The 1009272-nt window shown below is 38.7% G+C and overlaps 6 protein-coding genes, 3 long non-coding RNA genes, 1 other non-coding gene and 2 pseudogenes across 95 annotated transcripts in view; 5 read left to right on the top strand and 7 right to left on the bottom strand.

Moving 5' to 3' along the window:
• Positions 1–33102: 33102 nt before the first annotated feature.
• LOC123573753 (U1 spliceosomal RNA) lies at positions 33103–33266 on the bottom strand. Its single transcript, XR_006698489.2, has one exon. It is a non-coding gene; the product is annotated as a U1 spliceosomal RNA (small nuclear RNA).
• A 37370-nt stretch (positions 33267–70636) lies between these two features.
• ANK2 (ankyrin 2) lies at positions 70637–642459 on the bottom strand. Of its 50 annotated transcripts, none has more exons than XM_074040340.1 (51): positions 642299–642459; positions 553931–553990; positions 280936–281037; positions 259423–259521; positions 256756–256854; positions 224747–224845; positions 220475–220660; positions 217096–217194; positions 215472–215570; positions 207814–207912; positions 202090–202287; positions 199877–199975; positions 199614–199712; positions 193418–193516; positions 180690–180887; positions 177383–177481; positions 176768–176866; positions 172449–172646; positions 167559–167657; positions 166779–166877; positions 162789–162887; positions 161765–161863; positions 152785–152857; positions 151348–151401; positions 144203–144347; positions 137788–137890; positions 136976–137079; positions 131822–131857; positions 125139–125363; positions 123537–123635; positions 122399–122553; positions 119765–119976; positions 119003–119207; positions 116237–116333; positions 112269–112497; positions 111031–111156; positions 108176–108298; positions 105859–105891; positions 103871–103892; positions 94944–101141; positions 93338–93412; positions 90710–90841; positions 88994–89137; positions 86358–86643; positions 84387–84678; positions 81554–81646; positions 80994–81077; positions 80718–80882; positions 79215–79397; positions 76330–76421; positions 70637–72916 (listed from the first exon to the last, which is right to left on the bottom strand). In XM_074040340.1, the coding sequence occupies exons 2-51, from the start codon at positions 553949–553951 to the stop codon at positions 72733–72735; spliced, it is 12357 nt and encodes a 4118-aa protein (XP_073896441.1). In that variant the 5' UTR covers positions 553952–553990; positions 642299–642459; the 3' UTR covers positions 70637–72732. The 50 variants fall into 50 exon arrangements, with proteins under 50 accessions (XP_073896441.1, XP_073896438.1, XP_005555783.3 ...); XM_074040337.1 differs by lacking the exons at positions 553931–553990; positions 642299–642459 and adding exons at positions 214144–214191; positions 407756–407911; XM_005555726.4 differs by lacking the exons at positions 553931–553990; positions 642299–642459 and adding exons at positions 220028–220051; positions 309038–309422.
• Positions 385762–398362, top strand: LOC135970980 (uncharacterized). The gene is made up of 3 exons (XR_010586957.2): positions 385762–385896; positions 386430–386543; positions 398226–398362. It is a non-coding gene; the product is annotated as an uncharacterized lncRNA (long non-coding RNA).
• LOC102116266 (uncharacterized) lies at positions 416467–436777 on the top strand. Its single transcript, XR_010586958.2, has 4 exons — positions 416467–416592; positions 423442–423553; positions 428741–428835; positions 436645–436777. It is a non-coding gene; the product is annotated as an uncharacterized lncRNA (long non-coding RNA).
• On the bottom strand, positions 633409–642438 carry LOC102128188 (transcription initiation factor TFIID subunit 4B pseudogene; annotated as a pseudogene).
• A 61723-nt stretch (positions 642460–704182) lies between the features above and the next one.
• LOC123573696 (small ribosomal subunit protein uS14-like) lies at positions 704183–704508 on the top strand. The gene has a single exon (XM_045393414.3). It carries the CDS (start codon positions 704216–704218, stop codon positions 704384–704386), a length of 171 nt encoding a protein of 56 aa, XP_045249349.1. The 5' UTR covers positions 704183–704215; the 3' UTR covers positions 704387–704508.
• An 81807-nt stretch (positions 704509–786315) lies between these two features.
• LOC102117161 (oligosaccharyltransferase complex subunit OSTC pseudogene) lies at positions 786316–786784 on the bottom strand (annotated as a pseudogene).
• A 37305-nt stretch (positions 786785–824089) lies between these two features.
• On the bottom strand, positions 824090–848040 carry LARP7 (La ribonucleoprotein 7, transcriptional regulator). Of its 25 annotated transcripts, none has more exons than XM_065545350.1 (15): positions 847897–848040; positions 846113–846201; positions 845316–845410; positions 837594–837797; positions 835716–835816; positions 835515–835598; positions 835218–835382; positions 835043–835136; positions 834624–834974; positions 834387–834531; positions 832502–832653; positions 831603–831721; positions 828924–829083; positions 827964–828055; positions 824090–824428 (listed from the first exon to the last, which is right to left on the bottom strand). In XM_065545350.1, exons 4-15 carry the CDS (start codon positions 837793–837795, stop codon positions 824348–824350), a joined length of 1746 nt encoding a protein of 581 aa, XP_065401422.1. In that variant the 5' UTR covers positions 837796–837797; positions 845316–845410; positions 846113–846201; positions 847897–848040; the 3' UTR covers positions 824090–824347. The 25 variants fall into 25 exon arrangements, with proteins under 25 accessions (XP_065401422.1, XP_065401421.1, XP_065401416.1 ...); XM_065545349.1 differs by having other exon boundaries at positions 845316–845407; XM_065545344.2 differs by having other exon boundaries at positions 847135–847993.
• On the top strand, positions 832745–932514 carry ZGRF1 (zinc finger GRF-type containing 1). 13 transcript variants are annotated; one of them, XM_005555716.4, is made up of 28 exons: positions 848095–848481; positions 852281–852371; positions 853535–853615; positions 861653–861712; positions 865327–865515; positions 865830–868077; positions 873094–873158; positions 876243–876293; positions 882220–882393; positions 888269–888419; positions 890227–890279; positions 890739–890879; positions 891570–891708; positions 892743–892927; positions 894600–894796; positions 897634–897773; positions 908861–909004; positions 909651–909765; positions 911147–911409; positions 914163–914322; positions 917701–917778; positions 917980–918127; positions 922940–923067; positions 923914–924037; positions 930565–930741; positions 930878–931012; positions 931718–931979; positions 932159–932514. In XM_005555716.4, exons 2-28 carry the CDS (start codon positions 852351–852353, stop codon positions 932314–932316), a joined length of 5787 nt encoding a protein of 1928 aa, XP_005555773.3. In that variant the 5' UTR covers positions 848095–848481; positions 852281–852350; the 3' UTR covers positions 932317–932514. The 13 variants fall into 13 exon arrangements, with proteins under 13 accessions (XP_065401413.1, XP_005555773.3, XP_005555769.3 ...); XM_005555712.4 differs by adding an exon at positions 879519–879602 and having other exon boundaries at positions 890227–890879; XM_065545341.1 differs by lacking the exon at positions 848095–848481 and adding an exon at positions 832745–833568 and having other exon boundaries at positions 890227–890879.
• A 20150-nt stretch (positions 932515–952664) lies between these two features.
• On the bottom strand, positions 952665–956458 carry LOC135970979 (uncharacterized). The gene is made up of 2 exons (XR_010586956.2): positions 955772–956458; positions 952665–954033 (listed from the first exon to the last, which is right to left on the bottom strand). It is a non-coding gene; the product is annotated as an uncharacterized lncRNA (long non-coding RNA).
• NEUROG2 (neurogenin 2) lies at positions 955267–958320 on the top strand. The gene is made up of 2 exons (XM_045392777.3): positions 955267–956007; positions 956357–958320. The coding sequence occupies exon 2, from the start codon at positions 956358–956360 to the stop codon at positions 957174–957176; it is 819 nt and encodes a 272-aa protein (XP_045248712.2). The 5' UTR covers positions 955267–956007; position 956357; the 3' UTR covers positions 957177–958320.
• A 48616-nt stretch (positions 958321–1006936) lies between these two features.
• The window catches only part of LOC102135961 (TOX high mobility group box family member 4-like), a 6515-nt gene continuing 4179 nt past the window's right edge, over positions 1006937–1009272 (bottom strand). The window contains 2 exon segments of the mRNA XM_074039144.1: positions 1006937–1008604; positions 1008607–1008899. Coding sequence (XP_073895245.1) covers positions 1007043–1008604; positions 1008607–1008899 — 1855 coding nt within the window. The 3' untranslated portion in view covers positions 1006937–1007042.

Below are 1009272 nucleotides of genomic sequence, written 5' to 3'. Positions count from 1 at the left end.
GTTTTGAAAATATATTTCTATTTGTGTTTCCTCTACTGCAGTATAATGTCGCTGTAGGCAAGAACTGTGTATTCATCATTGCATTCCTAAACCCAAACCAGGGCCAGGAATGGAGATATCGTTGACAAATAGTTGTTGAATTGAGGCCAACCCCTTTTGATAACAGAAGCCTCAAAGTGTACTCAGATGGTCCTGGATTTAATGATGGGTTCTCTCACCATTGTCTTGATGCTCTGAGCAAGTTACCTCTTCCCTCTGAACCTCAGTTTCCATAGTTGTAAAATGAGAATAAACATACCAATTTAATAAAGATATTGTGAGAATTAATGGGTACAGAGTGACTAGAATGATATTTGATAGAAATTAAATGGTAGCAGTATAACTATTCTGATCACTGATATTAATATTCCTATTGTTATTAGTCTTTACTCACGAGGGTATACAACTCTTGTTTTGCTGTTGGGCTGCCCTCTTTATGTAGGTTTACTGTTACTGCTGAGGATATATTCGGACTCAAATGTCTCAGCAGGATACTGAGAGACACCAAATGAAGTGGTCATCTAGCTGAATGTAAGAAAAATGAAATGTAGTAGTAAATCAGTATGTTCTAAGGAAATTTTCAAGGAATATTAATCTTAACCCAAATTTCAAATTTTTGTGTAAGAAGAATTATAATTTAAGGGTAAACATAGATGACACAGCTTTCGAGTGATTTCATTGAATAAAATCCTACTGACTTCTATGAACCTTTCATGGCTCTGTGGTCTCTTTATCAGATTTTTTAAAGGTGAGAATGTACAAAATGATTGCAGTGAAGATAGCATACTAGACCGTGTGTCCATGAGCTGAACAATAGCTGTCATAAACCACCCTGACCTGAGAAAGCAGCACGAAGCAATTACAGCGTTCCTGCTTTTCTCTCAGACAAAACCAATTCTCAGAAGAGAGCCGGAATGTTCTCCTGCAGACTGGAATAGGAAAAGTTGATAACAGATTAAGCAGTAATTGTACTCCAGAAGGATTTGCATTTAGGCTTTTGCTGTTTTACAACAGAAAAAAAGAATTCTTGTTTGTCCGTAACAAGTTTTTTTTTGTTTTTTTAAAATGTCACCAACATTTAAAAATTGGATATGTCATGTAAAAGTCATGATTTCTGGCTTAAATAATTTGAAAAAGTATAAGGTCTGCCCCACTGGTTCTGTGTTCACTACAGCAACAGTCAGTGAAGCTGCTGCCTCTTTTAGAGGGGAGCAAGCACTCCCCCATCCCCACCAGGCACACACATGCTTCATGCCTGCCCCATGAGTTTGCTGCTGGCTGCTTGGACACTGAAGACTTCGACCTGTTTCTTTTTTTTTTTTTTTTCTTTTTTCTTTTTTGTTTGTTTGTTTTTTGAGACAGTCTCATTCTGTCACCAAGCTGGAGTGCAGTGGCACGAACTTAGCTCAGTGCAACCTCCTCCTCTTGGGTTCAAGGCTCACGCCTCAGCCTTCTGAGTAGCTGAGATTACAGGTGCATGCCACCACACCCAGCTAATTTTTGTATTTTTATTAGAGATAGGGCTTTGCCATGTTGGCCAGGCTGGTCTCGAACTCCTGAGCTCAAGTGATCCGCCTGCTCGGCCTACCAAGTGCTGGGATTACAGGCGTGAGCCACCGCGCCCAGCCAGCTTTGACCCCTTTCTTAAAGCCAAAGGGCACCTCTGTTGGCACCTCAGGCCCCAGTGAACAGGTAGGGCATTGGTTTGTAGAGGGATTGTTCTCAGCATCCCTAAAACCATACTACTTAGGCAGCTGTCTTATTGCCAGACCTCTGCTACTAAAATGCTTGTCATTATTTTCTATTTCATTTTAAGAAGAAAATCGAGGTCCACACACACACACACACACACACACACACAAAACCACAAAGCACAAAGTTTTTCTGTGGTACTATTTAATTTATTATAGGAAGATCTGCAGCTATTTTACAGTAAAATGAGTTTATTTTGTCCTAGTTTCAAAGTCTTCAATGGCCAAGAACTGTTGGGTAATTTTTATTGCTGAGTCTCTAGGCAGGACCAAGACAAATTGTGAAATACTTATACAAATTCTAGTAATTTTCTATCTGCAACCAGATGTTTAGAAACTGCTTTGGGATATTATGATTTGTGCTATGGCCTGACTCAATTGCTAGCCCATAATGTAATCTGGGCTTAATCTAAGTTAGCTCTTTACAAGGCTAGTAGAACCTAACTCACTTGCTCCTTGGACTTTCTCACACCCTTGGAAACCCACAACCATGGATACATCCTCTTATCTACTTGGGCCATCCTCATAATTCTACGGCTGAATGTAGCTTGAAAAACGTGCCCCTGTGCTGACAGGTCTTGTTATGTATTCTTGGCTATTCACCTCCCTCAAGTAAACCCCAGAGACTGCCCAAAAATCATATGTCCCTAATCCATTCTCTCTTCCAGTCTTCTGTCTACTATTTCAGACTTCATTTTCTTTTCCCACCTCCAACATTTCTTCCCCATCCTCACTCAGGTGAGGACCTTGCTCCTTATTTCACTGCAAGAAATGAAGTAATCTCTGCATCTCTGTGCATGCACCCTGCTATCTCTTTTATTGCTGTTCGTAAATAGGTCATGCGCCTGACAAAGCCACCAGCTCTGCTCACAGGTAGCAACTCTCCTTACCTCATCTTGTCAATATAAATAATTTCCTCCATACTAGATGTATCCACCAGTGCCCCATTTCTTTATAGCTAGATTCATTGAAAGTCTTGCCTAAATTGCTGTCTGAAATTTCTCTCCTCCCATTCCCTCTTAAACCCACTCCAGTTACCCTTACCTCTCCACAAAACAGTTCTCTAAGTCATCAATGACTACCATGTTGTTAAATCCAAGGATCCATTTTCTGTCCTCATTTTTACTTCATCTCTCAGCAGCATTTGACACAGTTGTTCATTCTGTCAGTCTTTAAACATTCTTCTCTTGTTGTTCAAACAATACATTTGCCTGATTTTCCTCCCAGCTTTATAGATGCTCCTTCCCAGTCTCCGACTGGTCCTTTTTCATCAACCTGACTTTTACATTTGGAAGACTTTTTGTTTTCGTTATTTTTTTTTTCTGTCTGTTTTTGAGACAAAGTCTTGCTGTGTTGCTTCGGCTAGCCTTGAACTGGGCTCCAGTGACCCTTCTACCTCAGCTTCCTGAGTAGCTGGGACTATAGGCACATGCCACCATGTCCAGCTTGACTTTTAAATTTTGGAACTCATCTTCATTCTCTCCCAGGGTAATTGCATCTAATCTCAATGGCTTCAGATTATATTAGTGATTCTCAAACATACATCTCCAGTTTAGATCACTCCCCTAAACTCCAAACATATATATTCAGCTGCCTATTGGAAATCTACATTATTCATCTAATAGGCATGCCAAATTAACATATCATAAACTGAGTGCCTGATAGTCTGTACCAAAACCCTCTCTTATAACTCTTTCCATATCTCAAGGATGGGTAACTCAGTTCTTCCATTGATCAGACCAGAAATCTTGGTACCATTCTTAATTCCTCTCTTTCTATTTGAAATCCCTTCAAAACATAACCAGAATGTGACCACTTCTCACAATACTGTCTGCTACCTCCCTTGAATCAAATCATCATCCTGTTTTCTATATTACTGAAATGTCCTCCTAACAGTTTCTTGGCTTCTGTTCTTTGTCTATTCTCTATGCAGCAGCCAGAATGAACTTGTTAAAATATGTCAAAACATATTACTTCTCTGCTAAAAATCATCTGGTAGTTTCTGCTTTCACTCAAAGTAAGAGACAAAGTGAGTCTTGCTTGATGCCCCTCTCTCTATGACTTTCTCCCCTTCCTCTTCTGTGAACGTACCAGCGATGCTCCCATCTTGTGACCTTTACACTTGCTGTTTACTGTGCTAGACACACTCCTCCTCGTAAAGGCAAGAGGCAAGAGGCTGGCTCCTTCACTTTCTTATTTCGTTACAAAATAAAGTCACCTTCTTGGTCAAGCCTTCACTGATAATCCTATCTAAGATTCAAACTCCCTCCCCCACTGGCACTTTATATCTTCCTTCTCTGATTTTCTTCTGCTTGGTAGTTACTATTTAACATACTGCTTTCCTCATTTTATTCATGTTATTTATCAGTTGTCTCCTCTACTAAATTACACAGCGAGAGCAGGGATTTTTATCCCTTTTGTTCACTCATGTATTCCCAACTCCTAGAAGTATCTGGAACATAGTAGGTGCTTAATTAATATTTGTAGCTGAATAAATGAATTGCTCTCTTGCTTTACAGTTGAAAAACCTGAGGCTCCCAGCACATACATGATTTGCTTCAGAGTAATTCCAAGAGCTGTAAATTGCTTACATCGTAATCAACTGAAAAAGAAAAGAACAACTCTACTGTAGCTAAAGAACTTTTAGCCATCATTGCACACATTTAGAATTTATTAAGCTGCAAGGAACAGAAACTAGATTTCAAACACCTTAAATAATAAGGAAAATACATTACTTCCACAAGAGACAGATGAGTCAGCTCTGGCTGTTTATTTCAGTAACTTCAAAAACATAAAAAAAAACGACCCAGGTTCTTTCCATTTCTTAGCTCTGCCCTTGCAAGAGAGTAAACTGTATCCTCCAGGTGAAGCGACCTCAAGGTCCCAAAATGCATGAGTTGGTTCCTCATGTCACATCCAGACAGGACAACACCCACTGTAAGAGGAGCACTTGCTCTTCTCCACACCTCCCCTTACCCATCCTCAGCAAGGAAACATTTCCTAGCAGCCCAGTTGGCCCAGAACTGGACCACAGGTCACACACTATTGGGCTCAGACTAATAAGAACCTGACCATCAGCTAGATATGAGCTACTGTTTTTTAGACCATGAGTGTTCAGGGGAGGGTGAACACCTAGAGAGACTGGATTGTGTTGATTTTTTCAAGAAAGAGTTTGGGAACTCATTGGAATCAGGAAAAGTCAGAACAAATTATGTTTGAATTGTCCCCTTTAAGGTTGTTATTCTATGGATATAATGAGAGTTGTGAAAAAATAAAATATGACGAAAAAAATTGTTATTTTCTTCAAACTCTAAACCTCATCAACTGTTGCATTCGCTCTTGCTGTGGCTTCCTGATGTACCCAGCCAGTGCTGGATAATTTTTCATCACATAATACTTTGGGACTAGGAAACTAAACGTCTCATTCAGTTTAAAGTTCTTGTAGGAATTACAGTTGGAAGAAGGGTGCGTTAAGCCAGAAGTGCTCTATACCACCTTTAGATGATACTACCTTCGCCCTGCCCTAACTTCAATGAAAGTTGTTTTAAAAACAATGAAAAGACTGCTTAGCACCTGAAACCGCATTTAGTGATCAATTTTCTTCAGTTCTGCTTTTCTGTTTTATTACTTTAAATAAGTGAAATAGGAAAGTGAGCGCGTGGGGCGACTAGCAACCAAGCAAACATCAATGATCTTATTCACAATCCACCCACTTGGTTCTGCCTGGCAAAGTGAACAAAAGAACAAGCAGCGAGTTCACCCACAGAACCTGTTCCTCCAGGGTCTGAAGAAACAATTGCTGTTGTGTGGGAAGAAGTGTTTAGCTAAGCAATTGTGATTAGGTGGTGTTATGTGTACAATGCTTCTTTTTGTCAATATCATTGCTCATTATAGGTGACTCAGAGACATTCTACTGAAGATGGAGTTGGTTAGTCATCATAGCCTTATAAAAGCATTAATTTTCAGAATTTCCCTTCTTCTCCTATTTGCTCTTTCAATCTTGTCATGAGCACCCTTTCACCCCCAAACAAAAGAAGTAGATGCTTTATTGTTCACACAGTGAGGAAAGAACTCCCTCAGGGCATAGGGCTAAGAGGACTAATTTAAAAAATGACAAGTTTGCATTCTTGCATTTCTCTCTTTCAGTTTATAAGAAAATTATTTGGCCCATTTTACTAAAAGATGGAAAACTCAATGTATACACACGTGTATATGTAGGTACATATGAAGAGATATGGATAAAGAGGCACTTCAGAATGGTGAATAGTCATTTGGCTGGCAAGTAGAGATGAAAAGCAAAATTAAACAAAACTTCCTTGCAGGCAGGAGATAAGAACTAAAGGAAACATTGATTAAGGAGCCACTATGTTACAGTCACTGCGATTTAAAAAAAAAAAAAAAAAAAAAAAAAGTTCCCAGAAAGAGAGAGCCCCTTTCCCGGAAGATTTCACTTTGGGATCATATCTAGTTTCTAACTTGGCTCTACTGCCTTCTGAGAGATTCATGCTTTAGCCAACAAAACTCCTTCTTAAAGCTTATCCAAGTAAACATGCTCTACTTTTGGAACAAGTCACACTTAGCCATGGGAGATTTCACCATCCCATTTATTACTCATTCCCCAAGAGCCATTCTCAGGGTTGGGACATTGAGGCTGGAGAAGCATCTTGGCCTGGCTCAGTGTGATCTGTACGCTGATGTTATAATGCCACTTGGCAGGAAAGTGTGAAAAGGAAATGAGGGAGAGGGGATGAGAGTTTCGAAGCTCCAGGTCTCAGCAATATGAAACTTCAAGTATATTTCTCTTGTGGGTTAATCCTATCATTGTGTTTCTCATCCACAAAAAAACATTGCTGTCTGCCTCATGATCATCTATGTCCTCTCATTTTTAGTGTATTTGGTTTCTTTTCTACTTTCCTTTCAAGCTTACCAGAAAAACTATGGAGCACTATGTACTTTTTTTTTTTTTTTTTTGAGACAGAGTCTTGCTCTGTCGCCACCCAGGCTGGAGTGCAGTGGCACGGTCTCTGCTCACTGCATGCTCCGCCTCAGGGTTCACACCATTCTCCTGCCTCAGCCTCCCCAGCAGCTGGGACTACAGGCGCCCGCCACCTCGCCCAGCTAATTTTTTTTGTATTTTTAGTAGAGACGGGGTTTCACCGTGTTAGCCAGGATGGTCTCGATCTCCTGACCTTGTGATCGGCGCGCCTCGGACTCCCAAAGTGCTGGGATTACAGGTGTGAGCCATCGTGCCCAGCCTAGCACTATATACTTTTAGTGATGATTTTATAAGACAAATTTTGAAATACTGAGTATCTTTTCTTCATATCATCTGAATAAACGAAAAGGGGATATTCTGTTCTCCCAATTACATTAATACAGCAAATACAAGATCATACTATACATTCTTTTATGTAACTTGCTTTTTCACTTACCAGCATATAATAAACAATAAACAAATTTTATTCAGAAAATATGCTTCTATAATGGCTGGTAGCTTCACTGGAATCTATCTAAATGATACACAATTTATTTAATCACCTATTGTTAAACATGTACATTTTTCTTATTTTTATGCTACCAACAATAAGCCAATTAAGTAATTCTTGTAGCCAATTTTTTTGCACACTTATTTCCTTAGGGAAATTGCCAGAGGCAAAAATACTGAGTCATCCATTCCATTTTTAACTTCCAAAAACAGTTATGATTTATAGTGCAGAAATTACCAGAAAGATAAAATTATATACCCAAGCTAACTTAGTGGTGACTTATCTCAAATCCAGGTTTCCTCATTTCATGTCCAGTGTCCTTTGCGCTGTTCAGTTATCTGCAGCTTTTTTAAGCCAGCATGCTTAGTTCTAGCAACAAGTGCAAGGCACCACACAGGAGGGAGATTCCAGAACATTATTGCTATTCATAGCTTTGGTTCTGAGATGCTGTCCTCAACTTCTTCTTTATACCTGATTACATTCTTCTCCAGATATTCCTGTACATGGGCCTTGCTATTGAGGTTGTTGTTTTAGTTCTGTCGTTGTTGTTTCTTCACTTCACTTTGACCTTTAAAAGCGACACACTCATTTCTTACATGTCATTTAGGTTGTTCTTAATTATTATTTGGGGTATGTAGTGCCCTAGACAAGCATCAAAAGTCCTGATAGAACTACTCAGCCTAAATTACCAGTTTCAGAACTACTGTATAGATCAGAGAGAATGACATGAGAATGCAAAAAGATCCATTTTTCCTTATAACCCCACCTTGGGTGTTATTTTTGTTATACTGGTGAAGAGAAAAAAGAAAGAAAGAAAGAAAGAAGGAAGGAAGGAAGGAAGGAAGGAAGGAAGGAAGGAAGGAAGGAAGGAAGGAAGGAAGGAAGGAAGGAAGGAAGGAAGGAAGAAGAAAGAAAGAAAGAAAGAAAGAAAGAAAGAAAGAAAGAAAGAAAGAAAGAAAGAAAGAAAGAGAGAGAGAGAAAGAGAAAGAAAGAAAGAAAGAAAGAAAGAAAGAAAGAAAGAAAGAAAGAAAGAAAAAGAAAGAAAGAAAGAAAGAAAGAAAGAAAGAAAGAAAGAAAGGAAGAAAGAAAGAAGAAAGAAAGAAAGAAGGAAGAAAGAAAGAAAGAAAGAAAGAAAGAAAGAGAAAGAAAGAAAAAGGAGAGAGACAGGAAGGAAGGAGAAAGAGAGAGAGAAAGAAAGAGAGGGAGAGAGGAAGGAAGGAAGAAAGAGGAAGGAAGGAAGGAGAAAGAAAGAAAGAAAGAAAGAAAGAAAGAAAGAAAGAAAGAAAGAAAGAAAGAAAGAAAGAAAGAGAAAGAGAGAAAGAAAGAAAAGAAAAGGAAATGCCTCATTTTCAGAAGCCCAGATAAATGGATAGCTTATAGATGCTATCCAATCTAACAGCTAATTTTGTAAGTAAGAAATCCCAAGAAATGGAATAGCCATAGTCCATTTAAAAACTGGAATGGAAACAGGATGAATTTTTGAAACCTAGAGCAATGTTTCTCAATTTCATCTCAGGACCACTTTACACCCTAAATGTAATTCATAACCTCATAAAGCTTTTCTCTGTGTGGGTTATATTTATTGATATTTACCATTTAAAAAAATGAAAACTAAAAAAGTTTTAAAACACAAAAATATTCAAGCACATTGTCCATTAGCTCTCAGAGGAATGATATCACCATACTTTTCTTTCTTTCTTTCCTTCTTTCTTTCTTTCTTTCTTTCTTTCTTTCTTTCTTTCTTTCTTTCTTTAAAGACAGGGTCTCACTCTGAGGCCCAAGCTGGAATGCGGTGGCTCAATCATGGCTCACTGCAACCTTGACCTCCTTGAGCTCAGGTGATCCTCTCACCTCGACTTCCTAAGTAGCTGGGACTACAGGCATGCACCACCACCACACCCAGCTAATTTTTGTATCTTTTGTAGAGATGGGGTTTTGCCATGTTGCCCAGGCTGGTCTTGAACTCCTGGACTCAAGCAATCCACCCACATCGCCCTCTCAAAGTGCTGAGATTACAGGTGTGAGCCACCGCGTCCAGCCTCACCACACATTATAGAGCCTCTGGAAAACACTGTACGCTCATGAAGAAATAAGAATGAAACAGGAAGTTAAGGTTTTGGTATGATAATGAAAATAGTTTTAACCTCTTGCAATCCTTGAAAATGTCTCAGGGACCCCAGGATGTTCTTGAATCACACTTTAAGAATGTCTGTGGGACAGGCACGGTGGCTTGCCCATGTAATCCCAGCACTTTGGGAAGCCGAGATGGGCGGATCACTTGAGGTCAGAAGTTCAAGACCAGTCTGGCCAACATGGTGAAACCCCATCGCTACAAAAAAAAAAAAAATTGCTGGTTGTGGTGGTGGGCACCTGTAATCCCAGCTGCTCGGGAAGCTGAGGCAGGAGAATCGCTTGAACCCGGGAGGTGGAGGTTGCAGTGAGCCAAGACCACACCACTGCACTCCAGCCTGGTGACAGAGCAACTCCATCTCAAAAAAAAGAACTTCTGTACAAGATAAAATAAGAAAGAGGTATGGAGTAACTAATCAGAAATGTAACAATGTACCTGAAGTCTTAACAATCAGGGGGCAGACAATTTGGAATCCACACTCCTCCAATACATTTCTGATGATGGACTACACACAGTGATTTGGGTGTTAAATAGATAACTAAATTTAGAATAAGAACAAAGTACAAGTAAATATTGATGAATAGAAAAAGATGAAAAATAGATTTGGACAGAAACAGAGAGGGAAAAACAGTCACCAAACATAGTAATTGACAATATGACTACAGTATTTGGAGGATGGGGGAGAGATGGAGAAGAAATCAGGCACCCCAAATTAAGCTAGCCAAGATGGAGTACCAGGGGCTGGATTTATTCTCCTCCCTGTATTCTCCTCCCTGAAATAACTTCAAAAAACACAAAATCTGTGAAACAATGGTTTTCAGACATAGGCTCTCAGGCACCACAGGACAGTGATTTCCCAGAGATAGGAAGAACCAAGGTGAGTCCGGCGATTGCCCCAGCATACCGGTCAGAGGATTTCCAACCTACAGCGCAAGGCGGGTAAAATCCAGGCATTACTCAGCCAAGTCCCCAAGTTGAAGACATGGACGTGGGAGAACAGGGAGGTCAAAGCAGCTACAATTCATAGGACAATGTGCCAGAGAGAAGAGAACGGCACGGAGAATGCTGTGGAGATTTGCAGAGGGTTCTCCTTTAGCCTTCAGCTGAGTACTGATTAGCAAAGGCTAGGGAAAAATACACCTGAAAGAATTCACTGGAGAGATCCCTGGGGCTCACACAAGCCCAGGAATAGTTTGTGCTCTCACCAGCCAGGGAAAAAACTCCTTGTCATTCACTGGGCATGGGATGCAGTGCTCAAAAATGTATTGTCCCTGTAGTGGGAGAATATTAGCCCTAGACTAAAGGCTTCTCCGATCCCACTTAATGATATTAAAAACAAGTCTCGAAAAAAGATCAGACAGTTTGCAAGTGGCTTAACTGAGCCCCAGAAAAAAGATTTAAGAATAATTTACAGGAGTATAAAGTGCCCAGCAACAAATAAGGTAAAATGTACTATGGTGAGTATCCAGTAAAGAAATCATCAGGTGTGAATCGTGACAGGAGAAAAACCAATAAAAGAAACAGATTCAGAGAGGACATGAATGATACAATTAGTAGATAAAGACATCAAAACAGTTGTTACAATTATATTTCATATATTGAAGAAGGTAGAGAAAAAAATGAGCATATTAAATATAAATATTCAAGAATATATGTGTGTGTGTGTGTCTAAGTAAATACTTTTTATAATTTGTGGATTCAATTTTCTAAGATTTTTTTGAGAATTTTTGCATCTATGGTCATGAGAAATATTGGTGTATAGTTTTCCTTTCTTATAGTGTCTTTATCTGGTTTTGGTGTTAAGGTAATGCTGGCCTCATAGAATGTATTAGAATATGTGCACCCTGTTTCTATTTTCTGGGAGAAATTGTAGAGAATTTGTATTATTTCTTCTTTAAATGTTTGGTAGAATTCATCAGGGAAACCATGGTCCTGGTGCTTTCTTTTTTTTTTAGGTAATTAATTATTGATTCAATTTATTTAATACATATAGGCCTATTCAGATTCTCTACTTCGCCTTGTGTGAGTTTTGGTGGTTTGTGTCTTTCAAGTAATTGGTCCATTTTCTCTAAGTTATCAAAGTTGCCTGCATAGAGCTGTTCATAGTTTTCCTTTATTATTCTTTCAATGTCCATGTGATCAGTAGTGAAGATCTCTCTCACATTTATGATATGTGTAATTTGTCTTTTTTTTCTTGGTGACAGTAACTTCAAATCTCTGAATTTATCTGTATTTGCTTCTATATAAGAAATTATTAGAAAGTTATTTCTATCATCAAAAAGTTACTTTATTTTAAAAATAATCCTCCTTGGAGTATACAGTGGAATGACTTTCTCCAGATGAAATTCACAGTTCCTCAGACACTAGTTTGCTCCAGGGTAAAGCACATCCACCAACAATGGATTCTGAACTCATTTTTTTCTAAACTCCAACAGGTTAAAATTGCACTTGAGTGCGTACTGTTAGTAAAATGGCCAGGGCACATTTTTTGAGGCGGTGTCCCAGGAGGTCATTTGTTGGCAGTCTTACTTTCTGTCAGATAAAACTGTGCTATAATGAATGCTCCCATGCCATGCCTCAAGAAGTTTGCAACTGGTCCATAAAAACAAACCAAAAGTTACTGGTCTACAAGTTTAGACAATTCAGTATTCCACACACATTGCTGTCACTCCTTGGTCTTCTACAATTTGTCATAACAACATGCAAAGAAAATGTAACGTCAACCGGGCACGGGGGCGCATGCCTGTAATCCCAGCACTTTGGGAGGCGGAGGCGGGTGGATCACCTGAGACCAGGAGTTCGAGACAAACCTAGCCAATATGGTAAAACCTAGTCTCTACTAAAAACACAAAAGTTAGCCAGGCGTGGTGATACACACCTGTAATTCCAGCTGCTTGAGAGGATGAGGTAGGAGAATTACTTGAACCCAGGTGGCAGACGTTGCAGTGAACCAAGATCACACCACTGCACTCCAGTCTGGGCAACAGAGTGAGACTGTTTCAAAAAAACAAAAAAAAAGAGAAAGAAAATGTAATGTCTTCCAACAGAAAACATTCTGTGCCACTGCCTGATTCTCTTCAGATTTCTCTAGACGCCAGTAAATAATGATTTTATTATGAGTGGGGGGTGTTAATTGCTTCCAGAAGTAGAGAAATCTATTTAAACTTAATTGTCCAAATAAAAATGAAGTGAATAATTAGGAGATGTGACTTATACTCTCTTAAACTTCACAGAGGACAGGGCATGTAAAATATAAAATCATATCATTTTGAGGTTAATTTTAGGACAGTGCCACTAAATTAACACGAGTATTTTGATCTATTCCTAAAACACAGATATTAAAGTTTTGAGCAAATCTGAAATCAGAGAGATTAAATCATACTTTTGACATCACTCACTCTGTAGTCCTAGGCAAATTTCCCAGTTCTCTCTAACCTCAGTTGTATGTGGAATGAGAGTAATAAAAGTCGGTTGTTGTTGAATGAGATAATAGATGCAAAGCATTTTAATAGAGTGCCTGGTACAAGTGCCTAATAAATATTAATGATGGTGATAATGCTGCTGACAATGATAATGATCATGATAATGATGATTAGCAGAACATGTTCAGAGGAAAGCAGGAAGCAAATTTGCCTACCTTACTTTAGTAGTGACTTTAAAAAAGCTTTATTGAAATCTGCTTCCCATACTATAAAATTGACCCGTTTAAAGTGTGCATTTCCATGGTTTGAGTATATTTACAGGGTTGTGCCTCACTACCAACTTTAGAGTATTTTCATCATCCACAAAAGAAACCCCTTATTTAATAGCAATCACTTCCCACTCCAACCCCACCCCAGTCCTAGGCAACCACCACTAATCTATTTTCTTCCCCTATAGGCTTGCTATTTATGTAAATAGAATCATACCATATGTGGTCTTCTCTTTCATTTAGCATTATGCTTTCAAGGTTCACCCATGTTGTAGCATCGATCAATATTTCATTTATTTTTATTGCCAAATATTTTTCCATTGTATGGATACACATTTTATGTATTCACTCATCAGTTAATGGACATTTGGGTTGTTCCCACTTTCCGGATATTATATGTAATGCTACTTTAAACATTCATTTGCAAGTTTTTATGTGGACATATGAGTGGACAATTTTTAAAAGGAAACTTTAAAAGCTCCTTTGATAAAGAAGAGGCACTGCCCAAATCTCCTTCAAACAAAGTCTTGCTCTCAGCTTGTGGTGACTGTGATATTGAAACGACCTCCAGCTGTCAGCTTCTTCAAAGTCAGCCTCAGCTGCAGAAAATCAAGGCCATGCCCTTTCTGGGGCAGCCCACATAGCATGATGAATACGAGAAGTCTGAAGACCAGCTATTTCAAGTTGTTGTGGACACTCTGATGGCCCATACTCTGTTTAGAGATTCCCATTGCATTAGCCAAGGTTTGTTGCCACTCCACTGCAATTCAGCTTCTTCCTATACCAAGTTCTGTTTCGTCCCCTTTTCTTCACGTGTGTTGATCCTAATGAAGATCTTGTGCCCCTAATTTATTCTTGCCTCCCTGGTAATCCAATCTGGAAGACTCCTGCATGAGGATGATATTGGGGAAGGATTAGCCACTTGATGACGATGATCATGAGTCCTCATCTCTAATCCATTGATTCCAGGATTGCTTTAAAACCATAAAACTGAGACATCCAGAATGGTGGCATTTTATGGCCCTTGGTGGAAAGTAGATATGAGAGACTTCAGAGAAGCACGTTTTCACACATCTTAATCACAGTATGACAAATATGGTCCTGGGTTGGCAAAAAGAACCTGGAAAATTCAAAGAATAATTATGATAATTGTTTGTTACTCATTTACTACCCTATGGAACAATCTTTGAGAACATAGGAATTCAATACTACTTGACTCTCCAAATCTTTGAATCCAGGTTTTAACCGATCCATACTATCTCAATGAGATATTTACCAAGAGAGAAAAATAAAAGATGATCTGAACTTGTCTCACATTCTTTGTCCTATGTTCCTTGGGGCTTATACAGTTCAATTTTTGAATAAGTAAAACAAAGATTTTAAATAATTATTAATCTAGTATCTCATTAACGAGAAGGAATTTCTTGCCTTCATCTTTAAACAGATGGAATACTAAATAAACTCAACATCCACAATTTAATCTGAACAATTGTTCTCCTCTAAAGCCCTTATTTAAGGTAAAATTAGAGAAAGAGTGTGTAAGAGAGAGAGAGAGAAAGAGAAAGAGAAAGAGAGAGCGACACTGCTGAGGTGAGCTAGAGAGAGACAGACCTGTCTGCATTTCCTAGGTAGGGTAGATGTCCCAGAAAAATCAGAAAAAGACGAGTACGTAGCCCTTAGCATGGACCATGGGCAACAGCTGTGAGAAGATCTTATGCACCACGGATTTTTTTAAAACAGTCTTATAACTTCCACAAATATTTTGCCATCAATCTTGCCGTGTTAGTGTGCCCTTTATTACTGACTACTGCCATGCTCTATTCTGTGGAAAATCAAGCATCCATCCAACCCAAGCAAAATCAGAGTGTTTTAGGAAATGTGAATTCAATTGACCAGCACATTTCAGACTAAACATGGCCACTGCCTCTTTATTTCCTGCACTTGTTTAGTTTACAATTCACATTTGGGTATTTTCTCTTCAGTAACCCCATTTCATTAGAGGTCTCTGGAGTCCCTGAATCTGTTTTGTTTACTTTATTGGATTTCTTCCAGGCTGTGTCTGAGAAATCATGACCGCTTTTGCTCAGTGCAACTGAGGACTCACTTGCTGTAATCCATCTACAGTATGCCTTTGACCTCAGGACACCCCCTGAGCTGCTGTCCAGCTGCACTTCTAGCTGTGTATTTCAGCTTCAGTGTTTTCCTCTGTTTTGCTGTCTTATTACCAAATTGGTCTACATTGTAATGCCTTAAATAACAAGATATGTTCACTCTGCTTTCTAAAGATACTCTTAGCTTTTTGTACTCTCATTGACAAGTTATGAGCCTTTTCACTGAAGAACCATGCAGCCGTCCTCTTGCTCCATTCCAAAGATGCTCTCTTTGGAACCAGAATCTTGAGCAAGAGTCTTCATATAAGAATACTGGCAGTCGCTATATTAAAAATTGTGAAATTTTAGAGTGTCATCTTTCCAAAAAAAAAAAAAAAAAATGATGCTTCATTAGCTATTTGTGCTGAAGTCTGCCTGTATGGTTAGGGGGGAAAAGAGAGAAAAAAAATTCTAATTTGAATGCTGTATTTTCTGTGCAGTGATGGGCGTGTGGGTGTGGGTGTGTGTCTGTTAACCCTGGGAAAATTTGATCATGAATCCTTTACTTTCACAGTTAAATTTGACTTGAACAGTTGCATATTCTTTTTCTGGTCCATCTCAATCTCTTTTATGTTCTTTCTCTTAATAAAACATGTCTATGGTTTCAAAACCACACGGTTGTTTCCAGAATGTTTTCAACTGCCTAATTGGCTCGTCTCCATGCAAAACTGTTCACTAGGGTTTCTATTTCTTGTCTACTCAACTTCTGTTTCAGCAGCAGGAAGACATCCTCCCCTCTGTCTCCAATTATCTTCTGAAAAGGCCACATTCTACCAGGAACTCTTCATCATAACAATGTTGTTTGTTCTACAAGACTAAATGGAATACTGCTTTGGTTTTCTGTGCACTGTATATACTTAAATTAATCTTTTCTTCTAATGACCAGATAGTTTTGGCTCTTTGAAGAACATGCACATTTAAGGGTTAATGTATTTTTTCTATAACTGTTTTCTCTTTTGTTTTGTTGTTTTGCTAAAAAGTTCACCTCCACTTCAAAATCAAAGTTAGGCTTCAGAATTGCTTGCTGGAATTCTCACTGCTTGGCTGCATCAATTTTATTCATTTGGTTAAATGTTTTTTGTTAGCAGACAGAAGAGCTACACCACATTAACGAGGCCAAAAGCAATGACTCATCTGCGTCTGGAAGTGCTGATTTTACCCTCATGGGATTGAGAGTAGAAACCTTTTTAATCAAGATGATCAGCCCTGCTGCCATGGTGATAGGAAGCAAGTTTTCACAGGTAGTTAGAATTGCATGACACTTCAGCATTTCTCTGGGGAGAAAGATACCACTACCAGCAACTCGCCTCTGATCTCAGATGCTCTCAGGAACCAATTTCTTGCCCTAATGATGGTTCTTAATTAGGAGTCACAGTATTAGGTCACTCATGTCTGAAAAACTGTTGTCTCGCCCTTACACTTCTTAAACTTTGCTTTAATGAAGTTTATAATGATGTTACCTACTGGACACTATCATTTAGAAAAAATGACTTACAAAGTTGCTTTTTGAACAAAGAGCATTTTCAAGCCCAAATCTGGAAAAGGTTATTAATAGTGACAACTTTTAAAAAATTCTTATTCTTCTTATATCAGAAGTAGTTCATATTAAGTATAGAGCATTTGGAAAATTCAAAAAAGCATAAATAATAAGATAGAAATTCTCAGTAACCACAATATTCACATATTTTTATTAATGAAGATTTAAAGGATATTTTTCCTTGTTTCTTCTATATATATAAATGCTTTTCTGTTATTACAAAAAATAATTTAGTTACACAAATATGTCTTTGTATTGCTTTTTCAATTAATATATCAAATGTCACGCTATGAATTCATATTATACATTTTATATTTTACGATATCCCCATGTATTAGCTAGGATACTGCTACCTACTATTCTAAATATGCTTCCAACTCTCAGTGACTTAACCCAACAGAAGTTTATTTCTCTCACGTGTAGCAAACCAGTGTTGGCCCCTCTGGTCTGCAGGCAACGTTCCATCTACAGATTCAAGGATCTAGCTTTTTCCATTTGTGTTTTGCCTTCTCCCAGAGTTCCAAAATGCTCTGCTTTCTGTGCCAGATGGAGAAAGAGAAAATGGAGAATGCACACCCATTTTATAGATTCTAGGTCTGAAAGTGACCCACATTATCTCCACTCACATCTTATTCACATTGTTGGGAACTGTCAAAAGGCTCCACCTGGTCACACAGGAAGCTGAGAAATGTGGTGTCTAGGTGGGCAGCTGATTCTCAGTGATAATTCTTTTCAATGGAAGGGAAGTACATAGTGTTAGTGATCTTACATGGTCCACCATGTAAGTGGACCATGAAGTGTTTGTTACATGTCCACCCAACTGGGCAGCCAATATCCATGTGCAAACTTCTTTCTAAACACACACAACTGCTTTCTTTCCAAGGAGCCATGAAAGAGTACACTATGTAAGATGGTTCCTCCAATCACTACATCGTAAAAATCCTAGATATCTAGGTCATGAGTTATTCTCTCCACCAGGCTTGAATGTGGCTCCTCACAAGTTGGCAACATTTGAGTTAAAAGGCACCTGTGACGCCCTGTCAAGGATGGGCATGAATGGGATAGCTAGAAGTGTGAGAATTAATGCCTTATATGTCAATATGATTTAGATAAATATTGTGGACCACAATTTGTTGCTTGTTCCAGCAAAATTTTGACTAGGAAAGACAAGTCTGTAAATCAAGAAACAACTTCATAGTTTGCCTCAGGAAATTTCCACAGATGATTTTTCCCCCAAACACAATAGTCTGCTCACTTGGGTGAATGGCTTACTTATAAAAACAGCTTACTTATAAAGTCTTTGGTTCAAGACCTTTCTTTCAATTGCATCAGCCATTCCTAAACTATTATGTCACATAGTACTTTGCCCTGTCTCAGATGGTTCTCCACCTTGACCTTGCCTTTAACCAATTGAACCCAGACTCTGAAACCCTATAAATATCCCACTTCTGACTTCTCCATTCTGAGACACTGCTAAGCCTCCATCAAGATGGCATTTTCTCTTACTGCGGTAAGTTCTAAAAATTTTAGTTTTGCTTTATTAACGAGTTATCTGGTGACATTTGGGAAATGCAACAATAGGGGGGTGAATGAGAGTCACACAGTAGTCATTGGTCCTTGGCAAAGTTGAAATTATTCTTGATTAGATGTTTAACCGGCTCTGTGGTAGGAATTCATGCAACAAGGGGCATGATCCCTACTCACAAGGGAATGGAGAAATGTAGTCACTCTGTTTAATTGAGAAGAGTAAAGGATTTTTGTTGTTGTTGTTCAATTTTATTCAATTTTGTTCAGTTTTATCTATTCATGTTTGAGTTCTAGAATCATGCAGATTTTCCAATTGTGAGAAATCCCAAATAGCTGGATTCTCTCTATTCCCTTTCACTTTTGCTTGCACATGTGTCAATTCGTGTCTAAGCTCATTTTTCTTCGAATAACTTGCTAAATATGGCCAGTAACAAGCTAACACAAACATTCTAACTTAGAGCTACAAGTTTGGCAAGTACTCCTTTATTATTGTCAGCCAAGTTTTTTCAAGTTTATTGCCACTGCATAGCACGCTCTCCATCTTTCTAACATCTTACATCAATTTTATCTACTCAACAATGACACGTATTTTAGGATTCTGTTAAAATAGTATCCCAGTTGCAATACCATTTTTTTTGGATGAAAATAAATCTCCAAAATCAATGACTTACAAAACCAGAAATGTATATATCTTCCTTATCATACACACCTATGTAGGCATTCCTGGTCAGCAGATGATCTTCCAGGCAGAGATTTGGGGACCTTCTTTTAAATTGTGGCTCTGCGCCTTTCTGCTGCTCTGCCACTCAGGACCTTGGAATCTTCTGCACTTACCTAGTATATGGTGCATGGGAGACTATAGAATGCACAGCTGGGTTTTTTTGCTTTTTTTGCGTTTGTTGTTGTTGTTGTTGTTGTTGTTGTTATTTCACTTTAAAAAGTGACACCCAGCATTTCTGTTCATATTCCACTAGCACCAACAAGGCGCATGATCCCTACTCGCAAGGGAACGGAGAAATGTAGTCTCTTTCCAGGCAGCAACTTTCTAGTAACATTGTACTGTAGACGGAAAAAAAAAAGATTTATGGCAGTAAATTACTCATCTGTCACATTCCCTCTTTCACAGCAATTTCTTTTTGATCTGGACATCAGAACACTAATTTTCTCTGGTCATATCTCTAATAATTGCCCAGTGAGTTTGCTGTTTTCCCTATTGTTCAGAAATCTCCATCATTACCTGGATTACTGCAATAAATTCCTAGTTGAAATTCTATTGCTGCTGTAACAAATTACCAGAAACCCAGTAGCTTAAAACAACTTTTATTGATTTTCTTACAGTTCTGAGGGTCAGAAGTCTCACAGGACTAGAATGAAGGTGTTGGAAGGGCTGCGTATCTTCTGGAGGCTCTCAGGAGAATCTGTTTTCCTGCCTTTTCCAACTTCTAGAAGCCACCTGCACTCCTTGGTTGCTTCTGTTTTCAGAGACAGCTGTATACCATCTCAAATATGCCTCGTTCTCTCTCTGTTTCTGTAGTCGCATCTCCTTCTCCAATTTTTCTGCCTCTTTTTTCCCCTTATAAAGACCCTCGTAATTACACTAGGCCCACCCAGGTAATCCACCCATCCCAAGATCCTTAATTTAATCACGTATGCAAAATCCTTTTTGCTATGTAACTCATGCCCAGGTTCTGGGTATTAGGAGGTAGATATCCTTGAAGGTCCATTACTTTGCCTACCACAGAATCCACATGTGCAATCTTTAACAACTCCAGTATAGATTCCACACTGCTGCACTGCTGCCAGGGTAATCTCTCTACAATACAAAATTAATCATATCATCCTTCTAATTAAAACCCTTCAATAGTTCTCTGTTGTAAATTCCAATATTCTTACCATATATGCCATTGGATTCCTTTTGCTATCTGATATTTTAGTAGATTTACCTGCTGGCAGAAAACACCAGGCCACCAGTGTCTGTAGTATTGTCTCCTGACACCCTTCCTGCATGCCCACCTTTTGCACCAACAACATGGAACTACATGTAGTTTTCTGAACACACTATAACATTTCACTCTTTCATAGCTTTGCATATTTGGTTCCATCTACCTGACTCTCCTCTTCAGTCCAGCTGGCAAAATTTGATTAATATTTCAAAATTTAACACATATGTCTACTCGTTTGTACTCTTGGATAATTGCTTTGCCTAACCCGACTAAATTCAACTGTTGACATGTTCAGTACCAGCATCCAAGCAGCTGATAATGGCAGGAGAAAAACATTCCACTATGCCGACTTCTCTTATTTTAAAATTTGTAACTAAAAATTCTAGCGGGCCTTCAAAAGTTCCTATTAATCTGCCTACATTTCCTTAGCCTGCTAAATCTTCTCTGTCTCCATCCCTAACTACATTTCTTATCTCTCCTATCTCTTCAAAAGCCCAATTTAATGTCTCTTTTATCCTCATACTAAACTGAAGACTTTACTTGCTATTCTATGCTGTCCATCCAAAAACTTACTTTCCTGTCTGTGGGAAATTATAATTGCCCACCTTCTACCTGTTAAATGGAAGGCCTTCCAGTGTTTCCTTCTAAGGTAGCTCTTCCTCTGGGGCACTGAATCCCATCTCCCCTCCCACTCTGGTGCCATCACCCTTTTTTTAAAATTTAATTTAATTAATTAATTTATTTTTTATTTTATTTTATTTTTTTTGAGACGGATTCTGCCCCTGTCACCCAGACTGGAGAGCAGTGGCATGATCGCAGCTCACTGCAACCTCCGCCTCCCAGGTTGAAGCGATTCTCCTGCCTCAGCCTCCCAAGTTGATGGGATTACAGGTGCATGCCACCACACCCAGTTAATTTTTGTATTTTTAGTAGAGACAGGGTTTCACCATGTTGGCTGGTCTCCGACTCCTGACCTTAAGTGATCTGCCCGCCTCGGCCTCCCAAAATGCTGGGATTACAGGCGTGAGCCACTGCACCCAGTCACTTTCTGCTGTTCTTAAGGATCATTTCCATCAGTTTTAAAACACACTGCTTGCTCTCCTATTTCAAAACAAGCAACAAACAAAAAACATACCATTTTTGGCACCAAATCCCTTTAGTTACTGTGTCATTTCTCTGATTTCTTTTACATAAAATCTCTTCAAAGTAAAATAAATAATTCAACAATTCAAAATAGCCTCCATGCTTGTCATCACTAGCTGTGTAACCCTGGGTGTGTTCCTATGCTTTTCATTCACTCCATAGATTTCTGTCTCATCTCTCATATGCGGATAATAATAGTGCCACCTCATAGGATTGCTGTGAGGATTATGTGAGTATATACCCAGAGAGATGTATTTTGCCTTGTCCATTGTAAAACGAAATAAATAAAATAAATAGAAAAGTTAAAGTTCTATCTGGCCACCTCTTCTAGTCCTGTTCTCCACTTCCATGAGTCTGATGTGTATCCAACTAATTCAATGTTTATACTTCCACATGCATTCAGATGTGTTCATTAACAATGGATAATATAGTCTGGTCATTTTTTACACTTTCAGAATTGCCGCACTGTACACATTTTTCTGTAATTTGCTTTTTTGTATTTTATTTTATTTTACCATTTCCATACCCTCATTCTAGGGCTCAAATTCTTATTCTCACTTATAAGAAGCTTTGGGTAATCTTCCATTTGAACATGTCAGTTAAAACTATTTTTGCTTAAGATCTGTGCCTTAAAATTAGTAATTAGAACAAGTTTCTTAAGAAATAAAGGTATAGATCTGAAGCTAGAAAGGACTGTCCTAGGATATTTAAAACCCCATATCTCCCATTTCCCCTCTCTCACCATACTCTGGCAATGGGTAATCTAATTTTTGTCTCTATGGATTAGCCTTTTCTGGACATTTCATATAAATTAATTCACCCAACGTATGTCTTTTTCTGTCTGGTTTATTCCACTTAGCATAATGTTTTCAAGATTCACCCATATTGCAGTGTGTGTCAGTACTTCATTATTTTTTGTGGCTAATATTCCATTGTTTAGATATATCATCACCTATTGTTTATCCACTAATCAACTGATGAATATCTTAATTCTTTCAATTCTTTGGCTATTATAAATATTGCTGCTGTGAAAAATCATGTAAAAGTTTTGATATGTATGTATATTTTAATGCATTGGGGCATATATATCGGTATGGAATTGCTAGTCATATACATAGAAAACTCCATTTAACTTTTGAAGAGCTGCTAAATTGTTTTCCTTAGTGACTGGGCCATTCTACATTCTTGCCAGCAATTAGGGTTTTAATTTCTCTATATCCTTGAAAATACTTGATATTTTCAGGTTTTCTCATGACCATTATAGTAGGAGTACACTGGTGTCTCATGATTTTGATGTGCATTTCCCTAACGCTTAATGATATTGAACATGTTTTCATGTGCTTTTAGCCGTTTGTACATCTTCTTTAGAAGAAGATATTTCAAATATTTTGCCTATGTTTTATTGAAGGGCTTGTCTTTTTATAATTAAGTTCTACGAATTTTTTAAAAATATACTCTGTATCCTAGACCCTCATCAGATATGTGGTTTGTGAATATTTTCTTCTATTTTGTCACCTTTTCATTTCCTTGATAGTGTTCTTTGACAAACAAAAATTTTTATTAATTTTGATAAGTTCCATCTTACCTATTTTTTCTTTTTTGCATAAGCTTTTTGTGTCATATTTAAGCAGCATACTTTTTTATTATTATACCTTAAGTTCTAGGGTACATGTGCACAACGTGCAAGTTTGTTACATATGTATACATGTGCCATGTTGGTGTGCTGCACCCATTAACTCATGATTTACATTAGATATATCTCTTAATGCTATCCCTCCCCTCTCCCCCCACCACACAACAGGCCCCAGTGTGTGATGTTCCCCTTCCTGTGTCCAAGTGTTCTCATTGTTCAATTCCCACCTATGAGTGAGAACATGTGGTGTTTGGTTTTTTGTCCTTGCAATAGTTTGCTGAGAATGATGGTTTCCAGCTTCATCTATGTCCCTACAAAGGACATGAACTCATCATTTTTTATGGCTGCATAGTACTCCATGGTGTATATGTGCCACATTTTCTTAATCCAGTCTATTATTGTTGGACATTTGGGTTGGTTCTAAGTCTTTGCTATTGTGAATGGTGCCACAATAAACATACATGTGCATGTGTCTTTATAGTACCATGATTTATACTCCTTTGGGTATATACCCAGTAATGGGATGGCTGGGTCAAATGGTATTTCTAGTTCTAGATCCCTGAGGAATCGCCACACTGTCTTCCACAATGATTGAACTAGTTTATAGTCCCACCAACAGTGTAAAATGTTCCTATTTCTCCACATCCTCTCCAGCACCTGTTGTTTCCTGACTTTTTAATGATCGCCATTCTAACTGGTGTGAGATGGTATCTCGTTGTGGTTTTGATTTGCATTTCTCTGATGGCCAGTGATGATGAGCATTTTTTCACGTGTCTGTTGGCTGCATAAATGTCTTCTTTTGAGAAGTGTCTGTTCATATCCTTCTCCCACTTGTTGATGGGGTTGTTTTTTTCTTGTAAATTTGTTTGAGCTCTTTGTAGATTCTGGATATTAGCCCTTTGTCAGATAGGTAGATTGCACAAATTTTCTCCCATTCTGTAGGTTGTCTGTTCACTCTGATGATAATTTATTTTGCTGTGCAGAGACTCTTTAGTTTAATTAGATCCCATTTGTCAATTTTGGCTTTTGCTGCCATTGCTTTTGGTGTTTTAGACATGAAGTCCTTGCCCATGCCTATGTCTTGAATGGTATTGCCTAGGTATTCTTCTAGGGTTTTTATGGTTTTAGGTCTAACATTTAAGTCTTTAATCCACCTTGAATTAATTTTTGTGTAAGGTGTAAGGAAGGGATCCACTTTCAGCTTTCTACATATGGCTAGCCAGTTTTCCCAGTACCATTTGTTAAATAGGGAATCCTCTCCCCATTTCTTGTATTTGTCAGGTTTGTCAAAGATCAGATAGTTGTAGATGTGTGGTATTATTTCTGAGGGCTCTGTTCTGTTCCATTGGTCTATATCTCTGTTTTGGTACCAGTACCATGCTGTTTTGGTTATGGTAGCCTTGTAGTATAGCTTGAAGTCAGGTAGCGTGATGCCTCCAGCTTTGTTCTTTTGGCTTAGGATTGACTTGGCAATGCAGGCTCTTTTTTGGTTCCATGTGAACTTTAAAGTAGTTTTTTCCAATTCTGTGAAGAAAGTCATTGGTAGCTTGATGGGGATGGCATTGAATCTATACATTACCTTGGGCAGTATGGCCGTTTTCATGATATTGATTCTTCCTATCCATGAGCATGGAATGTTCTTCCATTTGTTTGTGTCTTCTTCTATTTCGTTGAGCAGTGGTTTATAGTTCTTCTTGAAAAGGTCCTTCACATCCCTTGTAAGTTTGATTCCTAGGTATTTTATTCTCTTTGAAGCAATTGTGAATGGGAGTTCACTCATGATTTGGCTCTCCGTTTGTCTGTTATTGGTGTATAAGAATGCTTGTGATTTTCGCACATTGATTTTTGTATCCTGAGATTTTGCTGAAGTTGCTTATCAGCTTAAGGAGATTTTGGGCTGAGACAATGGGGTTTTGCAGATATACAATCATATCATTTGCAAACAGGGACAACTTGACTTCCTCTTTTCCTAATTGAATATCATTTATTTCTTTCCTCTGCCTGATTGCCCTGGCTAGAACTTCCAACACTATGTTGAATAGGAGTGGTGAGAGAGGGCATCCCTGTCTTGTGTCAGTTTTCAAAGGGAATGCTTCCAGTTTTTGCCTATTCAGTATGATATTGGCGGTGGGTTTTTCATAAATAGCTTTTATTATTTTGAGATATGTCCCATCAATATCTAATTTATTGAGAGTTTTTAGCATGAAGGGCTGTTGAATTTCGTCAAAGTCCTTTTCTGCATCTACTGAGATAATCATGTGGTTTTTGTCTTTGGTTCTGTTTATATGTTGGATTATGTTTGTTGATTTGCATATGTTGAACCAGCCTTGCATCCCAGGTATGAAGCCTACTTGATCATGTTGGATAAGCTTTTTGATGTGTTGCTGGATTCAGTTTGCCAGTATTTTACTGAGGATTTTTGCATCGATGTTCATCAGGGATATTGGTCTAAAATTCTCTTTTTTATGTGTGTCTCTGCTGGACTTTGGTATCAGGATGATGCTGGCCTCATAAAATGAGTTAGGGAGGATTCCCTCTTTTTCTATTGATTGGAATAGTTTCAGAAGGAATGGTACCAGCTCCTCCTTGTACCTCTGGTAGAATTCGGCTGTGAATCTGTCTGGTCTTGGACTTTTTTGGCTGGTAGGCCATTAATTATTGCCTCAATTTCAGAGCCTGTTATTGGTCTACTTAGGGATTCAACTTCTTCCTGGAATAGTCTTGGGAGGGTGTATGTGTCTAGGAATTTATCCATTTCTTCTAGATTTTCTATTTTATTTGCGTAGAGGTGTTTAGAGTATTCTCTGATGGTAGTTTGTATTTCTGTGGGATCGGTGGTGATATCCCCTTTATCACTTTTTATTGCATCCATTTGATTCTTCTCTCCTTTCTTCTTAGTTAGTCTTTGCTAGCGGTCTATCAATTTTGTTGATCTTTTCAAAACATTGGCTTTTGGATTCATTGATTTTTTTGAAGGGTTTTTTTGTGTCTCTATCTCCTTCAGTTCTACTCTGATCTTAGTTATTTCTTGCTTTCTGTTAGCTTTTGAACGTGTTTGTTCTTGCTTCTCTAGTTCTTTTAATTGTGATGTTAGGGTGTCAATTTTAGATCTTTCCTGCTTTCTCATGTGGGCATTTAGTGCTATAAATTTCCCTCTAAACACTGCTTTAAATGTGTCCCAGAGATTCTGGTATGTTGTGTCTTTGTTCTTGTTGGTTTCAAAGAACATCTTTATTTCTGCCTTCATTTCGTTATTTACCCAGTAGTCATTCAGCAGCAGGTTGTTCAGTTTCTGTGTGGTTGAGTGGTTTTGAGTGAGTTTCTTAATTCTGAGTTCTAGTTTGATTGCACTGTGGTCTGAGAGACAGTTGGTTAAAATTTCTGTTCTTTTACATTTGCTGAGGAGTGCTTTACTTCCAACTATGTCGTCAATTTTGGAAAAAGTGTAGTGTGGTGCTGAGAAGAATGTATATTCTGTTGATTTGGGGTGGAGAGTTCTGTAGATGTCAGTTAGGTCCACTTGGTGCAGACCTGAGTTCAATTCCTGGATATCCTTGTTAACTTTCTGTCTCGTTGATCTGTCTAATGTTGACAGTGGGGTGTTAAAGTCCCCATTATTATTGTGTGGGAGTCTAAGTCTCTTTGTAGGTATCTAAGGACTTGCTTTAAGAATCTGGGTGCTCCTGTATTGGGTGCATATATATTTAGGATAGTTAGCTCTTCTTGTTGAATTGATCCCTTTACCATTATGTAATGGCCTTCTTTCTCTCTTTTGATCTTTGTTGGTTTAAAGTCTGTTTTATCAGAGACTAGATTGCAACCCCTGTCTTTTTGTTTTCCATTTGCTTGGTAGATCTTCCTCTATCCCTTTATTTTGAGCCTATGTGTGTCTCTGCAAGCGAGATGAGTTTCCTGAATACAGTACACTAATGGGTCTTGACTCTTTATCCAATTTGCCAGTCTCTGTCTTTTAATTGGACCATTTAGCCCATTTAAATTTAAGGTTAATATTGTTATGTGTGAATTTGATCCCGACATTATGATGTTAGCTGGTTATTTTGCTCATTAGTTGATGCAGTGTCTTCCTAGCATTGATGGTCTTTACAATTTGGCATGTTTTTGCAGTGACTGGTACCAGTTGTTCCTTTCCATGTTTAGTGCTTCCTTCAGGAGCTCTTGTAGGGCAGGCCTGGTGGTGACAAAATCTCTCAGCATTTGCTTGTCTGTAAAGGATTTTATTTCTCCTTCACTTATGAAACTTAGTTTGGCTGGATATGAAATTCTGGGTTGAAAATTCTTTTCTTTAAGAATGTTGAATATTGGCCCCCACTCTCTTCTGGCTTGGAGAGTTTCTGCCAAGAGGTCCGCTCTTAGTCTGATGGGCTTCCCTTTGTGGGTAACCCAACCTTTCTCTCTGGCTGCCCTTAACATATTTTCCTTCATTTCAACTTTGGTGAATCTGACAATTATGTGTCTTGGAGTTGCTCTTCTCAAGGAGTATCTTTGTGGCATTCTCTGTATTTCCTAAATTTGAATGTTGGCCTGCCTTGCTAGGTTGGGGAAGTTCTCCTGGATAATATCTTGCAGAGTGTTTTCCAACTTGGTTCCATTCTCCGCATCACTTTCAGGTACACCAATCAGATGTAGATTTGGTCTTTTCGCAGAGTCCCATATTTCTTGGAGGCTTTGTTCATTTCTTTTTCGTCTTTTTTCTCTAAACTTCTCTTCTCTCTTCATTTCATTCATTTGATCTTCCATCTCTGATACCCTTTCTTCCAGTTGATTGAATTGGCTACTGAAGCTTATGCATTCGTCACATAGTTCTCGTGCCATGGTTTTCATCGCCATCAGGTCCTTTAAAGACTTCTCTGCATTGGTTATTCTAGTTAGTCATTCGTCTAATCTTTCTTCAAGGCTTTTAACTTCTTTGCCATGGAGTTCAGGCTTCCTCCTTTAGCTTGGAGAAGTTTGATTGTCTGAAGCCTTCTTCTCTCAACTCATCAAAGTCATTCTCTGTCCAGCTTGGTTCTGGTGCTGGTGACGAGCTGCATTCCTTTGGAGGAGGAGAGGTGCTCTGATTTTTAGAATTTTCAGCTTTTCTGCTCTGTTTTCTCCCCATCTTTGTGGTTTTATCTACCTTCGGTCTTTGATGATGGTGACGTACAGATGGGGTTTTGGTGTGGATATCCTTTCTGTTTGTTAGTTTTCCTTCTAACGGTCAGGACCTTCAGCTGCAGGTCTGTTGGACTTTGCTGGAGGTCCACTCCAGACCCTGTTTGGCTGGGTATCAGCAGCGGAGGCAGCAGAATAGCGAATATTGCTGAACAGAAAATGTTGCTGCCTGATAGTTACTCTGGAAGTTTCGTCTCAGAGGGGTACCCAGCCACGTGAAGTGTTAATCTGCCCCTACTGAGGGGTGCCTCTCAGTTAGGCTACTTGGGGGTCAGGAACCCACTTGAGGAGGCAGCCTGTCCGTTCTCAGATCTCAAGCTCTGTGCTGGGAGAACTACTACTCTCTTCAAAGCTGTCAGATAGGGACATTTAAATCTGCAGAGGTTTCTGCTGTCTTTTGTTCATCTATGCTCTGCCCCCAGAGGTGGAGTCTACAGAGGCAGGCAGGCCTCCTTGAGCTGCGGTGGGTTTCACCCAGTTCGAGCTTCCTGGCCACTTTATTTACCTACTCAAGCCTCAGCAATGGTGGGTGCCCCACCCCCAGCCTCGCTGCCACCTTGCAGTTCGATCTCAGACTGCTGTGCAAGCAATGAGCGAGGCTCCGTGGGCATGGAACTCTCTGAGCCAGGCGCGGGATATAATCTCCTGGTGTACCTTTTGCTAAGACCATTGGAAAAGAGCAGTATTAGGGTGGGAGTGACCTGATTTTTCAGGTGCTGTCTGTCACTGCTTTGCTTGGCTAGGAAAGGGAATTCCCTGACCCCTTGTGCTTCCCAGGTGAGGCAATGCCTCACCCTGCTTCGGCTCATGCTTGGTGTGCTGCACCCACTGTCCTGCACCCACTGTCGGACAAGCCCCAGTGAGATGAACTGGTACCTCATTTGGAAATGCAGAAATCACCCGTCTTCTGCATTGCTCATGCTGAGAGCTGTGGACTGGAGCTATTCCTATTCAGCCATCTTGGAACCGCTTGTGGACCTTTTTTTTTTTTTTTTTTTTTTTTTTTTGAGACAGGATCACTCCTTGTCCTGTCACCCAGGCTGGAATGCAGTGACCTGATCATGGCACACTGCAGCCTTAACCTTCCAGTCTCAGCCAATCCTCCCTCCTCAGTCTCCTGAGTAGCTGGGACCACAGGCACACACCACCATGCCCAGCTAATTTTTTAAAACATTTTTTTGTAAAGACCAGATTTCCCTATATTTCCCAGGCAGGTCGCGAACTCCTGAGCTCAATCCATTCTCCCACCTCAGTCTCCCAGAGTGCAGGGATTACTGGTGTGAGCCACCATGCTTGGCCAAGCAGCATAGTTTTTTAATCTCTCCCCAATACATCCACCAAAAATAAAAACACATGTATATACATAATAACAATATATATATGTATTGTTATTGTGCATATATATGTGTTTTATATACATACACACACACCCCAGACATTATGACTAGGCTTGCATAACTTAAAACACAGAAAACATCCATGACTGACAAAATCAGGCAAACTTAATTGCCTACAAATCAAAATTAAGATCTGCTGGGGCTGAACATTTTCCAGTTCTAAATTCTTGTAGTATAAACATCTGTGTTGAAGAAAGCAGAGGAAAACAATTGGGCCTATGATGGACCTGAGACAAGAAGAATCCTAAATCTCCAAGAGGCAGCCACTAGAATTCTCACAGTGGGACAATTTTGAGAAAAGTAGCAGAAATTGAAAGGGTCTTAGGCACAGTCTAGTTCTTAGGGAAATCTTGCCCGAGTCTATGGACTCTTGAAACAAACTAGCCAAGGGCCCCTTCTGGAACAAAAGCCCGCAGAAACAGGACAGGGATAATAGGGACACAGAAAAAAAAAAAAAAAAAAAAAAGCCTCAAATAATAGCTGACGGGAGAAAAAGAGCCAGAAGGTTTCTGAGAGTACAGCACCTTATAGTTGAACGAACAATAAACTCTGAAGTTGTGAATCAATAAAAGCTATCCTGGCCAACCCTATCCTTATAGTTACAGAAAATTAACTTTACATAAAAATAAACAACAGAAATTCATTGTAATTGAATTGTGTACAAAGTTATTCTAGGAAAGGAAGGGAAAATAAGGAGTAGAATAATATTCCTAATAAAACTACAGCATGTCAAAAAGAAACATGCCAACAAAAAAGATAAAAATGACATCTAATATTTTAAGATGAGCTAAAATGATAGAAAAAATAGAATTATGGAAAATAACAGAAACCATCATTCTTAGCAAACTATCACAAGAACACAAAACCAAACACCGCATGTTCTCACTCATAGGTGGGAACTGAACAATGAGATCACTTGGACTCGGGAAGGGGAACATCACACACTGGGGCCTATCATGGGGAGGGGGGAGGGGGGAGGGATTGCATTGAGAGTTATACCTGATGTAAATGACGAGTTGATGGGTGCTGACGAGTTGATGGTTGCAGCACACCAACATGGCACAAGTATACATATGTAACAAACCTGCACGTTATGCACATGTACCCTAGAACTCAAAGTATAATAATAAAAAAAATAAAATAAAATAAAATAAAATAAAAAAATAAAAATAAATAAATAAATAAAACAAAATAACCAGTGTTGGCGAGGATGTGGAGAAATTAGAACCCCTGTGTACTGTCGGTATGAATGTAAAATGGTACAGATGTTGTGGAAAAGCAGTACGGCTATTCCTCAAAAAGCTAGAAATAGAATTACTATGTGATCCAGCAATTCTACTTCTGGGTATATACCCCAAAGAATTGAAAGCAGGGTCTTGAAGACGTATTTGTACACCCATGTTCATAGCAGCATTATTCACAATAACTAAAATATATACGCAACTTAAGTGTCCATCAGCAGATGAATGGATAAGCAAAATGTGGTATATCCATGCAATGGAATATTATTCAGCCTTAAAAGGAAATGAATTTCTGCAATATGGCACAACAGGGATGAACTTTGAAGGCATTATTCTTAATGAAACAAGTCAGTCACAATAAGACAAAAACGATATGATTCCACTTCTATGCAATAACTTAGAGCAATCAAAATTATAGAGGCAGACAGTAGAGTAGTGATTGTCAGGAGCTTGGGGAGGTAGCCAGGGGGAGTTATTGTTCATTGGGTGCAGTGTTTCAGTTGTACGAGACAAAAAGAGTTACAGAGAAAGACAATTGTAATGGTTGCACTTTATGAATGTATTTAATACCACTGAACTCTACATTAAAAAATGGTTAAGATGATATATGTTATGTTATTTGTATATTACCACAATAAAAGAAAAAACCAAACAAAAAAAAAAGAAAGAAAAATAACATAAATAAGAATTAGAAACACTTAGAGATGTGATGATAGAACTAAGGAAGGAATTAGAAATAAAATAACAAATAGATTTGGAAACAAGGACTAAAACTTCTAGTGTAGTCTTTTTTACACCACAGAGAGAATACATGCAATAGATAATGCCTTAAGAATTACAAATGAAAAGAGAAAAATTTTTAAATAAAGAGGAAATTATAAAAAGAAATAGAGAATTTTAAAATACTTGAAAGTGACACATAAATAGAAGATATTTATGGAAGAAAAACAAAACAGAAGAAAATAATTAAAATTCATATTTCAAAAATTTTTTTTGAAATATTTTTAAAAAGAGAGAGTATAAAATAGTATAAAAGCATATTATAAACTCAGAAAAATCAACCTACAATCGCTATTGCTGAGAATAGTATGATCAAATTATCATACTTTATGGAAAGACAAAAAGTCTGCAGTAATGTAGCCAAAAGACAAAATCACTTATAAAGGAAGTAAAATCAGATTGTCATTAGATTTTTGACAGCAAACTTTATCCCAGAAGAAAATAGAGTATGGTAAATATTTTTTTAATTAATATATAGATGAATAAATGAATGAGCAACATAAATAATTCTAGTTTTTCACTTTTTATTCACACTGGATCTCTTTCTTTATCTCTAATGATGTATATTTCACAGTCTTTGGGGTACCTGGATGAATTATAAAATATTCATAAGCATGTATTTTATAATATCTTCTTTATTGTGTTAATGGCATTAGACTATTTGCCAAACCTAAAATTTAGATTAATTTTATCTGTTTCTTTTTTGAGTTCTACCAATTTTTGCTTCAAAAAATTTGGATCTCTGATATTAGGTTCATAGGTTTTTCATTATTTTACTCTATTTGTATCTTTATAAAGGAAATTTTTTATAGATAGCTTATTGTTGGGTTGCTTTTTTATACAATCTCTGCCTTTTGGTGGGAGGTGGTTAGGCCATTTACATTTAATGTAATCATCAACATAACTGAATTTAAATGAACAATTTTGCTATTAGTTTTCTACTTGTTTCTTTGTTTTTGTTCACTTCTTTTTCCTGATTTCTTCTGGATTATTATTTTTTAAGGGTCCATCATATCTTCTTAGTGGGTTTATTTCCTATAACTTTTTATTTTGTTTTTTAAGTAGTTACTTTAGGACTTATAATATATATATCATTAGCAGTTACTCTAGAATTTATAGTATATATCTTTATAGTATATAGTATATATCTATAGTATGTATCTTTAGATACATATCTATATCTTAGATTTATAGTATTTATCTTTAGCTTATCATAGTCTACCTCCTAGAAATATTACACCACTTCAGGTACAGTAAACTTTCTTTCACCACTGCCTCCAACGCTACCACCCATCAACCTTTGTGCTATTGCCATTATGCATTTTATTTCACCAACACCTATGAATTTCATTATATACTATTATGAAACAATCTATTTTAAACAGCCAATTATTTTTTAAAGAGTCTCAAAATAAGAAAAAGTGTATTTCATTTTTACTTTCTTATTTACCATTTCTAGTATTCATTTTTTTTTTGCCCCCCAGGGGAAAGTGCAAACAAAATCCCCTATTACCGCAAATTATGCAGTTGAGTTTCCCACATTTGGCAAAATCACAGGGGTCAGCACATCCAGAGTGCAATGGATAAGACTTGCCCTGGGAAAACTATCTTCGTGATCATGGTATCTCCCCTGCCAGGTAAATATAGTATTCTTCAATTCTTTGTTGATTGAATGTCATCTGGTATGGATTATTTCCGAATCTGCTGTCATTTTTTCTTTATTCTTGTATATATAATGTATTTTTCCCACCACTTTGGATGCTTTTAATGTTTTTTTCTTTATCCTTTTTGTTTTTGTTTTTGTTTTTGTTTTGGTTTTGGTTTTTTCTTCTTTTTGAGACAGGGTCCTGCTATGTTGCCCAGGCTAGAGTGAGTGGCTATGCACAGGGGCGATTCCATTACTGACAAGAACAGGAGGTTTGATCTTCTCCATTTTTGACCTGGGCTGATCCACTCCTCCTTAGGCAACCTGGTGGTCCCCTGCTCCTGGGAGGTCACCACACTGATAATGAAGTTAGTGTGAACACTTGATTGGCATAGTACACTACAGTCCAGAACTCCTGGGAACAAGCAATCTTCCCACCTCAAACTCCTGAGTACCTGGGACTATAGGTACAAGCCCTCATGCCTGGCTTGGTTCTTAATAACTTGATTATGATGCATCTTCATATATTTCTGTTTCTTGTGCTTGGAGTTCATGAGTCTCTGAATTTGTGGGTTATATTTCTCAACAAATTTGAAAAAATTTTGGCAATAATTTCTTCAAATATTTTTAAACTTTCTCCTTTTTATGCCTTGTATAGGGATTCTCATTACATGTTTATTAGGCCATTTAAATTGCTCACAGCACACTGATGTACTGCTCAATACTTATTCAGTTTTTTTCTCTGGGCTTTATTTTGTATAGTTTCAATAAGTTCATGTATCATTTTTTCTGTAGTGTCTAATGTGCTATTAATCCCATCCAGTGTATTTTCACTCCAGACATTGTAGTTTTCATATCTAAAACTGTTTCCAAAGTAAAAAGTTTTTTTAAAAAGTTATTGTCAGAGAGGAGCTATGATAGTTTTTGATGTCAATTGATAAGCTTTTTTTCTTTTTTTTTGTTGAGACAGGGTCTCACTCCTTCATTCAGGCTGGAGTGCAGTGGTACAAACATACCTCACTGCAGTCTCGACCTCCTGAGCTCAAGCGATCCTCCCACCTCAGCCTCCCAAGTAGCTGAAACTGTAGGCACATGCCACCATATTGATTAATTTTTTTTTGTAGCGATACAGTCTTACTTTGTTGCCCAGGCTGCAATAGATAATCTTTATCATTCATAAAGATACAGATCCCTGTTCTAGTTATATGTTTATGTATGTAGTTATCAGTGAATGCCATGATTAGTGAGACGGTATACCTGAAATCCACATTTCATAGCATAGCTACTAAAAATTGAAGTCAAGTGACAGATCAAGGTAATATTTGACAGTTAAAAGCCTTTATCAGAAAAAGTGCTCAATGATGTGGCAGTACAGTTTATAAATCTTGACACAGTTCAGATATGAAGACACTGTCCATCAAATTATAAGATCCTTATATCCTGCAACTACATTCAAAAAGTATTTCTAAACACAGAGGCCTCAGTAAATGCAGTTCACTTCTACTTACAGCATTGAAGCCTTCCTATTTTTCCTTGCTGCATCAACTGTCCAGCCTGAGATCTTAAAAATCTTTTTCATGATTTTTAATCGAGTCTGAAACAGACCCTACTTTATCACCTAATGATAAGAGAGAGAGAGGAAGGAAGGAGAGGGGGAGAAAAATAAGACAGAGGAGGGAAGAAATAGAGAGAGGGCAGACAGGCATTTGTTTTTTTATTTTTTTCAGGTTCAGTAGACATTACTTGATTATCTTAAATGCCACCTTCAGACCCTATAATAAAGCAAATGTGAGAGAGATCATGGTGGATGGGAGGCAGGAGTAGATTGCAGCTCCTGCTTGGATGGCCAGAACACTATGTGGAGGTTCACATTGTGAACTTTTGCTCCAGTACAACTGCAGAAATAAATCAGGAAAGCCAAGAGAACCCACAGACTCTCTGAAGGAAGCAGATTGCTCCTGCAGGACCCAGAAGACACCCTAAATACTGTGCTGGTATCCATAGTTGGGAGATGCATAGACAGTTCACATCAGAGAACTCTGTACAGACAAACCCCAGTGCCAGCCTGGAGTCTGCTGCACTGCTGGGTAGCTGGATCCAGAAGAGAGATAACAATCACTATAGCTCGGCTCTCAGGAAGCCACATCCCTAGGAAAAGGGGGAGAGTACTACATCAAGGGAACATCCCGTGGGACAAAAGAATCTGAACAACAGCCTTGAGCCCTAGTCCTTCCCTCTGACACAGCCTACCCAAATGAGAATAAACCAGAAAACCAACTCTGGTAATATGACAAAAGGTTCTTTAACACTCCCAAAAAATCACAATAATTCATCAGTAATGGATCCAAACCGAGAAGAAACCCCTGCTATAATCTGAAAAAGAATTCAGGAGGTTAGTTATTAAGCTAATCAGGGAGGCACCAAAGGAAGGTGAAGCCCAATTTAAGGAAGTGAAAAAATGATACAAGAAACGAGGGGAGGCCGGGCGCGGTGGCTCAAGCCTGTAATCCCAGCACTTTGGGAGGCCGAGGCGGGCGGATCACAAGGTCAGGAGATCGAGACCACAGTGAAACCCCGTCTCTACTAAAAATACAAAAAATTAGCCGGGCGCGGTGGCGGGCACCTGTAGTCCTAGCTACTCAGGAGGCTGAGGCAGGAGAATGGCGTGAACCCAGGAGGCGGAGCTTGCAGTGAGCCAAGATCACGCCACTGCACTCCAGCCTGGGCAACAGCGTGAGACTCCGTCTCAAAAAAAAAAAAAAAAGAAACGAGGGGAGAAATTTTCAATTAAATAAATAGCATAAATAAAAAACAATCAAAACTTCAGAAAACATGGACACGCTTATAGAAATGCAAAATGCCCTGTAAAGTCTCAGCAATAGAATCAAACAAACAGTAGAAAGAACTTTGGAGCTCTAAGACAAAGTTTTCAAATTAACCCAATCCAACAATTACAAAGAAAAAAGAATAAGAAAATATGAGCAAACCCTACAAGAAGTCTGGGATTGTTACATGACCAAACCTAAGAATAATCAGTATCCCTGAGAAAGAAGAGCAATCTGTAAGTTTGGAAAACGTATTTGGGGTAATAATCAAGGAAAGCTTCCTCCGCCTTGCTAGAGATGTAGACATTCAAATACAAGAAGCTCAAAGAACATCTGGGAAATTCAATGCAAAAAGAGCATCACTTAGGTACAACAACAACAAAAAAAACTATAGACCAATATCCTTTATGAACATAGATGCAAACATCCTTAACAAAATACTAGCTAACTGAATCCAACAACATATCATAAAGATAATCCACCAGGATCAAGTGGGTTTCATACCAGGGATGCAGGGATGGCTTAACATATGCAAGTCAATAAATGTGATACACCATGTAAACAGCATTAAAAACAAAAATCACATGATCATCTCAATAAATGCAGAAAAAGCATTTGACAAAATCCAGCATCGCTTTGTGATTAAAATTCTCATCAAAATCGGCATACAGGGGACATACCTCAATGTAATAAAAGCCATCTATGAAACACCCACATCCAACATAATACTGAATGAGGAAAAGTTGAAAGCATTCCCTCTGAGAACTGGGACAAGACAAGGATGTCCACTCTTACCAGTTCTCTTCAACATAGTACTGGAAGTTCTAGCCAGAGCAATTGGACAAAAGAAAGAAATAAAGGGCATCCGAATTGGTAAAAAGGAAGTCAAACTGTGACTGTTTGCTGATGATGTGACTGTTTACCTAGAAAACCCTAAATACTCCTTCAGAAAGCTCCTAGAACTGATAAAGAATTCAGCAAAGTTTTGGGATAGAAAATTAATGTACACAAATCAGTAACTCTTCTATATACCAACAGCAACCAAGCTGAGAATCAAATCAAAAACTCAACCCCTTTTACAATAGCTGCAAAAATAAAATAAAATATTTAGGAATATACCTAACCAAGGAGGTGAAAGACCTGTACAACAAAAACTACAAAACTGTGCTGAAAGAAAGCATAGACAATACCAACAAATGAAAACACATCCCATGCTTATGGATTGGTAGAATCAATATTGTGAAAATGTCCACACAGCCAAAAGCAATCTACAAATTCAATGCAATTCCCACCAAAATACCACCATCATTCTTCACAGAATTAGAAGAAACAATCCTAAAATTTATATGGAACCAAAAAAGAGCACACATAGCAAAAACAAAACTAAGCAAAAAGAACAAATCTGGAAGTGTCACATTACCTGATTTCAAACTATACTATAAGGCCATAGTCACCAAAACAGCATGGTACTGGTATAAAAATAGGCACACAGATCAATGGAACAGATTAGAAAACCCAGAAATAAAGCCAAATACTTAAAGCCAACTGATCTCCACAAAGCAAATACAAGCATAAAGTGGGGAAAGAACACCATATTCAATATATGGTGCTGGGATAATTGGCAAGTCACATGTAGGAGAATGAAACTGGATCCTCATCTCTCACCTTATACAAAAATCAACTAAAGATGGATCAAAGACTTAAATCTAAGACCTGAAACTATAAAATTTTTAGAAAATAACATTGGCAAAACCCTTCTAGACATTGGCTTAGGCAAAGATTTCATGACCAAGAACCCAAAAGCAAATGCAATAAAAACAAGATAAGTAGTTGGAATTTCATTAAACTAAAGAGCTTTTGCACAGCAAAAAGAACAGTCAGCAGAGTAAACAGACAACCCATAGAGTGGGAGAAAGTCTTCACAATCTATACATCTGACAGAGGACTAATATCCAGAATCTACAATGAACTCAAACAAATTAGCAAGAAAAGACAAACAATCCTATTAAAAAGTAGGCTAAGGACATGAATAGACAATTCTCAAAAGAAGATATACAAATGGCCAACAATCATGAAAAAATACTTGACAACACTAGTGATCAGGGAAATGCAAATCAAAACCACAATGTGATATCACCTTACTCCTGCAAGAATGGCCATAATCAAAAAATCAAAAAATAATAGATGTTGGCATGGATGCGATGAACAGGGAACACTTCTACACTGCTGGTGGGAATGTAAACTAGTACAGCCACTATGGAAAACAGTGTGGAGATTCCTTAAAGAAATAAGAGTAAAACTAGCATTTGATCCAGCAATCCCACTACTAGGTATCTACTCAGAGGAAAAGAAGTCATTATATGAAAGAGATGCTTCACACACATGTTTATAGCAGCACAATTTGCAAGTGCAAAAACGTGGAACCAACCCAAATGCCCATCAAATAAATGAGCGGATAAAGAAACTGTGGTACATATATAATGGAATACTACTCAGCCATAAAAGTGAATTAATGGCATTTGCAGCAACCTGGATGAGATTGGAGACTATTATTTTAAGTGAAGTAACTCAGGAATGGAAAACCAAACATCGTATATTCTCACTTAGATGTGGGAGCTAAGCTATGAGGATGCGAAAGCCTAAGAATGACACAATCGACTTTGAGGACTCATGGGGAAAGGGTGGAAAGGAATTGAGGGGTAAGAGACTACAAACTGTGTGCAGTGTATACTACTCAGGTGATAGGTGCACCAATATCTCACAAATCACCACTACAGAATTTACTCATGTAACCAAACACCACCTGTTCCTCAACAACCTATGGAAATAAAAAATTAAAAACAAACAAAACAACCCAAATGTAATGAGGGTGGAATAATCATCACCCTACCCCTTTCAGGTGAGTAAACATGGCATGCAGCTGTTCACTGTATCTGAAAGTCTCACAGAAGAAATATAATGCCCTTGCCTCCTAGGCTGATTTGGAAACCATATTGGCAGACAAAGTTGCCTGTCTCTGAGTCAATTACGTTGTGTAATAAAGTATATTGAATAAGTTCTGGTCAGTCAAGCTTCTGTTCATATAGCTGATGTAATTGCTTCCTAAGCTAAAAGCTATTTTTTGGCCAAGTAATTTAATTGTTCTGGGTCTCAGTTTCCTCAAATGAAAAAGAGGAAGTTGTGCCAGTTTGTAAGAGTCCTCAGCTCCATCGGTCCACACTAAGCTGCCTGAGAATGACAAGACCCAGGGTTTTTGTATTTTGTCCCTATTATTTAACATATGTTAATAATATTTTTATTTTCATTGTTTATCAGAAAATTTGACTTCAACTTTTTGAGTTGTAACCCGGTCTATTACATTTATATGCCCACTCTTACTTTCTATCAATTCATTTACAAAAACAAACTTGCTTAGAAAATTCAGTCATACAGAGCAAAGTTTTCTATCTTGATAGCATTCTGATTTGTTCTTTTTAATTCTTAAATATAATTTTCAAGAAATGTATTTTTTCCTTGGGCTGCCATAACAAAGTACCAGAAATTGGATGCCTTAAACAAGAAAAGTGCATCATCTCACAGTTCTAGAGTGGCTAGAAGTGCAAAAATCAAGGTGCTGGAAGGATTGGCTTCTGAGCTCTGTGAGATCTCTCCTAGTTCCCAGCAGCCTCGGGCACTCGTTGGCTGTAGATGGCCTTCTCCCTGTGTCTTTACATGTCTTTCCTTTATCCATGTCTATTTCTGTGCCCAAATTTCCCTCTTTTAATAAGGACACCAGTCAGATTAAGGCCTACCCTAATGACCTCATCTTAATTTGATCACTGGCAAAGACCTTATTGCCAAATAAGATCACATCGTTTCAACCCATAAACAAGAAGGAAAAGAGGCAATGTGATTCTAAATCACTGGTTACAATGTCTCCCTTTCCAAGTTTGACCTTTTAAAAATGATACTGCCACCTGAGGCTTCCAGTCCCACCATCTGCTTTCTTTTCATAGTTGCATAATTCTCTCTCCTCTCCTCTTTTTTACCCTTTCCCCATCACTCTCTCTGTTTTCTCTGTACAATGTGAACATCTAAGAACTTGATGCAGACTTTTGAGCCCTCTGCTTTTTGTTTTTCAATTATCTCATTCATCAAATTAGCTTTAGCCACTGTGGATTATAACCTGCAGTTACTTGTTTAAAAGCAGGGACTTCTAGGAACATATGGTCCTTAAACTCAGGGAAGAGGGAAGGGGCTGTGAAGAAGAGAAACATCCACATCAGTGATGAGATGAATAGTGGCCAAGGAGAGGTGGGATTCCAAATCTGCAAGTCCATTAACCCAGGTTTGGACAATTGAGAAAATTCCCCATAAAACTGCTGATAAAATTTGTGCAATTCTTCCTGGTTGAGACAGGATACCCCCTCATCCCAGATCCTGGCTATTATCGTAGAGTAAAATTTGCCCTGGTCTGAAATGTATATTTATGCCAAGGTGCCACTGGTGCTTCTGAAATAGTCCCTCAACTTACCCCTAGCAATATATACATAGTACAAGAGCCAGGAAAGCCCACTAGAAAATTAATCTAAAGCTCCTGGATCTAGGACTAGTCAGCAATTAGCATCTCTGCGGTTGGTGCTTTTTAGCAAGAAAAATCTAATTGTGTTTTAATGGTTTCTGGGACTGCAATGTCATGAGTATTATTCCTTCTCTTTCAATCTACATTTATTACCATTGATTAAATGTGTTCTCCATATTTCCCTCTGTACATTCTTGCTTTATATGTATGTCTGTTCCAGATTGCATTCCAAGATTGTAAACTGCCATCATAGTGTTCCTCAAACTGTGGCATGCATAAAAATCATTGAGAAATTTATTTTTAAAAATGCATATATAGGTCCAGGCGCAGTGGCTCATGCCTGTAATCCTAGGACATTGAGAGATTGAGGCGGGTGGATCACCTGAGGTCAGGGGTTTGAGACCAGCCTCGCCGACACGGCAAAACCCCGTCTCTACTAAAAATACAAAAATTAGCTGGGCATGGTGGTGCATGGCTGTAATCCCAGCTACTCAGGAGGCTGATACAGGAGGATCACTTGAACCTAGGAGGCAAAGATTGCAGTGAGCTGAGATCAGGCCACTGCACTCCAGCCTGGACAACAGAGTGAGATGGAAAAACAAAAATCTTGTATAGGTTCACTATTTAAAGGGATTCTGAATCAAGATCTGGAAGAGGGATCTTAGAACCTGTATTTGTAACAAGTACCCTCTATGGTTCTGATACAGCTGATCCTTGGATCCCATTTTAAGAAACATAAACCAATAGGGTGGGAACTGATTCCTTTTAAGATGACATATCACTCATTCATGAGGATTGCTGCAGGCCGGTAGATATTTAACCAACTCTAGTTGTTGGCTGCTGATGTTAATTGTCTGCTAAGTACTTCTTATGGCCAAATTGCTGTACAGAAATTGAGTTTCACGTAGTCTATTAGGCACTGAGAAACAGAATAAAAGCCTGATGGATTTTCTTCGTGAATGGTAGAGATGAGCATCAATTCTTAAACAAGCCCAGAAAACACCCTCTTTTCTTTGATGCCCCATAATTCCTTTATTACAACAGGTCTTGTGGATTGCTGTTTTGTATGGATAACAACATACAGATGAAAAAGCATTTGTACATACAGAGATGTACTCATTTCTCCCTCTCTGTGGCCCATCACACTGTCACCTCTCTTCACATTTACCTGATGTCAATTGAGGAAGATGCATTTATTTTATCAATCAGAAAAATATTGCCCACAAAGAGAAGTACCTCATTAGGGCCAGAAGCACTGTGCCCTAGCTAAATAAATGTTCACCTAGTAGGCAAGGAAAACTGAGAAATAGCAGCCCCTACTAGGGCTAAGGTTCCAGCATAAACAGAGCCCTAATTTTCATGCCTCCAGCAGACACTTCCTCTGACTCCCCTTGGGGGAGCATAGCACCCCACGCTCCCCTCATCCCATGACAGCCCTTATCTAGAACTGCATCATTGACAGCTCACTTGTCTGAATCTCATTCTCATTTCTCCTTGAGGGGTAGGAATTATGTCACAATCATCTGTGTATCCACAGCTCTTGGCAAACTGCCTGACCTAAAGTAGGCAATGAATCAATAAACTAACCTCCTGGAAAAGCAGAGCTAGTTCCCTTAAATGCTTCTAGGGAAATTCCTAGTTTCTGTGGTGGTGTTGGGTCCATACCAGAATTCACCTGGCAGCCCAGCCAGTTCCCAGTGTCTCCACCTTGCGTTGCATCTGCTTCACTAGATTTGTTCTAGAAGAAATGGCTGGAAAGAGATTTTTGTTTTTCATCGTCTTAAACTCCCAAATATAAAATGTCCAAGGTAAAGAGCAGGTTTAGAAACATGAAGGAGTGCTGCGTGTTGTGGGGTTGAAAACATTTTCATATCTGTCAAGATTCTGAATCTCACCCTTCACAACTGAAGTTACATTTGGAAACCACATATAGATTTTTTCAAAAACCTACAAATATTTTTAAAAACATTTTCTCTTTTGTTTACCCACTGTTTCTCTTCTTATAATATATCTGTATTTTTATTTATTTGATAAAATATGAATCAGGTAAAAGTTGGAAGAGGAAATCTGATGATATGGCAGAGTTTATCATTCGCCATCTCCTAAAATGTGCCTAATGCATCTGGACACTGGAAGGAGGCAATAAGACATTTTCTCAACCCCACGAAGAAAATGGGGGGGAAAATTCTGTCCCCTTAGAATCTTCATGCTCCATCTTCCCCATCCATGGCACTTGCAGCTGAGCCATTTTCTACCTTTGATGCATCCTTGGTAGAAAAAGAAAGTACGGCCTTTATAACTAAGAGTCTGTAAATAAAACAGAATCTAAGCTTTGAGGTATAACAGGAAATTGAATGATTTCATTTAAAATCTGATGACTCTAACACCTGGTGGTTTAAAGCACTGATGTATAAAGAAGGAGGCAAAACCTTTAAGAAACCAAAAAAAGAGAAACACTGTTGAATTTGCTCTTTGGTACAGATTCTCTCTTGATATTAATACTAAGAGTAGAGCACCAAGGCTTTCTCCTGCTTCCTGTTTACAAGATGAAGTGGCATCATGATTGAGGGCAGAAATTTTAGAATCAGACAAAACTAGATTTGAATGTTGCCTGGACTTGGAAAAGTGATTTCAGCTCTGGAAATCTCAATTCACTTATCCAGGAAAATGATTAAAATACCTCATGGAAATTGATTGTATGAATAACGTCTCTTTAGACAGCATATATAGGCTATATAGAAAGAGCACTTAGCATAGTGCCTAGCTCATTATAAATGCTCGGCCAGAGTGGTGGCTCACGCCTATAATCTTAGCACTTTGGGAGGCTGAGGCAGGTGGATTGCTTGAGTCCAAGAGTTTGAGACCAGCATGGGCAATATAACCTTACCCTGTCTCTGCTAAAAATAAAAAAAAATAGCTGGGCATGGTGACATATTTGTAGTCCCAGTTACTCGGGAGCCTGAGGTGGGAGGATCACTTGAGCCCAGAAAGTTGAGGCTGCAGTGAGCCAAAATTGCACCACTGCACTCCAGCCTTGACAACAGAGTCAGACCGTGTCTCAAATAAATAAAATAAAATAAAAATGTTCCACAAAAGCAAGATATTATTAAATTTTGAACATAGGCAAAAGAGCACTCAGAATGGAGACTGGCCCCTGGTTGCTGAACTGTCCTATTTTATTCTTACACATCCCTTCTCTTCCACTTCTCCAGGTCTTTGCATGAGTCTAGGTTATTGTATTTTTTCTTCTTAATTTCTCCTGTCATTTTTAGTATACTGTTTTAACCCTATGAAGTTGCTGATATATTTTGTCATTTCAGACCTGCAAAAACAGCTGTTTCATAGGATCCAACCAAATATCTTTCCACAGGTTAAGAGTCATTGTCCATTGTTAGAACCTTTTCTAAATGAATAAACAGGCTGGGAAAATTATTTTCAGCAGACTCAAATCATAACATTATAATTGGTTCACCCACTGAACTTAAATGGACCCTAGGACACAGTACTTAGCTCATAAAAAATCTCTTTAATATAAGCTTTACATTAAAGCACCTGTGATTAGTTCCATTAAAAGACTCTTCTGTGATTCACAACAAGAATTTTACAACAAATTATATGCTATGTAACTGGGGATTTTAAAGATAACTTTTCTACATATAACCCAAAACTGCGTTCTTTTTTACCATCTATGAAATCAAGAAAGCATAGAAAGTGTGGTTACAGAAAATAAAAACTTCCTAGGCAACCACCTCACACAATACAAAAATAATCAAATGCTGGCAGAAATGGTCCCTGGGAAATAGTGGCTCATTTGTTTAGAGTTCTACTGTTATTAGCTTCTGGTGATCAGGGAGTGAGAAATGGAAAGTATGCCACAGAGAGTCATTAAGAACAACACACTAGATAGAGATAACCCATTTAGCTGACAAGCCACACAATGCAGTTTGAATTAAAAGCAAACACACGAAAACCAAGAAAAAATGTAAAACCAGTAGAGAGCATGAAGACCCTGAAAATCCTGACAGATTCCTAAAGTCTCCACAAAGATTTCAGTGTTATTGTCCTAAACCAAGAAAAAATGCCAAATGTGCTTCTAAAAGCTATGAAAATGAAAAGAAGACAAATTCCGGGTGGAACCCGGCAATGTTAAAATCAGAGGTTTAAAATGCTTGAAGGGTCCCCTCTGTGGCTTTAAACAACCAGATGCTTCTGCAGAGGCAGCACCTCCACAATCAGTCCTGATCCGAGTGCAGAGCCCAATCTGGAACCTTCCGAGCACTGCCAGAATTCCTGGAGCTCATTCATTTGGCTTTCCTTGTGCTGTCACTTACTCAAAATAATAGAACCAGACTTTGACCTCTGAAGACTGAATTAATCATTATGTCCACTTTGAAAAGTTTTCTAAACGCTTGCTGAATGCAGAAACTGTACTGATGTTGAAAGAATCTGAGAGTGTGATGTGCCCATTACAGGCCCAGAGCAGAGTGGGGTCCCCTCTCTGAATGCACAGGATAGACTTGGGGGATGCTCAGCTACTCTCTCTGGGCTTTTGGCACTGTCATCATTGAGCAAAACCTGCTAAAGGGTTACAGCATCCTTGCTTTCTTACCCTTTCCCACACCTACAGCTTCTCATATTTGAGAGAAGGAAACTGATTGCATAAGCACGGAAGAATTTCCCAGTGGGGTTATTGAGATATGAAAGGGATGACCAGAATTTTTGCTTTCACGTATACACAAAAGTGTTGAGGTATATTCTTGATTAATAACAGCAAAGTCAGAGATGTGGATCATTTCAGGCTTAAAAAATGAAATGCTTTCAAATTATTAGATGTATTTAACTGATAAAAGCTAGAAAATCAAGTCAGAATTGTTTGCCGTCGAAGGAAGACTTTTACCTGAATTTATCTGATCAGTGCCTCATACCTTCTTGAATTTTTCTCTGTATGAGTAACCTTTTATGTTACTTATCATGAAAATAATTGCTCCAAAAAGAAACATGGTTAAATCAACTATTTGATAAAATATATTTTATCTTCCCTGAATTCAACTTTTTACAATAAAACAGTCAGATCTGTTTATACAAACATGGCCATTTAAGACTAAATGAGTTCTTCACAATATTTTATTCACCCAAACCAGTTAGTTAATTGTATAGGTTTTAGTCAGAAGAAAGGCCAGTCACTATACAGCTGTGTCCCTTTGCAACACCAGGATCAAAAGGAATCCTCCTAGATGCAAATCCCCACACTCAGGCTTCTCTTCGCTCGCACTCTCCTCGCCATTGGCCAGGTGACTGCAAGGCTGTCTCCCTCGACCCCTTCAGGTCTTTGCTAAGAGTCACTTTGGTGAGGCCTTCCCTGCCCACTTCTGTTCAAAACTGCAAGTCTATCCCTCTGCTCTGGTTCCTATTGTACTTCCCTGATTTGTTCATCTCAATGGGATCTTTGTCCTCTTCATTGTTATGTATTTCATTCATTTTTTTTAATGAAGATTTCTCCTTTCTGTAACGGGAGGCAGCTCTTGCCTCTTCTTTGTTGCTCTATTTTCAGGACCTAAAAGAGTGCCAGGCACATTGTGGGTGATAAATAGAGACTTATTAAATAACGGAAAGAGACACTTGTGTGATTGAAAGTTTGCTTTGCAGCCATCTCTGTAGTCACTCACTATGAATGGAATTAATTTATATATCTAGGAAAATATATCATAAAACGTCTCTGCAGGGCAAATCAAATGTGCCAAAACAAATAGTGGCAGTAAGTGTGATACATTATTTTGGGGTATTACGAAACCAAACACACAAAAGGGCAATCTCTGAAGAGGAAAAACACCACCAAAAAAGTCTGTTTGAGTAGAGACACACATTCTCAAAAGTGCTTTGCAATGCTTATAACAGGACAACAATAAATAGTGCGCATGCCTGGAACGATTATGAACGGGTGAGTTGGCTGCCTCTTAGCGTGGATTTTTAGCTTTATAATGTTCTGCAGAGGTTGCCAAACATTATGAACTGAAACCAAAGGAAAGGTTCCCCTGAGCTGCTGACAGAGCTACCTGCCAAGAGTTTCATGTTTCTGAGCTGGAGGTGCAGTTGAACAGTGAAAGAGGCTTCCTGGAGCTAATGAGCCCTTTTGCAGGTGCTCTGCATTGCTGAGGCCATACAGAAGTCAATGCCCTGTCAGTGATTGCTCAAGGGAACTCTCTGGAATTTAATTGGGCTTTCTGATATTATCATTAGGCGCAGCTATTGGTGTGTCCCCAGGTGACCTGAGATGCCTGCTCGGTAGTTGTTGCTCCCTACTTTGGCACTTGCTAGAGGAGTGTTTACCATTTGTTAAGTTATAGAACAGAAAGGGCAGAAGAGGATTTAGTACAACACGTGATGGCAGCCCACAGTTGCTAACCTTCACCTCACAGGAGGTGTCCTTCATAAACTAATTCAACAGCGATGGCACAAGCAGCACCTATTCTGCCTCTGGATGGAGGACAAGGGTGATGCTATGGTTTCTTCCCTCTGCTTCCATTTTCATTTGCTGCTAGCTTTCTTCTCCCCTTATTGTGGGCTGGGGGTATATGGGTGGTCTAAATTCCATGACATTTTATTGCCCAGTCATTTGGTGAAGACTGTCCAGGGAGAATTGCTTTAGTGGCTGAGTCAGCAACATATAATGGAATTCTTCACTCCTGGCTAGATACTTCATTCTATTCTAATGATATGGAGGCAAGAAGGACTTCACAGATTAATTCACTTTCTCAAAAAAAAAAAAAAAAGTGCACCCTATTTTCTTTAGAAATGAGCATTTAGAATTTGCTCCTGCTGTAGGGAGGATGAAGAGTGCAAAGGTTCAACCCCTGAGCTCTGCCTCTGAGCACTGCCTCGCCACCGAGTAGGTATGCACACTTGGTGAGTAAGGAAGCCCCTTCATGTCTCAATTTTCTTGTCTATGAAAAAGAGATAATAAAAGTATCTACCACCCAGGATTGTAGAGAGAATTTAATGAAACCATGTACCTAAAGCATTTAAGATCATACCTGACACATAATCTTTCAATAAATCTTCACTGTTATAATTATTTCTGGTTACACATTATACAGAGAAAAATGCATTAAACTCTTCCTAACATGAATATGTGATAAATTTAGAGCATTGTATAATCTTCCAGACACCTCTCAAGTATCAGTGCTTATGAGACCAGGAGGAGATAAAGGATGATTATCCACAGTCTTAACTACATTTCAGCTGCAACCGGTCAACTCTATTTTCATCAGGCTTAAGAAGTAATTACCAAGCTGATGTTTGTTTCATCATCTCTATCTCCTTCTTGTCACCACCTGGTTCAGGTGCTGATCAGCAGTGCAACTTGTCTGGGAAAAGAGAAGAAACTAGGGAAAAGGAGAAGCCAGTAGCCTGGATGATCCCCAGCAAAGCAAAGGCTTCGAGTTAGTGAGTGGGATCAAGCCACACCTTCCCATCTCAGGACGTTGGTGATTTACCCGTGAGTTCAGGGTCTGCTTGGAGCCTGAGGAGCTGGCTCTTGAAGACCTACTGGCCAGTGATAAGAAGGTCCACGTTGTACTTTTCTACTGTTACAAACCTAGGCTGAGCCACAGAGAGTTAAAATGATGTTAGTAAATTTGAAAACTTCTGGGAATTCATTGCATCAGCAGCACTGGGCTTCAGCTTAGGTAGAGGTGGTGAGGAGCTACAGGACACAGTTGAAGGCACATTAGGAAGAAGATCATCTTCCTCTTTGTCTGCACCCCTCCCAAGCAACAAATCTCCACACTCTGGGCTGGTGATTTGGGCTGAGACAGTTGGTTGGCTGCCAAAATCCATATTCCTTTATTTCCAGAATAAAACAACAGCAACTAGCAAAGGGGGAGACCATGTGACTAAGTTCTCTCGGTGAACGATCAGCCCAGGTGGTTATGCTTCTCCCGGATCTGAGCTCTCAAGATAGCAGCTGGGCTTCTACACTCTCCTTCCCCTCCACTGCTGGCTGCATAGACCCAGAGGCCTCACCAGAGGGGCTTTGAATGACCACATAGAGGAAATCCGTCCAATAACCCAAATATCCACACTGGACTGTCAGGTGCACGAAAAATAAAATTCCATTGTGTTTGAATCTAGGATGACAGCTTAGCTTATCTTAACACCCTGCCTGAAATTTCACTTTTGAAAATATACTCCTTTGAATTAAGGCTTTTTTTTCTTTGTTCAGCCCCAATAAAAGAAATATCTATCTGGGATGTATAAAATATTATACTTTCTTAGTAATTTGTTCTTAGATGATTCAATCAGATTTACTGAGAACTGATTACAGCATAGGTCAGGAAGGAGAGGACATTTGAAAAGGGAGGAATATATAAACAGAGAAGGGACCAGGACCCTGAAAGACTGGGCGAGAGTGACCTTTTTGTGTTTCACAACTTTGCATGAATGATGACAGACTTAATAAGGCCAAATTCAATCTTCCTCATGTTTACACAGATGGATGGGTTGGCTTCTCTCTCCTCCTAACTGAGGAAACAGCTCCCATGGGTGTTTGCTGTTCTCTGGGGCATGTTTCAGGGAGCTCCACTGTATGGTCTGGGCACCCACCATGTTCTGGCACATGTACACGATGTAATTTCTCCTCCAGGGGTTAACAGACCTCCGATGCTTACAGCTGGGCTTCCCACAGAGTGAGGTGGAGCTCACATCTGGTAATCAAGCTCTGGGTCACTATGGCCATTGGATCCTACTGGACAAAGTGATGGTGGTGGATACTTTTCATATTTGTAACCTGCTTCTAAATGAGTTTTGATCTTTGGACTAATTTGGGATTTGCTGCTCACTCTAATTTAAACTATTTCATTTTAGTTTAGTGGAACTATTTCAGTTTAGTAGAGTAGCATTTATTGGGCACTCACTATACGCTGGGCATTAGGAATTTTCTGGGGCAGAGATGGAATTGTTTTTCCTTTAAAATGAACTCTGCCTCCACATACACATCTGGAGTTGCCCATATTCTGGGAGATTTGAGTTCAGAAGGCTGAGCCGACCTCCTTTACTGCAGGAGCTGGGGCTGAAAGAGAACATGAGCTATGGCAGAGAGGTAGAATAGAGATGCCTTCTTCCCCAGTGAGAGACCACTGAACTCTCCGCAGCGTGTAGATTTTCATTCGCATTGGCTCCTAATACAAAATCCTGGATCTAACAACAAATCTTTGTTCTCTGCATAAAGTCTTGGACCATTATTGAGGAATCTGGGCCAGAAACAAATAAGACCTCTATTCATCAGTTTCCATTTGTTGCGGGACTCAGGTTGTTTCTGGGATAGCTCAGTTACCAGATCTTCCTTCGATAGGAAAGGGGATGATGGCATATGATCTGTTTACTCTATTCATTCCTAAGCCAAATAGGAAGACTAAAAAACATTGCTGTGCTGTCCTCCTGAAACTGAATTCTTATTTTAAAAATCTTCATGATCCACTCTCTTCATTTTGATGGTCATTAATTCCACTCATTTAATCTAAAAGAAGGAAATAAATCCTTAGTAAAGCACTATTGAAATAACCACCAGAGGCACTGAGAGAGGCAATCCACCAATTGCCTCATTTTGTCTAGAGACCTTCATTTTTAGCAACAGGAAGAAAGATTTCAAATGTGTTTGGTAGTAAGAATGGTATTTATATGTTCATTCCTCAAACTGCCAAAGAGAGGAGCTCTTGGCATGGGTGGGAAAGTCAGTACAAAGAAGTGGGGAAGGAGAAGGGATCCCGATTTTGGTTTCAAATCAATGCCTAATCCAATTTTTATTTACTAAAATGAAGCTGATACTTCCTCCTAAATCTTTTTTCCCATTTGGTTCAGAACTCAGCACAGGCGATGTGATCCATTATCACTGTCAAACCCCATAGTAACCAGAATAGATAATTAAGAAAGACTATTCACATTGAAATCTGTCACAGGAATAGAAAAAAATATAAAAAAGAAAGAATGTTAACATCCTTATACTCAGGTTCAGATGTGGTTTATAAAAATTGGTTTCAAAATGTTTTTTGAAAGTGAAAGTTCCAAATATGCACTTTAATTATTTGTTCAGTTTTTTTGTTGTTGTTGATTAAATTCAGGGTCACCAGTGGGTGAATTTCATAAGCAGTGACAAGGTGGAAGATTGATACATCAAATCAAAATTGTGATAATATTCAGAATCCCCAGTCTTGTAATAGGAAAGAGATTTTGTTAATGTGTGATTCACATATTTTGTTGATATGTCTGTGATTCAGGGGTTATTTTGTAGTTATCTGGAGGAAAAGAAAAACATTCATGCATTAATCAGGTTGGTTTTTTTTTCCAGATGGAATCTTACTCTGTTGCCCAGGCTGGAGTGCAGTGGCATGATCTCAGCTCCTTGAAACCTCCACTGCTCGGGTACAAGCAATTCTCCTGCCTCATCCTCCCAAGTAGTTGGGACTACAGGCACCCACCACCATGCCCAGCTAAGTTACAAAACTTAGTAGAGACAGGGTTTCACCATGTTGGCCAGGCTGGTCTCGAACTCCTGACCTCAAATGATCAGCCCCCTTCTGCCTCCCAAAGTGTGGGGATTACAGGCGTGAGCCACCATACCTGGTCAATCCGATTTTCTAAGTAAGTATTTAAGAACCAAAACAATTTCTAATGCAATATAATGCCCCAAATTGAACTTCAACCAAATGTAAATCAGCTCATTTGTAAAGTCTCCTTTTTAATACATACTAATTTAAAATATATACATATTTCACTGATTTTAATGTACAAATTAGTAAGTATTTTTTGCAAGATAAAGAACAAAACTATAAAGTTTCACAAACAGAAATGGATCTAATGGGTCATTTAGGGAGAAAGTAGTCTCTCGCTAAGAAGTTTTATTAGAGTAAAGCATTAGACATGTATTAGTCTGTTTTCATGCTGCTGATAAAGACATACCCGAGACTGGGAAGAAAAATAGGTTTAACTGGACTTATAGTTCCACATGACTGAGGAGGCCTAGGAATCATGGCGGGAGGCAAAAGGCACTTCTAACATAGCAGTGCCAAGAGAAGATGAGAGGGATGCATACGCAGAAACCCGTGATAAACCCATCAGATCTCGTGAGACTTAGTCACTACCATGAGAACAGTGGTAGATAAACCGCCCCCTTGATTCAAATTATCTCCCACTAGGTCCTTCCCATAACACATGGGAATTACGGGAGTACAAGTCAAGATGAGATTTGAGTGGGGACGCAGAGCCAAACCATATCATTCTGCCCCTGGCCCCTCCAAATCTCATGTCCTTACATTTCAAAGCCAATCCCCCAAAGTTCCCCACAGTCTTATTTCAGCATTAACCCAAGAGTTCACAGTTCAAAGTCTCATCTGAGACAAGGCAAGTCCCTTCTACCTATGAACCTGTAAAATCAAAAGCAACCTAGTTACTTCCTAGATACAATGCGGGTACAGGTATGGGGTAAATACAGCCATCCCAAATGGGAGAAAATGGCCAAAACAAAGGGGTTCCAGGACCCACACAATCCAAAATCCAGTGGGGCAGTCAAATTCTAAAGCTCTAAAATGATCTCCTTTGACTCCATGTCTCACATCCAGGTCATGCTGATGCAAGAGGTACGTTTTCATAGTCTTGGGCAGCTCCACCCCTGTAGCTTTGCAGTGTATAGCCCCCTCCCGGCTGCTTTCATGGGCTGGCCCTGAGCGTCTGTGGCTTTTCCAGGCGCAGGGTGCAAGCTGTCAGTGGATCTACCATTCTGGGGTCTGGAGGACGGTGGTCCTCTTCTCACAGCTCCACTAGGCAGTGCACCAGTAGGGGGTCCATGTGGGGGCTCTGACTCCACATTTCCCTTCCACACTGCCCTAGCAGAGGTTCTCCATAAGGGCACATCTCCTGAACTTTTGCCTGGATGTCAAGGCGTTTCCATACATCTTCTGAAATCTAGGTGGAGGTTCCCAAACCTCAATTCTTGACTTCTGTGTGCCCGCAGGCTCAACGCCACGTGGAAGCTACCAAGGTTTGGGGCTTGCACCCTCTAAAACCATTGACTGAGCTGTACCTTGGCCCCTGTTAACAATGGCTAGAGCAACTGGGACACAAGGCACCAAGTCCCTAGGCTGCATACAGCATGGCAACCCTGAACCTGGCCCACAAAAGCATTTTTTCCTCCTAGGCTTCCCGGTCTGTGATAGGAGGAGCTGCTCTGAAGACCTATGACATGCCCTGGAGACATTTTCTCCATCATCTTGGGGATTCACATTCAGCTTCTTGTTACTTATGCACATTTCTGCAGCCAGCTTCAATTTCTTCTCAAAAAATTGGTTTTTCTTTTCTAAGGCATCATCAGGCTGCAAATTTTCTGAACTTTTATGTTCTATTTCTCCTTTAAAATGGAATGCTTTGCTGCTTAGAAATTTCTTCTGCCACATACCCTAAATCATCTCTCTCAAGTTCAAAATTCCACAAATCTCTAGGGCAGGGGCAAAATGCCACCAATCTCTTGCGAAAACATAACAAGAGTCACCTTTGCTCCAGTTCCCATCAAGTTCCTCATCTCCATCTGAGACCACCTCAGCCTGGACCTTATTGTTGATATCACTATCAGCATTTTTGTCAAAGCCATTCAACAAGTCTCTAGGAGGTCCCAAATTTTTCCACATTTTCCTGTCTTCTTTTTAGCCCTCCAACCTCCAACTGTTCCAACCTCTGCCTGATACCCAGTTCCAAAGTCACTTCCACATTTTTGGGTGTCTTTTCAGCAATGCCCCGCTTTACTGGTACCAATTTACTGTATTAGTCTGTTTTCACGCCGCCGATAAAGACATACCTGAGACTGGGAAGAAAAAGAGGTTTAATTGGACTTACAGCTCCACATGGCTGGGGAGCCCTCAGAATCATGGTGGGAGGTGAAAGGCACTTCTTACATGGTGGCAGCAAGAGAAAATTAGAGAGATGTAAACCCAGAAACCCCTGATAAAACCATCAGATCTCTTGAGACTTATTCACTACCATGATAACAGTATGGGGAAAACTGCCCCCATGATTCAATTATCTCCCACTGGGTCCCTCCCACAACACGTGGGAATTGTGGGAGTACAATCCAAGATTAGATTTGGGTGGGGACACAGAGCCAAACCTGATCAGATGTATTATATAAATTTATTTTACTTATATTTTCTTATATTTTGAAATATTTACTATTTTGTTACTTGTACAAGTAATATATTTTCAAGGGAGAAAACTTGGAAAATACAGAAATACACAAAGAAAAAGCCTAAGAACTAATTGTTGTGCTCAAAGATGACTACGGTTCATCTAGCCTTTCTATTGTGTTTGTGTGTGTGTAGGTGTATGTGTGTATTTATACGTGCATTGTATGTGTTTACATCGGTGTGTGTATGTATATGTGTGTGTCTGTGTATATGCAAGTGTGTATGTATATGCATATTTATGTGTATGTGTACATGTATGTGTGGGGTATGTCTGTGTGTATACATGTGTATGGGTAGGGGTGTATGTGTGTATGTATATATATGTGTAGGTGTGTGTATGCATAGGTGTATGTGCATGTATATGTGTATTTGTGTGTGTGTATGTATGGGGGTGTGTGCATGTGTAGGTGTGTGTATATGTGTAGGTATAGATGTGTGCATGTATGTGTGTATATGTGTATGTATAGATGTGTGTATGTGTAGATGTGTGTATGTGTAGATGTAAGTGTGTGTGTATGTGTATATATGTGTAGGTGTGTGTATATGTGTACATATGTGTAGGTGTATGTGTATATATGTGTAGGTATGTGTATGTACATATGTGTAGGGTGTGTGTATATATGTGTAGGTGTGTGTATGTGTGTTTGTGTGTGTGTTATGTGTATGTGGTGGTGGAGGTGTGTATCAGATGCTAAATGATACTTTTCCTGTTGACTCAGAGTCTGAAGCTTTTGTGGAGCCCTGAAGGTTAAGAATTCTAGGTGCTCAACCATTCGCCCTTGCAGGACAGGCTAAGAGTTTGTGAAACCAGTTTGACAACCCTAACTCATCAATCACATTGGAAGAACCTAGTAAAAAGAGGAAGGTAGGGGTAGAGCCGGACCAGGTGGTATGGAGTACTTTGCAGAGATTGCTGATGTCCTGTGAATTTCTCCTTCATGCCCCCAGCTAAGCCTGTAGAGCTTTGAGGAGGCCACATGCAAAGATAGGCATGTGTCCCCTGGGATTTGGGAAATTGAGATAGCCTGACTCAGGCCAGAGGAGTTCCAAGTGGCCTGTGGTGGCAGAGCAAAGAAAAGAGGCAGGTCTACTTTGGTATGGCCTGAGCTTCCAGATACTTACAGGTTAAGAACGCACAAGAGTCAAGTGGACAAAGCAGCTCAGGGTGACTGGTCCTGAGCTGGCCTGCGAAGGATTCGATATGAAGACACGGCGAGGAGAGGCTGCCCCAAACACGGAGTGTTGGTGAGCCAGCAGCCAGCCAAAGGGCTCCAGAGAGCCAGAGGGAGGAGGAGAAGAGGACGGGTGAGGGGTCCTGGTCAAATCTCTCTCTCTATCTCTCCTACACACACACACACACACACAAACACACGCACTCTCACATGGCAGTGAAGGTGACACTGTATCTCCGAATCCCCCTCACTTCATTTTTTTTTTTTAAGACAGAATCTCACTCTGTTGCCAGGGTGGAGTACAGTGGCGCAATCTCGGCTCACTGCAACTTCTGCCTCCTGGGTTCAAGCAATTCTCCTGTCTCAGCCTCCCCAGTAGTTCGGACTACAGGCCATGCCACCCCACCCAGCTAATTTTTGTATTTTTAGTAGAGACGAGGTTTCACCATGTTGACCAGGATGGTCTCGATCTCCTGATCTCGTGATCTGGCCACCTCGGCCTCCCACAGTGCTGGGATTAGAGGCATGAACCACTGTGCCCGACCCACTTCATTTTTTGAAAACATTGATTATGCATATATGTTCTTACATGTGTTTCTCCTTTGCAAAGTAACATTCACTTCACCTATAGTAACACTCATTTAAAAATTTCAACTGTGTGTAAAGCCCATGTATAAACACATTTCTGAATACCAGTTACCGCTTATAGTAATAACCCCTGTCCTTGGTAAATAGCATTCTGTTTTCCAATAATCTTATTTTCAAGAAGTTTCGTCTTAATAACATCATCAGGCTTTTAACTTTCTTTTCAGGGTTGGTCAGGGCCTTCTTCTTAGACCACACTGCAGTTTCTGTGTCTCCCATCTGAACCCCTTAAATCCACTCCACCCAGGGCTTTGCTGAGCACATTTCTGCGTGGTTGTACATGGTCAAACACATAACATCCAAACTCCACAGTCTGGCATTCAAGAATCTCCATAGTTTAAGTTTTAAAAAAATCTTTTCAGATTTACCCAAAACTAGATCATTCGCCAAAACTAACTTCCTCCAGCAGCAAAGCTTCCCCGAACGTGCCTTACGTGCTCCCTCCTCCCTGGTTTAGCTCACGCAGTTTCTCATTTCTCCAGGCTCTCCCCACTATCCAGGAATGTTAGTTGAAAATTCTGGCATGAATGGAGACAGAAATGGAATGTACTTCAGGGAAATACCGAATTCTACTGAAGGTTATTTCAGTTTAGGCTAGAAAAAGTTTAAGCATATTTTTTAGGCAAAGAGGAAGAAATTGATGTTTTAAAGAGATAAAAGGATTAAGAGGAGGTGGGATAAGATGCTATTAAAAACATAGGTCAAGGAGACATTTCTAAATGTAGAAAATTTGGGGGTTAAAGTATTTTGAGTATTGATGCCATGTATCTTGGTGAATAGAAGGGCACCCATTTTAGTAAGACATTTTACGAAAAAAGCACCAAAGGTTGGAGGCAGATCCAAAGACTGGTTTGAAACCAGACAAAAACCAGCAGAGCTGACTTTAGAGGGGTCAGTGATTAACCTTCAGGCATAATATTAGCCTGAATCCCAAGCACCTGTGAAAAGAAGCAAAGTTTTGGCATCAGCAAGAGTGTTTTCAATTCAGTGACTCCCTGGTATATACAAGGTGTTTCTACGTAAAAGTTACATGACTCTCACTTTAATTATTTATTCAAAAATTGATAAGTAGGCCGGGGATGGTGGTTCACAGTTTGCTTGAGCCCAGGAGTTAGAGGCCAACCAAAACCCCATCTCTACAAAAAAAAAAAAGTTAGCCAAGAATGGTGGTGGATGCCTGTAGTTTCAGCTACTCAGGAGGCTGAGTGAGGTAGGAGGATCACTTAAGCCCAGGATGTTGAGGCTGCAGTGACTATGCCACTGCACTTCAGCCTGGGCAACAGAGTGAGACCCCATCTCAAAATAAATAAATACATAAATAGCTACTCCTCTACTTTCCCATCAGCTGTTAATGCCTCCAGTACATAAAAGGACTCAACCACACAGTATTGGTTTTGGCAATCCCACCCCTCTTCTATTAAGATCTAATTCTCGCTCTCAGAATTACCTGGCTGTACATAAAGATGTACATCCAACAGTATCTGGGAAAAAATGACTTAAGAGATAAAAGAATTGTCAATGCAAAGAGTTAAATGAACCAAGTCAGAGAATTATTTGAAGTTATCCAAAACCATTAAGGTCATTGGCGAGAAAAAGAAATAATTTATGTAAAAGGCAGATTGGTTAAAAGTCTTCAAAGCAAAGGTTTGGAAAGTCTGCATTCACGCTTTCATGTAACGTTTCAGTAAATAATTATTATTTACTATATTCCAAGTACTACACTATGCCTTACGGTACAAAGATGAAAACAGAGAAAGGATCTGATCTAAAAGAGCTGAATTCTGATTGGGAAAACAACAAAGTGAATATACTACAGTGAGATTGTTGCTGAGGTAGAGAGAAGCAAGAAAGAGCACCTTGCGGCCGGGCGCGGTGGCTCAAGCCTGTAATCCCAGCACTTTGGGAGGCCGAGACGGGCGGATCACGAGGTCAGGAGATCGAGACCATCCTGGCTAACACGGTGAAACCCCGTCTCTACTAAAAATACAAAAAAAAAAAAAAAAAAAAAAACTAGCCGGGCGAGGTGGCGGGCGCCTGTAGTCCCAGCTACTCCGGAGGCTGAGGCAGGAGAATGGCGTAAACCCGGGAGGCGGAGCTTGCAGTGAGCTAAGATCCGGCCACTGCACTCCAGCCCGGGCTACAGAGCAAGACTCCGTCTCAAAAAAAAAAAAAAAAGAAAAGAAAGAGCACCTTAGACGACCTTGCAGAGACAAAAAAACCTGTGGGGAGACCACACTCCAGGTGTTTCTTGGAAGGGCTTCCCACGGGCCGGGGAAGAAACATTTCAGGGAGCAGGTGTGAGAACTGCAGTGGAGCCGCGGCAGCTGTGGAGGGGAGGCTGCTTGAGGCCACACCCCCCGCGGGTGGGGTTTGGGAGGTGGGGGATGGGGAAGGGGGGTGATGGAGATTAGCCCAGAGATCAACAGTGGTTGTAAATTATTATTTGCTTTTACAGTAAGAAAATAATACTTAAGTCACAAGGTATAAGTAAGATGCAATTATGTGATTATGTACCCCCAAAAGCTCCCAAGAAAGTCATTTTCTATAAGGGCAAAACTACGAATTGCCAGCCAGATGCAGTTATTACCATTTTCTTAGACATTTTACTGCCTTTCATTGCACTAATAGTTCCTAGTGTAATGGAGCAGTTACAAATGTGATCCTACCATTCTGGACCTATCTTTCTTACCGTGAGCCCTTGGACAAGTTACTCTACCTCTGTGTACATCACCAACCTCATCTGCAAAGTGGACACCAGAACCGCACTTACCTCTACAGGAGTGTTGTGTAAATGAAAATGCCAGCAAAGCGCTTAGAGCAATATATGGCTCGTAAGAGTCTCTCAAGAACTGTTAGCGATGTTTGAAAGAAGGAAGAACATCTAAACACATTTGAACTTAGTTTTTGTTTGTTTAACGGTTGAACTTTAATACAGTTTAACTTAAAGGTCACTATGAGAATACAACTATGTGTTAAAATCGCCGCCTGTTAAAGCTGGCAAAGGTTTTAGATTCAGCCAGTCCACAACTCCCTCCACAATTTACAGGTGAAACTGTGATCTAGAAAAGTTCAGCAGTGTTTCCAGTTGTAAAGCTCCGAGGCTCGGAAAGTTCCAGTATAGCGTGGCCCCCACTCCTAAGGCAAATGACTGATTGTCTGCTGCCCTCTAGTGGCAGATTTGGGAAACTATCTTCTGTACAGTAAGAAATGACACAATACCACAAGAGCCATTTATTTGCAGAAGGCTCACCAGGCGTGTTACAAAGTCTGTATATATTGTCTCTATAATGCAGTGAAAGTCAAAACTACTAGATGTTTTTATTTATATGTACAAGTAGCTGCATTTTTTCATACAAATCATGTAAGGTATTGCTCTTTGTGAGTATTCACAACTTTCCTATGTTTAACTCACCTCTCCAATTGTTTAAAACCAAAGTGTTGGTTATATATTAACAACATTTCACTGCCAGTATCGATTTCTGCTTTTATTTGATTATTTATAATAACTAGATCATCTACCCCTTCTTTAAATAGCATGTGATTAAAGAGAAGATGGAGAAGAAAGAAAAAGAAAGAAGAAATGAAGGAAGGAGGGAAAGAGGAAGAAAGGAAAGGGGAGAAAGGGAGGAAGGGAGAGAGGGAGGGAGGAAGGGGCAAGAAAGAAACTACATGGTACTTGATGAGTCTCCCTTTTTATAGAGACCTGGAGAACAACTATGAATAAATCCACGTGTTTACACAAACTTATATAAATTACATTTTACACAAATGTGAGAACGTGCTCTGCCACCTCCTCTGGACTGACCTTACTCATATAAGACATATCATTTTTTTTTTTAGATGCTCTGTTGCCCAGGCTGTAGTGCAGTGGTACGATCTCAGTTCACTGCAACCTCTGCCTCCCAGGTTCAAGCAATTCTCAGGCCTCAGCCTCCCAAGTAGCTAGGATTACAGGCGTGCACCATCACGCCCAGCTAATTTTTATATTTTTAGTAGAGACGGGGTTCCACCACATTGGCAAGGCTGGTCTCGAACTCCTGAGCTCAAGTGATCTGCCCTTCTCGGCCTCCCAAAGTGCTGCAATTACAGGCATGAGTCACGGCACTTGGGCCAAGACATATCTTGAAGATAACAGCTATACATGTTCCATTATGCATCCTGTTATAGATATGAAATTTGAATGTTTTTACTATGATTTTTTAAAAGGTACGATATCTTCCTTTTACATGGAGATGATCAATAAATTCCTTATAGTAGCATTGTTGAATCAAAGGAGTTTCTAAATATTTAATTCTAAAAGATGTTGTCTTTGTGCATTATTTTTCATTCCCTCGGGCCTACAAGTGCCCTGTTTTCCCACTCTTGGGCGAGAACTTGGTCTTATAAAAGTTGTAATTATTTCCAAATTGATAGGTTAAAAAGTTGCATCTTATTGTTTTGATTTATGATTTCTTTAATTATCGATGAGACTGGAATATTTTCCCAGGTAAACAAGTCATTTGAATGTTTTTGTTTGCCTATGTGAACAGCTCGTTCATATTTTCTGCTTTTTTTTCTGTTAAGTTGTTGGCATATGAGACTTTTTTGGACAGTAAATTTATGCTTTTCTATTTATCTTTTAATTTAGCTTATAATATTCTTTCTGCATGAAAGTTAAAACACTTATATAGTCGAATGTATTATTTTTTTCCACCCATGATTTTTTTCTTGCCTACAAAGATCTTCCTAACCAAAGGTAATAAACCGTTTGCCTAAACTTTCTTTTACTACTTTTAGGGTTCTTTTTTTAAAAAAAATTTACATGTAAATAATTGAGCTATCTATAAGGGATTTTGGTGAAGGTAATGCATAGGCATTCAGCTTTGTTTCCTGCCCCGAATTATTAGCCATTTGACCTAACACTATAGTGTCTAGGCTTCATTTGAAAAGCTGTATTTATTACGTGCCAAATTTCCATTGACTTTGGATCATTTATTTTTCTCTCTGGATTCCCCATCCTATTTCATTGCTCTCACTGTCTCTTGCTACTCTAGTACTAAACTGTTTTACAAATAGTGGCTTAAAGTATATTTTAATATCCGGTAGGGCTACTGAGTCAGGTGACAACATTCCTTTTTTTCTTACCCATAGAATCTTCTTGATTAATTCACACGCTTGTTTTTTTCTTCCTATCAACTCAAATTAAAAACCTATAAGCAATTTTATGGTGATCTTATTAAATTAAGAAATTAAGAAGGAATTGATGTATTTAAATTGTTATATGCCTATATATATGTTAGTGCAAGTCCATCCATTTATGGAAGTAAAAACTTTAAACATTTTTAAATAGGCTCTTTCTAAATGTACAACCAGGCATTTATTCTCTATTGTAAATGATATATAAAAGTCTCTTCATTTTTATTTTTAATTTGGAGGAGCATGTGTGTGTGTGTTAAGGAAGGTTAGACATGTTCTATGATGTGTTGAAAATAGTGACCAAATGTTTGACAGTAATTTGTCTTTCAGTTGATTCCTTTTGGCTTTCCTGATTCACAAACATCGTTTGCATATTGACAAGGTTTACCTCTTCTTTTTTTTTCATTTTTATACTTTATTTCTTGTTTTTTGTCAATTGTATTGAATTGATTAATACTTCCTTATTAAAGTTATGCCTTTAATACTTTGCCTTTAATGTTATGCCACTAAGGACATAGTGAACTTTATTGTCTTATTCTCAGTTTTAAAACAGAAATGCTCCCCATGTTCGTCATTAAGCAAGATGAATTTTGGTGTGAGGAGCATATGTCCCCTCCTTAGTTCCCGTAATTCAATTAAAAAAAAAGTTACAAGGCAAAAAGGCATGAAGTAGAAGGTATTCCTGATGAAGCACAAATTCTAGTTAAAATCAAAATCAATTGTGAACTACATCCTAAAAGTAAATTCTTTCTAATTGTATTATGTGACAAACAATAGAATCTTCAATTTGCTTTTCGTTTTTCTTAATATATTGATTTTGACCTTTTTACAAGAGAGAATTCATAAATACTCCCTAATTGATATCACCTTGTAAACAGATGAGCCAACAATTTACATCCCAACTTTAAAAGGAATGGTAGGCCAGGAATGGCTCACACCTGTCATCTTACCACTTTCAGAGGCTGAGGCAGGTGGATCACTTGAGTCCAGGAATCTGAGACCAGACTGGGTGACATGGTAAAACCCCATCTCTATTACAAAAAAAAAAAAAAAAAAAACACACACACACACACACACACAATAAAAATGAACAGTTTAATTGGTGATGCTGAGGGCCAGCACAAGGCAGGCAAGGGGAGAGATGTGGTTGTGTTTGGTGAGAAATCAGAGAAAAGGTTTTTTCTGTTGTTGCAAATTATTGCAAAAGCTACGCTAAAATGGTTGTAACTTAAGTTCTCTTAACATAACGTTATTTGATCATTGTAAAGGAAAATGCAATTCATACATACACATACACATACATAATTTGATTGCCTTCAGGAAGAATACATCCCTTCCTACTTTCTTAAAAGGACATGAAATGGATGCTAAATTTCACCAAATGCTTCTTGGCCATCTGTGGAAACATTGGTATGTGGTTTTCTCTCCTTTAATCTTCCAATGTGAGGAATTTCATTAATAGCTATTGCTAATGAACTATTTTTGCTTGGAATGAAACCATTTGTTTATAGTTTGCTTTTAAAATGCATTCTCAATTATATTATATTTTATTTGTAATTTTTGTAAAGAGATTCCTTAGTGAAATTGGTCTAAGAATTTTTGTTGTTGTGTTATTTCGAAGTTCTTTTGATGTAATTTGCCCAGTTTGGGTACCAATGATATACTTGCTGTGTTAAAACAATATAAACTAGGAATTTTTCTCCTGGGGCTCTCTGGTAGTTTCAGTATTAAAATTATCCGTGTGTTGAAAGTTTAAGAGAATCCATCTGTGACAGTACCTAGATCTCATTCTTTCTTGTGGGGTTAAATATTTGCTCACTCAAATTATTTTATGGTTATTGGGCTTTACCTTTATTATCTCTTCTGTGGTAGGTTTTAGTAATTATCATTTAAAAATCACCTCTCATTGAAGTTTTTATATTTACTTAGAAAAAATATAAGGTAACATTTTCTTACTATTATCTATTCTTTCCTCTCTAATTATCTCTCCTTTTTGTTTGTTTGTTTGTTTTTGTTTGTTTATTCATTTGTTTTGAGACAGAGTCTCGCTCTGTCACCCAGGCTGGATGGAGTGCAGTGGTATGATCATAGCTAACTGCAGCCTCAATTTCCTGGACTCAAGCAATCCTCCTGCCTCAGCCTTCCAAGTAGCTGGGACCACAGGTACGCATCCCCACACTTCATTAATTTTTAAATTATTTTGTAGAGATGGAATTTCACCACATTGCCCAGGCTGTTCTAGAACTTCTGGGCTCAAGCAGTCCTCCCACTTTGGCCTCCCAAAGTGCTGGGATTACAGGCATGAGCCACAGCACTCAGCCTCCATTCTCTTTTTTATCATTGCATATTTCTACTTTCTCTTTTACCTCTTGATGATGTTACTAGCCATTATCAATATTATTATTTCAAAAGTTAACTCTTAGATGTATTTTGCATTTTCAAATTTTTATTTTCTACATTAAAACCTTCATAAATTGAAGATTTCTATTTACGTCATTATATATAATACGTGGCATGTTCTCTTAAGCTTGCCATAGGCCAGCCCCTCTCTTCATTTTCTATGTTCAGACAATTCACCTATTATTTTCCTGTCTGGCCACTCTCAGCACAAGAATTAGAACCTAGTTTGAGGCTTTTAGTTTTCTTCTGACCTCTGTTTAGCCATATCTCATAGTTTCTAATATGTTTACTGTTCAGTTTTTTTTTGAAGCCACAGTGCAGGAGGATTGAGTAACGAAAAACTAGGAAAGCATATGTAGAAAAAAAGAAAAAGGAAAAGGAAAAGGAAAAGAGAGAAAGAGAGCATTAGTTAGGTGTAAAGACAGGATTCAGGGATAAATCTGTTTTTCTCGTAAGCTGTGCTCGTATGCTGGCAGAGAAAGCCAGTGGAGAACATCATCAGTGAGCACACAACGACAGAGCAAGGCCACAGGAGACGGGGAGGGGACAGCAGGAATGTCTTTGTCCATTTGGGATGCTGTAAAAAATACCATAAACTGGACAGCTTATAAACGTAGACATTTATTTCTCACAGTTATGGAGACTGTGAAATCCAAGGTCAAGATGCCAGCAGATTTGGTGTCTGGTGAGGGCCCACTTTCTGGTTCATGGATGGCACCTTCTCACGGTGCCCTCGCATGGCAGAAGTAACTAGCTAGCTCTCTGGGGTCTCTCTTATAAGGATGCTAATCCAAATCATGAAGATGAAACACTTCCAAAGGCCCCACCTCTTAATACCACCACGTTGGGGGTTGAGGATTTCAACATATGAATCACCTCCCAAAGGCCTCACTTCTTAATACTATCACATTGCAAGGGTGATTTTTTTTTTTTGAGACAGAGTCTCACTCTGTCGCCCAGGCTGGAGTGCAGTGGCGCGATCTTAGCTCACTGCAAGCTCCGCCTCTTGGGTTCATGACATTCTGCCTCAGCCTCCCGAGTAGCTGGGACTACAGGGGCATGCCACCATGCCTGGCTAATTTTTTTGTAGTTATAGTAGAGACGGGGTTTCACCGTGTTAGCTACGATGGTCTCCATCTCCTGACCTCGTGATCCGCCCGCCTTGGCCTCCCAAAGTGCTGGGATTACAGGCATGAGCCACTGTGCCCGGCCTGCAAGGGTGATTTTAACATACAAATTTTGAACATAATATTTAGACCATAGCAAGTACACAGGCCATAAATCCAGGAGACAAGAGAGCATTCTTTGTGAGAACAATGAGTCGTGGGGTTCATGTAAATACAGATGATTTTGGAGGTAGTAAGAGGAAAGGTGTTTGTGATGGCTAATTTACGTGTTAACTTGACTGGGTCATGGGGTGCCCAGATATTTGGTTAAACCCTATTCTGAGTATGTCTGTGAGTGTGTTTGTAGAATGAGATTAACATTTGAATGAGTGAACTGAGTAAAGCAGACTGCCCTCCCTAATACAGGTGGGCCTCATCCAATCAATTGAAGACCTATAGAGAACAATAAACAAAAAGAAAATAAAAGAAACTAAGAGGAAACTTCTGCTTGACTGCCCTGTGGCTGGGATATTAGTTTTTCTTGCCTTTGGACTCAAACAGAAGCACTGGCTCTTCTTGGGTCTCAAGCCTGCCTTCAGACTGAATCTCTATCAGCTCTCCTGGCTCTCCAGCTTGCTGACTGCAGATCTCGGGACTTCTCAACCTCCATCATCACGTGGAACAATTCCTTACAATAAATTTCTTTATATATATGTGCACATAAACACACACACATGCATGCATGCATGCACACAAGCACACACACACTATTGGTCCTGTTTTTCCAGAGAATCCTAGTATTGTAGTAATTCGTGCCCATTGACATCTACTTTCTTATAAGACAGAGTCAAGTTCATCTGCCAAATGTGAAGCAGATAAGGAAGAGAAAATGGAGTTGAGAAGCGAGAAAGAGATTTTTCAGAATAGTCAAGACAAAGTTACTGAATAAGGTCTGTTTCCTTGTATAAAAGGTATTTTTCCAGAAGAAGAAGAAATTTTTCCAGAAGAAAATTAATGTTTAATTAATTGTTAAATGATCAGTTCAATATGTCTCTGCTGCAATATTATGAATTCAAAGGGAAGGGTCTGTGTTTTTCAGAGATAGAGTGTTGTTTATTGTTGGTGCCATTTGCTTGAGTTCTTATCCCAGCTTTGTCATTTTCTATCTGCATGATTTGTTGCATGTTGTTCAATTTCTTTTCCCCTCAGTTTCCTTACCTAGATCTGTTTGATAGGATTGTGATGGGGATGAAAGAAGTGCATTGAATAGTAACTGGCAATAGTGAAAACTCAGCCAAAGTGATCCACTGGGAAGATTTTGGCCCAGTCTACCCTGAGCACTTAGCACAATGTTTAAAATCTAATAGGTCTTGAATTGCATGCATTAGTGGATGGATGAAGTCTGTTATTCTGTGCTCAGCCACTGTGGTTGATTGTTAGCAGCTGAGCATAGTTTTGGACTTATTCTACATTCTTCCCTGCATGTTGGGGGAAGAATCTCAGGTATACATTTTTTGGAATCCCTTTCCAGTGGGGTTATGTATTTGACTTTGCCAATGAAAGTTGTTTGCCCAAGATTTGAGAAGGAAAGAGAAGACAAATAATTATACCTTTGGGAGCAGCTGGGGAGAGGTGCATGGACTCTGGCAGAAGACACATGGAGTGTTTTTGCAGCCACATCTGGGCAATCTCCTAAGAAACATATGGTTTGCTGCTACGTGAGCCCTTCAGTGGCAGCTTGGATTCCTGATTTCTGCACTGGTGGATTTCTTCAAAGCAGTAGTAGCTCCTCTGTGTGAAAGGGAAATAAAGCTTCGACCCCCCAATTCACTATGCCACAAGGAAAAAAATTAAGCTGAAAGTGGAGTCAAGCAAGACACTGACTTTCCTTTTGTTTCTAAGCGGATAGCTACAATAAAAGGTTAAAAATCCCCACGGGTAGCTACTCTGTGTAAAGCACCAATTTACTGAGTGCCAAACGAATACATAATTGAGTATTCCCCTACCTTCGCCTTTTCCCTTGCAGCATGTGAATTTAGTAGTGTGATCATACCCTTCCTTTTCCCCCTCCAGCCTGCTTTTCCCCTTTCAATACTGAAGCCCTCAAAATTATTTTCAAAGAAGGCACAGACCTATCTCCCAGGCATGTCCTCAATTTTGGCAAAATAAACTTCCAAATTGATTGCGACCTGACTCAGATCCTTTTGGGTTTACACCTGCCTTCATTGTTGTGGCACTCCCAACACGGGTGTGAGTTTCTAATCCCCTGCATTAGATCCCTTCCTTCTTAAAATACCTAGAGGGCTTGCCTTTTTTTTTTTTTTTTTTTTTTTTTGGATTAAACCCAATTGTTATGGGATGAATTGTGTCCTCTCCTCCAAATTCATGTCAAAGCCCATAACACCCACTACTTCAGAATGTGACGGCATCTGGAGATAGGAGTCTTCAAACAGGTGATTAAGTTAAATGAGGCCATTAAGGTTGGCTGTAATTCAGTGTGATTGGCATCCTTATAAAATGCAGAAAAGTGGACATACACAGAGACATACGAGATGTGGGCACACACAGACAGGAAAGTCCACATAAGGACAGCGAGAAGGTGGTGGTCTACAAGCCAAAGAGAGCGACCTCAGGAAAAAAAAAAAATCTTGCCTGTACTTCAGTCTTAGACTTTTAGCTTCCAGGACTGTGAGAAAATGACTTTCTGTTGATTAAATCATCCAGTTTGTGCTATTTTATTATGGTAGCCCTAGGAAACTACTACATTAATCTGAACACAAATTGGATTGTTAGAACAATAGACTCGAAATTGTCCCCCTGACTCTTTGAGGAGAAAGGGTATACCATGGTGGTTCTCTAAGGCTCCAAGGTATCACCTATCTGTGAGTCACTTGAAAAATTCACACAAGGCACCTTTCATCCAGAAGTTGCTGCTGTACCAGTGCCATGTAAGTTCTGTAGCATAGCCTAGACGAGGTCTGAGTTCTGATCAACAGCCAGGAAAAATGGGCACAATGTGTATTTTTTGTGGATATCATGATTCAGTTGTTTCTGCACATCATAAAGACAGCCAAGGTGTCCACAGCCACCTCCAGTGAAGCCTAGGCCCTGCCCGCAATGCTCTGCAGCAGCTGTGGAGGGCTTGCTGGTAGTGGGGGCACAGCCATTCAGTAGGGAAGTTTGAGTGACTCTCTCCAATTCTGTAGTCAGTTTTGACAGACAAGGGGGAAAAAAAAACACCTCAAAATTGAGAGTGTGGGGGAAGAAAAAGGAATGGAAACCAGAACTCAGTTATAAGGGCCTGTGATGGTTAATACTGAGCGTCAACTTGATTGGCTTGAAGGATGCAAAGTATTATTCCTGGGTGTGTCTGCGAAGGTGTTGCCAAAGGAGATTAACATTAGAGTCAGTGGGCTGGGAAAGTCAGACACACCCTCAATCTGGATGTGTACCATCTAATCGAGCCGTCAGCATGGCCAGTATATAAAGCAGACAGAAAAATGTGAAAAGACTAGACTGGCTTAGCCTCCCAGCCTACATCTTTCTCTCACACTGGATGCTTCCTGCCCTCTAACATTGGACTCTAAGTTCTTCAGCTTTGGGACTTGGACAGGCTTCCTTGCTCCTCAGCTTGCAGATGGCCTATAGTGGGACCTTGATATCGTGTGATTTAATACTCTTTAATAAACTCCCCATATATATATATATATATCTCCTATTAGTTCTGTCATTTTAGAGAACCCTGACTAATACAGGGCCCATTGAGGAAACAAAAAGAGATCCTGAAGAATCTTTCCTCTGAATGGGAAGTGAATCGAAGGGCTTAACTGACAACATCCCTGTGATTCCCTAATAGGAAAAGATTAACTGTATTTTCTAACCTAGAGGGGTAAGCTAATGCCTTTAACACCTACCCCGAGGCTGACTCCTACATAAAGAGGCAGAGGGTCACAAATGGGTCCACAATGAATGGACATCAAGGAGACTTGGGTGACAGGGGCTCTTCTACACTAAAGAGTGACAGAGAGGCCAGGGCTGCCTGCCCTTCCCTGCCTGGAGCAGTGAGATACATCCAAGGCTAGTAGCAGTGTCTCCTATTTTACTGATGAGGAAATTGTTATCCAGTGGGTAAACCTTTACAAAGTCATGGAAGGGGGCTAGATAGAGCTGGACTGATTCCACTCCAGGTCTTACTATAAGATAACACACTTACCAATTTGTCACATTGCCTCACAGAAACATTTCATGAACTAAACAACTGAAGGTCTCCAGTGACTGAAGACATCTCTTGAATTATTACATGTACCACTGTCAAATGTCTCTGTTTACCATAGATGAAAGCTCCATCCAAAGTCTATTCATATGCACTGCTTACTTCATACTGTGGAGCTAATTTAAAGCCAGGGAGAACTTTTGTTTTTTCCAGAAAGCCTGAGTGTAACCCAATAGGAGTATTTTAATTTGTGTGCAGGACATCACCACCCCCATCCCCGCCACACAGATACCTAAAAGATTTTCTTACTTTGGTGATTCATTCTATGATTGTAATTCTAGCTTCAATTCGATTAGAAGGAGAAATGATACCTTAACTGAAGGAAGGAGCATATAGTTTTTAAGCAGAGGTGGCAACCAAAGACATAGACTTTGAAACATTTTCTTTTAGAGCATGATGAAAGCAAGCAGTTCATTTTTATTCTGTTATTCAGGAAAACCTCATAGTGATTTTGGTTCTCACTAGACCTACGTTTAACTTGTCTTTATCTGATTTATTAATTTGCCTGACTACTTGCCCACGCCCAGACTCTTCATGCTGATATAAATCAAGTGACTCCACGAGCAAACTAATTTCAAATTCAATTCAAGCCTGTTTCAGAGTGCTTATATGTCTCACTTTCACCTCTTTATGACTAATACAAGTGATTTATGAGTTGTGCATAATCTTCTCTCAGTCTGGAAGTTTCCCCCACCCTACCTTTAAATATATTTCTGTAAAACGGCATATGAGTCACTAAAGTTCTTTTACAAAAATGGGTTTTGCATAGCAAATAATTAAACATGAGAAGACACTGAAACTTCTCTGATGCTTTGATTTCCTTAATGAAACCCAAAGTTACACAAGCCCAGAGTTGCTCTAAGTAGAAAGTACAGTACATTAAACAAATGAGAGGGAGAGAGATGATCACACAGACACTCCTACTTTGGAATTATTTTTAACTTTAACTGTTTTCTTTGAAAAATGTCAAGTATAATTGGTATTTTAATTTCAGAAGACCTGTAAATCCACCAGGGATAGAAATCAGATCCAGTGAGCTTCCTGTCTCATACCAGGTAAGATTTGACTAAAACCTACTTAATTTTTTTTTTTTTTTTTTTTTTTTTTTTGAGATGGAGTCTCGCTGTGTCTCCCAGGCTGGAGTGCAGTGGCCTGATCTTGGCTCACTGCAAGCTCCGCCTCCCGGGTTCACGCCATTCTCCCGCCTCAGCCTCCCAAGTAGCTGGGACTACAGGGGCCCGCCACCACGCCTGGCTAGTTTTTTGTATTTTTAGTAGAGACGGGGTTTCACCATGTTAGCCAGGATAGTCTCGATCTCCTGACCTCGTGATCCACCCGCCTCGGCCTCCCAAAGTGCTGGGATTACAGGCTTGAGCCACCGCGCCCGGATCATGTCTTGTTTTGTTTTTACTGTAAAAAATATTATAGCAACAGTAAAGGGATTTTTCAAAAAATGAAACAAAACTCTTCAAACACAACTGATTTTGATTTTGCATAATCCTGCCCTGTCTTTATTTATATTAATATATCCATTTAATTTTAAATTCTCAGGTTCTAAGACAGAAAGAAAACTCCAGAGCCAACTGCTATTCCCAAAGGCAGAAAGTGTTTAGTGACAGCCATGGCCTCATGAGAGAGGACCAAACCAGTCTCGCTGTGCTGCCAATCGCACTTGCCCTTTCTCATCTCCTGCAAGTCTCCAAATTCCTATTTTCTTTCATTCAGTAGTGATCCAAAACAAAAATCCTTATTTTCTCCTTTTGCATAACAAGAACAATAAAAATTTCTTGAGGGCAGAGGCAAAATCTATTTATCCCAGTGCTTAATCCAGTGCCAGGCATATAGCATATTCAGCAACTAAATAAAAACCTTAAGAAAAAAAGCAATTTGTGTCTTTCTGTTGGTTTCAAATCTAGCTCATCTTTTTAAAACCTCTTATTCTCCTGAAATCACAGATTCGTGATAAAGAAGAACAAATCACTGTTGCCACATTTAACACTTGTACATTTTATTTAATTAAATCAGCCATTGTACACATTGCAGCTATGTATTGTTAGTGTTGTATTTTTTTTCCATTAACTAATACATGCCCTCATAGATATATTCAATTAGTGTTATCACCATGGGAACAAGATGCTGATTCGTCAACTGAAAATTCACTTCTTCTCACAGTATTCAAGTTTTTGATAACACAGCAAAAATCAAAATCAAAAAAGGGTGAATAACCATTATGTTGTTACACAGACATCATCTGCACTGCAAATAACACAACAGAAATGCTTTTCTTGAGCTCCAGTGAAGGTTTTGACAAGAAGGCCATAGGGTGTCTCAAAAAGTTTCACCATCGGCCTCTCTTATTTTGGCTGCCAAAGAATGTTTCATTTCCTATCCAACTGCCAAAAAGTGCTAGCATTTGAGGCTTGGGAGATTTGGCTTGTGGGAAACCTCCCTCCCAGGAAATTTTTTCTCTTGGCAACATTACTTTAAATGATGAAGTGCCATTGTTTGTCGCATTTGTTTTTGACATTCGGAGCAATGAGTCATTTTTGCACAACAGGAAAAGACCAGATAATTGGAAAATGTTCAATCCCTGGAGGATAGACTCTGTCCTTTTTTATTTAAATTTCATCTTCATTGAATATACTTTTCTTTAACAAATGACTGATTCAAAATGTATACTGTTTATATGAATATATTTGTGAATATATATATGTTAAAATGCTACACAGCTTCAACCACTAGAGGAATAGGAAGAGGACATGGAAATTACTCAGATTGTTACAGTCCCTTCTTTGAGACAAACAAACAGAAGTGCACAAATGCACTTAAGAGTTTCCAAGGGAGTGTGGATTTCAAATAAATAAACCAAAAATTTTAACCAAAACCAAATTTTCAAGGATTTCTCAATCTCGTCTGCAAGCTGAAAAACAGACCTAGCTGGAAAGTGAAAAGTGCTCACTCAGGGTAAAAAGAATGGAAACAATTAATGTGATTAGAAGAGGGGTTTGACCGTGGTCTTGATTTTTAAATGCCACATGCAGGTATTAGAGAAGATATAAACCTGAAAAAAAAAAAAAAAAAAAAAAAAAGAAAAGAAACCACTCCAACATACTGAAGGAGTTTAACCTTTTATGTAGTGAGTAAATCTTGTTTCCAATGAATTATCTACAGTGCAGTGGCCAGAAGAAAGTACCACCAGTAAGACAGCGTGGTTTGCTAAAGCAGCAATGAAAACTGGAAAACTACAGTAGTTATAGCTTTTAAAATACCCTGCCAAAACTTGTCCAAAATCTAAAGACCTGAAGATGCTAGAATGCCACACAATGTAGCTGCTAGCAACTGAATACCCCATCGTTTCATTGTGTGGCCTCTGCTCCCTTCTCCCCTCCCTCAGAGTGGCTGTTGGAGAGTCCTAAGCCATGGCTGGCCAGCACCAGCAATACTGTCTCAGGACAGTTCTGCAAGGCTGTTAACCCACCTTTAACTGGGAGCAGTGGCTACTCTGGAAGTTCTAAGGACATAATAGGTCTGAAGTGCTTCTTTTGCAGTAAAACTATATTATCACTCGATTGTGTTAGCAATATCTTAATTAACCATTGTTCAGCAATTTCTAGAGGCCTTTTATTCTGATGCCCAGTGTAGTTACAATAGGCAGTGGTTTTAATTTTAATATGTTGTTCATCTGAGCATTTCAACTATATACATTGTACATAGATATCCCTTGGAAGGATTCCTATATAGTGTCACTTGAAGAGGTCTGCAGGTGAAGTTCTTCTGATCAATGGATTTTCATGGATCTTGTGCAGAAGCAAAGAACAATGGAGGTGGCCAGTTCCCAGGTTAGCACAGACACAACAAAGTATTGGATACAGCATCCAGTATGAAGGATGCCATCTTTGGTCACAAATTAGCTTTATAGTTAAAGAGGATGGGGGAAAACTAAAACAAAATGTCGTATATTTGCTAACAGTGGAAATGTCGGGGTATCCCATTAATTAGGCCAGTTAGGTCACTCCTCTACTGAAACAGGAAGCTGCATATTGAGTGAATGTGTGGTTTCTGGTGTGAGAACTGGGCAGCCCCTCACTTGGCCTCTTGCTTCAAGTCCTCCTTGCAGAAATGCCGAAGGAGCTGCTGGAGATCGCGCTGGAGGTCGTCCTGGTCTAGTGCTTCTGGTACATCCTCCAGGTGCTCCAAGTCAATGCGTTTTCCATGCTGGTCCTTCACCACAGCCCTCTTCTGTGTAATGGCTTTACTCATTGTTGTCCTGGAGAAAAGCAGACAAGAGAGAATTACACTCTTTTCACTGCTAGAGGGCAGCTGTTAGGTATGAAGGTAACCATTACACCGAGTACTTAACGTATTACCTTTAGATATTTCCACACCAAACTATCAGCATAACAAACTATAGATATCTTTTTTATGTCTTTCTTTTAAACACAGCTCCCCTCTCTAAAATGATTCGTGAGATTTTTTTAAAGAGTGTTTTGGAACAACGAGTATTTTTTAATTCTTTAAGAAAAATTTTAAATAAATGAAACCATGCTTTAATTTGATCTTCTTGAAAACTAACCATAAAATCATTCATGGTTTGATTAAGTAGCCCTGACTTAATAGAGTTTGGTTCATTCTGAAATAGTACCACAAGTACCTTTTGACAGGCTAAAAAAAAAAAAAAAGTGTTTAATTTATTTGAAACACCTTAGCTGCCAGCTTAAACCTCACAGTCACACCCTCACCCAAACTTCCCAAAATCCTGTTTTCAGAGAACTTTTCTATGAGGCATCGGTCTTTAAAAACTAAAATATTAGTCTACCAATATATAAGAAGGTGGCTACCAACTAAAGATGATCTGCCCAGCTCTCTAAGGCTTCATCTGGAGATGGTGGGGGAGGAAAGGGAAAAGAGAAAAGCCACTGAGAGACAACTGCTTCCTCCGGATTCTCAGAGTCTCACGCTTGTTGCTCATTCTGTGTATTTCTTGCCATTTAACAGTCTGTTGTTTACTTGCCTCCCTTATAGACTGGTGGTTACTATAACTCCTTTTCTTGAGACAGAGTCTAGCTCTGTCGCCCAGGCTGGAATTCATTGGTGCGATCTCGGTTCACTGCAACCTCTGCCTCTCGTGTTCAAGGGATTCTCCGGCCTCAGCCTCCTGAGTAGCTGGGACTACAGGTGCCCACCACCACATCCGGCTAATTTTTTGTATTTTTAGTAGAGACAGGGTTTTGTCATGTTGGCCAGGCAGGTCTCAAACTCCTGAGCTCAGGTGATCTGTCCACCTTGGCCTCCCAAAGTGTTGGGATTACAGGTGTGAGCCACTGCATTGGGCCAAGAGCTATAACTTTTGTATAGTCATACTAATTTTAAGTCATATTAATATTTTCCTGTAACTGTACTTAAAAGTAATTATATTGTAATTTGCTCATTCTCAGCTCTTTTCACTTTCTTCTTCTTCTTCTTCTTCTTCTTCTTCTTCTTCTTCTTCTTCTTCTTCTCCTCCTCCTCCTCCTTCTTCTTCTCCTCCTCTTCCTCTTCTTTCTTCTTTCTTCTTCTTCTTCTTCTTCTTCTTCTTCTTCTTCTTCTTCTTCTTCTTTTTTTTTTTTTTGGAGTAAAGTAAAAGCAAGTCTATTAGGCAAGGAAGGGAATAAAAAATGGCTCTCCATAGGCAGAGCAGCCTTCTTCACTATATACTTCTAAATGCAGGTTCTCATTCCACAAGTATTTGATGAATGTGTTTTATGGGCCAGACACTATTATTATAACAAATAAGGAAATTGAATCTTAGAGAATTTTAGCAATAGTCCAAATAAAAAATAACAGAGCTAGCATGAGTGGGGCTGAGAGTCAAAGATTCCAGAGCCTGAGTCCCCATAACCATACACCATGCATCTTCACTTAAAACCTCCGTAGGAAATGATCAGTTTTTGTAGCTTTACCCAGCATTTTCCTTATAGGTTCCCAGTGTTAAGAAGCTGGAAGTTCTGCCATTATCCAATACCTCTATGTATTTGTTACGATCATCCTGATTTTTAAAAAATAACTTACTTCAGCCAAAATACTTTCAGCTTTTTTTGGACATCCTTGTTTCCGTCTTCCTTCTTCCCTTACATTCTTCTACTCTCCCTTTTTCTTTAATACTATATGAATTGTTCTGCATCTGGAAGCAAACTTAAATTTGTTCTTGCTAATGAAAAGGTCAAATTTGATTCCAATGATTGAAATCTGATGTTTTCCTAAATATTCAGCAACCATTTTTTTTTTCTTCAAAAAGGCACATTTCTAACTATTTCTGCTAAGAGTTAGTAGAAGCCCTTATAGCATTGATGCCAGGGGTTAAGCCTCCATTATAGGCCATTTCGTGATATTCTGTGCAGGCAAATGTAGGCCAATGTGTTTCTGAATATACACATGTACATGATGTCTTTAACAATGTATATAAAAAAGCATTGTACATCACAAATAGAGTTCCGTAACTAACTAGCTTCCACAACTAACTAGCTGTGGGAACTCTATGGAGTTGTCTATATTCCTGGCTTCAAAATCACCAGCCATAATTGAGAACTTTGGATTAATTGATCTCTAAATCTATTCCAGTTTGAAGAGCTCATGATGTTAGGGTATGTGTGGATTATGTGGTTTCATCTGAATAATTGAATAAAAGACTTAAAAGTTGACAGTATAAAAGGCATTTTATCCTTAATTCACGTAGCATTTTTTAAGTTCTGCGAGAGCAATTACACTCTTTTAAATTCCTAGCTGCTGCTCTTTTCCCATTTGATTGGAGAGTGGAATTGTGACAGAACCTTTAATTTTGCTGTTCTAATTATTATGTTCTAAAGGCTTAAAATAGTTTTGTAGCATACTCTGAATGACAATCTTTCTCCTCTTTTCAATGAAGTGAAAAGCACGATGGTAACTTGGATTTCCATTGTGTCTTTTCACTGAGAAGCTGAGCACATTTTATTAATCTCAATACTTACAGTGCTGTTAGAGGACCAGTGAGAAGTCAGAGTAGATCTATGGAACAGTGCCCAACTTTATACATCAAATCCGTAACAGAGACCAGGGCAGACCAGTGTGCCTCAGAGTCAGCCCCCTTGTATAAGCATAAAAATGTACTGCTTACTGCTTTCATGACACTTGCTTAACTCACTAAAGCCCTAGGTTTCAGCATTGCTAGGTACATTCGTTTCATGGGTATCAAACTCATGCTTATGTTATTTGCCACTCACATGCAGAATCATACAGCAGCCGTTAAAAGAAACCACATACCATTCAAAGTAATGATTTACTAAGATTGAGCTGAATATAGCTGGTCACAAAATTAATTTGTGATCTATCAATTAGATTCTTCTTCCTATGCTCTCTGAATCTATCAACACAATGGAATACCAGCAGGCTGGCTTCAACTAAGTTGATGACTTGCTAAAACCCAAGGAGTCAGACTGTATAAGCTTGAGTCTCATTCTTGCTATGACTTAGTATTATGTTTAAAGTATCAAGAGGATACTACAGGGATGACACTTTGATAGATCCAGTACTTGACCAAAGCCTTATGATACAGGCAGTTCTCTATCCGCTTTAGGGTAGATGTAGGGATTCTCTCCTTCTTTTCTTAAAATTGGAAAAAATTTTATGGTGTTAGTTGGCAAAGCATCACCCCATGCTAACCCAAACCTTTTAATTATTGATCCATCCTTTTTCAGGATTTCATTCTCTACTAAACTGGGTAAGTGGACTTTCATGTGGCTACCTGTGTAACTCAAAGCCTGAAGAAGAAAAGAAAAGACAAAGCTCATCATAAACTACAGACTTTCAAACGATCTATTGCTTTGCTTTACTCATAGTCAGTATGAAAATATATACATGAAAGGATAAATAAATACAATTCCTAGAAGCAGATTTAAGTTTGGAGTTTTATTTAACAAGTCCTTCTAGTTTCTCTCATTTGTGTGGGAGATTTGTTATTTTACTTTACAAAAGCTGCTAGCTAACATCCATATGGATTGACTTTCAATTTCCTCCTTGCTTCACCCAACTCCTTTCTACAGTGGAGATTTTAATGATAAATATAATAACCAGAGGCAAAAATAAGCAAACAAGGCCCAAACGGTATAACACAGATAATTCATTTTTGACCATTCAAGACTGCTAGTTGTCAAAATGTGAAAACTGAAAGTTTTTTTAAAAGTTTGCTTTTAATACTCCAATGAATTCATATATGATTTCAATATATATTATGGGTATAGTAGAGGACACACATACAGCATTTAGTGTCAAAATGTTCCAATAGCGAAAGTACTTTGTAGATGTTTGCACATGCCCAGGATCCCTTAGTCAAAACTTTGGGACCAGATGTGTTTCAAAATTTAGATTTTTTTTCCCTTTTGGATTTTAGCAAGGTAATATAATGCATATACAGTCACATGCTACATAATGACATTTTGGTTAAAAATGGACTGCATATATGACATGGTCCCATAACATTATAATGGAGCTAAAAAAATTCCTGTCACCTAGCAATGCTATAGCTGTTCTAACTTCATGGTGCAATGTATTACTCAGATGTTTGTGGTGATGCTGGTGTAAATAAACCTACTAAGCTGCCAATCATATAAAAGCATAGCACATACAATTATGTAGGGTACATAATACTTGATAATAAATGACTATGTTACTGGTTTATGTATGGTAAATACATTTACTATGTATAGCAAATACATAAATCAGTAACAGTCACTTTTCATTATCAAGTATTATAAAAGTGATACTTTTTATCACTATTTTGGAGTGTACTCCTTTTACTTATTAAAAAACAGTTAATTATCAAGGAGCCTCAGGCAGGTCCTTCAGGAGGTATTGCAGAATAAGACACTGTTTTCTTAGGATATGACAACTCCATGTGTTATTGCTCCTGAAGACCTTCCAGTGGGACAATATGTGGAGGAGGAAGACAGTGATATTGATAATTCTGACCTTGTGTAGGCCTAGGCTAATGTACATATTTAGGTCTTTGTTTTTAGCAAAAAAAAAAAAAAAAAAATTCTTAAAAAGTAGAAACAAATAATACATTTAAAAAATTAAAAGCAGAAAAAAGTGTATAGAACAAGGATATGAAGAAAAACAATTTTTAATGCACCTGTGCAACGTGTTCGCACCTTAACTTGTGTTATTACAAAAGAGTCAAAAGTTAAAATAAATGTAAAAGCTTATAAAGTCAAAGTTACAGTAAGTTAATTTATTATTGCAGAAAGAAGATTTTAAAAACTTAAAGGAAAATTTAAACATAGCCTAAGTGTACAGTGTTTATAAAGTCTACTGTAGTGTATAGTAATGTCCTAGGCCTTTACATTCACTCGCCACTCAGTCACTGACTCACCCAAAGCAACTTCCAGTCCTGCAAGCTCCATGGGAAGTATGCTATACAAGTAGAACACTTTTAATCTTTTATTTTGTATATCTACTAAACCTTTTCTATTTTTAGATAGGAAAATACTTACCATTGTGTTATAATTGCTTACATTATTCAGCACAGTAACATGCTGTGCAGGTTTGTAGCTTAGGAGCAATAGGTTATACCTTACAGCCTAGGTGTGTAGTAGGCTATGCCATCTAGGTTTGTGTAAGGACACTCTACAATGTTCACACAATGACAAAGTTGTCTAACGATGTACTTCCCAGCACCTATCCCTGTCATTAAAACCCACTTATGCCTAGTGAACGCTAGGCATGTGGAAGTTATTTATATCCTACTGCTCAAGGTCATCACCAAGGTCTGATTTTTCACTCATGCAAAAATTTTAAAAATTGCAACCTCTGGCATAAGTGGGTTAAGCGATGCATGACTGTACTGTATAATACTAACACCCCAGAGGAGGTGAAGATGACATCCTGCAATCAAACGCATTTTTATATCACTAAACATTCACTCTAGGTAGAATAAAAAAGCTTCATGTCAGAATAGCTCTATGCCAATTTATTTCAAGTTTTACTTCCAAATTAACTTACAAAATTTGTTTTGGTTTTCAGAATTTGGGGATTTTAGTAAGAGTTTGTGGATCTGTTACTGTGGACCCATTTTCTAATTGTTGGAAACCAGAACTTAAATAATTGTAAATGCTTTTAAATTTTATGGACATGGAATATATCTGAATTTTCTTTAAGGTCTATCACAGATAATATCTGAAAAGATTGGCTAGCAAATATAATTTGCAATGTCTTTATTTCTTTCCCTTATTAATTGACAAAGCAAGACACTTCTGTGACTTTTAAACAAGATGTATAATCAGATCCCAGCTCCAGAGATTCTGAGTCTGATTCGTCAGAAGCAAATCCTAATTATCTGGACTTCTAAAAGCTGTTAAGGTGACACCAGTGAACACCACAGTTTGAGGAAACATTGCTCTGCAAGTTATTCAAACAGGAGTTCTACCCTCTTGAATTATTCTGTACCTTTCCATGAATTCATGTATGGAATTACACAATGACAAACGATTTTCTTTTCAAATGCAAAGCAACATAAAACACACACACACAAAGACAAAATGATGATGCTTCTATACCTCTTCAAAGTCATCTTTGGCTGAAGGAAGATCAGTGGCTAAACTAGAATCCCCCAGATGTTTCTCCATCCTCTCTCCACGTACCACAGTTGTTTTAACAACTTTGCTGACTCTACGGCCTTCCACTGGCTCAGCCTGAAATTGTGAGGTACTGGACAAAATGCTGGGCTCACACAAAGTGACCTAATGATCGAAGGACACACAATAGACAATGTCTGATTGCCAAATGTAACTATGATGAATTTTTTCTATGTTAAAAAACAAAGGACAAAACTATAATGTTACATACTGGCTTTCCAAAAAACAGCAATGGGAAGCAGAGTTAGAAAAAAACAAACTATAACCTATTGGTAATATGTACATCATGACTGTATCTCCACAACACCAAAGCAAACTTAATTAGTTATTTGAACAAAAAGCTATCAGTTTTGTGAATAAGAAACTGCTCAGTGTAATACAGACGACATAATATGAAAAAACTCTTCTCACGTTTAAATAATTTCTTTTGGTATTATGAAGATAAAATTAGCCCCCAAAGGAGGAGCTCTAAAAGCTATGAGAAACTGAAAAGTAGATTTCTAGAGAATCTCATGTGTATAATATAAAATTTTGAGGATGTGAATGAATGGAAAATAGTGAGAATTTCACAAATTGTTGTCGAAGCAAGTAAATATGTCCCTGAAAGAGGGAAGTAAAACAGAAATAAATAGAAGTATAGATTGCCAGGTGCAATGGCTCATGCCTGTAATCCCAGCACTTTGGGAGGCTGAGGCGGGTGGATCATTTGAGGTCAGGAGTTCAAGACCAGCCTGTCCAACATGGTGAAATGCTGTCTCTACTAAAAATACAAAAATTATCCAGGTGTGATGGTGGGTGCCTGTAATCCCAGCTACTCAGGAGGCTGAAGCAAGAGAATCGCTTGAACCCGGGGGTGGAGGTTGCAGTGAGCTGAGATCATGCCACTGCACTCCAGCCTGAGTGACAGAGTGTAACTCTGTCTCAAAACAAAAAACAAAAAGCTAAAAGGATAAATCAAAGAGTTTCTAGATCCTGATTTTAGTAACTCTGCAATGCAGAAATCTGAATATCAAATATTTATCTAGAGTGACTTTCAGAAGGCTGGTGTGCCAAGCAGGCACAAGCCCCACAGTGCATTTCTACACAGTCTCTCCACAGCGTACTGCTTGCCCAGCAAATAGCATTGTATTCTTTCAAAATTTGACTTTTGGATTTCTGCAGTGGTCAACCATGAATTAAATAAAGAATAGATATTTTTAAAAAGACCAAACAAAAACAATGAGTATAATGCCTAGAAGTCTCCCTGATGGCTGTCTTAAAATCACACAGAATCATGAAAACAAAAACGGAACGTGCAACTAAAAGCAAACTGCCATATAAAAGGGAGATGTGAGGAAAATGTGAATAAACAATCTCATTCATCTTTTTTGAGTTCTATTTTGTTCCTCTCCATAAAATGGGTTTTAGAGAATCAGGTTGTCTCACCTCTGACTGCTCGGTGTCACTCTTCAATACAACACGCTTTATAACTTTGGAATAGCCATCCCCTTCCTCGATGTTGACAGGTTCCTGTGGCATTCCCTGCACCGTAATCTCTTCTTTCTCTGTGCCTTCAGAGGATACGTACCGCCTAATGATTTTCCTAGTAACCTGAAATGTATTTCATTTGTGTATCTTATTTTTGTGTGACAGTACCATGGAATTGATATATTTTAAACAGGAAGTTTGTAATCAAGCCTGTTGGATTATACTAGACAATACCTTCTTTACCACGGTGTGTCCATGCTCATCAATGTATTCTTCTTCTGTGACTGTTTCTGGGGGTATTTCGGGCATATCGTCTCCCTAAACAGTTGAGAGAAAAGGGTCACTGCACTGTTTGGCACCAATTCTGAGGAACTACTCCCAAGTGCTTCTAATGTGAGGAATGTTAGAAAACCAAAGGCGATGTTGAGAAGCATTGCTGAGATACAAAATCCTGTCAACTAGTTTGTTTAAAAGAAAAATGCAGGTGGGTAATAACATGCTTAGGAGAGTATGACCAAAGTTAGATCAAACTTCAACAAAAATAGTTAAGCGAGAGGTGAGGTGGGTGGAAGTGAAGAAGCCAAGTCTTGCTCTTGCTTGGTGGCTCTCTTGGAGGAAAGCTGGAACCACTGAGTTTCTTTGCAAACAGAACTTATGAGCATTAAGGAGTCTGCTTTTGAATGGCCATGCACTACCTAAGGAACATGCCAAGCCTTCATTGATCCAGGCTGATCACTCTCTAAGGGTATGGGGACAGGACTGTCCCTGACGTGCAGTAATTTAACAGCGGGTACCTGAATAATCACTCGCCGGCGGACAACCCTGGTAGTTACCATCGCCTCCTCATCTGAGCTGGCCTCCAGCTCCCCTAATTCCTCTGTTAGCTCCTGGTGGAAGCATGGAAGCATTGCTTTGTTTAACATGCTAAGGAATGACTTCACTACTGGTTTCTTCTTTAGCTTACATTGTATTGTGAAACTTTTATTCACAGAGTCTTCGGTGGACACGTTGGTAGAGGTGAAAACAAGTATGTGCTGGTCTCAGACATCAACAAAAATAGAGTGTTTTGGTTTCTTTTGTTTTTTTGTTGTTCAATGAATGAAAAAAAATTCTGGAATTCTGAGAGTTGTTGGAGAACCCATCTGTCAAAATCTCTCCAAAATAATAAGCAGCTTACTCACGTGACTTTTTTTACTTAAACTCCTAAAAAAAGCCTGACTGTAAATATAGAACCTAAGCAGTTCAGTAAACACTTATGAGCCACTGACGCTTGTGCTTAGGCTTGGAATTATTCACCCAAAGGTATAGGAATATCCCCTGTTTCTAGCAGAACTTTTTGCAGGAAGTCAAAGTTTCCTGTAGCTATTATCAAACCAATAGTGCATCTCCCTGGCATCAAAAAAGGCAGACTCTGAATAATATTAGAATAATTTTGCGGGGAAGTTGAGATAAAGTGATCAATAGTATTTTAGGGCTCTGGCCAAAAGCCAGAGATAAAGCAAAAAACATAATTTTAGCTTAGCACATATTACCTTAGGAGTCATATATTGAATTACTGTTCCCTAAATAAATTTTGTTTTTAAAAAAGACAAAGCTCAAGTAGATCTACTTAACATACTGTAAAACTCAAGTTATATGTTTACATTTGTCTCTGCTAAAGGAAGACATGTAAATTCTAAACCAAATTATGTTTTAAATATAATCAGGAATCTACTGCCCAGAAATATGGTTGGCAAGAAAAGTGATTAAAATTGGATGCCCAAGTTAGGGTTATGAGAAATAAGGGTCCACACGGGAAACTTACAAGAAATGCCTGATACTCATCAAGAATAAGTCGAACAGGCCTGTATAAATTATGTGAAATTCAGAATGATTTACACAAATGTATTCCTTTAGTATAGATTAAACATATGTATTATCCAGATAATTGTTTCAAGTCTAACTTCACTAAGCCTATGGATTCTTAGGCTAAATTTGGTAACTTTTAGCCCAGATAACATGTATGAAACATTTTTAGTAGTACTCATTCAAGCCAAGAATTTGAGAGATGAATAATTCTATGCAAAAGCAAACTTGGAATAAAAATTCATTCATGGCATGGATTTATTATTTAAGAAAACTGCCAAAAATCAGGACACAGTTCTCATCCGCCTGGATCTTTCCTAATTTTAGTTATGATTTCAGACAATTCCTAGCAGCAGATCTCATTCTTACAGTGAACAAAAACACATGTGTGTCTTCAACCCAAAGATATGCTATTTCATTTTATTTTCCCCCAAATTTCAATTATTTCACTTAACTCTTCTTTTACTGCTAAGCTGCTCGAAAAACACTTTGAAATATAAAGTGTTTTTGAATTCTATTACTTTTTAAAAGAAAAAACAATATCTAATTTAATTTATATTAAATTAAGTTTAATTCAAACAGATTCTCATACTTTTTTTGTGGCTGAGAATCCTCTGGGGAGTTATCTAAAAGGCAAATTCTTGTTCTCTCTCCCTACGCTGGGATTCATTCTAATTCAGGATTTCTGAGAAGGGATCAAGCTCTCCAATCAATTCTGAGGTATGTGAACTATATAGACCATATTTTGAGAATAAATGGTTGATTAATTTCTTTTTTTTATTTTTTAAATTTATTAATTAATTAATTTATTTTTTTGAGACGGAGTCTTGCTGTGTCGCCCAGGCTGGAGTGCAGTGGCCGGATCTCAGCTCACTGCAAGCTCCACCTCCCAGGTTCACGCCATTCTCCTGCCTTAGCCTCCACAGTAGCTGGGACTACAGGTGCCTGCCACCACACCTGGCTAATTTTTTTGTATTTTTAGTAGAGACGGGGTTTCACCATGTTACCCAGGATGGTCTCGATCTCCTTATCTCATGATCCGCCCGCCTCGGCCTCCCAAAGTGCTGGGATTATAGGCATGAGCCACCGTGCCCGGCCAATGGTTGATTACTTTCTTAACATGGTCCCCACCCCTTTTCACAATTTTAAAACTCACTTAATGACAAAGGAAGCGCTATGAAATATGCCACTGTCAGGCATTTGTACATTTAGAAACTGCTGTAAGTTTAGGTACAATGTTTTTTTTCTCAGTCATTCCCAAAATAAATCTTAAAAAAAAAAAATCTAACTTGGAAATCATCTTGCATCTAATGAGAAAAATTTATATTGGCAGCTAAACCCCACCCAATATCCACAGTCTGCGTGCTCATCACCTGACAGGCCAGAGATCTAACAAGCCTGCTGGTCCCAGCACATCCCATGGCAGACTTACCTGTTGCTGTTAATCTCTGCCACCAACTTTCATGCCCAACTTTACTAATTTTGAAAAGCTCCTCCAGATATATTGTTTCACCACCGTGTTCATTTTTCTTAGCAAAAGACTTTCCAGTGATAAGATCAGGGCTTATGATCAAATCACTAGCACTGGAACTGTGCACCATTTCTTCTAGATTAATCGACTCTCAGATTTTAAAAGGGATTGAGGATTTCCATGTGCCAGGTTAATTAATTTGGTTAACTTTTTTGTTTTGAAGTGAAAAAAATAAACCATCAGAGAAATGGAAACTGGAAGATTTGTAGCTTTGTTACAGGTGGGTGAGAAAGTGGAGAGGAATGTCTTACCTTTTCAAAAGCTGCATCTTCATCGAGTCTTTCACGGGTCTCTGGCTGGTTATCGGCAGACTCCACTATTACGAGGCTGGTTTTCCGCGGAGAGCTCTCCTCTCTGTGCTCTGAGGGCTCTTCGGGTTCTTGTATGATGGGAGAGCCTCCCCGCTCACTGGATGTTGGGGTCTGGAGGTACAGCCTGTCCTCCTCTGGAGGGGTGCTAACTTCCTCAGGTGTCTTGCTGGGAGAGCCAGGTACTGTCGTAGCCTTCTGAGTCTCTGATGCTTCTGTTCCTGGAGTTGTCACACTGGAATGAAAAAGTCAAATGAGACTTCAGGGACATTTGCATTTCACCTCCCGCTCAAGCAAGCAAATTGAAAGGTAAGATGGAGCTGGTTTTTCCATAGTCTATGAGAGTCAAAATAGTTTTTGTACATTTGGCCAAGAAAGGCATTTGAAGAAAAATAATCTGATGAGATATAGAGTTGTAGCTCATTGAGATCTAGCACTGGCAGAGAGTGATGTATTATTCTGAAGATGAAAATTATCCTAAAATGTATTACAGTTACCCAACCTCTACAATGTATGTAAGTTATAGTTTCATCTTTTCTTTTATAACTCAAGGTGATATTGAGGATGCAATGAATTTTACATAAGTATTTGTAGATAATAAGGCTTTTGAAGCAAGGATCAAAATTTGGCAGAATTAAGTAAATCCCCATGTTAATATAGTTATCATAACTATAAATACAAGGAAATTCTTATTGTACCTCTGAAAAACTGTTTCATTTAATAATAGAGGCATCTGTTGACATGGAAACGTTTTTCATTGATAGTCTGGAGTTACTCCAGTATAACTTTGATATCCTCAATTGCTAATTAAGATTATTTGCCTTTTCTGTGCCTTCTTTTGGTATTTAGTGCAATCTATCACTCCATAGATATTAAATGCCTAAAATGTCTCTCTCTTATCCTCTCCTCTTCTTCCCATCTTTTCCTTAGTCCTTCTCCTTCTTACTTATATTTTCTTTATGCTCACCCTTAAAACCTACAGGTTGATGGGGCAAGGGTGGCTCAGTACAAGAAAAGATAATTTCATTACCCATTTCATCCTCTTCTCATGTCAGTGACCATAAAACTTACCAAATGACAAGTGAAATGCTTTGATACAATCTCATGACACCCTATTCTCAGACTTCAGGTTTAGGGATATGTTGGCCTTTCTCACAATTTGTTTTCTGTTTCTGGATAATCAATGTCAATTATACAACTCTTTCTTCCTTGGCTTCCATAAAGGCTGGAATTTAAATTCTGAGCTGAATTAGGCTCTGCAGCTTCCTTCAGCCAGAAGCTCTTCATAAGACTTATCTTTATTCCCACCCCAACTCTATTCCAACACATTTTAATAGTCTTTTATTCTATGTGGCTAGTTTGCATTGCATTTATATTTTTATGGCTAGTCCCCTCATATGCACCTCATGGTGCATTGGTTGAAATGCACCATTGGCTGTGGTAGCTACATCATCACTGATCACACTCCTAACCAGCAATGGCATGATGAGCTCCATATTTGAAGTGTTACAGAGAAAATGAGGTGCAGCAATATTATAAGTCATAGCTGTGTCATCTACAGGGAATTTTACAGTTTAGATGAAGCATTCATAAACACACTTTTGACCCTGTGAGATGAGTCAAGTGTGTATTATTACTATAATTTACAGATGTGGAAATGGAGATTCAAAGCACTTAAGGACTTGTTCAAAGTCACAGCTCTGGAAGTTGGTTCTTGTAGGTCTGTGCCCCAAACACTGTCACAATTATGTCTCTTACATGTTAATGCTTTTGTTTTTCCTTTAGCTCTGGCACTTGTGATTGGTAAGGTCATTTTAAAATTATTTAAAAACTAGTTATGCTTATATATGCCTGGCATCCACATTAGCCTGTTTCTTTGGTATTACATTTGACAGGCCTTCTTTGGAAACTCACAAATATTCCTGCCGATATTCCAGAGATGACTCTTCAGGCAGGTCTTGCATTTTCCCTGAGAAATCTTGTTGAACTTGCTCCTTGTGAGTTTGGGGAAACAGTGCTGTTGCTGAGCTGTCCCCTTCAGTTTTGGGGATGCCATCCTGAAAAGTGGAATAACCAACAGAAATGTCTTCCTCTGAGACGATAGGAGGGTGATCGCAGGTCTCGCTTTCTTTAGAAAGAGCTTGTTCCTCTTTCTGCTTGTGCTGTGCAGTGCATAACTCCTCTTGAAGTACCGAGAACCCTAAAGGGAGAATTATTTAAGTATTTAGTTGAAGCTTACCTATATTGAATGGATATTTATTAAGTAACTACTATGTGTTACATCCTGAGATGGGCTGATGGATTACAAAGACGAAGAAGACACTGCGTCCGCCTTCAAGATACTGATCATGTAGAAGAGTCTGTGCAAGTAAGAGTCAATTCCAATGCAGAGCAACTGGGTCATAGGTGCCAGTCAATGAGTGTGGGAGCACCTAACATGAGGTTAGAATTTGGAAAGAAAATACAGAGTGTGTTACATGCCAAGGAGACGTAATGGTAAGTGGGAATGGACTGAGATAGTCAAAGCACAGAATCTGAAGAGTAAGAAGAGTACAGTTAATAATCATCATAACAAATAATAGCTAATACATACTGAAAATTTATTCTGTGTTAGGCACCGTTCCAAGTGCGCTGCAAGTATTAACTTGATTAATCCTCACTCTAGCCTATGAGGATAGTACTCTTTTTACGTAGAGTCTTTTATGACAGGCTAAGGAATTTCATTATATCCAGGGAAATGAGGAGTCATTGAAAGATGTTTAGCAGAGGAGTGACTGGCATTCATCTATTGACTCACTTATTCAACAAATATATATTGAGCATCAACTACGTAGTATGTGCTCCTTAGATGCTGGATATATAGCAGTGAACAAGATAGAAAAAGCTTCTGTCCTCACTGAACTTGCATTTCTGCAGGTATATATTTATGATAAATATTGGGAGAAAAGCAAACCAGGATAAAGGCAGACGATAAATGGGGCTAGTATTTTAAATAGACTTGTCAGGAAAGGCTCTGCTTAGGAGGTGACATTTGAGCAGTGACCTAAATAAAGTGAGAAAAAGGTATATGTTGATCTGAGGAAAGAACATGCTAGGGTGGAGGAAGCAGAAAATACCAGGGCCCTGAAACAGGAGAATGCAGAGGAATGGCAAGGAGGCCAGGCATGCAGGACCAGTGCGATAAGGAGAGAGGTGGGAGATGAGGACAAGCTGTGAGGCTCTTGCCCAACACTAAGATACATCATCATTCATATCCATGAGAAGTAAACTGCCACAGAAAAAAAAAAGTGAGGAGAAACAGCCAGTAAAGTAGAAAAAAAAAAAAAAAAAGAAGAAGAAGAAGCGAGAATGTCATGAAATTTAAGTAAAGAAAATGTTTTAAGAAGAAAGGCTTCACTATTCATGCCAAATGTTACTCAGCGGCAAAGTAAGTTGAAGAATGAGAACTGCCTGCTAGACTTGACAATGAGGAAACAATAGGTGAATTTTATAAGATTGATTAGAGTGAATTACAGAGAGTTTTAGAGGGAATGGGAAGAGAGGAAGCAGAGACAAGAAATTCAGACTATTCCTTTAAGAGGTTTCCTATGAAATGGATGGAGTAACAGCAGTAAAACAGGGGGGACATATAGGGTAAAAGGAGTTATTTGCTTTGTTTTGTTTTTAAAGATGGGATCTATTAAAGCATGGTTTAATGCTGTTGGGTATGGTCTAGTGGTAGGAAGCCAAAATGGATACTTGCAGGAATGGAGTCCCTGATTGGGTAAAAGGAGATGAAATCTAGTATAAAACAAGAGACGATAGCTTTAGCAAAGTGAGGAAATTTTATCTATTTTAATAGGATGGAAGGTAGAGTAAGTACATGCATTGAGATGCACTCACATTGGTAGATTTGTGGTGGAAAAATATAGACATTTGCTTCTGATTATTCCTACATTTTCTAAGAAATAGGAAGCCTGGTCATCAGCTGGGTATAAATAAAGAAAAGAGACAGTGTTGGAGGTTTGAAGGAAGAAGATAACAAGTAAAATAGAGATAAGAGAGAGAGAAAAAAACAAAACAAAACAGTGTTAGAGACCACAAACGAATGAGAACAGGTTAGGGAAACTTTAATACTGAAAATGTGGTAGGGCCAATGGCTGGAGGTCCCCGAGGGTCTGAAGCACTGTCGGTGCAGAAGTAAAAGAGGAAATGTACAGTCACTGGTAGTGATATAGTCCTAGTTGTGAGCCTAGAAACACGTGGCTAAGGTAGCGTAAAAACATACAAGTGTAAGAAGTGCCACCATGGAATTGAGGAAAGGGAATTCAATGGATCATTTTGTTATCTGTGAAATAACAAAGAATGAGCATGAAGTGGAGGTGGGAGGGTGTGTAAAACAGGGAGGAAAGCTTCAGGGTAGCAAGGAAAAGAACATATGATCACCATAGGCCACGGTCTCCCTTCTGAAAAACAAACAAAAAAAGACAGTAGGTCCAGTGCCTCAATTAACCACACACAGACACAACATATACACACACACACACATAGACACACACACACAGTTTGACCTTCACTATGATCCAGTGTAATGGTCTGTTCAATTTCTGCATAACTATGACTGATGCGCTCCTGGAGAGGTTCCATGTTGGTCTCCATGAGATGAACAATATCCATTCGGTTGATCTTGGTGAGACATTCAATGAGGTTCGTATCTGACACATTAGAGAAAGAGCATTTATTACTTCTGAGAGGTACTCTTAGAAATCTCTTTCACTTAACTGCCTCACTCAATTTTTGATATCTGTACAGAAAAAAACAATCAAAGCTTAATTAAAAGTCTTTGTAAAAATAAGCCAACAGACAAAAGAGATATGCATATTTAAAAAAGTGGCACAGCATGGGCACAAGTCCTAAAAGTAGAATCGTCAGATAACATACAGGACACCCGCCATACCTGAATTTCAGATAAAAAACAAATACTTCTTTAGTATAAATATGCCCCAAATATCACATGGGACATGCTTATGCTAAAAATGTATTTGCTGACCACTTGAAACTTAAATTTCACTGGGCGTCCTTCTGTTTTTATTTGCTAAATCTGACAATCCTACTTAGAAGAATGTAAAGAAAAGGAATGATAAATATAGACTGGATGTTATTTATGAGTAAAGGAAGCAGAAACAGAAGGTAATGCACTACCAGTGAAACAATGCTAAATAAAGCAATTGTGTCCACTTATCAATATTTTAAAAATATTGCGGTTTGAATAACATTACTGTTAGAAGTGACAGCTGTTATTTAATGCTGTTCATACACATATTGTGCAAGAGTTTTTATGCAACATGCATGCTTTAGAAGTGACAGTAGCTTGTTCTCATTTGCTTACAGTAGTTCACTAAGTTCTCACTCAACATCATTGATAGATTCTTAGAAAACAATGTTCTGGTCACAAAAACATGGCCAAACTTCAAAATAAAACCCCAAATACTTCTAATATTAAACACTGAAGTGAAAGTGAGCTACACATACATTTAAGAAAGACTAGTAAACACAAATAAGATAATTATTCAATTTTTGAGGAACCAGTGAGTGATGGCGGTCATAGTGGTGGTGGGGTTCAGTCAAGGAATAAATCTTCGCAAAGTGAAAATTGTAAGGAGCACCTCCTCCCACCATGCCGTTCGTAAACAAACAATAACAAATATGGTGGGCTCATTGAGTACTTTCCTAAGGCATCATTTATTTCATGCACTTGTATAATTATCATATACTGTACACATTTTTATTTGACAATAATTTGTATTAATTCATTCATTCTTTTCCCAATCCCCTTATTCAGTTCAGGGTCTCAAGTGGCTGGAACTTAACCCAGCAGCTCAGAGCACTTTGCATGGGAACCAACCTGGGAGATGATGCCATCCCATTGCAGGGGGCACTCACACACACCCACACTCACTCAGACTGGGATAATGTAGAAACACCAGTGAAACTGATATACACATCTTTGAGATGTGGGAGGAAACTGGAGTACTGGGGAAAAAGCCACATGGACATGGGGAGAATACATAAACTATACACAGACAGTGGCCTTGCTGGGAATTAATTCTTTTTTCTCATCAACGTTATAAGGAGATGACATTGAACAAAATGATATTACTCAAGGACCTGCTGTACTGTGGATTAATGGCATTTGCTTCTTTACTGTTTTACTGAATTTGCAAGATGCGGTTGTTGAGCAAGACATGTCCAACTTTAGCCCAATACACATATAGTTCCCCACTTACCTGTAGCGTGTTTCCCATCCCTCTCTAGCCAGTACTTCAACAGTGCATGACTCTGGTCTTGAAGAGAGTTGGGATTTTCAATTCGAATTTGATGAATTTGCTCCTCAGTGAAATCCAGTTCTCTTGCTAATTCTAGAAGATAAAATACTACTTTCTAAACACAGTAACTTCAAGGTTTCAGTCTCTACACCTTGTTTTGTGATTTTGTAAAATCACAAAATCATGATGTGTTCATGATTGTGTTCTTTATATTGTGGTGTGAGTATTTGGGTTCTTTAATTTCTACATATTAGAAGTGACTCTTAAGTGCCTTTGTTCTTCTAGTACTAATTGTGGATTTTTTTCCCTAAAACTGGGTATAGAATTGATCACTGCATAGTGAAAATAAGTATGAGGCAGTGATGATAAGATATGCATAATTCAGGCCCATTTGATTTCAAAATGCAAACGAGATCATTAATACTTGCTTATGCTTTAAGCAAGATAATGGAAAATAAATGAAGGATAACAAGAAAAAGAAAACATTTCCCCCTTTAATTAACATAAATGATGTTTTTGAGTATTATAAATCCTGTTTCTGGATACTTTGATAAATACTAGCTGTAGCTATATTATGGTGGTTGGATAAATGCCTGTCTTTGACTTCATGTCAGGTGAATAAGAGGTCGAGGAAGCATTAACTGATCCAGGGAAGAAGACACAAAGTTTTCCTTTGAATTCTACTATTAACATTCCTTATAGGTTGGGTGGGCCCAGTAGCTCATGCCTGTAATCCTAGAACTTTAGGAGGCTGAGGTGGTAGGGATTGCTTGAGGCCAGAAGCTCAAGACTAGCCTGGGCAATATAGTGAGACCCCATTTCTACAAAAAATAATTTTAAAAAATTAGCTGGGTATGGTAGTGTTTGCCTAAGGTTCTAGCTACTCAGGAGGCTGGGCCAGGAGGATCACTTGAGCCTGCGAGTTTGAAGTTACAGTGAGCTATGATTGTGCCACTACACTCTGGCTTAGGCAACAGAGCATGATCCTGTCTCAATAAAATAAAACAAAACAAAACAAACAAAATAACAAACAAAAAAACCATTCCATATGGATGCTTATACATTATGGGGTGTGTGTATGTGTGTGTGGGTGTGTAAATGGGGTGACTTCTTTTGAAAGCAATTTGACAATATCTTTCAAAATTAAAAATATATGTATCTTCTTCCCAGCAATTCTACTTCTAATATGCCCTATAGTTATACTCACAAAAATATACCAAAGCACAAGAATATTTACTGCCATCACCAGGAAACCACCTAAAGCCCATCAACAAAGGCCATTGATAAAATTATGGAACCTCCATATAGTGGAATTAAATACCCTCTTAAAAGAATGAAATACATATGCATATGTTAACACTATTTATGAGGAATATTATTCAGTAAAACTTTTCTTACTTTTAAATAATAGGCATAAATATAGGCACTGTATACTTTTTCTAAAAGCATGAGAAGGTATTAGCAGTTATTTCTGAGGCACACGGCTAGAAGACAGACGTAGGTGTGAGAGTCATATTTACTTTTCATTTTATGTCATTCTATATGGCGGTAGGATGTGAATTTTTACCAAATATATACATATTGCATTTACTATGTAGGTATGGATACAAAGATATTTAAAGAGCAAAATAAATAATTCTGAATGTTATCTAGTAAGTCAGTCAGGGATAGTTTGGTATCATTTTCTTCCCTAAATCCCCAAATTAGTTAAGTCTGATCAGTATGTAAGAATTACTTTAAGATTATTAAAAGTGAGAAAGTGGCCACTTCTCCTGTTTTCAGTCATGTACTCTAAATTATCAGTTATCTTTATGAGTATTATGGGCTCCTATTCATCACCAAATCTGAGAAATGGAAAGGAGAAGAATATTATTTTACAATGTTTGTCTCTTTGAAGTAGTCACAAGTGATATTAAAAAAAAAAAAAAAAAGACTAAAACAAAAAAGCCAGACTGACAATGTTGTTTTAATAGGTTAAGTCACAGGTAGATGAAAATGTATAGTTTTTAAAACCTACAAATCATAATGTGTAAATAAAATATATTGATTTTAGAATTAACTTTTCCTTAATAAATTATTAACATAAAAATTCTACACATAAACACTCTCATCTCTCAAAAATATTAGTGAAATATCTCATTCATGTGTGTTTTAACACTTACTTAAAGCAAATTTTAGTGTTGTTTACTATGAAGATTTTTGACATAAGGTATATAAAAGAAGGAGCCCTGGTTAAATCTCACATTAAATATGGTAAAAATTACATCTAAAAATTATTTTGAAACATAATAATCTCCCCCAAATTTAGATATTCACAACTGCCAAAGGAGGTTCCTGAAGGTGGGTATATTCTCTAAATCTTCTAATGGAAAGTTATATTATTCTAAATCTCAGAAATGATAAAAGGCCTGCCCTGGGCTGTATATACCATTAGCTGATGCAGAGCCCAGGTTTTCTAGTACTTAGTTCATTCTTCTTTTCATATATTCTTTCTCAAGAAAGCGAGGGGTACCTTTTATGCTGTGAATGACACTTGACTGATGCATCTATGTCAGGTTTTGTTGAAAACCTGGGTCACATTCTTTTTACCTGTCCAGCTGAAGCCAAGGTGATCAGCAATATAAGCCAGCCTTTCCTCGATCCGTTCCTGCTCATCCTGTGGATCTGGAGAAGGTCAAAAACAGAATGGCCAAAGGTTGTCTATGACAGGAGAGGAACCACAGTACTGATTCATTCAAAGAAAGGAAGTCACTTCTCCAAATATTTGAAAGCACAAACTAGATACTACATTTCAGATCATATTGCATGTCTGATTTCCGGGGTGGAATGGGGAATAGATCTAATATGAATCATGAAAACCATCTGCTTCCATATCTCTTTAATCAAGACTAGTTACTAGACATAATTATATAAGTTGCTGATTTCTACTAATCTTATGACTTTTCTTTTAAATTATTGGAGAGAATACTGCCCACCAAGAAGACCACCATCTTGTTCATGAAACACCAGAGAAATCATAAATGGGATGCAGAAGGGGAGCAATTGGCTAGGACCTCCTATTATTGCTTGTGGAGGGATAGATCATTTCCAGGTCATTTCTGAAAGGAAACACAGCAGGGATTCACAAGAGATGTTGATCATGAGTCGATCAGGCCATCCTGATTAGTGTGGCCAGAAACAGCATTTGGTCCTGGTGACCTTGGAGAAACAGGGATAAAAGCATATGCATTTATATGTGTATATTGTATCTGTATGCATATATGTCTTTGGGGCAATGTTTCTGCCTTCTTGCTATTAAGCTTATATACTACTCACTCCTATAAACTATAATTTTCCCATTCATGTTTAACTCCCACTGATTGATGGGCAGCATTTTAGACCATGGTATAGGAAATTTTGTATAACCTCAATTTAAGAATGGCAGTCTTCATTGTAGAGATATTGGAAGAACACAGGCTACTTTTCAAAGCCATCTATGGTTTCCTTTTTCATAAGTCAAAGAGCCATCATCCCCTCACAGTCAACTTAAACTGTGCAAAGTTTGAGTTTTTGTTGTCTGCTGCATCTAATTAGAGTACATTCTCCATTCATCTACCACATAAATGAAAAGCATATTTTTACCTTAGGTTTGTTTGCTTAAAGTATTTACCAATGGTATCTGAAATCCAACCTTTCTGAATCAAAAACAGATCCACAACAATTAGAATTTCATGTTATGTGAAATCTTCTCAAGCAAATGGCTTCCTAATGATTACAAAATTGTAAGTACAAATTATTTTAAAGTATGCAAAGGTAAGAAGAAAAGCAATGAGTCTTCATACTATGAAACAAAATACAATATATTCATGTGCAAAAGTGCTTAATTTGAGTCTAAGCTCGGGACTTCAGAACAACAAAACTCAAAGCTCGCATGGCCTTATTACGTGCAGAGGCTAAAGAAAGGCAAGATCACTGTTGCCTGGTTATTATGTTTATGTTTTCCATAAGCATTCTCATTACTCAATCTTGAGATTGTTTTCTTAGACAAGAGTATACAAAGAAAGCACAAAACACAAAGGGCTTACACAAACACATTAGCCACTACAGAAAGCTTAAAGAAAATGAGACACAAATCATCAAATAAAACAACATACAAAAAAACTATATCAATTTTATGACATGCGTAGCACAGGGAATCCCAGTGGCTGGCAAATACCTTCAGCATGGTCATGGCCATTTTCATCAGGGATGCGTTCAATCAGAGTCTCAATAGACTCATCCCAAATGGGCCTTGTGTCAAAGATGTCCTCAGGAACTGAGTGCTCGGTCTCAACAGGTGGCAGATTTTCAATTACTGATACTTCCAGGGCACTACTACTTTCATCGTCTGAAACTAGTTCCTGCTCCCTCTCTGACTGTGTCAGCCTATCCACTAACTTGGAAGCCTCATCACTAATCTCCTCAAAGAATTCTATGGAATTTCTGTAAAGGTCAAAGAAATGCTCTTTACTTTCTTTTGTTGGGCTCGTGCCACCCCTGCAGGAAGATGTGGTGCTTCTGCTCTTAACTGGCAATCGGGATGTAAGTATCTTTGGTCTTGTGGCCCCTTCTTCTGATTCTAACTCAAGTTCCTCTGCCCTCTCTCTGCTCTCTGTTTCTGTCTCAGTGTAACTTCTGGTTTTTACTGGGCATTTGGTCTTTGAGTCCAAAGAACTAGCATCAGATTCAGATTTGCTTCTGTTATCTGGTGCGATGCTTGTCATGTCCTGTCCCTGAGGAGCCACTGTCTCCTGGACAGGGGTGTCTAGATCTGAGAGCTGCTGTTCAACTCTTTGGAGGGGTACTTTGACAGGGAGTTTGGACTTTGGTTTTGCTTCATCCTCATTATTTTCCTCATCTACACTGGATAGCAAATCTTCAGAAAGGGAACTCTCATACTCTGCAGATGGAGGTGCTGGGGTGTAAGTGGGCATAGTCCTTACAGGAATTTTGGATTTGCTTTCAGTAGAAGGCACATTCTCCATGGGTGCAGTAGGAATTTCAATTACTGATTTCTGTTCTTCTGGGGAAGAATCGGGAGAATCACCACCCCTATCTGAATAAACAGACCTGGTGACTGTGGAAAAATCTAACTGGACTTGTGCAACTGGTTCAGAAGAGTCGGGGCAGGATATCTGCTTTACACCAGACAGAGGAGGCATATCACCCGTTTGCATGGTGGGGAGGTCCTTGGTCCCTACACTAACAGCCTCTTTTGTCGGTGTTTCAGGGGAGGCTGAAATCCCCATTTGGGGGTTAAGTTGAGCATCCGAAGCAGGTATTTCCTCTACTTCCTCACTCAGGTCATCTGGAAGTAAGTCTGCCTCATCATCCACTGTTTCTTTTGATTCTGGAAGTGCTAGTGATTCAGTTGATGTCTCCAGCGGTAGGGGCTCAGCCCCAGTAGCCCCTTCTTTCACATCTTCAGAGAGAGTCTCTTCCCTGGATTCTTGACCAATTTGGAAAAAGTGAAAACTTTCATCTGCATACGACCTTTTGGTCATATCAATGGCACCACTTCGGGTCATTTCAAACAATTTTCCTTCCTGAAACAGAAATGGGTTTTGCTCACTTGTTGGGGTCCCCTCTTCAGTTGGGGTCCTAGCAGGAGTGGTGTCAGGGGTGGTACCCTGTGATTGTCTGTCTACCATCAAACCAAATATCTTTTGTTCTTCCTCTTTCACACGAGCCTCAAAAGCTTCATCATCTTCCCGAATTTCACTCCAAGAATCAGAATCCACATCAGTTTTTGTGATGATGACTTTGCTTATTTGTTCACCAACAACTGCTGTTGTAGCTGACATAGTAGGCTCGAAAGATGAAGAGGCATTGTCTGATTGCATTTCCCACAAGGTACTTTCTTGTTGGGATTCCACTTTTATGTCCTGGACCTCAAAATTAGATTCTTTGCTTAAAACAGTTCCACTAGAGGAGCTTGCCACCACAACGTCTTCAACAGGGGATGTGATGGTAACAGAATACACTTCAGAAGAGTGAAAACTTGTGGTGTGATTTGCATCTGTTTGGGTTTTGCTTTCTTCACTAGAGAAAAAAGATTGGGAAGGGACATTTTCATAAGGGCTAGTTATTTGGCGATCATAGATTTCATCCGTCTCAGCTAGGTCGGACACAGGAACATCCATGGAAAATCTATCTGTTTGAGTAGTAATGGATGAGTCTTGAGTGGGGCAGTCCTTTGGTAAGTTCTCAAATGTTTCATCAGTTTTTGTGATTTCTGTTTTTTGAATAGAAGATGTGGTGGATATGTCTTCATCTAATTCTTTTCCTTCAGATACCAAACAATGAGGCAAAGAGGACGAAGGTGAAAAGCCTTCACTGGGGCAATCTACTCGTGGAGATTCTGCTCTAGAAACATCAAGCTCTTCTCCTTCTGTGTCTTTTTCATGACTGCCTTGGAGAGCTAATGATTCTTTATAGATGACTGGCTGTTCATCAATATCATCATCAGTTGGACTCTGCAGACCTGAAGAGACAGGAGCAGCTGAGCTGCTAGGACTCATGGCCTCACACCCATGGCCACCACAGATTTCTGGCTGATCAGTGTCTCTGTTTAGCTTATCAAAAGAATTATCTGCAGCTTCAGTGGAAACAGCGTGACTGTCTTCAGCTAAATGGGATTCAGAATCTTTTTCTCCTTCTGATTTACCTGGCTCTTCCTGAATCTCTTCATTCATCTTGAAAGTATATTGTTTGGAAACAATAGGCTGGAATTGTACTTCTTCTGGACTAGAATTGGAGTCTATGCTTGATGGAAGTGGTGAAGGAGGTTGCACTCGAATCACTGGTTCTGGTAAGAGGCCTGAGTCAGCACCTTTTTTTAGCTGTGTCAACTCAGGTTCACTTTCTGAGGAGGAAGACACCTTCCTGCTCTCTGAAGTTACTAACCCAGGGACACCACTTTCATCCTCCCCACTGCCTGTACATTTCGGTTCATCCACGTCTACTGAACAGTCTGCATCTGGGTCAGAGGATGAAGAGGATTCTTCTTGTTTGGGTTCTTTTTTGTAGTCCCTTTTCTGCTTTGCTTCTTGTTCAAGTTCATCGAACATTTTGATTTTGGTTACCATTTTAAACATCTCCTCTTCAGGTGTGAACCTCTTTTTCTCCCCGTTTTCTGAATCATCCTCCTCTGCACATTCATGAATCACAGCTGGTTTTGGTGTACTTACATCTGAGGTTTTGGGTGTAACCTCATAGCTGACTTCTTCGGAGCTGGGAGTGTCGGGAGAAAGGGGACTCTTCCCTGAGCTCTCCATGAGCGATGTCTGCTCAAGACTGTCATCCTCAGCACTGCCGTCAGGGTCTCGGAGTAGCCGGGACCGCACAGAGGCTACTTCCATCAAGAGTTCTGTTTTGGCAACAGCTGCAGGAAGAGGAAAGTGACTTGGAAAAATTCCAGCCTTCATCTTTGGTTCAACAGGGCTGCTTTCCAGAGAGTCACGGCAAGGGGATTCTTTCAGAGGACTTGGCTCCAGAGAATCAGGGGTTTTGTGTGAAGAGTTATCTTCTAGCACAGGGCTGGCTTCCAGAGAGTCTTTGTGGCTCACTGCTAATGAGTCATCAGCCACAGCACTGAGGACTTCGCTATCTCGGCTAGGGAGTGCAAGTTCTAACCCTTGGGGACTTCTAATGACTCCCTGAGGCTTTGATTCAGTTCCTGTATCTGTCTTTACAGAAGCCTCAGGTAGCGGCGAGGCCTTTGTCTCATCTGAGGTGGCTGTGGATTCCTGAGCCTCACTATCAGCTTGTGTCTTGTGGTCTGAACTACCAAAGGTAGGTTGATCTTCATCACAGGCTGCCTCCTCAGTCAGTCCTGTGGGTGTCTCTTTAGCTAATGCTACACTACAGCTACCTGTGCAATCATCTTTTCTTTTAGCGCTTGTGTCTTTGGGAGAGCCTAGAGTGGCCTCTTTCTGAAAACCCTCAGTAGAGGTCTCCGAGCCCTCAGTGACTGTGGCACCTCGCTCTTCAGAGCCACCAGTAATGTCTTTGGTTGTGGGATGCTCTTTTTCTGAATGAATTTCTGTGGTGGTTTCTATCTTGGTGCTTTCCTTTGTTTCCCCAATTTGCTCCTCACTTTTCTTTGGTGAGAAAGAAAGGCTTTCTGGGCTTGTCTCAGGGGTCTCTGCTAGGCCCTCATGCTTATAGCTTTCTTCCGAACTAATCTGAGGGGTCCCCTCCATCAGACTGCCGCACGGAGAGCCGGCTACCCCCTCATTCTTTAGGCTTTCAGAACTGCCATCTAAAGCACCGCTTTGTAAAGACAGAGCTGGAAGGAACTCATCTTTCATGTAGTCGAGTGGAAATGTCGTATTGAAAGGACTAGTGAGTACTTGGTCTAAATGAAGCTGTGCCTTTTCTGTCTCCTCACTCAGGCAAAATTGTTGGTATTTGTCATTGTCTTCCAACTCTTGTTTAATGACCTCAGAGAAGTCAGTGGAGGTTTTCCTATCTGGGCTGATCTGGAGATCCATGTCTCCCTGCTCATCAGCCATCTTTTCTTTGGGGACTTCGCTCTCTCTGTGGCTTTCTCCTTCAGGTGCTGACTGAACAGGTTCAGGTATTTTGCGACTCAGAATTTTCTCCTTTTCTCCAGCTGCATCTTCTTTCTTAACTCCTATAGAGGAAGCACGAACTCCTCTTTTGGATTCCGTCGTGCCCGTTACCGGGAGTCTCTGGCCTCGTTTGATTGTCTGATTCTCTGTTTTCTGAGTTTCTCTCTGGGTTAGTATCGGCCCCTTTTCTTTTTCTATCCGAACTTTACCTTTCTCTTGTGGCTGCTTTTGTTTTGCTGATTTGTGCTCAAAGAGTCCAGTTTTATGTTTAGAAGGGTCCTGACCTGACTGGAAAGCCTTCATCAGCTCCCGAACAGACATGGTTTCTTCGATCCTCTCTGTTTTTGAAGTGGGGGATACAGGTGGTTGCTTTTCTGTTTTGCCAGAAGGTGACATAGGCAGGTGCTTTTCGGTTTTCCCAGCTGTTGATACAGGTTGGTGCTTGTCCGTTCTTCCAGACGGTGAAACAGGCAAGCGTTTTTCTGTTCTCCCAGGCGATACTGGCGGGTGTTTTTCTGTTCTCCCGGAGGGCGATATGGGTGGACGTTTGTCTGTTTTGCCTGAAGGTGAAACGGGTGGGTGTCTTTCTGTTTTTGTAGATGACACAGGGGAGTGCCTTTCAGTTTTAGTCGAGGGTGACACAGGTGAGTGTTTCTCAGTTTTACTCGAAGATGACATAGGTGAATGTCTTTCCGTTTTTGCAGAGGGAGACACAGGTGAGTGTTTCTCAGTTTTACTTGATGGTGATACTGGAGGGTACCTTTCAGTTTTGGCAGAAGAGGAAAGAGCAGAGTGTCTTTCTGTTTTAGAGGAGGGAGATCCTGGCGCATGTCTCTCTGTCTTCAGAGAGGGTGATGCCGCTGGATGTGTCCTGTGAGTGGTCTTTTTTGGCACGTCCTCCTTGCCTTTGACTCTGATGGGCAACTTGCTTCGACCTTTCTGTTCATCTTCCACTCGCTTCTGAAGGGCCTTTACTTTGTCCTTTATGGAACCAATGGGAGTTTCTTCTATCAAAGGAGATGTGGCCTTGACAGTGGGAAGAGGTTCAGGGGCTAAACCTGGGTCTTCATCTAATGACTCTTCTGAACTACCTTTTTTAAGTTCAGCTTTCTCTGCACTAGCTTGTAAACCTTCCTCTTTTTGTTTCTGCTTTTCTTTTAATTTCCTTCTTACTGGCTTCTTTATTCCCAAGCTTGGTTTTTGCTGTTTCTGTGTACTCTGTGTCTCATCTGGGGGTATGTCTTTCCCTTCCTTTTCAGAGCTCTTGCCAACAGCCAGAGCCTCACGTTTCTTCCCTGCCTTATCTTGAACTGTCTGTAGCTGCTCTGAGTCTTTCTCTACTTTTCCTTTTATCTCTTTATCTATTCTAACTTCTACACATGGATATTCAGTGATTTCTAAAGGTGCTTTTTGCCTAGCCTCTTCTATTTCCTCATCACTGACAATAACCCATTCCTCTTCCACTAATCCTCTCTCAGACCGAGAGCTCTGCACACTGCCTTCATCTCTTGTGCAGGTTCCACTTCTCAGGATTTCATTCACTTTCTCTAAGTCCTCTTTAACTCTTTCAACGATTTCAAAAGGCTCTCCTGGCTCTTCCTCAGCAGCCTTCACCAGCTCCTTCACTTTAATAGAACCTGCCTTATCAGACACATCTGTGGTCAAGATGGCGGTCATTTTGATCAAATCTTGTTTCATCTCAGAAACTTCAGAGAGCAAGTCCGGACTTGCTAGGACAGGAACTTCATTAACGAGGTGACTTTTCAGGACAGATGTTTCTGTAGATTCTGTCTCATCATCTTTGATGTGAATGAAAAACATTGAAAGTAAAATGGAAATCAAAAAATATATTGGCAAATGTAATCAGGACTGAAACGACACAGCGTCTTTTCCTGTGGTGGTGGTGGGAGGGGCAACAAAATGGGCTGGGAATGGTAGATCCACAAGGCCTCAGGGTACAAGAGCAAAGCAAGGCTAACGGAAAAAAAACAACTGAAAAGGAAAAATGAGCAGGAAATAACTTGCTTAATTTTTCTCACTTGTAGCACATCCACACATACAACAAAGCTAAAACAAGACATACGCACACAAAAAAAACACTACGTATCAAAACAAAGAACGCAGTGAAATTACACAGAGGTATCTCAAGATTGTTCAGACGTTACAGATCAATGTTGAAAAAAAAAAAAAACCATGGAGAAAAAATAAGAAAAAAAGCATTAGAAATTGCAGAAAGTTGATTTCCTCTAGGAGAAAGCCAGTAGTAGCAAGCTCAGAAAAACATCTAATGATGTATATACATTTTTAATCATATAAAAATCTGAAATTCAGTATGTTTAGTTCTACCAATATACAAAGACTATATAAAATATATCTGAATCAGCTGCAAACCGGCATTTCATCTAAGGGAAATTCACACCTAACAATGAAACAAACAGTCTGGTGCTAAGAGGCATGGTCCTTTCCTTGGAGCAACCTCCTTGTTGAGACACAGAATGGAAAGACCAAGGAGGGAAATAAAGGAAAGGAAAGAAAAACAACAGAAACAACAATTGTGATTAAACTTATAAGTGAGTCCAAAGTTAAAATGTGATGCATGGCAACCCAAGTCAGAGACAGTCACACAGGACACACACACAGTTTATGTAAGCCAAGTTATTTCCATGCAAAGCAAAGGTGGAGTAAAACTGCTGGGAGAGGCGGCCTTGCTGAAACGCATGGGCAGGAGGATGGCAGGAATTTAGAACAGATATGTAAAATGTTACTGTGGCAAAGTGTACTTATTTCTCTACGAGTCCATGCATAAGCTGCTGAAGGTGGTATATTGGAGGCTTAGGTTGTGGGGGCTTATACCCATTAAAGGTAAGGAAGAAAACTCAGTAAACTCTTCTAAAATGTGCTCATAAAAAGACTTCAGGTAAGAGTCCCTTCCACAGAGCCCTTCTTTAGAGATCAGTTTATACATAGATGAAAATAATCTAATGATTATCTTTAAAAGAAAAGCAAACATGAGTCTGTATTTAAAACTTTTGAAACACTCAAAACACCTAGAAATCCTTCAGGAAAATCCATGGCACTATAGCAACATGGTAACATTTTTTATCTTTCTTTTCTTTCTTTCTTTTCTTTTTTTTTAACAATTGAGCCATATGGATGAATTAATTTTTAATTCTTACTAGTTTGTATCGGGGAGCAAAGTAAGAGGCCATTTAAATAAATGGAGTAGTTCTGAAGAAGAAAGTGAGAGAATAAAGTAAAATCACTTAAAAAAAGGAATCAATGAAGGCAATGTGACATGTCATATAAACAAAAGTGCCTTCTCTTGGGAGAATCTGTGTTTGTTGAGGAGATACAGTATGTGAATATGTGAATATTCCAGATCTGAATAATGCTTTAACATGAAGGTAAGCCTCATTCAAAGCAACTTCAAAAACCTGGTAGTAAATTACATTGTCCTAGGACTTTTTAAAAAAAGCCCTCAGATCATTGTATAGGACCAAATGAGCATATTGAACATGGTTCTAAGTTTTCTCATTTTAGGACTATACTCTGAAATACAGCAAATCAAAATAAACTCTGAAATAAAATTTACTGATATTCAATAAACTTTAAAAATCATATTTTTAAAAAGCATTTGGGGCACGAAAGCAGAAATCTGTAAAATTCAACTGGAGCTTCCACATAAGAAGCCAGAGAGTCACTAGAAACAGTCCAACAAACTAAAATGTTAATTGGCTATTACAAACCTGAAATGAGTTCTACGACAGCTCTTTTAAGGTCTGTAAAAAACAGTTCTCCCTACTAGATCAGGTTTGGGATTTGCATCATTATTTAAAATTAGCCCTATAATAATATGCTGTTGTGATTAGTAACTTTATCCAGGGGGTTTTAATTTTTGCATTCTTGGCCCTTCATTTTTGTTTATTTTTGTTTTGTTTTGTTTTGTTTTCAGAAAGTTTTCACAGAAGTCTGTTAGACCTCAGCTCTATAGACGTTGGTTACACTTCACCACAGTAAAAAGTGCAAGAGTGGGATGGGGGAAGGGGCAGGCATTGGATGGGGTTAGCTTCAGCTAAGAACTATTAGACAGTATCACTTTTGCAGGTGTATCCTACAAAAATAATGAGCTCTCTACAGAAGTCACTATTGCATTACATACAAAGTGATACTGTCATGTCAGTGCTTAAAAAATAATGAGATGACAATGTTATGCTAACAAATGGACAAAACGGTAGGGTGGGTTTCTAAACAAGCATAACAGCAATACCAGGGTTAACAAGGATGTCAAAAGAAAGTGAATGCTTAGATGAATAATCATTGCATTTTACTGCTAATTAGCTCGCAAATCAGGTATATTTGTAATTTAACTGGCCAAGCTGCTTTTATAAATATATTAATGATTAATAAGGATAATATAAAAATTTAATTACTATAGTGGTTAGTAATAGCAACTAGCTTGCATTTTAATTCATGCTTCTTTTTATGGTAGCCAGCTTTCAGACAAACTCAATTTTCTTTAAATTCTTACTTTTTTCTGATGTCATATCGATCTGAAAGAAAACATACATAAATTGAATGGTTACAAATACTGCCTTGGCTGATAGCCCCTGGTGTGCACAAAAAGCTCCTATCCGTAATTATACATGTTGGTGACACCATAGCTATAGGAAGGTCAGAGTAATTTGCTACAGTTTTTCCTGACAGTCTCCATGATTCTTATCCTGACTTTGGAAAAAAACTTCTGTTTTCTAGACACTACAGGTAGAAAGTCCTTTCTAGCATGTTAATCCTGGGAAGATATGACCCAGGCTGGTTTTGATGTTGGGATACATATTTATTAGGGAATAAGTCAGAAAAAGGGTGAAGTCAGTATTAAATAATAAGTTTCCATTTAGTGGAGAAAAAGGAAAGGATGAGAAACAGCAATGCTAGGGTGATATGTTCTACAGAAGTAGTTTCATTATCATTAATAATAAGTCAGCATTCCAGATACTGAAAAGAATATGAACTGGATCTATTGCCCTGAATAGTTCCAGAAAGTATTCAGTAGGAAAATCATCTAACAGAAAAAAGTGATTTGTGAACAGGGCAAAATTGGCTTCCCTATCATTTTTAACAGCTGTGGTGGTAGGGTCACTGAGTACAGGAAGGAAACGGAGTATGTGAAGCAAAGAGTGACTGTGCAGTTGAGGGAAAGAATGACTTCAGTCTTAAGTCGGTTGTGTATATGGCTATGTACGGCAGGACAGTGAGTCTATAATCACCCTTCTCACCCTGCTCCATTGCCAAGGTATCAGAAAAAAAGTGAATCCAGGGGCATCTTCTGAACTGATAAGGTCTTACATTTTAAGCTGGTGGGTATAAGTGTATTTATTATATATTTTTATATTTTTTATTTTGAATGCATTGGAATAACATTTAAAAAAAGAAAACTAGTATATTTGAAAACATTTACATAAAACTAATAACATATGCATCTGTCTATCTTAGAAACAAATACATTATTTTAAGTTTTCCAATTATGTTTTTCATTTCTATTATAATATTTGGGCATTTGCAGATCTTTATAATGGAGACAAACACACATTTGCTTTAAATATTGAAGCAGGTTTAATTCATATAGCTATTTATTCAAGGTAACCTCTCTAAGACTTGCTTTCTTCATCTATAATGTAATATTTAATAACAAACACCTCATAGGTGGTTGTGAGAGATCAATATTGATGAGGCATGTGCAACACTTAGTAAAGATCCCACTTTATAAGAAATTCTTATTATTAGCATAGTTCTGCATTATGATATTATAGCCTAAGGAATCAACTATATGACTCTTAAAGTTTTTTGGTCTCAGTGTTTATCAAACTCTTTGGTCTTAGGGCCCCTTTACACTCCCCAAAAGTACTGAGGAGCCTGAAAAACTTCTGATGGTGAGTGATATGTATAAACAGATACCTGTATTACAAATGAAGGCTAAGAAAATGCTAGAACCTAAGAGTATGCAAGCATACATTCCACTAATTGCCAGAGTGGCAATGTCATCACATGTAGTATAGACTCTGGAAGATTCCTCTATAGTTTGTGAGGATATAGAAGTTTAAAAGGCAAATAATGTCTTAGTACATTAAAAATGTAGTAAATTTTACTAAATGTAGTAAATTAAAAATTAATTAATTAAAAATTAAGACATTAATAACATCTTAGTATAAAAAGAGTTTCAACCACTAGATGTCTTCCGACTAAGAACCCCTGAGATAATGGTTTAGCTCTCAGTAGTTGGTGGAGAAAGATAGTGTTGCATAGAGACATGGCAACAGTTTATAGGGAAACTTTGCTGTTCCCTTAAGTTGCTCCACAAGATGAGAAAACAGAGGCTTAGAGAGGTTAAGTGAAATTGTGCCCCTTTAAATACTAAGAAGAACCGCCTACCCCTTCTAAGAACACAGGTTAACTATGTGCTCTTATTAGTGGTTACAGCAATGACACAGCCGTTAACAAATGACACTGTCATAAAATTACCTCTTCCTCCTGTTCTTGATCTGACTCTGATTCCTTTCCGCCCCAAGATGCCATGCAAGATGGAAAAAAGAGAGAAGGAAGAGTAGAGAGTATTTAGAAGAAAAGGAAAGAGTAAATAAATACCCTTTCAACAAGCATCAACAGGCAAGCATACAGTCAGCATACTCTTTTTTTCTTACTAACAGTTTATAGAAGACAGGCAGAAAAGAGGATTGGCTTAAATACAAAGTTTATAGATTCAAGAGACAAAAGAACCAATATTATAAATTTACTAATTTCAGATACTAGGTCACCACAGCAGTCTCAAAGTTTGATCTTAAATGAAGTGGATGGCATTTGTCTTTAGAAATAGTGATGATAATATCCCAATCATTACAGATATTGGTTGAAAATATTAAAAGCTACAAATAAGCGTGTATATTTATATATATGGTGAAAAATTTTCAATACACAGGTAATATTTAGAAGCGTTATTCTAACAAAGAGCTACTAAATTCTTTCTTTTCTTTCTTTCTTTCTTTCTTTTTTTTTAATAGAGACAGGGTCTTGCTATGTTGCTCAGGTTGGTCTTGAACTCCTAGACTTAAGCGATCCTCCTGCCTTGGTGTCCCAAAGTGCTGGGATTACAGGTGTGGGCCATGGTGCCCAGCCAAGAGCTATTAAATACTAAGGTATATTTTCAATATACAATCTCTGGCATTTTTTTTTCTTTTTGAGTTACAAATTAGAAAATTGTACTGGACTATCACAGCATTAATAGCTGTGTCCGCTATGTCTTGACTTAGAAATAAAATGTAATAATAAAGTTAATGCTTTCTCTTAGAGCACACTGAAAGCTCACTGAAATCAGCCAAAGCTCAGTCATCTTTCTGTAACACTCAGGTGGCTTGCCCGCAGCAGTACATATTTCTTTGTGGCTCTTATTGGCATACTGCCTTCGCTGACTCACTACTAATCAGCAATACAAACCCCAAAACACATTCTGCACCATCAAAATGCAATGAAATTATGCTCATTTGGGTTGACATACCCATTTCTATATTTTAATTCTTGGAATAAAATGTATATTTACATATATAAATAATATTTTATTTTATTCATTTAATAAAAAGTTACAATGTCAAACCTAATGCTACGAGCTTTTCTCTATATGGTTGATCTCTATTTACAAAGAATAATTCATTAAGCAAATATAAAATTTGACAATTGTGGTGGGGAAAAAGAAATATGGGACATTTTTTGTTTTCTGATGTCAAGATTTAGGATTTTAAATATATCCCTACTTCCCCTCCAGGTCTCAGCAGCCGCCACTCATCACCCTGCCCAACCTGTTATATAGACACTGACAACTTCTGCATCCACCTATAGACTGCCATGTGGGAGCTTCCTATTCAAAAGAAATATTGGTTAAAAAAAGTTTAAAAGAATGAAACATAAATTATCCACAACATTTAATTGATTTAGTTGTCTTCTTTGATTTCATCAGAGTATTCAAGGAATTACGTGACGGGGAGAGGTTTGAAAAGAAAATAATTCCTGTAGGTAGACTTGGGGTCAGAATTAATGTATTTTTTCTTTTCAACAATGTTTTAAATCTACTCCTCATAACATGGCGATATGTTTTTTACTAATCAACTATTTCTACTATTTTTTATTCTAACTAACAATTTACACAAGTTATGTTGCCTAATCTGCCCTTGAACTCCTAGGCTCAAGTGATCTTCTCACCTCAGCCTCCAGAGTAGCTGGGACTACAGATGTGCACCAACACACCAGTTTATATACTCCTAAAATATGATAAGTTAGAAAATTAATAATTACTTAGAAAAAATAAAATATCACGGGGCAGCTCTGAATTTAATAATATGTAAGCCACCTGTGAATTGGTAGTAAACAGAGGCTGATGAACTCTAATATTTTCATAGGGCCAAATGTGCTAGTATGGTTTCAGGAAAGCACATGAAAACAATAATGAAGAAAAGCCAATTAGTTTTAAAAATTTCTTCAAAAAGTTAAATCTGAAGTCACATTTTCTTACTTCCATGCCCATTGTGTATTAATAGAATTTTTGCATCAAAGTGCATTTAATGTGAAATCAGGTGGCACTATGATTTTTCTTAAGTGGAAATTGTAAATTTGACAGAGAATCAAACGTGATTATTACATGTGCTTTCATTCAGTCTTTGTTTGTATTCATTTTCTTGGTCAGTGCAAAAGTAATTGCTGTTTTTGCCATTACTTTTGCACTGACCTAATACAAGATTTAAAAATCAATTCCTACACTACCTGAATTGCACTATAGCAGATTTTACAATACCTTTGTATAAATCGGCAAAGTGATGTTTAAGTTGCAAATAGCTTGATGCACCAGGCCTCTTGTGGATTTTGGCTCCTTCATAAATGATAGTCGTCCGCAGGGTTCCTGAGTCGTATCGCGTACCTTGAACAAGACAGACATACATGCTTCACCCATATTTGACGTGCAGTATTTACTTTAACTAGATGATGCTTGAAAAGGGAAAGTAAAATTCATTTGTTAACGCTAGGTAAGAACTCAAAGGATTTCCTTTCTCTTTTCCTATTACCATTTGGAAAGCCTTTTTAAGAATCATTCAGCTTTCTTTTTCAGTCTTATTTAAGTACAGTAGACAAAAATTGCATATATTTAAGGTGTACAATGTGATGATTTGATATATGTGTACATTGTGAAATGATTAGCGTATCAAACTAATTAACATATCAACCACCTCAACCCCCTTTGTGTGGTGACACTTGAGATCTCTCTTAGCAAATTTCAAGTATGTAATACATTACATACAATTAGTTATAGTTCAATGCTGTACATTAGGTCTTCAGAACTTAGCTCTTAAAATAATTGTGGTAAAATATACATAACATACAATTTGCCATTTTTACTATTTTGAGGCAGAAAATTCAGTGGCATTAAGCACATTCACAAAGTTGTATAAGCACTACCTCTATCCAGAACGTTTTTCATCCTATGCAGAAACTGTCCCCATTGAACAACAGCTCCCCATTGCCCTCTTGCCCAGCCCCTAATAACCTCTATTCTACTTTCTGTCTCTATACGTTTGCCTATTCTAGGAACGTGTAGAAATGGAGCCATATAGTATTTGTGTCTGCCTTACTTTACTCAGCATAATGTTTTCCAAGTTCATTCATATTGTATCATGTGTCAGAATTTCATTCCTTTTTTAAAAAATTGTAATAAATATATGTAACATAAAACTTATCATTTTAATCATTTTTAGGTGTCTAGTTTGGTGGCATTAAGTACATTAACATTATTGTATAATCATCACTACCTTCCATCTTTGGAACTTGTTAATCTTCCTAACTGAAATTCTAGTATCTATTAAACAATAATTCCCCATTCTCCCCTTCTCCTGTCTCTAGCAACTACTCTTCTACTTTCTATCTTTATTTCATTTCAAGGAGAGGTCAAAAAAATAAATTAAAAAAATACTTTCTCTCTTTATGAATTTGACTACCCTAGGTATCTCATATAAGTGAAACCATACAATATGTGTCCTTTTGTGTCTAGCTTATTTCATTTACCATATTGTAGCACAAATTAGAATTTCCTTCCTTTTAAAGGCTGAATAGTATTCCACTACATGTGTATACCACATTTTGTTTGTGGACGTTTGGACTTCTGGGTTGTTTCCATTCTGGCTACCATGGCTAACGCTGCTAAGAACATTGGTGTGCAAGTAATTGAGTCTCTACTTTAAATTCTTGTCAGTGTACACTGAGAAGTGAATTGCTGAATCATATGCTAATTTTATATTTAACTTTTTGAGGAAAAACTGTAGTGTTTTCCAAAGTGGCTGCACTATTTTGCATTTCCACCAGCAATGTATTAGGGCCCCAAGTTGTCTACATCCTTCCTAACATTTGTTTATTTTCTGTTTGTTTGTTTTAATAATAGCCATCCTAATGGGTATGGAGTGGTATCTCTTCATAGTTTTGATTTGCATTTCCCTACACTGTTGAACATCTCTTCATGTGCTTATTGACCATCTGTGTATCTTCTTTGGATAAATGTCTACTGAAGCACTTTGCTCATTTTTTATTGGGTTGTTTGGAGAATGATTCTGCACACCAATGATATCAAACATTAGCTTAATTATATAGCTGTCTATGTTAAATGGATCTATTACCCCGAGCAGTTACTGCTTAATGTGGTGATCTGTAAGAATCTATCATCAGTCAGGCAAAACAATTGAACAAGAAATGGCACAATGAGAGAGACTCAGTAGAGATCTTTGGAAAACTCAATAAGAGGTTTGCAAACACATGTTTGGAAAGAAAATAAGGGGTTAAAATAAAAAGAGTCATTGCTGATGAACAATTGGAAATGAGTAGGTGAAGTAGGACTGGAAAAAAAAAAAGACAGAAGCCAGCCTATACCTGATAGGATTGAGCGTTAGGACCGCTAGATTAGCAAAATAAATTGTGAGAAACAAGAAAAATGAGCTTGGAAAATAAAGCAGAGTAGAATTATTACCTCCTTTTTATTTCCTGAATCTCTTATTCATTCATTTGTGATCCCTTATAGATTGGAATCTAAAATGAAACTTGCATATATCACCTCAAATCCCTAACTTGGATTAGGGATTTGTTGTCTCTGTTTAGAGATGCACACACATGTCTCCATGCTGTTTATTGAATGAATTTATGAAAATATATCAAGTCTATAGCTCTATCGGAGATAATTTCTTATTAGCTTAAGTGAGACCTGGGTCTTTTGAGAGATTTTATTATAAAAAGTTGCCACTTAGAACTCTTTTGATCTCCACACTTGTGAAGTTCACATATATTTTTAAATCTAAGCATAAATATTTAAAAGTTTTAATAGATAAATAGACTTTCCTTCAAATTTGGAAAATACTGATCACTGTGCCTAATTAATGAGTTGGCTATTATTTGTCCTGTTCTCATCCTTAAATATAGTCTATAAAAATTCAGGTTGACTTTGAACCTCAAAAATAAAAATGATTGGTTTCCCAGGGCAGTAAAACATTGCAAATATGGTTAAAAAGAAAACTCTGAAGATGACTGAAAAGCAAAAGTTTTCTGTTACTAAAGAAGTCAAATTCTTCCTTGATCTTGAAAAAAAGACATCACGAAATTCCATATATGTATTACCTTGACAAATAGAGGAAGTCTATTTTCTTTGAAGGCAAAAAAACTGAATATATGATGCTGGCCACTTTTAGTTAATGGCACCAAGTTGCCGAAACAATCAACATAGATGGGTTTTCCTTCTAACACCTGAGTGAAAACAGAGAAATAACAATAAAGTAGCTGCAATTACAACTTGTTGTTTACACAAAGAAGTGGTAGTACTACTTGGAACTTCAAATTCTTATAATACACATACAACAATCTTTAAATTGACAACTGACATTCTATCTGTGGCACAGCATGTCCAGTGCTTTTTCTTCTTATTAGTAATGGGAATCATTAATGCATGGTAGCATATAATGTTCTCATTGTAAAAACTGTATCCCATTATTCCACAAACCCAAAATACATTTAAATCCTAAATTTAACTTAGGCTTGGGTAATTTTTTTTTTTTTTTTTTTTTTTTTTTTTTTGAGATGGAGTCTCACTCTGTTGCCCAGGCTGGAGTGCAGTGGTGTGATCCTGGCTCACTGCAACCTCTGCCTCCCGGGTTCAAGCAATTCTCCTGCCTCAGCCTCCTGAGTAGCTGGGATTACAGGCGTCTACCACCATGCTTGGCTAATTTTGTATTTTTGGTAGAGATGGGGTCTTGCCATGTTGGCTAGGTTGGTCTCAGACTGGTGACCTCAGGTGATCCACCCACCTCGGCCTCCCGAAGTGCTGGGATTACAGGCGTGAACCACCACGCCTGGCCTGTTTGGGTAACTTTTGGCATTGTAATGAGTCAGGTTACTGGACTTCAACACCCAAAGACCTACACTGATGGAAAATTCTGAAATAAGAAAAAGTAATGTAGAAAAGCACTAGACATCCTGCTTCAACATTTATGCAAAAGGATATACTTCCCAGACTGTTTTAGTTACTATTAAAAAATAAGGACAACAAGGAAAGCTAAAAACATCTAAAGTACTACAGTCACTTACATACTTTGAGTTTATCAATAACTCATAATTTTTCCTCAAATAATCTTTAAAGGAATCATCTTTTACCTTCTCACATACACCAATGAGTCCCACTGAATAGGTCCAAAATGACTAAAAATGGGAGATTTTGGATATTGACCTTCTAACTGATCAAGATGTGCACTGGTCTTTCACTTTTTAATTATTCTATTTATTAAATTATATTTGAAATGTAATCTATTAATACAGGTATAACAGCATGGCATAAATTATTATTATTATTTTTGGTACAGTACCTCCACATCCCTGCTTCTGGCCACCTCAGCAAAATTTTCTTGTTGTTCAAGGGTCTTATCTACTTTATCATCAGTCATGCAGAAACATCTCAACCTGGCTTCAATTGGGTCATGTGACTTGGCAAACACTACAAATTTGGCCATATAAGGTACGCAGATAATTTCTCTATATACTTGTGATGCAAAAGTGACGGATTCCTGGATCTGTCGACAATCTATCAGCCAGAACCTAATAAAATAAATAAAGTCGGTTATCTAAAGTTCAAAGTATACCATGTGAAAAATCAGTTCCTTCAATATGATCAAAGTAGTCAACAAATGCTTCTTGGAAATAAGGAAGTGAGAGAGGGAGATAATGAAAGAAAATCAAAGGAAAGCAAAAGCAAGATAGGAAAAAAAGGAAAGGTAGGAGGATAGATGGGAAGGCAGAAGGGAGTGAAGAGAAGACAGAAAGACATCAGGTTTTTAAGATCAACTATTAAATATTGTATTTCTAATTTTCTTTTTTGGAAACTCTTCTGAATATTCAATTTTCTGAACTATATATTTAGTGTTTTAGAATCCTTTAGTGGAGTGAGCTCATTAGCAGACAGAAGACAAGGATCTCACTGCACGGTTTTCTATTTTCCTTGATTCCCCCTCCCTAGCTGTCATTTCATTTCCTGAAACTCTTTTCAACAAAATCTATCCAACTTTTCCTCCCCTATTTATTCTTTTCCAAGGAACTCTCTAATCACCAAAGTGGAATCAACCCAACCATTTTTAAAAAACTGCTCCAGAACTCCTAAGTATTGCTGAATATAATTCATAGAAGAAATTATTGGCTCTAATTAATGACTTGATGATTTCCAGCCTCAACTAAGTCTGTGACATTGACTGGCAATTTTTTGCTCACTATAGTAACATTACTAAATCTTATGACACTCTTTAAGCTTCACCCCTCACCACAGGCCGTAAGAGAGCTAACTTCAAAAAGAAAGTCAAGGTCATTAGATGGAAATATTTTCATTTTGTTATTTTATACTTCCAAAGGGTTTTTTTTTTAGACGTTGTCGCACTCTGTCACCAGGCTGGAGTGCAGTGGCGCTATCTCCGCTCACTGCAACCTCCGCCTCCCGAGTTCAAGCAATTCTCCTGCCTCAGCCTCCTGAGTAGCTGGGACTACAGGTGTGCACCACCACGCCCAGCTAATTTTTGTATTTTTAGTAGAGATGGGGTTTCGCCATGTTGGCCAGGATGGTCTCAATCTCTTGACTTCGTGATCTGCCCACCTCAGCCTCCCAAAGTGCTGGGATTACAGGTGTGAGCCATCACACCCAGCCCTTCCAAAGTCTTATTCTATATTCTTGTGCTTTAGAACATTTTGCCCATGATTACTGTCCTTCCCCGGCCCATTTCCCATAATTTGAAATTATCATTACTAACATTTTTTAATTTTGTTTTTTGATTTCTGCATCTTAAAGTCATGAAGTTTTCTTATGCTCTTACCCTCTCTTTCTTTCAAGTTCCTGACCCACCTGTCTTTTATTCTTACTATGCTAAAATATACATAACATAAAATTTACCATTTTAACAAATTTTAAGTGTACAATTCAGTAGCATTAAATACATTCACAATGTTGTGCAACCATCATCAATATCCATTTCCAGAACTTCTTCATCACCCCAAACAGAAACTGTACCCATTAAATAACTTCCTATTTCCCCCTTACTTCAGTCCCTTTAAATCTCTATTAAACTTTCTTGTCTCTATAAAGTTGCCTATCCTATGTACCTCAAATAGGTGGACTCTTGCAATGTTAGCTCTTTTATGTCTGGCTTATTTCAATTAGCAGAATGTTTCTAATGTTCAGCATATTTCCTAGCTCATGGCGAGCACTTGGGTACCTTCCTCTTTCTACTGACCTAATTCTGTTCACTGTTTCTTCAATTGTTTGGTAGTTAAATTATTAGTAAAATAACATAATTCCTCCTCATTTTTTGGATACTTTAATTGGCTTTATTTTATTTACTTATTTTTTACATGTTCTCACAAAATAGCTGACTTTTTAAATGCAACTGCTTTTTTTAAAATTTTAATATTTATTTATTTATTTATTTTTGAGAGAGAGCCTCACTCTGTCCCCCAGGCTGGAGTGCAGTGGCGTGATCTCGGCTCACTGCAAGCTCCGCCTCCTGGGTTCAAGCTATTCTCCTGCCTTAGCCTCCCAAGTGGCTGAGACTACAGGTACGTGCCACCATGCCTGGCTAACTTTTTTGTATTTTTAGTAGAGATGGGGTTTCACCGTGTTAGCCAGGATGGTCTTGATCTCCTGACCTTGTGATCCACCTGCCTCGGCCTCCCAAAGTGCTGGGATTACAGGCATGAGCCACTATGCCTGGCCTTATTTTTTTATAGTATTTTTATTTTCATGTAGTTCTGGGGCTTTTGGTAATCTTTAAATTGCCAAATAAAAATTGTATATATTTATGGTGATTTATCACTTCTTATTCTACCCTGTAAGACCTTTCATAAAGTGTTGCCAACCAATAGTCCTACATTTTGTTTGTTGTTTTGTTTTGTTTTGCTTTGCTTTGTTTTGGTTTTTGTTTTGAGATTAAGTCTCTGTCACGCAGGCTGGAGTGCAGTGATACAATCATGGCTCACTGCAGCCTTGACCTCCCTGGGCTCAAGAGATCCTCCCACCTCAGCCTCCCTGGTTCCTGGGACTACAGGTGTGCGCCACCATGTCCAGCTAATTTTTGTTATCTCTTTTGTGAGAGACAGGGTTTCACCGTGTTGCCGAAGCTAGTCTTGAACTCCTGGGCTCAAGCGATCCACCTGCCTTGGCCTCCCAAGGTGCTGGGATTACAGGCATGAGCCACCAGGCCCAGCCTCAAGCATTATTTTTGAATTATAGACTACATGGATAATTGTTGCTATCCCTCACTACACCTTCTCATTCTATCTTTGCATCTTTGCTCATGTTATTCTTTTTTTCACTTTTATCTGCCTATTAGGTTCCAACACATGTCTCGAGTCACCTCTTCTCAGATACCCTCTCTAGCTATCCCAATTCGAACACCCTTCTCTCATTCTTTTACTCCCTCTGGTCTATACCTCTTATTCAGAACACGTCATCTTCTGGATTACAGTATAGATGCTAAATTGGCAAAACACATTGAAACACAGAACTGTAGACTCAATAGTTGAGTCTCTGGGTGGCTGGAACTATAAACATGTGCCACCACACCCAACTATTGCTATGCCATTACTTAACTATTCGTGCACTTTTATCTTTTCTCCCTCACCCCAAATAGGAATGTACATTTTAATTACTCTCAACTTCAGTTTTCTCATCTGTAAAATGGGCATAACGTCTCTTGCCCTTCTTAAGTCACAAAGTTGTTGTAATGTCAAGTTAAAGAGCAGTAACAATGCTTATCAATAAATTAAAGACCAAACGAATGGGAATTAACTTTAATCAATTGAGTTAATGTGTGCATAAGCAATAAAACTAGATTGCTTCACCGTTTTAAAGATGCATAATACATAAATAAGAAATGTATATAAGAGCCACTGAAGCCTCTAAGCCTTTTAGAGAAACCATGGTGAGATTTGTGCTGCTATGATTCTGTTGGAAAAGTAGTTCAGGCTATTTTGCTGACAACAGGAAATTATCATTCCTAGGGACTTTGGAAGTAGAAAAAGCAGCAACTGCTACTGACCAAGAATCATACAGGCAAAGCAGACAATCACTTCTTTTCCTTAGATTTTAATAGGATTGGTAGTACTTTGTTACTGTATTATCACTATTCTATTTGCTGACAGATCTAGTTTAAAATATTAAAGCAAAGGCAGGCCATATTTAAAATCAAATGAAAAAATAACTTTCAAACAATAAAGAAACAAAATAAAACAAAACAAAGGGCAGTTTTTTTGGAAGGGAACATATCATAGGGGGCTTTTCTGTGCTATATAACGATACCTGGCAGACACGTTTGTTGTAAAGGAAACACATTCATTGACAAATGTTAATGGCGTAGTTCCTGTAATATCTTCCCACTGAGCAGGGGTGGTTCCACCTGAAATAATACGATTGTTGAAAAAAATCAGGCAAAACTCCAGACTCTAGATTCTAAAATAAAGTCTTTGTGGTTCTGTCTGTGTTCACCAGCCCAATCCAACCCCTCAAAATGACACATTGAAAACAAAATGACTAAAACCTACATGTGAAAAAATGACACATTGAAAACAAACAGCAGACTAACACTCAAGACACTAAGCTTTAGGGTAGTTATTTAAATAAGTGTTTATTAAGCCTTCTTTTTACTTCTATAATAAAAGTAAAAAGCTTTTATTATAATTGCTAGGCTCTGAAGATAATTTTGAATTGTATACAGTTGATTATTTTAAAATATCCTTTGACCAGCTAAGGAGCTGAACACTTTGTTAAAATAGTGAATATTTTAACTATTCTTTTTTTTTTTTAATTTATTTATTATTATTATACTTTAAGTTGTAGGGTACATGTGCATAACGTGCAGGTTTGTTACATATGTATACTTGTGCCATGTTGGTGTGCTGCACCCATCAACTTGTCATTTACATCAGGTATAACTCCCAATGCAATCCCTCCCCCCTCCCCCCTCCCGATGACAGGCCCCTGTGTGAGATGTTCCCCTTCCTGAGTCCAAGTGATCTCATTGTTCAGCTCCCACCTATGAGTGAGAACATGCGGTGTTTGGTTTTCTGTTCTTGTGATAGATTGCTAAGAATGATGGTTTCCAGCTGCATCCATGTCCCTACAAAGGACATAAACTCATCCTTTTTGATGGCTGCATAGTATTCCATGGTGTATATGTGCCACATTTTCTTAATCCAATCTGTCACTGATGGACATTTGGGTTGATTCCAAGTCTTTGCTATTGTGAATAGTGCTGCAATAAACATATTTTAACTATTCTAACTAAATATTCTTTTGTTCCCATACTTCATATTTTAAGCAATTGTTTTCAAAAAATTTCCTCTCAGTGTGCAATAAAAGTTTGGCCCAAAAAAGTTTGTAAAATAGTAAGAGCTCAATAAATATTGCAAGGTAAATGAAAAAAATAAATGAATGACCCCTTTACATTGAAAAATTACCATGAAGGCTGATGGTGACTGCCTGTCTTTCATTTCTACTGAGAAATTAAGATCACATAGATAAGGACAAAATTTTAGTTCAATGGGCTGTAAGAGGAATATATGTTTGAAATGAAGGAAAGTCTTGACTCTAAAGTTTCTTAAAGAAGAGAACAAGTTATCAAAGAAAGGTTATGGAATTTAATTCCAGTAGGCCTTTAAAATACATACTCAGCATAACTATATGACACAGAAGAATACAAAAACTCAAATGTCTAGGTATTTAAACAATTAATACATTAAATTATTTGTTAATTTTCAAAATAATTTTAATTAAATTTCAGAAATGTTTATGAGAAACCTGTCTAAAGACATTGGGCTGGAATAAATAGAGTAGATGGTGTCTAGGCCCCTATAGTGTCTTTATTTAATCACTATAAGGGCAGGGCATATCACAGATATTCTTCTGCCTCACCTGTTTCACATCCATGACATTATATTGCACATTATAGAAGGTTAACCATATACCTATGGGGCAGGAATTATGGGAAAGATACCCAGAAATGATAGTAATAACCAAAACTGAGCAATTGGGAAAGAGATCATAAGTGAAGCATATGATTTCCTCCCACTCATTAGAGTATATATATTTTAAAATTTTGTCTTATTATTAAACTTTTGGAATAATCTCGTGGTTCTCTATCATAACTACAAGAAACATATTAGTAAGAAGGGTGAATTAAAGAAAACAAAATAAAGGTGAACATTCCACCAATACAAAAGAGACATGAAAAATATAATTCTAACAATACCAAAACATCCAGGGACGATTACTGTTCTTACTAATAATAGTACTAACATTTACTGAATATCAACACCATATAATTGTTGATAAATAGAGAAATTATCAGTTAAATTATTTAGCCCTAGAACACATTATTCATGTGATTTTTTTTTGCCTCTCACTATTTGTAGTGGCATTGTTATGAAGAGACTACCAACGTTCTGGGAGTGTCTTTGGAGAGTTTGGTAGCTATCTGAAAGCGACTACACAACCACCAATTGAAAAGACCAAAAATCGGTTAATCATTGAAAATCTTTAAGTTGTTTGTCTAAAGTTAGTTCAATAGATCAATGATAAAGACATAACCAATTCCATAACATAATACTTTGGTTTGAACTATTGGGTATAATTACTCAAGACACTTTTTTTTTTTTTTTTCCAGCATATTTAGTGATCTCTTCAGTGAAGACTTGAAGCCTGAACTTTGGAGACATATGGGTATGGTTTCGAATCCCAACACCACGAAATATTTATAGTGCAAGTTATAGAACTTCTTTCAACCATGGTTTCCTTTTCAGCAAAATGGGGTTAAAGTTTCCTCACAGGGTTATTGTGGAAATTAGAATGACAACACATATAAATATCTAACAGTTTGGCATACAGACTTTATTTAGTAAATAATAGTTGTTTCCTTTCACCCTTCATTTCCCTAGTTAATTAAAATGTATTCCCTGAATTAATGCATGTGACCCTGCAGATATCTTATGACAAAGGTAATTTAATATTTACAATGATCTAAGTTTCTTTTTTCAGAACTCTCTACTAACACAGTCATATGTGACTCACCTGTTATGCTGCATAGTAATCTTAAGGTTGGTGCATCTCCCCCAAAACCATTCAACATGACATCACTTGAAGCTTTGGGGACAGGAATGGTCATGGTAATTGGTTTGTGGAATTTTCTTCTTCTAGGTTCCAAAGTGACTATAGGGCTGAAGGTAGCTTTATTGCCTAGGATCTTCTTAACCAGCTCAGTGTGCATAGGTTGAGCCTTTTCAAAGTAAAAACATAAAAAACATATATATATATATATATATATATATATATATATATACACACATATAATGAATCATTATATTTAATTTCAAATTTCTTACCCAATGTATTTTTTTAATCTTATAAATAAGCTTGGTGGATGTCAAATATGGCAATCATAAGTTCAGTATTATTACTAAGCACTCATATAAAATTTTCTAAGATCCACGATCTCTGATGGCAGCTCTTGCTTACCAAGAATAATCTGATTCTTTAACAATTTATTTCTCATTTAAAAGCTAATTTCTTTTCTCTCTTTTTTTTTTTTTTTTTTTTTTACAAGAAGAAAACATTTATAGCTAGAGATTAATTTTGGTTAATTGTCCAAATATAAGGTGAATTTTTAAATAGATTAGTAACCAATAAACATGGATTTTGACTTTAGCTCTACTATTAACACTACCTTCCTTTTTGGTATGATTATAAATCAAGGGTAACAGTCCTCGACAAAGCTAATTTTTAATCATTAGAATACAATCCTGTTAGGATCACTTGCCTCTAACACGGGCATACCTGCAGGCCTACGCGGATCCGCTTGGTGAGTGCCCCCTCTGGGAAGACGGCTTGCACCTGGGGCACCACTGTGCTGCTCAGCACACCTCCTTCTGGGCCAATCAGATTGCTGTCCTGTTTGATACGAGACACCACTGCAAAGTACTGTGGGAAGTCTCGGGTGATGATGCGGCAGATTCGTTTCTTTTCTAGGTCTTCCGGGCTATCCAGTACTGAGACAAGAAATGACCCACCTTCATTCATAAAGCAAAGATTTCCTTCTGACAGCATTCTAGCCAACTCATTGACTTGGTTCATAATGAACAGAAATGCCAGCACAACACATTTTTTGAAACAACAGGAAAATTTAAAAAGCAAGGCTATCCTAACACCACCAGAAAACAAAAAATTGCAATATTTCAAGATCTGCCAATATTTAGCTTGCATGTTTCCTTTCTTTATGAAAATCAGGACTTTCCAGGTCACTGAGAAAGAGAAACATTTAGTTCTAGGTGCAGCATTGCAGGGCCACCTTTGAAATGAGGGATGTGAGGGCAAATATGGAATGAAATGAACCTGTTCTATTCCTGGTTCATGTGATGGAGAGGAAGTTGCTTCTGGACTCCCTTTCTTTGCAAATTTCAAAGTTAGCTCAAAGCCAAGTTATCGTGGTTTTAAGAAGAAACATAGCCCTTTGGGTTTTCAGGGGAATAGTGCAGGAATAAAATCTATCTTGGAAGAGTAAGATTTATGTTTATGTGTTTACTCCAGTGGAAGGGTTGTGTCTGAGATACTCACTGTGGATATTTAAAAAAATCAGTGATTATGAATTCAGGGTTTCAATATTCCCCTGATGCCATTAACTTTTCAAATACATAATTTAACATCAAGAGGATGGGATCATGGGCTCTTTATAAATTGCATTAGTGGACATCAAGAGGATGGGATTTATAATCCCAATTTATAAAGAGCCCATGATCCCATCCTCTTGATGTTAATGCAATTAACATCAAGAGGATGGGATCATGGGCTCTTTATAAATTGCATTCAGGGCAATACAAAAAAAATCAAACTAGTGTAAATGTAGAAAATTTGTACTATGTGGATCACTGAATTTTAACAGGCGATAGAAAGTTGTTTATTTTTAGAAATCATTTACAATTCATTATGAGGCAGGAATAGCAACTATGTTTTTCTTGACTATTGGGCATAGCTAGACAGTAAAAGTAAAAAGTCTCAGTATCTGATTACACATGATTGAAGACTGATGCACTGGCAAATACTAGCCTATATTTATTTTTAAAATTTCCAGACATACACAAATCTTTAACTTTCTATTAATAGATTAATTAATCTATTAACTTTCTATTAATACCCATGTAGAAAGCTCATTTTAAAATAAATAAAGTTAAAGAGTGGACCCCCATCCAAGGGCACGATGCCAATGCTCACTGGCAGTGTTATTGATAAGTAAATATCCCAGAGGAAAATATCCGAAACCTAAATGTCAGCAAAAGGAATGGTTCCAAGAAGTAGAAGCAGCTAAATATTGTAGGGAACAATTTTTATTAATAAAAACCCTGATCTTTTTACTTTGCTTAGAAGATACTGACTTAACACATCTAGAGGGAATAATTTCTTCCTCCTTCCACCCCTTGGATAAGATAAGCCTGGCCTCTATTCTTATTCAAACCTTGGTAGGATGTAGAAAGAAATAGTAAAGAAGCTACGGTCAGGCTACTCTTTCCTATCCACGAGCCATATCTGAAACTAGTGCCAGAAGACTCAAGAACTTGATAAACAGCTATACTTGCTCTTGAGTATCTAGCTCTATACAAAACTTGGTATGTTCCTGACATGCAAGCAAAGAACTTGCCCTATTTCTGTAGTTACTTAAAGTTGAATGTGAATTCTACTATTAGGACTAGGACCTTTTCTCTGTGCAAACTATAAGAGCTGCTTTCCTCTTTTCATACTGAATTATTACAACCTTGTACAGCCCAAGACAAATTTGAGATTTACAGCGATTGAAGTTCTAATGGAAAACTAAGTTCCTAAACTAGATGTGTATGTATGTGTATGCATTTCAACCCTGGCTAACTTCCTGTTTGAATTATAGGTAGAAGATTGAATGAACTTAATTTTCCTACCCCCTTAATAATAGAAAGTTTAAAAATTATAGTATTCTATAACATACTAGTTATGGGTAGATGTAAGTTTTCCAACAGAATAGCTTAACACTTTTTATCAGTATCTTAAATATCTAATGTTTCAAGTTAGGCATTTTTTTAAATAATGGATTTATTATCCAGTATCAGTTCATTTAGTTATGAAACAACAATATCTATTCTATCTCATTTTTGGCTCAAGTTTACACTAAAAATGGAAGCATGCTGCATCTCTTTAATGAGATGTTTAATATCTTAAAGGCTTTTATTTTCCTGAATGTAACCGGAATAAGATTAAGCAAAAATATTGTGCATTCCAACTCATCATTACAGGAGCAAAGCAGATTACCTGCTGTAGTAAAATACCACAAGGGACACACACACACACACACACACACACACACACACCCCTAGGTCATAAGAAAGAAATGAATCATTTTCATGCTTCCAGTTTAGATTTCTTTTAAAACGCTTCATCTGAAAGTACCTTCATCCATGCCATTAAGAATTTCATTCAACTCATCTTCAGTGTAGTCACAGAAATGCTCTTTCCAGCTGTCCCCATTCTCACTGCGCAGGACCACCAGTTCCCTTTCCTTTCCTCGAAGAGCCGCAAAGTGAGGGATCTCCACGATCACAGGCCTGACATAGCAATGCAGAACATTCAGTGTGGACAGGAGCTAACCAAGAGCAAGACAAGCACCTCGACTCTGTTGCAAAGTGACCTGGAATTCTTCTTTTGCTGGGGACAGGGACATAGTGGGCCATCCCCTGAAGCCCACAGGCTAGCAGATGGTCACACAGTAGCACTCCACCTCAGGGGCACCAATCCTCAGGTACATGCTGCTATCCTAAGCCAAATAATGTTTCCCTGTGAGTGCATGTGGCATTCTGGAACTTCTCCTTTGATAAATGTAAGTAGAACACATTTAACCAAAAGAAACGTACATGCATATCTATGATGTCTGCCAATCTCCTAAAACATTTTCGACAAGGTGCAAAATGACGAAATGGTTTAAGAGGAAAATGGCTTACACATTGCATAATTTGATGTGTCGTAAATGAGGAGATGTCAGAAAGTTGACTACTTGTGAACTAAAGAGCCATGCACTCATGGTTTTTGCTTATATTTCCTTCATTCAAGGAAACAATAGGCATGTGTACACAGTGTGGCCCTAATTGAGCCCCTCAGCAGACAGCCCAGTTGTGTCCAATGCCTATTATATTCAGGATCCAGAGCATGCACTGCCCTATTATTTTTAGGTCACATTTGTTTTCAAAATATATAGAGGGTTTTGATTTTTGGGTCCAGGTTGCTTTGATACAGACTCCAAATTCATCATAACAACATCATAACTAGCACATAGTACAACTAGGCAGATCTCATGCTTAAACGAAAATGAAGGTCACAGCACTTTAAGGGGAAAGATATAAAAACATCACTCAAAAATAAAAGTCACATACCACAAGGGTCAGAAATGGTCCACTAAAGATAGGTTATACAGAATTTAAATCATAGAGAGGGACATGTCATGGGCACAATGACAAAAAAGAGAAATCATATTGCAGAAGAAGGAGAAGAATGGGGGGCCAGCAGCCATCAATTTGTTTTAAGTCACTCCTACCCAAGGAATTTGGTTCCAGGAGGCCCCAGCTGAAGAATGCGGCTGACCAAACTTTCTCCCTCATTAAGTGGGGGAGGAGCCGTTGGCAGGTGAAGTTTACTGAGTACATCCAAAGCAGCAGTGAAAGAAAGAACATAGGTAAGCTTCAGGTATTGTTTTCTACAGAACCCCAGCGTCGCCAGCTGATCCACAGGGTGAACTTTGGTTTCACACTGCATTTGGTTCTGCCCCCTCCATTGGTCACAAAGAGCAAGGAACCGAGACCCAGAGTGTGCAATGGAGGCGCGTCTGTGCAAGGAGAGCACTTAGCTGTCCGGTCTGTCCCTAATTAGGTTCACCGCCAGGGCACTAGCCAAAAAGGGGGTAAAAATGCTCCACAAGAAAGACAAGCTGTTGGGAATATGATGAAAACTCTGCCCTGTACAGAGGCCAGATGTTTTCATGAATATTCCCCAACAGATCTGAAGATTATTAAAAAGCCTAAACTACCTGAGCATGAGGGGAACAGGGTCTGACACAGAATATGAAAAGAATCATTGGGGAATTACTCCAAACATAATGGCATTTTCTGATGCAACCCAGAACTTCACAGGCTCCTTGTAAAGCTCTGGTCTGTCTGATTGGAGGACATGAGAGGTGGTTGCTATAATTGGGAAATACAAACACACCCCTTTTCAGGTGTGTGAACATAATTTGGAGCAATCTGCTAATAGTTTGGTCCAAATTACAAAGCTTTAGAACATTTCCTGAGTTCTAAAGCAAGAAATCCTCTTCCCAGCATGACATCGGCAAAGTAAAAGAGTTCACGATTATTAGGATTTTCTCCCAGTATTTCAAGCACCAAGACTTAAATACAATTGATTTGTTTCAAAATATTTTGAAACTTGTCCCCCACCAAAACTTCATCCTTGTGTTAATTTCAGCTGTAACTATTCATTTCTGGGCACATTGAAATGCCACTTAATATAACAGCAGCCGTACAAACAAACAGAAGAAAGAAGAAATGCTAAATTCTGCTCAAAATTGCCAAAATGAGCATGGTTGAAGTTAGTCTTGATGTATTTGTCTTAATATAAACTGTGACTAAATAGCCAATGTAATGATAAGGCTCAAGGTAGCAATTTTGATAGCTGGAAAAAAAAATAACATTGATTAAATTTGTAGGTATTCTGTAAAGGCAACATTGCTTTCCAAAGTAAAGATAATGATTCTGTTTCATAACTACATGAGAATTTACATTTATGTTTGGAACAGAGCAGAATTTTTTCTTTGTGACTTTACCACTTAATTCTCAGATGAGAAAAAAATACCTACCATCAGCTAAAATATTGGTTATTCACATTGGGGGTCTGGCAGCTATTATTGCATCCAAAAAGAAGAAGTGGTATTCAACCTGAATGTTTAACTCATTAATGCCTTAAAATAAGAGGCGTGTAAGTGGAGTCAAGCATTGAGGTGCTACTTCCAATTTTAAAAATTTCACTGGTGCTGATCCTCTTTCAAAATGGTTTGACGTACCTTTTTCCATGCCATCCTAGTGATTTCATGTAGAGGACACAAGCTCATCGGTGACTAAGTGGGAGGTTTATCAGAAACCCTTACCCGAGGAACTGAGCACCAGAAGGTCCAACTTCGATCAGGCGACTGGCCAGGCCTTCTCCTTCCACCATTGGAGGCATTGTTGCCAGTCTGTGGCGCTTGACCAGTCGACAGGTGACTCGTGTTGGAGCAGTACATTTCCGAGGTGGAATAATGATCCGGAGCCCATTGTGTCTGCATCCTCGCATAGCACCACCTCGGGCATCCACCATAAAACTAACCAGGAAACTAAAAATTAAAATAGAAGATTAGATATGTTTGGAAATATTGGGCGCAGATGAACAAGCTTTGTCAAATTGTTTTCCATAATGCTTTGTCTCAAAATCTCTCTTTTTTATTTAAATGCATGGTGGTAAAATGTTTGCTTTTAAAAGTTATTTTATTTTATACCAATGCCTTTAATTCTGTTTTGTTGTTATTCTAATTTTTATATTATTTTAATCTGTAGAGAAGAATTCTAATTTTTGCTGACAATGGTGATATTCAATATAAACTGTAAATTAAAAATAAGCCTAATTGATTTTGAAGGAAAATGGAATGAAATTACATAAAGAACAATTGACAAATTTCCTTTTGTTATAAATGGAAAGACTTCCGCTTCCTTACGTGTATATCCTGAAAAGTCTACATGTTGAAATAATACAAGGACAAAGCAGAGAGGAAAAACCAAATTGCAGTTTTTCTGCATCCTGTTCCAACATCATCTTACCCAGGATGTAGATTTTTAACTGATTATATTCTAAAGGAGGAGAAAAGCAAAATAATTAAATGTTTTTAATTGAACCAATTTGCTGGTTAAAATGTACTTTTTTACTTATTGAGTAGGAATCTCTCTGCCATACCATTCTAATTTAAACGAGGAGCGGGTGGATAAGGAACAAGTAGACTCCTCTATACACCATTTTTGAAGTGAAATTTCAGGCGTGGGAAACCCTGGGCTCATGCAGATGGAGGATATCCGTATCATCTGTATCATGATTTTTCTCAAACTGTAATAAATTGAATGTAAAAATTATAGCTAATAATTTAGAAATGTTAACAGCATCCCTATTAATTTTTCTCCTTTTCTTCTAGGCTAATGGTTCATGAAAAAGGAGAACTATAATCCAGGATGACTTGGTTTGTTTAAGTGTACCAAGAGAATGGGTTTGTCTTAACTTTGAAGTTGTTTCCTTTGGGATGGTCTTAGCAGATCCTGATTCAGGTTAATTTGAATGCTTGTCATTTGGTTAGTATTAACACTCATTAAAGTCTCCCAGGCACTTACCGTGTCAAGGAGCAAAAATTAAACAGCACGGCAACCTAAGGGTTGTGTACACGTATACAAAGACATACAAACTGTGTGTATGCTCTTTCACAAATTACATTAGTGTCTTTTCACATTTTCATTGCATTTGCAAGATCTTTACACCAAAATTGGAAGAGGAAAGCAACATATAGGTGTATCATGGCTCCGCTTATAATCTGCTCAGCACAGAACCAACTGGATTTGTCCCACCTAGATATTGCCTCCACGACAACATTTAAAACATTTGAAAGGTATTTTATCAAAGTAAGTTATGGGATATAAACACAAAACATTTATGTTATTTTTTAGATAAATGAAGAAAAATATCTTAGCATCTTCTTCAAAGCAGAACACACAACTTATTAAACATGCCATTAAACACAAATCCTGTTGCTAGTAATAAAAATGGGTGCGAAGGAGCCCAGAGTGCCTGTCTGAAGCACGTCATGCAGGATGAGACCACAAGAGGCAGCACAGTCCTTCCCACATGCAGGGGCCAGGATAGACCTTCCATTCATACCTAGCCCGCTTAAGTTTTCAGGAAGGAGTAAAAACTAGGAAGTACAATCAACAGTTCAGTACTGAAGTGTTGATGTTTCTGGTATTTACCAAAACATAATGAGAAAATATTTGCCACTTTTCTTATTACTAGTCTTCAAGTATGAATTCTTTAAAATTTTCTTTTTCATTTGACTTTTAAATGAACTATTTGTTGCTCAAAAGAATGAAAATACTGGTAACACTTCTAGACAGATATAAAGTTTTCCTTTCCATTTTATCGTTCTTATTTGAGTAGGATACTTAGATTGGTTTTTGTAAAAAAGTAGCAAAAAGTGACAAGTTTAAACTAGTGCTGCTTCCAAATTCATTGCAATATTTTTTACTCACTGATAATTAAGATTAATATTTCCTTTGTTTGTTTGTTTGTTTTTTTCATCTTTTGGTTACTGCCTCCATTGGTGCACAGACAGGAACTCAAACCTAGTAAGTAATTATTATAATACATCTGCTTGATGTTATCAATCCTCAGTACTATTTATACCTCTGAAGGCATTTAAGACATTTCCACACTCATGTTGTGTGCTATAACCTCTCCACTACATTTATTCCATTGATGGCTTATGGCCTATATAACATGGAGCCTGGATCAAAGAACATGTAGAGTATCTTCTGGTGGCCCATTCTCTAAAGAGTGAATTGAAGTAGCTAAGTTCCTGACTGTAACAATGTTTAAGTAACTACAGGTTAGATTACTTGCCCTGATTGTGTCATTGACTGTGTCTCTTGAAACCCTCTTTTTGTTCTCACTTGCTCTATAGTTCCATTTCTATGCTCCTTTTCATGCAATATTTGTTAATCTCCTATTAAGTGTCAAGTGCCCTGCTAAGAACTGAGGATACAGAAAGAAAAGACATAGCAGCTGCTGCCAAAAAGTTTATGGTCTAAGCCCCAGATGTCACATGATGGTTTTGTCATTACTTGGAACTGCTTACTCTCCTGGTCACTGAGAAATGACTAAGTCCACACATAGGAGCCATAAAAGTGCCATAATAACAGTGAGCATGTTCTCCATATTTCTTCCTGTGTCCTCTAGAGCCTGGCACAGTGTGGATGGAACACTTAGCAGGCAGTCAATAAATAACTGTTGAATAAGTGAATGTACAACACAGTGAAAAGGGCAAGATGTGAGGAGCTGTATATATTTATATCTAAGGCTAACACAGGAGAAAATTTAATTCTTTAGTCTCTGGACAATCAGAGCAGTCAGAATTCATTCGAATCACTATATTCAGAGGTAGGAAAGCGGTTGGGAATGACTATCCTTAATGTTAAATATTCTTCTACAGGCGTATTCCTGCTCTAATATATATAGAGAGACCTAATAAATTGATTTCCTTTGATAGAGGACTGGTGGAAAATGAGAGTAAGCAAAAACCAGAAGTTTGAATTTAACAAAATAAACTGTTTTAATAGAAGTGAAAATTATATGAAGAAAGACCAAAAATGGGAAAATCAAAATAAAAGCACTTAAAGCCTGAAGCTGCAAGCAGATAAATTTACCTATAAGAATCTCTATGTCATTGTAAATCTGGAAAGTAATATTTAAATATTGCACAAAAATCCAAAGCAAATTGGAAAAATTAAGGTGCCAATATGCATAATTCAGAGAAAAAATAATTTTTGTTTTCCTTGAGATAGGGTCTCACTCTATTACCCAGGCTAGAGTATAGTGGTGTTATCATAGCACACTGTAAACTCGATCTTTGGGGCTCAAGCGATTCTCCCATGTCAGCCTCCCGAGTAGCTGGGAATACAGGCAGCATCACTGCACCTGGCTAATGTTTGTTTTTTTGTTTTCAGAGATGGGGTCTCCCTATGTTGCTCAGGCTGGTTTTGAACTCCTAGGCTCAAGCAATCCTCCTGCCTTGGACTTTCAAAGTGCTGGGATTACAGGTATGAGCCACCATGCCCAGCCTAAATTAAATTTTTAAAGAAAACAAGGCTTCATGTTTTTATCAAGTAACTAAAGGAAGAGACACAAACCAAAAAAACCCCGCCAAGCTGTAGCGAGGAAATTTTCTTTAGAAGAGAAAGGGAAGAGAGAGAATAAAGTAAAACAGAAAGATGTCAAGAAAGAAATTAAAATATTGGAAGATATGAAAAAGCTAAATATTAATAGCCAAAATGAGTAAAACTGTTGATAAAATCTAGCATGAAAATACTCTAGACAAATTAGACTCAAATAATGCAATTGCCAAACAACTGATAAAAATGCTAAATTTACAAAATTGCATAATAAAAGAAGTCTTTTCTTTAAATAAGAAGGAATAGGAAAAATAACTCAAGTTTATAGCTAGGTGCTGATGAAAAGTCTATTGACAATAGTCAGTATGCTTATCAGTTAATCCCAATAGTTGATAATATAAAATTAGGTAAGCATCTGAGTATTTTCATTAAAAATATCAGAATACTCAAAAGCGCCACTATTTGGACAGGTAGTAGAGTTAGGAGACAGGTATTCTACCACGTAAAACACAACTGCAAATAAGCAAAAAACAAATTGTAAGCAAACGTACTTTTATGTACCACAGGAAAATGAGAAAGGTTAGAAGGTGTGAGTCGCGAGATGCGTCGTTCACATACTAGAGTTGACTGAATCAATATGATTTTTCTCATGTTTGCAGGAGATTAAAAATAGGACAACATAATCCCTATAAACATTTGGAGATGAAAATAATTGAAGTAAAAACATATAATTAAATATGTTTAGAGGAGGTGGTAATAGAGATTGATGGCTCTGCCTGTCATCTATGAGCTTTAAGATTGAAGCCTCACCTGGCAATGAAAAATAATCCTGTTACCACTTAAGGTTGTGGTGAGAAATCTTGTGTGGGTAAAGCATACGGAATTCAATAAATGCCTGTTCCTATCATTTTCCTTTCTCTACACTTATAGGATTTTATGTATTTTAAATATCTTTAAAATAATACAATATACCACTTGAAAAATAAATGGGGAAACTAACCTTTACCTACAATGAACCTGGAACTATGCTAAGTAGTTTAATATGATGATGAAGTTTGTATTCGTTTATGAAGTTTACTTAAATAAGATATAAAAATACCATTATCACGAAGCACAGGAGAATGCAACAAGTACCATGCTCTTCTCTGGGTCTAGATATATCTCTATCTTGAATTAATGTTGTAACCTCAGGTAAGTCACTAACGTCTTTAGGTTTCAGTTTTCTTATCCATAAAATGGGAGACTTCTACTAAATAGACTCCAAGTTGCCTTCCAGTATTGAAATTATATGCACAGTTTACTGTTAACTAGGTTGGGAAACCTACTTAAATCTTTCATTTCAGATGCACTGAAAGAATTCCTAATTGGAAAATAAACTGCTATTACTTCAGGAAATATATATTATTTTTGCTTTATGGTTAAAACAGCTGTTTTGCAGAAAATGTGTATACACACTGCACTAAACATTGACTTAAGACTGTACATATAAAAAATATCATGTAACACTTAGCTTTGATTGCATCTCTTACTCTCCAAATGAAATTCAGCAATCATGCAAAGTAGAAACTCTTAAAAATTTTCTAAATTGTGAGATACAATGTTATCACAATTTAAAAAGAATAAAAGCGAAAGCAACCATTATTATGCAGATGACTTGCCTACAAATACACAATTTGATTAGCTAAACAGTACATGCTTCAGAGGAGGGAGCAGAAAACCATGATCCAGTCTTTTGAGGACTACATCCTCCACCCCCAAAGTTACTACTCCTTTAGTTTTATTTTTAATTCATTGAGGACCATGGGATGGGAATGGGGAGGAAATTGCAGCATTCAGAGTTAGTTGAAAGAACAGGAAGAAAAAATCATCAGAGTGCTTCAGTGATCCTCATATACATAGCAAGAGGGCCTCAGATTAAATCCGATTTCTGAGGTACTGTGAGAAAAACCATAGCATGAGCTCTTTCTCCTCTGTAATTCCCTTAATTCCTTCCTAATCCTCCAAATTCTATAAACTTAAACATTGCTTGGATATGGCTTTGAAAAAAGTAGTTCAAATTTGTTAAAATCACTAAATAATTATTTATCAACCACTGTGTTCATGTATGGAAAGACAATAGCGTGCATTTGAGAAAAAGTATAAGGATGTATATAAAAGTTTTCAAAAATAAAAATATAAAACTGTATTTTTTATAGACTGATAATTTGTGGTACCATAATGGATGACTGTATAAAAAAAATACTATAATTATCAGTCTAATAAGAACCTTTAAAAATAACGTTAAATAAATAACAGAATAATGAGTATCTTCAGAACACTGACTAGAGTCATTCTGCAGTACAATTTCTAAAATATCAAAAGGTTGCATTTATAGCAGTATTAGCAAGGAAATGCACTATTAATACACTTTCAGCCTTTGCCTCACCTAGAATATGGTACTTAAAATAAAACCCAGAACAACAAAAAAACCCTCTGCTAAGTGCCACTTAAAATCATAACCTTTAATAAAACCTTAAAATAGTTCAACCAATTTGCATAATTGTGGGGAACAACATTTTTCATCTCTATGTAGCACTTTTTCTCACAAAACAAGCTGGAGATGTGGAGACCCGTGACCAAGACAGGCAGTCCACAGTAAGTCTGGGACAGCCTCACTTTATCTCCACTGAAATTAAAAATACCACTTTCTCTTCATCACAGAGAAAGGGGAATTCAGCAATAGCCACAATTTGGAGAACATCAATCTTTGTATCTCTTTGGCTAGGTATCTTCACACTAAAGCATCCTGAGGCAAGGAATACGCAGAAGGAGATGGCAAAAGGGGGAGAGGAATAGGCAACATGTTCAGAGAAAGAATTATGCAGTAGTTCACCTGCTGTTGTCACGATCAAGACATGGAGAGGCGCGGCTGCAACAGAATAGATACTTTAGCATAGAGAAGGAACGGATAAAGTGAAATATAAGGAAGGAAATCAGAAGTAATTTATCATTTATACACCAATACAGTATTCATTGAAAACAAATGGAAATCCAAATGAGATATAGCTCGAGAAGAGCAAGGTATGGGGGCTTTGTGGCAACTCCCAGTTTAGGGAACTGGGGATGTTATAAAATCACTGGATAGGGGTTTGTAACCTTGGTCAACATCGGCTTGTGAGGGCGTTTAACAAAGTCTGGGTGTCCAAGAAGCTACAGAAACATCAAGGGTTATTATGATGAAAAACATAAAGTCTTTGATTTGATGAATACAGTTTTGATGCAAAAGTTTTTGTTTTATACATTTAATACTTTAAAAATAATGATAATAACTTTTTGGGCTATCACAGAAGAAATGCAAAAAGAAAAGGTACAATTTAAAGCATAGATCAACAACAAACACTAGCATAAACCATAAGGCAGGGTAGGTAATATCAATTACCTACTAGAGTATAGCAAAAAAAAAACTACGCAAACAAAGTCTTGGTGCTTCTGTCAATACTTTATGTCCTGCTTTAGAGATTGCTGTCCTCCTCATTGGTCAAAATGTCTAATCCCACATTATAGTTCTACCTTTCACTCCTTTTCTACCTATGAGTCTGTTCTTCCGTAAAACCCTGCATAAGCTTTCACAAGATTCTCTTGTGTTTTCAACTCTAATGACATACAAAAGTATACATGCTTAATGGACCAGAAATCCAACCTTACTAAACACTTGTTTTGCTACTTATTATGCGGAAAACTTTCTTCATCTAAAAGAATTTACCTTCATGTATCTAAAGAAAACCCCTAGGGTGTTGTAAAATACATGAATAACTAACTTAACTGCCGTACATATTAGATAAACATTAATATTGTCAAGTGAGAGCCTTGACTTCCTTGCATTTCAAATATCCCATTATTTGAGAGAATATCTTCAAGATGATTTTTAAAATATACTGTATTTTTGGAGCAATTTTAGGTAAACAATAAAATTGCCTTCAACATGTTTTTATGAAAAGAAATTCTTTAAAAGACCACCTTATAGACCTCAAGTTAATGTAAGACTATGTAGGACATTTTAATGAATTGACATTTAATTGTTGGCATTTGACTGTAATTAAAAGACTACAAAAACTAAAGTCCTTTGGAATAACAATATTTAAGAAGACTTACAAAGCTAGCTACTGCTAAGAATTGTGCCTTACATCTTCTAATTCCTTATGCACTTATGAAATAAAGAACAATTGTAAAATTAAAATTCTTGCCCAAGATTATGTTGTTATGATCATGACTAGGATACTAGAAATAACTGTTGATCAGAGTCATTGCAAATGTGAAGACAACACTTTAAAATAAACAGCAAATATTAGTCTTTCTTTTGTCAGGTATGTGCTGTGTGTATTGAGCAGAACAGATTTTTTTAACACTGATACTGATTTTTTAATCACTGATACCTATTGTTCTCTAATCATGAACATTCATCATTGGAAACATAAAGTAGAGGTAAAATAAAATCACCAATACTGCTTGTTGGTAGAAACGGTGTCTTCTATTAATGTAAAATCCCTTTATTAAGTTTAAGAGAACATTATATGTACAAATCAGTGGCATGTGCATAAAAAGTTAACTTTATTATCACCTCTATCAAAATATCTGTTTTTTGGCTGGGCACGGGGGTTCATGCCTGTAATCCCAACACTTTGTGATGCCGAGGCAGGTGAATCACCTGAGGTCAAGTGTTCCAGACCAGCCTGGCTAACATGGCGAACGCTGTCTCTACCAAAAATACAAAAAATTAGCCGGGCATGGTAGTGCACGCCTATAGTACCAGCTATTCGGGAGGCTGTGGCAGGAGAACCACTTGAACTGGGAGGTGGAGGTTGCAGTGAGCCAAGATTGTGCCACCGCACTCCAGCCTGGGTGACGGCGTAAGACTTCGTCTCCTTTTTTTTTTTTTTTTTCTCTTACATTTTGGGTAGATCTTGCAGTGGCTTAAGAATCCACCCAATTAATTAAAGAGAAACTAAGTTTTTCAAAAAATAAATGAAAGCTACTATTTAGGAACCTGATGTATAATGAATAAAATTACAAAAAATCTTGCCACATGACATGGTATGATGAGTGTTACTCATATACATTAATATCGTGGTAGCTTTCAAATACCAGGACACTCAGAATCATTGAGCTTTCAATAGTAATAACCCATTCTGTTAGAGTCATCAAATGCATTGTGTTTGTTCAAACACTGGAGACACTAATAGAGAATAATTTGCCTGATTAAAAATAACAGTAAGTCAAACATTACTATTGTGAATTGAACCACATTGACGCTGCCATTTAGAGGAGTCATAATACATTTTCCTTAACTGATTTGCAATTTGTGAAAGATCTGGAACATGTGTATGAGGATTGTACACAACACTAACAGCTATAATCTACTGAGCACTTATTATTTCCAGGCAAAGTGCTAATTATTTAAAAAGCATTTAGTTATTAAAGCTCCCCTATGGGATCAATAATATAACACTCGTCTTATAGATATGGAAACTGAAACTCAGAGATTTTTATATATCTTGTGCCTGATGTCACATATGAGTGTGAGTGACAGGATTTAATTCTGATAGGTCTGACTCCAAAGCACACTATTAACCACCATGTTTCTCTCTCTTTACAGATTAAGTGTCTTCTAACTTTCAATAACAACATATAGTGTGTTTCCTAAAGGCAGGGGCTAGATGTTACTTAGCTTTTTTCTTAGTACCTGGCACAATGTCAGGTACTTTGCAGAATTACACAAATGTGTGAAGAATGAATACATAAGTAAATAGAAGAAACAAAGAACATTTGAGAGAACCAGGTATACCTTAATTAACTAGCTCTCTCTAATAACCAAAGCCTTATTAAGCAAAGTTTTTCCTAACAGTTTATATAAAACATCTGTACTATTGGTGCTTGTAGAAAGTATCAATGCCAGGCCTCCAAAGTATTGGTCTGGGTTGAGGCCTGGGCACTAGTTTTTTTTTTGTTTGTTTGTTTTTTTGGAGATGGAGTCTCACTCTGTCACCCTGGCTGGAATGCAGTGGTGCAGTCTAGGCTCACTGTAACCATCACCTCCTGGGTTCGAGTGATTCTCCTGCCACACCCTCCTGAGTAGCTGGGATTACAGGCATGCATCACCACACGCAGCTACTTTTTGTAATTTTAGTAGAGATGGGGTTTCACCATGTTGTTCAGGTTGGTCTCAAACCCCTGACCTCATGATCCGTCCACCTTGGCCTCCCAGAGTGCTGGGATTATAGGTGTGAGCCACTGCGCCTGGCCGGCACTAGTATTTTTTAAAGCTCCTAGATGATTCTAATGCGCAGCAAAAATTGAGAATTATCCAGAGTCAATATTAAATGCTTGAGATTCATAGGAAAACTGGTTTATTAAAGACTATGAATTTAAAGATCTTTATCTTAACACATAATTCATCTTTAACTACTGGATGCTGTTGGTTAATCGTAAGTAATGCACCATAATTACTTATAGGTTTATCTAGTTGTACACAATTGGGCTGTAATTGAGGTACTTAGACTATTTTACTGCCCTTCAGTAATGAAAGAACTTCTTTTAAAAGTTCCTTTTTCAAAATATAAATGATTTATTTTGAAAACTGAAGTATTGCCATGCACTGATTCTTTTGTAAATTCAGTTATTATTAGTCAATTAAATTTTACCTAAAACCATCTCATCACTTTGTAGGCTGCATATGAGCTTTAAAAACCTCATTATGATTTCTAGATTCTTATCTATGATCCTACAACACTCTACATCCAGGTCTCTTCCTTCTTACTTACCACTGTGAAGAAGTTCATCAGCAGAATGTAATGTTGTATGTTTTGAGTAACTTATAACTTTTAAAAAAAAAAAAAAAGTAAGTAAATTTGAATGAAGTGTAATTTGTTTTTTATTCTCATGAATAAATCTTGTATCAGGAACTAGTCTCTACTTATTTAACAAGGAAAAGAGTATTAGGATTGTTTTCAATAACTATATAACTAATGTTATTGTATGAACCTTTACTTAGTATACGATTAGTTGAAGAAGTCTAAAATTTTTAACTAAAATATCTTGGAACTCTTTCCTGAATAAAGAATATTTTAGAATAATAAAAATAAGAAAGAATCTACTTTTCAAAATAGTTCTGGGATTTATGGATAAGGATTTGAGGATAATAATTAAAACCAAAATATTGCATTTTGATATATAGAATATAAATATGGCTTAAAAATAATTAAATAAAAATAGAAATTTTACATATAATTATGATATTACTATATTATTGCCAACTACTAATATGTAAGGAAGAAATTGGAAGAGTGTTACAATTTAAAACTCCTTAAGGAATTTATATTCCACATAATTGAACACCTTAAGAACAACTTTAAGTATGTTTGAAAGTATGACTCAAACTCCTATTTTTTAATGAGTTAATAAAAACAGGCAGCATTGCTTCAACAGTGATGTGTATACTCTCTGAATGACATTAAAAAGATAACTGAGAACCTGACTGGTTGCATTCAAATTCCCTTTTTGTTTATATCCCTACTTCAAAAAATATATAAACTCCTCCTTATATTTGTGTGATTCAAGCTTCTGTAACATTATTTTAAAAGCATTAGAAAGGCATTTATTTCATTGAACCAATCAGTTAATCTTAATAAATAGAAACTTTCTAGAAATCAAATGATTCGGCCCCTCTTTTTAAGATGTCTTAAAGACGGTATGTGAATAGTAGGAAGGCCACCAGTATATTCCAGTTAGGCAGCAAGCTCTTTGACGCAATTCTACTAGTTGTTCTAAAACAATAGTCAGTTTTTTTTAATGCTGAATTCAATCTTTTTTGCTGGTTTGTTGGTGTAGATATAGAGTCCATGGTGAATAAAGCAATGTTATTTACAAGTTTAAACAAAGGGCACCTCCACTGTAAAGCTAGCCACCAGCTAAAGCTACTGGACAAAGCTGTTATTTTCACTCCCATCTCTTTTTACCTCTTGATCAGGATACATAATATTGATTTACTCACCCTGAATGAATAGGACTGGAAGAAAGAGCCACGTTGTCTAAGTTCTCAGTGCCCCAGCTTAGGCGATAAGAATTCCTTTCTGCCTCCTTGGCTAGAGTTGACACCTAAACACAAAGAACACTGGATTGAATAAAAACACTTTGCTTCACTTAAAGTAAAATATAACGAAGTACAAAAAGTGGCATCACTGGAAAGTGGTATAACCTAGAAAAACTTCCACTTAAAAATAAAAAACCAATGTATTTACAATGAATCTTTTAAAATGCATTCTCTTTTAAACTGCATTATTTAAATAGATTATATAAGATTACATTCACGTAATTGTCTTTGAAGAGAGTAGGTATCCATCTATTTCCCTATACCCAATCCACCAAAAGTGATAAAATCATAACTAAAATTAAAATATTCCAGAATAAACTTTAAGCCTTTCTGACAGCTAACAATTTTAAATATTGAAAGATATAACTTAACATTTACCATTCATCTTATACCTTAAATGCACCCTACCTCACTTTTTCCCTTAATGGAGATTTTATTTTAAAAATATAATGTTCATATATAATCTCCACAGAAAAATTCAATATAGCTGAAGAAATAAGCAGTATGCTTTTTCAGAAAAACACTGCTCATTGAAAAAATCTAGTGAACATTTTTCATGTTTTAGGAAAACCTTCAAATCTCTTATGCTAGCTTGTCAATTGAATTAAGAATGATTTTGGGGGGATTAAAAACTTTCTCAGGCCATTTCTAGCATCCAATAATGTTAAAAAGCTCTCCAGAAAGCAAAGACATGAAGGCAAAATGTCACATACCTGGTGACTGGGAATCACAACTGAGTCATCCATCACGGCACTGTCCCTCAGGTAGGAGGCATGGCTCAGAGTGTGAGACCTGTCGGAACTGAAGGATCGAAGGCTGGTAGGTTGGCAGGAGGCCATGGCATATACCAACAGCGGTAGTAGGGTTGGGATGACAAAATGATGAGCCGAGCAGGAGAGTGAAAAAAGCGTGCTATTAGCTAACAGCGCAACTTCCAGGGGGACACAAGTCTCTGTGTTGTCCTACCTTTTTGTCCAACAGCTGAACTAACACATCCTTTGACAGGCTCCTACCGCTCAATGGCAAGAGCACAAGGGAATCCAGAAGTTAAAATTTGATACTCCTAATCTGATTCATTTTCTTCCCAGAAATGTTTGAAACCAGCAATTGTAGTTTATTACTGCCAGTACAAGAAATTCACACAGGAAATAATTCCAGGATAGATTGCTTAAATCTGTGTTAAATGTTAATCTCCCTGCAACTAAGAAAAATATTAGAGGAAAGTAGACAGCCCTCAGAGAGAAGAACAAAATGAAAGCCCAGTTTCATTTTCGCTCATTATTTTCCATTCTCTCTCCATGCCTCTTTCTTCTCCTCTCTAAACTGTGAATGACTGAATGTTGGTGCATTCCCCTGGAAGGTACAGAGTGAAATGAACTGTGGCCAGATGCATGCTTCCTGCGGAAGTGGAGTTCCTCTTGTTTGTCTCTGGTGACTCCAACAATGCTATTATTTCAAACGAGAGCACTGTCCCCTTTGCATGTCCTGTGTGTGGTGAGTGAGGCACCAGAGTGTTGGTTGCCGTGGTGATGAGATGCATGAGCACAAGAAACCGTTTCTAAGCTCCAGCTCAGAACACAGACACACCTGCCAGCACAAAGACAAATTGCCAATGGCCACTGACCAAAAATGAGGTTTGGCTTCAAAATGGGATTTAGGCCTTGATAAACCATGCATTACATTTTCGAAAAATCTGAATTTCAAAGTTCTAAATTACATACTCAAATATAACAGGTAAAACTTGACATTTGCATAGATGCAATCTCATTCCTTTTAAATCACTTTGTAAAATCAGATGACAGATTGATATCTTAAATAAGTTATATTTTATACACTGTAGTTCAAGTATTAAAGATCTGTGTTCAAAGTATTAGCCCAAAGCCCATAAGGGAAAAAAAGAGATATGCAAGCTTTCACAATATTTATAAAAGCAAACTTTCATTTACTTTTAGCTAGTAGGTGTTTGGCCAGTGAAGCACTATAGAATTATGGACTAACTGTTAAATTAGCATATTTATTAGTATAAACAATCTTCATTTTGCAAGTATATTTAATTTTGTAAACCATGTACTATCCTATCTACGAGGTGTCAATATAGACCGCATCAATTGTCTTTGAGGAAATCATCACTTTGCAGGTAATTCATAGTAATCCAGGACCTCCTCCTTCTTATTTTACATGTAGGTATATTCCAAAAAAAAGTCTTAAAGGGTAAATGACAATACCCTTTAAGTATTGGGTATATAAAAAGAGTTGGTTGTCTGATCCTTGTGTTTATACATATATAAATCTGTGTTTACAATAAAACAAAATCTAAATATAACTTGAGAATTAACTATTTTATGTTATGTAGACTCTTGGAGAAGATTGAGGCTCTTGACAGAGCCTTAGAAATTTCATCAAGAGTTTTAGCTCCAGCATTTGGAGGCTACTTACATTACAGATGGCTTTACATTTAGCTTTTGATGGGAGTTTAGATTATTGGGAAAAGTTATCTCAGCAAAAGCTTGTCTGGGTGGAATCGATGATTTTTTTTCCTGCTGTAAATCACAAAGATAGCTAAGATCCACTTGGATGTGTTTTGTACCAGGTGGCACTAGATCAGCAACTCTTAAATTCTATTCACCTTTATTTTGTTTTGAATTTGGCCAACGAAGGGAAAATAGTAGAGGAGCCAACCTGTTCTATTTCTAATATGGCTTGTCTACGGGCTCAACTGTTTTCTGGAATAGCAGAAACACCGGTCTCAAAGGGAAAATGAAAATCTAGCTTGAATGAGAACAAACTGAATGGTAAATAATGGTACCTCAAATAAAACCTTGTGACGTGGCTGCCAGATTGCAAAGGTCTAAGCTTTGAAAGAATGAATCAGGTCTCAACTGCCATTCTCAAGGAGTGACTATGGCTAAGTAGACAACTCTATTTCAGGAATGTGGTATTAAAGAACCCACTGGGCTATGAAAGTAGAGTCACACTTTGCAATCAGTATATCAGTCATACAAGTGAAAATCTGATATCAATTTAGTTGATACCTGAGTCTATCTCTCAATTGGTTTTGTACTGAGAGGAATAGAGAGGTGTTGGTGTTTTTTTTATCTTTCCTAAAACCCCGACAGGAAAGAAATACAGAGGGAGAAGAAGAGAAAGAAGGAGACAAAGTGATATATAACCACAAAAAATTGATTAGAGAGAGAAAGATATTAGGATACGTACACAGAGAGTGAGAAAAGTTGGACAGAGAGAGGAAGCAACAATGAATAAATCAAAACCATATATCGGAGTGTCTCTACCTTTCTATGGGTTGTATTCTAGCTTCCTCTACTTATTTATGCCTTCTGAAATACTAATTGGTTGTTTAATCAATGTGTATCATTTCTAACTGCTTTCTAAAAAATGATGTCGTATAATCTACTTAAATGAAATAAAGATGGACTATTCCAACACCGGAGAAGTTATTCTCTCTAAAAAAAATTCTCTCTAAAGTAATAATAACTGAAGAATTATTCTCACTAAAATATAACTGGCATGACAAAGGTCTGGAATAATTTAAGCCCTTGGATCAGAAATTGTTCACTCTGATTTAAGACATTAAAAACAAGTTTAAATACTTTCCAATACAGTTGCCAATTTTTCATTAAGTCAAGGGTTCTGCTATTCAGTTAATAAATGTATAATAACATAGCCATAGAAGTGTAAAGTTTTACTTGCTGTTCAACTAGGGGATGTGCTAGGGGTTTTGTTATGGTCTTAACTTATACTTTTTATTTTACTATGGTACAACTGCTTTATGGACACATAACAGGTGGTATGAAAGTGTAATTGTATTGAAAAGTATAATAATTACTATCTTGGTAAACTGTATTTATTAAACATTCAATTAATGGAGTGGCAAACTTTACTGAACAAGTAGAAATCTACAATTTTCAATAAATTTACTTTAAAATATGAAGAAGCCTCTGTGGTTTGTTGTTATTTAGTATTTTACATCGAATTTGGAAAGCATTTTTAATTTGTAAGCTACAATAAAACAGACACAAAATCCAACTAATCATAACTTGGTTGTATTTGTATTTAATGTACATTAAATTGTATGTATTTGAATTCTTCCATATCTCTACATATTTTAGGCATCAGAATATTTTTTCTATCTTCTCCAACTACACATAGGCTAATTGGGGTTGTCTGGGGGAAGCCGCGCTAATGCGTTATCAACCACAGGTGTAGCTGTGATTGTTGAAACAAAGCCATTCTTGGGTCATGTCACAGATTTTCATTTTAGTAATATATTCAACTCTTCTAGCTCAGCTAGTTATTCAGTTTAATATATAAAAATATTTATTTTAGAATAAATCCATAATTCTAGAACATAAGCACCCCCTGGCAACACACACACGCAGGTTGAGCAGTGAGCAGGGAAATGTGGATAAATCTAGGAAGGGCTTGTTTCCATGCTCTGTTAATACCTACCTGGGCATGGTGCTAGTGAAAGCAATTCAAATAAAGAAATAGTGCAAAGGAAAAAATGGTCACTGAGAAAAGGTAACTTATATTGAACTGCCTAAGCAAAATTAAAAATAAAAGAAGAAGACCATGAAAATGAGATGCTGCCTGTAATTCTATTTTGGAAATGGTGACTACATCTAGTGATCTAGAAATGCAAGTGGAGACCTGGAGAACACAGTATATCTTGTTTGCTTCATGTCCCCTGATCTTATGTGCTGAAAAGTATTGAGTTTAAGTAGGAGTATTCAAGCCATCCATCCTGTTTTATAGAAAGTATTATTCTAAATTCTTCCTCAATCTAAGTACTTTGAAAGAAGAAAAACAGATCAAATCAAGTACTTATTCTTAATAAGGGAGACCATGCTAAAAACAGAAGCTTTATTGTTGACAGTAATATGACTATTCATAGATTATCATTAATTTGTACAATGCCATAAACATTATACTTTATTCAAATTTGAAATCTTTTAAGAATCTCAGAGTATAAAGTCTAAATCTACCAGTGTATCAAGACAGCTTATGGAACTCCAGAGGGGTTCCTCCTTCTGGGAGCACCCTTTATCTGAGTTATTGAAGCCAAGGAGTCAATTTAATCTCCTTCCCCTTCTTCACCTAACTCGTGAAATTCATCATGAAATCTGACTAGTTTTGCCTCCTACACATGTCTCAAAAAGCTCTCAAATTTTTTATTTCTGAAATTCTCTCCAGGACTATCACCAAGGTTAGAGTGCTAGTCCTCTCATGACACCTGCAGTTAATACAAGCACAATTGCTTCTCAGAATGGTTGCAATCTCCAGGTTTAGCCCTTTGAAACTCTCCTTTAAGATTCATCCTCTTTCTCACTGGCAGAAGGATCCACCTGCTATGCAAATATAATTCTCGTCCTCCACACTTACACTCCAGCAACACTGCACTCCCTTTTTTCTCATACACCCTGCGAGCCTTTGCTCAAGACCTTGTTAAGGCTTCAAACGCCCTCCCCACGTTTCCTCATCATTGTTACTCATCATTTGGTCTCAGTTTGGTTTCATCTGCTCCAGGAAGCTAGAGCCTCAGGGCTTCAGTGGCACTCTATGTGTACCACTAGCTTATGTCCTCTCCCATCTCATCAGGCTATGAAGTTAGCAAGCCTATCTTGCTAAAGAAAAAAAAAAGATAGTGGAAGAGGGCATTGGTGCTCAAGGAAAAAGCCCAAGAAAAGTTTGTTTTTGCTAATTATGCACTTAGACTTCATTACTCTTTAAGGTATTTATTTCTTAGACTCTATGCTGGATATTCATAAAATAGCTTACAATAGTACCAACTTTAAAACTATAAACCTGAGATTATTGGTTAGCAGAACACATTATACTACATGGACAAACTTACTCTTTTTTTTTTTTTTTTTTGTCTTAAGAGAGTGTCTTGCTATGTTGCCCAGGCTGGACTTGAATTCTGGGGCTCAAGTGATCTTCCAACCTCAGCCTCCCAAGTAGCTGAGACTACAGGTATGTGCCACTGCACCCAGCTGTGACATCCACATTCAAGCCTAACTTATCAGTCATACTTTCGATGAGGAACCACAGAATGTCATTACCTAACTTGCACACAAAAAAAAGTGCCAGTTGTACTAGTTAATAATAACAAAAAGTAACACTGATTATATATCTCAGAATATTATATAAACCTCCCGGATTTGTCTATTAACGCTAGCCTCCCTCAGATTTTGCTCCGATTGTTTCTTGTATCCAGGCTCTCGTGGGATTCTGTTCGGATTCTTTTTCATGAAAAGTCAGTTCCAGGCAGTTTTGTTCTGAATGTATTTTTTTTTTTTTTTGTATTTCAATAAAACTTTATTTATTTATTTATTTTTATTATTATACTTTAAGTTCTAGGGTACATGTGCACAACGTGCAGGTTTGTTACATATGTATACATGTGTCATGTTGGTGTGCTGCACCCATCAACTTGTCAGCACCCATCAACTCATCATTTACATCAGGTATAACTCCCAATGCCATCCCTCCCCGCCTCCCCATAATTGGCCCCGGTGTGTGATGTTTCCCTTTCCATGTCCAAGTGATCTCATTGTTCAATTCCCACCTATGAGTGAGAACATGCAGTGTTTGGTTTTCTGTTCTTGCGATAGTTTGCTGAGAATGATGGTTTCCAGCTGATGGTTTCCATGTCTGAATGTATTTCTTTTTAATTCAGCCGCACAACATATTTTATTCACAGAAACTATGTTCCTAACAAAAAAGTGGGGGCAGGAGAGTATTCAAAGTGTCTGTGATGCCGCTCAGTATGTCTATAAGGCAAAATTGTTCTTTTAATTTGAGAAAAAAGTGGCCAGTGATGAAAAACGCCACATTTAAATGATGAGAGTTCTTATTTATGATGGTTTTGCTTCTTACTAGTTGTTTGATTTTACCAAGTTATTTGATATCTCTAGGCCTCAGTTTTCTGTTCTTTAAATGGCCATATCTTAAAGTTGTTAGACAATGAAATAACATAACATTCTAAATGCTGAGATTAATAAGGTACCTATTAAATGCTCAATAATTGCATCTACATTTTTATCATCATCATAAAAAATATGTTGCAGATATTTCTGGCTGACATCAAGTATAAGCTTTACAAGATACCTGTCAGATCGTCCTCCCTCCAAGCTGTATCGCAGGTAATTCATACCATCCAGGAACTGACTGCTGGGTAGTGAGTCATCACCCAGTTCTTTTAGGTCCTCAGGCCTAAGGTATTCTCCCCCATCACCAGTCATTGTGTCATCACCTTGAAACAATCAGAGGAAGAAGCAGGATTATTTGCTGAATGTATGTCAACTACAAAATATGATCATGACTGTGAAATGCATCAACATCATTGCCTTGATATTGATGAAACTGCACTGCACACTAGAACACAGAACACCAGCAAACAACTATACAGTGCTAAAACTTAGAGAAATAACATTTGATTCATTTTCTTAGCACTTACCAAGAAGAAGTAATCACTTGAATTTTAATTCTTTTAATATTAAGTTTGGATATCCCTTGTTGTTTACTTCTAGGAGAAAAAACTTCTAAGATGAATTCTAATTATAGATTTATCAAAACATAGGCATAGTCTGCTTTAGGATTAAGCCTACAGTACTTTCAGAAAAAAATATTAGTTTTATTAACATTTCAGGAGACTACATCTATTCTTTTTCATGAAAAGGTGAAGGGGATGGTTGAATACAGAATCTGTCACATAATACAAGCACAGTGCAAGCTGCATATTATGGATCCCTTGCAAAAACCCAAAAAGATTATTTAAAAACCAAAAGTTGGCTGGCTGCAGTGGCTCAGGCCTGTAATCCCAACCCTTTGGGAGGCCGAGGCAGGTGGATCACCTGAGGTCAGCAGTTGGAGACCAGCCTGACCAATATAGTGAAACCCCATCTCTACTAAAAATACAAAAATTAGCCGGGCGTGGTGGCGCATGCCTAAAGTCCCAGTTATTTGGGAGGCTGACGCAGGAGAATTGCTTGAACCCAGGAGGTGGAGGTTGCAGTGAGCCGAGATTGCACAACTGCACTCCTGCCTGGGTGACAGAGTGAGATTCGCCTCAAAAAAAAAAAAAAGTCTGCTTATATACTCTTTCTTTCCCCCAGATTCCTACCCTACCCCTACTCCCAAAAACTCCAGCACCAAATTCTGAATACTACTCAGGTTCGAGCATCCTGTCCCTCCTCAGAGTCTGTTTGCTTTTGCATTTCATCTTGCTTCTCCTAATTTGCCAGTTCTCACTGCGGTCTCTCAGCAGCCAAGATGGTCACAGGGAATAAACACAACTCAAAATAAGCTTTAACTTCTTGGTTCTTAAAAATGCACAAAACTCCTTAACAAAATAGGGCCTACATTTCAAATTTTCTTATTTCTCCCGTCTATCTTTCCCTCTTGTTACACCTTGGTAGGGTAAGGAAGGTTTATAAGGGTGAAGAAAGAAGAGGTGAGAAAGGTAAAGATAAAAGAAGAGAGTCTGGCTGGAATGACTCCGTGTCTGAAGGAGCAAGACACAGTGTTTGATCAGGTAGAACATGCCAATCAACTACAGGAACCCAGCCTTCCTCTCTCGTGTGAATAGAATCTTATTAGAAGATAGAAGGACATTTGAAGAGTATATTTTTAATCAAATATATCAAAATTTTATGACTCTGGTGACAAGACAAAAATTTAAAGCCTCTGATTGGTCAGGTACAGTAGTCCACATCTGTAATCCTGGCACTTTGGGAGGCTGAGGCAGGAGGATTGCTTGAGCTCAGAAGATTGAAACCAGCCTGGGCAACACCTAGACCTCATCTCTACTAAAAATTTTTAAAAATTAGCAGGACATGGTGTCATGTGCCTGTATTCCCAGCTACTTGGGAGGCTGAAGTGGGAGAATTGCTTGAGCCCAGAAAGTCGAGGCTACAGTGAGCCATGATCGCACCACTGCATTCCAGCCTGGGCAACAGAGTGAGACCCTGTCTCAAAAAACAAACAAACAAACAAACAACCACCCACCTCTGATTACACTGAGTTCATGAGTGAATGTCCTTTACGTTCTCCCTTATTTTGTGCATGTTGATGGTTTTGTTATGATGCCATCTGCCTAAGACAGCTGCTAGGTTCAGTGCTACTTAAAGAGAATTTTTAGCATTTTTATGTACACCTATGGTGGCCCTAGGTATATAGCCAATGTCTTGATTATGTCTCAGTGAGAAATGACCCAAAGAAGCAAAGTGCCTAAATGCTGAAAGCAGTGTCTAAATCCTATCCCAGTGTTGGCATTAGCTGGAAAGTCACCTCTCTGGGGACTCATCTTGTCAGTGCTATATAAAATTTCTCTCAAAGACAGTTAGTTGTATATAAATCATGCTATTCAGTAATACATACCAGCAGTAAAAGATGGAAAGTGAATGCAAGCAGAAATTAACAGAATGTGAAAAATCACTTGGAAAAAAATTACCCAGGTTGGTCTATAACTGGAAAATTCTGCATACAAATCAAAGCTTTAAATGTATTTAATGAGCCCCTGAAATACTTTTCTTGCTTCCCAGTGGGTGAGAAGATTTCTGCTAGTGCAAAGCTGGCCCACCCCTGCCTCCAAAGCCTCATCCCCTCCCATCTTCCTAGATACCTTGTCTGCTAGGCGCTTCATCTTCAACCTTCTCTCCTCTGTTACAGATTCTATGGAGGTCTTTCCCCTTCCATGGATAAAATATCCATATTTCTGCGATCTCTGAAATATGGTAGCTTCTTTCCCAAACTCTTAGACCTTCTTTATTTCACATTCTGACTCCTCTTTGTTAACAATTAAACTTATCAAGCAGATGTTTGCTAATTTCAGCAATTAATCAGTGGCTGAGAAGTGACTTATTTGGTAAACTATTCTCCTTGATTTCTCTGACACAAACCTCTCCTGGTCTTCCCCCTACATTTCTGAGTCTTTCTTCCCTGTCTCTACTTCTCTTAAATGTTGATATTTTCCATCTGCCCCTTCTTCTTATTTAACATATTATCACATGGACTTAGAGGTCCACTAACTATACACAGGCCTGTATTGGTCCCAGACCTCTCTCATGAACTTTGTGTCTATATTGCAATTGCCTTCTGGACTTCTCCATCTAAATTTTCTGTAAGCATCTCAGATTTAGCACGTCCGCAGCAGAACCCATCTTCTTTACCCATCCCCTTGTCAATATGCTTCTCTTTGAAAATTCCCTACATAAGCAAATAGCACAACTACTTCCTTGCCCAAGCCAAGCGGAGAGAAAAGATGATTTAAAATAATATTCAGATTAAAAGCTTTAGCTCTTATTTGTTTGAATAGAGTGCCATTAGATTTGGAAAGAATTTTGTACAACTCAGACAGCTTTAAGACAATCATTATATACTTTCTTTGTTTCAACTTACTTATTCAATGTGAAAACAAAACAAAACCAAAGCAACCTTTAGTTTTTACATTATAGAACAAACCTAAAATGAATTTCTTTATTATTTCCTACACTTGGAATAACTTCCTTCCGATTGTTACCTATTTACTCACTGAATAGAATGATGATTCCCAGGTTAATGACTTAGATTTTTCTTGTTGTTTTATTGTCCAATGTTTCCAAACAATTTTGTGAAAACTGTTTTGTACTAACTGTGAAGCATCAGTGTACTGCAGGCTTTTTATGTACAATTGATGTTTTGATACCCGGAAAACACAGATTCCTCAGTGACAGTGAGTGGTGTATTTAACCCCTGTAGGACACAGGTGACAACAGCACGGGACTAACTTAAATAAAGTGGAATGGCAGCCAGGCACAGTGGCTCACGCCTGTAATCCCAGCACTTTGGGAGGCCAAGCCAGGTGGATCACCTGAGATCAGGAGTTCGAGAGCAGCCTGACCAAAATGGTGAAAACCAGTCTCTACTAAAAATAACAAAATTAGCGTGGTGGCACACACCTGTAGTCACAGCTGCTCTGGGGCTAAAGGCAGGAGAACCTGGGAGATGGAGGTTGCAGTGAGCTAAGATCACACCACTGCACTCCAGCCTGGGTGACAGAGCAAGACTCCATCTCAAAAAAAAAAAACAAAAACAACAACAACAACAACAAAAAAAACGTGGAATGGCTCCCCTTCCTGACAACCTCACACAATGCTGGCATGGAGATTCTCTGAAACGTTACAGAACCCACTCCCTCTCAAGCAAGTGTTATTCCTGCTGAGACATGGAAAAAGGGCTGAAACCTGAGATGAAGAGCCCCACTAAGTGTTAAGTGTTCACAACAGAAGTGAGCGTATCAAAGGAGAAGGCGCCCCTATATCTCATCCCAACATTCAGCCAGTCTGGAGTTCTCTTGATTGCCAGTACACGTCATTCCAGAGTACTAGCAGAGATATATGTACAAGCCACCCACTCATGAATTCATGAGAATAAGGCATACATAAGTCACAATTCTATAGGCATTTTGGTTATACAGATGCCAAAATCTCCAAGCCCCACCTCATCATTTATGGCTGGGAAGCCGAGTCAGTGAAGACAGGGATCAACTCATGATCCTACGAAGACTTAGTGGATTACCTTCACATCTTTGGTTAAATCTGGATGCTATAATTCTCTTAGACTGAATTCCCATTTCTGTCTTTTCCTTGCATTTCACTGCCATATTCTTCCATAAGGATGATATTTATATCATGGCTGTGCTATTACAATACTTTTCATACTAGGTTTTGATTCCACACCCACCACTTAATAGCTGCGTGCCATTGAACAAACTACTTAATGTCTCTAGGCCTCACTCCCCCAAAATAAGCCTTTCCTTAACCGAAAAAAAATATATATATATGGAACGATATCCACAGCCTGTGTCACAGGGATGGTATAAGGATTAAATGAGACATGTACCTAGCATTATGGAGGTTTCGTAAATGCTTTCTCTTTTCTTAGATTTCTGCTTCCTTCCAGGTTCTTCCCAAAAAACTCCTTCTATGTACCACTGCTGGTTAAATCTTTGTAAAAACAGGTTTAAATGTTTTCATCGTTAATTGAAATCTTTAAGGTATTGTGTTTCCCAGACTTTTCAGCAAAGAATTCAAACAGTCCACAGCTGAGCCCGGTATGTTTTCATGCATCAGCAAATCAAATGACTGGAGAATTCTGCCACTCTGTGTCTCTCTCTTGTACTTTCCTATCTCAAGATTTTCCCATACTGTTCCTTATCTAATCCCTAAAATCTATGCACCTGGTTATTACTCTCTTATTTCTCAGCACGTTCATGAGACGGTGTTAAGTATATGTAGCTCCTGATCTCCCCAAGTGGATATGAAAACCTGACAACACAGTGCCTTCCATTATGCTGCTTTTAATATACACATTATTTCTCTATATAGGCTCCTAAGGCCTGCCTCATGCTCACCTTTGATTCCACTGTGGCACCAGTTACAGAGCTTTCCACACAATAACATCACATTCATTATTTGTTAATTGGATTCATGAGTGGATATTGTGGATTACTTTAATATGTATACAGCAAGTTAGCCTGATAGGATACCTCAGTGTAAGAATATCTCAATGTAAAGTCTTACCTTATGATTTTTTTAAAATTTATTTATTATTATTATACTTTAAGTTGTAGGGTACATGTGCATAACGTGCAGGTTTGTTACATATGTATACTTGTGCCATGTTGGTGTGCTGCACCCATCAACTCGTCATTTACATCAGGTATAACTCCCAATGCAATCCCTCCCCCCTCCCCCCTCTCCATGATAGGCCCCGGTGTGTGATGTTCCCCTTCCTGAGTCCAAGTGATCTCATTGTTCAGTTCCCACCTATGAGTGAGAACATGCGGTGTTTGGTTTTCTGTTCTTGTGATAGTTTGCTAAGAATGATGGTTTCCAGCTGCATCCGTGTCCCTACATATGATTTTATCTTGAAGAACCTAAAGAAATCTCTTTAATATCCTTAAAAGCTATTAGTATTAAACATAGTGGCATTCTTAATGGTAAGAGTTTGAATACTCTTTTTGGGTATTGACATACTATTGCTACTAATAAAACAATAGACTGTAGAGAAAACAGGGATTAGCTAATAATTTTCAAACACATGTGGCTGCATTCTGTCCACGTGGATGATAGCAGGTTTCATAAAAACATATTAACTTCACAAAACATTAAAGGGTTGGCATTGGCAATGTCAACCAGCCAATTTCCTTCACACTAATTCTTTCTATGAGTAAGTTACTTATCAATACTCAAACAGATCCTTTACATGAAAATTATTCAACTTGAATTTTCTTCTAGGAAAGAAATATTATTAAGTTTTGGCTATTTCTAAACATGGACTTCTCTTACCACAAAAGATAATCTTGGTCATTCACCAATATTCTTCACAAACCAAGAATTCTTATCACCAGTAATATTTAATATATAACATTTTAAATAATGAAAGTACAGAATGTTATAACTCATCTCATTTAATGCAATAGGCAGATCTGAGAGGCTATTTTGTATAAATTTCTTTTATAAACTCAATATTAAATACTTTAAATGAATTAACTAATAGAATTCCCCAGCAATTATTTTGTAAATAAAGGGCTATTTTTAAATTAAATAATCACTATTCAATTTATCTGATTTATAAATTTAAATTTTCACGTAATACAGTTGCTTAAAGTGGTACCACATGTACTTTGGAAACTTCTTACTAGATAAAATATCTTACATTATTCATTTTTCCTTATATGCCAAATTCACCCTAAACAATTTTTAAATGTTACTTTACTTCTATTCTTAGCTATATTTAAAAATCATATAACTATTAATATATTTTTAATCACACCTAAAATATATCATCAACCCAGAAGGTGATATAAACTGCATTTATTTCAAGTGGTCTAACTTAGTTATTATCATGTTCATGCTAGCTCAGTGTCGACTAACAAAAGAATTACTTTTCTCTAAATTTATATTCTAAGAAAAGATACTAGTTGTGGAAAATATTTCTATAATGTTCACTAGATTATAATTATGTTAGCAGGTCTCAATAATAGTTGCAAAATCATTAACAGTACAAACAATTCATGACTTTAAGCTTCTAAGTTAATAAAATCTGCACACTCAAATGCACACATATACAATTCCACTCATATTACACATGCTATTTCAAAAGAAATAGATTAGTGTTAGGCACACAGATTTAAGCAAGTTGTTCTATCCAGTTAAGAAAAATTAAAAGCAAAGAAAAGTTTTCACTCCAAAAATTTCCTCCAAGGGTACCTGAATCACTAAGTGCCTCCCCATCAATAAAGTGGTCACCAAACTGTTTAAGAGCTGTTCAACATACAAGTAGAGATAAGAAAGATGATCCCACAAAACAAAATACGATATGCATATAGGAATGCTGAGAACTAGTTGGCAAGATAGAACACAAAATTATACTAAATATTTGGAACTGCTGGCTTTGGGAATACCTTTGAATTTACTCAAAATAATACATTGATCCAACATTTGTTCATTCTTGTCATAAATTCTTATAAAAGCTGAGAAAACTCAATACCTATTACCAATAGGTGATTCGACAGGTTGGTTCTAAATAAGGACATCTCAATGTGAAGTTTTATCTTATGATTTTATCTTGAAGAACCTAAAGAAACATCTTTAATATTTCTCTGTAAAAGCAATTAGTATTAAACCTAGTGCCATTCTTAATAGCAATAATTTTTCAAACATACATTTTCATGTATATATGAGACAGTAATTTTTCAATCATGTACAGTGGATGACTCGCTGCACTATTGAAACTTGGTTGCGTGGTTTTTTTCTTTCTTTTTTCTATCTCCTCATAAAAAATGCTTTAAAAAATTGTATGTGCTGCTTTCATGATTTTTTAGTAGCAAACTTTTTTTTTTTTGGTCCAAGTGGAATATTACATGGAAATTCAAAATACAAAATGAAGAAAGGTCAGCTACTCTAGTTGAAGTAGAGATAGGGAGCCGGACACCCTATTGGCCAATCTCCAGCTCTGGCCCAATGTCACACACCCACTCCAGACAGTCCCCACTGCTCCTTTTAGGAAAGCAGACTTCCCGGGACTTAGGAAGCCATTGCCTGAGATCATTTTTTATCAACTCTAAAATTATAGGGGGGATATTTTCTGACTTAAATAATACATTCTTCTGTTGAATTTGTACTACTTCCTGCTGTACTATTTTTAAACCTTCTCTAAGGCTCTTTTCCTCTGGGCTTAAAATATATTCCGTACCTATGAACCAACCAGAACACAGAGCTCTCTTGGCTGAAGAAGAACACTCCTTGATGGAATATACTTTAAAGTCTTTACTTAAAGGCATTTGAATAAAAAAAGATTTTTAACATAATTCAAACATATTTAATAATAATTGTGTTAATATATAGCTATTTTAATACATGGCCAGTTTCCAGGTTTTCCCCTTTTCCAGTCATATTATTTAATAGCCATTAATTATAATGCTAGGAAAAAGAGATAATACCAGAAAAAAATATACTAATCAGAACTGCTCCTTGGCCCCCGCTGCCACGGCAAAAGTAAATGTATTGAAACAAAGGTGAAAAAGTGACTTTAAATGTTAAGATTCTGCCATCCACATAACCAGCTTGGTCTCTGAAAAAAAAAGGGTGACTTGCCCTTGTGTAAGAACATGACAGGTGTCATAGAAGATTGAATAGAAGTCTTACCCTCTTCATCAGAAACATCAAGAACCTCAGTCATCGTCTCAGGAACATTTAGTTTGTGTTTTTCTGTAATAGTCTGGAAAAACAAAAATCATTAATGTTCAAGTTGAAACCAAAAGTAAACAAAAGATGAAAAGCATCACATAGGAGGCCACGCTCAACAGCAGCAGCAAGCCATTGAGCCTTGACTACGGCATCTTTCCCACGTGTATATTTTGGAAATTTGCTTTCATGAAAACTCATTTGTTCTTTTTGAAGATAAATGATCATTTATGCCAGAGAAGTTGTACAAGAGACAGTTCATTATTTTGAGTTCTCATTTGAAAAATAAATTCTTTAGCAATTGTATTATTAATAATAATTAGTTGTATTGAGAAGGCAGATTGATGTTTTCAAAGCTTCCCTAAAATGAACTAAGCGATGTTTCCAGAAAAGCTTTAAAAAGAAGCAATGAACATACGCAATGTATTAGAAGGAAAGCCATTAGAAAAGAAGCTGTAAATAATGTGAAAGATATAAACTATTTGGGCAGAAAATATGACACATCTTTTCTGGGATCAGAGGATCAAATCATCTCTTTAATATTTCACTGGGTTACAGTTCTGGTTTGTTGCTTATTTGCCTTACGCAATAGCACTCCAAGGTTGTCAATCCAATGCCTTTCGTTCCTAATGTAAAGTGTAAGGTTAGGAGACAAGAAACTGAGTCTAGCTGCCTGGGTTCAAATTCTAACTTCATCACTTATTACTTATAAGGCCTTAGCAAGTCCCCTAACCTATCTGTGCCTTAATTTCCTCAACTATAAATAAAGGATAGAAAAGTACTTCATAAAATGGTTATGAAGATTAAATGATGTAATATATGCAAGAGCTCTAAAAATAGTGCTTGGCATATGGTGGCACTCCATAAATATTAGCTAGCATAATTTATTATGATTATTGTAACTCAGTATTAAATGCATCTTAAAAGTGAAGAGCGTCTGGACTTTTACAATCATTCATGCACTCAAGGAAAATTTTGAATGTCTACTGCATGCTTGGCACTATTTTAGACATTAAATGTATCAGTGATTTTTCAAAATAACAGAAGTAAGTTAGACATAGAGACAAATACTGTATAATCTCACTTATATGTGGAATCTAAAAAACTCATAGAAGCAGAGAATAGACACCTGGTGGTGACCAGGTGTTGGAGAAGGAAGGGGGAGGAGCATTTGGGAGATGTCGGTTAAAAGATACAAAATTTTAGTTAGGAGAAATAAATTCAAGAGATTTATTGTAAAACATGGAGACTACAGTTAATAACAATGTACTGTATACTTGAAAATTGCTGAGAGTAGATTTTAAGTGCTCTCATCACAAAAAAAAAGGATATGTATGTGGAGGTAATCGGTATGTTAATAAGCTTGATTTAGCCATTCCACAATGTGTGTGTGTGTGTGTATGTATGTATCAAAACATCACGTTGTATACCATAAATATGTACAATTTTTATTTGCCAACTAAAATAGATAAATAAAAGACGTATGTACCCCCAAAAAACATAAAAATCCAAATCTCATGATTTTGAGCATCACCTAAAGACTATTGAGTCTCAAATTCAAACCTTCAGTTTCTGTAGTGAAAATACATTAAGGGCATCAATTGACACTGTCATGGAAACTTTAAAAGAAAATGAATCCCTTGACATAAGAGTAACATCTTCAACTAAAGCCATCAAAGTACAAAAAATAGGTTGTCTAGTTGTTTAAGCTTTGACATAGACATTAGAGAATTGTTTGAATGGCTATAATGAACCTATCATCAATTATTTTCTTTCCAAAAGCAGTAGATAACTTCAAATATATTTACAAAGAAATTCACTGGTTAATCAAATTTCACTGAGCAACTCTGACTATATACATATATAATATCTGTGTGTTAAGGGGAAGTGATCATAATGTGATACTGCATGAGCTTTTTGGTGGCTCTTCATTTTCTTCAGAAAACTGACTAAACTGGCTCAGAAGAGCCCTGTGATTCAGTAAAGAGGGAGAGGTAGCAAGGCCTCATCTCTCATTCCATGCTACGATCGTGTTGAGCTGCCTTTATTTTGACAGGTCATGTTCTCTCATGCCTCTGACTTTTTCCACATATTCTCTCATTTACCAGAAATCTCCTTTCCCCTCTTCTCTTGGCTCATGTTAGATGTGACTTTCTTGGAGAAACATTCCCTGATCCTCCCCAGTGAATGTCTTTGTTTAACTGTGTTTATCTGCTGCTATGTACTCCTAGAGCATCGTGTGTGCTGTGTCATACACTACGCACTGTGTGTGCCCTCTCTGCTTATCTGCCTCCACACGAGAGTGTGAGTCACTTAAGAGGAAGATTGTTTCCACAGCACCTGAAACATAGCAGGAGCCTCTCAAAGTATATCAAAAACTTGGTAATATCAAATTATGCAAAAAATAAATTTAAAATCCACATCATGATGAAATGGATTGTCTTTGGGTGGAATTTTAGTTAAAAGACAGGAAGAAACAGAGAAAGTAAAGAAAGTCTCCTGCTACTCACATGAAGGCACCATTGGAGACAAGGGTTGTAAATTCAGCTTGCCTGCATATTTCTAGAGATGTTTAAATAGTTTTATTCAGTGTCTTATTCACTGAAAGCAAACTAAATGCTGCAGGAAAAACAAAAGTATCCATCCAAAAATCTGGAGAATAGTGGTGGTTGATAAATATTTGTTGAATGAACAAACTCAAAAAGACTATTATAATATACAGTTTGATTATTACTTTATTATAAATTTTAATTTAGAAATTTAACACCAATAAATTATAGTCTATGTTCTGGATCAGTGGTATTCAACTATAGCTACATATTACAATTATTAGAAAAAAATTTAAAAATATTGTTGCTTGGGTCCCATCATGGACCAATTAAATCAAAATCCATAGGGATCGGGTCCACTATCATAGGGACCAGGGTATTTTTTAAAGGTTCCTTAGGTGGGTTTATTGTGTAGCTCAATTTGAGATTCATTTTCCTGTATTAGGGAAAGTGTATAAATTGCAGGAAAATGATTTGCATTTAAAATATAACATAGAGACTACCCTACTATGATACCTTATTCAACATTTTTTTTTTCTTTTTTTTGAGATGTCGTTTCACTCTTGTTGCCCAGGCTGGAGTGCAATGGCGCGATCTCAACTCACTGCAACCTCCGTCTCCCAGGTTCAAGCGATTCTCCTGCCTCAGCCTCCCGAGTAGCTGGGATTACAGGTGTGCACCACCACGCCTGGCTCATTTTTATATTTGTAGTAGAGATGGGGCTTCACGATGTTGGCCAGGCTGGTCTCGAACTCTTGACCTCAGGTGATCTGCCTACCTCAGCCTCCCAAAGCGCTCGTATTACAGATGTGAGCTACTAAGGCTGGCTTTTATTCAACTTTTTGGGAATACTTAAAAATGTGAAAGGATGTCTACTACATTAGACTGTATTAGAAAGTAAATTTTTGCAGAAATGTTTTAGAGTATTTGTCCTTCATAGTAAACATTTCATAAGGAGATAATTATCTGTTCGAAAACAATTGCTGGAGATACTTTTTAAATCATTAAGTTTCATTGCCTGGTCATCTCAGTTTCTATTTTCAGGTGCTGATAATGGGACTATATTTTCTTTGTACTTATTTGTAAGAGTGGAAATAATAATCTACTTCAGTTTGGTAACTGAATGCTATCAGAATTATCAGCAAATATATGTGGCAACAGAAAAAGTAATACACTTTGATCACATTGGTGACTGATATTTTTCTGTATAGATATTAAAAATGGCCTCTAATTACAGTGTCATAAATATAATACCATTTATACATGAGAAGGTATTTGACCTTTAGAAGGCCATCAGTAAATATTTGTTGAATGGATGGCAAATAAGTAGTCCTACATATGTATAATGTAACAAGAAATGAATACATATTTTCCTTTTAAACAAAATGTCCTTTGAAAACTTGATTATTTAAACATAAACATGGTTTTATGCAACTACCTCTGAATAGTACATAGAGAACAGAGCTATAATGAAATTATCATGGACATCTCTTTCAGCCACAGAATCCAATATACTATGGTCAAGATTAGAAACTACTTTAGAAGTTAAAATGAGTAGGATACTACGTACAAGATTAATGGGATATAATTAAATCAGATAATATGGCAAAAGAAATAGTATATAATAGACGGAAGAGAGATTTAATAATGAATTTATATTGTTAATCACGATATGAAAAATGTAGAAAATAAAGTAGGAGTTTTTAACATTCTGCTTTACAAATAGTAGTCAATATCTGATTTGTTCTATGCAAAAGAAACTGTGTGTTTAACTGATCTTCACTTAGCCAACCCTCACTCAGGCAATCCTCCTGGTCAACAATTGCATTTATATCACATAATCACTGAGCCACTACAGCATACTGAGTAATCTTGGTTATGATGCCACCTTTTAATGCTCACATCCATGGCTTCCATCAGTAAAGTTCAAGCTAAACTTGTTTTTGTTTCTAAACATATTTATACCAATCATACATATTAATATAACTTTAATAACTAAATTGAATATTATGTAAATACTGTTTTTTTTCTAGAAAAACTAGGGTAGATGCTTTTTAAAGTGCCACCACTCCTGGCTAATTTTTGTGTTGTTTTATAGAGACAGGGTTTTGCCATGTTGTCCAGGCTAGTCTCAAATGATCCACCATTTTGGGAGGCCAAGGCATCAGCCCACCTACTACTCCCGAGTAGTCCCTGTTACTCTGGAAGCGGAGGTGGGAGGATCACCTGAGGTGCAGTGAACTGTGATAGCACCACTACACTCCAGCCTGGGCAACAGTGTGAGATCCTGTCTCCAAAAAAAGAAAGAACAGGAAACTACACAGGACATATAAATATCATATAAACATACACATTATAGCATGTAGATATACATAATATAATATGTATTGATATTGTTTGTGCAAGAATGGCAATTTAACTTCTAACCGATGACCTATATTTGCAGAACAATTTTGGTTCTGCCTCAAAAGGTGCCAAACGACTTTACAAGTATTTATTGTATTGCCATTTTTATGGGTCCTATTTTTAAAATTTTTAAATTTTTATGGATACATAGTTGTACATACTTACGGGGTACAAGTGATATTTTGATATAAATATAAGTATAATGATCAAATCAGGGTAATTGGGATATCCATCACCTCAAACATTTGCCATTTCTTTGAGCTGGGGAAATTCCAAATCCACTTCTCTAGTTATGTTGAAATACACATTTTAGTTAACTCTAGGTAGCCTGTTGTGCTGCCTAACACTAGATCTTACTCCTTCTATCTAACTGTATTTTTGTACCCATTAGACAACTCCTCTGTATCCCCTCCTCCCCTGATTTTCATGTGAACTGACCTGTGGCAACAGGTAAGATTTAGGACTTAGAATATTCACATTTTCTGCAGTTTACTTAAATATTCCCTAATGATCAAGTAATAACATAATATAATATTTTTATTTTACTAACTTATTCAGTAATTTATGGTCTGCATACCAATTATATGCAACATAAAACACAATCACTTTAAGATTATACAAATAATAGAGATAATTGATGATGGTTGATCAATTAGTTGAAGGGTGAGTCATATGTCACAGTTCTTCCAAGCTGCATTAGTGAACTGGCCTTGCTGGCTTCTGTCGCCAGAAGTGTGTCTCTACCATTCTGATATCCATTCTGGCAAACATATAGTGATTGTAATCCCAGGAGAATGCTAAACTGTCTCATATTCCCTGCTGCATCTCACAAAGTAAAGTTAGAAAAGCAAAGGTTAAGGAAACAAACCACAATTCCAAAATGCCTCAGAAGTTTCTACAGAAGTGGTTTTTCCTTTACAAACTACTGTGTTACTCTGGTCTCTACACGATGACTTTATTCATACTTTGGGGTAAAGAACTCAAAAGGAAGAATAGGAAAGGAAACTTTCTTTGATCAAAAGGACTACATGGTTGCTCATATGGCACATCACACAAATCCAATACATGTTAAATTAATATGTCAGTTGTGCAGGTGTAATGCAACTGTTGCATTTAAGCAATAACAACATTAACATTTTTTAATTTAACTTAACTATTAAGTTGTCTATTGCACTATCATTAGTTTCAAATTATTTTTAGTGACTGTAGATTTTAGAAAATGATACTGAATGTGAAACTCCACAAAAATCAATAAAGAGCACTATTTAAGTGGTTTTCTTTCTGTTGAAAATTAGGTGAAAACAGTTTCTTCACAAAATTCCTATTAAGCTATTTTCAGCAAAACCACAGTCAGTTATATCAGAGAGGTTAAGAACATGGGATTTAAAACCCGACAACCTAAATTTGAAGCTTAGATCTGCTCTCAATGCCTTACATATTTTAAAACTTAAATATTACTGTTTTTTAATGTCATTAATAACACATTGTGTGGAAAAAAATATTATGTGGGAAAAGAATGATTGAAAATCTCTTTCCAAAGAGAGGAAGTTTATTGTAAGAAGACTCTCAGAATAGATGAGAATAAGTCTATTCTTCCAATCCTTACCCCAAAATTCCATTTCACAAAACAATTAAGATCACAATTATAAGAGAAACCAATTCAAAGAGCAGCAGACAGTGAAGAGAGACCAGCATCAAAACATGTAACCACTAAAACTATCCATTTAGATAACAGAGTTCCTTGTTGAATTCAAGTGGACAATGATTTCTTAGTGTCCTAACTGAAAGCAGAAATGCTGTTATGTTTTCTATTTTTATTGGCTTTTCATCTAGAAACTTGAATTCTAAGTATAGCGACTTCTGATGGAGCAATGCTCAGCTACAGAATGTAGAGAATAATAGTTACCAGAAAAGAAAGCTCACAGAGGGTTCTAAAAGGAATTTCCATCCCCCTGTCTTCTCCAGAGCTAGATGTGGTAGAGAGATGATCTTGTGTCTGATTTCTGACAAGGACACTGAGAACTTACTCAGAGACAGCAATTACAGTATTTAGAGACAAACCAGAGAAAGTTTATTTGCTCTTCTTTTTAAATAGAGATCTGTGAAGTCATTCACCTGAGTAATATCTATAAACCCAAGATCTCTTTGAAACCAGACATATAAGTTCCATAGTTCTGTTGTGTAAAATATGAATTTATTTTCTTACCAAGCCTGATTCTCATTCTCTACTCTCATGACACTGAAGTTGCTGGTGGGAAGGAGTAATGTTTTCACCACTGATAACTCTTTAGCACTTAGCACAGAATTTAGCACATATTTTATGCCCAGTAAATAATGAAGGAATAAATCAGTTAATGAAATGAATGGAAGTAAAGTAGGTACAAGATAACAAGAGATACAAGCTTGCCATCTAGTGATAACTTGGTAAAATATTTATACATTATGTATAGTGTTTATACATTATTCCCAGAGCAGGGAAAAAGTAATAAAGTTGAGATAAAACATGACTTCTAATGGCCGAACAGGTGTGCTTGGCCAATTTTGCCACTAGAGGCTTCATGTATTGTGATGTACACATTGTTTTAAAGATATCAGATGAAGTGGTATATATGTGTAGGCCCTTAATATGAAGATATTCCTGGTATAAGAAATCATAAAGTAAGAAAAAACTATTAAATATAGTGACCTACAAGTATGGTGCCAGGCAGTGACAAGACCTGTTTTTCTCTTATATAATTTATTAAAGCTATACTTTAAATCTTTAAAAATATTGTGGTGCACTGGCCAAAGGTTTTAAGATTCTGCCTCAGAAAACAAGCAGTGCCATTCTCTCCCATCTAAATTCAGTTTGTGTCTTGAAGCTCATTAATAAATCATAGGCCACTCTGCTTAAAACTGCACATTAAACCAACTGTATTCCATCACTTCGATGTATGTCAACAGGAACGTACTGTCAGCCTGAAGAACAAAATTCCTTTCTTTTTCCTCACATCTGTCAAAAAAACCAAGCATTTCAAACTCTATATGCATTTTTAGTTTGGAGCATTTACTAGAACCTCCTTTAGAATTATTTATTCATTTGTGGTCTTACTGTCTTTGAAGAGCTTCTCATGTCTTACTGTTCCTCTACTTTTTTACTTTACGAAGATAAATTAAAGGGCCATTCTTTAATTCATGCTTAAAGTAGAAAGTGAGTGAATGAATAAATGCAAATGTAACAGCACTTCCACTTTCAGGTAGGAGCCCCCTCTCAAGAGGCCTCCTTTAAACTTTGCTCCCACTGAATGGTACAGGAGCATTAGGACTCAGTATTATCATGGTCTTTACTCTTCTAGAGTTTCTCTAGCAGAGGCCAGTAATAATCACTGATTTGTCATGAAAAGTCAGCAGTGTATTCAAAACAGAGAAAATAAAAAATTTTAAAATATACGTTTTTACTATACAGGCACAATTTAGCTAGTAAGCACAAGGAATTCTCTTTTTGAATTAAAAAATAATAATCAGAAATAAGATGCAAAGTAAGGATGAACTGCTCTCACTGGGAGTTCATGTGATCCAGTCATGGGCACAGTGTTGGGAGGAGCAGGGTCTTTCCAGAGGCTGGCCTGACCTCCTGGCTAAGATAAGAAGTTTGCAGTGGAGTGTGGTACCGCTTTGCCAGCGGTAGGTGTCATACACAACTAAAGGAAAAGGGCAGAGGAGCCAGAAAGTAAGAAACCAGTCACAGAAAAAGGAATTAAATATTATAAAACTATATTCACACATTTTATAGGGATAGATGCTGAGTAAAGGAAGCTGAAGCCCTGTGTTCCTTGTGTGAATTCATTTACTTCTGCATACTCCTATGTATGTGCTACAATACATTCAACAAAAAGAAGTTCAAAACTAAAAGCCCCAAACATCTTGTGAGTGAAAAAGTACTGTACGTGTATTTAGTTTGAAAACGAAGATAACAGGGCTGAAGCTAATCAGTCACTTATACTCACTGTGGTGGTGGTGGTGACCTCCTCGGTCACAACCTTCAGGGTGTCGACCACGGAGATGTAGCCCAGACGCTTAGCAATCGCCAAGGCAGTGTTGCCATTCTGAGGAGAGAGTGAAAGAAAGAGAGTGAGAAATAAGAGAGAGGACTGCGATGTGAGCCAATGAGCTCACCCGCTGCTCTGCATGAGCCAGCATTTCCTTCCAAAACAAGGCACAGCTTAGGAAAATCACTAGTTTTTAGCATTACGTCTAAATCTGTCTTTGTAACTTCTTCAGACTATAGCCCAGGTCACCATGGTAACACAACAAGCTTGCATCTGCTTGCTCTTTTTAATAAGAAGCACTTGACACTTTAACCCTAAGGTTGTCAAGTATCTTCTACAAATATTGTATTGTGCTTAAGATAAGTGCCTCATGACGCCTCCAAAACCTGTTAGCAAGTACCAGGTACACTCATCCCTCATCAGAGGCCAGGCCATCTGCTGCAGGTAAGATGTTACCGTAGGGAACACGGTAACATATTTAGCTACAGCTGTGCAGAAACTCACTGTGCAGCAAAATAACACAAGCAAGCAATTCAGGCTGCATCCAACCCAGGCCACTCGGGATCCCAGTTCGTTTAATTGCACCGCTTAGTTTACATTTCAATGGCTCCACAACCCAATGAGCTTTGTTTAAGCCAGCAGCTCCCTTACTGTGCTCCCTTAAGAAAGCGAGGGGGGTCAATTCGTGCTCACATCTGAGAACCAGCTGTAAGCAGAGCACGTTCCAGCAGCCCAAGCGGAGGGCCCCCCTCTCCAGAGAGAGCCAAAGAGTCAGGCTGACTGCTTTTCCTCCCAGGGCAAGCACTTCTGGGGAAGTCACACTGACTTCTGGAAAGTCTGCCCAAAAATCTGGGGCTTTCCAGAGTCCAGGGGGCTTATTTAAAGAGGAGGAATCTGACCTCACTCAGCTCAGACACGAAGCCACCAGGTCAAGAGAGGAAAAAGAAGAAAGCGTGGTGAGGGGCAGTGGCGTCTGCCTTACCGCGGTGGTGGCGTTGGGCTTGGCCCCATGCTGGAGCAGGACGTTGATGATGTGCGTGTGACCCTGCTGCGCGGCCTGGTGCAAAGGCGTGTAGCCATTCTGTGGAGGACAGTGGCGGCGGGCCCAGCACCCGATTTGCAGAGGGAGAGGAAAATTAGGTTAGCCTTCATTGTGAATAGTCTTATTTACAACAAAACCATCACGGATGCTTTATTTGGAGCCCAAGATTATCAGCAGCCCATTTCTCAGCAGCAAACACTCCCTCACACCTTATGGTCTGCTAAGCAAAGAGAAGAGACCAGCTGATGAAACAAGCTTAACAGACTCCAAATGATAAGTATTAATACGTTTTAACCAGTTAGCATTAAAAAGGAGGGCTCCCTTAAGAAGGTGAAGGGGATGGGTGCAGTCGACTTCTGCTCACATCTAAGCTGGGAGGAGAGATTTAAAATAAGAAAGAGCATTATCCCTGTGATTTCTTCCCTGGGAAACAAGAGTAAAATTGTTTTTAACTGAAGGCTGCAGAGGGTCATATAAACCACTGCTTGTTCATCATGACTCTCCCAATTATTAACCTTTGGCTTAGCTTTAAGGATTCTAAATCATTGAAAGTAAATCTAAATCTTACATTCCTTTCCAAGAACAGCTTTTCTCCCCATTTCAGACATGATGAAACTGAAAATAAGAAAGTTAAGTAATTTCCCCACAATCGGGCGAGGTTCAGATCCTGTGCAGAAGACCATGACAGCCAATGGCTACCAGACAATGGCTATTATTTATTAAAATCCACCTGCTTCACTTCTCATAAAATGTTATCTATATGTTTCAGACCCAATTGTGCTGGGCTCTAAGTTCTGAGTGGCGCTTTCATACTCTAAGCTTTTAAGTGTACATATCCCTTTCATCCAATGTCACTGCTGCCCTGTAAGCAACATACATACTTGCTTGTCCTGTCTACTATATATGTGGGTGCTACATGATTTCTTCTATAAATTCACTGCACTCTGTCTGCCCATAGGAACATGCCCATATGTATCAGGGTCTACCTCAGTGTCTCTAAGTGTGGCACATCCTCAGCTTTGTCATGTTGGAAGTCTTACATATCCTTATAAATTCCTACAATGGGATGACCCCAGGAAACCTGAAAATATAAATCAATTACAGGGACTCCAAGAAGCCTTTGGCTATTACAGGGACTCTGCTGTCAAATCAAATAATCCATGGACGTTTAAGGAGAATACACTAGGTGACACTTCTTTTCGTAAAAATTCTTCCTTTTCATTGTGTTTACGTCCATTAAATCCACTGAATTTAGTTCATCTCTTTAGTATCAGCCAAGTTAATTCATTCAACACCTTTTACTAATCACACACTATGTGCTAAATAACTTAGCATGTAAATTAATAAAATAATATATTACTATAATATATAAATAAATGTAAATTCTCTATAAATATATGTAAATTAATAATGCCAAAGCAACATTCTTGCCCTCAATAGATCAGTGGACATTGTGGCCACAAAAATGTTCCCCAGCCCTGATTTAATCTAACCTTTACCTGAAATCTCCAGTGAGGATATTTGCCAGGGACGTCTGGAGCAATTCAAGTGTTTACATAAACATTTGGTTGATTCTTAATCCACTGTCATAGGCCCATCTGGCCAGGAGCTGTAGACCCAGTGCTACCAATTATTTGCAGACCCTTAATCTTCTCTAAGCCCCAGTTTTCTCATTTGAAAAATGAAAATGGCCAAGATTTCAAGTTTGATGAAGGATCAGACAAGTTGCTCTTGAATATGTTTTCTTTTCTAGCTTTGAAAATTTTAGCAAACACTTTCGTGTGTGTGTATGTTTTTTCTTTTTTTTCCTCATCGAAGAGCTCTATAATCTTCAGTGTCTTTATTTTCATGTGCTGTTCTAAACCCTCTTCACAAATTAAATATATGATTAACCAGGTCTGGTTTGTCCCAAGCTGCTGTAACAGGGTTTCATTCTAATTTTAAGCAGTGAATAGTCTTATAAAACAAGTTCATTCTGCCAAATCTTTCATACCACATCATGAGAGTTTACAGAGTAAAGTTAATATATATGTTTACATTTTTAAAGCAATGAATCCATTTTTAGTAACTACAGCTACACATAAGATATGAGGAAGAAAACCTAATTCCTTTCCCAAAGATGCCATTTTCATGTGAAAAAAAATCTGAAGAGTTTGTTAAAAGACTGTCTTTTGAGGTTTGTATCTATTTCCCTGAAGATATGTGGTTCCAAATGTAACAGTGCAAGCAACTCAGTTCACTTAAAAAACAAAACAAAAAAAAATGCAATGATAAAATGAGATTTTTCTTTCAATCAAATCTTCATTCAATGCAGGTCAAACTCCAGGGAGACCATTGATATTCTCTAGACAATATAGTGTTTGCCTTCTAAATATTATAACCATTTAAACAATGAAACATTTAAAAATATGATAAGCATTTTCAAGCCCTGCCAACATCTCGCTATACTGTTGCATTTGTTCATTTCAAGAGAATAGTTGGATTCCAACAAAAATGTCTTTCCTGGAGTGCTTATATGCGAGCTGGCTCAGCAGAAAAGGCTTTAGGAGCTAATGCCTGAGAATTCATATTAGAGGTTTTAAATAAGTCTCAAAGTACAATTTCATGAGAACTTAAGAACTGGCCAGAAACTAGGCAGCAGCTATTCTTGCTAGAGTTAGGTTGTAGGTTTAAATCTTAAATGTTAATAGTATTATTTATAGTTTAAAAATCAGTTAATTTTAAATTAGCTATAAACATGCTTATGTATAGAAATGATTTTGTTTCTGCTTCTAATATAAAGACTGACTTATAAAACTTCTGTATATTTTTAATTTGTAGAATCTTGAATTGATGGCTTTGAAAAGTCCTGAATGTTCTCACACTAATTTACTTGAGCTCATTCAAATTGCTACAATTAGAAATTTCTGGGTCAGGCTTGGTGGCTCACACTTGTAATCCCAGCACTTTGGTTGGCCAAGGTAGGAGAATTTCGCTTGAGCCCAGGAGTTCGAGACCAGCCTAGGCAACATAGTGAAACTTCATCTCTATAAAAACTTTTAAAAATTAGCTGGGTATAGTGTCACGCACCTGTAGTCCTAGTCAGTACTGAGGCAAGAGAATCACTTGAGCCCAGGTTCTAGGCTGCAGTGAGCTCTGAGCGTGCCATTGCATTCCAGCCTGGGCAACAGAGTAAGACCCTGTCTCAAAACAAAAAGAAAAATAAATTTCTGATATATGAACTTAAATAAATGTGCAAATAAATATTTCTTTGGATCAAAGAACTTGGAGCTGCAAGTTATATTATGCATAATGGCCACAGTTATAGTATGAACTTCTCTTCACCTTGAACCAAATTGAGGGCACTGAAGTGAGGTGTTATGTTCCAAGCTTGCTTTGCTGAACAGGACCTTTTGAATGCCACTGGGGAAACTATTGGGATCAAGTCAGCTCTGCATTATCCTTGAGAACTTCCAGCCCAGGCCTTATACATTATTGCCTCACTGAGCATGTCCACGTGATGTTCTGAATGTGACAGAGTTCATTAAAAATGAAAGGCATGCAGTCTAGGCTGCCTGTCTGTATTTCTTCATGAGAGGATAAGAGGTCAGGGGAGGGGGGCCGAGGTCCTCAAATAATGTAAAGGAAATCTGGCAGAACATCAAGATGTTCTAGCAGGCATCTATTGTATCCCTCAGTAAGTTGTTAAATTGATGTCAGCTACTTTAACTTTATAATAGAAATAGTTCTGAAGCTAACCTGCATGGCTGTCAAAGGTTATCAGAATGAAAATTCTCAAATAATTACAAAACTACATCACCTCTTCAAAATCACTTTAGAAGAACTAAAAAGGAAGAAAAAATACACTTGTAGCTTTGGTAAACTAGTGAAGCATCCAGATGGCTGAACCTTTTTGCTTATAGTAATTGAAAATGACCACAAGTACTTTACCTTGGTTTTTGCATTAACATTTGCTCCCTGCTTCAGAAGAAAGTTCACCATTTTCACATTTCCATAGTGACAGGCCACAATTAAAGGTGTGTAGCCAAGCTGTAAATAATAATAAAAAGTTAAAAAAAGAAAAAGTAGAAACTTTACTACTCTAGTGGTTAACATCCCAGAGGAGAAGGACTGGGTAGAGTATCAGTTATTGTAGGATTCAATTTGACTAAAGATATTATTTAGCAGATTATACATGTACCCCTGACCACAAGGAACTTCATATCAGCGAGAGAGATCAGATGTGGGTGACTTAATCTGCAAAGAACTAAGAGAGGGGCACAAATAATATCTGAAAACAGCAAAGACAGAATGACTCTGATAGGAGATGCAGGAAATATGTAGCTACAGCAGGCTTAAAGAATGGGTAAGAATTTTATGGCTTAGAGACGGAAAATCCATTTCCAGACCAAGGGCATGGAGACAAGACAAGGAGGAACACGGCAACTCATGTGAACTAGCTAAAGCAGTAAGAGAGAGGGTAGACTTAAGGTTGCAAAAATTGGAGTCTTTCTTCAAAGGGTCCTGACCCCATGCTATCCACTGGACTTGATTCCAGCAAAAAATGGGGAGCCATCATAGATTTGTGCATAGGAGAGGGTTATGATTAGTTTACATTTCAGAACAGACTCTTGAGGAGGGAAGACCCTGGACATGCAGTGACCCGAATGGGGGCTACTGGGAGTCATCCCATCCCGAACCCGTCACAATATTGAGAACGATTTGCTTTACCTTTGTATGTGCATCCTGATCAGCTCCATGCTTGGTGAGAATATCAGCAACATTCACTTTATCTTCCTGGGCTGCAAGGTGTAAGGATGTGAGTCCGCTCTATAGAAAGAATGGAATCAAAGGGATACATTTGAAGAAGAAAATGCATTGCATCATCTGTAATATTATGAAAATACATTAAAAATATTGAAAAAATCCTGGAAAACTCATAGCCTCTTCCCAGAAACTGTATCTTCTGATATTTAAGGCAAATTCTCTAAATTAATGATATTTCATCTAAGACATGTCCTCCAAGTCAATCAACACATAAGGCAAATTATTTTCTATATTAGGTTCTTATATTATGATGTGAGACTTCAAACTAGCACAGCTAATAAGCTTTCAAATGATATTTATTTCAAATCCATCTGGATCTCCTGCTGTACCAACTTCTTTATTTAAATAACTGATCAACCAACTATTACACCTATAAGCATAATAATCATCTACAGTTTATCAACAAAATATTGCATCATTGTAAAAAATGGACAGTTACAGGAAGTGAGTTCAGAAAAACCTTCTCTAGCACCCAAAGAGAGTATACTTTTCAGGAGGTTCTGTTAAACGTTACCTTAAAGTAACCTCATTATTTACAGAGCACCACAAACTGCCCAGTTTTATGCCACATGTTTGGTATACATACATCAAGTAATTATTTTGTTTATTTGAATATCCAATTAAAGTACAGTTATGAATTAATAATAAAAAAAGGAAGGCATGGAGAAAAGAGGGAGGAAAGTGGCTTATTCAGTCAATGCCACACTCGGGTAGCCTTACTACATCATTTACATGTTTAACAGGTGTTTTCTTGAGTATGTTTCATATGTCATGAAGTGTTCATATTCTAGGCACTTGAATACAGCAGTGAACAAAAGTTTCTGTCTCTATAGAGCTTACATTCTAGCCTACAGTATATTTATACTGTATATTTCTCTCCCCTCACTATTGTTCAAATGCCTACTATACTTATGCTCTTCCTGGACATCCTGCAGCTATAGACTGAGGTGGCTACCTGGACTCTGAGTCAGCACCTCTTCCCCACTTTACATCTGATTAAAATGGACCAGCCCTGTTGGCCACAACTTTTCAGGCCCACTCTCCTGCATTAGCACTTAGGCTGAGAAAGCTAAGCCATGTTCTTCAAAATTCATGATCTCCAGCCATGGTGCTACTTCTGGAAATCAAAAAGTACATTGACCTTATTTCAAAAATGTAAGTGAAACCTACAGAGAGAAAACCATTCTACAACTTGAGAGGAGGCTTTTTCCTTGTGGGCCTGGGGCTTTTTAATCCTGAGAGCTCTGGGTGAGCTCAACTTTGAGTTTCATAAAACACAGGGTGAGATAGAAGGTGTATCATTTTCTATTAAAATTTTCATCTCTTCTAAACAAATATTATTTAATCCTAATGTATAAAAAATCTGAATATTAGGATAAAACAAGAATCTTATCTTAATTTTCTCCTTACTAAAATAACAAACATAAGAATATTTCTCTTTACAGAGATAGTCTGTTTAAAAATGTTATTGAAGTGATCATTACATGCAGTGATCATCAAATCTCAAAGATATTTTTGATGACTTTTTAAATATGTGTGCTTCTTTCTACTCTATTTGCAGAATGGATTTTCTGCCATGCAAGATTACAAATTAACAACCAGCATGAAAATCTCTGCAGTTTATTGTGGTAAACTTGCATATCCAAATCAAAGGATGTAAACTGCAGTGAATATAGGTTTTTGTCCACAGTTGCTGCCTCATAACTCCCATAGCCCTTACTATAGTCTTTTGTTATAACGTTGTGCATTTTAGGCCTCAGGGGCAGGCCTCAGGAAACAAAATATCTCCCACCTTCCCTAGTCTCCTTTCGCTTTCCCCAAGGCTAGGCTCTAATCTTCTCCGCAGCATTCATGGGTCATAAGACCCTCCTGAGAGAGAGAGAGAGAGTCCCACCCTATACCCTGGGGGAATGAATGCTGACATCATGAAGCTTCCATAAAATCCCAGAGGACAGGGTTCAGGGAGCTTCTGGATAGCTGAACACAGGGAGCTTCCTTGTGCAGGGTGGTGCTCCCAGGGAGGGCATGGGAGCTGGGTACCTCCCCTCATACCTTTCCCTATGTGTCTCTTCATCTTCATCCTTTGTAATAGCCTTTATAAGAAACTGTAAGCACTGTAAATGTAAGTGTTTCTGTGAGCTCTGTGAGCCACTCCAGTGAGTTAATGGAACTCAAAGGGAGTGTCCTGGGAACCCCAACTTGAAGCCAGTCGATCAGAAGTTCAGAGGCCCAGACTTGTGATTAGTGTCAGTGCAGAGGGCAGTCTTGGGGACTGAGCCCTCAACTGAAGGGATCTAACACTCTCTCCAGATAAGACAGTGCTGGAACTGAATTGGAGGACACCCAGCTGGTGTGTGCTGCTCAGTATGTGGGGAAAACCTCTACACATTCAGTCCCAGAAGCCTTCTGTGTTGATGATTGTTGTGCGGTAGTGTGAGAATAGAGGAAAAACACTGTTTGAAAGGTTTCTGGGGGGGGAAAAAAACTTTTCTAATAAATCAAGAAAATAGGAAGTGTTGAAGCAGTTCTTTTCAAAAAAAAGTAATTTATTTCCTAAGACACACTGGCGGACTCAACAACTGATCTTTTTTGGTTTTGTTTTATGATAGATGGTGATTGGATAATGATATCATTTCTATATTATAGTTCTTCACATGAAAATATGAAATTATAGTTCTTCATGTGAAATAATCATTTGGAGAATATGAAATTATTGATATCAGTTGGCCTTAAAAAGAAAAGAATATATGTTTTCTTCAGAAGCAATGGGAAAGTTTTTTATCAGTTTTGCTTCTCCTCTGAGATATTTTTATAGTTGCTTTATCTTATAATTCTAACCAAAAGGCAAGGTTATATGTTTTATATGTAAATTTTATATATTGTATTATTATTCAGATATATCTGCACAAACTTACTAAAGTTTTACTTTAGTGATAAATATACTATGTGTTTAGGACACCACTCAAATGTACTACTGAAATCATTGTTATAAAGATAACAAAATTACTTTGTGATTCAAAATTGAATGTTTTTCTTCATTGCTGAGTGTGCAACTCAAAAATACTCATTAAATATTTGTTAACTGCTAAAACTCTCTCAAAGAAAGTAATGTATTTAGAAGAATACCATAAAGGAAGACGTAGTGAACTGATTTCAGATATGTACCTGTCATTTTTATACATTAAAAATAACACCATCAGAAACAATGTAAGATCCATTTCATGAACTATCTGAATTTTAATCCTACTCAAAATACTGCTGAATTGTTTACGGATTTCTTTGGCTTATTTTCAAATGAAGATTTATTTGTTATTAATAGAGTAAACATATGCCCCCTTCATACACTAATATTAAATAAAATATTCTATGCTTCAAGATCAGATTTTTCTCCAACAGGGTAAATGACCACCTGAATGACATGACGTCAATAGTCACAAGGACGTCCATGCCCTAGATTGTAATGATTGTCCATCTAATACACTGAATTTCACTATAAGGCTTTATCGTGTTCATTCTTGTAAAAATGCAACTATCCTTTGGAAGACTAACCCTATAATTTGCTCTCATCATACTTTAAAAAAGGATTTATGGGGACTTTTTATAAAGGCCAGAGAAGTAAGTAAGGGCAGGGGATGTACAGGAACACTTCCGAGTGACAAAGAAATAGACTAGGACTGCAGAAATATTCAAGGCAACCTGCCTGTTTCATAGCTCTTCCTAAAGGATGCATGCTACATAACCTATTTACGAATGTCGTTAAAACCAACTTATCACTGATACTTTAAAAGTAGCAATTAACAGTGACATGTAGAAAACACAGAGTATTTGTATATTTGTGGAAAGAGCTAAGAAACTTAATTTTCACTAAGCCCATATAACGTATTACAAAAAGCATCAAGACACCAAATGACAAACTAACTTAATAAACACAGTTTCCAATACTGTGTTTCTCAGCAGCTGGCTATAGCAGAGTATATGTATATAAGTGTAAGATAGAAAGTTAGATAGATCTATAGATCTTTATGTAGATGGATGGATAGATGTATCAAAAGACATATACTTGTAAAAAAAGTATATTTTTATATGTGAATTTTTTCCCTTGTATCTTTGACTGCCATTCTATTATAATTAATGTGGAGGTCTACAGAGGCCAGTCCATGGAGAAAGGCTAAAATGACTGATGTGCTGTATTAAAAAAACAAAAAAGATTTTCTCACCACCACTACCAAACCTCTCAAGCTAGGCTTACATTGACTCAAAAAATCTGTATTTTATTATGTTTCCTCTCTACTATCCAGAGGTGCCTCAGATGCCCAGCAAGACTAAAGAATGCCCTGGGTGGTGGACATGGGCCTTCCAGCTTAGAGGCAGTTGTTTAAGCTACAACCCCAGATGGAACCATTCTTCCTCTATATATGTATATATCTGAAATTTAGAATGAGGAGCAACAGACACTGGGGCAATTATAGTGATGTTAACATTGGGAGCTACAGGGTAGCCTCTTTAGACACACACAGAGATGCAAGGAAAGTGGGGCTATAGAGATGAATAGAACTGACTTGCATAGAAAAGTCAAGAAGCCAAAATGTTGCCATACAGAGAGTCTCTCTCCCTTGCTTCCTTACGGTTTTCTAATCTCTCATAAGGCTTGACTCCCTTCGTGTCCTTGGGATCTGTAAGATATCCCTGTTTCTTTTTAATATATTGCTCCTTTTTGTTCCAAACTCTCTGTGATTGATTACTGTTTACATGCGTCCAAAACACTCTTGATTGAAGCAAGAAATGACAGAATACCTTGGTTGACATGTGGATATTGGCGCCCTTATCCAGAAGCAAGGTAACCATATCTGTGTGCCCCTCCTGCGAGGCCAGATGGAGTGGAGTTACTCCTTGCTTTGTCACAATGTTTGTCTCTGCTCCATAGTTCAGGAGTGTGGAAGCTATCTGCATTTGATTCTTCTTGGCAGCAATATGTAAAGGAGTATAGCCATTCTAAAAAAGACAAAAATAAAACACATGCATATAGGGTAAGATTAACAATTGCTCTTATATGTATCTCTAAAGGAAATAAAAATCTCTAATCAACAGAAGAGTTAAAAGTGAGTTTACAGTTAATCCAAACTCTTAGTCATCCCATTTCCATTCAACAATAACCAAATCTCTACAATAAAAGTCACAAGGTACTCCATTCTACTGTAAGACAGATACAGACATCAAAGCTCCAAAGCTGAAAACTCTCTCCTTATAATATTGCTTCTCTCCTGAAGAGCAACATAGAGTAAGCCAGGTTTCTCTTCTACATGACCATCCTTTAAATATCTGGGGATGATTTTCATATCTACCTTTAGTGTTCTGTTTTCCAGGCTAATTTTCTCCATTTCTTCAACCATTCCTGATGGAAGTGCCATTTCTAGATCCCTCCTTATAAGGATGTTCTGTTCTGAGCTGATTCTAGTTTGTCAATATTGCTCTTGAATTGTATGTGCTATCTGGAACCAAGGCTACACTTCACATATGTTTATAACATAAAGAATCAAATGGAATTATTTCTATTATCTTATTATAATACTCCAACTAATACGCTTCTGTTTGGATTGTACTTTAAACTGGTTCAACAAATATTACTGAGTGCCTAGCATATGCCAAGCAGTGTGCTAGGTGTGGGAATACAATGGTGAACATGACATGATCCCTGTCTTTAATGGATTCAATTCTAATTTAAAATATATTCAACAACAAAATTAGCTTATATTAGTTTTGTGGTCCATTCAAATCCTAGATCTCCCCTTCTTCATAACTTGCTGCTTCAAAAGGAGAAATATGAGGCTACTCATTTCGGGTGGGAGTTTGTGGAGAGGGTCAGGATAACTATACTCTGCTTACAAGAACAAAACTCTAAACCCCATACTTAATTAAAAGAAAAAAAAATGTGGAACAACTGTAAGTCTGCAATATATATTGTTTCATTTCCTTTTCTTTATCAAATCTGGTAGAATTTTCCATTTGAAATGTGTGATAGAAATTAACAACAGCGTCTTTGCCATTAACTGTGGCTTTTCCCCTCAGCGACATGCTGAAGGGAAAGACAGCATAATGATCAAGCGCTTCTTGTGAGATTACCATGAGATGATTTATTTATTTATTTGTTGAGACAAGGTATGGCTCCATCACCTAGACTGGAGTGCAGTGGTGCCATCTCAGTCACTGCAACCTCCACCTCCTGGGCTCGTGATCCTCCCACCTCAGCCTCCTAAGTACCGAGGACTCCAGGCACACACCACTGTGACTAGCTAATTTTGTTTGTATTTTTGGTAGAGATGGGGTTTCACCATGTTGCCCAGGCTTATCTCAAATTCATGAGCTCAAGCAATCTGCCCACCTTGGCCCCCTAAAGTGCTAGGAGTACAGGCTTGAGCCTGTAATCAAACATGAGAGGTATTTTTATGTCATACTATTTCCTTAAAGCTAACTGCAAAGTGTACCAAAAAATAAAAAAGTGTTTTGAGAATTTAAATGTCTTTATGAGCCATCATCAAATCTTGATTCTCACACAACCCTACATTATCTACTCTGTCCCCATTTCTCTAAGCAAGAATAAGTCTCTTTCATTTTTGACAAATAATGTTTCTCCTGAAGCAACTGAAGGAAATTCAGCTTGGAAGCCTTTTCAGGGTTTGATCAGAGGTCCCGGATGCTTCAAAATATTGTATTTGTGTCCATAGACTCTATTGAAAAAAGGACACATAGATTGTTGTGGACCAAGTAAGTTTAGTCAACTTCTTTTTGCTACAATGTGTTTCTTTAGTCTCAATTACCCCCCCCTGCCTACAGCATGGGCTCTACTAAGGTCAGGAAAAGGGACATTTTAGCAAAACAACATAAGCGACCATCAAAGAAGGTGTCAATTCTGGCAATGGAGGAGGTTTGTCTGGTAGATACTCAACATACAAGATCTGAAAAGCCCTCTTACTCCACAAAGAGGAAACATTTTGGGACTCAAATAATTGCAGCACTCCCAATAAAGACTAAGAGAAGGTTCTGGACTCTGGTGGAAAGAAGCAAAGTTCTCGTGGCCAAAGGACCATGCGTGTTGAGGAGAGGGGACATTATAATGAGCAGAAAGAGAGTCTAAAGTGGAGACTACCATGGGGATCTTACCATCTGGAGACCTCTAGGAGTTGCCCCAAAGATGAAGGGCTCATGTTCATTGACAGGCTGGGGCAGATAAGTGAAAGACACTAGAGAGGCATTCCCAGAATACCCATCCTACTGTGGACTCTGGAGTAGAGAAATGCTTTATGTCATCGTCTGAACTCAGTATATGCATGCCTAAGATTAAGGACCATACAAGGTAGAGGATAGAAATCAAGGCTATGCTTGTCTCTTTAGGAAAACCATACACATTAATTTATAATCTAGGTCTTCTCTTGCAAGTAGATTGAGAGTCCCTTGAGGAAAGAGAACACACGTTTTACAATTTTACCTCCCATTGAGTACCTACAATCCTTTCTTTGCACATCATAAGAGTTCAATGAAAGTACTCATGAGTACTGAAGAAGTCTTTTGTATCTACGTTGAGAATGGTCAGCCTGGAAAGCTAACGAAAAAAAAATGCTGCCATGTTAAGTGAGCAGGTATATTTTTATTCCATAGTTGCTCAATCTTCATTCTTTCATGCAAATTTATTGGGAACTCACATATGTTATTAAACACCTCATAGATATGCAAATGAATATGATATGAACACTACTCTAGTAGTGTGAAGAAAGACATAAAATATGTGTAGAATTGATGAGGTTGTAGAAAAAAGAGGAATAAGAACACTGTGGATAATTATGAACATTTGGCATCCTCTTTTGACAGTTCAAGTACTTTATTGTAAACTGTTTATTGGCATCAAAAAGATATAAATATATATAGATGTATAGGTATGTATGTGTACAAAGTTATATATGTATATTATATATAACATATTTATATATAAATATATATTATACAGAACATATTTTTGTATATATCCTATTCTATATTTATAATATGCATAATTTAAATAGGCATATGAGTATATATGTATATACTTGTATAATAGAATGGAATAAATCTCTTTCTATTGCTTTGGGACACAAAGGACCTAGTGGTTAAGAGCATCAGCTCTAAAGTCAGTCTGCCTGAGGTCAAACCCAGGTACAAGCTCTAACACATATTATTCAGATAACTTTGGAAAATTAACCTACTTAAATCTCACTTTCTCATCTGCAAAATGGAGATCATTAGAATACCAGTCTCATGGGGTTATTATGAGATATTGCTGTAAAGTGCTTGGCATAGTGTTTGGCAAATAAATGGTGGCAGTTGTTTTATTATGTTGTCTAATATAGCATACATATTTTCCCATTACGATCAATATTTTTTAAATAAACCCTGACGTGTTCTCAAAATAGGTGTGCTGAGTTAATGAACGAAAGGTGCAATGAGTACTTTATGCATTATACGACATTCATATATATTTTCAGTTTAATAAGGGGCCAACTAGAATGGTGGAAAATGCCCTGTCCGTAAGTACAAGTCTTAGTTGGAGCTGTTTCGGAATTTGGTGCTAGATGTACACCAAAAAGGAATCCCCCCCCCCGCCACCCCCGAGTCTAGGGACTTAGAGGGATCCATGCTACAGTTAACACAGGTAAAACATTTTTTTAAAAAAACAAAGAAACAAATAGAAGTTTGAAGTCTGAAAGAATGAGATTATAAAAGGACATTTTAATCACAGCATTTGGTTTATAGGAGAGAAGGGAAAACATGTTAATGACTTTATTTCTCATTTCTCAAAATTCAGACTTCATTCTCTAACACACAGAATGTTAGCAATAAGATTCATGTCTACTGGTTTACAGGCACATCCCCTGAATATTTGCTGACTCTTTAAAAATCTTAAAAAAGGTTTTCTAGACGCAACTGGTGGAAATACAAGGGGAAAAAAAGGGTCTCAATACCAAAACTACTAGCGCCAGAACTAGTCGCAGTTATACTATACCATGTGTTTAAAAGACAATTCTCATGTGTTTTCAGGTGATAGTTACACCCTATGTCTATAAATCCTTTTCTGTGGTCCTCACCTTGGCAGTGGCATGAGGGGAAGCACCCTTCTCCAGTAACAGCAGCGCCACCTTCTGGTTGTCATAATGAGCAGCAACATGGAGCGGGGTAAGGCCATTCTGTAAAGGGTGTGTTTAAGTTTCAGCATTAATAAATTAGGGTTAGCTGCCCTGAAGCTACCAGGATGCCTGGAAACTGATGCTGATTACATTCATGTTAATGAATTAATATAGTCAATAGAAAAAAGAATGAAAATAAAATCCCCAATAATTTTCATATTAAAAACATAACTAAAATTGAAAATGAGCATACCACCAGCAAAGGGCATCTTGATGGTCACAATGTATAAAGGTCTAAACTGCTATGTAAGAAAGACTACATTAACATTGCAGGGATCCTTCTTAATATAGAGACTTCTGGGGCTGTTGTGACAAGACTTTGAGGCACAGCTCAAAATGCTTTCTGAATCAGTGTGTACATGGACGGTCATGGAAGGCATCGCCACCATGTCTATTTGGTATAGTTTCATCAGGTGCTCTCACATTCCTTTCAGAGAAGTGAGAAAAATGTCTTTACAGATCTCCTAATCTATCACCTTGACTGTTACATAATTATAACGTATAGAAAATCTTTACCTTCCCTGCAGAATCTGCGGCAGCACGGCGTTGCAAGAGAAGTTTTGCCACGTCCAGGCTTCCATATTTGGCGGCTACATGCAAGGGAGTAAAACCCTTCTGAAAATGTGAGAAAAAGTAAAATCGTATTTATTATTGTAACGCCTCACAAAATATTTTTATCTGTTAACATATTAAGCAAACTATACTGATTCTTCATTTGGAAAAAATACTGGTAGCATTATATCTGTTAGCCATGAACAAGGACAAAGAAAAAGAATAAAATTTAACATACAAAAGTTTGGCTTGATAGATTGAACAAAAGAAATTTTATTTTAAGGGCTTGGAGACCGAAATCTGACTTTATAGGTTTGGGATTTTTAAAAGCCACTAGTGTCAGTAAACTGGCTCCAATTTGTGAATGGGGGAAAAAAATCTTTTTCCTGCCTCTAAAATTAATAGACTTGAAACAACAGCTGCCTTCTCTCCAACCCTCCTTCTCTTTCTTGCAATCCTTTTTGTAACACCTGAATTCCAAATTCATTTAAATTTTAGGATATTTTGGCAGCCATAGTAAAAACAAATATTTGTGAATTAATTGACATATTTTCTGCAGAAATGGCAAGATAAATGGTCTATAGAACAAAAAACATGCACTATTATAAAGCAACTCCCATCCTGACTTGTCTCCTTTCCCAGAAGACTCACACTGCCTAGAAGACCAATTGCTTTTGTAAAACACATTCTACTTCTGGCATGATGTTGGGCTGATTAACACCAGAGTTTAAACACACCAAAGCTTTAAAGCTTTTTTTCAGAGGGCTGCTCTCCTACACATGTTGATATGTGTACATTCAGTGTCTTCCGTGCCTAACCAATGGCCTTACTCTGTAATTAGCAGTGTCTTATAAATACAGATAAGTCTCTGGACTAAGATCTCGAGGATGGCACAGTTCCTACACCATGATGTCAAATCCATCCTCTTGGCCAGACAGTTTAACCACATGCTCTTCTGGCACTACAGTGGGAGTAGGGGAATTCTAACACCGACCAGGGCCTGTAAAACACATAGCAAATATGGCTGGATTAGGTGCTGTAAGCTATGGCTTATCCTGGGACCATTTAAGCCCCCATCATAAATACAGAATATCCCCCAAGAAGCAATATTGCCCTTTCGGTGTCTCCAGACAAATTATTTTTAAATGAGATGACGTTTTTCTTTTTGCTTCTTTTTTGAACATTTGGTATTAATAAATTCTTGGAAGAGAGTGAATCTTCTGGTTTTTTCCAAGTGTGAGACAAAGGTAGGAAGTATTTCTTCTTTCTTGAATTGTCCATATAAACCAGCACTTGTGGTTAGAGCTCTCCTCCCCCGACTCAAGGCACACAATGATTAGGGTGATACTCAGGATGAAACAGAGTTCTTTGAGACTAACTACGTGATGAGGAAGAAAAAGTAAATTCCTTATCTTTAAAGTCTTGCTAGAATAGTGATCCAACTCTTATAAGTTTGGAAATGATTATTAGACAAAACTACATAAAATCTACTGTAGAATAACAAAACCAAAGTCAGAAGGCATCTCTTGAGTCATACATCTACCTTCTTCTTTTATGTTAATCTCACCAAGATTTCATTTACCCTCTGATATTTAGAAACACTTAAATGGCTTTAACAATGATGAATCAACCACTGTTCAGCCCTAGTCAGCTGAACTCTTAAAATGATGTTTGGCCAGGTGCAGTGGCTCACTCCTGTAATCCCAGCACTTTAGGAGGCCGAGGTGGGTGGGTCACGAGGTCAGGAGATCGAGACCATCCTGGCTAACACAGTGAAACCCCGTCTCTACTAAAAATACAAAAAAATTAGTCAGGCGTGGTGGAAGGCACCTGTAGTCCCAGCTACTCAGGAAGCTGAGGCAGAAGAATCGCTTGAACCCGGGAGGCAGAGGTTGTATTGAGCCAAGATCATGCCATTGCCCTCCAGCCTGGGCGACAGAGCGAGACTCTGACTCAAAAAAAAAAAAAAAAATGCTGTTTAACATTTTATTCTATTTTATTGCCCTAATTTACCATGGATATAGTTATATTTTTTAAATCCTAAATATCTTTGAAAGATAAGACACTACGTTTTATTTTCTATTTCTGTATTTTATGTATCTTAATTTTGATGATTTACACCCTCCTCTGGTAAGACAATTACCAAATCTCTCGAGTTATTACTACATTTGTTGCTTAGTTTCTTTTTTTTTAAAAGAACTTTTAAAATCCTTTCAACTTTTCAGAGTTCAGAACTTCAATAATTGTCAATTTCTTATATCAAAGTACTTTTCACAGCCATAGGCAACCAGGTAAGTCATAACAGGCAACCAGATAAGCCATAAGAGCTAGTGGGCTGCTCCTACTTATAAGAGGACAGATGCCACGTCACTAGCTCAGTTTATATTTGCAACTTTCCCTCTCCCTGGATGCAGTACTTATGCCTACTGATTATGAGAGAATTGAAATTATCCTTTTGTTAATCTGAATCGCTGTTATATTTGTGGGAAATATTTTGCTCCATGACAAATTCACGTGTGCTGGCTCAGTTTTGCTCTCATTAGCTGAGTATATTCATGTTTTATTCTAAGTCATCTCCACATTGTGAATGTCAAATAGCATGTATAAAGCATACGAAAAATTACTCTGCCCTGTCATGAAACTTGGAACATAAGTCAAATTCTTTGTTCGATGTCAATAACAACTAAGGAAGTGTGATTTTCCAGCTCAGCTCTGTTTAAACACTGTAAATACCCAGGCAAGAGTGTAGCTGGTAACGTTGGAAACTAATATGGGAATGAGAATGTCAAATAAGTGGTGGCTAATAGTAGGGTTGCAAAAATGCATAAGTAAAGTGAGCTTCGATCTGGTACTACAACTCACAACAAATATAGTACTGCCAATCTAATGCAGTACCCTCTTCCTCATTAGTATTACCAGTTCAATGTATATAGGAATTTCATTTATCTTTTTCTTAAGAATATATTATAGATTTTATAATAAAAAGAGAAGAAAAAGTAGTCCTTGCTTTATGAAAATCGTCTTAGAGTACTAGATACCTGTCCTAGAAACATTGGCATTAATTAGAATGAAATTTAGCACTCTTTATTGAAGACATATGGAATCTCACAATTCCCTTAAATCGTTTAGATAATGAATCTTAAATATGTAGAGAAAGAAGTAAGTCAAGGCCTAAGGAGATCTACGTTCTTGATTCTGTATGTGGTAGAGTAGAAAGACCATGACTTAGGAATCCTCTTGGTCCATGTTGTCATCATGTCATTCTCCTTACCTTGGTAGCTAAGGAGTGGGCTGCTCCTGCTTCCAATAGGACTGACGCCACATCCACCTGGCCCTCCCGGGCAGAGATGTGCAGTGGTGTGTACCCATTTGTAGTGGCCGCATCTGGATGAGCCATATGTTGTAGAAGCAGCTGGACAATTTCTGTTTTACCCAGGCGGGAGGCAATATGTAAAGGTGTCTGTTCCTCCTACAACTCAAGTCAAGTAAAAAGTTAGTGCCAGGCAGACAGAACTTCACTGGTGATATGTTTCACTCACATATATCATGATATCTTCTTGGAATCTCTAGGAACCCCACCCAAAAGAAATCATCACTGCTTTGACCATGGCATATTTTATATTTTGCTACAGCAGTGACCTGGTTGGTCACAAAGTACTCCCTTCAATTTTTAAAAAGTATATACTTCCATGAACTTCATCATTGCCTTCTGGGCATCCCAAAATATTTCTCAACTCATTAAGTCTTCAGGCCTCACTTATGTTTAAATATAAACTAACTGATGGTTTGGAATAAGAAGAAAATCTAGTCCAAAACTCCTAAAAACCCTTATTCTCATCCAAGAGTTTTCACTTAGAAGCAGGATTTATTCTGGGAACTCTATCAAGAGTAGAAGAACCAGGGATGCTGGAAAATCTTTGATTTTACTCCATTCAGCAAGCCAAGGATAGAAATGCTGGTCATTTTCTTCAAGGAGAAACGGTGCACAAAGGAGATATTGTAATCTGGTTTTAAAAGATGTTTCAGAAAATGCTGCAGATAGTTCTGGAACTTGCATCCAGAACTTAACAAATGAAATGGGACTCTGGCAAAAAGCAAATAGGGTTAACTATTTGCCAAGTGCTTTCCATTTAAAAACAGAGGATGTAGCTGGGTCTAAGGGACAGGAAGGACATGTTCCAGAAGGCTCAAGAAAATCACCTGACTCTGATGTGTAGTTGGAAATAATGTTTTCAGTGTTTAGAGAACCAGGCCAAACCACTCTCTTGTAAAAAGAAACTTAAGTGTAACTTTAGCGATAAAAAGAGGTTTATCTTTACTATCTGCCAAAGGGTATGTCATAATAAAAGTGAGGAAGGGAAACCTTGGCTGACTTCCAGGGCTAACAATGAATGAAGAAAAGTATATAGAGGAAGGAAGATCTATCCAAAAACAGTCAGGATCTTAAAGTTATAAGAAAAAAGAAAGGGAGCTATAGTAAGAAATAAAATAGTACTGCATGAATTCCAAGGTAGTAAGAAGTAAATAAATAACAGTAATATGATTATTTTAAACTAGAATTGAACTTTTGTGAACATTTGCAATTGAAAAGCTATCTTCATGTATGATGCGTATGTGACCCGTCCCCCTAATAGAGTTAAAAGGAAAGCATGAAATGTATTATTAGATCATTTCCTAGATCAAGATTAAGAAAAAACAAACGAGTTCTCAAAGATTATCCAAGGTTACTCAACTATTAAAACAGAACTTGAATTCAGGGCATTGGATTCTAAAGACGTTTCTCTGCCTATACATTCTTTGGAAATAGATACTACAATAAGATGGCCACTAAGAGACCTGTCAGAACAAAGTGACTCTCAGTAAGAAAGCAGACTGATATCCCATTAGAAGATAAAATTTCTCTGCAATACAGAGGAAAAAAAAATAGAGGAATGGGGAGAATAAACATTTTTTGTTTATAGATAAAATGAACATATTTTCATGCGCCTGTAGTCCCAGCTACTCGGGAGGCTGAGGCAGGAGAATGGCGTGAACCCGGGAGGCGGAGCTTGCAGTGAGCCGAGATCGCGCCACTGCACTCCAGCCTGGGCTGGGCGACAGAGCGAGACTCCGTCTCAAAAATAAATAAATAAATAAAAAATAAAAAATAAATAAATAAATAAATGGTTAGCAAAACAAACAACAACTTAAAAACCAAGGAACTTGAGAATAGCTATGATGAACATTTGTTGTTTCCGGGGTTCCCTTCTCAGATCTCTGTCCTGCAAAATTTGATAGAGGTGGGTGAGTATTGCAAGCGACACACTCTAAGAGTAAGAGGGATAGTTGGAGCGATGATGACTCTTTAATCCATAGCTGAGAAGTGGCAATCATTGGCTAAAGGTAGCTACACAATTGGTTCATTATTAACCATTGATCCTTGGTTCTTAGGCTATATAGCAATTAAGTTCTTCCTTTAAAAAAAAAGTTAAAAAATAGGATGTCTTGCCTACTTTTTTCCATTTTTGGTAAAGTTCTCCCTGAAAGTGTAAAAGGAAAGAACATACAAATTTTGCAAATAAAATCTTTCAACCTGTAACCAGGGATATAAGACTTTTTGAGGTTTGGCCAATTATTTCCCTGCTGAATTGCAAAACTTGAATTTACTGCCTCAGGGTAATGTTAATTCAAACCAGGGAAAAGAATTGGGAAAGTGCAGAAGAAAAGATTCATGGGGAAAGCCTGATCACACAGACCCCTTCCAAAAATGAGAGGCAACAATTCCCTCATCATAAAGTATCACTGGCTGATGCAGCCTCGACTGGAAGTAGATGAGCTCTGCTTTGCCACTGCAATCTACCATTTTACTTTGTAGACTTGCTGAGTTCCAGCTCCCTTTACAAAGAGAAAACTAACACTGGCTGAGATAAAGTTCAAAAATTTGATTAAATTTCTGGGAACTAACAGGGTTCCCAGGAGCCACATCACCTAGTATCTAACTAAAGTTCTAAATGAGCTAAGTTTCAAGGGAGTTTAATTCTAGGACCCCTGGGATTGCTCGATCCCTAAAGCAAATGCCAAGCCGTGTAATTCTGCCAATTGAACTAGCTCCCAGATGGTCAGGCTCTGGTGGCCCTCTCAGTAATGTCCATTGAGGACACTGGACAAGGAAGAACCTTCCTGAGAGCATAACCTGGGGTCAAACAAATTAGCTGACATAGGAACTGAGGCCACTGTGGCCCCTGCTCTCCAGTCTGTCCAGCAAAATGTGTCTTATGCTCTGAACTGGTGAATAGAGTGTGCTGCGTGCACTTTAAAAATCACAGATGTTATTATGAGTATATGGTTTTTCTTTTGTTAAATATTGTGAATAGGCAAAACATATGACTTAGCCCCATGATTATATATCCATGAAATATTATTTCTAAACTTGATTGAGAATATTGTGAACTATCTAGCGATCTTGACCTTGTAGCTCGATACAGTGGCTGGGCACAAATTTTTTTACTATCTCTTCTCTGGGAGAGGGTGAATTTTCGAGCAATGTTATTAGGTTTAGAGAGGAAGTTTTCAAAAGTGCGTGTGTGTGCGTGTGCACGCGTGTATGCACTGGGAAATCAAGAGGTAAAATAGCAGATACGTGTTCATTTTTCTGCCCAATAACCCCTGCACCCTTCTTCTGGGACAGCCCTCCCTCATTTGGGGAAAATGGACATTCCATAATCCATGTGGTTCTAGAAGGGCTGCTGGTCTTCTTAACCCACCTCATAAATGGGCCGCTTGAATGGGCATGAGCCCAAGCTTGATCTGATCTCCTGATCATAGTCATAAGCTCAGGGAGAGAATGTGACTAGTTAGAAACCAGTGGTTTGTTCAGGATGGGAGAGAAAAGGGCTCTCTTTACATTTGAAGTGGGAGGTAATGATGTTAGCAGAAAGAGTTTGGAGAAAGATGCAGAATCAGAGGAGAAATCTTTTCTTGTCTTAACTCTGTCACCACAGGTTTATCAGCACAATCTTGAATTTCAGGACCCTAAGCCACCCTACAACACAGGATTGCTCTGGGTATCAAATGAGATACTGTGTGTTTAAATGCTTGGGGAATTCTAAAGCACTGTTCAAATGTTAACTAAATCAAAGAGTCCCAGGAACACATTAAAAGGATTAAGCGACAATAAAAAAAACTCACGGTGAAAGTACACCTTAAAATAGGACTTATGAACAGGAAAACCCTAACTCCTTCCTGCTTGAAACATAATCCCAAAATCGGGAGCCCTGACATTCCATGAGAGTTTGTTAAAGATGCAGAACTGAGTTACAATATGCATTCTAGCAGGGTCCCCAGGTAATTTGTATGCATATTGACCTTTAGGGAGCACTGCTTCACAAGGCTAAGATATTTTGTTTTGTTCACGATAGAAAATGCTATAGGGAAGGGATTTCGGTTGTAGCTTAGAATGGGAGGTAGAGCTGAAAAGAAAAAAAAATAACATCTGAAATTTGATATTTGAATTAGAAGGAATAAGGAATTAAGAGATATTTTTATATGTATACGATGATACTAAATGTAGTTGCAAAAGAGAAGTAAAAAAGTAGAACTGATGAAATCTGTGTGTAAAATTAACGAATTAATATTTCAAAGGAGAGTCTATTGCCAGTGGTGCTTTTAAGGAAGAGGCTTCAGAGGGTATCCAAAAAAGATAAAAGTCTGTAATAATGGGTTATATCAATAGAGAAAAGTTTGGCAGAGATACACAAAAATGAATAAATTTCCATTAAAAGTAGAAGTTTTAATTTTAATAATAGATAAACATTAACGGGTTTTACTTTAAGAGAGAGAAATGGGAGACCCTTTCATTATTAAATATGAATTACAAAAAAATTTACAGGAACATCAACACAATTTCCAGTAAAGTACACAATACTCAGAGTGCACTGGTTGATCATAGAAATATTTTTTAAATAGCTGAATACAAGGTAACCTTAAAAGGAAACCAGAAAAATGTTATGGCAGGGGAAGCTCATGGTTGAATAAAGCTTTAAATAGATAAGAATATAACAGATCAATGATGATTACCAAAGAAAATAAATTTCACTATGTGGACAATGGATAGAAAGGCAGATGAAAACCAAGACAAGAGTAATGTTAAGGCTGCCCGTGTATCACTGGATTCTGCATGAAGATCTGTGGAACCCGTTACAAGAAAATGTCTATTAAATTCATTGAATCAAAGAATGTTAAGAAAGTCTGGAAAGGAGTTTTGAGTTTCTGAGTCCAACCCTCATATTTTACTGATAAAGACTTAGAAGTGGCCGGAGGCTGGAAAGACAGCTGAATAGGAACAGCTCCGGTCTGCAGATCCCAGGGAGATCAGTGCAGAAGGTGGATGATTTCTGCATTTCCAACTGAGGTACCCGCTCATCTCATTGGAACTGGTTAGACAGTGGATGCAGCCCATGGAGGACGAGCCAAAGCAGGGTGGGGTGTCGCCTCACCCAGGAAGCACAAGGGGTCAGAGAACTCCCTCCACTAGCCAAGGGAGGCCATGAGGGACTGTGCCTTGAGAAATGGTACACTCTGGCCCAGACACTATGTTTTTCCCATGGTCTTCGCAACCTGCAGACCAGGAGATTCCCTTGGGTGCCTACATCACCAAGGCCCTGGGTTTCAAGCACAAAACAGGGAGGCCATTTGGGCAGACACCAAGCTAGCTGCAAGAGTTTTCTTTCATACCCCAGTGGTGCCTGGAATGCCAGTGAGACACAACCGTTCACTCCCCTGGAAAGAGAGCTGAAGCCAGGGAGCCAAGTGGTCTAGCTCAGCGGATCCCACCCCAAGAGAGCCCAGCAAGCTAAGATCCAGTGGCTTGAGATTCTCATTGCCAGCATAGAAGTCTGAAGTCAACCTGGGACGCTCCAGCTTGGTAGTGGGAAGGGCATTCGCCATTACAGAGGCTTGAGTAGGTGGATTTCCCCTCACAGTGTAAACAAAGCCACCGGAAGTTCAAAATGGGCAGTGCCCACCACTACTCTACAAAGCTGCTGTAGCCAGAATGCCTCTTTAGATTCCTCCTCTCTGCGCAGGGCATCTCTGAAAGAAAGGTAGCAGCTCCAGTTAGGGGCTTATCGATAAAACTCCCATCTCCCTGGGACAGAGCACCTGGGGGAAGGAGCAGCTGTGGGCACAGCTTCAGCAGACTCAAGTGTTCCTGCCTGCCGGCTTTGAAGAGAGCAGAGGATCTCCCAGCACAGCACTCAAGCTCAGTTAAGAGACAGACTGCCTCCTCAAGTGGGTTCCTGACCCCTGTACCCCCTGACTGGGAGACACCTCCCAGCAGAGGTCAACAGACACCTCATACAGGAGAGCTGCGGCTGGCATCTGGCAGGTGCCCCTCTGGGACAAAGCTTCCAGAGGAAGGAACAGGCATCTATCTTTGCTGTTCTTCAGCCTCTGCTGGTGATACCCGGGCAAACAGGGTCTGGAGTGGACATCCAGCAAACTCCAGCTGACCTGCAGCAGAGGGACCTGACTGTTAGAATGAAAACCAACAAACAGAAAGGAATCGCATCAACATCAACAAAAAGGACGTCCACACAAGAACCCCATCCAAAGGTCACCAACATGAAAGACCAAAGGTAGATGAATCCATGAAGATGAGGAAAAACGAGTGCAAAAGGGCTGAAAATTCCAAAAACCAGAATGCCTCCTGCAAAGGATCACGCCCCTCACCAGTAAGGGAACAAAACTGGAGAATGAATTTGACGAACTGACAGAAGTAGGCTTCAGAAGATGGGTAATAACAAACTCCTCTGAGCTAAAGGAGCATGTTCTAACCCAATGCAAAGAAGCTAAGAACCTTGAAAAAAGCTTAGATGAATTGCTAACTAGAATAACCATTTTAGAGAAGAACATAAATGACCTGATGGAGCTGAAAAAGCAGAAGAACTTCATGAAGCATACACAAGTATCAACAGCTGAACCGATCAAGAGGAAGAAAGGATATCAGAGATCAAAGATCAACTTAATGAAATAAAGCATGAAGACAAGATTAGAGAAAAAAGAATGAAAAGGAACAAATAAAGCCTCCAAGAAATATGGGACTATGTGAAAAGACCAAACCTACATTTGATTGGTGTACCTGAAAGTGATGGGGAGAACGGAACCAAGTTAGAAAACACTCTTCAGGATATTATCCAGAACTTCTCCAACCTAGCAAGACAGGGCAACATTCAAATTCAGGACATACAGAGAACACCACAAAGATACTCCTCGAGAAGAGCAACCCCAAGACACATAATTCTCAGATTTACCAAGGTTGAAATGAAGGAAAAAATGTTAAGGGCAGCCGGAGAGAAAGGTCGGGTTACCCACAAAGGGAAGCCCATCAGACTAATAGCAGATCTCTCTGCAGAAACCCTACCAGCCAGAGGAGAGTGGGAACCAATATTCAAAATCCTTAAAGAAAAGAATTTTCAACCCAGAATTTCATATCCAGCCAAACTGAGCTTCGTAAACAAAGGAGAAATAAATCCTTTACAGACAAGCAAAGGCTGAGAGATTTTGTCACCACCAAGGTTGCCTTACAAGAGCTCCTGAAGGAAGCACTAAACATGGAAAGGAAAAACTGGTACCAGACACTGCAAAAACATACCAAACTGTAAAGACCATCAACACTATGAAGAAACTGCATCAACTAACAGGCAAAATAACCAACTGGCATCATAATGACAGGATCAAATTCACACATAACAATATTAACTTTAAATGTAAATGGGCTAAATGCCCCAATTAAAAGACACAGACTGGCAAATTTGATAGTCAAGACCCCTCACTGTGCTGTATTCAGGAGACCCATCTCATGTGGGAAGACACACATAGGCTCAAAATAAAGGGATGGAGGAAGATTTACAAGCCAATGGAAAGAAAAAAAAAGCAGGAGTTGCAATCCTAGTCTCTGAAAAAACACACTTTAAACCAACAAATATCAAAAAAGACAAAGAAGGGCATTATGTAATGGTAAATGGATCAATGCAACAAGAAGAGCTAACTATCCTAAATATATATGCACCCAATACAGGAGCACCCAGATTCATAAAGCAAGTTCTTAGAGACCTACAAAGAGACTTAGACGTCCACACAATACTAGTGGGAGATTTTAACGCTCCGCTGTCAATATTAGACAAATCAATGGGACAGAAAATTAACAAGGATATTCAGAACTTGAACTCAGCTCTGGATCAAGCCAACCTAACTCTCCATTCTACATCAACAGAACTCTCCATCCCACATCAACAGAATATACATGCTTCTCAGTACTATACCGCACTTATTCTAAAATTGACCACATAAATGGAAGTACAGCACTCCTCAGCAAATGCAAAAGAACAGAAATCATAACAAACAGTCTCCCTGACCACAGTACAATCAAATTAGAACTCAGGAGTAAGAAACTCACTCAAAACCACACAACTACATGGAAACTGAACAACCTGCTCCTGAATGACTATTGAGTAAATAATGAAATGAAGGCGGAAATAAATAAGTTCTTTGAAACCAGTGAGAACAAAGACACAATGTACCAGAATCTCTGGGACACAGCCAAAGCAGTGTTTAGAGAAAAATCTATAGCACTAAATGCCCACAGGAGAAAGCGGGAAAGATCTAAAATTGACAACCTAACATCACAATTAAAAGAATTAGAGAAGCAAGAGCAAACAAATTCAAAAGCTAGCAGAAGACAAGAAATAAGACAAGACAAGAATAAGATCAGAACATAACTGAAGGAGATAGAGACAGGAAAAACCCTTCAAAAAAATCAATGAATCCAGGAGCTGGTTTTTCTGAAAAGATTAACAAAATAGATAGACCACTAGCCAGACTAATAAGGAAAAAAAGAAAGAAGAAAATAGACACAATCAAATATGATAGAGGGGATATCACCACTGATTCCACAGAAATACAAACTACCATCAGAGAATACTATAAACACCTCTACACAAATAGAAGCAATGGATAAATTTCTGGACACATACACCCTCCCAAGACTACACCAGGAGAAAGTCGAGTCCCTGAATAGACCAATAACAAGTTCTGAAATTGAGACAGTAATTAACAGCCTACCAACCAAAAAAAGCCCAGGACCAGATGGATTCACAGCTGAATTCTACCAGAGGTACAAAGAGGAGCTGGTACCATTCCTTCTGAAACTATTCCAATCAATAGGAAAAGAGGGAATCCTCCCTAACTCATTTTATGAGGCCAACATCATCCTGATACCAAAACCTGGCAGAGACACAACAAAAAAAGAAAATTTCAGGCCAATATCCCTGATGAACATCAATGCGAAAATCCTCAATAAAAGACTGACAAACCAAACCCAGTAGCACATCAAAAAGTTTATCCACCATGATCAAGTCAGCTTCATCCCTGGGATGCAAGGCTGGTTCAATGTACACAAATCAATAAACGTAAGCCATCACATAAACAGAATCAATGACAAAAATGACATGATAATCTCAATAGACGCAGAAAAAGGCTTTGATAAAATTCAACACCCCTTTATGCTAAAAACTCTCGATAAACTAGGTATTGATGGAACATATCTCAAAATAGTAGGAGCCATTTATGACAAACCCACAGCCAATATCATACTGAATGGGCAAAAGCTGGAAGCACTCCCTTTGAAAAGCAGCACAAGACAAGAATGCCTTCTCTCACCACTCCTATTCAACATAGTATTGGAAGTTCTGGCCACGGCAATCAGGCAAGAGAAAGAAATAAAGGGTATTCAAATAAGAAGAGAGGAGGTCAAATTGTCTCTGCTTGCAGATGACATGATTATATATTTAGAAAACCCCATCATCTCAGCCCAAAGTCTCCTTAAGCTGATAAGCAACTTCAGCAAAGTCTCAGGATACAAAATGAATATGCAAAAATCACAAGCATTCCTGTACGCCAATAATAGACAAACAGAGAGCCAAATCATGAGTGAACTCTCATTCACAATTGCTACAAAGAGAATAAAATACCTAGGAATACAACTTACAAAGGATGTGAAGGACCTCTTCAAGGAGAACTACAAACCACTGCTCAACGAAATAAGAGAACACACAAACCAATAGAAAAACATTCCATGCTCATGGATAAGAAGAACTAATACCATGAAAATGGCCATACTGCCCAAAGAAATTTATAGATTTAATGCTATCCCCATCAAGCTACCATTGACTTTCTTCACAGAATTAGAAAAAAACTACTTTAAACTTCACATGGAACCAAAAAGAGCCCAAATGGCCAAGGCAATCCTAAGCAAAAAGAACAAAGCTGGAGGCATCACGCTACCTGACTTCAAATTCTACTACAAGGCTACAGTAACCAAAACAGCATGGTACTGGTACCAAAACAGATATATAGACCAATGGAACAGAACAGAGGCCTCAAAATAATACCACACATCTACAACCATCTGATCTTTGACAAACCTCGCAAAAACAAGCAATGGGGAAAGGATTCCCTATTTAATAAATGGTGTTGGAAAAACTGGCTAGCCATATGCAGAAAACTAAAAGTGGACCCCTCTCTTACACCTTACACAAAAATTAACTCAAGATGGATTAAAGACTTAAATGTAAGACCTAAAACCATAAAAACCCTAGAAGCAAACCTAAGCAATTACCATTCAGGACATAGGCATGGGCAAAGACTTCATGACTAAAACACCAAAAGCCAGGGCAACAAAAACCAAAATTGACAAATGGGATCTAATTAAACTAAAGAGCTTCTGTACAGCAAAATAAACTATCATCAGAGTGAACAGGCAACCTACAGAAAGGGAGAAAATTTTTGCAATCACTCCATCTGACAAAGGGCTAATATCCAGAATCTACAAGGAACTTAAACAAATTTACAAGAAAAAACAAACAATCCCATTGAAAAGTGGGCAAAGGATATGAACAGACACTTCTCAAAAGAAGACATTTATGTGGCCAACAAACATGAAAAAAGCTCATCATCACTGGCCACTAGAGAAATGCAAATAAAACTACAATGAAATACCATCTCACACCAGTTAGAATGGTGATCATTTAAAACATGAAACAACAGATGCTGGAGAGGATGTGGAGAAATAGGAATGCTTTTTTTTTCTTTCTTTTTTTTTCTTTTTTGAGATGGAGCTTCACTCTTGTTGCCCAGGCTGGAGTTCAATGGCACGATCTTAGCTCACTGCAACCTCCACCTCCTGGGTTTAAGCGATTCTCCTGCCTCAGCCTCCCGAGTAGCTGGGATTACAGGCATATGCCACCATGCCCAGCTAATTTTGTATTTTTAGTAGAGACAGGGTTTCTCCATGTTGGTCAGGCTGGTCTCAAACTCCCAACCTCAGGTGATCTGCCCACCTCAGCCTCCCACGTGCTGGGATTACAGGCATAAGCCACCACGCCCGGCAGAAATAGAAAAGATTTTACACTGTTTGTGGGAGTGTAAATTAGTTCAACCATTGTGGAAGACAATGTGGCAATTACTCAAGGATCTAAAAACAGAAATACCATTTGACCCAGCAATCCCATTACTGGTATATATGTAAAGGATTATAAGTCATTCTACTATAAAGACACATGTACACATATGTTTACTGCAGCACCATTCACAATAGCAAAGACTTGGAACCAACTCAAATGCCCATCAATGATGGGCAAAGAAAATGTGGCACATATACATCATGGAATACTATGCAGCCATAAAAAAAGAATGAGTTCATGTCCTTTGCAGGGACATGGATGAAGCTGGAAACCATCATTCTCAGCAAACTAATACAAGAATAGAAAACCAAACACTGCATGTTCTCACTCATAAGTGGCAGCTGAACAATGAGAACACATGGCCGCAAGGAGGGAAACATCACACACCAGAGCCTATCAGCGGGTGGGGGGCTAGGGGAGGAATAGCATTAGAAGAAATACCTAATGTAGATGACGGGTTGATGGGTGCAGCAAACCACCATGGCACATGTATACCCATGGAACAAACCTGATTCTGCACATGTATCCCAGAACTTAAAGTATAATAATTTTTTTAAAAGACCTGGAAGTGAAGTGACTTGCCTGAAATCACTTACAATTTACATGACCATAGCCAGATGCTTTCATTCTAACATAACACTGTATTATAGTGGTACGACTCAAACTGAAATGAGTTCTAACTTGGGTGTATCAAATATTGAAGAAGGAGGGAAATTGTTTAACGTAAGAATCTCAGTGATGCCAATGCAAAAGTTAAATAACAACATGGAAAAGGAAATACAAGATACAGTATATTGACAGTGTATTCAATGTAAAGGAAGATGAGAAAATAAATTGGGGAGTAAGATTTTAAAAAAGAAAAAGAAGGAAAAAGCAACTTGTGAGGGAATTAGAAGCTATTAGAAACAGGGCAAGTCTGATCAAGCAATCTTCAATGCCCAAATTCTATTTTGGAGTAGTGGAAATACAGAATGTATAAATTTGTAAAATCAGAGTTGGAAGAAAAGTAAACATCATAAAAAGGAGGGAAGTCAAACAGATGAAGGGAAAACATTAAAACTTTGAGAATAACTTGCTTTTATGTAACTAGTGAGGGGTAACTGTGGAAATGTGATTGGTTTAGGTGGTAATAAATAAATTTTAATATGTATAATGTCTAAATACTATAGGTTACATTTTAAAATTCATGAAAATAAAGAGATATGAGAAAGTGCTTTCCGAGGTTAAAAAAAGTATTAAAATATTAGTCAATGCCGTATTTCTTAGATGAAAGCTGTACATTTTTTCAAATGTTAGTGTTTCTGAAATCCGGGTGCATTTTTCATTGCGTGTAATTGCTTATATAATGTTTCTCTTTTTTCCTGGAAAACTGCTATTGAATTGATCCTTTCACTTACAGTCCCTGGTATTTCCAAATCAAGGAACTGAAGGGCAACACCCTCTCTTAAGGTTGAAACTCATGCGCTGAGATAGAAGAGAACCTCAGGGCACCAGCACCTACCCTGGCTCTGGCATCAACAAGGGCACCATTTCTCAGGAGGCATCGGACCACTTCCACCTGCCCGGCTCGGGCTGCCATGTGTAGTGCCGTCTCCCCACGCTGCCAGGGAACAAAGATCGTTAAATCATAAATTAACCCACTGCTCTGGATGGTAAATAATAAAGTTGTCCCTTTTGTGAAATTCAGCAATATATCCAAGGATTTAAGAAACCTATGAAAAGGCATAGTCTGGAAAACATAGATTTGTATCTTCTCCTTTTTTTTTTTTTGAGACAAAGTTTCACTCTTGTTGCTCAGGTTGGAGCACAATGGCACCATCTCAGCTCACCACAACCTCCATCTCCCGGGTTCAAGCGATTCTCTTGCCTCAACCTCCTGAGTATCTGAGACTACAGGCGTGCACCACCACGCCCAGATAATTTTTGTATTTTTCTTCCCCATCTTTATAAGGAAAAACAAATGTTTATTTTATTTTTTTAAGTCCGTGACAAACTAGTAAATGTACCCGAACATCCAGGATACTCTGAGTTGTTTAACTTCACAATCAGCCAAGCATCCCTTTAAATTGATTTTGGCGATGAAATTATCTTTTACCCTAAAAACCTAAAATCTGTCACTGTCTCACTTAACTATGTGATCACAGCTTGAATCTATTTCAGTGAGAAACTCTACATGCTGAAGATCAACACGTTGCAAAACATTAACACCACCTGTACCATAAATAAATCACTTCTTTTCAAGATTCAAAATTTACTTCTGAAATAAACTATTATTTTGTATCTGATTTTTCTTTGTGTTATGAGACTAGACAAAAACGGATCAGATAAGAAATCTGATTTGCCCAGGAGGTCCCCTATTTAAGATTAATGAGCATATTTAATTATAGACAGTTATTTGAGAGAGCCACTGAAAGATGAATAAAGTGACTGTCAGCAGTGTCATCTGTTGAGGTAGGCCGTGCATCACGCCTCCAGTATCTTTGTTCTATACCAAAATATGACACACTTGTCAGGAAAGGGTGCTTTAGGTGTGGCATGAAGAACGAGGGTGTAAGAGAATTTTCTCTTCAAGAAGCCGGTTACTACTCTACTGTCTCTAAGAGAGAGGGCTTTAAAAATCAGCATATTTTAAAACTATGTAGTTCTAAAGAAGGCATGGTTTCATTCACTCAAGTAATTTTAAGATATTGAAATAAAAATTATTACAGATTGATTTACCACAACTGTTCTAGAAAATAAGGCTAATTTCAACCAAGTAAAGTAAACTATTCCAAATAAACTAAATTGATTTTAAATTTGGTTGTGCTAATGACAAACTCCAGTGAATTATTCTGATTCCTTGTACAAAAAACCCTTAAATCTAGAAACTTTAAGGTGAACTTTAATTTGGCACATAGTTCACAGTTAATTTTTTCTCAGTATTTTAGAGACCATTTCTTTTGAAGTTATGAGAAATTCATGTCAAATGATTTGATTGTGAAAGCACTAAATTTGATATCTACTCTAATTTTCTCTTCTTTGTTGATGACTCATTTATCCTCTAATGGGCTTATTTTCTGATGACAGATTTAGACTTTTGTAAAGTAAATGTATCTGGAGCATTTTGTTTTATAAAATGAATGCTAATATTTATCTTCGGATTTTAGATGTATGGCAAGATTTTTCCTCCCTGGACAACCATGATTTCTAACTTGTTTTCTCTATCATTTAAAACCTGTCTCTAAATAGATGAGGCTAAGATCTTCTAACTACAGTTGTCCCTCTGTATTGTTGAGGGATTGGTTCCAGGCCCCCTGCTTCCCCCACCAATACCAAAATACGTGGATGCTCAAGTCCTTTATATAAAATGGTGTAGTATTTGCATGTAACCTATGCACATAATCCTGTATAATTCAGCTCTGCATTAGTTATAATACCTAACAAAATGTAAATGCTATATAGTTGTTATACGGTACTTTTTAAAACTTTGTTATTTTGTATTGTATTTTTTATTTTTATTTTTTCAAATATTTTCAATCCAAGATTGATTAAATCCATGGATTTAGAACCCACAGATACAGAAGCTGCTGATACAGAGGGCTGATGGTATTCAAACAAAACAAAACGAGACTAGGTACAGGGGCTCAAGCCTGTAATCCCAGCACTTTGGGAGGTCAAGGCAGGAGTACTGCTTGAAGCCAAGCATTCAAGACCAGTGTGGGAGACATAGCAAGATCTCTTCTCTAAATAAATAAATAAATAAATTAGTCAGGCATGGTTGTGCATGGCTGTAGACCTAGCTACTCGGAAGGCTGAGGCAGGAGGATAGCCTGTGCCTCGGAGGTTGAGGCTGCAGTGAGCCATGATCTTGCCCACTGTACTCCAGCTTGGGTGACAGAGCAAGGTTGTGTCTCAGAAAAACAAAAACAATACTCCTCAAATCTTTATGTTATTTCTAGGTCTGATAAAAGGCTAGCAATTTTACTAATTTTGGTAGAAATGAAGATAATAATAAATTTCCTTATAAGAAGTTAAAAGTCAAAGAGGTCCCAGGAATTCCTACTTAATGACAAACTTTCATATTTATTATTTATTTATTTATTTAGAGACAAAGTCTCACTCTGTCCCCCAGGCTGGAGTGCAGTGGTGCAATGTCAGCTCACTGCAACCTCTGCCTCCTTGGTTCAAGTGATTCTCCTGCCTCAGCCTCCCAAGTAGCTGGGATTACAGGCATCCACCACCACGCTTGGCCTTCGTGTTAACTTTTTAAGCCAAGCTTTATCAATAAGAGGCTTTCAAAATCTGAAATGTTTCCAATACTGGCCAATATTTCTGAAACTTTATTTTATACTTAAGTTATTTTTTATGGGTTTTACACACTTGAAGTTGATCAGTTAAACATAGAATCTAATTTAAAGCACTAAAGCTTAAATTCAAACAAAGGTTATGTATAAACACACACATGGTCTCTCCACTTTATAATAACGGTCTTGTTTAATTCTTATCTAATGCCTCTGGCATAATAGACTTCTACTGTAAGTTGCCCTTAGTAGTCTTTTGATTTAATATTACCATTGTTTATATATAAGAGTAAATAAGAAAATGAACGTCAGGATACATTGTTTTAATAAATAACTTCCATTTCTTGATTGTCAGACGCCCTATTTTATTTAATAGCCCAGTCTTTCTTATCTCAAGCTAATGAAATTTAAGGATTGGGGAAAATTTTTAAGCACAATATAATGTGTGAACTTTACCATTACTCCACTGATTTCTTATGGGAAGGAAGATAAAACTTTGTAAGATCTTGCATTCTTTCTTTATAGTTGTTAAAATGCTTAAGTTTTCTATTCCTATAGTTATTGATGAATACTTTGGATTATGGATATGTCGTAATTGGCAGTTCGCATTCTAGATTTCAAAGTGTATTAATAAACCTTCTGGAAAAGGAGATTTTCAGTTAAAAAAAAATGTCTATACGTGATTGAGTTACTGGTACACCTCACACTTGGAGTGAATTCTCAGACAAAAACAAGAATAGCAAGAGAATGAGTATGCTCATGTCCAAAGCAGGTACTAAATTTCATGCCACTCTTCTCAGTTGTTAAAACTGACTCTGCTGACAGGGCTACATTGACTTCCACTTCGGGCGCATCAAGTTGAAAAGCATCGAAGCACAACAAACAGCATTGCATTCAAAAATGCAACATGATTTCAGGCAACACACAAAGGCTCCAAGGGTGGGGTATTTTAGGGTCAGGAAGTGACCAACTCTGACACAGCAAGCAGGCAGTCAGTGTTCACACGGTTTCTTCATCAACTTGCAAAGAATTTTGGATCCAGTAGCTATATCCTCATATTCTGAGAAAACACAACTTCACAGGCATCTCACTGTTAGAGAAAGTTAAATTCCTCTAAATGTAGGATTGCCAGATTTAGCAATTAAAAATATAGGACAGCCAGTTAAATTTTAATTCCAGACAAACAACAAATAATTATTTTACTATGTCTCAACTATTGCATGGGTCATATACAAAATTTATTTTTCATCTGAAATTTAAATTTAACTGAGAGTCCTATAATTTACCGGGCAGCCCTATCAATAGGTATCTGCTTCCTGAAGGATGTATCTTACAAAACATAACTAGAAAACACGGAAATTATATTGGCATATGCCCCTCAAGAATTTGTTTTGAGGGAGCTGAATGGAAAGATAATATAATGGACAAATGAACAGATAAAATGAAGAACTTTAAATAACCAACAGTTGGAAGCTAAAGTTTAATGTAACAATTGTCAAATTTGAGAGTCTTCAACAACCTGAAAAACATGTCAAAATTGCTTATTTCAATTAATATTTTATTTTTATTTGAAAATATACATGTACCCTATATAACTTTTTTTAATAGAAGGGAGTATATTATAACTCCATAACCATCTGAAGATTTGGAATTGCTCAGTGAAGAAGCAAAGTAAGAGTGGCCACAAATTCCACAACCATTTTATAGGGATTATTCTTTGAAGATTTTGTAAAAATCTCCCCTAAAAGAGGTTAATTTAGGCAATTGCAATCAAGCAATCCACAGAATATTCTTGTACATGTTATCATAATAATGTGACAACATATTGTAACATAATGTCACTATTGCTCCTCTAATCCCATAGGCATTGGAATGCAAATAAGAAAAGGTGGAGAAAACAAGGAAAAGGCGGGCAAGAACACAGAGAGTGTTTTGTTTGTTTGTTTGTTTTCTTTTGTTGTTTGTTTTTTGTTTTCATGTTACTGGCCTGTATGTAAGTCTGTTCAGGTCTCAATTTAAAAAAGAAAAAAAAAGGTAGTCATCTCAAAAAAAAAAAGGGGGGGATGATGATTACTTTTAAAGTTCCAAGAAGTGACTAGAAATTAAACTTACGTTGGCACATTGTGAAATTACTCTTATGTCTAATGGAGTAAATAAAGATTAGCATATAATATTATGACCTTAGGACCAATAAGCTATAATTAAGAAAACTTATAAATATAGGCTTTAAATTCTTCAATGATTTTATGCTCCAATTACTGAATAATATGAAGAGAGAGTATTAAATAATTTTTTAAATCAATTAAATTAACTCTCACAGTGGATTTCCTAGCCATCAGAAACTTCACTGTGGAAACGGTGTGTGAAACACAGAAAAAAAGAAATATGAGAGGGAATACAAATAAAAAACGAAATTGGACATTCTCTTTCACAACTTAAATGGAAAGAGATGCAAAAAATTAGCAACAAGTGCCAATCAATTGCTTTTGAAAACATAGCTCATTTTAATAATAAGCACTAATATTTATTTTGAGAGAGTTATTTCTGGTGCACACGTGAATCTCAATACTCTACTAGCCCTTCTTGAACTTCAAATACCTGCCTGCACCTTGTGCAAAGAAGTTCTCTCGCTCAGGAGAAAATTTGCGTTCAATGATTTGTCATGATACAATGACCAAAGTTTAAAGGGGAAAAATCCAAGAAAATGAGAGATACACAAAGAAATTAGAAGGGGAAATTCTAATTTAGATTACACAGAAAAATTCTGAGACATCCAGTACTTGTTGACTGAATGAAAGTGGTCTGGAGACCAACATTCATTCCAGGACACATGGTATAACTTTCAGCTAAGAGAAGCCTCCACTCTAGCAAATCAGATCAAATCAAAAGTAAAAATCAATGTAATGTTACAAAATGGGAAATCCATGTAACTGAAGAAGGAAGAGTTTGATACCAAGTAAAAGTCTCTGATATTGATCTATCTCTGGTTAATCTTTTGTTAAGATTAATTATGGTACTGATTTGATGTTTTTGTGAAAATTGCCTGGAATACAATTCCCTCAAGCAACTAGGTTGAGCCCTGAAAATTCTATTCCAACCAATTATCCATTCACTTTCAGAGGAGCTTTTAAAATGTATTTTGTTTTAATAAATGCATTTAAGAGGCATGTTCAATCCACCTACACCCAGAATCTTAAGCTGTCTCACTTCATAGCTTCCATTTTACCTCCTACCCTATCCAGGTTCTTTTCAGTGAAGTTCTGGCGATTATTTCAATAATATGTTATTACAAGGGCCCTTCTCAAAGCCTGGTGGCTTACTTTGATGACATACACACAAACACACGTACACACACCCACAGTCTCTGTTCCTCTCACTCTTCCTCCCTGGGGTTATTCTGACCCAAGCCATACTCACAATGTTAGTGACATCTGGAGAGGCTCCGTTCTGCAGCAGAAGGAGGACAATGTTCAAGTGGCCCATGAAGGCAGCCACATGTATTGGTGTGAGGCCAGACTGCGAAACAAAGCAACAGCAGTTTTACTCCTCTGCACCGGTGGGGCTTTGGGGCTTCTTCAGATAAATAAAACTTGAGTGAAGAGGACAGAAGATGAGAAAAAGGAAAGGGAGGAAGGAGTAAGAGAAGGAATGCTTTGTGACTAGCTAAAACATTTTTCTACCTCTGTTATAGCTTGGATTGAAGCCCCATATTTCACCAGCAGTTCCATGACTTTGATGCGGTTTTTCTTGCAGGCAATGTGCAGTGGAGTAAAACCATTCTGTGCAAAAGACAATCAAGTTAGTTGAAAACATGCAGAAACAATTCTCACACAACTCCATGCTGGCACATTGCAGGCAATAATATTACGTCATCACATAATGTTACCATTTCTTCATTCCCTGTAGGTGTTGGAATTTGGAAAGAAAAATGGTGATGTGTTCCTGTAGACACTGAACTTCACTTATGTGTGGTGGGCCTGTACATAATTCTGTTTGTGTGTTTATAGAGAAAACAAAAGTGAAGATAAATACATGGTCCTTCCCTTTAAAGAAAGACAAATAGACAAGCAATTATATTTTAGAAGTTCTAAGATGTTTTAAGGTATATTGATTGTCCTGGTTTGTAAATGACTTGAAGATGAATTGAAGATAAGCATATATTCTTCTGAAGGGTCATTTCTCAGAGCATAAGAATTATTCATCTACTTAAAAAATCTAAGAAGATGCTGCCTTTCTAAGAAATATTTCAACTTTGCTACCACTTTCTTTATAAAGGGTGTATTTCAAGTCAGCAGAAATCATTATGTTGATCAGTTTTACATATAGAAGCTATATTTTTACATCATTTTTACAACATATATGCCTATCAGATAACTTTTATTGCATAAAGAAATGACTGTTAAGTTCCTGGATATTTTCAAGAAATGTATGGAGAATTTCTGGGATAAATGCAATGAGGTAGCTCTAGGAGTAAAGAAACGTGGGGAAGAAGCCTGTTAGGTACTTGCTAACTTGGCGAACTAGGCTAATGCCCAGGAATTGGGGCACATCAAGTAAAATGTGTTAAATGGCCCCTTGCTTACTCATCGTGTATTATATTTTTTTTATTTCAACAGTGTTCCTTTGTTACTTCTATTCTGACAGCTAACATTTTTGCATGTCCCAACATGGACCAATCATCAGTCAACGTTTTTACACACTAGCAGTTTTCAGGAAAGCATATGGTCTTACTTAAGCTGATGACTTCTTATTTTTCACAATAGAGTGACAAACATAATTAATCGGTTAAGTCATTTCCCCTGTTTATGAGCTATACAACATGCCAGATGTAAATAGCCACATGCACATGCAGCACTTAAAATATTTGCAATTAACAGGCTGTGATATTTTATAAGCTTATTGACCACTATCCAATTAAAAAATTAATGTTTTTGACTCCCTAGAGAAAATGAATGTTTTCACATAATTACATATAATCTGGAAAATATATTCAATTCCCATGGAATTATCCATAAATTGATTCCAATGGAGAAATTCTCATAAAAATCATATTTAATATTTGATGATTCTAATGAAGGTCTCTCAGCTTAAATACCGATTGTCTGAAGACCAATTTTCACAGACACAAACCATGTAAACACATAGAAAAAAGGATTTACTTTTAGTTTGAGAATTAGGAAAAAAGAGGCATAAATTAGTACATGTCTAATACTTCCAATGATTCTTGTTAGAAAATAAGTGAAGCAAGAAAGATTTATTCAATATTAAAACTGGGGAGACATAAAATTGCTCTAGGGACAGCCTCTTGCAGTTTTCTCTCCAGCAATTCCTGAAATGGTGTATATAAAATGCTCCCTGAAGCAATAACACACCAGGCATAATGTTTCTATTAGCCTATGGTTGAGTAATCAAGTCAACAGGAAAATTTTCAAGTGAACTCTTCATAGGCTTACATTTTATACTCTCTTACATAGTCAAATATATTCACCATTAATTTTTTTCCAAAAAGAGATTAATAAATTCAACTTTTCACCCTCGTGTCCTAACTTTATCTAGAGGTATCTAGAATTTATTTTGTAATTTTCTATTTTTCAACTTCTATTTTCCATTTAAAACTGCTTATCACTCCAAAGGTTTCATATCTATCTGTTTGCAACTCACTAGTTTCAGAAATGTTACACTGGTGTTCTCTTAAATACATCTTTGCTCACCAGCATTTGCTAGGAAACTATAAAGGTATGAAGTAGACAGGCCGATTGTGAAGGGTGACAGATTTACCAGCATTAACTACATATCTGTAACCATGCATTGCTGGTGTATGCACGTTGGTCAATGAATGTGGGTTTGTTTGTCTCAATCTGTATTCAGTTAATGTGGACTGGGCCAAGTTTACCAGGGCTCTGGCATTCGGATTGGCTCTCTTGTCCAAAAGGAGTTTGGTTACGCGGTAGTGGCCACAGTGCGCAGCAACGTGGAGGGCTGTCAGGTAGTCTAGGGTGACATCATCAACAGGAGCCTTGTGCTGTAACAGGTGCTTCACACATTCCACGTGGTCTCCCTGGGCAGCCATGTGTAGTGGAGACAGCCCATTCTGCACATTAAGAGAAAACAAAATAATGTCAATTTTTTTTTTCATTATTTTCAGGTTCCAAAATATAGCAAAGTTGATTCTTGATTTCTAACACAGTTAGTGGCAGGGGAAAAAATAATTTCCATTGGACATCAGAATATACAGCAGACTATATTTGGTAGAGATGGGCACTAAGAGAACATTTAATTTCATACTTATACTACCATAGACAAAAATGCAAATTAGTATGTCTGTCATGAATGGTATGTGTGGCAATTTAGTGGCAATTTAGCCTGATTTTACAGTTATTAGGACAATATTAAATACAGAAAAATAAATAAGAGCTAATGCTTAACTTGATATCCAACTCCATGCATAGCAGTCTGCATTCATTTAATCTCTCTGCCTGCATTTCTTATAAATACAGAGGGAAGTGGGTGAATGAGAAGCAAGTTCATTTACAAGACGTCAGGGAGGTATGGAAACTTTGATCATCTTTTAGATCCATGTTGCTCTGAAATTTTACGATCCCTTTTTCCTATAGTATCAGGAGACTTGAATTGGACTTGGAGAAAACAGGCCGGTAAGAGCTAGAAGAGTGTGAGACAAATGTGGGCCATGTGCCAATGACCTCACAACTTTTACATTTGAGGGTAATCTAAATTTGTCTTCATTAATATGGACCAAAACAGCTTTAGTCTTAATTCTAGAATAACGTCAACAGCAGGAACACAAGAAAGCAGCGTAAAGCACTGTTTATCAGACTCAGTAAGACTCTCATTTCTTTAAAGCTAAATAAATAAACTTTCAGGAAACAGTATGTAAACTTAGGAAAAAACTAAATTTTAAAAAACAATTTGCCTATTAAAGAGATGGGACTATTGTCTTTTCTTAATAACCAATGCAAATATGACCACTAGAAAAAGGATTGTTGGCCAGGTATCCAGTTTGGCAGTAATTACATTCAACAAAGCAGAAACTGTATCTGGATAAGTTACCAGAAAAGGCCCCCTGCCCAATATTCTCAACAAGGAAGGTGATTTCAACAGTGAGGGACCAAAAAAAAAAAAAAAAACATTAATTCTTAATTGTGGTAAAGTATATGTGACTAACAAATTATTCATATATTTTGAAATAATCTTCTTTCATAATTATGCTTTCATATTTAGAAATTCATTAAATAAGTTTAGAAAAAGAGGAACAGGTTGATGAGAAGCCATTTATGCATTGAGGGGAAGATAACTGTCAAGGGCAAAGTGTAGAAGAAATTCAAGCCTTGATGAAGTTTGGACTAGATTGTTGCATGTTTTTTTTGAAAAATTGCCATTCATTGATGCTGTTTTACCTATTTGAAAGTTATTTATATGGAAAACAAAATATTTATAATCTAATCTTTTGTTCATTTTACACGTATTTACTTAGCACCTACTCAAGCCCTGATCAAGTACTGTGGATACAGCAGGGAACACAACAGACAGGAAACCCCTGTCTTCAACAAGGTTACATTCTAGTGTGGAAGCCAGACATACAATTTCAAAATAATAAGAATTAAAGTATATAGTATGTTGGATGGCCATCAATGGAAAGGAGAAAACAAAAACACAGAATGGCCTAGGGAGTTTGTGTACATGAGTGCAATTTTGTTAGGATGTCCAGAAATGGCCTCACTGAGAAGGTGAGTTTTGATATGAAGGAAGTAAGAGAGCTAGTTTTGTTGACTTGGGGGAAAAACACTTGAGACTGAGAAAAGGCAACTGCAAACATATTGCATTGGGATTATAACTGGCATGATTGATATCAATAATCACTAAGGAGAAGAATGTGGTTTAAGGCGAGTGAATGAGGAGGATGGATAAGGGGAGGAATTCAAAGAGGTAAGTGACTTTTACTCAGAGAGACATGGGGTGCTGTTGGAAGGTTTAGGGCAACATTACTCTTGCTGCTGTGCTGAGAATAGACTACATGGACAAAACACAAAAGAAGGGAAGTCAATTAGGGACCTCTTACAGTCCTCCAGGTAGGGTTGATGGTGACTTGGAACAGAGTGTTGGTAATGAGATTGCTGGCAAGCTGCTGACTTAGTGACACATTTTGAAGGAAGAGATGACAGTGTTTGGTGACAGAATGTGGAAAATGAGAAAAAGAAGAGTCCAACATGGCATGAGGTATTTGGCCTGAGACCTGAGAAACTGAAAAAATGAGACGGCCATTTGTTGAGATAAGAAAGCTAACAGGAAGATTAGGTTGAGGGGTGGGTAATTTTGAGCTTACTAAATTTGAGATGCCCAGGAGACATCCAAGTGGCAATGGTGAGCTGACATCTACATATGGAATTCTGAAGATACACACTCGTGGCACCAGCATACAGGTACTATTTAAAGATAGAACTGCATGAGATTTCATAGTAAGTGAGTGCCAATAGAGAAAAGATACAAAGACTGAGCTCTGGAGGTTCTAACGTTCAGAGACCTGAGAGATGAGGAGGAACTAGTAAAGGAGACTGAGAAGTGGCAGCTAGGAAAACAGAAGGAAAGTCAGAAGAATGTAATGTCCCAGAAGGCAAATAAAGAAAGTGTTTTGAGAAGACAGAACCAAGCAATCACACCATATGATAGTAACAGGAGAGAACGTAGACTACATGGGTTCCAAGTCATGTCACTGGATAGATATGGAGGTGAGAGTGTTTGGAAATTATCTTCCAATTGCTTCAATTCTCTCAGTGTTGTGGGAAATGAAGACAAGGAAAGAAGTCTAAGAATTCTGAAGAAAATATAGAATGGTCAGATAGCAGGGATTGACAGTGAATAGACTTAAAAAACAGAGCGTGATTGTCAGGCAGCATTACCAGCGCACTTGAGGTTAGTAATCATGAATGTAAAGTGAGCACAGTTAGTGTGGCTGGGCGTTTCCTGTAGCCACATTTGGTTGCATGAATATGAGTTGAATTTAATTGAGTGAAATGTAGGTAGTATGAATATGTAAGAGCGTAGCATAAATGACTATGAAATTTGTGCCTGCAGAGGTAAGGGCATGATGTGAATGAGGAAGAGTGAAACTATGACTGAAAGTCCCAGCAGAATAAAAGAATTTCGGAATTGGGGTTCTGAAGAGAGTGAGCTGAAACACAGGAGGGGCTGGCAAGAGGGAAGTTAGACACAGAAATTGTAGAAGGTTTACAGTTACCAAACTGAGAGGCCAACTTAAAGAATTATCCACTGCTCTAATCAAAATCAGTCAAGTCACCAAGAATAAGAAGGGGTTGTGGTAAGGAGTCACAGTTTGCTGAGAGCTAGAATTGACAAGGAATGAGTGGGGTGACACTTAGATAGTTGCTTCAGAAGAAAGAATGGGTGATTTAAACCTAGGAGTTTTTATGGAAGGTAATATGGTTTGGCTGTGTCCCCACCCAAATGTCATCTTGAATTGTAGCTCCCATAATTCCCTTGTGTTGTGAGAGGGACCCAGTGGGAGACAATTGAATCATGGGGGAGGTTTCCCCCATACTATTCTCGTGGTAGTGAAGAAGTCTCACAAGATCTGATGGTTTTATAAGGGGAAAGCCCTTTCACTTGGTTCTCATTTTCTTCTCTTGTCTGCCACCATGTGAGATGTGCCTTTCACCTTCCGCCATGGTTGTGAAGCCTCCCAGCCTCATGATTGTGAGTTCCTCCCCAAGTGGAATTGTGAGTCCATTAAACTTCTTTGTAAATTGCCTAGTCTCAAGTATGTCTTTAGCAGTAGCGTGAAATGGACTAATACAGAAGGGGAGGAAGAATAGTCTAGCATTAAGCACCTATGCTATTCCCAGGAGAGCAGTATCCCCTCACTCTAACCTGATTAATTCATCTTCTCTGTGTTTTTTACCCTATACATATCTCTATTTTTTTATAATTATCTTTTTTTTTTCTCTCATGCCTGCTAAATTCTGAGCTTCTTGCAGCTATAGATTGTGTATTATTCATCTTGATGGTGCCTTAGTGACCAGAACACTTGCCTGGCAAATTGTATCTACTCAGTATTATATAATACTTGGATGCATAAATACATGAATATAATTGTACACTCAGAGACACTTTATGCAGGATCCTTACATCTGAATGATACTTGATTTTACAGGAAAGACATTAAAAAATTCCATCTAGGTAACTCACCATCTTCATCAGTGATATGACAATTACAAGCAAAGTTTGCAGATAAGATTATTTTATGGTTTGTAAAGCCTATCTGCCTATTTTCAACTTGATATTGGTTTTTGTATTGGTTGTAACATGATTGGTCTGAAATTTTGTTATTTCCATTTAAATTTCAATGTTTCTTTATCAAAACTTTCCATAATTGTCTCTGCATTACCCAGCCCAAATTGCTGCATTTTAAAGACAGATCTATACAACATTCACAGTATAGGTGTGAGAATAAAAATAATGCGATAATTATTTCTCTTCTTCATATATTACTGATTTGAAGCCACTCTTCTATGGCATGTGGGCACATCTTTACAAACTGAGTTCATTCTACACATGTCTTAAACATATGAGCTAGTTTTGTTTCAAATGATTTCAATTATATATAAATTGAAAAATATTTGTTTGTGTCAATTGCCTTAGTTTCTTCAGCTTACCCTAGTAATAGCATTAGTTGATACCAACTCTGTGGTGGGGGGTATGAGGTGGAATGGAATAGGGAGAAAATATAAGAAGTGCTCTTTGTCTAAATTTGTGTTGTATTTAAGGATCCAAGGTTGCTGCATATCACATTAATCAGTTCTGCATGAATATCTTCAATTCGTGTCTCAAAATATTTTCTGATAACCCAATGTAGGGTTGGATAACAGAGAACTATACAATAATAAAAGCACTTAAAATACATTTGAAATTGAAAAATCTTCAGCAAACCAACTCACAGTGTGGCGTTCATGTATATGGAAAAGTGCTTCTCCCACATTTGAGCATATTGATAAAATGAGAATAAAAAGTGCTAGATGTAGTATGTCATAAAGAAAATATGCTTGTTTAATAGTTCTTTGTAGGTGGCCTATTGCAACTTGTGCTTTCCAAATCACCTCTACTAATCTTCAACATAATCAATCAATACCACTGTTGAGTAATTATTTTTTATTAGTATTACCTAAGAGATAAAGAATGGATGAGCAAAAAGATTCATCTTGTGTTGCTAATTGTGCTGCTTTAAAAGATAATTTTATATATATTTCATAGTCATCTGAGAGGATTATAAAAATCTAGACTCAGAATCTAAGAGATATTCTCATTTATATTTAAAATACAGATGTATTCAGAATTCCATCTGCAGTAAGAATAACAGATAAAAATATAGAAAAAAACTTGAAGGTACACATTCAATACATCTTAATGCATATATCTGTTTATTTTAATATTTTTAAGTGGTTTGATACATGTTCCTATTCCTAGCACACAATTATTAAAGAACTAGAAAATGCTTGGCTGATGCTTCGATTTAAAAAAGAATAGAGATAATATATCAAGTGACTTACAGATTCCTTAGGATCCCATCTTACTCATAATGACTCACCTTAGTCCTTGCCAGCAAGGGAGCACCCCGTTCCAACAGAAGTTCCACCACTTGGTCATGCCCACTTCGTGCAGCACAGTGAAGTGGTGTCAACCCATCCTGCCAAAAGAATTGAAGAATTAGGCCCAAGTTCACTTTAAAAAAAAATCCAAATTTCATCTATTGCAACCATAAAGAGGGAGTTCCTAAACTCAATCCTGATCACTCAATAAATCTGTAATAGAACTGCAATTTGTTAAATGACCAGAAAGAAGATGAGTGACAGAGAAAACAAGTCAGAAAGATATCTTGACAGTGAACAAGAGAGAGAAAGGAAACGACAAAACAGAGACAGGGAGAAAGCAAGAGAGATCCCCTGTGTGGACGGAGGGTCAATGCAATGAAACTGGCTTCTGGTCATGTGTTTGCGTAATCAAGAAGATGGAAAAGCACAGTATGTGGCATTCGTTGAACTTTAAAACCCTACTCACGGGAACCGAAAATAGGGATTATATTAGGTTATACTGTTTTCATTTTGTTTGTTCTAATATACTTTTACCTAAAAATTTTTCTTAGTGTAATTTTTTCATATATGTTCTCTTTTGAATTGTCACCACTTACATAAGTTCTCCTAAAATGCTCCCTAATGCTTGTAAAAGTGAAAGGTCATTTTTTAGACTATTTTAAAGATTTTCACACATATATTTCAACATTTTGGAAATCACATAATTGCTTCCCAAAGATGAGCTTTATTATTAATAAATAGAACTCTAACTTAAACAAATAAAATATGGCAGAACTGTATGCTATCTTATTTATAAAACTTTCTGATCTTAACACTTCTGGGATAGCCTCTGATTCCAGAGCAATCCCCAATGCCTTCTGTCTTTTATATTTTATTTCTCTTTAGGGTGGCATGGCCAAAAAGCAGAGCGGGTGGGAAATGTGAGGCAAAATGTAATTAACGGTGGGCAAGAAGCGAGAGAGAAAATGAAATACTGAGTATGTAAATTTACTGGTGATTTGAGGCTGAAGGAAAAAAAAAAGATTGTCCCAAGGACAGAGGTGGAAAAGGTGGGTAAATCATAGAGAATGGATGATGAGCAGTTAAGAGGATTTCAGCAGTTTCTAATTTATCCAGAACTCGAATGGCCTCTTGTTTGTGTCTCTACTTTCAGGACCATCTCTCCAGGTTATGCTTTACTCCAAATAAAAATAATTCCTCTGAATTGCAACATTCTTTCTGACTCGACGCTGGGATTTCTGTGCAAGATGTCTTCTGTTTGTCCCTCCAGACCCAGCTCTACCCTTCTCTGCTCTGCTCTGTGTCCCAACACACTGGCCGTTCCAGGGGGCATCAGCGAGCTGTCTTGTCCTCTGGCTTCCAACTGGGTTTGGCCAATGCAGCAAGACATGAAAGGGACTTCGAGAGACCTCCCAAATTTGGCTGTGTGTCTTTACCAAAGTTGACCTTCCTGCCAAAGCAGCCTTTCCACACAATTCTCTCCTTTGAAGTTCTGGGGGCCTCCTGTACTTCTCACTTTTTAGGTCTAGCATTGGTATTGAGTACCGCTATTACTAGTCCCTGGGATTCTACACCATCCCTTGTCCCTTTCCTACAGACTACACAATATTATAAATAGACCCTTCAATAATCTCTAATCAAATGATCAAATTTGGGCCTCTGTTTATGGCTAGAATCTTGACTGATAATGATTCTTTGCTTTGTGAAATCCATTTAGCTAGTATGAAGATATTGAATGACCAAAACAGATTTTGCAGTTTTGGGTACCTAAGAATTAGCATGAAAAGACTGCCTTCTCAGAAAAAATTTAAAAAAGTATTTAACTACTGTAGGTGAAATGCTACATTATTGTAAAATTTGCCAGATAGGAGCCTAAAAGAGTTGTTCCGGCAAAGTGATGACAATGATTACACTTTTGTATCCTGAAAAAAGCACCCTGTGGTGGAACTACAGAGCATTAGTTGCTACATAACTTACCTAACAATTAGATATAGCATAGTTTCTCAAATGTATTCTTGGTGAAGCTTTGTGGAGACCTAGGGTTTGAGAAATCCCACATGGTGAATAGAGGCATCATATGTAACAGTTCACTGTGTGGACTTCGGAACTGTGGAACCCTGCAGCAAATCTCAAATCGGCCACCATGGGTGAATCTCTCTAAGCTCAGCTTCCTGATACATAGAGTGGAGATGATGTTTCTCACCCTATTTAACTTGCAAGCCTTGTTTGAAAGATGAAGGAGGGAATGCCACCTTACATCTTTTTTAGAAAAGGCAGCATATTGCTTTCTGCAAATTACATGAAATAGTCTTTGTATAATCATGTTGAAACCTCTCAAATACTCTCAGAGTAACAACAGGAGCTTTATGGAGCACATTTAATATACCCACAACAACATCAAGGAAAAATGAGGATTAAATTAGTTCTAAATCCTACATTTAATGATGCAAGGTGTCTGTCCTTATAAGATGTGTGAATGATGACATCAAATTCAAGTTACCCAACAGGCTCAATTTGATTAGATATTGAATATTTTCTACAAAGCACATTATCAAGTTAATGCCCCCAAAAAATTACTTTCAAGCTTTTGTATTCTAAAACCCTTTTACTTAAATTCTTAACTTTGTAGTTGCAGGTTATGGGTTTTTCCCCTTCCAGAGACCCCTTGTGTTTTCTCTGTTGTTTTTTTTTTTCTCTAGAATCAATTCATCACACTGATGTACTATCCACCATGATGTGAATAATTTTGATAAAGGTAGATCAATCAACACTGGAGGGATGCCACTTATGTAGTTTCTTTATCTTTTCATATTTCCCCCCCTTTCTGCTTAGGTCATTGTTTCAACAATGTGTCTTAAAGTTTGTGTATTCACATGGGTAGGCTCTGCTGATTACCAAGCTGTGTGTCCTAGGTCAAGTTACATAATTCTGCTGAAACGCATTTTTCCCTTTGGTAGTCTCATTTCTCAAATGAAGACCTCCATATATTCTCAACAATAAAATAATACATACTTTATAAGTTGTTAGGAAGATAAAATAAGATGATATTTGTAGAGTACTTAGCAGGGTGCCTAGAACAACACATTTATATGACAATTGACAGCCATTATTGTTATTGCTTTAATTATTACACCTAATAACAAGTAAGAAGGGTGTTTCCTTTTCCCTATATATTTTTTGTTCATCATCCTTTAATGTTTTTGTACACTTTTTATTGTTTGTATTGAAATATGTTTTTTAATATTTTAAACATAATCCTTATATGGGGTATCACCACATTTAAATAATAAAGAAGCTTAAAAACAACAAAAAAAGAATAATGCCTTAATAAAGCCTAAATTTATAATTTCATTTTAACTAGCTATAAAATTTATATTTTCACATTGAAATGAGGTCTTTCAGATACCAGCAAAAGGCTCTGGTGCAAATGTCTTAGAGTTTCACATTAGATAGTAGTCAATGATGAGAATGCCAACAATATGGAAAATGTCTCAATGATTGCCAAAATGGTGGTGAGAGCCAAGAAGTAACTGTGGGTAATATTTGTTTTTTAATTATCTGAAAGCCGCTATAGATCTTGCTATTCTCTAGATAATAAAAACCTTATGAATGAGAAAAATAATGAGAAGACCAAGGTAAGATCCTTGACAGAATATACTAAATTCAGAACATTTGTGGTTAATTTAAATGCTGGGGGAAATTGAGATGTCAATGACAAAAAGAAACAAAAACAAAAATAAAAGAAAACATAATACTTTAAAAACATTCCAGCCAGGCGCGGTGGCTCACACCTGTAATTCCAGCACTTTGGGAGGCCGAGGCGGGCAGATCACCTAAGGTCAGAGTTCGAGACCAGCCTGACCAACATGGAGAAATCCTGTCTCTATTAAAAATACAAAATTAACCAGGCAAATGCCTGTAATCCCAGCTACTCGGGAGGCTGAGGTAGGATAATTGCTTGAACCAGGGAGGTGGGGGTTGCGGTGGGCCGAGATTGCACCACTGCATTCCAGCCCGGGCAACAAGAGAGAAAACTCCGTCTCAAAAAAAAAAAGAAAACCATATATAGAAGTTTTCTTATATTATCTAAAAATATAGTCAAAACCAAATTAAACATTGATATAGTTTATCAATGCTTTGATTTAGGCGTCACCACCTCTCATCTTGAATTCTATTTCCCATAATCCCTATGTGTCATAGGAGGGACCCAATGGGAGGTAATTGAATAATGGGATGGTTGCCCTCATGGTATTCTTGTGACAGTGAGTTAGTTCTCATGAGAACTGATGGTTTTATAAGGGGCTGCCCCCTTCACTGGGCACTTATTTCTCTCTCCTGCCACCATGTGAAGAAGGATGTGTTTGTTTCAGCTTCCACCATGATTGTAAGTTTCCTGAGGCCTCCCCGGTCCTGCAGAACTGTGAGTCAATTAAATTTCTTTCCTTTATGAATTACCCAGTCTCGGGCAGTTCTTCATAGCAGCATGAGAACTAACTAATACAAATATTTTTTCCATTTTTAAATACTTTTCAAAAGGCAAAAGAAAAAGCAAAACATATTCATTTATTTTGGTAATCAAATATTATAGTTCCAGAATTGGCCTCCCAGTTCCAGCACACAGTCCTTGATTTCAGTATTTACCTCCTACTTGATTTTGCCTCTGATAAGAGGGATATAGGTCTGTTAGCTGTAGCCAGAATGAAAAGAACCCAGCAATGCTTTTAAAATCCTCCTACTTACAGATGAAGACGTATTTCAACTTATGGGGGGAAAGTTTAGTGCTAAAAAATTTCAGTGCAACCCTATTCACAATAGCAAAAACTTGGAACCAAGTCAAATGCCCAGCAATGATAGACTGGATAAAGAAAATGTGGCACATATACACCATGGAATACTATGCAGCCATAAAAAAAGGATGAGTTCATGTCCTTTGCAGGGACATGGATGAAGCTGGAAACCATCATTCCCAGCAAACTAACACAAGAACAGAAAACCAAACACCACATGTTCTCGATCATAAGTGGGAGTTGAACAATGAGAACACATGGACACAGGGAGGGGAACATCACACACCGGGGGCTGTTGGGGGATGGGGGTAGGAGAGGGATAGCATTAGGAAAAATACCTATTGTAGATGACGGGTTGATGGGTGCAGCAAACCACCATGGCACATGAATACCTATGTAACAAACCTGTATGTTCTACATATGCACCCTAGAACCTAAAGTATAATAATAATAATAATAATAATAAAGTTCAGTGCAACCATTCAATATTGTAGCTAATCCTGGGGTGTGCTGGAACCAGTTCATATGAAATAAGGAGAGCTACTTTTTGCACACCTCTTCCCAATTCTACATTTAGTGATACCATGTTGCTAGCTCTAAACTGACCACTGTAGAAGTATTTATACCATGGAAACTAGCAAAGGCAATGCTACAAATCAAAGTTTTTGTTTTGTTTTGTTTTGTATTTAAAGAACCTATTATTAAACTTTTACAAGAAGACTGCTAACTTAATTCCTTGAACTGTTGACTTGCATCTCTGTGAGTCTAGAAACCTACTCTGTCTTGTTAACTGTTGTATCTTCAGGGTTCACAACACCAAGTAGGAACTCAATAGTTATTTGTTTAAGGAATAAATGAATGGAATGTTTATACAATGTATACAATTAGAAAACCTATTTTATTCTTTTTAAATCCTTGAATGAAATTTAATTTATTTGCTGTATCTAAAGGCTGCACTATGACAGAACTAGTATAAGAATTCATTTCATTTCTTAGTACTATTTTTATGAAGATACACTGCCTATTTGGAGTTAGAATTTTTAATTGTATACCCAAATATATGTAAGCCACACATATTAGAGTACTTTTATTAAGTAAATATTGTTGATTAATAAGAACAAAATCAACTATCTCAATAATGAGTGAATACTCCAAAAAGCATTAATAAAAGCAATGTGCATCCCTAAGACATTGGCCAAGATAAAAATTTTTTGCATTCCCAAAATGCTTTCTTTCCAGTGGTAATCTCATAAAGGCAGTATATAGGAAGAAATTATGTTAGTAAAGTATGCTTGTAATGTAATGCATTGGTAATGTTAGGAATTATGTTAGTAATGTAGTAATGTGCAAAAGCTCATTCCTTTAAATATAAAGAACAAGTAAGCAAACCATGCAACGTAACTCATACTGTTCCAAATTCTGTATACTCACAGTATGCTAAGGGAAAAAGGCATACCTACTAAGCAAAAAGGGGAAACCACATAAAACTCTGATGCAAAGACACTGGACACCACAGCAAAGATTTGACAGAACGCAAACCTCGTCAGAACTCCCATGTGTTGTGACGTAGCCACTCTGGACCAAAAGCTTTAGAGAAGTGAGATTTAAAAAGCAAGGTTTCCTGAGGTCATTAAAAATCATAATTTATAGTCTGGGACTGGTATAGATTCTGGAAGCTTACAGATGATGAAGTTTATTAAACAAAAGTGTTTGCTGGCCCCCAGATTTGCAAGGAAACTAGATTTGATCCTTACTGCTGGCACTATGAAAACATGAAGTCTCAGCATTAAACAAAGTGAAGTTCAATACTATGGGACATATTCTATTTATCATCTTTCATAGGCTTTTTACACCACATATTAACATAGATTTTTTTATACTACATATTAACATTTTTGTATTATAGGCACATTTGAAGTTTTGCCGAAGTCTATGATTAACAAATCTACTCCAGATAATTAATACTGAAATACTCCTTACATGTTAAAGCAAGTAACTACATATTGTATAACGTCAGTAATATTATCAAATATTATGAAGAGCTAGGTAACTTACTCTGCCTTTTCAAAAACGGTAAATATAGCTAAGAGTTCATTCTCACACAACTTTATGAAGTAGGTGTGTTGTTATTAGCCTAAGTTCAGAGAAGGTAAGTAAACTGCCAATATAATACAACTTATTAATAGTAAAACTAGGATTTGAAATCAGGTAGTTTGCCTTCATTCTGTACTTTTAACAACTGCACTCTACTGTCTATCGTGTTATCTATTTAGAGTGTATTGCAAACTTGAAATGATATTTTACCTAAGTTCAAAACAAATTAAGGATAGCACTTCTACCAAAATGACATAAATAAAGGTACAGTATACTAACTGTATGCTTTTCTCCATAATAGCAAATCCCCTGCTCAGGTCAGGATAGCATAGCCGCTTAAGAAAAAAGAATTAGGAATTGAATACTTAGAAGCCAAAGATTGTAAACATGTACTAAAATATTTTGTGTAAAAGCCACATTCTCAATCTCAGTGTATGGTAATTAGTTCGGGTTCTTGATACTTATAACTACCCAAAAGAGAGTTGTGTAAACCTAATCTTTGATCTTTGGTCCCAGAAAATCACTAAGCAAAAACTTCAAAACTATCTCATTGAGGGACCAACATTTCGCTTCTCTGGGCACTTATGAGCAAATATTAATTTCACTTTATGGTATGAACCCTTTAAATGTTGTATGAGATTTAAATCAATTCCAGTAAAGCAATTTCCTTGAAAACACATTGCCTATGTTAATGACCTGGTGTCTCGAGGTGCCTTCTATGAGGATTGAAAGAAATAATAATAGTAGAAAATTGAAAGAACAGAGACACTCACCCTAGTTTTGGCATCGATCTGACCGCCTCGATCCAGTAAGAGTTTCACCATGTTTGTATTTCCCCTTTTGGAAGCCACATGCAGAGGAGTGATTCCATTCTATACCACAGAAAGACCAAACAAGAGCTGTTGGGTATGACAGGGCATGATGGCGATGCCTTTGTGTTAAAGGCCACAAAGGAGGTTGTGACCTATGTAGTAATTTGATCCACAATTTCTACTCTTTCTATGTCTTTGATTTTTAAGGAACAAAAATCACACAAACCACAAAACAATATAGTTAGAGAATGAAAAACGGAATGAAACTGCATAACTAAGTTAGTCAATAACTACAAAATATGTATAGAATGTACAAGTTACAGTCAAGAGACAAAGGGACCACTTTAGTGTAATATGAACAAAAATTTAAAATCTACCTAAGATAGGGCCCTAGTGTAAAGTCTTTCTTTCTATAACATCCATGCACTTAAAGAGTCTGGAATCTTAAGTTTTATGATGCTTAAAAATAGAATACAAATATTTTTATTAATATTCAATATAAAAATGATTCTTAAAAACATTTCCTTCAAGTTGGGCATGGTGGCTCATGCCTGTAATTCCAGCACTTTGGGAAGTTGAGGTGGGAGGATTCCTTGAAGCCAGGAGTTCAAGACCAGCCTGGGCTACATAGTAAGACCTCATCACCACAAAAAATTTTTAAAAATTGGCCAGGCATGGTAGTGTGTGCCTATAGTCCTAGCTACTCAGGAGGCTGAGTCAGGAGGATTGCTTGAGCCCACGAATTCAGGGCTTCAGTGAGCCATGATCGTGCCCCTGCACTACACCCTGGGCAACAGATCCAGACCCTGTCTCTAAACAGCAACAACAACAAACAAACATCTCCTTCAGAATAATTCAGTAAGAAAAACAGCTTGAAAATCACAGAACATAGTTTCACTGCACATGACTTCTTAGTACAAAAACATTACACATACAAATTATATTTATTTATTTTATTGGCTATCACTTGTCATCATTATGGCAAGGATATGTACCTGATTTTTTTTGTGTTGTAATTTTTGAATATTCATATTCTGCATTAACTGTATATTAAGTATACTGATATATACCACTATTATGTAAGTGAATTCTTTCTAATAAAAGCATACCATGAAACATGTAACAATGTGACACCTTTTATGTATTTTAGTAAGACTTCATGGGAACAAATTCTCAATTCATTAAAAACAATTCCCTATCAAATTGTGTGCCCCACAGTCATCATAAGACATTCTACTTATATATTTTATAGTTAACATTTTAACAGTTTAATTATTTATTGACATGACTTATCAGGATTCACGGCATGATCGTTAAATATAACTGTTCATACTGGTCAGAATTAATGTCCTCTTTAACTATTGGAAATGATTTGTGCATGAATTTACAACATTCTTATTTTCTGCTTAAGCCAAGATGACTTCTTGTGATTTAAAGAAAGAAAATGAAAAATCTAATATCTCCAGCACAGACCCAGGTAAGGAAAAAGAAATAAAATCTTTAAGACAGCCATTGGTGTTCCTTTTTACTTTCTAAAGGTACTTATTTACTGCTATCTAGAATGAGAAACTATTTTAATCCATACCCTGGCTGTGAAGTCCACAGCAGCTCCCCGGTTTAGAAGAAGAGTTGCCACGTTGACATTTCCATAATGTGCAGCTATGTGCAAAGGGGTAAAACCACTCTATGAAAGCAAAGATATGATAGTCAGTATAGCGCTTCACTTTACTATGTTGCAGCCATTGTATTAGTGAAAAAAGTCACATGGTAATGGTCTACCTAACATATAAGCAATAATAAATGCTTTAGTAAGATCTTAAATCTTAACGTTATAAGGTGGTACATAACTAAACATATAAAAAGTAAATAAATATTCTACATTTATTGGCATAATATTCATGGCATATTTTTAATTATCTTAAATATTTATTTATGAGATTTGTTGTTTATACAAAACAATGTTTCTTAAATTGGTCTTGCATATTAAAGAAAACCAGAATATGATTAAACAACATAAAGTTTCAGCCATAGGATTAACATATCAATGAATTTGGTTAATATCGTTTCAGAGAAGATTCAAAACCAGTGTTTTTGTTTTACTTTTGTTTTAAAAAAGCAGTATTGGTTGGCATTATAATTTTGGAAGCATGAAAGTATGTTGAAAAATTCTTACAAAGGATATAGAATTTGTTCCACATCATTTACACTGTCATGATATTCCTATGCACTTTTACAACTGTGTAGCAAGATTATGTTATCATGATGAAAAAATTAAAAAACAAAAATTAAACAATATACTTGGCATAAATAGGAATAAAAAAGGAAGAGAAAAGTTCAGCTCACTCCAATTTTGAATGTTAAACAGATTTTATCAATACAATAAAATGTAGTTTAACCAACCAGGTTAAATCAACTCAATGGGCATTACAGAACTGTTTACTCTCTGAGTCTGAAAATATCAAATGAAAAAAATATATTTCCTTTTCTTTCTTTTTCTGATGAAAATCTAGTTGAAAATTGTTGCCATTTTCACAATAGAAGCATATTAACTCTTTTCTTATTAAAGTACACAAAGATCTGATAATTTTTCTTACTCTCCATAAGTTTCACTACTTAACAAAAGATTATGGGAAAAATAGAAACTGTTATTTGCTATCACATTCTGCAGATTTTGGGTTACTTGGTATCACTCTCTTTTAGTTGAAATGAATTGTTTACTGTATTGTTTTTAAGAAATATTTTCAAAATTACAACCATTTTTTTCTATTGAGTTGATACATAGGCTTTGGTGACTTTGTTTTAAAAACACCCTAATTAAGCATTCAGATACCTTAGGTAATGAAAATTTGTGCTATTACTGTAGCAACATTAACTACAAATAATTTCTCACTTAGAGAGAAGTAAGACACAAAATAAGAACAGTAACTATTAATCAAAATCCCACATCTATGATCAAGATATTTTTATTTTGCATTTACATCATGCCAATATTCATGTCAAAATGGAGGGGGAAATCAGCCCTCAACCTGGCTATTTGATAAAATGTCAAATTTTTATATTTTAGGAAATAATTGACTAAATTTGTTTCATTTTTATCATGATATTTCCTGTCACTCAGACATATCCTGAGTGTGTGTCTATTATTGATGTCACAATTTAGTTTCAGAAAAACATACTGAGGCTGGCTGAATCATTTTCAAAGTCTTTAAATATAGTAATATCATTTGCAAAAATAAACTAACTTATTGTCTGATATAGCCTCACTGATCATTCATAATGATACCCAGGCTGTGAATCTTGGATCAGCACAAAACTCGTATCAGCCCTTCAGAGGAACTCTTCCCTGATTAACATGGAAGCAGGAGGCAGAGTTCACATTTCTACAGGATTAAACAAAGGGGTTTCTATTCTTTTTACTCTATTGTCTTCAAGGAAATATTTATAACTCAGTAAAAATTCACCCAAACTTTTGCTTTCACAATGTTTAGAGCCAATACCACTTTCAAAAATGTATATTAAATAATCATCAAAAAGCATCTAAGAAAGTAAAGGTATTGAAACTAGTTATTAAGATATCAATTTATATGGTTCTAGTTGTGAACAAGTTCACCAAGCAGTTGGGCTTTCTGTTGTCTCTGACCTAGGTGCCATACAAAGACAGGGAACAAAGGAAATAACACAAATAATTCAAGTATACTCTGTGAGAATGCTCATAAGTCCACAACCTAGTCATCAAATGAGATGATAGTCTAAAGAATCCCCTCAGCAAAACAATAACGGACCTACATAAATAGTCACTTGTTTTTGAGTATAGGTTAATTTGTGTAATATACATCAACAATGTTTGTGTTAGTGTCTCTCTGTAGCAATGGCCAAGGAGAGACTACCAAATACATACATATACAAACACACCATACTGAGAGGCTTCTGAACTTAATGTTCTTATTGATTGAAGTGACTTATTTTGGAATGTGGAAAATATACGATTCTATGACAAGTATTTTAAGACTTAGAAGAAAAAGCAATTGGTCTGCTCTTGATACGTTCAATAATATCATTTATTATATAAAATGTGGTAAAGAAAAAGAGCATACAGGAAAAAAAGGGCAACTGCAATTAGATAAAAAGACAAAACACAGTGGCAGAGAAACCTCCCAAATTTTCACTTCGTAAAAACTCTAACCTGAGAATTCTCATTAAGGAAATAAAATCATCTCTCTTCTTGACAATAAGTTAATAGTAAAGTTCACTCATTAAAATATACGTTAAGAAAGAGTTTCATTTCATTCTCTAATAACCTATTTAAATAGTTTTACTGATAAAATAATGCTTCTATTATACGTTACATTGAATGTCTTTGAATTATCAGTTTGCCTTCATTATGGGAAAGGTTTCCAAATTAATTTCCCATTAATGGAACTTGTAATCATTAGTATGAATTAGTGAGCATTTATTCTAATTGGGCAAAAACTAAAAATAAAGACAAGGTAAATTTTGGTATAACCACAATACTGTACCTCAGTTGTCCTATTCACCATCATCTGAAGCAGTGTTGTTTGGGAGAAAGAGGGAAGATATTACACAATGCAAAATTATGGTAACAGTCAATATGCTCACTGCAATTGGGTATACTGTTCCAACATGCCAAAATGCATTCTACTGAAAGAAGACATCCCCAAGCACTACACAATACAATTTTATCTTTTAAATTCTATTATTTGTGACTAAAAACAGAATAAGAAAGCAGATTTCTAAAAAGCTCAACCTTGTCTTTTAAAGAAAATTATCTTGCATTTAATTTTTTTAGATGGTCCCCTTCTTTCTGAAATACCTCTGAAAGTCATTTATATCTTTTTATGACCAGAAATAATTTTGCATTATCACCATGGTCTACTTCTTTATCATCCCCCAGGAGGAGTCTGGCAGCCAAAGAGTTCCTTTCCACAAATGTGTTCAGCTTTTACCTTGGATTGTACGTCAGCATTGTGGTCATTCTGAAGAAGGAGTGCGGCAGATTTGGTGTCGTCTTTCCTAGCGGCAATATGCAGAGCTGGCAGTCTCACTTTCCCTTTGGTGTCATTTTCCAAGAGGATGGCCACTGCCTGGTTGTGTCCTTGCTGGAGTGCCACAGCTAGAGGAGTAAAGCCATCCTGGTAAAACAGAAGGTAAAAATTGTCGTTAACATCTTTAGATGCTAGAGATTTAGTTCTAAGCAATGATGGCTCTAATCTTTAATGATCAAGATTGACAACCAAATATTACTGGGAAGATTAGAAGCAGATTATAACCAGTTATCCATCATATTATGGAATACTTTAATCAAACAGCTTTCCTAATTTCTATTCTATACATTTTGAAAAACATCCGCATTCTTTAACAAACATACTACATACAGGATGTGCTCAAATGTATGGTTGCAATCGAAAAATAAAAGTGAGAACCAATCCTAAATAATGCCTCTGTAGGTAAAGCAGAAAAGTGGGAAGGGTAGAAAGCATGGAGACCAAGTCTGACTGGGAATCGAAGATATGGTAACTGAGACAGGGAAATAAAATATATGATTGACTATGCAGGTTACTAAATATCACTGAATGGTTAAGGAAAACAGCCCCTAGGGATGGAGTTGTCTATTACCAATTCAATTTTGGAAGTTTAGGGAACAATACGATCTAAAACTCTGGCAAATTAGGCTAATTTATTAATTATGCCCTTAATAGTTGAATTTTATATTATTTTGACCATTTAGATATAAAATTACATGTGCTAGGTAATGTAGAAAAACCTGTTTTCAATTCTAAACTTAAGAAGACAGTAAAAAACCAGTAGCATGGGGAGTGAAAAGGTAGAGAAAACTTAGTAGTAGATAATCATGCTAGAAAACTTGGAAAGCTATATTTTTCTCTCTAGAAACAAGTATTCAGTTCTTGGAAGGGTGACAAGTACATCAAAAAATAATATATTTTAGGCTCTACTTATGTGAAAGAAAAAAAAAACACCCTTAATCCACAAAAGTTGGAAAACAAGTCTCAAAGTTAGAAGTTTCCATTCACATAGAGAAAAAAATATGGACAATAGAATGGTAAATTGAAAGACTGCATTCTAGGCCGGGCAGGGTGGCTCACATCTGTAATCCCAGCACTTTGGGAGGCCGAGGCGGGTAGATCACCTGAGGACAGGAGTTTGAGACGAGTCTGGCCAACATGGTGAAAAACTATCTCCTCTAAAAATACCAAAGAAAAAATTAGCTGGATGTGGTGGTGTGCACCTGTAATCCAAGCTACTTGGGAAGTTGAGGCAGGAGAATCGCTTGAACCCGAGACTGCACTCTAGAGACAATGGTAATTTATCACAATTTAACTACTCAATTTTTTTCCAATAATAATTGTTTTAAAGTCACTGCAGACTTTTGAGGAAAAAATAGTTTTCCTCAAGTGTATTGTATCATGTATGCAGTACCAGCAATAATAATTTTTTAATAATAGCTGATTTTTAAACATAACACATTAACAGAATGGAAGAGTAAAGCATGTAGTATCTCAAGATGAAAAATAGTAGCCTGAATTTAGAACTTTGTTTGGCACATATTAAATGCTCTGTGAATGAGAAAAGCACAGACTCATTATCACATACATATTTAAATGTATTATCTCCTGCAGCACTGTGATAGTTTATATTAAAAGAGTGTGAAATTAATTTTTTTCTTGGAGATGAGGCATTTGCTCACAGAACAGAATGTCGTTAAAAAGTTTTTGGCCTTTAATTTTGGTAACATTTAGGAAGAAGGAAGACAGTAGAGAAATACTGTATAAAAATGGTACTGGAGAGACTGAGAACTCCCTTCTGAGAATTTAACCTTGGATCTTCACCATGTAGATTTCACTCTAATCTATACTGCATGGGATAAGGCTAAACATTTGGAATGATTTGTTCAAGTACCTCAACTAAAAGGAAATCCATATGAAAGTTCAGTAGCTTCATTTTTCATCATTCATTTATCAATGCTAAGTGCCATAATTATGGGAAATTTAAATATTTCTTCTCAGTCATGAATTTCATTGCCACATTGAATAATCTCACAATTATTTGATTTTAAAGTGGTCATAATATCTTGATTAGTTATTAATTTTTGCAAATTAGCTACCAACCAGGTCAGGGCAAGTCCCTTCTTTAGGTATATTCACACATGTTCACATAAGACTGTAGATGGTATTTAGCAATATAACACAGGATATCAAATGGCAATCAACCATACAGCCCTGTAAAAACATTATTTTTTTTTTTTTACAGAATGATACACTAAAAAGGAATACGTAAAGATTTGTCCATGTGTGTTTTTTGATAACCATTAGTGCAGACAATGAGAGTTTAATCAATTAAGCTTATATATTCAATAGGAAAAAGTAATTTTAGCTATTTAAATGAGTTTCTAAAATGAAACAAATAATAGGTATATAATGTGTCTAAGCTAGAATTTAAAACCTCACATGATTTATTTGCAAAAGACACATTTCCTTGTGGAATCAGAGAGGATTTTAACTTTCTGGGGATCAAAGTATAACATAGCCCCTACTGATGCAATGTACATAAAAGGGTATTTTTGGAATCAAACGGGAAATGCTACAGAGGTCTAGACCAAAGGAGCCAGAAGCCATGAGACAGCTGGGAATGCCAGCAAGCTCAGTTTTCCTAAATCCTACACTAGAAACCTTAAGTCTATTTGGTAAATAGAAGCACTCTAGAGTAAAGGTTTCATCTGGTAAATGATTCTGCTTTCAAGAAAATCAAAATCAAATAAAACAAACATAGATGTCCTTATTTTGATATATTTCTCAGAGGCCCAGATGCAAAGATGCAGACTCATATTGTTACCTGAGCTCTGCCCGAAGATATTCACATGGTACTCATGGACAGAACTAGTGTCTGAGGAAAGAAAAGGTCCCAAATCATAAAAATCACACTATATCCAAGTGGCAAGAGTATAAAATCTGTGTGTATTGAATACAGAACTCAAAAACATTTCATACTGGGCAGTTGTGTTTTCCAGTCATAGGTAGGCAACATGGTCTCATTCATAGTGTTTTCTTGGATTTTTTTTTAAACTAATGAGAATAAGCTGTCAGAAAGTCGTTGCAATTGGCTCCATAAAAAGTTTTCTCCCAAAGGGACTGGAAAAGGATTTATTATATTTTAATAACCTCTCCTTCTAATGCAGCATAGAAGGGAGTTCATGTCCTAAAGACTTAATTGTCCAGAAAGGAAGCCACATTAAAAATTATCTTAAGATAGTTTCTGGGTAACAAGAATCCATCAGTCTTCTTTCAGTTCAGGCCAGGAGTTTTGAAATTTTATCAGTGGGGCCACAAAATATGAAATAGGAAAAGCCAAGCCCATATACTCTGGTTGAAAGAGGTAAGGAGAGACATGTCTCAGGCGAGCTCTCTTCCTCTCCTCTTGCATGTGGCCCACTCCCAACCTTTCAGTGGCCCGAAGCACAAGAGCTTCTGGAGCATCACTTGAAATCACTGCCCCAGACAGCCCTTGAACTTGCTGCTTAATCTGCCTACCTAAGCAAAAATGAGAAGGAAAATACAAAGCAGTTTCTACTTACTAGGTGAAATAATAAGTGCTTAGGAAAGAAAACTGATGTTCTCAAGGCCCCTGTCCACTCTCACTTATTAGGTCCAGATGTCCTGGAACTCTTTAAAACTAGACTGATTTTGAACATTCTATTCAATTGTTGCCATAATCAGTCACACAACCATGTTTCATAATTTGTGCTTCAATAAGGTACAGGGTGTTTTTTAGTGACATTCCTCATGAAACTGTGCTAACACAGATACTTATGAATTATTTCTGATGGTAAAAAAGTTGTTCCATTAAGGAATTATATTAGATCCTAACAAAGATAAAATATTGGTGCAAAGAGATGAGTAGAATTTACTGTAATTGAATTTTAGAATGGTACAAAGCTCCCAAAAGGCCAGAGGTTGGAAAACTGATGGAGGCATGATTTTATGTAAGAATAAGTAGACACGAATCCAAAATGAAGGCATAAACTGATGGAACTCCGTGCACAAGCCTGAGTCATTTGTTCATAACCACTGTTGCGATTATAATAGTAACATGAACGTTCCTAGCATATTTCAGACAAAGTAATGGAGATTATTTGCAGACTGATATAAAGAATATGGACATTAGGATCAAAGAATTCAAGACTTTAGGGCTGACAGTCTTACCTCTGTAGCAGTGCTCTGATTAGCTCCATTTTCCAACAAATATTTCACAACATCAATGTGATTCTCTTGGGCAGCCATGTATAAAGGAGTAAAGCCATTCTGAGGACAAGAAATAAAAAAAAGACATCTTCAATCATTTGTATAAGAGAGAACACGAGGAAGTAAACCTTCGACTTAGTGAAGCTATATAAAATACTTTCATACTGAAGAAATTATACACATTTTTACCATTATAAAGCTAGACAAAATTGCAGTGAACCAAGCACCATACACAATTCCTAAAGCAATGAGGAAAAAGAGTTAAGGAAGATAGTTTCCCTCATTTCCTGTCTTCATTTCAGTACCAGAGAGTCACATTTCTCATCTGCTAACACTATGTTAAAGATACTTAGTGGCCAGGCGCAGTGGTTCATGCCTATACTAGAACTTTGGGAGGCCGAGGCGGGTGGATCGTGAGGTCAGGAGCTTGAGACCAGTCTGGACAGTGATGAAACCCCATCTCTACTAAAACTACAAAAATTTGCCGGGCATGGTGGCACATGCCTGTAATCCCAGCTACTAGGGAGGCTGAGGCAGGAGAATCACTTGAATTCGGGAAGCGGAGGTTGCAGTGAGCCGAGATCCGGCCATTGCACTCCAGCCTGGGTGACAGAGTGAGACTCTGTCTCAAAAAAAAAAAAAAAAAAAAAAAAAAAGTAGATATCTTAGTGTCTTTAGCATATTTGGTATCTCAGTGTCTATATAATTCTATAACATACAGAATTATCACTATAGCATCTTTATAAAATAACATCTATATAATATCTTCTGTATTTATCATTCATAAACTATTTAAACAGACCATGGTTATCTTGAATATACACAGTTTAGTTAGCACCCTTAGTGAAGTAATTTACTACTCACAGCAGAATAGTCTAGGAGAGACTACAAATTTGATTGAGAATTTAAGTCTATATTTCAGTGTTCTGATTGAGGCAGCATGGTTTATATGGAACATCTTTATATTGCTTTTAAAAGCCATTTTGAAATTCTATCACTCATTCTCACATTCACTTTCTCAGTTATTTGCTAAAATACAGCCACTGGTGGCTAGACTATCGCTGAGCTACAGTGATAAATAAGACAGACACATGCACCCTAGTGGAGCACACACTATAGTAATATTATAACATTATTATAATCAGAGATTTTTAAAATTACTGAAATTGTATAATATGAATTTTAAATCAAATTTAAATGGGCAAATTTTCTTTTCATCAGAGCCTTAGGAATATGTAATGTCTCATTAAGGAAAAAATCTACAAAACCTTCTTGTGAAATAATTCATAAGCTCTCCAAACTATGTAGACCTTAAACATAGATGATTCCTTAAACTTTCCATGCATTAACAAGAATAAGTAAAAACACAGATCAGAGTTCAGAGATTTTTTAAAACTTAAGAGAAAACTTTTTTTTTCTTTTGAGATGGAGTCTCGCTCTGTTGCCCAGTTTGGAGTGCAGTGGCACAATCTTGGCTCACTGCAACCGCTGCCTCCCAGGTTCAAGCAATTCTCCTGCCTCAGGCTCCCGAGTAGCTGGGACTACAGGGAGAAAACATTTTTTAAAGATACTTTTTTGGAAATATAAGTTCTTCTGTATATATAGTATAAGTGTGGAAACATTATTTAAAATGGCCAACATCCAGCAAAATATAAAGAGAGAGTATACAAGTAGACCAAGTAGAGTGATTTTAAATTAGATTATAGAAGAAACTCTTCAGGCTCCAAATGTTGGAGGAAAATTTAGAACTAAAAAAGAAATATAAGAGGAATGAATTAACAATGTTGTAGGATTCAGGAATAACTTGCTAGCTGGATAGCATATTTAAAAAAAAAACACACAGCAAGCAGGTGAAATCTTGTGTATTTTAAGAACACTGAAGAGGTGGCGGAAGGATAGAATTAGAGATTCAAAGGAAGGGAAAGCCAGTGAGGATGGTAAAAACAATGAGTGGGTGTGGAATGGGGCTCTTTCATGACAAGCAAAAGGCAGGGATGAAAATAAAAGAAAAAGAACTTTTGATACAGTAAAACAATTTGCTAACATGCTTTTCTCTAACAGTCTTATAGAGAGATCAAGAGAAAGGGAATCAGGCAGAGGTTGCCAGATCAGCAGGAGAAAGGAGATGTACTATGCTGAGGTCCCTGCCTGAGAAAGGACCCTGCCCTGGGTTCTGAGCTTTAGAGGGACCCCCTCTGGCTGGGCAGGGCAAAGAATCCTGAGGGCCAAGAGGACATGCTCACCATGACCCTACAGCTCCTCCATGATCAGAATCCCTGCCTAGGTGTTCCCAAGTGTGGCTCCAATGCTCACTCACACTTCTTCCTTGGGTTCATCCTCTCAAGTGTCCATTGGTATGCACACCCTTTGGGAGACAGAATGATGGCCCCCACATATGTCTACATCCTAATCTCTGGAACCTGTAAATGCTACCTAATTTGGCAAAAGGGACTCTGTAGATGTGATTAAGTTAAAAACAATTGAGACGAGGAGATTATCCTGGATTATCTAAACAGGCTCTGTGTTATCACTGGGGTCTTTACAAGAGCAAGACAGAAGGCAAAGAGGAGAGAAGATGCTACGCTGCTGGCTTTGGAGATGGAGGATGGGACCATGATCATAGAAAGAAGTGTTAGAAGTTGAGAAAGGCAAGGAAAGGGATTTTCACCTAGAGCCTCCGGAAGGAAACAGCAATGCCAACATCTTGGTTTTAGTCCTGTAAGACTAATTTCCAAAGCTAAAAAATAATAAATTTGTGCTGTTTCAAGCCATTGGTGTTGTAGTAATTTGTTACAGTGGCAACAGGTATATAATACACACCCTTCAAGCTGTTTGCTAGGGAAGGTAGAAGTGGGAGATGTACAAAGCTTGAGTATGTGCAGGTTTGTGTGTCCACACCCTTACATGTGATGCTCCTGTCAGACAGATGGAGTCAGGGACAGGAGTAGAAAGGGGACTGGGTGGTAGGCCCCCAGGATTGGCACTGCCCTCATCACAGTCCTGTGTGCAACTCCAGGCATTCCAGGATATCTAACTTTGGACCTGTCATGATTAACCTGTCAAAATAGGAGACACTTAACCATTTTTTAGCTTGATATGTAGCTTTTAATTTCAAAAAATAAATTACAAGCGGGCCTCTTTGCATTCCTTGTCCTGGGACCTACAAAGAGATGAGCTAAAGTGGTAGAGGAGAAAAGGAGGGGAATATCAAGGCTTATAAAAAATATCAAGGGAGACTACTGGGTATCTACCCAGAAGAAAAGAAGTCATTATATGAAAAAGATACTTGCACACGTGTTTATAGCAGCACAATTCACAATTGCAAAAATATGGAACCACCCCAAATGCCCATCAATCAATAAGTGGATAAAGAAATTGTGGTATGTATATATACCATGTACTAACACCCAGTCATAGAAAGGAATGAAATAAGGGCATTCGCAGCAACCTGGATGGAACTGGAGACCATTATTCTAAGTGAAGAAACTCAGGAATGGAAAACTAAACATCGTATGTTCTCACTCTTAGGGGGAGCTAAGCTATGAGGATACAAAGGCATAAGAATGATACAATGGACTTTGGGGACTTGGAGGAGAAGGGTGGGAAGGAGCTGAGTGATAAAGACTACAGATTGAGCACAGTGCATACTGCCCGGGTGATGGGTGTACCAAAATCTCAGAAATCACCACCAAAGAACTTATTCATGCAACCAAACACCACCTGTTCCCTTAAAACCTATAGAAATAAAAAATTAAAACAAAACAAAAACATCAAGGAAGAAAGTATCAAGTATATGGGGAGAAGGGTAGTGACAGACGAACATTCAAAATCTTGGTTAGAGCATTTCGCAAACATCACTTGAGTGCCTTGTGCCATGACCTTGGTGTGCTACAGCTTCCAGCAAAGTAGGGGAGCAAATGTGAAGAATGATAAAAATGAAAGTGACTTATTGAGCTTCTGTTATATCCACGGTAAAAAATGCTTTGAATAGATCTCCTTAAATTATAGTGTCCTGGTTTGTCTGGGACCGCTCAAGTTTATCATAGTATCCTGGAGTAATTATTAATAGTGCCTCAGTTTGGATGATAAATGACCTAATACTACATCTAATACTTAGAAGAGTGCTGCAACATTTGTACTAGCATTCTCATTCAAACTGAGGCAGCTGAGGCTCAAATACCTACATAATTAAGCCAAAGTCTTGCAGCTAATAAGTGATCTGGGAGTGACAGGCAGGTGGCAGTTTCTGAATAGTCTCTTCCCTGTAATGGTATTAGAACTCCATCCTGTGGATGAATTTTCCTCAGTCTGGCTGTGTGATAGAATCTCCTGTAAAAGTTTTTAAGAGTGCCTAGGTACCACTCTACCACCTCGTCCCTGCTCGTCTCCATGTGCAAAGCCCAAAAATGAGCATTTTTTTAAAAGCACATTTTTTAAATTGCCTTGAAAAGTTTGTTACAGGTGATGCAGAAAAGCTGAATGTATTTTGGTAGGGAGCACCATAATCACATTTGCATTTTAGAAAGTTCATTCTGGTGAAAACAGATGCCTTGGCTTGGGGTGCTAGGACACAAGAAAGGAAGTAGGTTGTCAATCAGCTCCTGCAGTACCCTTTGCAGTAGTGTACATAAAAGATGAAGGAAGCTTTGGTTCAGAGATCGGAGAGTTGTTTATTGTTACAAAACATGTGAAGTAAGGCAATAAAGATTTACTACAGGTCCTTAAAATGTGGAAATTATTCTCTCTTAACTTACTGGTATTTAACAACAAAAAATAGCCCACTGGAGAATGTAAAACATGCCTTTGGGTAATTAGGACAAGGCATGGCAGCACTTTAACACCACTCTACTGTAAACTTTATAGGAAAGCATTTATCATCACATATTAATAGCTTAAGAACATAACTGTATTGGCTTCTGCGTACATGCATCCAGGTGCTTTCCAACACCTTTTGTCTCTGTGTGTTTCTAAAAAGTCTCTGGTTGCATGTAGGTACGAAAATAGATGCATTTTCTCCTTTTTGGTATAAAAAAGTCAAAGATATCCACAGCCCAGGCTGATACTGGGTGGGTGAAATAAGAACAGCATTACCAGTTGTTATAGTAGTTCTGGTGTGACCAACAGGTGCCCCTAGCAACTGGTTATTAAATATTTTGAACATTACCCCTGTGTATAGAAATCTATGAATTATTTGTTATTCATTATATTTACTCAACAAAAATATGTTTGGTGACTTTTCACTGCTATGCATTGTGTTCAGTTTTAACGATTCAGAGACAAAATGCAAGGTTCCTGTTTTAAGAATTCACAGCCCAGAGACTGAGATGGACAAGTTAGCAAAATTCTGTATTACAGTTTAGTGAACACCTATATAATTAGTTTTTTAAAAAATCATGTGTTGGATATAAAGAGAACACAGATGAAAGACCCATAATTCAACTAGATAAGGAAAGGATATCTGAAAGAAGTTACTGGGAGTAACAGCTAGAAGACACTGAAGACACAGAAGCAGGAAAGGTATTTGAAAGAGAAGGAACACCGTGCAATGAGACAACACAGGACATATGGAAACTTACAAATAATGCATTGTTACTGGGGAGAAGCAGCTGAGATAGGCAGGGATCAGTCCCTGTTTGCCTTGCTGAGGAGTCTGAATTTTATTCTGAAAGCCTTGCTAGGAATTGTTTTTTGTACAGGGGTTTGACACAGATACATTTGCTTTTTAAAGATATTACTTGGTGAGGAATGGGGAGGATATATTGGAAAACGGAGGCCAGACTATAGTCCAGAAGAGTGGAAAGCAGGTTTTTGTTAAATCCCAAGAAGTGAGAATTACAAGTATTAATATGATTTTAGTATTTTAAAAGGTAATTTACTCTTCATTTGTTTATACTCTGCTTCATGATTAGGAAGATTAGCAGTGCATTCCGTCTGTATTATTTATCAGTCATTGATAATAGTTCTCAGGTTTATTAAACAGCTATAATGCTTTTCTTCAAATATAGAAATCATGCTGTATTTTAGGGAATTCAAATACTTATTACAAAAATATCTTCCTATTTACATTAGTTATGTAACTATAAACCAGTAATCAGGTTTTAGCCAATGGTGAAAATTCCTTTTGGTAATTGGATTATCTTGGGAAATTGAATGTGCAAGAGCTAATATTTATATTTTTACATATCGGATGTAGATTTAATGAAGCTTTTGGAAAATCTTTAAAGCAAGTAAATTTATTGATATTCGTAAGTCATTTCAAAGAAATTATACAGAGAAAAATACTGTTAATATACAAGGTAATTAATGGTTTAGCACCAATGTTTTAGACAAGAACTTCAACTCTAAGAATTGTCATTACTATCAATTTTAAAGAATCTTAACTTTTCAGCCTTAATTTTCCTGGCACGCATAACTTTATTCTGCTCTTACACAAGTGAAGATTCATCACTTGGTTGACTTTAAAAAAAGTGATCATATAAAATTACTTTTATCTTAATATAAGGGTCAATGTTACTATTCCTTTTCAACAGTCTTTATAGCACCAGATTTGTTTTAAAAATTATTCCTAGGCATGGGGCTAGGTGTTCTGAAAGTAACAAACGTGAATACAATATTGTTCCTGCTCTCAAGAGTAAAAAAAAATGACAATTCACAGAATACATCTATATAGAATCATTTAAGGCTACAGACATACTATAATTTCGAAAAGAGAAACATGAATAAAATGCTGTTGGAATACTAAAGACTGAGCAATTAATTCTGTGAAGAAGGTATATTCTGGCCTATGCACACAGATCAGAGAGAACATTGGGAGGTCTAAATGAAATCAGGATGGCAGATACAGAGAAAGTGGAATGTTCGTTATTGTTCTTTTCTCTTCTTGCTCCATTGTCTCTCAAAAGATGTAGTGTCTGTATGGGAAGTATGAGTGTCTTTGCTGCAGATACATATTTCACTTGGGGGATTTTTCCCTCTATACCTGAGTCTAATGAATAGTGAAAGAACAGTAAGAGAAATTACTAGTATGGGTAAAAGCCAAAGCAAGAATGCATCTTGAAAAGAATTCTTACAGGTCTTAAAATTTAAAAAAAAAAAAAAAAAAACCTTCAAAGATCTCTTAGCCAGAACTTAATATAGAAAACTACAATTCATTATATTACCACTCAGCTAAAGATAGACCTTAGGTAATTTCATAGATGATGCATAAGCTAAATCACATTCTCTAAAATATATCACAAGAGTGGAAACTGATCATGGAAATTTCAAATGATTACACAAAATGTCTGTGTAAACTACTCATTTTATTTGTTCTTACTTTCAATCTTACATTGCTAAGCTTAGTAAATATATTTCAATGATTAAAAGAGACTGCCCTATTTTCCTAGATGAAAATGTTGCAGCATTTTCATCTAGGAAACAGATGTCACCATTTTACAGTTGAGGAATTTTTAACCCAGAGATTGAGTGACCACCAAGTAGACTGGCCAGTTACAGAGGTTAAGGAGAGAATAGGAGGTGAACAGATACAGCAAGTGCAGAGATATTGCAAACTCTTACCATATCTTCTTCATCTTTCAGGCCTCGACATAAGTGTTACTCTCTCTGAGAGGCTTTACTTAGTGCCCACAGAAATGCTTAGCACATAGTAGGTGTTCAATAAATATTTGTTACATAAATGAATAAAGTAAAACAGAATTCAAATACCTCTAGCCCTAGAAAAGCCTTCAGGTGAATTCAGCTCTGGTTAACATCTTCACTACAACCTTATGAGAAACTCTGCACAACGAAGCCACCACTCCACAGTGACTGTGATGATAATATTTATTGCTGTTTTAAGCTAACAATATCCCCACTAAGTTTGGGGATGATCTGTTATGCAGCAATAGTCAACTAACATAAAGTCTAATACAGTCCTACATAATCTGGCCCTCACCTACCCTACCAACCACATCTCTTACAACTTATATGCTTCCTTTCTGTTTGGAAAAGAAACTCATATCTTAGACATTTATTTTCAAATTTTGTAGTAATAAGAATGGTTACAGAAAGATCTGGCTTCAAATATCGTAAGTAGAATTCCTCTTTTGAAGAAGCACCCCATTTTTGCAGGCAGGTCAATGTCAAGATTTATGTTTCTTCATAGAGCAGAACTCTTCAGCAGCCTTAACCATGACATGCTAGGAGGGTCTTCACAGACTCAGTTAGTACTGGTTGGGAAATACTACTCTAGTTCCCATCCCAGACACTATGCATCTTCTTCTTCCTCAGAATCAGCATTATGAGAGATTAGCGGGAAAACATCCCCAAATTGTCATCAAGCTTTAAGGTCAGGATGATTCAAATTATTTCCCTAAATATACTGTGAATGCACAGCTGCAAAGGATGTAAAAAACCAATGGGTACTAATCGTTGTCACAAAAACAAAGACTACTTTGTGTACTCTAAGGGAAAAGGACAAAATATATGATTATATACATGTTTAGTATTAATAGTTAAGAAGGCATCCTATTAATTAAAGTACATATACATTTTCGCAGATAATCTGAAGTTGACAATTCTTACCCAGGGTTAGGATATTATAAATTATTTTAACTACTTTCCTCTCTCCAAAGATGATTAAAAGATTAGTTCATAGTTAAACTATCCAATGACATTAAAATGACTAATGTCCTAAATCTTTCTAGGGAGGTTAAGTTTTATCAAGTGTTTTCTGTGTCATCCTGTTTTCTGTCCACAACTATGCTATTAGGCCACTTTTATGATGGGACTGTGGCTCACAGTTATTCACCCAAGGACACACCAAGTGGCAAGACTAAGATCTGAACCCTAAAGGGATCCAAACTCAGTATTCTCTTCACTCCCTCAGCTACCCTTTTCAGTAAGGATCAAAGTGCCTCAGACTCAAAAAGGTTGAGGCAGGAAAATCACTGAAACCAGGGAAGCAGAGGTTGCAGTGAGCCAAGATTGCACCACTGCACTCCAGCCTGAATGAGAAAGCAAGACCCTGTTGCAAAACAAAAAAAAACATTGTTTCAGAGAACACCTGTACTTTTATCTAGTAATTGGACAATTAACTTTCTTCTACTTTCACCTAAGCCATGTACTAGGGATGAGCTGGAAAGCTCTGCCTTGTGACATTATGGAATTTCTATGACCTGCTTGATGAAGAATGTTCAAATGTTTTCTTAGGCATAGGAATTCTTCTGGTTTTTTATTTCCAGTGGGTAAGAAATTTGGGTAGTGTTAGTAAGAAGAGAGAAGTCTAAGCACTTTACATTTGTTATTTAATGCCAGCAGTCCATTGAAACAAATACTGTATCTTTATATGACTCAAGGAAATTAGCATTCACAGGGATTAAGAAGCATGCCTGAAGTTTCACATTACTTAAAACATGGAGCTGGGATTCGAACCCATGTTTAATTCCAAAACTCATGTTCTTTCAACTACACTGTTCTGCCATGTGTTTTAACAGCAAATTCCGCAGATGATACACCATGTCTGGTTATTGCCAGCAAACAGAAAGAAAATACTGTATTCCCTCTGGGTCTACCATGATCCCTGCTTTCAGTTTCTCATGGATAAATTATCAAGAAAGCATTTCAACTATTTTGCTTGTTTCCATTTAGTCACTCCAGCGCATCCTATACATGAACTTGAACTAATCTTCCTAAAATCTATTTTCAACAACCTACTTATCTATATTGTCATCTTACTGACTGTGACTGGAGATCAGTTTTCTTTTTTTTTTTTTTTTGACTCGGAGTCTCACTCTGTCCCCCAGGCTGGAGTGCAGTGGCATGATCTCGGCTGACTGGAACCTCCGCCTCCCGGGTTCAAGCAATTCTCCTGCCTCAGCCTCTTGAGTAGCTGGGATTACAGGCCTGTGCCACCATGCCTGCTAATTTTTGTATTTTTAGTAGAGACAGGGTTTCACCACGTTGGCCAGAATGGTTTCAAACTCCTGACCTCAAGTGATCTGCCCACCTCTGCCTCCCAAAGTGCCGGTATTACAGATGTGAGCCACCGCACCCAGCCCTGGAGATCAGTTTTCATAGACAATAACTGAAGATCAAGACCTTTTATATCCTTTCCCCATTTTACTCAGTAAGTTATAATGAAAACAAACCTTTAATACATATTGTGATGTTGCTGCAGACCAACTTGTCTCACCACTATTTCTACACTCACCATGCTCAATTCTACCTCCTCACACTGTTGTTACTAATCTTCCCATCTACAAAGTCTTCCATTTCATTTTCCTGTCTGCAGACCTTATGTACGAGTCAATGCCTGGCTCCTGTCCTCTATGAGTTTTTCGTTAACAAAATCTAGGCTATTCCAAATCTTCCTCTCCAGTACATAGTCTGTTCCATATAATTTAGTACCAAATCATATAGTGTCTTCTATTGTTTGCCTTTGTTTCTTATGTGTTCATCTTGACTTTGCATGTAGCCTATACACTTCTTGAAAGCAGCTTCTTCTCTTACACTTGATTGGAATCCTCCATAGGAATCAGCATCGTGCTGAGAACATAGTAAGTGTCCAATAAATAGCTGTTGATTGACTAAAAGTTTACTTTTAGCTTTATTTTCCTTTGTTCCTGACAATTATAGATGACTTAGATTTGTGCCTTTCTCCTTTATTCAACATTTAAATTTAATAGCTGAATTACCATTACCCCATTCTACAGAAAAGTTGAGATGGCTAGTCTCAACTTTATTGTAAGAGTAAATAATGTTTTTTTTACTCTCACATAACTCCAAAATATTTTTCTCTCTCTATTTCACTTTGCAAAAATGAGTAACTAACTTGCTAAACTGTTAAGCTATGATGGAATAATTCTGTTATGTCTTTGGATTTTTAAATAAAAAAATAAGAAAGCAAATGAATATTTTAAAAATCATAGAAAAAGTAAACAAATTTAAAAAGAAAACAAATTTTTTTTAAAAAAAAAAGAAAACATACGACTTTTTAAAAATGGAATATCCAAGCTATAGACATGGGTAGTTGTAGGTGCCTACCCAGGATCCTCCTTCTTTCTTGGAAGTATCCTGTTTTTTCATTAGAGTACCTATGTTTCCCCACATAATTCCAGTAAAGTTCACGTAATTACAATAAAGCTGAACTTCTCTCCTTATCTTCTAGGCCCAGACAGGTTATCAAATGACTTAAGCCAATCAGCAGATTACGTTCTCTTGGTAATGCTGGTATAAGTTTGGTCAAGATAATTAAGTTGGTTCAATCAACCAAACTCGAATTCTCTTTTGGAAAACTAGGACAGACATGTTCCCTTCTTTTGACTCTGAACAAGAAAATGTGTGGTTCTGATCCTAGGACCACAAGGAAAGCCAGATGAGGATAAACTGGCACTGCAGAAATTATAGCAAAGAGGAAAAAAGATTCTGAGTCCTTGGTTATGAATAAGCCACCGGATGGACAGGAGGCAATCTTAGAGTTCATTATACCCATTTAAATTTTTTATTTATGAAAGCCAGGAAAACCCCCTTTTTGTTGTTTATCTAATGAGGAACTGTGTTTCTTATTTGCGATTGAAGGTATCCTGGTTGGTATATCCTAGTTTGGTATATACCAAAATATAGTTTGTACCACTGCCATTAGTTCATAAGGAAGCATTTTCCAGTAAATCTGAAGAGTATCATAAAACACATCACAGAAATAACAGTAAGAAAAACATAATTTAATATTATTATGGTTAAAATACATTATTTAGTGACCCTGAGACACATATGCAGAGAAAATCTAAAATAGATTTTCAAGCACGAGGTTAACCTACACAAAAGCAAGTGGATCATTTTCAGTAAGAAAGTAAATTTGCTCTTGCAAGTGATGAGATTTTAAAATACTTTTTTCTGTGTGGGGGGAAAACACCAAGTAAGATACACAGCAGTAGACTTTTCTTCATTGTTATTTTTGTATATATAATGCTTTTATTTAAGTTGTCAGTAGAAATGTTAAGTTTATGTTAGATTAAGTGCTGCTCACTATATCACATAAAATTTTATAATAATATATGTCTTTATTTTTATATGCATAATTAATTTAAATAATAAAAATTAAATTTTACAGTTGTACCCCATTTGTTATAAAAGTAATGAAAATGTCTAAATGTCAGAGAAGAAACTTTAGTGTAAAGTTAATAAATATTTGAATATTGAAATTGGGTAGAAATTAATTCCCTGGTACATTTCCTTAAAGAAACATTTCTAGACTTTCAAATTATCTAACAACATAGATTACTAGATTCAGATCTTCAGTATGTAGTATAATTTGCTCAGCATGTAGCCAGTGCATTAAAATAGGTATACTGAGCAATTTAATACATGACCTAGTAACTTAGAAGCAAGAGAAAATGTGTTACCTCCAAAAGCAAAAATGCTGACTACTTTGTATAGGCCTATGGCATCAAGAAAATTAAGTCAATAACAAATCGCTATAGGGTGCTTTTATTTTCCCTCAACAGAAGAAAATCCATAAACCTGAAATAATTATTTTGCGTTAAGCTACAGTATTAACTTAATTGGTTATTGTTCTACCATTTTGAGGTTGATTCAATATAATAAGGATAAAAAAATGGCTTTCTAGATTAAACCACTCAGAATAAGCTATAACTCTTTTACTTATCTCAGGCATTATACCCCCCAAAATTATTTAAATGAATGACTACCAAATAGTTTTCTTATTTCTACTTAACTGTCTTTGAGAAAATAAAATGCTGCTCCAAGTTTTTAAAAACACATCTAACATCAAAACACTGTGTGATCTGGTTAGACCAGCTCATCTAAAGCCACACTTCCTATACTCCTGTCAATTGCAGCTAGTAGCCTTGGCTTTGTTAATAAATACAGAAGGTAGCAGTATAGCACTTTATATCACCTGAGGATACACACCCAGAAAATCTAAATCTCCAATCAAATGAAGTTATTGCATTCTTCATCAATGTCAGTCATTTTTTGGGGGGGGAGGTCATTTAATGATTACTGTTAAACTGACAGATAACTTTGCAGGGCAATTCAAAAATTAAAACATGCCATCTGACACAAATATAACAACACCTTCCAAGGGAATTCCAACTTTTTAAAAATTTTCCAAGTAAAAGGTTCATTTTTTTAATTCTAAAATAGTTGCTATGTTTTCTCAACAGTCGTCAGAATTATAATGCTATTCTCACTCTATGTCTGGTATTAACAGTTTTGGAAATAATCAAAGTCTTGTTTCATATCATATTACATGTATAATACCAATAAAGGTTAGAGCATTAGAACAAGACCTGGGGTTATAAATAGGTTTTATAATGTTTGAACAACAGAGCAATTTAAGCATAATGAAAGTCTTACTATAGAACTTGTCCATTACTAAGTGTGGGTTTTTGTCTGTGCTGACTTACCCTTATCCAAGATCTTTTAAAAGCTGCTAGGGAGTTAAAGCAGGCAGTGCGCCCAGACAGTGCGGAGATGGAGAAGAAAAATATACTACACAAAAGTGATATACTCAATGTTTAGCAGCTGCTTAACAAATTCTAATTCACAATTTGCCAAAGATAAAACCTCAAAGAATGAACATCTTCAACGCATTGACTCAAAACCTCACGTAGACAACACACAGAACCATTCAGTTCCATACTGACACTTAGTGTTCTTTAGAGCAGGTGTCCCCATGCCCCAGGCCATGAACCAGTACTGAAACTAGGCCGCACAGCAGAAGGTCAGTTGGGGGTGAGTGAGCATTACCGCCTGAGCTCCACCTCCTGTCAGATCAGAGATGGCATTGGATTCTCGCAGGTGCACGAACCCACTCATGAACTGCCTGTGAAAGAGATCTAGGTTGTGCGCCCCTTATGAGAATCTGATGCCTGATGATTTGAGGCAGAACAGTTTTATCCTGAAACCATCCACTGCTCATGGATAAAATGTCTTCAACAAAATCGGTCCTTGATGGGCCGCTGCTTTGGAGTATTTAGTTATAATTTATATCTTGAAATGTATTCACATTCAAAAATTTAAGGCTACTTGAAACACTTTATATATATATGTATGGTTAAAATATATATCTACAGTCAAGATAAGGCTACAAGTGCAACCCTGAACAAACTTTAGTTGTAGTCCTCTAGTGGTGGTAACCAGAACTCAGAATGAACGAGGTACAGTAATTTAACACTTTGGCAGCCATAGAAAAAAGGGAAATGTGATAGAAATGGGAGTTCTCATATTTTGAGAAAGGAGAACTTGCTTTTTTTTTCTGGTCATCTAGAATGATGATTTCATACAAAGGACAGAGAACACACAGTTGGGTGTCTACTGTACCTGTGGCTGCTCCTTGGAAGAATTCTCATATGTGTCAAGGGAAGAATCACTATTAAATGAAGGTAAGTTTTCATCAGAGGAATAATCTCTGATTAGCATATGATGTGGCAAGGTTGATTCATGCAAATCATGAAAATTGTAGAGTGTGATGCACCCTTACTGACACAGAGGCTGCCTCATTCCAACAAAGTCGTTCTATAGCTAGCCTTTCCTCTAAAAAAAAAAAAAAAAAAAGTGTTTGAACGGCCTTAAAAATCTGGATGGATGGAATTCTTGATCCCAAAGTACAAAAGCTACAAATTGGGCCCCGATAACTTTAAGGGAAGGTGTTATTCCTCAAAGCTCTTACTTAAAAGGACCTAAGCATGCTCTGCCCACTCCTCATACTTCTGTTCAGAACCAGATTTTAAATAAAAATATCTTCTGATTGTTGTTCTTCCTGCTTCAAATTGGCTTCAAAATGTACCCCCAAAAACTGATGAGGATGATCTGTTGGATGTGTTTTCTGGAGCAAGACTGCACAAAACAATAATTATTGTGGCCTCTGAAATGATATTTATTATTGTGCTTTCAAATGATGATGCCCTAACAGGCCTAATTGCACTCATAAGGCCTTTCATTGGCAATCAACAGGATTCTTACATCTTTATCTTTCTTTTAGCTATGGCAAGTGAGTATTCACCAATTCTTCTAAGTACAGAATCAGGGTGTTTACATGTAAGCACCTTTAAAAGTCTAAAATTAGAATCAGATATGTCAATATATAGTGCTTCCCCTTCCTGGCGTTATAAGCTGTGCTACGCATAGGCTGTGAGAAAGTGCTTCTTGTCTGAGGCTGCTGAGAGTATTCTGTGGCTTGGCCTCAAACAGTTCTTGACTATAAAATCAGGAGGTAACAATAAACTGCCAAATAATGTATGAAGTTTTATACTGTTGTAGTCATTTTCTCAGTCAATTGAAAGATGATGATAAATATTAGTGATGAAATAGTTATGCCAGAAATGCTTGCTCCTAGTGTAAGGTGGAAGATTAAGAATCTGCAACTTGAAATACCACAAGAAAATGATGACAGAGTAGCTCGATTTAACAGCTGGGAAAAAAAGGCTTTTCCTAAGTAGATAATCCTTTATTTCCAGCCTTTGAAATGTGCTAAATACTGAAATTAAAAATATTAGTTATGATAAAATAATAGAAGATAGAAAAATTGTAGATGAAGATAACACAAGAAAAAAAGTGGGTTTTTTTGTTTTTGTTTTGTTTTTTTTAGTTTGACTGTTTAACTACCAAAAGTTAAGAAAGCAAAGCAAAGACTATATTGTTGCATCCTCAGAGCTAGAACAGTGCTTGGCATATGGTATATACTTAATGAATATATTCATTTTTTTCTGGCTGTTTGTAGCAAATCCTTTTTGTAATTATTCACATTCATGCCATGTGTTCCAAAACTATGTTATACCAAGGTAAAGGTAATATGCTGCTAATCACACAAGATGAAACTTTGGTACAATCTTTTCTCCACTCCCCACTCCAGAAAATAATAATCTCTCAGTCTCTCAATGGAGAATTAGCCATTTTGGGCAATATTGTCCTCAACTCCAATCAATTTATTTCATCAATAACTTAAGTAGATAATGCAAATATATCTAACAATTAGAAGAGTGGCTAACATTTATATTGCACTTATTACATGGACTATAAGTGTACTAACCCATTTAATCTCTGTATAAACCCTATGTAGTAAACACTATTATCCCTTCTTTACAGATGGGGAATGGAGTCACTGAGAGATTAAGTAATAAGCCCAAGGTCACAAATAGTGGATTAATGAAACATATTTCATTGCCTTTCCTCTCCTATTCAGAAGTAGAGTGGGATGTGCCCTGCTCCTGCATTTACCTCACTTAGTAATGTCTTTATTTTACTTTCCCATGTTGTTTTTTATTTTAATGTGAAGGTTTTATTATATTATGTATGTTTCCTGCTATTCATGTCTGTCAGTTAATATGTTATTTAAACATAACATGCTTAAGGGGTATGATTTAAAAGACTGTACCCATTTATGTTCAGACAACATACAGGACAGTGTCCTGTACAATAAAATAGTTAATGAATATCTTTTGATGGCATTGTTGGTTCACATATGTTTCGATTCCTGCAAATCCACAATTCTAAAGGGCCACTTTTTGTAAGTGAAATAATATGTACTTTCACAGCAATATGATTTCATGGCATTCTAAAATTATTATACAAAAATTTCCCAGTGATTTGAAAAGAATAAAAAATATAGTTGAAGTTAGTCATGCAAGCACACTCTGATGCTTTAACCTGTGCCTCACGAGTCTAATTTCAGATAGGATATTTAAAGTCCTAACTTACCATGCTCATATATAAAAACTTACTGCTTAATACTCTTAGTAATAAATTTTTTACAGAATGATTCATGTCGACCTTTAGGCTGAAGAAAATCTTAGTCAAATACCATGACAAAACAACTCCATGATGCATGGTATTGAATTTTATATGCAGCAGGCTCTTAATAAATTAGTGAATGTAATAAATATTTTATTAATTGATTTGTAGATTTTTCCAGATTGTCTATTTAAATAATCATAAATTCTGTATACAACAGCATTTTGTCTTTTCTTTTTCCATTTATATTCATAGTTCTCTTTCTTTTCTCATTGCATTGGCTAGGGATTGATTGCAGTGTCAAATAGTATCACAAACAGGAATCCTTTTCTTGTTACTGCCTTTAATGAGAATACTGATGTTTGCAGTGGTTTTTGGAATGTTTCCTCTGCAAGGAACCTGATATTCCTAGTTGGATAATTTTCAATAATTATTAAAATTTAATCTATTGATCTATTTAATCTGGAATTAACTTAAAAATTTTTAAACTAGCCAACTAGGAATATCAGGCTGATTCCAGAGGGCATATTTGAAGATTAAAATTTAAATTAAATCAATGTAAATTATATACATATATAAATGAATCACTTAAATATTAAAATATCAAATTAAAGATTTATATTACAGTGGAACACTACACTAACCCATGACCAATTAGCCCTTCTCAAGACTTATATTTGAGACAGCTGCCCACACAGTATTTGCCCAAATAGCAGGTGTTGCATGGAACTTTACATTTATAAAAACCTAGCCCATATAATCAAGAACATTAGATATCTTTTAAATAGCAATTTAAAGTTGGTTCTTCACATTTTTATACTAGTGACTTTAGCCTCACTGATACTTCATTCTAACTAAGGTATATTGTATTATAGATGCTTCAAAAATCATTTTACTATTGTGACACAAGCAAATGTAAACACAATACATTTTAGGTTTGTGATATTCCATTTAGAATTTTCCAGACTTAGAATTACCTTCTGAAAGTGATTTGCAAAAATAATATTTGGTTAAAACACATTTTATTAGTTGGACTTCTATTTTCACCATCCAGGCTATCTAAAATGAGAATCCTCATTCTTTTTCCCATTAGCCTGAAGCTTCAAGTGTCAGTAGGAGATCAATGTCTATACTATAGTGTTTTAACAACTAAATTACTTAAAGGTCTTTAGGCATCGTGTTTAGGGGAATGCAATTTCATATACTCAAATTGACAGCATTCTAAGGAGGTTGCAAAACAAGCCAGTCACACAAACCGACTTATGTTCTTCACTGTGCCAGAAAAAGGCAGCAGTGGGCATACAGAGTGGCTGGTTTTGCATGGCTGCACTAGTGCTGAATTTGGTCACAATGACAGCTAACAGTCATTGAGCTCTTAAAATTGCCAGGCATTAAAGGATGAGTTCGTGTCCTTTGTAGGGACATGGATGCAGCTGGAAACCATCACTCTCAGCAAACTTTTGCAAGAACAGAAAACCAAACACCGCATGTTCTCACTCATAGGTGGCAATTGAACAATGAGATCACTTGGACTCGGGAAGGGGAACATCACACACCGGGGCCTATTATGGGGAGAGGGGTGGGGGGAAGGATGGCATTGGGAGTTATACCTGATGTAAATGATGAGTTGATGGGTGCTGACGAGTTGATGGGTGCAGCACACCAACATGGCGCATGTATACATATGTAACAAACCTGCACGTTGTACACATCTACCCTAGAACTTAAAGTATAATTTAAAAAAAAAAAATTGCCAGGCATTGTTCTAAATGCCGAACATGAATTAATCTCACAACTGTTTGCTGAAGGTACTGTTATTATGATCCCCCTATCAGAGATGAGAACTCTAAGACACATTTACATGAGTTGAAAGCAGAAGAGCTGAAATTTGACCTCTGGAATTTGACCACCTAGCATCAGAATTTGCGTTCTTAACCATTTTACTATGCTGCCTAGCAATGTCAAAAGAGATCGCTGGCCATTTCAAAGTCTTAAGAACTTCTTCTTCATAGCTTTAAGAGTAGAAATAAAGAGTAGAAATAACCAGAGGATTCCAATTATTACACATAAATAGGTATTAATAGCTATAGTGAACTGTATTGTACATGCATACAAATTTATATTTACCATGTTTAGTCAATTATTGGGCTTTGCATATCTTCTCAATTAAGAAAGGAAATAAATACTAAAGAATAATATCTGAAAAAAAGTTATTAGTAATTGCACCAAGTACGAAAACTTTGAAAAAAATAAGATATAATACAGATTCCAATTTTCATCTTTCAAGAAGGATTATGTAATTAATCAAATTTTGGGGGTTTAAATCAAATCACTTTTGGTACATAGGTAGTTACCTAAACCCTCAGTTTCCTCTGCATAAAATGAAGAAAGCAATGCTGACATTTATGCAAATTATGTATTAAGCTATAATAAAATATTGTCAATAAATTCACTCATGCTTTTCAGGATTTTAGACGTATATAACTGGATAACTCCATTAAGGAACAATAAAGATGTAATTGTTTATAAAGCATGATAATATAGTATAAAGAGAATTTAACTGGGTAGAAATGAACAAAAAAATACTTCTGAGAAAGGCCATCGTACTTGAAAGTTGGGAATGGAGAATTAGGTTTGTTCTCTGTATACTTTTGCATTGTTTTGATTGCTTAAAATAGAATATATTCATGTTACTTGTGAAGTTAAGACAGACAGATAGATAGATAGATAGATAGATAGATAGATAGATAGATAGATAGACAGATAGATAGATAGACAGACAGACATATATTTAAAACATATGGAGTATTTAGCCAGATATCAGAAGACATGAATTTGGATGAGACACGTGACCCTGTGAATTTCAAATTCCTGTAATAAGTGTTATGGACACAATGTCTGCAATAGCCCCTTCCAGTTATACACTGAAGTGATTTAGTTAAGAGTATAATATGTGAAGAATGCAAGAGGCCCACACTCTCCAAGTAAAGCAAAATATTTGCATTTATTTATGGAAAAGTTATCTTCAAAATAGTTAAAACACTGTCTACATTTTATTGCTTCTACACAACACACAATGCTAACCTAGAAGGTTGAGATCTTTCTTAAAAAACTTCGGAAAATAGGAAGAACACCAAAACATCCATCTTAGATGATGTTGTCTGTGGAGCCTTACTCCAAAATGCAATCAATGGCACATTACGAGAAAGAAGGAAAAGAGCTGTCACCTCTCAAGCCTTTGTACCTGGTCCAATTGTCAAATGTTAGTGAGTTATGAACAAGAATGATGCACAAATTATCATTAGCTTGATACATTGTGCTCACATTGATGCAAGAATCCCTTCCTAGTCTGGCAGATTATAATTGGCTGTGAATAGAAGTTTCAAATCTCTGATCTGACTATCTTGATACAGTTCAATGTATAGAATTTGGTTTATTCTTCATCTCTCTTCTCCATCAGTTAAGTTACCAGGCTTCTATCAACAGTCCTTATAGATTTTGTTGAGCAATACTTATTTCTACTGCTTTCCTCTGCTTCTTTCTGATATTCTTTATTTGAATGCAATATTCTTTATTTAAATGTAAATTTAGATTTGAATTATTTGAATGAAATTTAGATTTCCTTGTCCTCTTATTCCTTAGAATCAACACATCTAATAAATAGGGAGGGAAAGTAATTCAGGACCTAAAGAATCAACAAAAACTGATCCCGTGCTTCCCACAAAGGTAGTATAATAGCCTTCCCATGCTCATGAAGCTAACAATGAAAATAATAAATGTAACAACAGCAACTAACGTAGAGTGCCCCTATGTGCTAAGGACTGTGTTAAGCGCTTTACATAATAATTTCTTTCAACCCTCACAAAAACTCAGTTTTATGTACTATAATTATTCCTTACCTGTTTTACAGATAAGCAGATTGAAGCACAGAAATGGGAAGTAACTTGTCCAAGGTCACAAGGCTAGTGAGTGATGGAAGCAGGATTTAAATCTAGTTTTTCTGACTCTGGATTCTTGCTGCTAACCATTGCTAAACTGAAGACAGTCCAGGTTTAAATCAAATGCTGATATCACTGGACTTGATTAGCTCTCATTTTAATTCTTCCAAGCCTGCTATTTTTTACTCATTTTATGCTAAGGACCCTAAGTCCTCTGGTCAATTATTACAACTTTTTCAGTTTTTTGAACATATGCCTCAAATTTTCTTCATCTTATTTTCTTCAATGTGAAAATTGTCCCTAAAACATAAACCCTCTTCTATCTCTTGCTGGTAAAGGAAACCAAAATATTTTATCCCCAAAATATGAGACAGAGCAGGGACCCCTTCTTAGGGACCTGCAGGCCCCCTAAGCATAGAAATAAAGGACAATCTTGAGTTCCTTCAAGGGAAATTCCAGGCACTAGCTAGCCCTGAGAAGTAAATAAGAAACCTGATGAGCAAGAACGTAATAGCAGCCAAGGAAGCTAGAATCATGAGATGTTTGGTGCTCCTATAGGCACAAAAGCTAACATCTTAACATATGTCTCTGAGTTCCTTTCTCAGAAACCCAGACCCACACCAAATAGACCTGCTGGCACAGAAGCCCCCAGTAAAGGAGAATGGGGGACTGAACTCTGGCCAACATCCTTTGTTTTACATTTCCTCCTGAGGGGCCTGAAAAAAGTCACACCCATGAACCCAGGTTAACATTCTTTTCTACTGACCCGACATTTTTAAACAAAAATTCTCTTCCTTACCCAACTGCAAATTAGAAAATCTATTACCTATAAGTCCCCCGCTTCAAGATACCCTGACCTTTTAGGCCAAAACCAATGTGGAACCCCCATGTTTTGATTTACAGTTTTGCCTGTAACTTCTGCTTTCTGAAATTTACCACTGCCTTTAAAAATCCTTACCTGCAAGCCATCAGGGAGGTCAGGATTTAAGCATGAGCTGCCTGATCCTCCTTGCTAGGCACCCTGCCAATAAACACTTTCCTTTCTCCCACTGCAAACCTCGGTGTGGATGTCTGGCATTACTGTACAGGGTGAGTGGGCCCCAGTTTGGTTCGATAACAAATATTCTTCTTTGACATATTTTGAGATGGCCATTCAGAGGGCCTGCAAAAAGAAGTAGCCCTGCAAAGGGGCTAGATTTGCAACTGTAGAGAATCTGCATTGATGCAGCCAGGCTTTCTCTGCAGGCCCTCCCTTGTCCGGATCTAGAAAAAGTGAACTGAGTGTCTGCCACCTTCAAAGGTGTGAGAGAAACATTCACCATCTATTTTCTCCAAGGGCTACTACTACTGGTGAAGTTTCATCTGTATAACAAGACCTCCTTTGCTAGCCAGACCTCGTCTTCTCTCCCTCCCATAACTTGTTTTGCCATGCTCCAGGCCGCTATTCTTTCTGTATTCTCAAAATGGTACAAAAGTATCAATCATCTGGCCATTTATTTGAGTTGTTATAGTTTTGTATGGCTCCCGTGTACATTAATACACTTGTATTCCTTTTCTCCTATTAACCTGCCTTTCTGTTAGTTGATTTTTAGCCAGTCTTCAGAGGATGAAGGGGAAGTATACCCTTTGCCCCTTCACTGGCTTCACTGCTCTGGCAGTCTCATTCGAGTCCACTGCTTTAATAACCACTTACATCAAATGATGTAATAACCACTTAGATTTCCTTTAGGAATGTATAACAAGCAGTTCAAATGGCATTCATGATCTCTTACTCTCCTCACCAAACCAAAAACAAAACCAGAAACAAAGTGGCTCATGCCTATAATCCCAGCACTTTGGGAGGTGGAGATGGAAGGATTGCTTGAACCCAGGAGTTCAAGACCAGTCTGGGCAAGATAGCAAGACCCTGTCTCCATAAAACATTTAAAAATTAGTTCAGCATGTTGGCGCATGTTTGCAGTCCTAGCTACTCAGAAAGCTGAGGTGGGAGGGCTGGGAGTTTGAAGCTGCAGTGAGCTATTATCATGCCACTGCACTCCAACTGGGTGACAAAGTGAGATTCCATCTCAAAAAAATAAAATAAACAGAGAAATCTTTGTCTTTATCCACTGTTTTATATTATAGTGTTGCATTACCATCTATACTGTTAGGCAAGGGAGAGATCCCTTGACATTATCCTCTTCCTTGACATTATCCTCTTCCTTACCTCCAAAGGCCATCATCATCAAGTGCTCTGAAACTGATCCTTAATCAGTCTTGCAACAGTCCCCTTTTCTCCATCATCCATTCCAAGCTAACATCGCCTCTTATACGGAGTAGATCATGACAACGGTCTCCAAATGATTTGCTTTGCATTGCCCCTGACTCCCTTCAATTTGTTCTTCAAGCTGCACCAGGGTGATGTTTTCAGAATCCAAAACAGAATCCTGAGCTTGTTCCACCCCCAAGCCAGCCTCACATTGGGATTAGGATACATGTCTTAGAAGGAAAACCTTAATATGGCTCATAAAGTCTTGCAGGATCTGACTTTCTACCTCAGGCTTCATTTCATACACTGCATTTCCCCTGGATGTTTCAGCTTCCAGATAGCCCATTTCTTTTAGGTTCTTGCATGTATGATTGCATTTGACCATAGCACATTTCATCCCCTGACCCCTGATGTGTGCATTAACACTTTCTTTTATAAAAGTAGTTCAGTTACCACTTCCTAGGTCTTCTTCCCCATGCCCCCTGCCCACCTCATCATTGTAGGCTTAGCAAATGTTCGAGGGCACACACTGGATGCTCAAATACTTGCTGAGTGTGTGAGTGTGTGAATTACTTCCAATCAGTTTCTACTGGAAAGTTTTAATTAGTGTCAAGTTTTTACTTTTTTTTTTTTTTTTTTGGCTTTGTGATCCTTGCCTCAAAGGATTATCATTTTGGTTCCTGATGGTTTCACCTAACATCTTAGTTGTTGTGGAACATACACATTAATGCTGTAAGGTTCGAGGTAACAGGCAGAATGCTACAGTACTATTTTAACCATTTACTACTTGAGTAGCTTATCCTTCATTTTAACTCAGAAGGGGAGAAAAAGAAGTAACTCTTATCTAAAATTTGAAGTCTATTTCTATTAACAGAACTTGGAGACTATTTACTTTTCTCCCTACAAGTCTTAACTGACTACAAATTTAGTTCTTTTAAAATGCAATAACATTGAACTTGGATAGGCCTGTGTAGTGATAAGTAAATGAAACATCTACCAAAGATTTTAGATGTGATGATGTCTTCTATTATTCATTCAAATTTCAGAACAAAATGACAATCAGGATTCAGCCTTTCCATACAATCTGACCCAAGAAAATGAGCATAAAGGCAAAATATAATTGTATTAATTTTATTTCAAAAGTTAAAAAATCACTTTATTATAAATGAAAATATTGTCTTTTAGGATGTGTGAGAATGTGTGTGTGTGTGTGTGTGTGTGTGTGTGTGTGTGTGTGTGCATGCGCTTTGTAGAGTAGTAATTTTAATGTTGGAGTTCTACTGGAATAGGGAATAGTAATGTCTTTCTTGGCAATTTTTTTTTGAGATGGAGTCTCATTCTGTATCCCAGGCTGGGGTGCAGTGGAGCGATCTCGGCTCATTGCAACCTCCGCCTCCCAGCTTCAAGTGATTCCCCTGCCTCAGCCTCCTGAGTAACTGGGGTTACAGGCACCCACCACCAAGCCCAGCTAATTTTTGTATTTTTAGTAGAGATTCAGTTTCACCATGTTGGTCAAGCTGGTTTCGAACTCCCGACCTCAAGTGATCCGCCCACCTCGATCTCCCAAAGCGCTGGGATTACAGGCGTGAGCCACCGCACCCAGCCTGGGCAAAATTTTAAAGACATCAATTCTCATCTTTTTCCCAAGCATATTGAGGAATAGAGAACTGGAAAAAACATATTTCCTTTAACTTGGAGTGCTGAGGAGCACAGATGCCTCTGCAAATTTGTAATTACCCAGTGGCCTGATTTTCAGAGTCAAAAACACAAGTGTCCTGACTTCTTTTTTATCCCTTGTCAAATGCAAGTACCTGCTTTCATCTGAACTTCAAAGGATTTGTATTACAGATAGTAATACTCCCAATGGAAAAAGACAAGACGCTTATTAAGAAAGATACGCCATGGAATACTATGCAGCCATAAAAAGGAATAAGATCATGTTCCATGCAGGAACGTGGACGGAGCTGGAAGCTATTATCCTCAGCAAATTAACACATGAATAGAAAACTAAACACCACATATTCCCACTTATAAGTGAGAGCTGAACAATGAGAACGCATGGACACAGGGAGGGGAACAACACACACTGGGGCCTGTCAGGGAGCAGGGGGAGAGAGAGCATCAGGAAAACTAGCTAATGCATTTTGGGTTTAATACCTAGGTGATGGGTTAATAGGTGCAGCGAACCACCATGGCACATGTTCACCTATGTAACAAACCTGCACGTTCTGCACATGTATGCTGGAACTTTAAATTAAATTAAATTTTTAAAAAAGAGAAAGAAAGAACCATATGCATATATTTTGGGGGGAAAACCCTGAAACTAAAACCTGTTTAAAAAAATCTGTGACTATGGATCCTATTTTATACACTGTGTGTGTATGTGTGTGTGTGCATATGTGTGCATCTGTGTATGTGTGTGTCTCTGTGCATATGTCACAGAACAGAATGTTCCATTACAAGCTTTTGCTTTCAGAGCCAAGGATGGCTCTACGACCATATGGAAGCAATTCAAGGTAATGGGCATGCTGGCCAACTGTGTGGGCTTCCTTCCTCTTCACAGTTCAATTCCATTATCTGTGACAATGGGTTAGGGCCAATGAAGAAAAAACTCTTGGTAGCCACACCTGAAAAGACATTTATCATTGCATATAGTGGGTGTATGCACCCCCATAAATCTGGGGGTATAACCAATGGTGATATAATCTTACAACTGGCATTAATAGTCGTGGTCTGTAGAAATACAAAAGCTAATAAAATAATCATATAATCATGCTCGAGTTATAAATAGGAAAGCCTTCTTTTGAAACAATATTTTCAGGATTGAAAAAACAAAGAGTATTAATCACAAAACAGGCAAAAATAACCAATAAAAATAGAAATAAATTTTCATAAGATATGATATCAAAAATGTCAAGAGAGAACATCTTATTTGAACTCGCTTGACATTAAAATAAGATGAAAATGAAAAATAACTGTTTCTAGAGTCCTTATGAGAAGACGGAAACAAGAAATTCCAAGAACAAGTAGAAGAATGTAGAGACAGATAAAAATGAATTGAAAAGGAAATCACCAAACAGTTTCAGAAATTATATTTAAGTCTTACACATGTTAAAAATTTTGTTTGATTGAAGAACAATCTAAGAGGTGCATGGTTGAATGAAGCCCAGATTATGGATACACCCTCCCAGTACACCTGACTCTCTTTACTCACTAGTTGCCCAGCTTTGCGGAAGGCTCTTAGTTATAACAGCATCTAAGTGCCTAGAGAAGCAGGGTTTTGGACTTCCCTAGTTAAAGTAATTTAGTAGGAAAGACTGAGGTATACCTAGGATTATTTGAAGGAAGGTGTCCGTACCAATGACCATAGTTTTGTGGCTCCATCACTAACTGTTATGAGACGTTGTTTTTCCTACCTGTGCCTCAAATTTTTCTATGTCCAAAATGAGACTATTCATTGCTGATTCACATAATTATAAATGAGATTAAATAAAAATACAATTTAACATTAAGGGTCTGAATGCAAGATATTATTACTGGGCTGTAGTTTGGTGACAATGAAATTTCTCCAATGCAGACTGACTGCCCCAGACACAAACTTCTTGAGGAGCCTCGTGAGAACTTCTAGTCCTTCCCTTCTTCTAAAAAAAAGCCACATTTTCCTAAACGAATAGGAAATTTACCATACCCATTCTCCAAAATTTTGCTTAGCTTCTCATGTTTGATGATGGTGTCTAGTCCAGGATCCAGTTTGCCTTTTCTTCTCTTTATCATGTAACAATACACATTATATAAACCAATTTCCTTTGTAATAATAAAAAACAGATATTTTAAGACAATTTTGCCTTATTAGCGTGCTCCTTCTGATTAATGATTTTACATTTAGAGAACATATTCATAATTAGTAACTAAAGAAAAAATTATCTTACATGAGAACTAAAAATTACATTTTTTTGTAGAGAAAATAATAATGGGGAAATCCTAAAGGCAGATTTCCTTGGTGGTAACAGCAGAATATTTTTCATTTTTTGAACATTTTGCAAGGTATTTATAGTTCATAAAAAATATTAAGTGAGAAATTCCATCTTAAACCTTTTACATAGATTCTACTTTAAGAAAATCAGCTTATTTGGACCTGAGTAGGCTCTGGGCTAGAAGAAAAATGAATTTTAAAAATTATTCTTTGAGATCTGTAGAGAAGGTAGAACTGTTATGGGAACTATGAGAACCAGTGTTGCCTGGGGATGAAGATTATGGGCAAGTAAATGAGCCACCTGAGTCTCCATTTGTCATCAATAATGATAAAGTAAAGGAAGATCAAAAGAGATAATGTACACAACACACTAGAGACAATGCCTGGCAGTCAATGTTATTACCTGTATTATTATTAATATTATTGTCTACTGTTCAGTGTGATTGGAATACACAACAAAGCTAAGATTTATACATAAAGAGTATACATGCATATTTTCATCCTCCAATCATATATGTGCAAGGTATTATGCAAAATCCTGAAACTATAAAGAAGTGTGAGAAAAAATTATCTGCTCCCAAGAAGTTTACCAGCTTGGAGAAATTATAGATGTATTTTTTTTTTTTTTTTGCAATCAGAGATAGGTAAATATCAATAGGCAAAATGTCAACAAAGAGTGCTACAAGTATTTAAAGAAACTCATGATTCTAAGAATACTTTTAAAAAATTTTCTAAGTAGAGTTTCTTTGATAACAATATAGAATTTGAACAATTTTTTTAAAGTCATGTCTCTGAGTCTAACAGACTTGCAGGTTATAAAAGTGATCAAATAAGTGTCCCATACAGCTTAAATGGAAATCACCCCTACATCACTTATGTGGGATTATTTAGAGGGTGAGATGCCTACTAAAGATTTTCTGCAAGTGACTGTGTTTTCAGAAAGCAAACAATCATCTTCAAAGCAAATAACATTCCTCAACTCTATAATCTGACTTCTAACTCCATAATTCTGGCACCATGAATGAGACCTCCATGTCACTGAATCCAGGACACCACAGAACCAAGCCAGAGAGCTACATGGTCAGGGGCAATACTTAAAATCACACCAAGAACTGGCTCAGCAGGGGCCACACTGATACCACTGCTGAACAAAGAAACCAAAATAATTTTTTCAACTATTTCAACTAATTATTTCAACTAATAATTTTTTCAACTATTAATGATGGGCACATAAATTCAATACAGGAAATAATGTCATAGGCCTTATCAAAGGCTTAGAAAAACATTTAGAAAAATGTTCATTGTTACTAAATCAATTGTACTATATCATTTAAAGTACTGAAGTTGATCCAGCTGGTGTTCTGGAACTCTTAATGAACTAAGGACACCCTCTATCAAAATTGGCACCGTGTCATGTGGAGGTAAGCCTCACATGAATCTCATAGTTTATATGCAAAATGCAGAAAAATCTCTAAGTGTGTATTTCCCCATAACCTATAATTCGAAAAATTTTACTGAATATATTCCTTGAAGGTTTTTTCAGAAAATTTTTTATCTTCCTAATTCAAAAATAACTTTAGCAGTCTGTTTCCAAATAACTCGGAAGTTTGCCAAAGGCATAGTACTATGCAGCTGCCAATGTTCCTATAATTTCAGACTATTCTGCATTTCAATGGTTTAAATTATGTTCTTAGAAAGATGTGGAAGAAGGTATCACTTGAATACAAAATTCAGACATTATGTTGTACATTCAGGATCCCTATGTCCTTTTTCTGGTTCTCAAAAGGAAAAGACTGTTTAACTGCCATGAGCATGTCTCCCATCCATCCACTTGACACCCGATATTGTCACATAAAGAACCCTGTATCTTACGTAAGACAGTACTGAGAGAAATAACATCTGTGGAGGAACTCAAATCAGCCCTCAATGGCCCTGAAACCATCAGTTTTGGGATTGGCTCACACACAGGGGCAAAATAATCAACCCTCTTATATAATTTCATGTATTTTAATTTTAATCATTATATTATAAAATATTCTAAGTAATAATAATTTTTTTCAACTATTAATGATGGGTACATAAATTCAATACAGGAAATAATGTCATAGGCCGCATCAAAAGACTTAGAAAAACAATTAGAAAAATATTCTAAAATTTAATTTTTAATTTTTCTTACTCTAAAACGTCGCACAATATGAACGTCAGTTTGAAGCTATTTGTCAGAATCCTCTGTAATATAAATTTTAAATTGACCTAATAGTATAAATAACAAATGGGATTATTTTAACATCTTAATAATGATACCACCCTTCTTGTAAGATCTGTTATAATATGGCATGATTACGTCTTATAAAGAAAAGCCTCAATGACTCTGAAAGCAAGTTATGATTAAATGGTTTTAGCTTGTTCTCCTTGAAAAGCCTCCGAAGTATATATGTTTCCAACAACTACTGTGTAATAACTGGTATCATAGCTTTAACAAGCATTTACCTTGCAGCATTTACTACTAATCAACTTTTATAACAACACTATGTTCGTCATTTTGAGAAAAGTAAAATACGCTCTTCACAGATTTTAACAGCACCGATGTGTAGGCGAATTTCCTGTCAAAGTTAGGAGAACCTCCAGTGAACAACTGAATTTAACCAGGCCTTCATTTTCATGCTTTATGAGTACATTATTGATTCAGTCATGTAGTTGAATCTATACCTTGTGAATCTTACTGCAATATCTTACACCCAGTTTTCCCTCATGTTTGCTAAAGCAGTTCACAAATGTGGTCCCTGGACTAGTAACATTAGAATCATCTGAGAACTTGTAAAAAATGAAAATTATCAGGTTCCACTCCAGAACCGAATCAGAAACTCTAGGAACCTAGAAACATGGGTTTCAACACACCATGCGGGTGGTTATGATGCAGAGTAAAGTTTGAGAACCTCTGTCTAAAGCAAAAAGATGTTCTCTTGATATAAAGAAAGGTTTGCCAGCATTGGGATAGCTCAAAAAACTAAAAACAGAACTACCATTAGACCCAGCAATCCCACTACTGCTTTGGGTAACTACCCAAAGCAATACCACTTTTGGTATTTACCCAAAGGGAAAGAAATCGTTACATCAAAAAGACACCTTCACTCTTTTTTTATTATTATTATTATACTTTAAGTTCTAGGGTGCATGTGCACAACGTGCAGGTTCGTTACATAGGTATACGTGTGCCATGGTGGTTTGCTGCACCCATCAACCTGTCATCTACATTAGGTATTTCTCCTAATGCTATCCCTCCCCCAGCCCCCACCCTCCGACAGGTCCTGGCATGTGAAGTTCCCCGCCTTGTGTACATGTGTTCTCATTGTTCAACTCCCACCTATGAGTGAGAACATGTGACACCTGCACTCTTATGTTTATTGCAGCATTATTCACAGTAGCAAAGTCATGCAATCAACCTAAGCATTCATCAATGGTTGACTGGATAAAGAAAATGTGTTACATATACACCATGGAATACTAGCCAGCTATAAAAGAGAATGAAATTACATCCTTTGCAGCAACATGGATGGAGCTGGGGACCATTATCCTACGTGAAATAACTCAGAAACAGGAAGTCAAATACAGCATGTTCTCATTTAGAAGTGAGAGCTAATGAGTTCACATGGACATAAAGATGGAAATAATAGACACGAGGGACTCTAAAAGTGGGGAGGGGGATAGGGGACTGAAGGTTGAAAAATTACCTATTGGGTACAATGTTCACTATTTGATTACATAATATATCCATGTAACAAACGTGCACATGTACCCCTTGAATCTAAACAAAATAAAGTTTAAAAAAGAAAAGTTTTGAATCACTTATGGTGGAGCAGTAGCTTCTGCAGGGACCTTTCTCTCCAAGCCTAAAATGCCATTATACTTTATAAAAATACAGATGTTCTTTACAGAAGGTACCAAATTATAAAAATTTCATCTAGTAAGGGTTTTAGACTAAGGCATATTCTCAATACATGTTAAAACATGGATATGCATCCAACTGAATGTTTTAGTTGTAAGGAAAAAAATGTGACTAATTAAAATAGCATGATATTACAAAGATAAAAATAATGTCTTATCTATCATAATTTCAACAGATTTTTCCCAAAATTAAAATCAAAGAAAATAGGGCTGATTTAACCATTGCCTTTTGTATTTTCTAGGTCCAGAACTTGTGCCATCTATAGAACTAGAGCCATGCCTAGGTAATGAATGAATGAACTATATAGTTAATACATATTCCTACACAATGGCCTTCAAAGGCAAGCTGGTGAGGTTATCCCAAAGGACAGATGGAACAGAGCTGGCGTATTTTGCTAATACCCTCCATGATATAGTCTGTGTTATCAGAAAGGCAAAAGAGAAAACCCTAAAAATAGAGAGAATGAATTTTATCATAAAGATATATGTCTCAATCCCCACATGCATACATGGTATAATAGATATCAAGAGTAAAGTTTTGGGCGAAACAACGTTTTCTCCCCTTTTCCACCAGAAAAAAAAAAGGGGAGGTGGATCAAGCTTATAGTATAATTTTGATTAAGTAATTATTGTGTAATTTTTTTCTTAATTTCATTTTAAAACCATACATTTCCTATTTATTATTAGTAAAGCTCACATTGGGGGTGTAAAGTGACCAAAGTAGTGTTATTCCCACCTTATAGCAGATTTTCCACTGGAATGTAAATCTTTCAAGAATATTTTCAATTTACGGAAAGAGAATACTTTTATAGAGTAACACCAAACTTGCATGAATAATTCATATTTCTCAGATGTCACTGTCATTCTGAAAAAAAGCACTTTATATTCTTTTGAAAAATACTTAGAGACGATGATAGACTTACATTTGTCAAGTGCTAAGTTACATTAAAAGGGAGATTATATGTTGAAAAAATAAACTTCATCATAAAAGTTAATAAAATAATTTGGCTAAAATAAATAACAAAGCACTTATAATAAATTTATCAGTAAAACAGCTAGTTAAACCCATTAAATCAATTTCACAAAACTGTTCTAATTTAAATGTATGTACATCAGGGAAAATCTGATGGAATACCTGAGACTGTGCATTAATATTGGCTCCTTCCTTAACAAGAACTTTGACAACTTCTGCTTGTCCAGCCAAAGATGCAATGTGAAGAGCGGTATTTCCTTTCTGTTTTGGAGAAACAAAATAGAAAATGTTCAAGGTTTCTGAACTTTGCAGAAATCAAAATGTGCAGGCATTTTCAACTTCGCTAATCACTTTAACCAATTAAAATCTGTTATTTTATCAAGATAGTAGGCCACTTATGAAGAGATTATTTTTTACCATCAAAAAAAAAAAAAATTTTTGGCCACCTCGTATAGTGTCTTCCTTTTCTATTTTCACAATATTGGTTAGTGTTAACACAGAATGACTGTTTTCAATGAATCAAAAATTTGCAGGGGGTGTGTGTGTATGTGTCAGTATCTCATGAGATTCATGCAATTTAATCAACAACTAAAGAATCCTACTGCAAAGAAATATTAACTAAAAAGAAAGTTTACTGAAACATTGAGTTTCTTTCACCTTGCAAAGAAACCCAGGAATTTTTAGTGGTAGAGAAACGAACGGCTTATAGTTGTGTTTGCAGCTACTAGGGCACTTGGGAATATGTTGGGAATAAGAAAAATAAATTTTACATAAATCATAACAGTACCAATGATTTTCTACCATTTGCTACATCGAAATTTACCACCCACAACACCAACACCAATGAAAAATAATTTAAACTTTTTGTGAAAATAAAAGCCAAGATATTAAAAATACCTGTGATGTGATTAAAATAAATAACAAAAAGGAAAAAAAAAAAGAAACCAGTATATTCCAGGCCATAAAGTTTGGACTCTAGTTCTCTTTCTGTCTCCAGCTCACTGTGGGAGCATTAGGCACTCACTTAATATTTGGGGGCCTCAGTTTTTTTCTGTTTAAAAACATGAGATTCTTTTCTGGGAAATTCTACAATTCTAATCTATGATTAAAAGTAAGCCTAATTTTAAAAATATCAATAGAGTTTAGAAGAAAGGAAAAACAAAAATAGTAATAAACACTTAAGCAAGCAAAATAATTGGCTTAATGAATACACTATATTAACGTGGGCAACTACACACCATCTCATACCAGTCAGAATGGCTATTACTAAAAAGACAAAAAATAATAGATGTTGGTGGGGTTGTACAGTGGCAGCCTCAAACTCCCAGGCTCACGTGAGTGCTCCTCACGCTACAGCCTCCAGTGTAGCTGGGATTACAGATGTGAGCCAGTGAACTGGGCTTCAAATAGATATCCTTTAAATATTTGTTTAAAATGTATTTGATGTGCCAGAGAGAAATGTTAATAAAAATGTTTACTCTCTCTTTATGTTCAAAGTAAGAAATGTATTGCATATAATGAATTCACATGTTTACTTCTGTGGAATTGCCAAAAATTGTTAGCTTGTTTTTGTTTTTTAATTTCTGCTAGAATTGCCGTTTACTATACTACAAGCAGAACCAATGCACATTTTGGCAATTATGCATGAGGCATTGGAATTCCAGGTTAACTGGCCGTATTTCTAATTTATTCTTGTACTTTTTTTTTGTTTCATTACTCCAGATAAGACTAGTGTCCCATCTAGAGACCAGAGTGTCTGACTTCTCTCTCTGCATCTTCCACAGCCATATTATCACACTCAAGGCTTGGTCAGCAGGCTGGGCTCTGATTAGCACTGTATTTTTCCAAATAAAATTTTACCTTCAAGAGACAAAGATTGTTGCCATTGATGATAGTTTTTTAAATGTATGTTGTTTATGAAATGAATCGTTGACAAGTTCAAATATTTTTTAGCAAAAGCAGCATCAAGGAACGGTTTCTGGTTTACCAAGCATTCCGTGCATTTCTTTAAAAATGAGTCCAATTTCCTTACCAAACACATTATGATGATAAAATCTAATATTACCCTGATAATTCAATCCATGACCCAAAATCTCTTTTCTTATTAGAGTATAAAGGATTCTGCATAGTCTCATACCAAACTGAATGTATACATTTAAAATTACTTGTTCAATTTCCATAGAGAAATTTCCCACATCAGTTTCTTTTTAAAAAATGAATTAACCATAGGAAAACAGGTGCTGCTGTCTACAAAGGATTATGTGAATCGCATCCTCTTTGTAAATCAAAGGGGGAAACATAAAATTTTAGAAACCAGGTTTACAGATTTTTCAGACTCATGTCCCATAAGTCTTTAAATGAAACAATTCACTCTGCAGAGTTTAATGGAGAGGGTTTTAATTTTAATTCTGCAGGTTAAGAATCTTGGTATTCTAGCCAACCTCTGAAATGTACAAGAGGGAAAAGAAGCTTTAAGTGGGTGAGGTGTGGCGGTTCACGCCTATAATCCCAGCACTTTAGGAGGCTGAGGCAGGAGGATCACTAGAGCCCAGGAAGGCAACATAGCAAGACCTCACCTATACTAAAAAAATTTTTTTTAATTAACTGGGCATGGTGGTGCACGCCTATAGTCTCAGCTACTCAGGCAGCTGAGGTGGGAGGGTAACTTGAGCCCAGGAGGTGGAGGTTGCAGTGAACCGTGATTGTACCACTGCACTACTGCCTGGGCAACAGAAAGAGACCTTGTCTAAAAAAATACATGAAAATGAAAAGCTTTAAATAATTCTCACTTTTCTAAGGAAAAAAATATTCTACCAGCATGAATATTACCTTAGTGGCAGAATCCACAGAGGATCCTCTTCCCAGCAGCTCCTGCACCAGCCCCACGTGGCCTTCCTTGGCAGCCAGATGGAGAGCGTTGAGTCCATTCTGAGAGAAGAAACAAACAAGGTTTTAAGAAGTGAAGTAATGAGGCAAACAGTGTCCTGCCAAGCATATAACCCAGAGAACAGACAGACTCTGATCACTTCTTTTTTTTTTTTCCTTTTTGCATTAGAATCTTGAATCTATTAATTTAGGAGAGACTAATTTCAGTGTTTTTGATTCAGAGAGGCAATAAGGTAAGTATTCATTAGAAACATGGATTTTGGCAACTACATTTCAACAAATTTTTTTTAAACTAAGAAATCTCTAAATTTTTTAAATGATTTAAAGGAACAATTTTATATCATTTATTGTATTGGTGCAAAATTAAATTCTGCCCACTTTCTGGAACATGTACAGCTTTAGATTTTTTCAGTCCTTTTGTATCTCAAAGCAGCACTCTGCTAAGTGCTATTCACACTTACGAAGATGTACTCCACACCTCCTAGGATTTATAGACAACAGTTATACCTTGATTAATATTATAACTAACTCACTCTAACTAGCTACTCAGTGACTCAAAATACTGACCAACAATTTGGAAGAAACTTAGAAGAAAATTAATATGATTTTAAAAATCAAGAACAAATTTTTAAGAGGAAAGTATTAAGTTAATTCAACCTGGAAAACAGAATAAATATTAGTTTCTTCATCTTCAAAACAAGGATTAAAGTCTTCAACTGACACAGTAGTAAAGCTTAAACAGAGCAATAGAAATAAAGTGACAATTTAGCAGCTGGTTCATGGTGCCAGTTATTAGCTTCCATAGCCCACTTGTCTTATACAGATGGTATTCTAATATTGATACTGAATAAATTAACATTTTTCCCATGCAAATTGAAATACACTGTTTTACACATATCATATAGACTCAAGTAATGCTACAAAATGTTATTTCATAATAATCTCAGAAGCTAATCATAAATGTTTTTGGATGTTGAAATGGAATATAGAAATTATTTACATTATGTAGATTGTTATAGAAGAGTACTTATCTAAGAATGACCATGAGTCATACTTGTAATGTAAAAAAGAAAAAGTTGTACTAAATATGAAGGTTATAGAAACTGTCCTTCTTCTTATATTGTAACATTAAATAGTAATAATAATAATATTTCATTTTTAATTCCTGACTACTGAGTTGAAGTCAGTCAATAAAATGATCTTATTATGATGCTACAGTCAGAGAACCAAGACAGTCTTGATATTCTTGATAGGGCCTCCAAATTTAGAGACAAAAGGCATGATAATGATATGTAATATGATCAGATTTATAGTTCAGAGATGTGCTATCTAACAGTCTTCTACTGAAATGTAAATTTATGAGAGAATAATTTTAACATTGTAATTTGGGGAAGCTGCATCACGGTATAGATTCACTTCCAGCGATGTTCTATATATCTATCAGTTTCACTATGTCAGACTCATTTCTAGCAATGGTTTAAGTATCTCTCAATTTTATATATACTGCATACCAAATGGGAAACAACAAAGCAGGCTACTGTTGATAAGTCATTGATATTGACTTTATGTAAGTTAATGTTGATAAAATAATACGAACTTAGTCTTTTGACACAATCGGCAAATATTTATTGAGTTCTTATTGTGAGCTTGATGCTGGGCTTTGCAGATCTGTGAGTTCCAGGCGTGATATCATCTTTGATATCACAACTTCAGAATAATGCTATTTCCATATAATACCATTAAAATGGCTAAAAATATCAGGTAGATTTTTTAAAAAGATGATAATGCTACATTGAAACAACCATGCGCACATTAATCCTAAAGAACAAAGTTATCTTTTTTGTTTAGCACTTCTATCAAATTTTATAAAGAGTATTTTAACATTTTGTTCATAATCAGATTTATAATAAGCTCTATTCACTATTTCTCTTGCTGATTTTATGAAATATTTTCTCCATTGACTGCCTTTGTATGATCATATAAAGCTAGTGGATGACCCCAGGTAGAACAGATAGCCAATAAAAATGTCCGTGGAACCATTTGAGTGTTTCTGATATATACAGAAAAACCACAGAGGAGTCCATTTGGAGAAGTTAAGGAACAGATTCAAGAAGATACAGCTAAACTTACATGAAGGTTAAATGTTTGCATCATCATCCATCAAACTGTTTTTCACCTTATTATAAATTCATAATTAATACAAACTTATTTGTTAATCCATAAGCATTTGCTAGGTGCCCACTAAGTGCTCAGCTCTCAGTGCTGGGTTCCAAGGGAGAAGTAAAGACACATTATGTAATTTTTGTCCCCATAAATATTTGGCCTCCAAATACTTATTATTAAACAACTGAAAATCAACTACACAGTAGCATATATTGTCAATGATTTAATTTTCAGATCTCTGGCTGCCCTGCTTTGCAAATGTTACATGTTGAATTAAGAGTTTCACAGTCTAAGTCTTTTGCATATCAGAAAAGTACAACTAACTTATATAACATTTTTAATTCTATGAAAATGTAAATATTTGGGAGAAGCCAACTGAAATATATGAGCTCTTGAAAGTTTTTGAAAGAGGTTAGAAGAAAGAGATAGAGAGAAAATGGGCACATCCAAAGGCAGTAATTGTGAAGGAAAGTGAAACTTGGCCTCTCAGTCCTCACCACCACTCTGAACGGACTTCAGTGTCAAGATTCCCCTAAGTCAAGAACTCTTCTCAAGATGAAATACGTGCCATAAATGTAGATACAAATAGTTGTGAAATATTACTACAATTTCACTGTGCCATTAGTATAAATGACAATGGCAAAAAAATAATTTAAAAAAATGACAATGGCAAAAGAAATAATCTATACAATGAAGAAAAAAATAAAATTAAAAATGAAAATGACACATTTACATATTCTCTATCCATTCTCACTCCTTAACACCCATATATCTTTTATCTGCACTTTTCCCATCTCTTCCACGGTAGCTTCTCTAAACCAAGGGTACTTACTCACTGTGGTGGGGTTAAGGATGTATTTAGTTTTTTATGAAGATCAGGAAAAGCAAAGTACATGATGCACCAACTTTGTCAGACACAGTTTAACTGAACTGACTGTGTCCTTGGCTGGTCTCCACAGGTTCCTGATTTAACAAAGTAAATCAAACTATAGGTGATACAAGAAGATATTTGTTTTATTAGTTACTCTCAGGTCTTCAAGGGTTTCTTTTAAATTCCCAAATGATAATTTAATGTGGTATTTACTAAGCCTTCATTAATTTAAAAATATTTACAATGAGATTTGGAATTTGGCTGTTCAGGTTATTGGTTATTTCACAGTGAAAGAATAAGAACGCTTTGAAGATGTCACTCTATATAGTCTGCTTCGTGATCTCTACTTCATCCATAGTGGGGTCCCGTCTAGCGCCTCTGGATAGTAAGTCCCTTTTTGGCCACTGATCTTTGCTCTCTGTCTAGCCCTATCAAGGGCTTTTTTTTTTTTTTAAATAATACAATCCCTAAAATATAGGGGATGACACTGAATATGGTAGTGAATTAGCCTGAGAGAAGAAAAAACTGTAAAACTTGGTCTTCGGAATCTTACTAAAATCAAGAAAAATGAAGAGGTTATGAGTGCTGAGAAATATTTGATGAATGAAAGAATAAGAAATGTTAATGATGTAAGAATCACTATTACATTTTACATATATTATATTACAGCATATTTTATTATATTTTACAGATGATGACACTAAAATTCTCAGAAGTCAAGTGATTTGCCTCAAAGATCATTATAACTTATAAGAGGAAGAGCAAAAAATTCAAACTCAGATCTATCTGATTTCCAAACCCATGCTTTTTTATTTAAAATAATTAAATGCTAAACCAGTATTTCAGACTGTAGGTCATGATGCATAAACTGGTCATAAATTCAATCTAATGGACTGCTAATCAGCATGGTTCAAATCATGAAGTAGCATAAAGAAAAACAGAGTGCACTATGGGTGGCAAGTATAGATTTTGAGGGGTTTCTGGTGAAACTTTTTATACACACACATCTGTGTGTGTGTGCACATGCAGGCATGCTCTGGGTTACAAAAAAGCTAAAGAAGTTTAGTCAAGACCTGAGACAGGAGGTCATCTTGGGGAAACTAGATAACCTTTTAGATCAAATAAATAAAACATTGGCGCTCACAAAGATCACTTAAGGGAGGATAATGGACATTTAGAAATGGTTTTGTTGGACCTAGATGACAGGTTGATAGGTGCAGCAAACCACCATAGCACATGTATACCTATGTAACAAACCTGCACGTTCAGCACATGTATCCCAGAACTTAAAGTAAAATTTTTTTAAAAAGAAAAGAAATGGTTTTGGTGGTAGGCTTATTTGAGTTTTCTGAACTTAATTTTCATTTTAGATGGGTGTTGTGATGCAAATAAGAGGATTGACAATGGGATGGAGCAGAATTCTTCATTTTGAGAATATTGGCTAAATCATGTCCATATTTGGGGTTCTGAGAGGGACAGTGGCAGAGTGGAGAACACAGGCATTGGGCAACAGGAAATCTGAGCTCCCATGCTGGCTCTCCAGTCCTAACAATAGGATTTAAGGTTTCTTCAATAGTAAAAAGGGAAAATGTCCTACTCTGCCTACCTCAGATATTTATTTAAGAGTATAAAATAGTGTAGGTTAATTCTGTTTGTAATGTATGAAGTAATAAACAAATGTAAGGTATTATTATTTCCTAGTTAGATGCAAACAGTAATACATGTATATATTCCTGCTCTCCCCATCCACAGCCCTGCCAATGTTCGTTCCATCACTAAGATTTGGCTAAATGTGATGAGATGAAATGAGCATTTTTGAGTTCAACATACGTTTACCTAGGCTAGCAAACGTATTAATGTATGCAAAAGTGATTTATCTTTTAAAAGTATTTTGAATTACAATAAAACCTAGGAAGCAGATGGGTAAAAGGAACTTGGTTTATTAGTAGTCACCCTTGTCAATAATTCAGACAGTTGCAATTTTACTACTGAACTCTATTTCAACTCTATTTATGTATTTATTTATTTAATTTTTTGAGATGGAGTTTTGCTCTTATTGTCCAGGTTGGAACGCAGTGGTGCAGTCTCGACTCGCTGCAACCTCCGCCTCCCGGATTCAAGTGATTCTCCTGCCTCCGTCTCCCGAGTAGTTGGGATTACAGGCGCGTGCCACCACATCTGGCTAATTTTTTTCGTACTTTTAGTAGAGATGGGGTTTCACCCTGTTGGCCAGGATGGTCTCAAACTCCTGACCTCAGGTGATTCTCCTGCCTCGGCCTCCTAAAGTCCTGGGATTACAGGCGTGAGCCACCATACGCAGCTTCAACTCTCCTATGTAAATGCCATTTTCATGCAGTCTCTCATTTCTTTGGTTAAATTAATTTTATAAGATTATATAGGTAAATTATTTCTTTAATAGTTGGCTTAACATGTATAAAAACAAAACATTTATATAAGGCTCAAAGAAGAAAAATTATTTGAACTACTTGTTATAATAGTTATGGTTTAAAGGAACGTAAAAACTAAATTTAAAAGTGAGCAGCAAATCATTTAAATAATAGCTAAAACGTATCACAGTTTATTCTTCTGTGTAAGGTTCTGTTCTAAGCGCTTAATTGCATTAATTCATATAATCCTGAACTGAACATTTTGAATTATCAACTAGCTGGTGATTCTGGCTCAGAAACTGCACTTTGAGACCTCCTCCCCTTTATGTCTCCCTGGCCTCCGTAACACAAAAACCAATGGCCTCTGCATTATAATCCTATTTTATTTTCTTTAGACCTCAACTTCTCATTAGCACTATTTTCTAATAGAAAATATCTCAGTCTCTAAAAATTATTTCTTTTAGGTTTGCAGATGTTTAATGTACAAATACATCAAAATTAGAAAAGAAAAACCATTAAAATGAATTCTAGAATGTTATGATGTCAAAATCATGCCAAGTTTAGCATTTAGAAGTGAACTCTAGGCAGGTGCAGTGACTCACGCTTATAATCCCAGCACTTTGGGAGGCCGAGGCGGGAGGATTGCTTGAGCCCAGGAGTTCAAGACCAGCCTAGGCAACATAGAGAGCCCTATCTCTATGAAAAATAAAAAATTAGCCGGACTCAGTGGTGTGCATCTGTAATCTCAGCTACTTGGGAAGCTGAGGCTGCACTCCAGCCTGGGTGACAGAGCAAACCCCTTGCCTCAAAATAACTAAATAGATAGATAAGTAAATAAATAAAAGTAAATGCTAAGTAAAAATGGAGGAAAGGGTTTAGAATGGTTTCTCCCTTAAGCTTTTTTTTTAAAGTAACAAAATTCTGTGTTTCTAAGATCAGATGACAAGTAATGAGAGTATAATTTCCAGAAGTTTTTAAAGATACAACCCAAAAGACTAGGTCTTAGTTCTGCATGTTTATCACTAACTCATTTACCATTTCAATGAACCCATCTTAAAAGAGGGCATTAAAAACCTGAACTTTCTCCTACTGACATAGAATTTATCAAGGTTGGCAAGCAGGGGAAGGAGTATGTACCACGAAACAAAAGAATTCTCTAGTGAGACACCCAGCAGTGGACATGCCTCCAGGCACCAAGGATGAGATCAGAATTGAGAAGAAAGAGGTGGCAGGACCTCGAAGGAAAGGAAGCAAAATGGGAGAGTAGAACTAAAGAAATTCCACAGCGGATTCCAGTGTGTGCCCTATTCTCCTGCTTCTAACGAGGCACAAGTGAAGAAACATTTTTTAACAAAATATTAAACTCAGATAAAACATGATACAGAGTTTTCAAATTAATAGACTAGGGGTAGCTTATATTCAATAAATAGTAACTAAATTCAAGTATTCACATACTAAAACATTTGTTGACTATTGTATGCTAACATTGTGCTAGAAACCAAGTCTATATTTCAATGTATCCATATAAAAGTTTGGTAATATTATTAGAGAATTACAATGACTTCTGATCTTCTCCACATTTTTTACAATTTTAATTAAAAACAAGCCAAATTTGGCATGGTGGATTCTGTGGGAAAGGAGAGGAGGGAGCATCAGACAATAAAAGCTTTGCCGAGTCTTCTAAATAACACCCTGGTACTCTGTTTTTCTTCATTATAAAATAATTCCTATAAATGGCATTTGGTATCAATTTCAGGTATGTCTGAGACACACAAGCTGGCTTAGTCACTTTCTCCTCTGAGCAATCATAAAATTTGGTTCTTTTCACCAATTTATTGTATTTGCATGTTTCCTGTTTATCTTCCCAACAAGACTTTTCATGGGAAATGGTCAAATTCTATTCATATTGGTAACCTCTACACCTAATATAGTACCTGGCACAAAAAAGGTGCACTTCAATAATATTTGTACAATAAATGGGCTAATTAATAATGTGTACAGTATGAAGGTAAACAGGAGTTTGCTTAATTCATCCAGGTACTCTACATTTTGTCAGCAAATGCAAGTCAGTGCATGAACAAGTCAGCTATAAATATATCCATCTTTGGAAACACAATCACAAGACATTCACTCTCTGAGGCCTGTATTGGTTACTATTAACACATACAACAGGAAACTAGATTCTGAAGAAACGACTTAATTTAAATAGCCTTTGTTATTAAGGATCTCAGAGTTCTGTGATAATTTTTAAATTTTACATGTTTATTTTAGCGCCAATCTAAAAAACATTAATAGAAGCATATTCTGGATCATCTGGATAATCACATTTAATTAACATTTAGTAATTTTTTGTTCTTGGTCATGTTTCTAATTGTGTTGATTTCAATGAATCACTTAAAGGGAACATTCAAATTTTGATGCAGTTTTTCTCAAACTGAGGCACACAGATGTATTTTCTTATGGGACCAAAAAAAGTCCCCCCCCCCCCCCCCGCCGATAAGTAGAAGAAATGCTGCCTTAAGAGATGGTTTGTAAACAGAACTTGATAATATGTGGGTCTTTCCATCTAGAAAGCAGAGTGGATGCGTAAGGAGGCATGACTAGAACCTTCCTAAGTATTAGAAGCTTTCCTGTGTCCCACGGGACTATAAATTATCAAAAAGAAATTATAACAATTTATTAAGAAACTTTATAGCCAAAATCAGTAGGAATATTCTTGTTAGTACTTGTCCAGAATTTGTCCATCCAGCTACTCTCATGTGGCTGAAATAATCATTTGTGGCTAGCCTAACTTTGTTAACCAAATTCTATCTAAATATAACCATCAGAGCCATAATTTGGTCTCCCAAATGAGTGTGCACAACACAATTGATTTTCTTTTTTTTTTTTTTTTTTTTTTTTGAGGCGGAGTCTCGCTCTGTCGCCCAGGCTGGAGTGCAGTGGCGCGATCTCGGCTCACTGCAAGCTCCGCCTCCCGGGTTCCCGCCATTCTCCTGCCTCAGCCTCCCGAGTAGCTGGGACTACAGGCGCCGCCACCACGCCCGGCTAATTTTTTGTATTTTTAGTGGAGACGGGGTTTCATTGTGTTAGCCAGGATGGTCTCGATCTCCTGACCTCGTGATCTGCCCGTCTCGGCCTCCCAAAGTGCTGGGATTACAGGCTTGAGCCACCGCGCCCGGCCCACAATTGATTTTCATATGTATCACTTGAGGCCCCAATCATCTCCTTTTAAAGTAGAGAAGTATGTTGTGAAGATTATACATACGTACATATGTATATACACACACACTACATCACACACACACACTACATCACACACACACACTGTAGCACAGTGATGAGGATGTAACAGGCATGCAATAAAGGTAACTATTATTTGATATAACACGTATTATTATTTCCCACTTCATGAGTGGATAATTTGAGATTCAGAATGATTTAAGTGGCTGGCCCAATGTCCAGTGCTCACTCATTCATTTATCAAATATTAATTGGACATCTATTATGTGTCAATCCTGGGTCTTGTTCTTTCCAGCACTGCTCCTGTCATTATACGACACTGAAGCTTAAATTCTAGTTTATAAATCATTCTTTGAAATTGGTTCATATATGTCAGCGATAGCCTCCCTCCCTGGTAAGTTTAATTTTAACCCTGTTTATATTTGTATACTCTGTGAGCTTTTCTTTTTAAACCCCTCAATTTTCCTGTGCTGCTAAAATTCCAAGTTCCCAGTTTGTGGGACTTGCTTTCCTGTCTGCATACTGCAAAATTGTTAGCTGGGGACACAATCAGTTAATAAGAAACGAGTGCCTTCTTTAAGACACAAAAATTTCACTAAAAGTAGAGTTGTTAAAAAGGGCCAAAGTGACCATCATTAGCTTGGCGTCCAAACTTATAATTCCAAGGGAACTTGAATAACAGATCTCTTGAAAAACTTCTGATGGTTACTTTGGAAGAGAAACTATATTCTCAACTTTCTGATAAATGGCTTTCTCTGCCTGCTTCCCTCCTCTAACTCCCATGGGCACTATTGCTGTCTTCCTTTATTCCTCAAAGGAAACATCACACTGCAAATTCTCTTTTTCCCAAGGGCAGTAACAGCCTTCACTGACTCCAGCAATGACTGCATACCCACTAAGGTGCAGGGATTTATTTCAAACTGTCCCCTCTGCCCGCTTGACTGTGCATAAAGAGTTTTTTTTTTTTTTTTTTTTTTTTTTTTTTAAGTAATGACAGTTTAGGGGGTGGGGTGGGGTGTGGAATGGGGAATTGTCCTTATGCCCCATGGTGTGCTTTATGGGCTCTTGCTCATCTGCATCTTGGTCTCTTTTATTCTACCCTGAAGACCTTTCATTTCTGAGGAAAAAGGTAAAAAACGAACTGAGTGTGGGGACTAAAAACAACTGCCACATGAGGCTCTACACTTACACATATGCAGGTTCATTCACAGACAGTTGCCCTGATCATGCCCACATCAATCTGACAACCACTGCTTAATTCTACACAATTTCCTTTTTTTCTAAGAAGAGAATCCCCAATTTGAAGAAGTTGCCATTTTAAAATAAGGTTTCCTTTTTCTTTTCTTCTATGTATTCCATAAGATAAGAGACCTTGAAAAGACTAGAGATCATAGGATTTGTTTACTTCTTTACAATCAGAGAGGGGGGGGGGAGAGAGAGAGAGGAGTTATCCAGGAGGGCAGAGAGGGATGGGTGGAAAGTACTGAGAAACCTCTACAGAGCGAGGAAAAGACTGTTTAGAATCTTTTTTCAGCCTTTTCGCCCTGGTTTTTCTTCATCTTCGTGGATTTATCTACCTTCAGTCTTTGATGTTGCTGACCTTCAAATGGGGTTTTGTGTGGACATCCTTTTTGATGAGGTTGATGCTATTTCTTTATGTTTGTTAGTTTTCCTTCTAACAGTCAGGCCCCTCTGCTGCAGGTCTGCTGGAATTTGCTGGAGGTCCACTCCAGATCCTTTGCCTGGGTATCACCAGCAGAGGCTGTAGAACAGCAAAGATTGCTGCCTGTTCCTTCCTCTGGAAGCTTCGTCCCAGAGGGGCACCTGCCAGATGCCAGCCAGAGCTCTCCTGTATGAGGTGTCTGTTGGCTCCTGCTGTAAGGTATCTCCCAGTCAAGAGGCAGGGGGGTCAGGGACCTCGCTGAGGAGGCAGTCTGTCCCTTAGCAGAGCTCGAGCACTGTGCTGAGAGATCCACTGCTCTCTTCAGAGCTGGCAGGCAGGAACATTTAAGTCTGCTGAAGCTGTGCCTTCCCTATTTAATAAATGGTGTTGAGAAAACTGGCTAGCCATATGCAGAAAACTGAAACTGAACCCCTTCCTTACACCTGATATAAAAATTAACTCAAAGTGGATTTAAAACTTAAGTGTAAGACCTAAAACCATAAGAACCCTAGAAGAAAACCTAGGCAATACCATTCAGGACATAGGCATGGACAAAGACTTCACGACTAAAATACTAAAAGCAATAGCAACAAAAGTCAAAATTGACAAATGGGATCTAATTAAACTAAAGAGCTTCTGCACAGTAAAAGAAACTTTCATCAGAGTGAACAGGCAACCTACAGAATGGGGAAAATATTTGCAATCTACTCATCTGACAAAGGGCTAATATCCAGAATCTACAAGAAACTAAAACAAATTTACAAGAAAAAAAACAATGCCATCAAAAAGTGGGCAAAGGTTATGAACAGACACTTCTCAAAAGAAAACATTTATGTGGCCAACAAACATATAAAAAAAGCTTATTATCACTGGTCATTAAAGCAATGCAAATCAAAGCCACAATGAGATACAATCTCATGCCAGTTAGGATGGCTATCACTAAAAAATCAGGAAACAACAGATGCTGGAGAGGATTTGGAGAAATAGGAGCACTTTTACACTATTGGTGGGAGTGTAAATTAGTTCAACCATTGTGGAAGACAGTGTGGCAATTCCTCAAGGATCTAGAACCAGATATAGAACCAAACCATTTGACCCAGCAATCCCATTACTGGGTATACACTCAAAGGATTATAAATCATTCTACCATAAAGACACATGCACATGTATGTTTATTGCAGCACTATTCACAATAGCAAAGAGTTGGAACCAACCCAAACGCCCATCAATGATAGACTGGGCAAAGAAAATGTGGCACGTATACACCATGGAATACTATGCAGCCATAAAAAGGATGAGTTCATATCCTTTGCAGGGACGTGGATGAAGCTGGAAACCATCATTCCCAGCAAATTAACACAGGAACAGACAACCAAATGCTGCATCTCACTCATAAGTGGGAGTTGAACAATAAGAACACATGGACACATGGAGGGAAACATCACACACCAGGGCCTGTTGGGGAGTGGGGGGCTAGGGGAGGGATAGCATTAGGAGAAATACCTAATGTAGATGATGGGTTGATGAGTGCAGTAAACCACCATGGCAAGTGTATACCTATATAACAAACCTGCACGTTCTGCACAGGAACCAGAACTTAAGGTATAATAATAATAATAATAAAAGAATCAATGGTCAGCAACAAAAACGGAATATGTGAACATGAGTTGGCAAAATCTCAACTACTGCAAAAGGGCTGGATGATTCTTAAAGGCACAAAGAAAATAACCAAGGAGAAAAATGATTAGGCAGGAATGGCAGCTTCACCTCATCTCACACACCACCTTGTGTTTGTAGTGCATACTGGAAGAATTGCAGCGAGTATAAATTCCCATTAAGATCTTTCCTCTGTTGGTCTCCAACAGCAAAAATCAAGATGGGACTCCTGAACTCTACAGACTCCTGGATAGATTCCCCCCACTTCTTTCTCCAGACAATCTCTACAACGTCACCATTGCTATCTGCTTGGGACTGTCTGAGCTAAACTTATCACGTCCTCTATCCTTGTTTGTGGTAGTCACCAACTCCACCATCATCCCTCAAAATCTTATCCCTCTCCGCCTCTGTATACCTCCTTTTCTGATTCTATCTCCTATCACTTCCCGTTTCCCAAAACTCCCACACTGATCCTTTAGAATGCATGGGTGTAGTCATTAGCAAAAAGTCTGGGCTAAATCTCTTCTCTAAATATCCCTTTTAAGCTTCTTGCTCTAACTAGAATCCAAAGACACTGCTTCCCTGAAGTCTACTCAAATGATGGATACTTGAGTAGAAGCAAGAAGCAAAATATAGCTCCCCCAAGTTCGGTGATTAATAGGAATATGGATTGATACTAATAGGAATTGATATTAATAGGAATATGGATTGATAGAAATATAGATCACTGACATTGGGGAAGCTATATTTTGCTTCTTGCTTCTCATCACTCTTTTAAACTATTTTTCTTCCTCCTTTTTTTAAACCTCCTGATGTCATCAGCCTGTATCCTCTTGATGCCATCCCATGTCCCTTGAGAATTTTAGCTTCTAGCTCACTGCCACTTTCTCCTACATATACATAGGTGACTTTTCCAAAACTCCAGGTTTTCAGGTTCTTGAATTCCTCTCTGCCAATGATTTCTTCTTTTCTCTACCTTATCCACTCCCTTCCATGGTCACATTCTAGACATTTTCCTTTCCAATAATTGTAAACTTCCTCTAGTATTTCAATTTTAAACATCCAACCCTCTGAACACTACTTACTCTCTTGCTAATCCACTCATCCAACTCCAGCAATCCTTCAATCCTTAACAGTTAGAGTCTATTCATCTTTTCACGGTGCCCACTTACCTCCTCACTTGGCATGAATTTTATGCATAGTCTTTATCGTTATTTTATTCATTCCCTTATATGCATCCTCAGTTCCCTTGTGTTTCTCTAGTTCTGCCATATATGTTTAGCTAAACCACATTCCTGGCTATATATAACTCTCCATGTGATCCCACGTCTGAACGTAGCAGCAGAAGAACACACACACGCCACCTAGATTCGCTTTAAATTCCTGATCATTATGCTCAAGCAGACCCTTCATGCTGCCTGGCAATCATACTGTCTTACCCTCAATTGCTATCTCTCTTACTCTCCTGGATTATTTCACACCTTCTCCCTCTTCCACCTCCACCCTCTCCTCTCCTATCTTTACTCTCAGCTGATAACCTAGAATCATATTTCACTGAAAAAAAAAACAGAAGCAATTAGAACTTCCACCCCACATCCAGCTCCCAGCATGGCACCCACACTACTTCCTGCTCCTCTGCCCATACACCTTTCCTTTACCTTAACTATCCATGATTCTGGCAAAAGCCAGTCCCTCCACTTGTGCATCAGGCTCCATCCCCACTTCTCATCAACTCAAGGACACCATCCAGTAATTCTCCCATCTCTCTCTCTCTCTCTCAAATTATTGATTTTTCCTTCCCTGTTGATTATTTCTCCATCAACAAAACAAAGCTATTATTTCTTTCCTATTACAAAGAAATCTTTCTTAATTCCACTTCTTCTTCCAGCTACTTTTCTTATTCTTTTCTTTCTTATATAGAAAGAGCCCTTGAAGCAGTCCTTGGTCTGCCCGTCATCCATTGAATGAGCTCCAGTCCAGCTTTCACCCCTCCACTCCACCAAAATTGCTTTGATCAAGTCACCAGTTTCCATCACATTACTAAGGCTGTTGTTCAGTTCCTCAGCTTATTGGATCAACAGCATTTTACAGAGTTTATCATTTCATCCACCTGAAAATAGGTCTTCTAAGAAATCACATTCTTCGGGTTTTCTTCCTACATCCCTGGACACCCTTTCCCATTCTCCTTGGTGGCTTCTCATCTTCCTGACCTTTAAATATTGTAGTACTCCAGGGCCCGGTCCTTGAACCTATTCTATTTTTCATAAACTCTCTCTCTTTTGGTGATCTCATGCAGTACCACGGTTTTGAATACTATCTATATACTGGGTATGCCAAAATGTATACTTCAGGCCAAAATCTTTTCTCCGGACTCTAGAAAACTCACATATGCAACTGCCTACTCAATATCTTGGATATCACACAGACAAACCAAACTTAACATGTTCAAAACTGACCTGCTGAGTATTCCCTCAAACCTGCTCCTCACACAGTCTTTCCCACCTCAGTTAATAAAACTTCAGCTCTCATTCTTTCCATTGTGACCTCAACCCTCATGTCTAATTCCTCTTTTGCCTTCATCCTACATTAACTCCATCAACAAAATCAGCTTTTGAAATGTATCTAGAATCCAGCCACTTCTCACCAATTCTCCTGCCTGTTGTCCTACTGTAAAACACCTCACTTCTCACCTAAAGTATCACAAAAGTGTTCCCTGCTTCTGTCCTTGTTCCCTTTCAGCTTGAGCGTTACTATTAAGACTCATCAGTGTATGTCACTCCTCTACTAAGAACCCTCTAATCACTTCTCTGCTCATTCGGAATTAAAGCCAAAGTTCTTAAAATAGCCCACAAGGCCTTACATGACCCGATGCTGCTTTCTGCTCTCCCCAACCTCCTCCTACGCTTCCTCTCCCTCATTCTACTCCAGGCAGGCTTGCTTCCTTGCTGGCCCTTGAACATGCCAACATGCTCCCTCTGTGGGGTTCTCTCACCTGTCAAGCCGTCTTCTAAAATGTGCTCCCTCCACAGCGTGCATGGCCTCCTTGCTCAATTTCTTCAGGTTTTCTTCTGCCCATCCCCTCTAAAGTGATGCACCACTCCCATTCCACTCCTCTCTCCTTCTCCCCTGCTGTATCTTCCTCCATATCACTCACTGCCTTTTCTCCTCTCAGGTTGTAGATTGCGAGCTTTATGAGAGCAGAGTTTTTGTCTCTCTGCACTACTCCATCCCCAGCACCTAGGACAGAGCCTGCCACTGAGTAAACACACAATACATGTTTGAGTAAGTAGATGAACAAATAGTGTGCCTGAGTCCAGCCTGGCAGAAAAAAAAATACTGTGATTCTACTGTCCGAGATGAGCTAGGAAGAGTCGAGTGGCTGCTTGGAGTCAGGTATTAAAATCCATGTCGTTTAGCCATAGAAAGAGAGTGTTCAAGAGAATTTCCAGAATATAAAGTGTCCTGTTCCAATCTAAACCACTACAGTGGAGTACTTAAGAATACAGCCATAGAAATAATTTGCATGAAGCTACTCCCAGCATTTTTAAAATGAAAGAAGAGGCACATTTTTAAATCTTCATAAACCTGTCTAATTGTATATAGAATGAAATTTTGAGAGCTGGGGGCAAGTAGTTGATGAAAACTCTCTATTGGATTTACTTTACATTGAGCAAATATCAACAAGTAAACTAAAAATTCTAAGTACTCAAAATATTAGACAGGTGTTACTCAATTCTAACCTGAATCACCACTACCCAGTATAGAGCAAGGACCAGCACTGACGCATCAAAAGAGATTACAGGATGGTACAGAATCCAAAACCACATAACCAGAACCAGATGAAAACATCACCTTTTGCTTCTTCTAAATGAGGGGTCAATAATAAGCATTTAGCTATATAGTTATATTTTTGCATATATATTTGTGCCAAATTTAACTGGTTAGGAAACTGTACATAGTTCATTCCATGTTCCATTAATTCCATGAACTTAATTCTCCCCTATTCATTTTTGTTGTTTTTATAAGGTCCCAGGCTAATAGAATTGTTTTAGTATTTTTAAAGAGAAGTCTAAACCAGATGAACCCAAATGGCATTTGTGAAAAAGATTTTAGTTCCAGATAAATATTTTAGTTTAATGCAACCCAGATAAATAGTAACTTTACCAAATTGCTACTAATCATAATTTTTTTCCTATTTGGTGATATAGGCTATGGCAATACCTTTTATGTTCTGTCCTGCTTGTGCGAATCAGTGCTACTTTTGCTAAAGCTTAGGTTGAGAATCAATATTTTAAAAATCACATTATTATAATAGGCATCATTTTCACTAGTATTTATTGAGTACTTGCTCTGCCAAGCTTTTTGCAAACATCTCACTTAATCATCAAAACTACCCTAAAACTTCAGTGTTGTTATGCTTACTCCAGTTGAGAAAACTCAGGCCTGCAGAAGTTGACAGCCAAGGGTCATTCACCTGGTAAGTGGGGAAAACTAGAATTTGGTTTCCAGCATCCACACTGTTAATGTGACTTTCAAATATGCTTCAGAGTCTGAGTCATACTGTGTGAGCATATGCTAAAGTCATTGTTGGGTGTATCTTCTTGTTGCTAAAGGTCTGCTATTTGAGGAACACTAATATTGTTTTGAAAATGATGCTTCGACCTTGCCTTCTGTTTATAAAAAAGGAAACACAGGATTTAACTGATAATTTTGCACCTTTAAACTCCGATGGTAAAAGGCCAAGACCAAAAATCAGGGCATTTTAAGACCTGTTAATCACTGGTATCATATCTAGGATTGTATTAAATAAATGCTAAGTGATAGTCTTTCATTTTGAAGTCACTATAGTGAAACGAATAAATTGCATACATGGTGAAAGTATCTGAAACTACTGGGGTTTTTATTGGCTTGTAACTGGCTATAAACTTTTATTAAAATATTATACAGTTTATTTTTAAGGTCCGCATGTTAATCTTGTTTGTAACAGTATTAAATTATGCAGAATTACTAAATAGGTAATAGGTAAGAATGTAAGCCTTTATGAGTTTCAGAAATAAATTGAATGCTAAGATTTATTTTCTCTTCTAAATATACAAGAGATAACGTGGTAAATAGATGACTGGTGTAATCTTTTAAAGAAAATAAAAGTTAACCATATTTGTAATCATTTAAAAAAGAAAAATGAAAACGACATCCTTTTAGAGTATTTTCATGTGCCAAATTTATGAATTTTCTGCATATCATTTAAATGATTAAAAGCAAAATAGTATTTGGGAATTATACTTTAAACTTCTCATGGTAGTTGTGAAACCAATTTTATAAAGAAAAAACACTGATTCAAATTTCAGTTTAAGGAATCTTAGCACGCCAACACATGTGATATTTTTGGAAAGCTGGTGCAGCCCAGATTGCCTTTCATTGAGAAATACAACAGAGTACAGAAAGTCCTGGTTTCTATATTACATGTTGTAATGCTCCCTAGAAACTAAGGCTTAGTAGCAAACTGGAGGATACATTTTCTTTTCTTCTTTCATATGCCATATTAGCTTTGAATATTGTATATTTGGAAATAGCAATAGTTTGGCTGAATAGTTGTCTCTTTTACTTTGCTGGGTATTTGGAAATCATTTCCTGCTCTATATTGTATTTGAGTTTTAGCAGTAATCCTGGTGGTGGTGCTCTTTGACTTAAAAGATCTTTTAACTACGTATGAATAAAGTTCTTTTTATATTAGCAGTAGTAGATTAAAAATAAGTTTTCAACTTTAAGATAAAGGACATCACCACTGTATTACTTTGAAGGGCAGCTCCAAATAGCTACTCCAAAAGATATCCTGCAGCAGAAAAAAGCTTGGACATGGGAGACGGACAGATCCATGTGGCCCTGGGAATGTCACTTAACCACTGTGGGCCCAGTTTCTACATTTGTAAACTTCAGCTAATCCCTATCTCACAATATTTCATCTCAGTTGACTGATAAGACATCACATGTAAAGCCCCAGCACAAAGTCTAATACACAGTAGCTAAGTAGGTAACATTAGTCACTGTATTTCCCTAATCTTTATTTAATTAATATACTGTCTCGAATACTATTAATAAAAATACAGAACCAGCAAGCCCATCAGACCACATTTACTTTGGGGAATTTTTTTTTTTTTTTTTTTTTTTTAATACGGAGTCTCACTCTGTCACCCAGGGTAGAGTCCAGTGGCGCAATCTTGGCTCACTGCAACCTCCACTTCCCTAGTTCAAGCAATTCCCCCACCTCAGCCTCCTGAGTAGCTGGAATTACAGGCGCATGCCACCACGCCCAGCTAATTTTTTTGTGTCTTTAGTAGAGACGGGCTTTCACCATGTTGACCAGACAGGTCTCAAACTCCTGATCTCAGGCAATCCACCTGCCTCCTGGCCTCCCCAAGTGCTGGAATTACAGGTGTGAGCCACTGCACCCGGCCTGTTTTATTTATTTATTTATTTATTTATTTATTTATTTATTTGTTTATTTTAAGAGACAGGGTCTTACTCTCTCACCCACTCAGGCTGAAGTGCAGTGGCACGATCATAGCTAACTGCAGCCTGGAACTCCTGGGCTCAAGCAATCCTGCCTCAGCCTCCCACTTTAATCCCAAAGTGCTAGGATTAGAGGTGTGAGCCACCACACCTGGCCTTGCATTTACTTTATAACTGGTGAGTTTGGGGAATTGAGGAGAATCAACCTCATATTTTGAGTGTAAGTCAATTTTAATTTGTATAATTCTTGGTTAATTATATACTGTAATTGTAATTAGAACACATGTACCTTAGAAACTCCTTTTACATTTCATAATTTAACTTACATTGCAACCCAGGGATATAAGCATTGAATGTATTGTTTTTATCCTGTTTTACAAGTTAGAAAAATGTCACTTTCTGAAGTGAACTGACTTCTTAAAAGTAGAGATGAAACTTGAATTTGAACCTGTGGGCTCTAAATTTTGTGTGGGCTTCATGACATCATGTTGCCTTCTCACAGAAATAAATGTTCTTTCCTTTTATAGTGACATGTTAGTGGATGGCTGGCCACTACAAGAGAAAGCTAACTCAAGAAGCTAAGATTGTCTATAAATATAAGAATTGAGTATTTACTGTTGAGAGATTATTGTTTCTCAAAATAATCCTAAGACCTTTCATACAATTAATGTATTTGTTATACTTTAGTGTGAAGTAGATTTGGTTTGAAATGAGCTTTACTTTCCTTGGGTTCTCTTTTTTGGCATTATTTATGATAAGTTTACCTAAATGAACTAACAGTTTCATTGCTTATTCTCTAGAATATTGCAAATTTAGAAAGTTAACAAATAGATATTTAGGGAGTGCATTTAATCTACTTAAAGAAACCTAAGTTTACATCAAAAGTATTAAATATTTCATATTCAACTTCATAAGTATTATATAGAATAAGTCTATATATCCATAGGGAGTTTGAATGTTCTTTCATTTCTTAAGGTAACTAATGTATCTAAAGTTCAAATTATTTGTCCAAAGAACACAAAAAACATATCAGATAAAATGATTCATAATGAAAAATAAGATGAAGGAATGTAGGCGCAACACACGAAGATTTTACATATTGGGATACAGTAATGTGGGTTTATTCCGTAAGTCAGTGTTAAGAACTATGTAACGTTCTTGAGATTTATCTTACCAAAGAATTAAAAGCTAAACCGTTACTGTTTCATAATGCTAGTAGAAGATACAAGTCTTCTGGGTCAGAAACAAAGGATGTTGTAATTCAGAGCAAAAGCAGTAGCCAAGTGTCAGCCTGTTGCTTATACCAGTTTCCTATCCCTTTCTTCCCGCATATCTAACAGAGTTGACAGAAAGGACCAATGATGGATGCCCGTACCTGTGGGTTGTGTTAAAAGAGAACACTGACCTTGGGGGATTCATACAGGCCTGCTTTGTAGCTAGAGGGAGATATCACCTAATCCCTCAAGGTTGCTTATTGCAAACACCACCCTGAGAAATGGCCCAGATAAAAAGCAATCCCAAAGTCTTTTATTCTTGTTATTCCCAAGAGTATCTGCAGGACTGCTCAGGGCCACAGCAGAATACCTTTCCCAACATCAAGTAGCTTTCAACATGTTTTCATGATAAGAGACACACTTCCCTAAAATATGAGAAATATTGACATCAGTGACAATGCTCTTTATGCCAGTGACTCTGAAGAGGAAGGAGGGAAATCCTGTACCCTTTGCAAACGCCTGCAGATGATTTTGATACAACCACCTCACTGATCTGGGCATTGGTGGCCATATAGGGTAGCCATAGAAGTTTGGGGAGGAAGGAAGTGTTGTAATCTTTTTATTTTATTTATCACTCAAGGCATTGTGTGGAGAATTGATCAGAGTAGACAAGACTGAAGACAGAACCCAATAAAAAGGCTTTTATGACAACTCTGTTAAGTACCTCAAGGTGATCCAAGCTTATGCAATCTGGATACAGAAGGTGAAAAAGAGAGGAGTGCTGGGCTGGAGAGGGGGAAAATGAGGAACGGGAAACAGTTGGGTTGGAATGGCACATTGTTGAGGAAATCAGCAGGTAGGAATTAGGGAGTACAGTAAGTTTGAGGATAAGATACCAGGTTCAGTTTTTGAAAAGTTGTTATTGAAATATTTATTAATTTCAATTGTCTATAAATTAAACATAACTGGGTTCAATATATACCAGGATGTAGAAAAAGGAATTTATATATAATTTAGAATCCAGTAGTGACATTTACCTCCTTTTCACTTAAAATTAGCCAGAATTTTTCACTTCGTAGTTAGGTCTCTGTCAAACACACACACACAAACACAACACAACATTTAGCATTAAAGTGAATACTGCAGTCCACTAGACACTTTAGTTCATGATGTAAAAATCTTAGCCAAAAATAGCACAAAAATGTCAACATTGGGACCAAATAATATCCAAAGTGTATAATACTCTCTAAAGTCCTTATCAAATGGGCACAATGAATGGACACATCATTTACAATAATAATTTCAAATTATTCTCATTATAAACCATATTTTAAAATTAATTAGGAGAAAATTTTATCCTCTTATTTCTCTATACTAAATTGTAATAATCAGTTTCCTCTGAGTAAAGTACATATAGTCAAGAAGGAAAGAAGCCAAGGTCTGGATTACTAGATGATAAATGAGAAGTAAAACATCATTCTTGGTCAAAATTTCAGCTAAAGGTGGCCCAAATCATTGCATAAACAAAATTGGCATTCAGTTGTTGTTTTTAATCTGTCTACTTTTTCAGCTACATATAGCTCTAGATACATCTGATGCTTGAAAAGTTGGTAAGGGGGCAAAAATGGGGTTTCAGAAGTCTGAGTCACTGATATTTTAGTATTTTTAATAAGACAAAAATAATCTTGGACTCTGAGAATGTACTGAGTGTTTCTTCGTTGCACAACACAGAGCCAGCTGTCATGTTCTTACCTGATTGCAGGTATTGATGTCTATGCCCCCCTTCAGATATTCCACGACTTTGTCCAGGTTGCCTGCTCTGGCAGCACGGAGGAAGCTCGCGTTGCTGTCAGACTGCAAGAAAAATAAAAGACCTTTAGTGAACTATTGATGACATAGAAATGTATCGAATACAGAAAGACAAGAATGTTTACACTGAAGTCAGAAAAGCTGTAGTTGGAAAAATTTCAATAATACTGAGTTTAAAACATTGAATAATCATTCACTATATAAGGTAGCAACCTCACAATGTTTCTAGAGAGTTGTTTAGGTACATTAAAAGTCAATATTTTAGGGTATAAAAGAACCATTAAAATGGAAATAATTATTACTGCTTTATTCTAAATCTTCAGCCACATTTGAAGACGTGTTGACGCTAGCCTCAAATACTGCTATTACTCATTCATTTTAGCTTCAAGATTCTAGTGACTTTATACTGAGCTAATGTCAAGTCAAAAAAGAATCAGAAAGCTAAAGAAATTAAAGCTACTGGGTTTTTCCTTTCTCTTTCTTTCCTGTTGGTTTTCAGATGCTTCTGAGAGAGAACACTGAGTATGGGTCACTTGGCAGTCATCTGGTCTCATTAGAAGGGAATAACAGAAAGCTCCAAGGGTGCTTTGAGGAAAGAGGATAGCACTACTTGGCAGGTGTGGACTGGGCTGATGCAAATTTTGTGATCCCAGTGATTTTGGAAAAACATGATTCAATTTAAACCACCTGACATAATACCAGACTAAAATCTTTTGGTAAAGATGATCACTCTGGATGGAAACTGCTTTTTAAGTTTCTCATCTTCCCACACTCCCCTCAAAATTGGATGCTGGGAGACTCAGCTGAATTCTGCCTGTGGCAAATCCTAAGGAGAGTTGCTCCAGATGCACAGTTACAATCACGTGGCCCCTCTGGCTTGGTTATAAAGTCTGACTTTTAAACCATAACATAATAATGATGATAAACTTTTGCTGGGTTCCAAGACACCTGCATAACTGTTATAATTTTTTTGTGATAGAATACCTGACTAAAAAGAAAGTGGTGGCATGAAAAGGGACATACTAGGAAGTGAGATGAAGGTTTGATGACTCTTAAACATTCTTCTCACTAGGCTACATTGCCTCCCTCCCTCAAAGAAAGTATTTGGCAAGAACCTCTTGGCACACTCAGTCAGAGCTATTTATTATGATCCGTGATGATGTACAGAGATAGAAATGGAAGTATTTTCTCTGGGAGTTTCAAATATGGAATTACTTGCATGCTGTTAAAATGATTTACACATGGGAAGACTGAAAACCATAGAACTAAATTACCTCACTTTTAACCCAAACACCAAATGGCTTATATGTTTATAAATGAGATAGATTATTTATTGAGTTGAAAGGTATGACTGAAATCTATACATCCAGAATTTATGCCCTGATTCTTTAGAACTGCATCATCGTATGATTAATATCACACTGCTCTTCACTCTTCATCCTTCCTGCAGGCTGCACCGATGGCAGAGTGCTCCAAGAATATCTGCAATGCTGCAGCAACTGAACTGTGACTCATTTTAAATGCCTATTCTATGAAATTTATTTTGCTGTTTGCGGCAAATGCTGAATTCCAGGAGGATTTCCTACCTTCAGGTTTGTTGCCACAGCACTTAAAAGTGAGCTATAATACTGTGTATTATGTTATGTTAATATCTCACAAGAAACATTCATTTTACTGTAAAACAACGAAAGTTAAATAGTATTGGGTTGCAGATATAAAACACGAACATATTATTCCTCTATATAAAGTTTTTCCAAAACAAATCTGTGTGCTATGTATTATATCAGAGGTTGTTCCTAGAAAGTACTTTCCAATTTGTACATAAAGCAGATGCTTATAGGTAACATTTACTGAGTGTTTAGTGGGTCAGGAACAGAGCTAAAGGAGTCACATGTATTATATCACAAATACAACAATACTATGAGAAAAAAACTATTCTTACGCCCATTTAATAGATGAGGAAAGAGATTCAGGAAGTTTCCAAAGTCACATATTTACACAAATTTATTTAATGGAAGACCTGAGATTTAATTTATGTTTATCAGTTCAGAGCTGTAAGTTTTATCTGCTATCCTATCCCACACCTTCAAAGTATCACGGTGGATATTACTACAGATTCCTAGCCTGTGAGCTCTAGGTTTATTTCATCTGCGTTAACCACAATTATGCCTTTGGTCTACATATTTACTCTGTAAATCATGGCACTTGCTAAATAAAGTGCCTCAGCTGGAGAGAAAATTCTTGACTTCCATCCCTACCCTCACAGCTATCACCCCTCTATATGCACCTAGAAAACTAACTCTGTTAAGTACCAACCTGAGACGAACTACTTAGAAACACATTCATCTGAGAATGAGGAAACAGGTGATAAAGAATGCTTTGCATTAAGAAGCCAATTGTCTGTATCCCTGTAACATGCCTAACATGATTAAACTCAGCAAAAGATCAGGTTGCTCTATTGTTCCTATAAAAAAGAATGCTGTGAACAGGTGGAGCCAGAAGAAGAGCCTAACCCCGAAGGGATGAAGAGACACCTAGAAACACAACTGCAGAAGCCTAGAGCGGTGATGATGGTCTGATGGGGCCTCAGGTATTGCTGAGAAATACGTAATAGACCATCTTTGAATCTTCTCTGGGGATTGGACACGACATTGAGGATTGCTTTTGCCGTTATAGAGTAACAAAAAGTTTCTATAACTGGTTTTCTCTTTTCTGAACCAAACTTTTAAAAAGTGGATGCATGTCAAAGTTATAGCAAATCCTTAGAATTTTAGCAAACAATGCTCCCAGTGTCCTGAAGGGTCTGGGTCCTATGGAAATATAATATCCGAGCCATTCTGCCAAGGACCACTTCAGCAGTTGAGTCATAGGAGACTTTTGTATAAGTTGAATTCTCCAAGAACCGCTTTAAGGGATTTAGTTTCCCCCAAAATGAGAAAATGCATTAAATGGAAATATTATTATAAAATAGTCCAAGAATGTAAATTTCAAGGATGGAAATAAAATGAGGTTTTAAAAGTTATATATGAATATTGACATTATTGAAGCTCAAATTTATATACCTGCATAGAAATATATATTCTTCCCCCCTTCCACACAGACACAAGCACATCATACCCTACAATGAGGTCAATCTGTGATTAAGGCCCTTGACACAAGTGCTTTGGATAAACAGTGGTTAGCCTGGTTATCTTCAATCAATATAGAGATGAAAGAGGATTCAAACATTCATGGAGAGAGATACAGCAATTTTTACCATGCTGTGTTTCCCAACTGATTATGATAAAAGCATGGGTTTTGAAATCAAGTGTAAGTAGGAGGAAAAGCATGCTTTTAAAATAGACTGTTTCCTTTGCTCAACCAGGAGATTTCACACGTAAAAGCATAATAAAGAGAAAAATGAGGCAAAAGCAACTTCTTTGGGAGAAAGTCTCAGACAAATGTAAGACTATCCTCTCTCTGCTTTGCTGCTTATGTCCCTAGGACTCTCAAATCCTAAAACCAATTGTACTTACGCCCATAGTCAAACTCTGGACAAGGAATTCCACTGCTGAGCCCCACCTATTTTAATCTGCAACAGATGGATGTCATTAAAACTTGCCCCCTTTATAACCCTGGAGTGACATCTCAAGCCAAGAAAGAAAAATTTCGCATTAAATTCTTCTTGACACAGTTCTGTATGTTGTCTTGTATCTGAATGTTAGAAAAACAGAACAACTTTCTTAGCACCCAGCAGTGTGGACATGAAAGGCAGGGAGGAATGTGCATTCACAGAGCCACATTATATCCCCAAGGAGTGCTGATCCAAAGGCTCTAGGGGCATATCCACAGGGCTCCATGAGCTTGCTACAAGTTTTTTAATTCTTTAATTCTGTGCTTATGTTTCAATAATAACCTAATAAAGAAGATATTAGCATATTCCAGGTCCTCTACAGGGGTACCCTATACGTGAGTATAACCATATAACTTCGGTATATGTCTTTGTGTTTGTAACTCAGTGCATAACAAGTGAAGTCCAAATGATATACAGACGCATAATAGACAGAGCATTTTGCTGTAGTACAGAGACAAGAATGGTCAGAGAATCTGCACATCATACATGGCAGGACATGACGAGCCAAAAGCACCTGAGCAGCAGCAGTCAGTAGCATATTAACATACGCTCAGATGCTGTCTTCATATGGTCCAACTTGCACTGACCATTAGCAGTGAGTGTAACAGAAAATCCACAGTGAAACATTTTTTCAGTTTTTAATTTTAGCTTTTATTGGTTTGCGTACACAACTCTATCCCAATAGTAATTTCCTCTCCAAGCAAATAAAGAGAGCTTTCAAAGATTGTATTCTCTTAAAGCTATTCTCTGATAGCTTCAAGTTTTATTAGCTTGAAGTAGGTAACACCACCTTAAAGTTATTAAGAATAGTTTGTACAACATACTTACAAAAAAGGTATTTTTTGTATTATTTTTACTGGAGTCAAATTCAGAAACTAATTAAATACAGAACTCTGAGGTTACATCTTTTTTATTACTAAACATAATATGTTAAATTTAGTTTTAGACATTTCCATTCATTGTATTAAATTGATGTCCTTTATTTGAATAATACTATAAAACTTACATAACTAGTTTTACTTAATTTGTCAAAGTTTCTTTTTTATAGTAGCACAAGAATTTAAGGAGTTTTATGTGGTTTTATGTTTTAATACTTAACACTATAATAAAAATAACACTGGAGGTCATAATTTTTATATACTTTAAAAGAAATCAATAGACTATTCAAGTTTGAGAACCACTTGTCTAAAAGGGTGGCCCAACCAGCAGTCCCTCCTAGCCTTAAAAGAGTGACACCAAACACCTCCCCTGTCACAGTCTCTGGCTTATGGTGTGCCCAGCACACATATTTGCTGACTGGTTAACCTTAAGTAAAGCACATGCTCCTTGTGGAATTTGAGGAATCTGCCTATTTTCTTAGGAAGCAGTCATTCCTTTGTAAAAACTGGGTCATTTACCTGGCTACTCTGAGATCTGCGTTTTTATAGCAATACAAAATAAATAAAACTTAGTAAAGTAACTCGAAGGGAACAACTTTAATAAGAATACCAGGAAAATAAGGGACATTTTTAGTATTTTAGGTCTCTTCCTAGGAATGTAGGATCAGTTAAAATCCATGTCTAGCAAATTGTGACTTGTCAGATCTTGGGTCATTGTATGTCTCAACTTCCTTATCAAAAAAAATGTACTTTATAGAATTGCTAAGGAAAAATATGATGATTTGAGCATGCTTAGCCCAATGACAGCACAGAGGATACTTATTGAGTTTGTTTTATATTAGTGGCTTTTCTTGTGAGGGATAAATGCAAAATAACAATAATAAATCAAATTATCGATGCACACATGTGACTTTCTTTAAATGTGAAGGTTCCTGGTGTTACTGTGTTGCCAGCAGGCCTAAGCCATACCAGAGTACTTAAAAATACACTGAGATGTACAGGTGTAAAGGGACAAAATGAACCAGAACTGGGTGTGGTCTGTCACCAGTGATGAAGATGCTGCAGAGAACTCTCTTTGTAATATCTGAATGCTTGTACTTGCAGATTTATAATTCTATCCAGGGAATGCTCTATTGTTTAATTAATTCAGCTCTTTCATTAGCTCACATTATTATTGCTATCTTGTCAAAACCAACAATTTGGGTTCAACCAAGAACCGCACGCTGGATATACTAGGATTTTTTTTAGAAAGAATTGCAGAAGTTATTTTCTTGCAGTCAGAACACATTAAGTGATATAAAACACTTTACACTGCAAAATCCCACTTGACAATTTCTGTTCGGCTGCTACCGATTTATAAACCATACAGTTGTACACTCTGGCTCAAGCATGCAGGTTAACCTACATTTATAGTGTCCTTCAACAGTTCTTTAGATTGCTACTAAATAAAAATTTCTGAAAGGTCCTCTAATCTTCAGAGGGAGTAAATGCAACTTCCCAAAAGAGTGTTCTTAATCCAGTGGCCTTTGTGTTAAGAAAATTGGTTCAGACATAAAAGTGAACTCTACAAATGCTTCAGTTAGGGGAAGAAGGTAGAGTAAACTTAAGTGTTTATATTTTTACTTTTGAATGTTATTTAAGATAACTATTAACACAAAATTGAGAATTAGAATCACAACAATATCTAAGTTTAACTAAATAGATAAACTCTACCTAAATATTTTAAGCAATAGATTATTTGAAATTTCATTTTTAAATAAAGACAGCAATTTTTCCCTTAACTTAGTATTACATTTTAACATTAATTTTTGCTAGCACACTAGATAAATTATATCACTTATCAATGCTTTCCCTAAGATACCAACTATGAAAAATAAGAACCACCTACAGCATACCAATTCTATCTCTTTCAAAGCACTAATTAAGATTATTTTGCAATGTTGTGTTGAGATTCATGAATTCCTTTCTAAAATTCTTATACTTTAAAGAGAGTAAAATTTGAATATTTTACAGCAGTGGGAATAGGAATGAATGAACCATATCTATATGCACCATTGATAGATCTCACAAAGATAATGCTAAGCAAAAGAAGTCAGACACAGAAAAGGACATATCTTTTATTCCATTTATTAAAGTTCAAAAATTGGCAAAACAAAATAGTGTTAGAAATCAGCAGTAGTTTCGGAAAGAGTCAGAAAGGGGCCTTTGGTTGCTGATAATGCTCTAATTCTACATTCTAGTTCTGGGTGCAGTTTAACAGGTATGTACACTTCCTACATAACAAGATGAGCATTTATAATTTACACATTTTTCTGTATGCTATAATTTTAAAAAATATTTACTTTAAAAGATGGTGACCCGGCCGGATGCGGTGGCTCACACCTGTAATTCCAGCACTTTGGGAGGCTGAGGAGGGTGGATTGCTTGAGGTCAGGAGTTTGAGACCAGCCTGAACAACATGGTGAAACCCCATCTCTACTAAAAATACAAAATTAGCCGGTCATGGTGGCAGACGCCTGTAATCCCAACTACTTGGGAGGCTGAGGCAGGGGAATCCACCCAGATCCTGGAGGCAGAGGTTGCAGTCAGCCGAGATCACCCCACTGCACTCCAGCCTGGGCAACAAGAGTGAAACTCTGTTTCAAAAAAAAAAAATGGTGACCCTAGTTTAGGCAACAGAATGAAAACCCATCTTTATAAAAAATTTAAAATTTAGCTAAATGTGGGTAGTCCTGAAAAATAAGTTATTCCTAATTTATAAACTGATGACAAAAATCACAGAGAAGTAAATAGATTTAATATTAGTATTTAAAAGCATTATCTTTTCTTCATACTGGAGGCAATTTTTAAATGCAGACTATATTATGTGAGATTTTTTAATGAAAATTGTATTGTATATTCATGTTACAGTCTAAGAGCCAATGCAGATTACTAAATACATAGAATTTGTTCTTTAGCTCAAAAGAATGCTTACTAAGAATCAAACTCTGGAGCATTTTTTATTAGTTGTTCTGATATTCATGAGGCTTTGTAATTACAAACATTACATAATTCTCTTTGATTATACATGAATTATACTCTTCACTTAGCATTAGTGAAGGTTATTCCACTTTTATTATCCTTGGTGTATATTATATAAATAGCATTACTCCCCTGTTCTTCAACATGTTTACTACAAATTCAAGAAGACCAGATCTGGTTCAGAGATCTCAGTTGTTAAATTTTCTGGTATAAGTGAAGTAAGTTATCAGAGACAATTTTATACACTAAAAATTCTGAACACTCATTTTTTTATGGCATTTACTTTTCTGAAAATTGAATCAAAATATTAATAATGTGATGCTATCCTCCAGTAGATGAGAATTACTGCCAAAACAAAACAAACAAACAAAAAACTAGTAGGAACAAAAACCACAAACCAGAAAAGATATTTCTGATGAAATATCTTTGATAACTATTTGATAACTATTTTATACTTCACATTTTCTATGTGCTTTTAAAACTTTAGAAAGTGCTTATATATATATATGTATATATATACATACACACACATATATGAGCGTAAATACATGCTCATTTTTTAAGAATTATTAAAGTGAAGATTTATGAAATCTGTAGCTGGTATTTCATGACATAATAGAAGTGTGACTTAAAAGGTAACTTTGTTGTGTTGATATTAGTTTGGTTTCATAAAATGTCTCCATAACTATGCCAGTTACTAAAATGTTTATGACAATGAAGCAACCAAAACTTTCACTAAAATGGGAACTTTAACAAAGATAGGTGAAAACTTTCTTAGGTGTTTATTATTTTGTTGGTTTCTCATTGAAATTTATGGTGAATTTAAAATTTAAAGTTATTGTAAGGAACAAAATCAATAGTTTTTGATTACTTGTACTCCGGGCATGATAACTCTGAAATGCCTACAGAACTCAGAAGTTCCAACACTGAACACATGTATTTTCTGAATTTGAATAGGAACATGGTAATTTTGTAGATGAAAATATTTGTGAGTTGTATCACAACATTTCCAAATTTCTGCTAAGAAAATCAGAGTGATAGGGAAACATTTTGCTACAGTTTTAGGTCAGATGTCAGATTAAATAACAGTTTGAGGTCCATGTTAAAACTTAACACACCTATCTAATGCTTCAGATTTTTTCAAGAAATAAGATACTCTTTGAGAGGCCTCAGCTACGCAGATTTAAGACATTACTGCTTCAGTTAGGTAAGCACCTTAGTTTCTTTAGCCATTAAACTCTGTAGCAAAAGTTAATATTCCTTCCTAAAGAGTCATATCATTCTAGAGAATAACATATGAACTAGAAGAATATGATTCCCTCATTTTTGTTACTGGTTCCTCTTGGTGTGGAGGTATCTTAAAACATCATAGTTGAATTCCACATACAACCTCTAACCATACTGGTTGAACAGATATATTTGAAAAGTTCTGCTTACTGTTTTATGTTCAAAATGCTGACAATGTAAAGGAAAGTAAAATATTATACAAGTCCTATGTTGACTATTATGGTTTCCAGATAATTTGCCCTAATATTTTTAATAACCAAAGTAACATGGAAATATGTACTTCTTCAGGCCAACAATGGAAATAATCAAATCTTAGAGCTCCACATTGGATGTTTAATAATGCCCACAGCATCTATATATGATTGAATTCTAAATAGTTCTCAGTTATTGCTTTAGGATCTCCAACTGGTATTAATTGTGCATAAAATAATGAAAAACTTATTTTTAAAACAATTTGTATCACAGACCTAATCTCTTTCCCAATTTTCGGCTAGCTAGATGGCTCTGTAAAAAATGTTCTGCCAGCTTCTAAAAGTCAACATGCCCCAAAATGAATACAGGCCCAAGCACGGAAGAGCTGAGAGAGTTTTTACATATCGTACACAAATTTCCAAAGGAATTTCCTTTTGGATCATCACTGGTCATCAAAAAAAGAGTTAGTTTTATAAATGAATTACAACCACCTATAACAACATTTGGGTCAAGGGAAAGGAGAGATAACTTTTGAGATCATTTGGTAACAGTAGTTTATTTAATTCTTTCTTTAAGAAATACTCTCTATACAAAACTCTTTTCATTTCCTAATCAGTATGTTAAAATATTACAGGATGTTTAGAGAAAAAGATGTATTAGAGTTCATCCCACTGCAATACTTAAGGATTAGGATACATGAACCTGAATTAGGTCTTAGCCTCCTTCAAGGCTTTTAGAACTGTCAGGATATGAAAAACAAACTCAACCAAGTGAAAAAAATCTTTCATCAATTTTTCATTATGCTACGCATCCTCATCCTACAGTGTTAATTTACTATTGCCCCCTTGAGGTAGGCACCACATTTTTAGCCCCATTGGTCTCCTTATTCTTCAGCTTCAGAGATCATCTGCTCTGAAGCAGACATCACTCAATCAGAAGCAGCTCCGTGACACAACACAGACGAGGTGCTGACCGCACCCCATGGGCTGCACACACTAAAAAGTAGATTGCTTGTTTAGCATTAAATTGTTCAGGACTGAACAAAAAATAGATTCTTAAAAGCTTCGCAATTACTTAGACTACGGAGATTATTTTAAAAGAACTTGCAAATATTTTTCTATCATGGTACATTTTGTCACACTGTTGATCTTACCATGGCCCCATGAAGATGCACATGGACACACAGGTTTTTCATTTGTAACAGTCTAATATATATACATATGTGATTGATTTTCCTAGGAGATATCACTTAATTATAGCTTAACCACTCTGTGGCCATCTGACTCTACTTGCCTAAATATCTCCCGCCTCAGCCTCCCAAAGTGCTGGGATTATAGGCGTGAGCCACCGTGCCTGGCCTAGTCCCTTTTATTAAACTGTTATTTAAGCTTGTTGTTGATAATTTAAAATGTCCAGAATAGACAAACATACAGAGATGAAAAGCAGGTAAGTGACTGCCTGGGGCCAAATGATGTCATGCGGAGGACAAGGGGGAGGGGGTAGAGAAATGGAGAATGACTACTAATGGTTACAAAGTTTCTTTTTTGAGTGATAAAGATGTTCTGAAATTTATTGTGGTGTTGGTTGCACAACTCTGTGAACATACTAAAAACCATTGGATAATATACTTTAAATGGGTGAATTGTATGATATATTGAATATATCTCCATAAAGCTGGGTGTTTTTTTGAGATGAAGTTTCACTCTCGTTGCCCAGGCTGGAGTGCAATGGCACAATCTCAGCTCACCGCAACCTCCACCTCCCGGGTTCAAGCGATTCTCCTGCCTCAACCTGCAGAGTAGCTGGGATTACAAGCGTGCACCACCATGCCTGGCTAATTTTGTATTTTTAGTAGAGACAGGGTTTCTCCATGTTGGTCAGGCTGGTCTCGAACTCCCAACCTCAGATGATTCACCCGCCTCGGCCTCCCAAAGTGCTGGGATTACAGGCATGAGCCACCGTGCCTGGCCAAAGCTGGGTTTTTTATTTTTAAAAAGAGTTCACTGTCATCTGTAAGATGACAAAAGTCCATTTTTCTAATGTGTATATAATTTTTGAGAACTTACTCATTCACTCCATTCTCCAAAGTATGTGGGTCACAAATGGGAATGCACAGCTTTCAGCATCTTTTGCATATTTGTGACAATTTACATGGATACTAAGTGCAAATGGTGAGCTTCAGAAGGAAAAATTCCAATTCTAATAAGTCAGCATTATGCTAAAAGATACATATAAAGGCATTTTGCATCACTCCCATCATGCCAGCCCAGTGGTGCACAACAGTGTCAACAAATCTTTTTAACATAAAATTTTTTAAGAGACTAAAGAGTATGTAGTATGTGTACTGTATAAGAAGAAAATTGCTTCCCAGTTTATCTCACTGAGTTGACTTGATTAAATTACTGGAAAGATCTAGCTGTATCTATCTAAATATGTAAACATACTGGAAAAAAATTATAGCTTTCAATTTGTCACGCGAAAATAAATCAGTCAAAAGCAGGTTATTTTATGATAAATAGTTGAAATAATTTAATCTGTCCTTAACAATGAGTTATTTAGCTGAGATGAGAATCAAAGAAATATTTTTGAAGTACCTACTATGTACCAGGCACTGTGTTAGATGCTAGAGATTGAATGTGGAAGAAATAAACATGATTCATTCCCTCAAAGATTTTATGATATTTGAAGTTTAAAAAAAAAAAAAAAACTTTAGCTACAAGATAGACCAGGAACGGAAGTAGGAAAAGTAGATTCAGGGAGATCCATGTAGAGGCAGTAGTCTAAGCAATAGGTGTTTGTTTGTTTGTTTGTTTGTTTGTTTTACAAACTTATTTTACTATTTACATTTAGAATAGAGATTGCAATATAGTGTTTGATAAAGATTCCTGCTGATAAGTCAGATGGAAAACATAGCCAGCCCAGGGAATAGCAAGTGCAATGTCATAGGGGCACGAAAGAACACAGTATGGAGAAAATTATAAATTCAGTATAAGTGAATTAAAGATCATATTGGAAACAGGAAAGAAGTAAAATTCTAAAAGTAAAGTAGGGCCCAGACCATTAATGTTTTGTATGTCCTAAAAGGGAGAATGAGTATTACAAAGACAGGACAAGGCAATATGAAAATGTCCATTTTAAAATTACCACTCTAGCATGTGATGAGGATAATGATGGAGGATGAGTTGGAGGGAAAAAGGCATGGTGTTCAAGGCAATCCTAAGCAAAAAGAACAAAGCTAGAGGCATCATGCCACCCAACTTCAAACTATACAACAGGAATACAGTAACCAACACAGCATGGTACTGGTACAAAAACAGACACATAGACCAATGGCACAGAATAGAGAGCCCAGAAATAAGACGGCCTACCTACAACCATTTGATCTTTGACAAACCTGACAAAAACAAGCAATGGGGAAAAAAAAGTGCCTATTTGATAAATGGTGTTGGAATAACTGGCTAGCTATTTGCAGAACACTGAAACTGGACCCCTTCCCTACACCATATACAAAAATTAACTCAAGATGGATGAAATACTTAAATGTAAAACATGAAACAATTAAAACCCTGGGAGACAACCTGGGCAATACCATTCAGGACACAGGAACAGATGATGATGTCATGATGAAGATGCCAAAACCAGTTGCAACAAAAGCAAAAACTGACAAATGGAATCTAATTAAACTAAAGAACTTCTGCACACCAAAATAAACTATCAACAGAGTAAACAGACAACGTACAGAATGGGAGAAAAATTTTGCAAACTATGCATCTCAGAAAGGTCTAATATCCAGCATCTATAAGAAACTTAAACAAATTTACAAGAAAAAACAACCCCATAAAAATGTGGGCAAAAGATATGAACAGACACTTTTCGAAGGAAGACATGCATGCAGCCAAGAATCGTATGAAAAAAAGCTTAAGGTCAGGGATCATTAGAGAAACGCAAACCAAATCCACAGTGATCTAAGATACCATCTAATGCCGGTCAGAATGGCTACAAAAAAAATAAAAAAATAACAGATGCTGGCAAGGTTGTGGCGAAAGAGAAATGTTTATACAGTGTTGGTGGGAGTATAGATTAGTTCAGACATTGTGGAAAGATGGTATGTGGATTCCGCAAAGACTGAAAGACAGAAATACCATTCAACCCAGCAATCCCATTACGGGGTATATACCCAAAGGAATATACATCATTCTGTTATAAAGACACGTGCAAGTGTATATTCATTGCAGCACTATTCACAATAGCAAAGACATGGAATCAATCCAAATGCCCATCAATGACAGATTGCATAGAGAAAATGTGGTACATATACACCATGGAATACTATGCAGGCATAAAAAAAGAATGATATCATGTCCTTTGCAGAAACATAGACGGAGCTGTAGGCCATTATCCTCAGCTAACTAATGCAGGAACAGAAAACCAAATACGACATGTTCTTACTTATATATGGGAGTTAAATGATGAGGACACATGGACACAGAGAGGGGAACAACACACACTGGGGCCTTTCACAGGGTGGAGTGTAGGAGGAGGGAGAGAATCAAGAAAAACAAGTAATGGTACTAGGCTTAATACCTGGGTGATGAAATAATCTGTACAACAAACCCCCATGTCACAAATTCCTATGTAACAAACCTGCACTAGCACCCCTTAGCTTAAAATAAAGGTTAAAAAAAGAGCACGGCAATCATGAGAAAATTTGGGATACTATTTTGATAGTCCTGGTGAGCAGTGTCATCAGGGATGTGTGAAAACAAAGTATTAGTCATATACAGAAAAAAAAAAAAAGCTGAAAACTTGGAGAAATTGACTTTGAAAACTTATCAAAAGAAGAAACTAGGGAAAAGTTGGAGACTTGTAGCTTTTGCATGTAGTAAGTGACACTTTCAATGAAGATCAATAATTTAGGGGAACAGAATACCCTAAAATTGGAAAGAAGAACACAGTTTGGTTTTGACCTGATTGAACTTGAAGTGCTGTCACTGTAAAGTAGGGAATTAAAAATGCAAGGCTAAAAAGTCCAAGAGAGGGGCATGGACTAAAGATAGAGGCCACAGAGTGACCTCTGGGAGATGGCCCAGTTTTTCTGTAGACACTGGATTCTGCTTCACTCCTTCCCATTTCTCTGCTCATGAATGTCCTAGGAATAAGGAAGGGCCTCTTGTAATGCCCCTGGAAGGGAATAATGCTGACCCATCAACATATTTAATGAAATGCCAGGCAGTGAGAATAAAATAAGAAATTGCAGTGCATACACGCACATGCACACACACACACACACACACGAGCACACAAACACACACGAGACTGAAACAAAGTTTTGTACAGGAGTTTTCTCATGAGCTCAGAATACAAATATCATGCAGCTGACATGTTCCCATTTTTCCCATAAGACCAGGGCACAACTGAAATGCCGCTTTATCCTCATTGGATGTGACCTGCTGTAACTTTCTAAATTTACCATTGTGCTATGAACTGTAATTGTCAGGAATGTTGGGCTATTCAATTTGAATTCTATGCAAGGTACAACATTTACATAATTTTACACTAAAATGTAAAAGATAGGATTGGCTGAAAATGTAAATATTTGATTAATTATAGTACATAGCACATGGAGTAGAAAAAAGATGAGTAAATCAAGTATTTGTAGCTTGCACTGCCTTTAAAAAAACTTAGCTTATATTACAAAATTCTTCTGTTGGAACTCTGTCAATAAAATCCTTGTAGTTATTACTGCATTTCAAAGAATATCTGAACTTCTTCTGAGGCAGCTTTCAAAACAAATTCTTGATTTGTTGGGGTAAGAGTACTGGCATCAACTCTAAAGAGAATTTTGAAAAGTAAGGAAATTCCTCATTTAAACATAACTAAAAACAAAAGCAAGGTCAGTTAATTCATCTCATGGAACTAAACTTTAGCCCAGATGCCCAAGATCTTCTTTTAAAAGAAAAGTCAGGCTTAAGCCAGGCTTAAGGAACAATGAAGAATTCTTTACTAGTTATCTTTTATTATTTGACTTCTACAGGAATTTGTATTAAGTGGGCCCTGTGAGTCTATTTCCTAGAGGCAAGGATAGCTTCTTCAGGACCCTGCCTTAAATCTACCCTCAAGTTTGACCAAGTCCATTTACTCCGGGGTCCCCAACACCCTGAGCATTCAATCATTTATAAACATGTGTTGACAATGAGTTATAAGCATAGCACTGTGCTAGATGTTGTGCATGGCTCAAGTGGGGTCCCAGATTTCTCTGTTTACATGTCTATATCCCCAATTGGCCTGGCCCTCCAAGGTAGAAATAGTCCATTACTTATTCACCTTTATTTCCACTGTCCAGCACAGTACCTGACACAGAATAGATGGAGAAGTATTTGTGGAAATGAAACAATATAAGGGAAGATGTTCAACAGGGTGAAACTGGCCAATAGGAATGTCAAGCAGCATTGATCGATATGAATTAAACTAGTGAAAATTTGTGGGATCAAGTAAATTTTTTGCAGACTTACTAAACTTTAACACTTGGTTTCAAACCTTGATTAGCAAAATTTATATCTGCTCTTATTAATTCACCTGAAACTCATTGCCTAAGATTAAAATTTTTTATCAAAGTTTCCTTTACCCTCTGGATGTGGTGACTCATGCCTGTAATCCTAGCACTTTGAGAGGCTGAAGCAAGAGGATCCCTTGGGCTCCAGGAGTTCGAGACCAGCCTGGACAACATAGTGAGACCCTGTCTCTATTTATTCATTTTTTTAAGTTTCTTTTATAGTTCTATCAAATATCCCCAATAAAATCAAAATGCTTAACTCTTTCTAAGGGTTAATGAGTAAAGTGTGTCTGTATCATTACTATTATATAGCTGAAGTCATGGATAACTAATGAATTTAGTAATATACTTGACTAGACAGGCTCTGCAGCTCGACATTCTCTAACTTTAATTAGGCTAACAGATAAATGACAATTATGACATTACTAAATAAATTAAATACAAAAAGAAACTAGATTCTTGCTGATACTAACTATATAGGAACACTAGTTTTTTTTTTTTAGAAATAAACTATAGGCCAAGTGCAGTGGCTCATGTCTGTAATTCCAGCACTTTGGCAGGCCAAAGTAGGCAGATGACCTGAGGTCAGGAGTTCGAGACCAGCCTGGCCAACATGGTGAAACCCCATCTCTACTACAAAAAATACATACATATATAAATTAGCTGGGTGTGGTGGTGGGTGCCTATAATCCCAGCTACTCAGTAGGCTGAAGCAGAATCACTGAAGAGAATTCTGAAGAGAATCACTTGAACCCAGGAGGCAAAGGTTACAGTGAGCCAAGATCGCGCCACTGCACTCCAGCTTGGGTGACAGAGCGAGACTCCATCTCAACAAAAGGAAAAAAAATAAAGAAATAAGAAACTATAATTTTACTCTTCTCTGTGAGGAAAAAGATTTTATATGAAGCAGTATATAAGCTTTAATTATGTATAAATTATCCATGAAAGGGGAATTACTGACTACTCAGTATTTTTTAATGTAAAACATGCGGTCATATATTTCAATATCCCCTGCAATTACAGTAAGATTAATTAACCTTCTAAATGAAAGAGATCATTGGTATGTCAAAATTATTCTGGCCAAGATACAAAGGAGAGAGGCTGTTTTCTTTCTAATTACTGTGTATACAAAATGTATCTCTCTTCAGTCATAGGGAATCTATATATTTCATTTTACATATACATTTCTATACAAATATCTACCTGTAATATAATATAAACTAGTGTGTGTGTGTGTGTGTGTGTGTGTGTGTGTGTGTGTGTGTGTGTGTGTAAGGAAAAAGAAAGAGAAAGGAAGTCATATATCCCATTTCCAGAACAAAATTTCACTTCACTTGAAGGTAGAAACCATGCCTTATAATTTTTAGAATACCCAAAACCTAATTCAGTGCCTAAAATAGATCAGTCAATAATGATGATTATTATAACAGAACCTTGGGGAGTACATTACCTTATCTTTTTTTTTATGTAAAGCTAACAACAGTTAATATAAATACAGATTATGCTAGCTTTAATTACTCAAAAAGTAAACTTCAAAAATCACTTAAAGAAGAGTTAGATTATTTTGGGATATATGAAAAGATAACAGAACTTTTTTCTGGCAAAGCCAGAAAGACCTTGTTCATTAAGCAAATTTAACTTAGTTGAAATTCCAGTTTAACACCATAGATATTTCATCTCTAACCTTGACTAAGAACAAGGTAGCAGGCTACCATTGTCTCAGTAATTAAAGGGCAACATTGTGAAACTATGAGATGTTAAGAATTTCAAATAAAAGGTGTTTAGATTGTGCCATTTCTCACTGGCAACCTTCAGAATGGGAGCCCAGCATGTAATGTGCAGCGCGGTGAGAATTTGGGTCTCCCTTAAAATCCTGTGGCATTCCTACAAGATAGACTTCTCTTCAGCTGGAGATGCTCCACTTTTATTTGGTTTATTTTTTTCACATGTGATAATCGTAAGATATATTAGTAATTGAGTTTCCTCCACTGATAGTATCTTTTTCATAGATATAACTACTAATTTTGTACTAATAATGTAGTCATTACCAAGATTTGGTCTGACCAAAAGCCATTTCTTCTGATTATGGTTTGAAGTAAGAGAATTAATTACATGAGCTTTGATTGGGTTTATACTGGTTTTCACTATACCTTGTCTTAAGATAAACACTTGGTAAAAGGTGCATTGAGCAAGCAACGCAATTCTTCATTTTTACATGATTCATGTGTATTTATGCAGTTTCAGTGATTCCTCATTGAAATGTTTAGATTTTTTCTTACACAACATGGACTGACATTAACATCAAATTAGGATTCTACGTGCCATCTAAACTTGCTTTTTCTTTTAAGTCATCCATCTACTCAAGAGACTCTACAATATGCAATTTGCTTTTGTGTGTATACCCTCTGGCTATTCAACTAGACTGTCAGCTCGTTGAGGGAATGAATGAGACCTTGCTCCTTTTTTTTTTTGTTCTCATGCCTTTTACCACAATATTAATAGCTAACTTTACTAATATTCCAAGCACATTTATAATCTTATTTAATCTTCTTAAGCCTCCCAAACGAGAAAACTGAGGCCTTATAAGGTTAAATCATTCATCTGAGTATTTTGGGGTAAGAAGTGGGAAACCTGAAATTGGTAACTGGTAAATCTTACCACAGAGACACCATTCATTACCACCATTCATTCCTACTTCCCCAAGTTCCCCCCAACAGTGCTAAACACCTTTCCACTGTTGGCTGACTTATAGGAGTGGCTGCTGCTTCCTGCCCTGGGATGAAGCTACTGCAGCCACATTCCTGGCTCAACGCTAATGTTCTGATCTCCCTTGATGCTCAATTCCCTTTTTTAGTTAGGGGCAGGGGCCAAAGTTTGAACCATGTGGCATTGCCACCTGTGGAATACCAAGATTTCTTTTCTTTAATGTTGCTAACCCAACAGCTGTGACTTTTAAGGGTATGGTTATATTATTTCAAAATTGTATCAATATTATACTCAGTAAGTGAATCTACAGCACTATCTCTATCAAAATTATCATGATGAACATGAAAAGAAAAAAAATTTTTTAAGCTTCACAGCAATGGTAGACTTCAAAGACAACATTTGTCCCTCTGTTTCTATAACAGCATGTAGACTGTTACTACCTCATATTGACATATCTCCCTGAGTGGGATTTACATCTGGACCCCTTCCAAGAGAGATGAAACCTCTCTCAGCTGTTCTTAATTAATCACCACACCTGATGTTTAAATGTTGCTTGCACCTTTAAGAAATTATAACATTTAATCTTTTCACAGTAAAAACTTAGTAGAAATGTACCCATAATAAGTTTTCTCCCCCAAATTGATTGAAGAGCTATTAAAGTATGGATTATTTAAAAAAAAAAACTTGTCATAAAACCTAAAGAAACATAGAAATACTTATTTCATAAAAGTAGTTGTATAAAACTACAAAATGTCTATGTCCTTTCATGCCTTTTTTGCTCTTACAATCTCCCTTCTCTTAAAAAGGATATATATGTAAAATACAGCCTTCCCTAGCCTTTATATAATGGAAGTAGACAAATCTGTTTGTGTGTCACACACACATATATTTTTATATATGATGATTTCATTATGTATGATCATCATATATAATGTTCTACTATGAAAATGTGTACACAACACGCATACATTTTAAATATATATATTATATATATATATATGACATTTGAAAATGACTATAAAAGAAAACGAAATTATGGTCAGCAACCATAATCCCCTTGATCAAACTTAACACTGCATATTTTGATGTGTTTTCTTCAAGAATTTTTTACATTAAAGTTGGGCGTTGTGGCTCAAGCCTGTAATCCCAGAACTTTGGGAGGCCAAGGAAGGCAGATCATTTGAGCTCAGGAGTTCTAGGGCAACATGGTGAAACCCTGTCTCTACTAAATATACAAAAAATTAGCCAGGTGTGGTGGTGCACACCTGTAGTCCCAGCTGCTTGGGAGGCTGAGGCATAAGAATCGCTTGAGCCCGAGCGGCAGAGGGAGGATCGGATCATTCAGAACAATCTTGCTGTTCAAGCTGACTGCTCAACAGTGGAATGAAATTCTGACTTTTAAAAAATTTGGGGACACATTTTCATAACATTGTCATATAGTACCTTAGTCCTTGGATTTCCAGTGAAAATTGACAAGGTTAAACAATGAATAAAAGGACTCTATATAGGTACACAGTAATTATTAGTTTTTGGAAGTGAAACTTAAATTTGTTCTAAGTGCTATGGTTTAAAACTCCATTGTGATACAGCACAGACATTTTCTTACTTTTAAGGTGATGCATAAGAAATGCAGAAGGGCCCATTTGCTGGCAGAGCATCCTCCATTCCCACATGTCCCATGTGGTCTCAGCTACTGTAATTGCCACTAATTAGAATTTTGGTAATACATTGAATTAACCTGGATAAGAAGAAGCTTAATAAAATGTGAAGTTTCTTTTACTTTTATGCTCTTATGTGCTGATGTTACATATGCAGCCCCGACTCTTCAGTAAACTTAGCCTCTTACAACACAAAGCAGTGGTTATCACACTTAAGTGCACTTAAGGGTTACTTAGAGATTATGCTTAATCTTGTTAAATAAATATTCTTGGCTCTCACCGCTGAGATTTTAACTCAGGAGGTCTGGAGTAAAGCTCAGCGATCTACATCATTTAAAAACACACCAGGTGATTCTTCTGATGTGGTAGTTCACAGAATACACTTTGGGAGGTGCTGACATAAAGGATTAGCTAGACCTTTCATACTGTGTATTTATTACACAATCCCAAATACACGTTAGCCTATGTCATCATTAATCATCTAGTCTGTCAAAATGTATGCTGTAAGAATGCATAAGAAGCTCAATATCATAAGCCATTTTTTAAAAGAAATGATTGTCTATTATAGATGGTATAGACAAATCTGTGAAACGTATACCTTACCAATATAAAATTGTTCATTGTCTTTTATTCCTGAAAAATACTCTTTTTCTTTTGTAACTCTGGGGAAAAGTTCTTATTTAACAACCAGCGGTTTTCAAAAAGGAAAGATTTTCACAAATTTTTCTATGCACTTCTGTTTTACTAGGTATCTTAGAAGATGCTTTCTAATATCCTTCAGAAAGCCAATAATCTAGAAAGGTATGACACAAAAGTAGCAAATATAAAGATACTTCAGCTCTAGCTCAAAATTTGTGACTTGTGAGAGATCCAATTTAAGTACACAATGTGTTTATTTAATGGAGTTGCTGTACTAGAATATGGAAATTGCTACAGTGTCAAATAGAACCTATGATTTACTTCAAAGCCCCCTTCTGGAACTCATTGATGAATGAGGATGGTAAAGAATACAGAAAAAAAAAAAAGAATGAAATTAAAATAAACTGTATGTCAGCAATACTTAAACTCATCAAAAACACAGTTTCAATTTATAATCTCTACTATTACACAGCTGGCTTTCACATAGCTTTAAGAAACAATTTATTAGCTCAAAGCCACCATTGAAATGATTATACTTCTGACAATCACTGTAATATTTTTACTACTTTTTTTTTGAGACAGCATCTTGCCCTGTCACCTAGGCTGGAGTGCAGTGGTGCAAACAGGGCTCACTGTACCCTCAGTCTCCTGGCCTGAAGAGTTCCTCCCAGCTCAGCCTCCCAAATAGCTGGGTCCACAGGTGCAAACCACCAAACTTAAAAAAAAAATTATAGAGACAGAGTCTCCCTGTGTTGCCCAGGTTGGTCTCAAACTCCTGGGCACAAATGATCCTCCTGCCTCAGCCTCCCAAAGTGCTGGAATTACACATATGAGCCACTGTGCCCAGCATATTTTTACTTCTTATAAGCAAGTATTAAAGAAAGGCACAAAAAAGTTTTACCATAGTGACATAAGCCCACACAAATATGATATCAAGGTCAGCTTTGAAAAATCAAACACCTAAAATTTTGACAATCAAATGTGATATAAAATGCTCAAGATTTCAGAACGAAGCTCTTAAATAAAAATAAAGAATGCAGGAAACAAGTCAATCTTTCTTGTGGCATAATAAGTTTTGACTAAAGGGGCATAAAATCCAAAACAGCAACTAAAAGTGAGTAAGAGGCACAGCAGATGTCTGTGTGGGAAGGAAGCAAAATACAGCTGAAAAGAGGACTCTCTCCCCAGAGTATTCCCAGCTCCATCATCACACAGGTGACCTTGAAAAAGCTACTATAGGGACAGTGGAACTAATCTTATTAAATACAGCAGAAGAGATATTATTTAAAAGTTATTCTACATAGTTCATATTACTTCTACATAGTTCATATAGTTATTACATAGTTCAAGTAAATAAAAATACTTGGTTTGGATATACCTCATTGTAAAAAAACATAATAAATAGATAATGCTTAACATTATAATGTAATCTTTCTTTCCTTCTTATTTTTTTTTTTTTTTAAGACAGAGTCTCGCTCTGTCACCCAGGCTGGAGTGCAGTGGTGTAATCTTGGCTCACTGCAACCCCACCTCCTAGGCTCAAGTGATCCTCCCACCTCAGCCCCCTAGTAGCTGGAATTACAGACATGTGCCAGCACACCCAGTAACTTTTTTTTTTTTTTTTTTTTTTGGTAGAGGTGGGGTTTTGCCATGTTTCCCAGGGCGTCTTAAACTCCTGGGCTTAAGTGATCTTCCCGCCTCAGCCTCCCAAAGTGCTGGTATTACAAGTGTGAGCCATGGAGCCCAGCCTACATTCACCAAATTTCTTTAAAATGTAACCATTGCATTTTATGTACAACTTGATATAGAGAATAACAATTCAAGAAAATATCTACTACTTTCTACAGTAAATGTGTTTTATACATATATTTTATACCAATGCTATGGTTTGAATATTTGACTCTGCAAACCTCAAGTTGAAATTTGATCCCCAGTATTGGAGGCAGAGCCTAATAAAAGGTGTTTAGATGATGGGGGTGGACCCTCATTAACAGCTTAGTGCCATCCTGGTGATAAGGAGTGAGTTTTTGCCGTATTAGTTCTTGTAAGAGTTCCCCTGATGGCTGGTCATTAACAAGAGCCTGGCACCTCCCCTTGGTTTCTGTACACACCAGCTCTCCTACCCTTTCCTCCATGAGCGGAAGCTTCCTGAAGCCCTCACCAGAAGCAGGTGCTGGTGCCATGCTTCTTGAACAGCTTGCAGAACTGTGATCCAAATAAACCTCTTTTCTTTATAAATTACCCAGCTTCAGGTATTCTTCTGTAGCTACACAAAATAACTATGACAACCAGTAATGTGTGTAATTGCAGTAAGGGTACATTCCTTTTTTGAGCAGAAGGTTATAATTAAAACTTCTTAGTTACCAACGTCTTTACAGTTTTTAGAAGTGTTTTTGTGCTTCCATCACCTTTTCAATGTTGGCAGCCTCTGGTTTCATCTGGGGGCATGTCACCTGCAGTGGGAAAATGCCCATAAATAGATTTGCTACTTTGGGTGATTTCCTAGTCATTAATTCATTCATCTTTTTCCACAAATATTTACTGAGTACCTATTAGCTGGTAGGCACTTCAAAGAAAACAGAGCTTATGATATGCAGACTACAACCTAATTGATTCTCCTAAAACAGCCTTTGGTCAATGGCCTTTCACTAGTATATAGTTCAAATTCTAAATCTTGACTTATGAATCTCTTGACAATCTTAGCCTATGTGCCTCATCCAAGTGTTGGGGGTTCCACAAATGTCCAATAGAAATGATATTATAGCCACTTCTTCCCAGTCTTTCTAATGAGTCCAATACTGAGTATGCAAACTTACCGTAATGCTTCAGGACTTAACTTTTCTGGGACCCTCTGAGGCTGAGTTGTCATCCTGAAGTACTCTATAATCCCCTGTGCTTTCTCAGGACATGGGAACACAATATTCAAAGTCCTGCTTTGGCCATCCCTGGATTACACTCCTTCAAGCCAAGGTTGCATGTCCTACTCATCTTGGTAGGCTTGTGCCTGGCTCAATACATGCTTACTGAAGGCACAAGTGTACTTTCTTCCCAACAGGAACCCAGATTGTATTTTGCTTCCAAGATCTGCTTCAGGCTCCACCTTCTCCACTGGCAGGATGGATATTAAAAATATTTAACAACCAGTTCAGCTCAGGCACCAACCACTCCCAATGGACACTGGCCACAGCACTAGATGGGGGTGGTTCTGGAAACCCCTTGCGAGTTCAGGCATTATTCTTTTGTTTGCTTCTTTAGAGGATGGGAGTAGGCTGGGAAATCCTGACGATGGGGTCCTGCTAGCCTCAGAAGGGGCAGCTTGGTGGGTTCATAGTAACAGCTGCTTAATTAGCCTGTGTGAAAGCAATTCAAGCTGTAAACAACTGGAACAGCTGATCTGCACCATATCAGCTAAATATTAGCTCTGTCCACGAGGTGTTCCCAGAGCACTGAGGCCTGCACTGATCCCCTCCCTCTTGGCCATCCTATAATGGCTCATTTCATCACTCATGTAGCCACTGAATTCTTTACTACCTTTTATAGTTGATTGATTACATGTGGGTAAGCCCTGTTTCTAAAACTAGATTGTAAGTTCCTAGAGAATGAAAGCTATGTCTTCTCTTCTTTCAATCTTTCTTTTTTTTTTTTTTTTTTTTTTTTTTTGAGACAGGGTCTCCCTGTCACCCAAGCTGGAGTGCAGTGGCATGATCAAAATTCATTGCAGCCTCTACCTCCCCAGGCTTGGGTGATCCTCCCACCTTAGCCTCCTGAATAGCTGGGACTGCAGGTGTGCACCACCACACCCAGCTTATTTTTGTATTTTTTGTAGAAACAGGGTCTTGCCACAATGCCCAGGCTTATTTTGAACTCCTGGGCTCCAGTGATCTGCCTGCCTCGGCCTCCCAAAGTGATGGCATTACAGATGCGACCCACCATGCCAGGCCTTTATCTTTAAATAAATCATCTAAAAATTGCATAACCATCTCTACATCATTTTGCATTTTTTGAAATGCTTTACCAGAGTAATTTCCATTATACTTTTGGCTCTTATTAGGGTTAATATCAAAAGTAACCACATTAACAAAATTTCCTTATCTTTTATAAAACTGTTACAGAAGATAATACTATACCATTTAAACGAATTTATATTCTTTTAGAGTTCAAAACTGAAGGAAAGTTTAACTCTTTTGACATACTGATATGCTTCATAGATAAGGAATCATCTCACTCATTCTCTTTCACACACACCCCTCTATTTTTTTATAATCTCCCCAAAATCCTTCAATAAAAACAAAAATACATCCTGAATCTGATTACAATCTCACCTCCATTGTTAACATCCTAATCCAATCCTCCACCCTTATTCACCTCAGGGCTGCAAACCTTGAAACCAGTTAAACTGGTCTCCCTTCTTTTTCTCTTGCTGCCTTCACAACTCATCCTTCACCAAGGAAAGGGAGGGGGAAATGGAGGGAGGAAGAGATGGGGAGAAAGGGAGAGAGATTTTTCTCAAAGCATAAATGAAGTCCTACCATTTCCTGGTCTAGAGCTCTCCAGAGGCTTCCCACTGTGCTTCTAATGAAATTCCAAATCCTTTTCCAAGGCTCAATTATGTTTAGAAAGAAATCAAACTTTTGCCAAGGTAGGCCCATGCTTGCCTGTCATACCTCGTTGCCATCCATCCTCTTCTTTGATCACTACATTTCTGTCATGCTAACCATCCTTCTGTGCCTTAAACATGTGCCGAGTACACTCCCCTCTCAGTTAAGCACCATGCTTCCTCATCCCCCCATATATATGCTGAAAGTCTGTCTCCCAATATCACAGCAACTCTGTCTTGTCATCGTTAAATGGCCAGCATTCAAAACTGTACCTAGCTCAGTGAACATTTGCTGATTGACTTACTATCTTTTGAGTCAGCTAGCAGAAAAGTATTGAATTGTTTTCAAAATAAGACCAGAATTCATGTTCATGGTCTAAGGCAATAAGAACATTTATAGAATAATGAAAAAGCTCATATGAAAAACCTGAAATTCTCTACCACAATTGGGAAAAATTGTTAAAAACAAATGAACCAATAAAATAAGAATTTCTGAGAGTAAACTGGTAAAAAGAGAAGGATGTGATAATTTGAAAATCAGCTAGGATAGGTAACCTAAAAAATGTCTATATTAAAGCATCACATTTATGGTTTTGCTCTTGGGACAAAGCAAATTAATTTGTTATGCTAAAGAAACCACAATAGAAATACATGATCTCAATGTAAGAAAAATACAGAGTATACTTAGACCAATATGCAAATTTATAAATGATGTCATCACAAAAATACAAGCCAAAAGAAGACCATAAAACAAAGATATATTTTTTATGCTGTTCTCAATTGCACTTTATCAAAACATGGTCAAGAATCCTTCTCTCTGGAGCCTACTTGGACCCTACAAGGCCTTGCTGACTCGTGGTCAGAGCCACCCTAGGATCCAGGGCAGAGTCTGTAAGGCATCTCCAAGAGCTGCTTCTTTCACAAGTGAACTTGGAATACACCCACCAGTCATCTGCATACATGAACATGGAAAAATAATGAGATGATGCAGTTTTCCCCTCTGTGATTAAAAATTTAGAAGCATTACCAGGACTAAATAAAAATTTAAAAACAGCTGAATTTTGTTCTTAACTCTCTCCTGTCCTGCATGCTTCCTCTTTTTTGGAGCTGCCAAGACAATTGTGATAAGAGCAGATCTGTGGTCCTTTGAGGATTTACGTAAAAGGCAACCACATTTCAGAGGAAAACCCTGACATACGTTTGTGAGTCTTACGTTCTCATTTGGAAGACATAAAGTCCAACTTAAACTATCTAGAACCACATGTTTTGCTTAAGTCATGCTTGGTATTAAGTTAAACATTAACTTTTTTTTTTCTCCATGGCCAAAGTGGAAAAATTCTGGCCAGAATATCACTTCTGAAAGTAGAAAACAGGTCCACTTCCACCTCTACCACACCTTTCCAATGTCACGCCAATCATGATAAGCTCCAGTCTATAAAACCTTTAGCAGAAGATTTTATTCAATGACTAACAGGTTATGTTAATTAATTCAGAGAAATGAGATTGTATATTTTTAAAAATACACTCATTTTTGTGGCCCTGAACTAATAGTAATGTTACTTTTTGTCCTCTCAGGTCAGAAAGCTGCATTAGAAGTGACTGCTCTGAGAAATCCGGAGAGGCTCTGCTGGGTGGATGTGGGTAGTGGAAACCATAATCCAGGAGAAACGTTACTGTTCTTGGTTACAAACCTCGCCTATGCGGTTGTTAACGGCTGGTGATCTCCCTTCCCCGGGACTGCCTCCCTCCCCACCTTTCTATTACTTCGTTTTTGACTACGGTGACTTCCATGCCAGAACTACTGTTCTTTTTTTCACGACAGGGCTTTCTGTTCACTGCCAACTGCAAATATTTGCTCTTCATGTTGTTTTTGTTGATAAATTCTTAGTTTTGGTTTTAGTTTCACTATGGTCTGACAGAGTTTCAGTGCTAAGAAATAATGACATTGTTCCAGGTCAGAGTAAAAGCCAAAGAGAGCAGAGCACCATCTCCTATGCCTCAGACTCTGTTCTCACTCCTGGAAATAACAGGCAAGTACATAACAAGTACAAACGCCTCTGCTTCTCTTACTCAGAAATCCTACATATCTTAGTTTCATAGTTTCAGCCAAACCATGCAACCAGCTATTTATTTTCATGCAAGTAAATAACTTGCAATAAGGTCAAATTCCTGGAACTGAAAGATCAAAGATAAACTTTATTCTCCAGCAAATATGAAAATCCAAATATTTCAGAGATTCCTGGCCAAAAAATAAATAAATAAATAATCACAATAAGCCTTTGTACCCATTTTAAGGAACACTTCATGCCTATGAATTATTAAAATCTGAAAGTCAACTTATTTAATTGCTTAACGTTTAAGCCTTTTTACAAACTATTATTATCATAACAAGAAAAGCATTTAAGGACCTCTTCACTGAAGTTAGCCAAATATTAGAGGTAAATACCTTTTTAGGTTGGAGCTGTGATACTAAGTGAGCGTATGCTTAAAAAAAATGCTCCGTGACTTAGTGAGAAACGAACTACACATGAATAAATAGGCGAAAGAATTTGACAGACTGAACGTGAGTGAATCTCTGCAATATTGCTGAAAGTCACTCTATAATAATACATATGTCCACCTTTGGACAAAATTCCAAATTAAAGAGACAGCGACATTGCTCATTCCCAAATGTCAGCTCAGAGTTAAAGACAACTGAGAAAAAACAAACATGTGGCATTGCATAACATGAAGAGGAAGCAACAGCATGCCACTTGATCAGAGGTAGTCAGGTGGTTTGATCACATTGGCTTTATTCTGTCAACTTCCTTCCAGGAAGTTTAGAGGTTTGACCAATGAGGTCTACTGTTGATTCTTATGCCACCATCCTCCCTTCCTCCTCCTTTGTGGCCTAAAACTTACCCACACCCCAGGTTCTTTGACGTCCTCACTGTTACAGCCATAGTAGTCTGGGGTTTTATCCAATTCCTGCATGTTTCCTTGTGCTCTTATGCTCTTATCCGCATGGCAAGAAGAGCAGAGGGCTGCATTCCCCATCTCAGCTCTACAGTTACTGCTGTCAGTGGGCCCGTCCTTGCCCTCTGCACTCTGTCCAGGGCTCCCAGGGGTACACTAATGTGGGCAATTCATCAAGATGATCCTTGGCTCCTCTGCTCAGTTCCCTTACACGCCCCTCACCAGTTCTCCCCATCTGCTGGCTGGCTTGCTGGTGTCAGAGAGAACTCAAAACCCCCGGCAACTGCAGGCTGCATTCAGTGACCATTTCCAGTGCAGGCGCTGCCAGTCTATTTTTACACCTACCAGGCCAGCTATGCATGTCAATGGAGTGAGGGGGGTGAGCCAGACAGAGAGCAGGGGAGGGGGCGGTGTTGTTTTGTTTTTCACCATGCAAGCAGCCTGCCTCACACATGGACTTAAGTTCCTGCTGGGTAAAATGTCTCTATATATGAGAATTTTTGCATTGCTCAATGAATGCTTTTGAATCTTTTTATTTCCCTCTTCTCTGTCTCTTATTCACGCAATACTAAATATTTCAACGAATCTGCTTTATCAGCAGAACAGATAAAAATTATTTTTGTAATTGCTTCAACCAAGTGGAAACTACTTGGCTTATGTACACTATCTTTCTCATTATTGTCACAGAAAACAATTAGCCATCCTTTTAGCATTCTTTTAACATGTAATATTCATTGGAAACATATCCATCAAATGGCTCACCTGACACCGGTATAGAAACTTTGGTTTTTATAATTGTGTAGTTTGTCATTATTCATGATTGTGCCACACCAGAGCAAACATGTTGATTCATTTATAATTCGTTTTAATTTTTAGTATTTTGAAAATGTTTTCCCCAGCTTTACAAACAATAATCAAGATGGCTTTCAACACCATCCAATCTTTGAAATCATATTACAGATTTTTGAAAGAAATTGTTTCCCACCGAGATGAGCATAGCAAATATACACTAGATATGCTGTATGAAGCTAATTATGATCAAAATCAAAGCTTTGTGATGGACTAATATGGATTAAGCTTTATTCCTCCATTAGGGTTTCCTCTAAAACTACATATGTATATTTAAAACTATATATTTATATATAAAATTTTATATATTATATACTTTAGCTAGTATACAGTTTATAAAACCATACAACATATATTAATATAAATATTATTATACATAATTATTTGAATATTAGTCCTATCCTTCCTCATGTGTTATCTGCATGTATATACAGCTTGTTTTGCAAATCATTTTAAACTACTCAATGCAGGGTCCAGACTTAGATTTTGTATTATGCATCCACATGCTATAAATTAAATATTAAATGTCTAAAAAAAGTATTGAATTGGAAGCAATTATTTGGGGAAAACAGGATGTGGAAGATATTTAGAAACTAACCATATTACATTTGATAGACTAGAATTTTCCTTTCCAATGTGTCATTTTCTTTTAAAAGCTAAAAACCATTTGCCATTAAAAAAAAAAAAATTTAAAATAACATTCCTGAAATACCTTTCTCAGATTTGAGTTCACAAATCCCTAAACACTCAAATCTGAGAAGGACATTTTTGTATTGTTGCTTTCCACAGGGCCCCACGCTGCTTTTTTTGTCAATCTGGTTTTGAATAACTCTTCATTCCAGAGTTTATGAGCCTTAAGTATCTTGCTTATTATAAAGTTCCTATCCTTACAATCCAGTTTCTGAGGCATCGCCAGTATTCAGTGAAATTACTTTAACTTCCCAGCTATAGGTGAAGGCATCTCTTAAAATCATGTTTTAAAAATTACTGACTGAACCAACAATATTATGACAACAATAGAAGGGGGCACATTTCGCCATTCATGTTAAAGGAGCATAATCTAAACCTTTTAAATGTTAAAGTTTTAAGTGAAAGTATTCACAAAGATGATGCTTCAAAATCAGTAACAAGGTTAGACTGTTGGCCGGGATACAGCAAGCAAAGCCTTTCATGTTGCCTGAATAATTTTATATAGACTAATGATTCATCATAATATGGTAGTTTCTCATCAAATTTTCCACATATTTGAACCATGTACTGTAGAAATTAAGTAGGCTATAATGTTTAATGCTGTATTTATAAATTATTTTACAAAGATGTGGTTTTTAACTTTTTTGTCTCCTTCCATAAGGTTCTTAGAACCTGGAGAAGGTCTGCGGTAGACAAAGTCTTATAATAGGTGCTTCTTCTTGAATATATATGAACTATTTTATTCAGAATATAAACCCACAACAAAGAATGCCAACCAAGATTTTTCCAGCTATTGAAAGAGATGCACTCCCCCACACCCACTTTTGGAATTAGTGTACTATTTTAAAACATTCAATAGAATCTTCAAAATAGAATTATGTCCACTTAAAACACTGGTTGTAAATCCTAAAAATTACCTCTGGTCTCCTCACTTCATTCTGGAGCTGAGGTCTGAAACTCGTGCTTACACATGGTAAAGGAATATTTAACCACAGCAGATTTGGGAGATGCCCCTAGTGCTAGATGAATAATTTTGCTGTGCTTTAACAGCTCGAATTGTTTCCTGGCATCTTTCTGTCTCATTAATACATTACCCATTCCACCACCACGCCTTTAATTTTACTTCTTCCTCCAAGCATGCCTTCCCCCTCTCCACCAGTCCATGTTCACTGTCTCCTTCAAAGCTCATCTTAAAGCTTTCCTTTCTTCTGCAAGGTTTCATTACACCTTTGTTGTTAGTCCCTTAATTTGTGTTAATATCTTTTTGAATAAGGTTGCGACTACTATCAGCTCTCGCTCTTTACAAGATATGCCTGTTTTCTCTGACCGATGTCCTCACATACCTAAATATGCACCCTAGTATTAAATGTTTGTGAGGTAAATGAATAAAAGGCAGCCACAGATAGGGGCGCAATTCATAATGTCAATATTTAACTGGACTACACTGACCTAAACTTCTTCTTTTTTTTTTTTTTTTTTCAGATTAACAGGAACAGATTTAATAATTTTAAACATATTTAAGTATGACAAATATTTAATTTCTTTTCCAGAATTTCAATAAACCTCACTTTTGGCCTTTAAAAAAAAGGTTAACACCATTTGGGGTAAATCTTCCTAGAAAACAAGTTACAGTGCTTTGTTAAGAAGGAAAAAACCACAGAGACTATGAACGAACCAAGTAACATGCTGACAACTATTGGAAGACACTTTCCCTAAATGACTAGTTATTTGTTTTCTTCTACCCCTCTTTCTTTTTCTACATCTCGGGGGAAATCATCTCATGCTTTCTCCAATAAAGAAACTTTCTGCTTGATGAATATAATATCCATACTCCTATGATTAACACTGCCCCAAATATGCCATGGAGTAATCCCTGAACCCCACTGCTAAAACTTAGTGACCAAACAGGGACGGGCCAAGGAAAGACAAATACAAACACCTGGGCTACTGTGATGGCTGAAATTTCCTATTTTCTGGCTGAACAGATTTAAATTATCAACCTGGAACCTGGAAAACATCGTAGTTGTGAAAACAGAATTTCCAATGAGCAGCTTCCTATGTGCGATCACTTCAAACTTTGCCGATGATTGGATACTTTCTAACAAAAAATAAAAGCGTAAGGAGTCTGCAGAAGAGGACCTTACTTCAGAAGTTAAAACATCTCTAGTTCTATCTTCCAGTGGTTAACTCAGAGTGACTGCCAGACAGGTTTGGCACAGAAGCTTGGGTGATGTGACAACCTATATACATAACATTTTGTCAAACTGAAGGAAAGCTTAGCAAATACAATGCAGCAGCATCCTTTAATAATCTGCCAGTAGACAGTCGGGATCTCTGTGGACATCTGACAAGGAATATGCTTTCTGCCAGGGCAGAACAATGTCACCACTGTTTTTCAAAAATGCTTCAAAGTCATTAGGGCAAATTACTCAGAAAGCAAATATTTGCATGTTTGACCACACTTAGAGCAGGATACTCGAATTTAATACATGACTTAGAAAGTGAAATTCAAAGCCTCCATGACGTGACATATTTGCAATATCTTCTTAAATTCTCAGGCACTTTTACTGTTATTATTTCATCTGTATTGCTGTGTTTCAAATCCATCATAAGAGAAAAGCGATTAAGGACTGAGAACAAAGGCTAGCTTCTCAGCTTTAATCTTCTGAAAGTTACTGCTGAAGTCCCTATGACAGCAAATCTAAAAATCATTCGCTGCAGTTTTAAGTTTCACCTTTTAAATAAGAAGTCATGATTACAGAACCATCAGGAAACTAACACCTTGGAGAAGAAATAACTGTCTCAGTTCCGTAATTTAACCTAAAGGGTTAGATCACAATTCCTGAAGTGAAGTTTTGAAAAGATCTCTTAGCTAGGACTTACTAATCCCAGGTTTTGATTCCACTATGAATTTGTCTGTGTGGACTTTTATAACCTTTATCAAATCTGAGCTTCTGTTTTCTTGTTTTCGAAAAAAGAAAATCAGATTCGACGGTTGTTGGATCCCTTTCAGCTCTGAAGTTTTTCACTTCTGTGACACAGAATGTGTAACATTTGAACACACACCTAACGCAAGGCCACAGTTGAAGGTGGTCACCTATTGAGTCCATTTGCATGGGGAAGAAAAGGATAGCAATCACATGGTTTATCATTCTCTGGGCTGGCTTTGCTCAGTAGCGTTTCCCTGGCAGACTCACAAGGAGGATGAAAATACCTCTGTGGCATATGACAGACTCTTTGTTGATATCCAGGAGCTCTTTTTCAAGGTGAGGACCATTTCACTCTGATTCCACCTTTACTGAGCGTTAGCCTCACTTAAACCCTGCCACATCTTTTACGTGTCACAACTGTAAACTAACTGTCACCTGGAAACATTCTTACTCTCTCAAACTGGCTTTGCAAGACAGCTTTATAGGATTTTGTAAGACAAGTCTTTGCAAATCAACTGTGCAAGCTAGTTTTATTTTCCTTCAAATGTTTTGATTGATTTATGCTGTTTTTGTTTTTGTTTTTGAGATGGAGTTTCGCTCTTGTTGCCCAGGCTGGAGTGCAATGGCATGATCTCGGCTCATTGCAACCTCTGCCTTCTGGGTTCAAGTGATTCTCCTGCCTCAGCTTCCCAAGTAGCAGGGACTACAGGCGTGCACCAGCACGCCTGGCTAATTTTGTGTTTTTAGTAGAGACGGGGTTTCACCATGTTGGTCAGGCTGGTCTCAAACTCCTGACCTCAAGTGATCCACCTGCCTCAGCCTCCAAAAGTGCTGGGGTTGCAGATGTGAGCCACTGGGCCCAGCTGATCAATTTGTCCTTAAAGGGCTAGTGCTATCATATTAAAAAGACTGAAAAAAAAATTGCCATGAGTCTTTAAAGTGGCAAATCAGAATGTTTCACTCAGAGTCATGGAATTAAATTTTTTTCTCTCCTCCAAGATCCAAGGGTTATTCAAGAATATCACACAAATTTAAAAAGGTCATGTAGAGTTTCTCTTAATCTAAACTATCATGTGCAAAAAAACTATCCTAACATGCTATTTAGTCAACACTTTATATTTTTCAGATGATCATTAATATGTAAGATTTATGATACCTTCACTGAATTTAGAAATCTGCTTCAATTACTGTCTGTCCTTCTCCCCGTTTTTGACCATGGCAGCTACAATTCAAGACTGAGAGTTTCACTCAAATGCATTTATCTAATTAAATTAATGTTAGGTTATCCCTATTGCATGCAGAATTCTCGATGCCCACATAGTCACGTGAATCCAAGGACAAGTTCTCCTGTCTTTGGGAATTACTGACCTGTGGAAAGAAAATTGGAACATTCCGTGCAATAAGCAAGGCAGCATGCTATTTTCTTCCATGTTTGGGTACATTCAATACAATTTATTTGACTAAAAGTTAAACACATAATGATTTTTACAAATTGGCCCTGTTTATAGCTGATCAATCAGGAAAACTGTTGCGTAACTTATGGATCTACACTAAATTCCCTATATGGACATGCGGCATAACTTTTCTAATTGGGGTCAATATAAATGACTTTACTGTTTATGCTTTACACAGATTTATCAAAATGAATATCACCAAGTTATTCATGTGCCCACAAACAAGTTATTCATGTGCCCACAAACATCAATTAACCAATTTAATTTTACATTCCTTCCAGCTATTATTTTCATTCCAGACTGCTGCCTCTTGACTTCTGGTACATGAAGGACAACATTCTTTAATAAACAGTGCTAACAGCTCGTGTAGCTTTCTGAAGGCTACTCCACACAATGCCCAGCACAAAGTGGGCACTCAATAAATGTTGCTGACTGACATTAAAGAGATTATGAGGACGGAAGTGTAGGGTGGCCAAAGCAAGCCTAAGGGGCCACTTGACTAATTCTATGTTCTGTCATATCGGACTGTATTTTGAAATGCAACGTGAATAAAACAATTTAGCCATTGTGAACCCCGACTTATTTTGAAGACAAATATGTGTGTACAGAATCCCTCCAAACTGGTTAACTACTAAAGCAGGGGCTTCCCCACAGCTTTTTTGAAGAGACGGTCAAGTGATTAAAATGAAAAAGCAAGACGGGGGCTTCATTACAATCTGGCTATAATAGCTATTTTTTGAAGCCTAAGCCAGTGTATAAACACTTCTAGTAAGTTTCCATCTGGCAACCAGCTGATCGAGATAATCTGAAAAGTACTCAGTTAAGGTGATTTTAAAATGAATGGTGCATAGCATGAGAATTGATCAGTTAATGGGCAAAGTCTGGTGCCCAGAAGAACAACAGTCTTAGAAGAGGTGTGACTGTTCATGGTAGGTTGGGGAGAAGGCTGTCCAGCTATGTTCTATGTGTTGCATGGCATGGTTGTCCAGACCTATCTATCAAAGAGGACTCACATGCCACGGTAGTTAGACACACTGCTTGAGCATCTAGACAAGAAAAACGGGAGTATTGTATTAATGAGAATTTATAATCAACCCCCCCCCAAATAATGTCTTACTATTAAGCAAATGCTGCCATGAAGCCCCAATGAACTATTCATGACTAAGGCTAGCAAATAAATATTCATTCATCCTTTCCTACTACTTATTTCTATTAGTATTTGGCCAGTGTTTTCCTTTGAAAGTTCACAGGCATTAAGCTACATATATTTATATGTTCAGTTTGTATACTCACCCTAGAGGTTCTAGAGAAATAACAACCTTTCATAAACTTTTTGGGCATCAACCCATGGATTTAAATGTTTTGATACATTTGTCATTACCAAAAGATTTCTTCAACTGTAACACAGAGTCCAGTTCTGTGTAATCCTATACTCAAATATTTAAATCTATTGGTTTCAAAATAGTTTAAAATCCTACTTTCCCTACAAAATACACACATATGACATTTGAAATTAAGCAGGAGACACAGACATTGAAAATACGCTTCCAGGCAGCACCCAGGCATTCATCAGTCAATAACAAACCTAAGTTCAAACTAAATATCTGATGCTGGTTCAACTAGCGCATATATGAGTATTTATTTTAGAATTACCAATTAAACCGGATTTATTATGAGGATAACTGATTTTCTTGTACTATGTTAAAACATGGAGTCAACTAGGCTCTTGCAGTTGTGTTGCACCAACATCAGAGAGTGACTGTAAAATATATTATTATTATTTTAAACAGCATGATGAGTGTGCATTTAGTCAAGAACAGTGGCACTACAATTATGGAATGATAAATAGACTAAATTCATTTTATGTCAAAGACGGAAAACTTAGATCTCCAAAAAGAACTTGAATTTCATTGTCCAACTTCATTCACTTGGGTTTTATTTCAGGATGTCTTTAGAGTAAATGTATCTATACACTTCAAGGTATAAAGAATTATTTATGACTCTTCACATATTATTCATACTGAAATAAATATCCTGAATATATATCATTTGTTTTCTCTGGAAAATGGGAGAACTATTTTCAAGTTTTCAATCTTGCCCTACTTTTCTTCTGAAAACAAAATCACTTTATAAGCAATCAAAAATTCTGGAAATAGGGTCATAAATATATTAGAAAGTCAATGCTGTTATTACATTCTTCTAAAATTATGTTAATGTGGTCTTATGTCCTCTAAGCTCCATTGCTATTAGCTACATGCAGCTAGAAATAAATTCTAGATGGACACTATCAGCTGTCATTTTGAACTTTGGTGCTCTCATCTGTACAATGATAAGCTATAGTAAATACACTCAGCTGATGTTTATATGTGTTTAATCTTTACAGTCAGAGGTTTATAAATCACACTTAGGTCCACATAAAATTAATCTTCTCTACCAGAAGATAAGAAAGGAAGGAAGAAGGAAAGAGGAAGAAGAAATAAATATGAATATGATTAAAAATGCAGATATATCTCTAAAAAACTAAGGGTTTTTTTCTTTAAGAGCAATTATTAAATAATATTTTTAAGAAAAAATGTTTTTCTTTTCTACTAGTTCTTTAGTATTTAAACATGCTCAGTGCTTTCCTAAGCCAATGCCCTTCTCAAACCTGCTCCTGGCCCAGTCTTCTCTGCCTCAGTGACCAGCAGCCCTATACACCTTGCTGCCCAAGCTGACAATCTTGAAGTGGTTGACATTACCCATACATCCAATCCTGCAAGGTCTACTTTTTTCCATCCCTTTGCCACTGTTTTAGCTCAGTGATTTATTTCCTGACTGAATTACTGTAACTGTCTCCTAAAGAGTTTACTGGTTTTAGCTTTGCTCTGTTTCAATCCATTTGCCATGTGCCTTAGCCAGGGAGATCTTTCCAAAGCTCAGACCTATTGAAGTAACTCCCTGTAATCTTCAAGACAAAAGCGAAAATCTAGGCCAGGTGCGGTGGCTCACGTATGCAATCCCAGCACTTTGGGCGGCCAAGGTGAGTGGATCACTTGAGGTCAGGAGTTTGAGACCAGCCTGGCCAGCCTGTAATCCCAGCACTTTGAGAGGCCAAGGTGGGTGGATCACATGAGGTCAGGAGTTTGAGACCAGCTTGGCCAGCATGGTGAAACCTCATCTCTACTAAAAATACAAAAATTAGCCAGGCCTGGTGGCACACACCTGTAATTCCAGCTACTCAAGAGGCTGAGGCAGGAGAATCACTTGAACCCGGGAGGCAGAGGTTGCAGTGAGCCAAGACTGCACCACTGCACTCCAAACTGGGTGACAGAATGAAACTCCGTCTCAAAAAAAAAAAAAAAAAAAAAAAAAAAAGCCAAACTCCAATCCTTAATAATGTGGTATGGACTCCTATCTGAGCTGATCTTTCTTTACCCAGTTTTTGTTTTTTGTTTATTTGTTTATTTTGAGACAGGGTCTGGCTCTGCCACCCAGGCAGGAGTGCAGTGGCATTCATTGAAACCTCCACCTCCCCGGGTTCAAGCGGTTCTACCACCTGAGCCTCACAAGTAGCTGGGATTACACGCATGCACCACCACACCTGGCTAATTTTTGTATTTTTGGTAGAGACAGAGTTTCACCATGTTGCCCAGTATGGTCTCAAACTCCTGGACTCAAGCATTCCTCCCAAGTACTGGGATTACAGGTGCGAACCACCATTCCCAGCGTATTCCAGTTTTCATAATCTCATCTTTGCGTTCTCTCCCTTGAAATTTCTTCTGGACTTTTATTAATAACTATTCCCCACCTGGATCACCTCCCTCCCTCTCAGCATCTGCAAGACTCCTCTTGGAAGCCCTGCCTCATCAACAGGATTAGGAGCCTGCTGTGGACATACAGCCATCATGATGATTGTTACCCTGTATTTTAATTGTCTTTTTATGACAGACACAATATTTTATTTGTCTGTTTGTCCCCAGTACTCCTGATAGTGCCCCTATACAGCAGGCACTCATAATTGATTATTGACAAAATGAGCAATAAAAAAAACTTCCTTCACATATTTAAAATATGAATGGTTTCTGCAAACATTTATTTCATTCTTCTCACAAATATTTATTCAGCACTATACGCAGGCCCAAACACAACATTTAAATAAAAAGAGACAAATGCGTATTATTACTGATGTACTCCCAGAAATACTTCAATGAATCTCTGAGAATAGCAATCTGCAGTCATTTACCAAATTACCATTAAAAGTGATTTTGTTTTGGTCACATTACTATTCTGTCAGTTCTTGTATGATTATATTTTCAGATGTTTGATTTTTGTCCAGGCGCTGAATCTGTTGGTAGCCATCTGAGCATGAGGAGGAATGAAAAGAACAAAAATGCCAGTGGCCACAAGAGCATCAGTAGCCACGAACCAGAAGATGGTTCATGAGGTAAGAGTAAGACTGTTGTTGATCACATCATGGATATTTCAGAATATCCATCAATGTGACTATAAACATATGGAGAGTAATCATTGCTAATGTCAGGGAAATATAATTATTGTTCTCTAGAGGTCCAGAAGGATTACTGTTATCATAAATGTCTACACACACACACACACACACACACACACACCGAGCTCTATGGTTTGGCCATCATTCGCCTCTAAGCTATTACATGTAGTGAAAAGCTCTTTTCGTTCCACTCTTTCCACCTGTAGGGCTTCTCTGCATTCTTTCATTATAGGTTGCCCTTATCCAGTGATGGATCCATCACTAGGTCCCTGCCTGACCGTGATATCTAATACTCCTCACAGCTGTCACCTCTGTGTGGCCATCACTTTACTGACATTGCCTTTAATCTATGACACTCACTTGCTGCTCCTGTCTCCACAGTTTTTCTTTATTTTTCATAGGTATCTTTACTTCTAACATGTCTTACCTTCAGAGCAAATGCTAACCTTTTAGAGACAATAGCCACCAATAATATGGCATCTCATAGATGCAAAAATGCCCCACAGTTATCAGCCTATAATAAATACTCATAGAAAGATGTGCATTTTCTACTTACGTTCATGACCAACAACCCATTCAAATACCTAGGTGGAGTTCTCCATTCTTTGCCACTATGAAACATCAGTAATTCAGATAAATGCTGTAGTAACTGTGCATCCTGAAGAAATGGGCACCATAAAACTTCAGTCATGCCACTTCTAATGTCTAAAATTAGAATTTCCAATTTTTAAGTTTCTATGGTTATAAAATTAATCTGACTTCATATTTTGATAACTCAAACTATAAGGCAAAGTTCTAATCTGATTTTGTCAAGTTTTACTAAATACAAAGTTCATGTTATATTTAGTAGACCAAGAAGTATGTCATGACAGTTTAATTTTGTCCTAAATTCTTCCTAAAAAAAGAATTATCAATAAAAGAGACTGTGGCTTTCATTAACCACTGACATTTTAAAATGTCAGTTTTACTGAAATATGCCCTTTCTATTTTAATAACATTCGATTTTAGCTGATCTGGAGATCAAGTGTTAAAAACCATCTCTGATAAGGTAGAAGGTAGTTTTTTTTTTTTTCCTTGCTCTGGAACAAGGAGAACATAGTTCAGTTTATTATTATTCTACACTAAGATAAGGGGGGATTAATTTTCCTGTGGTATAAAGATGTCTTCCAGATCCTCGACCTCAAAACTGTTCAGCAGAGCAGAAGAGGCATTCAAAGAGCTCTATGCACTCCCAAACTTTTCATATTTGTTGTCAGTAATACCTCAGTAGCCCTCCTCTTTTATTTTACTTTAAATTTTATCCTTGGGTTGTCTCTGTGGTTGCAGTGAGAGAGAGAGAGAGAGAGAGAGAGAGAGAGAGAGAGAGAAAGAAAGAAAGAAAGAAAGAAAGAAAGAAAGAAAGAAAGAAAGAAAGAAAGAAAGAAAGAAAGAAAGAAAGAAAGAAAGAAAGAAAGAAAGAAAGAAGAAAAAGAAAGAAAGAGAAAGAAGGAAGGAAGGAAGGAAGGAAGGAAGGAAGGAAGGAAGGAAGGAAGGAAGGAAGGAAGGAAGGAAGGAAGGAAGGAAGGGGAAGGAAGGAAGGAAGGAAGGAAGGAGAAGGAAGGAAGGAAGGAAGGAAGGAAGGAAGGAAGGAAGGAAGGAAGGAAGGAAGGAAGGGAAGGAAGGAAGGAAGGAAGGGGAAGGAAGGAAGGAAGGAAGGAAGGAAGGAAGGAAGGAAGGAAGGAAGGAAGGAAGGAAGGAAGGAAATAAAGAGACAACTTTCAGGAAATTTTAGAGTTACTTCCATTGCAGTTTAATAAACTAACTCCAAACTAGCCAATCATATGATACTTTGGGTCAGAAACTACCTCACCTCTCTTCTATTCTAACGAGAGTTCCTGTTGATGACATCTAAGACTTAGAAACTGGCCTTGATGCTATTTTGATCATTGGAGGTGCTAGTAGTATAGATGGTTTCAGCACTTGATAACTCTAGCTCTTCTGTCCTTCTTCCTGCGATCTTATTATTAGGGACCTTGCCGTAGTGTAAATCTTATCATAATTCTTCAGAGACTTCCCCCGCTATTTTGTTTGTCTGTTCCTTGAGAGGTTAGAAATATTTTTGTGTAACTTGGTGATACATATTTTTCATCCCAGCTACTCTTCTTTATAGCATTATAAGGTCAGTTGGAGAAGCACAGATTCCAGTCATGTGGGGTCTTACCTCTTCCTTCCTTCTTAAACCTCACTTTTTCCATCTGACAAAAGGGAGTTATAATCATTTCTACCTCATGATGTTGCTGAAAAGATTAAATAAGTCAATGCATCTTAAGTACTTAGGACAGTGTCTGGTATATAGCGTTGCACAGGAAGCTAACTATGATTATTTTTCCTCCACTCTATTCTTTTTTCTCTTTTTGAATCAGATGGGTCTAAGGTTTGTTTATTATCTGCCCTACAATTTAAGTTAAAAATACTACAAATCAGACATTACGTGGTAGTATAGCATAGTTTAGAGAAAAGGAATGGGCTTTGGAATCTGGCATCTGGGGTCTGTCACTTAATGTATTTATTTGCCATGAAATTTGGGGGGGAAATCTTTTTCAAGCATAATATTCAAGCATAATTTTCCTCCCCTAAAAAATGAGATTAAGAATATCTACCCCATTGTGAGAATTAAATAATACAATAAATAATTGTAAAAAGTCAAGTATAGCGTCTACATGCTCTTATTCTTCTCTGGATCAGTTTCTCATGCCTGGGTCCCCTGATAACATCTCACCTGCTGTCTTCATTCACCTCTAATTTCAGAATAAAAGGTCAAACTTTTTTCGGCTTCCATCTAATGTTGACTCATAGTGAAGTCATCTTCAGAAAACTAATTCCTGCTCTCCTATCTTACTAACCATTTAGAAATAAGTCCTTATACCTTCGCCTATATCTAGAAACAACCAATAATTAAGTTACCCTCAAAATATAACTCCATTTTTCTCTTGCTGGTGTCAGTGAAGAGAATTAACTCTTACTTCTGAATTTGGCTTGGACCACCAAAACTCTAGTGCATCTCTCCAGCTGGAGGGCTGCCATGAAGAGGTTTGTAAGTATAATAGTACAACTCCCAAGGTAGAATCACCACAACATTTTTCTTTCCCAATACTGAACCTTTGTCCCATAATCAATATCAGCAGGTAGTAACATGATGGCCAAGAACCAAAGGTCAGCCACTCTTTGCTTGATTCCCAAGTATTGATGGCTGCTGGAATTCCCCATTGCTGTATCCCCCTGCTGGAGTGAGAACCCCAATGTTGACTGTTTCCTACCTTGTGGATGAAGCAACTATGTGATATCACACCTGGATACCCTACAGGACCCAGCATGATCTACTCTAGATCAGATCTCTTCACTCCACCCACGGATCTAATGTCAGATCCCAAATGTTCCTGCCAGAGCCATCTATCTCATGGGCTCTGTCTGGCTGAGAAGCTACCATCATGCCACAGGGTCCAGTTCCAGGGTACAAAGTAGTTCTATGGAATGATTCTATACCTTAAATTTCAGTACTTTTTAATCTAAAACATTTTCTATCAATTTCACATACTTATTTAAAGGATCTATCCCTTAGTCAAATTTTATTCAAATGATCATTCCCTTAAGTACATTTGAAGGACATACTGTAGTAAAACTGCAATACTGTAACTTCAATATGTTGAAAACTCCAAGAGAAAAAAGTGAAGGGAGAGACATTATTAAAACATATAAAAATGGAAATGCATTTTGATAAATACATATATGTAGAATACAGATAAATATGTCCACATACACACATATGTGCATATACATCATAATAATTCCAAGGATGAGTATTTTCAAATCATCTACTCCAAAATGAACTAATTAGAAAAATAAACCTCTAAAAAATCAAGTGGCATTATACCATATGGTCTGATAGTTGTGATACCTCTGAATAGTATTCTATTTTTTCTTTTATATGGTAAAAAATATTTTCCTAGTTGACTTTATGACTCTGTTCAGTCAAACTCTTGACCTAGCCAGTCTATGGCATTAAATAATAATTGAGCTCAAAGAGGAAAGGGGAAAAAGCAGAAAAAAGCCTTTGAACCCTTAATCCTTTTGTCTATACATTTCACTCTCATATCTTGCCCGGATGTGTTTTGATCCATGAATCTTCAATGAAAATGCATGTGGTTTCACACAGAGAAAAACTGCTTCTTTAGGATATGTGGAATCACAAAGATCCTATTTAAATCTACTCTGCTTGAGTGTGCAGGAATGTTAGGGGGCTTTAAACTCAGTTACAACATACTGCTTGTTGCAACAGAATTGTGCCTTTGGTGTTCTGTTTTACAGGTTTGTCCCCACTTAGGAGCGTAGAAAGTACTTTGACATGCCACAATCACTTAGACCAGTTTTTAAAAGTCTAAACGAGCCTCACACTTCTACTTCTTGTTTTACTTTTGCATTCCAACGATGTGCATGCTTTTTAGCAGCTTTCAAACAAGAGAAACCTACAAATATCAGGGATCAAATGTTTTATAAGTCATTGGAACACTGATATGTCTAACAAGGAGTAGAACCTAGATTTCAGTAATGCAGCCTGTTCCCAGACAATTCAGATGCCTGGGTCACTGGTGTGTAGTTTTCTCACTGCAGGAGCTTAAGTGACATTCATCAAAGTCAAGCCGAAAGAGAACAAGGAAAGTTACAGAGGCTATGCTTCAGGGCAGCTAAATGTGCCACCAATAGGCACTGAGTGTGAACAAGGCTCGAGATGAAGGGGAAAGGAAAACAGTGCAAATAGGAGTTATGAGAGAGGATTGCCAGCCTAAACTAGTAGACTTCATGTATCCCGGAGGAAAGTTTCAAGCTCTACAAAGACTAGGAATTTTGAATTGAAAACAGGAGGATTAGTAGTTAATAAAACTATTCATTAAAAACTGTTATAGTTTTTAAACATTTGTGTGACTTTAAGATGGAAACACAGTGCATTAACGTTTAAATATAAATGGTACAAAGGAAGACAAAAATATTTTTCCAGAAATTTTTTTTGTCTCATCCTTCATAACATCTTTAGTTTCCTTGTTAATTTATAAAATTCAAAATAGCCATAAACAAAGTGTTCAAAGCTCTGGTTCTGTTTCATTCTCAAATAACTGTTCACATATTGGTACAATCTATGTGTTGCCTAAGGAAACTTCTCTTCCTAGGTTTGACTCAGGAGACTAACTTGTGACAAATTCGAAGTTTAAGTTTAGGACACAAAAATAGTAATTGGATGTTTAAAATCAGTAGAGTATCTATTATGTCTTAGGCAAAGGTGATATGATATAGAATCCTATGGCTATTAGGTGTATAGTAAGCTTGTCAAATCCCATGACATCGGGGCATTAGGCTGTTCCGGGCTGGATACTGTTCTCATCTTGCACATTAAAACCTCAAAGTACATGGAGTACCTAAAGTTCTCCCAGGTATACACACTCAGTTGTCACTACACTCTTAGTTATGTAAAGAACACACATGTAACATTAATACAGGCACTATCATGGTCTTTAATCACAGTTTGCTCAACTTGCACTATCATTATACATTTGACTAAAACCGAGAATTTAGTTTCGAAAGTGAACAGATATTACATATCTAAATATTTTACCAAGATAAATTGAAACAGACAAGTAAAATATTAAAGACAAAGAAAAGAGAAGAAAAAAGTTTCCTGAGTTTGGTCATTCTGTAGCAAAGTTAATGACAATGAGAAATGGAGTGCCTTTTTAGGAGGGACCACAGGAGTGGTTCGTTAGTCATACGGGTTCTGTCTGTATGTGGAAAGCAGCTGCTGCTTATGAAAATTATTAGAGAATCAAGTGTGATAAATAAAAAACAAAGTTAGTTTTCTTCCTACTGAACCCTAGTTCAAAGTGGAAAATAGATCTCAGTTATAAATTATTAACACTGAAAGAGAAACAGCATATTATACAGACACCTGAACAGATTTATGGCATGTCTTAGTTGCAAAAAGAAGTGGAAGAATAGACAGTTAACTAAGTAATTCAAACTAAATAAAGTTATAATTTTGCAAAAGAGAAGGGAGATAGAAAGTGATCAATGAATGTCATTTGCAATTGTTATTTTCAATATCATGTAGTTAATATCACCAACAAATTTTTAAAAATCTACTTCCACCCATTACCTCAAAAAAGGGTCTTTTAAATTTATTTTACTCAAAAAGGAATCAAGAATAAAACAGTAAAATAAGAAATGCATTGCATCAACGCCAATATCATATGTCTCAAAAGTACAACATTCAGTATCATGCAGACATATGGTTAATAAAGACCAACTTCAGATATTTGAAAAATAGTACTATGAACAAAATAGTGTTCTGGTATTTTGGTTGTATCATTTAATATACTATATAGAAGCTCCTTGCATGTGCCATTTCCTCAAATAATAATTTATGTAAAACTTGCAGTCATAACGTTTAAAACAAAAAAAATTCTGTTTTGCACTTGTAATTCCATTTTATCTTTAGAATAAACACCTAAAAATGGCAATTTCATAACATAATCTTTTTTTCTAAATACATCTGGGAGTTGAATAGCCAGCAAAAGTCATTCCAAGTTATACAAAGCAATCGTGTCTCAACTTTTTCCCTTTATGATGACTTAAAACACAATGAGTTATTTTTTACAGAATTCTATAGTTGAAAACAATTTGCTAATACAATTTTTGAGAGCTTGAACACAAGTTAGATTGCTGATTGCCCTCATACTAGTTATAATTTCCATATTTCTTCTAGATTTGTTCATTGGAAGTCTACTATAAAAAAATCTGTCCCTTCTCCTCCACTTATTTACTTATTTATTCAATTATTTATTTCTATTAGTAAAGAACCAGGGCTATTTCTTTTATTCTATGAGTTATTATTTATTTTCATTAGTTATTTTGTTGCTCAAATTTCTCTGTATTCAGTCATTGGGAGCTGCTTCAGGTTGATATGCCCCACCATTTTCTGAGGCTGTTCTTACTCAAATCAGCCATTTTCTCAAGAAGTTATATTTTCTTCTGTTGCAAAATTATGTTTGGAAACCAAGATGTAGGCTAGGTTTGCTCAGTGTTACCGCAGTATCCTTGCTTCTAGGCCCTCTAAGTGAAGAGAAGTAGGAAATATGTCTGTATACACACAACACACAACTCTATGTATTTGTTTTTATATCTATCTGTCTATATATTAAGAACAACAAGTTCTGGCGGCTCACGCCTGTAATCCCAGCACTTTGGGAGGCCGAGGCAGATGAATCACAAGGTCAGGAGTTCGAGACCAGCCTGGGCAACATGGTGAAACCCCGTCTCTACTAAATATACAAAAAATTAGCTGGGCATAGTGGCAGGTGCCTGTAATCCCAGCTACTCGGGAGGCTAAGGCAGGAGAATCACTTTAACCAAGGAGCCAGAGGTTGCTGTGAGCCGAGATCGCGCCACTGCACTCCAGCCTTGGTGACAGAGTGAGATTCTGTCTCATAAAAAAATAAATAAATAAATAACAACGAGTTCATATGATATTTTCATGGCCTTTGTTAATCCTTTTAGTAAGTATATTTCCTTTTGCCCTCTCACATAAAAAGGGGGACTATCTGGTGATATAATAAGTAATATCACTATGCACATAAAGTGCTTTCAAAAACATCATTTCATTTTAATCCTTTGAATTACTCTGTTTCATACATGCGTGAGTTTAAATATAATTATCATTATTAACTCAGTTTACCGATGAGAAAACTGAGGCCAGGGATCAGACATCCAGAATTTGGTAGAGCTAAGATTTGAGTTAAGGACTCCAAACCCTAAATTTCATACTCTTTCCACTATACCCAAAGAGAAAGATCACATTTTTATTTATTGACTTTTTACATATAAAGTCTCTGCAATTAATGAAAATAAGCATCATCCTGCCACCACTTCAAACTTACCACATATAAAGCAATGTGTTTTTACTTCCCATCTGACTTTCACATGAAATTCGTATTTCTGTCAATGAGCATCATTTTTTAATATCATTGAAATATATAACTTTAAAGTTATTTTTATTCACTCTTCTCTTTTTTCTTTATTCCTAGTTGAGTACTGATAACCATCCTGTTTTCCTCCTTGCTGCTTTTCCGGTATGACAATTCCAATCCAAGCCCTGTTCATCTCTCTTGGATTACCATCACAGTCTTCTGGGTGACCCTGACACTTCACTTCCTTCTCATAATCTTTCTTCGTCACAGAGAACCTTCTATATCTGCTTATTTTTTGCTTTACTGAGTTTAGCTACTTCTTTGCTCTGTAGGTGCTCCAACTTTATTTCCAACCCCTTCCTTCCACTTTGATCATGCCAAGCTGTTCACCAGCTTCTATGTTCAACCTCAAGATACCCTCTCCATCTAAGCCAACCCTACCACCTACCTATCCTCAAGTCCACAATCTCTCTTAAAAAGCAACAAGCTATTTCATATTACATGCTTATATAAAAACATCTCATGTACCCTATAAATATACACATCTACTATGTACTAAAAAACAAAAAAAGAAAAAATTTAAGTTATGATACCTAATCTAGCTCTGTACTCTAATTTTTCCATTGCCATTAACCTCAAATATCTATCTAAAAGGGAAGTTACTTGACAGAAAATATTTTTTTACTCAGTAAATAATCTTTATCTCTCAATTTAAAATTTGGCTCATAGCAGTTATTCAACAAATAATTCTTCCATCCAAGGGACTGCAATACCCTGAATTATATATATTATATACATCTGAACCCACTTTGGAAATAGGGAGGCTGCTTGATGGAAAAATGAAGCATGGCAAATGTTTATCTAAGACATGAAAGAAGATAAATAAAACAAGCATAATTAAAAAGAGCTTCTGTTTGATTGTAAGTGAAAATGTGATTAAAACTAAGAAGCATCATTCTCTGAATTTCCTGAGTCTTGCTCTGTCGCCCAGGCTGGAGTGCAATGGCCGGATCTCAGCTCACTGCAAGCTCCGCCTCCCGGGTTTACGCCACTCTCCTGCCTCAGCCTCCCGAGTAGCTGGGACTACAGGCGCCAGCCACCTCGCCCGGCTACTTTTTTTGTATTTTTTTTAGTAGAGACGGGTTTTCACCGTGTTAGCCAGGATGGTCTTGATCTCCTGACCTCGTGATCCGCCCGTCTCCGCCTCCCAAAGTGCTGGGATTACAGGCTTGAGCCACCGCGCCCGGCCTTTACAAACGTTTAAAGATCATTGGAGTGACTAAATTGTTTCAGATGCTCTTATACAACTTACTAAAGAATACATAACCCAGAAGGCCCTCATGTGAAGGCCAGTTACAGTGATTAATGGGCATTAGTCTTAATTATCAAGTTTCCTTCAATGGCAAAACATTTGTCATATCAGCATATTACAAAGTGTTCTTTTATCTTTTGGTTCTGTTTTCTAGTATGAAAGCTGAAAGTTCTAAAATATTGCCCCTTGTGTTGAAAGACTGAGTATGAGTGCTTTATGTTATATACAAGGGCCCTTATATTCGATAAAGTGTTTGTAGTCAGAGAATTGGCATCTGCTACTGGGTCCTTTGTTGTCTCCCTTCTCCCCAGTAACGGTAACATGTGATTTCACAGATGGCTTTTCTCGCTCCCACCCACACCCAGCCTTTGATTCCTGTCCCTTGGAGCCCACAGTGAAGACCCACGTTATGTAGGTGACCACCCTGAATGAAAGCTCCTCATTTCCTAAGTAACCTCTGTCCTCAAAGAAGTTACTGTTTCCAGGTAACCTGTTCCACTTACATTTTATTGGTTTCAGTCATTTTAGGTTGTGACACGGTTTAATTAAGCATTCTGGCCCAGTTTGAGGCAGGAGCCATAAATAAGGAAGTTTGTACTACTACCTCTAGAAGAACTCGGGAGATTTATTTTCACTAAGCTGTACAGTTGGAAGGTTTGTGAATTGCTGAGGTTTAAGCGTTTACTCTGGACACTTGTTTATTACAGCACCCTGCAATTTAAAGGCAGCTACTGTTACTGCCATCAGATCTTTGTAAAATGATTAATTAAACAATGATGATATTTCTCTGTGAATTTCTAACTCCTGATATTATCAGTGTACAGAGTACCTAAAAGAAAAGTGAGAATAAACTTCAGGATAAATCAACTGTGGTTCTCAGGGAACCACAATAAATTTCTTCCTTCAAAATGGCTCAGATCAGTACCTGAAATACAAAACAACCATACAGCTTTATATGATTACTTCATTTTGTATACAGTCTGTCTTAATAACTTCCATAAAATTTCATGCACCACAACCGGAACTATTTCCTTCCATTATTTCATAAGAAAACTTGTGTCATATAAACAAAAATAGACAATCTCAACTCTAATATAATGGCACAACTAACATTTCATTCTTTTTTTGTTTGTTTGTTTGTTTGTTTGTTTTTTGAGACGGAGTCTCGCTCTGTCGCCCAGGCTGGAGTGCAATGGCACGATCTCGGTTCACTGCAAGCTCCGCCTCCCGGGTTTACGCCATTCTCCTGCCTCAGCCTCCCGAGTAGCTGGGACTACAGGCGCCAGCCACCTCGCCCGGCTACTTTTTTGTATTTTTTAGTAGAGACGGGGTTTCACCGTGTTAGCCAGGATGGTGTCGATCTCCTGACCTCGTAATCCGCCCGTCTCGGCCTCCCAAAGTGCTGGGATTACAGGCTTGAGCCACCGCGCCCGGCCTCATTCTTGTTATTTGTGAAAGTTCCTATCACCCTAGGAGGTCTATGAGCTCCTTGGGTAAAGGTACTCTGTCTAGGGCATAGTGTCAGCTCAAAAAAAATTTTATCTTAAATAAAGAAAAACTTGGAAATTTTACCAACTCTCTTAATCATTTATAATAATAAAGGGAAGCAAAGAAACAATTAAAATGACCCAGAAGCATAAAAACAGGAAGAATTCTAACAGATCTTATATCCTTGTTATTTTATAGATGTAAAAACTGAGGTCAGTTGTTTACCCAAGGTTATAGTGAGTAGACAGAATTAAGCACAGGTCTCCTGAATTTGTTTTTATGGAGCTTTAGACGTATCTGGTAAATATAATTTATTAACTTAGTAAACAGCTTTCTGGTATGTTGCCTGTTTTTTATAATCTTAGATCTCACATCCACCTCTTATCCTGCTGAATGTCTTGAAAGGGTTATTGGCTAAACTCGGTTTCAAATGCAAAAAAAAATTTGATCTTTATAATAAAAGTAGATTATTAGAATTCATGTTTGTGTGGTTAACATTATGTATGAAATAATAACATAGAGATTAAGTTTTTTCCCTAAAAAATAGCCTTTTGGAAAAACCATCATTAATTACATTCAAATACACAAAGAGAGGTCCTTTTCGGTCTTAATTGAAGGCTTTTTTTATAGACAAACTATAAACAAGTGAGTTAAAATTGGTAATTAATAAGTCTCTATGCAAAAATATATAAAAAGCCAAGAAATATAGGTTAATGTGAAATAACACCATTACTCTTAACCAAATAAATTGATTAGATTAAGATACACATTTATAATGATTGTCATATCCCTGATTTTTTTTTTAAAAGAGATGGGGGTCTGTCTATGCTGCCCGGCCTGGTCTTCAACTCCTGGCTTTAAGCCCTCCTTGCGTCTCAGCCTCCCAAAGTGCTGGGATTACAGACATGAGCCACCACACCCAGCCCACATATTCTCTTCCTTAATACTACTTACATTGTTTTCTATTGAGGTGTTCCCCCATGATAAGCAACATAATAAAGACATACAATGAAAGAACGTCTCTAGAAAAAGGCTAAGTTGGATATAAATGAATCTCTAATGGGAGATGAAAGAGTTTTCCCTGGCAAAGTTGCTAATGAAAAAAGGAACATGGAAGAAGTAATTCCAACTGTACATGCTAAAAAGTACATTTCAGAATTCTGTACAACTGAGTAAGGAATCCCTTTCTGACTGCTCTGGAAGTTGTGGTGAACCAGAAAGAGAGTAAGAGAGCAGTTGATAAAGGATTCATGCAAAAAACAAAAACAGAAACAGAACAACTAACCAACCAAATAAACAAAAGATCCTGGCACTGTAAGAAGCTGATGAGTGAGTACTGAAAGAGAATATCTGAAGAATTAGGGGACATAACTCATCTATGAATTACTTATTCCTTCTTTCTTACTAAATTAATGTCATATTACATAATTTTGAAAAGATCTATCGAAGTCAAGTACAAAACACAAAAGGTAATTGTTGACTTGTGTTAGAAGTCCTAGAAGTGCTGACATCTCCAAAGGTTTGAGGCCTCCTAGGCTGCTAAGTTACCAATTAAATCCCTAGGACACTAACTTGAGTTCTTTCAAAACAGCACAACCTGTTTAAGACACAGTTTTAAATTCACAATGTAGTAGTCTTCCTTTAAAAACTTATCTTGGATAACTTCTCCACCTGCCCAAGCCTACATAAATGTCAGATACACACCATCTTATTTGCTGAAGATTATTCCATTAGGGCAAAGTTAGTCAAACTGCATATCATGAAGTCTTGCAACTTATCTCTTAAACAATTGTTTCCTCCTTTCTGTGCTCAGAATTAATTGGTTATTACATAAACCAATTAGTCTTATTAAACTTTCAGAAAGTTGCCAGGGTGTCTCCTATCTACACATGAAAAAATTAGAGTCATACTGATTATTAGAAGTAAATCTACGATTGCTTGAAATTTCAAGATGGAGTAGAGTAGGGGTTGGTGGCGGAATGGAAATGTTTATTCTAGTCATTTCCAACCCTGGTTGGAATCACCAAGGGAGCTTGAAAAGCATATGGATTATGGTCTCTTTTCCCTTCCAGTCTACCCCGGGATTCTGACTTATTATGAATGGGATAGAACCAGATGATTCTGTTGAGACTTTCCACAATAAACATTTAAAATCACAGCTCACCTTTGGAGCAAAAGGGGCACACTTAAATAGCTGATGACCTCACTAACAATTTATGCAGAAATCCAGAATTTGAGAAATGTCTTCTGTATACTTTATTTTAGGATATAATGTCTCCATGACTGAGACTAAAAGTAAAAATTCTTTGTAAAGAAGAAATTATTTTGAGAAATACAAATAAAAAAGAGTGGCATAATGGAAAAATATAAATACAAGTAGATCATTAAATATGGCATGAGTAGAAGTCTTAACTTCCTTGTATTTTCACTGACTCTTACAATCTTTCTACAAAATATTTTCTGTATTCATTATGATGTCAAAATGTAGTGTAAATATCATTATTTTTAATCGATTGGTGACTAAGAGGACTAATAAAATTAAAAGTTTGATAATAAAGGTAATGAAGGAATTAATTCTGATTTTTTAAAAATTAAAACATTTATGTGAACACAGATTAATGTAATAAAATAGAAAAAAATATTACTTTGAGTGTGTATAAGATTTTAGATTCCAAAACTAAGTCAACTCACTCATAGTAGCTTTTTTCAATTAAAATTTTCTTTTTCTTTCAACTGTCTTCTTAAAACTTACCTCAAGCCATACAATTGGGACTATTTTTGCCACAATTGCACAAATTTGACAGCTGTAACACTAAACTATTAGTCACGCATGCAATGGTCAAAAGAGGTTCTTTATAATTAAAAACTAATAAAAACTCAGCTTTATGATGCTGGTGAAGAGTGTCATTAATAACGCAAGCCACTTATTTAAAGATAATGATTCCAGTCAAGAAAGGATTCGTGAACTGATCTAAGAAAAGAAATCAAAGGAGTGATAAAGAAAAAGATAATGGGTTTTAAATAATAATAATAATTCCATGAAAGCTACCACATTTAAATAGATATGACTGAACATTTTTGTTTAGACTCAAAATGGGAAAAGCAAATCAACAAAACTTTTGAATTTTCACATATAAGTGGACACTAGGACATAAGAAGCGTATCTGTCCAGATAAAACTCAAGACAGCACCAATCTACTTTATGTTAATGTGGTTTCTGGAAATACTGACATACTGATGAAGGCGCTCTGGGAAGTTAACATAAAGACAATTCCATGTAGGTTTTAAAAACTGTTGACTGGGATTTCCCACGTTTGTAGAGTTCTAGAATGTAACACATTACACAGTGCCATGTTATTCTGGTTGTGATTTGTATTTTTAATCACAGTGTATTTGGTTTGGTGTCCAGACATCTTTGTGCATACATGGTTCTTGACTAAGTGTTGCAATTTCCAGAATTGGACTTCCCTTCAGAAACAGGCTGCTGAGTGCCCAAGCAGAAGGCTCAAAAATGAGAGGGATGACTAGGCTGTCCAATCTCCTCCTACACTGCAGGCTTCACCCACAGACCACCAGGGAAAGCATGCTCAGTTTTACACTATGCTTCATGTTCATTTTCAACTCATTCTTATAACATAATTACAAAGTATAGAATACATTCCACTCTCAACTTGCAAATAAAACACTTTAAGAAAAAATACTAATATAACTTTTAAAAATCTTCATTTCTCCATGTCACATTACAACTCGATGAGAACTTTATTACATATACTCAATAAGTATTATCATTGCTATCAATTAAATAACCCAATGAACAAGAAGAATGTGGTGGGCGGGGAGATTCCCCCAAAGCCTATCCTAGAAAAAAGTCTTGTTCTCACCAAGATAATAACTGTGTACATTTTTAAAAGCAAATAACTAATCAGAACCTTTTTCTGTGAAATTAAATGAAAACAACTTGAAAGGAAGTTATTTTTTATTTTCTACTTAATCCCATGCAAAATCACCTATCAGTTTAACAAAAGTGGAGATGCAAATACATCTTGAAGTCCTAATAAAATTGTGACAAAAAATGATTATATATCATAGTCTGTAATTGCCAGTAATTGACATCAATTTGAAGAGCAAATATTGACTTCTAATAGTTGATTTTCCAAGAAATCTCATGAAATATTTTGGTGCAATTTTGATAGAATCCCAACATGAATTTACATAATTTCCCCCTCAAATTCATCATTTAATTTATTATCACAGTATTTAAATTTCTTTCAGCTGTAGGAAGTTAATTTAGAGATGAAGAAATTGAAGCATTTGGTGGAATAAACAATTTCCTTATAATCTACATCCAGTTTAGGTACAGACCAAGAAAGAATGTAACTTTTTCTTCTCCAATGAACTTTAGAGCCAGACAGACCTGGATTCAAATCCCAACTCTGCCACATGCTACTTGTGTATGACTAAGCAATTTCCTTGTTTGTGAAATCCAGAGAATAATACCTAATATACAGGACTGTTATCATGGTTAACAGCACAATGTGTGTAAAGTGTCACATACAGGACCACATGGGTACTCAATAAATGATCATAAATATTTTTTCAGAAAATATGAACTCTGGCATTTTAATAGTATAAATTAAAATAATAAAAAGAATTTCTTAAACATTAGGATGTTAAGAACTAGTCATACATTTGCCTTTTAAGTCATATAATTCCAGTGAGTGTTGTAGACATTATGATGGATTGGACAATGGTTTCTCCGTGCTGAGAAATGGTGAACATACTGATTTATTTGAAAATTTATGGTGATCATAAATTTAAATGAGAAATATTATTTAAATATATACTTTATGTTCTTATAAGTGTGAACTAAATGATGAGAACACATGGACACATAGAGGGGAACGACACACACACTGGGACTTATTGGAGGAGGGAGAGGATCAGGAAAAATCACTAATGGGTACTAAGCTTAATACCTGGGTGATGAAATAATCTGTACAACAAACCCCCATGATACACGTTTACCTAGGAAACAAACCTGCACATCCTGAACATGTACCCCTGAACTTATAATAAGTTTTAAAATAAATAAAATAAATATATGCTTTACTTTCAAGAATAAATGTTTACTCATTCTCTAAAAATTATGTATTTTTCAAATTTTAAAAAACATAGAGTTGGGAAATAGTATCTGGTTGTGGAAAGAATATTACACTTGAAATCACTTTTTAGAACTAAGTCTCGCAAATGTGTGAAAACGCTGATAAATCACTTAACCATTTTTTTGCTGGCATCCTCCTCAATTCTAAAATTCTCAGATTCCAACATAAAAACTAGCAATCTGGACATACAAATAACTTACTTGTTAATATAAGCTAATAATTAGAATAGGGATATTCTGATTTTTGTAAAATGCCAGATTAATGTACTCTTCAGCAAACATACTATATTAGTTTAACTCATCTTAATATTTGTCTATTTGTTTAAAGCTTAGCTTTATTCTAGCTCTACACAGTATGACACAGATACAATAGATATTTGGTACTATACCATATTTAAATATTAGCTAATCAGAGTATAGCCCAAAGAAGTCCGAACATATTATTCTAAGATAAGTTCTGCTTATAATGAGGTTGAAAGTAGATCTCTTAGTATACATTGTTTTAATACCACACCATTGGCAACTTGGTAGAGGGGTTATAGTCAAGTATGCAACATGTTTCAAGTTTACAAATAATTAAAATTAATTTTAAATGTTTTATGGAGGACAAAATAATAATACGAAGATTATTTTAATTAATGATACGTTTACAAAAGAATATTAAAATGAAGATTAAATGTGACTGCTTAATTGATTTTAATGTGCAATATCTTTACCTTAGTAAAAGTCCTTCAAAATCAGCTTATTTATTTTCTTTCAAGTCCCATAATTGGCTTTTATCTGCATTGGGGTGGATCTCATCTGAATTTTTCAAATAAACAGTTTCATTAGCAAGAGGCACTACAAATGGATATGAAAATGATATACTCAATCATCTGTACAACTAATGTTTTCCCTTATGATGATAAAGTGGCATCAGCAAATAAACGATGATAATTTTAAAATTACTTTCTGCAGATGGTATTCCAGAATGCCACTAATAGGCATCTTTTTTCATTTCTTCATGAACTATCATGAACGTATGTACACTTTAAGGTATGATGTACACCTTAAGGTACGATGATGAGGTAAATTTTTCTTCTTTCAAAAAAAAAATTGAAAACTGATTCAGTGGGTATGTGTGTGTGGCGGGGTTGGGAGAGGGATTGTTGGTCTAGAAAATAAATATAATGTAGCTAAAAAGCACACCCACTCTTTTAGCAAGTTTGTTCTGCTGTGTAAATATCTGCAGTAGAAAAGGGAGGAAGAGCAATAGGTGCATATGAAAAAAGAGGAACAAGGACAAATACTAGCTATGCCTTTATTTTCCTAATTTACTCTGGTTCTAGCTTAGATATGATATCTACATGTGAAGACCAGATGATCCTGTCATATGACCACATTACTAACCAATGATCTTCCCTATGGTTCTGGATTCAAGCTAAAGCAATGCAGCATCCAAGCAACTGAGATTCTCAACAACAACTGGCACCTTTTATTATAACAGTACAGTTTATTTTTATTTTTAACACGGTTTGGAAAAGGAAAAACATTCAACTAGATACAGAAACAAACCAGAGTGAGATCAAGTGATTTTCCAGGTGTATGCATGGTACTCTAGCTAAGCAAAGTTGCTAGGTCACAGCTGAATGCTGACAAGGGCCCCTAGCCAAGAAATCATATACTGTGCTTTGGAGAACAAAAGATAAAAAAGATATAATCACAGAAAATTACTTTATACAATAATGTTCCATTTAGAGGATTAGAAACAGAACTGCAGTCGCTGTCAAGAAGGAAGTCAACCTCCACAACATTGCTAATAATACTTTTGATTCTACAAAAAAGAATTAATGCAATCTTGAAACAACACGGCCTTTTAAAGGTCAGACAAGCAGTATTAAAGTTTTCCCCAGAAGGAAAATCATTATATACTGCTAATTTTATTTCTGTAGCCTAATAAGAGTCATTTGATCTAGCTGGTGGTGAGATAAGTAGTAAACTGAAATGTAATGAATCCCCATGCAGTAAGATCTCAACTCAACGTGGGTTCTCAAGTGTCTTTCCAAAAATGAGGCAAAGACTACATCCCCCAAATTGAAAGGTAAACATATTTATTATGGAAGAAAAAAAGAGTCCATTGAGCATATGGATTATTAAGTATATGCATCCCCATTGCATCTCTAATCCCAGAGCTATGTTTAACAACAGTTTGTGTACAAACCACTATTTTAACGCTCTGCTAATGTGATATGCCATTTGTCATCTTCTGAAATTATTCAGTGACCTACTTTGTTAATTAAAACATTTACAGAGATCTTCCTTTATAGATCTAGATCACTGACTAAATGAGTATTTCAGTTCCATCAAGTTGTAAGATTATTTCTATTATAAAGGAAAACAGTATTTTAAGAGAAAGAAGCAATAGTTCAATGTAAAAGGAATCAACATTTCATCCTTTGTTTAACCTTGGTTGTTTTGATTTCATTGCCATATTCAGAAAAGAAAATTAAAAGATTAATGATAGAAAACAAAAAATTAATTAAAATTTTTAAAATGCAGAGACACAGCTCACTGCACCAACATTCTTAGTGCAGCTTCACTAAGAAGTGAAAACCTGGTGTAAACCTCCAGGAGGGAAAAGGAGAGCACATAAAATCTGTAGTTTATTCTTAACTAGAGGTCTACATCAAATATACAGTGAGAAGACACACTGCTAAAGATACAGTAGTAGAGATGAGGAACAAGAAGAGGAAAATACTTTAACCCTCCAACCATAAATCAACCCCTTCCTTCTTCTGTGCCCAGTACTCAGAGTTGCTTGAAGAGATAAAGCACCTAGTTTTCAGATTAAATAAAGATAATTGAGACAAAAAAAGAAAAATGAAGTGGAGGCATTTTTGCCTTGCTTGGTCAAAGCAAAGGGAATTCACCCTGCTCAAGCATCTCCTCCCAATGCAGCAAATTTAGGCATGAGCTCTAGGCTGCAAACTAAGCTTAGAAATGGTGCAGGGGAATGATGGAAGGAAGGGAGGATGAAATTGCCAGTTCGGAGGCTGATGGTGCTACACAGACCTGCAGAGAAACAGGGTTAAAAGGATGCTCCTCATACCTTTCTTTTTCGTTCCATACGTTCTCTGGGGATTTTCCGTTGTTTTTTTCTGTCTCTCTCAAGATTTTTTTCCTTTTCATCCAGATCAGCCTCTCGAACTTTTTTAATAGAAGCAGCAGCGTGAGCCATTTTGCAGAGGAAATCAGCAGAAGCAGTAGCAGAGGATCAGTTTCCACTCCCTAGCAATCCAGGTGATTTTAGAGCTCTATGGAGATGTGATTTTCCCCACCAGGGCAATGGCTGGCAGCCAGAACACTCACAAGATAATCCACTCCGCCCCCGAGCTAGGTCATAATCTTGCTCCAGCCTCTGCAGCACCCATAACTCACTACAATGAACTAAGGTCCCAAACCGAGACCTCCAGCAGCATATACCTGCACGCACACAGGCATAGGTGTGCACCCACAGTCAGAAATGGTCCCGGGGGAAGGCGGAGCACTAGACTTCCAGCTCTTCAGCAGTTGGGTGGCTGCAAGTGCAGAGAAGCATCCTACTAGTTGAAAAAGCCATCCTTAGACACACATCACCAATTGGAACAGTCTTTGGGGACTCCTCCAGACAGTCTGTGTCTTCTGACTGGAGCCAGGAAGAGGCCACCTCTGTGAAACTGCTAGGGGGTGGGTAGTTTATTGCTGCTTCCAACCACACCTCTATGCAGGGTGAGAAGAAAATGGTGCAGTCTCGCTAAAGGACTCTCTCTGCTGCTGCTGCTGCTGCCGTGCTACTGCTGTTACTGCCGTTGCTACGGCTGCTCTGCTGTAGCACATGACATGAATTCCTGCCTTTTTCATCTCACAGCCTTTTCCTTCTCCCAGGTTCATTTAAAGTAAAGAATCGACGTTGCTGTTTTGGGAGAAGAGGAGCACAGTTGGAGTTACTTGCCACTGCCGTGGCAATACAGGGGTGAGCAGGTCTGGGAAGGGCTGGGAGTAGCCAGGTCCTCACTGTGCCATTTACAGATCCACGTGAGGCTGAATTAGGGAGCTGCATTAAGCAGAGAAAGGAGCTGTCAGTGAACACACAGTATAATCTGGGTTCAGCGAGGTTTTCCTGGGAGAAAGAGGGGGCAGTTCAAAAGAGGGAGAGGAAGGCAGGAATAGAGAAAGGGAAAGAGGAAAGCAGGCACCACCCAAGCCACTCTTTATCACTTAGAGAGGGCACACAGGTACTCATTATTAATTATCAAAGGCTTTTGTTAAATGCAAATTTACTTGAAAAGCAATGTGATGAAGTAAAGCAGGATTATTTCTGAATGTTCCTGTATATACACTGAACAGGGAAGCTCAATGAAAGAGGAAAAGAGGATACAAGCTGTTAACTCAAGAAGATGAAGTTCTCTATAGTATTCCAGTTATGTATACCGCCCCAGTTTTATCAAGGTCCAATAGGATGGCAAGGATGGCACTCACTTCTCAGTTATTCACTCTTAGCTGGAGACAGAATCACACCACTATATTGTATATATAGCACGATGGACGTTCCTTCCCAATACACACAACTGTTGCATTTTAGGAGAAGGGTTTTCACTACTATAATCATTGATAATAAAACAATATAATGAGTCTACATATATGCTATTGTTAGAAAAAGAGTAAAATAACATTAAAAGTGCTCTCCTAGAAAATGATATGTTTTTGTATCCTAACCCTGATGACATATCTGCTTCCACAAATGGAAAGCGTAAAGTCTCATTTCTTGCACTACATAAAGATAGTAAGAGAGCAACTCTTCTTGGGGGAAAATACTAACATGGATGGTACATGTTATAGTTTATATAACATAATTTGCAATTTTTCCTTTTACCTAAACTGAGTTGAAAGCAGCAAGATTAATAAAATATCCCATAAGCAAGCAAAATGCAGTCCACAGTAGTATAGAGAACCTAGCACTTAATCTGATTCAAAAGTCAGTCAAAGGAAACGGTAATCACCACGGCGTGGATCAGCGTTGTATTGTTGATACGATGGTCAGTCAACTTACAGACAGTAAAGGAGGGGAGAGAAGGAAGCAGTTTTTATCATATATGGGGAGTATTAGCTTTCTCTGATCTGAACAGCTGAAAATTCATGTTCCAAAAAAAACAAAAATAAAAACAAATCAGCTTCATATGTATCTAAGCCTTTCAAACTTCCTTGTCTGAAAAACCTTTTACATTTTTACAGAGAAATACACATAGCCATTCAGGCTTTCTGGGAAGACAATGTGTGGATGTGGGGAGGATTCTTCTATCTCCTTGGCCGGGGGAGTCACTGTCTGCCACTTGACATAGCATACTTCAGACATTTTCTCCTCTGAAGTACTCTGGAGAATCAGCTGTTGTGGTGTCAAAGCAGTCATTAGGAAAGAAGATGGTTCAGGGAAAGCAGCAAGACTGGAGCACAGGGTGTTCTGAATGCCATCTGGCATTCTCTTCTCTTCTACTTTAAAAGAAATGTTTGCAACAAGCAAGTCTTACTTGATTCGTGGATGTCCATTTAGCTTAATAGCATGAGTCCCAAGGAAATGTGGCTGAGCCTCCTGCAGTGCTTTTCCTGTTGTGAGGGTGACTCCAGCTTCTTCTGGCGCAAGACCTTTCCACTGCCCCTTTAGAACCTGCTGATACACCACCAAAATATCCTCTCCTCTTCTAGAAATCTCATTAAGAAAGTGAAAAATCATAAGCACAGATAGAGAAGAAAGTGAGGAGTTCTGTTGTCCAAAAAAAAAAAAACGTTTTATTTCATTGGCTTTTAATGAGCTCAATATAGACTGTCTTGTAAAATCAAACAGTTATTAATTACATTATGTTGTTTTCTGATGCCAGGAAAAGTATACAATTTTACATGTTTTTTAAACTTCAACTTAATAAGTAAAAAAAAAAAAAGAAAAAATTAGGCATGGTTAACAGAGTCTTAGTCTCTAAGGCTCTTTTACTTTCTATAAACAAGTATGACAGCTCTTTTTATCTTCGTCTCATAAAGAAAAGGTAATGAACTAGGTGTTAGTTTGTTAGATGTTAGATTGACTGACATACACATTGCACAAAGCACTGTGATTGTCACATCTTTAAGAATCATAATTACACTACTTTGCTTATATTTTCTCATAATACCTTTAAGTGTGACACAGAAGCAAAGTCACCATGTTTTTATAGAAGAGGACACTAGAAGCCAAATGATTTTTTCCAGGTATCTTTCCTTGGGATGGCTCACAAGGACAGGAGGGCCAAGGCTCAGTGCTCTTAAATCAACCTACCTCGGAAAACGAACCCACTCAAAAAGCCCTCATTGAGGGCTTTTTCTGTTCAAATAACAAAACAGGAAATCTGAGACAATTAATATAAATATTTGTAAATAAAATAAACTGATCACAAGTCTATTCTTACATGTGATTTTTATTTCTCTTTTCCTTAATTAAGGAACAGATTGCTCCCATAGGAGATAGTAGCGCATAATCCTTTTAAGAAAGCTAGGCAAATTAGACATTCCTACACAGTGATAACTATGCCTCTTTATAACTAACTTATTCAGTAGTGAGCTGTTGAGAAATTGATGTTTTTAAAATCTTTCCTTCTTGTATACTTGTGTTGCTCAAACTTACCTATGATTTCTATTTGAATGGAAAATAATGGGTATTAATTCTCTGAGGAAAGAGAGTAGCGCACACTCACCAGCTGACCTCTGCACAGACAAGGCACCAGGTTCCAATCCCAGGAGCTCACAGCCATTGAAATGATGCATGCACCACATTAAAAGGCTCTTCCTATCAAATCTCCAGCAGAGATATAATTCTGGCTGAGTTTTGAGCTTGTAACAAAAGCTGATTCCTTCCACAAAGCATCACGACCATCAATGGGATAAGCTTGTGTTGCCTTCAAAGGTAAGGAGCACACTGTCCGTTCACATTTAAACTTGAGAGCCAGCATAGACTGCCCTTCAGAGAGGGCATATTTTATTTTAAAGACAGGAGATAAAATGGCCATTTGCTGTCCTCACTGTCCAGCACTCCATTGATCAAATTCCAAAGAAAATCCTCTGCAGACATCAGGCATCAGTCAGGCAGCGTTCAATAATAACTGAGCTAGCCACATGCAACTTAATCTCCCCCTTCACTTTCCCTAGCCCTGCCCAGGAGAAGTAGCTATGCAATTGAACAGCATATATTGTCACTCTACCACAAATGTGGTGTGGGTGCTGAGTGGAAAGAGAAGCAGATGCACTACAAAGACAGCTAAAACATCACCTAATCAGGGAAAAAAAAATGTGCTTGCTTGAACTATGTTTGAACTATGTGCCAAGAGTTCATTATTCTAATCAAGTTCGTGGTGTTAATCCATAGTTGAGGCTTCCTCTGTTTTTTTGGAACTAATGAGTGATCACGGTAAGGAAAAGCAAACTGAATAAGTGAGTCCAATGGCATAGCACTCTGAATTTGTTTTACCTGAAGCCAAACGCAAAAGCCAATTTGATAATGCACAATTACCAAAGCAGAGCTTGCTTATAATATAATAGATCCTACTTTCTTGTGATAAGAATGTTTCTACAAGGAGATGATTTGGCTAAAAGGAGAATGCAAAAAAGGTGTCTTCCTTCTACTCCTGCCTGAGGAAAGGAAGCAAGGACACCAGCTCTAAATCAAAACAGGCGGTTTTCATAGGCTGAGAAGGAGATGTAGAAGTACTCTCAAGACCCCCAAGTGTATGCCTCTCAAGCTCATAATGCTTCTGAGGTTTCACAGAAAATTTCTGGCTAGTTAACAGTGGCCAACAGACAAGGAATGAAAAGCTACCCTCTGGACACCCCTTGACATAAAGAAGATAGAGCCACACAAAGTGTAGGTCATAAATAGTGACCATTCTGTTACCACAGACCTCCCTTTATTATGTCAGAGGAAGTCTGGGGATTACAGACAGCAGCCACACTGCAGTGGGCAGAGGGAAGGGAAAGGTACAGAGAAGGGAACATTGAAAAAGCCACAGTTCAGAAGCAAAAGACATTTCCATACACATCCTGTCTCCCCTGCGTCCTCCCAACCCCACTGCCCCCTCATTCACTCATTCCCAAATGGACAAAGATGAGTGTGCAACAGTGTAGCTTGTGGAGTCTTCCTGTGTAAATAGGCTGGATTTGCTAATTGTGAAAACTCTCCTGATGAAAATATCCCCTCCCTAGAACTTCCTAATCAAATTTATTTTCTGTGCTCTCTTTAACAGAAAATAAAGAAATTTATTCCAGAGTCAGAAAAGCCCCAAAATGTTAAAATCATTCTTTTAATTTACTATAATAGTATCTTAAACTGAAAGCCTAGGGATTAAACTTAAAATTTGCCTTTTAAAGTATCCTTTGTTTAAAATAAAAACTTTCTCATTGTCCTCATCTTATTAGCATAAACAGCTTCTATTTGTATCTTCTTATCATATATAGTTACTAAAGGCCTACTATGAGCCAGTTATGAAGCACTGGGGATCTGGTAACAAAAATGACCAAACCCTTGTCCTCAAGGAGATGAAAATCCAGCCACGGAAGTGATTATTTTCAGCCTTCCTGGAACATCTCAGTCACTTTGTATAATCTACAGTGACTGCAATTACTAATATTCAGATCTGGCTAGAAAGCTACTTCAAAATCTTCAAACGCTTAGCCCAAGTTTCAAACTAATATCTTCAAATGTCTTCTCAGGGCTGCTTTCTTCTCATAAATGATGTTTTATTCTATTGCTCACAAGGTTTTTTCCCAAAAAATATACTGATTTTGGATAAGAAATCCTCATAGTCTATTAAAGGATTGAAACATTACAGTTAATATCTAACTCTACTTATTGTTGTGTTTTAAAACACATATAACTTCCCCTTTTGGTTTGTAACAGCTTTTTATAAAAGCTCTGGGTATATTTCTTAGCCCTTTTATTTTGTTCAAATGAAAAGCACTGAATTGTAGTTAAAATGTGAAAATTCAATCTCAAGCCTGTTAACCCTCAATGTCACTGAGGATGTTTTTGTGTGCTTATTTGTGTCGTGCCTTTATCCATGAAGAAATTTGTTGTTTTCTTTAGGAATTATATTTTTACTTAGAAATTGTATGTTAACAGCTTTAGCATCTCAAGGGAAACAAATTTATTGGTAACTTTGATCAATACCTGAAAGTTTTACATTTACACAATGTCACTTAGATGCACCATTTGGATAAACTGTTTGATAGAACATTTTAATTTGATTATTTGCAAAAGAAAAAGATTGATTTTTCTTGATTGGGACAAAGCTATTTTTAATTGCTATTCTTTATGTGACTCTAAGTCATGTGTATCTTAAATTTTCACAAAATAATTTTGTATTTACATATAAATTAGTAATGCTTAAAAGCCTGTAAATGTAATTTTAAATGACTTGGCTATTATTCTATACTTTTTATAGATCATGAATTATAGCCTTCTAATTCAGTATGGTTGGCCAGTAAATAATTAGCAAAAATATTTTCTTATTTTTCAAAATTAATAATAGAAAAATGGCAAAACGTAATCTTAGAGCATATCCAAATCAAATGTAGATGAAACATTCAATCAATGATGTGTCAGGTCTCCAGTTTCCCAACCCAAAGCCCTTATTGTTAAAACACAAACCTAAACACTTTCAGCAATTCCAACAACCAGTTCTATGGCCAGTAAAGTCCTGTGCAGCAGACACTACAATAAATATAAAATACTTGTAAAAACATGTTTCAATAACACAACCACTCAAAAAACAATCCACCTGCAGCTGCATTGTTGGCACCAGAAAATTGAAGTGCTACCATCTGGTCATTTTTCACCTGGAGAAAATGACTATTGTATCCATGGGTACTTGGCAATTTTTATGAAGTTGTAAACATCTGGATTATTACTGCTTCTGGATGCTGTAATATTTAACTCTTTTTTTCCCCTCTGAAAGAGCTTCTATGATCCATTTTCATTTCTTTACCAACAGACATAAGATATGCTTGCACCTGTTGTTTAATTAACCTGCAAATAAAATCTGTTGCTAGGCATTCCTTGTTTCTTGCTTTAGGCATGTGATATGGTTTGACTGTGTCCCCACCCAAATCTCATCTTGAATTGTAGCTCCCATATCCCCATGTGTCATGGAAGGGACCCAGTGGGAGGTAATCGAATCATGGGGGCAGGTTTCTCCCACGCTGTTCTCATGACAGTGAATAAGTCTCACAAGATCTCATGGTTTTATAAAGGGCAGTTCCCCTGCACACACTCTCTTGCCTGCCGCCAGGTAAGACGTGCCTTTGCTCCTCCTTCACCTTCCACCATGATTGTGAAGCCTCCCTAGCTATGTGGAACTGTGAGTCCATTAAATCTCCCTTTCCTTTATAAATTACCCAGTCTCTGGTATATATTTATTAGCAGCATGAGAATAGACTAATACAGCATAACCAGCACTTTTCATTTTATACCCACTCATGCAAACTCATATTCCATAAATATGGAAACCAAAGTATAAAATTAAATAAAATCTTCTTTAGAAACCACATTTTCAGTGGTAAAGCATGTTTGAGCTTTTTTGTGTGACATCGTCTTTGTATCACTTCTAAATCAGATCAACAATCAAAACACTAAGCACCTGTATGAACAGCATGTGTTTCCAGCTCATAGGAGCCAGGCATTCAGACAAACACTACTGCTGAAACAAACTAGAAATACTGGATAAAATATAAATAACTTCTTAAAAGCAACAAATAGCTGGGATGATAATAAGGAACTGCCAGGCAAAACTGAAGGAAAATGGAACCACAGAAAGATAAGCAAGCAGGGAAATTGCTTTTGTTTCCTGAGTGCATTTCCCTGCAAACTTGAGCTTTTATTTTGAAAACTTCCTAGGCAAGAGGACAGATATCAAAGGTCAATGTCTACACAAGGTGCACAGTCTAATAGGGAGCCCTCTTCACAGTCATCTGAGATCTCAAAAAGCAATACTCTAAGGGTAAGAGCAGAATAATAAATAACCAGCCCTTCAGCAGATTTATAACCTGGGTTTTATCGCTGAGACTTACAACAAAACTCAAGCTTCGAACTTGGTTTAAAATGCTCCACAAGTCACTTGTGACCACAAAGCCTGGCAGAAGTAAATGTCAAAGACAACCAGGTGTACAGCAGAAACAACAAAAAAGAGAAACAGGTCTAGAAAGACTTCAAATAACTGAGCTGTGAACAAGGCACTGTGAAACGAAAGAGATGGAGTAAGGGAAGCAGTTATGGTTCCCTAAAGTAGTATCACTTAGTTGGGAAGTTAAGCAAACTGAATTCTTTGAGTACAGATTTATTTCATGGGTGTTTTTTGTTTTTTTCCACTACCTCTCCACCAAAACATACTACTTTGCATAAGAACAGATGATTATAAATGTTAGCAAATGAGAAATATAAGCATCAAATGAATGGCAGAAACAATATGTACTACAGGACTTCAGAAAGTTATACTCTTTGCTTAATACAAAGTTTTGATAATGATGTAATAAATCTTAACAGAGAATTGCAATTTGAAACATTTGAGAATTCAAAAGCATCACCAAAATCTGATAAATAAGATGTAATTGAAAGAACTCAAATAACATTTTTCTCACAAATTAAAAGCTTTTTATGAAAACCAAACTTGATGGTTCAGGTAGAAACTTTGGGCAATGTTTAACCCAACTAACTTTGTAAAATAAAAACATCTGTAGAGTGTTTTTTCTTTTTCTGTTTCAAGTCCTGTGATACACATAGCTTCAGTTCCATGTCTTCACAGAAAGGAGTAAATTCTCTCTCTCCCCTAATGCCTTGAAAAACAGAGTAGAAGCTGTCTCAGCAAACCTTTACTTAAGAAAATGTTTCCATTTTTCTCTATAAATGCTGACTGATGCCCACCATACACTAAAAGCTTGTAGCTTACTAGCCATTCTATAATATGTGTACATTCTTCTTCCACTAGTAAAGTTATATGCTCAGCAAGAGTCAAGTATGTTTATCCCAAACCTTTTGATCCTATTGTACTTGCTATTGCAATTACATAATTTAAATAAATCATATATTATCTAATAAAAATGAGTTCCAAAAATTGTTGCTTTACAAAAATTAAGATGAATGCTTTGTAAGAACTTGATAAAGAGGAATTTCTACAATATTGCTATTGAATTATGGGTGTGACTGAAATAAATCAAAAAGATTGGGGAGGAAGCTTCAAAAATATTTAGAAGTTCTACAATCAAATTGTTTTGCAAGTGTCTTTAATTACTGACTGCATTTAACAGATAATAAGCCAGAGAATATAGGTGAGACAACGCCTACAAATAGGTATTGTTTATTTTTTAAAAGACAAAGCTAAACCCCAAATTCTGGAAACTTGTTAAATAAAATATAATTAAATAAAAGTTCTTGACATCAGATCATTGGTAAAAGAATGTCCAACTTACATGTTTCAAGTTGAAATAAAATGTTTAAACTATGTATATGTCAGTTTTTTCTCCACTTTAACCATCTTTTTTATTAACTAATCAAATAATGGTTTTGCTACTGCCATGAAATAAAGCTTCTTTGCGTGGTAAAGGGCCTCAAATTTGGGTTTTTGAATCCTAATTTGGGTTCTATGTTGGGTGCATTACTTCACCATTAGGGGCTTCAATCTCATTTCACATGAATGAAGACAATATCTACCTAACAGAACCAAGGGAAATAGCACATGTAAAACATCTGGTAAGAGATCAATAAATGGTAACTGCTATGATTATTGTTCTGAAACAAAACAAAACATGAATATAAAAGTGTAAGAGAATAAAGTAGACTTACAAGACCGAAACACGATGGATGGACTGGAAATAAGATAGAATCACCCCCAAAGATAGTGTGTGTGCAAAGAGATTGCTGATCACTTTGAATGGTCAGCATCGTTAATAAGCTCACACTTTTTATGACTATTTGGTAATGATAAAACCAACACTGGCTGGGTGCAGTGGCTCATGCCAGTAATCCCAGCACTTTGGGAGGCCAAAGTGGGTGGATCACCTGAGGTCAGGAGTTCAAGACCAGCGTGGCCAACATGGTAAAACTCGGTCTCTACTAAAAATACAAAAATTAGCTGGGCGTGGTGGCGTGTGCCTGTAATCCCAGCTACTTGAGGGGCTGAGGCAGGAGAATCGTTTAAACCTGGGAGATTGAGGTTGCAGTGAGCCGATATCACACTACTGCACTCCAACCTGGGCGACAGAGCAAAACTTCTTCTCAAGAAAAAAAACAAAAAAATCTAACACACAACTTGGAACACTTTGGAATGAGTCTTAAAATCAGTGAGCGTGTGTGCTTGAGAAAGTATTTAATATCCCTGATAGAAGTATAGCTATTCATAGTCATTTTAGTTAATGGACTTCATTGTTAAAGATTTAGACCAGGCTTTAATCAGAATAAAGGGACGCCTCACAAAAGCTTTGTTTCGAATGGAAAAACACAACAAAGAACAATCACCATTTGACATCAAATTCCAAATGGAAGTCTCTGTAATAGGTTCTTTTAAAAATAGATTTATTACCAAAGCAGAGTAATAAATAGGCAGGAGATGGACTTTTATTTCACTCCTATAATTGATCCAGTTTTAGTTAAGGGCAGAAACTGGCCCAGTTACAGGAATAAAATATAAGAGTACACAGTCAACCAATCTGTCAGCTTGGCACACCTATGAAATATTGTGAAGAAAATTTGTTAGAATAAGCATCTTTCTCACTCATTAGATTGGAGATGAAATGTCACCTTTCCCAAACAAAACAAAACAAAAACAAACTAACAACACATACAACCACACGGTAGGAACTACAGTTATAATTGAAGACAAAATCCAGGAAGAGGAACTTCTGTAACTTGGGCATCATTCTGCTTATATATTTTCCATGCAGTGTCAGCATTAAGGATTATGACTGAACCCAAAAAGAGATGACTTTAAATGTAGAAGCGTATTTTTGGGTAAATCAGAGTGGAGAGTTTCAATTATCCTCCACACCTCTCTGGGCCTTCTGGAGAGGCAGCTTGGAGACCCTTCTCCAATTAAAGCGAGAGTGTATCTCACTTCCATACTGTAAAACTCTATCTTAAGAAAAGGATCTGCTGCTTAAAACAACCTGAAAACCACTGAAATAACCCATGTGAATTTTTTGCCATGTGTGTTCACAGAAACTAATGGAGGTTGGTAGCCCTCTGCTGGATGAAAGATATTAAATCCAGTTGCTCTGAAGTACTATCTGAGGAATTAAAAGTCTTCATAAGGTTTAGACGGCTACTTTAACACTTGTATATTTTTGTGTTTAGTGGATATTTTTCTGTTTTGCAGAAGAGTAAAAGAGAATGTTCTTTCTGTCAAGCCATACCACATAACAGTAAGCTAGAATAACTGAATACAAATTATAAATTTAAATACTATATAATTTTTTGAGTAAAAATAGGAATTGAAAGAAAGCTAGTAAAATTTAAGCTTCAGCAAAATATTTATAAGTTAGCAGTTGCCACGTCTCTCTCCCAAATCTCTAATGGGGTTAAGGATTTCTCTTAAGTTCATTGTAGGTTAAACCAAAATATGTATAACCAATTTTTTTTAAAGTTTGTTTATGCGGTCTCACACTGTACACTAGTATACATTAAGTTAAATCTAGTCTTACCCATATTTGAGTAATATAATATGATCAGGTTTTTTGTTTAAGGTAAGAAAATTTCAAACATGATGGTAGAATTACAATAGACTATTCAATTTTTAAGTTGGATATACAAACACAGTTTGTGAAGCATGTCAGATCATGGAACAATACTCCACAGAAATCGTTTCACAAATGAACCTTCATGCTTATAGCTGACCCAAATGGAAAACGATTTAATGTGTGTTTGACAGCAATAGTAAAATTAATGAGTCTCGAAATAGTTTCTTATAATCCTGGATCAATTTTTGGTTAATTTTATTCCGTATAGCTAATCTTTTCAAAATCCCATCTTTCTATTGTAGCGATTAAAACTGTCTCTTACTTTCCACCTTCTCTTTTCTCTTGTTATATGTCTGGCCTCTGTCACTGCTGCTTCCTAAATCAACTGATAAGGTCTTGCCTGGTCCACAGTCTCTTCAACTTTCCTATCCTCACCACCTGATACTGACTTCCAAATTTTGCTAAGAGATTAAGGAATTCTTTTACAATTCTCCAAAAGCAGGACCAATTTACTTTTGCATCTCAGTTCAGATAAAAAAGTTTAAGCTTTGATGTCAAATTTTAATTCCAACCTAGGTTAATTATATGCCTAAGACTTCAGAAGGGCTACCTACTCATAAAATTTGCCTGTGACCAACTGCTCATAATTTTACTAAATAGCCAAAATTCCTCTCCTCCTGAATTTCTATTCAGCTTCGCCTTTCTGCTAGGGCACCCCTGTCATGCACATTAGCTTCTCAATCTGATTGGATTATCACCTATTTCCTGGAGTCATTTTCTAGGGTTACCACAACCATCAGGCATGCTGAATTGAGTTACATCCTGTTTCTGCTGCTCACTGTCCATAACTAGATACTTCCAGGAGGAGTCCCAAGATACTATATTACCTAAATTATGTTCTTCATTGTTACCCGTCATTTCTTATTCCACTAATTTTAAATCCCACTCACTTTGTTTGCTATATTTTTATGATCCTGTGTTCTCTTTCAGTTTTTTCCCAATTATGCTTGTTTTTGTTGTCGTTGTTGCTTTTCTTTGAGATGGAATCTTGCTCTGTCACCAGGGCTGGAGTGCAGTGGCACAATCTCAGCTAACTGCAACCTCCACCTCCTGGGTTCAAGCGATTCTCGTGCCTCAGACTCCAAAGTACCTGGGACCACAGACGTGTGTTACCACACCCAGCTAATATTTTGTATTTTAAGTAGAGACAGACTTCCATTATGTTGGCCAGGCTGGTCTCAAACTCCTGACCTCAGGTGATCTGCCTGCCTCAGCCTCCGAAAGTGCTGGGATTACAGGCATAAGCTACTGTGCCCACCCCTCCCAATTATACATGTGTTCCACAATTTTCTTCTCTTCTTCAAAACAACCATCTATATTTGTAGAGCTCTTTTTATGATAACAAGGTTTTTTAAAAGGTTTTATTTTGTATAAACAAAAACTAATTACTTTGCTTTTTCACCTCATTTCCAGAGCAGACTTCCTACCATGTCTCCATCAAAAACACGGTGAAACCCAGTCTCTACTAAAAAATACCAAAAACTAGCCGGGCGAGGTGGCGGGCGCCTGTAGTCCCAGCTACTCGGGAGGCTGAAGCAGGAGAATGGCGTGAACCCGGAAGGCGGAGCTTGTAGTGAGCCGAGATCGTGCCACTGCACTCCAGCCTGGACGACAGAGTAAGGCTCCGTCTCAAAAAAAAAAAAAAAAAAAAAAAAAGTAGAGAAAGAAAAGAAGAAAACAACAACAGCAGCAACCCCAGCATCTAACTTTTGAACAAAAGATGTTAGCATTTCACCTAAGGAACAGGAACATTAAGTAGGAGTTATATTCTTACCTCACCACTGAAAAGAACAACAAGCTGGAGAATGATAATGTGGTCAATGGAGACTCAGCATTCGACCGGTTCCTATTACTTATCAAACCCTAGGTTTCCGAGGCCCTTGGTATTTTAAAAAATACTGCCTAAGTCAGGATTTTGTCTGTCTTCAGAAGGAAGGAATCAAAGGCATGGGGGAAAAAAGGGAACAAAAATCACAACTAATATTTTTTAACCTAAAACCCAAATATCAGTATTTTATTCTACATCGAAGCTTAAACATCTTACTCTTGTTTTATATTTAAGCAAATATTCAGATGTATGTACATATTCCACTTCCTGAAAATGACTAATGGATATATTTAATACGTATACTCTATCAACTTTATATAGCTGACTTTTAAAACACTGACAATAAAAGCTTGTACTCCTAAATGTTGATGAAGCATTAAAGGTACAAATAATATTCAGTAATGCATTTCCAGAGATCTTATGTGCTTCAAAAGTACCAAAGCAGTCTTTTAACTGGATTTTGATTAGTGTTAAGCAGAATTCTAAATTATTTTAGTCATTAGTCATAAATCCATGACGATATATACTGGAGTGTCTTGACTACTTTCAAAAATTGCCATTAAAATATCACTGACATTCTTTTCCTTTATTTCAAAATATGTTTTTCACTTTAAAGAAATCTTCAGTCTTAGACAATACTATTTTTAAAACAGTTGATGTTTTTATATCATGAAGGCCATCAAACCCAGTCAATTTCTGGCCACCTAAGCAACTATTTCTCAGCATTTAATGCCAAGGCTTTTCTTATATGAATGTTTTTAAAAAAAATAGTGAAAGAGGATGAAAAGTTTCAAGTCATCATGACATAAGCCATATCATAGTATTTGCATTCCACATTAAGGACATCTTCATTTTATGCTAAGGATTATAGCAAATTAAGTTGCAAATAAATCTCTATTTATAATTTAATCACATCAGGAGTAGACAACACAGAATTACATTTATGTGAGCTTGATGAAACAGATAATATTTTAAATTAAAATATACCTGTTTTTCTAAGTAAATGAAATACTTAGGCAAATACAAGGAGGAAAAGCAATTCTGTGAAGAATGCACAAAATTAAATACCATGTTGTGTTAATTTTTGTCCTGTTTTCTTTTCCCCACCTCCCCTCCTCACTGTGTCATACTTTTCTATTGGCCCAAAGTGGGGAGAATAGATGGATAGGAAAGTAACTCGGTAAAGTGAAGAGGAACCGAAAATGAAGTTAGTCCTGGAACAAAAGGTGAGAACAATAAAGAGGAGGATATCTAGAAATTCAGTTCCATCTAGGTATGTGGTTAAGATACTAGGAAATATATTACTAAATTACTAGTGATCTCCATGCTGCCAAATCTCATAGAGATTTGACGGTCCCTATATTATCTGACTTTTTAACAGCACTTCACAGTTGGACATTCTTTCCTCTTTTGGAATTTTCTTTTCTTAGTTCTGGTACTCAATCTTCTCCTGTTCTTTTCATGGACTTTCTGCTTTGCTTCAGTTTTCTTTGAGGTGTCCCCCTTTACTATCGGAACTCAAATTCAGAACTGTCCTGGGGCTTCCTCTCTTCTTAGCCTATTCACGCGCCCTACCAGCAGCATCTGCTCCCATGTTGTAAATCTCATATTTGTGCTCAATCCAAAGTTCCTATCTCTGGCTCTAGCCTCTCTTCTGAGCTGCCCGTTTGACATATCCACTTTGATGTCTCACATCCTATTTTTTTTTATTTTTTTCCCCCGAAACGTTTTTTTCTCCAGGCTTCCCCATCTCAGTGAATAGTACCCAGCCAAACACCTGGGAGTTGTCCACATTCAATCTATCCCCGAGTCTTATAAATTTTTCCACCAAAATATGTCTTCCATGTATACTTTTTTTCATCCCCACAGCCACCAGCCACCACTGCTGCTCATCGGACTATAACCATAACATCCTATCAGCTCCCCTACTTCTACTCCATTCCTCTGCCAGTCCTCTCAGTGCAGCAGTGTCAAATTACAGAATTGTTTTCACTTAGCCAATGCCCAAATAATTCCAATAAATTTCCACTAAACTTAGTAACAACTCCAAAGCCTTCATGAGCTGGACCCTCTTTGTTTCTCTCTCCTCACCACACGCCAGCGACACTGGCCTTCTTTCAGTCCCTATGTGCATCAGGGTCTTTCCCACTTCAGGGCTTGCATGTGTACTTCCCTCTGCCTGGAATGTTGTCCTCATTCTTGCATCTGACTCATCCTTCAAATCTCACCTTCAGTATAACTTGGTCATAGATGCCTCCTTTAATGCATTCCCAACTCAAGCCTAACTAGGTCTCCTTGTAAAACTCTCTTACACAAACCTGTGTTCTCTTTCATAGCATCTACCACAACTTCTAGTGATATAGGTAACTGGGTTCTTATTTGTTGAATTTTTTTTCTCTTCATAGGAACAAGTTCCTGGTGCCAAAAAACATTAACTGACATGTTATATGAGCTCTGTAACTTTTTCTTGCATAGATGAATGAATGCATGAATGTATGAAAGAATGAAAAATTTGTTGTTGCCAAGAACATTGGAAGGATATTAATAATTAAAAATGCTAAAGTTATATATTTCTAGAGTCCAGTTAACACCACTAATGCCTAGAATTTGACACATCCCTTGGGATCCACATTGAATTTCCTAGAGAAATTAAGGATATTTCCTTCTCACAGCTAGAAGAAATACTATCTCTGCAAAAAGTTACTCTGTATTTAGTTAATGCCTGATTTTTGGCACTATATCAAATTCATTCATTTGTGTAAAAAACTAATTATGATACATTTACATATATACATTTGGAAAGATATACATCAACATGTTATCAATAGTAATCTCTGTAATTAGGAAAAAATTTTTTTGTTGTTGATTTTATTCTATTTTTTAATTAATTAAGGTCTATAGTTCGCATCAGAGTCTACTCTTTATGTTGTACAGTTCTACGAGTTTGGACAAATATATAGTGTCACGTATTCCAGGATCTTACATCATTACAGGATCATACAGAATAGTTTTACCACCCTAAAAATTCTCTGTGCTTCATTTTCATCACTTCCCCTTCTCCCCACAAAAGTTCTGACAAACACTGATGTTTTTACTCTCTCTAAAGTTTTGCCTTTTCTAAAATGTTATATAGTTGGAATCAAATGGTATGTAGCCTTTTCAGGTTTGTTTCTTCACCTAGCAATATGCCCTCACAGCTGCTCCATATTTTTTTGTGACTTGATAGTTCATTTGTCACTGAATAATATTTCATTGTAAACTGTAATACCACAGTTTATCCATTCATCTATTTAGGGATATCTTTGTTGCATCTGATTTTTCACACTTATGAATAAAGCTGCTGTAAACATTCAAGCGCAGATTTCTGTGTGCACCTAAGTTTTCATCTCATTTGAGTAAACACCTAGAAGTATGATCACTAGATTGTATGGTAAGACTGTGTTTAGCCTTGCTAAGACACTACCAAATTGATTTCCCAAGTGACTGCACCATTTTGCATTCTTAACAGCAGTGAATGAGAGTCTCTGTTATTCCACCTCTTCACCAGCATTCAGTATTGTCAGTGTTTTGGATTTAGTAATTCTAATAGGTTTGTAGTGTAAAACAACATCTTGTTTTAATTTGTGATTTCCTAATGAGATATAATGTCCAGCATCTCTTCCTATGCATCTTTTGCCATCTGTATATCTTCTTTGATAAGGTGTCTGTTCAGATCACTTACATATGTTTAAATTGAATTGCTTGTTTTCTTATTGTTGAGTTTGAAGAGTTCTTTGTATATTTTGGCTACAGTTTCTTTATCAGATATGTGTTTTGCAAAGATTTTTTTTCTCCTAGCCTGTGGTTTGTCTTTCTATTCTTTTAACTGTGTCTTTTGTAAAACAGAAGTTTTAAATTTTAAAGAAGCCCAACTTATCAATTTTTGTTTTTCTGAATTATCCTTTTGGTGCTGTATCTAAAAACTCATCATCAAACTCAAGGTCACCTAGATTTTCTGCTATGTTATCTTCTAGAGGTTTTATAGTTTTACATTTTACATTTAACTCTTGATCCATTTTGCATCACTTTTTGCAAAAAGTAGAATATCTGCCACTAGATTAACTTTTTGTTGCATGTGGGTATGCAATTATTCCAGCACCATTTGTTGAAAACACTCTCATTTCTCCATTGAATTGCCTTGTATCATTGTCAAAAATCAGTTCACTGTATTTGTGTGTATCTATTCTGGGCTCTCTATTACTTTCCATTGATCTATGTGTTTATTCTTTCACCAGTACCACACTGTGTTGATTATTATAGCTTTATATTGTCTTAAGTTGGGTAGTGTCAGCCCTCTGTTATTTTTCTTCCATATTGTGTTTATTATTCTGAGTCTTTTGCCTTTCCATATAAACTTTAGAATCAGTTTGTCAGTATCCACAAGACAACTTACTGGGGTTTTGATTGGGATTGTATTGAGTCTATAGATCAAGTTGAGAAGAAGTGAAATCTTAATAATATTGAGTCTTCTTATCTATGATCATGGAATATTTATTTAGATCTCCTTTGGTTTCCTTCATTATAGTTTTGTAGTTCTCCTCATATAGATCTTGTACATGTTTTATTAGAATTACATGTAAATGTTTCATTTTTTTGGTGCTAATGAAAATGGCATTGTGTTTTTAAATTCCAATTCCAATTGCCATTGATGGTATAAAGGAAATCAGTTGACTTTTGTTTATTAACCTTGTATCCTGTGATCCTACTATCATCAATATTAGTCCAAGAGGTCTTTGTTATTGTTATTGTTGACCATTTGGGATTTTCTACATAGACAATTATGCCATCTGTGAACAAAGAGAGTTTTGTTTCTTTTTTCCCAATATATCTGTTATTTCCTATCTTGTGTTATTGTATTAGCTAAGCTTCCAGTATGATGTAGAATATGAGTAGTAAGAGAAAACATTTTTACTAGTTCCCAGTCTTAAGGGAAAAGCAGCTAGTTTGTCACCATTAAGTGTAATATTTGCTATAGGCCTTTTGTAGGTGTTATTTATCAGGTTAAGGAAGTTCTCCTCAATTCCTAGTTTTCTGTGATTCTTTTTATTTTTTGAGGAATGGGTGTTGGATTCTGTCTAATGCTTTTTCTACCTTCATTTATATGATCATATGATTTTTTTTTTCTTTAGCCTATTGATGTGAATTACCTTAATTGACTTGGAATGGTAAACCAGCCTTGTATACACAGAAGAAATCTCACTTGATAATGGTATGTAAATCTTTCTGTTCAGTATTTTTATATCTATTTTCATGACAGATATTGGTCTGTAGTTTTGCTTTCTTGACATGTCTTTATCAGGTTTTAGAATTAGGGATATACCAGCCTCATAGAATTAATTAGGAAGTCTTCTCTCTCCATTTTTTGGAAGACATTGTAGGGAATTGTTATCATATCTTCCTTAAATGTTTGGTAGAATTAATCAGTGAAACCATTTGAGCCTAGTGCTTTTTTTATTAGAAGGTTATTAATTATTGATTTGATTTCTGTCATAGATACAGGCTTACAGATTACCTATTTCTTTTTGTATAGGTTTTGGTAGATTGTACGTTTCAAGGTATTAGTCCATTTCATCTAGTTGTTGTGCATAATATTTATTTATTGCTCTTTTAATATCCATGGAATGAACAGTGATGATCTATCCCTTTTTGATTTCTGATATTAGTAATTTGTGTTTTCTTTCTTCTTTTCTTTGTTAGTTTGGCTAAAATTTTATCAACTTTATATATCTTTTCAAAGAATCAGCTTTTGGTTTCATTTATTTTACTCTATTGTTTTGTTTTCAATTTCATTGATATCTGCTGTAATTCTTACTTCTTTTCTTCTGTTTGCTTTAGGTTTACATAGTTCTTTTTCTTCTCTAGTTTTCTAAGATAAAAGCTTAGAATGATGGATTTTTAATCTTTCTTCTTTTCCAAAAAATTCATTCAATGCTATAAATTTCACTCAGTAGGCAAATATAAAAAGAAAGTGGAAACTCTGAAACTTGCCTTGTCCAACATTATGTAAATAGCACTTATAAACCACTAAGATATGTTAGATTTTATTCATCATATATACACACATGCACATGTATGATTTGTGTGTGTATATATAGACATATATATGTGTGTATGTGTGCGTGTGTGTGTGTATATATATACACACACACATATACACAAGAGGAAAATATCTATAGCTATTTTAGGTTTTTACTTTGAGCTAATGGCTAACTCAAATTTCAAAGTTAGCTTTGTAAGAGCTAAAATAATTAACAGAGCTTAAATATTTGCAGTATTCTGATTTCCCTAAGTCTGGGCCTATAATTTCTCTTGATTGTATCTAAAATTAATAGTCCTTCAAACAGAGTCAGTCCTGGGCAAAAATTGGAAAGTTTTCATTTATACAGTGCTTCCTGAAATGAACATGTACCAAAAGCAGTAGCTTTTTATCTAACACTAGTCCATCCTAATTTATTTTCCCTTTGGTTTAGGAAATAGAGTAATCTTTGATAAGAAAACACACTTGCAAGCTGTATAAATTGGGTGCAATTTGCATACCAGAGTCTACCACTCTTACACAATAGCTCAAAGCAGTCAAATCTGCCATACAGAGTATAAACTAGGACTCACTCAGAAAAAAGGAATTATGTTGCTAAGTGACCTGAAGACAATCATAACCAATTTGCATGCATTCTATTAACTTAACCCCAGCACAGAGATCTATCAGGAAAAAAAAAAATCAGCTACATCTTTTTGTGGGAATAATTTAGGGGAGTGAATACCTGTCATCAAAGCACACTATCTGGCACAACTGGTGCAAAGGTCACATCGCATAGACTATTCCAGCATACGAAAGAGAGAGTATGAGTGACTCACTTTAAGAAAATTCAATGATATAAAAAAGGAAAAGTGACACTGGACAACTCTGTAAATGACAGACATCCTAGCCCAAATCTGGAGCTGAAGGAGTGATAATATTTGCCATAGAAAGGTCCAAATAAAATAGCCCTTGATGGCTTTGGAAGCAACTAATATTGCTTTTGCCCAAGGCATATGGTACTTTACAATGAAGCAACATGTAATGGGGTAGGTTTAGTCAGGTCTTAGCTTGAATTTAAGCCCAGACATAGAAAAATTGGGTGGACTGGTAGCATGAGTCTTCCAGAGACCTATTTGCATGAGTATTGTGGCAAAATTGACTTACTGTTTTTTTTTCTATGTTTCTACATACAGCATTGAAGGCTTATTCTTCAATAGATGGTCTCCCTTCTTGCTTTGATAAAATAATAATGATAACAACAATAATAATAATAGTAATAGTTGGACACATGGCTGCATATGTGCTCCTGAAGCCTACATTTCCTAGTCTCATCCAAAGCAAAATATGGTCATGTAACTATGTGATGATCAATAGAATTTTTTTTAAAAGGGTTATTTGCTGCTTTGGAAGTGCCCTTAAAGATAAAGCATAAATACTCCTACCCATTTTTTGTGATTATGCTGGACATAATGGTTAGAGCTTGAGCCATCAGCTCAGGCTGTGAGGTGGAAGCCTCAGGATAAGGATGGCAGAGAAGCAAGATAGAAGGCCACTGGATTCCTGAGCCCATGGAATACCTTACCAGCCCCAGGTTAGCGATGTCTGGATTTATTTTATGTGGGAGAGAAATGAACTACTATCTTATTTAAGTCACTGTGATTTTGGGGCTTCATTGGTTCCAGTGATTATTCAGTTATTTAACAAATCAATTAATCCTGATTGATGAGGAGACTGGGAGACTTTTTTAAACAGCTCATTCAAACGGAAGAAGGAGCAATTCATAAGGAGACCCATGCAGTGACAAGGTGTCCTTCATAAAATACCAAAGACTGGCTGTTGTCACAGGCACTGAACTCCTGGTCAGCTTCTGAGTGCTCCTCATATTTGAACCCTATAGGAATAATCAGGATGAACTTCGTAAGACGCTGGAGCACAGCTACACTACTTTGGCAGCCCCTCATCAGAGCACCATAGGGAAGAAAAGTTCTAATCAGACCATATGCACCTTTGTACCCCAGTGGAGCCTGGTGATACAGCAGAGAGACATGGAGTAAAAGGAAAGAGGTGCTCAAATTCCACATGGCAGCCAATGAAGTGGTTCACCAGACTCATTAGCACAGATGAGAGCCTGCAGTTAACTACTACAAACACACATTGACAAAAACTGTAAGAAGACATAACATGAGCATGCATGGACATCCAGATGTAGAGTAGTAATGTATTTACACGAGAAACTAGTTCTCCTTTTCATATGATAAAGAATTCCATTTTTATAAAAGAATTATTATTATACTTATAAACAGAAAGGTATAAATCTGTTTCACTTATTCTAACCTAGATTCTCCCGAGTCCTCATAATCCAATTTGTGATTCTACATTTCCTCTACTGGGGATAACAATAGAATAATAGAAAGAAAGAATAAAGAGATAGGACATGCCAGAACATAGCAGTTCAAGATCTAAACACTTCCTATCTTTGTGCTGATACAAATCACAGGCAAACTCTCAGGCACCTAAATTCATCATTAAAATGGTTCCAAATCAAAAATGCATTTTATGTGCATTAAGTTTTACTCATATAGGTACAGTTTTCGAGTTCTTGGAGTATAAAACCAAAATTAAAAGCTGTAAGAAGAAAAAGGCACGAAAGGAAAAAAGGTAATATAATAAAGATATATTTTGAAGCATCAACACAGTAGAAAAAAAATACAGCCTAAAAAAAGTCTCTTCTCCTAGAGAAAGAAAATCAATATAAACCTTAATGCTTCCTCCGTGAAAAATTCCTGAGTAATAACTGCATTCAAGTATCACTCAGCATCAGAGCCCTTCTTGCCACTGAGGAATCCCAATATTGGAAGAGGGTGATTCTTACCTTCCATTTTTGAAGACCTAATGTTCTATTTCACAAGCCCCTGCCAATTAGAGTGTGCCACAGGATCTTAGCTGATGTGTAAATTACGCTTATCTTTTAAATTTCACCTGTTGCTTTGACTTTCCCAGTGATGCTATTCTTCAAAGACACCACTGGAGGCCAGTCATGCTACAGCATGCATTCTAGCCACACCCTAAATTTTTTAAAAAACAAGACAAAAACCATGAACTAGTTACCAAAACAATGCTTTGTGACTAAACACAAATGAATATACACAAATCTAACTTAATTTTTAAAATGCAACATAAAGTAAAATTTTTGCTGGTGATGAAATATGGTTCTGACATTCCGAAAACTAAATATGTTTAGTAACTAAATGTGTTTTTATCTTGATTGCAGTGATGGCTTTATACATAAGTCAGAATTTATCAAATTGTACACTACACTAAATATGTACACTAAATATCTATGTCAATTACATCTTTTAAAAGCTGCTAACAAGAAGATAACTGTAATCCACTGCAGTTTCAGTGTTTATACATGCACGAGCACACGCACACGCACACACACACACGTGCTGCACCCTCTTTTCCATCACATAAATTCCTTCTGGTTCTCTTAGTGCTGGATATAATTGTTTTGAATCCATAATCAAATATCCCCTTCAGATAAGTATCAAAATTTGTATATAAGAACATGGCTCCTTTGAGAATGTCTCTTTTCTAATGGCTAACGTCTTTGTCTCAGAGATAGGTTGATAAGAAATGTCTTTATTTATGAATCTGATGCTTAAGCATAACAGCACTCCCCAGTTTTTAAGAAATCACTTTATCTTTTTTTAAAAAAAATCACAAAGCACTTCAATGGGATATGATTTACAGACATATTAAAATAAGCAGAAAAATTGCCTAATTTAATCTGCATTCACATCAACTCAGTTGAAATATTTACTCAATGTGTTGGCTGCATGTTCACTGAGAAGATTTATCATTAATAATTGAAAAAGAGAAACAAAAGCAACAGATTAAGGAAGGTCCAAGAAGGTCTATTCATTTATACAAGGTTCACAGTCTAGTCCAATATAAACACTGGCCAAGTTAATTACGAATTTGGGACAGATTTTCAAGCAAAGAAGAGTTACGATGAGCTCCAAACTCAAAGTTCTTGGTTATCATAGAGTTGATATTGTGGTACAAACTCTACTAACATAAAAGGGAAGCAACAAATTCTGGTGAATTATTTAATGGAGAGCAGAAAACAAGGGCAAAGTTACGGTCTTATTTGGTGAAGGTTTGCTGTGTGCCTGCAATGATCCGGGCAGTGAGCTAATATATCACCTAGACAAACATGTGATATAAAGAGGAGAGGACAGCCGACTTTTATTTGAAGCTTTAATAAATGTGTTGGCATTATTACATAATAAACAGAGTTTCAAAAAGCAAATTAGCCGGGCGTGGTGGCTCACACCTGTAATTCCAACACTTTGGAAGGCCATGGTGGGCCGATCACTTGAGGTCAGGAGTTCGAGATCAGCCTGAGCAACATGGTAAAACTCTATCTCTACTAAAAATACCAAAAAATTAGCTGGTTGGTGGATGCCTGGAGGCTGAGGCAGGAGAATCACCTGGGAGGCAGGGTTTGCAGTGAGCCGAGATTGCACCACTGCACTCCAGCCTGGGTGATACAGCAAGGCTCCATCTCAAAAAAATAAATAAATAAAATAAAAATAAATACACAAAAAACAAATTACTTCTTATACAAATAATAGATTTGGGATTAGATATATGAAATCAGGACATCTGTTTGTGGCTTAAACAGTAATTTAATAATCCGAAGGATTTACTGAAACTTCTACAAGTACTCAATATAATGTCACAGAACAGCAGTCACCTGAACACCCTGTCACGAATTCTCATAGATTAAGATAACGTATGTATAATAATTGGTTACTGCCAGTTCTATAAATCTATAAAACTGCACTATAAGCATGTTAAGGCATTTTATATTCTTATATAATATCCATGAAATCAAAAAGTTAAATGTCAGACTCAAGGTCAAAATAATTGGGACTAGAGTTTAGTCTATCTAATTCCCATTCCAGTGTTTTTTCCACTAGGCTCTTTAACCCTTGGAAAATTTATCTCCTTCTAATTTTTCAATTTTTAAAAGCATATTTATATATCTGTGTAGGAGATTTTGAAAGAAATTTCTAATTCCACTTGTCATGCAATCAATAAGATTATATAGCACACCAGAGAAATAACTAAAAGAACCATCACAAGCACATATTAATCACATATTATACATGGACAATATTCTATATACTTTATACTCATTACCTCATTTAATCTTTATAATAATCTGAGGTAGGTATTTTTAATATCCCTATTTTATAGGCAACTAAATGAAGATTACAGAATTAAGTTGCTCGAAATCAACATGTAGTAAGTAGCAAGAAATGGAGGAAACTAAAATACAGAGAGCATAGTGAATGACTTATTCAAAAAGGAATAGCTAATTGCCAGAGACTGGCAGAATCCAATCTCTCTAACCCAATGCTTCTCACACATTAGTGTGCATAGGAGTAATCTGTTGATGTAAATACAAATTCTGCTTCCATAGGTCGAAGCTGAGGTCTGAGAGTCTGCTTTTTACAAGCTCCTGGGTGATGCCCATGCTGCTGGTCCATGGACACTTTAATTAACAAGGACTTCTATCATTATTTCTGCCTATACACCAATTGACTTCTCACTAGTTCATCGGCCTTGTGTTTATATGGTTCAGTCCTTGAAGTCAGAAGCAAAGGCAAGCCTGAACTATATTAAGTGCTGTAATGTATGTTTGTTACATTGTGTAGTGTACAGATTGCAATTCTGTAGCCAGATGCCGTTCTAAAAAAAATCCAAATAGTCTCACCTTAATTTTCATCTTTGTGCATTACCACATTTAAAAAATAAATTTAAGAACACACACTGGCTGTATTCAAACAATCTCAGAAGAGAAAAAAATGACATTGAAAGTGGAAATATATGATTTTGTTTTATAAGGAAAATTCACAGTTTCTGCCAATCTTCATATTAATGATTTTGGTTTTGTCTGTTATTACAACACATATGACTATAAATCCTTAAGTTTCATGCAGAATGTCCCAACGCCCAAAAAACGTTGGACTCCTGCACATTCTTACAATGTCCGAAAAGAAGATCTTTGTGAAATTCAGTGGTGGCTGTGACGTGTGTCTGACAGCGCGCAAACTCAGAGAGGTGGAGCCAAGAGATTAAAAGCACTTAATCTATAAAACAAGACTATAACCATCACAAAGCATTGTATAATCTTTAAACAAATTCCTAGAAACAAATCCTCATGATCTGCAAATTCAGACAAATGTAATCCCCTTTCCATGCCTCAATTTTCTCATCTAAAAGTGGAGCTATCTATCTCAAAGGAATGGCACATAATAAGCACTGCATAATGTTAGCTACTGTTATTAAAGGCTAATTTTGATAATTTTCTGTAGTGTTGATCCATTTCTTTTCTCTGTTTTAGAAAGTAGAACTGCAGACATTTGGACAGTTTTGCCTTTTAATCAACATTAAAATTTCTAATTGGTAGGACAATGAAAACTACTCTGGAAAAAATTTAATAATGATAAACACCGCAGAATTCACAAGATTTTTAACAAAAATACAGATCAAATATCACATCTCTTAAAGAGTGTGCCAATCCAAAATTTGATCAAAAGAAAGGTCTACTATTTAGTTAGTTTGTCTAAATTCCTGAGTTCAGAATTCAGGGTAATTTGGGATTATAATTATTGTCCTTCTTTCTTTGTAGCTTTCAGGAGCATTGAGGAAAGTCAAAATTTTAGGCTGTGTTGGCCTTGATATCAATATGATGCTAAAAATGACTGATAAGCAGTATTTTTAAAGCAGCAGGTGCAATCTGTGCTGAAGTATTACTGCCAAAATCAGGTTTTATGATATGGTTCAAAGATGGGCAGAATCTGTACCACAGATATTCAGAGCTTGATCAGGTGGCAGATGGAATTCTTAAGTTCATCATTTCTCTTTGCACCCATCCATCTGAGGGTCTCAATTCTTTGTCACTGATGTACCAGTGATATGCCCAGAAGTAGCCCTCAAATTGTCTTTGTTTATCAAACGTCAGAGGCATGTTTGAATCTTTCAGCCACAATTCTGTCATTGTCTCAAACCCAAATACCTAGGACAACCAGGCAGATTATAAAAGTATGGAAAGTGGAAATAATGGTAACCAGGTTGTATGTGCCCCGTCTAATGAGAGTAACTTCTATTTAGCTTCAAAACATTATATTAGAGTGGGAATGCTGGCCCAATATTATTAGTTCTGACTTTTATCATGAAGCTAGAATTTAAGACTTTTATATAAAATCTTCTGATTAAAATATTGGCAACTAAGTCAATTTTTAAAACATAATGTGAGATAAACGAGTATGCCTGTGGCTTGGTCTAAGTATTTTCTAATCCCCAGATTTCATGGTAGAGAATGCAATTTAAATAAATATGTATATATAAAAACAACTCCAAAAAATGACCAAACTCAAAGCTTTTAAGCTTTATAATGTCAGTTACTTGGGCCATTTAAGAACAGATAGTTCAGGGTTAATTTTCAAGAACCTCTTCCTAAGTAAAGTTCTAACATCGCACCCACCCATCCCTTAAAAAAAGAAGTCATCAGGAGGATATCTGTTTCATACCACTCTGTAGGTTTTCCATTTTAAAACTCATTTTAGCAAACTGTAATAATATTTTGAGATGCAAAAAAAAATTAGATTTTAGAAAAGTAAGGAGTTGAGAGTAATACTTTATTTCATGAAATTACAGCTTATCAATAATTTGAGATTTTTATGAAATCTATATTCAAAGTTAGAAAGATTCTTAGAAAGAGATTTAACTGAGGAATCTCACTCTTTGGGAAAGTCTTTTGAGTTAGGAATTTCTGCATTAGTGAAAACCATTCTATTCCCAAGATATGATCCCACAGACTTCCTTGTATGAGGACATCTGGCTCTAATACTATTAACTGTGCAAAGAACGGAAAACTGATTCCGTTCAACTTTTTTTTTTTTTTTTTTTTTTTTGAGACTGAGTCTGGCTCTGTCGCCCAGGCTGGAGTGCAGTGGCCGGATCTCAGCTCACTGCAAGCTCCGCCTCCCGGGTTTACGCCATTCTCCTGCCTCAGCCTCCCGAGTAGCTGGGACCACAGGCGCCCGCCACTTCGCCCGGCTAGTTTTTTGTATTTTTTAGTAGAGACGGGGTTTCACCGGGTTAGCCAGGATGGTCTCGATCTCCTGACCTCGTGATCCGCCCGTCTCGGCCTCCCAAAGTGCTGGGATTACAGGCTTCAGCCACCGCGCCCAGCCACTCCGTTCAACTTTTACTCACTGTTTGATTTTACACACACAAACAACAACAAAACACTTAATAAAAAAAAAACTACATATTATTACATTTCAGAAAACCATTAGTGCTTCTGTAAGTCTAGAAGAAAAAATCATATGCCCTATGAACAAGAGGTTGTTTCATATATGTTTTTCATATTTTATTATTATTTTTTTTTTTCTGAGACAGATTTTCACTCTTTTTTTTTTTTTTTTTTGAGACGGAGTCTCGCTCTGTCGCCCAGGCTGGAGTGCAGTGGCCTGATCTCAGCTCACTGCAAGCTCCGCCTCCCGGGTTCACGCCATTCTCCTGCCTCAGCCTCCCGAGTAGCTGGGACTACAGGCGCCCGCCACCTCGCCCGGCTAGTTTTTTTTGTAGTTTTAGTAGAGACGGGGTTTCACTGTGTTCACCAGGATGGTCTCGATCTCCTGACCTCGTGATCCACCGGTCTCGGCCTCCCAAAGTGCTGGGATTACAGGCTTGAGCCACCGCGCCCGGCCCAGATTTTCACTCTTATTGCCTAGGCTGGAGTGCAGTGGTGCGATCTTGGCTCACCGCAACTTCCACCTCCCGGGTTCAAGCGATTCTCCTGCCTCAGCCTCCCGAGTAGCTGGGATGGTGGCATGTGCCACCACACACAGCCAATTTTGCATTTTTAGTAGAAACGGGGTTTCTCCATGTTGGTCAGGCTAGTCTCAAACTTCTAACCTCAGGTGATCCACCCGCCTCAGCCTCCCAAAGTGCTGGGATTACAGGCATGAGCCACCGCACCCGACCTTCATCTGCTTTTTTAATTGATGAAAAGCTCATTTCTACAATAAATACTAGCATCTTCCATAAATCATAGTAACATCTTAGATTATAAAGGGCTCTATTTAGAGGTTTTCAAAGCGTCTTCATGCTTGTTATCTCCTTTCAAATATCTTCTTCACAATGGTAAAGCAGAACAAAATTAGGAGGCACATTTTAGAGACAAAGAATCTAAAGTTTCACTTGCTAACATTCTTCAGTGCTTTGGTAATAATACAACATAACACAATGTGTTAAAAATTAAAGATAGAAAAGAATAGTGACTGATGACATATGGTCATGAAATGTTTACAGTTCCTCCCATCAAGAGGTAGAATCTATTTTCCACCATTGAATCTGGGCTGGCCTTGTGACTTTCTGAGACTAATAGAATGTGGTGAAGTGGCACTATGACTTCTAGAGGCTAGAAGTCCTAAGAGATCTCGCAGCTTCCATTTCACTTTTTTGGAATACTTCCCTGAGACCACCAGGTAAGAAAGCCAGTTGAGCGCACTGGAGTATGAGAGAATTTAAATTGTTGGTTTTAAACCATTAAGTGTTGGGGTGGTTTGTTTTGTTGTGATAATTAACTAGAGCAGAACTACGGCTCAAAAATATCAAATGACATGGTTAAATAGAGCTGGGACTCATGATAGGGAGAAGCAGTGTGAAAAGGGACACTGGAGCCAGAAAGATCTGGATTCCAATTCACAGACCTGTCATTCAACTTCTCTGAGCCTCAGTTTACTCATCTGTAAAAATGTGGTTCTACTCATGTCTGTGCAACAATTGTGACAGTTAGATGAATTCATATATAAAGGCCCATCTATGAATAAATGTTAATTTCCTTTCCAGTTCCTTTCCAGTCATTTGATTTCTGTTTCACTGTCTTGTAGAGACATAAAATGTCATTTTTCTAAACAACATTTTGTAAAAAAAAAAATAAATAATAAAATTAATATTCTCAGGTTTTCAAGCTTTGTTACAAAAACCCCATTAAAATAAGACTACAGTCAAGTTTTTAGACATGTGAGGCCAATTGTTGGTAATGGAGCGCTCTGGAAATATTCACTTTATATAGGTAAACACTTCCACTTTAAAGTTATGTTTCAAAATCAAAGATGATGCTCATGTTTTGTTTGCATAGACACGTATATTCTAAAACACTAAAACCTCCCCAGCTTGTCGCCTTGCCCATTCCTAAATGAACCGTGACTATTGCCAGTCACTAACAAAAGGACCTCAGCATAGCCAGGAAGGCACCTGTGAAAACTCCCAGTGACCCAAAGCTGTCCCTCAGGGCACTGCCTGCTCCTCTGTAAAACCCCAGAGCCTGAGGTTCCCATAACATTATTTCACCATGGTACTTCTGATTCTAATGAGGAGCATCAAGGGACACAGCAATTTATCAGCCTTAAATCTATCCAGTGAATAACACTTATGGATTGTTTATGATTTCTTACAAAAACAAATACCAGGCTGTTCTAGGAATTCTGGAAACACTTCAATTTTCAAAAACAGAAACAATAAAATCAGTCTGAAATGAAATCTTTTGAGGTTCAGAGGTTAAAATAATACATTGGGAAAACTTAGGCTCAGAATCTAGAATTTATTTATAATTCAGTTCTAAAACTTTTCAGCCTAGTTGCAAGACAATGAAGTGAATAAATTTTAAACAGTAATAACAGCCTTTCAAAATACATTAAATCTCCTGAAAAATAATATTACATGAGCAAGAAATAGTGCCTTAAAAAGTTACTATATATATAACTGTAGAACTTGTAGTAAGTCAGGATCTGTGAGGAAACTAGGAAACCTATCATTTTTAAAAGTAAATAATTATTAAATAATATAAATATAACTTCGAGGTCTTGATTCTTTCCTCAAAGACCAAAAATTAAAGTGCCATTGAAAATTCTCTCTGTTTACCTCCACTTAAGAAATGAATACGTCATCTTTGTTTAATATTTTAATTGCTTGTTAATAATATTTGCTGCTTAAAGGAGAGAAACAATGAGTTTAGTATAATGGATAAGAACTTTAAATTTCTATAGAATAACATAACACAAATGAAAAAGGAAAAACAGTCTGGAATACTTTATTGGTAAGTTTGGAAAATTTTTAAACTTGGAACCTTTATAATTTGGTTCTAACCTATTTTCCACCCTCATCTCCCATGACTTTCCAATATACATCTTTTTTTAACAGCACTAAACATTTTGCTAAACTAAAAACATGCCAGGATGTTCCACAACTCCTCAACTTTACCATGTGCTGCTCTCTCTGTTTGAAATACTCTTTCCTCTCTTCTTTTCCTGGAAACCTTGTACTCATCCTTCAAATCCCATTTCGGCATCATTGTCTCACTGATGCAGTTAGTTACACTGCTCTCGGCACTGCACTCCTTTCTTTATAATGGCACTTAACACAATTTGTTTGTTGCTTATTTGCTTATAAATCTATGTGCATATTTGAATGTAAGCTTCCTGAAGTTAAAAAGTGTCTTGGTCATGTCTATATTCCTATCACCCAACATAATACCTGCCATACACGGTGGTCCTTATCACGTGGTCTCTGCTGACCTCTGACCTCATTTCTGACCACTTTCTTGCTCCCTGTGCTCCAGACTTACTGGTCTCCCTACTCCTCCTCCAGCATGCCAAGCGAGTTCCCTTCTCAGGCGTTATATACTTGCTGTTTCTCTGTCAAGAATGGGCTTACACTGAGAGTAACAGAAGTAACTCCTTCTCTTCACTCCGGTCAAATCCCCTGCTCGAAGGAGCCTTCCCTAACTCCCCTAGTTTGAACAGCTCCCCATCATTCTCTGTTCCTTTCTGTGTTTCAGTTTTCTTCGTGTTTTTGTTTGTTTGTTTGTTTGTTTTGCCACTTGGCATTATCTACCTGTTGACTTATGTGTTAATTGTCTAGCCCCACGCACTTCTGCTAGAATATAGTTGCCACAAGGGCAGGGACTTTGTTTAATTCACAGCAGTGTCTCCAGCCCTAGAACAGGGCCTGCCAGAGAGTAGGCACTAAGTTAAGCTGTGGTCAGTAAATGAATGACGTATGTTTTTGTTGTGTTGCAACTGTATAAAAATATCTCTGAATATAAATAAAGACTGAACATAAATGGGATTTTGTTAAAGTAATATGGGAGTCAAATCTCTTTTCAAATGTTTAATTTTGTTGATTTTATGATAAAGAGTTTCATTGTACAAAAAAAAACAAAAAAAGGGGAAGCTTGCAGATGTGAGTGCCTTTCATCAATGTCTGAGACAGTTACATTTAAAAGGCAGGCAAAGTGTAGTCAGGGTCTACATTAACAGGATGCAGTGGTTCCTAAATGTGTTCTGAGGCAATTTTAATATTTGTATTAAATATATGATTTCTGTTATACTCTTCTGATTAATGACCAGTTAATATATAACATTGGACCAGCTTTTGTGTCATATAAAAGGAAAAATCTTTTATAGTTTCTATAGTTTGTCAGTAAAGTAACTTACAGCTATGGGCACTCGAAGTTAAAAAGTGGTCACGCTAGGTCCTCTATTTTTTTCATCTTTTCCCTTTCCCTTCTAGATACATGCAGAGCTGCTAATGAAGTGTTCCAGAAGAGAAGAATCTATTCCTGTTAAAAGAAAACTACGTAAAGGTTTTCTTAAAACCCCTAGTGACTGGTTTTAGTTTTGTATTTAAAATACAAATTCCAAATGGGCAACCATAGGTAACTTCTAGGTAGGCAATAAATACTGACACTGGGAATTTTTTAAATAAGTAAAAAAGACCTACAGAAATGTAAGTGCCACAGAAATCTATGAAGCATGAAGACTGGACATAAGGAATGAGATTGAGCCTGAGTAACTGTGGAAATAAAAACACATAATAAGTGCATCACAACAGATATGGGGACTGATCTAAAGTTGTATAGCCAGAGGTAGAAAAGGGACAAAGAGAAAGGTAAGAATCAAGAAACATATGTTGGCCGGGCGCGGTGGCTCACACCTGTAATCCCAGCACTTTGGGAGGCCGAGGCGGGCGGATCACAAGGTCAGGAGATCGAGACCATGGTGAAACCCCGTCTCTACTAAAAATAGAAAAAATTAGCCGGGCGCAGTGGCGGGCGCCTGTAGTCCCAGCTACTCGGGAGGCTGAGGCAGGAGAATGGCGTGAACCTGGGAGGCGGAGCTTGCAGTGAGCCGAGATTGCGCCACTGCACTCCAGCCTGGGCGACAGAGCGAGACTCCGTCTCAAAAAAAAAAAAAAAAAAAAAAAAGAAACATATGTAAGTCACAATAAGTGAAGCAGCACAGAATAAATTCAAGTTATTAAATTATTAATCCAGGCATATTACATGCTACAAGAGCAACTATTTTCTATTCAGATTTTTTCTCAAGAAGGTTTATGACACTCTACTGAGCTGTCCTTTAAATTCCTTTTCTAAAGCCCAGATGTCGATATTATACTTTAGTATTATTTTAAAATTTCAAATCACATATTAATAATGTAACTGCACTTTGTATTTTACTTTTTTGAAAAAAATATGTACTGCAGGCTCACTTGAACTGTCATTCATGCTTCCAGAGTTGATTCAAGCACTGCCCACTCTAGAAGACCTTTTACAGCACCCCATTCTCTCTCCACCCAATGCTGCATTAGCCTCTAGTTGTTGGGTTTGTAGGGTTTCCTCTATATCCTTCTTTCATTCCCTTTATCAGACTATCCAAAGCCTCTGCTTACTCTGTCTCCCCTCATGGGACTGCAGTCCTCTTGAGAAAAGGGACTTTGTCTTTGATCTCTGTACCGCACAGTTCTCGGCAATAAAAACTCAATAAAGAGGCAATGAACAAAAAGGCAAAAAGTTAACTACATTAAATTATTTTTGAAGAATAGTAGAAAAAGCTCTGAGTTCATTTAGAAATATGTTAGAAAAGCTCTGGGTTCATTTAAAAGTACATTGGAGCTACAATTTTGATGGCTTATGCCTTGTAGGTTAAGAGAAAAAGTCTTGCTGGGCGCGGTGGCTCACGCCTGTAATCCCAGCACTTTGGGAGGCCGAGGCAGGCGGATCACGAGGTCAGGATATCGAGACCATCGTGAAACCCCGTCTCTGCTAAAAATACAAAAAAAAACTAGCTAGGCGTGGTGGCACACGCCTGTAGTCCCAGGAGAATAGGGCAGGAGAATCGCTTGAACCGGGAGGTGGAGGTTGCAGTGAGCCAAGATTGCGCCACTGCACTCCAGCCTGGGCAACAAAGTTAGACTCCATCTCAAAAAAAAAAAAAAAAGAAAGAAAGAAAAAGTCTTAATATCTGTCCACTCTTGGAATTCTACTCTATAAATACTTAAAAGACAATACACAAAATATGTCTGTACCAGCAAAATGAATAAACCAGTAATGCTGATCCGTTACTTCAGTCACCTTGGTGATTCTCAAATCAACTGAATTTGTGGGCATTTTTATAAACTGTACAACCTGAAAAATGTAAACAAATGGCCCTTTCTAGTGTCCAAATAGATCCAGTCATTGCAGATAATGAAAAAAACATTACAGGATTACAATGAGAACTATAATCTTAACAATAATCCTGGATTATTTGGATTATAACCCTTGCAACCCAAAGAATTTTAAACTAGTCATTTAAACACTGATAGTCTCATATTCCTTGTCCAAAAAGGGGCGAAGAACACCTGTTCTGTCTCTCGCAAAGGCTCATTGAGAGGCTAAAATGGCATAAGGACTTGGAAGTACTTTGTAAAATACTATGTGGATATTGTTATTCTTAATTACAGAAATTTAATTTAGCATCATAGAATGTTTATATCATAATCACTAAATACAAGGTAATGTGTTTCAAAGAAAATCATCTTGCTTAGCAGTTTTATTTGAGCAACTACAGAAAAAGGGAATTTTAGACCTTTACTTAAAAAGTAAAAAAAATCATTTTACTTAAAAAGTAAAAAATAGTTTCTCCCCCTTTACCCTTGGGAAAAACTATTTTTTACTTTCCAGAGGGAAAAAGGAGAAAAACTATTTTTAATTTCAGAAATCCAAAATATATCCTTAATCATCTAAATGGGACTCTACTTGATGCTATAATATCTCCTCTAGTTCTAAAGCGAAGTCCTAAATGTGTTCAATTATGGATTTAATAGTGTTTCGTTTCCGTTTTTAAAAATAGCGTTATTTTCAATACCATTACACTGACAATTTTCAGTTGTTGCTTGAATACAGCAATCATAGTCACTCTCTTCCCATGGCAGAGGAAGCTAGCTGTCCACCAAAAATTCATGCTGCCTTTTCACAGAGAAGCATTGTTTTTGGAAAATGACTACTCCATGGAAGACTTCATTTTCCTGCCCCTTTTGCATTTGCTTTGAACATGTAACAGAATGTAAGCAAAAGAGATACACACCACTTTCAGGCCTGGCCTGTGACAATCTCCTGTACCATCCTGCACATTCTCAGTCCCTCAGTGGGCCAGCTGGATGTCAACTACTAACGAGATCTCAAAAGCCAATGGTTAGAAGCAGTCTCTATCAAGATGAATCTCTAAACACATCTTTATAAACTTAAGTCTCCGAGCAATCACATATAAAACATACAAGAGCTTCACCCCCTCACCTCACAATCATTCCACTAGACTTTATGTGAACAAAATTTAAGCATGTTTTGTGCTAAACCATGAAATTTTACACTTCTTATGTTATGGCAGCTATCAGCCATAACTCTTATGTCACTTAAACTTTGTATAAAAACTAAATATCTATTAGAAAGACATTCTCAGAAAAAAAAAAATCTATATTAGTTGATTCAAAATAACCAGATATATAAAATAAAATATTTTAAATTCTTGCTGTTGGCTAGTTTAATAGGAGATTCAGATTTCTTGTTGCCTAAGCACAATGTCCCTATAAATGAACGCATCTATGTTGTGGTTTTGAATTTAAATGCCCACATGATTTTGATTGGCTCGGAGGGCTTAATAGATTACACACTGAGTGGAATAAATAGTAACCCCTCTCTCTCACTCCTTATTCCCATCAGTGATGGGCCTGGATTTTACATCTGGAGGAAGATAAAGACCAGATGCAAGCCAATTCTGCTATCTAACTCAAGAGGAATTAAGAGATTACAGAGCCAGGTGCAGTGGCTGAAGCCTGTAATCCTAGCACTTTGGAAGGGTGAAGTGGGAGGAGTATTTGAGCCCAAGAGTTTGAGACCAACATAGCAAGACCCTCCATCTCTTAAAAAAAAAAAAAAAAAAAAAAAAAACCTTAAAAATTAGCCAGGCATGGTGGCGAGCACCTATAGTCCTAGCTACTCAGGCAGGCTAAGGCAGAAGACTCACTTGAGCCCAGATCAAGGTGACAGTGAGCTATGATTGCATCACTGCACTCCAGCATAGGCAACGAAGTGAGACACTGTCTCTCAAAATAAAACAACAAAAGAAATTATACAGACATGTACAGTCCTCTCCAGATAGGGCCAAATGTATATATCAGGAAGTAACTCAGACTGCTTGCCCAAGCTGCCAGATACATTCACACCTTTATAAATGACTCTCAGACAGATTTTGTAATTTTAAGCAGGATCACTTTTACAAAGATGGCTTGATTTTATAGCAAAATTTACATATTTCCTTTCAGGAAATATAAAAATGAACACTAAATATATAAAATGTAAAGAAGAAAATACAAACACATTTTAGAAGGCATTTTCCTTTGTAAAATTCACAAGATGCTAAGTAATTAGTCAGACTATTTGAGCCACATTTTCTCTGTTCACTTTTAAAATATTCTAGTGTGAAGCTATTATCCACAATAGAGGGATACTCTCACATGTGTTTCAAATATTGAAGCTGAATTGGTTTTGCAAAAGTCCAGTTGACGAAATGGAAGGTAAAATTGTGCATTGAAACTAAACACATGTTTCATTAAGTTTTAGTAATTATGCATCTCATCATTAGCCATATAAAATTAATTATTAAATAAATTAGTAAAATGTATAGTCACTAAAAAATTTGAAAATATGATTCTATACAAGTAAGAAGGCATGCTTGGCTGGGTCAGGTGGCTCACACCTATGATCCCAAAATTCAGGGAAGAAGAAGCAAGAAGATAGCTTGAGCCCAGGAGTTTGAGACTATCTTGGGCAACATAGTGAGACCCCACTCTCCACAAAAAGGGGGAAAAAACAAGTTTGAAATAGTAAGGCATTTTTATACCAAATGAAGCTTGAGTTATTGTACACACTTACTGGATATTTAGATGCAAAATATAGACCATGCAAATTCAGTTCCAAGATAAAAATGTAATTTGGTAAGTAGTATTACCTATATGCAGTAAAATCTTATTAACAGAACTAATTAAAAGAATGCATGTTTTCATGATCTGGTGCAGTGGCACATGCCTGTAATCCCAGCACTTTGGGAGGCCGAGATGGGTGGAATACCTGAGGTCAGGAGTTCGAGACCAGCCTATCAAACATCTTTACTAAAAACACAAAATTAGCTGGGTGTGGTGGTACACGCCTGCAATCCCAGCTACTCTGGAGGCTGAGGCAGGAAAATCACTTGACCCCAGGCAGCAGAGGTTGCAATGAGCTGAGATTGCACCATTGCATTCCAGCTCAGGTGACAAGCGTAAAACTCTATCTCAAAAAAAAAAAGAATACGCGTTTTCATGTATTATTTATCCAACAAATATTTATTGAGTACTTAAAATATGTCGTCACCATACTAATGACTGTGTATATAAGCATTTCAGTAAAGCTTAAAAAAAATAGCTTTGTATATTCAATCTTTACATTTCAAATCCCTGTCTATGGTATATCATCTAAACACCCTGATCCCAAAGCAGGAGAACAAGGCAAGAGTCTGCTAAGAATACTTGCCATGGCAGCAAAATTTTCCCCAGAAACTGGAATGATAATAAAATTTTTGCATTAAAAAAACGGATCTTTCTTTCCATTAAGTATTAAGCTTCTTACTTTATTACTAAATGATTCCTAATGTCATACTACTAGAATCAAGACAGTTGAATTAGTGATTAACTCATTTAAACAGAAGCCAGCTGTATTAATCGGAAGAAAATGTCCAGCCATTCTTGCTGGGCATCGAAGACGGTTAACCTGGAATGAAGTCAAGCTCTTTGAATAAACTAATGATTTAGAAGTACTCCTTTCAAAATTAAAGACCATCAATGTGCAAGAAGCTTCCTTGTGCACAGCTAATACTGAGTTTAAAAATGTAAGGTGGTAAGTGGTACTACCTATATGCAGTAAAATCTTATTAACAGAACTAATCAAAAGAAAAGATAGACTGAGTTAGTGAAAACACTCTATTACATTTTTTTAAAAAAACGAATTCTTTAAAATATACAAAATGATAGATTTCTGGAGTCTGATAAGAAAAACAGATATTTTGTAAGTAATACCTTTGAAGAGCTTGAAAATAGTTTTTCATATATATTATAGATTAAAATATTCTCTTACAATTTTGTTTGTAGTCTCAATACACTTGTAACTAATAGATTAATGTGTAGGTTACTATACTGTCCCTAATGGGCTTTCCTGTGTCTTTTTCCTATGCCCATCCTCTTCCTCTCCATTCTGCTATGTCCGCTCCAGTGCATCCAGGGTTTCACCTTCTTTCACAACTCCCATTGATCTTCTGTCCTAAGAAGCCTGATTCCAAACACAGTTCTACAGGGACAAAGGTATAGAGAACAAACTCAATAGGTTGCTCATCCACGAAACAACAGGTAACATGGCAGAGTTAGAAAAACTAGTAAGGAGGCCATGCCAGGAATGAACGCAACAAACTTCTTTGAATATATATTCAAACATTATATTTAGTATATATTCTTGAATGGAATGTATATATTCCATTCCATTTCCTAGTATGAAAAGAAGGTCTACCAGACAATGCACTTAACAAACTAAACTGTTTTCCCATCAATCAATTTAAGAGGCTTCCAGAGTTTTTATATTCTCTTTCATTATCTCTAAGTTTTTAAATCTTCTAGTGATAAAGAATAACAATGGAAAACACAGGTTGTGAAATGATAAACCGCTCTAAGAAACAAAACCAATTCCACTTCAGTAAGTCACACACAAATCTCTTCCTTGGGAGAACAATGTAGACTGCTTTGTTACAGAGATCATCTCAGAGCCCAGCTAACCACGTGATATGTTAATGATCCTCTAAAGTTACATCAGAGGGCCACAGCCTGGTTACTAAGAACTGCATCCTCCAGAATCAAGGCATTAAGAATGTCAGGGTGGGCAGAGTATGGTGACTCACGTCTGTAATCCCAGCACTGTGACAGGCCGAGGCAGGCGGATCACATTAGGTCAGGAATTCGAGACCAGCCTGGTCAACATGGCGAAATCCCGTCTCTACCAAAAATACAAAAATTAGCCATGTGTGGTGGCAGGTGCCTCTAGTCCTAGCTATTCGGGTAGCTGAGGCAAGAGAATCGCTTGAACCCGGGAGGCAGAGACTGCAGTGAGCTGAGATCGTGCCACCGCACTCCAGCCCAGGCAACACAGCAAGACTCCATCTCAAAAAAAAAAAAAAATCTCAGGGCGATAACAGGTTCACTTTATTTAAATTAATAGATAAACTACTTTATGTTTTCATCTTTAATTAAGTTTCATTATTTTGCTTTATTGAATTTGGATAATTGTGGCACGCTGAGGAAAAAGTATAACAAGAAGAGAGCCCAGGTGCAATTTAAATGTTTATTTCCTCCAACAAGATCACTTTCCATAATGACACATTGATTCAAATAAATGAGAAGAAGAGCAGGTATCAACGAAGAAGTTTAAAAAAGAAGAAATCAATTATATTTCCAAGCTTATTTACTTAAAAACATTTATTGCAATGTGCCACATAGTGTGCCGAGCAGTAAGAAAACCAAGGCACGTAAGTCATGTTCCCTGACTGCAGATAATTTAAAATCTAGAAGAGAAAACCAAACATGAAAACAAGTAAGTGCAATTTAAAGATGCTGAAATTAAAAATTTAAAGAACAATTCACAGGCAATTCTATCTGAATGAGTACCTATGGGGACGACCTCGAAGACAGCCTCACAGTACACGGCCAGAAGCAAGAAAGCACAAAACAACACTGAAAATTGCTCCCAGTTCATGTAGGTTAGAATCTCGAATTCAAGGGAGTAGTGACAAAATCAAGCCATGATTGTATCCGGGAAATAATCGAGGCTAACGAAGAGCATAATAAAACACTAATTTAATAGATTCCAAGAAGAGTCGGTCAACTATACTGAAAAGGTACAAACTTTAATCTCGTAACTCTACTTAAATATATGGACAAGGTCATGTGAAAGGCACTGAACCATGAGGTAGGAGGTAGGACCCTGAAGGTCTTGTGCAGTTTCCACGTGTTTATTCTAAGAATTTTGGGAGCAAGTCAGCTTCTCTAGGTTTGAATTTTCCTTTTTCTAAAAAACATAAATGGGTTTAATGAAATCGTCTTCAACTTTTCATATTTGCAACTATCCTCTAAGATTCTCTCTTTGGGATTTAGAAATCTTATTTGTATATTAAAATATGAGTTTAAGAAGAAAGTAACTCTACTAGTTTGCATTATTTTTATGTGAATGGCTAAACCTAAAATACTCTCTGGCAGTTGGTTTTCCTAAGTGATTAAGTGCTCCTTTTTGAAACTTTGTTCAGAACATTTTTGGGTAAACGTTGCAAAGTGGTGAGCAGCAGAGGCTCTGCAGTCAGCCTACTTGGGAGGTTTCAAATTTGGGTTCACCACCCAAATGAGTGAACTTGAGCACCTTCCTTAATCTTTCCTAACCTCAGTCTCCTCATCTTTAAAATGGCAATAATAACAGTATCTCATAGGACTGATGAGAAGAATCAAAACATATAAGTGGTGCTAATCCTATGAGATTTCAGGTTAATTTTGGAAAAAAATCATAATCTGTATGTATGATTTTTGACAGGTGGTTACCCCTAAGTCACCAGTAACTCACTGCTTCACTTGACCTTATTTCCCCTGACACCATGGCTACTATTGACGAGCAGCATCCAATATGCTGATAGAGTAATGTCATAGACAATCCTCAGCAACTCTGCCTTCTGGAAGGGCTGCTTTTGCCAATGACATCACAGCTTGTTAGCTCAATATGCCACTGGCATATGGGTTCACTTTAAGTGGTGATAATAAGTACCACTGGGCCATCAATTTACAGTCCATTTTGAGATCACATTACAAAGTGGCATAAGTCCTGGGCATGGCAGGAGTACTGCTGCTATTTTACTGTTCTTTAGCATGATTATGTATGTACTTGAAAAAGGAATCCCATAAAAAATGTGAACACGATCACCTAACAACTAACATGTTAAAACTGTAGCTTATAAACCACTTATATACTTTACTGGACATAATCAGAGGAAGTCATTATGATTCCTATTTTAAAGATAAACTGATATCCAATTGAGTTTCCCAAGGGCACCCAATGAGATGTAACCCTGGCTGTGTTTTGGCTTCCTATTTTACATATTTACTGCCTGAGCAGAAGTGGCATATACAGCCATCCTGGGTGGTGTCTGCTTTTTATGCAGGCATACATTCAAGATACCGGGGCAGGCCTGCTCTTCAGAAGCTTGGACTCAGGCTATTGTTCTGTGTAGTAGCCTGGATGGCCAGCTGCTGGCTTTGATTCTGTAGCCGGTTGTAAAAAATGAACAAGATTTGCACAGAGGCAAAGTAAAAAGCAGCTTTCGTTGAGGACAGCTTGAACTCAATAAATAGCTCCATTAGTTTAAGGTGGCAGATATGCACAGGGAAACAGAATTCACAAAGGCAGTGTTTCTTTCTGCCTTTACTAATTGGATCTAACTTCTTTCTGTAGTTACTGGTTAATAGGACTGGGCAGATGGTCTTTAGAACTGAAGCAATGTTAAAAAGGTTCATTTAGTCTATCCACCTGTTCTTAAGCTGAACCACTCTTAAAACAACGCAGATTTTAAAAATTATACTCCTTAAATTTTTTTTTTACCTGATTATAAAAGTCACATAAATTCATTGAAACTATTTTGGACTATACAGAAAGTTACAAAGAAAAAAACTAAAACCACCTATAATTTAATATTCAAGATACGACCAATTTACATTTTATTGTTTTTCCACTCAATTTTTTATGTGTATGTTTTTATCATTATTAAAATTAACTTTCTTTCATCTTATTTCTTCTCTTAACATGATATGGTGAGAATCTTCCTATATTAAATTTATATTTAAATATTAACTTAAATGACTGCCTTTTTCTCTCCTATGGTATGCCAAAATATGTTTATCCATGTTCCTATGGTTTGAGAGTTAGGTTTATTTTGCTATTGATAAATAATGTTGCAATGATCATCTATTTACATAAGTTGTTGCTCATCTTCCTTCCTTCCTTCTTTCTTCCCTTCATTCTTTCCTTCTTTCATCCCTTCCTTCTTTCCTTCTTTCTTCCCTTCCTTCTCTCCTTCCTTCCTTCTTTTTCCTTTCTTTAATGGTAAGTAGCTAAGAAAACCTCCAGCACGAGTAAAGTCAGATTCTATTATAGGTTTCCTGTAAAAACTGTACAGTTAGTGAATTTTTTCCTACAAAAACATGCAACATGGTCACTTATCAAATCTAATGGATTGTATGATATACCTCTTAATTTTCAGGGTGTTTTTTTTTTTTCTTTTTTTGAGACAGGGTCTCACTCTGTTGCCCAGGCTGGAGTGCAATGGTAGTATCACAGTTTACTGCAGCCTCAACCTCCCAGACTCAAGTGATCCTCCTGCCTCAGCTGCCTGAGTAGCTAAGACCATAGGTGTGCACCACCAGGCCTGGCTAAGTTTTGTATTTTTTATAAAGATAGGGTTTCGATATGTTTCCCAGGCTGGTCTCGAACTCCTGGGCTCAAGTAATCCTCTCACCTCAGCCCCACAGAGTGCTGGCATTACACTGTGCCTGGCCAAATAGATTACATATGTCAATGCTTAGAATAGGAAATCCTACAATGGACACAAAATCATTTTCTAATATTATCTTCTTTAAAAAGCTTGGTGGATCAATCTATGGTTTACTAAGCTTAGGTATTAGCCTGGTGCATGGCTTCAGTTTCGATAATATTGATACCAAAAGAAAACAGTAAATTGCTAAGAATATAATGCCTTAGCATGTTCGTCCAACCCTTGGCCCGCAGGCCGCACGCAGCCAAGGATGGATTTGAATGCAGCCCAACACAAAAAACTTTCTTAAAACATTATGAGATTTTTTTGTGTTATTTTCAAGCTCATCAGCTATCATTAGTGTTACTATATTTTATGTGTGGCCCAAGACATTTATTTTTCTAATGCGGCTCCGGGAAGCCAAAAGATTGGACACCCCTATCTTAAAGCAATGTCTTTTTTGTTCATTTTTCTTTTCTCAAAATGTAGTATTCTTAGTACCAACAACAAAATCTCCTGGAATGCTTGTTTCAAAAGATTCCTGGACCTCACCCCAAATTACCAAATCACAATCTCCGTGGGGTCTGGGGTATCTATTTTGAGCAACATCCACTGATATTCTATCGCACACTAAAGTTTGAGAACAGCAGATGATTTTGTAACTAAAGTACACTAAGCTCTTGTTGCTAATTATCAACCTAAGGGTATTTAAACAGATAACTAGATCCAATACTATTTGGGAAAAGGAATGTTTTAATAATTATTTGTTGATAGGCTGCCGTTTCTTAGGTCAGAAGCATTGTAAGAAAATACCCATCCATAAAATATTCTGCCACTTAACAAAACTCTGAATCATTACTTACTGCTACTTGTTTAATTCAGATTAAAGAGGTAAATAATGCTTGTATGCCCAAGCTAAACCAGCTTCCTGTGTGCCTCAGGTTTCCTCTGGAATCTATGAGTTTCCCAACCCCACGTCTTTCTATTCCATCTGCTACATGCCACCGAAACCAGTGTGCAACGAGATGGCAGAGGCACAGGAGGTCGTAATGCATTTTCAGAGGTGATGTTGAGGACATCCTTTTGAAAAGCACAGAAAACATTACCAAGGTCTAAAATGAAAAGATGTTATCTTTTTAGACATAAAGACTGGAACTGGAGAGAACACCTATTCAAAGCCACATATATTTAAATGTATTAATCACACATAGGTACATTATTATATGGGGATATATAGGGTGACAGCATAAAAAGATACGAGTAAAAGAGAAGATTATTGCATATCAACACTATTCATCGTTCACAGTCATAGGTAGAAATTTAATTTGTTGAAATGTACTTCTCTACTCTTCTCAATTAATTACAGCTAATAATGAAATAATAATTAAGACGCTAAAGTAGTGCTTCTCAGACTTTAGTGTGTATACAAAGATCTTATTAAAATGCAGACTTTGATTCGTGAGGTTTGGGGTGGGGGCCAAGATCCTGCATTAGCTTCATTTCTAACAACTTACAGGCGATGCCAATGCTGCTCATCTGAGGACCACACAATCAAATAGCAAGATACTAAAATGCATTTTTAAATCTATGTCTATTTTGCCATATATTAAACATATTTTTCAACCCTGTTGTTTTAGGAGTAACATTTAGCACATGAGAAAAATATGCTAAAATATCTCATTACTTCATAAACGTATCTGAGTTCATGGCTAGAAATTATGAATTCATGGTAATGCTTTATAACAGCAATCGATACTCTTTTTCTCCTAGCCATGTGTTAGTCACTGGGTGTTCACAGAACTGTCCTCATTCATTCTCATCCTGGCCTTTGATCATCTACCTGGATACCTTTCTCTGCCAATCAAAATTTTACACATTTAAAGACAACTTAAATATTACTTCCTTCATGGAGTTTTTTTCTGGCAGCCTCAATAAAATGTAATTTCTTCTCCTTTTAAATCATCATACTTTTCAAATAGATAATGATTTTAAAACAGTGTCCTGTCCTTTGTACATCTACAGGGACTTGGCCATGTACTGCCTTTTCACTTCCTTTTGTATCAGCTGTTGATTCTCAAATCTAACTATACATTATGCATATGAGGAGACATATGAAAAAATACTGAGGCCACAGACCTCACTCCAGAACAATTAAGTCAGAACTTCTGAGGACCCAGAATTTTGTCAAGTTCCCCTGGGAATTCAAATGTGGAGCTACAGTTGAGAATTGCTGTCTTAGATGGTAGGTTCCCCAGGACTCATTTCAATTCAGTCAATATTTAATGAGGGTCTTGAACACAGTAGGCAATTAATAAATACACATCAAGTTGAACATTAAAAGTTGCCATACTTGTACACTGGGAAGAAAATGAAAGCACATCAATCAAAATATGTTATTATTCACAACACATTCTCTAATGATATATTACCAATAACAGAGCATATCTTTCACATAAAAAATTTTGAAATTGCTGACATTTTCCTCAACTCATCTGCCATCAAACATTCACTCTGTAGATTTTCCATAAGACTGAGTCCAATTTACTTTTCCTTTTTCAGAAAAGCACTTTTCTCCTCTCTTCAAGTTGAATGGATATTACAAATCATTAATGGAATTTTCAGCAGCAAACATACTGGAAATAATCAGCTGGCATCCAACGTGGGGCATACTTTTTGCTGCTGTCAAACAAAATTAATCACAAGCTTCCAGCATGCTGCATAGAGGCGGCCTGGGCACCATTGGATGAGGTGTTTCCATGGCATGGCAGTCGTCGATGATCAGCAGGAGAGTCAAGCTGTTTTCAGAAAACACAGCTATGGGTGGCTTCTTTCCCTTCTTTTCTTTCTTCTTTTTAATTTCTAAGGGAGAATCTCCTGGCAATGCACCTAGGAGATATTCTTGCCATGGAAACAAGAGAGTGTGCTGTTTTAAAAGCTGACTGTAGAAAGAAAAAAAAAAAGCCATTCTTCTTGCTTTGTTCTACCTCTGGCCTGTAGTCTTCTGTAGAATACTTGGGAATTCTTTCTATGCTTCAGGCTGGCATCCTAGTTCCACCTGAATCACATAGGCAATCTAGGTAGATTGATTTCTCCTGACTGCACAATCCCAGTGCATCTATTCTCTATTCCAGTGTTCTTTTTTTATTTAGTAGCAGTCTAAATTGCATGTGTCCAGTCAAGAATCAGAGCTCCTTTAGTCATTATTTTTTTAAATAAATTAACTGAGCAACATTTATGTGCCAGGCGTTGTGCAAAACTCCAAGAATCAAAAGACACTGTCCCTCAGCCAGGCACGGTGGCTCACTACGGTAATCCTAGTACTTTGGGAGACCAAGACAGGTGGATCACCTGAGGTCAGGAGTTCGAGATCAGCCTGGCCAATATAGTGAAACCCCATCTCTACCAAAAATACAAAAACTAGCCAGGCATGGTGGTGGGCGCCTATAATCCCAGCTACTTGGGAGGCTGAGGCAGGAGAATCACTCAAATGCAGGAGGCGGAGGTTGCATTGAGCTGAGATTGTACCACTGTACTCCAGCCTGGAGAGATGGAGCAAGACTTCACCTCAAAAAAAAAAAAAAAAAAAAAAATGACACTGTCCTTGTGACACAGTCGAGAAGATAACCTGGTCTACTAATGGCAAAATATAATTGTCGTACATTTTGTAATGAAAACAATTTGAGTAGAGACACTCTAATATTCAAATATCTACAATTATAGCACCCAATACACAATTTAAACACATAAAGTCTAAACACTTGCTGGGGAGACAAGACAGAAAAAAAAAATTATGCAACTGTCTATTTTAAGGGAAAAAGTCATCAAAACTGTTGTAATAATTTATTACACTCACATTTTGGCTGAGTATTGCATAAGGCATTGCTATTGCCTAAACAACTCGGAACCCTCTACACAAATTAACCGAGGTGCTCTCACAACCTGTCCTCCACCCAAACCTCTGCCTCTAAGAAAATAGTCACAGACTCCTTCCAACTTTGAGAATATCTCATGCTCACTTTATTTGAACATCACAAAGACCAATCCAGCAGGAAAAAAAATAGACTGGCATTTGAACTTTGTAGCATTCAAAAACCAGTGCCCCTCTCCACCCACCACCCCAAATTCCAACTGTATATGCTTCTCTGGTTTGCTTAAGTGACTGTTTATGTCTGGGTCTCTGATTCATCCCTACATGCTGGAGATGTCCTGGAAAGGGGATCTGGCTTGAGGACATAAAAATTGTTACAAAAGAAAAGTTTTATTGTCTCTCTTTTCCATACCAAGTAACACTGAAGTTATCATGAAGCCAGAGCTCCATCATTATATCTATAGGGTAATGGCAAAAGTGCTAGGGAGAGAAACACAGACAGAGGAGGGCTGAGTTTTTAGATGCTTCCTTGATATGGTTTGGCTGTGTTCCCACCCAAATCTTATCTTGAATTGTAGTTCCCATAATCCCCATGTGTCGTGGGAGGGACCAGGTGGAGATAATTGAATCAAGCGAGCAGTTTCCCCCATCCTGTTCTCTTGATAGTGAGTGAGTTCTCATGAGAGCTGACGGTTTTATAAGGGGCTTCCCCCTTTCACAGGGCACTCATTCTTCTGTCTCCTGCTGCCATGTGAAGAAGGATGTGTTTGCTTCCCTTTTCGCCATGATTATAAGTTTCCTGAGACCTTCCTACTACTCGAAACTGTGAGTTAATTAAACCTCTTTCTTTTATAAATTAGCCAGTCTAGAGTATGTCCTTATTAGCAGCATGTGAGAACGAACTAATACACCTACTCAAGGTACTTGCCCTCCTGTCTCATTTCTCTGGCCCTATGGTACAGATTTTAATCAAAATGGGAAAGGAGCAGGGTGTACCACTAAGCCTGGACCAGATTGTAAAGCCCTTATAGCAACTAAAAGGAAGCAATGAATCCTCCTGGGGTTGAGGGTAGTGTGTAGGGAACAGAATACTGCCTGTTAGCTGATCAAGGAAAGAATAAATCTGGCTTAAGGAGAAGGTGGATTTGAGTTGAGTCTCAGAAGAGAAGCAAGTATTATCTAGGCATCAAGGGTAGGTGACAGCCCAGGTAAGACACACTACATGGAGATGTTTATGAAGCCCTTCCTGATCTCTTGGTCTGAGTAGAGAACTACTACCATGCATTTCTGTAGCACTCTCTAACAATATGTATCATGGCCTTTAGCACAGTGAGTTCTAATTGCTGTTTATTATCTAGCCTACTGTCCCGTCCGCTGAATGAGGTTTGAAGCCCACTGTCACACGCGCCAGTGCTTGTCCCTATCCTGGCTGAAAAGGCATCAGGTCTAAACTTCTGTCAGCAACTATCACAGTAAGTTTTGTTTTAAAATCAATGTGAAGTAATTAAATCATGTGCAGTCTATATTAGAGGCAGTAATTATTTTAGGACAATAGGATGGTTGTCATCTCAATATAAAATGAACCCAGACTTATTCTTAGGGCTTTATCTTGTCTGTTACTTTGTTCTAAGTAAATCTCACTAGACATTCTCGACTCATAACTTCTCTGGGGTGTAATTTTCTCCTTTATCCATCACCATTACTGTCATCAAGATTTGATGTTATGATGGATACTAAGGATTTACCAAGCAACTAAACACAAGCATTTTGAATGTCTCAGGGGCTTATTGTTTGGGGCAGACAAGACGAAGGCAAAATCGGATATTAACGACATATACCATAAACTAATTTAATTAGTATTTAAGCATTTTCAAAAGACACAGTTCATTTAACGGCAGCCACAGGTGACATCAGGGAAGTCACACAAAGGAGTAAGGTTACTGGATCTCCGCTAGAAGAAAATGAAATATGGGCTGAACAAGCAGGAATAGTTGCTACCCAACAAAATAAAGGGTGTCTGATTAGTTGGTTCCAAAGTTATACTGATAGGACTTGTAGAGTAAACTGATAGGCTGTCTTCCTGTCAAACTTTTGGCTTTTATGATGGACCAAAACCAGGAAATTCAAGTAAGTACATTTTTGTTTGGATTCAAACTCGGAGTTGCCATGTCTAGTCAGAAGTAGAAGAAAAATTTCAAAGATGGGACAATGCATTTATACTTATTAATCCCAGAATAAATTATGCCAAGTAATTTTTGGTTAGAAAATCACTACTACCCTTCTAATTAGGACTCATAGTTTCACGATGCAGACATTTTTTTTAAATGAGAAAGGTGGACAATGTTGGCATTCTAGGAATAGATCTCAGTAGAGTACAAAAAATAAAAAAATTAAAAGCTGATCAACTTCGTCTATAAGAAAGGAAAATATACCAAGAAACAAGAGAAGCAAATGGAGGAAGTTACATTTTAATTTAAGTCTGGAGAATATAAGATGTAACCTCTCTGAGCGGAAAGGCATGGATATAGACTTCAGTCTTTTCACCACTTTTCAATGTGGACCAACTCTACTATGGGTGAAATGGCAGGTTGAACAGGACGTCCCCCAGGACTTGGGATGAGGTTAACACAAGTGTTAACACAGAGGAGGATAATTCACAGCATGTTGTAAAGCTGGAAATCCCTATGCCTAGAAAACAAGAAGAAAGAAAGGAAGAGGTTCTCAGAGTCAAGCATGAGGAATAGGTAACTTCGGCAGCACACTACTGGTTGAATAGACTAATGCAGTCTTTGTGGGAGGCCAGAAGGAGGACCGAATAGAAACTGTGGTAAAGGTGCAAGTGGTGACTTAAGAGATATCACTGGATAGTTAAGAACTGAAAGAGCAATGACTCACATGTGCCCCTGAGGTTAAAGAGAAACATTACCCTTTCGTGGAAAAGTTTAGTATAAATTATGGTGCAATAAATGAGCAGCTCTTTCTTGTCCTATTTAGATTCATTTGGTAGCAAAATACTCCATTTAAGGTATCAGTTAGCAGTGCCAAAGGCAAAAGGTATTCTTTGGCTTTTAAAAGACTGATTGCAACATGGAACTCTCATGACCTTCTGCTGATCTTCTTTGATTGGATTAGCCCATGCTTTCTTGAAGTATACTTCCTTTTCTCTCCGCCTTCATGACAAGGGTTGCTATTGCACACTGTCCACTGTAGCCTGTGCTGGAGACCTGCAAGATGGCCTGCTCTAATTTGGCTGATTTGGTAGTTCATGCCAACAAATTTTTAAATTCTGCTCTCCAGGTGGCAAGGCTGTTTTGTAACAAATTGCTCACTAATTAGGGCATAAATGTTCTTTTCTTCATTTCTCTCTGACCTTGTGCGTTCTCCTTTCCTCACTGCTTACCTGCCCCAGCAGCTCTCTCCTTTTTGTTCTACAGAATCTCTTCTATGCTTACCTCACATTTTACTTCCAGGACTTTGATCCTCATTTCTAACTCTTGCTTTCTTGCTTGCTTTCTCTTTCTTTGTCTTACTTTCTCTTTCTTCCTTCCTTCCTTTCTCTCTCTTTATCCTTCTCTTTCTCTTTCTTTCTCTCTCTCTCCTCTCCTGTCCTCCTCTCCTCTCCTCTCTTTTCTTTTCTTTACATTTTTCTTTTCTTTTCATCAGACAGGGTCTCGCTCTGTTGCCCAGTGCAGTGGCCCTATCATGGCTTACTGCAGCCTCAACATCCCAGGCTCAAGCAATCCTCCCACTTCAGCTTCTAGAGTAGCTGGGACTATAGGCATGCACCACCACGCCCAGCTAATTTTGAAAACTTTTTGTAGAGATGAGGGTCTCACTGTGTTGCCCAGGCTTGTTTCAAACTCCTGGGCTCAAGCAATCCTCTTCCCTCAGCCTCCCAAAGTACTGAGATTATAGGCATGAGCTACCATGCCCAGCTCTAACTTCCTTAATCTGTTCAGTCTAACATCTCTTATTTGACTTCATACCTTTTCTGTTTCCCTAAACCAAAATGGCAGTTTATTATCTTTATTGTCTACAGTTTTTGACTCTTAGCCATGTCATTTTTCTCTCTGCAATGCAAATATACAATCATATGAGTCATTTCTAATCATTCTCTTTATCCTTATGTGATATCAACTCTACATCTGTAATCTAAAATATACATTTAAGTGCTTCACTGTACAATTTTCTAATCAAGTATTAAAATGGTGTTAGATTTTTTATTTGCTTTTCATTATATGTTTTAAAGTTGAAATTTTCTGAAGTTTGTATGGGATGCAAGTTTGTATGACATTCACAACATATTCAATGGTACAAATAAACAAGGGTAACATACACTTAAAGATCCTCCAAGGACTTCCGGTATCCAAATTATTTAAAATCAACAAAGTCACTATCTTCATAATTTATATCATCACTTACATGCAGCACATCTAGTTTAGACAAAACTAATTGTCTCAGTTTTCGTGTATCTTCGCAATTCTTTCATTGCGTAGGAGAAATTCACTCATAAGGGCAGGAAAAACTTAAAGACTTATGTGCTTATCAAGGCAATAATGATTGTTGCAAAGATGTGGCTGTCAACCTACATCTTTCCAACACTCAGGGTGAAACTAATGAGAAAGAAATAAAAATGCCATACAGAGAGATGATATGTTTTGGCTTTCTTTGGGAATCGCTACCCAAATGATCCCAGGAACTAGATAAATAAACTTTTAACAGCATGCTTAGGAAAAATGCCAGCATTACTGAGTGGCTCCAGAAACATAGTGACTGTGTGACCAGTATTAGCAAGAGTAAGCTTGCTCCACCTAACCAGAGAGAAACATATGACTAGTTATTTTCACCTTGGCCATGTAGCCTGGGTGAAGTTTTGGAATACTAGCAACCCTAGACTCATGCTTGGGGCCACATATGTAAAGTGCAACCTAAGAAGAATACTTCTTAAAATCTAATCCTGGCACTCATGTGTGGGGGGCATCATACCTAGGGGCAAAAACATGAGCATGTTCTTTTTCCAGTCCTCCCAAGAGCTCTTCTACTTTCTTTGTCTCCATCCTGAAGACCTCTTCTTAGCTTTCCCTGTAACTGTAGATGTCATTCCAAGACTCTGTCCTCCACCTGTGAGGGACTTCATTAGTTGTGATTTCAACCTCACCATGCTGATGGTTCCTAAAACTCTCTGTCCTGACCTTCCTCCCAAGTGTTACACTTCAAATGCTTGCTGGACTTTTCCATCAGAAACTTTAGGACCTACATGTGAAAATCCAGACCCAGTATCTTCCCCGCTGTACCTGCTCCTCCTTTACCATTAGCTAGATCAGTTGCTAGTACCACCAGCCACCAAATCACCAGCACTACACACCAACGGGATATCTTGGACTCTTGCTTCCCCTCCGCCCCCTCCATTTCACTCCCATGTCCACTCAGTGGCCTAAGCAGACTAATTTCCCTTTTCTCCCTACACATACGGCTATATCTTAGTTCATTTCCATATCATGTCTCCCCAGCACTACAGCTTCCTGGGTAAAATCTGTCTCCAGACTTTCCCATTCTCTGCAGTCTCCAGAGTGATGAAAAAACATCTCGCCGTGTTTTCCCACTTTTTTAAGACTTTCAAAGTCCCCTCTGGCTACATAGCATAAATTCCAAACTCATTAACATGAGATACAGTCATCTGACTCCTGCCGATGCCTTCAGCCTCATTTCTCACCTGTCCTGCTTATTTTTCACTTCATAAACTAGCAACAAAGAAACTCACATAATGCTTACTATTGCCAAGCCCGATTCTAAGCACTTTATGTATGCTAGCTCACAATTGTCACAGAAACCCTATTAGGAGGTCCTATAATTATCTCAGTGTTTACAGATGAGGCAACTGAGACACAGAGAAGCTCAGTTACTTGCCCGAAGTTACACACCTTACATACAGCAGAGCAGGTGGTCCCGTTCCAGAGTCCACGCTCTACTCAGTTTGCCCTTCTTCACTGGGTGTGCAGGGCTGCTTTCACCACCTCATGAGATGGCTCAGGCTCCACCTTCTCCCAGAAGTACTGTCAGTCACACCTATGCCTAGCTCACTCCTATTTATTCTTTAAAGCTCAACTCAGTCATCATAGCTTGCAGGAGTTCTTGCCTAGCCTTTTCTGTTCTCCTATGATAGGCTATGTATGTTTCCATATTGCAGTTATCACCTCATATAATAATCATCTATTTATGTATTTGTCTGCCCTTATGAACCGTGAACTTCTTGAGACCAAGGAATAGGTCTCTGTCATTTTTGTATCTTGTATTTGGCACGGTGTCCAGTCATTAAAAGGCATTCAATAAATGTGCTAAGTGAAGAATAAACAAATACATAGATGAATAAAAGGCACCCACCAGTAACCCTTCGTAATAAGAGTACCATAGTAATTGAACTTCAAAGACTTACAGAATGACTCCAGCCCCTGCAGTCAGCTTGCAAAAACTGTAAGAGGCCTAAGAGTATGCTCACACGCATGCCTGGGGGTTTTGGGGAGCTGGAGGGAGGTGGGGAGGGTACTTGAATCAAGGTAGAGAGAGACTAAAAATAAAACTACACACACACTGTTAAACCAAACATCTTTAGAGGACATCTGTGTTAATGGTTCAACAAACCCAAATATTGTTTCCTCATAATATTTTGATTTCAACTACCTTTTTTGTTTTAGTTCTAATTAAAGATGGTCTTAAGATCCGGCCACCGCACTCCAGCCTGGGTGACAGAGCGAGACTCCGTCTCAAAAAAAAAAAAAAAAAAAAAAAGATGGTCTTAAAGTATTATAAAATATATAAATATATACCTGAACCAGGTGAAGCCATCTAATTTCTGGGGACACCAGAGTAGTGACTATAGTAAAACAGTGCCCTTTCCACAAATCACAGCTGAACGACAGACCTAGATTGGGAGCACTGGTATGACAAGTTCTCATGAAGCAATTGATTAGTAAATATTGGGAAATTAGCTTTTGTGTAATAACATTGTAGATAGAAGCTCAGTGCCCCACTTGGTGTTAGAAACATCACTTTTGCTCACTGCCAGGTTAACCACAAGTCTCCTTCATGCAGCTGATCGGGACATTGCTAAACCTGTACTCTCCCAAAATCAACACTGAAATTCTCTCTCCTGTGACTAGGTTTTGATTGCTCTTTCAGATGACCTGTAAGAAACATGAAAAACACTTTTCTAGGAATCAAATGACATGAGTTCTAGGCCCGTGCCTGCCACTAACTATGTACGTGATTCTGACCAAGGGTGCTTGACTTCTTTGGGTCTCCATTTCCTTATACAGAATAAGACAGTTAGATATGGAAATTTCAAGCTACTTTCAGCTCTAAAAGTTTATGCTCTAAAAAATAAAATTAGTATGAATCATACATTAAAGTCACTTGCATGCATACACACACAAAAGAGCAGTCACGTATATATTGATTTTGCAATAACAAAAATATTATATTTATTATACGCATACAGGTGATACCTATATGTTCCTGTAAAATTTGAGAGGTGCTGTATTTGTTTAAATTTCAACTCTAACATTTTTGTTAGAAGTTCTACAGAAATTTCTAACAAGAAAATTAACTGTCATTTCATGACAAAGATCTTAAAAGTTAAAATCGACTTCCCAAAGAACGACACAGGTCATACTTTGCACAATCGTTTGGAGTTTCTTGGAGTAAGGGTGGTTGATACTTTTTCACAAAGCACACCACCACAAATCGAGTTCCCAGAGCGAGGTGGATAAGCAGGGCTGGCAGGTGGGGAGGGAAGGGGATTTCTGTCATGGGGAAACAAAAGGTGGCTATGTGCACTGTGGAATGCAGAGCCCCTCCTCCTTAATCCTGGCTGAATCCTGACTGGCACCACCTGCTGTTATGTGTATGCTCACAGAACAATTGGCACCTGCGTATGGTAAATACGATTAAAACAGACACAAAAACCTAGCATCATGGTAAGTCACACAGAGTGCTCTTGGGAGAGCTTAGTGTACACAGAGATGATGAGGTAGGTGGAAGGGATTTTTTCTGCTATTAAACTTGAAGCAAAATGTATTTATGTTATATTCTAAAGGGCTTCAAATTCCTAAGAAGAAAAATTAATGAGGCAAAATTTCTCTATTATCAATGCTCGAGATCTTTAACACCTGTAAACAATTCAGCAATTAAACTGGACTGTATCACTAAAATTTCCAAAAATGACTTCCACTGGGAGGAAAGTCATTTATACATATCTATTAAAAAAAAAAAAGTTCTTTTATGTTTATGGAAAAATCAAATTTTAGTTTGATGTTTTAGGTCAACTCAAAAATAAAACATTATTTTGAAATCAGCTTTCCATAAATAATGTGGGATTTGAGACATCAAATAAAATAAAGAAGCAGGAAAGTGTTTTTTTTTTTTCATTGCAATCTAAATAAATTCAAATGTATTTAGTTGGAAATTAGCAAGAATTTAAACAAAGTCTACTAAAAATAGTCCTGAGATCCATTTTCAGCCTCACTCCTAAATTCACACTAAGAGTTCAGTTTCATTATTTTAGAAATTCAAAATGTATTTGTATGAGATAAAATATCATTTTTCATAATTCAGCTCTTTGAAGTTTACATTTGCTGTTAATTCTCAAGTATTTTTCAAATTAAGTATAAAAATACCTACCTATAACTGCCAGCACACTAAAATAATCTGTTACTATTATCATGCATGTGTATTACTATTTATCAGCTTATTTGGTCTTCTGTCTTCTCCCAACTGAGAAAATGGCCACATAAAATATACTAAATGTTTTCTGATTGTGGCAAAAAGCAATTCTTTTTATAATGGAAAAGGGCAAATGCACATCATTAAAGAAATGCAAACCTTGACTAGACACAGAGAAGAAAGCAAACTCAAGTACCATATGTTTTCTGAGAAAGCAAAGCTGAAATCCAACTTTCCAAGAATTTCTTATTTTAATAATGATTGTTATCAAGTATTCTCTTATCCACAGTGTTGGCTGCAGGTATGATTTGAGAGCCCTAAATAAACGATAACCAAATGCTATCATTTAAAACACATAACAAATTTGGTGGTAACTTTTTCCATTGTTTAGCAACATCCAAAGAGAATATTTGACTCAAATACATACACACTCATACACAAAGATATGAATATATATTCTACTGGATATCTTTTTACTAAATGTCACATCCAATTTTAGAGTTTTAGATTCCAAATAGATATTACACTGTGGAGCATGAATTTTCAGTCAGCTATAACACAGACACTTGTCATCTGTCACCTAAATTGATATTAGCGCCTCATTTCCTCAAGGTCACTTTAGGGTCAACAGACATAATTCCTTGTCATCATGATAGGCCTAGGGAAAATAAGCAAATTAGTACAGTAATGTAGACAAAAAAGGCAAAATATTAATCCTATTATCAAATATCAGATAATTTACATAGCCTTAAATTATTGGACAAATAGTCAATAAATGTTTGCTAGACAGTTGTGCTTGAAAAGCTGCAAGGGATCATTCTCACATACGATAAACATTCGGTATACTAAAAGACATAGCCAGCCATATCTGCCTAAGTATTAATCACTTTGTGATGTAATTAGTTGTGTCAAAAATGTTCTAGGAGGTCCATGTGGAACCATATATTCTTAGTGTATTGAATTATTCAAAACTGTTTACTTCTGCAATTCATAAAGTATATAATAACCTCTACCTAAAATATGGCTCTTCTGGATGGTACAAAAAAGTGCAGAAAATATCTTATATGAATATACTATAAAAGAGTGATATGTAGTCATATAGAAATATACAAAGAGCTATAGAGCCAGAAAATTTAAGAATTTAATGAGATCCATACTCACTGTCCATTGGTCACCTTGAAATAAACTTGAGACACCAATTCAAACAGTAAAAATTCTAAAATGCACATTATTATTACTTTCATTTTAAAATATTAAACTGAAATACATGTGATACTTAAATTATAGATTAGGCCATATCATGCTGGTCTACATGACCCTTGACACCTGAGTTGGAACAAAAAACTGCCAATAGATCCTGACATAGAGAGTTAAAAATCTATGTTGGGGAAAAAGAAGCCTGTTTGAATATTTGGAAACTTAATTTATGGCTTCTAAATTAATAATCCTGCTTTAGACAAGAATCCAAACCCTGTACAGGGCATGGCCTTAGGAATTCAGAATGAAGACAATTTATTATAAAAACTTTCTATGGCAACAGCAATATTCTTTTTTTGAGTTGCTTTTTAAAATTTTTTTAATTTTTATTTTGTGTGAGTACATAGTAGTTGTATATGTTTATGGGTTACATGAGATATTTTGATACAGGCATACAATGTGTAATAATCACATCAGGGTAAACAGGGTATCTATCACCTCAAGCATTTATCCTTTGTGCTACAAACAATCCAATTATACTCTCAGTTATTTTTAAATGTACAATTATATTATTTTTTACTATATTCATTCTGTTTTACTAGCTAATACTACATCCTATTCATTCTTTTTAACTATTTTTTGTGCGCATTAAACAACAGCAGTATTATTGAAGATACTTCAAATATCCAGGCAAATATAAATTGGAGTATGGTTATGACAGTTTATCTTTTTTAAAAAATACCCAAAGTTTATAAGCCATTTCCGAGAGCCTCATATCTAAAACTCACAATAATGTGTGTGTGTATGCGCGTATGTAATTTTTTAAAATTATTGATATTGTTATGTAAGCAACCTACAAAAATTATCTCCTGATAACCTTTTTGAAAAGAAAAGTTAATTGCTCTGCAAAGGAAAACATACTTCCTTTAGCTAATATTCTGCTCATTTGGACGAATTATAAATAAAGTTTAGCAAAAATAGTCATCCCTTAAAATTATTACTGGGAAAAAGCAATCAGGGGAGGAACTTTAGTCTCCCACCGGATGAGGGTCAGTGATTCAGAAAATTATTCCAACAGTAATTTTTTATCTGATCAAGGCATTTTGTTACAGTGAGTGTAAGTTCCCAACCACACCTAACCTGTTGCTAGCGCTCAAGAACTACCTTCACAAATCAAACATGGAAGCCACTTGGCGCAGGGTCATCTGGAAGAGGTACCAAGGTTCCAGATGGAACAGACCTCCTACCCATTCAAAAAAAGAGTTTAATGCACTAGTTTCTAGACAGGCCAGTAAACAAATGCCTGATTGCCCCATGTAATAGGTCAATCAGTCCTACTGGTTCTTTAACAACTGGAAAGAGGTCCCTGCTGTGTAATGAGATTATGGAGCACATGATAGATTAGTGACCTTTTGAATTAGCACAAGCAACATGAACTTACTAACAAATTCCCCCTTATATTAGAGAGGCTATGCTAAGGGTGTCAGCCGTTTGACAAATACAGTTGAAGTGCAGATGGAAATACCAACTATAAAGCTTCATTCTTCAGTGTTCCACAGCTGAGTCTGAGAATTCACATCTGGCTTGAATATTCAGAAAGCATCTAACAATCTTATTCAACAACTACATAAAAAAACTTTTCCAATTTGGATTTATACCTCTGTTTTAAACCATATTTGAAAAAAAAAAATAGCTTTTTAGATTCCTTGACCAATTGACCAATCAGCGAAGGCATATGAGTGAAACAGGTTTGGGACATAAACAAAACTCCTATTTCTTTCATTCTAAATCCTATTTTAATTCTGTAAAAGATTGCGGCATTCACATAGCACAGGGGTTTGGAGATAAGCAGAGTGGTCAGTTTGACCTGGGATAGCTCGTTTAGGAGCTATGTAGATTCAAGCAAGAAGGGCTTTTTTAAACCCCTCTGGACATCAGTGTCATCCTTAATATGGAATCATGAACTATCTACTCATCAGGTTATTGTGAAGATAAAATTAGATAATTTATGTAGAACTCTATGTAGACTAGCATGTATATATACTAATCTCTCAATGAATATTAACTACTATTTATTATTATTATTGAAAAATGTTGTTCCAATGGGATGAACTGTTTTTTCTAATAAATAATTTTTTCTATAAATAAATTGTTCCATTTATTTAACAAAACATCATGTGTTCAAACAGGTTTGATTAAGGTAGACTTCATCACAATGCCACAGAAAACCCCTGTTTGACTGTCATTCTATTAATATCATTTCCCCTCATATGACCTTCTAAAAAGGATCAGAATTCCTTCACACATTAGGAGATAAGTGACTCTGGGATAATCGCAGTGTGTTAGTTTTGGTAATGTAGTTGGGTATGCACACATCCGGCAGTACTCTGCTGTGCTGTGTCAGTTTGATCAGCCACTCTCTTCAGTTAAGAATGAAATATATGCCTTTGACACTAAATGAAGATAACTGGCCTTTATAGGATAGTGGTGGCTAGATTAGCACTATGCCCTAAATAGCTAAGCATTCAAACCAAAACCCAGTCACCACTCATCCCCAAACCTCAGTATATGAACTTATTCTGAGTCTTGGAGTATAGTAATGTGTTACTCATGAACTTTATCAATGCTATTTAAATGCTCTTTTCAGAATAATCTAAAATTATGGAAACAAATGGCTAATTCACATTAAGGCTTTTCGTAGTCCCTACTATGAATCATAGGCTGTGTGGAAAGCGTTGCCAATTTCTGAATTCTCAAAGTACAGTCTCTGTACTTTGAGTACAAAGTGTTGGAACAGAGGAATGACCTATAAGAATGCCGTATGTACCATTATGATAACTCTTTCCTCTTCATACTGAACAGAACTGATGTTTATAAGCTACTTATACAGTCTCTTTTGAACACCTTTTCTACACAAATGATAATATGTGGTAGATCAAGCCAAGAATAAATCACGTAGACAATTATTAAACATACGTACTATAGTTCATGGCAACAACGTATACATAGATCAAACTCATATGTAGGGCTAGTCTTCTGAATTTGACTGACTTCACAGAACACTGAAATTATTTACTGTGTCAACTTTACAGAAAATACTATTTAAGCATGCCAAGCTGTAAACACTCTAATACAGGTTTAACTGAATGGGAGAACATTAAAACAGACTGCTATAATCTGAATGTTCATGTCCTCAAAATTCCTAAGTCGAAATCTAATCACCAATGCAATGGCTTTAGGAGCTGGGACCTTTGGAAGGTGATTTGGCAATGAGGGCAGAGTTTTCATGAATGGAATGAGTGCCCATATAAAAGATGCCCCAGAAGGCTGCCTTGCCTTTTCTACCATGTGAGGACACAGAGAGAAGGCATCATCTGTGAACCAGGAAGTGGGCCTTCACCAGACACCAAATCAGCTGATGGCTTGATCTTCAATTTCCTAGCCTCCAGAACTGTGAGAAATAAATTTCTGTTGTTTTTAAACTACTCACTCTAAGACACTTTGTTTTATCAACCCAAAAGGACTAAGACAGACATTCACATTAATTTAATAGTAATACGAATATATCTAGCAGTTCTAATGGCATCTCTAAACTACTAAAATAATGGCAAGTATCTATACTTAATTTATTTCCTTCCTGATTCTCATTTTAAATTATTGGTCATTGGGTGTATTGCCACCCCTATGCACTTATTACAAGACAGTACTACAGAGTAAGAGAGAAAGGCATCCCACCACCATACCCTCTGAATTCTGGGCAAGCGTCTAGAACATCTCAAAAAGGGATTCTTTAGGGATAAGCATTATATAAAAAGAGGACCAAAATCTTGACAAAGAAAATACTAAATTTCTCATAAATAATTCTCCTAATGTTTTGAATTTCTTTACGTTTTCATTTTGTTTAAAACCTCCCACCTAAACTGGGCTCAATTGGCCACATAGAAATACTTATTGTTAAGAATGTTGTCAAATATTAGAATTACAGTAACCGTTATATTATTACATTAAAATACTTATAAAAAGGTACCACTCCCCATCTCTACTAAAAATACAAAAAACTAGCCGGGCGTGGTGGTGGGCGCCTGTAGTCCCAGCTACTTGGGAGGTTGAGGCAGGAGAATGGCGTGAACCCGGGAGGTGGAGCTTGCAGTGAGCTGAGATCTGGCCACTGCACTCCAACCTGGGTGACAGAGCGAGACTCCATCTCAAAAAAAAAAAAAAGGTACCACTTACTAGCACTGGGTGAAACATTCTAGAATGGTTCACAATTTCTTTTTGATTTCTTCCCATTTTTAGTATCGACAGAGACCCTAACGCTTAGCTCTGTTTCTATAGTTTTACTTCTAAAACACCCCTTTACGTATTTCTCTTTAACCATGTGTGTTCTTTGAAGTGGCAGTGGCTATAATTGTCCTTATTATGTAAGCAGGAAGTGAAAGGTGGCCAGAAGTGAAATGATTGGTCATGAGTCACTCTGTTTGCCAGTTAAAATGGACAAAGAAGACTGCACAGAAACTTGTGGCCAGGCCAGGAAATGGAAAGGAGGGGAAAGTCTCGAATTTCTTGTTCAAGGATCTGAAAATCCAATACAAGATCCAGAGCAAACTCAAAGTTAGCCTGCAAAGTGGACTACCTTAGTAATGTTACACTAACATAACATCATGAACACCAATAAAATAATAACCCAAAGAGACAAACCAGTTTTTAGCTGCTATGCAAAGCATTATGAGTGCCTGTATAAGTGTTCTAGGTAATTGCAATCCGGGTTATCCATACCAGTATCTCTTTCAGGTGAAGGCAGAAGGTTGAATATTTAGATACTTTCAAAAATTGTCCCTACTAGATTCGAATGTCTTGTTAATTTGGAGGCTTACTTATTGGAATTTACTACTGATTGCAGAAATAATCGATAAACAGAGATATGGGGTAAATCTTCATAGGTAAAATGAGTGATTAAACATATATATCTAATAGGAGAAGGACACAGGCTCAGTCATCAAAACAAGATGGATTCCAAGATGCAACCTGGAGCTGGCCAAGGCTGAAAGCATAAGGACAACCATGTTAGAGTTCACTCATGATGGTTATGACTCTGCATTGCAACAAATCACCAACAGTTTCCTAATTTTTACTGTAACTTGGAATTATATGCCTGAGGCTGTTGAATCCAGATTGCCTGTGTATCCCCTTCCTTTATACTCACACATTAGCCATAACTTACGGCTCTGCACTACTGTTCACCCACTCATAGGGTTTACTCGTCTAACAAAATTACACTGATCTCTTGCCCTTCTCCAGACTCCTGTAGAGTTTCTTTTTGGCAACTGCACAACATATTTATATTTTACTTATAATATGTGTGAGTGTACCTATAATATTTCTCTAGATGGCTCATTACTTTTTTCTTAGATAGAAATGTCTGCTCAGATGATGAATTCCATGTAAGTATCAATCATTGGCTTTTAGCCTAGCCATGCCATAGCACCTAACACAGTGCTATACACTCAGCAAACCAATACCAATTGTTGAATTGGGGGAACTTTCGTATGTGTTCGGAAGAAACACCTAAATTAAACTGAGCAAAACAAGCTGATTCTTAGAAACTGAAGCTCATTAAGCAAATGCTAGAAATCAAGGTCTTTGTCTTAATGACTACAAACACAAATTCGTGTGTGGAAGAAGATGATAGCTGTCTGTGAGTTAACAGAAAAACATGAATAAAAACCAGGTCTCATGACTAAGAAGATGCTCACCCTGTAGATTTTGGTATATTATTATCTAGAACATATTTTCCCATCTCCCTGCAGCTTTTTAAAAATAACCCTCCCTACGGGTTGGGATGTAGGCATGAATTTCAAAGAAAAAGAAATACCCTATCATATTTATTTGGTCTCAAGTATATAAAAACTTTAAACTTTTTCTATCAAAAGATTGTCTCTTTTGGTAGCAATCCCATCTCTGTTCTATCTAGTAAAAGGAAATTGAAATGGTAACTTTATTTGTTGTGATATATCCGACCAGTGTCCAATGAGATAAAAATAGGCAGTGATTTTGTTTCTGCCTCCAACAGGAATTAGAACAGAATACAAGCAAGAAAGAAGTAAAGCTGTAAGCATATTTATAATTTAGCATGCTCTGAATTAGGACAAGAGAGAAACAAATACAGATTAAAATTTCAAGTTTATTTTAATGTGCAATCAAATGTCTCTTTAGAAACTTTATCAAGAAGGAAAAAGAAACCTCCAACACTTCAGAAAAGAGTATATGGAAAAGAACCGTTAATAGAACAACTACTGAGAATATCACACTAACACAATTTTCTCAAGAGAATAGTTAGAGCTAAAATGGTGAAAGTAGGGTGAACTTTTTAGGGTGGTTTAATTTAACACGCCTAAGCCACATGAAGGCAGCTGTTTACTGAAGTTTTGTTTCTTACATTTTTGTGAATTTTCAAAGTCCAATATGTTGTCTGCACAGGCTGATGGATACATCTACAACAACAAAGCACAAAATATAATGGAAGCAAAAGAAGTTTTCCTTCTTTTGGGAATGCTGCTTGGGAGAGTATCATAGACAGTCATGAAAGAAGTTACTTTTCCATGTTATTCCCATAGACAAGATTGAGCATTTTTGGAAATGTTATCAACTGATGCAAAATGACAGCAACATTGGAAGGAAGAATCAGGAGGATATCTTAGAAGAAAACCACAGAATCTTTGCAAGAGATACAGACAACTACTTTACACCTGGTTTCCACAGGAGAAATGACTCAAAATATGTCATTAGTTGAACAGTAGGAAAAATGTCTATGGTCTCTTCAGCACCATCTGTATGTGGTCTCTGAGTCTCCAGTTTCTCATCTATGACACTGGGATAATAATATTCAATGAGTTATTCTGAAGATTAAATAAGATAGCATATGAAAGCAGTTCCAGATTCCAGACATAAGAGTAAGATTTTAAAAATGTTGTTCTCAATTTTCTTGTGTCATTGCTGCTGCCATCTAGACTTAAACAAATGTTGCTGTAAGAGCCAAGTAATAAACTAACGCATCTAATCAAGATTAAAGATTTTTCTTTCTAAGATAACTCAACTGCATGACTGTTGACCACATTCTAACGCAATGGTTCTATTCATGTATTTATTTATCTATTTATTCATCTATTTATTTATTGAGACAGTCTCACTCTGTCACGCAGGCTGGAGTTCAGTGGCAAGATCATGGCTTACTATGACCTCACCCTCCGAGATTGGGTGTCCTTAGCAGTCCCCAGTAGCTGGGACTACTGGCATGTGCCACCATGCCTGGCTAATTTTTTATTTTTGTTTTTATTTTAGATACAGGGTCTTGCTATCTTGCCTAGTCTGGTCTCAAACTTCTGGGCTCAAGCAGTGCTCCCATCTCAGCCTCCAAAAGTGCTGGGGTTACAGGTGTGAGCCACTGCACCCAGCTAAGACAATGGCTCTAAACTTGAGTGTGCATAAGAAAGAGTTGGGAGCCTGTTAAAAATCCTCAAAGGTTCTAACACACAGCAGGTCTGAAGTGGGTCCTAAGAAGTGAATTATTTTAGCAGAAAACCCAGGTAATTCTGGTAGTTGTGGTCAGTAGACAGCACTTTGAAATATGCTGCTGTAAAAGGATAAATTAGTTATTACTAAGACATGAAATTATCAGTGAAAAAATTAATAAGATAAAGGGGAATAAATAGAAACAGAGAGGAAGACATTGAAAGAAAAATCACAGAATACCAGGTTATAAGGTATTTTTCTATCCAATAAAAATTTCCATCATCCCTGACAGATGGTCATTTTAAATACCTTCAGTGATGGGGAATTACTGTCTTCAGGCAACACATGCTATTTTGGGTTATAAGTTGGTATTTTATAAAGGGCAAATGGTTAAGTTATTTGAAAGACTGAAGAAATAGGGATATTGTTCAGAATAAATTATACATGGAAGCCTTTCTAAACATCAGTGAACTAGATAAGGCATCAACTTTAAATTCAAAATTAATTGACCACAATACTATTTGGACATCCAAATGTTGGATCTACTACCTGATTCCACTAAAAAGGGCATAGTTTCTTTGGCTGCTATAAAAATAAACCTTTTAATATGTACCTCATTCATATTTCTATGGTACAACATTCAACCACACATCTGGCAACACTTTCATCTTTCATCTCTCTATTTAGGCAGTGGCACGTAAACAGCCATTCTGTGTGTGTGTGTGTGTGTGTGTGTGTGTGTGTGTGTGTGTGTACCTTCAAAATATTTTACAATGCTTATGAATATCTTAGTGATCCAGATCAAAGCATCTTTAATAAATATAAGGCATCCTATAAAGCCATTTTATCCTACTACTCTGTTGAAAATAATAGTGCCGATATTTTATTTTTATCTTCATATCATTATTCCACTAAATGGGGAACACAGTTACTCAACCATTTACTCATGTACTTGTTTTAGAAGAACTCACAGGCCTAGTGGTTTCAGATGGCTGTCACCTGTGATTGATGCTTGGGCATTACCATTTCCAAGTATGTAAATTACCAAAATCTTCTACAGCCTCTTTTAGTATAAATCCACTGCTATGTTATTGCTACAAACTGGAAAGTGTGTAGAGTTGCACACATAAATATGGTCTTGGATTATTGTAATATAATCTGTCAAAATGGTGGAATAGTGGAATAAGTTTTATAGTCTCATACCTGTAATGCCAGCAATTTGAGAGGATGAAAGAGAAGAATCGCTTGAACCAGGAGTTCAAGAACAGCCTGGGTACCTTAGGGAGACTCTGTCTCTACAAAAAGTGAAAAAAAAAATAGCCAGTTGTGGTGGCACATGCCTGCAGTCCCAGCTACTTGGGAGGCTGAGGCAGGAAGATCGCTTGAGCCAGGTGGGTTGATGCTGCAGTGAGCCATGATCACACCACTGTACTCCAGCCTGAGTGACAGAATGAGACCCTTCCTCAAAAAATATAAAAATTTTTATAGAGTTTTCTGGGATTTAGAGTAGGCTGAAAGCCGTCTTACATGGCTACATTTCACATAGTTCCCAATGCTTCTTTTTAGTCCTGGATTCCAGTTGAAAATTAGAATAGCCCCCATTTCCTCTTCGCCACTGAACCACCACTAAAACATCAATCCCAAATCTGCACCTTAGGCAATATCTGCTAGTATGAAATATCTTGGCCCTAAGAAAACTTTGTTGAAGTATCAGATGAAGGTTTTCATGACTACTTTAAAAACACTACTAGCTATAATTTATTTTCTTTGGGTACTAAAGAGTATCCAATAATAAACAAGTCTTTCTCTCTCTCTCCAAAGGTATCTTTGTGTTCAAGCTTGAGAATGAGAAAGGCAGCCACTGACCCACAGGAGTGGGCCTGGTACTATCAGCTAGGCCTCAGTGTTCTCCTATTTGATCACAAAAAATTTCTCAAAGCATCAACATCAGACAAGGCCACTCTGACCATGGCAGACTAAAACCAAAACATCACCACTCCCATATCATGTCTGAACGCAGACAAAACAAAGACGTTGTCCAAGACACAAAATACCAAACATCTCCCTCTCTTGCCAAATGAGATTGCTGCTTCCTTACAACTATAGCTTTAGTAACACTCTAGCCTGTTCTCCTGTAGATAAGACTGGGATACACAATTATAGAATTGTTCCTGCTTTCTGGGAGTACCACATCCCCAAAGTGAGCCACCACTCTCTTGAACCCTCTTTCAAATTATTCAACCAAAGCCCGTATCCTATGCATTCTTCCTGGCACCCGCTTACTGAGATGCCCCCACGGTTCCCCATGATGTGTATCCTCCTCACGACAATGAGTCATAAACCCATCATGTTCAACCACCAGTGTACTCCTCGTGGTTTCTGAGGGGAGAGCACTGACAAGCTCACTTACCGAAGCCAAAACAGATATTCTTCAGTAAAGCTCAAAGAATTGTTATCCTCAACACACTCAGTAAAATTCTGACATAAATGAATTCCTCCTTGAGCTTATTTTCTCACATTGTAGGTCTGGTGGCAAAAGATCCTTTAGCTCTGTCCCTCAGAAGAGGTACTTTTGGAAGGTACAGAACAAACAAGTAAATTACAGCCCATTTGTTACGTATTTACTAGAGACAGAGGCATGATTTCAAGGAATATGAGTCAGTAGGATAGATCCACACCCAGGCCATAGTGAGCTTGGTAGTCCGTAATCCTGAATACTTAAGTAGAATCCTACAGCAGATTCAATGTAAACCTCTAGTAGAAAAACAAACAACTAAATTGAAGTGATGTGACATTGACTTTACCCCAATTTTTGCTTTCTCAGGTTTTATGCTTATTAGGGATACTTATCTCTTTATCGTTAATGTCCTCATCAAGGCACGTTTAATGGTCTAGTGTTTAAATATGAAAATGTAAGTTTTCTGCTGTGCAAAATAATGTGAAACAATAATATAAAGACCTAAGGTACATTTATGTAAATGTCAATGATTTGTATGAGATAAAAAAGTTTCCAATTATAGCATATAACTTTTGACATTTTGAAAAATGACTACTAGTCTTTGCAAAGCACCAATATTGGATTCTGTCATTTCTGCCTCTCTCAAAAGTATAAACAGATTTTTCTCTTAAAAGGCTTATGCAATAAACAAATTCCATTTAAGACAATAACACCTGAAAGTTATTGCCACTGACTATATGTTTTAAATACTGTTCAAATAATTATATATACATTATTTCTAATCCTCACAAAATATTCTATATATAATTATTCTCATTTTACAGATGAATCCCTGGATTCATTAAATGAGAAATTAAATGATGTGCTTCAAACACACAAAATTAAAGGGTAGAACTGAGATTCAGACCCACTTACGTCTGACTGACTAGGCAAGCTGAGGGGGGTGTGTGTGTTTATGTGTGTGCATACCCTAATCTATTATGTAATTACTATTTTTTTCAAGAGCAATTTCTTTTAGGTGAAACTCCTTTTAACACTCAATATTCATGATGCTTTAACACACACATTCAAAACTTGCTCTTTCATTTTGGTTGCAAGTTTGGAAAAAGACTTACTCCTAAAATAAATTTATTTGAGAAAATTCAGCTTAAAGATATGATAGTTACTACATGGGATGATTTTGTTGTCTCTTCCTCCTCAAAGACTTTAAAATGGCTTTGGTCATGTGAAGTTAGTATCATCATTCAGAGCTTAAAAATCTCAAGATTCATTCTCCACCCCTTCAATAGTCCTGAGTATATTGTTTCTAAAGCACTACAGGGACTTTAGAGAGAAAATATGGGATTTTGAAATGATAATGTGAATTTAAAATTCCTTTTTCTTTCTTTCTTTTTCCTTCTCTCGCTCTCTCTTGCTTGCTCGCTCTCTTTTCTATTTTCTTTTTCTTTTTCTATGTTGTTCAATTAGCTAACACTCTATAAAAATGCCCTCGAGGTCTAGAGGATCTGGAATGCTTAGGTACAAAAGGAAAAGGACATTCTACCAAGGTTCCTGCTTGCCCTGAATTATCCTTTTGCCTGTTATCAGATTGCATCACTATCTCTAGGCTATGATTAAAAAATCATCACATGCTTATTTTTATCAAATTGCAAGATACCATTCAAATATACTACTCCCTTGTTTGCTGATACAATGATCTTTTAAATATCAGAGGTTGCAAATTATTTAGAATTTTTAGATTACAAGACATTTAGTACACTAGACATCTAGAATTTTGAAACACAATGCAACTTCATTAGCAAAATGAAAAATATTCATTTGTTTGTGTTTATTATTTTTGTAATCTGCTTATTCAAAATCCAAAACCATCTAACGTTGAAAGCCATTTACATTACAATCATATCTAATATCCTGCCCATATTATTGCTCCAGGAAATAAATGCATTTTAGGAGAATTTATTTATAGAGCATCTCTTTCAGAGGTGAGGCTCAGGGAAGCTCTGTGAGGCTGCAACAGTTTACCAGAAGGAGTCAGGCCATAAAGAAAGAAGTGCTGGCATTGGGTGGGGCTGAATAGTTTGCATCTTTTCCCACTGTTTCTCCCTGCTGTCATTTCCATGAAAATCGAGGGTGTGGGAATGTATGCCACAGTAAGAAATCCTACAGACTGCTTTGTGTGCCCAAGAGCCCCCACCCCATAATATCTTTAGCTGTTTTTCTTAATCATTGAAAGACCTATCACACTAATGTCTGGGAAAACTGCAGAGGAGCTAAGCAAGCCAAAGAAATATCATGCTGGGGATGATATTTCTCCTGTCACAGCAGTCTTTTCTCCTTAGGAGGACTACACTTAGCATAAAACCAAAAGGCGTTTGCTGTCTAGCCATCTCAGGATCATCACAGAGCAAACGCATCTGGCCAAAAATCTGCCTTTTGCTTCACAATCCACCTTGCTTAACACTCTTCCTTTTAAACACTAAAAATAAAACGACTCTCTCTACCCAGTTAACACCAGAAGTATCCATCAGTGGCCACAGTCCTCAGTAATCCACATGTGGAACACACCTTATCTCTATTCACTTCACCACGCTCCAGTGTATCCATTATGAGCCATGGCTTCTTTACTATTCTCAAAAAGCAGCAGTTTGCACCTGCCTCGTTAAAAAAGCAAGGCTTGGCACTGTTATCGTCTACAGTTACTCATAATGCTCCACGGTTTCCATAGCCTCGCTGATATTACACACTCACACATGTACACACATACATATTTATACACAGACGTTCCTAATTCTGGCGATTTACCTTCTTGGGTCTTTTTCTTCTCTGACTACTGCCGTTGAACTTCTCTCCACTGTCGCTTTTCTGAGCTGCATCTTCGTTCATCATTTTGAACAGTTTGGAAAGAGAATATCTCTGCCATCAAACCGTGCCGCCTGTACAGACCACTAGCGAGTATGCACTTACTGGAGGAAAGCAGGAGGAGGAGGAGGGGTGGGGAAGGGGCGCGCACTGGGAGGGTAAGGACGGTGACGTTGCCATGGCAGCAGCTGCCACAACTGTTTATCTGACTGCATTGTTAAATCTGATTCAACCAATTACCATCAGGAACCGGTTACAATGAAGAAAGCCTTGAAAAAAGAATGCCAGGGACTCGAATGATTTGGGGACTCTGCTGGTTGGTTTCTGACACACCCTTGATAGGATCAGCTCTCAACCCACACACAAAACCTGTACTTAATTTTCTTCCTACAGGTACTTCAACACGGAACAGATACAACGCATAATGAGAAAACCATAGCATTCTAGAATGTGTCTCTGAACCTGAAGAGGTACATTTAGCCAGTCAAGAGGCTACTTAAGGAAAAGGATTGGCTATTAATATCCTAAAGTGAATATAAGAAAGCTATGTTTTTCAGATGTTATTCACTTGGTTTAAAATACAATCTTTTAAAACTACGCTCAAGGATGACTTCTGTCATAAAGCCTTGAGAACAGCTTCTCCAGCCTCCAGATAATCCCAACCACTCTCTTCTCCTGTGCCTTCTGTTTCCAATGTAAGAGTACCTGTTACAATGTATTACACAACTGCACAGACACATAACTGTCTTTCCTGGATAGGCCAAGAGTTTTAGGTCAGGAGTGTGTGTGTGTGTGTGTGTGTGTGTGTGTGTGTGTGTGTGTGTCTGGGTAGGGGGAGAACTGAACTTCCCAGAACTGAGCATAATCCATGGCACATTAAAGGCAGTTAATCAAGGCTTGTTAAATATCTAAGACACTATCGGTAATACAAACATTAAAAACTAATGGAGTTACAATATTTTATAACTGATCTCAAAAGTTTTCTTAATCTAATTATGTCTATTGACTGATGAATAAAACACAATTGTCCTCTCAAGGACAATAAAGTTCTGGAATTCTTGATTTAAAAAATGGGGCTTCTTTTTATAGCAAGAAACCCAAATTCACTTATTGATTAAGGTGGCCATACTTGTATATTTAATAATATTAACTTGTAGGCTGGGCGTAGTGGCTCATGCCTGTAATCCCAGCACTTTGGGAGGCCAAGGCAGGTGGATCACGAGGTGAGGAGCTCAAAACCAGCCTGGCCAATGTGGTGAAACCCTGTCTCTACTAAAAATAGAAAAAAAAAAAAATTAGCCGGGTGTAGGGAGGCTGGGGCAGGAGAATTGCTTGAACTCAGGAGGCGAAGGTTGCAGTGAGCCAAGATTGCCCCACTGCACTCCAGCCTGGGTTACAGATCAAGACTCTGTCTTGGGGAAAAAAAAAAAAAAAAATATATATATATATATATATATATATATATATATATATATATATACTTGTAGATGCAACCAGAACCTGATATATTTTGTACAAATGTACATATGTATATTCTAAACACTTGCCCTTATTCCCAGACAATGTATGTAAACTATAATACACAGCATACTTACAAGTAAAAATAGAGAAAGGATTAAACCAATGAGATAATGTATATAAATGCACTTTGAAATTGGAAGGTGCCTATGTAAATGTGTTGCTATTGCTAATATTATTATTATTACAAATAGACACAGTTTTCAACTCTGAAAGTGTACCTTAAGAAACGTTTATGTGAAAATGACTGTAGCAGTTGAGAACTCACCTTTCCATCATCAGGCACCGCAACAGAATTTCACCTTTTTTCCCCATTGCTGTTATGATCATTCTTTCTCTCTGCCTTACCACTCTAAGGCCCCTCCATGTCCTCATCTAGAGTCAACCTGTTTTGCTGCCCCTCACTCCCTCCACCCTCCTCCTGTTTCAGCAGACCCATTCCACCAGTGCCATTCTCTCACCATTGCTTCAGTGATACCTTGGATCACACAGCCAGGCCAAAGAGGCAAAGGTTCTCTTTTTAAAAAAAATAACAAAACCCCAAAGGGCTTCTACAGAAGCTTCCAGAAGCCCAACTCCCACTGTGGTCAGAGCCCCCACTGAAATCCCCATGCCATTTCCTACTCCCCTACCACCTGCTCTCCCAACACCTCACTCATTCCCTTACCTCATCCCTCTAGATGACCCTTTCTTGACCTTCCTTGGGAGCAGCCTCAGCTTGGACACATTCAGTTACTCAATAAATATTTATTGAATGACTATCATGTGCCAGGAACTGAGTACTAGAGGCACATTGCCCTAATTACTGCGCATATCATGATAAACAAAACAGGCAACATTTCTGCAGTCATAGTGCTTACATTCTAACAGTGGAACTAGGTAGTAAACAAAAATAATAGTGACAAATGCTCTGGGGAAAAAAAGTAGAATAAGGAGTGATGAGAGACACATGTTAACTGTGCTTAGCACACAAGGTGCTAAGGAATGCTCTTTAGAAATCTGAATGAAGGGACCAAGCAAAACAATTATCTGAAGGAAGAATATTCTAGGCAAAGAGAATAGCAGTTCAAAGGTCCTGAGATGGGAACTTCTTGGCAAAAATGTTGAGGAAACTATTATACCACGAAAAGAAGAAGCAAAATGGAAGACCTTTATTGTAACTGGGTCTATAGGAGAGAGATGCTATTAATGTTCTTCTTTGTCAATTGAAGTCAGAACATGTTTTTCAATCAATGGGTTTGGTAGCCCAATTAGTAATAGAATCATTGCTTTTACATCACCTCTGCAATGCAAACTGAAAACAAATGTACTTCGTATTTCAACAGTTTATGAATTAGTAACTGCTGATTATGTTCTGACAGCCTTTGTAACAATGCCTCCTCTGTCAACATTCAAACATACGGTGCATGGTTGTAAATTCTCAGATTTTGGCTTCTCAGTTTGACGGTCTGCTTTACCCTGCTGCCTGCTTAGTGTGTATCTTAGTGTGTTGGTGCTGCTATAACAAAATCCCTGAGATGAGGTAATTTATAAATAATAGAAATTTATTTGTCACAGTTCTGAGGCTGGGAAGTTCCAAGGTGAAGGCACCGGCAGGCTCACTGTCTAGTGAGAGCCAGGTCTCTGCTTCCCGATGGCATATTGAACACTGTCCTCACATGGCAGAAGGAAAGAAAAGCAAAAAGGGCCTACCTATTTCCCTTCAGCCCTTTTATAGGGCCACATATCCCATTCACGAGGGCTCTACCGTCATGACTTAATCACCTCCTAACGGCCCAATCCCCCAACACCATCACAATGGGGGTTAAGTTTCAACATGATTTAGGAGGGGACACAAATATTCAAACCATAGCACTGTCGTTCTGAAATATTACTTAAACTTGTATACAATGCACTTCCTGTACAAAGTATTGTCCAAATACTATACCGTATAACATAGATGTAAACATCTAACATTCTGTATAAAATAAAAATCCCAGCCAGTAGCTAAACAGGTGCTGATAGTACTGTGTCAATTACAGCATCGGGGGTAAATATCTCTCTGACATTTTCTATAAAATGTCAACAGAGCCGGGTGCGGTGGCTCATGCCTGTAATCCCAGCACTTTGGGAGGCCGAGGTGGGTGGATCACGAGGTTAGGAGATTGAGGCCAGCTTGACCAACATGGTGAAACCCCATTTCTACTAAAAACACAAAAATTAGCTGGACGTGGTGGTGAGTGCCTGTAATCCCAGCTAGTCGGGAGGCTGAGGCAGGAGAATCGCTTGAACCTGGGAGGCAGAGGTTGCAGCGAGCCAAGATTATGCCACTGCACTCCAGCTTGGGCGACAGAGCAAGACTCCATCTCAAAAAAAAAAAAAAAGAAAAAAGAAAAGAAAGCGTCAGCAAGATGTTGTAAGTGTCTGGGCAGTCACCTTTCCTCGTCTGAAAGCTGTCCATCAATTTCCTTGTGCCTGTCTGCCGAGTATTCTTCACTTCCTATCCTAATAGTACATTTTCCAGTGGGCGTGTCCCTAACTGGACTCTAAGCTCCTTGAGGGTAGGATTAATATCTATCTTGGCATGCCACATAAAGCCTACTGCAGTGCATGGCATATAATAGGGGACTAGGAACTATTTTTAAATGCAGTAAAGAAACATTTTCAGTATTTACTATGAGTTTTTATTTACAATTAGACATCTAAAAGATTATTTTTTATTTCTTAGATTTTTCTTTCCCTTTATGTACTTTCTGATATCTGAGAGCTATAAATAATTTTAAATAAGATTTTTACAGATATTTGAGAAAATGGAGTTGCTGCAGACATGATAGCAATGATGATAATACCTTACATTTGCATTTTATAATTCGTAAAACCATTTTGGCCCCTAGAATGGAAGCTCCATGAGAACAGAGATCTTTGTTGTTCTCACTGATATGTTACAAGCACCTATAAGAGTTCCAGCATATGACAGATGCTCAATAAATACTAAGTGACTTTAAGGGATTCTCATAACCACACAAGAAGGTTAGTGTCAATCACAGTACAGGTGAGAAAACTGAAATAGAAAGTGGGTTTGGTGACTTGTCCAAAGTAAGAAAGTTAATAAGATATAGAGCTTAAGTTCAATAGACTTGAAGGCTGTTGTTCTTTTATTAAATCATGGCCAGCTTCAATGAAAAGCAGCCACTTAATAAAGTATAAGATGAACAAAGACTAAGATGGAAAATGCTAGGAACAGAAACCACTGTCAGATGACAATGACCCAAGTAGAAATATGAAGATGTCTTTATTGGTTTTATGTTAAGCATATTTTAAAGGCATGGAGTTTTAGAGGTGATTATTCTAATTTTCATATGCCTATTCTATTTTATTAAACAACGAGAGTTAATAGTATTAAGAGCTCTAACATACTATTTAAATTCATAACATTATTTGAGTGTGGTAAAGTTCCCTGTAGTATAAACCTTTATGTCTTACAGGTAGATTATCTCCATTTGTGAGTCAGAGTTGTCTGTTGTTACAAACACATTTTTTCACAGAAACTATGTGAAAAAATCTCAGTTCTCTAAAGCCCTCAAAAGGCTTTCCCACTCACTATCACTTATTATAGAAAATCTTAACAACTTGGCAAAGATCCAATAGGGGACACCAAAACATTTTTCTTTTCCTTTTGGGCACATAGCTAGACTACTGTTGTGGGTTGAACTGTATTCCTCTAAAAGATATGTTCAAGCCCTAATATCTAGCACCTGTAAATTGACCTTATTTGGAAATTGGTCTTTAAAGATGTAATCCTATTAAGATGAGGTCATAATGGACTAGGGTGGGCTAGCCCAATGACCATGTGTCCTTATAGGATGAGAAAAAAAATAGATGTAGAGACACACAGAGAAAAGATGGCCATGCAAAGACAGAGGCAGAAATTGGAGTGATGTAACTATAAGGCAAGGGATGTCAAGGATTGCCAGCAACCACTAGAAGCTAGGAAGAGGCAGGGGAGGATCCTTCGCCAGCGCCTTCAGAAGGAACATAGCCCTGAAGACTCCATTGTTTTGCACTTCTAGTCTGCATAACTGTGAGAGAATACAGTTCTGTTATTTTAAGCCACCCAGTTTGTAGTGCTTTGCTATAGCAACCCTAAGAAACTAGTACAGTCATATTTTCCATCCTCCCTTATAGTTGGTTGCAGTCTTGAGATTTAGTTCTAACCTGTAGAGTGTAGGTGGAAGTGTATGCCACATTCAAGCCTAGTTAATAAACCCTCCCATGAATAATCTCTATTCATCTGCTAGCTGAATACACAGGCAGAAAAAAACCTAGAAGGTGGAAGAGCAAAGATTTGGGAAAGGCTGAATCCCTGAATTACTGTGTGGAGCAGAGTACCTCTTATTCCCTTTTTTATTAAACCTCATAGGACACAAGTAACTTTTTCTCATGCGAGTCTAATCACTGAGATTATGGTGTTCTTTACGAAAACTGCTAGCCTATGGTAACTAACCATATCTACCTATGTTTTTAAGGGAATACATAGTTATATTTCCACTTTAGGATGTCTGTTATATGAATGACACTCCCATTGCACCAACATTCTTAGCTATTGAAGATTGATCCTGTGTCCTGTATTGAAGGCACTAGTCTGGTAAGAAAGGGAACCAGAAGGAATTACAGGGAGATCAGAAGAGATGAGGAGAAAAATATTGTTTATTGGGGGTGGGTAGCAAAAAGGAATGCCTGCCAGATCTATAGAATCACAATCCCAGAGCAGCTTCTGTCTACTCTCCTTTTCCTCCTTCCACTTTTCCTCAATAAATCCTTTGTTTCCTTTTCTGTTGCCAAAAGTCATTGCTCTGACCCTGGTGGTCTCCCTTCTTGACTCACTGAGAATGTAAACACAGAATGCTTGCCTATCTTACAAACAAACACATGACTTTTTTGAGGTTCCCTAAGAATTCTTCTTGTTTCATTCTTTTTTATACTTTTGTTATCAGTGGGGGAAATATACGAATATAAAGATAACAAAGAGAAACTCCAGCTTGCCAAAATTCACAATAAAAAGACCCCTGGTCAACCAGGCACAGTGGCTCATGCCTTTAATCCTGGTGCTTTGGGGAGGGCAAAGCAGGAAGACCACTTAAGCCCAGGAATTCAAGACTAGCCTGGGCAACATAGTGAGACCCTGCCTCTATTTTTTTTTAAAGCCCCATGTATTTGTTGGAATGTACACAGAGTTGGGGTTAGATCTACTTCTGGGCCTGGGGACTGCTCTCTTCCAGTGCCTTCCCTGAATTGCCAAGGGTCTGTCCTAGTGTTAGTCAATACTTCTTCTTTTCCATAGAAGACCTGGAAGAACTCTATTTAGTAGTTCCACCTCCTTGGAAGCTAAAGTGAGGATCATGGGCCAGGCAAGAGGCCTTTTTTATTTATTTCTCCCAGTTCTTAGTAGTTACACCATCAGCATCAGCAAGAAGTACTTCCTCTCCCTCCTTGAGATCCTTTCGTTCCTCTCACCTATGTCTTTCTCCTCTCTATTTATTTATTCCTTTATTCATCCAACAGATTTTTGGAGGATCACTGACTATTACATGCTGGACCCCATGCTAGTTGCTGGGGCTTTGGCATGAACTAGATAATCTTTTTCCTTACAGAGTTTACAATCTAAAGCTAGAGATGGTCATAGAACTAGAAATACAGTAACAGCCTCTGTAGGAGATAAGGGTATTACAGAAGCATAAAACAGGGGCACCCAACCTAGTCTGAAAGAACAAGAAAAGTCTCTGAGAGAAAGTGACTTGTAAACTGAGAAGATCTGAGCTGTAAATAGAAATTATCTAAATGAAAAGGAAGGTGTAAGTGGGAGTTAAAGAATCATTTGAGCAAAAACAACAGCACTGGAGAATGCCCTCTGGTGGAAAAGACCATGACATTGGCAGAACTGAGATGAGGCCCACATAGTTGAATGGTAGCTTCCAGCCAGGCCTGCAGTAGTGACTCCATCCTAGGCCTAAAAGTTTCAGGAAGCATGCTTATCCATAGACTATCAGTGTCCCATGTAGGTATCTGTTACTGACCAAATGTTTGCATCCCTGCAAAATGTACATGTTGAAATTCAAACCCCCAATGTGATGGTGTTGGGAGACAAGACCTTTGGGAAGTATATTAGTCAGAGTTCTCTAGAGAAATAGAACAAATAGGATATATAAATAGATGAGGGGATTTATTATAGAAATTGGCTCATACTACTGCAGAGGCTGAGAAGTCCCACAATAAAACATCTGCAAACTGGAGAACCAAGAAAGCTGGTGGTGTAATTCAGGCTGAGGCCAAAGGCCTGAGACTCCAAGAACCAGAGAGAGGGTGGAGGGGCTGGTGTAAACCCTGGATTCTGAAGGCCTAGAACTGGAAAGTCTGATGTCTGAGGGCAGGAAGAGATGGATGTCCCAACTGAAAAAGACAGAGAATTCATCCTTCATCTCTCTTTTTGTTCTATCTGCACCTTCAGTGGAGTAGATGGTGCTAGCCCACATCAGTGAGAGTGAATCTTCTTTACTCAGTGGACTGATTCAAATGCTTATCTCTTCCAAGAAACATTCTCACAGACACACTCAGAAATAATGTTTTACCAGCTATCTCGGTATTCCTTAACCCAGTCAAGCTGACACATAAAATTAACTATCAGAGGAGGTAATTAGGTCATAAGGGTGGACTGCTCATGAATGAGATTAGTGCCCTCAAGCAGAAACAGAAGAAAGATTATTTGTTTCTCAGCCATGTGAAGATGCAATGAGAAGACAGTCATCTACAAACCAGAAAGTGGGCCTGGGCCCTCACCAGACACTGACTCTGCCTGCACTTTGATCTTGGACTTTCCAGTCCTCAAACCTATGAGAAATAAATGTTTGTTGTTTAAGCTACCCAGTCTATAGTATTCTGTTACAGCAGCCTAAACTAATACAGTACCGACGTGTCATACCTAATCATAATTATATAGCTTGTGAACCGTGTAGTAAGATGGCCCTGTTAGCTTATGGAAAATATTTCCTAAAACTAGGATGTTATATACTGGTCATATGGCTAAAAAGGGGCGGATTTTGCAACCATGTAACATACTTCCTCTGAAGTTTCAGGGAATATGTTTGGAGATAGAAGAACCAGTCTTATGCCTAGGCAAGAAGAATTCCATGACCACAAGACTGAGCCCATCTCCCACGAAGAGCTGGAGAGATTTGAGCAGCCACACCCAGCAACATCCTCAGCCTGATATCACCAGTTGTCCCTTGGTAAAAGTATATCATGTGTGCTTATTGCAGCACATTTAAATGAAAACAGAGGGGGACATGGGAAGATGCCAGAGTTGAAGGGAGTAAAGAGCTCAATAGGCCACGTTAAGGATTCAGGATTTAGACCTAAAAGCCATCAAAGCCATTTAATGGTTTAAAGAGAGAAGTGAAATGATAAAATCTGAAGTTTTTGTAAAGAGCATTCCTTATAAAGCGTTACTGGATGGGAACTAAGCAGAGAATGGATGTGATGAGAGGTATCTAAAAGTCTATAACAGCAGTCCTGGAGAGAGAAGATGATGAGGGGTGGACAAATGCATTAGTCTGTCACCACTAAAAATGTTATATTCACAAGTCCTAGGAGGAAGTGAGAAACAAGAAGAGGACAGTGGGAAGGCATCTTGCCCAAACAGAGACTTCATCATCACAAAAGTCTCACATGGGGAAGGGCTCTCAAAGAAAAATTTGTGAAATTCATTTCATTTGACAAAGGAGGGAACAAGACCCAAAACGATTAGGGACTGCTCTCAAGCTAGCACAACTAGTTAGCATAGGGAAGACAGGACGCAGCACTCACGCCACCTCACTAAGTAGCCTTTACACCATGGTCATCTTCACACGGATGAGCTTTAAAAGCTGGCATTACATCTTACCTGCTATGATTTGAAATTAAGGAGCCATAAATTCTTGCTTAAGATGTAAGAAACCAGAGAGAAACGAGTCCACTAAACAACTACTCCCCTCAGTGAATGATTAAGGGAGGAAAGACCTTTGTGTCTGATGTATATATGGAGCGTGGCCTTCCTGAATTGCAACCAACTCAATCAAGGCTTCACTGAGATGGATTTTAAAGAAGCAGCAGCAGCAATTGGTTAGGGACTGCTTGTTTTCGCTTTACGCCAGTCCAACATAAGGTTTACCAAAGGTAACTTGGTTGCAAAATTTACCCTGTCCAATCTAAAAAGAGAACTTTTGGAAATCATGACATACAATTTTAGCACCTCACTTCACCTGAGACAAATACTAAATTTAGCCTAGTGATTAATTATGTCTTCTTTTACATAAATATCAGCAACAATATTTTAGATGAAATGTAGAATTTCACAGAAGAATAACAAAATGTGGGTGAGCTCACCATGTACATGTTCCCGGCTAGGTCAGTTTTTTAGGACGCATTATCATCTGCTTGCTCTACTATACATTCAGTCTCTAGTGATATTAGTTCTTGAAAATAGCTGTTATAATTGGGTTTTCCTGTAAATGCAAATAAATAGCACATTGGGGCAGGTCATGTCCTTGAAACACATATTTTTTTCAGGGGCAACTTAATTTTATTACTGTAAACATTTTCTATCTTAAACCAGCTTAAAAATAAGTTACGGCAAATTTTTTTCTTTTAACAATGAAGAAAAAGTCTGGGCCCATTGATAAAAAGTCAACAAATAACCTAGGGCCTCCATATTTAAGTCCATTATAAATGTAAATCATATTTTAAAAGATATGTACCCATGGTGGTGGTGAAATTTACAAGAACACAAAGAATCCCAATGTTAGAAGGTAACTTAGAAACCATTGCATCCAGCTCCTACCTCTTAGTAAGTAAGAAAATTGGAACCCCTAGGCTATGTTACCTACTCAAGGTTGCATATACCTTTGAACTAAATTCTCAGTTTTCTTATTCCTAATCCAGTGTTAATATATTCTAGTGGGGTGTCTTTTGGCTAAAATGAATTCAGGAGCCCCCACTCCTCAGCAAACACATAGGCCCAGCAATTGCTCGGTGCTCTGAGGAAAAAAATACATAAATCATTATCTACGAGGCAGAAATGTTTCAGATGCTTCAGGCATTACAAGTAGAAAGCTGAATAAGAGAAAACGATTTTTTGTTGTTATTGTGGTTTTGCAAAATGCTGCAAAATACCACAAGTTAAGATCAAGGGTTTGTATAATAAAATCTAAGTAGAAGAAGGCAAAAGAGGATTAACTTGGAGATGAGCCTGTTTTTCACATTACCCTTTGCCAGAGAAACTCAAGAATGGTGGAAACCAATGATAATATGAACATTAAAGCTTCAAGGAGCCTTTAAATAAATAGCTATAGTAAAAAAAAAAAAAAATAGATGGCAAAGGAAGTCAGTTTGCTATCTTTATCACTCTTGTGAATTAATTATTAATGACTGACCACTACAATTCCTTCCATTTAGGAAAAAAAAAATAACAGAAAGAGTGTATTACCTATTAGTGTTCTCTAACTTCTAATCTCCAACTTCTACCTACCATCCAGTCAGGAATGGTGGCATTCTAATTACCTATTACCTCACAAAATACCTCACAAACTTACTGTCTTAAACTAATATTATTTTTCTCACAAATTTGTGAGTCGGGGATTAAGGAAGGGCTCACCTGGCTGATTCATTCTGTTACATGCAGTGTCAGCTGGGGCAGCTCAGGCTGGAGGATCTACTCCTACCATGGCATCCTTACTCACATACTTGATTTCTTGGTGCTTGGTGCTCTCTCTCTTTCCATGTGGCACTTCATTCTTCAAGGCCTCTCCCCATGGCTTGGGTTTTCACTGTATGGTGATTTGAATGTAGTTGTATTCTTTTATTACAGTTGGCTTCCTAGAGGCCAGGAAATGGCAAGTGCCTATCCAATTAAGGGCTCTGCCATATTTTATTGGTCAAAGCAGTCACAGGGCCCTTCCGGGTTTAAGGGGTGAAGAAATCGACTCCGCCTCTTGTTGAGAGGTAGGTGGAAAGGTCACACTGCTGTAGAGCATATGGAAGGGGAGCCATCTTGGAAAATGTACTAGGCCACAGATGGCCAGTAAGTAAAGTAGGCCAGAGAGAGAGAAAGCAGACAGGCTGACTTTGCATACTATACTAGGGGGTCTTTTCCCAAAGGAACAGACTCTGCTAGCCAGAACTGCAGTGTTCTGCATTCCCTTTATTCATTTAAAAAAAAAAAATTATCAATGAATTTCTGAAATGATTACATATTACTGGGTCAAACTCTATTATTTCCTCTCAAAGAAAAGTCTTTGTTGATCTTCGCAGATGAGTTTCATGTATCCTGCTTTCTGAATGTGAGCCACTGTCTAATCAATTCACCGGAATTCTTTCATATTAAACTACAGTGCAGCTTTTTTTGAACTTTCTCTCTTTAGCCTCTCTCTTTGCACTCTCCTTGGCCCCTCCTCTTCTACATAACATCTATATGACCTCCTAACAGCCTTAAATTCTATACAAAAAAAGATAATTAAAAAACAAGCTTAAAAATGAAACAAAAATATATCATAACTTAGAACTGATTTGAACTAATGTCTATAAAGGGACACATGTAGTGCAAGCATATTTATTCTTTGTTAGCTTCAAACTCTATACTAGGAAAATGATTAAACACATAATAGAGTTGGAAGAAAGTTTATTAACTTGTTAACAACCTGCTACTGCAGTCTAGAATTTAGTCTTTATTTCTGATTTACATAAATATTGGATATTTTTTGGGCTGGGCCTTAACAAAACCTACATATCTGATAAATTCCCTTGTTCTTTTCTATTTAGGCCTTATTCATGTTTCTGGCTTACAGTAACACCAGAATAGAAAATATCTACTTTAATTATTTAATCTGCTTAACTACCAAGAACAAATTGTGACTTGGGCCTTGATAATGTGGTGATAATCAGACCTGGAGAGTATCCAAATTCAAGTAGGAAAAACAATCCTCCTCAAGAAATTTCATCAAGTCCTACACAAAAAAACTTAGGAACCAAAGTATGGTCAATCCTTCTATTTTGGTCACATTGACTATACAAATTACTACATAGTATCTGCTTGCCAGTTTATCTTGCATAAGTGTCAAAAAATAACTTTTGCAAGCCTGTTAATTTGCAAAAACGTTTAGAGTACAACAATAATAATACATTTAATGCTATACAGATTGAAATTGATGAAAGCAACTAAGTATATTAGTATTTCACAAATCTAATCAGTTGAGACCCAGAATATTAATGCCACACTTAGACCTTAAGCTGTTCTAATTAAAACTGTAGAAATCTAAGTAAAAATTTAGTTAAGTCCATTGATTTACAACATTTTCAATTTTACTTATGCCTAACCAAGTATAAGAGTATCTCCTGGGCCCATAAATCTGTCAGCCTAGAAAGTGTTGAACTGTGAAGGAACTGAGATCTTATCCTATTTGCAAGCTAACAAGTTAGTTTGCTACAATCTCATAGATTGTGGTAGAAGATATGAGACTCCCAGGTCAGAAACAAAGAGCTGTTATTATTATATACCACTGCAAGCAACAGTAGCATCAGCATATTTGTGTCAGTTTCCCTTCTCCCAATTAAAGTAATGTGTACAGGCTAGATAGATGCCAGTACACTCAGCAGGCTGTGTACCAGAGAGAAACCCTGAGTTTAAGAAGCCTGAATCTTTTATCATGGGCAATAAGTATGTATGTACTTTGCTCCAGAGGGAACCTTTATCTTTATTATACTGGCTAGTAAGCATGCCAGCCTTTTGCTTCTCTGTGCTGCTTGCTATACCAACATCTTTGAAAAAAATAATCTAGAACAAAGACAGTCAGTGCCTCTGCTTACAAGATGTACAGAAATGCAAGAAATCTACAGAACATTATCTCAACAGAAAGTTTCAAAAAATACAGGTTTTTTTGCAGTTGAGGCACAAAGTGTGAATTTGTCCTTTGTCACAGTCTAAATTTAAGTGAAAACTAGATGAATTTTCCCTCGAATTTCCTGCAGGCATACATATCTGTGTAGTAAGATGTAAGTTAGCTTAATTATAAACATTTGGAAGATTATCTGTAGTCTTACCCAAATCACTATGGTATACAATCAGAAGCAATGGCTGAAGGTCAACACACACAGATTTTAAGCCCCATGCTGTCCTTAACTGACAACAGGACTCACAACAAATCATATAACTTACTTGGTCCTCAGTTTCTGTATCTCTTCAAATGTGTGATTACTCTCTAATTTTTTTCCTAGATAATTTTCTTTTTTGTTTGTTTCAAGTCCTGGATGTGGCATCCAAACTCTCAGATAATTTTCTACATTTTTTTTTTACTACTAAAAGTCCTTGAATGTATGAAGCTACATTTCAAAGTGGAAAAAATGACTCAAAGAGAGTTTTAAGGAGCAGATTAAATGGCCAATGATTCAATATCAGGCAAAATGTAATGTAGCTGTCTTTGTTTTCAATTCCCTTTTCTTTTTCCACTAGAAAACACAGACATTGGAAGACATATGAGACTACGGTACCTAATTTTCTCAAGGTCAACAAATAGAGTTGAAAAATAATGAAGGAACAAAGAAATACTGACAGTAATTATGCAAATTATTTAGACCTGCAAAACAGTTTTGGCAGTTGTACAAATGCTATGGCATTTTACCCATTAATTTGGACAGAAATTTTAAAAATCTATGTTTGAACCTCTAGTAACTTTTCCCTTTCCTCTTTTCAATTTCTTACATCCAGTAAATAAAACATTTTGTTTTTTCTTTGGAAATACATCTTAGGTATTCCTTCCATTCTCTATTGCTCCATCCCTTTTTATCTTCTATCTGAATTATTTTAATCAACAGGATTTACTATCTCCCTGTCTTCATGTTTTCTCCTCCAATCTTATTTCCAGACAGTTGTATTTTTATTCTTCATAAAAAAAGTTTTTAGTCTTCAGTATCTTCAGAATAAAGGTGAAACATTTCCAACTATTGCCCAAATGCATCTACACATTCCTGCCTTCAAGCATTTTACTCAATTATCTATAAAAGGAGATGGATAAATCAAAATACAATATGATCAAATTTTTATTAAGGATGAGTTACGAGAACTTCTAAGAGGAGCATCAAATCCTATTTTCCTGGGCTGGTGAAAAATTTCCAGATTAAAAAATACCTATTTTGGCCGGGCATGGTGGTTCATGCCTGTAATCCCAGAACTTTGGGAGGCCGAGGCAGGTGGATCACGAGGTCAGGAGATCAAGACCATCCTGGCTAACATGGTGAAACCCTGTCTCTACTTAATATACAAAAAATTAGCTGGGCGTGGTGGCGGGCGCCTGTAGTCCCAGCTACTCGGGAGGCTGAGGCAGAAGAATGGCGGGAACCCGGGAGGCTGAGATCATGCCGCTGCACTCCAGCCTGGGAGACACAGCAAGATTCCATCTCAAAAAAAACAAAACAAAAAAAATTACCTATTTTATTTTCTTTCATCTCCCTAAAACCTACCCACCTCAAATCCCAAACTGACCATGAAGCTTTTTCTAAAAATGACAAACTACATAAAACTTTCCTTCTCTTTTGATCACTATGCCACTTCCTGTCTATATTAATCACACAAGCTAGTTCTCACTAACTGCTTAATATGCATCTGTATTTTCTTTCCAACTGGATAAATCCAGAACACTCCCTTCCCAACCCACCTGCAGCACACACCAAAAAAAAAAAAAAAAATACCTTTTGATACAGATCATTTTATTCTGAGTGAAAGCCACGCTTGGTATCTGTTATTTCTTCCACAGACTCATAACATCTAGAATAGTAGAAAAGCCTATTTTTAAGAAAAAAAGTTAAAAAAAGGAAGGTAGATGTCAACCCAACTTAGAAAAACGATGAGGTTCTCAAGGTTTGAACACAAAGTTTGTTCCTAGAAATTTTATTATATATGGCTTGAGTTCCTAGATAGCCAACAAAAACATTTGTTCTCTGTAAAACAGTTTTCAATTATATCTAATCATTATTAACTACACTTAATGAATAATAATTATTATATCTATTTAATAATGTCTAAACTGTTGTTTTAAACATTTCTTCCATAGGAAAATGAATTTCATACTCCAGTAGCATTACCAAACTGCATTTCCCCATCATGGTAGCCTAAGCCAGGAAGTGGAGAAAAGAGAAGGATGTCATTAATTGGAAAAGAATCAGGTAATTTACTCATTCTCTACATTTTCCCAGAAAGATTGTCAATATTTCTTCAGCAAACATTATTATGCACCTGCTAAGCGCCAGCTTCTCTTCTCCTTTCTACAGATAAAAACATAATTTAGACATGATTCTTGCCCTCAAGGACATGCATAAAAAGGTACTCTCTTCTCCCTGGAAAATGTGTTCCCACTTTCACTTAAACCTAGGACAGTTAAAACCACCCCCAGGAGGTTTCTTTATATTGGCTGCAGTCTTTTCTCATGAATATTTTCTTTCCAGTAATGCTAGTCACAAAGCAGACAGTGTGTATTTCTTGATCAATTGAATAGATTGCGGATAAATCAAGATTACTAGATTATTAGTTTAATTGAAAAACTACATCAGGTTATAAGCTAAATAAAAATACAAACAAACAGCAGATTTCTCTTTTTTGACAATCTAAGGAACACTCATGACCCAGTAAAAAGTTATCTTGATTTCCCCTCTTGACATAATTACCATCCTTAAGGTGCTCCTATCAAGGTTCCTATCTCAAACTATCTTCAAGGTATTCCTTTTCCAATATTTAACCCAGGTCTTCCTGGGAGTCAAAGCTTCTTCCTCTTGAACTTTTTAGGTAATTCCCAGCAAATTACTCATTCTATTCCATTAGCTAACTGGGCATGGCAACATACAGAAAAATGAAGCAAGCAGGAAAAGAGCAGATCTACACACTGGGTCTGGAAACCTGGCTGGCAGTGGAGGCTCAGCCAGCAAGCCAAGACACATTGTTCAAGATAGTTAAGACAGCTCTACCTATAATTCAGAGAGCCAGGCATCTGTGTAGGAGTGAGACAATGTAGAAGGAGAGAAGCAAGGCAGGTGATTGCTGGAGGTTGTCAATATGGGGGTCAACTGCTAGTAACAAAGGGGCAGTTAGATCACTTAAATAGAAACTATCCATTTGTTATTTATCATAAAGAGTCACATACATGGATGGGATTCTTTATAATATTGGATAAGGGCAGTAATAAAAGTGACAAATTCCATCTGAGCAACTTGCAGTTTAGATACTTTATACACACACACACACACACACACACACACACACTTCTTTCTCAAATTGTAACTATTATAAGAGAAATAAATCTCTTTTCTCCAAAACTATAACTAGGCATGTGATAATAACACGAACTTAGCATTTGATGTGTGAGGAGTTTGGTTTGGTTTTGAGTATTTCTGGGTTTCCTAGATTAAATTCCCTAGAGAGCGCTTTTCCCCTATCATGCCATTACAGACTTCCAGCTTTTTTCTCTGCTTTATTGGAGAAATAGAACATGAGAATCCCATTCCTGGATCAACCACTAATTGGATTATAACCATTTTCCTGCATTTCAGTGTCTTAATTTCTAAAATAAGAAGGTTACCCTACAGTTAAAACTTCTGAGGTTGTTGTCCTGGTACACACTCAGCCATTCTGTCCTCATGTAATATGAAATAGAGATGCTATCCTATGCTACACTGGTGGCAACATGGTATTCCTTGGATCCCTATTTATCAAGTTCCTAAGGCCAAATAATATGTAGTTTTGCAAATACAGGAGAGAGACCATTTAATTTTTCTCAAGTGTAATCCAACTTAAACGGCCGAATGTGGACAAATGGTGTAGTGCTTGTGATTCCACATGGACGCACATGCTTTTCCTGATACTGGAAGCTATTTTATGATATAGCGAATGTCAGCTGGAGCTTCTAAAGCTCACTCTAAAATTGGATTTCTCTAGAAAAACTCTGTTTTCCTGGGTAGAAGAATGTTTCATCTAAAAGCTTGATAGCAGATATTTTCAGAAAAGATTTATCTACAAGCACTTGAGTGAGTATTCTAACTCAGCCTAGGAGCCCTATCCTATCGGGGGAAAACACTACAGGGTGACTGTCTCTTTGAATAATAAATTTTAAAAATACAAGTCATTTAATTGTAAAAGAGTACTTTCCTTCTCTCTAAAGTGATTTTTTTTTTTTTTTTTTTTTTTGAGACGGAGTCTCGCTCTGTTGCCCAGGCTGGAGTGCAGTGGCCGGATCTTGGCTCACTGCAAGCTCCGCCTCCCGGGTTCACGCCATTCTCCTGCCTCAGCCTCCCGAGTAGCTGGGACTACAGGGCCCGCCACCTTGCCCGGCTAGTTTTTTGTATTTTTTTTTTTAGTAGAGATGGGGTTTCACTGTGTTAGCCAGGATGGTCTCGATCTGCTGACCTTGTGATCCGCCTGTCTCTGCCTCCCGAAGTGCTGGGATTACAGGCTTGAGCCACCGCGCCCAGCCTCCCTAAACTGATTTTTAAATCTTTCACTGGTATCACTGACTTTGAATAACAGAAGTAGCTGCTTTTGGGCAATACCTCAAAGTCATGTTACAGCCTTACTCATTGCTAAGTGAAAGATTTGAGGACCATATAATCATTCCTGAGACTCTGTTTCCAGAGTCCCTACACCAACAGTATCAGACTCAGAAGTTTAAGGGTTTACACTCTCAGCATGGAATCCCCCTGTAATAACAGTTAAAAGGGTGAAGGTGGGAATGAAGAACACCGGGCACTGGAAAAGGACTCAGAGGCAAGACAGTATCCACTGCCTCACATTCTGTATTTTTAACCCATGCCCTTCCTTGACTCTCTACACAGTTCGTGCCCCAGGTCTGGGACAAGGCCATCTAACAACAGCTTTTCTATATTAGAAACCAATTCAAAAATTAGATCAACAAAAGAAGACATGAATCCAAAACATTCTATATCTCTTTCTTCCTCAAAAAACAAACAGGCTTATGATTTAAGTTGCATATATTTTTCAAACAGTGTGTACAGCCTTAGAGTGGTACAGTAAATAGAACTGTTCATTAGAGTCAAAATAATGCTTTGGTTCATTTGTGCTAGCATTAGCATTCCTGTCAAGGATTTTGGGGATGTTTGGGTTTGAGAAGTTCTTTATGTCTAAAGTACTCAATTGGGCTCATCGATTAAGGTATAACTTGACCGCACAGTAATTACATCTAATTATGATTACCTCAAAACACACTATGATTAACTTGAGTGAATACAAATGTCTTGTTTTAGAAAGGAAAAAGACGGAAAGAAAGAAGAAAAGCACACATAGAGTTTCCTGCAGGTTTTGCATACCCTTGCATTTGATATTAAGAATTTCTCTGTTTTATTCATTGTGTGTTCTCCATTTACTAAATAATAGGAGAAGGGGTGTTCAGATGGGATTTCTCAATTCTTGTTTAATGAGAAGCTTCTCCTAGCTACCTCCTGCTGAACCCTGCAGTTACATCTGTCCCATCCTGATAACAAAAGAACAAAAGAACAAACCACTGGTCTACTTAAGGTTTCATCAGTGATAACACTAAGTCATCAAGTCAAACAAGAATACCAAAAAAAATAGAAATGGGGTGGGAGGGAGGGAGATGAAATAATATCTTTACTTCAATTATACTTCCATGATTGAGTAAACCTCATTTTAAGTGCCTCTATCCCTTAGGAAGAAGTTTAGAGTCAAATCATCTCAGCTTACTAATAAGCAAGAAGTCAGCCCATCTGCCCATTATCCTGCAACAGTCCCCAAGGCATCCTCTCTGTCCTTAAATAAATAGATCTAAGGCAAGATGAATGAATGGTTCAGGGAAAGATAAATATCTCCAGAAAAATGCAATAAAGAGAAATTTTGAGCCAATTAATAAATTATTATAAAAGTAATTTTTTTCTAATGCATCTTAATAGGAGTCTCACAGATACTAATGTTGTATAGCTCTTCCCTCTGTTTGTTTTAAATTAAAATTTGTAATATATTTTAAAGAGTTTTTGGCAAACTTCAAATTAGAGTCACAAAGCTGGCAGACAATTCCAGTCAGCTGTTAAGTATTTTTCAAGCAAGCAAATATCTTAAATCTTAAAGAAAAATGACCATTCATTATCTTAGTGAAGCTTTCCAGGATGGTAATTTTACTATTCTCTTTGTCTCTCATAATGTCTATCACACTGATGGTCCACCAAAAAGTCTTTTTGCTTTCACCAAGCCCATTTTTCTTCCATCTCAATATAAAGCGGAAATGATCAACATCCCCCTCACTTAAAAATCTTTTCCCATTCTTAAAAGTGTCTATACAAGTCAGTTTTCAGCTCATCTTTTGAAATGTTTTAAACCTGTACTCATCTATGGCTTCCTTTTCCTTTCTTTCCTATTATTTGTATTATTTTTTAACATTCTTTAGTTTTACCTTTTAGTTCTTAAAGTACCTTGGCCATTCCCAACATAGAAATAATATAAGCCACACTCATCATGATGCAGATTTTTTTTTAAACAATGGCAGTGAATTACTGACCCATATTCAGCTTGTAACAGACTTTTCCTGCTCTTTTCCTCCATTTCTCGCACTGAGTCCAATCCCTTATTTACATTACAAAAGGCATCGTACTTTTCTGTATGGGATTTTTATTCTCTGCGTTTAAAACTACTTTACTTTTATTTCTATCTTTTGATATCTTGCCTAATTTGAGCATCAAGGACAAATCTGACAGACATATTCTAGACTCCTAATCAATCATGTAGTCCCAAACCAGTCCTGTTGTTTGAAATCTCATCAGTATGGAATTGAGCTGCGGAAAATTAGGTAGGTTCTTGTGTCAAACATTCTCCTTGTTAAACAGTTCATCCAGGTTAGAGATGATCACCTTGTTTAAGAAGATATCAAGTGAGTCACACATAAGATGTTTCATTCTCTAAATGGTTGAGCCTTCCCTAATATATTAGTTGATTTTTTTTACTGTTATATAAACAATTGACTCTTTTCTGATTTTGTGTTAGTTCTACAGATGAAACACATGCTTCATTTTCAATATTACCTTTCTATACACTATTATTTTATTGCCCTTTCATGGTATTTATAATTCACATAGTACACAAGATTTTTAATTTACATTTTTGTTTTAGATAATAAATATAATTATTAACTTTTCATGTGGAAAACTGTATCTTATTAGCAAGTAAATTAAAAAGTAAAGCAGATGATACATTTCAATGTCAAATAGAACAACAAGAACCACGTAAAATTGCATGGATGTTAATCAAATGACCAGGTATTGATGTTTTATTGTTTCTCTCACAGAATTTAAGAAAAGGTCAACAGACATCCCCATAACTGTACCTCTTTAATCTGCCAGGGCATTTTGAGAGTGGTGTTTTTGGCCGTCAAGATAAGTCAGTCATTCTGAGGCGTGGATGGACAGAGAGCAAGCACTGGCAAGAACAAGAACAGGTGAACAGGTCGGGCTCTCTCTGTGGGTATAAACTCTGAGCAGTTCACTTCAACTCATTGGACCTTGGTGGGCCTCATACCCACTAATTACTGTCGTTTCTTAAGCCCTCAAGGTTCATTATTTTAAAGAACTCCTGCCACATTCATTTATAGCTATCTTTTAAAAATACCCAAATCTGGCTAGGCAGTGGCTCATGCCTGTAATCCCAGCACTTTGGGAGGATGAGGTGGGAGGATTGCTTTAGACCAGCATGGGCAACACAGCAAGACCCCATCTCTACAAAAAAATTAATAAATAAATAAAAATTAGCTAGGTGAAGTGGGGTGTGCCTATAGTTCCAGCTACTCAGGAGGCTGAGGCAGGAGAATTGCTGGAGCCCAGGAGTTAGAGGAGGTAGTGAGTTGTAATCATGCCACTGACTCCAGCCTGGATGACAGAATGCCCCGTTTCTAAAAAAAAAAAAAAAAATTCTCCTATCATGAGTCCTTCCTTTAGAATAATTTTGCTTTTTTAAATATTATTTTTCTAAGAATTAATAACAAGTCATATATAATCCACACTTACGTCATATGTTTAAACTGCCTGGAGTTTTTTCAGTTACTCTAAATCCAGCTTTTTATTTTAATCTTCTAAATCCACTCCATTGCATTGACACCAGATATGATCAGGTCTTTAGAAGCTGAGTTACACAAACAGAACACGTAGCAACATGTTATTCCAAGATATTAGCTTATATTAATATACAATGATTGAGTTGACTGAGTACTTCAATCCCCTACTTGAGGAGACTGTGTATATTGGGTTCACATACAGCAATATATAATGGAAGTAGGTGGTCTTCGGGGTATCTTTCCTGCAACCTGGGAGTTAGTGAATCATTTTTCCTCATTGTAGAAACTACACATTTTTCGTTGTCTCAAATAAAATCATTCTTCTCATTTATTTTAGATTTCTTATCCCAAAACCTGCTTCAAAGCAAACATGTTAGCTTGGTAGGACAAGGTCAATTTATAAATTAAGCCCCTAAACAAAATAAAGGACCTCTTTTACTTGAGTTGTTGCAAAATAAATCTCCAGCCTTCCTTCATACCTCCAAACATAATTGGCTTTTCCTCCTTTGTTCCACTGTGTCCTTAGAACATGTCTCTATTGTAGTGCTTATATACCATCCTGCAATTATTTAGTGTGTCAGCTTCCTGACTACATAGTAAACATCATGAAACAGTCACCTTTGCGTTTTATAATTTCCAGTGCCTAGCACAGTGCCTGCCACAAAATAGGTGCTTAATATGTTGCATGAACGGGAGATAACAAATGTTCTCTGCATTTTTCTAACTTGCTGTGTTCTGACTGACCTCTGCACAGTCTCACCTGTTTTCCCCTCTGTTTAGAACCACATTTGTTTAGCTACCTTCTACACCTCCACCAGGTCTCATTCCAAAGGTCATTACCTCTGAGAAGCCTCTGTCCCACTGGGTCAGGTGCTTGCCTACTCTGTGCTTTCATAGTATTTTATATTCCCCCATCATGGCACTTGCTGCACTCTATTACAGTTGCTTAATTGCTCACATCCCCTACTAGATACAAGTAAATGTGCAAATTGTTTACCTTTGCCACTAAGGCAAAATCCACAGTGTGTGTTAAATAAATGTTTGTTTGATGGATTATCATAGTCACCTATTTTAATAGCTTTACCAGAGTAGAAGAACATTTGAAATAAATAAATGGTGAAGTCAGGGGATCCACATTTTACACCATCTTATTTTGCTATCTTTAACGTAAACAAAATTATGTCACTATGTTACATAACCTGATAGTGTACTGTAAACAAAAAAATCAATCATTTCATCCAAAATCACCATTTTTAAATAAAGCCACTAGTCTCCTTCCTCTATATGACCTTTGTTTTTGAGAAAATTTCAACAAATAGATCGATTTCTATTTATTTTCTATTTATTTCTATTTATTTATATACCTCCCAATGAGGAGTTATGTTTAATTTTCTGCAAACAATAGGCCAGCAGGGCCTATTGTTATTTTATTTAAATATTTAAATTTGTGAACATGGAAGTGTGCCATAACATTCAATAGGGATAAAAGGAAATGGCTGTAAGACACCTGGAGACATGAGCTCTTCCTTAGCTCTTGGCAACCTAATATAATGCTGCAGTCTCCAGGGCAGAAGCATATGGTTCCACTCCAGTAATGGTGGCCCCAGGAAGAAGATAGACACTGAGCTCAGTAGAAGAGTTGCAGGTAAACAGGCAGAGATCAGTTCTGAACAATCAGCAAAAATACTCACAGAACACTCTTGGCTCAGACTGACGCCACAGTAACTTTATTGAAGCATAACCTGCCTTTACGGATTCATTCCAGGGATCTGGAGATACTTACAGACTAGAGTGATTTTCAAACACAGGAGAGAGAGTGTATATTCTGTAACTTGTGAGTTAGCGATGGTACTGAACTTCTGAATATACACAAATAATGAGTCATAACTTTATTAATCATCCCACCCAAAAAATATCAAAATTGTTTGTTTATTCACACACCATAGAGGGATTTGCATATGCAAGATAGGCCAAGTCAAAAGGAGATAATCACTTACTTTCCAAGATACCAAGGACAATGAAGAGGATGTATCACCATCCAGCTTCAAGCATGCACAGGTGTTCCCCATATCCAGCACACCATCTTCACTAAAACAGATGGATTCCTCCACTCTCATCCCAGCCCTTCTTTCTTTGTGTCCAATCTCCTGGAAAAGCAGCATAACTCTGGATCTCCCAGTTTCTCACCTCTCATCCCTTTAACCTTCTCCAGTCTGGCTTCCATCCCAACTACTGAAAAAAGCCACCATTTCCAAGGTTTCCAATAACCTCCTCTCAGCCAAATCAAATTGCTTCTTCCCTATACTAATCATTTTTTTATTTTTTTCCTTCAAAAGGCCAGTCAGCAGAGTTGACTATTATGAATAACTCCCTTCTTGATTACTCATCGTCCTGTACTCCCAGACATGATCCCATTCTCTCCAGCTACTTCAATCTATTCTCTTTGCATGCTATTAAATCTTTTCTATGTTGCACAGTTCAGCATTTGAGCCTTTTCTTACAAATAGTTGTCCTCAGAATTATCAATGCTCTCTGTCCACTGAAAATACCTCTGTAGGTCAAATTTTCCTACAAAACTTCAATCCAATGAAAGTTTTGATGTGATAAAAATCTCTGATGATCAGTTGTTGATCTCCAGTTAAAATGCTTTGTTGATATAGTTGAAGAGAAAAGAGTAGACACAGTTTCTGTTATCAAGGAATTTAAAATCATAGTTCTCTGGCACAGAAAGGATCTTCAGGATATATATCACAGCAATCTGTGGGCCGGATATGGCTTCGTTGTGTTTAGTTCAGTCCACATGGTTGGGGTTTGGGTTTTGCTAGAATTCACATTTAGAAGTCAGGAGATCTCATACAGAAATCTTCTTACTTCGTCTGAAAACTCAAATCTGTCAGTATTGTGCTCCCATTCTGACATGACAACAACAGATAGAGATAAGTTGCAGTGGTCTCCTTTAAACAGCGCATTTGCTTTCCACATATTGAGTCCCAAGTGTCCGTGGCCACATATTACGGCACTTGTGTTGTTTCCTTATAGTAAAGAGGGAAAATAAATGTACCATATACCCTTTGTCTATCGAGTGCCAAAGTGCAAAATGACCAAGAAACCAAGCAATTCTTGGGCCCACCCAGTTTCATTTATTTACTTAACCTGCTGTTTCTGTTTTACATTTTATAAACTAGAAAATTAAAATGCCCATGAAAGTGAAGTAATCTATGTAAGTTCACCTTTATATCATTGCCTACTTCTTAAAGTGACATAGCTATCAGGTATACCAACCATTCCTCTACCTTAGTTATACTACCCATACCTCTACATCTCTCAAGAGCTGCTTTTTCACAAAACAATTTCTGATCTCAGAGTGAGACCCCCTTCCCCTCCACCCTCAGATCTCCTTAGCAATTTAAATTTATAAATTTCACAGAGAAAAAGAGAGAGGTACTCATTAGCCATTCACAAGAAGCCAAGAAACATAATGTACAAAGCTAATTACAACTGCATATGGAGAGAGTTGCATTCATTTTGAAGGAATGAAGGCATGATCGAAGAGAAGCCTTAGAAAGTGTCACAGAGATTAATTTTTAGCAAGGTTTTGAATAGAAGAAACATTATGTGCCAGGAATTTGGAGTTTATCCATAAGGCACAAAGAGAAATGTACATTTGTTTGGACAAAGTAAAGAATACTAGTGGAGATGGGCCTACCAGGAAATAAATGTGTGTATTTATTAAAGGGAGTAACAGAAAAGAAATGGAATATGGGGACACTCAGGCAGATTCCCCAAATCCACATATACAACCTTTCTTCCTCTGTCACAATTTTTACATCACAATGTATGCATTGTGTGGGGTAAGGGGCATCATTTGTGAAGGTAGCCACCTTGTACATGTTACCTTGTTAAAAACAAAAGAGCAGCAACATGTTTAGAGTGATGTCTATAGATAGATCATTGCTGTTTAAGGAAAATTCAGGCAAGGGGGCAAAAAAGATCAATATGACCAACTAGAAGACTATTAAGGAGAACTTTGTATATGAATTATGGATGTAAGAATTAGAAAAAAAGATGATCATGTTCAGAACTTTAGCTTTTTTACAATTATAATAGAAAAGAAAACTCTAGGCCGGGCGCGGTGGCTCAAGCCTGTAGTCCCAGCACTTTGGGAGGCCGAGACGGGCGGATCACGAGGTCAGGAGATCAAGACCATCCTGGCTAACATGGTGAAACCCCGTCTCTACTAAAAAATACAAAAAACTAGCTGGGCGCGGTGGTGGGCGCCTGTAGTCCCAGCTACTCGGGAGGCTGAGGCAGGAGAATGGCGGGAACCCGGGAGGCGGAGCTTGCAGTGAGCCGAGATCCGGCCACTGCACTCCAGCCTGGGTGACAGGGCAAGACTCCGTCTCAAAAAAAAAAAAAAAAAAAAAGAAAGAAAAGAGAACTCTAAGAGTAATGAATCAATGGTATCCTACAAAAAGAGAGGCACCAAAAATACCATGAAATATTATATTTAAAAATTCACACATATAGGTAGTTACAATATGTAAAGATAGACCTCTTTTTATTTATCTAAAAGAAAACATATGATGGAAAAGATAAATATTTAAATAACACATTTTTTCTACTTTTCACCACTATCACAGGGCCTGAAATTTTGTGACTAACAAATGCGTAGAAACAATAACCTAAATTGTGCTATCTTCTAGCCTCAAACAATAATTCATATATGGCATTCCTTGTATGCTCTTTGTAAGTGGGAAGTAGAAGTGTATTTAAATTTGCATAATGCCTTTGGAGTCTTTAAGGAACGAGTTATACAGTCCTTACAAAGACACAAGGGAACGATTTGTCCTTAAGTACTTTGCAATTATCCTGCTGGCCACAGGCCATGTGACTCTTGCTTAGTTACAAAACTTCTGGCAGGTATAGTTTGTTATGAGGAGTATTCCCTTGAGAGTCTTGGATTTAAAAAAAAAAATAGTGTTTCATGTGTTTATTTTTGTAGATCAAGGAAAATTTTTTTTAATTGTTATTATACTTTAACTTCTAGGGAACGTGTGCACAGTGTGCAGGTTTGTTACATATGTATACATGTGCCATGTTGGTGTGCTGCCCCCATTACTCGTCATTTACAGTAGGTATAGCTCCTAATGCTATCCCTACCGCGTATCCCCACCCCATGACAGGCCCCACTGTGTGATGTTTCCCTTCCTGTGTCCAGTTGCTGTCATTGTTCAGTTCCCACCTATGAGTGAGAACATGTGGCATTTGGATTTTTGTCCTTGCAATAGTTTGCTCAGAATGATGGTTTCCAGCTTCATCCACATCCCTACAAAGGACATGAACTCATTCTTTTTTATGGCTGCATAGTATTCCATGGTGTATATGTGCCACATTTTCTCAACCAAGTCTATCATTGATGGACATTTGGGTTGGTTCCAAGTCTTTGCTATTGTGAATAGTGCCACAATAAATGTACGTGTGCATGTGTCTTTATAGCAGCATGACTTATAATCCTTTGGGCATATACCCAGTAATGGGATGGCTGGATCAAATGGTATTTCTAGTTCTAGATCAGATCAAGGAAAATTTTTGTATCCTTTAAAAATTTTTGTCTCTCTCAGTCCAATTGACAAACTAAGTAACTAGAGAGAGAAAAATTTTAATGAGGAAAAAGAAATCTAATATCCTAAAGTTCAGTAACAGGCTATTACCTGTGTCTATCTGAGAGAGTGACTAGTATACTAGTAATCTTTAGGAGCAAAATATTAACATATTCTATTCCTTATTAAACACTGCCTCTGTGATGGAGGAGCATACTCTTTTGATAAATATATAATTTCATGCTGTTAACAAATTAAGGAATTTATATATATATATTCTTTTTTGTTTTTTATTCTCTTTCTTGGTCTCTTTAAGCCTAATATGAGCATATGTGCTGTACTAATGAACTAGAATATGTGTAACATTACCATAATGGAAAGTTTAAATTGAAGTCTACCTTTCACACAAAACAAATTTTGTAAGCCCTAGGAAGAAAGGGACTTTATCTATTTCACTGTTGCCTTTCAAAATTATCTTCTCGTAGTGTAGAGGGGTCCCCAATAAGAATGTGTTCTTCAATGTGTTCCCCCCATCTGTGCATGTCTTCTACAGAAGGAGTTTTAAATAGATATGATTAAATCAAAAGAAATTATCTTCTCGTGAAGAAAATTCATTGATTATCTCTCAATTATTTATGAAGCATCCACTAAGTGTCAGGAACTGATTTAGGTGCTGTTGATGTTGCAATGAACAAAACAAAGACCCCGCTGTCATAGAGCATATGGTGTAGTGCATTAACATGAAGACAGAAAACAATTAAATAAATGAAGATGAAATGTTGCCGGTGGAGATACAGGCAACATATGATAAGCAGATAGTGATAGCAGAGGTGGTGCTATCTCAGATGTCGTGGTCAGACACAATGCCTCTGAGAAATGGTATTTGTTCAGGGACCTGAAAGGAATCAGAGAGTCAGCCACAAGCATATCTATATAGAGCATTTCAGGCAGAGTAGACCTCTCTGCACCAAAGACCTAAGGATAGAGCATGCATGATGGGCATGAGAAAGATGGAGGAGGCCAAGGGAATGGACTAGGGTGGGAGGTGGAGACAGATGGGGCTGAGGTAGCTGGGGCTGCTCATGCAGGGACAGAATCTGGCTGGGTTAGATCATTGGTGGGGAGTTTGTGAAATGAAATGAGGGCTTAATATCTAAGTACAGAAAAAATAATGTGAAATGTAAGATGTGATCTGATTTCACTATAATCTTTAGCCTATAATGATGAACTGGCTCACTTCTCTTTTCTCTCTCATTCATACTCAACCTATTTTTAAAATATTTTATTTCATTTTAAGTTCCAGGATACATGTGCAGGACATGTAGATTTGGTACATACATAAACATGTGCCCTGGTAGTTGGCTGCACCTATCAACCCATCACCTAGGTATTAGGTCGCACATGTATTAGCTATTTATCCTCATCATACTCAACCTATTTTTGACTATTAGACACTCCAGAGGTATGTATGTGCAATTTAAAAAAAAAAAATCAAACCAAACATTTAATACTTTGATAAAACCTCAATAATAGAGACATCTCCCCTTTTGCTGTAACTTCATTGTATTGATTGTGCTAACCTCTTGAAATTCAACAGCATTGCTCCCATCAGGATGATAAAACACAATGATGGGAATTTGGCTAATTTTTCAAGTCTCATCAGCGCATCACCCAGTCAATGAAAAGTGATATGAAGTCTCTGCTAAAAATAGTCCATGATTCTTATGACTCCAAATCTGCTGGCTTAAATTTTTCAAGGTAAGTGAATTAGAATGTCAGCAAGATTAATAGAATAGGTAGCAATTACATTTTTACTTTCTAAATTTCCCTATTATGGTAAGCTCTAAATGAATGAACTATACCATAAAATTCCATGTACACTCAGTGCCTAGTGGCAGGCAATGATCAAGTGCTTACAGGATGTGACTAAGATGCTAGACTTACCAAGAATGAGGCATTGGATAAATCTCTAAACTATTCTAAGTCACTGTGAAGGGTGAAGGGTTTGAACTAGAGCCCTGTCCAGTTGGAAAATGAGATTATCCTGGAATTGAGTACCAAATATGATATAGATAAGTAATGTCCAATTTCAGGAAGGGAAACTAGAATTGATTTTAATAGAAACAGTTTGCAATCTGGTAAAGGATGCATTTCATAAAAGATGGGAATTGTGTTGCTGAATTTGCTAAGAAATACTAGTCTCTACACTTATTTGTATTATCAAATACATATGTCCAGCAATACTCATTGGACAAATTGATAATTTGCCCAAATTTTCCTTCACAGGTAGGGTCTCTCTCTCTCTCTCTCTCTCTCTGTGTGTGTGTGTGTGTGTGTGTGTGTGTGTGTGTGTGTGTGTAGAAGCAAACTTGCTAGACCCCTAATCACCAAAGAATCCCCACATTTTTATGTCAAGGTTTACATATTAATATAAAATTACCCAAATGGAGGAAACATTTAAACCTCTGAAGGTTTAAAAAAGAGGGAAATGGATGATGAAGAAAGCCATCCTAGGACTGCCAGCTTCAAAGTGGGAAGCTCAAGGTAATGCTGTTTAAGCATTACTTTTGTTATTGTTAATATTTTAAAACATAGTTAATTCTTAAAACAATTTCATCTCTGTCTTCTTTCCATTTAGATTCCAAGCTCCTCAAAAGCTGTGCCTCAGATTACTTAATGCATATTTATATGTAACATGAATTAACTAACAAACACATAGAGAAGTACAGAGGTTTTCATAAATACACAATAAAGTATCTCATTCAATGAATCATAAATACTTGCATATATTTCAGAAGGTTATCTCCTTATAAAGACAGTGTCGGGGCTCAGAACACTACACCCCAAAATAAGGCTCTTTGGCATATATATACACACACGCACACACATATACTCATACATACATATATATATATGTGGAAAATTCTTACTTAAAGCCATATTGTCTTGAAACAAGAGTGGAAAGTGAGAAACTACAATAGATCCATCACTGGAATAAGTGGTCAGTCATTTTGGCAAACTTGGTCTCAGCTTGATCCTTAGAGACCCATGAAGCTGTTAAAAACAACTCACACTAACGACCTAGCTGAGTAATGGGAGTATGCAAGGGAGAACAAACGTTATGCTCCAAGAGTATAGGGCACTCTGAATTCTCTGTGTATAAAAGCTTCTTTTCAGGCCGGGCGCGGTGGCTCACGCCTGTAATCCCAGCACTTTGGGAGGCCGAGGCGGGCGGATCACAAGGTCAGGAGATCGAGACCACGGTGAAACCCCGTCTCTACTAAAAATACAAAAAATTAGCCGGGCGCGGTTGTGGGCGCCTGTAGTCCCAGCTACTCGGGAGGCTGAGGCAGGAGAATGGCGTGAACCCGGGAGGCGGAGCTTGCAGTGAGCCGAGATCGCACCACTGCACTCCAGCCTGGGCGACAGAGCGAGACTCCGTCTCAAAAAAAAAAAAAATAAAAAAATAAAAAAAAATAAAAAATAAAAAAAAAAATAAAAGCTTCTTTTCATTGGAATTCAAGAGAAAGAAAAAAAACCCTTCCCTCTCTGTGCTTTTGAAGGGTTTACATCACTGCTTCTCACATTCCAGTAATTTAGCAGAAACAGCTGTTCTGCTGTCCCAGGCAAGAAGCCATGAACTGCATTCCAAAGAATATGCTCCATGCTGTTATTATTTATTAATTAATGCTATAGCTCCTGCCTCATAACAAATGAATATTTGTGAAAAATTCTAAAAAGAAAGAAAAATCATTTATTTTCCCTGTTTCCTGAATGCAAAGCAATACCCTGATTTTATATCCTTATCCTCTAAATGGATTGTGACATTATTCTATTTTTCAAATACATTCATTAAGCTCTTTTCTTGTTTTGGTAGATTTTAATCAGGAAAAAATTATCATTAAGACTGCCTCAGGCTAGGCACCATAGTTCACGCCTATAAACCCAACATCTGAGGAGGCAAAGTGGGGAGATAGCTTGAGCACAGGAGTTAGAGATCAGCCTGCACAACACAGTGAGACCCTGTCTCTACAAGAAATAAAAATAAAAAATAAATTAGCTGGGCGCAGTAGCATTTGCCTGTAGTCCCAGCTACTAGAAAGGCTGAGGTGGAAAAATGGTTTGAGACCAGGAGTTCAAGCCTGCAGTGAGCTGTGACTGCACCACTATATATTCCAGCCTTGGGCAACAGAGACAGACCCCATACCAAAAAAAAAAAAAAAAAAAAAAATGAACACACAAAAACAAACTGCTTCATAAGTAAAAGAAGAGAATCTTCTTTGACTGTCAAAAATATTCACATTTAAAAATAGTGAAAATTAGAAATATTTTGCATATAACTTTTTAAAACGATAAGCATTTAACAAAATTTCTGCACAGCTGCTGTCAATCATGAAAAGTCTAACCAGTTACCCAGGACTTCCAAATCATAACAAGACCTATGTATCTTTCACATAATAAAAAATATCTAATCTTTGATGTTTGCCCTTTGTCTATATAGTTGTACTATGTTTATTAGATAATAGGTAATTCCTTCCTAGCTTAAGTTTAAAAAAAAAAAAAAAAAAAAAACCAATGTAAACATATTCAGATTATTTAGAAATACATACACTATTTTTCTGGATCTTTATAAAAAATAATTTGACTACTTCAGATTTTAAATGAGTGATCTAACTCATGAAGCAAACAGAAAAATGAGAGCTTTTCCCCTAAAACATAATGAAGTTTCAAAACCAGATTCTGGGAAGTACTGAAATTTTGTTGATTACCATTATAATTTTCTCATGTACAGATGGTATTTTTAATTGCTCAAAGTGATTGTTAATCTGTGTTCATAAACCATTTACCTCAATGGATTGAATCCATTCTTTCAAAAATATCTATAAACTAATACAAACCAAAAAAAACAAAAAAAAAAGTTGTATTTACTTATTAGTCAAAAACAAATACAATTTTTTCTGGAATATTTTGTGTGTGTTTTATTATACCTGATTTATTTCTGTCCATATGATCAAAGGCTATCCAACAGCAAATAACAACATTTAACTGAAAGTATTTTGCTTAGAAGAATTGACTTGTATGTGCCTAGGGCAAACTTTAAATACAAAAAAAGTTATGCTCACAATTCTATTTACAAGTGTGGTCAGAAAACACGCTCTGTGTTTCTATTTCATCCTATGTGTAGTGACAGAGAATTGGGAAGAACTTTTAATTAAATATTATTGAGAAGTATAAAAATGTTAATGGGATATTTTAAAATGTTAAAAACCACTGGCAGATTATTAACTAGCCTTTTTATACATATAACCTGAACATACCTATATCTTTACATGTAAGTATGTACATACCCCTTTTATTGTGACCTTAAATAAAAGCATTAAACTCTTATCATAAATGCTCAAAAAAGGAAGTTGCATAGTTGTTCTCCTCAAATGGTTAATTTGGGGAGGGATCCAATATTTGAGGAGATTCAGCTTTACCTTAGAATTAGGTGTCAAATGAGATAAAAAGTATATTGGATGATCACAGAGGATTATAGAATTAACACAAGAAATTGATATTGTTGCAAGAATCAGCAACCTTTCAGAAGCAGTAAGTCAAGTCTGTTTACTCATATCTCAAGGAATTAAAAGTGAAAGAATGACATCACCTGCAAATCAACCCTTCAAGAAGATCTGAAGGATGTTGTTACATCCCTTGGCTGAAGCATGATCAAAAACAACCAAGAGAAACGCCACCCATGCTCAGGTTTCTGTGCCTCTGCAGGATGACAGGAGGAGAAACCATGCAGGTGCTAGAATTGGTATATTCTTTAGAGTTTTGCTTTTGGTTGATCCTGGCTATACCCTGAAAAGTCATGTCACATACCGTATTTGGCAAAAGTGCAAACAGATGCTAACCTTCAGTCTAAACTCTAGATTTCTGAACTAGCAAGCTGTCAAATAGTAAAGAAGATTTAATTTATCTTCCATTTACATAGCTTTTCTCCTAAGAGAGTATGACCAACTCCTATGACATTGATTCTTTACACAATGGTTCCTTTGAGATTTTGCTACCAAAGTAAAATCATTCATTTTAATTGTAAGCTGGTGTTTTGATTGATGGTCAAAGACTAATATCTCTCAAAATATGGCCCTTACTCCATGATAGACTTAATTTCAAATTTTCTCCAAGTCACAACCACTAGCTTTGTAAAATGACTTCCTGTCAAGTTGCCTGTGTTTTATATCATTAATTTCAGCCAGTTGCCTCAGGCTACAGAACAGTGGTTTGTCAGTTTAAACACACAGACATCAAGACTGACTGACAACTAAAGCTCTTTAAAAATCTAATGCACTAAACATTTCATCTTGTTATTTTTCAAGGGAAATATAATCGAAAATTGTGATGAATTCCCATTGCTTTCACACATGTTACTTTGAACTTTCTTTTTTGTATCTCATTAAGTTCACAAAAGGAGTTCTTCAGCAGTCTTTTGCTCTTACACCCACCACATCCAATTATTCAGAAAATGAATGTTTTCAATATCAGAGGATCAAGTATGATGGGTTATTTGACACTAAAATAAAGGTAAGGAGAAAAAGCTTTTCAGAGCAATTGGTATGAATCCCATTGCATCACATACCATTGGGCTCAGAGTGCCTACTTAATAGAAACCTCCATAAGAATTACATGCTGCAGCTGAAGTTCTACCTTCACTCGCCAAGTTTTTCTAATCCATTTTCAAGTGCACTTAAAACAATTGGCACATTAAAAATCTATACAAAATTCTGCGTGTGAACGATAGATGCAAATCCAAGGTTTGGATGGAACCCAAATAATATGGGTTTCCAAAAGATTTATAGTTGCAGCATACTTCACAAAGGGAGAGTCAGTTGACTAAATTATAGAGTCTGCAGAAAATGTATGATAGTTCTCATTTCTGCAATGTTGGTTTAGCTTTTCCTGTTTATGACAGGCCAAAGTAGAGGCTTCAGTCTTGCAGAACTTCTTCTTCAAAGAATAAATATCAAAGACATGCATGGAGCACTCTGGGCTTCATCTTTTTTTTTTTTTAAATTAAAAAAAATTCTGTAGAGCTTATATCATCAACCACAAGGTTCACAAAATAGATAAGTGGCCAAGTCAGAGTTTCTACACACACACGACATTTTTTGAAAGTGAAACATGTTTTTGGGAAAATTAAGCTATATAATGTACTCAAGGGATATAAAATAATTTTCATATGTAACTCAACAAAACACAAAGATAAACTCTTGCACAGAAAATACAGCAACATACATAAGAGATCAAAGATTAGCTACCAAGCTTCTTGAAATAACTTTAAATTAAGAACTGTTTATTCACTGTAGGTGTTTATAACATTTTTACATGGGTATACCACATTTCTAAGTGTATATCACATAAAAATGAAGTGAAGGGGATAGCAGATGATAGTGGTAATTCACCTTCGCCTGCTGAAGAAGGGATTCAGGCCAGGGTATGGAGAAGTGACCCCTCAAGCACTCCAAGCTGATGGGAGGTAGGGCAGTCAAGGATAACCCATGGTCCTCAGCCTCAGCCTCAGAGGGCAGGGGATAACAGCAGCAGCAAAGTGGCTTCTTCACATCTTCTTGTCCTCAGTAGCTCTCTACAGCCTTTCCAGTAGAATGTGTCTCTACAAACCAGAATCAAGCTTCCTTTCTGCACCCCTGCCTTGGATTCATTTCCCTATTGTCTATTTTCATTCCTTTGTGTCTTGAAGGTAGCTCTTTAAAAAACGACAAAACTTACGTTGGGGGAGATGGGTTAACATTCTTGTCACAAGAGGTGAAGGGAGATATTACACAATCAACTTATGCCTTCATCAGCTTTTTAGCCCTATGCAAGGCTAAGGTTGCAGTTCAGTGAAGAATGTGAGACCTAGAGAAGAGCATCCCTGGAGCAGAGAAGAGATGGCAGGAGGGCTCAGAGTGGAGAGGATAGTTGCCAAAAATATGTGATGATTTTGCATTATAGCAAAACTGTCTTGCATCAATATTTGGCACACATGCACAAACTGCCAAGCAGAAACTTGGCGGGTGAAGAACCTATAAAAGTTTGTGCCTCCAGAGTACTGAAAGTGTCCATAAATGATTCTACGGGCCACATATTAGATGAAGTGTATACTTTTCTAAGGCCTTTTCAGTCTCTGCCTACTTTCTCCCAATGACAGGAAACTTGCCCTCTACTAGGAAATTTGAAAAAAACAGGTCAGGTGCAGTGGCTCATGTTTGTAATCCCAACAGTTTGGGAGGCCAAATTGGGAGCATGGTTTGAACCCAGGAATCTGATGTTGCAGTAAGCTATGAACAAGCCACTGCACTCCAGCCTGAGCAACAGAGTGAGAACTTATCTCAAGAAAAAAAAGAATTTTTTGAAAAAAAAAAAAAAGCCACATGAGAATTTTCTCTGATGAGTCTCTCAAATGGTCTTACATCTTTCTTTCTGAAAAACTTGGTGTATGTTCTGCCAATATTGCCTTTTAATGACCACATCATTATCTCCTTCATTAATCATTTTCTGGTCTCCCCAAATGTGCTATTTACTATTCATCAAACCTTGAGCAAAGCCTCTTAAATTTATGCTGAATTTTTTTCAACCCTTCAGGAAATAAATGAGCAAAAATTCATGTAAGTAGAAAACATGATGAGACAAAATATACCACAATTGAGAATTCAAAACCTATAAGGTTTTTATACTACTTTTAAATTACCTTGAGAAATGGCACCATATGTAACAATAATCATTAGACCATGAAGTTTGCATGGAAAATGGAACATGCTTCAATGTCATCCTATGACCCATATATTTTTTATTATTCATTAAGTTGAATTAAGGGCAGTAAGCAAAAAGGAAAACTAATACTAATATTTTGAATGGCCTCATGAACATATTAAGTCATAACACTTAGTTCAACAATTGAAGATTCGGTAGGCAGGGCATAGAGAGTTGCAAGGTAGATGTTCTTTAAGTTTGGACATATGGTCAGGAAAGCAAGACCCTTTGAAATGTCCTAATCACACTATTTAAAAATTGTCATACTATTTATTCAGGGTGCTAAATCTATTCTCATTCTTAATCATAACCTTGAAGATTAGGTATTATTATATCTTCTCACAGATAGGAGAAAATGAAGACTTACGAAAGGTTAGGGATTTGCCCAAAGTTAGCCACTATTATGTGCCAGGGTTATTTCTAACAATATCTTTAAACCTGCTCTGTAAACAATAGATAAAAAGCTATATGATCCACATCTATATAGACAATGTCTCCCAAATCCAATAGATGAGACTGTTGGCTCCTATATATTAAGAACACTACATGACTGATACAGAACTAAATGCTTTATATATACTTTCTCACTATCTTTACAATAACTTGGAAAAAGATGGAGTTTGAGAAAGATAGTACACCCCTAGATACGCTGACAAAAAAAAAAAAAGATTCTGGGCCAGCAAAGCTGTGGATGAAATCATAGACCATGAATACATCCAACAGAAAAGCTTACCCTAAACAAACCAACCAGTATCCTTCAGAACAAAGCACAATGGTTTTAAGAGCTGGCTCTGTAGGTAGACCCGCATTTGAATTTTTACTCTGAGACTTAATAGACATGGTAGTCACGCAACCTTGGGTGAGTTTTTCAACCTCACTCTGCCTCAGTGTCCTAACCTGTAGAATGGGAATAATAATAGAATCCTCCTAGGGTTATCACAAGTCATAGCACCTTCATACGGTTATCATAAAGCTTGAGTGAGTTAATAGTGAAACTCTTACAACAGTGCCTAGTCCATACTTAATTATCAAAACATGTTGGCTTTTTTATCTTTTAGACTATGAGCTGCTTGATCTTTATTGATTGCCCAGCCATCCTAGGGAATCTTCAAAGATTTTCTGTTTTATTTTTCATTTCCATTTTATTTTTCATTTCATTTTGGGGTCTCCATAAAATAACATGCAACAGACAGGGAATGCTACTTATAGTCCATGCCCGATGCAGACCCATATTCAGCCAACCTAAAGCCAACTCTCTGGGCTCTAGTGCTCAACCTGTTAAAAATATGTAGTTATTTTAATTCCTTAAATTGAATCAAATTCCACATACAAGATTGGAATGAAACAGTTGCACAACCTTTTTCCCTCACTCAAAAGTTTAGGGCCTAAAACCAGAAAAAAAATGCTGATTTTAAGTTCCACTAAGATGGTGACTTATGAAATCCTTAAACTAAATATTTTAAATACTTTTTGGAATAGGACAAAGCAGATATTTAGTAAACACAGAGGCTTTTGACTTTAAGACTAACTCCTGACCATTTCAACGTTTTGAGTGTATGTTTGAGGGGAAAAAAAATGTTTGAAACCACAATAGACCAAACATAAAGACAGTTTTAAAACAGTTTAAAAATATAATGTAAAGTTACCTTTAAGAAAAGCCACTGGCAAGGAAACACATATATGTTTTATGTCTCTTTATTTAGCAACTATAGATATATATAATGTTTGCAACAAGATGTTAAAAGTAGTTAACTCTGGGAGATTTTTAACTATTTGTTTTGTGCTTTCTAAACTGCCTACATTTTAGATAAGTATGAAGTACTATTATAATTAGAAAAATAGAGCTATTTTCATTTTGGAAAAGACATAAATACCAATAATATGTATACCAAAAATAATATTATAATTTTTGGAGTCCTCAAGTTTCTGCTCTGTGACAGAAATATGAAATGATACTTTTCCTTTTAAAATTATCAATGTATGATAACCTTGAGAACCCTTGAGCCAGATGGAAATGATCTTTGACTAGGTAGGAACTATGAAATCAAAACACCTGGAAAAACAGGCTGCTAAATTACCACCCTGGTTCTGTAGATTACATACTCTGAACTAATCATAAACTAGAGTGCAGTTCATTGGGGCTATCAATTCCTTTCCAAAGTATGGGATTCCTGCCTTATGCTAGCTAGGATCACTTTAAAATACCACTGAGATAAACAATGTCTTTCACTTGTGAATTCCAACTGATTGCAGGGAAACTTTAAAGTCCTAGCAACACTGTTGCTATAGCAATGCAACCTGATTAGATATTCTTAGCAACCAGCCACAACTCACGCCCACAGAGCCCCTTCACTTATTCTAAGAAGAATAATGTTGACATTCCAATTTCTAAAATATACAGATCTCAGTGATAGGCATATGGATGAGAGGCCTGTGAGATCCAATGGAATAGCATGCTCATGAACGATGCACCCAGGTCTTGAATATGTCATATATGTATTTAATAAACACATATAAAAGTAGGTTCTGTATGGCTAGAAATTAAAGAAGGATTTCATTTGACTCTTGGAGTACATGTAAATAATGGCAGAATCCTTTAATTGTATATTGTTATAGCTAAAATTTTACACACTTCTCAAATTGCGTATTTTTTCTGCTGAATTAACAGATATAGTGATAAAATTATACATTTGCAACGAACAGCAATGATTTGACATCTTGACTCTAAAGCTTTCATAAAAACTGGTGTCTCACTTGAAACACTGCAGGCACTAGCCATAGAAAGGGTATGGTTAATTAAGAGGGCATACAGCAGACATGTGGCCTTGATATCACAAATGCTTAAACCAGAGTTGATATAAGAAACTGATTGAGTTTATTCTCTGAAAGGAAAAATCTATCACATTCTCAACAGGATAAGCTATGAAGACTAGATTCTGGAGTTATTCCTAGGCAAATTTTAATCAGGAAGGTCAGATGCATGACCAAATCAATGAGGGCACAGAAAAGACAATTACAGCTCAGAAATCTGTCAACATGGCCCATGGTTCTGTAATTAAATAAAGGATGCTTTTCTATAACCCCAGGTCCTGAATCATTCTGTTTTGATAGGGAATAAAAACCAATTACCTTCTCCTCCTTCCTCTGAACGGCTGCATTTTAGTGGTAAATAATCCAATCTCTATATACATGCAGTTTCTGTTATAAATGGAGGATCAAGTGGAAAGGCATGAAAGTGAAAACCAACCAGGGCCAAAGATCATGATGTTGTTGTTGTTGCTTTTAAACATGATACAATTTGAGCCTTGGACATGGTATTATGAGAATAATTACCCTCAACTCAGCTACAGAATTAGGAAACCCTTCAGAGAGGATTCTTATTTTTTAAATATAAAATAAAGCTTCTATGTAAGAAATATGCATAAAATTGTTTGCACAATGCTTACCTAACAATTGAATGTGAAGGGTGGCAGACTATGCCACCCCAAAATTTGCCACCTTGGCATAAAGAATTATTTTGAGCTAAAGGCATTTAAAAAAACAGAAAGTGCAAGAAGGATCCCCATTTTTGTTCCTAAAAGCAGGAGATAAAATACCAATATGTAAGATGTCGTCTCTATACCGGAAGGAAATTGACATCCTTGTCACCAGAGACAGGGAGTCAAGACCCAGAAAAATCTGGACAAACCAACCTTGTTAAACTATCCCTTATTTTTTAGTTACCTTTTCACAATTAACTACTCTAGGCCAAGTTCTTTTGTCTTGTCACATTTTCACAATCCACTACTCTCTGTCCAATTCTGTATATAAGCATTCAACTCTAACTGCTTCTTTGGGTCTTCCTTTCCTTAGGAGAGCTCCCATGTCACATAAAAGTCATATTAAATAAATTTGTATGCTTTTCCCCTGTTAATCTGCCTTAAGTCAGTTTAATTCTCAGGCCCAAAGAACTCTTAAGAGGGCAGAGATAAAATTTCACCTCCCCTACAAATATATCCTAAAAAAATGATCACTAATGTCCACAAATATATGGCTAGAAGAACATTTGCCCCAGCTTAAACATTTTATCTCACCTGAATAACCTAAATGAAAACAATATAGATATATAAAAATGTGACATTAGCTAAATTGATTATGCTGTTTTGTATTATGAAATACAGCTCCACCATCCCCTTACTACGATCTTGAATTCCAAAACATGCAGAAAATCAAAAGTTTACATGTAACTTATTTACCAGCAAAACTTTTTCTGACCAGGACTCATTTGACACCAAAACCTAAGCTGAAGTGAGGCTAGTCATAGTTATTTTCTCACACAGTGTGATTATTCTTGTTCCACTAGAGGTATATTAATGTGTTTGATTACAGATTGCTGCCCTGCTGCCTCAGACACTGCTGAAAATGTTACCTAATGTATGTATTTAACCATGTTTCAAAGGTTCAAAAAATTCTAAGCTATCTATTAACACAGAGTTTTATATGAAGAATTGTGACATTTATATCTAGTGGGAAAGAAGACAGGTTAAAAACTGTGTACACCTGGCATTCTCTACCTAAAATACTCTGTTTGGGTATGGATTTATAAATCTCCTGAATTGGTTCCATCTACCATGTCTAAAGAGGACTCCTCCTTAGGCTCTCCATCACACCAGGCTGTTCATTTCCTTGCTAGCACTTGTCACAACCTTGATGGTCTCATTTGTTTCTTCCTTTGCATATCTAATGACTGTTTTCCCCAACTAGGATGTAAGAGGGCAAGGTCCTTAACTGTCTTGTTCACTTCAGTGCTCCCAGCATCTAGTGCAATGTCAGGTACATAGTCTACACTCAGTATGTATTTGTTGAATAAATAAATGGATGAATAAGTAAACAAATGAGGTTTTTAAAACATATACACATTAAAATATTTTTAATCCAATATTACATTTTGATAGGACTAGAGGTAACTCTTTTTTCATTTGGGCTTGTCTCTATGTTTGAAATGTTCTATGAGGGAAATATATTGGTTTTGTAGTAGAGAGAACAATTTTTAAGTGGATAGTGATTAAATTGATTGACATCACACCAAACACTTCTCTCAGGATACTTATATTTACAAAATTATACAATCTTACTGATATCAAGAATTTCTTCAAATAAGAATCACACAATACAGTTCCCTCAAAAAGAGAAACCAGGCAAAATAAAAGCAAAAGGTAAAAGCCCCAGAAGTGGTTTCACATTTTCTTCAATTTTTTCACCCTTTGCCATGTGAGGATTATTCTCTTACTTGTTAACTTCTACCTAATTCCCAAACTAAAGTACTGGCATATTATACCACAAGCACGTGTGTGTGTGCGTGTGTTTGTGTGTGTACTCTCTCCATAATGGGGCCTTAGGAAACACAGAATCTAAAACCTTTGGGTTCATTAATGAAGATACAGTGAGAATTAAAAGCACATCCCTACTCCATAAAGATAAAACATTTTTCAAATATACAGTTAAGTATTTCCAAACTTGATTTACCACAGCACCGAGTTACTCTGCATTACTTTACAGAAGACACATACAGTCAAATGTTAAGAAATGCAAATCCTTTCCCAAGCCACTTATCATCAGGAGTGGTCTAACGCTGAGCCAGAGAATATGCCCTGTGGGTCCTCTGACCCAGCTGAAGTCTCCAGAATCATGGGATGTTCACGATCGGGAAATAGAGGATAAACATGTTTTTAAAAGGCAGGTTAGTTACTTTATGAAAAACCTTCTCACTATATTTTTCTTCGATCTCCAGACATATTTCAGGGCTCTAAATTTCCTGGTGTTTGCAGGTTTTTTGCATACTCTATTTTGTACTTAATGTATTTGTTTCAGATTAACAATTGGACCCATTGCCATAAATTTAAAAGTATTTCAACTAAAAAGGTATGGAGAATGAGAAAATACACAGTGAACACATAAAATTTTAAAATAGTGAATATATATTTAAAACAGTTTTTGAAACTTTTAGGCACTCTGTGGTTTTCAGAATATATTTAAACTAAAGAATAGCATGGATTTGCCATCATTTTGAGGAATCTACTTAATACCACATCCATCTCACTTAGTTCTTGCTCTGATTTCAATAGCAGTCTGAAACAAACAGCTCAAAAAACAAAAACCTAAACTGAACAGTGTTCTCGTTTATCTGCATGTGTATAATTTAAAACTTTTGATTCAAGAATGGTGGAAGAACCAGTTCCCGACAGCCTTCCATGGATACTTCTGTGGATAGGTGTGCTGTACTGTAACATGCTGTTTAGGACAAATTGAATTCTTTCTCTGAGGCACCGTGAGTGAAGCAGCTGATCAGCAGCTGCAATATTTTTTGCTTTATCTCCCTGCTCTTCTTTGTTAGCCCTGGTCACTGAGCCCTTTTCCCCAATGAACAGGCTGAGTCTGTGGGACAGCTGGACTGGACTGCTCCTATCCACCACCTAGACATGGAATACAGAATCACAGCCTCTTCTGCCTACCATCAGCAAGGATTGTATTTACTTTCAGTAATGGAGTGTCTGGGATATTAAATAATAAAATATCCCACAAATTATACAAAATGGAAAATGACCATTTTCCCCCTGTGTCCTCCAAATAGTATTTGGATACATTTATGTTTTACCTTTCTGCAGAAGAATCATCTCACTTTTTAATTCACATATGACACCACATACCAAAGGCTTATTTTAGGAACTCCAGCTTTGCACCAAACATAAGTTAAACTGAAATTCTTATATCATGTATCATATGTTAATTTCATGTAAGTAAATTTCAAAATTTGAGCCTATTGGCTTATAATCAGGGGTCACAAATACTCTTCCAAGTAGGAGAATTAAATTGCCTGTGGAAAACCTCCAGTGTGCACTAAAACTAAAATAACATTTCTATTGGCATATCAGAATTCTAGGGCTACACTTGCAAAAGCAAACAGATGGTAATCATGTGAGGCTTTTCTCTAACTACAAATGCAAGACTTATGTACAATAAACTCCACTCAATTGCCTTTAAAAGCTAATAAAGTGTAGCACACAAAACTTTATATAATGTTTACAGTCCTATGCAGTCAGGAGATCCTGAAATTATAACCCTAGCTTATTTCCATTAAAAATGTAATTCAAAAGAAAAAACTCATTCAATAAAAAAAATGGAAAAGTTTAATAAGTTAATGGTGTGGGTACCACTTTTTCCAGGTAAAACTACTGTAAAAGGTAAGAGTCAACACACTACAGGATGGTGGCTCCAAGGAGAAAAGTGTACGCTGTTGTTGAAACTGGAAGATTTCAGAGGAGGTGAACTGGAATGCTTGAGTTCGCTAGTTTGGAGTTATACAGTATTCAGAAACAGAATTCTGCAATTTCTGTATATTACATCTTTTTGCTGCCATATTTCTACCACAATACAACATTGTTTCATACTGAGTTTGCAATCCACTCCATTATTAGTTCTTCTTTTTTAAGAGTAGTCAAGTGCAAGTAGTGAGAAGGCTAATACATGTTTTAATTTTAGTTATGCCTATGCTTGTATAACATGGACTTATTTATTCACTTCTATTTGCTTCTGTTTTTAAATCTTAATTTTAGTTTAAGGTACAAATGTCCTTACCATCAGTAAATTCTGTATGTATATTCACTGTTTAGCAATCGAAGTCTTAAATTTAATGTGATGTGGTTCTAAGTCATATTTTCTCACATCGAAGTCTTTCAAGAGCTTTTTCTCTTCTGTAAGTAATAGTTTTATTCTGAGATAGGGAGAATAAAACACTTCCTATGAAGCACATGGGAAAAAAAACATACTCTGATGCCCTTAGAACATGGTATTTGGGTATCCTGTAATGGAACTGCTGATTATATACAGTTTCTGAGTGTAGTTGTCAGGCAAGGATAAATCTTTGGGCGCTCTGTGACCAGAACCACACTTAGCCACCTGCTCCTCCAGGACAGCACAGCGTGTGGCCATATGTGTGAAAACGCCATTCTGAAAAGCTGAAAGCTTACTCTTTTCCCCAGAGGACAAGATGAAGGTCAAAATATTATACTAACTGCTGCACAAAACACTCAAATCGGGCAACTCCATGTATTACATATTTTATCCATTTTTATTATAAGTTAAAATAAGTAACATTTGAGCAAAGTATGTACCCCCCCCCAAAAAAAACTGATTTTTTAAAAAATACATCACTGTTTTGGAAAAGCAATGGATGCCATATCGATGATTTAAGACCATTTACTTTCTCAGGCGGAATAAAATGTTAGCTTTTTGGTTTCAAAAACGAGGATAAGAAGAGTAACCATTTTCCTTGTTCTAAATTTTCTGCTAATTGTTAACAATTTTTAAAGCATAAAAATTTCGGAGAAATGTGTTAGTCAGGTTCATAATGGATTCATGACAAAGTCCTACATGTTTGAAACCAAATGCAAGGAGATACATTGCCCCACCATGAGGCAGGATGAGGAAAAGGGAAAAGATAACACTAGACCAAAAGATGCTGAAATGAAGATGTTTTTAAGCAAAAATTTATTTAATTTTTAATTTAAAATTGTATTGCTATTTCTAAGTACATTAACCCAGTTACAAATAAATCTGTGAATTAAATAATATGTAAAATTGCTGGATCAAAGAATATGTGTATTTGTAACTTCAATAGGTATTGCCAAATTGCCCTGTAGAAATCCTGTGCCCATTTATACTCTTACCAACAGTCTATGAGAAAAGAGTGTTTCTCCACATTTTCTAACAAAAGTTATTACCAAGACTTCTTATGTTTGCTAATCTGAAAGATAAATAATGATAGCTCAATGTATTTAAACTTGTTCTTCTCTTGTGAGTGAAGTTGTGCCTCCTTTCACATGTTGAAGAGGCACTTATATTTCCTTTCCCGTTAACTATTTTCTCATCTCTTTCACTTATTTTTATTGGCTCATCAGTCTTTGCCTTATTGAAAGTGGGAGCTTTTCCCTCCTTTTATGGATATATAATAATTTACATATTTATGATGTAGATGTGTTTGTTACGTATGTTGAATGTGTAATGATCAAGTCAGGTTGTTTGGGCTATCCATCTTCTCAACTGTTTATCATTTTTATGTGTTGTATGATTTCAAGTCCTTTCTTCTAGTTACTTAGAAATAGTTACTTTGAAATATACAGAATATTGTTGTGAAGAATAGTCTCCCTATGTGTTAGTCCATTCTGTGTTGCTATAAAGGAATACCTGAGAATGGTAATTTATAAAGAAAAAAGGTTTATTTGGCTCACAGTTGGTCTGCAGGCTGTATGTGAGGCATGGTACTGGCATCTGCTTCTGGTGAGGGCCTCAGGAAGCTTACAATCATAGTGGAAAGTGAAGGGGAGTCAGCATGTCATGTAGCAAAAGAGGGAGCAAGAGGGAAGAGGGGGAGGTGCCAGGCACTTTTAAACAACCAGATCTTGCATGAACTCATAAAGTGAGAACTCACTCATTACTGTGAGGAGAGCACCAAGACATTCATGAGAGGTCTACCACCACGACCCAAATGCCTCCCACTAGGCCCACCTCCAACACCGCAGATCACATTTCAATATGCGATTTGGAGGGGACACACATTCAAATCATATTACCCTAGTCTGCTATCAAACATTAAAATGTATTTCTTCTATCTAACTGTATGTTTGTACCCATAACCACTCTGTCTTCATCCTTTCTCCTCGCTACCCACCCCTCACAGGCTCTGGTATCTATTATTCTATTATCTATGTCCATGAGATCAACTGTTTTAGCTCCTACATATGAGTGAGGACATGTGGTATTTGTCTTTTTGTGCCTCACGTATTTCACTTAACCTAATGACCTCCAGTTCTGTCCATGCTGCAGCAAATAGCAAATACTCTTTTTATGGCTAAGTAGTATTCTATTGATTATATATATCACATTTTCTTTATCCATTCTTTCCTTGATGGGCACTTAGGCTGATTCCGAATCTTTGCTATTGTAAATACTGCTGTGATAAATATGCAGTGTGGGTACCCCTTTGATATACTGATTTTTTTTTCCTTTGGATGCATACCCAATGGTGGAATTGCTGGGTCATAGAGTAGTTCTATATTTAGGTTTTTGAGAAATGTGAGCTTTTTATAAATTAGGTAAATTAGCCCTGTCTATGATACAGTTGCAAATATTTCTCCCTGATTTCTTGATTACTTCTTAACTTTATTTATGTTGATCTTTGCATGATGCAGAAATTCTTGATTCATATGTAGTTGAATTCATCAGTCTTCTTTCTTATGGCTTATTGTTTTCATGCCTTAGTTAGAAAGCATTTACTCACTTCAAGGTTATAAAAAGATTCTCTTATGGCTTATTAAAGTACAGTCATGTGCCACATGATGACATTTCAGTCAACGACGGACCGTATATATGGCAGTGGTCTTAAAGGTATAATGGAGCTGAAAAATTCCTATAACCTCGTGATGTCACAGCTGTGCATTATGTCATAGCACAACACATTACTCATGTGTTTGTGGTGATGCTGATGTAGACAAACCTGCATTGCCAGTTGTATGAAATCATAGCATCTACAATTAGGTACAGTACAAAAAACTTGATAATAAACTACTATGTAACTGGTTTATGTATTTACTGTACCATACTTTTGATTCTCATTTTAGAGTATTCCCCATCACTTATAGAAAAAGCAGTTAACTGTAAAATAGCTTCAGACAGGTCTGTCAGGAGGTATTCTAGAAGAAGGCATTGTTATCATAGGAGATGACAGCTCCATGTGTGTTACTGCCCTTGAAGACCTTCCAGTGGGACAAGATGTGGAGGCGGAAGGCAGCTATGTTGATGATCCTAATATTATGTAGGGCGAGGTTACTGTGGGTGTTTGGGTCTTTGTTTAAGAAAAAAAAATTAAAAACAAAAAAAATAATTTTTTAAACAGAAAATAGTTTATAGAATTAGGATATAAAGAAAACAAAATGTATAATTGTACAATGAATCTGTGTTTTAAGCTAAATATTATAAAAGAGTCTAAAAGTTTTTAAAAAAACAAAAAGTTTATAAAGTCAGAAAGTTACAGTAAGCTAAGGTTAACTTACTATCGAAGAAAGAAAAGCTCTTCAATATAAATGTAGTGTAGCCTAAGTGCACAGTGTTTGTGAAGTCTACATTAGTGTACAATAATGTTCTAGGCCTCCACATTCACCCAGCACTCACTCACTGACTCACGCACAGTGACTTCCAGTCCTGCAAGCTCCATTCATGGTCAGTGCCCTATACCGATGTATCATTATGTTTTATGTTGTATTTTTACTGTACCTTTTCCATGTTTAGATACATAAATACTGATCATTGTGTTATGATTGTTACAGTATTCAGTACTGCAACATGCTGCACAAATTTGTGGTCTAGGTGAAACAGGCTATACCATATAGCCTAGGCGTGTTGTAGGCAATATACCATCTAGGTTTGTCTAAGTACATTCTAAGGATACATTTGTCAGAACACATCCCTGTAGTTAAGGGACACATGACTGTGTTTCTTTTACACTTTCATTTCTCACATTTAAGTATTCAATTTACTACCATTTACTGTGGTGTAACACAAGATGAGTTTTTCAAACTGGACCAGAGACCCTACACTAATTATTGGTCTCTACAGACTTGGGATGTCACCTTAATCATATAGACAATCTTCATATGTATCCAGTCTATTTCTTGACTTTCTCTTCTGTTCCACTGATTTGTCTTTTTTCCTATTTCCATACTATATTCTACATTTTATAGTATTTAAAAATATTCAGCAAGGCCAGTTCCCTCATACATTACTCTCCTTTGCCAGTATTTTTTCAACAAAGTTTTGATTCGTTATTTTTTTTCATTTGAGTATTGTCTAGTTCAAAAAAAGGAAAGAAAGAAATCTATAATATCTCAGGGAAGTCATGTTAAATATATAGATTAACTTAGGAAAAACTTACGCGATATTGAATTTATCTATGCAAAAACATGTCATGCCTATCTATTCATATCTTCTTTTGAGACTTTGCAATTATATAACAAATTGTTTCATAAAAGCTCACACATTGCTTGTTTTGTTTATACTCATGCATTTTACCTTTTCTGTTGCTGTTGCAATTAGGGATATAAAGAATTACAAAATAAGATTTCCATACTCAAAGAGGTCAAACTTTTACAATAAAACACAAAGGTCTCCAAAACCACTACAATATAATGTGTTGCCTGCCTGCAAAAACAGGCTCTGGGAGGGAGCCCATGGCAGATGGCTGCATAAAAGAATGTCACCTGAAGGATGAATAAGTGTCTCCCAAAAGACAAAGGGGCAAAGGCACATCAGATGGGCAAGAGTCTGTACAGAGTCACAGAGGTCTGAGAGAAAGAGGTGATTTGGTGAACTACAAATAGTTTCCCAGAGGAAATATGTCATAATCTTAGAGGAAGTGGGAGGAGATGAGACTGAAAAGATGGACAAGGACCCACTCACAAGAGAGCCTTAAGCCCTGTCAAGGTGTTTGGACTTTATCTCCATAGGTATTGAAGGGTTATTAACAGAGAAGTCCAAAATGCCCCAGAAAGGGCTAGCCTGGAAATTAGGAAAAAAAGAAGCCTATTTCAATTTTCAAGGTAGGAAATGACAAAGGTCTGTAGTATAGGTGGAGATCAAGAAATGGATGAGCAATGCTTAGGAGGTGGAATTTTTAAGACATAAGATAATTGAATGTGGAAATAAAAGGGAGGATTCGGTCTTTCTGGCTGGAGCATGTGCCTAGTCAGGACTGGAGAGATAACGACATGGAAATGCACATCTGGAGGCTGTTGAGATTCGCTGTCATAATCAAAATGCTCATTTTGTGATGGTTTATCTCATCGCCATTCACCCCAGGATGTAAGCAAGAGGGGAGAAGCCTGAGGACAGAAGCTTAGAAAAACTCAAACTCCTAACTGTCATATGGAAGGGAATCCTTGTTAGACTGACTGAGGAATGACCAGAACTGTAAGTGGAATTTACTCAGTGGGCTCCCAGAATCCAAAGGAGGGTCAAATTCATAACGAATGAGGCGTCACTAGAATCAAAGGCCAAATAATATTTGAATAATTTTCACTTAATTAGAAATATGGAGACACTGAAATGCTTTGAATTTTTTTGTGGGGGAAGGGAAGTCAAAGTTAAGTATTTACTAATCTGACATATTCCCAGGATATTCAAAAATATGTCAGCCATTTGACTATAGTCTTTCCTTTGGTGGTTTTGCTTCATTATTTACTTTTTTATGATAAAGTTATTTTAATTCATCGTCAAGCACAAAGTTTCACCTTTTTTTTTTTTGAGACAGAGTTTTGCTCTTGTTGCCCAGGCTGGAGTGCAGTGGTGGGATCTCGGCTCGCTGCAACCTCTGCTTCCCAGGTTCAAGCAATTCTCCTGCCTCAGCCTTCCGAGTAGCTGGGATTACAGGTGCCCGCCACCAATCCCATCCAATTTTTGTCTTTTTAGTAGAGCCACGGTTTTGCCATGTTGGTCAAGCTGGTCTCGAACTCCTGACAGGTGATCCACCCGCCTCAGCCTCCCAAAGTGCTGGGATTACAGGCGTGAACCACCGCATCCGACCTTACATTATTTTTTAAGGAAAAAGAGAAAGGAAGTGACAAAATCCAACGGAAAGAAAAAAACTGTTCAACATGCATCTGATATCTACTATCTCAGACATGAGCTCAAACTTTTGTAGGAATTATTCCTGTCATTCAAAAACAGGAAAATGGACAAAGATGTAGTTATTATCTGGTGATATTCTTCTTCACAGTGATGATGGTTTGGGTACGAGGATGATGATAATAAAATCAACAATTCTAATGTCATTGTTCAGTCATGACGACTATGACAAGGATCCACATGAAGGAAATGACAGTTTTGAGTTACTTTGCTGGTGCGTGATGTCATTCGCCACTCTCTTTCGCCAAAAACTGTGCACAAATCTACTTTTCCCTGGTTACTCAACACTGAACTCTATCTACTGTGTTCAACTTTTCTAAACTTCTCATAATTTTTTTCATATCATTCTATGTCCCTGGAAAACTTGCAACTCACTTACCAGATTATCTTCCTCCATAAACACATTGGCCAGTGTAGTAAAATGGGAGAAACACTGGACAATGAAGCACGAATCCCAGATTTTACTGGTGAAGGGGATCAGGATATGCCACCCCAAAATACGACACTTTGGGATGAGGATTATTTTGAGCTGACAGCAACTGGAAACCAATAGATGCATGAAGAGTTCTCTGCCCACCCTTGCCCACTTAAAAGCAGGACATAAACTTTCCTTTGTGAAGGTAGCATAAATTTCCCTTTGTGAATGAAGGTGTCCATCTCTCTGCACCAGGAAGAGGAGAGCAACTCTTATCACCAGAGACAGACAGCTGGCACCAAGATCAGTCTGCATAAGCAAACCTTACTAAAATAACCCTTATCTTCCATCAGTTTCACTCATATATTTCACAGTCACTTTCCCACAGTTTATCATCTCTCAGAGCCAACCTCCCTTTTCTTCATTAAAATGGTATATAAGCCCTGCAGTCTAACCATTTCTGTGGGGGTTCACTTCTTTTCTTTGAGTCATTTTACGTGAACTCCCATGCACATAAAATAAAACTTGTATTCCTTTTCTTCTGTTAATGTGTCTTTCATGAGTTAAATGTGTAGGCTCCTAGTCACTGAACTTAAGAGCATAGAGGAAAAGTTTTTTTTCCTCTCTGTCACTCTTAATTGCCACAACTTTACTATGTGTTACTGAACAAATTCCTTTAACTCTCTGATGTTCAATCATCTCTAAGACGTTCTATGTATCACCTTCTCAAATTAACTTTCCTATGATGCTTGCCAAGAAAAGTAAGACAATTCAGGGGGTTCAAATAAAATTAAAATCCTTGTCTAAAATCTTTCCTCTATGATTGGAATTCTGAATATGGATAATATGGGCAGTTTTGTTTTTGTTTTTGTTTTTGTTTTTTTTTAAGGAGGAGGAGGAACAGGGCTGGTCGGGTCGGTTGGGGGATTAGTATATTGCTGCAAATCACCACTAGTTTTGTATTCCAGAATTGTAGGGAACCAAAACAGTTTATAAAAGCACAAAATATTTCAAAAGTATATATACACTTCAGGAATTTTGTCCCCTCCCTGTCTCCATCAGGTGAGAGGCAGAATGGCAGGCTTAGTTTTGTGGTGCCCCCATGGCTGTGGGAATCGTCAGTAAGTGATTTAATCTCTCTGATCTTCATTTCCTTAATGTAAAAAGAGCTCATGCTGGGCTTGTCTACTCTGCAGGGTGACTGTGAGACTCAAGTAAGATAATATATCCCAGGTTGCTTGACAAACTGTAAGGTGATGCACAAAAATAAAGCATTATATCATGGTTACTCTTTTGAAACTTCATTCCTTACCATTATTTTAGTTTTTTAAATTTTGGTAAAATATTCTCAATCATGAAGAAATTACCTATTAGCATCTGTCTGTATTGCAGAGGAAAACTGGAGAGAAATAATGACAGGAAATGTTTTATTTTAATATTTAAAAGGGCACAAAGTGCACATGTATAGCATTTTGTATAATATATGTGTTGCAATGTTTAATATATTTAAATACATTATCCATATATAAGTATGGAGATGGGGCTATTCTTGCTAAACTTATAGTTATTTTTCCAATCTTTCCCATTTTGATTTGCAATTAAAACATAGACAAAAGGGAATATACACAGAAAGACTTTTCCAAATTAATTTAGAAGAGTGTTCATTTTCTGCAAGATGCAATTGGATATTTTTAAATTTTGAAAAAGGGTGCTGTGATCAAACATGTTTAGGCAATGCTGTGTACTATATGCTTATTTTAGAGATTCAAAATTCACAATGACATATGGAAGGTTCTCAGAAATCCCACAGCAGATGAATCTGGTTAACTTTATTTAACACACTTTCCGAAATTTATTTAACCATGACACTCTAATTTTTTTAACCAACCACCTATTAATATCTCATGAACCTCTAGAGTTCTGCATAATGCAATTTGGGAAACCTGATCAATGAGTATGTTTCAAATACGCAGCAGTCATTATAGAGTAAGACATCCAGCACCAACTCTAACTAGGCTCACTGAGTACTTTTCTTCTCATTCACTAACATTACTACTGAAAGTCATCCTGGAAACCCCTGGCAAATGCATTATGATGGATGCTACTATGTGACTGAGGTTGAATGAAAAGGCAGCGGACACTTCTGGCAAATGGTACTAAGTATTAACAATTGTTAAAGACCATCACTCATTTTGGGCACCAAATCTCTTTTGAATTGTACCCTAAGGGCCCAGTGGGTGAGGGGAAAATTGCACCTACAAAAGGCAGACATAATTGACTTCTGCTTGAAAGAGTCCATTTGCCCTTGGCAAAACAGCCGAATGTACCTTGAAAATGGCAATTATGTATTGCCACTGGGTTATCTAAGATTTCTGAAAAACTTAGTGTGTCAGACACTGTCTTAACATCAGTCTTAACTAATGGACTTTTTATAATTCTGGTAGCTTTTGATAATAAAATGTGAGGAATTAAGACCATCTCATTTAGGAACAGATGCTCAAAAGATGACCTTTAAGGGTTACAATTTTCCACATGCTTATGTAATTGGACAAAACAGTCAGCAAATGACACCAAAGTTTTGAGAAACTGACTCTACAATTAGAAAAAAGTAGCGCAAAATTCTATAATGTGTGTGTATGTTTGTGTGTGTGTGTGTATACACACATATATGTCTAAGTCATTTGTATATATATGTATATGTGTGTGTGTATATATATACACACACATACCATGTTGTATACTACATACAATTTTTACTTGCCAACTAAAAAAACAATTAGTTAATTAAATGAATGATAGTATGACCAAAATATTCATGCACATATATGCTGGAAGAAAAGAACAAATGCTACAAAACAGGGAAGTTCTGTGGAGTCTTTTTTAGGCATTTGACTAGAAATGAGCTACCAGGAGTAAAATACACAAAAGGGATTTGGTGGAGGCATCACCTCTGCATCTGAAAAGTTTCAAGGTGTAGTGAGGGTTGATATTGTTAGATATTTGTTAAGCATATTGCATATCAGTGGTTTTGGGGGGATAGAGGAGGAGGGGCAGATGGGAACAGAAATAAGAGGCATCACAGATTTGGTCAGTCAGAAATTTCACAAATTCAAGACATCCATTGTACATGGTGACCCTAGTTAATAACAACTTATTGTGTACTTGAAAATTACTAAAGAGAATAGGTTTTAAGTGTTGTCACCACACACAAAAATGATAAGTACGTGAAGCAATACATGTGTTAATTAGCTTGATTTAGCTATTCCACAGTGCATGCATATTTAACAATATCAGGTTGTGTACCATAAATATATACAATGTTTATTTGTCAATTTAAAAAAATAGAGTGAGATTAAAAGCCTTAAAAAAATCCACAGAGCAGGAACATATGTGCAGTTTGAAAAATACAGGAAAATAAACTTTATCATAATCTTAATTGGTGAAGATATACCAGACAAAGAGTGAAAAAGCATTAGGAGAGAACTCTATAATTTATGTCAATTAAACTCATGGATATAGGGAGAAGGATGGTTACCAGAGGCTGGGAAGGGTAGTGGGGGTTTGGGGGTTGAGGAGGTAGAGATAGTTAATGTGTACAAAAATTAGAAATAATGAATAAGGCTGGGCGCGGTGGCTCACGCCTGTAATCCCAGCACTTTAGGAGGCCGAGGCGGGCAGATTACCAGATCACGAAATCGAGACCATCCTGGCTAACACAGTGAAACCCCGTCTCTACTAAAGAATACAAAAAATTAGCCGGGCGTAGTGGCGAGCGCCTATAGTCCCAGCTACTTGGGAGGCTGAGGCAGGAGAATGGTGTGAACTCGGGAGGCGGAGCTTGCAGTGAGCCAAGATTGTGCCACTGCACTCCAGCCTGGGTGACAGAGCAAGACTCCGCCTCAAAAAAATAAAAAATAAAATAATGAATAAGACCTACTATTTGGTGGCATAACAGGGTAACTATAGTCAATAATGACTTAATTATACATTTTAAAATAAAGAGTGTAATTGGATTGTTTGTAACTCAAAGGACAAATGCTTAAAGGGATGGATACTTCATTCTTCATGATGTGATTATTTCACATTGCATGCCTGTATCAAAACATCACAAGTACTCCATAAATAGACTATGTACCCACAAAACTTAAAAATAAAATGTTAAAAACAAATCAGCAAATAAATTCTATGTGAATTAAGATGAATGAAATGTAATGATGCAAGTAAAGTGAATGGCACAATAAAAGGTGCTGTTCCTATTGTATTCTATAAGCACAGTACATGTTTTATGTGCAAAACGAGTAAATATGTTTTCCTTTTAAAATATAGTTTTATTAGAGTGTAATTAATGCATAAAATTTGCATATATTTAAAGTGTACAACTTGATGATTTACACATTAGCCACCACCACAGTGAAGATAATGAACATACTCATCACTCCCAAGTTTCCTCATGCTCGTTTGTAAAGTGGCCCTCCCTGCTCCCATCCCTATTCCCAGGCACTCATTGATTTGCTTTCTGCCACTACGAATTAGTTTGCATTTTCTAAAATTTTTTATACAACACAGATTCATTTTATGTCTGTCTTCTTCACCTAGATCATTATTTTGAGATCCATCTATGTTATTGCATGTATTAATAGTTTATCCTTTTATCTATTCGCCAGTTGATAGACTTTTGGGTTGTTTTCAGTTTGGAGCTATTACAAATAAAGTTGCTATAAATATCTGCATAGAAGTCTTTGTGTGGGTTTATGCTTTTATTTCTCTATGTTGGAACAGCTAGGTATGGTATGTACATGTTTAACTTTTTAAGAAAACATTAAATTGTTGTCCAAAGTGCTTATACCATTTACATTCCCACCAGCAGAGTATGAGAGTTCCAAAGAATTTGGAATACTCACCAACATCCTATAAAAGCAAATTATACATCAAAAGCCTGATGTCTGCTAGAAAGAATAAAACTGGACCCCTACCTATCACCATACACAAAATGAAATTGAGATAGATTAAGAACTCAAATGTAAGATCTAAATCTATAAAAATCCCAGAAGAAAATCTAGGAAATGCCCTTCTGGACATTGTTCTTGGCAAATTTATAACCAAGTCCCAAAAAGCAACTGCAACAAAAACAAAAATTGATGAGTGGGATCTGATTAAACTAAAGAGCTTCTGCACAGCAAGAGAAACTATCAACAGAGTAAACAGACAACCTACAGAATGGGAGAAAATATTCACAAACTATGCATCTGACGGAGGTCTAATATCCAGAATCTGTAAGAAACTTAGTTCAACACACAAAAAGCAAAGGATATGAATACACTTCTCAAAAGGAGACATACAAGCAACCAACAAACATACGTAAAAGTGCTCAACATCATTCAAAATCAGAGAAATGCAAAAACCACAATGACACACCATCTCACACTAGTCAGAATGGATATGATTAAAAATTCAAAAAATATCAGATGTTGGCAAGACTACAGAGAAAAGGGAATGCTCATACACTGTTGGTGGGAATGTAAATTAGTGCAGCCACTGTGGAAAGCAGTTTGGAGATATCACAAAGAACTAAAAATAGAATTACCATTTGACCTAGCAATCCCATTACTGAATATATACCCAAAGGAAATTAAATCACTCTAACCAAAAGACACATGCACTCGTATGTATGTTCATCGCAGCACTATTCACAATAACAAAGACATAGATTCAACCTAGGTGCCCATCAGTGGTGGACTGGATAAAGAAAATGTGGTACATATACACCATGGAATACTATGCAGCCATAAAAAAAGGAATGAAGTTATGTCCTTTGCTGCAGCATGGCTGCAGTTAGAGGCCATTACCCCGAGCAAATTAACTCAGAAACAGAAAATCAAATACTGCATGTTCTCACTTATAAGTGGGAGCTAAACACTGGGTACACATGGACATAAAGATGGGAACAGACACTGAGGACTGGGAGGAGGAAAGAAGGGAGAGAAAGGGTTGAAAAACTGTTCATTGGGTACTACGCTCACTACCTGGGTGACAAGATCATTCATGCCCCAAACCTCAGCATCACACAATATACCCATGTAACAAGGCTGCACATGTACCCCTGAATCTAAAATAGAAGTTGAAATTTTTTAAAAATCCAAACGCCTGATGTCTATACCACAATGAATTTTTTAAACTACTGGAGATTGTCTCATAAAAACTTACATTCTGAGTACTTCAACTTCATTAGTACAGGAAACTCCCACAATACTTTTTAGCTTATTCTCCAATGAATCGTTGACCTACCTGAGACAGAAATGTTCGAATTTCATAAAAGATCACATTACTTTTCTTTCTGCTATTAGTTGCTACGAATCTGCCAATGAAGAAATTGTGTCCATCCATTTATTGCAATACGTGCCAAAAACATAGAAGTGTTCTTTCTTCAAGGGTTACAGAATCTGTAAAAATGTTGCTGTCTCCCAGATAAAATCAAAACAATGACAAGAAAATTAGTTGACTGTTGGCACCATATATATAATTTTTCTTTGACAATTAAAAATATAAACAAATAAATCCCATACAAAAGAAAAAGTCAGGATTAATATCTGCTTTTATCAATGTAGTAGTATTCCATTCAGATCCAAACATCAGCATTCAAACCTGCTTGCTAAGCTAGCAATAGTGAAATGTTCCAGACTGTCAAATGAAAATATGTTTGTGTGGTTGGGTACTCTAAAGAATGCAGTTGCTGGCCGGGCATGGTGGCTCACTCCTGTAATCTCAGCACTTTGGGAGGCCAAGGAAGGCAGATTGCTTGAGGCCAAGAGTTCGAGACCAGCCTGGCCAACATGGGGAAACCCTGTCTCTACTTAAAATACAAAAATTAGCCAGGCATGGTGGTGCGCGCCTGTAATCCCGGCTACTCAGGAGGCTGAGGCAGGAGAATTGCTTGAACCCAGGAGACGGAGGTTGCAGTGAGCCAAGATCGTGCCTCTGCACTCCAGCCTGGGTGATAGAATGAGTCCCTGTGTCAAAAAAAAAAAAAAAAAAAAAATTGCAGTTGCCAATAGAATGTAAGTTTCATGCACCTGAAGCCTTCATCTTATTTCTCTTAATGATCCTAGCACTCACAATAATCTACGACATATAGAAGATATACACTGGCCGGGCACAGTGGCTCATGCTTGTAATCCCAGCACTTTGGGAGGCCGAGGTGGGTAGATCACGAGGTCAGGAGTTCAAGACCAGCCAGGCCAAGATGGTGAAACCCTGTCTCTACTAAAAATACCAAAAAAAAAAAAAAAAATTAGCCGGGCAAAGTGGCGGGCACCTGTAATCCCAGCTACTCAGAAGGTTGAGGCAGAGAACTGCTTCAACCTGGGAGACGGAAGTTGCAGTGAGCCAAGATCGTGCTACTGCACTCCAGCCTGGGCGACAGAGCGAGACTGTCTCCAAAAAAAAAAGAGAAAGTATACACTCAATTTTTTTTTTTTTTTTTTTTTGGAGACAGGGTCTTTGCTCTGTAACCCAGCCTGGAGTGCAGTCCCAAACACAGCTCACCATAGCCTCGACTTCTCAGCTTCAAGCATTCCTCCTACCTCAACCTCCTGAGTACCTGGGACTACAGGGGCACACCACCGTGTCCAGCTATTTTTTTTTTATTTTTTGTGGAGACAAGGTCTCCCTATGTTGCCCAGACTGGTCTCGAACTCATGGACTCAAGCAATCCTCCCGCCTCAGTCTCCTGAAGTGCTGGAATTACAGGTATGAGCCACCGTGCCAGGCCCCACACTAAATATTTGAAATAAATTAATGAAGGATATCAGGAAAAGGGCCAACTAATTCAAACTTTCAGAGATAACACATTTGATTAGGTTTGGCAATTATAGATACAACATTTTAAGAACAGATGTCAATTTTAAGAAATAAGCATCAGCATTTTTGCTTGGTATGGACTGAACTGTTTTCTCCCAAAATTTATATGTTAAACCCCTAACGCACAATGTGATGGTATTTGGAGATGGAATCCTTGAAAGGCGATTAAGTTTGGAGGAGGTCATGAGGGTGGAGCCCTCTTGATGAGATTCGTGCCCTTATAAGACGAGACCCCAAGAGCTTGTTTTTTGTTATTCCTCTCTTTGCCCTGTGAGAACACAGTGAGAAGCTAGAAAGAAAGCCCTTGTCAGAACCCAATCATACTGGCACCCACAACTCAAACTCTCCAGAACTGTGGGAAATAAATTTCTATTTTTTTAGGTCACCCAGTTTATGGTATTTTGTTATGGCAGCCTAAGTTGACTAATACAGATTTTGGTACCAAGAAATATCTAAAAATGTAGAAGTAGGAAAGGCACGGTGGCTCACGCCTGTAATCCCAGCACTTTGGGAGGCAAAGGCGGGTGGATCACCTGAGGTCAGGAGTTCAAGACCAGCCTGCCCAACATGGTGAAACACCACCTCTACTAAAAATACAAAAATTAGCCGGGCGTGGTGGCTCATGCCTGTAATCCCAGCTACTTGGGAAGCTGAAGCAGGAGAATTTCTTGAACCTGGGAGGCGGAGGTTACAGTGAGCTGAGATCACGCCACTGCCTGGGTGACAGAGTGAAACTTTGTCTAAAAAAAAAATAGTAGAAGTAGCTTTGGAACTAGGTAATGAGTGGGTAGAAGCTACAGGAGTTTTGGGGTGCATAATAAAAATATGGATTTTATATGCAATTCTAGCAAAAGCCCAGAAATTAAAGAGGAGGGCAAGTTGGAGTGAAAAAGCGAAAGTTTCCATCTTCTCAGAGAATACATAAAATAATGTACAAAATGTAGAAATATAGACATTAAGGGCCATTCTGTGAGGTCTCAGATGGAAATGAGGAACATATTAATGGAAACTGGAGGAAAGGCAATCCTTTTTATATAGTGAAAAAAAAACCTTGGCTGAACCGTGTTCTAGTGTTCTGTAGAAGGTAAAACTTGCAGGTGATAAAACTGGATGTTTATCTGAAGGAATTTCTAAACAAAGTGTTGAAGGAGCAACTTCATTTTTCCTGACCGCTTCTGGTAAACTGAGAAAGGAAGGAGTTCAGTTGAGGAAGGAATTGAGCTTACATAACAAAATGCAGAAGGTTGGGGTATCACATTGAGCACCTTCTGCACCCCAAATACAGACACGAATGCAGCAAATGGGTGATACAGGGTTTTTAATATCATTGAACCAATGAAGGTCCCCAACACAAGGTTCTTGATTTCTTTTTTTTGAGACAGAGTCTCGCTCTGTTGCCCGGCTGGAATGCAGTGGCATGATCTCGGCTCACTGCAACCTCTGCCTCCCAGGTTCAAGCAATTCTGCCTCAGCTTCATGAGTAGCTGGGACTACAGGTGTGCACCACCATGCCCAGCTAATTTTTGTATTTTTAGTAGAGACGGGGTTTCACCATGTTGGCCAGGATGGTCCCCATTTCTTGACTTCATAATCGGCCCGCCTCAGGCTCCCAAAGTGCTGGGATTACAGGCGTGAGCCACCTCACCTTGCCCAATAGGATTTCAAAGAAAGAAAATTAGGATGAATTTGGTTGTCATTTAAGAACATCCAGTTTGGAAGTTTGTTAGGCGGTCTTCCTTTAATCACATCTATAAAATACTTTCACAGCAACACTTAGAGTTTGATGGAATAACTGGAGACTACTTAGCCAACTGGATACATCAAAATGACCATTACACCAACCATGCACATGGAGGGTGGCGAGGAGGGAAAAGGAGAATCCTGGTGCTCTGAGCATATTCTGTCCTGGGATAAAGGTAGAAGATTTGCATGAACAAGCAGTGAGTCATGCCCTTTGTCTACTATACTCCTCATAATTGGTATCTTCTCTTTTTTTGAAATGCCTGTCATTTAAAAACGTGAAATGTTGATCTAGATGAGGGCTACAGAGATGACGAATTTCCATCTCTGTCTCTGAAACACACCCAGACATAGATATGTTACTCTCAGATACACCAAGACAAGTATTTTTAAAAACCCTCTGACAAACATGCTGGACATAAAACAGGAAAGAAGTGCCTGGGTTTAATCAGAGAATGGACTCAGAATGGGTGTCATCTATAATAATATCTGAGAGATGGGACTTTTATACCTTCACTATTAGTGAGAGACTCTGATCATGTCAGCCTTTTAATGGACTCCAAGTTACTGCATTGTCCATTTGGCTCAATGTCTGCATTATTATTATTATTTTATTACTATTGAGACAGGGTCTCACTCTGTCACCCAGGCTGGAGTTCAGTAGCACAGTCACGGCTCACTAGAGCCTCAAAGTCTTGGGCTCAAGCTGTCCTACCACCTCAGCCTCCTGAGTAGCTGAGACTACGGGAACGTGCCACCATGCCCAGATAATTTTATTTTAATTTTTTTGTAGAGACAGGGTTTCACTATTTTCTCAGGCTGATCTTGAACTCCTGGCCTCAATCAATCTTCCTGCCTCAGGCTCCTAAAGCATTAGGATTACAGGCATGAGTCACTGTGCCCAGCCAATACCTGAATTTTTTTTTAATTATAAATTTAGTTTGCTACAATATCACAATTTCAACAATCCCTATTGAGTTATGAAATTAAATGTTAAATTTCTTAATTTAATCTTGGAAGGATACAGTCATGAACTGTCCAAAGTCAAAAAATATGTGTGTGCATGTTTTCTGTAATTTGTTGGTTTAGAAGCCTTTCTTATCCCACAGAACAACACTAAGCCAACTGTATATTGGCTTACATACCATTTATTACTACTAAACCTTCAGCTCCCTGACTTCCTGCCATTCTCTTTTAAGACCTCTGATGAATATCCACCATTTTGGGAGAGTTGACAAGATACACTATAAGGCTGCAGGATATTTTCTGAAACTATTAATTTAAAATTTGTCCCACTGTGTTGTTTCTTAACATCTGATAGTAGAGACTCACTTTACATAAGTGTAATGAGAACATACTGCACGAGGCTGCTGCGCCTGTCAGAGACACCAGGGCTTATTTTTCTCTGCAGAATCAATTAGCTGCAATAAATATAAAACACCACTAAAAATAAAAGGAAATTTGGTAGATAAATATTATGGCTAAGAGGAGTCAATGAATCAGTAAGACCACATGTTTTATCATATGTTTGTGTCTACAGACTTCATTTTCAACAATTTTACGACATAATTGTCCTGTTGAAGCTATTATATGAGTTTCTGCTATATTATTAAATTGTCCTATTGAAGTAATTATATGAGTTTCAGCTATATTATATTATTATTAAAATTTTATATTAAGAATTTTTAACTTGGTAAACCAATAACCTCTTTGTGTCTCAGTTTTCTCGTTTAAAATATGAGCAGAACAAGATCTCTAGAATTACCTCTGAATTGTTTCTCAGCCTTTTGGCTAAAATCAAGTGTAGAATTACCTCTGTCCCAGCATTGGTTTTTATCTGCTTCAACAAGAACACAATTTAGAGATATATCTACACAAAATTAAAGCAGCATTTGTCTTCACAGAGAAAACAGAATCATTCCCACTGGACCTGAAACACCCAGAAAATCTGTGTCCTCCCATCAAACTATTAGGAGACCATCAGAATTTTTTTTACCATTTTGGTTACCCAGAAAAAGCTTACATATTGAGCCCTGGTTAAAAGTTATGAGTAGAAAAAAGACTCCAAACTCCTTCTACTAGTCCATCTACCTGTCTTCATGCACATAATTAAGCTAATATGCCTTTTCCATTTACCTAAAGGATTACTACTAGGTTCCAATAAAATAAAGTAAGTAAAAGAAGATTGTAAGTCATGAGGTATTGTACATATTTCAGGTGTTACTATTTAACAGAAAGAAGGGCTAAGATATATTCCAAATTATCAGTCACTGTTATACTCCCATCTCCATTCCTAAATCTGGGAACTGGAAGTGACTACATGGGACTGGCCTGTAGCAAACTGTTTCCTCTCCCTTTAGAGAACGTATACATTCTGCATTTCTTCTCAGCTCAACCCTTTTCTCTTTGCATTAATTTCCTAAGATCATCCTTTCTTTCACATCTCAGAACCCACTCCAGTGAGAGCTGAAATGGAACACAGTAACAAGTATAATTCCACTTAAGTAAGAAGTAGACAACTCATTCAAAATACTTCAGCCATCATTCTGTAAGACATGCTCCTAACATGGTCACTAGAATAAAAGTACAAAGTCCATCGAGTATATTTGATTTCCAGTATTATGTTAATGCCGACAGCAAGGACTTTTCTGTTTCATTTAATGCTGCCTTCTAGTTGCTGGAATAGTAGATGCTCAATAAAAATCTGGTGAATTATGCTTCTTTCACAATTTCTAAAAGATTTCTTATTTCCTTAGCAGCCCCACTTACATAGCTATTATCACTGCAGTTCTGGTGTAAACCACTGACTCCTTCTCACCAGGACACTGAGGAAATGCTAGTGTACATACTTTATCCTGATTTGGAATGCATTTCTCTCCTTGGTCATGCTAGCTCTGCTCTAGCATCTGAGTCACCTCTCCTGCTTCTATATCTTATGCTGTTGCACACTAATACTGTCAGTTCTGGGGTCTGAAATGGTATACAGGAAATTCCCTATTTTAGTAAGTAATATATTCCTAAAAAATTGTTACAAAGTTTAATGTCTGAAAGTTGGGCAATAGACATATATGTTATAGTTGTTTCTACAGAAATCTAACAGGGACAAAATAACTCCTGAAATACATTTTTTCCCAACACTGCTCTCACAGAGCCTAGCAATCCTGTTGGTGGGTATGACTTTCATGGGTATTGGGATTGCTGACCTGAGAGCGAGTTGGTCATTTCCTTGACCTGACACAAGCAATTAGTCCAGCATTCCCTTCTCCAAAGACTCGCCACCTGCCACTTGGGACCCTTCCTCCAAAGACCTGCCTTCTAACAAAGGCAGGTCAGGAATTCTGCCTCCAATCCGAATCTGGTTAGTACCTGAATCAACAAATAAAGCGTTGTTGTTTGTCTCCTGCCTGTGTCTCCCAGCCGGGCTGAGTATAGAGAACATTACCAGGCTGCACGGCCACCTGCTTCCAGCCCCGCACTGCCCATTCCACTTACCACCATCCCTCTGTCCCCACTGAGGAAACTCTGGGGAAGAGGAAGTCTGAGCCAGGAAAGCAGATACCTGCCCTGAATGTCAGCCTAGTGTGAACAAGATAAGAGGATGAGAATATAGACCCAGGCAATATTTTGAAATTATTAGATAGCTCAAGATTGTTCAACCTGTAGCCCAGGATGGCTTTGAATGTGGCCCAACACAAATTCATAAACTTTCTTAAAACATTATGAAATTTTTTTGTGTTTTTTTTTTTTTTAGCTCATCAGCTATCATTAGTGTATTTTATGTGTGGTCCAAGACAATTCTTCCAATGTGGCCTAGGGAAGTCAAAAGATTAGACACCACTGAAGTAGCTGATATGTAAAAATCGGAATTAGATATATGCCATGTGTGTCAGTGTCTATCTAAGGTGTCAAAGTTAAGTGAAATGTGAACATAGAAGGTGCAACACTGCACAGTGTTGCCGTCTGCAAGCACTCAATGTTCACTCTAAACTACTACACCTACTCCATTACCTATTATGCTATTTCTCTAGCAATTTTGCCCCATTTGATATTTTACAAATCTAAAATACTGGAAATGCATAGCAATGAAACTCCTATGAAGTAAACACTCTGCTACTGCCTTCTATAAAAATGTCTCCTACAAAGATATCTGTTGTAGTTATACAGTGTAAAGGGCATCTTAGATGTGCTGAAGACTTTCCAAACTGGGTGTTACCAGGAAGATTCTACCCCTGAGTCAAAAGCCATTTCTTCTGTGCCTATGCTCCTTCTCTCACGATCAACAGTTCCCTACTGGAGTAATGTGAAAAAAAAAAAAAAAACCCTCTGCTGGCTGCCCTCTGGGGTTTTCACAGTTTGCCAGTGTTATGCACATGTGGGTTACCAGAACACACGGCTTCATATAAAACTAGCATTGTAGGCCGGGCGCGGTGGCTCAAGCCTGTAATCCCAGCACTTTGGGAGGCCGAGACGGGCGGATCACGAGGTCAGGAGATCGAGACCATCCTGGCTAACACGGTGAAACCCCGTCTCTACTAAAAAATACAAAAAACTAGCCGGGCGAGGTGGCGGGCGCCTGTAGTCCCAGCTACTTGGGAGGCTGAGGCAGGAGAATGGTCTAAACCCGGGAGGCGGAGCTTGCAGTGAGCTGAGTTCCAGCCACTGCACTCCAGCCTGGGTGACAGAGCAAGACTCTGTCTCAAAAAAAAAAAAAAAAAAAAAAAAAAAAAAACTAGCATTGTAAACACCTCCAATTCTATGTTTATATTTTTATAGATGAACTTTCTAATGTGTCTTTAATGTTAAAAAGTACTTACATGTACAGAAATGACATAGTCAACGAGAAAAAATTTTGGCTGTTCATATATAGAAGCTATAATTTATCACACAGGTCAATTATCAAAAAAATTAGAGAATTAAAGTGAACTTACCTGGATTTTGAATTCTCTGATTCTATGAACCTAGACCACAGCGTACTAACCAGACATACTGTGCTCTAGGTTCATAGAATCAGAGAATATATATATGAATCATAATTTTATATATAATTGTATATATTTTATATTTATATATAATTTTATTTTTTATTTCCATAGATTTTTGGGGAACAAGTGGTGTTTGGGTCCATGAATAATTTCTTTAGTGGTGATTTCTGAGATTTTGGTGCACCCATTTCCTGAGCAGTGTACCCTGTACCCAATGTGTAGTCTTTTATCCCTCACCCCCATCTCACCCTTTCCTCCAAGTCCCCAAAGTCCATTGCCACAGTATATATTTTTAATCAATGCCTACTGTCCCTGAATCTTCAGTCCCACATCCTGCCCTCCAGGGCAGAACCATGGAGCATAATCAGAAAGACTACCCGAAAACTTGAATAAGGAGACTAAAGGCAGACTTTCATATTACTAAATTAAAATACGGACATTGTCTTCTGAAGCTAGTAGCTTCAAAGAACTAACATTGAAACCAGCCAGGTCCCTATAGTATAACTAATGCCCTCATAAATCTTCAGATGAGAACCACTTGACAAATACGGAGCAGGACTGTGCTCAATACAAACCTTAAGAAGCAGCCTCTTTCTGTTAAAACACACAAAAGAGATGCAGAAGGGAAACACTCTACTATGAGAGAGACTTCCCTAGAAGTCTTTCTGCTCTCATTGCCTATTTTTCACCCTTAGAAGAAATGAGAGAAGTGGGGAAGCAAATAGACTCACAGCTAGCATTTGTAATGTGTTGGTGTAGGTGGGTGTTGTGTGGCAACTCAATTGTAATGCAAATCTTTTACCTGTGAAAATCAAACACGACAAGTTTGCTGACACACTCAACTGAGTAATACCTGGAACTATATCTCAGTTGAAGTGGTTTAGGTTGGGTATAGAATAGTATTTTAAAAGTGGATATTTTGAGGGAAGCCTTTAGGTAATTTAGTAGATAGGTTAGAAATACAGATATGTCTGTCTTCATAGCAGCAGATACAGATGAACAGTCCAGTTTTGAATGACATCACCATTATTTTGAAAGTAAGCTACATAAGAGTTTAATTGTAGAACCTAGATGATGGACTTATAAATATTCACTATATAATTATTTCAACTTTTCTGCATATTGTAACTTTTTTATAACAAAATGTTAAACCAGGTGGAGGGGCACTCAAGCCATAGAGAAGGAGTTAATCCACTGAGTTCAGTTTATCATGTACTACATTTGACTCCAACACACACTGGTAATGTAAATAAGCAGCCTCAGTCAAAAGATGATCTAAATGTTTTCCCAGGTTTGAATGCATGAGCTCACTTCTGACCATGAGAACGAACTTTAAGAGCAAAGCATTTTAGAAAATAGTCAATAACCTCTCATGATTGGGTAAACTTCTATGGCTCTACACATCCATTCATCTTTATTCTTTACACAGGAAGCCAGAGTCATAGTAAATAAGACCTGGGCTTTGAATTATAGCTCAGATCTCTACCCCACTGCTTACATACTGACTGATATGATTTGGCTGTGTCCCCACCCAAATCTCATCTTGGATTCCCACGTGTTATGGGAGGGACCTGGTGGGAGGTAATTGATCATGGGGGAAGGTCTTTTCCATGCTGTTCTCATGGTAGTAAGTCTCATGAGATCTGATGGTTATTATAAGGGGGAGTTTTCCTGCACAAGCTCTCTCTCTTTGCCTGTTCCCATCCATGTAAGACGTGACTTGCTCCTCCTTGCCTTCTTCCATGATTGTGAGGCTTCCTCAGCCATGTGGAACAATTAAACCCAATTTAAGTCCAATTAAACCTTTCTTTTGTAAATTGCCCAGTCTCAGGTATGTCATTATCAGCAGCGTGAAAACAGACCAGTACACTGACCAAACCTCCTGATCCTCTCCCCATACAATAAGAAAAACCAAGATACTAATTTCCATTTTATACAGTTGATATAAGTATTAAATAAATAGATTTTTATAATTCTAAGCACACTATGAACATAGCATGGGAAACTTTCGTTTATGATTCCACATTGGCCGAGCCTCTCCCAGGCAAAAATTTTGTATAGAACTTTTTAAGTTGCTTTTAGGCAGTGGAATGTCAAATTATCATCATTATTATTTTGTCAAGAATGATGAAAATATAGATAAATTCTGTTAACCAGACTCTGTCTTCATTAAATTCGTACATTTAACAGTAAAATATTGAGTTGCGGAATAATGACCCCAAAGTATCTAAAATTCCTGAAGTTTCTACCGAATCATGTAAGTGCAATGAAGAGAAGGAAAAGGGAAAGACAGCTGTCCACTCTCCTAAAACTCAGCTCCATCTCACCCAGCCTTCTATTTTATTCATCAAGCTATGGAGAAAGAGAAAACAGGAAGAGATAAATCTTATAAAAGGAGTTCAATTCTTTTTGTCTCACGCATTTTTTTTTTTCTTTCCGAGATGGAGTTTCACTCTTGTTGCCCTGGCTGGTGTGCAATGGCGCAATCTCAGCTCACTGCAACCTCTGCCTCCCAGGTTCAAGCAATTCTCCTGCCTCAGCCTCACAAGTAGCTGGAATTACAGGCATGCGCCACCACACCCGGCTAATTTTGTTTTTTTTTAAGTAGAGACGGGGTTTCTCCATGTTGGTCAGGCTAGTCTCGATCTCCCAATCTCAGGTGATCCGCCCACCTTGGCCTCCCAAAGTGCTGGGATTATAGGCATGAGCCACCACGCCCGGCCTCTTTTCTTTTTTTTAACCCAATAATGTTAGAAGTCTATGCACTTCAGATAAACAGAGATTTAATGAACCCAAATGCTAATGGAACATATTTATTTTTGTTACTACCTAAATAATTATTTTATAACATACATATGAATTAGAAAATAAGAAAGAATCTAATATGCTGAAGGCAATGAAATATGTAACGATGTGAGGAAATTTACCCATTATATTCAGAAATTCACGTTATTTTAAAATTCAGCATGACAGTTTTTCTTCAGGATAATAAAACAGAATTTTGGCTTTAAAGACGGCTAAAAATACCGCTAAGAGTTAATGAGAGAAATAAAAAATAGTTACTATTATATTATTAGTCTTGTTGGGGTGGCTAAAATGCAGTATGCATCAGATGCACTGGTTGCCATGGTGTGTATTGTTGCATTCTTCAAACAGAGCATAAAACAGTTCTGTAACCAATAACAAGGGTTGAAAGAATGAATTCTACTGCACAGATTGCAAAACAGCTTTTTCATCTCTCCTTTTTTCTTGAACCACCACAAGGAGCCACAAAATGTATACTAAATTATGGGAATTTTTAGAATTGCTTAACTGAAAGGTGTAAACAGTATGTTCTTAGTAGTACAATTTTGACTTTGACTAGTTTTAATGTCATTTTTTCCTATCTACAGGGCACGGCTTCCAACAGGGATTGATTGGTCACATAAGGGTCACAGATCACACCCGCAGTAACCTCTATCCTCTCTGAATCTTCGAAGGTCTCTTGTCAGCGCTCTTCAACTTTTCCTTTACGACATAGGCACTATAAGTTCCCCCTTAGCTTAAGATATTTTACCAAATAACTTCAAGAATTGTTTTAAATTTCTTGTACCAACTCAATTCTATTTTTCAAGAACACAGCAATAATTATGTGTTTTTAAAATTAGAAAGCTGCATTTGTTGAGAACAATTATCTGCTTATGCTACCTAGCAGATTTTTAGAATTGGCTAAATTCATATTCTTCATACAGATTAGATTACTCTGCCTTTTTGATTACTTTGTATTGATAATTCTACAGAATAACCTGACTTTTCAGCATTAGTCAAAGATGATAAGCATGTCTCAAAATTTAATGCTGGAGATTACTCACCTCTAACTACAGCCATAAAAAAACCATAAAATGGTTTATTTTAAAAAATAAAGTGAAATAAAACAAGATTTTCATAATTTAAAAAAATTGTTTCCTTCTTTTAACTCCAGCATTTCCAAACTCTTTTTTTATTCACAGACCAAAAACCTATGTTTTGCAGAACACACTGAGAAATGCTGACTTTGCTGAAGCTTTTTTAAAACACTTAAACCTTGCGTCAGTTGAACTAGAAAGAATTAAAGGAAGGGTCACTGCTGTTTTCTGTTTCAAAATGAAAGTTTCACTGTTTCTGTAAACATCATGCTGATAGGGACTACTGTTGAAAGGGACAGAAAACCCTTCATACCCCCACACCTAGGAAGTTGTATCTTATGACCGTTGAATTAATACCGTTAGGGTCACAAAATCTGGCTCCCACATAACCTTGGAATTTTTGGATTTGTTTTAAAGAAAGAGGCATTACTTCAAATTCCAACTTCCTATCTCTAGCCCAAACTTCCTTTCTTTAGGCCTTCAAATATTGCAGCATCTTTTTTCTTTTCCACTAAAGTTGGTATCTTCCTACGCTTCTTTCTTAGGTACACCAGCAAAAGGATTAACTGCAATACTCCACTACCAGAACAGAATTCACTACCTTTTTGTCAAGCCAGTTCCTCCTTCTGATTTTATTACTCCTATTAAAAGAACCATCACGCTACTAGTCCTCTCAACCTAAAGCTTTAGTCTGTCATTCTTTCCTTTATTTCTCATCCATGAAGGTACTAAATCCCATGGTTCCACCTCTGCAAGGTCTCTTTCATTCCAGGTTATCGCCCTAATCCAGACCTTCTCCTATAAAACTCTTCAAACAGCCTCCTAACTGTTCTCAATCTACTTCTCTCCTACTCCTCTTCATCCTCTGTATTTCCGCTGGTTAGCTTTCATGAAGGCAACTGCGACATTTCTGTACATAAATCTCTGATATCTTGCCATTGCCTACTAATTCAAACACCAACTGGCATTCTGCCTAGGATTTCTGCTCTGCAATTTCATATCCAAATTACTTGTCCAACTCATCCTTGCCTTAATCATTTGCCAGTGAAGCCTTGAGCATACACTTCACTTGAGCACAGCCCTGCCACTTATCTGCGACGTTCTTCCTCCACACTCTTCCTTACATCTCCTTCCAGATCCATCTCAAATAGTTACACTTTCAGCCTGAGGCACGATGTAGTAAAATGATGAACACAAGTGTATACAAGCCGTGTAATCAGGCAGATCTTCGTTTATAACTCAACTCTGCCTCTTATCAGCTGTAAGCTCTTCGGGCAACCTCGCTAATCCTTACTGCCCTCACGTGTTGTTAAGCAGCTAATAATAAGCTTCCAATTTGCTACATATATTTTTCATAAGAATTAAATGAAAGACACGCTTGTTTATGGCACATAGGCATTACCATTATCATTGAAATCTTTCCCAATTTCCTATATTCTGAAATAATCTCTCTCAATTAAAAATTCCACAATTTAAAAATCGTACTTTATAATCAGCTCTAATAACAGAAATATATTCTGCCCTGAGCACCCCAAAGAAAAAGACTATACAGTCCCGTTAGTATTTGCTAGAGCACTTACACAATATTTTGATTAGAGCATTCAGTCCATATATGCTTAAATGAATTGAGGTGACATAGTTAAGAAGTGCTCTCATTTGCGATACGTTTTTCACAAGCAGAACTAAATATCCTTCTTCATTTGCCATTCACAGCCACAGCCCATCCAGAGTGGCCGCTGTGAAAACACTGGCTGCTGCGGGGGAGGTGTGGCCAGGGTTGCACACTCCATAGGGCCCGACGGAGCCCGGAACAGGCGGGAGTCCCACCCCCCACCGAGTTTGCGGCAGGAGTCCGCGCTCTCAGTCGCAGCTACAGCCACCCAATCACAGCTCCAAACCCAGGCATTCCTGCACTCTCAGGGGCCCGGTAAGCCCCTCCACGGGCAGGCTCAGAAGTGCCTGTTCCCACTCCCTGGCCTATCCCCACTCTCGGCGCCCCTTCCGGTGTGGAGCAAAGTTGTGGCCAAGCCCAGGTGCTGTGGCAACACAGCCAGGTGTGCACGTGCTCGGGGCAGGAATGACATGCCAGCTCCCTGCTGCCTTAGCCCCCTTTGGACTTTGGGCGCTGACGAGTGGGGAAGGAGGCCCGGGGAAGTGGCTAAGGGCAGCTCTGCCTGGGCCTGCGGGTGACCCTCAGCACAAACAGCCTAGGCACGTGGACTACATGTTGATGTGAGGAGGGAGACTGGGTGGAAAGGGGAGGGTTTCCGGAGAAATCCCACCTTCAAACCAGGGAGGGCCTAAAGCCTGGGGCCAGGCTGCCAGTTCCAGACAAAATCTGCCTGGGAAAGTGAGAACTTACGGTGCTTTTTCCAAGCCAGCCCATGGCTACCGATGGACCAATCAACACGCACTTCCTCCCTTCTGAGCCCGTAAGAAAAGCCAGACTCAGCCAGACTCACACAGACGTTAGGACTATCAGCTGCAAGAGGAAGCTACCCACTTGGATGTCCTAGACTTGTCAGGACAATCTGCCTGCGGAAAGCAGCTACCCATTTCAGGTCTCCTGAGATCTGTTCTGTCACTCAATGAAGCTCCTCTCTGCCTTCCTCACCCTCCAGTTGTCCACGTACCTCATTCTTCCTAGACGTGGGACAAGAATTTGGGACCTGCCAAGAATTTGGGACCCGCCATTTGGCAAGCCTGAAAGAGCTGTAAGACAAACAGGGCTGAAACATGCCCCCTGCTCACCAGGTGGCAGGTGATGAGGAGAAAAGAACTGCAGCCCTTTGGGGAGCCCTAGGGGCTCTCTGAGCGAGGGCTGTGACACCCTCTTTGGGGCTCTGTGGTTCCTGGCATCTCCAAGCTTCCAGGCACAACCACGTTCCCAGGTACCCCCGTGGAAGCCGCTTGTGGTACAACTGGTCCAGCCACAGCCTCATATGGAGCTGGCACCTGTACTAGCACTTGGAGCTGTCTGCCTTGCTGCAGCCAGCACACCTGACTGTGCACAGTGGTCGGACCCCACACTCACTCACACACCCCTGGCCACTCTGCACCTGGCTCGCCCTTGGCAGGAGTAGGATCTGGGCTGGTAGCACAAGCCAAGCACGGCCCGCTGGGCCAAGTGGGCAGAACGAGCCTAGCAGGCCTGAGCAAAACTCAGGCAAAGGTGCCAGTGGCCACAGAGGTTTCCAGCTGGAAAAGCAACACCCAAAGGATCCTGTGACATTGTTATGCTATTATTATTTCTATTGTAAAATATGAATACCTGGTCCCTGAGGGCCGAATAACCTACTCAAGGTCACATGTTAGTGATCTACAGAGTCAAGATATGAGCCCACACATTTGGCTCCGGTATCAGTACCCTGAGCTCACTCTATGGTCTCTTTAGAGTAAAAAGGTCAAATGACTATGCCAAATTCATCATTGTTGGGGCATTTTCAAATTGGTAAAATTATAGGCTTAGAAGCATTAAGTCACTGGGAAATTCTTTAATGGTATGGAAACAACCCAAATGCCCACTGAGAGGTAAACAGATAAATGTGGCATAGAAATACAGTAGAATATTATTCAACCTTAAAAAGGAAGGATATTCTGATACATACCACAATGTGGATGAACCATGAAGGCATTATACTAAGTGAAATAAGGCAGGCACAAAAGGACAAATACTATGACTCTGCTTACCTCATGTACTTGGAATGGATGTCGTTAGGAAAAAAAAAAAAAAAAGAAGCAAATACAGCATGAATACCACCTTACATTTCTACTATCAGTTTAAAAGTTCAGAGAGTTGGAAAGGAGAATGGTGGTTTCCAGGTGCTAAGAAAAGCGGGAAACTGGGTCTTACTATTCAATGTGTACAGAGTTTCAGTTTGGGAAAATGAAAAAATTCTAGATTGTGATGGTTGCAAAATAATGTGAATATACTTAATCCACTGTACACTTAAAAATAATTAAAATGGGAAGTTTTATGTTAAGTGTATGTTACCATGATACAAAAAAGTGGAACAAAATTACATTGAGAATTCCTAGAAAGAGAAATTTTTAAATGAAACTAATGGAAAACAAACTTTTTTTTTTTAAACTGAGTCTTGCTCTGTCACCCAGGCTGGAGTACAATGGTGAAATCTCCTCTGCCTCCCAGGTTCAAGCAATTCTCCTGCCTCAACCTCCCAAGTAGCTGGGATTACAGGTGCCCACCACCACACCCAGCTAATTTTTTGTGTTTTAGTAGAGATGGGGTTTCGCCATGTTGGCCAGACTGGTCTCAAACTCTTGACCTCAGGTGATCCACCCACGTCAGCCACCCAAAGTGCTTGGATTACAAGCATGAGCCACCGCACCCGGCCCAGAAAACAAACTTTTAGAAAGACTAATAATTATTTTTTCCCTGAATCTTATTTAAAAATTCATTCATTCCAGGGACATGGATGAAGATGGAAACCATCATCCTCAGCAAACTAACACAGGAACAGAAAAACAAACACTGCATATTCTCACTCATAAGTGGGAGTTGAACAATGAGAACACATGGACACAGAGAGGGGAACATCATATACCGGGGTCTGTAGGCAGGTGGAGGGAAAGGGAAGGGAAAGCATTAGGAAAAATACCTAATGCATGTGGGGCTTAAAACCTAGATGACAGGTTGATGGGTGCAGCAAACCACCATGGCACATGTATACCTATGTAACAAACCTGCATGTTCAGCACATGTATCCCAGAAGTTAAAGTAAAAAATAAATAAATAAATATTTTAAATTCATTTATTCATGCTTATTAAATGTTTAAAGAAGAACTGAGTAAAGGTGGATATTAGAAATAATAATCACACTTAAAAGAAATTCATGAAAGACATTACACTTGATTTAAATTCACTTTTCAATTTTCTTTATATCTTAAAATTAACATAAAACATTTCCTAAAATTGAATTTCCCAAAGTACTTTCTAATTAGTTTGCACCCTGTTGGAATAAAATGTACCTTGATATTGTTAATTTCAACCATATTCTCTAAAGAAGAAAGGTAATTCATAATAAATAACTGAAAAGTAATTTTTTCCACACAGAAAACAGCCAAGCAATTTGACATCATCAACTCCCTCTTTTTTTAAGATTACAGTAAAAAGAAAGTTACATAAATACAATTTAATTCCTACCATTTGCTCTTTTCATAAAAATCAGTAAACATGTGACCCAGTATAAACCATTCTTTTAGAAAGGCAAACCGCCGCTTCGTTTAAGAAAAGAAAACCAAATGAAAGAGTGGAACAAAGAATTCCTGCTTTCTAGTCTTCTGAATTAAATCTGGTTCAACAGGGACTTACAAGAACTTACAACTGACAAATCCCAGTACTAGATGCTAGGGATGCAAAGGTAAGTGAGATCACCCTTTCTACCTGCTTTCAAGGAAATGAGTCCAAGGAGGATATAAACATGCACTTAAATACATCTCTGCATTGTGGGTAAAGATTCTAAGGGTAGACTTAATTGTGAAGGTAGATTCAAAGTAGAGCAGGGTCACAAAGGAGTCAGCACTAAGCAGTAATGTTTTGGGAGCTCTCCTAAAGGAAAAAAAAAATGCAAGCCTCTCTGGTTTGGAATGGATGTCTTTAGGGGAAAAAAAAAAAAAGAAGCAAATACAGCATGAATACCACCTTACATTTCTACTATCAGTTTACATTTCATATTAAAATTAATTAAGCAATTCTCATACACTACTGAATGAAACAACCCTATGATTATTCCCACATTGCAGATGAGGAATGTGCCTCTCAGAGAAGTAGTTAGCTAAAAATTCCACAACCAGGCTGGGTGCCGTGGCTCACGCCTGTAATCCCAGCACTTTGAGAGGCCAAGGTGGGAGGATCACCTGAGATCAGGAGTTCAAGACCAGCCTGACCAACATAGTGAAACCCCGTCTCTACTAAAAAGACAAAAATTAGCCTGGCGTGGTGGTGTGTGCCTGTAATCCCAGCTACTCAGGAGGCTGAGGCAGGAAAATCGCTTGAACCTGGGAGATGAAGGTTGCAGTGAGCCAGGATTGTGCCTCTGCACTCCAGCCTGGGCGACAGAGTGAGACTTTGTCTTAAAAAAAAAAAATTCTACAGCCAGTAATACCTAGGGCTAATGTATGATAAACTCTTCTAATTCCTAAGCTGCTTTGTCACTGAAGCTGTTTCACACCAGCACGCTCACAAAAGGAAGATGCAGAGAATTTGTGGATTGCAGGGAAAAAAATGACATAAAATGAAAAAAATGTCAGAGCATGTGTGAGCATATTCAATTTTCAAATTGAAAAAAAATACCAATTAAATATAAGATAGGAGCAACTACTTATGCAGCTGAGGCTTTCTGAATAACAACAATTAAACATTAACTAAAACCAGACACAGATTGGTCATATCCAAACGTACCCATAGATGGTACCCATCTATCACTTTTAAAGAATTCCCTCAAAAGGAATGAACTGGAGCTCTAATCTAATAATCTGATATTTTAAATTATACATCTGATTATCATAATACAGAGGAACTGCCTCGGACATCTGTTACCTGATTATTGTCAAAATTAAAGGGAAGCATTTGTGCAAAAAAGGAAGGGAATGGAGCACTGCAAGAAGGAGATTACTTGCTTCCAGTCCTGCTGTATATTATTTACAGAAGAAATAAAAATTATAGTGGTTGATGGTATTTGCTTTCAATTCCTAGGTCACATTGGATAAAACTGTCAGCCAGCCCTCTCCTTTCTGTTTATTTCCTTCAGTTTAATTAAACCCATTTTTCTGTAAAATTGAATACATCAAACAGTGAAAATTATTTAAAGTTGTATATAATATTTTCCAAAATGTTTTTTAGGGTCCAATTTGTTTTTTCTTTCAAGCAACCTTTCACATATACCTCAACTATACTTGATAAACAAAGTACTGAAGAGATTTTTTTTATTTGAAGGAAAAATTGGCATCTTCAAATTCACTCTAGCAAAAAATAAATAAAATTGTTGAAACAATCACCATGAACTTAGGAAATTATGATTCCTGATACGTGAACATAAACATCAATAGAACACACTCATAGTTTATAGGTAGCTAAATGGAAGTTCCTAAGCAGTTGATTCCTTTAGCAAAAGATGACGTCAGACAGGTAAGTGCCAACAGATTTTTCTCAAACGGGAAAAATGGGCATTTTCCAGACTTGATGAAAAGCAACGTGATATGTGAAAGGTATTGGGCTGACAGTGGGTAACAGTTCTAATACAGATTTATTTTTCACCAAATGTTTTACTTTGTTATCTCAAAACTATAGTTAACCCATTTGAAAATGAAAGCATCAATTTAGATAACCTGAAAAATTCTTTTCTATGTCATTTTCTCCCTTCTTTTGATAATCCTTCTTTCCTACTTTCAAGCAGGCATAGGCCACATCTGTGTTCACTTCTTTTTTTCTTTTTCTATACTTTTACCAGGGCAAAAATAGGAGCTAAATGAGGAGAGGAAAAAAAAAAAAAAAAAAAAAAAACAGAGAAGACATTTCTATGAAGAATGCAAGTTCTCTATAGAAAACTAGCTAGGGAAATTTAGACCAATTTGTTAATCTTTCTAAACTTCATTGCCTTTTCCTACAAAGTGAAATAATGAAATTTTCCTGATGATAAAGGAGATAATACATTTGCACTTCCTGATACATAGAAAGCACTTAATAAATTCTGAATGCTACTGAGATTGTTGATTTCCAGTGAGGAGATGGAAGAAGCAGCAGCTCTGGTCCAAGTTCAACTATATCATCTCTTCCTTCCTTTTACTTCATTTTTCCTCTCTTCACAGAAATCTTACAATTCCGTTTTTTGATGTGTGATTACAATTCCGTTTTTTGATTATTTAAGTGGAATACCAGGTAGTATGTTAATTTAGTAACAAAAGAAAGTAGGCCTTTTGGGTTAGGATTTGATGCTGTAGTTTATTCAATCCCTCTCACTCTTTACATTAGACACAGAAAATTAGCAGGGTCCCCTTTTAATGGAAAACATTTTCTTGCTAAATCTGTATTGCTTTCCAATTTAGGCCCTTGTCATTGTGTTCCCACAAATGACACAATTTAACAGTGCATGGGTGGATTCTCTAGAGACTGAGAAGGTTCATGAAAATATTCATAAGAGAGGTGTGTCATTTCCCCTCAGCACTACCCACTGCACCCAATTTAGAAAGACAAACTCCCAGCAGATGGGTCTCCTGGCCTCTTTCCAATACATAATTTAAATTGTTTTTCAAAGACACTACAAATCAAAAGCTGACTGATGCTGCAAACAATTTATGTGTTTCAGAGAATCAAGTGACAAGGTCAGTGTACAGCACTGCTTTAATTATTGTGCCTTTTAATGACTTGCTTTTTAAGGTGATAGCTTGTAGAATGAGTAGTTTGGGGTTTTCTTGTATTGTAATAAAACATTTCTTACTTTCAGCCATCTATCCAGTCAAATGGACTGTGACTAAGCCCTAACAACAGTGCAGTGGCCCATAAGAAATAAGTTCCAGGTTTTAATTCAGTTCCTTAATGGAGAACCAACTACTTTACACAACCCATCGCCCAAAGTATGACCATTTGGACTGAAGAAACAATAGCTAGAAGTGGCCTTGCATCTGCATTATTTAACATTTTAGTCACTATCCTAAATTACAACACAAGGAACGTGCTTATTAAGTTTGCATAGAAAGCCAGGCTGGGAAGGAAGGCAGAGGATAGCATCTGAGAAAATACTTACCAGCTCTCTATGATCATGTCCATTTGGATCCTTTATCAAAAGCAACACAACTAAACTCGGTAAAGAGAGAACAGACAGCAGGATGGAAAGAGAAGATGGAACAGCGTTGAACTAATCAGAAGCTCTGCAGTCAAAGACTTAACTCTGCCATTTGCTACATACATGTACATCTTGAGCATATCACTTTGCTTTTATATCGTAGTATATCTTAATTTGCCAACTATAAAGAGTGATAAAAATGCCCTGCCACGCCTACTTGCTAGAGTTTTGTGAAAATCAAACTGCATCTTCTTAATTTTCAAAATAAAATTATGAAAGACATGCATTTCAATCTCTGAGGTTGAGGTTACGTTCCCTAGAAAAAGTCTTTTTGTTGTTGTTGTTGTTTTTACAATGCAAATGATTTCTTTTATTTCAATAGTTTTTGGAGTACAGGTGGTTTTTGGTTACACAGGTAAGTTCTTTAGTGGTGATTTCTGAGATTTTAAAGCACCTATCACCTGAGCAGTGTACACTGTTCCCAATATGCAGTCTTTTATCCCTTGCTCCCCTGCCAGCCTTAACCCTCAAGCCCCTAAAACCCATTATGTCACTCTTAGGCCTTTGCATCCTCATAGCTTAGCTCTCACTCATAAGTGAGAATATACACTATTTGGTTTTCCATTCCTGAATTGCTTCTCTTAGAATTATGGCCTCCAGCTCCATCCAAGTTGCTGCAAAAGATATTGTTTCATTTATTTTTATGGCTGAGTAGTATGACCACTCATTGTTCAATGGACACTTAAGTTGGTTCCATATCTTTGCAATTGTGAATTGTGCTGCTATCAACATGTGTGTGCGTGTGTCTTTTTCAAATAATGACTTCTTTTTCTGGGGAAAGTCTTATTGGGGAAATTATATTTGTGGAAGGGTATTAGACTACTATCACACCCCATATTTGCTATTTGTACTGTCCTATGTATGTGACCACCTCTTAACCCTTCTCACCCAGGCCCTCCCGCAGCTTAACATAACACTTGTACACTGACAACTCCCAAACACTTATCACCAGGCCCAGGCTCTCCTCTAAACTTCAGTCTACCTGACATCCAAACTTAGATGTCTAAGAAGCATAGAAAATTTTAAATAATAATAGTAATAATTACAGTGATCACGTGGACACAGGGAAGGGAACATCACACACCGGGGCCTGTCAAGGGATGAGGGGCAAAGGGAGGGAGAGCATTAGGACAAATACCTAATGCATGCAGGGCTTAAAACCTGGATGACGGGTTGATAAGTGTTGCAAACCACTATGGCACATGTAGACCTATGTAACAAACCTGCATGTTTTGCACATCTATCCTGGAAGTTAAAGTAAAATAAAAAATAATAATAATTACAGTGATCACAATAGCATCTACAGTCTATTGGACACTGACTTTATACCAAGCACTATGCTACATACATTTTAAATATCAATGTATTCTTCTTGCCCTGGCAAGACCGCTCCTCCTCCCTTAACACTACCCTTGGCAGAATAGTAAAAGGGGCCCAGCAATCCTTGAGTGATTCTTGTACATCTCTTTGATAATGAGTAATTGCCGGAGATCGTTCAAGTAGGTGCATCTTAAAGTCAGATAATTATCTTGTGCTCACTTTTTTCTCAATCCACCATTGCCCCACTGGAATCATTTTCCCTGGGTGGATTTTAAGGTTATGTCCGAGTCTTTCATCATAGGGAACGCTGAGGAAATCACCCTATGACATCTGTTACTGCATCAGCCAGAAGGTTGTTTCTGAGGACCATGGCATGTGTAATTCCAAGCCCCTGTCCCTCCGCCCCTAATATGAAGCTCCTCAAGATAAACTTGTCTTTTTCTTAAAAGAAAAAAAAAAATGTTCTTTCCCTGAAGGAACCGATGTATTTCTTCTTTCCAACCATAAAGTCTTCTAGCCTTTTATATATTCTTTTCACTTTGGCTGCCAGAAAATTCAAAACACTTTTCAAATAGCAAATACAATATGCCCTTATAGCCTACGTACTTATGTTCTATTTTCCACATTGGTCTTGGTTCCTCACACTAAGTTTGTATTATTTCTCAGAAAAATTATCTGAATCTTGGAAATAGGCAAATGAGATTCCTAGGTATGCTTTTAGTGCACTGCTGGGCTTGACTTTCTACTTAGTGGCTGTTTACAACTCAGTTGGGACAGAGGTTACCTTGTAGATTTTGTGCAGTAGAAATGCAAATAAAGTCTGTCTGGTGGAACCTAAGGTATGCTTTATGGCTCTGTTGGGCATTAACCAATTTTATATCTAATTCAGCAATAATAAATTGCAATAAATCTAATACAAATCAAGTGCTCTTTGGACCAGTTTTTAACATTTTGCTGGTTCTCTCATCAATTAATAAATAAAATCTGTGACATGTGTTCATTTTAAATTTTCATGAGTCAGATTGTTCCCTTTTTAAAAGTATGCTTTAAGATATTTTATGTAATCATGATTTTTATTTCCCATTTATATTTTCCCCTTGTATCTGTATTTTAAATTAATTTTTAGCTGATGAATAAAAATTGTATATATTTATGATGTGCAACATCACGTTTTGAAATATTATGCATTGTGGAATAGCTAAATCAAGCTAATTAACATATGCATTACCACATATACTTATCAATTTTTTAGTGGCACACTTAAAATCTATTTTCCTGATTTTCAAGGATACAATATATTGTTATTAGCTATAATCATCATATTCTACAAGTTCTAGATCCCTTGAACTTCTTCATTCTAACTGAAATTTTGTACCTTTGACCAAAATCTACCCACTCTCCCCACCATTAAATAGATATAGATATATATGTGTATATATAGTTATAAGCTGCCCTGAAACATTTGCAGAATAAACTCATGTAGAAATAAGTTAAAAGAAGTGGGCAGATCACAAGGTCAGGAGCTCGAGATGAGCTTGGCCAATATGATGAAACCCCATCTCTACTAAAATATACAAAAATTAGCCGGGCATGGCAGAGTACACCTGTAATCCCAGCTACTTGGGAGGCTGAAGCAGGAGAATTGCTTCAACCTGGGAGGCGGAGATTGCAGTGAGCCGAGATAGTGCCATTGCTCTCCAGCCTGGACAACAGAGTGAGACTCCATCCCAAGGGAAAAAAAAAAAAAAATTATATGTCTATAGATTAACAGTATTGTTACGTAAAACAGTATGACAGGGGCTTGCATCAAAAACTGTTTGGAATTAGATATTAGTCTTCTCATACTTATCACTAGTGAGAATAAAGTACTCCTACAGAGCTCAGCTTACATATGAGAAAATATAATACGTATTATCAAATATAAAAGGAGATTGCCGAATAACTGTTATCCATATCTACCATGGACAGAACAAGAAGATATTGGCTCACTCTACAGCGCAAATCTGGGTTAGATGTAAGAATGAACATTCTATAAACAAGATGTCCTAAAATATTTTGAAAAAACTGGCTAGATACAGTTTGTTAGAGTTTTTCTCCTCCATGCTATCCAATTCCTATTCTACCGCTTCGGAGCTTTGGTCTCAAGCTCAGAACACCTTACCCCTTTTTCTCCCCTTTCCACTCTTTTCCTCCCTAGTCTTCATTTTCTTTAAGCCTTCCATGGAGAGTCTGAACTTGTAGAAACAGCACAAGGTGTCAACATTAAAGTCTGGGGTAAAATCAATGGCATAAATCAGAGAGGAAGGTGGAAGATAAGAATTAAAGAGAGAAATTTGGAAGTAAGGGAAAATTGGGGACTAGGTCAACCTAAATCAATGCCTATAGATAGGTAGTCAGCAAACAGCAGACTCTTCCTCAAGAGAAACGAGATGTTGCAAATCCAGGAAAAAGAGTGTTCAAGGAACATCTATGGGCTTTAAAACTAAGTGGAACTGCAAGTAATTCTCATTAACAGAGTTAGTGTGGATTCGAAAAGAGCCCCAGTGCCTGGGGTCTGAAGGGTTTAGATACCATCATTTATTAACTATAAATAAAGCCTTTGGAAAATACCTCCTAGAGCCTCACTGTTCTCATCAGTAGAATATAGGTAATCACACCTACCTTGCAAAATTCCGTTGAGGATTAGACAACATATACAAGGCCCTCAGCATAGTTACTGGACTATACACAGGGCTAGCTAAATAATTCTGATGTGTAATTATTAGTAAGGAAGTGAGTCATTCTGAACTGAGATTTTGGGGATGAATCTGAGGCCAAGACACAAAAAGACCTTGTTTCTCTAGGGATCTACTACCAAATTAAAATGGTATAAACAATCAATAAAATCAGTATAAGTAGAGAAATGAATAACTATAGGGCATGTAAAAATATGAAATTCTCCAGAACAGACTGTTCAATGATTTAACCCTATGCTAAGCTCATGAAATAATGAAGAATTGTGTCCCTATATAGAAAAGGCAAATAATTTCTAATTTGGGATTCCCTCACATTGTAGTAAAAGCTGCTGTGAATGTTATAATGGTGGTTGCTATGGGCAACAGCAGTCACAATGTGGGAAAAGAGAAGGGAGAAGGAGAAAAAAAAGACAAAAAGCGATGATTCTACAGGGAATGTGCCTTTGCAAAAAAACTACATCCTCACCCCTTTATTCTTAATTGTGGTGGCAGGATAAATTTACCAGAGACAACTGGAAGAAAAAATCCGGCCCAGGGTTCCATGAACAATTCATTCTTCAACCAAAGACTGGCTCTTTTCTCTGGGAAGGCCATCATCTTCAGCCAAGGGTGTGGCATAGAGGAGATGAGATGGGAAATGGCACGTCCAGCTGGTTGGATGGGCCTTGACCATGGGCAGGTGACAGATGTCTCAGCCAGACTGACCCAACATCTGAAAGAAAGTCTGTGGCTGAGAAGATCAATGCATCTGAACATTATTCAGCAGTACCACCACCTCTTTGAACCCTGTGCAGTAAGTAATAGAGATCTCAGTTCAAGAATTATACTAACCTGCTAATAATTAATGGTTCATAGGAAAGTTCTTCAAATGAATAAGCAATTGAAAAAAAGCTCAATGTTTCTGAAAGTTACACATTCTATGACTGGGCAAATCTCCCTGGAATAAAAAAGGTGAGAGGTTGGGGAAAAAAGCATAAAAATCGTCTAATTTTACCAACTAATGGAAGTAATCAACTATCAAATACCAGGAAAAAAGATGTCTGTATGGTACATGAAATTGGTCAATCAGGAGATTTTTGTTTATGAGGGACAATGGATTCCACAATCTTCCTTGATATATTCACAGGCTTTTTGTCTTTTCAACTCAAGCTGAGAGGGGAAATGATTAAATATTAAAATAAGCAAGCTGCTATCTCTCTGTTTCTGCCACCCACACTAACGATTTTGCATTCAAGATCTGTCTGAGTGTGATTAAAGAGCTAAAAATGAAGGATCCAGCTAAAATAAAAACTGATACAACGTCGAAAATATACGGATCTGCCAGGATTTTTTCAAAGAAGACATTAAATCATTTAACACTTTTGACTTACTACAAATTTTTGCTATACCTCTGATAACTTTGTTTTCACACCTTTGGAAAAGTATACATCATTTCAGTAACCCTTTTCACAGATTTTTTTAAAGGATAACAGCCAGCTAATAATGGGCCACTTTTATCATTTAAGTTACTATTTTGATTATCAAACAATGGAAAAAGACTTCTGAAGCTCTAAACTAAATGGTGGTGAGGGAAAAGGTCATTACGCTGGGCTCTGCCGCTGCAAGTCTCGGTTCTGGCACACAAGTATGTAACTTGGGAAAGTAGTTTAACTTCCTTCAGCATCATTTTGCTCACTTGTAAAAGGAAAGATTTAGATTAGTTTAATCTTGACTTTTGGCTTCCAGCCCCAGGAAGGCACAAGAGCTAATCCAGTCTTTATGTCTGCCAAGGGGGAACCAAGATCATACACACAGTCTCACAAATCACGCCCTCCTCAATGGTGCAGATGACACTACATTTACTTCTTTACTTGGAACTCAGTATAATACCATTGTATTTCAGGATTAAAAATTAATAAGGACTTATTTCATCAAGGGTTCAACTGAGAAAATTTCTAAATTCTCTATAGAGAATATATTTTCTCCTACTACTCAGAACTGCTTAATGTGTCTTAAGGACACCCCAAAATCACTCTTATACCAAAGGAACCAGCAATTTGCTTGACATGCTACCCCCAAGGCCTTCATCAAGCTTTCTTACATTTATTGACAGTGCTCACTCAGGCTGAAAATGAGATTTGACCATTCTGAAAAGAGAGGGTCAGAAGGAGTAATACCATATTTAATAAGGTTTTACAGCATTTTATGCATTGTCAATCAAATGTCATAGATCAAGATTTTTTTAACATTTAAAACAACCTCCTAATAGGTTTTAAAAAGGCTTATATAGAATATCTCTTCTATATCCATAATCTTACATATGATTATGGTTGTGATATCTATATATAGACATCTTTAATTCTCTAAAAATCTATTCTAAGTACAAAAATGTTCACCATAACATTACTTAAAATGGAAAAGTAAGAAACACTGATAAAGGAATATTTTCTGAGAACAGTTACAAACGTGAAGAAACTCTTATTATAGAATTAAGATAAAAGATTAATTTTTATATATGATTATAAATTTGGTTTTAAAAAGTATGTGTATACATACACACACTTATTCATTTGAAAAGAACTGGAAAGAAAAACAAAACATTAACAGTATTTACCATGATTAATTCAAATAATTTTCTAAATGTTCTGCTAATGTTATGAATTACTTTTATAATGAAAAATATATATATTAAGTTATGCTCGAATTGCATAAACAAAAATTATTTTAGTATATTTTAATTTTTTATGAGATCTAATCTTTTACAAGGGTTAGAAGATATCAATTTAATCAAACATTTATAATGTAATTTGGATTCATAGTATAAATGTTCACAAAGAGAAGGAAACATGTCATAGTTTCTTCCTAAAGTATTTTGAATCCTAATTGATGCAGATAGTTAAATTATTATAACTGAAGATGTTTATAGATTTAGATTTTTTAAAGTTCTACACTTAACAATGTGAAAACATAGCCCTATTTAAATATGTTAAAAGTAAGTTTTTCTAAATTTGAAAGTGTCATTAAAATACTTTTATGTCCTGCAATGTTGGTTTCTATTAAAAAATTCTTTTATAATTTTATAAAATCACACAATAAGTATTCTTATAATATAAAATACATAAAATGTAGTTAAAATATAGAATTACATTGTTTGCTATAACCAGAATATTATAATCAATCAGAATGTGATTCAAAATATCATCAAGAATAGAGAACCCCAAAACAAATTCATACACCTACAGTGAATTCATTTTCAACAAAGGTGCCAAGAACTATATTAGAGAAATGACAGAATCTTTAATAAATGTTGCTGGGAAAGCTGGATATCAATATAGAAGAAGAATGTAGAAGAATGAAACTTGACTCCTATCTCTCGCCATATATGAAAATAAATTCAAAGTAGATTAAAGGCTTAAATCTCAGACCTCATACTACAAAACTACTATAAGAAAACATTAGAGAAACTTTCCAGTATGTTGGTCTGAACAAAATTTCTTGAGTAATGCCCCACAAGTACGGGCAACCAAATGGAATCACATCAAGTTAAAAACAATCAACAAAGTGAAGAGACGATCCACAGGATGGGAGAAAATATTTGCAAACTACTCACCTTACAAGAGATTAATAACCAGAATACACAAGGAGCTCAAACAACTCTATAGGAAAAAAATCTAATAATCTAATTTTAAATGGGCAAAATAATTGAATAGACATTTCTCAAAAGAAGACATACAAATGGCAAACAGGCATATGAAAAGGTGCGTGACATCATTGATCATCAGGGAAATGCAAATCGAAACTATAATGAGATATCCTCTCACCCAGGTTAAATGGTTTTTATCCAAAAGAGAGGCAATGACAAATGCTAGCAAGGATGTGGAGAAAAGGGAAGCCTAATACACTGTTGACAGAAATGTAAATTAGTATAATCACTACAGAGAATAGTTTGGAGGTTCCTCGTAAAACTAAAAATAGAGTTACCATATGATCCAGCAACCCCACTGCAGGGTATATGCCCCCAAAGAAAGGAAATCAGTATATTGAAGAGATATCTGCTCTCCCATGTTTGTTACAGTACTGTTCAAAATAGCCAAGACTTGGAAGCAACCTAAGTGTCAATCAATAGATGAATGGACAAAGAAAATGTGGTACATATACAAAAAGAAGTACTATGCTGCCATTAAAAAAAGAATGAGATTCAGTCATTTGCAACAACCTGGATGGAACTGGAGGTCATTATGTTAAGTGAAATGTCATATACAGAAAGACAAACTTTTCAAGTGCTCACTTATTTGTGGATGCTAAAAATCAGAACAGTTGAACTCATGGAGACAGAGAGCAGAAGAATGGTTACCAACAGCTAGGAAGGGTAATGGGGGTGGGGGTGTGGGAAGTGGGGATGGTTAATGGGTACAAAAAATAATTTAATTGTATATTTTAAAAGAACTAAAAGAGTATATTTGGATTGTTTGTAACACAAAGGATAAATGCTTGAAGGGATAGACGCCTCACTTTTCATGATGTGATTATTGCTTATTGCATGCTTGTATCAAAGTATCTCATGTGCCCCATAAATGTATACACCAACTGTGTACCCACAAAAATTTTTAAAACCTTAAAAATTTTAAAAAGGAAATGTCACCTAGAAATAAAAGGGTGGCAAAAATTGAAAATGTCATGTTTTATTATAAATAACATAAGAATTCAACAATGGGATATAATCGAATAATAATATAATATAACCATTAACATAATGTATGACTATATGCAATCATGGAAGTGGTTACAAGACATCAGTAACTATAAATAGTTGGCTACTGTAAATAATGGAAATAAAAACTCTAAAGGGTCACAAAAAATGAAATTCTCTTAGTATATTGGTGTTATTTTTATTAAATTTCCACTTTGTGTTTCAAAATAATGTTAGATGTCTTGAATTATAATTGCTTTATTCTTACAAATAATCATATTTTATAGAGACTTGGTTCAACTTCTATATTTTATCAATGTTATTATAACCTATATTTTTTCTTGAAGGGATTATGTAAGAACTTATCAAATGCTTTATTACTGCCATTTTATAGAAGCACCCATCAAGACTGAAAAATGTCATGAAGAGAAATAGTGATTTACTTGGGAAAAAAATTCAGCCTGCCCCTTCTCAAGACATCTGCTACTGTCCAAGAGCTACTCTACTGTGGTCCATGGATTATTTTTAATTATCAAAATTTTGAACCAATAAATTATTTCTGTAATTTCAAGAATGACTACAATCTAAGTAATCTTACTGAAGTCCACTCAACCTAAGAGCTGTAATTACCTTTGGTGCTATGCTGTTTTGACTATTAGAGGTGGGTAGGCAATAAAAGATGCATGAAACAGATTGAGTTCCCAGAAAAGAATGATTTTGCCTTGTATATTATAAGCTATAAAGGTGCAAATGGCTTTAATATCATCAAGATCATTAAAAATTAAGAGTCAACCAAGAAAAACCAACAAATATTTGGAAATATGCTTGGTTTTGAAAGAGAAAGAATTATATCAAAATACATTCTCATATTGCTTTCAGAGAAGGGCAAAGCTTGAAATCACTTAGAAGGCTGAACCATATCACCATGACAATTGAGTCAGAACTAACTGAATCTAAAGGAATCTGTCACTATCTATTTAAATATTAAGTGATGGAAATATTTTAAAAGTTAAGTGATGGAAAAAGTATATAATCAGTAAATATTCATGTATTAGCTGACAAAAACTGAGATATAAATAAATACAACACTTGATCACACAAGTGATGAGCAGGAATCTACTGGAGATTCCCAGAGAAAATAGTTTCCCTTATATAGCTGAATGGCTCCATGCCAAAATTTAACTCTAATTAAGGTTTAGTGAAATCATGTCATTCTACTCTTGCCACAAGTCAGTGATTCTTAAAAGCTTTTAAAAATACAGACACTAAAGTCCTCTCCCTATAGATTCTGACTTATTAAGCTTGGTGGCGGGGCTTAAGCATATGTTTTCTTAATAAATTCCTATTGAACACTTATGCGCTGTTGGTGGGAATATAGATTAGTTCAGACACTGTAGAGCAGTTTGGAGATTTCTAAAAGAACTTAAAACAGAGCTGACATTCGACCCAGCAATCCCATTACTGGGCACATACCCAAAGGAAAATAGATCAGTATACCAAAAAGACACATGCACTTTTATGTTCATGGCTGCACTATTCACAATAGCAAAGACATGGAGTCAACCTAGGTGCCCATCAACAGTGGATTGGATAAAGAAAATGTGGTACATATACACCATGGAATACTTCACAGATATAAAAAGAACAACATCATGTCCTTTGTAGCAACATGGATGGAGACGGAGCCCATAATCCTAAGAGAATCAGCATAGGCAAAGAAAATCAACTACTGCATGTTCTCACTTACAAGTGAGAGCTAAACATTGACCACCCATGGACATAGACACGGGAACAATAGACACTGCAGACTACTAGAGGGTAGAGAGAGGGAAGCATGGGTTGAAAAATTTACCAATTGAGTACTATCCTCACACCTGAGTGCAATATATCCACATAACAAACCTGCACGTGTTATCTAAAATAAAAGTTGGAAAAACAAAAACAAAGACAAAAATTAATAAAAACAAATAAATTTCCATTCTCTAAACGTAACCAAAGTCTGAAGACTATAGACTAGATTAGAGGTTTGTAACTCTGGTTGCACACTGTAGATCCTTTGGAAACTTGGAAAAATTCCTAGGCCCAGGCTCCATCCCAAATAAATTAGACAAATCAAATTAGAATCAAACAAATCAAGTGGGAATCTTTGGAATCCAAGTATCATTATATTTTAGAGGTCCTCAAGTCATTATAATGGGCAGAGAGGGTTGAGAACCACTGTGATTATTTTGACTTTTCACAAACTCAGCTCTGATCCTTATAATCATACTAGCAATTTTTATCTGAAAATCTTCAACACAATAATTTAAAGGAAGAGAAAACTGCTAACTAAAAGTGGACCATTGACACATGGTCCAACAGCCCTAAACACAATGGGGGAAATGTAGCATGCTTTTATTCTGTTTATATAAGTCATAGTCTGCAAAAAGCAAATGGTATTCTCCACCTATAGTGCGCACAGTTAAAGTCAAGGCCTGGTCTGTAATAGATTTTAATCTAAGGTATTTAGAACACATTAAAGAAATGAGGAACTTATTACACACGCACTTTTTCTTTCAGAAAAATATTCTGTCCTATATTCAGAATCTTTATTTATGTAGCTTTGTTTGGGCAATTTTGAAATAAAGGTTCTATTTAGTAGTTATTTCTGAGATAGAAACAATAAATAATTGTTACTCTACACATAACTAAAAAAATCATACCTTATGTTCTCCTTTTCCTACCTATAATGAGAGTAGCATTCAATAGCTACATTGTTATTATTACATTGATATTTTTCTTAATCCAGAGATGCTTTCTTCCCACAGAATTCTTTGCAGCTAGATCAGACAAACACTTTCTATAGCCTGTCTGCCCAGACAAGGAAATAGCTTTCCTTATTGAGCTCTTCTGCAGTGACATTTTTATAATGGAATTTTGTCTGTAACCTATGTGTCTCTTTTAAGCCCACCAGTTTAAAAAAAAAAAAAAGCAGTTATTTAAATAGTTTACATAAACTAATTTTTAATATAGTTTAAAAACTAAAATTACTACACAAGAATGACATGGAAATTGAGTACTGTAAATACCTTACAAGTCTGGTTATTTGTAAAGTATCTGATTCAAGTCTTATGAAAAAACAAATAACTTTTCTAATCCGGGGTTTTATCTGTAAAATTGGAGTAATTATGCTATCTCTCAATTCCTCGTAGGGATATCATGAAGGTAAAAAGGGGAAAGGGAGATGACGAAACTTGGCAAGCCAATATATAAAATAAATTATCTTATTACTATGAAAATGCTGTAGCTGAGGAAGACAATGGTAAAGTAAAATAGTTAATGTTAAGGATTATCACTAATTTATCATTTTAAAGAATAAATTTATTAAGAGAGCAGAGTTCGTCTATTTTAAATCCATTTAATTTTGGTCTTGAATTAAATACAGTCTAATTCAGGACATTGTGATGTGCCCAAAGTTTGAGACTAATAGTTTATTTTAAAATAAGGGAAGTTCTTGTTCTGATTCTTTAAAAAAACAAACAGCAACAGAAAAACAAAACAGTGATTACATTTGAGAGCCAGAAAAACTTCGTAAGGAAATAGAAACTTTTTATATGTGTCTGGTATAATAATCAGATCACTTATGTCTGTCATTTTGAGTGGCTTTGGAAATTAGATACCAAAAGATTAAAAAAAAAAAAAAAAAAAAAAAAAGAGGCAGACACTAACGCTGCTCTACCTCTGGTTTAGAATCCACCCTGCATACATGTCATCTAGAGTCATCCCTTCTAGACAACTGGACCCCAAAAGGAGGCTGTGGACAATATATGAATATATGCAGGTCTTCCAGCCTAATGGCACCTCCCAATATTCCTGACACAGATGCGCTTTATGTTATCACAGTATGGTGTACTCAGAAGTTAGTCTGGGGGGTGCCATTCATCTCAGTTGTTTGGCTTGAATACACAAAGACTTTTGTCTCTACCTTGGCTATTTTAAATAAATTATTATTATTATCATTGCCACCACAGGAGACCACCATAATGATGGGCTCATCAGGGTTTCCACTATGTACATTGTTTTTCTGGTTTCAAGCTATCAGCTGCTTAACATTCAATTAGGCTAAGCCTTGGCCTCTGGATCACAGGAGCATTTGTCGTTGTGGACAGTTCTGAGGCAGATTTCAAGAAGGGAGTTTCTCAAATTGGGCTGACAAAAAAATACTTCTCATGGGCCCAACAAGTGTCTGGAGCTGGGCTTGACAATTCTCTCGATCTTCTTAAGGTCTATTAGCCCACATTTCTTGTACCTCCACTCTTTAATCTTACTGCCAAGACTTTCATAGAAGCACCACTATTTATAAACATGAAAAATTTAGTATACATATATTCCTACATACCAATACATTTGAGGGAGGAATTCTGGTCATAAAAGGCAGTTCCAATACAGGAAGCGAGTATCTCAAGTAAAGTAAATTATTATATACCTTCCTATCACATGTGAGTGTTTCCCATAACCTGTTCACAAAGTTCCCAAAGCTTCATTTTTTAATCTTTACATCAATTCAATTAGGCAAACATTGATTAAAGCATTACAAATTTTAAAGTAATTTCTAAAGCCCAAGGAGCATCCTCTTATCTGCGGGAGACAGGAAGAAAGCAGGGACTGCTTCGTTCAGAAAATAACACACCTTATAATGGGGCCTGCTTTGTTTTTGTTTTCGTTTTCATAAAAAAAATCTGCTTCATTAAGGGTTAAGGTTCCACTCTGCATTTTCGTCTTTTTTTTTTGTAATAAGATAACCTGTCTTATCTATTGGATACAATGTTCACTATTTGGGTAACGGATACACTAAAAGTCCAGACTTTATGCCACTACACAATATATGCATATAAGAAATCTGCTCTTGGATGGGTATGGTGGCTCATGCCTGTAATCCCAGCACTCTGGGAGGCCAAGGCCAGTGGATCACCTGAGATCAGGAGTTTGAGACCAGCCTGGCCAACATGATGAAATCCCGCCTTTACTAAAAATACAAAAAATTAGCCGGGCGTGTTGGTGGGCACCTGTAATCCCAGCTACTCAGGAGGCTGAGGCAGGAGAATCACTTGAACCCGGAAGGCGGAGGTTGCGGTAAGCCAAGATCGCGCCATCGCACTCCAGCCTGGGGGACAAGAGTAAGGCTTCGTCTCCAAAAAAAGAAAAAGAAATCTGCTCTTGTACCCCCAAAATAGATTTTTTTTAAATTTCAAATTTCAAAAGATAATCATTATCACTGAGAAGGAATAAACATTTGATCCATATCTTAATAATGCATCATAACATGGTATTCAGGTAGAGTCAACTCAAAAAGCGTCACAAAAAATTGATAACATGTGGTATTAAATCTGTAAAACAAGAGCAACAGTGCAGATAATTTAGAGGATACAATGATTTAAGAGACGACATCAATAAAAAAAAAAATCATATAATACATAGTAGAGGTAGTGCCTACCTCCCTAATCTTACATTAAGTTGAATTAATACCCAGAACACTTAACATCTTTACCCACTTCATTCTCTTCATTCAGTTTCAGTTTCTGAATCAGGACCCCAGGGAGTAGTGACTTAAGAATCATTTCCAACGAATATTTTAGGGATGCTCAATATTTACAGTAGTCTCCCTTATCCGAAGTTTCACTTCTGTGATTTATTACCATCAATCAATCAAGTTCTGAAAATATTAAGTGGAAAGAAATAAATAATTCATAAGTTTTAAACTGCGTGCCATTTTGAGTAGTGTGATGAAATCTCACGCTGCTTAGGACATGAATTATCCTTTTGTCCCAGCAGATCCAGGCTGTCTATGCTGCCCGCCCATTAGTCACTCAGAAGCCTTCTCCATTATCAGATTGACTGTTTGGATGTGGCAGTGCTTCTTTTCAAGTCACCCTTATTTTACTTAATAGCGACCACAAAGCACAAGAGTAGTGATGCTGGCAATTCAGGTATGACAAAGAGAAGCCGTTGAGTGCTTCCTTTAAGTGAAAAGGTGAAAGTTCTCGACTTAAGGAAAAAAAATCATATGCTGAGATTGCTAAGGTCTACAAATGTTCTATCCATGGAATTGTGAAGAAGGAAAATGAAATTTGTGCTAGTTGTGCTGTCGTACCTCACACTGCAAAAAGTTACAGCCATAATGCATGATAAGTGCTTAGTTAAGATGAAAAAGACATTAAATTTGTAGGTAAAAGACAAATGGAAATGTGCTCCAATTGATGGCAATTGCTTGGTACTATCTGAAGTTTCTGGCATCCCCTGGGGGTTTTGAAATATATTCCCAAGAATCAGAGGGGACTACTGTATACAACGTGATGGCTCACCTCAGGGGCAAGAGCAGAAAAGAAATCAATGTTTTTTGTGGTTTGGGTTCCCATTACTTCCTGGCAGCAAGCACAGTAACTGGCACATAGTAGGTGATTGATAAGCACGCATTAAATAAGTGAATAAATGAATCCCTATACTTGCTATAAGAACATTTATTTAGAAAACAAGGTGACATCCATCCAAGCTTCCAGAATAGGGATACTAGTCCTTCATTTTACCGCCTCTCCCAAACCCTACTAATTATCAAAGATTAGCACATAAATATTGGTAATTATATGCATAATATTTTATTATTCCTGGCATATTACTACATATAACATATTTGTTTTCAACAAGTAACATTCATGACACTGTAGACTAGAATCTCATCGTATCAGGCTTTCTGTATACCTGGGCGTAAACTGACAGTTCTTTAAGCAATCAAGTCCACAATAAATTCACATTCGTTTAAAAAAAAAAAACAAAACCTTTTTTTAACAATAAAATGTTTTATGGTTTAAAAGATTTTGAACTGAGAATTAAAAGACTAAGGTGTTAGTCTTCATTGCTATTAATGCTCTCATATCTACATGCCAAATGGAAATTTAGAACATTATCATCTCAAAGGTTCTAGTCCTTTCACTATTAACACTTTTGCCTTGAGCATAATCTTTAATTATACTAGAAGTAAAAGATGATTTGTGCAATCATTAGGCCTAGGTTACTTTGATGTCTAGTTTTTGGTCAGGAATGTAGCTTATTATTTTTCAGATTTTTATTGTAAAAGTAATAATTGACCTTTTTAAATTAAAAAAAGATAAAAAGTATGTAGATCACAGCAACTATTAGCATATTGAATATTTTCTTCCACAAATAGTTTAAGCTGTAGCTTGTTTGTCATGAACTTTATGTGATTTATATCAAAGAATAATTTTCTTTTTTTTTTTTTTTTTTTTGAGACGGAGTCTCGCTTTGTCACCCAGGCTGGAGTGCAGTGGCGGGATCTCAGCTCACTGCAAGCTCCGCCTCCCGGGTTTACGCCATTCTCCTGCCTCAGCCTCCCGAGTAGCTGGGACTACAGGCGCCCACCACCTCGCCCGGCTAGTTTTTTTTTGTATTTTTAGTAGAGACGGGGTTTCACCATATTAGCCAGGATGGTCTCGATCTCCTGACCTCGTGATCCGCCCGTCTCGGCCTCCCAAAGTGCTGGGATTACAGGCTTGAGCCACCGCGCCCGGCCTCAAAGAATAATTTTCATCCTATTTTTCACTTACATTGTCATTTCCATTTTATTGCCTCTTGTTAACATAGTTGTAATGTGAGCATAGTTACTCTAACTGTACACCTCTTGCCAAAGATTTACATATTTTACAATTACAAACACACAGTTTTTTATAAATTTGGCATTATTTCCCTATAACTGAGTCCTAGATATTGATTATTGACTGTATATTTTTTCAGGCTTTTAATATATATTTCCAAATTATTTTCCAAAATTATTATTCCAGTTTACACTTATATCAGCAAGCAAACTCCATTTATAATACTGTATGATGATTATTACAAAATGGAGAGACGTGCCAGATAATTCTCTAAACTTTGCCATTTCTAAAACCAAAACCTTTCTAATTTAAAAAGACCTTGTCAAAGAACATATTTTTATTTTGCTATTCTTACTTATTTAGAAATAAGTGTTGGTTAATGGTAAAATAAAATTAAATCTGTTGAGTAGTAAAACCCAGGAATTGCTAGAGAATTAGTGCTATTTTCTATTGAATGAAGCCCAAAAGCCACCATCTGTCTAACAATTTAGAGTTTGTAGTAGTGTGCTTATACTTGAACTTGAACTACGTAATGGATATGAGTTGTCACATTTCTGCTGCATAATCCCTTTCATTAAATACCTTATCTTATTGTTTCCACAAACAGCAAATGGTATAAATAGAGTCCAAATAACATCTTGCCTTGGTTCAGAAAATAACTTAATGAAAGTGCTTTTTGCCCGTTAACTCTGTAGAGGGAACTAATACCAGGACTGACATGTTATCGAAAAGGAAGGAAGGAAAGGAGGGAAGGAGAGAGGGAGGGAGGGAAAGAGAAATGAAGGGACAAAGGAAGAAGAAAGGGAAGGATACAGGGTGAGACACCAATATTCACTGGCAAATTTAATTCTATGAAAAAAGGATTAAATTGTTCACATAGTGATGACCATTAGGTACTAAAATCTTGTTTGAGTTTAAAATATAAACAGAAATCGTTCTGCATTTTTCTGAGTCTATAAAGTGCCAGTCTATCATATATTCTAAATTATTTCTTTTCTGCCTTTACATTTATAAGAAAGAAAGATGGGGGGCTGGGGGAGAGAGAGAGAAGAAATGAATAAATAAATAATCTGTTTATGTGACTTCAACTGCCTAAAAAACTGAAAAACTGGGATTTTTGCACAATGTCAATAAAATCTCTGACTGATTTGTTTATTTTCACAATATATGAGATGCTTATTAAAACACCAAGTACCCGGTAATAATCCTCACCAAAATTCAGGAGTCAAGATTTAGTGCCGACAAGGCAAAAGAACTACCTCTGGCAGAGTAGAGAGTCAGGAAAGAGCAAGTCAATAATTAGACCTCCAGAGAATGTCAAAAGTTTAATTTCCTTAAAAGGAAATTAATATCTATCTGAAAGAGTCCTATGTGAGTAATGCTAATGGCAAAGCTCTGCAATTAATGCAAACCAAACATATGTAATCCTCTCCACAAACAAATAATGGGATTCTCCCAAAAATCGTGTAAGGACTGGAAGCCTTGGAAGTCTCTGGAGGCTTGGGAACAATAGGCAGGGCTGTCCTCATCATTAACATCTCCCTATTTCGAATATCATAAGAGACTCTGGCCTGTGCATCTTGCACAGAAGCAAACACCTGAAAACAGAACTTCACTTCTTTCTAGAATTATGCAAAATAGAAGCATGTATAACCATTTTTACAATATTCAAGCTATAAATTATGCTTTCCTAAAGAATGGATAAACTTACATTGCATTTCTAGACCTGCATCTGTGAATGCAGGACATAGTGGATATCCAGATTAATAATGAGAGGCAGGAGATTATAGCGCCTCCTGGAGGTAAGTTCTGGAATCAGACACAACTGGCTTTCAACCCCAGTGTCCCCACTTACGTATCCTTGAGCAAATTGGTCTACCTCTCTGGTCTGGGTTTCTTACTTGAAAAGTGGAGATTTATGGTATTGTTCATGGGATTAAATGAAACAGTAACTGCAGTGTATTTAGAATAGTGCTGGCATATCCTGCGGACTTTGTCAACAATTTCTGTAGTGATGCTGTTGCTGCTGTTATTATCATTACTAATATAATCTCCTAATCTCTTTTGACCCGGTCAAGTCACTTTACGTCTCTGTTTCTCCATTTCCTAACCTGTGAGATGAAAATGATAATACGCCCCTTACAGATTTGTAGGAGGGTCAGATGAGACAATATGAGGAAGCACATTAAAAGGCAAAAGGATTATTTTATATAACTATCTCTAAGAGATATTTTAGTTGAAGTAATTGTATGATAATAATTTTGCTCAATAATTTAGAACTTTGCATATATATTTTACATGTTCATCCTTTTATTTAACAAGATGCTCAAAGCTTAAAACACACATGTTAAGGAAGATAGGATTATATCGTGGGATTACTCTTCCTTAACATGTACTAACGGCAGATAACAATAAAACATGTCATAATATGCTGCTCAGATACAAATTAGAGCTCAAAGAATGGTCTCTTTCATGGCTCTGCAGCTTCCCCAGAACAATAAAGACAACTCAAAAAGCAAAGATAACAGCTATATTCAGTGGTTTGTGGAGTTTGCTCATGCAATATTGTGAAAGCTAACTGTTAAATTTTCAATTTTGCAAGCCAGTTTTAATAGTTAAGTTATATAAACTTATAATTATACAAGTTATATTAAAAATAAAGAAAATGCACATTTTGAACATCACTCCCTATTTATATTTACTACATTTTACTGTTATCTATGCTTTGAGGCTATCATGTTTATCACATCTGTAAAGTGAAAATACTACATAATGGAGTGCTACTGTGCATCTGTCCCCAAATTCAGGTTCTGTGTTTTCACATTGGTAGACTGACATCAATCTTAGTGGGAATATTTGCATAACATAAATTTACAAGCACTATAAAGAAGGGTTTGGATTAGTGCTAAAGCTGAAAGAGATTTGAGTTCAATGAATATAATTTGTACAATGGTGAGAAACAGTCCAACGGTAGATCACATGTCAGATTTAATGATATTTGGTAAAGGGTTAATAAATTGGCATACAGTTCCATGTGTCAAATCATGGTTGAACTGCAGCCACAGGTTTGCTACAGATACAGGAGTTCAGCAAAAAGCAATGAAAGCAGTTTGTTATAATCAATTAGCTATTTATGATTTAAATAAAGAGTATTTTCTGTTTTCTTATTATTCGTAAAATATGTGCTCCCTCTACATAAATTGTGTGCATCCTTTATAAGTAAAGCTTATTAGAAATTTATGAATGTATACTTATGTACACCATGCCTTTGGATAGCTGGATGTAAAATGTTTACTAGCGCACCGCTGGTGATTTTTTTTAAACCCTTAGAAAGAGCTACCTTCAGGGAAAAAATAAACCGTAATCTTGAACAATAAAAAAGCAAACCAATCCTCATCCACTAGGTGGCAGTAACAAGCATGAAGAAAATAATCAGAAAAACAAATTAGAAAGAAAAGGAATTTACAAAGAAATTACTTCATCTGTTTTCTTTTCATTTGAATCATTAAATAACATTGGAAAAGAAATTGTCATCTTTTTAAAAACATTTTTTATACCAGCTAGTTATCAAAATAACTCATGCTCAGTATAATTTTTTTTATCACAAATACCTTTTCATGTCAATAAATATAGATCTATAACATCATTTTTAACAACTAAGTAATATTCGGTTGTCTGAATGTTTTATAAAATATCAATTTCCTGATAATCAATGAACATCTCATTTGCTAGTGATTTTTCCCTACCATAAACAATAGTTTGTTACACAACCAAATGCATTTCTGTACATTTGTTCAGTAATTTTCTTAGGATAAACTTCCAAGCATTAAATTACTGTCCAAGAGGCACACATTTTAAAATTTGATTCAACTTGCCAAATTTTCCTACTGAAATACTGTGCTAATTTTTACCTCCAAGAATGAGAATACATTATTTCACTCATGCTAGGTATTTTTATTTTTTAACCTTTCTTAATACAATAGGAAAATACTGTATGTAATTGTTTCCATTTACTTTCTATCAATTCCTTCATTTATTTACACATTTATTCAACAAATATTTGAGAGTCTACTACAGTCAAGCACTAAATAGGCACTGCGGGGGAAAAGGCATAGATTAGGTATCTGACCTCAAAAAGCTTATATTCAAATAGAGAGAGGCAGGTAAGAAGTGAAGCATGGAGTTACAGAGATGAGGGACATTAGACTGAAGACCCTAGTGAAAAGGAATCAGGTTTATAAAAATTGTGAAGAAAAGGTGAAAGCATTCCAAGCAGACCAAAAAGTGAATTATCTGCAAGATCGAACATCTAATTATATTTATGTTTATTGATCAATTGCATTTCTTCTCTTTTGAGTTGCCTACTTCTAAATTTCTTCATTTTTCTCATATTTATATTTTTCTTAATAATATTTCATTATATATTGAGAACAATAACCCTTTTTGCAATTATTTCTCCACTATAAAATTTGTCTTTTGTGTTGTGTGCATGCCATGTGAAACTTTTTCATTGTTACGAATGCTAATTGGGCATTCTTTTCCTGTTTGTTTCTTACCTTTGGCATCAAATTTAGAAAGGCTTGTTCCAGACTAAGATGACAATATCTTGTTTTACTAGTAGTTTTATCATTTTAATCTTTAATCCATCTCAGATTTATTTTTCTGTGTGGTACTCAAATACAGATCAACTATTTTTGTCCTAAATGGTTAGCAAGATATTCTAATGTCATTTAGAAAGATCTTTCTCCAACATGTTTGATTACATTTGAAAAAGAATGTGGAGTTAAACTCTTTTGTGTTGGCTCAGAATTTAAGCTGAGGCCCCAAACTGAGTTAATAAATCAGTAGCATCCACATTAGTTCCAAAAATAATCAATAGATCCATCATCTCCCCAGTAATTAAAAGATTACAAAACCCAGCTACTGAACATATTATAAACACCTATCCCATATTTAAAAAGCTTATAGATTCCTTAAGAGGACAATGTCTTTGCAGGAAATTTTAGGAGGAGAATGCTCTATTGGTGTTTTTCCTAAGTGAAGCCATGCAAGAAAAGGAGGGACCAAGTGAACCACTTTGGAGATGTTTGCAAGTTTTACTCACCTGGGGGAATACCAGTCCCTTCTTTCAAGATGAAACCAGTGAAACAATTCCAGCAGATATCTAGGCTGATGTCATCTTGACTTGACAGGCACAGCCAAAGAACACTGCTGCCTGCTGGGGCAAAAGGACCCCAACAGTAAATGACTAGAGCTGTACCTCCTAGGGTAAAAGCTCAGGGGTGCGGGGGACTCTGAAAGTTAACAGGAGAAATTCCAGGGGAGATCTTCAAAGAACTCTAGCGGCATCAGAGAAGAGGCAGCATCTGAAGGCCTGAGATGAAGAGGACATTTGATAGCCAGGAAAGCACCAAAAGCAATAGGCGAAAATGCCTCTGCCTCTATCTCTCTAGCCAGTAGCCTCATTCTCTCAACCCTAGAAAGTTGAAACATCTAAAAACAAGGAGAATATGGGGCAATCACAGGTGAGACCTGAGCTGAAAGGAGACAAAGCCATTAAACTGGCTATGACAGTAATGTTTTGATATATACGGCCTAGACTTTTTAATATCTGAAAATGAGACCATTTGATTACCAAAAACAGGGATTTAAAAGCTGTAAGATGACTTGAGATGATAGCCAGGGCCAGGAAAAAGAGATGGCAGAGCTTGTTTGAATGAAATGTTGGGTGAAAATAAAGTTTTCTGTGTGCAACCCCTTCATTGAATCAAGGCAGTTACTCATTTATGATACAATTGAATTTCCTTCTGGATTCTGTTCTGGCTCATTGATCTGTCTGTCTCTTCCTTCATCAGGGGCCGCTCAGCTTTAATTACCAATTCTTGTTATTTTTCATTATCCAAACATAAAAAAAAAAGTTCAACTTTAATCCAAACAGTTAAAATGTTCTATCAATTCTCACAAAAGAACAATATGTAGAAAGTAGACGTGTTCAAGATATAACTTGGAATCATGTATATACATATGGCTTCTCCAAAGTGCTGTTTTTTTATAAATAGGAAGGCAGCTGCCAGCCCCTCAAGCAGCCTTACAGACTGCTAATGCCCAGGTACCCATGACAGGTGGCACGGACCTGATCCTCTGTGAGAAATAACCCACAGCCTACAAATACTTTTCTCCATCTCCCATCTTTCCCTACTCTGGTTTCTAATTTGGACAGAAAAATGAAGAAAGTGATAATTGTGGGTTTGCATATATACATTAGGAAGTGCATCTTACAAAATGGCAAGGTCAAAGAGGGAAGAGTGCTCAGAGCACTAAGTAGAATGAAATATTTTAAATCATGTCATAGGTTAATGACTATCTTTTTTTTTTTTTTTTTTGAGACGGAGTCTTGCTCTGTCGCCCAGGCTGGAGTGCAGTGGCGCGATCTCGGCTCACTGCAAGCTCCGCCTCCCGGGTTCACGCCATTCTCCTGCCTCAGCCTCCTGAGTAGCTGGGACAACCGCGCCCGGCTAATTTTTTTTTGTATTTTTAGTAGAGACGGGGTTTCACCGTGGTCTCGATCTCCTGACCTTGTGATCCGCCCGCCTCGGCCTCCCAAAGTGCTGGGATTACAGGTGTGAGCCACCGCGCCCGGCCGGTTAATGACTATCTTAAGGTTCTCCTATTTGCCAAAATCTGTTCTCCAGAAATACGGAAAAGATGACATCTGCATTGTATTCATTGACATCAAAACAGCCTGTGTTGGGCTTCAATAATAATAATAGTAATCATTGTTCACTGCATGCATGCTTAGGTCTAGATGTTTAACACACATTTCATCCAAAGAAGAACACTGCAGTTACGAATGACATACAACATGTGGTAAATATTTTTAAATAAGTTTCAAAGTGATTATATAAATTGCTGAAGGTAACACAGTATTAGTGAGAATACCTGGCTGTGAACTCAAGCCTAAGGAACAGTCTTTGCCCCACATGCTTTCTGCTGCTTCCCACTAGCTCTCTGGTTAGTTAATAGAAACTGCACCCGCTTATTTTCATTTTATATATTAATGTTTTAAACTCTATTATATAACATCTATATTAAATATATACCTTCTAATGGTCTGAAAACAATACACTTAAAACTTTCAGTTGTGCAAATTTCAGTTGTCTTCTCTCTGCAACTTTGTTCCAGATGCCTGCATGCTTCGCTTTTTCATATTTTAAGCTTATGGAAATATAGGTAAATAATTCTAGTCATTTTGTGGCATAACTCAGAACAAATTGTAAGCACCTTAGGTGATAGCAGGATCCCAAAGCAAAGATTTCCATTCAAATTTTGGTCATAAGTCATCTCTTAATGAGGAATATAAAATGCCTAACCATAAAGTAACTACACTTCATAAAATCAGCCATTCATTGAAGGGCACAACATTAAAAATAATGGGGGTTAAATAACTGCTTAGTTATGGCTCCTACCCCCAAAGAGCATAAAATATTATGTGAAGAAAATATGGACTCAACAAGCATGCAATACCCATTCACAAGAATGAATCATGCAAGAGAAAATAATACTGATTTGTTGTTTCTGCATCAGCTTCATACCAGAGTTAACTGGCAAAGGTTGTCTAGAAAATATGAGTTGAGCAGGGATCTTAAGAAAAGCTGTTATTCTTCCACTTAAAAGAATAATCAATCCACTGAGCACAATCACATAAGGAAGTGCATTTTAAAAGAAAGCAGATGTTTGAAGAACACCACTACTTTCTAGCTTTATAACTTTGGGGAAATTACATAATCTCTTCAGGTTTCAGTCAGCTTACCTCTGAAATAGAATTATCATACCTACCTCATAAGGTTGTATATGGATTCAAAACATCTGTCTGTGTAAGAACTTGGCATTGTACCTGTCACTGTTTAGTAGTTAATTTTAAGGAAAATTAGATTTTTACAGTTATGAATTCTAAAATTAGCTGATCTGATATGCTCCCCGTTTCCTGTATAAACTTAATTTATTTGTAAGTTAGAAATAGTTCATGGAGAGCTGCATCTGATTGATGAGAACACCACCACGTTTGCCTTCTAATTCTCCCCAAATTCCACCTTCCTCATTTGCTGATTTGATTTAAACACTTCTTTAAAGATCCATTAGCTGTCTGTGCCTTAATCAAATTATAGGCAGTCTTCAATTTACAAGAATCCTCACAGGCCCCGGCCATCTGCACCTCTGCTCTGACTTGGGCCGCACTTAGGACAGGCGGCAGGCTAACAGCATCACAGCTTGCTCACTCCCCAGTGCTCTGGCTTCTGAAAGCCGACCCCATCCTCCACCCCACCACAGGCGGGCATGGGGATGCAGGCTCTGCTGGCATGGGCTCCTTTCCAGAAAAGGCTCTGGTGTTTGTCTTCTGGGATATTCCTGTCTCCTGCTCACCAAGCCCCTCTCAAAGCCCAGGAAAGGCAACAAACCCCTCTCAAAGTTCAGGAAAGGCAACTGAGCTTCTGCAGGCTAAGCCCGGAAAATCACTAATTTAAAAACAACGTCTTTGTTCTGCTAAGATTATGAGCAGGATTACTTGCAGAGTGACAAGATCATTGCCTCCTCTCCTGAGTCCAGCTGACTCAGCTACACACTCACCCTATCCCAGTCACTGTTTCCTGAACCACCCGGGATTCAGGTATTTCTCTGCGCCAGTCTTGTCTCAAGGTAGCAGAGTATGTGGATGAGAGCATGCACTTTGAGGTCAGAGAAACATGGGTTCTAGGCAAGGCTCTGTCACTTCTGAGCTGTGTAACTTCGGAAAGGTGACATAATGACTTAAAGCTTCAGCTCCTCATCTGTAAAATGGGCATTATAAGACAACCATCACTCATTACAAAGACTATATGGTTATATTTTTCAAACTGGAGTCTGTTGAACTGAATTCATGGCAGGGGTGGTGTCCCGTGTCTGCCAATGTACTCGCGTTGAATTATTTCACCCAGTGACAAAGGAAATAAGCCTTTTTTGCAGTGATTATGTGGAATTAATAGATATTTTCGGTTTTGTCGAGGTTTCTCAGACTGATGTGTACAGATGCATTCTCAAGTCCGCTTCTTAGAATGACTGCTTGTGGTTACCAATCAGAAAAGGTAGCTCTGACCCAGCAATTTATTAAATAATTTTTGTAATGAGGCACTATGTCCATTTTTCCTTACATAATTGTTACTTTTAAAATCTTGATACTAAATGGTAGTCAGAAATATTATTTACTCTTTTTGGTTTTGAGAGGTGCAATTCACCAGTATTTCTGGTTCTCCTCCTTCTGGGCACAAGATGGGACAGCCCTTTCTTACACTTGCTTTGGCCAATGAAATGTGAGCCGAAGTAACATGCATCACTTCTAGGGAGAACCCTTTCACACTCAGAACACATTTTGTCATGTTTGTTCCTACTGCCAGGCCAGGCAGCATTATTTGAGATGGTGGAAGTTCTGCCAGGCTGTGCCCCAAATGAGGACAATGTGGAGCAGAGCCCCTGCCAACCCAAGATACATGTCGTATGAGGAAAAAATACACCTTTGTGATTATAAGCCACTAAGGTTAGGGGCTATTTGTTACTACAGCACAATGTAGCCCACTCTAACTGATACACAGTTGCTTAAATATTTTGTAATAACTCATAAATTCTTGCCTATCACACTCTTGGTCTAAGAAAGTCAGCTCTCAATACAACACTGCCTTTTTCAGCAAGGTACTTTTTCCTAAAAGATAATCAACTCTCAGAGGAAAAGCTACCTGAATTAGATCATATTTTTCCTTAAAGGTAAGGTATCATCCTCACCAGTCCACTGACTACCTCCCTCTCACATTTCCTCTTACGTTCTCTACAAGGCATGTATTTATTGTTATCAGCCTCAGCTCTCTTCATTGCAAACAAGCTAATCTTTTCATTTTTTTTTTCTATGCTAAACTTTAACCTTGGAATCACATACCAATTCTCATGTGCATACAACTAGCCTGCTCATCAAACCCTAGATAACCACCATTTAGAGGTCCCAATGGGGAAGGGGGGTGGGACAGAGGAGAATATGGACATAAAAGACAAAATTAGGGTTAATAAGCTCCTAAACTCTTAGGAGGTATCCATAAAAGTTACGGATACCTTTTATGTTCTATAGTATTGATTATATGTATTCATTATTAATAGTAACTTCCTATTATCCTGATCACAAAGAAGTAAATTGTTTACATTTTTAAAAATTCCTAATTAATGGACAGTTTAATTTACCCAAGTTAAAGAAAATATTGTGTTAGGTAGGTCTGTCAACTGCAAAATTCACTTCCTCAGTTTATTAACTGGAAATGAAAATATATGTACCATAGTCTGTGGGTAAGATCACAGTGAACAAATAGACAAGAGAATAGTACAAAGCAGCTAATACAATATATCATTTATGACTTAGGAAAAAGCCATAATAAACGGATGCATGCCAGGCCCTCCTGGACCAATAAGTGAAAGGCTTATCCAGTAAGGGGAAAGGATTTAATGGCTGATTGCTATGTGGATAACCTTTATACATGTGTTTTTTAGTCTTTGCTGGATATAAATATTAGTTCAATGGACTGAAAAATTCTGCAAAATAGAACTCAGGCTTCTCTAATTAAGGGCCACCAAAAACCATCTCCATTTTGTTTAGTCTGAAGTCATCTAAATTACATCTATCATACAAATTAAGTTTGCATCCATAAAGCTTGTTACTGAATACCAACTCTGTTTTCTTAATTAAAAATTATTAACAAGAGTGCCAGAAGATAAATTAAATTATATTCTCTCACAGTAATCTCTTTCCGCTATCCCTACCCTCTCCCCCAGATGTTTACAGCAAAACAAGGTAAAGAGGAAAGAGGAAAAAAATTGTAGGCTCGATTTTACTATGTTTTTGTGAAATATTGTTAATCTTGACATTGTCTACAAAAAGATAAGAAAATAAACATAAGGCTAAAGTCGATACAAATAAAACTTATTTATTTGCGAAATTATTAAAAAAGCATTTGTTATGTGTACACACACATCTGTAGTAAAATATACAATAAAATTAGAAGGGTTTAGAGCTAAATGGATCCTTAGATTTCTAATGTGACAGTTTTAAAGATAAGGAGACAGAACCATACAGACATTGAATTTAGGACTGAAATCCAGACCTTGTGACTTACAGTCGAGGCTTCCTCCACTATCACACAATGGCCACAGAGAAAATTAACAGCAAAGAGAAGAGTAACAGGAATCTGATTCTCCAACCACTCTAATTTTTTCCAGCAATTGTTCAATCTTTAGAGTAAATTGTTTATTGATGCTGCCTATATTTGCAAGCAATAGAAAGAAGGGATGGAGAGAGGTAGGGAGGGAAGATAGAAAGGAGGAAGGAAAGAAGCAAAAGAACTTACAGTTTATTATAAGAGAGAGTTCTCACAGAGAATACACTTGCCTTTCAAGTTTTACATTTGAAACATTAGCATCTATGATCTAGGATAAGAAGAACTAGCTATCTGTTGAAGCCCTATCTCATTGCTTAAATCTGTTTTCAGAGTGAGAGGTTCATTACCATATTTAGGCTCTGCCACGCCCCTGTTCACAAAAGTCTAGAGAAAAAGAAAGATTAAGGGCTGCAAAAATGGAGTAAGAGTGAAAGCAAGACCTTGTTAACCACAGCTTTCATATTCAGAGAAGAAGCAAGCGATTGATGGTTACCAACTTTAATCATTTATATGTTGGGCAAGTAAAACTAAGTTCCATTTAGCACTTTCATGTTGATAAGACTAGATTGCAGTTAATTTGTTAGGACTAATTTATAAAGAATTTTTTTTCTTAATATATTTTATGAAGAAAAAGGAATACAAAAAGATAAGAAAATAAACATAAGGCTAAAGTCGATACAAATAAAACTTATTTATTTGTGAAATTATAAGAAAAGCATTTGTTATGAAAAGGCACACTAGATATGCCACATATTCAGTTTCATTTCTCTTAGCTTTTATCTTTTTAATCTCAATAAATATTTCACAAAAGTCCTATATTATTGATGTAATTCCTTATATAGTATTGCTTTGGTCATTTATCCTCATTTTTCTCATAAGAGGTAGTATACTTTAGTAAGACTACCTGGGTTCAAATCCTGACCCCACCCCTTGCTTGTTGTGAGTTTGCCCAGTTTTCTCATCTACGAAATGGGCATAATTTCATTTAAAGATATAATACATAAAACTAAATCTCAAATACAAAGTGACTATTAATTGCTTTGAACATATACTTAACTTTCATTTGCTCGACAAATATTTATTGCTCTCTGACTTGGAACAGGAAAAGCATTAGGCACAAGGAAACAAAAATCAGGAAAACAACACAGCGCCACCGAGTGGAGCTTCCAGCTTACTGGAAAAGACAACCCTCAAACAGATTAATTAATTTCAATATCAGCTTGTGCTGCAAAGGAGAATGATAGGATCCTATCTACCCTTCTAATATTTGGGTAACAGAGCTTGGGAACTAAAGAATCCTAGAAGTAGATCATATATTTTTTAAATAACTGAGTTACAAAAGTAATGTTGATTATAGAAATTAGGAAAATAAGGAAACAAAAGAAAACTTGTTTTATCAAACACACATAAACATAAAAACAACAATAATAGCTACCATTTGTGCCAGCTATCATTCTAAGCATTTTATAAATATTATAAGTATTTTATTTAATCTTTATAACAACCCTATGAAGTAGGTCCTATTATGTTCACTTTTAAATGAAGAAACTGAGGCAAACAGCAAACTTCTAACAAAATTTTGAAGTACAGCTTCCCAGTTTTTCCCTATGCATACATTTAAAAATATACACACATATATGTATATGTAATATGAAGTTTTAAAGATATCTATGTATTATATATCTATGTATAGGTCATATAATTTTTATATCTTTATATATCCTTTTATATAAAGATATATTTATAGAGATATATGTATATATTAAATATATGTTTTTAACTATATATAGTTTATATATGTTTAGTATATATTTACATATCTTTATATATCTTTATCTATAAAGATATATTTATAAAAGATATATGTATATACACAAAAATATATCTTTTTAACTAATTAGGTTAATACTGTTCATACTCTTTATAATATGTATATTATGTATAATATATTTAATATATAAATTTTTATACGTAATATATTTATATATCTTTTATAAATGCCTGCATTTATATATCCTTATATATACATATATAGCTATATGTGTATATATACCTATATAGGTTTACCTGTATACCTATATATAGGTATATATGTATATATGTATATAGCTATATATGTATATAGGTATATATGTATATAGGTATATAGGTATATGTGTACATAGGTATATATACCTATACAGGTATATATTTTTTACATAACTAAGTTACAAAAGTAATGTTGATTATAGAAATTAGGAAAATAAGGAAACAAAAGAAAATGAGTTTTATCAAACACACATAAAAATAAAAACAAAATTCATACATATATACCTATATACACATATAGGTATATATGTATGAATACACATATATATAGACATATAGGTATATATGTATATATACATATACACACACGTATACCTATATATCTTTTCTATATCTTTTACGAAAAGATATATAAATCTTTTTAACTGAATTAGGTTCACATAGTTAAATGTTCTTTTTTAATATAATTTTTTAGGCAGCAAAATAACATGAACGTTTTCTCATATTAACTATTCTTCTACCCATATGATTTTAATAGAGTACGGTATAAAGGAAGAATATGAACATCTTAAAGGTGCATTTAGTAACTTTTATGCCAAAGTAGCCAAACTCTTCTCACAATTTTTCAGTGTGTTTTCTCAACTTCAAAAATGCCAGAATCTTATCAACAACCTCATGAGGAACTTGAAAGTATTTGTCCCCTTCTCCCATTGATGTTGTTTTTAATAGAAATGTGAGCATTAGCGGCTGTGATTCAGAACATAAATAAATCATACTCTTTGACACAAGAATCCCTGTTCCGCTGTGCTTTCATCAAGAGAAAATAGATGCCTTAGGAACAAATCAATGTGCTTTAAGCTGCCTGAACTAAAAATTGTATTTTTTCACGCAAAAAAGAGTTTACAGATTTGCAATAAATTCCTTCATTTTGGGTCCTTTTGTTTAAAAATGTAAATACTAAGCTAGCATTGTAGTTGTGGTTCAGAGGTTTGTATGCTAAATAAAACCCTACAGCAGTTATTCAACAGCATGACATTGATGGCTATTCTAATTTTCTATACAATGCCTCTGGCATTTGGGAGAGTCTGAGAAACGCTAATAACATCACTTCTCATTATAACCAAATACAGCAGTGAAAGTGATCTCATGTCTGTAATTTTTAAAAAATAATTAGATCTTCCCTGTGTGTATTCAGATAGAGCCAAATTTTTTACCGTCACTAGCTCGTTTTGTTGTGTGTCCCTTGGTAGAATTTGTCCCACAAATGTTCCAAGTTAATTAGGTGATTTCTACAGTTCCTAGCACAGTTTTAGGTTTATAAGAGTATTTAAGAGTGGCTTCTCAAATTAATATGTATCTGACTTCCCTTTACCATTTTCTTAATAGCAAAATTAAGAAATTAAGCCAAAATTGGCTTACCAGGCAAATAAATATTTGGTATGAAAGTAAAATGCCTGGAATTGTGTTTTTGTTTGCTGCAGTGATTGCAGCAAATTACTAAGGCAGTGGAAACACGAAATGACATGGTGGAAGTTTATGACCTAGTAAAACTGTCAACGAACATACTGGGAATCTGTGTGAATAATTTATATACAAATATAAGTTTATTATAAAACTAACAACTGATAATGCTAAAATAAGAACTGCCATTTAAATATAATCAAAGGGATACCAAATGGTATTTTTCATTCGCAAAAGACTGACATTTTTGTTAATAACTGAAAGCATATTATGAGAGTTGAAACAACTCTGTGTTTTACATCATATTTTGTTCTTTATAATAATAGGTATAAATCATACAGTTGCTACTTATAATAATAACTCATAAACAGGCAAACACCTGAGAAGTCTCAGGAAGAACACATGGAAAGATAACCTTCGTGGCTTCCAGGAAGGGCCACCAAGCCTGGGTAGCTGAAAGACAGATATAAGGAGGGAGAATTTTCACAGTATGCCTTTTTGCACTTCTTGAATTATGAGTCATTTTAATGAATGTCCAACTTTAAAATAAAATTGTAATTTTATAGAACGAACTGGCCAGGCGTGGTGGCTCACACCTGTAATCCCAGCACTTTGGGAGGCCGAGGTAGGAGGATCACCTGAGGTCAGGAGTTCGAGACAAGCCTGGCCAACATGGCAAACCCTGTCTCTACTAAAAATACAAAAAAATTAGCTGGGCGTGGTGGCACACACCTGTAATCCCAGCTACTCGGGAGGCTGAGGCAGGAGAACTGCTTGAACCCAGGAGGCGGAGGCTGCAGTGAGCCGAGATCACACCACTGCACTCCAGCCTGGGCAACAAGAGTGAAACTCTCTCTCAAAATAAATAAATAAAAATAAAGAAAGAAAGAATGAACCAATTCCTGATACGTTTTAAAATTCGTACTTTCTTCTAAATTTGACTTCACTAATATGTCTATTAGCTTTCTCATTTCTAAGAGGCAAGCAAACTTAACAAAATAACCATGAAAATATTTCCATAAACCATTACAATTTTAAAATAAAATATTTTTTTTAAGTTTCACAAAATATTAGCATACTAACTTTACAATAGTAGCTAGGGTACAAAACTATAAGGCACAAAAAAGAAAACCAATTCTGACAAACTTGTTTTCATATATGAATTATAAAAAAATTTCCAGCGAAAGGAAAAATGTAAATAATATTTTTATTTTAAAGATAAGAAAACAACTTTCACATTAATTCATTGAGTTCCTGCTATGCGGCAGATACCGTTCTAGATTCTGGAAATACAGTAGTCAACAGAACAGAAAAATTTTTGCCTTCATGGAGTTTACATCCTAGGGTAATATTTCAGTGATGAGCTGTTAAAAGGGTACTGGAGACTAAAGTGGTAAACAGACCCATGTCTTAAATCTCCCATTTCTTCATTCTCCATTTATTTCAGCATTTTTCACTTATATCTTCATGCCTCCTCTAAATCTTTTCTTATCTCTGCTATCTAGAAGAAATCCACTAGGTGGCATTGTCTGATTGATCAGAATAAAAATTTACTTAGCCTGCCTCCACTGGAATGTATTCTTTCTGTTTGCTTTAATTTTGCTTTTAACTTGATCTTTGGGGTGACCAAAATACAGCTTAAAATATATAATTTTTGGGAAAACAAAAGCTAGACAGAAAGATTAAATAAACGTAGATTGCTGGAACATACCACCTTCTCTCATAAGCCAGTTCAGGCATGATCTCAATCATACCCCAACACATACAGTGGTGGATAGATTCTTCACCATGAATGAATAGAACTCCTGAAAAGAAATAGTACAGAACGATGGAAAAAAGAAGTCTGGAGAAGGAATCTAGAGACGTGTGTTCAAGTCCTAGCTTCAGTTCACCTTTAATCCACTTAAGATGAGTGACCAGGGGTAACGCACCAAATCACCACAAACCTTAGTTTCTCATTAGAAACACATAGAGTAATATGTCTTTACTCACCTGAGAGGGTCTTATAAAGAAGAAATGATTTAAACTCTGTGAAAGTGCTATTGTGGACACATGTAGTCACATAATTCTAACAAGATAGTTTGGCTAAGAGAAAATGCATGGTTTGGGGGATTATGAATATAGTAAACAGTATTTTTAAACTTATTTTTTTAACTTAGAGCCTAGTATGTAAAAATAAACTATTCCAAGTGTTTTAAAATATTCATTCATACTCATAACAACACTATGAATGAGATTCTATTATTATTTTCATTCACAGCTGGGGAAACTGTTACAAAAAGATGGAATAACTTGCCCAAGGCCACGAAGACAGCTAATAAGTTGCAGAGGCCATCTTTTCTAAGGACCACCTCAATTCTATAAGCCATATCCATTAAATGAGCTATTTGAGGGGCTCTTGTACCACTGAAAACATCACAGCCAATAGACCTTTTGGGTAGGCTAGGCCTAAAGAATAGGAATTTCTTCTGAGCATAACAATAATGAATGTAACTGCTTCAGGCAAGGAAACCAAACTAATCAGACTGAAAAATGTCCAAGTCAAAAAAGGTAATAAGCGGGTGCAGTGGCTCACGCCTGTAATACCAACACTTTGGGAGGCCGAGGCAGGTGGATTACCTGAGGTCAGGAGTTGGAGACCAGCCTGGCCAACATGGCAAAATCCAGTCTCTACCAAAACTACAAAAATTAGCCAGAGGTGGTGGCAGGTGCCTGTAATCCCAGCTACTCAGGAGGCTGAGGCATGAGAATCACTTGAACCCAGGAGGCAGAAGGTTGCAGTGAGCCAAGATTGCGCCACTGTACTCCAGCCTGGCAGAGAGAGCAAGACTCTGTCTCAAAAAAAAGACAATAATTGTGATTTTACAAAGAAATTCTATACCGACATATCTTGAGTACTTTTATAGCCGCTTCCATATAGAGACTGCCATCCAAAAGGTAAGTCATGGAAGGTGAGATTTTTGTCACCCATCACTACTTTACCCATCCCTTGAACCTCTGCTAGGATACTTGTAAGCTTTCAGAACCAAATTCAGATCTATTTGTTGGACAAAAATTTTAAAAGTGCTTAAAAACTATAAATAGGCCAGGCGTGATGGCTCATGTCTATGATTCCAGCACTTTGGGAGGTTGAGGTGGGAGGATTGCTTGAGTTGAGTCCAAGACCAGCCTGGGCAACACAGTAAGACCTTGTCTCTGCGAAAAATAAAAATTTTTTAAATTAGCCAGGCATGATGGTGTATGCCTGTAGTCCCAACTTCTTGGGAGGCTGAGGTGGAGGATCGCTTGAGCCCTAGAGATTGAGACGGCAATGAGCTATGATCACGCCACTGCACTACAGCCTGGGCAACAGAGTGAGACCTTGTCTCAAAAAACAAACAAACAAACTAAAATTATAAATAAACTTTATTGGTATAGTTGTTTGGAACATGATCTGTGTAGACTATTGACCTCCATGTTGGTAAAATAGGAATAGTAATGGTACCTCATAAATTTGCACGAGTAAAATGAGTTTAAAAACGGATAATGCTGGCCAGGCGTGGTGGCTCACACCTGTAATCCCAGCACTTTGGGAGGCCGAGGCAAGCAGATCACAAGGTAAGGCGTTTGAGACCAGCCTGACCCACATAGTGAAACCCCATCTCTACTAAAAATACAAAAATTAGCCAGATGTGGTGGCACGTGCCTGTAATCCCAGCTACTCAGGAGGCTGAGGCAGGAGAATCGCTTGAACCCAGGAGGCGGAGGCTACAGTGAGCCAAGATCGCACCACTACACTCCAGCCTGAGTGACACAGTGAGACTCCGTCTCAAAAAAAAAAAAAAAAAAAAAGATAATGATTAGAATAATATCTAGCACATAGAAAGTGCTCAATAAATATTAATTATTAGTGTTATCATTGTTTCTACTTCTCACATCCCAGAGCTCTTTACACTTACTTCCCAAGTCATCAGCCATTTGGTTCTGTACAATACCGAAGCTCTTCCATTTACAAACTTTCAATTAACATAATTTCAGAGACAGACAAAGCAATGCTTCAGGAAAAAAGAATGCAGAAGCTGCCTCCACTATAGATGGTGGCAGTGGCCACTGACAGACTGTCATTCTGAGCTAGTGACAGATTAACTTAATAACAGTCTTTCTGAGACTAAACTGTCCCAGGAAAGATTAGCTTTCTCTATTTTCCATCACTGATGCTGCTTTGTAACTTTAAATTTTTAATTTCTGTTTGTCTTTCCTTGTCTCCTGCTGTGAATGACGGTTAAGTTCTTTGAGGGGTCTTATTTTATATTTCTATATTCTTGGTTGGTTTTGTTTGTTTGTTTGTTTGTTTGTTTTGAGACAAGGTCTCACTCTTTTGCCCAGGCTGGAATGCAGTGGCATGGTCTCGGCTCACTGCAGCCTTTGCCTCCCAGGTTCAAGCAATTCTTTTGCTTCAGCCTCCCCGGTAGCTGGGATTACAGGTGTGTGCCACCACGCCCAACTAATTTTTGTATTTTTTATAGAGACGGGGTTTTGCCATGTTGCCCAGGCTGGTCTCAAACTGCCGAGCTCAAGCAATCCGCCTGCCTCGGCCTCCCAAAGTGCGAGGCCTATTTTTTTTTTTTTTTTTTTTTTTTTTTTTTTTTTTTTTGAGACGGAGTCTCGCTCTGTCACCCAGGCTGGAGTGCAGTGGCCGGATCTCAGCTCACTGCAAGCTCCGCCTCCCGGGTTTACGCCATTCTCCGGCCTCAGCCTCCCAAGTAGCTGGGACTACAGGCGCCCGCCACCTTGCCCGGCTAGTTTTTTGTATTTCTTAATAGAGACGGGGTTTCACCGTGTTAGCCAGGCTGGTCTCGATCTCCTGACCTCGTGATCCGCCCGTCTTGGCCTCCCAAAGTGCTGGGATTACAGGCTTGAGCCACCGCGCCCGGCCGGGGCCTATTTTTATATTCTTCACGGTATTAACTGTGCAAGACTCTCAAAGGCGATTTGTCGTTGTCATTGTTGTGCTTACTGTGTGCTTCAAAAATAACAGAACTGAGAAGACAAGGCACCAGACGGATGATCTCAAAGGCAAGTACCTGGCTCAGACATCTTTCTCCCAGAATTAAGCACTATGCCTGCTCCATCAGAAGTACTCAAAGAATAGTGATTCATATAAACCAAAGATTATATATTTGCCTTCACAGTTTTACACTTAGATTTTTGTTTAACTTTCACTTCTCAAAGCAGTAAATCTGAATGAAAGAAAATATATTTAAAATACAGTTTGGATCATGTCACATCTCAGTTAGAAGCCCTCCTGTGGCACCCCATCTAACTAGGAGTAAAGCCAAGAACTTATAAGGCACTATGTGTTCTAGCACCCAACTGCACCCTACACACACACACACACACACACACACACACACACACACACACACTTTCTCTGACTTCGGTTCCTACACTTCCTCCTTGCTTACCTACTGCAGCCACAGTGAATGCTTTGGTGCTCCTGAAACAACCAAAATACGTTAAAGACTTTGTACCCCATTATTCCCTACATCTGTAAGGTTCTTTCTTTCAATATGTAAAGTTTGTTTTCTTACTTCCTTCAGATCTCTATTCAAATGTCATCTAATCAGAACAAACTTCCTGTCTATCCTGTACAAAGAACATCCCCTCCTCAGCCCTTCCTATTCCCAGCAGTCTCATGTATTTTTCTTTGTAGCACTTATCATGAGTGTAATATATACATCACATATATATAGCATATATTTCGCTTTTCTGTCACCTCCCACTAGAATATAAACAACACGAAAGCAAGGATATTTTGTTTATTTTGTTCAGCGCTGCATCCCCAGTGACCAAAAATACTGCCTGACACATAGAGAATGCTCAATAGTTATTATAAATTAATTCTACCCTGTAAGCATGTGTTTAACAAAGTGTGAAGAAACAATTACAATAAAAACTGAGGAGAGGAAGCGGGGCTGAAAGAGGAAATGTGGCCGTGGAATCTAATAAATACCACTGAATTGACTAAAATGTTGAAACTATAGAAAAGTTGACTAAAAATTCAAATAGAAAGGAATTAGGAGACCGGAGGGAGAAGAAAAGAATGTTGAGAGAGTAATGTTCTGGATAAAATGAAAAGTAGAAAGATATGGAGCAACAGGGACTCATGAAGCCACAGACAGTGGGAATGTTTCTCAAAGCTCAGCCGGATCCAACCTCAAACTCAAAGACAGAAACACCTTAACACAGCTCTACAGATGGTCACTAGCTTCCACTGAAAACTTCAATTACGGAAATCATCTTGCTTTACAAGACACTTAAATTCTATCTTGCACAAGTTTTTATTAAGAAGTTCTTCCAAATTCTGATCCCAAATCTTCTAATTTATTCTCTCATAAATTGGTCACAATTCTGTCTTCTGGGACTACACTAGGTGAATTTTCATAACTTGAAATATTTCAAAACAACTAACAGACTCCAACTCCCCGAACCCTTTCACAAATCTTCCTTTCTCTGGGCTCAATCTCCCGAGCATCTTTAACCATTCTCACATAACATCGTTTCCAGATGGTCATCCTCTTAGTCAATCTCCTTCAGATCTATCACAAATTTGCAATTTGCTTCTCAAAAAAAAAAAAAAAAAAATTGCACAAGGTGAGGTGATTATGTTTACATTAATTATTTGCACCTTATTTTAGAAAATCACTTTCTACTTTTTTCAGAGTTCTTTCATATGAATTAGACCATCTAATCCTCACAGCTAGGTGGCTCTTTCTATCTTCAATTATAAAATTGGAAAAATTGAAAATCAGAAGGGTTAGGTGATATATCCAACACTACAGAGTGTGGGTCAGAAAGCAGAATATCTACCTCTGGTTTTGTTTTTATTTAATTTTTTATTTTGAAAAATTTCAGACATATATAAAAGCAGAGGGAGATTTGTAAAGTGAACACCTGTATTTCCATTCCCTAGATTTAACAATTAATAACATTGTCTTTACCTAATTTTGTGATACTTTGCTAAAGTATTTTAAAACAAATTCCAGGCATCCTGGCATTTCACCACAAATCCTTTAGTGTGCATCTCTAAAATATACGTAAGTACATTTGTTTATGTAACCATGAACTGGTATGACAGCTAACAAAATTAACAACAATTTCTTTTCTTTTTTTTTTTTTTTTTGAGACGGAGTCTCGCTCTGTTACCCAGGCTGGAGTGCAGTGGCCGGATCTCAGCTCACTGCAAGCTCCGCCTCCCGGGTTCACGCCATTCTCCTGCCTCAGCCTCCCAGTAGCTGGGACTATAGGCGCGCACCACCACGCCCGGCTAACGTTTTGTATTTTTAGTAGAGACAGGGTTTCACCGTGTTAGCCAGGATGGTCTCGATCTCCTGACCTTGTGATCCGCCCGCCTCGGCCTCCCAAAGTGCTGGGATTACAGGCGTGAGCCACCGCGCCCGGCGTTAACAATTTCTTAATATCAACTAATTCCCACTTAATATCCAAATTTCCCTGCTTATATCCAAAACACTTTTTGCAGTTAATTTATTCATGAATCATGCCCCATAACTTCTGATCCATTCTTACTTCTGCTATACCATGGAAATTATAACCAAACAGAAAAAGGTATAACAGAGACAAAGAAGAAACGGAAAGTTGATTTTGGTGGATCATTTAACTTTTACATTATTCTCAATATAGAAAAATATAGAATTTCAAAAGTAACACGAAGTTGATTCCTTTGATTAATTTCACTCATTTACATAGTGAAATTTTAATGTTTTCTAGTATTAAACTATTTTGAAAATGAATTGAAAGAGATCTTTGAAGAGTGAAATTATATGTAGTAATCTGGGAAATATTTTTAAGATAAAGATTCTCTTTCTCATTGGCCTTACATTTTACTAAATCTGATTACAAAGAACTTAAGCTTTGGACTAACACTAAAACTTACACCCTTTACAGGAAAAAAAAGTCACAGCTGCAGAATGAAACCACCTTGTTTAAGATTATGTAACATTTCAGCCAAATATGTCATTTTTATCACTATCATTGGGCTAGAGGCTGTCTCTTACACTTATTAAACAAGTTAACACTTGTTGATAAATGGCTAGTTCTTAAAAGTAGGAACATTATAATATCCTATGTTGTCTTTTTAAGTATGAATATATGGATTAAATTGAATCTTCAGTACCTATGTTCTTTTTTTTTTTTTTTTTTTGAGACGGAGTCTTGCTCTGTTCCCCAGGCTGGAGTGCAGTGGCACGATCTCGACTCACTGCAAGCTCCGCCTCCCGGGTTCACGCCATTCTCCTGCCTCAGCCTCCTGAGTAGCTGGGACTACAGGCGCCCACCACCGCGGCAGGCTAACTTTTTGTATTTTTAGTAGAGACGGGGTTTCACCGTGGTTTCGATCTCCTGACCTTGTGATCCGCAAGCCTCGGCCTCCTAAAGTGCTGGGATTACAGGCGTGAGCCACCGCGCCCGGCCCAGTACCTATGTTCTATTAAACAACAATTCTCAATATTTTAGAGTCATAAGATTTATTGTTTTATTTCATGTCAACTTCCAATTATAAGCAAAAATTAGCTCTACCTGTTTAAAATGTGCAATTCCTATTAAGATAGTTAGAGACATCTGGATTGGGGTTATAAATCAGCATAGGATACTGTTTGAAGGAGTTATCACATGATTCTCCAAGCATCAAGACCAACCTACAGTTACTTCAAGTGGGCAGGAGCCTTTATGGAACATATCAGGGTCGAAATCTTTGAAACGCCAGCCTGGCCAACATGGTAAAACCCTGTCTCAACTAAAAATACAAAATCATTAGCCAGGCATGGTGGCACATGGCTGGAATTCCAGTTACTTGGGAGGATGAGGCCCAAAAATCGCTTGAATCCAGGAGGCGGAGGTTGCAGTGAGCCGAGATTACACCACTGCACTCCAGTCTGGGTGAAAGTGAGACTCTGCCCCCCACCAAAAAAAAAAAAAAAAAAAAAGGAAAGAAATAAATCTTTGAAATGTACATAAAATAAATAGAATCCAATCAAGCTTGTCATGAGTTTACAGCAAACCTACAGCTTCTCGAAAATCACAGATTTATGCTTTGAGTCTACAATAAAATGGGATTGAGGAGAAGACCTCAGTTTTGCAGGGTGTCCCTTATTTCCAACCACTACGACTCCATTCCCCATGGCCCTGCTCTGCTCAACCACTTCCCCAAAAACTCCCTCTGATCATCTGCACCCAGCCTTTCTCCCTAGCCATGTGCAGAGTCAACTCTGGGTTTAAAAGCTCTTATCATCACTACAAGGAAAGAACTGAAGGAACCGTTAGAAATCATCAGACTTCCTGCCTATCTACAACTCTGATACCTTGAGGCCTCTGTGACCTTGTGTTCTGACCAAATTCTGGTAGTTCTTCTCAGTGCCTAGCTAATTTGTTTTCTCTTCTGAGACATTTTCTATATGTAAATGTCTTGAGGCTTCGCTTGTTATTTGTCTGTTGTCCTTTCCTCACTTTAGTCTTTTTTTTTTTTTTTCTCGAGATGGAGTCTTCTCTGTCACCCAGGCTGGAGTGCAATGGCATGATCTTGGCTCACTGCAACCTCTACCTCCTGGGTTCAAGAGATTCTCCTGCCTCAGCCTCCTGAGTAACTGGGATTACAGGCGTGCACCCCCACACCTGGCTAATTTTTTGCATTTTTAGTAGAGACGGGGTTTCACCATGTTGGCAAAGATGGCCTCGATCTCCTGACCTCGTGATCTGCCCACCTCAGCCTCCCAAAGTCCTGGGATTACAGGCGTGAGCCACTGCACCTGGCACCATCACTTTAAGTCTTATTCTTACTTTTTTTTTTTAACCATTTACAAAGTCAAATCCAGCCTTCCCTGTGTGTCCCTCATACTACAACTCCCCTGCCTGGGTACAGGTAGCACTCCTCAACAACACTTGAACATGTTCTTTTCTTTTCTTTGAGACAGTGTCTGGCTCTGTCGCCCAGGCTGGAGTGCAGTGGCATGATCTCGGCTCACCATAGCGTTGACCTCCTCGGGCTCAGGTGATTCTCCCACCTCAGCCTCCCAAGTAGCTGGGACTACAGGTGTGCACACCAAACCTGGCTAATTTTTGTATTTTTTGTAGAGACAGGGTCTCACCATGTTGCCCAGGCTAGTCTGAAACTCCTTTGCTCACACAGTCTGCACACCTCAGCCCCCAAAAAGTGCTGGGATTACAGACGTGAGCCACCAGACACAGCCTAAACATATTCAATGAGCAGGAAAATGGCTGTAAAAAAGGGAGCTTTCATTTCTGATCAGATCTTCCTCCTTTCATTCCTCTACCCTTTCAGCACACCCTATTCACCAACTCCATTATGTGAAATTGGAAGCAAAAAGTTCATTATTTCACAAGTGACAAGACAATCACTCAAAGACTATACTTTATGAATCAGAGATCCTATCACAGTCTCCTAACTGGGCAGTGTCTACTCCTCGTAACCTGGGCATAGGATAATTTTTCTTTCAACATCTGTATAGGCTACCACTTTCTAGGAGGAAGAGAGAACAAGTCACCACGCCTGTCCTCATGCAGAGAGGGGCGTCGTTAGGATTGGGGTCCTCAGAGAGACAGAACTAAGGCTGGATCTTCAGTGCAGATTGTGAGAGTGAGAACAACCATGGAGGCGACTGAATCTGGATGCAAGAACAATCCCTCATTCTAATCTGGACCTCATTTATCTCTGAATTCACCTAGAGACCAGTCATCTGAGGCATCTGAGGTCAAGAAATAGAAGATTTCTTAGGAAAAACTAAGCCTGGCCAGCTGGCTAGTGCCTATGTTGGCCATGACAGAAGCACAAAAGAAAGATTAATGCAGTGCTGCCCATGAACACAGTAACACAATGAATCCTCAAAATGGATGAAGATCGGTCACAACAAGCCAACAAGTTCAGGAGCTTCCCTGCCATAAAACTCTTTTCATTTCTTCACTTGTTCATAATCCTGAAGGCAATTTGCCTTTCTCATTGCAATTCCTTTTTAGAACAGATATTTACCTAATGAATAAATAAGATGTCAATCATTTTCAAGCTAATAAGAGAAGTATAGTATTGTAAATCATGGACTTCCTAAAAGCAGAAGTTGACTTTGACCAAAGAAAGGAGTCAAATAAATTTTAACTGGTAAGTACAAATTTACCTATTTACAGACTAATCTGAGTGTTGGTTGTCATATTCTACCCTGAACTCAATTAAAAAAACTGAAGACAGAGGCTGGGCACGGTGGCTCACGCCTGTAATCCCAGCACTTTGGGAGGCTGAGGTAGGCAGATCAACTGAGGTTGGGAGTTCGAGACCAGCCTGGCTAACATGGTGAAGCCCTGTATCTACTAAAAATACAAAAATTAGCCCGGCATGGTGGAGCATGCCTGTAGTCCCAGCTACTTGGGAGGCTGAGGCAGGAGAATCACTTGAACCCGGGAGGCGGAGGTTTCAGTGAGCTGAGATCATACCACTATACTCCAGCCTAGGCGACAGAGCGAGACTCTGTCTTAAAAAAAAAAAAAAAAAAAAAAAAAAAAAAAAAAAAAAAAAAACTAAAGATGGCATGAGTGGGTTAAACAACAGAAATGTATTTTCTCACAGTCTCACAATTCTGGGGGCTAAAAGTTCAAGACTGAAGTGTCAAGTAGGATTGGTTTCTTCTGAAGCCTCTCTCTTTGGCTTGCAGATGACTATGTCTTCCCTATATCCTCAGGTGGTCTTTCTTACAAACGTGTGTGTCTTTGTCTTGTGAGTGTCTGAGTCTCAACTTCTTCTTCTTAGAAGGACACCAATCGTCTTGGATTAGGACCCACACTCATGATTTCATTTTAAATTAATCACCCCCTTTACAGACCCTAAACCAAGTACAGCCACATTCTAAGGTACTGAGGGTTAGGACTTCCACATATGAAATTCAGATAAGACACAGTTCAGCCAGTAACAATTACGATTGCCAAAAAATTCTACCTTAGATCTTTTAAGAAAAATGTGTATTTTTATGGTTGACAATGGAAATGTCTCAAAGTACCATACCACATAACTACATTCCACAGTACCATGCTGTTTTTTATAGTACTATACTATTTTTATAGTACCATACTATTTTTCTATTTAAGACATTTTCTAACTCTATCAGCTTAGAAAAATGAAAGACACTTCTGGCAAGTATAATTACTTCAAAAGCGAGTTCAAAAAAATAAAGCAACCATTTTAATGTGAAGTCCAGTGTAGTAGTATTTTCTCTGTATTTGTATTATTTTTAAATGTACTTATAATCATAATTCTAAAATTTAATAAATAGGTTATCACAGATGATTTTACTCTTTGGTAAATGTTTCTTTTTATGACATTTCCGAAAGTGTACTTCTTTTTCATTTTTTTAAATAGAATGAAGCTACTGGACTGTTAGAAAATCAGAAAGTGCTTATAAATTATACAGGCTAATGGCACAGCGAGGGTTTTCTTCATTAAGTACGGAAAGTATCTAGAGACAGCTTTTTCTTGTTCTGGTTATTTAGTATGAGAAAGTTTATTGGTCTAGATAACAAAAGAGAGTATCTTTGAATTGTTTCAGGAACAAAGTCACATCTCCATACAATAGGTCAGAGAAATATGTACAAGTTACATATCACTTTGACATGTTTTGCCTGTTGCCATGATAGCAAGGAATGTTCCTCCAGTGAATGCAGTGGAGTTTATGACTATAGTTTAGTAAAAGACATGAGAATGACTATGATGTAACCAATGGTTACAAGATACTTGATTTTTTTTGACAAATCTGAAAAAATAGATTTTTCAGAAAAAACAAGGGCAGATGATGTACACATTTTTTCTGTTTTTTAGTGTTGTGATATCAGAGAAAGACTTGTGAATGTATCATCTCAACTTCTGAAAGCAGCAACAATGAGCAAAGGGAATATATATCATATCTCCTGATCCAGTGACATGTAGTGATGAGTAAGAAAACAGCCACTACTTGAAAGAGCAACAGATATAGAAATATCCCTGCTGGAAAATCCATTCCAAAGTCAAATCTGAGTCACGTAAGGATTTATAGTTGCTAAAGCACCATTTTCAAAATGGTAAAATCATAGCTATCATACCAATTAAGATGATATAAAGGATTTTATGTAGCTAATTAATTAATAAGAGGATCAGTAAGATATTAAAACTGGTTCAAAGGTGAATCTGATACATGTACATGTGATATGGTTTGGCTGTGTCCCCACCCAAATCTCACCTTGAATCCCCACATGCCAAAGGTGGGACCAGGTGGAGATATTTGAATCATGGGAGTGGTTCCCTCCCCCTGGCTATGCTATTCTCGTAATAGTAAGTAATTTCTCACCAGAGCGGATGGTTTTATAAAGGGCTTCCCCTTTGCTCAGTTCTCATTGTCCTTCCTGCTGCCATGTGTCTACTTCCCCTTTGGCCATGATTGTAAGTTTCCTGAGGCCTCCCCAGTCCTGTGGAACTGTGAGTCAATTAAACCTCTTCCCTTAATAAATTACCCAGTCTCAGGTATCTCCTTAGAGCAGCGTGAGAATGGACTAACACAATATGGACAGCCACATATATGCTAAATACTGAAACGGTTTTGCTAATAAATGTAAAGCTGGTTAGTATCTTACATGGCAGTAAAATATAATGTTTGGGATTACTTTTCTCTAGGACAGAAATTAATTCTATTTCTGCTTGACAAAGTGTATTAGCATTTCTATGGAAAAGATTCATTTGCCTTATCAGTTTTCTACAAATTAACATCTACCTCTACAAGTTATAAAACAGCCTAGAAACAGAATCAAATATGCAAACACTTATAGAATCAGATAATTCCTGGAGGTCTGTTGGACAACACCTAGCACTCCAGTGAACAGACATCCAGTGATTTCTTCTGCCCATTTCAGATCTTTGATATTTCATGCCGACATAATTGAATCAATCACTGACCTGTTCTTTGCCCTCATATTCCTGGCATGGTAGAACCTCAGACAATAGACATAAAAACTATCAACATGTGGGAGGACAGTTCATGACAAGAAAAGATCTTTTTTATTAGAAAAAGAAATATTTTACCAATTTTTTTTTTTAATTTTTTTTTTTTTTTTTTTTGAGACTGAGTCTGGCTCTGTCGCCCAGGCTGGAGTGCGGTGGCCGGATCTCAGCTCACTGCAAGCTCCGCCTCCCGGGTTCACGCCATTCTCCTGCCTCAGCCTCCCGAGTAGCTGGGACTACAGGCGTCCGCCACCTCGCCCGGCTAGTTTTTGTATTTTGTAGTAGAGACGGAGTTTCACCGTGTTAGCCAGGATGGTCTCGATCTCCTGACCTCGTGATCCGCCCGTCTCGGCCTCCCAAAGTGCTGGGATTACAGGCTTGAGCCACCGCGCCCGGCCGTATCGTTCCAATTTTAGTATATGTGCTGCCGAAGCGAGCACACCAATTTTAAAGAGTAGACTCTGAGTTGCTCTTCAGAGAATGAACAACATGAAGATCTGCCTGATAACTTACTTCTTTGTATTCTCCCAGTCATTCTAAATTTGGACTGCACACCAAAATGACTGGAGGTGGCTTTTTGTTCTGTTTTGTTTTGCTTTGCTTTGTTTTGTTTAAATACAGTCTCCCTGACGCTACTGAAAACCTATTGAATCAGATTCTCCAGGCACAGAATCCAAGTCCCTGAACTTTTAAAATGACTCTGATAGAGGTTCCCCCCACTTTAGCCTGAGATGGGTCACACTGTTGGCTAAAACATAAATGATTCAAGTAAGCTATTTCTGAAATTTTTGTATAGAGGTCTAGAACACAAACTATTAATGCCTGACTTTACTTATAAACATTCTATTAAAAGAAAAGTATCACCAAATTTTCTTTTCATGACTACTTAAGCTTTCTCCCTTTGCTGACCATAGTTCCATTCAACTGTGGAAGAATGGATTGATTACCAGAGAAACCCAGGAAAAAAAAAAACTCATTTCATGCTCTACAACTTTAATTAAACTACTTATAATTCTGTAACAGCTAACTCTTCTATACAATCTCCCAAAGTTCTTCCAAGTTCATTCCATTCAAGTAGGCCCAAAATGTTTATAGTATACTTACACATTTTGATTGTATGAATTAAAAATTTCAACGGCCGGGCGCGGTGGCTCAAGCCTGTAATCCCAGCACTTTGGGAGGCCGAGGCGGGTGGATCACGAGTTCAGGAGATCGAGACTATCCTGGCTAACATGGTGAAACCCCGTCTCTACTAAAAATACAAAAAACTAGCCGGGCGTGGTAGCGGGCGCCTGTAGTCCCAGCTACTTGGGAGGCTGAGGCGGGAGAATAGCGTGAACCCGGGGGGCGGAGCTTGCAGTGAGCCGAGATCGCGCCACTGCACTCCAGCCTGGGAGACACAGTGAGACTCCGTCTCAAAAAAAAAAAAATTTCTTTGAGGTGCTTACTATCACTATCATTGGGAACTAGGAGGACTATGCCAAGTTTCATATTAGCAGGGACCTACAGATTGAAGCTATTATTTTTTTCAACCAAGTGAAATTTTTCTTCCAGGACATAATTTCTATAGTCAATAGGATCTACATTATGCAGATATATCTTTTGTATCAATGGTAAAAGGAAACATGCATATTTCTAAAAATGTTATGCAATGTACTGTAGCAGATAGAAAACAGATGGATGTTATTCTTCTAAGACAGTGGTTGCTGTACTTGAGAGAAACTGAAGCATTTGACCCCAGTTTCAGGTTAATCTAGGTATTTTTTGCATTCTTTGCTCTTTTCTTTCTTGTACATTTCAAAAAAACTAGCTTTTATCATAAACTTAATAATGATTATTTTCACTACTGTAATTTACAGTGACCTTTGAAATCAGTAAGCTTTTAAAAATGTAGTTTCTAATTATAAAAGGTAATAAATGGCCGGGTGCGGTGGCTCACGCCTGTAATCCCAGCACTTTGGAAGGCCAAGGCGGGCAGATCATGAGGTCAGGAAATCAAGACCATCCTGGCTAACACGGTGAAACCCCGTCTCTACTAAAAATACAAAAAATTAGCCAGGCATGGTGGCAGGCACCTGTAGTCCCAGCTACTCAGAAGGCTGAGGCAGGAGAATGGCGTGAACTCTGGAAGTGGAGCTTGCAGTGAGCCAAGACTGCGCCACTGCACTCCAGCCTGGGCAACAGAGCGAGACTCTGTCTCAAAAGAAAAAACAAAAATGGTAATAAATATTTAATGTAAGAAAAATTTGAAATTAAATTATAAAGAAAAATTATATGTATCCAGATAAAAACCACTACTGTCATATATGTATTTCTTTTGCATTTTTCTATGCATATAAATAATAGAGTTGAGAGCATGTTGGATACATATTTTTACATCCTAAATTTTAAAATTATTGGTAGTGGACTTTTTTCCTGTCATTACAATTTCTTTAAAAACTACTTTTAAATGGCTACATAATATCTCATTTCATAGGTGTTTCATAATTTAACAATTTCCTTATTATTAAATATTTTATTGTTTTCTAAATGGGGCTATCATAATATTGATAAGTCAGCTTTTAAAAAGCTGTTTTCTCACCCAGGAGTAGCCAGAATATGTACTGGTTATCTCAGATGAAATGTTATCCATGAATATACAGCTCACATCTTTTTTTCTTTTTTTCTTTTTTTCTGAGATGGAGTCTCAGTCTGTCTCCCAGGCTGGAGTGCAGTGGTGCGATCTCGGCTCGCTGCAGCTTCCATCTCCCAGGTTCAAGCAATTCTCTGCCTCAGCCTCCCGAGTAGCTGGGATTACAGGCACCCACCACCATGCCCAGCTAATTTTTGTATTTTTAGTAGAGACAGCGTTTCACCATGTTGACCAGGTTGATCTTGAACTCCTGACCTCGTGATCCCCCCACCTCAGCCTCCCAAAGTGCTGGGATTACAGACGTGAGCCACTGTGCCCAGGCAGCTCACATCTTTTAGAGATGTTTCAAGAAATCTAAAGGAGTCCTTAGTTTTAAAATGTCAGTATATCTTCACCTTTTTAACTACTTTAAAATCATTTTTATATATCATTCTTCATTTTTTACACTGGGACTTACAGAATTATCTTCCAAATCATTAAAACAGAGGTGCAACTAAAGTGTTTCACAACTGGAAGAATTATTGTTTTAAAATCTGTGCTGAATTTCAGAGATCATTTCCTCTTGGTTTGAATCAAATTCCAAGAATTTGGGCGTTTTATTATATTCCTTTCCAAATTCCTCCTTCCTCTCTATTCCAATATCTAAAACTTAACAACATAGTAAAAGTGACCAATACTATTTTTTACAACTTTACTCAAGAGATTGCTTAATGTTAATATTTTAGTTCCCATTTTGTTCATTTCACTGTTCAAATTTCAGCACTTGGCCCTTTGGGAGTACTTAAAATGAACATTCTAATTTTAGAGCAGTCATGAATTTTTTGCTTAATATCTAATTCATGTTTGTAAAAGACAGTCTTTCTTTCTTTTCAAAAATATCTAGCTCATGTTATTTTTCCCCAACTTTATGTATCACTTGTGCTTGTTATTTTGGGGGATTTCATTAGACAGGTGCTCATTAAAAAAAAAAAAAAAAAATACAGCAACATATAGAGCTTAACATTTTAGTTCGCAGATTCAGTACCCACTACATGCAGCACTCTACTAGGGCAATTGTTTTCCTGTTATATTTGAAAAAGGCAATGAAGCAACAACATTAAAAACATTTTAAAATAACTCTTCAATTTTATCCCTTAGAGCAATTTTCAAAGTCTTGGAATATAAATGTATTTAATTTCACTGATGTCAAGTTTAGTTCTATGTGTTGAGTGGGATTAGCTTTGAATCTAGTGCTACTAAATGTCAAAATATAAAAATGTTAAAGATAGAATAATGTGTCCACTGCAGTATGCTGATTGATGAAACTGCACCTCTATTTTGGAAGTACATATCTTGTGACATTTAAATCTACACATGTCTAATAATAAATTCAAGGTATTTTTTGTAGCTAGAAAAAAAATCCTAGCATTATTAAGATACTATCTTTTCTTTTAAGACACAGTAAAAACAACTTATCTTTTATAATAATAGAAACAGAGGAGATAACCTAAAATAAGAACTTTATTTCCTCTTCTACTGTATCTTGGGTTTTGCTAGGTTGGTATCAGTGACAAGGAATATCAAAGAGTCATTTTCAATTAAAGCTGTTTTTCAGGTTTTGACCATAGCTAAATAGGTTAAATACAACATCACGACTGAATTGTCTACATTGATTATTACATCAAGCTTCTAGGACCTTCCTTTTCCTATTCAAATAAGCTCTACATGAAACCTTTGCTTAAAATAATTGACTTACCCCATCTTTGACTCTGTCACACAAGGCTGAACAGTCTATGCTACTATCTCAAATATTTCCTAGCAGAACTACATTACTCAATGCACTGTCGTATATTTAAATCAAATCGCCTGTCTTTTACTTCTTTGTATCATTTTTCTACAGAGTATTGAGAACATTGCTGAAGGTAAAAGTTTTTCAACATTCAGCCTAGTTGGGCTGAATCAGATGAACAGGATTTCATTGTTGGTAAATATTCCTTGTCAATTATTTTGTTAAATGTGGCCCACGTGGATAGTAAAAAAAACCCAGCCACAGATTGAATGTGACACCGTGAGCCATATATAGGACCCTTGGGCTACATGAAGAGGCGGACTGAACAACCACTTAAGAAAATTACAGCGGTTAGTATGAGGATAACTAAAGTGAAGCTCAATACAGATCTGCTCAAAAAATGCTTTCTGTCCTAAAAACTCTCAAAGAAAGAGCCAGTCTTCCCTCTGTAAATCTGCAGTTAAAGGAAACCAAAGGTTCTAGAGACTGGTGTATGTGGGCACACCTAAGACGAGTTAGAGTAGCCCTACAATTTCAAGAATTACAATATTTGAATCAAAAGGAACTTTAGAAGTTATCCAGTTCTACTTCTTCATTTAACAACTCAGGAAACAGGTCCAAAGATGTTAGTCAGTTGTTCAATGCCATAATGCTAAACAGCACTGGAGCTGGTTACCAGCATCAGAAACTTCTTTCAGACCAGTTTTACTCCATCTGGTACCTGTCAGATGTCAGTTCCCAGACAAATATATTCAAAGACAAATGAATTAAAGCCTAGTTACTATAAATTCTAAGTAGTATCCATAGAAGACCATGCTATTTGACATTTGACAATGAAAAAGTAACAAACTTTTCTTAGCAGCCATGATATTAAACATTTAAAAAACAGGAAAAAATAGTGGATAATGCAAAAAAAAAATAGAAAGGTATTTTAAATTCTCCCTTTAAGTTCTGAAAAAAATCAGAAGTCAAGTACAGTGGCATGTGTCTATAGTCCCAGCTACACTGGAGGCTGAGGCTAGAGGACAGCTTGAACCCAGGAGTTTGAGGTTGTAGTGTGCTATGATTGCACCTGTGAATTGCCACTGCACTCCAGCCTGAGCAATATGGCAAGACCCCATCTCTTTAAAAAATAATTAGAGGAATGGTACCTCACAATCCTCAAAATTATTTCTACTTTTAGAAATGTCAGATTATGGCTGGGCGCGGTGGCTCAAGCCTGTAATCCCAGCACTTTGGGAGGCCGAGGCGGGCGGATCACAAGGTCAGGAGATCGAGACCATCCTGGCTAACACCGTGAAACCTCGTCTCTACTAAAAAAAATACAAAAAATTAGCCGGGCGTGGTGGCGGGCGCCTGTAGTCCCAGCTATTCGGGAGGCTGAGGCAGGAGAATGGCGTGAACCCGGGGGGCGGAGCCTGCAGTGAGCCGAGATCGCGCCACTGCACTCCACCCTGGGGCACAGAGCAAGACTCCGTCTCAAAAAAAAAAAAAAAGAAAAAAAAAAAGAAAAAAAAAGAAATGTCAGATTATAGAACAGTAAAAAAAGAAGAAGAAAAAAAAAAAACCCTAAAGAAACCTAATGCACCATCCCGGCTAACACAGTGAAACCCCGTCTCTACTAAAAATATTTTAAAAATTAGCTGGGCGTGGTGGCGGGCGCCTGTAGTCCCAGCTACTCGGGAGGCTGAGGCAGGAGAATGGCGTGGACCCGGGTGGCGGAGCTTGCAGTGAGCCGAGATCGCGCCACTGCAGTCCAACCTGGGCAGCAGAGCCAGACTCAGTCTCAAAAAAAAAAAAAAAAAAAGAAATCTAATGCAGAAAATATTACTCATAAGTAAATAATACACAGAATCAGCCGAGTGCGTTGGCTCATGCCTGTAATCCCAGCACTTTGGGAGGCCGAGGCGGGAGAATTGCCCGAGCTCAGGAATTCAAGACCAGCCTGAGCAACATGGCAAAACCCCGTCTCTACAAAAAATACAAAAATTAGAGGGCATGGCACATGCCTGTAGTCCCAGCTACTTGGAAGGCTGAGATGAGACGATTGTTTGAGCCAAGATCGCACCACTGCACTCCAGCCTGGGCAATAGAGTGAAACCCTGTCCCAAAAAAATAAAATAAAATAAAAATAAAGAAAGAAAAAGAAAATAATACATAAAATTATTCATTTGGACTAATCACCATTAAAAACACTCTAATAACATGATGTGTTTAAATAAATAAAATTCCCTGAATATTTTATCAGAGATCCATGAGCTATACAACAGCTTTTATTTAGGTTTAACTTTAAATATAAAATTTAACTATTTTCTATTTGGCATTCAAAACAATAAAAGTGGGAGGTGAGGCACAAGAGGGCATCCTTGATCTTCAAGTACATGTGTGTGCAATACGGTATAGTGAATATGAGGGTTCAACTAAAATAAGAATAGAACAGACCATCCTTGATGGCAGTATGAAAATACACACTATATAAGGAAAGTAAGCAAATAAATGGCTTATCTGTGCTGAACTGCACACTATTTATAACTAATATGGTAAATCCCATGGAAATCCAAGATAATTTAAGATATTAATGTTCAATTTATAAGTAAAAGTAAAATGTATGTTTAAACAATCAAAGATCCTTAAAGACTGTTGTACTTTGTTCAGATTTTTAAAACATAGAAATAAAATGCATTTTGTCCCTTTAGTGTTACATTCTACATCCTCTGGTATATGTATAATATTTTGGAAACGTTTATTATTTCTTAACTGATTGGTTTTTTTGATAGGAAACACATTTTATTTGGCTGTAGGAAGGCAGTATATATGGACATTTCCCACTCTAATGTCATGAGATCATGTCTCTCCCTGAAACCATCTCAGTAGTTGTTGCCAGCACACAATATGTTTTATAAACATTGGTTAAAAAGAAGAATGAGTTGAGTCTTCTCATTAAACATTACAAATGCAGATTGACTTTGTGTCTTATAAAGGATTAGTGGATATTACATGCCATATAAATCAGAGGCAATATAGAGTGGTGAAAAAGAGTCCTGGGCTTAGAGGCGAGGGACACCAGTTCTAGACCTAATTTTGCCACTAACTGGAGAGAGGAAGAACTTTTACTCCTATAATACTTAAAATAATATCATTGGACCAAATGATCTGAAAAGGCCCTTCCCAGGAAACCTAAAATTCCATAATGTTATTATTCAACTCTAAGTATATAAATTATTATTCAACTCTAAATATAATAAATTATTATTCAACTCTAAGTATAATAAATTATTAATAGCTGCAAGAAAGAAAAGCTATAGTTAGGCTGACAGATTCACTAATCAAAGTGATATTTATTCTTGCATTAAGATGTTCCATTTTCATTAATGGCAGATATAATGCACTTAAAGTTCACTTTTGTATTTCTCAACTGGAACATTAGTTTGGCCACAGTTTGCTACATTTGCAAAACACTTAGTAAAATTAAAGCAAAGACATGACTATTTTATATGATAGGAGTTTGAATAAAACACTGGTTTATGAATTTTCTACTTGTTAGTTTTTGTTAAGGAAAATAAATTTGGTATTATACTTATTTCATTTGTCTTAGGAAAAATAAAGAAAACATTGAAAGTTCTATGTATCTCACATTGTTAATACTTAGGCACATTAAAAATAAATATATATGAACATTAGTATATACATTAATTATATTAAATTGGCCTTCATAAAATAAACTAATTGTTTTATTTCCTTACCTGACACGTTGGACTTCAACCGACATTAATGACCATCAATGAGCGAGTTTCTATAGAGTTTTTAATTTAAAATAATGCTTGTTTTTATAAACATTAAAAAATAGTTAACATTTACAAATAAAAATAGCTGTGATAAAGAGATAAAAGATGAGTAACGCTAATGGAAGTACAAATTATAAAATAATAAATTGCTTTAATGCTATACCCTGCTCCATATAACAGCTACAAGTCTTCACTATCACCTATAAATCCATCTAATACAAAAGATGCTATTGCCAATTGTCAATATGGAGCTAAGACTGAAAGACAGTATTAGTATGCATATTCCAGTATACTAGGAAATTTATTCTAAGCTGAGAAAAGTTCTGCTTTAGTCAGGCCTAAAAGGGTATTTGCATGTGGAAAATGATAAATAAATCTTTATTAACTAAAAAGTGAAAGAAAATAGAAAATCCATAGAAGGCAGAAGTAATCAGGGGTCAATTAAAGCAGAGCATATTACCACCCCTGATTAGCTATATATAAACTCAAATAATTATGCAGATATAATAATATGCAAACATGAATTCCACGTTCCAGAAGTAGCCAAATAGACAACAGCCAAGCAAACAAACAAGTGGGAATTTAGAAAAACAAACTGTCATGGAAAATATTCAACAAATTTTCAAAAACAGAAAGCAAATAGCATGAAAATTAAAGGATACAAAAAATCATTTGCAATCCAAAACTATTCATTCTGTTGATATGCCAAATAACATTCAAAACACTTAAGAAGACAGCAGATTGCATCATTAATATTACTGTCATGCTTTTTAGTTTTATTTGTTAGAGTGTGGCATCATTCTCCTCTCTATTCTTCAAACAGGAAAAATAATATTCACTCAGACAATAAATGCAGCAGCCATGGTGAAGGCGATCATAGAAAACTGGTGTCCGGACTTGGGTGTTTCTGCCACATCTCCCAGCTACTGTCAAATAGCTTACATTCAGAGTGAGGGTGGGTGGGACAAATCTGGGAAGGTGACTTGATCATCTTTTTTGTTTTTTCACTAAATGAAAACTTGTTGATGTCACTTTCCCACTTATGTTCTTTCAGGTGCTTTCATAACCTGAATTATTTATGCAAGGATGGCATATGCACCAAACTATCTTCATTCCACCCTCCCTGAACCCGGGCAGACTTCAACCATCACCTCGGGAGCACGCTAGTCCACTGAGCTTGGCTGAGCTCAGAGCCCTTCTCAAGACTTTTCCAGGAAGCTGCCCCTAATCAATCAGATGGCCTGTGCAATAAAACCCATTTAACCTCTTGAATAGGTGACTACTCAGAAGAATGCTTTGACTAAAAGCATAAGTAAAGAACTGACAGGTAAAGCAGGGTCAGAGAAGAAAGATTTTGATAGTGCCAGTCCAAGCAAGGGAAGCAATGAGCAGGCCCCAAATCTCCAGCACTCCAATCCTGGTAGCCAGATAATCTTTTTTATGCAGGTAGTGCTTTGAGGTACTAGGCTGATGCCATTGACAATCAAATTATATTATTTTTTCCCCTTCTTCTGGTCTCGTGCTTATGTAAAAATCTTTTGGTTAATATTTTGTTCCCACATAGTTTTATTGACCCATAAAATCAGAACACCAAATTAATTTGGCACAACTACTGAAATTTTATGTGACAATACATTGAAAGTCCATATTATACATCACTTCCTGTGAGGTTACTTAATGTGAATTCACCTCTAAGAGACTGCTCTCTTCTTAGTGCACTGAAAAACTTAGTTTCTGAGCCTGCAAAGTAAGGATTCAATGCTGAACCATGATAAATCCCCAAGATATGTATGTCATCTAATAATATATCTTAATATCCAAACAGTTGAGGTTTATTGTCAATGCCACTTCTTTCTCTTTAGATTTTCAACATGTAACACATGGAATAAAGGTTCCCTCGTGATCTGAGCTCCACATTTTTTTCTTTCCAATTTTACCTCCAATGTAGTCCTACAGTTTGTATCAGCCACAGGAATTCCAATCATGGCAGTGTTGGTGGTGGAGGATAAGTATATTGCTTCAGGACATCAAATCTAAAGTTATAAAGCAAAATCTCAAATAGGAGAATAAGCAACAACATTGGAAGTTGGGAGCATTAAAAGTCTGTAGAATTGACCAGGATGTAATATGAAAAGGAATGCGTTTTAGATCCAAGAGAGCTACCAATAAAGAGTCTGTGAGAAGCTCTTTTTCACTGTGGCGCTTGTCGCTTTAGCAGAAAGTTGGTAGCATAAAGTAGCTGTGTAGTTCTTGGAAACCACAACTCAAACCTATCTTATCCACAAACCCTGAGGTGTAGCTATCTGGAATGACTTGCTGCTCTGGAATTTGCATGTTACACACATCCCCCTGCCTTTGCATATGCTTTTCCTCATTTCCAGAACATCCATCGGTCTTTATTCAAACCATGCCTCTCTGCTCCCATAGCATTTATAGCACTGGAATTTAAGTTGTCCCTATATATTTTCTTTATGATTCTAAGTTCCTTAAAATCAGGGCCCATCTTAATGCCACTGAAGTACCTATCACAGTACTTTATATATAATAAGGAGATATGATCATTGAATTGCTTATTAAAATACATTGAATAGCAAATCCTGATGCTATTATATTGGTTGAATATATTCTCATAAATCCTCACCTATTCATTTATCTGACAAATGTGTATCAGAGTTTTGGGGTTTTGTTTGCTCTTTACTTTTTTAATGTGTCTGACCTTGTGCTAGGAATGGGAGCTATTAAAGTGACTCAATCCCAGCCATTAAGAAGAATGAGGTCTTGGTAGAAAGTTGACACTTTTACTCGTAGTAACATCGCTATCCAAACTGCTACCAAATGTACAGACTACAATTGTTTCACTGAAATACTTAAATAGTTAATAGATTAAAGGCAGGAATTGTATTTATGCATTGATCATTCAAGTTTTCACAGATCCATTTCCTCTGCTTCATAACTGTAGTTTAGGTATAGAATTATGACGTACATGAAAGGTGATTTTGATTAATAACCCCATATTCTCCTATTTTCTATCACTGAGGCTCACAGTCCTGCTCAGTTATTAAGATGCTTTAGCATAGTGCATTTAGTGCAGCAACTTTCAATAACTGAAAAAGGCAGATTTTTGTCACTTATATCCATAAACTATTAGGTTTAATATTAGCCCATTTCCTCATCAGAACCATGTCAGAACACAAAAATCCTACAGATTCATGTGACAGGTGTATTAATTCAGGAACCATAACAACCAAAATTCAGAAGTAAATGGTGCTATTTGAGCTATAAAACAAACATATTTTTACTAGGTAGTTTAACAATAACTTTTTATCTTAAACTCACACAACAGTTTTTCTCAATGCAGCATCTAAATATCAATAATATATGACAATTAAAAACACTAAAGAGTTACACAGGAATAGAAAAGTTTTTGCATATATTAATTTTTTATGTTCCATGTATAAAATTCTGTGATAAAAGTCAAATGTTATAGTAAGTATATACTTGTATAATAATTATACTAAGCAAATTCATGTGCCCAGAAACAAAATTGCAAAGCCTCAATAATGAAAGCAAATGCAGGATTAAATCCCAAAATAAACTGAAGAAAAAATTTATTTATTATTTATTTATTTATTTATTGAAAGAGTCTTGCTCTGTTGCCCAGTCTGGAGTGCAGTGGCACAATCTCGACTCACTGCAGCCTCATCCTCCCAGGCTCAAGGGCTCCTCCCATCTCAGCCTTCTAAGTAGCTGGGACTACAGGTGTATGCTACCATGCCCGGCTAATTTTTTTTTATATGTTTTGTAGAGACGGGGATTCACCCCCTTGCCAAGGCTGGTGTTGAACACCTGGACTCAAGAGATCCACCCAACTCGGCCTCCCAAAGTGTTGGGACTATAGGGATGAGCCACTGTGCCCGCCCAAATGAAAAAATAATTCATACTATCTTGCTACCAGTCTTTTAAGTTTAAAATAGACCCCATTTTATATTTTTCTTTGAAATTTATCCTTTACAAACATCTATTTAAAGTCTTATTTTTCTGTTGGGCCTCATGTTCTTGGTAAAGTGGTCTTTAGATCAAGTTTGACATACACAAATATCATTTCTCGGCCGGGCGCAGTGGCTCACGCCTGTAATCCCAGCACTTTGGGAGGCTGAGGCGGGCGGATCACAAGGTCAGGAGATTGAGACCACGGTGAAACCCCGTCTCTACTAAAAATACAAAAAAAAAAAAAAATTAGCCGGGTGCGGTGCAGGCGCCTGTAGTCCCAGCTACTCAGGAGGCTGAGGCAGGAGAATGGCGTGAACCCGGGAGGCGGAGCGTGCAGTGAGCCAAGATCGCGCCACTGCACTCCAGCCTGGGCGACAGAGCAAGACTCCGTCTCAAAAAAAAAAAAAAAAAAAAAAAAAAAAAAATATCATTTCTCTGTCTATCCCAGTACATTTGCTGAGCTCCCATCATGAACGCTGAGTCCCTGAGGATCTTGAAGTTAAGAAGATTCCTGCTCTAAGAAACATGTAAGTTGTATAAAGAACAATAACAACTAGGAAAAGCATGATAATCTAATTTCTGTAACTCAATTCAATTCAGTAGAACTCACAGTCTTATTATCCAGGGAAAATCAGAACATACAGGCCCTAAATTTAGTCATAAACTTTAGTCTAGATGTATTTTCCAGTAACTATTCAGGAGAAAGCGGTAGTCATGGGACTCAGCCCCAGAAGCAGCCGTCACTTGCCATTATATCAGCCTCTGCTGCATTAAGCTTTCCAAAAATAGAATTTACATCTTCAAATTCGCGTATTCCTTCAGGTATCCCCAACAGACTTTTTCCCCCAACAGACAAACATTATGTTCTTACCTTTGACAATCATTTCAACTGTGATACAGGAATTTGATTCTAAAAAATCAGGGGTAGGGTTGGCTCTTTCCAGCCCCTTCTAGCTCTAAATTTTAGGAAACAGTGGGTGCTTCTTCTTCCCAATGTGAAGCCACATGGGCTGGGTCCTTTTGTTTTCCTCAGATCACAGAAAGAAAAGTAAGCAAAGAAGGGAAAAATCTGATTTTAGTTCACTTTTTTTTTTTTTTTTTTTTTTTTGAGATGGAGTCTTGCTCTGTCACCTACGCTGGAGTGCAGTGGCACCATCTCGGCTCACTGCAACCTCTGCCTCCAAGTTCGAGTGATTCTTCTATCTCAGCCTCTCAGGTAGCTGGGATTACGGGCAAGTGCCACCACACCTGGCTAATTTTTTTATATTTTTAGTAGAGACGGGGTTTCATCATGTTAGCCAGGCTGGTCTCCAACTCCTGGCCTCAAGTGATCCCCCCGCCTCGGCCTCCCAAAGTGCTGGAATTACAGGCGTAAGCCACGATGCCCAGCCAGATTTTAATTCACTTTAGATACATATGCACACGTAATTTTACCCTACATCAATTTTGTAAATGACTGATATAATAATAGTAACACAAATGGGTTTTTCATCATTATCTTAATATAAAACAATTATAGATGTATTTAGATACGTAAGTTACAGTTTGACTTCATGATGAAAAGCATGAGTTTTGGAGTCAGACAGGTGGATTTGAAGTCTACTTGAACCACCACTGATGTGACCCAAACAAGTTACAGAAGCCCCAGTGTCCACTTTCACAAAATGAGGATAATAAAAATCTACCTAAAAAGAAACCCGAAAATAATCTATCTCAAAGTATGATGTGCCTGAGTTCCTTAGTAGAAAGTAAGAACTATAGATGTTACTATTACTCAACAAAATATTCCCATCAAAAAAAAAACAGGATAAATATCCATGAAAGTTCTCTAATATTAAATATATATATAGAAAAAATATTTCAAAGATGCTGTATTTATCTAAATTCCATGTCAAATTGACTCATTTTTATAAGTTTTGGATCTCTTTCAAACTCTAGTCCATGCACTATGTTATAACTTCTCTATGATTTCCAAATAGGGCTCTCAAGTTACTGAACAAAAATAAGTATATCTAACAAGATATACTTTATGATGCATTCTAACAAGTTTATAGATGAGGCAGTCTGTAAACTTGTACAAATGAGGGAAATAGAGGCTATAAAGAGATTTTTTAACCGTCCAGAGAATTCAAGGTGTTAAACTCATATACAGATTCCAAAACTTAACTGAGCAAAATTTAAGAACATATAGTTTCAAAATGTATTATTCAAAAATTAATGCTGATCAGAAGCACAGTATTAAGAAAGTTTAGAATAAGTAAAAGTACAAAGTAAACTCAATTGTTTTAACATTAAAATACATTGTGTACAGGAGGTTGAGGTGGTAGGATTGCTTGAGCCCAGGAGTTCAAGGCAAGCCTAGGTAACACAGAGAGACTGATAATATTGACTTTACATATTCAACAGGAAAAATAATTAAACTAGTCAAAATCCTTTACAATAAGCTCCATTTTGCCATAAAACTCTACATTACAGAAAGGGAATTAAGTACCCATTACTGGCCATTTACACAAATTTTAATATTCAAGTAATATTTAATATAGCACTATGCTATTATCAAATAATTTGGATGGTTAGAATGGAATTGATCCTAGCAACAATAGATATGAAAAACTTTGTACTCTACCACCTGAGCTAATGAGAGTTTTTTTTACTGTTACATAGGCATCCTGAGCCTATATAATGTACCTTGTTGCAATCATCTACATATTATAACATAAAATTATAAATTTGGAAAAAAACTTAGAGACTTCAGGGGATTTTCAGTCTAGTGCTTCCCCCACCCCACCCTACCCCACCCCACCCCACCCCACCCCACCAACATTCATTACATCATGTTTTCCTAGATGTAGTCATTTGTAGAACCTGAAAATTATTTTTTAATATTTATTTACTTTAAAGACGTGGTCTCACTATGTTGCCCAGGCTGGACTTGAACTCCTGGGCTCTAGCTATCCTCCCACCTCAGCCTCCCAAATAGCTGGGACCAGAACCTAAAAATTATTTAATTTACAAACACACATCTCCACTTCACTCTGGTCACCTGGCTGACTTCTTCCTAAAAATATCAAAATAAATTAGGCTGCTCACAAATTTGGTCTTCTAGAAACTATAGTGTGGGCTATCCTCTATCCAGCTCTCATAATTGTGTGATATTCTTCATGTTACTTTTCTAGGAATATATGTTTTTACTTTGGGATTCCCCACTTAAAAGATAAGAAAATGAGAGGGATAGGAAAGTCATAATATATACTGCCCCTTACCCCACTCAAAAAACGGCAACTAGATTTTCTTAAATTCAATACTACACGAGTGAAATTTTGCTTGGGAACTTTGAAGTAGGAATAAATGGCTTCTAAAGTAATATATTTTATCAGGGTATCAGGGTTTGGTCATCTTTTCATAGAAAATAAGTGTTCGGAAATAATTGGCCCACATACCCGGTTCCTCCTTTTTTCCAATTGTTGTCACTTAAAAAATATTCATCAGAAAGGGGAAAATTTGTTTTGAACTGCACTTGCTGTCCCTAAAGTGCCACATCAGCTTCTTAACAACAAAGAAGACATAATTATGAGCACAAGAATCAATTAAATAGATGTATTTTTAGCTAACTCACTTTTAAAACTTAAACTATTTTTCTAGCTAACTCAAATAATTCTCTAAATATCTTATGTACATAGCTTTTTTCTTTTTTTATCTGAATGACCTGACAAAATATATTATATAGAGAAACTTTAGCTTCTCCCTAGTGTCAATGACAACATAATAAGGGAAAACATAGCAACAGAGTTTAAAAATATATTGATAATGGCACCCAGGTGTGGGCATGCACCCATAGTCCCAGCTATTCAACAGGCTGAAGTGGAAGGATCTCTTAAGCCCAGGAGTTCAAGTACAGCTTGGGCAATGTAGTGAGATATATCATCTCTTCAAAAAAAAAAAAAAAAAAAAAAGCACACTGCTAGCCAACATGGTGAAACCTCATCTCTACTAAAAATATAAAAATTAGCCAGGTATGATGGCTTACGCCTGTAATCCCAGCTACTTGGGAGGCTGAGGCAGGAGAATTGCTTGAACCCGGGTGTTGGAGGCTGCAGTGAGCCGAGATCGTGCCATTGCACTCCAGCCTGGTGACAGAGCAAGACTCCATCTAAAAAAACAAACAAACAAACAAAAAAAAAAACACACAAAAAACAAACAAAAAAAGCAAATGGCAAATAATAAACAAAAGTCTTCAAATTATAAACCAAATGACTTGAGCTTCTGCCAATTATGATAAATTATTTTGGGACTACAAATGGGTATTAAAAACTTTTTAAAAGAAGGCTAAATATAGAATCCTCTTTCAACATTTTTTTAAACATTGCCTCTAAAATCTCTTAATAGTTGTCTTCCAAATATTATCCTCTTTCCAAGGTAAAAAAGACAAAAGATAATTAGTTCCTCTGGAAATCTCTATGTTTGCCTGATTGTACTGAGCAGAAATATGCATATTTGCAGATCTGCCAAGTGCAACCCATTTTGCTGGAGAATTCCCAGTGCATTGAATCTCTGCCAAAAACATAAGCTGGGTGTTGAAAGTTCCCTTTTATCTGTCTGCAGAATTTCACTTTCTCCCTCTGCTGGCTGCCACAGATCCCCTTTACAGATATTAGGTTTAGATGTGCAATGAAACACACATTTGTTCTCTTTAAGTTTTATGATAATGAATACTTCAGTACCCCTTTCTTATCAGTATTTCTCTTTAGAGCAGCTCTCAGTAACTGGAGTTCACCATTCCCTGTGCAACTGAATAAAGCTTTTCTGTGATAGGTCCTTCCTATAAGATTTGCAACTCTTACCATTATTTAAAGAACTCAGAAGCACTTCTAAAAACTGTAAGCATTTTACAATGTTTTCTTTGCACCACTGAACAGCCCCCGCTGAGGAAAGCAAAATGAAGAGGGCCAGATTCATGCTGCGGGCATGATCTTTTCTGTGAGATCAGTATTTTCAGATTTAGTTCACTGATTAGGCTAAGCTCCTATTTCTTTATATGTTTTGCCCCTAAGCATGTAAACACAGACATTGGAGATCACTGTGATTCATATAAGTTTGTGGAAATTAATGCTTATTCTATTATTTATTTGTTTGCAAAATTTTAAACAATAAAGAATACGGTTGATAATAATTAACACAAATTTTACTGTTGTACCCTTCATTAATTCTATGACCATCATAGTAACTATAATAGAGAATTACTAGCATTTCTAGAATTACAATTAATGTGTATGAATTAAATGGAGAAATTGTGGGAAAGGAAGAAAAAAAATCTTTGCTTTGAAAAAAGTAAATAATGAATGAGCTCATTAGAACTTTGTTCACTTTTATCAGATACCAATACCTTCTACACAGTCTCTGCTATACATAGACTAACCACAAAATAAGGAATTGGTTCCAGGTAGGGTACAGAAACACTCGTCACAGAGTGAATATTTTTCCCCAAAATTCAGTTCTTTTCTTTCAAAAAAACTCGTGCTACTTTGGTTTATTGTGTTTTCATTTTCATCTTTTTTCGTATAAGAACCAAGAAGAGTTTTAATGTAGATTATAAACCATTTTAACCCAAACAAAACAAAAAAACAAAAAAAAAGTAGGAAACAAAAGATAATTATTTTCTCTGGTCACAAGAACTCCATATAAAATACAGTTACAGTACAAGGATAAGATATCTATTAAGTTTAGATGAGAGAGAGACTAGAAATCTCCCATTTGATTTGATGGTTAGAAACACTTAATAAACGGATTAAGACGAACAAACTTAACTCTATCATTACTCCCATTTATATATGTTCTTCAGGAAAAAGAATTCCAGAAAATACCAAGCTTCAGTTATCTAAATTTAAGCAAATTATGTTACAATTATTGACCAGAACAAAGGGTGACTATTCCATCACTTCAGGAAATGGCTCAAAGATTACACCTAGTTTACACAAGTAGATGGGAAATTAACACCACTGAAGTATACAAAAGATTTTTGGCATCATATGCAAACAGAAATATACACTCATCAATAATCATGTTAATGCAAGGTATTCTATTCCCCAGTATCTAAAAAGTTTAGTCTTCGCTATTTTCTTCCAGTCGTCCCAGAGGTCCTCCTAGGCCTTGAAAACAACTGTTGTTTTTTTTTTTTTTTTTTTTTTTTTGAGACGGAGTCTCGCTCTGTCGCCCAGGCTTGAGTGCAGTGGCCGGATCTCAGCTCACTGCAAGCTCCGCCTCCCAGGTTTACGCCATTCTCCTGCCTCAGCCTCCCGAGTAGCTGGACTACAGGCGCCCGCCACCTCGCCCGGCTAGTTTTTTGTATTTTTTTAAGCAGAGGCAGGGTTTCACCGGGTTAGCCAAGATAGTCTCGATCTCCTGACCTCGTGATCCACCCATCTCGGCCTCCCAAAGTGCTGGGATTACAGGCTTGAGCCACCGCGCCCGGCCGAAAACAACTTTTGTTTTTTGTTTTTTTGTTTTTTTGTTTTTTTTTTTTTTTGAGACGGAGTCTCGCTCTGTCGCCCAGGCTGGAGTGCAGTGGCCGGATCTCAGCTCACTGCAAGCTCCGCCTCCTGGGTTTACGTCATTCTCCTGCCTCAGCCTCCCGAGTAGCTGGGACTACAGGCGCCCGCCACCTCGCCCGGCTAGTTTTTTGTATTTTTTTTAGTAGAGACGGGGTTTCACCGTGTTAGCCAGGATGGTCTCGATCTCCTGACCTCGTGATCCTCCCGTCTCGGCCTCCCAAAGTGCTGGGATTACAGTCTTGAGCCACCGCGCCCGGCCCAAAAACAACTTTTAAAAACATGAGACAAAATTTTAAATCTGGTCCATATCATTTCATACTTAACCCTTTTAATTATTCTCATTTCCTTTTGTGATTTGCTTCTACATGTGGTTCAGGGATATACAACAGAATAGAAGATGGCAGGGTCACTGGCCAGACTGAGTTGCTTCAACTTCAGCAGGAAATGAGTTTTGGAATGAAAGGGCCCCCCAATCCCAATCAATGAGCCAGACTTCCAAAGCCAGGAAAACCATGGGGAGTCCTCAGCCAGCCAGAGATCTTCCTATCTGACCTCGGTATTAATAGCTTTTGGTGGCATAAGTCCCAAGAGGCCTAAGTCCTGCAGAGACAGTCCTCTAATCATTATAGTATTTAGAGGGAAGGTTGTGAGGAAGTGACTAAAAAGGAAGCAGGTTCTAAGGATATAAACCTTCATTGGACTCTCAAAGCCACTTTTTTCTCAGTGAGCCATTGTAGGTATTTGACTTGAGTAGCACTCTTTGATTTTGAAGACCAGCCCTTTTCTTGCTATGTCTCTCCCAGTCTCAACTACATCTCATCCTAGCTGTCTGTTTGTTCAGTCTGACTTCACCAGCCTATTTTAGTCTTAAAATAAAATGATCTGGATCTGAATTTTGGCTCTGCCACATTTGCTGGTGATTCGCAGTATGAGTTTGACAAGTTACTTAACCTGTATGAGCCTCCATTTCATCAAATATAAAACCAAGTTACAATATCCACCTCATTGCATTGCTAAATATTAACAATAACTCAAGTTAAACTGCCCTCTTTAATTGTCTTTATCACTCTGTTAGCAAGTTCTTCATACTCCAGTTTAACCCTCTTTTAACCATTTCTTATTTTGGCTTTTCTACTTTATCAATACTCTGCTTTCCAACATAAAAAGTGTGGTTGAAAACTTCTATCCCATCTTTATGGATGTTTTCAGCCCTAGGCAAAGTCATACCCTAATGGAAAAGCAACATCCTGGCAACTCATACTACATGCTTTCATGGCTGTTCAAGATCAAGGCAGTTAATCCTCCCTGCTACAGTCATATATCTATCCTTTGAGGATAATGAAGAACAGTTCTACTCATGAGCTTAGTGAAGGGCTCCACATTTACGAACTTTGGTAATCCTGATCAGCAAAATTAATTAAAAGGAGGGCTTGGCTTTTCAAATCCCAGATTTGCAATATATTTAGCAGTGGTTTTTGTTGAGCTTCCTTGATAAAATCAGTATCTACTATCACTAAAATTATCAATATAAGATAATTTATACTTTAGGTTAAAGTAGATACTAACCTGCCTATTTTAATTGTAAAGAAAAAAATTATCCTCAAACCACAGTTAATTTATCTTAAGAATTTCATGTTTCGCTGAAATTCGATATAGTTGTGATCACCTAGAATTGTACTTTTCAAACAATGTTTAATGGAGCCACCAGACTCAATGAGGATGTCTCCGGGGAACTTCCTGAAAGTGGGATGAGGAGGAGGGGAAAGAAGAGGGATAAGTGGGTGGGTTCCATATCCCCCATGCCCACTGCAGTCAGAATAGTTCTCTTTGTTAATGCCAGATTTTATTTTTCAAAACGGTTTTGCAACTAAAAAAAAAAAAAATTTTAAGTACCTGAACTAAAAAGATCCCTTCAGTCTTATAAAGAGCTCTATGCCCTCAAGTAAACACTCCTAAAAGTCACATGGGAAGCAGAAATTTAGAGTTTCTAGTTAAATGGACATATTAACCTTCTTCTAATTCAAAGTCAGCAAACTGAAGTCTTTCATCTTCAGGGCCTGTTTAACACTTTCAGTCTAACTCTACTGTCCAAAGAATGCGTAGCAGAGCAGAAAGAATGTGCCTACCTAAGGACACCTGGGTAAGGACAGCAGCCTCTCTTCAGTCATGGCAAAAAAGACATACATTTTGGAGTGCTAAAGTAATCCTTTCTTCAAGGTCAAAAAGTTTTTTTTTTAATACTTTAAGTTCTAGGGTACATGTGCACAACGTGCAGGTGTGCTGGCACATGTATACATATGTAAAAAGTGTCCTTAAATTTTGCCATGAAAATGCTGTCATTAGGACACAAACCAAAACTGAGGACCTAAGAAGAGTCAAACCTTTCTTATACCTTCCCTCAAAACAGATTATCCCTGATTTCTGATTTTTAGAGAGTAATATTCGTGTACTTAATACGCTTATAAATTTAAGGAGTTTGATGATACTACAAATTCCCAGTCATCAGTACTTGCCTAATCTAATATTGATCTCTCTGTCTCTCATTCTCCACAAACAATACTTCAATCCTTGCCCTTTTCCTCAAATACTCACTAACAACTCTGGCCACATCTTCTTCACAGAGAAATTACAAACTTTTTCTTGACACCCCCTTCAGTTTTCCCTACCATATCTACAAACCTATCTGTATCTGTACGTATCCTACAGAGATTGCCTTAGCTGTGTTGATGTGCGTGTTGTCCTTCCCACTGGCTATAGGTAATTCCCGTTCCTAGACCACCTCCTCCATCACTTCCTTCCTTTTCAGAAACCCATACCTCCAATCTCTCTCTTTTTGCACTGTTCCCATTAAAATGTAAACATGTTTAAGATTCTCTCAACCCAACTTCCCTATCCAGACGCTGGATTCTCCGCACTTTCATTTCCTGACAAAATTTTCAAAAATCTATCTTTTTTGCTAACTGCATCCCCTTATCTCTTATTTACTCCTCAAACCACTCCGGTCTGGTTTCTGCCCTTGCTTCTCTACCGAAATTTCCCTTGCCAAAGTTACTCAGGACATTTACATATAAAACTCCTGCTGGTTTGTTGATGCATTTATCTTCTTTGACCTGTCAGCAACATTTGGCACTCACTACAAATCATTATTCTTCCCTTCTTTGTCAAGAAGTGGAATTGGTTCTTTTTCATATTATAATCACAGATCTTTCCTTCGAGCTTCTAAGATTCACCTATCCAACTTCTGACTTAGCTTTTATACCTGGAAGTCTCAAATGATGCAAAATGTATTGAAATATATTCATATAATAATATTAATTATATAATAAAGCAGAGTAATATCTGCCCTTTTAAAAATAGCCCAAGCTGGCCAGGCACAGTGACTCATGCCTATAATCCCAGCACTGTGGGAGGCTGAGGTGGGCAGATCACTTGAGCTCAGAAGCTCACGACCAGCCTGGGCAACATAGTCAGAACCCATCTCTACAAAAAAATTAAAAATTAGTCGGGCATGGTGGTGCATGTCTGTAGTTCCAGTTACTCAGCAGGCTGAGGTGGGAGGATCACTTGAGCCCGGAAGGTGGAGGCTGCAGTGAGCCATGATTGTACTACTGCACCCCAGCCTGGGTGACAGAGGGAGACCCTGTCTCAAAAAACAAAACAAAAAGAAAATAGCCCAAGCTGATTAATGCTGTCTCTTTATCAACATTAATAAAATTGTCTAATTCTCCTTTAGCACTCAAAAGAATAGCCACAAAGTATAGAAAATGTATGTTAAATAACTATCATTCGAAGAGGACAAATTTTTAAGTTATTCCCCCCTCCTTTTATCTTATCTTCAATAGTACATGACCTGAATTTTGTAAGGTCTTGAGGAAATTTCTAAGCAAAATGAGAAATGAGTTAAAAATTACAATTTTATTAAAAAGCTAAGTTGATTTCTCCTCTTTTGGCATTCTCGCATATCTTCTGTTCTTGGATTAAATTATTAAACTAGTACAAAGGCACCATATATGATTTATGGCACCTGAAACATCATGGATATTTGCATGATTGTCAATGTTAATGATGTCATACAACTCATCTAATAGTTCACCATGTAATTTTTTCCTCTGTAACCAAATGAGATGATTTTCACAATATTTCATAGATTCCTTCTAGAAAAGAAATGTATTCTTGTAGATGAGATTCATGACTTAAAAATACAAGCAGATTTCCCCAAATCGTGTATGCGATATAAATAGACTAATAATTTTTACATTCTATCATGTAAGTCTAATATTTTCTTCTTCCCTCCTTCCCCTTTATTTAAATGTAGAATCTGGAGAATTCTCCATATGGATGCAATCTGTTTGAATTATTTAGAATCAAATTACTTTATTGACAAGCTTATAGCAATCAATTTTATAAGTAATTATGAAGATAATGTTCTGATCACAGAAAACAAGTTCATAAGTTCTTAGAGAAAATAGATGACTTTGGTGAACAAATCTCAATGTGTTTATTATGTCTATTTATTCAAATTTATTTCCTCCACCTCCCTTTTTCCAGCAACGAATATCTTGAGGAAGAGACAATCAATCTATTTACCAACAATTCCCAAACAATACCGATGATAATTGCCTAGACTACAGAAAGAAAAGTCTTACAGTATATTACATTTCTTATAATTACAAAATTGTTAATGCTATGACATCTTTAAATCTGTTTTCATAAAAATTGTTTTTACCAAAATAGTACTTAGTTACATGCTAACCTCCGTGTCTTTTTATAAGATTCTTTTAAAGTAATATTTAAAATACCAGAAGTACCTTTTGCAACATGGTGGTCATTTGAAATATCAATTCTTCATGTCTCTTTTCATTACTTACCTAAAAGGATAAAAAAGAGAAAATATTAGAAGTTTGAAACCATTTCAATTTATCATTAAGAACAGTTTCTATATTTCAAATCAAAATAAGTTTGTAGCAGGCACTGATAGAGTTCTTCATTTTAAAAAGTCACTATTATAAATGCAAAAGAGCAAAGCAAAAATATTTGAACATTTCAAGAGTTCAGTAAAGTAACCAAAACAGAATGTGATAAAAGATGAAAAATAGCCTATTAATATGTAAGAGAAATAGATTTTTTAAAACATGAGAATGTCCATTCAATCATAAGTAGATTCATAAGAATCTTGAGTGACTATGTTTACTTTCAGAGTCTGTCTAAATGCATGAAAAAGCATTGCCTGAAATTGCTGACCAAAGAGTATTAAATTGAATAAGCATTCCCTATCTAACAGTCAATGACAAAAACTAAGAAATGACAGATACGTGTGGCCTATCCCTTCTTCTTCCTTTTATAACTGCCATTTGTTAAACATCTACAATATGTCAGCAGCTACACTAGCCATCTCATATATCGTATCTATTTATCCTTCATGACAAGTCGTAAAATAGGAATTACTAAGTCTCCTTTACAGGTAAGAAAAAATAAACATCATAAAGTTTACATGACTTGACCAGCATTGCAAATGCCAGAGCCAGGATATATCCATCTCTAAAGTCTTCTTTTTTTATTATATTTTGCTGCTTCCTTTCAAAAGATTTGGTTTATTTACATGTTACACAATATCAAGAGATTGGACACGTTTTTAATGCCAAAATCTTGTTATATTACATCAGGTTATGCTAACTGCTCGCATTATTGTAGCACAATATATCAGACGTTCATGAGATTTTATTTCACCTCTGGTATCATTAAGCCACTAACATATGGCCATGCTTCTACTTTATTTTCTCTTATTCTTCAAAGCATATTGGAACTTTAAAAGCATATTGGAACTTTCACTGACATTCAAGCCCATGAATGGTTATGAAAACATGAAAGACTCAAATACTAAGTGTTAGAAATGATCCAGTGGCTTAGGATCCCTGGACCAATTACAGCAGAATCACTAAGTGTGCTTTTTCAGAAATCTCAGTGTTGAGTCGCACGTCAGTATACTTTTTAAAGACTACACTTTCTACAAACTCTCCAAGATGATCCCTCTGCATATTAAAGCATAGGAAAATATGGCAAGAATCACTGCCTTATACCAGTGGTTCCTAGACCAGCAGAATGAGCATCACGTGGAAACTCGTTAGAGATGCAAATTCTCAGGCCCCCCTCCACCTTCCAACAAGAAACTGGAAGTGGGGCCCAATACTATGTGTTTTAACAAGCCTTCCAGATAATTTTGATGCAGTTGGAAGTTTGAGGACCATAGCCCAATGTGAAACAATCCTGGATTTTCTTGGCCAGAGGGTTTTCACTATCTCACTTGTGAACTATTAATATTTTGAGCTATTATGATGGAGTCAAGGAAGTGTCATTCTTCAGTTTCCAGGAGGCTCTCTGAACTCCCGGGAATAGCCGTCTGGCACATACCATGTTCAATGCCCCCAGTCCTCTTTCTTCCCCTTATCTTACTTGATCTACTTTTTGTCTAGATTAAAATATTATAGTTTCAACAGATATGGTGTCCACATTCACATAAACCTTAATAGGAGCTATTAAAATTATAAACACGTATTCAGACACTGAAATCACAACCACCGTTTTTAAAATTTCCTTGGAATTGTGTATGTAACTACAGTTATCAGATAGGTACCATAATACTTCTTTGAAGAAAAATCTTCCCATAGTTCACTGTGTATGTGGTGAACAATCCTCTCTGTGTCTTAGTACAAATTCAGAAAGGACAACATTTAAGCATTCATAAGAACTTTCTATGAAAAAGACTAATCAAGGCCGGGCGCGGTGGCTCAAGCCTGTAATCCCAGCACTTTGGGAGTCCGAGAGGGGCGGATCACGAGGTCAGGAGATGGAGACCATCCTGGCTAACACGGCGAAACCCCGTCTCTACTAAAAAATACAAAAACCTAGCCGGGCAAGGTGGCAGGCGCCTGTAGTCCCAGCTACTCGGGAGGCTGAGGCAGGAGAATGGCGTAAACCCGGGAGGCGGAGCTTGCAGTGAGCTGAGATCCGGCCACTGCACTCCAGCCTGGGCGACACAGTGAGACTCCGTCTCAAAAAAATTTAAAAAAAAAAAAAAAAATTAAAAGAAAAAGACTAATCAAATTGAAATAAGAACATAACCTCCAGGTGTCAAAAGAATAAAACAGGTTCACAAAAACCTGGCCCAATTAAAGTCCAAGGCATAGAGACAGTAACATCACAGAATATTAATTGTGGACCAAGTTGCTTTCGAGCTCTTATATTAGTGAATGCGCTAACAGGAACCTGATTCAACATCTCACACAACAGTGTGGAACATAGGAAAATCAATGTTGTGCACGGCATGCTGAGCAAAGTGTTCCATCTGACATTTAGAACTGGTTGCACTCAGCTACTTTTAATTTTAGTCCCAATTTCAAGAGACTGCCAAAGACACAAAGCTACTGCTTAAAGTCCTTGCTTCCAGCTCCCATTGGGCTGATCTGTAGAGCCTTTGAATACTCAGTTCCACTGACAGAACACACATTATTTCCTTTTGAAACTGAAAAACCAGTTCCTGGGCTTTTGCATACATGTTTATTCTTCTCCAAGAAACTCAAGAGCGATTTAAGTGCTCTCCTCTTCACTGTGAGTCTGTAACTCTTCTCTCTTAATGATGCAGTGTCTTATGCTTAGCTCAGTTTAAAATGCACTTTCCTGGCTGCCTTCAGATTCACAATTCAATTTGATTCTCCTGGCCTCTGGCTGTTGAATAACTTTCGATGGTGAAATATATTACATCTCTTTTTCTTTTCTTCTTCTTCTTTTTTTTTTTTTTTTTTTTTTGAGAGGGAGTCTCACTCTGTCACCCAGGCTGGAGTGCAGTGGCATGATCTTGGCTCACTGCAACCTCTGCCTCCTGGGTTTAAGCGATTCTCCTGCCTCAGCCTCCTTCCTGAGTAGCTGGGATTACAGGCACACGCCACCATGCCCAGCTAATTTTTGTATTTTTAGTAGAGATGGAGTTTCACCATGTTTGTCAGGCTGGTCTCAAACTCCTGACCTCATGATCCGCCTGCCTCAGCCTCCCAAAGTGCTGGGATTACAGGCATGAGCCACCGTGCCTGGCCTTTTTCTTCTTTTAAGGCAGAGATTTTGCTTTGAGGTTGCAAAGAAACAACACTGAAAACCATTTGTAACAAAAAATTAACTAGATACTTTCAGCATCAGTTTATCAGCATCTCTTTCCTCCCAAATTTTATAAAAAACTTCCTATAAAGATGAAGACTCACTCATTTTAACCCAGTACTTTTTTCTCCTAACTTTAACAAGCACTAAGATACTAAATAATAGATAACGTTGCTTTCCCTCATATTCTAGCCATTTTCTGGAATGTATGCTTCCATTTATACCTTATAGTTATCCAATTACAACTGCTAAAAACCCATATCTGAATAATTGAATGAATAGTTAGATGGCTGTTGAAATCCCAGGGGCTAAATGTGGTCACTCTAATACTCAAAAAAATGACTCCCTACAAAAAGGCATGCAGTGCTAACAGTGTATAAGGCATTATATAGGTGCCTTCCAATCTAGTTGGAGATGACATAATGAAACCAAAAAAGTTAATAATAAAAACTTATAACTTATAGTGCGTTTCCAAGTACCAAAAATTATATTGACTACATACATTATCTCAACTGGTATTCAAAACAACTTCATGAAAACCCTCCTATTATCTACATTCTGCAGACAAGGAAAGTGAGGCTCTTGCCCAACACCATATTGCTAATCAATGGCAGGAATGAAAACCAAATCTAGATTTTCCTGCTTCAAGAAGCCTTGGTCTTATCTGTAATTGGTTTTATAAATCAAGCAATGTAAATTAGAAGGCATATTGGTGGGTCAGGCATTAAAGGGCTTGGTGGAGGGTAGTCTTCACAGAGGTGATGAAACTTAAGCTGAGTTTTGACATAATTAAGAGGATAGAATAGAAATAGAAATTGGGGGAAGGAGAAAGATGGAAAGAGGGAGACTTGAAGGAAGGTGTTAAGTGGGGTTAATATTGGCTTAAGCAAATGTACAAAGCAGGATTTCTCAAGGTAAGTTCAAATAGTGAACATTGTACCCAATAGATAAACTTTAACCCCCTCCCCCTTGTTCCCCCTCCCCTACTTTTGAAGTCCCCAGTGTCTGTCAGGAAATACATTATTTATGCAGATCATCACTTACCATCTTTGACATAAATCATACTCCCCATGTGTGAACATTAAATAATGCTTCATCATAACCAAAAGCAATGTACAGACCATGTATGGATCCTAATCTGAACAAACCAATTGAAAAAAAAGGCAGGTTTGAGATAAGAGATATCAGGGAGATACGGGTATTAGATATTTGATACTAAACTATCTTAAAGAGGTGTAATAATGGCATGGTGGATATGGTTTTTTTAAATGTCTTGCTAGTTAGAGGCATAATAAAATATTTACAGGTAAAATGACATAATGTCTGGTGTTCACTTTAAAATGCTCTGGAAAAATGAAACCAAAAAAATGTGGGGTGGAAAATAGATGGAACAAAATCAGTAAAATGATGACAATTTTTGAAGCTAAGTGGATACATGAGATTCCTTATATTATTCTCCTTACTTTGGTCCACATTTGAAATTTTCCACAAAAGACTTTTTTAAGAGCCTCATGAAATGTGGCCAGTAAGACAAAAACACCACCAAAATTTTGGTCTATACAGAGAGATGACCCCTCAAAATAGCTATATCATTCATTCACCCTGTGGTTTTTGAGTCTACAGTGTGCAGGGGGTTGTTCAAAGGTGAATGAGACACTGTTCCTGCACTCACAGATCTTATAATCATACAGGAGATGCAGGATGGAAAACTAATGACAGCAATCCAGAGTCATCATGGTGAGCAGATATGGACAAAGGACGTGATTAAGTTTAATATTTAGAAAACTTGCTCTGGCTACAGGGATGGATTGATGAAAAGCAGAGAAAATGAAGATGGGAAACTAAGATACTACCACTGAAACTGAAGAAGACGTGATGGATATTAGAAATGCAGAAGAAGTAATTTAATTCTCGTACTACTTATAATTTATTTCTAGTATTCATAAAATAGTTCAGGCTATTAGGTGCCTACGTTGTACCCAATCCTACAGAGAAAACCTTGTTTAGAATCCTCTCATCTATGCTAATGGCTAAGAAAATGGTGTTTTTATGGGGCCAGAGAGAGAAAAAAGAAGACATTGTATATGCACGTTCATCTTAGTAATAATGTAAATAGCAACTAACAAAATGAGAAAACTATAAATAGTTTAAAATTATTTTGGATGTTACTAAGAAAATATGTAAATACACAAATTTAAGCAACCAGTTTAATTGAAAGGGAGCTCCTTTTTTCTGAGCTCCAACATGTGGTATTTGGAATCCTAATTACTAAGGTCACCTCTGTATTCTGTTAAAGAAATTATTTTCCTAACTTTCACTACAATTAAAATATGCATAAAGATATTCAAGTCTTTGTACTATTGCTTTCACTCATTTTTAAATAAAAACAATGAGATTACACCCACAGGAAAGTCTTCACAACCCCCATCAACCTGGATAGAGTTGAGCTAGGAAGCAGCACACAAGGGTTAGGAAATGCCTTTCCCTTCCCTAATGAGGTATTAGAAATGCTGAAAATACCCTCCATGGTGGTCATTTCTTTCAGTGTCTCTCAGTCGGAATGAAATATCTGAACTGACAGTTGTGGATCAGTGTCTGTAGGGCAACAATTTCATCATGGAGCTGACACATCCCAGAGAAAAACACCATCCTCTGCTTCCTCCTCTTTTATCTCCTGGTGTGTCAACTACAAAAAAAATTCTTTCTCTTGGAAAAAGGGCTGACTAAGTCATGAGCTAGTTATTTAGGTCTATGTTCATTAGACAGGAGAAAGAAGAAAATGAACTGTTTCATTTGTTTTTATTATTTTCAAGGTCTTTTTCTCGAGTGAGTTTTAAATTAATTTCCAAATATGGAATCTAGAATTTTTATTTGAAAGAGTAGTCAACACTGGTTTAAAAATGGTTGGCTTCAGTGGAGAAACCTTATAAACACTGTGTCAGCCAAGTGACCAGAGTTCACATCAACAGCACTGTCATGTTCACAGTGCTACTCTTGATATAATGTGATGAAAACGGCACTTTATTCTGTGATCAAAACATGTAATCTATGAGAAAATCATAGACAAATTTCAATAAAGGGATATCCCACAATGTACTTAACCAGTACTCCTCAAAACTGTCAAGAGCGTAAAAAACAAAGAAAGCCTATGAAGCTGTTACAGACAAGAGGAGACTAACAAGACACAACTATATAAATGTGGTATCCTAGAAGAGAAAAGGGGCATTTGGTTAAAAACTTTAAAAATCTCAATAAACTATGGACTTTACTTAATAATAACACAATAACTTTATTTTATAATAATTTGTTATTAATTACAATAAATATACCATGCTAATATGAAATGTTAACAAAGAAGAAATTAAGGAGAAAGGATAATCCCATAACTCTGTACTATTCACTCAATTTTTCTATAAACGTACAAATGTTCTAAAAAGTAGTCTATTAATAAAATAAAGATGGTTGGCTTCTCCTTTGATAAAATGTCAAAATATTTTCTCACCTTTTTGATTTATAGTTTATGTCCTATAAATTAATATTGATTTGATAGTAAATCTGTTTTTTTGAGATATTTGAGAAGAATATGCATATTTTCTTCACTACCACAAAATAGATCTCCCAGCCTCAAAAAGGAAATATACAGGAAACTAGTTCTTATTATTCTTGGAAATAACGGGAATAAAAAGCTCTTCCAGAGACAAGAGTGCTGACACCTTCTGGAGAGGCATTCTGCCGCTGCTAGCTGAAACGGTGAGCAAGGGGAATTGCAATGCCTTGGTATCTCAGGTCCTAAACAGATGTTCAAGCCACTGACCAAGCAGATGCACAGCATGGAGAGCTGAGCATCCATCTGGCCTCCCCCATAAAAAGACTGAACATCATCAGTGCATGGATATTTTTAGGGCTAGAAAGATCCTTAAGAGATGATCTGTTTTAATCCCTTCATTTTCACAGATGAGGAAATTTTAATGGCCAACTAATTTCTGATCGGCAATCCTCTTACTACCCTGAAGAAATGTGAAAAATAAAGAGGCTGATCCTAAGAGGTTAAAGAAAATCAGTTGCTTTTCTTCATAACGATGTATGCAAATGACTTCTGCTTGAGACAGATGATGTTTTCCATTTGAACTCCTATTGCGGAGAAGGGGAAAATGAAAAAAGTAACAAGGATGAAGACATGAACAAGAGGCATTGAACAAAGAAACGGAATATTGGCAGACTGGGTCAAAGAACCCCAGGCTCCCGGGAAAACCCAGGAGAGAGAAACTACTCCTGTCATGGGGAACCAGAAGCTATAGCTATGCCAGGTGTTTGAAGAGAGGCATGGTTTTAGTTTTGCCTGAATGAAAATGTAAAGAATTGGCCACTTCCTCAGTAACCAGTTATCAGAGAAAGTCAGAGAGAGAGTTTCTCTAACCTCGGCTGTAAGAGAAATATGACTTGTCAGATCACCAGCTGTAAAAGAAGCAGAGGGGAGAGTGTGCCAGGCAAGGAAAATGCAAAAAACAAATTCATGATTGAGGAGTTATCGTCCCCTTTCATACAGAGGCTTCACTTTAATTGGCGTATCTGTATGTAGTTCACATGTTGAGCATCCTCACACTGGAGCTAAGTGGTTTGGTCTTTAAATAACAGCTTCACTATAAAGGTGGCAGCTCATTGGAAGGAGCAAGTAAGTAAGTGGCTGTGGCCGTGGTTCCAAGACTGAATAAAGGGAGAAGCCCTGAAGGTCTCAGGTTGGTGACAGGAGAAATGACAGCTAAAAAAACAGGCAGTCTGAGCCTGGCATTTACAGTGTTTATCCAAACCAGCCACATAGCAGCAGTAAAAACTTGATCAAGGCCGGGAGAGGTGACTCATGCCTGTAATCCCAGCATTTTTGGGAGGCTGAGACGGCGGATCACGAGGTCAGGAGATCGAGACCATCCTGGCTAACATGGTGAAACCCCATCTCTACTAAAAATACAAAAAATTAGCCGGGCGTGGTGGCGGGCGCCTGTAGTACCAGCTACTCCGGAGGCTGAAGCAGGAGAATCGCTTGAACCAGGAGGCGGAGCTTGCAGCGAGCTGAGATCGCGCCACTGCACTCCAGCCTGGACGACAGAGTAAGGCTCCGTCTCAAAAAAAAAAAAAAAAAAACTTGACCAAAAGCTCTTTAACGTCGTTCCTTAGCATCTGAGGTCATGAATGAGACCTCAAAGGTGTCTTTCTCTACTTCAGAAAAGCATTATCAGCACTCACATTTATCTGTCCTTTCTATAAGGAAAAGGAAATCTCAATAAGCTGGAAGTTTTAATGCTACATTTCTCAATCCTTTTTTTCTCCCTTAGCTTTTTGTTCTGGTAAAAATGGTTTCTATTCTGTTTCCAGTGCACAGATTTTACCTCTCAGAATTGTTACTTGCTTAAATAAAGCAAAGGGCTTAACAACAGACTGAAGGTAGGAGTAATTAATGTTTACCCTTGAGAATTTGCCCCTGATGAATAAACGACTATGCTCTAAACAGAACCTACAGCCCATAGTCTATATCACACATGGCAAAAGAAACAGCTTTTGAAGACATATACTGTAGCTCCTTCCTCCTGTGGCTGGAAAACAAAGTACAAACAGCTAAGCTCTCTCTAAATAACCAATGGACATAAATTAAGTCAGAGCTTTGCTCCAAGTCCAGCAATCCTGCTGACCCTTCCAAGTCTTCTAAAGTGAGCTCCTTTTTCTCTGTCAGAGACTTTGGGCGTAATGGCCTGGAACTGAAGCAGTAGGGTGGCGAGTGGTGAGAGAATGAGAACAAATGCTTTCATTATGCAGCTTGCTGTGGCAAAATGAGTTTGACTCACAAATGCAACACAATTGGGGCAATGTAGAGGCCACAATGCAGCAACACTGAATCACAGACAGTTTGAATGCTCTCGCTTTGACACATACTCTCAGTTGCCCAGTTTTCTGACATTACTGTCAACCAAGAAAACTTTTTTTGAGTTGCTTTTGTTCTTATTTTGATTTTGGAATTTATAAACCTCAGGAAAATAAACTCTCTAGTTTGGGGACAGATTTTGTGGGATGTTAGGCAGACTTTCAATGTAACCAAACAATGTAATGAAGTTGCTTATGAATTAAAAGTGTTCCTTTGGATTCTTGGCATGATTGTATCTCATCTGAAAAAAAGACAGAAGTGCCAGCATCTGCAAGCTCTGGGGCTATCTGAGCATAATAGCAAAATTGTGGCCTCAGTGGAGCGTTAAAAAAAAAAAATCTATTTAATTCCCCAGAGAACAGATAATGATAAATTTCGGCCACTCTGAGGAGAAATCCATGGCGTTCAGCACCTAAAAGATTGTAAAATTGTGGGGAAAATAATCCTGACGGTCACTAATGAATGAAAATTCCTTTTGCAAATCCTGCTCTGAATGATTATTTTTTCTTTTAAATTGAAAAATAGGCTTGCCTACCCAAGTCTATGAAAGGGACGATTAAAAGACTTTAGGGTGAGTGTATCAAGTTCTCCCTAAGTACTATATTGATGTCATCCACTGTGGTATTAGGCTAATATGTCTGGTTTTATGGTGCCATCCGTATTTTTCAGACAAGTGGAATATGAGAGCAACAATTCTAAGTGGTTCAATGCTTATCACAACAAAAATTTCCATTAAGAATTTTCCATTAGGAAAATATGTTTAAGACTATTTAGGATAACTAAATTACTCTTAGGCCACTTACCAGCACATTGATGCTTCATCTCTAAGCATCTCCATTGGGAGAGGCTTTACAAAACTTCTGCACAAAATGTGTCTAATGCACCAGCATCCTGATGTCACCAGTTCATTAACTCTATCAGGCATTTGGCAATTTAGTGGGAATTGTACCACTTATTAGTTATAGTCAAAGACTGGGGGGGGGAGGAAAGAAATACTGTACATCAAATCTGGCTTTCAGATCTTGCAACCCTGTCATATCTATGAGCTCTGCTATTCTAAAGCATGTTTCATTGATGTGACTCAAAGAAATCATAGCTAAAATATAACAAACTTCCGTCTTGTTTCTGCTCCCATAAAATCAAGCTGAAACAGCCAAGGGATGGTGGAAAAAGTGGAGCACTGAGTTCTAGGGGTGACAATACAAAAGAACATCATGCTCCCAATAAAAAATGACATGGATTCATGGTTCTTCAAGTATTTGCATTTTACCATGTTTTCTAGGCCCAGCTTTTAGGAAATTGTGGAACATTCTACAGCACACTGAGATAAATGTTTAGTTCCTCACAATAATATGTTACTAAATCTACAGCTTTCCATTATCGTCAACTCTTACATAGAACAGCAACATAATCAGCATTCATTTGTAAAGTACTTTCATAACTTAAAGTTTGAAAGTTTTCAAATTATAAAAATAATATATATGAATGTATACTACATATGTACATGTAACACCAAATACAAAAATTTTATGTCGATCAATAATTTTAATCTCCTTAAAAAGAAAAGACTAGAGATTCCTTCTATTCATATAAATGAATGGAGCTCACCTCCACTAGACTGAATTTCTCAAGGACAGGAAGCCAGGCTTGTATTCACTTCCATATCACAGGGCCTATTACATGCCTAGCCCATAGTAAGTGCTCAAGAAATGAGAGAATTTGATGTTTTTTTTTAAAAAAAAAGAAGAAGCCAACTAGGGCATTTTGAAATGGGACATCACAGAGTTTAGAGTTGAAGAGTCGATGTGGTCAGCAAGCTTGTGTTTGCATCCTCATTTTCCCATTTCCTGTCTGTATGATCTTTTGTTTTGTTTTTTGAAACCAAGTGTTGCTCTGTTGCCTAGGCTAGAGTGCAGTGGCACCATCTCTGCTCACTGTATCCTCCGCCTCCTGGGTTCAAGCAATTCTTGTGCCTCACCCTCCCCAGTAGCTGGGACTACAGGTGCATGCTGCCACGCTGGGCTAATTTTTTTGTATTTTTAGTAGAGACAGGGTTTTGCCTTGTTGGCCAGGTTGGTCTCAAACTCCTGACCTCAAGTGATTGCCCACCTCAGCTCCCAAAGTGCTGGGATTACAGGTGTGAGCCGCCGCACCTGGCCTGCATGACTTTGAATAAGTAACTATATCTCTGTGGACGTTTCCTCCATCTCTAAAAAGGGGAGAAGAACCTTGCAAGACCATTATGGAATACAGAATGTATGCAACATGCAGAGGTTGATAAATGGTCATTATTATGACAGTGTTTCCCGAAGTTGTTTATATTAGGTTAGTACAAAAGTAATTGCAGTTTTGCCATTAAAAGTAATGTAAAAAACAATTACATTAGCAAATTAAGATTTAAGGTGCTCGCTGGGTGTGGTGGCTCACACCTGTAATTCCAGCACTTTGAGAGGCTGAGGCAGAAGAACTGCTTGAGCTTAGGAGATTGAGACCAGTCTAGGCAACATAGAGAAACCTCATCTTTACGAAAAAATATTTTTTTAAAAATTAAATAGGTGTGGTGGCATGCACCTGGGGTCCCAGCCTACTTGGGATGCTGAGGTGGGAGGATCTCTTGGGCTTGGGAAGTTGAGGCTTCAGTGGGCCTAGGCAACAGAGTGAGCGACCCTGTCTAAAAAAATAAAAATATTTAAAGTACATTATTATTATAATTTACAATAATAACAATATTCATACTTGTAGGTATAATGCACTTTCCCAAATACCTTATATGCTTTATCATATTAATCTAGTCAATAACCATATAAAGTAGTATTTATTATCTTCATTTTACATATGAGAAAATTGAAATTAACATTCCCAGGATTGTTTATAAGATTGGAGCTAGAATATCAGAATGAGTTCTTTTTTTTTTTTTTTGAGACGGAGTCTCACGCTGTTGCCCAGGTTGGAGTGCAGTGGCGCGATCTCGGCTCACTGCAAGCTCCGCCTCCTGGGTTCACGCCATTCTCCTGCCTCAGCCTCCTGAGTAGCTAGGACTACAGGCGCCCGCCACCGCGCCCAGCTAATTTTTTTTTGTATTTTTAGTAGAGACGGGGTTTCACTGTGGTCTCGATCTCCTGACCTTGTGATCCGCCCGTCTCGGCCTCCCAAAGTGCTGGGATTACAGGCTTGAGCCACCGCGCCCGGCCAGAATGAGTTCTTAAGAAAACAAAAACAACTTTAAAAAAACTATTTATCTGAAATATAGTTGAAATAACTATTTGGGGTATATATTATCTGCTATAAAGGACTTGTAAAAAAAAAATATTTTTAGAACGTGCAAATGCATGAAGATTTACCCACTTCGCATCCTAAAGTCCATCCTAAAATCAACAGCTTAAGAAGCAAAATATGTGGAGTTTGATTGGTTTTGCAGACATCAAACTAATATCCCATATCCTATGACCTCAGGATTCAAAAAGGATAAACTAATAACAAGAACAAAAAGAACAATTATGCCTCAAAGTTTCACTTCAATATCCTTAGCATGGATATCAGTCTCATTGATTCTGAATCTTTACAGCTCTGACCATGTGAATATGAAACACTGCTGTTTTCTAACAGCAGTACATCCAAGGTCTAGAGCTGGTAAACAGGACAATGTCAGCATTCGTAACAAGTCTGTATCTTTATAAAGTACTTTATATTCATAAAGAGCTTTCAAACACTTCAAAATTCTTCAAAATTCTGAGTTGGGTAATTGTTATGATCCTTAATAATTACAGAAGCTATCATTTGTCAAGTTTCTATAATAAGCAGGACATTATATACATGCATGCACACACATGCAGACACTTACTTCATTCTGATCCTCACAACAGCCCCATAAACTAGATATATTTATAGTTTACCAATGAAACAGCTGGGGCTGCTTGCCCAAGGGACTTACCCAAGATTAATAAAGGCAGTCTAATTCCAAGGGCAAATGTTCCTGCCATGCCAGGGCTATTTCCCCTTTTCTAGCTCATAACGCCAATCAAATTTTTGTGTACATAGCATTTGCATAATGGCCTCCTCCATTTCCATCCCTTTCTTCCCCCTGGAATCCAGAACTGTTTCACTGGCCCAGAGCCACCTAGAGCTCCCACACCCCATCTGAATCAGCCCTCCAGGATCATCAGGTGCTAAATATTTCTCCTACCCCAATTCCCACCTACCCACTACTATCATCAAAACTTCCCGAGTCCATCTCTATATTCTTAATGTCTTTTTGAAATACAAATTATCCTTGTAACCATGGATGCTAGCACATTTTATTCTTCTGGGATAAGGTATTCATTCATACCTTTAGTAAATATTTATTGAGAACTTATTAGGTAATGCTTTCAGAAAACGAATGCTTTAATTCTAAGGACTGACTATAGAAATGAAGCTGTATTTATCTTCAGGCAAGTCTTTTGATACCACTCAAAGCATAATGACAGAAATCACTCTTTCTCCATGTGTAGTAATAGACAATACTTATCAAGGGTTTCCTCTTTCCTAATGCTATGCATGTATAACCTCATTTAAAACACAATTAAATGGTATTAATGATATTATTTTTATTTTATATATGAGGAAACTGAGGCACAGTGGTGAGGCAGTTTGACAAATATAAGATGGCTAGTAAATGGTAGAATCAGGATTTGAACTTAGCTCTGCCTCCAGAGCTGCTACTTCTAACTACTAAGCTATATTACCTCTAGCTTTTTAAATAATGAGGGTATTTATAGATTCTAATTTGCCTTGGATAATTTTGATATAAGCTTGCTTTCTTCATGCATAACTAATAGCACTCCTTTTACTCTCAAAAGTATACTGTTTTGAAAAATAAATTATATTGTCACCCTGTCTCCAATAAAAAAAAAAATTTATAACTTGACATGGCTGGAATAGAAAATAGCACAAGATCATTAATTTTGTAGATTTTATTGTAAGCAGATAAACAAATTATATCATGTATTCGCTGGGACACAAAGAAAGCATGGGAAGGAAGAAAAAAAAACGAAAGATGAGGAGTCATCAATCTTGATTTAAGAACAGGATCTGCTACTGGTTAGTTATGTGGCACGAGGCAAGTCACATAACCTCTGAGTCTCAATCTCATCTATTACATAGAGTTTAAAACACCAAATCCAGTGTTATGGTGAAATGTAAACGATATTACATAGGAAAATACCTGGAACAGTAACTTTACACCTGGAACATAAAAAGCTGTCAAAAAGATAGAAGATTAGTTATTCTTTGGAACACAGTTTCCCTTGGCCTGCACACTACATTGTTTTTCCACTGTAAATGAAAAGGAGTTCTTAAAAGGATTAAACAGTCTTTGGATAGGCACCTAACATCGCAGAGCCCATAGAAATGTACATCATAGGCGGGGTGCAGTGGCTCACACCTGTAATCCCAGCACTTTGGGAGGCCGAGGTGGGTGGATCACCTGAGGTCGGGAGTTCAAGACCAGCCTGACCAATATGCAGAAACCCTGTCTCTACTAAAAATACAAAATTAGCCGGGCATGGTGGCACATGCCTGTAATCCCAGCTACTAGGGAGGCTGAGACAGGAGAATAGCTTGAACCTGGGAGGCAGAGGTTGCGGTGAGTTGAGATCATGCTATTCCACTCCAGCCTGGGCAATAAGAGCAAAACTCCATCTTGAAAAAAAAAAAAAAAAAAAACCAGAAATGTATATCATAAATTCCTGCTACAAACTTTATTCTTCAGAGTTACTGCATTGGGAATTATGTATGAAAACAAATCCACTTCGAAATGCATTCCTTGAAGACCATGTAATATTCTACAGCCCAAATATCTGATCATTGTAGGTGGTCTCACATGTAGGTTGAAGTGGCAGAACCACACCATGCTCTTGAATACTATTTAATTTTATTCTAGAATCTGGTACTTCAAAGACTGAGGAGCCAAGTTTCAAGGCTCATCTTGAGGGAACAGGAAAGGAAATCTCAGAGCAGCAAAGTACATAAAGAAAGCTCTTTCCCTTTCTCCCACTGTGAAAGAACAAAACTATTTGGCAAGAAATGTTATGTTTGTACCTCCTCGTACTGTTTTTAAAGGAAGAAAAAGAGGTAAAAGAGAATGGAGGGGTCTGAATGTGTTATAAGCCCCAATGCTATTAGTTTAACATTCCCTAAGCCTGTTTAATTGTTTCCTTCGTCTTTTGTTTAAGTAGTCTCTCCTCATAGCATGTCTTTGCTAGACAGTAATGAGGCAAAATGCTGAAGAATGATGTACTTTTTACTTACAAGCTATAAAAAGAAGAAACAAATTTACAACTGCACTCAAAAAAGAAAACATTACGGTCCCACAGACCTCTGCAACCCTGAGTCCTTGTATTGAGATTCATCCAGCACTGGCTAACATTATGTGGTAATTGTGTTTCCTCAAACTCAAATAATTCATGCCAATTACATAACTCACGCAACTCCCTATGGATTCAGCAATTCTCGAACAGCTGGGATATGAAGTAAAGACCATAAACTCAGCTCTTTTCAAGGAGAAATTACAACACAAACCTACTGGATTATGACATGCTTTATTAATAAAGAAAGTATCATGTTTTACTTTCATTTCTCACATTAATTTGTAAAGTAGAAATAATTCATCATGTTTAAAGAAAATAACTAGGAACCCAGCCAAAAAAAAAAGAACAAAGAAAAAAATAGAAAAATCTAAATTTTAAGAAAAGCACCAAAAAAAAAGGTGAGTCATCTAAAATAAAGTGGAGGAAATGTTTATTCTTGTCTACACAGTGTACCTCTGCAGAATGAGCTAGCTTGTAGTCAGAAGGATGAGCATAGGCCATGTGGAGCATACGTCCCTAAGTGTATATAATAGCCCATAGTATTCTGCCTATTGTAGAAACAACATCATGCATCACTCACCCCAAAGAGAAGAAAGGGCAATATCTCCCATAAAAGAGATGATGAATGGTAAGTACACCCTGTTCAAGAGAATTTAAGGTTTTGTTTTGTTTTTGTTTTTGTTTTTTGAATGAGTGATCCCAACAGCTATAGCACTCATAGAATTCGAGTACTGTAAGTGGTATTGTTTCTACTAAAAAAGCTGAACAAACTAGAGGAGAAATGTTTATTTTAAGAAAATCTTAAATAAATTGAGATTTTTAAGGAGAAATGTGTCATTTATAGAGAAACTAGAAATTATAATTCACAGTTTTGTAATTGCATTTGATATTAGTTGCTACGTGTATATAGTCTAGGGGAACCAATATAATATGGGGTTTGTGCTATGATTTCTTTTTTCTATCACTATTAACAAGCCTTACAGAAAACCCACCAGAGTTAACAAGGTTCAGTGTACTCGGGTCAGCATTCTGAATCATCCTCTTCTTTGTTTGGCTGTCCTGACATGATACATGTTGGTACCACAACAAGGACAGCTGACAACTGCTTTTCCTGTTTGAAAAGAGTTCGCCATTCAACTTGGACCAAAAACATTTGTCATGTTGTAGGCAGTGGATTAACTGTAATCAGACCAAACTAGTGGTAGTGCCAGTGCCAGATTGAAATAATCTGGTAAAACAAAAGCTAGATTTGTCATTTTGAGCATTGCTAGGTTGTTTCTTTGGGGGTAGACAGGGGGAGAGTGGAATGTTATAAAATAGACATGACTCTCTCTATGTAGAGTCAAAAGAAAATACGAAAATTAAAAATTTTCAGAGCTGTTTCAAGCTCTTTACCATGCTAAAACTTGCCAGAAGTAGAGATGTTTTGATATTTTTATTGTATTTTATTTTATTTTATTTTTTTTTTTTTTATTTTTTTTTTTTTTTGAGACGGAGTCTCACTCTGTAGCCCAGGCTGGAGTGCAGTGGCCGGATCTCAGCTCACTGCAAGCTCCGCCTCCCGGGTTCACGCCATTCTCCGGCCTCAGCCTCCCAAGTAGCTGGGACTACAGGCGCCCGCCACCTCGCCCGGCTAGTTTTTTTTTTTTGTATTTCTTAGTAGAGACGGGGTTTCACCGTGTTAGCCAGGATGGTCTCGATCTCCTGACCTCGTGATCCACCGGTCTCGGCCTCCCAAAGTGCTGGGATTACAGGCTTGAGCCACCGTGCCCGGCCGATATTTTTATTGTATTTTAATATGCAAACCCTTGTTATTTTCAGAATACAAAAAACATCTTCTTCATATATTTTTGTTTTTAAAAGGTTGTAGTAGTTATACAAAATATGAGCGTATTCTAACTTTGTGAACAGCTCACTTTAACTTTCTAGAAGTCATTTTTCATAGGGTATAGTGATTAGATAATCTCTAGAGTCCATTCTAACTTTGGAATATGATGACATTAAACATTTTATTAACCATTTCCACTTTCTATATAGCTAGACAAGTCCCCACCAACTGACTTTTTTTTAACTTGTGAATTGTTATCAAAGAGAGCTTATAAATCCTGTCAGTATGAGATATATCTATATATATATCAATAAAATCTACAGCTAAAATCATCTTTAAAAAACTAACAAGTAAAGGAAAAGATTACCTATCTTAGCTTTTGTTAAAATATAGTTTAGTTAATAGGCCTTATAGTACAGCTATGATATCTGAGAAAAATTATTTTCAAACTCTACAGGCTTTTCTTGAAACACTCAAAATGGCTTAAAATAAATTATCATGAAATGGTAAAACATTTGTCAAAACTTGGCCAAATACCAGTCAATGTAAAACATTTAATGAGTACTTACTGAGCATGTACTATGTGTCAAGAATGGAAAATTCTGGGGATATTAAACAATGTCTCTGGCCTCATGGACCTTACAGTCTAGTGAAGATAGACACAAATAAATTTATATTTAATCTTCTGGAATAAAAACAATAACCAACTGCTTTTTTTATTTGTACAACAGGAAAGAAGACCAATCTCTTTAGTCTGCTAATTCACGGAAACCTCTATGAAAACTCATAATTTAAAGTAACATTAAGAAGGATTTTTCACTCATACCTATCTGTACATGATTAAATACAAAAATTGCAGAGTGTATATGGTTTTAAAACAACAGGGAAATATGAAACACATATCTTTTATTCATATATTCAAAAATAATTATTGAGTGCTTACTACAGATGCTCCTCAAGTTACAATGAAACTATGTGCTGATAAACACATCATAAACTGAAAGTACCATAAGTCAAAAATGCATTTAATACACCTAACCTATCAAACAGCGTTGCTTAGCCTTGCCAATCTTAAAACGTGCTCAGAACTCAGAACACTGACATTCGCCTACAGTTGGGGAAAGATCAAAATTTTAAATTTGAGGTATGTTTTCTACTGAATCCGTCTAGCTTTGACATCACTGTAAAGTTGACAAATCATAAGTCAAAGCATTGTAAGTTGGGGACCATCTGTACATGACTTTGGTGGCTAAACATATTACTAACTAAAAAGATGAGAAAAGACAAATCCTTGGCCTCAACCAAGGAAAGAAAATATGCATGCAGATAACTATAATATAATTAGGTATCACAGGAGAGACATAAACCAGTGAGAAGTCAAAAGAGAAATCAATTATTTCATATTGGAGGAATTCAGGGAAGCCTCTTGGAAAAAAACCTACCATTTGAACAAGATCTTGAAGAATGTGTTAAATACTGGCAAAAAATTGCGAGAAGGCACTACAGGTTTCTGTGGGATGGCAACATCTAGGTCATCTCAGGTTATGTTTCTATTGACTGCCTTTTTTTGTGATTATAGGTCTCATTCCACTTCTTCACATGATTAGTAATTTTTTTTATCATATGGTGAACATGGTAGGGATTCTGGATTATGCAGTCTTCCTTTAAAGTGTGTTGAGCTTTTTTTTCTGGAAGGCAGTTAAATTATTGGTAGATCACTTTGGTTCCATCAGGATCAATTTTACATTCTTTTTCAGGAAAAGTCTATTTGTTTTTTGTCTGTTTGTTTGTTTGTTTTGAGACGGAGTCTCACTCTGTCGCCCAGGCTGGAGTGCAATGGCATGATCTTGGCCCACTGCAACTTCCACCTCGCAGATTCAAGCAATTCTCCTGCCTCAGCCTCCTGAGTAACTGGAATTACAGGTATGCGCTACCACACCCAGCTAATTTTTGTATTTTTAGGAGACACGGGTTTCACCATGTTGGTCAGGCTGGTCTTGAACTCCTGACCTCATGATCTGCCCACCTCGGCCTCCCAAAGTGCTGGGATTACAGGTGTGAGCCACCACACCCGCCCAGTCTATTGGTTTTGAACTTGGACTTAGGGCATAGCTTACTCTGGAGTGCAGCCTTTTTGGTGTCTCAACAGAACACTTAAGGCACCTAATGTGGTATTTATATTCTCTGAGCCAGAACTTAAACATCTCCCAGCACAGTACAACCTCTGTATCACCATTCAGCCCTGTTACTGGCAATTTCTCCTAGGCCTCATGGAGTCTCGACCTATACATGTGCAGGTCAGCTTTTGGCAAATGATGTTGAACAGCAAGTCCCCAAACAGACTTCTGTGACTGCCATCCTCTCTAAGGACTGGCCTTGCAAATTCCAGCTGCCTCCGCATACTCAAACTCTAATCCCTACCTCCTCAGCCCAGTGAGACTGAGCTCTGCAGAGGCTCCATTTCCATGTGCCAGAGCAGAAAAGTGTTCCCAGACAGAAGCAAGGGCTTACCTCATGTATATATCTTCCTTTTAGATGTTCAAAAAATACCATCTCAGAGACAAACTTGGTAAGGAATAGATGAGTATCAATGTCAATGGAAGTTTGCGCTGCTTATTTAATTTTTTTTTTTTTTTTGATGGAGTCTCGCTCTGTTGCCCAGGCTGGAGTGCAATGGTGCGATCTTGGCTCACTGCAACCTCCGCCTCCCGGGTTCAAGCGATTCTCCTGCCTCAGCCTCCCAAGTAACTGCGATTACAGGCACGCGCCTCCACGCCCAGTTAATTTTTATATTTTTAGTAGAGACGGGGTTTCAACACGTTGGCCAGGCTGGTCTCGAACTCCTGACCTCGTGATCCACCCGCCTCAGCCTCCCAAAGTGCTGGGATTACAAGCGTGAACCACTGCACCCGGCCCTGCTTATTTAATTTTTAAATAAAGAGTTGAGCATGATTATGGACAGGGAAGGAAGTCAGTGGGGAACGATTAAGTGAAGACAGAGGAAAAAAAGGGCAAGTATTGAGACCAAAGACCCAAATAAAAATGCTTTAAAACTTAATAAAAGAATAATATATATTGTATTTTGATAGCAAACATGTCAATCCAGTGTTAATACTTCTATGTGCCTAGTACTATGCTGAGAGAAATGAGAGGAAGTATAACACATGGCTTCTGTTCTAAGAAGTTATAATCAAAAGAAGAATCAAAGCTCACATATCTGAAATAATAAAAGACTAATTCACACTAATCATATGAAAAAAGATCAAAGATACTAAAGGAAATTTGGAGGCTAGGGACACACCTGAGGGCTAGTGAAGCTGTGAAAATTATCATGAAAGACAGAAACATTAAGCTGATTTTGGATTAGAAAACAGAACAGAAAATGTTCCCAGCAGGAAAAAATATAAGCAAAATATATGTAAGCAAATATGAACACACTGTGTTTCTGTGACACTAAAAGCAGCTAGATTATAGGGTCATGAGAAAGGTAGTGTTGGAGAGCTAGAATGAGGCTAGAGCAGGGGAGAGAAACAATGGTCTGCAGGCCAAATGCAGCCTTCCACATATTTTTGGACAGAGGACAAACTATGAGCTAAGAATGGATTTTACATTTTTTGATGCCTGAAAAAAAACTAAAGGAGAATAATATTTCATGACATATGAAAATGATATGAAATTGAAATTTTAACACCTATAAAAAAGTTTTATCGGAACACAACCATTCTGATTTGTTTGCATGCTGTCTATGGCTGCTTTAGCTACAAGAGCACAGTTGAGTAACAACCGCAAGATCCACAAAACCAAAAATATTTCCTATCTAGCCCTTTACCAAAAGAGTCACCTGCTCTGGCCGGGCGCGGTGGCTCAAGCCTGTAATCCCAGCACTTTGGGAGGCCGAGGCGGGCGGATCACGAGGTCAGGAGATCGAGACCATCCTGGCTAACACGGTGAAACCCCGTCTCTACTAAAAATACAAAAAGAAATTAGCCGGGCGTGGTGGCGGGCGCCTGTAGTCCCAGCTACTCGGGAGGCTGAGGCAGGAGAATGGCATGAACCCGGGAGGCGGAGCTTGCAGTGAGCCGAGATCGCGCCACTGCACTCCAGTCTGGGCGACAGAGCGAGACTCCGTCTCAAAAAAAAAAAAAAAAAAAAGAGTCACCTGCTCTAAATAATCAAACTCCTGATCTATTCTATTACCCACAGGCCAAAAAGTAGAATAATTTAAATCTAAGTAGGCCAGTTTGTTTCATTTTGGGGATAACAAAACTACAGAAAAATTATAAAGATACAAATTTATTTTGTTATCTATCACTTATTTGAAAATCTTTTATCACAATCTCAAGCTTCTCTTAATTACTTATCAAAAGTATTGATTGATCTAAGTCATATTTTCAGTCACTCAGAGGAATTTGTGCTATGAGACCAAATTTGGCTGCAGCCTTATTGAATAATTGTTTAAATCTCTATTTAAAAATATTGATAGTATAAGCTCACATTCTTTGTCTAGAACAATCAGACCCAGGTGTTGGTTGGTAAACTGAAAAAGAATTGAGAATCATTTTATATATATATGAATGGTATTTTTTATAAATATGTGTAATGTAAACATTTTATTTTGATTAAAAGTGTATTTATATGCCATTTCATTCATGAGTAAAGGCCAACGGCCTTTCTTTGATTGCATGACTGCAATATGGAGTTCTAAGTCCTCTTCCTTGCAAAACCCACGTCTCCAATGGATAGTCTATTCCAAATTTTAGCTTTTTTAAACTGGAGAGGGGAAAAAAGTCAAGGGAAATGTCAAGCTAAATGTAGGCAGTATGAATGCAGATTTCTTAAAGATTTTGATGAATTTCTTTCTAATCTTTTACAGTTTTCTGCCCCGTCCTGATTCACTTTTATCATTTTTACTAAGCATTCCATTTTTCGTGGAAAGAATAACTTTTGTTTTCAAATATGTTTCATCTGCTCATATATTTAATTAAATTGCATAATTATAATCGTAAATGCAAATGAGAAGAAGCACACATGATCATAACCTATCTGTACATGCAACTCCTCAGGTTGGAACAAGACTGATCAAGTAGGCCGAGCGCGGTGGCTCATGCCTGTAATCCTAGCACTTTGGGAGGCCAAGGTGGGTGGATCACTTGAGGTCAGGAGTTCGAGACCAGCCTGGCCAACATGGCAAAACCTCATCTCTACTAAAAATACAAAAATTAGACAGGTGTAGTGGTGAGTGCCTATAATCCCAGCTACTCAGGAGGCTGAGGCAGGAGAATCGCTTGAACCTGGGAGATGGAGGTTGCAGTGAGCCGAGATCGCGCCCCTGCACTCCAGCCTGGGCAAGAGTAAAACTCCATCTCAAAAAAAAAAACAAAAAACCTACATTAAATATTATCTGCCTAGTGATAAAATCAACAGAACCTAGGATTTGGCTTTCTTTAAAAAATATATTTATATTATTAATGCATTAAACCTGGTGCTTTGGCTTAACTTTAAATTGGATAATTCATTTTGCGGAGATAAATTTTCCCAAAGTTTCAATTAGATATGGCATCCTTTGATTCTGATCCTGAACCAACATTCTTATTTTTCTGAATCATTGAACAGCTGGCACATTCCGCCCCCTAGATCAGGTTTCCATCCATTCCAAGTTAGTAAACATCATTCAGAATTCAAATTTTTTTTAAAAAAATGCATCTTAAACTAGTAATATTTTTTTTTAAAAGAGACTATGTCTCTATGTTGCCCAGGCTGAACTCAAACTCTGAGATCAAGCAATCCTCCCACCTCAGCCTCCCGAGGATCTGTGACTACCGGCACGTGCCACCCCTCCCGGCTAAATATTTCAACAACTTCAGAGACACTTAATTGTCCTGCTTTTGTAAACTGGTAATCTTGACTCTAACATTGCTAGGAATTACTTATCTATATTTGTCCTTAAATACAGGACTTTAAAAAAAAAATCAAGGGCTGCTTATCTGCCCACGGACACCGCTGAGGAAACCTCGTTAAAGTCTCTCTTCCCAGGGCCGTCGTGTCTAAGTCAGAGACTCCTAAAGAGCCGGAACAGCTGCGGAAGCTCTTCACGGGAGGGCTGAGCTTTGAAACAACAGATGAGAGCCTGAGGAGCCCTTTTGAGCAGTGGAGAAGGCTCACAGATTGTGTGGTAAGGAGACATGCAAGCACCAAGCACTCTAGGGACTCTGGGTTTGTCACCTATGCCACTGTGGAGGAGGTAGATGCAGCCGTGAATGCAAAGCCACACAGGGTGGATGGGAGACTTGTGGAACCAAAGAAAGCGGTCTCAAGAGAAGATTCTCAAAAACCCGGTGCCCACTTAACTTGAAAAAGATGTTTGTTGGTGGCACTGAAGAACATCATCTAAAAGATTATTTTGAACAGTTTGAATAATCGAAGTGATGGAAATCATCACTGACTGAGGCAGTGGCTCATGTGTATGGGCAAAAAACTCAAGGACTGTGTTTGTGACTAGTTGTATTTTAGTTTCTGTTCTGCAGAAAGTGTAAAGCATTCCAACAGAGAGTTTTAATGTAGATTGCTTTTTTTACACCCATGCTGTTGATTCCTAAATGTAATAGTCTGATCATGATGCTGAATAAATGTGTCTTAAAAAAAAAAAATCAAGGATCAAAGCTTCTAGAAAAAAAATGGCTTTGAATATTTAGCAGCTGACACGGCTAAACAACAGTATACAATTCCATTAGTTTTTTGTTTGTTTGAGACAGGGTTTCTCTCTGTTGCCCAGGCTGGAGTGCGGTGGCACAATCTCAGCTCACTGCAACCTCCACCTCCTGGGCTTAAGCGATCTCCCAGTCAGCCTCCCGAGTACCTGGGACCACAGGCGCATGCCACCATGCTTGGTTAATTTTTATATTTTTGGTAGAGTCGGGGTTTCACCACGTTGCCCAGACTGGCCTCGAACTCCTGAGCTCAAGTGATCTGCCCTCCTTGGCATCCCAAAGTGCTGGAATTACAGGCATGAGCCACCATCCCCAGCCCACTAGTTATTCTAAATTGTTCTATAGAAGATTCTTGATAATCTGTGTTTATTTTATAGTAACATAAGAACTAAAATGTGTAGTATATTTTCATTTTTATAAAAGAGTGAGAATTCAGTTTAGACGACAATATTAAGCAGTTATTTCTATGTAAGAAGCATAGTCATCATTTTTACTTTCTTCTTTTAGCTTATCTGTACATGCAATTTTAACAATAAACTGCTGTAACAAGAAGCAAGCAATTGAGGGATTCTTTAGGAAGAGACTCTATTATCCCATTTTCCTCTCACTCTATGACTCCAAGTGAAGGTGAAAGAGACCAGATGAGACCTTTCCTAATTCCATTCATCTCTGAGGGATTATAAGGAAGTTACCAACCCCTGGTCTAAGTAATCAAGCAGAGAAAAGAAGAAAAGGAAAAAAGGATCAGAGGACACAGAAGATTTCCTGGACAAACTTCTATCTGCTAATTAAATGGAAGGAGCAAGTTGGGGTTTTTTTGTTTTTCCTCTACCTCAATCAAAGACTATGAATCTTTCTTTTAACCTCTAGAGCTAACTTTTCTAATTAGTTTCCTAGAGGAAGAGGATGCTTTGCTATTGGCTTTTCACACTCTGTACAATGATACAAACTTGACATACCTCAGCTGATCCAGCAGAAAGAGCTCTAAAACTCAAAAGTTATGTCATCAGTAACTGTCAATGGATAGAAGTGTTTGCATGTACTTCTAGTTCCAATGCTCACTGACTTTGTAACAACTGGTATATTAACTACAATCAAACAAAATGAGGTATTCTTTACAAGAATTACATAAGCCCTTTCCAATAAATTTTCTGTAGTGATGAAAATACTCTATAATCTGTCTAGATAACTAGTTTGGGATGAGGTGAGAGGGAGGTAGAGATTACGAAAGGGCTTGGAGGAAACTTTTAAGCATAAAAGATGTGTTCATTCCTTTGAGTATAGGGATGATTTCAAATTTCATTTTAAATGTGTCAAAGTACATATGTTAAATATATACTGTTTACTTTTTACGTCTATAAAGCTGTGAGAGAGAGAGAGAGAGAGACAGAGAGAGAGAGAGTGTGTGTGTGTGTGTGTGTGTGTGTGTGTCCTACTGGGTTAAAAACATGAAGGCCATATCACTTTTGCTGAAGAGCTGCTTTATGGTGTGCAGCTAGAGTTTGCTTCGAGAACATAATCTTTGTTGATCCTGGAATTCAGAAATGTCAGACCATTGACGGAAGTCAAGGGAAACTAACATTAATGTCTCCTGGCTGGAGACACAGAAGAAGGAAGCAGGGGCCAGATCACATAGACACTGGGTAGATAAGTGCAAAGAATTCTTATTTAATTCTAAATAAGAATGTAATGGGACATCATTGGAGAATTTAGGAAAGGATTTTATTTTCAGAGTTCCCTTTGTGGTTGCTTTTAGTTATACCATTCAAACTATACATATATGGTTCCAAAACTCAATACATATAAAACTATATCTAACGAAAGGCCCTCTGCATTAGTTATCTATTATGATGAAACAAATTATCCCAAAACATAATGGCTTAGAAACCCAAACATTTATTACTTCACGGTTTCTGTGGATGAGGGACTCAGGAGTGGCTTGGCTGGGTGGTTCTGTATTGGGGTCAGGAAGCTGCAATCAACACATAGGCCAGGACTACAAGTATCTGAAGACTTGCCTGGGATAGATGATCTGCATCTAAGATGGGACACTAACATGGGCTGTTTTCTAGAAGCCTCCGTTCCTCAACACATAGACCTCTCCATAGAGCTGTGTGCAGGTCATACACCACGGCAGCTGGCTCCAGAGCTAGTGGTCCAAGAGAACAGGATGGAAGCCACAATATCATTTATGACTGAGCGTCAGAAGTCAAACTTCATTATTTCAGCAATATCCTGTAGGTTCACAAGTCAGTCCCACTCAATGTTGGGGGAGACTCACATGAGAATTACATATCAAGAGTTTGGAATCCTTTTACTCCAACTCATCCCTAGTTTTTTGTTTTTCGTTTTGTTTTGTTTTCAGAAGAAAAAACAACATTTCATCTCTTATGCAACTTCCATCTCATTTTTATCTTTTCAAGTTTATTCAACTTTGAAGTTCTATTTCAAATTTGATATTTTTCCTGAGCTCCTTACATTGGTTAGAAAATATAAATTCCTCCTTCAATAAGCCCTTCCTAGCATTTTGTGCCTAGATATACCATTAAAAATAAGAATCAGGGCCGGGAACACTGGCTCACGCCTGTAATCCCAGCACTTTGGGAGGCCGAGGCAGGTGGATCACCTGAGGTCAGGAGTTTGAGACCTGCCTGGCCAACACAGTGAAACCCCCTTCTACTAAAAATACAAAAATTAACTGGGTGTGGTGGCACACACCTGTAATCCCAGCTACTCGGGAGGCTGAGGCAGGAGAATCGCTTGAACCTGGGAGGCAGAGGTGGCAGCGAGCCGAGATCGCACCATTGCACTCAGGCCTGGGCAACAAGAGTGAAACTCTATCTCAAAAAAAAAGAATGAAAAATTAAATTAAATTAAATAAATAAAAGAACCACAACAGAAAGAGAAAGTTTCAAGTAGGAGATGGTAATGAGTTTGGTTTTGAACATGCTGAGATTGAGGTATCAATTGGACAGCCAGATGAAGATTTCTCAGAGGCAAAAGGAGATAGATAGATAGATAGATAGATAGATAGATAGATAGATAGATAGATGATATGAGTCTCAAGTTAGGAAAAAATCTAGACATTTAGAGTTTGAAGTCATCAATTTACATATAGGTTTCAAAGTCACAAGCTTACATGTAAACCTGGAGGGACTAACTAGGGTAGATGCATGGCATAAAGTGGTAAGATAGTCAGGACCCTGAGAATCCAACAAACAGGAGTCAAAGTTTGGTCATTCGTTCATTCAATGAGTAATTTTTTAGCAACCATGATTATGGATGGGAGGTAGAAATATATGGGAAGATTAGGTTAGTGCAAAAAGATAAATATAAGAACTGAAAAATATTTAACGATTTTAGCTAGGTGGAGAATCCAAGGTGGAGGTTTTACCTCCACCATTAAAATGGAGGTAAAAGGTAAATTGCAGTGGGTGAGGAGGGAATGGGAGTTCAGTAAGTAGAAAAGAGAAGTGTAGATTCTGAGTCAGCTTTGTGATGGGCAACCTATGCAGTTACACAGGGCCCCAGTCCCCGTGAGTTGTTTAATACTCTGGGGTTGCCATCTTGAAATTCTTTAATAATTTTTGAACAAGTAACTATTCATTTTCATTTGTCCTGGGCTCTGAAAATTCTGTATCCTGTCCTTTGTAGCTCATATTTTAAAGAAGCTTCACTGAGCAAGAAAAGAGAGATAAGGGGCGAGGTGCTATGTCTCATGCCTGTAATCCCAGCGCTTTGAGAGGCTGAGATGTGAGGATCACTTGAGCCCTGGAGTTTGAGCCTGCAGTGAGCTATAATCATACCACAGCACTTCAGCCTGGATGACAGAGTAAGATGCTATCTCAAAAAGAGAGAGAGCATGAGAAAGAGAGAAAGGCAGTAGGCAATAGAACTGATGTGCAGACAGCCGAACATTCTCCTTTAATTATTGTGGTGGGCATTCTGGTTGCTGTTGACACTTTAGGAAGGCATTCTGGTTGTTGTTGACATTTTAGGATGAAAACGTCTTACAGGCTTAAGAATAGGAGGCAATGGGGGAAAGAGGTTGAAAATACAGAAGGGAGAGGAAATAGATGATAAAGTAAAATAGCAATGAGAAAGAATGAAATGAGAACCACAGAGCCCACGTGAACACCTAATCCCTGAAACTAAAGGGGGAAATGTGAAGATGGGGGGGAAAGGAATAGAATTTTGTTCTGAACGTCTTATTTATCTCAATTAAGGGGGAGAAAGTCATCTGCTCAGAGGAAGGGAGAGGAGATTGTTGGGTAGAAAATTTGATAAGAAAAAGAACGCTTAACACCAGAAGGGAATGGGAGAGAATGTTCACCAAAAGCAGGTAAAAGGGTTGAAGGTTACACCCAACTAATATTTTAATATTTTACACAGAAGAATCTAAAAATAATTTTGTTGAGTATAAGAAGTTATATGGGGGCCAGGTACAGTGGCTCACACCTGTAATCCCAGCACTTTGGGAGGCCAAGGCAGGCGGACCACCTGACGTCAGGAGTTCGAGACCAGCCTGACCAACATGGAGAAACCCCGTCTCCACTAAAAATACAAAATTTGCCAGGGATGGTGGCGCATGCCTGTAATCCCAGCTACTTAGGAGGCTGAGGCCAGAGAATTGCTGGAACCTGGGAAGTGGAGATTGCGGTGAGCCAAGATCGCACCATTGCACTCCAGCCTGGGTAACAAGAGTGAAACTCTGTCTCAAAAAAAAAAAAAAAGTTACATGAAAAAAGGAGTTTTTATGTTCTATTAATAATTCCATTTATATAGCATAATAAAGGCTAGTCATTCTATGGTGATAACAAGCCAATCAGTGGTTGTCTTGGGTAGGGAGGGGCAGGAGGATACATTCACCACCTTGATTGTTATGATGGTTTTGAGGTTGTATATATGTCAAAATCTATCAAATTCTAGATATTAAATGTAATGCACATAAATAAATAAAGCTATTAAAAATTATGGGTTGAGAAAGCAGTTCCATGTCATTTTCGGTACAGCTGCACTGCACTTTTTATCTATCAGTGCAACAAATTATCTCTACTAATGGAGACAGGGTTCCTCGTGATCCTGGAACCTGCACTTTGTGGTATCTGATGTGCAGGTGCACAGGAAAATGAACATTAACCCTGTGTAGACCTGACACATGGATTGGGTGTAGTATTTCCCTGCAATTATAAAAATTACTTCTTCTTTGGCTGCAAGATGAGGATAAATTCTCTCCCTTACCAAATAACAGGCCTTGTGCAAACAGTGAGAATCAGGGAAAGAGCTCTAGCCTAGTCTCATACAAGCAACAAATGCCTTTCCATCACCTTTTGATGGCGATATATCCATCTCTACATCTGTTTTTTAAGACTTTCCTGTAGGGTCAGAGAAAGGGGTATATCCTATCTCAAAGAGCCTATGCCTGTGCCCTACATTCCACACATACTTCTTTTTTTTTTTTTTTTTTGCTTTTTCCATCCCCACAGTTTCCTACCCTCTTTATTTACCTCTGTAAATACTTCCTACATAAATAAAAACACCCTAATTTATCCTATTTTGAGTGTGCCAGCTGCTTTCTGCTGGAATCCACTGGGTAACCTCAAAATACTCCCACAGTATATGCAAAGTTACATTGATTTAAATTAAAATTTTAAAGTACATAGAAATCCCAAGCAGGATTTCCTATTTTAAAGAAGAGATACTGTGATTATTACTACAGTGAATCGCTTGAAGCTGTTTTGTACTCAGAATGTATGTTGACTTTCTATTTGTTCAAACTACAAACTTATCTGAATGAAAGCATTGAAAATGGATTGATTATATTCCTTCAAAACCTACATTAAATTGTTGGTAAGACATTGAATGTTCTATTGAAAAAAAAAAAAATCTCAACTATACCACGCATGGCAGCTCACAGCTGTAATACCAGCAGTTTGGGAAGCCAAGGTAGGAGGATCACTTGAGGCCAGGCGTTCAAGACCAACCTGGGAAACATGGTGAGACCCTGTCGCTACAAAAAAAAAAAATAGAAAAATTAGCCAGGGAGGGTGATGCGCTCATCTGGTCTCAGCTACTTGGGAGGCTGAAGCGAGAAGATTGCTTGAGCCCGGGAGTTCGAGGTTACAGTGAGCTATGAACACACCACTGCACTCCAGCCTGAGCCAAGAGTAAGACCCTGTCTCCTAAAACAAACAAACAAAAACACCACACACACACAAACATCCAGAAATATCCACAGAAATATCCAGGAAATACTTCACATTTGCTGTAACGATTACAGCAGAAATTTAAAGTAATTAGGGGCTGTGTGTGGTGGCTCACACTTATAATCCCAACACTTTGGGGGGCTGAGGCGGGAAGATCACTTGAGGGTAGGACTTCAAGATCTGCCTGCACAAAATGTGAGATTCTCATCTCTACCAAAAAAAAAAAAAAAATGTAATTAGCCTGGCGTGGTGGCACATGCCTGTAGTCCAAGTAACTCAAGAGGCTAAGCCAGGAGGATCACTTGAACCCAGGAGTTCAAGGGTGTAGTGAGCTATGATGGCTGCACTCCAGTCTGGGTGACAGAGCAAGACCCTGTCCCTAAAAGAAAAAAAACATAATTAGGCGGAGCACAGCGGTGTGAGCGTATAATGCCAACATTTTGGGAGGCCCGGATGGGTGGACCACCTGAGGTCAGGAGCTTGAGACTAGCCTGGCCAACATGGCAAAACCCATCTCTACTAAAACTACAGGAATGTCAGGCATGGTGGCGCACACCTATAATCCCAGCTACTGAGGAGGCTAACACGACAATCCTTTGAACCCAGGAAGCGGAGGTTACAGTGAGCCAAGATCGCCTGGGCGACACAGCCAGACTCAGTCTCAAAAAAAAAAAAAAAAAGAAAACAAGTAATTAGGGAATTGGTACATAATTTCTCAGAATGGCCTTCATTCATCTAAGCATTTTTGCCTAGAATATTAAAAACAAACTAGTGTTTCCACTGCTAGTCTCTCAGTTTCTCAGTCCATACTTCTGACTACCATCCGACAAATATTTGCTGAGCTACTAAGTACAAGGCATTGCTCTATGCCCTGGGGATGCAATCGATATAATTACTAACTCCTTCTAAAAACCTCCACTGATTAGAGAAGAAAATTCATATTCTTTCACCAAGCAAACATTTCTGACTTGAATTTTTATCCAGAGTCATTTCCCACCATTCCTTTAGGCCAATGGTTATCAAACATTTTGGTGTTAGGACCTATTCACACTTTTTTTTTTGTTTTGAGATGGAGTCTTGCTCTGTCACACCCAGGCTGGAGTGCAGTGGTGTGATATGGGCTCACTGCAACCTCCGCCTCCCAGGTTCAAGCGATTCTCCTGCCTCAGCCTCCCAAGTAGCTAGGATTATAGGCACCTGCCAGCACACCCAGCTAATTTTTTGTATTTTTAGTAGATGGTCTCGAACTCCTGACCTCATGTAATCTGTCCACCTCGGCTCAATAACTTAAAAGTGTGGGCCGGTTCAGTGGCTCACACCTGTAATCCCAGCACTTTGGGAGGCTGAGGCGGGTGGATTACCTGAGGTCAGGAGTTCGAGACCAGCCTGACCAACATGGTGAAACCCCGTCTCTACTAAAAATACAAAAAATTAGCCAGGCATGGTAGCGGGCACCTGTAATCCCAGCTACTCAGGAGGCTGAGGCAGGAGAATCGCTTGAACCCAGGAGGCGGAGGTTGCAGTGAGCCAAGATGGCACCATTGAACTCCAGCCCGGGAGACAGTGTGAGACTCTGACTCAAAAAAAAAAAAAAAAATACAAATTATTGAGACCTCCCCAGGAGCTTTTGTGAGTATGAATTGTATCTATCAATATTTACCATCTTCAAATTTAAAACTGGAAACTTTCTCAAATGTTTATTTATTAAATCAATTTCACACACGGAACATTCTCCAGGATCAATCATATATTATTCCACAAAGCAAGTTTTAATAAATTTAAAAGGAATGAAATCATACACAGTACATTCTCTAACCAAAGTGGAATAACATTAGAAACCGATAACAGAAGAAAATTTGGAAAATTAAAAAATAAGTGGAAATTAAACAAAATACTTCTAATAACCAATGGGTCAAAGAATAAGTCATAAGGGACATTACATAATATTCTGAGAAAAAATGAAAAAACAACATACTAAAACTTAAGAAATGCAGTGAAAGCAGCAGACACTTATAATGGTAAATGCCTATTTTATAAACAAAAACAAGATCGTAGGTCAATAACCTAACTTTTCAACTTAGAAAAATAGAAAAAGGAGAGTGACCTAAGCCCAAAGCAAGCAGAAAGAAGGAAATAATAAATATTAGGGCAGAAATAAACTAAATAAAGAATTCTTTTAAATCAACAAAACCAAAAGATGATTATTTGAAAAAGTCAACAAATTAACAAACTTTTATTTTAGATCAGTCAAGAAAAAAGAGAGAAAATTGAAATTACTCAAATCAGAAATGAAAGAGTAAACACTACTACCAATCTCACGAAGAATAAAAATGAATTATAAGTAAACACTATGAATAATTGCATTCCAACAAATGAGATAACCCAGATTAAATAGAAAAATTTCTAGAAAGATACAAGCAACCAAAGTAATAAAAGAAGAAATAGGGCCGGGCGCGGTGGCTCAAGCCTGTAATCCCAGCACTTTGGGAGGCCAAGACGGGCGGATCACGAGGTCAGGAGATCGAGACCATTCTGGCTAATATGGTGAAACCCCGTCTCCACCAAAAAATACAAAAAATTAGCCGGGTGCGGTGGCGGGCGCCTGTAGTCCCAGCTACTCAGGAGGCTGAGCCAGGAGAATGGCAGGAACCTGGGAGGCGGAGCTTGCAGTGAGCTGAGATCCGGCCACTGCACTCCAGCCTGGGCGACAGAGCAAGACTCGGTCTCAAAAAAAAAAAAAAAAAAAAAAAAAATAGAAAATCTGAATACATGCATAACAACTAAAGAAGTTGATTCAGATATTTAAAAACAAAAAAACCTTCACACAAAGGAAAGCCCATGACCAGATGGCTTCACTGGTAAATTCTGCCAAATATTTAAAGAAGATAAAACACCAATTGTTGAGAAACTCTCCCAAAAAATAGAAGCAGAGGGAACACTCCCAAACTCACTCTATGATGTCTGTATCACCCTGATACTAAAAGCATAACAAAGAATTACAAGAAAAGGAAACTAAAGAACAATATCCCTTAAGAATTCAGATGTGCCGGGCATGATGGCTCACGCCTGTAATCCCAACACTTTGGGAGGCCAAGGTGGGTGGATCACCTGAGGTCAGGAGTTTGAGACCAACCTGACCAACATGGAGAAACTTCATTTCTATTAAAAATACAAAATTAGCCGGGAGTGGTGGTGCATGCCTGTAATCCCAGCTACTTGGGAGGCTGAGGCGGGAGAATTGCTTGAACCGAGGAGGCAGAGGCTGTGGTGAGCCGAGATCATGCCATTGCACTCCAGCCTGGGCAACAAGAGCAAAACTCTGTCTCAAAAAAAAAAAAAATACAGATGCAAGACTGGACACGGTGGCTGACACTTATAGTCCCAGCACTTTAGGAAGCCAAAGCAGGAGGATCGCTTGAGCCCAGAAGATTGAGACCAGCCTAGGCAATGTAGCAAGATCCAGTCTCTACAAAAGAAATTTAAAAATTAGCTGGAGCATGGTGGTGTGCACCTGTGGTCCCAGTTGCTAAGGAAGCTAAGGCAGGAGGATCCCTTGAGCCCGGGAGGTCAAGGCTACAGTGAACTACAATTGCACCTCTGCACTCCAGCCTGGGTAATAGAGTGAGACCTCTGTCTCAAAAAAAAAAAACAAAAAATACAGATTCAAAAACCCTCAATAAAATACTAGCAAACCAAATCCAGTAGTACATAAAAAGGATTCTATATCACGACCGAGTGGAGTCTATCTCAGGAATACAAGGTCAGTTTAATATACAGAAATCAATTAACGTAATGTGTCATATCAACAGAATAAAAACAAAAACTACATAATCATTTCAATAGATACAGAAAAATATTTAACAAAATCTAACACCCTTTCTTAGTAAAAACATTCAATAAGCTAGGAATAGCAAGGAAATTCCTGAACTTGATAAAGAGCATCTATGGAAAACCCACAACTAACATCATACTTAATGGTGAAAGCCTGCATGTTTTCAAAAAAGAGAAAAGAATGTCTGCTCTCACCACTACTTTTCAACTTTGTACTGGAGGCTCTAGCAATGGCATTTTGGCAAGAGAAAGAAATAAAAGGCATTCAGATGGGAAAAGAAGAAAGAAAACTATCTTTATTTGCAAATAACACAATTTTTTACAGAGAAAACTTTAAAGAATCCACCTTTAAAAGATAAAAACTAAGGCCAGGCATAGTAACTCATGCCTGTAATCCCAGCACTTTGGGAGGCCGAGGCAGGCAGATTGCCGGAGCTCAGGAAGTTCACGACCAGCCTGGGCAACACAGTGAAACCCTATCTCTACTAAAATACAAAAAAGTAGCTGGGCATAGCAGCATGCACCTATAGTCCCAGCCTCTTGGGAGGCTGAGGCAGGAGAACTGCTTGAACCCAGGAGGCGGAGGTTGCAGTGAGATGAGATTGCACTACTGCACTCCAGCCTGGGCAACAGAGCAAGATCCCGTCTCTAAAACAAAAAATAAAAAAAAAAGCTAATAAATTCAGCAAGTTTGCAATATATAAGATCAATATACAAATATCAGTCCTATTCCTAAACACTTTGCAGTAAACAACCCAAAATGGAAATTAATAAAACTATTCCATTTGTGATAGCATCAAAGGCAATCAAATATTTTTATTTGATTATTTTATTAAATATTTAAATTAGGAATAAATTGTAAAGAAGTACACTGAAAACTGCACAATATTGTTGAAAGAAATCAATGAAGACCTAAATAAATGGAAAGATAGTCCACATTTATGTATTGGAAGACTTCATATTGTATTGGTAATACTACCCAAAGTAATCTACAAATTCAGTACACTATCAAAATTCCAAAGCCTCTTTTGCTGAATGGACAAGCTGATCCTTAAAATTTACATAGAATTGTAAAGAACGTAGAATAATTAAAATAATCTTGAAAAAGAAGAACAAAGAACAAAGTTGGAGAACCTCACTTCCTGATTTCAAACTTACTACAGGAAAGTGTGATACTAGCATAGATAAACACATAGATAAGCAGAATAGTGTCCAGAAATAAACTTATGTGTCTATAGTTACTTGATTTTCAATAAAAAATTTCAGGCCGGGTGCGGTGGCTCACGCCTGTAATCCCAGCACTTTGGGAAGCCGAGGCAGGCAGATCACAAGGTCAGGAGATTGAGACCACAGTGAAACCCCATCTCTACTAAAAATACAAAAAATTAGCTGGGCGTGGTGGCGGGTATCTGTAGTCCCAGCTACTCAGGAGGCTGAGGCAGGAGAACAGCGCAAACCCAGGAGGCAGAGCTTGCAGTGAGCCGAGATTGCACCACTGCACTCCAGCCTGGGTGACAGAGTGAGACTCCCTCTCAAAAAAAAAAAAAAAAAAAAAAACTTCAAGAGCATTCACTAGGCAAATACAATCTTTCCAAGGAATAGCGTTGAGACAACTGAATATCCACATGCAAAAAAAGTGAATTTGGATCCCTCCCTCACACCATATTGAAAATTAAAGTGGAAAATGAATCAAAGGCCTAAATGTAATGACTTAACACCATAAAACTCTTAAACAAAAACATAGGTGTAACTTCATGGCCTGAACTAGGCAAGGGTTTCTTAGATATGATATCAAAGGTGCAAGCATTGGAGATGACTGCAGAATAATTTATTATTACTAAAAAATAATATGGCCAGGCGAGGTGGCTCATGCCTGTAATCCCAGCACTTTGGGAGGCCAAGGTAGGCTGATCATTTGAGGTCAGGAGTTCAAGACCAGTCTGCCTAACATAGTGAAACCCCATCTCTAAATACAAAAATTAGCCAGGTGTGGTAGCAGGAGCCTGTAGTCCCAGCTACTAGGGAGGCTGAGGCAGCAGAATCACTTGAACCCAGGAGGTAGAGGTTGCAGTGAACCCAGAACTCGCCACTGCACTCCAGCCTGGGTGACAGAGCAACACTCTGTCTCAAGAAAACAAACAAACAAAAAACAAACAAAATAGTAATAATAATATGCCAGGCACAGTGGCTGTAATCCCAGCACTTCAGGAGACCAAGGTGGGTGGATCACTTGAGTCCAGGAGTTCAAGATGAACCTTGCAAACATGGCGAAACCCTGTCTCTACTAAAAATACAAAAATTAGCCAGGCATGGTGGCACATGACTGTAGTCAGAGCTACTTAGGAGGCTGATGCATGAGAATCACTTCAACTTAGGAAGCAGAAATTGCAGTGAGCAGAGATCACACCACTGCCCTCCTGCCTGTGTGATAGACTGAGAATCTGTCTCAAATAATAAAATAATAATCATGATAATCATAATCACAAGCAACAAAAGAAAAATAAGTACATTGGGCTTTGTTAATATTAAAAATTTGTATGTCAAAAGATACTACTAAGAAATTGAGAGCTGGGTGTGGTGGCTTAAGCCTGTTACAATCCCAATACTTTCGGAGACTAAGGCAGGTGGATCACTTGAGCTCAGGAGTTCAAGGTCAGCCTGGGCAACCCGGCAAAAATCCACCTCTACTAAAAATTCCCCTCAAAAATTAGCCAGGTGTGGTGGCATGCACCTGTAGCCCAGCAACTTGCAAGGCTGAGGTGGGAGGATCACTGGAGCCCAGGTGGTGGAGGTTACAGTGAGCTAAGACCATGCCACTGCACTCCAGCTTGGGTGACATAGTGAGTCGAAAGAAAGAAAGAAAGAGAAAGAGAGAGAGAGAGGGAAGGAAGGAAGGAAGGAAGGAAGAAAGGAAGGAAGGAAGGAAGGAAGGAAGGAAGGAAGGAAGGAAGGAAGGAAGGAAGGAAGGAAGGAAGGAAGGAAGGAATAAATTGAGCCCAAGTGTGGTGGCTCATGCCTATAATCCCAGCACTTTAGGAGGCCAAGGCAGGAGAATCATTTAGGGCCAAGAGTTTGAGATCATTCTGGGTAACATAGTGAGACCTTGTCTCTACAAAAATAATAAAAAATTTAAAATTAGCTGGGCATGGTGGCCCACATCTGTAGTTCCAGCTTCTCAGGGAACTAAGCAGGGAGGGTTGCTTGAACCCAGAAATTGGAGATTGCAGTGAGCTATGATCGTGCCACTGCACTCCAGCCTAGGTGACAGAGTGAGACCCTGTCTCAAAAAAAAAATAATAAAATAAATAAAATAAATTGAAAAGACAACTCTTCGAGTGGGAGAAAACATTCGCAAATCATATTTCTGATAAAGACTTAGTATCCATAATATATAAAAACTCGTAATTCTATAATAAAAATGCAAATAGTTTAACTTAAAAATGCTCAATATTGGATATGTTAATTAGCTTGATTTAACCATTTACAATATATACATATATCAAAAATCACATTATACATTGTAAATATATCTCATTTTCATTTTGCCCATTATACACTAATTTTTTAAAATGAAAGAAATATAGAGTTAAAATAACAGAAAATAGGCCGGGCGCGGTGGCTCAAGCCTGTAATCCCAGCACTTTGGGAGGCCAAGACGGGCGGATCACGAGGTCAGGAGATCGAGACCATCCTGGCTAACACGGTGAAACCCCGTCTCTACTAAAAAATACAAAAAACTAGCCGGGCGAAGTGGCAGGTGCCTGTTGTCCCAGCTACTCGGGAGGCTGAGGCAGGAGAATGGCGTGAACCCGAGAGGAGGAGCTTGCAGTGAGCTGAGATCCGGCCACTGCACTCCAGCCTGGGTGACAGAACAAGACTCCGTCTCAAATAAATAAATAAATAAATAAATAAATAAATAAATAAAAATTAACAGAAAATAAATAAATTTAAACAAATGAGCAATAAATTTGAATAGACATTCCTATGGTTTATATATCCTCCAAAACTTACATTGAAATTTAAGTGCTATAATGATGGTATTAAGAAGTGGGACCATTAAGAGGTGATTAGGCCATCAGGGCTCTGCCCTCAGAAGCAGATTAATGTTTTTATCACTGCAGTGGATTCATTATTGTGAGAGTGGGTTGTTATGAAAATGAGTTCGGCTCATTTACTCTGTGGTTGTCTCTTGCTCTTTCTCATGTACTGTCTTGCCCTTCCGCCTTCCACCATAAGGTGATGCAACATGAAGGCCCCACCAGATGCTGGCGCTATGCTCTTAGACTTCCTAGTCTCTGGAACTATGTGCTAAATAAATTTCTGTTCATTATGAATACCCAGTGTGTAGTAGTCTGTTATAGCAATGCAATACAGACTAAGACAAGCATTTATTCAAATAATATATAAAAATGACAAGCACATGAAAAAATGCTCAACATCATTTGTCATTAAAGAAATGCAAATCGGCCGGGCGCGGTGGCTCAAGCTTGTAATCCCAACACTTTGGGAGGCTGAGACGGGCGGATCACAAGGTCAGGAGATCGAGACCATCCTGGCTAACACGGTAAAACCCCCCCTCTACTAAAAAAATACAAAAAAACTAGCCGGGCGTGGTGGCGGGCGCCTGTAGTCCCAGCTACTCGGGAGGCTGAGGCGGGAGAATGGCGTAAACCCGGGAGGCGGAGCTTGCAGTGAGCTGAGATCCGGCCACTGCACTCCAGCCTGGGCGACAGAGCGAGACTCCGTCTCAAAAAAAAAATAAAATAAAATAAATTAAAAAAAAAGAAGAAATGCAAATAAAAAACACAATGATATATCACTTCACACACAGAGGGTGGATAAAATCAAAATGTGAGATAATAACAAATGTTAACGAGGATATGGAGAAATTAGAACCCTCATATTATGCTGGTGGAAATGTAAAATGGTACAGCCTCTTTGGAAAACATTCTAGCAGTTCTTCAAATGGTAAAACATAGAGTTACTACATGACCCAGCAATTGAACTCATAGGTATGCACCCAAGAGAAATGAAAATGTTATGTCCACATGAAAATCTGTACACAAATATTTATAGTAACCTTCTTCTTAATAGTCAAAAAGTGGGAACAATCCAAATATCTGTCAACTGATAAATGAATAAACAAAATGTGCTATATTCAGTGGAATATTATTCAGCCACAAAAAGAAATGAAATAATTAGCCGGGCACGGTGGGTGGCTCACGCCTGTAATCCTCCACTTTGGGAGGCCGAGGCGGGCGGATCACCAGGTCAGGAGATCAAGACCATCCTGGCTAACACGGTGAAACCCCGTGTCTACTAAAAATACAAAAAATTAGCCGGGCATGGTGGCGGGCGCCTGTAGTCCCAGCTACTTGGGAGGCTGAGGCAGGAGAATGGCGTGAATATGGGAGGTGGAGCTTGCAGTGAGCCGAGATTGCCGCCACTGCACTCCAGTCTGGGCCACAGAGCGAGACTCCGTCTCAAAAAAAAGAAAAAAGAAAAAAAAGAAAGAAAGAAAGAAATGAAATAATGATACATGACAACATGGATAAATCTAGAAAACATTATGCCAAGTGAAAAAAAAAAAAAGACTTAAAAGGTCATGTATTGTATGATTCCATTTATATAAAATGCCCAGAAAAAGCAAATCCATAAAGGCAAAGAGTATATTAATGATTGCCAGAGATGAGGGAGTAGGGGGGAAAGGGGAGTTACTGCTAATAGAGTTTCTTTTTAGCATGATGAAAATCATAATAGATAGTAATGGTGGTTGTACAACTCTGTGAATATAGTAAAAGCCACTGAATTATACACTTTAAAGTGGTGAATTTTATTATGTATGTATTATATCTCAGTTTTTAAAAAAACGAAACCTATACAAAAATTATAAAAGACTAGGAGGAAAAAACATAAGGCATAAATGACAAGTGAAGAGTATTCACTAGAAAAATGCTACCAGAGCACAGACAAAAATCTGATCAAATATCTTAATATAATTCTTTTAAAAGTTTAAAAAGCAATAGCCTTTATAAAATAAGAGCACAAAGTAGAAATACAAGTGTTTAGGGAAGATAAGAGAATACTTTCAATGCAGATAAAACATAACCAGGTAGAGTTCAAGGAAAAAAAAAATGTAAGACCTCAAAAAAGAAGGTCATTATGAAAACAGAAAGAATTGCCTTACAGACAATACATAATAACATTTTTTAGAATGTATTCAAGAAGAAACTAGAAACAGAGCACGGCATCAGACTAGGAAATAGACCTATAGAAATACAAATAATTTTTGATTACGTGAAAAGTAAATGAAGTAATTTTGGAAACTTAGATTTATGTATAATTTATATTAAAAGATTTGATATAAGGAAACAATCAGACACGAGTAAGACTAATACACCAACACAAAAGATTATCAGTAGACAATGCAGAATTGTGAGAGAAAAGGAAAAAAAGAATCTGAGCAGGACCAACACAGAGTTTTTCTTCAGTCATAAATCACTTCCAAGAAAAAATTTAAAATTCACATCAGTAGCATTTCAAAATACCACCTTAAAAAAAAAAAAAAACAACACGAGAAAAAACATACAAAAAGTTTATGCCAATGTTAACATTGATTAATTAACTTTTCATTTCTGGGTAGTTACATGATTAGTAAACTTTATTATCTTCATTTTGCTTACTTTTGGTTTGTTAATGTTTTACCATTTTTCTGCAATAACCAAGTCTCACAATGAAAGAATAAAAAGTAACAATGCTGTCTCTTAGTTTGTTGTGAAAATATAACTATGTTTAAGGTACCTGAAAAATGCTCAACTTCATATTATTTTTATTACATAGTGTGGGTTTAGTCACTCACTAACTTTATTGTCATTAGTCTCATATAAGTGGTTCCTTCCCGTATGTTGACTAAGATCTTGGCCTTACTAAAACCTCTACTGTGATCCAGATTTTGAAGTTCTTACCTAGCAGTTGATAAGTAGCACCCATTGTATTATATTGATTTAAGGATTTTTTTCTTGTCTAGGATTTGCAGGAGATAGGAGGACATAAATTACAATCCCAAAGCAGATGCCCAGTAACTGATAATTAAGAGTATTCTGTACTCCAAAAGATATTTTCCTTTGCTGCACTGTATGCTGCACCTCAACTGAAAAGATAGCTATAGCTGCTGTGTGTGTAAGAAAAACTGTAGTGCTGGACTCTTATTAAAACAGAATGCTGCATATATGTAGCACAGTGAGCCACCAAGGTGGTGAAGTAAGGCTGTGTGTGTGTGTGTGTGTGTGTGTAATTAATCTTTATTACACACAAAACATTATTGAAAAATTGAAACTCACAGTGCTACAGAAAAAAAACAGAGTACTTAATTTCTTTAAAACTTAGAGCAATGAATTTTTGGAATAAATACATAAAAAAAACCTAGTAGACCATCCTTACCAAAAATAGATCTTTATAAAGCTGCACAGAAATGTATGAAATTTATCCATCTTTAATTTTCAAGTATATATGGCTGGAGATAAATTTCAGGTATATAACAATATTTACATTTTTCTAATGGTTATATAATTAGATTAGCTACAGTAATTTCTATCAGCACATCTTTTATAAATTCTAACTGCAGCAAAATTTCATTCATGTGACTCACCATGTTCCCTACCTCCATACCACATGTTGTTTTCCCTAACTGTTTTGTAAGCAGTTTATTCATCTATTTTTCTAGATAAAACTGGCAGTAAGTAGAGTGAGATTATTAAAATAAATCTTTATATGGCATAGTAATGCTTTTAATATACTCAGAAATCTTTTTAAAAGAAGAAGTCTTTAAAACCTGAACAAACATTTTAAAACCATAAACATTATCATTGAGAACTTCTGCATTTGTGAGGTTGGTATTATATAAGCCAAAATCACTGTCATTATAATAACAGAGCTTTCAAAAAGTTATGTGATAAAATAAAAGGTGAGAAGGTTAATTTCTTTACTGCAGTTTTTAAAACTGCCAACATTAAGTTTCATGACTTGTACTAGAGAAGACTGATTTCTAATGCTAAACCAGAGTTTTCTCCATTACTCTGACAGCAGATGAAGTGCTCACACCATTAGGTAAATTAGAGTACACATAATCTACATGTTGCACTAATGCTATTTCTAAGACCAATGAATCTCTGGTTTCTACTCTTAACAGCCACTCAAAGTGCCATCAGCATAGCACTCGTTGCTTTTGTATTATATCAAAATATAGTATGAGCTAATGAATTACCTTTGACCATGTAAACGTTTTTTTAAAATACTTTAAAAATCCTTACCAGCCAGGCGCGGTGGCTCACACCTGTAATCTCAGCATTTTGGGAAGCCGGGGTGGGCGGATCGCCTGAGGTCAGGAGTTCCAGACCAGCCTGGTCAGCATGGTGAAACTCCGTCTCTACTAAAAATACAAAAGTTAGCTGGGCGTGGTGGCAGACGCCCGTAATCCCAGCTACTCGGGAAGCTGAGGCAGGAGAATCGCTTGAACTTGGGAGGCGGAGATTGCATCAGCGGAGATCACATCAGTGGAGATCATGCCATTGCACTCCAGCCTAGGCAACAGAGCAAGACTCCGTCTCCAAAAAAAAAGAAGAAGAAGAAAAGAAAAGAAAAAATCCTTACCATTTAATGAAAATGTTACTAGTCTTTTCCGAAATGTCATATTGTCATAGTGATAAGAGATGGCACTGAGAATCAGTGGAACAAAATCTTTTTTGAATGCTAAATGAATAAATTGTATTCATGCATTAGCCAGAACCTTTATTTTGGTCCTTCTGTGTTATTTTGAACTGTTTTCTTCCTTCTACAAAAAATTTTTGGCTCTTCTCTGTAATACTCTACCTAATCTCTTTCTTCTTTCTATGACCTCTACATTTACACAATTTTTTGGTTGCATGTATTCCCAGGCTCTCAGAAATTCCTGACTGTATCATCTTTTATCTCTTAGTAATTCTTTGAATAATAGTATTTTATCTTTTAATTTTTTACCTTCTTTAGTTCACAAACAAGTCATTATTTTCCTCACAATACACAAAGTGGAATTGACTGGTTAGTCATCACTACATCAAAAAAAAAAAAAATAACAAAGATACCCTAAAGTTAGATGTTTTCTACAAAATTATGTAAGAATTTCTAAATTTTGTAATTTTTAAAATAATGCTGAAATCTAACCTTTGCATTTATTGCATCTTACATCGCATTAGAAACTGACTTCTAAATTTGGGAGTAATAAATAATTATTAAAATTTTTTAATAAGAATGTTTGAAAGATAAATAAATTACCAACATCTCTACTACCCACACATAGTCACTATTTCTTCTTGTCTTTTTCTCTATTGACTCTTCAGATTTTCATATTTATAATCACACCGAGTAACTTAAAATTAAATATCACACTGAGTATAATCACACTGACTATAACTTAAATTAAAATATCTTAAAAATAATTTTTTCAAAGAAAAAAAATACAGCAAGCTTGGGGGGAAGAAATAAGATAGTTTCCTAATCCTTTGTTCTAGACAGAAACATAAGCATAGATTAGAATAAATTGTAAAATGGCAAAGCATTTAATAGATTTCAAATACTTTACTTCATCACTAAGGGTGCACAACATATTTTATGGATAAAGACTGCATTGATAGGAAAATTCAAACTCTGGAGTTTCCTCAATCCTCTAGAATAAATGACTTTCATTTCATTTTTTTTTTTTTAAGAGAGAGAGTCTTGCTATGTTACCCAGGCTGGACTCAAACTTCTGCACTCCATCTCACCTCATCCTCTCAAGTAGCCAGGAATACAGGTGCATGCACACCCACCTTAATTTTTTCATTTATACAAAAAACATTTATCTCATGCCTTAAAAATGTTTTCCAAATCAAAGATATGAAATAATTGCAAAAAAAATAAGAGTACAATTATAAATCGTAAAAGCACACATTTGAGTATTTGATTGACTAATTTTATTGCCATCTAATATGAAGAGAACCCTTCTGAAAGGATTTGGATTCAAACCAGAGTCTATAAACTTTTTTTCACTAGTTTCCTTTCTGCACTTTTTAAAAAATCTCATAAAAACAACTAGAACTCTGGAATACAGCTGCCCTTGTTAACATTCCAAAAATTAAAGCTCTGATCTGCCTTGTTCAGAAACACTCCAGAAATAACGAAGTCCAGCCTTCACACAGAAGATTAACATGTCAAAAAGTGTAGCTTAGAACTGTTCTCATGGGACGAACCATCTATATCTCTTTATCAAATCAAAGGGCAATAATTAGATGTAAAAAATAACGAAGTAAATTTACTTTAAGGAAAGGTATTGTATCTTAAATCTGTCAAACACTGCTGCACTAAAGCTCTCCTTCCTATTTTTAAAATTGAACGCTCAGCAGTTTAATACGGTGGTGGAGGTAATGGTGATCACTAACTTTTACTGGGCTCTGAGTACATGCTGGATACTTTCTTTAACATCCTTTATTTCCCCTTCATTTTCACAACCACACTAGAGGTACTACTATCTTCACAATTTGTAGAAGAGGAAACCAAGGCAGAGAAGTTGAAGAACTTGCCCCAGGCACTCAGTGAGTAAGTGGCACATTATAGATTTGACTCCATGAGCCAAGGTTTGGACTCGGTGCCAGTTTTTGATGCTCTTAAAGAATAAGGAAAAGTCTTCTTAGTTATGTTTTCCCACATAACTGTGACTCTCTCATAAACTGTGAGTTTCTCTCTCTCTCTCCCTCTATCTAGCCACATTTTTGTTTGCTTGCCTGTTTGTTTTCAACAAAGAAGAATTAGTGCAATTCATGCTTATTATAAAATATTGTCACACTGAAAGTGCCACATTTTAAAACATTACACCATGTAAGAGTTAGAAGCCCTTTCAGGTCCCTTGAGACACTAACTATGTCACTAAATTTTATTTAATACTCTCAATACTCCCGTAGATACCCTATTTTATATATAAGCTCATGTAACTTGCTTCAAAGCAAATAGCCACTTGGTGTACAGCTGAGATTTTACACAGCTGAGTTTTAAACCCACATGTTATTTACTCCAAAGTCTACGTCCTTAAGAAGGCTAAAGCATACTTATACTAGCATGCCTGTAGTAAAGAAGATATTTAGGACAAACTTCAGTAGATCAGAGCGATTGCATTTTTAGTTTGAGTCTCAATGAAAAATATAATTAGTCCGATACACATGGCTTTAGGAAGAATTCTGTATTCCTTAGAAATGGATTCAGGAATTCGAAATTCCTAGGAACTCCAACCCAGGAAGTAGCCCATAAGCAATTTCAACCTTTCCTTTCTCTAATAAGATAAAAACCCAAGAGCTTGAGTGTAGCCCAGCTAATTAGGTCTTTGTAAAACAATAGCCCTTTTCTTTAAATCTGTGGCTTCTCACCCAGATGATAAAAAGCAATTTTGGTTCAAGACTTACTTAATTGGTTTGCACCCTCACAGGGACCTCCTGGGCTCCTCCTGCATATCCCCACATCAGAGTGTAGAGGCAATTCTTTGCCTCTCAGCAAAGCACAGTTCTTCTAAGATTTATGCATGGCTTTCATGTTCACTCATTGAATTAAATCTAAAGGCTTTGCTTCTTTTAGCTTTAACTACCTTCCCTGAGGAAAGCACAGCTTTGGAAACTTGTACATGTCAAAGGAAGTTTGTTTACCCTTAGAAAAGTCCAGCAAAATTAACAGTGAAGCAATTCTTTTGTACCCTTTGGCAGCTCCTATGGCTAAGGGCCCCAAATTACAATAGCCCCAGTCACCCAACCCTGAAAAGCAAGACTTACAACCAAAAAAAAAGAAGTAATATTAAAATCTTTCCACTTTAACTTTTAATATATTCCACTGGTATTCATTAAAACCACTAATTAAGCAAGCCTCTAATTTTGCAAATATTTCTTTATTTTGTAAAATAGATGGTGATACAATTTTAGACCCAAAAATACTAGTAATCGTTTTTTCCAACTGCTTCACTTTTCCAGATACTTAATTTAAAGCCCAGAGGGTTCAAGTGTCTTTTCCAGTTAGTGGCTGGGTAGGTCGAGTTAAATAATCTTCTCAGTTTTTTTCTAGTGGTCAAAGGTGGGGAGATCACGAGGTCAGGAGTTCGAGATCAGACTGACCGACATGGTGAAACCCCGTCTTTACTAAAAATACAAAAATTAGCCGGGCGTGGTGGCACGCACCTGTAATCCCAGCTACTCAGGAGGCTGAGGCAGGAGAATCACTTGAACCGGGGAGGCAGAGGTTGCCTTGAGCCAAGATCACACCAGTGCATTCCAGCCTGGGCGACAGAGCAAGACTCCATCTCAAAAAGAAAGAGAAAGAAAAGGAAAGAAAAGAAAAGAAAAAAAAGAGAATTTTTTTTTAAAAACTTCCAATAAAATCTTAGGTCCCATTAAATGGTAAATCTGGCTCCAAAGACTGTGTGGATGAGAAACTGACTAGAAAAGGAAGCACAGTAAATGGCACTTAATCAAATAAATGTTTTATTCTCAGTTGTAGAACACTGTAATAATGACACAATGGTATGAATCCTCCTTTCACTAGAGCTATCAGATTTGCTGGTACATACCATCCAATTGATGCAACAACTCCCCTTATTTAGTAGAGAATGGTCACTGTATTGCTGGCAGAGCAGTAATCAGCTAGTGTGTTCACATGAGTTAGAAAGCAAACAAACATCATGGAAACGAAGACAAGTTTAGTAAACAACTCAAACATCATCTTTCTATTATCGTTTTTCAGGTAATAAAGGTTATCAATTCAGGAAACAAATCTCTATGTGCTAACCCTCTTTAACAATCTAACTTGCAATCAGCCACATGAGAGGGGGCCCTAGACAGAAGCTGTGGCTTGGGTAAGCTGGTCACGGCTAAGTGGCAATGCAGCTGCCCCCATGCCTACTGCACACAGACTTGCTTGTGAACAGAAGCTTTATTAAAGATAATTCAGGAAGCAGAACTAAATTCTCTGGCTTCTAGCCATATAAGCTAGCAACAAATAAAGAGACAATTGAGGGATAAAAGCTTAGATACAGGACAGCTCTCCTCCCTGAGGGCTGGAGGCTTCCTGGACACAGGAGCAGCAGCGGAGACCAGGTAGATCAGTAAAACATACGCCTAACTGGGCTCAGCTCCTCTCATCCTTCCCAAATCCAGAAGGAGGTTTTGGAACAAGCACCAAATAAGAATACCAGGAATTTAAAAGACATAGTATTCTAATGTAAATATTGCAACAATCATAATTATCTTACGTAAAACACAATTAATTGAGAAAGTGCAACTAAGGAAAAAGCTAAGTTCTCTCTTTCGCGTTGCCCAGGAAGGGCCAAGTGATCGTTTAAACCTGCACTATTGCTCATCATTTACTCCCAAAGACCCCAGCATCATCAGGGATGCTGTGGTTGGTTATATACACTGGTTTTAATATACACCCTAAGGGCAGTTAAATCTCCTTTTGATGTAATCTTTTCTTGTGTCTGCCTCAGAGCAAGGTTTTGATGGAAAGTTCTAGGAAGAGTGCAGAGTGCCAAAGGACAAAGATTGAGGTAACCCCACCAACAAGTTGTATCACTGTCCTGAATTTTTGCTAATAAATGTTTGTAGGTACAGAAGAACTTGCTCTGAAACCTTGCTTTCATTGTTTCATTGAGACTTGTTTCACAAAGTTTTTATGGGAGGAGACCCATGTCCCCAGGACATTAACCAATAAAAGCTATTGAGAATATTTTTCAAACAAATCTGACAGTTGTTGAATGGTCAAATAGCTTGGGTGAAAGAGGAAAAGAGAAAGAAGGATTAGCTACCTACAATGTGAAGAGAAAGTCAAAAAAAGGGAAACTTTCAAGGTAGAAAACAAGAGAGCTAAATAGTCTCTGACTGATCTTTGTCCTCAAAGATGTTACTCACAGCAATAGTCCCAGACAGAATCATTCTGCCAAGTCGGTCTCCTCTCCTAACTTTCCCATTGCTTCAGTCAATGCATGAACTAAGAATGCGAAGAACAGAATCCTCCTGGGAAAATAAAGGACTTTGATATTATTTCCATTGCTACCATCAAATTGGCTCTAACAGATTAGACACAACTTTGGAAACCCAAGTTCAAATTTCTCTTCTCTCACTACAGATACCTTAACTCTCTGAACTATGGTTTTCTCACTCATCAATCAAAAAGTATTTAATAATATCTACCTTGCAAGGTTGATGTAAGGGCTTATAAAGGTAACATATAAAAAGCACCTTGAAGAATGCCTAGCACCTAGTCTGTGCTCAAGATATAATAGTTCTATGTTTTACTAACCTTATTTTTGTGAGTAAATATATTATCAGTAATATTATCAGCAATTATAATGTTATTGTCTGTAATAATATTGTCACTTACTAGGAGTTTATATTCAAGAAAACACTTCCTCTTTACAAAGGTTACTGGAACTGGTGAATCAGTGATGCCTTTAACTAATGCACTAAATTTCCTTGAAACAACAGTCATTTCCATGATCTGGAAGTAATAAATTTAAAATTTTGGTTTTCTTTACAATGTGACAAGAACATATATATATGTGTGTGTGTGTATATATATATATATAGAAGCTAGGAACTATTCAATCTTACTTTTAGTGGAGAGAAGTAAATAAAGAGCTCAAAGGAGCACTTAGTTCTACTTCCTATTGAGTTAAGTCCTTGATACTCAAAGTATGGTCCTAGGACCAGCAAAATTAGCATTACTCAGGAGCTCATTGGAAACACAAAATCCGAGGTCCTACTTCAGTCCCACTGAATCAGAACCTGCATGTTAAGAAGATCCTGAAGGATTTGATTACTATGCACATTAAAATTTCAGGAGCACTGGATCCCTTAGTATCCAGACCCTTCCCCTGCATATTTTATGATACTTCAAGCCCAGCCAACTCAGATTGGTAGCATTCTCTTCCCCTGTTTCTAATCAGTAGGAGGTGACTCATCAGCAGGAGGTGAATCATTGCAGCATAGTAACATATTTCTTTTTAAACCCTGACTACAGGCTTGTAGAATGTGTGAAAGGCTTGGAATATCCATGATGCGGAATTCCGGGCAAGTATGTTCTTGTAAATGCAAACATGATATACAAGAAAATACTAGATGAGTATTTCCCAGTAGTTTTTCAATATGCCTCTGAAATCTTCATGAACACCTGTCCTTGGTGCTAGGGCCATTAAAAGAGAGAATACATTTGGCATAGTATGTTTATGGCGACTCTGAAGATAAACAACCTTACATAAACTGATGACTTGATATTGCCTAACTTTTAAAATTGTGAATGCTCAAAAAGTCTTAGAATAGTTTTCTCCATTTCAGCCTTCAGGAGAACTGAATTTCATCCACATGGCTATTGTTAATTGTCTTTTAAAGTTTCTTTCAAAAACTGTTGTTTTCTCCTCCTACTGACAAAGAATCTTCTCGATCAAACTTTAATCAGGCTCTCCTTAGCTCTCTTCTCAACTAAGCCTCATCTTTGGCTCCATCTTTGCCAGACCTGCATAGCCCAGTTTTAGCAAGAATCTTGCTAAGTCAGTTTAGAAATTACCCCCTACTCTTGATATCTGATCAAATTCTTCACTCTCCATCCTTGATATTTGATTACCTTGCTCTGCCTTCTGCAAAGTTCCTGTTAAGTTGGTTTGGCAACAACCCCCTGATTGATGTCTCCTCAGTAATTTTCCAATGCTGAACCCCTAATTCTGCTCATTGGCTATAAATCTTCAATGGCTTTGCTATATTGAGAGTTGACCCCACCTTCTCTCCCCTATTATAACAGTTGTGATAGCTAGTCCAACTCCTGAATAAAGTCTTTCCTTACTATTGTAGCAAGTATCTGAGTAATAGTTTAAGAATACACTTTTTTGTTTTTTGAGACAGAGTCTCGCTCTGTCACCCAGGCTGGAGTGCAGTGAAGTGATCTTGGCTCACTGTAACCTCTGCCTCCCGGGTTCAAGTGATTCTCCTACCTCAGCCTCCTGAGTAGCTGGGATTACAGGCGTGCCCCACCACGCTCAGCTAATTTTTGTATTTTTTTTAAAAAGGTAGAGATGGGGTTTCACCATGTTGGCCAGGCTGGTCTTGAACTCCTGACCTCAAGTGATCCGCCCGCCTCAGCCTCCCAAAGCACTGGGATTACAGGCGTGAGCCACTGCACCCGGCCAATAATACATTTTTTTTTTTTTTTTTTTTTTTTTGAGACGGAGTCTTGCTCTGTCACCCAGGCTGTAGTGCAATGGCCGGATCTCAGCTCACTGCAAGCTCCTCCTCTCGGGTTCACACCATTCTCCTGCCTCAGCCTCCCGAGTAGCTGGGACTACAGGCACCCGCCACTTCGCCCGGCTAGTTTTTTGTATTTTTTAGCAGAGACGGGGTTTCACCGTGTTAGCCAGGATGGTCTCGATCTCCTGACCTCGTGATCCGCCCGTCTCGGCCTCCCAAAGTGCTGGGATTACAGGCTTGAGCCACCGCGCCCGGCCTCCAATAATACATTTTTTAAAAATTGTTTTTAAGAAGCATTCAGGGCATAGACAAATTAGGAAGAAGTATAGCTTACCTGCAAAGAGCTGTAAGACATTGGGAAGAGTTGGTTTGAATAAAATTTATTTTATTAAAAGTATATTGAGGTGCGACTCCCTCTCTTGAGTGTGCCTGCATTCCCCTTCCTCAAGTGTGTACTTTCGCTTTGCAATAAATTGCTGTGCTTTCACTATTAAAAAAGTATCCTCAGGACTATTTAGCTTAACAAAAACAAGTTGTGTGAGGATGTAATTTCACTTAGAATACTAGGTATCGTCAAAAGAAAATCAGACATCTAAATGACAGTCCAAAAATGTAAAGTCCTAAGATATAATAATCTATTTCTATGTGGAGTCCAAATAGAAATGAACAAGCCAAACAGAAATGCAGAGATCACGAATTCACTCACCTCCTGGGCGCACCCACATCTAAACTTCACTCACCACTGCTCACGAAACATAAATTAAGTCCCAGAAATGGAATTATATGACACTCTTCTCATGTTTCTCCTAAGACCATTAAAATGACAGCATGAACTTAAATACCAAAGGTGGGCAGCCCAAATCCAAAGGGGAGCACACTCCAGGTAACGCTGCCCCATCACACTGAGCAGTATCCAGACATGGACTCTGGAGCCAGCCTGCCTGATTCTGAACACTGGCTCTGTCACTCTCCAGATGTGAGACCTTGGATAAGTCACTTAACCTTCCTGCACCTCTACTTTTGTCATCTAGAATAGTACTTAAGTCACAGCATTGTTAATACATGTAATGAGCTTAGGACAATACCTGGCATATAGTAAATACTAGAAATGTATTAGTTACGATCATTACAGGTATTTCTGCTATAACTTGATACACACATTCAGGGGGAAAAAGACTGTATTCCACAAAATTGTGCTCTAAAAATATAGGGCCAATTGGCAGCGGAGGAGGGGGTGCAGGGAAGAGAAAGTTACCTCTCAAAAACCTACGCAACCTGTTGCCAGTGTTCTACCATAATCAATAGCTATAGATTAGGCTGCCCAGGCAGGCAATTTAGCATAACTGAAAGTTGTTTCAGCAGACATTGACAATGAACAAAGACAAAAGAGCAGAAGTGTTGCCAACACTTCAATATGAGCAGACTGGTGGACAGTGAGAGATTACAGATGAACACAGCTCTGGGCCAGCAGTGCTGCTGTCGAGGTGATCCCAGCAGGCAGTGCCACCCACCAGCAATCATAAACTGCACAAGGCCAGAGGTGAGTCCTTCTATAAATATATAGCCCCAGCTCCAGGCATTTAATTGTCACAAAAACAACAAAAAGTACTCCTATTAACAGTGCAATTTATCTTTTTGAAGGTCTACATCGAGAGAAAGAATATTAGGATGCTCATATTGCATCGTGTCATTGGAGCTTAATGTTTAGAAATAATAAACTAAAATGTTTTGTTGTCTGACTATATATGTCCTCAACTTAATTCTGTAACACCCAGTCAAAAAAAAAAAAGGAAAAGAAAGATTTAAATAACCCAAATTAAATCATACCACCCTGCCTCCCATTCTACTCCATTCCTCCCACATTGAGCTCTCTCTGGAACAGCGTTTCTCCCATTCTCTTTCCTCACCCCAGCTCCCACCTCTGGACTACTAGTCCTCAGCCAAACCCTCAAACTACACATCTACTCTGAACTCACTATAATGTCTTCCTCCTGTAGTTCCAATGTTGGTCAATCATCTATCACACTCCCTTAAGCTAGAACCCTTAATGCCTTCTTAGAATACTACCTCTTACTCATTCAGACAGCCATTTAGTCACTAAGTCATGTGGATTTAACCTCCTCATTCTCACAGTACCAGCCCTCATCATCTCTCACCTGGAGGCTACAATAGTCTCCCGGCTTATGTCCCTGCCTCCCTGCCACCATCCATACTACTGTCAAAGTGATATCCCTAAAACAAGGCTATCGTATCACCACAGCATATCAGGCTTTCATTATCTGGCCTGCATTATCTTCAGTCTGCTCCTCTACCATGCACCTTAATCAAATTAAACTACTTAAAGTTCCTTAAACATGTCAGATTGTTTTGTCAATTTTTGGTCTTTCATTCACATATTTTCCTCCAAAAGATCCCTCCTGTATTTCTTTTTTTCTTTTTTTTTTTTTCTTTTTTTCTTTTTTTTGTTGTTGGTGTTGAGACGGAGTTTTGCTCTGTCGCCCAGGCTGGAGTGCAGTGGTACAATCTTGGCTCACTGCAAGCTCTGCCTCCCAGGTTCACACCATTCTCCTGCCTCAGACTCCCAAGTAGCTGGGACTACGGGCACCCACCACCACACCCAGCTAAGGTTTTTTTGTATTTTTTAGTAAAGACAGGGGTTTCACCGTGTTATCCAGGTTGGTCTCAATCTCCTGACCTTGTGATCCGCCCACCTCGGCCTCCCAAAGTGCTGGGATTACAGGCGTGAGCCACCACATCCGGCTATCCCTCCTGTATTTCTAAGCCACACAACCTTCAATCCTATAATCTATACAATTTTCTTCCTAGTAACCACCTACCAAGTTTATAAGATTCTGTTTAGGAATCATTTCCTCTGTGGTTTCTTTACAAATCCACACTCCTCACCCCTTCTCTATAGAAGTGCTCATTTTCTCCCTTGGGTCCCCATTCCTCCTCATACATAGTTCCATCGTAGTCCCTATAACACGCTATTGTCCTTATTTTCTTACAGGTACATCTCCCTATACTAGAATCTAGGCTTCTTGAGGACAGGAACTATAAATAATCATTTCAGTAACTCTTATGCCTAACGTTATTCCAAGCATGTAGTTGGAGATTATTAAACATTTGTTTATTGAGTGAATGAATGAATGAATGACTCTTATGTATGTTTAATGCATTTATTTCTACACCATCTTGTGGCCATTCCTAGACATGGCATCCTCTCCACAATTCTCAAACCTTGTGAATTAAGAAAATTTCCAATTTCTCCTACATTTCCCCCATTGTCAACTGTCCAAAATACTCATAAAGATGGAAGACTCAACAGAGTAGCTAATTGATAATACTTAGCTAATTTTTTAATAACTGAAATTTAAGAACAATAAAGCTTAGGAAATCAACCTTTCTCAAGTTGTTCTGTATTTACTTAAAGGAAACAATTGAGTGAATATAGGTAAGACAAGAGCTGCTTTTTTTTTTTAAAGAATTTCTTGGACCGGGCGTGGTGGCTCACGCCTATAATCCCAGCACTTTGGGAGGCCGAGGCGGGCAGATTACCTGAGGTCAGGAGTTTGAGACCAGCCTGACCAATATGGAGAAACCCCGTCTCTACTAAAAATACAAAATTAGCCGGGCGTGGTAGCACATGCCTGTAATGCCAGCTACTAGGGAGGCTGAGGCAGGAGAATCGCTTGAACCTGGGAGGCGGAAGTTGCGGTGAGCCGAGATCATGCCATTGCACTCCAGCCTGGGAAACAAGAGCGAAACCCCATCTCAGAAAAAAAAAAAAAAAGAATTTCTTTAAGGAAACTTCCTTTTATACACATAAATTTCCCTTTATACATATCAGAGACAAATAGGAGTCATTCTAAATCAAGAACATTTTAGGCTGAGCGTGGTGGCTCACACTTGTAATCACAGAACTTTGGAAGGCCAAGGCAGGAGGATCGCTTTGAGCCCAAAAGCTCAAGACCAGCCTGGCATCATAGCAAGACCTCATCTCTATGAATTAAAAAAAAAAAAAAGACCAGGTGTGGTGGCTCACTCCTGTAATCCCAGCACTTTGGGATGCCATGGCGGGCAGATCAAGAGGTCAGGAGATGGAGACCATCCTGGCCAACATAGTGAAACCCTATCTCTACTAAAAGCACAAAAAACAGCAGGGCGTGGCAGCACATGCCTGTAATCCCAGCTACTCCGGAGGCCGAGGAGAATCCCTTGAACCAGGGAGTAGGAGGTTGCAGTGAACCGAGATTGCGCCACAGCACTCTAGCCTGGCGACAGAAAGAGACTCTGTCTAAAAAAAAAATTTAAAAAAAAAAAAAAAAATTAGCAAGATGTGGTGGCACACATCTGCAGTTGAGGCTGTAGTGAGCCATGATCACACTACTGCACTCCAACCTGGGCAACAGAGTGAAACCCTGTCTCCAAAACAGCAACAAATTTCCAATAGGAAAGGTCCACAAAGTGACTTTAAATATTACGTGCACTCAAATGTTTTCTTTTAAAATCAATGAGCCTAGACGAAAATCTGTCTTTTCTCAAAATTCCTGCTTCATTATTTCTGATGCCTTCTTGATTGAGGCCATGTGTTATCTCGAGAACATTTTTTTCCTGTCAGTATTCCATTCCAATACTCTCACTTGGGATTCACCAAAGAAAAGGGTATTATTATCCAACAAGGAATGCATCAGAAGAATTTTAAATAGGATACGTATAAACATCTGTTCTTTTAAGGAAATTCTAAATTAGGAAACATAGAAGAAATGTTTGTTGTTTTTTAAGACTCATATCTTACCCTAGATATTTAACTTCAAACATACTAAATAATTCATGCTATCCTAAGATTCTCTATTGATCAAGCCATGCAATTTACTAATTATTTCTTATGTGTTTAGCCTATACTAGAAATGTTGGGAAAGGGTGGACAGACATAAAAAGTATAAGAATTTCTTCAAAAAAATAAGTTGGAAAGAGATTTTTTAAAAAGAAACATAAGCAATTTAGTAACAACCAAGTTCCTAATTTTAAATAATGACTTTTTTTTTTTTTTTTTTTTTTTTGAGACGGAGTCTCGCTCCGTCACCCAGGCTGGAGTGCAGTGGCCGGATCTCAGCTCGCTGCAAGCTCCGCCTCCCGGGTTCACGCCATTCTCCTGCCTCAGCCTCCCGAGTAGCTGGGACTACAGGCGCCTGCCACCTCGCCCGGCTAAGTTTCTGTATTTTTAGTAGAGACGGGGTTTCACTGTGTTAGCCAGGATGGTCTCGATCTCCTGACCTCGTGATCCACCCGTCTCAGCCTCCCAAAGTGCTGGGATTACAGGCTTGAGCCACCGCGCCCGGCCAATAATGACTTTTAAGTACAATCTCAGAGATGTGATCTAGAGTACACAGAGAGCTATCTGGGTGGAAGTTGAGTTAGAAGATGAAGAATATGAAGAGTCAAGGGTTTGCTTTTCGGGAAAAATGTCTACTGGACAAAGGTGCATACAGGAATGAGCATGGTATGTTCCAAAACCATCATCTTTTCTAAAGTGCTATTACATGTTGGAGACTGTTGTAAAAAGTATAATACATATTAGAGCAATGGAGGAAGACAAATTCCAGTCTCTATCTAGTGTAAAATACAACAGATTTATGAACAACATTCCTTGGAAAGCAAACTAGAAGCAAAGGAAAACACCTGACAGATTTGACAAACTTATTCAGGGTGCTTAGGCTTCATCATAGGTTTATGGTAGCACTGTTGAAGAAGGGACAAGTAAAAGAAGTATTTTAAAGAAAAGTAATTGTGGCCAGGCACGGTGGCTGAGGCCTGTAATCCAACAATTTGGGAGGCCAAGGCAGGTGGATCACGAGGTCAGCAGTTCGAGATCAGCCTGGTCAACATGGTGAAACCTCGTCTCTACTAAAAATACAACAATTAGCTGGGTGTGGTTGCATGTGCCTGTAGTGCCAGCTACTCAGGAGGCTGAGGCAGGAGAATCACTTGAACCTGGGAGGTGGAAGTTGCAATGAGCTGAGACCATGCCATCGCATTCCAGCCTGGGTGACCGAGTGAGACTCCGTCTCAAAAAAAAAAAAAAAAAGAAAGAAAGAAAAGAAAAGTAATTGTACTTTAATATTCAACTCTGGCACATGAGGGAAGGTGAATCAAAACTGACACAAAGTTCCAGTGAAACCTAGCAGGTGGAGAAGAAAGTAGTTTTGAGGAGAATGTGATGAGTGTGGCCTTGAGGTGATGGTGGAATATTTGGGAAGATAGCCACAGAAGGTATGGGAGAAATGTTCTTCTCACTCCCAAAGTTTCCCCCATGTGGAGGGATTTCCAGAAGTGTCACCACCTTGGTCTCACTCCACCTCCTCGCTCACTTCTCCCTCTGTGAGGTTGACTGGGGAACTTGGGAGCAAAAGCTGGACATGGAAAGCACTGACATTTCCTCTCCTCCTTATCTTTGGATGGCAATTATTAACAAGGGGTGCATTCTCTTCTACTCCACCTTCCTTAAGTCTCAGAGTGGCCTATCTAATTTGAGATTCAGTATTAGGAAGTCCAGTTTCCACAACTATAAGCCACATTCTCTGGTTTCAGCTCTATTATTAATGAAGACAGCATTTTGGTCTTCATCTGTCTTACTCCTGGTGTATCCCTCAACTGGTTCCGACCTCAGGTATGGAGGACAAGTGCTATTTATTGGTTCCATAAAACCTCAGTAATGTCCTTCAAGTAACGAAATCATACATGGTGTTGCTGATTTCAGAAGTATCAATATATACATCAGAGTTGAAACTAAACTTTTTAAGGGTGAATGTAAAGAAATGAGCAGAAGATGGCGGAAAGATGAATGACCAAAGAAGAGTTACTGAAGCATTCTCGTTCATCCCAAGCAAAAAGATTAGCACAGGCAGGCCGGGCACGGTGGCTCACGTCCATAATCCCAGCACTTTGGGAGGCCGAGGTGGGTGGATCACGAGGTCAGGAGATCGAGACCATCCTGGCTAACACGGTGAAACCCCGTCTTTACTAAAAAATACAAAAAACTAGCCGGGCGAGGTGGCGTGGAGGGCGCCTGTAGTCCCAGCTACTTGGGAGGCTGAGGCAGGAGAATGGCCTAAACCCGGGAGGTGGAGCTTGCAGTGAGCTGAGATCCGGCCACTGCACTCCAGCCTGGGCGACAGAGCGAGACTCCGTCTCAAAAAAAAAAAAAAAAAAAGTGGAGGAACTATGGGAAAAAAAAAAACCCAAACAACTCTTAACCCCTATACTAGTCAAGGTTCTCCAGAGAAACAGAACTAATACAATGGATGGATAGACGAATGGGTGGGTGGGTGGATGGATGGATGGATGGATGGACAAATTAGGTACATAGATAGATATCTAGATAGATAGATAGATAGATAGATAGATAGATAGATAGATAGATAGATAGACAGACAGACAGACAGACAGACAGAGAGATAGATGAAATTTCTTACGGAAACTGGTTCACATGATTACAGAGTTTGAGAAGTCCCACCATTATGCCATCTGCAAATTGATACCCTTCAGTCCAAGTTCAAAGGCCTGAGAAACGGGGGAGTTGATAGTGTAACTCTCAGTTTGAGGCTGAAGACCTGAGAATGAAAGTGGGGGTGAGGGATCCACTGGTATAAATCTTGAAATCCAAAGGCCCAAGAACCAGGAGCTCTAATGTCCAAGGATAAGAGAAGATAGATATCCCAGCTCAAGAAGAGAATTCACCCTTCCTCCACCTTTTTGTTCTATTCAGGTCCTCACCAGATTGGAAGATGCCCACCCATATTGCTGAGGGCAGATCTTTACTCAGTCTACTGATTCAAGTGCTAACCTCTTTTGGAAACACCCTTACAGGCACACCCAGAAATAATGTTCACCAGCTATCTGGGCATCCCTTAGACCACTCAAGTTGACATGTAAAGTTAACCATCACAACCCTGCTTGATTAAACCATCAAATCTGAATAAGAATTAGAAGAAGGGAACAAAAGATGAAGCTGGAAGGTAAGTTAAAGATAGATCTTTGAGACATTTAGGCATTTCTGGACAGCAATGAGGAAACTAAGTATTCTGAACAGATCTATGACTAGACATATGCTACTTTTCTTTAAGAACCCATATTAACTAGCCTTGACAGGTAAGAGATATCAAAGAAGAAGGAGAAAATAGAAATCCAGAAAGGTGTAATAAACCAGGTATGTGCAGTGAAGAGAGCTGGGGGAGAGAGAGAATGTGAGAACTACTATAGAATTGATTGGGCTTAGGCAAGTATTAATTGAAGTGGAGACAAGAAAAGAAAAAGAGAATTTGAAGATTTCAAACTTTGAAAATTAAATAACACAAAGACTGGTATTTCTTTTAATATCATTATTTAAAGACATTTTAATATCATTAAAAGAAATAGAGATGTAACAAAGAGGTATTTGTAAGAGGATTGAGGGGAGTGGATATTAAGCTTGGTTTTGTCACATATATAAACACCCTACACCTACTGCCAAAATGTCCTCTATAAAAATAGCAGATTATGTTGTCAACTCTGAATGCTTGAATACATCAATTTGTCTTACATGTCACTTTTTTGGGACAGTGCCCCACTTTAACTTTGGCTTCCATACAGATGCTCCTGTAAATCCCTTACATGGTTCAATAAACATGGACTATGAAACTACATTCTATCCCACTGATGCCAAAACAAAACACTCCAGGATAAATGCAATTTTGCAGATTGTTTCACAGCCCAGTAGTTGCTATTTATGTTCAGAATCAGAAGACTGCTCCTTTCTATTACAAAACAGCATTCGCACATTCATCAAACTCTAACTCCATTCTTTTAGGGAAGGTGAGTCAAAGTCAAGGAAATGGGTTGACCTTTATTTTTCTACTTTAACTTATTTCAATTCAATTCAATGCAATTCAATTTAATAGGCATTTATTCCATGTCTATTTTTGCTAGGCACTAAGGATCAAAGGTGAGTAAGTCAAGACTCCTACCTTCAAGGAGCTCAAAGTCCAGCAGATGAGACAACCAAAAACATAAGTAAATATAATAATAAAACATATAATAGAAGCATTATAAAATGCTATAAAAGCAGATTGGAGAAAACTATTTTTTCTTGTACTCACACAAAAAATTACAGAGTGGAAGTGACGTTTGAGAAGGAGAAGGAAGGAACTGACACTTTGAAGCTCTACTATGGCCTCAGTACTTTATGTCATTCTCTTTTTAAATGCATTTTTCTGGCCAGGTGTGGTGGCTCAAGCCTAGAATCCCAGCACTTTAGGAGGTCAAGGCAGGTGGATCACCTGAGGTTAGGAGTTTGAGACCAGCCTGGCCAACATGGTGAAACCCTGTCTCTACTAAAAATACAAAAAAATTAGCCAGGCATGGTGGTGTGCACCTGTAATCCTACCTACTCGGGAGGCTGAGGCAGGAGAATCGCTTGAACCCAGGAGGCGGAGGCTGCAGTGACCCGAGATCATGCCACTGCACTCCAGCCTCGGTGACAGAGTGAGACTCTGTCTCAAATAAATAAATTAATTAAAATAAAATAAAATAATCAATTTTTCTGATGAGGAGTCTAAGGCAAAGATGAGCTCTTAATCCAGGTTTGCCTTGCTCCAAATCTCATGCTCTTTCAGGTGAGTCATTGTGTGCTCAATGAATGACAGGCAGACACCACTCATGACTGAAGAAACAGGAACAAACATAGACCCACAAGTGCCAGCCATGTGTGAGAGAAGTAAGCAATGCAATGTGACTAGAGCAGGGAAGATGATGAGAATTCTGGCTACAGGTAAGTTTGGGAAAGTCAGCTAGAACTAGACTGTGAAGGGCCTTCTAGTTACTAGCAAGTAACCTAAATTAAAATCCTGTGGGCCAGCAATTTTCAAACCACCCTCTAAGGACAATGCCATACGAGAAGTTCTGCATTTATTTATTTTTGTATATATTGGAGGGGTTTGGATAGGCTTTATTTTAAGGGGGAAAAGGGGGTCAATTTCTAAAAATGATACTTAAAGAAGATACACAGTGGCAAATGGAAGGTCATGAGAGATATTTTAAAATGAGGTCATCCCATATGACTTTAGAAAGACAAACATGGTAGTTGTGCAGAGGACAGATCACCTAAGGAAACAATTTTTGGACTGAAGATCAGTTAGGAGGCTTCTGAAATAATACAACATAGAGTTTTTTTAGGGTCTCGATAGACATAGACTGTGGTAGCAGGATGGATTCAAGCATTAAAGAGAACTCGGTGACAAATTTGCTGTGGGGAGTAAGATATAAAGAAGAATCAAGAACGATTGAGATTTCTAGTTTGAACAACCGAGTAATGATACCATTGAGAGAGAGAAAAGGGGTAAGAGCAGCAAACTTAGAAGAAAACGACTAGTTGAGTTTTTGTTTTGTTTTGACATACTGAGTTTGCAGTGTCTGCAGGACACACAGAAGACATCACAAAGCAGCCGGATCTGTAGACCTGGAGTATCAGAGAGTGTAGGCTGAAGGTATTTGAGCAGAGACCATAATTTTGTCCCTGTATCCCTTCTCCTCTTCTTCCTTGAAGTTATTATACTCACAGTTTTTACAGAGTATGTGACTACTGATTGCCCAGCCTCTCTTGAAGCTACATATGGCCATGCAACTATATCCTCATCGATGTAATTTCAGCACAACGGTCGTATACAAGTTCTTTACCACTTCCTCAGGAGGGAAGTCTTGACCTTCGTTTCCTGGATATTGGAACACAGACATGGTGCTGTTGAACTACTCTGGATTTTGTAGATAAGGATAACACATTAGGGGATGGTGGAGCAACAAGAGAGATGAAAACTGAGTTCTTCGATGACCTCCTGGGCAAAACGACCTACCTACATCTTTGTTACAGCAGCTTAGCCTCACTCTGACTGATGCAGTGATCATCAACATATACTGAAACATGAGGATGAATGAGATTATCCAGGAAAAGAAGAAAGGAAACTTAAAGGAGCACAATAATAACCAACCAATGTCTAAAAGGTGAGCAGAGGCCCTTTGATGAGACTGAAAAGAAAGGAGAACCACAGAGACAGGAAGAGATCAAGAGAGAGGAGAGGAGTGCTTCAAAAGGGAAGATCCATTTAGAAATATAAAATGGGGCAGAAGAAAACTAAGATGTAGATTAAAAAGAAGCTAATGAATTTCGTGACTTTGCCAGAACAATGTCAGTGAAGTAGTAGGGTGGACGAATGGCCTATTAAAAGTTAATAGGATTGGGTGCAGTGGCTCATGCCTGTAATCCTAGCACTTTGGGAGGCTAAGGAGGGCAGATCGATTGAGCCCAGAGTTGGAGGTCAGCCTGGGCAATGTGGCAAAACCGTGTCTCTACAAAAAATATCGAAAGTACTTAACTAGGTGTGGTGGGACGCTTGTAGTCCCAGCCACTTACGAGGCTGAGGTGGGAGGATACCTTGAGCCAGAGAGGCTACAGTGAGCCATAATTGTGCCACTGTGCTCCAGCTTGGGAGATAAAGTGAGACCCTATCTCAAAAAAAAAAAGAAAGAAAGAAAGAAAGAAAGAAAATAAAGAAAAAAATTTAATAGGAAGGAAAGAAGCAGATTCAGTTAGGAAAGACCACTGTTTCAAGAAGTAAGAAGAAATGGAGAAAAACATATACAGGTTTGCCCAAATTCCTAAGTGTGGGGCAAAGTAAAGCCATGGTAACTCAAAGGAATTAGAAACCAAATAAGAGGACATATTTACTGTCCTGGATCTGGTTGGGCATGCCCATCAGTCATAACACCAGAAATAAGGAAGGAAGTCATAACACCAGAAATAAGGAAGGAAGGAAGTTTTGATCCTACCCCAGAACCACCAACATCAAGACAACATCCCAAGAAAATCACCAACATTTAAAAATAACTTGAGAATCTATATTTCTGTAAACTCTTTTTTAGTAAATATTTGTATGTTGACAGGCATTTTCAAACTAACATTGATGGTGCCTCTATTACATGATGGCAATATTAAACCCACACAGACACAAAGGAAGGGAAGTGAATGGCAGTTAATTTCCCGGAAGACACACAATTTCCATCTATCACATCCCTGCAGTTAGAACACTTCCATTCAACTTTCCCATCCCCAGGAGAGGGCTCCAGGTACCTGCCCTTCATTAATTGGTTACTATTCTCACACCTTCCTCTTAGGTCATCATTTTCTGGGATAATTGGTGTCTATGAAATCTCACTAGAGTCAGTTTCCTTCTACTAAGAAGCTTAAATTGCAACCTAAGGAAGAAATCTATTCTATATTTAACTAGCTTCGTCCCTGTTGTTTAAAAACTAGTTCTATTTGCTGCATCCTGAAGTTATATATGCAGGGAAAAGGCAAAAAAACACCTAAGTACATAATGTTCATCAATATTTGAGCCCCAGCCTCAGAAAATGGATTATACTAGTTGATTACAATTTATTTATTCTAATAATTAGGCAATATATGTTGCGTTACTCCACATTCTTTTACTTGCTAGTGAAATTTTATACTTATATTTTAAGTTCAGATTTTACCAAAATAAAAATGTTTGATAAGTGTTTTGCAATTTTGTTAGCATAGAAGGATTTTTATGAACCAATGTCTACTCCTTTCTACAGCTGTACTTCTTATTTAAGTTACGTTATCACAGTGGGGATACTATCATATAAACCAAGGCTGATATAAGAAATTTCTCTCTGAAATATATTGCTGTGCTTGGTGTAAAGATGACTTGAATACGTTATTATGTTATTCCTTATATTAGACAGCAAACTCCTTCTGATATCCCATGAGAGGAATTTCTCATTGATCCTGGTTCCAGGAATAGCTATGATTCATGTGAGCAACTGACATCATAATTTTATGGATACTAAAAATCAAATAACCTATTGCTTTCTTCACTGGCTCCTAGTAAGCTTAACACCAAACAATGTCCTCCCCCTAAAGATGCATAAAATTTTATGACAGATATTTTTAAGAACTAGGCTCACTCCTAAATCCATTTTACTTTCCAAACCTTGTCTTTCCTTTGCCTTAGGTATTTTACCTATTTTGATTTAGCTTTCTCCTTGTTCTAAATACATTTTTGTGAGTTTCTTAAATTTTAAGTAGAAAAAAGTGTACATGGATGGATCAAATGATGGATGACTGAAGAACACACCTGATATTGCTAAAATTTCCATCCTAAGTCACTCATTCGCAAACATTGGCACAGTTCCTGCTAAGGGAAAAGCCAGGCCTCATGAGGGGTACAGTTATGGCCCTTGCCTTCAAGAGCTTTACTTTGGGCAGATAAGCCATAACATGTAAGTAACAATGTATGATAACATATAATCGTTGTCGTAGAAACGGACAAGGAAGGTGCAAAGAAAATCTTATCTGGCAAAGATTGCATTGCCAACCTATGCTAAGGGTTGTCCAATCATGAACCCAGGGGAGAAGGCTAAGGCCCTCTTCACACCATTGTCATGAGCTGTCAGGTGAATCATATAAGTTATTAAGTACTATTGTAGACCACTTTACCTTCTCAAAATAGGGAAATGGTGAATACAACTTTTTAAGATATATTCCAGTCCTGTGATTCTGACATACTATTCATAATGGTAAATTTTTCCACATATCTTGAAAAACATTCAAAATATTATCTTACTTTTTCAGAACAATTTTGTGTTGTGTAGCACAAAATTGTTTTATGCATATATTATTCTAAATATTTATTTATAGAACCAAAGTTTTCATAGAATTAGATTTTGAAAGTCAATTGTTTTAAAGTCCAAAAAAACCTAAGTTCTCCATAGGTAGAAGGAAGATTAAATAGGAGAGCTGTCATTTAGAAGATATTTAGAATCAGCTCCAATATGCTTTTTGTATTTATTTTTTCACAGTAACCTAGTTAAGTTTTAGAATGAAAAACTATAACACATTAAGGGCAACATTTCTCAAACATAATACATTGGTATTCCTTGAGGTAATCCATAAGCATTCTAAAAAAGAGAGAAAAAGAAAAAAAAAATTCATTTTAAAACACACTTGGGAATCACAGACAATAAAAAGAATTCTCAGTACCTTTCCCATATGCTAATGTGTATTAAAGATGAAGGTGGGTGGAATGGCACATGCAATGTTTTTTAATCTTATCTACATCAGAACACTTTTTAACATAGAACACCTCCTAACATTGCTGGGCCACTGGAGTTTCAGTCTGGAAAATGTTCTCACAGCCTCTTCATACCGATGTTGGGAGTTCTCAGATAAATCAAATGTGAGCTCTTAATGGAGCTCTGGGTAATTGGGATGAAAACAGAAAGAGAGTTGAGGGAGAAGTGCTAATTTAATATAAATTTCTTTCTTTTTTTTTTTTTTTTTTTTTGAGATGGAGTCTCGCTCTGTCGCCCAGGCTGGAGTGCAGTGGCCGGATCTCAGCTCACTGCAAGCTCCGCCTCCCGGGTTTACGCCATTCTCCTGCCTCAGCCTCCCAAGTAGCTGGGACTACAGGCGCCCGCCACCTCACCTGGCTAGTTTTTTGTATTTTTTTAGTAGAGATGGGGTTTCACCGGGTTAGCCAGGATGGTCTCGATCTCCTGACCTCATGATCCGCCCGTCTCGGCCTCCCAAAGTGCTGGGATTACAGGCTTGAGCCACCGCGCCCGGCCTAATATAAATTTCTAGTACACAAAATCTTTTAGCAAATCTGAGTTGTACATCTCCATGAAGGCAAAATAACACCAAGTCCTCAAACATGTCCATCTCCTAATCCCTGGAACCCTTCAATGTCATTTTATATGGCAAACAGGACTTTGCATGTGTGATTAAATTAAGGATCTTGAGATGGGGAGGTTATCCTGGATTATCCAGGTGGACCCAATGTAATACAAGGCTCCTTATATGAGAAAGGCAAGAGAGTCAGAGAGGGAGAAGGTGATGTGACAACAGAACCAGAGATTGGAGTGGTGTGCTTTGAAGATGGTTGTCCCCAGGCAACTAGAGGAAAAGGCAAGAAAACAGATTCTCCCTAGAGCTTTCAGAGAGCCCACAGCCCTGCTGGCACCTCGCGTTCAGCCTAGTGAAACTCATTTGGGATTTTTGATCTCTAGATTGTAAGATAATAAATGTGTGTTGTCTTAAATAGAGCTTTGTTACAGCAGCAACAAGAAACTAATATAATTGCTTAATAGATTAAGGCAGCGGTCCCCAATCCCGAGTCCGTGGCCCAATAGGAACTGGGTCGCACAGCAGGAGGTGAGCAGCCAGTGGGCCAGCAAGCTTTAGGCCTGAGCTCTACCTCCTGTCAGATCAGTGGTGGCATTAGATTCTCATAGGAGCACGAACCCTATTGTGAACTGCACATGCGAGGGATCTAAGTTGCCGGCTTCTTATGAAAAATCTCTAACTAATGCCTGATGATCTGAAGTGGAACAATTTCATCCCGAAGCCATTCTTCGCCCCCCAGTCCATGGAAAATATTGTCTTCCATGAAACCCATCCCTTGTGCCAAAAAGGTTGGGGACCACTGGATTAAAGTAAAGGAATAACTCTTACGAATCATTACTCTATTTTTCAGAGGTTTAAACTATTGCTTTCTTCAGTGGGAATGTTATTTTAAGAGAAGCACCAGATATTTGTCAACATCGAAAATAATTTGGGTTGGGCGCGGTAGCTCACGCCTGTAATCACAGCACTTTGGGAGGCCGAGGCAGGTGGATCACGAGGTCATGAGATCGAGACCATCCTGGCTAACACGGTGAAACCCCGTCTCTACTGAAAAAAAAATACAAAAAAATTAGCCGGGCGTGGTGGCAGGCACCTGTAGTCCCAGCTACTCGGGAGGCTGAGGCAGGACAATGGTGTGAACCTGGGAAGCGGAGCTTGCAGTGAGCCGAGATCGCACCACTGCACTCCAACCTGGACGACAGAGCGAGACTCTGTCTCAAAAAGAAAAAAAAAACAGTAAGAGTTTATGAAGCAAACCTATACCTAAGAATGTAAGATAAGTCAGTAAGATAATGTCTTGTGGGTTTAATTCTCCAAACAAGGAAGCCAGGATAAAGCCCAACTTGTCAGGCCATTTGGGCATAATTTCCAAGAAATGGCAGCCTCTCACTCTTCATTCTACAAAATAAGAGAGAACCATCTCGCAGTCCACAGGTTTCCTTCTAATTCAATACACCTTCAGATCTGTTTGCATGCCAGATGTCTATCATCAGCTCAATATGTAATAATGTTACATAGCTCCTGAAAAAGAACTCAAGTCAAATAACTCTCCTTGTTGGAAGCTCAGACTCGCCTCAAATGTATTTTCCCTTGTTAGCATTTTTTCAACTTTTTATTAATGACCCATATTTACTGAACATACAACATGAAAGTCTTCAGACACCCAATCTGCAATTAAAATTTTAAAAAAGAAACTGAAAAGTTGTTCAGCCTTCTAAATATGCACTGTGAGTTTTCTTGTATCCACACTTGTTTAAAGACTAAGATCTTGTGGCTTTGTCTCTAAAAATAGTGCATCCAGTCTTCACTTCAGGCACTGAAGGACCAGCTCTGCTGTAAAGGGGCTTTTCATATGCATCTAGATTACAAGGTAACAGCAAAAGGAAGGGTGTAATTTCTTCTCTAAAACAGAAGAAACCAGCCCTGAAAGCATTTAAGAGGGCAGTTTTCAGGACTTCCAGAAGTGTTCCTTGTGTAGCCTATGGGGAAGGGAGGGTATTATTTTGGTGAAAAGCTGAAACATATGGATACTCAAGTATAACAGTAGGAAAGGTGTGAGTTTAAACCCGCACTGTACTGTCTGCATTTTAAATGATGATGCTTCTAAGAAGCAACTGAATGAGCTTACCTTCTGCATCACACTCCCTGGGTTGGAATCCTGGCTTATGCTGTGTGACTTTGAGAAAATTACTTAACTTCTGTTTCCTTATCTGTAAAATGAGGATGATAGTACTAGACCCACCTCATAGGATTATTATTAGGATTAATTAATTTATGTAAAGTGCTTTGCACAGCACCGAGGCATATAAGACATTGTATATGTGTTAACTCTTATTGTTTTATCTTTGCATTTTTCCCTCCCTAAATGAATCCTAATGGTATTAGCTGTCAGCTATATTTTTCCTCTTTGGACACCCCAGGGGCTACATTATGGACCCTCTGGGTATATAAGCCCTTGGCCCTTATCCCCTCATCTAGCATTCCCAACCTAACCCAGAATCTGCCCCTTGATCCAGAAATGATTTTCTGGAGGACAGAATTAGCACCATTCCAGAACTTACAGTAGCACTTCAGCCTGCCACCTCCAAAATAACCTTCAAGCCAGGCAAATTGTTCCCCTCCTGAGGAAACTCCCAGAAATATTAAAGCTGAATGGAAGCTCTCTCTGAGGAATGAGCTGTATCACATATCACTGTATCTCCCTATTAACCACCTCACTCCTACCATGTCCTAAGCCAGTGCATAAGAGTCATCAGACAAAAATGCAGATTCCTAAGCCCATCCCAAGATTCGGATTCAGTAGCTGAATATGCAGTTGATCTACACACCACACTGGGAAAGCCTGTTCGTTCAAGCAGAGATGTTTGATCTAAAGCCTGCTGTTAGAGGAAGGACAGGGACCAGGACCATGTCTTACTCATCTTCGTACCTCCAGCATATAGCACAAGCCCTAGCATATAGTAGCTGCTTAATAAATTATTATCGAATGAATCACAACAATTATTATCGAATGAATGGAAACAATAGGCCATAGCTCAACATACAGAATAGTACAAACCTGGCCAAGAAAGATTACAAATAGGCATTTTTAAGAGGTTTTTCCATGAAGGAGAAATGTGGTACAGAGAATGTGCAAGGCAAAATTTCAACTGTTGCTTATAATTCTTTTTAAAGTCATCCTTCAATCAAAAAATCTCTATGCCCAGGATAAAGAACAGACATGGATCATTATTGCCTTAAAGCTGGTCATTGAAATCTGAACTGACTTATCATGGATTAATTGTAAAACAATTGAAAAAATAAGCCACTTCCTTGTTCTTTGATGTTTTTCCTTTACACTTCACCTTTTATTTGAGAAGCAGTGCCATTTTGTGACAGTTTTTGATGCTCCAAATCTGAATTAATACACAGAATAGCATTCATTTTATCCAAACCACACCTTAATACTTTAGGAAAACCATTCAAATGTGTCAAAATATTTGGCATCATCTACTCTTTAAAGACTCAGCACATATTCATAATAACCTTACATCAAAATAGACAGAAGGAATGCACTAGAATGACCAAAAATGTCTCTTGTTTTCCAGGCTGTCACTAAAATATGTGTATGCTCCTTCAGCAGATTTCATTGAAAAACAAAACAAAACAAAAAGCCTGATCCTAAGCATCAGGGAGACAATCGTTCTTTTCCAACGATGCAGTGCTGACTCTATATTATCTTCAACACCTATTTTCAAATCACTTAACCTTTCTGCCTTCTGTATATTTTAAAACTGGGACCTGTGAATGAAAGAACAGTGTGTGTCAGCTATTACCTAGAAACGTAGGAAAAAGAAATGACGTAATGCTGAGAAAGGCTAGCTTTATCCATCACATGGACAAAGTGTCACCAAACAAGGGGTGCAAAATGTCTTCACGGACAGATGGTGCTTCTGAGAATGGACAGATTACAAAACGAGGGGAGAAATGAACAGAAGAGAAGATGCCAGAAGTCCATAGAGGAAAGAGGAAAATTTGGCCATTATTTGATAGGGGAAAGTTGAAGACTAAAGCTAAGGCCTAAGATGTTACAAAGATGAAGAACCTATGAGAAACTGAAATATCAAAGGCACAGGAGAAACAGTAATTCTTACGAGTTACTAGAAAAGATAATTTGGCATATCAACCGTAAAGCAAGTGCCATTTATTCTAAAGTAGTGTTTCATGGAAACAATAATTGTTCATAATTCTGTTCAGCTTTAATTCCCACAGTGGGTTTAGACAGAGTACTGGAAGTAATACAGATTTAGAGTTTTATCAGGATAACTTTTTTCTTTTTTTTTTCTTTGACATGGATGATAGACTCTTGCTCTGTCACCCAGGCTGGAGTGCAGTGGCATGATCTCGGCTCATGGCAACCTCTGCCTCCTGGGTTCAAGCTATTTTCCTGCCTCAGCCTCCCGAGTAGCTGGGATTACAGGCATGAGCCACCATGCCCAGCTAATTTTTTGTATTTTTAGTAGAGATGGGGCTTCACCATGTTGGCCAGGCTGGTCTTGAACTCCTGACCTCAGGTGATCCACCGACCTTGGCCTCCCAAACTGCTGGGATTACAGGCATAAGCCGCTGTGCCCGGCCTGTTAGAATAACTTTCTAATCCTAAAAATGAACTGGAAACCAAGGATGAGGTAGGAAGGCCAAGACAGAGAAGAAGAGGAACATTCACTCTAGTTCCACAACTCAGTTAAAGAAGTGCTGTCTGCATTCCACCTGAGCCTTTCCAGATTGGGACTGCCTGAAAAGCAGGCATTTCCCAGTATGCAGCAGGGCCTCTGTATTAGTCCATTCTCGCACTGCTGTAAAGATACTAACCGAGGCTGGATAATTTATAAATAAAAGAGGTTTAATTGACTCACAGCTCTGCATGACTGGGGAGGCCTCAGGAAACTTACAATCGTGGCAAAAGGGGAAGGGGAATCAGGCACTTTCTTCACAAAGTGGCAGGAGGGAGAGAGAGAATGAGGAAGTGCCGCACTTTAAAACCATCAGCTCTCATGAGAACTCGTTCACTATTATAAGAACAGCATAGGGGAAACTGCTCCCATGATCCACCTCCTACTATGTCCCTCCCTCAACATGTAGGGAGTACAATTCAAGACGAGATTTTGGTGGGGACAGAGCCAAACCATATCATTCCACCCCTAGCTCCTCCCAAATCTCATGTCATTTTCACATTTTGAAACCAATCATGCCTTCCCAACAGTCCCCCAAAGTCTTAACTCATCCCAGCATTCACTCAAAAGTCTAAGTCCAAAGTCTCATCTGAGACAAGGCAAGTCCCTTGTGCCTATGAGCCTGTAAAATCAAAAGCAAGTTAGTTACTTCCAAGATACAATGAGGTACAGGCATTGGGTAAATGTTCCCATTCCAAATGGGATAAATTGGTCAAAAGAAAGGGGCCACAGGACCCACACAAATCCAAAACCCAGCCAGGCAGTCATTAAACCTTAAAGCTCCAAAATAACCTCCTTTAACTCCATGTCTCACATCCAGGGAATGCTGATGTAAGGGGTGGGCTTCCAAGGCCATGGGCAGCTCCACTCCTGTGGCTCTGCAGGGTACAACCCCTGAGGCTGCTTTCATGGGCTGACCTGAGTGCCTGTGCTTTTCCAGGCACACAGTGCAAGCTGTTGGTGGATCTACCATTCTTGGGTCTGGAGGACGGTGGCCCTCTTCTCACAGCTTCACTAGGCAGTGCTCCAGTGGGGACTCTGTGTGGGGTCTCCAAACCCACATTTCCCTTCTGCATTGCCCCAGCAGAGGTTCTCCATAAGGGCTCCACCACTGCAGCTGCAGCAGACTTTTGTGTGGACATCCAGGCATTTCCATACATTCTCTGAAATCGAGGCAGAGGTTCCCATACCTCAACTCTTGCCTCTATGTACCCACAGGCCCAACACCACATGGAAGTTGCCAAGGTTTGGGTCTTACACCCTCTGAAGCAACAGATTGAGCTGTACATGGGCCCCCTTTTAGCCACAGCTGGAACTGGAGCTGCTGGGATGCAGGGTGCCCTGTCCCAAGGCTGCACAGAGCAGAGCAGCCTTGGACCTGGCCCCTGAAACCATTTTATCCTCCTAGGCCTCTGCACCTGTGATGGGAGGGGCTGCTTTGAAGGTCTCTGACATGCCTTGGAGACATTTTCCCTATTTTCTTGGTGATTAACATTTGGCTCCTCGTTACTTATGCAAATTTATGCATCTGGCTTGAATTTCTCCCCAGAAAATGGGTTTTTCTTTTCTACCATATGGTCAGGCAACAAATTTTCCAAACTTTTATGCTCTGTTTCCCTTTTAAACATAAGTTCCAATTTCAAGTCATCTCTTTGTGAGCACATATCATTGTGCACTTTCAGGAAAAACCAGGTCACCTCTTGAATGCTTTGCTGCTTAGAAATTTCTTCTGCCAGATACCCTAAATCATCTCTCTCAAGTTCAAAGTTTCACACATCTTTAGTGCAGGGGCAAAACGCCGCCAGTCTCTTTGCTAAAGCATGGCAAGAGTGACCCTTACTCCAGTTCCCAGTAAGTTCCTTATCTCCATATGAGACCACCTCAGCCTGGACTTCATTGTCCATATCACTATCAGCATTTTGGTCAAAACCATTCAACAAGTCTCTAGGAAGTTCCAAACTTTGCTTCATCTTCCTGTCTTCTTCTGAGCCCTCCAAACTCTTTCAAACTCTGCCTGTTACCCAGTTCCAAAGTTACATCCACATTTTCAGGTTATCATTATAGCAGTGCCCCACTACCTTGGTACCAATTCTCTTTATTAGTCGTTTCTCACACTGCGATAAAGATTACCTGAGACTGGGTAATTTATAAATAAAAGATGTTCTGAATGGCTGGGGAAGCCTCAGGAAACTTACAATCATGGCAGAAGGAGAAGCAAGGCACTTTCTTCACACGGTGGCAAGAGGGAGAGAGCAAGGAAGTGTCACACTTTAAAACCATCAGCTCTCATGAGAACTCACTCACTATTATGAGAACAGCATGGGGGAAACTGCCCCCATGATCCAATTACCTCCCATTTGGTCCCTCCTTCAACATGTGGGGATTATAATTTGAGATGAGATTTGGGTGGGGACACAAAGCCAAACCATATCAGCCTCCCAGGATAGAAAGCCGTGACCCAGCAATTCCAGATAAGCCTCCATAAAGGCCAACAGAAGAATGATCTTTCACAGCAAAAAACTCAGGGCACCTAAGGTTTATTTATTTATTACTCCTGAAAACAGCCTAGGGAAAAAAAGTAATCTTCACTACTACTCAGATTGGGGAAAAATTAAGAAATGGAGAAAAGTGGCACTATTTATTGAACATCTATTTGCTAAGCCCTATCCAATAGAATTTGCATGTGCTATTCCACGTATCCCTCAAATTTTAGCAGAAAGTTCATTTTAATGAGCACTTACTCTATGCTAAGAACTTTACCAAGCATTTTGATAGTTTTTTAATTTAATCCTTAAAACACTCTGGAAATTGGTTATTATTCTCAGTATATTAATTAAGAAAATGAGGCTTTCAAAGAATAAATTGAAAGAAAGAAAAAAGAAAGGATAATTTCCCCATCATCATGTGATAAATAAGTAACCAACCAAGGGTTAAAATACAGGTTTGGCCTCTTATATTTATACTAAATTCATACACACAGAGAGAAAAAGTCTGATAATTATTTTTCCATTAAAATGTAACTATAAAATTATATAGCTTACTATTCATTGTAAATGCATAAGTATATGAGAAAATACAGTTGGAAAAAATGTAAACAAACCAAAAAGAGTAAATACTTTAAATAATAGATGACCAATTAAATTATAGTACAATAAAATGCTATGTGGTTATTAAAAAGAATAAGCCAACTGTATACTTTGGTTTATCAAATAGTTATGAAGGAAACTTCTTTGCAGAACAATTCCAAATAATAAGTATAAACAGAATGTAAGAATTTAAAAATCGTGGCCGGGCGCAGTGGCTCACGCCTGTAATCCCAGCACTTTGAGAGGCTGAGGTGGGTGGATCATGAGGTCAGGAGATCGAGACCATCCTGGCCAACACAGTGAAACCCCGTCTCTACTAAAAATACAAAAAATTAGCCAGGCGTGGTGGCGGGCACCTGTAGTCCCAGCTACTCGGGAGGCTGAGTCAGGAGAATGGCATGAATCCAGGAGGCGGAGCTTGCAGTGAACCGAGATTGCCAGACTGGGAAAGAGAGTGATACTCCATCTCAAAAAAAAACTAAAATAAAATAAAAATAAAAATTGTTTTGTAATCCCTAATGAAATAATGGACTCAATCATTAATAATCATTGCATGCCAAAAACATCAAGTGAAATGTTGATGGCAGATGAGGCTGACACCACCCAAATCCTCTCCTAAATCTTAGTACCACTCAAAGTGAAACATGAGACTGGTGGGCCTCCTGAGATGATACAGCAGGAAGAGCAGAACAAGCACCCCCTATGAAGGAGTCTTGGCAACATACTGAAAGTGAATCTAATCAAGACTCAAATATAAGGGATAGAGGAACAAATTGAACCACACCTGAAGGAAACAACCAGTCAAATCCAGAAGGTGAGCTGGGCGTGGTGGCTCACGCCTGTAATCCCAGCACTTTGGGAGGCTGAGGCAGGTGGATCACAAGGTCAAGAGATCAAGACCATCCTGGTCAACATGGTGAAACCCCATCTCTACTAAAAAAAAAAAATACAAAAATTAGCTGGGCGTGGTGGTGTGCGCCTGTAGTTCAGGAGGCTGAGGTAGGAGAATCACTTGAACCCAGGAGACAGAGGTTGCAGTGAGCAGAGATAACACCACTGCACTCTAGCCTGGTGACTGAGCAAGACTCCATCTCAAAAAAAACAAAAAACAAAAAACAATCCTCAAGGTGGGGCCTTCTACAGAACAGATAAGCCAGTTTCTCAATGAAGTAAGTGTCTGTTTTTTAAAAATCTAATTTTTTATAATGTCTGATTACTAAAGATCAAGAAAGACCTAAGACATGCCATATATGAACCTAATTTGACTCTTAAATAATGCAACTGCAAAAAGACATTTTGGAGGAAATCAGAGCAATTGGAAAATTGACTGGATATTGGATTATACTAAGATTACTGTTAATTTTCTGAGATGTGATAATGGCTTTGTAGTGTTTTTTTAAGTCCTTATAATATTAGAAATACATACAGAAGTATTTATGGGTGAAATTACATAATATCTAGGATTCATTTTAAAATACTTCCAAAAAAGGGGAGAGCTATAGATGGAACCAGATTGGCAAATGTATTTCTTATTATAGAAATTTTCTAACATACACAATAGAGGAGAAAATGATATAATGAATCTGCATGCACTTAACTTCAACATTTTGCCAATCTTGGTTCAAGCTATTCCTTCCACACATACTTTTTTCTTCTGGTGTATTTTAAAGTAGATCTCAAACGTCAGAGAACATATCATTTCAGTCATAAATATTTCCAGATGCTTCTCTAAGAACATTTTTAAAATATAACCACCAAGCCACTATCTCACCTGACAAAGTTAATAATTTTTAATATCATCTAATACATAGTAAGAATGTCAAAATATTGATATATGTGTTGAACTGGGTAATGGATACCTGGGGATCCATTATACGTTCTAGTTTTGTGTATGTCTGAACTTTTTCATAATGAAACATTTCTTTAAAGCGTAAGGCAACTTTGTATATACTGACAGAGAATAATCTTCTAGACATGTTAAATGAAAAAAAGGCACAGAATAGTATATATAGTATGTTACAATTTGTGTTTTAAAAGTTATATCTATGTATATATATAGTTATACAATATACTCGGAAGACACACATGGAATTAAAAACAGCAGTTGTCTCTCAGGAGGAGAACTGGAGCACCAGGGATAAAGAAAGATTTATTTATCCTTTTGTACCTTTCGAATTTGGGACAGTCTATTAAGTATTTTAAAACATAAATCATTCATAAATTAAAGGAAAAAATATACAGCCACCTAGGCGCATCGTGTATCATCAAAACTAATCATTAAGTGTAAATGAGAGTATTCACTGCTTAAACTACTCTAATTTTGACCTATCAGATTTATCTTGCAAAAATTGCCCTGACAGTTCCAAAATCAGACATCTCCAGCCAGCTGTCTGTCCAATCCAATATTCTAATGCTCTAGATTTTAGAGCTACTGTGGTCTAAAGATTGGCATTTCAGCGTATTATTTCCTCCCCTTACCCACTACCTCATGTTTGGCTTATTCTGTTTAAAACTTTTTATAATTCTGTATTCCAAGGCTTTCTTCAGTAAAACTTCTAAGGAATTTCCTTCACTATCAGAACAACCAAGCCTCTTTCTGTTTCTCTTGTGGTTCAAACTGAAAGTAAGACCACCTTTCATACTGTCCCATGTCCAAATGAAGCTAGTCTTCCCATCCAGCTGCTACAGATCACTTTCTGTCCTTCCAACCTATCCTAGCTCCATGTCCTAACATATAGTACATACACTACCTGCTATCTGTCTTTAGGCGGACTTGTCTCTTTCCAACTTAAATTCTAAATACTTTAAACAGATGAGTGGTTAAACACAAGTATACAGTTGTCTCTTTACAACAATTTAGATTTAACTGAAGCAGAATATTGGAGGTTATAAAGCAAGAATATGTATCATTTTAAAATATTTTTCTAAATTTCTCCTTTTCAATCCCAAATGGAAAAATGAAGCAATAGCGCATAACAGTAGAAGACCATGGAATGTTATTCTCTGTGTGAAATTTTAGAGCAACAATTATTTTTAGTAACATCTGGGCCAAATGTTCTTACAGGACTTAGTTTATTCTGAAATTGAATATCATACAATATCAGGATGAGGTATTTAAAATTCTGCAGTACTACTCTACAAATAACTTAACAATTTGAATGACTCTGCTTTTATCCATATCAACAAAGTTTTAGTAAGCACAGAGTATACAATATAAAGAAACAATAGTCTTTCCCGGGCAAAATAAAATAATTTTGTGACTGTAAAATGATGCAAAATCTATTTTTTTTCTTCCAACTTTTATTTTAGTTTTAGGGGTACATGTGCAGGTTTGGTATATAAGTAAATTGCGTCTTATAGGCCAGGTGCTGTGGCTCATGCCTGTAATCACAGCACTTTGGGAGGCCGAGGCAGGAGGATCACTTGAGGCCAGGATTTAGAAACCAGCCTGGTCAACATGGCGAAACCCCGTCTCTACTAAAAATACAAAAATTAGCCAGGTGTTGGTGGCTCACACCTGTAGTCCTAGCTACTCAAGAGGCTGAGACAGGAGAATTGCTTGAACATGGGAAGCAGAGGTTGCAGTGGCCTGAGATTGTGGCACTGCGCTACAGACTGGGTGACATAATGAGACTGTCTCAAAAAAAAAAAAAAAAAAAATTGCATGTTACAGGGGTTTGGTGTATAGATTATTTTGTTACCCAGGTAATAACCATAGTAACCGAAAAGTATCAATCTTCACTCTCCTCCCACACTCCACCTTTAAGTAGACCCCAGTGTCTACTGTTCCCTTCTTTGTGTCCATGTGTATTTGTACTCCACGTTTAGCTTCCACCTACAAATAAGAACATCTGGTATTTGGTTTCCTGTTACTGTGTTAATTTGCTTAGGATAATGGCCTCCAGCTCCATCTATATTGCTGCAAAGAACATGATCTCATTCGTTTTAATGACTGTGTAGTATTCCATGTTGTGTATGTACCACATTTTATTTACCCAGTCCACTGTTGATAGGTTTTCAGGTTGATTCCATGTCTTTGCTATTGTGAACAGCGCTGCAATGAACATATGTTTGCATATGACTTGATGGTAGAACAATTTATGTTTCTTTGGTTATATACTCAGTGATGAGATGCTGTGTCAAAGGGTAGCTCTCTTTTAAGTTCTTTGAGAAATCTTCAAACTGCTTTCCATAGTGGTTGACCTAGTTTACATTCCCACCAGCAGTGTGTATAAGTGTTCACTTTTCTCCGCAACCTCACCAGCATCTATTATTTTTTACTTTTTTTTTTTTTTTTTTTTGAGACCAAGTCTCACTCTGTTGCCCAGGCTGGAGTGCGGTGGCACGATCTCTGCTCACTGCAAGCTCCACCTCCTGGGTTCACGCCATTCTCCCGCCTCAGCCTTCCGAGTAGCTGGAACTAGGGGCGCCCACCACCACGCCCAGCTAATTTTGTTTCTGTATTTTTAGTAGAGATGGGATTTCACCGTGTTAGCCAGGATGGTCTCAATCTCCTGACCTTGTGATCTATCTGCCTCGGCCTCCCAAAGTGCTGGGATTACAGGTGTGAGCCTTGACTTTTTCATAGTAGCCCTTCTAACTGGTGTGAGATGATATTTCATTGTGGTTTTGATTTACACATCTCTAATAATTAGTTTTGAGAATTTTTTTTCATATGCCTGTTGGCCGCCTGTGTGTCCTCTTTTGAGAAGTGTCTCTCCACGTCCTTTGCCCCTTCTTTTTCTTTTTTTTTTTGTAGAGATGGGCTTATACTATGTTGCCCAGGCTAGTCTAACTCCTGGTCTCAAAGCAATCCTTCTACCTTGGCCTCCCAAAGTGCTGGGATTATAGGCATGAGCCACTGCACCAGGCCTGAGGATGTAATAAATATAATTGTAAATGTATGTGTACCCAACACCAAAACACCCAGATATAAAGGGAGAAATAGACTCTAATACAGTAATAGTTCAGGACTTAAACACTCTACTCTCAGCATTGGACAGATTATCTAGACATAAATCCAACAAACAAACATTGGATTTAAACTGCACTGTATTTATTTATGTATTTATGTATTTATTTATATTTTTGAGACAGAGTCCCACTCTGTCACCCAGGCTAGAATGCAGTGGCATGATCTCAGCTCACTGAAACCTCTGCCTCCTGAGTTCAAGCAATTCTTGTGCCTCAGCCCCACAAATACCTGGGATTACAGGCAAGCGCCACCACGCCCAGCTAATTTTTGTTTTGCTTTTAGCAGAGATGGGGTTTCACCATACTGGCCAGCCTGTTCTTGAACTCCTGGCCTCAAGTGATCCATCCGCCTCCGCCTCCCAAAGAGCTGGAATTACAGGTGTGAACCACCACACCCAGCCTCCTTTGCCCATTTTTTGATAGGGTTGTTTGTTTTTTGCTTTAAGTGCCTTATAGATTCCAGGTATTAGACCTTTGCTGGATACATAGATCTTTGCTGGATACATAGTTTGCAAACCTCCATTCTGGAGGTTGTCTGTTTACTCTGTTAATAGTTTCCTTTGCTGTGCAAACATCATTTACTTTAATTAGGTCCCATTTGTCAATTTTTGGTTTTATTGCAATTGTTTTTGGAATCTTTGTCATGACATCTTTGCCAGAGCCTGTGTCTAGAATTGCACTTTCTGTGTTCTTCTAGGGTTTTTATAGTTTCAGATTTTATATTTAAGTCCTTAATTCGGCCGGGCACGGTGACTCACGCTTATAATCCCAGCACTTTGGGAGGCCAAGGCAGGTGGATCACGAGGTCAGGAGTTCAAGACCAGCCTGGCCAAGGTGGTGAAACCCCCTCTCTACTAAAAATACAAAAATTAGCCAGGCGTGGTGGTGGGTGCTTGTAATCCCAGCTACTCGGGAGGCCGAGGAAGAGAATTGCTTGAACTCGGGAGGCGGAGCTTGCAGTGAGCCGAGATTATGCCACTGCACTCCAGCCTGGGTGACAGAGCAAGACTCTGTCTCAAAAAAAAAAAAAAAAAGTCCTTAATTCATCTTGAGTTGATTTTTGTATATGGTGAAAGAAAGGGGTCGTGTTTCAGTCTTCTGCATATGGCTAGCCAGTTATCCCAGCAGTGTTTATTGAATAGGGAATCCTTTCCCCAATGCTTATTTTTGTAGGCTTTGTTGAAGATCAGATGGTTGTAGGTTTGCGACTTTATTTCTGTGTTCTCTAACCTGTTCTATTAGCCTCTATGTCTGTCTTTGTACCAATACTATGCTGTTTTGGTTACTGTAGCCTGTGGTATAGTTTGAAGATGAGCAGGGTAATGCCCCCAGCTTTGTTCTTTTTGCTTAGGATTGCTTTGTTTATTCTGGCTCTTTTGTTATTCCATATGAATTTTAGAATAGCTTTTTCTAGTTCTGTAAAAAATAGTGTTGGCACTTAAATAGGAATAGTGTTGTATCCGTAAATTGATTTGGGCAGTATGGCCATTTTAACAATATTGATTCTTCCTATCCATGAGCATGAAATGTTTTTCCATTCATTTGCTCTTTCGTATTGGTGATTATTTTCCAGAAACTGAAATTTGAGGACAGTGCAACAATGCTCTTTGTGTCTTCCTTGGCAGTAAATAGCAAGGATCTGGATGGAGAGTGGAGTGGTCACTTCAGAAGGGCCAGGTATAGAACTCGAGAATACTTCATCTCCTGCTCCTGTCCATACAAAATATCAAGTCCCTGAGGCAGATTCTTGGACGAAGCAACAGTTTGGTGACTTGTTAGGCTGGATGTCCCAGAAGCAAGAAGGTTGTATTTTAAGCCCTCACTTCCAAGTTCTAGTGGTCTCTTCTTCCTTGGTCCAATAGCTGCAAGAGCTGTGAGATTAGCATCTCTATGCTGCATCTGTTCAAGTTCCAAATGCTGTAACTCATTGGCGTTCTGCTTTAATCTCAGCTGTTCTGGATCTTCTTCATTAGAACGACTCTTGGCTGCCCTAAGTAACATTTCTGTTTCTTCTAAATCCTTTCTCTGCTTCTCCAATTGATCCAGCTTTTCAAGAAATTTAAGGTGTGTGTGACCTGGTATCACTACACAGGATGTAATTTTCACTTGCCTTGTAAGTAGTCATCCGATGCTGAGCAACTGCAGTCAGTTTTTCTAGAAGGCCTCGTAATTGTTCCTGTGTTGCATGGGAGATCAAGTTCACAGCATCAGAGTTAAGTTCTGTAATGTCATGCTTTTTACCAATGTCTAACATTATCTTTTGTAGAGCTCCAATAAAAAGAAATGGTTCATCTTTACATGACCGAATGAGTGTGCCAACCAATTCAGAGTTTGTTGCTAAGATACAGGCATTTTCTTCATTAAGTTTGACCCCTGACATAGAAGTCACATCATTGATGTCATCTTCATCCCTGAAGTATGTTGTTCCATTCTCTTTTATTTTTTTGAGTAGGAGATGCTTGAAGCGACAGAATTTTATTTCCTGGCAGAGTAATTTGCTTTAGAATGGAAGCTGGAAGAAACTGACTGGTAGGTATTACAGTGTTCACTGGCATCGTCTTCTATCCAGATTTCTAAATGGTCAATGCTGAGGAATGTGAAAGTGTGGTCACCTGTTTTTCATTGCCTCCTGAAGGCTGCTGAACTACTAGTTGCTTGACTTTAACTAACTATGGAATCCCAGCTGGTTGTGAAAGGACAGGGCCCAACTGGGCAAGTTTGATTTGAATTGGAGTGCCAATAACAGGCTTGTCAGATGCGGTCCCGGCAGAAGTAACAACAGGTTTCACAGATGGAAGACAAAATAGCTGCACCTGAAGATTCTTCAGAAGTTACTGCTGGAAGGGACAGTGTTACTGCTGTTCCAGGGACAACTGGCTTTTCAGGTTGCAATGAGACCATTGTCACTGTGTTTGGTACAGATGTCACAAGTGGTTTTGAAGTCTGAAGCAAAACAGACTACACAACTCTGTAGAAATTTATAGTCAAAACAGTAACAACAGGTTATGAGATAGGCCTTAGACTTAAAAAGTCTAGACAGACTGGATTCTCAAATGACAAGTCACACATTTGGGGCAAGTTCATCATACCATCTATGAAACGTCCATAAATAAGTGAAGTATTAGTGCAGGGTCTTGCGTATGGAAAGTGCTCAGCATTTAGCAGTGATGGGGTTCAGGATGTGCTACCCCAAAATACGGCACTTTGGCATTTGAGGAAGCAGTAGAAGCAGAAAAGTTACTCGCTGACTTTCTCTTGCCTTTCTCCCCTGAAGTAAGCCAAAAAACAATTATTTGACCTTCCTGAGGCTCTCATGGAGAGGTGCCCACCCTATATCTGGAGGAAAGGAATGTTCTTATCTCCAAAGGCACAGGGACACAGAGACAAATCTGAACACACAGGTCTAGCTAAGTCCCCCAGTTTATTACCATTAGATCACACCTCCTTTGTCCAATCATACTTTTCCACAACTGTCTACTCTTCATCAACCCTAAGCACAAAAATGTACAAATGTACCTGTTTCTTTGGGTCTTCATTTCTGAAGGCTTTTATGTCATGTAAACATATTAATTAAATGAATTTGGTTTATGATTTTCTCTGGTTAATCTGTCTTTTGTTATAGGTGCCTCAGCCATGAACTTAGCAATGGATGAGGAAAAGAAATCTTTCCTTCCCTACAACAGTTGCTGTTGTAGTATTGGTAGTATTATTGATAGTATTATCATTACTTGTGATACTTCCTCAAAAAACCGTTTAATTGGATGAAAAGGACATAAACCAAATCGGAGAGGGTTAAGGGATAAGGGATCTAACTATGTCAACAAAATCTGATAATACTGGGTCTTGAATGATGAAATTTTCTTTCCAACTGAGGACACTGGATAGTCTTTTTCTTTTTTCTTTTTTTTAATTTATTATTTGTTATTTTTTAAATTATACTTTAAGTTCTAAGGTACATGTGCACAACAGGCAGGTTTGTTACATATGTATACATGTGCCGTGTTAGTGTGCTGCACCCGTTAACTTGTTATTTACATTAGGTATATCTCCTCCCTCCCCCGACCCCATGACAGGTCCAGTGTGTGATGTTCCCCACCCTGTGTCCAAGTGTTCTTATTGTTCAATTCCCACCTATGAGTGAGAACATGTGGTATTTGGTTTTCTGTCCTTGTGATAGTTTGCTCAGAATGATGGTTTCCATCTTCATCCATGTGCTACAAAGGACATGAACTCATCCTTTTGTATGGCTGCATAGTATTCCATAGTGTATATGTGCCACATTTTCTTAAGACAGTGGATAGTCTTTTTCTCAATATACACAGAACTGGTTTTTTACCAAATCATCTTAAAATCTGCATTATAATTACATTTTCTAGTGTAGTTGCTGTGCAATAGAATTCCATGGCTTCTTTTCCATCCTCAAAACAAAGAATAAAAATATGCTAAAGGCAGGGTACAGTGGCTCACACCTGTAATCCCAGTACTTTGGGAAGCTAAGGCAGGAGGATTGCTTGAAGCCAGGAGTTCAAGACCAGCCTGGACAACAGAACAACACCCTGTCTACACAAAAATAAAACTTAAAAATTAACTTGTCATGGTTGTAGTCCTGTCACTCTCCTGTAGTCTTGTCATCTTAGTTACCCAGGAGGCTGAGGCAGGAAAATCGCTTGAGGCCAAGAGCGAGACTGCAGTAAGTTATGATCACACCACTGCCCTCCAGCCTGGGTGACAGAACAAGACCCTGTCTCCCGATCGATAGATAGATAGATAGATAGATAGATAGATAGATAGATAGATAGATAGATGCTGAAGACCTACAACACATCCAAGGTCCAAAGACAATAAATGAACCCAATTTTTATAAGGAAACTCTCCATCTAAAGTTTAGGGTATAAATTAGGTTTAAAAAATTGTCCTTAAAAAAAAATCGGCATTAATCAAAACAGATTGAAGTATAGAAGCCTAAATCCATGATCAGAAAAATCCATCTATAACTTCCAGGGACCCCAAACAGTAATCTCAAATTTCACATTGAATCTGGCTAAGTCACTAGCACAGTAAACAGTAGCATCTGGCTCTCATGTGGGATGGTATATACAATGGGCTGATCCATAACTTTAGTCTACTTTGGACATTTAGATGGATGGGCTGAGAGCCCAGTGTGTTATAATAACCCTGAAAAACTTTTGGCTCTGGCTGTGAACGCATTAGCATTAACTTAAATTTGTTGCTTTGTTTACAAGAGATATTTGCTTGTGCTTTCTGCCTAAATGGAATCGGTTAAAGGCACCCAAGACCTCAAAGAGTGAAATTTACAATTAGTACAGCAGCTATTTACTTTACTGAACTTTGCCTTTTTTTTTTTTTTTTTTTTTTTTTTGCATTTCCTCTTAGTTACATCTTTTTGAAATAAATGATATCTTTATCTGAAGTTTCTATCTGTTCATATTAGGAGCATTAACAACTAATATCCCCTGCCTAATTTTTTCTTTCCTTCATAACCTGAAGCTTAAAATAAGTAACCATTTAAAGAGTTCCTTGAAGATGTCACCATTTAGAAATGTCACACATGCAGCCATTTGTTTCTGAGCTAGAGAGTGCTGGCTGTTTAGAACAGTGTCCCAATTATTCTTTTTGAAACCACTCAAAGCCACCAGAACTAATTTCTCCCAATATATCACTATAGTTTAATGTCTACAATAAAGAGATATCCCCACTCAACCAGTAGAAACTGACTATTGCATATCCAGGATATAATCAGAGGGCCTCTGTACTGAATCTGAGACTTCCAACAATTGTAATTAAACAACACCCAATCTAACTTTGTGTTTATTGCTTTTACAAATAGCATCAACACAGGTGAATTATCTATGATATTTATTCATATCTGCATTATTTTAAGCAAATACGTGGTAGTCTTACCCTTACCAAAATAAGATTGAATAATTAACAGATGGGCATTCTAATAACATTGTGGAACAGCATAATGTTGGATTACCTTTTAAATCTCATTATACTCATAAGCAAGAATTGCAATGTTCTATATATTTGTTCTATCATTCAATGAACAAGTATTTTTTTAAAATCTCTTGTGGGCCTAGCATTGATCTCAACAGGGAAAAAATTAATCTGAAATTTTATTTTGAATTAAACATCTTTTAAATGTTTTTTATTTTGTTTTTATTTTTTCAGGTTTTTTTTTTTTTTTTTTTTTTTTTTGAGACAGGGTGATACTCTGTCACCCAGACTGGAGTGCAGGTTGTGATCTTGGCTCACTGCAACCTCTGCCTCCTGGTTTGAAGCCATCCTCCTACCTCACCCCTCCAAGTAGCTGGGGCCACAGGCACATGCCACCACCCCCAACTAATTTTTGTAGTTTTAGCAAAGACAAGGTTTCGTCATATTGGCCAAGCTGGTCTCGAACTCCCGACCTCAAGCAATCTGCCCTCCTCGGCCTCCCAAAGAGCTAGAATTTACAGGCATGAGCTACTATGCCTGGCCTTAAATGGTTTTTTTGTTGTTGCTTTTCTTTTTCTTCTTTTCTTTTTTTTTCTTTTTTTTTTTTAAAGACGGCCTGTCGCCCAGGCTGGAGAGCAGTGGCGCAATCTTGGCTCCCGGATTCAAGAGATTCTCCTGCCTCAGCCTCTTGAGTAGCTGGGACTACAGGCACATGCCACCAAGCCCGGCTAATTTTTGTTTGTTTTTTTTTTAAGTAGAGACAGGGTTTCACAGTGTTAACCAGGATAGTCTCAATCTCGTGACCTTGTGATCCTCCCACCTCGGCTTCCCAAAGTGCTAGAATTATAGGCGTGAGCCACCGCGCCCAGCCCCTTAAATGGTTTTTAAATATGTCACCATGAATAGGTTTGTATAAAGAAAGAAAATTAGGCGCAGTGGCTCATGCCTGTAATCCCAGCACTTTGGGAGGCTGAGGCAGGTGGATCACTTGAGCCCAGGAGTTCAAGACCAGCCTGGGCAACAAGGTGAAACCCTGTGTCTACAAAAAATACAAAAGTTAGCTGGGTGTGGTGGCGTGCACCTGTGATCCCAGCTACTTGGTAGGGCTGAGATAGGAGGATGACGAGCCCAGGAGGTGGAGGTGGCATTAAGCCAAGATTGCACCAATGCACTCCAGCCTGGGTGACAGACAGACCCTGTCTCAAAAAAAAAAAAAAAAAAAAAAAAATTATATGATTCAGAAAACCACCCAAATAGAATGAAGCTTCTAAATGTTCTCGTGGTATGTGGTTTGCCATAACTAAACAATAATCCCCTTATTAATTAGGGTAGAAGACAGCATAGTGGTGCTTGTCTATAATCCCAGTTACTTAAAAGGCTGAGGTGAGAGGATCACTTGAGCCCAAGAGTTCAAGGTTTCATGAGCTGTGATCACACCACTGCACTCCAGCCTGGGTGACAGACTGAGTCCCAGTATCAAAAAAAAAAAAAAAAAAAAAAAAAGGGTGGTCTACATTCTCAGAAAGCCAAGATTAGAAAACTGTAACAATCAGGTATTTGAGATTTCATCAGATGACCCACAAAGAATATAAACATGCTACTTTCCTAAGAAAATAGAACTTAATTTTCTCTGTAAAGATTTTCCAATCTGAACTAGGTGGGATGGTGCATGCCTGTAATCCCAGCTACTAGGGAAGCTAACACAGTAGGACCACTTGAGCCCAGGAGTTCCAGACTAGCCCTGACAACATAGCAAGACTCCATGTCCACAAAAAATTTTTAAAATTATCCCGGCATAGCAGCATGCACCTGTAGTCCCAGCCACTTAGGAGTCTAAGGCTGAAGGATTGTTTGAGCCCAAGTTTAAGGTTACATGGGCTATGGTCACGCCCCTGCACTCCAGCCTGGGCAACAAAGAGAAACCCTATCTCCAAAAACAAACAGAAAAACAAAGGCAAAGCTAGGCACAGTGGCTCATGCCTGTAATCCCAGCTACTTGGGAGGTTAAGGCAGGAGGATTACTTGAGCCCAGGAATTGAGTCCAGCTTGGACAACACAGCAAGAACCTGTCTCTAATTAAAAAAACAAACTTGACTTTCCAATCTATTGCAAGACATTCTTCAGGAAAGACAGTGAAATTACAGTCATTTTACTATGCTAATAATTACACAGCATTTTAAATAAAATAAAAAAGAACCAGAAATTGAAAAAAACACCTACTTTTTAAAGAAAATGTTCTCTCCTTAGGTTTCATGATTGCAGAAGGAGCACTGGACAGTCAGGCAATCTGGGTTCTGGTCCCAACTCTCACTCAACAGATGTGTAACTCTGGCCAGCTTTACCCTCTGTGAAATACGGCTGAACTATCAGTCCTAATAGGGTCTGGTCCAGCTCTAAGTCTGTAACTACAGGTGCCTTCCCTGAAAAGTAGAAATCTGGAGGAGTGTGGATAGCCCCTCTGCATTAAACATAGCTAGCCTAATGTGATGATAAAGACAGGAAGAGAATACAGGACATTAAACAGAGTTGTGTGAGTGAGATGGAAAAATGGATAATTTTCTTCCATTTCTTTTCACATTACTGTGTTAATCTTTAAAGAAAAGGAATTCTAAAACCCCATAACTGGGTATCTTCACCCTGAGAAGCAGGAAATGTGTGTCTGCAGAGAAATCAGGGCTCTTCGGTTTATGTGACGGAGGAATCCATGTGCCCAAGGATGGGCATCGTTTTATCACACTCCCCTTCAGAAAGAGTTTTAGGCATGTGGCCAAAAAAGGGGGTGTGGTCTAGGCAGGGACAGAGGGCCAGATCAGGAAGACTACCTCTGAAATCCTCACACCGTGCTCGCCTACACGAAATGGCTAACAAAATTACAAGCAGGGATGGAGACCCTTCCCAGGATAAATCTAGCTTTACTCAACAATATGGAAGGAGGAGAAAGTAGGGTGGGATGGGAGGATCTTCCATTTTTCTATGTCTTCATTTTATATGGCTTGTACCTGTAACATACAGGGTTCAAAAGATGAATTAGAACTGTCTCTGTGGTGGTGTTTATGCAGTTCAGTGGAATAGAATGGGAGGGGAATCATCCATGTTCACAACACTATGGGTGGGGCACGCTCTCTTCTGTTGTTTGTTGTTCTGTGACTTAAACCATATACTGCAAAAGGCTTAAAAAAAAAAAAAAAAAGAAGGACAAAACCCATCTAAGCATATTTTCTTTGCATTCATACCATCATCTTTCTCACCCAAAAGTTTCTTCAATGCCTAAGTGTCTCTGGAATCAGTGTTTGGCCCCAAAGCCTATGGTTTGTGCAGAGATTCACAGAAAAGACCAGGTTCTGTTCCTTAAAAAAATAAAGATTTTCCAATGCTTAAAGACATAGCCTAATTATTTGCCTATTATCCCTCAAGGGGACACCATACACCTTGACCTAGAACTCTATCAAGTGTTCACAGAAAAGTGCCAGGGCAAATAAACAATCTGTTCTTCTAAATTCCCCTTTATATCCCCTTCCAACCACACACATTTATTTTCAGTCTCTAAAACAAACTTAATGTTATATGCTCAGAAGGAAGAGAAGGATGTTATCGAATTTATTCCTTTGCTCTCCAAAAAGGCCACACCTAAGACATCGTCAAGGTGAGAATCATTCCTGATGCATGCGGGTGGAAATATGGTGCTTGCTAAGAATAAAAAATAAAAACCAAACAAAAGAACAAACCAACAAACAAAAAAACAGTGCTCAGAAATCTGTATCTGTCACATTTCTCTCTACTCCTTAATTGGGCTTTCGATGCAGGAAAGGCAATTCACTAGCTGGGAAAGGGAGAAAGAACTCCATCATTCTTCCACTGCCAGCACCTGTTCTGCCAGCTGACACTATTTAATATAAATTTTGACCGTAAGAAAAAGGCAATATACTAATAGCACTGCTGTTTACCAAAAACTAATCAAATCTCGTCACTGCTGGTTCGCCCCCGCTTTCTCTCACACCACCCACTCACCCAGTGCAGAGAAGGGGTGGCAACCACTTTCTCCGGCACAGACACAGTCAGTGTCTTCACACAAGCAGTGATTCTGACCAAAAGAGCCACCACCCTCTTGCCCCTCTCCCTGCTTATCATACAGGGAGCACCAAGTCCACTCCGGGGCTGGGAATCTGAAATCAATTCACTTTAACCAGATCTCAAAAATCTGCCCTACGGTTAAAGAAAGAGAAAATGCAAATCAGAAAAACACATCACATGGAGAACAAACCAAAACCAGGGCTGGGGAACATTTGCACATCAGCGCTGCCTTTGAACTCCAGAATGGCATGGAAAGCGCCGCTGCCCAGCCCAGATCCAAGGAGGGGGTTTTACAAAGGCTTCCAGCACCCCCTATCAACACAAACACTTCCTCCCCGCTTCCAAAATGCTCTGAATAAAGACCTTCTTTAAGCACTTACTGGGAGCGGCAGCTTCTCTCTGCAATGTGCCTGTGAGTCACGCAGCAGGAGGGGCCCCGGAGCAGGGCAAGTCGGAGAGCCCCCAGCTTCCCTGCAAGCTGATGTCTATGAGACAGCAGCCCAGGAACCGACTTTCCCATTACAGCCTCAGACTGTAATCCATGTGCTTTCGGCGGGCCAGTCCCAGCTGCCCACAGAGCACCACATGATCTGCTCTGACATCAGATCAGCCAGACGTGACAGCCCATCCGCCAGCCTCTTCCACACTCATGGGTTGCATCATTTGGGTGCCTTTGGTTTGCATTTAAGCAGGTGGTACAGAGTAAGGAACTGTTGTTTTCTCACAAAATATTTTTTTTCTGGTGTCTTCTGTTCTCAAAGAAGGAAAAAAAATAAGCAAGAAAAGCACTTGACTTTGTTGCAGCCTAAATGTATCAGATATATGGGAAGTAACTGGAGTTCCACGCCTAGTTCAGGGAAGCTGAGGAACGAGCTACTGCCAAGATGCCAATGCTGTGGGGGTGATTTCATCTATAAATCACTACCACCATCATATCCCACCGCCTTTCAGTAGATCATCTTTTATATAAGAGTTTATATATATATATATATCTATATACACATATATATGCTATATATATGTTTAAGTCATAAAATATTGGTAGGTGGGGTGTGTGTGTGTGTGTTTTAAGCCAGTCACCACTGAGTTTAGTTCATGGACGATCTCAGGGAGGTAACCCTTAGACTCAGTGCAATATACAATAATTATATTTTGAGAGGATTCACACAAAGTCCAACAGAAATAGACATACAGACCTAGACAGGCAGATAAGCAGACAGGAAGTCAGAACCATCCATTCAGGCTTACATTCATTCATTCAGTAATCATTTATTGATCACCTATTACATACCTAGTCCAAAAACAGATTATCAAATGGTGGAGGGGTTGGATATTTGTCACAGAGCTTCTAATTCTACTTCTGTGATAAGACAAGAAGTAAGAGCCTTATCAAGGATCCTTATAAAATGTTCTGTGGCTAATATGAATCTAAAGGCTGGTAACAAAATCACATTTTATCTTAATTTCATTAGGATAAATGGTAACCTTTAAGGTAAGAATACTCAAAATCATTAAGACTTTATGAAACAAAATCATAGCCCGCTTAGATAGCTGTGACCAGAAATGTAATTCTAAAATTACAGAAAATATGATGCTCCTGTAGCAGAGAGGAGAATTCACTTGCTCTGTCCCCTAGGCTGAAGTGCAGTGGCACAATCTTGGCTCACTGCACCCTGCCCCTCCCGGGTTCAAGTGATTGTCCTACCTCACCCTCCCAAGTAGCTGGGATTACAGGCATGTGCCACCACACTTGGCTAATTTTTGTAGTATTAGTAGAGACAGGGTTTCACCATGTTGGCCAGGCTGGTCTCGAACTCCTGACTTCAGGTGATCCACCTTCCTTGGCCTCCCAAAGTGCTGGGATTACAAGCGTGAGCCACCGTGCCCAGCCAAGACACTTCTTAAGTAGAAAAATAAATATATAATTTTAGTTTTCCTTAGTTTAATAATTAGCTATTCCCTATAAAATAATCACAAAATATGCAAACCCTTGGTTTTCATTATTTTGTCTTTGTTCCTTATATTTAAAGTGAATTGTGCCATTTTATTATATGTTAACTAAGGCTATAATATCATTATTTGATATTGTAATCAACATAATAGTATTCACATGTTTTTTATTGAAATAATTCAATCTAATAATTATATAATCACTAATATCATAATAAATTTGCCATTTAATATATAATATTTAACTCATCTATTTGCTTTGTACCAAGTGTGTGATATTTCCCCCTGAGATGACCAGGATGCTTGTGACTGTGGAATTCAGTATGAGATTCCACGGGCACTTGATTTCCATTTGTTCTCCATTGGAAATAAGCTATATAAAGAATAAAACTGTTCAAGTCTACTACTGTTTCTACTGAAACAGAACATCTCTGACACCAGATATGTGGGTTTTTCACATCAAGAAATTTCCCAATTTTCTGCAGACACCAGCTGAGTGCCCTACAATTTAATTCAATTCTGGCACTGACTACCCAGAATTGACGCAGACACTACAGGTTAAGGACTCAGTCCCACAAGATTGCCCCCGACTTCAAATAAAAATCACAAATAGTAGGGACCCAGGTTACCCACACTTTCGTCCAACTTGGCTACAATTTGGGGGTTCCCATGACTCCCTCCTTAGGTTTGATAATTTAACAGCTCACAGAACTCAGGGAAACACTGTACTTATTGTTACCAGTTTGTTATAAAGAATATTATAAAGTACACAAATGAACAGCCAGATGAAAAGGTATGTAAGGTGAGGTCTCGAAGTGTCCAGAGTGCAGGAGCTTCTGTCCCCATGGTGTTTGGTGTGCACCATCCTCCAAACATGTGGATACATTCACCAACTCGGAAGCTCTCTGAATCCTATTGCTAATGGTTTGTTTTTATGGAGGTTCCATTACATAGGTATGGTTGATTAAATTTGGCCATTGGAGATTGACTCAATCGTCAGCCCCCCTCCCCTCTATGGAGGTGTGGTGGATCTGAAAGTTTAAATTCTCTAATCACATGAGTGGTTTCTCTGGCAAAGAGCTCCCATCCTGAAGCTATCTAGGGCAGGCCCCTGCCCCCACCAAGAGTCACCTCATTAGCATAAACTCAGGTTTGGTTGAAAGGGCCTTATGAATAGCAAATTATGCTCTTCTCACCTCATTATCTAGGAAATGACAAGGGTTTTATGAGCTCTGTGTCAGAAACTAGGGATGAATATTAATATATGTGTTTGTTTATATATCACAATATCAGAGTTAATTCTTCTATGCTCATTATTTAATTGAACACCTATCATGTTCAAGTCACTGAAAATGATACCAAAGTGCATGACCTTCAATGGGTTTATAATCTTGTTAGGGATATGCTGTTTCCACACAAATATCTGAAATATAGTTGATAAATCAAATACATAGAAAGTAATGCAGTTAAAGTAGACTAAGAAAGTGAACTCTCACAGGTGGTAGTGGCTTACACCTGTAATCTCAGCGCTTTGGGAGGCTGAGGTGGGTGGATCATTTGAGGTCAGGAGTTCAAGACCAGCCTGGCCAGCCAACATGGTGAAACTCCGTTTCTACGAAAAATAGTAGACTGAGACTCCATCATAAAAAATAAAATTAAATTAAAAAAAAGGCCGGGCGCAGTGGCTCACACCTGTAATCCCAGCACTTTGGGAGGCCAAGGCGGGTGAATCATGAGGTCAGGAGATCGAGACCATCCTGGCTAACACGGTGAAACCCCGTCTCTACTACAAATACAAAAAATTAGCCAGGCATAGTGGCGGGCGCCTGTAGTCCCAGCTACTCAGGAAGCTGAGGCAGGGGAATGGCGTGAACCCAGGAGGCGGAGCTTGCAGTGAGCCGAGTTCGAGTCACTGCACTCCAGCCTGGGCGACAGAGCAAGACTCCGTCTCAAAAAAAAAACAAAGAAGTGTCTTTTTGTATTCAGTTTCTTGGAATTTTGCCGACCTCTCTAGCTAAAATTAACTGGCAATTTAAAAATAGCACTGTTCGGGTACCTACCAACACCCCCCATACATTGATCTTTTGCCACTATTTCTTACATTATGAGCTAAGTGAAGTGTGAAATGTGGCCTCCCCGACAAATTGTCCTTTCCAAAATCTATAGAGCTAACAAAGGTTTAATATTCAAAAGATTGTCACTACTCCTAAACTCTAGCACAGACTACCATCATCACTTGTCTCCTGGACTACAGCAACAGCTTCCACTTGTCCTCCATAAAGCAAACAGAATGTTCTCTCTCTTACTTAAAACTCTCTCAGCCTGGGCAACGTGATGAAACCCCGTCTCTACAAAAAATTTCAAAGTTAGCCTGGAGTGGTGGTACACGCCTGTAGTCCCAGCTACTCAGGAGGCTGAGGTGGGAGGATCCCCTGAGCCCAGGGAGGTTGAGGCTGCAATGAGCCATAATCATGCCACTGCACTCCAGCCTGGGTGACAGAGTGATACCCTGTCTCAAAAAACCAAACAAACAAACAAATAACACTCTCCAGTCATGTTCCATCTCATTTAATCATGGCCTCTAACACCCGTTAATAAAACTATATAGATGCTTCTCAAGTAGCTTCCTTCTCCAATAAATAACATACTGAACATTTCTGTCATTGGCTGAGTTAGTGTTCATCAGGTAATTAACATTTGTTTTCTGAAATTCATTTGTTTCCTTAGGAAAGACTATAAAAAAATGAGCTATTCAATTAAAGGATGCGATCTTATTTCAAAGTAATAGTGTTTAGGAAAGATATATAACTGCCTGCCCAAAGACTACAGCTCCCAAGCTCCCTTGCAACTCAGTGTGGCCTTCTGAGCAGAATTTCTCCTCTCTTGCTTCAAAGAACATTGCTTGCCCTAAACTTCTTTTGTTTCCTTTATGCAAGCTAGAACACAGATTTGCCTGTGACCTCACTTCAACCACACGGCTTTAACGGGGAATGGCAGAGCAAATGAATGGAGAAAAACTGGGCCACTAAATTACCACAGAAAGCAGAGTTGACCTTCTAACCTGGCCCACTCACTCATACTGCATTCTTGTCAGCATTGAGGCCTGTTTCTTTTAAGGGAAATCTGGCTGGGTGCAGTGGCTCATGCCTGTAATCCTAAACACTTTGGGAGGCCAAGATGGGAAGGCAACTTGAGCTCAGGAGTTTGAGACCAGCCTAGGCAACATGGCAAGACCCTGTCTCTACGAAAAATAGAAAAATTAGCTGGGCATGGTGGTGCACACCTGTGGTCCCAGCTACTCAGGAGGCTGAGGCAGGAGAATGGGTTGAGCCTGCGAGGTCGAGGCTGCAGTGAGCCATGATCACGCCACTGTACTCCAGCCTTGGTGGCAGAGTGAGACCCTGTCTCAAAAACAAACAAACAAACAAATAAATAAATAAATAAAATCTAATTTGGTAAGGGAAAAATAGTATAGAAAGTTGAAAATGATTCAATGATTACTATTCATTGGTATTCTGTCTTTTAAGAATTGCTTGTCCACATTGATTTTTTATTTTTACTAAATACTTAATATTTTTCTTGTCTATTCTGTTGAGCTTCATTGTTTGCCTTTCAATTCTGCTTTTGGGAAACATGTTGAAGTGTTTTATTGTCACAATTTGTAATTTTTCCATTGTAATTTGTTCCACTGAAAGTTTCCATAATGACCAGATTTTTTTTTTTTTAAGACAGAGACAGGCTGGAGTTCAGTGGTGGGATCTCAGCTCACCACAATCTCCGCCTCCCAGGTTCAAGCGATTCTCCTGCCTCAGCCTCCCAAGTAGCTGGGACTACAGGTGCACGCCAGCATGCCCAGCTAATTTTTGTATTTTTAGTAGAGACAGGATTTCACTATGTTGGCCAGGCTGGTCTCGAACTCCTGACCTCGTGATCCACCCACCTCAGCCTCTCACAATGCTGAGATTACAGGCGTAAGCCACCATGCCCAGCCAATGACCAGATTTTAAACTCTAAATACCATTCCTCACTAAAAAGAACCGGGCTCTTTGGGGAAAAAGCTGATTTTAAATCTGAGGCAGAGAATGTATAAGATGAGCTTAGCACATTGTCGTATATCAGAAAGCAAGGAAATTACTGAAGAGAAGTGGGCTCATGTTAAAGGACAGGAGTCAACGTGGAGAGGCCCCCAAAGACCAACTTCATCAAAGCATCTTTTCTAGTTCCTGTGGCTATGTAAAAAGTAATGCCAAACTTAGTTTAAGACATTTATTTTTCTCACAAATCTGTAGTCTGGGAAGGGTTCAGGGGGTTAGCTGGTTTCTACTCCAGTTAGCATCATTTGTGCACCTCAAAAGCTGGAGACTGAAATCTTCTGAGGGTTCATTCATTCACATGTCTGGTGCCTGAACCGGAACACTGAGGCATGGAATAATTAGGGCTCCTTAATCATTTCTGTGTACCTCTTATGTTGCTTTTCCTTATGGTCTTTTAACATGGTGGCTTCAGGGTGACATGTGCCCCAAGAGAGTGCCAGGCAGAAGCAATGGAGATGTGTCAATATCACATTATAGGAAGACCATGCGAGACTGAATACATTTGTGTATCCTGCTTTGGTAAATGTAATCTATCACAGCATCATAAATAATACTATAATTGATTGACACATTTGAATATATAAAAGTCCGAATGATACTCAACCCAGAATGAAAAGACATATTTGCCCCCTCATTGAGGTAATTATTATACCAATTCCTTACGTAAAAATTAGTCAAGAGAGAGTTAAGTATGAATTCTTTCTTTTCCAAATGGAACTCTATTTTGGAGTAACACATAGCTCTTTCTCTCTTTCTTTCTCTCTCTTTCTCTCTCTCTCTCTCTTTCTTTCTTTCTTTTTTTGAGATGGAGTCTCGCTCTGTCGCCCAGGCTGGAGTGCAGGGGTGCGATCTCAGCTCACTGCAACCTCCCCCTCCCGGGTTCATGCCATTCTCCTGCCTCAGCCTCCCGAGTAGCTGGGACTACAGGCGCCCACCACTACACCCGGCTAATTTTTTGTATTTTTAGTAGAGACGGAGTTTTCACCGTGTTAGCCAGGATGGTCTCGATCTCCTGACCTCATGATCCGCCCCCCCCTCAGCCTCCCAAAGTGCTGGGATTACAGGCGTGAGCTACCACGCCCAGCCGGAATAACACATAGCTCTAATTAATAAGGGGAACGTTATTGGAAGAATCTTAGTTAATGAAAACAAAAACACTAACAATTGGAAAAATCACAGTTTTGCAACTTGTAATGGAGTAACTGGTTCAGACAAGAGTCAGCAATGGGTGCCAAAAGCATTGAGTGTAAGGTTGATAAAGGCACTGGATACTAATCTGCTGCTGAGTTCTTAACACACAGAATATTTACTTGTCTCAAAGGGGCATAACTTTATAATAGAGAGATCTGGTAATTTTCCCATTTACCATTAATCTAAAGATCGATCTTAGTATCATAAAAAGTAACACAACTAAGTATTATACAACTCTTGATATGATAGGATATAACGTACACAGCATCACCCATGAAATACACTTGACAAAAATGTTTTATCTGACATCAGTAACAACTTTAGATCAAAATTTCCAGTATCCAGGAAATACAGTAGAGAGTTAACTAAAATTTAAATGAAACCAGAAGGAAACAATCATATAAATCCAGAAGGTAGAATTCTACCAGAAAATTGATCAGTCTCTTCAGCAAGAAAATGTAACAAAACAACAACAACAAAAAAGTGCAAAGGGGCTGGGTGCAGCGATTCATGCCTGTAATCCCAGAACTTTGGGAGGCCGAGGGGGTGGATCACCTGAGGTCAGGATTTCGAGACCAGCCTGGCCAACATGGTGAAACCTCGTCTCTACTAAAAATACAAAAATTAGCCGGGCGTGGTAGCAGGTGCCTGTAATCCCAGCTACTCAGGAGGCTGAGGCAGGAGAACTGCTTAAACCTGGGAGGTAGAGGTTGCGGTGAGCTGAGATCACGCCATTGCACTCTGGCCTGGGCGACAAAGTGAGACTCCATCTTAAAAAAAAAAAAAAAAAAAAAAAGGTGGGAAGGAACTAACAGAGAAATATGAGCCATAGCTCACCACATATTAAGAATCATGCAGGTCGTTGACTGGATCCTGATTTGAGCAACTTGGCTGGAAAACACACTGGGGCCAACAGAGGAAATCTGGATGTATACTGGTTATCAGAAGATAGCAGATAATTATTTCATTTTGTAGATGTGATCATGATAAAAGTATTGTGCTTAGTTAAGAAAAAATCCTTATTTGGCCAGGCACAGTGGCTCACGCCTGTAATCCTAGCATTTTGGGAGGCCAAGGCAGGTGGATCACCTGAGGTCAGGAGTTCAAGATCAGCCTGGCCAACATGATGAAACCCCATCTCTACTGGAAAAAAAAAAAAAAAAAATATATATATATATATATATATATATATACACACACACACACACACACAATATATATACAAAAAAAATAAAATATCTTTATTTTAGAGATATTAAAGAACATAATGGTAAAGCAACATTATAATTTACCTCCAAATGCTTTTAAAAAAACAAAGTAAATATAACAACATGTTAGCAACTGGCAAACCTAGATAAGGAATATACGGGTATTTGTTGTACTATCTCTCTATTTATTTTAATATTTGAAATGTTGTACAGTAAAATGTAATAAAACAGAACAGTTCTCCCCAAATGCAGGGATTTTCTAGGTACTCAATTCTAATTTTTCTAAATTTTGTGTTTTTGGTTTTGTTTTTTTTTTGTTTTTTTTTTTTTGTTTTTTTTTTTTGAGACGGAGTCTCGCTCTGTCGCCCAGGCTGGAGTGCTGTGGCCGGATCTCAGCTCACTGCAAGCTCCGCCTCCCGGGTTCACGCCATTCTCCTGCCTCAGCCTCCCGAGTAGCTGGGACTACAGGCGCCGCCACCTCGCCCGGCTAGTTTTTTGTATTTTTTAGTAGAGACGGGGTTTCACCGTGTTAGCCAGGATGGTCTCGATCTCCTGACCTTGTGATCCGCCCGTCTCGGCCTCCCAAAGTGCTGGGATTACAGGCTTGAGCCACCGCGCCCGGCCGTTTTGTTTTTTTTTTTAAATGGGGTCTCTGTCACCAGACTGGAGTGCAGTGGCGCGATCACGGCTCACTGCAGCCTTGACTTTCCCAGGCTCAGGTGATCCTCCCACCTCAGTTGTTGTATTTTTAGTAGAGATGGAGTTTCACCATGTTGCCCAGACTGGTCTGGAACTCCTGGGCTCATGCTATCTGTCCGCCTCGGCCTCCTAAAGTCCTTGGATTACAGGTGTGAGCCACCGCGCCTGGCCTGGTTTTATTTATTTATTTCTAACCATTTAACATTTAATTTAAACTACCAGGACGTTTTTTTGGAGTGTTTTGTCTTTCTCCAGTTACCAAATGAATCGTCCTAGAAAATTTATTAAATAGTTTCTCTGCGCCGGGTGCGGTGCCTCACACGTGTAATCCTAGCACTTTGGGAGGCTAAGGTGGGTGGATCACCTGAGGTCAAGAGTTCAAGAGTTCAAGACCAGCCTGGCCAACATGGTGAAATACCGTATCTACTAAAAATTAAAAAATTAGCCAGGCGTGGTGGCACACACCTGTAATTCCAGCTACTTGGGAGGCTGATGCAGGACAATCACTTGAATCCAGTGGGATGGAGGTTGCAGTGAGCCGAGATCACACCACTACACTCCAGTCTGGGCAACAGAGAAAGAATTTGTCTCAATAAATAAATAAATAAATAAATAAATAAAGTGTATGCCCCCAGTTGTTACACCTCTTTTGTTTTCTATTCAGTTATTGATATATCAGAGTCTATCTCTGAAATAACTATTCCATTGATTTGTCTGTACCAGTGTCATTTTCATTTAATCATTATAGCCTATGTAGTGATGAACCAACCTTCTCTTTCTAATTTTCAAAGTCATTATTGTCTATTTATTTTTCTAGGTGATTTTTGGAATTTGCCCCCAGTCCCACAAAAATACCACAGGTGTTTTTGTCTTCTTGTTTTCTACTGAGTTTTCATTAAAATTGAATTCGGAAGAATTATCATCCCTACAATACTGACAACTAATACTTAATCCCATTTAAATTTTAAGAGCTGAAATTTGTATTTCTTCTTTGTATTGTGTTGTAATTTGCTTTCTTTAAATTCTCCAACCACACTGGTTTTAGTTCTGCTCTCTGGAGTGACATAATATTTGATTACTCCTTCTTTCACATAATGAGAGAGAGTAATTATGCTCCCACTTTATTCAGCCATTTCCTATTTGACATGATTTTTGCTCTCTTCATCATCCTGCTCACCCACTTCCGGATATGATCCACTTTGTCAATATTTCCTCTTGAAATATGGAACCCAGATCTAAGGACTCAAGACTCCAAATGTGTGTGGTCTGAGAATCACAAAGAAGTGGGATGATTATTTCCCTTACTCCGGACACTCAGCTGTTATTAATGCAGTGTAGATTCGTGTCCCCATGTCTTGGCAGTACTCTTCACTATTGGCTCACATTGAGCTTGCAGTCAACTAAAATCACTAGAACTTTCTCACTGACTGTTCTTAAAATAGACCTTCATTCTCTTGAACATAAGCACATGAATGCTAAATTATTTGAATATATATGGTTATACAAATCCTGATGAGATTTCATCTTTTCAATATTGGTTTACCATTTCAGCCCAATTAAAAATCCCAATTCTATGTTTCAAAGCATTAAAACTTAGTCATCTGCAAATTTAATAAACATGTCTTTTTTTGGCCTCACCCACAGTCTGACAAAGAGCAAAGGGCCAAGTCCTATAACAAAGCAACCAAATGCTGTTTCTGGGGGATTGCCCAAGGCCAGGTTGAAACAGTGGATTTTCAGCATTTCTTTATTAACTAGGAGACCTATGAAAGAAAAGACCAAGGTTTCTTTGATCTCATTTGCTCTTTGTGAACCCAAACTTATTCCTACTGATTATTTCTCCCTAATCTAAGTATTCACAAACTACCTATTTTAAAATATAGTCTAAATGTTGCTGACGACTAATGTGAAAGAAACCCAAGTGTACATCAAAATCCAAATTTTACCCCCTTTCTAAAAACATCAGTAAAATTCACCATCACCCAGAACCTTTGCCATTCTCCAGCTCTCCTCAAAGAATAGTAACTGTTCTGTGCATTCTCATTGTTCTGCCATATTCTTCCTTACAACCTGAAACTGTGAACTCTTTATGAGACTTAAATGCACTTCTGTGAGGGTATCTGCATACGTGTTGGTCTCCTCAAGCAGATTTTTAGTTCCTTAAAAACAATACGAAGTCTCATTCAGTTCAATTCAACTGACACTTAATGAGTTTCAGGTATTTTAATAGCAACACTGATAGGAGACAGGAAGGCCCCTACAAAAGAATGACAGGAACAGAGTTGCAGCACAGCACAGTGTGCCTAGAGACTAGAAACAGTTCTACACTGCTTAACTGAGATGTATGGAGCAGCAGGAAATGAGGATGCAGAGGTAGTTAAAAGAGAGCTCCATCAGACAGGGCCTTGGAAGCCATGCTAATAAACACCAGCTTTATCCAATACAAGACAGTTAGAAACGGTCCACCCAAGACCCACATTATTCCCTTGAAGACTCCTTTTGTTTTCCCAGCACACTCTTAAACAAAGAAAAGAGGATTCCTCAAAAGACTAAAAATGGAACTGCCATAAGACCCAGCAACCTCACTGCTAAGTATACATCCAGAAGAAAGGAGATCAGTATATATATTTTTTCATTTTTTTCTTTTTTGAAACAAGGTCTCACTCTGTCACCTAGGCTGGAGTACAGTGGCGTCATCATGGCTCACTGCAACCTCAGCCTCCCTGGGCCCAAGTAAACCTCCCACCTCAGCCTCCCCAAGCAGCTGGGACTACAGGCATGTGCCACCATGCCTGCCTATTTTTTTTATTTTTTGTAGAGACAGGGTCTTGCCATGTTTCCCAGGCAGGTCTCAAACTCCTGGGATCAAACAATCCTGCCTCAGCCTCCCAAAGTGCTGGGATTACAGGCATGGGCACCACACCTGGCCTGAAATCAGTATATTGAAGAGATATCTGCACTCCCATGTTTATTACAGTACTGTTCACAATAGCCAAGATTTGGAATCAACCTAAGTATTCATCAGTGGATGAATGGATAAAGAAAATGCAGTATATATAAGCACAGTGGAGTAGTATTCCAGCATAAGAAGAACGAAATCCCTGTCATTTGCAACAACATGGATGGAACTGGAGAACATTATGTTAAGTGAAATGAACCAGGCACAGAAAGACAAATTTCACATGTTCTCATTCATATGTGGGAGGTAAAAATTAAAACAATTAAATGGAGAGTAGAATGATCATTACCAGAGGCTAGGAAGGATAGCGTGAGGGGCGGAAATGTGGGGATGGTTAATGGGTGCAAAAATATATTTAGAGAGAATAAATAAGATCTAGTTTTGATAACACAATAGGATTACTATAATCAACAATAATTTATGGTATATGTTTAAATAACTAAAAGACAGGAATGTTGGAATGTTTCTAACACAAAGAAATGATGAATGCTTGAGGTAACGAATACCCTGGTTTCTCTGATGTGATCATTACACATTGTATGCCTGTATCAAAATATCACGTACACCCCATAAATATATACACCTATTTTGTACCCACAATAATTAAAAGTTTAAAAATTTTTAGGCCGGGCGCGGTGGCTCAAGCCTGTAATCCCAGCACTTTGGGAGGCCGAGACGGGCGGATCACGAGGTCAGGAGATCGAGACCATCCTGGCTAACACGGTGAAACCCCGTCTCTACTAAAAAATACAAAAAACTAGCCAGGCGAAGTGGCGGGCGCCTGTAGTCCCAGCTGCTTGGGAGGCTGAGGCAGGAGAATGGCGTGAACCCGGGAGGCGGAGCTTGCAGTGAGCTGAGATCCGGCCACTGCACTCCAGCCTGGGCGACAGAGCATGACTCCGTCTCAAAAAAAAAAAAAAAAAAAAAAAAAAAAAAATTTTTAAATGAAGATACAAAAATCTGCATGTGGCCGGGCACAGTGGCTCACGTCTATAATCCCAGCACTTTCGGAGGCCGAGGCAGGCAGATCACGAGGTCAGGACTTTGAGATCAGCCTGACCAACATGGTGAAACCCCATCTCTACTAAAAATACAAAAATTAGCTGGGAGTGGTGGCACGTGCCTATAATCCTAGCTACTCAGGAGGCAGAGGCAGGAGAATCGCTTGAACCCGGGAGGCAGAGGTTGCAGCGAGCCGAGATCGCGCCATTGCACTCCAGCCTGGGTGACAGAGCTAGACTTTGTCTCAAAAAAAAAAAGAAATTCTGCATGCCTATCTACTTTGTCACAGTCCCTACACCCTTGTTGTTTTACACCACCCCAGGAACATTGGCTCTTGAAGAAATGAACCCTTGTCTAGCTTATTTATGACAAGTGCCTAGATGGGTGCCTGGTGCATAGCGAGCACCAAAAAGGATCTGTTGACTGACTTGTTGGCCTGGCCCATTTTGGTTCACGTTACCTGGTACAAAGGTAGGCAACCAATAACAACTGCCTCAAACACCTTCTGGTTTCCTCTCACTTCATAAAAATGTATGAAGCTTAGTTGTAAAATTTCATTTTTTTAAAGAATTTCCCATTTCTTTGGCACCTGCTTGTCTTTCAATATCCTCATGCTGCAATTATACGTGTCTTTCATTTGAATTTTTTAGGACTAATTTTCCTACAAACAGTGTTCTGACTCAGCCGAGCCCTCTTTTCCATGGCTACTTCGCATTCAGGGATGATCTGGTCACACCCTTCCTCAGTGCTAGTCACTTGCACATCTCCAACCTATTCTTTCTGGGTGTTCAGAATAAAGTTCTGATTAACCATTCTGATTGGTTCTTCACCATTCTGTGAGGCTAAATTGGCAGCAAAGTTAGTTGAGGCTCATCAAATACTTTGTTTTCAGCAGAACAAGACCACCAGAAGTTACATCTACCAATTTTTGTGTCCAGGTTGCTTTTTTTTTTTTTTTTTTTTTTTTTGAGAAGGGGTCACAATTCATCAGCCAGGCTAGAGTGCTGTGGCACAATCATGGCTCACGACAGCCTTGAACTCCTGGGCTCAAGCAATCCTGCCGCCTCGGCCTCCAGAGTATCTAGTATTACAGGTGTGTGTGCCACCATGCCTGGCTAGTTTTTGTTGTTGTTGTTTTCAGAAAGACAGGGTCATGCTGTGTTGCCCGGGTGAGTCTTGAACTCCTGGCCTCAAGCAATCTCCTGCCTCACATGTTCCAATTTATATTTGCATTTATATTTGGAAAATATCATCCATGTCCTCTATATCGGTCTTGAATTCTTGGCTTCAAGCAATCCTCCTACCTCACATGTTACAGTTTATATTTAGAAAATATCATCCATGTACTCGATATCTTCTGGCATTCTATATAACAAGCTCCCTCAATGAGTTACATTGTGTTTTGCTCTCTTGTTATCTATATGCAAATGCTCATCACTCTCGATTTCCTCATTTCTTGTCGAAGGAGGTAGCATCTTGAAATGCAGTGCTAATGCCACCATAGCCCTGTCCCTTCATACACTCATACATATGCCCATAAATAGAAAATCAAACAACTATCCCATCAGAGCTGCTTCTCTTGAACAAAGTATTTTTTTAAAAACTGTGAGATTGGTCATACGTCAATGATTATAAAAGCTACAATGTATATAAGAGGCTTCATTATACTATTGTCTCTATTATACTCTTTGGCTATAAGGGGCTTCATTATACTATTCTCTCTCTATTATACTATTTGGAAATTTCAATATTAAAAATATTTTTAACTCTTTGCAAAATTATCATTTTTTTTATTTATTCAACAAACATCCACTGATGAAACATGCTAAACAATACAGAGAAGATTAAGACATAGTCTCTATATAGGGTTCTATATAGGGTTACTAAATAAAATACAAGAGGCCTGCCTTGTTGAATTTGAATTTAGATAAACAATAGTATATTTTTTAGTATAAGTATGTTCTGCAAGTAGAAATTCTGAAATCAGTTTCACAGGGTTGAGATCAAGATGTCGACAGGACTGTGCTCCCTCCAGAAGCTCTAGAGGGAGAATCTGCTCCTTGCCTCTTCCAGTTTCTGGTGGCAGCCAACATTCTTTGACTTGTGGCTGCATCCATTACTCCAGTCTTCAAGGCCTCCATTTTCAAATCTCGATCTACTCCTCCTTCCCCTAGCCTTCTCTTCTGTGCTTGTGTCAAACTGCCCTTCTGCCTGCCTCCTATAAAGACACTTGCCTATTGCTTATAAAGTAGGCTTTTAGGGCCCACCTGGATAATCCAGTATAATCTTGCCATATCAAGATCCTTAATCACATTTGCGAAGACCCTTTTCCAAGTAAGGTGACATTTAAGGGTTCCTGGAATTAGGACCTGATACCTTTGAGGACCATTATTCAGGCTATTATGGATGCTATATAGATAACTAATACTACATATCTACTACTATGATAGATATTCTCCAGGGAATACTGGAGAAACTTGAAAGGAGATCAAAGAAGAGGCAGATGTCAAGACAGGCTTCCTAAATCAGTGGTGTCAGAGAATATAAATCACTAAAACAGCAATTATAACAATAGCCAGTAATCAGACCAATCAGAACAGACAGGCTACAAATAACCACTGCAGCCTACCTGTGAGTATCAGTTCAACATCAGTCTTGATAACAGATGTAATGTTGGATGCTTGCTAGACATATAGGGTTACCAAATAAAATACAAGATAATAAATAATAAGTATCAACTGGATGACAAAAATCATTTGCACACAATTCCTAACATATCACCTGGGGAGGAATCATGGGCAGGAAGATTGCCCCATATAGTTTGAGGCATATCGTTTTAGTTTTTGTTTTTAACTCCTATGTTGTCTACATTGCACTTCAAAAAAAGTCTACATTGCCTGTCATTTCAATTATTTTTTTCAACTCAATTTGCACAAAATCGCTACTCAATTATTTACTTAATAATTTTAAGTTTTTTCATAAAAGTAAGTTGCTTTGTGCAAAAAAAGCATAGCAATATAAGGTTATATAAAGTAATAATTCTCTTCTCCTCCACCTAATCCCAGAGATAAGCACATCAACAGATACATCAAGGGCTTTATCTGTGAATACGTAAATTTGCATATATAAAATATAAATACATATATTGAAATCAACGGGAAGGAGCAAGCATTATGCTGCTGGTGGAAATGATAAAACAGTGCACCCTCTGCCCATTATGCTCCCAAGAAGCAGCAAGCTGCATGCTTCTTCCTTTTGTACTTTTTGGATCCAGTTCCACAGGAAATATCTCTAATTCATAAATTCTTAATTCCACAGTGGTATCCTAAAAGAGGACTGGCAAGAAGAGCAGCAATTCAAATATGAACAACAGCTTCCTCCAATCTCCCTCTAAACTTTTCACCCTGAAAGCTTCCTCGGTTGTCGCACAAACGCCTCAAATCTAAACCACCTAAAATTGAACTTGTCATCTTCCTCAAGAAACCTGCCACTCATCATGTTTCTCCATCTCACCTAGTGGCCCAAGCTGGAAACCAGGAAGCGACCCTTTTCCCCCACATCCTGTAACAACAAAAGTCACCAGATCCTGGAAAATATCACACAAATTTATAAATTTTTCTAATTACTGAATTATTGCAAAAAAAAAAATCAAGAATGGTCTCCCAGACCTTCACCTCACCCTCCTCTTAATCGTACTCTGTACTGCAGCTAGAGTTATCGTTCCAGAACATAAATTTCATTATGATACATCTTTCTTCAAGCACTTTAATGGATCTTCATTGCTCTCAAAATAGAGTCCTGAAGAGCGTTTATAACATCCTAGTTGAGAGCGCTCCTGCTATCTCTCTGCTTCATCTCTCACCCTCACAATCTTTTCTCAAACCACACTCATCTTTTTTTATTTTCCTAAGTTTGCATGCTAACCCATGCTAGAACTCTCTATGTACTGTTTTTTCCAAGAAAGACTTTTCTTTTTCTTTACTTAGCTGACTCCCATTCAATTCAAGGTTTTAACTTAGTTATCAGCTGCTCCAGGAAGCCTTGCCCTAATCCCCTTAGCCTAAGTTAGGGGTCTCTTTTTCTGTAACCACAGCATCCTGTGCCTTCTCGGTCATTTATTAACACTTAGCAATTATAATTGCCTGTTCACTTGTCTCCCACCACCACTAGACCACAGGATCAGTTCACCTTTGTATTATCAGGACCAAGCACAGTAATAAGGACGTGGTAGGATCTCAATAAATAGTTGTTAAGTAAGTAGAAAGAGTAATGCAGATCCTCAGGAGCAAGGTACTATGTATACATTTATCTTCAGGAAGGCAGTTCAGTGCATGGCTTCACTATAATGAACAAAATGATAGCATGATTTTTACAGCATTTTGTTGACTACTGAGAAATAATTTGCATTGAAGACACATGAATCCCACACACAAAAAATAAGCACATTCTCCCTGCCTCTGCAGGAAGGAAATCAGACTATGATTCAGTTGCCAATGTATGCCCTCCTCATTCTGAATTCACACAGAAGGCAGAAGCAGTAATGTCACTACAGAGTTAACTATCTTGGTGTCCTACATAATTCTGTCATAACCATAGTGCGATGAATAGTTTCTCAGCTTTGCAGGTTCAGAAGCTCAATTTTATTACTTCATTTGAAAATGAAAAGCCGGCTGGGCGCGGTGGCTCCCGTATGTGATCCCAGCACTTTGGGATGCCAGGATGGGTGGATTTCCTGAGGTCAGGAGTTCGAGACCAGCCTGGCCAACATGGTGAAACCCCGTCTCTACTAAAAATACAAGGCAGGGCGCAGTGGCTCACGCCTGTAATCCCAGCACTTTGGGAGGCCGAGGCAGGCGGATTACGAGGTCAGGAGATCGAGACCACCCTGGCTAACACGGTGAAACCTCTTCTCTACTAAAAACACAAAAAATTAGCCAGGCCTTGTAGTCCCAGCTACTCGGGAGGCTGAGGCAGGAGAATGACGTCAACCCGGGAGGCGGAGCTTGCAGTGAGCCAAGAGATCGCGCCACTGCTCTCCAGCCTGGGCGACAGAACGAGACTCCGTCTCAAAAAACAAAAAACAAAAAACTAGCTGGCTGTGTTGGCGGGCGCCTGTAATCCCAGCTACTCGGGAGGCTGAGGCAGGAGAATGGCTTCAACCCAGGATGCGGAGGTTGCAGTGAGCCGAGATTGCGCCATTGCACTCCAGCCTGCGCCATTGCACTCCAGCCTGGGGAAGAAGAGCGAAACTCCATCTCAAGAAAATAAAGGGGAGGGGAGGGGACCGGAGGAGAGGGGAGGGGAGGGGAGCACTGAGGCTGACTTTCTCAAAAGGGGTTCTTCATTTGAACACAGAGCACAAAAAATTGAGTGACTATTTATCAATTCTCCCAACAATAGCAAATAATTGGTACCATTCTAGATGCAGAGAGAAGTTAATTCATTACATGCAGTGAATACCTTACAGCTATGAGGACTTACTTCACTCCCAGAACTCCAGAGGGCCTGAATCATATGAAGTAAATTCCTGTGAGATATAAATATAGCATACACACACACACACGCTAGATCGGTACTATATCTCACTACACCAGTGTATATACTACGTACATGTACTAATGTAAAGGAAAATGCATGTCGGCAAAACTAGAATACAGTAACATTGCTAATCATAATGTAGGTTGAAAAAATGTAGTCTGAAGAGTGGAAGGGTTAGGTGTTTTTAAAGGATACTTTAGGCCAGGCGCCGTAGCTCACGCCTGCAATCCCAGCACTTTGGTAGGTCAAGGTGGGTGGATCACAAGATCAGGAGATCGAGACCAGCCTGGCCAATATGGTGAAACCCCGTCTCTACTAAAAATACGAAAAAAAAAAAAAATTAGCAGGGCATGGTGGCACATGCCTGTAATCCCAGCTACTTGGGAGGCTGAAGCAGGAGAATTGCTTGAATACGGGAGGTGGAGGTTGCAGTGAGCTGAGATCGCGCCACTGCACTCCAGCCTGGGTGACAGAGCGAGACTCCATCTCAAAAAAAAAAAAAAAAGAAAGGATATTTTAATTGACCTGTCATATCCTGCTGATTCAGCCTTCCTCCCTCGAGAGAGGCCAGGATATGAGCTCTTGGAGAGAAGGAACCACATTTGTCTTAACTCCAAATTTTGCTGAAATTTGAACTCCTAATAATTAACATTGTACATGGCATATACTCCATTTCATTGACCCAATGAATGGATGGATGAATAAGTTGTGTTATACTGCTTCCTAGCTTCTTTTCTATAGGTAGTTAATTGTACATGTGGTGTGTGGGTTCTTGTTCATTCTTTCAACAAGAACCTATGTGAGTGAATTCTAGGCTAGGAACTGAGACAGGTTATGTATTATACATCAGAATTCATGTTATTAAGGATTAGTCTACTATTTTACACATATTACTTATTATTTAAAAAAACAAAATGTAGGCAGGGCGCGGTGGCTCACTCCTGTAATTCCAGCACTTTGGGAGGCTGAGGCGGGCAGATCACCTGAGACTAAGAGTTACAAGACCAGCCTGGCCAAAAAGGTGAAACCTCATCTCTACTAAAAATACAAAAGTTAGCCAGAAATGGTGGCGTGCACCTGTAATCCCAGCTACTAGAATGGCTGAGGCAGGAGAATTGCTTGAACATGGGAAGCGGAGGTTGAAGTGAGCCAAGATCGTGCACTCCAGCCTGAATGACAGCGAGACTTCATCTCAAAAAAACAAAATAAAATAATAAAAATAAATGAATAAAAATTTTAAAAGAAAGGAAAAAGTATTGGAGAAGATGTAAAGTTGGAACTCAGCCAGATGTTGTGGCTCATGCTTGCAGTTCCAGAACTTTGGGAGGCTGAGGAAGGTGGACCACTTGATCCCAGGAGTTGGAGACTAGCCTGGCCAACATGGTGAAATTCCAATTCTACAAAAAATACAAAAATTAGCTGGGCATGGTAGTGTACACCTGTAGTCCTAGCTACTCCCAGAGTCTGAACTGGGAGGATCGCCTGAGCTGGGGAGGTCGAGGATGCAGTGAGCCATTATCGCACCACTGCACTCCAGCCTGGGCAACAGAGTAAGAACCTGTCTCAAAAAAAAAAAAAAAAAAATTAGCCGGGCATGGTGGCAGGCGCCTGTAATCCCAGCTACTCAGGAAGCTGAGGCAGGAGAATCACCTGAACCCGGGGGGCAGAGGTTGCAGTGAGCCGAGATTGCATCACTGCACTGTAGCCTGGGTGACAGAGCAAGACTCCGTCTCGGAAAAATTTTTAAAAAAAAATTAATCTAGTTCTCCTTTCTCATCCTGTACCTGGATCTTGACATTTATCTAACTTTAGGGTCTGTAGGTCTTGTTCATCTTTCACTGAGAGAAATAGTTATACACTTTACCTGAGCACTGAGACTCCGTGAGCAACTGGGGCCACTCTTGGGTTACCTTTCCCTGGAATGAGGGCTGGTTATCATCATGTCAAGTCTCTGAGTAATATATCCAAACATGAATCTCCGAGGAATCTAGTTTAATTAGCTTTACACTGAAGTTAGAGTGGGGGTTAGGGATGGGTCACATTGGAGAGTGGTAATCTCAATCTCTCTTCTACATTTATTGGAAAATAACATCCACAGATAAGATGGCTTCTGGGATTGCTCTCTGTCCCTACTTCTATTATTGCAAAGTTTAGTCTCCAAAGGAATCCAAAAGAAGTCCAATTAGATTGTAGGGGAAAGAGAGAGAATTAAAAATTATGCAGCATGTACCAGATACTGCTATTGTTGCTTGACATTCATTACTTCATTTGATTTTCATAACAAACATGTTATCATCTTTGGACTAGGAGCCAAATCTAGTTATTTTCTGACTCTACAGTCCAGGCTCATTCTATTCTATTATGCTCGCAGTTGCCTAGAGTCCATTTCTGTCACTGCCTCCTCCTGGAAAGAGCTGTGTTACCCTAAAATCAAAAATCTATAGCCAAGCTTTTATGTTGGCAGGCAAATGAGACTCCTGGCAGCAAGTTTACCCTTTGATGAAAGCACTTGATACTGATTCCCTGTTAAAATAGTTTGGGGAGGAGGAAGAGAAGGGGGAATGGCAGAATAAGTGCTTCATCTCTGCATTCAGCATCTCCCTTGGCTCAAAAAAGAAAACAAAGCAACCAACTCATATAGACGAAAGAAATTAAACCTGATGCCTGAAAATCACTAAGTGTAAATTTAGGCTTACATATAGACCTTGTTGACTTAATCATACCTAAATTGCTTTTCCAGAAGTATTTGTCATGGGATTATTTTACTTTATTAGCTAGGAATAGACAAAGCAATAAACACATAAGATAACTACATACTCTGCTTCTATTAATCACTTAATCAGCTATCTCCCAACAAATGATCTGATTCTTCTTCCAAACGAGAAAACTTGTCTATCAAAATACTACTTTAAGGACATCAAATCCTTACAAATAAAATCTTAATACACATCAATGAATTTTGTAAGACATTCAAGTGAGAAATCTGAGCAAATAAACTAGTAACTGCATGAAAACTTTCCAAAGGATTTTCATAATCTTTTATAGCTTATCTTAAATTGAAATTCACATCTTGTCACAAAAGCACTTGAGAGTTCTGTGTGTGCATTGTAAAATGTCTTCTAACACAGTGGATGCGAGTAAAGTCAACAATTAGTTACTCTATAAACCAAATAAAATGTGATTATGGAGTGCTGAGGAGCTGCTTGTTACTCAATGGAGAAAATTATTGGCTGGGTGCGGTGGCTCACGCCTGCAATCCCAGCACTTTGGGAGGCCGAGGCAGGCAGATCACTTGAGTTCAGGAGTTCCAGATCAGTCTGGGCAACATGGTGAAACCCGATCTCTACCAAAAAAACCACAAATAATAATAATAATAATAGCCGGGCGTGGTGGCATACGCCTGTGGTCCCAGCTACTCAGGAGGCTGAGGTGGGAGAATCATTTGAACCTTGGAAGCAAAGGATGCAGTGAGTCCAGATTGCACCACTGCCTTCCAGCATGGGTGACAGAGTAAGATCCTGTCTCAAAAAAAAAAAAGACAAGAAAATTTTATTTCTATCTGAGCTTTAGTTTTCTCATTTATGAAAGATAGTATATAACAAAATCATCTCTTAGTACATTTCAGTCTTTAAGTTTCTATCATTTGGTTATTCAGTAATATGATAAACCAAAATATAAAATAATTCATATCTAATTGTTAGTATGTAATGACATAACGAGATAAAATTATTAACAAGGGTTTTCAGAGTAAATAACAATGGTAAAATCTACTTGTCTTATTACAACTTTTCTAAATTATTATTTGATAACTAATATGCCTTAATATCATTAAATTCTTTGAAAAATATAAATATTATTCTGGTCTTTCATATAAATAATTTAACATTAAAACTTTAATTTCTTAAAGAAGCATGTTTAGATTTGCCTTTTTTTTTATTTGTACAAATTTATGGGGTATGTGTGCAATTCTGTTACATGCATAGGTGCATGTAACAATCTAATAATGGTCAAGTCAGAGCTTTTACAAACCTTAAATTTACTTATTTACAACTTGTTTTAATTTCTTTGACAAAATGATTTAACAAATGGCATCACTAGATATAAAAATTTAATTTGAAGTTTCTCTTGCGTTTTTTTTTTTTGTTTTTTTTTTGTTTTTGAGACGGAGTCTCGCTCTGTCGCCCGGGCTGGAGTGCAGTGGCCGGATCTCAGCTCACTGCAAGCTCCGCCTCCCGGGTTTACGCCATTCTCCTGCCTCAGCCTCCCGAATAGCTGGACTACAGGCGCCCGCCACCTCGCCCGGCTAGTTTTTTGTATTTTTTTTAGTAGAGACGGGTTTTCACCGTGTTAGCCAGGATGGTCTCGATCTCCTGACCTCGTGATCCGCCCGCCTCGGCCTCCCAGAGTGCTGGGATTACAGGCTTGAGCCACCGCGCCCGGCCTCTCTTGCATTTTTAATATCTATAAGTTTTTAACAGTATAAATTGAAGTTCTCCTTGAAGTAAACCACATTCTTCTGGTTTTATTTTAAAATTTTGGATCAAAAGGAATTGTAAGTTTATATTATCCAAAAAAGAAAAAAGAAATGTAGTTTTGAGGTGGCAGATGGGAGGTTTAAAAATAATGCACTCATTTCCAAAAGATGCTATAATAAGCATGTTTCAGCTTTATAATAAAACAACAATAAAAGAAAGAGCATACCATGCAAATAAAACTCACATCTTCCTTTATAATAGGGCAAAACTTTATCCCTCTCCTTTCTTTGGGGTCTATGTTTTTCCATATTTCTGAAATAGTAGTAACTCAACTAAGCAGGGAAGATGGGAAATTATAGAATGTGTAGCATCTCTATGTTTCTTATATACCTTGTATCAGATGAAATTAGTTTCTTATAAACCTTGTATCTGACAAAATATTTTTCTGCTATAGTTAGCATAAAGCATTTACTTTTATGAGAACCACAGTAAACACCAAGCACCTAAAATGACAACCATCCTTCCCTAGTAACCATTTTATAGTTATCAACAATGCTGATCTTTGTAGACTGTGGATCCTTTTTAATACTGAAAGGATTCAAATTCCATGGCAATACTACTTGTACCATAAGAATGCTTTCAAATCCTTCAAATGTTTAGTTGTCACTAGGTTCAATTCTGATATCCTGCCTGATGCAAAATTTACATCATTGCCTACTAAACAAGGAACTAAATATAAGGCTGTGTTGTCGCAGGCGCGGTGGTTCACGCCTGTAATCCCAGCACTTTGGGAGGCTGAGACGGGCGGATCGCCTGAGGTCAAGAGTTCGAGACCAGCCTGACCAACATGGAGAAACTCCGTCTCTACTAAAAATACAAAATTACCCAGGTGTGGTGGCGCATGCCTGTAATCCCAGCTACTCAGGAGGCTGAGGCAGGAAAATCGCTTGAACCCAGGAGGCGGAGGTGGCGGTGAGCCGAGATGGCGCCATTGCATTCCAGCCTGGGCAACAAGAGCAAAACTCTGTCTCAAAAAAAAAAAAAAAAAGGATGTGTTGAAGAACAAAATAAAATGTGTTTTATGTTATGTAAAAGTAGTTACCAGAGTCCACTAACATGCAGTCTATCTGTAATGTTATTAGGAACTTGTCTTTTAAAGAACCAGTATACATATATTCCCTTTATGTCTGTTACTCATAAAGATTAAAGTATTTGGGAATTTGCCAGGCGCGGTGGCTCACCCCTGTAATCCTAGCACTTTGGGAGGCCAAGGCGGGCGGATCACGAGGTCAGGAGATCGAGACCATCCTGGCTAACACGGTGAAACCCCGTCTCTACTAAAAATACAAAAAATTAACTGGGCGTGGTGGCGGGCGCCTGTAGTCCCAGCTACTCGGGAGGCTGAGGCAGGAGAATGGTGTGAACCCGGGAGGCGGAGCTTGCAGTGAGCCAAGATCGCGCCACTGCACTCCAGCCTGGGCGACAGAGCAACACTCTGTCTAAAAACCATAAAAATAAAAATAAAAAAATAAAGTATTTGGGAATTCTACCTAAGTAGATGTTAATATTTTTACTTCTCTTATCTAACAAAGTATAGGATGCTTTAGAAGTAAGAGGCTTTCTTTACCTCCACCATGATTATCCAACATTTGTGATCTTGGTTCCTAAGAGGCTCCTAGAAAAAGGTGAAACCTTTTTACAAATATGTACCTCTATATATGCTGCTCAAAAATCTACAGCTTTACCTTGCTCCTTCAGACTCAAGAAAACTTTGAGGTCATCTGGGCAGTCCTCTCCAGTGTGGGAATCCCCTTTATGATATCCCTGACAGGTAGCTCACCAGTTTCTGCTTAAAGACTCCAAGCACAGGGTCCTCCCTGCTTCACAAGGTGTCCAATTCCTCTCTCAAATGTTAGAAAGTTCTTATTTTAAGGAGATATCTACTTCCTGCAGCCTCCACCCAGTAATCCAACTTCTGCCTTCTGAAGCCACATGAAATAAACTTAACTCCTCTTGTCAATAGAATTTTTCTTCAAATAAAGAGATGCAGATATTTTCACAATTCTTCCCATAACCTTGTGCACTATCTTTCTTGGACGTGCTCAAACTTATCAAAACCCTCTTTAAAATTGGGAGCTAGAAAGACTGCTCAAATACTCTGTAAGATTGAATGATACAGGGACATTATACTTTCCTGAATTAGTCCTCATGTAACATTTCCCAGAAGAATAGCTACTTTTTATTTCTTCCCACCTTTGAAGCCCCTTAAGGAAGGAACAGTTGGGCAGGGTGTGATGGCTCATGCCTGTAATCCCAGCACTTTGGGAGGCCAAGGTGGGTGGATCGCTTAGTCCAAGAGTTCGAGACCAGCCCAGGCAACATGGTAAAGCCCTGTCTCCACTGAAAATACAAAAATTAGCTGGTGTGGTGGCATGCACATGTAATCCCAGCTACTTGGGAGGTTGAGGCCGGAGAATGGCTTGAACCCAGAGGGCAGAGGTTGCAGTGAGCCACGATCATGCCACAGCACTCCAGCCTGGGCGACAGAGCAAAACTCCATCCCAAAAAAAAAAAGGAAAAGAATAGTTAACGGGGCCCCTGACTAGGAAGAAAGACCTTCTATGAGTCCCCTCACTCTGCTAGAAATCTGGTCATCAGGCTCAGAAATCAACGAGGTAGACTTCAAGATCAATTGGTTGGAACCCTGATATTTCACGGAGACAATGTAGCACATTATCAAACACAGATTATTTTTATTGACTAGTGGTCATTTTAATAAACAAAGAATCCACTAATTCCTTCTTATAAATAGAAGTTAATTTAATATTTTATCACCTTTCTTATTTCCAAAAATGTCTAAATCAGTCTTCTCTTATTTATTCTCTTTTTTCCACAATGACAAACTATGTAGTCCACTATAGTAAGTTATCTCCACCATATAGAAGAGAAAATAAATCTAATCCTTTGGTATCTGGGGAGCTCCTCAGTGAATCCTTTGCTATCACCATCTTGGATAACTCTCTAATGCTGCTTCCAAAAAAGCAGTGGTTGCTCCCTTTTATAATCCCACCAACAAGGGTTCCAATTTCTCCACATTCTCACCAACACTGGTTATTTTCTGGTGTGTATTTTTTTGCTTTTGTTTTTATTTTAATAGTAGCCATCCTAACAGATATAAGGTGATATTTCATTTTGGTTTAGTTTCACATTTCTCCGATGCAGAGAGAGAGAGCTTTCGCCTTCAAGTCTTCCACCTTTTAGTTCATGTTCTCTCCCATCCTTTCTTCTTTCTTCTTCTCTAGCAGCGTACCTTCTCCCATCCCAACTGCTGTGGTCCCTAACACAGAGGTCAAGGGCACAGATTTACTAGAAAATACAGGAACTTGAGGATATATACTACATATCCCTGAGGGAAATCACTGGCCATCTTTAAATCACTGATTTAAAGCCATCAGTGGTCACTGTTGTCCTTATTAGTACTTGTTTCTTCTCCTCTCCATAATAAACTCAACTCTAAGTTAAGAAATATAAGTATGCTTAGTTTTGTGCTCCTACAGCCTGTTAAAAAAGTCTTTTTTTTCCAAGGCCTTTTTCTACCTCCTTGGTCTCAAATCATAACTTTGCCCCTGGTAGCCATGTGATCTGCTGATTTAGACGGTGTCCTCTGCGCTCTTCCTCTAAGAATTTCTAACAAGCCAGTCATCAGGTACCACTTTAGCTAAACCTTCATTTTGACCTTCCTATTCAGGATGCCTTTGTCTCAGCTACCTTTATTTCCAGTCTTCTAACACTTAAGGATTTTCTAGTAAGCTGAGAACCTCAGGCTTCAGCTCATCTAAGACTTGGGGATTTTTCCCTCAAATCTCTTTTGAGTCCTTTCTGAACTTTCCATTTTACCACAGTATAATAATTGTATAAGGGCACCCTCCATGCACAACAACTTCTTTATGAGAGTATTGTTTTCTTGCAAATAAGTATACATTACTTTTTCCTTAGAAGCAAATGTGATTTTTTTTTAAGTTGGTGAAAGGCACCAAACCATAATCTGTTACATAGAATCCATGCCCTAAACACTTTGAGGGAAATAAAAATACACAAAATATGGTTCCTGCCCTCAGAGAACTTATGCTGTATTTGAGATGATTAAGTATATAATCTTAATAATTAAAAAAAAAATTGGGTAGCACATAATATGTGTCCTCTGTAATGACTCACTAATCATTAATGATCATATAATGATCACACATGGAGGATGTTAGGAGACTGCGGCATTTGAGACAGGCTTTGCCTAACCTATTAAGATTTCAGCTAAGTTCACAACATGTGCAAATTCATGGAGAACACTCTATGGACAAAAAGGATAGGTGCCAGCAAATGCAGGGAGGCGAGATGCTTCAGATGTGGTCTGGATATGACAATCCAAGGGTCACACAGTAAGTACCCCCTTCCAACTGAACTGCCTACCCATGACAGTGGTCCTACTCATTCTTTACACAGAAGTGGCCACTGATTGGAACAGAGTGGGCCTGACTCAAGGGCAGCTTCTCCACAGCCTGGGACTTGACCCATGGAGTGGACTTACTCAAAGGACTTTTCCTCCTGGGGCAATGGAAATTAGTCCAGACTATCTCCCTCCAGAATTTATAGAGAATGCAGAGAGGATTGGTGAGAGGGAGAAAGGAAGCGAGCAACCCCTCAAGAAGACACCAGACAACAAAGCCTGGGTCCTGGGTATTTATAATAAACCCCTTTATCTTAAAATTATCTGAGTGAATCTCTTCCTGGCAAACAAAAAAAGCCTGATGTAACATATTTTAAGAACAAGTAATACACAAGTCTACCCTGAATAGAGGACTTATCGAGGGGAGTAGCAGAAGGTAATTTTGAAACAGTTCGAGGTCTTCGCATGTGAAGAACTTCGAATGTCAACTATATATTTTTGTCTTTTTTATCTAATCTATCCTTGATCTTAGCCAAAAGGCTGACAAGCGATTTTTAATCTAATCTTACTTTAATTTTGCCATTGCATATTTAACAAAACTTAAAACCAAAACAGTACCTACCAGATTAAATAGAAATAAATTAATTTGCAAGATATATATGTGACTCGAATAGCAGGAGGAAAAATGTTTGATTTTGGCCAGGCGTGATGACTCACACCTATAATCCCAGCACTTTGGGAGGCCAAGGTGGGCGGATCACTTGATGCCAGGAGTTGGAGACCAGCCTGGCCAACATGGCGAATCCCCATCTCTACTAAAGATACAAAAATTAGCCAGACCTGAAGGTGCGTGTCTGTCATCCCAGCTATTGGGGAGGCTGAGACATGAGAATCATTTGAACCTGGGAGGTGGAGGCTGCACTGAGCCGAGATCGCAACACTGCACTTCAGCCTGCGCCACAGAGTGAGACTCCATCTCAAAAAAAAAAAAAAAAAGTGTGATTTTACTCTTATTTGTCACAGATGACCAAAGGCATTTACTATGCTGGTGGTGGCTGGGCACATTGGCTCACATCTGTAATCCTAACACTTTAGGAGGCTGAGGTGGGCAGGAGGTCAGGAGATTGAGACCATCCTGGCCAACACAGTGAAACCCCATCTCTACTAAAAATACAAAAATTAGCTGGCCGTGGTGGTGCACGCCGGTAATCCCAGCTACTCGGGAGGCTGAGGTAGGAGAATCACTTAAACTGGGAGGCGGAGGTTGCAGTGAGCCGAGATCACACCACTGTACTCCAGTCCAGGCGACAAAGCAAGACTCCATCTCAGAAAAAAAAAAAAAAAAAAAAAAATTCTGGTGGTTAGTTGATAAAACAAGCTGATGCTTTCTAAATCTTTTCTTTTTTTCACACACCGAACGATGGAGATCTACACCCACACCTCATATTTCCATATGTTTTTACACACAGTCAAGGATGAATTTTGTTTTTTTGTTTTACTTTTTTTTTTTTTTTTGAGACAGAGTCTCACTGTCGCCCAGGCTGGAATGCAGTGGCCGGATCTCGGCTTACTGCAAGCTCAGCCTCCTGGGTTCACACCATTCTCCTGCCTCAGCCTGGGATTACAGGTGCCCGCCACTATGCCCGTCTAATTTTTTGTATTTTTAGTAGGTTTCCCTCGGCCTCCCAAAGTGCTGGGATTACAGGCGTGAGCCACTGCGCCCGGCCCAGGCTGGTCTTAAACTCTTCGGCTCAAGCAATCTGCCTACCTTAGCCTCTTCAAGTGCTGGGATTATAGGCATGAGCCACCATTTCTGGCTCTACACTTTTAATTTAATGGATAAAAATGCAGAGCTAATCATCTTATTTTGCTTTATGAACAGATTTGATTGGATTTTATTTTATCCTTTCTGAAAATTTTCCAAATGGTGCACACTAATTCTCATGAAGATTCTCATTTGGTCTCACAGAAAAATATATTTCCTCTTAAGAGCAATTATAAGTGTGGATAGACAAAGCCAACAGTACTTTGTGGTTGAGCTGGAAAATGTTTACTCAGTTTGATGCTGTGGCTGATAAAACAAAACAAGAGGAAAATACTAGAAGTATGGGAACAGAGGGAGTCTTTAAAGTTATAATATATTATAGCAAGTCACTTTAATGTAGCTTTGGTGAAACAGCTGCTTGCTCTAGAGAAAATCCATTTGGAAGGTTCTGTGAGCTTGTGAGCTGTGAATGCAAATGATGGAAGAGTTTGTACATCTGGGTTGTTGGTGGGAATATTTAACCTTTTTCACTGCTTACTCTTGGTGCTTCTTTTGCTACCTCCCCTTGATCCTTAATATGTCTGCCTCAGTTTGGATTATTAACAACCCTTCCAATGACCCTCAATGAATGGCAGTAGTGGCTTTCTTTTTTTCTTCTTTTTGTTTATTTATTTATTTTCCTTTTTTTTTTTTTTTTTTTTTTGAGATGGAGTCTTGCTCTGTCGCCCAGGCTGGGGTGCAGTGGTGTGATCTCGGCTCACTGCAACCTCTGCCTCCTGGGTTCAAGTGATTCTCCTGCCTCAGCATCCCGAGTAGCTGGGATTACAGGCACCGGCCATCCCGCTCAGCTAATTTCTGTATTTTTAGTAGAGATGGGGTTTTACCATGTTGGTCAGGCTAGTCTCGAACTCCTGACCTCGTGATCCACCCACCTCGGCCTCCCAAAGTGCTGGGATTACAAGCGTGAGCCCCCGCGCCCGACCTTTTTGTTTTTTTAAAGAGACAGGATCTTGCTCTGTTGCCCAGGCTGGAGTGTAGTGGGTGCGATCATAGCTCACAGTCACCTTGAACTTCTGAGCTCCAGCAATCCTCTTGCCTCAGCCCCACAAAGTGCTGGGATTAGGTGTGAGCCACTATGCCAGCCTGGTATTGCTTTTATATTTTCTTTTTTTGAGACAGTCTCTTGCTTTGTTGTCCAGGCTGGAGTGCAGCGGCCTGATCTTGGCTCACTGCAGCCTCTGCCTCCTGGGTTCCAGCGATTCTCATGCCTCAGCCTCCCGAGTAGCTGGGATTACAGGCATGTGCCACCATGCCTGGTGAATTTTTATATGTATTTTGTAGTGATGGGGTTTTGCCTGTTGGCCAGGCTAGTCTCGAACTGCTGGCCTCAAGTGATCCGGCCACCTCAGTCTCCTAAATTGCTGGGATTGCAGGCATGAGCCACCGCGCCCAGCCTATTTTGAGATATCCTAGAAACTTTTTACAATGTTGACCAAAGCATTTTGGTTTACAAAATCCATCCTTCTACTTCTTACTGACAGGTTTGATGGGAAAAAAAAAAAAAAAGCCAGGCACGGTGGCTCACGCCTGTAATCCCAGCACTTTGGGAGGCCTAGGCAGGCAGATCACGAGGTCAGGAGATGGAGACCATCCTGGCTAACACGGTGAAACCCTGTCTCTACTAAAAATACAAAAAATTAGCCGGGCGTGGTGGCAGGCGCCTGTAGTTCCAGCTACTCCGGAGGCTGAGGCAGGAGAATGGCGTGAACCTGGAAGGTGGAGCTTGCAGTGAGCCGAGGTCGCGCCACTGCACTGCAGCCTGGGAGACAGAGTGAGACTCCTTCTCAAAAAAAAAAAAAAATTAGTCAGGAGTTGTGGCACGTGCCTGTAGTCCCAGTGTCTTGGAAGGCTGAGGTGGGAGGATTGGTTAAGCCTGGGAGATCGAGGCTGTTATTAGCCATGATCACACCACTGTACTGCAAGTGAGACCTGGTCTCAAAAAAAAAAAAAAAAAACATATTAACTGCCATCGTTTATAGGAGTTTATGCTTTCAACATACTCATTTAAGTATGCCATATGTATTTGTAGAAGCACTGCTTATCACAAGACTGGAAACAACCAAAGTGTCCATCAGTAGGTAGCTGGTTACATAAATTAGTTTACTCATAACATGAATGGATACTAAGCAGGTAGTTTAGCTTTAGTTCATGTATTTTCACTATTGTATAGTATGTCAGAGTATGAGTATATACCACAGTACGTTTTAAAAATATATCAACATAAATCAGGCCCGGTGGCTCCTGCCTGTAATCCCAGCACTTTGGGAAGCCAAGGCGGGAGGATCACGAGGTCAGGAGATCGAGACCATCCTGGCTACCACGGTGAAACCCCGTATCTACTACAAATACAAAAAATTAGCTGGGCATAGTGGCGGGCGCCTGAAGTCCCAGCTACTCCGGAGGCTGAGGCAGGAGAATGGCGTGAACGCTGGAAGCGGAGCTTGCAGTGAGCCCAGATCGCGCCACTGCACTCCAGCCAGGGCGACAGAGCGAGACTCTATCTCAATAAATAAATAAATAAATAAATAAATAAATAAATAAATAAATAAAATAAAAATATATCAACATAAATAGATTTCATAACATAAGTTGAAGACAAAAAGCAAAACACCAAAATGCCAATAGTATGCTATCAAGAAATTTAAAAACATGAGAAACAATTATATTTATTGTTAGGTATACATTCATATGAAGTACAAGTTCAAAGAAATGCATGGGAATGATGAGAGTTGTTACCTGCAGAGTTAATGGAGGATACACTTGGAAAGAGATACTGGGTTAAACCACATGACACTGCCAATGTTTATGCATTTATGACATATAAAAACACCAATCTCATGTTCCAACCCAACATATAAGTAGTGTTCCCTTATGTCAAATAGGTTTTATGTCTTAAGCTAAGAGGTGAATACACATGTGTTCACATGAATGCATGTGGCTCCACAAACTCTGTGACCCTAGAAAAGTCCAGGCGAGGTGGCTCACGCCTGCAATCCCAGCACTTTGGGAGGGACAAGGCAGGGGGAATCATGAGTTCAGGAGCTCGAGACCAGCCTGGCCAACATAGTGAAACCCCGTCTCTACTAAAAATACAAAAATTAGTCAGGCATAGTGGTGCACACCTGTAGTCCCAGCTACTCAGGAGGCTGAAGCAAGAGCATCGCTTGAACCTGAGAGGAGGAGGTTGTGGTGAGGTGAGATCGAGCCACTGCACTCCAGCCTGGGCAACAGAGTGAGATTCCATCTCAAAAAGAAAAAAGAAAAGAAAGGAAATGCTATTTATTCTGTTTTTTGTTTTGTTTTGTTTTGTTTGAGATGGAGTCTCACTCTTGTCACCCAGGCTGGAGAGCAGTGGTGCAATCTCAGCTCACTGCAACCTCCTCCTCCCAGATTCAAGAGATTCCCCTGCCTCAGCCTCCCAACCAGCTGGGATTACAGGTGCAAGCCACCACGCCCAGCTAATTTTTGTATTTTTGGTAGAGACAGGGTTTCATCATGTTGGCCAGACTGGTCTCGAACTCCTGACCTCAGGTGATCCGCCCACCTCGGGCTCCCAAAGTGCTGGAATTACAGGCGTGAGCCACTGAGCCCAGCCTTTAATCTGGTTTCTTCACCTGTAGCATGGTGAAGAATGTATATCTCACAGGGTATACTAAGGATCAAATAAGTTAATATATGTAAAGGACTTAAAGAGTGCCTGGCACATAGGCAGGCACTATTTGATTCCATTACTATTGTTTGTATAGCTGTTTGTATGGTTGGAAAATATTTTATGGAAATATGTTTCAATTTCTTATGGAAAATGGTAAATAGAAACAAAAGTAGAGAGAATAGTATAATGAGATATAAACAAAATTGGAGAGAATAGTATAATGACTCAAATCATTTTGCCTTCACAATTAGCAAATCATGGCCAGTGTTTCACTTCTATTCCCATCCCCTTTCCAGAAACACATGAGATTATTTTGAAGAAAATCCTAGATTTTATCCATAAGCATTTCAATATATACCTTAAAATATAAAGACTTTTAAAAACTTAACCCGGCCGGGCGCGGTGGCTCAAGCCTGTAATCCCAGCACTTTGGGAGGCCGAGACGGGCGGATCACGAGGTCAGGAGATCGAGACCATCCTGGCTAACACGGTGAAACCCCGTCTCTACTACAAAATACAAAAAAACTAGCCGGAGGCCGGGCGCGGTGGCTCAAGCCTGTAATCCCAGTACTTTGGGAGGCCGAGGCAGGTGGATCACGAAGTCAGGAGATCGAGACCATCCTGGCTAACATGGTGAAACCCCGTCTCTACTAAAAATACAAAAAACTAGCCGGGCGAGGTGGCGGGCGCCTGTAGTCCCAGCTACTCGGAGGCTGAGGCAGGAGAATGGCGTAAACCCGGGAGGCGGAGCTTGCAGTGAGCCGAGATCGCGCCACTGCACTCCAGCCTGGGTGACACAGCGAGACTCCGTCTCAAAAAAAAAAAAAAAAAAACTAGACGGGCGAGGTGGCGGGCGCCTGTAGTCCCAGCTACTCGGGAGGCTGAGGCAGGAGAATGGCATAAACCTGGGAGACAGAGCTTGCAGTGAGCTGAGATCCGGCCACTGTATTCCAGCCTGGGTGACAGAGCGAGACTCCGTCTCAAAAAAAAAAAAAAAAAAAAAAAAAAAACACTTAACCCTGTAATCCCAGCACTTTGGGAGGCACGAGGTCAGGAGTTCGAGACTAGCCTGGCCAATATGGTGAAACCCAGTCTCTACGAAAAATACAAAAACTAGCCGGGCATGGTGGCATGCACCTGTTATCCCAGCTACTCGGGAGGCTGAGGCAGGAGAACCACTTGAACCCCGGAGGTAGAGGTTGCGGTAAGCCGAGATTGCACCACTGCACTCCATCCTGGGCAACAGAGTGAGACCGTCTCAAAAAACAAAAACAAAAACAAAAAACATAACGCAAATACTGTTATCACACTTTAAAAATTAACAATTTCTTAATATTATCAAAAATAGTCACTGTTAAAATTTGTTGCTTGTGCACCACTGCACTCCATCCTGGGCAACAGAGTGAGACCGTCTCAAAAAACAAAAACAAAAACAAAAACAAAAAACATAACCCAAATACTGTTATCACACTTTAAAAATTAACAATTTCTTAATATTATCAAAAATAGTCACTGTTGGCCGGGCGCGGTGGCTCACGCCTGTAATCCTAGCACTTTGGGAGGCCGAGGCGGGCGGATCACAAGGTCAGGAGATCGAGACCACGGTGAAACCCCGTCTCTACTAAAAATACAAAAAATTAGCCGAGTGAGGTAGTGGGCGCCTGTAGTCCCAGCTACTCAAGAGGCTGAGGCAGGAGAATGGCGTGAACCCGGGAGGCGGAGCTTGCAGTGAGCCGAGATCGCGCCACTGCACTCCAGCCTGAGGGACAGAGCGCGACTCCGTCCTAAAAAAAAAAAAAAAAAGTCACTGTTAAAATTTGTTGCTTGTGTCATAAATAGTTATAAGTAAACTTTATGTTGCAATATTTATAAGTAGACGGCTTGATGAATTTTTATAAAGTGAACATACTTATGTAATAAGCACCTTGAAAAAAAATGGAGTCTGTGTGTTTTTTATGATTTTTAAAAATCAGGGTGCAAATAAGGCCATGCTTTACAATTGATTGACAATCTCTTTCATAGTATTAATAATTGTTTAAACAGTTTTTAAATTAATATTAAAATAATGAAGAATATGAGCTTATTTCTGTTTTTTAGGCAATTTGGTTTTTTTTTTTCTTTCTGAGAGAATATATAAAACACGATTAGTTACCATTGACAGTGGAAATGGAAGTCAGAAATTCAATAAGGAAAGTTTACTTTTCAGCTGGGTATGGTGGCTCATGCCTGTAATTCTAGCACTTTGGGAGGCTAAGGTGGGCAGATCACCTGAGGTCAGGAGTTCACGACCAGCCTGGCTAACATGGTAAAACCCCGTCTCTACTAAAAATGCAAAAATTAGCTGGGCATGGTGGCAGGCAGAGTTCCCCTAAGTTTGAGAGTTTGAGACCAGCCTGGGCAACATGGTGAAACCCCTTCCCTACAAAAAATTATCCAGGCGTGGTGATGTGCACCTGCAGTCCCAGCTACTTCATAGGCTGAGGCACAATAATCACTTGAGCCCAGGAGGTGGAGGTTGCAGTGAGCTGTGATCACACCACTGCACTCCAGCCTGAGTGAGGAGAGTAAGACCTTGTCTCAAAAAATAACAGTATTTTTTTAAAAAAGAAAATACTATCGAAAATTAAAAACGGGTTCAACTTATGGTCATTAAAGTGTAACAAACAGTTCTATAATTAATATGGTTACACTTTGTGTCCTCACCCAAATCTCATCTTGAATTGTAATCCCGATAACCCCCACATGTCAAGGGAGACCTGGTGGGAGACGGTTGGATCATGGGGGCAGTGTCCCTCATGCTGTTCTCACGATAGTGAGTGAGTTCTCACGACGTCGGATGGTTTTATGCATGTCTAACAGTTCCTCCTTCACACACTTGCTCTCTCTCCTCTTCCGCCATGATTGTAAGTTTCCTGATGCCTCCCCAGCCATTTGGAACTGTGAGTCAATTAAACCTCTTTCCTTTATAAATTACTCAGTCTCAGGTAGTATCTTTATAGCAGTGTGAGAACAGACTAATCCAATAATTATATGCTATTGTTCTATACATGAATCATATTATACATTAAATTAATATTATACTATACAGAGTTACCTATATTCTATAGTTAACTCAACACACAGATTCCTTTTAGAATTCACTTGTTTCTTTCAAATTGTAATTGTTTTCTACCATAATCACTGTGTCTTTGTTACTTAGGTTTCCAGCCCTTGGTCTAATTGAAACGAAAGCGTCATACTGGTGTGCCAGCAATAGAATTTAAAAATCTTTAGACTGGGATATTGTAGTTTTGCAGACCTTAATGGCATTGCCCTTGACTGGAGATGCACAAGCAAATTCATTTCCTGTCAGCCTTGCTAAGGATAATGGGCTTTCCCGGTGCTGCCGAGTTTTCACTGACTTCTTTTTTTTCTTTTTTTTAAGACAGAGTCTCAATCTGTCACCCAGGCTACAGTGCAGTCGTGCAATCTCGGCTCACTGCAACTCAGTCTCCCAAGTAACTGGGACTAGAAGCGTGCACTACCAGCTTGGCTAATGTTTGTATTTTTAGTAGAGACAAGGTTTCACCATGTTTCCCAGGCTGGTCGTGAACTCCTGACCTCAGGTGATCTGCCCACCGTGGCCTCCCAAAGTGCTGGGATTACAGGCGTGAGCCACTGCACCCAGCTCACCAGCTTCTATTGACAGTGCAGTGGAGGGGGCTCTGAGCACAATGACGTCTTCTGGCAGAGTTCCTGGGAAAGAAGAAAGAATGATGCCCTGCAAGAAACCCCTTGTATTTGGAAACCAGAATGTCAGGCTCTTCATAAAGGTTTTATTTTCCTCCTACTTTAGGATATCTTCAGGTGAAGGCAAGAAGACAATTGAAAAGGCCTGAAATTAAAATGTGTGTGAATGCTTCCATAAAACATTTAGAGTACTCCACGTTCCAGAACTTTGAGGAAAGTGCCAAATCCAGTGATAATATCCGAGGAGTCCTCTCATACATTTGTATAATTGAGATCATTGTGTAGGTAAACAAGAATAAAATGAGAAATCTATGTACTTCTTTGTCAATAAGAATAAAGTGGCTTTTTTTAAAAGTAGAATTATCCAAAAAATTACTTATCCCACATATATAAGATGTACATTAAAAATTATACCCGGACTTCACCCAAAGAGTGGCTCGGCACTCCAGAAAACAGCACTAACAAATACGGGTTGCAGGATCACTCAAACTGAATGATGATATATTTAAAAGTTGCTTTTGCACCAACCTAATAGTAAACTCGCACAAGGACAGACTTCAATTCCTGACCACTTTGGTACAAATTAGATTTCCTAGATGTCCAATGTGATGTGAAGAATAGGTAGTTTAAGCTAGCTCAGCACGTCAGAAATCAGTGGAAAGTACTAGTACTGCCTATAAATCATGATGTTGAGAAGTCAGAAGTTATTACACATTTGATTTCCTCCAGACAAAAAAATTCAACGAACAAAGTAGTTGCAGCCAATGGTGTCCTGGGTGGTTATCTAACAGCCACTCCCACATTCCACATTCCCCTAAACACAAACACGAATAATCTAGGTAACAATCCTATTGCAGGCTGGTGTCCCTTGTCAAAAATGGGTTTGAATTGACACCGTTATTACAAGGGGCAAGCAAGGCACAGATATCAACCTACCCGCTTCAGAGCAGCGAGAGATGACAAACTCTTTAAGGAGAAGAACTGTGTGTTCTGTCTATCCCTGTCTCCCCAACCCTACATATGGATTTCATTGTATCCTCCACAGATGTTTGTTCAAGTGACAGTTAATCAGAAGTCACAGTTCAGGGGCAGGTGTAGTGGTTCACGCCTGTAATCCCAGCATTTTGGGAGGCCGAGGCAGGGGGATCTCTTGAGGTTAGGGGTTCAAGACCAGCCTGGCCAATTTAGTGAAACCCTGTCTCTACTAAAAATACAAAAATTGGCCAGGCTTGGTGGTAGGTGTCCGTAATCTCAGCTACTTCAAACCCAGCATAAAAACACTTGGATTGGCCGGGTGCGGTGGCTCATGCCTGTAATCCCAGCACTTTGGGAGGCCAAGGCAGGGGGATTACTTGAGGTCAGGAGTTCAAGACCAGCCTGGTCAACATGGCAAAACCCCATCTCTACTAAAAATACAAAAATTAGCCAGGTGTGATCACGTGCACCTGTAATCCCAGCTACTCGGAAGGCCAAGGCAGGAAAATCACTTGAAACCAGGAAGCAGAGGTTGCAGTGAGCCGAGATCACCCACTGCACTCTAGCCTGGGCGGCAGAACAAGACTCTTTCTCAAAAAAAAACTAAGTGAAATAAATAAACTATATATACCCACTTATATAATTTAATATATAAAGTTAAATAAAAGATTTTATTTCAATTTCCTAAGTATATAAAAACTAGAAAGAAATAAACCTAAATCGGCCAGGTGCAGTGGCTCACGCCTGTAATCCCAGCACTCTGGGAGGCCAAGGTGGGTGGATCACCTGAGGTCAGGAGTTGGAGACCAGCCTGCCCAACATGGCAACCCAGTCTCTACTAAAAATACAAAAAATTAGCCGGGCGTGGTGCTGGGCACCTGTAATCCCAGCTACTCAGGAGGCTGAGGCAGGAGAATCGCTTCAACCTGGGAGGCGGAGGTTGCAGTGAGCGGAGATGGTGCCACTGCACTCCAGCCTGAGCGACAAGAGTGGAAACTCCATGTCAAAAAAAAAAAATAGCTGGGCATGGTGGTGGGTGCCTGTAATTCCAGCTACTCAGGAGGCAGAGGCAGGAGAATCGCTTGAACCCAGGCAGCAGACGTTGCAGTGAGCCAAGATCGCGCCATTGCACTCCAGCCTGGGAGACAAGAGCAAAATTCCATCTCAAAAAAAAAAAAAGAAAAAAGAAAGAAAGCTAAAACATGGTGATTATTTCTCAAATATAAAATTATAGATGTATTTTTTTAAACCACTTTGAATATTTTTCAGTATCTTTATTAGCAGGGCTTTTTAAAAATTTACTCGGTGAGCCAGTTCCCGCTGTGTGATTTTGCACATGAAAGCCTTACATATGTATATTGCCCATCAGCTGTAGCTCACCCTTCCAAACAAAACCGCGTATGGAAACAATTTAACTAAACTGAGAAGAATATATTATGCCAACATTCACTGAGTTATTTGTGTTACTCATATTATTTTTATTTTTCTCATAGTTTGAAAAATTAAAATCCTTTCAGTTTTTAGAAACAACTCATAGGAGATCTCAGGATATAAATTTGGTTTGACTTTTTTGTTTCAGGGATGAGTAAAAGCTGCTCAGTTAATGAGAGGGCTGTGTGAAATGGGTGACTCTCAAACGAAAGCCATTCAGGGATTAAACAGAGTGAGAGGGATTCCTAGAAAGACCAAATTTATGGGATTCACAGCATTCCCTCTTTCCCTAGTTTTCTTCCGGAAACTTCCTAACTGTGTCCCTGATAGGTGCCTACTTAATGTGCAAATATATGTGCATAAAGTACATATTTAATGTGCAACTATTTTTATTACAATGCGATGGGAACTCTCAGACAAAGCTGTAAGTATTGAAGAGTAGTGGAATATGCCACACCAAAATATGCCAATTTGGCACAAGGGTTATTCTGAGCTAAAGACACTTAAAGAACAGCAAGTGCAAGAAAGGTTCTGACCTTTCCTTTTTCTTCCTAAAAACAGGAAATAAAATTCCCATATGGAAGATGTGCTCCCTATTCCAGAAGGAAAGTAATATTTTTACCAGAGAGATGAGGAGTTAAGGCTGAGAAAAATCTGTACAAACCTTGTCAAACTCACTCTTCCCTTTCTAGTTCCTTTTCCACCATGAATTGTCCTAGCCCAAGCCTTTTTGTCTTATCACATTTTCAGAATTTACTGCTCTTTGTCCAATTCAGCAAATAAGCATTCGACTCTGCTTCTTTTGATATTCACTTCTATGTGAGAATTCTCATGTCATGTAAAGCTTATATTAAATACATTTGTATGTTTTTCTCTTTCCAATCTTTTGTTAAGGGAACCCAGCTAGGAACTTAGAAGCGTAGAAGGGAAAGGATGTTTTTCTTCCCTTACAGTATCCTTCACTACTTCCTCTTCCTTCACTTCCTTCTTAACCAGAACACTCCCCCAAATCCTACTCTTAGTTCTTTTCTCTCACTACATGTTCCCTAGACTGGTGCTTCTCAAAACGTATTCCTTAGACCAATGGCATCAGCACCATCCGGGAACTTGTTAGAGTTGCAAATTATTGAGCGCTAACCAGACTGAATCAGAAACTCAAGGGTGGCCGGGCTGCAACATGTTTTAACAAACCCTCTAGGAGATTCTTACACATGCTAAAGTGTGGAAAACCACAACCTTCATGCAATCCTATCCGCCTCCAAGACTTCAGTCCTTATAGGCCTATGACTACTCAAACCTATATTCCTGGCTCTGACCAATTTTGTGAGCTTCAGACCTAATTTCTCATGTCTGCTAGGTCTCCCTATCTAAATACTCCCAGCATAACTCAAACTTAAAATGATATACTTCATCTTCCTACAAAACGCCCAGAGCAACCTCTACCCTACAACCTGCCCATTTTCCTACCTTCCCTTCTCAGTTAACGATACCCAACACTCACCTGGCCTATTAGCCTAGAAATCTTAAAATCTTAGAATTTTTGTTTGTTTGGGGGGGGGGGGGGGGTGTGTGTGTGTGTGTGTGAGAGAGAGAGACGGAGCCTAGCTCTGTCACCCAGGCTGGAGTGCAGCGGCCCGATCTCAGCTCACTGCAACCTCCGCCTCCTGGGTTCAAGCTATTCTCCTGTCTCGGCCTCCCAAGTATCTGGGATTACAGGCACATGCCACCACACCCAGCTAGTTTTTGTATTTTTAGTAGAGACAGGGTTTCACCATGTTGGCCAGGCTGGTCTCGAACTTCCGATCTCAAGTAATCCACCTGCCTCGGCCTCCAAAAGTGCTGGGATTGCAGGCATAAGCCACCGCCTTTGGTGAAATCTTAGGAATTATCCATTTTAATTGTCTTCCTCTTACCGGCCCCTGCTGGTCACCAAGTTCTGATTCTACCTTATGAACATCTCTTTATGCCCTACTCTCTTTTCTCTTTCACTGTCTATACTGCAGATTATCAGTAACCAGCCTCTCCACCTCCAGTTGATCCAAACACAAAAGCATCCATCACACTCCTGCTATACAAAACCCACGAGGAGGGGGGAACCTGGTGGAGAGACTGTGTTGAATATCAGTACAAATTTCATGTTGAGTCTTTAAAAATTATTTTCCAGAGGTGATTATCTGTGAACCTGTTGCCCACAAGTATTATTATTCTTCAAAGCATCAGTCTTGTCCTGTTAAATCTCTTCTCAAAAACTTTCAAAATTTCCCACTGTCTATAAACAGTTCCAAATCTTTAACGTGACAGTAAGTTCTTAAGCCCCTGTCTCCTGCCATGATGTGGTGGTCTCTCACACTTTGACTCACACTCTTCCTTGGACTGAACTTGGCCTCCCATTTCCAGCCCTCTTTCTTTACCATTTCACTTGTTATCGTTTAAAGACAATTCAAATGCTGCCTGCCTACCAGAACTCGAATTGATCCTCTTTCTGCTGTCCATGGCAATATCTTAAACCTCTATGAGAGCTTCATTTCTTCCAGGCTTATGGTATTTATTTATTTATTTATTTATGAGACAGAGTCTCGCTCTGTTGCCCAGGCTGGAGTGCAGTGGTGCAATCTCAGCTCACTGCAACCTCCGCCTCCCAGGTTCAAGTGATTCTCCTGCCTCAGCCTCCCGAGTAGCTGGGACCACAGGCACCCGCCACCACCAGCTAATTTTTTGTATTTGTAGTAGAGATGGGGTTTCACCATGTTAGCCAGGATGGTTCTGATCTCCTGACCTCGTGATCCACCCGCCTCGGCCTCCCAAAGTGCTGTGATTGCTGGCGTGAGCCACCACACCCAGCGGTAGTTAGTTATTTATATCTTACAGTACATGGATAAAAGATCCTTCCTTAAGGGCGTGACTAGGGCTGCCATTTATTTTTGTCTCTTACCCCACTTACCACAGTAAAGATTTACGGCCAGGCACAGTGGCTCAAGCCTGTAATCCCAGCACTTTGGGAGGGCTCAAGCCTGTAATCCCAGCACTTTGGGAGGCTGAAGCAGGCGGATCACGAGGTCAAGAGTTCAAGACCAGCCTGGCCAACATAGTGAAACCCCGTCTCTACTAAAAATACAAAAATCAGCTGGGCGTGGTGGCAGGCGCCTGTAGTTCCAGCTACTTGGGAGGCTGAGGCAGGAGAATCACTTGAACCTGGGAGGCGGAGGTTGCAGTGAGCTGAGATTGCACCACTGCACTCCAGCCTGGGTGACACAGTGAGACTCTATATCAAAAAATAAGTAAATAAATAAATAATAAAATAAAATAAAATTTACTTCAGCAGATAAAGATTTACTGGATGGATACTGATGGAATGAAAATACGTATTGTACCTATTACCACAAAAAGGGTGGGCTAATCAAGCCTAACTGTCTTGGCACAAGTTGAATGCATTAATGTGTCTATTTCTCGAAGCAGCATCTCTCAAATCTGGCTAACCGTGATAATTAATGGGAGAGATTTTCCCCCCAAAAAAGTGGATTCCCAAAATATTACCTAGGTAAAAACACAGAAAATTAGCAGTAATCTTTTAGGAAAGAGTCTAGGGGTAGGTAGGAGGAGAGAAGTTTTTACTTTTTACTTTGTTTTATACCTTCAATGCTATGTGAATTTTCCAAACCCATGCATGTTTTTGGCTTATGCCAATATGGGTTATCTGTATAAAGAAAACATGGGCCAATTTTGTGTTCTTGTTTATATTTTTCTGTGTTTTTTAAAGTAATAATAAGACAGGGTCTCACTCCATCATCCAGGCTGGAGTTCAGTGGCATGATCACGGTTCACCGCAGCCTCAACTTCCTGGACTCAGGTGATCCTCCAACCTCAGCCACCTCAGTAGCTGGGACTGTAGGCATCCACCACCACACCTGGCTAATTTTTGCATTTTTTAGGAGATGGGGCTTCGCCATGTTGCCCAGGCTGGTCTCGAACCCCTGGGGCTCAAGTGATCTGCTCACCTCGACCTCCCAAAGTTTTGGGATTTCAGCTATGAGCCACCACACCTGACCACACTTTAAAAATTAATAAAACTAGGCTGGGCGTGGTGGCTCAAGCCTGTAATCCCAGCACTTTGGGAGGCCGAGACGGGCGGATCACGAGGTCAGGAGATCGACATCATCCTGGCTAACACGGTGAAACCCCGTCTCTACTAAAAAATACAAAAAACTAGCCGGGCAAGGTGGCAGGTGCCTGTAGTCCCAGCTACTCGGGAGGCTGAGGCAGGAGAATGGCGTTAACTCGGGAGGCGGAGCTTGCAGTGAGCTGAGATCCAGCCATTGCACTCCAGCCTGGGTGACAGAGCGTGACTCCGTCTCAAAAAAAAATAAAATAAAATAAAAATAACTAATAAATCTAAATTAAAATACAGATCCTAAGTCCTCATTCTGGAGGTTCTCAGTTGGTACATATGCAGTGGGAATCTGTATGTCTGTTCAAAGCTTCCACATAATTCTTGTACAGCCTCAGAACACATGCTTCCCAGTACCGTCACCTCCTACCCCTTAAATGGAGGTGACAGGATGGAGCAGCTCATTAATTTACAATGTAGCAGAAGAAGAAAGCAACTGCACCAACAGCTAATAAGATGGACTTGAAGGCATAACCTGCTTACAAAACCCATCCTACCGAGGGTACCAAAGGGACTCAACAGCAAGGGCCTCAACACTGCCCTCTTGAACACACACTTCTCCTAGGTAATGCTATACTAGTTAATAAGGCTGTTTGCCTTTAGTACCTTCTTTTCCCTTCAGACTATTTCTTGATATGCATTTAAGCCAGATTTCAGGAGAATAAAGTCTTGGCTGGCCAAAAGGGGAGGGTAATCCAGATGTGGATTTTTTCGCAGGTGTCCCAGGTGAGTCTCCAGTGAGGAATGGCTGAGTTGGGGCTCACAGGGTTCAGGATATGCTACTCCAAAATAAGGCACTGATAGGATTTGGCTGTGTTCCCACCCAAATCTCATCTTGAGTTGTAGTTCCCATAGTTCCCACGTGTTGTATAGAGGGACCTGGTGGAAGATAATTGAAGCATGGGGGTGGTTTCTCCCAGACTGTTCTCATACTAGTGAATAAGTCTCACGAGATCTGATGGCTTCATAAAGGGAAACCTCTTTCACTTGGTCCTCATTCTGTCTTGTCTGCCACCACGTAAGACACACCTTTTGCCTTCCACCATGATTGTGAGACCTCCCCAGCCACAAGGAACTGTGATGTGAGTGCATTAAACTTCTTTTTCTTTATAAATTACCCAGTCTTGGGTATGTCTTTATCAGCAGCGTGAAAATGGACTAATAGGCCGGGCGCGGTGGCTCAAGCCTGTAATCCCAGCACTTTGGGAGGCCGAGATGGGTGGATCACGAGGTCAGGAGATCGAGACCATCCTGGCTAACACGGTGAAACCCCGTCTCTACTAAAAACTACAAAAAACTAGCCGGGCGTGGTGGCGGGCGCCTGTAGTCCCAGCTACTCGGGAGGCTGAGGCAGGAGAATGGCGTAAACCCGGGAGGTGGAGCTTGCAGTGAGCTGAGATCTGGCCACTGCACTCCAGCCCAGGCGACAGAGCGAGACTCCGTCTCAAAAAAAAAAAAGAAAAGAAAATGGACTAATATAGGAACTTGACACATTGAATATCTGAGGCTGAAGGACTCTGAGAAGCAGTATGTGCGAGAAGGATTTTCTGACCTTCTCCTGAAGCAGCTCATAAGAGCCCATCTGAAAGATGCCATCTCTGTACCCAGAGGAAAGGAGCTTCCTTATTTCTGAAGACACAGGACACCAAGAAGAATCTGAACAAACAAGGCTTGTTAAGTTTCCCCAGCTTATTCCCATTAGATCATGCCCTTTGTCCTCCTATTATATTTCTCCATGACCCTCCACACCTCATTAAGCTCAGCATAAAAACATTCCGTTCTAATTATTTATTTAGGTCTTCATTTCCCTATGAATGCTTCCTGTCACAAAAACTTATACTAAATAAATGTGACCGGGTGTGGTGGCTCATGCCTGTAATCCCAGCACTTTGGGAGGCTGAGGCAGGTGGATCACCTGAAGTCGGGGGTTCGAGACCAGCCTGACCAATGTGGAGAAACCCCATCTCTACTAAAAGTACAAAAAAATTAGCCAAGTGTGGTGGCACATGCCTGTAATCCCAGCTACTAGGGAGGCTGAGGCAGCAGATTCGCTTGAATCCAGGAGGCAGAGGTTGCAGTGAGCCAAGATCGCACCATTGCACTACAGCCTGGGCAACAAGAGCAAAACTCCATCCCCCAAAAAATAATAATAATAAATTAATAAATGTGTATGCTTTTCTTTTGTTAATCTGTCTTTTGTTACAGGGGCCCCAGCCACAAACTCAAAATGGAAGAAGGAGGAGACTTTTTTTCCTGCCCCGCAGTGCTCCCTGCATTGTCACTGTCATTCCTGGCAGAATCCCCTTGTTCTTCACACCCAAGGTCGAGTTATGGAGGTCTTTGCCGTGCTGAGGAGTTAGGACTGCATTCATAAAGAAGGTAGTTTTCCAAGTGCAGTCACAAGACTATCAGCATCAGTGTATCAGTGTGGGTCTGGAAAGGAAGAAATGCAGTTCTTGGCCCCCACCCTCAGTCTACCTAATCATAAAATCTAGTGATGCACTCAGAAATCTGTTTTAATGAGCCCACCAGGTGATTATAATGCACCTTTTTTTTCTTTTCTTTTCTATTTAATGCACTTTTTTTTTTTTTTTTTAATAGAGAGAGAGAGAATCTTGCTCTGTCACCCAGGCTGGAGTGCAATGGCACAATCTCAGCTCACTGCAACCTCCACCTCCCAAGTTCAAGCGATTCTCCTGCTTCAGCCTCCTGAGTAGCTGGGATTACAGGCACATGCCACTATGCTCCGATAATTTTTGTATTTTTAGTAGAGACGGGGTTTCACCATGTTGGCAGGCTGGTCTCAAAGTCCTGATGTCAAGTGATGCACCCTCATCGGCCTCCCAAAGTGCTGGGATTACAGGCGGGTGCCACCACACTCAGCCTAATGCACATAAATCTGATGACCACTACTGAAATGTAAAGGTAGTGAATGATGGTTTAAAACAAAACAATGAAGGGCAGGCACGGTGGCTCACGCCTGTAATCCCAGCACTTTGGGAGGCTGAGGCGGACAGATCGTTTGAGGCCAGGAGTTCTCCCATCTCCAGGGTGGGAGAAGACCAACATTCCACCTGGTTTTCTGTCCATAAGAGGCCACCTCTAGATTTTCTTTTAGCAATGTTGAGTTAGTGCTACAAGCTGCTGTTCTTACGAACAGTATGAAGATTTAATTCTCTCTGAAGCATCAGCAGAAGTATTTTTGGCCCGGTGTGGCGGCTCATACCTGTAATCCCAGCACTTTGGGAGGCCAAGGTGGGCAGATCACTTGAAGTCAGGAGTTCAAGATCAGCCTGACCAACATAGCAAAACCCTGTCTCTACTAAAAAATACAAAAATTAGCTGGGCGTTGTGGTGTGTACCTGTAATTCCAGCTACTCAGGAGGCTGGGACAGGAGAATTGCTTGAAGCCAGGAGATGAAGGTTGCAGTGAGCAGAGATTACACCACTACACTCCAGCCTGGGCAACAGAGTGAGACCCTATCTCAAAAAAAGAGGTATTTTCAAGAAGGGATGCCCCAAAGAGACACTACCATCCCAACAGAAGTCTGCACCAGTGACCTTCAGTGACCCCGCATTACAGCCCTCCACCATCTGCTCCCTACGCAGGTGCCTCCAGTTCTCTGCTGTTGTGTGTTCCCTAAGGGACTAGAACCCTCCTGATCATTGTCTGTAGTGAAAACTGCTCCCCTCTCACCTAAACAAGGGCATAGCAAATGAAGCATGGGCCCTTGGGATGCCTTCCGAACAAACAGCACAGAATCTGCAGAGACTCATCCAAATTCTGTATCCACATTCCCTGGAGCTCCTCACTGTGGCACACTCTGGGAGGCCTTAAACATCTCTGGAGTTGTGGGTCAGGGCTGCCTGAGAAGGGAGAGACCAACTGATAAGGATCTGCAGGACTCATACAGAAATTAAATCAGTTTTGCTGTGATTCCATCTAGAACTTGATAAGGGGGGGAGAAGAAAACCCACAAGTGCAAAGGCTATTGTACTAATCTAGGAGAGTTGTATTAGTCAGGGCTCTCCAGATAAACAGAACCAGTGGGACAGGATACATATAAAGAGAAAGAGGAAGAAATTGAGTATGAGAAATTAGATCACTTGATTATGAAGGCTGAGAAGCCCCACTATCTGCCATCTGCAAGCTAGAGAGCCAGGAAAGCCAGTGGTATAAATTCCAGTCTAAGCCCAAAGGCCTGAGAACCAGGGGTGCCACTGGGGTAAATTCCAACTTAAGGGCAGAAGACAACTTATTTCCTGGCTCAAACAGGCAGAAGGCAGAAAGCAAAAAGGAAGAAATTCCTCTTTCCTCTGCCTTTTTCAAATCTCTCGATGGATTGGATGATACCTACCCACACTGGGGAGAGCCATCTACTGTACTTAATCCACCAATTTAAATGCCAATTTCATCTAGAAACTCCCTCACAAACTCAGAAATGATGTTTAATCTGGGCACTCCTTGGCCCAGTCCAGTTGACACATAGAATTAACTGTCACAAGAGTGATGGTTAAATTCTTCGGAATTATGCAGCATTGATGGGCACTGATGGAAAGGAATGATTCTATTTCAGAGGAAGAATGCAGAGGACATGACCAACTTCATAAAAGGTAAGAAAAACAGAAACCGGCCGGGCGCGGTGGCTCAAGCCTGTAATCCCAGCACTTTGGGAGGCCGAGACGGGCGGATCACGAGGTCAGGAGATCGAGACCATCCTGGCTAACACGGTGAAACCCCGTCTCTACTAAAAAATACAAAAAACTAGCCAGGCGAAGTGGCGGGTGCCTGTAGTCCCAGCTACTCGGGAGGCTGAGGCAGGAGAATGGCGTGAACCCGAGAGGAGGAGCTTGCAGTGAGCTGAGATCCGGCCACTGCACTCCAGCCTGGGTGACAGAGCAAGACTCCGTCTCAAAAAAAAAAAAAAAGAAAGAAAAAAAAAAGAAAAACAGAAACCAAGGTTGACTCCAAGTCTAACTTTGGTAAGTACAGTAGACTGATTGTATTAATGGCCTCAATTAAATGGGCTTCAGTATGTATACCCTTTAACCTATTATATAATTATATTTAGTCCTCCCCCACTCTGACTCTGCACTGGGCAATATGGTATGCTTTGGGCAGTGTGACACTGGCAAACTTGAAGAAAGCAGCAACTTGAAAAGTTCTTGGGTCTTTCCAATCTCTTTTAGTTTTCTATGATCACCATGAGCATATTCCCCAAGCTTGCTTGAAAAAATGCCCAGGCTAGCCCGCTGGAGGGACATGAAAAACATATGCATGTATGAGACATATAAATAAGAACCCAGTTATCCAATCAAGCTCAACTTAACCCAGTCTATAGCCAGTTGCCCCCCAACAGGTGAAATCCTAGTCACGCTCAGCAGAGCCATGCAACCTCATAATGCACAAGTGAAACCAGCTGTCAATCATAATAAATGATTACTATTAAGTCAATGAGCTTTGGGGGTGATTTGTTAGACAGCATTATTGTAGCAACAGATAACTGAATTAATAACCCAAATGGTTCTCTTTTGACATACTTTGTGAACAAAGGCAGGTCATGTGCATAAAGAAAGATTAGCTCAGGTCCAAACCTTTTGAGATAATGACAAGACATCTGGGTATACATATCCATAAGTCAGATAGAAATGCAAGTCTGTAATTCAAATAAAATTTTTGACTGGCAACGTAAATTTGAGTCATCAGCATAAACTGATCTCTGAGAACACAAAGAATGAGTTTGTTTTTTTCGTTGTGGTTTTTTTTTTTTTTTTGTCAAGAGCGAAACAAGGAACTTTGGGAAACACCATTTAAAAAGTAAGTAGAAAAACAGGTGTTCTCTCCTGCTACAGGAGAAAATAAAATTACAATATATAATGAAAAAGCCGGGTGCGGTGGCTCATGCCTGTAGTCCTGCCATTTTGGGAGGCCTCGGTGGATGGATTGCTTGAGCCCAGAAGTTTGAGATCAGCCTGGGCAACATGGTGAAACTCCATTCCTACAAAAGATACAAAACTTAACTGGTGAAACTCCATTCCTATAAAAGATACAAAACTTAACTGGGCATGCGCCTGTAGTCCCAGCTACCTGGGAGGCTGAGATGGGAGCCCAGGAGGCGGAGGTTGTAGTGAGCTGAGATAGTGCCACTGCACTCCAGCCTGGGTGACATACTGAGACCTTGTCTCAAAAAAATAAAAAGAAAAAAAAAAAAAAAAGAAAAAGAAAAAGACAATTCAAAGAAAGCAAGCATGAACAATAGTACCAAATGCTTCTGAGTTCAGTTGGGATGAGGACTGAAATGTATTTGCCTGTTAATTATGGAGTAATATCAATGTAAACATAAAGGACAATATATAAAGTGAAACACCCCCTCAAGCCCCATGACCTCTCCCGTTAAACAATAGCCACTCACAATAGCCACTCAACAAATTTTGCATGTCAACTTCGTCTTCCTATATTTCTTCTTCTTTCCCCTCTCCCTATCTCCTTCTCCCTTTGTTTTCTCCTTCACCTGCCTTTCTGGCCAGACTCTCTTCTTCCTCTGATTTTTTCCAGTAAAAGGCAGGAGGAGGTATTTCAGACTTGGGAGGGGATGAGAGAGATGGGAAAAGTTAACTCTGTAACAGGAATATTTGATTGCCTGAATCAGAAATCCCAGCCTTTTTGAGGCAATTACATCCTTTTTAAGTTAAAAAAACGAGTTACTCTTGCTATCTGCTAAATAAGAGTGGCCAAAAATACTATTAAATAGACATTTAACAACAGCATCTACATACTCATAACATACATTCAGAGAGATAACATTGTCTATAAACATCATTTGCCTGCTGCCCATTCACTTTCCCCATAGGCAAAGCCTAGCGGGCCTAGGGTACTGTCTGCACCACGTTTTATTTATTTACTTATTTATTTATTGAGATAGGGTCTTGCTCTGACACCCAGTGCGGGCCTAGGGTACTGTCTGCACCACGTTTTATTTATTTATTTATTTATTTATTTATTTATTTATTTATTGAGATAGGGTCTTGCTCTGACACCCAGTGCCAGGCTAGAGTGCAATGGCACGATCTCAGCTCACTGCAACTTTGACCTCCTGGGTTCAAGCAATTCTCCTGCTTCAGCCTCCTGAGTAGCTGGGACTACAGACACATGCCACCACACCCAGCTAATGTTTGTATTCTTCGTAGAGATGGGGTTTCACCAGGCTGGTCTCAAACTCCTGACCTCAAGTGATTTGCCCACCTCAGCCTCCCAAAGTGCTAGGATTACAAGCGTAAGCCACCATGCCTGGCAGAACATATTGTCTGCACCTCATTTTAGAAGTAAGATTAAATTTAGCATTTTGATTCATACTGTCTTGAATTGCTCTTCAATTATTTTACTATAAATTTGATACCAAAAGTAGGCCTTAAGAAATACCTGGGGCCGGGCGCGGTGGCTCAAGCCTGTAATCCCAGCACTTTGGGAGGCCGAGACGGGCGGATCACGAGGTCAGGAGATTGAGACCATCCTGGCTAACAGGGTGAAACCCCGTCTCTACTACAAAATACAAAAAAACTAGCCGGGCGAGGTGGCAGGCGCCTGTAGTCCCAGCTACTCGGGAGGCTGAGGCAGGAGAATGGCGTGAATCCGGGAGGCGGAGCTTGCAGTGAGCCGAGATTGCGCCACTGCACTCCAGCCTGGGCGACAGAGCCAGACTCCGTCTCAAAAAAAAAAAAAAGAAAAGACAGAAAGAAATACCTAGGGAATTTAATTAAATGCTTCAATTTTGTTTGGAATATCCCTTAGTTTCTAGTTTTGTGGTAAGAAAGAGATGATGCTTTACATCGTAAGATATTCAAAATATATGAGCAAGGCCCGGCACGGTGGCTCACGCCTGTAATCCCAGCACTTTGGGAGGCCAAGGCAGGCGGATCACGAGGTCAGGAGATCGAGACCATCCTGGCTAACACAGCAAAATCCCATCTCTACTAAAAAGAGAAAAAATTAGCCGGGCATGGTGGTGGGTGCCTATAGTCCCAGCTACTCTGGAGGCTGAGGCAGGAGAATGGTATGAACCCGGGAGGCAGAGTTTGCAGTGAGCCAAGATCACACCACTGCACTCCAGCCTGGGCAACAGAGCAGACTCCATCTCAAAAAAAAAAAATAATAAATAAATAAAATATATATATATATATATATATGTATGTATATATATGTGATATTGTATAATTACATTAAAATTACATTGCATAATTATACTTTTAAAATCTGTGCCTAGCACAGGTAATAGTGATTGAATGGATATTTTTCTGTTATTTTGTAGAGTGATGGTTTGTGCAGTGGAAATGTGTGTTGTTTGTTTCCTGCTCAGCATCCATTCCCTCTTCTGATAAAGGCATCTGGATCAGGTTGGCTAACTCAATTCCTGCCTTGGGTGAGGGAAAAGACACAATCCAACCTGACCCACCAATGTACCCCATCTCATCAGGGCACAGTGATTGGTTTAGAGACACACAGATGTTGTAAATAACTCTGGTAAAATTAAAGTATGGGTTGAAACTGTTGAGTAAAGAGAATTACCTTTTCTGCTGGGCTTGAGGGTAGAGGGATATAAGCCTTGGGCTGCTGGACGCCACCTTGAAGAGAAAGCCCTTCAGAAAGTGAAGTCAATACCCAGAGTAGAAAGTCAAAAAATTAAAGGAGATTGAGTACAGATAATACCACTTGACCCTCAGGATCCAGCAATTTCTGAAGGCAGATATCCCTGGACTTTTCAATTACATAATCCAGTATAAGCTGAATTTTTCTCACTTGTAATTAAAGGATTGCTGACAAAGTAGTTAACTTTTGTGAATTTTTTTTTTTTGGTGGCAAAATAGTCTGCTTTACAAAAGTCAAATTTCAAAATGCATTCATGTATGCAACAATTTTTTTTTTTTTTTTTTTTTTTTTGAGACAGAGTCTCGCTCTGTCACCAGGCTGGAGTGCAGTGGTGCGATCTCGATTCACTGCAGCCTCCGCCTCCCAGGTTCAAGCGATTCTTCTGCCTCAGTCTCCCAAAGAGCTGGGCCTATAGGCGCACACCACCATGCCAGGCTAATTTTTGTACTTTTAGTAGAGATGGGGTTTCACCATAAGAGCCAGGCTGGTCTCGAACTCCTGACCTCGTGATCTGCACACTTTGGCCTCCCAAAGTGGTGGGATTACAGGTGTGAACCACCGTGCCCGGCTGCAACAAATATTTATTAAGCACCTACTATGTGCTGGTGTATCACATTGTGTCAGTCACGCTGAGAGTAAGTTAACTAGGATCGACTGCATAGTGTTCTCAACTTGGGCACTATTAGCATTTTAGGTAAGATAATTCTTAGTTGTTGAGGATGAGTCCAAGTGTGGCCTCTGGTCAATATATGCCAGTACAGCCCCCTGTCACTGTCACTGTGACAAATGAAAAATGTCACACATTCTCGGAAGTTCCTCTAGGGGGCAGTACTTTGCTGATGTAGAACAGTGAAGTTGGGGGACAGACAGACCCTGACAACACAGAATTAAGAATTTTAGAGCTCTCAGACATATACTATCTAAAAGACATGCCAGAAGTCCTGATCAGAAAAAAAAGAGGGGGAAAAGTTGTTCCAGAACACTGTTATGTAGTATTAGAAGATAAACGACAAGCAAGGGTTTTAATGAACTTAGAAGAGCTAAGTGAGTAGAAAGAAATGTTATAAAATATCACATGATTGGCCGGGCGCAGTGGCTCACGCCTGTAATCCCAACACTTTGGGAGGCCGAGGCAGGCAGATCATGAGGTCAGGAAATCGCGAACACGGTGAAACCCTGTCTCTGCTAAAAAACACAAAAACTTAGCCGGCCACAGTGGTGGGTGCCTGTAGTCCCAGCTACTCAGGAGGCTGAGGCAGGAGAACAGCGTGAACACGGGAGGTGGACCTTGCAGTGAGCCGAGATAGCGACACTGCACTCCAGCCCGGGCGACAGAGCGAGACTCTGTCTCAATAAATAAATAAATAAATAAATAAATAAATAAATATGCTTAATAAGCTATCGATTTGAAAAAAGACAATCACTCTAATAAGTATCAACTTGAAAGGAAAAAGCAAATTTCTTATGAGACACCTTAAAACAATGACTCTAAACCATGGTTACACATTGAAACTAGGTAGGCATTGGGGAGTGTTTTAAAATTATTATATGGTCCCACCCTAGATGAATTAAACCAGATTTTTGGGAATGGAAACTTCAGAAGTGGTTTTGGTTTTTCTGGGTTTTTTTGCTTTTTCTTTTTTTGAGACAGTCTTGCTTTGTTGCCCAGGTTGGAGTGCGGTGGCACAATCTCTGCTCACTGCAACCTCCCCTTCCTGAGTTCAAGCAATTCTCCTGCCTCAGCGTCCCGAATAACTGGGACTACAGGCGCCTGCCATCACACCTGGCTAATTTTTTTGTATTTTTAGTAGAGACGGGGTTTTCATGTTGGCCAGACTGGTCTCGAACTTCTGACTTCAGGTGATCCACCCGCCTTGGCCTCCCAAAGTACCAGTATTACAGACGTGAGCCGCTGCACCCAGCCTGAGTTCAGGATTTTTTAAAGCTGCCCAGGTAAGTCCTATGATCATCCAAGTGGAGAACCACTGCCCCAAAATCTTCCTCCTTATTCGTGTGTGGATATGGGCTTCCCCATGATGTCTGGGTGGTGCCCTATCAAGTTTCTTACACCACCCTGCAGTTCAGGACTAATACTGACTTCAGTCAAAAGATTTGTTAATAGTTCTGACCCTAAATCTAAGAATTTTGTTAGTCTTTCTTTTACCCATTCATTCTGCAGCCTGGGTTAAGCTGAATGGACATCAATATCCAGATTTTACAAGAAAGTAGACTATATATAAAGATATAAATTTATATATAAAAGATCTTCATAATTAAGGTTTCTGATCTAGATAAACAAAATATCATGATGATTTAAATGATTTATCACTCTATTTACAGACATGGCTCAAAGATATTAAGGTCCAAGTTCACAGAGCTCATAAACAATGTTGGCAAATTATAGTCACAGGCCTTCTGACTCCACACTCAGTGGACTTTTCATCACAAGTTGCCTCTGACCTGTGCTTAAAGAATAGAATGTTGGCTACTGTACATGGGATAAATTCAGCCAGCCAGTCTTAAACTACAAATTCCTGAGCCCCATTAAAGACCTAGAAAACGGTAATCTTGGGACCGGGCGCAGTGGCTCACGCCTGCAATCCTAGCACTTTGGTAGCCCGAGGTGGGCAGATCACCTGAGGTCAGGAGTTCAAGACCAGCCTGACCAACATGGAGAAACCCCGTCTCTACTAAAAATACAAAACTAGCTGGGCATGGTGGAGCATGCCTGTAATCCCAGCTACTCAGGAGGCTGAGACAGGAGAATCGCTTGAACCCGGGAGGTGGAGTTTGCAGTGAGCTGAGATGGTGCCACTGCACTCCAGCCTGAGCAACAAGAGCAAAACTCCATCTCAAAAAAAAAAAAAAGGAAAAAGAAAAGAAAATGGTAAATTCTGGGAATGGGCCCAGGAGTCATTCCAGTTGATTCAGTTCCTTTAGGAAAAACTCAGTTAGACTTGCAGGTTCTCTGTAGAATGTCAGAAAGCAAAATATTTCCCGAGAGTCTGACATACCCTGGGTGTGGGTTAAGGGAACAAAATGTAGTAGAAAGCTTCATGGGTAATCATAATCATGAGGACCACCTGTGCCAGCTCTGCCAGTCAGGAATCACCTGAATAACAGGGGATTGATAACTAGTTGGGCCAGGCGGTGGCTCATTCCTATAATTTCAGTTTACTGAGAGGTTGAGGTGGGAGGATTATTTTTGAGGCCAGGAGTTCCAGACCAGCCTGGGCAAGATGACAAGGCCCTATTTCTACAAAATAATTTTTTAAATTAGCCAGGCATGGTGGTACCTGCTTGTAGTCCCAGCTACTTGACAGGCTGAGGCAGGAGGATTCCTTGAGCCCAGGAGGTCGAGGCTATAGTGAGCCATGATCACACCACTGCACTCCATCCTAACTGACAGAGTGAGACTGTCAAACCAAAAAAAAATGGCCCGGCGCGGTGGCTCCTGCCTGTAATCCCAGCATTTTGGGAGTCCGAGGCGGGTGGATCACCTGAGGTCTGGAGTTCAAGCCTAGCCTGACCAACATGAAGAAACCCCGTCTCTACTAAAAATACAAAATTAGCCAGGGTGGTGGCGCATGCCTGTAATCCCAGCTACTCAGGAGGCTAAGGCAAGAGAATCACAATTGGACTCCAGCCTGGGCAAAAAGAGCAAAACTCCATTTCAAAAAAAAAAAAAAAAGGTAACTTCTCAAGGAGACCAGTTACAAAATACAAAGGAAAGGAAATAAGTAATATAAAGAAATTGGGTCGGGTGCCGTGGCTCACACCTGTAATCCCAGCACTTTGGGAGGCTGAGGCCGAGGCAGATGGATCACCTGAGGTCAGCGGTTCAAGACCAGCCTGGCCAAGATGGTGAAACCCCGTCTCTACTAAAAATACAAAAAAATTAGCCGGGCGTGGTGGCGGCCCCTGTAATCCCAACTACTCAGGAGGCTGAGGCAGAGAATTGCTTGAACCTAGGAGGCGGAGGTTGCAGTGAGCTGAGATGGCACCCTGCACTCCAGCCTGGACAACAGAGGTCAAAAAAAAAGCCGGAAGGAACATATGTGGGAATTATGTTAAACTTGAAGTGTGACTGAGATATGAGTGAGAGATCCAAAGAGAGATATAGGACAACCAGGAGGTACCATTCCCCAAATAAGCCAATGAAAATGCTATATATGGACCTTGGAAGAATTGTACTTAGAAACATAGATTTTGGAATACTCTGCATAAAAATAGTGATTAAAACATTAGTAAAAGACTGGGCGAGGTGGCTCACGTCTGTAATCCCAGCACTTTGGGAGGCTGAGGCAGGCGGATCCCCTAAGGTCGGGAGTTCGAGACCAGCCGGACTAACATGGAAAAACCCTGTCTCTACTAAAAATACAAAATTAGCCAGGCATGGTGGTGAATGCCTGTAATCCCAGCTACTCAGGAGGCTGAGGCAGGAGAATCGCTTGAACCCAGGAGGCAAAGGTTGTGGTGAGCCGGTATCGCACCATTGCACTCTGGCCTGGGCAACAAGATGGAAACTCCGTCTTTAAAAAAAAAAAAAAAAAATTAGTACTAGAAGAAATCAGGTCAGACGTGGTGGCTCATGCCTGTAATCCCAGCACTTTGGGAGGCCAAGGCAGGCAGATCACCTTAGGTCAGGAGTTTGAGACCAGCCTAACAAACATGGTAAAACCCCGTCTCTACTAAAAATACAAAAATTAGCCAGACGTAGAGGCAGGCGCCTATAATCCCAGCTACTCAGGAGGCTGAGGCAGGAGAATCACTTGAATCCGGGAAGAGGAGGTTGCAGTGAGCCAAGATCCCGCCATTGCACTCCAGCCTGGTCGACAGAGCGAGACTCCATCTCAAAATAAATAAATAAATAAATAAACAAAAATAAAAGAAATCAGTAAATGCAAGAGGGTTGAGCATTAAAAAATCAAATTTTGGCCTGGCCAGCACTTTGGAAGACTGAGGTGGGTGGATCACGAGGTCAGGAGTTCGAGACCACCCTGGGCAACATGGTGAAACCCCGTCTCTACTAAAAATACAAACATTAGCTGGACATGGTGGTGCACGCCTGTTATCCCAGCTACCCAGAGGCTGGGGCAGGAGAATCTCTGGAACCCAGGAGCTGGAGGCTACAGTGAGCCGAGATCATGCCACTGCACTACAGCCTGAGCGACAGAGAGAGATTCCATCTCATTAAAAAAAAAAAAAAAAGGCTGGGCACAGTGGCTCACGCCTGTAATCCCAGCACTTTGGGAGGCCGAGGCAGGTGGTTCACTTGAAGTCAGGAGTTCGAGACCAGCCTGGTCAACATGGTGAAACCCCATCTCTACTAAAAATACAAAAATTAGCCAAGTATGGTGGCATGTGCTTCAAGTCTCAGCTAACTCAGGCATCTAAGGCAGGAGAATGGCTTGAACCCGGGAGGCAAAGGTTGCAGTGAGCCAAGATCGCGCCACTGCACTCCAGGCTGGGCGACAGAGCAAGACTCCATCTCAAAAAAAAAAAAAAAAAGAGCCAGGCATAGTGTTTCACGCTTGTAATCCCAGCATTTTGGGAGGCCGAGGCGGGCAGATCACGAGGTCAGGAGATCGAGATCATCCTGGCTAACACGGTGAAACCCTGTCTCTACTAAAAAAAAAAATACAAATCAGCCGGGCATGGTGGCGGGCACCTGAGTCCCAGCTACTCGGGAGGCTGAGGCAGGAGAATGGCGTGAACCAAGATCGCGCCACTGCACTCCAACCTGGGCGACAGAGGGAGACTCCGTCTCAAAGAAAAGGAAAAAAAAAAATTAGCCAGGTGTGGTGGCTCATGCCTGTAGTCCCAGCTACTCAGGAGGCTGGGGTGAGAGAATCACCTGAGCCTGGGGGCGTCAAGGCTGTGTGGTGAGCCCACCGCGCCCAGCCCCCACTTTTATTTCTTAAATGATTATTCATCACATGTTCCAACAATGCTTCTAGGAGTTATTACTTTACACTGATCCAAATTAGCACTTTCTTCCCATCATTTGCAAGTTTAATTTTCCCCCAGTGAAACGTTGAATATAGAATTAAACTGTATCAAGTAATAGCATTTTCAAAAAGTAATGTTTTAACAGTAAATTATTGCCACTAGATGGCACCAGAAGCTCAGAAGCATAAACAAAAACAGTTTTCACGAAACACATTGAAATATTAAAAGCAAAATAAAGTGTAAGTTATAGTGTCAAAAATATTTAGAGGCCGGGCGTGGTGGCTCACGCCCATAATTCCAGCACTTTGGGAGGCCAAGGCAGGTGGATCACCTGAGGTCAAGAGTTCAAGACCAGCCGGGCCAACATGGTAAAACCCCCTCTCTACCAAAAATATAAAAATTAGCCAGGCATGGTGGCGCAGGCCTGTAGTCCCAGCTACTCTGGAGACTGAAGCAGGAGAATCGCTTGAACCCAGGAGGCAGAGGTTGCAGTGAGCCAAGATCACGCCACTGCATTCCAGCCTACGTGACAGAGTGCGACTCTGTCTAAAATAACAACAACAACAAAATTAGAAAAGCATTCACATGCCTTTACTTTTTAAAAATATTTTTAAATGATTTTTAAACATTGTCACTAAAAGTTTCAAACCCTTGAAAAAGTAAAAGAAATCAAGAGAATCATATTATAAAGCCTTGTTGCAGTTTTAAAATAGAGGTTACCGATTCACCAAATCACCTTGCTTTATTAAGAGTAGACATTTGAACTTACTAATTTTTCCTTTACCTAATATGTTTCCTTGCATTTATTTATGTTCCAATGACTTATTTAATCAAATATCAAGAAAACATTTGTTTTAACTTGAGTAATAAATTGAAATTCAAATAAATAGCCCTTTGAGTTCTGAGCTTTCAATATGGCAAAACACCAATTGCCTGGGGCATCTTAAACAAAGGTACATCTAAAATGTTGGAACTCTCCGCACCTTGGTAATTTACCTGAAATGTCTTTTCCCCATGCCCAGCAAATTCAAGACTCAACTCAGATGTTGGTATGGCTTTCTCTAACACCACATCACCTGCAGAAAAGTTAATTATTCCTTCCTCTGTGCTTCTCTGTATTCCTACAACACTTGGTATAGCCAATGCAGTTAGATGAAATCAATAGTTCTTAAGAACTTACTATGTTATTCAGAACCTACCAGAGGCTCAGTTCCTTCTTTCAAAGAGTTTATAGGAGAATAGAGTGACATAAGGAAAAAAGGCAATTGCATGAAAAAATATGGTATTTTTCATGCTATGGTATGAGTATGGTAAGTGAAGACGCATAGTAGAGGAAGATTGTGTAGAGCATTGTGTACACATTTCTTATTGAAAGAAAGATTTCCAAGCGCTGTCTTTGCACTTAACTTGGAAGACAACTCTATTTTTATTTTATTTTTATTTATTTATAAATTTTTTTTTTTTTTTTTTGAGATGGAGTCTCGCTCTCTCGCCCAGACTGGAGTGCAGTGGTGCAATCTGGACTCACTGCAACCTTTGCCTCCCGGGTTCAAGTGACTCTCCTGCCTCAGCTTCCCGAGCAGCTGGGACTACAGGCGTGTGCCACCACATTGGGCTAATTTTTTGCATTTTTAGTAGAGACGGGGTTTCACTGTGTTAGCCAGGATGGTCTCAATCTCCTGACCTCGTGATCGACCTGCCTCGGTCTCCCAAAGTGCTGGGATTACAGCGTGAGCCACGGTGCCTGGCGAGAACTTTATTTTTATTTATTGAGCACCAACTCAGAACATTGCATAAGATACCATGGAAAGACTTATAAAAGAAATAAATGGCACAGTTTCTAATTCAAGATATTTCAAGCATACTGGGAAAATAAAATATGTATGCCCAAAATTTCAGGACATTATAAAAACAACATACATTCAAATGTAATTAATTTACTATAAAAATGCGTGTGTTTACTTTATAAAGAAGGAACACATGGCCAGGTGCGGTGGTTCAAGCCTGTAATCTCAGCACTTTGGGAGGCCGTGGCAGGCGGATCACGCGGGGAGGAGTTTGAGACCAGCCTGGTCAACATGGTGAAACCCTGTCTCTACTAAAAAAATACAAAAATTAGCCGGGCATGGTGGTATATGCCTATAATCCCAGCTACTCAGGAGGCTGAAGCAGGAGAACTGCTTGAACCCAGGAGGTGGAGGTTGCAGTGAGCCAAGATTGCACCACCGCACTCCAGCTTAGGCGACAGAGCAACTCCGTCTCAAAAAAAAAAAAAAAACAGAAGGAATACATAGTAAACCCACTTAAAGGACTTTTGATTTAATATATTGAAAAATAAGAAATCCCATTAAGTCTCGAGGAAAGAGCCCACCTTTAAGAATATGGAATTTGAAAAATACTTTTCTCCCAATTCTATACAGAATGGAACGTAATTGGGGTGGGCAGGTGGGTGGGGGTGAAACCAAACAATCAGTCAACCATTGATTTATGGCCTTGAAAGCAGTGGTCAAGGAGCCTGGGGTAAGGGGTAACCATAATCTTGCCAAAGTTACTCAACCACATTAGATCTCAGTTTTTACATTTATAAAATGAGAAGCTCATATTAAGTGGACTCTAAGGATCCTTCCAGCCCTACTATGCTGTGATTTTTATAGTGTCAGCTACTGAAATTAAGTGGTTGAATTTAAAAGACATTACAGCTACGGAATCAGTAGGAACTTGGTAATGAATTGATATGGAGAAGATGAAGGAAAGAGAGAAAAATATATATATATGAACGCAGAAGCACTTTGAAAAGTACAAAGTCCTCTACAATGCATACAGCCATAATAATCATTATTAATCAAATATGTCCAAGTCCTGATGACTGGAGAACGCTGGAATGATGCCACTGAAGCAAATCAAAATCAGAAAATGGGAGGGTAAAAGAGAAAATGACTTGTTTTTCACATGCTAATTTACTCACCCCCGAAGCTGTCAACATTATTGAGATGGGATTTACCACCAAGGAACAGAGCAAAGAGGATGCTTATTTTCATGCAACTTGTGTCTTTATTCTTATAGTCTGAAAACATTTCCTAGGAAGGTAAAGAAAATAGCTATTCAAATGTGGTAATTAGAAAGATTTGGGCCCAGCATGGTAGCTCACGCCTGTAATCCCAGCGCTTGGAAGGGTGAGGCAGGAGGATCGCTTGAAGCCAAGAGTTTGAGACCAGCCTGAGCAAAAAAGAGAGATCTTGTCTCTACAAAAAATAAAATAAATTAGCCAGGCGCAGTGGTGCGTGCCTGTAGTTCCAGCTACTCAGGAGGCTGAGGCAGAAGAATCACTTGAGCCCAGGAATTTGAAGCTGCAGTGAGCTGTGATCACGCCCCTGCACTCCAATCTGGGTGACAAAGCAAGACCTTGTCTCTTTAAAAAAAGGCTATCTTGTAAAGACTGTTCTTTAGACCTAATCCATAGTATTTTTTGAATGAAAATCAAAAATAGAAAAACTAGGAAGAAATAACTTTTAATCAGAGAGTAAAATATATTTAGGCGTGTATTTCAAATCTAAAAAGGACCATAAGAAGATAGGTCACCTATAAAGGTCCTAAAAGATTTCTGCACTAGATAACTATGTCGCTATGTGGTTCGAAATTCTCCCTAGAATCACCCTCATGGGCACGAAGTTCCTCATCCCCAAAGTGGCCACTGCACGCATTGACAAGTTCACTAACTGGAGCAAGGAAAAAAGAGTTAGCCAGTATTTCTGTTAGCAGAGTTTGATGGAAAGGGGTATATCTGTGGAGTCACTACTACAGTATTTGTCAAAGGGTTTGGAGAAGATTGATTAGAAAGCATTTCCTTCCAGGAGCGGTGGCTCACGCCTGTAATCCCAACAGCTTGGGAGGCTGAGGTGGGCAGATCACATGAGGTCGGGAGTTCAAGACCAGGCTGGCCAACACAGTGAAACCCCGTCTCTACTAAAAGTACAAAAATTAGCCGGGCCTGGTGGCATCTGCTCGCCTATAATCCCAACTACTCAGGAGGCTGAGGCAGGAGAATCACTTGAACCTGGGAGGCGGAGGTTGTAGTGAGCCGAGATCAAGCCGCTGCACTCAGCCTGAGCAACAGAGTGAGACTCCATCTCAAAAAATAAATAAATAAATAAAAATAGACAGCGTTTCCTGATTGATGAGAAAATAATTCAGTTATGCTCATCTACTCCTGCTGAAAGATTATGCAGTGCGTTATGATGTACTTAATAAAAATAAAATAAAGAAATTTTAAAATTGACTATAAATAGGAAAAAAAATTCCATTTTTCTAATTTAATGTTAGAATGTGTATGTGAGCTTTTTTTACCTCGTTGCACTTCTGAGAGCAAGATGGGTCACCAGCAGCTGTACTGGAGCCACCCGCGAAAATTCGGCCAGGGTTCTCGCTCTTGTCGCGTGTGTTCAAACCAGCACAGTCTGATCCGGAAATATGGCCTCAATACGTGCCGCCAGTGTTTCCGTCAGTACGCGAAGGATATCGGTTTCATTAAGTTGGACTAAATGATCTTCCTTCAAAGGATTATCCAAGGCATCTACTCAGTGAAAAACCATGATAGTTCTTTGTACATAAAATAAACATTTGAAAAAACCAAAAAAAAAAAAACAACAACAACAAAAAAAAACAATGTGTATGTGACTCAGAAAAATACACCTAAAAAAAAAGTCCATCTTGGCTGGGCGCGGTGGCTCATGCTTGTAATCCCAGCACTTTGGGAGGCCAAGGCAGGAGGATCACCTGAGGTCAGGAGTTCAAGACCAGTCTGACAAACAGGGACAAACCCTACCTCTACTTAAAAAAAAAAATACAAAATTAGCCGGGTGTAGTGGTGCATGCCTGTAATCCCAGCTACTTGGAAGACTGAGGCAGGAGAATAGCTTGAACCCAAGAGGTGGAGGTTGCAGTGAGCCAGGACTGTGCCATTGCACTCCAGCCTGGGCAATAAGAGCGAGACTCCGTCTCAAAAAAAAAAAACAAAAAACAAAAAGAAAAATCCACCTTCAGAAGGATTACAACCCAAAATTAAGAAGGCTTTTACATTTCTTTTCTCCTTAACATACACCACTTCTCAATCCACAGCCTTTCTTTATTCCTGTTTTATAATGATACGACTACAAACACAAAAGATTCACCCTAAAATCTAGCAGGCAAAGTGTAGAGAAGTATAAGATATTCATGAGTCAAAAGCTCCATGATTTCAATTTACAAGAACTCATAATCCATGATTAACTGTCCAAAAGTTAGCTACTTTAAACTAATTCTCTAATTCCTCATCTATAAAACCAGAGATGATATTAGCTCTCACCTCGCAGGATTCTTATGAGATCAAATAAATTAATGCGTGTAAAATACCTGCAAATGTGCCTACCACATGGTGATTCATCAGTGTAGACTTTTGTTAATACTATTAGACAGTTACTGATAAGAAAAGTCAGCCCGGCGCGGTGGCTCAAGCCTGTAATCCCAGCACTTTGGGAGGCCGAGACGGGCGGATCACAAGGTCAGGAGATCGAGACCATCCTGGCTAACACGGCGAAACCCCGTCTCTACTAAAAACACAAAAAATTAGCCGGGCGAGGTGGCGGCGCCTGTGGTCCCAGCTACTCGGGAGGCTGAGGCAGGAGAATGGCGGGAACCCGGGAGGCGGAGCTTGCAGTGAGCTGAGATCTGGCCACTGCACTCCAGCCTGGGCTACAGAGCGAGACTCCGTCTCAAAAAAAAAAAAAAAAAAAAAGAACAATTTTTTTTTTTTTTAAGTGATGGCACTCATGAATTCTAAGAAAATTTCCTAAGATCTAACTTTTCTTTTTCTTTTTCTTTTGAGATGGAGTCTCGTTCTGTTATCCAGGCTGGAATGCAATGCCACAATCACAGCTCACTGCAACCTCTGCCTCCCAGGTTCAAGCTATTCTCCTGCCTCAGCCTCCTGAGTAGCTGGGATTACAGGTGCCCACCACCATGTAGGGCTAATTTTTGTATTTTTAGTAGAGATGGGGTTTCACTATATTGACCAGACTGGTCTCGAACTCCTGACCTCAGGTGATCCACCCACCTTGGCCTCCCAAAGTGTTGGGATTACAGGCGTGAGTCACAATATTTAATTTTTCAATATTTTTCCAGCCAAGCTCAAAAAATTTCTTACTCAAGTGTTCATAATCATAAAGCTTTCATAGTTCCTCAGCTTCCATCACAGACAACTCCCTATGTACTTAACCAATTCTCCCAAGTAACATGCAGATTATTAATTTGGTTTGGCAAGTACTTGAATACCAGATAAACATTACTATTCTAGACACTGGAAAGACACAATCCCACCACTAATAAATTGATTGCCATTTTGGGTTATAAAGCAGTATCTTTTAAATTATAGAGAATCTATTTCCCCAAAGTTTGATTAGTTAGTTCTATGTTAATTGATAACCAAATTATTTCTGAACCAACAATACTGAACTGGTGAAATCATAAACCCCAGCTAGATTTTGTATCCTATAATGCTCAACCTGAGAGAGCCAAGTGCTCCAACCCTCACATCCTGCCAAGTAGAAACCAGGAAAGGATAAATCTCCAAAGTATATGTTGTGACACACAATTCTACAGCATTCTGACACTGACTCCTACATTCAGGCTTCACTGTACTCTTCTTCACTGGCAAAGAAAAACCACAATTTGAGTTCATTCTATTTCACTACCGTTGTTAAATAAAAGAGAAAGCGTAATTCTTACTTTTTATTTATTTATTTATTTATTTTTTGAGACAGAGTTTTGCTCTGTCACTCAGGCTGGAGTGCAGTGGCACGATCTTGGCTCACTGCAACCTCCGCCTCCCAGGTTCAAGTGATTCTCTTGCCTCAGCCTCCCGAGTAGCTGGGATTACAGGCGCCTGCCACCTCATCCCAGCCTGGGTGACAGAGTGAGACTCCGTCTCAAAAAAATGAAAATAAAAATAAAAATAAACAAACATGCCCACCTTTGTTTTATAAACAAGAAATAATTTGTCTTTTTTTTTTTTTTTTTTTTTTTTGAGAGGGAGTCTCACTCTGTCGCCCAGGCTGAAGTGCAGTGGCGCTATCTCGGCTCACTGCAAGCTCCGCCTTCTGGGTTCATGCCATTATCCTGCCTCAGCCTCCGGAGTAGCTGGGACTACAAGTGCCCACCAACATGCCCGGCTAATTTTTTTGTATTTTTAGTAGAGACGGGGGTTTCACCGTGTTAGCCAGGATGGTCTCGATCCCCTGACCTCGTGATCCGCCCACCTCAGCCTCCCAAAGTGCTGGGATTACAGGTATGAGCCACCGCGGGCCCGGCTAGTCTTTTTGTTTGTTTGTTTGAGACTGTGTCTCATGCTATTGCCCAAGCTGGAAGTGCTGTGGCCTGATCTTGGCCCACTGCAACCTCTGCCTCCTGGGTTCAAGTGATTCTCCTGCCTTAGTCTCCTGAGTAGCTGGGATTACAGGTGCCCGCCACCATGCCTGGGTAATTTTTGTATTTTTAGTAGAGATGGGTTTTTGCCATGTTGGCCAGGCTGGTCTCAAACTCCTGGCCTTGAGTGATCCACCCACCTCGGCCTCCCAAAGTGCTGGGATTACAGGTATGAGCCACTGAACCCTAATGGCCTAATTTGTCATATAGATAAATATTGTCAAATAAATTATGTCAGAGCACATAGTGTATTGTAGAGCGAAATTGAATAACATACTAGGTTGAAGGACTGGGCAACAGATCATTTTGCCCCGTATTATCCCCATGAGCCAGGCATACTATACATTCAGGCTGTTTTCTTTTTTTGTTGTTTTTTGTTTGCATTTTTTTTTTCTTGAGATGGGATCTTGCTATGTTGCCCAGGCTGGCCTTGAACTCCTAGGAATAAATGATCCTCCTGCCTCAAGTTGTCCTCTTAAATGTTCTGAGAGTTGCATGAAAGAAAGTGAGTAAATGGTTCTAAGTCAGGCTTCAGTTCTAGAAAACAAAGCCGAAACTCAGTCCTTCCGACATTAGAAGAGCATTCCATCACTTGAGTCTAGGAGGTTGAGGCTGCCGTGAGCTATAATCAAGTCACTGTACTCCAGCCTTCACAGCAGAGCAAGACTCTGTTTTAATAATAATAATAGTAAGGCTAGTCCAAGTGCAATGGTGTTTTCAACTAATTAATTATAACCAGTTACAGATTTCTTTGTTCCTTCTCCGCTCCCACTGCTTCACTTGACTAGCTTAAGGAAAAAAAAAAAAGAAAACATTTATATTATTATTGGCATGATACAGAGCCAACTAACAATAGTTCCATGAAGCCCTTACCAGTTAACTAACTCATTGGAAAGGTCATAATTCAGTCTTTACACACATGTGTGGCAGGACAGTGGAACAAGTTAAATGACACAAGAAAGCAATGAGACATATCCAGAATGTGAAACGACATAGGACAATTAATCCAGTTTCTTTAATCAATTAATGATGGGGCCCAGGGGATTAGAGGGGGGCAGGATTGAGGTGGGGAAGCAGGGTGGGAAGTTGTTCTTGCCACAAGCCATATACAGTGGTCCACCATCAGACTTTAAACCCTGGCAAAATAAATATTAGCTACTTCTAAGATGATATGCCTTTAAGTCTTCATCTGGGATTTTCCTAACTGGTGGACTATTAGGATATAAGAGTTTGAGGTAAAAAAGTAAAACATCTTCATCTTTCTCCCTCCTCCCCGTCTCTATTTCTAGGGGTGACCACCGTTACTATGTAGAACGTGTTCTTCCAGTATTTCATCTCCTCAAAGCTCCACTCTTATCTTTACATGACCCCCTCACTCTCCTTTCTACTGCATCACTTTCTAGTAAGTTTTCTTGGGCAACTTTAGAGCAGGGATTATAAACTTAATATATATTGTGGCCTGGAGATGGGGGAACAGGGACCTTAAGTTGAGTTTGCAGGTGGCAGCCACATGAGAGTGCTCTAGCCAATGGCTGCCTGAGGGAGAAAGCAGGCTCAGTGAGTCCTGTTTCTTTGAGAGAAGCTAGAAATCTGTACTTTAATATGAAGACTTTTAGCCCCTGGAACTCATTAAAAGTTTTTAATATAATACACCCCCCCCCAAAAAAAAATACTCATAACAATACAAACAACAAAAACAATGTGGACCCAACTCAGCTCACAAGCTAACAGTTCGCTACCTCTGCTTTTGATTTATAAGAAGCTTCGGGGCTGGGCGCGGTGGCTCAAGCCTGTAATCCCAGCACTTTGGGAGGCCGAGACGGGCGGATCACGAGGTCAGGAGATCGAGACCATCCTGGCTGACACGGTGAAACCCCGTCTCTACTAAAAAATACAAAAAAACTAGCCGGGCGAGGTGGCGGGCGCCTGTAGTCCCAGCTACTCAGGAGGCTGAGGCAGGAGAATGGCGTGAACCCGGGAGGCGGAGCTTGCAGTGAGCCAAGATCACGCCACTGCACTCCAGCCTGGGCGGCAGAGCGAGAATATGTCTAAAAAAAAAAAAAAAAAAAAAAAGAAGCTTCGGATCGACCATAGGATGTTAGAACTGGAAAGGATGTTGGAAATCATCTGGTGCAAATATTTTATTTTATACAAAAGGAAACCAGGGCCCAGAAAGGGACTATGGCTTCCGTGCAGGTGAGCCAACGTTAACTGGGGACTAATTACTATGCCAGGCAGAGGACATGCAATAGTGATTGTCCTGTCCTCGAGCTGTTCCCAGTCTAGTGGAAAAGAGAATCTGTGAACAACTGGAAAGCTGTTTTATATATCCCCATGCAATAATAGAATTTTTTATTATTTATTTATTTATTTTTTTTGAGACAGAGTCTCACTCTGGGCAACAGAGCAAGACTTTCTGGGCAACAGAAAGAGTCTCGCTCTATTGCCCAGGCTGGAGTGTAGTGGTGTAATCTTGGCTCACTGAAACCTCTGTCTCCTGGGTTCAAGTGATTCTCATGCCTCAGCCTCCCAAGTAGTTGGGATTACAGGCATGTGCCACCACGCCCAGCTAATTTTTGTATTTGTAGTAGAGATGGGGTTTCACTGTGTTGGCCAGGCTGGTCTTAAACTCCTGACCTAGAGTGATCCACATCCTTGGACTCCCAAAGTGCTAGGATTACAGTGGTGAGCCACCAGGCCCAGCCAGTTATTTCTTGATGATAAGCTAAACAAGGGGTGAGTTATTCATGTCTCCCCTTTTAGACAACACAGGGTAACTTCCTGACATTGCCATCGCATTTGTAAACCATCATGGTGCTAGTGGGAGTGTAGCAGTGAAGATGACCAGAGGTCATTCTCGTGGCCATCTTGGTTTTGGTGGGTTTTGGCTGGCTTCTTCACTGCAACCCATTTTTGTTTTGTTTTTGTTTTTGTTTTTGAGAAAGAGTCTCGCTCTGTTGCCCAGGCTGGAGTGCAATGATGCAATCTCGGCTCACTGCAACCTCCACCGCCTCCCGGGTTCAAGAGATTCTCCCACCTCAGCCTCCCTAGTAGCTGGGACTATAGGTGCCCGCCAGCACACCCGGCTAATTTTTGTATTTTTTTTAGTAGAGACGGGGTTTCACCATGTTGGTCATGCTGGTCTTGAACTCCTGACCTCGTGATCCGCCCGCCTCGGCCTCCCAAAGTCCTGGGATTACAGGCGTGAGCTACCGCGCCCGGCCAGACTGCAACCTGTTTTATCAGCACAGTCCTTATGACCTATATCTTGTGCCAATATCCTATTTCACCCTGTGACTAGGAATGCCTTAATCTCCTGGGAATGCAGCCCAGCAGGCCTCAGCTTCATTTCACCCAACCCCTGTTCAAGATGGAGTTGCTGTGGTTCAAATGCCTCTGACAATACCATGTAACCTGGGTGTGTAGTAGGCTCTACCATCTAGGTTTGTGTAGGTACACTCTATGGTGTTTGCACAATTATGAAATTGCCTGACGATGCATTTCTGAGAATGTATTCCTGTTATTAAGTGACACATGACTGTATATGTATCCACCTATCTAGTCCGCTTAGCTGTAATATCTATGGGTTTGGAGATTTCTCCAAAACTCTTTCTACCACCTGCCTGCACATTTATTCAAATATAAGCAAATGAAGCAAGACTCATTCTTTGAGTCCGGGAGAAGCACCTTGGTGAGGCTTTGGGAGGCATCAATGTGCTCTCCGAAGGAAATGGCCTGAGGCTAGAGGAAAATAATATGATGTGGAGACCTGGGAAGAGGGAGAGACTAGGCTTATTGTAAGGTTCCTTAACAGTATATTCATGAAATGAAGGGCAGCGGTCATAGAGACAGTCATAGCCAGTAGGTGTTGCTTAAAAGAGAGGGAGGCCAACGCAAAGGTTCACACTTGTAGTCCCAACACATTGGGGAGCCTGAGGTGAGATGATCACCTGAGCCCAGGAGTTCAAGACCTGGCGACATCAAGCCTGGGCGGCATGATGAAACCTCTTCTCTACAAAAAAATACAAAAATTAGCCAGGTATCGTGGCACATGCCTGTAGTCTTAGCTACTCAGGAGGCTGAGGCAGGAGGATCATTTGAACCTAGGAGTTGGAGGCCGCAGCAATTGCCACTGCACTGCAGCTGGGGCGACTGAGAGAGACTCTGTCTCAAACAAAGAAAGAGGTGGGGAGAGAAGAGCCAGGTGCAGTGGTTCAGGCCTGTAATCCCAGTGCTTTAGGAGATAGAAGTGGGAAGATTGCTTGAGCTAAGACTGGCCAACATCACCATATCCCTGTCTCAACAAAAAGTTAAAAAAAAAAAAAATAGCCAGGCGTGGTGGCATATGTCTGTAGGCACAGCTACTAAATCAAGGCTGCAGTGGGCCAGGATTCTACCCTTGCACTCCAGCCAGTGAGAAAGAGGGAGATCCTGACTCTAAAAAATAAAAAACAAACAAACAAAAGCTGAGGAGGGGGAAAAAAGGACTGAACTAGAAAAAAGAGGCACTTGCTGCTTAACATTTAATGCCCCAGAGTTGCTCTCTTGCCTCCTCCTCGTCCCCAGCCCGGGTACCAGGTGAGTGGAGTGCTTGCCCTGCATAGGCATCTACTCACATGTCTCAAGGAGGGTTTATGGAGTTGAAGCAAATGGTAAAGAGCAGAGAGTGATATTAGTAATCCAGTGAGGACAAGGAGCCCAGAGTGAGCCTCCTAACACAGTGTCGGGTGTAGAATATGGACTCCCTTCTCCCTTGAATTTCTCATAAAAAAATCTCTAATTTCTGGGAGTGAGGATCAGGTTGTGCCGTGTGTATAAGAATTACTGGCTTCAGTGGTCATTTACCCTTGGTTAGTAAGTCCTGGGAATGCTAGCAAAAACACCAGAGCATGCTCCAAACTACTTTCTCCCTATTTGTACTGACAGCAAAATCAACCACGAATATTTCACAGGCTACACTAAAAGGGTTTCCCAGCTGTGCTGCAACATCCCTTGTTGAGACTCCAGCACATCCTCCACATCCCCCATAAGAAATGGTGCAAAAATTTCCCCCACTTCTTAAGTCCTTAACACCTCCTTTGGGATTCTTTATGCAGCTGGATCTCACTTCCTACCTTAGAGATAAGATCTCTGCCATCTGGTGGGAACTCCCTCTACACCTTAGCATATCTCTGGGTGCATTCCTGTTCCTACATTTTTGTTAAAGCTGTTTCCTTCTGCTTCCCCCTTGCCCCTCTGATTCCATCCCTTCCCCCCTGCTACTTAATCCTTCTCATCCTTTAGGGCCTAATCTAATCCACAGCTCCTCCACAGTTTTCCCTGACATTTCCTGCCCACAATGATATCTTCTTTCTTTGAACTTAATGAAGTCTATTATAAAAAGTTCTAGAATCACCAAACTTGCAGTGCCTTAACTTGCCTTTTAGTCTAACCTCATGGATTTACATGTTTGCCTAGTTCTTTAGCTAGTTAATGGCTGAGCCAGGACTAGACTGCAGCTTTATGCTTTCCAGTGCTGTTAGATGTACTACTATATTTTAAAAATTCGGGGCCAAGTGTTTCTTCTCTTTCACAGGTCGCTTGCTGCTGGTATATGGCATTGTAAATGCTAGCAGTTTTCCTTCACGTTGCAAGCATGGTCACATTTTACACTGCCACATTTCCTTGGAGGGAGAGGTTGGGGTTGGTTTTGGGGACTGGAGACAGTACCATGTAGCATAAGAATTTAGGGATAGAGAAGCAGGAAAACTGGGTTATGATGATGGCATTAAATAGCTACCAGAGAGGTGGCTGCTTCCTTCTTTGTTCTGTTTCTGTACCTTGTTAAATCTTCTAGGCCGAGCATGGTGGCACACGCCTGTAATCCTAGCACTTTGGAAGGCAGAGGCAGGTGGATCACCTGAGGTAAGGAGTTCAACACCAGCCTGGCCAACACAGTGAAACCCCGTTTTACTAAAAATACAAAAATTAGCTGGGCATGGTGGTGCGTGCCTGTAATCCCAGCTACTCGGGAAGCTGAGGCAGCAGAACTGCTTGAACCCAGGCGGTGGAGGTTACAGTGAGCCAAGATCGCGCCACTGCACTCCAGCCTGGTGACAGAGCGAGACTCTTTCTCAAAAAAAAAAAAAAAAAAAAAAGCCGGGCGCAGTGGCTCAAGCCTGTAATCCCAGCACTTTGGGAGGCCAAGACGGGCGGATCACGAGGTCAGGAGATCGAGACTAACCCGGTGAAACCCCGTCTCCACTAAAAAATACAAAAAAACTAGCCGGGCGAGGTGGCGGGCGCCTGTAGTCCCAGCTACTGGGGAGGCTGAGGCAGGAGAATGGCGTAAACCCAGGAGGCAGAGCTTGCAGTGAGCTGAGATCCGGCCACTGCACTCCAGCCTGGGCGACAGAGTGAGACTCCGTCTCAAAAAAAAAAAAAAAAAGTTACCTACAGCTAGATAATTCTGAAATTAGCAACTGTTATGTCCTATGATAAATCTCAATGTCTAAGATTTGCTTCATTATTATCTATCACTTTGCACAAACATCATCATACAATCCTAGGAAACATTGCTGTTCTCAATCCAGTAACTATTCAGTAGGGGACCATCTCTCTCATAAGCCCTCCAGGGTTGGTGACTGCTGACTCTAAAAATTTTGGAGTAAAGAGCTGATGAGTTTCCATGCGTTTTCTGAATATAACTTTCCTCCCAAAATTCCAAAGTTGGGTCCATAAACAAGTGCTTGCCATTAATATCTATGGATCTATTTTTATGCCTGAGTACAAATTCATTTAAGACATTTTTTCCCACCAGAGACTTGAAACTCCTACATGCATGTTACTCTTGAGACTCAGACTTTTCCTCCCATACATTACCAATGATATCACTGGTAACATTACAGATGGTGATAACTGCTCAAGTAGCATAGAATAATGCATGCTTGATCAAAGATGATTTAAAATCATAGGTCAGGTCAGGCGTGGTGGCTCATGCCTGTAATCCCAGCACTTTGGGAGGCTGAGACAGGTGGAAAACCTGAGGTCAGCAGTTTGAGACTAGCCTGGCTAACATGGCGAAACCCTGTCTTTACTAATAATACAAAAATTAGATGGGCATGGTGGTGCACGCCTGCAATCCCTGCTGCTCAGGAGGCCGAGGCTGGAGAATTGCATGAACCTGGGAGGCAGAGGTTGCAGTGGGCTGGGATCACGCCATTGCACTCCAGCCTGGGTGACAAGAGCGAAACTCCATCTACCAAGAAAAAAAAAAGAATAAATAAAATCATAGGGCCATCCACTGACTTTATTTTAAAGGACAATCTCTACCTCCAGCTGCTGTTTACTAAGCTGAATATCTGCAATTCTTGTTTCCAATAATTCAAAGCATTTTAAAAGCATGGGTGTGTTTCAAAATGTCCTCCAATCAAGTGGTTTTCAATTGCCTTGCCTCAGGGGACCATAAAGTATGTATTTGAGTATCTTGAATTCATCCATTCTCAGAACACATCCAGCACAAAATTACACTGTGAGGAACTTTAGGCCCAACAGCTGCAGAAGTTAGAGGAAGGGAAATAAGGTCAAACAGGAATGTGCTGTCTGTGCGTAAAATTAGCACAGCCTTATAGGTTAGCCGTAAGATAAACATAAAGCATGCTAGAAAAAAAGCAGGTTAAGGTGAAAATAATATGTCATTGAGCTAGACCTCTCCAGGAATTAAGGACACTAGGTCACTCACATTGCTACAAGAAATACATTCCATTAGGCTTGTTATGAGGATGTTCTCTACATTTCCATAGCATGCTCGCAACAAGACTGGATTACATCTACCACTGCTTGCAGACCCTGAATTTGATTGTTTATTTGTGCCATATTTACTCTATAAAACCCACAATGACCATTTTAATTTGCTATATAACAATTATTACATGGTAAGCATGTTTGTCTGTATAGGCAGATTTGGTGATGTTCAGTTCCAGATTCTAAAACTTTGTTTTTTGCCTAGGGGAGCTCCTTGAAAGAGGAGCTCTTAGTGATCTACATCATACAATATTAATCACCACATTTTCCTGATGCACTGCAGATATTGAATCACTTGGAGTATGCCTTACAAAAAATGTATGAAAACAGCTTTTACTACATCTCAATAGCTAATGTAGAACTCATTATATTCTAGGATGAGAGCCAAATCTTTTTATCAATGAAAAAAATTAGTAAATATACATCTGATGACATTTCAAGGCACTCTCGAATAGAAAACTATTAACCCATTGCGCTAGGATTATTTTGATAACCCCAGCAGTTATCACATATTCAGAAATTCTTACCAACTTCTCACTTTTATCTCACAATATTTCTCCTTTCCAACCCTAGGATACTGGAGGGTTAAAGTCTGGTATTTAATGTCTTCTGTTACTCCTGTCCTGTCACTCTTCCCCACCTTCTTTTAATTCTCAATATTCTTGATGTTCCAGAAAATAAAACCAGAAATTAGAGAACCACCATTAAAATAAATCCGATCAGAACCAATTTGCTTAATTGTCAGAACTTAATATTTAACTTTCAATTTGAAAAATGAATCCACTCTTAAATGTAGTGCTTTCTCTTCCTTTTTCTTTCACAAGCTCAAGAGTTCCTAGGAGAACTCCACCCCCTACTCCCAACAAAAAGGTATTCAGCTAACCAATTATGCACATAAACCACCAATTTTCACATGTAAATATTCTTGTACATTATCATTTTACACATTTGAATGTGATTTTTACATTTAAAGTCCAGTGACAAGGCTTTGGAGATCTCAGCCTGTGGGCTATGGACAGATTAAGATTTCTTTCTAATGATCATTTCCTTTTGGTGCTAATGTGTTTGTTCCTTATTAGTGCCACTCACTGGCCTGGATTTAAGCCAGATTAAAATAAATTCCTTTGATTTGCCTGGTTTCAAAGACACAAAAGAATTTCCCACTTTGAAAATCCCCACAGAGTTTTGGGTAAAGAATGTGTCACCTCAGGATGTTGATACTCTTCATTATGACTAACGCTGTTAGGAATTCCTCAACCTTAAGAGATAAGGTTGATGTTGCTCCCTTCTGTTTTAGAAAAATGCAAAGGTAACGTCATCTGCTGTGAGTCTGATACCATTGTTAACTGTGCTTAATTCCTGAAATAATATAATACAAATTGAAATTTGTTTTAGGGATTTTGTAAATGCGTGACCACAGTTATAGCCTTAGTTCTACTGCTTAAAATTGGATATTTGAATACATTTCAAGTATTTGCAGAAAAATCACAAAAGCACGTCCTTTTTATCATTGAATATGTCAAGGAATAATTTTAATAAGCTTCATTCAGTTTTCCTATTATGCATGATTAAAGTGTAAGTTAATACATAATTCAAAAGTATTTTGAAGTTATTAAAATGAAGAAATTCCTTTAGATTAATATGTGTTCACTCTTTGTTTCTATTTTACAAATCTGCAGATGAAACCGAATATTATTTAACACTAAAACATGTAATAAGCTAAGGAGCACATCACCTGTATCACTTCAATACAAGAAAATAATGACAACTTTCTTTATCCAGAAAATTATGCATGTTAGGAGGAGGTCTGTATTCAAAAAGGCATTATCTTTTTCTTTTCTTTTTTTCTTTTTTTGATACAGCGTTTCACTCAGTTGCACAGGCTGCAGTGCAGTAGCGCGATCTCACCTCACTGCCACCTCCATCTGCCGTGTTCAAGCAATTTTCCTGCCTCAGCTTCCCGAGTAGCTAGGATCAAAAAGGCATTTTCTTTTTTTTTTTTTTTTTTTTTTTTGAGACGGAGTCTCGCTCTGTCCCCCAGGCTGGAGTGCAGTGGCCGGATGTCAGCTCACTGCAAGCTCCACCTCCCGGGTTCACGCCATTCTCCTGCCTCAGCCTCCCGAGTAGCTGGGACTACAGGCGCCCGCCACCGCTCCCGGCTAATTTTTGTATTTTTTTAGTAGAGACGGGGTTTCACGTGTTAGCCAGGATGGTCTCGATCTCCTGACCTCGTGATCCACCCACCTCGGCCTCCCAAAGTGCTGGGATTACAGGCTTGAGCCACCGCACCCGGCCAAAAAAAGGCATTTTCCAACCCCCAAGTTAACTCTATCCCCACAATCCAAACAACATTTGAACTTTTTTTTTGTTCATATCATATGTAAGCGCTAAGAAAGCAGTTTTAACAGAAATTAAACATATATAGTGTTCTCTTTAAATATATTTAGAAAATTACTCTTAAGGTTAATATAATTTTTCAATTGTTTTAATTCTTATACATTTTAATGATCAATAAAAGCTGGCCATACTTGCTAATTTAATTGCCATCCTAAATATATGCAGTCCGGTCTAAGAACTTCCAATATCTCTTTAAGAGTCACTATAGAATTGAAAATATAGTGGATTCCTTTAAAGGGCTTATATAAGGGGATGGTAGGTGAGTGAGAGGACAGGATTATTGAAAGAAAAAAAAAAAAAAAAGAATGATTTAAAACAATTGAGTTCATGGAAACAGAATGAAAACTGGTTATCAGAGACCAGGGAGGGCAGTGCGGAAGGGAGAGATGCGGGGATGGTTAATGGATACAAACATATATTTAGATGGAATGAATAAGATCTAGTACTTGATAGCACAACGGGGTGACTACAGAAAACAATAAGTTATTGTAAATTTAAAAATAACTAAAAGAGCATAATTGGATTGTTTGTAACACAAAAGAAGGATAAACGCTGGAGGTGAATAGATACCCCATTTACCTTGATGTGATTATTACACATTGCATGCCTATATCAAAATATCTCATGTACTCCATAAATATATACACCTACTATGTGCCCACAAAAATTGAAAAGTAAGAAAATAAAAATAGATTTAAAAAAGAACGATAGCTTTTATGTCGGAACTTATATTTGATGTGTTTGTGTGATGTGTTTGTGTTGTGACCTGTATAATAGGTGAATGTATGTAATACTTTTACAATTAGTCAAGGAAGAAGTAACAATGAAGGAAGAAAAAGACTGATAAATTGCCTGCCTGCTTACGAATAATAAAGAAAAAATATGATAAATAGATTAAAAGGATTGCAGTCCAACTGAGAAAACATTACTGGATCACGTATGACACATAGAGAAAAAGGGCTTACAAGTCAATAGCGCAAAACATCAATAGAAAAGTGACAAAGACTGTCAACAGACATTCACAAATACGGAAATATAAATGGTTAATAAACTTACAAAAATATGTTTAACCTGATGACAGATGAAGACATACATGTTAATACACTCAACTGTTTTTTGACAATTATATTGGGAAAGATAAAAATGAAAGAAAAAGCTTAATGTTGGCAAGTATTTGCTAAAGCAGGTACTCTCATATTCTGTAAGTGGGAATATAAATTTATGCCAAAACTGTAAAGGATAATTTGACAACATATATTAAAATTGAAGATGCTCTAGTATGATCCAGAAATTCTACTTTTAAAATCTTATCCTGGCAAGGCATAGTGGCTCATGCCTGTAATCCCGGCACTTTGAGAGGGTGAGGCGGGTGTCACTTGAGGTTAGGAGTTCGAGACCAGCCTGGCCATCATGGTAAAACCCCATCTCTACTAAAAATGCAAAAAATTAGCCTGGCGTGGTGGCACGCCCCTGTAATCCCAGCTACTCGGGTGGCTGAGGTGGGAGAATTGCTTGAACCCGGGAGGCGGAAGCTGCAGTGAGCGGAGATCATGCCACTGCACTCCAGCCTGGGCAAGAAAGCGAGACCCAGTCTCAAAAAAAAAAAAAAAAAAAAAAAAAAATCTTATCCTAAGAAAATATTATAGGTAACGTGAAAAACTGGAAACAATGTAAATCTCCCAGAGTAGAATTATTCATGAGGTCTAATATTCTGTACCCATTAAGTCTATCTATGTGAGCTATTTTATCTGAGATGTTCAATTGGAAACAAAAGCTACAGAACAATTATACCCATATTAGATTGGTGCAAAAGTAATCACAGTTTTTGCCATGGAAAGTAATGGCCAAAATGGCCGGGACTGGTGGCTCATGCCTGTAATCCCACCACTTTGGGAAGCCGAGGTGGGCAGATCATTTGAGGTCAGGAGTTCGAGACCAGCCTGGCCAACATGGCAAAACCCCGTCTCTACTAAAAAAAAAAAAAAAATTAGCCAGGCATGGTGGCACATGCCTGTAATCTCAGCTACTTGTGAGGCTGAGGCAGGAGAATTGGATGAACCGGGCAGGCAGAGGTTGTACTGAGCTGGATCCACCACTGCGGTACGGCCTGGGTGGAGAAAAAAAAAGAAAATAAAAGAGGCCAGGCACGGTGGCTCCCGCCTGTAATCCCAGCACTTTGGGAGGCCAAGGCCGTCAGATCACCTGAGGTCAGGAGTTCGAGACCAGCCTGGCTAACATGGTGAAACCCCGTTTCTACTAAAAATACAAAAAATTAGCTGGGTGTGGTGGCATGCACCTGTAATCCCAGTTACTCGGGAAGCTGAGGCAGGAGAATTGCTTGAACCCGGGAGGCAGAGGTTGCAGTGAGCCGAGATCGTGCCACAGCAACAAGAGCTAAACTCTGTCTCAAAGAAAAAAAAGAAAAGGGAAAGAAAAGAGAGAGAAGAAGGAAAGAAGGAAAAAGGGAAGGAAGGAAGGAAGGAAGGAAGGAAGGAAGGAAGGAAGGAAGGAAGGAAGGAGAAAGAAAGAAAGAAAGAAAGAAAGAAAGAAAGAAAGAAAGAAAGAAAGAAAGAAAGAAAGAAAGAAAGAAAGAGAAAAGAAGGAGGAGGAGGAGGGATGGAGGGAGGGAAGAAGGAAAGAAGGAAAGGAGAGAAAGACCACAATTACTTTTGCACCAACCTAATTACATGTGTTAGTTTAAGCAATATACACATAAGGAAGTTATCTTTAGAGGAGAGAACTATAAAAGACATATTTTCTTTTAACATTAAAAACCAATATTGTAGAACTGAAAGAAAACATATAAATAATAATTAAAAGAATGCACAAAGCAAGTTATTCAGGAATCTACCATAATGAAATTGTCAGGTATCAGCCAAAGTAAATTGCCGCACTTTCATGTTTCTGTCCCCAAAAAGGAAAGGTTATATAAAACACCATTAAAATGGTGAGCCTGTAGAAGAAGCTATTTCACTAATAACTCCATCATTGACTACACACTGTATTGAGCTAATATGGGAAAAGATTTGCTTTTACAGTCTGTGGAAGATTAAAATTCCATATTCTTCATGCCAAGTATCAGAGTCAACATTTGGGCCTTGGCCTGACTTGGTAATCCTGATGGATCTCAGAAGATGTGGAATGAGGACTAAAATCCCCTAAAACCTGTTTATAAATGGTTGTAATGGAAGTTTGGATTATCTGGCATTTCATTTTAGGGGACTTTTCTTCAGTCTTAGTTTTACTTTCTTTTAAAAAAGAAACAAAGTAAATCTGATTATGTTATTCCTCTATTTGCAAATCTATTATGGATAACCATTGTCTCAAATATAATGCTCAAACTCCTCCTTATCAAGGCAAACAAGGCCCTTCTGACAACCTACCTTAACCAGTCTTATCTAGGGTGTGTCTCCACTCATCTAACTCCATAGCCCTCCTAATACACACACACACACACACACACACACACACAGAATTCAGTGAAAAGTTTGAAGACACTGTGCCAACACAGTGAATTTCACCTCTGTGAAGCCTTCCCCAAGTCTGTGTAGCACTTATCATATTTTATTTTAGTATTTTATTTTGTTTTGAGACAGAGTCTCGCTGCCGCCCAGGCTGGAATGCAGTAGTGAACTGCTTGACCTGAGCTCAAGAGATCCTCCTGCCTCAACTTCCCAAGTAGCTGGGACTCAAGGTGCATGCCACCATGCCCAGCTAATTTAAAAAAAAAAATTTGGCTGGAAATGTTACCCAGACTGGTTTGAACGCCTGGTCTCAAGCAGTGCTCCCCTTCAGTCTCCCAAAGCACAGGGATTACATGTGCAAGCCACCACTCCCAGCCCTGTTTTATTTAAGTTCATATTCTCTTCTCTAAACGGTTCAAATAAACGGGCCAAGTACTCAACATCTGGTAAGTGAAACAGTACTATATTATAATTGTTTATATCAATAAATCAGAAAAATGCTCTGAGAAGGGTTTTGAACCCAATGCCAATTTTATTGTGTTTGTTTGTTTGTTTTTAAGAAACAGCATGTCACTATGTTGCCCAGGCTGGTCTTTATCTCCTGAGCTCAAGCAATCCTCCCATTTCAACCACCCCAGTAGCTGAGGTTATAAGCATGAGCCACCACACCTTACGCTGAACCCAATGCCAATTTTAAAGATTCACAAACCAGTCATTTCAAATGAAGAATAATGAAGTCCAAGTGGAAAGAAAACAAACAAAGTTTTAGTTATACCCAAAACAAAAAATACCCAAAAGGAACGCTTACACTAGGCGTCTGTATGGACACAGGCATAAAAGCACTGACTATGATGATGACAGACTGACTGCTCTGCCACCCTATCGCTAAAGTGGGCCCACCGATCCTGACCACACTGCTCAGGTCCAGCCCTAAGAGGCAGCATGGACAGAGCATGCTTTGCTTTGTCAGGATGGCTATGCAATGAAAATGCAGCTCTCTGAAGAGGGCCAAGTGAAGGGATGCTTGGGCTTGCTGGAAAGAAGCCTATTGGTTAGAGAAAAGCCTAGTGGAAATAGTCAGCTCACGGAATCGAAGGAAGTTGACCTAATCTCTTTCTCCTGAGAGTTTCTGCCTGGATGAAGAAGGCAAAACTGGATCTCTGCATATAGAAGCACATGATAAACAGTTGTTGCTAGAAAAACTGTGGTTGTAATATGGGATAATATCTATTAAGAGAATAATACTTTTGCTGGGCATGGTGGCTCCTACCAGTAATCCCAGCACTTTGGGAGCCTGAGGCAGGTGGATTACTTTAGGCAAGGAGTTAGAGACCAGCCTGGGCAACATAGTGAGATCTCTGTTCCAAAAAAAAAAGTTAATTTTATTTTATTTATTTTTTTTTTTTTTGAGACAGAGTTCACCCTGTCACCCAGGCTGGAGTGCAGTGGTGTAATCTCAGCTCACTGCAACCTCTGCCTCCCGGGTTCAAGTGATTCTTCTGCCTTAGCCTGCTGGGTAGCTAGGACTATGGGTGCCCACCACCACGCCTGGCTCATTTTTGTATTTTTTAGTAGAGATGGGGTTTCACCTGTTGGCCAGCCTGGTCTCGAACTTTTGACTTTAAGTGATCCGCCCACCTTGGCCTCCCAAACTGCTGGGATTACAGACGTGAGCCACTGTGCCGAGCCGCTACAATTTTTTTTTTTTTTTTTTTTTTTTTGAGACGGAGTCTTGCTCTGCTGCTTTGTTAGTGACAGAGCGAAATGCCGAGATCACAGCTCACTGAAACCTCCACCTCCCAGGTTCAAGCAATTCTCCTGCCTCAGCCTCCTGAGTAGCTGGGATTACAGGCGCATGCCACCACACCCGGCTAATTTTTTGTATTTTTAGTAGAGATGAAGTTTCACCATGTTGGCCAGGCTGGTCTTGAACTCCTGACCTCGTGATTTGCCCACCTTGGCCTCCCAATGTGCTGGAATTACAGGTGTGAGCCATCGCACCCAGCCCCCCAAAATTTTTTTAAGTCAGCCAGGCATGGTGACATGCACCTGTAGTCCCAGATGCTCTGAAGGCTGAAGGAGGAGGATTGCTTGAGCCCAGGAATTAGAGGTTACAGTGAGCTATGATGATACCACTGCTCCAGGTTGGGAGACAGAGTAAGACCTTGTCTCTAAAAAAAATAAAAATAAAAATAAATAAATAAATAAATGTCAGGCCTCTGAGTCCAAGCTAAACCATCATATCCCCAGTGACCTGCACGTATACATCCAGATGGCCTGAAGCAACTGAAGATCCACAGAAGTGAAAATAGCTTAACTGATGACATTCCACCATTGTGATTTGTGTCTACCCCACCCTAACTGATCAATGTTCTTTATAATCTCCCCCACCCTTAAGAAGTTTCTTTCTAATTCTCCCCACCCTTGAGAATGTGCTTTGTGAGATCCACCCCCTGCCCCCAAAACATTGCTCTTAACTCCACCGCCTATCCCAAAACCTACAAGAACTCATGATAATCCCACCACCTTTGCTGACTCCTTTTTCGGACTCAGCCCACCTGCACCCAGGTGAAATAAACATCCATGTTGCTCACACAAAGCCTGTTTGGTGATCTCTTCACACGGACACGTGAAACAATAATGCTAATAAAAAAGAGAATAATACTTTTGACTCTTTGATAATGGTCATTTTTCTCTGCTTTTCTTTTTTTTTTTTTTTGTCCCCCCTCATCGGAACAGAACTTTAACTAAAATACTGGCAGCTAACCACATTTAGAAAGACCAGATTGATGTGGCGAATTTGGAAATGGAAATAGGTTAGAAGAAGCTTCCTGCAACAAAGATTTTTAACTTTATTTTTATTTTATTTATTTATGTATTTATTTATTTATTGAGACAGGGTTCTACTCTGTTGCCCAGGCTAGAGTGCAGTGGCGTGATCACAGCTCACTGCACTCTTGACCTCTCAGGCTCAAGAGATCCTACCACCTCAGCCTCCAAGTAGCTGGGACTACTGACTGGCTAATTTTTTGTATTTTTAATAGAGATGGTTTTTTGCCATGTTGCCTAGCCTGGTCTTGGTCTTTAAATATTTATTTCTTTTAGTATTAAAAGTTAGCTCTTCACCGACAAAGCTAAGAGCACAACACAGGTTTGTCAGAGAGTGATAGGAGGGGAGGAATGAGGAAGTTGCTCCTCCCTCCCCCATCTAAGGGAACATCAGGAAATTGGTAATTTAGCATAACATGGGTGGGCGGAGATCTCTTTTTGTTTCCCAGATGGAGTCTTGCTCTGTCACCCAGGTTGGAGTGCAGTGGCACAGTCTGGGCTCACTGCAACCTCCGCCTTCCCATTTCAAGTGAAACTCCTGCCTCAGTCTCCCAAGTAGCTGGGATTACAGGCGTGAGCCATCACGCCTGGCTAATTTTTGTATTTTTAGTAGAGACGAGGTTTCACCATGTTGGCCAGGCTGGTCTTGACTCCTCACCTCGTGATCCACCTGGCTCGGCCTCCCAAAGTGCTGGGATTACAGGCGTGAGCCACAGAGCCTGGCCTAGAAATATCTTTTAAAAGCATTCATGCCAGCCGGGCGTAGTGGCATGCTTATAAGTGCTTCAAACCATTAAATATCCAGACAAACCAGACTTTTTTTTTGCCTATTCTAACTCTGTTTCTCTCCTTACATTGGACTCTTCTAGAATGTAGGAGTTTTTTTTGTTTGTTTGTTTTTGGGTTTTTTGGCAGTTTTTACGGTTTTATGTAAACACAAAACATGCATATGAGCTATCTATTCATTTTCTTTGCTGCGCAGCCTGGCATTGGGGTTGGTGACTCTGATGGCCAGCTGGGCGGAGCTTTCCATGATGGCTTTGAGGTTCTTGGTTTTTGTGAGCGATCTCAGCACAGTAAGATCTGTTGCACATCAGCAGCACTTCCAGCTCCTTGATATTGTGGACCAGGAACTTCCGGAAGCCACTGGCAGCATATGCTTTGTTTTTTTTGTTGTTGTTTGTTTGTGTTTAATTTTGTTGTTGTTGTTGCTCCCATAACTAATGTTGGACATCAAGATCTGGGCCTTGAACCTTCTATGAACCCTGTTGTCAATACCTCTGGGTTTCTCAGTTATGCTTCATTTTGACATATGGGTCTGACTGGTGCTGGATGAACTTCTTGGTTCTCTTTTTGATGATCTTGGGCTTCACAAGGGGTCTGATGCCGAGGAGGAGATGGCTGCCACTTCTGTAGGCAGCCCAGAGGAAGAGCTAGAATGTAGTTTTTAACTCACAATTCAGAACTCTCCTGAACCTACAGACTAGGTTAAAGTTCCTGCTAGCTACCTGCAGCATATAGCCCTTACTACTCTCATAGCACCTGTTAAGTAAGGAACTACTGAAATCACTTGCTTAATAACCTGATGTATGCTCCACCTGGGCAAGGATCTTACATGTCTTTTTTTTTTTTAGACAGAGTCTCGCTCTTGTTGTCCAGGCTGGAGTACAGTGGCGCAATCTCGGCTCACTGCAACCTCTGCCTTCCGGGTTCAAGCGATTCTCCGGCCTCAGTCTCCTGAGTAGCTTGGATTACAGGTGCCCGCCACCACGCCTGGCTGATTTTTGTACTTTTTTTTTTTTTTTTTTTTTTTTTTGAGACGGAGTCTCGCTCTGTCGCCCAGGCTGGAGTGCAGTGGCGCGATCTCGGCTCACTGCAAGCTCCGCCTCCCGGGTTCACGCCATTCTCCTGCCTCAGCCTCCCGAGTAGCTGGGACTACAGGCGCCCACAACCGCGCCCGGCTAATTTTTTGTATTTTTAGTAGAGACGGGGTTTCACCGTGGTCTCGATCTCCTGACCTTGTGATCCGCCCGCCTCGGCCTCCCAAAGTGCTGGGATTACAGGCGTGAGCCACCGCGCCCGGCTGATTTTTGTACTTTTTCAATAAAGACAAGGCTTCGTCATGTTGGCTAGGCTGGTCTCGAAATTCTGACCTCAGGTGATCCACCCACCTCGGCCTCCCAAAGTGCTGGGATTACAGATGTGAGCCACTGCGCCCAGCCTCATGCCTTATTCAATTGTGTATCCACAGTGCCTACTATAAACCTGGGCACAGGACAGATGCTCAGTAAATAATTGTGGAATTAATAAATGAGTATTCTCTTATACCTCAATGTTGCTAAATATTTACGTTAGATAAATGGTGTGGTAGTTTGTTCTATTGATGGACCCCAATGAACCAAATCTCCTGCTATTTACATCTTTGTGCCGTCCCTTCTTGAAACTGACACATTTTAACCAATAGGATACAGCTAAAGTTGCCCTCTTCCGGTTCCAGGCCTAAGTCTTAAGAAACCTTGAGCTTCCTCCTTTCGTACAAATGGAAGAAAATCCTCACAAACATAGTCCAACTCCTTCAACTACCAAGCTAGGAAGAAGCCCAAGTCTTCTATATGGTGAGGCCATGTGTAAGAGAACTAAGAACCCAGCTGGCAGCAAGAACTGAGGAACTCAGCTGAGCAAGAACTGAACCCCTTCTCCCACCAAACTCCACCAACTAGCACCAATGTCCCAGTCATGTGAATGGGCCACCTTCAAAGTGGATCATCCGACCCCAGTCAAGCTGCTCCAGCTGATGCCAAGTCCTGCATAAATCTCAGAACCAGGAGCGAATAAATGATAGCTATTGTTTTAAAGCACTGAACATGGGAATGGTTGTTATGCAGCAACTGATAATTGAGATAGAGGATAGGTGGATATTTACAATTCATAAAAATAAAATACAAACCATGTGCTCTATGTGCATGTATACCCAAAGATTTCCTGCAATGAAAGGCAGCAGATTTAGAGAGAGAACTTATATATTTCCTGAACATACAATAGTCTAATATGTTATTAAACCAAGCATTATAGAGTGTTAGCATTTTTTCTTAGTTATGAAAAATAACTGTTTGCGAATATGAACGATTTACTATGTGCCCAGCACTTTGTATGCATAAATTCTCACAATAGCGATATGCTAAACATATTATCCCCACTTTATAGACAATGAAAATGAGAGTTAGAGAGGAAGTAACCAGGCCAAGGTCACATACTGAGCAAGATTCAGAGTCCAAATTTGAACTCAAACCATGCAACTTCAGAGCCCAAGGTCTTAATAACACTAGAGGGACTTTCTGAAAAAAAGCCACCACTACTTACCACTACCAAAACCAGTCATCAGAACAATGTAATTGTGCTCCTTCAAGGGAGAATTACTGTCACTATTTCTCTTTCTCTCCATTTCCATTCTCTTTCTCTCCAGCTTCAGCTGAGCTCCTCCAAGACTAGTGGTCTAGTGATGCGATCAGCAATCTCACTACATGACAGCCCCCCAACCAGAGTTTAGGAGAAAAATGATTCAGTCACGAAGGTGTTACCTCTAAAAAGGATTCGCAGAATGAGCATTAACCTTACCACACATGCAGCACCTACTGAAATAGTGCGATTGCAAGGAAATGCCTCTCAAACAAAACATCTCTTCCCTGAGTGGTAGATGTCTGAAATCCGCCATTGTGAAGGGGAATGAAAAATGATCTGCCACATATTTCTGTATACCTGATTCTCTGGAGTCAATTTCCTCATCTGTAATATTAGAGAACTGATTTGTTAAATTCTGTAAAACTTTATGGTTCTTTTTTTTTTTTTTTTTTTTTGAGATGGAGTCTTGCTCTGTTGTCCAGACTGGAGTGTAGTGGAGCAATCTCGGCTCACAGCAACCTCCACCTCCCAGGTTCAAGCAATTCTCCTGCCTCAGCCTCCCAAGTAGCTGGTACTATATAGGCACATGCCGCCACACCTGGCTAATTTTTTGTATGTTAGTAGAGATGGGGTTTCACCGTGTTGCCCAGGCTGGTCTCAAACTCCTGAGCTCAAGCCATCTGCACACCTGGGCCTCCCAAAGTGTTGGGATTACAGGCGTGAGCCACCGCACCCAGCCCTGGTTCTATTTTTTAATTTAAATTTAAGATAAATTTAGCAGCTATTAGGTTATTAAGTTAGGCAAGGGATTATAAAAATGTAGTGATTTAATTGAAAGGTACTTGTCATAGATGGGTTTTATTTCTGTTCTGAAACCTAAAAGAAAGGATAGGATTCTGGGAACATAGACTATGTAAGTTATAGTCTACATAAGTAGACTACAAATATAACAGACTATATAAAATAAACCAATCACAAAAAGACAAATACTGAATGATTCCACTTATATGAGGCACCTATATAGAAAAATTCATAGAAATATAAAGAATAGTAGTTACCATGGGCTGGGATGAGGAGGAAATGGAGAGCTGTTCAATGAGTACACAGTTTCAATTTTGTAAAATGAAAAATTTCTGGAGATTACTTGCAGAACAATGTGATTATACCTAATACTACTGAACTGTACACTTAGAAATGGTTGATGAATTCTATATTTTTTATCACAATTTAAAAAAATAAATAGAATATACACACCCCATGAATGGTACAGAGACTACTACTTCAGTGGCTTGGGGAAATGAGAGATTCATTGCTGTCATGTGAATGACATCAGTGTAACAAGAAAAGCCCCCTTGTGGGAAGATGGGTGGCAGCCCTTGAAGATGATGAATGTTGACAGGTAGAGACAGGAAGATGAAGAGATAAGCAAAATTGGGGAGGTGGAAGAAGCTGTAATGCATTGGGAGATAGGAAGGAACCCAGTCTGATTTAACACTTAAGCAATGTGCACAGAAAAGAAATGCTTAAAGAATCACATCCAGGGAATATTTTATTCTATTCTATTCTATTCTATTTTTTATTTTTATTTTTGAGACAGAGTATCTCTCTGTCACCCAGCCTGGAGTGCAGTGGCACAATCTCAGCTCACTGCAACCTCTGCCTCCCAGGCTCAAGCGATCCTCTCACCTCAGTATTTTTTGTAGAGACAGGGTTTCACTATGTTGCCCAAGCTGGACTCGAACTCCTGGGCTCAAAGGATCCACCCACCTCAGTCTCCCACAGTGCTGGGATTACAGGCATGAGCCACCTCACTCAGTCAGAATTTTAAATTCACTGAAGTTAGAGTTATATTTCCAGTGTGTATCATTTCTTCATAATTGAGGCAACATGTGCGATTGCTCTAGGGAATGAACTTTTTATTGCTTCAATTTTAGATTGATAAGATCACATTATGATGTATCATTAGGAACAGCTAATAACAGTAATGATCTAATAAGTGTAATGCAATCTAAGACACTTCACAAATAAACAAAAATTAAACCAAACTGGGCAACATGCCCAGATTACTTCCTACACACACCAACAAAATACTACAAAAGTAAAAATGGAAACAAATGTCTCCCAAAAATGGTGGTTATTTTTGGGTAGTAAAACAATGGAACTTTTTTCTTTTTCTCTGTGTTACTTCTTATTTCTGTTTTAAAAATAAGCATGAACATCTTTTGATAATGGGAAAACATTTAATGATATAAATTACTATTATACATGGTATCAGAATACAAGAGAACCACTTCTTGAAATCCCAAAAGAAAAATGGTGAGGAACCCACCTCTATCTCACCAACTGGGGATTCCAGCTACTTGGTGGCAGGCAAATTGCCTTTCATTGATTTTATACACCCTAACAGGGCTCCTCACAGTCTACTTTCTCCAGTAAGTAGTTTTTGACTATTAATGACTCTGGACACAGGAAAAGGAAAGGGTCTAAGCCATCCCAGGAATACATTTTGGCCCTGAATTTAACTAGAAAGAGGGAATAGCAGAAATGCTCCCACTACTCACCATGCTAAAGATAATATTTTTCAGCACTTGTCGAGTCCCATCAGTGAGCCAGCTAAGGAGCTCAGTTCCTTCTCCAAAAGATTAGAAAGTAGGCATCTTGTTCTCTTAAGGAGAGACTGTGAGTAGGCTTAAAATTGAATTCACACTTTTCATCTCTAATGGAAATCAATGTTACTATTCCTTCTGTTTCCTTCCACAGATATACTATGCATATATATATATGCAAATATGTATGTTACACACACAGACACCACATCATATAATTAATCTCTGTTAGCCGGACGTGGTGGCTCACGCCTGCAATCCCAGCACTTCGGGAGGCCGAGGCGGGTGGATCACCTGAGGCCAGGAGTTTGAGACCAGCCTGGCCAACGTGGTGAAACCCCATCTCTACTAAAAATACAAACATTAGCCGGGTATGGTGGCGGGCGGCTGTATTCCCAGCTACTTGGGAGGCTGAGGCAGGAGAACTGCTTGAACCCAGGAGGCGGAGGTTGCACTGAGTTGAGATCGCACCATTGCACTCCAGGCTGGGCGACAGGGTGAGACTCCGTCTCAAAAAACACACACACAAACAAACAAAATTGGTCTCTGTCTTCAGTTTTTCCTTTTCTTTCCTATGCAATATATTTAACCTATAGCTATGGCGTTAATTCTTGTTGATCTGAGTCAAAGTTGAACTGTTTAATTGAATTGAAGAAAATTTCGTTAATTCATTCCACAAATGTTTAATTTGAGCTAGGTGCTGGGTCTGTATCAGTGAAAAAAACAGTTTTTGCAGAAGCTTGAAGTCTAATTTGCAGTCATGGTAAGTTATTAGTATAAAACTTATGTAATTTATATTAAAAATGTGTACATGTATGAAATAACTAGAGTAAAATTACTCATGAACGAATGCTTTGTCACTAGTAGAGCCATGAGCTACATATGGAGCAGATACCGGGCCTCCAAATACCAGGGTAAAGAAGCAGAATTGGATAGGCTTTGGTTAAACCAGGATTTTACATGTGGGAGGCACTTCAGATATAATCATATCCCAGTTATTTATTCTTAGGTGAGGAATCCAAGTCTCAGGGAGATATAAATAACAGTGTTATTTATTTATTTTTTATGTATTATTATTATTTTTTTGAGACTGAGTCTCACTCTGTCACCCAGGCTGGAGTGCAGTCGCCTGATCGCGGCTCACTGCAACCTCAGTTCAAGCGATTCTCCTGTCTCAGCCTTCCGAGTAGCTGGGATTACAGGCACATGCCATCGTGCCCAGCTATTTTGTTGTTGTGGTTATTTTTACTTATTTATTTTTTATTTTTTTATTTTTTTGAGACGGAGTCTCGTTTTGTTGCCCAGGCTGGAGTGCAGTGGCAGGATCTTGGCTCACTGGAACCTCCACCTCCCGGGTTCAAGCAATTCTCTGCCTCAGCCTCTAGAGTAGCTGGGATTACAGGCATCCACCACCATGCCCGGCTAATTTTTTTGTATTTTTGGTACAGACGGGGTTTCACCATCTTGGCCAGGCTGGTCTTAAACTCCGGACCTCATGATCCACTGGCCTCAGCCTCCCGAAGTGCTGAGATTACAGGCGTGAGCCACCACGCCCAGCCTGAAACACTGAGTGTTATTTAGAAGCAGAGATTCATGCTCTTTCTAGTCCAGGGTAGACCACATTGTTTGGTGTTGGTGAAGACCCAAGTAGATGACTTCTAAAAGTGCATCCCAACACTCAGTTGTGGGGCTGCATTCCGTTTTGTAGAAAACACTGTAAGGACAGAACACCTCTTTGGGAGCAATCAATAGCAACATTGCAAAGAGTTTATGACCGTGAACTCAAGAACCTGACTACTACAATTAAAAATCCCTACTCCGGCTGAGCACAGGTCTGTGATTTCAGCACTTTAGGAGGCCAAGGTGGAAGGATTGCTTGAGGCCAGAAGTTGGAGACCAGCCTGGGCAACACAAGGAGACTCCCTTCGCTACAAAAAAAAAAAAAAGGAAGAAGTAAATAGCTGGGTATGATAATGTGGTGCCTGTAGCTACTTGGGAAGCAGGAGTGGCTGGGCCCAGTAGTTTGAGTAGTTTCAGGTTGCAGAGAGCTATGATCATGCCACTGCACTCCAGCCTGGGCAACAGAGCCAGACCCTGTTTCTAAAAAAAAAAAAAAAAAAAAAAAATCCCTACTCTGTCAGTTCCCATATCTGTAAAATAGGAATAAAATGGTATCCATTTTATAGTCATTGTGAGAGTAAAATGAGCTGATACACACAGTGGTGTGCTGGTAAATGTTTCACCAACCTGGGAATAAGAAAGCTTTGTAGCACTTACCAATTTCCTACCTGATTTCAAACCACCAACATGAGTCAACTAACTTATAGAATTCCTGATATTTTAACCATCGGCTCTTGTGAGCTGGTACTTACATACCACAAGATATGAAATATTTATGAAAATCCCTGAGCCAGGCATGGTGGTGCACACCTATTGTCCCAGCTACTTGAGAGCCTAAGGCTTGAGCCAAGGAATTGAAGGCTGATTGTGGAATTGAAGGTGCGATGATTGTGCCTGTGAACAGTCACATAGGCACTCCTCTAGCCCAGGCAACAAAGTGAGACCTTATTTCTGCACTTTGAGTGTTACATGCATACAAAACATGTAGATATTAGTTACTATACATACTTTTTTTTTTTTTTTGAGACAAGGTCTCACTCTGTTGCCCAGGTTTAGTGCAGTGGCACAATCATGGCTCACTGCAGCTTCAAACTCCTAGGCTCAAGCAATCCTCCTACCTCATAGCCTCTGAAATAGCTGGGGACTACAGGCATGTGCCACCACACCCCACAATTTTTGTATTTTCTGTAGAGATGGGGTCCCATTTTGTTGCTCAGTCTGGTCTCAAACTCCTGAGCTCAAGTGATCTAGATCTACCCACCTCAGCCTCCCAAAGTGCTGGGATTACAGGCGTGAGCCACCATGCCCAGCCGGTCACTATATATACTACTAAAACATACATGACAGCATTTTCTCTGATTTTGGAATGTTCGAGTACACTATAATTTTTAAAATAACTAAATTCATAGTGATGCCCAGTGGTACCATTATCCCCAGGAGGCCCTAAATAAAAATATAAGCTAACTAAAACAGTATGTTTACTATGCAAATGCAGCTTCCAGACAGTTTCCTCCAATGCCTCTGCTTTTCCACCCTTAATTTCCTCTAGATAGAGTCTAGAGACATCATAAGTGTGTGACTGATTCCCATCTGAATGACATTATTAATTATATATTTTGGGGGACAAAGTTTCTATTTATTTCCTTATTTTATTTTTTTGGAGACGGAGTCTCACTCTGTCACCCAGGCTGGAGTGCAATGGCGCAATTTCGGCTTACAGCAACCTCCACCTCCCGGGTTCAAGCGAATCTCCTGCCTCAGCCTTCAAAGGAGGAGTAGCTGGGACTACAGGCGCTCACCACCACATCTGGCTAATTTTTGTATTTTTAGTAGAGATGGGGTTTCACCATGTTGGCTAGGCTGGTCTTGAACTCCTGATCTCAGGCAATCTGCCATCTCGACCTCCCTAAGTGCTGGGATTACAGGCGTGAGCCACTGCGCCTGGCCAGCAATTTTCAAACGTACAATATACAATATATTGTTATTAACTGTATTCACCATGATGTTCAATAGGTCTCCTGAACTTATTCTTTTCTTTCTTTTTTTTTTTTTTTTTTTTTTGAGACAGAGTCTCACGCTGTTTCCCAGGCTGCTGGAGTGCAGTGGTGTGATCTCAGCTCACTGCAACCTTTGCCTCCCTGGTTCAAGCGATTCTCATGCCTCAGCCTCCTGAGTAGCTGGGATTACAGGCACGCACAACCACACCCAGCTAATTTTTGTATTTTAGTACAGACAAGGTTTCACCATATTGGCCAGGCTTATTCTTCTTAAATTTCATGTCCTTTGACTAACATCTTTCCAATCCCTGCCCTCTCTGCCAGTCCCTACCCCTGATAACTAACATTCTACTCTTTGCTTCTATGTTTTTGACTTTTTAGATTTCATATATAAGTGAGATCATACAGTGTTTGTTCTTTTTTTTTTTTTGAGACGGAGTCTCACTGTGTCGCCCAGGCTGGAGTGCAGTGGCCGGATCTCAGCTCACTGCAAGCTCTGCCTCCCGGGTTTTTACGCCATTCTCCTGCCTCAGTCTCCCGAGTAGCCGGGACTACAGGGGCCCGCCACCTCGCCCGGCTAGTTTTTTGTATTTTTTAGTAGAGACGGGGTTTCACCGTGTTAGCCAGGATGGTCTCGAACTCCTGACCTCGTGATCCGCCCGTCTCGGCCTCCCAAAGTGCTGGGATTACAGGCTTGAGCCACCGCGCCCGGCCCTCATACAGTGTTTGTTCTGTGCCTGGCTTATCTCACTTAACATAACGTCCTCTAGGTTCATTTGTATTACTGCAAATGACAGGATTTCCTTCTTTTTCGAAGGCTGAATAGTATTCTGTTGTGCATATATACCAGATTTTTTCTTTTCTTTTTCTTTCTTTTTTTTTTTTTTTTTTGAGACAGAGTCTCTCTCTGTAGCCCAGGCTGGAGTGCAGCGATCTTGGCTCACTGCAACCTCCGCTTCCCGGGTTCAAGCGATTCTCCTGCCTCAGCCTCCCAAGTAGCTGGGACTACAGGCACGCGCCACCATGCCTGGATAATTTTTATATTTTTTAGTAGAGACGGGGTTTTGCCATGTTGGTCTCGAACTGCCAACTTCAGGTGATCCACCTGCCTGGGCTTCTTAAAGGGCTTGGATTACAGGCCTGAGCTACCGTGCCCGGCCCAGATTTTCTGTATCTAATCATCCACTGATGGACACTTAAACTGATTCCATATCTTGGCTTTGTGAATAATGCTGCAATGAACATAGGCATGCATCTATAACTTAATCATACTGATTTCATTTTCTTTGGATATATATCCAACAGTGAAATTGACAGATCATATGGTAGTTTTATTTTTAATTTTTTTCAGGAAACTTCATATTGTTTTCTATAATGACTGTTACTAATTTACATCCTAACCAACTGTTTATTAGGTTCCTGTTTGTTTGTTTGTTTGTTTTGAGCCAGGTCTCCTTTTGTCACCCAGGCTGGAGTATAGTGGGGCAAGCATGCCTCACTGTGGCCTTGACATTGAAACTCAAGCATTCCCACCCCCATCCCCTGGGCACCACATGCATGTGCCACCATGTGGGGTAATTTTTAAATTTTTTGTAGAAATGCAGTCCCACTATATTGCCCAGGCTGATCTCCAACTCCTGGGTTGATGTAGACCTCCGATCTCAGCCTCCAGAGTAGCTGGGACCACAGGTATATGCCAAAAAAGTGCCAGGATTACAGGCTTGAGCCACCACACCCAACAAAGGGTTTCTTTTTCACTACAGTTCTATATCCTCACCAATAGCTGTTATTTTAAAATTTTTATTGATTCAATCTCCTTACTCGTTATCAATCTGCTCAAATTTTCTGTGTGTGTGTATGTATATGTGTATGTGTGTGTGTGTATATATATATTTGTATTTTTTACTATTTATTTATTTATTTATTTTTTGGAGACAATTTTGCTCTGTTACGCAGGCTGGAGTTCAGTGGCACCATCTCAGCTGACTGCAGCCTCAACCCCCTGGGGCTCAGGAGACCCTCTCACCTCAACCTTCAGAGTAGCTGAGACCACAGGAGCAAGTCACCACGCCTGGCTAATTTTTTGTATTTTTAGTAGAGACAGGGTTTCGCCATTTTACCCACGCTGGTCTTGAACTCCTGGCCTCAAGCGATCATCCCACCTTACCTTCCCAAAGTGCTGGGATTACAAGCATGAGCCACTGCGCTAGCCTCAAATTTTTTCAAGATTCAGGCTTAGTAGATTGTGTGTGTCTAAGAATGTATCAATTTCTTCTCGGTTATCAAATTTGTTTCTAGGTTCGAATATGTTGATCTATAATTGTCCATTGCAGTTTCACAAGACCCTTCGTAATTTTTTTTTTTTTTTTTTTTGAGACGGAGTCTCGCTCTGTCGCCCAGGCTGGAGTGCAGTGGCACAATCTCAGCTCACTGCAAGCTCCGCTCCGCCTCCCGGGTTCACGCCATTCTCGTGCCTCAGCTTCCCAAGTAGCTGGGACTACAGGCGCATGCCACCATGCCCGGCTAATTTTTTTTTGGTAATTTTAGTAGAGACGGGGTTTCACCATGTTAGCCAGGATGGTCTCGAACTCCTGACCTCGTGATCCACCCGCCTCGGCCTCCCAAAGTGCTGGGATTACAGACGTGAGCCACCGCGCCCGGCCGTGGACAAATATTTCTTAGAGACCCTGTTTTCAATTCTGCTGTGTATATACCCAGAAGTATATTTATCCCTCTAGAAGTGGGATTCCTAGATCATAGAGCAATTCTATTTTTAATTTCTAAACAACATTCATGTTTTCCACAGTGGCTAAACTATTATACATTCCCATCAGTAGTGCACAAGGGTTCCAGTTTCTCCACGTCCTTTCCAATACTTGTAATTTTTTAGGTTGTTTTGTTTTGTTTTGATAGTAGCCATTCTAATGGGTATGGGATGGTGTGTGTGTGTGCGTGTGTGTGTATGTGTGTGTCTGTGTGTCTATATATTTATATCTTTATTTTCTTCCTTTATTTTACTAGAATGTAAACTCCATGAGGGCCAGGATTTTGTTTTTGTCACTGTTGCATTCCTAAAACTTTTAACCTGCCTGACACTTATTAGGCATCCAAAATATATTTGTCAAATGAATCAATAATCCCACATTTTCAAGATTTTTCTGACCAGGCATGGTGGCTCACGCCTTTAATCCCAGCACTTTGGGAGGCCAAGCGGGGGCAGATCACCTGAAGTCAGGAGTTCAAGACCAGCCTAGCCAACATGGTGAGACCCTGTCTCTACAAAAAATACAAAAATTAACCAGGTATGGTGGCATGTGCCTGTAGTCCCAGCTACTCTGGAGGCTGAGGCATGAGAATCACTTGAACCCGGGAGGCAGAGGCTGCAGTAAGCTGGGATCGCACCACTGCACTCCAGCCTGGGTAACAGAATGAGACTCTGTCTCAAAAAAAAAAAAAAAAGATTATTCCTGTATTAGCATTAGTACTCAAACTGAAAAGGTGAGAGAACAGTTATTGTAGGAATTATGATACACAGCATGTCTAAGATTCCCTTCAATGTTTTAGGGTCTAAAATTAAAATCCTTTTCTTTACAGATATTTTAAAATATAAACCCAGTATAATTTTAGTAACGTAATGCATATATCATATCAACTAAAGAATAAATTCCGTCAACGCACATTCTCATCAGTTGTCAAGAACCATATTTGCTTATTCCTGTGATCATTATCTAAATGTGACCTTTGTTGCTAGGTTCTAAAGAAATGCTCTTAGGTGGCAATGCTTTTGATCACCATAAAAACATTAACCAGGAAATTTATACCAAGTCCTTGACGAGACAGCTAATTAAAAAAAGATCTTGCTGGGGGCGGTGGCTCATGCCTGTAATCCCAGCACTTTGGAAGGCCAAGGGGGGCGGATCACCTAAGGTCAGGAGTTTGAGACCAGCCTGGACAATAGAAACCCCATCTCTACTAAAAATACAAAAGTTAGCCAGGCATGGTGGTGGTCACCTGTAATCCCAGCTACTCAGGAGGCTGAGGCAAGAGAATTGCTTGAACCTGGGAGATGGAGGCTGTAGTGTGCCAAGTTCGCACCACTGCACTCCAGCCTGGGTGACAGAGCGAGACTCTGTCCTTCCCTCCCCCCCAAAAAAACATCTTGAGGAGCTAAGTGTGGTGGCTTGCACCCGTAATCCTAGCTACTCAGGAGGCTGAAGTGGGAGGATCACTTGAAGCAAGGAATTCAAGGAAAAGAACTTGAAAACTACTTCTCCTCCCTCCCACTGGGGTAATGAAACTGAACGTAAGATTCAGTATGGCCGGGCGCGGTGGCTCAAGCCTGTAATCCCAGCACTTTGGGAGGCCGAGACGGGCGGATCACGAGGTCAGGAGATCGAGACCATCCTGGTTAACACGGTGAAACCCCGTCTCTACTAAAAAATACAAAAAACTAGCCGGGCGAGGTGGCGGGCGCCTGTAGTCCCAGCTACTCGGGAGGCTGAGGCAGGAGAATGGCGTGAACCCGGGAGGCGGAGCTTGCAGTGAGCTGAGATCCGGCCACTGCACTCCAGCCTGGGTGACAGAGCGAGACTCTGTCTCAAAAAAAAAAAAAAAAAAAAAAAAAAAGATTCAGTAAACAGGGGCAAGTAACCAGTAACTAAATTCCAGGTTCATGAGATCTATGATTCAATCTAGTTCCAGCTGTGTAGGTTTATCAGCTGTTGTTGACTGGTTACATATTTCTCTAATGTTTCCCAACCAAAACTTAGTTTTGTTGGATGGCATGAGCCCAGCCTCAATACATGGCATTCTTTTTTTTTATTTCTAGAGAACTTTTTTCTCTTTTTTTTTTTCTTTTCCTTTTTCTTTTCTTGACACAGAGACTTGTCACCCAGACTGCAGTGCAGTGACGTGATCATGGCTCACTGCAGCCTCAAACTCCTGGGCTCAAGCGATCCTCCTGCATCAGCTTCCCGAGTAGATGGGACTACAGCCATGAGCCACCATACATGGCCTTTTCTAGGGGTAAGCACATGACCCAGTTTTCATAATTAGAAGAAAGGAAGTGTCTGCAAGATGGCTACTAAGAAAGATTTACCACCCTCATAAGAAAAGACCTTTTGCCACCACCTGACACCTTCCTCCAACATTGCTTTCTGCTTTGGACACCATTACATGAAGATGTGATTTTTGGAACTGTGGCAGCCATCTCATGACCAGAAGGGATGACAGTGCTATCACTTGAGGATGGCACAGTAGAAGGATCAGAGAAGGTTCAATCATCGATGACACTATTGAGCCACTGAGCCAACAATCCTGGGACTAACAACTTCTGGCCTCCTGTTAGGTAAACAGTGAATGCACTTATGATTTAAGCCACAGTTAGTGGAAACACCCTAAAGGTGTATGTGTATGTGCACGCGAGCACTCGTGTATGGGGGTATGTGTGCCTGTGTGTGTTTTAGGCAGGATCTTGCATCAAAGAGCTGTGACTTTGGACCACAACTTTATCATTTGCAGAGAGAGTTAGTGAGACAAGGAGATATTGTTAGGTGGTCCAAATTCATATGCTTTGGGGGCTAGAGGTAAGGATGAGTTAAAAGAAAATACAATCACAAGATAAATTGCAAACTATCTTGGCTGGAGCTGTCTCTTTCTGCCTTGAAACAATTTAGAACACAGCAAATGCAGACAGCTGTTTAGAAATGGCTCGAAAAATGTGACTGCAGAGTCAAAAGCCTGTGGATGTTTAATACAGTTAATAAAACATTTTATGAGGTTGTATATTTTCCTATTAAATTTGAGAAGGCTAACAAATGAAGTCTGATAATTATGCTTGTGAGATATGCAAATTACCTCTCTGCTCTTGCACTTCTCCTCTAGAAGAAACTCGCTTTTAAAGATTCCTCCAGCCGGGCGCGGTGGCTCAAGACTGTAATCCCAGCACTTTGGGAGGCCGAGATGGGCGGATCACGAGGTCAGGAGTTCGAGACCATTCTGGCTAACACGGTGAAACCCCGTCTCTACTAAAAAATACAAAAAACTAGCCGGGCGAGGTGGCGGGCGCCTGTAGTCCCGGCTACTCGGGAGGCTGAGGCAGGAGAATGGCGTAAAAACCCGGGAGGCAGAGCTTGCAGTGAGCTGAGATCCGGCCACTGCACTCCAGCCTGGGCGACACAGCGAGACTCCGTCTCAAAAAAAAAAAAAAAAAGATTCCTCCAGATGCCATGACTTTGGGTTAGTGTGATCCCAGGTGACTCACTTACTCAAACAATAAATTGCTTTTGATATCTTTTCTACCAATGCTTATGATGCCATTTTCATCACACCTGCATATGAGTTGCTAGCCAGACACAATAAATCGTGGCACTTTCATTTCAGGATTCACAATTTCATTATTACTTTCCCCTTTGAAAATAGCAATAACTTTAGAATTATTTCCTTTACTTTCTGCTTCTCCCACACTCCAAATTGGAAGCTCAGACCTTTTCCAGGTGTGTAGAGACAATGCCTTCTTCAGGGTAGCCAAACTCTTTTTCCTTTTTTCTTTTTTTTTTTGAGATGGGGTCTCGCTCTGTCACCCAGGGTGGAGTGCAGTGGTGCAATCTCAGCTCACTGCAACCTCCGCCTCCTGGATTCGAGCAATTTTCCTGCCTTAGCCTCCCAAGTAGCTGGGACTATGGGCACATGCCACCACATCTCACTAATTTTTTGTGTGTTTTTAGTAGAGACAGGGTTTCACTATGTTGGCCAGGCTGGTCTTGAACTCCTGACCTCCAGTGATCCACCTGCCTCAGCCTCCCAAAGTGCTGGGATTATAGGCGTGAGCTACCGTGCCTGGCTAGGGCAGCCAAACTTTTAATAAGCTTCAAGATGATAAAGGAGTCTCCATTATCTTCGTCACAATAGCAACCTGCCTTCCAAGAAACACAAAGGAATTCTCTATCTCTGTCCCACCCCTTCTTTAGCATCCTTCCTCTCTCCTACCTTTCATGTATTCAACCCTGAGAGTGGCTGGCAAACACGGGCTTCTGAACCTTGGGGATTCAGGAATTCTATTTTCTCAGCAGCAAGAGAATAAAAGAAGCCAATAGATGCTGGTGGGGATGGAGTGGAGGATTTTCGTAAATACTGAGATCATTCCATAGTACTTTTCAAAAAAACAACAGCTAGGCAAAACTTCTGAATCAGGGAACCATTATACCCTAGATGGTCCTCTAATAGTCACAGCCAATGTAAGGTTTTTTTTTTTTTAATGCATGATGACTTTTCCATTTGCCAACACAATCTCTAGGCAAGAAATATTTGAGTTATGTGTTACACAGTCAAGTGCTTTGAAATACCTTAATTATTAAAAGCACATTATAAAACCAAACTCTATGTTTTCCTTCTATGTAGTCCACACATGTAAGACTTTAATTTCAATTTTAAAAGGTTGTATCATTTATCGAGCACCTGTTATATTTCAGGCAATATGATAGGCATTGTTCTACTCTCAATACCTCAGAATGTGGCAATTAGGGAAATTTATGGCTGATTTCATTAGGAAGTGACAGGATCAGATGTATTAAATGTATACAAGAGAATTTGTAAATGGGAGAGACTGCAGAGAGTGATACCAATTAGGACACTATTATACCCAATTTGGTCCTGAACTTGGACAGAAAGAGTAAAATTGGAGAAAAGATGGAAAGGAAAAGAAACCAAAAACAGCACTTGAGGGTAGGCACCAAATAGTGAGACTTTTACAGACATGTTATGTTTGAAGGACCCACAAGACATAAAGGAGGAGATTTATGGAAGTCAGATGAAAGTACCAGGTCAACAGAGGGGTTTACACTAAAGATACTGGTTGAGGAGACATCAACGTATGGTAGTAATGGAAGCTACAGGAGTGGATAATTGATCTGGGAAGAAGTATAAATATGTGAGATGAAAATCAGAGATGGAAAGTAGAACCCTGGTTGACATTAATGTTTAAAGAACAAGTGAAGGAAGAGGAAGGGATGGAGGAGAATGTTAAAGAACACTAGTAGGAAAATCATGAATAAGTCATGATAATAAGTACAGCTCTTTAGGATCCGACTGTTGACCAACTCGCCAGTCTTATATCCTGCCACCTCCCTCAAAACTGTGCTCCAGCCAATCAGAACTTCTGATAACTCCCTAAAATGCCTAAAATGCAATATGCTTTCTACTTCCAAGCCTTTGCAATTCCCGTTTCCTCTGATATTCCCTTTCTATCTTAGGTTGCAAGCTCTTACTCTTCCTTCAATCACCAGCTTCTCTTTGAGGCCTTTGCTGAAGTCCCCAAGCAGAGGCCCCCACTGCTTTGAATTATACCTTCTTTATTGAAATCATCATATTCTATCTGCTTAGTTGGTTTTTCCACTATACCATAGTTCCCTGAGTACTGAGTGTTTTCATCTCTGTATTTGAGGTGTTTTCACCTCTGTACTTCCAGGCCCCAAAGTGATACCTGGCATGAGGAGGTGGTATTACATGCACTGTTTAAGGACACAAGCTTTGATATCTAACATATGTGGATGTGAACCCCCTTTTCTGCCATTTGCTTGACTGCATGATCTTCAGCAAACTAAGCCTGGTTTCTTTAAATTAGAGTGATTATCGTCCTATCTCATCAAATGGATGGGAGGATGAAATAATACATGTAAAGAATTTGTCAAAGAGCTTGACACACACTCAAGCTCAGTTAGTATAAGCATCTTTATTTCAGAGGGAGTTTAATATAATTGTCGAATATATAATATATCAATAGTAATCTATAGTCTTAATGAGAAGAGCTTCAGGAAGGAGGAAATGATCAACAGAATAAAAACTGCTAAGAAGTAGGCCAGGCCCAGTGGCTCACGCCTATAATGCCAGCACTTTGGGAGGCCGAGGCAGGCAGATTACTTGAGGTCAGGAGTTCAAGACCAGCCTGGCCAACATGGTGAAACCATGTCTCTATAAAAAATAAACATTAGCTAAAGTGGTGGTGGGTGCCTGAGACAGAGCAAGACTCTGTCTCAAAAACAAAAAAATTAAGATGTCTAATAGGATTAGTGCTATCCATTTCCTAAATAGTTAACTAATGCATCCTTGTCTCCCCATCAACTGGGTTTCTTTAACCTCACTGTCAGGCTCAGTCTTGCCCCAATCTCTATAACTAGAGAAGACAAAAGAATTGGGGAAAACAACACCACCTTCTAAACAGAGCAAAATCCTAGAATAGGCAGGAGAGAATGTGATCAAGGTCAGGATAATTCTTCCTCTGAAACAGGAAGGAAGAAGGCAAGAATATGTGAAAATGCAAATGTTTAGAAGTGGATGTGTGTTCCTGGTTCTCTTTTATAACTGAAGAAGGTGTCTATAAAAGAGGCATTCATGCATAAAACATTTTGTACTGTCAGATGAAAGAACTAAGTCAGCTATATAATCATCCAAGTTTTTATCAGAAAGATAAGATTTTCTAAGTTGGCATACAAGGTCTCGTCCATCTAGAAGTCTGATTTAGTCAACAGCCCTGGTACTCTTGTACATTTTAGCTTTTTATATTTACAAATATATATTTTCTTAAAGTAAATATTCATTGTTGTCTAAAAAACTGTCTAAGCACTTCTAGCAAAGCTATACAAATACTTAGTAACTATCTTGGATAGGTAATAGCACTAAAGCACATTGGCTTGTTAGATATTATGTTTAGCTCAGCGGTACAAATTCATAAAGTAAACATTTTTCCTTATCAACTGGCATTATGAAGTGATTAGTCCTTATAATTTATTTTTTATTTTTATTTTTTTGAGACGGAGTCTCGCTCTGTCACCCAGGCTGGAGTGCAGTGGCCGGATCTCAGCTCACCGCAAGCTCCGCCTCCCGGGTTTACGCCATTCTCCTGCCTCAGCCTCCCGAGTAGCTGGGACTACAGGTGCCCGCCACCTCGCCCAGCTAGTTTTTTTGTATTTTTAGTAGAGACGGGGTTTCACCATGTTAGCCAGGATGGTCTCGATCTCCTGACCTTGTGATCCGCCCGTCTCGGCCTCCCAAAGTGCTGGGATTACAGGCTTGAGCCACCGCGCCCGGCCTAGTCCTTCTAATTTATATTAAATATGTCTATTACTCTGAAATCTACAAGCTCACACAATTTAAGGAATATCACAATACCATGCATCTATCATTTTCCTTCATGTTCATTATTATCTATCAGTCATTTCATTGGGCAGTCTCAGAAAGAGTTTGTTTGATTTGCTCAATTCCAAAATGAACTAAGGCAAAATAACCTTATGAAATTAAAGTGCAGGCCGGGCGCGGTGGCTCAAGCCTGTAATCCCAGCACTTTGGGAGGCCGAGACGGGCGGATCACGAGTTCAGGAGATCGAGACCCTCCTGGCTAACACGGTGAAACCCCGTCTCTACTAAAATACAAAAAAAATTAGCCGGGCGAGGTGGCGGGCGCCTGTACTCCCAGCTACTCGGGAGGCTGAGGCAGGAGAATGGCGTGAACCCGGGAGGCGGGGCTTGCAGTGAGCTGAGATCCGGCCATTGCACTCCAGCCTGGGCAACAGAGCCAGACTCTGTCTCAAAAAAAAAAAAAAAAAAAAAAAGAAATTAAAGTGCAGACAGATAGCAGAAGAGAAATTCAGTATTCATAAAACTTGTAGGAAAATAGTTTAATAAGCGCATCTTTTAGGACAATCAGAAAAAAAGGTCACACAAGCCCAATATATATTAGATAATACACTGCAGAAAAATGACACGTTCCTTCTACATTTATTATGATAAGAGTAGAATAAAGGTTAATGGATTTGAAGAACTGCATTTCCAAGAGTCTGGCTTTTAATACCAAGTGCCTGGCAAGATACCATTCATTATAAAAGAAAACTATTGAGATAAATAACTTGCATATTTGTCTAGTGAAATAAAGCATTTAAAAGAACAAAACTAGCCGGGCACGGTGGCTCAAGCCTGTAATCCCAGCACTTTGGGAGGCTGAGACGGGCGGATCACAAGGTCAGGAGATCGAGACCATCCTGGCTAACACGGTGAAACCCCGTCTCTACTAAAAAAATACAAAAAACTAGCCGGGCGAGGTGGCGGGCGCCTGTGGTCCCAGCTACTCCGGAGGCTGAGGCAGGAGAATGGCGTAAACCCAGGAGGCGGAGCTTGCAGTGAGCTGAGATCCGGCCACTGCACTCCAGCCTGGGCGACAGAGCCAGACTCAGTCTCAAAAAAAAAAAAAAACAAAAAAAGAACAAAACTGTTTTTAGACCTGCTCAGGTAAAACAAAAGAATGTTTGCTTAATTTCATTAAAAGGAAAACTAAATTTCAGATGTAGCACTTGACAATCACCAGGTCTTCGTGTTGCCTCCAATTTCTTCAGGCTATGCGATGCCATTCTCAAGGAGCATGACTGATTCTTCTTAGGCTTCTTGTTGGGCTGCTAGTCTGTCTCCAATTTTCTAAATTTGGGTACATCTTTAAGGGATCTGATTCTGTCATATGTGATACAGAAGTGCCAGTCTTCTGCTCAAAGGGTTCTGTTTTCAGCCCAAACCCTAATCAAGAAATGACCTGTGAAGCGGTAACTTAAAATGTCCTTCTCATCACCCACAGCTCACTAAGCAATGATCATGGCCAAATACACATATTCAAGACAGAAGACACTGGCTAGAGAGACATTTTTATCAGGCTAACAGGTATGTATGGAAGTTTTACACTATAAAGCGAGAGAAGCAAAAACAGTCCCAAAATTAGATGAACAAACTTAGTACTTTAAGTTAAATGTAATCACATTAGCAGCAAGTAAGATTAATGTACAAATAATAATAATGGCCCTAAAACAAGGATGTTAGCAACCTCAGCATAGACATTGCAGAGAATTCCACAATGTGGAACTCAGAATGTGACCAGGCTACATATGGAGGAAAGAAAATCCAGACAGGATTGAGACTTCCTAGTGAAGAGGCACAGAATTTCATACCCAAACCCCAGGGGATAGTATTAATAACATCAAAACCCCAGTGGATAGTATTAATAATTGCAGAGATCTGTTTAATTATTTGAATTCTTTGAATGTTGTTTCCTACAAATTCCATTATTACTTTCTTTTTTTTTTTTTTTTTTTTTGAGACGGAGTCTTGCTGTGTCACCCAGGCTGGAGTGCAATGGCCAGATCTCAGCTCACTGCAAGCTCCGCCTCCCGGATTCACGCCATTCTCCTGCCTCAGCCTCCCGAGTAGCTGGGACTACAGGCACCCGCCACCTCGCCCGGCTAGTTTTTTTTTTTTGTATTTTTTATTAGAGACGGGGTTTCACCGTGTTAGCCAGGATGGTCTCGATCTCCTGACCTCGTGATCCGCCCATCTCGGCCTCCCAAAGTGCTGGGATTACAGGCTTGAGCCACCGCGCCCGGCCGAAATTCCATTATTACTTTCATAAAGACCTAAATTAAAGAACCTCTTCCAAGAATTGTCATAAAAAATATCTGGCAGCCAGGCACGGTGGCTCACGCCTGTAATCCCAACACTTTGGGAGGCCGAGGCGGGCGGATCACCTGAGGTCAGGAGTTTGAGACCAGCCTGGCCAACATGGTGAAACCATATCTGTACTAAAAATACAAAAATTAGCTGGGTGTGGTGGTGGGCGTCTGTAATCCCAGCTACTTGGGAGGCTGAGGCAGGAGAATTGCTTGAACCCAAGAGACGGAGGTTGTAGTGAACCAAAATCTCAGAATTGCACCCCAGCTTGGGCAACAAGAGTCAGACTCCGTCTCAAAAAGAAAAAAAAAAAACAAACACCTGGCCTAATATCTGGATATTAGTCAAGATTCTGTGCACAGATGAGCCAAACCAGTTAAGCAATATCCATCATAATATTCATTTTTTTCTGAGTGTTCTACAAATTACATTCACACAAAGTATCTTAACAGAACTATGATTTTAAATCTAATACTGGGCCGGGCGCGGTGGCTCAAGCCTGTAATCCCAGCACTTTGGGAGGCCGAGACGGGCGGATCACGAGGTCAGGAGATCGAGACCATCCTGGCTAATATGGTGAAACCCCGTCTCTACTAAAAAAAAATACAAAAAACTAGCCGGGCGAGGTGGTGGGCGCCTGTAGTCCCAGCTACTCGGGAGGCTGAGGCAGGAGAATGGCGTAAACCCGGGAGGCGGAGCTTGCAGTGAGCTGAGATCCGGCCACTGCACTCCAGCCTGGGCGACAAAGCGAGACTCCGTCTCAAAAAAAAAAAAAAAAAAAAAAAAAAAAATCTAATACTGTTCAGACTTTGAAATAAATTATTCCTTCAATTTAAAACCCCGCATGCAGTGACAGTTCCAGAGGTTCTACTTAGGAAGGACTTAATGGATGCAATTTGATTGGAAGACAGAGAGATTCTAGGGGGGCATGGCATGAAGTGATTTGTCTAGAGGTTAAATATATATATATATATATATATATGTATTTTTGTTTGTTTGTTTGTTTGTTTTTGTTTTTGAGATGTAGTCTCATACTGTTGCCCAGGCTGGAGTGCAATGGCATGATCTCGGCTCACTGCAACCTCCACCTCCCGGGTTCAAACAATTCTCCTGCCTCAGCCTCCCAAGTAGCTGGGATTACAGGTGCCCGTCACCATACCCAGCTAAGTTTTGTATTTTTAGTAGAGACAAGGTTTCACCCTGTTGGCCAGGCTGGTCTCGAACTCCTGATCTGGTGATTCGCCCACCATGGCCTCCCAAAGTGCTGGGATTACAGGTATGAGCCACTTTGCCCAGTCCCAAACATATTGTTTTTATTAAATTGTATATTATAGAACTGATGAAAATGGCAATTTTTTAAAAGTTGTATTTGGATTTTAAATAAGATTGTGAAAATATGACATCCATGATTAGGTGATAACGATGACAACAACAATGATGACGATGACGATAATGATTTTATTGGGAAGTGGCTTTCATCTGGGGATGGGAGGAAGGTGGCTAATGGTGCCAACACCTTTCAGGGGTATTCATTCTCTACAGAATAAAGACCAAATTCTTTAGTAAACTGAAGGCCATCCATGATATTATATCAAATATCTTTTCTTTTTTATTTATTTTGAGACAGAATCTCACTTTGTCACTTTGTCACCACTTTGGAGTACAGTGGTACAATGTTGACTCACTGCAGCCTCTGCCTCCAGGTCCAAGTGATTCTCTTGCCTCAGACTCCTGTGTACCTGGGATCACAGGTGCCTGCCGCCACACCCGGCTAATTTTTGTATTTTTAGTAGAGACAGGGTTTCACCATGTTGGCCAAGCTAGTCTTGAACTCCCGACCTCAGGTGATCCACACGCTTCTGCCTCCCCCTGGGATTACAGGCATGAGCCACCATGCCCAGCCTACCAAATATGTTTTCAGTTTTATCTTTCACTAGTAACTCCTTGTCATTTACTCTTTAGTCCATTACTATTGATCACTAACAATTCTGCCTGGCCTCCAATATTTTCCCATCTCTCTGTGTCTCTTTATGCTGCTCCTTCTGGATCTGAAAAGCTCTTTATCCAATCTCTACCTATAAAAATTAAAGCCATTCTCCTATATCCCACTCAAATTTCAACTTTTTCATTAAACCTAATACGATTTCCTTCAACCAAAATAAATTTTTATCTGTCCTTCCATGGTATTTTATACACTATTATTGCCCTTATGATATTGTTTTTTATTTATTTATTTATTTTGAAACGGAGTTTCTCTCTTCTCGCCCAGGCTGGAGTGCAATGGCTCGATCTCAGCTCATTGCAACCTCCGCCTCTCGGATTCAAGCAATTCTCTGCCTTAGCCTCCCGAGTAGCTGGGACTACAGGCACCTGCCACCACGCCCGGCTAAGTTTTTTGTAATTTTAGTAGAGACGGGGTTTCACCACCTTGGTCAGGCTGGTCTTGAACTCCTGAGCTCGTGATCCACCTGCCTCAGCCTTCCAAAGTGCTGGGATTACAGGCGTGAGCCACCGTGCCTGGCCCATCCTCTTCTATATGATTCTAAGATTCTTGAGAGCAGGGGTAGATCTAATGTCCTTCTCAGAAGAAAATTTAAAATATTCTGAGTGCTTTTCAAATGAACCATAACTTACAGAGTCATAACTTTGCTTTTAAAAAATTTGAGGAATATGGCTGGGCACGGTGGCTCATGCCTGTAATCCCAACACTTTGGGAGGCCAAGGCAGGTGGGTCACCTGAGGTCAGGAGTTCGAGACCAGCCTGGCCAACATGGTGAAACCCCATCTCTACAAAATATCTTAAAATTAGCTGGATGTGGCATCGTGCACCTGTAATCCCAGCTACTCAGGAGGCTAGCGCAGGAGAATCACTTGAACCCAGGAGGTGGAGACTGCAGTGAGCCGAGATCGTGCCACTATACTCCAGCCTGTGTGACAGAGTGAGACCTTGTCTCAAAATAATAAATCAATGAAAAATCTGAAGAATGTATCTTTTAAAATTATTGCCAAGGGTTATATTCCAGGTGACATCTGAAATTATTAATTTAGTTTCTAATTTTAACGGCTACCTTCTATAATGTCCAAATGAAATGTAAGGGAGGATTACATTATTAGTATGTCTTCTCTCAAGTGATAATTAAAACTGAAAATGTAATTGGTAATTTCTCTCTTCATGTTTGAAATGCCATAAAGTTTCATGGATTAAAGAGCAAATTATTACTAATGAGGGCCTTGCTCAGGCTGTCACTTGTTTGGTAGGTAATTTTGAGCAAGTTACTTACACTCTTTGTGCATCCACTTAACAAATCTGAAATCTAAAATATGGATTATCTGCTTTCCAATTTGCTACAGATATTAGTCATTAAGTGATTGCCAAGAATTAGACGGAAAAAAGGCTGGGCGCGGTGGCTCACGCCTGTAATCCCAGCACTTTGGGAAGCCGAGGCGGGCAGATCACAGGGTCAGGAGATCAAGACCATCCTAGCTAACATGGTGAAACCCCGTCTCTACTAAAAAATACAAAATATTAGCCGGGCGTGGTGGCGGGTGCCTGTAGTCCCAGTTACTCAGGAGGCTGAGGCAGGAGAATGGCGTGAACCCGGGAGGTGGTGCTTGCAGTGAGCCGAGATCGCACTCCAGCCTGGGTGACAGAGGGAGACTTCATCTCAAAAACAAACAAACAAACAAAAGAATTATAAGGAAGGAGGGAATCTGACAAGTGAACAGAAATGGTACTTGCTGGGGATAGGGGAGTTAAAAAACTACTTCTTGGGTACTATGCTCACTACCAGGGTGCCAGGATGAGTACTCCAAAACTTAGCATCATGCAATATTCCCATGTAACAAATCTGAACATGTACTCCTTGTATTTAAAATAAAAGTTGAAGGCCGGGCGCAGTGGCTCACGCCTGTAATCCCAGCACTTTGGGAGTCCGAGGCGGGCGGATCACAAGGTCAGGAGATCGACACCATCCTGGCTAACACAGTGAAACCCCGTCTCTACTAAAAATAGAAAAATTAGCTGGGCATGATGACAGGCACTACTACTCAGAGTCCCAGCTACTCGGAGGCTGAGGTAGGAGAATGGCGTGAACCCGGGAGGCGGAGCTTGCAGTGAGCCGAGATCCTGCCACTGCACTCTAACCTGGGCGACTGAGCCAGACTCCGTCCCAAAAAAAAAAAAGAAAAGAAGTTGAAATTTAAAAAAAAAAAAAAAAAAAAAACGGCCGGGCGCGGTGGCTCAAGCCTGTAATCCCAGCACTTTGGGAGGCCGAGACGGGCGGATCACGAGGTCAGGAGATCGAGACCATCCTGGTTAACACGGTGAAACCCCGTCTCTACTAAAAAATACAAAAGATTAGCCGGGCGCGGTGGTGGGCGCCTGTAGTCCCAGCTACTCGGGAGGCTGAGGCAGGAGAATGGCGTGAACCCGGGAGGCGGAGCTTGCAGTGAGCTGACATCCGGCCACTGCACTCCAGCCCGGGCGACAGAGCGAGACTCTGTCTCAAAAAAAAAAAAAAAAAAAATCATACTTGTTAATAACACCCTGAAGCTAAATAACCTAAAGTGAACTAAGGAAAGAACAGAGTTAAATGAAGAAAAGTTTTCAACTGAGGTGTAATCCCTACTTTGTTGCAAGATTATGAGGGTTATTTTCCTAATATGTTGACATCAGCATGTAATATTTAAAAGTAAAGGAGGCCGGGCGTGGTGGCTCACGCTTGTAATCTTAGCACTTTGGGAGGCCAAGACGGGCGAATCACGAGGTCAGGAGATCAAGACCATCCTGGCTAACACGGTGAAACCCTGTCTCTACTAAAAAATGCAAAAAATTAGCCAGGCATGGCGGCGGGCGCCTGTAGTCCCAGCTACTCGGGAGGCTGAGGCAGGAGAATGGCATGAACCCGGGAGGCAGAGCTTGTAGTGAGCTGAGATCACGCCACTGCACTCCAGCCTGGGCAACAGATCGAGACTCCGTCTCAAAAAAATAAATAAATAAAAGATAAAATAATAATAATAATAAAAGTAAAGGAAACAAACAAGATATTTGTAAAATATAAAGCTTGATTAGCAATTGTATACCTAAGACCAAAATTAATGTAATTCAATGTGTAACTTGGGATTCCTACATTGTTGAATGTAGTATTCAGAAGTGAGAGGGTGTAAAAGTAGTCTTTAATTCAGCAGTTTCATTTTATTTTTATTTTTTCCATCAGTTAACAGGGTAGAAAGAAAAAAATTTATTTTTATTTATTTATTTATTTTTGAGTCAGGGTCTTGCTCTGTCACCCAGGCTGGAATGCAGTGGTGTGATAACAGTTCACTACAGCCATGACCTCCAGAGCTCAAGCAATCCTCACACCTCAGTCTCCTGAACAGCTGATTTTTTTTTTTTTTTTTACTTTTTGTAGAGATGAGGTCTCACTATGCTGCTCAGGCTGGTCTTGAACTCCTGGGCTCAAGCAATCCTTCTGTCTTGACCTCCCAAAGTGCTGAGATTATAGGCTTGAGCCACTACACCAGGCCTAAACCACCAGTTTCACTCCTGGGAATTTATCTGTCAGTACATGTGTTCAAAGACCCATATATACTCTTTTTTTTTTTTTTTTTTTTTTTTTAAAGACAGGGTCTCACTCTGTTGCCCAGACTGGAGTACAGTGATACAATTATGGCTCACTGTACCCTCGACCTCCCAGGCTCAAGTGATCCTCCCACCTCAGCCTCCCAAGTAGCTGTGACTACAGGTGCTCATCACCACACCTGGCTAATTAAGAAAACATTTTTTTTTGTAGAGATGGTATCTCACTATGCTGTCCTGGTGGTCTTGGGCTCAAGAGATCCTCCCACCTTGGTCCCCTAAAGTGCTGGGATGACAGGTATGAGCCACCAGGCCTGGTCCTCACACATGTTCATAAAGATAAATGTACATGATGTGCACTGTAGCAAAATGCTGGAAACAACCTAAATGCTCACTCATAAAGAGTGAAATGAATTATGATACATGCATATAATAAAATATGTAACTAAATAAAAAATGAAGTATATGTACCAAAATGGAATGATAACAAAAATACATTATTATTATTATTATTATTTGAGATGGAGTTTCTCTCTTGTTGCTCAGGGTGGAGTGCAGTGGCGCGATCTCGGCCCACTGCAACCTCCGCCTCCCAGGTTCAAGCAATTCTCCTGCCTTGGCCTCCCGAGTAGCTGGGATTACAGGCACCCACCACCACACCTAGCTAATTTTGTATTTTTAGTAGAGACAGGGTTTCACCATGTTGGTCAGGCTGGTCTCGAATTCCCGACCTCAGGTGATCCACCCACCTCAGCCTCCCAAAGTGCTGGGATTACAGGCGTGAGCCACCGCACCCGGCCTACCAAAATAAATTATTATTAAAAAGGCATGATGTCAAGCAATGTGGACAGTAGGCTCCCATTTACGTAAACAAAACGAGGAGAGGAGGATTGCAGTGTTTTGTTTTGGAGTAAGGTTTATTTTTCCCACATATCCATCTATAAATATGTGATGTTATTACCACATTCTGTATAACTTCTTCAATTAAAAAAAAGTACAATAAAATCATGTTTACAGATTATTAGAGGCCAGGTGCAGTGCTGTAAGCCTATAGTACCATTTATTCAGAAGGCTGAGGCAGGTGGATCACTTGAGCCCAGCAGTTCAAGGCTGTGGTGCACTATGATCATGTCTATGAATCATCCCTGCACTCCGACCTAGGCAATATAGTGAGGCCCCCATCTCTACCAAAAAAAACTATTAGAATAAAGGACACTGAGTTAACCAAGAGGCTTACGATATAAACAATTGAAATCAAAATTACATATTTTTTCACAATAGCATGTACACCTATAATATTTTATTATTTTGAAAGCACTTACACTAACACTATACCATTAGAGATTAATGATGGACCAATGAGGCCCAGTGTGGTGGTATACACCTGAAATCCCAGCACGTTGGGAGGCCAAGGTTGGAGGACTGCTTGAGGATAGAAGTTCGAGACCAGCCTGGTCAACATAGCAAGACCTGTGTCTATATATAAAAAAGAAAAATAATAATAATAATGGACCTATGAGATGGAATTATGGTTATTGCCATTTAATACATTATAAAACTAAAGTTTATCAAAATTATATAATTTACTCAGAGTTACTCAGATAGGAATTAGGGGAGCTGTACAAGTCTCATTTCTGACCTCTGTGGCTAATCCTCAGGAAAATGGCTGTCCTTCCCTGTAGTGCTGTCCTTGGGGAAGGGAAGCGGCTAACATTTATCGTGCATTTATCATATAATAACAATAGCTAAAATTATTTAGTATAAAACAAATGCCAGGTATCGAGCAAAATGTATTTTGTGCATTTTATTATTTATGTATTCATTTATTTATTTTGAGATGGGAGTCTCGCTCTGTTGCCCAGGCTGGAGTGCAGTGGCGTGATCTCAGCTCACTGCAACCTCCACCTCCCATAGCTGCAAAGAGAAAGTGCAGGCCCTATGTGAGCAAGTCCCCTGGTCTCATGCCCTCCTCATTCAGTAGAAAAAAGTGTGGTTGGAAGGAGCCCAGAGTGAGAAGTTCTAGAGCCCAGAGCTTGTGTCTAAGGGTGGTACTATGTAACACTCTCCAAATTCAAAGCACAGAGCCCGAGGGCAAGGAGACTGAACAATCAAAAAGAAGGTAAACAGCAAAAGTATAGCATTTGCATATAGTAATGTATGAAGATTTAAGTGAGGAAATATTTCCTGTGAAATGTTTGTAACTAGTTCTTATCACATCTGTGTTACCTCCTGATCCGATGACAAAAATAACGTGTTGAGTCTTGTTTGATACCAGCTTACTTGTGTTAACCTAGTTCTCACTCTGCGGTAGATCTATTTTCAAAGGTGGCCAATATCCCTCCCACATGCTATTTTTACAATATGATGTTAATAGCCATCTCTCCCATGGAATAGTGGGATGTATGTGCCCTCCCACGGAATATAGGTGAAGCCATGAGACTGCCTCACCAAGAGTATGACAAAAGAAACCTGTGATTTCTAAGGCTAGGTCTTAAAGATGCCTTTTAATTCTGCCACAATTTCTTGGGACTTTTACCGTTGGAACCCAATCACCGCGCTGCAAGCAAGCCAAGATTCACACAGAGAGGACTTATATAGGTGTTCTAGCCAACACTCTCAGGTAGCATTGGTCACCAGATGTGTGACTGAGCAAATTGTAGAAGATTATTGCTCCAGTCATGGAGTCACCTCCAGTCTTCTAGTCACCCCAGCTGATTCCTCATATCCTCACCAAGCCCTACCCAATTGCAGATTAATGAGCAAAACACATGATTATTGTTGTTTGAAGCCACTATGTTTGATGGGGTTTCTTATGTAGCAATAGATAACTGAAACTGTATTTATATATCCTTGCAATAAAAGCTAGGTTTACAGGCTAGTGAACTCAAGGCTATATGTGTCACTAGAAATAGATAATTAGCTCCTTAATATACCATAATCTACCCATATAATAACCCTTTATAAAAACATAAAATGCTAAACTTCTCCAAACCTTGAAGTGAACGAAGCTTAAAGTCCCTATTTATTTATCTTCTTATTGTTCATATTCAACGTAGCTGATTTAGAAACTGTTTTTTTAAAGCCTCTGGGAACTCTCTGTATTCATCAAGTAGGGTATGAGATGAGATATATTATTTTTTCTTTTTTCCATTTGATTTTTTAATATAGTTTAATTGTATGAATTTCACTTTCATAAAGTCTTCCTTCTAGAAATGAGTACTTGCCTTGTAGCTTCATATGTTTAAATAGGAAATGTATAAATAATACTTTTTTTTTCTTTCTTTTTTTTGAGATGTAGTCTCGCTCTCTCACCCAGGCTGGACTGCCGTGGCGCAATCTCAGCTCACTGCAAGCTCCGCCTCCCGGGTTCACGCCATTCTCCTGCCTCAGCCTCCTGAGTAGCTGGGACTACAGGCGCCCGCCCGGCTAATTTATTTTTGTATTTTTTAGTAGAGACACGGTTTCACCGTGTTAGCCAGGATGGTCTCAATCTCCTGACCTCGTGATCTGCCCGCCTCTGCCTCCCAAAGTGCTGGAATTACAGGCGTGAGCCACTGCGCCCGGCCTTTTTTGTTGTTGTTGTTACCTTTTTTTTTCATCAAACCTGTCAGCAGGAAGTAGAAGGATGGATTTTGTAAACCAAAATGCTTTCGTCACATTGTAAAAAGTTTCTAGGATATCTCAAAATAGGCTGGGCGCGGTGGTTCATGCCGGCAATCCCAGCACTTTGGGAGGCCAAGGTGGGTGGATTGTTCAAGGCCAGGAGTTCAAGACCAGCCTGGCCAATATGATGAAACCCCATCTCTACTACAAATACAAAAATTAGCCGGGCATGGTGCCATGTGCCTCTGGTCCCAGCTACTTGGGAGGCTGAGGCAGAAGGATTGCTTGAGCCCAGGAGGTGAAGATGAGAGTGAGCCAAGATCACACCACTGCCCTCCAGCCTGGGCAACAGAGCAAGACCCCATCTCAAAAAAAAAAAATTCTTTTAAAGCCAAGCTAAAAGCATATTAATGCTGTTAAGATTTTCTGAATCTATATAATGCATACAGAAAATCTGAAAAGTTAAAAATATTGAAACCCAGAAGAGAAAGTCCAGAGATGGACTCGTGTCAACATGTAAAATGAATTTTGACAAAGATGAAAAGGCAATTTAATAGATAAAACATAATCTTTTCAGCCAGGTACGGTGACTCATGCCTGTAATCCCAGCACTTTGGGAGGCCGAGGTGGGAGAATCACCTGAAGTCAGGAGTTCAAGACCAGCCTGACCAACATGGTAAAACCCCATCTTTACTAAAAATACAAAATTAGCTAGTCACGGTGGCACATGCCTATAATCCCAGCTACTTGGGAGCCTGAGGCAAGAGAATCACTTGAACCCAGGAGACGGAGGTTGCAGTGAGCCGAGATCATGCCACTGCACTCCAGCCTGGGCAACAGAGTGAGACACTGTCTCAAAATAAAATAAATAAATAAATAACATAAAATAAAATAAAGAAAAGATAAGGATATCCGCTGGGCACAATGGCTAACACATGTGATCCCGGCACTTTGGGAGGCCAAGGCGGGTAGATAACCTGAGGTCAGGAGTTCAAGTCCAGCCAGATCAACATGGAGAAACCCCATCTCTACTAAAAATACAAAATTACCGGGCGTGGTGGCAGGCACCTGTAGTCCATGCTACTTGGGAGGCTGAGGCAGGAGAATCACTTGAACACAGAAGGTGGAGGTTGTGGTGAGCCAAGATCATGCCACTGCATGGGCAACAAGAGCGAGATTCCATCTCAAAAAAAAAAAAAGAAAGAGAAAATATAAGGGTGTCAAATAAGCACATGAAACGTGCTCAACATAATTAGTCATTAGGGAAATACAAATTAAATCCACAAAGAAGTGTCTCTACGCCCTTATTAGAATGACTAAAACAAAAAAATGCCAACATCACATGTTGGCAAGGATGCAGAGCAATAAGAACTCTAATTCATTGTTGGAAGGAATGTAAAAGCAACACAGTCACACTGGAAAATAGTTTGACAATTTCTTATTAAGTTAAATATATACTTACTATATAACTATATAATTCAAAAATTATATTCCCAGGTGCACATCCAAGAGAAATAAAAACATGGTTCACACACAAAAAACCCATACAAATTTTTTTTGTTTGTTTTTGAGGCGGAGTTTCACTCTTGTTGCCCAGACTGGAGTGCAATGGCGTGATCTCGGCTCACCACAACCTCCACCTCCCGGGTGCAAGCGATTCTCCTGCCTCAGTTTCCCGAGTAGCTGGGATTACAGCCATGCGCCACCACGCCATTAATTTTGTATTTTTAGTAGAGACGGGGTTTCTCCATGTTGGTCAGGCTGGTTTCGAACGCTCGACCTCTGGTGATCTGCCCGCCTTGGCCTTCCAAAGTGTTTTATATAGCAACTTCATTCATCACTGCCCCAACCTGGAAACAACCCAAATGTCCTTCATCTGGTGAATGGCTGAGCAGTGGTACACCCATATGTTGGAATACTACTCAGCAATAAAAAGGAAGAAAATGTTTACACATGTAAGAACTTAGAGGGACCTGTTTACAGGCACTATGCTGATTGAAAAAAATCAATTTTAAATGGTTTTATTCTAGGTGATTTCATTCATCTGACATTCTTGGAAAGACAAAACTATGTGGACAGATAACAGATCAGTGGCTACCAGGAACTGAAGGTGGGAGGAGCCTTTGTTTGACTACAGCAGGATTAGCATGAGGGAATGTTTCAAGGAGATAGAACTATTCTCTACCTAGATTGCGGTGATGGTTACATGACTCTAAGTATTTGTCAATACTCATTAAACTATATAAAAAGTGAATTTTACTATATGTAAATTAAAAAGCAAAATTTAAAAACCTAAATTGATAATGTCAATGTATAACTATATTTATTTATTGCCTCTGTCATCCCTTCACTCTCTAAAATAAATTATCCTGTACTGTAACTCAAATACTTTTTATAAAATAAAAATTAAAAATATAATATCTTGGCCGGGTGCACTGGCTCACACCTGTAATCCCAGCACTTTGGGAGGCCAAGGCGGGTGGATCACCTGAGGTTAGGAGTTGAGACCAGCCTGGCCAACATAGTGAAACCCCATCTCTACTAAAAATACAAAAATTGGCCAGGCATGGTGGCATATGTGTGTAGTCCCAGCTACTTGGGAGTCTGAGGCAGAAGAATAGCTTGAATCTCAGAGGCAGAGGTTTCAGTGAGCCGAGACTACGCCCCACTGTACTCCAGCCTGGAGGATGAAGTGAGACTCTGTCTCAAAAACAAACAAACAAAACATACATATATATATATATATATATGCGAGCGTGTGTGTATGTGTGTGTGTATATGTATGTATGTAACATCCTGACAAAAATATACAAAGAATGTAATTAATAGTAGAAGAAACTGCCAGGTGCAATGGCACAGGCCTGTAGTCCTAGCAACCCAAGTGGCTAAGTCAGGAGGATTGCTTGAGCCCAGGCATTTGTTTGTTGTGTTCTTGTTTATTTATTTGTTTATTTTTTTTGTTTTGTTTTGAGACAGTCTCACTCTGTTGCCCAGATTGGAGTGCAATGGCATGATCTTGGCTCACTGCAACCTCTGTCTCCCGGGTTCAAGCGATTCTCCTGCCTCAGCCTCCCAAGTAGCTGGGTTTACAGGCACCCACCATTACACCCGGCTAATTATTTTTGTATTTTTAGTAGAGACGGCGTTTCACCATGTTAGTCAGGCTGGTCTCGAACTCCTGACCTCAGGCAATCCACCCACCTCAGCCTCCCAAAGTGCTGGGATTACAGGCGTGAGCCACCACACCCAGCCTGTTGTGTTTTTCTTAGACAGGGTCTCACTGTCGCGCAGGCTGGAGTGCAGTGGCATGATCACGGCTGACTGCAATCTTGAACTCCCCGGCTCAAGCAATCATCCCACCTCAGCCTCCCAAGTAGCTAGGAGTACAGGCACCCACCACCACACTCAGCTAATTTTTGTATTTTTTGTAAAGATGGGGTTTTGCCATGTTGCCCGGGCTGGTCTCAAATTCCTGGACCCCAGGCATTTGAGGCTATAATGCAGAATGACTGCACCTGTGAATAACCACTGCACCCTACTGCACTGCCCATACATAGCCTGGGCAGCACAGAGAGACCCCGACTCTTTTTTTTTTTTTTTTTTCGAGACAGAGTGCTAGGATTACAGGCGTGAGACACTGTGCCCAATGACCCCAACTCTTAAAAGAAAAATAAAAGAATGAAAAATCCTTTAAAAATGTAAACCTGGCCAGGCGCAGTGGCTCACACCTGTAATTCTAGCACTTTGGGAGGCTGAGGCAGGAGGATCACTTGAGCTGAGGAGTTTGAGACCAGCCTGGGCAACATAGTGAAATCTCATCTCTATTTATAATTAAAATATATATATATAAATGTAAACATATATGTGTATATATAGCCTGTTCAAAAAGATTCTCCATTAACCCATTCACTCTCAGAATTATTTTTCTCAGGACCATCATAGAAACAGCAGAAATAATTGAGGAGCTCCCACTGTAGGCAAAAAGTAACTGAAGGCTTTAGTCTCTCCTGTCAGCAACCACAATGCTGGAAAAATGTTCTTTTAGAGAACATAGAAATGAAAATGGAATTCAAGCTTTCTTTTTTTTTTTTTAAGATGGAGTCTTGCTCTGTCATCCAGGCTGGATTGCAGTGGCACAATCTCAGTTCACTGCAACCTCCACCTCCCGGGTTCAAGTGATTCTCCTGCCTCAGCCTCCCAGGTAGCTGGGATTACAGGTGCCCGCCACCAAGCCCAGCTAATTTTTTTGTGTTCGCAGTAGAGATGAGGTTTCACCTTTTCAGCCAGATTGGTCTCGGACTCCTGACCTCAGGTGATCTGCTCGCTTCAGTCTCCCAAAGTGCTGGGATTACAGGTGTGAGCCACCACGCCCAGCCCAAGCTATTCTCCTGATGGATTTGAGTAATGAAAATTACTTCAACTCTACTGTAAATACTATAGTTAAATCCAAGTAACTCAAAGCAGAACTCCATGAGAATAATTATAGATAGCTAGGAGTAACAGAGGAGCTCCTTTAATGGTCACAAATCCTGAAAATTAGAAGAGGAAGACAGTAAATAACAGAGATTGCAAAGTGAGGTATTAAGACCACATTTTAAATCCCTGAGTTCCAGTTTCCTAGCTATGAACTTGAGTATGTAGCTCAGTTTCTCTAAACCCATGTTTTCTTGTCTAGAAAATGGGAATAATATCTCCTTCATAGGATTGTTGTGAAAACTATGCCTCGCTCAGCACCATGCCTGGCTCACTGTAAATATTTCAGTATTACCACATGGGAGGTCTCAACGTTTCCGCAGCAAAGAATGAAGGAACACGAGCTTGGTGCCATAAATGATACGACACCAATACCCAGAGACCACAGGGAAGGACTGATGAAGAAACAAGAGAATGACACTGAAGTTTTCTGGCGCCAATGATAGACAATGATAGTCTTAACAGCTCTTCCAAGTCTCACAGCAATCAGTGCCATGATAATACCCATCAGAGTTTGTCAAAAAGATGGTAAGGTCCAGATAGCTGCTATCAATACATCTTTTCTTCTTTTCTTTTTTGAGACTGTTTTGCTCTGTCACCCAGGCTGGAGTGCAGTGGCTCAATCTCAGCTCACAGCAACATCTGCCTCCTGGGTTTAAGCGATTCTTCTGTCTCAGCCTCCTGAGTATCTGGGATTACAGGCGCCCGCCACCACACCCAGCTGATTTTTGTATTTTTAGAAGAGGCGGGATTTCACCATGTTTGCCAAGCTGGTCTCGAACTCCGGATCTCAGGTGATACTCCCACCTCTGCCTCCCAAAGTGCTGGGATTACAGGCATGAGCCACCGTGCCCAGCCTTCAATATATCTTATACTTCATAATCTCAGTAAGTACTCGTTTAGCTTTGATTTAAATTCTCTGGCAATGGCCGTAAGAGTCATATGGGTCCTTTAATGTATGTGACATATACAGACAAACTATTTAAAACTTCAGTTGCAAAACAACCATTTCTTCGTCTTTTCTTTTACAAAGTTAGAAAATGAATGAAGAATAAACATGGGCTGATGTCCATGAAATCTGTCTTTCTATTTTAATAACTAATTTGACTTACAAGTTGGAAAAAGTAGGTGAAAATTCTGTAACTTATTTATCCTGGATATAAAATACAGAAAAGATACCCCTTTTCTTACAAGAAGAAGAAGAAAAAAAGGGAAATACCTAATGCCTAAGAAGCCTGAAAAGATGGCGCATTGATAAAGTTATCTCTCCCTTAGCAGAATGAACTTAAAGGTCATTTTTCCTTGTCCTTCTCATTTTTGGAAACCTAGATTTTAAGTACACTGTGTGAAGGTACTGGACCACTTTAGATATTTCATGCTACATCAGCATTATCCAAAAGCTTTAAAAAAAACCTTTGTTCAAAATGTGAAGTTGTAAAAAATAACATATATAGCTTGTGATATGCAATTCTAATAATATATGAAATAATTAATGAGAACAGAAATATAGCAAATAAATGCAAACATGAATGCAATCCTACAGTGACATTTTAGGTACATACAAATTAGATATTATTTAGGCTCATTATTAGAGGAGTGATCAAAACAAAAATTGATAAATAACTATTTTGTCTAAATAACGTGGAAAGGACCCTATAAGTAATTCAAATTTTAAATAGTTTATTGCTTCAAATACCTACACCTGCTAATGGGTAGGGTTTTTGTCTTCTTCATTTCTTTATTTTTGGAGCATGAAACATTACTTTATGCTGAATAAATGTCTGTTGAATAAATGAATCCCCACACAGCATAGTTTCATCGAAATTAGTAGTTAAATATACTAATTTGCCAGTTATGTTTATATTCACCCAAAGCTTTTCTAAAATATTTTAATTTCTAAATTTCCATTATATAATTAATAGTATGACCAATAGATTTGTTGCAAAAATCCACATTAAAATCTTTACTCCTTTGGACTTCTGTGCTTTTTTCAATTACACTTATTCTGAATTTTTGCATGGTTCAGAAAGAGTAAAACAATTCCAATTTTAATTTAATTCCAATTCAATCCAGAATTGATTTGAAAAAGAATTATTAATGAACATGGAAAAACATGTCCAGGAAACAGTGACACAGTTAAAATACAATGTGAATGGGGCCTAAAACATTTCACCACTTAGTAGAACAACACGGTTATCCCTTCTGTTTTTCTATTTCTAATTTGCTCAAAATCACTTTCAGGCAAATGGTGATTATGCAGCCAGAGGTTGTCAGTACTTCTGTTCCACCTGACTGGATGAATCAGGTAGACGAGAAGGACCAATAATTCCAGCAACCTATTTCTACATCCTATGCAAATTAATGCACCAATCACTAAAGCAGTGCTACTGTAAGGTCATATAAATGAAAGCCTGAACAGAGGACACCAGTCAATAACTTGAATGTTGCAGCACTATGTCATTTTACATAGTTTTTAATTATGAGTTTCTCTAAATAGAGTGTCTAGTCTGCAAAATAACAATGACCTTCCATACACATTTTTTCTATAACTATTTTCATACATATTATTTGCTAGATCAATAAAAGTGCTTTACAGAATAAGATTTCATAGAAATGTTTGAGTGCACGTATTCTATTTATTAACAAATTTTACTTCCTCAATGTTTATATATAAGTATGCATACACATATATTTAGCCAAACAAATATAAAAATAATTTTTGCTTAAAATGTGATTTATATTGCAAATAACAATAATTTCACATTCATTCTTGAATGCATAACTATCACAAATACAGATTTAATGATATCTGCTATCACAATTCTTCCAGAAAATTAAAAAAAAGAATAGCTCCAAGTGCATTAAAAATGCATTGTCATAAAATTAGAGTCCCAGATTCTATAAGGATTTAAAACCCTAACAATTTCTTTGGGATGCAGATTGCCACAAAAATTGTACACACTACTTTTTAGTCATTGCATTAAAAAATGCCCATAAACAAAAGTTGTCCCTAATATAACACTACCTACACATATTAAGATTCAAACGTGGCAAAGACCTTGTTAGGCATCAATTGATTTTACTGTCATGTTTTCATAAATCCTGGAGTCTCTTTTATTTTTCAAAATTTCCACACTGCCAGGGAGAAAGACCATTCTGTTGGGCATTATTTTCCTGCACAGATACTATTCATCAACCAATTTTAGCCCTATTTCTAAATAGGAATCCAATTGTCTTCGGTAAAGAGGTTTCCTATTTGCAGTCAATGAATCATATTCTCACACTCATACACCACCCTGAACACAGCAAGTGCACAATCGCTACTACTGTGATAACCTAAAGTGCTAGTGCTATAGTTTCTGGCAATGGTAGCAGCGGGGAAAAAAAATCTAGATACCAAATCACAGATCACAACCAGATGGAGTACTCCCTTGTTTTAATATTACCATACAAACAGAAAACAGGGCTTATTCAAACAGTCAAAGAAACGTGCATTCCTCCTTGCTGTGCTGGGGGAAGCTGTTTGTGTCTCTACAGACGTGGAGAGAACAGGAACACATGTTTTCTGTACTACATCGCTAATACAGGATACAGGGCTGCGGTTGTTGGGTGAAGCTCTGCCCGAAAGTTGAGAAATGGTGAGTAACCTCTAGACGAGGTTCCTGCTCTCCTATGGGTGGAAGTAAATGCTTCCAGCAATCCTTCTCAAGGTCCTCAGGGAGTTTGGGTCTGGGGTACCTTTCCCCCTGGGGCACCCTGGTTTCTTCTAACGGTATAGCTCTGCAGTGGGTCATGTGACGGCTGGGTGTGTGCCTCTGTGCGGTGTGGGAGGGATGAGTTTGCGGGGTGCGTGTGTGTGAGTGTGTGAGCGTTCAGAAGTTACACGTCTGGTTTTGGAAGACGTGTATTTTTCAAGGGCTATCTGCGTGTGTGTCTGTATGTGTGTCTGTGTGTGAAGTGAGACTGAGAAAAGAGGTTTAGAGAATGATCCTGGGCCGGGCGATGTAGCCAAATCGGCTCGTGTCGGCCCCGCTCCTTGGGGAGCCTCTGCATTGGGGTTGAGGTCCCCGCCCTTGGGGGACGCGAGGACAATGGGGTGCCGGCGCCCCTCCCGCACTTTGTGCACCCACCTGACGAATCCGCGGCGGGTTCGGCGGGGTGGAGGCCCCGCCTTCCGGGGCCGGGGAGGTGGGAGAAGCCATCTTCCTGCGGCTCCGGGTTTCTTCCCCCTGTCACGCCTGGGTCTCCCGCGTCTCCTCGGTCTCCTCCGCGTCGGGCCTGCGGCCCGCGCCCTCCCGGAGACTCCGCAGCCGCCGCGCCCCGCGGACCCGCCCCGGCTCCTGCGCCGCAGAGTGGAAGGGGCGGCTGTGTCCTCCGCTCACCCAGCCGGAGTCCCTTCCCGCGCCACCTACATCCCGGCCGGCGGACTCCGGGCCGCGGCGGGCCGGGGTCGGACGCGACCTTGGCCGCGGGGCTGGGCCGGCAGCTGCCCCTTCCCAGCGCCGCGCCCGGCGCGTGTGGTCTGAACGTGCGAGCGGCTGGGCTTATTCTAGCGGCGGCGCCGGGAGAAAGGAGGCTGCTTCCCTAGCCGCTGCCGCTATCGCCAGGAGAGCGATGAGCTCATGGACAGCTCCCAGAAATATGTCTATATGCACCACTGACTGCCGGAGTTCGGGAGGTGGGTGGGGAGAAGGAGGCTCCTCCGCGGGCGCTCCCGCACCACTGGCGGACGTTCCCTTGGGAGGCCCCCGGCTGTTGGGGCGCGTCCAGCTCTTCCCTGCCCATCTCCACACTCACTCTCGGTTCTTTCCATTCATGTCATACACACTTTTCCTATCCGCACTCACTCTCCCCTGGCGTTGTGCTAAGGCACCCACCCACCCACCTCTAGCCTCCACGCGCACACATTCTTTGTTCTGCCAACTACTCCCTATTGATAAGGGGGCATTCATTTACGGAGTGAACGTGGTGTGAAATGCCACCGGGACCTCAGCCCCTGTCGGATGTGGACTGATGGATGAAGTGTCCCAAGCGGTGTGTCCTTCACGCTTTGGGCGTTTTCCCCTCTCTCAAGATCCAACCTCTTCCCTTCCCACCTTCTTCACTATGAGAAAGCATCTTCCAGCCACGTTCCAGGGTAGGGACTTGGCCCCATCCCTCACCAAGGGAGAGAGCACCTCTTTTGTAGCTCTGGGAAGAACTTAAAAGACGGACCAGGGTTTGCACACCTTTGCTCAATTGCTTATGGCAGGAGTCATACATCCCGCATGTATGACCGATCTTGTTTGCCTCACTGTTTCCCAGGGGTATAGAGCTTCCATGGATTTGCAAAGCACCTTCCAAACCTTATTACTGTCGAAAGAAATTCATTGGCTCAGCTGTCCCAACGAGGTGGAATTACGACTTTTTACAGATAAAATGACCTTCCTGAGATTGTTCCCTTTCTCAGGCATCATCAATTTCCCTTTCTTATAGATTTCCTTAGAAATATACACCTACCTTCAAAAACAAAACAAAGCAAAACTTTTCTTTATAGCAGCCTCCTTTCCCTAAGCTAGTGTTCCAGTTCTGTACGTCTCTTTTCAGCAAGAGCCTTTACAAAGTTTCAATATCTCCTATTCCTCTCTTCACGTTCTCTATTGAACGTAGTCCATTCAGGCTTTCCTCCACCTGCGTCACCGAACTTTCTCCTGGCAAGGTTCCCAATGACTTCCATGCTGCGAAATCTAATGATCAATTCTCAGTCCTCCTTTGGCTTGACCTCTAAATGTTTAAAAAAAGAAGAAAAAGAAAAGAAAAGAAAGAAAGAGAGAGAGAGAGAAAGAAAGAAAGAAAGAAAGAAAGAAAGAAAGAAAGAAAGAAAGAAAGAAAGAAAGAAAGAAAGAAAGAAAGAAAGAAAGAAAGAAAGAAAGAAAGAAAAAGAAAGAAAGAAAGAAAGAAAGAGAGAAAGAAGAGAAGAGAAAAGCAAAGAAAAGAAAAAGAAAAGGAAAGAAAGCTAGCCCCTGGGCGCGGTGGCTCACGCCTGTAATCCCAGCACTTTGGGAGGCTAAGGCGGGAGGATTAACTGAGGTTGGGAGTTCGAGACCAGCCTGGCCAACATGGAGAAACCCCATCTTTACTAAAAATACAAAATTAGATGGGCGTGGTGGTGCATGCCTGTAATCCCAGCTACTCGGGAGGAAAATCACTTTTTTTTTTTTTTTGAGACCTAGTTTCACTCTTGTTGCCCAGGCTGGAGTGCAATGGCTTGATCTCGGCTCACCTCAACCTCCGCCTCCTGGGTTCAAGCCAGGAGCCACCGCGCCCGGCCTATCTACTTAACATTTCTAAAGGCCGAGCGTGGTGGCTCACACCTGTAATCCCAGCACTTTGGGAGGCCGAGACGGGTGGATCACAAGGTCAAGAGATCGAGACCATCCTGGCCAACATGGTGAAACCCTGTCTCTACTAAAAATACAAAAATTAGCCAGGCCTGATGGCGTGTGCCTGTGATCTCAGCTACTCTGGAGGCTGAGGCAGGAGAAACGCCTGAACCCGGGAGGCAGAGGTTGCAGTGAGCCAGGATTATGCCATTGCACTCCAGCCTGGCAACAGAGGGAGACTCCGTCTCAAAAAAAAAAATAAAGGTTTCCTTACCTGTGAAAAGGTTTCCTTACCTGTGAAAGGGAACTAATATTACTTACTTTGTAGGATCATTGTGAATAGTAAATGAGATAACATACATAGACATTGTAAATGCTCAATGTAAATAATGTAGTCATGACTACATTATTATCTAATATTATGTAATGATATATTACATAGATATTATGTAATGGTATCTACCTAAAAACAGGAGACTGAAGATAAAGGTGGTTAAAAAAGAAAACCTTTGGCAGGGCGCGGTGGCTCACGCCTGTAATCCCAGCACTTTGGGAGGCCGAGGCAGGTGGATCACGAGGTCAGGAGATAGAGACCATCCTGGCTAACAGTGAAACCCCGTCTCTACTAAAAATACAAAAAATTAGCCAGGCGAGGTGGCAGGCGCCTGTAGGGGACTACTCGGGAGGCTGAGGCAGGAGAATGGCGTGAACCCGGGAGGCGGAGCTTGCAGTGAACCAAGGTCCTGCCACTGCACTGCAGCCTGAGCAACGGAGCGAGACTCCGTCTCAAAAACTTAAAAAAAAAAAAAAAAAAAAAGAAAACCTTTATATCATATCAGAAAATCAAGAAAAACTTAGCAAGGCAAGTAAGTACCGGTAATACTGCTATGGCTCCTGAGTGTTCTGTATCATAACTGGGCACACAGAAATCTAAATTTATAGTCTTCAATCTCTCCAGTCCTGGGGTACATAATCCAAATTAATGAAAAAAAGAACATAACAATAAAAGAATTAACATTTTAAATAAATAATAGGTTGATATAGAGGCAGATGTTGAGATTGATAGATATGGATAGAGACATGATGCAATATTGTAAGTAGGAAAGTATTCTCTTTTTTCTTTCTTTCTTTTCTTTTTCTTTTTTTGAGAAACTGTCTCACTGTGTCACACAGGCTGGAGTGCAGTGGCAAGATCTCGGCTCACTGCAGCCTCCATCTGCTCGACTCAAGCGAATCTCTTGTCTCAGTCCCCCAAGAAGCTGGGACCACAAGCACACACCACCATACCCCGCTAATTTTTGTATTTTTTTGTAAAGATGGGGTTTCACCATGTTGCCCAGGCTGATCTCAAACTCTTGGGCTCAAGCCATCTGCCCACCTTGGCTTCCCAAAATACTGGATTACAGGCATAAGCCACTGTGCCTGGCCAGTATTCCAATTTTTACTTTTACAGTTCTGGAGACCAGAAGTCCAATATCAAGGTAACAATAGGGTTGGTTCCTTCTGAGGACTTTGAGAGAGAATCTGTTCTATGCTTTTTCCTTAGCTTCTGGTAGTTTACTGGAAAACTTTGGCATTCCTTGGCTTGTTGAGGTATAACTCAAGTCTCAGTCTCACTTGTCGCTTGCCACGACAGTGAAGAGTGCTCCAGGAAAGGCATCATTTGGGTTTACCAGGAAACTATGCAAAATGAGGACTACTTTAGTGGTCTCTGAAGCCCTCTTGAGTGGTGACTGTTTATCTTCCAATAGCCCTCCTTCTCTCTCAGACCCTGGAGTAAGCTTCATCTTTGCTTATAACTGCTACCTCTAGACTCTTGTCCCTACAGCTTGCCCTAAAAAAATCCAGCTGCTTTGAAAATCATACTAGACCACCACAATTTCTCTTTGTTACAGACATTTACATTTCCTGAAGACCTTAAAAACCTTACTTTCTTTTTCTTCAGCAATATCCTTGTCATAATTCTTGTTAATGGTTTTTTGTTTTTTTTGTTTTTTTTTGTTTTTTGAGATGGAGTCTTGCTCTGACGCCCAGGCTGGAGTGCAGTGGCGCGATCCCAGCTCACTGCAAGCTCCACCTCTCGGGTTCAAGCCGTTCTCCTGCCTCAGCCTCCCGAGTAGCTGGGACTACAGGCGCCCGCCACCACGCTCAGCTAATTGTTTTGTATTTTTTAGTAAAGATGGGGTTTCACCGTGTAAGCCAGGATGGTCTTGATCTCCTGACCTCGTGATCCCCGCCTCGGCCTCCAAGAGTGCTGGGATTATAGGCGTGAGCCACCGCGCCCGGCTAATTCTTGTTAATTTTTAAAAATCAACATAGGCCAGGTGCAACAGCTCACACCTGTAATCCCAGCACTTTGGGAGGCCAAGGCAGGTGAATGATTTGATGTTACGAGTTCGAGACCAGCCCGGCCAACATGGTAAAATCCTGTCTCAACTAAAAATACAAAAATTAACCTGGCATGGTGATGCATGCCTATAATCTTAGCTACTCAAGAGGCTGAGGCAGGAGAATGGCTTGAGCCCGGAAGGTAGAGGTTGCAGTGAGCCAAGATTATGCCGCTGCACTCCAGCCTGGGTGACAGCATGAGACTCTATCTCAAAAATAAAATAAAATAAAATATAAAATCCACATAGACAATTAGACAGTGCCCCTCTTAACCTGCAATGACTTGACCTCCACCCCACCCCAGATATCTACTGTCTACTCCCATGTTCGTACCCTAGGGTTTTCATTATTGATATTTGTCCCCTCTCTATGACCCCACTATCAAACATTCCATTCTCTGATCATCACTTACTTTCTTTCCAACTGACTTCCTATACTACCTGATCTCCAGTAATTCTGTAATCCCACTGAAACTTCCAACCCTTCAGCCCTACTATCTTCACACTATCCCTACTCCATTGCACGTCCCCCTCCTCTTCCTAACTCAATTTGGATTCCATGAACCACTATTATATTATTATAATCACTGCCTTGTATGTACTTCAACATGCCTCTTTCTTCCTCTGCCTTGCTCATCTGGCAAAATGAAATCTCAGTTATATCCAGTGTTCCATCTACTCTAAGCCTGCACCCATGCAAAGTATACCTGGAGAAAAATGCTGAGAGGTCTCAGTGTTGCTGGATACTAATTGTAAGTGGGCCTTGTTGGTGTGTGGTAATCCTTCATCTTTCCTTAATAAATTAATTCTCCCACTTTCCAAGCCAATCATTAGCACATTAACAACTCTCTCCTCAAACTTCCAGTGCTACCCCTGACTTTTTTTTTTTTTTTTCGAGACAGGGTCTCACTCTGTGGTTGCCCAGACTGAAGTGCAGTGGAGCAGTGTAGACTCACTGCAGCCTCCACTTCCTGGGTTCAAGCAATTCACATGCCTCAGCCTGTGGAGTAGCTGGAATCACAGGTGCACGTGACCATGCCTGGCTAATTTTTGTGTTTTTAGTAGAGACGGGGTTTCACCATGTTGGCCAGACTGGTCTTGAACTCCTGACCTCAAGCAGTCCACCTACTTCGGCCTCCCAAAATGCTAGGATTATAGGTGTGAGCCACCACTCCTGGCCTGGATTCTTCATTCTCAACTGATGACCTTGTTATTTCACCAAGAAACCAGAGGGAATGAAAGGGAGCTTCCGCATAGTTTCATCACCATTGTATTCATCTGCCCATATGCTGAATGATGCCTTTTATCGTCTTACCATGAATGAATTGTGCATGCTCTTATGAGAGGCCAAGCCCTCCACTTGGGCACTTGATCAGATCTCCTCAAATTTACTTGTGAACATCATTCTTTTTTTTTTTTTTTTGAGACAGAGTCTCACTCTGTCACCCAGGCTGGAGTGCAGTGGCGCGATCTCGGCTCACTGCAAGCTCCGCCTCTCAGGTTCACGCCATTCTCCTGCCTCAGCCTCCCAAGTAGCTGGGACTACAGGTGCCTGCCACCACACCAGGCTAATTTTTTGCATTTTTAATAGAGACGGGGTTTCACCATGTTAGCCAGGATGATCTTGATCTCCTGACCTCGTGATCCACCTGCCTCGACCTCCCAAAGTGCTGGGATTACAGGCGTGAGCCACCATGCCGGCGTGAATGTAATTCTTATAAGTACTCTCCCTCCTCTCTCTCCCTCTGGCTCTCACTTTCCCCTGTATCATCTATTTTCCCTCTCTATTGGCTCATTCCCATAAGCATACATCCCCATCCCTCTGTAATTCCATGCTTCTGCTCCACGTGTAGAAAATTTTTTCTGAAATGTTGTCTCCCAAAGTTCTGGGATAAGTATATACATTTTTAAGCACCCACTTATGGGTGGGGACATGCAATACTTGTCTTTCTGTGTCTGGGCTTGTTTCACTTAACGTAATGACCTCCAGTTCCATCTTTGTTGCTTTGGTCAATTTTGGTCAGTTCTTGTCTGACTTATCTTCAAAAAAAATTTATTTGACATAAATTTCTTCACTTGACTTCCAGGACTCCACACACTGTCTTGGTTTTCCTTCTGCCCCATGGACTGCTTTTTAAAAATCCATAATCCCAGCCCTTGGACCGCCCGGGCAACATGGCAAAACCTCATCTCTATAAAAAATACAAAAATTGGTCGGGTGCGGTGGCTCACACCTGTAATCCCAGCACTTTGGGAGGCCAAGGCAGGTGAATCACAAGGTCAAGAGTTTGAGATCAGCCTGGCCAATATGGTGAAACTCCATCTATACTAAAAATACAAAAATTGGGCCAGGCACGGTGGCTCACACCTGTAATCCCAGCACTTTGGGAGGCCGAGGCAGATGGATCACAAGGTCAGGAGTTCGAGACCAGTCTGGCCAACATAGTGAAACCCTCTCTATACTAAAAATACAAAAAATTAGCCAGACGTGGTGGCAGAAGTCTTTAATCCCAGTTACTCAGGAGGCTGCGACGGGAGAATCACTTGAACCTGGGAGGCACATGTTGCAGTGAGCTGAGATCATGTCATTGCACTCCAGCCCAGGTGACAGTGCAAGACTTTGTCTCCAACAAACAAACAAACAACAACAACAAAATTAGCTGGGCATAGTGGCAAGCACCTGCAGTCCCAGCTACTTGGGAGGCTGAGGCAGGAGAATTGCTTGAACCCAGGAAGCAGAGGTTGCAGTGAGCCGAGAACGTGCCACTGCTCTCCAGCCTGGGTAACAGAGTGAGACTCCGTCTAAAAAAGAAAAAAAAAAAAAAAAAAATACAAAAATTAGCCAGGCGTGGTGGCACACACCTGTAGTCCCAGCTACTTGGGAGGCTGAGGCAGGAGGATCACTTGAACCAGTGAGATCAAGGCTGCAGTGAGCTGAGATCGTGCCACTGCACTTCACCCTGAGTGACAGTGCCTAAAATATGAGAGTTTTAAAATACAATGCAACCCTTCTCTGTCATGTATCCTACCTATGTATCCATCTACACAAATTCTCTAAACCTGCTCCATCTTCTTCATTCCCAGCCTAGATGGAGATTCTTACCATGAACCAAATCACTCAAGCTAGAAACTTTAGTGTCATCCTAGACCTCTCTACATCTCTCAGGTTCTATAATGACTCACCACATCCAGTGAATTCTAATATGGTAATCTCCGCTTCTTTTTTTTCTGTATCCTTGGCTTTAGTCAAGGCTTTCAGCCACTCTTTCGGTGTTTTGTTTAGTTTCTTAATAATGACCCCACAGAGTTCTTCCTATCCTGGAACATCAAGCATAATTCACCCAGAGTAACTTACTTTTTAAAACCTCTCCTGTTTAAACAGCCCTGATGGCTTTCTATTGCTTCAGGATAAAATCTGCATTCCTTTGCTTTGAAATAAAAGCTCTTCTAAATATTGATATACTTTTTGCATTAGGGAAGATAGTCCTAAGACTGATAGTTATTTAAAAATTTAAAAGGCGCCGGGTGCGGTGGCTCAATCCTGTAATCCCAGCACTTTGGGAGGCCGAGGCAGGCGGATCACGAGGTCAGGAGATCGAGACCATCCTGGCTAATACAGTGAAACCCTGTCTCTACTAAAAAAATACAAAAAACTAGCTGGGCGAGGTGGTGGGTGCCTGTAGTCCCAGCTACACGGGAGGCTGAGGCAGGAGAATGGCGTGAATCTGGGAGGCAGAGCTTGCAGTGAGCTGTGATCCAGCCACTGCACTCCAGCCCCGGTGACAGAGCGAGACTCCGTCTCAAAAAAAAAAAAAAAATTTAAAAGGCTGGGTGTGGTGACTCATGCATGTAATCCCAGCGCTTTGGGGGGCTGAGGCGGAAGGATCACCTAAGGTCAGGAGTTCGAGACCAGCCTGACCAACATGGGTTGACCAACATGAAGAAATCCCGTCTCTACTAAAAATACAAAATTAGCTGGGCATGGTGGTGCATGCCTGTAATCCCAGCTACTCGGGAGGCTGAGGCAGGAGAATCGCTTGAACCTGGGAGGCGGAGGTTGCAGTGAGCCGAGATTGCACCATTGCACTCCAGCCTGGGCAAGAAGAGTGAAACTCCCTCTCAAAAAAAATTATAATAATAATGACCGGGCACAGTGGCTCACGCCTGTAATCCCAGCACTTTGGGAGGCCAAGGCGGGTGGATCATGAGGTCAGGAGTTCAAGATCAGCCTGGCCAACATGGTGAAACTCCGTCTCTACTAAAAACTACAAAAATTAGCCCAGCGTGGTGGCAGGCGCCTGTGGTTCCAACTACACAGGAGACTGAGGCAGAAGAATCGCTTGAACCCGGGAGGTGGCGGTTGCAGTGAGCCACGATTGTGTCACTGCACTTTAGCCTGGGTGACAGGGCAAGACTCTGTCTCAAAAAAAAAAAAAAAATACAAAAATTAGCTGGGCATGGTGGTGCATGCCTGAAATCCCAGGTACTTGGGAGGCTGAGGCAGGAGAATCGCTTGAATCTGGGAGACGGAGGTTGCAGTGAGCTGAGATCAGGCCTCTGCACTCCAGCCTGGGTGACAGAACAAGACCCTGTCTCAAAAAAATTAATTAATTAATAATAATAAAAATAATAATATAAAAATTAGCCAAGCATAGTGGTGGGTGCCCGTAATCCCAGCTACTCAGAAGGCTGAGGCAGGAGAATCATTTGAACCCGGGCTGCGAAGTTTGCAGTGAGCCAAGACCTTGCTATTGCACTCTAGCCTGGGTGACAGAGTGAGACTCTGTCTCAAAAAAAAAAAAAAAAATTAAAAAGAGGCGGGGTGTAAGGACTCAGGCCTGTAGTTGTAACACTGTGAGAGTCTGAGGCGGGAGCATTACTTGAGGCCAAGAGTTTGAGACCGCCCTAGGCAACATAATGAGGCCTTACCTCTATTAAACATAAAAAAATGAGCCAGTGGGATATGGTGGCTCACACCTGTAATCCAGCACTTTGGCAGGCCGATGAGGGTGCATCACCTGGGGTCAGTAGTTCAAGACCAGCCTGGCCAACACAGTGAAACCCTGTCCCTACTAAAAATACAAAAAAATTAGCCAGGTATGGTGGCAGCCACCTGTAATTCCAGCTACTCGGGAGGCTGAGGCAGGACCTGAACCTGGGAGGCCAGAACCTGGAAGGTGGAAGTTGTAATGAGCTGAGATCGCGCTATTGCACTCCAGCCTGGGTGACAGGAGGGACACTCCATATCAAAAAAACAATTAGCTGAGTGTGATGGTGCTTGCCTCCTGCTCCTAACTATGCAGGAGGCTAAGACTGAAGGATCGCTTGAGCCCAGGAGGTTGAGGCTGCAATGAGCTATGATCACCACTGCACTCCAGCCTCGGCAACAAAGCCAGACTCTGTCACAAAAAAAAGAAAAAATGGCCGAGTGTGGTGGCTCACGACTGTAATCCCAGCATTTTGGGAGGCCAAGGGGGTGAATCACCTGAGGTCAGGAGTTGGAGACCAGCCTGGCCAATATGGCGAAACCTCGTCTCTACTAAAAATACAAAAATTATCCGGGCTTGGTGGCATGTGACTGTAATCCTAGCTACTCAGAAAGCTGAGACAGGAGAATCGCGTGAACCCATATGTTGAAGGCTGTGATGACCTGAGATGCTGCCACTGCACTCTAGCCTCTGCAACAGGGTGAGACTCTGTCTCAACAAATAAAAAGAAATGTTATGGTTATATGTAGAATAATCTTTCAACATTTCTTCTTTCTTTCTTCCTTCTTTTTTTTTTTTTTTTTTTTTTTGAGACAGAGTTTTGCTCTTCTTGCCCAGGTTGGAGTGCAATGGTGCACTCTTGGCTTACTGAAACCTCTACCTCACCATGTTGACCAGGCTGGTCTACATGGTGGCCATGCACCCTAGCAAAGATTTTCATTGTAGCACTGGTTATAATAGATAAAACATAAATAAACAATAACAATCTGGAAGTCAGCTAAATATTCTAAAAGAGAGGATTGAGTACATACATTATGAAGCTTCCACATATTGGGATGTTTTATAGAATGTTATTCAACCATTCAAATAATATTTTAAGCAAATATTACTGGTTCCGTTGTTTGTATAATAAAATTATTTCAAGCTATCAGTTCCTCTCACAGAGGCCCCACTTTGATGACATCTCCAATCTTTTCCATAACTGACCTTTTGAGCTGATTTCCTTCTGCTGTTCATTCATGCTGTGTTCTTGCCATTCTCCCTCCTCAGAAGCCAGTCTTGCCTGTGACTCTAGCCTTACATATCCTGGGTTCCATCTGCCTAGAACGCCTTCACCTATCTTCTTCACCTGACTAGCATCTGTGCAAAACTGAAAGGGGTAATAAATCTCTTTTTTTAAAAAATTAATATTTATTTATTTATTTGTTGTTATTATTTTTGAGATGGAGTCTTGCACTGTCACCCAGGCTGGAGTGCAGTGGCACGATCTTGGTTCACTACAACCTCCACCTCCCGGGTTCAAGTGATTCTCCTGCAATAGTCTCCCAAGTAGCTGGGATTACAGGCACCCGCCACCACACCCAGCTAATTGTTTGTGTTTTTAGTAAAGATGGCATTTCACCATGTTGGTCAGGCTGATGTTGAACTCCTGACCTTGTGACTCGCCTGCCTCAGCCTCCCAAAGTGCTGGGATTACAGGCATGAGCCACTGCGTCTGGCCTATTTATTTATTTTTGAGATAGAGTCTTGCTCTTGTCGCCAAGGCTGGAATGCAATGGTACAATCTCAGCTCACTGCAACCTCTGCCTCCTGGGATCAAGCGATTCTCCTGCCTCAGCCTCCTGAGTAGCTGGGATTACAGGAACCCACCACCATGCCCGGCTAATTTTTGTATTTTTAGTAGAGACGGGGTTTCGCCATGTTGGCCAGGCTGGTCTCGAACTCTTGACCTCATGATCTGCCTGCCTCAGCCTCCCTAAATGCTGGGATTACAGGCGTGAGCCACCCCGCCCGACTGGGTAACAAATTTCTAAAGAGAGTTGGGCCCACTCCAGGTCGGGCACGGTGGCTCATGCCTGTAATCCCAGCACTTTGGGAGGCCGATGCGGGCGGATCACGAGGTCAGGAGATCAAGATCATCTTGGCTAACATGGTGAAACCCCGTCTCTACTAAAAATACAAAAAGTTAGCTGGGAGTGGTGGCGGGTGCCTGTAGTCCCAGCTACACGGGAGGCTGAGGCAGGAGAATCGCTTGAACCCGGGAGATGGAGGTTGGAGTGAGCCAAGATCATGCCATTGCACTCCACCATGGGCAACAGAGTGAGACTCTGTTTAAAAAAAAAAAAAAAAAAAGAGAATTGGGCCCACTCCCAAGTAAACATTTCAAATCAATATAAGTAAGGTCCAAAACAATCTTAAAACAAATCAACTAAAAGGGTAGGAGTTTCAGCTACACAGAACAAATCAATAGTCTGAAATTTAGATATTCTAGCTTAAATGGATCTTGAACAAAGTTTTATTCATATTAAATATAGACTGATTGTCAGGTGGCTGATGTTCAAGGCTTTTCACATTAAGACTCCATCCTTCCTTTCCAACTTTATTTCCTGTCTCTTCTCTACATAAACCTTACTTCAGCTGAATCAGTCTACTCAATCTTAAATAAAATCCCAAATTTATTCTATCTTCTGCCAAAAGCATGATTGGATTTTCCTATACTTTTGCTATTACCTCATCCTATGATAATTTATGAACACTCACTGTCTATAGCAACCAAATAATATACATAATACTTGTGTATTACTTATATAATATATATGTAGTACTTATATAATACACATACTTGTGCTATATTGTATAGTTATTATTATTATTATTTTATATATATTTTTTGAGACGGAGTCTTGCTCTGTCCCCAGGCTGGAGTGCAATGGTGCAACCTTGGCTCGCTGCAAACTCCACCTCCTAGATTCAAGCGATTCTCCTGCCCCAGCCTCCCAAGTAGCTGGGACTACAGGTGCACACCACCACGCCCAGCTAATTTTTGTATTTTGTATTTAGTAGAGACGGGGTTTCACCATGTTGGCCAGGATGGTCTCGATCTCTTGACCTTGTGATCTTCCCGCCTCGCTCCCGAAGTGCTGGGATTACAGGTGTGAGCCACCACACCAGGCCTATTATTATTATTTTTGAGACGAAGTTTCACTCTTGTTGCCCAGGCTAGAGTGCAATGGCATGATCTCGGCTTACCACAACCTCCACCTCCTGGGTTCAAGTGATTCTCCTGCCTCAGCCTCCCTAGTAGTTGGGATTACAGGCACCCAGTACCATGCCTAGCTAATTTTTGTATTTTTAGTAGAGACAGGTTTTCTCCATGTTGGTCAGGCTGACCTTGAAATCCTGACCTCAGGTGATCCACCCACCTCTGTCTCCCAAAGTGCTGGGATTACAGACATGAGCCACCACTCCTGGCCTATTGTATAGTTATTTATCTTTTATGCATATGCCCTATTTCCCAGTAGCTATGTTATTAACATCTTCAAGTTGGCGGGGTGGGGGTATCATATGCTTGCTTACAACCTCAGCACATGTTCTATGAAAATCAGCATGAAATAAACGATAATTGTTTATGATTTGAGGAAATCACCACAAATGGAAAGAGCACTAGAACTGGCACATTTTTTTTACATAAGCGCTTTAAAAAGGAATTGTTTTTCTCCTTTTTCAGTCATTTTTGGCTTTTTCAAACTAATAGAGTTTATAGAGCAGCCAAATTTTGAAGAACGCATTGGTCTTTAGGTGACAACATGTTGCTACCTTATTACCTGAAGTTATTGCAGACATTTTCTACCCTCATATTTGCAAATATATCCCAATATTTTACAAAATTTTATTAAAATTTTAGATTGCTATTAAGCTAGAATTTTTTTGTAGAATTTTAATTATAAAAGTAGTACATGCTCATGGTAAATAGCATGCAAACATTACAGAATTACACATAAAATGGGCTGTGCGCAGTGGCTTTTTTTTTTTTTTTTGAGACAGAGTCTGGCTCTGTCGCCCAGGCTGGAGTGTAGTGGCCGGATCTCAGCTCACTGCAAGCTCCGCCTCCCGGGTTTACGCCATTCTCCTGCCTCAGCCTCCCGAGTAGCTGGGACTACAGGCGCCCGCCACCTCGCCCTGCTAGTTTTTTGTATTTTTTTTTTAGTAGAGACGAGGTTTCACTGTGTTAGCCAGGATGGTCTCGATCTCCTGACCTCGTGATCCGCCCGTCTCGGCCTCCCAAAGTGCTGGGATTACAGGCTTGAGCCACCGCGCCCGGCCGGGTGGCTCACACTTGTAATCCCAGCACTTTGGGAGGCTGAGAAAGGCAGGTAGCTTGAGCCCAGAAGTTCAAGACTAGTCTGGGCAGCATAGTGAAATCCCATCCCCACTAAAAATACAAAAATTAGCTGGGCGTGGTACATGCCTGCAGTCCTAGCTATTCGGGAGGCTGAGGTGGGAGGATCGCCTGAGCCCAGGGAGGTCGAGGCTTCAGTGAACTCTGATCATGCCCCTTCACTTCAGCCTGGGCAACAGAGTAAGACCCTGTCTCAAAAAGAAAAAAAAAGAAAGAAAGAAGTACACATAAAGTGAAAAATAAGTGTCCTTCACTCCCTATTCCTGTAGTCCCATGCCCCAGAGATAACTACTGTAAACTGCTTCTTTTTTATCCTTTCAAAACTCTTAGCACCTTTATTTGCAAAGACAAGTGCATTTTGGGGATTATGTTATACATGTTACTTGACAAGGTCCTTTTTTTTAACTTTACAATACAGCATGTTTCCATATCAGTAAATCGACTTCATTTTTATTATAATATTTGATACCCTACAAAAACCTTACATAATAAATATATAATAATTAAAATATTATATGAAACACGATGGCTCACACCTGTAATCTCAGCACTTTGGAAGGCCAAGCCCGGAGGATCACTGTGGCCCAGGAGTTTGAGATGAGCCTGGGCAACATAGCAAAACCCTGTCTCTACAAAAAATTTAAAAAATTAGCCAGGCATGGTGTCATACCACTGTGGTCCCAGCTATTCAGGAGGCCGAGGTGAGAGAATCACTTAAGCTCAGGAGATGGAAGCTGCAGTGAACCACGATTGCACCACTGCACTCCGAGAGAGACCCTGTCTCAAACAAAAGCAAAAACAGAAAATAACAACAACAAAACATATTATATGATGACGTAATATTGGTATAAAGAAACTATGGATTCCTGACATTTTTTATTGAATTGAGGTTTTTATTGAGATAATTGTAGATTTACATGCAGTAATAAGAAATAAGCAAAAACAGCAAGATCCCTTGCACACTTTGCCTAGTTATCCCCATGATAACATTTTACAAAGCTATAGTGTAATACCATTACCATGATGTTTACGTTATCAATCCACTAGTTTTATTCAGATTTTTCCAGTGTTACTTATACTTATTTGTCCCTACTTGTGAGTGTGTGTGTACTAACTTCTACACAATTTTACCACCTTTGTAGATTCGTGTATCCACCTACCACAGGCAAGTTATTCAACAGTTTCAACACCAGGAGGATCTCATGTGTTGCCCTTTTATAAACACTTCTCCTTAAACCCTGGCATCCACTTCGTCTGCCATTTCTAAAATGTTGTCATTTCAGAGCTGCTACATAGGTGGATGCCAACGTGATCCCCATGGAGCTACCATAGCTAACAGTGCCTATGCCACCAGGAGCGTCTGACATGGGCATGGCCAAGGCTAACTGCTGGGTGTGGCTGCTGGTGCTCAGATTCCTGTTTGGGTGCCGCGTCCTTCAGATCCTACTCCCGTCCTTCTCTTTTATGGCCAGGGTGCAGCGCAAGGATGCAGAACAGGAGTCACAGATGAGAGCAGAGATCCAGGATATGAAGCAAGAGTTATCCGCGGTCAACATGATGGTCAAGTTTGCCAGATCCGCCAGGCTGGAAAGAAAGATCAACAAGATGACGAATAAGCTCAAAACTCACGTGAAAGCATAGACAGCTCAATCAGGAATGATAAAATGGGTTCTAAGTGTTGCTTTCTACAAATTGCCAGCTACCGTGATCAGGCTATCAGACAGTCTTGTGGGGTTATCCATTACTTGACAGGGTCTTGCTCTGTTGCCCAGGCTGGAGTGCAGTGGGCCATCTAGTCTCACTGTAGCCTCTGCCTCCAGGGTTCAAGTGACCCTCCCACTTCAGCCTCACAAGTAGCTGGGACTAAAGGTGCTTGCCACCACATCCGGATAATTTTTGTATTTTTTGTAAAGACAGGGTCTCGCCATGATGCCCAGGCTGGTTGCATTTTCTTCCTCTGTTTATTTATTTATTTATTTATTTATTTTTTGAGATGGAGTCTTGCTCTGTCGCCCAGGCTGGAGTGCAGTGGCACCATCTCAGCTCACTGCAAGCTCCGCCTCCCAGGTTCACGCCATTCTCCTGCCTCAGTCTCCCGAGTAGTTGGGACTACAGGCGCCCACCACCATGCCCGGCTAATTTTTTGTATTTTTAGTAGAGACGGGATTTCACCGTGTTAGCCAGGATGGTCTCAATCTCCTGACCTCGTGACCTGCCTGCCTCGGCCTTCCAAAGTGCTGGGATTATAAGCATGAGCCACTGCACCAGCTCTTCCTCTGTTTACAATGGCATTTGTTGGACAAGCATTTGTATAGTACTATCTACTTACTTGAAGCTGTTAATTTTTCATTAGTGTTTTGTAAATTTCTTCAATAGACTATAATGCATTGTTTTGTGCTCAAATTTTGTATTGTATTTAAAACATTCAAATGAAATGTATTTTATATAAGCATTTAATATTTATGCTCTGTTGAATGGAAAGAGGTAAAAAACAAATTTAGGAAGCCTGATTAAATTAATCTGAACTGAAACCTGTTTGGCCCATAAAGCATAACTCTGCTAAACCTATTTTTTATATACTTTTTTCTAATTAAAATTTTTGCAAGTGCTTGTGTGACTTTCTTCCCTACAGCCACTTATTTGCTATGAGGAATCTGGAACTGACAAGTGTTGTAGAGAGTTTGTCCATTAACTGAGTAACCATAGCACAATAAAGCTAAATTCTATCACTAGTTTATAAAAGATCATATTTGTATTCTTGTATTCCCTCATGCTTGAATAAGTGGCTTGTTATTATTTTGGCTAAGTGCTGTGGTCCTTTAGTTTACTGTTATGCTGAAGACCACCAGAGTGGATTTCAGGTTCCACTTATTCAAGCTCACAGATACTACAGGCTTAGTCAGCACCAAATTTAGTTTCCAGAAAGGACACAGGACAGGGAACACAGCAGCAGCGCCATGGAGGATCTGGCACTAGTTTCCGGTGTCTCATCACCACACAGGATACATTTTGGTCACAAAGGATGAGAAGCCAAACTAAGGTGATTACAGCAGTATACGGAAGCTGCAGTGTTTATGGTCCCTTAGATAAAACTTAGCAGTTGGAGGACACATGCCTAACTCCTTTCATTTATGTATTTATTTATTTACTTGTTTTGAGACAGAGTCTCGCTCTGTCGCCCAGACTGGAGTGCAGTGGCACAATCTTAGCTCACTGCAACCTCCGCCTCCTGGGTTCAATTGATTCTCCTGCCTCAGCCTCTCCAGTAGCTGGGATTACAGGCACATGCCACCATGCCCAGCTAATTTTTGTATCTTTAGTAGAGACTGGGTTTTACCATGTTGGCCAGGATGGTCTCAAATTCTGACCTCAGGTGATCCACTCGCTTCAGTCTCCCAAAGTGCTGGAATTACAGGCGTGAGCCACCGCTCCCGGCCCATTTTTAGTTAGCTGTTGTTTAGCGGTTAAACAACAAAAAATTGGCAGCCAGGTACATCATGCCTAGGGCCAGCTTTGCATCACTAATCAGTATGAAGTATTCCTGACAAGACCCTTATCTCCTAACCACATATCTCTTCCATTGTTACCAAAAGAATTTTGACAAATCTCACTGAGACTAGAGAAAAAGATTTATAATTTACAGCTGTTCATTGTTTCTAAATACATTAATAGTCTGTGAAGATTAAGTAGGAAGATTAAATAAGGAAAACTCAAACGTCTTTTATGTTTTATATCCTTGTGTTTTTTTGAAAATAGTATTTATTTTAATATAATTTTATTTTATTTTCTGAGATGGAGGCTCACTTTGCTGCCCAGGCTGGAGTGTAGTGGCATAATCTTAGCTCACTGCAACCTCTACCTCCCAGGTCCAAGTGATTCTCGTGCCTCAGCCTCCCGAGTAGCTGGGATTACAGGCGCCCGCCACCATGCCTGGCTAATTTTTGTATTTGTAGTAGAGACGGGGTTTCACCATGTTGTCCAGGGTGGTCTCAAACTCCTGACCTCAAGTGATCCACCTGCCTCGGCCTCCCAAAGTGCTGGGATTACAGACATGAGGCACTGCACCTGGTCCCTAAAATAAATTTTTAAATTATCAAAGTAATATCTTGAAAGTGTTATATAAATGGAATCAAAGAACATGTAACCATCTGAGATTGGCTTTTTTTTGTTCAGTAAAATTCCCTGGCGATTCATTCTAGTTGTTGCATGCATCAGTGGTTCATTCCTTTTTATTGTAGAGTAGCATAAATTAGAATCCTTTTTTTTCCTTTAAAAAACAGGTCTTGCTATGTTGCCCAAGCTGAGTGCAATGGCTGTTCACAGGCACGATTGCACCACTCATCGGCATGAAAGTTTTGACCTACTTTCTTTCCAACCTGGGCCTGTTCACCTCTACCAAGGTAACCTGGTTGTCCCCTGCCCTCAGGAAGTCACCATGTTGATTCTGAACTTAGTGCAGACATCCTACTGGTTTAGCACACTGCAGCCCTCCTAGTCTCAAGGATTCTCCTTATTGTGATAGAAGATGCTGTGGTGTCTGGTATGAAGATTCTAATTTAGCCAGGCCTGTCGTCCCAGCTACTATGTTAACCTCAGACACCACAGCATCTTCTTTTTTTTTTTTTTAGACAGAGTCTCGCTCTGTTGCCCAGACTGGAGTGCAGTGGCACAATCTCAGCTCACTGCAGCCTCCGCCTTCCAGGTTCAAGCGATTCTGTGGCCTCAGCTTCCTGAGTAGCTGGGACTACAGGTACGTGCCACCAGGCCCGGCTTATTTTTTGCCTTTTTAGTAGAGATGGGGTTTCACTATGTTAGCCAGGATGGTCTTGATCTCCTGACCTTGTGATCTGCCTGCCTCGGCCTCCCAAAGTGCTGGGATTACAGGCCTGAGCCACCGCTCCCGGCCACAGCATCTTCTATCACTATATATATATATATATATATATATATGTTTATTTATTTATTTTTTGAGATGGAGTTCCACTCTTGTTGCCCAGGCTGGTGCAATGGCACGATCTTGGCTCACCACAATCTCCACCTCCCAGGTTCAAGCGATTCTCCTGCCTCAGCCTCCCTAGTAGCTGGAATTACAGGCATGTACCACCACACCTGGCTAATTTTTTTGTAGTTTTAGTAGAGATGGGGTTTCTCCATGTTGGTCAGGCTGGTCTCGAACTCCTGACCTCAGGTGATCCACCCGCCTCAGTCTCCCAAAGTGCTGGGATTACAGGCGTGAGCCACCGTGCCCGGCCACCTATCACAATATATTTTAAGAAACTAAATAGAGGATGGGCATGGTGGCTCACGCCTGTAATCCTAACACTTTGTGAGATCAAGGCGGGCAGATTACCCTAGGTCAAAAGTTTGAGACCAGCCTGAACAATATGGAGAAAATCTGTCTCTACTAAAAATACAAAAAATTAGCCAGGCGTGGTATCACATGCCTGTAATCCCAGCTACTCGGGAGGCTGAGGCAGGAGAATTGCTTGAACCTGGAAGGTGGAGGTTACGGTGAGCCAGGATGGTGCCATTGCACTCTAGCCTGGGCAACAATATCGAAACTGCATCTAAAACAAAAAAAAAAGAAAGAAACAAAATACAAGTGACTTTAAGAGTCAAAGATTGCATTGAAATTAATATAGGCCTACTTTTGCATTCAGGAGTGTAATGATAACTTCATGAATATGGCCCTGGGTGAAGCCCAGGACAGTATTTCCAATAGGAAATGTATAAAGTTAGGAAATACCACTTTGTTTGTAAGTATTTTAATCATTTGGTCAACACTATTTATGTCGACCTTAAGGGACAAGAACAGTAATCCTAGATTGAATGAAACCTCTGGAAGAGGCTTCTGACCTTCTTCTCCACTGGGATAATTTCCATTTCCTCCAGGGCGGCATGCTTGGTACATGAAGAGCCAAAGTGAAAACCAGCTACTTGAGTAGGTCAAAGGGTAAAGTACTGTTCTATGCTTCTATGGACTTGCTCTGGTGTTTAGAACAACCATATGATAGAATGTCTTTCTTTCAAAGTATTAGCTTTTGGTGAGATCATGGAGGGAATATGAGGAGAGAAAATAATGTTAGACATAGGTTTTTAGATGGGAAAATGTGTGTTTGACCTTTTATGATTTTTATAAATTAAAATATGATCTAAGGATCTGTAAATGGGAGCAGAATATTTATAGCCAACTAGGAAAATCTGAATAGCAAATTTCATTGGTTTGCAGATGGTACATAAATGTGACTTTGCAAAAATAGATCAGAGAGAACAGGAGAGAAATGGAGAGTAATTTATTGCAGTGACAAGGAAAACAATGTCTAGACCCCAAAACTAAACAATTATTTTCCTGTTTTGCTAAAAGTACTTTATATGTTAACTTTTAAGATAATTACCTCAATATTTTATTCAGTTGAACATGCAAGCAACATTTTAGTTTGTGTCATTTAAAGTTTCTTTTCTTATCTGTGCTTTAGTTTTTGAACAATGCAAATGGAGATATGAAGAATAATAATGCTCAAAGACCAGGATCAGGATAAAACATACCCCAGAAGTCAACTATTCAGGCCCATTAAGCATTTCAAACTCTGCGTGTCCAAAACCAACTTCAGCTGCTTCTCTGCGTTTTCACATGAAATCTAGAATTTTAGGGATTATCCTAAACTTCTTCTCTCCCTCCAACTTTCCCCACAATAGTCATTGAATTCTCCTTATACCAACTTCTTTTGTAGTACTTCCCTTCTCTATCTTTGCATTTGCCACTATCTTTATTAAGACTCTCACCATCCCCCCGGTCCCACCCCCACTCATTTTAAAGATAGTCTAGGACTTTCTGAGTAGTCTTTCTGACTCTGATCCTGTGATGTACCCTAGAATGATCTTTCTAAAACAAAAATCTAACCAGGTGGCACCTCTCCTTCCACTCCAAGTATTCAGTAAATGCTTGGATTGGATACACTGGATTCAATAAAATCCAAATTCTTCAGTTTAATACACAAAGCTCTTCACAATCTAGTCCTGGCTTGTGGCTTCTGCCTCATGACCAGCCATTCCAGCACTACACACAGGGCCCTGAGTATGTCTTACTCTTCCCCACCACTTTGCCTTCAAATATCTTGCTCCTTATTATTCAAATGCTTTCCTTACTTTAATGAAACACAGCTCAAGATCCCTCTTCTGGGCTCTGCTACCCCCAGCCCCACCCCACACCAGTCAACTTTATTTATTTTTTTAATTTTTATCTATTTATTTTTTTGAGACGGAGTCTCGCTCTGTCGCCCGGGCTGGAGTGCAGTGGCCGGATCTCAGCTCACTGCAAGCTCGGCCTCCTGGGTTTACGCCATTCTCCTGCCTCAGCCTCCCGAGTAGCTGGGACTACAGGCGCCCGCCACCTCGCCCGGCTAGTTTTTTGTATTTTTTGGTAGAGACGGGGTTTCACTGTGTTAGCCAGGATGGTCTCGATCTCCTGACCTCGTGATCCGCCCGTCTCGGCCTCCCAAAGTGCTGGGATTACAGGCTTGAGCCACCGCACCCAGCCTATTTATTTTATTATTCATTAATTCATTTATTCATTCATTTATTTTTGAGACAGAGTCTCGCTCTGTCACCCAGGCTGAAGTGCAGTGACTTGATCTTGGCTCACTGCAAACTCCACCTCCCAGGTTCAAGCGATTCTCCTGCCTCAGCCTCTTGAGTAGCTGGGATTACAGATGCCCACCACCATGCCAAGCTAATTTTTGTATTTTTAGTAGAGACGCAGTTTCACCATGTTGGCCAGGCTGGTCTCGAACTCCTGACCTCGTGATCTGTCTGCCTTGGTCTCCCAAAGTGCTGGGATTACAGGCATGAGCCACTGCGCCGGGCCTTATTTATTTATTTTTATTTTTTTATTTTTAATTAGGAAGAGTATTTATTTCTGCTCCTTTCATGCATCTTATTGTTCAGGAAACAGTCTTATGTACATATCTGAAGTAATCTACCATCACACACTCTAGTTAAAGGCAAAGCACCATAGGAAAAGCTGATGAGCTGTCCAGAGTTCTCAGCTTATGGAACCTTGCTTCTTAATTTTATGTTAATTTCTGAAAATCAGAAATGTCAGCTCCAAAAAATGTTAAGGGGGTTGTAAAAAATAATTATTTGATACTATAGTTGTAGATATGGAGTAAGAAATGAAAAACTAAGAAGAAAATGCCACTAAACATAATTGGTATAGCAACAGGACAGCAGGAAAAAAAAATACTGTAATAAAATTGTCTCTTTAATACCAAGAAGAAATTCTAGTGCAAGCTTCAATACGCTTCCTGTTTTTTCACTAGATATTTCTTTTACTGCTGCTCTTCATTCTTTTCCACATGTCATACTGGAGGATTGGTACAGCCTTTAAAACTTCATTGACAGGAGCAAATCCAGTATCCTCATTACTGTTGTATATGTCCCATGTGCCTGAACACAACGCAGACTAGCTTCTCATTATGTAAATATTTATCATATGGATAAAGGGGACTCTCCGAATAGTAAAGCAACAGTTGAGAATTAACAAGTCACAAATCTGCATAGTTCTTTCCCACATAAAAAGTGCCGTGGCTCTAAGACCTAAAGGCGCTCCTTCTGTACTACCACAATCCTTCTGATTTCTTCTCAAAGGCGCTCTAACCCATCAAATAGCCTGGCAGTTTCATTCTCATGAATACTCTAGCCATGAAAAAATTTAATAGGACACATACGAATCCAATGAATAGAAGAAGAAATCTATTGAGTTTTGGGATATTTGATGCATTTGATGGGTCCAGGATTATGAAATTTAAACTTCCCATTGTAAACAGGAAGCTGGATGCAAGTCTTTGCATAATATATTGTCCATTTACTCTGTAGGCCAAGAAAGCTACTGGCCTCTGATACCCATATTCATCAGTCATAGAGCCAACACTTGGAAGTTCAACAATAACATCATAAGTTATTCCTCCAGTGATGAGGAAGTAAGACACCTTCACCAGAGCATACATAGTCATGGCCAATAATAGTATGTGCAGCCAGGGCGGCTTCTTCAGCTTCAGGTTGGGACACTTAAGTACTAAGAATGGGACACGGTACAAAGTCTCCATGTTGGTGGCAGCAAGCTATTTATTTATTTATTTATTTATTTTTATTTTTGTTTTTTGAGACGGAGTCTCACTCAGTCTCCCAGAGTGGAGTGCAGTGGCATGATCTTGGCTCACTGCAAGCTCCTCCTCCTGGGTTCACACCATTCTCCTGCCTCAGCCTCCCTAGCAGCTGGGACTACAGGCACCCGCCACCACGCCTGGCTAACTTTTTGTATTTTTAGTGGAGACAGGGTTTCACTGTGCTAGCCAGGATGGTCTCGATCTCCTGACCTCGTGATCTGCCTGCCTCGACCTCCCAAAGTGCTGGGATTACAGGCATAAGCCACTGTGCCCGGCCTACGATTTTTTATTTTTAAGACAAGGTCTCGCTGTGTCACCCAGGATGGAGCACAGTGATGTGATAACGGCTCACTGCAGCCTAGACCACCTGGGCTAAAGCCATCCTCCCACATCAGCTTCCCAAGTAGCTGGGACTACAGCTGCATGTCACCAGGCCAGCTAATTTTAAAATTTTTTGGTAGAGTTTTGCCATGTTAAAAATTTATCTCTTTTATGTTCTTATTTTACCTATATTATGCATTATTTCACTTAATAAATACTTATTGAGTACACACTATGTGTCAGGCATTGTAATATACTGTCACTCTACTGAGATGATTTACATGTATGCCCCCTACTTGAACTTAAATTCCCTAGATACAGATTCCATTTAAATACAGTATTGAATGGGTGAATGGATGATGGATGGATGGATGGATGGATGGATGGATGGATGGATGGATGGATGGATGGAGACTTTTGATAGTAGCTAACAGGATTCCTTACAAGCTCCAAAAAAAAATTTTTTCTTTTTGAGACGGAGTCTTGCTTTGTCGCCCAGGCTGGAGTGCAGTGTCACAATCTCAGCTCACTGCAACATCCGCCTCCCAGGTTCAAGCAATTCTCTGCCTTAGCCTCCTGAGTAGCTGGGATTACAGGAGCCCGCCACCACGCCCTGCTACTTTTTTTTTGTATTTTTAGTAGAGACGGGGTTTGACCATGATGGCCAGGCTGGTCTTGAACTCCTGACCTTGTGATCCACCCACCATGGCCTCTCAAACTGCTGGAGTTATAGGCATGAGCCACCATGCCCGGCCTTCCAATATATATATATATAAATATATATTGGAATATATATAGAGAGAGGAATATATTGAGAGAGGAATATATATATAGGAAAATATATAGAGGAATATATATATAGAGGGAAATATATAGAGAGAGGAATATATATAGAGAGAAATATATATCTATTTATTTATTTTTTGAGACAGAGTCTCACTCCATTGCCCAGGCTGGAGTGCAATGGCGCGATCTGCAACCTCTGCCTCCCAGGTTCAAGCAATTCTCCTGCCTTTGCCTCCCAAGTAGCTAGGATTACAGGTACCCACCACCATGCCCAGCTAATGTTTGGGGTTTTTTTGTATTTTTAGTAGAGAGAGGGTTTCATCATGTTGGCCAGGCTGGTCTTGAACTCCTGACCTCAAGTGATCCACCTGCCTCAGCCTCCCAAAATGCTGGAATTACAGGCGTGAGCCACTGCACCTGACCCAAAATATTTTTATATTAATTATTATAGGTGGGGCGTGGTGGTTCATGTCTGTAATCCCAGCACCTTGGGAGGACAAGGCAGGCAGATTTTCTGAGGTCAGGAGTTGGAGACCAGCTTGGCCAACATGATAAAATCTCGTCTCTACTACAAATACAAAAATTAGCCAGACGTGGTGGTGCATGCCTGTAATCCCAGCTACTTGGGAGGCTGAGGCAGGAGAATTGCTTGAACCCTTCAGGTGGAGGTTGCAGTGAGCCAAGATCACACCATTGCACTCCAGTCTGGGAGACAGTGCGAGACTCTGACTCAGAAAAAAAGAAAAAAGAAATGTTCCTACGTACAATGATTTTTTGTTTGTTTGTTTTTTGAGACAGAGTCTCACTCTGCCACCCAGGCCAGGCTGGAGTGCAGTTGCACGACCTCGGCTCACTGCAATCTCTGCCTCCTGGGTTCAAGCGATTCTCCTGCCTCGGCCTCCTGAGTAGCTGTGATTACAAGCACTCACCACCATGCCCAGCTACTTTTTTGTATTTTTAGTAGAGACAGGGTTTCACCATGTTGTCCAGGCTGTTCTTGAACTCTTGACTTCGTGATCCACCTGCCTCGGCCTCCCAAAGTGCCAGGATTACAGGCGTGAGCCACCACACCCGACCATATGAAGGAACATTTCTAAGCTATATTAGAACCTCTCTGCCTGCTAAAAAACACCAGGACCATTTGGCCCTACTAAATGATTCTTTATTAATGTTCTTTGGAGGGCTTGAGTTTTCCTTTAAAATTTTTTGTTTCCTTCTGTGCTGACAGGAAATCACTTGTTGCTAATTATCGTTGATATGCCACCTGAAGCAGCTGATTTTCCTCTAACACCATTCTGATCTGTTACAAGTTTGGAAGCCACATCATGAGAACTGCTGTAACTTTATGCAAAATGCAAACCAATAGATTCAGAATGAGGCCCTGAAGACTCTTATGAGATTGGTCTTGTCCAAGCACTTGAGAGTTGATTAAAGAAAAAAAAAATTTATTTTATTTTATTTATTTTTTTATTTTTATTTTTATTTTTTTGAGACGGAGTCTCGCTCAGTCACCCAGGCTGCGGTGCAGTGGCACAATCTCGGCTCACTGCAAGCTCCGCCTCCCGGGTTCCTGCCATTCTCTGGCCTCAGCCTCCCGAGTAGCTGGGACTACAGGCGCCGCCACCACGCCCGGCTAATTTTTTGTATTTTTAGTAGAGACGGGGTTTCACCATGTTAGCCAGGATGGTCTCGATCTCCTGACCTCGTGATCCACCCGCCTCGGCCTCCCAAAGTGCTGGGATTACAGGCGTGAGCCACCGCGCCCGGCAAAAAATTTTTTTTTTTTAAAGAGAATAGTCTTGAATCTAGGGCACTGAACTTTATGATAACTATTTTTCCTACTCAGAATACTTCCTTACTTCCTGATTTTTTGGGCTCTTGACAAATCTGGCATTAATATATAAAATGTAGTACCATTTTAAAACCTAGAGTCCACAAAAGGCTAGGCCTTACGGTGGCTCATGCCTGTAATCCCAGCATTTTGGGAGACCAAGGTGTGAGAATCGCTTGAACCCAGGATTTCAAGACCAACTTGGGCAATGTAGCAAGATGTTATCTCTACTAAACATTAAAAACAAAAGCAAACAAACAAAATACACTAGCCAGGCATGGTGCTGCATGCCTGTAATTCTAGCTACTCCAGAGGCTAAAGCAGGAAGATCTCTTGAACAGGGGAGTTTGAGGTTGCAGTGACCTATGATCACACCAGTGCATTCAAGCCTGGGTGACAGAGCAAGACCTTGTCTCAAAAATAATAATTAAATAAAATCCACAAAAAGAGGAATTAATATTTGAACATATACCTATATAGTGATAAGATATGGTATTGTGAAAAGACACATTTTAAAATCTATTTGATTTAAATATCTGGCAGAACCTATGGTACTTTTTAGTAAATGAAAATAACATGAGCTTGGGAAACGGATAAACCCAGGTCCAAAGTTTTGTTCTGTCCGTTTGAGTGACCTTTGTGTAACTTAGCTATTTTCCCTTCATTTCGTCTATACAATCCCTAACCTGAAAAATGGAGAGAAAAACATTTTTTTTCCTTTCCTTTTTTTTGAGATAGAGTCTCTCTCTGTCGCCCAAGCTGGAGTGCAGTGGCGCAATCTCAGCTCACTGTAACCTCCACCTCCCGGGTTCAAGCGATTCTCCTGCCTCAGCCTCCCGAGTAGCTGGGATTACAGGCGCACACCACCATGCCAGGCTAATTTTTGTATTTTTAGTAAAGACAGCATTTCACCGTGTTAGCCAGGATGGTGTCGAACTCCTGACCTCATGATCCACCAGCCTCGGCCTCCCAAAGTGCTAGGATTACAGGTGTGAGCCGTCGTGCCCAGCCCAAAAACACTTTTTACTGAATTGTTTGCAAATAGATTAAGATAATAATTTAAGAGCAGTTGCTTATTTGGCACTTTTTATTGCAGAAATGAGCTAAAATAAGATAGGGTTATGTATCAGTCATTGAAGAGATAACACTAACCGTCTCAACAAAATCATTAATGTTTTACTGGGCAAATCTTGTGATCTTTTTCAAATGTATGCTATCAGTGCCCCTGTGACCTTTGCTAACCTGTGATTACAGCTTTGCTCACCTGTGATTACAGCTTTGCTCATCCTCCTGTTATGAGATCTCCTCTACTCTGAGTGGCAACAAACTCTTCTCTAGACCATCAGATTACTCTTGCAGAGGGTCTTGGGTTATCTTCCTCTGTGAAGCAAGCCAAAGAAATGATGTGACGTGGTTCCCAGCCTCTGACCACTGAGCTCCTCCACCCACTAACAACGTTTTGCTTTTTTTTTTTTTTGAGATGGAGTCTCACTCTGTTGCCCAGGCTGGAGTGCAGTGGTGCAATGTCAGCTCGTTCCAACCTCTGCCTCAAGGGTTCAAGCAATTCTCCTGCCTCAGCCTCCTGAGTAGCTGGGGTTACAGGCATGTGCCACTGTAGATAATCTGTATTTTCAGTAGAGATGGGGTTTCACCATGTTGGCCAGGCCGGTCTCGAACTCTTGACCTCAGGTGATCCACCCACCTTGGCCTCCCAAAGTGCTTAGATTACAAGCATAAGCCACATGCCCAGCCAACGACGTTTTATTTTTAAAACTCTGAGTGTGTCGTAAGCACTTTGTTGTATCCATTAACAAATTCAATCATATGAGACAGCATTTTCTTAATTAATTGACTTATTTTATATATATACACATATATATATATATATTTTTTTTTAAGAGATGGAGTCTCCCTCTGTCATCCAGATTGGAGTACAGTGACATGATAGATCATAGCTCACTGCAGCCTTGAACCCCTGGGTTGAAGCGATCCTCCTGCCTCAGCTTCCCCAGTAGCTGGGACTACAGGTGTGCACCACTGCACGCAGCTGACGGATACTATTATTATACATACTTAACAGATAAGAAAACTGAGGCAGAAGTTTGAGCCTGTGCTGTCCAATGTCATATCCATTAGCTCACGTAGCAATTGAGCTCTTGAATCGTGGCTTGTCTGGGCCGGGCGTGGTGGCTCACGCCTGTAATCTCAGCACTTTGGGAGGCTGAGGCGGGTGGATCACTTGAGGTCAGGAGTTCAAGACCAGCCTGGCCAACATGGTGAAACCCTGTTTCTACTAAAAGCACAAAAATTAGCCAGGTGTGGTGGCAGGTTCCTCTAATCCCAGCTACTCGGGAGGCTGAGGCACAAGAATCACTTGAACCCGGGAGGCAGAGATTGCAGTGACCCGAGATCTTACCACTGAGATCGTACCACTGCACTCCAGCCTGGGTGATGGAGTGAGACTCTGTCTCAAAAAAAAAAAAGAAAAAAGTGGCTTGTCCGAATCGTGATCTAAGTGTAAAGCACACACTGGATTTCAAAGACTTTAAACTATCTCATTAACATTGGAGTACATTAATTACATGTTGAAATATTTTGGATATATTGGCTTAAGTGAAATACATTATTAAAATTAATTTCACCTGTTTCTTTTCACATTCTTTAATCTGGTTACTAGAAAATTTTAAATTAACCGGACGCAGTGACTCATGCCTGTAATCCCAGCACTTTGGGAGGCCGAGACTGGTGGATCACGAGGTCAGGAGATCGAGATCATCCTGGCTAACACGGTGAAACCCCATCTCTACTAAAAATACAAAAAGTAGCTGGGTGTGGTGGCGGGCACCTGTAGTCCCAGCGACTTGGCAGGCTGAGACAGGAGAATGGCATGAACCCGGGAGGTGGAGCTTGCAGTGAGCTGAGATCGCGCCACTGCACTCCAGCCTGGGCAACAGAGCGAGACTCTGTCTCAAAAAAAAAAAAAGAAAATTTTCAATTAGGTTGGGCGTGTTGACTCATGCCTGTAATCCTAGCATTTTGGGAGGCTGAGGTGAGTGGATCACCTGAGGTTGGGAGTTCGAGACCAGCCTGACCAACATGGTGAAACCCCATCTCCACTAAAAATACAAAATTAGCTGGGCATGGTACACTTGCCTGTAATCCCAGCTACTTGGGAGACTGAGGCAGGAGAATCGCTTGAACCCAGGAGGCAGAGGTTGCAGTGAGCCGGGATCATAGCATTGGACTCCAGCCTGGGCAACAAGAGCAAAACTCCACCTCAAAAAAAAAAAAAAAGAAAGATTTTAATTATTTATGTGTCCCACATTATGCTTCTATGGGACACAGCTGGTTTAAGCAAGTTGCCCAAGGTCAACCTGCTAGTGTCAGAGGTAGAATTGGGACCAGGTGGTCTTGAAATATCAGCATTATAAATTAATGTTAACCATATATTAAAATATTTTAATAATGCAATTAACATATTCATAATTTAGTATGCAAGTTACATTATGGTAATTTCTATACCAGGTGTTTGGTAATTCTCATAGTACAGTTAGGCTTAACACATTATTTTAAAACAATTGGACATTTGGAAACTTTCAGCTTTCAAAGTTGAGGTTAAGAAGGAAATGAAGATAGGATGTCCTTATTACAAATCGTTGAGGTAATTTAGAGAGGAGAACATATCATTAATCTTTTGACATTATTTATGTCCTAGTTTTCTTTTCTTTTTCTTTTTTTTTTTTTTTTTTTGAGACGGAGTTTCACTCTTGTTGCCCAGGTTCAAGTGCAATGGCTCGATCTCGGCTCACCTCAACCTCCGCCGCCCGGGTTCAAGTGCTTCTCCTGCCTCAGCCTCCCTAGTAGCTGGGATTACAGGCACATACCACCATGCCCGGCTAATTTTGTATTTTTAGTAGAGAAGGGGTTTCTCCATGTTGGTCAGCCTGGTCTCAAACTCCCAACCTCAGGTGATCACCTACTTTGGCCTCCGAAAGTGCTGGGATTACAGGCGTGAGCCACCGTACCTGGCCTGTGTCTTCATTTTCAAAAAATTACTTTTATGAGGAATTAATCTTATGTGTAGCAGAGAAAAAAAAAACAGGAAAAGCCCTTGTTTTAATAGAACATATATTCTGGCCATTGGGTGTGAGAGAACATAGATGTTAAACAAATAAATATACATCATGTCAGGTGGTTATAAGGGTTATGAAGAAAAACAAAGCAGAGTAAGAGGACTGAGAATAACAGGGGACTGAAGGAGGGGAATGGTGCTATTTTTAATAGGAGAATCGAAGAAGTCCTCTCTGACATGCTGACATTTGCACAGGACCTAAATGAAGTGATGGAGCAAGCCTTGCAGTTATTTTGGGGAAGAGCACTCCAGGCAGAGGACAAGCAGGTGCAAAGAACCTAAGGCAAGAACAAAAAGCTAATGTGGTGGGAGTGCTGTGATTGAGTAGAAGATGAGGTCAGAGGGATATGGGGTGGGGATGGATATACAGGCCTGATGGTCCACCAGAAGGACTTTAGACTTCCTTTTGATTGACATTGAAAGTCACTGGGGGTTGTAGAAGAGAGGAATGATTAAGTTCTGTCATACTCTGCCTGCTTTATTGAGAACAGGTTGTAGGGGTCAGGAATAGAAGTAGCAGTGCCAGTTAAGATGCTATTGTAATGGTCCAGTTGAGCAAGCATGGCAGCTTAGACTATAATGGTACCAGTGTACAAGGTGAGAGAGGTCGGATTTGTGTTGTTTATGAAGGTAAGGCTGACAAAATCTGAAAATGGATGGGATGTGAGGCATGGGGAAAAGATAACCACTGGCCTGAATGCACATGACTATCTTATTTCATCTGTTCATTTGTTCATTTATCCTTTCATATATTTATTTATCAAGTATTTCTGCATGCTGGCAGAATGCCAGTAAATGTGGTACATGCTGGGATGATAAAAGCAGAGAAATCTTTCAGTTCAGTGGATTTTAGAAGTATATATTTCAAGAACATGTTTTTCTGATTGTACTATTCACTAAAGATATTTTTAAGAGAAAAATAAAATATAAAGAAAAATTAAAATCTCCACCAATGTATTACAATCTTGAAATATTAATTTATTTATTTCTCTGACAGGGTCTCACTCTGTCACCCAGGCTGGCATGAAGTGGCACCATCACAGTTCACTGCAGCCTTGACCTCCCAGGCTCAGGTGATCGCCCCACCTCAGCCTCCTGAGTAGCTGGGATTACAGGTACGCACCAGCACACTCAGCTAATTTTTGTATTTTTTGTAGAGATGGATTTTCGCCATGTTGGCCAGGCTGATCTCGAACTCCTGGGCTCAGGTGATCTGCCTACTCAGCCTAGTCTGCTAGGATTACAGACGTGAGCCACCACACCCAGCCAAAATCTTGAAATTTTAACATATATTCATTTCACTTTGAAATTCTTAACATATTATTTCTTTTATTTATAATGTATGTATTATCTAAGATATATGTAACATAACATAATTGGAATCATACTTTATATTGAGCTTTACACGTGATATTTTTATCCCTCAATATGGTTCTCTTAACATGTCATTTAAATTTTTGATTTTTTTTTTTTTTTTAGACGGAGCCTTGCTCTGTCTCCCAGGCTAATTTTTGTATTTTTTTTTAGAGATGGCGTTTTACTGTGTTGCCTAGAATGGTCTTGATCTCCTGACCTCGTGATCCGCCCACCTCAGCCTCCCAAAATGCTGGGATTACAGGCGTGAGCCACGGCGCCCAGCATTTTGTTTTTCCTTGAGATGGAGTTTTCACTCTTGCTGCCCAAGTTGGAGTGCAATAGCACAATCTTGGCTCACTGCAACCTCTGCCTCCTGGGTTCAAGTGATTCTCCTGACTCAGCCTCCAGAATAGCTGGGATTACCAGCTGGGATGTGCCACCACGCTCAGCTAATTTTGGATTTTTAGTAGACATGGGGTTTCTCCATGTTGGTCAGGCTGGTCTCGAACTCCTGACCTCAGGTGATCCACCCGCCTGGGCCTCCCAAAGTGCTAGGATTACAGGCATGAGCCACCACACCCAGCCAACTGATTTTGTATTTTTAGTAGAGGTGGGGTTTCACCATATTGGTCAAGCTGGTCTTGAACTTTGACCTCAGGTGATCCACCTGCCTCAGCCTCCCAAAGTGCTGGGATTACAGACATGAGCCACCACCCCCGGCCTGATTTTACTTCTAAGGTAACACAAATCTTTTAAAAATCATAGGAATACAGAAAGATAAAAATTAGAAAAGCAGTTTACTCAGTCCCACCACTCAATCGCAGTCACTGCTAAACTCCTTGTGGATCTCGTTCCAGTAATTTTTTAATGCTCAGATTATTTTTATTTTTTTAAAAAAACTTCCTTGTATTTCTACTATAATGCTATTTTGATTTTTTTTTTTTTTTTTTTTTTTTTGAGACGGAGCCTTACTCTGTCGCCCAGGCTGGAGTGCAGTGGTGCGAACTCGGCTCACTGCAAGTTCTGCCTCTCGGGTTTACGCCATTCTCCTGCCTCAGCCTCCTGAGTAGCTGGGACTACAGGCGCCCGCCACCATGCCCGGCTAATTTTTTTTTAATTTTTTAGTAGAGACGAGGTTTCACTGTGCTAGCCAGGACGGTCTGGACCTCCTGATCTCGTGATCCGTCCGCCTTGTCCTCCCAAAGTCCTGGGATTATAGGCGTGAGGTACCGCACCCGGCCTATAAATACAATTTCGTATCCTGACTTACTCGCTTAAGGTTTCTCCCCATAAAGTTTTCATGAGCATACCTTTTTGATGACTATAAAAATTCTATGGAATAAATAAATAGATGAAGAAATAAAAGAAATCCTCAGCTGTAAAAGAAGGATGTAGATGGTGATAATGGTACCTTTCTTGGCAGTCAATTTAAGGATCAGTAATAGAGTGTTTAGCACAACATCTAGCACATCGTATGTACAATAGATGAGAGCCAGTTTTACTAACTCTCTTATCTAATTTCTTTCATCTGTTCATTTATTCATTTTCTGCAGAATTTACCTGGAATTTTTTTTTTTTTTTTTTTTTTTTTTTTTTTTTTGAGACGGAGTCTCACTCTGTTGCCCAGGCTGGAGTGCAGTGGCCGGATCTCAGCTCACTGCAAGCTCCGCCTCCCGGGTTTACGCCATTCTCCTGCCTCAGCCTCCCGAGTAGCTGGGACTGCAGGCGCCCGCCACCTCGCCCGGCTAGTTTTTCGTATTTTTTAGTAGAGACGGGGTTTCACCGTGTTAGCCAGGATGGTCTCGATCTCCTGACCTCGTGATCCGCCCGTCTCGGCCTCCCAAAGTGCTGGGATTACAGGCTTGAGCCACCGCGCTCTGCCGAATTTACTTGGCTATTAATATGATCTATATTTGACTATTGTTGGCCCATCCATCACAGAGTTTAATTAAGTTGATCTGTCAAGCTAAGTGGATGTGTTACTCTTCCCTTAGCACTCCATGAAGTTCACTGCACAGACTTTCCCAAAGTGCTAAGGTGGGTTTACAGAAGCCTCCATGCCAGAGCCTCTATAGATTTTCCTTAACTAGTCACCTATCGTTCTGAGCATCTGTAATATCATCTTGGTGCTGCATCTGTCCTAACAGCCTTTCCAACTTGTTTGTCGGCTTTTCACCTTAAATATTGTTGAGCAATCATTTATGCATACTTTAAAATTAAAAATAATCTTTCATATGCAGTATCTGTTTACTTAAGAATGTTATAAATAGGCCGGACGTGGTGGCTCATGCCTGTAATCCCAGCACTTTGGGAGACTGAGGCGGGGAGATCACCTGAGGTCGTTAGTTCAAGTCCAGTCTGACCAACATGGAGAAACCCTGTCTTTACCAAAAATACAAAATTAGCCAGGCGTGGTGGTACATGCCTGTAACCCCAGCTACTCGGGAGGCTGAGGCAGGAGAATCACCTGAACCCAGGAGGCAGAAGTTGTGGGGAGCTGAGATCACCCCATTGCACTACAGCCTGGACAAGAGCGAGACTCCATCTCAAAAAAAAAAAAAAAAAAAAAAAGGAATCTAAGTGCTATAATCCAAGCAACAACACTAACTCCTAGTATATACCATTTTATATCTTTTTTTTTCTATGTGCATGTATGAATATATGTCCCTTGAACTTCACCTGTAGTTGTCCGTGTTGCTTGTCATAAAAAAATGGAGAAAACCCAAAGTTTTCATTTTGGAAAAAAACAAATGCGATATCCTTGAACTAAAGTTTCATATCTTTGTGATGTTTTCCTCAGAGGGGTTTAGGAAGCCTTACCTATTCAGTTTAGGGGACAGAAAACAAAGTAAGGGAAGGTTGACGCTAGATGTAAAAGGAAATGGAAAAAGAAAGTCAAGGTTAAAGGGGAAAGGACAGGTTTCAGAGGCACATATGTCTTCTTACTGGGTCCTCAGCTGCTGTTGCTTCTCATCTTGCATCTGGACCCTGCCCAATACCAAATGCCTGCCCTTTACCTCCCTCCTCCATCCTGCCCTTGAGACCCACATTAAGACATGCTAAGGCTCAACTCCCACTCTTCGGTACTAACCCTACAATAAAAATTCCCAAGACATTCCAGCTAGTGCTGATTTCTTAGGGTTGCTAGTAATCAGTATTGCCTTAGGGAGCTTTCTTGTGTTTGGGCAACATTTTTGCCTCAATCAAAGATCAAAGAGATCTCTTGCCATAGTAATACACAATTTAAATGGTTTAATTATGTTTAATGTTCCACAGAATAACAAAACTATATATAGAATGTATACTTGATATTGGTATTCTATTTCTTTTTCCTCAGTGATTCTTGCTGTGATCTTTTTTTTTTTTTTAATGTTACCATTTGTGCTGGTAAAACATGGGCTTTAACGTCAGATGAACTTGAAATCTTATACCTAACTTTACTTAACTTCATTAGTTGTAGGAACTTCATCGGACAATTTTACTTCTCTAAGTTTCAATTTCCTCAGGCAAAATGGGGCTAACAATACCTAACTCCAGTTGTAAAAGGTAAATGAAATAATATATTCAAGAGGATTAATACGGTGCCAAGGAGATAGATTTTTAAGCCCTTGTTTCTTATCAGACCTAGAATGGTGTCTCTGGGGTATTTGTTGCAAGTGAATTAAATAGATGAGCACATAATAAACATGAGTTCAATTCTTTGCCAGCATAGGTATCTGAGAATTTTTGCAAGGGAGAGAGAACACTCCCTGGTCTTTCAATGCAGAAAAATGGTGCCCAGTGCTGTCATTCACTTCCTCATATCCCAGGTTTTGAGTGCATGGCAAAGAAAAAAAAAAGGACTGAGAATTTCAAAGAATGACCAGTAGAATCCAGACCCAGGAATTTTCCAGCATGCTGCCATAGAGCCAGCATGATTGAATTGACAGCAAAATTATATCAGACTTTGCATCAGTCATTAGTGTCAGAGACTCAATATAAATCTTGGTTCCGGCAAAGAATTTAGAAAGGGAAAAATTGCCCTCATCCTAGAAGGAGCTTAAGATCCAGGAGAAGGAATCCATGCACATAGCATTGAATGCATATGAAGTGCTAAAGTTGGTCAGTATTTTTTAAAATTGTGATTTAGCAATGATGGTTTCCTCTTTAATGATGGGTTTACAGTAAGAATAATATTTCTGGAACAATGTAATATAAAACTTTTTCTCATTTTACCTCTTGTCACTAAAGAGTAGCTTAACTCCCATGTCACTAGCAAAATTCAGGGCACTGCATGTCTGCTCTTGTCTGTAGGCAGGGAAAGAGAGAAAGTGAGGTGATTTCAGGAGGAAGACACCCCTACCAAAAAGTGTCTTCCTATCCCTGAAATTACGTTTCAGAATCTTCTTGTAAAATGTTTATCACAGAGCCTGCACATATTAATTGTTCAATATAAGATGGCTGTTTCTATTACCATTATATTACACATAATAATAATATATATAGTCATTATTTTATCTCTACAACTTTGCAGTCCTGGAAAAGACCATACCTTAAGCTGTTTTAGACCATGTCATTCTGCTCAAAACCTTCCAATGGTTTCTCGTCTCCCTCAGAATCAAAATAAAATTTTTTTACAGTGAGCCCCAAGGCCCTATATTATCTGACCTCCAGCATTCTGGCCTCATCTCCTACCACCCACTCCCTTGTTCATGCCACACCATCTATGGTGAACTCCTTATTGCATCTCAACAAAGAAGGCACACTCACACCTCAGGGCCTTTGCACTTGCTATCCTTGGGCCTGAAAGTCTTCCCTCAAACCCTACTACAAATAGCTCCCTATCTCACCTCCTTCAGGTCTTTGCTCAAATGCTATCTTCTAACCAAGACCACTCTAGGTTACTAAACTTGCAACATCACACACACCATTCCTTTGAACTCACTATTACCCTTTCTGTTGCTGTTGTTGTTGCTGTTGTTGTTGTTGTTGTTGTTGTTGTTGTTGTTGTTGTTGTTTTGAGACGGAATCTCGCTCTGCCGCCCAGGCTGGAGGTGCAGTGGCACGATCTCTGCTCACTGCAAGCTCCGCCTCCTGAGTTAACGCCATTCTTCTGCCTCAGCCTCCTGAGTAGCTGGGACTACCGGCACCCGCCACCACGCCCGGCTAATTTTTTTTTTGTATTTTTTTAGTAGAGACGGGGTTTCACCATGTTAGGCAGGGTAGTCTCGATCTCCTGACCTCGTGATCTGCCCGCCTCGGCCTCCCAAAGAGCTAGAATTACAGGTGTGAGCCACCGCACCCGGCTTTGTTTTTGAGACAGAGTCTTGCCCCGTCACCCAGGCTGGAGTGCAGTGGTGCAATCTTGGCTCACTGCAACCTCCACCTCCCGGGTTCAAGCCATTCTCCTGGCTCAGCCTCCCGAGTAGCTGGCACTACAGGCATGCACCACCACACCCGGCTTTTTTTTTTTTTTTTTTTTTTTTTTGTATTTTTAGTAAAGGCGGGTTTCACCATGTTTGCCAGGCTGGTCTCGAACTCCTGACCTCAGGTGATCCATCTGACTCGGCCTTCCAAAGTGCCAGGACTACAGGCATGAGCCACCGTGCCCAGCCTCCTGTTACCCTTTGTACTACTCAGGGCTCTCTTAGAGAGACAGAACTAATAGGAGATATATATATATATATATATATATATATATATATGAGTTTATTAAGTATTAACTTACACAATCACAAGGTCCCAGTATTAATCATCACACCCTTCCTCTTTTTTCCTCCATAGTCTGTATTATCATCTGATACAATCTATATGTATATATGTATTCATCTATTTATTGCTATCTCCTGACACTAGAGTAAAAGCTCAGTGAGAGTAGATCTATTATTTTGTTACTGATGCTTGGTCCCTGATTGTTGCAAGTTAAATATTGGCTGAATGAACAAATGATACCTCTATCTGGTAATGGAAGATTTCGGAAAGCATTTTAATAAAAATACAATCATGTGGGGGATATGAGAATCAGGGCGACACCACCCAAGGAGGTAAACGGCTCAGAATAGAGAAGTCCTAGAGGTCTGAAGTCAAATTTGTCTATTTTATCATTTTGTAGAGAGCCAACCCTCTTCACTGGGTCAGCAACAATACTGCATTAATTTTGGCAATTGAAGAAAACCTAAACCTCATCTCAGGAATTCTATTGCTTTTTAAAAACCCATTTGTGGCCAGTTCTCATTCATGTTAATAGATCTCTGCTTTTCCTTTAAGGGCAGCAAAGCCAAAAAAAGTTACTTCAAGGGCCCAGAAAGGAACAACTAGCTAAATATAGACACATCATACTGTAAGAAATAAAGACTGTGTAAGTCTGCCAAAATAAGATCCCATCAATGAGGAACATATTATGTTGTTCCTGGTTTCAACCTTGACATAGGAAAGTTTAAGAAACAGATTTGTAATTCTCTATTGCTTATGTAATAATTAGAAATCTTAAGTGTTCTGGTATTTGAACTGTCCTTTGAAAGAGCAACCTGGATATTTAAAGGCAGGGACTACGTGACTCCAGACAAAAATATACTGTATCATACTGGAAGCTATGTATGCCTTCCCAGCTGCCGCAAGAACATTTGTCATGTGGTGACAGCATTCTTCTCACTTCTGATAGCTCACACACTGTCAAACTAGTATGCGTGCCCTTTGCTATAGTTTCTGTGTCTTTGTGAAGTCAGTTTTCAAGAACCTTTGAGGCCAGAACAACAACATAAGGAAGGTCTTAAGTCTCCTCTTACTTTTTCAGACAACTGCAAAGTTAAGGATAAAATCAGTAGAGAATACAAGTCAGTGATAGGTAGTTTGAGGCTAGCGGTATGATGAAACCAAACACTTTAGTTGTGTGCAGAGTCTCACAATGCTAGGATTAAACATTAGCTTTGGATAGTAAGTAAAGCAGTCGTTAAAAAATTGCTCTGGGGCTGGGCATGGTGGCTCACGCCTGTAATCCTAGCACTTTGGGAGGCTGAGGCAGGCGGATCATGAGGTCAGGAGATTGAGACCATCCCGGCTAACAAGGTGAAACCCCATCTCTACTAAAAACACAAAAAAATTAGCCGGGTATGGTGGTGGGCACCTGTAGTTCCAGCTACTTGGGAGGCTGAGGCAGGAGAATGGCGTGAACCCGGGAGGTGGAGCTTGCAATGAGCCGAGATCGTGCCACTGCACTCCAGCCTGGGCAACAGAGCAAGACTCCGTTTCATATATATATATATATATATATATATATATATATATATATATAGCTCTGGAAAACTTTATTTTATTTATTCTATTTTATTTTTGAGACAGAATCTTGCTCTGTCACCCAGGCTGGAGTGCAATGGTGCTATCTTGGCTCACTGCAACCTCCAACTCCCGGGTTCAAGCGATTCTCCTGCCTCAGCCTCCCTAGTAGTTGGGGCTACAGGCACCCACCACCATGCCTGTCTAATTTTTGTATTTTTAGTAGAGACGGGGTTTTGCCATGTTGGTCAGGCTGGTCTCGAACTCCTGACCACAGGTGATCCACCCGCCTCAGCCTCATAGCTCTCTCTTGATGTAATAAGTTAGACAGGAAGTGAATCTATTTTACAGGATGGTGGTATTTTTACATAGAAGCTGTAGAGGAAGAAAAATTAAGTGTAAACAGAGGGGAGGTACATTGGAGGCAGGCAATAGCTTAGCTCACAAGGGAATACGATGTGGGACTTAAGCAAGAAGAAGCCAAATGATACGCAATAATTTTTTCCACATAGCATCAGAGAAACACTACAGCAGTGATCCTCAAAGGTGTCAGCATCACCTGGGAACCTATTAGAGCTAGGAATGCTCAGTTGCAGTCCAGACCTATTGAATCAGAAACTCCTGGGGTTGAGTCAGCAGGCTTAGCAAGCCCTCCAGGTCATTCTGATGCATGCTAAAATTTGAAAACCACTGAACTAGTGTATTCTATGCCTTAGTGCAGTGGTTCTCCAGCATTAAAGAGTATTAGAATAATCACCTGGTGCTGGATCTACCTCTGATGCCACATACAGAATAGATGCTTTAGAGCCGGGCGCAGTGGCTCATGCCTACAATCCCAGCACTTTGGGAGGCTGAGGTGGGAGGATAACTTGAACCTAGGAGTTCCAGACCAACCTGGGCAACATAGTGAGACCCCTTCTCTACAAAAAACTAAAAAATTAGCCAGGCATGGAGGAACATGTCTGTGTACTCCCAGCTACTTTGGAGGCTGAAGTAAGAGAATTGCTTGAGCCTGGGAGGTCAAAGGTACAAGCTGCAGTGAGATGTGACCACACCACTGCACTCCAGCTTGGGTGACAGAGCAAGACCTTGTCTCAAAAAAAAAAAAAAAAAAAAAAAAAAGAATAGATGCTTCATCAATTCTTGTGGACTTGTGGAAGAAGGGACGGGAGAGAGAGAAGAAATATACTCCTATATATACAGCAAAGAACCAGAACTCACAACTTTTGTCACTCATCTCTTATGTTTATGTTTTCATTTTTACTATACTCCAACAAATTTACAGGAGAAAAAGTCATCTTCATTTCTAGTACAATTTACATTGCACAAAGTAAATGTACACAATAGATACTTTACTGAGTTGAAATCAGTGTATATGTACTATTTTGTGATATTTGATGTTTTTATTTTGTGTTTATTTCTTAGTTGTGCTTTGTCTTTATAAAGGAGTGGAGGCTTTTGCCTTTTTTCACTTGGCTTATGTACACATTTCCATGTATCAGTTTATCTATATGCTTGTTGGGTTTTTTTTTTTTTTTTTGACAGGGTCGCACTCTGTCACCCAGGCTGGAGTTCAGTGGCGAGATCTTGGTTCACTGCAGCCTCCACCTGCCAGGCTCAAGCAATCCTCCTACTTCAGCCTCTGGGAGTAGCTGGGACTACAGACAGATGTGCACCACCATGCCTGGCTAATTTTTTTTTCTTTTTTTTTTTTTGAGAAGGAATCCTCCTCTGTCCCCCAGGCTGGAGTGCAGTGGTGCAATCTCGGCTCATTGCAAGCCCTGCCTCGTGGGTTCACACCATTCTCCTGCCTCAGCCTCCCGAGTAGCTGGGACTACAGACACCCACCAGCATGCCCAGCTCAATTTTTGTATTTTTAGTAGAGATGGGGTCTCATCATGTTAGCCAGGATGGTCTCCATCTCCTGACCTCGTAATCCGCCCACCTTGGCCTCCCAAAGTGCTGGGATTACAGGCGTGAGCCACCGCACACAGCCACTAATATTTGTATTTTTGTAGAGATGAGGTTTCACCATGTTGCCTAGTCTGGTCTCAAACTGTTAGACTCAAGGGATTGGCCTGCTTCGACCTCCCAAAGTGCTGGGATGACATGCGTGAGCCACTGCTTGTCATTTTTATGCTTTACTATTCTGCATGTTTCTTTTTCAGTGGCTCATTAAACAACTAAATTATGATATTTATGACAAGCAGTGGTAATAACATCTGAATCTTCTCTTGAAGACAGCATTGAGTGCCATTATGTGCTAAGTTCAGCTCAGATGACAAAGAAACAAAGGATCAGTCCCAGTTCTGTAGAGACAATAGTCACTTGAAGAAGTTAACAAGGACCACGTTAAGAAGAACCACAGAGCTTAAGTGATTAGAGAATAAGAAGTCAAGAAGTGGTCAGAAAGGGATGTCTCCCTGAAGAAAACTAAATTTTGGATAGACACTGGGAGGAAGTGATGGATACAGACTGGCAGAGAGTAGGAAAGACATTTCAAGTCTCCCTCCCTCCCTCCCTCCCTCCCTCCCTCCCTCCCTCCCTCCCTCCCTCCCTTCCTCCCTTCCTTCCTTCCTTCCTTCCTTCCTTCCTTCCTTCCTTCCTTCCTTCCTTCCTTCCTTCCTTCCTTCCTTTCTTTCTTTCTTTCTTTCTTTCTTTCTTTCTTTTTTGTTTGAGACAGAGTCTTGCTCTGTTGCCCAGGCTGGAGTGCAGTGGCATGATCTTGGCTCACTGCAACCTCCACCTCCCAGGTTCAAGTGGTTCTCCTGTCTCAGCCTTCTGAGTAGCTGGGATTTCAGGTGTGCACCACCATGCCTGGCTAGTTTTCGTATTTTTAGTAGAGACAGGGTTTCAATTTCACCATATTGGCCAGACTTGTCCCGAACTCCTGACCTCAGGTGATCTGTCCTCCTTGGCCTCCCAAAGTGCTGGATTACAGGCGTGAGCCCACCACGATGGGCCCCATTTCAGGTCTTTCTAAGGGCCTAAAGAAAGGAACTAGTGGCCGGGCGCGGTGGCTCAAGCCTGTAATCCCAGCACTTTGGGAGGCCAAGACAGGCGGATCACGAGGCCAGGAGATCGAGAGACGATCCCGGCTAACACGGTGAAACCCCGTCTCTACTAAAAAAATACAAAAAAAATAGCCGGGCGAGGTGGCGGGCGCCTGTAGTCCCAGCTACTCGGGAGGCTGAGGCAGGAGAACGGCGTAAACCCGGGAGGCGGAGCTTGCAGTGAGCTGAGATCCGGCCACTGCACTCCAGCCTGGGTGACAGAGCAAGACTCCGTCTCAAAAAAAAAAAAAAAAAAAAAGAAAGGAACTAGTGCCGGGTACAGTGACTCACGCCTGTAATCCCAGCACTTTGGGGGGCCGAGGTGGGTGGATCACAAAGTGAGGAGTTTGAGACCAATGTGGTGAAACCCTGTCTCTACTAAAAATACAAACATTAGCTGGGCGTGGTGGCAGACGCCTACAGTCCCAGCTACTCAGGAGACTGAGGCAGGAGAATCACTTGAACCTGGGAGGCAGAGGTTGCAGTGAGAAGAGATCACGCTACTGCACTCCAGCCTGGGTGACAGAGTAAGACTCTGTCTCAAAAAAAAAAAAAAAAAAAAAAAAAAAACAAAGGAAATAGTTATTCATGTGCTGTGTGCTATCTGCCAATTAACTTGGCCTAAGAAGAAGGTCATGTTAGCGAATAACAAAAAATGAGGTTGGAGAGTTGACAGCAAGCGCAGAACCCTAAGTCTAGAGATACGGTAACCAATACACAGGAAAATAATATATTCACAAATGAGGAAGTGATGTGATTAAAAAACTACAGCATCGTATGAAAAAAGCAAAAACAAAAACAAAAGCTGACACCCCAAATTAATATGTCTATAAGAAGTAAAATCCATGGGTTTATTTTATTGGCAATAGAAGCTATTTAAAGCAAGAATTTTTATAAATAAGATATGTGATAATTATTTACGCTATCTTTTTGTTTTTATTTTTTGAGACAGAGTCTTGCTGTGTTGCCCAGGCTGGAATGCAATGGCACAATCTTGGCTCACTGCAACCGCCGCCTCCCAGGTTCAAGCGATTCTCCTGCCTCAGCCTTCCACACAGAGGGGATTACAAGCAAGCACCATCACGCCCGGCTAATTTTTGTGTTTTTAGTAGAGACGGGGTTTCACCATGTTGTCCAGGCTGGTCAGGAACTCCTGACCTCAGGTGATCAGCCTACCTCAGCCTCCCAAAGTGCTGGGATTACAGGCGTGAGCCACCGCACCCAGCCTATTTATTTATTTATTTTTAAATTAAATTAAATTTTTTTTTAGTAGAGTCAGAGTTTCACCACATTGGCCAGGCTGGTCTTGAACTCCTGACCTCAGGCAATTCCCCTGCCCCAGCCTCCCAAAGTGCTGGGATTATAGGCATGAACCACTGTGCCCAGCCTATTTATTTATTTTTATTTTTATTCATTATTTTTTTGAGATGGAGTCTCGCCTTGTTGCCCAGGCTGGAGTGCAATGGCACGATCTTGGCTCATTGCAGCCTCCACCTCCTGGGTTTAAGCGATTCTTCTGCCTCGGCCTCCCAAGTAGCTGAGATTACAGGCGCTCACCACCACCCCCGGCTAATTTTTTGTATCTTTAGTAGAGATGGGGGTTTCACAATGTTGGCCAGGCTGGTCTTGAACTCCTAACCTTGTGATCCGTGCCCCCTTGGCCTTCCAAAGTGTTGGGATTACAGGTGTGAGCCACCGTGTCTGGCCTATAATAATTATTTACACTATTATGTCTTTCTTCTGTTGTCTGTGTACAAATGTGTTTTAGCAACTCTCTGCCCTATTTACCCCAGCATCACGGTGTAAAATAATTCTTTTTTTTTCTTTCTTTCTTTCTTTCTTTTTTGAGACAGAGTCTCTCTCTGTAGTCCAAGCTGGAGTGCAGTGGTGCAATCTCAGCTCACTGCAACCTCTGCCTCCAGGGCTCAAGAGATTATTGTGCCTCAGCCTCCCAAGTAGTTGGGACTACAGGTGTGTGCCACCAGGCCCAGCTAATTTTTTGTATTTTAGTAGAGATGGGGTTTCACCATGTTGCCCAGGGTGGTCTCACACTCCTGAGCTCACACGATCCACCCACCATGTCTTCCCAAAGTGCCTGGCTGAGTGTAAAATCATTCTAATGTAAGTTATTTCTGCTAGAAAATAGCCCTTGACACATCAAATTCTTTTTTTCTAGGCAGGATGGAGTGCAATGGTGGGACAGCTCACTGCAGCCTCGACTTCCTGGGCTCAGGTGCTTCTCCCACCTTAGCCGCCTGAGTAGCTGGGACTACAGGCACATGCCACCATGCCCAGCTAATTTTTGTATTTTTTGGATTTTTTAGTAGAGATGGGGTTTCACCATGTTTCCAAGGCTGGTCTCAAACTCCTCCGCTCAAGCAATTCACCCGTCTGTGTCTCCCAAAGTGCTGTGGATTACAAGTGTAAACCACTGGGCTCAGCCAACACACCAAATTATTATTATTGTTATTATTATTATTTTGACATGGAGTCTCACTCTGTCACCCAGGCTGGAGTGCCGCGGCATGATCTCGGCTCACTGCAACCTCTACCTCCCAGGTTCAAGAGATTCTGTCTCTCAAGTAGCTGGAATTACAGGTGCATGTAACCATGCCCGGTTAATTTTTGTATTTTTAGTAGAGACAGGGTTTCACCATGTTGGCCAGGCTGGCCTTGAACTCCTGACCTCAAGTGATCTACCCTCCTGGGCCTCCCAAAGTACTGGGATTACAGGCCTTAATCACCTCGCCCAGTCAACACACCAATTTCTTTTTCTTTCCTTTTTTTTTTTTTTGAGATGGAGTCTCTCTCCATCACCCAGGCTGGAGTGCAATGGTGTGATCTCGGCTCACTGCAACCTCTGCCTCCCGGGTTCAAGTGATTCTCCTGCCTCAGTCTCCTGAGTAGCTGGGATAACAGCCATGTGCCACCAAGCCCGGCTAATTTTTGCATTTTTAATAGACACAAAGTTTCACCATATTGGTCAGGCTGGTCTCAAACTCCTGACCTTGTGATCCGCCTGCCTCGGCCTCCCAAAGTGCTGGGATTACAGGCATAAGCCACCATGCCTGGGCCGACACACCAATTTCTATCATGCAAAAATAATTTAGATTTTCTTGAACAAATCCTAACACTGTATTTCTGTACTACGTTTCTGAACCCACTACACTAGCACTGACCTGTAATGGCAGTACCACTTAACCCTAGTCAAACCAGTGAAGTCCGTGCTTGCTGTATTTTTTGCATCTGCTGTCAACTTCGTTTAAGGCAACTGCATCTAATTTCATATTTCATTGTCTTTAATTGAGACAGTAATAAAGCTGAATACAGCTCTAAAAAATTTTTGATATTTTAAATATGCCAAATATATCAAATAAAAGAGGAAATGTGATGCTATACTTTCCAGCACTGAGTTCTATTTTTTCTTTTTAATTTTAATATTCAACATGCATAAAAATCCATCTATAACTGAGCTATAATTGCTCACTCTGGGGTCCATATAATTCAGGGCTATCATGGTGAATTTAAATCAAGAGTGGAGTTGATGGATAGCAAATCAGTGCAGGAATTTTGCCAAGGCTTGATAGCCTAGGAAGTAATGATTTCAGAGTCAAATCTTTCCAAACCTGTCAAGAACTGTAAGAGCTAAGAAGAGCAATGTATTGAAAAGCAGAACCCATGGATTTACTTCAAAATGTTTAAGAGTCGGCACTAACATTTTGGCCAAAACTCTGTAAGTATTGGGAAATGAGGACAGGTTTGGGGGAGTAAGTAATTGGGATGCTGAGAAAGGAAGTATAAGGATAAAAACCAAAGAAAATCACTAGGTAGGTTCCTCCCTAGTGGATACATATGAGGCTTATATTTTCCTCTCTGTTCTCATTATTCCATTTCCTCTTGTGGCCCTGTAAGCCCATCAACTGGAGTCACAGGATAAATAGATATGTTCGTTTACCATAATCTCAACACTTTGGGAAGGCAAGGCCGGGGGATTGCTTGAACCCAGGAGCTTGAGACCAACCTGGGCAACATGGAGAGACCTTGCCTCTTAAAAAAAATAAACATATTATCAACCAGGCGCGGTGGCTCACGCCTGTAATCCCAGCACTTTGGGAGGCCAAGGCGGGCAGATCACGAGGTCAGGAGATCCAGACCATCCTGGCTAACATGGTGAGATCCCGTCTCTACTAAAAATACAAAAAATTAGCCAGGCATGGTGGCGGGCGCCTGTAGTCCCAGCTACTCGGAATGCTGAGGCAGGAGAATGGCGTGAACCCGGGAGGCGGAGCTTGCAGTGAGCCGAGATCACACCACTGCACTCCAGCCTGGGCCAAAGTGTGAGACTCCGTCTCAAAAAAACAAAACAAAACAAAACACCATATTATTTGAGTGTAGCTGCATGTACCTGTAGTCCCAGCTACATAGGAGGCTGAGGTGGGAGGATCACTTGAACCTAGGAGGTTGAGGCTGCAATGAGCTATGATTGTACCACTGCACTACAGCCTGGGCAACAGAGCAAGACCACGTCTAAAAAAAAAAAAAAAAAGCAAAACCTTACAAGCTAGGAAAACAGAGGGAGAAAAGGAAGAATGGTGTAAACCTGGGAGGCGGGGCTTGCGGCAGTGAGCTGAGATCCGGCCACTGCACTCCAGCCTGGGCGACAGAGCGAGACACCGTCTCAAAAAAAAAAAAAAAAAAAAAAAAAAAAAGGAAGAAAAGAAGCAAAGAAAAGAAAGGGAGGAGAGGGGAGGAAAGAGAATATGATATTTATTTTTTAAATTTAATTGTTTTTAGAGGTAGGGTCTTGCCCTGTTACGCAAGCTAGAGTACAGTGGAGTGATCACAGCTCACTGCATCCTCAGATTCCTGCTGCCTCAGCCTCTTGGGGAGGTGGGACTACAGGCACACACCACCATACCCAGCTAATTTTTTAATATTAAATTTTGTAGACATGAGGTTTCACTCTGCTGCTCAGTCTTTCTTTAATTTAATTAATTAATTAATTATTAATTTTTTGAGACAGAGTCTCGCTCTGTCATCTAGGCTGGAGTACAGTGGGGCGATCTTGGCTCCCTGCAACCTCCACCTCCCGAGTTCAAGGGATTCTTCTGCCTCAGCCTCCCAGGTAGCTGGGGCTACAGGCACCCGCCACCACAACCAGCTAATTTTTTGTATTTTTAGTAGAGAAGGGGTTTCACTGTATTAGCCAGGATGGTCTCGATCTCCTGACCTCATGATTCACCCGCCTTGGCCTTCCAAAGTGCTGGGATTACAGGTGTGAGCCACCGCGCCCAGCTTCTGTTGCTCAGTCTTTCTAAAACTCCTGGCCTCAAGCTTTTTTTTTTTTTTTATGAGACAGTCTACTTAATTGAGAATATACACTCTTCCTTGATTCCTCAGTTTTCTTTTTTCTTTTTTTTTTTGAGATGGAATCTTGCTGTGTCACCCAGGCTAGAGTGCAGTGACACCATCTCGGCTCACTACAACCTCCACATGTCGAGTTGAAGCGATTCTCCTGCCTCGGCCTCTCCAGTAGCTGGGACTACAGGCATGCACCACCACACCTGACTAATTTTGTATTTTAAGTAGAGACGTGGATTCACCACGTTGGTCAGGCTGGTCTCAAACTCCTGACCTCAGGTGATCTGTCCACCTCAGTCTCCCAAAGTGCTGGGATTACAGGTGTGAGCCACCGCACCTGGCCAACTCCTGATTTTTCACATTCTTCTCTGAGAGTGAACATCAAAGTACATTTGAGTGTAATGTAGGGTTTAAAGATGCACATTTTTCCTTTGAAATGACTGTTATGCATATTGTTGTCCAACTAAAGGAATATGGACCATTCTAATAATGGTGGGAAAATTGGCTCTGTTTGGGTTTAAAGAATACATTTTTCTAGCAAGACATATTTTCTCAGGATAAATTTGACTATTTGGTGTTTCTCCATGTTGCTGGCTTCAGCGCCTAACTCTGACATCTGGGATGACTCTGCTTGTTACACTTGTCCTGTGACTTTGGGCAAGTGAACTGAACATCTCTAAGTCTCTGTTTCTTTCCTTCCTTCCTTCCTTCCTTCCTTCCTTCCTTCCTTCCTTCCTTCCTTCCTTCCTTCCTTCCTTCCTTCCTTCCTTCCTTCCTTTTTTTTTTTCAGCATCTTACCCTGTCACCAAGGCTGGAGTACAGTGGTATAATTACAGCTCACTGCAGACTCAAACTCTCTTGGCTCAGGTGATCCTCCCACCTCAGCCTCCCAAGTAGCAAGTAGCTGGGACTAGAGGCGTGTGCCACCATGCCCGGATAATTTGTATGTGTTTTTGTAGAGACGGGGTCTCGCCATGTTGCCCAGGCTGGTCTTGAGCCCCTGGGCTCAAGTGATCCTCCCATCTTGGCCTTGTAAAGTGCTGGGTAAACAGACGTGAGTCACCATGCCCAGCCTGTTTCTCATCTGTAACCAGAAGGAATATTTATTTATTTATTTATTTATTTATTTATTTTTGAGACGGAGTCTCGCTCTGCCGCCCAGGCTGGAGTGCAGTGGCCGGATCTCAGCTCACTGCAAGCTCCGCCTCCCGGGTTCACGCCATTCTCCTGCCTCAGCCTCCCGAGTAGTTGGGACTACAGGCGCCCGCCACCGCGCCCGGCTAGTTTTTTGTATTTTTTAGTAGAGCCGGGGTTTCACCGTGTTAGCCAGGATGGTCTCGATCTCCTGACCTCGTGATCCGCCCGTCTCGGCCTCCCAAAGTGCTGGGATTACAGGCTTGAGCCACCGCGCCCGGCCTCTATTTATTTTTTTTTGAGACAGAGTCTCGCTCTGTCGCCCAAACTGGAGTGCAGTGGCCAGATCTCAGCTCACTGCAAGCTCCACCTTTCGGGTTCACGCCATTCTCCTGCCTCAGCCTCCTGAGTAGCTGGGACTAAAGGCGCCCGCCACCTCGCCCGGCTAGTTTTTTTTTGTATTTTTTAGTAGAGACGGGGTTTCACCGGGTTAGCTAGGATGGTCTCGATCTCCTGACCTTGTGATCCGCCAGTCTCAGCCTCCCAAAGTGCTGGGATTACAGGCTTGAGCCACCGCGCCCGGCAACAAGAAGGAATATTTATTAGATGGTGCTCATGTGTCTTTCTTGTACATGAAAGTTTTGATTCTATGATTATTTCTAGTGCAGTCCTCCCTTTCCAGAAAGAATCTGAACTTTTGGAAACATCAATAGAACTGTTTAACCTACAGCTGGGCACAGTGGATCACACCTGTCATCCCAGCACTTTGGGAGGCCGATCACCTCAGATCACCTGAGGTCAGGAGTTCGAGACCAATTTAGCCAACATGGCAAAACCCCGTCTCTACTAAAAACATAAAAATTAGGCAGGGTGTTGACGGGTGCCTGTAATCCCAGCTACTAGGGAGGCTGAGGCAGAATCCCTTGAACCCAGGAGGCAGAAGTTGCAATGAGCCAAGATCATACCACTGAACTCCAGCCTGGGCGACAGAGAGAGATTCTTTCTCCAAAAAAGATGTTTAGGCTAGTTAACCCATCCTCAGGTTCTCCATCTTCAAGAGAGAAGAGATTTTTATTTCTTATTTGAGTCACAACGGTAAGCATAAAGGATGACAATTATTTAATATTGTGATTCAATATTATAGATATTAAAGAAGTTTTCTAAATTGACTTTTGTTGTAGATTTGAGACTATGAGATTTGTTTGTCTCCTTTTCTTTTATTGGTTCTTTTTTTTTTTTTTTTTTTTGAGACGGAGTCTCGCTCTGTCGCCCAGACTGGAGTGCAGTGGCGTGATCTCGGCTCACTGCAAGCTCCGCCTCCCGGGTTCACGCCATTCTCCTGCCTCAGCCTCCGGAGTAGCTGGGACTACAGGCGCCCGCCACCACGCCCGGCTAATTTCTTTTTGTATTTTTAGTAGAGACGGGGTTTCACCGTGTTAGCCAGGATGTTCTTGATCTCCTGACCTCGTGATCCGCCCGCCTCGGCCTCCCAAAGTGCTGGGATTACAGGCTTGAGCCACCGCGCCTGGCCCTTTTATTGGTTCTTAATGGAAACTGTTTTTTGTTTGTTTTATTTTGTTTTTGTTTTTTTGAGATAGGGTCTCACTCTGTCACCTAGGCTGGAGTGCAGTGACACAATCTCAGCTCACTGCAACCTTCATCTCCCAGGATCAAACAATCTTCCTGCCTCAGCCTCCAAGTAGCTAGGACTGCAGGCCCACACCAACAAGTCTGGCTAATTTTTGAATTTTTTGTAGAGATGGGTTTTCACCATGTTGCCCAGGCTGGTCTTGAACTCCTGAGATAAAGCAATCTGCCCACTTCAGCTTCCCAAAGTGCTGGGGTTACAAATGTGAGCCACCCCAGCTGGCCTCTCATCTTTTAAAAAAATTTATTTTTATTTCTTTTGAGACAGGATCAATCAAGCTCTGTTGCCCAGGCTGGAGTGCAGTGGGTATTCACAGATGTGATCATTGAGGACTACAGCCTCAAACTTCTGGTTTCGACCAATTCTCCTGATTCAGCCTCCACATTAGCTGGGCCTACGGAAACGTACCAGCACTCCCGGCTTCAATTTTCATTGTTACAGCAATGAACATTTTTAAAGCACTAGCTACATGCCAGATATTGTACTAAGTACATCATACCTATTAACTAAGTTAATTATCTGCACACTCTGCAAAACTAAACATTATCCAAATCTCTGTATTAAAAAATAGCTGGGGTGTCGGCTGGGCATGGTGGCTCACGCCTGTAATCCTAGTACTTTGGGAGGCCAAGGCGGGCGGATCACGAGGTCAAGAGATCGAGACCATCCTGACTAACATGGTGAAACCCCGTCTCTACTAAAAGTACAAAAAACTAGCCGGGTGTGGTGGTGGGTGCCTGTAGTCTCAGCTACTTGGGAGGCTGAGGCGGGAGAATGGCGTGAACCCGGGAGGCAGAGCTTGCCGTGAGCCGAGATTGCGCCACTGCACTCCAGCCTGGGCAACACAGCAAGACTCTGTCTCCAAAAAAAAAAAAAAAAAAAAAAATTAGCTGGTCATGGTGGTGGTGGCACCTGAAATCCTAACTATTCAGGAGACTGATGCAGGAGGACGCCTTGAGCCCAGGAGGTTGAGGCTGCAGTGAGGTGTGATTGCACCACTATACTCCAGCCTGAGTGACAGAGCGAGAACCTCTCTCAAAAAAAAAAATAAATAAAGTCAAGCAATAATGGATTCATTAACAAATTATGATGGGTACCCATAATGGCATACTAAACAGCTATTAAAAATAACCCAGCCTGGCTGGGCGTGGTAAAGGCTATAATCCCAGCACTCTTTTTTTTTTTTTTTTTTTTTTTTTGAGACAGTGTTTCGCTCATGTTGTCCAGGCTGGAGTGCAATGGTGCGATCTCGGCTCACCACAACCTCTGCTCCCAGGTTCAAGTGATTCTCCTGCCTCAACCTCCTGAGTAGCTAGGATTACAGACATGTGCCACCACACCCGGCTAATTTTGTATTTTTAGTAGAGAAAGGGTTTCACCATGTTGGTCACGCAGATCTCGAACTCCCAACCTCAGGTGGTCTGCCTGCCTGGGCCTCCCAAAGTGCTGGGATTATAGGAGTGAGCCACCTCGCCTAGCCAATCCCAGCACTCTTGAGTGCCAAGGTGAGAGGATAGGTTAAGCCCAGGAGTTCAAGACCAGTCTGGGCAACAAAGCAAGAGCCCATCTCTACAAATAATAACAGTAATCATCGTCATCATCGTGTCATCCAGCCTGGGCAACATAGGGAGAGCCTCTCGGCCAAAAAATTTTAAAAATTAGCCTGGCATGTTGCATTTGTGCTCATAAGTCCTAGCTACTTGGGAGGCTGAAGTGGGAAGACCACTTGAGCCCAGGAAGTCAAGGCTGCAGTGAGCCATGATCATGTCACTGCACTCCAGCATGGGTGACAGAGAGAGGCCCTGTTTCAAAAACAAAATCAAAACCAAAAAGAATGCTATTTTAGAGAGAGACATAGGTGCAGTGGACTAGCAGTTGAGTGATTACTATCTGCCAAGAATGTATGAGACGGTAGATAATATTATCTCTATTTTACGGGTTAAAAACCTGACTTCGAGGGGATAATGCTTTTTGAAAGAAAAATGTTTACAGTGTACCCCTCAGTAAACAAAGGAAGTTATGAAACTGTAATAGCATGTATAGAATTTTGATGCCTTTCTTTTTTGTTCTTATGTTTTTTTCTAGTTTTTTTCCACAATAAATTTTTATTGAGTCATTGAAATGATAGGGAAAGTAATTTCTAACTAGCATTTTCAGGTCATTATATTTTTATACTTTTGTCAGTACTTGAGATAATTTACAAGTATATTTTCATTCCTTCATTCAGCCTTTTTTTCCTTACTATTTATCAAACTTGGTGGCTTTTTTTTTTTTTTTTAGTTAGAGAGGGCAAGTAGAGTTGGTTTCCTTAGTAATGGTAGCTAAAGCTCCCAAACATTCTTTTCTGTTTTTTTCATTCTTTTCTTTTAAAACTGTTTGGATTTCCTGAGTAATAGATATGCATACTAATTACCAGTCCAATTTTATTTTAAGGGCTTGAAAATGATGACTGCAAAAATGGACTGATTCTAAGCTAAAACGAACCATTTGAGTGGGTTGCTGGTTCCTCCTGGAATCTTCATACACTTTTTCAACAGTGCACCTTAAGTTCAAGGGCCAGCGTCTTATTGTGTGGTTGTAAACAAAGGCTTTCTTTTTTTTTTTTTTTTTTGAGACGGAGTCTCACGCTGTTGCCCAGGCTGGAGTGCAGTGGCGCGATCTCGGCTCACTGCAAGCTCCGCCTCCCGGGTTCCCGCCATTCTCCTGCCTCAGCCTCCTGAGTAGCTGGGACTACAGGCGCCCGCCACCGCGCCCAGCTAATTTTTTGTATTTTTTTAGTAGAGACGGGGTTTCACTGTGGTCTCGATCTCCTGACCTTGTGATCCGCCCGCCTCGGCCTCATACAAAGGCTTTCATATGAAACATGAAGATTGTATTTGAAAGATTCTTCAACTTTCCATTTGTCTACTTAAAATACATTAAATAAAATAATGCATTTTTACTAAAATATACAAACAGGACACAAATACTAAAATAAAAAAAGTTTCCATCTTTGCTTCAGTTCTTCATCAAAGCAACCACTGTTATAAACTTTGACTTCCTATGTGGTAAAGGAAAACAAAAGGGGACCACTGTTAATTTCCTATATTATTCTAAAATGTGTTTAATGTATATAACAGCACATGTATGATATATACTTCTTAAAAGGAGATATATTCTCCTTAATATGTTTACCTAGATGGGCTAATACCACATGTACTGAATTGGAACATCTTTTTTCCACTTCAATCTTTTTTTTTTTTTTTTTTTTTTTAAGACAGAGTTTTGCTGTTTTGCCCAGGCTAGAGTTCAGTGGCAGGATCTCGGCTCACTGCAACCTCTGCCTCCCGGGTTCAAGTGATTCTTCTGCCTCAGCCTCCTGAGTAGCTGGGATTATAGGCGCCCACCACCACGCCCGGCTAATTTTTCTATTTTTAGTAGAGACAGGGTTTCACCATGTTGGGGAGGCTGGTCTCGAACTCCTGACCCCAGGTAATCCGTCCGCCTCAGCCTCCCAAAAGTGCTAGGATTGAGGTATGAGCCTTGGCACCCAGCCTCTACTTCAATCATAACCACTGCTGAGTATTGTATTTCATTGTGTAAATATACCATCATGTAAATAGTCTTTTTTTGATGGATTTTTTGTTTTTTTCTTCTAGGAACAATCTTGTAATGAGCAAACCAATGACACCAAAGATCATCTAAATGTATGATTCTTTTGACATAAAGCATAAATCAGATACAACGAATCTATTCTGTTGAGTTCTTCCTTGGAAAGTGACTGAAGGAGGGGTTGCTAATAATAATCTGTTTCGTTGTGGTTTTTTTTTAGATGGAGTTTCACTCTTATTGCCCAGGCTGGAAGTATAATGGTGCGATCTCAGCTCACTGCAACCTCCTCTTCCTGAGTTCAAGTGATTCTCTTGCCTCAGCCTCCTGAGTAGCTGGGATTACAGGCATGCACCACCATGCCGGCTAATTTTTTTTTTTTTTTTTTTTTTGAGACGGAGTCTCGCTCTGTCACCCAGGCTGGAGTGCGGTGGCTGGATCTCAGCTCACTGCAAGCTCCGCCTCCCGGGTTTACGCCATTCTCCTGCCTCAGCCTCCCAAGTAGCTGGGACTACAGGCGCCCGCCACCGCGCCCGGCTAGTTTTTTGTATTTTTTAGTAAAGACGGGGTTTCACCGTGTTAGCCAGGATGGTCTCGATCTCCTGACCTCGTGATCCGCCCGTCTCGGCCTCCCAAAGTGCTGGGATTACAGGCTTGAGCCACCGCGCCCGGCCCTCATGCCGGCTAATTTTTTAATATTTTTAGTAGACACGGGGTTTCACCATGATGGCCAGGCTGGTCTTGAACTCCTGACCCCAGGTGATCCACCCATCTCGGCCTCCCAAAGTGCTGGGATTACAGACGTGAGCCACTGTGCCTGGCCATTTGTGTGTGTGTGTGTTTTTTAAGATAGACTCTCACTATATTGCCCAGGGTGGTCTTGAACTCCTGGGTTCCAGCAATTCTCCTGCCTCAGCTTCCTGAGTAGGATGCTACAGGAATGTGCCACCATACCTGGCCATCACATTTTTCCAATCAGTTCCAAGGCTGATATAATTTTAGTTTGTTTTTCAGAGAGAGAGTCACATTCTGTCATCCAGTGTGGAGTATAGTGGAACCATCATAGCTCACTGTAGCCTCCAACTACTAGACTAAGTAATCCTTCAGTCTCAGCCTCCCAAGTAGCTAGGACTACAGACATGTGTCACCACGTCTGGCTTTTTTTTTTTTTTTTTTTTTTTTTTTTTTTTTTTTTGAGACGGAGTCTTGCTGTCACCCAGGCTGGAGTGCAGTGGCGCGATCTCGACTCACTGCAACCTCCACCTCCTGGGTTCAAGCAATTCTCCTACCTCAGCCTCCCTAGTGGCTGGGACTACAGGCACGTGCCACCACACCTGGCTAATTTTTTGTATTTTTAGTAGAGACGGGCTTTACTGTGTTAGCCAGGATGGTCTCCATCTCCTGACCTCATGATCCACCTGCTTCAGCCTCCCAAAGTGCTGGGATTACAGGCATAAGCCACCGCACCCAGCCTGCCTGGTTAATTTTTTAAATAAGAGACCGGGTCTTCCTATGTTGCCCAGGCTTGTCTCAAACTCCTGGTCTCAAGCAGTTCTCCTGCCTCTGCATCCTGAGTAGCTGGAACTACAGGAATGTGCCAAGTTGCCCAGCTAATAATGTGTTTCTTATTTTTCCCCCTGACGTGCATCTTTGACTTGAAGTAATCTGTTTGTTGATTTGAGTGCAGTTACCCAGGTACATTTGTTTTGTAAAATTTCATAGATCTTTGGTACACTTTTTGTACAGTTTTTGGTACACATGATTTACCTCAATAAGAAGTTAAAAAGATACTTGTCGCCGGGCGCGGTGGCTCACGCCTGTAATCCCAGCACTTTGGGAGGCCGAGGCGGGCGGATCACAAGGTCAGGAGATCGAGACCACGGTGAAACCCCGTCTCTACTAAAAATACAAAAAATTAGCCGGGCGCGGTGGCGGGCGCCTGTAGTCCCAGCTACTCAGGAGGCTGAGGCAGGAGAATGGCGTAAACCCAGGAGGCGGAGCTTGCAGTGAGCCGAGATCGCGCCACTGCACTCCAGCCTGGGCGACAGAGCGAGACTCCGTCTCAAAAAAAAAAAAAATAAATAAATAAAATAAAAAATAAAAAATAAAAAGATACTTGTCAATGCAATAGTTTTTTTGTAGGACTTAATTAAATGTTATGAAACATAAAGTGAGGGCCAGGGGTGGTGGCTCACGCCTGTAATCCCAACACTTTGGGAGGCCGAGGCGGGTGGATCACGATGTCAGGAGTTCGAGACCAGCCTGGCCAATATGGTGAAACTCCATCTCTACTAAAAATACAAAAATTAGCCGGGCATGGTGGCATGCGCCTGTAATCCCAGCTACTCGGGAGGCTGAGGCAGAAGAATCACTTGAACCCGGGAGGTGGAGTTTGCAGTGAGCCGAGATCGCGCCACTGCACTGCAGCCTGGGCAACAGAGGGAGACTCTGCTCAAAAACAAACAAACAAACAAAAACAAGCCTAAAGTGATTAGTTAGGTTACTTTTATTTTTAGCTCTGTGCTTTTGCATATTTAAATGACTATGTAATTGTTACAAATATATAAGTGATTCATCCATCCATACAAATATCATTAATCATTTCCCTGTACAGCACGCACTGTGATATTCCTTTTTTCTTTTTTTGAGACAGTGTCAGGTCGGGCGTGGTGGCTCACGCCTGTAATCCAGCACAATGGGAGATAGAGGCAGGCGGATCACCCGAGGCCAAGAGTTTGAGACCACCCTGGCCGACATGGACAAACCCTGTCTCTACCAAAAATTCAAACAATTAGCCAGGCATGATGGCGCCTGCCTGCAGTCCTGGCTACTCAGGAGGCTGAGGCGGCAGAATTGCTTGAGCCCAAAAGTTAGAGGCTGCAGTGAGCTGTGATTGAGCCATTGCACTCCAACCTGGGTAACAGAGTGAGACCCTAATTCAAAAAAAAAAAAAAAATCTTCAGTTACATTTGTTGCCCAGGATGGCGTGCAATGGTGTGATCTTGGCTCACTGCAGCCTCAGCCTCCTGGGTTCAAGCCATTCTCCTGCCTCAGCCTCCCAAGTAGCTGGAATTACATGCGTGTGCCACCATGCCTGGCTAATTTTTGCATTTGTAGTAGAGACAGGTTTCGCCGTGTCGGCTAAGGTGGTCTCCAACTCCTGACCTCAAGTGATCTGCTCGCCTCGGCCTCCCAAAGTCCTGGGATTATAGGTGGGAGCCACCGTGCCTTGTCGAGATTATATTGAATTATATAAAATAATCTTATGTATACCTTAATTTGTGGGCTGAGATTTGTGTTAGAACAGACGTAATGGAGTTTGTACTTTAAATAAAGCACCATAAAATGGACATTATTTGGCCATACTTATTAGATTCAAACTCAGTCAATTGCATAATACATTCACTAGTTAACTTCTGATTTTTTTCTTTTTTAGAGACAGAATTTTGCTCTTGTTGGTCAGGCTAGAGTGCAATGGCACGGTCTCGGCTCACTGCAATCTCCACCTCCTGGATTCAAGCGCATCTCCTGCCTCAGCCACCCTCGTAGCTGGAATTACAGGTGTGCACCACCATGTCTGACTGATTTGTGTATTTTTAGCAGAGATGGGGTTTCGCCATGTTGGCCAGGCTGGTCTTGAACTCCTGACCTCAGGTGATCCGCCCACCTTGGCCTCACAAAGTGCTGGGATTATAGGCGTGAGCCACCCCATTTGGCCTCACTAGTTAACTTCTAGGATATTATGATTAATTTAAAAATATTCAGCCTTGTTGGGCGCGGTGGCTCACACTTGTAATCCCAGCACTTTGGGAGGCCGAGGCGGGTGGATCACGAGGTCAGGAGATCGAGACCATCCTGGCTAACACGGTGAAACCCCGGTCTCTACTAAAAATACAAAAAATTAGCTGGGCCTGGTGGCAGGCGCTTGTAGTCCCAACTACTTGAGAGGCTGAGGCAGGAGAATGGCGTGAACCGAGGAGGCGGAGCTTACAGTGAGTGGAGATGGCGCCACTGCACTCCAGCCTGGGCGACAGGGACACTCCGTCTCAAAAAAAATATATATATTCAGCCAATTTTAGTACATATTTTCTTGATATTAAAATAAAACTAGGCAGGTATATAATTCAGCAGTTACTTTTAAAATAATTCCACAAAATGTTCTTCAAGTATAGAAAAATAATAAACTCTTTACGTCTTGACAATTTTATATAGTCATACTGCAGGAAACAGGAAAATACAAATCCAGATCTATTTTGAGTCAAAAGATAACAAAGCATGAGGCTTATCAAATGGATTCGAGGACAAAATAACTTTTTTTTCTTTTTCTGGCATCAGTTAAGCCTTGTGCAAAGATATAAGTTTTTGGTATTCCCAATTTATTCAGTAACTGTGAGTCAGCATGAGCTATTACAGTAAATACTGCCATTGATTCTAGTTGCAATGTGGTTCCTCCAGCTCACCACTGTCTAATCGAAATATGTGAGCTACATAAGCAATTAAAATTTTCTAGTAGCCACATACAAAATTAACCAGAAACAGGTGAAATTAATTTTAATAATATATTTTAATACAATATTATTTCAATACGTATTCAATATGAAAAAATTAATAATCTTTTCCAATTCTTCCAAAAAAATCTGTATTTTATACTGGTAGCACATCTCAATTCAGACAATGGTCCATAAAGTTTTATTTGTAAAAGCGATACTGAGATGTTGGAGGGTGATTAAATAAAATTGGTTTTGCTTTCTCAACAAGCAGATCTTCAGGAAAAAAATAAAATAAAATTGGTTTTGCAGTTAAAGAAGCAGATCCCACTGACATGTACAAGGATAGGTACAGAGCAGATACTTGAAAAAAGAAAAGAAATGTGAATACTAAGAATAAGCAACTTGAAAACACAACCCACCTTTATGCAACTAAACATTTGCACTTGGGAAACATCATGAAGTACACATTCAAGTTAATTCAATTAAACAAATAGTAAGTAATTACTGTGTGCTAAGCACAGTAATTCAGTAAGAATTTACCAAAAACATGACAGGTTCAACGGGGACTTGGAAAGGTCATGAAGAAATATTTTACTTACAGAATGCATCTCATCTGGAGTGACGTTTGTCCTATCACACTATACTATAATTACACTGTATTCACTTGTCTGTCTTTACCAAGGGATTGTAAATTCAAGGGCAAGGACCTTTCCTCTGTATCTCTAATGTTTAAAGAGTCAGCGTCTGATATATACCAGGGACTACATAAACATTCTTTGAATTAAATGAATTAAAACATAAAAAAATGAGGCCGGGCGCGGTGGCTCACGCTTGTAATCCCAGCACTTTGGGAAGCCGAGGAGGGTTGATCACGAGGTCAGAAGTTCAAGCCCAGCCTGGCCAAGATGGTGAAACCCCGTCTCTACTAAAAATACAAAAATTAGCCGGGAGTGGCGGCGTGTGCCTTAGTCCCAGCTATGCGGGAGACTGAGGCAAGGAATTGCTTGAACCCTGGAGGAGGTTGCAGTGGGCCAAGATCATGCCACTGCACTCCAGCCTGGAAGCTCCATCTCAAAAAAGAAAGAAAAAATGAATGAACAGGGTTTCTCTTCCCTTGCATTTTTTGTTCCTAGGACTTGTCACTTTCTAATAAACTGTGTAATTTACTTACTTTTGTTTACTGTCTGTATCTGCTGCTGAACTATAAACTCCATGAGTGAGGGATCTTTGTTTTGTTCAATGTTTTCCAAGTGTTACAATGTCCAAACACAGATATTCAATAAATATTTGTTGAATGACTGTTTTAAAAACTGCTCATGGGGGGATTTCTGAAATGTTACTCGGTAACATCTCCATGTTGCCTTAAGACATTCCTCACTGACATCAATTGAATTCTTGAAACCTTAATTTACTCCTGATATTCTGATCTACTGGAGCATCTTTAGTCATAATCCTCATAATAGGGCTTAGCAACTATTTATACATCTTCCTTCTCCTCCATGAAAATGCATATGCTAGCTTTCCTTCGTGGAGAGAGAAAAACTTCATGGAGTGGGTGAGTGGGAACTTGCCATGGTACTTACTTTGGTAGCAATTAGCTGTCACTCCAACCAGTGAGATGGCCAATCTCCTTAAATATCTGGCTCATAGAAGTGAACAGATCCTGACTGTAGCCTCTCCACAATCCATGGAAGGGGGTGGCCAAATAAGACCCCCAATTTTGGATAAAGCTGACAGATCCAGGATTTGGTTTGCAGCCCAATGAAATTAACTCCATGGCTGTCCAGAGTACTTCCTTGAGATTTTGGTAAGAGAGTAAGATGCCAGTCCTGTATGGACCCAGTAAATTCAATTCTGGGAAGGCCTTAAATATTTCACTCCTGTGATTTTCCTGAATAAAATAACAGAGCTCAGTTCTGCCTAAGGTTGATTCCTGTATTTTTTCCTTCTTGTGCTCAGAGCACCTAGTATATTTTATTTTGTCTAACCAAAATAAAACATTTAACTTGATTTATGAAAAATAAACTCAATTCTTTTAAAATTTAACATTTTAATTAGAACCAATCCCTATGGTCTATTATTCAATGGAAGCTCAGATAGGCCAAGTGGAATGAATAGAACGAAATATTAAACATGTCTGTATAAATCAACATGAAAAGGTATTGAAGGTATTGCAAGTTACAAACTACTAATTACAGGGAGAGTTCAGTATTAAACATTTCTCTAAATTTTATATATATTCATGTAGTGTTATTTTTGCAATTATGTTTTGGTTTTACAATATAAAAACAAAATCAACACATTTCCAAATAATGTTCAAAACACATTTATTTACTAAATCACCTGACATCGACATCTGAGATAATTTCAACAAAATGTTTTAAGAAAAAATTGTGGTATACATCGTATTTGTCTCTAGAAAAAGTGTCTTATTTACAAATTGAGGAACAAAGATATTTCTTTTAATTAAAAACACATTCATTATGCAGTGCTACCATAATAAAAGTGAAAATCCCAAGAACAGCTCAAGTATCTTGTGAAGTATTAAGAGGTGAACTGTTTTTTTTTTCAATCATATTCAGAAAATCTTATGTGTTTACTTGCTTGTTGAGTCTTTGCCAGTCTAATCTTTTCGGCTTTGGTGATTAACTAAAGAGAAATAAATCAGAAATTAGAGTGCATTGGATACTAAAAAAAAAAATTAAAAAAACCAAAAAAAAAAACCCAAAAAACAAACACATACACACACACACAAAACTACGACTAGAAAAAACTTCACAGCTATCAGCTTGAATGAAAATTTTTTAAAAACAGCAAGAAGATGACAAATGAGATAATTATGCTCAGGTCAAATCAATTACAAATGAAATCTGTTATTAAGGCTATTGACTATTTCCTATTTCTTATACCCTAACATAAACTGTTGAATATATTTAAGGAAAGGAAATGAAATTACACAGAATAAAGAAGAAGACTGTTTAAAATGTCTAAAATATTCCAAAAGCCTCCTTGATTAAAAAAAAGTTAAAATATTAAACTTTGGAGTAAATGCAAATCTTTTCCTCTTAAAAATACAGATTCTAATGGGTATTCATTTAAATAGCTTTAAAGTGTTTGGTACCATAATGGCCATTGGAAGGAATTTACTTTTAGATTCAACTAAAAACCTATTATTCATCATTGAGGTGAATTAAAATCCAAAGATGTTTAGAACTCTATCATACCCATGTTGCTGTTCACAAATTTTATAAATTCTGCCTTTACCTGCTGAGTATCAGTAATTTATACAGAAAATAATTCAAATGTTTTAAAAGCCAAAGAGAAATAAGCTTCATTATGTCTCTAGTAGCTGTTATCTATTTTTACCAATTTGTTCAAAATGATAGGGCATACTACAAAGATTTAGGCTAGCAAAATGACTAGGAGACATCCCTTTTGGCAGACTTTTCTTTAATCTTCTTGATCTTTTGTGAGACATCACTAATTTTATTTACTTGTGTTTAATATATTATTTTAGTTTAGTTTTTTTGAGATGGAGCCTCGCTCTGTTGCCCACGCTGGAGTGCAGTGGCACCATCTTGGCTCACTGCAACCACCGCCTCCGAAGTTCAAGTAATTCTCTTGCCTCTGCCTCCCAAGTAGCTGGGATTACACGTGTGTGCCACCTGGCTAATTTTTGTATTTTTAGTAGAGACAGGGTTTCAACATGTTGGCCAGGCTGGTCTCCAACTCCTGACCTCAAGTGATCCACCCGCCTCAGCCTCCCAAAGTGCTGGGATTACAGGCATGAGCCACTGCGCCCGGCCCCATAATATGAATGTTAAGAGCCATAATTTTTTTACTTTTACTCAATTATGGGCCAAATACAATACTATTGTAGTATTTTCATTGGGCTGTCATGCCAGTAAGGTATTTATGTAACCTTCTGGCAGATTCACTGATGTTCTACTAGTTTTTTTCTAAGCAATTCCCATTAATTACTAAGATGCTCCTAGTACTCCAACTACACTGGTCTTCTAGTCCCTGACAGTCTTCCCTTATGGTCTGTACATTTTCTTTGCTTCTGCCTGAAAAGCGATACTTCTAAACTTTACTGGGGCTTACTCGCTCACTTCCCTACGGGTCTTGGCTGTAACATCACCTTTGCAGACAGCTTTCCAGACAACCTCAGCTGATATAACGCTCTCCTGCAATACACTTTGTTTTATTTTTCTGTGTAGCACTGGTCATCACCTAAACTATAGGGTTTATCTGTTCGCTTCATGAAAGTAGAGGACTTTGTGATTCATGACTTTACCCGAGGTTACAAGAATGGTGCCTAACACAAGGCACTCAAAAAACATTAGTTGAATTAACTAGCAAACAAGTTGGCTAAACTAATTATGGTCTACTCCTTTTTTCCAACAAGCTTTGCACAGCACTTACTTTGTGTGGTAACCTCCATTTCATTTCACAAGAGTCAACTTGCTACTTCCATAGCTACTTAACAAACTATGTTAACAACAATCCTGACATCATAACTGAGTTGTGTTCCAACTCGATTTAAGAAATTTCCTAGTCAAAGATGAGCTCTAAATTTTTAAAATGAAAAATAAATGATTTATTCCTAGTTTAAAAAATATATACAATCTAAATGAAATTTCACAGCAATTAGAAGGGTATTATTTAACAAAGTGACTTCACTTCAGTTACCAGTTCTGGATCAGTGATTTTAACATTTGAATAATCTCAAACAGGCTTTGAAATTAACACCTCGTATCCCTGAAAGAATCCTTGGGAAGCACAGGCGGCTTCCCCACCACAGCAAGTTCAGTCTCCTTTCAAGGAAACAAAATTCACAAAGACCAGTAAGACACCTCCCCACAAATCACAATAAATTCTGGGCAATGGAAGAAGGTTGATGAAAAATGCTTGCCTTTTAACTTAAAAAAAAAAATTTTTTTTTTTTAAAATAAATATGAGCCCAAATCAACAACCTTAGATTACAGGAAATAGGACTTTTAAAGTGCTCACCTAACAAAAAAGGAAGTTTATCTTTTTCTTTTTTCTTACACTTTTATATTTTTTTAAATTTTTTTTTATTTTTTTTTATTTTTTATTTTTTTTGAGACGGAGTCTTGCTCTGTCGCCCAGGCTGGAGTGCAGTGGCGCGATCTCGGCTCACTGCAAGCTCCGCCTCCCGGGTTCACGCCATTCTCCTGCCTCAGCCTCCCGAGTAGCTGGGACTACAGGCGCCCGCCACCTCTCCCGGCTAGTTTTTTGTATTTTTTAGTAGAGACGGGGTTTCACCGTGTTAGCCAGGATGGTCTTGATCTCCTGACCTCGTGATCCGCCCGTCTCGGCCTCCCAAAGTGCTGGGATTACAGGCTTGAGCCACCGCGCCCGGCCTCTTACACTTTTATAATATCATTTTGAGTGACAGAAAAATAAAATTACTGAAAGAGGGGCTTGCTTTTTTTTTTTTTTTTTTTTGAGACGGAGTCTTGCTCTGTCGCCCAGGCTGGAGTGCAGTGGCCGGATCTCAGCTCACTGCAAGCCCCGCCTCCCGGGTTCATGCCATTCTCCTGCCTCAGCCTCCCAAGCAGCTGGGAATACAGGCGCCCGCCACCGTGTCCGGATAATTTTTTGTATTTTTAGTAGAGACCGGGTTTCACTGTGGTCTCGATCTCCTGACCTTGTGATCCACCCACCTGGCTGGGGCTTGCTTTAAATTATTTAAGCTTGTTTGTATTACCTACTGACTATCTTAGAGAAAGAGGAATAAAGCTTATCGTTGCTATAGGAAACACTATGCATAAAGTCTCTCCATCTTATCTGTGGAGCTTCCTATCTTTAGAAACTACATTCTAAATATGTTGTGGTTTTACCATTACGATAATCTTTCTATAATCATTTACCACCAAACTACAAGACATAGCAGCCAGAAATCAAGATTGTTAAAGTATCACTAGTTAAAAAGAAAAACTCTAAATTATAATTATGTATCCTTGTGAGAAAAATAATTTCACACATTTTGAAATCTAGAGAAATGACTTTTTCCTCCCAACCTAAAACATAGTATATACTCAGTAAATCTTTGTTAGGTAATAGCAAAGCTAAGATCATTTTATGACTACCTATACTGACTTTGGCATTAAATGTTCAAAGAAAGTTTAGTCTAAAAAAACAAAAATGAATTAATTACCTTTTCAGTGCCTCTTTTCTTTTCCCGAGGCTGATTAAGTTTTGCCTGTCGATCAACCAAAATCTTCTGCCAATACCTTTGTTCGTGATCACCTTAAAAACAAACAAAAACTCTGATGGATGAAAAGAAGAACACATCTGAAAAACCATATTCAAGGCATTACATTCTCAGTAACAGAACTAGGACAGTTTTTGATTATATTTAATGCCACTTTATACATATTACAGAATAGAAATAAAATTATTAGTTTCGTTAGGTGCGGTGGCTGAAACCTCTAATCCCAGCACTCTGGGAGGACAAGGAGGCAGGATCACCAGAGGTCAGGAGTTCGACAACAGCCTGGCCAACATAGCAAAACCCCATCTCTACTAAAAATTGCCTGGTGCAGTGGCTCATGCCTGTAATCCCAGCACTTCAGGGGGCCAAGGCAAGCAGACCACCTGAGGTCGGGAGTTCAAGACAAGACCAGGCTGACCAACATGGAGAAACCCCGTCTCTACCAAAAACATAAAATTAGCTGGGCAAGGTGGCACATGCCTGTAATCCCAGCTAACCTGGGAGGCTGAGGCAGGAGAATCACTTGAAGCCAGGAGGCAGAGGTTGCACTGAGCTGAGATTATACCATTGCACTCCAGCCTGGGCAACAAGAGCGAAACTCTGTCTCAAAAAATAAAATAAAAATATAAAAATTAGCCAGGCGTGGTAACACACGCCTGTAATCCCAAGTACTCAGGAGGCTGAGGCAGGAGAATCACTTGAACCTGGGAGGTGGAGGTTGCGTTGAGTTGAGATCACACCACTGCACTCCAGCCTGAGCGACAGAGTGAGACCAAAAAAAAAAAAACAACAACAAAAAACAAACAAACAAAAAACAAAACTAGTTTCATTAGCCAAACTCAGAAAATGTTACCCACAATAAGGATGGTTACAAAAAAAAAAAACACTTCTATGAAGTTTTACCAGAAAGGATCTCGAGTTTCCAGCAGTGTTTCTTGCTAATTTCTGTATATGCATTTATTACTGCTTGAGCATCCCCAGGAGTTTTAAATCTAGCATGGCATTCTGTATCCCCTTCAAGCAAATCAACATAAAGAACTTCTGAGATTGCTGCCAAAGTATCCTGCATCAGAATTAAGTAGAAAGACAAATAAAATTTAAAATGTTTCACAATAATTCTAAAACTATTCCAATGGTTATGCCAGAATATATTATGTAAATAAAGCATTTTGCAGACTAATGAGGAGCAAATATCCTATATCAAACATTTCTTGTAAAGCATGTTCTTAAAAATAGATTTGAATAATATCAACTCTAACAATTTATTTTCCTTTATTTTCTTGAAATCACATCCGTAAAATCTGAACTAGAATGGGAATATTCTATAAGGACAACAGATTTGTAGAGCAGAAAGCAGAAATAGTGTCCCCCAATCCCCAAATCAGGAAGGGTTCACATCTGGGAGTAGTTAGTATAAGGAATAAAATTAAAAAAAAAAAAAAAAGGATTAAGGGAGGTTTGTTTTTACTCACCTGCAGAAAATCACTATGACTTTAAAATATGTGTACAAATCACTCAACTTTTAATAACAACTCATGAAAAACAGTTTTACTGAACCTAAGATACTAGGTTTCCAAATTGTTCAAGAGCTCTTACTTTCTGAAAAAAATACCTAAGCAACCTCTTCTAAACAAGTTGTGGTCACCCAGCAAGGAAAAGTTTTACCTACACTGCCTGCTGTGAGGGCAAATTAACCAGATTCCTGCATTCTTAATCAACTTTTTTTTTTTCCCTCACAGCAGGTTTTACAGAGTATACAATGCATTTATGCAGGAATGTTACACTAATTCCTAATTCATCAACTTCCATTCACAAAGCTAAAGAAATAACTGCAGATTCCTAAATGGGGGAAAAAAATCTTTCTTATCTTGCCTCACTTTAGTTTTAACCTACATTTTCAGGACACAACTAATTTAGATTATGTTCAAATGTTGAATTTTTAGATGTTTGATTTATGGAAAGAATTGAGCAATACCTGGGAGTATTATTTCATCATAGAATAAGACAAGTTTATCAGTTAACAATAAAAAATATATAATAAAATCTATGAATTTCTAGAAGCCAGGGACCAGATCTTAACTCATCCCAACACTCAGCAAACTAGCACAAAACAGGCATTTGGTAACTGTTTGCCAAATTAAAAAAAAAAAAAAGAACTGCAGAGACATATACTTGCTAGTCCTTCCCACTTCTTTATCTAATTAATTAGTACCAAATTTAGATATAAAGCAAGTAAAAAATTCAGTATTGTTGAAATTTGAATGCATTCAGTACTAGTAATGAGTTTTATAACTGACTTCTGAGCATATTCAATTACTACAACTCAAAAGATATTTACTAAATATCCATTATAATGTCAGGCTAATCTCTTGATTTAAAACCCTCAGAATTTAAAACCCATAGAAGGACAAATTAGCCTAGTAATCACATGGGCAAGTCACAGACAGCTGTAACCACCATCACAGCTCAGTTTTTGTTTCAGCAAAATGTAAGTAACTACTAACTGGATTAATGCAGGGATTGATTTTATGATTTTGATGATCATAAATGATGAATTTGTAATTGATATAGTTACCATTTAAATAATAAAAGTTATTTAATGAGTGATTACAAATAACTGAGTAATTTTTTTTATTAAATGTTTTGCAATCTGATTAACCAGAGCGGTATTTACATCCCTCAATTTTCAGCTGTCTCCTGAAATGCAAGTTGGTAATAGCAATTTGGATTTGGCCAAATCCTTCACCAATATTGGAAAGAGAATCAAAATTTGTTTCTTAGTGACAGCTATAGGATTGTAGGACAGCATTTCAGATAAGGAGTGCTTACAGATAAACAACCACCTCAATGATATTCAAGTTAAAACCTGTGACTGATGAGTCTATGTGAAACCAAAACAATATACTAAGTGATGATGAATGTCAGTATAAGAAAATACTTAAAATATGTGGTATGTTACAGAGCATTTCACACTTTTTAAAAAGAAAAGGATTGACTTAAATGGGTCACAGGCAGGGTAAGGGTAAATAAGATACGGTACTCTCACATAAAAGTATATACTTACTTTTCCCTAATAGAAAGAAGTATTGCTACCAGTGTGGTATAAAAGGCTATAGAAGATAGACTGTACAAAACGAAAAAAAGATTATAAACCTGTGTGTACAGCAATTTGTAGCGTAAATTATATAGAACTATGGGTTTTTTGGCACATGTGTGAAAGATTTCTATAGGTCTTCAAAAATATTTTACACTTTTCTATAATTACAATTTTAAAGATAATCAGCACATAGGTAATACAAAAAAATAAATCCGTGCCAATAAAAATAAGCAAAAGTTACAATTTTCCTATAAAGAAGGATGTTTAAACTGTGCTTACTATAAAATGGACTCAGTGAAGAATTTCAGTCTCTAGTTTTTGCTTCAAAATTAAACCTAAGAGTTACCATGGAATTAAAACTGTACAGGTAGTTTACCATAGAGATACAAATTCTAATTTGATTTATCTTCCATATTCAAAACATTATCACACAGGGAAGTTAAGACAAGAAAGGAACAAATACCCTACGGGCTCAAAATCATTACCCGGACTTGTTTCCTGCCAGGTAGAGGCTCTGTGCTAATGATCTTCACAATCACTCCACTCACGAACTGTGGTCCTGTTGCATTAACTTTCTCCTGGGTGGGACACTCTTCACTGTTGGCTGTTGATTAGAAGAGGAAAAAGACCAGCACTAAATCTCTTACACTTAACAATTTAATACTTGGGAGGACTATCTTAGAATAATTCCTGAGGCAGATTTAAATAATTTAAAACGTATTTAATTTTAAAATAAAGTTTATTTTATATGTCATACTGCTTATTTCAAAATACCATGAAATAAAATCCAGAAAGGTTTATTATTCTACATGCAAACTGTTACTGCTAGAAGAGCACTGGTAGTCTTTAAGTTTGCCCCTTCTCCCTGCACAAAGGAACAGCAAATTTTAACTCAATAAAGTTAAAAAAAAATTATAGGATACTGTTTTAAATAATTATTCCAACGTGAGCATCATTTATTTTTACAAGAAATGATAATTTAAGATGTATCCTAATTTTGAATTCGTAAGAATTTTGCTTTAACTTATTCCTGCTTGTGGTTCATACTACAGAATGAAATTACAGGTGAGAACTACAATCTTCATTCCTACAAACTTGTTCAGTCTACAAACTGCACTCATGTGCTTAAATGAAAACTGTAGAGAAAACTCAGGTTATTTAAAAAATTGTTTTAAATGAGCCTTTTAAATGTTCTTATATCAAGAGTAAATAACATATCTGGATAACTTAACAAATCAAGAATTGTTCTAATAATGACACAGAATAATCAAGTTTTTTAAAATTAAAGTTTATCTTGTAACAACTCAGAGATAGCATTTTCATACATAAGTACATTATAAGTCAAAACTGTACATTATAAGTCAAAACTATCAGTGATCTTTACTTTTTTCATTTTTCATTCCAGTCTTTTGAGGTACTCCACCGTCTGTTTCCATTTCTGACTCTGATTTTATTTGGGATATTGTTTTTTTTAAAGAAGCCATGCTAGCTTTTTGTAGCGCTAAATACTCTTTTTTCAAATCCATCCATTCGCTCCTGCAAGGAAAGAAATGAAATAGTGATTATAGACGACTAAATATAAAAAAAATATAAAAATAAAATATAAAAAGTAAATATGGGAATATCTAAATATATACATTCACAATGACTTGGAGTAACTCCTCCACCCAACTTTCTTGTTTCTTTAAACACATATTCAAAATATTTCCTGGGTTCTAAAGACATTTAGCAAATAAGCTAAGGGAGTTCCTCTTCCCCCAATATTCAGATTAAACGTTTTAAGATTGCCAATTACATTTTTGAGTGTGTCTGAAGTATTTTAATTTATAAAAGTAACATTTTAGCATTGATTCCTTAACTAGTAACATTTACTAAATCAGTCATCTCTGTGGGAAAAGCCCGAGATTAAAGATTTGTTAAACTGCTTCCAATTTGAGAGATAACATTCCTTAGTATTTACTTGAATCAAAAAGAATTTCTAAGTAGAACAAAACACCCCATGGAAGCATTCTATTTATTTACATATATTTAACATGTAGATGTTTCTTCAAACAGCTAGAGTTCCTCCAGATAGAAACACAATGCCTCTCTTGGCTTAGTGGGAGCACTCATTGTTACCCTAATCTATGCCATCAAACAAGCAGATAGATTTTCCTTTTTTTTTTTTAAAGAGGAAGATATCTTGTGGTAATGGTTTTAGCTGTTAACATTGACATCTGTATACTTCAAAAAAAAAAAAAAAAAAAAAAAAAGGGATCCAGACCCACCCAGGATCATACATTCCCCAAGAGCTGATACATTAAAATAACAAAAGGCCCTTGTAATGATTCTCTGAGATAAAAAGGCAAAAGGAATTCAGGAGTTAAGAATAGTATAAATAGAAGTGGCTGAAGTCCCTGCCTTTTACCCTTCTGGAGGAGGACAGGAATCTTTGGGAACTAATTCAGGAAGGTAAGGAAATATTTTTCTTCAAAAGGTATGCCATTTTGTTTTCTTTCTCCTCAGCTTTAACTACTCTCAAGTCCAAAGAAGTTGTATGTGGGTGGGCTCCCTTCAACTTTAACATGGAAGTGCTTTCTGTGACTTTAAAATAAGTAAGTGCTTCCATGTTTTAGTAGGAGTGAATCCAACTTACTTCTCCAAAATAGAACATGCTAACTTCACTCTCCTTAAGAGGTTGAAGGGATCCCCTTTGCTTTAACATGGGGGTACCTGCTGTGTGAAACAAAAGTAAGTGCTTCCATGTTTCAGTGGAGGTGTCTCCAAGTCAGCACACCTTTTGTTAATTTTTTTTGTTACTGTGTTTCAAGCTTACTAAGCTTGTTACAGGTTAAAGGATTCTAAGTTTGTCCAAGACTGGGCTTCCCACCACTTAAACGTGGATGTACTTGCTTTGAAACTAAAGAAGTAAGTGCTTCCATGTTTTGGTGATGGTAAGTCTTCCTTTTACATTTTTATAAGGTTTTTAGAAAAGGATTTTATTCTCGTTTATTTAAGCTTTATTTTGTATTTTTAAGTCTGTTAAGGTGCCCCCTCTACTTTAACATGGAGGCACTTGCTGTGCTATGACAAAAATAAGTGCTTCCATGTTTGAGTGTGGTGGTTCCTACTTAATCATCGATTGCGTTAACGCCCACATTGTGTGCAGTTCTTTGCTACAGGCCACTACTGTTGCTAATATGCAACTCTGTTGAACACAAATTGGAATTGCACTTTAGCAATGGTGATGGATTGTTAAGCTAATGACAGGATTTAAATCACAGACTTACTTTGATAGTACTCTTAATGGTATAACTTCTTCTCCCATTTTATGTCTCTCTTTATGTTTTTTCTTGTGTTTCCTTTTTGTTTTTAAGAGAGAGCTGTCTTTTAGATCTCCAGTATCCTTCTCCTCTTCAGTAGAGATTTCTATATCTTGAAATAAATAAAAAAGCCAGTTAAGACTTGCGGCTGTGAAATGGGTGAAACAGAAGCTTAATTTATCTAAATAAAACCTTGCAGTTTACCTCTATTTTCCTTGGAAGCTTCTGAAGGTTCCTTAATGATGTCTTTCTGAATAATTTTCTTTACTTTTGATCGCGGACCCAGGGACTCTGCATCTTCAGAGCTGCTTCTCTTCCTCTTGCCTGTTCTGACTTCAGGTAAGCTCGATGCTTCAACTCTGTCCCGCTTTTTCTTTTTCTTTGAGGATTGCTTTTGGGGTTCAGTAGACTCAATGTCAGAGCCCTCAGATGTGGGCCTGGATCTTTTCATTTTACTGATGCTGGTGTTGGTTGTGTCCATATATTCCTCTTTGGCTTGGACATTGTCTTCCTTTTTCATTCGGCCCTTCTTCTTCTTTTTCTTTTTCTTCTCTTCTGTAAAAGTGCCATCATTAGTTCATCTTACTTCAATTACATCTACTTAAATATTGAAAAATACTCACCCACAACTCTTAAGGCTGGAATGGGCTTATTTTTCACTGTTTTAGGAAATATGCCAGGTTTTCTTGGTGCTTCTTCTGGTGGGTTGTTAAGAAACTGAAATGATTGAAAAAAAGTTTTACTATTTTAATACTTGTTATATCTATACATTTTTTTTTTTCTAGGATCTGGACCTACCTCAATTGCCTTTGCTGCTTGTTCTTTTGTTTCAAATTCCACAAACGCAAATCCCTTTGGATCTCCAGTAGACTTATAATGTGGTATACTGATATAAACAACATTGCCACATTTCCCAAAGACTCTTTCAATCCAGCTGTGATTAACATTTTTGGGAAGTAACTCCTGTGATAAATTAAAAGCAATATTAAATAGTTTTTTGCAATGCTTATATTTTCAGAATGTCAATAAGTTTTTAACTTAATTACATTGTTTCTGTGCCAGTTTCTGACTGGGGACCCGGGCTCTTAAGCTTACCACATACACAGTGCGCTCATCCTCATCTTTTGGTCTTTCCCCCAGAGGTTTTTTCCTCCTGATTCTGGTGCCTTCCAAATCAAGCTTTAAAAGAGTATTATTACATTAATAAAACTATAATAAACTATAATAATGATCATTACGTTAATATTATTTATAAACTATAATTATATAGTAATGGCAGTCATTCTTAATTCTTACCTCTACGACAGCTGAACTTCTTAATGCTCTGGCAATTAACTTCCCATCAGTAGTCAATTTTTTCATTTTGTTAAAAGACACAAGTAGTGATATATCAACATCTAATGAAAATGAAAAAGTTAATAATTGTGTTAGTGTACACTATCAGCAGGATTAATTCAATCTGGTACAATTTAACCTGCCCCTCAGGCCGGGCTTGGTGGCTCATGCCTGTAATCCTAGTACTTTGGGAGGCCAAGGCGGGTGGATGGGGGAGTTAAAGATCAGCCTGGCAAAAAATTAGGCTGGGTGTAGTGGCACATGCCTGTAATGCCAGCTACTCTGGAGGCTGAGGCAGGAGAATCGTTTGAACCCAGGAGGCAGAGGTTGCAGTGAGCTGAGATCACACTGCACTCCAGCCTGGGAGACAGACTTTGTCCATTAACAGTATTGTTGTGTGAGGGTCTAAATGGTATTGCATATTTGGCATACCTAAAATGACACATCTTAGTGTATGTAATTGCAGATTGAGGTTTTATTGCTTAGCAACATCCAGACATTCAAAGAGGATGTCTGGATCCCATCCTATTAGAAACAAGCACATGGCTGGTCATTTGAAATTTATCAACTGGGGACAGTGGCTCAATGCCTCTTATCTCAGCAATTTAGAGGCGAAGGTAGATCTCTTGAGCTCAGGAGTTCGAGATCAGCAACATGGTGGGACCCCATATCTACTAAAAATGCCAGAAAAAGAAAAAGCAGGCCTGATGATGCTTGCCTGTGTTTTCAGCTACTGGGGAGGCTGATGTTGGAGGACAGCTTGGGTAGGGCTAGGGGGTGGAGGTGGGGGCAGAAGTTGGAGTGAGCAGACATGGAGCCAGTGCATTTCCTGCCTAGGGAAAAAAGATAGACCCTGCCTCAAAAAATGTGAAACAAAAAATAACATTGAGCTAGGTGAAATGCCTTCTTGTATGAACTAAAGCATAGCACTCTCATCTCAAGTTACACATGATAAATGGTTATTGAAGCAATTAAATCCCAAAATACTTACAAGCTTTGATATGAAACTGCTTATTTATTTATTTTTTTTATTTTTATTTATTTATTTTTTTTTTGAGACGGAGTCTCGCTCTGTCGCCCAGCCCAGGCTGGAGTGCAGTGGCGCGATCTCGGCTCACTGCAAGCTCCGCCTCCCGGGTTCACGCCATTCTCCTGCCTTAGCCTCCCGAGTAGCTGGGACTACAGGCGCCCACAACCGCGCCCGGCTAATTTTTTGTATTTTTAGTAGAGACGGGGTTTCACCGTGGTCTCGATCTCCTGACCTTGTGATCCGCCCGCCTCGGCCTCCCAAAGTGCTGGGATTACAGGCGTGAGCCACCGCGCCCGGCCGAAACTGCTTATTTAATATAGCCTAAACTCTTACCAACAGTCTAAATATTTAGAAGACTGTCATTCACTAAATAAAAATTAAAACAGATGACAAGGAACATACTTGCAGAAACGAATACATACATTATAGAATATACTATTTTAGGCTGGGTGCAGTGGCTCACACCTGTAATCCCAGCATTTTGGGAGGCCGAGGTGGGCAGATCACGAGGTCAGGAGTTTGAGACCAGCCTGGCCAACATAGTAAAATCCCATTTCTACTAAAAATACAAAAATCAGACAGGCATGGTGGTGCGTGCCTGTAGCCCCACCTACTCAGGAGGCTGAGGCAGGAGAATCACTTGAACCCAGGAGGCAGAGGTTGCAGTGAGCTGAGATAATGCCACTGCACTTCAGTCTGGGCAACACAGCAAGACTCCATCTCAAAAAAATATATAGATATACTATTTTATAAATAAATTGAAAGGCAACCACATCTAAAAGTTGGTTCCTTTACTGAAGCAAACTTACATCCATCTCTAGATTTTTCTATCTGTTCTCGAAGAAATCTATCCTTGTGAAGATTTGCATCCCCAAACCAGAAGTCCACTTGCTTAGTAATATCTGCAAGCACCTGTTTAACTCGTGACCGTTTCTTTTTTTCAACTTCTTTTTTCTTTTCAGTGCTTTCTTCTTCCATTACGTTTTTTTGATTTCCACTTTCAGTTTCCATTCCTGTGAAATATAAGAAAAAGAGGTAAATATTTAAATAACCACAATAGCTAATATAGTTAAATATTTAGATTAGCCTTTATTTAATTGTCTGAGAGAATAATGGACTCACATTTGGCTGTGAGAAGACAAACAGAAAATTTATTTTTATATTTAATAAAGTAAATTAAAAAAATAATTTACCTCCGATGTTAGGGATCATGCTTTAGTTTTTTTGTACCTTTCATTTACTTTATTTTATTTTATTTTTTTGAGACGGAGTCTTGCTCTGACCCCCAGGCTGGAGTGCAGTGGGGCCATCTCGGCTCACTGCCATCTCCGCCTCCCGGGTTCACGCCATTCTCCTGCCTCAGCCTCCTGAGTAGCTGGGACTACAGGCGCCCGCCACGGCGCCCGGCTAATTTTTTTTTTTTTTTTGTATTTTTAGTAGAGATGGGGTTTCACTGTGGTCTCGATCTCCTGACCTTGTGATCCGCCCGCCTCGGCCTCCCAAAGTGCTGGGATTACAGGCGTGAGCCACCGCGCCGGCCTGTACCTTTTAAAATGCAGGGCCAGATTATCCTAGAATAATACAACAATTACACCTTTATCTCACTAAACTGCACTTATAAGGCAGTAAGTGAAAAGTGTAAGATTAAGGGACCTGCACACTCTCCATTGCAACAATCCCCCCGCCCACCGCGCCCCCCCCCACCGCCCCCTGCCCCAGAGAAGTTTTATTGGCTTTTTTTTTTGAGACGGCTTCCCTCTTGTTGCATAGGCTGGAGTGCAGTGGCGCGATTTCGGCTCACTGCAACCTCCACCTCCCAGGTTCAAGCAATTCTCCTGCCTCGGCCTCCCGAGTAGCTGGGACTACAGGCACACGCCACCATGCCCGGCTAATTTTTGTATTTGTAGTACAGATGGGGTTTCACCATGTTGGCCAGGTTGGTTTAGAACTACTAACCTAGTGATCCACCCGCCTCCGCCTCCCAAAGTGCTAGAATTACAGGTGGGAGTGGCCGTGTCTGGCAATTTTGATTTTTAAAACGTTAATTTCTGCTTTCTAGGGGCAGAATTCAACTGGTAAGCTGTAGAAATAAGCCTCTTCTCTTTTCTTTGAGGCAGTCTTGCTCTGTTGCCCAGGCTGGAGTGCAGCGGCGTTATCTCAGCTTACTGCAACCTCTACCTCCTGGGTTCAAGCAATTCTCCCTGCCTCAGCCTCCCGAGTAGCTGGGAATACAGGCGCCACTGCCACCACACCCAGCTAATTTTTGTATTTTTAGTAGAGACAGGGTTTCACCATGTTGACCAGGCTGGTCTCGAACCCCTGACCTCAGGTAATTTCCCAGCCTCAGCCTCCCAAAGTGCTGGGATTATAGGTGTGAGCCACCACACTCAGCCATAAACCAGCCTTTTCAAGTAGCCTTCTCATCCCAGTGTTTATTTCTGGGGCAGCAATTTCTTTTTTTTTTTTTTTTTGAGACGGAGTCTCCCTCTGTCGCCCAGGCTGGAGTGCAGTGGCCGGATCTCAGCTCACTGCAAGCTCCGCCTCCCGGGTTCACGCCATTCTCCTGCCTCAGCCTTCCGAGTAGCTGGGACTACAGGCGTCCGCCACATCGCCCGGCTAGTTTTTTGTATCTTTTAGTAGAGACGGGGTTTCACCGTGTTAGCCAGGATGGTCTCGATCTCGTGACCTGGTGATCCGCCCGTCTTGGCCTCCCAAAGTGCTGGGATTACAGGCTTGAGCCACCGCGCCCGGCCCTAGGGCAGCAATTTCTACCCCCCTCCTTTTTCAAGTTCCTTTCAACATCTCTTCCCCTTTGCTCTGTCAGCTCCAGCCATACAGTCCTCCTTGCACTTCCTGAAGCTCACCCAGCAATGTCTAACAGGGGTTTTTAAACCTGTTCTGAGACACATATCCCCAGAGATAACAGAGCTTGCTCTCCTACTTCAAGTGTTTATTTAAATGTCACCTCAGTGAAGTCTCCTCCCACAACCATATTTAATAATGCAAATTTCTGGATACATACATGGTAACGCCCCTGCCTTATTTCTGTTCGTAGCATTTATCATGTTCTAAGATTACTATCACTACTATGCAATTTATTTCTTTATTGTTTATCCTTCCTAGAAGGTAAGATCAATGAAATCAGAGATTTTTGTCTGTTTTGTTTACTGATATATTGTCAGTCCCTGCCACATAGTCACTTAAAAATGTTTTGAATAAATTGTGCCTAGATTTTGTTGAATGAATTGAATCACTAGTGGTTATATGAGCAAAGGATTAATATCAGGCCTGGGATAATACAGGCTGCTTGAGAATAACCTCAGTCTCCCATAATACAGTCTTCTTGGAAATTGGAGAGACTAATGGGGAGTGCTATCTGTTTCCCATGTTGCACCTGGTTTGGAGCAGCTATTAGATGGCATGGAGGCCTTATGCTTGTATGACCAGAACAACAGATTGATAGGCAAAAGGGGTTAAAGCTTTTATGTGTTAAAGTGTCCTAAATACACCATGGTCCTTTTCTAGGGAAGGCATACATGCCTGCTGTGGGTAAATGGGAGAAAAAAGTAAATGGCTTAGTGGCCTTTGGTGGGATGAAAAAGCTGCATCTACCCTATCTTTTGCCTTGTATCTTTCTTTGGTAAACAGTATTTGCATCTCTTGAGTCTGACTGCTGGTTAGAATCTCTAACTGCTAAAGTGATGCTGCTGATAGTAACAGAAATAGATAATGTGTTTCTTTTTTTTTTTTTTTTTTGAGATGGAGTCTCGCTCTATCGCCCCGGCTGGAGTGCAGTGGCCAGATCTCAGCTCACTGCAAGCTCTGCCTCCCGGGTTTACACCATTCTCCTGCCTCAGCCTCCCGAGTAGCTGGGACTACAGGCGCCCGCCACCTCGCCTGGCTAGTTTTTTGTATTTTTTTTTTTTTTTTTTTTGAGACGGAGTCTTGCTCTGTCACCCAGGCTGGAGTGCAGTGGCCGGATCTCAGCTCACTGCAAGCTCCTCCTCTCGGGTTCACGCCATTCTCCTGCCTCAGCCTCCCGAGTAGCTGGGACTACAGGCACCCGCCACTTCGCCCGGCTAGTTTTTTGTATTTTTTAGTAGAGACGGGGTTTCACCGTATTAGCCAGGATGGTCTCGATCTCCTGACCTCATGATCCGCCCGTCTCGGCCTCCCAAAGTGCTGGGATTACAGGCTTGAGCCACCGCGCCCGGCCAGTTTTTTGTATTTTTTAGTAGAGACGGGGTTTCACCGGGTTAGCCAGGATGGTCTCGATCTCCTGACCTGGTGATCCACCTGTCTCGGCCTCCCAAAGTGCTGGGATTACAGGCTTGAGCCACCGCGCCCAGCTGATAATGTATTTCAAAGTGGTATCTAGGAAGAGGGTACAAAGCCCTTAATGCATTTTACCTCAAATCTCCAACTAAACATGCATACTCATCAAACTCAACAGAAGAACATTTTGGTAGATCAATCAAATACCAATTTTGAAATTATACAAGTAATGACATATTTAGGTGATGCTAGCTTAAGATATAAAACACAACTACGGGTTAATAATAGAAAAACAGTGAGGTGTCATTGAGTACCACACAACCATGTTCTTCACCTCATGCTCTTTACTTCAACCCATCTGGTCAGGCTTTCCTCCTCACCATTCTAGAGAAACTACAAACAAGTTCCTGAATGTGCTCCACTGTCTACTTGACCTGTCAGCAGCAAATGCAGTTGGTAACTCCCTTCTTGAAAATATTTTCTTCATATAGCTTCCAAACTGGTTTTCCTCCTTTTCAATTTCCTTTTGCAATCTCAGTTTCTCAATTTCCTTTTACCCTCTCTCTCCTACTGTGCCCTACACCTTTACATGATGCCTAAATTGGAGTCAGTCCTGGGCTTCCTTCTCATTTACACAGTCATTGTTTCTGAGGATCTTGGCTTTAAGCTCGTTGGCTTTATGCTGAGGCTTTACAAATCTATCTTCTCTCATTAGCTCCCCATTCCAATATTCAACTGTCCACCTCACACCTCCACTAGTTTATCTAAAGGATATCTCAAAATAGGACTCTCAAATGCTAACAACCCCCTCCCACCAATTTTCCCTATCTCAGAAACACCAATTACAAAATTGCTGAAAAGGCAAAAGTCTTAAAATCATTCTTTTTTTTTTTTTTTGAGACAGAGTCTCAGACTCACTCTGTCACCCAGGCTGGAGTGCAGGGGCACCATCTTGGCTCATGCAACCTCCACTTCCTGGGTTCAAGTGATTCTCCTGACTCAGCCTCCCAAGCAGCTGGGACTACAGGCATGCACCACCACACCCAGCTTATTTTGTATTTTGAGTAGAGACGAGGTTTCACCATGTTGGTCAGGCTAGTCTTGAACTCCTGATCTCAGGTGATCCACCTGTGTTGGCCTCCCAAACTGCTGGGATTACAGGCCTGAGCCATCATGCCCGGCCTAAAATCATTCTTAATTTCCCTTTTCCTTACACCTCATGGTCAATTCATCAGTATTTCTGTTAGCTCTAACTTTAAAATATATTCCAAATATGAATAATTATCATTTCCTCCATCATAAGCACCTGGTCCAAGTTACTACTGTGTTGTCTGAACAACTACAAGAACTTTATTACTAGTCTGCTTGCTTCTAATCTTCTTCCCTTAGAATCAATTCTCCAGATAGAATTTATTATTTAAATATGTAAATCAGATCATGCCAATTCCTTACACAAACTCCTCCAAAGGTTTCATTTTTTTTTTTGAGATGGAGTCTCACTCTGTCAACCAGGCTGGAGTGCAGTGGCGCGATCTTGGTTCAGTGCAATCTCTGCCTCCGGGGTTCAAGCAATTCTCCGGCCTCAACCTCCCAAGTAGCTGGGACTACAGGCATGTGCCACCACGCCCGGTTAATTTTTTTTTTTTGTATTTTTAGTAGAGACAGGGTTTCATCATGTTGGCCAGGCTGGTCTCGAACTCCTGACCTCAGGTGATCTGCCCGCCTCGGCCTCCTGAAGTGCTGAGATTATAGGCATGAGCCACCGTGCCCAGCCAGGTTTCTATTTTTTTTTTTTTTTTTCTGGAGACAGAGTCTCGCTCTGTTACCCAGGCTGGAGTGGAGTGGCACAATCTTGGCTCACTGCAACCTCCGCCTCTTGGGTTCAAGTGATTCTCTTGCCCCAAGTAGCTGGGATTACAGGCTTGCGCCATGATACCCGGCTAATTTTTGTAGAGATGGGGTTTCACTATGTTGGCCAGGCTAGTCTCGAACTCCTGATCTGAAGTGATCCACCTGCCTCCGCCTCCCAAAGTGCTGGGATTACAGGTGTGAGCTACCGCACCCAGCTCAAAGATTTCTTATCATACTCAAAATAAAGTCCAAAAACCTTACTGTGATTGACTAGACCCGATATAATCTGGCCTGGGGATCTCTCTAACTTCATCTATCATAATTCTTGCCAACAGGCTCAGTCCAAACATAACCATCTTTTGGTTCTTTAAACATGCTAAGACCTTTCCCACTTCAGGGCCTTTGCCCTTGCTGCTCCCTTGACTTTCCCTACCATATCTGTATGGATTACTTCCTTGTACACTTAGGTCTCTGCAAACATCACTTCTTAAGAGAGACTTACTCTTTCCACTCAATCTAAAATATTCTCTCCCTGCTGACCTTAACTCTGTCCACCTCCTCAGTCACTATTTTTTATCCTTGTATCCTTTTGTCACTACCTGGAATTATTACTTTACTTTATTTTTTATTTTTTGAGATGGAGTCTCTGTTGTGCAGGATGGACTGTAGTGGCATGATCTTGGCTCACTACAACCTCCGCCTCACAGGTTCAAGTGATTGTTCTGCCTCAGCCTCCCAAGTAGCTGGGATTACAGGCAGCTGCCACCACACCTGGCTAATTTTTGTTTTTAGTAGAGATGGGGTTTCATCATTTTGGCTAGGCTGGTCTCGAACTCCTGACCTCAAGTCATCTGCCCATCTGGGCCTCTCAAAGTGCTGAGATTACAGGTGTGAGCTACCATGCCCGGCCTGAAATTTTATTGTCTATCTATCCCACCAGAATGTAGACACTATGAAGGCAGGAACTTTAACTTCATCAGTACCTAAGTATTTGTTGAATAAATAAACAGATTTAAAAGAACCTGTAAAATGTTAAGCATTTCAAATTCTTTGTAAGGTTGTGGAATGTAAATAAAATACAAATAGGCCAGGTGCAGTGATTCATGCCTATAATCCCAGCACTTTGGGAGGCTGAGCCAGGTGGATCACTTGAGTTCAGGAGTTCAAGACCAGCCTGGCCAACAAAATGAAACAAAGTCTCTACTAAAAATAACAAAATTATCTGGGTGTGGTGGCCCATGCCTGTATCCCAGCTACTCGGGAGGCTGAGGCAGGACAATGGCTTGAACCCAGGAGGCAGAGGTTGCAGTGATGCGAGATCGTACCACTGCACTCCAGTCTGGGAGACAGAATCAGTCTCCATCTCAAAAACAAACAAACAAACACACACAGTGTAGGCTATGATTATCACTACAGCAGGCTCTACTGCTGATTTTCTCTCTTGAAAAAATTAAGTTATAAAGGGCAGACTACCTGCTCTCCAATTCATTTCCTTGTCAAAGCCCTAAGGAAAAGTAGACAGAAATATATAGGCGCAGAAAGCCACAATTTTCCCAGAAACCAGACTTTCCTTATCATTCTCATCTCTCAGCCCAGAGACCCTCCTTCATTCTTTTCCTAAGGATTATTTTTGTGGCTTGAAGTATTTAAGTTCAGAATGATTTACCTTCGATTTAGATTAAATAGCAAGGAACATAAGATATGGTATAATTTAGCTTCTTTATACATTGACTGTAGAGAATCAGGAAGTTATAATACTTTCGTTAGTCTTGATCCTCAAAGTCCATACTTCTCAATGTCCTGTGATAACAGGTATGTGTGTTGTCACTCCACACATTCCAAATCAAACTCATTGTCTTTCTTATCCACACCTGTTCTTTCTACCATCCTCAACTTATTTAAGGATGCCATATTCCACCAAGTTAACCAATCAAGCTACTTATTAGCTGTGTGGATTTTGAGGAAGTTACCCCATCTCTCTGCGGTCTATAAAATATGGATAAAAATCATACTCACATTATAAGGTTGTTAGCATTAGCCAAAATAATGTAAATAAAAGCACTTCAAATTGCTAAGATATAGAACACAAGTAACCATTATTCTATCCAAACTCTTGTTAAATCCTACCAGTTTGACTTTTGAAATGGCTCTCATCTCCATCCAGTGTTTTCTACAACTACTGCTACAACTGTCACTAGAATATGCCAATAGTTTATAAACTGTTCTGTAAGTCATCCATTCTCAGCAGAAGCCTATGTATAACCCATCTAAAATACAGACCTGGTTTTGTGATGCTTCTGTCAAAACTTGCAACATTAGAAATTCCTTAGCACCTTCCCATAACATAATATGCAGTTTAAGAAAACATTGTTTAAAAAAAAAAAAGTCACGACGCAGTGGCTCACGTTTGTAATCCCAGCACTTTGGGAGGCTGAGGCGGTGGATCACGAGGTCAGGAGATGGAGACCATTCTGGTTAACAAGGTGAGATCCCATCTCTACTAAAAATACAAAAAAAAAAAAAAAAAGAAAACAAATTAGCCGGGTGTGGTGGCGGGCGCCTGTAGTCCCAGTTACTCGGGAGGCTGAGGCAGGAGAATGGCGTGAACCCGGGAGGCGGAGCTTGCAGTGAGCCAAGATTGTGCCACTGCACTCCAACCTGGGCAACAGAGCAAGACTCCAAAAAAAAAAAAAAAGTAACATTTTAGTTGCTTTAAATGCAGAATAAAAGCTACTGGGTAATAATACCAGTAATTTTATATACATTTTTGTAAATCCTCACAATCCCACTAGGTAGCAGTTTCTTCCATCTTCTTAATACAAAAACTCAAAAAAGTTATGTGACTTGGCCCAAGCTAGCTAAGTAAATTATCCCAGGTATGTTTGATCCCACATTGTCTACCTTTTGTTAGAATTTCCTGCAATTTATCACCATGGACTCTATGTTCTGACTCAGGAATTCTTAATCTGAAGTCCATGCAACTTTGTCTGGACAAGAATTCTTGTGGGCTCCGTTAAATTGTAAATAATACATTTTAAAGATAAGGTAAAATTAAGACTCTTGTACAAATATAAAATGGAATACATGGTAAAGATTTAAGCACAGTCATGGGTTGCTTAATGACAAGGACACATTCTGAGAAATGCATATTCAGGTGAGTAAGTACATCGTAGGGTATGTAGTTATTGTATGATGTACTCACCTACAAACCTAGGTAGTATCGCCTACTACACACCTATAATCTTATGGGACCACTGTCATACATGCGGTCTGTCGGTATGTGGTGCTGGACTGTAAATAAAGGAATCAGTTAAGTGTTAAAAACCAGTTCAAAGAAGAATTTAAAAAGCAGGTACGGCCGGGCGCGGTGGCTCAAGCCTGTAATCCCAGCACTTTGGGAGGCCGAGGTGGGAGGATCACAAGGTCAGGAGATCGAGACCATCCCGGTTAACACGGTGAAACCCCGTCTCTACTAAAAAATACAAAAAACTAGCCGGGCGAGGTGGCGGGCGCCTGTAGTCCCAGCTACTCGGGAGGCTGAGGCAGGAGAATGGCGTAAACCCGGGAGGCAGAGCTTGCAGTGAGCTGAGATCCGGCCACTACACTCCAGCCTGGGCGACAGAGCCAGACTCCTTCTTAAAAAAAAAAAAAAAAAAAAAAAGCACGTACATAGGCAATAAGGAACGTTGAAATAAATATTAATAAATACTGCTCAGAATAATAATTAATTGCATCTTTACTGGACAAACTCATTTCCATGTTGTTGTAGCGGGTTACATGGTTGAAAAATAGTTCAAAGATCACGAAAGACAGATAACCTGGAAGACTGAGTTAGACAGGACACCAAGTCATTTGTGTGTGTTTGCTATTTAAAATTATTTCGTAATTTTTCCTGAGGAAATTATATGCGAAATGTTTGTTTGGAGACGGAGCCTCTCTCTGTCGCCCAGGCTGGAGTGCAGTGGCGCGATCCTGGCTCACTGTAATCTCCACTTCCCGAGTTCAAGATTCTCCCAACCCGGCCTCTTAAGGGACTACAGGCGTGCACCACCACTCCCCGCTAATTTCTGTGTTTTTAGTAGAGACGCGGTTTTGTCACATTGGCCAGGTTGGTCTTGAACCCCTGACCTCAAGTGATCCGCCCGTGTCGGCCTCCCAGAGTGCTGGGATTACAGGCGTGAGCCACGGTGCCCGGCCTCGCAAAATGTTTTAAAAGGTACATACATGTTTTCCTGAGAAGCTAATCCATAACTTTTATTAGGTTTTCAAAAGCGTTTCACAACAGGTTAAGAATCATTGTTCTAGTCACTGCTTACAATTCAAGTCCCTCAACACGTAGTGGCCTGTGTCTTCTGCTTTGTCTGAATCTTCTCGTCTAAATTTCCTTACTAAATTTTCAAGGCCCAGGTTAAATGGCATCTTACTCTTTGAGATGTTCCACCACCCTGTGTCCTCTAATTAACTGCCTCCTCATTTGTTTTCGCTTAAGTTTTTTTGCTAACGCACTCTGCACACCGTATCTAGCACTTGTTAGTTCCCTTCCATAACTGGATTTTTAACTCTTTGAGGACTATGGCAGAGTCCTGCAAAAGAAGATGATAATTTTAGAATATAAATCCTCACGTTCACTATCCTCTGGCAGCCACAAGTCAGCTCCAATCTGCGAAATACTGCACTGTCTTTACTGACTACTGCTTCTCTCGGCACCCGTACTTCCACAAGGACAACGTCATAGGCAGGGCGCGCCCCAAACCTCCCCATGCTGGGCCCCTATGCGCCCCTACTCTCTGAAAACGAGAACTACAAGTACTGCCGGAAGACTTTTGCGCGTGCGCATAGATAACTAGGTCAAGGAATTGATGGATGCGCAGGCGGGAGGCGGGGTAAGAAGGACGACAAATGATAGAGTGGACCGCAAGAAAAAGGACGGAGAGTTAATCAGACGTCGCCCAAGCTGTGCGACCCTATACGCCGCTTGTAACTTACTCCGTTCAACTCCCAAAATACAGGGTCAAGTACTGCGGCCTTCAGCCCTTTCCGTCTCCCGATCCTGATAGTCTTGGTTACTTTCGCGTCATAGGATGAGCGACAACGTTCGCCGGTCCCGCTCGAGAAAGACGGGCCCAAGGCAGTGCGCGCGCCACCTACGTCACAGGCGAGGTGGTTCCGGGAGGGCGGGGCATCGGAGAGCGCGGCCGGCTGAGAGCCTCGAAGCCAAGGAAGAATTTGATTGGCGGTTTGAAAACGGCGGTTTTTGGCTTGGGCGGAGGTGGACGGGCCAAGTTTTGGGTCCTCATCTGGTGAGGTCCCGCGTTAATGACGTCACATTCTTTCGCGGGAAAAATTCGAAAGTGGATTTTCTGTAATTTTGACAGGTGAGGTGAAGTGTTTCTCGAGCTTTCCTAGGAATGGCTTGAGCGATTTGGGGCGAAGGGACAAAAGACTCTGCTCCGTAAGAAGAGAACCGGGAAGGATGCTGTTTGGAACCAGGATTAGTAACAGCTACTCGGACTGCTTGTAATAAGGGTTGCCTCTTCACCGCTTTTCCCAGGCCCTGCTTTGCAATTTCGAGTACGTATGAGGACCAAAGGGGACTTTGCTGTTCGTATTTAGGACTGATAAAGGATCGAGTCTCCATTGTCATTTGGTGACACAGGATTATGGTTATTAGAATCTTGGCAAATGATATGTGGGTTTCCTTTGTTTATTTGGACTGGATGGTTTCTTAACAATGTTGAATTCGTGATTCCAAAACTTTGTTATCTGAACTATTTAGAGGTTCAGGGTTAGGTTCAAAAAATCCTCCTTGTCTAAAAACAAAAGGAAAAACATCTTGTAATTAAATGAAAAATGGCTCATACTTTACTGAGAACACCGAGTTTTATGTATATGTATTGTATCTGTACATATCGTAGCACAAGGTATATATATGTGTGTGTATGTACGTATATCTGTAGATGTATGTATGTATATAATTATCACAGAACATTTGGGATCTTTAAAAACTTCTTTGGAGATTAATCTTTCACCTGTTAGAAGTCGGTCAGCAGGTGAATTGGCTGGTAGACGTGGACAGATGAACACTTGGAAAAAACTCTTTATCTTTGCATCTCACTTAAATATATGATGCTGTTATCTTAAATAATTTTTTCTGATTAATGCTAAGTTAAGAAAGGGTGGCCGGGCGCGGTGGCTCAAGCCTGTAATCCCAGCACTTTGGGAGGCCAAGACGGGCGGATCACTAGGTCAGGAGATCGAGACCATCCTGGCGAACACGGTGAAACCCCGTCTCTACTAAAAAATACAAAAAAAAAAAAAAAAAAAACTAGCCGGGCGAGGCGGCGGGCGCCTGTAGTCCTAGCTACTCGGGAGGCTGAGGCAGGAGAATGGCGTAAACCCGGGGGGCGGAGCTTGCAGTGAGCTGAGATCCGGCCACTGCACTCTAGCCCGGGCGACAGAGCCAGACTCCGTCTCAAAAAAAAAAAAAAAAAAGAAAGGGTGTTGACTTTCAGTGAAGAAGTATTAGAGCTCTTGTAGATTTTAAAAGATCCAGTTAGCTTTTTTTTTGAGGTTTTCTCCTGTAATCGAATTTAACCATCCTTTAAGAGTTTCCATCTTCCAAGTTCTTTTTAAACTATACCTTTCCAGAAGTAATATCTCAATTTAGGAAAATAATAGAGAATTTATCTTGCAATTGCGAAATAGCATATAAGTAATCCTAAATTAGTAAATATTGGGTTCCTAATATGTAAATTGTAATACTTATTCTTCAGGATTATGAGACTGATAAATACTATATGTAAAGTGTCTCGTCCAATTCCTGCTTGATACATAGTATGTAATCAATAAATAGTTATATAATATATATGATTACACACAATAATTAATTACATATTATATAACAGTAATATATTTATATATTATATAATTACATAATAATTATAATGTATATAATTAACATCATATAATGTATATAATGTAGTTTATAATATAGCACTTTGGGAGGCTGGGAGGATTGCTTGAGCCCAGGAGTTTGAGGCTGCGGTGAGCTATGATTGCAACACTGCACTCCAGCCTAGGTGACAGAGAGAAACCCTGTCTCTATCAAAGAAAAAGAAAAGTTAAAAAGCAAACAAAAGCGAAACCTCCAAATAAAGCATTTAACAGTCTCTAGCATATGGTAGCACTGAATACATGGTAGCTATTAAACAGATCTGATATTAATGACTGCCACATGCCCAGCACTGTGTCTGTACCATGTATTCTCATCTATGTACACAGCATATCCAGCCCAGGAGTGGTTTTCTGGATCTCTCTTTTATCTTCTTGGCATTATTAGGCATCAGCAGTTTATGTGCGCTGGAGGGGAGGGAGATAAGATGTGAGAGTTATATTTCTTTTTTTTTTTTTTTTTGAGATGGAGTCTCACTCTGTCATCCAGGCTGGAGTGCAGTGGAGCGATCTCTGCTCACAGCAACCTCCGCCTCTCGGGTTCAAGCAATTCTCCTGCCTCAGCCTCCTGAGTAGTTGGGACTACAGGCGCATGCCACCATGCCCAGCTAATTTTTGTATTTTTAGTAGAGACGGGGTTTCACCATGTTGGCCAGGCTGGTCTCGAGCTCCTGATGTCATGGTCCACCCGCCAGGGCCTCCCAAAGTGCTGAGATTACAGGCCTGAGCCACCATGCCTGGCCAGGTGTTATATTTCTGAAAGGCAGTCCTTCTGTAGGTTTGGTTTCTGTCCTGTGACCTGTGTCATGAAGCAAGTATGCATATCTCATTTGCATACCCCTTACCTATCCTTTCTCCAGATGACCTTGATTAGTCGAGGGAGGATGCCACTCACTTTCTTGTACTTCACTGCCCCCTCCCATTTATTATTATTATTTTTTGAGACAGATCTTTGCTCTTGTTGCCCAGGCTGGAGTGCAGTGGCATGATCTCGGCTCACTGCAGCCTCCACCTCCCGGGTTCAAGTGATTCTCCTGCCTCAGCCTCCCAAGTAGCTGGGATTTTAGGCGCGCACCACCACGCCCGGCTAATTTTCTATTTTTAGTAGAGACGGGGGTTTCACCATGTTGGCCAGGCTCGTCTTGAACTCCTGACCTCAGGTGATCCGCCTCTCTCGGCTTCCTGGAGTGCTGGGATTACAGGTGTGAGCCAACGTGCCCGGCCTGCACTTCACCCGGTAATTGTACTAGAGTTCCCTCATCAGACATACCAATTCTTGTTTGGAAAGACCTTCACTGGCCTTCCCTTGACTAATGGTTATTTCAACTTACAGCTTAGGCTTTACTTCCTTGAAGAAGCCTTGTTTGATGATCCACACCAAGCTGGGTGACCAGCCTGTGCTTATTCCTGCCATATTTTATTAAATTTACTGTTTATCACCCCGCCATACTGAAATTCTTTGAGATGGAGGGTAGAGTTTCCATTTAAATATTTTAGCCTAGCATAATATCTGGCACATAGTAAGTACTGAATAAGTATATGTAACTTATAAATAATATGTAAGTGGCATATTTTATATGTCTAAAAGAGGAACTGAACTCAGATCACAAATTACAGCTTCTAGGTCTTTTAGGTCTGTATTCTCAAACTTGAGTGTCCATCAGCATCACTTGGAGGGCTTCTTAAAAGACAGACTGCTGGGCCCCCAACCCCAGACTTTCTGACTTAATCGGTCATTTCTTACTAGTTCCCAGATAATACTGTTGGTCCAGGGGTCACATCTTTAGAACCACTTCAGGGAAAAAAAAAGAAAGTATGTTTCTTGGGCATTTCTATTTACTTCTTCACTGATCACCATCAGTGATTTTAGATTTTCAAATTTGCCCACAAAAACAGTTTTCTCCAATAGCATAACATAACTACAGTAACTGTTGCAACAGTGTTGGAAAGATTTTTCCTTGCAGAGGTACTATATAATTGGTCCTAGAGTCTGTGGTATATTGATGCTAAGAGTTGAAAGGAAAAATTTAAAACACAAGGGGGCCATCTTGTGGTGGCCATAGCACTTCAGAAAACTTTAAAAATTGAATTTGTGCTATAGGAAACCAAACATGTGGAGGACAAATTCGTGTTTTCTGATACATATTATGTATCTGGAAAAATGTTTGCAGACTACAAATTAGTTTATATATTTTAGTTAGTTTTTTCTTTACTTGTGAAAAAATTCTTGTTTCACAGCATGGTATCACTTTTACTGTGTCCTCAGTGATAGATAATTTTATTACACCTCTGTTTCCCTTGGTAGTTAGGTAGTCTTGGAACTGTGATTCTTGCCTGTGGTCGGGAGTTTATTGAGAAAAATTTTATTTGTTATTTTGAAGAAATCAGGGTGGAAATTTTATGTCATTTTTAATTTTAGGTGGTATAAATAGTTGAATAAGTACTTCCTATTTTCTGGACCCAGCTGGTTTATAACTTAAGAAGAAATAATGGAAAGCCAAGAATTTATTGTAAGTTTTACCATTTTTCACAATTTGGTGAAATTCCTTTCCTCTCTCCCTTTCTTCCTTCTTTCTTTTGAAGGCGTTTCACAAACATATTGCTGTGTTGCCAGGTTTAGCAAAAACAAAACAAAAAAAACAAAAAACAGGCTACTCAGTTAAATTTGAATTTCAAATAAACAATGCATACCTTTTTTAACATTAGGATCCCAAATATTGCACAGTTTTTATCTGGTAACCCTATCTGTTACCTACTATTCATACTTGTTACACAAAATCATCACTTTTCAGCCTTTTGGCTAAGATCAAGTATTAGACAAAGTCCTTTGTAACATATTCTTTGGAAGTGTGAGACCGGGAAACAATTTCTTTCTCTTGAAGAACTGGCATTCCTCTTCTGTATAGATCAGCGGTTCTCACACTGTTTGATCTCGGGACTCTAACACTCTAGAAAATTATTGACCCCAAGTAACTTGTGTATATGGGGGTCTTATGTCTATTGATGTTTTTCATACTAGAAGTTAAAGCAGAAATGTAAAAAGTATTTATGATTTGGCTTAACGGAAGACAACTGGATTCTCATGTTTGTTTCTTCTACATTCAGGTTGCAACTGAATCTTACAATATTGCATATACATAATCCTGGGAAACTTCATTCTGCACCCCTGAAGGAGTGAGGATGAAAAGACAGCATTATGAAAATAGTTTTGACTTCACAGATACTTGTAAAGGTCTTGGAGACCTCCAGGAGTCTCTGGACCAAACTTTGAGAACTGCACAGATTATTAGTACTGTGTAATCCAATAATTTTTTTCCCTTCCCACTGATGACTGGAGAGCTCAAATTACTTTCAGTGCTCATTTATCTTTTTTGTTTCTTCCTTGTATTTTTCCTGTCCTTTCTTCCTTCCCCTGCCATTTCTTCCCTTATTCCCCCCTTCTCCTTCTCTCTCTCCCTTCCTTCCCTTTTTATTTCATTTAATTAATGTTTAATGTTATTGTCATGCTATCTGTGTTTTTGTTTTTAAAATTTAAAAAATTGATATGGGTGTATGTGCCTTTTTTTGATGAAAGGTGCCTTAAATATATTTTGTATGTAGGAAGGATATATAAAATATATAACATTGAATATATATAAATGGAAACCATTTCTTTTGTATTTTTGGAAATAAGGTTCTATATACTCATCAAAAGATGAAGAAGTCAAAAGTGTGGCAAGATGGAATTCTGAAGATCACTCCCTTTGGAAACAAAGTGAGTACAAGGCAGTTGACTACAGGGTGCAAGAGCGAGGTTCTCGATTTTTGATTGAATATTTTAAAAATTGTACGTGATAAAATGTCAAATATATCCATACATTGAAATGATGTGAAAACAGATTTTCAAATGATCTCCATATCACAGTGGTTCATTTGTGCGTTCTAAAAATGTTCATTAATAGAATGCATAAGATCTGTTATCCAGTAGCACAGTACAGTGACTGTTGTTATTATTATTTTTTTGAGGCAGAGTCACGCTCTGTCGTCCAGGCTGGAGTGCAGTGGCACGATCTTGGCTCACTGCAAACTCCGCCTCCCGGGTTCAAACGATTCTCCTGCCTCAGCCTCCCAAGTAGCTGGGACTGCAGGCACCTGCCACCACACCTGACTAATTTTTTTGTATTTTTATTAGAGACGGGATTTCACCATGTTGCCCAGGCTGGTCTCAAACTCCTGACCTCAGGTGATCTGCCTGCCTCAGCCTCCCAAAAGGCTGGGATTACAGGCGTGAGCCACTGTGCCCGGCTGAGTGACTATTGTTAATAATAATTTTTTGTGTATTTTCAAAATAACTCCAAGAGTGGAATTGGAATGCTCCTAACATAAATGATAAGGCCAGGCATCATGGCTCACACCTGTAATCCCACCACCTTGGGAAGCTGAGGCAGGAAGATTGCTTGAAACCTGGAGTTCAAGACCAGCCTGGGCAGCAAAGCAAGACTCTGGCTCTACATAAAAAATAAAAGTAAATAAAAAAATTTTACAAAAGTTATAAACTGCTTGTTATATACTAGGCATAATGCTTTAAAAGTATCAACTTACTTAATCTACGTAACTCTCCTACTAGTTAGGTACTCTTTTAATCTTTGTGTTACCGAAGATGAAACTGAGGTGCAGAGAGATGGAGTAGCTTGCCAAGGGTCAAAGCTGGAAGGTGGAGGAGCCACATATGAACCTAGGCTTTTTGTCCCCAGAGCCCATGTCCTAACCATTCTCCATTCTACTGTGTCTTTTTTTTTTTTTTTTTTTGAACCAGAGTCTGACTCTGTTGCCCAGGTTGGAGTGCAGTGGCAAGATCTCAGCTCACTGCAGCCTCCGCCTCCCACATTCAAGCAGCTCTGCGTCAGCCTCCTAAGTAGCTGGGACTACGGGTGCCACTACCACACCCGGCTAGTCTTTTGTATTTTTAGTAGAAACGGAGTTTCGCCATGTTGGTCAGGCTGGTCTCGAACTCCTGACCTCAGGTGATCCAAATATTACCAATTTTAAAAAAGAACCTTATTACAGTTGAGTCACTAATTTTACATAGGACACATTGACAATCTGTGGCCTCCTGAATGAAGCCCCTACTTCTCAGTCTAGCAATTAAATATAACCATATTCTGTTCTTATTTTACTTATCTGTCATTGTGAGGTTATCACTGAGGCAAACTTTTTAGTAGAGAAAAGGCTATCTACTATTTCTTTTTTTTGTTTTGTTTTGTTTTTGAGACTGAGTTTTACTCTTGTTGCCCAGACTGGAGTCCAGTGGTGCAATCTTGGCTCACCGTAACCTCCACCTCCCAGGTTCAAGTGATTCTCCTGCCTTAGCCTCCCAAGTAGCAGGGATTACAGGCATGCGCCACCATGCCTGGCTACTTTTGTATTTTTAGTGGAGACGGGGTTTCTCCATGTTGGTCTGGCTGTCTTGAACTGCTGAGGTCAGGTGATCTGCCCGCCTTGGCCTCCCGAAGTGCTGGGATTACAGGTGTGAGCCACTGCGCCTGGCCCTACTATTTCTTAATATTTAATTTGTTAAAACAGTAAATTGCCGGGCGCGGTGGCTCAAGCCTGTAATCCCAGCACTTTGGGAGGCCGAGACGGGCGGATCACGAGGTCAGGAGATCGAGACCATCCTGGCTAACACGGTGAAACCCCGTCTCTACTAAAAAATACAAAAAAAAACTAGCCGGGCGAGGTGGCGGGCGCCTGTAGTCCCAGCTACTCGGGAGGCTGAGGCAGGAGAATGGCGCAAACCCGGGAGGCGGAGCTTGCAGTGAGCTGAGATCCGGCCACTGCACTCCAGCCCGGGCTACAGAGCAAGACTCCGTCTCAAAAAAAAAAAAAAAAAAAAAAAAAAAACCAGTAAATTAAAAAAGTAATTTTGCTTAAGTCTTCAAGTTCAATTTATGTAATCCTATTAAATTTGTAAACCTAGTTGAGTTTAACAGTTACTTTCAGTAGGGTTTTCACTTAATGTTCAAGCAACTTAAGTTGAAAAAACTAAGTGGTTTTTTTTTTTTCTTTTTTTAGACAGAGTCTTGCTCTGTTGCCCAGGCTGGAGTGCAGTGGCACAGTCTTGGCTCACTACAACCTCTGCATCCAAGGTTCAAGTGATTATCCTGCTTCAGCCTCCTGAGTAGCTGGGATTACAAACACCCACCACCATGCCTAGCTAATTTTTGTGTTTTTAGTAGAGATGGGGTTTTACCATGTTGGCCAGGCTGGTCTCGAACTCCTGACATCAAGTGATCCTCCCACCTCGGCCTCCTAAAATGCTGGTATTACAGGTGTGAGCCACTGTGCCTGGCAAAAGTAGCTTTTTAAAATTAAAAATAACACAAATATTTTATTAGTTTTTTTGTTTGTTTGTCTGTCTTTTGAGACAGAGTCTAACTCTGTCACTCAGGCTGGAGTGCAGTGGTGCAATCTCTGCTCTCTGTAACCTCCACCTCCTAGGGTTAAGCGATCCTCCCACCTCAGCATTCCAAGTAGCTGGAACCACAAGCACACACCACCTCACCTGGCAATTTTTACATTTTTTGTAGAGACAGGGTTTTACCATGTTGGCCAGGCTGGTCTCAAACTCCTGAGCTCAAGCCATCTTGGCCTCCCAAAGGGATTACGAGCATAAGCCACCGCGCCTGGCTCAAATATTTGAAATATCAGATTACCTAATGTCAGATTGGCCAATAACTAAAATCTATTCATGACTATAATTCAAAAGTATTGATATTTTTGGTTTGAATTACTTCATTTTGTCTATATCCAGTTCTAAATGTTTCAGGAGTTACAAGGTACTTTCACATTGAGTAAAAAACATGTTGTTACCCAAGTAAATTGGAGTTATCATATCAACAAACTGAGGCTGCCAGTAAGATTTTAGAGTGAGATTTGAGACCCAAGGCTATAGATAATCAGGATAACTTGAACACCATCACCAAGGGACATGTCGAACCCTGTGTTTAATTGTAGTAACAACAGGATCTCCAAGTCTATGCTCTTTGAAGGTGGTGGTCTCATGGTTGCTATCGCTATGTTCAAGTCATGTGATTAATTCTTCTAATTTAAATAGATGAATATTCAGGTCTGTGCATATCCATATGTTTTTTAAATATGTAAACTAGTTCATTCAGTGTCTGATGCTATTCTATATAACTTTTTCTTTTATATTCTGCCTTTTTCTTTAGATCTAGTGTCTTTAAAATCTTGTAGATATTTAAAAACCATCTGATTGGATTCTGCATATCCTTTGTGTTGTCTTCTGGTTCCAAATTATTATGGTCATGCTAGTGCTACTATCCAACTTTATCTTCAACTATAGCATACATTTGTTGAGTGCCCATTATATATCTCACACAAGTAGGTTATAGGAAAACAAGGTAAATTCAAGTTAGTCCCTGAAAGTTTCTGTGTTCTAGGCAAGTTAATTATCTCACTGTTTCCGATATAACGCCCTCATTCTTAAATGCAGGCTGTTGCTTATATTCTTCTCTTGCTGGTTATGCCTTTTCTCTATCTAAATTCTGTCAAAGTTATTCAACTTCCACTGAATAAGTCATCAACCTACCAACATATCGCTGTTGAACAGTGGGAAAAGCCAAGTAAGATAGGTGGATGCAGAGTAGAAGAGCAGTTAGCATCAAATGTCAAGTAGACCTCAGTTTCAATTCTGGCCCTTCGCTTATTAGATGTATAATTTTGGGGAAGTACTCTCAGTGCCTCTGTTCTTTCTTTGTAAAATGGGGAAAATGATGCTTCATAAAGTTGTCTTAAGGATTAAAATAAGAAACATGTAAAGACCTTAATAAAGTACCTGCCACATCCTAAGCACACAATGAATGGTAGTTTGTTATTATAGTTCTTGTCTTCAAGGGACTTTTATCTAATTTTTGACTAAGGGCATAAGGATTATAATATGTTTGTTTAGGATTCTATGAGATTACAAAGTAGAGACATTTAGATCTGTCTCTGGTTCAGGGAAGTCTTTCTAGATGAAGCATATATGTATATATTTTTTGTTCTGTTTTGTAAACAAAATTGCTAAGTTAAGGGGAAGGGAGCTGAATATTGTGTCCTAGTCCCAACAACCTGAATGTATGAAATGATACGAAACGTGGGGAACTATAAGCATTTAAATCTAGCTGAAATGAAGGCCCCATATTGGGAAATGATGCAGTATAAAGCTAAAGAGGTAGACAGGAACCATATCATGAAGAACTTTGTGTGCTCAGCCCTAGGAGCTAATGAAGAATTATGAGAACAAGAGTGACATACCATATTTGTATTTTATTTTATTTTATTTTTTTGAGACAAAGTCTTGCTCCGTCACCCAGGCTGGAGTGCAGTGGCACGATCTCGGCTCACTACAGCCTCTGCCTCCTGGGCACAAGTGATTCTTGGGCCTCAGCCTCCTGAGTAGCTGGGATTACAAGCATGTGCCACAACACCCGGCTAATTTTTGTATTTTTGGTAGAGACGGGTTTCACCATGTTGGCCAGGTTGGTCTCAAACTCCTGACCTCAGATGTTCCACCCGCCTTGGCCTCTTAAAGTGCTGGGATTACAGATGTGAGCCACCATGCCCGGCTATGTTTGTATTTTAGAAAGATTGGTTTGGCAGCAGTGTAAAAGTTGTGTAGGGTAAAAGTCAGATTGGGTTTCAGAGACTTATAGAGAGGCTGTAGAATAATCTAGACAAAAAGTAATGGAGGTCTTACCAAGCAGACATTAGCAATGACGATGGAGAAAAAGAATGATTATAGATAAATTATGAAAATATAGCCTCTTAAATCTTGGATATAGAAGGTGAGAGGAGGATCCAGAATGACTTTTAGGTTTGTGTATTTATTTCGCAAGATGAAATATTTCAAAAAGAAAAATGAGTTAATGGGAACAATCAAGATTTTTAGTTCCATATTGAATATAACAAATTTGAGGCTGGGTACGGTGGCTCATGCCTGTGATCCTAGTACTTTGGGAGGCCAAGATGGGCAGATCACTTGAGGTCAGGAGTTTGAGACCAGACCAGCCTGATTAATGTGGTAAAACCCTGTCTCTACTAAAAATGTAAAAATTAGCCAGGCATGGTGGCGGGTGCCTGTAATTCCAGCTACTCGAGAGGTTGAGGCCCGAGAATCGTTTGAATCCGGGAGGTGGAGGTTGCAGTGAGCTGAGATCATGCCACTGCACTCTAGCCTGGGTGATAGAGTGAGACTCAGTCTCAAAAAAAGAAAAAATAAATAAAATAAAATAAATAAATAAATTTGAAGTATCATAGAAACACTCACGTAATTAGCTGTAGAGATCTAGACCTCAGCAAGGAGTTCCTGACTACTAGTATAGATTGGAAGTCCTTGGCTTTTAGATGGTATTTGAAACTATTAGAGTGTATTCATTTATTCAACAAATATTTTTTGAGCATCCGAGTGAGTTACACACTGTTCTAACAAATACAGCAGAGAACAAAACAGATAAATCCCTGACTTCATGGAAATAACACGGAGGAGAGAGACCGCTAAATTAAATGAATATGTATGTCTAGTGAAAGGCAATAACAAGGACATTAGTGTGGTTGGAACGGAGTGAGCAAGGGCGAGAATGGAGATAAAGGGGATTATATAAGCCTCACTGGCTATGGAAAGAACTTTTGTTATTCTTAGGGAGCTGCAGAGACGTGGGAATGACTTGAGCAGGAGCATAACATGATCTGATTTATATGGATGATAGTGCTCAGGGAGGGTGTATCAAATTAAAAGAATAGAGGGACAAGAATACCAATTTTTTTTAACAGCTTTATTGAGATATAATTCACACTTCACACACTTCGATTCACCCATTCAGTGATTTTTAGTATTTTCACAGTTTTGCAACCATCAGCACAATTTAAATTTGGCATATTTTTGTCACCACCAAAAGAAATCTCATACTCATTGGCAGCTACTACTCAGTACCCAGCCCCCAGCCCTACCCAAACACAAATCTACTTACTGTCTCTATAGATTTACCTATTCTGGACATTTATGCATGAATGAAATTGTGTAATAAGTAGTATTTTGTGAGTGAGTCTTATTTAGCATAATATTTTCAAGATTCTTCCATGTTGAAGCATGTATCTTCATATGTATTTTATTTTTTATTGCCATATAATTTTTTTTTTTTGAGACGGAGTTTCGCTCTTGTTGCCCAGGCTGGAGTGCAATGGCGTGATCTCAGCTCACCATAACATCCGCCTCCCTGGTTCAAGCGATTCTCCTGCCTCAGCCTCCTGAGTAGCTGGGATTACAGGCATGTGCCACGAAGGCCAACTAAGTTTGTATTTTTAGTAGAGACGGGGTTTCTCCATGTTGGTCAGGCTGGTCTCGAACTCCCAACTTCAGGTGATCTGCCCATCTCAGCCTCCCAAAGTGCTGGGATTATAGGCGTGAGTCACCGCACCTGGCATGATTTTCTTTTTTTCAATAGACAGGGTCTTGCTCTGTCGCCCAGGCTGGATTGCAGTGGTGCAATCATAGTTCACTTTAGGCTCAAACAATCCCTCTGCCTTAGCCTCCAAAGTAGTTGGGACTACTTAGTCTTACACCACCGTGTCTGGCAAATAAAAAAAAATTTTTGGAGATAGAGTCTTGCTTTGTTCCCTGGATTGATCTTGAACTTCTGGTCTCAGGTAATCCTTGCATCTCAGCCTGCAGAGTACCTGGAGTAGCTGGGATTACATCACGAGCTGTGTACCGAGCCCAATACGTCATGTTTTATTTATCCATTCATAATGCAGTTGATATACTTTTGGGTTACTTCAACTTTTTGGCTATTATGCATAATGCTGCTATGAGCATTAATGTGCAGGTTTTTGTATAGACATATGTTTTTATTTCTCTTGGGTATATACCTAGGAGTGGAATTGCTGGGTCATGTGGGAATTTTGTTTAATCTTTCAAGTAATTGCCAGACTGTTTTCCAAAGTGATGGAAACACCAGTATTAAAGGGGCTAGTGGAAAAATTGCTATGAAAAAGGGCTAGAGACATAAGGGGAAAGCTAGAAAATGGTAATAACCTTAGCATCCTTTTTTCCCCCCTTAACCCTCACATTTAACAAGTTTTATTCATTATACCTCGTAAACAATTATCCTTCTGAATGCCAATACCTTATTTTAAGTGCTAATCATCTCCTTTATCCTGTATACCATCCCATTGCAATAATCTCTTGAAATGATCTTGTCTCCTGTTTGTCCCCTTTAATGTGTTTCAATTATATTTTCTTCCCAATTTTTTTTTTTTTTTTTAATTGAGATGGAGTCTCACTCTGTTGCCCAGGCTGGAATGCAGTGGCGTGATCTCAGCTCACTGCAACCTCTGTCACCTGGTTTCAAGCAATTCTCCTGCCTTAGCTGGTATTTTTAGAAGAAACGGGGTTTTGCCATGTTGGCCAGGCTGGTCTGGAACTCCTGACCTCAGGTGATCCACCTGCCTCGGCCTCCCAAAGTGCTGAGATTACAGGTGTGAGCCACTGCACTCAGCCTCTTCCCAGTTTCATTCTAATATCCTCCTGGTAGCAATTAAGTTCTTGAATTTATTTATGTGTGCCTTTACTCTCTTACACAGACTGATGCATAATAAACATTCAAAATAGATGCATTTTCAAATCCAAGTTCAACAAATGTAATCCTTTCGTTATATGATGACTTATATAACAATTACTTATTTCCTCTTGAAGATATTTAAGAAAAGCATAATTGTGTTGTTCCTTTTTAACCTTTATTTTGTTTTTATACAGGCAATTTTATATGATGACAAAGGAGCATGTTTGGAGAGTGTGTTTCTTAAATGCCTTGAGGTATTTTAGTGTGTTTATCTTATTTTTAAGTTATTATTTAAAAATCTCTTTAAGTCCTTTATGAATATTGTTAATGTAGTCATAATACTAATAATTATAGTTAGTATTTGTTGAACATTATAACTAGACTTTGTGCTAAAACCTTTTAGATATGTTTCCTTTAATCTCTACAACTGATTTTTTATAATCTAAAAAAAAAAAAAACCTGATTTTTATAGATTAAGAGTGCAGTGCAGAAAGGTTAAGTAACTTGCTCATGTTCATAGAGTTACAGTGGTAGGAAGGCTGAGATTTGATCCCAGGAGGTGATTCTAGAGTCTAATTCTACTACATGATTTTTCCATAGGCAGAGGTCTACTGTGGGAAATTTTTTGTGACATATTCTCATTTAAGTATAATATTCTCTCACCTAAAAACAGAACTACCATTCAACCCAAGAGAACTATAACTAGGTATATACCCAAAGGAATATAAGTTGTTCTGCCATAAAGACACATGCATGTGTATGTTCGTTGTAGCACTATTCATAGTATCAAAGACACGGAATCAACCTAAATGCCCATCAGTGATAGACTGGATAAAGAAAACGAGATACAAATATACCATGATGTACAGCCATAAAAAAGAATGAGATCATGTTCCTTTACAGGAATATGAATGGAGCTGGAGGCCATTATCCTTAGCAAACTAATGCAGGAACATAGAAGACCAAATATTACATGTTCTCACATGTAAGTGGGAGCTAAATGATGAGAATGCATGGACACAGAGGGGAACAACAGACACTGGGGCCTACTGAAGGACGCAGATAGGGTAGGAGGAGGAAGAGGATCAGAAAAAAATAATGGGTACTAGGCTTAATACTTGGGTGATGAAGTAATCTGTATAATAAACCCCCATGACACAAGTTTACCTGTATAACAAACCTGCACATGTACCCCTGAACTTAAAAGTTAAAAATAAGTATGTAAATAAGGTATTCTATCAAATATGTAGTTTGTGTTTTTCCTCTCAAAGAGGAAAAAGCATAGAAAGAGAACTAAAGGCATATTTTAGTGAAGAATTAGGATATTAAAGTTGGTCATTCTGGGTTCATTTCCCAGTTCTAAATACTTCCTGGCCCACCTAAATTCTATATCTAACTTCCCTGATGTAAAATGTAGATCACAGACAGGCATTACTTACAGGGTCGGTCTGAAGGTTAGAAATAACTTTTGTAAAATGCCTAGCAGTTTTAGTTAGTATAGTGATTCTTTTTTTTTTTTTTTTTTGAGATGGAGTCTCCCTCTGTTGCCCAGGCTGGAGTGTAGTGGCACAATCTCGGCTCACTGCAGCCTCTGCCTCCTGGGTTCAAGTGATTCTCCTTCCTCAGCCTCCCGAGTAGCTGAGATTACAGGTGTGTGCCACCATACCCAATTAATTTTTTGTATTTTTAGTAGAGATGGGGTTTTACCATGTTGACTGGGCTGGTCTTGAACTCCTGAACTCAAGTGATCCACGTGCCTTGGCCTCCTAAAGTGCTGGGATTACAGGCATGAGCCACCACACCTGGCCTAGTACGGTGATTCTAAATGTGTTAAAATGCATACTATGATGATGATGATGTTTAATTTTGGCCATAGGATTTAATTCGTTTTGAAATTTTACATGACATCAGTAGTGGTTATGATACTTTTATATATTTTTAGAAGGGTCTAGGAGAATCAGTATCTTAGTATATGGTTTGATTGGTGGTAACTACTATTATTTCATCTTAAAAATCATTTCGGACCAGGCGCGCTGGCTCACGCCTGTAATTCCATCACTTTGGGAGGCCGAGGCGGGCGGATCACCTGACGTCAGGAGTTCAGGACCAGCCTGACCAACATGGAGAAACCCCTTCTCTACTAAAAATACACAAAATTAGCTGGACGTGGTGGCGCATGCCTGTAATCCTAGCTACTCAGGAGGCTGAGGTAGGGGAATCACTTGAACCCGGGAGGCGGAAGTTCAGTGAGCTGAGATTGCACTGTTGCACTCCAGACTGGGCAATAAGAGCAAAACTCCGTCTCAAAAAAAAAAAAAAAAAAATCATTTCATTAGTAAAATATTAATCTGATACAGATTTTTTGTATTTTCAAATTAGGTTGATAATTTTTTATTTTTATTTTTGAGATGGGGTTTTGCTCTTGTTGCCCAGGCTAGAGTGCAATGGCGTGATCTCACCTCACCACAACCTCCGCCTCCTGGGTTCAAGTGATTCTCCTGCCTCAGCCTCCCAAGTGACTGGGATTACAGGCATGCACCACCACACCCTGCTAATTTTTTTTGTATTATTAGTCGAGACAGGGTTTCACCATGTTGGTCAGGCTGGTCTCAAACTCCCAACCTCAGGTGATCCGCCCGCCTCGGTCTCCCAAAGTGCTGGGATTACAAACATGAGCCACTGTGCCTAGCGATAATCTTATTTTTATGCTGCAATCAGAGATGGTGGCAAGTACTACATTTACTCATTAATGTGATTAAAATGCATTTTTAGAATATGATTATTTAAGCAACTGTAATGATTTATAATAATGTTTAATTTGTGATAATTATGAGTATCTTATTCATTTAAAGATATATAGTTGGTAATAACTCTAATTTTTGAAAAGTTACACTTAGTTGTATGGATTCTAAGTGAATTGCTTGAGAGGAGGCATTTTTTTCTCATCTTTGTATCCCTAGTATGTAACAAGGGGCCTCATGTAAGTCCCCAGTATGTAATATTTATTTACTAATTTAATTTTGTTTTTAGAGACATTGTCTCACTCTGTCATCCAGGCTGGAGTACAGTAGTGTGATCATAGCTTACCGCAGCCTCAAACTCCTGGGCTCAAGGGATCCTTCCACCTCAGCCTTTCAAGTAGCTGACACTATAGCAACATGCCACCATGCCTGGCTAATTTTTTTTTTTTTTTTTTTTGAGACAGAGTCTCACTCTGTCACCTAGGCTAGAGAGCAGTGTTGTGATAACCGCTCACTGCAGTCTTGACCTCCTAGGCTCAAATCATCCTCCCACCCCATCCCCCCAAATAGCTGGGACTATAGGTGCATGCCACCATACATGGCTAATTTTTTAAAAGTTTTTTGTAGAGACGGGTCTTGCTATGTTGACTAGGGTGGTCTTGACTTCCTGGCTTCAAGCATTCCCCCTGTCTTGGTGTCTGAAGTGCTGGGATTACAGGCATAAGCCATCCCATCCAGTCCGGGCTAATTTAAAATAAAATTTTTTTGTAGGGACAGGATCTGAATATTTTGTTCAGGCTGGTCTCATACTCTTGGCTTCAAGCAATCCTCTTGCCTTGGTCTCCCAAAGTCTTGCGATTACAGGTGTGAGCTACCACACCTAGCTCTAATATGTGTTGTTGAATAAACAAATTAGAGAAATTTAAAAATTATATTATTGTCCTTTTTTGTGCTTATTGATAGTTAACGAGTACATAATAAAAAATAATTGAAGACTTTAGTTACTGATTTATTCATTCAACACCTATTTATTGAATACCCATTGTGTCTTAGTGCTAGTGAGCATCCTGGAATACATAGATAATCAAATAATTAGATGTATGTGATTTTGACATTTATTCTTTTAGGTGAAACCTGGAGATGACTTAGAAAGTGATCGATACTTAATCACAGTTGAAGAGGTTAAAGTTGCAGGAGCCATAGGTATTGTTAAGCAGAATATCAATAAAGAAGCACCAGAGTTAAATTCAAGGAGATTTATATCCTCTGGCCGATCTCGTGGATGTCAGCCCTCTGGCTTAAAAAGGAAGTTTACTGTAAGTTTTACTGTGGAAAATAATACATCAAAATATATTTATTAAATTGTCTCAAAAAGTAGTGAATTTCGAAGTTATCGTACTCTGTCGTTCAAAGGGCACTTCATAGTATACTTAGGTAGAAAGGAAATAAACCCTACTTTGAAAAATCTTATTACAAATGAATGTACTTTAACAAACTTTAAATCTGAAATATTACTTTACCTTAGGCAAAGCAGAAACGCTCCTTCATCTTTTTTTTTTTTCTTAGCCAGTTCACTTCACATTTTCTTTATGGGTAATGGCACAGCTAACAGTTATTTTAATATTTTCAGGATTTTCAAGGACCACGTCAGGTTCCGAAGAAAATGGTTATTACAGAAAGTGGTGAATCAGCTGCATCACATGATGCTAAGAAACCTGGCTCCACTATTTTTTCTCCATTCTACAGCATGCCTCCTTTGTTTCCTACTGTTGGCAATAAAGATGTAAATAATATACTGGCAGACCCTGAGAACATTGTGACTTACAAGAACAGAGAGAGAAATGCCATGGATTTTTCTTCAGTTTTTTCTCCATCCTTCCAGATTAACCCAGAAGTGCTGTGTGAAGAAAAGTATTTTTGCTCTCCTATCAATTCTGGAAATAAGCTTTCAGACTCTTTACTGACCAATGAGCCTGTGAAAAGAGATAGTTTAGCATCTTACTGTTCAGGAGTTTCACAAAACATCAGAAGCAAAGCACAGATATTAGCTCTTCTGAAGTCTGAATCATCTAGTACATGTGAGGAACTAAATTCTGAGATGACAGAGCATTTTCCTCAAAAACAACCACAGGGAAGTTTAAAAATTGCTACTAAACCGAAGCACCTAATTCAACAGGAAGAGTGTGCTGAGATGAAGAGCACAGAAAATTTATACTACCAGTATCAATCAGAAAATACCATGAGAAATAAAAGCCGGTGGGCCATGTATTTATCCTCACAGAGTTCACCTATACGTTCTACTGTAGATGGGAATGATACAGAAAGGAAAACTAAGGCCCAGGAAGATGATATAAATTATAATTTGAAAGACCTTTCATTACAAAAAAATACACAGTTCTTTGAAACATGTGTTGAAGAGGGGAAAAAGTATAATGTAGACAAGTCAGTCGGTAATAATGATCAATCCTGGAATCAGGAAGTAAAATTAGAAATTCCTTCATTCAGTGAAAGCAATAGCTTACAGATTACCTGTAGCAGTGCAGAAAATGATAGTACATTGTCAGAATCTGACATTCAAGAAGATAATAAAATATCTTTTAATCAAAATGACAAGGTCTGCACTAAAGGATCAGTTCTCATTAAAGAAAATGCTCAGGAGGTAAATACATGTGGAACACCAGAAAAGGAGTATGAACAATCAGAGTCATCTCTGCCAGAACTGAAACATCTCCAAGTTGAATTTAGTAATAATTCTAGAATCTCTGATGACATTACAGACGTGATTTCTGAAAGTAAAATGGATAATGAAAGTCTTAATAGTATTCATGAATCACTGAGTAATGTAACACAACCATTTTTGGAGGTAACTTTTAATCTGAACAATTTTGAGACCAGTGACACTGAGGAGGAATCACAGGAAAGCAACAAAATTTCCCAGAATTCAGAGAGTTGGGTAAAGGACATTTTGGTTAATGATGGCAATTCATGTGTTCAGAAGAGGTCTGAGAATACAAACTGTGAAGAGATTGAGGGTAAACATTTGCCACTCTTAACATCTGTTAGTGGCAAACCTTCAGTGACATTTCCTGTTAAAGAGACTCTGCCATCACAGTTTTGTGATAAAACTTATGTGGGTTTTGACATGAGAATTTGTAAAGCTGAAAACACTAGAAAAGAAATAGAGGAGCATAGTGACACATTGAGCAATTTTGAATCTTTCAAGTGGACTGATGCTGTACACATAGATAATAAAGAAGATTCTAATAAACCTATTCAAGAAGTCAGAAATAACTATGATTTTGCTTTACTCCCAAATAAATCTAAAGGTATAAACATGAATTTACATATTCTTCATATTCAAAATCAGATTGCTGAAAACAGTAATCTATTTTCAGAAGATGCTCAACCTCAGCATTTTATTTTGGGAAATGACTTAGACAAAAATGTTGAACATGTTTTACCCTCAACTTCTAGTAGTGACAACAGTGTCCAACTATTAAATACCAATCAGAATCACTCTGAATGTATTGAACTTGATAAATCAAATACCCACATTTCCAATTCTTTGTTTTACCCACTGGGAAAAAAGCATCTTATTTCCAAAGACACAGAAGCACATATATCTGAACCTGAAGATTTGGGAAAGATTAGAAGTCCACCCCCTGACCATGTTGAGGTTGAAACTGCCAGAGAAGGCAAACAATACTGGAATCCTAGAAATTCTTCAGAACTTTCTGGATTAGTAAATACCATTTCTATTTTAAAGTCACTATCTGAACACAGTACTGCTTTAGACAGTTTGGAAATATTGAGAAAGAAAAATACTGTCTTTCAGCAAGGAACTCAACAGACATATGAGCCAGATAGCAGTCCTGAAGGTTAGAATTGTGTGTCTATTTTGGATTGTTTTCTTTATAGCTCAAAGAGCTATAAAGAAAGAAGATAATAGCTCTGGGTGCTACATTAAAGAATTATATAATGTTTAAATAGGTAACACATGTACTTTGTAAAACCAATGTTAATAGAGAATAATACCAATGAAAAGTCCCCATCCAACCACATCCCTCAGTCTACCCTTCAGAATTAGCTACAGTTTTCGTCTAGGATATCCTTCCATAAATATTCTATGCATGTATAAGCATATATTGGCACATTTAAGTTAATATATGTCAAAAAATGTACATATATATGTATGTATATGTGTGTATATGTCTATTTTTTTTTTTTGAGACAGTCTCACTCTGTCACCCAGGCCGGAGTGACTCACTGCAGCCTCTGCCTCCCAAGTAGTTGGGATTACAGGCATGCACCACCATGCTTAGCTAATTACATCTATTCTTATTATTCATTTTTGGACAGGTACTAGGGAATACATTTTTTTTTTAAAGTGAGTTCATATTGATACCTCTAATTCCAATCCTGTACCACAGAGTTCTTTTCCCTCTTTCCTCTGTTCCATAATTGTGTCTGTCTTTTTTTTTTTTTAAGGACAGAGTTTCACTCTTGTTACCCAGGCTGGAGTGCAATGGTACGATCTCAGCTCACTGCATCCTCCACCTCCTGGGTTCAAGCGATTCTCCTGCCTCAGTTTTACAGATACTTCAAAGTTCTCTTTATAGGAGTTAATCATTTCTCATTCCCATGAGTAATGTATGAGACTGGGTGTTTCTCCACAGCCTTGCCAATAGTGTATTGCCCAGCTTTTGAATGTTTGCCAATCTGATAGATGAGAAATGGCTTTTCAGTGTATTTTTTATTTATTTTATTTATTTATTTTTATTTTTATTATTTTTATTTTTGAGACGGAGTTTCACTCTTGTCCAGGCTGAAGTGCAGTGACATGATCTCAGCTCACTGCAAACTCCGCCTCCCAGGTTCAAGTGATTCTCCTGCCTCAGCTGGGATTACAGGTGTGTCTACCACACCTGGCTAATTGTGTATTTTTAGTAGAGATGGTTTCACCATGTTGGTCAAGCTGGTCTCAAACTTCTGACCTCAAGTGATCCACCCACATCGGCCTCCCAAAGTGCTGGCATTACAGGCATGAGCCACCACTTCTGACCTTTTCAGTGTTATTTTAAATTTGTGTTTTTACTACTACAGGTGAAATTGAGCATCTTATATTTAAACATCATTTGTATATATTTTTCCATGAACTATCTTTTCTGTCTACCCTTTTGTCCAGCTTTTTAATAGATGTTGGCTTTTAAATTCTTGATTTGTAGAGTTCTTTATACATTAGAGATATTAGCCCTTTATGATATATGTTGTAAATGTTTTCTTTCAGTATGTGATTGATCTTTTGACTTTCCTTATGGTACACTGGCAACAGCATTGTATTTTAAAGAATATGATAGTAAATAATATACTTTTGAATGTAAATGAACAGTGCACTACTTTCAAAAGGTAAAATTGAACTTTGAGTATCTCATGTGATTCTTGAGAAAAATATACATAACTTATTGTACCTACTAAAATGGTTATTTGAAATGTAGTTAAGTTTGAAGATAATTGTTAGTTTGTTTTCTAAAATATTAAAAGTAAGTAGCCGGACATGGTGGCTCATGCCTGTAGTCCCAGCACTTTGGGAGGCCGAGGTGGGTGGGTCACCTGAGGTCGGGAGTTCGAGACCAGTCTGGCCAACATGATGAAACCCTGTCTCTACTAAAAATACAAAAAATTAGATGGGCATTGTGGCAGGCACCTGTAATCCCAGCTACTCGGGAGGCTGAGGCAGGAGAATAATTTGAACCCGGTAGGTAGAGGTTGCAGTGAGCCGAAATTGCGCCATTGCACTTCTGGGCAACAAGAGTGAAACTCCCATCTCAAAAAAAAAAAAAAAAAAAAAAAAAAGTAAAAAGCTTTAATGAAAAATAAATATGAGTAGATAAAGTTATATGATACCATATAAGAACATAAAGTTCTAGTGTGAAGATTTAGGGATTATAGAATTTAGTTTTGAAGGCGAGGTGGTGGCTCACACCTATAATCCCAGCACTCTGGGAGGCTAAGGTGGGCAGATCACCAGAGGTCAGGAGTTCAAGATTAGCCTGGCCAACATGGTGAAACCCCATCTCTAATAAAATATATAAAAATTAGTCGGGTGTGGTGGTGGGGACCTGTAATCTTAGCTACTGGGAGGCTGAGGCAGGAGAATAGCTTGAACCTATGAGGTGGAAGTTGCAGTGAGTAGAGATTGTGTCACTGCACTTTAGCCTGGGTGACAGAGCAAGACTCCATCTGAAAAAAAAAACACATTAGTTTGGGAAACCAACTTGTTTCTCTCATCAAGTTGGAAAGAAAATTACAGTTGATTCTGATGATTTGCAATAGTTCTGTGAAGTCACTGCAAACACATAATTAGTCAACAGTAAACCTTGCTCCTATGGGAAATACAGGGTTAGGTTCCTGCAAGCCTGTGGTCAGAACATTTTCATTAATTTGTGAATACATAACCTTGTTTTATGTATGTTTCTGCTTAAAGAACCTTATTTAATATATATTATTGATTCATTAACATTGAACTCATAGCCAACAGCCATGTAACTTACCTGTAAAAAACTTACCTAACACACTCATAAGGAATATAACAGTCTTCTTGCCCTTGGGAACACTAGACGGCACTATTCTTAGGGGACTTTTTTTTTTTTTTTTTTGACAAAGAGTCTCAGTTTATTGCCTGGGCTGGAGTGCAGTGGGGCGATCTTGGCTCACTGCAACCTCCGCCTCCTGGGTTCAAGTAATTCTTCCACTTCAGCCTCCTGAAGAGCTGGGACTACAGGCGTGTGCCACCATACCCAGCTAATTTTTATTTATTTTTTATTAGAGATGGGGTTTGGCTATGTTGGCCAGGCTGGTTTGAACTGACCTCAGGTGATCCGTCCACCTCAGCCTCCCAAAGTGCTGGGATTATAGACGTGAGCCACGGCACCTGGCCTCTTTGGGGACATTTTAAGTAGTGAAGTTACCAATAAATAGCACAAAAATGAAAAATGTGGCACCAAATGGCCATGAAAAAGATAATTGTTTACAACATAAGCTAAAACAAGAAGCCAGAGTGTTGCCTTGAGAACATGCGTTTCAGGCAATTCGTTTTTTGCCGCTTTATGTATGTCTGCAAATGACCATGAAAGTATAGCAAATACTGATTTAGGGGTTACAAATAAACTTTAGGGAGTAGGTAGAATCCATGAGTAATGATCGACTAAATTCGCTTTTTTGATATAAATATATTTCTCTAAAAAGAATTAAGTTGGTTGCTTGAGACAGTTTGAGAAGATTGAATCACGAGGGTATAACGTACTTTTATGACGTTTAAAGCAAAATTAGAGAAGAATAACTTTTGCTACCAATTTAGAATGTGTGAAAGTGTTAAAATTCTAAATTTTTTGTGAGATAATTGTATATAGCTTAGAAATGTTAATTTAGAATGTTTTTCTGGAGCAAAGGCAGTAAAGGAAAACAACATCAATTTTCATCCAGTGTTTTAAAAAAACTTTTTAGAAATGTCAAGTTCCAAAATTATTGTTTATTTTATTTTATTCTGAATTTTAGCAGGAAAATAATGAAATCATAAATAGCAATAGCCTAAAAATGAAGTTTACACTAGTTATAGCTATGATTTTTTGCCGTAATTATCACTTAAAATTAGTCTTTTTGTGATTTTAGAAGAGAGAGATGATTGAATATGTACTTTTTTTAAGAAAAAAAATTCTATTTTTAAATGGATACCTGATAAGGTGGCAAAACTAGCCACTCTGCACTCCTTTCCATTCTGCAGACTTGCCAAGTTTTCTGCTGTTTTGTATTCAGCCTTTTACTCGAACACTTTTACCCTTGTCATAGCTGAATTTTTTCTTCAAGTCTCAACTTAAATGTTACTTCCCATGAGAAACTTTTCCAATTCCTGTATCAAAAATCGTTCTGTATCATATCACTGTTCAATGAGATACCCTTTTGTATCATAATCTGAATTTATCTGGCTTAGTTATTTGTCTTTTGTGTCTCTCTTTTTTCAAGGAATTTTTTTTTGTCATGTTCACTGCTATGTCCCTAGTGCTTGGCACACTGCACTTGGAAAATAATTGTTGAGTGAATTTTTTAGAATATAGAATTTTTTTCTTAAGCCATAGTAAAAATGGGTTTAAGATAGACTAGAAATAGCATGAAGTGCTGTTTTTTTTTTCTTTTGTTTGAGACATGGTCTCACTGTCACCCAGGCTGGAGTGCAGTGGCGCAACCTTAGTTCACTGGAACCTCTACCTCCTGAGTTCAAGTGATTCTCCTGCCTCAGCTTCCCGAGTAGCTGGGATTACAGTTGTGCACCACCATGTCTGGTTAATTTTTGTATTTTTAGTAGAGACAAGGTCTCACCATGTTGGCCACACTGGTCTTGAAATCCTGGCCTCAAGTGATCTGCCTGCCTTGGCCTCCTAAAGCACTGGGATTACAGCCTTGAGCCACCATGCCTGACTCGGTTTTTCTTGTCTATGTTTGCACATAGCAACAGTATATTGGGAGTCTTGACTTTCTTGTTCCTCATAGTTGTCCAGTACTTCATTTTTAGCATTTTTAGCATAGGTTATTAACTATTGGGTTAGTTTTTATTTTTTAATTAGTGTAAAAAAGGAGTACAAGGAAACATTCCTACTATTGACTTAGAAAGTAAAAAGGCTTTCATTCTAAATATTTTTAAATTTTTATTATAAAAATGTTTTAGTCTAAACAACAGTACAGTGAATCCTCAAATGCTAGTTTCTAAATTGAACAATTAACCAAAATCGTCTGATCTTAAAATTTAAGTTATATTCCTTGCTTCAGATTTAGGAATAAGTTAAATTTTAGAGTACTGCTATATATAACAATGATATGATTATTTCTTTTCTCCATTACAGTGAGGAAACCCTTTATTACAGTAGTTTCACCAAAGTCTCCTCATCTGCACAAGGATTCTCAACAGGTACAGGTTTTTTCTCTAAGAGTATGTTCTTTTATTTTGATAAGAACTTTCTATAATTTGTAATAGAATTATAGTAATACAGTCCCAGGCTATCTTGGTTCATGACTCCTCCTGTATCTAATTTTTTCATTGCCTTCCTCAGCCAGAAGAAATACCTAACAGTTGCATTTATTATGTAGTTAGTAGTATTAAGCAACTCAAGTATATCCTATGTTAGCATTTTGTTTGTTAAAAAACACAGTTACATGGCTCGGTGCGGGGGCTCACGCTTGTAATCCCAGCACTTTGGGAGGCCGAGGCAGGCAGATCACCTGAGGTCAGGAGTTTGAGATCAGTCTAGCCAATGTGGTGAAACCCCGTCTCTACTAAAAACACAAAAATTAGCCAGGCATGGTGGCATGTGCCTATAATCTCAGCTACTCAGGAGGCTGAGGCAGGAGAATCACTTGAACCCGGGAGGCGGAGGTTGCAGTGAGCCGAGATCGCACCATTGTACTCCAGCCTGGGCAATAAGAGTGAGACTCCATCTCAAAAAAACAAAAACAAAAACAAAAAAAAACCCACAGTTACTAATGGAATGTGTACCTCTGTTGGGCACTATATGACTTCTCAAACCTTGGAATAGATTAGGTAACACCACCTTATTTCTTGTTACACATTGATTTTCTCGTGATAATTGCTTTTTATCATAGCAGTTTCTCAGAACTCAGCTTCACAAAGGCACGATGTCATTGAAAGAAATGTAGCAAGATCTGATATAGAAACAGACCTGGAGTTAGTAGTTCATTAGGTGTCAGACAGATGTCAGGTGACACTGTTTCCCTACATGTAAAACACCTTGTGGAGTTCCTGTGAGTCCATTGTGCCACCTCAGAGTACCTTGTTGCACAGTTTGGGAACCATGGTAGTTATATAAAAAATAATAGCTCTAATTAGGATGAATTGAAATTCTAGGATAAATCATCTAGAGGACTGTTTCTAACTCAATGGGGATGCCATTAGCACTTCTGGAGGGTCATTTCTTTCATTATATGGCACTGGTCTTTCTACAGACATGTTTGGAACAAAAGCAAGTAGAATGTTTCAGTTGCCTCCTTTTTATTTTTGTTTTTATTTTTTTTGAGCTGCAGTCTCTCTCTTTCGCCCAGGCTGGAGTGCAGTGGCACGATCTTGGCTCACTGCAGCCTCTACCTCCCAGTTTCAAGTGATTCTTCTGCCCCAGCCTCCCAAATAGCTGGGATTACAGGTGTGCACCACCACTCCCAGCTAATTTTTGTATTTTTAGTGGAGACGGAGTTTCACCATGTTGGCCAGGCTGGTCTCCAACTCCTGACCTCAAGTGATCCACCTGCCTCAGGCTGCCAAAGTGCTGGGATTACAGGCATGAGCCACTAGGCCCGGCCTCACTTGCTTCCTTTTTATATCTTTCTTTATTTTCTATGTTACTGGTCCTTTTTTCCCCTTTTAATAATCTTGATTTTTTTCTTTTTAAATATAGAAAACAGTGAAGAGAAAAATAAAACTTACCCTATTTCTCAGAATATTTATTAATGTTTCCAGATTTTTTTGTGTGTCCAGTTAAAAAAAAATGATTAGATTGATGTATATAAATAGTTTTATATCCTTTCCCCTTAATATCATTGTATTACCTCACATTATTAATAATTCTTCTTAAACATATGTTTTAAAAGTTATTTACCATCCATCCTATGGCTCTCTTGTGCTTTGGACAAACAGTTCTCTGTTTTGGGCATTTAAATAATTTCCAGCATTTTGCTATTATAAGTAACCCTTTAATAAATGTTTTTACACATAAATCATTGTTTGCATTTTAAGTTTTTCCTTAGATTTGATTCCAGAAGTAGAAGTAATTATTTGGAAGGCTAGGAACAACTTTCTTTCTTGGGTTCTTGATATTTTGTTTTTTTTTCTTTTCTTTCTTTTTTTTGAGACAGAGTCTTGCTCTATTGCTCAGGCTGGAATGCAGTGGTGTGATCTTGGCTCACTGCAATCTCTGCCTCCTGGGTTCAAGCGATTCTCCTGCCTTAGCTTCCTGGGTAGCTGGGACTACAGGCACACGCCACCATGCGCCAGCTAATTTTTGTATTTTTAGTAGAGATGGGGTTTTGCCATGTTTGCCAGGCTGGTCTCGAACTCCTGACTTCAGGTAATCCGCCTGCCTTGGCCTCCCAAAGTGCTGAGATTACAGGCATGAGCCACCATGCCTGGCCATGATATTTTCAAATATAAAAATTTTAATGTTTTACAATTAGAATATTTATTTTACTTCATTTTTACTAGTACCCTTCCGAGCTTTTTAAATTCTTGCTAAGTGACAATACTGTTTTATCAGGATTTTACTTTTTATGTATTTATTTTTTTCTAAAACTGGTTATTGCTCTGTTGCCCAGGCTGGACTGTAGTAGTGTGATTGGCTCCTGCAGCCTTGACCTCCTGGGCTCAAGCAGTTCTCCTGTCTCAGCCTCCTGAGTAGCTGGGACTACAGGTGCATGCCAGCACATAACTAACTTTTGTATTTTTTGCAGAGATGGGATTTCACTATGTTCCCCAGGCTAGTCTCAAACTCGTGGGCTCAAGCAGTCCTCCAACCCCAGCCTCTAAAGTGTTGGGATTAGAGGTGTGAGCCACAATGCCTGGCCAGTTTTTATTTCATATTAGTGATGGTGTTCTAGTATTTCTTTTTTTTTTTCTTTTTGAGACGGAGTCTCACTCTTGTCGCCCAGATTGTAGTGCAGTGGCGCAATCTTGGCCCACTACAACCTCCTCCTCCCGGGTTCAAGCGATTCTCCTGCCTCAGCCTCCTGAGTAGCTGGGATGCACCACCACACCCAGCTAATTTTTGTGTTTTTAGTAGAGACAGGGTTTCACCATGTTGGCCAGGTTAGTCTTGAACTCTTGACCTCAGGTGATCCGCCCATCTCAGCCTCCCAAAGTGCTGGGATTACAGGCGTGAGCCACCACGCCTGGCCCTAGTATTTCTTAAGTCTAACCGAAATTTGTATTTTTGTTTTCTAAATTATTATTGCCTATTGGTTTATCTTAAATTAATATTCTCTTCCTAAGGTACTAAAAGAAGATGAAGTTGAACTAAGTGAACCACTTCAGTCTTTGCAGGTAAGTTATTTAAAATATAAATTAGCCACTAGAAGCGGTGGCTTACGCCTGTAATCCCAGCACTTCGAGAGGCTGAGGCGGGTGGATCATGAGGTCAGGAGATCGAGACCATCTTGGCTAACATGGTGAAACCCTGTCTCTACCAAACTACAAAAAATTAGTTGGGCGTGGTGGCAAGTACCTGTAGTCCCAGCTACTCGGAAGGCTGAGGCAGGAGAATGGCGTGAACCTGGGAGGCAGAGCTTACAGTGAGCCGATATGACACCACTGCACTCCAGCCTGGGCAACACAGTGAGACTCCGTATCAAAAAAAAAAAAAATTTGCCAAATTATATTTGTATATATAGGTATGGCGTGTAATTTTAAGTTTATAAATAAATTTAAGTTTGTATTATATATTGTCAGTTTTTGAAATCATTTGTAGTGATATTCATTTAGTATAAATGTACTATATGATCAATATAATTTGGTTAAATAACAAATTATTTACCATGAAGTTAGTTTGCAGATTTGCAAACATTACCAAACCTATGAGTCATTGACAATTACCCCTACAGCTCTGTTGCCTAAAACAGAACAAAATAAAAAGAAAACACCTGTATTATGGTTACTTGCCATTTTTCATTCTTATGTAACAACATTACACATATAAAATTATAAACAATTGGCAACTACAAAATTTAGCTTACAAATGATCACATTTTTGTCTTTTTTTCACTGGAAAAAATAAGGTTTAATTTTTTTTTTTTTTTTGAGACAGAGTTTCACTCTTGTCACCCAGGCAGGAGTACAATGGCACGATCTCAGCTCACTGCAACCTCCGCCTCCCAGGTTCAAGCAATTCTTCTCCCTCAGCCTCCTGAGTAGCTGGGATGACAGGCATGCACCACCATGCCTCGCTAATTTTGTATTTTTTTAGTAGAGATGGGGTTTCTCCATGTTGGTCAGGCTGCTCTCGAACTCCCCACCTCAGGCGATCTGCCTGCCTCGGCCTCCCAAAGTGCTGGGTTTACAGGCGTGAGCCACCACGCCCGGCCTAGGTTTAAAATTTTTTAAGGACAGGTATCACAAAGTGTAAAGTACAGATAACACTATCACTATTTTTTCCCTTAGAATGAGTTGCCACTTAAATATCACATATTTTTAAAAAGTCTGTTGAAACTAGGAGCAGTGGCCTGTGCCTTTGATCCCAGTTACTTAGGAGGCTGAGGCAGGAGGATCATTTGAGCTGAGGAGATAGAGTCCAGCCTGGACCCCATAATGTGACATAGTGTTATCCCCCTCTTCTTAACAAGACAATAAAAATATGCTGTCATCCCATAGTAATGAAAAGGTCTCAATAATCTTTTGCAATAAAAATTATTTAAATCTGTTTTTAGCTTTAAAATAGGAGTACATTAGTATTTTTGTGATGGCTCTTTTTTTTTCTTTTTTCAGATGGGTTCTTACTCTGTCACCCAGACTAGAGTGCAGTGGCACAGTCACAGCTCACTGCAGCCTTGACCTCCAGTGCTCAAGCCATCCTCCTCCAGCCTCCCAAGTAGCTGGGACCACAGGTGCACAGTACTATGGCTGGATAATTATTTTTTATCTTTTTATTTTGTAGAAATGGAGTCTGACTATATTGTTCAGGCTGGTCTCAAACTCCTGGCCTCAAGTGATCCTCCAACCTCCGCCTCCCAAATGCTGGGATTATAGGCATGTTCCCAGCTTAATTTAATGGCTCTTCTTACTACAACTCTCTGAAACAACCTCTTTATGTATGTTAGTGATAGAAGGAACTTTGAAAACAGGATGTTCTTTGAAGATACCCTTAATGCCACTTCTGCTTCATTTTTAAAAGTATAATGAACTACACATTGCAAAAGAACTATTCCAGCAGAGAAGGTAGTATGCTAATTAATTCTGAAAACTGTATATTGGAAAATTGTAATTCTGGCTTGGCATAGTGGCTCACACCAGTAATCCCAACACTTTGGGAAGCCAAGACGGGAGTATCATTTGAGGCCAGGAGTTTGAGATCAGTCTGGACAATACAACGAGACTCCATCTCTAAAAAATTTTTTTAAAATAAAAATAATTAGGTAGCATGGTGGCACATGCCTGTAGTCCCAGTTACTCAGGAGATTGAAGCAGGAGGATTACTTGATCCTAGAGGTCAAGGCTGCAGTGAGCAACGATTGTGCCACTGCAGTCCAGCCTGGGTGACAGAACAAGACCCTGTCTCTAAAAAAAAAAGGAAAAGAAAATTCTAATTCTGAAATATAGGTTGAATATTTTTAAGAGCTAATTGTTTATTTGAAGAAATATACTAGTTTACCTCTTCAGTCTATTGGGAAAGTGTTCTTTCTCTGCATTTGTTAAACATTTAAACAATTGCTTTTGTAGTTGAATTCATTTTCTTTGTCCAAGTCATATGAAAAGTTATGGTTATTTTGTATATTACTTGATGAACTAAAAATGACTTGTTGCCGTTGTCAGTATCATGTGTTTTGTGATTGCTAGGAGATGATTCATTCTTCAAATAGTCAATTGCACTTTTTCAATTTTTCTTCCTTTCATTTCTTGCTAATTTTAAAATAGGTGATCTGCATTAACATAGTATTAGGTTTGACAGGTGATTTATTATGTACCTGGCATTTTTTTCTTTTTTTTTTTTTGAGATGGAGTTTTGCTTTTGTTGGCCAGGCTAGACAATAGCGTGATCTCAGCTCACCAGAATCTCCACCTCAAGGGTTCAAGCAATTCTCCTGCCTCAGCCTCCCGAGTAGCTGGGATTACGGGCACATGCCACCATGCCTGGCTAATTTTGTATTTTTAGTAGAGACAGGGTTTCTCCATGTTGGTCAGGCTGGTCTTGAACTCCCGACCTGAGGTGATCCGCCTGCCTTGGCCTCCCAAAGTGCTGGGATTACAGGCGTAAGACACTGCACCCGGCTGTACCTGGCATTTTTTTCTAGTGTTCAAAGATTTAATTAAAAATTTAAAATCAGAATTTTCTAACATGCTAAGTTTTAAAATTAATTTGCATAGTGACTTACCTGCTAAAGTACCCCTTTGCCAGGGAGAGATAGCTTGTATGTGTGTGTAGAGAGAAGCAAGATAGAGATGGCAAGTGTGTTTTCACAGGGCAAACTTGTTTTGTAATTATTTTCCCATCAAAATCATGAACCACCTGTGAAACTATTCTAGCTAACTAGATAACTTACTGGTATTTTATCCTAGTTCTCTTCCTTGGGAAGTAAAGAAGAGACTGCTTTTCTAGCTGTTATTCCTAAACAAATAAAGAGAAAAACCTGTGACCCTAAGGTAAAATTTGTGAAGAACATCAATTTCTTTTTTTTTTTTTTTTTTTGAGACGGAGTCTCGCTGTGTCCCCCAGGCTGGAATACAGTGGCGCGATCTCGGCTCACTGCGAGCTTCGCCTCCCGGGTTCACGCCATTCTCCTGCCTCAGCCTCCTGAGTAGCTGGGACTACAGGCGCCCACTACCGCGCCCGGCTAATTTTTTGTATTTTTAGTAGAGACGGGGTTTCACCGTGGTCTCGATCTCCTGACCTTGTGATCCGCCTGCCTCGGCCTCCCAAAGTGCTGGGATTACAGGCGTGAGCCACCGCGCCCGGCCCAATTTCTTTAACCAACTATATTTTCTTCTCTTTTTTCTTTCTTTTTTTAAAAAAAAAAAAAAAAAACAACAACTAAACTATCAGAGTTTTCACAGGCAGAAGGTTAGTAGCATAATAAATGGTTTTAAGAACAAGAAAAACTATTTAATGACTCCCGATCCCCTTTTTGGTCTTGAACTTTCTCTATACTACTAATGAACTAATAATATAGTGTTTAGATTATCCCTCCATACATGGGATACACTGGGGGTTGGACACAAAGCCATGTAGAGTACAATTAATGAATACTCCGTGGGGAAAAAAATGAGTATCTTTATACCCTTTAACTTATTATAGTCTATTCTACCACTTATACTTCTGAGTATATAGAAGTATATGTAACCAAGCTCTAAGTAGTGCTACCTATTCTATGTCAAAAATTAACAAAGACGACAGCATAAAAATGGATGGGTTTTGTAAATAGCAGTTCTACTACTAAAACCCAACACACCTCTGGAAAAGATCTACATGGCAGCATAGAAGGAAAGGTACCTATTTTGGCCAGGCATGGTGGCTCACACCTGTAATCCCAGTACTTTGGGAGGCCAAGGCGGGTGGATCACTTGAAGCCAGGAGTTCAAGACCAACCTGGCCAACATGGCCAAACCTTGTCTCTACTAAAAATACAAAAACTAGCCAGGTGTGGTGGTACACACCTGTAGTCCCAGATATTCTGGAGGCTGAGGCATGAGAATCACTTGAACTTGGGAGGTGGAGGTTGCAGTGAGCCAACATTGTGCCACTGCGCTCCAGCCTGGGTGAGAGAACGAAACGCTGTCTCCAAAAAAAAAAAAAAAAAAAAAAAAAAAGGAAAGCAATGTACCTGTTTCCTTGTGGGGAGTATACATTACCCATCAGACAAAGCAGAAGCAGAAACATATAGAATCTTTAACAGTTGAGACTCATTTTTATTACAATGTTTATTTTTAAGTTCAGAAGAGTATTTTCCACCAAAGTCCTATTAAAGGGCATTTAAATTAGATTTTTCTTTCAAATGTGTGATGTACAGTTCTTCATTTTTTAATAAGAGTATATTCAATTATATATTACTGTCATTTTGTTAAAAATGAATTAATCCTTTATCTACATTCCTTTGACTCTCTTATCAGTCTTATTTTTCCACATTTCGGGTAGGCTTTACTTTGTATGGAGTAAAAATCCTAGAACCCCCCAGGGGGCAGCAGAGAAAGCCATTTGAAGCCTGAAAACAGACTGAGTGAAAGAACCTCTCTAAGGAACATGTCTGCATTGGAATCACACTCTCAGGCCTTTGCTCTCAGAGCAGTAGGATGTCACATCTTTCTACTGAGAGGCAGAGAGTCCACCACCCATCCTGCAGTTGAGCCTGATATTTTACAAAACCCCTAAGTAAAGAGAAATGCTGTTTGCATTCTTTCTCATTCTTCCCTGTTACTGGCTGTTTATTGATTGCTTCCTGTATACCAAGTACACTGTTAAATATAGGTGGTACCTAGATGAAGCAAAAAGTCTCTGTTCTCAAGGGACTTACAGTACAGTTAGTATAGAAATAAGGAGAAACTTCATTGTAGTATGAAGTTGAAAGTCTATAACATGCAGTATTGTATGTAATGCATAGTTGTGTAATATATAATGGAAGCATAGAGAAACAACTAAATATTTCTGGCTTAGCCATTATTATACTCATCTTTATGCTTATAATAAAATTATACTTATTCATTTTTCCCCCCTCATTGGCTATGAATCATACTTTTTTTTTTTTTTTTTTTTTTTTAAGACGGAGTCTCTCTATGTCACCCAGGCTGGAGTGCAGTGGTGCGAAGTTGGCTCACTGCAACCTCCACCTCCTTGGTTCAAGCAATTCTCTGGCCTCAGCCTCCCGAGTGGCTGGGATATAGGCACCTACCATCACGCCTGGCTAATTTTTTATATTTTTAGTAGAGATAGTGTTAGTCAGGCTGATCTTTAACTCCTGACCTCAAGTGATCTACCCACCTTGGCCTCCCAAAGTGCAGGAATTACAGACGTGAGCCACCATGCCCAGCCTAAATCATACTTTTTAATGTTGAAGTTAAATGCAGTTAAATCAATGCCCTTTGAATTTGTTACCCATACATATGTTTTAGGATAATAGGAGAATTTCCTGGTTTTCAGCATTAGTTCCTGGTAATTATTTATGTGTAATAAAAAGTGAATTATGTATTATGTTCTGTGTGTTTACTTTGTGAATATATGTGTCAATATATAGTTATGCAGTTCTTATTTTTAATGATTTATCTGTAGCCTGTTGAGTTTCAAGGACATCAAGTAAAAGGATCAGCTACTAGTGGTGTAATGGTCAGAGGACGCAGCTCACAGCTAGGATGCAGTCAGTTTCCAGATAGCACTGAGTATGAAAACTTTATGACAGAGACACCAGAGTTACCTAGCACGTGTATGCAGATTGACTTCTTGCAGGTAAAAATATTTTTATAGTTGCATTTTGCCAAATCATTTTCTTTATGTTAATACTACCTTTTGTAAAAATAGCATAGTTGTTTGTACAGTTATAAGTTAAAAAGGAGTACAGTAAATTGACAAGAAGCATAATATCTCAAGTAAAACTAAATAACAAAAGTATTTTACTTGAAAGATACATTACCTTTTTAGGATTGGGAGTTTAATAGATTGTCACTTCAGAGAAGACTAGGAATTCATGACAAAAGCAAATAGGTAGATTACACAGAGAAATACTCATCTGTTTAACGTCTATTTCCCTTTTTATTAAAGCAATACATATTAGAAGAAATAAAAAAAGCATAGTAAGCATAATACATACAGCAAATAAGTAAATCACCACAAAGTAAACATACTCATATAACCTCCACCTTTAACGAATAGAGCATTATCAGCACCCAAGAAGCTCTCCTTCTGTCCCTTTTCAATCACTACCCTTTTCCCTAAGATATCCACTGTCTTGACTTATAACCATCTATTAGTTTTGCTTTAAAACTTTATATAAATAGAATCATACACAGTGTATTCTTTGTGTCTGCCCTCTTTTGTTTAATATTGCAATTTTGAAATTCATTGATGTTGTTGCCTGTGGCTATAATTTATTCATTTTAATTGCTGGTGTAGTATTCTGTTGCATAAATGTATCCCAATTTATCCATTCTTCAGATGTTCATGTTATTTGTGTTTAGGGACTATTACATATACTGCTGCTGTGAACATTCAAGTACCATCATGAACATGTACATATACACACACACGTGACATACTTCTGTTGGTTACATTACCCAGGAGTAGCATCACTGAGTCACTGGATAGTATATATTTACTTTTAGTACAGAATGCCAAACTGGTTTCCAAAGTGGCATTTATAATTTACATCTCCATTAGGAGTGTATGAGAGTCCCCATCACTCTACATCTTTACCAACACTTGATGCTGACTGTTTTTGGTTTTCAATTTTAGCTGTTCTGGTGGGTATATACTGGTACTTCACTTGTAATTTTAATTTGCATTTTCCTGCCTGATAGTGAGGTTGGGACCTTTTTTGTGTGCCTATTGGCCATCTCTTTATTCTCTTTGGTGTAGTGCCTATTCGGCTTTCTTCCTTTTTTTTTTTTTTTTGAGACACAGTTTTACTCTTGTTGCCCAGGCTGGAGTGCAATGGTGTGATCTCGACTCACCGCAACTTCTGCCTCCTGGGTTCAAACGATTCTCCTGCCTCAGCCTCCCGAGTACCTGGGATTACAGGCATGTGCCACTTCGCCCGGCTAATTTTGTATTTTTAGTAGACATGGGGTTTCTCCTCCTGGTCAGGCTGGTCTCAAACTCCCGACCTCAGGTGATCTGCCTGCCTCAGCCTCTCAAAATACTGGGATTACAAGCATGAGCCACCACGCCTGGCCTCTTCCTCATTTTTTAATTGATGTGCTTATCTTTTAAAAACTTTCTGGAATTCTTTATATAATTGGATACATACTCAGTTGTATGCTTTGCAAATATCTTTCCTGACCCTTACGTACCTTTTCACTCTTAATGGTATGTTTGATGAATCAAAGTTTGTCTTTTTTTGTTGTTTATTGAAACAGAGTCTTAACTCTTACCCAGGCTGGACTGCAGTGCATGAACATGGCTCACTGCAGCCTCAATTTCTTGGAATCAAGCAATCCTCCTGCCTCAGACTCTCGAGTAGCTGGGACTACATGTTCCCACCACTATGCCCAGCTAATTTTTTTTGTTGTTGTTGTTAGACAAGGTCTTGCTCTGTCACCCAGGCTGGAGTACAGTGGCGTGATCTCAGCTCACGGCAACCTCTGCCTCCTAGGTTCAAGCAATTCTCCTGCCTCAGCTTCCCGAGTAGCTGGGACTACAGGCATGCGCCACCGTGCCTGGCTAATTTTTTGTATTTTTCATATGTTGCATATACATTTAGAACTAGCTTAACAATTTGCTATGTTGGCCAGGCTGTTATCAAACTCCTAGTCTCAAGTGATCTGCCTGCCTCGGCCTCCCAAAGATCTGGGATTACAGGCATGAGCTACCACTCCCGGCTGCCTAGCTAATTTTTAAATTTTTTTTTTAAGAGATGGGGTTTCACCAGGTTGCTGCTGGTTTTGAACTCCTGGGCTCAAACAATCCTCCTGCCTCAGCTTCCCAAATTGTTGGGAGTTGATGGGTTTAAGACAAATCTTGGAGTTAGAATCATGGATGTTACTGGATTAAATGTAAGGAGTAGGGTGAAAGAAAGGGAGAAGAAAAACAATTGGGCAGACTGAGGCAATTTTCATTGAGTAAAGCAAGATGGGGAACTGTATTAGTTTGCTAGGGTTGCCATAACAAAATACCACAGGCTAGATGACTTAAACAACAGAACTTAATTTTCACACAGTCTGAAAGCTGGAAGTCCAAGATCAAGGTTCCAGCCAATTCTGTTTCTCATGAGCCTCTCTTCATGGCTTACAGATAGCTGCCTTCTCCCTATGTTCTTATGTGTCCTTTTTTTGTGTGCATTTGAAGAGAGAGAGAGAGAGAGAGAAATCTTGGTTGTCTCTCTTTGTAAGGAAACTAATTCAGTTGCGTAAGGGCCCCACCCTTATGACCTCATTTAACCCTAGTTGTCTCCTAAAGGCCATGTCTTCAAATATAATCACATTGGAGGTTAAGGCTTCAACATATACTTTTTTGTGGGTACGTAATTCTCTCTGTAGCAGGGAGGAGCAGGTTTGGTGAATACATAGGAATAAATAAAGAATACCTGTGAAACCGTCAAATAGAGATACTATGTAAGAAGTTGGGTACATGGGTCTGATTTAGAGGAGATATTTGTGCAGTCATTTGCACAAAGAAAAGTTTAGAGCAATAAGAATGGGTGGGTTCATTTAAAGAGAGCATAGAGAGAGAAGAGAATGGGTTTTATTTGTATCAAGAATTGGGATGGAGTTAGTTATGTGAATTATTATTGAGACACCCAATAAAATGAGGACAGAAATATGTCCATTTCATTTAGCAATGGTGACCTTGGCAAGAATAATTTCAATGAAATAGGGTAAGAATTAGTTTAGAGTCATTTAAAGAGTGAATGAGGCCTGGCGTGGTGGCTCACACCTGTAATCCCAGCCCTTTGGGAGGCCGAGTCGGGTGGATCACCTGAGGTCAGAAGTTTGAGACCAGCCTGGCCAACATGGTGAAACCCTGTCTCTACAGAAAACACAAAAATTAGCTGTAGTCCCAGCTAGTCAGGAGCCTGAGGCACAGGAATTGCTTGTACCTGGTAGGTAGAGGTTGCAGCGAGCCGAGATCATGCCACTACACTACAGCTGGGCAACAGAGTGAGACTCAGTCTCAAAAAACAACAACAACAACAAATAAAAGGAATGAATGAGAGGTAAGAAAGTGGAGACCATGTATGTAGCAAACTCATTAAAAGATAAGCATATTTAATCAGTCACTCATTTGACAAATATTTCTTGAACAATGCCTGTATGTTACACTGTTCTTGGTCTAGAGATAGTCTTATGAATAAGGCACAATCTTTCCCTCACAGAACTTACATTCTGGTTAAAGGAGACAGAAAATAAATATACAGCACCTCAGAGTGTCTTAAGTGCTCTGAAGAATGACACTGGTATGTAGGGGGATAGGGAGTACACATGGGATGGAGTTCTATTTTAGGCAAGGTAAGCCTCTCTGATAAGATGACACTGGAGTCGAGATCTGAATGAAGAGAGGGAGAGAGCCATGCAGATATCCAGGGGAAAGGCATTCCAGGCACAGGGAATAGCAAGAGCAAAGGTTTTGGGGCAGAAGAATGATGGCTGGTGTGTAGAACAGCAAGGAGGCTGCCATGGAGTGAGTGAGGGGGAGGGTGATAGGCAGTGAGGTTAACCAGGAGGTAAGGGGCTGATCAGGTAGGGCTGCATAGGACTTTGTAAGAGCTGCCTCATACTTTAAGAGAGATTGGGAGCATTGGAGGGTTTTGATCAGAGGAGTAAAATATTCAAACTTACATTTTAGAAAGAACGTTGGCAAGTTTGTGGAGAGGGTAGTAGGGGAACAGAACGGAATAGTGTACTCAGTAAGTATTGCCTGTTACTGTTATTTTTTTTTATTTTTTTTATTTTTTTTTTTGAGACGGAGTCTCACTCTGTCGCCCAGGCTGGAGTGCAGTGGCGCGATCTCAGTTCACTGCAAGCTCTGCCTCCCGGGTTCTCGCCATTCTCCTGCCTCAGCCTCCCAAGTAGCTGGGACTACAGGTGCCTGCCACCTCGCCCGGCTAGTTTTTTGTATTTTTAGTAGAGACGGGGTTTCACCGTGTTAACCAGGATGGTCTCGATCTCCTGACCTCGTGATCTGCCCGTCTCGGCCTAAAGAGGCAATATAGTCTAGACTGGCTAGATTTGAACTCCCTTATAAGCTTGATGAATAAAGCAAATTTAAGTGCTAAACTGCTCTTTTTCTCACTTCCCTCAGTTGTAAAATAAGGAAAATAAGAGTACCCACCTCATATGGTTGTGATAAGGATTAAACAAGTTAAAAATATATAGTGTTGGCATATAGTAAGAACTCAGAAATATAATAAAACTATTTTTATGGTGATGATTGTAATTTCCCATTTGTCTGTCTTCCACTGAACTGAACTCCTTGAGTCCAGGGATCATGAGTATTTTTTCACATCTTTATTTCCTAGCACAGCACCCAGAACCCAGTAGCCAATCAAGAAAATGCTGTAAAATGTATATATAAGCTTATAAACTTTGAATCTTTATTGTCTTTTTTTTTTTTTTTTGAGAAGGAGTCTTGCTCTATTGCCCAGGTTGGAGTGTAATGGTGTGATGTCAGCTCACTGCAACCTTGCCTCCCAGGTTCAAGCGGTTCCCCTGTCTCAGCCTCACGAGTAGCTGGGATTACAGGAGCACGCCGCCATGCCTGGCTAGTTTTTTGTATTTTAGTAGAGACAGGGTTTCACTGTGTTGCCCAGGCTGGTCTCGAACGCCTGACCTCAGGTGATCCACCCGTCTCAGCCTCCCAAAGTGCTGGGATTACAGGAGTGAGCCACTGTGCCTGGCTATTGTCATTTATTGAGGAAAATATCATATACTCATTAACATACTCATTTTAGCAAGTTCAAATCATTTACAAGAGTATGAAGGTATAAGTAAAAGAGCTCTTCCCCCAATTCCATTCCCATCTAAAACCACTCTAACAATAAGGTATGTATTCTTCCAAATTTTGTTCTTTTATTCTGTGCTTATACAAATATATATATTGTATATATATTTGATCATCATATTAGATTTTAAGATGATTAATTTCTGGAAGAAGCAGCAGCAAAATTAAATGCTGTTCTAACAAGAATAACATATGAACTGTATAGCTGGGATATATTTTAAAATTTCACTTCATTTTGGAGCAATGTCTTGAAGTTTAGATCAACTATGGACTTGAGGACATAAGAGAAAACTGTTCAGTCCTTGAGTCTGCAGGGATTTAGACCTTCACAGCTGTAAACATTAGGTCTAATTTGGCCCGAGCCCCTTAGAATGGCAATTGATCTTCAGGACCAAATCCTAATAACCCAGACCAGTACAAATCAAAATCTGACCCACTTCAAATAAATCTGAAAGATTTTTTGCTCTGTATTTTACTGTTATTCTTGTTGATTTTAGTAAATTTATTCCGTCCTTTTTGGAAGAAGTTTTATAGTTGTTGCCCCCACCATAGCTCTACATAATGTGCTTTAAATCATTATTTTTATAATATAGATTACTAGAATTCATTCAAACTAAAGAAAAAAATCAGAAGATTTTGGTCTATAGTTTTGATTCTTCTTTCTGTATAGGTGACATCACCAGAACAAAACGTCTCTACGTTGAGCCCTATTTCTACCGTTTCTTTGAACTCAAGAGATGAAGACTTCATGGTAGAATTCTCTGAGACATCCCTGAAAGCAAGAACTTTACCTGATGATCTTCATTTTCTCAACTTGGAGGGTAGTCGTTACCATATTGTTCTAACATCTGTCTATTCATTTAAGAGATGAAATTTTTTATTTGAGAGATTATTACACTAAATATATCTTAGAACCAGATTCAGTGTCATACGCCTTGAAGCCTTTCCATAACTTTTCTTCCTTTGAACTTTTTCTATCATAGATAGCTATTCCAGGTACAATATTCCCTTCTAGCTATCTAGTTCCTTCTTGTTTCTCCTCCCAACTTTGTCAACACAGAGCCCTGAAAGTATTTTCTACCATTGTCAGTACTTCTCACAGCTGTAACTGCAGCATCTGACCCCTTTACAGCCCCTTCCTGTTCCAGAGGAATGACTGATTGCAAATGTCTCATCAACACCATTGATTGACCTTAGCATAACCTCTTAGTTTCTCTTTTTGCTTTGGGATCCTGAACTCTTCAACTGCTGTTCCACACTTGCATTCCTAGGACTCTGGATTTTCATATATTTTGGCCTTTCACTATGAGTCAGCTTCTGCTTTTTGATGAATATAATACTATTCTCTAGGATCCCTTTCACTAAAATTTCTTTTCTTCTCTCTTTTCTTATAATCTTATCAATATATCTTCCCCTGATTCTGAATTTATGTTGGGTGAGGGGTGAGTTGTAGATGATTTTTTTGATTTTGGATGGATGATACAAAAAATTTTGTAATGTGAATTGGTAGTTGGGTTAGAGAAGGTTTTATGGGTGTGCTTGGTAGAAGACAACAAGGTAGAGAAGAATCAAATACACGGGAGTGGGTATTCAAGAACAAGTGATATGGTAATGAACGGTAGATGATTTTCACAGTTATACCATGAATCTTTTAGTTTAATGGATTTTTAACTTTTCTGTCAGTGTTACTTGATTGACTTGTTAGAATTACAGCATAGCACTTTATAAAAGAATATTCATTGGCTCACCTACTGCTCTGCTACTTTCCAGATGATCTCCAGAGTGTATTTCCAACAAAACAAAAACTCTGTCAGGAAGGTACATTATTATAAAATAGGTATCCATAGTATTGTCAGATAAAAACTATCAGCTTGCATAATTCTGATGCAGTATTATTCATTTGTTTATATATTCAACAAATATTTATTGCTTCTTAGATTTTTAGGAATATATCACTAAAGCTGCTGACACACAGAAAGAATCATTAGAATCATTAAACTCTTTCAGACAGAATTTGCCATGAGTTTACCAGAATTCTACTCTTATCAAACACCATTAGATCAAAGTAAAGCTAAAATCTTTTTTACTCTGAAGGGTAACATAATTCATGAGTGTAAAAATATCTAAAGGAAGTTACAATCACATAGTCATATAAGTGAATCATGAATTTCAGTCTCTGGAGAAAGAATGAAAGTAGATATAAAAAACTAGTCCAGGTTCTTATCCTGACTCTGCCACTTTGTAGTTATGCTACCTCTAAGCCTTTGTAATCTCATTTGTAAAGTGAGAATGATGCATTTTTTGGTTGTTGTTAGCTTTAAAGTGCTTTGAAAATGTTAAGTGCTATATAAACATAATTTAGTAATTAGGAAAAAAATCATTAGTTAAGGAGGAGAAGAAAAAGAGGGACTTCATCAACCCTAAAAATGTTTCAGTATATATGAATTAAGCTTTGAAATCTTTATTTTTTGAGATTAAAACCATTAATTTTTTTTAAGGAAATAAAATAATATGATTTTTTTTTTCAGGGCAAGTTGCTACTTTTTGCTTTTGTACACCCACTGTTTTCTAGAGCCTAGGTGATAACTAGTAGAACATTTTTATTTAATTAGCATTTTGTTTTTTCAGGGATGAAAAAATCCAGTTCTCTGGAGAATGAGAACCTTCAAAGGCTTTCATTAGTAAGTAGAACCCAGGCTCCATTTATTACTTTGCCACCTACTGATGGGCCAGCTGACTTAGACTCTCATTTGTGTGTGATCAACTCTAACACATACAAGTCTTCTGGTTCCCCCATGCTCAACTTGTGTGAAAAGTCAGCAGTTCTTTCTTTTAGCATTGAGCCTGAGGACCAAAATGAAACCTCTTTCTCTGAAGAATCTGGGGAAGTGACTCCAGGGGATGTTTCACTTCTCAATAATATATCTACTCAGAGCAAGTGGCTGAAATATCAAAACACATCCCAATGCAACGTGACTACTCCAGACAGAGTTGATAAGAGAATAACTGATGGCTTTTTTGCTGAGGCTGTTTCTGGGATGCATTTTAGAGACATAAGTAAAAGACAGGGTGATGTTGTCAATGAAAGCTCTTTGAACTCTGTGCATTTGCAAATGATAAAAGGCATGCTCTATCAACAGCAGCAGGATTTTAGCAGCCAAGAATTGGTTTCCAGAAAGAAAGTACTTTCTCTGAATTTAAAGCAGACTTCTAAGACAGAGGAAATTAAAAATGTATTAGGAGAGTCTACCTGCTACAACTATAGTGTAAAGGATTTACAGGTGAGGAAATGTACCAGTCTTGTACATTTTTCCAATAGTTATTGTCTGAATTTCAACAAAAGAATTAACAAAATATACTGCATAGGAGCAATTTGAACAGATGGCTTTTTTTGATCCTAACTCTGAGCTGCAGTCACATCATCTTTTACTTAAAATCTCTCGTAATAGTAGTGAACATTGAATGAAATGATTTATTTGAAAGTATCTGGTACAGTGTCTTGTACATTATCAATACTTAATAAGTGATAGCTCCTATTTTTGTTTCCATCACTACTACCATTACAATGATTGTTTTTACTTTTGACTGTCAATTGTGTTTGCTGATTAAGTCATCATTAGGGTAAAAGTGCATCTTATTTCACGTTAATTGTGAATAATCCTTCTTATAGTCATAACCAGAAATAAAGATACATAATGATCCATTCACATCAGTTAAACTTTTCCTAGCAAAAAATATATAAAAACTTATTAAGGGGCAGATAAGAAAAGTTACTCTTATTTAGGGTTAAAAATGCCATTTGTGGTATTCTTGCTGTATTTGTTTTCTCATTTAAAATTTGAAAGTAATTTTCAAGAATCCTAGAAATCAAAAGAATTAATTAAAAAAATAAGTCTATGAAAAATAATTTACTTTTTAGTAAACGGTATTTTTCTGGAGTTGCTATGATAACTTGAATTATTCCATTGCAGGAGATAAGTGGCTCTGAGCTATGTTTTCCAAGTGGGCAGAAAATAAAATCTGCTTATCTTCCCCAAAGGCAAATTCACATACCAGCTGTTTTTCAGTCTCCTGCTCATTATAAGCAGACTTTCACATCTTGCCTCATAGGTATGGCTGTTGAGTTTTTATTGTATTACGATTGCTGCTTCATGTAAGTAGTAGAATTGTGAGAGTATGATACATTATATTGTGAATTTTCATACTAAGTATCTCATTCAAGATTTGTTATTTTTCATGTGTTCTAGTTTTTGAACAGTAACTTTTATTCTAATTTCAGATCAAAACTGAGTTTTAAAAGTGGGAGATGACAATCTTCTTTTTTTTTTTTTTTTGAGACAGGATCTCACTCTGTTGCCCAGGCTGGAGTGCAGTGGAGCAGTCTTGGGTCACTGCAACCTTGCCTTCCAGACTCAAGCAATCCTCCCGCTTCAGCCTCCCCAGTAGCTGGAACCACAAGTGCACACCACCATACCCAGCTAATTTTTTTTTTTTTTTTTTTGAGATGGAGTCTCGCTCTGTCCCACAGGCTGGAGCGTAGTGGCCCCATCTCGGCTCACTGAAGCTCTGCCTCCCAGGTTCATGCCATTCTCCTGCCTCAGCGTCCGGAGTAGCTGGAACTACAGGCGCCTGCCACCATGCCCGGCTAATTTTTTTGTGTGTTTTTAGTAGAGACGGGATTTCACCGTGTTAGCCAGGATGGTCTCGATCTCCTGACCTTGTGATCCGCCCGTCTCAGCCTCCCAAAGTGCTGGGATTACAGGCGTGAGCCACCGCACCCGGCCAACCCAGCTAATTTTTGTATTTTTAGCAGAAATGAGGTTTCACCATGTGGCTCAGACTGGTCTTGAACCCCTGGGCTCAAGCAGTCTACTCACCTTGGCCTCCCAAAGTGCTTTGATTACAGGCATGAGCCACCACACTTGGCCAATATTATCTTTTACAAGTTAAGAGTTTTTCTTTCTTTCTTTTTTTTTTTTTTTAAGTAGAAGTGTTAAATTTAGCAGAAAATAACTTTTAAAAATGGAAATTCGTATTAGGTATGACTGTTTAAAGGCTATTCAAATTTAGCTACAAACAGCACATGTAATACAAACAAAATTATTTTGTATTTAATTTTCTGCTCTATCTCTTTTTTTTTGTAGAACATCTAAATATATTGCTGTTTGCGTTAGCACAAAACTTGCACAAAGCTCTTTCAAAAGTTGACATATCATTTTACACATCATTGAAGGGAGAGAAACTGAAAAACGTAGAAAATAATGTGCCATCCTGCCATCATAGTCAACCTGCAAAACTTGTCATGGTTAAAAAGGAAGGTCCAAATAAGGTATTCTTGCTTCCCCTCCCCCTACCATACCAAATACTTCTCTTATAAAGGGTTTAGGTACCTATTACTTCATGATAAGCTTAAAGAGTGAGTCTTAAGAGCTTTCTATTTGAGGTGTTAGTACCTAACACACATTAAATTCTCAAAGTTTTATTGAAAGAATGATCTGTGCTCTAGGATACAAAAATATGAGTTAAAATTAACCTTCAAGTTGCTTAGGAACTTCTTGTGTAGTATTTTAATTTTATTTTTATTATTATTATTATTATTATTATTATTATTTTTTGGAGACGGAGTCTCGCTCTGCCGCCCAGGCTGGAGTGCAGTGGCCGGATCTCAGCTCACTGCAAGCTCCGCCTCCCGGGTTTACGCCATTCTCCTGCCTCAGCCTCCCCAGTAGCTGGGACTACAGGCGCCCGCCACCTCGCCCGGCTAGTTTTTTGTATTTTTTAGTAGAGACGGGGTTTCACCATGTTAGCCAGGATGGTCTCGATCTCCCGACCTCGTGATCCGCCCGTCTCGGCCTCCCAAAGTGCTGGGATTACAGGCTTGAGCCACCGCGCCCGGCCTATTATTATTTTTTTAGAGACAGGGTCTCACTGTTGCCCAGGCTGGAGTGCAGTGCCTTGATCATAGCTCGCTGCAGCCTTAAACTTCTGGGCTCAAGCCATCCTCCTGCCTTGGCCTCCCAAAGTGCTAGGATTACAGGCATAAAAGCCACTGTGCCCACCTGAAAATTTTACATACTTCTGTAATTGATAAAATAGGAGGAATATGCCTAAGTTATAGTGAGATCACTGAGAATGGGGATGTGTTTCAACCTGAGAGCTTAGAGATTTCAGAAATGAGCCTGAAAGAAATGAAGGTTGAAACTAGTCTACCATGTAATCCCCAGTACAAGTAACAGATAAGCCCAGAGGAATAGAAAAGTATGCTGACTTAATTTATATTGTTAATAATATATTATGGAGGGAGTCAGGTTAATAAAACGTAGGTTGATTGATGACTTATACTCACTGTAGAACTGTGCTTTCATTCATAATACAATTTGCTTCCACCGTTTGCATATCCCACTTTATTGTTAGCCAAGTGTATAAATTTGGATTTAAATTTAGGCGTCAAAAGCCAAAATTCGTAAATAGTGGTATAACTGTGGACTAAAATATAGCTACTAAAAGTCTTTGTTTTCTTTTTAAGATTATTTGATGACATAGTTTCATGCTCACACTATGTTGTTGGGTACAAAGGGTAGGTTACGGAGTAGAAAATGTATCATCTGAGTTTTGTTTAAAAAATTTTACGTGTGTTTGTTCTTGTTGGGTTGTGGTGTGTGTGTACTTATGTGAATGAGAAAAAAAGATAAAAAGAAATGGATAAGATATTCAGTGTTTCTGGGCAGCTTTCAGGTTGTTGATAGTGAACATTTTAAATCAGAAAAACAAATTTTCAAATAAGCTTTTACTCTCAGAATAATGTAATCTTTTGATAAAGAGAAAGTAAATGGAAAAGCAGGTGGTTTTAAATTAATAATAAAGTTAAGTTGTATAGTGACTAATTTACTGGAGTACAGTAATGCCAAGCAGTTTGCATAGAAACCTTGACAAACACAAAAATAATCGAAAAGTAAAAGCTTTTTTTTCACTAAATGTTGATCTTTTTTCTTTCGCCTTAGGGTCGTCTCTTTTATACATGTGATGGACCCAAAGCTGATCGATGTAAATTCTTTAAATGGCTTGAGGACGTGACTCCAGGATATTTAACACAGGAAGGAGCTCGACCTGGCATGGTTTTAAGTGATATTAAGAGTATTGGCTTGTACTTAAGAAGTCAAAAGATACCACTCTATGAGGAATGCCAGCTTTTGTTGAGGTATGTTTTATAGTACCAAGCGATTGCCTGTGATTATATAAGAGAACGACAGCCTTCACAGAACTATCATCAGTTTTAAAAGAGATTAAGATAGGAAAACTATTTAAAAGATGGAATACCTCAGTTTCTAAACCTGCAAAATGGGAATAAGTCTTTTTTTTGTTTGTTTGTTTGAGACGGAGTCTCGTTCTGTCGCCCAGGCTGGAGTGCAGTGGCCGAATCTCAGCTCACTGCAAGCTCTGCCTTCCGGGTTTACGCCATTCTCCTGCCTCAGCCACCCGAATTTCTGGGACTAAAGGCACCCGCCACTTCGCCCGGCTAGTTTTTTTTTTTTGTATTTTTTAGTAGAGACGGGGTTTCACCATGTTAGCCAGGATGGTCTCCATCTCCTGACCTCGTGATCCGCCCGTCTTGGCCTCCCAAAGTGCTGGGATTACAGGCTTGAGCCACCACGCCCGGCCGTCTCTTTTTTTTAAATTATATAGTGACAAGATCTTGCTCTGTTGCCCAGGCTGGAGTGCAGTGGTGTGATCCTTAGCCCACTGCAGCCTTGAACTCTTGGGCTCCAGCTCTCCACCAGGCCCAGCCTCCTGAGTAGCTAGGACTTCAGGCCTATGCCACCACACCCAGCTAATTTGAATTTTTGTAGAGCTGGAGTCTTGCTATGTTGCCCAGGCTGGTTTCGAACTCCTGGACTGAAATGATCCTCCCACCTCAGCCTCCCGAAGTGCTGGAATTAGAGGCGTGAGCTACTATGCTCGGCCAGGGAATAAGTCTTTAAAGTTATTTCGGCTCCTTCTAAACATCAAACAGTGTGAGCAATATCAGTATAACTAGCAGGGTGCTATTTTTCTAACTTATTTTATGTATAGTTGGGGCTATTTTCCACAATCCTAAGGGAAACCCTATCCGAAAAATTATAGGAATAATTTTTAGCAGTGTGGCATAATAAATAACTGATTGTTTGCATGTCTGACCTACATAGCTTATAGGATAATAGAATGCTACTTTTTGGAAGTATGTCTTTTATAAAAGTTTAGATTATTCAAAATAAATATAAAGACCATTTGCATGGTGATTTAATAGTAACATTTTTATTGGGAGCTGATATATGCCAGGCCCTCTTGTAACTAGGCACTTCACAGGAAATTTTTTTTTTTTTTTTTTTTTTTGAGACGGAGTCTCACTGCCTCCCAGGCTGGAGTGCAGTGGTGTGGTCTTGGCTCACTGCAGCTCTGCCTCCTGGGTTCACGCCATTCTCCTGCCTCAGCCTCCTGAGTAGCTGGGACTACAGGCGCCCGCCACCATGCCCGGCTAATTTTTTGTATTTTTAATAGGGACAGGGTTTCACCGTGTTAGCCAGGATGGTCTTGATCTCCTGACCTTGTGATCCGCCTGCCTTGGCCTCCCAAAGTGCTGGGATTACAGGCGTGAGCCACCGCACCCGGCCTCACATGAGTTATTTTATGTAATTATTATAATAGCCTGTAAGATGGAGATATGGGAATAAGTTATTCCCATTTTATAGTTTGGAAAATGAAGTTCCTCAAAAAAAAAAAAAATAGAACTATCATGTGATCCAGCAATCCCAATCTTGGGTATGTATCCAAAAGAAAGGAAATAAGTATATCAAAGAGATACCTGCACTTTCATATTTATTTCAGCAGTAGTCACAATAGCCAAGATACGGAATCAACCTAAGTGTCTGTCAGAGGATGAATGGATAAAAAAAATGTGGTATATAAACACACACACACACACGCACACACACACACAATGGGATCTTACTCAGGCATAAAAAAGACTGAAATCCTGTAATTTGCAACAACTGGAGGTCATTATGTTAAGTGAAATTAGCCAAAGGCCAGGCATGGTCTCACGCCTGTAATCCCAGAACTTTGGGAGGCCAAGGTGGGCGAATCACTTGAACACAGGAGTTCAAGACCAGCTTGGGCAACATGATGAAACCTTGTCTCTTGAAACCTGGTCTCTACAAAAAATAAAAAAATTAGCCAGGTGTGGTAGCCTGCACCTGTAGTCCCAGCTACTTGGGAGTCTGAAACAGGATAAGCCCAGGAGGTGGAGGTTGCGCTGAGCCAAGGTCATGCCACTGCACTTCCAGCCTGGGCAACAAAGCCAGACTCTGTCTCAATCAGTATCAAAAAAAAAAAAAAAAAAAAAAAAAAGAAGCCAGATACCAAAAGACAAATATTGCATGTTCTTACTCATATGTGGAGCTAAAAAAGGAGATCTTATGGAAGTAAGAGAGTAGAATGGTGGTTACCAGAAGCTGGGAAGAAAAGGGGGTGGGAAATGAAGAGAGGTTGGTTAAAATGTAAAAAAAAAAAGAAAAAGGAATACAGTAGGGAAATTATAGTTAATAATTTATTGTATATTCAGAATAACTACAAGAGAAGAATTGTAATGTTCCCAACACAAAGAAAAGATCAGTGTTTGAAGTGATGAATGTCCCAGTTTCCCTGATTTGATTTGATCATTATACAATGTGTAAAGATACCAGGAGATCTCATGTACTCCTAAAGTATGTGTAACTATTACATACCAATAAAACAAATTAAATTTAAAGATTTTAAAAAGCACATGAGGTGTTCTGTCTTTCAGATACTTTTCTATCTCAGTCTCTTCTAAAACTGATGACAGTTCTGTGAGAGTTGTTATTGTCTTACTTTGATAGAATATATTTATATTTTGTATACATGTATGAAAGTAGGTACACATATAAAACCTGGTTCTTTTCATACTGTATTTTAAAGATTTTCAAAAAACTTGCACCTTAATATTATTACAATTCATTTTTATTTTTTATTACCTTTCAGAAAAGGATTTGATTTTCAGAGAAAACAGTATGGCAAACTAAAGAAGTTTACTACTGTAAATCCTGAGTTTTATAATGAACCAAAAACCAAACTTTATCTTAAGCTGAGTCGGAAGGAAAGTTCTTCAGCTTATAGCAAAAGTGAGTTGATCTGATCATACTGGTGATTCAATCTAGCCTTCTATCTCCATTACATACAACTGTATAAGTTGTTTATATTAAAGAATTTTATATTAAATTTTGAAAGTATAATATAATAGTACTATGTATTATATATAAACTAATTGTATAATAAATTAGACCATTTCTAAAAAACGTATTTTAAGATGTTAGGGCTTTTTAAAAACTTCATTAAAAGGGATACCAAAAACATTTAATTAGTTCTTGGAATCATATAAGTAAGTATATTGAGTCAACTGTGCCCTGATTTAATGTCAAAAATAAACCGAAAATACGTAATAATAAGTTTGTTGATGCTTCTTTTATTGTCTATGTAATTTGGCAACATTGAACCCCAAATTTTGTATATTTGGAAATAAAATCCTTTAAACATTTTTCCCCCCCGAGACAGAGTCTCACTCTGTTGCCAAGGCTGGAGTGCAGTAGCGTGATCTAGGCTCACTGCAACCTCTGCCTCCTGGGTTCAAGTGATTATTCTGCCTCAGCCTCCCGAGTAGCTGGGATTATTGGTGCACGCCACCAAGTTCAGCTAATTTTTGTATTTTTAGTAGAGATGGTTTCACCATGTTGGCCAACCTGGTCTTGAACTCCTGGCCTCAGGTGGTCCACCCACCTTGGCTACCATGGGATTATAGACATAAACCACCATGCCCGGCCAGCATTGAGTGTTTTTAAAGAACCTTAGGTGCACTAAGTTGGATTAATCATTATTTGTGATTTTGTGACCTACTCTTAGTCATTGGTCCTCACATAGCTCACTTTCATTTAGTTATTTACTTAGTTATTTAAAATAATATAATAAGCATTTGTGAGCCCACAAACCAAATCAAAATCTAGTACCTTTATACCAACCTACATTTAAGTTAACCCCACTACCTCATCTGGTCTCTCCAAACTCAAGGTAATTATCATTTTGATCCTTGCACACACCAACATTTTTCTTTCCTTTGTGTATAGATTTATGTAAATGAATTCCTAAAGAGCTAAATAAAATTTTTAGTTTTTTTAGACCTTACTAAAATGATGTCATTCTGTATATAATCTTTTGGAATTTATCTTTTTTTGGTTAGTATGTTGCTACAATTTATCCATGTTGTTGTTCTTAAATCTAGTCTAGATTATTTGTTTTGACTGTTGTATAATATTTTGTAAACATGCTATAGTTTATTGTTTTCATTGTTTGGGTTTCTAAGTTTTACCACTGTGAACAGGGTGTTGTGAATATTCTTGTACAGTCTTGTAGATATGTACAGGTTTCTTTTGAATATTACTCTAGGAATAAAAATGCTGCATTACAGCATATGAAGATACTTCACACATCTTTAGATTGTAGTGCCAAATTGATTTCCAAAGTGGCTCTATCATTTTGTATTCAACCTGAGTATAAGAGATCTTATAGAGCAACTCATTCAAATGAGTGTAAGATGATTGCATTGTGGTTTTAGCTTACATTTCTCTGCTCACCAGTGATGTTAAAATACTCTTCATGTGTTTATTAGTTACATGTGTTTCTTCTTAGCCATTTTACTATTGGGTTCTTTATAACCTTTTATTTATAGAAGTTCTTTATGTATTCTTCATATTAATTCTTTGTTGATTATGTATATTGTGAATATCTGCTCCTCAGATCATGTCTTTTCACTTACTTTAAGATATCTTTAGATAAATAAAAATCTTAATTTTAGAATAGTCATATTTATTGTAATCTTTTCTTTTTGACAGTGCTTTTTATATCTTATCTTAAAAATCTTTTCCTATGCTGAGTTCTAAAGTTTGGTTTTTGACATTTAAATCTTTATTATTAATTTCCATAATTTTTTGAGGGAAGAGGTGGTGTTTGGTTACATGAATAAGTTCTTTAGTAGTGATTTCTGAGATTTTGCTACACCTATCACCTGATCAGTATACACTGTACCAAATTTGTAGTCTTTTATCCTTCACCGCCCCGCTTACCGTTTCCCCTGAGTCCCCAAAGTCCATTGTATTATTCTTATGCCTTTTCACCCTCATAACTTAGCTCTCACTTACGATTAGAGCATACGATGTTTGATTTTCCATTCGTGAGTTACTTCACTTAGAATTATCTCCAGTTCCATCCAGGTTGTTGCAAATGCCATTATTTGTGCCGTTTTATGACTGAATAGTATTCCATGGTGTGTGTGTGTGTGTGTGTCGGGGGGGGTGTGTGTGTGTGTATCTATCTATATCACAATTTCTTTATCCACTCGTTGATCGATGGGCATTTGGGCTGGTTTCATATTTTCGTAATTGCGAATTGTGCTGCTATAAACGTGTAAGTATCTTTTTTGTGCAATGACTTCTTTTCCTCTGAATAGATACCCAGCAGTGGGATTGTTGGATCAAATGGTAGTTCTACTTTTAGTTCTTTAAGGAATCTCCACACTGTTTTCCACTGGTTGTACTCGATTACATTTCCACTAGCAGTGTAAAAGTGTTCCCTTTTCACCACATCCCTGCCAACAACTATTAATTTTGATTTTTTTGATTATGGCCATTCTTGCAGGAGTAAGGCAGTATTGCCTTGTGGTTTTGATTTGCATTTCCCTGATCATTAGTGATGTTGAGCATTTTTTCATGTTTGTTGGCCATTTGTATATCTTCTTTTGAGAATTGTCTATTCATATCCTTAGCCCACTTTTTGATGGCATCATTTGATTTTTTCTTGCTGCTTTGTTTGAGTTTCTTGTAGATTCTGAGTGTTACTCATTTGTCAGATGTATAGATTGTGAAGATTTTCTCCCACTCTGTGGGTTGTCTGTTTACCCTGATGATTGTTTCGTTTGCTGTGCAGAAGCTTTTTACTAATAGTTTAATTAAGTTCCATCTATCTTTTTTTTTTTTTTTTTTTTTTTTGAGATGGAGTCTCGCTTTGTCCCCAGCCTGGACTGCAGTGGCACGATCTCGGCTCACTGCAAGCTCCGCCTCCTGGATTCACACCATTTTCTAGCCTCAGCCTCCCGAGTAGCTGGAACTACAGGCGCCCGCCAACACGCCCGGCTAATTTTTTGTATTTTTAGTAGAGACGGGGTTTCACCGTGTTAGCCAGGATGGTCTCGATCTCCTGACCTCGTGATCCGCCCGCCTCGGCTTCCCAAAGTGCTGAGATTACAGGCGTGAGCTATCGCGCCCGACCTATCTTTGTTTTTATTGTATTTGCTTTTGGGTTCTTGGTCATGAAGTCTTAGCCTAAGCCAGTGTCAGAAGGATTTTTCTGATGTTCTAGATGTTGAGTTGATTTTTGTATAAGGCAAGAGGTGAGGATCCAGTTTCATTCCTCTACATGTGGCTTGCCAATTATCCCAGCACCATTTGTTGAATAGGGGTTTTTTCCCCCACTCTATGTTTTTGTTTGTTTTGTCAAAGATCAGTTGGCTCTAAGTATTTGGTTTTATTTCTGGGCTCTCTATTCTGTTCTGTTGATCTATGTGCCTATTTTTATACCAGTACCATGCTGTTTTGGTGGCTATGAGATTTAAATCTTCAGTCCACTTGAAGTTGACTCTTTTTTTCTTTCGTATATGGTGTGAAGTAGGGATCCGGTTTCATCTTTTCTTTTTAATTACCAATTTTGCTAGAATAGTAACCATTTTTTATTGATTAGTCTCTTTTCCTCACTGGTCTGAAATGCTACGTCTGTCATATAATCAGGTTTAAAGTAACTGTGTGTGTTCTGGAATCCCTATTTTATACTGTAGGTTAATTTGTATATTGTTGTGCCAGTTCCAGATTGCCTTAATTACCATAGCTTCATAAATCCGGATATCAAATTGTGCAAGTTCCCCTCTGTGTTCTTAGATGTGGCCTGGCTGTTCTTGGTCCTTTACTCTTTCATATATATTTTAGAATCATCTTATCAAGTTTCATGAAAAACTTGTTGGGATCTTGATTGGAATTGTACCTATAAAGTTGAGAAGGGATGCCATCTTTAAAATACCAAGATTTAGAGCTGAGTATGGTGGCTCACACCTGAAATCCCAACACTTTGGGAGGCCAAGACAGGAGGATAGCTTGAACTCAGGAGTTTGGAGACCAGCCTGGGCAACATAGTGAGACCTTGTCTCAAAAAAAAAAAAAAAAAAAATTAAGGTTTAATACCATGTACTTGCTATATCTCTCTGTTTATTTAAATTTTTTTGTGACATCTTATAATAAAGTTTTGCAAATTTCCCTGTGGAAGTTTTGAATATTTTTATCTTAAATTTATTCATATTCTCTGATACCACTGTATTATTTGTGTTTTTGTTCTTCTGACCAGTCTTGCCTGAGGTTTGTCTTATTTTGTTATTTTTTTCGAAGAACTGACTTGGTTTTATTGATCAGAAGATCAGCAATGTATTTTTGTTTTATTTTTATTGTTGTTGTTGGCTTCCTCTCTAATTTTTATGATTTCTTCTATTTTGTTTAGGATAGTATCCTCTTCTTTTTTACACATCTTAAGTTGATACTTAGCTAATTTTGAGGCTTTTCTCTTCTCTAATACACTTATTAGGGCTGTAAGTTTTCCTTAAAGTACCACTCTATTTTTTTTTTTTGAAATGTAGTCTGGCTCTGTTGCCCAGGCTGAGTGCAGTGGCACAATCGTGGCTCACTGCAACCTCCACCTCCTGGGTTCAAGCAAATCTTCTGCCTCAGCTTCCCATACTCCCGTACTGGGACTATAGGCACCCACCACCACACCCAGCTAACTTTTTGTATTTTTAGTAGAGATAGGGTTTCACCATGTTGGTCAGGCTGGTCTTGAACTCCTCACCTCAAGTGATCTGCCTGCCTAGGCTCCCAAAGTGTTGAGTTTACAGATGTGAGCCTCCGCGCCTGGCCTACCACTCTATTTTTGCTGAAGTATTTTTTTCATTATAATTCAGTTTGTTTTAAATTTCCCATTATGATTTCTTTTTTAACCTGTGAGTCATTTAGCATTTGTTTTAATATTCAAAAATGTAGGGAATTTCTAGTTTAACTTTTTATTAACTTCTGACTTAAATATGTAATAGGTAGACATTTTTATTTTTATATTATTCTTTAAAATTTATTAAATTTATATATGTATGTATGTATGTATGTATGTTTGAGACAAGTCTTGCTCTGTTGCCCAGGATGGAGTGCAGTGGCACGATCTCAGCTCACTGCAACCTCCGTCTCCCAGGTTCAAGCAATTCTCCTGTCTCAGCCTCCCGAGTAGCTGGGATTACAGGCACCCACCACAACACCCACTACATTTTTTTAGTTTTAGTAGAGACAGGTTTTCACCATGTTGGCCAGGCTAGTCTCAAACTCCTAGCCTCAAGTAATCTGCCCGCTTCAGCCTCCCAAAGTGTTGGGATTACAGGCGTGAACCACCGCAGCTGGCCTACTAAGGTTTTTGTACACTTGATCCTAGCCAAAAGACTGAGGAGCGATATTTTTAAGGCTGTTTTTAATGGCATAGTACAAGAGAAATGCATTTTCTCTAATTGTTGAATACAGAACTCTTTAATGGTCAGATCAAGCTTATTAATTGTCTTGTCCAGATCTTCTATATAGTCTTGCCAACTTTTTGTGGCAGTTATCTAAGTAATTAAGGGAGATGAGTTGAAAATTTGTGGTGCACTCTCTCCCTGCTATTTATTACATTTTGCATCTTATATGTTAGGGCTATTTTATTTGGTACATATATATTTTAAATTATTATTAACCTCGGGGTAAACATATTATGTAGAGATGATCCTCTCCTTCTCTAATAATTTTTTCTTAAAAGTCTGTTAATATAGGTATGCTAAGTTTATTTTGACTAGTATTAGTTTCATAAGTCTTTTTTCATTTTTTAATCTTTGTTTGTTCTTATATTACAGGTGTTCCTTATAAACAGCATATGTCTCAATTTTAAAGATGTGACTTGTAAATAGAATAAGACCAATAGTTGACTTTATTATAATAATTGATACCTGGATATGTTTCTTTAATCTTAAATTATTTTTGTTTATTCTAATTTTACTATGCTTTTTAAAATCATTTCTTCTTCTTCTTATTATTTTTTTGAGACAGAGTCTCGCTCTGTCGCCCAGGCTGGAGTACAGTGGCTGGATCTCAGCTCACTGCAAGCTCCGCCTCCCGGGTTCACGCGATTCTCCTGGCTCAGCCTCCCGAGTAGCTGGGACTACAAGCGCCCGCCACCTCGCCCGGTTAGTTTTTTGTATTTTTTAGTAGAGACAGGGTTTCACCGTATTAGCCAGGATGGTCTTGATCTACTAAGTGATCTACACTTGTGACCTCGTGATCCGCCCGTCTCGGCCTCCCAAAGTGCTGGGATTACAGGCTTGAGCCACCGCGCCTGGCCTCATTTCTTATTTTTAAAAAATAAATCGATATTTAAATCTTATCCCTGCTCCCAATAAAACAGATACTTAGAAAACACCACATCCCTTGGTTCTTCCCCTGATCCGTTTCCTTACTCTTCCCCCTCCTGCCCCCAGTTGACAAAATCTAGACTAGTGCTACTGAAGGTAGAGTCTGTAGGCTGATTCTGGTCCACAAACTTACTGGTTCCCAAAGAGAGCTGAGGAGCAGCTCCAGAATGTAGATCACCTATATCATTAGCATGCTGTTTAGTTTAGCTGTATTTTGTTTTATTTGTAGCAAGCTTTCTGAATGAAGGAAGCATTATGTTGATTTGTTGAATTATATTCTAGCACAAGCTTCTTGTTACAGACCAGTAACTGTTCAGGACAGCCTGCTTTGAGTAGTTCTAGTCTAAATCTTGAAACACTGGGTTAGCATACATCTATTTTCTATCTTTTTTGGATGATAATTTGGCTACATATAAAATTTTAGGTTCTAAGTTCTTTTCCTTTAATGCTTTCAACCTACAAAAACGGCACTTTCAAATATTTTAATCCAACATTTAATATACTTAGTTATCATCTTGTATTCGTTATTGTTGAAAAGTCTGATGGCACTGTGATTGCTTTTTTTTTTTTTTTGAGACGTAGTCTTGCTCTGTTGCCAGGCTAGAGTGCAGTGGTGTGATCTCGGCTCACTGCAACCTCCGCCTCCTGAATGATGAGGTGATTCTCTTGCCTCAGCCTCACGATTAACGGACTACAGGCACACGCCACCACATGCAGCTAACTTTTGTATTTTTAGTAGAGATGGGGTTTCACCATTTTGGCCAGGATGGTCTCCATCTCTTGATCTTGTAATCCGCCCGCCTTGGCCTCCCAAAGTGCTGGGATTATAGGCATGAGCCACTGTGCCTGGCTTTTTTTTTTTTTTAAGACAGAGTTTCACTCTCGTTACCCAGGCTGGAGTGCAGTGGTGCAATCTGGGCTCACTGCAACCTCCACCTCCTGGGTTCAAGTGGTTCTCCTGCCTCAGCCTCCCAAGTAGCTGGGATTACAGGTGTCTACCACTATACCTAGCTAATTTTTTTTTTATTTTTAGTAGAGACAGTGTTTCACCATGTTGGCCAGGCTGGTCTCAAACTCCTAACCTCAGGTGATCCACCCACGTCGGCCTCCCAAAGTGCTAAGATTACAAGTGTGAGCCACCACGCCTGGCTGGCACTCTGATTCTTATTTCTTTATGTGTTATGTGCTCTTTCTGGCTGGGAGTTTTAGAATTTTCTCGATTACTTTGATAGTCTTGTATTTCTCTACACAGTGTCTAACTGGGTTTTTCCTGATTTCTCCTTTTGGGCACATTATGGACCTTTTAAATCTAAAGTTCATTATCTTTTTTTATACTTCTGGGAAATGAATCTTAATTATTTCTTCAAATAATCTTTCTTTTTTATCTCTTTATTCTTTCCCTCTTTTCTAGATCTTTTATTATTTAAATGTTAGCACTTCTGAATCTGTCTTCCAAATCTCTTAGTTTTTCCTTTATATTTCCTGAATTTTTGTCCTTTCTTCCTTCTGGGAAATATCATCAATATGATTATCTGAATTGGCTATTGATTCCTCAAATGTATTCATCCTGCTATTTATCAATTATATTTTTCCAACCTAATATTTGTGTTTGTTTCTTTTTCCTGTTTTTTGTTTTTTTGTTTGTTTGTTTTGTTTAATTTTTGAGACAGGGTCTCATTCTGTCACCCAGGCTGGAGTAGAGCAATCATGGCTCACTGCAGCATTGACCTCTTAGGCTCTAGTGATCCTCCCACCTCAGCCATCTGAGTAGCTGGGACTATAGGTTCAAGCCACTATACCCAGCTAATGTTTTAATTTTTTTGTAGTGATGGGGTCTTGCTATGTTGTCCTGGCACATCTCGAACTCTTGGGCTTAAGTGATCCCCCTGACTCAGCCTCCTAAAGTGTTGGGATTGTAGGCGTGAGCCATTGTGCCTGGCCTGTTTTCCTGTATGTATGTACATATGTATTTATTTATTGAGATGAGTTCTCACTGTTTTGCCTAGGCTGGTCTCAAACTCTGGGGCTCAAGCAATTCTGTCATCTCAGCCTCCCAAGTAGCTAGGACTACAGTTGTGTGCCACTGCACTCAGCTGTTATTATTTTACATTGTTACTATCTTCCTTTACCCCTTTTTTTTTTTTTTTTTTTTAAGTCTTTGTGTTCCTTGAATGTCTTAATATTTTGGCCTGTGAACTCATTTTCCCCTGGCGGTATCAGCTTTTCTTTCTGGCAGTACATGTTGGGGAAGGCCCATTCCAGTCTGGTCAGCTCGAAGGAGCTCAGGGAGTTGAGGGTGTAACTGAGCTATGGGGTGGAGAGCCCCAGGCACTAGAAAACCAAGTTACCCACAGAATGATCCCTAAAGTGAAATCTAAAACCTCTGATTAAAAGGAAAATGCAACATTAAGATGTATCATTTCTTAGATTGTAAAATTCTTTAGCCCTAGGGGTTTGAAGGTGAAGTAGAGACTGCCTGTGATCAGTGAGTTACCATCTGTTTTTCTCCACACTTTATGGCATAGGGCTTGCATTGCCACCCTGATTTTTTTTTTTTTTTTCCTCCAGAGGATTTCTGGACCAGAAGTATAAATTGCCTTATGGATAGGTAGGCCCTATGTGTCCCAGTACAATTGGGGATGGGGAAGAAGATGGGATGGGAAGCAAGAACAGAACCCCAGGAGGTTCCTCACCCTCTTTGATCCCCTCCTCCTCTACAGGCCTTCTGCACTTGGCCAAAATCACTTCAGGTACACAAACCCCGGTTCAAAACAGGCCCTCCAACTCGAGATTTTCCGTGGTTTTCTCCACTTCTCTCTCTGTTCCCCACAGAAAGGAAGCCAACAATCATACTAATTCAGCATCTTAGATGACACCAGAATCAGGAATCTCCTATGTCTTTATTTTTAATTCAAAAGTTTTTTTGAGCATTGTTTTGCATGTTTTGAATTATGTTATTAATTTAGTAAGTAAAAAGAATTTATAATGTGACCTTTGAAGGAAACTTTTGTGCAGGAACATTATGTATGTTTTTATTTTTTAAATGTATATCACATAGAAGACATTCATGAAGTGGTTGGATTTTTAGAAATTAAACGTTTGAGATCATTTTTTAAAAATTAAAAATCTCCAAACCAGCATTTGAGGAAAAAAAGAAAAAAATTAACAAGTAATACATAAATAGATACAATGAAAAATCAAGGTATAAAGAAATATATACAGTTAAAAGTGAAAGTCTTACTTTAATACCTTTCATTTTCATTCCTTATAGGTTACCATTTTGAAATGCATATGATTAAATAATTACTAGATATATTCAGTCTTAAGGTTCTCTTTAGTTTATTTTCTTCACTGGAATCTCTCATTCCTATTTGCAGCAGGGAAAGTTTAATATGAATCCAATTTGATAGATTTTGTCCAATAAATTTCAGACTCATTTGGGTATTGAAATCTTAGTCGCTGCCCAGTTTAGTCTCTCTTTCAGGGCTTCCACACCTTTCTCATTTCTAAAAACCCTATTCCTCCCTGTGCCTACTTTTAATATCACAAGATACACATGCTAATTACTAAGTAGTTGCTAGAGAGGAGGAAGGTCCACTTTCCTGAAAGAGGCTTGTTAGTGAAAATGGGATAGTATATTGCTTTTTTGTGATTATTTCTCAGCTTGCTAGAACTGCTTATATCCTTATTGATCTGATCTTTGGCACTATTCCAATTGCTGATGCCCTGGCAGTTGGTTTTCTCAGCCTGAACTGAGTCCAATATTACTTTTTTTGTAGTGTGTTAAGTGGTTGCTGTGGTCTAAATGTGTCCCCCCGCCCTCCACTCCCCCCGCCAAATACATATTTTGAAATTTGATTGCCAGTGTATTAAGAGCTGGAACCTTTGGGAGATGATGGCATGTGGGCACTGCATAACTTAGTCCTGCATGGGATTAGTGACCTTATAAGAGAGGTTAAAGGGAGTACCTTGGCCCCTTTGCACCAGTGAGAGTGAGCCTTCACTGGTTATTCACTGGTGCTCTGCTGGCACCTTGATCTTGGACTTTTTAGCTTCCAGAACTGCTATGAGAAATAAATTTCTACTATTTGTGAATTACTAATTTAAGATATTTTGTTATAGCAGCCTGAACGGACTAATACAATAGTCTTATGGGCTAGCCCATGTCCTGCCTTCTTAGGAGTTCTGTGGGTTCATGCAAAACCTAGGGATTTCCATTGTAGCAAACTCATCTTCCCATGTGATGTCTCTGCCCTGCTTCTTCCTCACCCTGTAATTCTGCCATCTCTTTAGTCTTTTTCTGTGTGATTCAAGAGGTACTGTATTAATTGCAGAATCTGATGTTGGTTCTTTTGTTCAGGAGCACTCCCAACCTTTAGGTTGATAGTTGATGAATATCTTTCCAGAGCTTTACTTCTCATCATGTGTACGTATATGTGTACTATAGATGTATGTACACACATGTGCAAATATATATAATTTTTAAAAATATAGAACCATTCTGTATGTGTCTGTGTAGTGTTTAAAAATGTTTGTCTTCACACCAACATGGCTCATGTATACATATGTAACAAACATGCACGTTGTGCACATGTACCCTAGAACTTAAAGTATAATTAAAAAAAAAAAAGTTTGTCTTTTCAGATGATCTTTGGGTGGTTTCAAAAACCCTAGACTTTGAGCTGGATACTTTTATTGCATGTAGTGCTTTCTTTGGACCATCGTCTATCAATGAGATAGAAATACTGCCTTTGAAAGGCTATTTCCCTTCCAACTGGCCCACTAACAGTGAGTATTACTATGTTCATTTTAGTTTATATTTAAAAAGAATGATAGACAAGATGCACTGTTTGATTAAAGCCAATAAAAAGCACCCAACTCTAGTTTCTACTATTGTGTACAGTGTGTTCCTGAAAATGTGTATGAAAGTTGAATATATAGATATTTCTGTGAGGAAGAATGGTATGTGGGGGATTGTTTTGTTCTAATTTTCTAATTAGATTGTTCTGATTTTCTGTTTTCCGTACATTTCTATGAAGTAATTGAGGAAAAAAAGCAAGAAAGTGTTTAAAAATTATACAAATACTACTGTATGGCACAAATGATATGTTGATTAAAGGAAACTGCTGGCTGTGAAGTTGTGCTACAATGTACTAACTCAAAACAGGTGTTCTTGTTCATTTGTTGATATATGGAAGTCCAAATATGATTTAAATTATGCAATTTATGGGTACCCATTATAAAATGAATGAGCAGATAGCATAGTAATTTAATGAATATAAGTTTGGGATCTGTGTGTGTGTGTTTAAGGGTTTGTTTTATGTCATGTGCTTAATTCAGTAGCCAAACTCTGAGTTATGTGAACATTTAACACAGAGTTTTTATGGGCCATTTTATTTACGTCGAATGTTTTTTTTTTGTATCCTCTGTACAGTGATTGTCCATGCGTTATTAGTTTGTAATGCTAGCACAGAACTGACTACTTTGAAAAACATTCAGGACTACTTTAATCCAGCTACTCTACCTCTAACACAGTACCTGTTAACAATGTAAGTCAATTTTTACCTTTGAGTCATTGGTATTAAAAAATGGTAACCAGAAGTAAAGATGAAAATTCAATAAAAGTACATTATATAAATGTTGCCAATAAAATTGTAATTTTTTTCAGACTACAACATTACTCTCTGTCAGTAGTTAAAAAGAGAAAAGGGACGGGGCACAGTGGCTTATGCCTGTAATCCCAGCACTTTGGGAGGCCGAGGTGGGCAGATCACCTGAGGTCAGGAGTTTGAGACCAGCCTGACCAACATGGAGAAACCCTATCTCTACTAAAAATACAAAATTAGCTGGGCATACTGGCTCATGCCTGTAATCCCAGCTACTCAGGAGGCTGAGGCAGGAGAATTGCTTGAACCTGGGAGGTGGAGGTTGTGGTGAGCCAAGATCGCACCATTGCACCCCAGCCTGAGCAACAAGAGTGAAACTCTATCTCAAAAAAGAAAGAGAGAGAAAAGGAAATATGCAGTATTTTTCATCTATTTATTAAGGTTTGAGCTAATAAATGTTACTGTAAATTTTTTTCACTTTGTCAGGAGATAATTTAAGGATCATTTTGGTATTTATTTTATTTTTTATTATCTGTATTTTTATAGCACAAATTATTTAACATTTAAAGGAATCATTTTACAGCTTGAATCCAGTGTGTATATTACTACTGATTTTATTCTCGATATAGCCATATCTCATTTTCAATTTCTCAAGCACCATGTCCCTTTTTTAAAAAAATGGAAGTGATATTATATTAAATGCATTAAAAATGATAGGAAAAGTCCAGTTTTCAATTTGGAATATTATTATCTATCTGTGATGTTTTATTTTTCTCACTATAATGAAGTCCTAGGTAAAAAAATAAATATCCTTATGATTTAATTACGTTATTTATCCAATTTGAAATGAATTTTCATAGAAATAGAATTAAGACCAATTCATGTGATGTAGTTTTACCTGAAATGAGGGCTAGATTAATTATCTAAGTCAGGTTTGTATAATAGAGCATGGGTTTTAAAGTCAGTCCACCACTTATTTGTGGTGTGGTATTGGGGGGAAAAATTCAATATTCTCGTATCTGTATTTGGGATAATTAACTAATTAACTACTTCCTAGTGTTGTGAAGATTTCATCAAGTAATATGTAAAATGCTCAGCAAAGTGTCAGCACGTAGTAAGTATTCAACAAATGTTAGTTCTCTTCTACCCTCCTCAATATTGGAGTATGTATCCATTTACAGTATATATCCACTTACTGTTTGTTTCCATAAAAAACTGTTCTCTGTAATGCTTACAAAGTGATGGCTAAGTTATGAATTGTTCTACTCATCTTTTTCAAATGTCTCTATTTTTAAAAATTATTTATTTGCTTCATTTTTATTAGGTCTTCGCCAACTATAGTTAGTAACAAAAGAGTCAGTAATAGAAAATTTATCCCACCAGCCTTCACAAACGTCAACACAAAATTTGAACTACTCAGCCTAGGAGCAACATTGAAGTTAGCTAGTGAGTTGATTCAGGTATACAAGTTAAACAAAGATCAAGCTACAGCTCTAATTCAAATAGCTCAAATGATGGCATCACATGAAAGTATTGAAGAACTGAAGGAACTGCAAGCTCATACCCTCCCTATTACTATCATACATGGTAAGAAGCAAGAAATAAAATAATTGTAATTATTTTCTTTCTTTTTTTTTGAGATGGAGTCTCGCTCTGTCGCCCAGGCTGGAGTGCAGTGGCCGGATCTCAGCTCACCGCAAGCTCCACCTCCCGGGTTTACGCCATTCTCCTGCCTCAGCCTCCCGAGTAGCTGGGACTACAGGCGCCCGCCACCTCGCCCAGCTAGTTTTTTGTATTTTTTAGTAGGGACGGGGTTTCACCGTGTTAGCCAGGATGGTCTTGATCTCCTGACCTCGTGATCCACCCGTCTCGGCCTCCCAAAGTGCTGGGATTACAGGCTTGAGCCACCGCACCCAGCCTAATTGTTTTCTATCTGTAAGCTTTTGTGACTCAGTCTGCTCCTTTATAATTTTCTAGTCAAATGAGGTTCAAGAATAACTCTAAGCAGACTTTTTAACCTGTACCCACTTTGGTAAACTGTTAGATGAGAACAGAACTGACTACCCTAAAAAAGGAGACTTATTAGTGTATCTGATAAATGAGTAGCATTATTAGCTTATGGTCAAAATAACCAGATTTGATTTAGATGTTTACATGTTGCTGTCCTATAGTAAACTTAACTTGATTAGCAAAACCTTTTGTTTATTCCTAGTCAGCTCACTCTTCTATCCTTTATATCAGTGATTACAAACCTTAATTCTTCTCATAACCTCATTCTTGCCCTTTCTCTTGATCTTGCCTCTAAAAGAGGAAATGGAGGTCATAACAGAAACTGCTTTCAATGTCCTGCCTTCCTTCTCCAATTTACCTAATTTTGGAGCTGTTCTTACTGCTTGGTTCTGTCATAGCAAAGGCGATTTACTTCCTCCTACTTACAGTAAATAGTTCTATCTGGATTCTGTTGCCTCAGTAGCACATTTTCTCTCATAGACCTCTACACCAAAGCTAATCCTACTTTTTTTGTCCTATTTTGAGGAATTATATCATATCCACCCTGTTGACCAAATCAAACCTGAGAGTCATCCTAGATTATTCTCTCAAGATTAAGTGACTCTCTCTTAATCCTCCTCTTATTCTGTCACTATTCATCTCCTGCCATCAGCTTAGTCACTAAGATGTGTTCCATCTAGATTCTATCTGTCTTTCATATTGAGTATCTCTTCTCCAGTTTACTTGTATCCCCTCAATCAAAGCCTTCATCATACCTCCATATAGCCTAGTGGGTAAGAGTGTGGACTCTAGAGTTAGAATCCTGAATTTACATTCTGACTCTATCATTTGTTAGCTGTATGATTTTGGGCAGGTTATATATCTCTTAATCTTTAATTTCCTACTCTGCAAAATGGAGATCATAATAGCATTCACCTCATAGGGTTGGAGGATTAAATGAGTTAACATATGTAAAGGGCTTAGAACAGTGCTTGGCACGTGGGAGGCGCTCAGTAAAGTTAACATTTATTATTGTTGTAATTATCTCACAAACTTTCTAATTGATCTACCATTAGTTGTGCCTTACTTCATATTTTCATTCAAGTTGTTTTTTTAAAACACAATCTGATTAAGTCAAACTCATTGCTTGGCCTCACACCTGTAATCCCAGCACTTTGGGAGGTCAAGGAGGGTAGCTCGCTTAAGCTCAGGAGTTCAAGATCAGCCTGGGCAACATGGCAAAACCCTGTTTCTACAAAAACATTTAAAAATTAGCTGGACATGGAGGCATGAACGTGTAGTCCCAGCTACTTGGGAGGTTGTGGTGGGAGGATGGCTTGAACCTGGAAGGCAGAGGTCGCAGTGAGTCAAGATTGCACCACTGCACTCCAGCCTGGGCAACGGAGCCAGACCCTGTCTCAAAAAAAACAAAACAAAACAAAACAAAAAAAACAACCATTGCTGAAAATCTTTAGATGACATCTGCTGGACTCTGAGGTAAGATTCAAACTTTGTTTAGCTATAGCAAACAGAGCTTTTGTGATTTACCTTACTAGCTCCCGTGCCTACCTTATCAGCCTCATCTCTTACCTATTTGGTAGAGATTATATAGAAAAGTTACTTTAACAGCTGCATGCTTTGTCATGGCTCTGCCTGGAATGGCCCTTTCTCTAAGCAGTCTGGATATCTTATTCTGGAAGTCTTAGTTCTACTTCTTAATTTTAGGAAGTACTCACATCTCCATCAAAGCAGGGATAGATTTTCTTCCTTCTGTGATCCAAAATAATATTACTTACCATATTATTTCTAATTATTACTTTACTTGTTTATAATTTTAAGTAGGCGATGGTCTCATTAAAAGTGGAAGTATTTTGGTTATCTATTTATCCCCTGTGCTTTGCACATAGTGAGCACTCAGTGTTTTTCGAGCACATTAATTAATTAAATGGAGGAGGGAGAGATGGATGAAATATTTGTTGTGCCTATAGAAATTTGTTTGACCAGGCACAGAGGCTCACGCCTGTAATTCCAGCACTTTGGGAGGCCAAGGCAGGTGGATCACTTGAGTTCAAGAGTTTGAGACCAGCCTGCCAATACGGTGAAACCGTGGCTCTACTAAAAATACAAAAATTAGCCAGGTGTGGTGATGCATGCCGGTAATCCCAGCTGCTTGGGAGGATGAGACAGGAGAATCACTTGAATCTGGGAGGCGGAGGTTACAGTGAGCTGAGATTGTGCCATTGCACTCCAGCCTGGGTGACAGAGTGAGACTCTGTCTCAAAAAAGAAAAGAAAAAAGAAATTTATTTATTTTATGCTTTTTATTTTTTCTTCTTCTTTTAAAATAATTAGGTGTGTTTGGAGCAGGAAAGAGTTATTTGCTGGCAGTGGTGATTTTGTTCTTTGTACAGCTGTTTGAAAAGAGTGAAGCTCCCACCGTTGGAAATGCAAGGCCATGGAAACTTCTAATTTCTTCTTCTACTAATGTGGCTGTTGACAGAGTACTTCTTGGGTAGGCATGACAAGTGCATTTAAGTAGCTATTGTTTTGGGATATTGTTGAGAGAGGCAACCCACTGTGGGCCCTGAGTGTCCATGTACTCTTGCTGGTTATGCCAAGAATGCAAGACATTTGTCTCTGACCCAGGAGCCAGCATCTGTGAAACAGTAACAGGCTAACTAATTAGTTTGTAAGTAGGATAAAATAAAAACCAAAACTGGAAATTTTGGCACAGTGATACTCATGCAAAAATTCAAGTTCAGCCAAGAACATGTAGGGCTAGAGATGTATTGTTGGGGGAGGCAGTCTGCCAGCAGCCCTGAGCATCCCTGCTGGGATGCCAAGGATACAAGTCCCTGACCATTCTTACCCAAAACATTTCTCACATTTTGTTTGCAATAAGCAACTTTGACTGATGAAGTAATGTCTCCCTCCAGGACAAAGAGCAGGCTTGCTTATTACTTGTTGTAAGATATTGGATCCCCAGCCTCAGTGTTCTTGCCCTACTCCTCAACCCACGGCATGTGCAGGCATCTACCTGGATGCTGTTTGTCTCCTCATGTGACTTGGGAGCCAAGGGAAACCAATGCAGATATGTTGATAATTATACTGCTTCCTGTGCCATAAGTAAAAGTCCTTTGTCTCTGACCTAGGAGTCTTGGATCTATTACCTTAGAAGTAGGTTAAAATCAGGCTGGGCGTGGTGGCTCACGCCTGTAATCCCAGCACTTTGGGAGGCCAACGTGGGCAGATCACTTGATGTCAGAAGTTCAACACCAGCTTGGCCAACATCGTGAAATCCCGTCTTTACTAAAAATACCAAAAAACAGCCCGGTGTGGTGCCAGGTGCCTGTAATCCCAGTCACTCAGGAGACTGAGGCAGGAGAATTGCTTGAACTCAGAAGGCAGAGGCTGCAGCGAGCTGAGACTGTACCACTGCACTCCAGCCTGGGTGACAGAGGGAGACTGTCTCAAAAAAAAAATAAAAATAAATAAATAAATAAATAAAAAGAAGTAGGCTAGAATCAAATTCCAGAATCAGTAGTTATAGATTAGTCTCTTGTTCATCTGCCTATATGAACACATCATAGTAAAATGGCTTAACAATTTAAGTATATTATGTTTTTTATTTCAATAAGAGGAATGCAAAGAAGACAATAATCTGTTTTGAAGGTAATTTTTGTGATTGCATAAGACTTTATTAAAAATGCAAAGAATATTACAATATTTCACCAATATTCCAATGTTTAATGATCTGAATTTCAACATAAATGGCAGTTTGGTTAGGAGAAACAGTCATTATTTCTAAGCCTAGGCATTTTAAAAATTAATTTTCATAATTATACAAGTGAATGTTTATGGTAGAACATATGCAGACTACACAGATGTTTTATTATATTTATTTACAGATTTTTAAATACACACTCATACATTTTGTTTTCCAAATTTGAGATTCAATAGTATGTGTTGTTTGTGTCCTGCTTTTTTTACTTAAAAAGTTGGCTCATGCCTGTATTCCCAATACTTTGGGAGGCTGAAGTGAGCAGATCACTTGAGGCCAGGAGTTCAAGACTAGCCTGGCGAACATGGTGAATCCCCATCTCTACCAAAAATATAAAAATTAGCTGGGAATGGTGGGACATGCCTGTAATTCCAGCTACTCGGGCAGCTGAGGCACAAGAATCACTTGAACCCGGGAGGTGGAGGTTGCAGTGTGCCAAGATCACACCACTGCACTTCAGCCTGGGTGACAAAGTGAGACTCTGTCCCAAAAAAAAAAATCTTAGAAAACATAATTTTTTATAACTCTATTATATTCAATGATTTTCTTATGCCATACTTTAAGCAATTTTTGATCAGTAAATTATTTCCAAATTCTTGCCAGTATGAATTATATTATGACAAAGATCCTTAAACATAAAACTCTGTATCCATTTCTGATTCTTTCCTTAGGAAAATAATCCTAAGCCTAGAATAAAAGATATGAAAACTTTTAAGCTTCTAAATATACTTTTCAAAATTTCCCTTCAGAAAGATTCTTCCAGTGTACACTCTTATAAGCAATTTAAAAGAGTGGCTGAGGACGTTGTGTTTGTTTGTTTGTTTTTAATAAAGACAATGAAGAGTTACCTGGAGACTACACAGGAAGGAACTTTAGATTGCTTAGCCCAAGATGAAAATTTAACTGTAGACTGTTAGAAAACAAAACAATATTAAAAACAAACAAACAAACAAAAAAACAAGAAGTTAGAATGAGGAGGGAAGGTAAGTACTCAATACTAAAAGTTAACAGGAAACTTATAAAAGAGATTCTTTAATGCTTAAATCTCTGATAAGGACCTGAGAAATGTGAATCTCTAATTAGGATCTATGCCTCAACTGCTTATAGTCTGGTTTCATACATTTCTTCACACTGAAATAACCTTTTCATTGTGTGCTTGAACAGACCTTGTTTCCCTATTGTAGTGGATAGAACAGTTTCTTGAGAAGAAATGAAAGAGCATGGGGTGAATAGTACTTTGAGGAGACTGCACCTTTGTTATTATAGATTTAACCAAACTTGCATTGAAAAAAAAATCGTAAGCTAGTATTTCAGCCCGTTAAGTTGCTATTATTCTTCAAGCTGAAGACTATGAAAAATGTGAAAATTGAAATCTATTCATATATTGATACTAATTTGTTTCGTAATTATTTTGGAAAATTGTTTTTAGAGATCTATAGTTTAGTTCTCCAGGTCTTTACGTTCCCATTTTGAGGTGGTAGAAGTTTTAGAGAGTTGAGTATTCACTGAGTTCCAGCTGTGTTCCCAGCATAGTGCTAGAGCTGTAAGATATAAAAGGAAAGTGTAGGTGAGGGGTCATTCCTCACAAAGCCCTAACTAAGGGGTAATGTATGTAGAGGACCAGTCATAACCTTTGGATGTAGACAGAGTTGCCTGGGTTTGAATCATGATACCTCACCTCTGAGCTTGTGTCCTCATCTCTAAGAGGAGATTTCATCTAGAGCTGTAGTGAGTGTTAAACAATGTGACATACGTAAAGAGGCTCTTCCTAACAAATCTTGGTGCTAAGTATATGGTAGCTATTGCTTTCTATATTGTGTCTTTAGAGGCAATTTTATTTGTGATAAATACTAACATTGGCTTTTTATGAACATTTAATGAGCCTTCAAGATGGAATAATGCATATTTTTTAATTCTCTAGAAAATGCATTATATTTAAAAAACCAACTACATTGCGTTTACTTTGAGTTTAGGTATTTCACATTAAATTTTATAACTAAAATATACTGTTACACAAAATTAGTTGTAATAACACAGTTATTATATAAAACTTTATTTTGTATTCTGTTTCCTAAATAATCAGAATCTATATTGTTTTCTTATTTAAAGGCTTCTCAGTCTTGGATTTGAAAACTTTATCAGAGTTGGGAGTGTTAGGAAGATTGCCAAACCAATTTTACCTTATAGGTAAGAATGCAAAATTCCAGAAGTCACAGAATGGTCAGAGGGAAGTATGGTACTTTTATATGACTCTTACCTTAAATTTGATTTTTGAAGAATGGAGAAAGGCTTATCTTGTCTTGGTTAACTTAGAAAATTCGTATTTTGCTTTACTGTGATGTTACGAAAAATGAAATAAAGAGGAGTGTTTTTAATATAATTATTTAGCCTGCATGCTGGCTCAGAAAATGAAAGTGAACAGTTAAAAGAACTACATGCACTAATGAAAGAAGACCTGACTCCTACGGAAAGAGTCTATGTGAGAAAAAGCATTGAGCAGCATAAACTGGGGACAAATAGAACCCTGCTGAAGCAGGTAAGAAGTAGCTTCAGTTTGTTTCTTGATTTATGTATACCATTCAGATTCTCTTGTTTCTGTTGATGAAATAATATTTCCTTTAAATAAAACAAACTGCCATGATAGTTTAGATTCTACTGAGGTGCATGCATGTGGATCCTTGGATATAGTCTACCCATTGTATGTTTTATGTTTGCTTCAAAGCATTCTTCAAATTCGTGAATAGATCCAACTCACCATGACTGAGTCATCCTTTCTCCTTCTCCCTGTTTACTTTCTTTTTATAGGCTTGAAGAGGAAAGTATAGAGGTGGGAATAGATTCCTTGCAAGTTAAATGAAATTGGTTATATTCTAGGAGAAACAGTGATGGAGAGGGTCTGACCCTGAGCAAAATATCCAAATGAAATTTGTCGCTCATGCTCTCCAAGAAAGCCAAGACCTTTAGTGTTTGTATATATCCAAAAATCCAGGAGGCTCAGATACTAGCTTCCAGGTATTGGGAGCCAAGACTAAGCACACAAGATTCTAGGCTGTAACAGGTAGCACCATCTTCTTTATCAAGTTTTGATCCAGGGAAGCCTGGGCATCAGCTGTTGGAAGAGAGAAATCAATCAGCAGCTTCCTCCTGTGAAAGGAGAGCATGGGGAAAAGCAATGGGGATGGAGTAAAAGAAAGTTGTTGGCTTCTTGGGCCACTTGCACATTGGCAACTTTCTGCTAGAGAGTTGAGAAAATCAGTCTACTTGGCACCCTGTATTAATCAGCTATTGCTGAAATAATGAGGGTTGACAAACTCAGTCTTAGTACTTTAAGACAACAGCTTATGACTCTACAGGTCAAGTGGTGTCGCTTGGCCTGAGGCTACGGATCAAGTCTCTCATTCTGAGAACAGTTGCTATGGCATGAACAGATGGCAGAAGTGCAAGAGGGCAGGACAGATCACAGAAACACATTTAAGGCTTCAGTTCATATTATGTCTGCTGACATTCCATTTGCTGTAACAGGTCACATGGCCAAGCCTAACATCAGTGAGGCAAGGAAATATACTCCCCTACTTCTCTGGTGGGAAGCACTGCCAAGTAACATGGCAAAGGGTGTGGATATGTAATAATAATTTCCTAGAGCAGGAAGGAGAAACTGGAAATAATAACTAAATCTATAACAAGTTTTGGTTCTGGAAGTCCTCAGAAAACTTCAGACTAACTTTCTGTTATTTGAATTTTAGAGTTAACTCTGTACTCTCTTCTTAACCAAATCCAGAAAGGCTTAGTTTGGCTGTGTTCAATTAATACAAATTAGTCATTTATTTAAACTACTTACCACTTTACTAACCCAACATAACAATGATACATAAGAATAATGTATCATTGTTAACGATTTCTTGGCTGATTTTCTGAATGAAAGCTCAGTTACCATGATCTATTGCTCATTGGTATCACCTATTCACAAATGAAAACTATTTTAGAGGAATTATTTTTTTAGATGTTTTCTCTGACATATTTCTAAGGTCCAGTCAGGCATTCAGACCTGACACCTTTTTTTTTTTTTTTTTTTTTGAGCCTGTCGCCCAGGCTGCAGGCTGGAGTGCAGTGGCACAGTCTCAGCTCACTGCAACCTCCACCTCCTGGGTTCAAGCGATTCTCTTGCCTCAGCATCCTGAGTAGCTGGGACTACAGGCACGTGCCACCACACCTGGCTAATTTTTGTATTTTTAGTAGAGACGGGGTTTCACAATGTTGGCCAGGCTAGTCTCAAACTCCTGACCTTAAGTGATCCTCCCACCTCCGCCTCCCAAAGTGCTGGGATTACAGGCATGAGCCACCACACCCGGAAGACCTGACTCATTTCTAAAGTGACATGTCTTCACAATAAAACTAATTTTTAAAAATGCTTCATAGTTAATTAATACTTGTTAGGTCAGTAACAAAATCTTTTCTGCTGTTAGAATCTCAGCAACATAATAATAAATTAAAAGATAATATAATTTTTTAAAGAAAACTTAAAACTTTAGGTCTTTGTATTAGACATTTCTTTAAATTTAAAAACTTCCTGACACAGAACTTTAGAGTTCTCATTCTAAGATTGTTTTGTAGATACAGTTGCCAGAAATTAAATAAAATGAATAATATTTCAGAGTGGCACTGAAGCTTGATCATTTTTAAAGCACTGAATGTTTAAATACTGTGGAATTTCTGATATAAATGTGGCTTTAAGATTTTTGTTTTTGTTTTTAACAAAAGAAGAAAACCTAACTGATACAGGGCTATTGTGTGTGGTGAGTATTATTTATTATTAAAGAAAATAAGGCAGTTGTAATGTTTTCTTGTTTTGTAGGATCTGTGGAGGCAATATTTAATTTGTAAAGTATACTTTTTGTCACTTTGTTGAAAAAAGATATGGTCAGTTGGTATGAACTGCCCTTGCTATCAAGAAGTATAATTTTATAGATCTTCAGATTGTTAGAAGAGAATAAGTACAATCATATATCATTTAACAATGGAATTACTTTCTGAGAAATGTATTGTTTTACAGTTTTGTCATTGTGTGAACGTCATAGTGTACTTACACAAACCTAGATGGTATAGCCTGCTACACACCTAAGCCACATCGTATAGCCTGTTGCTCCTCAGCTACAAATCTGTACAGCATGTTACTGTACTGTATACTGTAGGCAATTAATTGTAACACAATGGTATTTCTGTATCTAAACAGAAAATGTACTGTGAAAATATGGTATAAAAGATTTAAAATGGTACACCTGTATAGGGAGGGAGGGAAGGAGAAATTGGAAATAATAACCACAAAGTTTTGGTTCTAGAAGTCCTCAGAAAACTATGTATATTATAGCTTTTTAATAGTTAACTTTATAGTTAAATTACCATGAATGGAGCTTGCAGGACTGGAAGTCACTGTGGTTGAGTCAGTGAGTGAGTGGTGAGTGAATGTGGAGGTCTAGGACACTGCTGTACACTACTGTAGACTTAAAAAAAAGTTTTGATTTTTTTGAGACAGAATCTTGCTCTGTCCAGGCTGGAGTGCAGTCTGCGATCTCAGCTCACTGCAACCTCCGCTTCCCGGGTTCAAGCGATTCTTCTGCCTCAGCCTCCCGAGTAGCTGGGATTACAGACACCTGCCACCATGCCCGGCTAAGTTTTGCATTTTTATTAGAGATGGGGTTTCACCATGTTGGCCAGGCTGGTCTCAAACCCCTGACCTTCAGCGATCCACCTGCTTCAGCCTCCCAAAGTGCTGGGATTACAGGTGTGAGCCACCACGCCTGGCCTACTGTAGACTTTGTAAACACTGTACAGTTAAGCTACCCCAAATTTATTTAAAAATGTTTTCTTTCTTCAATAATAAATTAGCTTATTATAATATTTTTACTTTATAAACTTTAAAATTTAAAAAAACTGATTCTTTTGTAATAACGCAGCTTGAAACACAAACATTTTGTATATACAAAAATATTCCATAAGCTTTATTTAAAATTTTTCTTTTTTTATCTTTAAAACTGTTTTTTTCTTTTATTGTTTAAAACTAAGATACAAATACACACATTATTCTAGGCCTACCCAGGGTCAGGATCATCAGTATCACTGTCTTCCCCCTCTACATCTTGTCCCACTAGAAAGTTTTTAGGGGCAATAGGACACATGGGGCTGTCAGGGCTTATGATAACAATACCTTCTTCTGGATACCTCCTGAAGGATGTCCCTGAAACTGTTTTATAGACAACTTTTTTTTAAAAAAATAAGTAGGAGTACATTCTAAAATAATAATAAAAGTGTGCTATAGTAAATGTATAAACCACTAAAATAGTCATTTATTATCAAGTATGAACTGTACATAATTGTATGTGCTATAGTTTTATATGACTGGCAGTACAGTAGGTTTGTTTACACCAGGATCACCATAAACACATGCATAATGCATTGTGCTGTGAGAGTTGTGATGTCACTAGGGGCTGGGAATTTTTCAGCTCCATTATAATTTTATGAGACCATCATCATATATCTGGTCCATCATTGACTGAAACATCACATTGTTATGTGGCACATGACTGTATATGTATAGGTACATGTATGTGTATGTGTTTGTGTTTATACACACATATGTATATGTACACAAACATACGTGTGTATATGTGTATGTACACATATGTGTATAGATAGCAGGCTACTAGGTCAATGACTACATCGATTTAGAAAATTCATAGATTTCCCTATTGTTTACATTTAACTTTAGAGATTAAAAATCAGCTTTTATGAAGCTTTTTGCCTTCAGAGTAATGCCATGTTGCTATAATGTGTAACTTACAAGATTCAAATATATTCACAGGCTACGAGTACATTTTATTTACTGTTGTTTAAAATTAGTCATCTTTACATTTTTAAATAAATAAAACTAATGTGCTTGAAGGTTAAGCAAAGAATATTTCGTTAACATATTCAGTGTTTTTTGTGAAGAACTTTGGCCTGTGTTGATATAATGTACATTGTCTAACCTCATCTAGACAATAAAATATGTGCGTCATCCTTGATATTTTACAAATGCTTGATATTGTGATACTTTCCTTCTGAATATCAAAATATGTCTTTTATTTGTTCTTGTTAATGGGCTTGTGGCTTAAGTAACCTACATTTGTTGATTTCCATTTTGTATGTAGGAATAATAAAAATATGGAGATATGATGACCTAAGATTTCTGATGGCTAGGAATTAAATTAGGACTAGCTCACTCTCTAATTTTAGCCTACAAGTTCTTTGGTAAATACATTCTCTTATTTTCTTTTAATAGTTGTTAATTAATAACATTTTTGTTGTAATAAAGGTTCGAGTAGTTGGAGTTACCTGTGCAGCCTGCCCATTCCCATGCATGAATGATCTTAAATTTCCTGTAGTTGTGTTGGATGAGTGTAGTCAGATAACCGAACCGGCCTCTCTCCTTCCCATTGCAAGGTAACCTAAAATATTCTTTTCCTGGGGTAGCACCTGTAATCCTAGCACTTTATGAGGCTAAGGCAGCTGGATTGTTTGAGTCTAGGAGTTTGAGACCAGCTTGGGCAACATGGCAAATCCCCATTTCTACAGAAAATACAAAATTAGCTGGGCATGGTAGTGTGTGCCTAAAGTCCCAGCAACTTGGGAGGCTGGGGTGGGAGGATTGCTTGAGCCCAGGAGGTCAAGGCTTCAGTGAGCAGGGATCGCATGACTGCAGTCTAGCCTGGGTGACACAGAGTGAAACCCCGTCTCAAAAAAAAGAAAAGAAAAAAGAAAAAATAATAATACTGAAGCATGAAAGGATTAAATAACCTGCTGGGTATCTAAAATATAATGGAGTTGAGATTTAGAAATAGGTTTGTTTATAAAACTTTGATTTTTCCCCACTATATCCTACTCCTATTTAGGAGAACATTTAGCCCCTGAGAACCCAATTTACTTAATTTCTAAGACAACGGTTTAAGCTAAATGACTCCTAAGAAAGACTTTAATTTTAAGAGTTTATGGATTCTAAAAACTAGCATTTCCCAAATATGCTCTGTGAAATATTAATTCCATGCAGAGGCAAGGGGCACCTACTAGCTTTTATGTGCGGGGAGGGTAACTAAATTATATAAAGGATTCTTTATTGCGTAACTTTTCAAAGCCTTTAATGTGCTTAATAGAACTACTAAGCTTTATTAGTACTCAGGATATTTCATGGCATTTGAATATTTCGAAGTACAATTTTGGCAAACAGTGTAATAAATGATGTTAATGCACTCTTTTTAATTGCTTAGATTAATTTTTGAAATTCTGTTTTAGGTTTGAGTGTGAAAAGCTGATTCTTGTTGGAGATCCCAAACAGCTACCTCCTACTATTCAGGGTTCTGATGCAGCTCATGAAAATGGATTGGAACAAACTCTTTTTGATCGACTTTGCTTAATGGTACATACTGCTAAATTCTTACAGAATTATCATTTATTGATTCTACATTGTGTGTATGTGTTGATAGAGAATGAAAATATTAGAAGATTTAGTCCTGCCTTAAAATAATGTATAATTGGAGTTGTCTGGAAAATATTAATCTTAAATACAAGTGGAACCCTGCAATTTAAGTACCTTTTTTTTTTTTTTTTTTTTTTTTTTTGAGACGGAGTCTCACTCTGTCGCCCAGACTGGAGTGCAGTGGCCGGATCTCAGCTCACCGCAAGCTCCGCCTCCCGGGTTTACGCCATTCTTCTGCCTCAGCCTCCCCAGTAGCTGGGACTTACAGGCGCCTGCCACCTCGCCCGGCTAGTTTTTTGTATCTTTTAGTAGAGACGGGGTTTCACCGTGTTAGCCAGGATGGTCTTGATCTCCTGACCTCGTGATCCGCCCGCCTCGGCCTCCCAAAATGCTGGGATTACAGGCTTGAGCCACCGCGCCCGGCCAGTACCTTTTATAAAAAGAAATGTTTCCCTATTTACTTGAGTAGTGGGTAGGAGTATATAGCTTTTGCTCTAAAACCAAAAAAACCTATAATGTCTCTATTATCTACATGGAGCACTACTTCACATTGTAAATAATTTTTAAATTAATTATTAACATTTTTTAATTGGGGTGGAATTTACTGTCTTAGTCTATTTTGTGCTAGTATAACAGAACAACCTGAGACTGGGTAATGTATGAAGAACAGAGATTTATTTCTTATAGTTTCAGAGGCTGAGATGTCCAAGACCTAGGGACCTGCATTTGGCAGGGACTTTCTTGCTTCATTGTCATCCTGTGGTGGCGGGCAGAAGAGCAAGAGAGTGGGAGAGGCCAAACTCATCCTTTTATGAGGAAGCCACTCATGTGATAATGGCATTAATCCATTAACCCACACACATATACCAGGAATGGCATTAATCCATTCACAAATCCATCTTTTTATGAGGAACCCACTCATGTGATAATGGCATTAATCTGTGAGGATTACAAAGAATCCTCATGGCCTAATCACCTTTTGAAAGTCCCACCTCTCAACACTGTTGCATGGGGATGAAGTTTCCAACACAGGAAATTTGAGGGACACGTTCAAACCATTGCATTCATCTAGCATAAAACTATTTTTTAAATTTCTTAAAAAAATTTTTTTTTTTCTTTACAGCATGTGGTTTATATAGCAGAAACTATTTTAAAGTGAACAGTCTAGTAGCATTTAGTACATTCACAGTTTCTTGTGTAACCACTACCTCTGTCTGGTTTCAAAACGTTTTCATCACTTCAAAATAAAATCCATACCCATTTAGCAGTTAACTGCCCATTTCCTCTTTCCTACGGCTTCTGGCAGACACCAGCCTGTTTTCTCTCTGTATGGATTTATTTATTCTGGATATTTTATATAAATGGAATCATACAATATGAGACATTTTGTGTCTCTCTTCTTTCATTTTTTGAGGTTCATTTATGTTGTAGCATGTATCGGTACTATATTATTATTACTTTAAAGTACATTCATAATGTTGTACAACCATCACTTGTCCATTTCCAGAATTTTTTCATTATCCCAAACAGAAACTTTGAACCATTAAGCAATAATTTCCCATTTCCTCGTCCCTCAGCCCCTAGTAACCTCTGTTCTATTTTCTAGCTCTATGAATTTGCCTCATTTGAGTAGAGTCATACAGTATTTGTCATTTTACATCTGTCTGATTTACTTAGCATAATGTGTTCAGAGTTCATCCTTGTTGTAGCATGTATCAGAATTTCATTCCTTTATAAGGCTAAATAATATTCCATTGCATGTATGTACTACATTTCTGTTGATAGATAGTTGGGTTGTTTTCACCTTTTGGCTCTTGTGAATAATCTCTTGTTCAAATCCCTGCTTTCAGTTCAGTACATACCCAGAAGTATAATTGTTGGGTCATATGATAATTGTATGTTTAAATTTTTGAGAAACCACCAAACTTTTTTCTATAGTGGCTGCATCATTTTACTCTCCCAACAGCAGTTGCACAAGGGTTCTGATTTATCCACATTCTCACCAACACTTCTTGTTGGTTTTTGAGTATCATAGCCATCCTAATGGATGTGAAGGGGTATCTTATTGTGGTTTCCCTAAAGACTAATAATCTTGAGCTTCTTTTCATGAGCTTATTGGCCATTTTTATATCCTCTTTGAAGAAATGCCTATTCAAGTCCTTTGCCTATTTTTTAATTGGGTTGTTTTGGTTTTTTTGTTGTTGCGTTATAGGTTTTTTTTTTTTTAATATATTCTAGAAATTAGTCTCTTTTCAAATATATGCTTTGCAATTTTTTTTCCATTTTGTTGGTTGTCTTTTCACTTTCCTAATAGTGTTTTTTGATGCACAAGAGTTCTTAGTTTGATGAAGTTCAATTTACCTATTTTTTAAAATTCTGTTGCTTGTGCTTTTAGTGTTATATCTATGAAATTGTTGCCAAATCCAATGTCATGAAAATTCTCCCCAATATTTTCTTCTAAGAATTTTATAATTTTAGCTCTTATGTTGAGGTCTTTGATCCATTTTGAGTTAATTTTTGTATATGGTATAAGGGTCCAATTTCATTCTTTTGCATGTGGATATATCGTTTTCCCAATGTGTGGAAAAGACTCTCCTTTTTTCCCATGTAATTGTCTTGGAACCCTCATCAAAAATCAGTTGAGCACATATACAAGGGTTTATTTCTGGACTTTCTATTCTATTCCATTGGTCATTGGCTTGTAGATGCTACCTTCTTGCTGTGTCCTTACATGGCAGAGAGAGAAAGAGAGAACACTGTTTCTATACAAACTATACAACTATATAAACACTATGTTTGTATAGTTGCCATTCTTGTTTCATTTTCTGGTGTTCATGCTTGAATATCAGATACTCTCTCAGATTTGTATTCTCTGTTTTCTCAGTACCCTGGAATTATGGTGATGTCCCATCAAAGTGATAGGACAGCTGAGGCCCAAGAGTATCCCCGGGAAAGGGACACAGTTCTTGAGCCTTCAATTCTAGTAAAAACTGCCAAGTTCACTTTCCCTTTTTCATTATTCTTAGGAACCATTGCCATCATATGAATTCTGGCTCACTGTGCTGCTTTTTCCCCTTCCACCCCAGAATCTTGTTTCTTTCTTGATGACAAGTACTTTTTAAAGTTTATGGCATTTGGTTGGCTGTAAACCTTTCTTTGTTGCCTAATTGCTGCATTATCATTGCTGCTGTTTTTGTATTTTTTGTACCTTTATATATTGGAGAATGGATTCTATAAGGCAGCTTTATTCTACCTTAATTAAGAAGTTCCCCCTTAGGTTGAATTTCAAGTTGCATTGCGGGTCGGAGTTAGCTCAAGCGGTTACCTCCTCTTGCTGGACTTTCTAACTGTCAAGTTGCATTGAATTTTGAGTTGAATTGTATTCCGTTTTATGAAGAAGGAAGCTTTCAGTTGTCTTGAGCTGTTAATTGCAATTTAATTGCAAAACTTTCCACCTCATCTGTGACAAGTCAGTGTCCAACCTCTTTTGTATCAGACATTTTCAATGGCTTTGTAAAAAAAAATCTTAACTAAAAAAAAAAATTATCTTAAAAAAGGGCTGGGCATGGTGGCTCCGGCCTGTAACTCCCAGCACTTTGGGAGACTGAGGTGGGAGTATCACTTAAGGCCACAAGTTTGACACCAGCTCTGGCACCAGAGTAAGATCCTGCCTCTACCAAGAAAATTTTTAAAATAAAAAGTTATTTAAATTCTTAAAACGTTTTTGAATAGGTGATATAGTCATATGGTTCAAAACTCAAGTGGAACCAAAAAACATGGAGATAGTGAAGACTTCTCCTGTCCCCCAATCATTCATTCTCTCTCCTTCAAAGAAACTGTCATCACTGTCTTGTACCTTTCTTGTGATATTTTATGCCTGTAAGCAAATATAGAGCATTTTCCCTCCCCATTTTAACAAATGGTAGTGTACTCTGCATACTGTTCTGCCCTTTTCCATGTACCTATTGTCAATGCCTTTTAAAATATGAAGTGGGTTTTTTTTAATTTAGGGGAATTCTAAAACGGCAAATAAGAGATGGACAAAAAAGTGAGTTAGTCAGAGAGTAGAATAAAAAAACAGTTATTATGAATGAGCTAGATCCATATGGATACTTCTCAGAAATATAGTGGATATTGAAAGAAGCAAAGCACAAAGGGATAATTATAATAAAATGCCATTTATGAGAATTTCAAAAGCACATAATATATATTATTTATAGATTCATACCAATACAGTAAACATATAAAAACATGTATGACGAGTCCACAAAACAAAATCAGGACTGGGGTTATTTCTGGGAAAGGTGGTAGAGGAAAGCAATGAAGGAGGATCTTTAGCTATATATGTCATATTTTATCTAACAAAAGAGAGAGCCAAAACAAAAATGACTTAATATGGCTAATGTCAAGTCTGGATGGTAAGTTCATGGATGTAATATTATTTCTTTGCTTTCTGTATATTTGAACTAGTTCACAATTATTAAAAGTAAAAGAAATAAAAGTAATCACTATTCATTATAGAAAGTGTGGAAACTACAGACAAGAGAAAAGGCAAGCTGGGTGTGATGGTTCGTGCCTATAATCTATAATCTCAGCTGCTTGGGAGGCTGAGGTGAGAGGGTCATTTGAGTCCAGGAGTTTGAGGCTGCAATGAGCTATATCTCACCACTGTATTCCAGCCTGGGCAGCAGAGCAGGATCCTGTCTCTTAAAAAAAAAAAAAAAAAGAAAAAAAAGAAAAAAAAAAGAAAGAAAAGAAAAGAAAAAAATAGATAAATTCGGGTGGGGTGTCAGGCATCTGTAGTCCCAGCTACTCAGGAAGCTGAGGCAGAAGGATCGTGTGAGCCCCAGGAATTTGAGGCCAGCCTGAGCAACAGCGAGACCCTGTCTCAGAAAAGAAAGAAAAAAGGTAAAAACAAAACAAAAACATCTGTAATAACTTCACTGCCCTTAAGAGAAAACTCTCTGTAATGTTTTAGTATTTTTCCTTCCATCTTTTATCCTAGGGTTATATGCCTATATCAAATATATGTATTTATACATAGTTGAAACCATACCATAAATATAACTTCTATCTTGCCTTTTTAAACTTTGCATAATAGTAAATCATCTCCCCTTGTTACTACTAGCTTTGTATCATTACTGTTGTCATAAATATGTTGATCACTAAGTATTATGTAGTGTGGATATACCATAATTTAGTCATTTCTCTAACATTTGAGCAGCTCACTGCAACCTCCACCTCCTGGGTTCAAGTGATTGTCCTACCTCAGCCTCCCGAGTAGCTGAGATTACAGGCGCCCGCCATCATGCTTGGCTAATTTTTGTATTTTTAGTAGAGATGGGGTTTTACCATGTTTGCCAGGCAGGTCTCGAACTCCTGACCTCAGGTGATCTACCCACCTTGGCCTCCCAAAGTGCTGGAATTACAGGCGTTGAACCATTGCGCCCGGCTTGAGCATTATTTTTCTTTCAGCATTTTTATACTTGACACTTTTGTCAGCAGTTTCATGTGCTTGCTGACTTAGACTTATAAACGTAGACAAATTTATGCCCCAAAGAGTACTAGGATTTTTTTTTTTTTTTTTTTTGCCATAGAAGATTCTTCTCCATTTGGTCATTAATCCTGCATTGAATTATACATGTATTATTGTTAGAGCACCTTGTAGCTATTCAATTCTGACAATACTACAGAACTTTTTGCTCGAATAGCCCTAAAGTAGATAGGACTTGGATTTTATGATGCATTAATAAAATCTGTAACTTCTTTGAAGATTCAGAATGAAAAATGGCTTTTACTCAATGAGGGAAGTTAATGAGATATCTACGACACCTAATTTTTTAAGAGATTCTTTTCAATTTAGTGTTAGACCAAACCCAGATATATTATAAAAGCATAATGTTGGCCAAGCGTGATGGCTCACACCTGTAATCCCAGCACTTTGGGAGGTCAAGGCGGGTGGATCACTTGAGTTCAAGACCAGCTTGGCCAACATGGGGAAACCCAGTCTCTACAAAAATACAAAAATTAGCCAGGTGTGATGGCAGATGCCTGTAATTCCAGCTACTCGGGAGGCTGTGGCGGAAGAATCACTTGAACCCAGGAGGTGGAGGCTACAGTGAGCCAAGATCATGCCATTGCACTCCAGCATGGGCAACAGAGCGAGACTCCATCTCAAAAAAAAAAAAAACCACCATAATGTTAGGAGCCAAACTTACTAGATAAGTCTAAAGTTGACATCTTTTATATTTTCTAATTTTTCTAATTTAATATGAATATATTTTTAGTAATTAAAAAATATATTTTTATTTTTTGTAATTAATTACAAAAAATTACATTTTTTTGTAATTCATCTCCTAAGACCATACATAATATAGCAATATTTTTAATTTTAAAAACATAATGTTCTTTCCATAGAAGAATAAAAAAGTTATGTGTTCTTACTTTTCTTCTTTTAAATTTCTTAGGGTCACAAGCCAATTCTATTGAGAACTCAATACCGTTGTCATCCTACAATCAGTGCTATTGCTAATGATCTGTTTTACAAAGGAACCCTCATGAATGGTGTAACAGAAATAGAGAGGAGCCCTTTATTGGAATGGCTACCAACCCTGTGTTTTTATAATGTTAAAGGACTAGAACAGGTAAATGACATTAATGTTGATGAGAGTCAACATGGTTTAGGTTCCTTGTTTAATTTTGTTGTTGTTTGTATGATTTTACTTGGTTTTGCCATAGCCTTTCTGGGAAATATAATTTAGGATCTGTTTCTTACTCCAGATAGAAAGAGATAACAGCTTTCATAATGTGGCAGAAGCTACTTTTACACTGAAGCTGATTCAATCACTGATTGCAAGTGGAATAGCAGGCTCTATGATTGGCGTGATAACATTATACAAATCCCAGATGTACAAGGTTGGTATTATGTATTACAGCATTTGTCATATATTAAATATTACAATTACATGTTACCACATTTGATATTACATTTATAGTAGTCGGTTTGGTGCCTGAAAAACTTTTGGTACTGTAATTAATGTATTAAAAAAGAAATATTCTGATTTTTTTCTAGTCTGGCTTTTTTTCTGTGTAATTAAATGTAAACCTAACAAGGTTTAATTAAATTTAGTTTACCGCTGTTGGGGCAAAAATGCAAAAAAACAAATTGGAGGAAAGAAAATATGGTGTATGCTTTGTAGACAGATGGGATTGAATCTCAGTTATCCAAAATGTTCTTTTATTATTAGTACATTTTATCACTAAATCAAGGATAGATACCAAATATTAATGTACACATAAGCCAATTACTTCTAACTAGATTTTTCTTTTTTCTTTTAGTATTTTTTGATCTGTTTCATTATTAGTTTATCAGCTCCAAATTAGCATATCCAAATGAGTTACGCAGCAATAGATAAATCACTTTTGATTTTGTGTCGTAATTAATATTGTCATCTAGTCATTTATCTATCATTTTAGAAACTAGCCAAATCTATGTGAGTCATAAAAGAAAAATGAAAATTATTTACTGTTAGTTAAACTATAGTGGTTGCTTTGAGCAGGTTCAGAAGCTTAAGTTCTTCACAATCTCTCACCACATGATTGCTATCTTTTCCTCCACAGCTTTGTCATTTACTCAGTGCTGTGGACTTTGGCCATCCTGATATTAAAACTGTGCAGGTGTCCACAGTAGATGCTTTTCAGGGAGCTGAAAAGGAGATCATTATTCTGTCCTGTGTAAGGACAAGACAAGTAGGATTCATTGATTCAGAAAAAAGAATGAATGTTGCATTGACTAGAGGAAAGAGGCATTTGTTGATTGTGGGAAATTTAGCCTGTTTGAGGAAAAATCGACTGTGGGGACGAGTGATCCAACACTGCGAAGGTAAAATAAAAATGTGTTTAATTCATGCGTATCAAGTTCAAACTGACTTTTATGGGTTAATGCTTGGGGTGCTTCAAGCAGGAGCAGTTCTGAATTTGTCACTGGGGGAAGTAACTGACATGATGACATTGGGACCTCTGTAAAATAAAGAATAGTTGTCTCATGTATGTTTTTTTAAGGAAGGAAAGATGGATTGCAAGATGCAAACCAGTATGAACCACAGCTGAACCATCTCCTTAAAGATTATTTTGAAAAACAAGCAGAAGAAAAACAGAAGAAAAAGAGTGAAAAAGAGAAATCTAAAGATAAATCTCATTCACAAAAAGACATGATGTAAATATTTTGTAAATATGTAAAGTCAGACTCATTTTATGTTGTATATTTTTTATATATTTATTACTCTAAACCCTCTTATTAAAAATACTTTATGATATTTAAATAACATAGTAAACACATGTAAAAATTTTGTTCTTCAAAAAAGTGTACAAAAGGTAGTATAAAATCCTAATAAAAATAAGCTTTTTTCTAAGAAGAATGATTTCTGTTTGCTAAAGAAATGAATTTTACAAGGGGCAGGGTATGGAGAATACCTGTATACTTCAATAATAGTGAATGTCTCCAGAGCTCATCTGTTGGAACATATCTACACAATCAGATATACCAACACCTTTCTAAACTTTATCAGAATATTTTTTAAAAGATTATAAGACCCCCCATTTTATAAATAAAAACATATTCACAAATATGTTTTTATGTTTAAAAGTTTTGAAAAGTACACAAAAGAAGAAAGAAAAACACTAAAAGTTTACACCTGGAGATAGCAGTGTTCAACACCTGGCCATGGCTGGTGCCTTGCACCTATACCTGATATAATAGGTGCTTAATAAGTATCCATTGGAAGAATGAACAGATGAAAGAAAGATTACCTTTGGTTCATTTTCTTCTAGTCTTTTTCCTCTGCATTTGTTTGCATAGTAGGTATTGATATATATATGGGTTACAACTTTTTATTATAAAAATAATACATTCTTGTAGAAAATTTACAAAATATAAGAAAGTATACAACAGGAAACAAAAATCACCTAGAAATACACTACCCGGAGATAATCACTAACATATTCCTTTAGTCTTTTTTCTATGCTTATATTCTATGTGTATATACGTAGTTAAGTTTTAAACCATTTGTGTCCACATTGATTCTTAGACATTATTAACAAAAGAGCATTTATACATCCTGGAAAGAAAAATGACAAGGGCTTGATTATAATTAATATCAATGCAATATTTTTACCAATTAAAAAAAATCTTAGTGACCGAAGTCACTCAATATTCATTTCAAAGATGCAGGAAAATTCAAATATTTTGTGACCCAAGTCACTCAATATTCATTTCAAAGATGCAGGAAATATTCATTTCAAAGTTGCAGGAATTATTTCATAATAAAAAGAAAATGACCAGTCAGTCTCTATGGAACTCTTAGGAAAAAAAATAAATTCAGTAACCAAACTTGTGGTTTAATAATTCTCCAAGCCTTTTCCCAAATGTGTTAGTTACTACTTGCAACAATAGTTGCTTTTTTAAGTGTTCATCCAGACTGAAGTGAAAGATGTGACTTCCAACAGATCCTTACAAAGCAGAGGAATAGTTGAAGGAAGTATTACAGAACCACGTTTTACCCATGAACTGTACAATCTAACTGACAACATACATTTAAACTGGATTCCTGAGTTTTGCGGCCCAGACCTCCCTATTTTTTATTTCTTAATTTTGAGTTGTTGGCCAGCTGGAGCTAGGTCTCAAGTAATTTATTTTCCCCAAAAAGAGTATATAGATGATATATCTTTTGAGGTTTTGTATATCTGAGGATATATTTCTTTTACATACACTTATGAGAGCTATATAAACACTATGTAAATTGCCCTTGGCTTCACTTACTGTTCATTTGGATGATAATTGAACTTCTTTCTCGGATCTACAGCTGGATGACTGACTGATTTTGCACAATTCCTAGTCTAAATCCTACTAGCTTTTATTTAGAACTGCTCAATCTTCTGCACTAGTGCCTGTGCTGTCATTAATTGCTCCCTTCCCTTCATCTCTCATTTTGTCAGTTTTCCAGAAATTTCCATTTCTACCATGATATAGGGACAGGTCTTGATGGTGTAGAGTAAGACTTCTCAACTTTGGCATTTTTAATGTTTTTGGACCAGATAATTCTTTCTTATGGGGGGCTGTCCTGTGCCCTTTAGCAGCATCCCTGGCCTCTGCCCATGAGATGCCAGTGGCACCTTACCCCAAAGTTGTGACAGTTAAAAATGCCTCCAGACATTGCCAAATATTCTGATGTAGAGGGTAGGTTCAGCATTCCAGCAATCTCAAAAAGCAGTAACTGCACTTGAAAGTATAGCTGCCTTATTTTTTGGTAGTTATAAATCTTGTATTTTTGATATTTAATAAAGGAGAGAAGGGTCTTATTTTTAAGTGAGCATGCCTACTCTGTTTTTAATGCCGTTATACATGTACTGTATCAATTTTATATTTTCAACCCAGGGATATCATTGTAGCAGTTCATTACTATTCCTCCCAACTTGTGACAATAGGTCAGCTAGGAGTGTCAAATATTTATCTTACGTGTTTTCATAGTTATTTTAATGTGACAGAGGCCACTGGAACCTTTTTTTTTTTAAATTATTATTTTTATTTTTTTTGAGACAGAGTCGTGCTCTGTTGCCCGGGCTGGAGTGCAGTGGTATGATCTCAGCTCACTGCAACCTCCGCCTCCCAGCTTCAAGCGATTCTTCTGCCTCGGCCTCCCAAGTAGCTGGGATTACAGGTGCCCACCACCATGCCCGGCTAATTTTTGTATTTTTAGTAGAGATGGGGTTTCACCATGTTGGTCAGGCTGGTCTCGAACTCCTAACCTCAGGTGATCTGCCCACCTCAGCCTCCCAAAGTGCTGGGATTACAGGCATGAGCCACCGTGCCTGGGTCCTTTTTAAACAGGAACACATCGAAATCTTTAAAAGAACTTCCCATTCAACAACATTCCTCTTGTTTAGAACATAAGTTAGTATAAATGTTACGGTGTAGAAGGTGGCAAAGAGATGGCTAATATACTATGCTACTATTTTTGCTAAGGGATTAGCTCTATCTTATAACTACATAGCTATTATTTCCCTTTTTCTAATTTATAGCATATTGTAACAGAAAACTAAAACTCAATTAATAGAAAATGTTGGTTTTTGCAGAACCATTCTTTCTATTCTTTCTAGCCCACCTGCATAGCTCACTAGGTTAAGCACTCTTTTCCACCAGGCACTTTAGAAAAGAAAAAGTAATGGTGGTGCGGGGGAAGAAATGGAAATAGTTTAGTCTCTGTTTCCATGCTGCCCCCATTCCCTTAGTTTAGAACGGAGATTCCCACCTGGGCGAGAAGATGGAGAGGCTTTCTTTCACTCTGGGTGGACCTTACTCCACAGTGGATATGGTATTAATAGTTTTGTCTCTGGTTTTAATCTTTACCATTCTGGATTGGGTCACAGACTGTCATCCCAAAGTGTAATGTCAGCTGCAGCAGGCCTGGTTTATATTAATAAAACATTCTTCTGATTGGGTGGTGTTGATCATTGTGGAGTTGTTTTTGGCTCCATGATATATTTTGAGGAAACATACTATCTGAACCCTGAATATTAATATGGTCTTTATATGTATTTTCAGTAAGAAAAAGATAACAATATTTGACATTAAAAAAAAAAATCCCTAAAGCCCAGGCTAACACATTCTTTATCTTTTTCATCTCAAATTCCAAGGTTGGATAGACATGAATTGAACTTTAAGAAGCATCCCATTCAATAACAATCAAAATATTAAAATTTCTTAGGATTTTACAAGATACTCGAAGTAATAAGCCAGTTTTACAATGATAGCCATCAAACATCTATACATAACAATCTTAAAACAATGTCTCCCAACTTGTGTTCATTAAATGATAGGATATTAAAATGTAAAGATTTTAATTTATAGAATGTCTATTAGTTTATGTATCACAAATTGAAATAGAATGAAATTTCTAGGCTTTAATCTACTCATCATTAATTGCTTACTTTATATAGTATGTGTGTTGGATTTTTTTTATTTTTGAAGATTTTTTCACAAACATCTCATTTACCCCAGTGGGGGGATAGGTATTTTCCCCATTCTGTAAATGATTTAGCCAAGGATCAGAAAAATTGAAGTAATCCACCTAATCTACCATGAGTAGTACAAGGCAGGGCTGGAACCCAAGCTAATCCAATTCTGAGGCTAGGCTATTTGCACCACCTGCATTGTAAGTCACTTTATCAAAGGATAAAAGACCAAAAATTTTACAATCCTCTTTGATCCAACTAGACTCGTCTCCTGATCATTTACCTTAGTTAATTTAGTATGAAACCATTTATTAACAATGTGTTTTTGTTTGTTTGTTTTTTGAGATAGATGGGGTTTCACCATGTTGGCCAGGCTGGTCTCGAACTCCTGACCTCAGGTGATCCGCCCCCACCTGGCCTCTCAAAGTGCTGGGATTACAGGCATGAGCCACTGTGCCTGGCCTATTTGTTGGACAATCTATACCTTCCTGGTAAATATAATTTTTACTAGAGAAATGGGTTTGTTGATTTCTCTTTGAATGTCTACATTTGCTACTATAAGATGTAGTTTGCTACTTAATGCAAGAGAAATATTATTAACGAAAAGGTATTTATAGCTGAAATGGTGATTCTTAAAATTCTTATAATTCTCAAAAGTAGGTGAAAAAATAATATACTTTGCTTTCCTCTATAGCCAGCTCCTGTCCTTATTCAAAATTTGAATTGTGAAAAATTACAGGTTGCTTGAGGTTATGAAGCTTAGTTTAAAACTTCAAAATAAAACATAACTTTTGGTATTGCTCTTTTATATTTGAACAAAAGACATTTTATTTGGGATGCCAAAGCAAACCCAAAATTCTGCTTGCTCTTGACTATGGTTTAATTTAAAGACAGCTGTGAAATATCTTTATACTAATTAGATTTGTTTATATTAAATAAGAATGAACTGGAAGTTGGTGATTTACTCGACAGATATTGGACCTTGAAAATTAAATAATTGCTCTAAAAACATTAGATCAACACTGATTTGAAATCCCTGCTTTGTAATTAGCCATGAGTGAAATGTGTGTTTAGTTCAAGTTGTGTGTTTGGTTTACATTAGCATGACTTGATTATAAAGCAAAGGAAAAATACTAACCAAATGTCTCCGCAGTCCTCTAAGTTTCTGTCATCCTGAAACAAGTTAGTTTGATTTTTAAAAAATCTAGTCCTGATAATAAATGAAGATGTATGTGTGCATGCTTGCATGTGTGGAAAATCAGGAAGCAGTCACCTTGCAGGCTAAAGAACTGGTAGAGAAAATTTCCTAAGTGAAAGTTTTAGGGTACCTATGGTAGCCAGCCTCTTTAAAGACAGATATAGTTCATTACATTGGATGAATTATGATGGATTTATGGCTTCTTGGAATAGAACTAATTATTTCTTTGGTGCCATTAAAGTCAGTGCATTCATTGAGCATCTGCTCTGTGGCTGGCCCTTTGTGCACAACAGGCATATGCAGCTTGTTTTATGTGTTAGGCCAGGCATGGAGTGCAAGGCTAGTTATGTACCACTCCACCCTGACATGGGGCAAAGTAGAGCTCTTCCTGATGGAAAAACTTAGGGGCATACTTGAAGCAAGAAAATTGGGCTCCTTTCCCTATTCTTTTGGAATATATACTTCTAAATAAGAGCTAACATGACCATGATGCCATCAGGAGCTCAATACTTTGTCTCCTACATCCTTAGGTTCTTTATATCTAGAGTCAATATCAGGCTATGGGGTATGAAGTAGAAGTTAGATCTTTGAAGACCAGGTAAGTCATAGAGAGGTAGAAGAATAGTTGTGAATGGAAGGGAGTAACTGGTGGGGAAGACAACATGGTTAACAAATTCTGAAGTATAAAAAGATCCCACGTCCTTCAGCGCAGCTGTGGATGTATGTATAACCAGCTGACATCTCCCACAGGTTTGTGACTCCTTTTAGGTATTATGAGCCCTATCCAGTGTTGTGAATGGATGATGATGACCTTTCTGAGTAACATGGTGACATCACATAAGAACAAAATTAGAGCATAAGGTAAAGTGTAATGAACAGCAAGCAGTCCAGGGTCATTTGATGAGTCTAGACATTGTTGTATGAGACCAGACATTGTTATGTGCACTATGTATGTTGCCTAGGTAAGCTGACTGAATATAAGGGACCAAGGACAAAATAGTCAACATATTGGTAAAGGAATCACATACATAACTTTAGTGCCAATGGCTCTTAAGAATCATGTTTTGCATTTATAATTTGGGATCAGCACCAGTACAGTAGGTGCTCAGTAACTATAGAATGTTATAAAAATCTAGAATGGGCAGGCCATGGTAGCTCATGTGTGTAATCTTAGCACTTTGGGAGGCCAAGGTGGGTGGATCACTTGAACTCAGAAATTCAAGACCAGCCTGGCCAACATGGTGAAACCCTGTCTCTACTAAAAATACAAAAATTAGCTGTATGTGGTGGTGTGTGCCTGTAGTTCTAGCTACTCAGGAGGCTGAGGCAGGAGAATCACTTGAACCCAGGAGGTGAAGGTTGCAGTGAGCCAAGACTGCGCCACTGCACTCCAGCCTAGGTGGACAGAGTGAGACTCCCTCTCAAAAAAAAAAAAAAAAAAAAAAAAAAAAAAGGCCAGGCGTGGTGGTGTGTGCCTGTAGTCCCAGCTGTTCAGGAGGCTGAGGTGGGAGGATCACTTGAGCTCAGGTGGTGGAAGCTTCAGGGAGCTGAGATCACACCACTGCACTCCAGCCTGGGCACCAGCCAGAGTGAGACGCTGTCTCAAAAAAAAAATATATATATATATCCAGATGATCTGTTTTCTTTCGTATTTTGCATACTTTAAATGTTTTAAAATGAATCAAACTGTGTTTATTTCTCTTACCTTCTAGTATGTGCTCTCATGTATGCCTTATTTTTTCTTTGAGACAGTGTCTCTGTCACCCTGGTTGGAGTGCAGTGGTGTGATCAAACTCCTGGGCTCAAGTGATCTCCCCACCTTGGCTTCCCAAAGTGCTGGGATTACAGGCATGAGTCACCATGCCTGGTCAGTGCCTAATTTATATGCTTGAAGCATGAATACCTCATTCTGCTTTCTGTTTTTATTCATTATGGCACATCTATTCTCTTTCCCCTTATTTTTGTTTAATTCTATTTATATACTTTTGAATAGACAATAACATTGCCATGGTTTGTTCAAGAGGAACAAAAGGGAATACAGCCCAAAGTCTCCCCTGCTCCTGTGTCCTCCAGCCTCCCAGGTTTCCTCCCCAGAGTCAACCAATGCTATAAGATCCCTATATTTCCTTGCAGAAATGCCTTACTAACATACAGGTAAATGCATATAAATATCTCCCCAGCCACCAGCTTTTATTTTTTTAAATTTATTTTGTTTTTATTTTTTACAGACAGGGTCTTGCTCTGTCCCTCAGGCTGGAGTGCAGTGGCATGATCTTAGCTCACTGCAGCCTCAACCTCCTAGCCTCAAGTGGTCCTCCCAACTTAGACTTCCCAGTAGCTAGGATGACAAGTGCATGCCAGGCTAATTTTTTTTTTGTATTTTTTTTGTTGGGACAGGGTCTCACTGTGTTGCCCTTGCTGGGGCCCAAGAGATTCTCTTGCCTCAGCATCACAAATGCTGGGATTATAGGAGTGAGATGCCAGGTCTCACTTTTTTTTTTAAAGATGGGGCTTCATTTCATCATCCAGGATGCAGTGCAGTGGCACAAACATAGCTCACTATAGCCTTTTTATAGAGAAGGGGCCTCAATATGTTGCCCAGGCTAGGCTTGAACTTGTGACCTTAAGCAAGCCTCCTGCCTTGGCCTCCCAAACTCCTGGGATTATAGGCATGAGCCACTGTACTCAGCCTGGTCTCCCTCTTTTACATGGTAGACTACTATGTAAGAAATTTTGTATACCTTGCCTTTTTCACTGAACAATATATCTTAGAGTTCATTCCATGTTGTCTATACTTTAAAAAAATCATCTGAGATTTATTATCACCCTAAAATACTCCAACATGCTGCTGACCATGACCTCTCCCTCACTCCCACACACACCTTCTGGCTTCATGATCTCTCATTTCTTGACTCGTTACTATTCTGACATTCTATTAGTTTCCTTATCTTTTCCTCTCTGTCCAGACACCATCCTGCTTAAGCATTCTCAACTGCCTTGGCAAATTAGTGGCTTGCTGCAGTTTTTTTTCCAGCTGATAAAACTCTATAGATTTATTCAAACATCCTTTTCCATTTTCTTACACCTGGGCTTCTGGGTGCTCTAGAGGAAATTATTCTAACGTGCAGATGGGTGCCACAACACATTTATGATAACTGATCTCACATGTCCCATATGCCCAGAAGTTATACGTCCCTAAGCTCTTCAACTCATTATCTTCAGTCACTCTTCCCACCAGAATGATTTTTCTAACATTGCAGATATGATCACTTTAGAAATATTTTTTATCGCATCTCATCACCTATAATATTGTTTCTCAACATGTGATCATTGGTCAACCTGTGTCAGAACCACTGACTTCAAAGTCATTTATCCTAAGAAATATGTTTTTGTTTTTAAAAACTACTTGTATTGAGGTATGTAAAATATGCGTAATTTAAGTGTACATCTTGATGAATTTTGACAAATGTATGTACACCTTTATAACCACCACCAAAATCAAGAACATTTCCATTACCTGCAAAGTTCCCTTGGGCCCCTTTGGGGTGAGTCAATCTCTCCTCCCCAAGATAACCACTAATCCACTCTCCAGAGACTACTTTTACCTGTGTTAAAACTTTGTATACCCTTTTCACAAGATGGTGCCGAATGCGAAGAAGGAAGCTCCTGCCCCACCTAAAGCCAAAGGAAGCTCCTGCCCCTCCTTTTGGCGAAGTCTTTGAAGACCAAAAGACGGGGTTGAAGGGTGTCCACGGCCACACACACACACACATACACACACAAAAAAGATCCGTACATCACCCACCTTCTGGCCGCCCAAGATACTGCAACTCTGGAGGCAGCCCAAATATCCTCGGAAGAACGCCCCCAGGAGAAACAAGCTGGACCACTAAGCTGTCATCAGGTTTCTGCTTACCACTGAGTCTGCCAAATGAAGACCACATAAGATGTTCACTAGTTTATTTTCTTCTGTTACCAAGACTGCCAAGTTTGACTATCTAGGAATCAAGGTAATATTAAGAGAGAGACAAAAGGAGTTCTGTCTGTCTGTTATTTTTCTTTTCTTTTTTTCTTTTTCCTTTTTTTTCTTTTTTCTTTTTTTTTTTTTTTTTTTTTTTGAGTCTCTCTCTGTCGCCCAGCCTGGAGTACAGTGGCACGATCTCCGCTCACTGCAAGCTCCGCTTCCCAGGTTGACGCCATTCTCCTGCATCAGCCTCCTGACGAGCTGGGACTACAGGCGTCCTCCACCACGCCCGGCTAATTTTTTGTATTTTTTCAGTAGAGAAGGGGTTTCACTGTGTTAGCCTGGATGCTCTTGATCTCCTGACCTCGTGATCCGCCCATCTCGGCCTCCCAAAGTGCTGGGATTACAGGCGTGAGTCACAGTGCCCGGCCCTATCTGTTATTTTTCATTGGTTTGGGAGTTTGGAGCTTGTTAGATTCAGTTGTGAGTGATAGAAAACCCAAAATAACAATGCCCTCAACAATTAGAAGTTTATTTCTCCCATGCAAATGAGTTGGGAAGGAAGCAATGGAGAACTGATAGGGTGTCGCTGTTCCACCATCTCCAGGCTGTGTACCTCTTCCTCATGACCCAAGATGGAAATCCGTATATTATATCCATATTCTAAGCAGCAGGGCAAAGGAAAAGCAAGGGAGGAGGGCATGCCCCTGCCCTTAAGGACATGAAGTTGCATGTGCCACTTCTGTTTGCATCTCATTGGCTAAAATTGAGTTGCACTGACCTCTCCTAGCCGCAAGGAAAGTGAGAAATGTAGTCTTTAACTATAGGCAGCCAAATGCCCAGCTAAAAATGGGGATCTAACTACTATAAAAGAAGGAGAAAATGACTAGTTGAGCACCACTGGCTGTCTTTTCTGTAGCACTGTCACATTAAAGACATTCCCATTCAATCTTGTTGGGATATATCTATCTCATTGCATGTCTTGAAGATTTCAGGAGGCGGTGTTCCCATCGTCAGTTCATGGGGTAAGTCCCAACTCTGGTGTGGAGCTTATGGATCTAAGGACAGGCATCTGTGGGGACATAGGGATTCTCCGTGCTCAATAATAATGTGAGATGTTAATGCCCTGTTTACATTTATGTTTCTGATCGTGTTGGCTCCACGGAGTGCTTTAATAGCCAATAAGAAAAAAAATGGCAACTTACTATGTACATTATTAGTCAACACTTAATGACAGCCAAATAACACTGTACAAACAAAGATTTCTTGGTATTTCAAAAAAAAGGTGGATGGGGAATGGTAGGCGTATCACACAATATACCTGGTGCCATACTAAAGGTATCCAAACTTGAAACTTCACAGTGGCAGGTTATATGAAATTTGTGTTGTGTCTTCAGGTGATTAAAAAAAAAAATGACATCTATCCCGTTAAGTTGATGTTGATTTGGATGGAATTGCCTTTATAGTTGTACTTATATTTATAAATTTTGTTGGTTGTCATCGCTTTGTAAGAGATAAAAACAAGGAATTTATAGTAAGATTTCTATTTGGCCATCTTTAGGTAACACTATAATAACAATAGCACTGTCTGCACTGATGAGGTCATAGAGAATCTTTTCCCTTTCAGAAGGGTCAACACATTCCTCAAGGAAAGCACATAACCCTGAAATTGTCAAGCCTGGGTATACAGTGTGACAGGACTAGACTGCAGTTGTGATCTGGGTGATCTTAGGCAAGTTTCCTCCTTTGTGAAAATGGTAATGACAATAATGTCCTCATTGGGATTTGTGCGAAGACAAAATTAAACAATATATTCAAGGTTGGTAGGTGGTATGGTGCCTGGCTCATTGTAGGTTTGCTTCCCCTCTTCAAGAAGCAGTCCCTATATCCTCCAAGTTTCCAAAAGGTATAAGCTGCAAATAAACATCTAAAAAATGTGCTCCAGAAAAACACTGAATCCTTTGGTCACCCAATGCAACCTAAAAATATGGAGAAAGACTAAGTAGAGAAAAAACTGCAAAAGAAATCTTTCCTTTAGAGGATAACTTTGTCAAGAGCAGTGCTGAGCACTTTGCCAAGAGCACTCTTGTCAAGAGCACTGACACAGCCTTGCCATAGCCATAGACTATACACTGTCCAATAAGGAGAAGGAGGAAAAAGTGATTGTCTTCATCTCTATGAATGCTATCTTGACCTAACTTTTAACTTGGTTCTCCACACCAATTAAATTACCTGGGCCAGTAAAGAAAAATCACTTTGTGTTCTGCAGTTACAGATTTATTTCTTCTTAAATATCAAATTAAAGAGAAATTCCAATGCCAGCAAGCTGTGATTGAAATAGCTATCTAGATATTCTTTCCTGGCCAAATGCTTGGAACCAAGAGATTACTACTGACTTCTTAGGAGGCTGTATCCATATGTTTCTAATTATTACTTTAAACATTCTATGTGGTTTATTTCACCTCTATTTTATTAGGGAGAAAAAAGCACTTTGAATTTTTGGGTGAGAGGGAAGGAAAATGTTTTTATTTATTTATTTTTTTTGAGATGGAGTTTCACTCTGCCATCCAGCTGGAGTGTAGTGGCATGATCTTGGCTCACTGCAACCTGGCCACCTTCTGGGTTCAAGTGATCCTCCTGCCTCAGCCTCCTGAGTAGCTAGGATTACAGGCAAGAGCCACTACACCCACCTAATTTTTGTATTTTCAGTAGAGATGGGATTTCATCATGTTGGCCAGGCAGGTCTCGAACTCCTGATCTCAAGTGATCCACCTGCCTCAGCCTCCTAAATTGCTGGGATTACAGGTGTGAGCCACTGCACCCGGCCAGAAAAGGCTTTTATTTCAATGAAGCACTACTCCTTTTTCAGAGACAGTCCCTCTGAGTTGCTCAGGCTGTAGTACAGTTGCACCATCTGGCTCAGTGCATCCAGGAACTCTTGGATTCAATTAATCTTCCCGCTTCCACCTCCCAAAGTGCTAAGATTGTAGGCATGAGCCACTATGCCCAGCCGGAAACACTTAACATTTTTGATGCCAATTTTATGAGACACTGAGAGCCAAAGGAAGACTCAGAGAAGAAACCAAAATATCATGTCACTTTTTGGGTGGCCAGCAATTTATCTTAAGAAACAACACACTGAAACCTAATACAATGTCCTTAAACCTCTGATCATTTGTTTTCTGAGAATATTGTTGGTCTCAAATCCAACGTAACTCAAATTATTTGAAGTATAAGAGTAAGACTAGGCCTGGTGCAATGGCTCACACCTGTAATCCCAACACTTTGGTAGGCTGAGGTGGACAGATCTCTTGAGCTCACGAGTTTGAGACCAGCTTGGACAGCATGGCAAAACCCCGTCTCTGCAAAAAATACAAAAATTAGCTGGGCATGGTGGCACACCCCTGTAATCCCAGCTACTCAAGAGGCTAAGGTGGGAGGATCACCTGAGCCAGGGAAGTCGAGGCTGCAGTGAGTGAGCCGTGATCATGACATTGCACTCCAGCCTGCATGACAGAAGCGAGACCCTGTCTCAATGCATAAATAACTGACTAACTAAATAAATAAGAATAGAGCTTACCACATTCATGCAAATAATAAAATTAGAATTTTCTCCACCTTTTGGTGGCATATTAGACTCTCCCCAGCTGGGAAATTTGAAAACGAAACAGAACAAAGTGAAAGCTGTCTTCTATTTAGGATATCAATAGGGTTTGGCTTTCGGTTAATATTGACATGGAGTTTTATTTTTTATTTCTAGTCTATTTTGTGTTTTCAAAATTTCTTAGTAGACTTTTACCATATAGCCTTTTACCATATATCTTTTGATTTTTTTGTACATTATTTTATTGTGAGATTAACCTTTTTCTTCAAGAGAAAATGAAACCTCAAATCCTCAAAAATAAAAACCCTGGAGAAAAAGAGAATTTGCTGAAAAGAATGCCATTATCCTCTTGCAAATCCTTTCCTTTCTCTTATTCTCAGTCCTGCTGTCTCATGCACTCGACAATAACACAACATAGTTTCAGTGTGGTGATTGCTGCTATAAAAATGCAGTTAAATAGAAACTCACAGTAGCGTCCTTCAGGGTAAAGATGGCTTCTGTCACAGAGAAAGCCAAAAGCCTAACAGCATATGAAAGCAAAACTCAGAATCAAATATTTTCCAAATCCTGATTATTTTTAAAACAGTAGCCATAGATGCCATATTTCCAAGCACAAATTGAAAAAAGGAGGAAAATTTTTAATTACAGCTGAGGACAGGTCAAGAAGAAACACGTTTAAAAAAGATTAGACACAAAGAATTTCCTGCTGGCAAGTGTTATTAAATAAGGGAGTGTATTACTTTGAGACTTTTTTTTTTTTTTTAATCTGGCTGGGCACGGTGGATCATGCCTGTAATCCCAGCACTTTGGGAAGCTGAAGCAGACTGATCACTTGAGCCCAAGAGTTTGAGTCCAGCCTGGACAACATGGTGAAACCCCGTCTCTACTAAAAATACAAAAATTAGCCGGGCATGGTGGTGCTGTCTGTAGTTACAGCTACTCTGGAGGCTGAGGTGGGTGAATCGCTTGAACCTGGAAGGAGGAAGTTGCATTGAGTGGGATGATGCCACTGCACTCCAACCTGGGCAACAGAGCAAGACCCTGTCTCAAAACAAACAAACAAACAAACAAACAAAAAATCAAGTCTTTCTTTAGAAATCCACCAGAACCCTATGATGAGGTCTCATCTCTCTGAAAGTTATGTGATGGAGCATTGAGGAGCTTTCCTTTCTCTGTTCAAGCCCAGCAATTTTGATTTAACGAGAATACTGAAATTGCAATGTATGTTCCTCTCCTCTAAAACAGTGTTTCCACTGATAGTTCAAGAATAAGTTTTAAACGTTTGTCTTAAAATTACCATATCCCATGTCAATGCAAATGGCTCAACTCCTGGGGCCTCAATTTTAACTGTGGATGAGTTCTATGATATAACTTACCCCACTTCAGACATCTCTGAACTGAAATTTCCTTCCAATGTTTGACAGAGACTACAAAAGAAAAGGCATTCTCCAGAAGGCCGGCATTTAAAAAAATAACAATTTCTGATTATGAATGTTCCAGTATTTACCTAGAACAGACAGAGATAAAAACTTAACTTACCACTACTCAGTAGAAAAAAAGATAACCACTATGAATATATTTTTCACTCTAGGATGTATGAGCTTATATGTCTGTCCAATCATTTAGATACAAATATCTATAAATTGGGGTCATACTAAACATTATGAGATTGAAAAATTAAATATCCATCAGAAATATAATTTTAATGTCTGCATGACATTTTGTTATTGTAGCAATTATATGTAAATATATTTACTACCAACATTTTGTAGTAAATTATTGTATAATTTATTATTAGTCTCTACTGTTGATAAATGTGAGAAACTTAAATTCGTTCCAATTAACAGGTAAAGTGGTAAAATGGTAAGTCCTTAAGTTAACTTAGATCCTTGGGAAAGCATAGTAATTTGTTGATGAAGTTAAGGACAAGTAAAGTGGGAAAGAGATGAAAATGGTGAGCGGAAATAGAAATTTGGGAGTCTGGACCCATGAGCTAAGGCTTAAAGCAAATGACACTGAACACCCCTCTGTCCCCGCCCAACATTTTACACACATGACATCTAGCTAAAAATTAACATAAAATACCAATTCGGATGATAATTAAAATGTACCGGGGAACGACAAGCAGTCTGGAGAATGAATCTGAACGTGGCTCTGGGTGCGTGAAGAAAACATCTGTACAGACATGGTGTGATACACAAAGCCTGGACCCACTAAGTGCATCTGATTCCTTTTGAGCTTGGAGACCAAGTCCTTTTCCCCAGCCTATTGGGTCTTGGCGTGACTTCTAGCTAATTTGCTAAATCCTCAAAACAAAACAAAACTCGTGGGGCTTAAATATGGTTGTTCTCAAACTTGGCAACCATTAGAACCCGAAGGGAGGTGTTTTGTGTTTGTTTATTTCAGCTTTTGAAACTGCAGGTGAGGACGCGGCTGGGCACCGTGCGTTTGTAACCCGAGCCGCAGGTGAAGCTTCCCAGACGGCGTCCCCGGACCGACCTCGAGGCGACCCCAAACCCACTGTCCCCCGGTGGCCGACTGTCCTGGGAGCTTCCCCACGGCCCCGAAACCCCGCAGTGCTCTCCCTATACCCTCTAGACGGCCGCGCCCCACCAGGAGGCGCCCCGACTTCGCCGCGCGCCCGCGGTGAATCGGCTGCCCTCGGGTGGGCCCGGCCCTCCCGGACCCGGGCGCTTCCTGAAAACGCTCAGGTGCGGCAGGAAGGGAGAGCAACCCCGAGAGGCGCAGCGGGCTGTAGGGGGCGCCTCCTGCACACCCGTCAGCGCTCGGGCTCCCTCAGACACCGCCCTCGCAAAAGATCTTGTTTTGTGTTTTGTTTTAAAAGTCTTCTCCGCCCCCGTGCTGCATGAAGGCGTAAATGAGGGAGGGGATGGAAGGGGTGGGAGGAGGTGGGAGGGGAGGGAGGGGGTGGGAGGGGAGGGAGGGGGAAACGGAGAAAAGAGGCGCTGGCGGACTGAATACCTTCTTTAAATTACTGCTGACACCTCGGTTCCAGGCCCCTAAAATCTCAATCAACAATCTATTAGAACTCAACAGGAGTAAAACTAAATCCTCGTTTAAGTGTATTTATCCGATCTCCTTTCTCTCTTTCAAATGCTAAATCCATTTCAGCATATGCCCCCTTCTTTCTCTCGCCTTTCTCTCAAGACTGGCAGCCCATACCACTCTTGTAAATATGAAAGATGCTAATCATATGACATATCACGTCTCCGTCGGAGCCGGAATAAAGCCTTCAGATTTGGGATCATTGCCTCCAGACAACAGCTTCATCAGCCGGAAAGTTGGTTTTTTTTCTCCTTTCCTTCAACCCTCAATCCCTTCTTTGTCTGGAGGAAAATGCAGCCGACTCGAGCCACCCAGGCCATATGGTTCACTCTGTATTTTCTTAGTTGAATTCTGAATTGTTTCTGTGACTTGCGAATTTTTTTTGGAAGTACGTGTAAAGACATAGAAGAGCTACTTGTGCAGGGAGCGCTGCCCCGGCGCGCCGCGGCCGCCCCCTCCCGGCCTGGAGACCCGGCCCTGGCTCCTCCACCGAGAGCGGTACCAGCAACTGCGTTATCGCAAGGTCGTTCCTACCAGGCAGGCCACAGCTGTCTGGTTCGCGCCTGGTGCTAACGCTGCGCCTCCCTAGGCGCCTGGCACTCTGTAGGCGCTCGAGAAATACTGCAGGGGGGAAGAAAGAATGGATAAATCAGCAATAAGGGTCGACCCCCAATGTTTTAGGTTCTAAAGTATATCTTTAGATTCCTGAAAATAAACCATACTCCCGTCTCCCAACACTATTGCATTGCATTGTTTCATTGTCTACATACAAGTATCCTTTTTTGATAGATAAAACCTTTTTTTTTTTTTTTTTGAGATAGGGACTCTGTCGCCCAGGCTGGAGTGCAGTGGTCTCATTGCAACCTCCCGTTTCTGGGCTCAAGTGATTCTCCCACCTCCGCCTCGCAAGTAGCTGGGATTACAGGAACGTGCTACCACGCCTGGCTAATTTTTTTTTTTTTTTTTGAGACGGGGATTTGCCCTGTTTGTTTCTCAGGCTGGCTTCGAACTGCTGAGCTCAGGCGATCTCGGCCTCCCAATCCCAAAGCTGGGATTAAAGGCGTGAGCCACCGCGTGCCCGACCCGTAAAACGATTTTCAATACCTTTTGAATGTAAGCTCTATGGGGGTAGGAATGTGCGTCTTGTGCATCGCAGTGTTTCCTGGGCCTACTACAGTGTTTGACACACATTGGGTGTTCCTTAAGTGTAGTTTGAATATAGGGAGGAGAAATGATTCAATGAATCAATTAAAGTAATAAACTGATATCCTTTTCTCAAAAGGTACAGATTAAGGAACTGTCTCTGCTAAAGATTCGAACTTATTTACCTCAACATCACTCTTTTAATTTGTATCAGCAACAATAAAAAATGCATTTATTTCCAGAAGAGAATTAAGTTTTGTTTTATTTTGGGTGTTTTTTTTTTCCTTAGTGGGGAAAGGAGAGGGAAAATCAGCTTTCAAGATCTTTATCCATTTCTCAAAGTTTTGTGTTTTCCAGGTTCGGGACGGTCGCCGGGAGGGAGCAGGCTGCCAAATTTCCTTGCTCGGTGTCTAACTCCTCACACAAATCCCAAAGGGCCCTTTCACCAAATCATTAAATTCTACAGAGGTGGTCAAGCTCGCACTGCTTTTCATGAAACGGAGAAAGAAAAGGGTCCTTGAAGTTTAGAAGATGCCCAAGGAAAACTCCTTGAATGACATCAAAAGAATGAGTTTCCATAGCTGTTGAAGCACGAGGGCAGTGTATCCGTACAAAGGGGGATCGGGGCACTGGGACGGGCCCACCGCTCTGTCCCAGGACAATTGGGTCACTGAAATAGGGAATTAATTACCATTGGAGAGTGGGCAGCCCATTCACCACTGGCTGAGTTTTATTAAACGCCAATATAAATAACAAAACAACTCTTGTGGCTGCACTATTCCTACACGCCAAAGGAAGGATTATGCTGGGGATTAACATCTTAAAGTCTATGAGACTTTCTGACTCAAGGCTCGGAGCTGGTAATCGTGTTTGTCTCCTGGTTCAGCGATTAGTGCTCTCTTTCTTGCACTTTCCCCTGGATAGCCAATGTCCCTTTTTGCAGGCACAGAAGGGTGGGGAAGAGGTTCTCTCCCTAGTGGGCCCCCAGCTCTCCATTCACGCGCTGGCTGTTCTTTTCCCCTTACCTGAAGAAAACAATCAGAAAGCTGGCATGGATTGGCAAAATCTCCTACGGTAATTTCTTTCCTTCGTGGGAAAGAAGAGGGACACTTGGGTAGCGGGTTGCATTAGGGGTAAGAAGTTTGCGGAGCTTTGCCTTCCCCAGAGCAGGTGGGGACAGGGTATAGCGTCTGCGAAGAAGGAAGTGAGCCTCCTAGCACCTGCGGGGCCGATTCTGCGCTAGCAAGATGACCTTGTGTGTCAAGCCGAATCCCGGAAGGTTTGACTTGGAGGCACCAGAGCACGTCGTGCGAGCTTGGGACCAGGGTCTCTAGAGTGGGGCTTGGGGCCTGGAGGATGATCTTCCCTGCCTTCTGTCTGCTCTGGCGGATGCCGATTCCTCGGACGCTATGAAAATACTGAAGGGGAGGGGCTGGCGCAGTGAAGCGCAGCTCAGTGACCTGGCCGGGACCTCTCCAGGGCTAGGTTCAAGCCGATTCCTCCCCCGAGAGGATTCAAGGGGAAAACGTGAGGGAGACCGAGAATACCTTGTGGGATGCAGTAACTGGGGATCGGGGCGAATTTACATTGTTTTCCCCTTGGCTTCCTTGGCTCCCGGATAGGGACCGTCAGAAACTCTGAATTCACACTCATTCCCAGCGCTCACCACTATCAATAACGAATCCTAGCGTTGTAAGGGGTGCTCTGCGGAGAAAGCTAATTGTTCCCTTCCCAGGCTCTCCTGCTCTGGAAGCTGCGTTTCTAGCCTGCAGCGAAGAACTAGAGACAGTTGATGTAAAAGATGTTTAGGATTTACCAACTTTTTCCCGCCGTCTTTCCATCTTTCTGAGAACTCACTCGGAGGATTAGGATTTGGGTTACAAAGCCCCCTTGTCAGGTACTTCATCTTGTTATTTTAGCAGAGCGCAGACATTCCTGTGAATTAGGGGACAGGCTCGCTGGATAGCCAAACCTTGGCTTTTGTCTTCTCAGGGAAGGGCGCCCTCCTTCGCGCCCCCGACAGTCACCTGCAACAGCAAGGGACTAGCGCGGCGACCATTTGTCCTCTTTCGCCACTTGTGAGGTCGAAGTGTGGAGGGGATGTAGCCTATGGCTCCACAGCAACACCTACCCTAAACTTTAGGGCTTTTGGGTCGTCTCAAAGTTCAAGCTTCTTAGAAGCAACAAAGGCTTTCTAAAGATCCCCACCCTGTCACCCCTCCCCTTACTTCACTTTTCTCTCACTGCATGCACTCAGCCCCCTTTCTTTCTGAGGTTTGGGGATGAGTTTAAATCATTGTGCTCCCATTTCTTGATAACTGCCTGCTTTGAGCTTTTGTTCTCTTAAAGTAGGATTCCGCACTGAAAGAAGGGCTGAAGATGAACAGTTTGACCCCTTAGGACAGTTCATGCAATGGACAGGAGCGGCCCTCGGTCACCATCCTGGCTGATGCTATTCACTCACTCCCCTCCCCCTTCACATAACATTTCAGCCTCGTTTCATCTGGACAATCTTTTAGACCACACAAGTGCCTCTTGAATTTATTTAAGTTAAAAGAGTGCTAGAAGAGTACAGCTAAGGATATTTGGCATTAGTTATGCCTTCGCAAAGCTGAGTACAAATGGAAATTGCTTTCTTTTTCCGGCAAAACTAAGCAAAATGCTGAACAAATACAATTCTGCTATCTAGGCAACTGTGAGTAGGAATGGTTGGTCTTTGGATTGCATGAGGTTGTCCTTGGGTGTTTCTCTTCTTTTTAAAAATGATATTTTTCACAGTAAGAAATATTTTCAGAAATGCTTTGTGATCAAGTGTGAATCAGCTCTTAAGGCTACAGTACAAACACACAACCAAAAATCTTAAGAGTTCCAGGATATATAGAGGGTGTTTTTGTGTTTTTGTTTTTTACAGATGTACTTTTAAAAATTGTTGTATACTTTTTTTTTTTTTTTACATTTTACTTTCTGGGATATACATGTGCAGAATGTGCAGGTTTGTTTCAACATGTGCTATAGTGCTTTGCTGCACGTATCAACCTATAATCTAGGTTTTTTTTTTTTTTTTTTTTTTTTTTGAGACGGAGTCTCGCTCTGTCGCCCAGGCTGGAGTGCAATGGCGCAATCTCGGCTCACTGCAACCTCCGCCTCCTGGGTTCACATCATTCTCCTGCCTCAGCCTCCCCAGTAGCTGGGACTATAGGCGCTCGCCACTACGCCCGGCTAATTTTTTGTGTTCTTTAGTAAGACAGGGTTTCACTGTGATAGCCAGGATGGTCTCGATCTCCTGACCTCGTAATCCACCCGCCTCGGCCTCCTAAAGTGCTAGGATTACAGGCGTGAGCCACCGCGCCCGGCCTATAATCTAGGTTTTAAGTCCCCGCATGCATTAGGTATTGGTCCTAATGCTCTCCCTCCCCTCGCCCCCCCAGCCCCACCCCCCACCAGGTCTCGTATGTGATGTTCCCCTCCCTGTGCCTACGTGTTCTCATTTACAGATGTATTTTTTTTTATAGTAATTGGACATACATCACTGCATATGCCTAAAGAAGCCCTCGTTTAAAAAAATAAAATTCTATAAACCCGATGATGTTTTTACATTTAATGATTAGAAATTGATTTATAGCAATGTTTGAATATGTACACAATCCTAAGTTTCTTGCCATCGTTGGAATGGTTTTTCCTTTTGCAGGAAACTTCCAGAATATGAAGCGTGCAGTTTACCTTAATACAATTTTACCATTACTAAGCATCTGTATAGGATATACTTAAATATGCATTATTAACTTATCACTCACAGACAGTATAGAAGATTTGGATTTTGTCAAAGGAAAACATGTACCCTTTCAGTGAGTCATAAAAACATAAAATCCTGGGAGAATATAAAAACTGGAGAGTCAGATGTTCAAATACTGTTAACAATCAACTAAAGAAATCCATTGTGTGTTTCACTGGCACTAAGCATCAGACCCAGCTTGATCTCATTGTTATTTGGGGTTATACGAGGCTCACCAAGTTTCCCTTTAAGTCTCTACTTAACTAGATTCCAATTCTGTTCTTCCCCCAAATGTATTTTATCATTAAATCAACCTAGCACTCCCTAGCTAAACCAAAAGTTTAAAGCAAACTGTCCAAAGACAGGTATCTCCACTGACACTAAAATAAATCTTCCTTTGTTTTCATTACATTAATCTATTTTGGCTTGTATTTCTTTGCAACTCCTGTGAAGCGATATAGGTATCTAAAGACTGAAAAACCAAGGTTCCTCCTATCATTCATTGGTATTTGTTTTTAAAAGTCTTTGATCATTTCCTCAGAACCTAGCTTTCTTGTCCTTTAATTTTATTCAAATTTACAAACAAACAAAAATTCTGTGTCTGCTCCCACGTGTTCCTTCGGTCCCTACTGGGCTAGACAAGTCCACACCCTTGGCAGGTTTTCTTTTAGGGGGACTATGAGAAGAGTATTTGCTTGTTTGCTATCAGTGATAATTGCCTATAAATTAATGTTCATGTGTACAGCAACAAAGGAAAGCACTTCTAGCACAATTTGTGCTTGGTCAAACTTTTTATGAAGTTCTGATTCTGAAGGTTCATGATACAGAGACAGAAACCCAAAGATGTGTGAGACGCAGGTGCTGTGTGCTAGAAACACTGAAAGTGTCTCCCTTTTCTTTTCATTTCTGCACTTCTAACACGTGAAATTAAGCTGTTCTAAAATAATTGAGGCGGAAACTGGCAAATGATGCTTTTGTATTTTGGGAATTTGCTTTAAAAAGGGAGAACGTGAAAACACAAACATCAAAGAGCAAAGTGGAAATCATGATAGTTTTCAAATAATTCCAAGATAGAGGGAAGCCGGAAGGTTAAAGAACTGCAATGGGTAATGCTCCTTTTCACAGGTTTCTAATTTTCACTTTCTTTACTTTGTGCCTTCCAGTCCTCCTTGTTATCTCCCTGAAGAAAACATTAAACAAATTAAAGCCATGCCAAAATACTAACAGCCAATTTAACCACCCCATCTTTGGAATACAGTTTGTTTCTAAGTCCTACAAACCGAGGGAGACAGAAACCAGAAGACAGTATTCTCTTTCTCTTCTACTCTTCCACTCCTAACACTCCAACTGTGCCTTGCCTAAAGTTAATTTGCAAAGGGGATCTCAAGGGACCCCACTCCAGTCTACTGAAGTCCGGATCCATCCCCACGTGGACAAAAGGGTGGGCATGAACGTGGGGAAAGTGGGGAGGGCTGACGAGCAATTCAGAACAAGTTTCCTCCGAGGTCCAGTCGCCCTTCAGCTCTTTTTTCTTATTGAAAAACAGAAGAATTGGGAAGATGGGCCCCTTGTCCCTACAACGCCCCCCAGCGCGGAGCAGAGGTCACGGAAATGTCAGCGCAGCGCATTTGCTTGCAGGAGCAGCAGCTCTGCCGCTCCTCCAGCTCGGTTCGCTGCCACCCACGCGGGAAGCCTCCTTGCTGTCCCTCCAGGCTATAAACTGGGTAAACCCCCGCAAAACCTGTATCAGTGCCCGGAGCCTCAGTTTGCCGTATGTAAAACGAGGGGGATCCTTTCAGCTCTAACAAGTGAGTGGTTTTATTCTCACATCCCTAAAAGCTCATCAACTGCTACACTATCCGACCTCCCCTCCCAGGAGACGCCTGTTTGAATCCCCAGTGTCCTCTCCCTTCACTCTCCCACGCCAGTTTCGACGGACCCCAAACACACTTGTCCACGAGGCGTCCACAGCTCGCCATCCACGCCCTTCTCCTCTCCTAACCAAATGAATCCTTTTAAAAATCGTTTACTATTTGATACAGCCCCTAAGAGGCTTTGCCAAGAGACGCCCGGCAGCACCACAGGGCTAACTGCTTTCCCCGGGATTCTGACCCCCATTAACTAATTCCTAGTTCCCATCACCCAGGAGCTAGGAGGGCCGGCAGCGCCGGGTGCTGTGCCTGCGCGCGCGCCGGGCGGGGGGAGCCTCGGCTGCAGCGAGGACGAAGGCGGGGGCGGTAGCACGGGTCCCCCCATCCGCCCCCAGCGCTCGGGCCCCTAATGAGCCGCTGAAAGGGAGCGGGCTCCGGTGCGCGTGGCTCGCAGGCCTCCCGGAGTCCGGGGCGCCCTGATTGGCCAGCTGCGCCTCGCGACCTCCATTCATTAATAAATTAGCGGCACGCTCCAGCCGAGCGCGAGCCACCAATCACAATGGACAGCGGCGGCGACAACAGCCGCAGCTTGAGCCTCTGCGGCCGCTGCGGCTTCGCCAGCTCCGGCCGCAGCCTGGAACTCCAACAGGAGCTTTAGAACCATTTTATGCTGATTAGATAAAGGGGGAAAAGAGAGGCGGGGGTGGTGGGAGGAGGAGGATGGATGGCAGGGCCAAGGGAGGGGGAAACGCAGTGAAGAAAGAGAAAGAAATGAATGATGATAATGCAATGAAAAGAATAAGCCAGGGGAGGGAAAAGCGGGGGAGAAGGGGGGCAGGACTGACAGGAGGAGGAGGCGGTGGCGGGGAAGGGGGAGCCCGGGGCAGATCTGATTGTTTTCTTGGTGGTATATAAGGGGTTTTAAGGAGAGTCGTGTGCCAGACACGCAGCCACTGAACCACAAGCAGCTTCGCTTTAACTGGAGTGCCTGGGAGTCGCGTGCCAGGAGCCGCACGGCCAGGGACTGACTGACAGACAGACACGCACCACCACCACAACACACAAGACCCGGGCGGGCCGCCGCCGCCGCCGCCGCCGCCGCCGCCGGGGCTCTTGGCAAACTCGCCGGTCGCAGAGGTCCCCCGCGGAGCTGCGCCACAGTAGCGCCAGGCTTGCAGCTTTCACCCCCGGCGAAGGACGCGGCGCTGCGCTCGCGGCTGCACTAAGATTCCCGGCACACGCCAAAGTCACAGCAACGCTGAGGCACAGTTAGAGCCAACTAAGTAAGTATTCGAGCCACGGCTTCCAACTTCGCAGGTGGCTTCCCAGCACTCGGTCCAACCACACCCGCACGCCCTCTGGTCCGCGCAGAATCTTTGTCGCGGAGGCCGCAGTCCCTTCTCGGCGGGAACGCAAGTCGGCCCGCGGAGGGCAGGACCTGGCTGACTGGCTGCAGGATCACAGCGAGAGCTAGCGGCGCTCCTGACCTTGGCCCGGGTTTCTTTACCGCGCCATTCGGAGCTGGTCTTCTCGGGTGCGCGCCCGAGCACGCCCCTGTGACACGAAGATCGCGCCTCTGTTTCTTTCCTTACGCCTCACTGCCTTTTTCTCCTTCCCCTCTCTCTTTGGTAGGATGTTCGTCAAATCCGAGACCTTGGAGTTGAAGGAGGAAGAGGACGTGTTGGTGCTGCTCGGTTCGGCCTCCCCCGCCTTGGCGGCCCTGACCCCGCTGTCATCCAGCGCCGACGAAGAAGAGGAGGAGGAGCCGGGCGCGACAGGCGGGGCGCGTCGGCAGCGCGGGGCTGAGGCCGGGCAGGGGGTGCGGGGCGGCGAGGCTGCGGGTGCGGAGGGCTGCCGGCCCGCACGGCTGCTGGGTCTGGTGCACGATTGCAAACGGCGCCCCTCTCGGGCGCGGGCCATCTCCCGAGGCGCCAAGACCGCGGAGACGGTGCAGCGCATCAAGAAGACCCGTAGACTGAAGGCCAACAACCGCGAGCGAAACCGCATGCACAACCTCAACGCGGCACTGGACGCGCTGCGCGAGGTGCTCCCCACGTTCCCAGAGGACGCCAAGCTCACCAAGATCGAGACCCTGCGCTTCGCCCACAACTACATCTGGGCGCTCACCGAGACCCTGCGCCTGGCGGATCACTGCGGGGGCGGCGGCGGAGGCCTGCCGGGGGCGCTCTTCTCCGAGGCAGTGTTGCTGAGCCCGGGAGGCGCCAGCGCCACCCTGAGCAGCAGCGGAGACAGCCCCTCGCCCGCCTCCACGTGGAGTTGCACCAACAGCCCCGCGCCGTCCTCCTCCGCGTCCTCCAACTCCACCTCCCCCTACAGCTGCACTTTATCGCCCGCCAGCCCGGCCGGGTCAGACATGGACTATTGGCAGCCCCCACCTCCCGACAAGCACCGCTATGCACCTCACCTCCCCATAGCCAGGGATTGTATCTAGAGCTGCCGTTTCTGTTACCCACGTCAGGCCTTAGTGGGTTCCCTTTCCTGTCCCCAGTCAAGCCCTCCTCCCTTACCCTGCCCCCTCCCTTCTATGCCCTGGAAACCTTCTCACTTCACAGGGCAGGTGTAGCCGTTCTGATTCCCCGGTTGTTTCTTGCATTTCTTGGCTTTGTGTATCCTTCATTCAGACGGGCTCTGATTTATTGAAGGTGTGATGGAGCTTATTGTCAAAGCCAAGGGTGGCGTTTTGGGGGCGCTTCTTGAGACGAAAAAGACGCTGGGAAGAGATGATGGTGGCATATCTAAACAGTTTGCAGAGCGGACTGACGCTCCTCCCCTTTCTCTGTAACGCCGGAGGACTTGGTGCAGTTCGTGTGAATCTCACAGGGAGAATGCAACTGGTTCCTGTGATCTCTTCACCTTTGCTTCTACATAGAGATGTTAATGTCGAGTAGAAAGAAATGTATCTTAGCATCTGAATGATTTTACTGGTAATAATATTATCCACAGATTTGCAATGGCTGGCATCTGCTTTATTCCCATTGCTGTCTGCAGGCTGTGGGAATTTCACCTGTCAAACCAAACTTTCCCTCTCTGATGTGCACTTTGTTCTGTTTCCCAGATTCGTCACAATGCCTATTGTCCCGTCCTTCTCTTTCCTTTTTCTTCCCTATTTTGCCATCTGTCTCTTATGATTTATAAGGGGGAAAAAACTTGTTTTGTTAGAGGGGCAGGTTAGAAGTCATTGTATAATTTGTAGGCTTTGTAATGATTGAATGCAAGCGTGGAAATTTAGGCTGAACTCTCTATCAAAAGGAAAAATGTGGAGGAAAAGGGAAAAATCAGGAGGGAGGATTGCTTCATGCATTATTTATCTCGACCTTTTAGGGAAGAAGGAACTCCCCCATTCTTTCGAGAGATTAAAAATAAATCAACAGTCTGAAAACCTAAGCAGACACGGAGCATTATCCGGATCAGCCACACACGTGTTCCCTTCTATTTATTATAAAGAAATTTTTCATGGGAAAATATGTATTTTTTTGTATATTCTACAGAGTTTATTCTAGTATGTATTTACGTATTGAAGAACAAGAAAGTTGTTCTTGTGATTAAACTATAAATAAAGTATCTAATTTTCATAAGTTTGTGTGTTGTATTCTAACTTTTTCTTGCTTATGTGATTGTTGGATGCCGAATGAGTTGTGTGTTTTTGAAATTCTCCCCATGTCAAATTGAATGTAGTACTTGTATTTTTTGGCAATGCTTTGTGTAGAATTTCATTAAGAAATCACAAAAAGCTGAATCATATTTGAGACACTAATATTGAAATGAGTGTAACTCTATTTTTAAGACAAGCACACAATTTATTTTTAAGAAATAAATTTCTGAGCAAACAAGCAAAAAAGGGGAGAAGAATTTAAATGATAATTAAGTCATGATAAGCTCCAAAGTTCCGAAAACCTTGATTTGAAAAAAAGTGAAGTTGAAATTTCTTGGTGGAGTGTGTGGAAATTTGGTTTTTGTACAATTTGTTTGGCTTCATTTCTCATCTGTAAACTGAAGGGATGGGACGTGACCTCCAAGGGTGCTGCCTTTCCAGCTCTAACATCTGTGATGTAACAGTATGTATAAATTCATTATTAGAAGATTTCCTATTAGGCATTTTAACAAGTTAGTTGCTTTTAAAAGCAGGCTCCCAGAATAAAGCAGACATTTAGAATGAACTGGAATTGAAAACATATAAAGAAATAGCTCCACTTTCCAATATTTGTTAAAGTTATTACATAGTCAAAACTTCTTCAAAGAGAAAGCAAAAATGGTTTAACTTGCATCTCAATCTCCAAAGCAGAAATGAATGATCTTTGATTGGCTTTGGGTCAAAAATGACCAAATGAAGGTTGACCACATTCTAGGTTTAATCCCCTTGGGGAAGAGTGTCTATGATAACACAAGCTAAAAAAGATCACAATAAATCTTGGTTGTTCACAGCATCCCCCTCCCCACGAATGTCTTACCTGCATCTGATTTGGGCTATATACTCCACTCTTCTGCACAATGCAATAATAATTTCTCCTGAGGTGTCTATCTGAAACTACTCCTCTCTAATAACTCCATTTTAATCAAAGGCAGAACTAACTCAGGGTTTTGGTTTCAATTTTATAGCCAAGCATGAGAGACCTTTTGGTAAATCCCTTTTAATTTAAAGATTGTGTTACTCTTAGCTGCTCTTTGAATGTCTGACGTAGGGAGAAAGTGACATTTCTCTTATATTCACATTTATGTTTCTAGTGTTTAAAAAGCCAAGCCAGCAAGCAAAGGAACTGTAATATGATAGTTTGAAAACATCAGTTTTGGTGCTGAAGAATGCATCTTCTGGTGATACATTTAACGACACATGGTGCTTCCTTTGGAAACTTGCCAAAGAAATAGTTCATGACAAAATCTCAGATGCAGCTACTCCTGCGACTATGGGAAACCTTCTCAATTGATGAAGCCATCCCATAAAAAGATGACCCTAATGGCTCAGTTGGAGAGGCAGGGATGGATAGATGATTCAATAATCCTAGCTCTGAGCAAGGCTCATACAACTAATACAGACTTCACTCTTGACCTAGCCGACTCTAGACACTTCTTCCAAGTCCAGAGTCTTGTTCAACTTCTCAAAGCTGGAGCTTGGAGGTCTCCATGTACACACAAGCAGACACATCCTAAATGCCAGGGCTTTCATCTACCATTTGCAATTCACACTCAGGCTTTCCCTTCCCCGTCTAGAACACACCTATTTTACACTAAATTGGTGCAATTATTTTTTATGGCGTCTAATCATCTTAAGCGGGTAAGAATGATGTACTGACTGCCTCGGCACCGAGATTCTCTCCCCTAACCCGTTGCAACCTTCACGGCCTGTGGCCTGAGGCCCAGCCGTTCTTTTCCCTTCCTAGTAGGAATGAGTACAATTAGAGGGTCGAAGCCGCTGCTTCTGCAGGAGGCAACAAGGTCGTTTTTCCATTTGATTCATTTCCCTCCCGACACTGTGACCGCACTGTGATGAGCTGCATCTGTGTGCACCAAGTAGGTCTGCAGGCCTCGGAGCCACGCCATTTTATTTCTGGTGGCTCTGACGAGAGACACTTCAACCAACGCTGTGGAGATTTTCTTTCGGTGACAGTCACAGACTCCCAGTGTTGCTAGATCTTTCCAACGCCAGTTAGTGCGATGCGGCGCGTTCCTAAGTGCGGAGAGGCGCGAAGGTGGGTGCTGTTCTCATTGGAGCGTCGCTTTAGCGCGGCCAGAGTTCTGGGATTGGCTGTATTTATTTGTTCTAAAGTGCTTAGGCCTTGTTACAGCTCATTTTGCCTCCACTAGATTTTAAATACATCCATCTGAGCGCCAAGAAGGAGAAAAAAAGGTAGGGAGGCGGACTGCCAACCGCTGGGACTGCCACAGGAGCCGGACCTAGGCTCAGCTGGAGGCAGGAGGAGGGGCTGAGGCTTCCCGGGCCCGCAGCACCTGGACCAGAACTGGGTGGGCTCCCCAGGTGTCCCAGCTGAGGCGAAGGCCCTGGGCGGCTTTGGCCGGGGGGTGGGGAGGAAGGGCCCATTCGGCACTTCCCAAAGCCTAGTCCTATGGCCCAGGAAGGGCTTTTAGGCCCAAGGCCGGCTTCAGCCGCCTACCCGCCAGTCTGGGTCACAGGCTGCTAAAGGGCTTGGCTTGAGGGCGAGGCTGAGAGCTGCGGCTTTCCCACCCGCTGGGTACACCCCCCTGCACTGCACACCCTTGGGCCGGTTGTGACTTCTGGGCACCGACACCTGGAACCGGTTAAAAGCGCCTCCTCCTCACCGCCAGCCTTGGTCTCCCCCGAGCCCCCTCGGGCTCCCAAGCGAGCTTTGAATGTATTAATTAAATAAAGTGGGCAGCTCTTGAATCGCGCCAATGCAGGGCGCTCCCGGGAGCGTGAAAGTCCTGGCCTCCGAATCCGCAAAATAAATGTGTGAAAAGAGAATTAGTGAAATTAGGTTAGACCAATAAAACGTGAGGACTCCAATACCCCCCCTTTCTCGCTCCCCCAGCCTGGGGCTAGAAGGGCTATCTGGTCTGATCTATTGTTTCCTGCCCTGACAGGGGGTTCATTGTGTGATAAATAATTCCCCCTCCATTTTCTTTTATTCTTTAAAAAAATGGGAATTTGCATAATCAGTGCTTTGATGTGGCCAGAAATCGGAGGTTTGGTCTCCCCAAGTCTGCTATTGGTAGCGAAGCAACAAAGCTAGATTCAGATCTTTCACTTCGCTGACAGTGTGTGGGGCAGATTGTCAGAAATAGCAGCGTTAAGCTGCTGGCTTCTTTTTTAAGGACCACTTTAATGATTAAACTTAAGGAATGTCCAAAAAAGGAGGGATGAAAGGCCAGCTTTCTCATCACCCCACAGACACCCCCCCCCCACCCCCGCCCTCCGTGCTTCTTATTGTTCTTGTTCTCTGCAGTTTCTTTTCCAAAGCGCTTGGTTTGGGGGATGGTGCATCTTCCTTGGGGCCGCCCCACGTGGCTCAGAGTGGGCACCGGCAGGGGTCCCCCTGGGCCAAGGAGGGGCCAGGTCTGCAGGAGCGGTTCTCCTCGCCCCCCACGCGTTTTTCCTTCCCCAGTTTGATTTTTCCAGCCGAGATGGGGTTCATTTTACGGAGGACGTTGAAGTGAGTCGCTCTTTAGTCCCCGAGTGAAATGAGTGGGGGTTGGGGGGTTCCCTGGGAACGCAGCTTGGAGGCAGTTTCAGATGGTCCCCGACAGGAGAGGCGAGCAAAGAAATTCAGTCATCCGGAAAGCAGAACGCGAAAGCCAGTGTGGCCGGACCTATTATTTCCCTGCAAGGTGGCGTGAGTCGGGAGGATGGAGTGGGAAACAATCCTGATGGTGTGTGCGTTACAACAAATGACTTTTTTCCCCCTCTCGGTGCCAGGGTCGGGGGAGGGGAGATAGGGGTGGTTCTGTCTGCTTTCGCTCGCATTCTCTGCTTCTCCAGCTGCTCAGAGCGCGAAGGGGGAAATGCCAACTTGGATTACTGACTGAGAACACCGCATGAAAGGCCAGGCCTTCCTGATCACCCGGGCAGGCGCCGGCTTCGCGCTCCAGCCTGTAGAGGTGTCAACCGCGTGAGAGATGCTCGGTCTCCCGGGATCCAAATTGGAGATGGAATCAGAGATGGAACGGGGAAAGGAGGAGGATCCTTGAAACACCTGGCGCCCACGGTCCCACTCCTTCTCCTCCTCAGCCCCGCATCTCACCGAACTGACCCCGGGCCATTCTTCAGATGTCCCAGCAGCTTTTGGATCGCAGAGCTTCAGCGGTAGTTAGCTCATCGTCAGTTCTCTTTTTTCTCGGTTATCTTTGCTTTTACTTTTCAAGGCTGTAACTATGTAAGCATTCGGTTTTCTGCATATTCACTTTCTTACAAAACAAAAGTTATACATTTCTTAGGAAATAAAAGAACCAGGGATTCACAGTTCTTCCCAATGGAAACATATTTTTAAGGCTCGACTTTGGGGGCAGCTGTTTAGATTCGTGTAACCTGGTAGACTCTACTTACTGCACATGGAAGTCCAGCCATGCAAGAAAGCAAGAGGCAACATGTTAAAGTTATTTCCAAAGGACGCATCTCCTAGAGTAGCCTGTTTGGACTGCAGCTGGCTTTTTAAAGATTCAATACGGAGTGTATATCTTCTCTGATAGTTCTTGTCGAATTGTACAGCAGGTTGTGTCACCAGTGTTTGTCTCCATTTCTTTCTAATAATTCCATTATCACCTTCTCTTTGTTTCCATCTGCACTCAAATCCTCGATTTCACTAACACTCCTTTTTGCTCCATAACTAAAGGCATACGTGGAGACATTAAACAATGGAGCAAAGAACCAAAACCTTTCACCTATCTTATTTGATGTAGAAAGGATTAAATAAAGGTGCTGAAGTCCATGTAAAATGGAAACAGGAAGCCTTAAAATATGGAGAAAGCTGGGGATGGTTTCCATGGCAGCAGCTTGCAATAAAGCCTAATTCCAAGTGACAAAGAGGTCATCTTCCTTTTCAAACGTGTTTATGATCCCTTTGTGTATTGTATTTTGGCATAAAAGCTTCTCCGCACCGTCAGGGCTCCGCGGGCAGCTCTATGACTCTCAAGGGGGTTTATTGCCTCCTTGGCATAAGAATAGCCGAAAGAAGCCAAACTAGTGCCAGTATGACAAAAGAGTAACCCCACAGGCTTGCCATTGCTTTCTTTCCTTTTTTTTTTTTTTTTTGCAATACATAAATCTTGCTATACATTGAAGTAATCAAACACGAAGGATTCTGAGATAAGTTTAGTTTAATCTTGTTTTTTTTTTCTTCAAATTTTTACATCTACTGAAACATCATATATAAACCAATACAAGAAGGTTGATTTAATATGAGGATATGATTTATTTTTGCGTTACTTTCCAGATAATTTTGGGAAAGAAGTCAAGTGAGATAAAACATTGAACATACCTGTGAAACTAACTAAAGACTAGCTATAAACTTCAGATAATCATTGTATCAATGAATTAATACTTTTTTTCATATCACAGTGCCCAGACTGATCAAAAAGATGTTTTTAAAAATCAAACCTATCTAGGCCAGGTGTGGTGGCTAACGTCTGTAACCCCAGAACGTTGGGAGGCCAAGGCGGCAGGATCACTTGAGGCTGGGAGTTCGAGACCAGCCTGGCCAACATGTTGAAACCCCCTCTCTACGAAAAACACAAAAATTAGCGAGGCTGGTGGCACATGCCTGTAATCCCAGCTACTCGGGAGGCTGAGGCAGGAGAATCACTTGAACCCTGGAAGCAGAAGTTGCAGTGAGATGAGATCCCACTACTGGACTCCAGCCTGGGCGACAGAATGAGACCCTGTTTCAAAATAAATAAATAAGGGCCCGGCGTGGTGGCTCAAGCCTGTAATCCCAGGACTTTGGGAGGCAAGCAGATCATCTGAGGTCAGGAGTTCGAGACCAGCCTGGCCAACATGGTGAAACCCAGTCTCTACTAAAAAAGTACAAAAATTAGCCAGGCGTGGTGGCACACACCTGTAATCTCAGCTACTCGAGAGGCTGAGGCAGGAGAATCGCTTGAACCCGGGAGGCAGAGGTTGCAGTGAGCTGAAATCTTACCGCTGCACTCCAGCCTGGACAACAAGAGTGAAAACTCCATCTCAATAATAATAATAATAATAAATAAAAAATAATAAGAAAGATAGTTAAAAAAAATCCTATCTAAGTTAATAATGTTTCCCCTAACCCTCAAAATTACCATGGCAACCGCTTGGAAGCAGACAAGAAAAAAACATAATTTTGCTGGAAAAACAGTAAAGAACTCAGAAGTTCTGAGTTCACATCCAACGTTTCTCTTGAATTAGGAGATGATTTTGGACTGTATCTCTGTGTGACATCGGGCATGTGCACGCACAAACACATCCTGTAGAGTTTTTCATGGTATCTGCAAAAGAAACTCCTTCCTATAATTTTCAGTAGATGTAGGAGACTCCATCTGACATATTCAGTTATTATTCTGTAAGCAAACAATTTTTAAAGTGGTTCAGTTCTCCTTGAGTAGAACTGTTCTGGCATCTTAGGCTTTTCTGTTCTACATTGGGGAGAGTTTTCTAAACGTCCAAGAGTTTTCAGAACCATTTTGTTTTGAACTATAGGAGGTGAAGCTGAACTGATGAAGGCACTGGCCAGTGGTACACTTCTCACCTCCACATTACTCTGTATCTTACCTACACTTTCATAACACATGCATGGTGTGGTAATTACCATAATACCTTACAAAGCAGATTGGAGAACATATCTGTGGTGTCAATGACTGGATATAGTTCTCCAGGTAATCAGGTAATTGCTGCCTCTGCTTATTTCTTTTTTTCTTTTTTTGAGACAGGGTCTCACTCTGTCACCCAGGTTAGAGGGTAATGGCACGATCCTGGGTCACTGTAGCCTCTGGCTCCTGGGGTCGAGCGTTTCTTCCATGTTAGCCTCCTGAGTAGCTGGGACTTCAGGCATACACTACCACACCTAGCTACATTTTTAAATTTTTCATAGAGATGAGGCCTCCCCTATGTTTCCCAGTAGGCTCAAGCGACCCTCCCACTTCAGCTTCCTAAAGTGCTGGGATTATAGGCGTGGTTACTGCTCCAGCCCGCTTCTCTTTTTCCTTTGAGATGGAGTCGCCAAGGCTGGAATGCGGTGACAAGATCTTGGTTCACTGCAGTCTCCGCCTCCCAGGTTCAAGGGATTCTTACGCCTCATCTTTCCAAGTATCTGGGATTACAGGCACATGCCAGCACACCTGGCTATTTTCAGTAGATGGGGTTTCACCATGTTGGCCAAGGCTGGTCTCAAACTCCCGGCCTCAAGTGATTCGCCCGCCTCAGTCTCCCAGAGTGCTGGGATTACCAGCATGAGCTGTGGTGCCTGGCCTGCTTCTTTAACTTTCTAAGGAAGAAAGTCAAAGGGTCAATTTTCTTCAATACCCTTTTTTTTTTTTTTCTCCCTACCCCAGCAAAGTGAGTGAAACTCCCCAAGGGCATTTTGATTCTAATGTTACCATACTTTTGGTAAGGGACTAGAAAGACAGTATTCATAAACACTGAGCTTCTTCACCCTTTTGTATTCATGACACACTTTCAAATTCTAGAGATTTTTCTTAGCAAATTGGAAAGGATTACAAGTCTCAAGACAACATTAAACAAGGCAACAATGATTACACCATGCACTGTCTCACTGGCATCTCACAGAATCTATTAACATTCATAATCATCGGATTATTCACTTCGTTGTCCTTTTGCACTATATTACTGTGTAAATAGAACTATTTCTTGTCCTACAGTGATTTGCTCTACACGGTAGGCAATATTTTTACAAGTTCCAGGAAACACAATTTCTTTTGCACTATATTTAGACTCTTATTTAAAGCTTGAAGAGGTCTGGTGTGGTGCCTCACACCTGTAATCCCAGCATGTTGGGAGGCTGAGGTGGGAGGATTGCTTGAGGAGTTCGAGACCAGCCCGGGCTATTTAGGGAGACCTTGTCTCTCTAAAAAAAATTAGCCAGCATGGTGGTGTATGCCTGTAGTCCCAACTCTTCAGGAGGCTGAGGTGGGAGGATTGCTTGAGCTCAGGAGGTCAAGGCTGCAGTGAACTGTAATCGCACCACTGCACTCCAGTCTGGGTGACAGAGTGAGAACATTTCTCAAAATAAAAATAAATAAATAAATAAACAAAAGAAAGCTTGCTATTTCCTTTCATTCCATGATGTTCAGTTAATTGTGTTTCACCTGACAAAACACTACTGCTGGATATTGTGGAGGATGTTCCTTGTCTTTGCCATATCTGACTCTCTAATCCTTTTGGGCATGCTCAGACCATTTATAACTGAGCTTGTCTCTATCTCCCTCTTGCCTTAAGATAGTAAGGCCAAAATATCAAAGCTAGTTGGGCTCCTGAGTGACCACATAAAGAGCAGTGGTCATCATGAGTCACCGACACTCACAGTGGATGTTGCATGAGAGAGAAAAACCTGAGTGAAGCCACTTAGATTCAGTGGTTGGTTGTTATTGCATCATAATTTAGCCTACCCTGATTAATATGGTTGTATATTTATTCAGGGAGTATATAACTTATTTGTAGCAACAAAATTAAAAAAGAGTCTTATACATTGACTAAAACTTGGTAGCCCACTTTTGAAGAATTTGAAGATTCTGTTATTTTAAAAGTCATTTTTATTTTTATTTTGGGCCGTGTAAGAATGTTTTAATGCCTTAAAATCTTCAGCTGTTCCAAAAGTGATTTTAAAAAACCATCTTGGCCGGGCGCGGTGGCTCAAGCCTGTAATCCCAGCACTTTGGGAGGCCCAGACGGGCGGATCACGAGGTCAGGAGATCGAGACCATCCTGGCTAACACGGTGAAACCCCGTCTCTACTAAAAATACAAAAAACTAGCTGGGCGAGGTGGCGGGCGCCTGTAGTCCCAGCTACTCGGGAGGCTGAGGCAGGAGAATGGCGTAAAAACCCAGGAGGCGGAGCTTGCAGTGAGCTGAGATCCGGCCACTGCACTCCAGCCCGGGCGACACAGCGAGACTCCATCTCAAAAAATAAATAAATAAATAAATAAAAAACCATCTTAACCATTTTAAGTGTGCAGTTTAGTAGTGTTAAGTATATTCATATTGCTGTGCAACAAATCTTCAGAACTTTTTCATCTTGCAAAACTGAAATTCTATACTCATTAAACAACAGCTCTCATTTCTTCTTCCCTCCAGCTCCTGGAAATACTATTCATATTTATTTTCAAAGCATGTAGGACCCCTGCCCTCATTTTTCTCTATCTCATTTTAATTAACTTTAATTTGAATTGCCCACACTATTATTATAGAAGTAAGCATGTATAAAGTTCTATCATTCACAACTAGTTCTTCTGCTACCTTTCAGGACATAATTAACAAAATGGAGCTGTACTCTCCTTTCCATAGCGTTATTGACTGATGCAAAATTGCGGTCAGTTTTGCAAGAGAGCACCCATTATCTTGGTACCTACTCCTCCTGAATGAAGAGTAGATGGCTTGACAGAGTCCTGCAGGTAATTATGTTTTTTGCCCCATTTTTTTCCAGAATGGGCCAGAGGTAGTTCAATGGGTCTAGAGGCCAGTTTGAAGAGTAGATTGATTCCTGAGCCCATGAATAAAATTCACTGTGATGTACAATTTGATCCTGTTGGTACCCAAGCTTAAAAAGACAATGTGATTAAACCACACATTAAATTGAAGTACTATAATTAGCTTACTAACTTAGAGTATGTGATGGGGTTTTTTCATTTTGGAGAAGCCAGAGCATTGGACTAAGTGGTTAGGGTCCTTTCTGTTACTGAGTGGCTATATAACTGTGAGTAGGTCTCTTAGCCTGGTATAGTAGGCCTAAGGTTAGAACAACTATTTATGGTTATACCAGGTATTTCCAAACTCTATTCTAGCTTCACTTTTCAATGTCTTTTTTAAAATAAAGTCCAATAGGTTTGCTTTTAGAAACACTTTTAGACAAAATCTAACAGATTCATCCTGATATATTTTTGGAAAGATTTTACTTTTCAAAGAGTCCATATTAATTTTGAAAAATACTTGGAAAAACCACATTTTAACTTTTTTTTTTTTTATAACTATGCCTTTAAAAATGAAAACTGGAAGCTTGAAGAAGGCAAATGAAAAGTCCCTCAAGCTAGGCTAATATTTAGCACTGACATCTAAGACTGGCCATGTGCTTTGGATTTGATTTTGTTTTTCATTCAGCACTTGTACTGAACAGAGGTCAATCATTTTAGGTGGTAAGGAGAAGTAAATTTTTGATAAAGGTTTCTCTCTTTTAAGCTGCTTCCAAGCAGGGGATGATAATTTCTTTTGTTCAGAGAGTTGTAATCTTTCATCTGCCTCATTTCTCCCTGATCTTTAAAGGTGTCTCTTGATTTGGACATCATGGATCTATAAACACATCACACAATAATTTAAAATTGTTCCTCTTGGGGGGAAAACAGATTAAGTCTCAGCTCCCCATGAATAGCTCTGCTCTCTTTTTTAATAAAGAAGAGTTAGACTGGACCAGTGCCGCTGGCATATTTACCTTCATGAGCTAAAAAAAAAAAAAAAGTTAATTACTGCTCGGAGCAAGAGCAAGTTAGTCTGGCTGTCCTGAGCTGTCTTTTATTAGTTGTCCCCTTCATTAATTTCCCTCACTGCATTTGCTGCTAATAGCTGCTTGGTCCCCCTTAGCTCAAAGCCGCATCTGTGCCACTGAGCAGAAAAGTAGGAGCCTGGCCAAAGGGGGGTAGTGATGGAGTGAGGGAGACGCTATTTACAAATCAGCTCTTATTAACATGATGGTCTGGTGCGCTGAAGAGGGAAGATGGTGGCCTCAGAGCAGAGAGCTGTAGAGCAGAGTTAGTGAAATCTGAAGGAACCAGCACCAAGCATGGTGGTTTGGATTTGTACTTCTCTCCTATGAACTAGTGTTCCCTTAGAGCCAACTCAGAATAACAACTTTCTTTCCCCCAAGGCCTGGATGTGTACTACTCTGTCACTGAACTTCATGAAAAGTTCCAAAAGTATCGATCTTTAGCAAGGAGGTTTAATTTTCCCCATATGATACAAAGACTCTGAGAGATCCAAGTCAATAAATGATCTTTTTTCTTTTACAAGCTTATAATTTATTTTTAGATATGAATTCAGTTAGAGACCATGTTGTGAATACATATATAATTTTTAAATCCTTGTTCCGTTTATGATGTACATTAATTCGATGATGCTCAGCTATCTTTATTTTTCTCACACTTACCACAAAGCAGCATACTATCTTACTAATTTTTTTTATTTACATTATCTTCCCTCATTAGAATGTAAACTCCAGGAGGACAGGTGTGTGTGTCACGTGTGGGCCTGCTCACCCTTTGCTCAGTGTTGCTATCTCCAGCATCTGTAACATGCCTCTGATCCAGGCTGAAAGGGAAGGTAACTCTCTCTTCTTTGGTAGCAACATTAAACAATAAGGTCATGTAAGTTTTCTTTCTCGAATCCCCTTTTCAGGAAAAACCTAAATAAGTTCTGAACAAAGATTACTCAAAGGAATTTTGCAAGCATTATGTTCCATTTATTGCTATGTTGTGATTTTTTCTTTTTCTCTCTAAGAAAGATCAACAGCGATCGTGGTGAGATTTACTTGAGAATTGCTACAATGTATCATTTAATCTTTTTGTGAATAGAGGGAAAAAGTTATTAATATATTTTGAGTATTAAGGGGACTTTAAGCTTACGAAGAGTAATTTGACTAAGATAATAAGACTAAGATAATAAGATAAGATAATAAGTATACATAATAAGTATAAAAATAAGTATAAGATAATAAGATAATAACTAATATAATAATAAGATAAGGCTAAGAGTCTCCCAGGATAAAGTCACCACTTATTCGAAACATCTGCTGTGCATAGGACTCCTGACTAGATGATGGTTTCAGAGTAAAAGAGGTGCATCTGTTGGAACAAAGGGACTTTTGCTGGGACAACTGATAGAGGGGAGAGCAAGAATTCCTTGCAAGTGAACAAAGTTCTGTCTCCCAAAAAAGTCAATGTCTAACCTCTTGCCTAAACGATACTGATCTAAACGATACTAAACATTTACAATGAAAGGGACAGGTTTGAGTTTTGGCTCCCTCTGTGTAATTCTGAATAAGTTCCTTAGTCTGTCTGGGCTCTTGGTTCTACACCTATAAGCTCTATCTTTGATCACAGAATATTTAGACAGTTTCCAGTTTTTCTCTAATAATAACAGCATTGTAGCTAAACTTTGCATTCACATTTATTTTCTTACAATGAAAGAGTGCCCAGAAATAACAAATCATGTGTCTTTTTATGGACATGAAAGTATGTTCCCAATACATTGTTAGGTTGAAAACAGCAGATTAGGTCAGGCGTGGTGGCTCATGCCCGTAATCCCAACGCTTTGGGAGGCCAAAGCAGGAGGATTTCTTGAGCTCAGGAGTTCATGACCAGCCTGGACAACATAGTGAGACCTTGTCTTTGCAAGACTTTTTTTTTTTTTTTAATTAGCCAGGTGCGGTCACATGTACCTGTATTCCCAGCTACTCCAGAAGCTGAGGCACGAGGATCACTTGAGCCCAGGAGTTTGAGGCTGCAGTGAGCTATGATCACACCACTGTACTCCAGCCTGGGTAATAGAGTGAGACTCTATCTCAAAAAAAAAAAAAAAAAAAAAAAAAAAAAAAGCAGATTATAGGAATGTGTGTAAAATGATTATCAAATAATAGCTGTAATAACAGCTAACATTCATTGTGCTTACATGTTAGGACCATTGCTAAGTCATTTACATAGATTATTTTGTTAAAACTTCATAATAACCCTCTGATGTAGCTACTATTATTATTTCTATTTTATAGAAGAAGACATTCAGACTTTAAATATTAATAGCAGTAGTCCTGGTGGTTGAATCATGACTATTTTAAAATTTATAATTATTGTTTATTTGATACTTTCTATTTTTCAACTTTGAACACATATCACTTGTGATAGTGTGGTGAAATATATGTAACATTTACCATTTTAACCACCTTTAAGTACAATTCAGTGGCATTAAGTAAATTCACAATCTTATGCAGTTATCAGCTTGCCTACTTACAGAACTTGTTCACCATCCTAAACAGAAAGTTTGTTCCCATTAAACAATTCCCCATTCTCCCCAGTCCCCAGCTCCTGGAAACTTCTCTTCTACTTTCTGTCTCTGTGAATTTGCCTTTTCTAGGTGGCTCATATCAGTGGAATCATGCAATATTTTCCTTTTGTGTCTGGCCTTTTTCACTTAGCATATTTTAGAGATTCATTCAACTTGTAGCATGTGTCAGAATTTCATTCCTTTTAAAGGCTCAATAATATTCCATTGAAAGTCTATACCACATTTTGCTCATCCATTCACCTGTTCATGTGAATATATACATATTGGTTTTCAAATAGGAAAACAATATTTTTATTTTTATTTTTTTAAAGATGGAGTCTTGCTTTGTCACCCAGGCTAGAGTGCAGTAACACAAACTCGGCTCACTGCAACCTCCGCCTCCCAGGTTCAAGTGATTCTCCTAACTCAACCTCCCGAATAGCTGGGACTACAGGCGCATGCCACCATACTTGGCTATTTTTTTGTACTTTTAGTAGAGACAGGGTTTCACCACGTTAACCAGGATGGTCTCGATCTCCTGACCTCATAATCTGCCCACCTCGAGCCTCCCAAAGTGCTGGGATTACAGGTGTGAGCCAATCGCTCCTGGCCAGGAAAACAGTATTTTAATTAAATTCAATAACATTTCTTCCCCCCAGGTAAGACTGCTATAAGGTTTAAATGATACAATGTATGTATCGTTGGAAAAGTATAAAATGCTTTTTGAATAGTGGTAATTATTTTCAACAATGGTTTCTCTTAAACGTCTCACTCTTTCAAGTCTTGGGAAACATCAGAAAGACACATTTTCTAGTTCTTTGAAGGTGGTGGAGTTACTCTGTGGCAGATGGACCACATCAGATAATGGCTACTTGCCTCTTTGTTTCTAGGCCCTTCATTTGCATAAATGGTTCAGGTTTTCTCAACAATAATTTTTGAACTATCCTCTCATAGAAGAGCTGGTTGGACTGGCAAACCGAATCCAGCAGCACATTAAAAAGCTTATCCACCATGATCAATTTGACTTCATCCCTGGGATGCAAGGCTGGTTCAACATATGCAAATCAATAAATGTAATCCATCACATAAACAGAACCGATAACAAAAATCACATGATTATCTCAAAAGATGCAAAAAAGGCCTCTGATAAAATTCGACACAGGCCTTCATGCTAAAAACATTCAAGGCCAGGTACGGTGGCTCATGCTTGTAACCCCAGCAGTTTGGGAGGCCAAGGGGAGTGGATCAACCTGAGGTCAGGAGTTCAAGACCAGCCTGACCAACATGGAGAAACCCCCTCTCTACTAAAAATACAAAATTAGCTGGGCATGGTGGCACATGCCTGTAATCCCAGCTACTCAGAATGCTGAGGCAGGAGAATCGCTTGAACCCAGGAGGTGGAGGTTGTGGTGAGCTGAGAACATACCATTGCACTCCAGCCTGGACATCAAAAGTGAAACTAAAACAAACAAACAAACAAACAAAACAAAAAAAACCCACACTCAACAAACTAGGTATTCATGGAACATATCTCAAAGTAATATGAGCTATTTATGACAAATCCACAGCCAATATCATATTGAATGGGCAAAAGCTGGAAGCATTCCATTTGAAAACTGGCACAAGACAAGAATGCTCTCTCTCACCACTCCTATTCAACATAGTATTGGAAGTTCTGGCCAGGGCAATCAGGCAACAGAAAGAAATAAAGGGTATTCAGATAGGAAGAGAGGAGGTCAAATTGTCTCTGCTTGCAGATGACATGATTGTATATTTAGAAAACCCCATCATCTCAGCAGCCCCAAAACTCCTTAAGCTGATAAGCAACTTCAGCAAAGCCTCAGGATACAAAATCAATGTGCAAAAATCACAAGCATTCTTATACACCAGTAACAGACAAACAGAGAGCCAAATCATGAGTGAACTCCCATTCACAATTGCTTCAAAGAGAATAAAATACCTAGGAATACAACTTACAAGGGATGTGAAGGACCTCTTCAAGGAGAACTACAAACCATTGTGTACTTTTGAGATGAAAGGACACAAACAAATGGGAAACATTCCATGCTCATGGTTAGGAATAATCAATATCGTGAAAATGGCCATACTGCGCAAGGTAATTTATAGATTCAATGCCATCCTCATCAAGCTACCATTGACTTTCTTCACAGAATTAGAAAAAACTATTTTAAATTTCAAGTGCAACCAAAAAGGAGCCTGAATAGCCAAGATAATCCTAAGTAAAAACAACAAAGCTGGAGGCATCACGCTACCTGGCTTCAAACTATACTACCAGGCTACAGTAACCAAAACAGCATTGGTACTGGTACCAAAACAGAGATACAAACCAATGGAACAGAACAGAGGCCTCAGAAATAATACCACACATCTACAACCATCTGATCTTTGACAAACCTAACAAAAACAAGGAATGGGGAAAGGATTCCCTATTTAATAAATGGTGTTGGGAAAACTGGCTAGCCATATGCAGAAAACTGAAACTGGACCCCTTCCTTATACCTTATACAAAAATTAACTCAAGATAGATTAAAGACTTAAACGTAAGGCCTAAAACCATAAAAACCCTAGGGGAAACCTAGGCAATACCATTCAGGACGTAGGCATGGGCAAAGACTTCATGACTAAAACACCAAAAGCAATGACAGCAAAAGCCAAAATTGGCAAATGGGATCTAATTAAAGAGCTTCTGCACAGCAAAAGAAACTATTATCAGAGTGAACAGGCAACCTACAGAATGAGAGAAAATTTTTGCAATCTATCCATCTGACAATGGGGTAATATCCAGAATCTATAAGCAACTTAAACAAATTTACAAGAAAAAACAAACAACCCTATCAAAAAGTGGGTGAAGGATATGAACTGACACTTCTCAAAAGAAGACATTTACGTGACCAACAAACTTATGAAAAAGAACTCATCATCACTGGTCATTAGAGAAATGCAAATCAAAACCACGATAAGATACCACTCCATGACAGTTAGAATGGAGATCATTAAAAAGTCAGGAAACATGCTGGGCACGGTGGCTCATGCCTGTAATCTGCCTGGGAGGCTCAGGAGGGCAGATTGCCTGATGTCAAGAGTTTGAGACTAGCCTGACCAACATGGTGAAACCCCATCTCTACTAAAAATACAAAAATCAGTCGGGCATGGTGGTGGGCACCTGTAATCCCAGCTACTTGGGAGGCTGAGGCAGGAGAATCACTTGAACCTGGGAGGTAGAGGTTGCAGTGAGCCGAGACCAGGCCATTGCACTTCAGCCTGGGCAACAAGAGAGAAACTCTGTCTCAACAAAAAAAAAAAAAAAAAAAAAAAAGTCAGGAAAAACCAGATGCTGGAGAGGATGTGGAGAAATAGGCACACTTTTACACTGTTGGTGGGAGTGTAAATTAGTTCAACCATTGTGGAAGACAGTGTGATGATTCCTAAGGATCTAGAACCAGAAATATCATTTAACCCAGCAATCCCATTACTGGATATATACCCAAAGTATTACAAATCATTCTACTATAAAGACACATACACACATATGTTTATTGCGGCACTGTTCACAATAGCAAAGGCTGGGAACCAACCCAAATGCCCATCAATGATAGACTGGATAAAGAAAATGTGGCACATATACAACACGGAATACTGTGCAGCCATAAAAAAGAATGAGTTCATGTCCTTTCCAGGGACATGGATGAAGCTGGAAACCATTGTTCTGAGCAAACTAACACAGGAACAGAAAACCAAACACTGCATGTTCTCACTCATAAGTGGGAGTTGAACAATGAAAACATATGGACACAATGAGGTAAACATTGCACAACAGTGTGGGGTGGGGAGCAAGGGGAGGGGTAGCATTAGGAGAAATACCTAATGTAGATGACAGGTTGATGAGTGCAGCAAACCACCATGGCACATGTATACCTATGTAAGAAACCTGCACATTCTGCACATGTATCCCAGAACTTAAAGTATAATAATAATTTTTTTAAAAAAGAAGAGCTGCTTGGGGCACGGGGCTATGTTTCTACACTAGTATTACAAATTGATTTTCTTTTTTTTTTTTTTTTTTTTTTTGAGACGGAGTCTTGCTCTGTCACCCAGGCTGGAGTGCAGTGGCCGGATCTCAGCTCACTGCAAGCTCCACCTCCCGGGTTCACGCCATTCTCCTGCCTCAGCCTCCCAAGTAGCTGGGACTACAGACGCCCGCCACCTCGCCTGGCTAGTTTTTTTGTATTTTTAGTAGAGACGGGGTTTCACCATGTTAGCCAGGATGGTCTCGATCTCCTGACCTCGTGATCCACCCGTCTGGGCCTCCCAAAGTGCTGGGATTACAGGCTTGAGCCACCGCGCCCGGCCACAAATTGATTTTCTTTAGGGATGCCGCAGTGAAAGGATTGCTTGGAGCCAGGAGTTCGAGACCAACCTCAGCAACAAAGTGAGACCCTGCCTCTATAAAAAAGTAAAAAAATTTAGTCAGATGTGATGGCATGTGTCTGTACTCCCAGCAACTTGGGAGGCTGAGGTGGGAGGATAGGTTTAGTACAAAAGTTCGAGGCTGCAGTGAGGTGTGATTATACCACTGCACTCCAGCCTGGGCAAAAGAGCAAGACCCTGTCTCCAAACTAAGTAAATAGGCTGGGTGCAGTGGCTCATGCCTGTAATCCCAGCACTCTGAGAGGCTGAGGTGGGCAGATCACTTGAGGTGAGGAGTTTGAGACCAGCCTGGCCAACATGGCGAAACCCTGTCTCTACTGAAAAAAACAAAAAAACAAAAGTTAGCCAGGTGTGGTGGTGTGTGCCTGCAGTCCCAGCCACTTAGGAAGGTGATGCAGGAGAATTGCTTGAACCTGACAGGAGGTTGCAGTGAGCCGAGATCATTCCACTGCACTCCAGCCTGGGTGATAGAGCGAGACTCTGTCCCCAAAAACAAAAAAAAAACAAACAAAAAACAGTAAATAAACATTTGAAAAAGATTTTCTTTTGTAGAAAGAAATGTTTCCTATGTTTCTTAAGACTTAGTAACCACTGACTTTTCTCAAAATTGATAAATCAGTAGCAAACACTATATTAATAGCAATGTTATCGGAATGCTGTAGAGCTATTAGACCCCTAGGAGTTTTAGAAATCATGAAGGATGGAATTTGAATTGAGAAGCAGTTGAAACAATTGGCCAGGCCTATGGGTAGGGAGAACCCCCGCAGCTGACCTGGGTTTTGACTAGATTAAGCAGATGATCATGAGGTCATAAGATGTAAGATAGGTGAGTTGCAACAATATTTGGTTGGAACAATGAGGATATGGTAGAGAGAAGCCTGGCAATGGCACTGGACTAAAGCCAGGGAGCTTAGGGCACTAGAGTGTCCAAGATGGCTGCAGGGAAAGCAGGGGGAGGGTACTAACTGGGGAAAGACACTGAAGACAGACATTACATTTCCTCTGCTTTGCAATTTGTCCATGGACGGATGGCTCAGGTAACCTCGTGGCTTGTACGCTGCTGCAGTGAGGCATGCCGTTGAGGCAAGGAGAGGATCATATTGAATTTGGAGTCCACAGATAGAAATTTGATTCCAAATTTAATTATAGATTTGGGCAGCCATTCTAGCCCCAGTCTTATTTCAAGCTCCAGAAAGTGAGTTTGGTAACCTCTGACTCATTTTCTGTCTCATCAGATTACTTGCCTTTTTTGGGAGGATACTATCTTGTGTCAGGTATTATGCAAGACAAGGGAGCTATAACAATAGTCGAACATGATTCTTGCCCTCCTGTGGGAGAGACTGATCAAGCAACCTAATGATTACAGAAATGTGAAGTATTATTTTAGAAAAACAACATGCAGGAATACAGAGGAAAAGCACTTAGCACGTTCTTAACTGAGAGCAGGGTATGTTTGGTTAGAGAATATTGTCAAATGAACAGATGCTTGAGTTTATTCTGAATGTTAGGAAGGATGTGAGTTGAGGGTCCAAGATAATTACATAAAGTTTGGATTTATCACTGAAGAGGTGGCATTTAAGTTACAGGTATAGATCATATTGCCCAAGGAAAGTGTAACAACGTATAAAATGCCAATAGTTAAGAAAAAAGGAGAGTAAGAGAAGCTTGAAAAGAAGAAGCCAGAAGAGTAAAAGAAAAACCAGAAGAGAGTTGTCAGAAAGAGAAGGTAAGCCGAGCATGGTCCACAACATCAAATGCTACAAAAGTCAAGTCAAATAAACATTGAAAATGTTAATTTTGTTTTTCAACCTGGGGCTCACTGAAGAGCCAAGCAAAGGGGGTTTCTGGGGTGCTGGAGGTGAGGGCATATTGCAGTGAGTGGAGGAGTGAGTAGAAGGGGAGAGCTAAGACAAGGAGGATAAAGAATTCTTACAGAGTATTAAATGAAGCAAAGAAGAGCATGGTGATGGAAATTGAGTGAAAAGCTAATTTTTTCTCTTTTTCATTTATTTCTAAGATAGTAGTAGTTCGAGTAAATTGACAGAAAAACGGAAGACAATGGTAGAGAGGAAGGAGTTGAAGCTAGAGAAGGAAAAACTTACACATATGTTTCTTACTAAAATGAAATGGTACTGTACCTACTGTTTTGCAATATTTTTTCAATCACCTTGCATTTTAGTAAATTTAAAATTTTATCTATATTTCAAAACGTCCCTGAACATTTGTGGCAGAATTTTAAAGAAAATATTTTTGTTTATCACTCATTAAATAAAAAGGGAACATAGAGAAAACCTGAAAGATGACAATTATCCACAGTATCACCACTCCAAAAGATTATCTTAGCAATTTTGCATGTTCATTTTTTTCTAGTTTTCACATACATAAAGACTAGGCTTGTTGTGTGTAAATGTTTTATATAGTTCAAATTATGCTCTGTACACAATTTTGTATTTGACTTTTAATAGTTAACATTATTTATAAATATTTTTCATGGTATTGCTTTTTTTTTTTTTTTTTTTTTTTGAGACAGTCTTCCGATGTTGGCCAGGCTGGTCTTGCACTCTTGGGCTCAGGTGATCCTTCCGCCTCAGCCTCCCAAATAGCTGGGATTACAGGCATGTACCACCATGGCCAGCCATGTATATATATATGTATTTATGTCAACTTGTATTTTAGAATCAGGTCTTACATGTGCAGGTTTGTTACAAAGTTACATTACATAATGCTGAGGTTTGAAGTACAAATGAATCTGTCACCCAGGTAGTGAGCATAGTACATAGTAGGTAGTTTTTCCAACCCTTAACATCCTCTCTCTTCCTAACCTCTTGTATTCCCCAGTGTCTATTGTTTCCACTTTTATGTCCATGAGTACCCAACATTTAGCTCCCACTTATAAGTGAGAACATGTGTTATTCAACTTTCTGTTCCTGCATTCATTCACTTAGGATAATTTTAGTTTCCAGCTGCAGCCATGTTGCTGTGAAGGACAGGATTTCATTCTTTTTTATGGCTGGATAGTATTCCATGGTGTATATGTTCCACATTTTCTCTATCCAGTCCACCATTGACTGGCACCTGGGTTGATTCCATGTCTTTGCTATGCTGAATAGCACTGTGATGAATATAAAGGTACTTGTATCTTTTTGGTAGAATGATTTCTTTTCCTTGTGTATTAGTACATTTTCATGCTGCTATAAAGACATACCCAAGACTGGGCAATTTACAAAAGTAAGAGATTTAATGGACTCACAATTCTGTGTGGCTAGGGAGGCCTCACAATCATGGCAGAAGACAAAAGGCACATCTCACATGGCAGCAGACAAGAGAAGAGTGAGAGCCAAGTGGACGGGGTTTCCCCTTATAAAACCATCAGATCTCCTGAGACTTATTCACTACCATGAAAACAGTATGGGGGAAACTGCCCCCATGATTCAATTATCTTCCACTGGGTCCTTCCCACAACATGAAGGACTTATGCGAGCTATAATTCGAGATGAGATTTGGGTGGGGACACAGCCAAACCATATCATCTTGGTTATGTCCCACTGCTGGGTTGGATGGTATTTCAGCTTGCAGTTCTTTGAGAAATCTCCAAACTGCTCTCCACAGTGGCTGAACTAATGTACGTTCCCACCAACAATGTATGTGTTCCCTTTTCTCTGCAGCCTTGCCAACATCAGTTGTTTTTTGACTTTCTAACAAAAGTCATTCTGACTGGTGTGAGATGGTATCTCATTGTGGTTTTGATTTGCATTTCTCTGATGATTCATGATGATGAACATTTTTTCATATGCTTGTTGGCCACTTGTATGTTTTCTTTTGAGAAGTGTCTGTTCATGTCCTTTCCCCACTTTTTAATGGAGTTGTTTGTTTTTTGCTTATTGATTTGTTTAAGTTCCTTATAGATTCTGGATATTAGACCTTTGTTGGATGCGTAGTTTGCAAATATCTTCTCCCATTCTGTAGGTGGTCTGTTTACTCCCTTACTGTGAAGAAGCTCTTCATCTTAATTAGGTCCCATTTGTCAGTTTTTGTTGCTTTTGAGGTCTTAGCTGTAAATGCTTTGCCAGGGCTGATATCAAGAAGGATAGTTCCTAAGTTTTCTTATACATTTTTTATAGTTTGAGGGATCACACTTCAGTTGTTAATCCATCTTGAGTTAATTTTTGTAGATGGTGATATGTAGGGGTCCAATAAATGGTGATCCGTAGGGGTCTGATATGGTTTGTCTGTGTCCCCACCCAAATCTCATCTTGAATTCCCACATATTGTGGGAAGGACCTGATAGGAGGTAATTGAATCATGGGAGCAGGTCTTTCTCATGCTGTTCTCATAATAGTGAATAAGTCTCATGAGATCTGCTGGTTTTATAAGGGGGAGTTTCCATACACAAGCTTTCTTCTCTTGTGTGCTGCCATGTGAGATATGCCTTTCACCTTCCACCATGATTTTGAGGCCTCCCCAGCCAGGCGGAACTGTAAGTCCATTACACCTCTTTTTCTTCTCAGTTTTGGGTATGTCTTTATCAGCAGTGTGAAAATGGACTAATACAGTAAATTGGTGCCAGTAGAGTGAGGCACTGCTGAAAAGATACCTGAAAATGTGGAAGCAACTTTGAAACTGGGTAACACGCAGGGGTTGGAAGAGGTTGGAGGGCTCAGAAGAAGATAGGAAAATGTGGGAAAGTCTGGAACTTCCTAGAGACTTTTTGAATGGCTTTGACCAAAAGGCTGATAGTGATATAGACAATGAAATCCAGGCCGAGGTAGTCTCAGATGGAGATGAGAAACTTGTTGGGAACTGGAGTAAGCGTGACTCTTGTTATGTTTTAGCAAAGAGATTGGCAGTATTTTGTCCCTGCCGTAGACATTTGTGGAACTTTGAACTTGAAAGAGATGATTTAGGATATCTGGCAGAAGAAACGTCTAAGCAGCAAAGCATGCAAGAGGTGACTTGGGTGCTGTTAAAGGCATTTAGTTTTATAAGGAAAACAGAGCATAAAATTTTGGAAAATTTGCATCCTGACAATGTGATAGAAAAGAAAATCCCATTTTCTGAGGAGAAATTCAAGCTGGCTGCAGAAATTTGCATAAGTAATGAGGAGATGAATGTTAATCCCCAAAACAATGGGGAAGATGTCTCCAGGGCATGTCAGAGGTCTTCATGGCAGCCCTTCCCATTACAGGCCTTGAGACCGAGGAGGAAAAAATGGTTCTGTGGGCTGGGCCCAGGACCCCTCTGCTGTGTGCAGTCTAGGGACTTGCTGCCCGGCATCCCAGCTGCTCTAGCCATGACTAAAAGGGGCAAAGGTGCAGCTTGGGCTGTGGCTTCAGAGGGTGCAAGCCACAAGCCTTGGCAGCTTCCACATAGTTGAGCCTGTTAGTATACAGAAGTCAAGAATTGAGGTTGTGGAACCTCCACCTAGGTTTCAGAGGATGTATTGAAATGCCCAGATGTTCAGGCAGAAGTTTGCTGCAGGGGTGGGGCAGTCATGAAGAACCTCTGCTAAGCGAGTGTAGAAAGGAAATGTGGGGTGGGAGCCCCCACACAGACAGAATCCCCACTGGGGTGCTGCCTAGAGGAGATGTGAGAAAAGGGCTACCATCCTCCAGACCCCAGAATAGTAGATCCACCAACAACTTGCATTGTGTGCCTGGAAAAGCCACAGACACTGAATACCAGCATGTGAAAGCAGTTGGGAGGGAGGCTGTACCCTGCAAAGCCTCAGGGACAGAAATTCCCTAGTCTATGGGACTTGGAGTAGCATGACGTGGATGCGAGACATGGAGTCAAAGGAGATCATTTTGGAACTTTAAGATTTGACTGCCCCATTAGATTCTGGACTTCCATGGGGCCTGTAGCACCTTTGTTTTGGCCAATTTCTCCCATTTGAAATTACTGTATTTACCCAATACCTGTACCCCTATTGTAACCAGTAAGTAACTAATTGGCTTTTGATTTTACAGGCTCACAGGCAGAAGGGACTTGCCTTGTCACAGATGAGACTTTGAACTGTGGACTTTCGAGTTAATGCTGAAATGAGTTAAGATTTTGGGAGACTGTTGGGAAGGCATGATTGGTTTTGAAATATGAGGACATGAGATTTGGGAGAGGCCAAGGGTGGAAGGATATGGTTTAGCTGTGTCCCCACTCAAATCTTATCTTGAATTTTTTTTTTTTTTTTTTTTTTTGAGACGGAATCTCACTCTGTTGCCCAGGCTGGAGTGCAGTGGTGTGATCTCGACTCACTGCAAGCTCTGCCTCCCAGGTTCACGCCATTCTCTTGCCTCAGCCTCCTGAGTAGCTGGGACTACAGGCGCCCGCCATCACACCTGGCTAATTTTTTGTATTTTTAGTAGAGATGGGGTTTCACCATGTTAGTCAGGATGGTCTTGATATCCTGACCTCGTGATCCACCCACCTCGGCCTCCCAAAGTGCTGGGATTACAGGCGTGAGCCACCATGCCCGGCCCACATCTTGAATTTTTACATGTTGTGACAGGGATGTGGTGGGAGGTAATTGAATCATGGAGTCAGGTCTTTCCCATGCTGTTCTCATTTTAGTGAACAATCTCACTAGATCTGATGGTATTATTAAGAGGAGTTTCCCTGCGCAAGCTTTCTTCTTTTGTCTGCCACCATGTGAGACATGCCTTTCAACTTCTGCCATGATTGTGAGGCCTCCCCAGCCATGCGAATCTGTAAGTCCATTAAACCTCTTTTTCTTCCCAGTCTTGGGTGTGTCTTTATCAGAAGTTTGAAAAAGGACTAATACAGGGTCCAATTTCATTCTCTGTATGTGGCTAGCCAGCTATCCCAGCACCATTTATTGAACAAGGAGTTCTTTCCCCCTGGCTTATTTTTGTCATCTTTGTTCAAGATCAGATAGCTGTGGGTATGTGGTTTTATTTCTGGGTTCTCTATTCTTTTCCATTGGTCTATGTGTCTGTTTTTGCACCAGTACCATGCTGCATTGGTTACTGTAGCTTTGTTGTATAGTTTGAAGTTGGGTAATGTGATGCTTCTGGCTTTGTTTTTTTTGCTTAGGATTATTTTGCCCGCCATTATTTTAAATGGTAGACTATCAGCAAGTTGCCATACTATAGCTTTTACTTTTCTCCTGGGGTTTGACATTTAGGCTTCAAAATTTTCACTGTCCTAAATTCTGCAGGTATGTCCTTGTACTTAAAATTATTTCATTTTTAAATATTCTTTTTTTTTTTTTTTTTTTTGAGATAGAGTCTTGTTCTGTTGCCTAAGCTGGAGTGCAGTAGCGTGATCATGGGTCACTGCAGCCTTGACCTCTTGGACTTAAGTGATCCTCTCACCTTAGCCTCCCAAGCAGATGGGACTACAAGTGCATGCACCACCATGCCTGACTAATTTTTTATTTTTTGTAGAGTTGGGGTCTTGCTATGTTGCCTAGACTGACCTCTAACTCCTGTCCTCAAGTGGCCTCCCAAATTAAATATTCTTTATGTTTAGAATTATTCCACTTGACAAGATTCTGAGAAGTTAAATCAGTGGATCAGATAATGAACACTTAAGCCTTTTGATACATATTTTCAAGTTATTATCCAAAAGGATTGTATAAATTTCTATTTTCATCTTTTATGATTAGATAATTCATTACCATATTAGGAAATCATCACTAACCTGAAAAGTGGAAAATATAAAAATATTTTAATATCCTGCATTAATATTTGCAACATTATTTAAGTTAAATATTTTGCCATGTTGTTTATTAATTAATTATATTGTCTCTTACATGAATTGTTTTCTTACCTATTAATTACTAGGGTCTTACTTAGCATTTCTTTTTGACTTGAATAAATTTTTTCTACCAAAAAGGAAGGAATATTTTGCCTGTTCTGTTCTCTAGTGTTTTACTTGCCTTTTAATTTTGTTGGATGCTTTGGTGTACATACTTGGAACTATTGATTTAATGACATTTGATCTCTACTATTGTTTTAGGCTTAGAAATTCCTCTCCCCCTACTCCATCTGGAATAGTTTTCATTTCTATATTTTTTTCTGTTTTGTTGTTATTTCTTTAATCTCTAATGAATTAATATAATATATACTTTAAGATCAAGTCTTAAGTAGAATTTTCCTAAATAGCTTACCAATTGGCCAATGACATCTTTACTGTATTATCAATTCAATTTTTTATTGTCTTTATCATGTGTTAAATTGTTATTCTAACTTCGGTGCTATTTGTTCTACTTATCTCTTTGTTTATTATTGAACAGCAGCAAGTTGTGTTAATAAAGCTTTTAGAGATATTTTAATTTCTGATAGGTTTTGTTTTTCTCTCTTACACTTTAAAAAACATTTAATCTACTGTTCTTGTTTACTTTTTCAGGTGGAATTTAATAATTTGTCAAGTTTCAAAAGCAAAAGTCTTGCTGTTTTAGTACGAAAGATTCCATCCTATACATAAATTTGGGAAATGAATCAAATATAAGGGACTGAAAGGCTGATCTAAACTGACTAAAGTTAAAGAGGGAACATTCTGGCTCCTTCCAGGGATAAAATTTAGTTTCATATGCAACTTGATTGGGGCTCACATAGTTTTCTCTCCCATCTCTCAAGAACACCTCTTCATGCATGGCCGCTTTCTTGTCATACTTTACCTTTGTGGCTTCAAGATAGCTGCCAGGATACATAACGCCAGGTGCTAATTCATGGAAGTGAGTATCTCCCTTTCTAATTGCTCCAGTAGAAGTCCAGAAATTGATTCTTGTGGTTCTGGCTGCCCTCAAACTGGGCATGAGCCTAATCCTGAAATGGATGCTGTGTTCAGAGAGATAGGAAACATTGATTGACTTAAGCCAGTTAGAGTCACCCCTGTAGCTGGGGATGGATGTGGAATAGATACTGTGGTCCCCTTCAGGGCTGATTTACCCCTCTCTCAGATGTTGGGAATGTTAGCTGCTGATGGTTTATTGCTGGGCTGGCTCTGAGAATTCCCTGCAGCTGTAGAGAATTCTAACCCAAAGTCACACCCTTCCCAGGGGGTAGCCTGAAGCCAACAACTGGCTGAAGTGGGGACACAAAATCTTGCTTCCTTGCCTCATTATTGAGTTAACTCTGAGGGCTCATGCCATTTTCATAGTTCCCCAAAGAATCAGTCAAGACCTCAATTGCAGCGACATTGCTACTGCCTCAGCGTGTTCCTCCATGATTCTGCCCTCCTTACGTTCTGAATGGTGTATTTGCTGAGGTCACTCTCCAATAAGCCTTCTGCATGCAACTTGTCTCAGAATCTGTCCTTAAGGAACACAAGGTAAGAGGATGATCAATCATACCTAAAATACTTGGCCAAGAATAGAGGAGGAGATATCTCAAAGGAACTCTAGGTACTGTTGGTATAGTTAGAATGGGAAGAAATAAATTCAAAGGATGCCACAAACTAATGTTCACTAGAAGAAGGATACACTTTACAACACACAATATTCTCATTTAGTACTATATTATGGCTTTTCAGTTGCTCAATTATCTTAAAGCAATTCACAATATTAACAAATATTTTTATTAAGGTGTTTTCTGTTTCTCTATGTAATATATTCTGTAAATTATTAATTAATTGATTTTTTTTTGAGATGGAGTCTCACTCTGTTGTCCAGGCTGCTGGAGTGCAGCAGTGCAATCTCTGCTCACTGCAACCTCTGCCTCCTGGGTTCAAGTGAGTCTCCTGCCTCAGTCTCCCTACTGGCTGGGATTACAGGCACCCAACACCACACCTAGCTTGTTTTGTATTTTTAGTAGAGATGGGGTTTTACCATGTTGCCCAGGCTGGGCTCGAACCCCTGATCTCAAGTGATCCACCCACCTCGGCCTCCCAAAGTGCTGGGATTCAGGTGCGAGCCACTGCACTCAGCCTTCAAAATACTAATTTTTCCTAAAACATTTTAGGGACACATCTATTTAATGTAGCAGCCTATGCCTTTGTGACATTTTTTTTCAGGGGGCGGGGGGAAATTCTAAAACTCCATTTATGATTTTTCAAATGGTAATATGAGTTAAGAATGAGACTAAAATTTCTCTTAGATGGGCTCATTTGATGTAGATAGATATTCTGAGTTGCCAAGAAACCAAGAAACGCCTTCAGGGATTTGTTCACTCACCGTATACTAGATGGTTATTTTGATTCCCTCTCTTTAAAAAACATCCAACTAGAAAAATGCAAGCTAGCAACACAGGAGCTGATACTGTCAACAATGGAGAGAATAATTCCAAGTGTCCAGGAGGCTGTGTACTGTGTGTTATTCGTTGAAAGTGTCTGGAAAAGGCTATTCCTCCCCCATGAACTTCCCAATGGGCCTCAGTTGTGTCACTAGGCACTGCGAAATTAATTCTGTTGAGGCAAAGTTTGGGCTAGAGGAGTCAATTCCACCCACTGGTGCCCCAATCCCCTCCTCTCTCATTCTGTTTAACAAATCATCAACCCGTAGTTGCTTGAAATGGTCACCAGGAACTCCCATTCCTAGAATGGCAGGGGAGTTTTAATGCCAACAAATGTGAGCGTATGCTAGTGAGCCTGGCTGAGTTGCACGGGAGACTTAAAAAGCACTTTGCCAGTTTCAGGGCTTCTTAAGTTTTTTTCAAGAGCAACAGAAGTCCCACCACATTTTCACCTGTTCTTGCAGGTGATGGCAATGTATTTGGTAAAGTACAGGAGGTAAAATCATGAACAGTGCTCTGTGTGAGAGGCTTTTCCTGCATTGGTTACCTAATCTTTGGAAAAGCCTTATGACTAGGTGTTCTTATTCTTATTTTCATTTTACATGGGAAGAAACTGAAGCTAAGGAGGGTTACACAAGTTATCCAAGGTTACACAGACAGGTAGTGGTGTCCCTGGGGAGTTGGGTGTATGTGGAAATTTCAAGTTGAACAGTGTTGCAGATGAACTCCGTGTTAAATTGTGTATTTCTCAAAACCTGGCATTAATTCTTTTCTGTCAATTGTTGTCACGTCTGGGCAGGAGGGACCTTACCAATTTATATCGCTAATTAGTAGGTATCTAAATGCCTAAAAGAATACCAAACTAATCCCCTCTTTCCTTTGCTACATGTAAAGAAACATGTAACATGAGAACTTTAACTGCGGGGATAAGGTACATGCGGGCCTACTGACATATTTAATTTGGACTTTATATTCAGAGACAAGTAAACAGCTTTATTTATTTATTTATTTATTTATTTATTTATTTTTAGAGACAGGGTCTTGCTCCATCACTGAAGCTGGAGTTCAGTGGCACAATATCGGCTCACTGCAACCTCTGCTACCTGAGTTCAATCAATCCTCCCTCCTCAACCTCCCAAGTAGCTGGAGCTACAGGCACATGGCATCACACCCAGATAATTTTTGTGTTTTTTGTAGAGACACAGTTTCACCACGTTGCCCAGGCTGATGTGGAACTCCTGAGCTCAAGCAATCCACCTGCCTCAGACTCCCAAAGTGCTGGGATTACCGGCATGAGCCAGCCCGCCCGGCCAACTTTTTCTAATAGCAAGTATGAGCTCTTCGAGTCTTACTGTGTTCCAACCATCTTGACCTAAATCAAAGTCCTGTCTAGTGATAGGAAGCAGCCGAAAACATGCTATCAGGATAGCTGTGACCATTATGCCATCTGCCTAGCATTTTACAGCACATAGTCAATAATCATAATAACAATAATGAAATGCTATTTATTGAGCACTTACCTTGTACAAGATTTTAGACTAAGGGCTTTATCAGCATTGTTTATTTAATCCTTGGAAAAACCTTATGAGTAGGTATTAATACTTTTTTATTTCATATGGGAAGAAAATGAAACTAAGGAAGTTTAACTAACTTGTCCAATGTCACACAGACAGGTACCAGCAGAAGGGGATTTGCACCCTAGCCTGAATTACTTTGGAGCCTTAGCTGTAATCACTATGCTAAATAGAAGTATGAGTTCGAAGAGAAATATTGCAATAATAATCTTATGGTGCATGTGACTAAATTTCATGGGACTAGCCTAGATGTTTTCTTTACAGTAAATCTTACACTGGATGGTCTAAGGCAAGTGGAAGTCATTAGTTCCATTCACAAATATCTCAGTTTTTCTCTTAAGCATATAGTAGAATTTACCTTCTTTTACCTTTGCCTTTAGAATTGTTGGCCAAATGGCTTACTTTGATTATAAATTGTGAGTGAAAGTGACACTTGTCACATTAATAGTGAGCTATAAGACAGTATCAGTGACCCTTGTCACTTTTAGGGAGAAGCTTTTAAAAACCAGTGCATGAACATTCTGCTTCTAACCGTGATGGAATAATAGGTATCACATTTACCCTCTGGCCATAAGCAAATAGAAAGCTGTATAAAATATATGAAACAGTTTTTTTCAACCTTTGGAAAATAGGCAGCACAGGACAAGAATCCCTAAAAGGAGAGAAACCAATGAGAGGTACCCAATGACTGTCCTAGCTTGAAAGGACACAGCAGAGAGGGGAGGAGCATGAACAGAGCCTGGTGGTCTAGCTAAAATGAAGAGACAGAATTTGGAGCTTGGGGAAGCCTCTGCAGCTGGAATATGTGAGGCAGAGGAGGGAGCTGCTCAAGGAGAGAGGTCAGAAGATCTGTAGGGGGGTTCTCATGAGTTTTTAGCTGAGTACTAATTTGCACATGCACCTGTGGAAACTACCAAAGAAGGAGAAGATATCACGAGAAATGAGTGGGCAGAAAACCCCCCAGCACTTACACAGAGTTAGGAACAGTTTGTGTTCACATATGCCAAAGGAAAAAAAAAATTCTAAAAATAGAATGTTGAGTAAAGTTCCACAAAAGTGGGAGAAAATTAACTCTAGACTAAAAGCTGTTTTGGATTGGACCTAACAAAGCTTATAAGCAAGCCTCAAGCATATTAAACAGATTCCAAGGAACTTTACTTCATCCACAAACCTAGTTCCCAAATATTTAAAATAATACAAAAAAAATCCAACACCAAACAACATAAAATACTCAATATTTGGCATCTAGTAAAAAATGACCAGGAATTCAAAGAAGTAGGAAAATGTTACTCACAAAAGAGAGAAAAATCTATCAGAAGGAACAAATGTAGGAATGACATTTGATAATAAAATTGGTAGACAAGGCATGAAAACAACTGTTATAACAATTCAAGATGGTAGAAGAAAGGATGAACATGAGGAGAAGAAAAATGAAATGTATTAAAAATTCAAAATAAAAGTTAAAGTGGTAAAACACAAAGTATCTGGAAAAATGCCTAGGGAAGATAAAGAGCAGATGATACGGCATAGAAGAAAACAGTTAATAAACTTGAAGACACTTTCCAAACTAATACAGAGAAAAGCAGCAGTAATAGTGAGCTAAAAGGCAATATCAGGAAACCAAACATATGTATGATTTGGAGTCCATATAAAAGATGGACAGAAAGAAAAAACATTATAGCACTAATGACCATAAATTTGATGAAATCTATAAAACCAACCATCCCAGTAGTTCAATAAATCTGAAGCAAAAAAATATAATTTATATATATAAATTACATATATTTTATATATATAAATTATATATAATTTATATATATAAATTATATGTAATATATATAATTATATAATTATATATATTTTTATATATATAATATATATAATTATATGTTTTTATAAAAAAATATATTTTTATATATATATAATATATATAATTATATGTAATTTATATATATAAAATATATGTAATTTATATATATAAAATATATAAAATTTATATATATAACACATATAATTTATATATATAAATAAATAATTTATATATAAAATATATATAATTTATATGTATAAAATAGATATAATTTATATATAACATATACATACTTTTATATATAAGTTATATAATATATAATAGATATAAACTTTTATATATACTTTTATATATAACTTTATATATATAAATAAAATATATAAATATATAAACAAAATATATGTATAAACTTTTATGTATATATAAAAAAGTACGCTGAAGTATACAAAATGATCACATTTCTAAAAATCAGTGATAAAAGATAAGGTTTTCAAAGTAGTGAGAGAAAAAAAGTAGAGAAACAAAAGTGAGAAAGACAACAGACTTCTCATCAGAAATAATGCATCCAGACATCTTTAATATGGAATGACATATTTTAAAAAAACTCCACCTAGAATTCTATATCCAGCAAATATCTTTTAGAAATGAAATTCAAATAAGGACTTATATAAACATGTAAAAGCCAAGGTAATTCATTGGCAGCAGATCACTTCTTTCTTGAAAGGAAGCCCTTCAAGGCAGAATGAAAACGATACAAGATGGACATATGAATCTACAAAAACAAATGAAGAGTGCCAGAAATGATAAACATTTGGGAAAATACAAAATACGTTTATTTAAAAATATTTTTGAAGGATAATTGACTATTTAAGGCAAAATAATAAGAATATATTATGAATTTATACATAGAAGTAAAATATATGACAATGATAGCACAAAAGCCAGGTGTAGGAGGAAGAAAACAAAGTATATTCTTTTAAGGTTTTTATACAATAGGTGAAATAGTATATTACTTGAAGGTAGGCCACGTATAATATCAACCTTAAAGCAATTGCTTGAAAAAACAAAGAATAGTTAACAGGCCACCAAAGAAGATAAAGTGGAATTAATAAAAACATGATTAACAGCAAAGATGCTAAGGAAAGAAAAATAAAGAAACAAAGAACTCTACAACAACAACAACAACAACAATAAAACCCCAAACCCCACATAAAGCAGTGGTAGATTTAAATACAACTTTATTGACAATTCAAGTGAATGTAAATGGTCTAAATAGTTCAGTTAAAAGGCAGAAATTGTCATATTGGATAAAAAAGCAAAATCCAACTGCATGCTGCCTACTTTCAATATAAAGATAAAAGTAATAAAAGTAAAAATCTAGACAAACATGTACTCTGTGGACACAATCAAAAGAAAGTTGAAGTGGCTGTATTAACATAGTTATACATTGTTTTAAGATGTAGGTTTTATTATTATCCTGGTGTGCTGAGGCTAACAAGTTAGGAGATGATTGCCATTGAAAAGATAGTTTGCTATTCATAGTTCCCAAGAGGAAGGGCATGCCAAACAGCAAGGGCATGTGAAGGAGCACCAAGTTGGTCAGGAGACAGAGGGAGTGAGGGGGACACATGGGCAAGAGACTTTTTGTGGTTCTTACTGGAGAGGCAAAGCAAGGCAGTATAAGCAGGCTTAGGATTTTGGCTGGTTTGAATAGTTTCAGTGGGCTCTAGGATAAAAGGGCTGTCTCTTGTTGTCTAGTATCTGACCCTGGGGTGATTAGGTGAAAGGAATAGTGACTGTGCATGTGAAGACCAAAAAAGGAGATGGTTGATGTTAGGGGATCTGGATTTGTTGATCTGTATTTGAATTGTTCACACAATTCCTCTAGGAATTGGCTATCCCTGGGAGGGACAGTCTTTCCAGTGTCAGCAAGGCCCACATGTCAGAGCATCAGAAATACAGAAAATTGGCCAGGCATGGTGACTCACACCTGTAATCCTACCACTTTGAGAGGCCATGGTGGGCAGATTGCCTGAGATCAGGAGTTTGAATCACCCTGGGCAACATGGTAAAACCTCGTCTTTATGAAAATACAAAAAATTAGCCAGGCATGGTGGCGGGTGCCTATAGTCCCAGCTATTCGGGAGGCTGAGGCACGAGAATCGCTTGATCCTGAGAGGTGGAGGTTGCAGTGAGCTGAGAACTTGCCACTGCACTCCAGCCTGGGCAACAGGGCAAGACTCTGTCTCCAAAAGAAAAAAAAAAAAAAGAAACGAAAAAAGCAAAAAGAATGATCAATACATATTAATAAGTATATTTCAGAACAAAGAATATTAAAGAGAGATAATGAAGGCCATTCATATTGATAAATGGGTGAATTCATCAAGAGGATATAACGTTCTAAATATATACTCTTAACCAAGTTTCAAAGCAATAACTGATAGAAGTAGACATAGCCACAATGGAGATTTCAATACCTCTATTTTAATATTTTATAGAAAAAGATTGGAAGTCACTAAGGATATAGAATACTTGGAAATCACTACCAGTTAAATTTAGTTAACATTTCTAGAACACTCCAACCAACAATAGCAGAATACATATTCTTTTCCAGTGCTCAAGACACATTTACCACAATAGATCATATTTTGGTTCCTAAAACAAGTCTCAATAAATTTAAAAAATTGAAATAATTTAATGTATATTCTCTTACCACGACAAAATTTTATTAGAAATCAGTCACAGAAAGATATTTGGAAAATTCCTATTTGAGAATTAATAACAGACATAAAAAGTCAATGGTCCAAGAGGAAAATGGGTTGAGCTGAATTATAACATATCAAAATGTGTGAGATATGACTAAAAATTGATTAGAAGAAAATTCATAGCATTACAAACTACTTTAAAGAAGAAAAACATTTAAAATTAATTATCTAATCATTTTATGATTATTCCCCAACTAAGCAGAAAGAAGGAAAAAAATGAGTATAATCACTTTATGATTACACCCCAACTAAGCAGAAAGAAGGAAGTAATGAGAGACAAAATCAATGAAATAGAAAACAAAATAAAACAGAAGTAATTAATATAACAAAAGAGCCCAAAATTACTTTTTTGAGACACTTAATTGCTAAACTTCACATCACACTGATGAGCAAAACTGAGAAGACAGAGATTGCCAATATCAAGAATGTGAGAATGGACATTCCTAAAACCCTGCAGACATAAAAAAGTAGGGGACAATTATGAGCAACTTCATACCAATAAATCTGACAAATTAGACAAAATTTACATGTTCAGTAAATTATCTAAGTTAACTACAAAAGATATGGATAATCTAAGTAGTCATATATCTTCTTAAAGGTATTAAATGTGTATTTAAAAGCCTTCCTATGACAAATATACAAAACAATAAACAAACAAACAGCACAACAACAAAAAAGCTTCAGGCAGTTGGTTTTACTCATGAGTTCTTACAAACATTTAAGAAAATGAAATATTATTAAATCTACACAAACATACCCTCCCAAAAAAGAGAATAAAATTTATCTCAACTCATTTTGTGAGGCTAGGATTATTTGTTTTTTACACATTTGTTGTTGTTTGTTGGTTGGTTTTTTTGAGATACAGTCTCACTCTGTTGCCCATGTTGGAGTGCAGTGGCACGATCTCGGCTCACTGCAGCCTTCGCCTCCCAGGTTCAAAAGATTCTCCTGCCTCAGCTTCCTGAGTAGCTGGGATTACAGGTGCCCACCACCACACCTAGCTAATTTTTGTATTTTTAGTAGAGTCAGAGTTTCACCATGTTGGCCAGGCTGGTCTTGAACTCCTGACCTTAGGTGATCTACCCTCCTCGGCCTCCCAAAGTGCTGGGATTACAAGCATGAGCCACCGTGCCTGGCAATTTTTTTTTTTTTTTTTTCCTTTAATAGATTTTGGGATGCAAGCGGATTTTTGTTACATGGATAAATTATACGGTAGTAAATTCTGAGATTTTAGAGCACATCACCCGAGTAGTGTACATAGTACCTAGAGTGTAGTTTTTTATCCCTGGCCCCCCCCCCACCTTCTGCCTTCTGAGTCTCTGAAGTCTATTATATCACTCTGTATGCCTTTGCATACTCAAAGCGTAGCTCCCACTTATAAGTGAGAAATGCTGTTTTTGGTTTTTCACTCCTGTGTTACTTCACTTAGATTAATGGCCTCCAGCACCATCTAAGTTGTAGCAAGAGACATTATTTCATTTCTTTTAATGGCTGAGTAGTATTTCATGGTGTATATATATACTACATTTTATTTATTCACTCTTTAGTTGATGGGCATTTAGGTTGGTTCCACATCTTTGCAATTGTGAATTGTGTTGCTATAAACATATGTGTGCAAGTATCTTTTTCATATAATTACTTCTTTTCCTTTGGCTAGATACCCAGTAGTGGGATTGCTGGATCAAATGGTAGTTCTACTTCTTAGTTCTTTAGGGAATCTCCATACTGTTCTCTATAGAGGTTGTACTGATTTACATTCTCACCAGAACTGTATACGCTTTTCCTTTTTCCCAGATCCATGCCAACATCCATTGCTTTTTTTGCTTTTCAGTAATGGCCTTTCTTGCAGGAGTAAGGTGGTATCTCACTGTGATTTTAATTTGAATTTCCCTGATGATTAGTGATATTAAGCATTTTTCCTATGTTTGTTGGCCATTTGTATATTTTCTTTTGAGAAATGCCTAATCATGTGCTTTGTCCACTTTTTAATGGGATTATTTGTTTTTTCTTGCTGATTTGTTTGAGTTCCTTATAGATTCTGGATATAAGTCCTTTGTAAGATGCATAGTTTACAAATATTTTCTCCCATTCTGTGGATTGTCTGTTTACTCTGCTGATTATTTCTTTCGCAGTGCAGAAGCTTTTTAGTTTCATTAGATCCCATTTATTTATTTTGATTTTTGTCACATTTGCTTTTGGGGTCTTAGTCATGAAGTCTTTCCCTAGGCTGATGTCTAGAAGAATTTTCTCAATGTTGTCTTCTAGAATTTTAATAGTTTCAGTTCTTATATTTAAGTCTTTGATCCATCTTGAGTTGATTTTTAGATAAGGTGAGAGGTAGGGATCCCATTTCATTCGTCTTCATGTGACTTGCCAGTTTTCCCAGCAACATTTGTTAAATAGCATGTCCATTCCCTAATTTATGTTTTTGTATGCTTTGTTGAAGATTAGTTGACTGTACACATTTGACTTTATTTCTGGGTTCTCTATTCTGTTCCATTGGTCTATGTGCCTACTCTTATATCAGTACTATACTGTTTTGGTAACTACAGAGGCTAGGATTATTCTGATAATAAAAGCAAACAAAGGCATTACAATAAAAGAAACATGTTATTAAAGAGTTAGTTTTTAATATATTGCATTTATCAAATAGATAATTAAATAAATAAAAGGACAAATACTTCTGTTAAATATTGACTGAAAACAGCTTACCAAGATTTTGGTAAATTGAATCCAATAATACGTATATAAAATCTTCAAGACAAATAAGTTTTATTCCAAGAATGCAAAGTTGGTTCAACATTTAAATATTAACTAATATAATTAATCATATTAACAAACCAAAAAAGAAAATTCATTTGGTCACAATAGGCATTAAATAATAATTTGATAAAAGCCAACATTAATTCATTATGAATGTTCCCAGCAAACTAGGAGTAGAAGAAAATTATTTTGGCAATCGGATAAAGGATATCTACAAAAAAACTACAGCTATTATAGTTAGTGGTGAAAGACTGTATGATTTTCCTCTAAGTTTTGGAATAAAGCAGGGATGTTTTCTCTCATCACTTCTATTCAATGTTGTATTGGAGTTCCTAGCCAGTGCTATATGGCAAGAAATGTTAGGTTGGTGCAAAAATAATTACAGGTTTTGCCATTATGAGTAATTAAAAGTAATGGCAATAACTGCATTTACTTTTGCACCAACCTAATATAAATAAAGGGCTAAAGATTGGAAAAAAGAAGTGAAACTAATTCACTGAAAACATGATTATCTATATGTAAAATTTTAAGGAATCTACAAAAAGCTACTAGAACTAATAATTTAATTTAGTGAAAGCAAAGGATACACGTTCATTATACAAAAGTCAGTCACTCGAATGATAAGAGCTTGTGTCTGTTTTTCCACAATTTCAGCTCTTTCTCTACAGAAGATAAGACTCTCACTCAGGGCAACCTTAGTACATTTGAGGCTCAGTATCTGCTTCTGAAGCCAGGAGACAGAATCCCTGAGTTCATCGTTTTCTTTCATCACTTTGTCCACTGAACTTAGGAGCAACCAACCAGCTTCACTATGTTCCTTGGTTCTCTACATATGGTCAAAAGTGCTATGTATAGAGTCACCCAAAATGTCACTGTGGTCTTCCAGTAAAAGTAAGGGCTTATGGAGATCAGGTAATTAATGGAGTTTTAGTTCAGGTCCAACTTACCCTGGGTCCAGTGGATGCCTGGACTCATCCTATGGTCATATCCCCACTGCCAGAATGCATAATTGGCATAGACATACTTAGCAGCTGGCAGAACCCCCAAATTGGCTCCCTGACTAGTAGGGTGAAGGCTATTATGGTGGAAAAGGCCAAATGGAGGCCACTAAAGCTGCCTCTACCTAGAAAAATAGTAAATAAAAAACAATATTGCATCCCTGGAGAGACTGGAAATTAGTGCCACTATCAAGGACTTGAAAGATGCTGGGGTGGTAATTCCCACCACATCCCTGTTCAACTCTCCCATTTGGCCTGTGCAGAAGACAGATGGATCTTGGAGAATGACAGTGGATTATCATAAGCTTAACCAAGGGGCGACTCCAATTGCAGCTGCTGTTTCATTGCTTGAGCAATTAACACATCTCCTGGTACCTACTCTGCAGCCATTGACTTCACGAATGCCTTTTTCTCCATTCCTCTTTGTAAGGCCCACCAGAAGCAATTTGCCTTCAGCTGGCAAGGCCAGCAATACACCTTTACTGTTCTACTTCAGGGGTATACCAACTCTCCTGCTTTGTGTCATAATCTTATTCAAAGAGACCTTGATCACTTTTTGCTTTCACAAGGTATCACTCTAGTTCATTACATTGATGACGTTATGCTGATTGGATCCAGTGAGCAAGAAGTAGCAAATACACTGGACTTATTGGTGAGACATTACGTGTCAGAAGATGGGAAACAAATCCAACTAGAATTCAGGGACCTTCTACCTCAGTAAAAGGGGGTCCAGTGGTGTGCGGTCCAGTGGTGTCGGCTTGTCAAAATATTCTTTCTAAGGTGAATGATAAGTTGCTGCATTTGGCCCTCGTACAACCAAGAAAGAGGCACAATGCCTAGTGGGCCCATTTGGATTTTGGAGGCAACACATTTTTCATCTGGATGTGTTTCTCCAACCCATTTATCAAGCGACCTGAAAGGCTGCCAGTTTTGAGTGGGGTCCAGAACAAGAGAAGGTTCTGCAACAGGTCCAGGCTGCTGTGCAAGCTGCTCTGCCACTTGGGCCATATGACCCAGCAGATCCAATGGTGCTTGAGGTGGCAGTGGCAGATAGGGATGCTGTTTGGAGCCTTGGGTAGGACCCTATAGGGGAATCATAGTGGAGGCCTCTAGGATTTTGGAGCAAGGCCCTGCCATCTTCTGTAGATACTACTCTCCTTTTGAGTAACAGCTCTTGGCCTGTTACTGGGCTTTGGTGAAAACTGAACATTTGACTATGGGTCATCAAGTCACCATGTGACCTGAACTGCCTGTCATGAACTGGATGCTTTCTGACCCATCTAGCCATAAAGTGGGTTGTGCCGAGCATCATTCCATCATCAAATGGAAGTGGTATATACATGATTAGGCTCGAGCAGGTCCTGAAGGCACAAGTAAGTTACATGAGGAAGTGACTCAAATGACTGTGGTCTCCATTCCTGCCTTCTCTTCCCCACCCTGCACCAATGGCCTCATGGGGAGTTCCCTATGATCAGTTGACAGAGGAAGAGAAGACTAGGACCTGCTTCACAGATGGTTCTGCACAATATGCAGGCACCACCCGAAAGTGGATAGCTGGAGCATTACAGCCCCATTCTAGGACATCTCTGAAGGACAGCGGCGAAGGGAAATCTTCCCAGAGGGCAGAACTTTGAGCAGTGCACCAAATGGCCAGATGTACAATAATATACTGATTCATGGGCTATAGCCAATGGTTTGGCTGGATGGTCAGGGTTGGAAGAAGCATGATTAAAAAATTGGTGACAAAGAAATTTGGGAAAGGGATACATGGATGGACTTTTCTGAGTAGTCAAAAACTGTGAAGATATTTGTATTCCACGTGAGTGCTCACCAACAGGTGACCTCAGCAGAGGAGGATTTTAATAATCAAGTAGATAGGATGACCCGTTCTGTGGACACCACTCTGCCTCTTTCCCCAGTCACCCCTGTTGTCGCCCAATGGGCCCATGAACAAAGCGGCCATGGTGGCAGGGACGGATGGTTATGCATGGGCTCAGCAACATGGGCTTCCACTCACCAAGGCTGACCTGGCTACTGCCATTGCTGAGTGCTCAATTTGCCAGCAGCAGAGACCAACACTGAGACCTCGATATGGCACCATTCCTCAGAGTGATCAGCCATCTACCTGGTGGCAGGTCAAGTATATTGGACCTCTTCCATCATGGAAAGGGCAGAGGTTTGTTTATCTGTCACTGGGATAGACGCTTACCCCGGATATGGGTTTGCCTATCCTGAACACAATGCTTCTGCCAAGACTACCATCCATGGACTCACAGAATGCCTTATCCACCATCATGGTATTCCACACAGCATTGCCTCTGACCAAGACACTCACTTTATGGCTAAAGAAGTGTGGCAGTGGGCTCATGCTCATGGAATTCACTGGTCTTATCATGTTCCCCATCATCCTGAAGCAGCTGGATTGACAGAACGGTGGAGTGGCCTTTTGAAGTCACAACCACAGTGCCAACTAGGTGACAATACTTTACAGGGCTGGGGCAAAGTTCTCCAGAAGGCCATGTATGCTCTGAATCAGCGTCCAATATATGGTACTTTTTCTACCATAGCCAGAATTCATGGGTCCAGGAATCAAGGGGTGGAAGTGAAAGTGGCACCACTCACCGTAACCCCTAGTGATCCACTAGCAAAATTTTTGCTTCCTGTTCCCACGACATTACGTTCCGCTAGCCTAGAGGTCTTACTTCCAGAGGGAGGAATCCTGCCACCAGGAGACACATTAAACAACGATTCCATTAAACTGGAAGTTAAGATTGCCACCTGGACACTTTGCGCTCCTCCTACCTTTAAGTCAACAGGCTAAGAAGAGAGTTACAGTGTTGGCTGGAGTAATTGATGAGGACTATCAAGATGAAATCAGTCTACTACTCCACAATGGAGGTAAGGAAGAGTATGCATACAATGCAGGAGATCCACTAGGGCATCTCTTAGTATTACTATGCCCTGTGATTAAGGTCAATGGGAAACTACAACAGCCCAATCCAGGCAGGACTACAAATGGCCCAGACCACTCAGGAATGAAGGTTTGGGTCATTCCACCAGGAAAAAAACTACTACCTGCTGAGGTGCTTGCTGAAGGCAAAGGGAACACAGAAAGGGCAGTAGAAGAAGGTTGTCATCAATACCAGCTATGACCACATGACCAGCTGCAGAAATGGGGACTGTAATTGTCATGAGTACTCCTTCTTTTGCTAAAAACATGTTTGTGCATGTATACGTGTGTACTAGGAAAATATCCTTATTTTGTTTCTTTTTCCTTTATCATGTGACATAAGATTTATTGATTTCATATTAGCATTTAAGTATTGTTAACCTTATGTAATAGTATTTAGGTTGGGGATTGGTATGTTTCCGGTTGTACGATGGCATAATTATGACCTTATTATTGTCTTTATTTGAAGATTATGTATGATCTCAGGAGATGTGTATGGGTTCAAGTTGACAAGGGGTGGACTTGCGATGGTTAATACTGAGTGTCAACTTGTTTGGATTGAAGGATACAAAGTATTGATCCTGAGTGTGTCTGTGAGGGTGTTACCAAAAGATTAACATTAAAGTCAGTGGGCTGGGGAAGGCAGATCCACCCTTAATCTGGTGGGCACAATCTAATCAGCTGCCAGTGACTATAAAGCAGGAAGAAAAATGTGAAAAGGAGAGACGGGCCTAGCCTCCCTGCCTACATCTTTCTCCCATATTGGATGCTTCCTGCCCTCAAACATTGGACCCCAAGTTCTTCAGTTTTGAGACTGGCTCCCCTTGCTCCTCAGCTTGCAGACGGCCTATTGTGGGACCTTGTAATCATGTAAGTTAATACTTACGAAACTCTCTTTTATGTGTGTGTTTGGAGACACATATATGTAAAACCATATATATATATATATGTGGTTTTCCACACAGCATTGCATATATATACAATTTAGTTCTGTCCCTGTAGGGAACCCTAATACATTAAGTTAACTCTCCCTCCCCTCCACGCACCTAGTGCTTTAAATCACGCCATTGTCTCCTAATTTATAGTTGCTGACAAGAGGTCTTTTGTAGTTTTTGTCTTTTTTCCTCTGTAAGTTATAGCTCCTCCACCCTACCCTGTTTCCATGCGTGGCTACGGTGAAGATTTTGTCTTAGTATTTGGTTTCAGCAGTTTGACTATGGTATGTCTAGGTGTGGCTTCTTTTGCTATTTATATTTTGGGGAGATTTTCTGTGTTTGTTAGATCTGTGAATTTTTGTCTTTTGTTAATTTTGGAAAATTCTCAGAATTTATCTCTTTAAATATTTCCTCTGCTCCATTCTCTATCTTTTCGTCTTCTGGTAATCCAATTACATATGTTTAGTTATTTTAATATTGCTATGCAGATTTTGGAAGCTCTTATTCTTTTTTAAAACTCTTTTGCTCTTTACATTCCAGTTTAAATAATATTTGCTGATCTTATTTGACAAATATTTAGTGAGCACCTATCATATACCAAGAACTATAACTTTCATCCTCTGTATAAGGATTACAACCTTGCACAGAACAGATAAAACTTCATTTCCGTGGTAGTTACTTTTCAGTTGAGAAATGGAAAGCAATACAATAAATTAAAAAATATATAGACTGGTGAACGAAATAAAGGAAAGAAACAAAAGACTCTAATGCTAAGAAGAATTAATAAAAAATGAAAAATATAAAAATGTTCAACATGTCATTAAAATACTACCATGTTTGGATGAAATGAGTATATTCTTTTGTGCTGTAAAAGCCATCTTAAGATATGTACCCTAGAATTTAAAGTGTAATAAAAAAAGCCATCTTAAGATCATATTTATTTAAAAAAAATTTATTTTAGATTCAGAGGTATGTGTGCAGTTTTGTTATATAAATAAGTTTCATATCACAGGGGTTTGGTGTATAGATTATTTAATCAGCCAGGTAATAGGCATAGTATCCAACAGGTAATCCCTCTTCCCACCTTCCACTCTCAAGTAGGTGCCATGTCTGTTGTTGCCTTCTACGTGTCCATGTTTACTCAATGTTTAGCTCTCACTTAGAAGTAAGAATATGGGGTATTTGGTTTTCTGTTCCTGCATTAGTTTACTTGGGTTATGGCCTCAAGCTCCATCCATGTTGCTGCAAAGAACATGATCTCATTCTTTTTTATGGCTGCATAGTATTTCATGGTACTTATGTATTTTCTTTATCTCATCCACCACTGATGGGCACCTAAGTTGGCTTCATGTCTTTGCTATTGTGAACAGTACTGCAATGAGCATATATGTACATGTGAACATATATATATAGGTGAACACACATATATATATACGTATTGTGAACACACATGGGATGAGCATATGTGTACATGTGTCTTTATGGTAGAACAATTTATATTTTTTAGGGGTATATACCCAATAATGGAATTGCTGGTTCAAATAGTACTTCTTTTTAAGATCTTTCAGAAATTACCACACTCTTTTTCACAACTACTGAACTAACTTACATTCCCACTAGCAGTGTATAAGCATTCCCTTTTCTCTAGAAGCTTTCCAGCATCTGTTATTTTTTTTACTTTTTTATAATAGCTATTGCGACTGGTATCTTACACCATCTTACAGTATCTCATTGTGGTTTTGATTTGCATTTCTCTAATGATTAGTGATGTTGAACATTTTTTTTTATATGTTTGTCGACCACATGTATGTCTTATTTTGAAAACTGTCTGTTCATGTCCCTTGCCCACTTTTTAATGGGGTTGTTTGTTTTTTTAATGACTGGTAAATTTGTTTAAGTTCCTTATAGATTCTGGGTATTAGACCTTTATCAGAAGCATAGTTTGCAAATATGTTCTTCCACTTTGTAGGTTGTTTACTCTGTTGATAGTTTCTTTTCCTGTACCAAAGCTCTTTAGTTTTATTTGGTCCCATTTGTAATTTTTTGTTTTTGTTGCAATTACTTTTGGAGCCTTTGTCATGAAATCTTTGCCAAGGCTGATGTCCAGAATGGTATTTTCTAGGTTATCCAGCAGGGTTTTTTTAAAATATATATAGTTTTAGGTTTTACATTTAAGTCTTTAATCCATCTTGAGTTGAATTTTGTATGGTGTAAGAAAGGGGTACAGCTTCAACCTTCTGCATATGGCTAATAAGTTGTCTCACCATCGTTTATCAAATTGGGAGTTGTATTAATTTTTTTCTCATGCTGCTAATAAAGACATACTTGAAACTAGGTAATTTATAAAGAAAAGAGGTTTAATTGACTCATAGTTCAGCATGGCCGGGGAGGTCTCAGGAAACTTACAATCGTGGCAGAAGGCACCTCTTCACAGGGCAGCCAGAGAGAGAATGAGTGCAGAACAAAGGGTGAAGTCCCTTATGAAACCATCAGATCTTGTGAGAACTCAGTCACTATCAGGAGAACAGCATGAGAGAAACCACCCCATGATTCAGTTATCTCCACCTGTCCTGCCCTTGACACGTAGGGATTATTATAATTCAAGGTGAGATTTGGGTGGGGATACAGAACCAAACCATATCAGGAGTTTTCTTCTCTGCTTGCTTTTGTAAACTTTGTTCAAGATCAAATAGTTGTAGGGGTGCAGCTTTATTTCTAGGTTTTCTTTTCTATTCCATTGGTCTATGTATCTGTTTTTATATCAGTACCATGCGGTTTTGGTTACTGTAGCCTTGTAGTATAGTTTGAAGGCAGGTAATGTGATGCCTCCAGCCTTTTTCTTTTTGTTTAGAATTGCCTTGGCTATTTGAGCTCTCTCTTGGTTCCATATGAATTTAAAAATAGTTTCTTCAAGTTATGTGAAGAATGTCATTAGTAGTTCGATGGGAATAGCATTGAATCTGTAAATTGCTTTGGGCAATATTGCCATTTTAACAATATTGATTCTTCCTATCCATGACCCTGGAATGTTTTTCCATTTGTTTGTGTCTTCTCTGACTTTTTTGAGCAGTGTTTTGTAATTCTCGTTGTAGAGAACTTTGACTGGTTAGCTGTATTCCTAGGTATTTCATTCTTTTCGTGGCTATTGTGGATGGGATTGTGTTATTGATTTGACTATCATCTTGAACACTGGTGGTGTATAAAATGCTATGGGATTTTATACATTAACTTTGTATCCTGAAACTTTGCTGAAGTTGTTCATTAGATCTAGGAGCCTTTGGGCTCAGACTATGGGATTTTCTATATATAGAAGCATATTGTCTCCAAACACAGATTTTTTGACTTCCTCTCTTTCTATTTGGATGCCTTCTTTTTATTTCTCTTGCCAGATTATGTTGGCTAGTACTTCTAGTACTATGTTGAATAGGAGTGGTGAGAGTGGGCATCCTTGTCTCATTCCAATTCTCAAGAGGAATGCTTTCAGCTTTTGCCCATTCGGTATGATATTGGCTGTGGGTTTGTCATAGATGGCTTTTACTACTTTTACTATTTACTACCTTCAATGCTTAGTTTGTTGAGGGTTTTTAACTTGAAGGGATGTTGAATTTTATTGAAAGTCTTTTCTGCATCGATTGAGATAATCATGTGATTTTTGTTTTTAGTTCTGTTTATGAAAAGAATCATATTTATTGATTTACATACATTAAACCAAGCTTGCATCCCAGGGATAAACCCCCCTTGATTGTGTCGGCTTAGGTTTTGATATGGTGCTGCATTCCGTTTGCTGATATTTTGTTGAGGATTCTTGCATGTATATTCATCAAGGGTAGTGGCCTGAGGTTTTCTTTTTTGCTGTTGTGTCTCTGCCAGGTTTTGGTATCAGGATGATGCTAGTTTCAGAGAATGAGTTAGGAAGGAATCCCTCATCCTTAATTTTTTGAAATAGTTTCAGTAGGAATGGTATCTGCTCTTCTTTATACATCTGGAAAAATATGGGTATGAATTCATGTAGTCCTGAGCTTTTTCTGGTTGGTAGGCCTTTTATTACTGATTCAATTTTGGAATTTATTATTGGTCTGTCCAGGGATTCAATTTTTTCCTGGTTTAATCTTGGGAGGTTGTATATTTCCAGGAATTTATCCATTTCTTCTAGGTTTTTCTAGTTTGTGTGCACAGAGGTGTTTATAGTAGTTTCTGAACATTTTTTTTTTTTTTTTGTATTTCTGTGGGGTCAGTGGTAATGTCCCCTTTTTCATTTCTGATTGTGTTTATTTGGATCTCATCTCTTTTTTCTTTATTACTCTAGCTAGTGGTCTGTGAATCTTATTTATCCTTTCAAATATGAAACCCCCAGATTCATTGGTCTTTTGTATGATTTTTCACATCTCAATTTCCTTCAGTTCAGCTCTCATTTTGGTTACTTCTTGCCTTCTGCTAGTTTTGGAGTTGGTTTGCTCTTGTTTCTCTAGTTTCTCTAGGTATGATGTTAGATTGTTAATTTCATATCTTCCTAACTTTTTGATGTGGGTGTTTAGTGCTATTAACTTCCCTCTTAACACTGCTTTGGCTGTGTCCCAGAGATTCTGGTATGTTGTATCTTTGTTCTAATTAGTTTCAAAGAATTTAATGATTTCTGCCTTAATTTCATTGTTCACCCAAAGGTCATTCAGTAGAAGATCAGTTAATTTCCATGTAATTGTATAGTTTTGAGTTATTTTCTTAGAATTAATTTCTATTTTTTATTGTACCATGTTCTAAGAGTGTGTTTGGCATGATTTTGGTTTGTTGTTTTAGTTTTCTGAGGGTTGTTTTATGGCAATTATGTGGTCAATTTTAGATTATGTGCCATATGCAGATGAGAAGAATGTATATTCTGTTGTTTTTAGTTGGAGAGTTCTATAGATGTCTGTTAGGCCCATTAGGTCAAATGTAGAGTTCAGGCCCCGAATATCTTTGTTAGTTTTCTGCCTTGTACTGATCTATTTTCAAATTCACCAAATCTTTTCTGAGCTGTGTTCAGCCTACTGGTAAGCACATATAGTGAAATCTTCACTGTTGGTATTATGTGTGTATGTGTGTTCATTTATTTCAAGCATTCCCATTTGACTCTTTTAAAAATAGTTTGTGTCTTTACTGAACTCCCTGTCTGTTCATGCATGCTGTCCACATTTTCTATTAAATTTCAAAATTAATCAGTGTGATTTTAAAATCTCTGTACAATACTCTCAACATCTGGGTCATCTCTGAGTCTGGTTCTGTCAATTGCTTTATCTCTTGACAATGGGTTGTTTTGGCATGCTCTGAAAGTCTCCTATTATTTGAGTGAATGCTGGACATCCTTTGTGGAAGAATGATAGAAGCTGAGATAAATAATATTTATACCTGGAAATGGACATGCATTTTCTTTTGCTTGGCTGTTATGTTGGGCATTGAGTTAGTCTAGGCAGACATACACTGGGTTTGGGTTTTATTGTTGCTCTCATTATCTTCATTGCAGTGCTAGCTCTGAATTTCTTCAGTGGTGGGCTGATGCTTCTTTGTGCTTAGAGTGGGGCAGGCCTTGGATAGTGGAGGTTTTCATCTTTGTTTTGTTTTTTCTCATTGTTTCTGCTCTATCCTCAGCTTTCTGTGCTCCTTCCATATCCGTACCATGGTGGTGGTGGTGGTGGTGGTGGGTGGGTGGGGGGGGGGTGGAATCTGTTTTCCTGTTCTTTATCCTTCTTCAGTGGTAAAATACTATTGCTTGTTATTGTGGACTAGGTTTATCGTAGGAAGAGGGAATTTTTATTTTCTTAACATAGTTTCAATTTTAGGCAGACTTGCATGTCTGTGTCTCAGAAATGAAGCCTCATCAGTGTTTCTTGCCTACCCTTTCTCCCAGTGCCTGTTGAACTCTAATCTGTGGGTGATTGGGCCATGGATAGAAAACAGTTTCCTGCCTGTTCCCAGAAGTAGCACACTTCTCCTTATACCAGTGCAGGATCCTAAGTCCAGGAGTTTTCCCTGCTTTTTCCCAGGGCCAGAGGACCTTTGCTTCTAGTCATCAACTAGAAGCAACACAATTCTTGCCTTACCTCCAGTCATTTCAGGTTTTTTCTTTCTATGACAGAAGGATCCACATAGCTGGGTGGAGTTCATATCTCTTCCGCAGGGGCAACTGAAAATTTTCTCTGTGCCTGTACCACTGATGACCTCCTGCATGCCTATTCATCTCTAGATTTTCTCATGAGCCTCCAGTGGAGGGCAGTGAAAACGAGCTAGTAAATTAGGGCAAAATCATCTTGTGTCTTGGACTCTCAGTTATTTTAAACTGATACTTTAGTCCACAACTGGCTTTTAAGAATCTACTAAACTTTCAGCTGATTTCTTCTAACTGGCTTATATGGTGGTCGTCTCTTTTTTCTATGCTCTGCCAATGGCAAAAGAGTTTGCATGTCCTCTCTCTCATTGAAGGGGCTTGTAATTTTTTGGAATTTAATTTATTTGGTTGGCCAGTAACCTTAGCTCTTCAGTGGGCTCATGAAAAGTTTGTGGATTTCCTGTCTTTTCCCAATTGCTAGGGTGAGAGTCATTTCTCTTATGATGTTTTACATCCTAAATGAAAGCAGAACTCTAGAAATTTAAACTTGAAATATAGAAAGAATACAATCAAGAAGACTTCATAAATTTTGTTAACGGCAAATCACCAGGGCAAGGATTCACTAGCTCCTGCTGTGAGGTTCCATTTGTTTCTGGTCTTGGATTTTCATGTGAGACCATTTCTATTTCTTTTTTTTCCCCCTAGGCTCAAAGCTGAGTACACTCCCGTCATTTTAATAATATTTTAGGCAAGTCCTATGACAATTATACTAACAAGTTTCTTCAACCCCACCACCACCCCTACCATCTCTATGCTTTGCTTGCCCATACTCCCTTCACCCTTTCATCTGCTATTACCACTGTTATTTCTACTTGTGGTTGAAAGTAAAAAGCATCTCCAGATTACAGCAAGTTCAGTGGCCCTGCTCCATAACCTGGCCTCTGCTGAAGGGAGAAAATGGGGGGAAACATGAACAACCATCATGGGTTGTGATCAGGCACTACCAGAAGCCCAGCTTGTGTTTCAAAAACAGGCTCTTGGACATGTTCCCAGCAGATAACTCTTCACTGGCTTGGAGAACAGGAAGGACTATTTCACAAACACCACTGTGTTTGAATTTCTAGAGGCTACCCAGACCAAGAATACATCCCTGCAGTGCTTCACCACACACTCCTTGCTGCAGTATTCATTGTTCCAGTCCTTACTCACAATGGAAGTGTTCTCACAACCAGAACTCAAACATCGAAGCTGGGGTGAGAGTGCCACAGGAGACCCACTCACCAATTCAACATCTATCTGAGAAGGGGACTAAACCTCAGGAACTACATCTGTGATCATCTCACAGATAGTCTCAGGAGAAGTTGCCTCCACCGTATGGGCCTCAGGGCTATTGTTCATAGGCTGCTCAGGACTACTTTCCACAGTTGGTGGGACTAAAGTAGTCTGCACTTTCAAAGTGGGTAGAGACACACTCTTGATCTGCAGAGGAGATAGCTGTTGCTGTAAATTGATTCAAACTTTCTGAGGTGGAGGCTGTTTTATGGCCTGGAGTGGAGGAAGCAGCTGTGAAATAGTAACTTGCTGCTGAGTCGGAGGCTGTGGCATCTGTTGTAATGGAGGGGGCTGTAGTCGGGGTGGAGGCAGTTGCATAGAAGCAGCAGCAGCTGCTGCTGCCTGCGACACTGACCAAGTGACAATCTGGGCTTGTTGACTGGGCTGGATAGTAGCTGTACTGGTTTGGCCTAGTTGGAGCCCCTGGGAGGTCACCACTGTGGCTGGGATAACAGTAACCATCCCTTCTTGAGACATAGTAATGGAAGAGGGCAACGTTTGTTTGGTAATAATCAACTTGGTGATATTGGGCTGACCCCCAACTCCTGAAGATGCCTGGTTTGCCACATAGGATGAAAGGGTGGAGTTAACAGTGGTTGGGAACAGGGCAGGGGGCTCTATTGAAGCTGGTGCTGGAGATGCTGGGTCAACAGTAGCCATAGGAGATGGAGAAGGAGTTTGTGATGGTGGTGCTGGATCCAATTCCACTGTTTCCACAGTGGCCTGACACTCTTGGTTGTCTATGTAAGCAGTCAATGCCTTCAGATACTCTTTCTTGGCAGCCTCAGTTTTCCTCTTATATACCTGTTTTTGCTTCTCTCCAAGACTATCCCACATGGAGGCCACAATTTTTGAAACCTCACCAAAAGTGGCATTAGGATTCTGTCCCTTGATGGCAGCCTGTGTATCACGAAAGAATAAAGCATATGCTGAAACTGGTTTCTGAGGTTTATTAGGATCTTTCTTTTTTCTCTTCTTTGGGACCTTCTGCTTTTTCCCTGCTTCCACCACCACTGTCTTCTGGCTGTGAAGTTGCCTCCGGAAATCCTCAACACCATCCTCGTGAAGTGAACTAGTAGGTGAAGGGGTGGTTGAAAGATGATCTTCAGGTGACTGGGCAGGTGGCAGGATGGTGCCACCCCCTGAGCTCAAACCCAGTTGGAAACTCAGTTCTGACTGATCAATGGTGGTCAACTGGCTATGCCCTATCAAGTCAGATGTCATGTCTGTCATTGGTACATCAATTGTAACAGGTGAGTTGGCACTATACCGAGTTCCCATAGAGTAGTCCAAGTCCATGATCAAGCCTTCACCGAGGATTCCCCGCCCTGCTCCATCAAGCTATGGGTCATACCCACAGGTATGTTCAATGTCTGGACCCCATACTGGGCTGAAAAACTGCCATTCTGTGAAGAGGAAGGGTCTGCCAGGTCATCAAAGTGGTCAACCACGTCGGAAACAGCCAATGAGGGATCAGAATCCAAGGAGATAGGTGGGATTTCAAATTTCTCATCACCCAAGCATGGTGTATGGAATATCTCAGCCCCTGACAGGAAGGGGTGTGAAGGCCCTGTGATCATCAGGTAAATGTCATTTCCTCTGGGAAACTCCCATCTTCACACAACCGCTCCTACTGTCTCAGACCGTCATCGCTCCCACCGTCCCCACTGGACTCGGAACTGTGAGACCACTTCTTGTATCATGTGTGTCCTATTTAACTTTCCTTAAACAAGCCAGTGTTCCTTGCATCTAAAAACCTTAAAACATGTTTGAAATCCAGCATCTCAGAACCAGGAGCACATCGAACTCACATTATGTGGTAGGCAACACTCTAAAGACGCCCTCCTCCCAGATTCTTATCTCTTGGTTGTTCAAACAGTAATGCAGGTACTGCTGTAAAGGAATTTTGAACAAATAAAGTCCCAAGTCAGTTAACTTAATTAATAAATAATTAATACTTATTAGTTAATAAGTATTAATTAATTAA

The sequence above is a fragment of the Macaca fascicularis genome, chromosome 5, assembly GCF_037993035.2.
Source record: "Macaca fascicularis isolate 582-1 chromosome 5, T2T-MFA8v1.1".
Lineage (NCBI taxonomy): Eukaryota > Metazoa > Chordata > Mammalia > Primates > Cercopithecidae > Macaca > Macaca fascicularis.
Note: the sequence above shows the minus strand (reverse complement) of the source record. Positions and strands in the feature narration are given on the sequence as shown.

What these genes read in the sequence shown, in the direction of transcription:
- LOC123573696 (XM_045393414.3), top strand. Translation starts at nt 704,216, where the DNA reads ATGGGTCACCAGCAGCTGTACTGGAGCCACCCGCGAAAATTCGGCCAG.
- NEUROG2 (XM_045392777.3), top strand. Translation starts at nt 956,358, where the DNA reads ATGTTCGTCAAATCCGAGACCTTGGAGTTGAAGGAGGAAGAGGACGTG.
- LARP7 (XM_065545350.1), bottom strand. Translation starts at nt 837,795, where the DNA reads ATGGAAACTGAAAGTGGAAATCAAAAAAACGTAATGGAAGAAGAAAGC. An exon ending in TGGAATGAAAAATGAAAAAA is followed by an intron (nt 831,722 to 832,501) that starts GTAAAGATCACT and finishes TCTAATCAACAG; the next exon opens with CCAACAGTGAAGAGTGTCCC. An exon ending in CTGGCAGGAAACAAGTCCGG is followed by an intron (nt 829,084 to 831,602) that starts GTAATGATTTTG and finishes ATTCTGATGCAG; the next exon opens with GATACTTTGGCAGCAATCTC.
- ZGRF1 (XM_005555712.4), top strand. Translation starts at nt 852,351, where the DNA reads ATGGAAAGCCAAGAATTTATT. An exon ending in AACCACTTCAGTCTTTGCAG is followed by an intron (nt 876,294 to 879,518) that starts GTAAGTTATTTA and finishes ATTTTATCCTAG; the next exon opens with TTCTCTTCCTTGGGAAGTAA. An exon ending in GAATGCCAGCTTTTGTTGAG is followed by an intron (nt 894,797 to 897,633) that starts GTATGTTTTATA and finishes ATTACCTTTCAG; the next exon opens with AAAAGGATTTGATTTTCAGA.
- ANK2 (XM_074040336.1), bottom strand. Translation starts at nt 309,172, where the DNA reads ATGGGGAATGCAGCCCTCTGCTCTTCTTGCCATGCGGATAAGAGCATA. An exon ending in TCTTAATGGCATGGATGAAG is followed by an intron (nt 119,977 to 122,398) that starts GTACTTTCAGAT and finishes TTCTTGTCTCAG; the next exon opens with TACTGGATAGCCCGGAAGAC. An exon ending in GACACACCGTGGTAAAGAAG is followed by an intron (nt 80,883 to 80,993) that starts GTATTGTCTAGT and finishes AATACATTTCAG; the next exon opens with GTTACTAGGAAAATCATTAG.